This window comes from Geotrypetes seraphini, chromosome 1 (genome assembly GCF_902459505.1).
Source record: "Geotrypetes seraphini chromosome 1, aGeoSer1.1, whole genome shotgun sequence".
Lineage (NCBI taxonomy): Eukaryota > Metazoa > Chordata > Amphibia > Gymnophiona > Dermophiidae > Geotrypetes > Geotrypetes seraphini.
In genome coordinates, this window is record NC_047084.1 from 340,670,970 (window position 1) to 341,824,402 (window position 1,153,433).

Below are 1,153,433 nucleotides of genomic sequence, written 5' to 3' on the forward strand. Positions count from 1 at the left end.
TTTCCCACCCCTCTCCAGCTTAGGTAAGGGATCGGGACTTTGGAGAACCGCATTGTCTGCTGCCCACCCCTTCCCGACATCTTCCTATTTACCAGTGCACCTCCAGTCGCGTACTGAGGATCTCAAAAACTAAAATGTCCAGACAACAAAAATAGAAAAATAATTGTATTTTCTATTTATTGATTGGGTATGTCAGTTTTTGTAATATGTCAACCAGACCTGGTTTTAGACCCAGCTGGGGCTCACTTACAGGCCTTCAACGGTGGTAAATCGCCAGTTTTGGGATGGGTCTCTCTTGGTGTCTCTAGAGTTCATTATTTTAATTAAAATAATTAGCTAAAAAGGAAAAACTGGGGGCAGGGGAGAGAGCCATCTTAAGGTTAAAATTTAAAGTCCAGCTGAGCCAGGAGCCTTCTCATCAAGTCAATCAGAGATGCTGAACTGTCTGTCACCCTCTACTACAGTAGACAGAAATAGTTTGGGCTCAGTCCGAACGGTTCCCTCGGTAGCATAGAATTTACGACGATTGAAGCTACAGTACATCTACGTTGTCAGGCACAACCTATTGGTACCTATCTGATCTGGTGAGAATGAAAAGGAAATAAGCGTTTATTAAAGGAGATAAATATTTTATTTCTTTGAAACGGGATGAACTTGTTTAAAAACCACAGAGGGCTTCTCCCTCCTCGCACTTTTTCGGTATTTTCAAACTCTGGCTCCTTTTTTTTTTTCCCTCGTGCATCATCCCGCGTCTTTTTCTTAAAGCCGGGGTGGGAGGGGGTGTGTGTGTGTGCAACAAAGAACATATCCTGCTCAGTGAAAGGGAGGAGGATGGACAGTGAATCACATGATCTGTTACCGCGGGAGAAAGCAAGAACGCGCCAGAATTAAATTCGCTGTAGCCGGTGCTAAACACAGCGCGATTATCCAGCATACCGAGATAGTTTCCAACGTCTGTAGCAATGGCAGCCCCGCCGAAGAGAAGTTTCTCGAAACTACTACAGCAGGACCGAGACTCCGATTCCTCCCCGTCTCCCAAGAGAGCTGCCCGCATCAAGAAGATTTCCGTCGAAGGGAACATCGGTAAGAGGGAGGGTGCACTACAAGCTTGCATCTTTCTTTGCTTAAATCTTTAATTACATATATAACTGTCATGGTACACCGTGGTGTCGCCGAGCAAGTAGCACCGGGTTTTCTTTCGGCAAGAAAACGGGACTCTCTGGCTGCTGCTTTGTATTTCGCATTCCTGCGCTTAGTTCTCTTTCTTGTTCTTGTAAGCCCAGGCTGGAATTTATTACTACTGGTTACTTCTGTTTGGAGCTACTGTATTTAGATCTGACATATAATAACGCGCGAAAGGGGGCGGGGTTGTTGCTTCCGGAATTTCCCAGCAGACTCCACCGCCGGATGTGAGGTTAAGATTGGGCGCTTGAAATGCGGTGTGACGCGCCCGGTCAATTTGAAAGCTCTGGAATTTTTTTTTCTTCTGTCTCGCTCCCAATATATATATACTATATATCTTTTGGGAGCGAGACAATTATTTATCTTATTTTTATTGTCTATTTTCTGTAAACCGCTTAGAATCCTAACGGAGTTTAGCGGTATATAAGAAATAAATTACATTACATTAATCGGGGGACAGCCTATACCAGTAAAGGAAACAGTATAGACCAGAAAAGGGAACAGTAAGAAAAGAACGCACTCCCCCAAGGGAACAATATTTATTTATTTATTTTTTTTTTTTTTTGGGGGGGGTGTTCTCTTTTCTTATTGTTCCCTTGGGGGGGGGGGGGTGCGTTCTTTTCTTACTGTTCCCTTTACCGGTATAGGCTGTCCCCCGATTAATGTAATGTAATTTATTTCTTATATACCGCTAAACTCCGTTAGGATTCTAAGCGGTTTACAGAAAATAGACAATAAAAATAAGATAAATAAATAAAGAATAGGTACTTTGAAATTCCCTTACTGTCCCGAAGGCTCACAATCTAACTAAAGTACCAAAGAACAAACAAATTAGCAACATAATAGAGAGGAAAATAAAGATAGAGGAAAAAATGAGATATGAAGCATCCTAACAAGAATACATTGAACTCTCAGTACCATACTGTTAAACAAAACGTACATGCCAAAATAATAATGTAATGGAAAGAAACTAATTAAATAGAAAATAATTTAAGAATTAAATCAAATATAGAAATGTAAAAAGAAAAATAAACATTAGAAATGAGGAAAAAAGAAAAGGTAGAGGAAGGCATATGAATAGAATGGAAAGGGAAACAGTTAAACAATAGAATTCTAAAAAATTTTTAAATGAAAACTAAACAAATAGACAAAAAGAACGAGTTACGTTTTTAAAAAGTTGTTCTTAAGTCGGATTTGTATGAAACTCAGAACATGTAGATTTTAAGATTTTTGCTGCTTATCTCTGCTTCCTAGGTGATGAATTGACAACGTTAACAGATAATATAACCAAGGTTATAAAATAAAATTTAAATACCTGATCTGAGTTTTCTGGTCCGGGGTGTGTTAGACCCGAGGTTCAGGTGCCGGGAAAAGGTAGTGACCCGCAGCGGGTCATGTTTATTCTGGGCCGCAGCTTTGCTCCTTGTCTGCCTGAAGATAAAAGTTTTGGTGTCTGAAAGCTGAAGGTTTCTGAGATTTTGAATTGCCCATTAACACTTTCAGTACAAAGTTATGCCCTTCAGCTTGACCTCTCCAAGAGTGTTCACCAAATGCCTTGTAGTAGTAGTAGCAGCAGCTTTAAGGGATCACGGACTTCAAGTTTTTCCCAATCTTGACGACTGGCTCATAAAAGACGCCTCTCCTCACAGGGTGCTCTCAGCAACACGGTCCACAATACTGTCTCTTCAACAATTAGGGTTCAAAGTCAGCTTTCCAAAATCTCAACTTCAACCCGCAAACTCTACAGTTCATTGGAGCCCTGCTTGATACTATTCAACTCAGGGTGTTCCTACCTCAACCAAGACAGGACACCCAATTTTTTTTTTTTTTTTTTTAAGGTATGTTTATTAGCAGTGAAAAAATACACCACCCAACAAGGCGCAACAACAAACAACAATAAGGCAAAAGTTGTCCGTTACAAGCAAAAATACAGTAGCAGAGGCGAAGCCTCCCAGAGGATCCCCCCACACAGATACAATATGTAATAAGTAAAAAGAGACATCGAGAGCAACGGAAACAAGAGCGGTGAAGGACAACAGAAATAGATAGATCCGCCCATCAGGGACAGTGATCTCCCACCTTTTTGTATAATATACAAATAACCCATGAAAACCACAAAGGACTCGCAACACCACTCACACGCTACACCATCCACACCACTCAAGCCAAACACACATTCCCCCAAGCACCTCCCTCCCCCCATCCCCAGGGCACCATAGTATGATAGAGAGAAGAATTAGAATTAATGGAGCATATCAGGGGCTTTGCAGAAAAAACACAGAAGAAAACTAAACAGGCGCCAGTCCCCCGTCCTGTTCAGATTAGATTAGATTGTGATGGCACCAAGTCCCTCAGTCTCTCCCACAGGCCAACGTAATGCTGCTTAAGCACACTCGGAGACCTAGCATAAGACCGAATTTCAAACTGAGCCACTTCCCGGATTCTACTCCTCCAGTGGGGTATCGGAGGCGATTCCACCGACATCCAATAAGTCAAAATCAATTTCTTCACTACGAGTATAACATTATAGAAGAATCTGCATTGGGGGGTAGTGAAACCTTGATCCTGGAGGGAGGTCTGCAGACCCAGAAGAAGAAACCCATAGTCCCATTCAACAGTACGCTGTGCAGCGCGCTCCAGTAGGGGGAGAGCCTCCTGCCAGATACTCAGTTGGGGGCATTCCAGAAAAGAGTGGAGATACGTGCCTACTCGGTTCTTGCATTTAACACAGAAATCACCATCCCAAAGCCCCAGGCGCGCCCCTCGCTGAGCAGTGAAATAGGCACGGTGGAGAATCTTATACTGGAGTTCTTGGAAGTCAGCAGACTTAGTGTATGAGTATAAAGTGCTAAAACAGGCCAAAAATTGAGGTTCAGAAATATCCTGTCCCAAATCCCGTTCCCAGGAAGAGCGCACAGGGGTAAGCACCGATAGAGAGAGACGATTTAAGGACTCGATACCAGTGAGCAAGGGAGTTAGCTATGGGCGGGGTAGCCGAGAAGAGGGTATCCAGTTGACACTTAACACAAACCCCATCACCTCCTCTACGTTCAACATCCCAATAGTGACGTACTTGAAAGTAAGAAAATAAATAACACGAGGGAAGGCCCCACGCGTCCCGTGTTTGCTGGAAGGAGGGGAATACGGCAGGGGATAAATCAAGTAAGTCCTCCATCGTCACACAGCCCCGAACCGCCCATTGCTGAAATACTGATGTACCCCAACCCGGCTGAAACCTGGAGTTGCCTTCCAGATGCACAAAAGGAGACACCTCCGTCGACAGCTGCTGTCTGCGCCGCCACCAGCGCCATGCCAGTCTGAACGGGCGTAAAAAACGAAAGCAAACTAGATATCGCCTCCCGGGATCGTCCTGACAATGTAATGTATTCATAAAGTGAAAAGGGGAACTCCAGCCCGCTAGCCAACCCCGGGGAGAATAGCGATAACACCCTGTGTAACCCTCATGGATCCAGCGAATGAGAGACGCTACATTATAAAGCCAAATATCCGGGACATTAAGTCCCCCCAGGCATTTGTCCAATGTAAGTTTGGACATCACTATCCGAGGGGCTCGGGACCTCCAAATGAAACGAGAGATAGTAGATTTAAAAGCAAGTTCGACCTGCCTGCTAAGCCAAAGAGGCATAGTCTGCAAGGGATACAGGAGTTTCAGAACCAAAACCATCTTCACCAAAGCTACCTGTCCCAAGACACCCAACGGTAGCTCCTGCCAGGCCTGGCACAGCTTTCCAATAGCCTCAAGTCGAATATTGGCATTGTAAAGAGTAGGCAGATCAGTACTAAGGTATATTCCCAAATAGCGCATCGGTTTATTCGTGGATGCAATAGGCAACACCGCATGCCAAGGCTCCGCTGGACCCCCGGACAGCAATAAGAGTTCCAACTTGCTACAGTTAACTTGTAAACCAGACAAGGCACCAAAGGCTCGAATCACCACCAAGGCTCTGGGCAGGTGCAGGGGAACCTGGTCCATATAAAGTAGGATGTCGTCAGCAAATAAGCTGATTTTGCATTCCTGCCTCCTCACCACAATGCCCTGAATAGTTTCATCCTGCCGGATTTTAGCTGCTAGGGGTTCGATAGCCAAAAGAAAAAGAAGGGGGGAGAGAGGGCAGCCCTGTCTCGTACCTCTCTGCAGACCAAAATCTTCAGTTAGACCCCCGTTAATCAGTAAGCGCGCCCTGGGGTTATGATATAAAGCCGTCACCCAGGCCAGAAACTCACCCTGAAAACCACCCCTACGCAGGACCCAAAAAAGGTAATCCCAGGAGATGCTGTCGAACGCCTTTTCCATATCCAGTCCTGCCACCGCCTCTTGGCCACCCCATCCCACCCTGTCATGAATCGCGCCCAGGACCTTCAGCAAGTTCATAGAGGCGTAGCGGCCCGGTACAAACCCAACCTGGTCTGGGTGAATAAGGTCAGGAAGAAAGCGATTCAAACGCCGCGCCAGAGTCACGGCCAGAATTTTAATGTCCTGATCTAGAAGGGAAATTGGACGAAACGACCCCACCAGATCCGGGTCCTTACCCGGCTTAGGGAGCAGAACTATGTGGGCCATATTATCCGGAAAGGAGCCTCCCGTCTCCGCCACCGCGTTATACATTGCACTCAGGGGCTGCGCCACCAGGTCCTCGAGAATCCGATAATATTCAGGTCCGAACCCATCCGGGCCGGGCGCTTTCGCCAGTTTGAGAGACCGAATGGAGATGCGGAGTTCAGCCTCGGATATAGGTAGGCTCAGTGATGCAGCCTGATCCTCCTCCAGATGTGGTAGAGATAGGCCCCGGAAAAATTCCGCAAAAAATTCCGCTCATCCAACGGGCGTTTACCATACAGGGTCTCATAGTACCTGACAAACTGTTCTGCAATTTGGCTCTCCCCCTCATGCCGAGTTCCCGTAGTGTCGCGGATTGCAGTGATGAGTTGGCGTTTTTTATACGGTCGCACTAGGTTTGCCAGAAGTTTCCCCGTCTTGCCCCCCCACCTATGCATATTATACCGTTGAAACGCAAGTGTCTGTTCCGCCCGCTGATGGAGTAAAGTCTCAATGCGTTCTCGTATTTTCTTATAGTCCAGTCTATCAGAGTCCGACAGAGAGGAGATATGGGCCCTGCGGAATTGGTGTAGCTGACGCGTAAGCGATAAAAACTCTGCTCCCCGAGCCTGGTGTTTGGCAGCCATATATGCAATCATGTGCCCCCTCAGGACTGCCTTGGAGGCGTACCAAAAAGATACCGGCCCTATATCAGGAGTATCGTTAGTGGTCTGATAATCTACCCAATGCGCCCGCAGGTAGGTCCGAAATTCCTGATCATGGTACAAGTACAGCGCCATTTTCCAGGAAGAAGCCTTGCTGCCAGCTGCAAGAGTCAAAGTGAGATCCACGGTGGCATGATCAGAAACCGTGGATTCCACAATTTCCGACCTAGTGGCCCTGGAAAACAGCCTTTGATCAAGTAAGATGTAATCCAGTCGGGCGTACACTTTGTGGACATGGGAGTAAAAGGTAAAGTCCAAATCATACAGGGGAAGTGCCCGCCAGACGTCCACCAGGCCCAAGTGCTGTGCCAGGAATCCCACCCCCTTGTTGTCATGATCCCTCAAGCTGCCCCTAGGAGGTTTGCAATCCACCCCCGGGTCTGCAGTGATATTCATATCTCCCCCCAAGATCACCTGGTAATCTAGGTGAACCGATACCATAGAGAGGACCGTGGAGAAAAATTTATGACAGTAGGAGTTCGGGGCATATAAGTTACAGAACAGCAGCTTTAGACCCCAGACCTCCCCCAGGACAATAACATATCTCCCCTCCCGGTCCGTTAATTGTTTATGCAGGACAAAGGGCAACCGCTTATGGAGCAGAATTGCCACCCCCCGCTGTCGGCCCCCAGAAGTGGAGGAGTAAACATCCCCAACCCAATTTCTCCGCAATTTGGAGTGTTCAATCTGAGTTAGGTGGGTCTCCTGCAGAAAGGCCACATCCGCTTTAAAATTACGCAAGCTAGTGAGTATGCGAGATCTTTTAACTGGGGACCTGATGCCATCAACATTAAAGGTAACAACCCTTAAATCAGCCATAGCAAAGAGAGGAAAACATTATACTTCGCAAAAACCCAGAGGGAAACATCCCTCCAGAGCGTAAAGATTCATCCATTCTCCACCAGCCATACAGGAATTGAACATGTGCAGGAATAACAGATAGGCGCAAACGAAGCCTCCCAGCTAAGCTTCGCCGCCTTCGCTATCCAGGTGCCCCATAACCCAGCAAACAGTACCCCCACACAACCCCCCCCACGCACATCCCCGACTCGGACACACCCCCCCACTCACACCCCACCCCATATCCTCCCAACAACCCACCTCCCCCCTCCCCATCCCCCCATGCTGAGCCCTCCCTGCCAGCATACATACCCATATGTACCCCCCAGCCTGCCTGGAGACCTCCCCCCACCCTCATGAAACTCCCCTTCTGCATTCCAAAAGACCACACAGCCCAAAAGTAAAGTAGAAATCGTAAACATAAGGCATAAGTCATAAGATGTCTCCAACAAGTCCAGGACAAACTCTACATAGAGTCCACACTGTGCCCAAAGGATTTCTGAGCTGGCCAAGATGTCCACCGCTGAATTGGTCCCAAAGATCCCTCAAAATGGAATGTGGCAGGAGATAGATAGGGATCCTTGCAAGCGCATAGAGACAAAAGCCCTGATCAGCTCTGCTCAGTCCACCCGAACAAATCCTCCGAAGCAGGCTCAGAAGCTGGCTCTAAACTGGAAGAAATGTTCCCTCCACAGTAGCTGGGATCCCGCATCCACAAGGTGTGTGTTGAAATGTTCAGGCATGTGTCAGCTCTGCGGTCCGAGCTCATAGGGACCCCAGCTCAACTCGGTGTAAAAGGCAAGAAATAAATGACAAATAAGCTCGGTTCAGTTACATCAGGCAGATAATTTTCATCAGGCAGGTAGTTTTGCCAGGAACGCCTTAGCTTCATCTCCAGTGTTAAAAGTAAGGGTCTTACCATCATGCCAGACCCGAAGCTTCGCCGGGTAAACCAGCGCGAACTTGATTCCTCTGTTGTGGAGATCCGTGCAGGAAGGCGCCATGGTCTTGCGTTGGGCCGCCACCCGCACGGAGTAATCATTAAACAGAAGGACCCACGAGCCCTTATAATCCAAGGCCCCCGCCCTGCGGTAGGCCCGAAGAAGCATTTCCTTTTCCCTCCAGTTGATATAAAGGGCTATTGCAGTCCTCGCTCTCCCCCCCTCTGCAGGCCGGGCTCCGATGCGGTGCGCTCGTTCACAGGCAAAGCCCTCGGCGCCGCCGGCCAGATCCAATTGTGCAGGCAGCCACGTGCTAAAGACAGTATAGAGATCCTGATCGCTTACCGTCTCCGGGAGCCCGACCAGCCATAGGTTGTTTTGGCGGTTTCTGTTCTCCTGCTCCTCCAGGGCGGCCAGTAACTCCCGGGAAGATTTCTGCAATTCTTCCACCTGGGTAGTCAGGCCCGCGCACGTGTCCTCTTGATCAGACACCTGCTGCTCAACATCCGTCAAGCGTTGGCTGTGGGAATCAAATTTCTCATTCATCTCATCCACAGCCGACTGGATCTTATTAAGTCTATCTGCCAGCGCCGCCGAGACCGATCGCGTGATGTCGGTAATCCAGTCTCCGGAGGGTATGGTAAAAGTGGCTGGTTCCGCCGCCATTTTGGAGGGGGTGAGAGAGGGCTTATCCCGGGTACTTTTCGCCGATTTAACGGGCATACCCTGCTCCGATGTGAGCGCTCTAGAGGACTACTGGAGAGCAGAGAATATATCCCAATCCGGTGACCTCGCAGCTCCGGTAAGGATGCAGAAAAGCCGATTTTAATGCTGATTATGTGTCGGTGGGGCAGGAGCTCTCCGTTCACGTGTCTGCTTAGACAGGCTGCATCACGTGACCCCCCAGGACACCTAATTTAATTGTGCAGTCAAGTATACCATCTTCTGTGCATCTCAGCAAGACAATTGATGAGACTATTAGGCCGTATGGTGTCTACGGTCCACATTACTCCCTTCCCGAGATTTAATCTCGGAACTGCTCAGTGGTCTCTGACATCTCAATGGTCTCAAGCTTTCGATCCGTTCTCGCAGAGCATTACAATCACATCATCGCTTCGTTAGTTCTCTTCAGTGGTGGATGAATTCCTCAAATCTTTCCAAAGAGTTGCTGTTTCAAACACTTCCACATCAGACTCGTCCATGTATACTTGAAGAACTCACTTTGATGTTCTCCGGATGCAAGGTCACTGGTCAGCACAAGAACAGAAGCTCCATATAAACCTCGTGGAGCTCAGAGTGATTTGCAATTCTCTGAAGACTTTTCAACACAATATATCCAATCACGTCCTAGTCCACACGGACAATCAAGTCACAATGTATTACATAAACGAGCAAGGAGGGATGGGTTTTCAGGTTCTCTGCCAACAAACCAAGAAGATCTGGACCTGGGCAATTGCTCAAAACATATACCTCAAAGCTGTCTATGTTCAAGGAGCACAAAATACATTTGCTGACAAACTCAGCAGATATCTTTGACTGCACGAGTGGTCGATCTACTCCAAAGTCTTGCATCAGATATTTTCTTTTTGGGGGACTTCTCAGATAGATCTATTTGCATCCCCCAGCAATCACAAACCGCCTCAATTCTGTTCCAGGATATACTCTTATTGCCTGGAGACAGATACCTTCCTCTTGGTTTAGATGGGCAAGTTCCTTTATGTTTTCCCTCCGATTCTTCTCATTCTCAAAACACTGGTCAAGCTCAAGCAAGAATCGGCAGCAATGATCCTAATAGCCCCTTGGTGGCTCAGACAACCGTGGTACTCCCTTCTACTTCAACTTGAGGTCAAAGATCCAATAACCCTACAGATAAGAACATAAGCTGTGCCTCTGCTGGGTCAGACCTGAGGTCCATTATGCCCAGCAATCCGCTCATGCGGCGGCCTATCAGGTCCAGGATCTGTATACTAGCCCTCTATCTATACCCTTCTATCCCCTTTTCCTTCAGAAAATTGTCCAATCCCTTCTTGAACTCCAATACCGTACCCTGTCCTATCACTCCCTCTGGAAGAGCATTCCAGGTGTCCACCACCCGTTGGGTGAAGAAGAACTTCCTAGCATTGGTTCTGAATCTGTCTCCTTTTAATTTTTCGGAATGCCCTCTCGTTCTTATAGTTGTTGAAAGTTTGAAAAATCTGTCCCTCTCCACTTTCTCTATGCCCTTCGTGATCTTATAAGTCTCTATCAAATCCCCTCTAAGTCTACGCTTCTCCAGTGAAAAAAGCCCCAGTCTCTCTAATCTTTCAGCATATGAAAGGTTTTCCATACCTTTTATCAAATCGTTGCTCTTTTCTGAACCCTTTTGAGTATTGCCATAACCTTCTTTAGGTACGGCGACCAATATTGGACGCAGTACTCCAGATGCGGGTGCACCATCACCCGATATAACGGCAGGATAACTTCTTTCGTTCTGCTTGTAATACCCTTCTTGATTATTCCTAGCATTCTATTTGCTTTCTTAGCAGCCGCTGCGCATTGTGCCGATGGCTTCATTGTCATGTCCACTATTACCCCCAAGACCCTTTCTTGGGAACTATCACTCAATAACAGCCCTCCCATTGTGTAGCTGTACCTCGGGTTTCTGTTTCCTACATGTAAGACTTTGCATTTCTCTACATTGAACTTCATCTGCCATCTCGTCGCCCACTCCCCTAGTTTGTTTAGGTCCCTTTGTAAATCTTCGCAGTCCTCTTTAGTCCTAGCCCCATTGAATAGCTTGGTGTCATCTGCAAATTTTATTACTTCGCTCTTCGTCCCCGTTTCTAGATCATTTATAAATACATTGAATAACAGTGGTCCAAGTACCGACCCCTGCGGAACACCACTCGTGACCTTCCTCCAGTCCGAGTAATGGCCCTTCACTCCTACCCTCTGCTTTCTGCCCGCCAACCAATTCCTGATCCATCTGTGTACGTCTCCTTCCACCCCATGGAAGTTTCCGAAGTAGGCGTTCATGGGGTACCTTATCAAAGGCTTTTTGGAAATCTAAGTATACAATGTCTATGAGGTCCCCTTTGTCCATCCGTTTGTTAATTCCTTCGAAGAAGTGCAATAAGTTCGTCAGGCACGATCTTCCTTTGCAGAAGCCATGTTGGCTTGTTTTCATAAATTTATGTCTCTCTAGATGCTCCTCGATGCTATCTTTTATCAGCGCTTCCGCCATTTTCCCCGGAACCGAGGTCAGACTTACCAGTCTGTAGTTCCCCGGGCCACCTCTCGATCCCTTTTTAAAGATGGGCGTAACATTGGCTATTTTCCAATCCTCCGGGATCACGCCTGTTTTCAGGGATAGATTATAAACCTGCTGTAGTAGTTCCGCTATTTCCTCCTTTAGTTCTTTCAATACTCTAGGGTGGATTCCGTCCGGGCCCAGCGATTTGTCAGATTTTAATTTTTCTGTCTGCCTGTGTACGTCTTCAAGGCTTACTTCCATGGATGTTAATTTCTCTGCTTGGTCTCCTTTGAAGATTTGTTCAGATTCCGGTATGTTGGATGTGTCTTCTTTTGTAAATACTGACAAAAAGAACATGTTTAGTCTTTCCGCCACTTCTTTCTCCTCCTTCACCACTCCCTTCCTATCTTCTAACTCAGAGTCAAGGGTCTCTTTTACATCCCAATCTGCAGTCCTTGTACCTGACAGCTTGGTATCTCTCAGTCTAACTTCAACAGAAGCTGATCTCTCTGATTTGGTCAAGCTCATATTAGAAGCATCCAGAAAACTTTCTACACAGCAGTGTTACCGACAAAAATGGACACGGTTTTCAGCATGGTGTGATCTTCATCATCAAGATGCTTCATCCTCCTCCATACCTTCAGTGTTGGAATACCTTTTACACTTATCCAACTCGGGTCTTAAAGCCACTTCAGTCAGAGTTCACCTTAGTGCTATCAGTGCTATTCATGTTCAAATCAACAATAAATCACTTGCAGTTCATCCTCTTGTTTCCAGATTTATGAAAGGTCTTTTTAACATCAAACCTCCTCTTTAACAGCCTCCAGTGGTTTGGGATCTTAATGTGGTTTTCTCCAGATTAGTGAAACCTCCATTTAAAACAATGTCTTCTGCTCATCTTAAATATCTTGCTTGAAAAGTGATATTTTTAATCTCCATCACTTCTGCACGTCGAATGAGTGAGCTTCAAGCATTAGTAGTGGACCCACCTTTTACAGTGTTCCACCATGATAGTTGTTCTCCGCACCCATCCGAAATTCTTGCCAAAAGTGGTTACAGAATTTCATTTAAATCAATTGATTGTGCTTCCAGTTTTCTTTCCAAAGCCTCATTCTCACCCTGGAGAAGCAGCTCTTCATACCTTGGACTGCAAACAAGCATTAGCTTATTACTTACAAAGGACTCGGTCTCGCAGGATATCTCCTCAACTGTTCATCTCTTTTGATTCCAACAGATTTGGCCGCCCAGTAACCAAGAGAACTATTTCCATATGGTTGCGGCCTGTATTTCCTTCTGTTATGCTCAGGCTGGGCTGCAGCTTAGGGGGCGTGTAACAGCACATAAAGTCCGAACTATGGCAGCTTTAGTTGTATTCTTGCATTCCACTCCCATTGATGAAATCTGCAAAGCAGCTACTTAGTTCCAGCTCACATGTTCATGTCTCACTACTGTCTGGAATCATATTCCAGATGAGACGGGTGCTTCGGCCAAGCAGTTGTACTAAATGTATTTTCTTAAAAGGTCAACTCTCCCTCCATTCCTCTGTAGCAGTGTCTCTTAAACTTTCTCGAGCCGGGGCACACTAAAGGTAGGCCCCACGGCTCGAGGCACCCAGAAGTGCGCAGACATCGCTATGATGACTTCACACGCATGCGTGACATTATCACATTGACATCCATGCATGCGCATAGGCCCTGAAATGCCAGTAGAGCGTACCAACAGGGAAGTCTAACAAATATCAACTGAGTACCCCCAACCATAGACCTCCCAAGCTCCACCCTAGACCAACCCAAGCTCTTCCCCAGATTCCATTCCCTTCACCAATTGTAATGCAATTTTTTCCATTCATTTTTCATATACACAGCAGATATAAATTCTCAAAACTGATACATTTCAATCACTATATTGAAAATAAAATCATTTTCCCTACCTTTTGTTGTCTGGTGACTTTATTTTTCTTTGCTTTTAACTATGTTTCCAGGGCCTTCTTATCCACTGACTGATTTTATCTCCGTCTTTACTTTCTGCCTTGCATCCATCTTTGTGAACTGACTTTGCTGTTACAATAGTAACCTATCTATGGTGTGATCAAGATTTTTTCAGGTTACTCAGAGGCATGAAACTCTACAAGGAAGGGATATACCCTCCCAAGAATGGAACAGAGTTCACTTTCCAATCACTGTAACTGTTTCAATAAAGATCACACTTCAAGCTAGGATACAGATAAATAAAGAATGTATCACAATTTTTCAATGCTTCAATATGTCATGGCTTTCTTTTCTTCATGAATAGTATTAAGTTAACATCACTGAAACTGGGTAAGTTATAAAATAATAACTTAACTTTATGAAGGGTTTGGGGACCCCAAACCTTTAGTCATCTCTCCTTCCTCCCAGTGTAACATTTCTCTTTCCCTTCCTCCTTTCTGCCCCTATAGTCCATCTCCCTTCCTCCTTTCTGGCCCCCCTTCCAGTCCAACATTTTTTTCTCTCTTCCTCCTGCATGCTTCTCCTCTGGTCCTTCATCCCTCCTCCAACCAACATCTCTCACTCCATTAGTCCAACTTTTCACTCTGCCCTCTCTCCCTTCCCCAGAGTGTAACATTTCCCCTTTTTGTCCTTCCCATCCATCTCACCCTCTCCATGAGTCCAACACTTTCTGCCTCCTGCACGCTTTCTCTCTCTGTCCTTGCCTCTTCCCTCAAGTGGCATCCCTCCTTCCCACCCCCAATGCAACATGCTCTCTCCCTGTGCACCATCTCACCCTCTCCTCCAGTGTGTAGCACCTTTCCTTTCCCTACCTTTCTGCCAGGTCCAGCAGCACTTTTTCTCCTTTCCTTTTACCTACTCCCTGTCCAGCAGTACCCTTTCTCCCTTCCTCCTCAGCAATACCCCTCCTTTCTCCCCCACCCCTTGACTAGCAAGGCAGCTCAGTGTGATTTTAACTTAGCCACCCAGCTGCTAGCATTAGTTTACACGTGGTTTCATCAGGCAGCCTCAGGGCCTTCGCTAGGCCGGCCCGCCTCACATCATTGAAGTGAGCTGGCCTAGCAAAGGCCCCGAAGCTGCCCAATGAAACCGCGTGTAAACTAATCTAGCGGCAGCTGTGTGGCAAGTTAAAATCACACTGAGCTGCCGTTGCTGGTTCGGGTGTGAGGAGAGAAGGAACGCAGGAGTCCCGGTAGCGTAGTAGAAGGCAGGAAGATCCCATTTTCCCAGCCCTTGTGAGACGGTCTCAACCTCCTTCCTGCCCAGTACACACAGTAGCCCCCATCTCTTCCATTTATACATTGGCAGATCCTGTCCCTAGCCACTACACCATTTCTGGGAGAAACCTCAGCCAGGTCACCTCGTTTCCTCCTGCCTCCTCCCTCCTGCAGCTGGGAGATTTTCCACACTCTCTTCTCCTAACGTTCTCCTCCTTTCTCCTCAGTCCTTCTTCACTCAAGATTCTCCTTTTGTCCATCCCTCCCCCTCTCTGATCACTGCCTCGTCCCTTCTTGGCTTAGTCTCCCTGCCTGCTCCCTTGGACTCATTTTTTGGGCACAAAGCTCAGGTGAGACCGATCTGTCCTTTTCTACCCCTTTCTTACACAGCCCCTCCTGTACGATTTATGACCCCTCCCTCCCTGTGAGCATTCTTGATGCTCCGATTCTTCTCGCTGCTTGCTGCTTCTTAAAACTGCAAACCTCCTTTGGCGATCACACATTCTGTTCTGCTATTCTGTTCTGCCTTCCATTATCCTGCGCTGGAGCCTCTCTTCCTGCCCAGTGTGTCGCAGCACACTTGAAATCTGCGGAGGCACTGCTCTGTGGTAAGCTAGAGAGTCCCATATGTGAGAATATGCTGCCTGCATGTCCTAGGATAAAGCACAGTTACTTACCATAATAGGTGTTATCTGGAGGCAGCAGGCAGATATTTTGACAACCCTCCCACCTCCTCTGATTGGTTTTTTAGCTTGCTAATGGAACTGAGGTACTGCGAGCCTTGGAGGGCAGGAAGGAAGTTGTGTATGCGCTGTGCAGGCAGTCGTGAAGTTTCTTAAAACTTAAAGTGACAGTTCACTTTTCATACTATCCGTACCAGGCTCCGTGGATTATGTTGCCCATATGTGAAAATATCTGCATGCTGTCTCCGGATAACACCTGTTATGGTAAATAACTGTGCTTTCTCTAAGAGTAAAATTTGTATTGGCTCAGATTGCTGTGCAATGGGATTCTTTGGATTTTTCCTGCTTATGACTTGAGCACCTTGTGCATCTAAGTGAATCCATGAATTCATACTGTTTTTTATGAATATTGCTAATCTTTAAAATAACTTTCAAGAATGTTTCTCTTTTTGATTACAGCTGCTGGGAAATCAACGTTTGTAAACATTCTCAGACAGGCCAAAGAGGAATGGGAAGTGGTTCCTGAGCCTATTGCAAGATGGTGTAATATCCAGACGCAGCAAGATGAGTTTGAAGTAAGTGATGGCTTTTTCCCTCCCAGGAATTCAATTGCATTTCCGTCAAGCCAGACAATAGGAGCTAATTTTTTCTGCTCATGTTTATCTTTCTTTAAAATCAGTCTTCCAGTGCAATAGGGGTGACATTCTAGAGACAAGAGGGTAGTATCCTAATGGCCATGTGCCATATGCAGAAGGAATCCAATCCGGATTTTCTCTGTGTGACTCAGCTCTACTTCAATGTGCTCTCTAGCTCCACCTACAGTTTTTTCTTCTGCACCTGTGCCAGCAGAAGTGTGTTTGTTCTGTTCTCTCCCTTTGATTATTTTATTCAGTGTTTTTGTCCCTTTTTTCAGGATTTCTTGTGCTCAGAGCATTTATTCAGAAATGTGGTGGTGATGGGGGACTTCAACCATCCTGGGATAGACTGGAGTATTGGGCACTCAAACTGCGCAAGAGAGACAAAATTCATAGAAGTCACGAGGGACTGTTTCATGGAACAGCTGGTCAAGGAACCAACAAGGGGCGATGCCACTCTTGACCTAATCTTCAACGGACTAGGGAGGACAGCAAAGGAGGTGGCGGTATTACCCCCACTAGGTAACAGCGATCACAACATGATCCAGTGCAGGCTTGAAATTGGATCATCAAAGGGGAAAAGAACCACAACGACGGCACTCAACTTCAAAAAAGGAAATTATGATGCCATGAGAAAAATGGTGGGAAAGAAGCTCAAAAGCAACATAGGGAAGACGGAATCCGTAGAAAAGGCCTGGACCTTATTCAAGGAGACTGTGCACGAAGCACAAAGCATATGCATCCCCAAGTTCAGAAAAGGGTGCAAAAAAAATAGAACAAAAAACCCAGTGTGGATAACAAGTGCAGTAAAGAAGGCGATAAGCGACAAGAAAGCATCGTTCAGAAAATGGAAAAAAGACCAAACAGAGGAGAACCAAAAAGGGCACAAAGAACACCAGAAAGAGTGTCACCGAGTGGTTAGAAAAGCAAAAAGAGAATACGAAGAGAGACTGGCAAAGGAAGCAACAAACTTCAAGTCGTTCTTCAGATACGTCAAGGGGAAGCAACCGGCGAGAGAAGAAGTGGGACCATTGGACGATGGAGACAGAAAGGGAGTTGTAAAAGAAGAGAAAGAGATAGCTGACAGGTTAAATGAGTTCTTCACGTCAGTCTTCACGATGGAGAATATAACCACCATTCCGGAACCCGAGGAGATCGTAATAGGAGACCAAGACGATAAGCTGGTCGATTTAGAGGTAAGCCAAGAGGATGTACTCAAGCAGATCGACAGACTAAAGAGCGACAAATCGCCGGGTCCAGATGGCATTCACCCAAGGGTACTCAAGGAACTAAAAGACGTAATAGCGGAGCCACTTCGACAGATATGCAACCTATCCTTAAAAACCGGAGAGATCCCGGAGGATTGGAAAATAGCAAATGTCACGCCCATCTTCAAGAAGGTGAGCCTGACCTCAGTCCCGGGAAAGATGATGGAGGCACTGATTAAAGACAGCATCTATGAGCACATCGAAAAAAATGGGCAGCTAAAACCGAGTCAACATGGCTTCTGTAAGGGTAGGTCATGCCTCACAAACTTATTGTACTTCTTTGAGGGAGTGAACAGCCAGGTGGATAAAGGGGAATCTATAGACATCATTTACCTTGACTTCCAAAAAGCCTTCGACAAGGTGCCACACGAGAGACTGCTTAAAAAGATATGGAACCACGGGGTACAAGGGGAGGTCCACCGATGGATCAAAAACTGGCTGGCAAACAGGAAGCAGAGGGTTGGCGTAAAGGGCCACTACTCAGACTGGAAAGGGGTCACGAGCGGAGTTCCGCAGGGGTCGGTGCTGGGACCACTCTTGTTCAATATCTACATAAATGACCTAGAGGCGGGAACTAAGTGTGAAGTCATTAAATTTGCAGATGACACCAAACTATACAGCAGGGCTCAAACCAAGGAAGACTGCGAGGATCTCCAAAAGGATCTAACGCGGCTGGAAAAGTGGGCCGAAAAGTGGCAGATGAGCTTCAACGTGGGGAAATGCAAGGTCATGCACGTGGGGAAAAAGAACCCGATGTTCACATACAAAATGGGGGGAACACCACTAGGGGTTAGTAACCTGGAGAGAGACCTGGGAGTGATGGTAGACGCAACACTGAAGGCATCGGCGCAATGCGCCACAGCCTCTAGGAAAGCAAACAGAATGCTGGGTATCATTAAGAAGGGTATTACGACCAGGACGAAGGAAGTCATCATGCCGCTGTATCGTGCAATGGTACGGCCGCATCTGGAGTACTGTGTCCAGTACTGGTCGCCGTACCTCAAGAAAGACATGGCGGTACTTGAGGGAGTACAAAGAAGAGCAACCAAACTGATAAAGGGAATGGAAAATCTCCCATATTCTGACAGATTGAAGCAGTTGGGACTTTTCTCCCTGGAAAAGCGAAGACTTAGAGGAGACATGATAGAAACCTTCAAGATCCTGAAGGGCATAGAAAAAGTAGACAGGGACAGATTTTTTAAATTAAGGGGCACCACAAGTACAAGGGGGCACTTGGAGAAATTGAAAGGGGACAGGTTTAGAACAAACGCTAGGAAGTTCTTTTTCACTCAGAGGGTAGTGGACACATGGAACGCGCTTCCAGAGGCTGTTGTAGACAAGAAAACATTAAATGGTTTCAAAGAAGGTTTGGATAGATTCCTAGAAGAAAAAGGGATTGGGGGGTATAGATAGGTATAGACCATTGCTCAGACAATGGGCCTGATGGGCCGCCGCGGGAGCGGACCGCTGAGCAGGATGGACCTATGGTCTGCCTCAGCGGAGGCAACTTCTTATGTTCTTATGTTCTTATGTACCTGTATGGAGAACACACAGACTTTGGTCTGAAGCTGAGAGGCCAATCCCAGTGGGTACCTGACAGCCAGTCTGCATATGCTTCTGAGGAGTTCGGGCCATCCTTGTTTCTCCTATTGCTGGATGACATTCAACGCAGGCTGTTGGGCATACCTAGGAGACTCGGCAGTGTCCGTTGGTCCGCAAGGGTTGCGGTGCAGTTAGGCATGGAGTCTGACTGGCAGCCCGAAGATCAGTATCATAGAGGCTTTCCTAGCATGAGGCAGTGGTTCTCTGATTCCAGCTACTGTAAGAGAGCAGCGCATTTCCAGCATTTCAGTACAGGTTACAGTGAGTAAAGGCTGTCACAGCCAAGAGGTGAATTAGGGGGGGGCGGGTGTCTGAATTTTGCAGTTTTGAAGGTTTCTGCATGTTCCCCCACCTGAAAAATCCTAAAATCGCTGTTCTTACTGTTTGCTATATGAAAAATATTGCGATTTTGGCGTGAATTTCTTAGCGGCAAACATCTTGGATTTTTAGTGATCTTTTTTTTTTTTTTTTTCAGGAGCTCCCTGCTTCTCCAAAACTGCAATTTTTGCCTCCAAACTTGTTGGGATGGAATCCTTGGGCTCTCCTACTGTGGTTTCTTGCCAGGATTGCACAAATTGAGTGCTTTTGGAGCATTTTTGCGCCACGTGTTGTGTGGCACAGCCGGGAGTGGCAACAGCGCAAGGCTTAGCCTCTCCCATGATGCAGCATTTGACTAAATGCTCGGCTAGCTTGGCATGGTACCTTATTTTGTTCTCGGGGCTTGGCACGGCTGATGGTTCTGTGTGCAACCGTATTCTTCCGTCATCTCAGGGCAATTCTGCTCCCCAGGAGCCGGAGGCCTTCACGGACTTTATGGCATATCTGCAGAATGCATCTCGCTGTAGGCGTTCTTCCCTGCGCAATCCCACTCTGCCTCTGCTATGTTTCTAAGCGGTGCTGCTTCTAGGGCAATGTTTTCCTTTCAATTTGCCACCGTTTCAATGCTACCTGATCCTGTTCTGGGTGATCCTTAAGATGATGACCAGCTTGCTGGCCCTTTATGCTCCAGCACAGTGTTTCAGGGTGCAGGAGTTCAGGGGCTATGTTCTAGCTCCTTGGAGTCCTTTGGAGCGGCTTTGCTGAATCTTATGTCTGTGTCTCTACAGGAGTTGAATTTGATCTCTTAGCCGGTTCTGTCCACTTGTTCCTCCTGGCTTTGTTAAGTGCGCTCCCAGTCTTCAGTTTTTCCTTGGTACCCTGCTATGACCTTCTTAATCTCAGAGCAGTATGTCTCTCTGGAAGGAGCTCTTATGATAGCATGTACAATGTCTCACTTTTATCTGCTAGCGCAGGAGTGCCAGTGGCTTCTGGGTCAGCCTAGGGTGGATTCTGCTGGCGCAGGAGTGCCAGTTGCTTCTGGATCAGCCTAGGGTGGATTTTTGAGTTTCATAGGCGACTTCCAGCACCTCTTTTCCCAGTGCAGATGGTGTGGTACTTCAGATATGCAGGCAAGCTGAGTTTTTATTTAACCAAAACAATAACATTATAACATGTGTCTTGTATTTGCTTAAATATCCATGTTAACTGATGTGGTTAAACAAAATATCTTAAAAAAAAAAAAACTTAGCCTCTTGCACTGTGACATGTTACCTTATGCGCAGCTATGCCTCTTCTTACAGAAACGGGCCTTTTGGGACCTGATCTTGGGGGGATCCTGGTTGGAGGTGGCTCTCCGGAAGGGCACTGGGCGGGGAGGGATATCCCATTTATACTGGGCTTTGTTGTTGCGGGCAGCTCCTGCTGATCCCTATAGAGAACATTGGGAACGGGAGGTGAGAAGGGTACTGGTTCCCTCAGAGTGGGGTAGGCTCTATAGGTGTTTATTTTCAGTTCCTCTTTATGCTTCCTTAACTGGGTTTTAAATGTATTATCACTGGTATATGACCCCCCACAATGGATTTCTCTTTTTTGTTCTCAACACCAAAATGTATGATGGCGAGATTGCGGTCAGTCAGGATCTTTTCAGCATATTTGGTGGACCTGCTCCAAGGTTAAGGCATATTAGAATATGGTGGACCAGTTAATTGTCCATATCACTGGGAAACATTATCCTATCTTAATGGAATGCTGTTTGCTTAATGCTCCGGTACTGGGGTATTCCCCACAGGAGCATCAGCTGGCACTCTTTGTAGTCACGGTTGCACGGCTGGCCTTGGCTCAGTGCTGGCGCACTGCTAGGCTTCCGGATAGGCTGGATTATGTGCACCTGATATGTAAATTGACGGCAATGCATTGGATGCATATGGGACCCTATCAGAAAGTTTGGACGAGTATGTAGCTTGGCGGGCATCTTTCCACCACTCTGAGTAGTTCTGTAATAGGCGGGATATGGGTGGGTTTGGGCTGGGGGTTGGGAGGCGGAGGGTGTAATAGGTTTTGGGTAGGTTAGGGTGGAGGGGGGATTTTTACATTTTCTCTTTTATTTATCTACAGAAAATAAATAGCTACTTGATGCTGTTCCATGGGAGTGGGGTTTGGTTTTATTCAATTGCTGACTGTGTGTTAACGGAGAGATGGGATGGGGGAGGGAGGCTGGGGAATTAGGTACTTATGGATTATATGGGGTGTACAGTTTCTATTGTTGTATGTTGATGCACTTATGAATGATATATTTGGCTTGCTGTAGAGCAGTGTTCTTCAACCGCTGGTCCGCGGACCGGTGTCGGTCCGCAGAAAATTCCTGCCGGGTGTATAGCAGTGGGCGCCCCGACTGCAGTGGTGTTGGCAGGGCCGGATTAAAGGGCAAAAAGAAAGACAGAAGCCGTGGGACTTTTCCTCTTGCCTGCATCGCTATAGGCTCTGCCAATCTTGATCCCATCCCCGTCTGAAGTGACTTCCTGTTTTTGAGGGGCAGGATTGAGACCGGCAGAACTTATATCGAATAGCAGTGTAGGCAAGAGGAAAGGTCCTGCGGCTTCTGTCTTCGTTCTTGCCGTCTGATTTAGCGGGACCACAATTGAAGGTAGGGTAGGTTTTGTCTTTGTTATTGCTGCCCAGTTTAGCAGGACCAGGGTCGAAGGCAGGGCTGATAGCAATAAAGTGCTGGAAGAGTGGATCGGGGCCAGCAGCCAAGGTAGGAAATAAGAGATGCTGGATTATGAGGAGGGAAAAATGTGATATACGTGTTGTGGGAAGGGGATGGTAGACCCAGGGGGGGATTGGTGTGACAGAAGGGAGATGTTGGATCCCCTTGGGGGAGGATAGTTATTGGAACTAGGTGGGAGTTGGAAGAATAGGGACACAGAGACAGATGCTGGACCTTGCAGGGGGCAGAGAGTCATGGAAAATGCTGAACACGAGGGTGGAGTATGAAGACAGAAGTAAGATGTTGGATATGGGTAGAAGGAGTAGGGAAACAGAGGGGATATGTTGGACATGGTGAAGGGGGAAAAGGGAAACAAGGAGAAGATGCTGAATAAGGAATGGAGGGAGTAGGGTGATGGAAGGTAGCTGCTGGATTAAGATGGGGAAAAGAGGAGAGAAATGGGATGGCGAAGATGGTGGGTTGGCTGGCTGGTTCAGCAACGGGAAGAAAAAAGAACACAGGAAGATGCTGGACATGGAGGTTGTAGGGTGAAGAAAAAAAGCAGACTTGACTGAGTAGGAAGACAGGTGAGAGATGCTGGACACGGGGTAGATGCAGTAAGAAGAAAAAGGAGGTTCTGGATATTGGAATAATAGATAGAAGACAGGAAGGGACAGAAGTGGCAGATAGACTGAAGACCTTGGAAAGAAAATTAAGAAAAGACAGAAGAAAGCAGAAATTGGGATAAACATGAACAAAATGGGCAGACAATAAAGGTAGAAAAAATAATTTTATTTCTATTTTGTCATTAGAATATATCAGATTTGAACTATATATCCTGCTAGAGACATAACTGGGGATTGCAAAGTCCAGGAAGTGCTTCTTTAGCTTCCAGCTGGCTTAGGGCTCTCTCTGACCAGGGGGCACTCCCTTAACACTATTCCTGTCATGTGTGACTGCAGTATTCTGTTAGCATGATATTTCTGTGTAGCATTCTGTAATAATTTGACTTGTTCAGTTTTCTTGATAGTAGAGGGGATATATGTGAAGGGGAGGGTAGACAGGGGTTTTGTTGGTCTTTGCTCTGTATATTTGTATTTATAAAATGACAATTGTACATAATATTATTTCTTTTTATCTATAATAATAAAACCCTAAGCGCGCATGCGCACTCCTACTTGCGTGTTCCGTGATCAGTAGGTCCCTGGCAGGTGGGAGTGCGTATGCGCGCTTAGAGTTCTGTTTTCATGTAAGACAGTTCATCGTCGTTGACCCTCCCACCCGACCTTCCCACCGTGAGACAACCACAAACCTCCCGGCTCCAGCAGCGTCCGCAGCACTCTAAACTCGTTGCTTCGCGGCCTTCTACTGCCCTGATTTAAAAAAAAAAAAAGACCCTATTTATTTTTTTGAAAATCTTAATAAAAATTTCTTGGAAAATAAAATCAACAACAACTTAGACTATCAGCCAGGTCCACACATAGAAAAACTTAAAATTCTGTCTTCTATAGCTTACTCATCTTCATCTTATGTGTTGCAGTGTTTGCATTTTGTGTGCATACGTGCCTTACCCATAGCTAGAGGAACTTCATTAAAATATTCCCAAACTGGGTCTCTTTTATGGCCTGCTGCTATTATAGCTTTTTTCCTCCAAGAAGAGAATAATATGATAAACCTCAGGCTATGCATACAAAGATCCCAAGACTTGTGTAATATTCTACTCCAAAGGATACACTTTCATTTTTACTGATTGCCTCTCCGTCCTCACACTTAGCTCCGTTTCCAGATTAAACTTAGTACTTAAGAGATAAGGGATTGATTCTTTTTACATCAATTTGCAAAGGAACAATGGGGCTAAGGTCATTTTCTCAACTTCATATTTTATAAAATTTTTGCTGGGAAGAAGCAAGTTATCTCTGCATATACAAATTCACAGTTTTGAGAAATGCAACACCAAGCATCTGTGATAATTTCTTCTAGATAGAAAAATTATCCATCATATTATGAATGGATTATTGGAATTTATTTACCAAAAATGTAAACATAAATATACAGCCTCATACTATAACTTTTAGACTGTAATGTATCTTAAATAGAAGACTGTCTTTAGATAGATTTTTCCTCAAAAAAGCATTTTATATGGAAAATTCAAATTTTTTTTTAATTTTTCTAATCATTGATTTTTATCTACCCTACTTCTGATCTCAAGGTTGTAATTTATTATTCTGTTACATCAACTCCAGATTCTTTATGATAGGTCTTCAATCCAAACCCATGAACCGGATCCTGTAGAAGTGACAATCACAGCTTCCAGCACTTCCTACATTGCCAGGAATATAGAGCACCCTTCAGTTTTTTCCTTTTGCAAGCGAACCATGCAGAGGTGTTTCTGATCTGCTCTACTTTTATTTTCTTATTTTTCCTCTTTTTCAACATTCTACTTTTTAGGTGGCTTTGGTACCCTGAGACACCTTATTTAGGGGATCTCTGCCTGGGAAAGGAAGCAAGTCCCATGGAACCAGACTGTAGCTTCACAGGGCAAACCTTCAGGTGGACCTGTTGGGCCAGCCTGCTGTGTGCCGCTTCTGGGCTTAGGGTCAGTTCCCGTGGGAACAAGCTTGCCTTCTGACACCTTCAGAGGCTTAAGCGCAGGCTAAGAACCCTCAGGTTATCAGGGTGCCAGCTGTCTACTGAATGTTACATGTACAGTGCTGCATACGTCTTTCAGTGCTATAGAAATGATAAATAGTAGTAGCAGTATTTCCTGCCCCCATCACGCTGTGAGGTTTTGTGGGGGTGGAGGTCTTAGGTGAGGTTTGTCCAACTGGCAGCCTGAAGATTAGGAAGATTGGACTGGTTGGAGATGTTTCTAAGGTAGAAAATCCTTTCCCTTCACTTCTGCAACAGAGAGTGAGAAAAAAGCTGGCAGGCACTGCACAGAACTGTGAGTACATCCCCATTATTTCCTATGGGAAAATTGGGGTGGGGGGGGTCTGAAAAAGTCATTTTGGAGGGTTGCTGTGAGTAGAGTTTGTCTTCATGGGCCATTTTTAGCGTGATTTTTCTGGTGGCAACTATCAGCTTATTGATGGAAAGGTTAGTCTGTAAACTTAAAAATTTTATTTTCCACAAATTTTTGATTATGTAAAGCAGGGGTGCCCAAAAGGTCGATCGTGATCGACCAGTCGGTCCCAAAGGCAGCGTGAGTCGATGCCTTTGCATTCTCTCTGTTCCCCAACGCCACAACAGGCCAGCAGCGACTACAGAAGTGACAGACAAGCCAGCCACCCCCCCCCCCCCGATGTCAGAATTGATGTCAGGGGGAAGGCTGCTGGCCTGTTGCAGTGTCAGGAAACAGAGAGAACGTCGGCGGTGGTTTGGGGTCCTGTTCCCAGATGTCGGCGGTAGCTTGGGGGCCTGTTTCCAGACATCGGCGGTGGCTTGGGGGCCTGTTTCCAGACGACAGCCCGGGTGATGACTTGGGGAGAAAAAAAGGGGAGACGGAAAGACAGGGAGGCAGAATGGGGAGACAGAAAGAATGAAAGGGGAGGTATGGAGACAGAAAGAATGAAAGGGGGGGCATGGAGACAAAAGAAAAGAAAGGTGGGCATGGAGACAGAAAGAAAGAAAGTAAGAAAGGGGGGCAGGGAGACAGAAAGGAAGAAAGGGGAGAGGGCAGGGAGAGGGGGGAGGGAATGGAGTGTGTAGGGTGGCAGGGGGCAGGCAGGGGGAGAGAAAGAAAAAGTTGGACTCATGGAAGGACAGAGATGTTGGTTGGGGAATGGAATGAAGTCTGGAGGAGATGAAGCATGCAGGAGGCAGAATGGAGGGAAGAAATATTGCATGCACAGTCAGAAGAAGAAAGTGCAACCAGAGACTCATGAAATCACCAGACCACAAAGGTAGGAAAAATTATTTTATTTTCAATTTAGTGATCAAAATGTGTCCATTTTGAGAATTTATATCTGCTGTCTATATTTTGCACTATGGCCCCCTTATACTAAACCGCAGTAGTGGATTTTAGCGCAGGGAGCCTATGAGTGTCGAGAGCAGCGAGGGGCATTCAGCGCAGCTCCCTGCGCTAAAAACTGCTATCACGGTTTACTAAAAAGGGAGGTGGTATATTTGTCTATTTTTGTATAGTTGTCACTGAGGTGACATTGCATATTTTAAAGTCATCTGCCTTGACTTAACATGTTCTTTCCATCTGTATTTACAAATGAAGACACAACCAACATACCGGAACCTGAGCAAATCTTCAATGTAGATTAAGCAGAAAAATTAACATCCATGGAAGTGAGCCTTGAAGACGTACGCAGGCAGATAGAAAAATTAAAAACTGACAAATCGCCGGGTCCGGATGGAATCCATCCAAGGGTTCTGAAGGAACTAAAGGAGGAATAGTGGAACTACTGCAGCAAATTTACAATCTATCCCTGAAAACAGGCGTGATCCTGGAGGATTGAAAGATAGCCATTGTTATGCCCATCTTTAAAAAGGGATCAAGAGGTGACCCTGGAAACTACAGACCGGTGAGTCTGACCTCTGTTCCAGGGAAAATGGCGGAAGCACTGATAAAAGAAAACATTGATGAACATCTTGAAAGAAACGAACTTCTGATAACCAGCAAGGGGAGATCGTGCCTAACGAACTTATTGCACTTCTTCGAAGGAATTAACAAACGGATGGACAGAGGAGACCCCATAGACATCATATATCTAGATTTCCAAAAAGCCTTTGACAGGGTACCCCATGAACGCCTACTTCGGAAACTGAAGAACCATGGGGTGGAAGGAGATGTACATAGATGGACCAGAAACTGGTTGGTGGGCAGGAAACAGAGGGTAGGAGTAAAGGGCCACTACTCAGACTGGAGGAGGGTCATGAGCAGTGTTCCCGCTAAGCTGCGCTGGCGTGCGCTGGCGCACAAAATATTACATCGCAGCGCACAAGTTTCACGTCACAGCGCACACTCGAGCGGAGGTGAGAGGAAGCGGCGGCGGTCTGCCCTGATCGCCTAAGATGCAGCAGCGGCGGCTCCTTTCATGATCCCCGTAAATTACGGGGATGCCGCCGCTGCTGCATCTTAGGCGATCAGGGCAGACCGCCGCCGCTTCCTCTCACCTCCGCTCGAGTGTGCGCTGTGACGTGAAACTTGTGCGCTGCGATGTAATATTTTGTGCGCCAGCGCACGCCAGCGCAGCTTAGCGGGAACACTGTAGTGGTGTCCCACAGGGCTCGGTGCTCAGGCCACTGCTATTTAATATATTCACAAATGATCTATAAACAGGGAAGAAGTGTGAGATAATAAAATTTGCGGACGACACCAAACTATTTAGTGGAGCTCGGACTAAAGAGGACTGCGAAGAATTGCAAAGGTCCTTGAACAAACTAGGGGAATGGGCGACGAGATGGTAGATGAAGTTCAACGTTGAGAAATGTAAAGTATTACTTGTGGGAAGCAGAAACCCGAGGTACAACTATACAATGGGAGGGATGTTATTGAATGAGAGTACCCAAGAAAGGGACTTGGGGGTAATGGTGGACATGACAATGAAGCCGACGGCACAGTGCGCAGCAGCCGCTAAGAGAGCAAATAGAATGCTAGGTATAATCAAGAAGGGTATTACTACCAGAACGAAAGAAGTTATCCTGCCGTTGTATCGGGCGATGGTGCATCCGCATCTGGAGTACTGCGTCCAATATTGGTCGCCGTACCTTAAGAAGGATATGACGTTACTCGAGAGGGTTCAGAGGAGATCGACACGTCTGATAAAAGGTATGGAAAACCTTTCATACGCTGAGAGATTGGAGAAACTGGGACTCTTTTCCCTGGAGAAGAGGAGACTTAGAGGGGATATGATAGAGATTTACAAGATCATGAAGGGCATAGAGAGAGTAGAGAGGGACAGATTCTTCAAACTTTTGAAAAATAAAAGAACAAGAGGGCATTCGTAAAAGTTGAAAGGGGACAGATGCTAGGAAGTTCTTCTTTACCCAACGTGTGGTGGACACATGGAATGCGCTTCCAGAGGACGTAATAGGGCAGAGTACGATACTGGGGTTCAAGAAAGGATTGGACAATTTCCTGCTGGAAAAGGGGATAGAGGGATATAGATAGAGGATTACTGCACAGGTCCTGGACCTGTTGGGCCACCACGTGAGCGGACTGCTGGGCACGATGGACCTCGGGTCTGACCCAGCGGAGGCATTGCTTATGTTCTTATGACCTCTTTGTAAAAAATACCAAATATAAACAATAATTAACATTTTCTGTATGAACAGTGTGCTTTGTGTTTTTAAAATTTTATTGTTGATAGATCATTTTGACTTGGTCATTTTAAAAGTAGCTCGCAAGCCAAAAAATGTGGGCACCCCTGATGTAAAGTATTTTCTTTTCTAAGCTAATTGTGACATCCCAGAACTGTACTGGTATATTTTATTGTATACCACTTTGGACCATTTTGGGCATTAAGGCCTTCTTTTACTAAGCCGCAGTAGAGGTTTCTACCATGGCCTGGAATGCTAAATGCTCCTAAGCTGCTCCACCGTAGGAGCATTGGAGCAGTGTCGAAGCTTTTAGCAATCTGGGCTGTGGTAGAAAAAACTCAATTTGTTGCATACTCTACAGCAAGCCAAATATATCATTCATAAGTGCATCAACATACAACTATAGAAACTGTACACCCCATATAATCCATAAGTACCTAATTACCCAGCCCTCCCTTCCCCCATCCCATCTTGTTTCTCCATTAGCACACAGTCAGCAGTTGAATAAAACCAAACCCCACCCCACCCCCACGGAACAGCATCAAGAAGCTATTTATTTTCTGTAGATAAAGACAAGAGAAAATGCAAAAATCCCCCCCACCCTAACCCACCCAAAACCTATTACACCCTCCGCCTCCCAACCTCTAGCCCAAACCCACCCAGATCCCGACTATTACAGAACTACCCAGAGTGGTGGAAAGATGTCAGCCAAGCTACATAGCTCGTCCAAACTTTCTGATAGGGTTCCATATGCATCTGACGCATTGCCATCAATTTACACATCAGGTGCACATAATCCAACCTATCCAGGAGACAGCGCCTATCCGGAAGCCTAGCAGTGCTTAGCCTAGCTGTGGCTTAGTAAAAGTGATCTATAAAAGTCTAGATTAGATATTGGAGTTTGAAATGATGTTACACTTATTGTAAGTTTTTTAAAATGAATAAAGAATTGAAAAAAAGATTACTGCATGTTAATTTTTGCATCTGTTGCAAAATAAGTGCAAAACTTTACCACACTTGAATAAACACACTCCTTAATATTTTGGTCAGACTATTATAAGGGTTCTCTTCCTTATTTATTCTTTTCCCAGTTTCCACTTTCTTTTAAAGACAAAACTTCTGGGTCCATTATTCAAAAATGCAAATGGAAATTACAGCAGCACCTGTTATCCAGGAAGTGCTGCTGACTGGGATGTTCAGTGCTACTATCCAAATATAGGAAAACCAAACAAAACTTTTTACCAACCAAGAGACCCAACACGGTTTTTTATTACTGCATTTTATCTTTGGTACAATAAATTCTTGCCTGCATCGTGTACATTGTCTGCAGTTTTTGTTTGGTTTTCCTGTTTTGGTGGTTTTTCTGCAGATTCGGTTGGATTTCTTTTTTCGTTACTATCCAAATATAGCCTCTGAATAACCCTTCAGACTGCCTCTTCATTATGCAAATAAAAGGTAATTATATAAATGGGTGCTGACATTTAAGCACCATGATGCTATACGGTGAGAGCCTATTCTATAATGGCATCTGAGCACCCAGATTCTGAGAGTACTGATGTCTTTTAATATACAGTATGTGCACACAATTAAACCAGCTGTAGACCTGTTGTAATTAAGGGCAGATAAATGTGGCATGAACTTGAGGAACATTTACAGTATTCTGTGTGTAAGGGGAGAGACTCACTATGCCCCTTTTGTGTGAATGCTTCTCCTGCAGTTATGAGCTGTGGCACTTACAAGCACCCTTATAGAATAGCACATAGGTGCTATGATGACACATTCACGGTTAAAGGGTACACCTACTATGAAAATGCTGGCATTCTGCATATTTACGTGTGCTAGAGGTGCATAAATTAGGGACCACCCTGGTGCTATCCTCTGATCCTGTAACTCTGTGTCCTCGGCTTATCCAGGAAATGGTAATAGTCTGATATTCAGATAATTTAGGACAGGTACCCTTATTCAGTTCTGGCCCCTATCTGGATAGTGGCACTAAATTTCTTTTGACTGCATTAGCTGGGGTGGGTGTATTTGATCTTTTTTTTAAAGATTACTATGAGGACTTGGTAATGACCTGCGACTTCTGTGCCCATGGAGGCAAGTACCGTAGTTTGATTTGCTTACAATCCATCTCTAGTGCTCTCTTTCTTTTATTCCCTAGGGTAGATATATATAGTTGTAATCATAAGTTTACATTCCCCTGGCAGAATTTGTCTTATGAACATAAGAATTGCCGCTGTTGGGTCTGACCAGTGGTCCATCGTGCCCAGCAGTCCGCTCACACGGCGGCCCTTAGGTCAAAGACCAGTGCTCTAACTGAGACCATCCATACCTGCATACGTTCCAGTTCAGCAGGAACTTGTCTAACTTTGTCTTGAATCCCTGGAGGGTGTTTTCCCCTATAACAGCCTCCGGAAGAGCGTTCCAGATTTCTACCACTCTCTGGGTGAAGAAGAACTTCCTTACGTTTGTACGGAATCTATCCCCTTTTAACTTTAGAGAGTGCCCTCTCGTTCTCCCTATCTTGGAGAGGGTGAACAACCTGTCTTTATCTACTAAGTCTATTCCCTTCATTATCTTGAATGTTTTAATCATTTCCCCTCTGTTTCCTCTTTTCAAGGGAGAAGAGGCCTACTTTCTCTAACCTCTCGCAGTACAGCAACTTCTCCAGCCCCTTAACCATTTTAGTCACTCTTCTCTGGACCCTTTTGAGTAGCACTGTGTCCTTCTTCATGTACGGCGACCAGTGCTGGACGCAGTATTCCAGGTGGGGGGGCGTATCATAGCCCGGTACAGCAGCATGATAACCTTCTCCGATCTGTTCGTGATCCCCTTCTTAATCATTCCTAGCATTGTGTTCGCCCTTTTCGCCACCATGGCGCATTGTGCGGACGGCTTCATCGACTTGTCAACCAGTACTTCCAAGTGTCTTTCCTGGGGGGTCTCTCCAAGTACCGCACCAGACATCCTGTAATCGTGTATAAGATTTTTGTTACTGACATGCATCTGTCCAGAAAAACCTAAAGTAGGAAAAAAATGTGCAAATTGAAGTTTTCCCCATGAATCTGATTGTGCTTGATCAGAAAATAATTTAAAAAAATTTTTTGGGAAACCCATCCTGGGGTCCCTCAAAGCCACTGATTACATACTGTGTTTTCTTAAAATTTGCTATTTTTGCTTAATGGAACAAATCTCTTGGTACTATAGCTATAACTTTTATGTTTTCACACTCAGCAATGATACATTGATAAAAATACATTTTATGCCCTATATGTCATGTCTGTCTATCTAAGTTAGAAGCTCTTCCGAGCAGGGACTGTCTATTAAATGTCAAAATGTACAGCGCTGCATACGCCTTTCAGCACTATATAAGTGATAAATAGTATGCAAAAAATCTAGCAGTATTTTATTAAATGAATCTCCAATGTCTAAATTTTATTGTGGTGAATTACAGAAATTTAACATAATTTCCTTAATAAACACATACTACCAATGGCATTCCAAACACTCAGCATTCAATGTCTTGCTTGAAATAGTCAAGATAAAGCCTGTAGTACTGTTTAACTCATTGCAACAAGGAATCATACTGCATTCAGTGCACCAAATGCAGCGTGAGGTCTTGTAATTAGTGAGGTTCTAAGGAATCCAACCCTTCTTTTTATAATAAGCATTTTGGACACACTAGTGTTATTTCTGTACTGATTTATTGATCTTTTTCAATAAAACAGACTTGACATAAAATGTATTTTAATCAACAGGAGCTGACAACCTCCCAGAAGAGTGGTGGAAATTTGCTTCAGATGCTGTATGAGAAGCCAGACCGCTGGTCCTTCACATTCCAGGCCTACGCTTGCATGAGCAGGATCCGAGCTCAGTTGGGTGCCTTGGATGGGAAGCTGAAGGAGGCAGAAAAGCCAGTAGTTTTTTACGAGCGATCTGTTTACAGTGACAGGTGGGTGTTACAGGTGGGGAAAAGGATTCAGTGAGTAATATCAGTTTCTCTGTGTAATAGAGCCTGAGCTAGAATGTGTGTGACCAGAAATGATTGCAGGGACCAGACCAGGACTTTGGTATGTTTTATCAGAAAATACAGGTTTTTGTGTGGTTGAGATCTTAGGAGCAATGGAGATTTGAGGCCTTTGTGCCTTGTGTGCTTGTTTTTTCATTTCTCACTTTGTTCTGTGCAGATTTCTTTTGGGAACATGCAGTTAGAATCCAGAGGCAGAATAGCGCCTCCTGAAAGGCTGTCTGCTGCCCAGCCTGAAGGCCACGAGTTCAAGGTTGTCTTGTGCATGTTAGCTGGGCAGCAGGTTAGAATTGGCTTGATTCATTTAATGAACAGCAAAAACAAGAAGACTCAAATTTCCACAAGAAGAGAAGAACAGATCCAAACAAACAAGATTGTGGAAACTCAATGTTCTCATACCTTTGGTTGAAATTTATTCAAAGTTTTCTTTATTAAAAACAATGACAACAGTAAACACTCTATCCACATGTATCATAATAGGACCCAACATGGGCTGTGTTTCGGCTAAACACGCCTTCCTCAGGGATCCAAGCTATAATGATACAGTCTTTGACAAATGTGGAGAAAAGTCATTGCCTCAGCACTGCAATTTTGCAGTCAGCATTTTGAATTCTACATTTGGATTCTCAAGGCTTTTCTCCACATTTGTCAAAGACTGTATTATTACATCTTGGATCCCTGAGGAAGGCGAGTTTAGCTGAAACACGGCCTGCCTGCTTGTCACAGTAAAGAATTGCTCAGTTTAGCATGATATTGATCAAGTGATCCCCAGCACCCAATAGCTACCTCTTATAACTCTCCTGTTTTTCTTGACAAAGCTTTCTCCAAGTATAACATCTCTTGGTTTCTATGGTGGTGTTTGACAAGTATTAAGGCTACCACAGTGGTGGGTATATTCTGAGATATTGCTTCTTTTTTACCATCCCTGGACCAAACTGAAAACTGAGTCTTCTTCACAACTCTTCTTGCTTTAATCGTATCAAACTACTTCTAATTGCTGGACATTGATTACCTTTTTCTGCTAGAATTAAGTTTAAATTCCTCACCCTTGTCTACAAGGAATTACTTTTGCCTGCTCCTGATTACTCATATAGACTTTTGGTAACTTGTTTTCTGGCTCAATCCCTTCAATCCTTCCAACTGGATTTACTGCACCCTCCTTCACATATACTTCTGCCTTTGAGGCCTTAGCCTTGGGTATTAAGGCAGTGGCAGCAGCTTCCTTTGTGGTGCACACCTGCCATAAAATGCTAAGCCAGGCTTCGACTTTGGAAGTGAGCACATACCCCCAGATGGTACTGTTGAGGGTGGATTATGTCGCAAACACCACGTATAACATGTTTAGAGTGTAGCCCACTGTAGCCCAGGACAGGGCTCAATAGCACTCCCAGTGGTTACCACAAAATAGCACACTGACGTGTGACCCAAAATGGAGTCACCCTGCAGGACTGGACTTTAAACAGAAACAAAAAATCACAGCTACAACAATTGTAGTTCATAAGAGAATAATTCCATTTTATTCACTCCTTCATGAAGGTAATTAGTTCTTCAATATAGCTGCCCAAAATTGTCAGAATGCTCTCAAACGGCAGCAAAACAAAAATACCAAAATAAGCAAGCAAATAAAACAGCACAAAATAAAGTTCTTGGCTTGCTCTCAGCATTAACTTAGTCTCAGCTGTGTCTGAGAGTTCAGCTCCCCTCAGAGCTAGTACTGACTGCTCCCAAGCAGGCAGTTTCAAAAACACAAATACAGTTCATGGCACTTATTCAGTAGCATTAGTGTCCAAAGTTCATTAAAGCCTCTGGCCAGTTCAGCTCACTGCCAGGATAGGAGAGTGTCAGGTTTTGCAAAATAAGGCCTCTAGACAGGCTTTCAAAATTCCCTCCCAGGGTGTTAGCAAAACCTCTCCCAAACAATACACACTCCCAGCTTACCAAAACACAAATAGTCCCAAACAGTCCAGAGCAAAAATCACAACTCACTATTTGCTGGTAGAGACCCAGTCTACCTGCATGGCTTCAGAAAAATCAGGAGCGAACTCTGCCAGACTTTCCTCACACTCCATGGACTGTTCTTCTGGAAATAGCAGCTCCTCAGCTTGTCCAGTCTCTAGTAGCTCCATTGGAATGGGTTTGTTGCTCCTGCTTGGCCCAGGGGACTCCCTAGGGAGAAAAGGTTTAAACCTTCTCCCTAGCTGACCTCTCTGTCTGTTCTCAACTGCAGGTTTAAATACTTTGGGGCAACGCCCTACTCTAGTTGAATCAGCAGAGTAGCTGGGACCTCTTGGGCTCCCCCGGTGGTGGCTCGGGGATGAATCACCCAACTCTTCATCACATAAATCAGGCTCCCTCTGGTGGTCACAGGACAAACTATTAGTCTCAGGATTTACATGCACCTTCCTGATTCCACCTCGGGTTTTCATTTTTACTTTTTTTCCTGAACTAACAGGGACCCTGGCAGGCATCGTGTCTGCCTGGTCACAAGAGTCATGAGCAAAGTGTCTGCTTACTCTGTTTCCACCTGCAGGATGCTTTGGATCAGACAATGGGCTGGAGATTTGGCTTCTAAAGCCACACTGAGCAAACTTCCTTTTAATAGGCAGATGCTTTTTGGCAAAGAGATGGACTATCTGATGACCAGTGTATTGGCCAGGTATCTTAAGTATTTCCCGGATAGCAAGCCACGAACACCTAGAGGGTCAAGTTGTGGTTCCTTTCAAGGCTACAGATGGCTTTGCAGTCTTTGGTGAATTTCTCTTCACAGAGTTTAGGCAGAGGTTTGGTGCCTCTGGTCGAAACCCTGCAGCAAGTACCCGTTCAACAACCAATTCCAAAAAGTCCCAGTGATGCCAAATTCCTTTCTGATCTTCCCCATATAGATGGGAGACCTGCAGAGTATCGGGAGGCCTGGGAACAGATTTGCACAGGTCAGTGGGTGCTGGACATCATTTGAGAAGGTTACAAGTTCAAATTTTTTCAGCTGCCTCGAGATTTTTTTATAGACTTCCTGGCAGGGAGGTCAGAGAAAACAGCCAGAGTACGAGCTACGGTGCAGCAGCTGTTGCAGATTCAGGTGGTAGAAGAAATACCAGTTGTCAAATCAGGCTTGGGCAGATACTCTATATTATATACTTCACTGTGCCAAAGAAAGATTCAGCCGACTGGAGGCCAATTCTGGATCTCAAGTCAGTCAATGCAGCTTTCAAAGTTCCCAAGTTCCATATGGAGACAGTGCGATCAATTATTGCCTCCATTGTTCTAGGGGAATATTTAACCTCTCTGAATCTGACAGGAGCTTACCTGCATTTCCCCATTTTTCCAGATCACAGAAAGTTTCTCAGATTCTATGTACAGAGAGATTTTCAACTCTCAGCATTCCCATTCGGTTTACCAACAGCACCACACATGTTTACCAAGGTAATGGTAGTGGCAGCACATATTTGCGCAGAGCTAGGATTCAGGTTCATCCATACTTGGATGACTGGCTCATCGGAGCTACATCCCAGGCAGAAGGTCATAAGGCAATGATGCAAGTAGTCCACCTCTTGCAGGAACTGGGCTGGATAATCAATTTCTGAAAGAGTCATCTGGATCCCTCGCAATCCCTGGAGTACTTGGGGATTGTATTCAACATGTCAGAGGGCCATGTCTTTCTTCCAGAGGCTCACAAACAAAAGTTGGGCTTCAGATTTTAGATATTCCGGTAATGCCAGCCCTCACGTCATGGCATTATCTGGTGACGACAATAGAGGTGGTACTGTGAGTAAAAGCTCTCCTCCAACTTCTCCAGAACGCATTATTGTTCCCCTGGTCACCACAGAAAGACTCTTTTTTTCAGATGCCTTTAGAGTAGACAGTGGAAGCCCATCAAAGTTTGCAATGGTGGCTAAGGCAGGAGAAACTGTCCAAAGGATTGCCTCTATGCATAGCAATGTGGTGATCCTGACTAGAGATGCCAACCTATATGGCTGGGAAGGCTACTGTGAAGGTCATCCGGCCCAGGACCAATGGGAGCCTTTACAGAGTACGTGGTCCATCAACAGACTGGAGCTGAGAGCCACTGATTGCCATTATGGGCCTTCCAAGAGATTCTGGAAGGAAAAGTAGTCTGAGTCTTCTCAGACAATACCACAGCAGTGGCTTATATCAATAAGCAAGGAGGCTCTAAGAGTGCACTTTTAAAACTGGAGGCTTATCTGTTATTTTGATGGGCAGAGAACCATCTGCTAGCCATCTTGGCAGAGCATGAGAGGAAGCATACATTGTTCAGGCTAACTTTCTCGGTCAGCAGTCACTGGATCTGGGAGAGTGATCTCTGTTCCAGGTAGCGTTTGACAAGATTGTTCAGCTCTGGGGGCGTCTGATGTTCGATATGATGGCATCAGCCCACAATCACAAGACTGCATGATACTTCAGTCGAAGATGTGAGTAGGGAAGTGCCGTTATCCCAGGATAAAATGAATTGCAACTTTAAGTTTGGAAAGTTTGCGATTACCCCGCACTGAGTATGCGCGAGTGCCTTCCTGCCCGAAGGAGGTACGCAGTCCCCTCAGATTTTTAGTTTCTGCGAAGCTAGAAAGACGCGTTTTTCAACACCTGTTGAATTTTTTTCTCTCACTTGCCTTCCTGCTCTCGCAGATTGTGACTTTTTTTTGTCACAGTTCTTTCTTTTTTCACTTTTTTATCCATATAAATTTTTTTTTTTTTTAAACCCAACCTTTTTCTCTTTTTCCATTTGCCGTTGCGGGCTTTGGGCCAGCGGGGCCTTATGGACTCTTCTCACCATTGAGTTCGACTTCTCTGCAGCGGTCTTCCCATCCATGTCTCGCCCACCGGCGGGTTTCAAAAAGTGCGGTTGCTGTGCTCGGGCTATCTCTGTCACTGACCCTCACCACTGGTGCTTGCAGTGTCTTGGACCCAAGTACCATCCTGACTCCTGCTCTCGCTGCTGTTCCCTTCAGAAGCGCACTCTTAAGAATTGTTTACTTCAACAAAAACAGCTCTTCAGTGCTGCAATGGAAGTGGATCTCATTGTATCTCCAGCACCGTCGGCGCCGACCAAGATCTCACCGACCAAGATGACACCGAGGGTGGATCCACCAACTTTGACTCTTCACCATGTCTCTAGGTAAGCTGGCTAAGAAGCCTTCCACTACCCCTTCCTGGACGCAGGTCCAAGCTGCATTGAGTCAAGTCCTGCCGACCTCGTGTAAGTCCCGCAAACGCACAGCTCCGATATCGGTGAGTACCTCCTCTTTGGCCTCATCATCCCTGGATCGTGTTGACCAGCCATCCATACCGGCCAAAAAGAAGCAAACAGTACCGGCAGTCTCCCTTAAGCAGAAGATTGCTAACCTGCTTCGGGAGGAGTTAGGAGAGCACTTTACCCTCTTGTCACCAGCTCACCTGTTGGCAAGCATGGCACCAACTCTCCAGGAACCAGTCTGGTCTGAGTTGCTCAAGGCACTGACCACTGCTACTCCACCGGTACGGACATCCTCGATGCAGGACTTGAGCATTCCACTTCGGCACCGATCCTCCTCGGCTACATCTCGAGAGGCTACTCCGGCACGGTCAGGCAAAGTCTCCCATAAATCTAAACATTTGGAGACCTCGACACTGAGCCGTCGACACCAATCCCATCATTCTCTTTTCAGAGATTCAGATTTTTGGGGGATACTGAGCCTGAAATGCCATCTACTACCGAGGAGGACTCTTCTGCTGCTGGGTCACCTCGACATTCACCTACCAGAGCCTCTTCTACTTCAGAAAAAATGGTGGACACCTGGAATGCGCTCCCAGTGGAGGTGATAGGGCAGAGTACAATATTGGGCTTCAAAAAGGGATTGGATGACTTCCTGAAGGAGAAGAGGATTGAAGGGTACAGATAGAGGGTAACTATACAGGTACTAATGAATAGGGAATAAAGAATTTAGGTTAGGGTTTACAGGTCACGAACCTGGGGGCTGCCGCGGGAGCGGACTGCTGGGCACGTTGGACCCCTGGTCTGACCCGCAGAGGCAATGCTTATTTTCTTATGTTACATCAATCGCTGGGAGCTCATTACATCGGATCTTTGGGTCCTCATCATCATTCGTCAAGGGTATATTCTTCATTTTCACACTGTTCCATCGGACCATCCTCCAAAAAGTCTGCTATAAATCTGTTGCAGTCCTCTCTTCTACTCCAGGAGGTTCAATCCCTCCTTCTCCTCAATGCCATTGAGGAAGTTCCTCCCTCTCAACACGACCAAGGATTTTACTCCCGATACTTCTTGGTTCCCAAAAAGACAGGAGGCCTGCGATCCATCCTGGATCTCCGAGCTCTCAACAAATATGTTGTCAAAGAGAAGTTTCGAATGCTCTCTCTCACCCTCCTTATCCCCTATTGGCTCAGAACGAATAGCTATGCTCTCTGGACCTCAAGGAAGCCTACACGCCTATACCAATTCATCCGGCTTCCAGAAAATACCTTCACTTTCAAATCAGTCATTGTCACTACCAGTTCTTCCGTTTGGCCCGGCATCCTCTCCCAGAGTCTTCACAAAGTGCTTAGTTGTAGTGGCAGCAGCCCTCCGATCCCACGGTCTTCAGATGTTCCCTTATCTGGACGACTGGTTGTTCAAGGCTGCTTCATCTCAGGAAGTGACCCTGGTGACAACTCACACTATTTCTTTCCTTCAAATCTTGGGCTTCAAAATCAATTTCCCAAAGTCCAACCGCCAACCAACTCAACGTCTTCAGTTCATCGGGGCTATTCTGGATACTACTCTCATTAGGGCGTTTCTTCCTCCAGATCGCCTAGCTGCCTTGCTTCATCTCTGTCAACAGATGTTTCAGCTACAAACACTCTCTGCGAGATGCATGATGGTTCTCCTAGGCCACATGGCCTCCACGGTTCATGTCATCCCACTAGCCAGATTGCATCTTCGCACTCCTCAGTGGGCCCTAGCTTCTCAGTGGTGTCAGGCGACAGATCCGCTCTCACAGCATATCTCTGTAACCTCATCTCTTCTGCAGTTGCTCCACTGGTGGATGACCTCCTCCAATCTAACCTGAGGTCTTCTTTTCCATCTTCCTTCGCATCACCTGGTACTCACAAGAGATGCTTCTACCTATGCCTGGAGAGCACACATGAGCGGCCTTCAGATGCAGGGTTATTGGACTTCCAAAGAATGCAAATTTCACATCAATTTGCTGAGCTCAGAGCGATGTATTATGCACTAAAAGCTTTTCAACATCTCCTGACCAACCAAGTTCTCCTTTGCACGGACAATCAAGTAATGATGTACTACATCAACAAGCAAGGAGGCACGGGCTCTCTTCCCCTTTGTCAACAGGCTCAAAAAATTTGGTTTTGGGCGACCACTCGCATCCTTTTTCTGAGAGCAGTCTACATACAGGGCAAACAGAATTCCTTGGCAGACAACCTCAGCAGGATTCTCTAGCCTCACAAATGGACACTCAGTTCGACAACTCTTCAGTCCATCTTTGCAAAATGGGGCACTCCTCAGGTGGACTTATTTGCAGCTCCCCACAGCCATAAGTTGCCCCGCTTCTGCTCTAGGCTTTACTTTCCTCACATTCTGGAGGCAGATGCGTTTCTTCTGGATTGGACACAACTGTTCCTCTATGCGTTCACTCCCACTCCTCTCATCCTGAAAACTCTTTTCAAACTCAAGCAGGAGTCAACCACCATGATACTCATAGCTCCTCGGTGGCCCAGACAACATTGGTACTCCTACTTCAACTCAGTACCCGGGAACCCATACCTCTTCCAATTTTTGCTACTCTACTTACACAGAATCAAGGAACTCTTCTTCATCCCAACCTGCAATCGTTACACCTGACAGCTTGGTATCTCTCGGCTGACATCATTGCATCTCTGTCAGCCTTCTGCTTTATTATTGATGCTTCCAGGAAATCGGCCACTCAACAGTGTTATCAACAAAAGTGGACTCGGTTTTCTTCCTGGTGTCTCATGGTCCAACTTCCTTGTCTTTAGAATTGGTGCTGGATTATCTTCTCCATCTCTCTGATTCTGGTCTTAAATCTACATCTATCAGAGTCCATCTCAGCACTATTACAGCTTTTCACATACCAATAGAGGGAAAGCCTCTCACTTCTCATCCATTGGTCTCCAGATTCATGAAAGGACTTTTCAATATTAAACCACCTCTCAAGCCTCCGCCTGTCGTCTGGGACCTTAATATGGTTCTTTCAGATTGATGAAGATACCATTTGAACCACTGGCAACAGCTCATCTCAAATTTCTCATCTGGAAAGTTGTTTTTCTCATCTCGCTCACTTCTGCCAGGAGGGTCAGTGAGCTACAGGCATTTGTCGCAGATCCCCCTTTCATAGTTTTTCACCATGATAAAGTGGTTCTACCGAAAGTAGTTATGGACTTTCATCTCAATCAGTCCATTGTTCTACCAGTTTTTTTCCATAAGTCTCAGTCACATCCAGGAGAAATGGTGCTGCACACTTTGGACTGTAAACGTGCTTTGGCCTACTACATCGATTGGACAAAGTCTCATAGAACATCTCCCCAACTTTTCATCTCATTTGATCCTAATAAGTTGGGTCATCCTGTAACCAAAAAGACAATTTCCAATTGGTTGGCTGCTTGTATCTCATTCTGCTATATTCAGACTGGTCTGCCTCTGGATAGTCGTGTCACTGCTCATAAAGTCCGCGCTATGGCAGCTTCTGTTGCTTTCCTCAGGTTTACTCTTATTGAAGAAATCTGCAAAGCTGCCACCTGGTCCTCAGTTCATACCTTCACTTCACATTACTGTCTGGAAATTTTTTCCAGACGGGATGGGCACTTTGGCCAGTCAGTTTTGCAAAATTTGTTTTCTTAAAGGCCAACTCTCCCCATCCCTTTTTATTTAGCTTGGAGGTCACCCATGTGTGAGAATATGCTGCCTGCTTGTCCTGGGATAAAGCACAATTATTTACCATAACAGGTGTTATCCAACCCTCCCACCTCCCCTGGTTGGCTTCTTAGCTAGCTTATCTTAACTGAGGGGACCGTGCGCCTCCGTCGGGCGGGAAGGCACTTGCGCATGTGCGGTATGGGCTAATTGTGAACTTTCTGAACTTAAAGTTGCAATTCACTTCTCAAGTGTCCATACCGGGGCTCCGTAGGTGACATCACCCATGTGTGAGAATATTTGTCTGCTGTCCATGGATAACACCTATTACGGTAAGTAACTGTGCTGTATGGATGCTCTAGTTCAGCCTTGGCCCACCAGGGATCTATTATATGTGTTCCTGCCTTGGCCAATGATAGACCGAGTCATTCATAGAATAGTGATACATCGAGGGCTGTTGATCCGTGTAGCTCACAGATTGGCTGTATGTTGGTATGCAGATCTAGTTTGGCTGCAAAGAGACCAGAGTCTGAGACTCCCTCTTCCTCTGACACTGCTCTTGCGGGATCCAGTTGCCTTGGAGAATCTGGAACGCTTTGGGCTTATGAAATGGCACAAGTCTTTGTTGCAAAAAGGGTACTCGGAGGGTATCAAAGCCACCCTCCTTTGCTCAAAAAAAACAGCGACAGTCATGGCTTATGTGAAAGCCTGGAAATTATTTCAACATTGGTGTTTTGGGACACTAGATAGAGCCGGTTAGGGCTCCAATAGTCACAATCCTATCATTCCTTCAGGAAGGACTAAAGCACATGTTTCGAACACAAACCCGCAGGCTGAACCTAGCCCGCTTGACTGTTTTATGTGGCCCGCAATGACTGTGCATCTGATATTACACTGTAGTGAAACCCTCTCCAGAAACCTCCTTGAGTCCCAACTCCTCCACCTACCAACTCCCTGCCGCCAAAATTTAAAATCTTCAGGCAACCAACGGCACAACGAAGCCAGCCTCCCACATCGGCCAGCCCGGAAGTGTTCTTTCTGCAGTGTCCTGCCTACACGGTACGAGGAAATGCTGCAAAAAGAACATTTCCAAGGCTGGCTTCATTGTGCCATTGGCTGCCTGAAGATTTTAAATTTCAGCGGTGTGGAGGTTGTAGGTGGGGGAGTCAGGAACTGGGGACAGGTCGTACCGTAGAATCCAGCTGAGATGGGGAGGGCAGGGGTTGGGAAGGAGGGAAGGACATGCTGCATGGGCTGCGTGGAATTGGGAAAGCAAGAAGAACAGATGCTGCACAGGCTGGGAGGGAGTTGGGAAGGACAGAGGCTGCACGGGCTAGGGGTTAGGAAGGGAGGGAAAGAGATGCTGCCGGTGAGTGAGGGAAGAGAAAAAAAAAATTCTTGGACATAGGTGTGTGAAGTGGGAGGGAAAGAGAGATAGTGTTTATGGGGAAGAGGGAGAATTGTTGGACATGATAGTGGCGGAGAGGAAGGATGGAGAAATGTTACACAGGGAGGGAGAGATGTCAGATTCTGGAGAAGGAAGGAAGAGAGAGATGTCCGACCACTGGAATTGGAAGGAGAGAGAGAGATGGCAGACCGCAGGAAGGAGAGATGCCAGACCGCAGGAAGGAGAGATGCCAGACCGCAGAAAGGAGAGGAGAGAAGTAGAGAGATGTTAGACCTCGGGAAGAGGGAGGGAAGGAGAGAGATATGCCAGACCATGGGAGAGGAGAGAGATTCCAGGCTATGAGAAGGAGAGGAGAAAGATGCCAGACCATATGAGGGGGGAAGAGGGAAGACAGAGTTGTCTGACCATGGGAGAGGGATGAGATAGTGTACAGGGATGGGAAGGGAAGGGGAGACAGGGAGGAGATGGTGCACAGCAATGGGTGCGTCAAGGAAGAGATGATAAGAAATGCTTCTTATAGATAGATGGGAATAGGGGAGAAGAATGAGGGAGGAGATGGTACACATGGATAGATGGGAAGGAAGACATGGAAAAGTAGATAGATTTTGAGAAAAAAGCAGAAAAATGGAAAAAAGTTGAATGTTAAAAGTTAATGTTAAAGATGGATGTAGTGCAGAAAGTGAAGGAGAAAAAAACAGCAAATGGATAAGGTACACAGTTAAGAGCACAAACAGAAGGAAGTGCAGCCAGAGACTGGGAAAAGATGGTTTGAAAAACATATTTACCAGACAACAAAGGTAAGGGAAATGATTTTATTTTCAATTTAGTGAGTGAATTGTCAGTTTAAAAAAAAAAAAACCACCACATATTTGCTGGCTTGATGTTTTATTTTATAATTATTGCTGATTGATTTGAAAGTGTTGTTCCATTACAGATATGTTTTTGCATCTAATTTGTATGAGGCTGATTGCATGAATGAAACAGAATGGACCATTTATCAAGACTGGCACGAATGGATGAATAAGCAGTTCTGTGAAAAGCTTGAACTTGACGGCATCATTTACCTACGAGCAACTCCTGAGGTGGGAATGAACCCCCCTGCCCTCTCCATACAGCTAGACTCCAAGCCTATTTCTAGTGCAAGAGGCACATCAGTTTTGAACCATGGGGTAGTCGCCTTCAAACTGCAGAAGGCATCCATCTCCATCTTCGGCTCCATCTCCTTTCCCAGTAGGGAAAACATTCAACAACATTGTGTGTCGTTGGCGGCATTTGACTTTTGATCTGATGATGAATGCAGAGAACAAGAAAAGTGTTGCAGTGTTTCAGCTGAAAATATGAGTCTGGAAGTACCAGCATGGATGCGCTGGTACAGAGATGGCTGGAGACTACTTTATATGTTTCCCCCTTGGCCCATCATAGGCTGAGTCCTTAGAACAGGGGTAGGGAACTCCAGTCCTCGAGAGCCGTATTCCAGTCAGGTTTTCAGGATTTCCCCAATGAATATGCATGAGATCTGTTTGCATGCACTGCTTTCAATGCATATTCATTGGGGAAATCCTGAAAACCCGACTGGAATACAGCTCTCGAGGACCGGAGTTCCCTACCCCTGCCTTAGAAGAATAGTAGCTCACATGGGTCCCATCATCATGGTCACTCCAGACTGGCCACAGCAGCCAATGTGGTATGCACATTCAGTCTGACTGAAGAAGAACAGAAGCCTCCAGCTACTGCTGCATCCAACTCTTCTCTCTTAGGGCCCAATTATCCTGGAGGATCCAGAATACTTTGGGCTTACGGCATGGCTCATGAGCGTGTGTCTCTAAGAGTGCAGGGGCTATTCTGAGGTGGTCATTGTGACTTTACTCAGATCCAAGAAGCAAGCAACGATTGAATACTATGCAAAGACTTGTCAGATGTTTTGTGGTTGGTGTGACAATAGGAAGGAAAAATTTTTCCATGTACTAGTAACAGCAGTCCTGGATTTTCTTCCAGTCAGTCTAGAAAAGAGCGTAGCGGTCTCTTCGCTCAAGGTGCTGCTTGTGGGTCTGTCGCATTTTTGAGCATGGATGGATAAGATTCCTTTAGCTTCACACCCGGGTGTTTCCAGGTTTCTGAAAGGGACATTACGTCTTAGTCCGCCAGTGAGACAGCCTGCCCATCTTAGAACCTAACATGGTTCTCAAGGCCCCCTCTGTCCAGCTCTGCATGAGCCCTTACAAGAGGTGTCACTTATGGATCTTACAGTATTCTTAGTAGCTATTGCCTCAACAAGCAGAGTCTCAGAACTGCAGGTTCTCTCCTGCAGGGAACTGTTTCTCTGATTTATGGAGGTTGGAGTATCGCTCCGTATGGCGCCTCCCTTCTTGCCAAAAGTAGTTTTGGCATTTCAAGTTAACCAAGAAGTTTGCCCACATTTATTCCTGCAGGTTCCAAGAAAGAGGACAATTAGGAGAATCCTTCTTGGGTATCTCAAAGTGATGAATGAGATTTCTCTTTCCAGTTTTTTGCTTGTATTGACAAATTCTAGTTGTAAAGGAAGACCGGCTTCCATTTCCAGATGGATTCATTTGGCCATTTCTTCAGCATACATCGTGTGTGGGAAACAATCCCCAATCTTTATGTATGTAGGCGCACACCACTAGAGGTATGGTAGCTTAGAAAGAAAGATTAGGTTCTTACCTCAATAATCTTCTTTCTTGTAAAGAGGCACATCAGTCTTGAAGCTCACCCTATCAGTATTCACTGTTTCAAAAGTATATGAAGTGAGTGTGCACTCAACTACCTCAGACAGATAGGTTTCACCAGATGTTTGCATTTACCTATCAAGCAGGGTTGCAAAGTGAAGAGATGTCTGCCTTAGTTGAGACGATGACTGGAATTCTTTCACATTTCATGGCAGTTAGTTCAGGTTGCAGTCGGGTAGGTGGTTTGCTCATTCCACTTTATTTTTTTAATTTAAGTTTACAGTTATAAAATTTTACTAATGTTTTCTTGTAGAACAGAACATAATTAGTTGTCGGGGAGTTTCCCCATATCCCTGCTTTCTGTGTATTTGTTGGTAGGATGGTATTCAATTGCTTTGGTACACACTGAGTAGCTACAGCACAGCCTACTGGGAAAAGAGATGGAACCAAAGAAAATGATCAATGCCATTTGCAATCAAACTCACAGTTTGAGGGTGACTACCCAATGTTCAAGACTGATGTGCCTCTTTACAGGAAAGAAGATTGAGGTAAGAATCTAATCTTTCTTTAGAACATTCACATTGCCACTCATCCAGCTTGCCTAAAAATAGTCACTCCTGTACTTTCTTTATTTTATTTATAACTGTTTATTGATTTTGTAGAAATAACTTATACAAAGTGCAACAGTTTATATAACAAATATCCTCAAAAAGCACGAATATATGAAACAATACTCCCTTCCAACCTTTCCTCCCTCCCATTCGTCCTGAATGTGTATGAAGAGAATTTTAAATATTCTCATAGAAGCTGACGCCGTACATTGCACTCTATGCTTCCAAAGTCTGGACCATTGAGTTGTAGTAATGTTGTATTGTATTTCTAGACTCCAAATATCATGTAGGCCTATTTTTGTTTTTTTAGGTAAGTTATCACGTATTCATTTATACCATGTAGAGGCCTGATGACCCTGAAAGTCCACTTGAAAACATAAAAATGGCAAGCTATGTTGCCCTATTAGTGTACACTATTGAGGAATTCCTTTTTGGATAGCTTGTTTTAATTGCAACCATTGGAAGCATTGTGTTTTTGGTAAGTCAAATGATTGCTTCAACTGGAATAAAGATACTAGTTTATCTTGAGGATATACATCTTTAAGAGTTCTAATTCCAACTTTTAACTACTCTCCACAAAATTTTTGATTTTCCCACCATAAATTTTAGGAGTTCAGCCATAAGGACTGACATTTTGTTTTCTTGGCAATAGAGCATCCAAGAATCTTAGGGCTCCTTTTATCAAGCTGCGGTAGACAGTTAAGGTGCGGAATACCACGCGTTCAACTGCCTGCCGCTCTAGTCGCTAATGCCTCCATTGACGAGGTGTTCGTTTTTTGGTGTGCCGCAGGGGTTAGCGCGTGATGAAATCTTGACGCGCTAACCCCCTAGCGCACCTTGATAAAAGGAGCCCTTAGTCTTCCAAGTAGAGTGAAAAATCTTGTTACCTTTATAGATTCTTGGAAGTCCAACACTTATCAAATGCTCTAAATGACGTGGGGCCATAAGTTGACTTTCAAGAATAAGCCAGTCTGGCAGATTTTAAATGTGTTTTGGAAGGATCCAATACATACCCTGACACAAGATGTTAGCCTGATGGTACCTATGAAAGTTTGGAAAATTTATTCCTCCCATAGATTGTGACTTTTGTAGAGATGATAAGACAATTCTGGGAGTCTTAAAAAGCCCAATAGAATGCTGTTTATTTTTTTGTAGAAATTGGTATCATACTCATCTTACATGAGCAATCATCATCTTAATGGTTTGAACTCTCCCCCACCAAGAAAGATGTAACGGGTTCCATTGCTCACATATTTCTTTAACCGTTGTAAATTAACATTTTTCATTAGTCAACATAGTTTCCTCCAATGTCTGTTGAATTATTATTCCTAAATATTTTATTCTGTCTTCCTTCCAGAGAAATGGAAATAGATCAGTTATACTCTTAACACAATGAACATTTAATGGAACAACTTCAGATTTGCTCCAGTTAATCTTATACCCAGAAAATTTCCCAAAGTTTTCAATCAACTGGAGCAAAGATGGAATAGTTAGTTTAGGATTAGTTAAATGCAATAAAATATCATCTGCATACGCTGAAACTTTATACATATGACCTGCATATGGAATCCCCTGTATCTCCTCTGCTTGCTGAACTGACAGTAATGAAGGTTCTAGAGCAATGTCAAAAAGCAGAGAAGATAAGGGGCATCCTTGGTGAACCCCCCTTTCTAAAGGAAACCATTCAGTAAATGCATTATTAATGTAAAACCTAGCAGAGGAACTGTAGATAGTTTTAATCATTTGGACAAATCCAAGCCCAATTCCAAACCAACCTATAGTTTGATACATGAATGGCCATTCTACTCGATCAAAGGCCTTCTCAGCATCCAATGATACCGAGAAAGCCGGAACCTCTAGAGATTTTGCCAATGTAAGCCTATGGAGTGCATTTGATGCATACCAATAATATGTGGGAGGGCTTTTGCTAACCTCAAAGCCATAAGTTTAGCTAGTATTTTCCCATTCACATTAATTAAGGAGATTGGCCTGTAATTTGTTACCATCATAGGATCTTTATTTGGTTTTGGGAGCACAATTGTGAGAGCCTCTGCCATGGTATCAGATATCTGTCCTTTTGTTAATTGTGCTTGATACAACTGAAAAAGATGAGATAGTAATACATTTTGAAAAGTTTTTTAAAAACTCCACAGTATATCCATCACTACCTGGAGCGGTTCCTACTCTAAGAGACTTTAATGCTACCTGGAGTGGCTCCTACTCTAAGAGACTTTAATGCTGCTTGGAGCTCAGGAAAAGATATAGGTGCATTAATATGATCCGGAACTTTGGGTCCAATAATAGATTGTAGAAATTCCCCACTTCTAACCGTATCTCCTGAACCTAGATCCGAGGAGTACAATCTTTTATAATATGCAAAGAATTGGGACAAAATATCAGGTTGATTCGTATAGACATTACCCCCTTCATCTTTAATAGCAGTGATGTTTCCTCTACGCTTCTTGGCTTTAAAATAATTTGCAAGCACTCTCCCTGCCTTATTAGAGTTTCCATAATATACTGCTTGTTGAAGAAAAAGGTCTTTCCTGGCTAATTGAATACTAATAGCATTATATTTGTACTTAGCAATCATCAGAGCATTTAAAGTTACTTGATTCCATTGAGAAACTAGTTTCATTTCAAGAGCTAAAGTAATGCCTTCTAATTTAGAAAATTCAAGGCGTAATAATTTCTGCATATGAGTTGAGTAAGCTATAATCTGACTCCGTAAAGTTGCTTTAAAGGCGTCCCATAAGGTCTCTAAAGATATCTGATCTGAGGTATTGATTTGAAAAAACTCAGATATTTTTATTTGCATTTCCTCATTAAAATTTGAGTCAGCAAGCAGTATATTATTAAATCTCCAGATAGGAAATTGAGAATGTTGTTTAGCAAATTGATAATTAATCCAGATACCTGCATGATCTGTAATAATAATAGGGTCTATGCTTGCCTTTAAAACCTGATGGATTATATGATTTGATACTAAAAAATAATCTATTCATGAGAATGATTTATGCACTTGGGAGTGGAATGTAAACTCGTGAGCACTAGGATTAAGAATCCTCCAGATATCTCTTAATCTGCAAATATTCATAAAATGATCTAGCCCCATAGATTTCATATTTCTACTTGGTTGTTTATCTATGTACGGATCCACTACAGAATTGAAGTCTCCAGCTATAATTAAGTTAGGCAGAGTATGTGAAAGAATAACTTGTTGCAATTTTTTTAAGAAATCTATCTGGTTAGAATTTGATGTATAAAGATTGAAAAGCTTAAGGGTATTATCACCAGAAGCCATAGTGACAAAGAGCCATCTACTCATTGGGTCAGCATGAAAGTTATTAAAATTTGCTGATATCGTTTTATTAACCAGAATTGCCACACCCGCCTTCTTCCCTAAAGCTGGAGCAAAGAAACAATGTGTTATTCAGCCTCCTTCCAGCTTAGCTGATTCTCCTGCAGACAAAAACTTCAAGCCCTTCTTTAGATACGTGAAAGGGAAAAAACCTGCAAGAGAGACAGTGGGACCCCTGGATGACCAGGGAAGAAAAGGGTACATCAAGGAAGATAAACAAATCGCAGACAAACTAAATTCCTTCTTTGCGTCCGTCTTTACGAAGGAGGACACCTCAACAATACCTGAAGCGGAGAAACTGTTTACAGGAGAAATAGAGGACAGCCTCACCACAGTTGAAGTGAACTTAGATCAGATATACTACCAGATCGACAAACTTAAAAGTGACAAATCCCCTGGACCGGATGAAATTCACCCGAGAGTCTTGAAGGAATTGAAGGTTGAAATCGGAGAGTTATTGCAAAAACTTGCAAACCTGTCAATCAGAACTGGTCAGATACCAGACGACTGGAAGAAAGCGAACGTCACGCCAATTTTCAAAAAAGGATCGAGAGGAGAACCGGGCAATTATAGACCTGTGAGTCTTACGTCTATCCCAGGCAAGATGATTGAATCACTGATCAAGGATAGCATAGTTCAGCACTTGGACACACACGACTTGATGAAACCCAGTCAACATGGATTCAGGAAAGGGAAATCGTGTTTGACGAATTTACTCCAATTCTTTGAGACCGTGAACGAGCAAATTGATAGTGGAAAGCCGGTGGACATAATATACTTGGACTTCCAGAAAGCGTTCGACAAAGTTCCACACGAAAGACTTCTCAGGAAATTACAAAGCCATGGCATAGAGGGAGATATACAAAGATGGATAGGCAAATGGCTGGATAACAGGAAGCAGAGAGTGGGCATAAATGGGAAGTTCTCCGACTGGGAGATAGTGACTAGTGGTGTACCCCAGGGCTCAGTACTTGGACCGATCCTTTTTAATATTTATATCAATGACTTGGAAAACGGAACATCCAGTGAGATCATCAAGTTTGCAGATGACACAAAACTCTGCCGGGCAATCAGATCGCAGGAGGATAGTGAGGAACTCCAGAGCGATTTGTGTCGGTTAGAAAAATGGGCGGAGAAATGGCAGATGAAGTTCAACGTGGAGAAATGCAAGGTAATGCATTTAGGCAGTAAGAATAAGGAATACGAGTACAGAATGTCAGGTGCAAGTCTGGGAAAAAGTGTACAAGAAAGGGATCTGGGTGTACTGATAGATAGGACCCTGAAGCCGTCAGCACAATGCGCGGCAGCGGCAAAGAAGGCAAATAGAATGTTGGGTATGATAAAGAAAGGAATCTCGAGTAGATCGGAGAAAGTTATAATGCCGCTTTATAGGGCAATGGTCAGACCCCACTTGGAATACTGTGTCCAACATTGGTCTCCCTATCTAAAGAAGGATATAAAACTGCTGGAGAGGGTGCAGAGACGAGCAACCAAACTAGTGAAGGGTATGGAGAAACTGGTATATGAGGATCGACTTAAAACACTGGGATTGTTCTCCCTTGAGAAAAGGAGACTGCGTGGGGATATGATCGAAACCTTCAAAATACTGAAAGGAATCGACAAAATAGAGCAGAGAAGATTATTTACATTGTCCAATTTGACACGGACAAGAGGACATGAAATGAAGCTAAGGGGGGACAAGTTCAGAACTAATGTCAGAAAGTTCTGCTTCACACAGAGAGTGGTTGGCATCTGGAATACTCTCCCAGGGGAGATTATTGCAGAATCGACAGTCCTAGGCTTCAAAAGCAAACTAGATGCATATCTCCTTGAGAGAGGCATATAAAGTATGGTTGGCTATAAAATAAACCAGGTGTATACCTGGCAGGGCCTCCGCGTGTGCGGATCGCCGGACTTGATGGACCGAAGGTCTGATCCGGAGATGGCGCTTCTTATGTTCTTATGTTATGTTCTTATGTTCTTGTAAAAATATATATCAGCCTGTTGCTTTTTCAAAAAGGTAAGTATCTTTTTCCTTTTTATGGGATGATTGAGTCCATTAACATTTAGTGAAAAAATTTTAAAGCCATTTAGTTCAACTCAAAAAGCACTGGAGTAGAATGTTCCACCCCCTATTAAACCTAGTAGATTTAGAAATGACCTTTTCATACACATCCAGGACCCCAAACCCTCAAAAACCCCAGATCTGCCCTTACCCATCCTTCTGAAACAACACATGGCAAACTTGGTTGCACGCAGGCAGAACTGTAATCACCTATCCCCCCTTGCACAAATAATTTTCCCTCTCAAATACATATGTAACCGAAATTACCATTCTTATTTATATTTAGATTCAAACTAAACATGAAATTTAGTTACAGACATCAAATAAGTCATTTCAATAATATGAAAACTATTTCTTCAAGTAATAATGAATTATAATACAACAAAAAATTAAAATTAACTAAAATAAAATAATGATGTTACCTTAATTCTAACAAATTGAATATAGCTAAAGACATCAATTTGCTTCGATTTTCACTTTCGTAATCCATTTACCCAAAGAAAAAGAACATATAACATACACACATACAACCAAAGAAGGACAAGTAAATAATATATTGATAACTCCTTAAATCTAACATATTGAATATAGCTAAAGACATCAATATGCCAGACTATCCATTTTATGTTGAAATATATTTATTAAAGATCAAAGTGCATACAGAGAAGGCAAGGAAAGTATAACAATTTTCTTCATAATATGTACATTATACATCCCTTCCCCCCCTTATCCCCTCTAACAAAAACCCCAGTCCATGAACCTAAAGAGCAACAAATAAACAAAAATGTCGGCCAGGACCCGTTTCAAGAGTTGAAAATTGCTGGCGTTCCAAGGAGGCATGAATTATCATCAAAGATCTCCATTGACTATAAGTCAGTGGCTCAGGGGACAATCAGTTAGATAGAATGACCTTCTTCCTCAGGAGCATCACTCTAGCCACAAAGGCAGTCAAAACTTTAGATTTAGGAGCTGCTATACAATAAAAACCAAACAGTGCTTTAGGAGTTGGAGTCCACCACCTGCCTCATATTGTTGTAGTGTATTGACCCAAACGATTCCAAACTGAGTAATACGGGGCAGGACCAAAACATGTGGCCCAGTGTAGCATGATCCTGAGCACATTTAGGGCAGGTATGAGAAGGTGTGATACCCATTCGATATGCTCTCAGAGGGGAAATATAGAGACGGAGAGTAAACTTAAGTTATAGTTCCCCATGCAGGATGTTGGAGGACAATTTTTGCATGGTTTTTAAAACTTGTTGCAGACTATCCATTTTATACTACATTTACCCAAAGAAAATTAAAAATACTAAAAAATTGTATGCTGTGTATAGTGATGTTGTCTATTTCTAATAGATTGAATATAGCTAAAGACATCAATCTACTTAAATTTTTGCTAAAACATATAACATACAATCATGCAACCAAAGAAGGACAAGTAAATAATATACTGATCTCGCCTTAATTCTAATAGATTGAATATAGCTAAAGACATCAATATGCCCGAGTATCCATTTCTATATTAAACTTGCCAAAGAAAAATACATAACAGATATTTCAATCAAATCTATATGAGCTACAATTGAGTTGAGGCTGCTTTCTTCTATTTCCAAGCTGAGCACATCATTCATGTCACAAGTTGGAAAACCAAGTTTGAGGATAATGTCGTTCTCTAGAACTACAGGGAAAGTTTTTCAAAAACTCCTCAAAGTATCTCTTCACTACTTGACAAATAGAAATAGCTCCCAATTCCAATATTCTTGAAGATAATTCCATTAAAGAATTTTCTGCCTATGGGATGAAAATGAATGATTGTCATTCGTTTAGCATCTGAATCTTCTGGGCAGTATTTTAAAATTCCCTGCCCGATGATGTATTTTTCTTGCCAGATGATGTAATTCTATTATAATAATAATAATTTTATTTCTTATATACCGCTATACCATAAGTTCGAAGCGGTTTACAAAGAAGGTTGTGCAGTGTTTACAGCAGGAGACATATGTTTACAACAAGATACATATGTTTGGAACAGGAAATAAGCTAGGAATTGGAACCAGGGATTTGAGATACATAAGCTATGTGGAAAAGTGTGCATAATAAGTCGGAATTACAATGAATAATATACAGGGAATTACAATGTGGAAGAGATAATGGGGGAAGTTTACAGTGAGGAGAGGATATTGCAAAGAGAGCAGGAACAGGAGATGATTACAATGCGATACAGGTTAATACAAATTGAACAGGATATTACAAAGTGAACAGGAACAGGAGAAGTTTACAATACGATACAGGTTAATACAAAGTGAGCAGGTACCGGGGAGGTTTACCATAGGATAAAGTAAATTACAGAGTGGACCGGTACAGGATGTTTACAGTAAGATACAGGATATTACAATTTGAACAGGATACAAGAGTTAAACGCTGAATTACGGGAGGAAATAAACAATGTGAGTAAGAGAGGAACCCAGCCATAAGTGTTGGAGGGGGAAGGAAGGGTGGGGTGGGCATTTGGAGGGGATATAGCTGGATGAGGGGGAGAAACTTAGGTGGTGTGGCCTCGAGTATTGGTTTTGCTAGCCATGTGTTCAGTTTGGCTGCTTGGAATGAAAGCATTCTGTCTAGGTACTTCATGTAGTGACATGATTTCAGGGATGGGTAAGTGAAGAGGTTAGTTCTGCGGGAGATCTTTTGTGGGCAGTTGGTGAGGATTTGGGAAGCTAGGTAAGTTGGAAGCATTCCGAAGATGGCTTTGAAACTGATGCAGGCGAACTTGAAAAGTATTCTGGATTCTACTGGCAGCCAGTGAAGAATTTGGAGATATGGGGAGATATGTTCCCATTTTTTTAGCCCGAAGATGAGGCGGACTGCTGTGTTCTGGATTAGTCTTAGCTTGTGGAGTGACTTTTTGTAAGCTCCCAAAAATATGATGTTGCAGTAGTCCAGAGTACTCAGGATGGAGGCTTGTACTAGTAGACGAAAGGATGACTCGTCAAAGAATTTTTTGATAGTGTGAAGTTTCCAAAGAGTAGAGATGCATTTTTTGAACATTAGATCAGTGTGTTTTTCTAGTGTTAGATGTCTGTCAAGAATTTTAATAGATTGGGCAATTTCGTAATTTTTGCCGTTCACTTGGATCATGTTGTCTTTAATCTGCTCGTTGGGAGAGGCTAGGAAGAATTTGGTTTTTTCTGTGTTCAGTTTGAGTTTGAAGGCCTTCATCCAAAGTTCTATTTGGTTTAGGATATTGGCTAGGTGAATGATGAAATTTGGCGAGATATCGGATAGTGGGAGAACGACGGTGATGTCGTCAGCGTAAATGTGGAAGGTGAGATTTAAGCTCTGTAGTAGGTGACCCAGTGAGATGAGGTAGATGTTGAAGAGGGTCGGTGATAGCGGGGAGCCTTGGGGAAGTCCGCAGTTGTTGTTCCAGCTGAAGGAGAACATACTCTGACCTATGTGAGAGAATACCATCTTTCCCTTCTGTTTTCTCCCATTTTCATCATAATAATCAAGAAATAATGCTGTGAGCAGATTCTGCCAAATCTTTCCCTTGTCAGTATTCATGGCCATTTCTATTAAATATTAGCGACATCTCATTTTGTCCTACCCTGGTTTCATTAGATATAAGATGCTTGGTTAATATATATCCAAATTATAATTGCAAATTTACTTCAGAACAATTCCTATAATTTATTAGATTATTTGAATTTATCTTTCCCAACTTGTCTACTTCAAAATTGTATTGCCAGAATTGAAAGAAAGCCCCAACTCCGAGATCTAAGTAAAACAAAATTTCAGTTCATCTCATTTTGTTGCTGCTGATTAATAAATTCTTGAAGAACTTCCAGGAATTCATAATGAGTTGTTTTATTGTTTAAAGTAGGCCGCATGACCGTCGGATATAGTAGGCCGTATTTTGCTCCCATCTGTTGAAGTTGAGGCCGAAGCAAGAGGAACTGTTTCCTCAGAGATGCAGTTTGCTTGGCAAAATCTGGAAGTAAGAGGATCTTTGTTTCTTGCCATTTAAAATTTTTAATTTGTTTGGCAGCTGGCAGAATTTCCATAGCTTGATTGAGTCAAAGAAGCCTGAAAATTAATGGTCTAGGCCAGGGGTAGGCAATTACAGTCCTCGAGAGCCGGAGCCAGGTCAGGTTTTCAGGATCTCCACCATGAATATGTATGAGATGGATTTGCATACACTGCCTCATTGAGATGTAAATCTATCTCAGGCATATTTATTGTGGATATCCTGAAAACCTGACCTGGCTCCGGCTCTCGAGGACCGGAATTGCCTATCCCTGGTCTAGGCCCTCTTTGGTTGTTAGAATGTGCTCACCGCATACCATCTCGTTTACCTATTTCCAATGGAAAAGTGAACTTGATTGAGAGGAGGTTAGATAAAAGTTCTTCCAAAAAGCCCATCGGATTTAAACCTTCGACGCCCTCTGGCAATCCCAGAAGGCGAATGTTATTTCTTCTGCTCCAGTTGTTTGCGTCTTCTAGCTCTTTAGTCAGACGTATAACAGATTTATGATCTGCATGGCACTGATTCAAGATGTCTTCAACTCCTGACGTGCGCTGCTCTAACCGCTCTGTTCTTGCATTTGAAACTTCTTGTTGAGATAAGTTTTTAAAACTTCCAACTGAACCGTGGTAAGTTTATCTGTATTATCTTGAATTAGGATTTTGGTCACCCGTAGTTCTACCATTATCTGATCCAGTATTTCCGTTGGATCCTTCAGGGTGAGGCACTTTTGAGGGCTTGGTTGGATCTGGCTTAGGCTGTTTTGCTCCCTCTGTGGCATTGAAAGCTGTATCAAGCCTTGTTTGCCTGGTAGATGTCATCCTTAATTTTCCTTCTCAAATTGACTGAAGAAATCATTTCCAAGTTTTGCTGATAATCTAAAAGTGCAAGGAGGTGAAGAGCCAACAATCACACGTCTTTCCTGCTATGCATCCAGGCTCCGCCCCCTCCCCCCCCCCACTCCTGTACTTTCTTTGAGCAGATTTTTTTCCATTATGTATAGATATAGAAGCACTATCTTTTGCTTTCTTATTGCTATCTGTCTCGGTTCAGTGACTGAATCTTGGAGAGAAGAGGCATATGTTAAGAGGGTAGGAGAAGGGAGAGGTAATGAGTAGAAGGGTCAGCACAGTAACTCCTGGTTTTATTCAACTCCATAGTTGGGGACAAAAGACTAGCAAAATCCTCAACACTGAATCTTCACAGATGTTGCTTAAAAATTGGAACCAAAAGGTTTTTATTGAGTGTGTGTGTATATAATTTTAAATCCTGTGTGTAAATATTTTGATGCTATGAAAGTTTTATATGCTTGACTAAAGCAAACACAGATTACCCCAGCGTAGACAATACTGACTAAGGACTATCCTCCTCCATTTGTCTGCTAAAACAAAATTAATACTAAGTATTGTTTTAATTATTCAGAAATGCTTGAATAGGATCCATCTACGAGGACGAGAGGAGGAACAAGAAATCCCAGTGGAATATCTAGAGAAGCTCCATTACAAGCATGAAAGCTGGCTTTACCACAGGACAATGCGGTAAGGTTTGTTCAAACTTCCCCCACATGGGTGCTCCGTATAAGAGGCTGGGGGAGGCTAAACTTCCCCAACCACTAACTTCTCCTGGCCACTGCCTTCTTGAGTCCATGATGTTCTGGAGAACTCAAAAGTTTCCCTTTTCCTTGCCCTGTTTTGCCTTACCTCGCCTTGCCTCTTGCTCACTTGTCCCCTTGGTAAGGGTCTGTTTGTGTTCTACATTGTGAAAGAGGCTAATTATTTTGATAGTACTCAATGTCTGTGTAGAATTGATCTGTACTAATCCAGTTTGTTTAATAGGTATATCAAAGTTTGCATGTCCGTTGATGTATTTATAGTTCTACCTTTTCCTAGATTCCTGGAAATAAGTGCTGTTATGATATGCTGTATTTGCTTTATAGGTATTGTGTGACTTTAAGGTAGTGTCCCGCAAACTTTCTTGAGCCGCAGCACACTAAACATGGTGGCTGCGGCTTGAGGCATCTGGAAGTGCCAGGGGGGGACACCAGCAGGGAAGAGGGCCAGAGAGAAGGATTGGTGCTGGCGCCAGATGATTGCCTACAGGCCTGTAGGCAGTCAGCCGGCACCTCTCCTCCTCCCCAGTGTGCTATGGTACACCTGAAATCTCAGCACACAGTTTGCAATGCACTGCTTTAAGGTTTTGTATTGCTTCACACACAATAGGCATAATACTAAATTTTGAATTTAGATTTAGCTCATGCTATTCTCCATTCTTGTACAATCCCATTCTATTCCAGTACTAGTGGGTTATTTTCCCATACTTGCTAAAGCTTGTAGGAAGCCTCATTACACAGAGTCTTGAGCCCCTCCCCTCTTACTCACAACTGCCCCCCAGGAATCCAGTTTCTTTCCTACAAGCCAGACTGTAGGAGCTTGTTTTTTCTACTCGTATTTATTTTCTTTAAATTCAGTCTTTTTGTTCACAAATTCCACCCTTATGCTGCATAGGTTCCCCACGGGGGACAGCTCTGGCTGCGGGAGATCAGAGTTTGGGGAAAGTGTTCCCAAGGTGTTGGCTGCCTTGCAGTGAACCCTCTGGTCAGCCTGCACTTTTAGATTGGGGCCCTTGGGAGCTGGCTTACCCCCAGGTTCTCCCACTAGTGGGTTAGAGCACAGACTTCGTGGCACCAAGGAGGTGTGTCTGGGATCAGGGCTGACTGCGCTCCTCCACCAGGACGTGTGCACGGTGTGTTCCAGTGCAGAGGTGCCGAAATTTAGGAGAGCTATATATTGAGATCTGGAAGAGTGCTAAAACAAATAGCGGTAAATCTGATGTGCGTGATCAACAAATTAATATTGATGAAAAAGAAGAAATACAATAGACAACTTGGGTTCGGGCAAGTAATGTGTTAATTTGTTCCTGCCCACGGGCACAGAAAAATGTCAAAAGCAGGCACCAAGGAGTTAGCAGTTGCCAATTCGGCGAAACGCATATGCAATTTAGTAGCCAAATCTCACAAGTCCAACAAGAAAGGTCCGCAGGAGGTGACTTCTGCCCTGGATGATAGGTTTTCTCCTGAATTTTTTAACATGATGTATCACGCTTATTTGGCTAAGAAATCAATGCCAGCCGCCTCTCCACAAGCATCCTTGCTGGCTGTGGGGACCCCTCCTTCGCAGGGCATCCCCAGGTGGGATTCGTCCTAGGCAGAACAGCGGTTAAAAATATTCAGATGATTTTGGCCTTGCTTGAGTGGGTACGCCATCACCAGCTAGCTTCTCTATTAATAAGTTTTGATGGCGAAAAGGCTTTCGATAGAGTTCATTGGGAATTCCTCTTTTGTGTGCTAGATCAGGGGTGGGCAAACTTTTTGATTCGTGGGCCACAATGGGCTCTTAAATTTGACAGAGGGGCCTGACCCATCCCGTCCCCGTGAGCTCGGTCCCCATCCCTTTCCCATCCCCGCAAACCATCTGATCCCATCCACACAAGGCTCATATTGTTTTATACTGAACTTATTTTATTAAATTATAAAAAGAAGCAATATTCTGTACAATTGTCATTTTATAATTCAAAGTTCTGGCTGCTGAACTAGAGAAAGAGATATTCAGCCAGCAGGGCTTTGTTTATAAATGTTTATCAACACAACTATTATACTACTTTATCCTAAAGCAAGAAAAAATAATGTCTGGTTTCTGGTTTCCTCATCTTCTCCTCACTGAATTCTTTTCATCCACTGTCTGCGCTCTCTCTGCCAGTTCCCTCCAGCAGCGTCTTCTTCCCTCCCTCTATTCCCCATTTCCCTTCAGCAGTGTCTTCTCCCTAGTCCCCTTTCTCTCTTCCCCATTTCCCATTAGCGTCTTCTCCCCACTCTCTCTTCCCCATTTCCCTTCAGCGTCTTCTCGCCTCTTTCTCTTCCCCATTTCCCTTCAGCAGCGTCTTCGCGCCTCTTTCTCTTCCCCATTTCCCTTCAGCAGCGTCTTCGCGCCTCTTTCTCTTCCCCATTTCCCATCAGCAGCGTCTTCGCGCCTCTTTCTCTTCCCCATTTCCCTTCAGCAGCGTCTTCTCGCCTCTTTCTCTTCCCCATTTCCCTTCAGCAGTGTCTTCTCCCCCAGTCCCCACTCTCTCTTCCCCATTTCTCTTCGGCATTTGTTCCTCTCCTCCAACCCTCCCTCCAGCACCATTCACACTTCCTGCCCCTGATTGCGGGACCCGGATGCATTAGTCAAACTGCCAGCTGAGGCAGCCAAGCCTCCATCCGCCCTCCGGTCAAAGACGTCGCCAGACCCATTGTAGTTTTTTGTGCGGGTGAAAAGGATCTTCCTGCAGCAGCTCCCAGCACCCGCACGGCTTGGTCTGCCCCTGCACAACCCTCGCTCCATGTCCCTATTGGTCACGGTCTGGCATTGGGCACTGGGCTTCAGTGGCTCAGGCAGCTGCATTCAGGCTCCCCCCAGTGGCTCCAGGCTGTTCAGATCCTCCTCAGAGCAGCTGATGTTCTCCAAGGTCTCTGCTTCCAACTCGGGCCCCTCTAACACCAGCAGCTCCAGGGCCTCCAACTGTTGCTCTAGGCTGGGTCTGGGGTGTAGCGCACAGTGGTGCCAGGCACAAAGCCCAGCCTCTGCCTCCTCTCCCCCTTCCACGCGCAACGCAGAAAACCATTAGCTGTGCCCGAGAGCCACGAGCCCGGACCAGGAAAGGGAAATGCTGAGCAGCAGGAGCTCCCCATCCCCCTAACAGGTGGCTCAGAGCCCGGTACGTGACAGCTTCAGAATTCCGGAGCTCTGCGGGTTGCATCGGCTTCATGGAAGGGAGGAAGGAAAGTGCACATCATCATGGCGGGCCGGTATAAAACACAAAACGGGCTGGATATGGCCCGCGGGCTGTAGTTTGCCCATGTCGGTGCTAGATCATTACAGGTTTGATGGCTTTTACCAAGATGCTATCAGTACTTTGTATTGGGAACCTCGGACGAGAGTGGGGGTCAATGGGATGCAATCTGATTTTTAATTTTTTAAATTTTTTTTCCAATTTGTAGGGGTACCTGGCAGGGTTGTCCCCTATTTCCGCTATTTTTTGTGCTCACCCTAGATCCCCTAATAAAAGAGATTCTTTCTAAACCTGAAATAGTAAGAGTTACTTTGGGTGCCCATGCTTTTAAAATCGCGGCATTTGCCGATGACCTCTTGGTTCATGTTACTCAACCTCAATTGTCCCTGACTCCCTACCAACTTTACTAGAGAGCTTCCATGAATATCGGGACTTTTCTAGGTTTAAGTTAAATATGGACAAATCAGAAACACTGGCAACTGGCCAGCTTACATGATAGGTGGGCGGGAGATTTTCCTTTGCGCTGGATGGAGGACATTTTAAATATCTCAATATTAACCTTCCAGCAGATCTGTGCCACTTATATCGGTTAAATATACCATCCCTGCTTCAGGCTACTAAACAGAGATTGTCAGCATAGCAGTCCCTACTTTTGTCCTTGGTAGGTCGAATTGCCCTATTTCGTAGGATTCTATTTCTGAAATGCTATATACCTTTCAATTACTTCCCCTCTGGTAGTGCTGCCCAATTTCCAATTCGAATCATTGATTCAAATCAATTTGTTGTTTTTTTTAAAAACATGAACGCACCGATTCGTTGGCCCCCTTGCTGTAGAGACCCATAGGGCCTTTCCCTCTGTCGCCAGTCCTTCCATCTAATGTAACTTCCGGTTTTGCGAAACCAGAACTTACATGAGAAGAAAGGATTTTGGCAAAGGGAGCGCCAAGCGGACCTCTGTGCGTGGATCGGCAGCAGCAAGTTGATTAGTTAGCTGGCTCTCTCCTTCCCCTCTGTCTTTCCGCTCTGTTCCCGCGTCAGCTCCCGTCCGTCCTGCTGCTCTAGTCCCGTGCCGTTGGTGGAAGTGGTCGTGCTTTCGCGAGAGGAGTGCAAGTGCCAAGAAGATCAGCGGGAGGGAAACGCGGGCCACTCGGGGTAAGTGACAGTGGGCTCAGGTCTCATGAGAGGAGCACTTGTGCCAAAAAGAGCAGCGGGAGGGAAGCGTGGGCCGCTCGGGGTAAGTGACAGCAGGCTCATGCTCGATTAAGTTCTCCTCCAATCCTCCAATGGTGATGCGGGCTCTCCTGTCCCTCGCGCCGCCTCGTGTGGGAAGGGGCCAGGGCTGGGACAGGGTGGATTCAGATCCCGGCTCCCTGTGTTGAGTGTCTGAAGCTCAGGTGGAGCCACGCTCAGAGACGATGAGGGCTCCAGGGAGCTGATCCTCGCTTCTTCATTCATTAGCAGGGAGCGGGACGCCCTCATCCATACTTTGCATTGGGGAGTTGGTGGACTGGAGAGGGAGAGATGGGGAGAAGTTGGATGGGAGAGATGAACTTGGTGGAGGGATGGTGGATCTGGGGATGATGGGGTCCATTGCTGCAGCTGCGGGGATAGAGATGAAAAAGGAAAGATGCCAGACCTCCGGGGGAGGGAAGGGAAACGGAAGGAAAGGACAGAGATGGAAGATGGATGGTTAGCATATTGCGTTGTAAGAAAGGGGGTCCTGAGAGTCTATCCCCCTTCCTATTCTTCTGGTTTTTGTTGCTGCATATATTATTTTTTTTATACTTTAATAGTCCGACATGTTTTCATTCTAGGATTGTCACTTTCTAGAATGGAGGGCGGAGCTTATATTTTGGATTTTGTATAAACTGGATGACATGAGCTATATTGTTATCTTTGTTTTTGCTTGTCTTTGTCATCAATAAAAATTGTTTTAAAATAAAACACCCAAAAGGGAAAAGGCAAGGGATGTGATATACCACTTTTCTGTGGTTATAGTCAAAGCGGTTTGCATATTATATAGAGCATTATTCTTCAACCACCAGTCCGCAGGGCTGGCACATGCATCGGGCCCGAGATAGTTTTCTTCAACCACTGGTCCGCGGTGCGATCGATGTGGCATTTTCTTCAGGTTGGCTTCCTCTTCCTGACTGCCGCAATGTACAAAGCTGCGGGCAGTGGCTCCAATGCGCGTCCGGCTCTTATGCACGTCCTGCGCCTGAACCGGAAGCCGCCTCTCTGACGTCGCAACATCAGAGGGAAGGTTTCCAGATGAGGCATGGGATGTGCGAGGAGCCACTGCCCGCGGCTTTGTGCACTGCATCAGTGAGGAAGAGGGAGCCAGTCCGAAGATAACACCGGGGCGGCATAAAACGGCCAGGCGGGAGCAGGGCAGAAGGTAAGGACAGCATGGATGGAGGGAGACAACAAAGGTAGGGGGAATGATTTTATTTTTGAATTTAGTGATTGAATTGTGTTAATTTTGAGAATTTACATCTGCTGTCTGTATTTTGCACTGTTTAGGAAGAAATGCATTTGTTTCTTTTTCTCTGGGGTTGTACAGCATACAGAGGGTTTGTTTGTATATATTAGTACTTTTAGTTTGGTCCTGTATTTGCATAGGGGTTATCTGTGTTCTGGTAGGAATGAATGTTGAGAAGCATACAGTGTGCTTTGTGTAGTTTAATTTTGTGGTTAACCATTATGTATTGTTAATAAGATTATGTTGTGTGTATATATGAAAAATGAATGGAAAAAATAGTGTTACAATTAGTACTATTATGGGGATGGGTGGGGTCTCGGTCTGCGGAGCAGTGCCGGTCCACAAAATAATTATTTTATTTCCGCCAGTTCGTGTAAAAAGGTTGAAGAACATTGATATAGAGGTACTTTTTGTACCTGGGGTAATGGAGGGAGAAATTTTGATATGCTTATGTAAGTAATTCACTGTTTGTGCAGTTCCTTCTTGCTGTAAACTGCCTTGAACTAATGGTTTGGGGGTATATAAGAATAAATTATTATTATTATTAAGTGACTTGACCAGAGTCACAAGGGATTGCAGTGGGAATTGAACCTGGTTTCCAGGCTCTTGTAATAACCATTAGGTTATTCCTCACATTAATCCCTTCAAAATGCTCTGTTTAGCTAGCTTTACTTACACAGTTGTACTTCATTCAATATTTTAAAAAATCCCTGAAAGCAGTACTTGGATACAGCAAAATTAATTGCACAGCTGGTTGGTTCTTCCAGTCCTGCAAGAAGCTGCCACATGTGCCTCCTGCTGAGGGGAATTAGTACATATATGCACTCGGCTTGGTTCATGGTTCACAGATAGTCTGGCTTTAGAGCAAACATATGCAACATTTCATCTCTTGAGCATTAATTGTGAATATCCTGGAAACCTGGCTTGTGGGTTTATGTGAAACAGAATTGTTACTGTACAGACTTTTTTTTTCTTATGTAAATTCTAAAACACTTTATAGCTATTTCAGAAGCATTTATTTGTGTGTTAGGTCAGTACTTAATTTTTGGGGGGTATTGACAGAAATGTTTGGGATATTTTAAAAATTACAATCACTTACCTGCAAATCAAAACTCAAGTGTTCATTCTGTATGTTTAGTCAAAAATTTTAACAAATTATTATTCTAGAGCCTATTATATTGATTAATTTAAACTGTATGGTGATAAAGTATGTTTCCCTGACTCTCAACAGGATGGATTTTGATTACCTACAAGAACTGCCTATCTTAACTTTGGATGTCAATGAAGAGTTTAAAAATGATAAAGCAAAACATGAGATCCTGATTGAAAAGGTAGTTACCAGAAAAGGTAGTTACCAGACCAGTGCTTGTGGTGAAGTGTTATTCCCAATGTGTGTGGAGGGAAGAGGGGTTTAGATGTCTTTGTTTTCCGTGTCTGCTTGCAGGTGGAAGGGAGTCTTGGTCGAATACAAATAATGGGCATTGAGCTTTAACATAACAAATGATAAAAGAAGCAACATGAAATCTGAGAGCAAGTATCTATTTCAGTAGGATTTAGCACAGTAGAACTCCGGATTATTCGTATTCAAATTTAAATCGCTAGTCAATTGAAATATAAATAATACTAATCAGTTTATATACCGTAAGTCCGTAAAGTTCTATGTAGTTTACAATAGTTAAAAAACCCAATAAAAGAAATTGAATAAAACTAAAAAAAGTTAAAAGCCAATTAGAGACACTAAAATTATCAAAAAAGTGCATAATAAAATTTTAACAAATTAGCTGCCTAAATACTTCGAAAACAGATATGTTTTTAGATGTCTCCTAAATTCCCCATAAGTGTCAGTAAGCAAAAGCAATTGTTCTAAATCCTTACCCCCATAACGCTGCTTGATATGAAAAAAGATTTTGATGATTTTTTTAAGTTTACATCCTCTAACAGGTGGAAAAACAAAATTCAGATGTGAGTTTCTCTTACGTCTGTTGGTTGCAAAAGAGAAAAGCTCAATTATAAATTTGGGAGCTAAACCAAACAAAGCCTTAAAACAGAACCAACCAAACTTAAACTTCACCCGCGCCTCCTTTGGCAACCAATGCAGTACTCGATAGGAGGGTGTTACGTGATCATATTTCTTCAATCTAAAAATCAGCCTGACCGCTGCATTTTGTACTATTCGCAGTCGTTGCATATTGCATATAGGCAATATTGCAGTAATCAAGCTGGCTTGTATAAGAGACTGTACCAAAACTCTAACTGCCTCTTTTACAAAGCCGCACAGCAACAGCCCCGAAGCCCTTTAAATCTCTACGGGCTTCGGGACCGTTAGCGCAGGAGAACCGCTAGCGCGGCTTTGTAAAAGAGGCCCTAAATGATGAAACATCAAAATATGCCCTAACGGACCGAAGCTTCCAAAGAGTAGAGAAACCCTTTCTGACCAAAGAGTCCACCTGGTTCTTCATAGTCGAGCCCTGGTCCAGTATTATTTCCAAAACCTTAATGGTAGATTGAATAGGATAGCTGAATTTATTTATACGCAATGATGTTTTAGTATTGCGTATAAATAAATTCAGCTATCCTATTCAATCTACCATTAAGGTTTTGGGAATAATACTGGACCAGGGCTCGACTATGAAGAACCAGGTGGACTCTTTGGGGCACTATTCAAGGCTGAATTGAATACATATATTCAGTACAGCCAGAGTGTATCTCTAATTTGTTTGAAAGGTAAACAGGAAGTCTCAAATGGAATGATTTGTACACTAAACACAGTGTCTTGAAAGTGATGCGAGCAGTCACTGTCAGCCAATTTTATTTCAATTCTGTGAGAATTAAGAACAAGACTAGAAAAATCCCAGGCGCCAAGGTGCCTAAAATTTGGTATCTAGCACCATCCTGGACATAAGTCTAAGTATAGATGCTAGCAACCAGGAATGGAACATTCCCAGGTGCCTAAAACTGTGTCTAGTACTAATCCAGAGCAACTATTTGTCTGGGGTTTCAAGCCTCAGCTGGAAGAGCAGATAACTGCCACTGCAGTTGGACCTAGACCTGTGAGGAGCTTCTGCTATTGTCACAGCTGCACTTGGTCCCTGGAAGAATAAGTGTTGCTGGCAGCACCAGAGCTTATTTGTTTCCAAAACTAAAAATTAAATAGATTATAAAAGGAGGGTTAAAAAGGAAAAACTTTTTTTTTTGCCAAGTTTTAAATATTTTTTTTACACGTCACCAACATGGCCAGATCAGGGCTACATTCAGTTGCCAGACTCTGTAAAAGGGAATTGAGGATAGAGGAAGGGAGAACTTGAAGAGGAGGGTGAGTACATGGAAGAAGGGGCATAGAGAAGGTAGACAGGGACAGATTCTTCAGACTGTAGGGAACCACAAGTACAAGGGGTCACTCGGAGAAACTGAGAGGGGACAGGTTTAGAACAAATGCTAGGAAGTTCTTTTTTACCCAGAGGGTGGTTGACACATGGAATGCGCTTCCGGAGGTTGTGATAGGCCAGAGCACATTACAGGGGTTCAAGGAAGGTTTAGATAGGTTCCTAAAGGATAAGGGGATTGAGGGGTACAGATAGAAGTAGAGGTAGGTTAGAGAAATGGTCAGGAACCACTTCACAGGTCATAGACCTGATGGGCCGCCGCAGGAGTGGACCGCTGGGCGCGATGGACCTCTGGTCTGACCCAGTGGAGGCAACTGCTTATGTTCTTATAGGCAAAAAAAAAAAAAAAAGAATAATCTAAACAAAAATTTCAAGCCAAATAAGCAAAGAATAAGGGCTCCTTTTACAAAGGTATGCTAGCATTTTTAGCTGAAAAATTACCGCCTGCTTAAAAGGAGGCGGTATCGGCTAGCGCGCGCTAAGTGTGCACTAAAACCGCTAGCGCACCTTTGTAAAAGGAGCCCTAAGAGAAATTTCCTTGTTCTTTAAATTTTTAGTTAACACCTTTTAGTTTTCTATATATTTTTCTAACCTTTTACTTTATTTATTATAGAAGTATTTGTTGCATGGAAAAAATTGAAAACGCTTAAAAAAAGAAAGAAATAGAGGTCACCAGGGAGAGCAATATAGGTAACATTCTTAACGCTTAGCCACTTAAATCTCTTGAGGAGAAAAAAAAGGGAAATAATAGGAAGAGAGGGAAAAATAAAAAATCCCCCTCTCCCCCATTACTCTACCACCCTCAGTTCTCATAACAATCCAAAGCTTTATCAATATGGCAAAAATATCTATGAGATAACATCAACTCTGAGGCTTTGAGCGCCAACCCAAATACACGTCCCAAGTTTTATGAAAGGATATTAAACGTCCATATTTTAAAATGGTCAGTTTAGACATTCAACAAATATAATCTAGTTTGGCAAATACAGTATCCATAGATGACAATGTGGATTGTTTCTAGCATCTAGCAACTAATTTTTGCTGCTACAAATAAATGAGTAGCAAGCTTATATCTAATATCTTGGAAGTTACTAACTATAAAATCCTTTTTTTTTAATCACTGGTTTTGTTTATTTTTATATTTTATGTTATTAGTGCTCAGAAAAGGCTGCGCTCTCAGCAGCAAGTGCTCGTTTTTCACACCAACCTAACAAACACTCCTCAATCATCACACTAATACGTTTTAAAACAATTCATTCAAAAGATAATGTTAAAACTATTAGTTCCTTCTGTTTGTACTTATCTTCTGTTTTTCTGTTCCAAGCTGAAGCAATTCTCTTATCTTCTGCAATGATCCTCAGGGTAAAACACAGTTTTTCCAATACATTCCTAACTCGGCACCCTATCAAGTGATTTCCCGTTTCCCAACTGGAATCCTGGTTTCGCCATGCTGGCTTCCTCAGGAGATAACTCTAAAAATAAATGATATATACAGTATTCCACAATCTTAAATCTCTTATTCATTCTAACATTTCTATGACTTACTTCTTTTGTCCTCCTTTACAGTAACCTATTGAAGACATCGTACCCTACATTTCTTATAATGATGTTTCTAATTGAAACTTGCATCCTATTGGGCAACTCTCTTTCATCAATCAATGAGAAAATGCTTTTCTTCCTCCCTATTCTAAAGTAGTCCATTCTACTTCTTTATTTAAACCAAATGGCGAAACTGTATTCCATTTGAATATAAAACGTTGTTCACACTTCAGTAGTCTGGCAGAAATATCTCCTCTCAAGGTTTGAAGTTGTACCAGTGCTACAAAATGTAAATCACTTAGGCCAGTGGTTCTTAACCTGGGTTCGACCGAACCCCAGGGATTCGGTGAGTCAGTCTCGCGGGTTCAGTGGAGGTCAAAACACACCTCCGACTCATATAGCGCTTCGGTCACGTTCAGTCATCTATCAGTTATTCAGTGATTTTGATCAAGACTGATCGTGTACTCGGTTTCTTGATCTATCAATCTGTAACTAACGCCTTATATACATCAATCAATTCCTGATCAAAATTTGTGATTTAACTGATAGATGATTGAACGTGACCAAAGCGCTTATGATTCGTGATGATACGCCCCGCTTGTCCATAATTGGCTGCAGGTGATCACGCAACATCGCTTGGCCTATCTGTGCTGCAGGGGATTTGATGCGCGCAGTAGTCGAATTGTAACTGTTGTGATGGTGCGTCGTGTGATACCTATCTTAATATTTTAATCCCTTACTATGTCGAGCAAAATACGAAAGTGGTCGGAACGTGATGGGAGTCAGCGTCCTAATTGCATTATTATTCGAAATATAGGAGAACTTTTTTGTTTTCAAAATTGATATTATTTTTTCCCTCACTGTATACCTATGTTTTGAATTTGTAAAAATCATATTTTATTTTTCCAATAAAGAAGGGTTCGGTGAACACGCATATGAAACTGGTGGGGTTCAGTACCTCCAACAAGGTTAAGAACCACTGACTTAGGCAATGTTGAGCTTGTATCCAATGCTCCATTAAAGGAGCCTCCTGCTTCATGAGTTGGATGTTACTAAGATGTTCTCCAACTCTCACTTTCAAACTTCTTTTTGTACTCCCTACACTGCTGACGTTTAAAGTGCCCTGCTTCTTCCTGCTGAGTCACAGGTTCCTTCAATAATGAATGTGTCAAATAATCACCTAAGTTTTTTCCCCCTTTTATAGGCAAATCTAGGCTGCTGCTGAAACACCTTATGATAACTTAACAAATGCCAATGCTTCACAACAGCACTCCTTATAAGCGGTGCCTGGGGAGAAAAAGGGAGCACACAAGCTAATCCTGAACTTCGTCGCTTTGTTTGCGGTAACAGCAACCATTCCCTCTGTGAATTAAAGCCTGGATGCACTAAAGATAATCGCTAATACTAGCTGGATCGCGGTTGGCCAATTCTCTGGCCGATTGTGGATGAGTGATTGCACTACCAAGTTAGCATGCAAATGATTTAAGCAGACGCTCGCTCTAATATTATCCGATTGACCGCTGTGAGAGTGATTTAAACGCATGCGTAGAATATTTCTGTTGGTTCATGCTGCAATGTTTGCATGCGCCTGTTGTACACCAATCATAGACATGGTTTATTTGCACATGTCATACGCGCACATCAAAAGGCGTCGGTCACAAAGCATTGTCATTCTAAAATGCAATATAAGGAATGCCAATAGAAATTTCTCTTCTTTTGGGAGCTGTTGGAAGTAGTTGTTCGAAGCTGTTGGACAGAGCGGATCTAAGGACCTATTGAAAGGAGTTTGAAGGTGGTATTGGAAGGAGCTATTGAAAACTGTTGGATGGCGCTATTATAAAAGCGAGCAGTGAGGCGACATTTATACTTTTCTGCCTTGTTTTCTGTTTACTGCTTTTTTCCACTGCATATCTAAATTTGTTTTTGTAGTATAACTTCGATACAGATTCTATTACTTTCAGGGCTGAAGAGTCAGCAAGGTTTAGTGAGCGACTGGTCTTCACCAATTGCTCTTATTTTGGATCAGTAAACCCGATCGCTATTTCTTCTGCTGGCAGAAGTCATTTCGTGCATCGATCGCTCATCTAGTTTGCATGGCATTTCAATACTAATCCTCTCATTTGCAAGCTCGGATCGGAGAATGAGTGATCGCTCGGAGAAACACACGGTCAGCAGTTTTGTGCATCAGGTCGGGAAATCTGTTCGATTGCAAAACTGGTCAAACCAGTTTAGTGCATCCCCTAGTAAATGCTCTTTTGTATGCTGATCTTATCACATGTTTGGGGTATCCCCTGTCTTGAAATCCTGACTCCTTTGATGTGCCTGATTTCTAAATTCTTGTTTTGTAGAACAGAGCCTTCTCAACCGCAAGAATTGTCCTGTTGGTATAAAGAATATGGGTGACAGCTATTAAAGTGTAGCAGCATATCACGATCTGTTTTCTTTCTAAAGATGGTAGTTGTAAAATTTCCCATCTCATACTGAATCTGTACATCCAAAAATTGTCACATGGGGATTCCAATTAGCCATAAATTGAATATGCTGATCACATGCATTAATGTATCCAATGAAATTCTCCAATTCTGACTGGGCCCAACCATATGAAAAATATATTGTCAACAAATCTAAACCATTGATATACCTTTTCAAAATGTAAAGATGTGTGTGTGTACATATATACTTTTCTTCAAATTGGGACATAAACAGGCTATAGACGGTGCAACAGTAGTTCCCATAGCTGTTCCCCATATTTGCAAATAAAACTTGTGCTCTTAAATTTATTACCTTATAAACTCCTCCTCCACTGCTAATTCTATACTGTGTTCCTTTCATCTAGTTGCCTCATATGCCTGGAATAAACTACCTGAGTTCATATGTCACACCGTTCCCTTACTTTATTTAAAAGCAGACTGAAAACCCACCGTTTTCATATAGCCTTCAATCCATAAACTTACTCCCCCCTAGCCAGCAGATTAACCATTCCTCTAACTGTATCTCCCACCCTGACATCCTGTTTGTCTTGTCTGTTTATATTGTAAGCTCTTTTGAGCAGGGACTGTTTTCTTTCGTGACTCTGGACAACACTTTATACATCTGGTAGCACGCTATAAATAATAGTAGTAGTAGTAATCAGTCCACATTTGCTGGGAATTTAACTACCTTATGGTATTAAAAAATATTGTGGTTTTTTTTTAGTAACTCAGTAAATGACGGCAGTAATATTTCAAACACTGATTTGTATTTTTAAGAGATCTTTCAAAATGGGTGATTAGTGACAGACTGACTTTTCATCAGAAGTCTCTGGGTTTAGCATTCATTGGCTGGCCTGGAGAGTATTTTGTATTATGACTGAGCCTTGTGATTTTATTTATTTATTTTTCTTTCTTTGGCTTTGTTTTACTGATTTTTTTATTTTTAAATTCTAGGAGTATGTATGTGTGTCATTTTTTAAACTACTTAATTTAAATTGGGTTTTAAAAATCAGTTGGGGTGGGGGGAAGAGGTTATTTACTGAAATTACATGTACATGTGTTAATGCACACTGAATGCTGCTACAGAACAGGGAGTTTTTACCTGGTTATACCAGAATCTGCTTGGATACCTCGTCAGGTTAATCTATGCCAGCTGTTTGGGCACCTAGTTATGTAATATCACTTGGATTTTGTAAGCAAAAGAATTATTCTATTTTCATTCTTCTGTATTTCCTTTCCCTCCTAACAGGAGATTCACAGTAGTTTTACATCCTAGTAACAATAAAATATACAAAAATACAACACAATTTATACAGTAGTGAATATAAATTTTCCCAAAACAGACCTATTCTCCTCCCCTTACAAGAGCTATACACCTTACACTGGTCTAATGGTGCAAGTTATTTGTTGATTAATACTGGGAGTATTTTATCCTGAAGTCTGGAAAATAATTTTGATATTGTCCCAAAATATTAGATAAATGCTGGTATTTTTTTCCCACTCAGAGAATAGTTAAGCTCTGGAACGCGTTGTCAGAGGATGTGGTAAGAGCGGATAGCGTAGCTGGTTTTAAGAAAGGTTTGGACAAGTTCCTGGAGGAAAAGTCCATAGTCTTTTATTACGAAAGACATGGGGGAAGCCACAGCTTGCCCTGTATTGGTAGCATGGAATATTGCTACCTTGGGTTTTGGCCAGGTACAAGTGACCTGGATTGGCCACCGTGAGAATGGGCTACTGGGCTTGATGGATCATTTCAGCAAATTGTAGCTCTATCCTTCCCCCCTTCTAACTTAAGTTCATGTAATCCTTTTTCTTCTTCTCTACCCACTATTTTAAGTTCTTGTAAACCGTGTCGAGCTCCATTCTCATGGAGATGATGCGGTATATAAACTTAAGGTTTAGATTAGATTAGATTAGATTAGATTGGTCTGACCCAGTAAGGCTATTCTTATGTTCTTAAGTGTAGTAGTTCACTTGTATTGAAAGGGTATTCTAGTGGTGCTGACACTCTCTGGGAAGGAAGGAAAGAAGACTAGTTCTTATGCTTACTGAGACCCACGTCACAGGCTCCATGGCATGTTCAAAAGATGCTATGGTCCAATAGCAAACCATGTAGTGCCAAGATAGGATATGATGTACCCTTTTTTAGTGTCTCACTTTTCCTTGCTGGCTGCTTTCTTTTTTAAATATGTTATGAATCTACATAGAGATTTTAAATTGTAATCACTTGCTTGTTTTGCAGGTGGAAGAATTTTTGAGCACTTTATGAGGATGGCTTGGAGCAACTTTGGTGTTTGCTGCTTTTGCGATCTTCAGCAAGGGGAGAAAGTTGTTTACTCAATGGGGGAAGAGTATTTTTTTGTATTTAGAGATTCAAATATTTGCTTTTAAACCAGAGTGATAATGTGGGAGGCCATGGTTTGTATGTTTGCTACAGTGCTGAAAAAAACTAGAATCGTACAGTACAGCAAATGTGGCTTCAGAAGATGAGCCTGTCTCTGCCATTTGTACAGCTTTTAATGCAGATCTTGGTTTTTAAGACTCTTTGTGTGCCACTAATTTTAGTGTTATGCAACCTTAAAAATCCAACCTGGGCATTGGCTTGATGAAATCTGAGCCAATGCAAATGGTCAAATAACTGAAAATATCTAGCAAATAGCATTTTTCTCATACTACTACAAGAGATCTACTTCATCTTGAGACATAGAGCTCTAGCCTTTGGAAACTTGCTTTTACACACTTCATATTTATCAGAACTGAAATCTTGCAGTTTTGTTTGCCAGTAGAGAAGTTTCCTCTGCAGCTGAATATGTCATCACTTTTCCTATATTAACAGCAAGGATTGTCTAGGGTGTACTGTAGTGATGCCTCACTCTACCATGAACCCCCTAACAAGACTTTTCTGTTGGGAGGGGAGGAGGTTATATGTAAAGTGTATATATATATATATATAAATATATATCTCCAAGATTCACCTCACTGTATTTGAAGGAGATTGCACTTATTGGTAATTAAATCTAATGCTTTCTGTACACAATGTCAAGTGATATCTAGTTAATGGCTCGTACATCTGCATTATAATCTCCATTTTTGTTCTGGTTATATCAGACCTCTGGTCTCCTAAGATGCTGTGGGAAGGGCTCCAATGATCTAGAACAGGAATGAGCATGGCTTATGTACATTTTGCAAGACACCCACTTTCACCTCCACCTTCTCAAACATGAAATTGCTGATCTGCTGTTAGTGATCTGTAACCTGTCACTAAAATTGTCTGTAGTACCTGAAGATTGGAGGGTGGCCAATGTTATACCAATTTTTTTGAAAGTGTTTCAGGAAATTACAGACCGGTAAGCCTTTCAGTGCAGGGGAAAATAGTGGAAACAATTATAAAAAATAAAATTGTGGAACATGCAGACAAACATGATTTAATGGGAGAGTCAGCAGGTTCAACCAAAGGAGATCTTGCCTCACCAATTTGCTTGACTTCTTTGAAGGTGTGAATAAACATGTGGCTAAAGGTGAACCAGTTGATATAATGTATCTAGATTTTCAGAAAACTTTTGACAAGTTCCTTATGCCAGGCTCCTGTGAAAATTAAAGGGCCATTGGATAGGAGGCAATGTTCAATTGTGGATTAGGAATTAGTTGTCAGACAGAAAATAGAGAGTAGGGTTAAATGGCCATTTTTCTCAATGGAGGAGGGTAAATAGTAGATTGCTACAGGGATCTGTACTAGGACCGATGCTATTTAACTTATTTATAAATAATATGGTGATTAAATTTACAGATGATACTAAACTGTTCAAATTTGCTAAAATCAGGCAGGAAATTGTAAGACTGGGTGTCCAAATGGCAGATGAAATTTAATATGGACAAATGCAAAGTGATGCACTTTGGGAAGAATAACCCAAATCATTTACTCCACACGTCTGGAAAGGAACAGTTGCTAGGGTCCACCTTGTGGGTCAGCACCCAAGAAAAAGATCTGGTGTCATTGTAGACAATACGCTGGAATCTTCCACCCAATGTGCGGCAGCGGGCAAAAAAGCAAACAAGATGCTAGGAATTAGGAAAAGGATGGTATACAAGACTTAAGAATGTTATAACGCCTCTGTATCATCCCATGGTGTGACCTCACCTTGAGTCATTCAGTTCTGGTCGCCTTACCTCAAAAAAGATATAGCTGAAATAAAAAAGGTTTAAAGAAGAGTGACCAAGATGATAAAAGGGGATGGAACTCCTCTCATTTGAGGAAAGACTAAAGAGTTCTTCAGCTTGGAAAAGAGACAGCTGAGGGGAGATATGACTGAAGTCTTACAAAATCCTGAGTGGTATAGAATGGGTAAAAGTGGATCAATTTTTTATTCCATCAAAAATTACAAAGACTAGGGGACACGCAATGAAATTACAGGGAATTGCTTTTAAAACCAATAGGAGGAAATATTTTTTTCACTCAGCGAATAGTTAAGCTCTGGAAGATATGGTAAGAGTGGTTAACATAGCTGGTTTTAAAAAAAAAGTTTGGGCCAGTTCCTGGAGGAAAAGTCCATAGTCAATAGCAGACATGGGGGGGAAACCACTGCTTATCCTGGATCATTAGCATGGAATGTTGCTACTATATGGGTTTTTGTCATGTACTTGTGACCTGGATTGGCTACCGTGAAGATGGATTACTGTACTAGATGGACCATTGGTCTGACTCAGTAAGGCTATTCTTATGCTTCCCTCTTCCTGTGTTGATTGAGGATGTAGATGAATGACAGTGCCTTAGGTTATATGCTCCTTTGCTACCCAGAGCTATCATTTTTAACTGTATGAGTCTACAGGTGTCCTGCATTCTTCAGAATGGGAGAGAGGCCCTAGATAGCTGAGGAAGAGGTTACATCCTGAAAAGTAGCTGCTCACCACTAATTTTTAGCTGGCCAAGTTGGGTTGGGGGTAGAAGGCTAATAGATCAATAGGGGAGAGTTATGTGAAAAGGGGCCTGGGAAAACCAGAGGTATATTACAGGCAGTCCCCAGGTTAAGAACGGGTTCTGTTTTTTAAACTGTCCTTAAGTTGAATTTATATGTAACTCGGATCCTAGTATTTTCCCCTCCTCCTTATGTTTCATCTTGCATCCCTTTCCATCTATCCCACCATTCCCTCTCCACCACCACATTCAACATTTTCCCTCTCTTCTCCATGCATCTCTACCTCACTCTTCTCCCACTACTTTGTCCAATAATTCTCTCTCCCTCCCTGTGCCCAATAATTCTCCTTTCTTCATTTTCCCATGTACACCATCTCTTTCCCTCTCACTCAGACACCCAATTCTCCCTTTCTATTCCTTCCTCCACCTCAGCATCTCTTTCCCTCACTCCATTCTTCAATCCTATGTCCCAGTATATACCCACTCCCTCCTTCGTCAAAGATTGTGCGCCCTCCCTCCCGCGTCCCAAATCACCCCTCTCTCTCCCTTCATTCTGTGTCTCAGGTTCGCGCCCCCCTCCTGTGGATGTTTACCTTCCGATCAGCTTCCTCTTCTTTCCATCCACAGTCATTTCTCTTGACAAAAGCCGCAGGCAGCGGCTCTTACTGCTGACCCAGAAGCCTTCCCTCTGATGTCAGAGCCTCCCACATCAGAGGGAAGGCTTCCGAATCAGCCATAGCAGCTGCATCTAGGAGCTGCTGCCCAAGGCTTTTGTAAAGAGAAACAATTTTGGCTGGAAGGAGGAGGGAGCTGGCCAGAAGAAAGTAAACACCCGTGGGAGGGGTGTGTGAACCTGGGACACAGAATGGAGGGAGGGAGAAAGAAAGGTGTGTTTGGACATGGAGAGAGAGGGAGAGGGGCGCATTGGGACACCAAAGATTTAATAAAGATCCCTCTTCGTAAGTGCAAGTCCGACATAAGTTGGATGTTCGTAAAACGGGGACTGCCTGTATATAAAATGATGACAAGTGTATGTAGGTTGGCACTTGGGATGTGGAAGGGAGCGATATATGGCTAGAAATTAATAAAAGAGCCCTCCATCTAAGTTGTCCTTCCTTTTTTTTTTTTTTGTTTCATTCTCTCTCCATCCCTGATTACATTTTATCTTGAGGCATGGTCACAGGTTTAACAACAACCTGCTTTTACTTTTCTGTGGATTGTTAATTGTTGTTACTGGGCGTATAGTTTTGGGTGGGGCAGTGGTGTGATTGTGATATTTGTATTCTCCGAGGACAAGCAGGCACTATATTTTCACATGAATGGTTTATGAAAGCACATAGGTACCTCTGTTGCCTTTCTAAAATAGGCACCATCATGGCCTTCCAGTGTACTGTTGATGATGACCTGTAATGTAATTACCCCTTTTTGTTGGAACCAAGACTATTCAAGCTAATTCTCAGTAACAGTTGTGAAGAGTGGGCTTGAGTTTTATATTATGGATCTGTATTCTTCATTTTTCTTCTCTGTGTGTGTGTGTGTGTTAAATCATAATGTGGAAATAAATTATTTTAATACTTTTAAAAATGACGATGTTAATCTCTGGGCAGGATTATTGCTATTTACAACTAAAGATGTCTTAGACTTGGATTTTTTTTTTCTTCAGAAGCATCTACTATAATAAAACCCTAAGCACGCATGCGCACTTCAAACTTCATGATCCCTGCGTCCGTGATCCGTAGTTCCGTGCCAGTAGAACGAGACTGTTGTGGTTTTCTGGCTCCTGTGCATGCGGAGTTTGAAATGGCAACCACGGACGCAAGGAGGCGGCGAACACGCCGGTGACTCCCCCCTCCAGTCCTCACTCACTCTAAGAGGACCACGCAATGGAAGCAGCCGTGGTTTGGGAGCAGGTATTAATGGACAGGGGGAGAAGGGAAGAGGTGCTGCTGGACAGGGGGGAGGTAAAACAAAGGGAGAAGGGCTACTGCTGGACAGGGGGAGCAGGCAAGGGGTGGTGGTGGACAGCTGAGGAAAGAGAGACAGAAAGAAAGACAGACAGTGGCCAATTAGAGAGAGAGAGAAAGAAAGACAGATTGAAAGCGGCCAAGGAAAGAGAAAGAAAGACACACACACATCTATTCTAGCACCCGTTAATGTAACGGGCTTAAAGACTAGTTGTTAATAACTTGATTCTCTTTTATATCTGGTGTGGTTACATTGCTATTAAAGGAACAGAGTGTGCTTTTTTGAAAATATTTGCCCTTCTGGTATGGAAGGATGCCCTTTTTTTTTTTTTGCTGTATAAATGTTTAAACTGGTAAACCCTTTAGAATCACTGAGATCTGGAATAACCTCACCTCCCCACTCCGAACCTCAAGCTCCCTCCAACTCTTCCGCAAACACCTAAAAACCTGGCTAAAACTGTAACACTTCCCCCCTCTTAGGCCTCTCACCTTCCCCCTTTACACCTAACTCTTTAATCTCTCCACTGTAGTTCCTCTCTCATCCTTCTTCCTGTAAACCGTGCCGAGCTCCGCATTCGTGGAGATGGTGCGGTATATAAAACCAAGGTTTAGTTTAGTTTTAGTTTAGTTTAAACCCAGTTTTGCTCATTGATCTGTAAAAAGGGCATGTCATGAATAATATAATTTGAATGTCTATGTATTTTTAGCTAATACAACAGTATTTTATAACTCTTGTGTGTGTTCTTTGTTTCTTACCATTATAGAAAGAAAATGAAGTAGTTGATACAAACCTGTTTTACATATAAGGACCCTGTTCTCCAAAAACAATTTTGCAGAATTCTGAGGTCAAGCGGGATAGTAGTTGTTACGCATAGATGTCTGATGGAGCCCGGGCTGGAGTGGTGTAAACATTACTTAAGAAAGTGGTCTTCACTAATTTTTAAGCCTGGGACGTTTTGGGTCCAAAATGATCACACCTGCAGAACATGGATAAGCCCTATGCAAATATATACTAAAAGTACTAATATACACAAATGAAACCCTAAGATGCCAGACTCTGCTAGTACAATACCAGAGAAATAGAAACAAACGCATTTCTTCCTGAACAGTGCAAAATTTAGACAGATGTAAATTTTCAAAACTAACATATTTCAATCACTAAATTGAAAAATCATTTTTCCTATATTTGTTGTCTGGTGATTTTATTTTATTAATCATTTTTTCCCAGTATCTGGTTGCACTTCCTTCTGTCTTGCTCTTAACTTGTTTCCAGGGCCTTCTTATCCATTTGTTGTTTTTCTCTCCTTTTGCTTTCTGCCATATATATATATATATATATATATATATATATATATATATATATATACTAGTCTTTAAGCCCGTTACATTAACGGGTGCTAGAATATATGTATGTCTGTCTTTCTTTCTTTCTGTCTCACTCCCTGCCCTTGTGTCTTTCTTCTTTTCTTTCTGTCTCCCTCCCTCCTATTATTTGTCTTTCTTTCTATTTATCTCTCTTTCTGCCCCCTATGCAGCATTTATGTCAAGCCCGTTACATTAACGGGTGCTAGAATAGATGTGTCTGTCTGTGTTTCTTTATCTCTCCTTGGCCGCTGTCTGTATCTTTCTGTCACCCCCTTCCCCCCCCCCCCCGAGCAAAGCTGTCTGCCCCCAGCACCCACCTCCCCCCCAAATGTCTCTCCATGGCCCTCTTCTGTCTTCCCCCCAGAGCAAAGCTGTCTGTCCCCTTTCCCTATCTCTCCATGGCCCCTTCTGTCTCCCCCAGCACACCCCTCCCCCCAAAGTAGCCCCATTTCCCTCTCCCGCTGACTCTCTCTCTGGCCCCCTTTCTCTGTCTGTCTTTCTGTCCCTCTGCCTGCCCCTTTCATTTTCCCCATTTCCCTGTGCAGCAGCATTTCCATCCCACTTCCCTATGCAGCAGCAATAGCATTTCCCTTCTATCCCCCCCTTTCCTGTGTAGAAGCAGTAGCAGGATTTTCCGCCACTCCCCCTTTCCCTTTTCTTACCTTCTCTTCCCTGCTCCGTTCGGCCCCTCCCCCTTCTTTTACTGGCGTTGTCGATCCGGCCTGCTCCTGACCCTCCCACCGCCGACAAACCTCGGGACTCCAGCCGCGTAGGCAGCACTTTAAACACGCTGCTTAGCGGCCTTCAACTGGCGATTTCCTCTGCCGCGTCTGTCTCCGATGATGTCATCAGAGACCCGGCAGAGAAGGGCGTAAAGCAGCGTGTTTATAGTGCTGCCTACGTTCGAGAGAGGAGCCAGGGGTGAGGAAGGCCGCCGCAGTTGTGTACCTGTTTTTTTTTATTTGAAAGCCGCCGCCGCAGACTCGGATAGAGTCTTTGGGCCCCCCCTTCCCTTCCCTTGTAAGTCGGCGATTCAAGCAGCCTGTGCAGCAGTCTTCACACGCTGCTTCGGGTCCTTCTACTGCACTTATTTGCTCTGCCGTGTCTCTGATGACATCATCAGAGACGCGGCAGAGCAAATCAGGGCAGTAGAAGGGCCTGAAGCAGCGTGTGAAGACTGCTGCACAGGCTTCTTGAATCGCCGGGTAGGTATTCGGGTCTGCGGCAAGGGAAGGGGGGTGAGCAGCAAAGAACTCCTCTGGTCTGTTGCGGAGGGCGGCCCGGCTCGATTTATTGATTCGTTGGGGGGGGGGGGGGAATTCGCTGTGTTGGGGGGAAGGGTAGGCAGACGCGGGGACCGTCCAGTTCGAGAGAGGAGCCGGGGGTGAGGAAGGCCGCCACAGCTATGGAAATTTTTTTTTTATTTGAAAGCTGCCGCCGGGGCCGCGCATGCGCAATCGTGTTTCCGCGACGGGATCAGGGAACACGATTTTTTTAGTGCGCATGCGCGTCCTACCATTTTATTATATTAGATATATATATAGATAAATAGATATAGATATATATATATATATATCAGTGTTACCAGCAGAAGTGGACACGGTTTTCAACACGGTGTAATCATCATCAGGATGCTTTATCTTCTTCTATATCTTCAGTATTGGATTACCTTCTCCACTTATCCAACTCCGGTCTTAAAACTACTTCAGTCAGAGTTTATGTTAGTGCTATCAGTGCTTTTCATAGGCCAGCAAACGATAAATCCCAGATGGGATGGTCACTTCGGCCAAGCAGTATTACAAAATTTATTCTCTTAATGACCAACACTCCATCCCATTGTAGTAAGGTAGGGAGTCCCACATGTGAGATATGCTTCCTGCTTGTCCTGGGATAAAGCACAGTTACTTACCATAACAGGTGTTATCCAGGGATAGCAGGCAGACTTGGGGGTGATCATTAGCGAAGACATGAAGTCTGCCAATCAAATGGAGAAAGCTTCATCCAGGGCCAGACAAATCATAGGCTGTATCCGTAGAAGTTTCATCAGCCGTAAGCCCGAGGTGATAATGCCGCTGTACAGATCCATGGTAAGACCCCATCTAGAATACTGTGTACAATTCTGGAGGCCACATTACCAAAAGGATGTGCTGAGAGTTGAGTCGGTTCAGCATATGGCCACCAGGATGGTCGCAGGACTCGACCTTCCGTATGAGGAACGGCTGGTCAAGTTACAGCTATACTCACTTGAGGAACACAGAGAGAGAGAGGAGACATGATTGAGACGTTCAAATATGTCACGGGCCATATCAAAGCAGAAGAAGATCTCTTTTTTCTTAAAGGACCCATGGTAACCAGAGGGCATCCGTTGAAAATCAGGGGAGGGAAATTCCATGGCGACACCAGAAAATATTTCTTCACCGAAAGGGTGGTTGATCGCTGGAATAATCTTCCACAACAGGTAATTGAGGCCAGCAGCGTGCCAGACTTTAAGAAAAGATGGGATTGGCATGTGGAATCACTTCATGGGCGTAGTTAGAGGATGGGTCATTGGTGTGGGCAGACTAGATGGGCTGTGGCCCTTTTCTGCCATCATTTTCTATGTTTCTATAGATATTCTTACAACCCACCTCCTCCCCTGGTTGGCTTCTTAGCTTGCTTATGCAACTGAAGAACCATGAGCCTATGTTGGATGGGAAGGCACTCGCACATGCACAGTGCAGGCAGTCACGAAGTTTCTAAAAACTTAAAGTGGCAATACACTTTTAATACTGTCCGTACTGGGGCTCTCTGGATGATGTCACCCACATGTGAGAATATCTGTCTGCTGTCGCTGGATAACACCCGTTAAGGTAAGTAACTGCTTTATCTGCCATCATTTACTATGTTACTATTTTTGAGAATTAGTGAAAAGTATAGTTGGATGAAACCTTGAATTTAAAACAAAACATAAAACTGAAGTAAGTAAGGGTGTAAGGAAAACAGAGTGTAGTCAAAAATACTGTATGAGCAGGCCTTGCGTTGCAAAGGTGAGGCATTGTACAATCTCATTTGAGATGGTGAACAAAACATTTACAAAATTACAGTAACATACATAAAGGAAAAAAATACTTTATTTTATTGGACTAACTTAATGTAGTTCTCCGCACCCATCCTAAATTCCTACCGAATTCCTATTCCTAGCTTTCAAAGGTAATCCCTTCTTCCTCAGATCAGAAATAAGCAAATGGCAAAATCAGTATATATAAGGGAAGCATGAAAACATTTCATTGATAATTGGAGACAAAGAGGTGACAAAACAATTTGAATTTCTTTGTAGAGGAAAAGAAAGCCAAGGTCTTTGTTAAGTAGGAGACAAAGAGGTAACAAATACTAAACACAGCATAACTCTATTCATCAGTACATCTCTGACTACGTCGTCACCCAGTATATTAATCCTGCAATAATTACATAGCAATTCTCAAATTAAAGGCTTTCTGCTACAGAAATGCCTTTAAAAGTTTTCATTTTGGAGATAATTTTCAGTGCATTACAACTTTTCAAGAAGTTTGTTCCATAAGAGCACCCTCTACATGAAACATTCTAGACCTGTTGTCTTCCAATCGAATATACTTAAGAGGGAATACCCAGCAAAAACCACTATCCAGATTTTAAGGAGCATTGAGGACAAAAAAATCTGAAGACAATGCCTCCAAGGTTCATTTGTTTTAATGTCTTAGAAATTAGGGTCAGAATCTTAACACTGATCCTCCATTTGACAGGCAACCAGTGTAGTCTCATCAGCACTGGGGTAATATGGTCAAACCTTGTTTTATTAGTAATCATTCTAGCCATTGCATTTTGTGCTGTCTGTAATGGTTGTAACATGTAATTTGGTAAACCCAACAATGAGTTACAATAATCAAAAACTGAAACAAATATAAAAATTACTGTTCTAAAATATTTCTCTGAAAGAAGCCCCTTTTAACCTCCTTGGCATCCTCAATTAAAAAAAATAAAATCCTTATCAATGTCTTTACATGGGCTTTAAAAGACGAGGATGAGTCTAATAGAACTCCCAAATACTTAAGTTTCCGTCTGACAAATTCTGTTTAACCCAACAAGAGCATAATGAGTTGTTATGTTCAACTTAAGCCTATTTACAACCATCCAACTATTATGTTATTGTTATAACATGATTGTGATGTAAAACTCTGCTAAGCCTGGAATACAACCTCTTTATAAATAAAACCATTCTAATAACATCTAAAAGTTAAGTGTGACAACTGGTATTAGGTATAAACTACAGTCTGCCACTAGAGGTCAGTGTATACATATCTTTATTCTGAAGATTTACGTGATGCATGAAGTTCAACTGTAATCTCAACAGAACTTGTACTACCTGCACCCAAATCACTACAAAATTACAACCAGTAAGTTCTGTGCATCCAGAATGCTTTTTCTTACTGGATAACAAATTTAAAAACCAGAAAAATTTAGTATCGTAGGAACATCCTAACACTGCTACAGGACAAGGAGACCTGTACCGGCAAGAAGTTCTGGGGAAAAAAAGGAGATTTGGCATGATCATGGATGCACCAAAAATAAGCTCAAGAGAAGGGGTATAGCATAACCTAGCTGATGGAGATTGACTGGTATTGTGTATCCTGCCCCCCTCCTTGGGGAGTTGTGCAGAGAAGACATGTGCCCTAAACCCACGTATGCATGAATTTTGGGGACTTTCCATATGGTCACATGGTGTAAATTGTATGGATAAAAGTCTCTTTTGAGAGGAAAGGGGGCCTGGCTACTGCCTTTTGGGGCTTCTCCTGATTTGGTACCTTTCCTCTACTTGGGCACTTTTCCACAGAGAATTGGTTTGGGGTAATATATATATATATATACTAGTTTTTAAGCCCGTTACATTAACGGGTGCTAGAGATTCCTCTTCCTGTATAAAGTTGTTTTTTGGGGTTTTTTTTCATTTTAGACTTCCTCCCCCTCCCTTTCCTCTTCCCGTCCCATCTTTCGCTTTTTCAACCCCCTTGCATTTCCCTTTGCATGGTCTCCCTCGTGCTGTGATCTTGCTTCATCCGCTCCTTCTCCTGCGCGGGCCACCAGAGCAGAGAGGACGGAGCGGAGGGGGCTGCCGGCCGGGGACGGTGGAGAGGAGCTAGGCAGCTGGAGGAATAGCAGCAGCTGCTGCCAATCGAAGCCTCCGTCTCGCCTTCGCCTACCTGGATTTTTTTTTTTCTTATAGTTTTCTTCACCGATCCTTTTGTTTCTTGCATTGCATTGGGAAGGTGGAGAGCGGCCTGCAAGGTTCGCTACAGTGGCTGGCGAACCTCAGGAGGCCGCTTTGAAGAGGACCAGCAGCGGGAGGGGGGAGTCGCTGGCACACGCGCCTCCAGCTAGCGCAGGCGCCGTGAGGACTGGCACAGAAGCATACCTCACGCCACCAGGACTCACAGACTTTTGACAGCGCATGCGCGCTCTAGGGTTTTATTATTATCTAATACAATAAAATGCTAGGCCGCGCATGCGCACTCCCATCTGCGTGCGTCCGTTTTCCGTGAGATGTAGGGCACCTTAGGTAGGAGTGCGCATGTGCACTTACGTCACTAGCCGCCGATGCCTCCACAAGCCGGGACCGCAGCCAGCCGCCGATCTCTGTTTCTCCAGCGGGCGAGCGAGTGGGCAGGCGTGCGGGGGGGGGGGGGTGTCTTGGAGGAGAGGGATCACCACCGCTCAGCGCCCCCACCAAGGAGCCCAGCAACTTTCCGCCCCGGCTCTTAAACTGACCCGAGTCCTTTGCCGCCCCCCCATTCCCGTGGGCCCGACTACACATGGCGATTCAAGCAGCATGTGCAGCAGTCTTCACACACTGCTTCAGGGCCTTCTACTGCCCTGATTTGCTCTGCCGCATCTCTGATGATGTCATCAGGGATGTGCCAGAGTAAATCAGGGCAGTAGAAGGACCCGAAGCAGCGTGTGAAGACTGCTGCACACGCTGCTTGAATCGCCATGTGTAGTCGGGCCCACGGGAAGGGAAAGGGAGGGTAGAGGAAATGCTAATGCTGCTGTACAGGGAACTGGTGTGGGGGGTGGGAAATGGAGGGGGAGGGAATGCTGCTTTGGACAGACAGAGGGAGGAAGGAAGACAGAAAGAAAAGAAGCAAGACACAGGGGCAGGTGCACAGGGAACTGGTGTGGGGGGAGGGAAATGGAGGGGGAGGGAATGCTACTTCGGACAGACAGAGGGAGGAAGGGAGATAGAAAGAAAAGAAGAAAGACACAGGGGCAGGGAGATACACAGAAAGACAAAGGGGACCAGGGACAGAGACAGAAAGAAAGAAAGACAGCGGGAGTCGCGTCAGGAGGGGTGTGGGATGCGGCAGAGGGAACTTTTCCAATGTGTGCAACTGGGCGGCTGTCGGGAACCTCTGATCAGGGGCAGAGCAAGGTAAGTGTATCATAGGGATAAGAAGGAGGGGGGAGAAAAAGGAAGGGTCGCCTACTGCTGGACAGGGGGAGAAGGAAAGAGGTGCTGTTGGACAGGGGAGCTGAAGAAAAAGGAACAGAGGCCTAATGTTGGACAGGGGGAGAAGGAAGGTGCTGCTGGACAGGGGGGAGGTAAAACAAAGGGAGAAGGGCTGCTGCTGCATAAGGAGAGCAGTGAAGGGGTGGTGGTGGACACAGGGGAGGTAAAAGGAAGGGAGAATGGACAGGGGGAGCAGGCAAGGGGTGGTGATGGACAGCCAAGGAAAAAGAAAGACTGAAAGAAAGAAAGCGGCTAAGGAGAGAGAGAGAAAGAAATAAAGACACACACACATATATTCTAGCACCCGTTAATGTAATGGGCTATAAGACTAGTATATATATATATATATATATATTTATATTTTTTTCTTTGATCTAATTTAAAGATTATAGTTATAGAGGAAGTAGTTTATTTGTAGTTGAGTAGAACATAGGGTAAGAGCTAGCCACCTTAGAAGGGGTTTAACTGTGATCAAAAGCTGAAATTCATTTGTTTGCCTCCAGTAGTACATTAACTTGCTGCACTAGATAAATTTTTCCTTTTAATTATTAAATTAATTCTTCCAATAAACCAATTTGATTATTTAAGTTCATTTCTGGTTTCCATTGTCATTTGGGGAACATTGCTTGTGAAGGGAGATAAGAGGTTCTGGGTCCCAATTTCCTACAGTAGTTTCATTGTATACAGGCCTTTGGGTAAAAATATAGCAAAAGAGAGAGTTCACATTTTGGGGAGTATAAATTACAAAAGGCAGTTTTTTTACCCCAACTAACTAATTACTTGAGGAGGATAATTTTTATAAGAAGATGCATGTCCAAGAGAAAAAGGGTACATATTTTATAAAGATACCAAGATGCCTATATGTTTTTGTAAGATCTCACATGAGCTCCAAGAATGTGCAAATGTGACATACACATTTGCACCTTCTCTGAAATTGGCATAAATTTGTGCTCAGCTTTGCCTCTGCTATGCTCCAACAATGCCCTTGAGATGCGTTTAAGTACATGTGAACTTTGATAGTGCATGTAGCCTTTTCACATAAAACCTGTTTTATGCTTTCAAAATACTTACACAAGCATGAGTACATAATGGGGTAAATATTAAGTATTTTATTAGGATTTATTTGTTGCATTTTTTTGGGGGAAAAATTGCCCAAGGCTCTGAACAGCAAAGAATAAGTTGAACATAGGCAATCAACAAAGCAGCAAAAAATATTCAAATATGACATACACTATGGCGTAGTATGCTACTTAGATTGTCAACACAATATGCAATAAAACGTCTTAATACGTACATAGCATGAGGTATAAGCAAAGGTGAAACACAGATAAGAAAGAGTACCAGGAATTAGAAATAAAGGGGGAGGGGGGGAGTGTACTTGAAAGACACTTGCTCATGAAGTTAGAAGGGTGCATGAATATAATCTCAGCTAGAGTAGGAGTAGATGAGTCAGTTCTGCTCATATGTGCAGTCAGTGTTAGTCCTAGGTGCAAACATAGAATACCCTTTTTGAGATTTAATTAATATGCTTGTTTGTTTATTAAAATCTTTATATACCGCATAAACAGCCAAAAAAGGGTCAAAGCGGTTTACAATATAATTCAATCAAAACTATGACAAGAACGCCATTTAAATAGAAAAGGAAAAGAAGAAAAAAGTAACATTCCTAATACATATTATATAACAATATAAATTAATTAAATTAAAAATTAATAAAATGAAAATATAAGAACATATAAATTCAGATTGAAGTCCTGAATTCACAACCCTTCAGTGGATTGTATATACCACTAAAATCTTTTTATATGCTGTTGTATTACACAAAGCAACAAACTATGAGTAATTTTCTCTGTTTTCTTTCACCTTTTAAAAGTCCTCCAGCCATATTCTTTTATAAGTACAGTATAGTTGAGGTATAAGAGTTAACATGATGTAGAATGGTACAAAAACGGATTTTGTCAGTGAAATTTGGGTCTACATAGCTTTGTCTTGGGCTTTCAAAGGCCTCTCCTAGGTATCCGGAGCCTTACCTTGGGGCACATGTTTACATTACATGATCTCTGAATCCCTCTGCTCCAGCCAGAGACCTTCGCCCCCCCCCCCTTTATTTATTTAAAAAATTTATATTCCACACTATCTTTACTATTCTAGGTTGATCACGTAAAATAGAGACCAAAAACTGTCACACATAAAACTGAATCAAAACTGTTACTATTGCTTATTGCTTCATCGATACTTATTCAGTTTGCTGAGAAAGCCTGCTGGAATAGAATTTGGTCTTTGGAATAGAATTTTCAATTTGGTCTTAAATTCTTTCATATTTCTCAGTGCTTGTAACTTAGTACACTTGTATACCGCAATGTCCTCGCAGTTCTGTGCGGTTCACAAAAGTAAAAGAAGACTGCGCATACACAGAGATATTACAGTTCAGCTATTTAAAAGTTTTTCTTAAAAAGATAAGTTTTTAACAATTTCCTAAAATTTATATAAGAATAGGAACTGGAGATTAACTTACTAAAGCTCTGATCCCAAAGAGCAGCCTGATAAGCCATAATTCTGTTAAAAAAATCTCTTATATAAACAACCCTTTACTAAAGGAAATGCAAACAATCTAAATTCTCAAGCAAAGCATTTTCTGTTTACAAAAGTAAAACGATCAAGAATATAAGTAGGGACCTATAATGTCTTATAGCAAATACACCCAAATTTAAATAATCTTGCTTTGATTTGCAACCAATGTTAACTTCTGATAATAACCTGTGATGTGTTCAAATCACTTCAGATTAAATAATAATAATAAGAAACTTTATTTTTATATACTGCCCAACCATGAGTTCTGGGCGGTTAACATAAAAGAAGACTGAACAATTTCAGTGGTACATAAGGGAGAGGGAGGGAGATTCTCAGGCCACTTAAGAGTGGTTAAGTGGCGAGAGGGAAGGGTGGATGATGCGGGGATGGGGCGGTGAAGGGGACAGTGGTCCGGTGAAGGGACAGTGACGGGGACAGATTTTTTTCCTTGTGTCATTCTCTAATGCAAGGAGAAGGGCCCAAGTCCTGATTGGATCAGATGCCTAAGGCTCCTCTCTGTGCATCACATGGTGCACCGGGGAGGGGAATACCTTGGACCTGGAGGGACAGTACTTCCCTCTAGCTCCCAACATCTACCAAAGGTACATGGAGGGGGATTCAATGGAGCATCCGGTGACAGGAAGGAGTGGGCATCTCTCCTGCCTTTTTTTCAGTAGGAAGGGTGGAGGGGGAGGGATGGTTCGGGGAGAGGAGGGGATGGTTGTGGGAGGGGGGATTCCTGGTTCCGTGACCATCGGGGGTCATTGGAGAGGGCTGTGAGGGACTTTTTTTTCTTTCATTTTTTTTATGGGACAGATATTTTTCTTGTGTCACACATGCATGCCATTGAAAAAAAAGAAAAAAAAACACAGTTACCAGGAATCAGCCCAAATCAAAAGCTTGTATAGAACAAATGGGAAACAGGATGATTAAACAATGTTTTAGTAAAAGTAAAATCTGGATGCTTTCTTATGAACCCAAAAACATTAAGGGTCAATACAAAATATTATTCTTAGTTTATTACTATCAATTTTATAACAACCGTCAAAACTTCCCTTTAAATACTTTATTTATACTCAAGAATGAACATATCATATAATACTCAGTAACCTCTTATGATCTATATATCATTTCAGGTCCACATCCTGTATTATATTTTTTTCTTAATCATTTATGTCCATTCCTGCTTCCTATCCCTTAATCTGTCTTAAAAGATTTTTACTTTTATGTGTGTGATAATACCTTAATTTTATTCCTTTCCCCCTTCTGCCATTTCTGTGACACAAGGCAACATTTGTCTTTAGTGGATCCTGCCACAATCAGCACTGGTTTATATTTTAAACTCCCGACGCCCTCTTCAACCTGGGCGTTTCAATCCACACTAGATCTTCTGAGGATTTCAAAAACGCGCTGCCTGTTTTCGTGATAAATAGCATTCTTCTGTTATTTTCATTTAGAAGCATTTGTTAACTTCAAAGCGGCCGTAACAATTGGTCTGCAGTCCGTTCTAAAGTGCTCAGAATGGTTTACATTAATTTATTCAGGTTCTCAAGCATTTTCCCCTGTCTGTCCCAGTGGTCTCACAATCTAATGTACCTGAGGCAATGGGGGGTGGGGGGGATTGGGTGGCTTGCCCAGGGTCACAAAGAGCAGTGTGGGGCTTGAACCCACATCCTCAGGGTGCTGAGGTTGTAGCTTTAACCGGTGTCACGCTCTTTCCTTTTTTTTTTTACCAACACTTACCTCCTGTGTTCTGGAAACTGTATCTCATGGTGGGAGGAAACCTCACTCAGATGGAAGTTTGGCATGGCATAACTAACCCCAGCCCAAAGGCAGTTCTCTGTCATTGGCTAGACTCTAGCAATCATCATACCACAAAGGAGGAGTAATAGTCTTTGGTTAACTCAGCCTTTGAACCACCACCACAGTTGTGCAGTACTACCTAGGAGCATTTAAGAAGCCGTTTGGCAAAAGAGCCTCTGAATTTCAAGGAGGAATTCTTCCTGGAAGAGAAGAGGATAAAGTGGATGACTCTCGGAGCTGAGACGAGGACCAGGTTCTACAGGAGTGCAGTGCCTGCAATCACATCTGAATATAGACTCCACATCCACAAAGAGTGCAGAACCTGTTTATTAGCAGGGAAGATTCCCAGAGGAAGTAAAGTGACTGACGGTGTACTATTTATACAGCCCCCTGCTGATTAACACTAGATTATTTGCTTTTACTATTTAAATTCTTTATGTAAATTGTTGATTCAGAATACATCTTAGGACCAGGGAAGGATTAATCAATAGGCCAAGTAGGCACGTGCCTAGGGCCCGAAATGGTCAGGGGGGCTCGATGAAGGAGGGCATCAACATTGTTTTTTCCAAACGGCGATGGGCCCCTACAGCATCGATCGGCAACGCACCCCCCCCCCCCCCATCGATGGAAAGTAAGACAAGCAGGCAAGAAAGGCAACATGAACTGTAATTGTGCAAGCGGTGCTGCTTGCCCAAAGCTTCCCTCTGACGCAGCTTTCTGTTTCCGCCTGGGCGCATGGTGGGGTGGGACAGGGCAGGGGGCCCAGTGTACTTGTGTGCCTAGGGGCCCTTGACGAATTAATCCTGCCCTGCTTAGGACCCAGATTTCCTAAGAAAAGATGGCGTTGCCCTTCCTGAAAAATCTACCTCCTGGTCTCCTGTGAGGGCTGCTAGACTGTGAGGTGCTGCAGGCCAAAACAGGGCAGTGCTTCTAAACCCTCTTTTGGATGCATACCTAGCTAGTTGGATTTTCAGGATTACCAAATGAATATGCAGGAGGTAATTTGGAAACTCACAATCTGCAAATGTATTTTATGGTTGAGAAACACTATAGTAGGTCACTCAGTATGTGCACCAATGCTTGCAGTGACAGAAATCTGAACCCAAGCCTTTGAAACTATGGGGTCCTTTTATCAAGCTGCGGTAGGGGGTTTAACACGCATAATACCGCGCATTAAACCGCCTGCCGTGCTAGCCGCTAACGCCTGCATTGAGCAGGCATTCATTTTTTAGCCGGCCGCGGGGGTTAATGCGTGATGAAATGTCCGACGCCCTAGTCCCGCTAGCGTGGCTTGATAAAAGGACCCCTATGTAACTGATTAGTGTTCATATGAGGTGGTGCGTTGTTTTTTTTTCCCCCCCCAAATGGTAGGTGGATGGGTGAAGAGCTACAATAGAGCCATGGTTGGCTTTTAGGGTGGTTGGGGATCCAAAGGATGCAGTAACTTGTTGGGATGTGGCAGGGGAGAATCAAAGCCATGGCAATTGTCCACTGGAGCACTTGAGAGTTTTGACATTTGTTTGTGGTTCATTTCTGGGTAGTAGGATGACCAAGCACAGGAGGGGAGAGGCAGAATAATGTTGGGTGATCAAAATTTGTTAATTTGGTTGACACTGTTATGTTATGTTGTATAATAAATCCTCAGCCCTTGTTAAACATTTTATATCTCGGCATGTTATTGTGTTGGTTACAGCATTGGGAGGGAAAGTCCTATCTATTCACTTAAATCAAATTATAAATTGTTTTAAATGGTCCCTTATGGTATATTGTTATTCCACATACGGTAGCTCAATGCAATCTAATTGTCTCACACTAGAGCACACTTAGCTTTACTGGATCAAAGTAGTCCGCTAATCTGACAGAGCTGTGTTTTAACAATTGTGTACTTCATGGAATGTGCAATTGAGTTTGTAATTGTTATTGCTTTATCAAACTATTTTTCTCTAACAATGAAGTGAGTGTCACATTGCTTCCACGCACCGACTTCTTTAGACTGATTGCTTCCCCTCACAAGCGATGATCATCTCTAGAAAAGTACAGCGCCGTTCTGCCCATCTCGCAGTTTCACTTCTCCTTGGATACAGTTCTATCTGCAGAAGACCCTCCGAGTTGCCAGCCAGCTTCTCATTGTGGGCTCCTCTATTTAAGGATGCTTTCAGAAAGCTCTCCTTTTCTCTTGGTTACTTCATTTGGTGCCAGAATTCCGGTGCCAAAAGTCTTTACTTTCACGAAGCCTTTCAAAAAGTCTAAATGTTGCCCCTCAGCCCAGTGCTTTCAGTACTTCTCATTCACTTCCTGCTGGGATTGGAATAATAAATGGTGCATTTCCGATAAGAGCTCTTGCTTGGGGAGCCTTTTTTATGTGATTGTATGTACTTGGATGCTGTCCTTACCTTTCCCAATTTCAGTTCTCAGTTTGCTATCCAATTAGCTTGGTGAAGAAACACCTATAACACAGGAATACAGTTCATTTTTCAAACTAACAATCCCAGTTGGTTCAATTGCATTTATCTTTCTGATGACAGATACAATTAAAACAGTGAAAACAAGAGTTTGTTTGTTTCTTTTCATCTTTTTCCCAACCCTCCACCCCACTGCAAGGCATTTATTCTAGACCAGAAAGTGCAGCTCCAATAGCAGCAGAAAATGTTCCTTCCTCCCCTAAGAACACTATTTCCATCATGGGCCTAAGTCTGATCAGTTCCAATGGACTGGGGATTAGAATCATACTCCTGCTGCAATGCAGTTTTTGACACCGTCAACTCCAGACTCGGTCCCTTCTACCTTGTTGTGCCGTCAGCTTGGAACAAGCTGAGCGGGCTCAGTTAAAAGCCCTCCTCTTCAAGAGTGCTTTCGACTTCTAACTCCTCTCACCTTGGGTTCTGCATCCCCAACCTTATAATGTCATGTCTGTCCAAGTTAGATTGTAAGCTCTTCCGAGCAGGGACTGTCTATAAATATGGTTTTACAGTATGGGTCTTGAGTATTCAGCTTTAGCGCGGAAAGGGTATTCAGAGGTGGTTATTATTACTCTCCATAGAGCTGATAAGCTGGCAACGGTCATGGCCTATGCTAAAACTTGGTGTGCTAAAGGCAATGTGGAGTCCTGGCATTTCTGCAAGCTGGACTCAAGAAGGTTGGATCCCTCAAGGTACAGATAGCCAGCCTTTTGTGCTTTAAAGCATGAGTGGAAAAGGTGTTCCTGGCTTCTCATATAGAGATAGCCAGATTCTTGAATGGGGTGCTCAGGTTACATCCTTCGGAAAGACAACCTTTTTCGTATGGAACCTGAAGATTCACCAGGAGTAGAATCCAATAAGAAACACAGCCAGAGGTGATTGCATAAAGAATATATTATAGAAATAGGCTTACAGAAAAGCAGTATTTATAAGCATTACAATTAAGTAGAGAGCAAAGCAGTTTCCCTGCCTTACAGAGTTCAGAGGCAAAGAGACAGAGAGTCTGAAGTTCTAAGGAGAGCCAGAGAGAGAGAGAGAGTGAGAAAGCGGGATGGGGTGATGGTCTAAGTTTCGGGTTCCATAGATAAAGAGAAGGATAGACAGAGAGACAGACAGAGAAAGAGATAGCTCAAGAGAAACAAGAGAGGACCAGAGTGCCAAGAGCGGGGGGTGATGCTGCGAGGGGGCTTTTATAGTTTGGAAACTTATTCTAAAAACCAGAATCTATTGAGCTTTAACAGAACTTAAACATGCTAGACAGGAGAAGAATAGGCTGAAGCCATATGTGATTTCCAGTATGTCTCTGACAATAGTTTCTGATTAACTTTAGTTATCTGTGCACCTGGACCCATTGTCCTAAGCACCCTTTTAATCAGACATTAACACCTTTTAGCTAATCAGGGCTACTTAAAACAGTCTCCCTGCCCTCAGGGTCTATCTGCATTCACATGCCAGAGTCAGATTGATATAATTTCCCATAGGCCTTCGCTGACATTAGTTATGCCAACTGAAAATGCTGAATGCTAGCAATAGCTATGCTGACAGTGGCTTCAGGTTTTCACGTCAATCAAGAGGTCAGACTGCTCGTGTTCCAGTCCACAGGTTTGAAGAAACAGGACAGAGTGTTGAAGTTTCTGGATGTGAAGAGAGTTCTCCGCTGTTATCTAGAAGTAACTAATGACTTTCAACTCTCCGATCATCTTGTTGTCCTAACTAGTACAGACAGGTTGGGCAAGCCAGTATCTAAGGCATCTATTTCCAGATGGCTCTGCATGGTGATTTCATCAGCGTACATTGGCTGTGGTATACAGCCGCCAATATCTTTGTTAGCACATTCCACAAAAAGTGTACTTCTTCAGGGGCGGAGGCCTGGGTGTTCACACTTGAGATTTGCAGAGCAGCTACATAGTCCATGTACTTTTTACTTTTACAAAGTTTTATAGAGTGGACATGGCAGCGCAACAGGATGCTGCTTTTGGGTCCTCAGTGTTAGGGGCAGGCTCATCTGTCCTGCCCTAGATTCAAGAGACTGATTTGATACTCCCATGTGCATCAGAAGGGAAGATTAGGTTCTCAATGTGATAATTTTCTTTCTAGTAACATGGCATACAAGTCCTGATATCCCGCCCTGTCAGTGTAATTATTTGCCTGCGTAATGTCTAGAACAAGTATTTCTGTCCAGAACTTGAGATCTTTACATGCTAGTCAGGTATTATGAGTACAATGTCATATTATTGTTACAAATACAATTGAAACATGATGGCAGATAAAGGCCCAAGGGCCCAGCCAGTCTGCCCCTCCCCACCATCTCCCTAAGAGATCCCACATGCCTGTTCTACGCCATCTTGAATTCAGACACAGTCTTTGTCTCCACCACTTCCACCGGGAGACCATGCCACGCATCTACCACCCGCTCTGTAAAGAAGCATTTTCCTACATTACTCCAGAGCCTATCACCTCTTAACTTCATCCTATGCCCTGTTCTTCTGGAATTTTCCTTAATTTGAAAAACTCATCTCCTGAGCATTAACAGCAAGGAGATATTTAAACTCTATCATATCCCCTCGCTCTGGTCTTGCCTCTAGAGCAGGGATCTCAAAGTCCCTCCTTGAGGGCCGCAATCCAGTCGGGTTTTCAGGATTTCCCCAATGAATATGCATGAGATCTATGTGCATGCACTGCTTTCAATGCATATTCATTGGGGAAATTCTGAAAACCCGACTGGATTGCGGCCCTCAAGGAGGGACTTTGAGACCCCTGATCTAGAGTATACATATTAAGTTCTCTAAGTCTGTCCCCATACAATTTATAACAAAGGCCACTAACCAACTCTGGACCAATTCCATTCTATTTATATCTTTTTGAAGGTATGGTCTCCAAAATTGCACAGTATTCCAAATGGGGCCTCACCAAAGACTTATACAGTGGTATTATCACCTCCTTTTCCTACTGTTTAATTTACAATCCACTTATCTGTATGGCTGTGAGTGAAAATGTAAAACGTGCTGCACCTTTAACGTCTAATAATGCAATTAACGTGCTAAATGCTTAATGTGTGTTAAAAATTTTAATGCAAGTTAATGCATCTCTCTCCCTCTGAGCATTTTTAAGATGGTACAACATACCGGCACCACTGAGGGTGAGCACAAGGGGAACAGTTGCACATTTGTCTCTCACCTTCCAGCAGTCAGATAAAGAAGTCTCAACCTGACCGAGGAGGTGTGTCACCCTAAGCGGTGTAGCAGCTGTCAACAGCCACCCACGACCCTTGGATGGATCAGCACCTCATATTGATTCCCTTCATCCTCTCCCTAGCTGGTCCTCCAACACCCCCGGTACCCCCTCCCCGCGATACAAGCAATCAAATCAGGGCAGGGCTTTGGGCAGGTGAGAGGCATGATTCTCTTCCTCCTCCCCCAGGTGGTCCTCCAACCTCCCATCATCTCCCCCCCCCGGGATCCAGTGACTCTCTAGCACCTCCCGCCTCCTTTGATGTAACTTCCTGTTCCTGTGTAGGTAGGATGCACCAAAGAGAAAGCCCTTTGTATAGCTGATTGTTCCTTGCTTCAAGCTGCAACACCAAGAAGGCACCGGGAGGCCAAAGAACTTCCCAGGGGGGGAGACAGAAGGGAATCAAGACATACCAGTTTGTGAGACAAGGGGAAGAATGATGCTGCATTAGTGGGGGAGGGGAGCAGATGCCTGACCAGGCGATGGGGCTTGGAGTGGAGTGGTGAAAAGAGATATGGGACAGATGCTACAAAGGGGGGGGGGGGCTTTGGGCAGGTGAGAGGCAAAATTCCTTCACCACTACAGCATTAAAGACAAAAAAGAGGGCCAGGTAGAAGAGGGAGAGAATGCAGACAACACAGGGGTCAGGGGTGAAGGTTAAGAATTGCCAGAAGAAAGAATGAGAGATGTGTATGGGAGGATTTTTGAGAGAGATGCTGGAAACAGAGGATGGAAAAACAAAGAAGCAAGATGATGACCATGGATGGAAGAGAGGGGAGAAATAGTGACCATGGGGTGTTGGGAGCAGGAGGGGAGGGAAGAGAAAAGGGAAGAAATGGTGGACCATGGATAGAGTGAAGGGAAGAGATGGTACCATGGAAGGGAGGGAAAATGGGAGGAGATGGTTCAAGAGAAGAGAGGAAAGAGAGATAAGAGAGACTGGAGGAGATGCTCATGGAGAGAAGAGGAGAAGGTAAGAGAAGATAGATGGGAGGAGATGGTGCCCATGGAAAAGAAGGGAAGGGAGGAAATGGTGCCCATTGAAGGGAGGGGAAGGAAAGGTAATGGAATAGATGAAAACTAGATTTGTGATGAAGAAAAATGGATGAAAGTTGAATGTGAAAGACTGAAATAGAGCAGGAAGTGGAGGAGAAAAAAATAAATAGTGATTAGTCAGGAGGTCCTAGAACCAGATTTGATAGCACAGAACTGTGCTACTGCACAAGGAAACAGCACCAGAATCAGGTAATGAGAAGATTAGAAAGATAAAATCAGCCAACAAAAGGTATGATAAATGATTTTATTTTTAGTTTAGTTGAAGTATGTCAACTTCTACTGGAATATAGACCTAAGCTCAAATCCCTGGGTGCCAAGTTCGGGATGCTTTATCCTGCGAAGATGAGAGTCACATACAATAACTGTACAAAAGACTTCATCAGACCACTGGATCTTGCTGATTATTTAGAGAAGATCTCACCGTCTCAGATTGACAATACCTGATGAACTACGTGTATGTACTCACTGAACCTGTGAGCGTGGATGGTATAAGCACCGGATCTTATTGCACGGTGATGTTCTGAGTGTTGGCTTACAAAATTTCTTTCCTAGAGCTGATGGATAATTGGCTTTCGTTCTACTTACGCTGTGAGTCCTTGGACTGCACCATCTGTGGGTTCACTGACCCGTGTTCCACTTACAGCGATGTTTTTGGTTATGTTGTTGTTCTTTGTTTATGTTTCTATGCAATGTCAGTCATGCTTTATCAGTAGGTTTTCCTGCTTAGTGATAAAATCATTGTTTCCTCTAAATGCCATAACTGATCATACTTTAGCTCTTAACTGCTCATTAATATGCCATTGACATGTGCTACTTTTAATGTTAAAGGGCTTAACAACAAGATCAAACAAAAAAAGATTTTGAATTACATTACCGACCTTCATGCAGATATAATATTCCTGCAAGAGACTCATCTAAATGCACACGATTCAGACAAATTTGGGGCTCCCTGGGCGCTACCTCTCCATCTATTGATAAGAAAAATGGGGTTCTTATCCTTATAAGGAGACGCACAGACCTTACCATACTCTCTCAGACACATGACACCTCAGGTAGATGGGCTGTGGTGGTTCTTGACATAGAGGGGTTTCAAATAATGGTCATGAATGTATATGGTCCAAATATGGATGATTTGAATTTCTATGCCACTGTAGCAGAACAATTGTACAAACACAGAGACATTCCGTGCATCTTAGGTGGGGACTTTAACTTAGTTTGTAACCCTGATAAGGATAGACAATCTTCATGTATGTTTAAAAAATCTAAAATGTGGTCCCAATTTCAGGAAATGATAGAACAATTTCAACTTACAGACCCCTGGAGACTGCTGCACATAGATGATCGTGAGTACACTTTTTTTTCAAGTCCACACAATTCATACTCCCGCATTGACTATTTCTTGGTCACTCCTGATCTTGTACAACATGTTAATTCCTCGAATATCAAGGCTATAGCCTTATCTGACCATGCACCAGTGCTACTGAACTTGAAGTCTGTTGGTAAACCCCTTGTAAGAAATCAATGGAGGTTCAATAATACTTTACTCCAAGACCCTGAATTCAAACCATATATTGAACGGGCCATTCAGGACTACTTTGATACTAATAAACCTGAGCACACCAACTATAGAATCCTGTGGGACGCTTTTAAAGCGTACATAAGAGGTGTAATAATCTCATATGCTGCCTATAGAAGAAAAAAGACCTTGGAAAATTCGGAATTGCTAGAAAGAGAAATAAAAAATCTGGAACAAAGTCACAGCTCCAACACTGCTGATGTCTCTGTACTGAGACAATTACAAGCCACAAAATATAAATATAATCTAGCGCAAAGTACCAAGGCGACTGAACAACTTTTTTCACAAACTGCAAATTATTATATGGAAGCCAATAGTTGCGGACGCAGTCTAGCTAATTACTTAAAAAGCAGAAAGGATAAAACTAATATCTCCGCTATTAAAGGAGAAAATGGAATAGTGATGACAGATCCACAGAGCATTATGGGACAGTTTCAGAAATTTTATAATCACCTTTATTCTTCTGATCTAGATCCATCTGTAGAGGTTGAGGATTTTTTGAAACATCTAAATAGACCTATATTAACGGAAGAAGACAACATTATTCTCAACAAACCACTCGATTGTGCTGAAATAGCCGAGGCATTGACAACCATGGCAAAAGCGAAAGCCCCGGGACCAGATGGATTAACCTCAGAATTTTACCACACTTTTAAAGAACTCTTACTTCCTCACTTAATCTCATTTTACAATTATCTTCTTAACTCAGGAGAAATTGAAGGCTCTTTCACGGAAGCCACAATAATAGTTCTACCTAAGCCCGACAAAGACACCATGTTCATTCAAAACTATAGACCTTTGTCGCTTATCAATATTGATGCGAAAATTTATGCCAAGACTTTAGCGACTCGACTTCAATTAGTTCTCCCTCACATTATTTCATCGGACCAAAATGGGTTTATGTCCGGGCGCCTCGCTGCAGATAATTCTGGTTTATTTACACACATAATAGATTATGCTACTCACAATGAATCGCCTTTGGTGGCCATGGCACTGGACGCAGAAAAGGCGTTCGATCGTATTGAATGGCCTTTTCTCTTTTCAGTTCTTAGATGGTTTGGTTTCCAATCAGATTTTATATCACTGGTCAAAGTTCTCTATTCTAACCCATCAACAAGGGTCCTCATCAATGGTTTTTACTCTGAGGTGTTTCATCCCACCAGAGGAACAAGACAGGGGTGCCCGCTATCACCTTTGCTCTTTAATATTGCGTTGGAACCCTTGTTGATAGCGATACGATCACATCCTCAAATTCAGGGCGTTAAATGTGGGGGTTCTGAAATTAAATTGTCTGCATACGCAGATGATATCCTTTTATATGTATCACCTGAATCCCTCAAGCAAATTTTGGATGTCCTGTCTTCCTACTCTGCTGTTTCTGGCTACAAGTTGAACCTGACCAAGACGGAAGTACTCGCGTTAAATTGTCCGGAGATTAAGGAAGTGATTACTGATCTGGGTCTTAAATGGACTGTCTCCAAAATGAAATACCTAGGATTGTTCTTTGGTCCAACCATAGAACAAACTATTGAATTTAATACTCAATATATTCTAGATTCTATTCAATCCCTCACCTCCAAATGGACTCCGATGCGCCTCACTTGGTGGGGACGCTTGAGTACTATCAAAATGATGATAGTGCCTGTGGTGAACTACATCCTCAGCATGCTACCAGTATATCTACCAAAAAAAGCTTATGCTAAAATGGAATCTCAGTTATCTAAATTCCTCTGGAACAACTCTACCCCTAGAATTGGGCTGAAGAAGCTGAAAGGTGAAAATACAGAAGGAGGAGTTAAATTTCCTAGCTTCTTCGAATACCACACTGCATTTATCCTAAGAAGTAATGCCTCCTGGTTTTCTGACCTTCAGACTCCCCACTTCCGTACATGGTCTAATTTGGAAAATACTGCTTTAGACATAACTGATACACGCTCAGCTATTTTTGCTCGTGAACGGAGAGCAGATAAGCGCAGAGAACCCACTAACTCTGCTAAACTAGCTTTCAAGGAGGCTGACGGAACCGCGACTGTTAGATGGAAAGATTCTTCACACATATGCCTGTGGAATAACACCAATATAACTATCCAAGGGAAACCTGTGAATTGGTCCTTATGGCAAATTTCAGGTATATGGCGTCTAGGCCAACTTTACTGTGATAATAAATGGATTCCTTTTGATAAACTACAAGAACAGTTCCGTCTTCCCAGAGCTCAATACTTTCGATGGCTCCAGATATGCCACTCTATAAAAGCTGCTATAGATGTGTCAAAAATACAGGATACTCAACCAACGATGGCGGCCTTGAATTATATAGTAGAGGCCAGGACGAGGGGCAAAGCTGCTTTTTGGTACCGGTACCTTATTGATTCTAAGTTTCAAAGCTCCTCGACTTTAAGAGAAATTTGGTCAATGGATACGGGTAAGACAATTGGAAGAAAGGAATGGCAACAGATTTGCCACGAATCCACGTATTCTCTTCATTCTGCCAGCATTTCCCAATCGGCATTCTTTCTTCTACACAGGGCCTTTTGGACGCCATACAAACTCAGCAAATTGCCGAAATCAACTACGAACTTGTGCTGGTCTTGCCAATCCGAAATTGGTACACTTAGTCATATGATATATGATTGCCCACCTATTAAATCGTATTGGCTTAAAATTTGGGACACAATAAGTATGGTTACCAAGATTGATGAAGAACTCACTCTAGCACTCATAATTTATGGCAAATTCGGACTCAATGGAACCATAGATGGGGGGACTGGGAAATTGCTGAGATGTCTATTACTTATCACTGTAAAATCTATTTTGACCAACTGGAAATCTTGTAGTAATCTCTCATATCACTTTTGGTGGGCTCAGGTGTGTCAGATAGCGAAATTTGAAAAAGCTCACGCTGAAAAGCATAATTGTGTTGATAAGTATAACAAAATATGGGGTGCCTTGAATGATTTCTGTGAACTTTCGTGAGTCAGTACTCCCCCTCAGGGCATGGTGAGGTAATATACTATAACGACTGAACTTACTGTATGACTGACTATTCTTTGCTGTTGAAGTTTGTAAACATTCATCTGTATAACTAGGTTTATTGCACATACAGATTCTATGATGTATTACACTCCTTTGCAATTCTGTATACATATGTGCATTGACACACAGTACATGTATTTGTTATTCACTGTTATTATAAAACTAATAAAAAAATATTAAACTTGAAGTATGTCAATTTTGAGAATTTACATCTGCTATCTCTATATTACGCTATACAGGGGACGCTTTATGCAATTAATTGTACGATTCAAAATTATAATCGTTATTCAAAATTTTAATTGATGTACAGCCCTAGTAAAAAGCATTAAAGATAATAAAATATTTACAAAATATATGTAGAACACAAAGCATAGGCATCAATCTCCCCCTTGCGAACCCAGCTTTGGCCTCCCCTTCACACTAGCCTCCCAGATTGCCCCCCCCTCTGATTCTTTCTCCCCCCTCCCGACCAGGCCAACATTTCCAACATGACCAGCATCACTCATATTCTCCCCGCCTTTCTCCTCCTCTATTTGCTTAGCACAAGAGGCTGGATTACAAATGTTCTAGCATTTGAACCTATTTCAACCTACACCACTTGGAATAGAATCACCGGTCCTGACAAATTTCTCCGCCCTCTTCGACTTTTACACGATTGCACAGAAGCAGGTCCTTTCCCAATTCCTGTGATCAACACCACTCGCCACCCTCCTAGATCAACTCCTAAAAGAAAGCAATCTCTAAAATATTTGCAACATACGATACCCTCCTGCCCCCCACAACAATCCATTCTTCCTTGTGCCTACTTGAACATCCGCTCAGCTAGAAATAAGGCCCAGCTCATCAAAGACTGGCTGGAAGAAACTTGCTTAGACATTGTCCTCCTAACCGAAACATGGCTCATTTCCGACCAGGACCCCATCATAGGGGACATTCTCCCTCCACACTACAAAATTATCACTCTCTCAAGAAACTCAAAAAGAGGAGGTGGCCTCGCTATCATTCTCCATAATCACCTTCACTTCCATGTCCTAGACTCTAAATCAACCAAGGACTTGGAAATCCTCACCTGCAAAATTTCCAGAATAGACTGTATAGATAACCTAATCATCACGCTATTCTATATACCCCCTAATAAATGGAATCAAGCAAAAGATGATTTCTACGAGCACCTTCTTACGAACTCATCAGCAGGCACCTACAATCTCTTAGCAGGAGACATCAACCCACACCTAGAACAGAAAGAGAACTCAAATGTCGCAGACCTTCTCTCCTTCCTCACGTCACTAGGCTTCTCCAATCCCCCTCAAACCACAACCCATAACAAAGGTCACCACCTCGACCTCATCACCTTTCTCTCCAATACTAACACCACTCCCAATATAAGTCTCTCAGACCAAACCTGGTCAAATACCCCCTGGTCTGACCACCTCCTGTGCAATTTCGAACTAGCCTGGCACAAAAAACAACCTGACAAAAAGCCTAACCCCATCCATACAAAGCAATTCATCTGGACAAGAGAACATCTAAATCCAGCAGACTTCTGGTCACACTACACTCTCATCTCCGACTCCGACGTAGACCCCAACTTCCACCTAAATTGGGAAAAATTTAGCGACCAGGTTCTTAACACCACTGTCCCTCTTAAACTTCGCCCGAAAACTCTTCGCCCCTCAAACAGCTGGTTTGACGCGGACCTCCTGACCATAAAGCGAGAAGTCCGGAAACTTGAAAGAATCTGGTGTAGATCAGGGACAGATTTAGAAAGACTTACCTGGCGACTGAAAGTCAAAGAATACAAAAAACAGATCTTCGATAAGCGCAGTAAACACTACTCCCAACTAATAAACTCCCCTTCTCTAAACAGCAAAGCACTTTTTAGACTAGTTAACTCCCTATTCGACATAGACTCTCACAAACGCCCTACCTCCAACCTCCCTCCCTCCGCAATCACTCTAGCTGACCACTTCGCGAACAAAATCCATACTCTAAAACTGTCTCTTGCAGCTCACAGCCCCGAACCCCCACTCAACCTACACGCAGCAGATACAGAAGGTTCAATAGCCAACATGTCCTGGACCTCCTTTGAAAATCCTGACTGGAATCTATTCCTCAAACTTTATTCTAAATACGCCAACTCCAACTGCCTATTAGACACTTGTCCTTCCACCATCATGAAATGCGCCCCCCCATCATTCAAAGCAGAACTCTTCAATTGGGTATCTCTATGCCTGTCCACTGGACACTTCCCGTCCGAACTTGGCCACATCCTCATTTCCCCTATCCCTAAACAACCCAAGGATCCAATCTCTTCCATCACCAACTACAGACCCATCGCCAACATACCACTCTTCCAAAAACTCATGGAAGGTCTTGTCAACAACAACCTTACGAATTACCTTGACAAGTTCAATATTCTTCATGACTCCCAGTCCGGTTTCCACCCAAATCATAGCACTGAAACCGTCCTAGCTGCCCTGACAAATTACCTCCTCCACCTGTTCTCACTGGGCAAAAGCGCCCTGATACTTCAATTCGATCTGAGCAGTGCCTTCGACCTGGTCGACCACGACATTATGCTCAACTGCCTTGACTCCATCGGCATCTCCGGACAGGTAATAGATTGGTTCAAAGGCTTCCTAACCAACCGTACCTCACAGACATGAATCCACCAAACCCAGACCCGGGAGCCAAAGTCGACCTTAGTTGGAAACAGTTCGCAGTAACCGATTGGCAAACCTTCAATACTTACTACAACAAGTATACTCACTCCTACTGCCATCTGGACACATGCCCACCAAAAATCATGAGAACGGCCCCTCCCCATTTTAAAGCAAAAATGATGACATGGGTTAATTACCTATTATCCAAAGGTAACTTCCCATCGGAGCAGGGTCAAATAATGATCACCCCAATTTTAAAAAATGAGAAAGAACCACCAAACTCCCCTTCTAATTATAGGCCGATTGCCAGTATCCCCCTATTTACCAAAATAGCGGAAGGGCTGGTAAAAGCGGAACTTTCCGCATACCTTAAAAAATTCAACATTCTAAGTGACAACCAATCAGGATTTCGGGCGGACCACAGCACTGAAACCATCATAGCCTCCCTTCTCGACCACCTCCTCACACTCTTCAGTCAAGGCTCAAGTGCCCTGATCATACAACTCGATCTGAGCAGTGCTTTCGACCTGGTCGACCACACCATTCTCCTGGAATGCCTAGCGCACATAGGCATCTCAGACCAGGTCCTCAATTGGTTTCAGGGGTTCCTACAAAATAGATCATACAAGGTACTCAAGAATAACTCTTTCTCATACTGCTGGGACAACACCTGCGGGGTCCCACAGGGCTCCCCCTTATCCCCCATCCTATTCAACATTTACCTTGCCTCACTAGGTAAACTCCTACACAACCTAAATCTCAAATTCTTCATTTATGCAGACGATATCACAATAACCATTCCATTAACCAACTTTTCACAAGAACTACTCGACCACATCTCAAACACTCTCAACCAGATAGAACTCTGGATGCTTTCATTCAGACTGAAATTAAACCCAGACAAAACAAAATTTTTTCTAGCCTCCCCCAAAGATAAAATTAAGGAAACCACAATTCAACTAAAAGGAAAGACCTTCCCCCTTGATCCGACCATAAAAATTCTGGGAGTCACGCTGGACAAAAACTTATCTCTAGATAACCATACCGACCTCATAATTAGGAAAAGCTTCTCGGTACTTTGGAAACTTCGCACCATAAAAAAACACTTCTATGACAATGCATTCCGCCTACTTGTACAGTCCTCCATCCTCAGCATCCTCGACTACTGCAATATCATCTACCTTAACGCCACTAAGAAAACTACCAGGAGACTAAAAACAGTCCAAAATACCGCGGTGCGCCTCATCTTTGGCCTAAAGAAATGGGAACATGTCACCCCTTTCTATCACCAACTACACTGGCTACCATTTGAATCTAGAATCCTCTTTAAATTTGCATGCTTCTGCTACAAATCGGTTAACGGCTCCTCCCCAAGTTACATAAACACACACTTCAACCTCTACTGCAGCAACAGGACATCACGGAGAACTCAACTGTTCGCCTTCCCCTCGCCTAAACACTGCCCTCTCAAAAGATTCCTGGATAGAACTTTTGCCTTCCAAGCAGCCAAGTCGAATCCATGGCTAGCACAGATGATACTCGAGGCCCCCACTTACCTATCATTCAGAAAACTACTAAAAACGTACCTTTTCAGCAAACACGACCCTTAATAACCCATTCACCTCACAGGACACTTACCCCACCGCTGCCCCCTTCCTCCTTCACCAGTCCCCCCCTCCCTCCCCCACCCTCTACCTCCCCTACCTAGCTCGGTCAAACCTGCAATTTCTGTAATATTGATGTAAACCTGCCCTCTGTGCAGACAGTTAAGAATCGCTGTAACTTCATGGCTGACTGCGGCAAATCACTGTAATTTATCGTAATTCGGCCTGCAATTTTCTGTCAAAAATTCTTCTAATTATGCTGTAAATCTGCTTCTAATTTTGTAAACCTACTTCTAATTTTGTTGTAAATCTGCTATTCAATGCTGTAAATCTGATTCTAATTTTGTAAACCTACCTCTAATTTTGTTGTAAATCTGCTATTCAATGCAGATCATTTGCTAATTGATGTAAACCGCCTAGAACTCACTGGGTATGGCGGTATATAAGAATAAAGAATAATAATAATAATAATAATACCAGGTCCACAGTAATGGAGCCTTCTCCCACCACTGGCGTAACCCTTGTGGAGTCCCACAAAGCTCTCCCCTATCCCCCTCCCTATTCAATATTTACTTGACCCCTCTGGCACGAAGCCTAGCAAACTCAAACCTAAAATTGTTCATATATGCAGATGACATCACCATCATTGTTCCCACCACCTCACTCACTCTAGAAACGGAAAAACTCATCTCATCTATCCTCACCAAGTTAGAACTGTGGACCTCAAAACTCAAATTAAAATTGAACTCTGAAAAAACCAAAATCTTCCTAGGGAGTCTCAACCATAAATTAACAAACACTTCCCTCAGATTGAATGGGCTAGATTACCCTATCCTACCCACCATAAAAATCCTTGGAATCATCCTGGACCGCACCCTGACCTTCGATGACCATACCAGTGCCCAGGTGAAAAAATGTTTCTGTACCCTCTGGAAACTGCGCACCATCAAACGTTACTTCAACCACCAAGCCTTCCGCCTACTCGTTCAATCTCTGGTATTAAGCATATTAGACTACTGCAACATTATTTACCTGGGCTCCTATAAAAATACCATCAAACGTCTTAGAACAGTCCAAAATGCGGCCGTCCGCCTCATCTATGATCTCAAAAAATACGACCATGTTAGCCCCTACTACACCAAACTCCATTGGCTCCCAGTAGAGGCAAGGATCATCTTTAAGTTCGCCTGCCTCTGTTTCAAAACTCTAACAGGATCTTCCCCAATCTACTTGTCTGAGCACCTTGAAATAGCAGGCCCCTCTCGCACACGAAACGACCACTTATTCACCTTTCCCTCCCTAAAAGGCTGCCTCTACAAGAGATTCATTGATAGAACCCTAGCATTCCAAGCGGGCAAATGGAACAATTGCCTTACCACCCTCATCTCCAACTCCCCGCCCTACCACCTGTTTAGGAAGTCACTAAAAATCTACCTCTTTGACAAATTCCGCTAACGCTGCCTTCCCTCCTTCCCTGCACCCTCCTGACCTCGATATGCCTCCATTCCCACTGACTTTGCCCCCCTCCCAAGCCACTATGGCCTCTCTTACTCAATCTCTGTCTTATCTAATTGCTCTGCCTTTTCATAGCCTCATATTTAACATCTCTGTAAATGTATCACCGCTATAACATGTAACATCGCTGTATACGTACAGTCTCTTCTTTAGTATATGCCTTTTTATTACTGCCATTTATGTAACATCTCTGTAAATGTAACAACACTGTAATATGTATCTTCGCTGTAAATGTACAGTCTCTTCTATTGTTAACCGCATTGAACTTCCATGGTATTGCGGTATACAAGAATAAAGTTATTATTATTATTATTATTCTACCAAATATCAAAATAACAGCAAATACAAATACAGCTGAGGTTCATGATGATATCAAAATCCAGAAAATAATTCTACAAAAAACAAAACCCCAAAATAACCCACCACCCACTTTTCATCATGTATGAACTAAGTAAGAAAAACCAGGCTTTACTTGTGGTTTCCAACACAATGCTAATTCTGCATTAATCTCACTTCCTTAGGAAATAGCTGGCCCAAACATAAAAAAGCTTTCCCTTTAGTCTCTACTAGTTTAGGACTGAATTCTATATATTGCACCTAGAAAATTGGTACTGAACCCTCCCCCCTCACCTAAGCACTATCCTATACATGGTGCCTAAAGTTAGATGCAGATGTCCCTTATTCTATAACTGTGTGTAGCTTTGAAGAATGCCCCCATTCTGCCCATAATGTTCCCATTTCTGTGCTCCCTTTTTAGTTCTGCTTGTAAATTTTAGTAGCATAAATTTAAATTAAAACCAATTAATGCTAATATTTTCTTATTAAGAAGCCACTTACAATATCAGTGCTAATTGGCTTGCTATTCAATTAAGCTGCACGTACAAATTTGCATGCACAGCTCAAAGTATGCCTGAAAGGGCAGGAATGGAGAATTGTACTGGATATGCTTTTGGGAACTGTACACTGCTAAGACCTTATCTTGGAATAGTGATTTATCAAATGCTATCAAATAAATAAATATGGGAAATACCAAAGCCTGGTCTGTCTGGCAGGCTGTAATGAGAGTTACCTAGCAGCTGGGTCTGTCAGGCTGGTTGCAAGCACAGAATTCCTCATGGAATTTGTTACTAGAGAATTTGGTGAAAGCAGTTATCTTAGCAGGGTTTAAAAAAGGTTTGAATAATTTCTTAAAATAAAAGTCCATAAACTGTTATTAAGGTGGACTTGGGAAAAGTCACTGCTTATTTCTAGGATAAGCAGCATAAAATCTGTTTTACACTTTGGGATCTTGCTAGGTATTTGTGACCTGAGTTGGCCACTGTTGGAAAGAAAATACTGGGCTTGATAGATCTTCGGTCTGTCCCAGTATGGCAACTATTATGTTCTTATGTCAACTGGCCCAGTGTATTCTACTGTCCTTAAAGACCCTGGGTTCCTAGCAGACCATTTGTTTGTCAGCAACCATTCTAATAGTTTAGCTTGCCTTTTTAGTTTAGTGGGGCACAGGATAGTTAGGTCACATTGCTGGGGGGAGGGGGAGCAGTTTAATATTAATACCAGGAGCATTTTTTTGGGGGGGAGTGGTGCTTCCTGCCATGTCTCCTGCTTTAAAATATAGCTAAACTAGTATTGGTAGCCATTTAAGTTACTTATTACAATAATTCAGTCACTGTAGTTCACAGGAAGTAGTGGGGTACAAAATAGTAAAGGAATTTAAAAAAAGGTGTGGGATGAATATAGAGGTTCCCTATATAGCTTGAAGCTGGAATAAAAGTATAGAGCATTTCCAGCAAAATATAAATTTATTTATTCAATTTTCTATACCATTCTCCCAGGGGAGCTCAGAACAGTTTACATAGATTTATTCGGGTATTCAAAGCATTTTTCCCTGTCTGTCCCAGTGGGCTTACAATCTAATGTACCTTAGGCAATGGGGGGGGGGGGGATTAAGTGACTTGCCCAGGGTCACAAGGAGCAGCATGGGTTTGAATCCACAACCTCAAGGTGCTGAGGCTGTAGCTTTAACCACTGTGCCACACTCACACCTGAGAAAAGAGATCTAGAGAGAGGTGGACTGCACCAGGGGCAAAGGAGGGAGGAGGGAAGTAACCCACATGGAGGTACAACCCTGGCTGCCTTTCTGGCCAGACTAAATGGGCCATGCTGGTTTTCATTTGCCATCATTTACTATGTTACTGTGAGGAGTGAATGGTGGGTGTGAACTAAGAGGTGGGTTTTGTGTGTTCATCTGCTCAGGAGGGTGGAGTATGAACAAGAAGGACTTTAAAATTGGCTTGAAAAAGGAGGGATATCCTGCAGATGATTAAGCTATTGGACTGGAAAATGGGATGTATTAGCTGTGAGGATAGGAATAACAGGACAGACTGGATGGACCAGTTGTTTTTCTTCTTAAGTAATCTACTATATTACTATACAATAAAAAAATTAGGCAAACATCCAAATAATGTCTTAGGATCACTCCCTCTCATGCACCAACTCTTACAACTGCCCTTATTTGGCAGATTGACCTCTAACAGTAGTAACATGAATTGCCACTAGGGGTCATAGCTATCATACTGAATCAATGCTAATTGTTTAGTACAATTTAGTAAACAGGCCCCAAGCTTTTATACCTAAAGAATGATGCTTAGAGTATTTGCACACACAAATTCCGAGCACAGTCTCTGTATATTCTATCTATATCACTATATAGAGGGATACTGGTAAAATTAAACAGGAAGTATGTTGAATGGAGAATGCTAACTCTGGGATCAATGTTCCCTCTAAGCCAGGGAAGCAGATGTGCAAGTCATGATGTGTTCTGAGCAGCAGTTGATTTGGTTGGACTGGTGCGTGGTGGAGGGGTGCAAAGACAAGCAATTTTTGAAAATTGTGCAAAATTATATTTTAAAAATTGAGAAGTTAAATATTTCTATTGAACTGGAAATAAACTTGAAAGCTATAAAAGATATGTATACTCATATAAATATTAAAACAATATTAAAAAGTAATTTAAATAGAAATACAGTGATGTGAAAAAGTTTTTACCCCCTTCATTCTGACTTCCCCTATTATTGCAATATGTCACACTGTACTACAACCATGAAATAATTTACCTAGCAATGTTTGTGGTAGGTTGACAAAGGCCCATCATGCTTCAGCTTCACTAGACTTTAGTTTGCTGATTACCAAATATGGTTAGAGCAGCCAGCTGAGAACTAGGGAAGCCAGGGCACAAATCCCACTGAAATTGCTTGAGATCTTGGACCAGTCACTTAACCCCTCTATTGCCTCAGATACAAAACTTAAAAATTATAAGTTCTCCAGGGTCATGAAAATATCTACTGTACTTGAATGTAACTTGCCTTGAGCCATTATTAAGAAAGATATGATTTAAATCCAAAATCCAATACCAGGAATAGTGTGAACTTAAGTAATACAAAATGCTACAAATGCCAATCAGGACCTACAGATTAATTCCAACATACCATAATAGCAGTAACTTCCACAAGTTACACAAGCACCTACCTAGGAAAAGACAGTACCAAAAATACTGCAGTGACCACTAGAACATAAATAAACTTGCTTGTTACAGGTTTCCGGGTCTCGCTGTATCTTGTCAGGTAGAAACCGACATTGAAGCCATCATGCTGTGGCTTTCCTCAGGGTATGCTATGAGGACTGCAGTTTGTCTTTATATAGTAGGTCCTCGAACCTGATTGAGTGGGATTTGAGGTGAATGAAGCAGGAAAGCCTGTTGGTCACCAATTGGAATTTTGGTGGGAAAATCAGTTGGTTTCTTATCCTCATAGAATGGGAAAGTCTGTGGTGAGTTTAAAGATGTTCTTCCCATGAAGCTGGGTTATATGTTCTCTCAGGGTTTCTGCAGCTGACTTCATGCTTGTTGCAGGTTTCTGAGTCTTGTGTCTTATGTCTTGTCAGGTAGAAACTGACATTTCTGCTATCATGCTGTGGCTTTCCTCAGGGTATGCTGTGAGGTCTGCAGTTTGTAATGTAATGTAATGTAATTTATTTCTTATATACCGCTACATCCGTTAGGTTCTAAGCGGTTTACAGAAAATATACATTAAGATTAGAAATAAGAAATAAGAAGTTTGTCTTTTAAAGGTCTGCAGTTTGTCTTTTAGAGAAGCAGCAGCCAGGATGGCAGTGGAAGGTAGCTGGAGAAGTGCTACTCCTGGTACACCCTAGAGGAAAGGAGAGCCAAGGGAGATTTGATTCAGATGTTCAAATGCTTGAAAGGTATTAACGTAGAACAAAATATTTTCCAGAGAAAGGAAAATGGTAAAACCAGAGGACATAATTTGAGGTTGAAGGGTGGTAGACCCAAGAGTAATGTTTGGAAATTCTTCCTTATGGAGAGGGTGGTGGATGTCTGGAACTCACTCCCGAGGGAAGTGGTGGAGAGGAAAATGGTGACAGAGTTCAGAAAAGTGTGGGATGAACTCAGAGGATCTCGAAGCAGAAAATAATGGCATATATTGAAGAACTAAGGCCAGTACTGGGCAGACTTGTATGGTCAGTGTCTGTATATGGCTGTTTGGTTGAGGATGGGCTTGGGGGGGATTTAGACAGCTGGGATGGTTTAGATGGGCTGGAATGAGCTTTCATGGAGAACTCAGTAGATGGAACCTAAGTACAGTACCGGGCTGAGCTTTGGGTTATAGCCCAGAAATAGCTAAGAAGGAAAATTTAAACTAAATCAGGTTGGGCACACTGGATGGACCATCCGGGTCTTTATCTGCCATCATCTACTATGTTACTATGGTGCATGGCAGTCCTACATTGCTGCTCAAGGTCTTCAAAAGAGGTGCGTGGCTGAGGGAACACTGTCTAGGATTTATAATGATAAAACCTTTTGAGAGTGGTTTATGATGATCCTGGATCAGTCACTAGGTCTACACACTTGGTAATAAGAGAAACCCTAGAGGAGCTGCGAGCTGGAAAAGAACTGAATCAAATATATTTATCTAGAATTTATTTATATCCTCTTTCCCAAAGTCTACAAAACAATTTACAACATTTAAATAATGCAATTTAATATAAATTACAATGCTATCAATACACCATAGGTGACGGAACAGGGGAGGCCACAGGGGCCATGGCCTCCCCCAAAATTGGAGTCAGTTATGGCTCTACTCCTCCACCCACCTTGTCCCAGCCACTGTAATTTTAAATCTTCCAGCAGCTGCCATACAGCGTCGCTGCAGAATGAAGACCTTTGGGGCAGGCCTGCTTGTTGACACTGTGCAGTGGCTGCTGGAAGATTTAAAATTATAGTGGCTGGGGAAGGTAGGTGAGGGACTCAGGAGCTGGATCCTGCTGGGGCTAGGTCGGAACCTTTGCCCCCCTGCTACCCCCTCCCCACACACACACACACAAAGGAAAAAGCATTACGCTGCCTGTGCGATACACAGTCCTAAAAAAATAAAACAGAAAAATAATCTCACAAAGTCAGGCATTATGCAATTTACTGAGAACAGGCGAGCCATTGCATCTGCAGGTCTTAAGGCAATAAATTCCAAAGTTCTGGCCTATTGCACAGAAAGGCTGTTTGATATCCACCCTCCTATAGCATTAAAACTCATAGATTTGAAAGCAACTGCAGCACAAAATGAAAGTAAAAGAGAAAGGTAGTTTAGCAATTTCTTCCTGTATGTGCATAGTGGCATTAACAGCAATTCACTGTATTGTTGATTTTAGCTAGTATTAAAATAGGGTAGGATCTACTCTTTGGTTGCTTTCTCCTATGGACTGGATAAAGTTAATATGCTACGGTCTTACTTTAAGAAAAAAATGATTTGTTTTATGGAAAAAAATCTTCCTGATGTGGCTAAAAGTATGCAAATGAGGAGAAAATGTGTTCTAAGTTAAAAGAATAGGTGGTTGAAGTAGGTGGAAGTTTCTTTCTGAAATTTACAGCAGGGATCTCAAAGTCCCTCCTTGAGGGCCGCAATCCAGTCGGGTTTTCAGGATTTCCCCAATGAATATGCATTGAAAGCAATGCATGCACATAGATCTCATGCATATTCATTGGGGAAATCCTGAAAACCCGACTGGATTGTGGCCCTCAAGGAGGAACTTTAAGACCCCTGATTTACAGGTACAAATTATATTGCAATGACAAAGTAGATCAAATTGGAGGGGTGGGTGTGTGTGCTATGTGTTAAAAAGGGAATTGAATCAAACAAAGTAAATACTCAGCAACACAGATAGCAGTGTGGAATCCATGTGGATAGAAATTTCATGTGGGAAGGGAAGGAATATATGGGTGGGGTTATACTACCGTCCCCCTAGGACAGAATGAGCAGATAGATGAAGAAATGTTTAAACAGACCAGGAAAGCTGACAAATTGGGCAATAGTATAATAATGGGTAATTTCAACTACCCAAAAACAATTTTCAAAAGGGCAAGAGCAGGAATAATATCAATCAACAAATCACAGCCTGTACTCTCTTCTGAAGGGATTAAAATCCCTGCCCAATGCAGATAAACAGTGGGAAAAAAAATCTCAGTGTCTACAATGCAATGCTCAATTCAAGCAAAAGTCTGAAGTTGTCAAGCATACACCTTAATCATAGGCCAAAAAAATCTCCACACAGCTTTAAACATCCTGTCCACAAGACAAAAAATTTGAACCCTTCTTCAAGAAAATTGATCATACAAACATTCTCTCAACTCTACCAGTGTGGAACAATATCACCCCAAAACATATTGAAGTGGAGCAGAATAACATTAAAGGATCCCTGCATGCTATAGAAAAATGGTGGTTATAGGAAAGGGTTGTGTGAGTGGGGCGCCTGTGTGGGTTTACTTGATAGAGTAGGATTGGTTGATTTAGCGATTTCAACTACCCCAACATTAACTGGATAAAGGCTGTATCAGGGAGTGCTAGGGAGGTAAAATTCCTAGATGTCATAAATGACTGCTTCTGGGAGCCGAAAAGAGGGGGAGCTATTTTAGATTTTGTCCTTAGTGTAATGCAGGACATAGTATGGTAGGTAACTGTGTTGGGCCTGCTAGGAAACAGTGATCATAACATGATGAAATTTGAGCTGATAACTGGAACGACGTCGCTAAAGAAATCTACTTTAGCAGCATTTAATTTTCACAAGGGTAGCTACTATAAAATGAGGAAAGTGGTTAACAAAAAGATAAAAGAGTCTGTGGCAGAGGTCAGAAGTGTAAACCAGGCATGGAGAGTGTTCAAAAATACCATCATGGAAGTGCAGACCAGATGCATTCCACGTATTAAAGGTGGAAAGAAGAGAAAATGAGAGCCAGCATGGTTTAAAGGCGAAGTGAAAGAGGCTATTACAGCCAAGAAAAATCCTTTAAAGCAGGGGTGTCCAACCTTTTGGCTTCCCTGGGCCGCATTGGCCAAAAAAAAATTTTCTGGGGCCACACAAACACTAACAATAGCCAAAGATCCCAAAAAATGGTTGAGCAGGTCTCAAATTTGCAATCACTAATATAGAAGATGTATGTATCTAATAATAAACCTTCATTAAAGGGACACTGTGGAGAGGAATCCTAAAAAGCAGTAATACTTACCCTGACTGAATGATCCTCCATGTGCACCACTGACAGTGGGAGCAGCCACAGGCTTCCACATCCCCACTCTGATGAGCAGGGATGCGTGCTCCCGGTTCTCCCATTCACTTCTATTACAGCTACGGTGATCCTGTTCAGAGTTGAACCTCATCAGAGTGGGGATGCTGAATCAGCTGTCAGGAGCGCATGTGGAGGATCGTTTAATCAGGGTAAATATTACTGCTTTTTTGGGCTTCCCACTTGGAGCTTAGGCTCCCTCAAAATGAACATCTCCCCTGTTGTAGCTAGTAGGGATTCCCATGCCTCATCAACTGACAGCCACCTCCTCCCCCTCCAACTTCCCAAGTTCTGCAGCTGGCAGCAATATTGCAGAGCTGCTGCCTTCCCTCCTCCCTGCCCCCCCCTTTGGCTTTCATGCATGCATGAAAGCAGGGGCAGCTTGAGAATATTGCCATTGGCTGCAAAGCTTGAAGATTTTGAGTTGCCAGACAGGAGGAAGATGTCTTCAGTTGGCAGGGCTTGGGGATCCCCACTAGCTCAAGTATTTATATATTGCACTCAGGTAGGGAGAAACTTTGGTGCCTATCCACTAATTTTAGGCTCCTCCCTCCCCCAAATCAACTGAATACAAAAATAATTGTAATGTAATGTAATTTATTTCTTATATACCGCTAAACTCCGTTAGGATTCTAAGCGGTTTACAGAAAAATAGACAATAGGGTGCATTAAAATTATAAGTAAAATAGGTACTTAGAAATTCCCTTACTGTCCCGAAGGCTCACAATCGTGATGCACATATTCCAAAGCTAACATATTCCAGTTAATAAATTCAAAATAAAACCATTTTTTCTACCTTGTTGACTGAATGTTTTGTTTTTCCATCATCTTGGTCCCAGTTTCTCTTTCTGTTTTTTTCTCTATCTTCAACTAATTCTCTTTCCAGTGTCTGCTGTCCATTTTTTTCTCCTCTTCTCTCATTCCATTTCCTTCTTATGCCTGTCTCCAACGTATTGATTTTTCCCTTTCAGCTTTCTTAACTTTTTCTTTTCTGCCTCTGTCTACTCAAATCTTGCCTTCTTTCTCACCCTTCTTCTTTTTAAATGTTCAGCTATTTCTCAATTCTCCATCTTCTCTGTCTCTAGCTCTCCCATTTTCCATCTCACTCCTTTCCCAGCCTCCTATTCCCTTCTATCTACTCCCCATTACATTTCTACCACTGTACTCACTGCTCTCTCACTCATCTTGTCATCTCCATTTTGACCTCATCCACATGGCTCACCACTTTCAGAATCCCCCTCCCTCTCTCCACTGGTCAGGCTATAATGTTGTCCCTTTCTTTCCATCCCCTAGCATCATCTTATCCCAGCTCTCTTCCCTCCTGCCCTCCCATGGTTCCATATCTCCTCCTCTATCTCCATGGTCCAACAATTTGCTCCCTCTCTTTTCTGTTTTTCTTCTTCCCTCCCCCCTTGATGCTGAACAATGAAATGGAGGAAAAAAAAGAGAGATGCTGCATCTCTCTGCCTTCCATCCACAAGCCTAACATTTCTCCCTCCCTCCCATCCCCAGATCCAACTTCTCTCCCATTTTCTTCCCAATTGTCCCCCATCCCATCTCTCCCCCTGCCTGCCTGCCTCCCTTCTCCAGGTCCACCATTTCTTTCTTTCTTTCTCTTACCAACAGTTCTCCCTTCAAGTATCTCTTTCTCTCTTCCTCCGCACTACCCCAGGTCTAACTTCTCTCCCTTCAGACCATTGCCTACCATCTCTCTCTGTCCTCTGTTTCTGGTCCCATAAGCTCTCCCCCCATGCCCAATATGGCACTTCTTTTAATACCCTCCAACCCTCCCCCCCCATCTATGAAGTTTCAAGTTTTTATTGGTATTTGATGAATCGCTTATTCAATTTGCTAAGCGATGTACAATTTTCTAAAAAAAACATAGTTATAACATCCAATAAAATTACAAGAGACTTACAGGTTAAACCAACATAAGTCAGGGAGGAGAGAAGGGAAAAGCTACAATTCTTTCTTAGAGAGAATAAACACAAAGGGGAAAAACAAAAGGGAGGGCAAAGAGTTAAAGGCTTTAATCATCTTATCCTCACTCTCTTCTTTCTAGACAGCATCTGTCCTCTCTCTGTCTTTCATGCAGCATCAGCCCCTTCCATCCACTGTCTGCCCTCTGTCTCTGCCCCTTCCATTTCTCTGTCTGCTCTCTCTCCGTTCCATATGATATCTACCCTCTTTCTATGCTCCTTCCATAAACTGTCTATCCTGTGCCCCTTCTCTCCTTTGTATATGATTCAGTTTAGCTTTACCCCCCTCTCCATTTTTCTGTCTCCACCCCTACCCTATGCTCTGACATCTCTTTCTTCTCCTTTCCTTTCCTCCCCCATGCCCTGGTACCCCCTCTGTGGCACCTCTTCTCCCTCTGGTCTGGCATTTGTCTCCTTAGTTTCCCTTCCCTCCCCCCCATGCCCTGGCATCTCTCCTCTCCTTCCAACTCCCCCTTCCCCTCCATTATCTGGCATCCCCTCTCATTCCTTTCTCTCCTTCCTTCCTGTCCCCTGGCCTGGCATCTGTCTCCTTCCCTCCCCTCCCCTCCCCTGGCATCTCTCCCTCCCATGGACTTGACATCTCTCATTCCTCTCCCTTTTCCTTCTCCATCCTTCCCTCTCCCCAATTGAGTGCAGCAGCAGCAGCATTTCTCTTCCCTCCTTCCCTTCCCTGTGCAGAAGCACCATTTCTCCCCCCCTCACACACCCATCAGCAGCGCAACATTCACCCCCAAATTACCCCTCAGGGCCAAGTGAAGCATTTGCTGAATACTGCTGATCCCTTATCCGTTCTCCAGCAGGGTCAAGCAGAGCACTGGGTTGTTGGCCTTGTCCATTGAGCAGCTTGTATGTTCCACGTGGCCATGCGCAGCAAGGGTCAGCACTTATGCATGCCGGGGAAGGGCTCGATGGGTGCATATGCCACCTGCAGCTGCCCCAGCCCAGCTCACCCCCGGCAGGGTCATCAGCTCCTCCTCATTGGCTGTGTTGATGTTTGGTCACTATGGGCTCCCCAGGATCAGGCTGAAGTTACAGGCAGCACAGAACTTGCGGCTCTTGGAGCAAAAGCTCTGCCTGCAGCGTTTGCTCAAAGCCGCGGGCAGCGTCTTCCATGTGCCTCTGTGGCTGATCTGGAAGCGTTCCCTCTAATGTCGCAACGTCAGAGGGAACACTTCCGGGTCAGCCGCAAGAGGCACATAGGATCCGCTGCTCGCGGCTTTAAACAAACGTGACAGCAAGACGGAGGAGGGAGCCGGCAGAGGAAAACACCGCATCGTGAGCGGGGCCGCACAAAATTCTTCATGGGGCCGCGGGTTGGACACCCCTGCTTTAAAGAATGGAAAAAAGATCCCAATGAAGAAAATAAGAAGAGACATAAGTACTAGCAAGTTAGATGCAAGGCATTGATAAAGAAAGCTAAACAAAAAATATGAAGAACAACTTACCAAAGAGGCAAAAACTCATAGTAACAATTTTATTATGTACATCAAAAGCAGAAAACCTGTGAGGGAATCCATGGCACCTTTGGATGATCAAGGAGTAAAAGGTGCGCTCAGAGAGGATAAAGCCATAGCGGTTGTCCAAAGTTGGAGGAACAGAAACAGCCATTTTTGAATGGCAAACTGCTGGACATCCAAATATATATATATATTAAAATCGTCTATGTGGACATCTTGGCCACTGGGACGTCTAGGCTGAATGTCTAACTTTATATTTTTGATCAGAAAAACATCCATGTTGAAAATGTCCAAATGCCAGTAATGGACTGGCCACATGGACACCCCAAGAGTAAAGAGACACCTTAGAGAGCGCTACTATGAACTTCACATAAAGGGTGCCAGATGTATATCTGACCATAACCCCTTTATAATTTATGGTGAGCCCCTCAACTCCCTGCCCAAAACACCTACTATACCTACCAGTGTACCACCCCAATAGAACTTATGGCTGCAGGTGGCAACTATATGGCAGTATAGTAGGATTTGGGTGAGCTCACACTTTCTACCATAAATTCAGTGCTTAGAGTGGCTTATGGGCCTGGGTCCTCCTCTCTATGGTTCACTAGCCCACCCACCAAGCTACTTAAGATATCTGTGTGCAGCTCTACTAGGCTTCCCCATACCAGATGCTGCTGTTTTAGAGACAGGTATGTACCTTTTTGTTCTTATTTTTGTGTGGTGGAAGGGGGGGGGGGTCAGTGAGCACTGGGGGTGTCTTACCTTGATGCATGCAGTGGTCATCTGGTTAGTTTGGACATCTTTGTGGCACTTAGATGCTTCTAAAACAGGTCTAATTCCGAATGTCTAAGTTCCGTCCAAGAAGTCTTGCAAAACGTTCAATTATCGCTGCAAGATGTCTAATTCTAACCTGGCCTTAGGCACACCCAATGCCCGCCCATAACATGCTTCCACCATGCCCATCTTGAGCTCTGGATGCACAGATGCTGGGACACCTCCCGTGATGTCCAGAAAGGCAGTTTCGATTATCAGCACTTGGATGTCCTGGGGATTAGGGACGTCCAAGTGCTGATTTAGGATACTTTTTGGACTTTTATATTTTTTGATTATGAGCCCCATAGTAAAATCTTTTGTGGGTATATTAAAAGCAAGAAGCCAGGGCAAGAATAAGTTGGATCGCTAGGTGACCGAGAGGTAAAAGGAGCGCTCAGGGAAGACAACGCCGCGGTGGAGAGATTAATGCCTGTCACCCCCTCCCGAACCCCTGAATGATTGCCGGAAAGAAAGATGCCCAATCTCTCTTGCCAGACCCCTCCCCTGAGCCCCCAAATGATCGCCAGCAAGAGAGATGCTCAATCCCTCCTGCTGGACACCCCTCCTCCTGAAAGTTTGCCTGCAGGAGGGATGTCCAGTTCCTCCTGCCGGACACCCCCCATCCCCACAAAGGTAGCCCACTCAGATCCCACAAGCCCACCCCCACCCCCAACTGAACCCCACAAGCCCACCTGGACCCCCTAACCTTTTTTAGATGACTGGCCGGACCCCTCCTCAAACCCCCGAATGATCGACAGCAGGAAGGGCAAGAGACAGGGTGAGGAGAGCAATTCAGGAGGAAGGGGGCTGAGGTGGGTCATAGGACTAGCCTGGGTGAAAGGGGGGCTGGGACAGGGATCTGGGGCGGGAGGCTGGAATGGGCAGGGTAGAAGGGGGGCTGGGGCAGTGTATAGGACAATGCACGGGCAAGGGGAGACAAGGCAAAGGAGGGTGGGCCAGGCATGGGAAAGGAGAGAGCTGGGGTGGTCTGGAGTGTTTGGGTAGGGGTATATTTGAACAAGGGGGGCTGTGGTAGGGACTAGAACCAGCCTGAGAAGAAGGGTGTGAGAAAGGGGATGCTAGGAAGGAGAGGGCTGTGGGGGAGGGGGGAGCAGGTCCAGGCTGGGGGAAAGAGGGAGGGGGTGGGACTGAGTGCATTGAAACAAATAAGTGGAATGGGGCAGGAGCAGTTGCCGCTGCCTTCTCGTCCTCTGGACTCACATTTGAAGAGAAATAACAGGGGTCTAGTCATGGAAAAGAGTAGAAAAACAGGATTGCCCCCTCATGCCCATCTGTGCATGTCACTAGAACTGTACCTGGGATGTTTTCCAGATTGGCCTTCACACTGGCCGCTCAGTCACTGTGGTGCAAACGGAGCTGTCTTGCCTTCTTATTTATTTATTCCTTCAATTATTTAGCCCGTACTCCCAAAGGAGCCCAGAACAGGCTACAAAGCACAGCCACAATATAATCGAGACAGGACAGAGATGACAATAAAACATATACACTAAGCAGCATCTAGTGACTCTGAATGGCATTTGTGGGTGCATGTCCTTAAGGCGTTGGGTTTCTGAAGAGGAAGATTTTCACGGCCTTCCTGAAGCTCCAAAGACTGTCTAGTGTTCTAATAGATGGGGGGATGGTGTGCCATAGTCTGGGAATGAAATGTGAGTAGAATCCCACACACACACACAAAAAACCATTATCAGAAATTGACATCTATGGACTGTTTGCTATAGAATGAATTTTAAAAAGAAGAGATGCAGACAGGAGTACTGCAAAGAAAATTCCTCTAAAACCACCCAATATCTACTAGATCCAACTGTACACCACCCTAATAGTCCCTAATAGCCTGCAGGTGTCACTTATTTGTAGTTACAGTGGGATTTGAGTGGATTTTAGAAGGCTCATTACAGTAGCGTAGTAAGGGGGGTGGTCCACCTCAGGCTCTGTCTTGGTCGGGGCACTGACACCCATCCTCCTCTATGTACCCTCTCGCTCCTTCCCTGCCCCCCCTCCCTACTGCATGCCCCCTCCCTCATATCTCTTTAACATTTGCGCCAGCATCGGCTCTTCCTCTGACATCACTTCCTGGACCCATGCCTAGGAAGTTACATCAGAAGAAGAGCTGGCGCCAGCAGCAGATTGGAATTGCTGTTTGCACCGTGAATGTTAAAGAGGTACGGGAGAAGGGTAGGACTGCACGTGTGCGGCATGAGAGGGTGGGGAAGGAGTGTACGGGGGTGGGGGCGGGGGAGGGACACCCCTCCGGGTGCCTCTCACCCTAACTACACCATTGCTTATATATTCCACCATAAGTAGTAGTTAGAGTGGGATATGGGTCTGAGTCCCTATATCTATGGCTGATTACACCACCCGCTAGACCAGGGGTGGGCATCTCCAGTCCTCAAGGGCTGGAATCCAGTCAGGTTTTCAGGATTTCCCCAATGAATATGCATGAGATCTATTTGCATGCACTACTTTCAATGCCTATTCATTGGGAAAATCCAGAAAACCCGACTGGATTCCGGCCCTCAAGAACCAGAGTCGCCCACCCCTGCGCTAGACTATCCAAAGAACCCACTTGCTGTTCTATTGAGACTGGCCATAACACCTGAAGTTCACCTGCAGGTTTCTTTCACATTTTTAGGGGGTGGGAGGGGGTCATATTTATATCTCTCCAGTGGTCATCTGGTCAATTTGGGCACCATTTTGGCACTTATTTGTTATTACAGGTCTAGCCCCAGATATCCAAAGTATGCCCTAGACTTATTCTTAAATGTTTGATTTATGGCAGATAAATGTCCAAGTTAAGCCCACACTACACCTCTAACACACCCTATTGAGATTTAGATGAACTACTGATAAAGAGCATAGATATCCATCTAGAACAGTGGTCTCAGACCCGCGGCCCAGGGGCCACATGCTGCCCGCCAGGTACTATTTTGAGGCCCTCAGTATGTTTATCATAATCCCAAAAGTAAAATAAATCAGTTTCTTGATCATATGTTTCTTTAACTATAAATTACAATATTATTATTAAGAATTAGCCAAAAGGAAAGATTTATAAATTATAAAGAGTTTTACCTCATGCAAAATTGTCATTTCTTTAATAAGACATTAACTATTTTTTCTGAGGCCCTTCAAATACCCACAAATCCAAAATATGGCCCTGCAAAGGGTTTGAGTTTGAGACCACTGGTCTAGAACAGTGGTTCCCAACCCTGTCCTGAAGGACCACCAGCCAGTCAGGTTTTCAGGCTAGCCCTAATGAATATGCATGAGAGAGATTTGCATCTAATGTTGGTTTCAGGCATGTAATCTGCCCCTTGCATATTCATTAGAGCTATCCTGATAACCTGACTGACTGGTGGTCCTTCAGGACAGGGTTGGGAACCACTGGTCTAGAACAGGGGTAGGCAATTCCGGTTCTCGAGAGCTGGAGCCAGGTCAGGTTTTCAGGATATCCACAATGAATATGTATGAGATAGATTTGCATGCACTGCCTCCTTGAGATGCAAATCTATCTCATGCATATTTATTGAGGATATCCTGAAAACCTGACCTGGCTCCGGCTCTCGAGGACCGGAATTGCCTACCCCTGGTTTAGAATATAGGTTTTGAAAATAGTGAATTGGAAGGGTTGAGCAAGAAAAATGTCCATCTGCCCCCTTATACCACTTTTTGGACATTTTTCTTTTTGAAAATGAGTCCCATAACCATCTAAGAAACAAGGTCATTGTGACAGAAGCTATGAATCTCTGCCCCTTCCTCGGGTTAGTTCAGCTCCTCAGACAGAAGGTTTCCTGGAGGAACCTCCAGCACTCCCCCTCCTGGTCAGCTGGAAGAAAGACAAGGACAGCTCAGAAAGGGAAACAGCTTCAGGAGAAGGGGAGGGGAGGAAAGTATCAAACCAGGAAGTAGAGGGGGAGAGTTTAAAAGGAAGAGCCAGGATCAGAGCCAGGGGTCCCAGAGTGAAGGAAGGGCATGGAGGACCAGGCCAGAACTGTAACTTATTCCTAACCGAGGTAGGAATCTGCTGAACTGAAGTTTTTTGCTTATATAGGAATAAGTAAAAAGGCTGCATTTTAAAACTCTGTCTTAGAGGTGGGGTTGCATGAATTGTGCTTCTGGCTAGATGCGAAGGACTGTCACCCAGAACTCTGGACTGACCAAACTAAATTGAGAGGAGGGTGTATTTTGGAAAAGCAACGGGTTTCTGTAAGGGGAGATATGAGAGGGAAACAGACCCCTAATTTTGTGTAAATAAAAGCTTATTCTCCTATCTTCCCAGACTGCTTGTTAGCGTTTGTGTGACTCTTGTTTGGGTAACTGGGCTACGGCTATTAGTCATAAGAAATAAGTTTATTCTGCCGCTCAAAGAGAGTGGTAATGTGCTCCAGATCGCCAACTGCTGTTTAGTAAAGTGGAATAACTGAGTAATGTTAAGTTATATAAATATCTTGGGTCTGAGGGAAGTTGGATTCTGAGGCCCACCATAAGTGGAAATGTCCCTCCAAAGAAGGTCTACAGAACTTCAGGAAGGCAATAAAAACCCACCTCTTCCCCTGATCCTCTATGAGAGTGTGCCGATCCAATTCTCCAAACCTTCTAAGTGCCCCAACCCCCACTGTCTCGAGTTTCAAACGCTATGCGCTTCGTCCTATGTCTGACCATACGATGCTCCTCCACACTGTTGTCATACTATTCGCCATTTTATTATTTATTATTATTATTATTTTATTATTATTATTTTTTATTATTTTATTTATTTATTATTAGGATTTTTTATATACTGCCTATCAAGGTTATCTAAGCGGTTTTTACAATCAGGTACTCAAGCATTTTCCCTCTCTGTCCCGGTGGGCTCACAATCTATCTAACGTACCTAAGGCTATGGAGGATTAAGTGACTTGCCCAGGATCACAAGGAGCAGCGCGGGGTTTGAACCCACAACCCCAGGGTGCTGAGGCTGTAGATCTAACCACTGCGCCACACACGCCATCTTTGTCCTGGTACACTATAATACACCATATTTGCCATACTGTTTTCCATACTATGTGTGCCATTCTACAATCTCTCATACTATGTCTGCCACACGATGTTTGCTATTCCATGTCTTCTATGCTTTACCATTTCTGCCAAGTCATGTCATGCTATGTTAGTCATGCTTCGTAATACCATGTTTGCCATGTTATGTTCTGCAATACTATGCTCACCATGCTATGTCTCACCACACTATATTTGTCATGTTATGTTTTGCCATACTTTGAGGAGCTTTTTCAATACGACGTATAAGTTTGAGGTTGGATGTTTTGGGAGGACATCCACAAACCCAGAAGAAAAAAAATGTCCATTTTCAAAGCTGCCAGACATTTATCTGTTATTTTTGAAAATGACCTAGATATATGTTTTGGTCCTTAGGATGTCTATCTATTTTGGCCATGTTCAAAAATAAAAACAACCCCATCAAAAACGAACAAAAGCAAGTTTTGTAGATGTACCTCGTTTGATCGTGGCAGAGGAATCCCCATTAGCTTCGGTTGGCAGGTTTCGGAGATTCCTGCCAATTCAGCTTATGGGGATTCCCCCTGCCAGGATCAGCTGAGCCACGGAGCTCTACACCCCTCCTCCAACATCCCCCAACTTTTCTGCCCCCCCCACATCGCCTGCCACCACCCGACAACATGGATCACCCTCCCCACGTCACCTGACACCACCTGACATCATGGAGCACCCCCCCCCCCACATCTTTCAATGCAAAATCGGCATAAGGGAAGCCCACTCCCTCCTGCCTATAGGGCCGTGTGCTGAAAATGACAGGCTTTCCCCCTCCCAATGCATCTTGGGATGCAGTGGGAGGGGCCTAAAGCCATGACTGGTTCAAAATGGAACATGCATTGGGAGGGGGGAGGCCCGTCATTCTGAAGAGGTGGCCCTATCAGTAGGAAGGAGTGGGCATCCCTCCTGACAACTTTTCATCTAAAGGTACAGGTGTGTCAGTGATATCGGGGGAGAAGGGTGTCAATGATGGTGGGGGCTGTCAGTGATGGTGGTGGGTGTTAGTGATGTTGGGGGAGTGTCAGGTGATAGCAGGCTGTGTCAGTGATTTTGGATCATGTCGGGGGATGTTGGGGGAGGGATGAAGGATATTGGCTCTCTGTGAAGGGGGGCTGGTGGGATCGGTGAGTATGAGGGACAGAGAGGAATCGCAGTTCTCCCTGCTGATTCAGCTGATCCTGGCAGAGGAATCCCTGCTTAGCTGAGCCAGCAGGACTCCACAAAACTGGCTCAACTGATCGAGATTCCCCTGCTGCGATCAGCTGATGGCTAACTGTTCCGACAGGCTGAACAGTACTGTATTTTAAAAAGATCTTTGGATGGTGGGAAGAGTTCATTGACCACTGGGGAATAATGGGGGACATACCTTAATCCCTCCAGTGATCATCTTGTCAGTTTGTGCACCTTTTTGTCTCTTATGCATGTCTGAAACAGGTCTAACTCCATATGTCTAAGACTCTTTCCTTAAAGGTTTGATTATCCCTGCCGAATGTCCAAGTGCTAATCCCACCCTAATCCTGCCCAAAACATGCCTCTAACACCCCCTCTTAAAAATTTAGACGCACTGGAGACAAAACAACCAGAAACACATCCAGAAAGTCAGTGTTGAAAATGCCCACTTGAATGTTTTGTCTACAGGGTTATGCCAATTTATGCTGTCTTTTGGATGTCTATCTTTTTTGAAATTAATCTTGTATGTCTCATTAATCCATGCTTATGTATATGCTCTGTAATTTTGTTATAATAGTCTCTACTATTTTGCCTTGAGATATTTTAAGTCTGTTTCCATATGCTTTATTTTCCAAAATTTCTATTCCACCTTATCTTTTGGATTCTAGGTGGATTACACAAAAATGTACATAATAGAAATCACATAAAATACCAAACAAATATAGGCCCCCTTTTATCAAGCAGCAGTAGGGCTTTTTATTGCTGTCCGCTACGGTAAAGGCTCTGACACTCATAGAATTCTTATGACTGTCAGAGCTTGTACTGCAGTGTCTGGCGATAAAAAAAACCCTAATGTAGCTTGATAAAAGGGGGCTATAGAAAACTCATACAAATCGGGAGCAAAATTAAAACATGATAAATACAAAGCAAAAATCACTTACATTTAAAACATTATTATTTTGAACTCCATGTGATAAAGACTGTGTAAAATATAAAAATAGCAGCTGTCAATTTCAAAAACCGACTTTGCACTTGGGGCCTGTTTTAGAAAGCCGCGCTGGCAGCTGCCGCCGTGTGGCAACAGCCCCGAAGCCCATAGAGATTTAAAGGGCTTTGGGGCTGTTGCCATGTGGCGGCTGCTAGCACGGTTTTGTAAAACAGGCCCTTGATCACATTAAATGCCATCTGTCGTATTGATGCCCAGTTTCTCAAGATCCGTTTGCAATTAACAATTTTGAATAACTTTGTGTCATCAGGAAATTTAGGCCCCCTTTTACAAAGCCATGCTAGAGGCAGCCATGTGGCAATGGCACCAAAGCCTGTTAATTCCAAATGGGCTTCAGTGCGTTTACTGCCAGCTACCATGATAATTGTCAGTGGCGTATCTAGCCTATGTGACACCTGGGGCCCATCATTTTTTTTACCCCCCCCATCTGTATGAAAACATGATTTTTAGTAACAATCCACATGTCACGCTAGAGTGTACCTAGGAAAAGGCAGCATCTTACATACTGCAGTGAGCAGTACAACATCAATGCACCCATTGTAAAACTAAACAAGCCAGACTAGTACAGATCAATCCTGCACAGTCAATCCTAACAGAAAACTGTGTCTTTCGAACACAGAAAACACCTTTGCCTAGTATGGAATATGTAATCACAAACTAACCCTTCCCCCTTTTAAAAAACTGTAGTGTGGTTTTTAGCCACAGTGGTAACAGCTCAGATTCTCATAGAATTCTGAGCATCAGAGCTGTTACCATCACAGCCGGTGCTAAAAAACGCTCTACAAAGATTAAATTGAACCACCAAGAAGCTGGACTCTGCATACAATGCAACACCACAGAAAAAGCTATGCATCTCCTCTAAAGCAAAAAATTAAATATATAGAATTTTTTTTTTCTACCTTGTCTTCTCTGGTTTCTGCTTTCCTCATCTTGTCACTCTCTTCCTTTCATCTACTGTCTACCCTTTCATCCACTGTCTACCCTCTCTCTGCCCCTTCTACATGGCATCTTCTCTCCTATTCGCCTCCAGAAACTTTATGCTTCCCCTTTCACCCCCATTGGTCTGGAATCCATCTTCTTCCCTTCCCTCTTCTAATGGTCTGGCATCTCTCTCCTCTTCTTCCCTTCCCTCTCCCACACCCCCATGGTCTGGCATTTCACTCTCTCCTCTCTCTTCCCCCCCCACTTCCATTAGCATCTGTCCCCTTTCTTTCCCTGCAACCCAATTCCATCCAGTATCCTTTCCCCGCACACCAATTCTGTCAGCATCTTCCCCCTTTCTTTTCCTCCAACCCAATTCCATCCAGTATCCTTCCCCCTTATGTCTCTCTCCCCTTGCCCTGCACACCAATTCCATCAGTATCTGCCCTCTTTCTCTCCTTCCACCACCCTTCCATACCACCCCGACTCCCTTTCTCTCCTTCCACTACCCTGCCATACACCCTGACCCCCTTTCTTTCCCTCCATCACGCTTCTATGCTCCTCCCTCCCTCCAAACCAGCAAGGTCCCGCAATGACTGCTTCTGCTGCCTCTTTTCCGGAAGAGGTAAGTGACATCAGAGGGAGTGGATTGGCAAACGAAGGGAGTTGTGGCAAGGTCCCGCGATGACTGCAGCTGCCGGTCCACCCCCTCCGACGTCACTTACCTCTTCCAGAGAAGAGGTGGCAGACCGCAGTCATCACGGGACCTTCCTGCACTTCAGTGCGGCTGCCGACTCTGCTTCAGAATAAGTACGGCAGCCGCGCTGAGATGCAGGTGCTGTTTAGAGCAGCGCAGGAGGTTCCAGACCCGGCCGGCTGTGCACCCCCATAGGGCTGGCACCCGGGGTGGTCTGCACCCGTCATGCCCTTGGTACACCACTGATAATTGTCTTTGTAAAAGAGGGCCTAAATAAAACAAATGTCTCTTTTTATTTTTTTTTGCCTCCTTTGTTGTCTGGCCATTTTATATTTCTGATTGTGTTGGTCCCAGTCTCTGGTTTCTGTCTTCTCTTAACTTTTTTTTCAGGATCTCCTGTTTATTTCTAATTTTTGCTCTGTAGTCACTCACTTTTCATACCATCTTACTATTCTGTTATTAGTCTTCCTCTTTTTACTGACAGCTTTCCATGATCCTCAACCTCCTAATCCCCTTAATTTTATTTTCCAGTCCAGCATCTCCCCTCTGACTCAGGATTCATGTTAGCCAGGTTCTGGAGTTGTGGTTTGTAGCCCTCTAGCCAGGGACTCGCTAAGTGATAAAAATAGAGGAAAATCCCTGGGTAGCTGTGAATGAAGGCTTCTGGTGCTGTGGCTCAATGGAGGCCAATTCCCAATTCATAACTTTGAAATTATAGGGTCATAATTGCAAAAAAAAAAAAAATGAGAAAGAGAACCAATCCAATTATCTGTGGACTATAAGGGCCAAATTCTATAAATGGCATCACAATTGTAGGCGGCGGTGGTAGGCATCTAACCAGCCAATTGGGACGCATGTTTAACCTCCCCCCTCCCACTCTGAGGTAGATCACCTACACTAGGAGTTTTTGTGAGCCTAGGGAGATGTGTAGGGCCACTTAGTTCTCCCAAGGCTAGGCATGGGTATGGTTGCACTCAGAAGTGGCCTTAGGCGAGCTTAGGTGCCTGATATGTAGGCCAATAAAATGCTGGCCTACATTTCAAATAGACGCGACTGCTGAGTTGATCGCAGCAAGGGAATCTCCCTGCCATGATCAGTTTAGCAGCCTCAGCAGGGAACCTATCCCCCCCTGCAAAGTTAGCCAGCAGGAGGGATGCCCACTCCCTCCTGCTGGAACCCCTGAAGCCCCCCTCCCCCCAAATGTCCATGGCAGGAGGATGGGGCATGTCTTCAGAGGGGGTTCTGGCGGGAGTGAGTGGGTAACCCTCCTGCCGGTGATCTTCGGGGAGGGAGGGTGCGGGCAGGAGGGAGTGGGAATCCCTTTTGCTGGGGACAGGGGACATTTTGGGGGGGGCATGCCGGCAGGAGGGACTGGGCATCCCAACTGCTGGCCGACTTTGTGGCTGGGTGTTTCTTGCCGTGACCGCTCAGTGGATGGCGACAGGGAGATTCCTTGGCCGCGATCAGCTCAGTGGCAACACAATTCTCTAACTGGTGCCTGTGATATGGATGCCGGTTAGAGAATTGGGGTGGTCAGGTGGGGTTAGATGTCTGTTCATCAGGACAGATATGATTCTATATAGGACGCCTGTGTGCGATTCTCAAAAGCCACTTAGATGGCTGCTGAGTCCGGGCAGCCTATACAGAATCAGGCCCTATAAGTTTAAAAGAACAGACAGGTGACAGGTGAAAAACATTGTAATGAGGCTCATTTTCAAAGCATTGGAGGTGCATTTTCAGTAATGTGTCTAAGTCCAACTTTGGATGTTTCCCACAAGACGTTCAAAAGTCGGGGACATGGAAACGTTAATTTTTGAAACCACTATATGTCCACTTTTTTTTTTTTTTTTTATTATTATTATTATTGACATATTTGGACATCTTGGCCATCAGGTCATCCTATCTAACTTTTTTTTTTTGCTATTTTCGACCACTAAAACATTCAAGTTCAAAACATCCAAATCCAGACTATTTGGACATGGGAGGGGCCAGCATTGTAATGGACTGGCCACACAGACATGTCAACAGAGCAGTGGGGCACCTTAGAGAGCACTGCTGTGAACTTCACATAAAGGGTGCCAGATGTACATCTTACCATAACCCCCATATAATTTATGGTGAGCCCTCCAAAACTCACCCCAAACCTAGTATCCCCACCTGTCTACCACCCCAATATCTCCTATGGCTGCAGGTGGCACCTATGTGGCAGTATAGGTGGGCTCACACTTTCCACCATAAATATAGTGGTTAGAGTGGTTTATGGGCCTGGGTCCTCCTCTCTATGGTTCACTAGTCCACCCACCAGGCTACTTAAGACACCTGTGTGTTGCTGTGCTAGGCTTTCCCATGCCAGGTACTGCTCTTCTAGAGACAGGCATGTACTGTTTCATTCAGATCTTTGTGGGGTGAGAGGGGGGTCAGTGACCACTGTGTGAGTGGGTGTCATTACTTAAACTCTCCAGTGGTCATCTGTTCAATTTGGGTTCCTTTTTTGGCACTTAGATGCTTTTTAAAACAAGTCTAGTTCAGGACATCTAAGTTCCGTCCTGGACATCTTGGGAATGTTCGCTTATCACCACAAGACGTCTGCAACATGCCCCCTTGAACTCTGGATGCACAGCAGTTAAGAAACCTAGCAAGATGTCCAGGTCAGCTGTAAAAATCGACACTTGGATTTTTTGGTGAGAAAAACGGCTAAATGCTAATTTATGCCATTCGGGGGGGGGGGGGGGGGGTATCAGCGTTTTGAAAATGCCTTAGTCTAACCTATCATAAAAACCCATGGCACTTTGTGTGTCTGAGTGAAAATGAGCTGCTTCTAAAATTGTATACAGTGGGAATGCTAAATTCTTAGTTTCAGGTCTGGCTAGTAAGCGGAACTCAAGGCTGCGGGTCGGGGAGTTGTTGCTCTGGGGTGCGCTCTCTCCGGTCCCCTGCCACGCGCGGACCGGGACACAAGAGCAGCACGTGGCAGGCGCGAGCACCTCCCCCCCCCTCCTCCTCCTTGACTCGCCGACAGCGGCCGTAGCCCTGAGGGCTCGCACGGCAGCGGCTGCCTGTGCTCAGCGCGCGGGTTTGTGACCTCAGGGGCAGGTGTCACTGGGCAGCGGGAGCGCCGCCGCCGCCGCCGCTCTCTCCCTCCCTTCTCTTCTCCTTCCCCTCCCCATCCCCCCTCCCCACTCACGCTCAGTTACCCAGCAAGACCAGGGCTGCCGTAGGGACCCCTCCTCACCCCGCTCCTCTTATTTTATTTTTTACTTTGGGGTTGTTTTCTCCCCCCCTGTTTCTTTCTGTTATTGCCGTTGTGGACACTCCTGGCTGCTGTTTTGTTGTCCCTTTTTTTTTTCCCGTTTATCTTCATTTTCACGAGGGAAGAGGCTCGGGGACAGCGGCGAACTCTTAAGCCGGAGGGGCCGCGAAGAGGAACCACCACTACGACCGCCGCCTCCCCCTGACCGGGCCAAGGAGGGGGGAGGAGACAGGAGGAGGGCCGGGGCCGCCCTTTAAATGTGATAGCGGCGCACGCTTCTGCCACCGCGCTCTCTCTCGCTCTCTTGTCTCCTTTTTTATTTTATGTTGCTGCTTTTTTTGTTTTGTATTTTTTTTTGTTCGCACCCGCGCTGGGTGTAGAATCGGAACCGAGGGCCTGGACTAGAAACGAAAAAAAGAGACATCGAGCGAGCGCTCTCTCAGCCCCTGCTCCCCGCACCTCCCACTTTTCTCTGCCCAAGTTTGAGCTGCGAGCGACACGCTGGAGTCCCGGGAGGGAACCACAGCCCTGGAAAGGTAAGAAGAGCTCAGGGGAAACCCCCCCCCTCACCCCACCCAGAGAGCGCGCGCGCACACACACAGAGGTTTCGAACGTATCCATTCACCCATACCAAAGGCAGGACCTGCCGCCTCTTCCCCCTTAACCATGCACCTCTCGCTCCCCCTAACTACACAGTAAGTGGCGTGAGCGCGTTTGTGCATCTAGACGGGGGATTTCTTTTACTGGGCTGACGGACGAATTAGCCCAACAGCTTCGGAAGTCCAGTTGTTTCTTTGGGGGGGTAGGGAAGTTTTTGGGTGGGATTTCATGAAGTGCGGCGTGGGGGGGGGGGGGGGGGAAGCGTCTCTCGGCTAGTGAGGCAGGGTGGCACCGCCAATAAGAAAGCGGCAGCTTGTTGCATGGTTTGGAGGGCATGTGATGAACCGCCGGCCTCTTTGCCCCCAGATCACGGGTCCGGCTGGTGGTGCTAAGTGCCGGGGCACAGAGACGATGCCCGCCTCTGGGAATCTGCCACCGCCCCTTTTCTGACACACATTGCCTTTCTAAGGTGGCACGTTGCTGTTACAATACCAACACAGTTTGATTCCCCCCCCCCACCCTTCTGTCCTGCAAACAAAATGTGTTTCCTCCAGTGCTTAGTTTATGGCCGTCCTTATTATACCCACGTACAGACTTACTACTTGGGAGCTGTCATTCGTTTGTTGCTCTTCTTTTGCAAATACAGTCGCGGTAGTTGGGGGTCTGATATTGATTGTAAGGCGCTCGTGCACCTTCCTTTCTCGAGCCTGTTCCTTGTAGTCAGGAGGACCCTAAAGTTTCTGAAGATATTTCTGTGATGGAGGTGGGAGTAATAGGGGACACTTTTCAGGGCTTTCTGTTCGATTCCCTCACCCTTGTAACTTCTGATTACTTGGTCAGAGACCTACCGGATAGATTGACATAGGGCAAGTAGGCTAAGGTTAAAAGAGACCAATGGGCTTGGCCAATCCAGTCTGCCCATTAGATCTTCCCAGGATCCTTCATATAAGATTATATCTAATCCAATTATATAATTCGTTCCACAGAAGCATGATTCCTCCATTGCAGCCACTCTTAAGAATACATACATTAAAGTTTTTTGGGTTTATAGATATCAACCACCATTGTAATTTATGGGAACTTACAGGAGGAGTTCATTCATAGGGGTTACTTTGTCACTGTATATACAGTATATATTTTTGGTTGAAGCTGTAAAGAGAGTCAGTAGTTACATGTAGTTTGTTAGCCGATCTCAGCCATTCTCCCTTTATTGGTTGGTCCTGTACTTTTTTACTTGTGGTTTTATTGTCAAATCACATCCTCATGATCTGGTAGAAAACTCCTGGCAAGACAGTATCCTGCCACTTGTTTTTAAGCAGAAAGCCATAAATGCATACAAACATGGCAGGAGTCATCTTTAATATCAGTCTCTGAATTGCAGCAAGGAAGGTTCTATGTATATGTTTTAATGAAAATATTTAACAGGGACAGATTTTAATCTTTTTATTTCTGTGTTTTTTCTTTCTTTACCCCAGTTTAATACCATACCCCCTCACCCCTTCAGGTTATTTGGCTAGTCAGTGGCCCAAGGAAGCTTTTCCTTGTCCTTTGGATAAGCTGGGGTATTTAATATTTACTTCTTGTCAAGGAAGGGCACCTCCTGGTTTTTTTAGAAGAGCATCTGCTCTTAGTCTGCATTTTTTAATTAATTTTTTCTATTTAGTCACCTCATTAATGAACTCATGTCAAGAAAATAAACTAAAATTAATGAGAAACAACACAGAGTTCAGAAGTCCACATTATGGAAAGATGAAAAATAAGAAAAAAAAGAAGCTATAATAGGAAGATCTCTCCCATCACCTCTTCTGTTAACCTAACGGAAGCTTTTCCAATTATAATGGAAGGGCATCAAAAACATACAGGGGTACGCTTAAAAAACCCAACAAACTAAGGGCCTCTTTTATCAAGCCATGGTAGTTGAGTAGCAGTATCAATACAAGTTAAATACTCCGATGCTTATTCAATTCCTATAAGTGTTGAAGCATTTACCTCATCAGCCTGCACTGAAACGCTCTACCGCTGCTTGATAAAAGTGGGCTTAAAGAAGCTCCTGTTGGAAGTACCTGAGCCCTTGGCAACAAATTGCCTCCTTTAACTTGCAAGACATCAGGAATACTTGTACCTATTGACCACAGAATAAATCTTCTTTAGATTTGAAATAAGCTTTTATTTCTCTTTCTCTGAGACAAAGGGCTCAAGAGGGAGTAATGTCTTGAGATTCTTCAAGAAAAGCTGTAAGGTTGGGACTCCCTTGACCACTAACCTGAGCTGCATCTCTGTCCATAATCTATTGCCCAGAGACTTCTGCATTTTATAGATGTTTCTGGAAGGGGCTAAGTTGGTTGTATTGTGGGTTTGTGGTTGCGTTGTGGCTTTGTGCTTGGTCCAGGCTGGGTTTTCCAGCACCTCACAGGACTAGTCACCTTTTGAGGCAGGTACTTGATTTACTGCTATAAAATGGAGGACTGGGTGTGTAGTTATTAAAAAAAAAAAATGTACAGGGTTTTATTATGTGCATTGTGGAATGTCTATTTTTACACTTGCTCGTTGTGTAAACCACATGTGTGAAAGCTAATTGAAACCCGAGCTATTTTATTTGGAGTTTTATCTCTTCTGTTTTGGTTTCTGTGTCTACATACTTTCATTCTCTCCTCGAGCAATTACATTGTCCTTTCACCAGAATTGTAATTTCAGAACTTTACAAGCTCATTATCAAATGTTTGCTCAGGATCACTGAAAATTTTCAGAATGTTTAATACATGATTACATTGTATCATATCGCAATTTTTTTTGTTTTTTGTTTATATGCCTTCTTTCTCCAAAAATTAATTGGAATTGCTCAGAACCTTGCAAAACAAGAACCAAAATACAACAGCGTGCTTTTAATATAATTGAGAAAGCGGTTTATCAAATGAATAACATTTTGAATTTAACTCGCACCTTTTTCAGTAGTAGCTCAAAGTGAGCGAAGTTCAGGTACAGGTAATTTCCCTGTCCCTGGAGGGCTTACAATCTAAATTTGTGCCAGGGCAGCGGAGGATTAAGTGGCTTGCCCAAAATCACAAGGAGCAGCATTGGGTTTGAACTGGGTGTTCTATTCACTAAACTCCTCCACTCTTTGCTGGACGGTGTAGGTGATTGTGTGATCCATACCGTAAAGTTATCAATTTTTGGAGACATCCATTCTATGATGTTCCTCATCCCATGATGATACATATTTTCAAGCCATTATAGTACTTGATTTTCTGCTGGAGGTCAAGTCCACACACTAGGTTACTCCTTTAGGGTACACTGTCCACTTCTTCAGTAAGTTACAGACATGCTTATTTTCTGTTACGAATCATGGATGGCCGCATGAATGCAAGGCTTCATTGTAGAAATCCAGTGACTAGTAGCTAACTGTAAAACAATTAATTGGGCCACTGGTTTAATAGCTAACCAAATGCCCTCCCAAGTTTTCAAGGAAGTATTGCTGAAGTAGTAGTAAAAGCTCATGAACCCTGCAGCTTTTACAGTCCTGTGAAATAAAGGTCACCGTATGTTGGAGGGGATGTTTTATCATCCTCTTAACTGAGGGGGGTGGGTAAATCTTCTTGGCCTGGGTTCTGCTCTGGGAATAGAGGACTAACTAAAATAGTTGGGTGGCAGTGTCTAATACAAGGCCTAAGTACCATTTCTAGCCCAGTGAGTCTCTTTGTGCGGCTCATGGAAGACATCTTAATGGTGTTAAGAGCAGTGGTTCCCAACCCTGTCCTGGAGGACCACCAGGCCAATCGGATTTTCAAGCTAGCCCTAATAAATATGCATGAGAGAGATTTGCATATAATGGAAGTGACCATGCAAATCTGCTCCATGAATATTCATCAGGGCTAGCTTGAAAACCCAATTGGCCTGGTGGTCCACCAGGACAGGGTTGGGAACCACTGGTTTAGAGAATGACACGGGGACAAATTTCTCCCCGTCTCCATGGGATATCAATATCCCCGTCCCGTCCCTGCAAATTCTGTCCCTATCCCATTCCTGCAAGCTCTGCCTTAATTTCACCAGCCTAGAGAATGATACCGGGATAAATTTTTCCCCATCTCTGTGGGAACTCATTTTCCCTTCCTGGCGAGTTCTTTTCCTGTCCCTGCCCCATTCCTGCAAACTGTCCTCATTTGCACAGCCTCAAACACTTTAAAATCATGTGTTCAAGGCTTGTGCAGTTAAGGCAGAGAGCTTACAGGAATGAGACAGGGACAGCGACAAACCTCGCGGGGATTTGGCAATTGAATTCCTGCGGGAACAGGGACAAATTTGGCCCCATGTCATTCTCTATACAAGCCTCAAACACTTATGATTTTAAAGTATTCAAGGCTTGTGCAGATGAGGGCAGAGCTTGCAAGAATAGGACAGGTACAGGAACAGAGCTTCTGGGAATGGGACAGGGATAGAGAGATACCACGGGACATAGAAAAATTGTCCCTGTGTCATTCTCTAGGTGCACTACTGAGGACACACATAGCACAGTAACATTACTACTATAGCACTATGGACCTGGAAATGTAACGGCAACAAAAGTGAGGGTGGGTATGAGGGCCTCCTCTGTGCTAGATGTATGCAGCGTTGTACATTAAAACATTCAAGAGACAGTCCTTTCTCAATAGACAAACAGGTCAAGTAGAAGGTCAGGGAGTTTCTCGGGCATGGGTGCTTTACAAGCGAGTGGGGGTTAGGAGTTATAAGCAACCTTGAAAAAGTGGGCTTTTAGCCTGGATTTGAACACTGCAAGGGACAGAGCTCTCACCTTCCACACGGGAATCTCTTTGAGGCTGTGGTACTTTGCAGCTGGTTTGTTGGGGGAAGCAGAGGCGAGAAGGGTAGCAGAAGACTGCTCATGCGGTGCAGGGAGTGCTGCAAGAAATTGGGAGAGACATCTCATTTCTGCACCAAACTTTTCTATATCAGAGTTTGTGAAGTGAAATAAACTAAACCTTAAGCTTATATACCGCATCTTCTCTATAAGAATAGAGCTTGACACAGTTTACAGAAAATTAAAGAAAAAATACAATAGGGATAGCGGTAATATAAAAGGAAATGAAGATCACAATTTTGAAAAAAAGAAAGTTTTCAGATGTTTGCGGAATAATTGGAGAGAGCCCAGATCATGCAACTGGACAGGGAAATTATTCCCGAGCTCAGTAATTCTGAAAAGAGACTTCCCTAGTTTTTCAATATAGATTACGCCTTTCAGCATAGGAAAGGATAATTTAAGTTTTTGAGTAGGTCTGGTAATCTCAGATCTTGTAGAATTCCAAAATAGAGGAAGTAAGGAAATCCATACAAAATCTTAAATGTAAAAGCAAGCACATTTGAAATAGACTCTAGAAATAATTGGAAGCCAGTGAAGTTTTAGCAAAAGCGGAGAAAAGCGAGATCCTGCTTTCATCAACATTTTTCTGTTCTTGTACAATCAATTATTCTTTCGAGGTTGGATTATTGTAATGCGGTCTTCTTAAGCCTGACTAAGCAAAGACTTCAGTTGATCCAGAATACTGTGGCTAGGCCGATCTTTGCAAAAAGTAAATTTGATGTTTCTCCGCTTTTGCTAAAACTTCACTGGCTTCCAATTATTTATAGAGTCTATTTCAAATGTGCTTGCTTTTACATTTAAGATTTTGTATGGATTTCGGCCTAGCCGCAGTATTCTGGATCAACTGAAGTCTTTGCTTAGTCATGCTTAAGAAGACCGCATTACAATAATCCAACCTCGAAAGAATAATTGATTGTACAAGAATAGAAAAATGTTGATGAAAGCAGGATCTCACTTTCCTCAACATATGGAGACTAAAAAAAAAATTTTTCACCAGAGCATTAAGATGGTCATTGAAAGAAAGTGAGTCTAAAGTGACACTCAGGACTTCACTTGAGAATTCAATCGGTGGTGGATTGACAGAGACTAATTTTATTTTATTTAAAAAATTTCTTGCCTGCTTAAACCCAAGCGGTTTACAAAATACAATCATAAATGTGACATGGCAACTACACACATTACAGTGTCCTTCATCCTCTATGCAGTCAAATATCAAAATGAGTCTGACCCTCTGCGGTGAAGGATATTCAGCAGGGAGCTCTGCTAAGCATGGGTCACTTCCTAAGGCTCATAGGGCAGGACTTACCATTGCAGGCTGAAGGTTGGGCTAACAGAGTTTGGGTTTGACTCAGTTTGTGGTTTGCTCCCCTCTGAGCAAACGTAGCACATTTATGACTTGCTTTAGAGAGCCGTTCACCCACCAGCAGGCTGGTACAGATTGAGCTAATGGATGCTGCTGCTTCAATATATAAGCAAATGACAAGGTTATTGTGGTAAGACAGTGGTTGCTTTTAAAGCAAAAGGATGAGGAATAATGTGGTTGAGGCATACTTCATACTCATTTATGCGTATAAATGCAGACAAAAAATGGCACAAAGCCTGCAAAACTGCAAGCCATAAAGTGTGCCAGCACCTATCACAGGACCTTACAGTAATCCATACACCTCTGTTAATGAGGTACATACAGTATTATCCAGTAGTGAAAGAATACACTTTTACAAGTACAAAGTAACACCTTGTGGAAAAGTAAGATGATGGTTCAATGGATATATATTTTTCCAAACTGTTGCATCAGTGACCTGAACCTGGAATGCAAAAAAATGCAGAGGGATTTTGCAAGACACTGCTTTTCTCACATACTATCTGCTTTAGCTCTCCTCTACCTGCAAATCTGTTTTCTAACCTCCCCTTCCACCCTATCCTTATACTTATAACTGTTTATAGTTTTGTAAACATACACAGCATTATAAAGCCACCTGTATTGAGACAAGTGCATCCATTCTCATTGTACACTCCCCTGTTGAGGAGAGCAGAATTCTCAAAAGCTAGTCATAAGTGGATTAAATTGGAGCAATAATGAGGCATCACCTGCATCTTGCTTGATGTTTCACAGGCTCCTTTATTGACCGAGATCCAAGGATAGGGTCTGAGGTATGAGCAGAGCGTGGGCGCTTTTTTGGATTTATGGCTGAGAACCAGGGTTCAGTTCCTTTTTTTACCAACAACACACTCCCCTAGATTCTGTAAAGGTTGCCAAAATTTGGACACAGATCTGAGATCTGTACGTAAACTAATTAGTTAACAAGCCATTAACAATCAGTTATTGATGTTAATAGGCACTCATTTGGACTTAAGAATAGCTGGTAGGCAGATCTGCACATTACACTGCTTGCCAAAAGTGTTTCACATGTAACTCATAAGAGGAGGGGCATGGGCAGGTTAGAGGTACTGTATTCCAAAAATTTGTTTAAGTGTTATAGAATGCTGGGGTTATATACCTAACTTGTGTGCTAGGATTTACACCAGGTTTAAGCAGGTGTAAGCCCTCATGCTCAAAATTGTCCGGAGTGCCCTTTATAGGCATGGATTTTTTTTTTCTGGTTCCTAATTTTGAGCCCTCTTATTGTGTGTTTGGGCAAGTTGCGTTATCTCCCATTGTCTCAGATGCACACTTAAGAGGCAATGCAGAAAGCCATGAACCTACTAAGTACATGGTAACCAAGGAATGTGCCTGCGTATTATTGGGCATAGAATGCAGAGAGGGCTTCTGTGTGCAAGTTAACTTGTGCAGTCTGCCCTCTCACTTGCCAAAGAAGAATACTATGTCCATTTATCTTGCTCTAATCCTCGCCATCTCTTTGGCACACAACTCTCTATTCATAGTGCCCCCACCTCCAATTCCACCTTAACTTTCTCCCCAGATGATTGCATGGTTCACAAGATTCACCTTAAATTCTCAAACAGTTCAGCTCCCCCCACTCCCTTTCAGCTGTCCACTCTACTAACCTCCCTTCAACCTCTGCCACCTTTTCTTCCTGCTCCTCTGATACGATTTTCCACCCATTTGGCAATATCTATCCCACTGTCATCCCTTCTATCTGTCACATCCTCAACCCATCACTCCACTGCAACTGTTCCTGATGTTTTCATGCCATGCCGTAGTTACACCACTCCTTAAAAATCCCTCACTAGATCCCCCGTACCCCTCCAACTATTGCCCCATCTCCCTCCTCCCCTTTTCCAAGCTACTAGAATGTGCTGTTTACTGCTGTTGCCTGGACTTCCTTTTTATTCTCAAGCTATTCTTGACCCACTTCAATTGTAATTTTGCCCACTCTATTCTACAGAAACTGGCCTTGCTAGTCTTTAATGACCTGTTCCTGGCCAGATCCAATGTCCTCTACTCTATCCTCATCCTTCTCAATCTTCTGCTGCCTTCAATACTGTTGATCACCACATACTCCTTGATACACTGTCCTTGTTGGGATTTCAGGATTCTGTTCTCCTGGTTTTCATGCGGTCTCTCCCATCACACTTTCATTGTATATAATGGGGGATCCTCCTCCACTGCTATCCCACTGTCAATCAGTGTACCTCAGGGCTCTGTCTTGGGACCTTCCTTTTCTTCATATATACTAGGGATCTCAAAGTCCCTCCTTGAGGGCCGCAATCCATTCGGGTTTTCAGGATTTCCCCAATGAATATGCATTGAAAGCAGTGCATGCACATAGATCTCATGCAAATTCATTGGGGAAATCCTGAAAACCTGACTGAATTGCAGCCCTCAATGAGGGACTTTGAGACCCCTGATATATACCCACTCCCTTGGTGAATTGATCTCCTATGGTTTTCAGTATCATCTCTATGCTGATGATTCCCAGATCTACTCTCCATACCAGATTCCCAGATCTACTCTCCATACTAGATATCTCTACAGGAATCCAAGCCTGCCTGTCCAACATTCCTACTTGGATGTTTCACCGCCATCTAAAGATGAATAAGGCTAAGACTGAACTCATTATCTTTTCGCTTAAATCCACTACCCCTTCCCCCCATTGTGGACAATACTCTTCTCCCTGTCTCATCAACTCGCAACCTCGGAGCATCTTTGATTCCTCTCTCTCCTTCGCTCAGATAAAACAAACTGCTAAAGCCTGTCACTTCTTCATCTATAATACCAAAATCTGAACTACCCTTTCCGAGCACTCTACTAAAACCCTTATCCACACTCTCATCACCTCTCACTTAGACTACTGCAACTTGCTTCTCTCAGGTCTTCTGTTCGATCATCTCTCTCAACCTTCAATCTATGCAATATTCTGCTGCACGACTTATGTTCCGTGAGAGCCGCCACGTTCACATTACCCTTCTCAAGTCACTTCACTGGCTCCCCATCCATTTCTGAATGCAATTCATACTCCTCTTACTGATCTACAAGTGAATCGCTCTTCAGCCCCCTCAATATCTGTCCACACTTATCTCTCTCCCTGTGCTTCTTCTGTGAACTCAGTTCATCAGGCAAGTCCCTTTAATCCATACTCCTCTCCTCTACTGCCACCTCCAGGCTCAGTCCCTTCTATCTTGCTGCGCCATATGCATGGAACAAGCAGCTTGAGTCATTACATTAAGTACCATCTCTAGTAGCATCTCTAACCGACTACCTCCTCCAACTATTCTCACAGGGAAACAATGCCCTAATACTCCAGTTTGACCTCAGTAGTGCCTTCGACCTGGTAGACCATGACATTCTACTCAACTACCTCGATTCCATAGGCATTTCGGGACAGGTACTAACCTGGCTCACAGGCTTCTTAAAAAACCGCACCTACCAAGTACACAACGAGGGAACCTACTCCCACACCTGGTCAACCCCTGTGGTGTCCCACAAGGCTCCCCCCTATCACCTTCTCTATTCAATATCTACATGACTCCACTGGGACACATATTATCCGACCAAAAGTTGAAATCCTACATCTACGCAGATGACATCACAATTGTCATCCCCATCTACTCATTCTCGCAAGAAACAGAGCAACTCATCTCATCAGTACTTACTATGGTCGAACACTGGACCACTCAGTCCAAACTGAAGCTAAATCTAGAATAGACCAAACTCTTCCTAGCAAGTCCCAACCACAAATTAACGAACACCACCTTACAACTCAACGGCCTAACTTATCCTATTAACCCCACCATCAAAATCCTTGGCGTCATCCTAGACCGCTGCCTGACCTTCGAAGACCACACCAACGCCCAGGTCAAAAAATGCTTTTATACCCTCTGGAAACTCCGTACCATCAAACATTACTTCGACTTCCCCTCCTTCAGATTGCTGGTCCAATCCCTAATCCTAAGCACACTGGATTACTGTAATATAATTTATATAGGCTCCTACAAGAAAACCATCCAGCGACTTAGACTTATCCAAAACACCGCGGTCCGCCTAATCTTTGGCCTCAAAAAGTCAGACTACATCACCCCTTATTATAGAAAACTGCACTGGCTGCCAATAGAAGCGAGAGTCATCTTCAAATTCGCCTGTCTCGGCTTCAAAACCTTAACTGGCTTATCCCCGATTTACCTGTCTCACCACTTCGTGTTCCCTGGAACCACTCGCACACGTAATGCCAACCTGTTTACCTACCCTTCCCCAAAGGAATGCACCTACAAAAGATTCTTCAATAGAACTCTCTTATACCAAGCTGGCAGATGGACAAACTGCCTGACCACCCTTATCTCATCTGCCCCATCTTACTCATCCTTCAGGAAATCTCTCAAATCTTTCCTCTATAACAAATTTCTAGAACCTCCCCCATCACCAAATAATTAAGACTACCATCCAATAACTGATAATAGTTGTCTTCCTGACATTCTCCACCCTGCACTGGCTTTGTACACTGCTTTGTTCTTTATAAAGCCTCTCGCACTGCCTCTCCACTATATACATATCTCTGCTGTATATGTACTGTATATGTACTGTATATGTACTGTATATGTAAATCTACACTGTTTCTTTGCTGTATAAATACCTTTACTGAATATGTACAGTTCGCATTGTATCTTCGCTGTAAATGTACAGTCTCTTACACTGTAAACCGCTCTGAACTGTTTGTGGTACTGCGGTATATAAAAATAGTTATTATTATTATTATTCAAATCCAAACTAAAAGCCCACTTTTTTGATGCTGCCTTCAACACTTAACTCCCATTCACCATAAAATTACCTATGTTCATCTTATCATTCTCGCTCCAAAAAATGCCCCAACCCCCCCCCCTATATGTCCTGTGTGCTCATTTAGACTGCAAACTCTTCTTAGCAGGGACTGTCTAATGCGTGTTGATTGTACAACACTGTGTATGCTTTTCAGCACTATAGAAATGATAAAATAGTAATAGTAGTAGACGACATGACCACATCTTCATCTTCCATTTGTGAGTCGCTACAAGGTGACAAGATTAAAATTGGAAGGGGAAAGAAGGAGGGGAAGAGGACATGGATGGATAAGAGGAGGGACTTAGACGTAGGGGATGCTATACAGAAACTAAGATATTTAGTTAGTTGTCAAAAAGGTGAGTCTTAGGTTTTTTCTGAATCTAGTGTAGTTTGTCTCTTTCCTGATAGCATCTGGTAGGTCATTCCAGATTTTTACACCCAGATAGGTTAGCATAGAGTGCAAAATTCGTTAGTAGTGGAGGTATTTTGTGGATGGTAGGTTTAGTGGAGAGGATGCGGTATATAAACTTAAGGTTTAGTTTAGTTTAGTTTAGTTGGCTCTGTTAAAGATTCTTTTTGATGTCGTCCAAACATTAGAGAATAATTGGATGCGAGGGGCTGCTGAGCTTCCGTATAGGATCTGGTGTAGGATACATGACGATTTGAAGATTATTCGGGATGATATTGGGAGCCAATGTAGTTGCCTGATGAAAGTTGTGATTGAGTCAAATTTCTTTAATTTGTAGATTAGTCTAACGGCTGTGTTCTGGATGAGTTGTAATTTGTGGATAAGAGCGATGTTGATGCAAAGGTAGGCGGAGTTGCAATAGTCCAGTTGGGGTAGGACCATTATCTGAATGATCAGAGCAAAGTAGTGTGGGTGGAAGTATGGTCTTGTGAGTAGTAGTTGACGCATAGTGTAGATGGTCTTTTTCCGAAGGTTAGATATTTGTGGTTCCATTGTGAGAGTGTCGTCTAAGATGCAGCCTTGTACTTTGGTGAATTTTTCCATTATGAGAGTGATACCTGATGAAAGAGTGAGGTTAGGTATGACGCTCTGTTGTGCGGTGTGGAAACCAATGGCTTTGGTTTTAGTGGCGTTCAACTTGTTGGTTGCCCAGGTTTGAATTTTATCTATTTGAGATTTTTTCGGCAATATTGGGATGGTTGTTGGTTATGGGGATGAGGAGGAGGATGTTGTCGGCATACTATAGTATAGTTTCATTTTCCATTTTGATGTGGCCCAGTGAGCTCATGAATAGATTGAATAGGATTGGGGATAACGGGGAGCCTTGTGGGACGCCATAGAAAGCCTTCCAGGGGTTGGAGTATGATTCTTGCTTTTTGACCATGTATTTGCGATTTTGTAGGAAGTCTGCGAACCATTTCAATACAGTTCCTGTTGTTCCGATTTCTGAGAGTTTGATTAGTAGCAATTTGTGGTCCACTGAGTCGAAGGCTGCGAAGATATCAAATTGGAGTAAAATGGCCTGATGACCCGAGCTTAGCAATTGTTTGATTTTAGTAATTAAAGTGTTGAGGAGAAGCTTGGTGCTGTGCTGTTTTTGGAAGCCATATTGGGATGTATGAAGGCAGGAGTGTTGCTCTATGTATGAGGCTAGCTGCTTGCTGACGTGGGACTCAGATTTTAGTGAGGATCGGAATGCCAGCAATCGGTCTGTAGTTAGATGCTATGGAGAGGTCTGCTTGTGCTGTTTTCGGTATAGGGGTTAAGGCTATTTTACCCATTTCTTTGGGTAGGTGCTCTTGGTTCAAGGAACTGTTTAGCAGGTTAGTGAGCCAGTTAATGATATGATGCGGAGCTGCTGAAAGAAGGTAAGGAGGACAGTTGTCAAGGGGACTGCTTTGAAAGGCTAGTTTTGATATTAGTCTATTGGTATCGGGGAAGGAAAGGTTAGTGAATGAAGACCAGATCTGGTCTGCAATTATGGGTTCAGTGTATTCCATATAATTGTGCTGGGACGAGTTTGATGAGGCTGTCTTGGCAACTTCCGATTGGACCAATTTGACTTTGTTAAGGAAGAAATCTGCAAATTCTTGGGCTGAGATTTTGTTGGAGAAGGATGCAGATTCTTGGTTTGCGGGGCTGTCAGTTGTCGTATTAGGTGGAACAGTTTTTTTGCTGTCAGTTGTGTTACCTCATATTTTACTGGTGTAGTATTACAGTTTGTGGTAATGAGTTCCACTTAAGTATTCTGTGCACTGCCGAGAGTATACTGGTCACTGATGCACACACAATACGAGAATTTTTTTTTTGGCAGGTCTTGGGCTTGTGGGTAGGATTTCATGTTATGTCAGTTTGAGATTTAACTGCCAGTTTTGTCTCGTTTTGCAAGCAGAATGAAGCTCCTACAAACTTCAAAAACAGATAGGAAGTAAAAAACACATCTAGCTACGTGTCTGAACAAAACTGAAATTTAAAGCACATATCAGTGCTTGCTCTTCTGTGCCTAAATATGAGCCTCACATAAATTTCTGTGCAAGCAGTTTTTGTGGGACTCGTATTTAGGTGCAGAAGAACAAATAGTGCCTTTTCTTTTGCAGTCCCTCCATCATGGAATTCATTGCCTTTTAGCTTTAAGTTTTGAACAATCAATTTAAGCTTTAAAATCTCTACTAAAAACCTGACTTTTTGAACAGGCTTTTAAACGCTTGATTTTGGCCTTTGGGCTTAACGTCTGCTGATCTTTCAGTCCCTATGAAGATGTTGTCTGTGTGTTTGATGTAAATAATATCCCTTTCCTATTTTATTTTGAGCTCCTTTTCTTTTTGATACTGTTTAGTTTAACTGCTTTGCTCTGCCAGATAGTTGAAGCAGTATAGTAAGTCAGGTATGAATGAATAAATAAGTACCGATGTATGCTAACTCTTTCTTTTTTTTTTTTTTTTTTTGATATATGCCCAAGAAGCAGTGCATACTGCAAAACCCATTCACAAATGTGTCCAGCATGCTCTTCTCCATTAGCCACAAGTTTTTCATTCATAAAATTTGCATATCATTAGCTTTTTCTGCATGTCACAGCCTTAAGCTCTTAGTAGAAGCCACATGCTCACACAGGTGGCTTGCAAGCCTTTCTGCATTGGCCCCCTTATATTGTAAGCACCTTGTTGCAGGGACACGTTTCTTTGAATATCTGTCACCATTGCTCAGTTCTGTTTATGTCCAGTAGTGTCATTAAAACATACTATTAACATCTATCGCGGATATGCTGATGCAATTGCTTGCCAAAGAAAATCTTTTTTAAAAAAACCCCTAAACAAAACAGCAAAATCCCATGACAAAGGAGTGCTGCATTCCATCATTTGTAAAGAATTAAGTTGCAAGTATAACTTATTGATATGACATTTGAGTGTTTCATCCTTTCTGGAGTGTTTCAAAGTGACATGTCTAAATTTGAAAAAGAGTGTGGAAGTTTATTTTAGTGGAATTTTTTTGCATTTGTGATGTAAACACCTGTATGTGGCCTAGTAGTGATACTGAATTGCTTGACCTATTCACCCAGAACAACTTGGTGACAGGGGTTTAAGAAAGGTTTGGATAATTTCCTAAAAGAGAATTCCATAGCCATTTTTGAGATGGCTTGGGGAGATCCACTGCACATTCCCAGGATAAGCAGCATAGAATCTGTTTTGCTACTTGGGATCTAACTGGGTACTTAAGACTTGGTTTGACCACTGTTGGAAACAGGATGCTGGGCTTGATGGACCTTCAGTCTGTCCCAGTATCAGTGGCGTACCAAGAGGGGGGGGAGGTCTGCCCCATGTACACGCCCCAAAGGGGTACACAACTGGTCACCCTCCAGTGTTCTCCCTAGGGCAGTGGTCTACAAACTGCGGCTTGCGGCTCATCTACAGCAGGGTGCCCAATTTGCTTCCCTTCACTTCTCACTGCCCTCCCCCAAGCCACCGCCGCCATCGGGGAACAGGCCAGTGCCATGTTCTGAGATCGCCCTGCTTCTCTTCTCCGTGGGGCCGACCAACTCTCAATACCCCACGTCAATTCTGACGTTGGAGAGGACGTTCTGGGCCAGCCGATCACTGCCTGGTTGGCCCGGAACGTCCTCTTCGATGTTAGAATTGACGGGTGGTGAGACTTGGTCAGCCCCGTGGGGAAGAAAAGCTGGGAGAACTTGGCACCGGCCTGTACCCGATGGCAGCAGTGGCAGCATGTTTCCCAATGGCGGTGGCATGGGGGAGGGCAGGGAGCCAGAAAGAAAGAAAGGGGGCAGGGTGAAACAAAAAAAAAAGAAAGAAATGGGGCACGGAGAGAGAGAGAAAGACAGACATACAGAAATAAAGGTGGCATGGAGAGAGAAAGAAAGAAAGAAGGGGACAGGGTGAAACAAAGAAAGAAAGAAAGAAATGGGGCACAGAGAGAGAGAGAGAGACATACAGAAAGAAAGGGGGCATGGAGAGAGAAAGAAAGAAGGGGGCAGGGTGAAATAAAGAAAAAGTTGGGGGAGGGAATGAGGTCTGGAGGAGAGGAAGCATACAGGAGGCTGAAAGAAGGGAAGAAATGTTGGATGTACAGTCAGAAGAAGGAAGTGCAACCAGAGACTGATGAAATTTCCAAACAAAAGTAGGAAAAATGATTTTATTTTCAATTTAGTGATCAAAATGTGTCCGTTTTGAGAATTTATATATGCTGTCTATTTTGCACTATGGCCCCCTTTTTATTAAACCGCAATAGTTGTTTTTAGCGCAGGGAGCCTATGAGCGTCGAGAGCAGCGTGGGGCATTCAGCGCAGCTCCATGCGCTAAAAAATGCTATTGCGGTTTAGTAAAAATGAAGGTGTTATATTTGTCTATTTTTGTACAGTTGTTACTGAGGTGACATTGCATAAAGTCATCTGCCTTGACCTCTTTGAAAACCCGTGGAATATAAATGATTAACATTTTCTCTGCATACAGTGTGCTTTATGTTTTTAAAAATTTTATTGTTGGTAGATCATTTTGACTTGGCCACGAAGGTAAGAGGGAGGGAGGGGAGCTGCTGAAAGAGATCTATTAATCCTTGCAGGCTTGACTGTGCAGGGAATTATGTTTGTAAAATCATGTTTTGTTATGTGACTGGCATTATTTATACTTTAATTTCTATGAATGAATAGAATGAAAATGATATAAAATTACTTGCTTGTTTTTATATGCGTGCCCTGAAGGAAAGTGGAGAGAGAGTGGGCTGAGAATGCTGAAGGGAAATGGGGAAGAGAGAGTGGGGAGAAGACGCTGATTTATAAATTGACAATTGTACAGAATATTGTTTCTTTTTATACTTTAATATAATAAGTTCAATATAAAACAATTCAAGGCTTGTGTAGATGGAATCAGGTGGTTTGCGGGGATGGGGACTGAGCTGACAGGGAGGAGATGGAGACAAATTTTTTCCCCCTGTCATTCTCTAGACTCTGCCACGAATTAATTTCGACTACGTGTGGATGAGCGGGATGTCAGTCGGGTTGACGTAGCTGTCATAGCGCAAGCGGGAACGGGGTATGGCTCTCAAAAAAAAATCTTAATATTTGTACTGCTGATTTTGGCTCTTTTGACTAATGAGTTTGCCTACCACTGCCCTAGGGCCTTTTAGCTGGGCGCTGCACCCGGCTAATTTAGATGATCACCCGGCTGCCATCTATCGCAAATCCTACCGCTGCTCAACATTTAAAAAAACAAAACAAAACAACCCCATCTCTCGCCGGCTTGGAGATTTTCCACCTTAGCCCGTAGTGAACTCATGCTTCGGGGCTTTAAGGTGTGCGTGCCAGCTTCCCTTCTCTTCCCTCCGAAACCGGAAGTTACGTTCCGAGGGAGGGGGGAGGAGAAGAGAAGGCATGCACACGTTTGAGCCCTGGAGCATGAGTTCGCTAGGACTAAGGTCAGCGACGGAGGGAAGCTAAGGGAGACAGATCAGCGATGGAGGGAAGTTAAAACTTGTCTTGCTGCTCTTCCTTGCTACGGGCCTTCCTGGCTGCCAGGTCCTGCCTGCTTTCTGTTTCCGCGAAGGCAGGACCCAGCAACAAGGAAGGCCCGAAGCAAGGAAGAGCAGCAAGAGGTCAGTGATGGAGGGAAGCTTGCGACTCCACCGATGGGAGAGATGGGAAGAGAAATGCTGCTGCTGCTACGCCCAAGGAGGGGGGAAGAGAGATGCTGTTGCTGCACCCAATTGGGGAGGGGGCAAGAGAGAAGTGCTGCTGCTGCACCCAAGGAGGGAGGGGGAAGAGATATGCTGCTGCATCCAAAGGGGGAGGGGAGAGGGAAGAGAAATGTTCTGCTGCTGCATCCAATTTTTTGGGGGGGAGGGGGAAGAGAAATGCTGCAGCACCCAATTGGGGGGAGAGAGAGGGGATAAGGAACACCAGGGAAGGGAGAGGAAAGAGATGCCAAGACCATGGGAGGAAAGGAAAGGAGCTACCAGACCATGGGGGGGTGGAGAGATGTCAGGGGGGATGGGGAGGAGGCAGATGCCAGACCAGGTGGAAGGAAGGAGAAGAGATGCTAGATAATGGAGTGGGAGAGGGAACATAAGAAGCGCCATCTCTGGATCAGACCTTCGGTCCATCAAGTCCGGGGATCCGCACACGCGGAGGCCCTGCCAGGTGTACTCCTGGCGTAATTTTTAGTCACCCATATCCTTCTATGCCTCTCGTAAGGAGATGTGCATCTAGTTTGCTTTTGAATCCTAGGACAGTCGATTCCGCAATAACCTCCTCTGGGAGAGCATTCCAGGTGTCAACCACTCTCTTCGTGAAGCAGAACTTCCTGATATTTGTCCTGAATTTGTCCCCCCTTAGCTTCATTCCGTGTCCTCTTGTCCGTGTCAAATTGGACAATGTAAATACTTTTTTCTGCTCTATTTTGTCGATTCTTTTCAGAATTTTGAAGATCTCAATCATTTGTCTTGAAGCTAAGGGGGGACAAGTCCAGGACAAATGTCAGGAAGTTCTGTTTTACGCAGCGAGTGGTAGACGCCTGGAATGCTCTCCCAAAGGAGGTTATCAAGGAATCCACTGTGCTGGGATTCAAAGGCAAATTAGATGCACATCTCCTTATGAGAGGCATAGAGGGATATGGGTGACTAAAACTACATCAGGTGTATACCTGACTGGGCCTCCGCGTGTGCGGATCGCCGGACTTGATGGACCATGGGTCTGATCCGGAGATGGCAGTTCTTATGTTCTTATGTTCTTATATCCCCTCACAGTCTCCTTTTCTCAAGGGAGAACAATCCCAGTCTCTAAGTCGATCCTCGTATTCCAGTTTCTCCATACCATTTACTAGTTTCGTTGCTCGTCTCTGCACCCTCTCCAACAGTTTATGTCCTCCTTTAGGTTGGGAGACCAAGGTTGGACGCAGTACTCCAAGTGGGGTCTGACCATTGCTCTATAAAGTGGCATTATGACCCTCTCCGATCTACTCGTGATTCCATTCTTTATCATGCCCAACATCCTATTTGCTTTCTTTGCTGCTGCCGCCACATATTGCGCTGACATTTCAGGATCTTATCTATCAGTACACCCAGGTCCTTTTCTTGTTCACTCTTACCCAGAGTTGCACCTGACATTCTGTACTCGTATTCCTTATTTTTTCTGCCTAAATGCATTACTTTGCATTTCTCCACATTAAACTTCATCTGCCATTTCTCCACCCATTTCTCTAAATGACACAAGTCGCTCTAGAGTTCCTCGCTATCCTTCTGCGATCTGATCGCCCGGCATAGCTTTGTGTCGTCTGCAAACTTAATGATCTCACTGGATGTTCCTTCTTCTAGGTCATTGATATAAATATTAAATAAGATCGGCCCAAGTACTGAGCCCTGGGGTACACCGTTAGTCACGTTCTCCCAATTGAAGAACTTCCCATTTATGCCCATTCTCTGTTTTCTGTTCTCCAGCCATTTGCCTATCCATCTTTGTATATCCCCCTCTATTCCATGACTTTGTAGTTTCCTGAGAAGTCTTATGTGTGGAACTTTGTCGAAAGCTTTCTGGAAGTCTAAGTATATTATGTCCACCGGTTCTCCACTATCAATTTGTTCGTTCACGGTCTCAAAAAAATTGAAGGAGAGGAGAGAGATGCCAGGGCATGGGGGGAAGGAAGGGAAGGAGATAGAGATGCCAGACCATGGGGTGGAGTGGGAAGGAAGTAAGGAAAGGAGAAGAGAGATGCCAGAGCAAAGGGGAGGGGGTGAAGCCAAAATTAATCATGTACAAAGGAGAGAAAGGGCACAGGATATACAGTTTATTGAAGGGACATAGAAAGAGGGAAGATGCCATATGGGGCAGAGAGAGGGTGGACAGTGGATGCAAGGGGCAGAGAGAGGGTGGACAGTGGATGCAAGGGGCAGAGAGAGGGTGGACAGTGGATGCAAGGGGCAGAGAGAGGGTGGACAGTGGATGCAAGGGGCAGAGAGAGAGGGCACAAGCTGGGTGGAAGGGGCAAAGAGAGGGCAGATGTTGCATGGAAGGGAGAGAGGACAAACACTGTATAGAAAGAAGAGAGGAAAGAGAAGATGATTAAAGCAGAAACGACAAAAGGTAGAAATATTTTTTTATTGTTGCTTTACTTAGAATCAAGTAGTATTGTAACTGTATTGATAAAAGTTTATAAATAGGAAATGGAAATAAGGCAGTTTTTTGGGCTAAACCCTTTTCCTCAGGTCCCAGGACAGGATACCATAACAGTACTGTTCTGAAGAAAGATTTGGCCTCTGAAAGCTAATTAAAAAATGAATTAGTCCAATAAAAATGGTATTTTCTTATTTCTCATTATTTGTTTTATTTTATTTGTTAATTTATAAAGTGGTGATTGTTATGTATCAGTTTTTTCAAATTTACATCTACTGTCTTTATATTTTGCACAGTATTAGGGGACATGTGTCACTGTTTTTGTGATGTTGTGGTGTTGTATTGTATGAAGAATTTGGTTTCTTGGCGGTTCAGTTTAACTTTTGTCTAAATATTTCTATTTTTAGTTTGTGATTATTCCATATTGGGCGAGGGTGTATCTGTCTGTGTGTATGAAAAGGACATGGTTTTCTGTTGGCATTGACTGTACAGGATCAAATGACTGACTGTGTAGGATCTGGCTTGTTTAGTTTTACAATGTATGTGTTGGTGTTCTAGTGCTCACTGCAGTGTTTAAGATGCTGCCTTTTCCTAGGTACACTCTTGTTGTGCGATATGTGATTGTTACTAAAAATCATATTTTTCATATAGATGGGGGGTGTCAAAAAATGATGGGCCCCGGGTGTCACATATGTTAGGTACGCCACTGCCCAGTATGGTAATTCTTATGTTCATATCTCAATGAATTGCTGTAGCTTAATGACACATTCCTCTCTGCTACACTATACAGTCCCTCAAATTATATATAGGTCACCCAAATTTGGGCAGATTCCAGATCTGTGTACAAACTAATTAGTTAATGAGCTGTTTAACATGCAATAATTGGTGTTAATTGGCACTAATTTGTGGTTATGAATGGATCAGCCCTGTTATGAATGGATCAGCCCTGTTCTATAACATGTGCGCCTGAATTTTATGGTGCACATCTCGGAAGGTGGCATGGCCATGAGGGACATTCGTGGGTCAGAAGCATTTCCAAAATAAGACACCATGTTTTAGAATAAGGTCATTTGTGTGCCCAAGTGCCATTAGTTGTGCGCCAGTGTTTGCACAAGATTTTCACTAGGTATAACTGCCACACCAAGAGATGGGCATGAGATCCATTCTAAGCTAGTATTCTTCAAAGGGTGCTCTGTGCAAAATGCCTATTACAGCCTGGACCTCAGCAAAACCTGTAACCAAAATCTACAATCCATCTATCTGGCTGCCTCTACTTGGTACACAGGGATTCAGTCCTTTTTATGACAGCCTGGCCCAGACCAAAATGACACAACTAGTCACCAGCAAACCCCAGAGCCCCCTGGTTTACCGACAAACTTTGATCCCTAAAGAGAATTCTAAGGAAAGCAGAAAGGAAATGAATCAAACACCCAAACGAGGAGTCCAAGGCACATTGGAAAAATCTATCAGCCACTTACAAAACTGCCATTCTAGAGGCAAAGAAAAGCCCACTACTCACAACTCCTACAGAAAGCTCCCAGCTGATCAAGGATACCTATTCGCTCTGACGAAACATCTCTTCTCTGCCACCCATGGAAACAGCCACAATAACCCCACCAACCTTGACAGCAAGGCTCTCTCCAACTTTTTCCAAACAAAGATTGATAACATCTGCAGAAAATTCAATTCCACTCCCAGCAGAAACCTTCTCCAGACTCCCCCCCCCATTGCTTGCCCAAGATCTCGTCATGTGGATCCCTATCCCAACTACACCCAGTCACACATGATGAACTTCTAGAAACACTAAAAGAGCTTTGGCTCTCTGACACCGTCCTCAACCTATGCCTATCCAGCCTCCTTCTGTCCACTTAAGATGCCTTTTGCAGAGTCAAACACCTCTCTGTTAACTGGGAAGGTACCTCTCAATTGGAAATCTGGCATTATCAAGTCAACCCTCAAACCTACTCTTGACCCAAGCAACTATGGATCTGTCTCCAACCTACCTTTTGTCTCAAAGCTATTGGAGAAGATTGTGCTCCACTGACTGCAACCATTCATAGAACAAGGAGCCCTATTCCCTTTTCAGTCTGGCTTCCAAGCAAGTCATAGTACTGAGTCGGTTCTCCTGGACATCATTGATGACAGCTGGTCAATACTCGATAAAAGAAACAATGCCTTATTGGTCGTGCTTGACCTTAGTGCTGCCTTGATACTATTGATTATTAGCTCCTACTAGACACACTAGCTGACCTTGGAATCAAAGACTCAGCTCTGCAGTGGTTCACCTCTTTCCTTGTCAGAGAACACAAATTGTGCTACTAGGCACGGACAAGTCAAATCCCAAACTCATTAAATATGGACTTCCCCAGGATGCCATGCTGTTCCCACTCCTCTTCAACCTGTACATCAGACCAGCCATTGACCTTGCTCATGAATACAACATCAAGATTCACTCCTATGGTGGTGACATACAGCTACTGCTTCCGCTAAGTGAGGGTCGGTCCGCCCTACTCGCCAACCTCCAACACTGTCTCTGATATGAAGAACTGGATGACAGGCAACAAACTCCAGCTGAATGCCTCTAACACTGAGCTCTGGATCAGAAAGAAGAACACTAGTTTCACTTGTCCAACATTATCCTGGAATTCCACCTCCCTAACAGCAAAGAACCAGGTACGCAGCCTTGGAGTGATACTGGATGGCCACCTGTCTCTCTCTCCATCCATGTCTCACAGGTGGTCTCCACCTCTTTCTACTATTTATGTCAATTGCAAAGGATTAAACCAGACTTAGCCCAGCTCCTCTATGTCTATGTGATCTCTAGGATGGACTACTGCAACTCCCTATTCAATGGAATCGCCATAAGGAACCTAAAATGCCTCTAGCGAGTTCAGAACTCAGCAATTTGCTTCCTATACAACCTGAACCCCATCACATCAGCACTCCATGTAGCCCACAGTATGTGCCTTGCACTAGAGATGGCATTTTCAGATCTAGAAAACCTTTATTTTTTAAAATCTTTATTCATTTAAAAAAAACTTCCAATAAGTGTAACATAAGAAACAATCATTTTATACTTGAACATCACTTAATATACCATCAAACTCTAATTCGCATCAAATATCCCCCCTCCCTAGAAAATCTTAAAATATCAGCGCTGCTTCTAGCTAAAACCTGGATTGTTTGTGACATAGCTGTAAAAATCTTTGGAAAAAGTGTTCCGAGGCAGGGCATATGTACACTAGAGGGAAATAACTATTCCTAATTTCTCTTCCAGCATATCTTGTTTAATGAATAGTTTGTGGAATATTGCATATATCATAATAGGAAGGGATAAGTTTAGCCTAGGCTGTTGTAGTGAAAGTGTAAGAGGGGAAGGGGAACCTTTTACTGAAAGTAGACAAACAAGTTCTCAAATGAGGAACATAATACGCCATTCAAAGGAAATGCTTGAATCTATGCACAAAGGCAGCTACTGTTTTCAGCTTCCTTCCAAATACACTTCACATTTCTTTTATTAATTGGGATTTATTAAACACCTTAATGAAGAGATTCCCCCAGATTTGAATTTTGATTTAAAACACAGGACATAACCCTATCCTGATGGTCCTCCACAGCCAATCAGCATAAGTATAATGAATTTTATATGAGATGATGTAGTATATGCAAAGGTTTTTCCTCATGCATATTCATTGTAGAAATTCTGAAAACTAGACTAGTTGCAGCCCTAGGGATACTAGACTGACTTATGTAGGGGGTCCTACCTATGCTGTGGTAAGTATTAATGTGTGCTTACTGCAGGTTAAAAAGGCACTACTGCAAGGCATGCTCAACTGTTCTGCGGTAGTTTGGGAATCAGCAAGTGCTTTCCATGTGTTAAAAATAGATTTTATTTTTTAGCCCGGGGATGCGTTTTAAGCAGCAGAGAGTAGGTGTGCCCAATGCTAATCACTTAGTGCAACTGAACTGCCATGCGCTAACTGATTTAGGATATGGTTGGCACATGAGTCTTTACTGCCTAGAAAATAAATGGAAGAAAGGGCTCATGCACTATTAGCCATGCACTAATTTGGAAATTAGCTTGTGGCCATTAATTCTGAAAATGGAAAATTGTGGCTATTTTACAGCTGTGCTAAAAGTGGCCTCTGTGTGTGGGAAACCCAGGCCACTTTTAGTGCAACTTAGTAAAAGGACCTCTTAGTTTGGTTTTGTATGCAACTTCTTCTTAGTGCTGAGTGGTGTATGCCCATCAACAAAAATACAATTGCGTGCATAAAATAATTTAATGACCAGTATTTAAAATAAAAAATAAATTTACTGTGGTTTTTTGTTGGCATAGCTGCTGGAGGTTTATAGATGAACGTACGTTAGTGAAGTATCTGATTTTTGTGGCATTTTTAGTCTTCCCTGTGTCCCTTCCCCCAGTATCTGTTTCAACTGCCTTTTTTTTTTTAATTGTCTTTATTAGCAATTGCAAAGGGAACAACAACCAGAGTCAAAACAAGCATAAAACATAACAGGCAGAGAAAACAATACTGGAAAATGAATTTGTTACCTCTGCTTTACCCTTGAGCATGGTTATTCTGTTCTTTGAAGAAAAAAATAATTCATACAATGGTTGCTGATCATTTGTAATTTGTTTAATTTAACTAAAAATACCCTAGTGTTTTTTCTTGTGTGTGTTTTCATTAAATGCAATATACAAGATCACATACCACAGAAAAGAGAAAGGTGAATACTTCACGGGGAACATCAGTGATCTTACGAGCAGGATGTTTAAAGGAAAGTTTAAAACAGTCTAGAATCTTGAAAATTTGAAGATTTACCGGTATTCTGACAACAGACTTCTGCAGTGCAGAACATTTCCATGAACGTATTCAGTCCCAAATGAATCTCGGAATCCTGCTAGTTCACATAATCTGCCGTCATGTTGCTGTGGCTCGGTCCAGTGAGAGTCAAGCTTGGTTTCAGCATTTCCCTGATATCCTGGCAAGGGGCTCCAAACCTTGTTACCTTGTGAGCTTTTAAACTCAGTTACTGCTCTGGGTATCTTGCATGGTCATTTTGAGAAAACTTTAGAACTACTGTATATTGCGTTTGCAGTTCTGTTGCTGTCCTGTATAACAATTGCTTATATTGTACACTGGGGCATAACTTTTATAGTATTCTATAAGTTACATGAATGCGTGTGGGACCAATCTGCGCCCTGCCTTTGTGCACTTCTCCTTTCAGTTACGCACCACAGAATTTAGGCCCTAACTTTATAGAATAATAGCCAATTAGTGTCAATTAACACCATTTAATATCAGATATTGCCCTTTAGCAGCAAATAAGGATTAAGGGCTAGATTCACTAATGACACGGTTCGGATCCGATCCGTGTCCGGGGGGCTGATTCACAAATCACCCTCATGCAGATGAGGGCAATCGGAATCACGCCCCCAAGAGACACAATCGGATCGCTGAGGCACACAACACATATACAGCAGCTGCACCCATTAAAAGAACCAAAATTCCTTTGCAGCTGAGCTGGCAGCCCTTGCTTTTCCTGCTGGCAGCTTTGGGATTTCCCCATCGCTGAGCAGGCAGGGAGAGCAAGGAATACTAGCTCAGCTGCAAAGGACCCAAGTCACCCCATACCACCCCCTTGAGTCTTCCAAGAGTGACTCCCCCCCTCCTCCACTGTCCACCCTCTCTCTGCCCCTTGCAGGTGGAGTCCGTCCTTCCTCTATAGCTTGCTCTTCCCCCAGACTGTCGTCCAGTTGCACAAAGTGGAATCCTTCTACCTCACACCAAAGCCGCATCCACGCGTTGACTGCTTGCAGCTCCATCTACCTCTTCTCATCAGCCCTGTGTACCGGTAGCTTTCTGCATATGCCCAAGAGTAAGATAACAGCCCATCTTTGTTCTAATGCGGGGGTCGGCAACCTGCGGCTCCAGAGCCGCATGCGGCTCTTTTCCACCTTTGCTGCGGCTCCGGTAGTGTGTCACGCAGGCATGCAGCTTAAGTCCAGCGTCGCGGCGGGAAATAGCCATGCTGAGCAGTGAGCTCAGCACATACACAGATGAAAGCCTTGCTTGCTGATTGGTCCGGCGGCCCCGCCCCGCCGGACCAATCAGCAAGCAAGGCTTTCATCTGTGTAGTGCTGAGCTCACTGCTCAGCATGGCTATTTCCCGCCGCGACGCGACGCTGGACTTGTAAGGTGCCTGAAAAAGAAGTCATCCTGGCCGGGGTCGGTGTCATGCTCCGGAGATCTACAGCCTTCCTATCTCCCTCTCCCTTCTACCTGCTTCCGGCCACATCCCCTGCTCCGCGGCTCTCTTCGGCAACTCAGCAGCAGCTTCTGACGTCGGGGCCTACCCTCTGCGAGTCCCGCTTGTTTCAACTTCCTTTTTCCACAAAGGCGGGACTCGTAGAGGGAAGGCCTCGATGTCGGCAGCTTGTCTTGATCACTGCTGCTGACGAGTTGCTGAAGAGAGCCGCGGAGCAGGGGGGTGTTGCCAGGTGCAGGTAGAAGGGAGAGGGCCAGATGCAGGACTCGTGGGTGAGGGAGGAGAAGAGAGAGGGGAGGGAAACAAAAGGAAATATTTCATACTGGGCTGGGCCGGAGTGGAGGGAGGGTGGAAAGATTCTGGCTACAGGGTGCATTAACAATGGAAAAGGGGGGAAAGCTGAAAATGGAGATAGTGACACAAAGAAGAGAAAGGGTAAGCAGGACCTACTGAATAAGGATAGAGATACAGAGGGGACATGAAGAGGAGGTGAAATAGAGACATAGAAGTAATACTGAAAAAGTGTGTGTGTGGGGGGGAGATAAAGACATTGAAAGGGCAAATGGTGAACATGGGGTAAAGACAAGGACAGAGACAAATGAAGATTCTGAAAAAGTGGTGAGATAGGGATATAGGTGAGATGGACACAAAGAAGGGTGATGCTGGAAAATAGGTGGAATGGTAATTCTGACAGACACAGAAGGGAAATGCTGGATCAAGGAGAGATGGGGCTCAGGCTGGATGGAATGAGGAGAAATGCCTTGTTGTCCCGGAACTTCCTCTCCTACGTCAGAATTGACGTCAGGGAGCGGAATGCTGGTCAGCGCAACACTTTTGCAGGGAAAGCTTGGGACGGCGGTGGCTTGGGGGCTGTTCCCCGATTGCGGTGGCAGCAAACCGAGTGGCTTGGGGGACGGCACGGAGACAGAAAGAAGGGGGAACAGGGAGACAGAAAGAAAAAGTTGGGGGGAGAGAATGAGGTCTGGAGGAGAGGAAACATACAGGAGGCTGAAAGAAAGGAAGAAAGATTGGATGCACAGTCAGAAGAAGAAAGTGCAACCAGAGACTCATGAAATCACCAAATAGCAAAGGTAGGAAAAATGATTTTATTTTCAATTTAGTGATCCTGTATATAGCATTAAGATAAGAAACAATATATGCAGTGTTAGATTTGTTTTATAATGGTTTTGCGGCTCCAAGTTTTTTTTTCTTTTCGAAAACGGGTCCAAGTGGCTCTTTATGTCTTAAAGGTTGCAGACCCCTGTTCTAATGCAAAGTCTAAATAGGCGGAGTTTTGAAGTGTCCCTGGTGCTTCCTCCTCCTTGCTAAATCTGGCTCCCTTTATCTTCACTTTTACTTTCTTTGTACACTTGAAGTTGATCAAACTCTTCCTGAGCCTCATGGAGCTGTAGTTCTTGGTTTTGTTTTTTTCCCCATGTCTTTTTTTTGTAATTTTTTTTGTTGAATTCCCATGCTTTCCACAGTGGCCTCTTTGTGCTATGATGGCTAATAAATATCCTATCACAGTATGACTGAAGTTAAAAATGATCAGACGCTTTTAGAACTGACAAGAAAGGGTTCAAAGATCTAATGAGCTGTAAAGATCTACTGCCTGTCACCTTCTGAGCACCTATCAACTAACTTCTCCATCAGTTTTATCAGCTGAACACTTTTTCTTAGATAACATTGCCAGGAAATAGAAGTGAATCATTTGCTAATTCTGATCTGATGAGGGAGAGTGTAAGCTCTCAGATGTTAGTGAAAAAAAATCTGTTTAGTCCAATAAAAGGTACCAACTTGTATTTTTTTGTTTTTTTTGTTTTCCTTTGTAAATCTTTAATAATAATAATAATAATAATAACTTTATTCTTATATACCGCCAACAATCTTGCGACTTCTAGGCGGTTTACAATGAAGATAAATTGCACAGACATCGAATTACATTTGTGTGCCTTGAAGTGGACACTTTGGAGATCAAAATAAAATGATAGGATCCATCACAGGACTTTAAGATGCAAAGGTCATCTTATAAGTATAAAATGAGCAGTTTAGTGTGCCTTTGTTGCCCTACATCTGACCATGCTGGTGCTGTGGATGAACAGTGAGATGGAAGAGCCACGGAGTTGCAATATGCATGGGGTCAAGCTGTATCATCTTCCTCTCTTTCTCATTATTGAAATTGTAAACTCCTTTTTCTCTTTCCTTCTGATACTTTTTTAGAATTTTTAAATTGAATTGCAAACCATTTACACTGTATTTTAGTGTAAATAGTTTTAAGAACATAAGAATCGCCATACTAGGTCAGACCAATGATCCATCTAGCTCAGTATCCTGTTTCCACAGTAGCATATTCAGGTCACAAGTACCTGGCAGAAACCCAAATAGTAGAACATTCCATGCTACCGATCCCAGGGCAAGCAGTGGCTTCCCACATGTCTGTCTCAAAAGCAGACTATGGACTTTTCCTTCCAAACCTTTTTTGAATCCACATTAACCGTTGTTACTACATCCTCTGGCACTGTGTTCCAGAGCTTAACTATTCTCTCGGTGAACAAATATTTCCTCCTATTGGTTTTAAAAGTAGTTCCCTGTAACTTCATCAAGTTTTCCCTAGTCTTTGTAATTTTTGATGGGAGTAAAAAAATCGATGCACTTGTACCCATTGTATACCACTCAGTTTTCTGCATAACTCTGCCAAATATTAACCGATTTCAATAAAATTTTAGTTATATTATTCTGAATAAAATTGTAATAAGCCTGCCTCACCTAACTGACACTCCTTCACTACCTGTATCTAGAGAAAGGTTATGGTTCTCATAGCCTGGTGCAAGAGTTTCCAAAAAAAAAAAAAAAAAAAAGGTGGAAGAGGGCAATATGTTTTGAAGAAATTGAAAGAAATAGGTTCAAATGATTGCCAGTCAGGACACAGCAGTGCTTGATCAGATCACACTGAACACTGTGGTGTGATCTGATCAAGCACTGCTGTGTCCTGACTGGCAATCATTTGAACCTATTTCTCTCAATTTCTTCAAAACATATTGCCCTCTTCCACCTTTTTTTTTTTTTTTGGAAACTCTTGCACCAGGCTATGAGAACCATAACCTTTCTCTAGATACAAATTTTTAATAAGGACCAGATCCTCCTGACAGAAAATCATGGTAACTGTTCATATTTAAAACAAAATAGTGTCTGTGCATATCATGGCAATTGCTAGGTAGTGACAATATCATTTAGGTGAGGTGGCTGGTATGAGTGTAGGCTTATTGTAAATTTTATTCAGTATGATATATCCTAAAATTTTATTAAAATTGCTGAGGGTTTGACAGAGTTATACATAAGAACATAAGAAGTGCCATCTCCGGATCAGACCTACGGTCCATCAAGTCCGGCGATCCGCACATGCGGAGGCCCTCCCAGGTGTACACCTGGCATAATTTGTAGTCACCCATATCCTTCTATGCGCCTCATAAGGAGATGTGCATCTAGTTTGCTTTTAAATCCTAGGATGGTCGATTCCGCAACAACCTCATCGGGGAGAGCATTCCGGGTGTCCACCACTCTCTGCGTGAAGCAGAACTTCCTGATATGCCTCCTGAACTTGTCCCCCCTCAGCTTCATTCCTTGTCCTCTTGTTCGTGTCAAATTGGACAATGTAAATAGTTTTTTTCTGCTCTATTTTGTCGATTCCTTTCAGTATTTTGAAGGTCTCGATTAAGCCTAACATAAGTGGCTTAATTGAGTTTAAGTGGCATGATAATTGATCGCACCATTAAAACCCAATTAAATCCTCATAAAAATAAATAGCCACCGTGAGCTTTGTAGAGTTGTTTTTTGTTTTGTTTTGTTTTTTAGAAACAGTGTAGAAGAGCAATATCATATATAGGCAAAACTTGAAAACTTGTCCCGTTCTTCCTCTGATCTCCTCCAAGTCGCAAAATTCTATTATTGATCTGCCTTCGTCTTCAAATTCTATCCTTCCTCTGCTTTTTCTCTCCCCTCCCCCCTCAGTCTCTGTCCGCATTCTTCTTTCTCTTCCCTGCCTGTCTTCGTAGATCTCTCTCCCTCAGCTTAATAACCCAGCACCTCAATTCTAGATTTTTTTGGGACCTGTTTCTCTTTAAAGTTTAGGCACAGTAATTTAAACAGCAACTGCTGTTCTGCTGCAAGACAGGAACAGCTACAGTTTGAGCCATGCTGCACTACATCTATGGATCCCTGCACAGGTCTAACATCTTGTTTGAACTGAGTAGTCTGCATAATTCCAGAACCCCATGGTACAAACAGGTGATAATTTTGGTCACAGCCTGGGCCTACCTCTTCAAATGATCGCCAGCAACGAGCAGCATCTCTAACCTGCTGTTCACACTGGCCTTGGCCCTCCGTGATGTCAGGAGGAGAGCTGAAGCTGGTGTGAATGGCAACCATTTGATGAGGTATGCTGGGGAACAAATACAGGGAAAGGGGTGGTAGGTGGGAGAGGGTGCATAGCGTGATGCCAGGCACCACTGCTCTGGTTACCTCCTTCCCTCGCTACTGCTGATTACAGCCACAGGAAAAAGGAGACATCTAATTTAGAGCCACAGCCAAAGCACATTAAGGTTGGGGTGGCAAGCCACTTTTTTTGTGTGTGTGTGTGTGTGTGGGGGGGGGGGGGGGCTGGGTTTTTTTACCATTCCTGAAGGCCTCTTTTACAAAGCCGCAGTAGCAAGTCCCAGCATGGCAAATGCAATGCAGCTCATAAGAATTGAAAGGGCAGTGTCAAATTTGCCACGCAGGAGTCACTGTTGCGGCTTTGTAAAAGAGGCCCTTAGTAAGGGCTGTTCTTCCATTTGGCTGCTTGAATCTATTCACCTTATGTTTTCATTTAGTGTCACTTGAGTTTTTCCCAAATTATTATTATTATTTATTGGTTTGTTATCCCGCCTTTACCACCCAAGGATCTAGGCGGCCTACAATACTAAAACAATAAAAATAAAATGAAAGGATTGCCAATAATAAATAGAAAAGAGGACAAAATAGTTACCCATCCATTCATCCTCACATATACATCTATTCTTCCCATCATTAAAAATATTGCTGTTGTTTTCAAAGAAAACACAGTGATCGATCGTCAAACTTATTTACAAAGCCAGTGTAAAAAGATACTATAAAGTCTTAAAATGTACAAAAGATTGTTCATCTCTTATACATCCTGGCAGACTGTACTAACATAAAGGAGTCAGAAAATAAAAAAAACATAATTTTTAGTCATTTTATAATATGCCTGTTTAGTGTTAGGAAGAATCAATCGATCGAAGAGAGTGTGACGATGTATATAAAACAGTATGGGCTGACAAATAAAGCGGTAGACCTGTAAAAAGCACATGAAATGTAAGAATAGGCACTTTAAATCTAATTCTTTTTAGGATTGGCAACCAATGCAATCACATAAATAAAGGTGTGTTATGATCAAATTTAGATGCTCTACATCAGTGTTTTTTAACTTCTTTAAGTCAAGTACCCCCTAAGCTTAACAAATAACAACCGAGTACCCCCGCCCAAGCTCCGCCTCTGCCCCCAACCTCATAATAATAGTACTAATTGTAACAATTTCTTCCATCCATGTTTCATATACACACAATATAATCTTATTAATACATAATGGTATCCACAAAATTAAAAAAACACAAAGTACACTGTCCGCAGAGAAAATGTTAATTATCATTTATATTTGTGGGGGGTGTTCTTTGTTTTTTTCTTAAAGAGGTCAAGGCAACTGACTTTAAAATATGCAATCAGTAACAACTATAGAAAAATAGACAAAAATATAGACAGCAAATATAAATTCACAAAACTGACATGTATTTTGATCACTAAATTGAAAATAAAATTATTTTCCTACCTTTGTTGTCTGGTGATTTCATGAGTCTCTGGTTGCATTTCCTTCTCATTATGCATCCAATATTTCTTTCTTTCTGCCTCCTGCACGCTTCCTCTCCTCTGGACCCCATTATCACATCTCTCTCTCTTTCTGTCCCTCCATGAGTCCAACTTTTCTTCCTCTCTCCTCCCCTATTGGCTTTCTCTTTTTCTCTTTCTCTCTCTCTTTTTCTATTTTTTCTCTCTCTTTCTCTTGCCACATCCAACATTTCTGCGTCTCTCATCCCCCGAATCATGTGCAACATTTTTCACCACTGCCCACCAGCCTCATGTTCATTTCTCCTTCTATCACCCCTCTCCAGCACAATGCCACAGCTCTCCCTTCCACTTGCAGTCCATTTCAATCTGCCCTCTCCACCACCATATCCAACATTTCTCCCTCTCATCCTTCTATTCCACATGCATGTCTAACTCGCTCCTCTCTCTTTGCCCAATTTTCCTTTCTTCCTTTCCCCATGTGCCCCATCTCTTACTCGCACACTCATGCCCATCAATTCTCCCTTTCTATTCCCTCCCTTCTGTGTCCAGTGTTCATGCCCCTTCCCTTCCTTCTGTGTTGAGTTCATGCCCCCTCCCCTTCCCTGCCTTCCAGCTTTGTCCCAAAATTAAGTGTCATGCCGAGGAACCCTGCCTGAATCAGGCATCACAGGGCACTTCGACTTAGTAGTTTACTAGGCACCACTTGGTGTTCTGCGTGCAACCTTAATTGGTATTTTTTTTAATTTGTTTTTTAATTCTTTATTATATTGATATCATAATATATAATATTATTGTTTATAATTAGGATAAGAAGGGGATAAAAGAATTGTTTAATGTAATAATGGTGATAACAATGTATTTTCATACAGTTTTTCTGATTCTTCAATTGTATACATTATCAAAGTTTGAAATGTCAATAAAGATTTACAAAAAAAAAATAGTGTGGTCAATTACCACATCATTTAAACCATTAAAAACAAGTTAGGTATAGAATTAAGTAAGTTGTTGCTAGGCATCCGTGATTTTGGTGCACTTAGTGGTTCTTAACCTAGGTACTGTTTATAGAATCAGACTCAAACTGGTAATTTCTATAAACGGCACCTAGTGATAGGCGTCTATATTGGAGGCATCTATATTGGAGGTGTCTATCGTTGCTGGCATCAAGGAGCACTTCCAATGTTTAATTAGACACTTATTTTCCTGTTCATCCACTACAAAGTGTAGATTCTCTTCTACACCATGTCTGAAAGACAATCCAATTATCTTCCTAGATGTAGAAACACAGGCAACTAAGGGCTAGATTCACTAACCTTCCAATCCGTGCCGACCGATTCACCAACCATCTTCATGCAAATGGGGGTGATTGGAGGCATGCCTCCAACCGACTGCATGGATCGAATTGAGTTGAGAAGAGCCCTGACAGGAGAAGCAGCCTCCTGTCACTGCTGTCAGGGCTTCTGCTGGCTTTTTTTTTTTTTAATAGGCCGCAAAATATCGGGCCTATAAAAAAAATAAAAGCCTCTCCCTACCTGACAAAGCGCCTCTGGGCTGAACACCCCCCCATTGCACGCCCGGCCTGGCACACACCCGACCGGCCCGGCCCACCCCTGGCCTGGTCCGACACCACCATACCTAAATGTTGGGAGCAGGAGGGGTGCTCAGTTCTTCCTGCCACCGGCACAACCCACCCCTGACTGGCACGGCCCACCCCCAGCCCGACCTGACACCCCGTACCTAAAAGTTGGGAGCAGCCCTAAGGAAGTCCCTGATTGGCTCAGGCGCCTCAGGCCTCTCCCAAGGGGAGAGGAGCCCGAGGTGCCTGAGCCATTGTATTCACCCTGTTCTTATACAGTCACTTATTTCCCCTTACAGTTTGTTTTTGTTTTAATCTTAAACTCGAATACATACCATGGCACTTTTTCTTGGCACATTTTTTTCCTCTTATGTTTCTTGTCGATGTTTCAAGCCTCTCTCTATAGCATGATTACTTGGCTCACTCGTTTTATCCTGCAGTCGAGTATAGATACTAATATGCATGCTCCAGATTGGCATCACAGTCACTTATTATCTTTTCATCTTTCTCTTTATCATTATTCATTATTACCTCTTCCCTTTAGGACCCCTGAGGAAGGCATGTTCGCTGAAACATGGACCGTGTAGGGTCCAGTTGGATTTTTACCACTGTATTTTTTATCATTGTACTTTTTTCATTGAATTTTCATGTTTTTATATGTCGGTGTATAATAAATTATCTCCAGAACATCTGTATCCACAGTTTTTTGTTTTTGTTTTCATCGGTGGATTTTATAAACATCACATAAATGAACAACAGGATTGTTCCATTTAATAATATTAAACTTTTTTTGTCAGAATCCAACTCCCTTCCAAAATTGTCCTCATAGGATATCAGGAGATTGAAGGATTTATCAAAGAAATTTAAAAACCATGTAGGATTTCACTAGAATGAACTCACACAGTCTGTCTGTTAAATGGGACAGGAAACTACTTACTATACTTGAATATAACTCACCTTGTTCTACAACTGGAAAAAAAGACAAGTTAAATAGAATTGTTTCCTTTTGGGTATCCAAACAAGAGCAAGGTAAAATACAGATCATAAGACTTTTAGATATACAATGTCAGAAATATGCAGTATAATTATAGTTTTATAAATGTTCAGTAGCATTGGTTTTTATTGGGGTTTTTTTTTTTTGCCCCCTTTTTGTTTTTAGGTTCAAACAAGTTTTATTGATGCAAACACAGCAAATACAACACCAGCGCACCCCAAAGGTGCACAGTACAAATAATAATGCATCTCATATAATAATAGAACAAGCATATACAATAAGAGTAACATCAACCCTTCCTTCTCTACATAGGGCAAGTGAGATTAATGAGGGTGGAAAGGTACTCCAAAGCCCTGTACTCTTATGAACCCCAAAAATGTCACACCACCCCTTCCCCCCACCTGAACCACTTATCCTATAAGAACATAAGCAGTGCCTCTGCCGGGTCAGACCAGAGGTCCATCCCGCCCAGCAGTCCGCCCCCGCGGCGGCCCAACAGGTCATGACCTGCCTTAATCACCAGAAGGGGCCCCCTTGCCCCCTAGGTTTCTCATCGAAGTCGTATCTTCCCATCAATGTCCTAACCCTCCGGCCTTGCACCTGCACGACCTGGTGAGCTGTCTATACTTATGCAACACCCCAGCACCTCCCTCAGTACCCCACGATCCCCTTTTCCCTCAGGAATCTGTCCAATCCCTGTTTGAATCCCTGTACTGTACTCTGCCGGATCACTTCCTCCGGGAGCGCATTCCATTTGTCCACGACCCTTTGGGTGAAGAAAAACTTCCTTGCATTTGATTTGAACCTATCTCCCTTCAGTTTCTCTGAGTGCCCCCTCGTACCTGTCGTCCCTTTTAGTCTGAAGAACCTGTCCCTGTCCACCCTCTCTATGCCCCTAAGTATTTTGAAGGTCTCTATCATATCCCCCCTGAGCCTCCTCTTTTCCAGAGAGAAGAGCCCCAGTTTATCCAGCCTCTCGGCATATGGGCAGTTTTCCAGCCCTCTTACCAGTTTCGTTGCCCTCCTTTGGACTCTCTCAAGAACTGCCATGTCCTTCTTGAGGTGCGGCGACCAATATTGAACGCAATATTCCAGATGTGGGCGCACCATCGCTCGATACAGCGGCATGATGACTTCCCGCGTCCTGGTTGATATGCCCCTCTTGATGATGCCCAGCATCCTGTTGGCTTTTTTTGAGGCTGCTGCACACTGTGCGGATGGTTTCATGGATGGATCCACTAGCATACCCAAGTCTCTCTCAAGTCCGGTGTCTTCCAGCAATCTCCCCCCCATTTTATACTCGAACGGGTTCTTTTTCCCTATGTGCATGACCTTGCATTTAGCTACGTTAAAGCGCATTTGCCATTTGTTTGCCTATCTTTGACTAATTGCCAGAACCTTCAATACACCCCATTTCCCCTCCTCAAACCCCCCCTCTCCTTCGCCCCCCCCATTGATACTCTCAACCCCGCCCCACCAGTACTCACCATTACTCTCCCAACCCAACTAACTAACAAATTAGGACACATAAGAACATAAGAAATGCCTCTGCTGGGTCAGACCCGAGGTCCATCGTGCCCAGCAGTCCGCTCACGTGGTGGCCCAACAGGTCCAGGACCTGTGCAGTAATCTTCTATCTATACCCCTCTATCCCCATTTCCAGTAGGAATTTGTCCAATCCTTTCTTGAACCCCAGTACCGTACTCTGCCCTATTACGTCCTCCTATTACCCATCTTAAAACCGCACTGCGACCCTTAGGATGTAAGACTTGCAGATAAGGCTCCCATATATTCAAAAACAACATCTTTCGTTTCCTAGACCCTCCAGCATCTTGCGCCTCCCAAATGACCAACTGATGCAATTGGTTCCACCAATGCCAATATGCTGGAGGATCCGGAACCGTCCAGCACTGAAGAATACATTTCCTGGCCAGTAGACTCATCTTCTTACACAAAGCTCAATGCCCCCTAGGTAAATGGCCAAAAGCCTCTGCCAAATCCAAGACAAAGTGGTCCGGGGTACTGCGTAAAACTCTCCCAATTAACCCTGATAAATAAGAGATTATACGCCTCCAAAAGCGCTGAATAATGGGGCAGAAACAAAAGGCATGTCCCAAAGTATGACCCCCCGTCCCACATTTATGACATAGTGGTGTAAGAAGACCTCCACTATAAAACATCTGTATACGAGTGTAATAAGCACATAAGGCTACCCTATAATACGTTTCTCGCAACCAAGCACATGGGGTCACCCCAGGCATCACCCTCAAAGTACGGGCTTCATCCCAATGTCCCAGATTAATCTGCAATTCCTTTTCCCATTTACCCTTGATGCTCTGGTAGTCCCTGGCAGGTTGTAAATCTTGCAAACTAGCATAAATGCTAGAGACCGTAAGAGACGTCCCCTACTCTCAAGCAAACAACTCCCGCTGCCTGGCCCCCATGTGCAAACTCAGTTGTGCTCTGTCAAGAGATCTCACATAGTGTTTTACTTGATGACATGCAAACTGCGCTCCCCAGGTCTCCCCCACCTTAGCTAGTAAATCTGCACATGTCAACAGCTCCCCATCATCCCCCCCAAATATGTTCTAAACTTGTAACTCCTTTCGCTCTCCAGATATTCTCTTGATTCCTTTCCTGGAGGAAAGGCCGGGTTTCCCCGCAAGGGCAAGAGATCAGTGACCGTTGGATCTCCTCCTAAGGCATGCACATGCCAACACCAAGCCGCTTGCAATGCGCTAAATAATACACTGGATCTGATAGAAGGGGGCAGTGCCCTCCGAGAACTATGTAGTAATGCAAATACATCATAGGGAGCAAAAAAACTCACGTTCCATCAGAAGAGGGGTATAATTGCTAGTCATATTCACCCAATTTCCCAAATGACGAAGCAGACACGCATAATTATAAATCCGCACATCCGGTAATCCTAATCCTCCCCTATGCCAATTCCCCAACAACTGAGACGCCTTCAATTTATGTTTCTTAGCTGCCCAACAAAAACGAGTTACCCCTTTATAAAGAATGCGTAAATCTTTCTTTAGCAAGCACAACGGCAGAATCTGCAAAACATACAGTTATTTGGGAAAGATGAACATCTTAACCAAACAAATGCGCCCCATCAGAGAAAGGGGCAATGCCTTCCATGTCTCCAGCTGAAGCTTATCCACATTAAGACGATACAAACGGGGAACCTGCATAGTCAAAGTCCCCAAATACACAAACTGCCCAGGAGCCCATGTCAACGGAAATGCATTCCCCCATAGGGCCTGATCCGCTGCAGAGGATGCTAATTTATCCACATTTAAGCGAAATCCTGCATATTCACCATATTTTATCAAGTCCAGTAAGGCAGTCAAAGAAGGCAAAGGATCTGTAAGATGTACTAAAATATCATCCGCAAAGGCCGATAACTTAAGAGGTAGCTCCGATGGCATTGCATAAATATCCTGAATTAGGGGGTCCAGTGTAAGCACAAACAACAACAGCGATAAGGTGCAACCCCGTCTCATCCCCCTAGAAATCGTGAACCTGTCCGTTTCAAAATCTTTCAACACTATTCTAGCTTGTGGAAAAGCATACAATGTTCGCACCGCTGATACAAAAAAACCCATCAAAACCATAGGCCGTTAAAGTATCATAAAGAAAATCCCACCTCACCCTGTCAAACACCTTTTCGGCATCAAAACTAACCAGCACAGATGAGAAATTGCTCACCGCCCGCTGTTCCAAAGACAGCAACAATTTTCTTACATTTTAGCTATAGTTCGTCCTTTCACAAATCCCACCTGAGCTTCGTGTATAAGGGAGGGAAGCACAGCAGCCATCCGCTTTGCCATGATTTTTGCTAACAATTTAATCTCCGTATTCAATAAGGAAATAGGTCGATAGGAACCTGCTTGTTCAGGGTCTTTATCCAGTTTAGGCAACAGCAAGATGCGTGCCGTGTTCATACCCTCCGGTAAAGCCTCTGCGCCAACCATGACGGTAAACATCTGAGCAAGTGGCTGAATGATCTCCTCACCTAAAAGAGCTCATAAAATTCAATGCACATGCCATCCTCGCCCGGCGCCTTCAACAAAGGACTATTCCCTATTGCCCAATACACTTCCTCTGGCATTATTGGTGCATTCAATCGCTCCCTGTCTGTCTCAGAGATACGAGGCAACGCTATCCCATCCAAATAGGGCCCCGCCATTACACCCGCCTCTGACGGAGAGGCATAAAGATTCTTAATATAGCAAAAAAATATATCTCCGATCTCCGGGTCAGTTGTAACTCTCTTCCCTTGCTCATTCCTCAGAGCTTGAACCCTACATGGACCCGTCCTGGTAGAAGCCAGTCGGGCTAGTAGTTCCCCCCCCCCTTATTCCCGTATCTATAAAGCTGGTACTTATAATAAGCGAGAGATTTACTCGCCCGCTGATGTAGTAGGGAATTAAGGGCCACTTGATATTCCAACAACTCTTGTTTGTGCATGAGATCACCAGTCTGGCCATACCGCCTCCGGGCCTTAGCAACATCCTTCTCTAAACGCAGAATTTCCTATCTCTAGCTTTCTTAACATGACTACTATAACTAAGGGTATCCCCCCCTCAACACCACCTTTGCCGCTTCCCAAAATAAGATGGGATCCCCTTCTGCGTGAGCATTATGTTGTTTGTATTCATTCCATGTTTTCAACAACTGTTCCCTATAGTTCGAATCGCTATACAATGCAAGCGGAAATATCCAGCGCCACTTCCCCAGAGGCACCTCCTTCTTGCCATATCACTTGAACCCAGGCATGATCAGAAATTGTATAAGGACCTATCTCAGCCCGCTTCAGCTTTTGAATAATAGATTTGCTTACTAAGAGCAGTTCCTGGAATATTGTTCCTCCAGACAGTAAAAAAATAATCGGAACCAGGGAAGGTAATGGACAGGTACTTGATGTAGTAGAATAATCCTTGGTGACCTACACATCTGAGGCTTCTGGAGGACTTTTAACTGTGCTAGGTTTTATATGATCTCAGTTCAATCCTTGTTGGCAAGTGAATATGTCGTAGCAAAAAGCAGGAAACTGTGTAACTGTTGTAATTAAAATTGAGCTGCTTAAATTTTTTTTGGCTGAGATATATACATAGAAGACAGGAGCAGGAGCAGAACCAGTTTTGTCTTTTACACTCGGGGCTATTGCAGAAACTGATTTTTTTTTTTTTCAAAAGCAGCTCAAGGCTTATGTATTTCAGAGAGCACTTGAACATGGGTGACGGGGGCCTATGCAGAGTGGCAGGCATGGCTTTGGTCACCTTGTTGGGCAGACTGGATGGACCATGAGGGTCTTTTTCTGCTGTCATTACTGTGTTACTTACCTAGCTTCTCACCTAATATTAGGTATGGCAGAATGGATGCTTGGTTGCTCTGTGAATAACGTTGAAGGGCTAATATGTTTGCTAGATGGCTCTTTGGTGACTCTTGCTGGACAAGAATTTTAATAGGCAGCTTTTTTTTTTTTTTTTTTTGCATTTCATGTAATTGAATAAGTTTATTCAATTTAAGTTGTGCGTAGGCAGCGAGATGGCAAGATTTGTCTTTGTATAATTTGTGTGCTGTTTCTGTATTTTTTTTTTCCTTTAAATTTGTAGAAGACCTTTTAATAAAGTCCAACATTAACAGAGCAAAACAGAACTGGTACAATTATAAAGACTAATTAAAACTCCTCAAACAAATACAAAGATTCCATAGCTCTAGCAACAGGCCAAGCACAGGATAGAACTAAAACAGTAACAAAGTCAAATGTACTTATTGTATATCTCAATTTTTCCCCTATCCCCAACAATAAGTACAACTCCCTTTTTGTCCTTAGGTAAGCTCCAGATCCGTAAAGCAGGAACAAGTATAGCCTTATTTAACAGGTGAGCACAGAAGAATCAAGGGCCCTGATTTTTTTGTTCATTTTTACATAGTTTTCCCCTGTTCTGCTAATAGTTTCTCCTTATCTGAAATATATCGCAGCTTGGTTATGTAGCTCCTCGAACTACCAGGCACCTGCCAGAACCAGTGCAATACCTATAGAGAGTGTTTGAATAATTGTCAGACCAGGAACCTGCCTAATAAATAAAAAGGTTCCAGGACTCATGGCAAATGTGCACTAAGTAAAAGGGCTCCTTAGAGATCCCTCCCAAAGGAAGAATATACTACCTTAAGAAAGTTGAACAAAAATACAGAGATACATTTTCAGACAGCACAATCACTATCTTATCGTTTTATTAAAATTTGCTAGATCTGCCTTTATCACAACAACGAATCAAGATGAAGTAGTTAGAAGCAAGGAAGACTGTGAAGACCTGCAAAGGGACCTAACGAGACTGGAAGAATGGGCAAAAAAGTGGCAAATGAGTTTTAACATAGAGAAATGCAAGGTCATGCATGTAGGAAAAAAGAACCCGATGTTCAGCTACAAAATGGGGGGATCATTGCTAGGGGTGAGCAACTTTGAAAGATACCTGGGGGTGATGGTGGACTCAACATTGAAAACATCGGCACAGTGTGCGACAGCCTCAAAGAAAGCGAACAGAATGTTGGGTATCATTAAAAAGGGTATCGCATCCAGGACGAAGGAAGTCATCATGCCACTGTATCGTGCAATGGTGCGCCCACATCTGGAATACTGTTTCCAGTACTGGTCGCCGCACCTCAAGAAGGACATGGCAGTACTTGAGGGGGTCCAGAGAAGAGCGACTAAACTGATAAAAGGTATGGAAAACTTTTCATACGCTGACAGGTTGAAAATGCTAGGGTTGTTCTCCCTGGAAAAGCGGAGACTTAGAGAAGACATGATAGAAACCTTCAAAATCCTGAAGGACATAGAGAGGGTAGACAGGGACAGATTCTTCAGACTGTGGTGAACCACAAGTACTAGGGGTCATTCGGAGAAACTGAAAGGGGATAGGTTTAGAACAAATTCTAGGAAGTTCTTTTTTACCCAGAGGGTGGTTGACACATGGAACGCGCTTCTGGAGGATGTGATAGGCCAGAGCACATTACAGGGTTTCAAGGAAGGTTTGGATAGGTTCCTGAAGGATAAGGGGATTGAGGGGTACAGATAGAAGTAGAGGTAGGTTATATAAATGGTCAGGAACCACTTTACAGGTCACAGACCTGATGGGCCGCCGCGGGAGCGGACCGCTGGGCGCGATGGACCTCTGCTCTGACCCAGTGGAGGCAACTTCTTATGTTCTTATGAAGTACAATAAAAACTTTTAGAGAAAGGAACACCATTGATACTAGTTTTATCTTTATTTTCCTGAAAATTGACTGCTATTTCCATCTGTACATTCTTGATCCTCGTAAGACACTCCCAGCTCAACTTCCCATTCGCCCTTGGTAGGAAAGAGCTTTTAAGGCTCCTGCTTCCAAGGTGCTTATATCTGATCAAAATTAAAGCCTTGGTCCTCAGAAAATCCTTGCGCAAGTCCTCCAGGAATGAGCTATTGCTTACTAACTTTCCCTTAATTTGCCAAGAATCCAGGAGATGCACAAGCTGCTTATACAGATAATGATGGTGTTCATTAATGCATCAAACCTCAGCAGCCTCCCATCCTCAAACCGTTGACTCCATTACTCTAAACCTAATGCCACTCCTTTCCGAAATACACTGGGACCAACCCCAGGCAGAAAGAGAAGATTCAGTCGATATATGCTGATAGCTATCTGGAAAGCTGAAAATCTGCTTCCAATGCTATAGTGCCCTAGACTCAAAGTACAGACAGTAGCAAGACTCAGTTTCTGCTAACTTCCAGAAACCTGGAGGTAAATACATAAAGAAGGAAAATCTAATTGGGCCCATAAGCTGTTTCTGTATTTTTTAATATGACTGTATGTTGTTTTTTTTGTTAAGTACCTTGAATAGTACATTTTATGGCCAAATAAATACATATAAATAGATGAGATCTGTTTATCTATAAATTGGGTTTTCAGCTGGCCTGTCTAAATAGGACTACTGCATATGAGATCCTAATCTTAAAATAAGTTTATTTATTATTTGCATGATTCTATTTACAAGGACAATCTTATTTGGAATGCTTCCTGATCCCTTTCCTACCCCATGTATGCCCAGCTATAAATCTTGAAACAAAATTATTTATGTGGTTATCTCCAAAGCTAACAGATACATTCTTTTAAAAATTGACTTCATAACTTATAAATACACACACAAGAACATGATTTTAATAGCGCGTGAATTTATGTTGATAATGTATATTATCTGCCTGAGTTATATCTCCCTGGCAGGTGGCAAACATAATGCACTTATCCATATAGTTTCAAAAATTTATCAGATATATGTGGGCTTTTTTAATGTGGCCAGATATTTATCTGGATAATAAAGGGCCAGATTAGGTGAAGGATAGGGTGGAAAGAGCTCTGGAAATGAAACATTAACAGCAATATTCAGCCCCTAAATTAATAATTCTGGGGGTTCAGCATCGCTACTTACATGGATAGCAGCACTGAATAATACTTATCAAGCTAGAAGATAGTGCTTAATTCTACCTAACCTTTCTGTTCACCTCATAAGGTTTTCCTGTTCGGGAGACAGAGCAATCAGATTTTGTGTGTGTGTGTGTGGAATTATTTTTATTTGAATTACCATATTATCTTGTGTATAATGCGCACCCCGACTTTTAAAAAATAACGTGATACAAAAAACTGTATACCTATGTATAATGCGCTGGCATAATTGTCGATGTCCCTGTAATGTACAGCATAAGCTATATACCGGTATGTTAAATCTTTGGCAAATGCTACGATTATTGGATAGGGAATTTTAATTTGGAACACATTGAACTACCTGTAAGTATTACTGTAGATATTTTCTGGTCAAGTCATATACTGTATATAATAAAAGAAGTACAGTAGCAGTAAAAGAGGAAATACAACAACAATTTGCTGGATGGCGATAATGATGGAGACGATGACGATGATGCTGATAACAATGATCTGTTTTTTGATGATCACATTGCGACATCGGATAATGATGTAGACATTGATGCACTCTTTCAGTCGGACAATGAATAAATTACAAACGTTAATTCAACACCTATGAATAATACGCACCCAGAGTTTGACATTTCTTTGGATGGAAATAAGTGTGCATTATATGTCATATAATATGGTATGAGCATGCTAGGGTGGTAGATGCATGGAACAAGTCTCCCAGAAGAGGTGATGGAGACGGAGACTGTGTCTGAATTCAAAAGGACCTGGGATAGGCACGTGGGATCTCTCAGAAAGAGATAATGGTTACTGTGGATGGGTCGACTAGATGGGCCATTTGGTCTTTATCTACCATCATGTTACTATGTAAGTTCTTTCTTATTTGATGATGGCAATCCTTTCTTTCATGCTTTTTTTAATTGTGGTTCACTTTGATCCACTGTTGTAATTAAAGATGGATCTAGCAAATTTTAATAAACGATAAGATATTGGTTGTGCTGGCTGAAAATGTATCTGTATTTTTATGCACTTCTTTCCTAGGGTAGTATATTCTTCCTCTGGAAGGGGAGGGATCTCTAAGGGGCCCTTTTACTAAAGTACAGCAGAAGGTGACCTTAGTGTACCTTTGCATGGGGTTTTTCTTATGTGCTACGGACATTTTTGCTGCAGCGGTAAAATGGTCAGTTTTTCCTTTTTTTTGTATTAATGGCCGTAGACTACTGTTGCCATTAGCACACAGCAATTAATAAAATTTACCACATAAGCTCTTAGCCCTTACCGTCAACCATTTTGTAAGTGTTAAGACTAAAATCTCACACAGTAATCATGCACTAACCAGGTAGCATATGATAATGTAGCTCACTAACTAATTAGCGCAGGATTTCCCCCTGATACTCCTCCTTCCCCCCCAACAAAATAGAAAATTTTTAAGCGTGTGGATTAGCGCATGCTAAAATGCCACATACTGCAAAACACCTGAGCGTGTCCCGCAGTATGCCATTTTAAACTGTTAAATGCATGTTAACACACTAACGTAGCTTACTGAAAGGGATCCTAAGAGCTTCCCACTCTTCTACTCCTCCCCTTGCCCCAATCTTAGTGTTATGATGGGAGACGCTGAAGCCACCAGTGCCTTCAGGACCAGAAGATATTTATTCGTGTCTATTATTTATGGAAACAATGGTTACACTGTCTTTCCTAAAATAAAAAAATTATTTGTGGTGGTTTACAAAAATGGAATTAAAAGTGGGAAAAATAAGATATCGAGGAAAAGAAACAAATATGGGGCCCTTTTGCTAAACATCAGTAAAATGTGGCTTTATGCAGGCATTTCTTGCATGCTAAAGCTATTTTTTACTGTTGGGATAACATGGACGATTTTTCTATTTTCCTTTATCAATGGCCATGCACTAATTTTTCTATTAGCACATGAACCCTACAGCCTTATGTAGGTGGTAAGGGCTCATGTGCTAAGCACATGCTAATTAGTTAGCATGTAGCAAAGTTAGATGCACTAACCAATTATTGCAGATTATGCCCCTTCTTTGCCTCTTTTTTTATTGTGGGGGTGGCATGTGCATTAACCTAAAATTTAAAATGGGACAAAGAATGCCCCATGGTAAAAGCCATTTTTATCCCAGGACAAGCAGGCAGCATATTCTCACAATGGGATGACATCATTCACGGAGTGCTGGTATGGACAATGCAAAAGTGTACTGTCACTTTTTAAACTTCTTCAAAGCTCTCGAGACTGCCCATTTCACACATTGCGGGACCATTAGTTCTCAGTTTTCCATGGAGCTGAGAAGCTGTACTTTTGGAGCATCAAATTTTTCCCTTTTTTGTGCCTTCCTATCTTTATTTTCTTTCCTACTTTTATCTTGTTCTTTATTTTCTTTTAATTTTTTTCCCATTTTCGTTTTTTGGGCCTTCTGGCCCCATGGAGCCTATTTTTAGTCTGCAAATGTTAACCGTTTTTCGGTATACAATATACTCGATGTCCCTGGGACCATTGAGTCCTTTGACTGTGCGTCAGTGGTGTTTCCCTCGATGTCCAAGCTTCTAGCGGGATTAAGCGGTGCACTCGGTGCAACAGGACCATCTCGGGTACTGATCTGCACAATTGGTGCATCCAGAGTGAAATCCTGTAAGCACTGCTGCCAACTACAAAAAAAGATCCTTGAAGGCTAGATGACTCGGCACAAAAATCTTTTCCGGATGCTCTCTCCAGGAACCCTATTCCTACTTTTTTGAACAAGTTTGACTGGCACACATTAGTGCTTACCTCAGCTTTGTCAAAGGGCCCCCAGGATAGTGGGAGTTGAATAGCACAATACAATAATAATCCAAAGACAAATATTGCCCTCAATAGATCAGCAGGATACAATAGGAAAACAGGACAATAGATGATGATGAACATTCATTACAAAAGGAAAAACCATCTGGTCTAGGCACAAAATCAAGTATGTGATGAATGAAAGGTCTTTAAAACTTTTTCTTCTGAAGCTTCCTGCACAAATGAGAGTAAGGGGCTGAACAACAAAAAGCAGACTTGTGTGAGACATCAAGACTGAGGGCTCCTTTTATCAAGGTGTGCTATGGGGGTTAGCGCGTCGGACATTTCATCACGCGCTAACTCCCGTGGCACACCAAAAAACTAACACCTCGTCAATGGAGGTGTTTAATGACTAGCGCGGCAGGCGGTTGAATGCGCGGTATTCTACGAGTTAACCGCCTACCGCAGCTTGATAAAAGGAGCCCTGAGTTTTAGTAGGGGTGAAATATGAGAATTTATTAGCAAATTAGAGCAAACGAGTCAGGATATAAGGGATGAGTAATGAGTAGCTAATTTTTAATGCCTGTCTATAGCTAGCAGGAATTACTTTTTTTGTTAACTGTTTCCCTTCTGGGCTTGTGTCTTACCTCTCTAGTATGCTCAAATCTTGTAAGCCTCATTGGATAGGCTACTCAAACCCAAGTTTCCTGTGCCATAGCATGAGTGTAATTACTTGAGCCACCAATCTAGTTCCCTAAACGTCTTTCTTTTTCCCAAAAAGTAAAAAGTATGTTTGAGTTCTCAGATAGTCTACATTTCCTGGTGGTAAGTTTTTATAACCAGCCACTAGGGGGAATGGGATCTGGGATATTGAATTAAGGCAGTCTTGGGAAGATCAATTTTCGTTTTTTTTCCCCCCCAGCTTGAAGCTATATGTAAGGTAACAGGGGTCCCTCGGGGATTGGCACTTTCTGCCGTATTGTTCAACTTGTATTTCGGGCTGCTATGTATGTTACTAAGTACGTTGTTGAATTTGTCGTATTGCGTTTATGTGGATGACATTCAATTTTTCTTTATGGTGTCTGATTCACTGGATCAGTCAATTATGTTTCTTTTTTTTAAGTCAAAGAAATTTTATTAACATTTTAAGTGTACAACAAAACACAAAAACAAAAAGGCAAAGCAATAATATTAAGTTAACCCCATAAAACAAAACCCAATAATCAATTGTGTTTCTGAATGAAACCATGGTTAAGATAAAAGGATGAATGTTGAAAAGACTACTGTGATGCTTTTGTCGAAGGACATCAGACAGGACTTAGTGACGTCAGTTAAGTTGCTACACTCTGATGTTGAGGTTGCTTCAGAGATAACAATATCTGGCAGTTATGAGCTCTCCTTTAGACAGCATGTATCCATAGTCATTAAGGGTGCTGCGTAAATTTGTATCCCTATCTTTCTTGGAGCAATTATAAGCAGATTCTCCAGATGGTCATGCTGTCCAGTCTTGATTATTGTAGCATCGTTTTGTTGGATGTGCCCGCATGCTCTACAGGTAGTACAAAATTCTGTCATCAGGTTATTGTTTAGACTAACAAGAGGCGAACTTGTATCTGGCTACTATATTAAACTGTATTGGCTTAAGATGGATTTTACTGAGGTTGGTCTAAGTCTGCATGAGTTGGCCCCCAAATATCTTATTGAGTGTATTTCGCATTATACTGCACTTCCTCAGTTGCATTCCTCAGGACATAGGGACTTATTGTCCTAACTAGAAAGAAGATTCGATTTCAGACGATGAGGGCAGTAGCATTCTCCTGCATTGGTCCTGAGACACAGAACAAGCTACCACAGTATATACACCAACAAGAGGGTAAGATGAATTTCAAAACATTGTTAGAACATAACCTCTTTTGTGAAATTAAGTATGGCTGACGGGGGAGGGGGTGGGGTGGGGAGTGAAGGAGTGGAGATAGAAATTATCTGTGATCAATACTGTTTGCAGCCCCAGTTCTATGTTTTGTGTTAGATTGTTCTTGCTTTAGATCGTTTTATGTATGTATGTTCATTTTGTGCTTTGCTTTGTATAAGGTAATAACAAATAAAGACAATACATACAATATTGATGATACCTGATTTTATACAGATGCAAAGGGGTCCTGCCTTCAGAACAAAAAGGGAGGGGGGGGTCGCCATTAAAGCTTCAGCTGAGGATCTTGGATCTCACTTTAGAATATAGTAGAGATGAAAAATAAAACAAAAGGGTGGGGGTAAAAAACAAACCATCAAAATATGAAAACTAAACAAAAAAATGGACAATACAGACAAAAAATAAAATGCAAAAGAGAAAACATCCCTATCCTCAGAATTATCTCCATTGATCACTACCCTCTTGCCTTCACTACCCTCTTGCCACACAACCAGTTCCTGACCCAGTCCGTCAATTTGGGGCCCATACTGAGGGCACTCAGTTTATTAGACGCCATACCAAATCTAGCCCACTCCCTCTATCCAATTCTCTGGTCACCTAGTCAAAAGAAATTGACTGTCCTTTACCTTTATACCAAAGGAGGTTTTACAGCCTAACATTGGCATGGGCTTTCTGTTTTTTCTCTCCACCTTGGATGAGAATCCAGTTTTGTGTATGTTATCAGAGGTAATAGTTGATTTGGAATAATTTATCTCAGTAAATTTAATCTTTGGTGTTCAGCCTTGGCCAGGGGGGTTTCAGTTAATTATATATTTTTTCTATTTTGACAGTAAACCTAGTGCTTCCCAGGCATTGTATTCAACTTGTATCCTTGAAAGCTATAATATATCCGGGGTGTATAACTCAGGTTGGGGCTGGGAAGGTTGGCAGGAAATGCTGTTGTTAAGATTAGCGTGGAATTAATTGATTGCTGCCTAATCACAAGGTCACTTTGATCTTTGTAGCTCAAAAGCTTAGCTCCTGCTTTCTCTGTGACTTTAGACAAGTCACTTTATCTCCCGGTGGCTCAGTTTAAACTAAACTAAACTAAACTAAATCTTAGGTTTGTATACCGCGCCATCTCCGCAAGCGCAGAGCTCGGCACGGTTTACAGAAGTTAAGAGGAAAGGAACTACAATGAAGGGATAAAGGAGAGGGACTAAGAAGATAGAGAGGGACCGGTTGCTAGAGAACGGGAGGTAATTAGATTTTTGAGAAGAGCCAAGTTTTCAAGTGTTTGCGGAAGGATTGGAAGGAGCTTGAATTTCTGAGCGGGGGTGTGAGGTTCCAGAGTTCTGTGGTTCTAAAGCAATAATAGATAATAATAATAGATAATAATAGATAGCAATAATGCCAATAATAGATAGCAATAATGCCAACCATCTTGCTCTTTCTACTGTAGGCCCTTGTAGAGGCATGAACTAGGGTAGCTAGATTTTCCACCTTTAAAGAGACCTTAAGAAAAAGAGCTACTGTATATAAAATGTTCAAATGTAACGAAAGACGTGAATGTTTCAGATATATTAGAAAATGTACAGGGTTTCTTTTGAAGCAAAGACACTGGGGGGGGCTTATTTTAACCCTTTAATTGGCAGGTGGTGAAACGGCTGCTTTACATAACTTGATGTTGAACGAGCGCAACAGTGTCAAGTAACAGGCATTTGGAGATGCAGATCTCCCATAAGAGCCTTAGAAAACCCATGTTGCTTCTGAGTAACAATACCAAATAAAGGGTTAAAAAGAGAAAGACATCGAGACAGGGGCATTAAGGGACAGATGGATGTTTTTCTTGCCAAACCTTTCCAAGTCACTATTTTCAAAACCTGTTTTCTTCATCCACTCTTATCTTCATCCACAGATTACAAAACCTTCAAGAAAGAAATTAAAACCATACTCTTCAAAAAACACGTTAAACCTATCCAGCACAACAATCCTAACCCAACATCCAACACTCTATAAACCCTTAGTACTCTCTAATTTTTCTAGTTACCAAACATTATCTAAAACCCATAATTCTCCCTTAAAATTTTATCTTATCGTTTAATCTATTATTTCAAAGTTGAAATGTAATTCTTGTTTTAGTTTGGATGTAATCCGCCTTGAACCGCAAGGTAATGGCGGAATAGAAATCACTAATGTAATGTAATGTTTTCTAGATGGATATCTATGCTGTTCGTCTGAATCTCAATGGGGTGTGTTAGAGGTATGGTGTGGGTGAGACTAGGGCAGGTTTATGAACTGAATATTTTTGTGCTTAATTGAACATTTTAAAAATACATCCAGGACACCAGATTAGACTTCTGGGGCTAGACCTGTTTCAACAATGAATAAGGGATAAAAAGGTGCCCAAACTGACCATATGATCACCCCACACTTCTCCAGTGATGACTGACCCCCGTCCTCCTTCAAAGATGTGAATGAAACGGTACAGCAGCTTCAGATGCTATGGCCAGTCTTAGTAGAGCAAGCAGTTTCCTGGAGTAGCCTGGTGGGCAGTGTAGTGGACCATAGAGATGGGGACTCGGGCCCATATTCCACTCTAACTGTTGCTCTTATAGTGGAACATGTGAGCTTTCTAAACCCCATCCTAATCCTATTGAACCCACATATAGGTGTCACCTCCAGACATAAGGTCTCTTGGGGTAGTGTACAGTTAGGCACAGTGAGCTTTTAGTGGGTTTTAGAGGCCTCACCATACCCTATAAGGGGGCTATGGTGAGATGTATACCTGGGCCTTTTTATGTGAAGTTCACCTTGGTGCCCCCTAGAGTGCCTCACTGCTCTGTTGGGATATCGGTGTGGCCAATCTATTAAAAATATTGGCCCCTCCTACATCCTAATGGCTTGTTCTGTGAGGGTTGTTGTTTTTTTTCCTTTTGGACTTCTTTTTGAACCATTTTCAGGGGGGGAAAAATCTATTTTTGAAAAAATAAGACATCCAATTTTGAAAATGGGCATGTTTGGCACTGGATTTTTGTGCGTGTTCTATAAAATATCTAAACTTGGATTTAATTGTCATTGAAAATGCCTCTCCACATACATGCAAACTCTTCTAAATGTTGAAGGTAAACCAATTTTCATTGTGAACTAAATTTTGGAAAAAAAAGAGAGACATTAAAACCCAGGATGTAGTGTTGTTTTTTTGTTTTTTTTTTAAAGATATTTCCTACAGGCTAAATTTTACAGTTTCATTTATATGTGTAGAAAAAATAGCACGTGAATTTTGCAAGTGGATGCAAAGATGTGCTGTTTAGTTTATTAGTCTTTATGTGCCGTTCTATCAGTTTAATTTTAGCTTGAAAAATGTTAGGACCGTAGCCTAACTTCCCTGGAATGGTATTTCATTTTGTGATTCACCTGGTAGCGTGAATCCTTCCTGACTCACTTTGAATGTGCTCTCTCCACTCCCCCCACCCCCTATGTAAATATGATGGGATTGCATGTGGTCTAAGCTGGGGCTCAGGTTATTGGATCTGGAGGTGCCTTGCTAAGCTTCTCGGAATTTGGAAAAATAAGAGGCCTACCATAGGCTAGAAACCTCTTATCCAAGATTTGAGAGACCCTCCACTAAATGTGCAAGATTCATCAGTCTTGACAACACTTGTGTTCCTGTTTCCAGTAGTGGGGGTTGGGACCATGCAAGAGAGCCATCAGTGTGGATGCGGCTGTAGCTATAGCTAGAGAGACACAAAGAGTATTGGAGGACATTGTGTATGCTGGTGGAAGAAGTGAACAGGTTCAGGGGTCTGCAAATGAATCCCTTAGGTGTCTTCTACTGTTGTGCTGAGTTTGCCTCTGAAATAGTATTGGGTCTTACATTGCATTTCACTCTTTTTTTTTTACGAGACCAGGAGGAGTAATTGCACTGGATATTCTTTGGGACACTATTCCTGGGCTGATTAAAATTTTTATTCCATACATAGATACTTTGGCTCAGAAAGTTCCTTTGGTTCAAGCTAAGGTAAGACATTAGAATGTAGAACTGCAACAACAAGAATAGGCCATTTTGGGACTCATTCTCAAAAAAGAAAAATGCCCAAAAAGTGACATAGAGGGACAGATAGATGTTTTTCTCAACAAAGCTTTCCAATTTCCTATTTTTAAAACCCATTTTCTAGATGTATTTCTATGCTGTTCTTCCTCAGTTTGTCTAAATCTCAAGGAGGCATGTTAAAGGCGAGGTGTAGGTGGGAGGGTTTATGACTTGGATGTTTTTCTATTATTCATACAGCACTCAATTTCTTATTGTACTATTTTTTTGTGAGGGTCACCACTATAAATCTCACCAGGATGTGTACCAAAATTTAGTACACATCACAAACTCCTCAGCTCCTCGGACTCCTGGACTGAAAAGATTTTCACTGCCCTAGACTTTATGTACTATCTCCTCACTTTAGCTGTAAACTTTATTTCTTACTTTATTATTTTTATAACACCCCTTTGGGCATATTTAATTTATAAATGTACTTAAGCTTTTAATGTGGTCTTTTCAGGAACATAGGAGCCAACATGTTTAACCCAAGAAAGGGTTTTTCCAAAGTTTATCATCTCTTGTTAGAAACTTTAACCTTTCATATCGGACCACTGATTGAATTATATGTCTTATTTTCTTGGCAACACGGTAGTAGAGCAGCAAGCAGGTCTCTAGAGTAGCTTGGTGGTCAGTGTAGTGGACTGCAGAGAATGAGACCCAGGCTTATATCCTACTCTTAATTACTCACTTGTGGTAGAACATGTGAGCACACCAAAAGCCTACTGGACCATCATATAGATGCCACCTGCAGGCATAACGGCTTCTGTTATGGTGTACAGTTGGATCTAGTAGGTTTTGGGTGGGTTTTAGAGGGCTTACCATACAATATAAGGGGGTTATGGTGAGATGTGTACCTGGGACCTTTTATGTGAAGTTCACTGCAGTGCCCCCTGAAGTTCCCCATTACTCTGTTGGGATGTTTTTGTGGCCAGACTACTACAAATGTCGGCCCCCTCCTACATCCCAATAGCTTGTTTTGTGCATTTTCTTTTGGGGGTCTTTTTTATTTTTTTTTCTAAAGTGGTACAAAAAGATAGTTTGGACAATTTCCTGGAGGAAAAGTCCATAGTCCGTTATTGAGAAAGACATGGGGGAAGGCATTGCTTGCCCGGGATCGGTAGCATGGAATGTTGCTGCTCTTTGGGTTTTGGCCAGGTACTAGTGACCTGGATTGGTCTCCGTGAGGACAGGCAACTGGGCTTGATGGACCATTGGTCTGACCCAGTAAGGCTATTCTTATGTTCTTATGACCGATATCTGAAAAATGGCCATTTTTAAAAAAACAAGATAAGGCGTTTTGCAGTTTTGAAAATGGACATGTTTTATTTATTTTTCTAGCCCGTTGCCCCCAAAGAGCACAGAACGGGTTACAGGTTTAACATACATAATTTTTGTACAGGTTTACGATACAAGTTTTTATCCTAACTTCATACATGCTAGGGGCTAATGATAATATACAGGTTACTGGGTTTACAGTACAAATTATACCTAATTCGACACACTGGATTTTTGTGCCTCTTTTGCAAAACATCTAAACTTGGATTTGGACGTCTTATTGAAAATGGACCTCCACAGGTTTCTTTTTAACTCATCTGTATCAAAGACTGATTTGTCATCTGGTGTTACAAGGTTCAGTATTTTCACCAAATAGTATTTAATATCTTAAGATCCTGTTTACTAAGCATTTTCCCCCATAAACACAAAATGGAAGAAAACTTTTAGTAAATGGGTCCTCTAGGTTTTTCGATACAATCATTGGGACACCTTTTTGCTGATGATATCCAGTTATTTATTCCCAGTTGATCCAACGTTACTAAAATGAATGATTGTTTAGCTGCAGTGACTACATGGCTATGTAAAAAGTGACTAAAGCTTAATTTGGAACAATTTAAGGCAATGTGGGTTGCTGGTGAATTTATGATTCCAACTCTTAACATCTGTAATTTCAGGACACTCATTAACATTATTAGGTTGCCTGAGAGTTTAGGTCTTATTTGACTCCCAACTCATTTTAAATGCCCATTAGTGAAGACGAGTCTTTTGGTGCTGCAAAATATTAAAGCAATTAAGCCATTTTTCCAACATAAGGCTATGTTGACTCTTGTGTTTGCGTTTGTGATTTACTATATAGATTATTGTAATTTGTTGTTTAATAGTGCTATTAGAACTACTTTGTGCCATTTGCAACTTTAATTCAGAACACAGCAATTAAGTTAATTTCTGTTTCTAGTAGATACAATTGTTACACCACTGCTAAAAGAATACCATTGGTTAAAAGTTAATCATATTATATTTAAGGGGTTAAATTTTGACCCACAGTGTATTTTATACTGGACTTCCTTGTTACCTGTCAATTTATTAATCTTGTTTACACCATAGAGGACACTGTGATTACGAACTGAAAATTGTTTAGTACTTTCCAGCTCTTAACTGATCCAGGTTAAATACTAGGTAAGAATATGCTTTTTTTCTGTTTGGCCCTGCACATGGAAAAAGTTTATACCAATATCTCGGGGATGAATTAAATTTTAGGAAATTCAAGCTTAAGCTGAAAACTTTTTTTTTTTGCCTTACTATTTGAATAGCATATACTTTATAATATGACAGACCTGGATTGGATTGATAGATTACTAGGATGGACTAATGGACCAAAACTAGGCTGCTGTTTCTTTTTATTGTTTTGATCATTTTAAAAAATTATACAGTCAAACCTTAGTTTGCAAGTAACGTGATTTGACTCGCAAAATGAGCGTTGCCTCGGTAAATGAGTCTTCCAAACCCCATCGCAAGTGCTACCAGAACAGAGAAGAATTAAAAGATGTGGTCAACTCGTAACCAAGGAAACCCCGAAAGATAGTTTATTCGCAAAAGAAAAGTTGCACGCGTGGTTTCCCATCACCCTTCCTTTGAAGCCCGCCTTTAAATTCTCACGCCTTTCTTTTTGGCAGCCTCCAATTGGTGGAGAGCGAGAGCCGGCGTCTGTCCCCGCATGTTGGTTCTGCGGGTGCAAACACAATCGAGGCATACCGGACAGTGGTGCAGGTTGAAAGTGGCACTCAAAGTTAAGCAGGAGAAATGAGGAGAAATCAGCTCAGGGATCCGTGGAGGGGGGGGGGGCGCTGGACCGACCTACCTTCGAGCTGGGAAGAAGACTAACTGGGGCCGACTTGTCATTCCCCAACTGCTGGTGGTAGATGGATCCTGCGCTGAAGGAGAGGGAACGCAGGCCTGAGATGGGGCGCATGAGAATGGCTAATAAAATAAGTAAGCACACGAGGTGATCTGCGCCGCTCCCATGGGCTGGGGGGAGGGGGGGAGGTGAAGTTGGGCGTACCCAGGACAAGCCATTAAAGCAAGAGTAAGGCACAAAGGGGGTTACTTTGCGCTTTTGGGTTGTGGAATGAATTGTCCGAGTTTCCTTTATCTCCTATGGGGAAAGTTGCTTTGGATTGCGAGCATGCTTCTGGAACAAATTATGCTCGTAAACCAAGGTATCACTGTATTTTATTTCATGTAATTTTATTTTCCATTTTGTTTATTAGACTAAACTGTTTTCATTTATTTTGAAAGGCAGTAAAGCAAATGCTTTGATTAACATAAACATAGATTTAGGGGTGGGGAAGTTGCAGGGGATACATTTTTGAAGAGGGGCATTATGCAGGATGATATGGCAGTTGCAGGGGGTAGTTTTTATCAACCGAACAGTTTGTGGTGTGGTGTTGTAGTTGGGAGGGCATTATGGAGAAGGAAGGGCAGGGGTAGTGGGAATGTTGAAGAGTATGGAATTCCTCTTTATAAACTGCCTTGCCGTGTTGTCTGCTTCACTTCAAGTCTAAAAATTTATGTGCTACAGAAGCTGAACCTCCCTTTCCCATAGAAATGCATTGGGGAAATATGTGTGTATGTGTGTATGGCCCATTTTTTTAAAACAGATTTTCTCCCTGAAGCTAAATTTAATCTCAGTCTGTTAAATTTTCAGAGTTATTTTGATAGACAGACCTATCTGACTGACATTCTCATCCCCTTTTGTTGGTTTGGAAAGAATAAAAATAGTTTCTGAGTTTGTTAAATGGTTTTTAGTTTGAGTGGTGGGCAGTAGTGCTGCCCGATTCAGATTTACTTCAGTGAATTGATTCATTTGCTGGAAAAATCAGACTCACTGATTCAGTGAGAACTGACATTACCTCCAGGCCTTCTAAAGCAGCAGCAGCAATGGCAGTGTCCAGCGGGCAGAGGCAGCGCTCTGAACAGACTGCTCCTGGCCTGCCCTGCCAGGGCCTTCCCTCTGCCGCGTTACTGATGACATCACTGATTAGACGCCAGAGGGAAGCCCTGGTGGGCAAGCCATGAGCAGCCTGTTCACCATATCAGCAGCAGTGGGAGATCAATTGCTTTTACACCTAAGCAGCAATGGGACCAACCCACCAACCTCTGCAGTCCATTGGAGAGATCAATCTACCTGCTTTTAAATATCAGCAACAGTAGGAAATCAACTGCTTTTTACACCTCAGCAGCAGCGGAACTATCCGCAACTACCAAGAGCACACAGACCCGATCCAACCAAGAGTGTGAGCTCCACCTCCCCCTGCAGTACACTAGGAAGATCAACTGTTTTTTACACCTAAGCAGCAACAGGACCAGCCACCACTACCGAGAGCCCTTTGCCCTGATCCAGCCAGACAAGTAAGCTCTTCCCCTGCATTCCGTTGGAAAAATCAATATGCTTGCTTTTAAATATCATCAGAAGTAGGAGATCAACTGCTTTTACACCTAAGCAGCACCAAGACCAGCCGCCACTATCGAGAGCCTTTGTCCCAATCCAGCCAGACATGTGTGCTCTTCACCATACAATTTGTTGGAGAGATCAATCTGCCTGCTTTTAAATATCAGCAGCATTGGGAAAACAACTGCTTTTACACCTAAGCAGCAGCGGGTACATCAGCAACCACCAAGAGCCCACAGACCCGATCCTGCCAGGAGCGTGAACTCCTCCCCCTGCAGTCCATTGGAGAGATCAATCTGCCTGCTTTTAAATATCAGCAGCAGTGGAGATCAAATGCTTTTACATCTAAGCAGCAATGAGACCAGCCACAACCACCCGACCTACCAAGAGTGTGAACTCTTCCCCCCCTGCAATCCGCTAAGAAGATCGACTGTCGGCTCCGGGCGGCTTTCCCGCAGAGGAGAGAATCCTGCATTCACCGTGGACCTCATCTGGGGCAGCCTCCTTGGAGCGGCTGGGGCACGGGCAGTGTGTCTGGGAGGGAATGCATGGATGGGAGAACATCGCAGGGGAGGAGACATAGGCATCCTGGGACTGTCGGCCAGAAGAAGCCCTTTCTGGATACGTCAATCGCTCCTCCTAAACTTACTTGCTCCACTTCATCACTGACGCTGACCCATTCTGCTTCTATTCCTTTCTCTCCTCTCTTCTACCTTCCAAAGTATTTAGACCAATGCTGTCTTTTTAAAATATTTATTTTATTTTATTTTTCCTCTTAACTCTACTTTTCACTTCACTATTACCCTCCAGGTACTTTAGTTAGATTGTGAGCCTTCGGGACAGTAAGGGAATTTTCCAAGTACCTTTCTTATTTCTAATCTTAATGTATATTTTCTGTAAACCGCTTAGAACCTAACGGATGTAGCGGTATATAAGAAATAAATTACATTACACTGTGCACCGAAAGTTGAGGTCTCGTAGTGGGGGATAAGAGAGATGGAAAGCTGCTGCACATGGGGGAGAGAGGAGAAAGGAAGAATTGTTGGAGGAGAACATGAAGGGAAAAGATACAGCAAAGAGGTAGAAGGGTGTGAGGAAGAAATTTTGCATATGGTGGAGGGGAGGGAGGCATGTTGGACATACGGTAGAGGGCAGGGAGAGAGGGTGCATGGGGAGAGAGAAAGAAATGTTGCACATGATAATGGAGGGGAGGAAGGGAGAGATGCAGCAGTACCCCTTCTCCCTTCCCTGTTCAGCAATACCTCTCCTGTCACTGCTAGCGGCAGCTCACTGTGTGCTTTTAACTTCAGCACATAGCTTCTACTAGCAGTAGTTTAGCCCAGTTTCATCAGGCAGCCTCGGGGCCTTTGCTAGGCCAGCCCGCTTCGATGATGTTAAAAGCACACAGTGAGCTGCCGCTAGCAGTGACAGGAGAGGTATTGCTGGACATGGGGGAGGTAAAAGGAAGGGAGAAGAGGTGCTGCTGGACCTGGCAGAAAGGGAGGGAAAGGAAAGGTGCTACACATTGGAGGGGAGGGTGAGATGGTGCATGGGGAGAGAGCATGTTGGGTTGGGGGGTGGGTAGGAGAGATGCCACTTAAGGAAAGAGGCAAGGACAGAGAAAGAGAGCGTGCAGGAAGGAGAAAGTGTTGGAATCGTGGAGAGGGCGAGATGGATGGAGAGGAGAAATGTTACACTCTGGGGATGGGGGAGAGAGAGAGGTAAGAGAGAAAGAGATATGTTGGTTGGGGAAAGGAAGGAGGACCAGAGGAGAAGCATCAGGACGAAGAGAGAAAAAATGTTGGACTAGTGGAAAGGAGGGAGAAATGTTGGACTGAGAGGGGGACCAGGAAGGGAAGGGAGATGGACTGCAGGGGGGCAGAAAGGAAGAAGTGAAAGAGAAATGTTACACTGGAGGGGGGGGGGGGAGAGAAAAGATGACTAAAGGAAGGGAGAGATATCAGACCAGGGAAGGAGGGGAGTCTGGTAGTGCTATAGAAATAATTATAGTAGTGCTGTGGTAAAGAGAAATGCCAGATTATGGGAAGGAGAGGAAAGAGATGCCAGACTGGGAAGGGGGGAAAGGAAGGAGAGAGATATCTTCGGACCACTTGGGGGGGGGAAGGAGGGAAGGAGAGAGATGTCAGACCATGGAAATAGGGAGGGAAGGAGAGAGAGAGAGTATATTTTGAGAAGAAAGCAGAAAATGGAAATATTGAATGTTAAGTTAATGCCAAAGATGGATGCAAGGCAGAAAGTGAAGATGGAGAGAAAAACAGTTGATGGGTAAGAAGGCCCTTGAAACATACTGTAGTTAAAAGCACAAAAATATAAAGTCACCAGACAACAAAGGTAGGGAAAATGATTTTATATATAGTGATTGAAATATGTCAGTTTTGAGAATTTATATCTGCTGTGTATATTGTGTGTATATGAAAAATGATTGGAAAAAAAATTACATTACAATTAATAAAGGGGGTGGGATCTGAGGAAGAGCTTAGGTGGGTCTAGGGTGGAGTTTGGGAGGTCTGTGGTTGGGGGTACTCAGTTGATATTTGTTAGACTTCCCTGCTGGCATGCCCTACAGGCATTTCAGGGCCTGTCTGGAGGGCCTCTGTGTATGCGTGGATGTCAGCTTGATGATGTCATGCATGTGCGTGATGTCATCACGGCCACATCTGCACATTTCTGGGTGCCTCGAGCCGTGGCCACTACCTTTAGTGTGCCCCAGCTTGAAAAAGTTTGAGAGACTCTGCTTTACCCCATATATGCCATACCATAAACTGTTCCAGACAAACTATCGGACATTTGGTAGGCAAAGCGTGGGTGTACTCAGATGTGGCGCGCCAAGTTTACACTTAAATTTCTGCCAGAAATTGATTTTATTTTCATTTTTATTTAAAGTATTACAGTATTTCTTTTTTTTTTTTTTTTTCTAGTTGCTTGAGAGTTCTGGTTACCAGAGAGTCTACTGTGCAATTAAAAAAAGGGTTCCATCCTCATGTCACTCAATACCCATTTAATTAAAATGAATTACTGTTGAATTAGTATCATGCTAGATACTGCGCTACTTAGTACAAACACCAAGACTCAAGAGACGGCTTATTAATAATACCCTGCTTTGTGCACTCTCTCACCAGCATCAACTTGTTGAAAGGTAAAAGGAAAGAAAAACAACTTTCCAAGTGTATTACATATTTAGTTATCAGGAGCTGTTATCTTGCATCTTTATTGCAGGCTGGGAAAGGTCATGAGTGAGCCTGCATCAGCATTTTCCATTTCAACCCCCTTTTCTCAAGTGTTGTAAACTCTGCAACTATAAGTAAGCTTGAAGATTAGCCTAGTTTCTCAAGGAAGTCCTCAGCTCTTGGAACAAGAGATTCTCCATGAAGAAGATTCTGGGCAACTAAAACACACTCACACACAAATATACACACACTCATAATAGAATCACTAGAGCAATGAAAAAGAGAAGAGGTATGCCTCTTGACAAGTATTCTCATGCTTCAGACATAAATAGAAAGTAGGCATCCACAGACTCAGTGCATGTCTTAATTTACATAGCAAAATATTTTCAATTATTTAGTATAATAGAGAATCTGGATGAATTTGAAGAGCTAGAAAGAAAATAAATGGAGGCGTTTTCATGCTTTTAAACTGGCCAAACAAAAAGTGGATAAAGCCAGAGGACTAGATGGAATGCATCCTTGGATCCTAAGGAGCTCATAGGTTCTGGAACAAGGGGATCTGCTGAAGGGTCTGCTCAATAAATATCTGGAAACTAGAATTAGAGAATGACATGGTGGTTGTTACCCGCGGCTAGCCGCGGGTAACCCGCCGAAAAGGGGGAGAGAAAAGAAGTGGTTGCTGTGGGTATGGGGAGAAGGCCATTCACTGCCCCATGGAGCTGTGAATGGCCTTGTCTCTGCAGTGAAGGGAGGGAACGCGCGCAGTCACCGATCGCGCTCTCTCCCTCAATACTGATAGCCGCCGCCTGATCGCCCAAGCATCTCCCTCCATACTGATCGCCGTCGCCTGAGCCCGATCGCCGCTGCCCAACAATCTCCCTCCCTCCATCCTCATTGCCGCCGCCGCCTGAGCATCTCCCTCCCTGCCTTACCTTTGCAGCAGGTAATTTCTCTAAATGTGCTTCTTACCAGCAGCCGGAGCATTGAAATCACAGGTGGCTGCTGTAAAGGCCATCCCTGACGAAACTGGAAGTTGTATCAGAAACGACCTTTCCTGAAGCCACATGCGATTTCAACGCTCCACTTGCTGGTAGGAAACATATTTAGAAATTGCCTGCCGCAAAGGTAAGGGGCAAGGAGGGAGAAAGAGAAGAAAGGTGGGGTGGAGAAAAACAGACGCTGAAGGGACCCGTGGAAGGTGGGGTGGAGGAAGTGGGGAGAAGACGCTGGGAAATGGGGAAGAGAGTAGGGAGAAGACGCTGGGAAATGGGGAAGAGAGAGAGTGGGGAGAAGACGCTGGGAATTGGGGAAGAGAGTAGGGAGAAGAAGCTGGGAAATGGGGAAGAGAGAGAGTGGGGAGAAGACGCTGGGAAATGGGAAAGAGAGAGTAGGGAGAAGACACTGAAGGGAAATGGGGATGACAGAGTAGGTCGAAGAAGCTGAAGGGAATGGGGAAGAGAGAGTGGGGAGAAGACGCTGCAAGGGAAGAAGACAGATGCCAGGCTATGGGGGAGCGTAGGGAAGAAGATGGGTGCCAGACCAATTGGGGAAGGGGTGAAGGGAGAGGCACAGTAACAGAGCAAATGGAAGACACAGAGAGAAGACAGACAGTGGATGGAAGGAATTGAATGAGAAGATGAGGAAAGCAGAAACCAGACAACAAAGGTAGAAAAAAAATTATATTTATTTTTCTTTTCTTTAGGATAAAGTAGTATATTAGTTTTGTTGATAAAAATTTATAAACAAAGCCCTGCCAGCTGAACATCTTTCTCCAGTTTAGCAGCCAGAACTTTGATTTATAAGGAAGGAATAAGCTAAATATTGCAGTACTGAGGCTTGTATGAATGCTGCGGGGATGGGGACAGGGCGGTGAAGGGGACGGTGGTCCAGTGACGGGGCAGTGAGGGGGACAGATTTTTCCCCATGTCATTCTCTAACTAGAATGGTTCCAAGAGACTAGAGATGAGCCTATGTAATCCCTTGTCATAGCTATAGTAACAGAGAGGAGTTGAAAACCACAGGCCCATCAATCTGATCCTCTACAGCCAAGCCAAGTACCCCTAAGCCTAACAAATACGAACCGAGTACCCCCACCCAAACTCCACCTCAGACCCACCCAAACCCCACCCCTGACTCCACCCCCATAATAATAGTACTAATTGTAATGCAATTTCTTCCATCCGTTTTTCATATACACACAATATAATCTTATTAATACATAATGGTAACCACAAAGTTATAAAAACACAAAGTACATTGTATGCAGAGAAAATGTTAATTATCATTTATATTTCAAGTTTATTTAGGTCTTGATATACCACTTTTATAAGCAAAGCGGTTTCCAATTTATACAAAGTATAAAAAAGCGTAAAAATATATATATAAAATAGTGGGGAACAAATTCAGTTACCGTACAGACATAACATGATACATGAGGGCAAATGGGGAGGATAGTTGGGAGTTTTTCAAACAGGTCAAGGCAGATTACTTTAAAATATGCAATGTCACCTCAGTAACAACTATAGAAAAATAGACAAATATAGTGCAAAATATAGACAGCAGATATAAATTCTCAAAACTGAGAAATTTTGAAAACTAAATTGAAAATAAAATCAATTTTCCTACCTTTGTTGTCTGGTGATTTCATGAGTCTCAGGTTGCACTTCCTTCTGACTGTGCATCCAATATTTATTTATTTATTTCTGCCTCCTGCATGCTTCGTCTCCTCAAGACTTCATTCCATTCCCCAATCAACATCTCTCTCTGTCCCTCCATTAGTCCAACTTTTCTTCCTCTCTCATCCCCTAGATCATGTGCAGCATTTTTCACCACTGCCTACCAGCCCCATGCCCATTTCTCCTTCTATCACCTCTCTCCAACACCATGCCACATCTCTCCCTCCATCACTATGCCCAACATTCCTCCTCCTTGCATCCCCTTGAATCTATCCCTCTGTTCCCTCTCCACCACCATATTCAACATTTCTCCCTCTCATCCCTCTATTCCTCACTCCTCTCTCTCTGCCCAATTTTCCTCTTCCTTTCCAAATGTGCACCATCTCTTTCCCTCACACTCGGGCCCAACAATTGTCCCTTTCTATTCCTTCCCTCCTATGTCCCAAGTTAGTGCCCCCTTTTTCCCTCATGTCCCATGTTCATGCCCTCTCCCTTCTGTGTCCCGAGTTTGTACCTTCTCCCCATCACTGCCTTCCATCCTTTGTCCCACCCTCTTCCTCCCTCCCCTGAAGGCAACTCGCGCCAAAGCCTGCCTGCCCTCCGCTGAAGCCACTGCCGATTCCTCCCTGCCAACTGACATGCTACATCCATCTCCCCCCCCCCCCGGTCCATCCGCTGCCAACCGACACACTCCAATCATCCCCCGCTGCTGCCACAACTCCTGGCAAGGAAAGGCTAGGCGTGTGCAGCAATTGCACACCACCAACCCACAAGCCTCCCCCCGACATCAATTCTGATGTCGGAGAGAAGGTTCCAGGCCAGCCAATGGCTGCTTGGTTGGCCCATAACCTTCTCTCTGATGTCAGAATTGATTTTGGGGGAAGGCTTGTGGGCCAGTGGCATGCAATCGCTGCATGTGCCTGGCCCTTCCTTGCCCGGAGTTGCAGTGAGGATGATTGGATGGAGAATGTTGGGTGGCAGCAGTGGGTGCGGTGGCGGACCAGGGGGGTGGATGTAGCATATCGGGTGGCAGGGAGGAATTGGCTGAGGCTTCAGCAGGGGTAGGCAGGGATAAATCCCGGGCAGCGGCCAGCCCATGTACCTCACAAATGGGAATGAATGTGTGATAGGCCAGGATAGATTCTCAGAAGACTGAGGAGCTACAGTAGCTTAAATTAAAAATAGATAAAGTGATGGGGTCTGACACGAGATATATCCGAGGGTACTCAAGGAACTCGTTCTGGCAGCTCTGTTGTCTCATCTTTTCAATACTTCCTTAAGAGTTTGGAGTGGTCCCGGAGGACTGGAGAAGGGTGGATGTGGCCCCTCTTCACAAGAGCAGAAGGAAGAGGTTGTAAATTACAGGTCAGTTGTCTGACCTTGGTAATGAGTAAACTAATGGAAATGCTTCTTAAGTGGAAGATAGTGAGATTTCTCCCCCACCTACCACCTCCCCGCCGCTATAATTTAAAATCTTTGAACAGCTGGTGGCACAACAAAGCAAGCCTCCCTTAGTTGGCCTGCCCTGGAAGTGTTCTTTCTGCAGCACTTCCTCTTCCCGCTTAGGCAGGATACTGCAGAAAGACCACTTCTGGGGCGGGCCAACAGTGGGAGGCTCGCTTTGTTGTGCCACCGGCTGCCCGAAGATTTTAAATTACATTGGCTGGAAGGAGAGGAGAGAGATACCAGACTGCGGGAGGGAGAGGAGAGAATGAGAGAGATGTTAGACCATAGGAGGGGGGAAGGGGGAAGACGTCTGACCATAGGAGAGGGATGAGATGGTGTGCAGCAATGGGTGTGGTAGGGAAGAGATAAGAATAAAAGCTTCTTATGGATAGATGGGAATAGGGGAGAAAGGGGAAGGAGTTGATACACATGGATAGATGGGAAGGATAGGGAAGACATGGAAAAGTAGATAGATTTTGAGAAGAAAGCAGAAAAATGGAAGAAAGATGAATGTTAAAAGTTGATTCTAAAGATTGATGTGCAGAAAATGAAGGAGAAAAACCCATAAAATGGATATGCAGTTAAGAGCACAGACAGAAGGAAGTGCAGCCAGAGACTGGGAAAGATGGTTATAAAAATAAAATCACCAGACAATAAATGTAGGGGAAATGATTTTATTTTCAATTCTGTGATTTGAAATGTCAGTTTTGAGAATTTACATCTGCTGTCTTTATTTTGCACTGTTCTGGAAGAAACACATTTATTTCTATTTCTCTGGGGGTTGTACTGCATGCAGTCTTGCAGCTTAGAGTTTCATTTGTATATATTAGTACTTTTAGTTTGTGGTCCTGTATTTGCATAGGGGTCATTTGTGTTCTGCATGTATGCCCAAGGCCAGGTGTTCTGATAAGAATGAATGTTGAGAAGCATACAGTGTGCTATGTGTAGTTTAATTTTGTGGTTAACCATTATGTGTTGTTAATAAGATTATATTGTGTGTATATATACGAAAAATGAATGGGAAAAAATGGTATTACAATTATTATTATTACTAGTGTTTTAGCTCGTTACATTAACGGGTGCTAGGTGCCCTTTCCTATGTCCTTAGTGCCACTTCCTATGTCCTTAGTGCCCCCAGTGCCTCCTTCCCATGTCCTTGGTACCCCTTCCTACGTCCTTAGTGCCCCCAGTGTCTCTTTCCCATGTACTTAGTGCCCCCATTGCCTCGGTCCTGTGTACTTAGTGCCTCCTTCCCATGTCCTTAGTGCCCCCAGTGCCTCTGTTCTGTGTCCTTAGTGCCCCCAGTGCCTCCTTCCTATGTCGTCTCGCAGTGGGAGGCTTGGATGGGAGGGAACAGGGGTTCAGGTGCAGTGAGGAGGGGTGGGAGTGTGTGCCGACGAAGAACTTACTTATTGAGGGGGGAGCCGCGCTGGGCAATGTGTAAGGGAGCTGGCAAGACTGCAGGGATCTTTGTATGCACGCATGCGCACTTCTTCCAGCCACGGACCTACTGATCACGGATCAGGGATCACACAGGTAAGAGTGCGCAAGCGTGCTTAGCGTTTTATTGTAGTAGATAAGTCGAGATCTGGGGTGGGCCCAATTTGGATTTATATGCACATGTTATTCTTTAACTCTGGGTGCCTAAATGCCATAGTGTGCAACACAAAAGTGGGTTATAAGCATGAGGGAGGTCGGAGATATTCCAGAAATTTGCGCGCAGTGTTATAAAATACTACCATTTATACCCTCAATTAGTGTAAATGCCAGAACTAAAATTTGGGAGTACCTGTTGAGAAACACAGTACTAGCCCCTGAACATACCTCTGATCTCAAGGCTCAAAATATTCCAGATGGAGATACCCTTGATGAAGACTCTTCCACCAGGTTCCTCAGGCCCAGGCACACAAAGTCCAGTATACTTTCTAGCACAGATACCCTGATATCAAAATCCTTCTTCCTGCTCTGCACCTGCTCACTAGACACAGTTTCCGACATGGCAATGCTTCTGGTTTCTGAAGTCTACTTGTTTGGCCTACAATGGTGGCATCATTTGGGGATATTAGGTGAAAGCTGGGGGATATCACACTTTATATATTATATATTAGGGAAGAAAAATCACTTAATAGGTTTAAAGGACTTTTAAAAAACTGGCTCTACAAAGACGCTTTTGAATCCTAAAATTTGGGTTTTCGGATTCTTTGTTCTCAATTTTCATCAGAGATCTACTAATCTTATAAAAGAAAATTAAATGGGTAACAATTTCCCACCCATTTGTTCTAACCCTACATGTTTTTCCTTTTCTTTAATACATTGTAGTTCATCCTGCCTGCCCTTTGGTCATCGTGCATTGTCAGACTTTAATTTTATTGATACCCTGATTTTATACAATCACCTTGAAATATGATATTGCGATTGAATCAGATTTTTAAATAAACTTGAAACTTTCAGATCATTTTTTTCATATCCTTTCTGGACCTTGTCCTTCTCTCAGCCACATGTTTGGTAATAATGATGATGGACCCCATAGTGGGGCAACAGGCCTGGTCACATCCTTCATCCTTCCTACTATTGCTGTTTCCTTCTTCCCATTCCCATCATTAGGCCTTTTACTCTCCTGGGCTTCACTAACGAGACGAGAGGATTATCAGGGCCCTGCCAAAGCTATCTGGAGGAAGAGCAAGCCCCACCCCAGTACTCTCACTGTTGATCTTGATGGCTGATGGATGTCTGCTCTTTGTGCTGGATCTACTCCTTGTGGCATGCTGTCTTTCATGATGCCTCACTTCAGCCTATGGCAGTCAGCACTTTATTTAATACATCAGATGCATGGTGTCAGTTCACAGCACTTGTACCACACGCGGCATGATACTCTTCCTTGATTGAGTTGTGGTCAGATCCATTTGTGTGCCAGCATATCTCGTATATCACCATTTGCAATTTTTAAGACTCCTGAGGCAGGCCTGATGGCCGAAACATGTACATGTCGAGTCATTGAGTTGGTGAAAGTGTCATTTTGATGTTTGAACAATAAAGATCTTCATATTACCAGACGTATTGGAGGACTGTTTTTGTGCACATCAGTCTTATCTGGACAATTCCACTCTGGTTTCTGCATATTTGTGTCTGTGGTGGTGTTTTGTTCCCCTGTTTCTTTCTTTATTTATCTAAAACATTTCTAGCCCACCTATAAGGGACATAAATGCTGTACTAAATGAGTGAATAAATTGCATTTATTTTACTTTTTATTTTTAAGAAACTAATGGCAGATTACATTTTAACATCAGCCATTCTGCACCATGGTGTTCAGACCTGCTTTTCTTTCCTGGGAGACTTATTAGAGAAGAACTATTCCAGTATTTCCAGTTCAGAGAAAGTAAATTGGAAGTCTAAAGTCAAATCTGCTTATGATTCTCCCTCATGAGCCAATTTCAGAATGGTCTTTATATAAACAGTACTGGTGGTGGTGTTGTGACTTTTGATAGTGGATTTGTTTATAATATTTGAAGGACATATCTGTATACAATTGGTTTAAGAAGCAAGATCATAACCTGAGCTAGATTAAGTTTTCAGGATGTGGGATGTTAATAAACATTAAAAAAGGACAATAAGGCAATATATTTTTATTGGCTTAATATATTTTTCGCTAGCTTTCAGAGGACCAAACCTCCCTTCTCAGGTAAAATATTTTGAAACTAACAATAAAGATCAATACTGTCCTGACCTAAGGAAAGAGGTTTTGGCCACTGAAAGCTAGTAAAAAATGTATTAAATTAATCCCATAAAAGGTTTTGCTTTATTTTCCTTTTTATGTAACATAGTAACATAGTAGATGACGGAAGTCTGCCCAACCTGATTCAATTTAAATTTTTTTAATTTTTTCTTCTTAGCTATTTCTGGGCAAGAATCCAAAGCTCTACCCGGTACTGTGCTGAAATCTCTGTCAAAACCTTCTCCAGCCCATCTACACCCTCCCAGCCATTGAAGCCCTCTCCAGCCCACCCTCCCCCCAAATGGCCATATACAGACACAGACCGTGCAAGTCTGCCCAGTACTGGCCTTAGTTCTTCAATATTTACTATTATTTTCTGGTTCTAGATCCTCTGTGTTCATCCCTTGCTTCTTTGAACTCCGTCACCGTTTTCCTGTCTACCACCTCTCTCGGGAGCGCATTCCAGGCATCCATCACCCTCTCCGTAAAGTAGAATTTCCTAACCTTGCTCCTACCACCCCTCAACCTCAAATTATGTCCTCTGGTTTTACCATTTTCCTTTCTCTGTAAAAGATTTTGTTCTACATTAATACCCTTCAAGTATTTGAACGTCTGAATCATATCTCCCCTGTCCCTCCTTTCCTCTAGGGCAGGGGTCTTGAAGTCACTCCTTGAGGGCCGCAATCCATTCGGGTTTTCAGGATTTCCCCAATGAATATGCATGAGATCTATGCACATGCACCGCTTTCAATGCATATTCATTGGGGAAATCCTGAAAACCCGACTGGATTGCAGCCCTCAAGGAGGGACTTTGAGATCCCTGCTCTAGGGTATACATATTCAGGACTTCCAGTCTCTCCTCATACGTCTTCTGGCGCAAGCCTCCTATCATTTTCGTCACCCTCTGGAGGGCGCCAGATACGGTCTCCAAAACTGAACACAATACTCTTAAGTGGGGCCTCACCAATGACCTGTACAGAGGCATCAACACCTTCTTCCTTCTACTGACTATGCCTCTCTTTATACAGCCCAGCATCCTTCTGGCAGCAGCCACTGCCTTGTCACACTGTTTTTCGCCTTTAGATCTTTGGACACTATCACCCCAAGGTCCCTCTCCCCGTCCGTGCATATCAGCTTCTCACCTCCCAGCATATACGGTTCCTTCCGATTATTAATCCCCAAATGCATTACTCTGCATTTCTTTGCATTGAATATTAGTTGCCAGGCATTAGACCATTCCTCTAACTTTTGCAGATCCTTTTTCATATTTTCCACTCCCTCTTCGGTGTCTACTCTGTTACAAATCTTGGTATCATCTGCAAAAAGGCACACTTTTCCTTCTAACCCTTCAGCAATGTCACTCACAAACATATTGAACAGGATCGGCCCCAGCACCGAACCCTGAGAGACTCCACTATTCACCTTTCCTTCCTCTGAGCGACTTCCATTAACCACCACCCTCTGGCGTCTGTCCAACAGCCAGTTTCTAACCCAGTTCACCACTTTGGGTCCTAACTTCAGCCCTTCAAGTTTGTTCAAGAGCCTCCTATGAGGAACTGTATCTAAGGCTTTGCTGAAATCTAAGTAAATTACATCTAGCATATGTCCTCGATCCAGCTCTCCGGTCACCCAATCAAAAAATTCAATCAAGTTCGTTTGGCACGATTTACCTTTTGTAAAGCCATGTTGCCTCGGATCCTATAACCCATTAGATTCAAGGAAGTACACTATCCTTTCTTTCAGCAACACTTCCATTATTTTTCCAACAACCAAAGTGAGGCTCATCAGACTATAGTTTCCTGCTTCATCCCAGTAACCACTTTTGTGAATAGGGACCACATCCGCACGCCTCCAATCCCCAGGAACCACTCCCGTCTCCAGAGATTTGTTGAATAAGTCTTTAATAGGACCCGCAAGAATCTCTCTGAGCTCCCTCAGTATCCTGGGATGGATCCCATCTGGTCCCATCGCTTTGTCCACCTTCAGTTTTTCAAGTTGTTCATAAACACTATAATTTTTTATAATTTTTATTTGAAATACTGCAGACTAACACAGATACCTTATTACTTTACTTTTTACCAGATCTGGAAGACAAGTCATTTACTTTTTGATAAACAAATTGTGTGCATTAAATTAAGGACCGTGTAGGTTTTTTTTGTGTGAGGAAAGAGCTGCTTGATTGTGCAACAGGAAAGGTGAGATTACATTTTAGTCTCCCAACTGGAGGTGATATCCCTGCTGTGGAAGGAATAGGAAGCTCTCCAGAGACAAGGTTGGCACCTTATGCCACTAAATGAACCCTGCCTGGAGAGAGGGTGAGCACAGAGAAGAAAGCAGGTTACAGAGAAGCAGCAATGTTGCCCCCACCACCCATAGCTCAACTGACTGCATTCACAGTGCAGCACTTTTCGTACCCCTTTTATTGTGTACGCTTCATGTTAATTTGATGTAATATTTATGTTTAACCTATAAGCCACTGCTTGAAATCCACTTAATGGTTTCCCAAGATAACTTGGCAAGCAGGTAGATCAAACATATGAGGGTTCCCCCCCCCCTTTATTTAGGGTTGTCAGTAATTAATCTCTGAACAAGAGCAAATAGAGGACAGGTATTAAGAATTTGCATTCAGTTCTTGCCATCATGTACATTTTTTAATGTGCATTTCTCTGATCACTTTTATGGAGGGAAAGGAACTGGTGTGCAAATTCTTCTGCGTAATAATATGCTTTATACATTGTGTACAGTGAAGTCCAGAATAGCCTATACACAAAAGAATAAAATTATGGTATTCTAACAGCATGACTGCATTTTATGTCCCTTTTGTGTAATACAGTTGAGTTTGAATGTTATAATTTTCAGTGACTTTGATAAATCAGAGGTCTTATTACACAGCTTTCTTGTTCTGCATGTAGTCTGCCAAACAGGAAGCAGAAAGTATGAGGCAATACTCCAGGGAGGGTGCCAGGAATTCAGCAGAATCACTGTGGAATTCCCAGTGTGGATGATTGGAGATGTGGGCATACATAATGTGTACAGGTGTTTTGCAATTGTAAGACAAGAATAATTTCCCCCTGTGACTATGGAATCTCATGAAAATCAAAGTCAAATCTGTAGTCTCTCTTTTCTTTTTAAGAAAATCTTCAGAATCTGAATATTTTCCTGGTTTTGTTTGCTTAAGAGCTTGCCTCCTGAATTTGGCAGAACTGAGTAATTTCACCATAAAAACAGTACTGAGCTGGGTCCATCTCATTCTTTAGGGCCCTAAGTGACTCTTTAGCTGCATTTCCATTTCTAGTCGGCTCAGGTTAAGGAGGAGCAAAATGTACAATTAGCCTTTTTTTTTTTTTTTTTTTAATTGTTTAGTACAGGTATGTCCAAGTGAAGTGGTTTATATTCCATGATGATGACCCTGCTCTCGTAGTGCCCACAGGCACTGTTACCTCTAAGCTGAGTGGGAGTTGTGCTGCCTGATTCAGGAAAATAAATTTTGATTCATCCTATTGAATTGATTTTTCGATTCGATTTTCCTGCCCAATTGGGTGTTTTTTCATACATCCTTGTGGGTTATTTTATAGCCTCTTCACCCCCTTTGCCCTCTCCTATCCACACTGGTGTTGTAGTGTAAACAAAATAAATAAAAAATACTTTTTCCTCTCTCTTTTAGGGTCTAGTTCAAGTTTGCTGTCTAACACCAGCTCTGGCAGGATACACTTATCAAATCTGACACATTGTAATCACAAAACAGAAAATAAAATTATTTTTCTACCTTTTGTTGTCTGGTCATTTATTCAAATCATGTTGGTCCCAGGCTCTGGTTGTCTTCTAATAACTTGCTTGCCAGGGTTTCCTGCCCATTTGTCGTTTCCTTCTTTCTCCGTGCTAACCATCCATCTTCCATCTCTGTCCTCCTCTTCTGTTTCTCTTCCCTCCCCCGGAGGTCTGGCATTTTTCCTTTTTTTTTGTCTCCATCCCCAAAGCTGCAGTGATGGACCCTACCATCCCCAGAACCACCATTTCTCCTTTTCTTAACCACCTTTCACCCAGCATCTCTCCCTCCTTCCCCACCACCCCAGGGTTCACCATCTCTCCTATACTCTTCCCAACTACCCTCCTATCCAGTATCTCTATCCCCCCACACCATCCCTTATGCCCAACTTTCTGTTCCTTCCCTCCCTAAATCCCATTATCCACCATCTCTCTCCTTCTCTTCTGTTTTTAGATCCATTATTTCTTCCTCCCCATTCCGGCATATGCATGTCTCTTTGAACCCCCACTTTCCTCCCTTCTTCCTTGCACTACACCAGGGCCCCCCCCCGAAGGCATGTTCCCCCCGGCATCACCCTGGGTGTCACATATCCTAGATATATCGTTGCTTGTAACAAAGACGTAAAAGGAGACCAGATGAGTATATTCCTCCAGATCTGAAGACTCACCAAGATTGATCGCACATATACAGGAATATCTCACTACACCACAGGTTCTCTTTTCGCTTTGATTATGATTCAAATATGGAACAAAAACAGCATGTTCGTGCTTCTGTGACCAGGCTTCCTGCTTAATGCTAATTGGGGCAGACTAGCAGCAGTGGATCTTCCCTGCAGTGCGGCCAATGGTTGAAGGGAGAAGGGAGGTAGGGCTAGCAAGCTCCTCCCCTTCATTACAGGGGCTCCGAAAAGTTGAAGATATCCGTGAAGCTGAAGATAGACGAGAGAAGAAAACAGCGTATACACTTAAAACACACGCTGGTGGCTGGTCGGGACTGCGCTCCTTTCCCACAACCCCATTCTCTAACTCCTTTAACCCACCTCCCTTAGCTGAAAAATGCTAGCTCCTCCGACAGGTACAGGCTCGGGCTTGTTGCGGGCAGGGTGGAAATAGGAAGAAACCAGGTCTGTGCTGTCACTAGCGTGCATAGGAAGGGAAGGCTCGTGGCCAGGGAACTCTTCTTTCTGGAACTCTTAAGCGTTTGTGCTCATTTGGCTGGTGTAATTGAGTAAAGGGAGACAAGGGGGAAAGCCGGAGGACGCTGCAGCAGCACTTCCTGACTGACCTCGCCCTCTAAAGCAGGAGCGTCAGTTGCCGGCCAGCAAGAGGCAGTGCTGCTGCCCCTGCTTTAGGGGACGAGGGGGGAAGGTCGGTCACTAAATTGGCCAGGCCGATTTAAAAAACAAAAAAACCCCCCAAAACAAACCAACAAATTGATTTGAATCACTTCACCTGAAGTGAATCGATTCGATTCGAATCGTGAATCAGGCAGCACTAAGTGGGAGTTGAATCACCTGCAATCCTGCCAGTGGGGGGTGCTGTTTCACTATCACATTTTTTGTTGTTATTTATTTTTATTGATTTTACCAATATAATTACAAACATCCACTTGTTCTGGAAATACAGAGAATAAAGAATTAACAAATAGTAGAAATCTGCAATCCAAAAGTAATAAATGTAATTTCTTTCTTAGATCACAAATAGAAGTTGAGGGGGAACCCAAAAGATAAGGAGATCAATTAAAGTTATATATTGAATTAAGGCATATGCTTAACGGTTTATAACATCTGCAATTAAATTAATTGTCCCTGATTTAATGGAGCAGTTTCTTAGTATCTACAAAGGCTTTAAGCTGATCAGGGGCAAAGAAGGTATATTTAGTCCCAGCATATTTTACACAGCATTTACTTGGGTAACTCAACAAAAAAGAAGCCCCTAGTGCCTTAACCTCTTGTCTCATGTTTAGGAATAATTTCCTTCGGTCCTGAGTAGATTTAGTCACATCTGGATAGAGCCAAATTCTCTGTCCAAGAAACAAAGCTTGGGAAAAATGAAAAAACATACGCATCACAGAATTTAGGTTCTGTTCAAAAACAAACGAGACAAGAAGGGTAGGACGAGATTGAATTGCTAAAGATTTTTCCAGTAAATCAGAAAGGTTAGTAATATCCAAAGATTGCAATTTATCGGCTTCAGGTTGATTCAAATTTATTTTTCTTTCAGGAAAATAATAGATACGGTTAATGGGCTGCATTGTTTCAAGTGGAAATGTTAATACTTTCAGACAAATATTTTTTAAACATGTCGCCCAGTGTTACTCCTGTAGCCTTAGGAAAATTTAACAATCTAAGATTCAACCTTCTGTTAAAGTTTTCAATTTGTTCATTTTTCTATGAATAAAAAGTTTATCTTTTGTCAAGTTCCCAGTTAAATTCTGAAGAGATGATATTTCTTTGTCCACCTGGTCAAGCCTATTTGTTGTATCATTCCTTATGGATTCCATGGATTTAGTCAAATAATCAATTTTACTCACAACCGTTGAAAATTCCACTGTCGATTTCGTAACTGCCACTTCCAGCCTTTGTTGAACACTCCAAACTCCCTCCAAAGTAACCACCGCGGGGGAGCTCGAACCCATCGCTTCCTGGATAGTTCCAACATCGGCAGTCTGCAGGTCAGCTCCCTCTCTGCACGTCAACCCCAACCCTCCTTGGGATGGAGACGCAGCAGCGTCGCTGAATTCTGACGTTGGCCGCAGTGGAGGCAGGGAGAACGGAGGAGAGAGAGATGTTTCCAGCCCAGAAACTCCGGAGGCTCCTTCCTCCGAAGTAAAAACGGGCAACTCGACTCCTTGAGCAGATGGTGAGCTTGCCATGAAGCGGTCCTTCCGTAACTGTCCCAGCTGAGAGGGATTCGGCCGAACAGAGCCTTTCCTTTTAGTATGTGGCATTATAACTTGTTGATATAGAACGCCGAAACCAGCAGTTCTTTGAGGAAAAATAGTCAGGCAGGACGGAACGCTAACCTGGCTGCTAGCCCGTCGTCATCTTGGTTCCCTCACTATCGCATTTTTAATAGTGAGGGACAGGCAAATTCTTCAGGACTCCATGGAACTAGCAAACACAGCACCCCCTAGGGATATCAATGCAGTTGGAGGACACCTGCTCAGCTTAGAGGGAACAGTGCCAGGGGCACAAGCAAAAAGGCCATGGCTATATCAATGTTTTATCTAATACAGCATCACAGCAAGAGAAAGCTTTAGGACATGGCTAAAAATTGGTTTGTTTGTCTCTTTAAACCAAAAGGTTGTTCCACTACCTCTGCGTAGGGGCCCTTCTGACTGGCACTTAAAAAGGCACAAGCTTCCTGTGAGCGAATGAATGAATGAATGAACTTCCATTGACAGTCTCATGCCAGATTAAGAATTCTTGCTGCTAAGTACTGTGATACGTTAAATGTTTATGATCACGTTGTGTACAGCAAAGGCATTTGAATATCTGTTGCATTTTTGGGATTTTTTTTTTTTACTTTTGTAATTTCATCCAGATTATAAATCTGTTTCTCTAGAGCAAAACGAATAACAGATCTGTAAATATTTGTTGCATAATCACACTTTTAAAAAATGTTTCACAGCATTTAAAACTTAACCCTAAAGATAACAGCAATAATCTTTTCCACTTTCTGATATAATCCGGTCCAAATTGTGCTGTAGAGTATGGAAACAGTGATTTGTTTGGTAATTGAAATTCATGATTTTGTATTTTCGTTGGATCTCTAACTAAACCCAGAGTAGACCCAGCACTTCCCTACACTAAAAAAAAAAAGTATTGATTTGAATGTAATCTCTTCTCTCATGTTTTACCATCATGAGGGTAAGTTTGTAATTGGATGCCTAACTAAAACATCTTCTAAGCCTATTTTTCCTGTCTCAAGTACCGGAACTGTATATAGCGGGAAGAATTACGTGTGTGTTAGTCATTGACTCGTCCAACTTAATATACCGTATTTTTCACTCCATAAAATGCACCTGACCACAAAACGCACCCTAGATTTAGAGGAGGAAAACAAGAAAAAAAAACATTCTGAACCAAATTGTGTACTAATATATACTAGGCTCTGCACCCAGCCCCCCCCTGACTCCCTGCCAGGCTCTGCACCCTGTCCGCCCTCCCTTCTAGGCTCTGCACCCAACCTCGCACTATTTGCTAGGCTCTGCACCCTGTCCCCCCAGTACCTTCCCTTCTAGGCTCTGCACCCAACCTCACACTATTTGCTAGGCTCTGCACCCTGTCCCCCCAGTACCTTTTTAAAACACCCCCCAGTAACAAAAAATTCTAGAACCCCAAAGAGTATCAAGATTCCAGGCAGAATCTCGAAAGAATAGCAAGATTCTGGAACCCCAAAGAGTAGCAACATTCTGTGCTACTGATCCAGGGCAAGCAGTGGCTTCCCCTGTGTCTTTCTCAATAACAGTCTATGGACTCTGTCAACCTGTTCCAGGCATACAGCAAAAAAAAAAAAGGGACAGAGTCTGGAATTGGCAGTGGAGAGAAGGCTCAGTACAGGTGTAGTACTCGATGTAGATCTTTCATTTCATGACCATATTAGCGAAATAGTGAAATCATGCTTTTACAGATTACGGCTCCTACGTTCAATTTCTACTTTTTTAGACGCTAAATCACTCAATATTTTAGTTCATTCTCTTATTATCTCTAAATTGGACTATTGTAATTCTCTCCTAATCAACATAACCCAAAAAGAAAATAGACGTCTCCAAATCATCCAAAACACATCAGTCAAATTAATTCACAATGCAAAAAAATTCGACCACGTTACCCCTTTACTTATTAAATCACATTGGCTCCCCATAACTCATCGAATTACCTTTAAAATTTTATTTTTGGTTTACAAAACATTGAGCTTCAACGAACCCCAATATATTGCAAAAATGATTGTCCCATACAAATCTTCTCGTTCTTTAAGATCCTCTTCATTACAATTGCTCTCAATCCCTTCGCTAAGAATCATAGGCACAAGACGTAATGATATGTTCTCTGTGAAAGCCCCTACATTGTGGAACTCCCTTCCAAATTTTATTAAAAACGAAACAGACCTCGTCGCTTTTAAGAAAATTTTAAAAATATATTTATTTCAAGATGCATTTGATTCATGACATTTTAGGTTCCCACATTCTTCTTATCTCATCTTAACCCATTACTACCCAATGTGCTTTCCTTTTGATGTCAAATTCTAATATATAACAAAATTGTAACTTTCCCCTTCCTTCCCACCCCTTCCTGTTTGTCCAATTTTGTTTGTCTTTTAATTGACTTTCGTAAACTAAATGTATTACCACATTCTGATGGTTTTTAAACTGTACATCGCTTAGATATTGTTATAAGCGATTCATCAAATGAAGATTAAACTTGAAACTTGCATTATTATAGTGTCCAAATCTGATCTCTCTGGTGGACCCACCAACCCATCTGTCCGTCATGTGGTCTCTGGTGGATCGCCTGCCGTACCTTTTAAAATGAAGCTTATAGCCTGGTGGTCCAGCGGTGTGTCGGCTGTCAGGAGCAAGCTTTCCGTGCTCCTGCCTGGGCCGCGCTGTTTTCTGAATGGCTGCCATTAGTTCTCGCAGGACTCGCTCAGAAACTTGGGTTTGGTCTGTAAGAACTGAGGAACTTTTCTTATGCTTAGCAGCTCATTCCTACCAGGGCCCTTTTTGTGCAGGTTGCCTCATGGAGAGTGTTGATAGGGTATTTCAGAACAGCCCTCTGCTTGAAAGTTCCACTTGTGAGACTTGTTTGTTCTGCTTTTTCATGAAAATTGCCATTTTGAATAGTAAGAGAATCATTCACATATACCATCCCACATCCCTTTGGAGGTCAACATTTTTTTTGTGAACTCTGATGAGGGACTAAATGTGAGTGAAATTATCTAATGGCATAAGTTGGAGATATTTGCCAGTTTTTATGGTAACATAGTTAACATAGCGTTCAATAATTTATCTACCTCAGTAGGCAAGGAAAGAGTTTTCAAATAATTTTTGTTTTATTTTTTCAGTATAGTCTCCTGATAGCTCCATATACTTCATTCACTTTTTCTGCAATTACTTTAACCTCTTTGAAAATAATTATTCTGTTTGACTATCAAATCAGGACGTCACAGCTTCCTTAATGTCTTCATCACTTGAAAACCATTGTCCACGAGAGATTTCTTCAAAACTCGCAACAGAAAATAATCCAAAGGAGCCAGGTCAGGACTGTAGGGTGGATGCCTCAGCTGCTGAAACCCACATTCTTGGATGGCAGCCTCTGATTGTTGTGATGTGCACCAATGGGTTGTTGTGAAGAAGCAGCACGCTTGCTGTGAGTTTTCCTCATCTTTTCTCCTTGATTGACTTCTGCAAAGCGATCATTGTGTTAGCATAACCCTCTCCGGCTATACTTGTCTTCTATGGCTTAAACTCCAGAAGCAAAAGTCCTTCATCATCCCTGAAGACAGTTGCCGTGACTTTGCCTGCAGATTTTTCTGTCTTGAACATTTTTGGGGTGGGGGTTGACTTGTGCTTCCACTGCATTGACTTCATTTTGGACTCAGAATCTCTGATAGACCCAAGTTTTATCTCCAGGCACTAAACGATGAAAAAAATTCACTTGGTCTTCACGGAGCATCTCCAAGTTCTCTTGACAGCATTGGAGCCTCATGGCCTTCTGACATGGCATTAGCATTCTTGGAATCCATTTTGCACTAACCTTGGACATGCCTAACTTTTCATTAATCATTTTCCAAATTGTACCTACCAAGATGCCCATTTATTCAGCTTTTTGGGAAACTTTAATTCATCTGTCTGACAAAATTAAATTCTCAATTTCCTTGCACATTTCTGTGGAAGTTGCTTCCATAGGCTGTCCAGTGTGAGGGTCATCTTCAATGGACCCTCCACCCCACTTAAACTGCTTGCTTCAAAATTTTACTTTGTAGGATGAGGTGGCAGACTCTCCATAAACTGCAGTTATGCGTTCATGGGTCTCCTTTGGTTTTTCCCCTTCTTTTGTGAGAACATTTATCACTGAATGGTGCTCCAAATATAGCGGTTTCTTACTTGATTCGCATGAAGATTCCCCTGACATCCTGTCTCTTGGAATGTTAGACTTGTACTGAGTCACAACTGTTCATATATATACACACAGTGGTACCTCGGTTTACGAGTGCACGGGTTTGCGAGTGTTTTGCAAGACAAGCAAAATATTCGCAAAATCGGCGCCTTGGAAACCGAGCGTGGCTCAATTTACGAGCACCCTCCCCTCCGTGATCCGGCACCCCCTGCCGTGATTGGGCACCCCCCCCCGCCGCTTCTTACCGTCATCTGGGCACCGGCACCGGCATATCCTGTGCGTTGGTGCCGGTGCCCGAAGATCGGCCTCCTCTTCTGCTGGGCCTTGAGCATCTGCGCATGCTCAAAGCCTGCGAGTTCACATTCTCTCCGAGATAGAACGTGAACTCGCAGGCCTTGAGCATGCGCAGATGCTCAAGGCCCAGCAGAAGAGGAGGCCGATCTTTGGGCACCGGCACCAACGCACAGGACATGCCTGTGCCGGTGCCCAGATGACGGTAAAAAGCGGCGGGGGGGTGCCCAATCGCAGCGGGGGTGTGTGTGCTGAATCGCTTCGGGGAGGGGGGGTGCCGGATCGCGGGGGGGAGGGTGCTGGATCGCAGGGGGGGGGCTTTGGGGTGAGCAATGCCGGTTCTCGTGGGGGGGAAACGTATCAAAATGAGTTTCCATTATTTCCTATGGGGAAACTCGCTTTGCTAAACGAGCATTTTGGATTACGAGCATGCTCCTGGAACGGATTATGCTTGTAATCCAAGGTACCACTGTGTATAATTTTTTCAAGGGAGATAGGAGGGAAGGAGTGACTTAATATGCCACTGTCCATAAAGAACAGCAATTTACAACTAAGCAACTTTGTTTTCATTCCTGACCTTCTTCTTTTTTTTGCAAGAAATCTAGGAGTTTATTTATTGTGTATTAAAATATTGCTGCTACATCTGCTGTTTCTCTTTGAAAAGCCAGTTCTAACTGTGTCTCAGCTGAATGGCTTTTGGTGTCTCCACTGACTTTGAAAAGCCAGTTCTGACTGTGTCTCAGCTGAATGGCTTTTGGTGTCTCCACTGACATTAAAAATCCCTAGGCCTGCCAGATGGTCCAGCACTGCTGTGCAGGAGGCTCATGGGTGAGTTCTGCTTCTCAGGCTGGCAGGAGCTGGGAGCTCTCTGTCCCTTATCTCTGCGCTGTTGCCTCAATTAATTTTATTTCTATGTGATGACTTTGGCAATATCTCTCTGTAAAGTTTAAGCATGCCACATTTTGATACATTAACACCTATGCTGAGGGGAATATGTGGCAGAAAAGTATGATGAGAGGGACTTAGTTGTCAGGGAAAGCAATTTGGTAGAGATGCACTTTCTTACTCACATAAGAGCTATTTTACTAAAGTGCTGTAAGGTTTTGAAGTTTCTGTATATTAATTGTCAAAACTAAATGCACAGTAACTGCAGAACCTCTGCCTTTAAACTGCTGGGACTGATCCCAATTTCTTCCATAGAGTTAATGCATAGGAAATGTCTGTTCAGGTGGAAATAAACTATGCTGCATTTTCTACTTTGTGAACAGCTAATGCACAGTAACATATATCACATTGTCTAATAATAAAATTTAACTGAGCACCACAGCTCTTGATAGAGTACAGGGAGAGGTTATTTCCATTGAATTTAGCACCCCCAATAATTTGTAAAAGTTGGCTCCTATTTGTATGATAGTGATAAGTATTTAGATACAATGTTTATCCCAGGACAAGCAGGCAGAATATTCTCACATGTGGGTGACGTCATCCACGGAGCCCGGATGCGGACAGCCTCGCAAGCAGACTTGCTTGTAAAACATTAAGAAAGTTTGTGACTGCCACACCGCGCATGCCCAAGTGCATTCCCGCCTGAGGTTGGGCACATGCCGCCTCAGCGTCTCCTCAGTTCTCCACGGAGCTGACAAGCCACTCGTTTCGACGCTCTGCGCTACACTTAGTTCTACTCTTGCCTTCTCTCACCGCGGCTCTTGCATTTTTTTTTGCTGTGTTTATTTGCGTGTTTCTTTAAAAAAAAAAAAAGTATATACAGTATTTAGTTTCTTTATTTCAGTGGGGCCTATGGCAGCTTCAACCTGCGGGCTTCGATTTTTGCCGCACCCGGGTTTCATTCCACTTCCAGCTGATCTCAGGGTTATGAAGTATAGCCTGACCTCGGCTGGAGTCGGGCGCCCACTGTGCTACCAATGTTGTCGAGTCCTGAAACGGGGTCAAAATCTTCGACCTCGATCAAATCTTCCTTGATCGTGGAGTCTTCGCCTTTGGAGAGCTCAGCTAATTCTTCCACTGGGAAGCCATTATCCTTGGTGTCTTCATCAGCTATGATAGATCAGCCAACCCTTATGGACATGCCACCTCTAGAACCGGTGGGTCTGGGGATCTCCAGGATATGTGTGTCAAAATCGAGGCAAGATTCTCCCTCGAAGTCGTCTTCCTCGGAGTCTATAGCTACGCCAATTGTACAAGCTTCAGTGGTCTCGGTGCCGACTTTACAGAGTATGTTGGAAGTTATTCTGCATCAGGAGCTTGGTAATATGCTTGCCAAATTCACTCCTGTCTCGACCCTGCTTCCTGCAGGCCAGCCTGAGCATTCAGTAGTAATACAAGGAGTCGAGTCCTTGAAAGTGCCTCGAGAAATACCACCACACTCTATCCAAGGAGTCGAGTCCTTGTGAGTGTCTCCAGAAAATCCAACACACGCTATACAAATAGTCGAGTCCTTTCGAGTGCCTCGAGAAAAACCAGCACACTCTATACAAGGAGTCGAGTCCTTGCGAGTGCCTCGACAAAAACCAACGCACTCTATATACAAGGAGTCGAGTCCTTGTGAGTGTCTTGACTTTGATCTCTACCTTTCAGCCCTACCTCTATGCATAAGGGGAGGGGCCGAACGGAGCAGGGAAGAGAAGGTAAGAGAAGGGAAAGGGGGAGTGGGGGAAAATGCTGCTACTGCTTCTACACAGGAAAGGGGGGGGGGATAGGAGGGAAATGCTGTTGCTGCTGCATAGGGAAGTGGGATGGAAATGCTGCTGCACAGGGAAATGGGGAAAAATGACAGACAGACAGCGGGAGGAAGGAAGACAGAAAGAAAGAAAGACACAGGGGCAGGGAGAGGGACAGAAAGACAGACAGAGAAAGGGGGCCAGAGAGAGAGTCAGCGGGAGAGGGAAAGGGGGCTGCTTTGGGGGGAGGGGTGTGCTTGGGGCAAACCGCTTTGCTCTGGGGGGGAAGACAGAAGGGGCCATTGAGAGACAGGGAGAGGGATAGGGGGCTGCTTTGGAGGGAGGGGTGTGCTGGGGGAGACAGAAGGGGCCATGGAGAAATAGGGAAAGGGGGCTGCTTTGGGGGGAGGTGTGCTGGGGACAGACAGCTTTGCTCTGGGGGGGGAAGACAGAAGAGGGCCATGGAGAGACATTTGGGGGGGAGGTGGGTGCTGGGGGCAGACAGCTTTGCTTGGGGGGGAGGGGGAGACAGAAGGATACAGACAGCGGCCAAGGAGAGAGAGATAAACACAGACAGACAGATACATCTATTCTAGCACCCGTTAATGTAATGGGCTTAAAGACTAGTTTCTATATATTCTTTGTTTGATTATCTTCACTTGGATATTTTGCAGAGAAAAACATCCAAGTACCAATTTTTGGACTTTTTTGTGTTTTGAAAATGCCCCTAATAGTAACATAGTAGATAACGGCAGATAGTGTGACCTATATGGTCCATCCAGCCTGCCCAACAATATAAACTTCTAGTATATGATATGATTACATATGCATATTTGATCTTGAGCTGTAGAAGTCTTCCCACTGGCTGCTTAAGCATGGCTAAGTTGTTTTGATTCTATTCTTTTTCCATATAGGAATTCTGAAAATCCATTCCACTTTGTTCCTATTCTTTTTCCATATAGGAATTCTGAAAATCCATTCCACTTTGTTCCATTTCTCATATTATATACTGTTTACTACCTGCCATTTCAAGTAACTTTTCTCTACATTTTAGATAACAAATACAGATACTGTACTACCTTCCTAATAATGTGGAAGGTAAATTTATATATTTTATAAGGGGCACCCACATAAAATTTTAAAAGTGCCTATTTTTATAAAGGTAACATATACATATTTGTGCCTTCCAAAACATCACACCCCTCTATATCTGTTCTTCTTTCTACAACCCAATATCTTTCAATCTGTTCATCCAGGTTCAGCAATTATTTGGGGTGTTTTGCCCAGCTTACTAAATGACGCACAGAGTGTCTCATGGTATTTTAATTCAGCTACAATAATAAGCCATGCCCCAAGAGCTTAGATCTGCATGTGTACATGAGGCAATGAGAGATAATTACTTGCTCAAAATCACAAAGAATGTTGGTGAGTGAAGTGGGATTATTAGAGCGCTTCTTTGCCTTGTGGTAGAATGCTCATTGACCTCTGGTTCACACTTTCCATGTGCTTTTTATTAATCTCTACACGTAGAATCACTATTTCTCTTTCCAATAAGGGAAGAGATTAGTTCAGTTCAGCTGTAATCTCAGGGAAGTTGAAGTATATTATGATGTCACTGAACTCCTCTGTCCTTGGTTCGTGCCTTTGGTTAAAGAAGGAGGTTGGGAATCATGAAATGTTCCCACATTTTGTTACTGATTTACTTTACACATCATAATGGGCAAAGTTGTTTTTTTTTCCTTTCCTAATTTACATAGGTAATTTCCTGAAGTCTTTAATACCTGGTGTATTTCCATTCATACATTATTCCTTGTTCTCAGTAAGAATATGAGTTTACAAATGCAGTAGTTTGAGAGCATTTTTCTTCTTGTCTGTGACAGATATGTCTAATAGCGCTATAGAAATGATTAGTAGTAGAATGCCTCGGTTATATAAACTAAGGGATTTGGTATAGAATGTGGTTGCACTCCTCCTGTCTTTTGTCTGACCACTTCACAGGTCCATTATCTCACAAATGAGGAACCTCGAGATCCCTGAATATATTCATCATGCCATTTTTAATAGTAATGATAATAACAATCATGACCCAACTAAACCAATAGCTCAGGATGGTTTGCAGAGTTAGCATCAATTACAGTAAAATAAAAATAGCAACAAAACAGCAATCGGTATGATAAATCATTCTATAAATACTATGAGGGCAAATCAAAAATTAAAGACAATTACTGTGACTTAATGTATGCAGGTAACATCTGAAGAATATCATTGCTGTCCATGTAACTTGTTGAATGTACAGCGCTGCATATGCCTTTCAGCTCTATAGAAATGATAAATAATAGTAGTAGTGTTCTGCCTGTGGAAAGCTCCAGATCATTCTGTAGATATATAGGTAAATTTGTGGGGTTATTTTGTGTGATTTTTTTATTGCATTTTAGCTTATTCAGCCAAAATATATCCTTTTGAGAGTGGTGGCAAATGTAAATAAAAGTACTTATGTGGCAGCATCTGACACTGACTGCATGAGTGCTTTTGAATATCAACCTCTTAAGCTTTTAAATGAATGTTGTTTGTTGAACCATATCTTCATTTACAACTTTTATTGGGAGGTTTTAAATTGTAAAAATATTTTATGGGGATGGAAGTTTTTATTTCCAGGAAATACCCTCTGACAGACACTTTTGCATAAGCTTATGAGAGTGGTTTATATAACACCCATGTTTTAATAGGTAGATTATGTATGATAAACTAATTGATGATTGTGTTTGACAAGCTAATTAAATACAGCAGTTTATTATAATTATCATTATGCTTTAACAAGTGGGGAAAGCATGCAGAGCACGGTTCATTGAATTCTTTCCAACCCCACTATGTGTTTGTGTATATGTGTTTGCATTTGAATGGAGTGGTACCAAAACATTTTTATTGGTTTGGAAAGAATATTAAAATGACTAAGTTAAATAATACATTGAACCATTAAATCTTTTCAACAGATTTAAAATGATTAAATTTACTGTTTATAAAAACAAGACTGTGGATATGAATGTTCTGGAAGAAGATTTATTATTCGCTCTTCACAATAAAAAATACAAATAATAGCCTGAATTTGTAATACACATATGATTGTCCTGCTGGACCCTGCACGGTCTGTGTTTCGGCGAGACCGCCTTCCTCAGGGGTCCAGATGATGTAGGGTACACAGATAAAAGTATGAGCTAAAAACGATGTACGTGTCTTTGAGCAGAAAAATGAAAATGGCTTGAAACAGGCAGAGTGGCGCATAAAATCACAGTGATTTTATGTGCCATTCTGCTTGTTTCAAGCATGGGGGCCTGGTCGCTCTTCACTTTATGGTGCGATCAGGACCGTCTTTTTTGTTTATACAGTAGCAGAGCCTCCATGTTGCACAGGCTGTTGCACAGGTTTCTGAGACTGCTGTCTTCTCAGGGTGCCTGTTGGCAAGACTGGTTCCACACCTATTTGTGACCCTGGCCAAGTCACTTAATCCTCCAAGGCTACCGCTTTGCAAAAAAAAAAAAAAAAAGGCAGTATACAAGTCCATATTTCCAAATTAATCCCTATCTACATTATTAGGGTGGCAAAGCCTATGTGGCAGTTGAAATCATCCATAAAGTGCTCATTTGAGATTGAGGCCTTGTCTTATAGGCATCACGATGCAGATCTTATACCATGGGATGAGGTAGGCAGCTTCTAGTTTGCATCTAGGGCGCCTTCCCTTTAAGGGCAGTTGGTTTTTAAGTAGATTTGCAGGAGTTCATAGAGGATTTTAGGGATTCGGGATAATGGAGGTTACTGGTGTTTCGCTTTACATCCTATGCCGCCACTTTTCAGTTTCGATAGATGCCATTTGACTTAGCCATGGCTCCACAAGCATTTTCGAAGGTGATGGTAGTACTGGTGGAGTTTTGTCGCACAGATTCAGGTACATTTTTTTTCTTAAATAAACGGTTGATTCAGAGTCTTCCAGATAGAACAGTTTGACAGTGGCACAAACAGGTCATTTCTCTTAACCCACTTCATTCATTGGACTATCTGGGGAGTGTTGTTTGACATATGGGTGAGCAATGTGTTTCTTCCCAGAGACTGGAGCGACAAGTTTCTGTCTCAGATCCCCTTCTTCAGTCACCAAGACCGAGAGTATGGGATTATGTACCAGTTCTAGTATCCATACTGGCGACTCTAAAGGATGGTCTTGGGCTTGCTTTCATTGGAGACCGCTGCAGTAGTCACTTCTGTTCTGGTGCTTTAAGGCATTTCAAGGCTACAATCATAGTCTCCAATAGACTGCTCAAGCATCGCTCAGCATAAGTGGGTAGCTCAACGAGTTCTATCTGTTCAAAGGTGTATCACGGTCATCACTGGACGGGCTCATACTCACCAAGCATGCCAGTCTGTTGGGTTATGGGGTTTCGTGCCTTCAATCTCAGCACAAGAAGTCTGGTCTCTGGAGGACGTTCATTTTTCATTCAATCTTCTGGGGTTGTAGATGATCAGGCTTGCGCTTTAGATGTTTCAGGCCATGATTCCGGACTGGCCGATGAGGGTCTTTACTGACAGTGTCACAACGGTGGCATTTCTCAACAGTCAGGGAAGTACACAAAGTCCTCGGTTATTGAGAGAGGCAAGGGTCTTGCTTTGGTGAGCGGTAGCTCATCTTCTATCGGCAGCTCACATTTACGGACAAGAGAAATGTTTGGACTGAATTATTCAGCAAAACTCTTCTACATCCTGACAATTGAGAACTGTCAGTTCAGCTGTTATAGCTCATTGTGTAGAGCTGAGATTTCCTAGGCTGTGGCCTCCTGGCCTAATCTCGACATACAAACTTCTTCAGTTCTTCGTCAGTCGCAGAGAGCAGGAGTCAGAGGGAGCAGATGCGTTGGCTATTTTCTAGCCTTTGGGTTGTCTTCTTTAAATGCTTCCCCTTGGCCATTAATTGGGTGTGTGCTACATCTCATCGCTCGCTTTCATGGCTAAATGTTCCTAGTACCTCTTTTTTTACTGCACCGTCTAGGGTATACGGATCTGCAGGGTTTGTTGGTGGGCGAGCCATTGTAGTTTCCAGTACCTCTGGATTTGCTCGCCCAGGGGTCGATCATCATGGAACTTTGTCCCACTTTGGTCTTATGACCTAAATTAACCCCCCCCCCCCAAAAAAAACCCAAAAACCCAATCATAGCTACGGTGTAAGGGTCATTTTTCTTTGATTATGCCCTTCCAGGTGTATAATTCCCTTCACTGCAAGTACCAGCCATTGATTGTTACAGGGACCAGGTGTCTCAGTCTTTGTTTGCTTATAAATTGGGTGTAGTTCGATTCCTCCAAGGAGTACAGCATTTTCGTCAACCTGTTTTGTGAATTCTGTCAAGACTAGAGTCTTAGCTTAGTTCTTGGGAGTTTACAGAAGGCCTCATTTGAACCTTTATCTAATGAGACGCTGAAGGATGTGACATTGAAAACGTTGTTTCTTGTACCCATAGCTTCATCACGGCGGATTTTCTGACTTCCAGGTCTTCTACTGCAGAGATTCTTTTTTCGATATTACGGATTCTGGGGGGTCACTGCAGACAGTACCATCGTTTCTTCCTAAAGTGGTATCAGTCTTTCATGTCATCCAGTCTCTCTTCCTTCCTGCTTTCTGGGAGGAGGACTGAAGGGCGTACTTCTCTTCATGGTGTTTCCGGGATGTGCGTAGAATTCTTCTACACTATCTACAGGTTACTAATAACTTTCAACATTCACATCACCTCTTTGTCTTATTCGCGGGACGCAACAAAGGTATGGCAGCGTCCAAAGCTTCCATCGCTCGATGGGTCAATGAGACCATTGCTTTTGCTTACTTGATGGTAGGGAAGCGGTTGCCGGAAGAAGTTCATGCTCATTCAACCAGAGCGATAGTTACTTCCTGGGCTGAGTCCAGAGGTTTTTCCTTATGGGTGATTTGTCATGAGGCTACTTCATCTTCTAAGAATACATTTTCTAAGCATTACCGATTGCATGTGGCACTGCATGTGGAAACTGCCTTTGGTGCTTTGGTCATTACGGAGGCGACGTTCGATTCCCACCCAGATTGAGGATTGCTTTGCTACATCCCACTGGTCTCTGGATTCATCTGCTGTTGTTGCTAAGGAAGGAAAAATTATGTTCTTACCTGTTAATTTTCTTTCCTTTAGACACAGCAGATGAATCCAGAGCCCCACCCTTTTTGGATATTGTCTGTTGGTTTATCTTTTGCAAGTTTCTGAAATTTTGTTATACTTGCTAATTGTATTCTGTTTTCTTACCTTTGAACGTGATTATGGGAAAGAAGTTTATGGGAAAGAAGTTTTTTACATGCTAAGCATATTACTGGTTTTGGATGCTTGGGCAAGGAGCAATACTGAAGACACAGAAGGGTGCCAGTCAATAAGACCACCTATTAATCAGTTTCTCTATCTCCACCTGCTGGTAGATGTGTGCTATCCACTGGTCTCTGGATTCATCTGCTGTGTCTAAAGGAAAGAAAATTAACAGGTAAGAACATAATTTTTCCTTATAAAAATGTTAAAAAGAACAGGCCAAAAACAGAACCTTGAGGCACACCACTGGTAACATCCCTTTCCTCAGAGCAATCTCCATTGATCACTACCCTCTGTCGTCTTCCACTCAACCAGTTCTTGATCCAGCCCATCACTTTGGAACCCATCCCGAGGGCACTCAGTTTATTTATTAGAGGTCTGTGTGGAACACTGTCAAAGGCTTTGCTAAAATCTAAATACACAAACATCTAATGCACATCCTCTATCCAATTCTCTGGTCACCCAGTAAAAGAAATTGATAGATTTGTCCGACAAGACCTACCTCTAGTGAATCTATGTTGCCTCCGGTCCTGTAATCCACAGGATTCCAGAAACTTAACCATTCTCTGTTTTAAGTGTTTCCATTAATTTGCTTACCACAGAAGTAATTTCCATTAATTTGCTTACCGGCCTGTAATTCCCTATTTCTTCCTTACTTCCACTTTTGTGAAGAGGGACCACATCTGCCCTTTGCCAGTCCTCCAGTACCACTCCTGACTCTAGAGACTCGTTGAAAAGGTTAGTCAGCGGAGCTACTAAAACTTCCTTAAGTTCCTTCAGCACCCTCAGATGTACAGTACTCCCCCGAAATTCGCAGGGGTTCTGTTCCACTATGCAATTACTAGCATGCTAATTTTATAGACTAGCAAATAGCGCGTAAAGGCCAATTTGAACAACCATCACCCGTGTAAGTGCGCCTATTCTATACATTAGTGCATGCTTCTGGCATTTAAATTTAGTCACCCTTTATAGAACCACCTTTTTATATGTTTGTACTCCGACAGTTACAATTCCGAGAATATCTTTCTTTATGACATCAAGTGAAGCCAAAGTTTTGTTTGCTTTGGTGTGCCTGTGTAATAACAAATTGCCCTGCACTTGTTCCTATGCATCAGTTCTCTAACGCTAGTCACAAAATGAATTAAATTTAGTAAAAGAGTTTTGCCTCCGAATTGTTTGACTTCTGTTTCATGTATTTGCTGAAGTCTTTACAAGATGTAAACCCACATATTCATGTTAGATGGTACAATGAATAAAAGGTATTGTGCACTGAAAGCATGACAAAAGAGAGAGGTGGTTCTAGTTGTAATCTGAAGGAAGATTAAAAGACAGAAATATTCTGATTGTAAGCAGGGCGATATACTGTATAATACCAGAGGAATGGTGTAAATAAAGAGAAGGATGAGAAGCACAAAGCAACTTGTCTAAAATGAGTGGGTAGTGAATGAGAATGATGAGAAATGAGGAGGAGTAAAATCTTTATATGTGAAAGTAGGCTGAATAATTATATACCAAGGAGCCAGAAAGATAGTGTGGAATATAAATCTTGTAAATAAATAAACAGAAATAAAGAGGTGGCATGGAAATAGGGTAAAGGGGAAGGGACTTGATAGACTGCTTTGTCAGTGTGGTTTACACAATCAAAGTGGTTTACTTGGGGTAATGAAATGTTAAGTGACTTGCCCAGAGTCACAAGGAACTGCAGTGGGAATTGAACCCACAACCTCAGGGTGCTGAGGCAGCTGCTCTATCCATTCCTACTACTAAGCCATTCCTCCACAATAGTGAAGAAAATGATGGAGAATGCAAGTAAAAGGGTTCTGTAGTGACCACTTCCAAGAGGTGAATGAGCATTCACTTTCCATGTGTATTCAATCCAATGCTTCTCTTCCAAATAGCTGCCCACCATGGTACAGTTGATGCTGTAGTTACAGTATACATACTGTAGAAAACTCACATTCACCCTCCTGGCCCCGCTGATTACGATCGGAGCAAGAGGGAGCCCAAACACTCTTGCCCTGTGAGCCGGGACCCTCCCCGACAACATCAGGGCAAGAGGAAACCCAAGCCCTCTTGCCTGAGCCGCGCCCCCCCTCCCCCCCCCCGCCGATGACGATCGGGCCAGGAGGGACACCAAGCCCTTCTGGCCAGGCAACCCCCCCTACCAAACCCGGCCCATGTGCCTAAGGCCCCACCCATAGGAGGGGCCTAAGGCTACTGGGCTGATTCCGGTTGGCCCAGGCACCTCAGGCCCCACCTGTGGGCGGGGTTTGAGATGCCTGGGCCAATCAGGCCCTAAGGCCAGCCATTTGAGGGATGGCTGGCCTGCCAGATGGACAGGCTTGGGACCTGTCTGTCCGGCCAACGTTTCTCAGGTACAGGGGGTGTTGGGGGTCGGGTCGATGGAGGGGGTATCACGGGTCGGTGGGTTGGGGGAGGTTTTCGGCGGGCCGATCAAGGGGGGCTTGAGTCGGAGCTGGAGGGCCTGGGATCCCTCCTGCCTGGATCTTAGTGGGGGTGGGGGTTAGGGGGGGGTCACCTGGCCAGGAGGGCTTGGGGTCCCTCCTGGCCGGATCATTATCGGCAGGGGGGGGGCACGGCTCGGACAAAAGAGCTTGGGCTCCCTCTTGCCCCGATGTTGTGGAGAAGGATCGTTGCTGGCCAGGCAAGAGGGCTTGGGCTCCCTCTTGCCCCGATGTTGTCAGGGAGGGTCGTGGCTGGCGGGGCAAGAGGACTTGGGCTCCCTCTTGCCCCTATGGTTGTCGGGGTGGGGGAAGTGGGGGTGGGATGGATTCTGTAACCGGTGTTGTTTTTGACAGACACCGGTTACAGAATCCAGTTTTTAGGCGAAGGACTGGCTCTTCCTTCGCCTAAAAGCTCTTGTGGGCGTTTGGGAGTTAGGCTTTTTTTTAGGTTGATTATATGTTGTTAGTGTAGACGTAGTGGTGGTCTGGGCATTTAAACAACTGAACGTAGAGGCAGGCCATTATTAAAAAAACCTCCTTTTGGACTTTTTTTTTTTGATAATGGATATTTTCCCTGCTTCTACTTTCAAAGTTTAAGGCCTTAGGCCAAAAGGGGACTTAGACATTGTTTTTTATTATCCCCCTCTATATTCTTTTTTGCAGTTCTGGATTGTTACATAAATACAGTAGCATAGAAGAGTGCATGTAAAGAGGTTTCCAGCACACTGACGGAGTGCTGAAGTGGAGCCACTCAGCTGCTGCACCTAGGGCTTGTGCTGCAATCCTTTCAGGCGTGTACCCTCTTATCTGTTATGCCCTACTTAATTTAGATAGTAGCATAATGATGTATTAGGCATGCTCTGTTCCATCTGTTCTTAAAACTTGAGTGAAAATTAGCATCATATGTCTATCAAGCATACGATACTAGATTATAGGATATTCCAGTATATTTGAATATCAGCTCACTATGGTCTAAGTAAAGCATATATGCTTAACACCATCTAAAATGCTGGTATAAAATATATAAAATATTCAAAAAGGGACTGGATGACTTCCTGGAAGCGAAGGGGATAACAGGGTACAGATAGAGGTTTACCTTACAGGACATTGAGTGAATAGGGTATGGACAATTTAGGTTAGGTAGGGAACACTTTCAGGTCATGGACCTGGAGGGCCGCCGCGGGAGCGGACTGCCGGGCACGATGGACCCCTGGTCTGACCCGTCAGAGGCAATGCTTATGTTCTTAATCTGTTTGTGAAATGATTCCTATATTTCTTATGTATTGCTTAGAATATATATTATGAATTTTTAATATTTTGTGTTAATTTATATAATTGTGTTTATATATGTTGCAAGCCACTTGCAGGTCTAAAAGGGCAGGGTATAAGACTAGATTAGATAGGTGTCTGCTTTGCTGACATGCAGGCTGGCATAATGTGGCCAGTATGTTCTTTTTGTTTCTTGCTATAGTTGAATAAATCTGATCAGTTTTGTTGATCGAGTAGAGAATTTAATCCAAGCCCATGCGCAAGATGTGATGTGCTTGGATTTCAGAATAATGTGATAACTAAACTACTTTAGCAAATGTTTTGATACTGTACTGTATTGGAAGCTCATAAATAAATTGAGCAACCTAAGGTGAGCCACAAGAATACCAGACTGAATTAGAGACTGGTTGAGTGAGAGATATTAGAAAGAGGTGTTAGGATAATGTTTTAGTACTTCGAGTGTTCTTGATAAACTAGCAGGAGCTTTGAGATTTAGCTACTTAGGCTAAAGAAACACAGGCTTGTTTCTGTGCTCTTGTTTGCTTCAAAGCCTTTTGGTTCTATCATGAAAAAGCCATTTTCTTTCTGTATCAGACTTTGCCCAGCAACAACACCTGTACCATTTACCTTTCCTCACATATGAGATCCCATCAAGGAGTAATTCTGCAGTCTCTTATCTATACAGAGACCATCGTACCAGGGCCCGAGGAAGCAAACCACCAGTCCAAGGAAGGATGGGCTCCCATCCACGAAAGAACACACCCCCATAGATGCTGGGAAACAGCAAGCTTATTTACAGAAAAATAAAGACTTCCTAGAAACATTTCAGATAATTTCAAGAGAAAATTAAAAACTCATATTAGGATCAATAGGTCTTATTGTCTTTATGTAAATAAACTGTAGACAAGTTTTTATGACATCTAGCTCTAGAATAAAGGAGGAAGAAACATCACAGGCTAAATTATACTTTATCTGCAGCAACTGAAAAAAAACAACCTAAATTGGTAAAGTAAGTACTTATCTTTTGGGGATCAGGTTTAGACAGGAATTTCTAGATTGTGCAGACTTACTAATGGGTAACTTGTGCTAATACATCAGAATTGTAATATATTTAGTAATCTACTGATGACCTTTAATGTCTCATTATATTCCACACATATTTCACACTAACATGCTTTACAAAAGTAGCATAACGCATGGAGTACAAGGATCTCTCCTGGAGCTAATTTTTCTCAGCATCTTTGTCACTGATATACAAGAGGGGGCTAACAGAGTCTTTTTGGAGATGGCCCTAATTCTGCAGCTGAGTATATACTCGAAAATAAGTTGATCTGAGTATAAGTTGAGACCCCCCTTTCCCCCCCCAAAGGAGGAAAAATGGTTGACTTGAATATAAGTCGGGTGGCTTAATATTCAAGTGTCCTGCCCTGTCAGGCTCTGTACCCAGCCTCCTCCCTGCCAGGTTCTGCACCCAGCCCCCTTCCCTCCATCCCTCCCGTGTCAGGCACTGCACCCAGCACCCTTCCTTCCTCCCTTCCCCTGTCAGGCTCTGCACCCAGCACTCTTCCTTTCTCCCCTTCCCTGTCGGGCTCTGCGCCCAGCACCCTTCCATCCTCCCCTCCCCTGTCAGACTCTGCACTCTCCCTCCCAGACTCTGCCCTCTGTCCCTCCCCTCCCTGCCCTGTCTTCATACCTCTGCCAATCTGGTGGAGGTGCAGTGGGTCCTCTACTGATCACTGGTGGAGGTGCAGTGGGCAGCAGCGAGAATTCACAGGAGCCATTAAGGAAGCCGCTCAGCGCCGAGAAGCAGCGCCAAATCGCGCTGCTGCTCGTGCAGCTCAGATGGTGAAATTGGATGGTGCAGCTGGTTAGCAGCGGGGCAGGAGTTTGGAAAGCTTGCTTCTGCCCGCTGCACTTCCACCAGAGATTGGCAGAGGACCCGCTGCACCTCCACCAGATTGGCACAGGTATGAAGATAGGGCAGGGAGGAGGAGGGGGGCAGAGCCTGATGGCGGCAACCTTAAAAAATTCTGGGAGGGGGCATTGACCCGAATATAAACCAGGAACCCAATTTTTGGCCCCAAAATCTCGGTTTATATTCGAGTATATACGGTACTTGAAGGAAAAGATAAAATGTGATCAAGAAAGCTTGAGGAAAGGCTGAGAGTTTGGCAGCTAAGCTCCAGTGCAAAAAAAGAGTAAGATACCATATTTTGAGTGTAGTGATACAAGAGAGCAGTATATGATGAGTGTCAAGAGAGTAAAAGAGTATGACATAGCAGTGGCTAGAGTCAGAGGAATAGTCCAAGTTTTCCAAGTTTTATTAAAAATTTGATAAAAACACATATAATTTCTAAGTGATTTACATTTTAAAAAATGGTACATAAAAGATAACATATAGACAATACTGATACCAATATTAACTTACAAGAGACACTAAGAAAAAGGGAAAGAACTACAATTTTTAAAAGAAAAGGAACATTCAAGGTAAGTAGACTAAGGAAGGGGATTTAGCATTATAAGGCTAGTTTCTTGTTGTTGAAGAGTCTATATATCACTGTAAATGGATAATATAAAACTAAGAGTTCACCCATTTCAGACTTAATTCTGAAAGGCATCATTAAATAGAAAACTTTTAAATGTATCTAATTGGTTTTCTTCTCATTAAAAAGATGGAAGACGATTCCAAATTTGTCGTGCTGTTATAGAAAAAATCTCTGCTCTTCTTGTATTTATGATTTTCAGAGATCTACTATTGTTAAAAGGGATTGTTAAAAGGTTTTGTTCTGCAGATCTAAGTGTTCTTAATGAGGCGTAAGGCAACAATAGTCTGTCAATAATGCCGGATTTTGAACGTCAGGAGTGCTAATTTGAAAGTTATCCTATGGGGAATTGGCAGCCAGTGACATTTTTCAAGAGGGGTGTAACGTGATCAAACTTTCTATTGCTGTGTTTTGAATAATTTGTAAACGTCCTATTTCTTTTGGGGGCAAGTTACTGTATGGGAATTGCAGTAGTCCAGTTTTGAGATGACCAAAGTATCTATATTAAGGGATTCTGGATCAAGTACTTTTGTTAGAGATCTAATCATTTTTAATTTACAGAAACAGTTTTTGACAGTTGAACTGATCTGATTATGTAAGGAGAGGTATAGCCAGTAGAAAAAAAAGGAGGTGATAATTCTGTTGTGTAGATCATAAAACATATGCCTACTTTGATTTATTTATTAGAATGTGAAAAATGTACAAGGAAGCGTAAGACTTTCACAAGACACTGTAGATATTTAAATTCTTATGTTATGTAATAAAAGCTTGTGTTGCAAGTACACCATTCTGGTAGCCCTCTTCTGGATCCCCTGTTTCCTTTCTATATTGTTTTGGTGTTGAGCCCTCCACTACTTCAAATGAGATCTTGCCAATATAATATGTATAGAGGAATTATCACCTCCTCTTTGGTTTCTTTATAGGCTTGATTGCATAAAATCTTCACATACTGTGACTCGATACTTAATGGACTCTTCTTTGCAACAGTAACGGTTGTGAGCGATTTGTTTTGCCCAGTGGGGTGGTAAGTTTTGCCAATTTTTCCTGGTAGGATAGCTTATGTTCTTTCAAACTGACTGGGGATCTTCTGTAGACAATGGTTTTCAAGTCTTTCAACATAATTTCTGTTGGATTCAGGTAAGGGCTTTGACAGAGGCACTTGGGCGCATTCACTGCAAATTTGCTGAGCCATTCCACTGTGGTTTGGACAATTTTTCTGGTGAAAGATGAATCTTCTCTATTACAGAGATTTGGATTTGCTTGTACTTTGCTTCATCCATCTTTCCAACTTCATCTTTACAAGATTTCCTGTTCCTACTTCTGCAAAACATCTCCACAACACAATGTTTCCAGCACCATGCATTACTGTAGGGCTGGCCCAGGGATCAGAGTGATATTTATTTTAAAATTTTATTTTCTGCCTACAACCTAAGCGAATTACAATAAAACAAACACAAAATATTTCACATAATCTTCATGCCCTTGGTGAATTTGTATACTACCCCACCTTCCAAAGGGTATATCAAGGCCTTCCATCTCTTCCCCTCCATAGTCCAGTAACTCCTCTTCCCTATTACACCATAGTCTAGCATTTCTTGTTCTTATGCCATTCCTGATGGTCAACATTTCTTTTCCTCCCTTCCCCTTTTCCTATGATGGCCAGAATCTTATCCCCCCTTACCCACCCCACACTGTGTCCAGTATTTCCTTCCTCTTCCTACTGCCATTGCCACCACCATCTTCCTCTGCCCAAAATTAGTCAGTGTTGCCTCTATGCTGCAGTCCTACAGTACCCCATCTTCTCTGGCTCAGACATCCTATCAGAGGGGACAGGATATGGGGAGGCCTTGAACCCAGGCACATGTTGAAAGGTCTGCCACTGTGCTCATAGCAGCTATGTTCAAATAATTTTTATTGGAACCGAGATAACAAAGGCAATACAAATTCTTAGAATTTTCAAAAGAGAATACAATTCTACCCCCACCAAAGAAAAGCCGTCCCCCACCACTCAAGCCCTACCCCCTACCCTCCCATCCCAAAAGTCGTTCTCTCCACCGCAAAACAATGAACTAACAATGTGGATGTAGACAAACACAAACGGCATAAAATATCAAGAATTTAAAGGACGACTTCGTGCCAAAGGAGTCATAGTATTCCAAAAAGGTTCCCAAGCCTGTTGAAATCGCCCTCGGATAGGAGATCTCCACAATGTCTCTGCGTTCCCACATCAGAAAAGTAATCACTCGAGTCCTCCAAACGGAAAGATCAGACACCTCCACATTCAACCACTTCAGAAGAATGCACTTCAGAGCTATCACTATTGTCCATTTAATAAAGGTGGAAGTTCCCCGCTGTCGGGGATGGTAGCTGGGAAGAACATCAAAACGTAGTAAGGGAGAACGACTTATTTTTATCTTCCAGATAGTTTCAATAAATGAGAAGACGTGGTCCCAAAAGGCTGCAACCAAGGGACAAGCCCAAAATATGTGGCCCAAATTTGTCTCTGGGCAAGAACATCGAGAGCACTGAGCAGAGGCCCGAAAGTGAGCCAAATGTGCTCTCTTAAGAGAAATATATAGATGTAACACTAATTTACAATGCTGCTCCCAAAAAGTCATATTTCCATAAAACACTGAACCTCTTAAGAGCCCTGGCCCAAGCATCCTGTAGTTTATGATGGTCAAGCAAAGGGGATTCATCCTTCAGGTAAGGTGAAATTTAAGCTGCTGAGATCCAATAGTGTAGGCCTCAGACAACAATTTGTGGCGACGTGCAGCTAAGTTTCCCGATGGCAGACATTGTATATAACTCATAGCAGCTATAAAATACTGCTTCCTCTTAATTCTGCAGGCCTATGCAGATCCGTAATCTTCTTAGAGAAAAGGCCAGCCAGCCTTGAGGATGGTGTTAGCAGAATGATGTGATGTGCTGTGCTTGTTTTATACCACACATTGCTCAGTACTGAGACTAGGAGAATCCACTGTGGTCTTATTAGACCACAAAACCTTCTTTCACATTGTGCAGTGTCCCTTAGACTTTTCTTGGGAAACGCTGTTTGATGACACACATGACTTTTCTTCTACGGTAGCTTCCTTTTGCCCCATTCTTCTCTTATTGTAGGTCTTGTTAAAGTAATTTTTGGTACCAGAGTTAATATGGTTTAGCTGTGACCAAGGGTGTAAAGACTTACTTTTAATTACTTTTTGAATATTATTTAATTGTTCTTTCAGGTCAAAAGTATAGAGTCTGTAATGTACATCAATAAAGCAAATTCCTTCTTTAATTTATTTTGAATAGTATTTTTAGATAGCAGCATGTGAGAAATATACATGAGTGAGAAAACTTTGATAGGGCACTGTATAACTTAGAGGAGATGATAGGCAAAACGGACATCAAAATGGCAGACGACTAATGTGAGCAAGTACAAAGTGTGATGCATGTTGGAAAGGAACCTGAACTATAGCTATGTATTGCAGGGTTCTACGTTAGGAGTCGCTGCCCAGGAAAATGATCTAGGTGTCATTCTTGAGGATATGTTGAAACCCTCGGCTCAATGTGTTGTGGTGGTGGTTTCTAAGAGGGCAAATAGAATGTTAGGAATAATCAGGAAAGTAATCAAAAACAAAGATGAAAATGTTATAATGTCCTTGTATTGCTCTATGGTACGGCCACACCTCGAATACTGTGTGCAATTCTGGTTGCCATATCTTAAAAAAGATATAGCAGAATTAGAAAAGATACAGAGAAGGGTGATAAAAATGCTAAAAGGGATGGGACAACTTTCCTATGAGGAAAGGCTAAAGAAGCTAGGACTCTTCAGCTTGGAGAAGAGACAGCTCAGGAGTGATATGATAGAGGTCTATAAAATACTGAGTGGAGTGGAAAGGGAGGCGTGAATCATTTGTTTACTCTTTCCAAAAATACTAGGACTAGGGGTCATGCGATAAAGCTAGTAAATAGTAGATTTAAAACAGACTGGAGAAAATATTTCTTCACACAATGTGTAATTAAACTCAGAAATTTGTTGCTCCAGAATATGGTGAAATCAATTGGCTTAGCAGGGTTTAAAAAAACTTTGGATAATTTCCTAAAAGAGAAGTTAATAGGCCATTATTGAGATGGCGTGGGGAAATCCATTGCTTATTCCTAGGATATCCTTTAAACAATCTCTATTCTCTTTATTATCTTTAATCAACTCAATATCACTTGTAGTCCAATCACACAAGACAACATATATAGTGCCAGAGGGATATCAGATTACCCTCCGAGCAACATAGCTCTAAAGGGTTACTTCCTCATCTTTCCCGTGGGCACATTTGTTTCTATTCTTATATGTTTCTTCTTCTTCACTTTTATATATTAATCTTTCATTTTATAAATATTTTTTCAATAAATAAGTTATTTTATAAATTATTCACTTAGCTTATCTTTCAGCCATTGCTGGAAATCCCCTCAGCCAACGTGTTTCGCTCTCTTTTTCAAGGCAGTGGGGAGGCTCAGTTTCCCAGCTGATGTCTTTCTCCCTGGAAAATGGGCCATACTGGGCTTGATGGACCTTTGGTCAGTCCCAGTATGGCAATTCTTATGTTCTTAAGTAAGATGGGGGTAATGATAGAAAAATTCAGAAACCTCAAAAATATAAATAATATTCAAGAAACAAGTCTTTATCAATAGAAATAAAGATCTAGAAAATTATACCATTGTATGAAGATCCAAAGGAATAGAATTAGGAGTAATATTGGAAAACATTCCTTTACAGAAGGGTACGTGTGTGTGCAAGGGATGGCATTTCAGGAGAAAGTGGTAGGATCAAAATTGATGAACAGAATTCAAGAATTGAAGAAATGGGTACATAGGACCCCATATTAGAGAAGTGACAAGAATTGACAACCTTATCATTACAACACCTATAAAAGATATTGTTTTCAGAATAGCCACAGTAAATGTGCATGAGAAATTTTATATACTATATGTGGTTTCCAATATATGCAAATATATCTCATGCTTATTCAATACTGAAAGTCAGTGCATTTAGGTGTGCTCAGGTCAGGGTTGACAAGGTCTGTGTAATGCATTAGGAAATAAACTGAGCAGACTAGTGAACCTGGCTGTCCTTATTTGCCATCTTATTCTTAGTTTCTGTGTCCGTACCTGTACTATTAGTAGTCAGTATTGTTGGGGGGTGGGGGGAGGGTTGTTCAGTCAGATAATCTTTCTGGTAATAAGTGTAAGCTGATTTTGGAAAGTGTTTTTTCTTTGACTCTGAATTTTGTTTCACTTCAGAAGGTAGACTGTAGTCCTTTTTTTCACCATCTCATTTACTGCTCAAAGAAAATAGAAATGTGATGCTTAAAAGGCATTCAATGTAAATCTAAACTCCGTTAGACAATGGAACAGCCATTGCCAAATTATGACAGCACCAGGAAGAACATAGCTTGACCTTATGTATTCCATCCCTGTATGAAATCAGATTTTAACCACACACAAGAATAGTGAGCTGAAAATCAAGGAACAACATATCCACAGCTAGCCAAGGATATTGATCTTTTTTTAAATGTGTGATTCATGAGGGCTTACCACCAGAGTTATATTGCTGCTTTGCATATACTGTACAGTAGTTGCATTTGGTTAACAGTAAAGGTGATCGTATGCCCCCTCATCAGTAAGGGACTATTGAGTCGTTCTTTTTTTTTTTTTGTAAATCTTTATTAAATTTCCAAACTACCATAGTGCAAACAAACAATTTCAATATACATATGTTTACACAAAATGTGCATTAAACATATAGACATTAATGTATAACTATTTCCCCCCACCCCCACCAAATAATCAGAAAAAGTACATACCTACAGGAAACTCTCCATATATTCCCCAAATGAAATTCCAATGCAAAACCCTCCCCCCTCCCACTCACCCTGGATGTGTATGCTTATGGGTTAATAAAATAAAATCAGTTATCATTCCTTACAGAACTTAGTCAGTGGTTCCCAAACATCCATAAATTTCTTATACCGTCCCTGTGCACATTGGTTCTTATTGTAACATCTATTCCAGTGTTGTATGCTGTCTGGTACTTCCTGTTTTAATCTTCCTTTACAAACATCAGGATGTAACAGCCTGGACTCGGAGGTTTGTAAGTCACTTAAAAACAAAACAGGAATGGTGGTTCATCTTTGTGTTTGTGGTGTTAAGTTATTGTTCTAGACCAGGGATAGGCAATTCCAGTCCTCGAGAGCCACAGGCAGGTCAGGTTTTCAGGATATCCACAATAAATATGCATGAGATTTGCCTCTCCAGGAGGGAGTGCATGCAAATCCATTTCATACATATTCATTGTGGATATTTTGAAAATCTCACCTGCCTGTGGCTCTCGAGGACCGGAATTGCCTACCCCTGTTCTAGACAAATATCACCTTTTGTTTGAGGTGTGCTTGGAATTCCAGGGAGGACGCTTTGGGGTTATTTTTACTTTGCCATTCAAGCTGTTCAAAGATATGTAGCACTTGTGCCACACGGTATTCCCCAGAATTTAGTAAATCCATATGATTTGTGTGTCTGATAGTGTCACATTGAGATGTTGTAAGTGTGCTGTAGAGGGAGCATGTGTATTATTGATTTGCAGCATATGTTAAGTTTCTGAAGGGAAACATTTAATACTAAATTTATTTAATTTTCTATTCCATTCTCCTAGGGGAGCTCAGAACAGTTTACATGAATTTATTCAGGTACTCAGGCATTTTCCCTGTCTGTTCCGGTGGGCTCACTATCTAATGTATCTGGGGCAATGGGGGGATTGTGACTTGCCCAGAATCACAAGGAGCAGCGTGAGTTTGAACCCACAACTTCAGGGTGCTGAGGCTGTAGCTTTTACTACTGCACTACACTCTCCTCTCTGGAGAAGAAACCACATGTTTTAAAATCCTGGAGCTTTATTCTGAGTAGGATGTTTGAACTTGGAGCAAGGTGTATCGATTATTTTGTTTAATTGAGATCTATGACCATAAGCTCTAAGTTAAACTATAGCTGATCTGGAATGGAAGTAAGATGAAATTCTTGATCGATGAATTGGAACTGTGATGTTGAAACACATGTTACTCAGAACAGAGAGATAAGAACTATGGAGCTGATATTCAAAGCAATTTCCGGGTTTATGGAGCCAATGAAAGCAGAGCTGGTTAAGTGTGATATTTAGCACTTAATTGGCTGTGGTGAACCACATAAACATAGAACTGACTTCTATGCAGTCCTCTTTATGCGGTTACTTAGCCAGCTAATCACTTGTTTAGGGCTAACTGGTTATATTCAGTGGCACTTAACCGGATGGTGCTGCTGAAAATGTCTGGTTTGGGGACATTTTGGGGGCAGGGTTGGCACTTGGCTGGTTAAATACCAGTATTCAACACATAACTGACTGTGGTAACCACATAAATAGGATTACATAAAAAGTCTGTGCTATCTTTATGTGGTTCACTTTAGCCAGTTAAGTGCTAAAAATATTTCACTTTTAACTGGCTGTTTTCACTTGTTCCGTAAACCTGGAAATTCAACGCTGAATTTCTGAGGACAATGCTGGCAGCGGTCAGCAAAAACTGATCCCTGCTGGCTGAATATTGGGGGCCCTATGTTTATTGAAAATGTGCCCTTGGAATCTACAGTAACTTGTAAATATTGTTGATATTTATTTATTTATTCGTTTTCTATCCTGTTCTTCCCAGAATGGATTCTTGTGCTAGGCAAGGACCGAAGAAACAGTCTGTGCTCCCCTCAGTCTTTTGTGTGTCACTGGTGATAGAGAATGACACGGTGACAAAATTCATCACCGTTCCCGTCCCCACGGATAACTGCGGGAAACCATCTTCATGTCATTCTTTAAGGAGAGAGGGAAGAATCAGAGTATAATTGGGCACAACCACTGACCCACAACCTTTGCTTTGAAGAATGCTGGTGTAGAAGGATCGAGGTTGAAATAGACACTAGAAAATGACATGGGATTATTTCCCGCGGTTATCCACGGGGACGGGAACGGTGATGAATGTTGTCACCGTGTCATTCTCTAACTGGTGACTTCTCTTCAGAAGCCCAACCTCTCTTGCTGGGCAAGGCACAGTAGAAACACCGCTCCTCAGTGAGGTTACAGTATACCTCATGCGAAGTTTTTCTGTAGGGGAATAGGTATTCAACTGATCACACATAATTGGAAGAACCATGACAGGATTAATTACACTTTTTGGTGGGTAAATGTGTGTACCACATATAAGTATGAGAAAATGATGGCGGAACGTTTGGGGACTAGTAAGTCCTTTAATGATGTATGGAGTCCATTGACTACTTTTGTTGCTTTACAGTAAGGACCATGTTTCTTCCCTTTTCATTAGATTTCTTTACACATCCAGGGAGGGAAATGTACGTTGAGAAGTTAAAATATTTAATTATAATATTGAAATCACATCATATGTATTATTGTGTTAATAATTAAGATGAGGATGGGAGTAAATTATTGTTTAATGTAATAATTGTATAGTTATTAGTGCGTTTTATGCAGTATTTTATGATTTACCAATTGTATTGCACTATCAAAGTTTGAAAATCAATAAAGATTTAAACAAACAAACAAAAAGTTTCTCTGTAGGTAGGAACGAGAGGCTGGCACTATATATAAAAGTTTTTGTGGTGTCTTTATTAAGAATTTTGAGAGTTGGAGTTAAGTTTGATATTTGAAGATAGTCAAAAAAGTAAATGCAGAGTTGGAGCCAATACAGTCCACAAAAACAAGAAAAATGACCCCATGTCAAATACACCAAAACAAGTGGGAAAAGGGACTGTACACGTCAACCTTAGAAACAATATAGTTTATTACTTTTTTTATTTTTTATTTAATTAATTAATTAAATTTTCTATACCATTCTCCCAAGGGAGCTCAGAACGGTTTACATTAATTTATTCAGGTACTCAAGCATTTTTCTCATATGGTTATATGGGTCCAGCAGCAAAGGAAAAGGACTCTATATTTACACATGAGATGTTTTAATGTATAACGGTATTTACTAAACCATATTGTTTCTAAGGCTGATGTGTACAGTCCCTGCCCCACTTGTTTTCTTGTTTTAATGCAGAGTTGGAGCCATTGCTCCCGATGATGATAGCAAGTGAGTCGCAGGCTGTGCACCTGTTTGAAAAGGGTTGCTACTGAGGGATGTGTAATGAGTGAATGAAGCACATTTTGATTGAATTTTTTGAAAGTATGAAGAGTGTTGGGATTTTTGGTTTGAATGACAACTTATCAAAGCATGTTTTGAAAATTGCTTTTAATCAACCCTATGGCACGCAGTACAGTGGGGGAATATTTCTGTATCTTTGTGCCACATTTTCTTGGTCATTGATTGTATACGTCATACAGTTTGTTAACTGCATGGGTAAAAGACTGGCTCAGTGGTAGACTTCAGAGGGTGGTGGTGAATGGCACTCTCTCCGAAACGTCGGAAGTGATCAGTGGTGTGCCCCAGGGTTCGGTCTTGGGTCCGATCCTGTTTAATATCTTCGTGAGGGACCTGGCTCAAGGGCTTCGAGGGAAAATTATTCGCCGATGATGCCAAACTATGCAACATTTGTCTGCTGGTGTTGGAAAATGTGCTGATGTGATGGGAGGTCAACGATGCGGAGATCGATGTTCAGATTGCCAGGTTGAGAGCAGCGCATTGTGAAGAGCTCGGAGGGTGTTCGTCGATGGAAGAGGAGGTGTCTTGCGGGGGCGTCCTGCATACTACCAAGGGCGCAGTCTTTCTGTGTTACCACAGAGACCAACGATGAAGAGCAACTAGTGCCAGCGGCTGATGTAGCCAGAGACGAGGGTAACGGATGCCCACAGCCAATGCAGCATACAGCCGGTACAGCCCTGTTGTACTGTTGCGCCCTGAGACAGCCTGCCTTCTCTCCTTTGCCTGCTATCTTCGGCCGTTGGGCCCCTCCTGCCTCTGTGAACTTTTACTTTTGTCTCGGACCGTTTGCCTTTGGCTGCTTCGGGACTTGTCACTGTCGATGGAACTGACTTTTGCTTCAGTGATCTGCTACCTTCAGCACCCCTTGTAGAGATTTGCCATCGTGCTTGCAGAGGTTGTCCTATTGTAGTGGCCGAACTGCCTTATTGATTGATTTCAATTTACTCCCCATTTTCTTTTCTTTTCCTTTTCTTACATTTGTTTTTGTTATTTATTTTATTTATATTTATTCATATTTTACATATATTTAATTATAGTTGTATTTAAGGCCTGCACTAAAATGTGATTGATTTGACTGGTTAATGAGAAGATTTTATTTATATTTCATTTCTTTTTAATTTTCTTACTTTCTGATTTTCTTCCTGCTCTCTCTTTCTTCTCTTTCTTTTAATTTGATCTTAATATTGTCTACTCTTTTTTTTTTTTTTTTCTCTTATTTGCACATAGTTTTCATCATTACTTTCCAGGCACCTTAGCATAGATTTTGATCCCTATCTGGGACAGATAGGGAGATTCTGTGTGCCGTACAACTACATGGTTAATTTCAATGTTAATAATTTCTCCTTGTTGTATTCTTTGTACACCGCCTTGAACTGAAAGGCATATGTGTGGTATATAAATAAAGAATTATGTTATGTTTTGTTATTGAAGAGTCCAGCAGCCAATGGGCTAGTTCCATCGTCCTGTCCTCGTACCAAAACCAGATGGCACCACCTGGTTTTGTGTAGATTTTTGGGTTGTAAACAATATCTCACAATTAATGACTACCTGATGCCCTGAATGGAGCAACTTGGAGGAGCACAGTTCCTATCTATACTTGATCTCGCCAAAGGTTACTGGTAGAACCCTTTTGGATGAATCATCAAAAGAGAAGACTGCCTTTGTAACACATCAGGGATTATATCAGTTCATGGTACCCCCATTCAAATTGCATGAAGCCTCAGCCATGTTTCAACAGATTATGAATACCATACTGTGGCTCCATTATGCTTATGCCAAGGCCTACCTTGATGATTTCATCTGTAAAACTCTTTGACAAGCAGGCCTTACCACCAGCCCCCCCCCCAAAAAAAAAAAAAAAAGTTCTCTAGGACAAAAGGAAGTGCAGTACCTGGGGTTTTGAGTCTGAAGTGGCTGGATTAAATCTGTATCATCCAAAGTGGAGGCCGTCCAAACCATACCCACTCCAGTCACAAAGAAACATTTTCTAGGGATGATTGGATATTACCAAAAGTTTATACACAATTTCATTTAGAAAGCTGCTTGCTTAACAGATTTGCTGTGGAATTTCCACCGAAATAAATTAAGTTGGGATGAGACCACCGAACAAACCTTTAACCAGCTTAAACAGCCCTTGGCCAAGAACCAGTCCTGAGGAACGTCAACTTCCAGCAGAATTTCATCTTAAAATCGATGCATCGGGAACAGGCCTGGGTGCAGTACTCAGTCAAGGCACAGGAGACAACAAGCACACCATTCTGTATTTAAGCTGCAATATTTCTCAGACTGAGCAATGTTATTCTACGGTTGATATTATCTTTTGGGGAGAGAATAGCAGTGACTCCATCAAATGAAGAACTCAGACTCTCACCTCATGCAGTAGTACCTAATGCTGCAGACTTAACCATTTCAAATTGGAACATTGCGCTGGAAGAGCACACCACAATGCAGACTACTTGTCCTGGGAGGTAGCTTCAGAAACTCAACAAGTCCCGCTTGAGTTGAGGGGGAAGGTTTGTGATTGGGTATACATTCCATCATAAAGGACCAATAGATCTGCAGTCCTCAAGGAAAGACTATGAGCAGGACCCAACAGGCAAAGACAAGAGAATCTTAATTTGCATGTCATTTACATAAGAGGTAATAAAAACAAGGGAAAGATGTGACTGTAGAAGAACTTATATGGACTCAAGACTTAACTCAGTGAAGAAAGTAAAGGCTCCTTGAATGTATCCTGGCCAGGAGAGGGTCCACTAGAATAATCTCTCCCTAAACCACTTAGGAAGCGACTCACATGACCTCTGGACTAAGGTAGAACAGAAGGGCTGTTCTTGGCAACAAGGACTCCTGTGGGCAGTGGCATAGGAGGGGGGAAGGGGTGGCTTGCTCTGCACACATTTTTACGAAGGTCACCGGCGCCTTCCCTCCTCTCTGCTTCCCATGTACCTCTTTAAATATTCATCAGCATGAGCAGCATCTTTTACTTGCTGCTTGCACCAGCCTTGGATCTCTTCTGACATCACTTCCTGGTCGTGGGACAAGGATGTGATGTCAGAAGGGAGCTGAGGCCGGTGAGAGCAGCAGGTGGAAGTTGCTGCTTTGCTTGCAAACATTTCAAGAGGTATGCGGGGGGCACTCAAACAATGAGGAAGAATGAGGGGGAGGTGGCGTATGGTGTGGCAGTGCTGGGTGCCACCATCCCGGGCACCAACCTTCCTCTCTAAGCCACTGCCTATGGGAAACCTTTGGGGGGATGTTTGCTGGCACCCACCTAACCCCCAGTAAGCCCAAACCTTACCACTGTGGCCAGAGCGTGGCCAAGGGCACAAACCGTACCATTGTGGCCAGAACTTGGTCCAAGGCAAAAACCTTACCATTGTGGCCAGAGGTGACTGGAGACCAGAAGTGACCACAGAGTGACAAAGAAACAAGACAGCAGATAAAGGCCAAATGGCCCATCCAATCTGCCCATCTGCAGCATCCACTATCCCCTTCTCTCCTTAAGGGATACTATGTGACTGGAGACTGGAAGTGACCCCTGAGGTACCCAAAGCAATGGGAAGAATCGCCCAAAACAGCCTTGATCAATCGACCGTCCACACCAATAAACAGTCCTATGTAGGCGGACCCAAGTTCATGTACTTGACCAGAACTCTTCTCCCCAGACAATATACTGCTACTCTATAGTGCCTTTTTGTTGCAGATCTACAAATTTCCTTGGGTTCCCCTGACTCCCAGCAGTTTTGATTCCAAGTGTACCATGATCTTGTTTGACCTGACCTAGCTTTTCTGATACTACTGATATATGGCTCTGTCTTGGGAGCATCCTACACTTTCCCTACACTTTGGTATCCGCCCTGTTCTAAATTTTCCCAGAGCTTTTACTCTTGTAAATTTTCTTTAATCATCTATACCTGCACCCATGACACTCCCCTAAGCTGAATGTGCCCTGATGTACTGAAACTGCAACACTAAATAGTCTGTTGTTTTCTTACTTTCATTTTCTCCATGAATAGTTGCACAGACTTCTCCAGTCCAATACTCCCTTTAGCTCTGTATGTCTATCCTCTTTACGTCTGTCACTTCTCTTTGTGAGAGCATTCTTCATGACAATGATACACATTTGCATAGATTGCGATTATTGTATGTAGGTGTGTTTGTTTTTTCTGAAAAGTGGAGCTGCTTCTCTGTCTTTAGGAATGGAGGCGGCCATTTGTCAGCTTATGAACTTTGAAGAATATATCCTTTCCTTTTCAACAAACAAAAGCTGTGCAGAGAAGGTGCATTTAAGGTCACTCGTTGAGTTGGGTCCAAATCGGGGAACCCTTTAAGCTGTCTTGAATAATCCACATAGGTGTCAGAAGGTGTGGGGGAGGGAGAATGCACAGGGGCCATGGCCTCCCCCAAAATATTGGCAGTAGGACCTCTTGTGGGGCTCACAGGTCTCTGCCAGGTTCCGAAGTCCCCCCTTTGCCTCAAAAACTGCAAGGAGGGTGCTGGTGTTGCACTGATTTCTCCAGCACTGCCGGGGTCCTGTTCTGCATTGTTCTTTTGCTGTGGTCTACCCTCACTGTGAAGCATCTTCTTGTTTCCGGTTGGGCAAAGGAACTGTGTAAAGGGCATGGGCAGCGCAAGAGAATTGCACTCGCACCGGCGATCTCCTTGTAGTTTTTGAGGTGAGGGGGCTTTGGAACCGGGTGGGGAGGTTATTTGGTGGAATCGAGGGGGGGGGGACATGGGAGGAAGAAGGGAGAGATGCTGAATGGGGGTTGGAGGAGGACACGGATGGAGGAGAGGGGAAGGAGATGGTGGCACATGGATGGAAGGGAAGGCAAGAGAGGAGGGAAAGGCACATGGTTGGAGGGAAGAGAGAGAGGAGATGGTGCAAATGGATGCATGGGTGGTGAAGAGATGGAAAGGTAGATATGAAATGGAGGCAAAAAAAAGAAGAAAACTGAATATGAAAATCAGGCTAAAGATGGATGTAGTGCAAAAGGTGAAGAAGGAAAAGAAAGAAACAGCAAAAGGATAAGGAGACCTTGGAAACAGAATTAGAACATAAGAATTTGCCTCCGCTTGGTCAGACCAAGGGTCCATCAAGCCCAGTAGTCCGCTCCCGCGGCGGCCCAACAGGTCCATGACCTGTAGAGTGATCTTTTGTCTAACCCGTTGATTCCTACTCCCTTATATCCTGAAAAACCCCTTTTTCCCTTTTATCTATGCCTTTTTGTACTCCTGGAAACAAGATAATTAGAAAAAAATGCCAGATAACATAGGTAGGAGAAATGTTTTTATTATAAATTTAGTGATTGAAATATGCCAATTTGGTTTTGTATTTTGAACTGTTCAGGAAGAAATGTATTTCTTTGTTTTTTGTACTGTGTGCAGTCTGGCATATTAGGTTTTTGTTTGTGGGTTTGTACTTGAAAAGGTTTTTTTTTTCTGTTTTCTGTATGTGTGACCGAGGCCAGGTGTTCTGGTGGGGATGGAAGTTCAGAAACTTTGGTTGGTGTCAAGGCTCCAAATAGGAAGATATTTGTTGGCTCTCCTTCAGTTTCTTTGGACTCAACAGCCCCAGCTTAAAAATTAGTGAAGACCACTGTCTTACCTAAGCCTACTGTATTTTTGCAGTGATTTGTGTTGAGAGTGGGCATTGAAGAACTCAAATACTTTGCAGTTTGTGCAATGTATGTTGTTTATTAAAATGAAATAGTTACAAAAAAAGGAAGTACTGAAGGATACTGTGCTAGATGAACCTTGGGCCTGACCTAGTATTGCTATTCTTATGCTCTTTGCAGGGATTTGGATTAATTCTCGATGTAGTTCTTTGGCATTGAAGGAGAGTTTTCTGTAGCAGTTACGAAGGTGACATTGCATCTGCCTTGACCTCTCTGAAAAAAGCAGAATATAAATGATAGTTAAAATTTTCTCTGCATACAGTGTGCTTTGTGTCATTTAATTATGTGGTTACCATATGTATTAATAAGATTATATTGTGTATATATGAAGAATGAATGGAAGAAATGGTGGTGTTTTGGGAAGTGCTTGAGCGGGGATTGAGTGGTGTCTAGGAGTTTTTGGGCCTCCCCACAAACAAAAAAGTGTTGCACTGCCTATGATAATCCAAATCATAGTTACCTGATGCTAGGGTCAACTTTTAGGGGTCAGCACCTAAGAAAAAAATCTAGGTGTCATCGTAGACAATACGCCAAAACCTTCTGTTCAATGTGCAGTAGCGGGCAAAAAAGCAAACAGGATACTAGGAATTAAAAAGGGGTAGTAAATAAGACTAATAATATTATAATATTAAAACCAGAGGACATAATTTGAGGTTGAGGGGTGGTAGATTCAAAGGTAATGTTAGGAAATTCTACTTTACGGAGAGGGTGGTGGATGCCTGGAATGTGCTCCTGAGAGAGGTGGTGAAGAGTAAAACTGTGACTGAGTTCAAAGAAGCGTGGGATGAACACAGAGGATCCAGAATCATAATATTAAAAATTGAACTAAGGTCAGTACTGGACAGACTTGCACGGTCTGTGTCTGTATATGGCCATTTGGTGGAGGATGGGCTGGGGAGGGCTTCAATGGCTGGGAGGGTGTAGATGGGCTGGAGTAGGTTTTAACAGAGATTTCGGCAGTAGGAACCCAAGCACAGTATCGGGTAGAGATTTGGATTCTTGCCCAGAAATAGCTAAGAAGAAAAAATTAAAAAAATTTAAATTGAATCAGGTTGGGCAGACTGGATGGACCATTCGGATCTTTATCTGCCGTCATCCTTTATGTTACTATGTTTATAATGCCCCTTTATCGCTCCTGGTGCAACCTCATCTTGAGTACTGTTTTCAATTGTGGTCGCTGTGTCTCAAAAAAGATACAGCAGAATTTAAAAAAAAAAAAAAAAAAAAAAAGTTCAAAGAAGAGTGACCAAAATCATAAACAGGATAGAACTTCTCTTATATGAGGAAAAGACTAAAGAGATTAGGGCTACTACTACTACTACTACTACTATTTATTATTTCTATACCGCTGAAAGGTATACACAGCACTGTACATTTTAACATACAACAGATAGTCCCTGCTCAGAAGAGCTTACAATCTAATTTAGACAGGACATTTCAGGGTTGGGGAGATTATGGTAGAGGAAATGATACAGTGGGTCTAAGTATCTGACAGCAGTGAGTGGGAGTTAAGAGTTGAAAACAGTTTCAAAAAGTGGGCTTTTAGCTTGGATTTGAATATTGCTAGGGATGGAGCATGACATATTGATTCAGGCAGCCTGTTCCAAGCATATGGTGCCGCAAGAAAAAAGGAATGGAGTCTGGAGTTGGCAGTGGAAGAGAAGGGTACAGGTAAGAGGAGCTTGCCCGATGAACAGAGATCACAGGGAGGAGCTTAGGGGGCGATAAGTGAAGAGAGATATTGGGGGGCTTCAGAGTGAATGCACTTGTAAGTCAGCAAGAAGAGTTTATACTGTATTCGGAAATGGATGGGGAGCCAATGAAGTGACTTGAGGAGAGGGGTAATGTGAGAATAGCAGCTCTCACGGAATATGAGTCATGCAGCACAATTTTGAACGGATTGAAGAGGTGAGAGATGGGTGTGCGGGAGGCCTGAGAGAAGTATGTTGCAGTAGTCTAAGCGCAAGGTGATGAGAGCGTGGACAAGGGTTTTGGTAGTATGTACAGAGAGAAGAGGACGGATTTTGGTAATATTAAAGAGGAGGAAGCGACAGGATTTGGTGGTTTGTTGGATCTGAGCAGAGAAGGAGAGAGAGGAGTCAAATATCACCCCAAGGTTGCAAGCTGACGAGACAGGGAGGAGGATTCACAGAAATAGAGAATGGTGAAAGGGGGGAGGTGAGTTTAGGTGGAAAGATAAGGAGTTCAGTTTTAGCCATATTCAGTTTGAGATGGCGGTGAGATATCCAAGTGACAATGTCGGACAGACAGACTGAAATTCGGGCCTGAACTCCTGTAGAGATATCTGGTGTGGAGAAGTAGATCTGGGAGGGTTCTTCAGCTTGAAAAAAAAGGCTGACAGGAGATATGATTGAAGTCTACAAAATCCTGAATGGTGTAGAATGAGTTAAAATTATTTTTTTCAATTTTTTACTTCATTAAAATTGCAAAGACTAGGGAACACTCAATGAACCTTATATGAAAATATTTTTAAAACCAATAAGAGGAAAAATTTTCACTCAAAGAATAGTTAAGTTCTGGAACTCATTACCAGAGGATGTGGTAGCAGTAGTTATGTAGATGGGTTAAAAAAAAGTTTGGGACAAGTTCCTGGAGGAAAATCAATAGTTTGCTATTGAGACAGACATAGGCGAAGCCACTGCTTGCACTGGGATCAGTAGCATGGAGTGTTTGTACTATTTGGGTTTCTAGCAGGTACTTGTGATCTGGATTGGCCACTGTGGAAACTGGATATTGGGCTAGATGGATCATTGGTCTGACCCAATATGACTATTCTTAAGCTTATATAGATGTAAAAGTTGCAATATGATATTACTTTATTGCTGACTTGGGCCTTAAGGCTTATCTCCCATTTTTCCATAAGAAAAATATCTAGAGTATACAGTTGAACTTTTTCAAATATATGCCACCTGTTTGATACCAGGTTTTCTAAACAGAAAAAAAACATTTCAAACAGGCAAATGAGGAATAAAACCAAGAGAAGGAGAAAGAGCACAGAAACAGTCAAGGGAATAGTCAAAGGCAGCCTTAGCAACACAACGCAGATGTCAACTCTAATAAGGACCTCTTGTCCTACACAGACTGGGATTTTGTTCACACTTATTATACCGCAGCCCTTCTTGATCTCCAGTAAGATGCTTAAGGGTCATCTCAGAAATCACTTGTGCTTACAGAAGCATAACGAGCAGGACAGGACAACCTCTGCTGCCTGGAGCATTGAAGCTGGTTCATCACAGTTACTAACTTGCCTCATGGTGGTTGCACTAGAGACGAAAGTGAAAAGATATTCTGAATACCTTCATTGAGGTATATTTGAGCTCTTTCTCCAGGCTTTGTCGCTGCTGCCTCCTTCACTGTGAATGAAACTTCAAGCAGGGGTCCATGCACAATCATATAGCCCATGTGAATTTGAGTTCTTTCTGAAGATTTGTTTCTTTTCATGCATTTCTATGTGCTTGTTTTAACTTTCTAGTCTTTTGACATTTGTATTGTATGTTGAATCGTCATATAGAGACACAATATCCTATTGAAATATGTCTAGTTGATACTTAACTGCAGCCTCATAAAATCATGAAATCAAATATCTAGTACTTTATCCTTTAATAGTGTAAGAACTCTTTGAGAAACCCAAAAATGTTCACATCCTGCCAAGCACGGTCTCCTCTTGTGCCAGCATGAATCAAAAAAGTCAACTCCTCTCGGTACTTTCTATGTTGGAGGAGTCTGAATCCTTGGAGAGGTACAAAAAATTGCTCCTCTTGTATTATTCATAAATTACAGTGTATAAAACAGTACACAATATGGAAGTATAATGCAGACTATTAAATCCTCTGGGCAGTCTGTGCATAGTGAAGTTTATTTGTGTAAATGTTTGCACTCTTGAGAGATAATTATAACTTTGGTTGGGCCAGCATGTATGAAGAGGATGGAAGTGATTAAATGAAAGGTTTGTAAATTGATATGAGATTTGCACAGTGGGTTCACTCAACATGTAATTAAGCTCTAGAATTCATTGTCGGAGAATGTGGTAAAAGCAGTTAGCTTAGCAAGGTTTAAAAAAGGTTTGGATAATTTCCTAAAAGAAAAATTCATAAGCCATTATTAAGATGGACTTGGGAAAATCCACTGTAAGCATCATAAAGTCTGTTTTTTGGGGAGTGTGTGCCAGTACTTGTGACCTGATTAGGCCACTGTTGGAAGGATACAGGGCTTGAAGAACCTTCTGGTTTGTCCCAGTATGGCAAGGCTTTATTTATTTATTTAGTATTTATACACTGCTTATAGCCTAAGTGGTTTACATTTCAGGTACTCAAGTATTTCTCCCTGTCTGTCCCGGTGGGCTTACAATCTGGCAAACATACCTGGGGCAATAAATAGAGTGTTAAGTGACTTGCCTAGGGTCACAAAGAGCAGTGCTGGGCTTGAACCTTCAATCTTAGGGTGCTGAGGCTGTAGCCCTAACCACTAGGCCACTCTTCCACTTATGTTCTTTTCTTAGATATCTCCTTTTGTAGGTAAAGGCTGTATTTCCTACAGTCATCTAAAAATGTATTATGCTTGTTTTATAGGTTTGTAAAGTGTAGTAGATTTGTACATTACAGGAGCATATATATATTGCAAAATATGAAGTAGGAATAAAAAAAAGCAAAAATGGTGGTAAAAGTTGTTTACACCAGGTGAAAAAAAACCATTTGCAGTTAGCATGAGCTCGCTCTATGACTTTGCATGGTTCCTTGCATGAAGCTTCATTCACAGTGAAGGAGGCGGCAGCAGCAGCAAAGCCTGGAGGAGGAGCTCAAATATGTATTAGTGAAGGTATGCAGGGTTTCTTTTCACGTCCATTTCTAGTGCAACCACCAAGAGGCAAGTTAGTAGTTGTGAAGAACGAGCTTTGTTGCTCCAGGAGGTAGAGGAAGTCCTGTCCTGCGTGTTATGCTTCTGTGGGCACACATGGTTTCTGAGATGGCACTCGGGCATCTTACTGGAGATCAAGAAGGGCTGTGGCATAATGAGTGGAACAAGAGGTCCTTAGTAGTGTTGATGTCTGTATTATTAAGGCTGCCTTTGAATATTTCTTTGACTGTTTCTATGCTCTTTCTCCTTTTATTCCTCATTGGCTTGTTTGAGATTTTTTCTTTATAGAAAGAAATACAGTGATCCTATAAAGAGAGATCTTTTTTTATTTATTTATTTCGATTTCTATCCCGTCCTCCCAGTAGCTCAGAACGGGTTATAAGTCAGCATTCACAATGGAAAACATTTTGGACAGTACAAGACTATACAGCAACTTAAGTACAGGAGAGTGCAGAAAGGCTATGATCTCATCTTTTTAATCCTCTTCTTTGCTGATCAGTACAGCGTCGCTTCTGCTTTACACTTTTTCATTTCCTCCAGGCATATATTTGTTACTTTTATTTAGCTCATGTCTCTCTCTCTGGAGGGAGAAGGTTGCCGCTACAAATTATGTTGGAGGCTTTAGCTGCCACTGTTTCTTGATGTCTGGGCTTTTCAAGGTTATTTTTGCAACAGGATGTCTAGGCAGGAAAAGAACGTGAAAGGCAATTCTATAACCACACCAGTTAGCACCACTTATGTGCCCAAATGTAGTAGGTGCTATTCTGTAAAGTAGTGTATAAGTGCGAGGGGGAGACGAGACATAGAAGTGGGCAGAGCATGGGCATAGTTCCAACTTAAAGAATACTATGTTATATGTACTGCATGGTGCACTGAGGCACCCGAACTTAACCAGCCATAGTGTCATGCCGACTTGCACTAGTGTTCTATAATGGAATCTTGGTGCACTAAGATGCCATTCTAGAATTGCTGCTCAATGCTTAGCTTTGAAGTGTCTAACTTGAAGCATCAAGTTATAGAACACATTGCACCTGTTTTATAAAGAGAACATAAGCACCTATGTGTCTTTGTAAATTTCCCACAATATAGATGTGTTTAAATCTTTATTGATTTTCAAACTTTGATAGTGCAATAGAATTGGTAAATCATAAAATACTGCATAGAACACACTAATAACTATACAATTATTACATTAAACAGTAATTTACTCCCATCCTCATCTTAATTATTAATACAATTAAACATATGATGTGATTTCAATATTGTAATTAAATAATTTAACTTCTCAAAGTCCATTTCCCTCCCTGGATGTGTAAAGAGATCTAATGAAAAGGGAAGAAACATGACCCTTACTGTAATTCAACAAAAGTAGTCAATGGACTCCATATATCATTAAAGGACTTACTAGTCCCCAAACGTTTCGCCATCATTTTTATATGTGGTACACACATTTATCCACAAAAAAGTGTAATTAATCCTGTCATGGTTCTTCCAATTATGTGTGATCAGTTGAATAGCAGCTATTCCCGTCATGATCAGGAAAAGGCGACTTTTATACTTATCTAAAGTAGGCTTAACATGTAGTAACGTACCACAAATTACAGCTTCATAGGTTAAGGGACTAGATGACTCAAGAATAAGATTTATTTGTCCCCAAATTGACTTCCAGAAACTAAGTATCAATGGACAAAAATATAACAGATGATCCAAAGTCCCTATATTAATATGACACTACAGATGTAATGGTGGACATGTATTTGCCAGAAAAAATAGGAGCATCTGCATATAATTTACAAAATATGTACATATGGCTGTACTCTGACTCTGGCCATGTTTATGAACCTATCATGTAAAAGTAGGTACTATTCCCTGAATTCTGTAAAAAGTGCTACAAATTGCATGTACAAATTTGGGCACACAGCCAACTCGTATGTGCAATTTAATTATTTTCCTTTTTCGTTATTTTGGATTCTCACTCATGATTACATCTTGGATCTCCATATTTGGGACTTTAAAATGATTAAGTGAATAAGTTTGTATTTAATTATTTTTTTTTCTTGGTTGATATTAATGATGTCTTAGTCATATTCTGTACAAGAAGTTTATTCTTGATAATTTGTTGAAATAAAAAAAAAAAAAAAAAAAGATAGATTGTGCATGAACTTGTAAAATACAGGCATGTTTACACCAGCTCTAAGGTTGGGGGTAAAGGTTTGTGCTTGAAATGTAGATGCGAGCTAGTCAACTTATGCTAGTATTTTATTTTTAAAAAGTTGGTATCTTTGTTGGCATTTACTTTTCTTTATAAAATAGTGCTTATCCTTGGTGCCTTATTATAAAACTGCCCTCCATGTGTCTGTGTACTACTTTGAGTGTATAGCCAGAGGCGATATTGTGAGAGGCTGCCTGAGAATAAAAATACCATTTTAATCTGTTCGAGATTTGGAATGAGTCTGTTTCTATTTACCAAGGAAGGCAAAAAATTAGGGCCAATGCAAATGTTTTAGGCACCCTAGGTGAACCTTCTGCTTTGTTTTCCTGCCCTCAATTTTATCATGTTCTGAGGCTCTCAACCAAGATTTTTATAATTAAACTCGATCATTATTATGCCAGCCACACCCATCCCAAGACAATCCTATAAAAATGCATAGATGGACATGACACTTTAAAAAGTATTAAACATTGTTTTGTATGTAATTAAGTAAGGCAATTTCTAAAAGCCATTTATTTAAAAATTACCCACCCTCCTGTTGTATGAAAGTATACAGTATATTGAAAGTTCTTTGAATTGTCTGACTCTAAGGGCTCCTTTTACTAAGCTGCGAAAGCGTTTTTAGCGCACGCTAAACCCACACTACGCGGCTAGAACTAACGCCAGCTCAATGCTGGTGTTAAGGTCTAGCGCACGCAGCAATTCAGTGCGCATTGAGCGCATGCTAAAACCACTATCGTAGCTTAGTAAAAGGAGCCCTTAGGATCTATTGTTTTGCTTTAATTGCAACTAATAGGCTGTTTTTTAAAATTAATATTTTAAATATATTACAATTGTAATAACAAGCATATAGGAAAAAATTTGAAGAAAATATGAAACATAAAATATATTAAATGCCTAGCCAAATCTAGGAGAGACTTGCTTAAGACTTAATATAGGAAATTTAAAAGTAAATTCTACAGTAAATTACATGACACAATTTATTTATATCGCTAACAAAATCTAATTTATTTTAAACACAGCCTAAGTTGTCTTAATACCCTTGTTAGAAAGAAAACTATCAAGATGTATGGGTTCCATGACACTACACCATTAAAAAAAAAAAAAAATACCTTCTCAGAAAAATGGCATCCCCCTCTCACCTACACTATTCAACCTACTCATACAATCCTTAGGAGTAGCCCTAGAACAGGCAGGATTTAAGCATTATATCTATGCCGACAGGCAGGATTTAAGCATTATATATATGCTGATGACATTGCAGTTATCCTGCCAGTTACCACACTCCTAACTGACTCCCTATGCAACATTAAAGCCTGCTTCTACACAATTGAAAACTGGATCCTTATCCACCGTCTTAAGCTCAACAAAAATAAAATTCCTCTGGATAGGCTGTCAAAATGACCCCAGCTATTCTTCAACCATCACCTAGGAAGAGAATAACTTCTCTCTGGAACTACACTCCCACATACTAGGAGTAGAAATAGCCAACACCCTAACAATGCATCATCACGTACAGTCCATAATTAAACAATCCTTTTTTATCATGAGAAAACTCAGAACCATAAGAAAATACTTCGATAATGAACCATTCTGGATCCTAGTAGAATTGCTAATCTTACTGAGATTAGACAACTGTAACCTAGCACTAGTTGTCTGCTTACAAAGGGCCGGATTCTGTATAGGACGCCCGGTCTCAGAAGCCGACAGCTGTCCTATACAGCATCGCTCCTACAGTGAACCCTATTCTCTAACAGACGTCCATGTTACAGATGCTGGTTAGATAATCAGGTTCACTGTAACATAGTAACATAGTAACATAGTAGATGACGGCAGATAAAGACCCGAATGGTCCATCCAGTCTGCCCAACCTGATTCAATTTAAATTTTTTTTTTTTCTTCTTAGCTATTTCTGGGCGAGAATCCAAAGCTTTTCCCGGTACTGTGCTTGGGTTCCAACTGCCGAAATCTCTGTTAAGACTTACTCCAGCCCATCTACACCCTCCCAGCCATTGAAGCCCTCCCCTGCCCATCCTCCTCCAAACGGCCATGCACAGACACAGACCGTACAAGTCTGCCCAGTAACTGGCCTAGTTCAATCTTTAATATTATTTTCTGATTCTAAATCTTCTGTGTTCATCCCACGCTTCTTTGAACTCAGTCACAGTTTTACTCTCCACCACCTCTCTCGGGAGCGCATTCCAGGCATCCACCACCCTCTCCGTAAAGTAGAATTTCCTAACATTGCCCCTGAATCTACCACCCCTCAACCTCAAATTATGTCCTCTGGTTTTACCATTTTCCTTTCTCTGGAAAAGATTTTGTTCTACGTTAATACCCTTTAAGTATTTGAACGTCTGAATCATATCGCCCCTGTCTCTCCTTTCCTCTAGGGTATACATATTCAGGGCTTCCAGTCTCTCCTCATACGTCTTCTGGCGCAAGCCGCTGAGCTTATTGTGGCAAGGGATCTCCTTGCTGCGATAAATTTAGCGGCCGCATCTGCAGCCACCAGTCCCCCCTCCCCAAATGAACGCGGTAGGAGGGATGCCCAATCCATCTGCCCAAAACACCCCCCACCTGCACCTGAATATCACTGGCAGGAAGGTGCCCAATCCCTCCTGCCCAAAGCACCCCCGCCCCCCTTTGAATATCCCCGGTAGTAGGGTGCCCCATTTTGAAACTGTTACAACATTGAATTAATAGAGGAAGTTACATGGGAGTTGTGCTATATTTTTTGGAATTTATACATTTGATCAAGAGTTGTTAGAATTCTTGAAATATTATGTGATCTAATGTGAGATCCCAACTGGATGTTCTAGGTGGTTTACATCACAAGAAGTCCATTAATTAAGCATAGGGAATTCCATTAGAGAATGACATGGGGAAAAAAATCTGTCCCCGTCACTGCCCCATCCCCAGACCACCTTCCCCTTCACCACCCCGTCCCCGCCATCCCCTTCACCGCCCCATCTCCACCCCTTTGTGCCCTTCACCGCCCTGTCTCCACCCCGCCATCCCCTTCACCGCCCCGTCCCCGCAGCATCCATACAAGCCTCAGTATTGCAATATTTAGCTTATTCCTTCCTTATAAATCAAAGTTCTGGCTGCTGAACAAGAGAAAGAGATGTTCAACTGGCAGGGCTTTGTTTATAAATTTTTATCAACACAACTAATATACTACTTTATCCTAAAGCAAAAAAATAAAAATAAATAGAAATTTTTTTTCTACCTTTGTTGTCTGGTTTCTGCTTTCCTCATCTTCTCATTCAATTCCTTCCATCCACTGTCTCTCTTCTTTCTGCGCCTTCCATTTGCTCTGTTATTGTGCCTCTCCCTTCCCCTCACAATTGGTATGGCACCCATTTTCACTCCGCTCCCCCATAGTCTGGCATCTCTGTCTTCTTCCCTGCCAGCATCTTCTCCCCACTCTCTCTTCCCCATTTCCCTTCAGCGTCTTCTCCCCACTCTGTCTTTCCCCACTCTGTCTTCCCCATGTCCCTTCAGCTTCTGTTCCTCTTCACCCCATCTTTCCTCCCTTTCTCCCTCCCTGCCCCTTACCTATATGGCGCTTTTACCCCCCCCTTGAAGTAAGAACACCTCTTAGCACCCGCCTCCCCAGGACAACAGGCCCTGGTCTGACAGGCAGGAGTGTTTCTTGCTTGCAGCGCAGTGAGTGCACAACTGTGCCGACAAACCTCCCTGCCCCTTACCTTCGGCCGGCGATTTCTAAATTGCTTTCCTACAGAGCAGCCAGAGCGTTGAAGTTGCATATGGTTGCCAGAAAGGTCGTCTCTGATGCAACTTCCAGTTGTGGCAGAGATGACCTTTATGACAGCCACACGCAGCTTCAACGCTCCAGCTGCTCTGTAGGAAAGCAATTTAGAAATTGCCGGCCGAAGGTAAGGGGCAGGGAGGGAGTAGGGAGATATTTGGACTGGGCTGCGGCGGCAGCAGCGATCAGTAAGGAGGGAGGGAGCGTGATAGGTGACCGTGTGCGTTCCCTCCCTTAACTGCGGGGACAAGGCCATTCACCGCTGGCCTTGTCCCTGTAGCCACAGTGAACACAGTTTTTCCCCCACCGTTTTGGCGGGTTACCTGCGGCTAGCCATGAGTTACAGCCACCATGTCATTTTCTAAATTCCATCTAAAAAAATAACCTAAAATAGAGAACAATGACATAAAAAATGAAAAAAATCTCATAGACCCTTTAGTAAATTATGAAAATATGTCAAAATATAATAAATCAATAAAAATAAAGATTGTTTTAAAATTTATCAAGTAAAAAAGGGGTCCTTTCACTAAGGTGCACTAAAATGGCTAGAGCCTTAGTAAAAAGACTCTTTGTTTTTTCTTTCATTATTAGCTTGTCTATTTTACTGTTTGTTGTAAATTTCCTGTATGCGTTCTCTTTACCACTTTTCAATAAAAATATTTTTTAAAAAGACCCCAAAATTTTAATTTCCTTTGAAATGGCACATAATTTAGTTCCACTCTATTATACAGAGTAGTTCATTTCATATAGAAATTACCTGGAAGGAGAACATAAAATCAAAATTGTCATTTAATACATGATCCTTTAATAGTTGGATTTATTAACAAAAATGTATCATATACCCGAGATAAAAGAAAAATAACTGAGACAAGAGCTAAATCAGCAGACCCAATGAATAAAAGCAAAAATCAGAAATTGAGGGGGGAAGGTTGAGTATTACAATAGTTCAGGGGTTTCCAAACCTGTTCTGGGGGACCCCCTAGCCAATTAGGTTTACAGGATATCCACAATGAATATTCCATTCATTGTCGCCTTGATATGGAAATCTATCTTATGAATATTCATTGTGGATACCCTGAAAACCTGACTAACTGGGGTTCCCCAAAGACAGGTTTGGGAATCACTGCAGTAGTCCCCCCAGCCCCGTATTATGGACTAAGTTATTTGTAAGTTTTATATTTTTAATTCTAAAAGTGCTTTAAGGAATCGAATACTATGTGAGGATTGTACAGTTTGCACTGGTCATAAGTAGCTGTGATAGCTTTCTTGCGAAAGTTAAATGATATAAACATATAAATGAGTAAAGAACTAAAGTGTTATTAAATCGTCCTTTTGTAATCTGAGTAGTGATGTAGCTTGAACTATGGATGATCCTTAGATGTCGGATTTCTCTTAGCCTAACATGTGACACGGGGCTTGTGTCTCAATAGAGACGTACGAGAAGACTGAAGTAAACCAGAGCTCTTTTTGTGGTGTAGAAAATTTGTGTGTTTGTGTGTATGGTTATGTATGTGTATACATGTATAATGTGTTTATGATTTTCCACAGGTTATTTACTATTATGATAATATATTAAAACTCAAAATAACACACACATGGGCTGGGGATTACCTTTACTTGGCTTGTCAGCACTAATAAGGTCAGGATTCCAGTGACGGATGCCGGGCTAGCTTAATCTTCTGGTTGTTCAAGTAGAGTTGCCTGCAGGAAGGGCAGAGAACCGGAGAAAAGAGGAGGAGGAGGACAACGACTTTGGCAGCAGCATACAGACAAACATGCCATGGGGCAGGGCTATTTCCAGCAGCTCCCTCCGGGAGAAGTCTGATCATTCTTTCTTTCTGTTTTACTACTACAGGATGGAGGATGAAGCTGTCCTGGACAGAGGGGCTTCCTTCATAAAGCATGTCTGTGATGAAGAAGAAGTTGAAGGTAAGATTCATGTAATTGAACCCCCCCCTCCAAAAAAAAAAGGAGTATTCTCTTCTGCCCATCTCTTTTCTCCTTTAGTTTTGTGTGCTACATTTCTGAGATTAAGTACTTGTTCAGAATTTGCAAGGAAAATGAAAAATGAACTATTTTTCAGTGTTTTGCACTGGGATGCCTGCAACTGCCTTATTTAAAAAAAAAAATAAAAAATTTAAATTTGAAATTCTTGATGAGAATTAACTTGAAAAGAACAAATTATTAGTGTTGTCATCTTAAGTGTGGTGACAGATATATTCAGATATAAGCAAACTGGTGAATATAAAGAAGGCCACTGAAAATCTAAAGAGGCTATGAGTATCCTTTTTAGTAGGGTATTAACAGAGGTTTTTTTTGTTTGTTTGTTTTCTTTAAGTGAAACAAACTACTTTTAAAGTATTTTGAATTGTGATTTTTAGAAACCAGAATGTGGAAAACCTACAAGGATGTGAACATTTTTAAAGGCACTGTGGCCCAGATTCTGTAAATGATTGGCACACCTAACCAATCTAGGCATCTAACTTAATTTCTTTAATTGGCTTAATTGGTGCTGATAATTGAAAGCGCCATTAAAAAAAGTTAAAAAAATTAACAAAAATTAATTAGCCTCTAGACATCTAACTTGGTAGGCACCTACCACTTTGAGGTAGGCGTCTACGCCAAGGTGCCTACCAACAAGTAGGGATGGATTTGAGGTGGATTTTGGGCATGGTTTGACTTAAGTGCACTCATGTAGGCCAAGAAACCCCTGACCTAAATGGCAGTGTGCCTAAGGATTCAACACCCACCGGTGCGTAAGACTGCTTAGATGCCACTAAGTGCGATTCTATAAACAGTACCTAGTGGATGATTGACAATCTTACTCAATGGTGCTAGGAGTTAGATGCCATTTACAGAATCAGAGAATCAGAGCCTGTATGCATACCATATGTTTTCCATGCTGCATACATGATATTTTTATAGAGAGAGGCTTCAGTGGAGGTCAGGGCTAAGAGAAAGAGACTTCACAGAAGAACAGAAAGAAGAAAAATGGGGAAATTTTGAAATATACTGGTGAGAAAGAGGGGGAACTAGGTTAAATAGGAGGGGTAGGTCTATAGGAAATATGAAATGAAACAATAGAGCCCCCTTATTGCTAAGATAAGAGATGATAAACCCATCAGACCAGTCCAGAACCTATGGGCTATATCTGCTAACCAGCAGATAGGAGACGGAGTCAAACAGATTTGAGCTAAGCCCTACCTAGGGCACTGTGCAAACTCTGAACATCAGTATTGCTCTGCTTCAGCAGATGGTTGATGGACAAACTGTTCGGGTCTTCTGGAGTGTTCTGGAATTTTTTTTTTCTACTCGTTCCCCAGTTAGAGAATTGGATTGCTAGTTGAGTGCAAGAACTTGAAGAACAACATACATAAGAACATAAGAGTTGCCATACTGGGACTGACCAAAGGTCCAGCATCCTTTTTTCCAAAAGTGGCCAACCTAGATCACAAGTACCTGGCAGGATCCAAGGAGCAAAACAGATTTTATGCTGCTTATCCTAGGAATAAGCAGTGGATTTCCCCAAGCCATCTCCATAATGGCCTAGGTACTTCTCTTTTAGGAAATCAGTTATGCAAACCTTTTTTAAACTCTGCTAAGCTAATTTCACCACATTCTCCAGCAATGAATTCCAGACTTTAATTACATATTGTGTGAAGGAAATATTTTCTCCGGTTTGTTTTAAATCTAACATAAAATATTTTTTTATTTATATACCGCAAAAGCCTTACAGTTCAAAGTGGTTTACAGCAGTGTTTCTCAACACAGTCCTGGAGCACCCCCTTGCCAGTCAGGTTTTCAGGATATCAGCAATGAATATACATGAAAGAAATTTGCATATAATGGCAATGTATGCAAATCAAGATTATGCAATATTCATTGTGGAAATCCTGGAAACCTGACTGTCAAAGGAATGGGCACCACTGATCCATTATACAAGTTTGACATGTTTATCTGCAGCTAGACTGGCATATTGTACTACATCACTTTGTGTCTTCATAATATCTCAAGGTCTTGAGCTATGTCACTTATCTAAAATGTGAGTACTTCTGGCTTAACACGAGATGTGATACTACTTTATTATTTTATACACGTCTGACCTGTTAGTTCGTTTGGTTGTAGGATATTTTCTATTTTTGTTATTGCATGTTTCCAGTTATTGGCCGTACATAACAGAGTATGTCATGTATATGAATCTCCATTTGGCCATTGACTCGCTGTATGTTATAAAATGAAAATACCAATAAAGATGATTGAACTAAAAAAAAAAAAAGGGGGTACTCCAGGACTGGGTTGAGAAACACTGGTTTACAGGATTGAAAAACAAGGCAACGGAAATATTGGACATAATAACATCAAATAAGAGGAGAAGCTTCCGCCCACACACGCGACTGCAGGCACAGGCAGGCAGTCTCTGCCGGCTTCAGTAAATTTGTTAGGAAAGCGCCGTAAAGATAAGGGGGAAGGAGGAAGGGAGGGGGCTGCACGCGATTGGTGACCACGCACCTTCCCTCCCTTAACTGCGGGGACAAGGCCATTCACCGCTCCACGGGGCGGTGGATGGCCTTGTCTCCATGCCCGCAGTGAGCACTTTTTTCCCTCCCCTGTTTCGGCGGGTTACCTGCGGCTAGCCATGGTAACTGCCACCATGTCATTCTCTATGCGAATCAAGTCCCGAATGGGGAAGAGGAAGGGAACTACCCGGCCGATTCCTCCGGTAACCAGGACTTCCAAGACCTTGGTGCAAACAACACTGGACGGAGGGTTCTCACCCCCCGACTCTGGCAGGAACGCCGGTTTGGCAAACCTTAGCGACGATTGGGTTTCCCTAAGCCTGATTTAGGGGCTAAGTCCTGTCCAACCAGGAAGAAGCCCTGCAGAGAGAATGGCTGAACAGCTTGTCCAGGAAGGTGAATTGCTGCCTAGCACTGGAGGAGCAGTGGGAGAAGTAATGGAGGAGGAAATCCTCACTGGAGCCCAGGCATCGGCACTCAAAGCAGAGGCAGGAAAAACTATTGAGTAACAACATTCAATTTGCAGAATTGACTAAGCCAGCAGTAGTGAATTTAGAGGAACTGTGGAGGGCTATAGAAATCATGGACTCTAACCTCCAGAAGGCGACGACTAAGGTACAGGTGGATTGTCTCTCTGTCAGCTCTCAGGTTGGGGTCCATGAGAGAAAGTTAAAAGAACAGGGAGATGATTCTGGTTGTATGTTCCCTATGCAATTGCTAATAAAGATATTTAAAAAACAAACAAACGACAAACAAACATGAAGAACAGATTACTCAAATAAAGAAGGTAGAAATGGAGATTATCCCAAAGAAAGATCTTTTATTTTTAAAAAAACTTGAATATATAGAAAATAAACAAAGAAGAAACAACTTAAGACTCTTAAATTTTCCTAAATCTCCAGTATTATCTCCACTCGAGGTGGTGCGCAAATATTTGAAAGAAACTTTAATGATTTCGCAAGACAATTTGCCGCCTATTACCGCGGCTCAATATATATCTATAGGGAAGAAACAGGATAGTTCCACTCCTGTTGAAATGAGAGAAACGGAGAAGGGAAAAATGAATTTAACAGATTTTTGGGAGAATTCCCTGGAAGTAGTCACGGAAAGGATTACTCTCTTGGTAACGTTTGCCTTGGAGCATGACAGAGACTTTGGGGTCCTTTTATCAAGCTGTGCTAATGGGGTTAGCGCGTCGGACATTTCATCACGTGCTAACCCCTGCGGCCGGCTCAACAACTAACGCCTGCTGAATGGAGGCATTAGCTAGGCGCGGCAGGCGGTTTAACGCGCGTTAAACCCCTACCGCAGCTTGATAAAAAGGACCCCTTTGTATTTAATCTTTACTTCAGACACATGAATGATAAGTTCTTTGGTTCTGCAATTTGGATTTTTCCTGATATTGCTCAGGCGACACAGAAGAGGCGAAAAGAATTTCTTCTTTATAAGCCCAGAGCTTTGGCCCTTCATTTTGAAATTTCCAGCAAAATGCTGTGTTTCACTACAAGGAAAACACTTTTTATTTTTTGAACCAAAGCAATTGTTGGAATTTATATCAGCCAAGGAAGGGGGGGGAGGGGAGTGGTGATTGGTCCAATAGCTCTTCCAGCAGATTAAATCCAGGCCATTGGGGGGTTTCCATCTCCTGAGTTGTTCTTGTAATTACCATGTATATTTTCTTTTATTATTATTCTAATACTTGGATCCATATTTTTTAAGTTAGTGGACTAAATAATATATACTATTTCTTTTCCTTACATTGTAAGTGATGTTAGGTTTATTAATTTCTTTGGATTAATGATGTAAATCTGTATTCAAATTTTGAAAAATTGAATAAATTAAAAAAAGGAGTAATGCCCCCTAGTCCTGGTATTTTTGGTAAGGGTGAACAAGTGATTCACATCTACCCTTTCTACTCCACTCATTATTTAGTAGACTTTTATCATATCACCCCTGAGCCAAGCTGAAGAGACTTAGCCATTTTACCCTTTTCTCATAGGAAAGTCATCTCAAACCTTTTATCATTTTCGTTGCCCTTCTCTGTTCCTTTTCTTATTCTGCTATATATTTTTTGAGGTATGGTGACAAGAATTGTACACAGTATTCGAGGTGCGGCTGTACCATAGAGTGATACAAGGGCATTATAATATTTTCTATCTTTGCTTTCCAATCCTTTCCTGATCATTCCAACTCTCTATTTACTTTCTTAGCCACCGTCGCACTTTGAGCTGAGGGTTTCAACGTATCCTCAACAATGACACTTAGATCTTTTTCCTGGGCAGTGACTCCTAACATAGAACAGCACCATGTAGCTAAAGTTTGGATTCCTCTTTCCCACATGCATCATTTTGCACTGGCTCACATTAAACGTCATCTGCCATTTTGATGCCCACCCTTCCAATCTCACGAGGTCCTCTTGCAATTCTTCATAATCCTCTTGTGATTTAACAACTTTGAGTCATTAGCAAATTTATTTCACTATATATTCCCATCTCTAGATCATTGATAAATATGCTAAAAAGCAGTGGTCCCAGCACAGCACCCCTGGGAACCTCACTATTTACCAAGTGAAAATATGAAAAAAGTGAAAGGGCATTAAATGAACACATTAATTAATTTTTAGGCAAGGAGGAAAAAGCCACGGACTCTGATCTGCTGCAGTCAAGTAAAAATAAGAAGTAATAAATAAAGTAAAGTAAGAATTAGTAGACCATTCAATGAGTGGAGGAGGTTTTTATGTCAATGAGATTTTTCCAAATGTTGCATCTGCCCACATTTAAAACATGGATATATCTAGTCTGGGCTTCCAGGATGGTATTTTTGAACAATATCCAAGCCTCATGTTATCATAGTCACCTTTTTAAAAGTTAAGTGCTATTGTATTATATTTCCTGTACAAACTTATTCCAGGGATTATATCAAATCTGATCATGTTGTGATCACTGTTATCAAGTGGCCCCAGCACCATTACTTCCTGCACCAATTCATGTGCTCCACTATGAACTAGATTTAGAATTGCTTCACCTCTTGTTGATTCCTGAAATAGTTGTTCCATAAAACATTCCTTGACTTCATCAAGGAATTTTATCTCCCTAGCATGCCCTGATGTTACATTCAGCCAGTCAATATCGGGGTAGTTGAAATCAGCCATTATTATTGTGTTACGCAGTTTGTTAGCTTCCCTTATTTCTGATAACATTCATCTTGGTCAGGCTTGTCTCCCTAGCTTTTCTTTTCTGCAATTCCTATGGCCTGTTCATCATGGTAGTGGAATAGCTATCTTCTATTCTACTGCATTAAGAGGGAAATTCTATAAATAGTACCTAAACTTAGGTGAAGGTAGTCACACTACTGGCACCAAAGTTAATTGAGAAATGCCATTTCAAATGGCAATTAAAAATGCATTTAAAACATCTACCAGTGCCTAAATTAAAGGAGCCAGAAATCACCTCTGGAGGTGCCTACCAGTGCCTAATGCCACTAAGGGTGTGGCTAACGCTGGAAGTATCGTTAGGCACTCTAAAGCACTTACGTATGTGTGATTCATGGCAAAGATAGGCACCGGAAATGTAGGCCTGGGAAACCCTGGTCTATATTTCCAGTGCCTATGTATCCTGGAGGCACAATTCTCTATACAACACCCTCGCATGATTGATATATGATAAACGGCCGCTTTTTAGAGAATCTGGGCCTAAGTGGTTTTGCCTGCTCTTTTAAGTCGCTCTTTTTTTTATGTTGGTATTTTTTCTGTTGTACTTCTCCCATGTTGACTTTTTGTCTTAAGTCTGTCATCCCCCAACTGTTCTTAAAACTTCTTTGGAAGAACTTTTTGCATTTATAGCTGAACCTGGTATTTATTTCTCCCCTCTTTTGTTATTAGGTGATTTCAGTCTTCATCTAGTGCAGTGCCATCAGATTTTCTTTCTCGGGTGTCGATTTGGTTACACCCAACGTATGCACTTTCATATGCACACTCGGGGAAATAATCTTGATTTAATTTTTGCTCACAGTTCATCTCCACACTCGCCTTCTAATTTTTTCCATGTTTTTCTCCCATAGACCAACCATATCAAGATATTATCCATCTAAAATTTCTTCTTTTGCTTCCTTCCCCACAAGAAGACTTGGTGATAAGGAAGTCACCAATATTAATGCTGGTATTCTCATTTCGACACCCTCCCCCCTCAACTCTACCCCTTTTTGATCAGATGGGATCGTTGCAGTAGGCTGTTATCACAATTCTCAATTCCGCTGCCCCTTTTAAAGATATCCCTGGTAACATTCAATGGTGTTTCTTTCCATGGTACCATTCCGGTCTACGTACCCTTAAACAACAACTACAAAGTGAAGAACAGAAATAGAGGAAACATTCTGATTCTGCTAGTGTAAAATATAAAAGTAAATAACTGAATACAGATTGGCCATTCATGACACCAAAAATAAATATTACAGTCTACAAAATATACCAACAAGAAGCCCTAAAAATGTTTTCAATTATTGAACTTCATATCTTCCTCTCACTCACTTTCCCTTTTCATCCTAGAATTTTTTTTTACCTCGCTGGGAAAGTAAATTGACAGGTCTTGGAAAACCACATAATCCTGCTTTATAATCCTTATTCTTTTGCCCAGACCAGCATTTATTGATGATAATCAGGTCTTAACTAGTCATTGGCACACTTAATATTTTCTCTACACAAGAATTCTTAATATTATTTTTGAATCTTCACTTTTCCACTTCTTCTAATGATCCTTGGCCAGCTCATCTAATTAAGCTTCTTAATTTATCTCTCCTGCCTTTTCTTACTACTTTTCTTACTCATGGGGGCCACTTTTACAAAGCCATTGTAGCCAGTACCAGCGCGGCAAATACAGTGCAACCCTTAGAAATTGAATGGACTGCTTCTGGGGCTTTGTAAAAGGGGCCTTGAGTTCGCAATCTGACACTTTTCTGGATTTATGAACATCTGCCACGGTAACCCCAATATTAAAAACAAAGCAAAACAACACAACCTTTCTTGACCCTACCATTCTACTCAATTAATGCCCTATTTCTAACCAGCCTCTTTTTTTTCCAAATTCCTAGAAAAGGTTATTCTAACTCAGCTTACTTTGTTGCATTCTAGGCAGACAGGTTTTATGAAATCTCACAGCGTTGAAACATTGCTCACAGCTCTTTATATATTGCATGATCAAAAATCCGCTGTTAACAGTGGTTTCACTTGATCTCACATCAGCATTTGACATGATCACTAGCTGCTTCTTCAACATCTTTCCTGTATTGGTTTTCTGGTACGGTTCTTTCTTGGTTCACATTTTATCTTTTTAACTGTTCATGTCAAATTTTCTCAGGCTCACTTTTACAGGGAAATACCTTTGTACCTTGGGAGTTCCTGAAAGCTCCATCTTGACCCTTCTTCTCTTTAACATTTTCATTTCATCACTAATTATTTTAATTTAATCTTGTGGTTGTAGTCTTTACTGTTAAGCTGACGATCTCCAATTACTATTCACTTTAACGTTTCACTCTACTGATTTTAGTGCTTTTAATTACTGCTTAAAAAAGGCCTCTGAATGGCTAGAAACTTACAAACTTTCTCTAAATATTACTAAATCAGAATCCATAATTTTTTCTAACCCATTCTGTGTTCTTTCACCTCCACCCACTTTCCAAGGTCATCCTATTCTATTCAAGGAACAAGTCTGAAAACAACTCCAAGGGCTCCTTTTACGAAGGTGCGTTAGGGTCTTAATGCGCAGAATAGCATGCGCTAAAATGCCATGCGCGCTAGCTGCTACCGCCTCCTCTTGAGCAAGTGGTAGTTTTTCGGCTAGCGTGCGCTAATCCGGTGCGTGTGCTAAAAACACTAGCGCACCTTTGTAAAAGGAGCCCCAAGTATTCTATCACAAGTTATTCTTCAAAACAACATATTGATAAAGTTCTTCAATCTTCTTTCTTTGCTCTCCAATGCATTGTCATGCAAGCCATACCTTCCTGTACACCAGGGGTGTCAAACTCAATCACGTAAGGGGCCGAAATCTAAAACATAGGCTGTTGCGGGCAAAATTTTATATTAAGATACTTAGGGGTCCTTTTATTAAGGTATGCTAACCGATTCAGTGCGCGCTAAATACACACCTTAATAAAAGGACCCCTTAAGTCTTAGTAGAAGTATAGGGTTATAACCTCTCCAGCCGGCTCTGTGATATAACCAAAATAAATAAAAAATACTTTTCCTCTCTCTTTTGGGGTCTAGTTCACGCTTGCTGTCAAACACCAGCTCTGGCAGGATACACATTTCAAATCTGACATATTGTAATCACAAAACAGAAAATAAAATTATTTTTTCTACCTTTTGTTGTTTGGTCATTATTCAAATTATGTTGGTCCCAGGCTCTAGTTGTCTTCTGATAACTCGCTTGCCAGGGTCTCCTGCCCATTTGTCATGTTTTTGTTTGGTTTTTTTTTCTCTTTCTCCGTGCTAACCATCCATCTTCCACCTCTGTCCTCCCTTTCCGTTTCCCTTCTCTCCCACGGAGGTCTGGCATCTTTCCTTTTTTTTAATCTCCATCCCGCAGCTGCAGTGAAGGACCCCACCATCCCCAGATCCATCATCTCTACTTTTCTCAACTACTCTTTCATCCAGCATCTCTCCCTCCTTCCCCACCACCCCAGGGTCCACCATCTCTCCCTTTCTCTTTCCAACTACCCTTGTTTCCTGTATCTCTATCCCCCTCCACACCATCCCTTGTGTCTAACTTCTCTCCCTTTCTGTTCCTTCCCTCCCTCCATCCCATTATCCATGATCTATCTCCCTTTTCTCTGTTTTTAGACCCATTATTTCTTCCCTCCCCCACCCTTAGTCCGGCATGTGCACGTCTCTTTGGACCCCTCCTTCCCTCCCTCTGGGGACTTCTACAGCAGGGCCTGCCGCCGCCCTCCCCCCTGAAGGCCTGCATGTTTCCCTCCTTCTTTACACCAGGGCCCGCCTTCTTTCTAGCATCCTCCGTCTTCCCAGTCACGCCTTCAAAGCAGCCTGCAGAGGATCACCGGTGCTGTAGCGAACCTAGCAGGCTGCCATCAGTCTCCACAGCACATTCCCTCTGCCATGGTCCCGCCCCTCCTCTGACGTATGGTACTGCGGCAGAGGGAACGTGCTGCGGAGGCTACGGCAGCTTGTTAGGATCGCTACAGCCGACCGATGATCCTCTGCAGGCTGCTTTGAAGGTGAGACCAGGATGGAGGGAGGGAAGGAACAGGGCCAAATCTCAGGCCAAATCTAATTACCCTTCGGGCCAAATTGGACTCGCAGGCCTGAGTTTGACACCCCTGCTCTGCACTGTATCTGTTCTCTCATTTTGATTCTTGTCATAACTAACTTTGATTTCTGTAATTTCCTGTTCTTGAATCTTCTGTTAATATCACTTAAGAGTTGAACTTGTTCAATCAACTGAAGTAAAGCTCCTTCACAACTCATACAGATTTGATAATATGACACCTTTTCTTTAAAACTGATCACTGGTTTACCTCTTTTGGCACACATTCAATTCAAATTACTAACCTTAGTAAACAAAGATTTGCAACCTACTCAGTGGTGAAGTAAAGGGTGTGGTGAGGAATACAGACCACTCTGGGTGCCTTCTTGGCGAGGGTGCCAGTATCTCCTTTCTGCCCCCTTCCCCAGCATACCTCTTGAAATGTTTGCCTATAGAAACATAGAGTATGACGGCAGAAAAGGGCCGACGGCCCAACAAGTCTGCCCACTCAAGAACCCTCCCTCCTTCAAGAATCCATCTTTTTAAGCATTCCTCTGGAGCGACCCCACCTGTCTGTCCCATTGTCCCTTGAAGTCGAGCGTGGTACTGGCCTTGACTACCTGACGTGGAAGACCATTTCATCGATCAATTACCCTTTCGGTGAAGAAATACTTCCTGGTGTCCCCATGAAATCTTCCCCCTCTGAGTTTTAGCGGATGCCCTCTTGTTGCCGTGGGACCCGTAAGACAAAAGATTTCTTCCTCCACATCAATACGGCCCCTGATGTATTTGAATGTTTCTATAATGTCCCCTCTTTCCCTGCGCTCTTCGAGAGAATATAAGCTCAGCCTGCTCAAACGTTCTTCATATGGGAGATTTTTTAGTCCTGAGACCATCCTAGTGGCCATTCAATGAATCAACTCCATTCTCTTCACATCCTTTTGATAATGTGGCCTCCAAAATTGAACACAGTACTCCAGGTGAGGTCTCACCATTGATCTGTACAACGGCAGTATAACTTCAGGCTTACGACTGATAAAGCTCCTTCTGATGCAGCCCAGCATTTGTCTAGCTTTTGCTGTTGCTTTCTCCACCTGATTCACAGCTTTCATATCTTCCGGTATGATTACTCCCAAGTCCCTTTCTGCTACAGTTCTGGTTAGGTTTTCACCATTCAGGGTGTATGTTCTGCATGGATTTCTGCTACCAAGGTGCATAACCTTACATTTTTTGGCATTAAAATTCAGTTGCCAAGTACTGGACCATTGTTCTAGTAAAAATAGGTCCTGCTCCATAGTGCCGGGCATGATTGCGCTATCAGGTTCTGCTGCACTGCCCACAAAGTTGCATAATTTAGCGTCATCGGCGAATAATGTAATTTTACCTCGAAGTCCCTGCGGCACTCCACTGGTCACTTCCGACATTTTTGAGGGAATACCGTTTACCATTACCCTTTGAAGTCTACTGCTAAGCCAGTCTTCTACCCATGCAGTCAGTGTTTTTCCTAGGCCCATCGCGTTCATCTTGTTAAATAACCTATGGTGTGGGACACTGAAGTCTAAATACACGATGTCCAGGGATTCTCCTTTACCAAGTTTCTTTGTTACCCAGTCAAAGAAGTTTATCAGATTGGATTAACAAGACCTTCCCTTCGTAAAGCCATGCTGGTAGGGATCCCTTAGTCCTTCGTCATCCAAAATCATGTCCAATCTGTTTTTGATCAACGTTTCCATAAGTTTCCATACTATTGATGTGAAACTCACTGGCCTGTAATTTTTGGCCTCTGACCTGCATCTCTTTTTGTGGAGCGGGATAACGTTGGCAGTTTTCCAGTCCAAGGGAACTTTTCCCTTTGTTAGGGAAAGATTAAAAAGCTCAGCCAACGGTTTTGCCAGAACATCTCTCAATTCCCGAAGTACTCTGGGGTGTAGATCAGGGGTAGGGAACGCCAGTCCTCAAGAGCCGTATTCCAGTCGGGTTTTCAGGATTTCCCCAATGAATATGCATGAGATCTATTTGCTTTCAATGCATATTCATTGGGGAAATCCTGAAAACCCGACTGGAAAAGAGCTCTCGAGGACCGGAGTTCCCTATCCCTGGTGTAGATTATCCGGGCCCATGGCTTTGTTCACCTTTAGCTTTGATAGTTCGTGGTAGACATTGCCCGCGGTAATTGCAAAGTCCTGGAATGGGTCCTCTGAGCACCCTTTTGCTGAGGTCCGGATCCTGGCACTTCGCAGGTGAAGACTGAGCAGAAGTAGTTATTGAGTAGTTTTGCTTTGTCTGCGTCCTAGTCAGTGAAGTTGCCGTCAGGTTTCTTTAGGCGTACAATACCGCTTGAGTTCTTCTTTCTGTCGCTAACGTACTTAAAGTATTTATCCCCCTTTTTAACTTGTCTTGCTAAATTTTCTTCCATCCGGAGTTTGGCTTCCCTGACTGCCGTTTTAACATTTCTAGATTTCACCAGATAGGTTTCTTTAGCTTCCGGCCGTTGCAATTGTGAGGAGCATCTTCCACCTCCTGCTCGTGCTGAGTCAAGGCTGGTGCAAGCAGGAGGTGGAACATTCTGCTAGCGCTGGCAAACATTTCAAGAGGTATGCTGGGGGGAGGGTGAGGGGGGCAGAAAGAGGTGCTGGCACCCTCGCCAAGATGGCAACCAGAGTGGTCCATATTCCTCACCCCACCCCTTACTTCACCACTGATTAAAAAAGGGGATCACAAACAAATTGGAGAAGGTTATTATGCCGCTGTACTGGGCCATGGTGCGCCCTCACCTGGAGTACTGCGTCCAGCACTGGTTGCCATATATGAAGGACACGGTACTACTCGAAAGGGTCCAGAGAAGAGCAACTAAAATGGTTAAGGGGCTGGAGGAGTTGCTGTACAGTGAGAGACTGGAGAAACTGGGCCTCTTCTTCCTTGAAAAGAGGAGACTGAGAGGGGACATGATCGAAACATTCAAAATACTGAAGGGAATAGACTTAGCAGATAAAGACAGATTGTTCACCCTCTCCAAGGTAGGGAGAACGAGAGGGCACTCTCTAAAGTTGAAAGGGGATAGATTCCGTAAACGTAAGGAAGTTCTTCCTCACCCAGAGAGTGGTAGAAAACTGGAACGCTCTGTTACAGGGGAAAACACCCTCCAGGGTTTCAAGACTAAGCTGGACAAGTTCCTGCTGAACTGGAATGTACACAGGTGAGGCTGGACTCATTTAGAGCACTGGTCTTTGACCTGGGGGCCGCCGCATGAGCGGACTTCTGGGCACAATGGACCACTGGTCCGACCCAGCAGTGGCAATTCTTATGTTCTTATGTTTACTAAGGTTAGTAATTTGAGGAGGTGGGGAGGGGAGCTCAAGTGGCAGGGAAGAGTAGGGGGTGCACGGTGCGGTGAACCCAGGTGCCACCGCCCTAGACGTTTCCCTCCCTTGCTTACACTACTGATAATATTTCCAATCTCATCCCAGCATATTATCCATCACGTTCTCTCCGTTCTTCTCAGTAATCATTATGACATCTTCCTTCCCCTTTGATTATATGATTAGACATCATTAGAGAGTCAACTTTCTCCTATACAGCTCCCAAGCTTTGAAACTCAGGAACAAACTTTAATTTCCTGTTTAAAAAAAAAGCTTCTGAAAATCTGGCTCTTTCAGAAGGTATTCTCCACCTGTTTTTATCTTTCTCTTTAATTGTGTGTGCTTCTATTTTTGTCTTTGTTTTTTTAATTGACCACAGTTGTAAGCCACTTTGTTATTGTTTGTAAATAGCGGTACGGCAAGTGTTCCAGTGTCCCACAAACTTTGTCGAGCTGTGGCACACTAAACGTAGTGGCTGTGGCTGGAAGTGTGTGGACTTCACCGTGATATCATGCACATGTGTGACATTATCACATCAATGTCCGCGCATGTGCAAAGGCCCTCCAGATGGGCCCTGAGCTGCCAGTGGGGTGTGCCAGCAGGGGAGAGGGTCGGAGAGAAGGGATAGACCCTGGCACTGGCTGATTGCCTACAAGACGTGCCTCTTGCCACAAGAGGCATGTCCTGTAGGCAGTCAACCGGCACCTCTCCTCTTTCCCAGTGTGTCGTGGCACACCTGAAATCTCAGGAGGCACAGTTTACGATACACTGCTTTATTTGAATTAGATACAAGCAAGCTACACAGGATTTTTACTCTAAGCTGTTGCTGACTATCTACTGAACGTCGAATATCCAGCTAAACTGTTGCAATAACTTACCAGGTATGAGGAATTTATGTGTTTTGGAAAATGTCCCTGCAGATCAGTTCCACCATATCTGCTACTTGGCGAGAGAAGAAAATATGCAGTATGGTGTGCAAATTGAAAGAAACAGTGCTGCTTCTTGTGAGCTGAAAACCAAGCTCATTTCACAGGGATGCTTTTGCTTTTGGAGATAATGATCATTTTCTTGGACTTGGCGATTGTTTGCTTGCTTCATCTTAAACAGTATAAAAAAGGAAACCTATAAAATTTCCTGTAACATTAGTTGTTTTTTTTTTTTTTCTGGTTTGCAAACATAATTTTCAGTTCAAAAAAGTTTGGTATAACAGAGAGAGAGAGAGAGAGAGGTTTACAGAGCCATATTGCATTACAGGCTGGCTCAGAGGATTTAAAAACCTACCTATATATAAAGGATAAGGAAAACATGGCAAATATATTAATGGGAATAATCTAGAACACACTTCACTTGTTAGTCTCAAGAGTTCTCTTTGCAGTAGTAACCTTCTTTTGAGAGAAAAAAAAGGTACAAGGTTACCTCAACAGTGGAGAATAACAGAGCCAGGTGGCACCTGACAGACTGAATAGTCTGCCCCTTACCTCTATCAATATTTTTTCCTCAGACTAACAAAGCTATCCCTTTTGCAATTTTTAAAATGGAGAAGAGAAAAACAGCAAAATTCAGAAATGTACTAGATCTGCAGCCTGATATGACTTTGCAGAAAATCACCAGATAGGGCAGGAATGTCAAATGTCAGTCCTCGAGGGCCGCAATCCAGTCGGGTTTTCAGGATTTCCTCAATGAATATGCATGAGACCTATTAGCATACACTGAAAGCAGCATGAAACCTATTAGCGGGTCAGGTGGAGGAACCGGGCTGAATTACCAGTTGGTGTGACTCGAGAGAGCAGCCTAGAGTTATCTGCCTTTCGTTTCTTCTTCCTGCTGGCAGTGTGGTATTTTATATTTTTCTTCTTGTTGTTATGTTCTTTCTTTTTGCTTGTACTGCATTGTTTCCAGATGCATATGTTTATATCTGCTTCTAATGTATTCCACATGTTTCTCTGGTTGACCTCAATACTAATAAAAATAATTTTTTAAAAAAAAGACCTATTAGACCTCGAGGACTGACATTTGACACCCATGAGTTAATGTTCTCCCCAAGTTATACAAGCCCTCAGGTTCTTGGGTCTTCAGCTTGTTCAAGGATGGTCAGAAATGCCTGCAAATTGTATGTTGACCATGGATGAAATGCAATTAAATCATCATAGTTTACTGTTTCCTGATGAAAAATGGTAATACTGATCACAAAAGCCTGAAACATAGAAACATGACGGCAGATAAAGGCCATTATCTCTTTCTCTCTCAGAGATCCCAAGTTCCTATCCCAGGCCCTCTTGAATTCAGGCACAGTCTCTGTTTCCACCACCTCTTCTGGGAGACTGTTCCATGCATCTACCACCATTTCTGTAAAAAAGTATTTCCTTAGATTACTCCGGAGCTTATCACCTCTTCATTGTATGCCCTCTCATTGCAGAGTTTCCTTTCAGATGAAAGAGACTTGATCCTTTTAAGTGCAAGAATCAATGTATGTGAAGATTACATGTTCCCTTAGCCTCCAGGCTTTTTTTAACAGCATCATCATATCCAAATGCACAAAGGGTGTTGAAATATGAAAGTAAATATTCAGAATTCATTTCTATCATTAAACTTGGAGAAGTGTTCAACAAGAAGAAGGAGTGAAAGAGAATTCCACCACTTCAAAAAAGCGACAGAATTTGCAAAAGAAGAGAAAAAAACCTGGTTTCAGAAAAGGTCAAGGAACAAGAGACATTACTGCCAATGTTAGATAGATATTGGAGAAGAGCAAAGAATACTAAAAGCCCCTATATTTCATCAACTACAGCAAATCTTTTGACTGTGTGGATCTCAATGAACTAAGGAGAATTCTAGCACAAATGGGAATACCCAAACACAGGGCTGCCCAAGTCCGATCCTTGAGATCTACTGGCAGGCCAGGTTTTCTGGATATCTTAAATGAACATGCATATTCATTGTGGATATCCAGAAAACCTGGCCTGCCAGTAGATCTCGAGGACCAGACTTGGGCAGCCCTTCCCAAACACATAACTCAACTGAGAAAGAACCTCTACGAAAATCAAGAAACTGCAGTGAGAACTGAATATGGCAACACTGATTGGTTTCCAATAAAACATGTCATTGGGCAAGGATGCATCTTGTCACCTTACCTGTTCAACCTTTATGGTGAAACCATATTCAGAAAAGCAAATTTGGAAGAAGAGAGCATTGGTGGCCGAAATATAATCAACCTGCACTATGCAGATATAACGCTCACCACCAGCATCAAAGAAGTTATGTTGTATCTACTAAGAAAAGACAAAACCGAAAGCCATAACATGGGATTAGAACTGAACGTAAACAAGACTAAGAATCATGAATATGGAAGAGGATGAAGATTTTGAGCTTGAAAGTGATAGAATAGAAGTTGTAAAGGATTCCAATCCTCTGGACAGCAGGTAAGAAATACTCCACAGAATAGCAGTTGGTCATTCTTCAATGAAGGATCTCGACAATGAAGTAAAAGGCAAAGAAATAACACTCCAAATGGAGATCAGACGTGTCCACACACTCATTTTCTCAGTGATCAATTAAGGATGTGAAAGTTGGACACTACGGAAACAAGACAGAAAGAAGATTGACTGACTCATTTGAGCTTTGGTGCTGGAGAAGGAACCTTAGTGGGCACTCTTGACCCAATGGTCTCAAGCCACCAATCGACTGTCTCAATGTCTACAAGTTACCCAAGCACTTCATCAATCCATTCAGTGGTAGTTATCTCCAGCAAATCTCTCCAGGGGGTCTTCTCTTTCACATCCCACCGCATCAAAAGATGTTAATAGCAGATGCTTCCATGCTTGGTTGAGGAGCCCACCTTGACGGCCTTCATACTCAAAGAACCTGGAATTCTCAAGAGATGACTCGTTACATCAATCTCCTAGAACTTCAGGCAATATGCAATGCTCTATGTGCATTCCAAGATTGCCTTGTAAATAAAGTGGTTCTCATCCACACAGACAACCAAGTAGCCACAACAAGACAACAAGCAACAGGATACCAGGTCTTGCTGTCTATGCTAGGAAGCAATCCATATCTGGTTGTGGGCTATACCACGCAACATTTTCCTGAAAGTTTACCTGGCAGGGAAGCAGAATATCTTGGCAGATAAGCTGAGCAAATTCCTACAACTTTACGAGTGAAAATTTTGATGAAGCCATATTGGCGAAACAGGTCCTGTCGGATCAATTGCTAACATTGTGATAGCAGAGTTTCAAATGGCAGAGCAAAGATATTCAATCTTTCTCTTGCAACAAATTTAATAACCTGTACAAACTCAAGCTAAGTGGTTTTACTTTATTGTAACAGTGTAAATGTTACACGAGAGTTTTATGGTTACTTTGTTTCTAAAAGATGTCTGCCTATCTATCTTTAAACAACAAAGCGATAAAGCTCTTTAAGATTGCAAGATTCTATTTCTGCTATTTGCAAGTTAGATTTTTTTGAAGTCTACTAATTGATTTTTCAGTCAAACGCTTTACATTTTTTTAAATTCATTCAGCAAGAGCTTATAAAGGAACTCACTATAAAATAATTCACTAAAACAGTTTATTATATTTATAAGAAGAAGTTGCCCCTGAGTAGACTCTTGAATTCGTAATTGGTTTGTCTGTTGACCTCTTATGCTCAGGGATTTTTTATGTTTGGGTTTGTGTTGGGGAGGAAGGGGGGCTGGGAGGGATGATTTGGTATAAGTGCACATATGTAAGTATCCTGCTATGTTTTTGCTATGGCTGGGGTTTTTTTCCATGTACATTGAAAATTAATAAACACATTTAAATATAAAAAGAAGTTGCACAGAAACATTTTAAAAATTAAAAATTGAAATACAAGGTTTTTAAGGATCAATGAAAGATACAATCATCCTAATATTACCAACAGACCTATGACTAGTTAGTGGTATGGAAGTCAGATCCTTTTTTAAAAAAGTTTTGTATCATATTCATATTTCAATAAGCTGAGTATTTTTGTGGTATCTACCATCTCCCCCCACCCCCAACAGTTTCTAGAACTCGTTGCAAAACCCATCCTCCCCAGGTGCCTTCAACGGGGCTTTGCGAGATAGCCAAATAGACTTCCTCTGGCATAGTAGGGCCTCCAACTTTTTTTTCTCCTCTGGGGACACTCTGGAATGCACTATATTCTGGAGATGAGAGACCCTCAGTTCCTTTTCGTCCTGAGCCGCATATAAAAGCCCTTAATAAGTTGAAAAATCTCACATATTTCTTGATCCATATGGACTCTCCTGCCCTCCTCCCCATGTAGCAATAATATATAATGAGAGCCTCGGTCCAAGGCCACCAAATGGGCCAGTAGCTTACCCCCCTTCTGCCCAAATCTATACAAATGATATTTATGATATGATTGTGACTTCCTGGCCCGTTGATGCAGCAACTCATTAAGGGTCACCTGTAGTTCCAAATATCTCTCCCGAGCTTCATAGACGGCATGAGCCTGTTGCAATGATTTCTCCAGACGCAATATCTAATCTAATCTAAATCTTGAATTTATATACCATGTCATCTCCCCAAAAGAAGCTTGACTAAGTTCATATAAAAATTGATAATCAAAGAGGAAGTAGCTAGATTAGAGAAAAAAATAACTTATTAATGAAGACCCTCATCCGAAATCTTACAGAGAAGATAACTAATTTTCCTTAGAACAATTTTCCAAGAACTGTTGAAATAATAGTGTTTTCATAGATTATGGAAAATCTGGAAGGAGAGAAGAGCAATATTTCCTGATCTTTTATCCTATAGGCATGACAAGTATAACTAATAATCTCACTGTGCAGGACTGTTTTAGCCGCTTCCCAAAAAAGCAAGGGTGTCCCTGCTGTTTGTTATTATGCATGTAATCCCTTCAGGTAGCCTGAAATTTTACATTCTTGCAATATGCCAGGGGAAAAACTCCATCGCCTTAGGTGGGGCCCTGCATTGGTCCCAGCCAAGATCAACCACACCTCACCAATTTCAGTAATACTGATCGAACCAGACAGTGACCTGGAGACCAACAAATAGTCTATTCGAGACTGAAAATTATGGGCTCGAGAAATGTGTGTATATTTTTTTATCTCCCAGGTGTAACACCCTCCAAACATCCACCAGGTCAACTAGTTGGGCAAGATGTTTTAACCCTTTGGCATTTGATAGCCCCCTTCACTCCCTTCCCTGGAAGGCTCTGCACCCAGCCCCCTTTCCCTCCCTGCCCTACCAGTTTATGCAGCCAGCTCCCCTCCCTGCCAGCTCTGCACCATGTCCCACCTTCCTGCCCTGAACCCTCTTCCCCCTCTGGTGGTCTAGTGGTAGGCTAGGACAGGAGGGATCCCTCCCCCCACGTACCTCTTCTCACATCACTGGTCGTCCAGTGGTGTATGGGCAGGAGCGAACTTTCCATGCTACTTCCCTGCCCTGCGCTGCATCCCTCCTTCTGTGCCCCTCCTTCTCGCCCTCTGATCTTGTGGCCATCAGCCATCAGTGCACCGGCATGCAGGAACCAGCTTCTTGAGCTCCTGCCCAGCCCTGCGCCACTTGCTGACTGGCTGCTGCCAGTTCTCGCGAGTCCCACGAGAATTGGCAGCAGCCATTCAGTGAGCGGTGCAGGACTGGGCAGGAGCTTGAGAAGCTGGTTCCTGCATGCCAGTGCACCGCTGGCCATGATATCAAAGGGCAAGAAGGAGGGGCGCAGAAGGACTGGTGCAAGGCAGGAACGCGGAAAGTTTGCTCCTGCCTATACTCTGCTGGACCACCAGGGATGGTAAAAAACATTGTTAGTATCGGCCAGGATGGGAGACAGGAGGTAACCCTCCTGTGCCGACCTACCAGAGGCCTGCATCAAGTCTGGGAGGGGGGTTGGGTGATGACTCGAATATAAGACGAGACCCCCATTTTTGGGCCTTTTTTTTTTTGGACCAAAAATCTCATCCTATACAGTATTTGAGTATATATGGTGCCACCAGCAGCTCATTCCAACAAATCGATCCCTGCACTGTCAACATAACCTTATGGTTCCCTGACAACCTCTCTCCTTTTCCGCAGGGTGGCTGCTGCCAAATTTTGATATATTGCAACATTGAGTCCATTCCACTGAAAGTTGTTCTGTCATCTTGCCACTTGCAAGATAGATTCTTTCACATAGAAGGAGGTCAGGCAGATCACTATATCTCTCAGTAAACTGCCCTGTGGTCTCCCCAATGACCGATATGCTCATTCAGTACCAACTTCCATGCAAGCAGGTGCATCTCCAGTAGTTAACTGCAACAGCTCCTCACATATGTCCTTCTCCACCTTTCGCACATCTTTAAATCGGTCTTTCTCTGGGACACCCTATAAGCGCAGGTTGTAGCGCCTGGATCAATTTTCCAGGTCCTCCAGTATCTCCCACATTTCCATCTTTGCTGCCTGGAGGGCCTCGAGATTAGATCGGGCATCCACCAGCCCCTTGGCTATCTCACCAACTCTGGCCTCCACTTCTTGTCTCTTTGTGATCTCATGTATGTCTTGTTTAATGTCCATAACCACTTGCTGGATATCAGAGCGTATGGCATGTTTGTCTTCTCTCAGACCAGGCTTCCATGAAGCCTGCAGTGTCTGTAGGACCATCTGCTTTGCCGGGCTAGTGTCCACCACAGTCTGCACCGTACGGTTTTCTATGTCTGGAGATGACGCTATCTTAGATGTACTCGGGGAACTGCCGGGCTTCTTTGCAGCTGCACCTGTTCGGGTCCTGGCAAATTGATACGCGTCCAACTTGCGGCGCGTGGACAGGGGGTGTTCCTGCTGGAGGGAGGTGAAGTGAAGGACAATTTACACCGTTTCAGGTTATTGTTGGAAATTACGCCGCAGCCCTGACAGCTTCACTGCAATGCATCTTGCCACATCAGTGATGTCACTTTCTCCCTTTATTCTCTATTTAAATGGTTATCCTGGAAACTAGGGAGTCTTGCATGTGAGAATATGCTACCTGCTTGTCCTAGGATAAAGCACATTTACCTATAACAGGTATTATCTGTGGACAACAGGCAGATATTCTCACAACCCTCACACTGCCCCTAGTTGGCTTCTTAGCTTTTTTAATGCACTGATGGTCCTGCAAGACAACGTTGGGCGAGATGGTACGGGCAGTCTTGAGACTTGAAATTTTTTTTAAAGTGACACAGTACACTTTTGCACTGTCCATATTGGGCTCCTTGTATGACATTGCCCACATGTGAGAATATCTGCCTGCTGTCCACGGAAAACACCTGTTACAGGTTAAAGTAACTGTGCTTTCTATCTGTTTGACTGCAGGCCCTCTGCTACTTTGCTTCTTCCAAGTTTCCAAGTTTAATAAGTATTTGATTGATCGCTTTATCAATTTCAAAGCGATTAACAAAAGTTTAAAATTACAATATGTAAAATTTACATAAAAACAAACAAACAAGACAAAACAAATTCATTACTGGACAAAATGGAAACAATAGGGTAAGGAAGGGGAGAAGTTACAATATATTTGAGTAAAGTAGAGAACAAGTAAGGGAAAAACACATGTTGGTGGGATAAAGGAAGAATAAAAAAAAAAAAAAAAAAAATTTATTATGAAATAAAAGAAAAAACCGAAAAAATTTAAGTAATAAAGGCGTCATTAAATAAAAACGTTTTAAGATTACTTTTAAATTTATCCAAATTAGATTCTTCACGTAAATAGATAGGGAGATAATTCCAAGTATGGGGAGCTGTAACTGAAAAGATGTATTGTCGACGTGTATTGATTATTTTTAATGAAGGAATTGTTAATAATCGCTGTTTATCTGATCTTAAAGTTCTGTTGGAAGAATAAGGAATTAGTAATTTATAAAGGAATGCAGGAAATTTTGATTGAAGAGATTTAAATGTAAGTAGGCAGAGCTTATAAATTATTCTGTGGGCAACAGGGAGCCAATGGGCCTCCTTGAGGAGAGGAGTGATATGATCAAATTTTTTTGCATTAGTAATAAGTCTGATAGCAGTATTTTGTATTATCTGCAAACGCTTGATCTCCTTTTGAGCAATACCTTGAAACAGCGCATTGCAATAATCTAATTTGGATATAATGAAGGAATGAATAAGAATCTTTAAAGAAGTAGTGTCGAATAATTTAGAGATTGATCGTATTTGTCTGAGTCTGAAAAAAGATGATTTAATAACGCAATTGATGTGGTCATGAAAGGAAAGTTTATTGTCAAGAATAACTCCGAGAATTTTTGTTCTCTTTACACTGTGAATTCTGTCAGTTCTGGTTTGCCACCACATTGGCTGATAAGTTTTTCCAGACATTCACTTTTCATTTTTTTTCCCCTCCTCCCAACTTCAAATCATTGTGACATCATTATTTAGGTGTTGCCAGGTATCTGTATTACTCATAGCAGCTGGTATGTGATACTAAGGAGAGTTCACTTACTATTTCAGTTTTAGTTTTTAGGGGTTTTTTTTAACATTTCCTTTTGAAGGAATGGCCATGTGAGACAAAGATTTTTTTTCTTCTTTTTAAAGTTACTTCAAGGAAATGGTGGGGTAGGGAGGGTCTGAATTTATTTACATTTCTATGAACTTTTTGAGATAAGCTGCAGGACACCCCTCCCCAGAGTAACCAGCAGGAAACAATTGACACCATTTCATAAGCCACTGTATTTCTGAGGCATTTCCTATTTGCTGATATGGGGAAGGTTTCTCATGAGAACAAATGACGGTACATGTTGTGTTTACTTGGTATTATGCCTTCACTGCCTCTCTGCCCTGAACTATACTAATACTAACACTTAAGTGAAATGCTGTATGATGACTAGGTGTGCTTCACTGAAAGCAGTCTGTTTTTGAATATAGATATCTTTTTTTTCTTTTTACATCGCTTTACTGTCCCAATTTATAATATGTATAAAATATTTGATTTATGGCAGTGGTTCTCAGTTTAGCCCTGGGAGGGGGGCACTCCAGTCAGTCAGAGTTTCAAGATATCCACTATGAATATGCATGAAATAGGTTTGCATTTATTGTCTCCACTGCATAAAGATCTATTTCATACATATTCATGGAGGATATCTTGGGTCTAGGAACTACTAATTTAGAATTTTTGACTATGAAGAAACACAAAGGCCCCGATTCTATAAATGGCACCTATAATATAGGCGCTGAGGAACATGGCGCTTAGTGCTTGTCAACCTTCAGCTAGGCGCTATTTATAAATCGTGCCTAGTAGCACCTAAATTGTACTTAGGCACCCGTAGGTATCAGAATTTTAGGTGCCCCCTATTTATGCCAGTTTTCTTGGCCTAAATACTAGTGCCTAAGTCCAATATAGGTGCCTAGATGCAAACCACACCCAAGATCCCCCCTTAACCAAGCTCACTTTCTGGTAGGCACTTTGAATTAGGTGTCTTCCTGAAAGTAATAGACATCTAGTGTGTTAGGCACTACCATCAATTTAAATTTTTTACCAATTATGAGCTCATTATTGCTCATTCTAGTGCAATGTGTTTGGTGGCCCTGAATGCTAGGGTCTTGTATCTGAACTAGTAAGTTGCTTGCAGAAAACTGTCAAGCATGTTTTTCTAAGCCATCTCCTTCCCAGGGAGCTGCTCCTGCCCCCTCAGTTTGTTTTCTGCAAGCAAGTTGCTCAGAAGTGTTTTTGATAGGCTCTGTGTTTTTATTATTTTCAGGTATTTTTGCTCCATGTTCTTTGGAGACTCACTGCCGGATGTTCCCACTTGGTGGGATCTCTGTGACTGGGACAAAATGCAGACTTGAACGACGGATGTCCGCTGTTAGCGAAATCAGCCCCTTGGAAACATCTTGCTAGCCAGCCTGCAAGTATTTTTTTTTATAGCTCAGGGGCCGTCTCCTGCATAGTTGCTTGCATCCTTTATTCAGTCAGAGGCTTGAGCGCAGGCAGTGTGGGCTTCATCCCAGCTCAGCCAACTGCGTGGTCCTCCCCCCCTTTTGCAGTGTGGTTTGCCAGGGGTTGAGGTTTAGACCAGGTTTGTCATTGAATCTGTGAGGCAGATTTCTTCTCCCTTTGATTCCAGCTGAAATCCTTTGCTGAAGCAATCAGGCACGACATGGCACAAGTGTGTAAGGCTAATGAAGCCTATGGGGAAAGTAATGGTTTCCTTAAAGTTGCATTTAGGGGTTTCTGATCCCAGAGCCCAGATCTCCCATCTCCAAAATCCCTTTCCCTGTGATTTTTTTTTTTTTTTTTCCTCCAGGGAAGTCTCCACAGGCCGTTTTTGGTGCGATCTTTCTGGTGGTGGCCATCTTGGATTTTAAATTACTTTTTTTTTTCTTTTGCCTCCATCTGCCTCAAAATCCCACAATTTTGCTCAAAATCAACTGGAATGAACTCCTCATGCCTTTTTACCTTTACATCTTGCCAGGTTTGCGCTGGCTGGCTGACTGAGGAGCCTCAGGCTCAACCTCTGAGTACTCTACGCCTGAGGATCTGCAGGAAGCATGTCCTCAGGGCATGAGACCCCTTCCAGGACCCTCCTAATCTGTATTAACCAAATACAGTTGCATGGGGGTTGCGAAACCCAGGAGGAGTGGCAGGGGGATTCCTGCCGGGATAGGAGAGATCCCCATTTACAGGCTTCACTCCAGATTTTGTGAGCCTGATGTGAAATGCTTATTTGAGCTGCTGAGGGTCCTCAGCATCTATTAGCAGTGCTCCAGTGGTGGCGGCACAGGGGTTCTTCCCACATCAGGTGCCCCAACCAGATGAGGATGTAGACCAGGACCAGGAAGTTTAGTCTGTCATGGACTGGGAGGATAGCAAGTCCATTTCCATGCCACTTTTATCTCAGGATGAAGTCTCCTTGGCAGAGTCTGCTTCCATGCAGGAGGACAGCTACCATGTGGTAGTGGCAACAGTAAATCAGGGGGAAGACCTCACGATACACTGGTTGTTCAGGACTTTTGCGCTTTCAAGCATTATTTCCACCTCGCTACAAGAGTTAAAGCTGGAAGTCCTGCCATCATATTTATTTATTTATTTTATTATTTACATACCACTTACATCCTAAGTGATTTACATTCAGGTTCTTTATCATATTTCCCTATCTGTCCCGGTGGGCTCAAACTCTTTCTAGTGTACCTCAATGCTCAATTATGAGCAGTTCTGTGGTTCCATCCGTGTTTTTTCCCTCACATCTAGACATCATTAAGCTGGTCACTGATGACTGGGAGTCGCCAGAAGGATCTCTTCGAGTGGCTAAAACTATGGCCAAGCTGTATCCAATGATGCTAGATTTCCAGCAGCTGTTTATTCAGCTGAAAGTGGATTCGCTGGTGGCACAGGTTATTAAACAAACCTCCCCCCCTCCTTGTGAAGGAGGGGTAATGTTAAAGGATCCTCAGGACCACAAAGTGGTCTTGCTCTTCAAGCATAGATTTAAAGCTTTGTCCCAAGGGATTAAGGCGGCAGCTGCATCTTCCTTTGTGGCATGTGATTGTCATACTCGCCTATCTCTGTCCTCAGACAGATAGATGGTGAAAATCCCCAAATGCTTTTTTCTGAAGTGAATTATATTGTGGATGCTCTGTTTGATCTTATCAGAGTTATGAGCAAGGTCTCGGCCTATGCTATGTCTACCTGAAGGATGCTCTGGATCAGACGGTGGGCAGGAGATGGTACCTCTAAAGCTATGCTAAGCAGGCTTCCCTTTAAGGGCAAATGTTATTTGGCAAGGGCCTAGATGACCTGATGGCCAGTGTGATGGACTTTCACTCTAAGTTCTTACTGGACAGCAGACCCTGGATGGTCTGGAGTTTGGGACAGGGCAATTTTTGAGGCTCCTGAAGATTTCATATATACTCGGGAGGCCAGTTGACACAAAGACCCTTTCAGGGATCATTTCAGAGATTCAGCAGGGGCAGGAGACAGCAAGCCTTGGGCTCTCACCCCTCACCAGCCGCAAAGAAAACACAATGATGCCAAACCAGAGGCCTGCTCCCCCAAATAGGGGGCAGGCTGTTATCCTTTTGGTCGGACTGGTTTCAACACAGACTGCTGGGTTCTAGATGTCAGTCAGGAGGGGTACAAAATTGAGTTCTGTGCTCTCCTGCCAGACTGCTTTGTAACACCTCCAGCTGACTTGCTGGAGAAAGCCCTCAAAGTTCAGGTCATAGATCCGGTCCCAGCTGCAGACTTGGGCTTGGGCAAATGATCTATATACTTCATCATGCCAAAGAAAGGCTCGGACAACTACATACTGATTCTAGACCTCAAGTATGTCAATATTGCGCTGAAGATATCACAGTTCTGCATGGAGACCATTCAGTTGTCAGTTGCTCATAGCGGCAGTGGCTCCAGGGGAATTTCTTGCCTCTCTTAATCTGACAGAGGCATATCTTCACATTCCCATTTTCACGATCCACAGGAGGTACTTGCAATTTCATGTGCTGGAGCAGCATTTCAGTTCTCCATGCTCCCCTTTGACCTGGCCACGGCACTTCGCACCTTTACCAAGGTGATGGTGGTGGTGGTGGTAGTGTACCTTTGTAAAGCTGGGATTCAGGTGCATTCATATTTGGACAGAGGGTAGTGGTTAATGGAGATCGTGCTGAGGAAATGGATGTTACCAGTGGTGTGCCTCAAAGTTCTGTTCTTCGGCCTGTTCTTTTTAACATTTTTATAAGCGATATTTTGCTGAAGGGCTGTCAGGTAATATTTGCCTCTTTGCAGATGATACCAAAATCTTCAATAGAGTAGACATGTGGTCTCAAACTCGCCGCCCAGGGGCCATATGCAGCCTGCCAGGTACTATTTTGAGGCCCTCAGTATGTTTATCATAATCGCAAAAGTAAAATAAAACAGTTTCTTGATAATATGTCTCTTTAGCTATAAATTACAGTATTACTATAAAGAGTATTGTCTCATGCAAAATTGTCATTTCTTTAATAAACTATTTTTTCTGAGGCCCTCCAAGTACCAACAAATTCAAAATGTGGCCTTGCAAAGGGTTTGAGTTTGAGACCACTGCCCAGGTTGGTGTGGATAACATGAAGAAAGACCTAGAGAAGCTTGAAGAATGGTCTGAAATTTGGCAGCTAAAATTGAATGCTAAGAAATGCAAGGTCATACATTTGGTCTGCAAAAGCCAAAGGAATGGTACAGTTTAGGGGGTGAAGAACTTATGTGCGGGACTTGAGTGTGATTGCATTTGATGATCTTAAAGTGGACAAACAGGTTGAAAAGTTGACGGCAAAAACTAGAAGGATGCTAGGGTGCATAGGAAGAAGGTGATATTGATTCCCCTGTATAAGATTGTAGTGAGACCTCATTTAGAATATTGTGTACAATTTTGGAGACCGCATCTTCAAAAAGATATAAAAAGGATGGAGTCGGTCCAGAGGAAGGCTACTAAATTGGTGCATGGTCTTTGTCATAAGGCGTATGGGGACAGACTTAAAGATCTCAATATGTATACTTTAGAGGAAAAGCAGGAGAGGGGAGCTATGATAGAGACGTTTAAATACCTACATGGCATAAATGTAAATGAGTCGAGTCTCTTTCATTTGAAAGGAAGCTCCTGAATTAGAGGGCATAGGATGAAGTTAAGAGGTGATAGGCTAAGGAATAATCTAAGGAAATACTTTTTTTGAGAAAGGGTAGTAGATGTGTGGAAGTTTCCCAGAAGAAGTGGTGGAGACGAGACTGTCTGGATTCAAGAAGATGTGGGATGTCTTAGAGAAAGGAAGAGATAATGGTTACTGTGGATGGGCAGACTAGATGGGTCATTTGGCCTTTATTTGTCATCATGTTTCTATTGGCTTATCAGAGCTTGGGCTTGATAATCAACTTCAAGAAGAGTCAGCTAGAAATGCCTGGAGTACCTGGCCTGGAGTGCCTGGAGTACCTGGGAGTCTTGTTTGTCATGGCTTTGGGCCAAGTGTTTCTTCCAGAGCCATGCAGAATGAAGCTCCAGAAGCAGATTTTGGAGCTACTCGTCCCCCACAGAGTGGGCCAGGGCGCACAAGAAAGTGCTCCAGGACACTCTTGTCTCTCACTACGTACTCCCCCGAAATTTGCAGGCTTCATATGAATCCTTATAGGAGGCTTCCCTCTTGGTCTGACCCAGTAAGGCTATTCTTATGTTCTTATCTTACAGCCAAGACAATGTTCCTGGTGGCAATTTACATCGGCAAGATGAGTTTCCGAGTTATAAGCCCTTTTCTGCAGGGAGCTATTCCTTAGATTCATGTGTGATCCCATCTTTCTTACCAAAAGTAGTCTTGGCCTTCCACGTCAAGCAGGGAGTCCATTTGCCCACTTTTCATCCTACGGGGTCTAAGAGAAAGGATAAAGCGTTGCATTTGCTGGATGCCAAGTGAATGCTTCTTTGGTACCTCAAAGATGCCAACGAGTTTTGCTTTTCGGATCACCTTTTTGTTTTCACCAGTCAAGCCAATAAAGGGAGGTAGCCTCGAATTCCAGATGGATTAAGATGGCCATTTCCTCCATGCATGTGGGCTATGAATGCCACCAATTGCATTGAAAGCACAATCCCTTAGAGGAGTAGCTGCCTCATGGGTGGAAACTAGGGCTGTCTCGCTTGAGTAGATTTGTAGAGCACAGCTACATAGTCTATCTACCCTACATACCTTCACCAGGTTCTGTAAGGTGGATGTACCATTGGGGAAAATGCTGCTATCGGAGCCTCTGTCTTAAAGACAGGCACAGCGGGTCCACCCTAAACTCTGGGGACTGCTTTGGTATGTCCCTAGCATTCAGGACCATTAGACACATTGCACTAGAAAGAAAGATTTGGTTCTTACCTTGGTAATCTTCTTTATCCCAGGACAAGCAGGCAGCATATTTTCACACATGAGTGGCATCACCGACAGATCTCTGGTACGGACCACTTTAAAAGTGCATTGCCACCTTAAGACTTTAGAACGTTCACGATAGCCTGCACCACGCATGCGCAAGTGCCTTCCTGCATCTCATCAGTTTTTTTCATTTCCATGGAGCTATGAAGGAGCGTTTAACGATCGTTTAATTTTTATTGCCTTCCCGCTCTCGCGGCTTTCTGACTTTGTCAGTTATTTCCTCTTTTTTTCTTTAGTGTTGCTTAGTGTTTCTTTAGTGTTACTTTTTTTTTTTAAAGAAGTAATCTCTCTTTTTAATTTAGCCCGTCTTGACTCGGGGGGGGGGGGGGGGGGCTACTTTTTCACTTCAGCCTCCAACCTTAATTTCCCTCGGCTGTTGTTTCCCCTCCATGTCAAGCGGTTGACTGAGTTTCATCAAGCGAAGCCATGCTCCAGCTTCTTTAGTTCTTTTGAAGCCACTGCACTGTCTTCAATTTAAAAAAAAAGAAGAACCAGAAGAACAGAATCTTCAACAGAGTTTCTCATCCTGTTTTTTGATTTCCCCGCACTGGAGGTGTGGGTCCGAAGTTTCGACGTCGAAGGATCCAGCGATGTTGAATTTTTAAGCATAGACTGATGTCGATATCGACTCTGACACCAATCTCGGCGACACTGCACTTATCGACACCAGCAGTACTGCCTTCCTCCGGTGTCACCTTGTGCTGTTTGAGTAAGTGGACTTCTTCAATTGGGACTCGGGTCACACTAGCATTGAGTCAAGTCATGCTGACGTTGAAATAGTCCTGTAAACGCCCGCTCTCGATCTTGAGTAGTGGCTTGATTAGGCCTCATTCCCATGGGACCGGAGCACGACACCGTGACTACTGGTGATAACGCCAGTGGTACCGGTGTTCATATATATCCCAAACCCGTCACCTGTTCTGGTGAAGTGCCTCATTGATCATTACAGCACCGGACCTTGACTGGCGACAAAGCAAATGGTACCGGTGTTTTTTCCTTGAGCTCCACTTCAAGTTCAACTCATGCTACCTTTGCTGCAGTTCCGTAAGTGGCTGATCCCGATCTGGGGCTCGACATCGACTTCATCCATATAGGACGAGTTAGCGATACCGATGATACTGATGAACAGTCAACGGTACCAGTGTTTCTTCTTCGCACCTGGGACTCAGCTTCACCGGAATGTGATACTGATGGTACCGAAGAAAAAACTGCTGGTACTAGTGCTCTCCCTTAAGCAAAGGATTGATAACTTTCTATGGAGGAGTGTGTGGCACTGTGGTTGGCGCTACAGCCTCAGCACCCTGGGGTTGTGGGTTCAAACCCCGCGCTGCTCCCCGTGACCGTGGGCAAGTCACTCAGTCCTCCATAGCCCCAGGTACGTTAGATAGACTGTGAGCCTGCCGGGACAGATAGGGAAAATGCTTGAGTACCTGATTGTAAAACCGCTTAGATAACCTTGATAGGCGGTATATAAAAACCTAATAGACTTGAAACTTGAATTGTATCCTTGTCAACCCCAACTTTCTCAGTGCTTGTCTAGTCTGCAAAGCAGCGGTACTGGTGCTTACCCTAACTCAAAAAATGCACAACTTGCTTGGGGAAGAATTGGGTGAGAATTTTCTGATGCTGGTGCTGACCCTTTTCTTGCCTGTGTCGACACAGACTCTTTTAGTACCAGTCTGGTCTGAGTCTTCGACACCAGTTGCATCTGCGGTGGAGTCTCCATTGGTGCTGCTACTCCTTGTCAAACACTTGACACTGATGACTCACCGGTACCGGTCTTCCTCCACAGCATGATGCTACTATTTCTTCAGTTTTAGCTTCAGCTGCTCACAGCATCGTCTTCCGCTGCCTGACTCTGCTTCTTCAGTCTTCACCAAAATTTTAGGGAAATATTAACATTTTTTACATTTTCCTTTTTTGAAACAGATTTTCTCTTCGGATTAGAGTCTGTTTTTTCCCCTTTTCAGGGGCTTCTAAGAGACTTGTTTTATACAGAGTGATTCCTATTTCTGTGTTTGATACGCCTTCTTTATGAATCGCTAGTCACAAAATACCTTGAAGAAGTCTTCAGGATCTAGTGTTTGTATACCTGCTAGTGACGGCAACATTCAACTCACATCAGCCTTTTTTGATGTGTTCCTTCAGAGCATATCCTCAACATTAAGACTTTCTTTTCGGTTTTGCTATGAAAGGAGAGTCAACATTCCTACTGTACATCAATTGATTGATACACAGTGTCGTCTTCTGTTGCTTGATTCTGCCTTCTCAGTACTTACATATTTCTACCACCAGAAGCATCCATGACAATAGACTTTTTTTGGCTGGTGGGAACTAACAAGGGTGGAGAGCCTATCAGTTAGTTTCCCCATCACTACAGCTCTTTCCTTGTTTTTGCTGCAATGCAGGATCAACCAGGTGTATTCATTCCTTGCTGCTTTCCACTGTTCCACTAATGTTGGAGGGTGTCTGCTTGGGAAAATCCAGACTATTCCTCAGTTCCCTACGTCCCTTTATACTTCATGACAGAGGTTTGGGAGTGGCTGTAGGAGAGAAGGAGGCCGCTCAATGCTTTTAGGATAACTTTTTCTTCTGGTTTTGATCACAGCATTTTTTTGTTTTGGATCCTTTAGTCTTTTGGCTTTGGGATTTTTTGCTTTTCTGCCTCTTATCTGGCCCTTGGCATCCTTGAGTTCTAGGGGTCTGGAGTTTTTTTTTCTCCTTCCCACTTGATTGGTTTCACACCTTTCGGGTTCTGATGTTGTTTTCGCACCCAGGTGTAGTATTATTACTCTTCACGAGTTTTTGCTCTTTTGGTTTTCAAGGAAGCCTCTTCTTTCTTTCATTCCTTAGGGCTTCCGGTATGTGCTTGCGCTTTTCAGTCACCTAGCACAGTTTGCACTATCAGGTCCTTCTTACGGCCTCTCAGCTTTTTCAATACTCTGTTCTTGTCGTCTTTGGATTTTTTCTTTTCCGGTTTGACTACTATACTTCAATTTTGGCAGTGATTTTACCAAGGGTCTTCGGTATTTGGCCTCTTCTCTACTGAGAGCATTTCTTCTTTTGATCTTGCTCTCCTTTGCCTGTTTCAAAATTCAACATTTTCTGCATGGCACTTGAATGTTTCTCAGGCCACATGACTTCCATCAGTGGACCCTTGCTTTTTAGCTATAATGAATTTTTATATATCATCCTCTATTCAGCAGGTGCTTAAATGCTGTATGACCACCTCTGTACTCTTGGAAGGTATGTTTTTTTGCACTTTCCTCCTCTTCAAGGGGGATGTTGACCATTCATTCCCTCATACCTGGGAACTGCAACTGGATGTCCATCTAAACCAAGGACTTTACTCCTTCACATTTCTTCATATCACCTTACAGTGTTCCTTTTTCTCTTAATGTTTTTTCAATATTTCTTGAGTACTGGCAATCAACTACTCTGATAAGCCATACACATGGAGCTGTGGGGTCTGTCCAGTTATGTCAAAAACTTCACAAAAATTTGGCTTTGGACAATTGCTTGCCTTTTTATCTTGCCGTGTGTCTGTTTTTCCAGGGGAGCAGAATTACCTATCAGGCAAATCCAGCATACTTTTTTGACTTCACCAATGGACTTCTAGCTTTGCAGCTTTCCATACTTTTCAGTTTAATGCGGCTCTTCACGGGTGGACTTCTTGATGACTCGCACCAACTTTAAGCCGCCCCCATTTTGCTTCAGTCTATACTCATTGCTTTGTCTGAATGACAGGCATTTTTATAGATTGGACGATCAGGTTTCTTTTTATGCGTCTCGTCCTCTCTTTTCCTGTTGATGTTTTTGTTCAATCTACACCAGCACTTAGCCACCATGCTTCTCTTAGCTTCTGGATGGCTCAAATAACATTGGTTCTCCCTTCTTCTTTATCTCAGCACAAGGGAGCAAATACCTTTGCCATTTTTGTCGACTCTGCTTTGTTGCTAGCATGGACATTTTCTATGTTTCAGCCTGCAATCATTTCACCTGGCGGCTGGGTTTCTTTCATGATGACCTCTTCTGTATCACATCTCTCTCAGCCTATCCGCCAGATTTCAATATCTCCAGGACACCAGCCTCATTATATTGTTATCATCACCAAATGTGGGTTAGGTTTTTCTTCCTGGTGTCTCCTTCATCATCCACATCCCACTCCCTTGTCAGTTGGAATGGTGCGCACTTTCTCCTTTGTCGACTAGAATATTCCCCAGTACTGTTCTACCTTTTCACATACTACTGGAAGGAAGGCTTTTTATGGCTTGTTTCAGTTTTCCCCCATGCAATCGAGAGACAACCTCTCTTTGCTCCTCTATTGGTCTTCAGATTCATGACAAAGCATTTCAAGGTGAAACTACCCCTCACACTTTCACCTGTAATCTGGGACATTCATGGGATTCTTTCTAGGTTAGTGAAGTCTACTTTTCAGACAATGGTCACAGTTCCTCTTCAGTTTTTTCACCTGGAAAGTAATTTTTTTCCTATCTTGCTCACTTCTGTCATGAGGGTCAGTGAATTGAAAGTGTGGGAGGCAGATTTATCCTTCACGGTTTTCACAATTTTTCTCTCTGATACAGTGCTTCTGCACACGCAGCCACAATTTCTTTCCAAAGGGGTGGAGAAGTTTCATCTCCTTCTCTCCTTTCTGGTCTTTATGTGTGCTGGACTTTTTACATCACCAAGACCAACACTTATACGACTTTTCCCCAAACTCTTTGTCTCATTTGATTCTAACAAGTTGGGGACTTTGTGTTTCTGTGGAACTGGTTCCTCACTGTTTGGTTCTCTATATTTCGTTCTGTTTTTGCTCAACCTGGTCTGCACCTGGTGAATCAGGTCACATAGAAACATAGAAACAGAGAATATGATGGCAGAAGAGGGCCGGCTGCCCAACAAGTCTGCCCACTCAAGAACCCTCCCTCCCTGGAGTACCCATCTTTTATGCATAACTCTGTAGCACCCCCACCTGTTTGTCCCATCGACTTTTGAAGTCGAGCACGCTACTAGCCTCGACCACCTGGCGTGGAAGTTTATTCCATCGATCAATCACCCGTTCGGTGAAGAAGTATTTCCTGGTGTCACCATGAAATCTTCCCCCCTTAAGTTTTAGCGGATGCCCTCTTGTTGCCGTGGGACCCGTAAGAAAAAATATTTCTTCCTCCACTTCAGTGCGACCCGTGATGTATTTGAATATTTCTATCATGTCCCCCCTTTCTCTGCGCTCCTTGAGAGAATATAAGCGCAGTCTGGTTAGATGTTCTTCATAAGGGATGTCTTTAAGTCCTGAGACCATCCTAGTGGCCATTCTCTGGACTGACTCCATTCTCTTCACATCCTGTTGATAATGTGGCCTCCAAAACTGGACACAGTACTCCAGGTGAGGTCTCACCCTGGATCTGTATAACGGCAGTATGACTTCAGGCTTTCGGCTGATAAAGCTCCTTCTGATGCAACCCAGCATCTGTCTTGCCTTTGCTGAAGCTTTCTCCACCTGATTAGCAGCTTTCATATCTTCCCGGATGAGAACTCCCAAGTCCCTTTCTGCAGTGGTTCTTGCTAAGTTTTCACTGTTTAAGATGTATGTTCTGCATGGGTTGCCACTCCCAAGGTGCATTACTTTACATTTTTTGGCATTAAAGTTAAATTGCCAAGTACTGGACCATTGCTCCAACAAAAGCAGGTCCTTCTCCATAGTGCTGGGCCCGGTTACGGCATCAGGTTCTGTTGCTTTGCCCACAGTGTTGCATAGTTTAGCATCATCAGCAAATAATGTAATTTTGCCTCAAAGTCCCTGAGTTAGATCACTAATAAAGATATTAAATAGCATCGGGCCCAAGACCGAACCCTGTGGCACTCCGCTGGTCACTTTTGACATTTTTGAGGGGATACCATTCACCATTACTCTTTGAAGTCTGCCGCTAAGCTAGTCTTGTACCCATGCTGTCAGTGTTTTTCCTAGTCCTAACGAGTTCATCTTGTTCAATAACCTACAGTGTGGAACACTATCAAAAGCGTTGCTAAAGTCTAAATACACGATATCCAGGGACTCATCCTCATCCAGTTTTTTTGTTACCCAGTCAAAGAAGCTTATCACAGCCCATACAGTGAGCGAGGGCAGTTTCTGTCATTTTCCTAGCATTTACTTCTCTTCCGGATTTCTGCACAGCTGCCCTTTGGTCCTCAGTTCACATATTCACCTCTCATTGTCTGGACTTATTTCTACAGATGAGAGGAACACTTCGGCCAGTTGGTATGATATTTATTTTCTTGAATGCCAACTCTCCCACCATCCCATTCTGGTTAGCTTGGAGATCACATATGTGTGAGCATATGCTGCTTGCTTGTCTTGGGATAAAGCATAGTTACTTACCGTAACAGGTGTTATCCAGGGACAGCAGTCAGATATTCTCACAACCCAGCCACCTCCCCTGGTTGGCTTCTTAGCTAGCTTATCCTAACTGAGGAGATGCACGCCCTGTATCGGGCAGGAAGGCACTCGCGCGGACTATCGCAAACTTTCTAAAGTCTTAAGGGACAATACACTTTTAAAGTGGTCCATACTGGGGCCCCGTCGGTGACGTCACCCATGTGTGAGAAAATCTGCCTGCTGTCCCTGGATAACACCTGTTATGGTAAGTAACTGTGCTTTCTTGTAGATTTCTAGTGGTTCTGAAGCCCCGGCATGTGTATGGGCTTTGCCTGCGTTCTCCCGTAGGATCAATCTGGATTTCATGAATTTTTGTGTCTCAGAGGAACTGAGAAAAAGAAAAGAAAGGTGATGCATAGGTAAACCATCATGATCATATAGTCTAGTTTCAGTCTGCTTGTCAGCAGGTCGTGCAAATAGCTATGGGCTCTATACACGATTGGTGCTAGTTGCACAAGTTTGGAAGTTATAATGTTATTTCCTATGTTTGTTACAGAGCAGAACAAAATTATAGTGTCTGGGATTTTTCCCCATTTTCCTCCTTCCTGTTATGTTTTTTATTACAGTGCTACTTGATTGCTTTTGCACAAACCGAGAGGGTAGGAGCAGCTCCCTGGGAAGGAGGTGGAGTTAGAAAACATGATTGACAGTTTTCTGCAAGCAACTTGTTAATTCAGGAGTAGGACCATTAGACACATCTACTTTTTTTTTTTTTAATTCGTTATTGACTTTTAATCAAAAACAGTGTCACACAAATGAAAGAACAATAGGAAATAGATTTATTACGCTAATATCCGTACAGGTAACATAGATATCATTCAATAATTTCAGTTTCTTACATATAATAATAGCAGAATATATATTAATATATAATACAAATGAAGAATAAAGTTACCCAAATGTCGCTATCAATATCAATCCAACCCCCCACCCCCCTGGATGTGTAAAGATATAAATGAACCAAAGGAAAGATATGATAAATATATATTATTATATTTTTACAAATTTAGTCAATGGGCTCCATACTTTATTAAAAACCTCACTAAATCCCTTACACTCTGCGTTAATTCATTCATATCTATAAGTAGTGCACACATTCACCCACCAAAAAGTATAATTTATTCTATCATGGGTTTTCCAATTACTGGTAATCAATTGAATGGCTATTCCTGTTAGGATCATAAATAGACGACTCATATTTATCTAGAGTGGGTTTCACATGTAAAATCGTTCCACAAATTATAGCCTCATATGATAGTGGAACATTTGAATCCAAAACTAGATTTATTTGTCCCCAAATTGACTTCCAAAATATATTTATAAACGGACAAAAATATAGTAGATGATCCAAAGTCCCTATATCAGTGGTCTCAGACTCGCGGCCCGGGGGCCACATGCGGCCTGCCAGGTACTATTTTGAGGCCCTCAGTATGTTTATCATAATCACAAAAGTAAAATAAAATAGTCTCTTGATCATATTTCCTGCTGGAAAAAGGGATAGAGGGGTATAGATAGGGGGCTACTGCACAGGTCCTGGACCTGTTGGGCCGCCGTGTGAGCAAACTGCTGGGCACTATGGACCTCAGGTCTGACCCAGTGGAGGCATTGCTTATGTTCTTATATGTCTTTTTAGCTATAAATTACAATATTATTATTAAGACTTAGCCAAAAGGAAAGATTTAGAAACTATAAAGAGTTTTACCTCATGCAAAATTGTCATTTCTTTAATAAGACATTAACTATTTTTTTCTGCGGCCCTTCAAGTACCTACAAATCCAAAATGTGGCCCTGCAAAGGGTTTGAGTTTGTGACCACTGCCCTATATCAATATGACAATGCCAGCATCTATTAGACTTAGAACTATCTATTTTATTTTAATCAAACTGAGGTCCAGAAAAACCTATGTAACAAAAATAACCGTGTTTGTATTATAGATGCTGACACTGTGCACTTCAATCTCCAAGTCCAAACTCGTGGCCAACGAGACACAGAAATATACTGTTTTATCTCGAAGCTACAGATATCTCTAAGACTATTTTTAGGCTTTTTATTCAAAAATCCAGAAATCAATTTGTACCACTGGGCAGCCTGATGTCCTACTAAATCAGTTTGGTAGCAAAGGATTTGCAGGCTAAAATAAGTTTTTAAATGTTTCCATTCAGGGAACCCACTCTGAATAGCCTGCTTCAACTGCAACCACCTATATTGTTGAGACTTTAAAATGCCAAATGATTGTTGCAGCTGTGAAAAATCAAGCAGTTTTCCATTAGATATAACATCATCTAATGTCCGAATACCCGCCTGCATCCAATTCTTCCAAGCAATCCCAGTGGTTCATAGACAATGGTGCGAAAGACAAAGGCACGCCCAGACAACTGAGTGCAGCACGGAGGTGCGCGCCGCTCAAAATTACTGTTTTTAGGGGCTCCGACGGGGGTTTTTGTTGGAGAACCCCCCACTTTACTTAATAGACATCGCACCGGCGTTATGGGGGGTTTGGAGGGTTGTAACCCTCCACATTTTACTGTAAACTTAACTTTTTCCCTAAAAACAGGGAAAAAGTGAAGTTTTCAGTAAAATGTGGGGGGTTACAACCCCCACGCCCCCCACAACGCCCCCACAACGCGGCGCAATGTCTATTAAGTAAAGTGGGGGGTTCCCCCCCACGCCCCCCGTCGGAGCCCTAAAAACATTAATTTTGAGCGGCGCGCACCTCCGCGCTGCGCTCATTTGTTTGGGCGCGCCTTTGTCCCGGCGCGCTTTTGACCTGACACCGATCCCAGTACCGCCTATTTGAATCTTGGAGTTTAACCACAAGGACTGCAAAGTAGACTTTATTATGGGAACATCTGTTAACTTATTATTCTAAACATGTGCATTGTCTGTATTTGTTTCCTTAGGTTGGAATAGCACCTACTGTGGTAAATTTTGGACCTGGGCCTTTTTAATTTGTGTTATCTAACCATAAGATGAAAACACCATTAACATGTTGCTGTACATGCCTGTGATTATTATTATTATTATTTTTTTTTTTTGACCTGGTATGAAGCCAAGAGTTGGATACAGATACCATGAACCTTCATGTACAACTATTCTGAATTTTTCTTTGTATTTTAGTAGTCCATCTCTCTGTTCCTACTTCCCAGTCTAAACAACAATGGGTCATAGACAACCCCGCGAAAGACAAAGGCGCGTGCCGACAACTGAGCGCAAGACGGAGGCGCGCGCCGAAGAAAATTACAGTTTTTAGGGGTTCCGCCGGGGTGTTTTGTTGGGGAGCCCCTCCAGTTTACTTAATAGAGATCGCGCCGGCGTTGTGGGGGGTTTGGGGGGTTGTAACCCTCCACATTTTACTGTAAACTTAACTTTTTCCCTAAAAACAGGGAAAAAGTGAAGTTTTCAGTAAAATGTGGGGGGTTACAACCCCCCACAACACCCCCACAACGCGGCGCGATCTCTATTAAGTAAAGTTGGGGGATTCCCCCCCACGCCCCCCCCCTCGTCGGACCCGTAAAAACAGTAATTTTCACGGCGTGCGCCTCCGCGCTGCGCTCAATTGTCTGGGCGCGCCTTTGTCCCGGCGCGCTTCTGAACTGACACCATCAACAATGGCCCTGAGGCTGGGAAATGCATACCAGAGCTCTTTGCAAAACACATATGAGTGGGGTCTATCTGGCCACCAGGTGTTAAGGCCTTTAAATACTCCACGGCACCCCCAGCTCTGGGACCTTCAGTATGTGGGAACAGAATGTCTTGGCAGCACTGTCATTAAATTTTGGGGCTGGCTTCTGTGCTGCATTTTAACCAAACGGCTGGGGCTTGTGATAGGTATAGGAAGACATTTATGCGTGTGTCTCCTTAAATAAATATGTTCTTTAAGAGCTGTATATGTTATGTTTGATAGGTCATCATGCCATCTACGTCGGAGTTCATGTACCGAAAAGTTTCAGGAGAAGGAGACGGCATAGGCGAAGGACTGGGCATAGGGATAGAAGAGAAAGGGAAAAAACTTCCGAGAACTGCTCGGATGTGGAGAAATCTGACACAGAGAATGTCGATGATGCCAGCGCCAGTATCCTGAAGCCACTCAGTAAGTGCAGTGACTTGTTTTTATTTAAATCATTAGACTTGATATACCGCCATACTTTCATAAAGTGCTTCAAGATGGTTTACATTAAAAATGTGTGTTAGAAAGGGAATACAATTGTGTAAAAGGAAGAGACAAAGAAAGAAAGAAAGAAAGAAGGAAGGGGTAATAGGACAATTATGAAGCCTTCAAAAGGAAAGATAAAGATTAACTAAAGTTAGATTGAAATAACTGACTTGATTATGGCTCTGTACAGATTTCTGGGGAAGGGAGTTCCATAGATGGGGTCCTAGATAAGAGTGTAGTTTGAATTTAAGCTCAGTTTTAAGGTGTTCCTGAGTCAATACAGCTTTGCAGTTCTACTTGGCATAGTGTTGTACTGTTTTCAAAATAATGGATTTATATTTTTTAAAAATCACTTTAGTTTGGCCCCCATTGATGACTCTGCTCTGCTACCAATTGTAGACTTTGTTATTCTCAACTCTACAACTCAACGGCTATCTTTTTTTAATTTTATTTATATTTTATTAATATTTGTTAAATTAATAACAAAAATCACTCAACGGTTATCTTTTGACAAGACAAAGGGTACAAGATTTAGAATGTTGTCAATTGTGGCACACTGATTCTTTCAAAACAAAACAGGCGACCTGTGGTGCTCAATCCTTTTATTCATTCAAGACCAACAAGCCCAGATTCTCAAAACTTTAACGCCGTCGCTAAACTGTTTTCCGGCAGCCTGTTTAGCCTGTAAGCAGTTTAGCGATGGATTATCAGAAGGGATTATCTCCCTCTTTAGCGAGGTTTCTAGCAGTCTCTGACACTGAAATGCAAATGGGCTCTTGAAGGGGCCTTATACAGCCTTGACCAATCGGAGCCTCAGGTCCTTCCCCGGTGCACCCCAAGATGCACCGGGGAGGGGAATTCCTTACTCGATGCAGACAGCTGGTAGGAGTGGGTCCGTGTCCCTCTCGTTCTTCATCTTTGAGGTAAGGGGGAGAGGAAGGAGTGGCAGGGGAGTGCAGGGGCAGCGGGGATGGGGGGTTTACTGCCTGTTAATTTTCTTTCCTTTAGACGCAGCAGATGAATCCAGAGCCACACCCTTTCTGGATATTGACTGTCGGTTTTTTCTTTTGCAACTTTTGAAGTCTGTTGTTATTGATAGTTGTATTCTGTATTATTACATTTTGAAATTTGTTATGGGAAATAAGTTTTTTACATGCTAAGCATATTGATGGTTACGGATGCTTGGGCAAGGAGCAATACTGAAGCTGCAGGAGGCGTGCCAGCCAATAGGACCATCTGTTAATCAGTTTCTCTTATTTCCACCTGCTGATAGATGTGTACTATCCCATTGGTCTCTGGATTCCTCTGCTGTGTCTAAAGCAGGGGTGTCAAAGTCCCTCCTCGAGAGCCGCAATCCAGTTGGGTTTTCAGGATTTCCCCAATGAATATGCATGAGATCTATTTGCATGCACTGCTTTCATGGTATGCTAATAGATCTCATGCATATTCATTGAGGAAATCCTGAAAACCCGACTGGATTGCGGCCCTCGAGGAGGGACTTTGACACCCCTGATCTAAAGGAAAGAAAATTAACAGATAAGAACATAATTTTTCCATTTTACTTTTTCCATTGTGTAACTTTGCCAGACAACCTCGATCCTTCTCCAGGATTTTCTTCCGTGAACACAGAACAGAAGTATTTGTTTAGCATGTTTGCTTTTTCCTCATCACTCTCCACATATCGATTCCTAGCATCTTTTAGTTTAGCAATTCCATTTTTCATCTTCTTCCTTTCACTGATATATCTGAAAACATTTTTGTCTCCCTTTTTTACATTTTTAGCCATTTGCTCTTCTGCCTGCGCTTTTGCCAGACGTATCTCGCTCTTGGCTTCTTTCAGTTTCACCCGGTAGTCCTTTCTGTACTCTTCTTCTTGGGTTTTTTATATTTTAGGAATGCCAACTCTTTTGCCTTTATTTTCTCTGCCACTAGCTTTATACATAAACACACATTGTTGAAAATTGCCTCCAGAATCTCTAGGTTTAATGTAGCAAACTGTTTTATGTTAATATTACCATATATACTCGAATATAAGCTGAGATTTTGGGGCAAAAAAATGGCTCAAAAATGGGGGTCTCAGCCTATATTTAGGCCATCGCCTACCCACCCCCTCCCAAACCTATTGCAGGCCTCCACAGGGCTTGTTGCAAGACCCAGTGGTCCAGCGGTGGGCTGGGACTTGAGGGATTCCGCGTTTCCCATCCCAGCCGAATCCAAACCTCCCCCACACACCCCTCCGACTCCTCGGCAGCCTTACGGTGGACAAGACAGGAGGAATCCCTTCTGCCTCCTGTGCCTGCCAAAATTGACAACCACACCTCCCCCACATACATATCGGGTCCCTGGTAGCCAGCCGGTGCACAGAGCAGGAGCGATCTTCTAGCCTTTCTGCTCCTTTCTATGCCCCTGAATGATTGGCTCCTGTGAGCTCTCAACTTGCAGCAGCCAATCATTCAGGGGCCTCGAATGGAGCAAGCGGACTAGAAGATTGCTCCTGTTCTGTGCACCTGCTGGCTACCAGGGACCCGAAAGGTATGTGAGGGAGGTGGGAGGGAGGTGTGGTTGTCAATTTCAGCAGGCACAGGAGGCAAAAGGGATTTCTCCTGTCTTGTCCACCGCAAGGCCACTTAGGAGTTGGGGATACGGTGTGTGTGTGTGTGGGGGGGCTGCGGGGTTTTTTTTTTGTTGTTGTTGCATTCGGCTGAGATGAGAGATGGAAGATCCCTCATATCCTGGCCTACTACTGGACCACTGGGTCCTGCAGCAGGCCCAGTGGAGGCCTGCAAGGCATTGGGAGGGAGTGAGATGGTACAGTGGAGGGAGGGAGGGAGGGAGGGGTGCTGGGTGCAGAGCCTGGCAGGGCACTTGAATATTAAGTCCCTGCAGCAGGCCCAGTGGAGGCCTGCAAGGCATTGGGAGGGAGTGAGATGGTACAGTGGAGGGAGGGAGGGAGGGAGGGGTGCTGGGTGCAGAGCCTGGCAGGGCACTTGAATATTAAGTCCCTGCAGCAGGCCCAGTGGAGGCCTGCAAGGCATTGGGAGGGAGTGAGATGGTACAGTGGAGGGAGGGAGGGAGGGAGGGGTGCTGGGTGCAGAGCCTGGCAGGGCACTTGAATATTAAGTCCCTGTCTGATATTGAGTCAGCCATTTTTCCTCCTTTTGGGTGGAAAATAGGGGTCTTGACTTGTATTTGGATCGACTTGTATTCGAGTATATACAGTATACAGTATGGCCTGGATTCTCTAAACAGTGCTGTTTTTTAGGTACCAGTAGACCGCCTAAACTAAGTGAAAAACACCATTTAAACGTCGGTTTTCACTGATTTTCAAGGCAACTATTGGCACTGGAATTGTGACTCCTTAGGTACTTTATGGCACCTAACTCCACTATGTGTGTGGCTAATACTGGAAGTGGCATTGGACGGCATAAAGTGTCTATGGAGGTGCGATTCAAATCACTAGTACCCCCGCAGGAAGGCAAGAAGAAAGACCATGGTCCACCTGAGCAGGGGTACCTGTGACCGGCAGAGGCCAGTAGAAGGGGAACAGGCAGAGACTTTTTAACCAAGTATGACTGATAAAGCATATTCAAAATTCTGGGGGAAAACTATCCTCCGCGGCAGGAGCCATCCTCTGCACCTGGGCAAACCTCGCCCTCCTCATGGGCCATAGCGCATGCGGAACACGGCTGTACATCTTACAGCCATCCACCACAAATGAGGCATGAATCCAAGACATCCTGCCCTGGGGAGGTCATCTATGTGGTTTTCTTTCAAAAATGTAGCTGGCAAGCATAAAAAAATAACTAAAATCAAATCTGGAAAAATCCATGATAGCCACCGAGGGCCTGTTTTGAGTAAAAATAGCCTGGGAAAACCACAGAGAACCCTAAAAACAGAGATTTTAGGGGTGGGGGGCATGCAGGGAAGCTACCTAAAAACCCCTTTTTAAAGACCCCACCACAAAAAAATCTCTGATTCAAGCCGTTAGCTTGTACTCACAGAAGCATGTGCTGACAGGAAACACTGCAGCCTATACTCACTGTGACAAGTGATGTATGAGAGAAACTGCAGACAGAACTGAATAAGCTCAAAGGGAGATCCTTTGCCTCAGTGAACTGGAAATCTGGATTTCAAGTCTTCTGACTGCCCCACTACAGCCTGAGACCTCCGCAACCCTCAGACAAATCGTGTAGATGCTTGGTGGAGGAATGCGGACTGGATCAGATCCCAGTCGTGCCTCCACAGAACCGCTCAGCCTGCACTCTACCCACTAGCGGACAAACCTGGGGTGAGCATGCTCCCAAGGAAACGGTCCCTGAGCCTTGATCTGATGTGCAGACTGTCCAGGGGGCTTACCGACAAGCAGGGGACCCCCTAGAAGAAGACTTTTTTTCCCAAAGGTCTGCGATCTCCCGCAGTCAAGATGTCCCCGCAGGGAACCTCCACAGCACAAGGGCGAAAACCGTAAACGAAAAATACTGAAATACCACGAAATTAATGGCTCCCACGAATTCTTGCGAGAATTTGCGGAAGCCTGTAAGGAAGCCACTGAGCACCAAGCAGCAGCGCCAAATCGCACGTCTGCTTGTGCTTTTCAGCAGCCGAAGAAACTTGCGGCATCCAGTTAGCAGCAGGGCAGGAACTTGAAAAGTTCGCTCCTGCCCGCTGCACCGTCTCCGGGGATCGGCAGTAGAGGTATGAGGCTAGGGCAGGGAGGGGGGGCAGGGGGCAGAGCCTGGGAGGGAGGGTGTGCAGAGTCTGACGGGGAGGGAGGGAAGGAAGGGTGCTGGGTGCAGAGTCTGACAGGGGAAGGAGGGAGGGAGGGAAGGAAGGAAGGGGGCTGGGTGCAATGCCTGACATGGGAGGGATGAAAGAGTGCTGGGTGCGGTGCCTGGCAGAAAGGGAGCTGGGTGTAGAGCCTGATAGGGCAGGGCACTTGAATATTAAGCTGCCCGACTTATATTCGAGTCAATGATTTTTCTTCCTTTTGGGGGGATAAAGAGGGTCTCAACTTGTATTTGGATCGACTTATATTCGAGTATATATGGTATATAATATGTGAAAGGTGGATAACAGAGCAAACTTCTGCTAGAGGTCAGTACCAGCTGCTTTTTTACAACTGCTGCTAACGGAGCTTGTAAACCAGTGTGTCTATGGATTGTTCCTGAAAAGACCTGCACATCATCAACGCAAACCCACAGAGTACTGGCAACTCCCTTAGCAAATTACCTGAAATTTCTTACTTTTGTTGGATTCGACAATTGTTAATTTTAGCAGAAACTAAAATAAAGCTATTGAACTGCTTCTGAAAGCCAGCTGCTGATTGCATATCATAAGTCTTTTAAAGACACCTGAGCCCCACAATATTCTTTACCTTTATTCTGAACATATCGGTTTTCTTGCGTTTCAACTCTGGCTTCTCAATTTACCTCTAAGAGCAATGAATAGGATGTAAATGGAGACTGTGATTGCTCCTTTCCTATTGTGTTTCTCTATTTTCAAAGTGCCCAGTATATAGAACAAATGCCTTCTAATCCACATCCTCAAACAATATTTGAAACAAGCCAGGCAGCTCTGAATCAGCATCTCCTAAATCTGCCGGATGCATGCTTTCCACCCACCACTGATCCTTCTTACACCCAGATTTCATTTATTTATTTTAAAAACTTTTACAGTACAACATCCATAACAAACACTTAGGCCTAGATTCTCTAACCAGCGCTGTTGTCGGCGGCCGCCGATTGCGTGTCAATCACGCAATGGCACCAGAAAGAGAATAGTTGCCAGAAATGTAGATGATAATGGGGATGGAACTAGCAGAACTAGAAATGTTTCAAAAAAGAGTGACCAAAATAAGAAAGGGATGGAACTCCTGTTGTGTGAGGAAAGTCTAAAGAGGTTAGGGCTCTTCAGCTTGGAAAAGACGACTGAGGGGAGATATGATTGAAGCTTATAAACTACTAAATGGTGTAGAATGGGTACAAGTGGATCGATTTTTTTTTTTTCCCCATCAAAAATTACAAAGACTAGGGGACACTTCATAAAGTTACAGGGAGATATATTTAAAATCAATAGGAAGAAATATTTTTTCACTCAGAGAATTGGAACAAATTTCCAGAGGATGTGATAAGAGCAGTTATTGTAGCTGGTTTAAAAAAAAAAAGAAAAAGGTTTGGACAAGTTCCTGGAGGAAAAGTCCATAGCTTGCCCTAGAATCAGTAGCATGGAATATAGTATTCCTCCGATATTTGTGGGGGTTCTGTTCCAGGAACTCCTGTGAATATCGAAAAACCGTGAATATGGTTTTTCGCCTGGGGAGGCAGGAGAGGGCAGCTGGAGCACTGGTGAGTGAAGGAAATCACTCGGGGTATGCTCCGACCAGGACTTCCTGTGCTAAAGTCAGGCTTCACCAATCAGGAGCTGCTTTGACATGCAGCTCCTGATTGGTGAAGCCCGACTTTAGCACAGGAAGTCCCGGTTGGAGAATACCATGAATGACTGGGACTGCGAACTGCAAACCGCGAATGACTGGGGGAACACTGTATTGTTACTATTTGGGATTTTTCAAGGTACTTACTTGTGACCTGGATTGACCACTGTGAAGACAGGCTACTGGACTAGATTGGCCATTGGTCCGACCCAGTAAGGCTATTCTTATGTTATTATATATAATCCTTTCCTAACTATACAGTACTGCCAACGTCTCTCAGCTCATTTCTGGAGATAATCTCTTGAATGGAAAGATACCACTTCACTTTCTATATCTGTTCAGTTTTAGATTTCTGTTCTGTGACAGTTGTGATGGCGTATTTTTTTCATGTTGTGGATGCATCTCAGTTGGGAACTGGTCTGAGGCAATCAAGTAATTTTATAGCTGACATGGAGCAGTCATCAGATTGCAATGCTTTTAATTCATTGCCATTCTGCACCTGATACCAGTTGAAGACCTGGAGGCGAAAGGTCTCTTACTGTTGTGGTATCCAGTGACATTCTTTGCTGGTGAACTTTTTGCACGTTGGCCCACCATAGGATTATCCTGCCCACTGTGTCACTAGATGCTCTCTTCTCCTTTCCTTCCCCTTACCACACAGTTCTATCACAGTTTCTGATTTCACCAAATCTATTATGGATGCACTTTTGTGAGCATGCTTTCAATTGTATGGCTCAGATCACTTGTGCATGAATATATTGTACCTACAGTTTAACACATGTACAATTTGATTTGTACATTTAAATCAAAGGTCTTGCAGAACACAGTATGCACAAAAATTATAAATGTGTGATAAAACACAAAAAAAACCATGAAATTTGCAAATACTTCATTTTAAAAAAAAGATTTTAACTTTTTGGGGGGGCTATACACCTCTAACCTCCACTCCCTTTTTACTAAACTGTGGTAGAGGTTTCTACGATATTTAACCCTTAACTAGCTACGGATTACCGCATAATGATAGGACTGACTTATTTGGTTTTGTTTATGCGGCTAACCTGGCTGGTTAAGTTTTGAATATCAGCATTTAACCAGTTAAGTGCTGACTTCTGCCCTCAGAAAGCTTCCCAAATACCGGTAGCTGATTTTGAATTTGGAGCAACCAGTTAAGTGCCACTGAAAATGTCCACTTAACCCTAAATAGGTGATTTAGCCAACCAGGAGCTGTTTCTGGCCAGTTTAAATCATATTGCATATTGATTGTCCCAACAGAGATCTGGCTCAGACATTCAAAACTTTTCTCATATTCCCTTGTTATAGAGATTAGAGTATTAATTTTTTTTTTTTTCCAATTCTTTATTCATTTTCATATCTCATAACAAGTATACAATAATCATTCAATATTCATACAATTCACTTGTTTACTTCATATAATATTAAATCTTATATTATCCCCCCTCCCCCCTTCCCTTCCACACATATCAACATTTTATTTGAATCTCACACATTATACCCTCCCAATCCCATATCATATTATTCTTCTATATAAAAAAAAAGTGTCTAATCATTCGAATATTCAATCAATTTGCAATAAAATATCTGTAGCCATTTTTAGTGCATTCTAGTGAAAGTGGTGTGATTTTTGCTAGATTACTTTTGCCAAAAATCCAATGTACGAGGGCTGTTCAAAAAGTATCAGACCTTAATCTTTCTTGCCTAAAAAAGTTAGGGAGGCATGGTTTGGTGCATGTATTCAAGCATATATGTGCATGCTTGAATTTTTTCCCGCCTACAGAAGCTGTCGGTCGCCGGCAGACCGCCGATCAGTGAGGAAGTGTAAGTGAGCGCCATCCGGTTTTCATTTTTGACAAAATGACAGAAAAATTTGAACAATGCTACTGCATTAAATTTTGTGTAAAGCTTGGTGATTCTCAAGTGGAAACGATCCGCAAGATTCAACAGACCTTTGGGGACGAAGCAACGGGCACCACACAGATAAAGGAGTGGTTCAATCGCTTCAGAGATGGCCACACATCAGTGGAGAGTGAAGCACGTTCTGAGATCGTCATTGGCCAAGTGAGGACCCTGGTGATGCAGGATCATTGAATCACCAAGGGGTCCTACCAAGAGGTTCTGCATCACCTTCGTAACGCTGTGAGATGCAAACGGCTTGGCCTGTGGGCAGCGGGCAATTGACAGCTCCATCATGATAACGCACCTACCCATTCTTCACATTTGATACGGAGTTTCCTGGCCAAAACATTACACCTGTGATTCCTTAGGCTCCCTATTCTTCTGCCATGGCTCCGTGTGACTTCTGGCTTATCCCCAAGCTGAAAATGCCCCTGAAAGGGACCAGATTTCAGTCAAGAGAATGCAGAATGCGATGGACCAGTTGTGAGTAATCTCAAAAGGCATTCATGCGCTGCTTCCGACAGTGGCAGAACCGTTGGAAGAAGTGTGTGGCAGCCCAAGGGGACTACTTTAAAGGAGATTAGTATAAGATTGTTGTACCTGAATACGAGTATTTTTTATGAATAAAGGTCTGATACTTTTTGAACAGCCCTCGTATAATGCTTATATATATATATGCACGTGTAGCCAGCTTCTTGCAAGAGTGACTCAGGAGGTCCTATAAAAAATAATTTAAAAGAGGTGAGTGGGGCTTAAGTGAGGAAAAAAAATAGGAAAAAGGCTAACCTCTGCATCGATGTAAAAGGTCCTGGTGAACAGAGGGAGGAAAAGCTTGAGGCTTATGGTGGAGGGAAAAAGTGGTGTGTGATCACTAGTGGTATGGTTAATTAAAACACCTCTATTAGTGATCCCTCACAATAAATATGTATGCATAATTCTCAGAAGTTAATGTCAAAAGCAGAATAACAGTTCATAGATTATAGATTTTGGCAACCATGGACAGACAGCACTCCTCTGTTCGCTTTTCCTTGGATGTCGGCCTTCATGGTCCCTAGATAGGAACTGCTTCTTCTCGGTGCTGGTCAGGACTAGTCCTCTTCTTGGAAGAAAATGCCACTTCATTTCTAAATAGTGCTGTACCTAAGATAGTTGCTACCACACGGGATAGTAAAAGCACTACATTCTTCTTGCTCTCTAATTTACGGAGGAGTATTCTTCCTAAACAGAGGTAGAGAAAGGGGAATTACCTACTTTATTTCCTCAAAAGCACAAGTACTAAAATAGTTTGTGAGAAGAATCAATAGCATATCCCTTGACTGGGAGATAAGGGATGTGTCTGGGGAGAAGGTACATTCTGCCTCACAGCTAGATGAGGGATTTAGATTTGTTAGGAGCTGGGCAACTTTTGGAGAAAAGGAGAGCCTATTTTGAAAGGATGGACTCCACCGTAACTAAGATGGAACCAGGCTGCTGGTGCTAACATTTAAAATGGAGGAAAAAACAACTTAAATTGCCCGAACACATGGTTCAGTGTGCAGTATCCTTGAACACCATTTAGGGAATTTCAATTGAGAACGGAGAAGTTTCAACAATGGTGAAAGAATGCCAGAAGTGTTTAAGGGGAGATCAGAATAAAAGATGTAAATTATCCCTGTCAAGTTCTTTTATTTTTTTTTTTTTTAATTCTTTATTGTTTTTCAAACTTTAACAGTGCATTACAAATAATATAACATTAGAAGATTACATAAAATGCACCACAATATACAAATAGAATATCAAAAACAAGCCCCACCCCCTCTCAATTGTGAATACATTAAATCATATTATTTATATAACATTATTCTCAAATAATTAATTCCTCAAAATACCCTTCCCTTCCCTCCCCCCCCACCCTGGATGTGTAAGGAAATCTAAGAAAGAAAAATACATTACTATTATTGTGTATTAACAAATGCAGTCAACGGGCTCCATATTTTATTAAATGCATTACTAAAACCCAAGCATTCCACGTTCATTCTGTCAAGTTCTAAACAGCTTGTTGAGGCAAGGAAAAAAACCCCAATTTGAAATGTCTATGTATAAATGTTAGAAGTTTAAAAATGTTCTTTTGTGGATTAGAAATTGGTTATTAGATAGAAAATAGAGGGTAGGGTTAAATGTCCATTTTTCTTAATGGAGGAGGGAGAATAGTGGAATGATGCAGGGATCTGTACTGGGACCGATGCTATTTAACATATTTATAAATGATCTGGAAATCTGAATCACAAGTGAGGTTAAATTTGCAGATGACCTACAACTTTTCACAGTTGTTAAAACACATGCAGACTGTGAAAAATTGCAGGAAGATCTTAGGAAATTGGAAGACTGGGCATCCAAATGGCAGATGAAATGTAATGTGCACAAATGCAAAGTGATGCACTGTGGGAATTGATCCAAATCATAGTTTCCTGGTGCTAGGGTCCACCTTGGGAGCCAGCACCCAAGCAAAAGATATAGGTGGCACTGTAGAAACTACACTGAAATCTGCTCAGTGTGCGGTGGTGGCCAAAAAGCAAACTGGATGCTAGGAATTATTAGGAAAGAGATGGTAAATAAGATCGAGATTAGTATAATGCCTCTGTATAGTGTTCAATTCTGGTTACTATATGTCAAAGGTATAGCAGAACTAGAAAAGATTCCAAGAAGAGCAACTAAAATAATAAAGGGGCTGAACTCTCCTGATATGAGGAAATGCTAAAGAGGTTAGGTTTGTTTTTTTTTTTTGGGGGGGGGTGGAAGAGGTGGATATGATTGAGGTATACAAAATCCTGAGTGGTGTCGAACAGATAAAAATAAATCAATGTACAAAGATTAGGGGACACTCAATGAAGTTACATGGATATTTATTTTATTTTTAGCATTTATAGTCTAAGTGGTTCACATATTCAGATACTCGAGCAATTTTCCCTAACTGTCCTGGTGGGCTCACACATTATCTAATGTACCTGGGGCAATGAGGGATTAAGTGACTTGCCCAGGATCACAAGGAGCAGTGTGGGATTTGAACCCACATCCTCTGGGTGTTGAGACTGTAGCTCTAATCACTTCACCAGCCACTCCCACTAATAATTTTAAAACAAATAGGAGAAAATATTTTTTTCACTGAATGAATAGTTAAGCTCTGGAACTCATTGCTGCAGGATGTCATAAAACCGCATATCTGTGTTTAAAAAAAAAAAGTTTAGATATGTTCCTGGAGGAAAAGTCCATAGTCTACTATTGAGATAGACATGCAGGAAGCCAGTGCTTGCCCTGGGATTAGTAACATGGAATGTTGCTACTATTTGATTTTTTTGGCACGAGTCTGTTTTAAAATAAAAGGATTGAGCACCATCTGGTCACCTTCGTTGTTGTTTTCATGCCCCTCACCGTTTTGAAGGCAGTTTCTCCTGTTTATTTTCTGGACTATTTGGTTTTCTGCCAGATACTTGTGACCTGGATTGGCCACTGTTGGAAACAGAATAATGGGATGGTTCAGTGGTCTCAAACTCAAACTTTGTAGAGCCACATTTTGGATTTGTAGGTAATTGGAGGGCCTCAGAAAATATAGTTAATGTCTTATTAAAGAAATGACAATTTTGCATGAAGTAAAACTTTATAGTTTATAAATCTTTCCTTTTGGCTAAGTCTTAATAATAATATCGTAATTTATAGCTAAAGAGACATATGATCAAGAAGCTGTTTTATTTTACTTTTGTGATTATGATAAACATACCAAGAGCCTCAAAATAGTATCTGGCGGGCTGTGAGTTTGAAACCACTGGGATAGATGGACCATTGGTCTGTCCCAGTATGGCAATTCCAATGTTCTTAACTCTTTTTGGACTCTACCAGACTCTTGTATTTTTGTAGACTCTTATGGAGGAAAGAAGACATGACCTTTTTACTTCTCTTCTCCCACCTAGTGACTGACGGGCAAGATTGTCTTCTATTACCTGATATTACTAGAGAGGGTAGGTTAGGTTGAGGAACTCCATAATAATTCATCATTGTGAACATAGAGAGCACATATTGGTGATCTCGTTTTATGTATCTAGGCACAACTACAGCTGTATATACATCGCTGTGTGTCTTGTATGTATGTCCGTGCCTATATTGGTATAGTGCAGTGCAGGCTAGTGACTGGTAGCATGTCTTCTCACTCAGCACAGGAGGCAGACCTCTGTCAAGGGAAAGGATGCTCTGGAATGAAGGAAAGCTTTTTTTTTTTCCCCCCTTATAGAAAGGGTGGTAGCTGTATGAAACAGCCTTCCACTGGAGGTGGAAGAGACAAGAACATTATATGAAATCAAGAAAGCATGATGCAAGCACAGAGGATCTCTGAGGTAGATGAAGGGAGTGTATAGAGTTGAGCCAATGATATAGATGTGTAAAGGTTGTGTGATCTTTATCTGTTGCCATGTTCTAGGTTTGTGTTTCCTTGAGTAGGTTACTTAATCTCTCTGGGTTCAGACAATAATGTGCAAAATGTACGGTAGCATTGTATGCATTATAACCACATTAATAACTTTATACAGTGCTATGCCCACCCATGCATGATATACAGTGAGTCCTTTCCATGACTACAGGCTTCCAGAGATATGCCTGTACAGCTTACTGTAAACTGATCTTTGGAAGATCAGCACAGCTTTTATTTCACAGAGAAGGGCTGTGCGTGAGGTATATATAGATTCATTCTGCTCTCTCTCTCACTCTCTACTCTCCACCCCCCCCCCCCAATCTTTCATTGCTGCAACTGTATTTATGCGTAGTATTTACTCTGCCAAGCTTGTGTTTCTTTTCTTAAAATCTGATGTTTTCGTGTTTCCCTGCTTTTACATTGACACTAGTTATCCAGAATCTCTTTTTAGAACTGCAACTTTGAATGAGCAGATGGATGGATGGGCTATATATGCTTCTGTTACATAAGGCAAATCCAAACAGCCAGAACAGTCTGTAACCAGATAAATCACCCTGGTAAAGTTTTCCAGGGCAGAAAATAGTTCTTATGAAATGATCATAAACCATTTTATTAGCCTGAATCATTATCGCCATGTAGTGCTTAGTGAAATCAACTCAAATGCACAGTTTGTTGTGCCCGAGAGTCATGGTGTTTCGCAGGCAAGAGCCCTTTGTCACCCTAATTAAAAACCTTGAACTTTGTGATTATGGCTTTAGGGTTATAATTTATTCATCAGGAATCAAGTTTCCCCCAGCAATTAATAAACAGACACAAATGTGCAGAAACTGCTGAGGGTGCTTTCTCTCCAGCTGACACACGGTAGTGGCATTCGGAGAGTTGCTCCCTTGCTGGGGAGGAGTGGCTCTGAGGTACATAGTTCAGGTAATATGAGCCCTTTCAAACATAACTTTTGGCAAAGCTTTTCACTCTTTGTTTTCTAAAGGAAGGATGTTAAACATTGTTTTCAAATGTGTCTTGTTCTCTGGCTTCATACATTTTACTTCTGCTCTGCCCCTTTTATCAGTACAGCTAGAATGCCTTTCACTTCTCTGTGTAGACATTAATACATGTAATGACGCATAGCTATCCAATGTTTATCCTTTCCCTCCTTCATTTTTCAGATCAGGTGCTTAGTATTTCATATGATGATAGAGGAAACAAGGTATTGGAAAGAGTTAAGAGACAATGTGGTGTTTTCCAGGGAGGATCGTAGCAAAACCACCTTAATAATTATTTCGTATACGAACACTATCATATAGTTCAGTATTTTGGGATCATTGTACATCCGGCTCAACAGGTGCTGCAAGAAATGGCAGTTATCTCCACTGCCTGTGGTCTGCAACATTTGAACACTATACATACTGTATTGATCTGGAAGTCCTCCTCCTGCTCTCTTGAGACTGCAGCTCATTTAACATCAACTCTTGCTAGAGCTACAGGTGGTGGGAACTTTCATTTGCATCTATTTATGGATTTTCTGTATTTTTAATCTCCTTCTTTCTTCCGTAGACCAGACATTTCAGTGATCATTTTGGCCAACGTCCCAGAGATTACATTTCCCTATGGGACCTACGTGTACATTCTGAGCCTGGCCAGTAGGTGCCAGTGTCACACAATAGATATTACTCCTTCTGTGAACCATCCTTCCATCTATTCACTGTGATTGCTTAATTCACAGCATCCTCATCTCTGCCTGGCCAATGAGGGGACGCAAGGCTCAAAAATCAAACATAAGTTTCCTGCATGGCAGCACTGCTCCTGAAAGTTCAATTCATAAACCATCAGCTCATCAAGGGAACTGTTCTGTGTCTTGATGCATGCTATAAGAGGGTATGGACCTGCACCTGTCCCTGTGCTACAGCAGTTCATGGTAGATTTGCTTTGGCAAGAAAGAGAAGCATCTTGTGATGAAGAAGTACACACTGACTGATGCTTAGAAACATGGAAAATGATGGCATGCAAAGACCATCTGGCCTATCCAGTCTGTCTATCCATACCAAGTACTAATCTCCTTAATCTTGAATTCTGACATAATGCTTATCTCCATCATCTCCACAGAGATGTATCCACTTCCTTTTCTGCAAAGAGATATTTTCTTTGATTATTCCTGAGTCTATTCTCTTTTCACCTTCATCCTATGCCTCCTAGTTCCAGAACTTGCTTTCAGTTGAAAGAGGCCTTCTTCCTCTGCATTTCTGCCATGGAGGTATTTAAATGTCTCTATCATATTTTCTCTCTCCTGCCTTTCTATGATTATAATCAAACGCTTTACATATTAGTATAAGCAGGTACATATTTTGTACCTGAGGCAATGCAGGGTTATGTGGCTTGCTAGAGTCACAAGAAGAATCAAACCCAGTTTTCTTGGTTACTCCTCCAAAGTGTACATAGTGAGATCTTTATCTATCCCCATATGCTTTATGGCAGGGGTGCCCACACTTTTTTGGCTTGCGAGCCACTTTTAAAATGACCAAGTCAAAATGATCTACCAACAATAAAATTTAAAAAAAACACAAAGCACACTGTATGCAGAGAAAATGTTAATTTATCATTTATATTCAGGGTTTTTTTTTCAAAGAGGTCAAGGCAGATGACTTTAAAATATGCAATGTCATCTCATTAACAACTGTACAAAAATAGACACATTTTCCCCTCCCATTTTACTATCCAGAACCTTTCTGGATAGAACTTTAAGTTTCAAGCTGCCAGACAGCAAACCTGGCTAGGCAACTTCACCGACAAAACCAGGCAGACCTATGGCGCCTTTCGGAAAGAAATCAAGACCGCTCTATTCAATAGATTTATTTTCCAGCCAGACAACACCCCCCCCATCCCAATACCTTTTCTCTTTACATTGACACCACACTCTTCACAAATATATTCTGTTCTACTCTTGACTATTCAGTGTCTCCCTCACCTCCTGTATTCTGTAATTCGCTGACCATCAAGCCCCTTTGATGTAAAATGCTTAAGATTATACTGTAACCTATTTGTAACCTGTAAACACTGATTACTCAGTGACTTCCTACCTGTTCCCACCTTGTAATTCGCTGATTGTACAGCTCTCTTTCACTGTAAACCGCCTAGAAGTCGCAAGATTATGGCGGTATAGAAAAAATAAAGTTATTATTATTATTATTATTAAACCACGATAATGTTTTTTAGCATAGGGAGCTGCGCTGAATGCCCCGCGCTGCTTTTGACGCTCATAGGCTCTCTGCGCTAAAATCCGCTACTGCAGTTTAGTAAAAGGGGGCATAGTGCAAAATATAGACAGCAGATATAAATTCTTAAAACGGACACATTTTGATCACTAAATTTAAAACAAAATCATTTTTCCTACCTTTGTTGTCTGGTGATTTCATGAGTCTCTGGTTGCACTTTCCTCTTCTGACTGTTCATCCAATATTTCTTCCCTTCTTTCAGCCTCCTGCATGCTTCGTCTCCTCCAGACCTCATTCCTTTCCCCAGCCAACATCTCTGTCCTTCCATGAGTCTACCTTTTTCTTCCTCTCTCCCTGCCCCCTCCCCTTTCTTTCTTTCTTTCTCTCTTTCTCTCTCTCTCTCTCCTTAACCCCCCTTTCTATCTTTCTTTGTCTCCCTGCCCCCCTTTCTTTCTTTCTGTCTGTCCTTTATTTCTCCCCAAGTCACCGCCAGGGCCGTTGTCTGGGAACAGACCCCCAAGCCACCATTGATACAGAGTTCTCCTTGTTTCCTGACGCTGCAACAGGCCAACAGCAACTGCAGAAGCGAAGGGTCCACCAGCCTTCCTGCTGACATCAATTCTGACGTCGGAGAGGATGTTCCGGGCCAGCCAGGCAGCGATTGGCTGGCCTAGAACTTCCTCTCTGATGTCAGAATTGATGTTGGGGGGGGGGGGGGAAAGAGGCTGGTGTGCCCGGCACTTCTGCAGTCACTGCTGGCCTGTTGTGGCGTCAGTGAACAGGAAGAACGCAAAAGCAACGCGAGTCTATCGCGGAGCCCTTGATCTTTTGGCCACCCCTGCTTTATGGCAAATACCACTGACCATTTCAGTGAACACCATCTGGAATAATTTCATTCTGTTCATATCTTTGTGAAAGTGTCGTCTCCAGAACTGTTTAAATAAGGTCTCATTGGAGATTTATGCAGAGGCACTATTACCTCCTTTTTTCTGTGGACCATTCTTCTCCCTATGCACCCATGCATTCTTCTGGTTTTTCAGTTGCTTTTCCTACCTGTTTGGCCAGTAGTTGGCACTGACAGCACAAAGGGAGCACAGTGTAGGCAGGTTGTCACACTGCCACGAGGCTTGCTGTGGAAGACAGAGTGCAGAGGACATCAGCCAGAAGTTTCAGCATGCTAAAGGAGCTGGAGAGAACATCCTATCATCAAGTCTGTGGAAGTGTTGTGGAGAAGGCGGCACTTTCAACTTGACAGCCTACAAAGAGCTGTTCTGCCCTATGACCATAAAAGGGTTCGGTGGTTAATGGTAAAAGGAAGCGGGGAGACCAAAAGCCCATTGGCTAGATACCATCAAGAATGACACAGGAATGAACATCAAGCAATTGAAAGAAGCTGTGGGAAACAGGGAAGCATGGCAAGGACTGGCCTACAGAGAATCCAAGGGTCGGACATGACTAAATGGATTGTAGTAGTAGTAGTAGTAGTAGTAAGAGTAGTTCCTTTGTGACAGGACCTTGGGGGCCACTGGCCAGAAAGGGAGACCTGTGTTTCAATCAAAGGGAAGCAATACGAAAGGCATCATCAGCTGATCTCTGCATGGAACATGCTCTTTATTTATCATGGTGGGTTAAAAGCAGACTGGCTCGTTGACACATCTAAGGTAAAGAGGGAGACCCTCTTGTGTGGGGAAGAATGAAAGTACACTGCCCATGCTGTGCTAGATCGGGCTCTGCAACTATTCAAGGATAGGCAAACTGAGAATCAAAGTTCTGGATGTTTGTTGCACCGTTGGTAGGGATGAGCTCCCAAGGCTTGAGTGTGACATGATTGAAAAATATTCATTTACTAGCCGATAGTCAAAGCGATTTAGCCAGCTGCTGATCGGTTAAATCATTTGGTAGGGGCTAGCCAATAATTTTCAGCAGCACTTAACCAGCTAAGTGTATGTATATATGTACGTATGTATGTTTAATTTATTTGATATACTGCTTTACTTTACAATTATTGCACAGATGAAATGTGTTCCCAACTCAAAACCAGCTATGTTGGACGCATACTGGTGGCGGTGTCAGCTCTTGGTTGCTTAAGTGCTGATACACAGCGAGGTGTAAAAGTATTTAGTTATGCAGACGACTTCACAATCATTATCCCGTTTAATACATCGCCCTCCGAAATCACCCCAACAGCAACTGAAGCACTAAACATGATGGAACAATGGACCACAGACTTCAAACTGAAGCTCAATTCAGAGAAAACTAAATTCTTTATAGCCTCGCCACAGGCACATAACACGACAAAATCACTACACATTAACAATCTTAAATACCCTATTCAACCAACGATGAAGGTCCTGGGAGTAATGCTGGACCAAGGTCTAACCATGAAAGACCATATAGACTCCCTAATCAAAAAAGGGTTTTTCACCCTCTGGAAACTTAGGTCTATTAAGGCTTACTTCCACACTTCAGCCTTCAGAATTCTAGTACAATCCCTTATACTAAGCCACCTGGATTATTGCAACATCACCCATCTGACAATCCCCCAGAAGCAAATGCAAAGACTACAACTCATACAAAACGCAGCAGTCAGGATGATTTTTGGGTTGAAGAAGTACGACCACATAACCCCTTCCTACAGACTCCTACACTGGCTGCCGATGAAGGCACGCACGAAGTTCAAGCTAGGATGTCTCTGTTTCAAGGTATTAAACGGTCTAGCCCCTAAATACATCACAGACCTCTTCTCATTCCCAACCAACAGACATGAAAGAAAAACACACCTGAAATTTGTCTCCCCACCGGCTAGAGGGTGTAAATATAAGAGATACCATCAACAACTGTTATCGTACCAAGCAGCCACATGGGGCAAAGACTTAGAAAAACTAATTGCATATACAACCAATTATGGTGAATTTAGGAAACACCTAAAAACATACCTGTTCTTGAAATACTTAGATAACGAACCAGAACATCAGCCCCCTTTATAATACCACAACATACCCAAATCACTAAATTATAAACCCCAACCCAATCACCAACCATGAACACTATATTCAATTTAAGGAACATTTCTAATCATGTGTAAGCAGCACGGCACACAAACTGCTGTTAATATTTATTAATGTTGGAACTACCAGATGTACAATGTTATACCCTTTAATCCGCTGTATGTACAGTCTCTCTTTATTGTAACTACAGTTTATCTATATTGTAACTACAGTTTCTCTATATTGTAAACCACTCCTCTTTATTGTAAACCGCCTAGAAGTCGCAAGATAGTTGGCGGTATATAAAAATAAAGTTATTATTATTATTATTATATTCAGCTCTTAAGCAGCCAGATTTAGTGCATAAATAGGACTGCATAATAGCCTATCCTTTTTTTATGCTGTAGCCCATGGCCGCTTAAGTGCTGAATATCAACTTAAGTGGCTTGTATATGTTAGCAGGCTCAAAAATCACCAAAGCCAAAGTCTGGACAGGGTTCAGCTTTGAATACGTAGGAATAACTTTGTCTGCGGTGAGCAATACATTCGCTGCCACCAGCTGAATATCAAGCCTTGAATCTTATATCTTATTAGAGAAACAAAACAAAAGAGAAATTTTAAGAAAATGGCAATAACACACAATGATATGAGAAAAGTCAGACTAAACCTACCCAAAATATTGGGAGAACTTTTATTTTTGTGTTCTTTCAGCAGAACAGAATAAACAAAACTGAGAAGGTGAAGAGGCCACTAGAGTAGAAAATGACATGGTGAAAAAATACACCACTGTTCCCTTCCTCGCTGATAACCGCGGGGAACCATCCCATGTCATTTTTTAGTGTCTATCTCAACCTCAGTCCTTCTACACCAGCATTCTTCAATGCAAAGCTTGAGTGTCAGTGGCTGTGCCCATTCATATTCTAATTCTTCCCTCTTTCCTTAAAGAATGGCAGGGACGGGGACGGTGACAAATTTTGTCACCATGTCATTCTCTAGTTCTGAGTTCTAGGAGAGCTCTTCCATCCTGGTAATGTGTGATGTCACCCATTTGTGTGCCTGACTCAGTTCTGCTTGTTGGCACTAAACTTTTGGTTTGCTGTATCCATTGCTTATATATGTGGCACTCCTACTTAAACATTTAAAAGTCTGAATAATGCTACTTTATGTGTGTATCTGTGAAATGGCAGTTCTTGTTGTACATAACCACAAAATGCACAGGGTTTTGCTTTGTAAATATATTTTTTATAAGTTTATGTTCAGTAAGCCTTTTATATACTACTCTTTAAATAAATGATGCCTCTTTTCCTGTCTGGTTGACCTGGCAAAATTGGGCTTTTCATGTTTACACCGAAGCATTAAAAAAATTCTATTTTCTTATTGGGTACACTAGAGGGCAGTAATGATCTAGGGGATTCTGTTGGTGCAAATTAATTTCCATGGTAACCATACTGTAGGTCAAACCTTCCTCAAGACATTTGATACTTATTTGAATGGATGAGCTATAAAAGTAATATACTTGAGATATGATTCAGGGTGCGAGTCCTTGACTTTGCATCATGCTCTTTGATTCCGAACCTCAATCATTGTCGTTTGGAAAATCACTGTCACTGGTTGGTAATATATTGCTTCATTTTATGTAAGTAAACATCACCAAGATCCTATTTACTTATCTACCAGTATTTTGCCTATGGTTTACAAATAGTGTTGTACTAGTTACTTTTAAAAGTAATTAATTGCAGTTAGTAGTTACTTCTTGGCTTAAACTAAGTAGAGTAATTAAATTATTAATTTAGAATTTAAGCACAGGTCCATCAGTCCCATTATCCTGTTTCCAACAGTGACCAACCCAGGTCACAAGTACCTGGTAAGATCCCAGAAGAGTAAAATGGATTTTATGCTGCTTATCCAATAATTGAGTTTTCTTTTTAGGAAATTACCCAAACCTTTTTAAAACCATGCTAGGCTACCTGCTTTTACCACAATTGGGTACATAATCAAAAAACATAGATGTCCAAAAAGCATCCTAAATCGGCACTTGGAAGTCCTAATTGCCAGGACATCCAAGTACCAATAATCAAGACTGTCTTTCTGTACATGTAGGACAGACAGGGAAAAAGGCTTGAGTACCTGAATGTAAACCATTTAGGCTATAAGTAATATATAAATACTAAATAAGTTAGTGAACTACTTTATTGATTACTACAAGAAAGTAATTATAGTAACAAAATACTACTGTAGTAACTCGATATTGCACCATACCGCTGTAAGGAGGATTAGACTAAATTCAGCAAACATCTTATACAGCTATGCTTAAATTTCAGTCATTTGTTCGATGTTTTCTGTATTTTATGATGATTTTGCTCTCCATCAACAATACCTTGGTAGATATAAATATAATACATGAAATAAAATGAAGTTCTATAATGTTTAAGGCACTAGTTTTCTTTTTAACATTTAATTACATACTAAGGGCTACTAGATTCACTAACCTGGCCAATCCGTGGCCGATCTGCGGCAAGCCGACGAATTCATAAAGGGTCAGCATGCAAATGGGGGCGCGACCACATGGATCGCTAGTGAGTGAACCTGAAGCACGCGCAGACCATCTTCTTTGTCTGTAGATGGTCTGTGCATGCTTACAGAGCTGCGAGCTGCTTTTATTTTTATTTTTTACTTTTTCTTTGCGAGCCTGTGGTTTTAACCCGCTTTAAACCCGTGGGTTAAAACCATGGGCTCGCACTGCAGGGGAAGGGCAGGAGAGTCTGGGCAGCGAGTCAGGGCGGCAAGACAAGATTTGGGATGCAGGGCGGCGAGAGGAGAATCGGGGCGACAAGGCAAGAGAAGTCGGCAGAGAGCAGGAAAGGTCATGAGTGACTGGTCCCCACCAGTCGCTTCATTTTTGATCAGCCAGCCCAGTCGGTGTTCCTGAAAAAGTTTAGTGAATCATGTCCTTCCTATTTTGCATGCCATTTGGCCTCATTTCCCCTCATTTGCCTGCGCAGATCAGAATAGGATCGACCTCAAGGTTAGTGAATCGGGTTGGGTCGCAAACCGATTGGTACACAATCGGTAAGCTTAGTAAATCTAGCCCTTAGAATGGTTTGAAATATTATACATTAGCTTCATTTTGGTCAGACCTGTTGATCTATAAATCCGAACCCAATTCATCCAGGGTGGGTGTTAAAACCAAATCTAAATAAGTATGGCCTATTCAATTTGAAGTTATCAGCTCAAGGGGTGCTTACTGATTTAGCACGTGCTAAACGCTAAGGTGCCCAGTATATTTCTTTGGGCATCTTAGCATTTAATACTTGCTAATGTGGCTGGCGTGCACTAAATTGGATAGTGCCCCTTGATGAATCCTACCCTAAGGTTTTCTGGGGAGATAATTCTGCACTTCTGTTCTATTAAAGAGCTTTCTGTTCTAGAGGTGAGTTTCTGGTTGCACCCTTAAGTACTGCTCACCATACTTATTTAATAAATTTCCCAGAAGCCCTGAAGTGGGTTGCAGGTGTAAACATTCCATGCCAGTGTTTACTATTACTGGCATTGCAATGGGGAAAGATAACAAGCCCGGGGACTTATTTTTTCATAGATTCTGTGGTTTATTTTCTTAGTTTTACCTCTCTTTTTTTTTTTGGGGGGGGGGGGGCTTTCTTAACAGTACACAAAAATATCTGATTGAGTTAAGGCTTAAGATCACTATTTTTTGTCAAGCTCTGTGTTTTCTATTCTTGTCTCACTCTAAATGATTATTTGAATGTGGATTAAATGTTTATTCTGTTTCTGTTCCTATGGAGCAAAGTGTTGTAGTTGGATATGTAGAAATAAGGATCAACAAATCTGTGCTACATCTGTAAATAGCTTTTGAGCATGAAGTTTCTTGCATTAGCTTGTTGAGGAAACCGTGCCTATAATCTTAATTTAGATACATGTATACACATGATACCACTGACACATGTGCCTCATACATTCCCCCACAGCTTGTGCCGCCCTACCAAAACATACTGTATCATGTTTGTTCCCACTGAGTCCACTGCACAGACCTACAGGGGAAGCTTTGTTTCATCACACTATAAGTCTAAATTTTAAATTTGTTATAACTTAGGTTTGAGAGTCATAGTACTGTGCTTGAAGGTTTGATGAACTAACCAGTCCAATGTGCCCGTGTAAACCATGCACTGTAAAGTTTTTCTTTATTTTTCTCTGAGGAGGCATGTCTGGAGAGTGGGCTTGACTGCGCAAATAGTGCAGCCACATTACTGCATGCTAATTGAATATTGTGGGTAGTGAATTTTTTTTCTAGCCTAAAAAGTGCTGGTGCTCAAATGATAGGTCATTCTTCAAGAGTGGGGGAATCACCGAGGAACCCTTATAAAGCAACAGGTTAGTGTGATTACATCCTGCCCATGTATCTCTGAGGTCATTTTCCTCTGATACATTATGTTTGGAGTATTACTAATACTTGAATTTCATGATTTCAATAATTTCAGAGTATTTATATTGTTCTGTTTTGACTAGTATCTGATACCAATATTTGGGGTTGTAATCACTGAGGGAGCCACCCCACAGTGCAACCGGCCACAGAATCCATGAAAAGGCAGCACTGAGAGTACAGAACTTAAACTCTTTTATTTTTTTTTTAAATTCTTTATTCATTTTCAAATTTACAATAAGTGTAACAATATATCCAAACAAATTAAAAATAAATATAACACTTAATAATCATCAATGGTACAAATAATATGCTCTTATCTCCCACCCTTCCCACCCTTTCTTATCATATAATCAATACCTTATACAATATGTAACAATAAATTTACCTCCCCTCCCCCCTCACAATCAAACTCTTTTATTAATACTTGGGGACCATGAGTCATTTATATCAAGCAATGGGAAAGGTGCAGGTATTCAGTACCCCTGAGCATCCCCCCCCTAAAATAAAAGCCTTGAACCTGGGATTAGCATATTAGCCCTTACCCACCTACAAAATTAGGTGGCTTTAAGGAGGCTCATGTGCTAATGGCAACATTATCACATGGAAATTCTAAACATCCCTTTTCAATTAGTTTGTGAAGGAATAGCAGCAGTTCAACTATTTTATAAAGACAGTGGAGAAAAACCTCAGTGCGCTCACCAGTGGCATAGCGAGGGTGAGAGGCGCCCAAGGCATGGGTGCCCCTTCCCTGCCGACTTCTCCTCCACCCCCCATCCGTTCCTTCCCCGCCCCCTCTTGCCATGCGCGTGTGCCCCTTCCCTTCTCCCTTCCTACTTTAACGTTCCCAGCACGAGCAGCAACCCCAACCGGCTGCTTGCGCCAGCATTGGCTCTTCTAGAAAGTGGGTCCAGAAAGTGATGTCAAAGGAAGAGCCAATGCTGGCGTGTTGCAAATATTAAAGTGGAACAGGGGAAGAGAAGCGTCGCACACACATGGTAGTGGGCGGGGGAGGGGGGGAGGCGGAGAAGAGGAGGATCCTCACCAAGATTTATTTTTTTTTATTTTTTTTTTATTCAATTTTTCTATACCGTTTCTCCCAGGGGAGTTCAGAACGGTTTACATGAATTTATTCAGGTACTCAAGCATTTTTCCCTGTCTGTCCCGGCGGGCTCACAATCTACCTAATGTACCTGGGGCAATGGGGGGGATTAAGTGACTTGCCCAGGGTCACAAGGAGCAGCGTGGGTTTGAACCCACAACCCCAGGGTACTGAGGCTGTAGCTTTAACCACTGCGCCACACACTCCCCTGTGGCGCCCAGGGTGGACCGTCTACCCCCCCCTTACTATGCCACTGGCGCTCACCTGTAATTAGTGTCTCACCATTTTACAATATCAGAGTGAAAAAAAATCACATCTCTGGTCTCCAGCATTTTTCCAATCTTGTCTACTAGAACTGGGATTTTAAGGAAAAAAAATTAAGAAAATGCAGCTGTGTGTTTTAGAATTCAGGAGTGGCCTAGTGGTTAGAGCAGCTACCTCAGCACCTTGAGGTTGTGAGTTTGATTCTTACTGCAGCTCTTTGTGACTCAGGGCAAGTCACTTAACATTTCATTGCCCCAGGTACAAAATAAGTACCTGTCTAAAATGTGTAAACCCCTTTGATTGTAACCACACAGAAAAAATGGTATATCAAGTCCCATCCCCTCCCCTTTACCATTTAAAGAGTGAAATAAATGTTTAAGCTCCTGGCCTCGTCAAGTGACTGCCTCACTGCTGCCACATCGATCAGTGCATTAGCCTTATTATTTTGCCAGAGGATATGATAACAGTGGTTAGCCTTGCTGGGTTTTAAAAAGGTTTGGACAAGTTCCTGGAGGAAAAGTCCATTGTCTGATATTGAGATAAACATGGGGCTGTTTTCATACGCTGACAGGTTAAAAATGCTGGGGCTGTTCTCCCTGGAGAAAAGGAGACTTAGAGGGGACATGATAGAAACCTTCAAAATCCTAAAGGGCATAGAGAAAGTGAATAGGGACAGATTCTTCAAACTGAGGGGAGCCACAAACACTAGGGGTCACTCGGAGAAATTGAAGGGGGACAGGTTTAAAACAAATGCTAGGAAGTTCTTTTTCCGAAAAGGATTCGGAAAAAGCCCAACTATTAAATGAATACTTTTGCTCAGTCTTCACCCGAGAAGCGCCAGGGCTCGGCCCTCAGCTACAGACAAGGGTTGGCTCAGTTGACCTGTTTAGTAACTTTGAGTTTACGCCCAGCAGTGTCTACGGTGAGCTGTCAAAGCTCAAGGTTAACAAAGCAATGGGGCCGGACAACCTGCACCCCAGGGTGCTTAGGGAGTTGAGTGATGTCTTGGCGGAGCCACTGTCCGTGCTCTTCAACCTCTCCCTTAGTACAGGCAGCGTCCCGTTGGACTGGAGGACGGCTAACGCCATTCCACTCCACAAGAAAGGCTCAAAGATGGAGACAGCAAACTACAGACCAGTGAGTCTAACATTGATAGTGAGCAAACTAATGGAAACTCTAATCAAACACCAATTAGATAAGATCCTGGATGAGGAGAATCTACGGGATCCCCGACAACATGGATTTACTAAGGGGAGATCCTGCCAATCCAACCTGATCAGCTTCTTTGACTGGGTAACGGGGAAGCTGGATATTGGGGAGTCCCTGGACATCGTGTACCTGGACTTTAGCAAAGCATTCGATAGCGTACCACACCGCAGGTTACTGAGCAAGATGAGTTCTATAGGATTAGGTAACACATTGACGAAATGGGTTGGGAGCTGGCTTGGAGGTAGGCTCCAAAGGGTGGTGGTGAACGGCACCCCTTCCGAAATGACGGAGGTGATTAGTGGAGTACCACAGGGCTCAGTCTTGGGCCCAAATCCTATTCAACATCTTTATAAGAGACTTGGCAGAAGGGCTTCGAGGTAAAATAACATTATTCGCCGATGACGCCAAACTGAGTAATGTAGTGGGCAAATGCACAACAGACGAAGATTCAGTGCCCGACAACATGATGCACGACCTACTCCTACTGGAGCGATGGTCTAGGACATGGCAACTCAACTTCAATGCCAAAAAATGCAAAGTTATGCACCTGGGCAGCCAGAATCCATGCAAGTCTTATACCCTTAATGGCGAGATCCTAGCAAAAACGGTAGCAGAACGAGACTTGGGGGTAATCATCAGTGAGGACATGAAGTCTGCCAATCAAGTGGAGCAGGCTTCGTCCAAGGCAAGACAAATCATGGGCTGCATACGAAGGGGTTTCGTCAGTCGTAAGGCGGAAGTCATTATGCCATTGTATAGATCCATGGTGAGGCCCCACCTGGAATACTGTGTGCAATTCTGGAGGCCGCATTATCGCAAGGATGTGCTGAGACTGGAGTCGGTGCAAAGAATGGCCACCCGGATGGTCTCGGGACTCAAGGATCTACCATACGAAAAATGGCTTGACAAATTACAGCTATACTCGCTCGAGGAGCGCAGAGAGAGGGGGGACATGATCGAGACGTTCAAGTATCTTACGGGCCGCATCGAGGCGGAGGAAGATATCTTCTTTTTCAAGGGTCCCACGACAACAAGAGGGCATCCGTTGAAAATCAGGGGCGGGAAACTACGAGGTGACACCAGGAAATTCTTTTTCACTGAAAGAGTGGTTGATCGCTGGAATAGTCTTCCACTACAGGTGATTGAGGCCAGCAGCATGCCTGATTTTAAGGCCAAATGGGATCGGCACATGGGATCTATTCACAGGGCAAAGGTAAGGGAAGGGACATTAAGGTGGGCAGACTAGATGGGCTGTGGGCCCTTATCTGCCGTCTATTTCTATGTTTCTATGTTCTTTTTTATCCAGAGGGTGGTGGACACATGGAACGCGCTTCCGGAGGATGTGATAGGCCAGAAATCTGTACAGAGGTTCAAGGAGGGTTAGGATAGGTTCCTGAAGGAAAAGGGGATAGAGGGGTACAGATAGAACTTGAGGTAGGTTATAGAAGTGGTCAGAAACCACTTCACAGGTCGCGGACCTGATGGGCCGCCGCGGGAGCGGACCGCTGGGCGAGATGGACCTCTGGTCTGACCCAGTGGAGGCAACTTCTTATGTTCTTATGAATCCACTGCTTGCCCTGGGATCGGTAGCGTGGAATGTTGCTAATATTTGAGTTTCTGCCAGATACTCGTGACCTGGATTAGCCACTGTTGGAAACAGGATACTGATCTAGAAGAACCATTGATCTGACCTAGTATGATTATTCCCATGTTATGTTTTCATAGGCAGCAAAGTAGAATGGGCCATTGGGGCCATAGCCCTGGTAATATTTTTTCCAATATAGCATCACCAACTAGAGAAATTGAGAATCAGGCCTTTAATTCGTGTTCGTGGCCCCTCCTGATTCTTCTTATTGTTACACTAAATGAATCTTTTTTTCCCAGCTACCTAAAAAAAAAAACACCTCACTTTCAGAACTGTGAGCCAGACAGTAGATTAAAGCTTAACTGTCTGCAAGCTGAGTCACTGCAAGGCAACATTACTGATGATGGAGTTAGACTTCCTAGTGCCATTATGAGCATTAGCTGGGTGACAGCTTAGAGGGGATAGCCAGGTGGTTCACAGTTCTATTGTATACCACCTATCTTCATGATATTGGAGTTGTCTTTTAAGTAGGCACAAGGCTGGGGAATACCATGGGGCATTCCAGTTAGGGTAGCTAGTCTCCTCAATATCCTCCCTTCTGTCTCTCTCTTTCCAGGCTGCTCTTCACGTCTTTCTCTTCCTCTCAGCTACCAAAATAGTAATGCATCCCTTTCTCACCTAGCCTTCTCCCTACCATTGTTTCCCTTCTGTCTAGCACTTATAGTGCAGTTGGTCTCCATGGGTGCCTATTGTAGCTGGTTTTGGTGGGAGCACATGTCTGGAGGTATTTTTGCCTTGGTGGCCTGTCCAGCCAGTGGTCAGTGATGAATAGCAAGTGGTAAAGCGGTCAATTTTATTTATTGAAGATTTGGTATATTGCTGTACACAGAAGAACTATGGCATCACTATAGATTATAAAAAGAAACGATTGGAGAACAATAATATACTCCTAACATAAGGCAAACTTCTGCATTTCTGGATGCTTGATCTTGCATAGTCAGACCCTGACTTTGGCTACAAGGAGCTGGTGATCAGATCCACAGTCTGATGTCGGAGGAGGGCGGGACCGCGGCAGAGATAAGGCAGCTTGGAAGACCCGATGGCAGCTTGCAAAGATCGCTAAAACTAGCGATCTTATCCAGGCTGCTGAAATGAGGTAAATTGATGCCGGGAGGCCAGGGGGGAAGCTGGACAGAAGCACTAACACTCCCCACTCGCCCTCTAAAGCAGGAGCGGCAGCGGCTGGCCAGCAAGAGGCAGCGCTGCCGATCCTGCTTGAGGGGGGAGTGTCAGTCGCCGAATTGGGAGGCCAAATTTTTTTGTTTGTTTGTTTGTTTTTGTTTCTGAATAGATTCGAACAGATTTACCCAAAATGAATCGGTGAATTGATTTGAATCGTGACTTGGGCAGCACTACTGGAAACCCTTCTACCTCTACTGGGAGAATGTTATTGACTTTGCTATCTAGATCTCAAAGATGTCTACAGTTACTTATCCATCCTACCTGCTCACAGAAAGTATCTTTTTGCTTTTATGTTGGATCTCAACATTTCTTACTCTTCGGACTGACTTTGGCCCCTTGAGTCTTCATGAAATATCTAGTGATAGTGACTGCAGCCCTTCTCACAAAGGGGTTTCACATACTTAACTCTAACCTATGTGCTATATGAAACAGACGGGGATCCATGAGACACTGCAAGGCCTCACCACCACACACACACGCTCCACTCACTCAGAAAAAAGAAAAAGAAGTGGAGAAAAAGCTTCAGTTGAGCTTCATATGACAAAAAACTCCACTTCTTACAAAGCAAGCAAATAGAATGAAAACACTTGCACACGTGTGGTTGATAAACAATGGTGGAAAAAATAGGCACTGTAGCAGCCCTCAGAAAAAGCACACCAAAATCTGGGGGAAATCTGCACTGCAGCAAAAAAGTCGCCAACAATTTCCACATTGCTTAATGAGCAGAATAAAACAGAAAACTTAGCTGCCAACAAAGTCCAGACTGTCTCACAAGCATCCTCAATCAGTGCTTCTTTGCCCAGGCCCCAGCCAGTTGAACCCCATAATTAGCCAGCGTGGTAATAGATAACATATACTGTAAGTATATATTGTAACATATACTGTGAGTTGTTTTTACCCATTAATGATAAATCCTAGAGTACTTTCATTTAACAAATTTTTTTTTTTTGCTTAGGCACCGATGGGAGACGTGTACATAATGCATCATACTTTTTATAATGTGCCAGTTTTCTTATCTTTTTATGCTTCCATCTCAGTTGGAACTCATCTATACTGGGCTACTGTGCTATGAGGCTTCTTTCACCACTGTAGTGCTAAAAACATAGAACATATTGGCAGAAAAAAGACCATATAGCTTATATTGAGCCCCTTTAAGAATAATACCTTTTAAAGACCATCAGTATTTAAAATGTATCTCAGGACCTAGAGGTACTAGTGTGCATTTGCATCAGATGTCATCTTTGTTTTGCATGGCATGAATGTCCCCATTCTGTATTGAGGATTCTGTGAACAAGGATTATTCATTTGCATTCTGAAAGTGAACCCTGATTTCTCATTAGAAGTTCAGAGCCAGTCTCAGAATTAGAAATTGTGCATTTGTGTACTTTGGCCTACTTTTGCCCTCTGATGTCATTCTTGCACCAAGAAACACATCCAGCTTAAAGAAGCTGGTTCCTGTTTCTAGGAGACGGAAAATTAAGGACAATGAAAAAAGTTCCTTTGCAAGTCACATTCTGTATGTTGGCAACAGTGCCTGAAAGTGATCTGTTCTACCCACATTTGAGTCATTCTAATAAACTTTTAGGAAGTTACCTCAACTTAAATTCCACATTGATAAGCCTTGCCCTTCTCTACTCCCCTTCTGTGAATACTCAGATTCTTATCTCTTCTATAGAAGTATGCCATATCCTCCCCTCATCCCGATCTCCTCTTTAGATCCGATTGCCACAGGTCACCGCCCTGTTTTCCTTCCAACCAGAATTCTTGTTTAGAATGACTAATTTTGCCTAATCAAACTGCAAAGTGGTTCGTGAGATTTATTGTTCATGTATGGGGTTGCATTGTTATGCCTGTTTTTCTGTTTTCTCCAGGTTGATGCCAGTTTCTTGTCCTAGAAACTTGTGCAAACCTATACCTACCTTATTTACAGTAAAAAAACAAACAAACAAACCCTGAAAACTCATTGTTTTTGAATGGTTAATTGCCACAAATGAGATCCATGCTGAAAGGAAAAATGCAATTGAATTAGCTTGCTATCTAGACACCTACCTGCTACAATCCTTACATTGCAGATTGCTAACTGAAGGGGCCATGTTGAAATGGATCAAATGATGCTCCTCTTCCAGTTGCCTGTGTTTGCTCTACAGTGTAATCATAGGTCCATAAGATCCTAAGTCTACAACATTGCAATTATTTTTTGTACACTTTTTCAGTGCTTTAATATCTATTTCATATAGCATCTCAGTTCATCAAAGTAAAGTAATGGGGCTGCCATAGATCTGTATTTCAAAATCACTCTGTGTTTTGGAAACATAGCTTTCTGACTTCAGAAGCACTGACGTCTTTATTACTCGTTGTCCTTTGCAAATCAAAGCACAATGTAATCTATTTTTTATTACTGAAAATATTTATCTTTACAAAGAAAAGAAACAAAACACAAGTAGATCAGAATAATGAAGAAACCTGTGAGCTACTATCTGTCCACCCACTCCTAGGTTCAAATTACTCATACTACTTCTAAATTACCTTTCACATTTCTCCAGCTGATCTTAACAAGGACAATCTGCACAACATGAAACACCTAATTTTCAAGCCCTCTCACCAGATCTGGAAACTCACCCTCCCCCCCCCCACCTGAAGAGGTACTGAGAGGATCTGCTCTGCTGAGAAAATAAAAAATACATACATTGGAACATTTTGTTTGGTGGTAATCAAACTTGGGAAAGGTAAACTTGGGTTTTGGTGGGTTATTTTTATAGTTCTCTTTTTAGCTCAGCAAAATCAGTCAGACAGTAGTGTTGCCTTTAGAGTTTGTTAGAGGAGGAGGAAAATGGGCATTCTCCTTCTGAGAGGAGAAAAGCAGAAGACATATCTTTGGGTAAGTGCACATTACTTTGCTCTGAGCTTTGATATGTTTGGGGAAAAAAGCTCATTTGTAGGTTCCCTTCTAATATGTTCCTAGTAGTTTAAAATGGTTAATTAGCTCAATAATAAGATGCAGACAGTAGTTCAACAGCAAGAGGGTTGCTAGCCAGCCTTTTGCATTGAGTGTCACATGTATGATTTTCTCCTGGTTGGTGATAAGTTATATGTGTGTGCTCGCTGCAAAGAGCTCCTAGCTGTCAGAGAACGAGTACGTTCCCTTGAGGCTAGAGTAGCAGACTTGGAGAAGCTGAGGGAGACAGAGAAGTACATAGAGGAGACCTACAGGGATGTTGTAGTGAAGTCCCACCTCCAGTTTGGTAGCCCCTCTGCTGCCTTGGAGGAGAGAGGTCTCCAAGGAGAGCATCACCCTGGTGAAGTAGGAAATAATCCTGTAGTTAGAACCCGCCCACCAGGGGATGCAATATCCTCTCGCACCGAGGATGTGTCTCCAGGGGCTTCTGCCCAGGATGGAAAAGTTAGGACAGCGGTTGTAGTTGGTGATTTGATTATTAGGCATGAAGATAGCAGGGTGGCTGGTGGGTGTGAGGATCGTCTGGTCACTTGCCTGCTTGGTGCGAAGGTGGCAGACTTCACGCGTCACATAGATAGAATTTTATATAGTGCTGGGGAGGAGACGGCTGTCCTGGTACATGTAGGTACCAATGACATAGAAAAATGTGAGATGGAGGTTCTGGAAGCCAAATTTAGGCTCTTAGGTAGAAAGCTGAAATCCAGATCTCCAGGGCTGCATTTTCAAAAATGCTCCCAGTTCCACGCGCAGGACCCAAGAGGCAGGTAGAGCTCCAAAGTCCCAATGTGTGGTTGAGACGATGGTGTAGTGATGAGGGTTTTAGATTTGTTAGGAACTGGGCAACCTTCTGGGAAAGGGGGAGCTTGTTCCGAAAGGACAGATTCCACCTTAACCGAGAAGGAACCAGGCTGCTGGTGCTAACGTTTAAAAAGGAGACAGAGCAGCTTTTAAACTGAGATTTGGAGGAAAGCCGACAGTCACCCAGGAATGGATGGTTCGGTGTGAGGTATCCTTGGAGGATACTATTGAAACAGGATATTTAGGGAGACCCGGTAGAGAGGTTCCAATAATGGTGAAAGAAAGCCAGGAGGGTTTAAGAGGAAGGCAAAGTAAAATCTCAAATTTTCCCTGTTTTCTCAGCAGCCTGTAGTTGCAAGGAAAAAACACAATTTAAAGTGTCTGTATGCAAATGCTAGAAGCCTAAAAAATAAATAGGAGAGTTAGAGTATCTTCCGGAAAGAACTAAAGACCACTTTGTTTAAGAAATTCTTGTCCTAGCCAGACACTCTCCCGCAAACATAACTTCCACACCTTATCCTGAATTTCTTCCTCACATTAGGTATCCACATTCCCTGTCTGCTAAAATTCCCTCTTCATAATTGTATCCTGATATTCGCTGGTGTCCGACTATTTTCAGTTGTAAGATGTAAAATAGTTAATTTCTTATAATTCAACCTATGTATAATTTTCCTTTCAACCACCTTGTATTCATCTACTGTAATTAGCTGATTGTACAGCTCTTCTTCTTTGTGAACCGCCTAGAAGTCGCAAGATTGTGGCGGTATAGAAAAATAAAGTTATTATTATTATTATATAGCACTGAAGGATGAGATAGATATAATAGACCTTAGACCTGGTGGAAGGAGAACAATCAATGGGACACTGTGTTACTTGGGTACAAATTATAGAGTGGATCAAATTGGGGGGGGGGGGGGGGTTGCACTAAAAAGGAATAAGAGAGAATCGAATAAAATAAAATAAACATTCTGCATGACATAGGACAGAGCATATAGCTTGCCCGCCATTTAACAATAGCTCACCCCATATGATGGAATGGCATTAAAACCAAACACAGAATTTAAAACATATTCTTTAAGACATAGCCTTTGTTTGACCAGGAGCCAATACAAAACTGCCAACATTGGAGACATTCTTTAATGGACATTACAATTGAAACAAAAATTTGAGCAGTCTTCAAACTGCATAGATGAGACTTTGGTTATCACCGTAGTATTGCATGGTGGACAATGATATTAACAAAATGGGGAATGTTTTTTTTCGGCTATAGTTTGAAGAGTCTGGATGTTACTGGAGGAACTGACCTTATTTTTTTTGATGCGGGGAACGTGGCATTTTGAATTGATTTTCTACCTTCTTTGGATGAGATTTTAAAAAAAACCCAGCAAGAACATTCCCTGCTGTGTGTTAATATCATTGTCCACCATGATTACATTTTATTTGTTGAAGAACATCTCGTACCTCATAGCCCTAACACCCAAAGAAATCATATCTTCAGGACTCCTGAGGAAGGCTACATCCACCAAAACACGTACTGTGTTGAATCCCATTGTTCATCACTGTACATTGTAACCTGCTATTTCTTTTACCACATATATAGGCAACTGGTCTGACTTCAACCTTTATGTAAGACAAGTATTGGTGTAAACTCTCAAATTAGTGATAGTCCATTGTCTAAAAAGAATATTTACTAGTCATCTCATCTTCTGTATATACCAGTATCTCTGTAGGTAGAGCTGATTTAACTACGTAGTCTAATGTTATGCCTTTTCTTTTTTTAGTTCAATTTGCTTATTAAGTAATAAGGAATAACAGAGAAAAATGAATATCATGTAATTATAACAGTATGCAGAAGCCTGGCACTATATGCATATGTATTATACAAAATAGAAAATATCAGAAATACATGTGTCATATAATTAAAGAGCTTGCAGGAATTTGTCAATGGGTGTCCAGATAGTATGGGATAAAGTCTTGGATGGAAATCGTCTTTTGACCATAGCATGTTGCTCATAATGTTTGAATAAACAGACTGAGTTCCACCAGAAAATAAAGTTTAATAAAGAAGCTGATTTCTAGTTTTGTAGGACTTGTTGTATGCTGACTGACAGCAGAATATCTATCAATTGTGATTCACAGGAGCAGTTGATAAAGCATGGATGGAGAGAGCGCATTATAATTATATCAAAAGATAAATCTGCAGAACAATTTGAAACAGTTCTTATGAAGGTCCATATTTGTGTCCAGAAGGGTGAAATCTGGGGGCATTCAAAATCATGTGGGATAAAGTACCTTGAGCTTTTAGACAATGCCAGCATAAATCATCTGTCTTCAAATGTGCTAATTTCATTCTATGTGGTGTCTATACCGCTCGCCACGTAAGAAATAATAGAGATTGAGCCATACTAGCAGAAAGAAGGGGTCTATTTACTTTTGACCATAATCTAGACCAGTGGTCTCAAACTCAAACCCTTAGTGGGGCCACATTTTGGATTTGTAGGTACTTGGAGGGCCGCAGAAAAAATAGTTAATGTCTTATTAAAGAAATGACAACTTTACATGAGGTAAAACTCTTTATAGTTTATAAATCTTTCTTTTAACAGTTAAAGAAAATATTTATAAACTATAAAGAGTTTTACCTTAAGCAAAATTGTCATTAACTATTTTTTCTGCGGCCCTCACATTTAAAGTTTAATATCTTTCCTTTCTCAAAACTGACACATTTCAATCACTATATTGAAAATAAAATCATTTTCCCTACCTTTGTTGGCTGGTGACTTTATTTTTCTGGGCTTTTAACTGTTTTCAGGGCCTTCTTGTCCTTTGACTGTTTTTCTCTCCGTCTTCACTTTCTGCCTTGCATCCATCTTTGGCATTAACTTAATATTCAATTTTTCTGCTTTCTTTTCAAAATCTACGTTTCCATGTCTTACCTTCCCTTCTATCTCTCTCTTCTTCTGTCCCTATTTCCATGGTCTGACATCTCTTTCTTTCCTTTCTCTCCCTCCCTCCTTCCTTCCTTCCTTTCCCCTGGTCTGGCATCTGTCTCCTTCCATCCCCCAACTTTTTATTTCTTTCACCCTGCCTCCTTCTTTCTTTCTCTCTCTCTCCATGCCCCCTTTCTTTCTTTTTTCTTTCTCCATGCCCACCCTTTCTTTCTGTCTTTCTCTCTCCATGCCCCTTTCTGTCTGTGTCCCGTCTCCCTTCTTTCTTTCTGTCTCCCTGTCCCCCCCTTTATTTCTTTATTTCTCCCTGCCCTCCCCCAAGCCACCACCATTGGGGAACAGGCCGTCACCGCCGCAATCGGGGAACAGGCCAGCGCCGAGGTCTTAGCTCTCCCTGCTTATCTTCCCCAGCGCGGGGCCACCCGACATCAATTCTAATGTCGGAGAGGAAGTTCTGGCCCAGCCAGACAGCGAATGGCTGGCCCGGAACTTCCTTCCCAATGTTAGAATTGACGTCTGATGATGAGAATTGGTCAGCTCCGAGCTGTGGAAGATAAGCAGGGAGAGCTAAAACCTCGGCGCTGGCCTGTTCCCCAATTGTAGTGGCTTGAGGGAGGGCAGTGAGAAGGGAAGGGAAGCAGATTGGAGACCCCTGCTTTAGGCAAGCTGCAGTCGCGGTCTGTATGTGATTGTCCTCTCCACAATCGGAAAACTTGTGAAGTGGAGAGGACAGATCGTGGGCCGCAAAATAGTCCCTGGGGGGGGCCGCATTTTTGAGACCGCTGATCTAGACCATTTGTTATCTCAGAGTTTTATGTTAAACTCTTGTGACCACTTATGATTAATCTCCATATTTACTAAAGGTTGTGCATCCTGAAGTTGACTATAGAAATACGAAATTGCTTTTCCTTTAGTTTCTATCAAAGTGCTCCATTTTCATAAGCACGTTACCTCTGAGAATTGTATGGAAGAGAGTGAGGAAGTTAGTAGTGACCATTGATTCCGCTTAGCGGAGAGTGTTAGATATTGTTCACAGAGTTCTGTGAAAGACAGTAAGTTATTGCGTAGATATAATTGTTTGTTCCAGGATGTCCAGTTTAAGAATCTTTTTTTATGTTTGATGGCTGGGTTATTCCATAGGGCCATAGTGTTATGTGAGAATGATGAGCTATATGATCCAAGATGCGTAGTGCAGAAATTGTCACCGGCAAAAGGGAAAACTGTTTAAGTCTGAGTGGGATAGACACAGTTAGTATAATGTTGATGGGAATTGGGCTACATAATGAAACTTCCAATTCCAACCAAGTTGGGATAGTGGAAGCAGATTGAGATTGGTCGTACATGATCCAGCTTGATCCATATTTGGCCAGTTATGCCTTTTCATATAAACTGAGCAAAGTCAAAATGTAAAATGTGTGTGTGTAACCCCAATATATGGTGATGCTGATGATCTGTTGGCAAAATGAAGGTTTATCCTTTTGTTGCTGTTTATATGGTAATAATAAACCTCTCTTGGCATAGGTGGCCAGTAAATAAGGGACTCTGGGACTTGAATGCTGGTATAAACTAGACTAGAAACAAGAATTTCCTAAAATAAGTTGTTTGGCACTTTAGTTTCAAAAGTAAGTCCAAAGCAAATAAGCAGACAAGAATCTTAGGAACCAAAGAACACAAGAAGGCATTAACCAATACAGAACCCCAGGAACAAGTCAGCTGAACAAAACACAAACAACATAAACTCAGGATACAATGAATTAATGAGGTATGTGCCCAGAAGTACCCAAGCCAGTCCTGAGCTGGTTTCTGCTGGACCAATCGGAATATCGGAATTAGATATACAGGTACATGAAACACAAGACATAGCCAGTCAACAGTAGGCTACTGTAGATGGATCTCTTGGAAGCTGATGAGCTCCTCCTGGGAGACTGATGTCTTCAAATCCTTGGGGCATTGGTTTAGGGACAGTCTGCCTGATGACAACTCTAAGGCCCTATGTTAGGCTATTTTTACAACAAAGAAAGGATTCTTCAGACTATAAACCACTGAGCCAGTTGCTGGGCTTTTATTTTGAAATTATGACTATCAGAATATATTTGTCTCGGTCTTAAAAACTGTCTAATGAGTAATCTCAACGTGACCTTTGTAGGATGGAGATGTTCAGTACTTAAAAATGTATGATATTCACTTAGTTTTCTTTTATAATATGGTCCCAACATTTATTCATCCTTAAAGATGCATCTGTCCAAAGAAGAAATCCTGTAAAAATGGTGCTCATATGCGCATTGAAGGAATTTATTCATTTTATTTAGAAATCCAAGCATTTTTTCTCTTTCGATTTACTTCTTGAATTTCCTGCCATTATCCTTATGAGTCTCATAGCCCATGAATTATTGCAGTTTCTATTTGATGTACATATAATACATACCAAATCAGTTAAGCTAATTTACTGTGTAGGTAGCACTATTAGGTGAATTCCTGTAGGTAATATAACTAGTAATACTGACATGTAGCAATTACAAAGATTAAGGAGACATTTCCTGTGGCTGATAGTAAGTAAGAGCTACTCCTTTGGTTTCAGATATTGCATAAAAAGAGTGCTCTCCAGAGGGCAACAGTTTCATGGACATTTTGTCTTGTTTAGATGTCGAGCAGTTTATTTATTTATTTATTTTTACTGGTACTGTATATTGCCAGTAGTGGTCACAGCTCTTCACATTTAAGTCGATGCTGCTCACTATCTGGATAACAGTGCTGAATAGATGAAGACATTTAAGCACCACTGCTGGCAGGTTGTTTTTTTTTTTAAACCACTGATTGCTGCATTTGAATATTGACCCATTCTTTTTTTGGATGCATACGGAGAGGAGCTTTGTGAACTGGTTTGTTGAATTAGTCATAAATTGCATCAAACACTACCGTATTTTCGCGGATATAACGCGCACCCGTGTAAAACGCGCACACGGGTATAGCGCGCAGAAACCACACTTGTATGTACGGAAACTTTTGTATACAGCGCTCATGGGTATACCGCGCATGCTGCCCGACTCTCCTCTGGCCACCCCGACTCTCCTTTCGCCCTCCCCGACTCTCCTCTGGTTGCCCCGACTCACCGTTCACCCGCCCTGACTTTCGGTGCACTGCCCCGCCTCTCCGTGCGCTGTCCCGACTCTCCGTTCACCTGCCCTGACTTTCCGTGCACTGCCCCGCCTCTCCGTGCGCTGTCCCGACACTACATTACGGGCAGGAGGGATCCCAGGCCCTCCTGCCCTCGACGCAAACTCCCCTCCCCCCCAACGACCGCCCCCCCCAAGAACCTCCGACCGCCCCCCCAGCCGACCCGCGATCCCCCTGGCGACCCCCACGACCCCCCCACCCCCCCTTACCCGTACCTTTGGTAGTTGGCCGGACAGACGGGAGCCAAACCCACCTGTCCGGCAGGCAGCCAATGAAGGAATGAGGCCGGATTGGCCCATCCATCCTAAAGCTTCGCCTACTGGTGGGGCCTAAGGCGCGTGGGCCAATCAGAATAGGCCCTGGAGCCTTAGGTCCCATCTGGGGGCGCGGCCTGAGGCACATGGGCCCAACCCGACCATGTGCCTCAGGCCACGCCCCCAGGTGGGACCTAAGGCTCCAGGGCCTATTCTGATTGGCCCACGCGCCTTAGGCCCCACCAGTAGGCGGAGCTTTAGGATGGATGGGCCAATCCGGCCTCATTCCTTCGTTGGCTGCCTGCCGGACAGGCGGGTTTGGCTCCCGTCTGTCCGGCCAACTACCAAAGGTATGGGGAAGGGGGGTGGGGGGGTCGTGGGGGTCGCTAGGGGGATCGCGGGTCGGCTGGGGGCCGGTCGGAGGTTCTTGGGGGGGCGGTCGTTGGGGGGAGGGGGGTTTGCGTCGAGGGCAGGAGGGCCTAGGATCCCTCCTGCCCGTAATGTAGTGCGAGGTGGGGGTAGGGGGTCGCCGTGGCCAGGAGGGTTTGGGCTCCCTCCTGGCCCGATATTGTCGGGGAGTCGGCGGTCCTTCGGGGTGGGGGTGCGAGCGGTGGGGGTGCGAGCGTCCTTCCGGATGATGAATCGGGCGTCGGGCGGGGTGTGAAATATGTAAAAAAAATTTTGTATACCGCGCTCAGGCATATAACGCGCGAAGGGTATGCGCGGTACGTAAAAACGCGTATAACGAGCGCGTTATATCCGCGAAAATACGGTACTTCCTTGTAAAGGCTGTGGAGGTTGCGGGGCCTTGAGGAAGATCTCTTTCATATGATCTTGAGCAGAGCCCTTCCATGTGAGGTTGAAGAGTGAGGGAGAGAGGAATGAGCTTTCCTCTCCCCAAGATTAAGATCCTCTCTTTACTTATAGTAACTCTTGACCCATTAGAAGTGATGTCAGGGGTGATCACATCAATTTCCTCACTCCTCTCTCCCAAGGACCGACTTCCCCTCAGTCTCTTCTTCTTTTTCTTCACCCCACCACACATCTTAAGAAGTTTCCCCTTCCCCCTCCTCATCTCGAGCAGTGGGAGAGTGAGACCTGTAGCATAGTATTTCCAAATGATTCTATTGCGGTCCGCTTCTTTCCCTTCCATGATTTCCCTGCTAGTCAAATAAGCTGTATGAATGGTAGGCAATGAAATAAACATAAGCAGGATAGAAATAGTGGACCTGCTGGCCTGACTCTCCTGTTAGCTTGGCCATAAAAGGCATGGGAGTGGGGGGTACAAAGGGGGCATTTGCTCCTTATTGGATTTCTTAGCTGTTGGGTCGGTTTTCTGCCACTCAGAAGCAGCTCTGTCCAGTATCACCCTTTTTCACCTGCTAGCTAACCATACCATTGCACTATCACAATCTAGTGCCAGTTATAATAATAGCAGAGAATCATGGGAATTCATTGAACCTCAGTGAGCATGCTGAAAAAAAGTCTCTGCTGTGTCTTGCCCCCACAGGAATAGGAAGTCTGAAACAGAGACTCAGTGAGACCCCATGTTCATTGCTGTTATGGCTGGCACTGCCGTAGGCCACAGCAGGGCCATGCAGCTACAGCAGTGGAAGTGGTATGCTGGCTGGCGAAGGAGAACATAAGAGTCGTCATACTGGAACAGTCCGAAGATCCATCAAGCAAAGTATCCTATTTCTAACCGTGGCCAATCTAGGCCACAAGTATATGGCAAGATCTCAAAAGGGTAAAACTGATTTAACATAAGAACAAAAGAATTGCCACTGCTAGGTCAGACCAGTGGTCCATCGTGCCCAGCAGTCCACACATGTGGCAGCCCTTAGGTCAAAGACCAGTGCCCTAACTGAGACTAGCTTTACCTGCGTACTTTCTGGTTCAGCAGGAACTTGTCTAACTTTATCTTGAATTCCTGGAGGGTGTTTTCCCCCTATAACAGCCTCTGGAAGAGTGTTCCAGTTTTCCACCACTCTCGGTGAAGAAAAACTTTCTTACGTTTGTACGGAATCTATCCCCTTTTAACTTTAGAGAGTGCCCTCTCATTCTCTCTACCTTGGAGAAGGTGAAAACCTGTCTCTATTTACTAAGTCCATTCCCTTCATTATCTTCAATGTTTCGATCATGTCCCCTCTCAGCCTCCTCCTTTCAAGGGAGAAGAGGCCCAACTTCTCTAATCTCTCACTGTATGGCAACTTCTCCAGCCCCTTAACTATTTTAGTCGCTCTTCTCTTGACCCTTTTGAATAGTATGTGTCCTTCTTCATGTACAGCGACCAGTGCTGGACGCAGTATTCCAGGTGGGGGCGTACCATGGCCCGGTACAGCGGCATGATAATCTTCTCTGACCTGCTTGTTGATCCCCTTTTTAATCATTCCTAGCATTTTGTTCACCCATTTCGCAGCGTGGACGACTTCATTGACTTGTCTACCAGTACTCCCAGGTCTCTTTCCTGGGGGGTCTCTCCGAGTACCGCAGTAGACATCCTGTATTCGTGTATAAGATTTTTGTTACGACTTGCATCACCTTACAATTATCCACGTTAAACCTCATTTGCCATGTCACGGCCCATTTCTCAAGCGTGTTTATGTCACGTTGCAAGTCTTCGCAATCCTTCTGCATCTTCACCACTCTGAATAACTTCAGATCATCCGTAAATTTAATCACTTCACTCATCGTACCAATTTCCAGGTCGTTTATAAATATGTTGAAGAGCACGGGTCCAAGCACTAAACCCTGTGGCACTCCACTCATGATGCTTTTCCAGTCTGAGTATTGTCCATTTACCCCCACTCTCTGTTTCTTATACGCCATGAAATACTCATGTTTTAATCCACATGAGTATTTCACCCTTGATTCCATGACTTGTAATTTTTCGAAGTAGTCGTTCATGTGGGACCTTACCGAACGCCTTCTGAAAATCCAGATATATAATGTCAACCGGCTTGCCCTTGTCTATCTGCCTTTTTACTCCCTCGAAGAAGTGCTACAAGTTTGTCAAGCAAGATCTTCCCTTGCTGAAGCCGTGCTGGCTGGTCCTCATCAGAGTGTGTCCATCAAGGTGATCAATGATGCGGTACTTTATCAGCACCTCTACCATCTTTCCCAGTACCGAGGTCAGACTCAACGGTCTGTAGTTTCCAGGATCTCCCCTTGAACCTTTCTTGAAGATCGGCGTGACATTCGCCACTTTCCAGTCTTCTGGAATCCTTCCCGATTTGATCGACAGATTGACTATTAGTTGAAGCAGTTCAGCTATAGCCCCTTTCAGTTCCTTGATTACCCTCGGATGGATGCCATCCGGTCCCGGGGATTTATAGTTTTTAAACCTATCAATCTGTTTGCATACATCTTCTAGGCTGACCGTCAATCCTGTCAGTTTCCTGTCCTTGTTTCCGGCATATAGCCTGTCGGCTTCCAGTATGTTGTGTTCAGTTTGTCAGCGATGGCTTTGTCTTCCTTTAGCACTCCCTTTATTCCATGGTCATCCAACGGCCCCATCACTTCCTTCGTAGGTCGTTTCCCCTTAATATATCGAAAGAATAGGTTGAAGTTTTTCGTCTCCTTGGCTATTTTTTCCTCATAGTCTCCTTTGGCTCTTCTTACCACCTTGTGGCACCTGCTTTGATGTTGTTTGTGCTTTTTCCAGTTTTCATCCGTTTTGGACCTTTTCCATTCCTTAAATGAAGCCTTCTTGTCTCTGATCGCTTCCTTCCGAAGTCCATCTTAATTTGTAAGCACTACATGTGCATACAACAAAGTAATTATTAACTACCTAGTTATTTTTTTTTGGGTGACTAGTAAATTAACTGTTTACATTTAGTGAAGAGTAACTGAAATCAGTAATTAGTTACTTTTTATTCCATGCAATTAGTAACAGTAACTAGTTACTTTTTTTACAGTAACTAGCACCTCACTGGTTTGTATGTAATATTTTTAATCAAGTATAGCTCTCACTCCATATTCGCAGTTTCCCTATTTGCGAATTCGATTATTCGCAATTTTTGTTTCTTCTTCTTTTTTTTTTTTTTTCTTTTTGCAGGCTGCCCAGACCTTACTTGGTGGTTTAGTGGTGATGCGGGGCAAGAGCAATCTTCTTACGCTCCTGCCCCATGCAGAGTCGTCATCAAAATGGCGTTCCCATTGTAGTGTCAACTACGAGAACTCATGGCAACTGTTTTTATAATGGCTTTGCATGGGATAGGAGCGTAGGAAGATCACTCCTGCCCCACGTCGCCGCTAGACCACCAGGTAAGGTCCAGGGATGCAGGAGGGAGGCGGGGGTGGGTCAGAGCCAGCCAAAAAACTATTCATGATTTTTCCCTATTCGCGGGCCGGCTCTTCACCTAACCCCCCCCTCCCCCCGAATACAGAGGGAGAGCTGTAGTCTTATCTTTTTTTCATAGCATACACTGTAAGCCTCCTTTGCTAGAGATTTTAAGTTTCTTTCCATGGCCAGTGATTTTAGAACTGTCATCACACTGTATGCATTACATGGAATTTTTTCCACATGTGGGTGGCTTTTCAGTTTCTTGAATGTGCATCCAAATGTGCATAGGCAGATACTTTATTCCTGTTGAAGAAGACTAAATGGAGCTTGTACAGTACATGTTGGATTTGTTTAGGTCAGTGGTTCTCAAACCTGTCCTGGAGAGCCACCAGCCAGTTGGGTTTTCAGGATACCTCTAATGAATATAGATGTGCACCTGTCACTTCCATTATATGCAATCTGTCTTATGCATACAGATAGTCCCCACGTTAAGAACGAGTTCTGTTTTTTTAACTCTTCTTAAGTTATATTTGTATGTAACTCGGATCCTGTATAGTACACAGTGTATAAAAACATTAAAGAACATTAAAGTCCTCAAAACAAAATACAGTGGTACCTTGGTTTACGAGCATAATTTGTTCCAGAAGCATGCTCGTAAACCAAAATACTCGTATATCAAAGCGTGTTTCCCCATAGGAACTAAAGGAAACTCGCTTGATACTTTCCCACCCACCCCCACCCCTCGAGGCCAGCGACGCTGCTCTAACCCCCCCCCCCCCCGAGAACCAGAATTGCTCCCCCCATGTGATCCGGCACCTTTCCCCCCACAATCCGGCCCCCCCCACCGCTATCTGACATCCCCCAGCACACTGCTTACTCCCATCTGGCACCGGCATCAACGCACAGGACATGCCGGTGCCCAAAGATCTGCGTCTTGTTTGCTGGGCCTTGAGCATCTGCACATGCTCAAGGCCTTCGAGTTCACACTCTCTCCGAGAATCTCGGAGAGAGCGTGAACTCAAAGGCCTTGAGCATGCGCAGATGCTCAAGGCCCAACAAACAAGAAGACTTACATTTAACTTTTGCTCTTTGTCGGTCCCACTGTTCCTTTTCCACTCATCCAACATTTCTCCCTCTCATTTCTCTCTTCCCCATGCATCTGTACGTCACGCCTCTCCTACCACCATGTCCAATATTTCTCTCTTCCTCCCTATGCCCAACAATTCACTTCTTTCTTCATTTCCCTGTGTGCACTGTCTCTTTCCCTCTCACTCACGACACCCATGCCCAACAATTCTCCCTTTCTATTTCCTCCCCCACCCAGTGGCGTACCTAGGGTATGTGGTACCCGAGGCCCATCATTTTTTGACACCCCCCCCACCCACCCTCCATGTTAAAAATATTTTTTGTAATAACCATGAAACGGTATAAATGGTCAGAATAGAAACAGGGAGTGAAAATATTCTTTTATTGAACCTCATAAATGTAACCATTATTCCAAACATAACATAACATAAATTATGTCTGAATTGTCATGACATCAGAAGTACGTATGGAGTAGTTGCAGGTGATGCTTAGGACAGTTCTGATTGTGTTAGTTCGGTTTTATGTGTTTTTTGAATAGAAGGGTTTTTATTTCTTTTTTGAAGGTTTTGTAGTCTGTGGTCGAGGTCAATAGGTTGTAGAGTTGGGGGGTCGAGTGTTAGGAGGTTGTCGAACAGTTTTTTTCTTTTGACATTTTTGGTTGGAGGGTGTGTGAATGGTGTGCGAGTTCTCCTATGTCTGGTTGAGGTGGATTTAATTATTTAGCTGAAGAAATTAGTTACCTCCCCCCCCCCCCCATTCCACACACATTAATTCTCTTCCATTTTTGTTCCCATTATAAAAAACACTGATAAGTTCCCAGAAAAAAAATACATTAAAATAAGAAGTGAAACCAAAGGCCCCTACAGATGAGAACATAACATAAGAATAGCCTAACTGGGTCAGACCAATGGTCCATCATGCCCAGTAGCCCATTCTCATGGTAGCCAATCCAGGTCACTAGTACCTGGTCAAAACCCAAAGAGTAGCAACATTCCATGCTACCGATCCAGGGCAAGCAGACACTTCCCCCATGTCTTAATAACAGACTATGGACTTTTCCTCCAGGAATTTGTCCAAATCTTTCTTAAAACCAGCTAAGCTATCTGCTTTTACCATAACTTCTGGCCACTTCATTTTTAAGCTTAGATCTTTCCTTCCAAACAGAGACCTTGCTAGATGTCAAATACAACACAAGGGAACTTCACACGGACTTAGCTGTGCAGGAAATGTGAATCTTCTCATACACCCACCTATAGTGCAAAAATGTGCAAAGGTCTGTTTTTTTTCTTTTGATCACTAGATAGCCTAATGCCACACAAGCAGCACTGTTACAAAAGGTCAATGCTAAGGTTAACAAAGTTTCCTTCCTTGGACCACAAGGAGATACTGACAAACCACTAGAAGAGATCCCAAAACAACTACCTAGGCACAATACCCAAAGACCCACTCAGTGTGTGAACCAGTTGAGTGGAGTGGACTAACTGGGGGGTGGAAATGGGCCCGGAGTTTGCTCAGGAGAATTTCCCAGACCACCTCTTCCTCTCAACACATTGACACACTGCCGCCACCACCACCACCACTAGGAACACCTCACTGGGTAGGCCAGCAATGCTTATAAACTTTATAAAACACATTATTATATTTTTTTATAAAGCACATATTTTAACTGAACTCTCTGACATCCTCAGCCTTTCCATTCACAAAAATAGAAGGAAGAAAAGTTCCCATTTCCTGCTGTCTCATGTCCCCGGCCTATACAATATTTTTCTTCTGCAGACCCTTCAAAAGTCTGACCAAATCCTCATTTCACTTGAATTATAAAGTACTGAGGATGCCATCTCTCCCCAATCCCAGGTCCTAAAGTCTGAAACGGTAGCGCAAATTGCCCGATTCAGGAAGAAAAATTTCGATTCAGCCTATTTAATTGGTTTTTCGATTCGATTTTCCTGCCCAGTTGGGTGATTTTTTTCAAAAATCCTGGTGGGTTTTATAGCTTTTTCACCCCATTTGGCTTCTCCTAACCACACTGGCGCTGTGGTGTAAATAAAATAAAGAAACAAAAAGGACTTTTCCTCTCTCTGTTAAATCCTAGCTCACGTTTGCAGTCTAACACCAGCTCTGGCAGGAAACACATTTCAAATCTGACATATTGTAATCACAAAACAGAAAATAAAATTAATTTTTCTACCTTTTGTTGTCTGGTTATTTTTCAAATCTTGTTGGTCCCAGGCTCTGGTTGTCTTCTGATAACTTGCTTGCCAGGGTCTCCTTCTTTCTTCATGCTAACCATCCATCTACCATCTCTGTCCTCCCTTTCCATTTCCCTTCCCTCCCCAGGAAGTCTGGTATCTTTCCTTTTTTTCATTTCCCTTCACAGATCCACCTTTTCTTAACTACCCTTTCATCCGGCATCTCTCCCTCCTTCCCCACCACCCCAGGGCCCACCATCTCTCCCTTTCTTTTCCCAATAATCCTCCTATCCAGTATCTCTATCTCTCCTCCAAACCATCCCTTGTGTCCAATTTCTCTCCCTTTTTGTTCCTTCCCTCCCTAAATCCCATGGTCCATCATCTCTCTCCCTCTCCTCTATTTTCAGACCCATTATTTCTTCCCCCCCAAAGTCTGGCATATGCACATCTCTTTGAACACCCCCTTCCCTCTGTGTACTTCTACACCAGGGTCCCCCCAAAGGCCTGTCCCCCCCCTTGAAGGCCTGCACCCCCCTGAAGGCCTACACCCCCTTGAAGGCCTGTCCCCCCCTTGAATGCCTGTCCCACCCCCTTGTAGGCCTGTCCCCCCCCTTAAAGGCCTGCCTGCCTGTCCCCCCCTTGAAGGCCTGCCTGCCTGTCCCCCCCGAAAGCCTGTCTCCCCCCATGAAGGCATGTCCCCCCCTTGAAGGCCTGCACCCCCCGAAGGCTGCACCCCCCCAGAAGGCCTGCACCCCCCCAAAGGCCTGCACCCCCTTGAAGGCCTGTCCCCCCCTTGAAGGCCTGTCCCCCCCTTGAAGGCCTGTCCCACCCCTTAAAGGCCTGCCTGCCTGTCCCCCCCTTGAAGGTCTGCCTGCCTGTCCCCCCGAAAGCCTGTCTCCCCCCATGAAGGCTTGTCCCCCCCCCTTTAAGGCCTGCATCTCCCCCCGAAGGCTTGTCCCTCCCCTTGAAGGCCTGCACCCCCCGAAGGCTGCACCCCCCCAGAAGGCCTGCATCCCCCCGAAGGCTGCATCCCCCCAGAAGGCCTGCACCCTCCTTGAAGGCCTGTCCCACCCCCTGTCCCCCCCTTAAAGGCCTGCCTGCCTGTCCCCCCCTTGAAGGCCTGCCTGCCTGCCTATCCCCCCCAAAAGCCTGTCTCCCCCCATGAAGGCTTGTCCCCCCCCCCCATTTAAGGCCTGCATCTCCCCCTGAAGGCCTGCCTGCCCCCCCCCCCCCGACGTCTGGTTCTTCCTCTCTGGCCTCCCTGCACCATTTAGAGTAGAAGCAGCCTGCAGCAAGATCGCGATGTCAGCGATCTTGAGCTGCTTGTGCAGTCCTCCGCCGCGGGCCCGCCCCCTCCTCTGATGTCAGTGGAGGACAGCATGAAGCAGCGCAAGATCGCTGACATTGCGATCTTGCTGCAGGCTGCTTCGGTACTCTTAATGGTGCGGGGAGGCCAGTGAGGAAGAACCAGACGTCGGGGGGGGGGGGAACGGACGCCGGAGCACCCCCTCAGGGCTCGCACCCGGGGCGGACCTCACCCCCCGCCCCCCCCCTTGGTACGCCACTGCCCCCACCTCAGTATCTCTTTCCCTCACTTCCTCCATTATTCCATCCCATTTCCCAAGTTCATGCTTCCTCCTTTCTTCCTGCCTTCCTTCCTTTGTCTGAAGTTTTTGCTCCCTCCCTTCCTTCTGTGTCCCAATGCAACCCTTCTTCTCCCTCCCTGTACCAACATGCCCCTCGTTGTCTTTCCCTCCATTCTGTGTCCCAAATTCTTGCCTCCCATGAGTGTTTACCTCCTCTGGCTGGCTCCCTCCTCCCATCACAGTTCTCTTTGCAAAGCCGCAGCCACAGTTCCTTCACGCGGCTGACCCGGCAGCCTGACCCTTTCTGCCTCCCGCAGGTGTTTACCTCTCCTGGCTGGATCTCTCCTCCCAGTGGCACTTATCTTTGTGAAGCCGTGGCCGCTGATTCCTGCACATGGTTTGCGGCTGACCTGGAAGCCTTCCCTCTGACGTGAGGGAAGGCTTCGGACCAGCCATGAGCCTCGTGCTGGAACCACTGTGAGGAGGTAACAGCAGATAACATATTACAGATAAAACACAACACACTGCAAGAAGTCCCTCCCATCTACTCCCTCACCCCTAGTAATGGTCTAATTCCCCTTTTAAACAGTATCCACAGCATCTGTTGAATTTGGAAAAGTAGCCTTATTTGCTAAAGAAAACAAACTGATCTTGCAGTTTTCACATTTTATGTTGGTTGATTGTAGAAAGCAGTTTTTCATGCCGCACCATAAATAAATGGTGGAATCCGTCGCCTGATTGCCTTGACCACATCGTCTGGCAATAGATTCCACCATTTATTTATGGTGCTACATGAAAAAACTGCTTTCTACAATCAAGGCAACTAGCATAATGGATTCATAAAGATTTGGGCACATTTCTGGAGGAAAAACATTATTTACTAGGCAGACTTGGAAGAACCGTTGCATAGCTCTTGAAAAGAGCTATGAGGATCAGATCTACATTGTGGGATGTGCTGAGTACTTGTGACCTAGACTGCCACGGTTGGAGACAGGAGTTTGGGCTGTGGACCCTGGTGACTCGGCATTGCGCTTTTAATATTCTGTTTGACCGAGTTTGATCTGTGTAGCTGTTTTCTTTTCTTTTTTTGTATGTTGTCATAATTACATTGCCGCATAACATGCAAAATTCACATGATTTTGATGGCTTGCACTGATCTGACTTGTATCCTTATTACAGACACATTAATGTTCATGACTGACGGCAAGAAGAAAACGAATACGGTAATTAACATATATGCTGGGTATTGCCAGTTGCTTTTATGATTATCGGGATTAGGGGTATTAGAGAAAAATATCCCCTAATCCTTTGTTAAAGTCAAGGCAGGTCGCTACAAAGTGAAGGGTTGTTTGCAGTCCTGAGAAGTACTGGAGAATCGTGTCTTTGGCTGAAACAGCAAAGTAACCTTGGGAGAGCAAATGTGAAGGTGCTGAGCTTTAGCAGCTTTCAGTGGTCACAGCAGTTCTCAAGTTTCCCATGCATTCAGAGTGGGTTGAAGACAAAGCAACCCTTGTAAGATACATTTAGGGGCTTGGCTGTGAAACAGAATCCCATGGATTGCTAGGGTAAGTGGGCTCTGCCCAGCTTTTCTGCAGCGTGAGCTTCTTGTCAGTGTAGGGTAAGGCTGCTAAACTCTGTACACAATAGAGAACGTCTGAGAAACTTGCTGGAAAGTGTACCCGCCTCTGGACTATGCATGGATTTATATATCTCTATTATGTTGCAATAACTGAGCATTCTATTTGCCGCCGTCAGAATAATAAAGGCAATTATGCATCAAAGGTTTCTAAATGAATGTGCTCCAGTTGGCGGTAAAAATGTTAGGCGCCTATCGCATGTCAATCACTCTTAGGGACCTGTTGTTACAGAATCACGCTTAACAGTGCCTAAGTTAAAACTTAGGGGCCTATAATGTAGGCCAGGGTTTTAAAAGCCTATGTTATAGGCGTCTACCCCTTAAACATGCCTACTTTACCGTTAGGCATCATGCGATAGGTGCCTATCTTTTGTAGAATCACTCCTAAGAAGATAGGCATCTATTGGCCAATTTTTATGTTTTTCAATTATGAGCTTTTAAAGCTCATAATTAGCCAATTTACTAATTAAGACAGGCCTAACTTTTAGGCGCCCTTTATAGAATTTGCCCCTTAGAGCCCAAAGGACACTTTAAAAAAATAAAAAATAAAATAAAAAATAGAAAAAGGATTCAAATGAAGTAAATAAGAAGCAACATAAGCACTGGCAAGTTAGATGTAAAGCATTCATAAAGAAGGTTAAAAAGGGAATATGTAGAGAAACTTAACATGCCTTACTTCATTTTAGCACCTGCAATTACCCCTGGTCTGGTCTGGTGTAATTAAGCATGCCTACATTTCAAATTTACTTGTTCTCTTGCAACTTGTCACCTTCGTGCTTTCATCTAGACCAGGGGTTTCAAAGTCCCTCCTTGAGAGCCGCAATCCAGTCGGGTTTTCAGGATTGCCCCAATGAATATGCATGAGATCTGTGTGCATGCACTTTCAGTGCATATTCATTGGGGAAATCCTGAAAACCCGACTGGATTGCGGCCCTCAAGGAGGGACTTTGAGGTCCCTGATCTAGACATAACTCAAGAAACCGTGTTTGCATATGCTGCTCCCAAACGTTGAGAAACACATCTCATGGAAATCAAAACTGAACCCTCTCGTGCTGCTTTTAAAAAAAAAAAAAACTTTTGAAAGCTTGGCTTTTCAATCAAACATACTTTGCTGAGAATGCTTAGCTCCCTTTCTTCTTTCTTCCTTTCTTATTCATTATAGCCCTCTTTGGACCTTTTATTTGTGAATCACTTTGCTGCATTTTTCAGTGCAAACAGTGGTATATCAAGTGATTTTAAATAAATAAATAAATACTGTAAGTAAATGTTAGTTATGCCAGTACCGGGTTACATTTTTACTCTATAATAGCATCTACTGTAGGTGACCAGATGTAATTATAAAATAGTTTTTCACCGTGTGGCATTGGGCCCTCTAAAAGGAGGCACCCACTACTGTTCCTTCTAAGCAGTACTGCAGTCCTCCACCTACAGTCCTGCCAGTGGGTGTTGCTGTTTCAGTATCATATTTTCAGTAATGAGGGACAGGTGAGATTTGCAGGACTCCAGGAAAACCTGCATGTGGTTAGTGACTAAAAACACAATATTGAAACACCACCCCCACTGGCAGGACTGTAGTTGGAGGACTGCTGCATAGCTTAGAAGGAACAGTGGCGCCCACTTTAGGATTGCCACCTGTGTGCATAAGTGTACTTAAAATAATAATAATAACAACTTTATTTTTTTCTATACTGCCAACACCCAAAAAGTTCTAGGCAGTTCATAAAATAAAATATCAGAAGGACAATTGTATAAAAGCATTGCTTCTGTGTGTAAAGCACTATTTTACCTATGCAAATGCCTTTTAAAAATTACCTGAGGATGACTACATGCATAATTCACAGATATGAAGACAATACCATATTTGTAAAATTATAGCTGTCATTTCCATATATACCATACCAGAGAAGGTGATCAGATATTTTGTCTCACAATAGCCCTGTCTCATCAAAAATCTATTTCATTCTCAGTACAATATGTTCATGAAAACATTAAAAATGCTTGCGAACTCAAAGTAGCAAGTTTGTGGCTTGCTTATGTAAACTTCTAACTCTATAATTTATAATAATGTGATACAGAATCATTTTTTGCTTGCACACGATGACTAGGTCTTTGATCCTAAAGCACTTTATAGACAGGATAAACAAATGTTAAGCACTTTAAACTTGGTACCTACCCTCTGTTTACCTGGGGATGAAAACTTGAGTTACTCCTGTTAGAATCTGAGCTTGAGAAATGCATGTTCGTACAGATTTTAAAAGTTACTGTGACATTGAGGAAGGAAGGGGAATATCCCATGTACAGCTGACCTAGCCCCAGATATTCAATACTGGAGCATGCATGGCTCCTGGCATTAAATCTTTCTCTGTATATGTGCTGACCCGGAAGTTAACCAAGCACTGGCTGAAATTCAGACTGGTGTCCGGTTAACTCAGTACATAAAGGACTCCTTTTACTAAACCGTGGAAGTGCTTCTTACCGTGAGCTGGGAAGGTAAATACTCTGATGCTCATAGGAATTGAATGAGCGTTGGGGCATTTACCTCACCAGCGCGCAGTAAGAAGCTCTTCTTTTAGGTTCTTTCTGTCTCCCTATTTTCATGTCCCACCTTGGGGCTCCACCCCGTACTACAAACTATTACCCTCCGCAAAAAAATTGCGAGCGAACTGTTCTGGACCAAATTTCTCAACCGGCTTTCCTCCTGTCCTAAGCCTGCTGACCCAGAATTCAACTGGCATAACTGGGTAAACCTCTCTGAGACTACCTACCGATCCCTTGCCCCACTATCTACTAAAATTGTCTTCTACTCCCTTAAGGCCCCTTGGTATCTTCCGTACCACAGAGAACTGAAGCAGAAATGTCGAGTACTGGAGCGTAAATGGAAAAAATATAAATCCCCTGTGGACAGACAGTCTTGGAGGGACAATATTAAGTTCTATAATGCAGTACTAAAAAAAGTAAGGAAGAACTTTTATGGTGATAAAATCTCCAGATCCAACAACCAGAGTAGTACATTGTTTAACATCTGGCGCTCCTTAACCACTAAAAATGACTCCACCATCCTCCCCTCCTCTCTATCAGCAGACGACCTAGCAAAATTCTTCAACGAAAAGATCACTATCATAAGATGCTCCTTTCCACCAGCAGTCTCTTACAACTCACTGGTGCCTACCGACTCCAAACCTATCCCAGCCGATTCAATTCCTAACCCAGCTCACAGATCCTGGACTACCTTTGAGCACGTATCCGAATCCCAGATCTCTAACTTTGCCTCAAACTGAAATCCTGCAACTGTTCCCTGGACCCTTTCCCCTCTTACCTATACAAGAAAATTCCCACGCAGGCCATCTCATCCCTCACCAGACTTATAAACTTTGCCTTTCTATCGGACCTATTTTCCGCAGAAATGGGACATATTGCCTTGACCCCATTACTGAAAAAAGCCGATCTAGACCCTTCCTCACCATCTAGCTATTGTCCTATAACAAATATTCCTCTCCTCACCAAGATGCTAGAGTCCATCATATCTACCCAACTCTCATCTTATTTAGAGAGATTTTCCATTCTCTTACCTTGCCAACATGGCTTCAGACCCAACTTCAGAACCGAATCCCTACTGGTCTCATTAATTTCAAAGGTTCAACAACTACATTCTCGTAATAAGTTAGCTGTCCTTCTACAATTCAATCTTTCTGCAGCTGTTGATGTTGTCTATCACGATATTCTAATTTACCAGCTTTCTGAGATAGGCATTGACTCCACAGTCTTAGACTGATTTTCGAAATTCTTACGATCCCGCTCTTACACTGTTAACATGAATGGCACCATGTCCTCTCCTTGGAAACCGATATGTGGAGTCCCGCAGGGATCACTTCTATCCCCTATTCTTTCAACATCTACAGGTCTTCCCTAAAACTCTTCTATCTATCCCCCCTTGAAACACTTTACACACATGCTGATGACATCCTTGTCCTCCTTGAGACTGACTCGAACCTTACTAACCTCTCTTGAGAACATAACAGCATGTATATCGAATCTCCAATCCTGAGCCCTCACTGTACAAATGAAACTGAACGAGTCCAAAACAAAACTACTTTGGCTCAGCCCAAAATTAGAGCAGCTACCCACCCTCATTTCACTGTCTTCTGGTGCCACACTGCAGCTTGAGTTCTCAAGCAAAGTTTTGGGCATCATCATTGACTCTGTACTCTCATTTAATGACCACCTTAACTCCTTGATAAAAAAAAATACTTTTTTAGCCTTCACATGCTGAAGAAAGTGAGATCCTGCTTCTACCAGCAACCTTTCGCTGTCCTTGTACAATCTCTCATCCTTTCCAAACTAGACTATTGTAACTCCATCTATTTAAGTCTAACCAAGAAAAGTCTTCAAAGACTTCAGCGGATTCAGAACACTGTGGCTAAGCTAATCTTCGCAAAAAGTAAATTTGATCATGTCTCCCCGCTTCTGTCCAAACTTCACTGGCTTCCAGTAATTTCCAGGGTTCACTTTAAATGCGCCTGCCTAACTTTTAAGATCCTACATGGCATCCTTACTCCCCTTATTCCACTATCTTGGAACTCCTTAAGCCCTGATACCACCAGATCCACCCCAAAATTTAAACTATCCTTCCCCTCGTTAAAAGGCATCATCTATGCGGGAAAATTAGGGACATCTCTCTCCTTCAGAATCACAGAGCTTTGGAATAACCTTACTACCCCTCTTTGGAATCTGGGCTCCTTCCAACTATTCCGAAAACATCTGAAAACTTGGCTATTCTCAAAAATGTAACACTTTCTTCCCTCTATATTCCTTCTCTAACCCTTACTATGGTGTTCCCTCTTTATACTAAGTTCCTTTAAACCTTCTTTACACTAAGCTCCTGTAACCCTTACTATGGAGATCCTTCTTCTTACTAAGCTCCTATAAACCGTGCTGAGCTCTACGATTATGGAGATGATGCGGTATATAAACTTAAGATTTAGTTTAGTTTCTGCGGTTTAGTATTTATTTATTTAAAATATTTATAATCCACTTACAGCCTAAGCAGCTCACAATAAAACATACAGTAAAACCTCGGATTGCAAGCAATTTGGTATGGAAGTGTTTTGCAAGACAAGCAAAATATTTTATTAAATATTAACTTGATAAACAAGCAAGGTCTTGCAATACAAGTACATACAGTACACAAGCATCAAATCATCACAACTGAGCCGGTTCTTCTCTTTCTTAACACTGCAGGAGTGTGGTGACTGTTTAACAAGAAAGATCTTGCAGTATGAGTACATACAGTATATACGCGTCACATCATCACAACTGAGCCAATGGTTCTTCTCTCTCTGATGCTGCGGGAATGCAGTGACTGTTCTAAACGAGCGAGGTCTTGCAATACAAATACATACAGTATTTTGTCTTAAAGTTTTTGGGTTGTGGAATGAATCGTCTGTTTCCATTATTTCTTATGGGGAAATTCGCTTTGATATACGAGTGTTTCGGATTACAAGCATGCTTTCAGAACGAATTATGCTTGCAAACCAAGGTTTTACTGTATATAGTAAAACCCAGTGACAGTTAGGACAGCCTTTTTTCTGTCCTAACCTTTTGCGCTTACTTAATCCTTTTGAATATCAACCGCATGGTTTTTATTTTCTGACCTTTCTTTTTACTTTTTTCCTCTAAATATCTTTCTTTTTAATTAGAATTTTCTATGAATACATTATAAGAACCCTCCCCCACAAGTTAATGTATAAATTTCTCCATCTTATATATCATGTAAATTACATGTCAAAAGAAGAATAAAATAAGGAGAAAGGAAAGGAGGGGAGAGGAGCAAGGTTCCAACACTATTGGAATCGCCTTCAATGGCCCTTTCATTGTAAAAGGATGACCAGATCTTGTAGAATACAGGTGGATTGCTTCATATGAATAGATTACTGTATATACTCAAATATAAGATGAGATTTTTGGGCCCAAAATTGGGGGTCTCATATTTGGGTCATTACCCACCTGCCCCACCCTTTCCGGACTTGTTGCAGGCCTCTGCTGGGCCTGCCTGGTGGGGTGGGCCGACTCTGCCAAATTTTTTTACCTCCCTTCTGCTTCCCCCCCTGCATACCTTTTTGAATCCCTGGTGGTCCAGTGGTGTACTGGGCAGGAGCGAGCTTTCGTGTTCCTGCCCTGTGCTGTGCCTCTTCCTGAATGGCTGCCTCAAGTTCTCGCAGCCCAGTGTACCAGGCATAAGCAAACTTTCACACTTCTGCCTGGCACAGGGCTGCTTGCTGAATGGCTGCCACGAGTTCTCACAAGTCCCACAAGAACTTGGGGCAGACATTCAGTGAGTGTTAGTTAGGAGAGCAAAAGCTCACTCATGCCATGTACATTAGGCTGCGAGAACTTGAGGCAGCCATTCAGGGAGGGGCTCATGAGACAGGAGGGATCCCTCCTATTCTGGCATACCAGGTCATACGACAGGTCCGGTGGAGGCCTATGGGACATTGGGAGAGAGAGGGGACAGGTACAGGGCAGGGAGGGGAACTGGGTGCAGAGCCTGGCAGGAAGGGATGGAGGTAGGGGGACTGGGTGCACTGGCAGGGAGTGAGGGGGGCTGAGTTCAGAGAATGGCAAGGAGAGAAAGTGAGGGGGAGGGCAGGGCACAGATCCTGGCAGGGCACATGAATATTAACCCCCCCCCCCCCCGTCTTCTATTTGAATCAAACTTTTTTCCTCCTTTTTGGGGGAAAAAGGGTACCTCGTCTTATACTTGGATTGACTTATATTCGAATATATATGGTATATATTCATGAAAGGCTATTTGACAATTTTTTTGTATCAATACATTTTTATTGAAAAAATTGTCATTTTTCCATAAATCTCAAGACAACAAAGGAACAAACATTTTATCCAGAATAATCAACAAAATAGAGAATGGCATTTCACCTGCCCCCCTTTACCCCCCCTCACTTCCATCTGTAATTTTTGACAATTATTGACTCCATGTGGTCACCTTAGTATTTTCTGTCATGTCATAACAAATTGCTGTTTAAACAAAACAATGGTAAAGAACCTCTTGTATGTGAAACACAACTCCCAATAATAGGTTCTTAATGCAATTGGTTTTACATGTGTCTCGAGGGAAAGACCTCAGAAACCTGCATCCAACACAGAACAGTCAATTCTTGTGGTGGTATAACTTCGCAGGACAGATTTTCTATCATTGGTCGCAAAACCCTCCACACACCGATCCCAAGTGCTTTCTGCTCTATCTGTCAATATTTATTTTAATAGCACTAGGTGTGTGAAAATATGATGCACTTATCTGATTGCAGGATAAGGCCCGACGGGACCCGTTTCGCCAAGCTTATGGCTTCGTCAGGGATCCAGGGACAAATTGCTGTCACAAGCTCTTACAATAATGAATTTTAATGTTGTTTATATAGACAAATTGTTTTGCATCAGTGGTTAGTGGTCATGGAATGTCTGAGAATATTGCCGCTGTTTACTGACCTGAGGGTTGCAAGATACTGTAATCGGTGGTGGGGATTTTGTGTATGCATGTATGCGAATACATTTTCTATTTATGTTTCAAGTTTCAAGTTTATTTTTGATTTGATAAATCGCTTATTTAAATTTACTAAGCGAGATACAACTTTGGAAAAAATGTAAACATACAGTTAAACATAAAATAATGGGTTAGACCAACAGACTTACAGACTAATGGATACACAAGGTAATAAAAGGGAAGAACTACAATTCAATAATTTTAGAATAGAGAAGAGAACCAGGAAAGGAAAGAAACGTTGGGGAAGGGGAAGTAAAAAGTAAGAAAGAGCTAAGATTAACTTTGAATTTAGTTTAAAGGTCATAAGCATCTTTAAAAAGAAAACTCTTTAAATTATTTTTAAAACGACTTAAATTATTTTCTTCTCTTATATATTGTGGTAAAGTATTCCATAGTTGCGGGGCCATTACAGAGAATATTTCATTTTGTCGAGTTCCAATAACTTTCAGGGAAGGAACTACTATGAGCTTTTGATTAGTAGATCGAAGAAGACGTGGTGTACTGTGAGGGATAAGTAATTTATTAATAAATTGAGGTTTTTTAGATGAGAGGGTTTTCAATACTAAGAGCAGAATTTTGAAAGTTATACGGTGGTTAACTGGGAGCCAATGAGATTTGATTAAAAAAGGAGTGACATGATCGTATTTTTTGCCATTATGAATCAATGTTATGGAATGTTTGTTGATAATGTGATTGCAGTTTACTCTACTGGCTGTTAATACTTCAAACTTTTTATAATCTTGAGCTACTTCAAGCCTTGCAGCGTAGCACACATTTTGTTGATGTGCATAGCATTCTTGCTTTTGCCTCTGTGTTAACGCTGCACTGTGCGTACTGGACATTGAACTATGAACAGCATATCGGGAAGCTCCTCAAATGTGCTGTACCTTACGTGTAAAGGCCAGTGCCCTGTTTGATTGTAGTAAGTTGGTCAGTCTCAGTAAGGTGCACAAATGTAATGGGATCAGTGGCGATAGCAAGCGGGTCAAGAGAAAAAGGTGGGAAAACACGCTTTTAGAGGAAATGCTATCATAGTGGTCTTTTACATAATGAATTCACACCAGTGTTGCCCTTATTCTGTTGGATACTGGTTTCAAAAAGCCAAGAATTATATGATGGCTTTTGCATTTCTTCTCACTGACATCTCTGTCTTTGTAGGAAGGAAATTAAAAATAATTATAAAGCATAAAACTTCAAGCCACTAATGTGTCTGTGGATTAATAAATCTTTTGTATCTGTTTATTTACTGGGATTTATAAACTGCCTTTATGAAGAGACTCGCCCACTGTTACACATGTACCAGGGGGAATGAATATCAAACTTTTTTTCCCTTCTCTGATTCCCTTCTTTGCTTTTTTTTCTCATTTTGTGGCTGATTCTGTCCTGCTTTCCTATCATTTATTTTAATTATTTTTTGGCCTGAGTTCTCTTTAATTTCTTTCTGTCTCACTCCATCTCTACCAAAATGGCCACAAGAAAGTATACCAAGATATAATAAAATACCAATATCAACAACAGTACAAAATACAACAAAATTGGTATAATAGGTGATGATCTCTCCTACATGTCCCTGGGGGGAATGCTGGAAAAAGAAGAAAAACTAAGTTTCTCCTGATTTGAACATTGAAAGTACAATCAAGCTAATAAATCAAATAGATCAAAGGAAACAGTCAGTACGGGCCTAGCACCCTCGATTGAACCAATCGGCCCCGGGCAGTGTTTATGCAGTGACAAGCACTAAGAAATAAATCTAAATAAACTCTGCCTAGTACATCATATTGTTCCTTTGAAATATATATAAAATGAATATAAGTAATTATAAATGGGAATGCTGCCATCCCCAGGTGTTGACATCGGGAGAGAAAATCATGCCAAAGAAAATCTCCCTGAAACCTAACTATGCAACAACACAAAATGTGAAAAAAATATAAATATATTAAAAAAATAAAAAATGTGAAAAATAACTGGAAATATCAATACTTCAAAAGAGAAATACAAAACTAAAAAAAGTCCTCAGTCTGTGTTCCAAATGCTTAGTGTCTGTTAAACGGAAAAATATATAAACAAACCAAAAATGAAAAACAAAGTGAAACAGAGTAGAGTACTTAGCTCAGAAGTTCCCGGACGGAACCAAGTTCAAAGTTCACCAAAATGGTTTAGTGGTATCTCCCATTCATAAGTCCCGCTTCATAAAGTGCTCGTAGAAAAGTTAAAACAGTCGGTTGCTTCATACCGTAGTGCTTCAATCATAATCAAATAGAGCTATTTGGAAATATCCACTCGATATAATGCTCTATAGCCGGAAGAGCTATATACAGGAGTCCATTCAGTCTTTAGCTCTATGGAACTCGCTCATTCCAATCAATCGTTTTCCTCACTTGTTTTCCTCACTCATTCTGCTCACTCATTTTCCTCTTTGGTTCTGCTCACTCGACAGGTCCTGTTTCAATTTCCTCATCAGGAGGGAGCAAAACAGTTAAGAAAGTAGCTGAGAATTTCTTTCAAAAGGTGCCGCGTCCCCAACTGTAATTATAAAGGACGAGATGATCCTCAGCAGCGGCACAATCACGCAGAGCAGCGTGATTGTGCCGCTGCTGAGGATCATCTCGTCCTTTATAATTACAGTTGGGGACGCGGCACCTTTTGAAAGAAATTCTCAGCTACTTTCTTAACTGTTTTGCTCCCTCCTGATGAGGAAATTGAAACAGGACCTGTCGAGTGAGCAGAACCAAAGAGGAAAATGAGTGAGCAGAATGAGTGAGGAAAACAAGTGAGGAAAACGATTGATTGGAATGAGCGAGTTCCATAGAGCTAAAGACTGAATGGACTCCTGTATATAGCTCTTCCGGCTATAGAGCATTATATCGAGTGGATATTTCCAAATAGCTCTATTTGATTATGATTGAAGCACTACGGTATGAAGCAACCGACTGTTTTAACTTTTCTACGAGCACTTTATGAAGCGGGACTTATGAATGGGAGATACCACTAAACCATTTTGGTGAACTTTGAACTTGGTTCCGTCCGGGAACTTCTGAGCTAAGTACTCTATTCTGTTTCACTTTGTTTTTCATTTTTGGTTTGTTTATATATTTTTCCGTTTAACAGACACTAAGCATTTGGAACACAGACTGAGGACTTTTTTTAGTTTTGTATTTCTCTTTTGAAGTATTGATATTTTCCAGTTATTTTTCACATTTTTGATTTTTTTAATATACTTATTTTTTTTCACATTTTGTGTTGTTGCATAGTTAGGTTTCAGGGAGATTTTCTTTGGCATGATTTTCTCTCCCGATGTCAACACCTGGGGACGGCAGCATTCCCATTTATAATTACTTATATTCATTTTATATATATTTCAAAGGAACAATATGATGTACTGGGCAGAGTTTATTTAGATTTATTTCTTAGTGCTTGTCACTGCATAAACACTGCCCGGGGCCGATTGGTTCAATCGAGGGTGCTAGGCCCGTACTGACTGTTTCCTTTGATCTATTTGATTTATTAGCTTGATTGTACTTTCAATGTTCAAATCAGGAGAAACTTAGTTTTTCTTCTTTTTCCAGCATTCCCCCCAGGGACATGTAGGAGAGATCATCACCTATTATACCAATTTTGTTGTATTTTGTCACTCCATCTCTGACATCATTCTTTCCTTCCTCTGAAGGAATTGAAGTCATGCTTCAAAAGGTTGAAGCAATTAGGAGAAATACATGGGGGAAGCCACTGCTTGCCCTGGATCAGTAGCATGGAATGTTGCTACTCCTTGGGTTTTGGCCAGGTATTAGGGACCTGGATTGGCCATCGTGAGAACGGGCTACTGGACATGATGGGCCATTGGTTTGACCCAGTAAGGCTGTTCTTATGATCCAGGAAGACTCCATTTAAGAACATAAGAATTGCTATACTGGGACAGACCAAAGATCCATCAAGCCCAGTATCCTGTTTCCAATGGTGGCCAACCCGGGTCCCAAGCACATAGCGAGATTCCAAGTAGATAAACAGATCTTATGCTGCATATCCTAGGAATAAGCAGTGGATTTCCTCAAGCCATCTCAATAATGGCCTATGGACTTTTCTTTTAGGAAATTATCCAAACCTTTCACACTAAGCTAACTGATATCACCACATTGTCTGGCAATGAATTGTGTGAAGAAATATTTGGTTTGTTTTAAATCTACTACTTAGGGGTCCTTTTACTAAGGCAACCTAGCCATTTTAGCGCTAAATGTTAACACGTGCCAACACGTCCATTATATCCTATGGACGCGTTGGCACGTGTTAGCATTTAGCGTGTGCTAATTTTTAGTGCACGCTAAAACAGCTAGTGCGCCTTAGTAAAAGGACCCCTTAGTAGCTTCATCGCATGCCACCTATTCCTAGTATTTTGGGATCTCTATTTTCTGAAGGATTCTCTTATAGCTCTAATATCTTCCTTCACCTCACTTGTTAACCACGCCGGCTGCCGTATGGTCTTCCTTTTTCATTTTTTAATACATGGAACATATTTTGTCTGGGCTTCCAGGAGGCTATTTTTAAATAACATCCATGCCTGATTTCTTCATGACTTGCTGCCATTCTTAGGCTTAGCCAACACACAGATCATAAGATCTGTGCCTAAGCCAAGAGAAACTCGTGCATGTTGGACTAATTGCAAATATCCCAATTAGCTTCAAATCATTATTAAAATGACCCAAGGCTGCCATTTCATTCCCTACAATTTAGTAATAATTAACAAAGCTTTTTAATGCATTACAGAAAGGCCATTTAGCCCTAAAGCATTTAAGAAGCAGCCAGTAAACTGCATAACCCAGTTGTAAAACATCAAATTAAATGATAAACATGAGGTAATTACATAGACTAATAATTACTAAAGTTTCATTAAAGACTTTAGATTTGAAAGACTTGCTTAACGCTCAAATTATGAGTACCCCATTAACGGGTTTAACCTGCGTAGCTCTGGCTATTATGAGTCTGAACAAGCTAATGCAGCTAGAATCTGCACGAGCTGAAAAATAAGATGTACTTGTGTAATTTGTACCAAAATAACCTATGATCCTTATTTACTGCAGTGTGCTAAGAGCTTGAAGGGTTCAGACTGGGTAAAGTACAGTAGGCCTCCTCTTTATTTTCCTTGCATTTTTTTTTTCCTCCAGATATTTCTAGGGGAGTAGTCTCTTACCATGGTGCCTTTATCTTGCTGGTTTTTGTCTGAAAAAGGTGTTCTGGCTGATTTTTTTTTTTTTTTTTCTTGTGATGGACTATAGTTGTTAGGACTCGAGCACGAGTCGATGGCACCTAACAACAACAGTGTGTAATGGTTGTTTTACCACTAGGATACCATGTAGTTTCATATCAATGGGAGCAAAGTGAGCTAGTCCTTGTATGACCCAGTTGTGGACAAGGACATTAATTAAGTCTTGCTTTCCTTACAGAATTCAATTGGAATATCTCTTGAAGTGGTGGAGCTAAATGGTAACCTGCCTCTGTAGGGATTTTGCCTTTTCTTTCTAATGATCTAAAAGTAGTACTTTTGTGCTACTGTATGGCTGTGCTACACATAGCACTGGAGACCCCAAAATTATAAGAACATAAGAACATAAGCAGTGCCTCTGTCGGGTCAGACCATCCTGCCCAGCAGTCCGCTCCCGCGGTGGCCCAAAAACAGGTCAAGACCTGTCTGAATTCCCATTTAAGTCCTGCCTTCCTATCGAAGTCCTAGCCCTCCGGTCTACACATGCACGACCAGGTTGGTTTACTCATTTCCTGGTTAACTTCCTACACCCGTGTTACATCCCAGCTCCTCCCTCAGTATCCCACGATCCCTCTATCCTTCAGGAATCCATCCAATCCCTGCTTGAATCCCTGTACCGTACTCTGTCTGATCACTTCCTCCGGTAGCGCATTCCAAGTGTCCACGACCCTTTGGGTGAAAAAAAACTTCCTTGCATTTGTTTTGAACCTGTCTCCCTTCAGTTTCTCAGAATGCCCCCTCGTATTTGCTGTCCCCTTCAGTCTGAAGAATCTGTCCCTATCCACCCTCTCTATGCCCCTCATGATTTTGAAGTTCTCTATCATATCCCCCCTGAGTCTCCTTTTCTCCAGAGAGAAGAGCCCCAGCCTATCCAGCCTCTCGGCATATGAGCAGTGTTCCAACCCTTTTACCATTTTCGTTGCTCTCCTTTGGACTCTCTCAAGTACCGCCATGTCCTTCTTGAGGTGCGGCGACCAATACTGAACGCAGTATTCCAGATGTGGACGTACCATCGCTCGATACAATGGCATGATGACTTCCCGTGTTCTGGTTGCTATGCCCTTCTTTATGATGCCCAGCATCCTGTTGGCTTTTTTCGAGGCTGCTGCGCACTGTGCAGATGGCTTCAGTGATGCATCCACCAGCACACCCAAGTCTCTCTCGAGTCTGCTGTCTCCCAACAATACCCCCCCTAATTTGTAGCTGAACAACGGATTCTTTTTCCCTATATGCATGACCTTGCATTTGTCCACGTTGAAGCGCATTTGCCATTTGTTCGCCCAGTCTTCCAGCTTGTCCAGGTCCCTTTGTAGATCCTCACACTCCTCCCTGGTCCTAACTCTGCCGCACAGTTTGGTATCGTCTGCGAATTTTATAACCTCACACTTTGCCCCCTTTTCCAGGTCATTGATGAATATGTTAAAGAGTAAAGGCCCCAGCACCGATCCCTGTGGCACACCGCTCGTGACTCCCCGCCAGTCAGAATATTGACCCTTTACTCCAACCCTCTGCAGTCTACCCGACAGCCAGTGCTTGATCCATCTGTGCACATCTCCTCCCACCCCGTGGTTCCACAGTTTCTTGAGTAGCCTTTCATGTGGCACCTTGTCGAAAGCCTTTTGAAAGTCGAGGTAAATGATGTCTATGGGCTCCCCATTGTCCATCCGACTGCTTATTCCTTCAAAGAAGTACAGAAGGTTTGTTAGGCATGACCTTCCCTTACAGAATCCATGCTGGCTTGTTCTCAGTAGGCCATTCCTCTCGATGTGCTCGCTAATGCCTTCCTTGATCATAGTTTCCACCATCTTCCCTATTATTGAAGTCAGGCTCACCGGCCTGTAGTTCCCAGGGTCACCCCTCAATCATATCTGCCCTCAGCTGGTCTAGTAACTTTACTTGTTCCACCTTTGTGGTTCTGATGTGCTACATTCTTGGAGAGTAGTAATAGAAGGCTATGAGGAAACAGCATAGGTGGTGGCGGAGGTGCTTTCAACTTCCTAGACTTGCTTCCCACAGAGATGCCAAGTCACCCAATTCCAGGCTAGTGATTTTGAGACAATCCTGGATTTCTGATCACTGCATCCTGGTGCATTATGAGACCTACCAAAAAATCTCCAGCCTGGAACTGGGTAAATTGACATCTCTGTGACCCTTAGTTGGCTGTGTGGCCCCCGGAGGCTAACTCAAAGATGCTACTGGTCTTTAAAACAGCTGAGAGGTTTTCTGGTTAAAAAAACCAACTGCTCTTCTTCTGCAGCATAACCAAGCATGATGGTCGTGACTTTGTACAGTATGTGTTGGTTCAGCTTATGTTCCAACATGAAGTGGCAATTTGTGGATACGCCTTTGGAATCTTAAAACACCAGAGGGGAATAAAACATTCAAAGATTTACTGTGGGAGGTGCTGAGAATAGGCCTCTTTGGAGTCAGGCTAATGTATTGGAAGTCTGGCTCTTGGATAGAAAGAAAAGAAAACAAAAGACAACCATTAAAACCTAATACTGGGCTAAATAATGTTTTGTACTGGTTCAAAATGTGACTCAATAAATGGGAGAGAGAGAGTGAAGTGCTGTGGCTTGTAGAGGCAAAGAAGTGAGCTACAGTACAGTTTTAGATACTAATTGCTGTTGCATAGGGAACCAGTGAAGAAGCAATGCTGGAATGCCACCATTCTGTTGGGAGCAAGTTGAATCATTAGCTGTCCTATTTAGAACCAGATGGAGGTAGAGTGCTCAGGTGTTGTTGAGCAATTTAAGCTCAAGAGGTTTGGTTACTAATTTATTAAATAAAATAAAAAGGAGGATTTTGATAAGAGGTTCCAGGCTAATATTGTATTGTATTTGATATACCGCTTATGTAGAATTATCTTCTCCTAAGCTGCAAAGGTGACTTTATATTCTGCTTTGATAATGAAAACAATAAGTGTGTAAAAAAAACTGAGGATCCTTCAAAAAGTTTTCACACTTTCATACTTTCTTAGAAAATGGTTGAAGCGGGAGATGTGGTAACAGGACATGTTAATAGGACGCTGGGAAAAATGTATCACAAAGCAGGGTGATTATGTGGAAAAGTGATGTAATTTGCTTCTGAGATATTTAATAAATAATGTATAAAACAAATGAAAGTGCAGAAACTTTTTGAAGGCCCTCATGTGCATCCTTTGTCTTTTATCTTTACGTATAATAAAAATTGCTATTCTGCTTATGTAAGGTGCCACTGACTTGTGTTCGAGTCCTAGTGACATGATGATATCATCAAGTTTTCATGGCAGAATACAAGAGTACTGTAGATTGTTGGGCCTTTCTTCTATGCAGCATAAATTTGATGTCGTGTCATATGTGATCCTCCGCTCCAATACTGCCCATCTGCTGCTGCCCAGATGGTTGGTATATCATTAGTCTGACATCTCCACTGAAACCTGTCCATCGTGGGAGGCCTTCCTGGTAGTGGAACTGCTAATGGCATAGCTTTCAGCTTTACAGATGCACGCAGGCCCTGGTGGCATGACAAGCCCATGTACCATGACTGGTTCTGCTTATACCCCCTCTTTTATTAATCTGCGCTGGAGGTTTTTGGCATGAGGTAAGTGCTCTGATACTCAAAGGAATTCTATGAACTTTAGAGCATGTACTGCATCAGCCCATGCTAAAAGCCTCTGGTGCAGCTTGATAAAAGCTGGCCATAATGATTCAATAGTTATTTCAAAGCAATTTACAGTAAACATCCATAATTTCAATAACATGACATACACACAGTTTCACATGAAATACTGATTAAAACTTAATAACATTTCTCCCCCCCCCAAAAAAAAAAAATCTCCCAAAGGACTAGCAGCATAGCAGCAGCAGAAGTAGGGCCAGATGCACTAAAGTGAGCGATCGTCGCTAAGCCTATTTAACAGCTTTAGTGACGATTGTATTTGCTGACTTGATATAAATAATGGCTCATCGTTTGGTTTGGAGTAGCCTGCCTGCAAACAGGACAGACTGAACTTCCGTTCTGCACTAACGTCTCTAAAAAGAGAATGACTGTAGATGGTGGATGATGAAATGCATGTTTGCTCGTAGACTATCACCTTTAAAAGTGCTGCCGCCGCCACTTTTGAGGACCAACAAGCTAATTATGGCAACCTGCAGAGCGAACCTAGCAGGCTGCCGGCAGTCTCCTCTGCCATGGTCTCGCCCCTGATGTCAGAGGAGAAGTGGGATCATGGCAGAGGGAGCGTGCTTTAGAGGCCAATGGCAGCATGCTAGGTTCCCTCTGCAGGCTGCCGTAAGTAGCTTAGTTTCTGGAGACTGACATGTAACAAACTCAATTTGAGTCAATGTCAGTCTCCAGAGCCGTGATACAACTGAACATCACGACCAGTAAAAGTATTTAGCTAATGAAGAACTGTAGATTCACACATGTCCACATTTGTTACTCTCTGATTTTCATCTACATCGGGTCTCCTGAAGCAGGATTCGAAATGGGGCCACATTGGGACCCCCAAAGACAATAAAAAGAGCTAAGTAACTCAGTGGTGGCAGTTTTAACTTTTACCAAATGAAGACATTTCTTGCATAAAACAGAAAGACTTGGAAACTTTGTTTTTACAAACATCTTTGGAGTTTTTGAGTGTACCCATAAACTTGTTAAGTTTGCAGTGACTGGAAGGTGAACTCTTCTCCAAGGGAGGTTTAGCAGCCTTCCCTTCAGAGTTTCATATTTCTGAGCAGTTTTTCAAGCCTAATTGGGTCACTTCTCAATCACTCCTTTTCTTCTAATGAAGCCATTAAGTAGCTTAGTGGCGGATCGCAGAAGATGACCTCTCTTGCTGGGTGCATGAAGCAGCAGAGGTAAGGCCCCGCCCGTTGTAAGGGCCCCGGTGGGATGCTGGATCTGGACACCCGGGGGGGGGGGGGGGGGAGAGAGAGAGAGACAGAAAAGGACCTTGAGGAGGGGCAGGCGGGGAGAGAGAGACAGAAAAGGATCTTGAGGAGGGGCAGGAAAATAGACTTGAAGACAGGGAAAGACGGGGCTGATGCTGGACTAGAGGAGGTAGAGAGGGGAAACACCCTGAACCGAAGAGATAGAGATACCAGGCCCTGGGGAGGAAGAGATAGGAAGACCTAGATCAAAGGTGGGAGGACTCATAATGTTAGAAGGAAGATAGAGAGAGGGAGAAACCTGAAACAAAGGGGAGGCAGAAGAGAGAGGGGCAGATGTTAGACCTGGGGGTGTATGGAGGGAAGAGAGAGAGATACTGCAGAGAGGTAGAAAGAATCTGGACCAGGGAGGGAGGAAGTAAGGAGAAAGAGAGAAGCAGAGAAAGACCTGGAAGAAAGGAGAACAAATGCTGGGGGAGGGGGGGTTGTAAGCAGAAGAAAGACAGGGCCAAAGGGGAAAGACAGGAGGCAGATGCTAGACTATGGGAGGTGCAGGCAGAGTGTGAGAGACCCTGAGGAAGAACAGAGACATGGAAAATCATAACAGAGGAGGGAGAGAGAGGGAGACCTGGAACAAAGGTGGTGGCAGGTACAAAGGAGAACTGACACTGGATCTGGGGAGGGTAAGCAGAAGGAAAAGAGATAGAGACATGGACCCAAAGGGGATGGGGCTGGATTATGAAAGAAATGTTGGATGCAAGTCAGAAGGAAGTCCAAACAGAAACTAATTAAATTACCAGACAACAAAGGTAGGAAAAATGGTTTTATTTTCAATTTAGTGATCGAAATGTGTCAGTTTTGAGAATTTATATCTGCTGTGTGTATTGTGTGTATATGAAAAATGAAAGGAATAAATTGCATTACACTTAATAAAGGGGGTAGGATCTGGGGCACAGTTTGGATGGGTTTAAGGCGGAGTTTGGGAGGTCTGTGGTTGGGGGTACTTATTGTATTTTTCGCTCCATAACATGCACCTGACCATAAGATGCACCCTAAATTTAGAGGAGGAAAACAAGAAAAAACCCCATTCTGAACCAAATTTTCCCTGCTAGGCTCTGTCCCCAACCCCACACTCCTTTCCAAGCTCTGAACCCTGTCCTCCCTCCCTGCCAGGCTCTGTACCCTGTACCCTGTCCCTCCTCTAGTGGTAGGCCGGGACAGGGCAGGCAGGGAAAGGGCAGGCAACGTCTACGCACTTCCAGGTGCCTCGAGCTATGACCATTACCTGCGGCCCTCGCTATATTTTCTGACTTCGTTTCGGCCCCGGATCAGTTTTGAGTTGTGCAGGCCTAGGCTAGTGACTTAAGCCAAAAGGGGACTTAGACCTTTTTTTTATTATGCCCCTCCACAGCTTTATTTTGTTTATAAAGTTGAGGAATGATAGAAACTATGTGAGCAGGTTGTGGTCTAGACTCAAGTGATCTAGGAGTTAAGAGATTTTTCTTTTATGAAGAATAAACTTCATGAAGAAATAATTTATTAATGGTTGTTGCATTGGAGGAAGGGAGGGTTTCACATGTTGTGCACTTTACAAATGCAAGTCTATTGTTAAGATAGTTGGTTTTTTTTTTAAAATGTTTTGTTGAACAAAAACTTTGCTTTTTAGTTTCAGTTCTGGAATCTGTTGTGGCAATGTAACCAAGAAATATGTAAAACCTCATGATCTGGGGAATAAAGCAGAGACTCTCTGTAAAGTATTGCTTTCATCCAGGTTCTTACAGTCTTCTGTTGCCTGAAACCAGCTTCTATTGCCCTTTGTTAATCATAGAAAGGGATGGTAAAATAGTAACATAGTAAATGACGGCAGATAAAGACCTGAACGGTCCATCCAGTCTGCTCATAAAGTGAGTTACTGTATTTCACCTTGTGCACCACAACATATGTTATGATACAAAAGCTTTCAAGACCACAGAGATATGCTTCATCCAAGAGAAAGGTATGATAGGATTTGAAATCTCATGTGTTGTAACCTATCTTTTGTTATGCCTATAAAACTATGTTATTCCTATGAAAACTCCAGTACTACTGGAGAAAACAATTTTTTAAAAATTAGATAAAATTCTATTTGCAGCTAAAACAAAGTTGATTTCTATATTAGACAGATACATTTAAAGCATGAGCAACTGAAAAGTGGGAAGGAGATAATTTAAAAATGGGATGAGGTAGCTTCTCACTGGTTTCCCATTAAACCACTTCTCTCCCCTTCAATCTGTCCAAAATGCTGCTGCATGACTTATATTCTGCCAGAATCACTGTGCTTGCAACACCCCCCTCCTCAAATCATTTCATTGGCTCCCTATCCATCTCCACATACAGTTCAAACTCCTCTTATATTCAAGTCCAGACTAGAGAATGACAAGGGGACAAATTTTTCCCCATCCCTGCAGGAACTCAATTAACCAATCCCGTCCCCGCATGTTTTGTCGATGTCCCTGTCCCTGCCCCATTCCTGTAAACTCAACCTTAACCGCACAAACCTCGAACACTTATGCAGATGAGGACAGAGCTTGCAGGAATGGGGCAGCGACAGGAAAAGAACTTGCCGGGAAGGGAAAATGAGTTCCCTCGGGGATGGAGGAAAATTTGTTCCCGTGCCATTCTCTAGTCCAGACTGCCCACTTTTTCAAGGTTGCTTTTTACTCATGACCCTCTTGTCCTAAAGCACCACTATAGCCTCCCTTGTGATCCTGGGCAAGTCACTTGGCACTCAATTGCCCCAAGTGCAAACAGATTGTGAGTCCACTAGGGACAAAGGTAGTACCTGCATATAATGTGTACAGCACTGTGTATGCTTAATAGCACTATAGAAATGATTAATAGTAGCAGTTGTAATATAAAGCACACATCTTTTATGCCAGCAAAATGTAAAACATATAAGGAAAATTCAGTATGACAAAATGGAAGCATGGCCTAAAATATAAAAACAATTGGTAGTATAGAACTAGGAGACACTTGAGTTGTTGTCAGGTCTGGTTTGCGAGTAACGTGGTTTGTGAGTGTTTTGCAAGACGAGCAAAACATTTTTGCAAATCGTGACTCGCAAAACGAGCATTGACTCGATTTGCGAGTCCCCCTGCCCGCGAACCGGCATCGTCCCCCGCCTGCAAATTCCTCCCCCCCACGAACTTGAATTTCCCTCCCTTGCGAACCGGCATATCCTGCTCGTCCAATTGAAGGCTTACCCCCAATCTGGCACCGGCACGCAGCACCAACCCATAGGAGGTGCCGGTGCCCGAAGATCCTGCCTCTTCCCGGACTGGGCTTTGAGAATCTGCGCATGCTCAAAGCCTTCTGGCTCCCGCCTCTCTCCTTTGATGTGGTCCCGCCCCTCCTCTGATGTCAGAGGCAGAATCGTGGCAGTGGGAAGACAGCTCCTGAGGCCTATGGCAACCTGCAAGGATCGCTAAAGTATCAGCAATCCTCTATGCAGGTTGCTCAGCTGCTGGAATTAGGTAAATGGATGTGCGGGAGGTTAGGGGGAACATGCAGGCCTTCCGAGGGGGGATGCCTTCAGGGGGGGGGCTTCAGGCCTTCAGGGGGGACAGACCTTCAGGAGTGGGGATAGGCAGGCCTTCAGGGGTAGGGTGCAGGCCTTCAGGGGGGACAGGAGAGGGCAAAGGGGGTGAAACGGCTATAAAATAAACTCACCAGGATGTTTAAAAAAAACAACCACTTGGACAGGAAAATCGAATCAAAAAATTGATGTAATAGGCTGAAACGAATCAAAATTTTTTTTTCCTGAATCAGGCAGCACTATTGGTGGCCTCCTCTGTACTTTTCTTTTCCTCCGGTCCACCTACCTTTGAAGGAACTTCCTGTTTCTGCTTAGGCAGACCACAGCAAAGGAATGGTGTAGAGGAGTCTGCCGGCAGCGCAAGAGAATCACTTCCATGGCAGTGACCTCTTTGTAATTTTCTTGGTGAAGGGGGCTTCAGAACCAGGTGGGGAGAACATTTGGTGGAATGAGCCAGGGGGAGGAGGGAGGAAGAAAGGAGAGATGCTGATTGGGAGGAGCAGAGAGAAGAGGAACGGGGGCACATGGATGGAGGGAAGGGAAAGAGATGGGACACATGGCTAGAAGGAAGGGGAAGAGATGGGGCACATGGATGGCAGGAAATGGAATAGGAGGAGAGAGAAGGTGCACACGCATGGATGGAAGGAAACGGAAGAGGGAAGAGATGGTGGCACATCGACGGAGGGAAGGGGAAGAGTTGGAAAGATAGATTTGAGATGGAAGCGGAAAAATGGAAGAAAACTGAATATGAAAATCAGTGCCAAAGGTGGATGTAGTGCAAGAGTTGAAGAAGGAGAGGAAAGAAACAGCAAATGCATATGGAGGCCTGGGAAACAGAGTTAAGAGCACAGATGGAACAAGATGATCAGAAAAATAAAATTGCCAGATAATAAAGATAGGAAAATATTTTTATTTTTCAATTTAGTGATTGAAATATGTTAGTTTTGAAAATTTACATCTGTTGTTTTTATATTTTGGACTCTTCAGGAAGAAATACATTTCTTTCTATTTCTCTTGTGGTGTACTGTGTGTAGAGTCTGGCATATTAGGGTTTTGTTTGTGTACAATAGTACTTTTAATTTGTGGTTTTATATTTGAAAATGTTTTTTTCTGCTTTCTGCATGTGTGACTGTGGTCAGATGTTCTGGTGGGGATAGAAGTCCAGAAACTTTGGTTGGTGGTGTGGCCCCAAGTAGGAAAATATTTGTCAGCTCTCCTTCAGTTTTTTTTGGACTTAAAACAACCCCAACTAAAAAAATTAGTGATTACTTATGGCATGATCCTTGACAATCGACACTCGCAAAACCCAAATTTCTAACCTTGGTTTATATTTGAGTCAACCTTTATGCCTCCTTTTTTGGGGGGAAAAGGTTACCTCGGTTTATATTTGAGTATATACGGTACATGGAAAGGACTTGTTATAAAATTGTCTGAATTTTGTAGCAAGAATTTTATTACAGAGCATAAGAGTCACGATTTTAGGCATGTTTTTAAAGGCAATGTATGCATGTACAGTATGGGCTCAGTTCTGTAAATGGCATCTAAAAGAATTGGTACTGAAAAAATAGCACTGAGAGGAAGATTCTCAAAACTTTAACGTTGTCGCTAAACCGGTTCCTGCTGATTTAGTGTTCATATATTTTAGCAGCAAATTATTAAAACGGCTTAATCTGGTCTTTTCCAAGCTTCCTAGCAGTCTCTGACTTGCCATGCAAATGTATTACAACAAGCACTCTAGGCGATTCTCTTATCGCCGGTTGATTCCCTAAACTTGCTGTCCTACATTTGGGAGCAAAATTTTCCAGTAGGTCTGAGCTGTCATAGCTTTACTTTTTGGTTGTTACCCGAGCGCTTATTGGTTCAGGCATTGCTAGGAAAGTAAGGCATGATGGCTCACACCTGCCAGAAAATTTTGACTCTGTCAAGCAACCCCACCCCATTCCTCGGCAGAGAGAAGAGGAACGGCCCACTCTTTCCTGCCACTACCGTCATACCCCTGACGCCCCACATGTCTCCGCCCCCCCCAACCCCTTACCTTGTTGATGAAGGCCAGCCAGAGGGATGCCTCCTACATCTGGCCAGCCTCTTCCAAATGGTAGGCCTTTTCCTTCCTGGTGCATCCTGGGATGTGGCAGGGAGGGGCCTAAGGCACTGATTGGCCCAGGTTGCTTAAGGGACCCTCCTGTGGAAGAAGGGGTATGGAACCCTGAACTACAGCATGAGCTGCACAAAAGGTCTCCGTGGGCCTTACAATGAAGACCACTGCCATAGAGGATCAGGATACTCATTCTGTTGTCTGGTGCAAATAAAAAAATACTTATAACTGAATATATACCATTATAAGTGTGTAAAGGTGCTCAGAATCCTAAGACTGTTTCAACCGTGGGTTAAAACCAAAGTTTTCAATCATTGCATCAGTCAAATCACATTCATTATTTCAAACACACATTCATTATTTCAAACAAAATGTAGAGTCTACTTATCTGGTATCTGTGGACTCTGGTGTCTCCTTCACAATCCTCCAGCCATTTCACTTTGAACCAGTTTTAGTCCAAATCCATTCCTGGTCTCCAGCTTGTGAAAAAAATCTCTATGTTGATCTCAAGACACAGGATTGATTAAAACAACAAAGGTTAAGGAATGTGACTGCACTGGTGAAATGATTGAAACCTTTGGTTTTCATCCATGTTTGAAACAGTTTTAGGGTTCTGAGCACCTTTTACATACTGAAAAATATTAATACTATTATATTTGACCTAGATCTCCTTTAATTTATTGATTTATCATAAGGAGATGATATAAATTAATAACTTCCATTCTGAGCTCATTGGGGAGAATGGGGTAGAAAATAAAATAAATTAATATTAATGTATTTTTGATGTAATCTGATATAGGCTATATGAGGCCTATGTCACCTAGGGCATGAACTCTGGAAAATCACTGATGGCTTTAGTGTGACATTTTCTTGTTCATGTGGTCAGTGATTGCATCATTAAGTTCCGCAGTTCTGATGAACCATCTGCTCGACTGCTGCCGGTATTACAGTAACGTACATCTGTATTCAGCACCAACGATCTGAAAGCTGTCCACTTAAAACAAGGAATTAGCAATATTGTTCTCCACCCCAGCCACATGAGCTGCTCGCACTGTAATGCTGTTTTTTAAGCAGAGAAAAACTCATTCACTCAGTACCATGTTTCCCCGAAAATAAGACACTGTCTTATATTAATTTTGGGCCCCAAAAAGGCACTATGTCTTATTTTCGGGTAGGTCTTAATTTTTTTTATGTACAACGATCATCTCTCCCTTCCTCTCCTCCACCCCAATTTTTCCTAATTCCTTTCTCTTCCCCACATGTGCAGCATCTTTCCTCCCCTCTCACCCATCCCCTTGTGAAATGCGGCTGCCGGCGACTAGGGCTTATTTTCGGGGTAGGTCTTATTTTCGAAGAAACATGATAGAAGCAGCAGCCTGGCATTTCTGGTTGAGAGCCTGTTAATGGTTTCCACCACCACAAGATTGTTAGAACTAAACAGTATCCTACTGCTCTTGAGCTTAGGGCCCCAAATACGCAGAGCCACAATAAAGGGAAAAAGCTCGGGGAATATTATGTCTTTAGTAATACCTGCTTTGTGCCAGTCTGGCCAAGCTTCACCTTAATAGGAACCCCTGAAGTAAACACCAAAAGATTATGAGCTCAGTCTCTCTGTTGAAGATAATAAGATCTAGCCAAAAAAGTAAAACCATTGAATAAGGTTAGGAATTTTTTTCACACTGCCAGGTCCTCTTTGAAGGTCCTGATGAAATGGTGACTTCCTAACTACTCCAACAATTGCAAGAGCCATCCGACAGGTAAAAATTCTATCCATCGGGATAACTCTGTAAATGAAATTGAGTAGGTCTACGTTTGACTAAAATTGTTTTAATGTTGTTTTTCATGGACAGCTGGAAGCATTCAGCTTTAACTTCAATTGAAGCAGCTTGCCCTGGGAGACTCTACTTTCGATACCTAGGAGCATGAGAGAAGGAACTAGACCCTCAGTATTGTTTTGTGATGGCAGAATTTCAAAATGAGCTACTATATTCTGGAATGCTTTCAGCAGATGGGAGCACACAGTTTTGCCCAATGAATAGGAAGTCATCAATATTGCATATGATACTGCTCTTCTTAGTTATCTGCGCCTCAACCCAAATGTAGACGAACTAAATTTCCCAAAATATGTGCAAGATATAGCACAGCCTATTGGAACACTTTTGTCAAGAATAATATGAACGCTTAAACTTGAAAAACAATACATGAAAGGGAATGTAGGTGAATTGGCAATATATAGAACACCCTTAAAGGAACTGAACCAGAGTACTTGAAATACTGGCTCTCCTTCTACATACCTCCAAAGGTTGCTAAGGTCCTCCCAAGGAGTATCCCTGACTACACCTTCTCTGAAGGAAATGATGCAGTGTTGCACCTGCCAACAAGCCGCCTCTGAAGTAGCCTCTACATTCTGGAACATACTCCCAGAAAGGCTTTGCAAAATGCAAGATTGTGTTTACTCCAGGAAGCAGGTGAAACCCTGGCTCTCCCAAGCCTTTAATGGAGGAAGCAAATAACTAGCTAGTCACTAACACCAGCTGCATATATTGCAGCAGGATTTGCTTATTCAGTCCTGCTCTAGCTGAGATAACTTCGTGCACCTTTTCTGACTTCATATGCAGTTTTCCTTAACCTCCCCATCTCTATCTCACCTTTCATTTCCTCTCCTGCCAGCCCTCCTCCTCCTCCTTTTTGGCTTTCTATTGCTTCCTTAAGTTAGTCACCCTTACGTTCAAACTGCTGTTACTCTGTCTTATCAGTCTGCATGTTACACCTCTGCTTGCATCCCTTGCCATCTATTAAGGAGAAGTGGTTAGAGCTGCTGCTCATCACCCTGAGGTTGTAGGTTCAATTCTAACACCTTGTGATCCTGGGCAAGTCACCTAACCCTCTGTTGCTCCAGGTTCTATAGTTAGATTGTGAGCCTGCCAGGACAGATAGATAGGGAAGCTAAATGAATACCTGCTTACTATTTAATGTATTGCAAACTGCTTTGATATCCATAGAGGAAAGGTGGTATATCAAATAAAGGTAACCATAACCACATTGTGTTGCCATTATAAGTAGCATACTCACAGAAGAGGACCATTTGTTTGAAAAGCTACACTGCATCTCCTTTAATAAAGTTATGACTTTTATACCTTGTACATCGGTTCTGCAGTATTTTCTTTTTGTTTTGTCGTCTGACTTCTTTACTGCAGATTGGTTGGCTTTTTGTTGTGCAAGTAGCATACTATGCCATAATGTGTATTGTTATAATTTCTTCTGCTGTAAATATCTATTGCCTGTGTCTGGCTGATTCTTTCTGTACATCGTCTTGGTTGGTGAATTTCTTCAAAAAAGTGACAAATCCTAATAAACAAATCAGGTGGCTCCTGTAGTATTTTAGCCAGCACTGGGCTCTCAGTATTTTCTTATGTTCAGCCATGTTAGCTTATCAGATTTTTTAGAACAATTTTGCTTTACTAGTGCAGCATTTTCATCAGCTGTGTTTAAGATCAAAATCTCCTTTCTGCTTAAAATAATTTGTTAGTTTAAGGATTAATGTATTCTGAGATGTTCTCATTAGTTGGTGATCAGTCTGTGTGTTCCAATATGAAAAACATTCATCTTATTTGTAGAACCAGAGTTTCCATGGTTCTGACTTCTGCTGGTCGTGACAGCAAGCAGACTGCATAGACTGGATAGATCTACATTTTAAAGTAATTCACGAGGATTGAGTTACTTGGAAGAACCGAAGAGGCAGTAGGAGAAGTCACGTACTGTACTTATTCCTTGTAGTGCTTTTAGGGCATGCTGTTAGATAACAAAAGTAGAATTAAAATAATTCTCCTTTACTAATGAAAATACATAACCTATTAATCTACAGCAGGGTTTCTCAACCTGCGGTACAAGTACCCTAGGGGGTACGCGGGCTGACCACCCGCCCGCCTGCTGCTGCTCGTCACCTGCTGCCACTACTCGCCGCCACCGCCAGCTTGCCACCCGCCTGCTCCATTTAATTCCCCTCCTGCTGCCGCAACTACAAAAGGGGAACTAGAAAAAACAAGGAAGGCAACCAAGTCACATCAAGGTCTGTGAGGGGGAAGCTCAAAGTGCCTAACTTGGCTCACAACTTGCAAACCAAATATAGTGTAATATGTCAAAGAACATGTCACATTATATGATGTTATAGGGTGCTCTCAGTGTGAACCCTCAGTGATAGGAGCACAGCTCCGACACTTCACTTCTGGGCCAAGGCCATAAGCCTCCACCCGCACACCATCATCGAGCGCCCTGTGTGTGCAGAAATCAAACCAATCAACAATCAAAGTGAGTAAATGAAACTCAACACAAGCAACCTGAGCGACCCCCACACAAACCCTGCCAGCCAAACCCCCTCAAAAAACTCACGCAAAATTACAAACAAAGTCAAAAACCATACCAAAAAGTGAAAAACATGTCCAAAAGAAACAATACTTATCCAAAACTGTCACACAAACAGAAAAACCGCGCCAGGAGGAGAGGTTCAACCGCGCTGGTTTCGGGAGGAGCCCGCCCTCCAGCCTTCCTCTCTGCTTGTGTTCTGTTGGAGGCCAGGTTCCTGAAGAAGGGCTCCTCCCGAAACCAGCGCGGTTGAACCTCTCCTCCTGGCGCGGTTTTTCTGTTTGTGTGACAGTTTTGGATAAGTATTGTTTCTTTTGGACATGTTTTTCACTTTTTGGTATGGTTTTTGACTTTGTTTGTAATTTTGCGTGAGTTTTTTGAGGGGGTTTGGCTGGCAGGGTTTGTGTGGGGGTCGCTCAGGTTGCTTGTGTTGAGTTTCATTTACTCACTTTGATTGTTGATTGGTTTGATTTCTGCACACACAGGGCGCTCGATGATGGTGTGCGGGTGGAGGCTTATGGCCTTGGCCCAGAAGTGAAGTGTCGGAGCTGTGCTCCTATCACTGAGGGTTCACACTGAGAGCACCCTATAACATCATATAATGTGACATGTTCTTTGACATATTACACTATATTTGGTTTGCAAGTTGTGAGCCAAGTTAGGCACTTTGAGCTTCCCCCTCACAGACCTTGATGTGACTTGGTTGCCTTCCTTGTTTTTTCTAGTTTAGGATTTGTTTGGCAAATTAGGAGTGTGTTGTTGTTGGCAACTACAAAAGGGCCAGTCAGGTGCAGTGATTGCACATCGCCGGCTCATATGCCTCCCCCCCCCCCGATGTAGGTATAGTATTCTATAACAGAATCTTGGCATCAAGATGCAATTATAGATTGGATACTCAATGCATCTAACTTGAGGCCCCAATTTACATAATTATCCCCATAAAGACTTGGAATCTCTCTTATCCCCTCCTCCCAGATAATTTTTTCCTGAATAGTTATTTGCATAATTTTATTTGCAAATTTAATCCTTTTCCATCTACTGTATCAAGACAGACAGGTAATTGCAGCAGGGCCTAACAGGAAGTGTTAAATGTCAAATGAGACATCTACTTCATAAGGAAGGGAAAACCCTCATAATCGCCAGTGGAAACAAGTGATGAAGACAAACCTAATGAAAGACACTGAAGGTTAAAGTACAAGAAGTACCAACTATTGAAATCAGTGGGGCGGTGAAAGCTGAGTGTTTGTGCAGTTTTGGAATCTGTTGCTCAGCTCTTCTATGGTCACGCCTGCTGGTTTCTCAACATACTGTTCTTACTCCTCTGCTAAAAAAAGCTGATTTAGATCCTACTATCCTGTCAAATTATCGGCCAGTTGCAAATATTCTGCTGTTAACTAAAATGATGGAATTTATAATTTCCAGTTAACTCTCCATTTACTTAGAGATTCTTTGTTCTTTTGCTGTACCAGCATGAATTTAGGCCAAATTTCAGTACTGAAACTCTTCTGATTTCTCTTTTTTCAAAGGTTCAGCAATTACACTTCCCCCTCTGTATTCGCGGGGGTTAGGGACAGAGCTGGCCCGCGAATATTGAATATTCACGAATAACTTTTGGGCCGGCTCTGACCCACTCCCGCCTCCCTCCAGCCTTCCTCCCAGCATCCCAGACCTTACCTGGTGGTCTAGTGGGCTTTCGGAGTCTGTGAGTTCCCATAGTCTCTCGAGACTACGACGGGAACTCCCCGCAGCCATTTGCTATGAGTGATCTGCACGGGGCAGGAGCGTAGGAAGATCGCTCCTATTCTGAAAGCCTGCTAGACCACCAGGTAAGGTCTGGAATGCCGGAGGGAAGTGGGGTAGGTCCGGAATGCAGCTTTATAAAAAAAAATCAAATCAAATCACAAATAACCGAATCCACGGATACTGAAACCGCAGATTCGGAGGGTTCACTGTTCATCTGAATAATAAATTTGTCTGCGGCCTTCGATGTTGTCCATCACAACATCTTGATTCTTCTGCTTTCAGAGATAGGTCTAGATCAGTGGTCTCAAACTCATGGCCCAGGGGCCACATGCGGCCCGCCAGGTACTATTTTGAGGCCCTCTGTATGTTTATCATAATCACAAAAGTAAAATAAAACAGTTTCTTGATCATATGTCTCTTTAGCTATAAATTACAATATTATTATTAAGACTTAGCCAAAAGGAAAGATTTATAAACTATAAAGAGTTTTACCTCATGCAATTTGTCATTTCTTTAATAAGACATTAACTATTTTTTTTTGCAGCCCTCCAAGTATCTCCAGTATAAAATGTGGCCCTGCAAGGGGTTTGAGTTTGAGACCACTGATCTAGATCATGCAGTTTAAAGCTGGTTCTCTAATTTCTTACAATTACGTTCTTATACTGTTAACATGGATGGCACAATGTCATCTCCTTGGAAGCCGTTGTGTGAGGTACCACAGGGATCGCCTTTGTCCTTCATCCTCTTCAATATCTATATGACCACTTTGAAACATCTTGAAACATCAATTTTTGAATCTCTTTACACTTATGCAGACAATATTTTCTTCCTCCTCGAGGTGGACCTGAGTCTTTCAAATCTTTCTGCAAACATAATCCAGTGTATTATGAAATTACAATCTTGGGCATCTTCTGTTCAAATGAAATTAAATGAAGCCAAAACTAGACTCTTATGGCAAGTGTGATTGAAGAAAGTTCTAGAATCAGAGTGATGAAGTACAGTGTTTGTTTATTTTTAAAATTTATGAATTGCTTAAATCTAAGCGATGTACAAAAACATTTATATCCACAATTTTAAGCACAAACATTGTAAAGCGCAGTAAACAAATACCGTAAGTCAGTCTCCCCCACAAAATTTCCTTAATACAGAATTATTCAAATCTAAAACAAATAATAACCACAGAGTTAGAGAAAGGCATCTACAAACAATTGTGTTTTTAAATTGTGTCAGTATAAAGGAGCTTTGGAGGTTGATTAATCAGTCTATAGAATAATTCTTAGTAGTATAAGGATTACCACATGTTCCAGGTATAGAAAAAGGTGAGATTATGGCAAATTCAATGTGCATGTTAAATTATATCTGAGTAATTCTCCAAGATGAAGAAAGATTGGAGGAACAAGAGGGAAGAGATTTGGAGGGGAGTTTGCTTGGGTAAACTCCAAAGAGAAGATCAGGATTATTCAGTCAATGAGTGTGACTAATTGTACTTTGGATGTTTGCTCAATAGCTTATTTTAAGTTGGCAATGGAGCCTGTAGCTCATTTTTCGAGTGATTTAGTATCTACTTCTTGGTGAAGGGTTTAGTAGGAAACCTCTTTTTGATTTATATAATATTTATTAAGGAAACTGAAGCCTTTCCTTTCTCATGAGGATCTTCATTAGGTGAATCAGGCAATTCTTTTCCAGATAATGCAGTGTCCCGCAAACTTTTCGGCCGGCGACACACTAAACCCGGTGCCCTGGCTGGAAGGCACCCAGAAGAGCGGGGGTTATATGTAAGATTCTGTTTCATTTGGGAAATGCTTAAGGAAGCAGGTCAGCTTTTGTGAACTTTGCATATCTTGTTTAGGTAGATAAAAATGCAATCTATGAGTAGTAGTTAGAATTTGTTGGACTGTCTTCATCAGAGTAATGATTGGTTGGTGAGGTCTAACTCTTGCATGTTTTCAGTGGTTGGCTCCATTTTTGGACAAGTTACCTTTTGAACTTGGGCACATTTTGGATTTTCTGTCTGTTAGAAGGCATTTGAAAGCATACTGCTTTACGCAGGCGTTTGCTTTGTAGAGACTGATTCATTAGGAACCTTGATGCATGATGTTTGTTTCTTTTTTAGGATTTTTCTGGGTTTGGTTTCTAAGATGGGGGGAATAGATTTGTGGATGGTAATTTTTTTTATTCCTGTTTGTCTTAGATATGTAAGGACGAGCAGGAAATACATTTCATATTAGTGATAATAATAATGTTACATGTCTAATAATAATAATAATAAAGGGCTCGATATAAAAAAAACAATTAGGCTCTTAAATTTATGCTAACTTAGGGGCCTTTGTACCTATGTACCTCATCTATAGTTCTGTAATGGAAGATTTTAATATGCGGCACATCAATATCTAACACTGTATTAAGAAGGGGTATTCTTGTTATCACATTTACCATGCATTATTGTTGCTGTTAAAGCAGGGACCAATGCACTTTTAATGCAGAAGCACTTAACACCTCCTATTTAAGTAGTGGTAAGTAGTCCTGTGTTAATACTGTGTTAGGCATTACAGGGAAATTCTAAAACCAGCACCTAAATTTAGGCGCCGGTAGGCATCCTACCGAAGCCTAAGTTAATTGAAGAACACTGTTAGAAGCGGCAAAAAAATGGTGAGATTGAAGTGCCTACCAGTGCCTAAATAAAAGGCATCAGAATCGTGCCTACATAGGTGATTTAGGCTGCTGAATGCCAAAGTTGACGTGACCAATACTGGAAAAGGCTTTAGACAGTCTAAAGCGCCTATGTAGTTGCAATTCATGCAAAGATAGGCACCAGAAACATAGGCCCAGAAATCCCTGGCCTACATTTCTGGTGATTCTTTGCCAGGGGATCCTGACAATAGTCCATGGCTTGCCATCAGCTGATCGCAGTGGAAGAATTCCTGATCAGCTGAGCCAGCAGGACTCCTTTAAACCATGGCTTTGGGGAGTCCTGCCAGCTCAGCTGATTGGGGACTCACCTGCTTTGATTAGCTGAACTGGCAGGGAGATCCCTGATTCATCTCTCTTTCCCTTCCACCTCCCCACCGATCCCCCCAGTATCTCTCCAAAGAAAAGCCTCTCCCGCTGAGACCAAACACCTTTCCATACCCTCCCTGTAGGGCTGTGCCTGTAATGCCATTTTCAGGCCTTGGGCCTTGTATGGCTTAAAAAAAAATCATGTTCACTTCTGCCATCATTTTGGAATTTCACAAGCTGCTTGTCTGTTAGCCAAGGGGGCCCCATTGCCTGAGGAATGTGAAATAAAAAGGATTCAGCATGGGCCGGTGGTAGTCATTGCTTGGCAATCTCATCTCCAGGACAATTTATGATGACTTCGGACCTTGGGCAGATAATGCAGGACTCTTCGGTATGTGAGGAAACTGCCTGGTAACAAGGACCTTATTGGTCAAAGATATATTTTTGATGGGGGTCAGAAGACAAGAAGAAGAAAGGATGTGACCACGCTCAGGCAGTTGGTCGTGAGGTGTGGAAAAGATAACTTCAAGTGTGTACAGGAGAGAAGTCTGATTGGTGTGAAGAGACTAAGACAGCTGGGGGAAGCATCTATGTTAGACTGATATCCTGTGCTGCTGTGAAACCAGGTTGTGGGGAACAGTCCCTTTGTGGCTTCCTGCACTAATGTGAGATTGTACCCTGCTTGAGAGTGATTGCACCTCTGGTCGCCGGTTACAGAATCGGGGTTTAGTGTAGGCCGATTCTGAATAGGACACCTCTCCCGGGCGTCCTATACAGAATCAGGGCCTCGCCTTCAATATAGGCGGCCTGCCTGGGGAGCATTTTTAAAAAAAAAGTGCATCCCGATTGGCTGATTAGACAGCTGTAGGACGCCTACAGCTGCCTAAAATCGGGACGCACTTTGGAGAATCAGGCCCTTATTGCCTACAAAATATTGTAGATGTTGGTAATGGCTATGCTCAAATGGCTTTCATATACCAAGTAAGTATGTCCAAAGAAAAATACAGTGGTACCTCAGAATCCGAACGCCCCAGAACTCGAACGTTTTGGAATCCAAACTTTTTTTTTAGTAAATTTTGTCTCGGAATCCGAACGCTGCTTTGGAAACTGAACCCGCGTTGCTCAGCCCAAATCTTCCCCTCTAACACAGCTTCCCGTTTCCGCCTGGGAGGAAAGCTTTTGGCTGAGCAATGGTTGCAGTTCCTGTATGCTCAGATCTTGCTGCCTCTGCCACGTGGGATCGATCTTGTTGCTTCTTCCAGGGGGACCTGATCTTGCAGCCTCTTCCAGGGGGACCCGATCTTGCTATTTCAGCCACAGGGGACTTGATCTTGCAGCCTCAGCCAGGGGGACACAATCTTGCTATTTCAGCCATGGGGGACTCGATCTTGCAGCCTCAGCCAGGGGGACCCGATCTTGCTGCCTCTGCCAAGAGGACCCGATCTTGCAGCCTCTGCCAGGGGGACCCGATCTTGCAGCCTCTGCCAGGGGGACCCGATCTTGCAGCCTCTGCCAGGGGGACCTGATCTTGCTGTCTCTGCCAAGGGGACTTTGTCTTGCTGTTTGTGCCACTGAGCCAATCTTGCTGCCTCTGCCATGGGGACCTGGTCTTGCTGTTTCTGCCACGTGGGTCTGATCTTGCTCCTGCACAGCCCTCAGGCCATCTATATTAGCCATGTGTCCAGCGGAAAATAAAAGCAAGAGGAAAGCTGTTAGAGCTACAATTGAAGTTAAGAAAGAGCTTATTGCTAAGCATGAAAGTTGTACACGTGTGGTTGATCTTGCTGCTATGTTTGGGATGCCTAAATTGACTGTGTGTACAATTTTGAAAAATAAAGAAGCTATCAAAGCAGCTAATGTGACCAAAGGGGTTACTACACTGACTTCTAGGAGATCAAAAAGCATGGAATAGATGGAAAAACTGATCTCTATTTGGATTAATGAAAGACAGCTTGCTGGTGATGTGATTTCAGAGACAATCATTTGTGAGAAAGCCAAAGTTCTTCATGAAGATCTAGTGAAAGGCCTGCCTGATACTACTGATGAAAAGGAGGAGTTTAAAGCCAATAGAGGGTGGTTCGAGAACTTTAAGAAAAGGACTGGGATCCATAGCGTTGTTATGCATAGGGAGGTATCCAGTTCTAATGTTGAAGCAGGTGAAGAGTTTGTAAAGGAATTTAAGGAGTTTGTGATCAGTGAAGGCTATGTTTCGAACCAAGTGTTCAATTGTGATAAAACTGGCCTCTTTTGGAAAAAGATGCCCAGGCGAACATACATCTCAAAGGAAGAATGACATCATTAAGAGCAAACTTAATGTTATGTGGAGATCGAATGTGAAAGCATGGGTTACCAGGCAGTTCTTCACTGAGTGGATACACGAGGTGTTTGCTCCTCGTGTAAAGGCTTATCTGCAGGAGAAAAACCTCCCTATCAAGGCTGTCTTTGTCCTCGACAATACTCCTGCACACCTACCAGGGCTATAGGATAATTTGATGGGCGAATATAGCTTAATCAAGATCAAATTTTTGCCCCCCTTCCTCTTATACAGCCAGTGGATCAGCAGGTGATCTCAAACTTCAAAAAATTGTACACCAAGGCTATGTTCCAGAGATGTTTTGAAGTTACAAATGATATGGAACTGACTCTGCGAGAGTTCTGGAAGGATCACTACAATATCCTCCATTACCTAAGAATCATTGAGAAAGCATGGAGGGAAGTGTCTTTGAGAACATTGGTCTCTGCCTGGAAAACCTCTGGCTAGAATGTGTTGCTGAAAGGAACATTGAAGATTTTGGAAAACCACCTGTTGTTCCTGACATCTTATCTCTGGGCAAGGCCATGGGTTTGTTAGTCAGCGAAGAGGATGTCAACGAGTTAGTGGATGGATCACAAGACAGAGCTGACAATGGAAGAGCTTCAGCACCTCAACCAGCAGCAGCAGAAAGAAGTAGCCCAAGAAATTTCTTCAGGGGAGGAAGAGGGAGACGCAGGTACCATACCCACAGCTGAAATCTAAGATCTGCTCAGCATGTGGTCAAAAAAACAGGCAGTCGTAGAGAAGTGGCACCCTGATAAAGCCCTTGTTAACAGGTGTGTTAACTTATTCAATGATAATATCATTGAACATTTTAGAAAAGTTCAAAAAGGTCGTCATCATCAAACCACTTTGGAACGTTGGTTCGCAAAAGACACCACCAGAATACAGACACCAGAACCATCTGAATCACCTGATGCCAAAACAGAAGGTGATCCCAAGCCCTCTACAAGTGGTACCTTGGCAAAGAGCATAAAAAGGAGCAGAATGAAGACACCAGAACCATCTGAACCACCTGATACCAATACAGAAGGTGATCCCAAGCGCTCTACAAGTGGTACTTTGTCAAAGAGCCTAAAAAGGAGCATAATACTGACACCAGAACCACCTGATCCATCTGATGCCAACACAGAAGGTGATCCCAAGCCCTCTACAAGTGGTACTCGTCAAAGAGCCTAAAAAGGAGCAGAATGAAGACACCTGCCTGGTAACACATGCTTTCACATTCTATCTCCACCTGAACCACCAGAGGCTAATCTGGAAAGTGACTTGCCTTCCTAACAATAATCTACCTCATGTTCCAGGTTCCAAATCATGATTGGCAATCATTGGTTACTTTAAATTACTGTACTGAACATTACTCTACTGTATTACAGTATCATTGGTTAAGAGTGTTATGAATAAAAAATTACAAAAAAAGCTGGACTTATTTCACAGAGGCTTCGGTGTTGCCGGTCTTGTCCACTGCTTCTTATTGTTTTAAATGCTACAGCGCTGAAACTAGAAGATGGCCAACTTTTCACGATAAGATAATCATTTCTTCAGGGTTCTGGAATTGTGAGAACAGTAGGTGTCCTGTGTTCAGTTCTCTAGTTACAGCACTGTAGTGCCTAAAAAATAATAAGCAGCGGATAAGACCAGCAACACAGAAGCCTTTGAAAAATAAGTCCAGCTTGCTTGCTTTTCTTTTTCACAGACTGGTTTCTTTACATTACTGTACTGTACTGTATTATCATTAGTTAATATCTGAGAGTGTTATGAATAAAACATTACAAAACAAAACTAGTGGGTTTACTGTTATATTTATTTGAAAATGCAGTTTCTATTGTTTTCAATGGGAAAAATTGTCTTGGAACTCGAACTGAGTTCAGGAACGGATTAATGCCATTTCTATTGTTTTCAATGCGAACAATTGTTTTGGAACTCGATTGTTTCAGAACTCAAACTGAGTTTGGGAACGGATTACGTTCGGATTCCGAGGTACCAGAACGGATTAATGCCGTTTCTATTGTTTTCAATGGGAAAAATTGTCTTGGAACTCGAACGTTTCGGAACTCGAACTGAGTTCCGGAACGAAGTAAGTTCGGATTCCAAGATACCACTGTACATAGATTTTCTATGGACCATCGAAGGTGATATTCTCAGAAAGGTTTTACTGAGAATATGAGTTTTATAGTATTTAATCCACTCTTCACAAGTGAACACTTTCAATAATTCAATACTTGATTTTTTTTTTTTTAATAAACTTTTTATTTTCTAAAGCAGCAGTTTATAACAGCAAGTGGCAACCCTGCTTCTGGCCCGCTCCTTCCCCACTGTGTGGGAGTTGGTGAGCGGGCTTTCATGCTGTTGAACCAAAACTGGTTTCTTATGTCGATCAATGAGCAGCTAGACGGTGGGTGGAGGGACGAGTTGACGTTAGCCCTTCAAAGTGCCTGGAAAGAGCCAGCACCCGACCTTTAACCTTAGGTACTGCCTCTCTGGACTTGAATTTTATATATGGAATTTCTGAGTAAGGAAATTTTAGCACTTATCTGAGTTTGCAGCGGGGGAGCTAGAGCTGCCGAAATGAATTCATGTTTCACCTGAAAAGGCTGTTTCAAGGCATTTCCCCCTTTTATGTCAGTCTCTCACACATACTCAAATGACAACATTAGCATGTGACCACTAATTCAGAAAATGGAAGATGGCCGTTCTGGTGCGGTAGAAATGGCCTTGGTATGCAGGAGAGACCCACGTAAGGGCACACTAAAGCCAGTTTATACTGCAGCTTTGTGAAAAGACTCTTAACTGTCACTATTGAACAATAGCAAAGTCCCCCCCCACTACATTGTTCCTGAATGCTGTATATCTATAGCATCCCTAGCTCTACCATGCTTGTAGGATAGACATGAGCTAGGAATTGAAACCAAGCAAAAGTGTGCTTTAATGCACTTTTGACATTTATTTGTTTGAAGAAGATCTGCAACCTTTTTTTTTTTTTTTAAATAAGAGTAAAGCCCACTTGCTTTCTTGTGTTGGAAACTTCATTATCTCTTTCATACATGCTCAGTACAGTTCAGGGGAATTCTAATATATGGTGTCAAATATTAGGTGGTACTTTGCTGAAGTTTTGGGGGTACAAAAGTGTTCTAACAGATGTTAGGGTGCATAGGGAGAGGTATGGCCAGTAGGAAAAAGCAGGTGTTGATGCTGCTGTGTAAGATTCTGGTGCAACCTCATTTAGAATATTGTGTACAATTTTGGAGATCATACTTTCAAAGAGATATAAATAGGATGGAGTCAATTCACAGGAGGGCTACTAAAATGGTCTATGATGTTGATCATAGGGCATATGGGGGGGGGGGGGGATCTCAATCTGTATGCTTTGGAGGAAAGGTGGGAGAGGGGAAATATGATAGAGATGTTTAAATACCTATGTTGCATAAATGCACATGAGTCGAGTCTTTCATTTGAAAGGAAGCTCTAAAATTAGAGGGTTCAGGATGAAGTTAAGAGGTGATAGGCTCAGGAGTAATTTAAGAAAATACTTTTTTTTTTTTCCCCCCCAGAAAGGGTGGTGGATGCATGGAATAGTCTCTCAGTAGAGGTTGTGGAGACAGACTGTGTCTGAATTCAAGAAAGTGTAGGACCAGGCATGTGAGATCTCTTAGGGAGAGTGGGAGATAGTGGATGCTGTGGGTGGGCAGATTGGATGGGCAATTTGGCTTTTATCTGCCGTCATGTTTCTATGCATGTTGTTGAAATTTATTTAGTTATTCATTCATTCATTCAATTTTCTATACCATTCTCCCAAGTGAGCTCAGAATGGTTTACATGAATTTATTCAGATATTGAAGCATTTTCCCTGTCTGTCCCGGTGGGCTCACAATCTATCTAATGTACCTGGAGCAAATGGGGGGATTAGATGACTTGCCCAGGGTCACAAGGAGCAGCGTGCGTTTGAACCTACAACCTTAGGGTGCTGAGGCTGTAGCTTTAACCATTGCACCACACTCTCCCCTAATGGGGCAGAAACGACAGATCCCCGTGAAAACACACTTACGTGCCCATTTATAGAATAACACCTAAGACATTTTCTATGTGGATATGTAAAGGTAATATAGCAGGGGCATTCCCTTGAAATCCATGCCACGTTATAGAATAGTGTGGATCCATGTCCAACTTGTGTGGTGGGATTTACATCTCTTGTCTGTTGGTGTAACTCCTTGTGCTACAAGCTAATCTGTAAAGAGTGCCAATCCCAGAACGCCTGTGACAATTTGTTGTGGCACTGAATTTTGAGCACCGTTTACTGAATCCAGCCCCACCTGTATAACGGTTATATTTATGGATATTAGGATAAATACTTCTTTTGGAAGTATGGTTCTTTTACTTAAATCTGCAGTATTTAACCAAGGTTTGTTATTTAGGTGTACTGATGCTTGACTAAATATATGCAGGCACAGTCTTCATGTAAAGAATAGACAAACATTTGTTAAACATTTCCTTAATTGTAATGAGTTTACAAGGTTATAGGTAGTTTGTAAGCTAAAGAGGGAAAAAAAAGTTTGAAGGGGAGGGGAAAGCTGGTGAGGGATGCTTCTCCGCACATTATGTGCCCCAACCAGTGTAGTTCAAACTGGTTTTTGGCTATTTAAAAATTTAAGTTTTCAGTCCTTAGCTGATCAGAGTGCTGGACACATAGAAGGGACTTACTTTGGCTGCAACTTCTCAGCTCTCTCTCTCTCTCTGTCTCTCATAGTTATTACAGTTTTTAGAGTTACGATATGACTATTTTACAATTAATTTAGGCATAGACTAACTTCTTGTGAACTTCACTCCTTGGCCAGAAATTGCAAAAAAAAAAAAGAAAAGAGAGAAATTACACAAAGAGGGAGAGAGAGAGAGAGTAAAAAATCAATGTCTAGTGAAAAAGAAACCCTGGAGAAAAAAGTCAACGGCTATGGGGAGAAAGAGAAGGTGATGAGCCGGACGTCCCTAGTGATAAATCAGGCCGTTAACCGCAGTATTTTCACATCCACAGTATCTCCAGCAGCAGAACGGATTCGCTTCATCTTGGGCGAGGAGGATGACAGCCCTGCACCACCGCAGCTCTTCACTGAGCTGGACGAGCTCCTTGCTGTGGAAGGACAAGAGATGGAATGGAAGGAGACAGCAAGGTGAGGTTACGTAGTATTTTCTTGTTTTTGTAGGATTATCTGGTTCACTATAGCATATTTTTTTCAAGCACCAGCCCCAATGAAGTTGACCAAAATTAAAGGTCAGTATTGATAAGATGATGAAAGCATGTCTTTGAACACTTGTTTAAACTCTTTGTATAATTTCTTATTTTTGATAGTTGAGCCCTTATGTCAGGGGTAGGGAACTCCGGTCCTCGAGAGCCGTATTCCAGTCGGGTTTTCAGGATTTCCTCAATGAATATGCATGAGATCTATTTGCATGCAATGCTTTCAATGCATATTCATTGAGGAAATCCTGAAAACCCGACTGGAATACGGCTCTCGAGGACCGGAGTTCCCTACCCCTGCCTTATGTTCTCCATTTTTTTCTGATTCTTATTATTGATATTGTTCAGATCTTAAAATAATCAGATTCTATGAGCTGATATTTATTTAGATTTATTAACCACCTTTTTATGAAGAAATTCACCCAAGGCAGTTTACATTGTATAGCAGTCAAGTACTCTAAACATTGATTGATTGATATTGAAATATAGATATGGATGACCATTGCATTTAACAGCAAAAGGAAATTTATTTTTAAGAGTAATTCATGAACAGAAATTGTGTATGCATGATATAGGGGTGAAATGTCTTCATACCATGACAAGGATGACATACAAAACTACTTGGAGGGAAGAATTGACATATAAATTGGTTGCAGTGTAATATACTATGGGGTCCTTTTATTAAGGCGAGCTAACCGATTTAGTGCACACTAATGATTAGCACATGTGTGCTAAATTGGTTAGTGCACCTTAAAAAAGGACTCATAGTACATTATATTGCAACCAAGTAATTTTGTATGCTATCCTTTTCATGGTGTGTCATGTGTGAAAACTTTGCACCTTTGTGATTTCCGTCAAGATCTTGTTGGAAAGGTCACCTTGACAGTACAGTTCTACTGAACTCTAAAAATTTTTTGCAATCTGAGCCATAAGGAGATAATTTATTTCACCTCACGGAATGATAAAGTAATGCATATTATTGCACTTTATTGAAGTTTAGTTTTCTCTATAGAGTCATTGCAAATGTTATTTGCAAATAATATTGTGCCCACACACAGTCGTCATGTAAGAGGAACAATTTTTTTTTCATTTGAATTTAGGGAGTCTTAACTAAACCTAGGGATGCTTTTATCATAATTATTATATGACATTGTATGAAGGGTGGCTTATCAAGTTTATTAAACTATTGATAGGGAGAAGATGATGTCTTCCTTTATAAGTTATTGATTTTTGTGTATGAATATAAACTACTATGAAGTGTGAGTTGTTGTAAATGGAAAGATACTTGTAATACATTGAAAACCTGAGTGTTGAAACACCTATGGTTTTTCCTGTTAAACTTTTATTTTTAAATTTGAAAAAAAAAAATAGAATAGTTTGAGCCAGAAAGTGCTTAGTACATCACATCCTAGTACCCATGATATATTATTAATCAGACATGAGGATGATTTCTGTGTTTAAAGCAAAAAGACATTTTAATTGACATAATAACTACCCAGTGTAGGTCTAGGTCCTCTGTTTTTGTTGAGCAAAAGATTTACCGTGAGGATTTCAGAAGACATAATGATTGACTGTTTAAGCCCTTTTTGCTAGAAATCTGTAATGAAAAAAATAATGTTTTGAGAACAACTACTTTAGTAAAATTTAAAGTTTCCATGAAAATAAAAATAAATTTAAGGGTACTTGTTCTTCTATCCTTATGTTCGATGCCCTTGTTTTTAAAAGGTAATTAGCTCTGATTCTCTTGACTTGTTAATTGTGCAAGGTAGCCAAATAATCTTTGAAGAAATTGTCAGCACCTCATTTTTGAATATCCCATGGAAACTCAAGTGCCAGCATAGTTAAAGAAATGGGTTCATAGACAACCCCGCGAAAGACAAAGGCGCACGCCGAAGAAAATTACAGTTTTTAGGGGCTCCGATGGGGTTTTTTGTTGGGGAGCCCCCCCCAGTTTACTTAATAGAGATCGCACCGGCATTGTGGGGGTTGTAACCCTCCACATTTTACTGTAAACTTAACTTTTTCCCTAAAAACAGGGAAAAAGTGAAGTTTTCAGTAAAATGTGGGGGGTTACAACCCCCCAAACCCCCACAACGCGGCACGATCTCTATTAAGTAAAGTGGGGGGGTTCCCCCCCCACACCCACCCCGTCAGAGCCCTAAAAACAGTAATTTTCTACGGTGCGCGCCTCCGCGCTGCGCTCAATTGTCTGCGCGCGCCTTTGTCCGGCGCGCTTTTGACCTGACACCAAAGAAATGTATTTGCTGCTTTAAGGCTGATTTTAAAAATTAAGGGATCCTTTTACGAAGGTGCTCTAGCGTTTTTAGTGCACGCACAAGATTAGCACATGCGCGTGCTAACCAAAAAACTACCACCTGCTTAAAAGGAGGCGGTAGCGGCTAGCACGCGGGGCATTTTAGCGCGCGCTAAGTGAGCGCTAAAACCGCTAGCGCATCTTTGTAAAAGGAGCCCTAAGTCATTTTTGACAGAAAATCATCTTAAACAGATAGTTGAGGCAGCAACTCTTCTATTTTGATTAGTGCAATTCAATCTATTTGCTGCAACCTAAAAAGTTGATTCTAAGATTGCAATACAATACAATTCAATACAGAGACTTTTATTCGGCTTGTCTTTGGCTTAGTGTAGATTACACATTTAAAAAAAAAGGAAATAAAACTTTCCTGATTTTAACACTTGTAAAAATAATCAAAGATATCCAGAATTGGGTCTAATATATTACTAAACAATATATTACCAGTAAAATATTACTTTTACAAGTAACACATTTTTCATAGCAACTTACCTAAACTAGTAATTGTAACATAGTCCTGTTTCCGAATGAAACTAGTGACTGCTTTATATTACTTTTGGAAAGTAACTTATCCAACACTGTTTACTTGTTACTTTTAAAAGTGATATGTTGCCAATAATATTACTTTTCTTACCTTTTCCTTCAGTTTTTTTTCCATTCCTTTGACAACTGGCATTCTTTCCTCTCAGATTTAGATATATTATCTATTGTTCACCACTTTATCTCCTGAGCAAAGATGGTATATTAAATTATATTAGATGATAAACCATAAGATATTACTTAGTAATATTGTATTACTTGCCAACACTGAAATTATTATTTTAAGCAGGAGTCTTAATATACAATATCTCCTAAAAAGATATGATTTCAGTAATTTCCTAAATCTAAACTAGTATGATTCTGTTTTCAGTGCCAAAGACAAAGAATTTCAACTTTTAATTGCTTGATAGGTGAAGGAAGCAGGTAACCCCACCCCTCCACTTGAAACATTTTATTTTTAGATGGAAAAAAGCAAATAATTATTCTGAGATCTTAAGACTCTTGAGTAAAGATAGTTTAGGAAGAGATCTTGGAGGTCAGTTCATGGATCAATCTAAACATAGGCAAAGTTTGACTTCTAGTGTAGTGTGTCTAGTAGTCCTGAATGCTAGGGTTATACATCTGAACCTGTAAGTTGTTTGCAGAATGATATCACTCATCTTTCAACTCTGCCTCCTTCCCAGTAGGCTTGCTCCTGTTCCCTCAGTTTTTCTTCTGAAAGCAGTTTGCTCAGATTTATTTATGCTCTACTCTGTGGTTTTATTATTTTCAGGTTTCTTCTGTCATTTTAAGTTGGAGGCTTGGTATCTAGAGGTTTCCTCATGTTAGGACCTCTCCTGAGAAAAGACGCAGACTCGTGTGGTGGAAGTCTGCTAGCAGGATCAGCCCTCGGGGACACCTGTCCAGCCAGCCTGCTGTGATATTTTTGGAGCTCAGGGGCTGTCCACTGAGTAGCTTCTCGCCTGGGGATCCCCCACCAGCCACAGCAAGGCTGTACCTTCCTGCCTTCTAGCCACATTTCTTCGCAGGGCACCGGGCCCTGCACACTGCACATGGCTGACGTGAAGCCTTCCTTCCGACGTCAGCTCTGATGTCAGGGGAAGACTTCTGAGTCAGCTATGGGTGGCGTGCTGGGAGCGCTGCATAGCGGAGCTAGATGGAGGGCACAAAAATAAGACGAGCCTCTCAGCTCGAGCTGCCTCCAACCCCGCAGGATCCCTGAGACCATGAGAGGGGTCCCCATGGGGATCCCCGTGACCCGTGGGGGCATTCCCATGGGATCCCCTGTGATCTGAAGGGGGAACCCACAGGATCACCGTTGTCCCCGTTCCGCTTTCTAGTTCAGATGCATAACCTTAGTGTTCAGAACTACTTGACACATCTACAAGAAAGAAGATTATCGAGGTAAGAACCTAATCTTTCTTTGGCAGTATGCCCAGATAGGAAGTCAGTGAAGCTTGATTAAAAGAGTGGTAATTCTTTTTGATAGTTTGAACTAAAAAGCATTCTAGACACAGAATTATGTAAGAGTGGAAGACAATTAAAATTTTTTCAATGCAGCCAATATATAATAAGTTACATTAGTCAATAGAAGAAAGAACCATAGCTTAAACCAAAAGAACTAGATTGAGTTGAAAACAGTGTTCAACTCATCTTACATTCTTTGATTTGGGGAATCTTTATATAAACTAAAGTATTTAGTTGAACTTTCATTGACAAGTTAGAATCTAAAATGACTCTTAAAGTTCATAGAAATGGCTCTAATTTTAATTTTTCCCTACGTGCAGTATCAGATAAGGGAGTTGGAATTGAAGGAGGACCAAAGTACTATTACTGTTTATCATGTCTATAGTGCTGAAAGATATACTCAGTGCTGTACATTTAACATAGAGAATGACACGGGGACAAATTTTTCCCGACCCTGCAGGATCTCAATTTCCTCGTTCCATTCCCGCAAGTTTTGTCGCTGTCACTGTCCCTGCCCCATTCCTGTAAGTTCTGCCTTAACCACAAAAGCCTCAAGCACTTATGATTTTAAAATATTTGAGGCTTATGCAGATGAGGGCAGAGCTTGAAGGAATGGGGCAGGAACAGGAAGAGAATTTGCAAAGATGTTTGGCCCAGGCACCTAAGGCCCCACCTGTGAGTGGGGCTTGAAGCGCATGGGCCAATCAGACCCTAAGGCCCGGCATTCTGAGGATGGCGGGCCTGCTGGACGGATGGGCTTGGGACCCGTCTGTCCGTCCAACTTTTTTAAGGTACAAGGGGGGAGGATGTTGGGGTTGGGGGGTGGTGTCACGGGTCGGCGGGGGGGTCACGGGGTCGGCAGGTGCGGAGGGTTCTGCCCATATCTTAATGGGGTGGGGGGGGTGGGAGTTTTGCCAGGGCAGCAGGGCTTGAGCTCCCTCCTGCTCGGATTGAGTCTGGGGGGGGGGGGGGCTGGGGAAGGAGGGCTTGGGTTCCCTCCTGCCCAGATCGAGTTGGGGGGAGGGGGTCACTGGGGCAGGAGGGCTTGGGCTCCCTCCTGCCCGATCCAATCGGTAGGGGGGTGGATCACGGCAGGAGAGATTAACTATCTCTTCTGCCGCCATTGTTGTTTGGGGAGGAGTTCTTGTATTGGGCGTATGGGACTTAGGCTTTTTTTGGTTGATTATGGGCTCCTTTTACAAAGGTGTGCTAGCGTTTTTAGCGCATGCACTGGATTAGTGCACCCGAAAAACTACTGCCTGCTCAAGAGGAGGTGGTAGCAGCTAGCGTGTGCGGCATTTTAGCGTGCGCTAAAACTGCTAGCGCACCTTTGTAAAAGGAGGCCTATATGTGTTAGTGTAGACCAAGGGTGTCCAATCTTTTGGCTTCCCTGGGCCGCATTGGCCGAAAAAAAATGTTTCTGGGGCTGCGCAAATGCTGCAGCAAGACAGAGGAGGGAGCCGGCAAGATGGTAAACACCTGGGGAGCAGCAGAGGAAAACACTGCATCGCCCTCGACCGGGGCTGCACAAAATACTTCTTGGGGCAGCAGGTTGGACACCCCTGGTGTAGACGTTGTGGTGGTCTGGGCGTTTAAACAGCTGAACGTAGAGGCAGGCCATTATCAAAAAAACCTCCTTTTGGATTTTTATTTTTTTTTTGAGAATGGACATTTTCCCTGCTTCTACTTTCAGCATTTAGGGCCTAGGCCAAAAGGGGACTTAGAGACGTTTTTTTATTTTATTATGCCCCCTCCACATCTTCAGTTCCATCTTCAGCATGTCAGACTTTTCTTTTTATTTTGTGCCTTCCTGTACTTATTTTTCTCATGGTTGGTGTTTTTATCATGTTCCTGTATTTTACCTGACTTTGCTTCATTTTTTTCAATTTTTCATTTCTTGGCCTTTGGGCCACTCCAGGCCCATATTTGTGGCATCCTAGGGAAATTTTTTTTTCTCAAGATGGTGTCCAATTAGGATGTGCGCTGTAGTGCCTCAATTTTTGTTTTACAGTTTTTAATTTTAATTTTGATTTTGCATTTAGGCAGATTTTTTTTTTTTTTTTTCAATCCGTTTTTATTTTTTCTTAAGTTTCACTTTATGTTTTTTCATTTTACTTTTAATTTATGCTGAATGGTACAAAAATTAACACCTTTTGAATTATTGAGTTTGACTGTTATATAACCTCAGTCTAATGGTCCATTAGCATAGAGGCCTGAATTGCTGATCTCTGCCAAGGCCCTTCTTACCTGCCTTTGTTGTGGGGGGTGACAGCCATAGGGAAATTGCATCTCTCCAATTTGGAGACAGGCATTATGGCTGTGTGTGTAACAACTGGTGTGTTCACCGTGTTTGGGCCCTCTCTTTCTGCTGATTGCTTCAGGCTCTGCTTGCATTGGGATCTGTAACACCTTCTGGTCATCATTCCTTTTGGTTTTGATGACGAGGCCTGGGGGTCAGATCATAGCTAGAAAGATTGGTGCTGCAGTGGCACTTTCTCGATGGTCTTTGTTTGCATCCAGCTGTCATTCTGCTGCCTCTCCTGGAGTCCAAAGAGAAAATGAACCATCCAAGGCTGAATCACCATGACCTCTTACTGTTCTCATTGATGACCAGCTACCCTGGACTGTGCAATGAAGACAATGAGCATTTTGGAGCAGGCCATTGGAGCTGCAACATTTTGATTCCAGTCTTGGGGACTTGAAACGGAAGCTAATTGTGATTTTGGGTGGTGAGAAAGTTTAGGATTTATTTTATTTTATTTTTCATTTTCATTTGTTGAGTTACTGCAGATGGGCAGACTGGATGGGCCATTTGGCCTTTATCTGCCATCATGTTTTTAGTTTTAGGATTTTTTGGGGGGCAGGGGGCTCTTTGATACAAAAATTTTGAAGTTTTCGTAGTATTGTTTAGATTGTAAGCTCTTTCGAGCAGGGCCTAGTTTCTTACTCTTTGTGACTCTGTACAGCACTGATAGCGCTATAGAAATAATTAATAGTAGTATTGATCTTATTGTATTTTTCTTCTCCGTTTTCCTTCTTTTATATATCTCTGGTATGCAAGTAAATATTTTTTCATAGATACTATAGTGAGCCCGTCTGGGACAGAGAGGGAAGTTCAAAGTACCTAATTAGATATTTGCTTAAATAAATTTAATTGTTTTGTAAACCACTTTGAATCCTTTGGGAGATTTAGCCGTATATAAGACACCACATTAAATTAAATATTACTGTGTATGTTTAACTGTATCCTGCACAGAACTGGCAGATATAGTAGGCTATAAGTTTTAAAATAAATAAACTCAGAGACATTCTTGTAGGACGTCTTGCAGATTTGTTCAATAAATCCTTGGAGATGGGAGAGATTCCTTGGGATTGGAGAAGAGTGAATATGGTTCCTCTACACAAAAATGGGAACAGAGAAGAAATCAGAAACTACAGGGCGATGAACCTTTCTTCCGTTGTTTGAAAGATAATAGAAGCTTTGCTGAAGGAAAGAATAGTGAACTAGTTGGAATTGAATGGGTCACAAGATACGAGACAACACAGCTTCACCAAGGGGAAATTGTGCCAAACAAATCTGATTGACTTCATTGACTGGGTGACCAGAGAATTGGATAGAGGAGATGTGCTTGATGTAGTTTATTGGACTTCTGCAAAGCCTTTGACTTTGTCCCTCATAGGATGCTCATCAATAAACTTAGCAGGCTTAAGATAGAACCCAAAGTGGTGATCTGGATTAGAAATTGATTGACTGACAGATGTCAGAGAGTAGTGGTGAATGGAATTTGTTGTGAGGAAAGAAAGGTGAGTAGTGGAGTGCCCCAGGGATCGGTACATGAGTGATATTTCTGATGGTTTAAAAGGAAAAGTGTGTCTTTTTGCATATGACACCAAGGTTAGAAACATAGTGAACACATTGGAGGGAATGGAAACCATAAGAAGAGATCTGTGAATGTCTTGACATTTGGCAGTTAAAATTTAACATGAAGTGCAGAGTGATGCATTTGGGGAGTAAAATTAGGGTAGGGTATTGAGAAGCTGTTAAGCACAGACTGGGAGAGGGATCTTGACATGATAGTGTCCGAGGATCTCAAGGCTACGAAACAATGTGACAGAGGCCATAAACAGATGCTGGACTGCTGGAATTGCCAGCAGAAAAAGAGAGGTGTTAATGCCCCTGTACAAGACAGTGGTGTTGAGGCCCCACCTGGAATTTTATGTTCAGTTTTGGAGGCTGTATCTTGTAAGGATGTAAGAAGACTTGAAGCTGTCAAGTGAAAGGTGGCGAAAATGATATCTGGATTGGGCCGAGAGATGTGTGAGAAGAAGCTTGAATACCTGAATATGTGTGTGCCCTAGAGGAAAGAAGGGATAGAGAAGAAGGATATTAATCTACAAACAAATCTCTTCAAGAGGTGGAAAAATGGTAACACTAGAGGTCATAAAATGAGATTGCAGGAATGTCAGGAAATAGTTTTCATGGAGAGGGTGGTGGATGCCTAGAATGTCCTCCCTGATGGAGTTAAAAAATGCATGGGATAGACACAAAGGATCCCTAAATAAAAAGAGGGTATAGCAATGACACAGAACTGGAGCTATAAATGCACACTCCTGCTCCTCGTAATGAAGGAGTGGTGCTTAATGTTAGCAACAAGAAGAGAGCACCCAGCGGTTCATGGGAAAAGAGGAAAAACTAAAACAAAAAGAGAGTTCTGTGAAATCGATGTTCTTAATATGAGAGCCCGCTGGAGTGAGACTGCTTCCTAATCACCCGTGCAAGCTAAGTTTCAGAGTTTTTTTAAAATACTTGAAACGTTTATAGACACCTTTGGTTTGAAAAAATTACTTTGTTATCACAGTTAATTTCATCTCACAAGTTTCACAAATGAGCTCTTGTGATAAGGCGATGATAGAGCATTGAAACACTTATAGGGGCTTGTCCCCAGTTTGTGATTTCACCACCTTTTTCAAGGTTCTGAGCACCTCTATGGTTAAAAGACTCTTTTCATATAAGAAGTTCTTCTTGTTTTGTTTAGTTGCTTAATATGAAAGTTTCATTGGTCCAGGAAGTAAAAACCCACAAAAGGTCTTAAAACAATGTGGCTACTATACAAGTGATGCAAATAATGCAGTCAGTATGCGATGCAGACCCAACACGGTCCATGTTTTGGTTTAAAAAGCCTTCCTCGAGAGTCCTATGAAAATCTCTATATGTGTCAAAAACTTAAATATCTGTTTATATAAATTTTTGGCTGAAAAAATTTATGCATAACTCTGAAGTGATGAACCTAGATTAAAGTGAAAGTGCATTGATAAAATGTGAGGATATGAAAAATGAAAAAATGTATAAAGTTAATGCTAAAAGTGCATAAAAGGAAAAAAGATTGAATGAATGACAACAGGTTATACATGAAACAGAAGAAACTAAGTGAAAAGACAAGTATGATTACAAAAGTGATCATACCTCTATCCAAGGCAATGAAGGACAATACATACCAAATTGTAAACATATGAAATAGATTCCAAATGTAAAACTTTGAAACCAATAGAATCGGCTGCACTGTTGGGACTTCTTAAATGGCAGCCCCAATGGTGAAGCTGATGCTGGTCGGACATCTTCGGTCTGGGGCCAATATATGGCAAGATGGATTGGGATAGGCTAGGGTTAGCTTGGACAGCTACTCCAGCAGTGGGGCACTGTAGCTGATGCCAGGCAGACTTCTGCAGCCTATGTCCATTCATATAGTCCAGGGATCTCAAAGTCCCTCCTTGAGGGCCGCAATCCAGTCGGGTTTTCAGGATTTACCCATTGAATATGCATTGAAAGCAGTGCATGCACATAGATCTCATGCATATTCATTGGGGAAATCCTGAAAACCTGACTGGATTGCGACCCTCAAGGAGGGGACTTTGAGACCCCTGATATAGTCTGAGTATAGGTCTTGCCTATCTCAGGGAAGTGGGGAAAAAACATCTTAAAGTGGAGCATGAAAAATGAATAATTACTGGATTATTGGTTTAACATTGCCTCCAAAATGATTGTGGCTGTTGGACCGACTGGATGGACCTACACAGATCTTTATTTGCTGTAATCTACTATGTTGCTATGTAAGCGCCAGGGGCTGCAGACTATGAGAAAATGGTTCATAGACAAAATTGCGCGAGACAACGGCGCTCCGACAACTGAGCGCAAGGTTGACGGCGTGCCAAAGAAAAGCACTATTTTAAAGGGTTCCGATGGGGGGTGTTGGTGGGGAACCCCCCTATTTTACTTAACAGACATCGCACTGGCGTTGTGGGGTGTTTGGGGCGTTATTGCCTGTTTTTTAGGGAAAAAGTTCAGTTTTAAGTATAATGTGGGGGGTTACAACCCCACAAATCCCCCACAACGCCAGCGCAATGTCTGTTAAGTAAAGTGGGGGGATTCCCCCCCATACCCCCCGTCGGAGCTCTTTAAAATAGTGCTTTTCTTCGGCGCACCGTCAACCTTGCGCTCAGTTGTCTGCGCGCCGTTGTCTCACGCGATTTAGTCCCATCACCTGAGAAAATAATAACTCAAGCAGGCATTAGATCAGCAATCTTCAGTAGTCTCATTAACTTCTCCATTGGGTTCTCAGCAATCGCATGCTGGGAATCTGATTATGGAAAATATCAAACATCCCTTGGATACAATATTTGTTTATTTGAAAATTTAGATACCACATACTGGGTAAACTGCCTAGAAATCGTTTGGTTATGGCGGTATAGAAGAATAAAGTTATGTCATGTTATATGCGGTTTACAGATTACATACAAATCAATTTAAGCTCCATATACAAGCAATAGTAAAACAGATAACAGGAGTAACACAGGAAGGCATTAAGTCAGATGCATTTTCAACCTATCATCCTCCCAGCAAAATATCATAATAATCTAGGAAAAAATTAACAAACGCAAAGAACCAGAGGAAGGCATTAGCACAGGAAGGCATTCACGAATAGTTGCGTTTTCAACATTTTCTTGAAATTAATCCTCCCAGCACAAAGTCGCAGAATACCAGGCAGTGCATTCCAGAGCTTTGCGCCTGCCACAGACATCATTGTTGCCCTAATCCTAACATGAGAGATTGACATTTTACCCTCTAAACTCAATTTCATACTATTCTCAAACATTTTCTGGGATGGTATATTTTAAAAAAACCAACCAACCAACAACCCTGTAATACCATCAGAGAAACATGATATAAAATCAGTTGTATGTTTGAGAGAATCTTAAAATGTACTTTTGAGTTCCCAGACCCCCTCATTCTCAGATGTCTCCCAGGCTTTAGTAGTAGTCCAGGCATCTACAACACCTCACAATCCTTTTTCTGCTGTCATGATAAAGAAATGTAGTCTGTTGTTTCTTCCATTTGTTATGTTGATTCAATTTAGTTTGCAACAGGGCTGTGTTTCCTTTGCTTGGAAAAGAGCAGTCAGGCCAGTGGATGGGGAGGAATATTAATTAGTTCAAATTATGGGCCTGTAGTGCAACTTTGTTTATTTCAAAGATTGCAGAGAGATTGTTGGTAGATTACCTCAATTCATTTATTGAATAGAATACTATTCTGCATTGTAATTCAATAAGATTTTGTCCCTCTCATAATAATGAAACTATGCTTTTAGGGCTAGTGACTGATATTTGAGCAGCACTGTGTTACAGGTAAGGTTGCATTGCTTTTTATCATTGGACATTTTGGCAGCCTTCAATTTAGTGGATCATCGTTTGCTCCTTAATAGATTGCATTGTTTGGAGATTACAGGTAATGTGTTGGATTGGTTTACATCATAACTGAGTGATAGGGCCTATCGAGTCCTCTGTAATATAGAATAATCTAATGAATTTATGTTTGTGAGTGGATTACCTCAGGGCTCTTTGTTGTTATCCATGCTATTTAATATTCATGGCGCCATTAGTGAGTTTGATCCAATCACTGGGATTTATTCCGTATATCTAGGTGGACAACATTCAGATATTGGCCATCTTTTATAGTAATGACAATGAGGCATAGTCCTATTTAAATTCGTATTTCGTGGAATACAGTACAATGGAATGCAACGTAACATGTTCAAAATGAATGCAGTTCTTTTGTATTTTATTTATTTACTAGTCTTTAAGCCCGTTACTTTAACGGCTGCTAGAATATATGTCTGTCTGTCTTTCTTTCTATCTGTCTCTCTCCCTGCCCCCTATGTAGCATTCCCTCCCCCTCCATTTCTCTGTGCAGCAGCATTTCTCCCCCACCCCACTTTCCTGTACAGCAGCAGCATTCCCTCCCCCTCCATTTCCCTGTGCAGCAGCATTTCCCTCCCCCATCCCACTTCCCTGTGCAGCAGCAACAGCATTTCTCTCCCCCCCACTTCCCTGTGCAGCAGCCGCAGCAGTATTTCCTCCCCCTCCATTTCCCTATGCAGCAGCATTTCCCTCCCCCCACTTCCCTGTGCTGCAGCCGCAGCAGCATTCCCTCCCCCTACATTTCCCTGTGCAGCAGCATTACCCACCCCCCACCCCACTTCCCTGTGCAGCAACAGCAGAAGTATTTCCCTTCCCCTCCAGGTCCCTGTGCAGCAGCAGCATTTCTCCGCCCTCTCTTCCCTTCATGCGGTCTGGCACAGAAAAATAACAAAAACCAACAACAACCGCCAAGGGAATTAAAAAAAAAAAAATAAAAAAATACGCCGTACCTTTTAAAATCTCTCCTGTCCTCGCTAGACAGCTCTCATACTCAGATTAGGAGTACGGATGTGAGGAGCAAGCGGCGGGCCGAAGTGGGAGCACATAAGCTTGCTCCTGACCTGAGCGAGAGCTGTCTAGCGAGGGAGGGATACCGCTGGACTACCAGGCTGTTAAAAAAAAGGGTACCAACGATGGCGGCACTGCTGGGGAGGAAGGGTTTGAAAAGGTACAGTGGCGGCAGTGCTGGGGATGGGTTTGAAAAGCCGCTTGCTCCTGACCTGAGTGAGAGCCATCAACTTCGGTCGTTTAAATTTGTCACGGTGGCTCCTATCTCGATCCCCGCCTTCGTAAACTTTGGCAGTGGAGTATGCTGCCTGCATCGACTTCGGCCGTGGAGTATGGGGTCCGCGACAGAGGGAACTTTGTAAGCGCGCATGCGCACTGTTGCCAGCCACAGACCTACGGATCAGGGAACATGCTGGTAAGTGCGCATGCGTGCTTAGGGTTTTATTATTATAGATTTATTGTCAATACTTATATACCACATTAGACCAACGTGACTCAACATTCTATTAACCTGATGTCTTTAACTCTGTGTGGTATGCAGTTTCAAATTAGCACCAAAATCCAAGTCTTGGGAGTCCAGTTGGATTCTAGGTTGACCTTCCAGGGCCATATTACCACAGTGGTTTAGAAGTGTTTTTATAAATTGCACCAGATTCATTCAATTCAGCATTTTTGGGATAGAGGAACCCTTAGAATCATTTTACACTCATTGGTGCTTACTCGTGTGGAATAGATTATTGTAACTTACTGTTTCGGGGCATTTGCCAAAAGAGAACTCAAATGCCTAGAGTTGGTTCAGAATGTTGCTGTAAAATTAACATTGGGATGGAAGAAATAACAATCGATCGGGTTACTCCTCTTTTACAGGCGGAACACTGGTTGCCTATTCGTTTTTGCATTTTATACAAAATGCTCCTGTTAGTGTATACAATTTTTGGAGGAGGGACTCCAGAATTTTTGTCACAGTATTTAATATTGTACATGCCTATTCGATTGTTTTGCTTTACTCAGCAGAATTTATTACAAGCACCATCAATTCATTAAGTTTCCTTGGAAACGTTTAAGAGCACCATGTCTAATGCAGTGGGCACTGAACTTTGGGATCAGCTTCCTGGGGCTCTGTGTTCTGAGTCCTCTTTACCCTCCTTTAAGCGATTTCTTAAAGCACATTTCTTTTGGGAAGCATTTTATGTCGATCCATGAATGATTTATCTTTTGTTTTTCTGGACTTATGTTATTTTAGGCTTGTAAGAGTAGGACTGTCAGTCAGGACTAAAGAGAATACACTAGGCACATATTTTTATTTCTTTTCTGTCCTATCGAGCAAATGGAGTTCCTTACATTCTTTAGAATTGTTTATCGATGGGAGGGAAGGGGATAAGTTTAATTTGATAAGATTAATTGTAGAATTTCAAGTGATATATCTATGTTAAAATGTTAATATCAATGTTGATGTACTTGATGTAAGTTATAAAATAAATAAAGAATTATAAAAAAAAAAAAAAAGAATTGTTTATCGATTTTTACCTCACCTTGATATAATTTTTTTCTTTGGGCATTTAATCGAATGTAGTAAACCGTTTTTGTTTTTTTTTTAAAAATCTTTATTAAGTTTTCAAGACTAATACAAAGTGCAGGAAATTATATGAACATTAATAATCAAAATAAGCACTTATATTCAATCAATAACAATGCAGAAAAAATAACTCCCCTCCCTTCCAATACATTCAATCAAGGAATAAACAAAAGAGAGATCCCCACCTCCCACTCTCCCACCCTGTCCTGGATGTGCATGGAAATAAACAAAAATTAAAGTCAAAAGACAACTATAATGAAGTAATAAAAGATATCAACGGGCCCCAATCCAGTTTAAATAAATTGCTATGCCCCAACCTATCAGCATCCATTTTCTAAACTTATAGCTTTAGCATAAACTCGCTCACCAAAAAGGAAAATTAAGGCGATCGTAATTTTTCCAATTACCTTTTGCATGGCTATCCCTGTCATAATTAGGAAAAGTCGGCATTTATAGCGGTCCATGGGGGGTTTAATATGCAATAATGTTCCACATATGACTACCTCATATGTCAGTGGAATTGTTGATTCTAGTATAATATTAATCTGTCCCCATATTAACTTCCAAAAGTTGAGTATCGGTGGACAATAGAACAGATGATCCAATGTCCCAATGTCTAGATGACAGTGCCAGCATCTATTAGATTTAGAACTGTCTAACTTTTGCAAACGAACTGGGGTCCAAAAAACAAGAAAAACTAGGCTTGACTCATAGATGCTGATGCTGTATATCTCATCCTCCAAGTCCAAATTTGTGGCCATTGAGACGCAGAAATATACTGCTTTATCTCAATGCTCCAAATGTCTCTAAGACTAGTTTTTGGTTTTTTATTCAAGAGTTCAGATATTAATTTATACCACCGGGTGGCCTGATGCCCTAATAAATCTATCTGGATGCATAGGACCTGCAAGCTGTAACGCTTTTTTAGATTCCGCCAATCAGGAAACCCGCTCTGAATGGCCTGCTTCAGCTGCAACAAATGTAGTAAACCTTAACCTATGGCATTTTAAGTAACCCGCCCTTGCTGAGAAAGAGACCATGTCCTGATTTTACAAAGATTTCTAAAGACTGTATAGGATAGTGAAATCTATACATAACACAGGACTCCTTTTACTAAGGTGCGCTAGCGTTTTTAGCGCACGCAGGATATTACCACACACTACGCGGCTAGAACTAATGCCAGCTCAATGCTGGCGTTAAGGTCTAGCGCAGGGGTATCGGGTTTTCAGGATTTCCCCAATGAATATGCATGAGATCTATTTGCATGCACTGCTTTCAATGCATATTCATTGGGGAAATCCTGAAAACCCGACAGGACTGCGGCCCTCGAGGACCGACATTGGACACCCCTGGTCTAGCGTGTGCGGCAATTCAGCGTGTTAATAATGCCCTAACACAGCTTAATAAAAGGAGTCCACAGTTCATGCTATTTATCATAACATTTTGATTGTATAAATAGCATTTCTTCTTTTGTGGCTTTTTTTATAGAATTAAAGGCAAGGACTTTTTTTTTCTATTGTAGCTGCCAAATTTACATTAACTGAATACAGAGAAATGTATTTAAGCTATCTCAAAGTGAGGTGATTATTTTGGTGCCTTAATATTGTGCAAGGCAGCAAGAGAAACAAAGGGCTCCTTTTACGATGCCGCGGTAGCGGTTTAACGTGCGTAATAGCGTGCGCTAAACCGCCGGACGCGCTAGCCGCTACCGCCTCCTCTTGAGCAGGCGGTAGTTTTTCGGCCGGCGCGGGGCTTAGTGCGTGATGAAAAATCACGCGCGTTAAAACCCGCTAGCGCGGCTTCGTAAAAGGAGCCCAAAGTAACTCTTGTTTGAAATGTTGTTCACAAATGATGTATTACAGAGGTGACAACATGGCTATGAGAAAGGATATCCCAAAAATATGTCAAAGGATAAACAGAGGTGATGTAACTTTCTAAGTAGTAATGATGTTTTTGAGATATGTAAGGAAAAAAGATCATTGTACCGAATGATCATATTGCTTGCTAATTATTAACTGTGCCCTCATTAAATCAGGCAAATGAATTAATTTTAACATTTTACAAAGAATAATTGGACAGGAGCAGAGTGTTATGAGATCTGATTATAGCTCTTTCATAATTATAATCCTTCTACCCTGAAAGGCATCTGGTTTAAATTTAATAATAATTAGCTAACACAGTACTGATTAAAGCATATAAGAACAGTGCAGATGTCATGGTGGAGAAACATTTGCTGACATGATGAAATTGTAGGGAAAAATAAGCTTAAATCTGTTGTTTCACAATATAGGATAGTTGCAGTTCAAAAGTAATAGCTGCCAGTGAGGGTAAATTCAGGTCGTGAATGACAATAGAAAGACAGAGAAGTGCCAGGAAAATGCTGAGTGCTGCTTTACCTACTAAATAAGCACCAAGGGGAGAAGACTGTGGGCCTTTTGTCTTATTTCAATTTCTTTCTAAAGTGAGGCTATTTGGAATATTCAACTCCTAACTCCTCTCACATTGGGTTCTACATCCCCAACACTATATGTCAAGTTAGATTGTAAGCTCTTCCGAGCAGGGACAGTCTATTAAATGTCAAAATGTACAGTGCTGCGTACGCCTTTCAGCGCTATATAATTGATATTGTAGTATTAGTAGATGATAGTGAACATCGGGTGCCAAATTTAGGGAGGAAGATATTAAGATGCATTACAGCTGTAAGTTGCATACCCCCTCCCCCTTTAAGTTGACTTAAAGGCCCTAATGTTGCTTGACATTTTATCATGGTGATATTTAAGTCACCATGGGCTACATAAAAATGATATAAAGGAGTGGAGTAGTAGCCTATTAGTACAGCGTCTTTGCATTGCAATAGACTGAGTGCAATGAATTGAGATCCTGGGGAACAGAGTTCAAATAACTTAGGCCTAGATTCACTAAACCTTCCTGAGGTGTCGGAGTCAATCAGGGCCTTAGTCCCCTCCCCGGTGTATCACATGATGCACTGGGGCGGGGCCTAAAGCTCAGTTGCGTTGGAGGAAGCTGAGGAGCAGGAGGGACTGAACACCCCTCCTGCTCCCAACTTTTTGCAGGTACGGGGAGGGTGGCTTCCGCGTCTGGTGGCATAATTTAGAAGCAGTGGTGGTGGTGGGGGGGGGAAGTCAGCAGTCGGGAAACGGACCCGCGTTTGTTTTGGGGAGGAGGGAAGGGAAGAAGGAGTCGGGGAGTCGGCAGGAGGGAGTCTGTATCCCTCCTGCCATTTTTGTTAGCACGGTGTGGGGAGCGCCAATGGCAGGAGGGAGTCGGTATCTCTCCTGCCATTTTATGGGGTTTGGGGAGGGAGGAAGGGAGCCCTGACAGCAGTGACAGCTTCTCCTGTCACTACTGTCAGGGCTCTGCCCCTACTCAATCACTTACTGAGCGATTGAGTTGGGGAGTTTGCATGCAAATGATTTGCACCTCCGTGCATTAAAACATAATAGTGAATCAATTGCTGTTGGAAAATTGGCCGAAAAATCGGCCAACAGCGATTGAGTCGTTATTGTTAGTGAACCTAGGCCTTAATCCTTTAATGCCTCAGGTACAAAAACTTAGATTGTGAGTCCACTAGGGAAAGAGAGAGTACCTGCATATAATGTGTGCAGCACCGCCTATGTCTAGTAGCACTATAGAAATGATAGGTGGTAGTAGCAGAGATGAAAAAATGCAAATATTTGTAGCTTATTACTATATAAAATGCAAATATTTGCAGCTTATTACTATATAAAAACCCTAATGCAACTTACAGGGCAGGATTAATCCTTTGATGGGCCCTAGGCACACAAGTACACTGGGCCTCCGACCCCACTCATGGCCTGACCCCACCCTACCCCATCCCACCCATAGTCCCATTCCCCAAACAATTAAAGGCTTTTCTTGAAAATAAGATACAGACCCAAGTTAGGGGTCCACGGGAAGAAATAGGAGATTAGCCTAAAGAGGAAGGAAGTCTAATTAAATTTTTAGTCCTATCTGAGATGTCGTCAATTGTTTAGAGTATTTCTTAATTTCGTTGTGCCTCTTTTTCCTTAAAATTTTCTCCCCTGCTACTTGAGGACTTACAGGGGATTTAGCTATATGACTATTTTTGATACATGTTCTTATTCCAAAATGCATTCCATACCTGATAACTTACTCTTCCCTCAGGGAGAGAAATATTCTCTTACCAATTATGCTTACCCTTTTCCCCACCCTTTTTCAACTATAATTTTATTGTAACTATGCTTTCCTTTACCCTTTTTTCCTCTTGGTTTCATGTCAGTCCTGTTTGTTCTTGTATTCCCCTCAATTTTATTAGAGTACTTTTTTAACCTTTTACTGTATTTACTTTATTGTAAACTGTCTAGATCAGTATGTCTCAAACTCTCTCGAGCTAGGGCACACTAAAGGTAGTGGTCACGGCTCAAGGCACCTGGAACTGCGTGGACGTTGCCGTGATGACATCACACGCATGTGTGACATCATCACATCGACGCATGCGCAGAGGCCCTCCAGACGGGCCCTGACACACCAGTAGGGGGTGCCATCAGGAAAGAGGGCCGGAGAAAAGGAGAGGCGCCGGCGCCAGCTGATTGCCTACAGCAGTGTTTCTCAAATACTTCAAGCTAAGTACCCCCTAAGTCTAACAAATATCAATTGAGTACCCCAACCACAGACCTCCCAAGCTCCATCCTAGGCCTACCCAAGCTCTTCCCCAGATCCCACCCCCCTTTACTAATTGTAATGCAATTTTTTTCCATTCATTTTTCATATGCACACAATATACACAGCAGATACAAATTCTCAAAACTGACATATTTCAATCACTATATTGAAAATAAAATCATTTACCCTACCTTTGTTATCTGGTAACTTTATTTTTTATGTTTCCAGGGCCTTCTTGTCCATTGACTGTTTTTCTCTCCTTCTTCACTTTCTGCCTTGCATCCATTTTTGGCATTAACTTAACTTTCAATTTCTCTGCTCTCTTCTCAAAATTTACTTTTCCATTTCTTACCTTACCTTCCTATCTCTCTCTCCTTCCCTCCCCGTTTCCATGGTCTAACATCTCTCTCTTCTTCCCCCCCCCCAGTAGTCCAGAATCTCTCTCCTTTCCTCCCAGTTGTCCAACATCTCCCTCCTTTCTTTCCCCCCTTTCCAGTCTGGCATCTCTCTCCTCTCCTTCCCATAATCTGGCATCTCTGTCTATTACTACTACTATTATTATTTCTATAGCGCTACCAGACTCCCCTCCTTCCCTTCCATTCCCTGATCTGGTATCTCTCCCTTCCTTTAGTCATCTCTCCTTCCCCCGGTGTAACATTTCTCTCTCCCTTCCTCCTTTCTGCCCCCTGCAGTCCATCTCCCTTCCATTCCTCCTTTCTGGCCCCCTCCCAGTCCAACATTTCTCCCTCTTTCCACCAGTCCAACATTTTTTTCTCTCTTCCACCCGCATGCTGCTTCTCCTACAGTCCTCTTTCCCTCTCCCAACTAACTTCTCTCCATAAGTCCATCTTTTACTCTATGCCCTCTTCCCCTTCCCTTGAGTGTGACATTTCTCCCTCCCTCCTTTCTATCCTCCCCATCAATCTCGCTCTCTCCATGAGTCCAACACTGTCTGCCTCCTGCACGCTTTCTCTCTCTCTCCTTGCCTCTTCCCTCGAGTGACATCCCTCCTTCCCAACCCCCCCAACCTAACGTGCTCTCTTCCCATGCACCATTTCTCCCTCTCCTCCACCCCATGTCCATTTCACCCTCTTTCATCACTCTCATTCTTCCTGCAACAGTTTTATTTCCTTCCCTCCCCAACCCCACTCACAACTAATATGATCTCTCCCTATGCACCATCTCACCCTCCCCTCCAGTGTGCAGCACCTTTCCTTTCCCTCCCCTTCCTCCAGGTCCAGCAGCACCTCTTCTCCCCTCCCTTTCCCTCTCCCCTGTCCAGTAGCACCTCTCCCTCTCCCCATGTCCAGCAGTACCTTTCTTCCCTTCCCTTTCCCACCTCCCCTGTCCAGCAGTACCCTTTCTCCCTACTCTTTCCCTCCTCCCCTGTCCAGCAGTACCTCTCCTCTCTCAGGCGGCAGCGCACTGTGCATTTAACTTTACCACACAGCTAGCATTAGTTTAGACTCGGTCCCATCAGGCAGCCTCGGGGCCTTTGCTAGGGCGGCCCGCCTCTGATGAAAGAGGAAGTTGCATCATTGAAGCAGACCAGCGTAGCAAAGGCCCCAAGGCTGTCTGAGGGAACCACATCTAAACTAATGCTAGCAGCAGCTGTGTGGCGAAGTTAAATGCACACTGAGCTGCCGCTGCTGGTCTGGGGGTGGGGAGAGAAGACGAGGAAGCCAGGTGTCCGGGAGATATGTAATGGCAGCAGGAAGTTGCTAGACATGTAGCGCTGGCACCATACCACATGTTGAGAACCTCTGGCCTTATAGGACATGCCTCTGGCAGCCCGAGGCACACCCTGTAGGCAAGTCAGCTGGCCGGCGCCTCTTTTCCTCCTCAGTGTGCCGCGGCACACTTGGAATCTCAGGAGGCACACTAGTGTGCCGCTGCACACAGTTCACAGTACACTGGTCTAGATATTTGTGATAGATGGTATATCAAGAAACTCTTAAACTTGGCATTGGGTGGAAGTTTTTAGCATATTGTCCACGATGACACTTGGATATTTTTGAGTACTGACCTCCAAGGTGGACCCTAGCATCCGGTAACTATGATTTGGATTATTCTTTCCAATGTGCATCACTTTCATTTGTCTACATAAATTTCATCTGTCATTTGGATGCCCAGTCTTCCAATTTCCTAAGGTGTTCCTGCAAATTTTCACAGTCCACATGTGTTAACAACTTTGAACAGTTTAATATCATCTGCAAATTTAATCACCTTGCTTGTCGTTCCAATTTCCAGATCATTTATAAATAAGTTAATAGCACTGGTCCTAGTACAGATCCCTTCGGCACACCACTATTTACCCTCCTCCATTGAGAAAAATGGTACTTTAAACCCTACCTTTTGTTTCCTATCCGAAAACCAATTCTTAATCCACAATTGAACATTGCCTCCTATCCCGTGGCTCCTTAATTTTCTCAGGAAACTTCTCTGTAACATTTTCCTTTTAAAATAAGTTTGCAGTCTCCTAGTTTCCAAGCTGTAGTGTTAATGATCAACATAACATATACTGTATGTCTTCTTTACTGGAATGTGTTTTTATAAGTGGCACACCACAGTTGTGGTTACAGTGTTTTGCTAATGACCTGGGTGGAGGAGCACTGAGCACATTGTAGAGTCTTTCACTTAACAAAGGTTGTGGATATAAAACATTAAGAAAGCATAAGAAAAAATATTTTTTAAAAATAGTAAAAATAATAAGAAGCATTACAGCATTATATTTTTGATGCATATAGTGCAGGGATCTCAAAGTCCCTCCTTGAGGGCCGCAATCCAGTCAGGTTTTCAGGATTTCCCCAATGAATATGCATTGAAAGCAGTGCATGCACATAGATCTCATGCATAGTCATTGGGGAAATCCTGAAAACCCAACTGGATTGCGGCCCTCGAGGAGGGACTTTGAGACCCCTGATATAGTGTGAATGCTTTATAGGGTCCGGTTGGATTTTTATCACAGTATTTTTTATCATTGTACTTTTCTAATTGAATTTTTATGGTTTTATATGTCAAGTGTTTAATAAATTATCTCCAGAACATCTGTACCCACAGTTTTTGTTTTTGTTTTCATCAGTGCTGTATAGTACAAATAAAGATCCCAAGCAAAATAAGGTTATTCTCAGTATTCACCATTTTTCTAGGTGGATAAAGTTTGAAGAGAAGGTGGAACAGGGTGGAGAACGGTGGAGTAAACCTCATGTTGCCACGCTGTCCTTGCACAGCTTATTTGAACTCAGGACATGTATAGAGAAAGGAACGATACTACTGGACTTGGAGGCCACTACTCTCCCACAAGTTGTTGGTGAGTAAAATTTTTCAGATTTACATTAACCCATAAGAAATGTTTAAACTACCTCCCTCAAATATTTAGTTTAATTTAATTGGTAATTTAGGCACCCTTTTACTAAGCGCTGTTAATGAGTGCCACGTGGCAACCTCAATGAAGCCCATAGGGATTTAAAGTTTTGTGTGGTTACCACACCGGCCCATGCTAATCAGGCCTTAGTTAAAAGGAGGCCTTAATGTACCGTCTTGCATCTGTTTAAGGAAAAACAAAGTGGCTCAGAACCATAAATTGTGTTGCAAAGATATAGGATTTTGTACTGAGGCTGTTGTCCTCCTTTAGTTGCTAACTTTGCAGAAGGGTGTCATTTATATCTTTCAGCTCCTTCCCTTCACCAGTAGAGAATAGCTTTCTCTTCAGTTTTTCCTTCTGCAAGTGAGCTGAGGTTCTGCTCTGCGCTGCTTCATTTTATCATTTTTGGATATTTTTGTCCATTGGTTCTTTTCTGCGTGGCTTTGGAACCTGGATGTCACCTTCTTGGGTCTTCTCCATTGGGGAAAGGAAGTGGACCTGCGAGGGTGGCTGCTGCTCGCAGGCCAATCATTTGTAGTACCTGTTGAGCCAACCTTCTTTGTGATCTGTTGAAAGCTTGGGGTCCCTTCCCCTGGGAGCTTGCTTGCCTGCTCATTTATCTTGACTGCAGGCTTTGGGGCCCCTGTGTAACAAATATTTGGGTATCAGGGAGCTGGCTGTGTAGAAACAATTCCTTTAAGAGAAGGAAAAGACAATTTGAGTTTTTCGTGGTCCTAACAAGGCCCAATCTTCGAAAGTTCCAAGAAAGAGGTACAAGTGAGGAACATATGCCAATGCCAAATAAAATCTTGAAATTTAAACAAGAACATTTGAAGAGTATCCTGACAACAGATAGGCCCCTATAACAATATCTTTTTAGAAGCTATTTACAGAATTTCCCCCTAAGTGCTATTCTATCAATGGCTCTCTAGATTGGGTGCTCCTTTATAGAATTTAACTTAGATGTGATTCTTATTTAAATCATCCAAAGTATTCACTTTCAAATTCACTTTGAATGATTTAAATAAGAATCACATCTAAGTTAAATTTAAATGAAAGATTCAGTGACAATTCGACACATAAAACTTTGGGGCAGTGAGAGTATTTGAACCCAGAGTGGTGTCGCTGAGGATCTGGGTGGTGATAGCAGTGTAAGAACGGTGTATTTTTTAGTGACATAGCATTTAATAATGCAGTCACGCACAATCATCTGTATATGAAATACCCGAAGTAAAGAAAAAACAGCCATAATTAAGCAGGGGGTTAAACTACAACATAAAAATATAAGCCTCCATAGGCACTTTAGGCCACCTCCCTGCCATCAGGGCAATTGACAATCTGCTACCCTTCTGGAAAGCAGTGAAGACACTACTATTCACGAACCAGTACGTTCTTGGTCTCAAACTTTAACCAATCAAGACACGGTGCATCTGTAACATGGAGCACCTGAGACTTTTCAACCATTACTTGTTCTCTCATCTACAGCAGCCATGCTGGTACCTTAGATTCTGTTTAGCATGTATGTTCTTAGATTCACCATAGCTTATGTGTTCTTAGTTTCTCCTTAGCATATGTGTTATTGATACCTGCCTTAAATTCTCTGTAAAAATACAACTAATAAATAATTGGTATTATGAATGATGTTGTCTTCAGTGAATGTCCCTGGGGATGATACCACAAATATATATGTGAACCTTGAAAGACTGTAAAAGAAAAAATGAAAAAATGAAAAAATGATAATCAATCAGACGAATCAAAAGAAACAATCAGTACGGGCCGTATGCTCTCGTTTAAACCAATGGCCCCGGGCAATGCTTATGCAGTGACATGCACTTAGAAATGAATCTAGATAAACCGTGCCCAGTACATCATTTTATTCTTTTGAAACGTGTCAAAGAATGAGTGAAAACACTATCTTCCCCAAGCATGGACTTCTGAAGAAAAGATCATTAAAAAGAATATCTCCCTGAAACCTCATGTACAAAAACACCAAATTGTGAATAATTATATGAAAAAATTATAATGCAAAAAAAATAATAGTAACGCCAAATCAAAAAACTTTCTAAAACAAATAAGTGAAAATATACAATATCCTCAATCTGTGTATCAAAAATTCAATGTGTCAGTCAATGAAAAATCTGAAAAACGTGATGCAAAGTGGAAACCAGTAAAAATCAATAAAAGTACTTAGCTCAGTCCTTTCAGAACGGGATGAGGTTCAAAGTTCAAAGTTCGATAATGGTTCTGTGATGCCTCTACTTGATCAATCCCGCTCACTTACGAAATGCTTATTAAAGAATAAACTTATAGGTACTGTAGCCGTGGTACTTGAATGTGGATCCAAAGAGCTGATCAGAAATGTCTCTCCAATTTCTAGCGCTGGTATATTCCAAAGAGCTGGTCAGAAATGTCTCTCCAATTTCTAGCGCTGGTATATTCACTCATTCAACTCACTCATATATCTCATGTGTCTCGCTCATTGGTCTCATTCATTCTGTTCATTGGTCTCATCCATTCTGCTGCTGCTCGCAGAATGGATGAGACCAATGAACAGAATGAATGAGACCAATGAGCGAGACACATGAGATATATGAGTGAGTTGAATGAGTGAATATACCAGCGCTAGAAATTGGAGAGACATTTCTGACCAGCTCTTTGGAATATACCAGCGCTAGAAATTGGAGAGACATTTCTGATCAGCTCTTTGGATCCACATTCAAGTACCACGGCTACAGTACCTATAAGTTTATTCTTTAATAAGCATTTCGTAAGTGAGCGGGATTGATCAAGTAGAGGCATCACAGAACCATTATCGAACTTTGAACTTTGAACCTCATCCCGTTCTGAAAGGACTGAGCTAAGTACTTTTATTGATTTTTACTGGTTTCCACTTTGCATCACGTTTTTCAGATTTTTCATTGACTGACACATTGAATTTTTGATACACAGATTGAGGATATTGTATATTTTCACTTATTTGTTTTAGAAAGTTTTTTGATTTGGCGTTACTATTATTTTTTTTGCATTATAATTTTTTCATATAATTATTCACAATTTGGTGTTTTTGTACATGAGGTTTCAGGGAGATATTCTTTTTAATGATCTTTTCTTCAGAAGTCCATGCTTGGGGAAGATAGTGTTTTCACTCATTCTTTGACACGTTTCAAAAGAATAAAATGATGTACTGGGCACGGTTTATCTAGATTCATTTCTAAGTGCATGTCACTGCATAAGCATTGCCCGGGGCCATTGGTTTAAACGAGAGCATATGGCCCGTACTGATTGTTTCTTTTGATTCGTCTGATTGATTATCATTTTTTCATTTTTTCTTTTACAGTCTTTCAAGGTTCACATATACATTTGTGGTATCATCCCCAGGGACATTCACTGAAGACAACATCATTCATAATACCAATTATTTATTAGTTGTATTTTTACACAATTTGGTATTCATTTATATTTTGGTATAGCTTTTGAGGCCTTTTTTGTTAAATTCTCTGTAACATATGTGTTGTGGATCCTGATGACTTCTGTGTATGTATCTTTGTAACCCATTCAGGGCTCCTGGGGAGGATGGGCTATAAAACTAACCAAGTACCTAAATAATGTCACTGTGAACATGGCTAACGCTGTATGTGGCATTAGGTGACCTTAGGTGGTCTAAAGTGCCTATGTAGACATGATTCACAACAAAGATAGGCACCAGAAATGAAGGCCTGGGAAACCCTGGCCTATATTTCTGTCGCCTATCTTTCCCGGAGGTGTGATTGACACGTGATTGGTGTCCACTGATATCAGCATCAAATAGAGAATCCGGGCCATACAATAAATTAAAATCATAAGGAACAATGTAAACGAAGATCTGTAGCTACACAAGAAAAGCTGATTCATGCAATTAAAAATACAGTAGGAACAAGGGTAAAGGGGATGGGACTTGATAAACCACTTTTTCTGTGTGATTACATTACATTACATTACATTACATTAGGGATTTCTATTCCGCCTGTGCCTTGCGGTTCTAGGCGGATTACAATATAGAAAATATCTGGGACATTCCAGTAGAATTACATTTCAGGATAGGAGTAAGTTACAGGAACAATCAAAATGCTTTACAAATTTTAGATAGGAATGTATCTATAAAAGAGTTGTGACCAGTAAAAAAAAACCAACAGATGACGAGAAGAAAAATGCTTATGCAGAATTTAACAATGACAAATTTCATCACAAAAACACACAAATGCATTTCTTGTTCCTATTGTATTTTTAATTGCATGAATCGGCTTTTCTTGTGTAGATATGATTTTTATGATTTTAATTTATTGTATGTTTATATTGTAGTTTTACCCTCTTGCATGACCATTCTGGTAAAATGTTACGTCAAGTTCTGTATTTTAATAAACCACTCTTCTTTTCATTTCTTGATTTGCCTGGTTTGTATTCATCTTACTTTATCTGGGTTATTATCCAGGTATAGGTCTAAATATTGCTGGTATTCAAGTAAGTGCCAGCAGGTCTCCAATTCTTGTAAATATTTTATTATAAAATGTGGCAGCCAGCGTTAAAAAGATAAAAACACTCAAAACAACTGATTTCTGCAATCTGAATGTTTCTTGGTTAATTATTAAACAAAATAGCTATTGTGAAAATGTAAAAAACATGTAAAGGACTAAGTTCAATAAATGGCATCCAAAGTTAGGTGCTGGAATGATCCTTGCTAAGATAGTATTCTGAAAAGGGTGCTTTTCATGGAGCTTCCTTTTTTTTTTTTTTTACAAAATACTAGGGAAACTAATAAATTACAACTTGGTGAAAGTGGGTGAATAAATGTCAAAAATGCTCCACTTGTCAAGCTGAGAGTCTATTCTAATGGAAAAAAAAGCCTCAGATCTTTTCTGGTAGAGCTCAAAGCACAAACCACCTTCACCCACATCATTGGCTTGAAAAACTTCTGCTTAGAATGACTAGTTGCCTCTGTGATTGTTTTTCCTGTGGGACTGAGATTTTAAACAGCAATACTGCTAACTGTGCTGAAAAATTAAAGTGGCGTCTTATCTGTAGCCAACGTTTCACGGAACATGGCCGTTTCTTCAGGGCTCCTAGACTTCCAATGTCTCTGCACAGTTCTGTGAAGGTAATCGTATAAAGTGTGTGTCACTCTGAGGCTTTTTCTTCCGTTAGAATAGACTCAGCTTGACAAGTGAAGTATTTTTACATTTTTAACAAAATACTAGGGCGCATTTTCCACCTAACTTTGAGCAAAGGCTGGTGTAAATGCTGGCATCCAACTGATACACCCAGACAGGAGATTCGACCTCCTCAAGGTAGAACAAAGGAAAACAAAAGAGGAGACCTGTGGTGCTCAATCTTTTTATTTACTCAAGACCCGACACGTATGTGTTTCGGCCATAAGGCCTGCCTCAGGGGTCTTTTCCTCAGTGTGGAGCACTATTTTGCAAATGTTCTCTTATAATGTAAAACCAAAATCTAAATAATGGATGAGTAATTCAATGGGATGACTTTAGAAAGCCAATCAACTGTGCATAAGAACAGTTCCTGTAGTGCTCCACACTGAGGAAAAGACTCCTGAGGCAGGCCCAGATTGAGCACCACAGGTATCCTCTTTTGTTTTCCTTTGGCACCCAACTGATGACAGGCACACAGATGCAGGCAATCTTTTTACATTGTGCTTCCCTTGCCCCTCCCATGGCTTTGCCCTCTTTGGAGTTGTGTGTTATGAAATTTAGGTGCTTGTGCTATAGAATAGGGTATAGAGCAAATGCATGCATAACTCCTAATTACTGCCAATTAAATACTGGTTAACTCCAATTTTGTTAGTTTCTAATTGACTAATTAGTTTACATGTGGATCAGGAACCTGGGACCTGTGTCCAAATTTGGATCACCTATAAAGAATCCAAGGGAATGCATCCCAAATTTTATTTTGATCTATGTGCAATGGTTCAGTGAAGGAGAAGCAGTAGTTGTTGGAAGTGAGTCAACCAAGGGACACCATCAAAGCTTAGATTGCTCATATGATCAATAGGAGGTTGAAGAAAAATCCTTGAAAGATACCTACAGTTATATTTCAAATAATCCATAAAAGATTGATTTAAATTGAGTAGATCTGCTGATGAAGAACACAGAGCTACCATTCACCAAAGGTCATGCATTACTGAGCTTTGAGACCAGTTGGGAAACACTGCCAAGTGCAAGAGTGCTTAACATTTTAGCACATGTAGGGCTCATCTTTATATCCAGTGCAATAGATCATCATCTTTCATCAGTCAGTATATTTAACTTGCTTAATTTAAGAATACTCCCTACTAACATTACATTTTAATTGACGTGTCTGTCACATTTTGTAGATATTCATAATATTTCCCCAATCATTTTGAATGACCCTGGCTTAGTTTTCTGTGTAGTGGCATGTAGGCAAAATATTGAGACAGAAACGACATTGTGTTCATCAGTGACATAAATTCTGTCCAGACAGCCCACTGTACAGGGAAAAAATGGGGCCCACATGCAGCCACCTTCTAAGGTAGATGCCCAGTGCTAGGGCACTTTTATCAAATTGTTTGTAGACCCTTCATTTGAACTCATTCTACTGATAGTGTGGGATCATTGAATAGCCCTGTTGAAAGAATGATTATCTGTGGTAGGAGGGAGTAAATCTATGTAAGATGATCATGTATTACAAAGATCTGCTTGGATGGTAGCAAAAAATGCCACCTACATAACAAGAAGTTTTATAGTTCTTCCCTTGTCCATTGGTGACATCAAATGTTGAAGTGGTAGATGGATAGAAACAGAAAAGAAATGTGCATCATCATAGTTCTTTTTAAAAATAAATCAATCAAATCTTTGACTTTGCTAATTTAGGGCCCCTTTTACAAAACCGCGGAAGCTATGCTGACGCAGCAAATGCACCGAAGCCCATTCAGTTCCTATGGGCTTTGGTGCATCTACCATGGCTTTGTAAAAGGGGACCTAAGAAAGTAAACAAATCGTAGTTAGATTGAGGCAGAATGTGCTGACATCCAGCACCCTGACAAGAGAGCACATGTACTGTAGCTATACAGTATTTAAAATAAAACGTGAAGTGATTTAAAATTACAAGCGGCTATCTGTTTCATTTAGCTTATTTTGAGATAATAATCAGAGTAGTTTATTGACTTGACAGTGGGTCCTCACCTTGTATGTGTAAGGACAATTAGTTTGACACCCTGGAGAGACATTAACATTTTCACAGCTATAAAGAGCTCTGTGTTTGAATGCAGTGAAATCTCATAAGAATGATTTGGCTGACTTTGATACTAAACTACCCCACCTCCCCTCAGTTCTAGTCCTCTGTGCTCTGTGCTTTGGGATGTTTATAGTCCTGTGCAGAAGATAGAGGGGTGTTCTTTATGGAATTGATGTTGTTAGAGAGTAAACAAAAATAATCAAGCTTAGAACGATTAAGAGTTTAGATGATTTCACATGTGAGAGAAAATCAATTTAGCTAAAAGAAGCTTATTTATCTGAGGAAGGGGGGGGAAGATAATTTGAGCACAGTACATTAAATCCTGATTGAAGGCTTCTCCCTGTCATCTTTCCATAGTAACATAGTGACGGCAGATAAAAACCTGTATGCCCAACAGCCACATTCATTATCAATACAAGGTTGAACCAACAATTTAGTAATTATTCATTTTACTTGCTAAGTTCCTTTATAAAATGTCTTCCCCCTCCCCCTGAAATTGGTAAGATCTGTACTCAGACGATATGAATGTGGTATTAAATATGCATACTTTTCTCCTGATCTGTCTTGCCTCACATGGACATGAACTGTAGAAGTTGTCCAGCATCAGTTATACAGTCTCACCGCTGGAATTGCTATCAAAGCTAACTCCAACCTGTCCCAATTGGTCCTGCTGCACATTGGGCACAGACCATATAAGTCTGTTCACCATCAGCTTTGCTTCCCCACTGCTGGGGCATCAATATAAGCGCCACTCCTGCACTTCATAAACAAAGTGATAGTTTTTGATTTGTTGAGTTTTGTATTGATACTATCTTCATTATATTTAAGGATCCTTTGTATTTATCCCACACATTTTTGAACTCCATCACTGTTTTTGCCTCCACCACCTCTTCAGGGAGGGCATTCTAGGCATCCACAATCCTCTCCATGAAAAAATATTTCTTGACATTACTCCTAATTCTACCACTCCACAATGTCATTTTCTAGTGCAATGTGTCTAGTAGTCCTGAACGCTAGGGTTATGTATCTGAACCCACAAGTTGCTTGCAGAATGCTGTCAATTATCTTTGAACTCTGCCTCCTTCCCTGGAAGTTGCTCCTGTCCCCTCGTTTTTTTCTGCAAGCAGTTTGCTCAGAGGTGTTTCTGCTCTGCTTTGCAGTTTTATTATTTCCAGGTATTTTTCTTAGTGTTCAGTTGGAGGTTTAGTGGTCAGAAGTTCCCATTCGTTGGGACCTCTGCTTGTGATGAGACACTGATTCACACTGTGGAAGTCTGCTGCTAGCAGAATCGGCCCTCAGGGACACTTAGCTAGGCGGTCTGTTGTTATATTTTTTGGTGTTCAGGGGTCATCCTCTGCATAGCTGTTCGCATCCCTGATTTATCAGGAGCTTGAGCGCAGGCTGTTTGGCTCCATCCTGACTTAGTAAGACTTAATAGTGGGCCAGCTGCATAGTACTTTCCCCCTTTGCGGTGTGAGGTTTTCGTTTGAACTGCTGAGGGTCCTCAGCATCCTCATTAAGTGCGATAGAGGCAGGAGCACAGGGCATCTCCCATCAGTATGTGCCCCAACCTGACGAGAACACAGAAAATCCAATTTCATGCCATTATTCTCCCAGGATGCAGTTTTTCAGCCAGAGTCTGGTTCTCTGCATAAGAATAGTGGTCAAGAAGTGGTAGTGGCCCTGGACTAGGGTGAAAACCCCACGGAGCTCTGGCTGTTCAAAGCCTTTGTGCTTTCAGGCATTATATCTACCTCACTACAAGAATTGAAGCTGGAAGTTCCTCCAACCCCTTTATCACAGTGCTCAATTATGAGCAGCTCAGTTACTCTGACCACATTCTTTGCCTCGCATCCAGATATCACAAAACTAGTCACAGACCACTGGGAGTAGCCAGAGAGGTCCCTTTGAGTGGCTAAGACTATGTCAAAGCTTTACCCTCTGGATTTACAGCAGCTATTTGATCAGTCGAAGGTGAATTCACTGGTGGCGCAGGTCACCAAAAGAATCGTATTGCCTAGTGAAGGAGGTATGATGATAAAGGATGCTAAGGACCAAAAAGTGGATGTGGTCCACAAGAGGCAATTTGAAGCTTTGGCCATAGGGATTAAGGCAGCAGCCACAGCTTCCTTTGTAATATATGCTTGCCACAACCAACTTTCTCAAGTGTCGGATTTGGAGGAAGACAGACTCCCAAATTCTCCTATCTAGGGTGAATTATATAGCTTATGCTTTGTATGACATCATCAGAGTCATGAACAAGGTGTCAGCCAATGCTGTCTCTGCCCAGCAGATTCTCTGAATCAGGCAGTGGGCAGGAGATTTCAGCCTCTAAAGCCACAATGAGCAGGCTTCCCTTTCAGGGGCAGATGCTATTTGGCAAGGGTCTTAATGACCAGATGGCCACTGTTATGGACTGTCGCCTTAAGGCCTTGCCAGACAGCAGACCCTGGATGGCTCAGGGTCCGGGATGTGGGAATTTTCAAGGCTCTCGTAGATTCCATCCTTATGTGGGAGGCCAAGTGACATAGAGGTCCTTTCAGGGGTCATGGTAGAGGTTTAGTGGGGGCAGGAGAGAGGAAGATTCTGGCTCTTGCCCCTCTCCAGCCTCCAAGAATGCACAGTGATGCAAGGACAGAGGCCAAGTCCCCCCAGATTGGAGGCAGGCTAGGCTGTCAGCTTATTAGTCAGTCTGTGTTCAGATTGGCGCAGATCATTGGGTCCTAGAAGTTGTTCAAGAAGGCTATAAAATCGAGTTATCGCGACTACACTCATTTATCTCGGGCCCATGGCTCATGGTCTAGACTTGATTACTAATATTGCTAATATTACTAATATTGCTAATATTAAGGGTTCTAAAACTATATCAAACAGTAAAGGAGACAAGGGACATCCTTGTCTAACTCCTCTCTGTAGATTAAATTTTTCTGAAAATGTATTATTTATATATAATCTAGCAGAGGGGGAGCTATATAATGTTTGTATCATTTGTATGAATCCAGGACTTATACCAAACCATTCCATAGCCTGATACATAAATGTCCATTCTATTCTATCTAAAGAAACAGCAAAAGTAGGCTCATTCATTTTCTTTGTTAAGTATAACATATGGAATGCTAATCTGGTATTATGAGATGAATGTCTTTGAGCAACGAATCCTGTTTGAGGCATACCTATAATATGGGGAAGAGCATTAGCCAATCTTAATGCAAGTATTTTTGCTAATATTTTTCCATCTTCATTTATTAAAGATATTGGCCTATAGTTTGAAACCAATGTGGAATCTTTATTTGGCTTTGGTAAAACAATAATTAAAGATTCTGCTATAGTGCCATTTATACATCCTTTATTAAGTTGATATTGAAAAAGATTTAATAAATAGGGTAATAATAAATTTTGAAATGTTTTATAAAATTCCACTGTATATCCATCACCACCTGGAGCGGATCCAACTCTAAGGGATTTCAAAGCTGTTTCTAATTCTTTTAATGATATTGGCTCTTCCAAACTTCGTTTTATATGTTCAGGAACTTTTGGACCCTCTAACATTTTCAGAAATTCTAAACCATCTTTTTCTTTATTTAAATAAGTCTCGGAAGTATAAAGAGATTTATAAAATTTTAGAAATTGTTTTAAGATAGGTTCAATTTGTGTTAATGTGTCACCTTTTTCATCTTTTATAGCAATTATTTTTGATTTCTTTTTTTTCGCTTTGAGATAATTTGCCAATATTCTTCCCGACTTATTTGAGTTTCCATAATACAATGCCTGCTGGGAGAATAAATATTTTCTTATTATCTTTGATGAGAATTCATTGTATTTTACTTTAAGTTTTAATAATTCTTGTTGTATAGAATATTCCCATTTTTCTATTAATTTTGATTCTAAAATTTTTATTTCTGTTTCCAAATTAGAAAATTGTTTTCTATTTTGTTTATTAAGATAAGCCGAGTAAGAAATAATTTGTCCTCTTATTGATACCTTAAAAGCATCCCATAATATTTCCCTAGAGATTTCATCTTTATCATTTATTTGAAAATAATCTTTCATTTTTGTTTGAAAATTCTCACAGAATATTGGGTCAGCAAGCAATGTATTATCAAATTTCCATATTGGTCTATTTGTATTTTGATCTGTGATTTTAATTTCAATCCACACTCCACCATGATCAGATAATATGATTGGATCAATGGCAGCTTGTGTTACTTGATGTGCTAGGTGTTTTGATATAAATATATAATCTATTCTTGAAAAAGAATTATGAACATGAGAACAGAAAGAAAATTCCCGTCCATTAAAATGAAGTATTCGCCAAATATCTGTCAAATTACAAATTTGTACCAAATTATCTAGTCCCATCGATTTCATATATCTACTTGGGTTTTTGTCTAATAAAGGATCCATAACAGCATTAAAATCCCCAGCTACTATTAGATTTGAAGTAGCCAGTGGTAAGATCAGTTGTTGAAGAGTCTTAAAAAATTCATTTTGTTTTGAATTAGGGGCATATATATTAAACAACGTCATGGTTGTATTTCCCATGCATATTTCCACTTTTACCCATCTGCCATGAACATCTGATTCTTTTAATTTAAATAAAGCTGAGCATTTTTTATTCACTAGAATAGCAACACCTGCTTTTTTCCCTATGGCTGGTGAATAAAAACAATGCTTTATCCAACCACCTGTCAACTTATTAGATTCAATGTTTGAAAGGTGGGTCTCTTGTATGCAACATATATCTGCATTTTGCCTTTTTAAGAACAGTAATGTTTTTTTCCTTTTTATAACATGATTTAGACCATTAACATTCAAAGATATTATTTTAAGAGACATTTATAATTATAGTTTTTATAATATATTTTCTATATAATGATATATATTGTTTTTTATTAATATATTTTCCCAATATATTTAATAAATTATAATTTCCTTTTATTATTTCTATATATCCTATATATCTTTCTTTCCCATTCCCTCCCTTATCCCTATTTCCCTCCCTCCCCTCCCCCCTCTTATTAAATACGATTACTTGGGTACGCAAGATGAGGTTAGGTTAAAATAACTCCCCCAAGCTAAATTAAAATATTCTTTATTTACTACTAATAATTTATCTTATAATTTACTAATAATTGTTTGTTTTTTGGTTTTTTTTTTTTTTGGGGGGGTTGTGATTTCTTAGGCAACATTTATATATATATTCAGTCCTAGATGCTTGTGTTTGCAAGAATGATGTCATTTTTAAGCATCCTAATATTTTGTCCCTCTGTATCTTTCCAATTGTCAATAATATATGGGTCCTCTTGTGTAAAAAGGGGGGTATGAAAATAAAAAATGATGATCATAATAGTATATTGGTTTTTTAATCCAGATATGTATTGTCATAAACACTAGTTAATATTAATACTGTAGTTTGTGTTATAGTTGCCTTGCTGTAGTAAGTGCATAGTAGTAGGTTATATCTTAAGAAAATAGGATGAAGGCAGGTCTGCTTGAAAGCTGAATAAGAGGGAGACCTCGCATGAAATTATTGCTTATACTCTTCTATAACAAATAGGACCAGAGAACTTTGGATAATGTTTGCTGATTGAAAAGCAAAGCCTCTAAAAACAAAGGGACCAAATTACCCCAGTTAAACACTGCCATGGTAATATCCCTTCTAGTTCTACGTATTTGCTTTGCTTTATTTTTTTCAATTAACCTTGATGATAAGGTCAAAATCAGTTCAGCTTGTAAATCATGTGCATGCAGTAAGACATTATCCAGATAAGCATTTTTTTCTTAATTAATCTGCATGATAGCAATTTTGGAGTTGATTTAAAAAGGAGGTTTTTTTGTGGCCAATGCTAGAAGTTTGTAGGGGAGCTAGTGTTCATAGCTCTTTCCTTCATAGCCACAGAGAGGTTTGCTCTTCGTAGCTTCTGAGGCTTTTTTTTTCCTCCTTTAAATACCTTCTGTGTTGGGTAGAAGTTAATAAGGCAATCTTACTCGGCGTATAGAACTGGAAGCTTTTTTGTATTCGTGCCTATGATGTTGCATTATTTTTAACTCGGGGATTGCAGCAACAATTGTAGTTATTAAAAAATTTTTTTAACCAGACACATTAACATTGACTATTAATGGTTTATCATTTAATTTTTGCAGGCAGAGCATATAGCTATTTTTATATTGAAAAGCTTCTGTATAGAGGGGCTTTAAAATACAGCTTCCAAGAACCTTCTGCAGATTTTATTCCGGAAACACTTTTGAATTGTTCTACAAAGAAGCATTTAATTAATCCCAATTCAGTGCTAATTGCAGCGTAGGCTATAACTAAGCTAATTTTACTTTGCTTATATTGGTGTCTTAGTTCAGTTCCCAGTTTTGACAACTTTCATGTTGGCTGTCCTGAACAGTGGTACAGTAAAGGGGGGAGGGGGAAACCATACCAGGCGCCGTCTTGGTGGGAGTGCTGGCACCTCTCCACCCTCCCATGCCACTCTCATGCCCTCTTTTCCCTGCCCCTCCCCCATACCTCTTTAAAATCTTTGCCAGCACAAGCATCTACTCTAGCTTGCTGTTCACGCTGGCCTGGCTCCCTCTGAAATCACTTCCGGGTCTCAGGGCCAGGAAGTGACATCAGAGGGAAAGCCAGCATGAGCAGCAGACTGGAGAAGCTGCATGTGCTGACGAAGATTTTAAGAGGTAAGGGGGTGGGAAAGGAGGGGCATGAGTGTGGCACGGAAGGAGCAAGGGGTGAAGAGGAGGACACGGGGGAGGGGGGGACGACACCTTACCGGGGGCCTCCTATCCTCGCTATGCCACTAGTCCTGAATAAGTTTCAGCAAATCAGTCTTGAGAGCCATGCAGAAACTTTTCTTTCAAATGATTTTCACACACGCATTGGGATGTTACTGCAGGATTCTTTCTTGTCATGCAGTAAGTCTTTTTAAGCTGTTGTAAGCGTGTGTTAGTGCTTACTGCAGCTTAGTAAAAAGGCTCCTTAGTTCATACAGTGTCTTAGCCTTTAGGTTTCAGTACTAGAATTGTGAAGTGTCCCGTTTAACTGCATGACAAGAAGGCATCCTGCAGCAACATCCCAATGTGAGCGTGTAAACCATGTGCTAGAAAAGGTTTTGAATTTTTCTGATAGTGGGGCGTGCCTTGAGTGTAGATCAGCACAGCCACATGACCACATGTTAACTGATTAGCACACGAGCCCTTACCGCCTTCAAAATTGGTGGTCACACCCTATTGGCAACATTGGCACATGACCACTGATTGGACAAATGGAAAATCAGCCATTTTCTGGCTGCAGTAAAAATGGCCTTAGCACACAGGCAAGACTTGTAAGTGGCACACTAAGGCCACTTTTTACTGCAGTTTTGTTAAAGTACCTCTAAATGAAAACCTTCAGGAATGGTTCTCAAGATTGATTTGCTGAAACTTATTCAGGACTAGTGGCGTAGTGAGGGTGTACTCTGTGTATGTTTTGATACCTTTTACGAGGCCAAAAATAATTGGAGCTATCAAAAATGAATACATATTTGAGAGATATATTGTTCATCTGTATATTAATTTTATGCCTGTTGAGTATACTTTTCCTTTTTTTCATGTTTGTTTTATGATTGGTTTGCATATTTTCTTTTAGTTTATCAATTGTTTAATGTTTTCATATTTCTTATGGGCAGTCTACAAGCTTGTTAAATAAAATAAGTGAATGATTAAATGGATATTAGCGGGACATTTCACAATTCTAGTATTGAAACCTGGAGCCTAAGATGCTTTTCTGCACTAAGGAATCCTTTTAATAAGCTGTGGTAAGCACTCGCTTACTTTATTTAGCAGATTACACTAAAAATCAGTAATAAAATTAATTTTTAAACAGATTTTTCTAAGTTGACCTTGGAGTTTTCCTCAGTAGAATCTAAACTTTAGCAAAAAAATACTGTATAATCCTCATTCAAATTTTTTGGTTTAATTTTGTATAACAGAGTTGGTTGTTGATAACCAAATTGAGATGGGGCTGCTGAAGGCTGATATGAAGGACAAAGTGACGTACACGTTGCTCAGAAAGCACCGGCACCAGACCAAGAAGTCCAACCTGCGTTCCCTAGCGGACATAGGGAAGACTGTCTCCAGTGCAAGTAGGATGTTCAGCAACCCAGAAAACGGTAATGCAGAGGCCTGCTGCTTGTGACTTTCCCTTTGATTTTGCTACATTCTGTGTTTGTTACTGATTTCACTGCCCTTATGATGTATCTAATTTGGTGTACTATGGTCCCTAGAACTGGATCCCAAGAAAAGTTGTACAGCTGCATTTTGAATTAATTTTTACCTCCTTGTATTTCTTAGGGGTGAACCCACATGCTAATGAATTACTATTATCTAACAGTTGCTAAATCTGCTTTAGTAAGAAAGAGTGAGAGAGCAAATAACATAGAATTGGCACTTCTGTCTATTGGAGAGATTAATGCATCCATTCTTTGAGTTGGATCATTAATGCACTCAGATGGTATACTTTTGTGTTTGATAGTAATGGCACCTAAATACATACATTCTGAATTGAAGACTTTTAGGTAGTTATTTTAGAAGTCCTATATGCATATTGGATATGCAGAAATTGGTGTATGTGTGTATATATACAGTAAATATATATATATATATATATATATATATATATATATACACTTACATTTTTTTCTTTTTTGCATGTACCTCTAAATCCTAATTTTAGAAATCTGGGATATACTGTACATGTAAATGTGAATTAACACATATATAGCAAAAGAATGTGGTTTGGCATGTCGGCTGATCCTATTTTAAAATACTGGAATCTGACATGTCCTACTCAATTCAGATTTGTATGACTTTTCTAAAGTTTACCTCTTAGCAAACAAAACTTGTGTTTTGGAAGAGTTTAATTTTAGCTCATTTTATTGTGTCTGTTCCAGTAGTTTTTCTAAGCAATAATTTAACCTCTTAACTGCCTCTAGATCAGGGGTCTCAAAGTCCCTCCTTGAGGGCCGCAATCCAGTCGGGTTTTCAGGATTTCCCCAATGAATATGCATTGAAAGCAGTGCATGCACATAGATCTCATGCATAGTCATTGGGGAAATCCTGAAAACCCGACTGGATTGCGGCCCTCAAGGAGGGACTTTGAGACCCCTGGTCTAGATGGTTAGAGTTCAGTGGAATACAACATTGCACATCAGCAATGTAGAAATAATGTCTAAGAGCATGATTGTGTAGTAGCTACCTCAATGGTTGCAAATAAATATTAAATATTGTTGGAGATAAAATAGGGCACATTAAACTTTAATGTCTCTGATTCAAATGTAAGTCAAACTATTGTAATGCAATTCTATCAATACCAGCTGCAGATGAACATCGTAAGAGCATCTTATGATGTCTAAAGCAGCTCTTAAATCAAGTATTCAAGGTCATAACTTTTCAATCAGTACCAATAATTGGTTTCTGTTAACCAAAACCAATTTGAAAAATGTCTAAAAGTATTATTCTTTACTAAAATAAATCCTCCAAAACAAAACAAAAGTAACCTGATTGCAAGAGTACTGAATGTACAATCGTTTAAAAAAGAAAAAAGAAAAAGAAAAACAACCCCTTTCTAAAAACAAATCAAAACCTAGAGGTATTTGAAATCAGTCTTAAAATTTTTTACATCTTTACATTCATGTACCTTTAAAAAAAAGTCAGCTTCCTAAGAGGTCTTGAATTGGCAAGGATCCTTATCTAGGAGAACCATTAATTGATGGAAATAGTAATAATAAAGTTGTGTTAAAAATATATTTTAGCAGGCATGATGAATAGGAATTGAAAACAACTAGCTAGCATGTGGTGACATTTGATTCAATTTTGAATACAACCATATCTGTAGAATTAATTTTACTGAAAGATAAACTATCCAACATATTGTCTTGCAGCTTAAAAAAGTATGACTGTAGTCTCTAATGTGTGGCCCCAGAAATCCTCCATTGTGGTGGTTAAACAGGTGGCTGAAATGCTTTGTAACATGTAGTGTATTTTTTGCTCCATAACACGCACCCTAAATTAAAAGGGGGAAAACAAGAAAAAAAACATTCTGAACCAAATTCTCCCTGCCAGGCTCTGCACCCAACCCCACACTCATTGCCAGGCTCTGCACCCTGTCTCCCCTCCCTGCCAGGCTCTGCACCCTGTCCCCCTCTGGTGGTCTAGTGGTAGGCTGGGACAGGGCACAGGGCGGGCAGGGAGAGGGCACAGATGTCAAGGCAGATGACTTTTTAAAATATGCAATGTCACCTCAGTAACAACTATAGAAAAATGGACAACTATAGGGCAAAATATAGACAGCAGATATAAATTCTCCAAACTGACGCATTTTGATTACTAAATTGCAAATAAAACCTTTTTTCTACCTTTGCTGTCTGGTGAATTATTTCTTTCCTTCTTTCTTTCTTTCCTTCCTTCCATCCTCAGGCCCAACAATTATCCCTTCTTACCTCCCTCCTATGTTCCCCTCACTGCCTTTGTCATCTTCCCCCCCACATCTCAGGCCCAACAATTGTGCCTTCCTCCCTCCTATGTTCCTCTCACTGCCTTTGTCATCTTCCCCCCCACATCTCAGGCCCAACAATTGTGCCTTCCTCCCTCCTATGTTCCTCTCACTGCCTTTGTCATCTTCCCCCCCACATCTCAGGCCCAACAATTGTGCCTTCCTCCCTCCTATGTTCCTCTCACTGCCTTTGTCATCTTCCCCCCCACATCTCAGGCCCAACAATTGTGCCTTCCTCCCTCCTATGTTCCTCTCACTGCCTTTGTCATCTTCCCCCCCCACATCTCAGGCCCAACAATTGTGCCTTCCTCCCTCCTATGTTCCTCTCACTGCCTTTGTCATCTTCCCCCCCACATCTCAGGCCCAACAATTGTGCCTTCCTCCCTCCTATGTTCCTCTCACTGCCTTTGTCATCTTCCCCCCCACATCTCAGGCCCAACAATTGTGCCTTCCTCCCTCCTATGTTCCTCTCACTGCCTTTGTCATCTTCCCCCCCACATCTCAGGCCCAACAATTGTGCCTTCCTCCCTCCTATGTTCCTCTCACTGCCTTTGTCATCTTCCCCCCCCACATCTCAGGCCCAACAATTGTGCCTTCCTCCCTCCTATGTTCCTCTCACTGCCTTTGTCATCTTCCCCCCCACATCTCAGGCCCAACAATTGTGCCTTCCTCCCTCCTATGTTCCTCTCACTGCCTTTGTCATCTTCCCCCCCACATCTCAGGCCCAACAATTGTGCCTTCCTCCCTCCTATGTTCTCCTCACTGCCTTTGTCATCTTTCCCCCCCACCTCAGGTGCAATAATTGTCCCTTCCTCCCTCCTATGTTCCCCTTACTGCCTTCCAGCCTGTCCTCTTCCAAACCCCCCCCCCCCCTGTGCCTGCTTTTAATCCTGGTGTTTCCCTCGGCAGTGAGCCCCCTTCCCCCCCCGGCAGTAAGCTTTCCCCTCCTGTACCTGTTTTTAATCCCAGCACTTCCTTCACCAGACAGCTGCATCAGGGAGAGGCATAGCGGCGAACAAGGCAGGCGCGCTTGCCTGGTCACATGCGCCTGCCTGAATGGCTGCAGTCAGCTCTCGCTCTGCCTCTCCCTGTCGCAGCTGTCCAGCGAAGGAAATGCCAGGATTAAAAACAGATACAGGAGGGGGAAGCTCACTGCCGGGGGGAGGGGGGGCTCACTGCCACAGCCATCCAGTGAGGGAAGCACCAACATTAAAAGCAGGCACGGGGAGGGCGGCTCACTGTCGCAGCCATCTAACGAGGGAAGCGCCGCGATTAAACACAGGTGGGGATGTGGTATTCGTTCCATAAGATGCACCCTTATTTCCATCCACATTTTTTAGGAAAAAAGTGCATCTATTGGAGCAAAAAAATACAGTAAATGTGTTAATTTCAATCTTTCCCACTTGATATAGTAACTGCAAACAAACTCTTAACTGGGTTACTCAGGTGTATCATGTATGGAATTTTCTACTGTAGATAATCCAAAATAAAGTGAGTTTTTTAAATATATCCTTGAAGTGTTGTAGAGTCGATAATTATTATTATAATTCTTGATATACCGCAAAATAGCTACTGTGTAATGTCTATTCGGTTTACAACCAGGTCAATTCATCAGGTATTCTAAGTGTTTTCCCTGTCTATCCTAGTGGGCTCACAACTAGAGAATGACACAGTGGTGTTACCTGCCAAAACGGGGAGAGAAAAAATAGTGGTCGCTGCGGGGACGGGGACAAGGCCATTCACCGCCTTGTGGAGTGGTCTACGCAGTGAAGTAAGCACGGATCGCAATCTCCCTCCCTCCATTTCACCTTATGTGCCAAATTTAAATTTTCTTCTTCCAGCGGCAGGCTTTCAATAAGTAGCGCACGGCTGCTTGAGTTATTGAATCTACTCCTCAGATGCAACTTCTTGTTTCTGGTTGCGTCAGAGGAGAAGATTCAGCAATTCAAGCAGCCGCATGCGCGACTTGTTGAAAGTGTGGCGCTGGGAGAAGAAAAATTCAATTCGGCACATAAGGTGAGGTGGAGGGAAGGATATGGCAGGAGAGAGTGAAAGGGAAAGAGATGTTGGGCCAAGGGGATGAAGAGGAGGGAGGCAAATATTAAGCCCACAGCAGGAAAGAAAGGGGAGGACAGGCAGGTGAGCTAGATGCTGGAAGCAGGGGGAGGAGGAGAAGGGAAGAAAGAGGGAAAGAAGCTAGATGGGGTTGGAGAGAAGAGACTCATTGGTGTGGAAGAGGAAGAGAGGGGAAATTTTGACACAGGAAGGTAACAGAAACAGAAGGGAAATTATGTGCATGAGGGCATAGGGATAGAGACATAAAGGGGACATACATGGGGATGGAATATGGACATGGGAGGGGGGGGGCAATGCCAGATACAGAAATGGGGAAAATAGGAACACAGAAGTAAGATGGTTTGTGCAGATGGGATCAGATGTTTTGTGGGGATGGAATGGGGACTGAGCTCACGGGGATGGGGCGAGAACAGAGACCGAGCTTGTGACAGGGACGAGCTGACGGGACAAATATTTCTCCCGTATCATTCTCTTCTCACAACCTAGCTCTGGTAGTATTAATGTTCAATTCCCAATGTGAACAAGCAGGTCAAGGCGATTTACAAAATTAGTAGTATGCGCAGCTTGAAATCTTTTGGTGGCCTTCAGAGCTTTCTCATATTCACACCGTGACAACTGGTGTAAGGCATCCAGCTCTGAGCTGGTCTGAATGGCTTTTTTTTTAGAAAGAAAAAAAAAAAACCCTCCGTGCAAAATTTTCACACACTTCCTTAAATTACAAAGGCATTTCAAAAAAATAACAGCAAATTGAATATTGTGAGATACAAATTATATGTCATTTTTCTACATAATCATCCTCCTTTTCAACACACTTCTCACACCATTGCACCATCTTCTCTATTCTACTGGGGAAAAAAAGCATTTTTGGCTGTGCCTTCAGCCAGGAATGCACCGCTTCTTTCAGGGGAGGGGCAGTGTGCGTTGTAGAGAGAGAAGGTTATTTCTCCTGACGCAGCACCTATGTGAAACAAGGTCATGCATTGACTTGTAGAGATTTGAGATTTATAGATTATTATGGACTGCTGAACTTCATTGTCTGGAGCATAGTGAGATCATATACTAACTGGATTACAACCATCGCTTGATTATTAAAGGAGTGATTGAAGCCTACTGCCGTGAAACAGCATTGCAAATGAATCCTAAGAGCGGGTGGTTCCAGATAAGTGACTTTAACCATACAGCTGATAACCTTTATTATTTGATTTTGCTGCCTTTCTCCAGTATTTGTATCCTAAACAATATTGAATTAGCCCGGTTTATAACCAGAAAGTTTTTCTTCCTTTAGCTGAGGGGAGATTTTTTTTATTTCTGGTTTACCACTGGAGCAGGCCTATGATTTGAAACAGTACCCCTTGCTATATGCATCTGGGGATGCTTGCCTGTGTGGCTATTTTTTTGAGGCCTTTTGGATAAATCACTAATTTGTTTGGTGCTGGACTTAGGCAACGAAAAAGGTGTAACGCTGATTATACCGTATAGATTATCTACGCCTTTTCTCCCAAATTTAGTAATAAGAATTTATAAGATAAGCACCAGAACTAGTTCCAGTAGTAAACAAATCCTCATGCATATCCCTACGTGCTTCAAAGGAGATAATATGTGTGTGCATGCAATATTTAAAACACACATAGAATACACAAATATGTTACTAGAGGATGTGGTAAGAGCAGTTAATGTAGCTGGTATTAAAAAAAGGTTTGGATAAGTTTCTGGTGGAAAAGTCCATAGTCTGCTGTTGAGACAGACATGGGACGGTATCATGGAATGCTGCTACCGTTGGGGGTTTTGCCAGGTATTTGTGACTTGGGATTGGCCTCTGCTAAGATGGGATACTGGACTAAATGGACCATTGGTCTGACCCAGTAAGGTTATTCTTATGTTTTAACTCTGCCCCTGAGATGCACAAACTACTTCATCAGGAACCCTACATGTAAGTATGTGTGGTCCTGTTGGCAATTTTATGCATGTAAAACAGGAGGCAGTGTCCTATTGTGGATTAGCATTTGGATAAAAGGTAGAAAACAAAGAGTAAGATTGAATAGTCAATATTCTCAATGGTCATGCATAAATAGTGGGAATGGGAGTAGCAAGTGGGATGATTCAATCTGCTGACACAAAGTTCAAAACAAGAGGATTGTGAAAAATTGCAAGATGACCTTACAAAGCTGGGAAAAGAGATGGCTGTGGGGTGGGGGGGGGGATATGTTTGATATCTCTTTGGTAGAGGGGGGGGGGGAGGATGTGGTTCATTGGTAGAGCTAATGCTCCATACCCAGAGGTTGTGAGATCAAATCCCGATGCTGCTCCCTGTGACCCTGGGCAAGTCACTTAATCTTCCAGTGCCCACCACTTTGAATGCCAGCTTTGAAATGCCAAAGCCACAAAAAGGCAGCATACAAGTCCCCATTCCCTATATAACATAAAGGGCAGGGAAGTATGCAGCAATTTATTGTGATGTAGTTAATATTTAACATAAGATTCATGAGAATTATATAGTATAATATGTTTTAATTAATAAATGTGATTAAATATATACTGGGGGATGTGAATTTGTTTTAGATTAATATTAAATGCAAATTTGGATTATATATGTTAGCTTCAACAGTATGTTAAATAACAATGATATATAAAATCTAAAGTATGCAAATGTATATAAATCACCTAATAGTTATGCAAATTGAATAAAGCAGCTGGCATTATACAAAGAACTATGATATATCATCAGTTTCGAGCTGGCATTTTGTTTTCCTACCAGAGAGCATTGAGCTGCAAATGTTAAGTCTGATGTCCACAGAGACATCTTAATGGGGCCAATGCATATGTAACTAGCATGTATAGACTACCTCTCCCCTTTCAGAAGAGACCCCCTTCAATCACATAAGCGCCTTCTAGGACACACTGTTTGGACCTACTGCATGGGGAGGGAAAGAGTGCCCCCTGGTGTCCAGTGGCTGATGAGAAGCGATCCCTAGTCACTTCTACTTCATCAGGTTCAAGGTTGAGAAGGGTGCTGGTTCTGTGATACCACTGCTTTTGGAAGCTTGACCCCCTAGTGGTAGTAAGAACATAAGAATTGCCGCTGCTGGGTCAGACCAGTGGTCACACGGCGGCCCCCAGGTCAAAAACCAGTGATCTAAATGAGTCCAGCCTCACCTGCATACGTTCAGTTTAGCAGGAACTTGTCCAACTTTGTCTTGAATCCCTGGAGGGTGTTTTCCCCTATGACAGATTCCGGAAGAGCGTTCCAGTTTTCTACCACTCTCTGAGTGAAGAAGAACTTCCATATGTTTGTATGGAATCTGTCCTCTTTCAACTTTAGAGAGTGCCCTCTCATTCTCCCTAGCTTGGAGAGGGTGAACAATCTGTCTTTATCTGCTAAGTCTTCAGTATTTTGAATGTTTCGATCCTGTCTCTTCTGTCTCCTTTTTTCAAGGGAGAAGAGGTCCAGTTTCTCCAATCTCTCACTGTACATCAACTGCTCCAGCCCCTTAACCATTTTAGTCGCTCTTCTCTGGACCCTTTCAAGTAGTACCGTGTCCTTCTTCATGTATGGCGACCAGTGCTGGCTGCAGTACTCCAGGTGAGGGCACATCATGGCCCGGTACAGCGGCATGATAACCTCCGATCTGTTCGTGATTCCCTTCTTAATCATTCCTAGCATTCTGTTCGCCCTTTTCGCCGCTGCCGCGCATTGCACGGACAGCTTCATCAACTTGTCGATCAGAACTCCCAAGTCTCTTTTCTGGGAGGTCTCTCCAAGTACCGCCATGGACATCCTGTATTCGTGCATGAGATTTTTGTTACCGACATGCATCACTTTACACTTATCCACGTTGAACCTCATTTGCAATGTCCATGCCCATTTCTTGAGCTTGATTATGTCACGTTGCAGATCTTCACAATCCCCCTGTGTCTTCACTACTCTGAATAACTTCATATCATCTGCAAATTTAATAACCTCACTTGTACCAATGTCCAGATCGTTTATAAAGATGTTGAAGAGCATGTGTCCAAGCACCGAGCCCTGCAGCACCCTACTGGTGACGCTCTTCCAGTCCGAGTACTGTCCATTTACCCCACTCTCTGTTTCCTATGCTCCAGCCAGTTTTTAATCCACGTGAGTATTTCACCCTTGATTCCATGGCTCGCAATTTTTCGAAGTGGTCGTTCATGTGAAACCTTGTCGAAAGCCTTCTGAAAATCCAGATATACAACGTCGACCGGGTTGCCCTTGTCTGTCTACCTGTTTACTCCCTTGAAGAAGTGTAGCAAGCTCGTCAAACAAGATCTGCCTTTGCTGAAAACGTGCTGGCTGGTTCTCATCAGACCGTGTCCGTCAAAGTGATCAATGATATGGTCCTTTATCAGTGCCTCTACCATCTTTCCGGTGCTGAGGTCAGACTCACCAGTCTGTAGTTTATTGGATCGCCCCTCGAACCTTTTATGAAGATCGACGTAACATTCGCCACCTTCCAGTCTTCCGGAATCTTTCCCGATTTGATCAACAGATTGGCTATTAGTTGAAGTCGTTCAGCTATAGTCCTTTTCAGTTCCTTGATGACCCTCGGATGGATGCCATCCAGTCCCGGGGATTTATCGCTCTTAAGCCTATTGATCTGCCTGCATACCTCTTCTGGACTGACCGTGAACCCTGTCAGTTTTCCATCTTCATTTCCAGCATATAGCCTGATGGATTCCGGTATGCTGTGTATATCCTCTTCGGTAAATACAGACGCAAAAAATATGTTCAGTTTGTCGGCGATTGCGTTGCCCTCCTTTAGCACTTCCTTTATTCCATGGTTATCCAACGGTCCCACCGCTTCCTTCGCGGGTCGCTTCACCTTAATATATCGAAAGAACAGCTTGAAATTTTTCACTTCCTTGGCTATTTTTTCCTCTTAGTCTCTTTTGGCCCCTTTACCGCCTTATGGCACCTGTGTTGATGTTGTTTGTGCTTATTCCAGTTTTTGACCATTCTAAACCTTTTCCATTCCTTAAACAAAGTTTTCTTGTCTCTGATCGCTTCCTTCACCTCTACAGTGAGCCACGCCGGTTCCTTGTTCTTTTTCCTCTTGGATCCCTTGTTGATACACAGTATATATAGATTTTGCACCTCGGTGACTGTGTCCTTAAAAAGGGACCAAGCTTGCTACTACTAGGGGAGAACTTGAACCCAATGAGATAGGAGTGACCAGGCATTCCTTCTGCCCCAGCTGCTAGATAACAGGGAGCCCTCCTGTTAGGTCTCAGGGGGTAACCTGTGGGGGATGGAGAGTCAGGGGAGATGCTTTCAAGGAGGATGAAGGTCTGTTCTAGAATTTAGAGGGGTTGAGGTTATGTTCTGAGGGTATAGAGTGTTTTCTATGGGATGTGGGGTGGGGGGAACTGTGAAGTGAGCAGAGGTTCTTTGCTGGGGTGAGAGGATCTGAACATACTCCAGTTACACTGTCATCATTAAGATGTCCCTGAGGAGAAAAATAACACAGTTGGCAAAGTTGATTATAAGTTGTGTTACTCATTTATTGCATGTCTTAATGATCTGCAGTGCTAAGTTACAACAGGTCAGTGATGCTTACTATAAATTTTACTACAATAAAATGTGATAGTTTTCCACAGTTTAGTAACTATAGCACTACCTGTTAGCAGATTTCAACACACAATGGCACCACTACCACTGGATAAATCTGTTTTTGAAGCTCCAAAGTGTCCCAACCATTTAAAAATAATTATAACATGGTTTATTCTGTAAGTCATGAAAAGAGTCTGTGGCAATCTATTAGTTATTCCATTTTTTCTTGGGGACCATAAGAATACCTGTTTTTTTTTCTCCACTGTTTGAGAACTCAAAAAGTAATTGGTTTTTTTCACAAGATAGAACTTATCAAAATTGCTCCAAGGCAGAGGTGGCTTCTTCTTGTTCTGTTCGAGTCCTGCCCTCATTTCACATATCTGCAAAATGCATCCATATTCTAATAATCCATTCAATAAGAAGAACTGAACTCACGTTGGTAATGGACTATGATGTATTGCACTTTGTTAGCAAATTCAGTTTGCTTAGATCCCCTTGCTAGCATTTTATAAAATACAATAAGCAAATAAAGTAATAACATGTCAGTACTAATAGTGTGAATGCCCTAGTGCAGGTGTTGGCAACCTACAGCTTATGAGCCACATGCAGCTCTTATTGCTTATGGCTGTGGCTTTCCAGGCCCCGATCCTTTAATCTCCCTTCCAACCCCACGATCCCTCCCAACCCAGGCCTACTGAGGTACCTGGTGGTCCTGTGGGGGTCTTTGAAGCAGGAGTGCGGCCCTCCTACTGCCTCCTCACTGCTGCCTTCTAACATGGTTGCCACGATCTCTCGCAGCTGCTTGTGACATTTCCTGTAGTACCACGAGCTGCCATGAGAGGTCGTGGCAGCCATTTTAGAAGGCAGTCGCAAGGAGGCAGGAGTGAGAGGGCCATGCTCCTGCCACAAAGACCCTTGCTGAACTGCCAGGTACCTTGGTAGGCTTGAGGGGTCATGGGGTTGGGAGGGAGATTAAAGGGTTGGGGCTTGGAGAGGGGAGAAAACCTTGGCTTTGGGGTGGGGAGAGAGGCAGGGGCGGAGGGATGAGAGGTGGAGAGACCTGCAAGGCGTTGGATGAGTGAGAAGATACATCTTATGGCTCTTTGTAAATCTTGGGTCAAATATTTTGCATAAATGGTCTCTTTGCTGAAAAATGGTTGCCAACCCCTGACCTAGAGTAACTATCTAAAGCCCTTGTGGCTTTTTGTAGATGCCACAGGATGTAAACCAGGAGTTGTCAAAATGTCAAGGGCTTTTATGAGCACAATTAAAAAATAATTTAACTGTAATGCTTTTTATCTGCCTTGCTTATTCAATTTCTTCAGCTTGTTTTCTTCTTTTTCCCCCTTCTTTCTAACACTGCTTTTCTCCCGTTGCTGCTGCTGCTGCTACCTTTGTAACCTACTCTGCCTCCTGCTTCTGACATTAAAGCACGCAATCCGCTTGAGAGTTCTGTACCCTGCCTAGCAACCCGCACGTCGGACAATGATCTCCGACTGCAGCGCAGCCCCAGCGTGGGATGGCTCAGTAAGTTCATGATTGGGGCAGATTGTGTAGATGGGTTTGATGGGAAGGGGGGATGAGATGAGAGAGAAAAGAGGGCAGGTGTGGAGGACTGTTGGAGCAGGTGAGTCGGTGTTTCCACAGAAGGCCCAGAAAGAGAAAAATAAAAAATATTGTACCAACTACACTAAGAATTTATGGAGCAATTCTAAACCCTGGAATATATATATATATATATATATATGAATATATATATATATATATATATATATATATACAATGGCACTTATGGTCTGTCTAAGCTATTACAGAATACTAGCATAAGGGCTCATTGGAGTACTGAAACTTTGGTGCACCCACTTACAGTTACTCAATAACTAACATAAATGGGTGACAGAATACTTCAATAAACAGATGGATACAACCAGACATGCTCAAATGTCACTTTTGTTACAACCAATTTATTTTTTTTTCAGAGGAAAAAGATTGCCAGTCAAACAATTAATAACCTGAAGGCTATTTTGTTGCTGAACATACAGACAGATTTCACTCATGGATGAAAAACCCTCCTTTTTTTTTTTTTTTTTTTTTAAATCATCTTAAAAACGTATCATTTTATAAACTTCTAATTTGAACTTTTAGCAGGCAATACCATCACTTATCCTGGCAGCTTCATCAGGGGACACAAAAAAATCGTGCTGTAACCTGAAAAGATAAGAACTGAAGATTTACTCCAAACTTTTTCATAACTAGCTCCAATCTTGAAACTAAAGTTCTGGCAAAATTCTTGCTTGATTTTTTTTTTTTAAACACTTATTTGCTTCCCTGCTGTACACAAGAGGCAACAAAAATGGCGTCTTAAAAAAAATAAGATTGTGTAATTTTTCAGGAAATCACAAGTCAGCCTGCTCCTTACTCATTTGCTGTAGGTAAATTTTAAAGGAACGCTGTTCAGTCTTTGTGGCTATTCAAACCTTGATGTTCTAAAGCTATTAATCGAAAAATCCAGCTCTGCTCCCACTGCAAAAATCTTATGCCTATATTGCCTCCACATTCATCTGATCCAACCTGTTCAGTGGTAAGAAACACCTCTCTGATAGTGAAACACCACCAGAGAATGGATATTGGAAAATCTTACACACAAGGAGGTTAGAACCTCTCTCTCTTGAGTTCAAGTAACTTATTATAAACTCTATAGCAGGGGTGTCCAACCTTTTGGCTTTTCTGGGCCGCAATGGCCGAAATAAATGTTTCTGGGGCTGCACAAACTTTCAAACGCTGCAGCAAGACACAGGAGGGAGCCGGCAAGATGGTAAACACCAGGGGGCAGCAGAGGAAAACACCTCATCGCCCTCGACTGGGGCCACACAAAATACTTCATGGGGCTGCATGCGGCCCTTGTGCCGCAGGTTGGACACCCCTGCTCTATAGAAAAGGAATAGAGAATGACACGGGGAAAAAATCTGTCCCCGTCACCGCCCCGTCACCGGCCCACCATCCTCTGCACCGCCCCGTCACCGCCGTTCCCTTCACCGCCCCGTTACCGTCACCGCCATCCCTTTCACCGCCCCGTCACCGCCACTGCCATCCCATTCACCGCCCCGTCACCGTCCCCGCTGCATCCATATAAGCCTTAGTACTGTAATATTTAGCTTATTCCTTTCTTATAAATCAAAGTTCCTGCTGCTGAACTAGAGAAAGAAATGTTCAGCTGGCAGGGCTTTGTTTATAAATTTTTATCAACACAACTAATATACTATTTTATCCTAAAGCAAAAAATAAATAAATAAATTATAATTTTTTTTTTCTACCTTTGTTGTCTGGTTTCTGCTTTCCACATCTTCTCATTGAATTCCTTCCATCCACTGTGTGTCTTCTCTCTGCGTCTTCCATTTGCTGTTACTGTGCCTCTCCCTTAACCCTCCCCCCCAATTGGTCTAGCACCCATCTTCTTCCCTCCGCTCCCGCATAGTCTGGCATCTGTCTTCTTCCCACTCTGTCTTCCACATTTCCCTTGGGGGTCTGTTTCTCTCCACCCTCCTTCAATGTCTGTTCTATTCCTTTCCACCACCACCCTTCCCTCCCTCCTTTACCATCTGTTCCTTTCTACTATCCTTCAGCTCCTCTCGCGTGGCCTATCCACCTTCCTTCCTCTTATTTTCATGGCACGTTACAATGTAATTTGTGCAAGCCACTGGAGCCTGCAAGCTCGGTCCCTGTCCCATCCCCGCAAACCATCTCGCTTCTGTGCTCCTATTTTCTCCATTTCTAATATCTCCCCTATGTATCTGTCATTGCCCCCCCTGTGTCCATATACCATCCCCATGGCATGTCCCCTTTATGTCTCTGTCCCTATGCCCCATGCACATAATTTCCCCTCTTTCTGTTACCTTCCTGTGTCCAGATTTCCCCTATCTTCCTCTTCCAGACCATTCTTCAAGCTTCTCTAGGTCCTTCCTCATGTTGATCACACCATCAGTGGTGTCTGCTGTATTGCAAATTTTAATTTCATCCACAAAGAGGAATATCTTACCTGACAGCCCTTCAACAATATCAAAAAAGAAACAGGCCCAAGAACTAACCCTTGAGGCAGTGGTATACCAAGACCATGGGGAAAGAAGGGAGGGAGGGGTAGGAAGGAAAGACAGGAGATGCCAGACCATGGAGGGGGGGGGAAGAGATGGCAGGGCATGGGGGAAGAGAAGGAAGCAGGGAGGCAGAGATGCCAGACCAGGGAGAAAGGACGGTGGGCGGGAAAGGAAAGGAAGAAGATATACTAGATCATGGAGGGTGAGGGAGAGATAGAAGGGAAAGAGCATGGCATGGGGGGAGGGAACTTATGTGCACAACAGAAGAACGAGACTTAGGTGTGAATGTATGTGATGATCTTAAAGAGGCCAAACAGGTTGAAAAGGTTTAGGCCAGGGGTGTCCAACCTTTTGGCTTCCCTGGGCCGCATTGGCCGAAAAAATGTTTCTGGGACCGCACAAATGCGCAAGACAGAGGAGGGAGCCGGCAAGATGGTAAACACCCGGGGGCAGCAGAGGAAAACACTGCATCGCCCTCGACCGGGGCTGCACAAAATACTTCACAGGGCCGCAGGTTGGACACCCCTGGTTTAGGCAAAAGCTAGAAGGATGCTAGGTTGCATAGGGAGAGGTAAGGCCAGAAAGAAAAAAGAGGTATTGATGTCCCTGGTGAGACCTCATTTGGAATATTGTGTGAAATTCTGGAGACCGCACCTTCAAAAATATATAAATAGGATGCAGTCAGTCCAGAGGAAGGCTTCTAAAATGGTGCATGTCTTCATCATAAGGTATATGGGGACAGACTTAAAGATCTCAATCTGTATACTTTGGAGGAAAGGTGAGAGGGGAGATATGATAGAGATGTTTAAATACTTTCGTGGCATAAATGCGCATGAGTCGAGTCTCTTTCATTTGAAAAGAAGCTCTGAAATGAGATGGCATAGGATGAAGTTAAGAGGTGATAGGCGCAGGAGTAATCTAAGGAAATACTTTTTTACAGAAAGGGTGGTAGATGCGTGGAACATTCTCCTAGAAGAGGTGGTGGGGACAAAGACTGTGCCTGAATTCAAGAAAGTGTATGATAGGCACATGGGGATCACTGGGCGTTACTCGAGTGAGAGAAGGAAATGAGTTGTCCTGATGAAGATATGAAACGTATTGGTGGGGCTTAGTGTAACAGCGACATTGAACAAACAAGCTAAGTGTTTGATATTTAGGTGAATGAAAATTAATGAAAATCAATGAAATTATAAGAAAATGAATTTGAAAATGATAAGAGGTGTAATTGAAATTTATGATGAAGAAGTGATGAATTGAATTCTTTGAAGATTATCGAATATGAATGAATATGAACTGGTACTCTTAAAGTATTTATTAAATAGGAAAAATAGAAGTAGTATAAAGTATTAAAAATATTTATAAAAGATAAAAGAAAAAAATTTTATTAAAAAAAACATAGATTAAATTAGCTTCACACAATTAGGTGAGACAGTAGGAAACAGAGGGTAGGAGTGAAGGGCCACTACTCGGAATGGAGGAGGGTCACGAGTGGTGTCCCGCAGGGCTCGGTGCTGGGGCCGCTGCTATTTAATATCTTCATAAATGATCTAGAAACAGGGACGAAATGTGAGATAATAAAATTTGCGGACGACACCAAACTATTTAATGGAGCTCGGACTAAAGAGGACTGCGAAGAATTGCAAAGGGAATGGGCACCGAGATGGCAGATGAAGTTCAACGTTGAGAAATGTAAAGTATTACATGTGGGAATCAGAAACTTGAGGTACAACTATACAATGGGAGGGATATTATTGAACGAAAGTACCCAAGAAAGGGACTTGGGGGTAATGGTGGACATGACAATGAAGCTGACGGCACAGTGTGCAGCGGCCGCTAAGAAAGCGAATAGAATGCTAGGTATAATCAAGAAGGGTATCACAACCAGAACAAAATAAATTATCCTGCCGTTGTATCGGGCGATGGTGCGCCCGCATCTGGAGTACTGCGTCCAATATTGGTCACCGTACCTTAAGAAGGATATGGCGTTACTCGAGAGGGTTCAGAGGAGAGCTACACATCTGATAAAAGGTATGGAAAACTTTTCATACCCTGAGAGATTGGAGAAACTGGGTCTCTTTTCCCTGGAGAAGAGGAGACTTAGAGGGGATATGATAGAGACTTACAATATTATGAAGGGCATAGAGAGAGTGGAGAGGGACAGATTCTTCAAACTTTCGCAAAATAAAAGAGCAAGAGGGCACTCAGAAAAGTTGAAAGGGGACAGATTCAAAATGAATGCTAGGAAGTTCTTCTTTACCCAACGTGTGGTGGACACCTGGAATGCGCTTCCAGAGGATGTAATAGGGCAGAGTACGGTACTGGGGTTTAAGAAAGGATTGGACAATTTCCTGCTAGAAAAGGGGATAGAGGGGTATAGATAGAAGATTACTGCACAGGTCTTGGACCTGTTGGGCTGTCGTGTGAGCGGACTGCTGGGCACGATGGACCTCAGGTCTGACCCAGTGGAGGCATTGCTTATGTTCTTATGCTTATATTCTTACTGTGATGAGTACTGCCACACTGTATTGTATCGCATTTTATTATACAGGTGGCGTTCTGAGATTCCCCACGTGTGTTAAAATAGACTACATAGAAGCATGATATAGTGAAATATAGTTATCAATGTACACGTTTTTTTCTTTTTTAAGTTAGTTCGAGTGCCTGCGTGGACTGTGGTCTTCTAAGATACAGCATGAACAACTACAGACTGTTCTTAATGTGGCCATGCGTCATTCCTGAATCTGCTTTTGGAGAACTGTAGGAGTCTATGCCACTGGAAATGCTGTGCAGTGAAATTAAATGAAATCGCGACTGCGTTCTTAAGTATGAGTCATACTTAAGTCAGGCGTCTGTTATTTGGGGACTGCCTGTATTAGTTTGGGCGACATGTAGACCTAATCCCGTCAACTATTACTCTGACAATTGAAACCAGCTTCAACATTGAGAAATTGCTCATTAAGTTTTTTGAAGATCCAAAAATTCTTTCCCAACAAAAACTAAGAAGGGTAATACCCTAGTTCTTCCAACAGCATTACAGAATACTAATGCGGTCAACAATATTGTCACTACTAGACTATTGCAATGCCCTGCTCTTTGGGTATCTCCGGGAAATTAATGAAAAATCTCCAGCTGATGCAAAACACTGCAGCAGAACTCGTATACTACAAATCAAGACTTGACCATGTTACTACTTATAGAACTACACTGGTTACCAATAGAAAACAGAATAGAATTCAAACTATGGTGCATCGGATATAAAACGCCATACAGTGATGTTCCTAATAGCTTCCCCAGATTTCCTGAACTATTAGGTAGATCTGTGGACCAGCAACCTGACTCGGTCATTCTCAACTCTGAAAGATATAAAAATACAAGATATCTCGCAGCAAATCAATCAGCTACCAAATAGCGAAAAGTACAGAACTCACTTCTGATTGAAATTTGCACAACCACAGTATACACACTGTTTCACAAAAATCAAAAAACATGGCTTTTTAAGAAACCCCTACCAGGGGCTCAAAGAGACTCGGGCTAATAAAACAAAGACCATGTTAATGGTCAGCTGCTGTTTATGATGTATTACCTCAGACTGTATGTATAATTTGATAACTTTATGTAGCATGTATAATTCTTTGTAACTTATTTAACCCTATACAAAATTCTATGTAACAATATGTAACCCTCCTATAACTCTAATATTGAGGATTCAATGGTATATAAGATTGCATATAACATAACATGTATGTTAATCAAATGTAGATTAGACAATGGGTGATGTCATCCACAGAACCCAGTATGGGGACTGCCAAGTGCACTGTCACTTTAAAAATTTAGGTGCGGAATGGTCTAGTGGTAGAACTGCTGCCTCAGCACCCTGAGGTTGTGGGATCAAGCCCAGCTCTGCTCCTTGTGACCCTGGGCAAGTCACTTAATCCTCTGTTGCCTCAGGTTCAAAAATAAGTATCTCTATATATGTAAACCACTATGAATATATAACCACAAAAATGCAGTATACAAGTTCCATCCCTTTTCCCTATATTGTACGTGTGCTGGTGCTTTTCCACTTAACATTGGCTCATAGGACCATTAGTTCTTCATTTTTCTGTGTAGATGAGAAGTTGTGTCTTCAGTTTTATCTTCATAGGAGCATAGTAAATGATGGCAGATAAAAGACCTGAACGGTCCATCTGGTCTGTCCATTAGTTATTCTCATTAAAAATACATGATTAAATTAACTTGTCTCTTCATTGATATTACCTGGTATTGTCCTAGGTTCCAAATGCTGAATTTGACATCTAAGCTCACTCCAGTCTATCCAACGATCTCATTGTTTGCAGGATATCTACTGTAAAGTCTGGCCAGCAATGTCCTCATGTTCCAAGTTAGTGGAGTTCCAGTTGATGCCCTCCCCAGCCCATCCTATACCGAATCACCATATATGGGACATAAACCATACAAGTCTGTCCAATACCGGCCTTAGTTCTTTAATTTATACAATTTGTTTTCTAATTAGAGGTGTTTTCATATACAGTACTTATTTTTCAATGCTTTTTTTTTTTTAATTAAATCATCGTTTTATTCCTATTCCAATATTTTGGCTCTCTTTATCCTGTTCCAAGTTTGGTTCATTTTTGTCAACTTGGTTTTTTGGCCTTCAAGCCACTCTGAGTCCTTTTTTTCTCCCAGGAGCATCGTCCATTTTCGGCATCCTAGTTACTTAAGTTTCCCAGGCTGTTGAACCCTTTGACTTAACATCAGCTGTTTCCCGATGTAATCAGACTATTTCAGGCTCTGATCAATATAATTGGTATGTCGTGTGTCATGAACCATCAGGATATTCATGTGATCTCTGCTCCATCATGCACAAGATGTCACTGAAAACCTGAAAACTTCAGTTTGAAAAACTTTGGTACTGCATGGGCATTGACATGGCAGGGGACTTGGAACCTGGCATTCAAACTCCTATGACACAGGTATTGACATCGTGCTGAGTGCATCCACATTGCATCCAGAGTGTCAGGCATTGAGCTTTTTACAGTTGAAAGACTCTACATCATTTTCATGTATGCCTCAAGCATTGAGAGATGTAGCAAATAAGAAAGCTAAGAAGCTTCAGAAGCGGCAGATAGGGGATAACATTCTCCAGACCCTACATCTGTTGTGGGGTGCTCAACATTCTAAGGCTCCCGTTGCGCTGTTGTCAATTGATGCCGAAAAGGCCTTTGACAAGGTGCATTGGGGATTTGGGTGGGCAATTATGGAAAGGATGGGGTTGGATGTTATATTTGGGGATTGGATTCATAGTTTTTATTATTCCCCGCGGGCGTGTATCAGACTTAATGGACACTACACAGATTTTTTTTCTATTGGGCAAGGTATGAAGCAGGGGTGCCCCCTTTCCCCATTTCTCTTTGCTATATATATTGAACCCTTTGCCAGCTGGATTTGGGAATGGGGGGATATTAGAGGTATACACATGGGGGGCAAGGACCATAAAATGGCTCTGTTTGCAGATGATATTCTGTTATGTGCGGGATCCAGTTCTTACCTTCCCAGTTCTGTTAGAGCTGTTCCGCTCTCTTGGTCGATTGGCTGGATTTACTATTAATATGGACAAATCGGAATTTTGGGGGGGTCACCTTGATGGAGAGTGAGGAGCAGTGGCTGCTTGCCTCTTTTCCTTTTAAGAGGGCTGTGGGTTCTTTCAGATATATCTCACCTTTATGATCTTAATTATGCGAGCATTATTACTTCGGTAAGGGCTGATTTGCAGAAATGGTATGGGCTATGACTTTCCTGGTGGGGGCACATAGCAGTGATTAAAATGAATGTGCTGCCGTGTTTGTTGTTTATGTTCCAAATTCTACCATTGGAGGTGCCCTACCGGGTGCTTCAATCTTTGCATAAAGAATTTTGCAATTTATTTTGCAGAGTAGACATCCTCGTTTGTCTCAATGGGAATGTTCTGATATTTGATTGTTTTGGTTACATGTCACTACCACTTTGACAACTTGGATACAAGATCCGGTTCAATATTTACCCTAGAGCTGTCTCCTGGGGTTGCACAACTCCTTGGCGGACCATGTAGGTTCGCATGGGTCTGGTGGCTACTAAATGTCTCATTGCTCGGAAGTGGCAAAGCAGCTTAGTGCCGACAGGAGAGGATTGGAATCTTCACTTGTGCAAGTTGGCGCAAATGGAACGCCTTGCTGCTAAACATTATAGTTATTATGAACATCAGGAGTGGACTTGGAAGAAAATATTTGCTTTCCTTTGATCCTTGCTTTTTGGGATAAGGTGTTGTTTTGGGAGGAGGGTTGAGCTGTTTGGGGGGCACATTGAAGAACATATGGTGTGCCCCCTTTTATGGAATCGGGGTGGGGGTGGGAAGGGGAAGTTGTTATTAATGAGCTATTGGAGTGGAGTGGGTGGGAAGGGGGAGTTGTTATTAATGAGCTATTGATGTAGGGGGAGTGTTTTTTGTTATGGGGATTCAGGTGTGGGGTGGTGTTCCTTTTTTCAGTGGCGTACCTAGCATATGTTATACCCGGAGCCCCCTCATATTTTGACCCCTCCCCCCATCTATATGAAAAACATGATTTTTAGTAGCAATCCACACGTCACACAAGAGTGTACCTAGGAAAAGGCAGCATCTTACAAACTGCAGTGAACAGTACAACATCAATACACCCATTGTAAAACTAAATAAGCCAGACTAGTACAGATCAATCATGCAGTCAATCCTAACAGAAAACCATGTCTTTCAAACACACAGAGCATAGAAAACCTTCACCTAGTATGGAATATGTAATCACAAACTAACCCCTTCTTCTTTTACAAAACTGTAGTGTGGTTTTTAGCCATGGTGGTAACAGCTCAGACTCTCATAGAATTCTGAGCATCAGAACTGTTACCACCACAACCGGCGCTAAAAAAAATGCTCTACAGTTTTGTAAAAGGGGGGATAAAATAGAAATATGTAGACAAAAGTTAAATTGAACCACAAAGAACCTGGACTCTGCCTATAATGCAACACCACAGAAACAGTGATGCATCTCCCCTAAAGCAAAAAAATAAATAAATAGAATTTTTCTACCTTGTCTTCTCTGGTTTCTGCTTTCCTCATCTTCTTGTCACTCTCTTCCTTTCATCCACTGTCTACTCTCTCTCTGCCCCTTCTATAGGGCATCTTCTCTCCTATTCCCCTTCCAGAAATTTTATGCCTCCCCATTCCATCTCTCCCTTCATCCCCATTGGTCTGGTATCCATCTTCTTCCCTTCCGTCCTCCAATGGTCTGGCATCTCTCTCCTCTCCTCTTCTTCCCTTCCCTCTCCCACACCCTCATGGTCTGGCATTTCACCTCTCCCTTCCCCCTACTTCCATCATCATCTGCCCCCTTCTTTCCCTTCAATCCAGTTCCATCCAGTATCCTTTCTTCGCACACCAAATCCATCAGCATCTGCCCCCTTTCTTTCCCTCCAACCCAATTCCATCCAGTATCCTTCCCCCTTATGTCTCTCTCCCCTTTCCCTACACACCAATTCCATCAGCATCTGCCTCCTTTCTTTCCCTCCAACCCAATTCCATCCAGAATCCTTCCCCTTATGTCTCTCTCTCCTTTCCCTGCACACCAATTCCATCAGCATCTGCCCCTTTCTCTCCCTCCACCACCCTCCAAACCAGCAAGGTCCCACGATGACTGCTTCTGCTGCCTCTGCCTCCAGAAGACGTAAGTGATGTCGGAGGAGGTGGGCCAGCAGACGTAGGGAGTTGCAGCAAGTTCCCGCGATGACTACGGCTGCCAGTCCTCCCCCTCAGACGTCACTTACGTCTTCCGGAGGCAGAGGCAGCAGAAGCAGTCATTGCGGGACCTTCCTACACTTCAGCGCGGCTGCTGACTCTGCTTCAGAATAAGTACGGCAGCTGCGCTGAGGTGCAGGTCCCATAGAAGAGCAGCGCGGGAGGTTCTGGATCTAGCCAGCTGTGCACCCCCCTAGAGTTGGCACCTGGGGTGGTCTGCATCCCCCCCCTTTGGTACACCACTGCTTTTGTTAGCAAGGATTATGCTGTATTAGGCAGTGAATGGGTGGGAACTGGAGCATCACTATTTGTACATTGAGATGTTTTGTGAATTTTGTTCATATTTTATGAGAATTTAATAAAAATTTAAAATATATAAAAAAAGAAAGCTAAGAAGCACATTTTTCCCCTTCTAGACATGGTACTGTATCCTCCCAAATGTTGATTTTCATGATTTATAGGAAGTATCGACACACCGAAGACTGCTCTTCTTCCTTCCTGCTGATGTTTTCTCTTAGGCATGCCTCGACATCGAGGTCTCCCATGTCCTGACATTCGGTACAGCAGACTGCTTCTATGCCGATGTCTCTTCTGGTACCAACACAATCTCTCCAGGATATCTGGGCTATGTGCCTGCAAATATTTTCAGGGCTACTTCTGATGCAGGCTTCCATACTGCTTCAGCCAAGCCTGAGGATACATCAAAGCATTAATCGAGGGCGAGATCTTACACCACTACTCGACATCGAGCATCAGGGTCAGCACAGACCCACTCGATGCATGCATCATTATTGGCAGAGGAGTTATCTCCTGGATTAAACCAACCTACATCTCAATACACTGTGGTGCCACAATCAGTGCACACACTCTGATTCATCTACCAGGGAGTACTTTGAGGAGTCTGACCCAGATATTTCCAACCATTCAGATAAAGATTTACAAGAATACTCAGCAGAAGAATACTATAGTATATCTTCTGATCCTGTTCCTCCATCTCAACGAAACAAGTCTCCGCCAGAAAGTATATCTTTTACTGGCTTTGTCAGTTAGATGGGTCAGGCTTTGCCCGTCAAAATAGAAACAGAGGAGGAACCTTGCTCTGAGCTTTTTGACCTCCTTGACTATCAAGCACCACCAAACAAATGCATTAAAGAACCTTTGCATAAGGTCATGAAGAATACTGTATTTAAGAACTGGGGAAAAAAAACTTTCTCAAGACCAGGTAGCTGCTAAAACGATAGACACATGTATAGGGTACTAAAGTGTCCAGGATTTGAGCCAACACAACTTTAACACCATTCATTAGTTGTGGAATCTGCCCTCAAGCGTTCATGCAGCTCATGCTCTTATGCTTTTGCTCCTCCAGGCAGAAAAATCAGTATATTAGACTCTTTTGACAAATGCATTTTCTAGAATCTGTGCTCATCAATAGAATTATGGACTACCAATTCTATATGTCCATGTTTTACATCCTTAAACAGCTCAACCTAAAACAGTTTCAACAGTTACACTGGTCAACAAAAAAAAGGTTTTTTTTTTGCTACTAAGAACTTAGGGGTCCTTTTATCAAGCCGCGCTAGCGGGGTTAGTGCGTCGGACATTTCATCACGCACTAACCCCCGTGGCAGGCTAAACAACTAACGCCTGCTCAATGCAGGCGGTTTAACACTCATTAAACCCCTACCGCAGCTTGATAAAAGGACCCCTTAGTTCTTTGCTACTTAGTTTTTTGCTACTAAGAACTTAGTTCAAAATGTTTTTAATTTATTTATTTATGCGGTTTTAACATTTGACAATAATGCAAATCAAAAAGAAAAATACAGTGTAAATTGAAATAATATCTAGAATGGAGTGTTCTTACATCTCAAATTTTAAAGTCATAAACTATACATTACAAAGTAAAATTAGTCCACAATATATGGGGATGTACCTGAAAGAAATAGACTGAATAAAGTATCCAACCAAAAGGAAAATTAAGATGAAGCTAGAAACATAGAAACATAGAAGATGACGGCAGAAAAGGGCCACAGCCCATCAAGTCTGCCCACCCCAACAACCCTACCCCCTTGAATTTACCCCCCTAGAGATCCCACATGTGTATCCCATTTCCTTTTAAAATCCTTCACGCTGCTGGCCTGAATCACCTGAGGTGGAAGTTCATTCCAACGATCGACCACCCTTTCGGTGAAGAAGAACTTCCTGGTGTTGCCATGAAATTTCCCACCCCTGATTTTCAGCGGATGGCCTCTTGTGGCAGAGGGGCCTTTAAAAAAGAAGATATCATCTTCCACCTCAATACGGCCGGTGATATATTTAAACGTCTCTATCATGTCTCCTCTCTCTCTACGTTCTTCAAGTGAATATAGCTGCAATTTATTCAGCCTTTCTTCATACGGGAGGTCTTTGAGTCCCGAGATCATTTTGGTGGCCATTCTTTGAACTGACTCAACTCTCAGCACATCCTTTTGGTAATGTGGCCTCCAGAATTGTACACAATACTCCAGATGAGGCCTCACCATGGATCTGTACAATGGCATTATAACTTCGGGCTTCCGGCTGATAAAACTTCTTCGGATGCAACCCATCATTTGTCTTGCCTTTGATGAAGCCTTCTCCACTTGATTGGCAGTCTTCATGTCTTCGCTAATGATCACCCCCAAATCACGTTCCGCCTTGGTCCTAACTAAGGTTTCACCATTTAGTGTGTAAGTTTTGCATGGATTCCTGCTGCCGAGGTGCATGACCTTACATTTTCTAGCATTGAAGTTTAGCTGCCAAGTCGAGGACCAATGTTCCAATAGAAGTAGGTCCTGCGTCATACTGTCTGGTAAAGTGTTCTCGCTTACTATGTTGCATAGTTTGGCGTCATCGGCGAATAATGTGATTTCACCCTGAAGCCCCTGAGTCAGATCTCCCACAAATATGTTGAAGAGGATCGGGCCCAAGACCGAGCCCTGAGGCATTCCACTGATCACCTCCGACGTTTTTGAAGGGGCACCATTTACCACCACTCTCTGAAGTCTACTGTTTAGCCAATCACCGACCCATGTAGTTAACGTCTCTCCCAGTCCCATTGATTTCATCTTGTTCAATAGTCTGCGGTGTGGAACGCTATCAAAAGCTTTACTAAAGTCCAAGTAAACGACGTCCAGGGACTCACCCACATCCAGTTTCCTTGTTATCCAGTCAAAGAAACTAATCAGATTGGATTGGCAGGACCTGCCTCTGGTAAATCCATGTTGGCGGGGATCCCGTAGATTCTTCTCGTCTAGGATTGTATCTAATTTATGCTTAATTAGTGTTTCCATGAGTTTACTCACTATGGATGTGAGACTCACCGGTCTGTAATTCTCAGCCTCTGTCCTGCAGCCCTTTTTGTGGAGTGGGATTACATTGGCTGTTTTCCAGTCCAAGGGGACTTTTCCCGCCTTCAAGGAAAGATTGAAGAGCACAGACAATGGCTCTGCCAGGACATCACACAGCTCTCTAAGCACCCTGGGGTGTAGATTGTCCGGTCCCATGGCTTTGTTCACTTTGAGTCTTGATAGCTCGCAGTAGACGCTGCTGGGTGTAAACTCGAAATTCCAGAACGGGTCATCTGAGTTATGCCTTGCTTGCAACTGTGGACCGGACCCTGGCGCCTCGCAGGTAAAGACTGAGCAGAAGTTTTCGTTTAGTAGTTCGGCTTTATCGGAATCTGATTCTGCATAAGTCCCGTCTGCTTTCCTAAGGCGTACTATCCCATTTGTGTTTCTTTTCCTATCACTGATGTACCTGAAGAAGGATTTATCCCTTTTCTTAATGTCCTTTGCTAGATTCTCTTCTATCTGAAGCTTGGCCTCTCTGACTGCCGTTTTGACAGCTTTGGACTTGGCCAGATAGTCTTCTTTTACTGCTCCTCTTCCTGAATGTTTGTAGGAAACAAATGTTTTTTTCTTTTTCTTAACGAGGTCCGAGATTTCTGTAGTGAACCACTGGGGTCTGTTATTCCTCCGTCGTTTGCTTGTTGTTTTTATATAGCGATTTATTGCTTCATGTAGGGTAGATTTCAGGTTTGCCCATATAGCCTCTACATTATTGGTTTCGGCATGGTCTTGCAGTGCCCGATGGACGAAGTCTCCCATGCGTTTGAAGTCAGTGCCACGAAAATTTAGGACCTTTGTTGTTGTGGTCGATCTGGAGAAACCCTTCCTAAGGTTGAACCAAACCATGTTATGGTCGCTGGAGGCCAGTGTATCACCTACCGAAACTTCTGATACGCTGTCTCCGTTGGTGAGTACCAGGTCTAGTAACGCCTGGTTCCTAGTGGGCTCCAATACCAATTGTTTGAGCTGTGCACCCTTTATGGAGGTTAACAACCTTCTACTGCCGCTAGTTTGTGCGGTAAGTGCATTCCAATCTGTATCGGGCATATTAAAATCCCCTAACAGTACTGTGTCCAGTGTTCCCTCTAAGCGGGCGGGTGTTGTGAGCAAACTTTTTTCACCGTGAGCCAAAAATATCGGGCGCCAGCAAGTTATGAGCCAACTCGCCCGATTCTCCTCTCGCCGCCCTGCCATCTGCCGTACGCCTCTTCCGATTGTGCGCTGTGACGAGAAACGTGTGCGCTGCGATGTAATATTTTGTGCGCCAGCGCAGCTTAGCGGGAACACTGGTTCAAATGGTTTTATTTATTTCCCCAAATTTATTTTTGTTATATGCATTGAAAATATTTGATATTGCGTTTAAATCAAAATCTCAATAAACTTGAAACGAGTGCCCGTGAGATTGTGGGAGGGTTAAATACTCAAAACTTAGAAGTTTTTGCTACGCCAGCTTTCTGGTATCTTTACATACAGTGGCGTACCTAGCATATGTAACATCCGGGGCCCATCATTTTTTGGCACCCCCCCCCATCTGTAAGAAAAACATGATTTTTAGTAACAAACCACACGTCACACATGAGTACCTAGGAAAAGGCAGCATCTTACATATTGCAGTGAGCAGTACATCAATACACCCATTGTAAAACTAAACAAGCCAGACCAGCACAGATCAATCCTACACCGTCAATCCTAACAGAAAACACACAGAACACAGAAAACACCTTCGCCTAGTAAGGAATATGTAATCACAAACTAACCCCTCCCTCTTTTACAAAACTGTAGTGTGGATTTTAGCTACGGAGGTAACAGCTCTGATGCTCATAAAATTCTGAGCATCAGAGCTGCTACCACCAAGGCTGGTGCTAAAAACGCTTCACAGTTTTGTAAAAGGGGGGATAAAATAAAAATACATAGACAAAGGTTAAATTGAACCAGCAAGAAGCTGGACTCTGCATACAATGCTTCACAGAAACAGTGACACATGTCTCCTAAAGCAATAAATAAATAGAAATTTTTTTCTACCTTTGTCTTCTGTGGTTTCTCCTTTCCTCATCTTCTTGTAACTCTCTTCCTTCCATCCACTGTCTGCCGTCTCTCTTCCCCTATATGGCATCTTCTCTCCTTCTATGCCCCTTCCAGAAACTGTATGCCTCCCCCTTCCATCTCTCCTTTCACCCCATTGGTCTGGCATCTCTCTCCTCGCCTTCCCTCTCCCACACCTCTCCTCATAGTCTGGTATCTCCCCTTCCCTGATTCTCTGGCATCTCTCTCCTTTCCTTTTCTTCCATCTTTCGCTCCCCCTCCATGCTCTCACATCTCCCCCTTCCTTTTCCCTTAGACTGGCATACCTTCCTCCTACGCTCCAAGCCCTGGCATCTCCTTTAATTCCCTCCCTCATCTTCCTTCTCCCTCCAGCTGGGTACCGCAACACTCTTCCCTGCAGCTCTGCACTTCCCCACAATTGCCATGCTTCGGTTCCTCTTCTTCCTTCCTTCCTCCCCCCCCCCTCCCCCACGGGACCCTGCGGCACCATCAACTCTTACTCCCTCTAATGTCGGCCCTGCAGCTCCAGACTTCCTCGCACCTTCTCCCCTCCCCCTTTGGATCGCTATTATTTTAAATGTTATAGCCGCGGAGCTGTATCCATCAGTGGAGATGTCTAACCTCGGCCTGCCCCGGAACTCTTACTGCAGCAGCCGCCCGTCTAGGCAGGAACAGGAAGTCACTGTTGCAGTAAGAGTTCCGGGGCAGGCCGAGGTTAGACATCTCCACTGATGGATACAGCTCCGCGGCTATAACATTTAAAATAATAGCGATCCAAAGGGGGAGGGGAGAAGGTGCGAGGAAGTCTGGAGCTGCAGGGCCGACATTAGAGGGAGTAAGAGTTGATGGTGCCGCAGGGTCCCGCGGGGGGGGAGGAAGGAAGGAAGAAGAGGAACCGAAGCATGGCAATTGTGGGGAAGTGCAATCCCCCCAATGCGTCCCCTTACCTTACCTCCCCTTACCTTTGCGACGCGTGTGTGCGCTGTGAAGAGAAACTTGTGCGCTGCGATGTAATATTTTGTGCGCGAGCGCAGGCCAGCGCAGCTTAGCGGGAACACTGACTCTGTGTCCCCACGCAAGGTGATGTTTTCAATGTCTTCGATTATCCTTGTCTACCTGTTGTCTCGGAGGTCTGTAAATCACACCAAGATACAGGCATTTTTCATTTCCTCTAGCCAGGTTCACCCAGAGGGATTCCCCGGTATACTTGACATCTGTGATTATGGTAGTTTTGATGTCTTCTCTAGTGTATAGAGCTACCCCTCCTCCTAACTTGCCCTCCCTGTCTCGACGGAGTAAGTTGTAACCCGGTATAACCATATCCCACCCGTGTGAGTCCGTGAACCAAGTTTCGGATATCGCCACCACGTCTAGGTCGGCGTTCATTATTTCCGTCTCTAAATCTAGAATTTTATTGCCCAAACTGTGTGCATTGACGTACATAGCTCTCCATACCTTATGTTTGCTAAGTCCCTGTACAGAGTTTCCCGCCTGAGTTAGTGTGACCCCTGATGTATTGTTTACAGTGTGTGCACTTACCTCAGACTCAGAGTGGCGACTCACCTCCTCAGGATAGTTACTTACTGCTCCAGAGAATGAACGGATACCCTCCCCCAACTTACCTAGTTTAAAGCCCTTCGAAGTAGGCGGGCTAGTCGACGTCCGAAGACGTTCTTACCTCTTCTGGTCAGGTGGAGTCCGTCTGGTCCCTGAAGTCCCTGCAGTGCATCTCCATGGTCCAGAAATCCAAAGTTCATCTCCCTGCACCATCCATGTAGCCACTCGTTAGTCCTCTGGATACGCTCCTCCCGGGCTCTACCCTTACCTCTTACCGGGAGGATTGATGAGAAGACCACCTGCGCTCCCAACTGCCTCAGCTTCTCACCCAGGGCTCCAAAGTCTTTGGGTATGGTCTCCGGGGTGTTCCTGGCAGTGTCATTCGTCCCAACGTGGATGAGAAGCATGGGGAAGTGGTCCTGTGGTTTGAGAAGTCTATCTAGACAGGTGGTGACATCTCGGATTCTGGCCCCAGGCAGACAGCAAACCTCCCTTGATTGTATATCCGGTCTGCAAATTGGTCCCTCGGTGCCCCTTAACATGGAATCCCCAATGACCACCACCCTGCGTTTCTTTGAGGGGAGCTGTTCAGTCGTCCCTGGGACTGGGATCATGTGTTGGACGTCTTCCTGTTCCTCAACTGCAATCCCTTCCTGTAAGATCTGGAATCTGTTTCTCAGGGCGATTTGTGGGGTCGATGTAAAACTGCCCTGTTTGAGAGAAAAGGAAGAAGATGAAGAAGAAACTGAGAAAGGGGGGGGTCTCCTGTGCTTGCCTGTGGAGGAGGTTACCAGCTGCCAGGAGTCGGCGTCCCCAGCCATTTCCTGTACCCCAGTCGTTGGTCTCAAGGCTGAGGGTCTGGGTGTCACGAGGATGGATTTGTCCAGTGCCTGCTCGGAGATTTGGGACAGCTCCTGGACTACGCCGTCGATGAAGGCCTCATCCTCTCTGATGCTCCTCAATCGCCTCACCTCCTCCCTTAGGCTCAACAGTTCCTGTAATATGTCTCCTTCCAGCTGTCCCATCTCCTCTGTCTGTGTAGAGACAGAGGTGTATTGCTGGGGGGGGATGGCCTCAGTCTGCACACACGCCTCTGTCCACCGTCCCGGGTCATCCTCCGTCTGTACATAGGCCATAGCCATCCCCTGGATCCCTCCGGTGACTGGAACGCTGGTCTTGACTGCAGTCCTGGTGCCTCTCGTTCTCCCTGCCATTTCAAATTGTTATTTAGGTATGCCTGCCTGTTAGTTAGTTGAGAAAGCCTGCCTGTTAGTTAGTTTGTGAATTTGAGAGAAAAGTTTGCCTGTTTAAGAGCTTGAAAGAAAGGAAAAAGGCTGCCTGAGAGTTTGAAAGAGAAATCTGCTTGCTAGTTTGTTGGTTTGTTTCTATTGGTTGTCTGTGGTTTTGCTTACTGTTTGTTGTCCCCTGAGAGTTGTGATTTTGCTGGTGCTACTGTGCGTGCGGTTGAGTGTTTGTCTGGGGAGTGTGGTGTTCCCTGAAGCTTGTCTAGGTAACTGACTGATGTATTGCGATTTGGAACCCGCTGTGGGCAGCTTAGCTCCCTGGCTCCTTCTTAAGGCTCCTTCGCAAAGGCGCCCTCGCTAAGGCGAGCGCCTTTGCCGCTCGCCTTCGCCGCGCGCCGAACGGCTGCGCGCCGCGGTTCTCCTCCTTTTAAGGGGGAGTCCGGGCGCTCTGACTCGCTGGGGGGTGGGTGGAGCTTCTGACTCGCTGGGGGTGGGCGGAGCCTCCTCTCGCCGCTACCCCGCTCTGCCTGCCTTCGCCTGCTCTGTCCCTCGCGACCACGCTCTTACCAGCGTTTCTCCTCTCCCTCTCCTGCTGGTGCCTGCTTGAGCTGCTGCCTCCCCGACTCGGCCCGAGCAAGTTCCCTTGCGCCGCGGTTCTCCTCCTTTTGAGGGGGAGTCCGGGCGCTCTGACTCGCTGGGGGGTGGGTGGAGCTTCTGACTCGCTGGGGGTGGGCGGAGCCTCCTCTCGCCGCTACCCCGCTCTGCCTGCCTTCGCCTGCTCTGTCCCTCGCGACCACGCTCTTACCAGCGTTTCTCCTCTCCCTCTCCTGCTGGTGCCTGCTTGAGCTGCTGCCTCCCCGACAATTTTCACTGAGCAGATTACTTGAAATAAATTCTCACAAAGTGGTTAAACTTTGTCCTTTAGTGGAAATAAATTTAGACAACTGATGAGGCTCATAGAAAACATATCTATTCTCCTTATAAACCATTACACACTTACAGGGATACCGCAAAATGAAAGTAGCTCCTAACTGCACTACCTGAGATCTTAATAGGAGAAATTGTTTTCTTCTCTTCTGTGTGGGTCTAGATACATCCGGATAGATTCTTACTTTATAAGTCATAAAAAAAAAATCTCTATGCTTAAAAAACAATTTAAGCAACCATTTCCTATCAGAGTCAATAACAAACTGAACCAAGAGAGTAGCAGATACCTGGGCTTCAGTATCAGACATCTTCAGGAAATTAGTTAGGTCCAAACTATCTGCAGATAAATTCTGCTCATTGGGACTCTTTTTTTTATTCTCCTAGGCAAATAGTAAATTTTTGAAAGAGGTGGATATGAAGCCTCTGGTACTTTCAAAATCTCATTCAGGCATCTTTTAAACTTGAGCTGTAACTGAGAAAACTTTCAGAAAGTTTATGATCCTGAGATTACACCTTCTGATAGCATTTTCCAGCATTTCTTGTTTAAAGTGTAAACTCCCGCTGTCTTAACCCAAGTTAAGAATTGTGCTTCCAATACTTTCAATCTGGTCTCAGAGTCTACAGATTTATTTTCCAAAGTTGATGTTCTATTCTTTATTTCTAAATTCTCTGAGAGCACCATTGTGCAGCGAGAGGAAAGTTGCTGTATCTGACTGCCCAGAGAGTTGTAAATTAGAAATAGCTTCCCAAATAGTCTCCATATTAAAGACCTAGGGGAGCAATCTCTATTCTGGAACTCTCAGTAGAAATTAAGGTACCTGGAGCTACATTCATCAAAGAAACCGGCATAGCTCCACTTTGTGAGATTGTTTCAATTCCTCCACCGAATGTTCTGACAAATCCTGTCCCAAATTAAAAATGGACTTTCTGCTATGTTGTGTCAACAGGAGAGCATACTGGGCTGGTTCAGCCCTCAACGTAACCTCCGTAGCTACAGGATTAATTGGTGGACTCCGCTCTTCCGGAGATAGAGTGGTGCCTTCAAAGGAGTACTTGCACATCTCAGCCTGTGTGTTTCCTCCAGCCGAAGATCCCTCTGGTTGTTGTGTTCGGGAACTACACTCCACAAAGGTGTCCATTGGTCCAGTCAAAGAGGTTGATTCATCCGGGAATACCTGGATTTCTTATTTCCTTTTTACCATAGGTAAAAATGGAAAGGAAATTTCAGCGGCGTCTTAGTGAGAGTTTCAAGAAGTCATCTTAGGTAAGCTCCCCCCCCCCAAACACAAACCTCTTCTTAGTTAATTTAATGACGATGATTTCAGATCTGTAATTGAAATTCAGCTAGCATGTCAGGGTTCTGAGTTACATGTTACTGATTTTTTTAGACTTCAAACCCCGCCCCCCCCCCCCCGGCAAATACTTACTTTACTTTTGAACTTTTGAAGCTATCATTTTACATATTTATGAAATTATTTCACTGACCTTTGATGATTTTTTGACATTGATTTTTGTGGGGTTTTTCAAATACTTCTTTCCCTCCTGTTTATTCCACGATTGGATGCATGTCTTTACTTAATATTTATTTAATATTATTAATTAAATGTTCTAAATAATGATGTATTAATTAAATGTTCTAAATATTGATGTACTGGGCAGGATTTATTTAGACCTTCGAGTTTGGTGCTAGTCACCTATGAATTCATGCCTGGGGCTTTTTGGTCATTCACAGGGATAATTGAGCCCATACTGAAACCCCTTTATTTAATCTTGGAAATTTTAGTGCAACTGTCATCCTTGGACTGGGTTTAGAGGGAGAGCTTTACCAATTTTTCAGTAGAACTGATTTTTGTTTTAGACAGTTTGCCATATCGGCACAATATTGTGAGTACGAACTATGACTTACCAAACTTGTGTTAATGAGTTTACTCTGAACACAAACACGAAGACAATAAGGAGACATGTTACAGCATATATTTACGCCTCTCTTAACTCACACAAAAGTGATGTCAGCATGTTCAGAAAAGTTTGAGACACTTGCTTTTACGCTTGTACTGTACATTTGTGTCTTTTCAAGAACCAACAATAGTCTCCCATCATACTGGGATTAAACTTTCCCTGATATCTGCTTTCTATCACCTTGATATCTTGATGGAATCTTTCTCCACGCTCATCGATGACATCACCAAGATTGGGTGGGAAGAAGTTAAGGTGAGAATGTAAGATGTGCATTTTAAGAAGTGCATGTTAAGTGAAATTCTGGCACCCATTAGCTCAGCATAATTCTCTGATTTGTGATTACCAAGAAAATTCTGAACAACCAGCACAAATGCTTCCCATGCTGCTGATTCAACTGGGTTCAGCTTCTGTTTGAACGCATCATCAATGATCAGTTCACAGATTTTGGGTCCAACAAAAACACCTTCTTTGATTTTGGCTTCACTTTTCTCAAAATCAAACATACTTCTTAGATGCTGAAACGCATCAGTGTTTCTGTCCATCGCCTTCACAAAATTTTTCAGCAGACTGTGTTAATCCGGAATAGCAGACCGTGCAGCACATATGAGGTGCCCACACTTTGTCATGGTCGCCAACTTTACAACCAAAATAATGCTTATATGCACTTTGAAGTCTGTTGGAAAGATTCTTTTGCTGATCTTGTGTAGTAAATTGTCCGCCTACATGACATAAATTACCGGGATTGTTAACACAACCTCGTCTGTTCATAATAATTATAATATCTTAGACAAAAACAAACAAAATATAAAAATTCACAGTTAGAAAAAGCAGCACGATCACTTTTTATCATAAACTTTCAAATTACTGGTTTACACTATGTTTCAAGTTTCAAGTTTCAAGTTTATTGGTTTTTGATATACCGATCATAAAACAAATATCTGACCGGTTAACAATTTAAAAACAATTTGTTTAAAATAGGAGAATAAGAATTAGTTATTGATGTGTTGGGAAAGTTAGTGAAAACATATTAGACATATACAGACGGACGTGACTGTGAGGGAAAAAAGGGAAGGTAGGGAAAAGTTACATAATATAAGAGGAAATGAGATAGAGGGGGAGGATAGGACATAAAGGGAAAGGGTGCTTGGTAAAAGAGTTATGCGCTGGGATCGATGAGCTCTCCTAAAATGCAATATTTTGTTACAGAAACAGTAAAATACCAACATTTCATGGTAGTTTTGTTGACAAAAATGATAGAAACACAAACCGAAGCATAACTTAAAAACAGGATGTGATAGATAAAAACTGTTTTCAGATATAGTTGGCATGTGGCCCTTGTTAAAGTACAGGTGACAAAACTCTAGTAGCAAAATGCTTGTTGACCAGTGTTATCTAAGAACATGTTCACACAAAAAAGTATAAGGTTAGAGGAGATATGATAGAGATATTTAACATAAGAACATAAGAATTGCCGCTGCTGGGACAGACCGGTGGTCCATCGTGCCTAGCAGTCCGCTCATGAGGCGGCCCTTTGGTCAAAGACCAGCACCCTAACTGAGACTAGCTCTACCAGCGCACGTTCTTGTTCAGCAGAAACTTGTCTAACTTTGTCTTGAATAGCCTGTTTTCCCATATGACAGACTCTGGAAGAGCGTTCCAGTTTTCCACCACATTTTGAGTGAAGAAGAACTTCCTTACATTTGTACGGAATCTATCCCCTTTCAACTTTAGAGAGTGCCCTCTCGTTCTCCCTACCTTGGAGAGGGTGAACAACCTGTCCTTATCTACTAAGTCTATCCCCTTCAGCACCTTGAATGTTTCAATCATGTCCCCTCTCAATCTCCTCTATTTGAGGGAGAAGAGGCCCAGTTTCTCTAATCTTTCGCTGTACGGCAGCTCCTCCAACCCCTTAACCATCTTAGTCGCTCTTCTCTGGACCTTTTCGAGTACCGTGTCCTTCTTCATGTACGGCAACCAGTGCTGTACGCAGTACTCCAGGTGAGGGCATACCATGGTCTGGTAAAGCGGCATGATAACCTTCTCCGATCTTTTCGTGATCCATTTCTTTATCATTCCTAGCATTCTGTTTGCCGTTTTCTCCGCCGCCACCCATTGCATGGACGGCTTCATCGACTTGTCAATCAGAACTCCCTATGTAATGTAAATGTGCATGAGTCGAGTCTTTTTCATTTGAAAGGAAACTCTGCAATAAGAGGGCATAGGATAAAGTTAAGAGGTGAAAGGCTCCAGAGTAATCTAAGGAAATACTTTTATACAGAAAGGGTGGTAGATGCATGGAACAGTCTCCCAGTAGAGGTGGTGGAGACAGAGACTGTGTCTGAATTTAGAAGGGCCTGGGATAGGCACGTGGGATCTCTCAGAGAGAGAAAGAGATAATGGTTACTGAGGATGGGCAGGCTACATGGGCCATTTGGCCTTTATCTGCCATCATAAGAACATAAGATTTGCTGCTGCTGGATCAGACCGGTGGTCCATCGTGCCCAGCAGTCTGCTCATGCGGCAGCCCTTAGGTCAAAGACCAGTGCCCTATTTGAGTCTAGCCTTACCTGCGTACGTTCTGGTTTTCTTGAATCCCTGGAGGGTGCTTTCCCCTTTAACAGCCACTGGAAGAGCGTTCCAGATTTCTACCACTCTCTGGGTGAAGAAGAACTTCCTTACGTTTGTACGGAATCTATCCCCTCTCATTCTCTCCACCTTGGAGAGGGTGAACAATCTCTCTTTCTCTACTAAGTCAATACTTTTCAATATCTTGAATGTTTCGATCATGTCCCCCTCAGTCTCCTCTTTTCAAGGGAGAATAGGCCCAGTTTCTCCAGCCTCTCGTATGGCAACTCCTCCAGTCCCTTAACCATTTTTGTCACTCTTCTCTGGACCCTTTCGAATAATACTGTGCCTTTCTTCATATATGGCGACCAGTGTTGGATGCAGTATTCCATGTGGGGTTCACCATGGCCCGGTATAACAACATGACAACCCTCTCAGATCTGTTTGTAATCCCCTTCTTAATCATTCCTAGTATTCTGTTTGCCCTTTTCGCCACCTCCGCACATTGCGTGGACGGCTTCATTGACTTGTCTACCAGTATTTCCAAGTTTCTTTCCTGGGGGCTCTCTCCGAGTACAGAACTGGACATCCTGTATTTGTGCATATAATTTTTGTTACAGACATGCATCACCTTGCACTTCTCCATGTTGAACCTCATTTGCCATTTTGCGGCCCATTCCTCAAGTGTGTTTGTCTCATTGTAGGTTTTCGCAATCCTTCGGTGTTCTCACTTTCCTGAATAACTTGTATCGTCCACAAATTTAATCACCTTGCTCATCGTACCAATTTCCAAGTCATTTATAAATATGTTGAAGAGCACGAACCCGAGCACCGAACCCTGCGACACTCCACTCGTGACGCTTTTTCAGTCCAAGTATTGTCCATTTACCCCCCACTCTCTGTTTCCTATCCATCAGCCAGTTTTTAATCCACTTATTTCACCCTTGATTCCTTGGTTTGCAATTTTTCAAAGTAGTCATTCATGCGGGACCTTGTCGAATGCCTTCTGAAAATCCAGATATAAAATGTTGCACCCTTGTCTATCTGCCTGTTTACTCCCTCGAAGTAAGTTTGTCAAGCAAGATCTTCCTTTGCTGAAGTCTTGCTGGATGGTCCTCATCAGATTGTCAAGGTGATCAATGATGCAGTCCTTTATCAGCGCCTTTACCATCTTTCCCGGTGTCGAAGTCAGATTCACTGGTCTGTAGTTTCCCGGATCTCCCCTTGAACCTTTCTTAAAGATTGGGTGTAACATTCGCCACTTTCCAGTCTTCCGGAATCTTTCCTGATTTGAACAGATTGGCTATCAGTTGAAGCAGTTCAGCTATAGCCCCTTTCAGTTCCTTGATTACCCTCGGGTGGATGCCGTCCAGTCCCGGGATTTATAATTTTAAGCCTATCAATCTGCCTGCATACCTCTTCTAGACTGACCATCGACCCTGTCAGTTTCCCGTCTTCATTTCCTGCATATATCCCGTCGGCTTCTGGTATATTGGATATTTACCTCTTAGGGAAATACAGACACAAAAAATGTGTTCAGTTTGTCGGTGATGGCTTTGTCCTCCTTTAGTACTCCCTTTATTCCATGATCATCTGATGGCCTCACTGCTTCCTGCGCGGGTTGTTTTCCCGGATAATTGAAGTCACCCATGATAACTCAGTTGCCCCCTCTTGCATTCGTGTTTAATCTCGTCCGTCATTTCTCCATCAGTCTCTTTGGACTGCCTTGGAGGTCAGTAGTAGCTACCGATCTTCGTATCCATTCCATTTGTTCCCGGTATTTTGGCCCAGAGAGACTCTACCATATTGTTAGTTTCCAGCATGTTCTCTCTGGTAGACTCAATTCCCTCTTTTATGTGTTGGGCAATACTCCCACCTTTTTGTCCTACTGTGTCTGCGGTATAGCTTGTATCCTGATAGCACAGTGTCCCAGACGTTGTCCTCGTTCCACCATGTTTCTGTGATGCAGATGATGTCTAGGTTATCTTTTCGTGTGATAGCTTCCAATTCCCCCATTTTATTCCTTAGGCTCCTTGCATTTGTGTACATACACTTAAGTTTGCAATCTGTTACTTTCTTGCATTTCCTTCCCCCTTCTGTATCCCTTGTTTCTGTCCCTTTTGATCCATTGGGATTTCTATCTTGCCTATGATCATGTTTCTATGTAGACAAACTGTGTAGAAAAACATTCAAATATAGGTTTTGAAAAGAGTGATTTGGACATTTTAGCAAAAAAAACCAAACAAACAACAACCCCAACCAAATGCCACTTTATTCCATTTTTTTGATGTTTTTCTCTTTTAAAAATAAGCTCCATTGTGGAATTAGAAAAGGTTCAAAAAATAACAACCAAAATGATATATGGGATGAAACCTCCCTCATATGAGGAAAGGCTAAAGAGGTTAGGGCTTTTCAGCTTGGAAGAGACAGCTGAGAGGGAACTATGATTGTAGTGTATACAAATCTTAGTGGTGTAGAATGGGTAGAAGTGAACTGATTTTTTACTCTTTCAAAACATACAAAGACTACGGGATACTCAATAAAGTTACATGGAAATACTTTTAAAACAAGTAGGAGGAAATATTTTTTTACTCATTCAGTGGCATAACTAGGGTAGTTGGCACCCGGCATTGCTGCGCTGTGTGCCTCCTGCTCTTCCCCACCACGCTGTGCACCCCCATTGCTCTTTCCCGCCGTGCTGTGTGTCCCTCTGCTCTTTCCCGCTTGAGCACCTGCCAGCACCCCTGCATACCTCTTGAAATGTTCGCCGACATAAGCATCTTCCATCAGGTGCTTGCGCCGGCCATGGATTCCTTCTGATGTCATGTCCTGGTCCCGTGACTAGGAAGTGACGTCGGTAGAGGCTGGTATGAGTGGCGGGTGGAAGATGCTGCTGGAGACAGCAAATATTTAAGGAGGTAGGCTTGGGGAGGAGGAGAGGTGCCGCTACAAGCGCCTCCAAGAAGACGGTGCCCGAGGCTGTCTGCCCCCCCCCACTCCTGCACTACACCACTGCACTTGTTGAATAGCTATGGAATTTGTTGCCAGAGGATGTGGTAACAGCAGTTAGAATATTTGGGTTTTAAAAAAAGGTTTGGACAAGTTTCTGGAAGTAAAGTCCATAGTCTGCTAAACATGGGAGAAACCACTGTTTGCCCTGGGATTGGTAGTGACATCACTCCTGGTCAAGAAGTGACATCAGAGGGAAAGCCTAGGCCAGCGCGGGTAGCAGTTTGAAGATGCTGCTCACGCTAAAGAGGTATGGGGGAGAAGGAACAGCACTTGTGCTTTGGGGGCGGGAAGGAGTGGGGGGATGGAGAAGAGGGTTAGAATAGAATAAGATTATTTATAGAGGTACTGCTTTCCTGTCTAAGGGTGCTGATAAGATACTGATCCCAGGCCTATCCCTCAGCCAGTAACATTATCTTTATCTTTTTTTTTTTAATAAAAGAATTATAGGAAGTCATATCCACCTCTCTGTACAGGTTACATTCCTTCAAGATTGAACACTGGTTTCACAACCAGGGCAATTGGCAATTTGTTAACATACCAATCGCATATAGGCAGTTCTAGGGGATGCCACAATATCATGCCACTATGCTAATAGCCTGTGTTTTTTTTTATTATAATGGCCTCAACATAGTCACATTTATTATTATAACAAACCAACAATCCAGCCACACTGCTAATTAACAACACTTTACTGCATAATTTCAACCTTAAGTCTTCCCCTTCCTCTTCCCCATAGAGATATGCAACACCCACACCCATAGCATTTGATATAATTCTGATATAAAATATGCATACTTGGTCTTGGCCTTTCTTTGCCATTTTCAGAACAGACCATGGAAGTCTGCCCAGTGCTTGCCTTATTTACTAAATACTGTGGAGTTGCTGTTGCAGCCCATCCTGATTTTCTTTGCCATTTCCCAATATATGACACTTTTCCCTTTGACCCACTCCTCCTGCCCATCATAAAACATCAGCCATGAGAACATATAAGTTTTGTTTTGATTTCATCCTCTTTAATATATGGATCCTCTGTGTTTATCTAACACATTATTGAATTCCATCACTTTATCTCATCCACTTCCCAAAGGAAGCTATTATAGACTTCCACCACCTTCTCTGTGAAGAGGTATTTCCTGATATTACTCCTAAGTCTATCACTATGCCATCTCAGTTCATGTCCTCTAGTTCTACCACTTTCTCATCTTTGACCTTTTAAGTATTTGAACATGTATATCATCTCCCCTATCTTTCCTTTCCTCTGAGGTATAAAGATTCAGGTCTTTAAGTCTTTTCTCATATGCTTTTTGATGCAAACCCCATACCATTTTTGTTTTCCTTCTCATAACCACTTCAAATCTTTTTATGTTTTTAGCAAGATACAGCCTCCAAAATTGTGTATATTATTCCAGGTGGGGCCTCACTAATGACTTTTACAGGGGCATTAACACTTTACTAGCCTTCTGGCTGTGGCCACAGCCCACCACACACTATAACCCCCAAGGACCCTCCTTTTGCCTCTGTTCGCCAATTGACTGCCAGAGGTGGAGCAATGTGCAGAGCTGGGTGGAGATAAGGGCAGGTCAGGTGGAGTGTTGGGTGGGGCAGGGTAGCTGGGGGCTGACCCTAAATTTCCCATTGGGTTGGTTGGCTCTCTTGGCAGCTCTGTGAGGAGGGTTGGAGTGTTTTGCCACAAACTGTTTGAAAGTCTTTTGAACATACACTACTCCATTATTGTGTAATGTTTTGCTAGTGGGGATTGCTTCTGTCCCTTGGTTAGAGAGTTTTTTTGACCCCATATTCATAAACACACACATGAACCACTATTATTTAATTCTTCCTTCATTCCATTTATTATGATCCATAAAAACAAAGATAATTTGAGTCCTTGGTTATATTGTGCTTCATGTTTTGTTTGAAATGTTGAGATGGAGCTCTAGAATATGTTTTAGCTTTTGAGTGGTTGCCTCTGCATTTTTTCCTTCCCTAATTTTAGTCAGTGGTTGGATTTGCTGCTATAGATCCTTGCTCACTTGATTGGGTTTATGAGATTACTGAAAACCTGTTCTTTTCCTTACAGGTAGTCCTGCGATGACCCATAGAAATCTGACTTCCTCCAGCCTGAATGATATATCTGATAAACCTGATAAAGACCAGGTAAGATTTGTTTTGGTGTTGTGAAGACATGTAGACCTTGAACATTTTTAAATGATTATTGAAAAAAAAAATTGGAAGAAGGAAGACGTATAGGTGATGCATTGTTAAAATAGAGCTTTCCATTTGCAAGTTCTATAATTGACAAATTGCAAGAAACATTTTTCACCATCTCTGTGAGCTTGGTGAAGGTTTCACTGGAATGTCCACTCAAAGTTCTACTCATATTTAGTGCGGGTTGATCATGAATACATTCAGGGTCTGTTTAAAGGCAGGGATCTCAAAGTCCTTCCTTGAGGGCCGCAATCCAGTCGGGTTTTCAGGATTTCCCCAATGAATATGCATTGAAAGCAGTGCATGCACACAGATCTCATGCATATTCATTGGGGAAATCCTGAAAACCCGACTGGATTGCGGCCCTCAAGGAGGGACTTTGAGATCCCTGGTTTAAGGTATGAGGCATTGGTTCAGGATGCCCAAAAGCTTGCCTCTCCTACTTATCCTTCACAGCAGTAAGAGCATGTTCTTAGCTTTTCTCCCTGCGTTGCTCCCAACACCACCACAGATTTTTAGATAGAAGAACAGGTGTTTCATGTTCTCATGACACACAGAAAGTATTTGTTGTATTTAAACCTGCGGTGGTGTGGTGGCAGCACAAGGAGAAGAGCAGAACTGCAAGAACAACGTGGCACATGCTCTTCTTTTGCCACTGTTTACTATAGAGAGTAAGGAGCTGATCTGGACCCCTATACAAAGGGTCCACTTTAAAAGAAATAAGCAGAATACAAATTCTTCAAAACACTGCAATAAAAATAATTACGAAAAAGAAAAAATTTGATCATGTAACACCACTATAAAGGAAAAACACTGGTTACCAGTAAACCACAGAATCATCTACAAAATAACTTTACTCACACATAAAATACTTATAAATAAAGCTCCCACATTTTTAGAAAGATATCTAATACCATACTCCCCCATAAAATTTTTAAGATCTGAAGATAAAGCTCTACTAGTAGTTCCTTCCTTAAAATTTATATATTCTAGGAGAGATATGATCTTTTCTGCCACAGCCCCTCAAATCTGGAATTCACTCCCACTTAATATAAGAGAAGAAAAATCACTGAGCAAGTTTAAAATTCTCCTAAAGAGCTGGCTATTCAAGGACGCTTTCCAATAGATTTGTTCTAACCTATAATAGTTCTAGGAAGACGATCTAATAGAATTAAGCGGGTACCTGTTCCCCAACCTTCTGTGTCTTTGGACCTTCCCCTTGTTTTATTTTCACTTTTATTTTTTTAGAACTGTATTTGTCAATTGCTGTCAACTGCCTCCCTCCTTACATGTATTACTGTATTAGTAGTGAATGTTATGTTTGTTGGTTTTTATTATTTTACTTAATTTTGAATTTATGTAAATCGCATTGGATTTGGATTATGCGAATTAATCAAAGAAATTAAATAAACTTGAAACTTGAGATCCAAGGTGGTGGTGCCCCTCAACCCCCATCCACTCCTCCCTCCCTGCCATGCGCACACATCCTTTCACGTCCCCGTACCTTTTTTAACATTCCTGGTGCAAGCAGCAACCCCAGCATGCTGTTCATGCCAGCATCGGCTCTTCCCCTAATGTCACTTCCTAAGCACGGGTCCAGGAAGTGTCGGAGAAAGAGCTGATACTGGTGCGAGCAGCAGATTGGAGTTGCTGCTCGTGCCGGGAATGTTAAAAGAGGTACAGGGAAGGGGGTGGGGTGCATGTGCGTGGTAGTGAGGCGGAGAGGAGGACGATTGGCCGCATCACCACCAAGACAGCACCTGGGCCGAACCACCCTCCCCCCCGTTACTACACCATTGCCTGAGATGGGGGCACCACAACCCTTTGAACCAGTCCTGATTGCACTGGAGAGGCTGTGAATAAGCTTAGGTATCAATGAAAATTCATTTTCAGTTGAATGGTTCTATTTCTCATACTGTTTATGCTTGTATAATTTGAAAGTGTATAAATCAAAATTTAAAAAAAGAAAAAAAAAATCATTTTCAGGAATCTGAACCTTCATAGAAGTGTTACATTAATGAAATTCCACCTTTCTTTTATACGTTTATCTGGGGAGGAAATCGCTCCTCTTGGGCTGTGTTTCAAAAGAAGAAACTCTGTATCAGGATATAACAAGATCATCATATCTGATTGTGTGTAATGATCCTGCTGCGCCTCTAATGCAGAGAGTTTCTTTTCTCTAAACACAGATAACTGAGTGATTTGTTCAGTACTTGTCAAGTATATTTGAGTTTCAAGTTTCAAGTTTTATTAATTTTGATATACCAACCATCAAGTTAATATCTGGCCGGTTAACAATATATTTAAAAGAAAGAGAAACTAAAAAAAAAGGTATTGTGTATATACAAATAACATTACCAGACGAACCAGACAGTGAGGATAGAAGGGAAGGGAGGGTGAAGTTACATATTTGAGAAGAAAAATGGAAATAGTGGGGTTAGGATAAAACATAATGGAGAGGGACGCTTTAACGAAAGCGGTTATTATTGATAAATAGTATAAAAAAAAAAAAAAAAGAAGAAAAGAAAAAAAAAAAAAAAAAGGAATGATGGCTCTAAGTGTTAGCGAAAGCATCACGAAATAAAAAAGTTTTTAAATCTGTCTTAAATTTGTCGGGTCGTGATTCGTCGCGGAGTTGCTGTGGCAGGGAATTCCAGAGCGTAGGGGCAGTTACAATTTATCAAAGTCCTGGTTAGTGTAACTGTTAGTCCTTTTATATTTATTTTAAGTGATTTTGGATCTATCAGAGTCATCTTTATTTTGGTTGTTACCTGGATCTTTTTTTTGTTTCTCTCGCACCCCTAATTATGTAGTAGATACTTTTTCTCTTTACAGATCCCTAGAATATGAAGCAACCTTCTTTGGGGGTGGGTAGAGGAAAGTTGCAGTCAGGCATGATGCACCATAGGTTGAACTATCAGAGCACACTATTTATTTATTCATTCAATTTTCTATACCATTCACCCAGGGGAGCTCAGAACGGTTTACATGCATTTATTCAGGTACTCAAGCAGTTTTCCCTCTCTGTCCCAGCGGGCTCACAATCTATCGAACGTACCTGGGGCAATGGGGAATTAAGTGACTTGCCCAGGGTCACAAGGAGCAGTGTGGGTTTGAACCCACAACCTCAGGGTGCTGAGGCTGTAGCTTTAACCATTACGCCACACTGTAATACTTGAAGCCAGCCACCGCTTTACTCATTAAAAACAATGAAAGCATGATGATAGTGTTCAGATAGGGATTTTTTTTTTTTTTTGCTGAAAACTAAATGCATGAAGTATGAAGTGCAACAAACAATGGCTTGCTCTGTGTAAACACTTAAGGCAGCAAGGGTTATGGGGGGAAACATTGGTGGGAATTAAAGAGAGAGTCGCTTTTGATTGGTGGGAATTGAAGAGGAAGCCTGACTTTTTTATGGCTTAGAGAAGTCCTGCAATTATAAAAGAATAGCAGACATCCAATTTTTTAAACAAGTATATCTAAAATTAAAACAAACAAAAAATGAAGAGTGAGAAGCAAGCACATATTCTGTTCTCTTCCCATGATTTCAGGTAGCAGCAGGGATAAGCAGTTACAGTCCTTGCCACTTTTATTATTATTATTATTTTTAAACAGAATACAGTACTAAGTAGCACTATTGTTTTTCTAGCAAACAGAGTACCATTCATGCCTAAAATGCCATGTTTCCGCTTCTTATAATGGAATATTGCTGGTATTCAAATCAACCAAACTATAAAAAAAAGAAATGGGCAGTGTGAATATAGGTTTTGAGTGCTTGGCAAATATATGGCTTGAGAAATGTGCAAGCTATCATTTTGCCAGTAATGTCAGTTTAAAGAAATTTGTAGCCTTAATCAGTAACAAAGATGCAGGGTCTTGAGGCAATATCTGCAACTAACTAACCTGCTTACAGGACAAGTTCATCCCAGTGCAAAGGTCACTAATTATAAAATGCTTTCAAAATAACATCAAGGAGAGGCAGTAATGCTTGCCTCATGTGCAGACTGATCAAGCAAGACCACAACAAGAAGAAATTCAACATGTCTGTGGTTATATTCAAAGGTTAACAGAGTATTATATATTGGTACTTATGTGATGGCTGGGCTGGGGAGTGTCACTACAGGGGAATTTCATAAATGTGCTAAAAATTAGCCATCAGAAAACTGGGTGCTAAGCTAGTATTCTGTAACAGCAGAGTTTCATGCCAGATGTGATAAAGAAAGCTAGTTTAAGTCCACGGTTAGATGCCCAACTTAATTGCCACCACTTACGCTGTACTTATGGCTGATGTAAATGCTTGCACCTAAAATTAGCAGTTGGGCATGCAAATGCATCTGTTCTATAAAGTGCACACAGGACATGCCCATATCCCCCCCCCCACACACACACACATTTTTACACTCCCTTTGTAATTGTGTGCTATAGAACTTAGGCCAGTGTTCTTTATTGCAAGGCCTGGGAGCCAATGGCGGCTCCCAGAGACCTCTTTGACTGCCCTCATTGTCTTTCTGGTGGGGGGATTCTGCTGCTCTGCCTCTCTACCCAAGCTCAGGAGAGAAAGGGAAAAGTAGATGGGGGGGAGGGGGGGAGGAGTACATGCTTGAAGGACATGGAATTTCTTCATAGACAAAAGAGAATACTTTTGGAAATGCTCACAATCGTTGAGGGTTCACCCCAATGAAGCTTGAAGGAGAGCTAATGGTAATGGATGTCATTGACACTAGTCAGCAGTATTGGGAAGATATTTGGCAGCTCTCCTTTAGATTAGAGTTGTAAGTTTTATGCATGGAAGGGAAAGGGTTTGAGACTTCTATACTTCCTTATTGTGGTTATACAACTGCACTCCAAGCAGTTTATATACAAGTACTTCAAGCATTTTCCTTGTCTGTCCTGGTGGGCTCACAATCTATCTAATGTACCTGGGGCAGTGGAGGATTAAGGATTTGCCCAGGGTTATAGGGTTTGAACCCATAACCTCAGAGAGCTGAGGCTCTAGCTCTAACCACTGTGCCATATTCTCCTCACAACTGTTAATTAGTGCTTGTTAACACCAGTTATTGGTACTTGTCTACAGCTAAGTGCCAATTTAGCGCTAATTATGCGTGCATCTTACCCTGTTCTTATACATTATATTACATTACGTTTTAAAGAGACTTTATATTCCGCAAATGCCAGTAGTTCATTGTAGATTACAGAAACCAAGAGCTAGGCTCATTTCACCCAGGAATTGCATTAAATTATCCTCGTTAATTTAAAACATTTCCCTGGTTAAAAGATTTTTTTAAACAAAAAAGTGTTAAACTGTTTCTTAAAATCTAAATAGCTTCTGTCAGTGGATTCCAAATTAATATTGTCTGATAGTAGAAAGAGGATGAAAAAGTTATTTTAAATTTGATGTTTCTAATAGAAGGGACTTGTGATAATGATAAATATTCCATAAATCAAGCATTGTAATGATAAATTTATGAGCTTCAGCATATAAGATGGAGCTTCTTCATATAGCATTTCAAATACCAGAGTACATATTTTAAATCAAATCCTGGCTTCTACTGGGAGCCAGTGGAGTTTATAATGCACAGAAGTTACTGAATGAACCTTTCATGCATGTCTTTTATAAAATTCCTTGTGTTCTTTTTTTATTTTAGTTGTTTTCTGCAGCAGAACTGAGTACACAGTTGCACACTTAACTCTAGGTTGCCATTTATAGCTTGTGGGGAGGGGGGTTATATAAAATAGTTTCACTCAGTAAATTGAGGTGACTGAGCACTATTCACCCAGATTTGGAACTACCGTATATACTCTAATATAGGACGAGATTTTTGAGTCAAAAAAATGGCCCAAAAATGGGGATTTTGTCCTATATTCGGGTCATCATCCGACCCTCTCCCAGACTTGATGCAGGCCTCTGGTAGGCTGGGACAGGAGGGATTCCTCCCGTCCGATACAATTTTTTTACCCCTCCCCCGTATACCTTTTCTCACATCCCTGCTGGTCCAGCGGTGTATGGGCAGGAGTGAACTTTCCGCGACCCTGCCCTGTGCTCCTCCTTCCGATCTCGTGACTAGCGGTACACAGGCAAGCAGGAGCGAGCTTCTTGAGCTCCTGCCCGGTCCTGCACCATTCGCTGAATGGCTTCCGCCAGTTCTTGCAGGAGCGCGGAAAGTTAGCTCTTGCTAAACACCACTAGACCACCAGGGATGTGAGAAAAGGTACGCGGGGATGGTAAAAAATTGTTAGTATCAGCCGGGACGGGGAGGGATCCCTCCTGTCCCGGTGTACCACTAGACTACCAGAGGGGGAAGAGGGTACAGGGCAGGAAAGTGGGATATGGTTCAGCCTAGCAGGGAGGGGGGACAGGGTGTAGAGCCTGGCAAGTAGTGAGGGGGGCTGGATTCAGAGCCTGGCAGGGAGGGGGGCTGACCATAGCCTGTTAGGGCAGGTAGGGAAGGGGGCTGGCTGCAGAGCCTGATAGGGCATGGAACTTGAATATTAAGCCCTCGTCTTATATTCAAGTCAACCATTTTTCATCCTTTTTGGGGGGGAAATGGGGGTCTCAACTTATATTCAGATTGACTTATATTTGAGTATATACAGTAGGTAAAATCTGTGGTCCAAAGTTACTTAGTGATATTGGCAGAGTTCACATTTCATGTTTAAGAAACATTACTCACAAGCTTTATATGTCTTGTTAAAGATCTGCAACCCCCCCCCCCAAACCTGTACATTGCTTTTTTAGACTATTCTCTGCTCTGAGTAAAGTAATATATTTTCAGCTTTGCAAAAATCCTGGAACAGAACAAAGTGAAAGTGATATTCACTTGAACTTAATTACAGTACTTCATTTACACAGTTAGGCCCCATCAAGAGCAATGGGGGGGAAGGAAAATGAAAAGATGTAGAAATGCTTTTCTAAATTCTGGTGATTCTGTATTAATCATAGCTCCCATGTTGCTGCTTATAGTGAAGATTGAAGTAAGGTTTGCTTTTGAACTCATTCAAATTTTTGCTAATTTGATTTTCTTTTCCTCATTTGTGCAACCATGTCATCTTTCATGATGGCTTCTACTAGTTAGGTTAGGGTTGCCAGATTTTCCAATCGGAAAATCCGGAACCCCATAGACCCGCTTCCAGGCTCACCCAGTTCTACTTATCTCTTCTCTGTAACGCTCTAATCCCACCCCAGCCTCCTCCCTCCAGCTGCCTGCTCTTGTCAGGCAGGGTGAAAATGCGTGCATGCGCGGATTTCCTCCTTGCCGGATGCGATTTGAAGAGGTTTTTCGAAACCCAGACAAAGTGCCGGGTTTTGAAAAGCCATCCGGACCCCACAGGCATGTCTTGAAAAGGAGGACATGTATGGGGAAATCCAGAAGTCTGCTAACCCTAAGTTAGGCACCATCGGAGTCCTAGCGACTTGATGAATTCCAAATCTAAAAAGAGAATTGGTTTGTGCTAGTCTGGTAAGGTCCCCCAGTGTCATCCTCATTGTTTTTTTTCAGCATGTCCAACCATCTGATTGCAGGTCGTCCTCTTCGCCTGGTTCCTTCGATCTTCTCAAACATACTGTAACGTCCTTCTCCAATGATCTTTCTGTTCTGACAGTGTGACCAAAATAGGACAGTCGTAACTTCATCATTTGGGCTTTGATTGACATAGCCAGTTTAATTTCTTCCAAAATTGATTTGTTGGGCCACGTCATGCATTTGATTTGTTCTTCCAAAATTGATTTGTTGGGCCACGTCATGCATAAAATCCTTCTCCAACACCAAAGCTCAAATGAGTCGATCTTCCTTCTGTCTTGTTTCTGTTTCGCATCCGTAATTGACCACTGAGAAAATGAGTGTGCGGATAAGTCTGATATTTGTTTGGAGTGTTATTTCCTTGCCTTTGAAATAGTTTGTCAATAGCCTTCTTTGAAGAGCGACCCAGTGCTATTCTGTGGAGTATTTCTTCCCTACTAGTTGCTCCTTTGTTTACAAAGGAGCCCAGGAGATTGAAATCCTTTACAACTTCTATTCTATTGCCTTCAAGCTCAAAATCTTCATCATTTTCCGTGTTCATGATCTTGTTTTTTTATGTTCAGTTTTTTTTTTTTTTTTTTAATCTTTATTCATTTCAAATCTTAAATTAAGTACAATATTGACATTTATCAATTGAGCTTTCAAATACACTTGAAATCCTATAATTGATCATCATAATATAAAATATTACCCCCTCCCTTATTATTTATGAAAATGATTTGTTTCAATTATAATAAAAAATACCCACCCCCCCTTGATGTCTTAAAATTTTTATACAGATTTTTATGTTCAGTTTTAATCAAATGTTATGACTTTAGGCTTTGATTTTTCTAAGGTTATATATACTAAGTAGGCTATAATTGGCAGTTTCTGATTTATCTCTTTGAATATAGGGATTACCTGTGCCCTTTACCATTTCCAAGGAAACTGCTTTGTCCTCGGTGCTTTTATTAGATAATTTGTACATTAATTATGGAAACAGTTCATTTTCCATAGTATCATATGATGATTTTCTTCCAGCCCTGTCTGTTGTTTTTCATCCATGAAGTGCAAAAACCATTTAGGATTTTTTTGTTTTATTCTTATCTGCATTATTTTTGTTTCTTCCTCCATCCACAAAGGGGATAAGTAAGATCCCTATTATTTTAGACCTATTATTTGGTACCTAGATTGGACCACCTGGTAGGTGCCTATTTTATAAATTACCATAGAGTAATTTAATAAGAAGTCTGTCTTAGAGACATTTGGAGTATTGAGATTAAGCAGCAAATTTCTGCATCTCAATGGCCACGAATTTGGTCTTGGAGAATGAGATGTACAGTATCAGCATCTATGAGGCAAACTTGGTTCTTTTTGTTGCATAGAGCATTAGATAGCTCTAAGTCATTGTAATCTGGAAGCGGGGACACTTGATCACTTAATTTACCATTGTCCCTGTATAAGATTATGTTGGAATTCAATTTGGACTCAAATAAATTGTCTATTAGAAAACCATGTTGCATTATCCTATGATACTATTCTGTTTTGCATGTCTATGAGGAAAAAAAGGTCAAATATCGGCACATAATAACAAACTATTATTAATCTTGACTGGGGTTGCTATTCAGCATATCACCAGTAACTGGAAAAATTATACTAATCTTAATTATACATTTTGGTGGAATTCGGTATGCCATATTTTTAAGATGGAAAGAGCAATTGCAATACAGAAAGGGAACTATAATAATTTTATAAAGATCTGGGGGCCATTGGAACGATATTGTAAGGAGTAAACATCATTTTCCTTGAATGAATATATGTACACATAGGGGGAGAGGGGGGGGGAGTTTTTCTGGAAATTTCACTAAATTATATGTTTATATTATATTTATGATATAATTGATTATAATATTTGAAAGAAGGTGGGTGGGACGGGATATAATTTTTATGTTTTTAGAATTATATGTGAATTACAAGTGTTATTGTTGTTACTAATGATATATTCCTGTACGCTTGCTGTAAGTTTTCAGAATGAATAAAGAATTAAAAAAAAAAAAAAAGAAGTCTGCCACATGTGTAAAACAGAGCTTAAACATACTTCTGATAACCAGTAGTGTAGTCCTGTGGTAAAAGCCATTGCACAGCAAAAATCTGATAAGTGCTGATAAGTGCATGGCTTGGGTGGGATCATGACCAGCAATGACAGTTATCGCAAGGTAGATAACCGCCCCATAACTATCTCAACAGCCAATAGATGGCTGTATCCTTAGGCCCCCTGGGTCCACCTTCCTGGTTGTCGAGCAGCACTGATCTCTAGTTGCTCCTTCCCATGCTTAGGGTTACCAGATTTTCCATCTGGAAAATGCGGACCCCTAAACCCGACCCCAGGTCCACCAAGTTCCACCCAGCCCCGCCCCACCACACCCGGGTCCCGCCCCATCATGCCCATGGCCCCACCCCAAAGCCCCCAGCCCCGCCCCCCTGCTGCCTGCTCTCGTCGGGCAGGACATACGTGTGTGTGATGTCATCATAGCATATGCGCGCATGTGCAGATGGCCCTCCTGCCCAAAGAAAAGCTTTTCAAAACCCGAACAAAGTGCTGGGTTTTGAAAAGCCATCCGGACCCCCGGATATGTTCTCAAAAGGAGACATGTCCAAGGAAATCCGGATGTCTGGTAACCCTACCCATGCTGAATCCACTCTCGATACGGTGGTTGTGACTTTAAGCAGCAGCCTTGCAGTACTGCTCTGTTTGGAGGAGGGTCATTCCATACCAAGTGGTCTATTTTTATCATAGATTATTCTTGCACTAGATACTACACTGTCAAATTTGCAGCAATTTAGTATGAATAGCTGAATCAGAACATTCCTTCAAATTTTGCACCATTGACACAAGGGCTGAAATTTGTCAATTTTCAGGGTTAGACTTAAAAGGTTAGGGCTCTTCAGCTTGGAAAAGAGACGGCTGAGGGGAGATATGATTGAAGTCTACAAAATCTCGAGTGGAGTAGAACGGGTACAAGTGGATCAATTTTGCACGCCATCAAAAATTACAAAGACTAGGAGACACTCAATGAAGTTACAGGGAAATACTTTTAAAACCAATAGAAGGAACTTTTTTTTTCTCTCAGAATAGTTAAGCTCTGGAACGCATTGCCAGAGGTTGTGGTAAGAGCTGATAGTGTAGCTGGTTTTAAGAAAGGTTTGGACAAGTTACTGGAGGAAAAGCCCATAGTCTGTTATTGAGAAAGACACGGGAAGCCACTGCTTGCCCTGGATCAGTAGCATGGAATGTTGCTATTCCTTGGGTTTTGGCCAGGTACTATGGACCTGGGTTGGCTTCCGTGAGAACGGGCTACTGGGCTTGATGGATCATTGGTCTGACCCAGTAAGGTTATTCTTATGTTTTTATGAATCTTTTTCTATCTAGTACTATCTGAAAGAGGAAATATTATTCTTCTATGCACTATTTCAATGTAACATAGTAACATAGTAGATGACGGCAGATAAAGACCCGAATGGTCCATCCAGTCTGCCCAACCTGATTCAATTTAAATTTTTAAATTTTTTCTTCTTAGCTATTTCTGGGCAAGAATCCAAAGCTTTACCCTGTCCTGTGCTTGGGTTCCAACTGCCAAAATCTCTGTTAAGACTTACTCCAGCCCATCTACACCCTCCCAGCCATTGAAGCCCTCCCCAGCCCATCCTCCACCAAACGGCCATATACAGACACAGACCGTGCAAGTCTGCCCAAACTGTGTGCCATGGTACAGTGGCGTGCACCAAAGAGATTCTGGATGTGCCACGAGAGTTTCCAGAATTTTACTTATTTTTTAAAATTCCCTTCATAAGTATACACTAGAACAGATGACATGTATGTTGCCTGTGCAAGAGTCTGTCAGTGTTATGAGTGTCTATGTGCCTAAGGATACAACCACCCAGAGAAGCAGCTTCATTATTTTTACTTTTCATGCAGCAGTTATCTTAACTTGAGCAACAAAGTAATCAAGGCTTTGTTACCATTTAGATCTTCTTATCTTTACGAACTTGGATTTTTGACTTTGACAGAAATTAAATTGCAAAAAAGAGAACAACTGCCGATGGTGGATGATGAAATGTATGTTTACTTGATGACATTCGAGCCGCGTTTTGAGTTAATTTACACTCGTAAACAAGCACATCCATCGCATTGATTGGCAATTCTATTCTATCTACTTTAGTTTTGCTGTTGTTACAATTACCCAAACAGACCTTAAAGAACTTTAAATAAATAACCCTTAAATTTAATTTTTTGTTGGTTTTGCAATTTTATAATTTCAATTATAATGTGCCACGAAAACATTTGCTCCGTTTAGTGTGACAGAGCTAAAATAAAGTTTGAGAGACACTGCTCTAGACAAAAAAAAAAAATTAAAAAGATAAAAACTAAGCTGGTCAATATTCAGCTCAACATCTGTCAGAATTAGGCCCCGATATTCAGTGTTGATTCATTGCTGGTTACTGGCAAGCCAGTGTGTGCTGGCCATTTGATCTTATGCAGGTCCTAGCTGATATTCAGCTGGGACCCACACAAGGCACTTGTGTGGACCCTGACTGAATATCAGCCAGGACCTGTATAAAGGAAACGGGTTTTCCCACCCTTTTGTTTACAATATCCCTCAATCCTCTTGACCCCTCAAAGGATCAAAATTCCCTTTCAACCCGCCCCCCCCCCCCAAAAAAAAAATCAGTAGTTCTTCTCCTTCCCATCCTTCCCGATTCTGATACCTCCCATCCCTTTCCTACTGAAGGGAGCTAAATATCAGGTGGGAGGGAACCTTTTGATCTTTGGAGGGAGGAAAGACTTTGGGCTAGATTCACTAAGTAAACCGATCGTGTACCAATTGATTTGCAACCCCTTTACGACCCAATTTTACTTTGCCCGATTCACTGACCTCTCTGCCGATCCGATTCCGATCCGCGCATACAAATGAGGGGAACAGCATGCAAAGTAGGCAGGGACATGATTCACCAAAGAAATGTTGCAAACCGACTGGGCTGGCTGATCAACACAAGAAGCAACTACTGGGACCAGTCATAAACGTTCTTTAGCACTCTCCAGCTCCATTGCCGCCCTGCTGTCTGCACGCCTTGCTCTCTGCTGCCCCGATCTTACTGCCTGTACTGTGTTTCAGGGGCTGCAGAAGCCCTGGGGCCGAATTGGGGGAGAGCAGTGCCTGTTGGCCGCATTGCTTTTATTTTAGGGATTGTTTCATTCTAGTTTAGGTTCCCAGAAGGACAGGTACAAACACGAAGCTGCCTTCACAAAAGAAAAGGTTAAGGGCACCCCTACTTCCTTATAGCAAGAAAAAAAAAAAAAAAAGCAAACAGAGAGCAGGAGAAAAGAGGCAGCACAGACTTCCATTTTCCTCTCTGCTCTGCTCGCGGGAACCCCCCCATCGCACGCTCAGGCAGCTCTGGTAAGCAAAGTAGATGGTCTGCGCTTGCATGGGGATTGCACACTAGCAATCTGTGCGGTCGGAGGGGGCGTTCCTCCGATCGTCCTCATTTGAATTTTGGGGTATTGTGAATTGGTCAAGCCTGCTGGGATCAAGCATGGAAACGAGGTAAGTGAATCTAGCCCCCTATCAGTAGAAATGTGTTTGAGGTCCCAAAAGCTGCTTTGATCTGCTTGATTTCATCACACAAAAAAAACTATTTATTACAATGGCCTTGTTTCTATGGAATTCTCTGCCTTTTCACATTCAATGTGAAACTAATTAGGTGTGATTTCATAAACTGGTGAAATGTTTTCAAGGTATCTTTATACAGGTTTTTTTTTTGTATTTTTCACACCTGTAGTTGAAAGACTGCTAATCAGTAAACTGTTTAGAGCTACAGGTAGTGATAGTGTACAAAATTTCATATGTGTATTATGCCACCTGATAGTCAGTGCTTGCACATGTATAGCTAATGGTGCATAATTAAGATTGCTTTTTCTGCAGTCCTATATGCTTGCTTAGCAATGCAGGCACTGTCATTGAATATTACTGGCATCCACATAATTTCCAGCTCCTTCCTGCCTCTGCTTCTCTATTGCCCTTCTGCAGCCCAGTTCCAAAATGGCTGGTTAATGCTGGGTCTTCTTAAATATTGACCACAAGTTCAAAAATGGGAGGAATGGGAAAATATTTTGGTAACCATAGAAACATCTATACAGATTTATTAAATTAAAATGGATAGTCTTTACCACAACAGTGTATTAAAAGCTTATACTTGATCCTCAGTTTATACTGAGTGGCTCTGAATGTCAGATACCTACCACTTAGGGTATTTTGAAACTGTTTTTCATGTCTGTGACCTTTTCAAGAATGTGTTGAAAGATTACTGCTGTCAGGGACAGGTCTGAATTATCAGGCATGTGATGACAAAAAGCTTTTTTTATATGTCACACTACAGTTTTTGGTGGTATTTTCTTCATGCAAACTATCTGCATTTTAATAAATCTTATTTCTAAATGAATCCAGTCTATGCCTTAGGTATTAGTTTAGGAACAGTGAAAGCCTCTTGCCTGTCTTCTCTTTTACGAAAAGGTTTTGGCTTTCTAAATGCAACTTCAGATGGCTAATATTCATATGGTCATGTTTACTAAACATTTTTCCCATAGACAAGTTATAGGGTAAGGTCTGTTGCGCGTGTAATTTAATTCAGTAATTGGTGTTAATAGTCAATCATTGGCTATAAATTGGCCTTAATTAGCAGTTACATATGCAACTGCTTTAAGTCTCTATCTGTAGGATGTGTGCTCAAATTCCTGTGTACAACTTCAAGGGGGCATAGGTCTGGGAGGGGCATGGTTGTGTTAGGTCTGTAGAGCAATAACAGTGTGGAGGACACATATAGAACAACAAGGCACAGCTAAATTCTCAGGGAATCTACTTTATTAAAAGACCCGACATGACCCATGTTTTGGTGATTGCCTTCATCAGGGTCAATATGTAACCTCTACACTTATTGCTCTATGACCCTTTGTATTTGCTGCTTTCCCTCTGAGGCCCCAATGCACAAAAGGATTCTCTGTGGCTGCTAATAATCCTCATAACAGCCACTGAGAATCCTATGCTAATGCATTACAAATAGCTCATAAGTATTAATATGAGCAAGTGTCATGCACAGCAAGGAGCACCTGTATTTAGCGTGCAAACTTTAATGACAGAACTTGAGCTCTCGTAACCTTACTTTCCTATCAGTGCCTGAGTGCTGATTGGCTCAGGCATAAGACAGGAAATTAAGGCTAGAACTCAATCCCTGCCAATTCCCTCCCCTCTCCTGCTGCTTCTGCTTCTGCTGTGCCCTCCAATTAAAAAAAAAAAAAAAAGAACCCAGCTGATTGGGGCTTCCTCTGCCGGCTCTAGTGCCAGCAGGGGAAGCCCCAGTCAGTTAAGCCACTTCGGCCCTCACGCCGAGCCCAAAACTGAAAGACTGGTGGTAGAGTGGGCCCAGAAGACCTCCCAATCCCTCCACCTGGCCTTACAGGCTGGGACTCCCCTGACAAACCTGCCTCAGGGTCCGCCTCATATATAGTATTCAGGTCCCTCCCAGTGAATCCCCGGTGCAGGGCTGCTATTTTGAAGAGGCAGGCCATGAGGCTGGAGGGAGTGGCCATTCCTTCTGCTGCTGTTCAGTAAAAAGTATGGGTGGGGGGAGTGCAGGAAGGTACAAGAGGTGTCTGGGGATGTTCCAGCCTGTTTGGCCAGGTTGGGGGGTTCTGAGCCCACAAGACCACCAGGCTTTCTGTTTTCGGGGCTCTGGAAGGGCGGGAGCAGCGTAGATGGCCTTTATGCAAAGCTCTACAGGCCTCCCTAAGATGATGTAACCTCCCCCTCCCCCCCATGGTTGATGTTTATGGGTTCCTTCTAGTTCTGTACCCTCTGCTCTTCATGTGGGTCACCACGGAGATGAGGTGACACTGCACCACCACTTTGAATCCTTCCCAAACCACCACCTGGGAGGCCTCACTACCTACATTCAACTGAATATAATTATCAATAACTGAATCTTACATAGGCCGTCGTTTAGCCTCAAATAAATATTATCTGTGCTCTGGAAGACCCTATCCAAATATACCCATACAGGTAAGTGGTCAGTCCAGGTCTGAGGTTCAATTCCAGCTCGACCCACCCTGTATAGCAATTCTTTCTCCACCAAACTGTAATCTATGCGAGAATAGGAGCAGTGTACGGATGAACAATAAGTGTAATCCTGGTCCTTAGGGTGTAGCCAATGCCACCCATCCTCCAGATTAAGATTGTGGAGGCGGCGGCACAGTGCAGCCCTATCCTCCTACTATAGGTCACCTGACTGCCAGAATTGTCCAAGGATGGAAAAAGTGTCATATTCAGGTCTCTGCCATCAGAAAGCCCTCTTTGTATTGTAATATCTAAGATGTCATCTCGTGAAAGAAATTCCCCTGCCTCTCATTTGGTGCATAAAGATTAACAAAAGTATAGGTGCGACCCTGGAGAGCTCCCACTACCAAAATATAGCAGCTCTGAGGGTCATGAACCACTGTTTTGACCTCTAGAGGCAGGGTCCTAATGAGCAGAATGCCCACCCCTCTCTTTTTGGAAGCCCCAGTAGATGCCCAATAAATTGAGAGGAATCTAGAGTCCCAAAAGTACCGTTCATGGTCTCTAGAGAGATAGGATTCCTGCAGGAAGCATACCTCCAATTGAAAACGCACTAGCTCTCTAAACAAGGCTATACATTAGTGTGAGGAATTTAGTCCCCTAACATTATAGGAAACAACCTTGAAACCCACCATCTATTAAAGTGAAAAAAGAGCTCTGCCCATGAAAACAGTGATGGGTGTTCCCCGCTCCCCTCCTTTCCCAACCCACCTGTCCATCCTCCCACTCAACCCCTCCAGTGGGATCAACCAGACCTCCCACCGTACAATCAGGAAGTAAACATCTTCAGTAGCCAAAGATGCAGTAACACACATATGTACGGATATCCACCCTACTAGAAGGATTTACCACTCAGGATCATCCCATTCCCTCAGAAACAACACATTCAATTGCCCCATTACCCCTCAAACGCACAAGGCTACCCTGAAGGGTGGCGAACATCAACAAACAGGAACTTGGTGCCCTCCCCCCGAAAGACACATTCTTCAGTGCCCCCATAGTGCTCCCCCAAATCCTGTTGAGAGAAAGCCCACACCAAAGCTCCATCCAACCCCCCCCACACACACACACACACAGGCACTTATCAACAACAGTTTAGATATATACCCCCATATAAGGAGCCATAACCTCACCAAATCCCTCACTCCCCACAGTTTATAGTTTAGGCCTGTGGGGCAGTGAAATGTGATCTCATCCAACTGTTGGGACAAATTGTAAGAGAAAGCCTAAACAGAGTGTAGATGGTCCAATGCCAGTATCCACACTCAGTAGACCAGGATGTAGGGCCCGCAGCTGAGGCCGCCAAAGTATTGTCCTAGGTTCCAAATGCTGAAGTTGCTGTCCAAGCTCACTCCAGCCTATCCAACCATCCTGTTTGCAGGATATCTACCATAAAGTCTGGCCAGTGATATCCTCTTGTTCCAAGTAATTGAAAAGTCACATGACCTCAGATGATGACCGAAATAAATTATTACTCAAACATAATAAAGAGCGCATTAACCCCTAGATTCCATAAAGGTCACTGAAATTTGCATGTGATCCTGAGACATGCTTGCAACTCAATTAGGCAATGAACTAACACCAATTATTGGCACTAACTTGCAATTATTTGGAATAGTGCATGCTTCTGCCTTCAAGGCATTCTATAAAGTTGCATGCTAAAATGGTCTTGCATGCAACCCTAAAGGGGGCATGGCCGTGGGAGGGGGCATGGATGGGTAAGGGGCTTTCCCATAATTTAGTTGCATGCACCCAGCTTGGGCACTAGGATTTATACCAGGTTTCAGCTGGCATAAATACTCATGCCCAAAGTTAGGCATAAAAATCTTCGCTAAGCACTGCTCTATTAAGAGTTCTCAGCCATTTTTATTTATTTATATTATTTAGTTTTCTATTCTGGTCTCCCAAGGGAGCTCAGAACGGTTTACATGAATTTATTCAGGTACTCAAGCATTTTTTCCTGTCCGTCCCGGTGGGCTCGCAATCTATGTATCTAATGTACCTGGGGCAATGGGGGGATTAAGTGACTTCCCCAGAGTCACAAGGAGCAGTATGGGTTTGAAGCTGAGGCTTCAGCTTTAACCACTGCGCCACATTCTCCCTCGCACCACACTCCATGAGCACCCTTTATAGAATAGTGCTGAGTATGAATTTTTCTCGGTGCCTAATTTTTGGTATCATTTACATAATCCAGTACTAATTATATTACTTATAATATTTATGAGTATATTAATCCTTCTGCTATCATTGGCTCTAAGTCCAGCCAGTAGGTATCGCCTCTAAGCAGTGATCATGATACAATCTCTATCCCTTCCACTAGAGCAGGGTTGTCCAACATTGGACCTCAATCCAGTCGGATTTTCAGGATTTCCCCACTGAATTTGCATGAGATCTATTTGCATGCACTGCTTCCATTGTATGCAAATATATCTCATACATATTAATTTGGGAAATCCCGAAAACCTGACCTGGCAAGGGTTGAGCTTGGACCCTTGCACTAGAGCAGGGATCTCAAAGTCCCTCCTTGAGGGCTGCAATCCAGTCGGGTTTTCAGGATTTCCCCAATGAATATGCATGAGATCTATGTGCATGCACTGCTTTCAATGCATATTCGTTGGGGAAATCCTGAAAACCCGACTGGATTGCGGCCCTCAAGGAAGGACTTTGAGACCCCTGCACTAGAGGGTTTTAAATCAGTGGTCTCAAACTCAAACGCTTTGCAGAGCCACAATTTGGATTTGTAGGTACTTGGAGGGCCACAGAAAAAATAGTTAATGTTTTATTAAAGAAATCACAACTTTGCATGAGGTAAAACTAGTTATAGTTTATAAATCTTTCCTTAATTACTTTTGATAATTTCAGCTATACACAGCTGAAAGCAATTCAACATGTAGAAAGTGAAGTTTAGATAGTTTTTCACTTTCTGCATGTTGCACTTCTTTCAGCTGTGTATAGCTGAAATTATCAGAAGCAATTAAGGAAAGATTTATAAACTATAAAGAGTTTTACCTCATGCAAAATTGTGATAAGGTATCAATTGTAAGAGACAAGATTTTGGTGTAGTTCTCTAGGCTTTTTTTTATAGAGGGGAGAATCAATATCCGATTTGTGCCTGGAGAACTTGTGCCTTAAAGTGTCCGGTGGTCATATCTGCAACCGCCTTCAGCTCTCACCTCCTCCAGCACCGGATACAACCGCCATCTTACATCAAGCAGTCACTGCCAGGAGCAGTGCCGAATTTCGCGAGAGTTCACGAGATTATGTACACACGCATAAGCTTCACTGCCTCCAATGGTTACCTTACATTCTGGAACATTGCCCGCCTCACTGCTGTAACCTCATGCAAGCGCTTTCCTGCGTCTGTACGCGATTGTCATTTCCACTCCACCTCACAATAGCGTACAGACGCAGGAAAGCGCTTGCGTGAGATTACAGCAGTAAGGTGGGCAACGTTCCAGAACAATGGTAACTTACCGAAGGCCTCAAAATAGTACCTGGTAGGCCGCATGCAGCCCGTGGGCTGCGAGTTTTGAGACCACTGGTTTTAAATGCTACCTAAGCAACAACACCAGCCAATCTACAAAGCTAATGACCTAAATTAGGGATAAAATGGGTATTCTTCAGCATAGCTACTAGTCACCAGGCCAGTCTGCCTTTTAAAGATATTCCTTTTGCTTGTCTTTTTTGCGATACACTTTTGCTTTTTGTTACTTGCTTTGTCTCCTTTCGGTTCACTACCCCAACCATTCCTTTGTGTATTCAGTTGCTTTCCAGAATGTTCTTGGCAATTAAAACAACTCATGGCATTTTGCAGATTTGAGAATGTTGCTTAAAAAGGTGAGATGAAAATTGGAGCTCATCTTATTTAATGACGTTTTCTTAGTGGTAGATATTCTTTTTGGGTAAGAGTTTATTTACATGGTGTCTGAAATTGTGAACATTTGATAAAATACAATTATGGTATTTCCTAAAGCTGAGACGTCCTCATTTCTGTATGGAAGGAAGGCTTTTGAATGAAAGTGACCAGCAATACATTTTAATCAGGGATGCACAAAATCCCTTTTTGTTGAACTGTTTATGGTACTTGCCCAAGCCAATGTTTCCATATCAACAGTGAAGTGTGCCAAAGCCATTTCTTAAGAAGAGATGTTCTCCTCTGTGGAGGGGTAATTGATGTTCTTTCTGAGAGAAATTAAGCATGGCATCCTGCTGCCCGAAATGTTTTCAATTTAGCGGTAGAGTGAGGGAGAGGTGGGAAGGAAGGCGCCAAGTGGTTTTCCTTGAACAAAGTAAGTCAGTGGCAAAGCATTAAACTGACCTAGTTTGAATTTAGAAAAATAAAGTGAAGATATAATCATTTAAAAACTTAAAAAAATGAATGGTCTAGGATCATTATAATAAGTTAGGGACAGGGCTGTTAATTTTCCTTTCCTCACATAAGTTTGAGACATTTGTTTTTCTTTAGATAGTCTAAAATTAATTTTATGTTAAAAAAATTCTGCTTATGTTGCTTGTGGTATTATTTTATTCAATGGAATTCATTGCATGTCACAAATAAGTTAAACAAAATAGGTGTTTTCTGTCTAAGGATGGTATTGTGTCACTAAGATTTACGTGGAACAATAAGATCTCTGTTGCATCTCATATTTCTATGACTGTCAAGAAATAGCATTTATGGTTCTTGGGAACATTCAATCTCTGAAGAGTTTTTCGGATTTCTGGGCTTTGAAGACCTTATTTTCATGCCTTTTGTCATACACTGGTTGGATTTCTATAATTCCCTGCTTAAAAGGTTTCATTGTACCACATAAAAAGATTAAAGCTCACAAAGAATATAGTTGTTTTGTTTTATGATGCACAAAGATATGATCATGTGACTTCTTTGCTCTGGGATCAGCCCTGATTGTCAATCCCGAGTTAGATTTAGATCCTGGCATATACCCTCCAATTCTGTAACCTTAGCACCTAAGTATAAGTGCCATTAGCATGCTATGATAAGATTATATCAATAATATAGCACGTATCATTCATATGCAAAGATGCTAGGCGTGTGCTCAGCAGCATTGCATAATGTGAATGCACAGGTTGTAACATAAATGCAAGGGGATGTGCACAGGGGAAGAAGTGCGGGCAGGGCATGAGCATGTCAAACATTGACATGGCAGGTTATAGAATATTCCCATTTATGCACTGAAGTGCCACATTTAGACACACACAGTTATACCTGCTGTTGACATGACATAAGTGGGCAGACCCAAATGTAGATGCATAATTGCCGACTGTTGCTAGTATTCTGTAATAGAATCTGGGTGCCCAGATGATATTCTACAATTTTCATTCTGATTTCTCTGCTTTCACTGGATTGGCACACTAGAAATACTTTTGAGTCATTGTGAAGAGTAAGGTTTCAGTCTATGTGGGAACCCTTTTGGAATTTGTTATCACATGTGGCGTACAGTAGAATTCTTAATATATGACCCAGGATATGGTTTATTATCTTCGGAAGGTTTGTTGGGGTTTGGGGTGGGTGGGTTTATAAATGTCAAGTTGGATATTTTCCTTTCATTCTGTTCCTAAATCATTGTCCAATACAGTCCAAAATATAAGACCTAAGACTAGCCATACTGGGTCAGACCAGTGGGCCATCTAGTCCAGTTTTCTGTTTCTACGGTGGCCAATTCAGGCCACAAGTACCTGGCAAAAACCCAAATAGTAGCAACATTCCACGCTACCAATCCCAGGGCAAGCACTGACTTCTACCATGTCTATCTCAATAGAATACTATTGACTTTTCCTTCAAACCTTTTTTAAACCCATCTACATTAACCGCTGTTGCTACATCCTCTGGTAACACGCTCCAGAGCTTAACTATTCTCTGAGTGAAAAATATTTCCTCCTACTGGTTTTAAAAGTATTTCCCTGCAACTTCATTGAGTGTCCCCTAGTCTTTTAATTTTTGATGGAGTAAAACATTGATTCACTCGTACCCATTCTATACCATCAGGATTTTGTAGACTTCAGTCATATCTTCCCTCAGCCATCTTTTTTCCAAACTGAAGAGCCTTAACTTCTTTAGTCTTTCCCCATACGAGGAGATTTCCATCATCTTTTATCATCTTGGCCATTCTTTGAATCTTTTCTAATTCTGCTATATATTTTTTTTTTTGAGATACGGTGACCAAAATTGAATGCAATACTGAAGGTGAGGTTACACAATGGAGCGCAACAAAGGGATTATAATATTCTTAATCTTGTTTATCATCCCTTTTCTAATAATTCCTAGCATCTTGTAAATCAAATAAAGAAAACCTAGTCCCACTACAGTCATGAAAATATATGTATAAAAGTTTTTTGTTAAGTGGGTAGAAAAGTCTTCAGAGACATATGTCTATTGAATGCTAAAATAATCTAGCTAAACTAGACCAAATAATATCATTAGTCAGAAAAATCTCACAAAAATTCCTGATTATATTAAATTCTGTATTTTTAAAACTACAAAGATATAAATACATTTTGGTAAAATTGAAGGAAGCAGGCGAAGAAGGCGACCTGCAATCAGATGTACACATATATTTATTTATTTTTAATATATTTAATTTTAATATATATATGTAGCCACTGATACTTTGTAGGTAAAGTATGTAGCTATTGCATTCTGCTCTGATGCACAGTATGTTGCATTTCTACTTATCTGATGACACCAATAATGTAATGAGAAAGGTGGTGATGTATATGTGGTAGATAAGTAGAAAGCATATTAAGATGCAAACAATGATGAAATTCATTCAGTCTAATACTGATCTGTCTAGTAAGATAATTGCATTAATTCCCTCTTTCAGCTGAAGAACAAATTTATGAAGAAATTGCCCCGAGATGCAGAAGCCTCTAATGTCCTCGTTGGGGAGGTAGACTTCTTGGAAAACCCTTTTATTGGTTTTGTTCGACTGCAGCAAGCTGTTATGTTAGGTTCTTTGACAGAAGTTCCTGTACCTACACGGTAAGAAAATTGTCTTGACTGGACGTTTGCTTAACTTCATTGATTGGATGGATCAGCTTATAAAATGAGCAGTGAGGTTAATGTAGCCTGTGCCATGATCAGGTTGTGAGACCTAAACTGAAATAAGCAGGAGTTTATATGCAGCAGGTTAAGAAATGTTTCCATAATTAGGACCATGTCCTAAAGTGAACTCTAGACTTACCAAACAGATTTGGTAATTTGGGATGTGTACTCATAAAAGGTCTGCCTAGCTTGGTGGTACTTAAACCAGAGTCCCTGCTCTCTCCCCTCAATGTAATTGTTGAGCACTGGAGACAGTTCATTCAAATATATCTTGTGCCTATTCATTTAGGGTACCCTGAAAATCCAGTTGGCTGGGAAAGAGGGAGCGAGTATTGGTTTGAGCACTGCTAGTCTAGATGAACCCCTCAAGGGATGCATTCTCTCTAATAGGAATTTGATTGCATACATTCTTTATTTCTGAGCACTAACTTTGCATTTTATTTCCAAGTCTTAGGGGACCTTTTGCTAAAGTGTAGTAAAAATTTGAGCTGCTGTCTGTTGATGGCAACAATTAATATCTGGAACCTGCAAAGTATATTCATGATTGACAGTTGATTTGTTTTGCAAAACTGTACTAAGTTATCACCAGCTTCATTTCTTTCTCCTATGCCATGCTTTCCAACTACTGCATCTTCAGATGTACTTCCTACTTTTGCAATGAAGTTCCCCATAATAATCAGTAGATCTTGTTTCGGCATTTGATCTATTACATTTTGAAGTTGTTCATAGAACAATTCTTCATCCTCATCTTCTGCGTTTGTCATTGGAGCATATACTTGGACCAAGGTGACATTGATTGGCTTTTCTTGCAGACGGATTGACATAACTCTTATCATTGATAACGTATTATAGTAACGTCTTTGAAAGCTTATTATTGAGGATAAATGCCACACCATTTTTCCTGTGTGTTTTGTGACCAGAGTAGCAGATCCAATGCTCGTTTGATTGAAAATGGCCCTGTCCTGTCCATTTGAGCTCACTGATCCCTATCAAATCGATTTTATTTTTTTCTATTTGATCTTTAACAATTTCCAGTTTTCCTTGATTCATGCTTCGTACGTTCTATGTTCCTAGGTTGAGAATATCTTTACAGCTTCAGATCTCCTTTTTCTGACCAGCAACATTAGCATCAGGATGTCCTGGCGGCTTTGATCCGTCAGCTTCATAAACACTGGGCATACTCTGGGAGATGGTCATATCTTCCCTAGTAGTATGTTGAGTGCCTTCTGACCTAGGGGACATCTTCCAGCAATTATTTATGTCTCATCATCACGTTTTCTTGGCAGAATACAGAAGAAGTATACCAGGCCACCTGCGCAGTATAAAATCAAGGATGTCGCTGTTGTTGCATCAAACACGATACTCCGCCTCCAACACTGCCCATGTGCTGCTGCCCAGATGGGTGATACATCGTTAGTCTGATATTTCCACTGAAACTTGTCCACTTTGGGAGGCCCTGCTGGTAGTGAAACTACTGACTTCATAGCTTTTAGCAACATTTACTGATGATTCCCTCACTTAAAATTATTAATACAATGCGGCAATTCATTTTTTCTGTCACAGCCCCTCAAACATGGAACTCACTCCCTATTTATTTAAGGGAAGAACGCAACTTGGATAGATTTAAGAGCAAATTAAAAAGCTTTCTTTTAAGGATGCATTCGATAATTAATAAGCCAGTCTAGTGGCCTTATTTTAACTGCACTTTATAGCTTTTCTGAAGTATATTTGATCTTTCCTTTCCTTTTGTTTTTTCCTTGAATGTCTTACTTACTATCAAACAATTTGTATTTCCTTTCCCTACCTCTCCTTGTGTTTTAATGGGTTTGTAATGTTAGTTTATAATTAGTCTTGCAAGACTTAGTTTTTGTCATTTGTTGTATTGTTCCCTAAATTTTGTAATTTTACTGATATGTACATCGCTTAGAATTCTGATTAAACACAAGGACTTTAGTTTGTCTCACAAGTTTTTTTTTTAAGGCTTTAGGCACTTAATTAATAACGTTAAAATCCACCGCTCCACTGTTGGTTCTAGAGAACACTTTTAAAACAAGAGAAAGCTTTCACATTACTTGATTTCCTGTAAGTTAATTCTTTCTTTTATCTGTTTTAGCTAGTTTTATCTATGTTGCCTTTTTAACTATTTTAATGGTTTTACTGACCATCCTCTGCTGCTAACTTATATGTTATTTTATCAATTACCTGATTTTATTTGTTGTGATCCGATTAATGTATTATTTTATTGTGTTTGGTTTCTTCAGTCCTTCCCCTCCATTTTGAATCGCCGCCGCAAAGCGGCAGCCCGCTGGACACACCTCCTCATCAGCTGGTACATGCCGATATCTACTTCCCCTCTTGCGGCGCACGCCAAAGGAGCGCGAATAAGGAGCAGGTCCTGCTCCTTAATGCGCTCCTTTGTGGGCAACTTTGTGAGTTACTTAAAACCTTCATTTCCCATTATTTATTACCTTTCTTCTTTAACATAAACTCACTATCCGTCTTTGGAAAGATTCAATTTAAATCTTACATTTATTTAGTAATTGTTAGTTTATTTATCAATAACCTTCCAATGGAATCTAATTCAGCTCAGATCCCTGTTTTATGGGGCCATAGACCTTTCCCTGCAGTCCCCACATCCAGTTTTAACCCCACAAACCTGATCAAATTATCCCCTGATAACTCTCTTCAGTCGTCCAGTTTTTTCCCACCAAAGACCACTGCCCTATTACTACCTAATCTTTTAAAAATAGGCTAGATCAATGTTAGATCTCTACGAACCAAACACCATATTATTAAAGACCTTATAACTAATCAATCAATAGACCTTCTCTGCATTGTAGAAACCTGGCTCTCAGATGACGATGAAGCCTATCTTTCTTATGCTAGCCCTCCAGGCTACAAATTTTGTTTTAACCATCGCTCTGGAAAGAAGGAAGGTGGTCTCGCCATTATTTACAAATCAAATTTATCTCTAGTAGTTGAAATTACCCATGCAGTAAGTTCCATTGAATATATTCAATTAAAAATTAATACAAACCCAAATATTAAATTACTTTTATTATATAATCCACCCCCAATTACCGTATTTTCTTGCATATAACGCGCGCGTTATACGTGGTTTTTACGTACCGCGCATACCCTCGCACGTTATACGCGTGAGCACGTTGTACAAAATGTTTTTTACATAGTTCCCCCCCCGACGTCCGATTCACCCCCCGCAGGACCGCTCGCACCCCCACCCCGAAGGACCGCTCGCATGCACCCCCACCCCGAAGGACCGCTCGCATGCACTCCCACCCGCACCCGCACCCCCACAGCCTCCCGACCCCCCCCATCATGTAGAAGCTCCTTTCCAGTGTCCTGCTGCTTCCTCTTGGCGGTCCCGACACCCGACACGATCGGGGCAAGAGGGAGCTCAAGCCCTCTTGCTCCAGCCAACCGCGGCACACCCGACACGATCGGGGTAAGAGGGAGCTCAAGCCCTCTTGCCCCCCCGACTCCCCGACACGATCGGGGCAAAAGGGAGCCCAAGCCCTCTTGTCCCGCCGACTCCCCAACTCACCGACAATATCGGGCCAGGAGGGAGCCCAAGTCCTCCTGGCCCTGGCGCCCCCCCCCCCCGCTAGTTGTTCGGGCCAGGAGGGAGCACAAACCCTCCTGGCCACGGCGACCCCCTACCCCCACCCCGCACTACATTACGGGCAGGAGGGATCCCAGGCCCTCCTGCCCTCGACACAAACCCCCCTCCCCCAACGACCGCCCCCCCAAGAACCTCCGACCGCCCCCCCCAGCCGACCCGCGACCCGCCTGGCCGACCCCCACGACACCCCCACCCCCCTTCCCCGTACCTTTGTGTAGTTGGCCGGACAGACGGGAGTCAAACTCGCCTGTCCGGCAGGCAGCCAACGACGGAATGAGGCCGGATTGGCCCATCCGTCCCAAAGCTCCGCCTACTAGTGGGGCCTAAGGCGCCTGAGCCAATCAGAATAGGCCCGGGAGCCTTAGGTCCCACCTGGGGGCGGGGCCTGAGGCACATGGGCCCAACCCGACCATGTGCCCAAGGCCCCACCCCCAGGAGGGACCTAAGGCTCCCGGGCCTATTCTGATTGGCCCAGGCGCCTTAAGCCCCACCAGTAGGCGGAGCTTTGGGACGGATGGGCCAATCCGGTCTCATTCCGTCGTTGGCTGCCTGCCGGACAGGCGGGTTTGGCTCCCGTCTGTCCGGCCAACTACACAAAGATACGGGGAAGGGGGTGGGGGTGTCGTGGGGGTCGGCCAGGGGGGTCGCGGGTCGGCTGGGGGGCGGTCGGAGGTTCTTGGGGGGGGCGGTCATTGGGAGGGGGGTTTGCGTCGAGGGCAGGAGGGCCTGGGATCCCTCCTGCCCGTAATGTATTGCGGGGTGGGGGTAGGGGGTCGCGTGGCCAGGAGGGTTTGGGCTCCCTCCTGGCCCGAACAACTAGCGGGGGGGGGGTCGCCAGGGCCAGGAGGACTTGGGCTCCCTCCTGGCCCGATATTGTCGGGGAGTTGGGGAGTCGGGGGGGCAAGAGGGCTTGAGCTCCCTCTTGCCCCAATCGTGTCGGGGGTGCCGCGGTTGGCTGGGGCAAGAGGGCTTGAGCTCCCTCTTGCCCCGATCGTGTCGGGTGTGCCGCGGTTGGCTGGGGCAAGAGGGCTTGAGCTCCCTCTTGCCCCGATCGTGTCGGGGGTGCCGCGGTTGGCTGGGGCAAGAGGGCTTGAGCTCCCTCTTACCCCGATCGTGTCGGGGGTGCCGTGGTTGGCTGGGGTAAGAGGGCTTGAGCTCCCTCTTGCCCCGATCGTGTCGGGGAGTCGGGACCGCCAAGAGGAAGCAGCAGGACACCGGAAGGAGCTTCTACATGATGGGGGGGGTCGGGAGCCTGTGGGGGTGCGAGTGGTCCTTCATGGTGGGGGTGCGGGTGGGAGTGCGTGCGAGCGGTCCTTCGGGGTGCGGGTGCGTGCGAGCGGTCCTTCGCAGTGGGGGTGCGAGCGGTCCTGCGGGGGGGGGAATCAGACGTCGGGGGGGCATCAGGCTTTCAGGGTGGGGACAGGACTTCAAGGGGGAGAGGAGAGTCGGGGTGGGCGAAAGGAGAGTCGGGGTGGCCAGAGGAGAGTCAGGGCAGGCGAAAGGAGAGTCGGGCGGCGACGGGAGAGTCGGGCAGCATGCGCGGTATACGGGTGTGCGCGATATATAAAAATTTCTGTACATAGATTTGTGTTTTTCGCGCGCTATACCCGTGTGCGCGTTGTACACGGGTGCGCGTTATCTACGTGAAAATACGGTAACCAGTCTACATTTAAGAACATAAGCATTGCCTCTGCTGGGTCAGACCAGGGGTCCATCGTGCCCGGCAGTCCGCTCCCGCGGTGGCCCCCCAGGTCCATGCCCTGGAAGTGTTCCCTACCTAACCTAAAATATCCATACCCTATTCGCTCAATGTCCTGTAAGGTAACTCTATCTGTACCCTGTAATCCCCTTCGCTTCCAGGAAGTCATCCAGTCCCTTTTTGAACCCCAGAATTGTACTCTGTCTTATCACCTCTCCGGGAAGCGCGTTCCAGGTGTCCACCACCCTCTGAGTGAAGAAGAACTTCCTTGCATTCGTTATGAATCTGTCTCCTCTCAGTTTTTCTGAATCAGTTTTAATCAGCTATTAGCAATCATTTCAGATTTTTTTACGACTTCACCATTTCCACTCCTTTTGGGAGATTTCAATCTTCATTTCGATGATATATCTAATCCATATACTTCCGATTTTCTAATTCATGCTAACGATTTCAACTTTGCACCATTAAAAACCGGCATAACACATATAAAAGGTCATACCCTAGACATGATTTTTGCCCCTTGTGAATTACTTTCAAAGTTCTCAGAACCTGATATACTCAAAGTTCCCTGGTCTGACCATAGTCTTATTCAAACAATCTTTGAACTACACCCCCTCCATGATTCCCCTAGGTTACCCAAAGTTATCAAGGTAAGAGATTTCCAAAATATTGATGATTCTCTTATTACAGTACCATTGATCAATTTAGATAAATTTAACTCTGTAACAATAAACGAACAATTAGCTATCTGGAACAATACTTGTCAATTCTTCTAGATAAAATAGCTCCAATAATAACCCAAACAATTTCCCCTAAAAAGCAAAAAAATCCTTGGTACAATTCTTCTCTCGCTTTATTAAAACAACAGTTGCATTCAGCTGAACGCAAATGGCGCTCCAAATCCTCACAAAATAATTTGGACAACTATAAACAACACTCTCAATATTACCGTCAAATGATTAATAAAACAAAGAAACAATACTACACTAAAAAAATCTCCAAAACCAAGAATTCCTCATCTCTTTTCAAAATCCTAAAGCAATTAACGATTTTCAAACACAAACCAGATATTTCAACAGAAGATACTCCCTCTGTCAACTGTCTAGCAAGCTTCTTTCAAACTAAAATTACATCAATAAGATCAAGTATAATTAACAAAGTTTCTACTTGTCCAGACAAGTATAGTTTTGACATATCCTCAGCCAGTGCCATCTCGGATACCAAAGACGAAGATCAAAAAAGGCATATGTCATTAAAAGCCACATGTTCTAAGTTTATTCTTCCATCTTTAAAAGAATTAGAACATTTATTTCAATCTATAAAACTTAAAGGTTCCAAAACTGAATCCTTTCCACCTTTTCTTCTTAAACGTTATTTTTCAATATTTGGACCAGTTATTCTCCAAATTATACACAAAAGTTTGTCTACTGCATCTCTCCCAGCTGAATGGAAACACTCTGTTCTCCTTCCGATTATTAAGGATTCAAAAATCAGTCTCAACGATAGTTCAAATTATCGTCCAATAGCCAATCTTCCTTTTTTAGCAAAACTAACAGAAAAAGTAGTATTTCAGCAATTGTCAGATTTCATTTACAAAACTCGGGTTTTGCATCCTAACCAATCAGGATTTTGTAAAAATCATTCAACAGAGCATTCCCTGTTAGGTCTCGTTACATCTATTCACTATTACTTGGACCAACATAAATCTGTCATACTCATCTCCCTAGATCTAGCAGCAGCATTTGATACAATTGACCATCATTTACTACTTCAGCGACTCTCCTCCATCGGTATAAATGATCAAGTTCTTGAATGGTTTCGATCGTATTTCACAGATAGATTCTCAACAGTGCACTTCAAAAATTATTTTTCAGAACCTTATCAAACCAACTACGGAGTCCCGCAAGGTTATATATTGTCTCCTTTACTGTTTAACATCTACTTGGCTCCTCTTTTAACCCTTTGTCAATCCATCGGGTTCACAGTATATGCTTATGCAGATGATTTCCAACTTCTGCACACAATTGATCCCATCAGTTCACACGACATTTCCAACATTAACCAAAAGCTAGCCAAAATCCATGACTGGCTAAATGTCAATAAGCTATCCCTAAGCATCAACAAAACCACTACTGTGCTCTTCTCAGGAAAAGAAGGGATACAACTTATTACCCCAGTCTTAATCGATAACAAACCACTCAAACAAACTAACAACACAAAAATTTTGGGTGTGCTAACAGATAATAAACTCACGTTTCGTCCGCATATCAGTGCATTGGTCAAAAATTGCTTCTATAAGTTGAGGGTGATACGATCACTAGTCCCCCTCCTTGATAAATTCTCCCTTAATACACTAGTTCATTCCCTAGTAATATCTAAATTAGATTATTGCAATTCTTTATTAAAAGGGGTATATTTAAAAGACATAAGGCGTCTTCAACTTATACAAAACACATTAATAAAGATAATTTCAGGCTCAAAAAAATTTGACCATGTCACACTATTACTGCAAAAAGCTCACTGGTTGCCAATAACATATAGGATTACATATAAAATAGCTCTTCTAGTCTTCAAGACTATACAGACCAACACTCCGGCATTTATAGATAGGCTTTTGATTCCACAGAGCTCATCGAGAGTTCTTAGATCTACTTCACAGTTTACCCTTAATGTTCCTTCCTTGAAAATTATCGGAACACGCCGTGCTTCTATTTTTTCTGTAACTGCTCCAATGACTTGGAATTCTCTTCCTTTATATATAAGACTCGAACAAGATTTGCAGAAATTTAAGAGTAGCTTAAAGTGCCTTCTTTTTAAAGAAGGCTTTAACTGAAAATACAATGTCCATTCAAGAGGTAATACCTTACGATTTCAGCCATCTCCAAATCAAGATTTCTAATAGCTTTCTTATTCGACCCCACTTCCGCCAGCAATCCTTTTCTTCCTACCCTCCTTATGTACTTCCCTTTTATGTACTTTTTCTTTAAAATTGTATTTCCTCCCCTCTTTCCTATTGTTTCCCGTGGTTTTAAAAGGCAATTACCCATGTAGGTCTGGTTAATGTATTATGCATATGTGATTTCTCTAAAATCATATTTTTACCTTTTGTACAACGCTTTGTAATTTGGAAAAGCGTTCAATCAAATAATATGAATAAACTTGAAACTTGAATCAATAAAATTATTATTAAACCTGAAACCTGAAACCTTTCAGCTACAGTACTCAGATGTGCACAAGCCCCAGAGGTGCATCAAGTCAATGTACCATTTACAAACCAACTGAAAATAATACAACGAAGACTCCAATCATATGTTGAGCAAGAACTATTCGAAGTTCAGGCTGGTTTCAGAAAAGGTCGAGGAAAAGGAGACATCGTCAGAAAAGCAAATTTGGAAGAAGAGAGTGTCAATTTCAGAGTTGGTGGCTGAAATATAAGCAACCTGCGCTATGCAGATGATACAACGCTTATCACCAACAGTAAAGTTTCAGTTATTAAGTTTCAAGTTTATTAAGTTTGTTGTATACGCAATGCGTATACTTCAATGCGTATGACAATTTAAAATTGGCAGACAAAAATAAAACAATTTTAGACAAATAAACGTACAATGTATACATACAAATAATTATCGATACAATAGGATACAAAAGGAAAGAAGACATGCTGTATCTACTGAGAAAAGTCAAAGCTGAAAGTCAACATGAGATTAGAACTGAACATAAACAAGATGAAGAATATGAACACGGAAAATGAAGAAGATTTTGAGCTTGAAGGTGATAGAATAGAAGTTGTAAAGGATTTCAATCTCCTGGGCTCTTTTGTAAACAAAGAAGCAACTAGCAGGGAGGAAATACTCCACAGAATAGCACTTGGTTGTTCTTTAATGAAGCTCTCAATAAAATATTCAAAGGCATGGAGGTAAAATTCCAATCAAAGCTCAGACTTGTTCACGCACTCATTTTCTCAGTGGTCAGTTACAAATATGAAAGCTGGACACTACGGAAACAAGACAGAAAGAAGATTGACTCATTTGAGCTGTGGTGCTGGAGAAGGATTTTAGGTGTGTCATGGACCACCAGAAGAACTAACAAATCAATTCTGGCTATGCCACTCGAAGTCCAAATGATGAAGTTACGACTGTCTTATTTTGGTCATACCATCAGAAGAGAGAGATCACTGGAGGAGGACATCATGTTTGGGATGATTGAAGAAACTAGGCGAAGAGGTTTATCTGCAGTCAGATGGCTGGACACGTTGAAAACAACTATGGGGATGATACTGGAGGACCTTACTGGACTAGCACAAAACCAATTTCTTTTTAGATCTGCAATTCAACAAATCAATGGCACCTAACAACAACAAACACCTGCAAAGCCTCTGCAATAATTGTTGTGGGTATGCTCAGCATATCTCAATATTATTAATACACAGACAATATACTTACCATGCATTAATAGCATTGTAGATAACATAGATGCACTTAGGGGGGAATTCATCAAAGGGCGCTAAGAATATTAGTGTGTGCAAATGCGTTAGTGCAAGCTAACTGCTAAAGATACTCATAGGAATATGAGAGGGCATCTTTAGAGGTTAGCACACATTAATGCATTTGCGCATGCTAACACACTTAGGGCCAGATTGTTCAACTGGTGCCAGCGCCTTCAAAACCAGTCCTGGTTGCAGAATTGCAGCCATGTCAAACATAGGCGCCAGAAATACAGTATAGGCTAGGATTTTGAAGGCCTACATTTCCAGCGCCCACTGCATTCCACTGAAACTGCCTTTGCTAAAGTCTTAATGACCTTTTCTGGCAAGATTCAAAGGCCTCTACTCTATCCTTATCTTCTCAATCTTTCTGCCGCTTTTGACACTGTTGATCACCACCTACTGTTTGATAAGCTGTCTTCATTGGGATTCCAGGGCTCTGTTCTCTCCCATCGCACTCTCTCCAGACCTGAGTTTTGCCAGAACGGCATTTTCAGAAGGGGTAATATGTGCTATCTGTGCAAAAAATAAAACTCCACTCATTCTCATTACACCATCCACCACATACACATACAGTACTATTAAATAATGACTCATCCTTAAATCAAATGCCTATTCATTGCTAATATAATATAACTTCTATCTTGCTCACTCTCAAGCTACCCCCTAAGAGCTGTTACAAACATACCAAGAACAAGATGATACAGCATGAATGTTACTGCTCCAGTGTGATCTCTCATATATACAAGCCAAACGCTGGCCATCCATTTTACTCACAGACGTTATGATGCTAATGAGCATTGACTTTAGATGAAAATAAGGGAACATTCCATCACGTGACCAGGACAACTAACATAAACCAACTTCACTGACCAATGAATAACAGATCTACTAAGGCAATTATACCGTGCCCCAACAAACAAAACAGTATGTCAGACATTCATACATGCCACTTAACTTAAAATTCTCCCAAAAAAATACATGGCTAAATCAAATTTAACATTCTCCTCTCACATGATCAGAGCCATTCCCCTAAATTTAAATGGTCAAACACTCCATGGCAATCTAGGGGTATACCTAGATCCACTGAATGTCAGGAGTTCTGGGTGCTGGGACTCAAATAAGTTTTGTGAATGAACTGTGATTTTTTTTTTTCCCTACATGATTTTTTCTATACATTTTTTTACATTTTGAGCACTGAAGCACTTTTGAAAATATTTGATTGTGGGAAAGGGTTTTTTGAGTCATCATATTGGCCCTTCACTCCCCTCTTAAAACCTTTTGCTGAGCGTTTATTCAAAGATATTCTTAGACACTATTTATTATTATGGAGACCGAATGATGTACGGGGCTGGTCACCCATAAGTTCCTTGCTTGGGGCTGTAAAAGTTATAAATTTGACTAACTTGTGCCAGTACTGAGGTGTCTCATTACTAATTCATACAGGCTAGAGCCAGTATTGGTTCTTCGAGGAGCTTGAAAAGGGTTTTGCCAATCGTTTTCTGTGTTGTTACTTTTCTACTTTTGGCAGTTTTTATATTTTTTCAATTGCCTATATATGATCAGGCAGAACCACTGCAGACATCCCAGCAAGGGAAGCTGTAACAAATTGTTATATATACCTCCTGCTTACACCAAGTTGGTATGGTCCAGAATCCAGGAGCATACTTGGCTAGTGAGTGTTCTGAAAGGATCCTTGCATTTGAGATTTTACATTTGTGAACCTCCCTACTCAAAATGATTGTGATCAAATGCTATAAGTATTGGAAGTGATAAAATAAATCACATAGTTGAATTGTGGTAACATGCATACACGTGTAAACTAGGGATTAGCAAGCTCCATAAATAGTACAAAGTAATAACGGCACCTCAGCTGTTGAGATGAATACCTGCATATGTAGCACCTATTTTATAAAGGCAACATATTTGCCATGATGCCTTTAGATTGACTGAAAAAAGGCGGTATCATAAGAAAACAGCAAAATATAAAAGCATCAAACAGTAGTGTATAATCCGCTAGAACAAGGCAAAACAATACAAAGTCACATGTCAGTTATACCCAAACACATACCCCAGAGATCCCAGAAATCTCCATCCTCCCCCCCCCCAAGCTTGGAGGAGGGGTTTGCAAGACTGTCTAGGCAGCGCACAGGAGTCCAGAAGAGACCCCCTGAGCAGGGAAAGCCCAAAACAGGACCAGACTAGCCATTCCTGCGAGAAAAGGAAAAAGAAGAAACATGCTCCCCCCAGGGTCCAGACTCCATCATCTGAAATCCTTGCTGAATTTTTTAACAATAAAATTCTTGATTTGAGAGCAACAATACCTCCGACCACAGATGATCTTGATATTGAATTTCAATTTGGAATCTAGGAGAAGGTGTCCAGAGTGGATATGTCTTGGGACCTCTTTCAGTTCCCAAACTGGTACCAATTTCTAAAGTTGTTCAACAAATATACTAAATCAAATTGCTTGCTAGACGAATGCCCCTCAAAACTCATGAGAGAAGCAACACTTGATTTAAAAAAGGATTTATTTAACTGGCTAACTATGACGTGATGATATGAGCGAGTGAGGACGTCTCCTCGTTCGCTCCGGGGCAGCCCTGTACACTCGTGCCTGACTTACCACTCGCCCGAACTTAAACGCTGCCTGTACAGTACCCGACGCGTATCGCCGTTGCATGGACCGGTATCTCGCCAGGTCGCCCGACTCTATGCCGCCGAAAATAGCAAAAAAAGACAAGGAACGTGCCAGACTCGTGGACCCTAAAATGGCGGCGAGCCCCGCGACGGCGGTCTCTGGCCTGACTGAATCGGCCCTGAGAGACATTAAATCTGCTCTAGAACAGGTCTTGGGGCCCCAAATGGAGACGCTTGCTGCCCAGATCACCAATATTGAAACTCTGCTTGCCACAGCTGCAGCCCGCACGACGGAGCTTGAAAGGAGGGTGTCAGACCTCGAAGACTCCACTACCACACGGGACTCTGATATTGGCACGCTGCAGGCGCAGGTGAGAGCTCAGGCAGACAAACTCGATGACCTGGAAAACAGGTCTCGTCGCTCTAACCTGCGTCTGATGGGCATCCCCGAGACGTTGCCGGACCGCTCACTGCCGGAACAATTGGAGAGCTGGTTTAAGGCGGAATTTGACCTGCGCCCTTCGATGGGTCCCTTGCACATTGAGCGGGCCCATCGTATAGGCCTTAGACCTGGCCTGGAGGCGCGCCCGCGTGTGGTGATCCTAAAACTTCTGAATTACCAGCACAAGATTGAATTGCTGCGACAATATAGACTGATGAAAGACACTCTGAAATTTGATGGTAATCCGGTCCGCATTAGCCAGGATTTTTCTGTGGCCCTGCAGGAACGGCGGAGACCATATTATCCTCTGTGCTCCCGCCTAGTGGATTTGAAGCAGCGTTTCCAATTTACTTACCCGGCTCATCTGAAGATTCAATGTAATGGCATTTGGAAATCATTCCAGACCCCGGAGGCCGCAGACGACTACATCAAACAGCTAGCGGTCCCGACCGAGTGACATGCATGATGGATATAGCTGCGAGTTGTGGCTGACATGGTTACTTGGGCTACATTACACTTGAAGACTGCACGCTTCAAGATGGTTATCTTTGGGGCTAACAATTTTTTTTTTTTGTCGGGGCTGTCCCGGGGAGGTCATTTTCTGTGACTCTAGATCTCCTAAATGGGAGGTTTTGGGTGTGTTCACAGGGTTGTGGGGGTTGGGAATTGTTTTGGGGCAGCAGCGGTGTGGTATACTTTTACTTACAGTTCTATTTTTTCTGTTTACACGGTGCACATACTGATCAATAGAGGGACTGATTGGGGGTGGAGTGATGGTCCTCGGGGTGAGGCTGGGCGCCCTGGGACGTATAGTTATAGTGGGAATAGATGTCTTTCCAGGCACCCTCTCCTATATTATGGGTGATCGGAAATTACGCATACTTTCTTGGAATATGTCGGGGATATCTTCACCTGTTAAACGTACTAAAATATTGAATCAACTGAAACATCACTCTGCAGATATAGCTTGCTTACAGGAGACCAGGCTGACTGATAGTGAACACTTGAAACTTCGGAGGGGCTGGGTTGGAGAGATATTCTTTGCCTCCTCCCCGGGGAAAAAAGCTGGGGTGGCCATATTATTTCGTAAGGGCTTTTTAGGGGTCATACGGGTCCTACGACGCGACCCCTTGGGCAGGTATTTACTAGTGAAAGTGGAGGGGCCTAGTGGGGCATTTCGATTATTGGTGGGCTATGGTCCGAATAACTATCAGCATGCATTTTTCCAGAATTTGGTGAATATTTGTGTGCAGGATCAGGATGGCCCTTTAATATTGGTGGGAGATATGAATCAAGTACATAATTCGGCTATGGATCGCTCAGGGTTGGCCGGTGGGAAGGGGGGGAGCCAGGCCAGGGGCATTCCATACCTGTGTCGAACTCTGGGGTTGGTGGATCCCTGGAGATTGCTCCACCCGACCGAACGGGATTATACACATCAATCCAGAGCACATGGCTCCTTTTCCAGAATTGACTACATACTACTTTCAGAGGCGTTGTTTCCTAAAGTCACTGAGGCCACAATAGGTCCCCTAGAAATATCTGATCATAATATGATTTGGCTTGATGTGACATTGGGGGGTCCTACAGGTCCTGGGCCAGGTTGGCGTTTTCCCTCTTACCTACATACTGATACACACTTCACCTCATATTTGCTGGAAAAGTGGGAGACCTACTGCACACATAATGCCCAACATATCCGCCAGCCAACTTTGTTTTGGGATGCGGCTAAGGCGGTATTACGTGGAGATATTATTGCATATGTTGCGACTAGAACCCGTCGAATAGCATGTCGCATAGTACACCTAGAAAGACAGTTAACAGTGCTGAAACAAGCCTTATTGCGGGACCCCTCTGACGCCAATCATGAAGAATATAGGGCGGTGCTCACGACCTTAAATGCGTTAATCCATGAACGTACCAAAAAACTCCTGTTTTACCGTAAATTTCGCTTTTACAAACATGGTAATAAAGCTGGGAAGTTATTGGCTTCCATAACTAAGAGTTGGAAGGGATCTCGTTATGTCCCCACAATACGGGATGGATCTGGTAAATTTTTAACTGCTCCAGGTGATATCTCGGAGGGTTTCCAGAAATATTTTGAACAATTCTATGCGTCCCCTGGCCCCTACGCAGGTCCTGATGTATATGACTATCTTGCAGATGCGGGGTTACCTCGCCTGACAGCTGCTCAGATATCTAAGTTAGATCGTCCGCTTCATGCCCTTGAAGTGACCCAGGCCATAAACAATTTAAAATCTTGTACTGCACCAGGTCCGGATGGATTTTCCCCTGAATTTTACAAAATTTTGTCCCCGGTTATAAGCACCTCTCTTTTAAATTATTATGTTTCTATTCAGGATAGTGGGGCTTTCCCTAGACACTGTAATGTAGCTCTGATTACATTAATCCCAAAGCCCTCTAAACCTCCGGACAGTATGGATTCCTATCGCCCTATCTCACTATTGAATGTGGATGTCAAAATACTGGCTCGAATATTGGCGGACCGCCTAGCCCATATTTTGCCCTCCATTATTGTACCTGAACAAGTGGGTTTTGTTAGAGGCCGACAATCTACGGTTAATGTTCGCCGTATACTTTTAGCTTATTCTCGTGCGCAACTGGAACACCGCCCAGGTTTGTTAGCTGGCCTTGATGCAGCTAAGGCCTTTGATAAGGTTCATTGGCATTATCTGTTCCAGGTCCTTCACTATGTAGGGCTCCCTCCTGGATTTATGTCCTGCCTCCAAGCTCTATATACTAGTCCGACGGCCTCGGTGTTGGTCAACGGGATACGTTCCTCACCGTTTGAGATAGGTAGGGGGACCCGACAGGGATGTCCATTATCTCCCCTATTATTTCTATTATACTTAGACCCATTGTTGCGTACCATTCTCAGAGATGATGTCCTCACAGGTCTTTCAGAAGGTGAGTCCCAATTGCGAGTGCTGGCCTTCGCGGATGACCTCTTACTTGCACTGGGGGACCCGCATACTTCCTTACCACGAGCGTTGGAGATATTAGATGAATTTCACCTCTATTCGGGCCTGGAATTAAATAGGCAGAAATCTATAGCTCTCCCTACACAATTGGAGGTACAACAGACTTGGCCGGGTGCATTTCCTTTGCAGTGGGCCTCCTCTTCCCTGACATACTTAGGTGTGATTATTCCCAGGAATCTAAATAACCTATACATTGCTAATGTCTTGCCCTTACTTCGTAAATCCTCTAACACCTTGCAGGGTTGGCGGCAACTCCCCCTTTCACTGTCCGGCCGTATAGCCCTTTATAACATGATGGTGCTACCTCAATGGACATATATACTACAAATGTTACCAGTCATGCTGTCTACAAAACACTTAGCGCTCCATAGATCTCATTTATCACAATTCTTGTGGCAGGGTAAACGAGCGAGGATAGCCTTGACCAAACTAACGTTGCCGCTCACTAAAGGGGGGTTAGGATTATTATGTGTAGCTAGACTAAATCTGGCTTGTCAGCTACGTCACATACACGATTGGTTTTGTAATACTACTGATTTCTCATTGCCTGTGATTGAATGTTTCTTTTTTCAGCCCTTCCATTTTAGCTATCTCCTCCATACATCTAGGTTGCCAGCTGTGCCCCAGTTGCTATCTCACCCACTTCTCCCTGCAATGCGTAAAGCCTGGAAATTGTTCTGTAAGACACTTGGGATTACTTCGCACATTACACCTTATTTGCCCATAGTGGGTAATGGGGACTTTCTACCTGGTCTGGACTCTCCAGTGATTCGACGTTGGTCACGTGCCGGCCTAACTTATGTGTTTCAGGCCATTCAGCCTACTGGTTCTCCATTATCCTTTGGCGACCTACAAGAGAAATATCGCCTCTTATCCACGGATTGGTTGGCCTACCGGCAGCTTCAACATTACTTGCACGCTTTGTCTCCAGCGGGGCTCTGTGAGGAGGTTCAGGACAACTTTCAAGAAGCACTTTCTCTTACAGCACAAGAGTCTGTGCCACTTTGTTTCTATCATAAGTGGTTACAGGGGCGTGCTGGTGAATTGGACTTTTCTTCTTTGGCACGGAAATGGACGATGGATCTTCAACTACCGATATCGGCTGATGTACTCCGAAAGGGCTTGCGCGCTGGTAAGACTGCTACCATCTCTGCTGTTGAGAGAGATCGGAATTATAAGTTCCTCCTCCGAGCCTTCTATACACCGAAAAGGACACATACCATGGGACTTAGTGTGGGACATAGTTGTGGTAAATGCGCCTGTCCTCTGGCCTCGTTTGGACACATGTTCTGGTCCTGCCCCATGATATCTTCTTTTTGGGTACAGGTGGTGACTTGGGTGGCACGGCTCTGGAATTGCTCTTGGAGACTACACCCCAGTTTTCTCTTTACTCTACAGATTAGATTTCATCCGCCCATACCAGGCTGTGCAGCCTTTGTCCGAAAATCGGTGCTCCTGGGACGGAAATGTATATTATTACAATGGCTCTCGCCTCAACCCCCTACTATCTCACAATGGAGAGCCTTAATGCTACAACAAATGCTGTTGGAACGCCGTGAGATACTGGATTTGTCGTCCAAACCTGGACGTCTCTATATTCAATGCTGGCACCTATTTAGTTTGACTTTTACTGCTTATGTTCAATCCCAACTTTGGACTGTTTGAATTCCTTAGTTCTATTTGTTTTTGATTACACCGCTGCTGCCTGGGTGGGGGGGGGGGGGGGGGGGGGGTGGGAGGGTGGGGGGATTGGTTGGGTGGGTGGGGATTGGATTTCTGGTATGTTTTGAAAAACATTTGCTGTGCCTGTTGTTCTGCAAATTCTGTTTAATAAAAATGATTCAAACATAACTGGCTAACTATTGTTCTAACCAGAGGGATATTTAGTGAAGAAATGGGACACATTTTGATTACACCTATCCCAAAAGATCAAAAGGTATCAATTGCTTTAAAATTTATAGACCTATAGCAAGCATCCCTTTATTTACTAAACTCTTGGAGGGACTGGTTAATTTAGAACTGGTGAACTACCTGGAAAAATTTAACATTCTTAATAAAACACCAGTCAGGATTTAAAAAAGGCTTTAGTACCGAGACAGTTTTAGCTTCAATCTTAAGTCATTTTTATGGGGTTTTTTTAGCACAGGCACCAGCGCTTTAATTTTGCAACTGGATCTTAGCAGTGCTTTTGATTTGGTTGATCATGAAATAATGCTACACTGTTTGGATGCAATGGGGCTCTTGGGAAGAGCCTGGAACTGGTTTCAGGGTTTCTTGGCAAAGAGATCTTATCGAGTGGTATGTGATGGAAAATACTCTCATTCTTTGAGCAATCCATCTGGGGTACCTCAGGGCTCCCTGTTGTCGCCCACGCGTTTTAACATTTATGTCTCATCTTTAGGACACCTATTGCAGAAGTTGAATTTAAACTTTTATATATATGCAGATGATATTTCCATTTTAATTCCCCTGAATAACATAACAAACAAAATTTTAGAACACATTTCTCATATCATGACTGAAATAGAGCAATGGACAACCAATTTTAAATTTAAATTGAATACAGAAAAGACAAAATTGTTTTTAGCTAGTCCAAATGACAAAATAACTAGGACATCACTTCACCTTAATGGGCATGATTACCCAATTTTAAAATCTTTAAAAATATTAGGAGTCACTTTAGACTCCCACCTAACTTTGGTAGAACATACGAATTTAGTGGTGAAAAAGTGCTTTTTCGCGCTATGGAAATTAAAGACCATCAAAAAATATTTTGACCCTTTATCTTTTAGATTGCTGGTGCAAGCATTGGTACTGTCTATATTGGACTACTGTAATATTGTTTACTTGGGCACACCAAAGAAAGGTGTAAGAAAATTGAGAATACGGCTGTTCGCCTGATATTTGGGCTGAAGAAAAGCGAATATATCAGCCCCTATTATCGATTATTACACTGGTTGCCAGTGGAAGCACGAGCAATGTTCAAATTTGCATGTCTTTGTTTTAAGTTGGTTTGGGGATTGGCCCCTACCTACCTGTTGTTTCATTTCGTGCTATATAATCCCGTGAGGGTACCCAGGAATTATAAGTTATTTGCATACCTGAAGATTTTAGGCTGTAAAGTTAGGTCTTTTTTAGACAGGATGCTTGCATTTCAAGCAAGTAAACAACAGTCCTGGTTTGGTAACTATATTAGCGGAGCCATGTTATCTTATGGCACCTTCCGAAAAGAAATTAAGACAGTATTATTTGATAAATTTATCTCTTAATTTGATGTTTTTATTCCTAATATAATAATTTTACCGCTTTTACTTAAATTTTTATTGTCTTTTTAGTTAATATGTTGTATTTTCATCTTAATATTGTACTTTGCTGATTGTCCAGTTTTTCTCTCTTGTGTAAACCGCCTGGAATTCTTTTGATTATGGCGGTATACAAAAATAAAGTTATGTTATGTTATGATGACATTAGGGCACACACATTATTAAGTCAGCATTGTTTGATAAATTTATTTCTTAAATTGTGGATTTTGTTGTCATGATAATCTGATATTGAGTATATTTAAGAAAATTGTTGTATTTCAACTATTTGTAATTCACTGATTGTACAGTCTTCTTCCTTGTAAACCACCAAGAAGTTAATTGATTATGGTGGTATAGAAGAATAAAGTTATGTTATGTACACCAGATCTGGGCCCCCCTTCCAAAAGACAATCCCAGCATCCCCCTCCCCCCATCCCTCCCCCCCACAGAGCATAGAGATATGAAGATCCAGAACAAACCAAGGTACATTCAACAATTAAACCAGGGTGTTGAGTATAAGGCTGCGCCCCCTAGGAGATAAGGAGTGCAAATAAGGGGCCCAGAGAAGCAAAAAATAATGACGGTGGTTAAGGGAGCCCCTCCCACCTCCTGCGCTTCCCAAAGAACCAATGCATAGAGGTGGGCTCGCCACTGCCAAAAAGAAGGGGGGCTCAGAGAGGTCCAGTGCTACATAATGCAGAGGCGAGCCAGGAGACACACCTTACGACACAGCCAGTGAACCCCCCGGGCAAAGTCCCAAAAGCGCCTGGAACATCTAGCACCACTTGGTCAACGGTGTCCACGACAGATCTGCCCAAAAGGGAACTCAAATATTGTACCACCTCAGTCCAAAAGGCCCAAAGGCACTAGCATTCTCATAGGGCATGTGAAAAGGAATTTGGGGCTCTTCCACACTTGAGACACAGGGGCGAGGCAGTGCCTCCAATTTTATGAAGCTCAATCTGGGTAAAGTACCCTCTATACAGAACCCGAGCATAGCATTCCCGCAACACAGCACCTCGGATTAAGCGCGGCAGACCCACAAGATTCCTACGGATATGCCAGTGAGCCAAATCCAGATGACGTTCCGCTTCCCAACCCTCCCTAACCCTCTGACAGTCCCGAGGAGCCTCGAATAGAAGCAAGGCCTTATACAAGGCAGACACCAAGGTCTGAGAAAGCTCAACCTTGGCAAAAAAAAAAGTCCCGAATACGAAGAAAACGCTTTTGCCAAAACCTCCTGTGCAAAGTCTGCGTTAGGGGTGGGATTGGCAGACAATGAACATGGGCATAGGCTCTAAACATCACACTGCCTTTACTTTTGCCTTTTCTGGTAGAAAAAAAAATGCCACATGGCATTATGCCACTTTGCCTAACCTGCAACATACCTCCAGGGTCTTCCTGTCATGAATCCCTGGTCAAGAACCACAGCTGTAGTGTAAAACTATAACTACTTGCACCAAGGCTTTAGTGAAATAGAGGGTTGATCAAGAAGAGAAAGCACACAATGAACATTTGTGTACAGAGCAGGAATAAGTTCAACAAGTACTTGTCACATCCATGCCAGCTGAGCTGATTCATTGAGCCCTTAATCTTTTGATGTAGGGCAATACAGTACTATTTAATTTGCTGGCTCTGATCCAGTAACAACTTACCTGTAGATTTAAACATAGACAAAAATCCCAGTCTTCACTACAAATAAGAAATACATAGTGACCTTTTCATGTTTATTTTTCATTCTTTTTTTTTTGTAATAATTTTTATTGGAAAGACAGCCAACACCAGAACAAAGAGATTGCTTGTTTTCTTGTTTTGTTGTTCTTCGGTCAATTTTTCATTCTAAGCTAATGAAAAGATATAATGTATTAGGGAAACTGTGTTTATTAATCAACATTTTTTTTCCTTCTGAGATCTTGTGATCTGCTGTAACATTGTGGATCTGATTTCAAAGAGGCAGCTAGTATGGATGAGAGAAGAATACTGACCAAGTAGGAAACTTAATTGTATTTCACCAAAATAATACCTACGGAGGTGTGTGCTAACACTGTTAACATACATTGGCCCTTATTTCAAAAGCCCTATTTGTGATTTAGTTCGATCTTAACAAAAAAAGTTCACCTATGATAAACATTTAAAACCCATCTTAGGAAGCCGGGATTTAAATGTCTACATGTGCATATGGCAAGGAGAGCATGAGGTTTACAGGATCAGGTTGGGGTGAAAACAGACGTATTTCCCATTTCAGAAGGAGAATGAGCATCTAATTTGTTGCTATTGTCTGATTGCTATGTGGTTACTGCACTGAATAGCAGCTGTACCTGGATGCAGACTACCTAAGTGTCCAGTGCCAGTATCCAGGCGAATAGCTAGTTACAGAAAAAAAAACATAGCAGCCAGTGTTTAAAAAAAAGAACTGCTGAGCACCTTAGGCTAAAAAAATATTACTCTGAGAGCAATGGTCCCTCAAATATTTGTTAGAATGTATGTGTAATAATCTATTTCTGTGCAAGATTTTTGGCTATGGTGCCTTTGACTTGGTGGATCACACCAAGTTACTGGCCTGCCTAGATGCCCTAGGGTTGCAAGGTAATGTTCTCTCGTGGTTCAAAGGTTTCCTTGGATCGAGATTCTATCAGGTTAAGTCTTACAATCAGCTTTCCGTAGCTTGGAAAAACCCTTGTGGGGTCCCTCAGGGTTCCCCACTCTCCCCCACATTATTTAATGTGTATCTATCTTCTCTGGGGTTTCATTTGAACAAAATGGGCTCTCTAGACTGTTTAGTTATGCCGATGACATTACGATCATCATTCCTTGTAATACAGCTATATCTCATATTACCCAAATAATTGAGTCTATACTGAAACTAATGGAATCATGGATGCAAGAATTTAAATTCAAATTAAATCATGATAAGAATTTTACATGAACCATCAATTACTATAGACTCAACACTCTATAAGATCAATCCAACGCTTAAAATATTGGGAGTTGTTATAGATCAACACTTGACCATGAAAAAGCAAGTAGATGCTGTGGTGCCAAAAGGGTTATTACACATTGTGGAAGCTGCGTACCATAAAATCATATTTTGAGTTTTCGGCCTTTAAACTTTTAGCTCAGTCGCTACTTCTAAGTCTTCTTGACTATTGTAACAGTGTTATTTGACATGTACCAAGACAGAGATGGCTAGGCTTAGACTGATTCAAAATTAATTTATGGTCTAAAGAAATATGATCATGTGACTCCTTTCTACCGTGAGTTGCATTGGCTTCCAGTGGAGGCGCGTGTTTTGTTTAAGCTGGGTTGTCTTTGTTATAAAGTTGAGTATGGTATTGCTCCAAACTAGATTTCTCGTAGCATTCCAGAAACATAGGAGAGAATCACATGCATTGTTTAATTTTCCGTCTGCTCAAGGTTGTAAGAGCACTTTAGAACTCAATTGAAAACTCATCTTTTTTCAAAATATTTAGCGAACTAATTTAAATCATCCTTATGTTATGTTATTTTAAATCTTTTGTTCACCGCATTGATCTTACGGTTATGCGGTTTATAAGTACGATGTTATGTTATGTTATTATTCATGGTGGTTAAATGTGTTGACATTATTCAAGATGTAAAACAGTATGACACAAATCTAAAGAATGACACGGGACAAATTTTCCCTCGTCCTCGCGGGAACTAATTTTCCTGTCCCGGCGAGTTCTTTTCCTGTTCCTGCTCCATTCCTGCAAGCTCTGTCCTCATCTGCACAAACCTCAAACACTTTAAAATCATAAGTGTTTGAGGATTGTGCAGTTGAGGCAGAGTTTACAGGAATGGGGAAGGGACAGGGACAGTGACAAAACTCATGGGGAAATTAAGTTCCTGTGGGGATGGGGAAAAATTTGTCCCCGTGTCATTCTCTACGCAAATCTACTTTTAAATATTTTCATTGTCCTGCTGTATTCAAATCTAAACTTCCATTTGTGTGTCACTCATACCTATTCAGGCTCCAGGCAACTTACAGAGAGGGGTTAACGGGGGCTAATCGGGGAGCCTTGTTTGAGAGGGAGCAGGGAAAAAACTCAGTTGGCGGGTAGTGGTTATCTGTTGCGTACAGAATAAGGTGTGGTTAGGTTCATTTCTGAGAGAGACTTGTTAGTTAGTATTCTTCTTAAAATGATATAATTCACACACAGTAGGTGCCTACCGGAAAATTAATTTTTTTAAATTTTATTTTAATTGGTTTTTAACAGCACTAATCTAGGCACCTAACATCAGGTGGTACTTATAGAATCAGGGCCTTTGTTTTGATCCTAAAACCTTGATGGAAATAAAAAACCATTTTGTTAATAATAAAACTGAAGAGGCCAGAAGGGCCCCCCTTGAAATTAGAAAGACACAGGAGTCTGCTGAGTTTACCAGTGGCAGGAGAAAAGCGATCCATTCAGTCGGTTGGGCATGTTAACGATTGTCCACCCAAGGTAGAGAGAACGAGAGGGCACTCTCTAAAGTTAAAAGAGGATTAATTCCGTACAAATGTAAGGAAGTTCTTCTTTACCCAGAGAGTGGTGGAAAACTGGAACGCTCTTCTGGAGGCTGTTATAGGGGAAAACACCCTCCAGGGATTCAAGACAAAGTTAGACAAGTTCCTGCTGAACAAGAACGTGCGCTGGTAGGGCTAGTCTCAGTTAGGGTGCTGGTCTTTGACCAGAGGGCCGCCATGTAAGCGGACTGCTGAGCACGATGGACCACTGGTCTGACTCAGCAGCGGCAATTCTTATGTTAAAAGAAGACCTGAAAAATTTCAACATGGAGCTATATTAAGAAAAGATTATAATTTGCTGTTTTCCCATCTAAACGCTTTGTCCAAAGGTTACAATAGCAGCTTGTAAAATCTCAGTTAAGCTACATTTTCCAACACTGATTGAAAACCGTGAAACATAAATCCTCTGCTTTTACATTCCAGGCTCATGTTTTGAGTGTTAACAAGGTCACAGAAATAAGAAAGACCAAAGTGAAAACTGAGGATTATTGTGTTGTAAATGGGCCTTAGATCTTACCGCTTTTTACTTGATTGAGGAACCTGAATGGTCTCTTCAGTCTCACGACTTGGAAGCCCCAGTGATAAAATATTAAAGAACCAGCAAATGTATTCCCCTCTTAAAATTAACACGGGACATAAAAACCACACACAAAGTAAGAATAATGTACAAAAATAAATGTTTGCTGCTCCCTTTATTTTTGTAAATTCTATTCTTTAAGGTTAAAAAAAAAAGAAAAGATCACCATTAGTTCTGCGTATTGGTTTTCTTCTTTTTTTTTTAATATTCTTTATTTATTTTTAAAACTTCAATTGTGCACAAAAGATGATGCATTTACATAAATTAATATCATTACCGCACAATATACTTAATAGAATAAAGACAAAACTTATTTTTTCCCACCCATTTTCAATTTACAAACATCTCATAAAATACTTGTAATCAACCCTTCTATATTTCGTAACAAATGCCAAAACATATCCCCTTCCCCCTTCCTGGATGTGCATGTTTTCCTCAAATTATACAAATAAATCAATCTTTACAATATTTAGTTAATGGGTTCTTTTACAAAGGTGCGCTATGGTTTTTGGCGTGTGCTAAATATTAGCGTGCACTAACTACTTGCTAAATGCATGTTATCCTATGGACGCGTTAGCATTTAGCGCACGCTAAAACACTTAGCGTGCCTTTGTAAAAGGACCCCAAAGAGTTTTACCTCATGCAAAATTGTCATTTCTTTAAGAAGACATTAACTATTTTTTCAGAGGCCCTCCAAGTACCTACAAATCCAAAATGTGGCCCTGCAAAGGGTTTGAGTTTGAGACCACTGACTTAAATCAGCAGAAGGCAGTATGAATAATATGGAGGAGGCTGAACTCGATGAACTAATGCCATCTTTCTGTGTTGCTATTTAAGGGTTTACACATCACTAAATGCTGTAGCTACTATAAACAAATTAGTGCAGAACAGTGGTTAGCGGCTTCTCTTTCAGGTGCCAAGATGCATTAAAAAGTATATCAAGTGGAACTTGCCCAGTGACCCAGTAAATAAGAACTAATTATGTTTCTGTTTTGCTTTAACACACATTTTCCGATTGCACAAAAGTTAATTTGGAGTTTTAAAATATTGCTGTAGGAGCAGACCTTGGCAATAACAGCAGAGAGAGGGTGAGACACTAGCATCAAATGAGGAAAGAGTCTGCTCTGCCCAATATCAGCTACAGCTAGAGAATGACACGGTAACAAAATTCATCACCGTTCCTGTCCCCGCGGATAACCGTGGGAAACCATCTTCATGTCATTCTTTAAGGAGAGAGGGAAGAAACAGAGTATGAATGGCCTCAACCACTGACCCACAAGCTTTGCTTTGAAGAATGCTGGTGTAGAAGGACCGAGGTTGAAATAGACACTAGAAAATGACATGGGATTATTTCCCGCGGTTATCCGTGGGGACGGGAACGGTGATGAATTTTGTTACCGTGTCATTCTCTACAGCTTGGAAACTGACATTGTGAAAGGATGTATAATTAAGATTGGCTTGGAGGAGTGGCAAATTAGGTAAAATACAGGAAATGACATGTCATGGCATCTTGGGCTTTACTTTGAGTTTCCCAGGCGGTAAAAGTGTATTCATTTGTTAGTTGCTCCTATCCTTGGCTGTTGCCCTACTAAGAGTTTCAAGTTTCAAGTTTATTTATTATTTGATTAATCACCTATTCCAAATTCTAAGCGATGTACAAATTGGTAAAATACATTATCTAAAATATACATAAAATAGACCTACATAATTAACAAGGGGATAAGTCACAAAAAAACCCAAAATCTAATTAAGTTAAGACATGAATACAATAGGAAAGGTAGGATAGAAATACAATCTTTAGAAAGGAAAGAGTCAACAATTAAAGGTTAAACACAACAGGAATGGTAGGACAAATAAATAAGTAAACAAAAGAGCAATTAGCAAAAGAGCAAATTAACATTTCAATTAAGTATTGAACGCATCTTTAAAAAGAAAGCTCTTAAGTTGGCTCTTAAATTTTTCCAAATTCTTCTCCTCTCTTAAGTATAGCGGGAGTGAATTCCAAGTCTGAGGCGCCGTAACAGTAAAAATAAATTGCCTACGAGTATTGATAATTTTAAGAGAGGGGACGACCAACAAGAGTTGGACATTTGATCTCAGAAGTTTGGGAGAATTAGAAGTGAGCAAAAAAAGAAAAAAAAGTAAAGGAAGGATGGACGGAAGACAGAAATTAAGAAGTATTAGGAGTGGAGGCGTAGCCTAATGGTTAGTGCAGTGTCTTGAGAACTGGTTCAACTGGGTTTGATTCCCACTGAATCTCCTTGTGACTCTGGGCAAGTCATTTAACTTTCGATTGTCCCAGGTACAAAATAAGGGGAATGGGGAGGATTCATCATGGCCCTTTAAGAGCCACCAGTTCCATTGTTGCCCTTCCATCGCGGCCGATTCAGAACCGCCAGTTCAGCCCAGTCTTTTCATTGCAGGGCATTTCATTGCTGGCTTTTTACCATCGCCCCACTTTAATGTTCAGCGCAGCAGCTTTTTTTTCTACTTTGATGTTGGCTGTTGCACAGAAAATTTCACCAATACTTTAATTTTGCAAAGATTTGCCATGCATTTGCTATGTTTCAACGCCGAGATTTGCTACTTATGCAGCTTATGGAAAACTTAATAGTTTGGCAACTTACATAATACTTTAACAGTTCAGCGCGTTGCACAGAAAACACTTTAGCAAAGATTTGCTACTTTTGCAAACATGGTGGCTGTTTTTCTACTTTTATGTCAGCTATTGCACAGAAAATGTCACCGCCGTCCCATTTTCATTTTGCTTTTCAGCATGGCGGCTTTATTCTACTTTTATGTCGACAGAAAACACGTTAATTTTGCAAAGATCTGCTATAAATTTGATATGTTTCAACGCTGAGATTTGCTACATTTACAGAATACAGTTCGGCAACTAACAGAATACTTTTACAGTTCAGTGCGTTGCACAGAAAATACTCTAACAAAGATTTGCTATTTTTGCAACTTACAAAATACTTTAGCAGTTTGGCAACTTGCAGAATACTTAATACTTTTACAGTTCAGCGTGGCGGTTCAATTCCTATCCTTCAGAGACTGCCTTCTTTCAACAAAAAAAGAACAAAAACAATACACAAACAAGCAGTTTAAAGCAGTTAAATGTATTGAAAGCAGAGCTGAAAGTTAAACTGTATGGCCCCCACCCTCTGTGACATCAAGATACCGTGAATGCCATAAAGAAATTTAAAAAGTAAATGGAGCAACGCGCCTATATCATGCCCAAGATTATAGGAACACAAAATTAAAGTGCTGAATTGTAAAAGCTGCAATAGTAGCAAATCTCGGCATTAAAACATAGCAAATCTTTGCAAAATTAAAGTGTTGGTGAAATTTTCTGTGCAACAGCCAACTGACATAAGAGTAGAAAAAAGCCGCCACGCTGAAAAGCAAAATTAAAGTATGACTGGTGAAAAACTGGCGATAAAATGTCCCATGATAAAAAGACCGCGCTGAACTGGCGGCTCTGAATCAGCCATGATGGAAGGGCAGCGATGAACTTGCGGCTCTTAAAGGGCCTTGATGAATTGTTCTAGACCCCCAAATAAGTGCCTGAATGTAATATCTATGAGGGAACGCTGCAAAGTTCTTAGCCCAACCAATAAGAGAATGATGTGGAACCATGAAATTTACGTTATTCCACACTTTTCTTGACACTTTTCATTTCATATCATTGAAACAAAAAGTGTCAAGAAAAGTGTGTAATAATTTGTAAGTTTCATGGCTCAACATCATTCTTTTCTTGGCTGAGAACTTTTCAACGGCCCCTCGTAAACCACTTTGATTATAACCACAGAAAGGTAGTACAGGCCCCCTCCATATTTGCGGGTTTAGGACTTGCAACTTGGGTTATTCACAAATTTCTAAACCCTGAATCCTTCCCCCCACCCCCGCCTTTCAGCCTTCTCCACACCTTACTTTTAAATCCTGGTGGTCTAGCGGTGAAGCAAGGCAGGAGCAATCTTCCTACACTCCTGCTCCATGCAGAGCTGTGACCAAAAATGTCTGCCGTGAGTCCCCGCTGCGGTCTCACGAGACCATTTTTGTTTATGGCTCTGCATGGGGCATGAGAGTAGGAAGATTGCTCCTGCCCCGCTTCACTGTTAGACCACCGGGCTTTAAAAGTAAGGTGTGGAGAAGTCCGGGAGATGGGAGGGAGGCAGGGGTGGGTCAGAGTCTGCCCTAAAGTTATTCATGATTCTTTCTTATTCCCGGTCTGGTTTTGCCTCTAATCTGTGTGAATTTGGAGGGAGAAGTGTATCTCTTTTCTCTTTGATGGATATCTTTCAGAAGGTTTGAAAATTGCCTAAATAGTAGCTGAATATCTCTTTCTAATAAATACATATTGTTGGAAAATCAGATATTTGGATTCTGTTTCCTCTTATAAAGGGATGAATTGATAATAATAATAATAATAATAATTTTATTTCTTATATACCGCTGTACCATGAAGTTCTAAGCGGTTTACAGTAGAAACAGAAGAAATGCAATAAGTAAGATTAATTAAGATGAAGAGAGAGTACTTAGAGTTCCCTGACTGTCCCAAAGGCTCACATTCTTGCTAAAGTACTTGAGAAAAATAAATTAGTTAGGTTATAAACATAGAGTAGAAGAAGGTAGGAAAACAGTTCTGTAAGTAAATGCAATTCCAGTCATCCTAAATCTGTATAGTCTTGTATTAAAGTGTAGATCTTTAATTCACTGATGGATTTTAAAAGTATGAAAACTATTTTTTTGTTATTGTTATCAGATTCTTGTTTATTCTGTTGGGTCCTAAGGGCAAAGCCAAGTCCTACCATGAGATAGGCCGATCCATCGCCACCCTGATGTCTGATGAGGTAGGCTGCACAAGTTTCTCATTGTTGTTCAGAAATGCACAAAATCATTTTGTACTGCTGTGAAAAATTTATTATAGTTTTTGGATGCCTGATGTTCTTAGATAAAATATTTTGCTATTTTATTGTAATGATTAGAATTGTGTAGAGGTTTTTTTTTTTTTTTCTTTCTTTCTTTTTAGATACGTTTTATTGGCAATATACTGTAGAAACATATACATTTTTTATATGATCCTTGAGGCCCTTGTTCCACACACAACACCACAACATTTGCCAAATTTCCCATCCAACATTAACCCTCCTTTTTACTAAGCAGTGGTAGAGGTCTCTATCGTGGTCTTTGTGCTAAATGCTCTGAAGCTGCTCCAATGCTCATAGAATTCGTATGAGCATTGGAGTAGCATCAGAGCATTTTGTACACTGGGCCATGGTAGAAACCTTTACTGTGGTTTAGTAAAAGGTGGTGGTGGTGGTAGGGGAGGCTGTTTAAATAAATTTAAAAAAAGAAACACGGGACAAATATCAAACAATCAAAATGTGTAAGTATCAGATTCAGGGTGTCCAGTGATCCAGGTTTAATTATGTAGTATCAAATAGCTAAAATTATGTATACATATAAATGGTAAGTAGTTATGAAGTACTTGTATGAAACCTAATATGCTCATATATATGTAATTCTAACAGAAAAATATGAGTAAAATCTAATCCAAAAAGAGAAAACTTATGCACTACTTCTGTGTGCATCTCAGTTGTGGCAAGCAGCAAATCAATCAAGCACATTTCTTGTAACATAGCTTTCCTGTTGGAGGAAATCTGTTTTAAAATAGTTTCTTTTGCTTGTCATTTAAAAACAAATGAACAGAACAAACCTAAAAAAGCTACCTTAGCAAAAAAAACAAAACAAAACCCAAACAAGCAAAAAAACCCCCCAAAACTACCCCAATTATGAAAGCTCTCACAATTCACTCAACATGTAAAGTGTAGAGGTTTCAATAAATTGTAAGAACATAAGAATAGCCATACTGGGTCAGGCCAATGGTCCATTGAGCCCAGTATCCTGTTCCCACAGTGGCCAATCCAGATCACAAGTAGTTGGCAGAAACCCATATGGTTGCAACATTCCAGGGCAAGCAGAGGCCTCCCCCATGTCTGTCTCAATAGCAGACTAGGCGGAGCTTACAAACATCACAACCGTTATGAAAAATGATCCCACATTAACATCTCTGATCATGAGTGTGCTTATGTGCCCCTATCATCATTATAGTGTCCCAAAGTTTTATTTACCAAAGTTGTGGGAGTTGGCCCCTGCCAATATAATATGCTGTGCCTGGTTTTGAAGCACTACATGAGGAGAGACCTAAAATCCTTCATGAGCTATTATTGCCTTATATTCCAGAAAAAATGTTGCCAGATTGAGTACAACTTTGAAACAATAGGCAGTGGTCATTTGTGGTTTGGTTCTTTTGAATTAATCACTTTTAGAATTACGAGAGAGAAGAAATGATCTCTCTTGCTGGAAAAGATAAAAACACTGCTATTTAGGTTGATGAACTAAAGAAGTGGAACAACATTACAGATGGGTAGAGTAGGTAAATTTTATCCATGGGATGGAGAAATTTTAACTAGAGATTTGTAACCATTTTTGCACTGAAGTGTGCACAAAATAAATAAACACTGAGGCCCGGATTCTGCAAAAGTGCATCCCAATTGTAGGCAGCTGTAGGCTCCCAACCCCCCGATTGCTGGCAGGAGGGGGCACCCTCCTGCCGGAAGAAGACCCCCCACTACAATCGCTAGCAGGAGGGTGCCCAATCCCTCGTGCTGGAGGATGTCCCCCCACTAATCCCCCCACTAACCTTTCAACATTGGCCAGCTGGGTCTTCCTACTGTCTGTCCAGCAGGTCCACACTGTTGAAATGAGGCGGGCCCATGCCTTTCCGGCCCATCCCTGATAAGCCTAAGGCCCGTCTGTCCAGCCAACGTTGAAAGATTAGTAGGGGATATTAGCGGATGGGCGGCCTTCAAGCAGGAGGGGTTGGGTACCCTATACAGAACCCTATACCCTCCTGGGCATCCTATACAGAATCCGGGCCTAAAAGCAAGCTGCATCTCACAGTTGTTATCACATATGAAATAGCTTTGTCAAATACAGTATATTCACATTGCTCCTCACTCCTTGCCAAACTTCACTGGCTCCCAAGAATCTCCAGAATCCATTTCAAATGTTCCTGCCTGGCTTTCAAGATCATTCACGGAATCCTGCCTCCTCTTATCCCACTGTCTTTCAACTCCTCCAGTCCCGACTCCTCCAGAACTGCCCAAAGGCTTAAACTAGCCTTCCCCTCTCCATGCGGCATCCACTATTCAGGCAAACTGGGAAAATCCCTTCTCTTCAAAATCACAGGTCTTTGGAACGACCTCACCACCCCGCTGCGGAACCTGAGCTCCCTTCAGTTATTCCGCAAACAACTGAAAACCTGGCTTTTCAGCAAATTGTAGCTCTATCCTTCTCCCCTTTCTCTCCCCCCCTTCTACACATAAGTTCATGTAATCCTTTTTCTTCTTCTCTACTCACTATTTTAAGTTCTTGTAAACCGTGTCGAGCTCCATTCTCATGGAGATGATGCGGTATATAAACTTAAGGTTTAGATTAGATTAGATTAGATTATTAATTGCCCTTTTGCTTTTGCACTGCAAAATTTGACACATCTAAATACCCTGCAGCATCAGTACCATTAAGGGCACATTGCCTTAAAAATTAGCCATAGCACAACGAGCTATACTTTGGGGGTCGTTTACTAACAGTATATGCTAATACCATTGAGCTTTATCTATCGCAGAGCTTATTTTATGCAGTGTCTGTAGTAGGTAATGTTTGCTTTTAGTACATGCTAAAAAATGACCACCTTTGTGATGCAGCAGTTGCAAGTTTGATAGCAGGTATCTGTAGAAGTAAGATAAAGGCGAGCGTGTGGCACAGTGGTTATAGCTACAGCCCTTAGCACCCTAAGGTTGTGGGTTCAAATCCCTCGCTGCTCCCTATGACCCTGGGCAAGTCACATAATCCCCCCATTGCCCCAGGTATACTAGATAGAGTTTGAGCCCACCGGGATAGATAGGAAAATTTGATAAAGTACCTGAATGTAAAAGCACTTTGGATATAAGTGGTATATAAATAAATATAATAAAATAAATATTTAATGACAAGCACTGAACTGTGGTCTTTAATCAATTACAAGTCTATTTAAAACTGAACTGCATGTTGCAAAAGGAATTGTGTTATACTGGAGAATATAGAATTGCTATTGTAAGGGTCATTGGCCTCTGTGTAATGAAATCAATTACTTTAACCTAAGAAACTGACCTTTCCTTTATTGACCAACATTGTCATTACAATAACAAATATATCAACATCATTAGGAAAGGTCTTGAGATGTATGCATGTATAGAACTGCGAAACCATAGCACTTCTGTCCCCCTAGCCCTCTCCCCTACTCCCCAAATCTATGTAGGCCATCCCGAGAGAGAGCACAGTTTCCCGTTACAGCCTTGAAAACCATTGCAACATCATTATTCCACTGAGTCTGGGTGGTGCCTCCATGCTGTCCAGTTGTAGTATGTTTCTCATATTTTGTGAAATGTAATTATTGTATTTCATCTAAGTACTGTTAGTTTGGATATTAGATTAATATGAATAATAAATATAAATGAATAAATAAAGATATATAAAAAAAAAGATTAACATGCTCCAATGTCACTATTATAGTACTGAGATCTGGAGGATGCTTTTGTTTCCATGCTGCAGCCACCGCTATAAATGAAGCAGTAAAAATATGGGTGGCCAGCTTTTGCTCTTCATTTGTAAAGCCTGGATCTGGAAAATTGAATAGACAACATTCCATCAAGGTGGGGCAGTGCATCTAAACAGTCCAACTAGTTAGTTCCTCCCCAAAAGTTTGAGCTTCGAACGTGACCACCAAATATGTTGCCTCTAGCCACACTGCCTGCAGTGCAGCCCTTCTCCTGTTCCATAGATGTGCTGAAGTGGGAGAGTAAACACCATCTGTAATGCATCTTATATCCATTCTCTATAAAATTGCTTCCAAGTGACAATTTAAAGAGGTGCATGTATGTTTTCTCCCAATTCTTAGGTTCAAATGATTTGCCTAACTCTTTTTCCCAAGTTACTCCAATTTTTTGAGTACAGAAAAGGGGAGTACTAAGATCGTGGAGAAGTTTCCAGAACCTTTTTTCTAGCAGGCTGAGCGAACAACCAGGAACTTGGATACCTGAGAAATTGTGAGGGTGTTTAGAGATACTGAAACCATCTTTCACCCCCATTTTTCCATCAAGACCGTCATGTGAACAAAGTAGGGGCTACCTGAATATTGGCATACCTGAGATGCCTGTATGTATATGCTTGTTGGACAATGAAAGAGGTCCCAGTGTTTTGACATCATAGCCACATAATAGCACACTTCTAGATCTATCCACATGCACTTGGGCATAAGTGGAGACTCTTCTGTCCTTAGCAAATTGATATACCTACCTTGTGCCATTCCATTGAGAAGTCGTTTGAACTTCTACAAAACCCCTTAAATGTGATCGTGCACTCCCCTTTCTCCCCTATGACTGAGAAAGGATAGTTAAACTGTGAAATTTAGCAAACAGGTTTTCAGTTAGTGGTATGGAGGTAATCAGGTAGAATTAAATATGGAGACTGCCTTTACCTGTCTCTAGCAAGAAAATAAATAAATAATCTTTTTAATAGGGATCAGTGTTAAAGAGTTTTGATGTTTAGCAATGAACTTTTGTATAGCTCACCTATAAATGCAGTAAATAATGTGTGAAGATGTTGCTGAACAAAATGGTCTTTTGTGTTCTTTAGGTTTTCCATGACATTGCCTATAAAGCAAAAGACAGGCAGGACCTGATTGCTGGAATTGATGAGTTCCTGGATGAGGTGATTGTTCTTCCACCGGGCGAGTGGGATCCTACCATCAGAATAGAGCCTCCTAAATCCCTGCCTTCTTCAGATAAAAGGTAATTGCTGGTTCAGACTGAAGATCCATGAAGCCCAGTATCCTGTTTCCAACAGTGGCCAACCCAGGTCCCAAGTACCTAGCTAGATCCCAAGTAGTAAAACAGATTTTATGCTGCTTATCTTCCCTTTTCCCATAAATTTTTTTATTGAAATTTTGTATAATACCATACAATAAAACAGGAGAAACAAATTGCTTATAACACTATTAACACAAAACTTAGGATATTAAGAGACAAAATCATTGAAATAAACTCTCTCCTCATCCACCCATCCCATTTGTAGAGAGTGAAAACCTAACATCTATCCATACATCCATACCCACATACATCTCCATTCTCTCACTACAATTCAATTGTTATCTGCAAACTCTTGTACAGTCACCCATAATAATCTAAATTTAGCCCCTTTACCTCTTTTTTCCATTATGACCACCTCATATTTCCCAATTAAACACACTGAATTCCACCAAAATTGGAAAGATAACAAGGATGCATTTTTCCAAGTTTTCAAAATGGTTTGGATTGCTACAGCTGTAAGTATAGCTACGGTACTAGTTTTTTATGAATATTAGTGATATCAACTGAAGTAGAGAGATTAAAGATCACTCCAGCGTATGTTGAATTTGGAGAGTAAGATGTTAGTCTCTCATGTTAAGATTGGGGCAAAAATGCTGTCTGTAGCAGGTGCCAAGCTTTGGAATGCCTGGTATTCTGCATTTTTATGATGGGAGACTGAATTTTAAGAAAATGTTGAAAACACAATTATTTGTTAATGCCTTCATGTGCTAATGCTATTTGCTGCTGAAGCCTTACCGTCCTATAAATGTTTTTTTATGGGATTTTGACTTTCATCTAGTTTGATGAATTAAAAAAAAGATTTTAATAATGATACTGTCAGTTAATGTTTTATTGTGTTTGTTTTGTCAAAACATGTTTCAGTATTTTTAATATGTATGCATGTAATTTTGTAAACCGCATAGTTTTTATGCGGTATATAAATTTTTAAATAAATAAATTTATATGTAATAATGTTTGAACATGACTCCACGCCTGTTGCCAGAAGTCATGAGTCATAGGTCAATAAAGTAACATATGATCTAACATTCCTTTTTCATGTCCACAAGACCAACATAAAGATTGTTCATGGAAGCGGACTGACAAATATCGGATGCGTTTAAGGAACATAAATTGCCATTGATCATCAGATATAGACACCATTAGTTCCCGTGACCATATATCACATAAACCATCAGTGTTTCTTTTTCGCTGTTCCAAATGTACCAGCATTTTATACCAGTTTGATGCTTCATGACCTAACCCCTATATTTTTTTACATATTGAAATAATACTTGGTTCTGGCGAACTTCATGGGATTTTTATGATGGCATGCCTAAGCTGCAACCATTTGAAGCTATGCAAAAATCTAACTTGATGACTAGCATGTAATTCTGAAAATGGCTTCAAACATCCTGACTGCACTATGTCTGATAAGGTGTATATACCCAGTTCCATCCATTCTTTCCATATGATAAGCTCCCCATCGATACAAATATTCCCATTGCCCCTTAGAGGACAGAGAATTGATTTTCCAAAAGGAGTATCCAACTGGGAATCAATTTCAGCAAGTGCCCTCTGGGTAGACTTTATAATAGGGTTTCATTTCAAAAATTGTGGGAGCACAACACTAATTAGAACTTGCGTACCTTTTTTAACTTCTCCGGCTTGAGCAGCATGCCCATGTCGGTATCGGCTTGCCCTTTGATGTCACATCCTAGGCAAAGGACCCAGGAGTGACGTCAGAGAGAGCGCCATTGCTGAAGCGGGCAGCAACCTCAAGCCGAGGAAGTAAAAAAGGTACGGGGGACAGCAAGGGGTGTGCACGTGGCAAGGAGAGAAGTAGTGGGGGGGGGGGCAGAGAGGAGGAGGGGTGCTGCGCCCTTAGGAAGACCGTGCCCAGGGCGGACTGCATCCCCCTTACTAAGCTACTGTGCCTTTGTAATGTTTGCCTTTAGAAGCAAATCTAACTCTACAAATGACTAGGCTCATTAAAGGAGAACATGTAATTTTCCCAACCCTGTCCTGGAGGACCACCAGGCCAGTCGGGTTTTCAGGATAGCCCTAATGAATATGCATGAAGCAGGTTTGCATGCCTGGCACCTCCATTATTTGCAGATCTCTCTCATGCATATTCATTAAGTCTAGCCTGAAAACCCGACTGGCCTGGTGGTCCTCTAGGACAGGGTTGGGAACCACTGCATTAGATAGAATGGGAGCCCACTGGGACAGATAGGGCAATATGATACAGTACCTGAATGTAAACCACTTAGGATATAAATGGTATATACACTTCTCTCTCCGTATTCGCTGTGATAGGGGATTAACAGACCCGCGAATACAGAAAAACCACAAATAACTTTTTCATATGTTATTCGCTGTTTTCTATTAAAAACCATCGGGAATATGGTGAAACTGCAAATAGGAAGTTTTTCTTCACCCAACGGGTGGTGGACACCTGGAGTGCGCTTCCAGAGGGCGTGATAGGACAGAATACGGAATTAGGGTTCAAAAAGGGGATTGGACAATTTTCTGAACGAAAAGGGGATAGAGGGGTATAGATAGAGGACTACTACACGCCACGTGAGTTGACTGCTGGGCACGATGGACCTCTGGTCTGACCCAGCAGAGGCACTTCTTATGTTCTTAACATGGTGGGAGACCTGGCCTGTTCCTGAAGGAGAGGCAAAACCAGGTGAAGAAAGTGCTGGGAATCAGCTATTTTTCTCTGTAAATGCTTGGAATTAATGATTTCTCTATGCAAGCTGACATAATTGGGGGGAGGAGCCAGCAAGCTAAAAGCAGCAAATAATTGAAACCGCGAATACGGAGGGAGAAGTGTAAATGCTTACATAAATAATTTAAAAGTCTGTATTATTTAAGATGTTTATGGAATTTATATATGTAAATTGGGGAGGATTTCTTCTATTTAACTTTATTGCAATCTGCACTAATGTCTTTTGACATTGTAGCGGAATATAAATTTTTATATTGTGTTGTCTTGTTATAAAAAACTGCACTGGCTGCCAATGGAGGCAAGGATCATCTTCAAATTTACTTGCCTCTGCTTCAAAATCTTAACGGGCTCGTCTCCAATCTACCTGTCAGATCACTTCGAACGTTCAGGCCCCACCCGCACACGTAATGCCCACCTGTTTGCCTTCCCGTCCCTAAAGGGCTGTGTCTACAAGAGATTCCTTGATAGATCTCTGGCATTCCAAGCAGGCAAATGGAATAAATGTCTAACCACTCTCATTTCTAACTCACCCTCCTACCAAACTTTCAGGAAATCAATCAAAACCTTTGATAAATTTCTCTGACTCCCTCCCTGCCTTATAACCCTGCTTTGTATCTCCTATATGCCTCCGGATATCCTGACTACTCCCGACTTGCTAAGTTAAGCTGATTGTCTTGTTTGTAACATCGCTGTCTATGTACAGTCTCTTATTCTGTTAACCGCTCCGAACTGTTATGGTATTGCGGTATACAAAAATAAAGTTATTATTATTTTTATTATTGTAGATCTTTTCTTATTTCCCATAAAGAAGCTACTGGCTCAAATATAAGGAAATATGTGTTTTGCTCTGCTTATACAAACTATTATTGGAAGGAGGCTTCTAATAACTTATTTTCATTCTTAGTACACACTGTATAAGGTAGCAAATGCTCCTTCATGATGTTTCATAAATAAGTCATTCACTAACCTATTAAATTCCTTGCTGTATTAAATTATGTAGCCTTAACTGTGAAATTACCATATCAATTACAGTATTTTAATACTGCAATTATTTATTTAAAAAAATCGCCATTAGCATAATATGCATGCTGATTTCTAGTATGTGTCCGTAAAATTTTCTTTTGAATCCATTGCAAGGAAGAAATGAACCATTCTGTTTCAGTGTTAATTAGTTGTCCATTCAAACCTCTGTTGCTTCCAGTCTTCTGGAGCAATACCTTTTATGGGTCAGATGGCGAGATTCCATGGTAATCCTCTTCAGTGGGATATAAAACATTGCCAATCCCCCGCAAGTGCTGGCATATACTATAATCATACTTACACTAACAGTATATTTGGTGTTTTATTCTCTAGACAACAGGGAGGGGAATTTCAAAGCCATTTGCTTGGGTAAGACATAGCTTTACATGTGGGAATGGACTTTATAAAATTGCCCTTATATTTGGGTCAAAGTATATATAAAGGGGCAAGTCTATATCATAGGTGCTAGCATTTACACTCCCAAATGTTTGGAATGGAATTTATAACCCTTGGCCTCCTATGGTACCCTATGGCTGGTTTTGTGCACAGGAGGCAGGCTAGAAGAGCACAATCAGGTAAAAAGAGGGTAAGTAGGACAAATAGAAATTCCCCCTTTATTAGTATATTCAGGGTTCTGATCCCCAGAACTATATGTATAGAGGTAACCAGCTGCTTAGAGAAATTCTTTGCCAGCTCCCACAAACCGGAGAGAGACAGATTGCTTCTCCCTACTCCAAACTGCTCACTTCCCCTTCTCAGTCCAACTGCAGTTCTGTTTCTCTCTACACTGTTCTCAGGTTAAGCCCCCCCCCCCCCCCAGAATCTTTCAAAACAACCATTCTGTTACATCCACTCAGGAGTCCGTACATATGGTCATCAATCTGTTCCCATGAACTGGACTTGCAGAAGTGTAAATACTTAACATTTTTTTTATCACCAGCCATATGGAGGCAGAGCCCCCTTTCAGTTTCCTTTCTGCAGGCGAACTGTGCTGTGGTGTTCTGCTTTGCTCTGCTTAGTTTTGTTTTCTTTTCACCCTAAGTTCATTTTTTCTGAGGCTTTGGTGCCTTGAAACCCCCATATGTGGGTATCCTCTGCCTGGACACAGCTAGACAACACCTCAGCACAGGCAAAAAAATGCTGATTATTCAACTAGATCTCACCGCAGCATTTGACCTGGTAGACAACGACATACTGCTACAAATACTAGATACAATAGGAATCACAAGCAAAGTACACACATGGTTTCAAGGATTCCTACAATCCAGGACCTACAGAGTAAAGACAAACAAAGAAAAATCTGAACCATGATCCAACCCCTGTGGCGTACCCCAAGGATCGCCATGATCCCCAACACTCTTCAATCTCTACATTGCAGTCCTCGGCACCTGCCTAGACAAAATAGGCTTAACCTCCTATAGCTATGCAGACGACATTACCATTCTCCTTCCTTTTGATCAGCCAACGCCCACCATGACAGACACACTAGAACTCTAGAAACAGTGGCAACATGGATGAAAGACCATAAATTAAAACTGAACCCAGACAAAACAAAATTCATACTTCTCAAAAAAATAAAACCCCAACCATAACAAACCTATTAATAAACTCAATCACATACCTCATTCAACCCACTCTAATTCCCACTCATTATGGGAATGACGATAGACAGATGCTGCACCATGCAACCACAAATCAACAAAACAATACAGAAATCATTTGCGGTCATGAGAAACCTAAGGCAAGTTTGAAAATTCTTCGACAGAAAACAATTCCAGCTCATAGTCTAGTCCCTAGTCCTAGGTCTCTTTGACTACTGCAACAACCTATATCTCCCCTGCCCTGCAACAATGATAAAATAACTACAAACAGTACAAAACACAGCCCTGAGACTAAACTATTCACTAAGAAAACATGACCATATCACCGAGGCATACCTCGACTCACACAGGCTCCCAATTCAAGCAAGAATACTATTTCTTTTTTTCTTTTTTTTGTAATTCTTTATTCATTTTCAAAATTACAATAACTGTTATATATATTCAAGAATACTATTTCAATTCTACTGTCTATTATTTAAATCCATAAATCGTGACAGTCTAGCCTACTTGAACAACCGCCTAATCCAAATTACCACAACCAGACACAGGAGAACCCAGACACCATTCACATACCCTCCAATCAGGAACATCAAACGGAAAAAATTGTACGATGGCCTTCTAGCCAAACAGGCAGCAAAACTAAACCACCAACTCTCCAATCTACTAATCGTGACCCCAGACTACAAAACTTTCAGAAAAGAAATAAAAACCCTGCTATTCAAGAAATCCATGAAGACTAACTAACACCGTATGAAACATTTCAATTCTCTGAAGCAACCCGCTCTACTCTGTAACATCTCTGGACATGTCCAGAAATCCTCTTCTGTAATCCGCCTTGAACCGCAAGGTAATGGTGGAATAAAAATCACTAATGTAATGTAATGTTCTGCTAAGTTGGACTGCAACTCTGCAGGGCAAGCCTTCGGGGTGGACTTGGGGAACCAGCCTGCTGTGTGTCTTCAGGGTTAGGGGTCCGTTCCCTTGGGAATCATCTCACCTTCTGAGTTTCTCAGTGGCTTGAGTGCAGACTGGGGGCAACCTGTGTAAGAACCCTCGGGGTATCAGGGTGCCAGCTGTGTAGTTTGCCATCCCCGTTGTGCTGCGGGGTGGGTCCGAAAATTCCACCTTTTTTTAATTAAGGAGACCGGAACTGAACCCAATACTCAAGGTGAAGTGAGCAATTCAGAGGCATTAATCTTGTTTACCATCCCTTTTCTAATAATTTCTAGCATCTTGTTTGCTATCTTGGCCGCCGCAGCGTATTGTCCATGATTTATATTCCGCAGATCCTACAATTCTATGCAGATTACAAATTATGCAGGTACTCAAGCATTTTTCCTTATCGGTCCCGGCGGGCTCACACTCTTATCTAATGTAACCTGGGGCACTGGGGGATTAAGTGACTTGCCCAGGGTCACAAAGAGCAGTGTGGGATTTGAACCCACAACCCCAGGGTGCTGGGGATGTAGCTCTAACCACTGCACCACACACTGACCCACAAGGTGGACCCTAGCATCCGGTAACTATGATTTGTATTATTCTTCCCAATGTGTGTCACTCTGCATTTGTCCACATTAATTTTCATCTGCCATTTGGATGCCCAGTCTTCCAATTTCCTAAGGTCTTCCTGCAGTTTTTCACAATCTGCATGCATTTTAACAACTTTGAACAGTTTAGTATCATCTGCAAATGTAATTACCTTACTTGTAGTTCCAATTTTGCAGATCATTTATAAATAAGTTATATAGCACCAGTCCCAATACAGATCCCTGCTGCACACCACTATTTACCCTCTATTGAGAAAAATGGCCATTTAACCCTACTCTTAATCCTCAATTCAACATTGCCTCCTATCCCACGGATGGATAAAAATCATGAACTTGTATCTGCATAATTTCTTAATGGCTCTATCTGTCAAGGAGCTGATGTAACTTGTTTATTTTAGAAAAGCAATATTTTTATTCTTTTGAAACTGGTGGAAGCTGGAAAAGGGTTGAGCATGTCTTTCTTTCAGTTTCTTTGGTGGTAAGATTTAACAAATGGGATTAAACTTGGCATGTTGTTAAATCTAGTAAATCGCAGATCAAATTAGCGTAGATGGGTTTAAGAAAAGGTCTGGACAAATTCATGGAGAAAAAACCCCATAAACTATTATTAAGGTAGATTTGGAGATTATTAAGGTAGATTTGCTAGGGGTAAGTAGCAAGGAAACTTGCTCGTTTTTGGAATCTTGTCAGGTACTTGTGACCTGAATTGGCCAATTTTGGAAATAGGATACTGGTCTAAATGGACTTATGGTCTGACCCAATATGGCAGTTGTTAAGTTCTTGGCAGTAGATGTTTATTTAACATGCATAGCTCATTTATATGTTTAAGATCTCAGAATTAGAGCACCCAATGAGATGAATAAAAATTATGTTTTCTGTGTTTCCAGTTTATTAGGCCACTGCCTTGAGCAAATCTCTTCATAAAATTGGGCAATAAATCCTAATAAATTCAATACATGAAACCCAAGCTCTTTCCTTTCTTTTTGCAATATCATTAGTTACATTAGAGAGAAGGGAAAAAGACATGGTTTGATGGTATAGCATAGCTGTACTGACCTTTTTATAGGGCCCAAAGTTAACGTGGGATCTTTCTGTCACAAACACTTTCTCCCCATCCCTCTCTTCTCCCCTAGCCTGACTCCAGTGTACTCTTTGCCCCCCCCTCCCACCCACTAGCTGGACTTGGCTTTCTTTCCTCCCACCCCAGCCAGATTCTAGTACCCTGTCTCCAGTGTGTCTCCAAAATCTTTCTAACATCTTGAGGTTGGTAGTTTTTCTCATCCACATCCAGACCACTTCCTTTTATCCCCGCCAGCCTACCCTAAAGCACTTCCCTTTTCTCCCCCTGCTATCTCTGAGAAGTTCTTCCTCCTACCCTTATAGGCTGATTAAGCCACAACAGACAGCTTCCTTCAGCTCAGAGGGGCAACTGTCTTCTGGCCACAAAGGCAGTGCCTTCTTTCTGACTGTGTGGGTTGTAAGTGGAGGGCCTGAGCTGAGAGTGAATGGGCTGTCTTTGATGTACCTTAAGTTTTTGCACTATCACTATATGGTAACTATTGGTATGTGTAAAGTGATTTCATAAGTGCTTTGTACCAAAAATATATAGTTCAGGAATAGTGAATACTTCTAATAATTATGTTCAAACAATAATTTTGGGGTGTAGCTATCAACATAGACTATCCTTAAGATGTATTATTGTACCACTAAGTCATGCTATTTTAGCACAGGCTCCATTTAATGCAGTGAGATCGAGTTACTAATAACTAGGGTTAACAGTAAAATAATACATTTTAATGTTGGCCCTTGTTGATGAATTTCCTCTTTTGTGTTCTGTAATATCTATATTATGTGTGTCTCTGTCTCTTGCTGCTTCTGTTCACAGAAAGAACATGTACTCTGGCGGGGAGAGTGTACAGATGAATGGGGACACACCTCATGACCCTGGTCATGGAGGTGGAGGACATGGGGACTCTGAGGAGCTTCAACAAACTGGCCGGTCAGTGGGAAACTTTCTTACTTTTGGATTTTAGCTCTTTGCATAATACAGATCTTAGCTTACAGATATTCAAACCACAAATAATCTGATGGCATAATGGCTTTTCATATTCCTGCCTTAGAATGTGTCTATATGAAAACAATTATACTTATTTCTTTCATTTTCTAGTCTCTTTGATGCATAACTGTATTGTTGGTTCCAAGGTGCCGGCCAAAATTGGAAGAACTTCTATGCAGTGGCATACCTAGCATATGTGACACCCGAGGCCCATCATTTTTTGACACTCCCTCCCCATCTGTATGAAAACATGATTTTTAGTAACAATTAACACATCACACAAGAGGAAAAAGCAGCACATACTGTAGTGAGCAGTAGAACAAAATACAATTATTGTAAAACTAAACAAGCCAGACTAGTACAGATTGAGCCTGCACAATCATTGATAACAGAGAACCATGTCTTTCGTACACACAGAACACAGAAAACACCTTTGCTCAGTATGGAATATGTAATCACAAGCTAACCCCCCCTTTTTTTTTTTTTTTTTACAAAACTGTAGCATGGTTTTTAGCACCGGCCATGGCAATAACAGCTTTGACGCTCATAGAATTCCTATGAGCATCGGAGCTGTTACCTCCATGGCCGGCATTAAAAACTGCACTACAGTTTTGGAAAAAAAAAAAAAAAGGTGGGGGGGGGGTTTAAAATAGAAATATGTAGACAAAAGTTAAACTGAACCACCAAGAAGCTGGACTCTGCATACAATGCAACACCACAGAAACAGTGACACCACATGTCCCCTAATATTGTGCATAATATAAAGATAGCAGATGTAAATTTGAAAAAAATGGAGAAATAGAAACATGATGCCAGATAAAGGCCAAATGGCCCATCTAGTCTGCCTATCTGCAGTAACCATTATCTCTTCCTCTCTCTAAGAGTTCATCACTTTACAAATTAAGAAATAATCCCTCCCATAATGAAGTTGCGTAAGGGTTTTTTTATTGCAGGCCATGGCAGTAAAAGCTCTTACGCTCAAAGAATTCCTATGAGCATCAGAGTTAATATCATCACGACTGGTGATAAAAAAAAAACTTAATGCAGCTTCATAAAAGGGGGCCAAGGGGGGGGGGAATAAAACAAAAATGGAAAATAAGATAATACGATTTTATTGGACTAATACATTTTTCAATTAGCTTTCAGAGGCCAGAACCTCTTTTCTCAGGTCAGTAAAATACCCTACTGTTTCAGTATCCTGTCCTGACCTGAGGAAGGGGTTTTGGTTTCTGAATTAGTCAAAAATGTATTACAATTAGTCCAATAAAAGGATCACCTTACTTCCATTTTCTATTTATAAATATTTATTAGCACTGCTACAATACTACTTTATCCTAAAGCAAAAAAATAAATACACTGTCTTCTCTGGTTTCTGCTTTTCTCATCTTTTTGTCACTATCTTCTTTCCATCCACTGTCTACCCTCTCCCTGCCCCTTCTATATGGCATCTTCTCTCCTTGAAACTGTGTGCCTCCCCCTTCCATCTCTCCCTTCACCCCCATTGGTTTGGCATCCATCTTCTTCCCTTCCCTCTTCCAATGATCTGGCATTTCTCTCATCTCCTTCTTCCACACCCCCATAATCTGGCATTTCACTCTCTCCTCTCCTGTCCCTCCCCTTTTCTTCCCTCATCTTCCTTCTGAATGTATTTTCTGCATCTGTCCAGATTAAGTTCTTACTACCCTGTCATCAATTTCCCTTTTCACTGTCTACCTACAGCTTTCCCTCACCCCCTTCAGTATTTCACTACCTTAATCCTCTCCCCCCATCATGTGCCTCTTTTTTTTAATCTCCTCCTTCCATTATGTGCCCTTTTTCTCTACCCCTTCCATCCAGTATCTTCTCCTCTCTCTGTCTACTTCCATCCAGTGTCTCCCCCTCTCTCCACTTCCATTCAGTGTCTGCTTCCCTTTTTCTCCCCTCCCCACTTCCTTCCTGCATCTGCTCCCCTCTTTCTCTTTCTCCACTTCCATCCAGCATCTGCTCCCTTACCTCTCCCATCTGCACTTCCATCCAGCATAGGCTCCCCCTCTACCCTCCCCAATAACATCAGTGTCTGCCCTCTCTCTCCATCCACTTCTCTTCCATCAGCATCTGCCCCTTGTCTCTCCCCTTCCCCCCACTTCCATCAGCATCTACCCCCTTTCTTTCCCTCCAATCCAATTCCATCCAGTATCTTTCCCCCTTATGTCTCTCTCCCATTTCCCTGCACACCATTCCATAAGTATCTGCCCCCTTTCTGTCCCTCCACCACCCTTCCATACCAGTATCCCTCTCCCTCTACTACCCTTCCAAACAAGTATCCTGCTCCTTTCTCTCTTCCTCCATCCCAATGCCATGCAGCAAGGTCACACGATGACTGATACTGCCGTCTCTGCTCTGGAACAAGTAAGTGACATCTGAGGGGGTGGACCATGGTGTATGGGGAGGTGCAGCAAGGTCCCGCGATGACTACGGCTGGCGGTCCACCCCCTCCAACGTCGCTTACTTGTTCCAGAGCAGAGCTGGCAGCCGCCGTCATTGCGGGACCTTGCTTCACATCCCCACGGCTGCCGACTCTGCTCTGGAACAAGTAAGTGACGTTGGAGAGGGTGGACCAGTAGCCATGGAGAGGTACAGGAAGGTCCCACACTTCTATGCTTTGTACAAAGAATTATTTGACTGCCAAAATCATGGGATCTGTGTATACTTTGGAAACTAAGCCATTCTAGATTACATTCTTCTTCTATATTTATGTACTATACTTACATTATTGTAAACCGAGTCGAGCACTTTTTTGACTGAAGACCCGGTATATAAAATTAAGTTTTAGTTTAGTTTAGTCATGTAAAATAATAGAAAGCATGTTATAAGATGATACCTTTTGGTAGCACGTGCATTATGATATGTCAGCATTCCTCCTATAATATAGTAAAACTATTGTCCCTCATTCCACCTTCAAAAAAGGTGATAAAATAATACTGTATGCACGGTGGAGCAGTATGGTGATTGCCATTGCAAACTGCTTTGTTGCAGGTCTGTGTTTTAAACCTTTGTGTGACATTTGGTTTGTTTTCTCTCCATTATGGACTGTGGATGCTTAGCTAGGTGAATAATATCACTAGGGGGTATTGATAAATAGCTGCTGTGTTAGTGTGCACTAATGCCCGGAATCTCTAACTGGCACTGATTTTTATAGGCGCTGGTAGGCGCTCAAGTTTAGTAACAAAAAAACAAAACAAAACCTGTTTATATGATGTTTTTAGCTGAGCTTCAAGGTGCCTAAAAAATTGGCACTGGAATTTCACCTTCATAGGTGCTTTAGGCTGCCTAACACCACTGTGGATGTGGCTAATGTCAAACGTGGCATTAGACGGCCTAAAGCGCCTATGGAGGCCCGATTCACATCAAAGGTAGGCACTGGAAATGTAGGCCTGGAAAACCTTGGCCTACCTTTGCCAGAGTTGCGATTCTGTACCCGGCACCATCGTGTGACTTGACACATGAAACGGCTGCCGACAATGGTGCCAGTTACAGAATCCAGGCCTAAATGCTATAAATTGTAAAATACATCTAAAGGCATATTTTTTCAATTGGCCTTTCCAAATTGAAGAAATGAGTATGCGAATGCAATCTGCATTTATGTAGTTATTGATTTTTTTTTGTTAAGAAAATTTTCAGTTTGTATTAATTTGTTAATTTTTAATAATGATATTTCGATTGTCATAGAATGTTATGAATTTTAGGAAAAAACCAAAACAACCCCAAAACCTCTTTCTTTTTTTTTATTATTTAATATTTATTGAATTTTTCAATATAATCAAGCATAAAACTTGTACAGAAAGGAAATTCAGCATGAAATTAATACAATTGAAAAAATATATAAAAGAATATCAAATATAAGCATAAATTTCTACTCAAGTCCTCAATCAGATCCAAGAGGGGTAATAGGCGAATCAAAGTAATTATATTTAAACCAAGCAATAACTAGTTGAATGAGATTAAAGCACCCTTTCTTAAACTAAGCACTTTCTTTCTCCAGAGATGCAGTTGAGAGAAAGGTTGTCAGTTGAGATGGCTCAAAGAAAACATATTTATGAGAATGATAATTAATAACACATTTACATGGATGTCGCAAGTAAAAGGTCGCCCCCAGAGATATAACACCAGGTTTCCTTAACAAAAATTCTCGTCTCCTTCTCTGTGTATCCCTAGCCAAATCTGGGAACATCTGAATTTTACAACCTAAAAATTCTTTGTGTTTATTTTTAAAGAAGAGTCTCAGCAACCAGTTTTTATCTGGTGCGAGAGCTACTGTCAAAAGTAAAGTGGCTGGGGTCACCAATTCTCTATCAGACATTTCCAAAATATTAGATATGTTCATTAAATCAGGTCCCATTTTCTGTTGTTGTTGGTCTTGAGTTTTATTTGGAAGGTAATAGACCTGCATAAATGGTGGTAACGACTCTTCAGAAAGTTCCAATACTTCCGTCATATAACGTTTCAACATTTCCCTTGGGGCTATCATAGAAACCCTAGGGAAATTTATCAGTCTGAGATTATTATTACGAGAGAAATTTTCCATTGCCTCCATCTTCCTTCTTAGGTTAGTATTGTCTTTAATTAATGTCTCAGTAATTTGTTGGGAGACTTTTAATTCTTGACAGACATTCTGTACTGAAGTTTTTGAGTCCTCAAGTCCAGTCTTTAAATTTTTAATCTCAATTTCATGGTTATTAAGTTTCTTTTCTAATTGTTGTAGTTGTGGGTTTATAGATCTTGCCAAATTGGCCACAAGATCCCACAGAGAATCTAATGTAACCTCTCGGGGCTTCTCAATTTGAAAAGGTTGTAATTTTAATTTGGTTAGCTCACCCTCTGGCAGCGTGTCTCCTACGGCAGTCTGTCGAATTCTCTCATCCCCCACCGCTTCCTCCTCAGTCTCCTCGCTCAGACTCCTCTGCACCGGCAGGGAGTCCTGCCACACAGTTCCCCCGTTGTTCTCCTTAGCCTCCGGGAGGAGGTGAACTCCGACCTCAGGAAGTACCTCCTCTCGCGGGGAACTGGTTGACTGAGGGCGTGGGGGAGGTGCCCTTACTTCGGGGCTCAACGATGTCTCCGGCCCCATGGAGAGCGACACAGATGCGCCTCCACCATGCGTCTCCTGCGGGGAACTCCCCGAAGCTGTCGGCGTGCCCTGCATTCTCCTCATCAGCTCCTCGATGTTTCCGAAGACGGCCGTTCTGGAGCGCTGCGAGGTTCCAGCAGCACTGCGTCCCCTCCTCTTCGGCATTATAAACCAGGTAAATAGTTGCAGTAGACAAAGATATTTTAAGGAGCTTCAGGGAGAGTGAAGCTCAAACAACTCCTCGTGCGGCCCAAATCTCTTTCTTTTAATTCTTTCCTTTTCAATTCTTGAATGGAGTTCTTTTCTTAATTGATGTGAAATATATATTGCAAACCGCTCAGATCCTTTGTTGGCTGGTATGCGGTATATAAAGTTTTTAATAAACATAAACATTCCCATTTAGCATGTAGCACGGGCTAAATTGGTTAGCACCCCTTGATGAATTTTATACTCTGCCCTCCAACTGGCCTTACCAAATGCCTGTATGTGCAGCATCTAAGATTGGGTAATCTCTAAGGCATTTTATTAGTCATTAGTAGACTAGGTTGGCCATGCAGTATTTATCTACCATCATGTTTTTTAATTTTTTCTAAGCTTTTTTGCATTTTTCTTACCTTTTACATGTATTTTCAATTATTTTTTTTTCATAATCGTCAAGGTATAGTTTTCCCTGTACTTTCACACTTCTGTACATGGTATTCATTTTTAGACTGCTAGTGCTTGAAGTAGATATTAGGTGACACCCTCTAGGTCAGTGGTTCCCAACCCTGTCCTGGAGGACCACCAGCCAGTCAGGTTTTCAGGGTAGCCCTAATGAATATGCATGGAGGAGATTTGCATACCTTTCACCTCCATTATATGCAAATCTCTCTCATGTATATTCATTAGGGTTATCCCAAAAACCCGACTGGCTGGTGGTCCTCCAGGACAGGGTTGGGAAACACTGCTCTAGGTCAGATTCACAGGTTTCAAGCCAAGGTGTACATAGACTGGTGTAGTGTCTTTCTGTAGTGTCTCTTTATATTGGCACGTTCAGTTGATTTTTGCTAATGTTTTCTTGAATTGTTCTCTTCTTGTTCCATCATCTTTTCTCAGATTTTGCGGTGGACTAATTAAAGATATAAAGCGGAAAGCTCCATTTTTTGCAAGTGACTTTTATGATGCTTTAAATATCCAGTCTCTTTCCGCCATTCTCTTTATCTACCTAGCAACAGTAACCAATGCTATCACATTTGGGGGACTTCTGGGGGATGCTACGGACAACATGCAGGTTAGTGCAACACTTAATGTAAAAGTGATAACAGTTACTTGAATGCCCTTATAACATTATTTAGTAAACATCATGGTTGAAAAGTTCTGCTCATGAGAGTTTATTAGGGGGATTGGCACTTGTATGCCGCCTTTTGATAGTTTTATATAACCACATTCAAAGCGGTTTTACATACAGGTACTTCAAGCATTTTCCCCTATCTGTCCCGGTGGACTCACAATCTATCTAATGTACCTGAGGCAGTGGAGGATTAAGTGACTTGCCCAAGGTCACAGGGAGCAGCGTGGTGTTTGAATCCACAACCTCAGGGTTCTGAGGCTTTAGCTCCAACCACGAGCCTTGCCAGGAAAATGTTAAGCTCAAAAACAAGCTGTTGGACATTTGGAAATATTTACAAGGTGAGAAAGAGAACAGAAAGCAGACTGGTGAACTGGAGATCAGGTATAATGTCATTGTTGGGGTTTTTTTTAGGGAGGGGGCAGAAGGGGGGGAGCAGAGATCAGATATAGCATAAGGCCAGTGCTTAGAAGCTATTTGAGTGTGGGCCAGTATTCAGTGCAGGCATCCACACAGCTAAGAAGGAAGAAGGAATAGTTAGGACTGCCTTATGTGTGGTCCCATTTGTTTAGCTATGCGGGCACCAGTGCCGTACAGCTGGCAGGCACCCTCATAATTCCCCAATCCTGTCCTCAGAATGCCCTGCTCCAGCTTGGATTAGAGTTGGTTGGCTAATGCTAATGTTCAATGGCATTGCACTATTAAGGGCAGCAACTTTTTGATTGGCCCACTAAGTGTAATTTAAGCAGGAAGAAGCTTCTCCTGCCTGCTTAAATCACTTTGAATATTGGGCCCTATGGCCTTGATTCTCTTTTGGACACCGACATCGGCGGCCTCCTAAGAAGCGGCCGCTGATCGTGTGTCAATCATGCGTTGGCATCCAAAAGAGAATTGCATCCAAAATGTAGTCCAGCATTTTGCAGGCCTACATTTAAGGCATCTGTCTCATGTCTACGTAGACGCGTAGTGACGCTTAAACCCGCCAAAGTCTACTTCTGGGCAAAGCCACGCCCATGCCCTGCCTTGGGCATGCTTAAGTATTGCTATGTGTCTACGTATACATGCTTCGTAGGCCTACAAAGTGGGCATCCTGCCTAGGAGAGTTTTTCTAAAAAAAAGTATGTACCAATTGGCTGCCATCAAAAATTACAAAGACTAGGGGACACTCAATGAAATTGCAGGGAAATACTTTTAAAACCAATAGGAGGAAATATTTTTCACTCAGAAAATAGTTAAATTGTGGATCGCATTGCCAGAGGTTGTGGTAAAGGCGGATATCATAGCAGGTTGCTGGTGCAAATGTTTAAAAAGGAATAGAGCAGCTTTTAAATTGAGATGGAGGGAGGGGGGGGGGAAGCTGACAGTCACCCAGGAACTGATGTGGGGTATCCTTGAAGGATACTGTTGAATCAGAACATTTAGGGAGTCCCAACAGAGAGGTTCAAAAATGGTGAAAGAAAGCCAAGAGTGCTTAAGAGGGAAGCAGAGTAAAGATGTCAAGTTATCCCTGTCATCTTCTCAGCAGCCTGTAGATACAAAGAAAAAACACAATTTGAAGTGTCTGTATACAAATGCTAGAAGTCTAAAAAATAAAGTAAGAGAGTTAAGAGTATATAGCACTGAATGATGAAGTCCATATTAAGAATAGCATTATTGGGTCAGACCAATGGTCCATCAATCCCAGTAGCCCGTTCTCACGGTGGCCAATCCAGGTCACTATACTTGGCCAAAACTCAAATAGTAGCAACATTCCATGCTACCGATCTAGAGCAAACAGAGGCTTCCCCCATGTCTTAATAACAGACTATGGACTTTTCCTCCAGGAATTTGTCCAAACCTTTCTTAAAACCTGCTATGATATCCGCCTTTACCACAACCTCTGGCAATGCGATCCACAATTTAACTATTTTCTGAGTGAAAAATATTTCCTCCTATTGGTTTTAAAAGTATTTCCCTGCAATTTCATTGAGTGTCCCCTAGTCTTTGTAATTTTTGATGGAGTGAAAAATCGATTCACTTGTACCCGTCTGTTCCATTCAGGATTTTGTAGGCTTCAATCATATCTCCCCTCAGCCTTCTCTTTTCCAGGCTGAAGAGCCTAACCTTTCCAGTCTTTCCTCATATAAGAGGAGTTCCATCCCTTTATCAGCTTGGTCGCTCTTCTTTGAACCTTTTCTAGTGCTGCTACATCTTTCTTGAGATAATGAGACAAGAATTGAACACAATACTCCAGGTGAGGGCACACCATGGAACGATACATAGGATGCATAAGACAATGAAAGGAGAAGAAGCTTGGTTGCATGAAGAAAGGATAATACAGAATAGCAGAATTACAGTGTAGCAATGCACATAAGGAAATTGTTTACGGGATGGGTAGAGCATAAGTTTCCTGGTAGGGAATGATTTTGGGATCGTGTGGACAGGGTGCGAGGTAGGGGAAGTCTGGCTGATGGTAAAATTCTGTTAAATATTCTTGAGTCTGGCAAATGATAAACAGTTTCAAGTATCAAGTTCCTCTGTTGAAGAACGTGGGGCAAACTGCTTAAGGTTGGGAGGAGGGGTTAGGCAAAGATGTGAGTTTTTATGGCTTTCCTGAAATTTAAGAGACCCTCTAGGGATCTGATATGTGGGGGTAGATTGTTCCATAGGTTTGGTAGGAAGTGGGAGTAGAATTGTTTCCGGGCTGTTTGAAGCTGGAGGACGTTCCCAGGGGGAATTTGTAGGCGTATTTCACCCTGGGAACGTAGTGCTGATCTAGGAATGTAGTGTATGTGTGTGTGTGTGGGGGGGGGGGGTAGTTTTTGTGAGAGGTACCTGGATATCATGTTGTGAAGGGATTTGTATGCTAATATTAGGCCTTTGAAGATATCCAGTACAGATCTGTGAATAATTAGAGTGACCAGGGGGTCTGTACTGGCACCATTGTCATTTATTACAAAATGATCTTCAAAAAAGGAACAGTGAGTGTGGTGATTAGATTAACAGAGGAAATAAAATTATTCAGCTTATTATAAAATGAGTGGATTTTGAGGACAATTATGCAAGAGGACAATGCACACCCTTGTGATCTGCACCCAAAGTGGACCATCCCACCACCCTGACTTTGGTATGCCACTATGGGGAGTCACTATAATTGTGGTTAAAAGCAGGGTTTATAAACATCAGTGATTTACTATAAATGTCTATAGCACAAATCAAACATCAGGATGCCATTAAATGAAAGAGGATATACAGACACTTACTACTGGAAAATCTACCTTGTAAGTTATGACAAATTTATTTAACTGAGTAGGATTTTTCAAATAGACCATAATAATGTGATTTTCATGATGGAAATGTTTATTATTATTTTGGGGGCTATTTATATCATAAAAATCTGAATTTTACATGCATGATTGATATTAATTTTCTGTACTTTTGAATTGCACAAATGGGGGAATATCCTTAAAAACAAAAGGAATAGTGACGATTGTTCTACTGCTGCTGCAGCTGCTACTACTATTTCTAGAATGCTACCAGACATATGCAGTGCTATAGAGAGTCACAAAGGGGACAGTCTCTGCTCGAGTGAGCTTACAAGCTAAACAATCAAGACTAACAGGATGCCAGTGTAGGCGTTACAGTTCATTGAACTTCTTTGTGACCTCATAATCCCTTTTCCTGTATAAATTTGTATTTGATGCTGATGACTTTGGTGTATTGTGAATATTAGTGACAGTGCATCTGAATTTGTTTTATTTGTGGCTTTACATTCTCTATTTACTACTATCTTTATGTTTTAGGACAATTCTTGAAATATTGCTTGAAAAATCACATTAAAAATTGCTATCCTCTGGTTTTTGTTTTTTTTTTTTGTTTGTTTTTTTAGGGTGTTCTGGAGAGTTTTCTGGGTACAGCTGTCTCTGGAGCTGTCTTTTGCCTTTTTGCTGGCCAGCCACTTACCATTCTGAGCAGCACAGGCCCTGTCCTAGTCTTTGAGAGACTTTTATTTAATTTCAGCAGGTGAGTTGCTGGAGCGTGTGCTAATTGCGTATAACAATAAACCAATGAGAGAGAGCACCAAAGACTGAAAAAGGAAAATAGTCTCTGTCAGAATCTCATTCCACTTTAGTTAATTAATTAGAGCTTTTGATATGTGTGGACATACTTTGATAGTTTTGCCAAACAATCAGGTTTATTCTTTATTTCATCAAGAAGATAGGAGCGTTTTTTGGTCAATCTGTTGAATTTGTTTTTTTACTAATCAATTCCTAGTAATGACATATTTCTTTTAATATTGTACGTTATATATGTATTTTATTGTACACCGCTTTGCATTTCTGATTAAGCAGTATAAGAAATTTTTAATAAACCTTAAACCTTAGCGCGAACAAGGAGCATGACGTTCTCCTTAGTGCGCTCCTTCGTACGTCTCCAAAGTTTTCTTTTCTATTTCTTTCCTTTGGCTTTACTGTTCAGTCTTTTAATCCTGGATAACTCATCAAACCTTTCTGTCAATTGTGACTTACAATCAACTCTGTCTCGTATTCCTGTTTTATCCCAGGACAAGCAGACAGCATATTCTCACTGATGGGCAACATCACCGACGGAGCCCTGGTATGGATACTTGAAAAGTAAATCGCAACTTTAAGTTTAGAAAGTATGCGATTAGCCCGCACCGCGCATGCGCAAGTGCTTTCCCGCCTGACGTAGGTGTGCGGTCCCTCAGTTTTCTAGTTTCCGCGGAGCTAGTCAGATGCGTTTTCAACACTGAGTTGAATTTTTTTCTATTGCTTGCCTTCCCGCTCTCGCGGATTGTGGCTTTTTTGTCATAGTTCTTTCATTTTTTTCTTTGTCTTTTATTTTCTGTTTAAAAAAAAAAAAAAAGACTTTCTTTTTACTTTGCCATTGCGGTCTTTGACCTAGCGGGGCCTTATGGACTCTTTTCGCCATAGAGTTCAATTTGTCCGGGACGCAGGTCGAAGCTGCAGTGAGTCAAGTTCTGCCAACCTTGCTTAAGTCCTGTAAATGCACGGCTCCGATAATGGTGAGTGCCTCCTCTTCGGCCTCATCATCCCCGGACCATGTTGATCAGCCATCTGTACCAGCCAAAAAGAAGCAACAATACGGCACTTTCCCTTAAGCAGAAAATTGACAATCTGCTTCAGGAAGAATTAGGAGAGCATTTTAACATCTTGGTGCTGGTTCACTTTTCACCAAGCATGGCACCGACCCTCCAGGAGCCGGTCCAGTCTGAGTTGCTCATGGTGCCGACCACTTGTCTTAATGCTCCTCCACCGGTGCGGACATTCTTGACCCAGAACTCGAGCATTCTACTTCGGCACCAATCGTCCTCAGCCACATTTCGAGAGGCTACTTCAGCATGGTCAGGAAAAGTCTCCAGTTAATCCAAACATTTGGAGAGTTCGACACCGACCTCATCCTTTCAGAGATTCAGATTTATTGGGGGGATATTGAACCTGAAATGCCATCTACTACCAATGTGGATTCTTCTGTTTCTGGGTCATCTAGACGTTCACATACCAGAGCTTCTTCTTCAGAGAAACTTTCTTTTTCCAGAATTTTGCGACAGAGGGCATATGATCTGAATGTTTCGTTGGAGGCTGATTCCAAATACAGCCATTCTGAAGCAAACTTTCTATAAAAACCTGGAGACTCCTCTCTCTGTGCCAGTGGCTCCTAAACATTTTAAATCTCTTTATAAGGTGGTACCTTTGGCCAGTTTTGATAAACCTTAATTGCCCCATGAGTCTCTCGTGGTTGAATCTACTTTGAAAAAATTCCCAGTGTGTACTTGCCTGTTCCTCCTGGAAGAGAGGGTAGGACAATGGACAAGTTTGGTAGACGTCTGTACCAAAACTTAGTGTTGTCAAACAGGGCATCCAATTATACTTTTTTCTTTTCTTGTTATATGAAGTATCTTCATAAGCAAATTTCATCGCTTCAGCAATATATGCTGTCATGTAAAGCCAAGAAATTTCAATCTCTGGTCTCTACCTCTCTCCAACTTCGAAAGTACATGGTGAGATCTATTTATGATACTTTCGAACTCTCATCTAGAGCAGCAGCTATGTTGGTGACGATGAGACGTTTGGCATGGTTGCATGTTTCAGACCTTGACGTTAACCACCAAGACTATCTGGCTAATGCTCCATGCCTGGGCGATGAGCTCTTTGGAGCCTCCACTGACACTGCCACCCAAAATCTGTCCGCTCATGAGACCAGATGAGATGTGTTGGTTAAGCCCAAAAAGAAGCCTCCACCTGCTCGGCCTTTTAAGCCTTTTTCCTCTTACCAATGCAGATAGGCTGCCAAACCTACTCCTCAGGTATCTACCCAGCCTCCTTGACAACGACAACAGCCACGTCAACAACCTAAACAGCTGACTGCTACTCAGAAATCTGCACAGCCTTTTTGACTTGTTCCTTCAGAGCGTAGCCAGAGTTTCCTTGCTACTTTCTCTGCCTCAGCCCATAGGGGGGACATCTTCAGATTTACATCAGTCGCTGGGAACTCATTACATCAGATCTTTGGGTCCTCAGCATCATTCGTCAAGGATATATCCTTCATTTTCTCACCCTTCCTTCGGACCATCCTCCAAAAGAGTCTGCTTTAAATCTGACGCAGTCCTCTACTTCTCCAAGAAGTTCAATCTCTCCTCCTCCTCAATGCCATTGAGGAAGTTCCTCCTTCTCAACACAACCAAGGCTTTTACTCCTGATATTTCTTGGTCCCCATAAAGACAGGAGGCCTGAGACCCATCCTGGATCTCCGAGCTCTCAAAAATATCTTGTCAAATAGAAGTTTTGAATGCTCTCTCTCACCCTTCTTTATCCCCTATTGGCTCAGAACGAATGGCTATGGTCTCTGGACCTCAGTGAAGTGTACACGCATATACCAATTCATCCAGCTTCCAGAAGATACTTCCGCTTTCAAATCAGTCATAGTCACTACCAGAACAAAGTTCTTCTCTTTGGCCTGGCATCTTCTCCCAAAGTCTTCACGAAGTGCTTAATTGTAGTGGCAGCAGCCCTCCGATCCAAGGGTCTTCAGGTGTTTCCTTATTTGGACGACTGGTTGATCAAGGCTTCATCGTCTCAGGAGGTGACCCTGGCGATCACTCACACAATTTTTGTCCTTCAAACCTTGGGCTTTGAAATCAATTTTCCAAAGTCCATCCTCCAACCAACTCAACGTCTTCAGTTCATCGGAGCTATTCTGGATACTACTCTCAGGGCATTTCTGCCTCCAGATCGCCTACATGCCTTGCTTCATTTCTGTCAACAGATGTTTCAGCTACAAACAATCTTTGCGAGACGCATGATGGTTCTCCTGGGCTACATGGCCTCCACAGTTATGTCACCCCACTAGCCAGATTGCATCTTCGCACTCCTCAGTGGGCTCTAGCTTCTCAGTGGTGTCATGCGACAGATCCGCTTTCACAGCATATCTCTGTGACCTCATCTCTTCTGCAGTCGCTCTACTGGTGGATGACCTCTTTCAATCTATCCAAAGGTCTTCTTTTCCATCTTCCTCCGCATCACCAGGTACTCATGACGGATGCTTCTCCTTATGCCCGGGGATTGCATATGAGCGGCCTTCAAACGCAGGGTTATTGGACTTCCAAAGAACGCAAATATCACATCAATTTGCTAGAGCTCAGAATGATGTATTATGCACTAAAAGCTTTCCAACATCTCCTGACCAACCAAGTCCTCCTCCTTCGCACGGACAGTCAAGTAGCAATGTACTACATTAACAAGCAAGGAGGCATGGGCTCTTTTCCCCTTTGTCAAGAGGCCCAAACGATTTGGATTTGGGTGACCACCCGCAATCTTTTTCTGCGAGCAGTCTACATACAGGGCGAACAGAATTCCTTAGCAGACAACATCAGCAGAATTCTCCAGCCTCATAAATAAACACTCAGCTCGATAATTTTTCAGTCCATCTTTGCACATTGGGGCATTCCTCAGGTGGACTTATTTGCAGCTCCCCACAACCACAAACTGCCCCGCTTCTGCTCCAGGCTTTACTCTCCTCACCACCTGGAAGCAGATGCTTTTCTTCTGGATTGGACAAAATTGTTCCTCTATGCGTTCCCTCCCACTCCTCTCATCTTGAAAACTCTTTTCAAACTCAAGGAGGAGTCAGCCACCATGATCCTCATAGCTCCTCGGTGGCCCAGACAACATTGGTTCTCCCTTCTACTTCAGCTCAGCACCAGGGAACCCATACTTCTTCCAATATTTCCTACTCTGCTTACACAGAATCAAGGATCTCTTCTTCATTCCATCCTGCAATCGTTACACCTGACATCTTGGTATCTCTCAGGCTGACATCATTGCATCTTTCTCAGCCTGTTCGCACTATTATTGCTTCCAGGAAACCAGCCACTCAATAGTATTATCAAGAAAAGTGGACTCGGTTTTCTTCTTGGTGTCTCCATCATCATCATCATCATGATCCAGCTTCCTTGTCATTGGAATTGGTGCTGGATTATCTCCTTCATCTCTCTGATTCTGATCTTAAATGTACATCTATCAGAGCCCATCTCAGCGCTATTTCAGCTTTTCACATGACAGTCGAGGAAAAAACCTCTCACTTCATCCATTGGTCTCCAGATTCATGAAAGGGTTTTTCAATGTTAAGCCACCTCTTAAACCTCCACCTGTCGACTGGGACCTTAATGTAGTTCTTTCCACATTGATGAAATCTCCATTTGAACTAATGGCAACAGCTCATCTCAAATTTCTCACCTGGAAAGTCGTTTTTATCAACTCCCTCCCTTCTGCCAGAAGGATCAGTGAGCTAAAAGCGTAGGTCGCAGATCCATCTTTCACAGTTTTTCACCATGATAAAGTGGCTCTACGCACGCATCCTAAGTTTCTACCGAAAGTAGTTATGGACTTTCATCTCAATCAGTCCATTGTTCTTCCAGTTTTTTTCCCTAAGCCTCATTCTCACCCAGGATAAATGGTGCTATACACTTTGGACGGTAAATGTGCTTTGGCCTACTACATCGATTGGACAAAGCCTCATAGGACATCTCCCCAAATTTTCATCTCATTTGAGCCTAACAAGTTAGGTCATCCTGTCACCAAACGGACAATATCCAACTGGTTGGCTGCCTGTATCTCATTCTGCTTTACTCAGACCGGACTGCCTCTGGAGAGTCGTGTCACTGCTCACAAAGTCTGTGCTATGGCAGCTTCTGTAGCTTTCCTCAGATCTACTCCTATTGAGGAAATCTGCAAAGCTGCCACCTGGTCCTCAGTTCATACCTACACTTCGCATTACTGTCTGGAAATTTTGTCCAGACGGGATGGTCACTTCGGCCAGTCAATTTTGCAAAATTTGTTTTCTTAAAGGCCAACTCTCCCTCTATCCCTTCCTAGTTAGCTTGGAGGTCACTCATCGGTGAGAATATGCTGCCTGCTTGTCCTCGGATAAAGCATAGTTACTTACCATAACAGGTGTTATCCAGAGACAGCAGGCAGATATTCTCACATCCCACCCACCTCCCCGGGTTGGCTTCATAGCTGGCTTATCTTAACTGAGGGACTGCGCGCCTATGTCGGGCAGGAAGGCACTTGCACATGCGCGGTGCGGGCTAAATGCAAACTTTCTAAACTTAAAGTTGCGATTCACTTTTCAAGTGTCCATACCGGGGGCTCCGTCGGTGACGTCACTCATCAGTGAGAATATCTGCCTGCTGTCCCTGGATAACACCTGTTACGGTAAGTAACTGTGCTTTATGGGGCCGTAGATCAACTACAAATACAATAAGGTATTCTCATCCTCCACATACAAGATTCTTAATATTAATTCCAACAAAACCTGAAAATAAACTCAAACTTCCTCTGACCCTATTCGTACTAAGACTCAATTGGTCCACTGATAGCTGGAAAAAGAACGCCCTGATATTCTTGCTTTCGTAGGGACTTGGCTTTCTCCTGGTGATGAGGCTTATTTTTACAGCAATCTTGTCCTTCTGGTTACACTTTTTTTTGTTGTCGTCATAAATTTTGCAAGGGTGGCGGTTTGGCAATCTTGCTTTCCCCTAAAGTCACTGCATTGTCTCAGGTATCTAATCTAATTTAATCTTCTATTTGTGCGTCACGCGTACCTATGCAGGCTCAAGGCCACTTACAGAGAGAAGAAGGTAGGAAAAAGAGCAGAGCGGGGGAAGGGGAGGAATAAGGGAAAGTGACTAACTAGCAGGAAGGGTATAAAGAGAGATTCGTTTAAAGTTCAGGTATCAAAGAGAAGGGTTTTCAGTTTCTTCCAGAATAAGGTGTAGCTAGACTCTGCCTTAGAACATCTCACTTTAAAAATAACTTCTCCTTCTCTAACAACACTACTTCTTATTTACAATCCACCACCAGTTACTCGTTCATCATTGATGACTTTACAGGAACTCATTAGCTTCCACCTCAGGTCAGCTTCACCATTGCTCATCCTGGGTGATCTAAACATACACTATGATAATCAATTTGATCCTTTAACAAAGGAGTTTTGTACTTTTCTTTAGGATTCCTCACTTTTATTTCATCAGTAATGTAGGCAGAATCTAGCACCTTGGAATTTCTAGTTGTTTTTTTTTTCTCTCTTTATTTATATTTTTAATAATTTACAAGAAAATAAACTTCTTGTCAGAGAAATACAGCATAAACACATGTTATACATTCAAAAGAAAACAGTAGCATATCTGATTATCCTTCCTTAGACCACAGCCTAGGGGGAATTGGCTCAGAATTATAAGAAGCTTGTTAAATTAGAAGAAAAAAATATATAAAGAAAGGCTATAACGCAATTTAACTTGCCATTCTATTTACACTGGGTCAAAACTTCAAGTCATCTTTTTCAACTCCAGAAAGGACTTTAGCTGGTCAGGAAGAAAAAAAAAGTATTTAACTTGTTTCCTGCCTTAAAGATAAGAACTGTTTCCATCTTTCCTGTGTGGTTTTGAAACATCCATATATGCCCATATGTTGTTGTTTTTTTACCATAAAATAAAGATTATGAAGATCTAAAATACTGTTTCATAAATGAGTCCAGGTCCTGTTGGAAAACGAAGGAAATCAATAATGTAGCTGTCTCCGCCACCTCAGAGATAGATTCTTCCAAGAAAGCAGATATATTTTCCATATCAATTTGCAAAGCCTGTTTATTTTCACCCTCTCCTTCTTTAGACGCCTGGGGATTTTTTAATAGATGGTGGAATATAATAAATTTTGTTCAATGGAGGTATATGTTTAGGGGAATATTTCAAAATTTTCACCACATATTTTCTGAACATTTCATATGAGGAAATCCCAGGAGTTTTTGGGAACTTTAAAATTCTTACATTTAACCGGCGATTGAAGTTCTCTATACAGTGGTACCTCGGTTTACAAGTGCACTGGTTTGCGAGTGTTTTGCAAGACGAGCAAAACATTTGCAAAACTCGATTTGCGAGCCCCCTCCCCCCCCCCCGCTAACCGGCACCTTCCCCTCCGCGATCTGGCACCCCCCCCGCCGCCATTGGACACCTCCCCGCCGCCATCGGGCATCCCCCCGCCGCAACCTGAGGTCCCCCAACCCACCCGAACCCTCTTCTTACTTCAGTGTAGCCTCCACACTGGCACCAGCATCAGTATGTCCTGCCAGTGCCCGAAGATCTGCTTCCTGTGCTGGGCCTTGAGTTTCCATTATTTCCTATGGGGAAACTCGCTTTGATAAACGAGCATTTTGGATTACGAGCATGCTCCTGGAACAGATTATGCTCGTAATCCAAGGTACCACTGTATTTTCTATTTTTCGATGTAACACTGTCTTTTATCGCAACAGTTCTATAGGCTTGTAAATACTGGACTTCATTTTGTATTTTAGTTAAGGAATTTTTTGTGTCAGCATTCGTCTGTTCAAAAACCTTTGTGAAGTTATCCAGCTTCTTCTCCAAAATCTTTATCTCTTCTGAAGTCTTCCTGGTCGTTACGTCGACCCTCTGGAGCATTTTGAAGATGACTCCTAAAGTGTCCTCTCTGTCAGGAAACAAGTTCCCAGAGCTGGCCAACACTGGCAGGGGCTCCTCTGTCATGGATCCATCCTCCACGGAAGCATCGGAGGTATCTCCAGCCACCGTGCTCTTATCCTCCAGGGCAGCTGCCTCAGCTGGACAGAGAGGCGAGACATCCGGTGCGGGCGAGAGCAAGATCTCATGCCCCTACAGGATTGAGCGCCTCTGACTCTCCCCTACTGTGGGGCTTTACTCGCCCGATCTCAAGGCAAGTGTTGCTAGGCATTGCTCAATCGTAGGTTGATTTAAGGGAGCCGAGGGAGTTGAGGAAGAAGGCATCCTCACGCTACCCTTTCTTTTGGTATGCGGCATATTTACAACTTGTAGAAAAACTCCTTCAAACGAGAGCAGATCTCAACGCACCCAGCTTTGCGCCACCATCTTAGCCACTCTAGTTCAGTTTTTGTCTGCACATTTCTGTTTTCAGATAAGTGGTCATTTACCCCCCCTCCCCCCCTGTTTCACTATTGGTCACACAAATTTGTGCATGGATTCTAGATCGTGCATAAACAAGTTATTAAACTAGGTGCTAAAAATCAATTATTGGCATTAACAAGCACTTAATTGATAGTAATTAGGAGTTATATACTAGAGAATGACACGGGGAAAAAATTTGTCCCCATCACCGCCCCGTCCCCGGCCGACTATCCTCTGCACCGCCCCGTCACCGCCATTCCCTTCACCGCCCTTCACCGTCACCGCCATCGCCATCCCTTTCACCGCCCCATCACCGCCACTGCCATCCCATTCACCGCCCCGTCACCGTCACCGCAGCATGCATAAAAGTCTCAAACAGGTATGATTTTATATACTTATCTTTATTAACGTATAAAGGAAACATTCTTTACAACTTTACAACTTAGTTAACTATACAAAAACAAAACACAACCTGTACTTTTAATTGTCCTTATTTTTTAACCCGTGGATGAACAACAAATCATCTACAATCTTTGGATTCAGTCTAGTTCTCCTTTCTTCCACAATAGAGAATGCCCTCTCTGAAGATGTGCTGGTAGCTGGAATGCACACCCCTGACCCCCATCCCCATCATAATAGTAAATAGTACTAATTGTAATGCAATTTCTTCCATTCATTTTTCATGTACACTATTGTATATAATAATTCATTATGGTAACCACAAAATTAAAAGAAACACAAAGCACACTGTATGCAGAGAAAATATTAATTAATATTTGTTTCATTTTTCAAAGAGGTCAAGACAGATGATTTTATGCAATGTCACCCCGGGAACAACTATACAAAAATAGACAAATATACCCCCTCCCCTTTTACTAAATCGCAATAGCGGTTTTTAGCACAGGGAGATGCGCTGAATGCCCTGCACTGCTTTCGATGCTCATAGGCTCCCTGTGCTAAAAACCGCTATTGCGATTTAGTAAAAGGGGGCCGTCGTGCAAAATATAGACAGCAGATATAAATTCTCAAAACAGACACATTTTGATCACTAAACTGAAAATAAAATCATTTCTCCCACAAGTGGACATGCTTAGTTACGTCAGCTCTATGGCTGCTTTAACTGTAAGGTGCCTGAATCTAAGGCTATATGCTACCATTCTGTAATGGAACCTGGGAGCCCATTCACTGCTATAGAATAGGCGTTCCCTGTACAGTCTCAGGGCGCCTACGAGGAAGAACCCACTTGGAGAATTGCCCCTTATTTTTTTTAAGGATTATAAAAACAGAAGCAATAATGTGAAAAACAAAATCCAGCCTTAAAACAGGCTGAATTAATTTGTGAATCATTATTTAAAGGATACTCAGAAAAAATATTGTTTTCCCTTAACTTAAATGAAATAAACATATTCCTATCCATCATTTGACTATAGCTAAGGGCAAAAGAACCTCATAGAGCTGCAGTGAAATAGAAAAGTGATTTTGTTTTACTGTAATCTCTGCATTAAGTAGATTTGCACACCCCAAGCTCCTTAAATCTTGATGCACTTCTAGATTTGATTAATAAATGGAGCATTCTTCTGCCTGCCAGTTAAAGGAAGAAAAAAAAAAAGCCTATAAAGTTCAAATCACAGCTTGACTAAACTCGAACTTTTTTGATTTCATTCTTCCTGGCTGACCACAATAAGCACCAAGGTTGGGGAAGGGGTAAAACGCGGACCTCACGGACCTGACGGACTTCGCGGATCTAAACCTGTACCGCCTTAAAAATCTGAGGTCCGTGTCCGTGGCGAGAGCAAGCAGAATCAGGTCCGACGTCCGTGCGTTTTTTTTTTTCTCAAATGGTATACCACTACACTTGCTGCTTTTACTTGCTTCGGGCCTTCCTCGTTGCCGGGATCTGCCTACTTTCTGTTTCCGCGAAGGCAGGACCTGGCAGCGAGGAAGGCCCGAAGCAAGTAAAAGCAGCAAGTTGTAAGCTTCCCTCCGGGGCTGTATTGTGTGCATGCTGGCTTCCCTTCTCTTCCCTCCGAAACCAGAAGTAGCGTCCCGGGGGGGGGGGGAGGGAAAGAGAAGGGAAGCCGGCACCGGCACGCACACGATAGAGCCCCGGCCCGGAGGGAAGCTTACAACTTGCTGCTTTTACTTGCTTCGGGCCTTCCTCGCTGCCAGGTCCTGCCTTCGCGGAAACAGAAAGTAGGCAGGTCCCGGCAACGAGGAAGGCCCGAAGCAAGTAAAAGCATGCTGGCAAAAAAAAAAAAATAGGCAGGCGTCAAACAAAATTTTCGGCGCGAGTCAGCCCGGGAAGGAGCAGGATTAGCTGGGCGGTCATCTAAATCAGCCGGGGAGAACACTTACTTGTACCTGACGAAGTTTTCAGGCTTTCAGCTCCTCCCAGTGAAATGAGTGAAAAGTGAATCCAATTCAGCAAAAAGAACTGACCAATGAAGAGCCTGTATATTAGGGGGCGGAGTCAATGCGGCAACGTGCAAGTCGGGTAGAGAGAGTTGGAGGAGACAGACCACATGGCGGAGACAAACATGGCCGCCGGAAAAAATCTGACACCCGGTCCCGAACCAAAGACACACGGTGAAGACGAGGTAAATAGCGGTACATAGAAGTGGGTACATTTGCCTGCGGGGACAAATCTTTTCACCGTTTTTGCGGGCGGTGAAAACTTTTGTCCCCGTGTCTGCGGCGATTTGGCTATGGAGTCTCCATAACCCGCAGCCAAACCGCAGCCACGCCGCGGCTCCCTGCGGGGATCGCTCCCCGTGTCATTCTCTATTATATACCACTCTGCCTTATTCTATAACATGTGCCCCCACTAGCGAAGCAAGGGTGGGAGGCGCCTAGGGCAGTAACACCCGCCCCCCCCTCTTTGCACTCTTCTCCGCCTCCCCCGTCCCTGCCATGCACACCCCTTCACTTCTTCTGTACCTGTTTAGCTTCCTCGGTGCTCTGCCTCTTACTATGCCACTGTGTGCACCTAAATTTCAAAGAGGAACTCCAAAGGGGGTGTGGCCATAGGAAGAGCAGGGGCAGGCCAAGGTCGTTCCCAGAATTTAGATGCAATGTTATAGAATACCTGGACTTGTGTACCTAATTACCATCATTTGGGTGCCAGCATTTACAGCAGCGTTTGGCAAGCGTAACTGCTAATGCCCAAAGTTAGGTGCAGAATCCGCACTAAGCTAGTATTTTATATGTAGCCTGGGCAAATAGTATGAACCAGTGAAGAACTTAGGGGTGCATCTATTCCCAGAGCTGCAAGCTTGGCATTTAAAATGGCCAGTGCTGTGTACTGCTGTATGAAGCCTTATGCAGTTTAGAGCTGCCTGTGACCTATGGAGTTTGGAAAAAGCTCATGTACTTTGGTCTCTATGGGAAACACATATTACATTCAGACAGGCAGGCACCTGTGCAAACTGCCAGGGACTCAGAACAAGGGTTCCAGCAACTCCAGAAGCCTGAGAAAGCTCATTGAGAAGACCAGACAGATCTTGGAACTTCCTGGAGGGTGGTCTCTGTTTGTGACCTCACTCTAGAGCAGTGGTTCCCAACCCTGTCCTGGAGGACCACCAGCCCAATCGGGTTTTCAGGCTAGCCCTAATGAATATGCATGGAGCAGATTTGCATGCCTGTCACTTCCATTATATGCAAATCTCTCTCATGCATATTCATTAGGGCTAGCCTGAAAACCCAATTGGGCTGGTGGTCCTCCAGGACAGGGTTGGGAACCACTGCTCTAGAGGATTTGGGCAAGAAATTTGTCCCTTGGTCAGAACCCAAGAGAGATTTGCATATAATTGAAGTGATAGGAATGCAAATCTCTCTCATGCATATTCATTAGGAATATCTTGAATACCCGACTGGCTGGGGATCCCCCAGGACAGGGCTGGGAACCACTGCTATATATATTGTAGTTCACCTCTTTTCTCACACTTAACACACTTTTGATTTTCTTTTGTTTTATAGCTGTTTTAATATTTTATGTAAGCTGCTTAGATATCTTTTTGATAGGCAGAATATCAAATTTTAATAAAACTTGGAAACTTGGCAAGCAGGTCCCTGGAGTAGCCTAGTGGTCAGTGCAGTGGACTATAGAGAAAGGGACCCAGATCCATAGTATGCTTGTGGTGAAGCCCTCCAAAACCCACTAAAAACTTATTGTACCCAACTGTGTTCCAATAGCCCTTATGCCTACAGGTGTCACCTCTGTAGGTACAGTGGGATTTTGGAGGGCTCCCCATACAACAAAAGGGAATAATGGTGAGATTTGTACATGGGATCTTTTATGTGCAGTGCTCCCTAGGGTGCCTCACTGCTCATGTTAGGATGTCTGTGTGACCAGTCTTCTACAAATGCTGGACACCCCCCAAATATGTATCTTAATGGCTTGTTTTAGTACGTTTTTCCCTTGGATTTTTTTTAATGGTCCTGAAAGATAGATGCATCAAACTCAAAAACATCTAGCAAGTGACCATTTTCAAAACAAAAGGTTGGACTTTTTCTGGCTTGAAAATGGGACATTTTTCCCCAAATGTCCCAAAACTCAGATTTAGACAGCATATTGAAAATGCACCTGATTATAAATTTTTTTTAATTGGCAAGAAAATGTCCCCAAAGTTAAAGATCCTAGCTCAAATTGGAGGTCTCCCTGAGCCCTGTCATCCAGGGGATCTCAGTGCCCTGCAGACATGAGATGTCTCTTCCACCCAGCTTTGATGTGGGGCTAAAGAAATTAAGTCCCCCTCCTTTCCAACCTCATGTGTTGTGACTTCTCCTTGCGGGACTCTGACTTACTACAAGGGGTATTTTTTTTTTTTTTTTTTGGGGGGGAGAGTAATCCTCACTCACTTCTGCTTGTAGCCTGCCTGCTTCAATTGGTGCTGCTGATTCCTGCGATACTATGGTAGCATTACCTCTAGGGGGTCAGATTTTTAATAAGGGCATGCCTTAAAGATGCGTCTTTTGTGATTTATATTTCTTTACTTTTACTCTAAACTGTGTTGAACAAGATTTTCCAAGGGAATAAATGCCAACATGCTTGAGAATAGCTCATATCTCCGACTGCTCCTCCTTTATTGTAGACACTAGCTTGGCTAGAATCTGAACTTTTATCAATTATTTCATTGATCTTAGAGACAATGGATTTGATTATTTGGAGTTCCGCCTGTGGATTGGCCTGTGGTCTGCTTTCCTGTGTCTCGTTCTGGTTGCCACAGATGCCAGCTTCCTGGTCAAGTACTTCACCCGCTTCACTGAAGAAGGTTTCTCCTCCCTGATTAGCTTCATCTTCATTTATGACGCTTTCAAAAAGATGATTAAGTTAGCGGATTATTACCCCATCAATTCTCATTTCAAAGTGGACTACATCACACAATACAGCTGTGCTTGCTCCCCACCTAACCCAGGTAAGGGTTAACTTTTTTTTGTTTTCTATAATCCAAATGGTTTTTAATCAAAGGGGGTCAATATTCAGCATGATTTAACTGGCCAGAAATGGCTCCTGGCCAGTTAAATTGCCTGTTTGGGGCTAACCGCTAATTTTCAGTGGCACTTAAATGGTTAGTGTATTCCTTGGGTGGAGTTGGCACTTGGCTTGCTAAGTGCTGATATGCAGCACTTAACTGACCAGTTTAACCATAGCTTAATATCACACTTAACTGGTTATGTGTTAGCTGGCTCTGGAAACCTGGAAATTTATTGCCTGTATCTGGACATGGCTTGGCATTGAATTTCCAAGTTTAATGCCAGCAGTGGTCAGAAAAATGCTGATTACTGCTAACTGAATATCAGGCACAAAGTTCTTTTTCTTCTTCCCTATCTTTTTTTTGCTGTTTCTTGAATGGCCTGCACAGCGATTATTCTGTGTACAAAAGAAAGATTGAAAGCACCTGGAATTCAATTAAATGGGGTGAGTGGAGTTTGCACAATCTGCCTCAGGTGCTTTTTGGTAGACCTGCTGTACTAGAAGGAAACAACGGTTGAGAAATTTTGGAAAGTGAGAAGGCAAATGGAATCCGACTTACTTTCAATCCTTGTCCATTCTGTATTATCCCTTTGCACTTTCCACACAGAGTGGTTCAAATAAGAGTAAGTGCACACAGTGTATCCTTTCCTCATTCCTGCTGCAGACAAGTGTTTCTTTCTTTTAAACTTACCTTATTGCTTAAATGAGGAAATAGTGGAAAAAATGAAATAGATAGAACTGATAGCAGCAGTGTTTGCATTGTACTAGTATGAAGAAATAAGCAGTCCCTTGTAATCTCAGAACATTAACCCCACTGTTGACTTGGCTTCTGAAATGATTTTAATGCCTGTACTACCTTTAAAAAGGCCATTAAGAAGTTCGTTATAGCAGATAGATTTTTTTAAAACATAGCTATTGTGTTTCCCCGAAAATAAGACCTACCCCGAAATTAAGCCCAAACATGATTTGAGAGACATTTAAATACCTTTGTGGCGTAAATGTGCATGAGTCAAGTCTCTTTCATTTGAAAGGAAGCTCTGGAATGAGAGGGCATAGGATGAAATTAAGAGGTGATAAGCCCAGTAGCAATCTGAAGAAACATTTTTTTACAGAAAGGGTGGTAGATGCATGGAACAGTCTCCCAGAAGAGGTGGTAGAGACAGAGACTGTGTCTGAATTCAAGAAGGCGTTGGAGAGGCACATGTGATATCTTAGAGAGAGGAAAAGATAATGGTTACTGTGAATGGGCAGACTAGATGGGTCACTTGGCCTTTATCTGCCATCATGTTTCTATGTAATAGACTTTTTATGTCTGGTGTATAGACATTCTTCCTTCAATAATTGTATCTAAATATAACACTTATCAAATATATGTACTATGGGGGTATTTATCCTCCATTTCCTTTCATCATGCCCTTTTCATGATATGGTGGTGCTTCAACCATATTCATATTGAAGGAGAGTGGAACTGATTCAGCAGTCCGTTCTTAAGTCTTAAATTCTTGAGACATTTCAGAGTTAACAAAACCTCTGTGTTCTTTTTCAGTGAATGGCTCTTTTTATAACGAGACAACAGAAGCACCACTAAATTGGCTGACAAATACCACTGCTGAAATGGTATGTTTTCTAAGAGTTTATTTCTTTGTTTCCAACAATGTATAATCTATATCAATAGAATACAGGGTGGGAATTTAAACCATAACAAAATAATAAAAAGAAAAAAAAAAAGGTTTTAAAAGTTTTAAATCTGAATGGAGCTTACCTTTAAGGAAAGAAGTTCTATGTTTCTTTGATGAAGTGATCTGATATATGTGTACCCCATAATCATTGTTTCAAATGGACAATGGCTTTTTAAATGAAGTATAAAGAGCATATTCAATTCACAAAGCCACTACTTTCCTCCAGATCAAAATAATCTGTTGGTTAACAACAGAGATTACAAGCTGTTTTGTAGAGCATCTTCCCACACGAGGGAAATAAGATCAAAATTCTGCAATTGGACTGAGGCTGAAAATGAACCTATGAACTGGGTATCTTGGGAGATTACTTCTGGGCATGTGTCAAAGTAAATGTATACTGGGATAAAATAGAGCAGTTTCTGGGAAAATGTATTGAGCAAAGATTGGTGGAGGGAATCCTCACTGATATTGCTTTTTTTCTTGGACTGAAGGCTAAAGGACTCAAACTATTTTAAGAAAGGTCTATCTTAGTGGGGATGGGGATTTGGCTAAACTGGATAAATTCACTCCTGTCTTATTGACAATGGTAGCATAGTAGGTATGACTAACAAATGAAAAGAAGGAAACCTGGTTCACAAAAGTGTGTTTTATTGAGATAGAAACAAATCAATCTGAGACCATCAGGCTCACAAGTTCCTGACATGGGCACTGTTTTGGCACTACTGTAGGCATTAGGAGTCCATAAACTCTTGAGATGATGCAGTAAATGGAATACATAAGACACTGTGATATTCTAAATCAAAAGGTTTGATGATGTCTTTTAAAAAAAATTCAAGCAAAACTGTTGTGATTCAAATCTGAAAGAGATTATTGAATTGCTGGTGCGAACGGTTTGGCTGCAGGTTTGGATTATGGAAGCTAATAAATAAAAATGTAAAATGTTTTGCAGAAATGGGCAATATATGAAAAAACTTGCAAAATACCCCCAAATGTGGAAAAAGTCCAAAATTTTAAAAAAATTCTCTGTGCCTTTTTCACACGTCTTCACTTTTTTATTCATTCTAACTGAACAGAAATACCTGTTGAAAAGAATTATACAAAAGGAATCAAGAATGTCTGTCTATGACAATCCAATGGAAAATCCTGTGAAAACATACGTCGAGTTGAAAATTGGACCAGGTGTTTCAACAAAATAAGCAATACCCCCCATCCCCAAAAAAAGATGGCCCAGGAAGGAATGTGGGAATAACAGGTACAAAGTATATCAGCGATCCTCCATAGGTTACAATTAGTTTTTAAAGTGAGACCAGGAGACCAGGGGGATACTAGATGATGGTGGAGAGAAGGGGAGAAGCATACCTTCGGTTTGCTCCCTGGTGAAATAGCCATTAGACACACACAGAAGAAGGAAGGGGCATATGCCGGCCTGAGGGGGGAATTAATCAGAGTAGTGAAGATGCAGGAGGATTGCGAAGACCTGCAACAGGACATAAACACGCTCGAGAAATGGGCCACGACATGGCAAATGAAGTTTAACGTGGATAAGGGTAAGGTGATGAATGTTGGTAACAAAAATCTTGTACATGAATACAGGATGTCTGGTACTCAAGAGAGACCCCCCAGGAAAGAGACTTAGGAGTACTGGTCGACAAGTCAATGAAGCCATCCACGCAATGTGCGGCGGCGGCAAAAAGGGCAAACAGAATGCTTGGAATGATTAAGAAGGGGATCACGAACAGATCGAAGAAGATTATTATGCTGCTGTACCGGGCCATGGTGTGACCCCATCTGGAATACTATGTCCAGCACTGGTCGCCGTACTTGAAGAAGGACACGGTACTACTTGAAAGGGTCCAGAGAAGAGCGACTAAATGGTTAAGGGGCTGGAGGAGTTGTCGTACAGTGAGAGATTAGAGAAACTGGGCCTCTTCTCCCTTGAAAAGAGGTGATTGAGAGGGGACATGATTGAGACGTTCAAGATAATGAAGCCAGGGGGCAGTTGCCCTAATTGCACTCCTTGGCCTAATACCATACCTGGCATGTGTGATCTTTATATTTTGCACAGTTTGGAAGGAAATGAATCTGTTGTACTATATAAAAGATGTGGCTTTTTGGGATTTTGGTTTAATTTATGTTTAACATTTTTGATCAGTTATTATGTATTTGGCATTTGTGTTCTGTGTATGTGACCGAGGTATTCTGTTAGGATGAATTTTCTATGTAGCATTCAATTTTCCTGATAGTGGAGTGGATATTGTGAGGGAAGATGGGTTTTATTGATCCTTTTTCTGTATTTATGATTTATAAAATGACAGTTGTACAGCACATTGTTCCTTTTTATACTTCAATAAAATTATTTCAATATAAAATAGCTAGTCAAGACTTGTGTGGATGGGATCAGACAGACTCTGCAGGGACGGAGCAGGGGAAGGGAAAGAATCCACGGGGATGAAGACAGAGTCTGCGGGGACAGGGCAGGGATGGGGACAGATTTTTCCCTTCGTCACTCTCTATTTTCAGCATCAACCTTCTGCTTCACTTACCTCAAGTGATGTCACCTCGAGGACTGCCACATTAATCCACTTAATTCCAGAAAGTACATATATGTCAGCACCAAAATAAATGTATTTTTGTAATGTCTGACATGACATAAAAGTATTTTATGTTTTCAATCAGAAAAGCAATTAATAATAATTTTTTTTTTTTTTTTTGTATACCGCCATACCCAGGGAGTTCTAGGCGGTTCACAACAAATAGATGAATTACATACAGTGCGATTGAACAAGGAGGAACATAGCAAGGCAATCGAAAGGTCAAAACTTGTTTACATTGACAATTTGGGTGGGGTTAAGGGCTAATACAGAGCATATAAAGTAAGTACTGTAAGAGAATACAACTGGATTTAAGAGAAGGGGGAACAGAGCATATTAGATGAGAGGGGGGGCAACAAGGAGAAGGTGGGAAGCGTTGAGGAGGGGGAGGGGAGGGTTAAGGATTTGCTCAGTTGCAAAGAAGGGATTTTGATCTGTTTTTCTATTTTTCTAGTGTGGCGAGGGGGAACGATTAATGCGGAAGAGGGGGGCATTAAGGATTTGGTCCATTGAAAAGTAGAGTTTTGAGCTTTTTTCTAAAGTGGAGGTATGAAGAGGCGTCAAGTATAATTTGGGCGAGCCATGAATTTAGTTTGGCCGCTTGAAAAGAGAAGGTTTGTTCGAGGAATCTTTTAAGATGACACGATTTCAGGCCACAAGACAGCCTTTTGAAGGATTATAATGTGAAATGCCTTTTTAAGTTGACTTTTCCCTTTCAGGAGTTATCTATTTATCATGTTTTTTTGTGTACCACCGATACAGAATTCAGTGTTTAATATTAGTCCAGGATCTGTCATTAGGAATATTCCTGCTTCGCTAGGAACTGCCACAGTGCTGAGTCGGTTCATAAAATTTAGTAGACATTGAGTTTTACAACCCACAATTTTGTTTTTTGTTCCTTAGGTGCATAATACCACCATCAATTGGTCTGCACTGTCTAAGAAGGAATGCTTGAAATATGGAGGTTGCCTTGTTGGCAACAACTGCAAATACATTCCCGACATCATGCTCATGTCCTTTATCCTTTTCTTTGGCACCTACACTTGCTCTATGGCACTGAAGAAATTCAAAGCCAGCCGCTATTTTCCAACCACGGTGAGTATAATATCTTGAATAAAATTGTTCTTTTCCAAGCAATTTTTCTCGTCTCCTTGATATTAAGTTTTTATTAGTCTTGATATACCGCAATTCATGTTGCATCAATGCGGTTTGTAATTAATGTCTATGAAGGAGTGGAATGGATCAAGGGAAAGTTTAGGGAGTAAAGATATAAGGAAGAGGAACTAAAACAATTTGAAAGGACAGAGAAGAAATATATGAAGAGGCTGCGTATTTGTATAGAACGGTATCCTTGATGCAGGCCTAATGTGACGGGAGCGTTAAATTAAAGGTGTCTTTGAAGAGAAATATTTTCAATGATGATTTAAAATGGTCAATAGATGTTTGAGTCTTAATTCGCTGGGGGAGGCCTATTACTCAAAATATACTGTTCCTAGTGTAATCATTTGTGATCTACTGAGAGGAAGGGATTTCTAGTAGGTTCTGCTGAAGTGAATTGCAGGTACAGGTGGACACATAAGGGATAAGAAGAATATCTAGGTATGGGGCAAGCAAAGTATGTCTGAATGTAGTCTATATATCTTTAACCCTGAATTATTTTGTTGGAAAATGAAATAGCTACTTTAATGAGGTTGATATTGCCCAACTGTAAGTATACTTAACCAGATAACTTTATCCAGGTAATTCAGCCCAAGAAATATTTTGCTTTAATGATAACCATTTTATTTCAATCTTGTCCATTTGATATAGTAACTGCAAACATAGGTGTCTGAACGGGGAGGAGGGAGGGGGGAACAGGGGCCATGGCCTCCCCGAAAATTTGCCTGTCCTGTAGGTCAGGGGGTACATGGGCTGACCGCCACCCACAGCCGCTGCTGCTCCCTGCCCACCGCTGCTCGCCACCTTAACTGCAGGAAGGGATGGGCCAGACGCGGGCAGCAAATGCATACCGCCGGCCCACAAGCCTCTCCCCCCCTCCCCGACATCAATTCTGATGTCGGAGAGAAGGTCCGGGTGAAGGCTTATGGGCCGGCGCTGCTGCACGCACCTGGCTATTCCCTTCTTGGATTTTCTGCAGCAGCGGATGGCGTAGGGGAGGAGGTAGGCACCCTCCCCCCCCCCCGCGATCCGGCACCCCCCCGCCGCCATCGGGCACCCCCCACCACCACCATCGGGCACCCCCCCCGCCGCGACCTGAGGTCCCCCCAACCCACCTGAACCCTCTTCTTACTTTGATGTAGCCTCCGCACCTGCACCAGCATGTCCTGTGCTGTGCTGTGCCGGTGCCCGAAAATTTGCCTCCGGTGCTGGGCCTTGAGCATGTGCACGTTGACCGTGAACTCTCAGGCCTTGAGCATGCGCACATGCTCAAGGCCCAGCACCGGAGGCAGATTTTCGGGCACCGGCACAGCACAGCACAGGACATGCTGGTGCTGGTGCAGGTGCGGAGGCTACATCAAAGTAAGAAGAGGGTTCAGGTGGGTTGGGGGGACCTCAGGAGGGGAGGAGGTAGGGACAGAGGGAGGGAAGCAGTCTTACTTCGGCGGCGTCCAAGGGGAAGGAAGAATCAGCGGCGGGTAGGCCATGCTTCAGCGTGGGAGGGTGGTAGGCAGGCAGGCTGGCTTCGGGGGAGGGAGTGAGACAAAGGCTGGAAGGGTAATTAAGAGTCACAAAATGCTGTGCACCCAAAAAAAAAGCCATTCAAAAAATTGAAAACATATGTATCAATAATCATCTATTGAGGTTATCACACAAAAAAAATTCAAATCCATTTTATTTACATATTTACAATGGCTTAATGCCATCTTCCTGTGAAGACAGGGGACGGATTCTACAGACGGCACCCTTATGGACCGGTACCTCCAATCACAGTGCTGGTTGTGTGTCAATCATGTAATGGTGCCATTTGTAGAATCGTAGCCACAGTCAAACATAGGCATTGGAAATGTAGGCCAGAGTTTTGAAGGCCTACATGTCCGGCGCCTATGTTTGATGTGAATCGCATCTATGAAGATGCCTAAGAGTACCTAAGGTCATTTCTGGTTTTAACCAAGCCTTCATTTACCTTAGGCACCTCTGCAGATGTGATCACAGCGTCATTTTGGGAGGCTCCGGTGGACGCCTATGTTTTTTTTGACAATTACTTTTTTTTTTTAACTTTATTTATGTTAACTTGAAACAGGATACAAACGGGACAACAGGCCCCATTGTTTTTAAACGACATGGTAAAATACTGGGCCGATTAAAAACAAACAAATTAAGTTAGATGGTGGTAAGGTGCCTAATGCTGCCTAACTTAAGGTGCACTATAGAGAATTTGGGCCTAGGTACCATTTTTAAAGAGGAATGCAAACAATGTACTGATGTCAAAAATATAGGCAAATGAGAAGCCAAGAAAAAATGAAAATAATGATCAAAGCCTTAATGTTATTCTCTGGCCATCAAGGTGTTAACATGGATTCAGCGCTGATGGCTGCAAGTTGCAGTTAAGTGGTCACTTTTAATTCATAATAGTTATCTTGAAGTATATTGAGGCACGTGGTTATACAGTGTTATCCCAGGACAAGCAGGCAGCACATTCTTAACGCATGGGTGACGTCACCGACGGAGCCCCGGTACGGACACTTTTAACTAGAAAGTTCTAGTTGGCCGCACCGCACATGCGTGAGTGCCTTCCCGCCCAACGGAGGAGAGCGTGGTCCCCAGTTTCTTCGTTTCCGCGGAGCGAAGAAGACGCATGTGTTTCAACGGCTGTTGAAAAATCTAATTCTTGCCTTCCCGCTTGCGAAATTTTTTGCTTTTTTGTTCTTTTTCCCTTCGGGTTTCTTTTCCGTTCAAAAAAAAAAAAAAACTTTGCTTTTTTCTGTATTTTTCAGGTCGGCCCCAGCGGGGCCTGTTGCCACCATACAGGCCTCCGGTTTTGATTTTGCGGAGGCCGTGTTTCCCTTCATGCCCCCTCAGCCAGGCTTTAAGAAGTGCCAGCGGTGTGCACGCCCAATCTCTCTCACTGACCCGCACAATTGGTGCCTACAGTGCCTGGGTCCAGAGCATCGGGTTGACACCTGCACCCGCTGTGCTACTCTTAAAAAACGTACATTAAAAAATAGACAGATCCAACAGAATATCCTTTTCGGTACCGGATCTGCCATGGAATCGGCCGCGCCGTCGACGGCACCGCAAAAGTCAGCACCGACTACTTCGACGACGCCTGATCCTTCCTTGGGGTCGCTAGCACCAGGTAAGCCGGCTAAGAAGCCTCCCACGTCCTTTGAGTGCCCTCCTGCCACAGCGGCGACGCCGACCCTCCCGACATCACGCCGACCCCGCAAACGCTCCGCCCCGATTTCAGTGAGTGCCTCGTCATCGGCCTCCTCATCGCCGGGGCATGGAGCGGCACCTATGGTACCGAAAAAGAAAAAAGCGGTACCAGTGCCTCCTCTTGACGACCGCATTGCGGCCATACTCCAAAACCAATTACAGGAGCAACTGCAGCAGCAACTCCAACACCTGTTGCCAGCAATGTTGGCCCCACTCCTTCCGGTACCGGCCCGGCCCGAGCCTCGCACCATACCACCGGTGTTGACCCCATCGGTACCGTTGAACACGTCCATGCCGGTGCTCGCGGCTGAGCCACTCAATCCTTCCGTGCAACCACACTCGGATGCCGACCCTCCTCGACATCAGGAACGACACCGGTCCCCCCGAGACCGGGACCGGCACCGGTCTTCCTCCCCTGGTACCGTCTCGATGCGCTCTGGCAAATCTCTTTCTAAGACTCGCCACACTGAGCCATCCACACCACCGTCCCGTCCTACACACACCGACGTCAGGGACCCGGACTTATGGGAAGAATCCCCACCCGGTACCGATGATGAGGCCTCATCAACAGACGAGGAACCCTCGATGGTCGATACCGGTTCCAAACCTGAACAGTCCTCATTCACCAAATTTCTACGGGAAATGTCGGCTGCTCTCTCTATCCCACTGGAATCCGACTCGAAGAAGTCCCAGGCTTTTCTCGACGCCTTAGACTTCGAACAACCACCCAAAGAATTTTTGAAGTTACCCGTCCACGACATCTTAAGGGAAACTTTTTACAAAAATTGGGAAAACCCTCTCACGGTACCGGGAGCCCCTCGAAATGTTATGTTTTATGCTTCTAACAAATACTGTTGAGAAGAAGTTTGAGTTATGTTTGAATACCATTATAAAGCATATTGCTGAATCAGAGTGCAAGAACTCTGACAAGATAACCTGTATGGGATTTTTGCTTGTATATTTTGATTTTCCCTTTTGTTCAGCTGAATTTATTTTGCCAATATTTGCCTTTTATGTTTCACCTTTTTGGGACCACCAAGGTCAGAATAAAGCTTTGATTCTTTATTTAAGAATGCTGTCTGAGGAGTGATAACTTGAAGCCTATATTGAGCCTTGCCTCCCAAGCCTAGGCAGGCACCTAGGGCTAACTAGAAGACCTGAAGATACCCTTGTTATAGGGGACACGCCAGAATTCCAGTGTTTGTCACAAATTAGCTCTGCTCTGAGGAGTGTTTGTGACAGATTGAGGTGGGTAAGTAGGGGTTTTTTCAAGTTGGTGGGAGGAGAGGGAGGGAGAAGAATGGAGGAATTAGGTGAGGGAGAGGGTGGAAGGGTGGAAGGGGATGCTTTTTTTTTTTGTACAGGGTCATTCCTATCCCGGGGTTTGACAAACCTCAACTACCCCATGAATCTCTTCTAGTGGAGTCCACCTTAAAGAAAACCCAGGGCTCCAGTGTTTATGCCTCCACCCCTCCTGGCAGAGAGGGCAAAACGATGGATAAATTTAGCAAACGCCTTTATCAAAATTCAATGCTTGCCAACAGGGCTAATAATTACACCTTCCACTTCTCCTTCTACTTGAAGCATCTGGTGCAACAACTCTCCTCCTTACAAAAATACATTCCTGAACATAAGGTTCCTGTTTTTCAACAACAAATTTCCAGTCTACTCCAACTCCGGAAATTCATGGTGCGCTTCATCTATGACTCATTTGAGTTGACCTCTCGAGCATCTGCCATGGCTGTTGCCATGAGGCGCCTGGCCTGGCTGAGAGTTTCTGACCTCGACATTAATCACCAAGACCGCCTGGCTAACGAACCTTGTCTTGGTGATGAACTCTTCGGGGAGTCCCTGGACTCAACCATCCAGAAACTCTCGGCTCACGAGACCAGGTGGGATACTCTGATAAAACCTAAGAAGAAGACTCCACCTGCTCGCCCCTACAGACAGCAGTCTTCCTACCAACGCAGGTTCTTGGCCAGATCTCTCAACCCGCCTCCACAGCAGCCTCGCCGACCTCGTCAACAGCATCAAACTCAGGCTCGCTCACAGTCCCACCAACCTGCCAAGCCTCTCCCTCCGTCAAAACCTTCTCAGCCCTTTTGATTCTTTTCTCCAGGGCATAGCCAGTCTCCCACCATCATTGCCTTTTCCTCAGCCGATCGGAGGACGCCTTCAACTCTTCCTCAGCCGTTGGGAGGTCATCACATCAGACCAATGGGTCCTCAACATCATTTGCCACGGCTACTCTCTCAACTTCCAGACTCTTCCACCAGAAAATCCTCCCATAGAGTCTGTTTCTCACTCCTCCCAATCCCTTCTCCTCCTGAGGGAGGTCCAATCCCTCCTTCTTCTCAATGCCATCGAAGAGGTACCCCCAGACCAAAGGGGTCAGGGATTCTACTCCCGCTACTTCCTGGTTCCCAAGAAGACAGGAGACCTCCGTCCCATCCTCGATCTCCGGGACCTCAACAAGTGTCTGGTCAAGGAAAAGTTCAGAATGCTCTCCCTTGCCACGCTTTACCCTCTTCTCTCTCAACACGACTGGCTATGTTCCCTAGACCTCAAAGAGGCCTACACTCACATTCCAATCAATCTGACTTCACGTCGCTACCTCCGATTTCAGGTACAGCACCGTCACTATCAGTACAAAGTGCTACCCTTTGGCCTCGCATCATCGCCCAGGGTGTTCACCAAGTGCCTCATTGTGGTGGCGGCCTTTCTCAGGTCTCACAACCTCCAGGTGTTCCCCTACTTGGACGATTGGTTAGTAAAAGCACCTACGTCTCCTCTTGTGCTACAAGCCACTCAGCACAACATCTCCTTCCTCCACCTCCTGGGGTTCGAGATCAACTACCCCAAGTCGCATCTGCTTCCCACACAGCGACTTCAGTTCATTGGAGCTGTCCTCGACACCACTCTGATGAGGGCGTTTCTCCCCTCAGACCGCCAACGGACCCTGCTCCACCTCTGCCGTCAGGTGCTCCTTCGTCGCTCCATTCCAGCTCGGCAAATGATGGTCCTCCTGGGCCACATGGCCTCGACGGTCCATGTGCTTCCTCTGGCGCGACTCCACCTCAGGACACCTCAATGGACTCTGGCCAACCAATGGTCACAACCCTCGGATCCTCTTTCTCATCCCATCTCTGGGACATCTTCAGCAATCTCTTCAATGGTGGTTGAACTCCTCCAATCTTTCCAGGGGTCTACTCTTTCATCTACCCCCTCACTCCATGATCATAACCACGGATGCCTCCCCCTATGCATGGGGAGCTCACCTGGGAGATCTTCGCACCCAGGGACTCTGGACCCCTCAGGAGCGTCAACATCACATCAATTTCCTTGAACTCAGGGCCATGTTCTATGCTCTCAAGGCCTTCCAGCACCTTCTCTACCCTCAGGTTCTTCTCCTGTGCACAGACAACCAAGTCGCCATGTACTACATAAACAAGCAAGGCGGCACCGGATCTCCCCTCCTCTGTCAGGAGGCCATCCGCATCTGGACCTGGGCCACGGCCCACAGTCTCTTCCTCAAGGCTGTCTATATCCAGGGCGAACAGAACTCCCTGGCCGACAATCTCAGCCGCATTCTTCAACCTCACGAGTGGACTCTGGATCCTCCCACGCTCCACTCCATCTTTGCTCGGTGGGGCACTCCTCAGGTGGACCTCTTTGCAGCTCCTCACAACCATCAGCTGCCCCTTTTCTGTTCCAGACTCTTCTCTCCTCAATAATCTGGCCCCGGATGCATTCCTGCTCAACTGGATGGATCGGTTCCTCTATGCCTTTCCTCCACTATCTCTGATGTTGCGGACGTTATTCAAACTCCGCAGGGACAGAGCCACCATGATTCTCATCGCACCTCGGTGGCCTCGCCAACACTGGTTCTCCCTCCTGCTCCAGCTAAGCTCCAGAGAACCCATTCCTCTTCCTGTGTTTCCTACTCTACTTACACAGCAGCATCAGTCTCTACTGCATCCCAATCTGTCCTCGCTCCACCTGACAGCTTGGTTTCTCTCGGGCTGACCTCTCCAGAGAATCTGTCTCAGCCTGTCCGTCGCAGCCTGTCCGTCGCCAGGAAACCGGCCACCCTCCAATGTTACCATCAGAAGTGGACCCGGTTCTCCTCTTGGTGTCTACTACATCACCACGATCCCACCTCATTGGCGGTGGAAACTGTACTGGACTATTTGCTCTCTCTGTCCGATGCTGGCCTCAAGTCTACTCAATCAGAGTCCACCTCAGTGCCATCACTGCGTTTCATGAGCCTATCCTCGGAAAACCTCTTACGGCTCATCCCCTGGTTTCCCGGTTCATGAGAGGCCTCTTCAATGTCAAACCACCTCTGAAGCCTCCTCCAGTCGTCTGGGACCTGAATGTGGTTTTATCAGCCCTCATGAAACCTCCGTTTGAGCCTCTTGCCACAACTTCACTCAAATTTCTTACATGGAAGGTGCTTTTCCTCATTGCCATCACCTCTGCCAGGAGGGTTAGTGAGCTGCATGCACTGGTTGCCGACCCACCTTTCACTGTTTTTCACCATGACAAGGTGGTTCTGCGTACCCATCCTAAATTCCTTCCCAAGGTGGTCTCGGACTTCCACCTCAACCAATCCATTGTGTTGCCTGTCTTTTTCCCTAAGCCCCATTCTCATCCTGGGGAACAGGCGTTGCACACGCTGGACTGTAAGCGTGCCCTTGCATACTACCTTGACCGTACCAGGGCTCACCGCTTGTCCCCTCAGCTCTTTTTGTCCTTCGACCCTAACCGTCTAGGTCGTCCTGTCTCTAAACGGACGCTTTCCAACTGGCTTGCTGCCTGCATTGCGTTCTGTTATGCTCGGGCCGGTCTCTCACTGGAAGGTGCTGTCACGGCTCACAGGGTCAGAGCTATGGCTGCTTCTGTGGCTTTCCTCCGTTCCACGCCCATCGAGGAAATCTGCAAGGCTGCCACTTGGTCCTCAGTTCACACGTTCACTACTCACTACTGTCTGGATACCTTCTCCAGACGGGATGGACACTTCGGCCAATCTGTGTTACATAATTTGTTTTCCTAATGGCCAACCATCCCTCCTCCCTCTCTGTTAGCTTAGAGGTCACCCATGCGTTAAGAATATGCTGCCTGCTTGTCCTGGGATAAAGCACAGTTACTTACCGTAACAGGTGTTATCCAGGGACAGCAGGCAGATATTCTTACATCCCACCCTCCTCCCCGGGTTGGCTTCATAGCTGGCTTATCTTAACTGGGGACCACGTTCTCCTCCGTCGGGCGGGAAGGCACTCGCGCATGCGCGGTGCGGCCAACTAGAACTTTCTAGTTAAAAGTGTCTGTACCGGGGCTCCGTCGGTGACGTCACCCATGCGTTAAGAATATCTGCCTGCTGTCCCTGGATAACACCTTTTACGGTAAGTAACTGTGCTATATTGTTGATAGGTTATAAAAAATGATTTAACAATGTTTTAAGAAAATTTGTACAAGTCCAGTGGGAGTTTTTGACAGATAAGAACCTTGTATTATAGGGCATGAGACTGAAATGGCTGGCGCTAATAAGAGACCCTATGCCTTGTTGTACATTTGTTTTGATGTATTTTCTCCCCTGGACTGTTTGTTGTTGTTGATGAAATAAAAATTTAGAAAAAAATGTAAAAAGGTTTTTGAAAAAAAATTTGTTGGAACCATTTTCTAGCTTGGGTGATTTTCAGTTACTACAGTATAATCTTGTTATAATGGACTCGCTTATAATGGAACCTTGTCTATAGCGGACGAGGTCCGCTGGTCCCGGCTTTACGCCTTTATAAACATGCAGAAAATCATCACATATAGCGGACTCGCATATAACAGACTTTCGGATATAACAGGCAACCAATTTGGTCCCCAGAGCCACTTTTAGCTGTAGTTTTGTTTGGCTATAACGGACATGCAGGCTCTGCCTACAAGGCGCGTGGCGTGCTGGTGATATAGTATCAAAATGCAGCCCAGAAGAAAATGACAGAGTATTTTTCTTTCCAGTACAGTACGACATAATGCTTTAGAACATCTTTTAGGTGCGCTAGCATTTTTAGCGCATGCACTGGATTAGCGTGCATTATAGCGCGCGCTACCTGGAAAACTACCGCCTGCTCAAAAGGAGGCGGTAGCAGCTAGTGCACATGGCATTTTAACGCGTGCTATTCCGTTCGTTAAGGCCCTAACGCACCTTTGTAAAAGGAGCCCTTAGTGTTCTGGTTTTGCAATCATTTCGTGCCATACCAATGTTTTGCTGAGTTTTGTTCTTGATGTTGCTGACATGCTTGTGGCAGTGACTGTTGTTAATTGATTGTACGTTGTTTCAAGTTGACCTAAATAAAGTTTTTAAAAAATGCAACTCTGGATATAACGGACTGTTTTTCCAGGTCCCTTGAAGTCCGTTATAACGAGATTATACTGTATTGCTTTGGTTAATTTGTATTCCAGACATTGATTTCCCAAGACAAAATATAGCTGGTAAGCAAGGATGAGATTTGAAATGGGGGTTTGGTTAGCTCCAGAAGTCAGCAGACAGAATCTTCAGAAATCAAGCCTTCTATATCTTGGGCTTTTAAGTTCTCATCCAAGGCACTCCCTGCCAGCATATGGTCCTTTATGGAAGATTTACTATTTAGTTAACATAACTGCTACTTTGTCCTGTTAGGGTTTAAATAGAGGTCTACCTCAGTATTATATTACAGCTCCTCTCCGCAGCAGCATGCTGATTAATGAAACACCGTTATTCTGAAAGAAGTCTTATGGATACATCCAGCAAGAAAACAATGCCATCATAGTAGTGAGACAAGGATTTAAGAAAGGAGTATACAAAAATAAATTTTTAGCATGGAGAGTGTACTCATGAGATTGGTGAGGGGTTTCAGTGGTACCACTATTTGACACCGTTCCTGTTCTGGTAGAAATGTAGCTGTGCTATTTGGCAATCATAACAAGTAGTGTATGGTACCAACCCAGTTTGCTGGCTATCACAGTCGGCCACAGCACTTGTTTGGACTGTAAGGGGTTCAAGCCTTTGTCTGTATAGTTGTGATACAGAACTTGGTTTTTCAACCTCCTGTAAGAATAGAGCCCCATGCAGGATGAACTGTAGCTTGAATTTGCTCATTGGCTGGGACTGGGCTACTTGGCCGATGTCATTATTGCGCAAACTGTAGTTCTTATACAGAGCCCACCGGTCAGTAGGGAATATCAGCCACGGGCATTCTTCATCATGCACATGCGATAATGGTTGGGGCTGCCCTGAATATTACTTTGCGAGTTTCCCTGTCGCATGGGGCCTGCCAACTGGCTGCTACTTTTTTAAATCTACTTTTTTCCCCATCCCTAAGAACAATAGCACTGCAACTGGGTAAGGTGGTTAAGGAAATCTTTCAATAAAATTAAATGTGTAAACTAAACCAACTGGCTAAACAAGAAACCTACAGGCAAGAACGGTTCTCAAATTGCATTAATGACATACATTTGTTCCTTGGGCTCAAAGGATCAAGGAAACAGTTTCTGTTGATGTCTTTTGAATCAAATGGCTTAATCCTTCCACATCTCCCTATAACCAGTTTTTATAGAGGCAGAAGACAGATAAGCAAAGAAGCACTGCTGCCAGCATAATGCAAGTTATGCCAATAACAGAATAACCATAAAGGTTTTTGAGTAAACATCCTACTCCTTATTCTGGGCTCATTAAGGTGTTTCTCTCAGTAAACCCATTCGTAATTTAGATGTTTAAATCCTGGCACAAACATCTAGCTATAGAAAACCATCTATAACCCAATTTTGGAAAGCCAGCATTCAAATGCTTAAATTGCCTATATGTCCATGTGACAAGGGGGTGTGGTTCACACTGAAATATGCATTCACCATGCCATAAAAGGAGTGCATATCCAATGCACCTAAAATCAACATAAGGAGTTAGACCTGCTTCCAGAAACATCTGAGGTCTTTTAGGTGGAGCCAGGTACAGTATAGTGCTTTCCATATGCACTGAGAGAGTGGGACTGGCAAATTGGGTAATGGTAGCTGGTCTCTGTATAAGAACATCCAAAGAAAGAGTAGAGCAGTCAGGTCTTCAAATCCAAGGTTATTTATTAGTATCCAAGTAAATAAAAGTATCAAGACTCATGTTTCGGCCAGAGAGTCTGCCTCAGGAGTCCTAGAGTCTTCTTGACTTAAATGAGTCAAATATCATACGATGTAAAAACACTAAAAAGGTCATGTACAGGTACTTTAATATCTGTGCCAGTAGCATGCAATAGATATCCATATCTGCAGCAACAGAATGCCAGGACATTTCAGTGGGCTTCTAAAAAAGCAGAAGTTTCAAGTTTATTTAAAATTTATTATACCGCCCACTCGAGCAAACTAGGCGGTGTACAAAAATGCCATAAGAATATATCAATTCAAATGTAATTTAATCAAAAACAAACCAAGGGAAGAGGGGATTGGAACTACAATTAATAGAAAGAAAAGAAAACACTTAAGGGGAAGAACAAAAGGTTGGGGAACTGAAAGTAGAAATATTTCTTAAATCTAAGTCATCCTTAAAAGGACAATTTAGGTTACAAAGGCATCGCAGAAAATGAATGTCTTTAGCTTCACCTTAAAATTGATAAGTGTTGTTTTTTCCCGCAAGTAGTTAGGGATACTGTTCCAGAGAAAAGGAGCATTAACGGAAAAAATTGTGGTCCTCATAAGAACATAAGAATGCCTCCACTGGGTCAGACCTGAGGTCCATCGTGCCCAGCGGTCCGCTCATGCGGCGGCCCAACAGGTCCAGGACCTGTGCAGTAATCCTCTATCTATACCCCTCTATTCCCTTTTTCAGCAGGAAATTGTCCAATCCTTTCTTGAACCCCAGTACCGTACTCTGCCCTATTACGCCCTCTGGAAGCTCATTCCAGGTGTCCACCACACATTGGGTAAAGAAGAATTTCCTAGCATTCGTTTTGAATCTGTCCCCTTTCAACTTTTCTGAATGCCCTCTTGTTCTTTTATTTTTTGAAAGTTTGAAGAATCTGTCCCTCTCTACTCTCTCTATGCCCTTCATGATCTTGTAAGTCTTTATCATATCCCCTCTAAGTCTCCTCTTCTCCAGGGAAAAGAGACCCAGTTTCTCCAATCTCTCAGCGTATGAAAGGTTTTCTATCCCCTTTATCAGGCCATGTCCTTCTTAAGGTACAGCGACCAATACTGGACGCAGTACTCCAGATGCGGACGCACCATTGCCCGATACAACGGGAGGATAACTTCTTTCGTTCTGGTAGTAATATTCTTCTTGATTATACCTAGCATTCTATTCGCTCTCTTACCCCCAAGTCCCTTTCTTGGGTACTCTCATTCAATAACCTCCCTCCCATCGTATAGCTGTACCTTGGGTTTCTGCTTCCCACATGTAGTACTTTACATTTCTCAACATTGAACTTCATCTGCCATCTCATCGCCCATTCTCCTAGTTTGTTCAAGTCCCTTTGCAATTCTTCGCAGTCCTCTTTAGTCCGAGCTTCACTAAATAGTTTGGTGTCATCCACAAATTTTATTATCTCACACTTCGTCCCTGTTTCTATATCATTTATGAATATATTAAATAGCAGCGGCCCGAGCACCGAGCCCTGTGGGACACCGCTCGTGACCCTCCTCCAGTCCGAGTAGTGGCCCTTTACTCCTACCCTCTGTTTCCTGCCCGCCAACCAGTTTCTGATCCATCTATGTACGTCTCCTTCCACCCCATGGTTCTTCAGTTTCCGAAGTAGGCGTTCATGGGGTACCTTGTCAAAGGCTTTTTGGAAATCTAGATATATGATGTCTATGGGGTCTCCTCTGTCCATCCGTTTGTTGATTCCTTCGAAGAAGTGCAATAAGTTTGTTAGGCACAATCTCCCCTTGCAAAAACCATGTTGGCTGGTTATCAGAAGTTCGTTTCTTTTAAGATGTTCATCGATGTTTTCTTTTATCAGTGCTTCCGCCATTTTCCCCGGAACAGAGGTCAGACTCACCGGTCTGTACTGATATGTTTCAATGAGGGGACAGTAAGGAGATTATGAACAGTAGATTATAGGGTCCTCATTTGATTATAGGGGATAAGCAAATTATTAATAAATTCTGGTTGTGCTACAAATTAACTATAATATACTGAAGTGATTTTTGTCAAATTTTGCAGTATGATGAGCATTGTGACTTCAACTGTTCCCTGCCAAATTACTGAACAAAACAATCAGTTTGGTAAAACTAGAACGGTGAAATTAACAGTTTTAACACAGAAATCTCTTGTGAACCATGCAGTAGCTGTGGCAGTGCTAGTGCACTTCCGTATGTGAATGTTGTTATTTATTTATTTTAATATCTCCCACCTAATACCTAGGTAAATTACAAATACATAAAATCCATTTACATTATAAAAATATTGACAATACAAAACAACATATTCCATTAGCAGCAGCCTGCAATATCATTTTTAAAAATCCTTGCATTTCTTAATCATAAAAAACTTGAAAAAAAATGTGTTTTAAACAGTTTATAAAACTGGTCACTACCTTTACCTAATCTCAAAGTTCTGGCTAGTTGTCATGTTTTCTATTTGTATTTCAGGCAAGAAAGCTTATCAGTGACTTTGCCATTATCTTGTCCATTCTGATTTTCTGTGCTTTGGATGCCCTAGTTGGGGTGGACACACCGAAGCTAATTGTGCCAAGTGAATTCAAGGTATGTAAAGATGCCAGAATACACAGCAACAGAATACACTGCATAGCTGTAAATGTGAGGCGCATTTGACCTTGCATGTAGTACTGGAACATTTTAGAAAGGAGAATGCCACTGGAGTGAACAAGATGTACGCATTTATTTTTTTATAAAAAGAAGAGTAAATATGAAAAAAGGTCAGGCAAGCAGTTGAGGTAATGAATCACTTGATCTGTGGAGAAGATGGGAGTTTGGGCTTTTAAAAGTTCAGAGTACCTTGCGTTAGAGAATGACACGGTGGTTGTTACCCGCAGCTAGCTGCGAGTAACCCGCCGAAACAGAGAAGAAAAAATAAATGGTCTTGTCTCCGCAGTGAGGCAATCACGGATCGTGCGGTCCATCAGCCCCACCCGCCCGATTGCAGCGTTCCGCCATTTCCCTCCCTCCACCTCACCTTATATGCAGAGTTTGCCAGCTTTCTTTTTCACCCAGCCGCACGCTTTCAAAAAGCTGTGCACGCGCAGCTGCTGGAGTTGATCAATGTTCTCCTCTCCTGCAACTTCCTGTTTCCGGTTGCGTCAGAGGAGAAGATTGAACAACAGAGCATCCGCGCATGTGCTGCTCTTTGAAAGTGTGTGGCTGGCCGAAAAAGAAAGCCGGAAAACTCGGCATCTAAGGTGAGGTGGAGGGAGATGATGGAACACTGCATTCAGACAGGAGGGTGCTGCTGTTCCCGGCTCACATTAGGAAGGAGGGAGTGAAAGGGAAAGAGATTCTGGGCCAAGGGGATGAGGAGGGAGAGAAAGAAACCCACAGCAGGAAAGAAAGGGGAGGACAGGCAGGTGAGCCAGATGCTGGAAGCAGGGGGGGGGATGAAAGAGGGAAAAATGCTAGATGGGGTTGAAGAGAAGAGAAGAGACACATTGGTGTGGAAGAGGAAGAGAGGGGAAATCTGGACACAGGAATGTAACAGAAACAGGGGAAATTATGTGCATGGGGGCATAGGGACAGAGATATAAAGGGGACATACATGCCATGGGGAAGGTATATGGACACAGGGGCGGGGGCAATGCCAGATACATAGGGGAGATATTAGAAATGGGGAAAATAGGAACAAAGAAGCGAGATTGTTTGGGGATTGCAGGCTCCAGCAGCTTGCACAAATTACATTGTAACGTGCCACGAAAGTAAGAGGGAGGGAGAGAAGATAGATAGGCCGCGCGAGAGGAGCTGAAGGGTGGTAGAAAGGAACAGATGGTGAAGAAGGGAGGGAAGTATGGTGGTAGAAAGGAATAGAACAGACATTGAAGGAGGGTGGAGAGGAACAGACCCTGAAGGGAACTGTGGAAGACAGAGTGGGGAGAAGACGCTGGAAGTGAAGAAGACAGATGCCAGACTATGGGAGAGCAGAGGGAAGAAGATGGGTGCCAGACCAATTGGGGGGGGGGGAGGGGTGAAGGCAGAGGCACATTAACCGAGCAAATGGAAGATGCAGAAAGAAGACACACAGTGGATGGAAGGAATTGAATGAGAAGATGAGGAAAGCAGAAATCAGACAACAAAGGTAGAAAAAAAAATTCTATTTATTTTCTTTTTTTTTTTTTTTTGCTTTAGGATAAAGTAGTATATTAGTTGTGTTGATAAAAATTTATAAACAAAGCCCTGCCAGCTGAACATCTTTCTCTAGTTCAGCAGCCAGAACTTTGATTTATAAGGAAGGCATAAGCTAAATATTACAGTACTGAGGCTTATATGGATGCTGCGGGGACGGTGACGGGGCGGTGAATGGGATGACGGTGACAGGGCGGTGAAGGGGATGGCGGTGACGGTGACGGGGCGGTGAAGGGGATGGTGGGACGGGGACGGGGCAGTGACGGGGACAGATTTTTTCCCCGTGTCATTCTCTACCTTGCGTCTGTTATTTCTGTTCAGTTCTTACTGACAGTTTAGACCTTAGGACTCAAAATTTTAATGCCTGCTATATACATGAAATAAACATTCCTTATCTTTTGAGGTCAAATTCCATGCTACTGAGAGAGTATCACAAAAGTCAGAAAGAAGACGACCTTTAGCCCCAAAAGAAGCAGAAGAAGTACCGGACTTATCTAAAGCAGGGTCCATCACCAAATTAAAGTCCCACAAGATAAGAAGCGGGTCCCCAGAGTAACGAGAGCAAAGTTGAATTAACCGTTGCAAAAAAGCAGGTTCAGACAAGTTAGGGCCATAGACCATAAGTGGTCACCCAGCGTCAAACGCAAGAGTAGGTATCTACCATCAAGAGCTTTATCAAGGACCTGCACCCCAAGAGGCGAAGACTTGTGGACCAACACAGCAATTCCACCATGTTGGCCCTCAGAGGAAGCAAAATATACCTCCCCCACCCAAGAACGACCCATCTTAAGATGTTCCGCGTCCGTCAACCGGGTTTCCTGCAAGCAGGCAATGTCCGAGCAATATCTCTGCAGAGCAGCTAATATTTTTCACCTCTTTATCGGCGACATAATGCCCCCAACATTCCAAGAGGTAATCCTAAAGGGAGTACTCAGACTGGAAAATCAGGAAAGAGGCAGAATAGAGAAGAAAAAATAAGAATGATGAGACTACCCCAGGAGCCCAGCCATCCCCCAGAGCAGTATTGCCCAACAGAAGGCAGAGCCTGAAAAATAAACCAAAGATAGTGTAAGAGCCCAAGAAACTGAATACACATACTGAAGGAGGACCTCACACCCCCCCTGCCCACCCGTCCAATCCATCAACCCAACCCCCACCTGCAAAATACTAAACCTACCCTCCCAAATACTACACAACAAAAACCCGCTCCGCACCACCTAGGTGAGACGGAACTAGGGAGTCACTACGAGTTCTGGTGGGGGCCCCCAGTCCCCCCCCCAGAACTCAAAGAAAAAGGAGAGGAGAAAAAACAGGCGGCTAGATCAAGAATAGACACCACGCCTAGAACAAAGCGGGGCCCCCTCCCAACCCAGGGAGGACCAAGGGGAGCCCCTCAAGGGAATTATGTTCAGTACTAACAGGCAAATAAAATCCCTATAGAGGACTATAAGGAACCAGTCCAGACAGGCTGAAGACGACCTACAGAATCCACCCAAAGGAAGCCAAGATATAGTCGGAGAGGGGAACCTAAAACCTCAGAAGGGAAGGCTCCCCAGGTCTCAATTAAGAGTGAGACCAAAATCGAGCAAACCACAAGCACACACACCCTCTCAAACATACCAGCAGTAGCTTAAAAGAGAAAAAGAAGAGCGAGCGAAATAGACCCAAAAGACCCAGACATTCAAGACACATTCATACACCCCAACCCCCCCATCATGCAAAACAACAGACCCCAAAAAGACACCCCTCAAAATATCCAGCCAAGCATGCAGTCAGATATAGCCACCTCCCAAGACCCCCTACCCCCCCCGGACAGCAATAATATACCCATCACACCCCCAAGCAGCTTCAGCAAACCCACAAAGAAATGAGGGGAGTATATGGGCACCAGATAAAGCCACAGTCACCCCCAAGCGGCCTGGTACAGTTGCAGTCCCCGAAACAAACCCTTAATGCACACACACGCTCCCCCCAAAAAAATAAAACCACCTCAGGCCTCATTCAAATCCCAAATGTACAGAAAACACCAAGCTCAACACCATCATCATAAGCCCACTAAACAGAAAGAGCATCAATGTCCAAATAATACTAGAAAAAGTGCACCACCAATAGTAACAGTCCACAAGCGACCCATCAAAAGGATCCCAGGAAACCCAAAATCAGCCCCACCGCTCCTATGGGCTCATGGCGCCGAAGATGGTCCAGACTCAGCGGGGAAGGCATCTATATACGCCTGGGCAGCCTCAACAGTATCATAGCTCTTCCACCCGGCGCTCGTCCAGATCTTCAGGAGCGCCGGGTAGAGCAGCATAAAACGCTGCTTATGATCAAATATCATCGAGCACACCCTAGAAAATTGCCGATGACGTTCCTGTAGAGCAGGCGAATAATCTTGGAAAAGTTTAATTGGGGCTCCCTCAAAGCAAAGAGTGTTCCGCTTTAACTTGTAATGTGTCATCAATTCTGCCTTATGTGCAGAATTATGCACTTTAAGAATTGTCACTCTAGCACGGGTATGATCTTCAGCTCTCCTGCCAAGTTGATGCGCTCGGTCAAGGCACAAGGGCCCCATGCCCCCCGGCAATGGAAGTTCCCGCTGTAGCCAGGACTCAAGGGTGGATAAAAGATGAGCATCAGAAATCGTTTCAGGTAAGCCCATCAGCCTAGAATGGTTTTCAAGGTCTTCCAATTTCTCTGCCTGGCGTTGGAGCTGCTCTTTGAGGGAGAGAATGTCCGTGGCTGATGCTGTGTGCGCGTCCTCAACATTCGCCACCTGCGTCTCCAGTTCACCTGTGCGCCGCGTAGTTTCGGTGAGTAGCGTCTCCAGGGAAGTTAGCTGGCCCGAAAGATGTTCAAATCGGGAATCGAGAGCCCTCACCATCGATGCCGATAGTGCCTCGATATGCGGGACCTGGGTCTGCCGCTGCCATCTTGGAAAGCTTTCGAAGCCTTGGCGCCTTTATCTTTGTCTTTCCTGGTCGATTTTCCGCTCATGCCCGGGCTGTAATGATGGACAAACCTGTCCAAACACTGTTCCAGGCGCAAACCTTAAGTTGCAGGCTCTGATGGAGGCGAAACAGGGTGGGAAAAGACCCGGGGCCCTAGAGCTCGAACGAGACACGTCTCGTACCGCTCAGCACAATCACGTGACCTCTTATAGATATGTTTTTAAAATAATGGCCATAGTTTTCCTATCTTTGGGTTGCAGCTATTACAAGGATAGTATCAGGATGAAACCTGGGTGAGCAGTCTCATACTATCCGTAAAATGAAAGGGGGGGGGGGAGACTGGAATGAGTGTAATGCTGTGAAAGATATTCAGCCGAAACACAATGAATAATGGCAGTAGTGCTGATCTCTTTACGTGTGTGCTCAGTGCTGCTGTGCATATGTATTAATTGTGGCCACAGATGCTGAAAATTGGGCCCATTATTTCTATATTGCTACTAGGCACTCACTAAACCAAAAGGAATATTTTCTCTTAAATACAAACCAAATGTGCAGACATTTCACTTACCTTTTCATTCCCACCATGGAAAATATTTATGATAAAGACGCATGCCATTTTAGATGTAATGTGGTCTGATGTGTTGTAATACATAGGTGCTTCAGCACATGTAAAAAAAATGCAGAAAATAGAAATTAAAGTCCCAGATCATTGTTCAGTATACGCAACCAAGTGTGTGTGTGTGCGTACGTGCACATGTATTCATTATTCAGTGCATAAAATCCAGATCATACAAAGTAAAATCAGACAAAGAAAAATCCAACCCATTGTCCAATCCCTGTGGAGTCCCTCTTTCCCCTACACTCTTCAACCTATATACAGCCTCTCTCGGCATGTACCTGAACAAACAAGGTCTAACCTCTTAAAGCTACGCTGATGACATCACCATCCTCATACCCTTTGACCAACCAAAGCTAGCAATGACAGACACACTACACCGAACACTAGCTACAGTTACGACGTGGATGGAAAATCACAAACTGAAACTCAACCCAGACAAAACTAAATTCATCCTCCTAGAAAATAACAAAGTCCCTACCACTACCAACTTAGTAATCAACTCTATCAATTACCCTCTACAAACCTCCCTAAAACTACTTGGAATGACTATTGCCAGGGGATGCACCATGCAAACACAAATAAACAAAACGATACAGAAATCGTTCGCAGTCATGAGGAACCTTAGACAGGTCCGAAAATTCTTCGAAAGACCACAATTTTTGCTTCTAGTACAATCACTAATCCTTAGTATACTCGACTACTGCAACATCCTCTACCTCCCCTGCCCAGCAATAATGATTAAACAACTACAAACAATTCAAAATACAGCTTTGAGACTCGTCTATTCTTTGAAGAAATATGATCACATCACGGAGGCATACATCGACTCACACTGGCTTCCAATCCAAGAAAGAATACAATTCAAATTTTACTGTATACTATTTAAAACTATTAACGGGAAAAGCCCAACCTACCTAAACAACCGCTTTATCCAAACTACCTCTACCAGGCATAGAAAAACATACACCCCTTTCACTCACCCCACAATCAAGGAAGTAAAACAAAAGAAACTTTACGACGGCCTACTAGCCACTCAAGCAGCAAGACTAGATAACCAAGTCTCCATTCTACTGACATCAACTCCTGACTACAAGAGGTTCAGAAAGGATATAAAAGCTATACTCTTCAAGAAATTCCTGAGTAAAGCCTAATACCATGAACACCTCCCCTAAGCCTGATCCTACCTTTCCCTCTCTCAGAAGCAACCTCTGATCTAACTTTGTAACCCTTCCCTCCACAACTCTTATTGTAATCCGCTTTGAACTGAAAGGTAAAGGCGGAATAGAAATCTGTAATGTAATGTAATATGCAACCGTGTGTGTGTACTGTATATTAATATGTGTATGTATATATAGATATAGATAGATAGCTATATCACCGTCTCATTTTAATATCTGTTCAAACTAGTAAGACTGAGAACCTGTCTTCTAGTTGCAATGTATGACATTATGAGGCTCTTTTTCAAAGCATTTAGATCCACAGAGTATCATAGGTTACTAACCTGTGGTACTTTGTGTGTCTAAGTATTTTGTAAATGACCCCCCCCCCCCTTTGTGTGATAAAAATGGTAATACTGATATTTAAGTCAAACATGTTTTTAGGTATTATATGGACAGTTTTTCTTTCTTCATATAGCCAACAAGTCCAAACCGTGGTTGGTTTGTGCCCCCGTTTGGTGGGAACCCTTGGTGGGTATACCTTGCAGCAGCCATCCCTGCCCTCCTGGTCACCATTTTGATCTTCATGGACCAGCAGATCACTGCTGTCATTGTCAACAGGAAGGAACATAAACTTAAGGTCTGTTTTGCTGTCTACGTCCTTTTTAGTAATGGAAAATGTTGCCATAATCACAAGTAATAATGTCTGCTTATATGTAAAGTATCAAACTTCTATTCCAATTCCATGTCATGTGTCCCAGTTTTTCTTTTCTACAGTTTTATCAGATATATGTATAGCTGCAGAGTTAATTAAAGTCAAGTCACTGTCAACATTAAGTTTTCTCAATACCACTACAGTATATCCTATGTTCACATAGCCTTTATTCCTGAGGAATAAAACCTCATTCAGATTTTATTCTGCTATTCCTCTTCCTCCCAAGAAAAGAAATATATGAACTTAGACATCATAAACACCACCCTGAAGAGAGAGAGAGGCGAGGTATATGAGGGAAAGTAATTACCATTAATTCCACAAACCAGAGAATACTCTAAAGAGGTGATTCTATGATAGGGCAATCTCATTTAGACACCCTGATAACACGCGATAGACTGTTTTCTAATGCCATCTAGGCGCCTAGATTCCATTACAGAATATTACCATAACACGGCATCAATGCCCCTAACATATATGGGTCCTGATTTACACCAGCCACAGATCTGGTGTAACTCCAGGCACATAACTTACAGTATTCTATAAGTTAGACAAGTAAGTGGGAGCCTCACCTATGTTCTGTCCATGCATTTATGCCCTGTCCACCAAATTCTATAAATGGTGCCCAGATTTGCGTACCCAAGATGCATGCAAAAATTGCTGTATATACTCAAATATAAACCTATATTTTGGGGATATCATAACTTACTTTTTGTTAAATTATTTCTGACTTTTGATATCTTTTTGTTTACTTTTAAGGGCAGATTTAATATCTGGGCAAATATCAATTTACATAGAAACATAGAAATAGACGGCAGATAAGGGCCACGGCCCATCTAGTCTGCCCACCCCAATGACCCTCCCCTACCTTTCTCTGTGAATAGATCCCACGTGTCTATCCCATTTGGCCTTAAAATTAGGCACGCTGCTGGCCTCAATAACTTGAAATGGAAGACTATTCCAGCGATCAACCACCCTTTCAGTGAAAAAGAATTTCCTGGTGTCCCCGTGCAGTTTCCCGCCCCTGATTTTCCACGGATGCCCCCTTGTTGCCACGGGACCCTTGAAAAAGAAGATATCTTCTTCCACCTCGATGCGGCCCGTGAGATACTTGAATGTCTCGATCATGTCACCCCTCTCTCTGCGTTCCTCGAGTGAGTACAGCTGCAACTTATCCAGCCGTTCCTCGTACGGGAGATCCTTGAGTCCCGAGACCATCTGGGTGGCCATTCTCTGGACTGACTCCAGTCTCAGCACATCCTTACGGTAATGCGGCCTCCAGAATTGCACACAGTATTCCAGGTGGGGCCTCACCATGGATCTATACAATGGCATAATGACTTCCTTGCTTGCATCACATTTATAGCTTAAGTAAAAGTCAAAACTTTTCAAAATTTTCAGGTCTAGGCTACAAAATATTTTCATCCCTTTTTCACCAAAATTTCTTACTGCACAGTTGTTGTAAGGGACATCTATGTTAAATGTTACGCCCAGGAGCCCTTGCTGCTCATTATGGGGCCTTTTACTAAGCTGCAGTGAACACTAACTTGTGATTACTACAGGTTAAAATCCACAGTGCACCCTGCAGTAGTTTTGTGTTTGACACATGCTACCCATTTGCTAAAAAACAGAAAATATTTTTTAGTATTGGGGGTATTTGGAGGCAGAGAGTAGGCGTGTCCAGCACTAAGTGGTAAGGGCTTCCGTACTAATGGCCACATGCTAATTGGGAAATTAATGTTCATTAATGGGGAAAATAAGAAATACAGATATTTTACTGGCACAAAGGGAATGGGACTTGATATACTGGGGTTTTTTTTTCTGTATGGTTACAATCAAAACGGTTTACATATTTTAGACAAGTACTTATTTTTGTACCTGTGGCAAAAGTGTTAAGTAACTTGCCCAGAGTCACAAGGAACCTGCAGTGGGAATTGATCTCAGAACCTAAGGGTGCTGAGGCCGCTTCTCTAACCACTAGGCCTCAGAGTACAGGAAATCCTTGCACTACTGATACTGTAGGCCACTTTTTAGCGCAGCTTAGTAAAAGGGCTCCTAACTGCTATGGGGCATAGGTAAGAGGTGTTATTTTACCAATAACTTGTGCTATTTTAGCACAGGTTCCATTTTATGCAACAACTCCTAGTTACTAATAACTGGGGTTAATATTAAAATAGTACATCTTAACTGTAGACAACATTGATAACCATGCTCCTAAATCGATTCAGCTCCCCAGCTCCTTATCCTCAAGCGGCAGGATCTAGGGAATGTCCCACTAAAACTGCAATTTTTGCTCTATATTTTTAGGAGTGGTGGGGGGAGCCACCTAGGGAATTCTGCCAGTCATGCTGCTCCAGTTATGGGTATGCTTACATGATTAGCTTTCTCCATGGACATGCGGGGTACAATCAGGCACCCATAACTGACACCAGTTCAGATCTGTTCTTCCAGAGACTAGAAATCTCACTTGATACGTATGAGGAACTGCAAGTTTCATTTGTATTTGATATGCTGCCCATCAGTGAAGCCATCTTAGTGGTTCACAATTAATTCAAGTTTCCAAATGTATTCAACATTTGATATACCGTCTATTAACTAATATCTAGACAGCTTACAATGCTAAAAAAATTAAAATAAGATTAAAAAAAAAAATATATATATATAGATAGATATAAAACATGACAAAAAGAAGCAAGTGGATCAAGGGGGAGGTAAGAGTAAAATACAACGAAATAAAATAAAAAAAAGGGTGGTAAGTGGGGAGGGAAAAAAACATAGAAGGGGGGATAGCGCTTCTTTAAAGCGGTTGGTATTCATTCTAGTGAATGGAATAAGCAGGTTGGAGGAATTGCCCATTCTTAGGTTAGAAATGCATCTCTAAATAAAAAAGTTTTTAGTTTGGTCTTTAATTTGTCAAATGATTCTTCCAGTTGGATATCCAGTGGGAGAGCATTCCATAGGATGGGGGTCCTGACTGAGAATATTGTACACTTAAGTATTTTCACCTATCTGTCCTGGCGGACTCACAATCTAACATGTCACCTGGGGTAATGGAGGGTTAAGTGACTCACCCAGGATCACAAGGAGCAGCACTGGGCTTGAACTCACAACCTCAGGGTATTAAGGCAGCAGCTCTAACCACTATGCCACTCCTCCACTTCTCTAGTGCTGGAATTGCTTCTGCCCCCTCAGTCTGTTATACAGCTGAAAACTGCTTCAGCTGTAAAGAGGAGGTGTGGGGGCCTGTGTGGCTGATTTATCCTGCTGCTACTATTACTACTACTATTATTCTTTCTATAGCACTACCAGACGTACACAGTGCTGTACAGAATCACAAAGAAGACAGTCCCTGCTCAAAAGAGCTTACAGTCTAAACAGCCAAGACAGACAAACAGGATGTCATGGATACAGTCAGTTAAGGGGAATGGCTATTCAGCTGGCTGGGTTGGAGGGCAGAGGAGTAGGGTTATGGATTGAAGGCTATATCAAAAAGGTGGGTTTCATTCTGCTTTTAAACAAGGGAAGGGGCTTGATGGACAAACTCAGGTAATTTAGTCCAGACATAGGGGACTAAAGTAGATGAAAGGAACTCCTGCTATAGATTGGCCACCGTGAGAACGGGCTACTGGGCTTGATGGACCATTGGTAAGGCTATTCTTATGTTCTTATGTAAGCACCTTTAATTTCCTGATTCTACCGTTAGCCCACACCTATGACATTAGTATCACAGATGGACAAAGAGAGAGGCAAACAAAGCAATGCAGTATATAAGCTGTTTATTACATACAGTGTGACAATAAAAGAACACAGTTTGTTAGGAAGTATTACTAGAATTCATAGAGAATAAAATCAAATGATTATTTTTTTGTGCAATCATTTATATAATTTTATAATGTTAATGAGAAGAATCTGCATTAATTAAAAAAAAGTTAATCTTAAGAGCATTCTGCCCAATAAGCAGCTTGCAGTGGTAAGCAGCATTTCAGCAGCTCACAACTGCAGGTTGAACTGACCCCAGATATTCAATTCTGGGACATGAATGGCTCCTGGCATTTAATATCCAGGTCACAGCAATCACTCAGAAGTTAACCGTGCACTGGCCAGTATTCAGACTGGCACCTGGTTAACTTCGATGCATAAAGTTGAGACAGCATTTTTGCTAGCTTTATGCACTTAGCTGGTTAGCGGACTGAAAATCTCTGCTAACTGGCCAAGTTACTGCAATGTCTGTGTCCCACCTCCAGTCTGCCCCTAACCTAGCTGGTTAGAGGATAGCTGGTTAGCGAGGATATACAGTGGTGCTAACTGATGACATGTTGCTGAATGCCCCTGGGCAAGCCATTTAAATGGCCAGAAGCATACACAGGATACATTAACAAAATGAAGTCTCACTTCTCACATATTAAAAACGATCAGTTTAAAAAGTTACTCTTGTGTCATAAAACTGCTTTGTATAGCTATTTGGCAGAGAAACAAGACTTTACTGGATTCCATGATATGACTGACCTTGGTTTCTTTCTTTCCTGGCTCTTGCTATAGAAAGGTGCTGGTTATCACCTGGATTTGTTTTGGGTGGCCATTCTGATGATTGTTTGTTCCTTCATGGCTCTGCCCTGGTATGTAGCTGCTACTGTAATCTCCATTGCACACATTGACAGCTTGAAGATGGAAACTGAGACATCAGCACCTGGAGAGCAACCCAAGTTTTTGGGCGTAAGGTAAAGTATCCCGAAGAAAGCCGAATTTGCCTGTCAGCATTATAGAGGGTCATCATTTCTCTTGCATTCTCTCCCACTTGATTTCTTTTCATGGATTATGTTCCCCAGTGCTGTTCCCCTCCAGCTGCACCAGCTATCCCACTAGGAAGAGATGGTGGAGAGGAAAACGGTGATGGAATTCAAAAAGCATGAGATAAACACAAAGGATCTCTAATTAGAAAACAAATGGTATAAGTTAAAGAACTAAGACTGGTATTGGACAGACTTGTACAGTTTGTGTCCCATATATGGTGATTCAGTGTAGGAAGGGCTGGGGAAGACATCAATTGGAACTCCACTAGCTTGGAACATGAGGACATTACTGGCCAGATGTACGGTAGATATCCTGCAAACAACGGGATGGTTGGATAGGCTGGAGTGAGCTTAGATGGCAACTTCAGCAGTTGTAACCTAGGACAACACCAGATGGACTTTAGTCTATGGCCCAGAAATATCAAAGAAGAGACAAGTTAATTTAATCATATATTTTAATGAGAATAACTATTGGACTGATTGGATGGACCTTTCAGGTCTTTATCTGCCGTCATTTACTATGTTATTATGAATGAGTATGTTTGTGGTGACGTGGCCTGGGCTCTCTGCTTCCAGTGTTGCAGGTTCCATGCCCCTGTCTTCCTGCTATTTAACCGTGGTTGTTGGTGTTTAGCCAAAGCAGTGACTACCACAGTTAAAATGAAGAAGGGGCACGTTAGCACAGGAATGGAGAGGCAGGGATACATTGGGACACAGAAGGAAGGGAAGGTGTACAAACTTCAGACAAAGAAGGGAACATGAACTTGGGACAAAGAATGGAGGGAGAGAGGGGAGCATGAACTTGGGACATAGGATGGAAGAATGGAGGGAGTGAAGGAAAGAGATGCTGAGGTGGGGGAATAGAAAGGGAGAATTGGGCATGGGTGTCTGAGTGAGAGGAAAAGAGAGATGGTGCACATGGGGAAATGATGAAAGAATTGTTGGGCACAGGGAGGGAGAGAGAAATATTGCTTTAACAAATGTTTTGCCAAAGCCAAACAGAGATCCCATGTTGGTTCAAACTACAGGCATATATCTTTAATTAATGTGGATGGTAAAATTCTGGCTAAAGTATTGGCTCTGAGATTAGCTAAGGCTCTCGCTTATATGATTGGAATGCATCAAACAGGGTTTGTTGCTCAAAGACATTCTGCAAATAACACCAGATTGGCATTTCATATGCTAAATTTAGCAAAAACAATAGACGATCCGGCCTTCTCTGATTCTTTGGATGCAAAGAAGGCCTTTGATCGAGTAGAATGGGCTTTTATGTACCAAACAATGGATTGGTTTGGAATAGGATCCGGATTTATTCAAATGATTAAAACCTTGCACAGTTCCCCTTCTGCCAGATTTTATATTAATAATACATTCTCAGAGTGCTTTTGTCTGAAAAGGGGAGTTAGACAAGGATGTCCCTTATCTCCTTTGCTTTTTGATATTAAGAACATAAGCAGTGCCTCTGGATCAAACCAGGGGTCCATCCTGCCCAGCAGTCTGCTCACGCGGTGGCCCATCAGGTCCAGGACCTGTATAATGATCTCTATCTCTATCCTTCTATCCCTTTCTTCTTCAGGAATTCATCCAATCCCTTCTTGAACCCTGATACCGTACCCTGTCCTCTCACACCCTCTGGAAGCACATTCCAGGCATCCACCACCCTTTGGGTGAAGAAGAACTTCCTAGCATTGGTTCTGAATCTGTCCCCTCTTAATTTATTCGAATGCCCTCTCGTTCTTGTAGTTTCTGAAAGTTTGAAGAATCTGTCCCTCTCCACTTTCTCTATGCCCTTCATGATCTTGTAAGTCTCTATCATGTCCCCTCTGAGTCTCCACTTTTCCAGGGAAAAGAGCCCCAGTTTCTCTAATCTTTCAGCATATGAAAGGTTTTCCATACCTTTTATCAATCGCGTTGCTCTTTTCTGAACCCTCTCGAGTATCCCAATATAAACAACTGGAATCTGAGCACCATTTCATGCTAAAAGACGTTTGAAGTAGACTTTGTTCCTTTATATGTTACTATTCTTATTCCCTCTCGAGTATCGCCATATCCTTCTTAAGGTACGGTAACCAATATTGGACGCAGTACTCCAGATGCGGGTGCACCATCGTCCGATACAACGGCAGGATGACCTCTTTCGTTCTGGTTGTAATACCTTTCTTGATAATACCTAGCATTCTATTCGCCTTCTTAGAGGCTGCTGCGCACTGTGCCGACGGCTTCATTGTCTTGTCCACTATTACCCCCAAGTCCTTTTCTTGAGTACTTTCATCCATTACCAGGCCTCCCATCGTACTTCGGGTTTCTTTTCCCTACATGCAAGACTTTACATTTCTCTACATTAAACTTCATCTGCCATCTCGTCGCCCACTCTTCTAGTTTGTTCAGGTCCCTTTGTAAATCCTCAAAGTCCCCTTTAGTTCCAACTCTACTAAATAGTTTGGTGTCATCTGCAAATTTTATTACTTCGCACTTCGTCCCTGTTTCTAGATAGTTTATAAATATATTGAACAGCAGCGGTCTGAGTACTGACCCCTGTGGAACACCGCGGTACAAATTAATATCTGAATATTTGGCGAAAAAACCTAAAACAAGCTTAAAAGACATTTGGAGTATAGAAACAAAGCAGCATATTTCTGCTACGCAATGGCTGTGGATTTGGACTTGGAGAATGAGATGTACAGCGTCAGCATCTATGAGCCAAACTTGGTTTTTTTTGTTATATAGAATTTTTTGGACCCCAGTTCATTTAGAAAAGTTACATAATTCAAAGTCTAATAGATGCTGGCACTGTCACCTTGAAATAGGGACATTGGATTATTTGTTATTTTATTGCCCCTTGATACTCGATTTTTGGAAATCAATATGGGGGAAATTAATATGGTACTCGGGGTCTCTATACCATTGTCCTATGACAATGTCCTATTTGGGTAATTGTTGAAATCTAAGAGTCCAATAGACACACATAAAAGTAGACTTCTGATTATGACCAGGGTGGCCATGCAATTGATAACCAGAAACTGGAAGAACTGGGATAGATTATGTTTTTCTTTTTGGTGGGAAACACTGTTTGTATTACAGGTCTGAAAGAATGAATGCAGAACAATTGGGAAATAATAAAAAGTTTAAAGAAATATGGGGTCCATTAGAGGCATTTGTTAAACAAAAGACTGATTAATTGATTAACCTTTAATTCCTAGATGATTTCTATACACATCCAGAGAGGGAGGGGGGGAAGTAAGGTACTTTATTTAGGGCTCCTATTACTAAGGTGCGCTAGTGTTTTTAGCGCACGCACAAAATTACTAGCTGAAAAATTACCGCCTGTTTAAAAGGAAGCGGTAGCGGCTAGCACGTGTGGCATTTTAGCGTGCCTTTGTAAAAGGAGCCCTTAGTATTTGTTCGAATATAAATGCTGTTATATGTTTAATCTGAATGCATATTTATTTGCACTTAGTATAAGTTCAGAAAATTAATAAAGATTAAAAAAATAAATAGTATCAGCATGTGGCTACTGGGAAAACAAAATTCATGCAGGAGGTGCTAAGGACTTTTGTGGTAAACCAACGTTATTCAGGTAGCACACACCAAAGTCAGTGTACGGGCTGAATAGCACTTCTACAGCCATTCTTCACTCCTGACACACCTCCAAAATAAAATAAATACTGCGCAGTTGGGGTTAGATTCTATAAATAGTGTCGAAAGTTTGAATCCAATAAAATTTGGCACTCAAAGCTATTATGTAAATAGCACTCCAGGATGAGCACTCTTTATAAACTAGCATTGAGTGCTGAAATCAACACTCAATTTTGGGCACGAGGCCTTACTGCCAGCTGAAACCCAGTGTGGTCGTAGATCCTTTTTATTCTGCAACTCTGCGCACATCTTCCGTGACACTCCCATGTCCACACCCCCTTTTGAACTGCATGTATTTGATTTAGGTATACAGAATGGTATTATTCTGATACAGAATAGTGCATGGCCACATTGGCACCCAATTAAGGCTTGTAAGCTCCAAAAATGAAATCATTGGAACTTATTAACTTATTATTTTGGGTGCCGATCTGGGATCCATGCCCAGTTTCAGGGCTTGGCATGCACAAATGGCAAAATTAACACAAAATTGTTTAACGCATTCTGCATTGGCCATTTTTTCCATGTTTAGCTTGCATTAGTGCTTAACATGATTTAGTAAAAGGGCTACTAAGTTTGAAACTGAGGCAGTGAAGGGTTAAGTGACTTAGCCAAGGAGGATCACAATGAGTAGCAGCAAGCTTTGAACCAGGCTTCCCTAGCGCTGTAACCACTAAACTACCCCTTCACTCAAACAGAAGCATTCTTCCAGCTGTCAACCACATAAACGACCGCCTGCAGGTGGTTGCTCCGTATCCCTTATGAAGGACAGCCAGTATGTTCTTTCATTAGCCGCAACATGTTGCTTAAATTGCATTTATTACTGTCAGTCTGTGTAGATTGCCCTGGCTACCACTTTCCCCTAGTGTGACACAGCCTTACTGCTGCTCCAAGCAAGTAGGCTTTGTTGTCTCCTCCTCTTGGCCATCAGCTTTCCCAGATAGAACTGCAAATACGTATGCACTGTTACCTAGTGCAAGACTCTATGGCACTAGGTAAGAGAACATATATGCACTTCTTTACACCACTTCCTTCAGTGTTCTGGCCTTACAAATGCCTGAGTAAGGATGCCCGAGTTCTTGCCACATGTATTTTCCTTCTTAACCCTGCACCTGTTTATTTTCTAAAGAGCTATCAAAGCTACTGGGAGAGATGTTGTGATGTGAGTAGCTTTCTCATAGGTCTCTAAGAGATCATTTGTTCTCTGGCTGGTCATATTCTATTTGTAGAAGCACCAGATACAGGAGCTGACTGATTTTTTTTTTTTTTTATTAGGGTTGCATTTTGATTAAAAATTTTAATCACAATCACAACGAATTAAAAAATTGTAATCACAATTAATCATACAAGTAAAGGTGTATTTATTTATTTCTCACTGCAGGTCCTTGTGACTCTGGGCAAGCCACTTAACCCTCCATTGTCCCAAGTACAAAAAAGTACCCATATGTAATTTGTAAACTGGTTTGACTGTAGCAACAGAAAGGCGATATATCAAACCCCCATCCCCTTTCCCTTCCATAAAGAACTGATAATCTCCCTACCTCTCACCATCAGATCACCACCTTGGCCATAGATTCTACTGATGGCCACTCTAGTTCTGCTCGCAGGATACTCCTGTCTCTATACCATAGTCCCCCCCCCCCCCCCCGGTGTACCTTAAAGATAGTGTTCTGTTGGTCCGTGGCAGTGTTGTACATATCCTGCCTGTGTCCTGCTCCAGAGTTTTTCACTCTGACCCATCCTAACTTCTCTGGCATCACTTCCTGTTTCTGCATTGGTGGGACCAGTCAGAGGTAAAGCTTCAAACCAGGCTGCAGTCAGCAAATGTCTAATGCTGCTGCTACCATGGAGCAGGAGAACACCATCTTTAAGGTAGACTGGCTTGGGGAGCTGGTATGTTGAATTGCAGGTGGAAGGAGAGATGCTGGATTATGCCAAGGATGGTTTGTGAATGGAAGAGAGCAGAAGAGATGTCTGCAGGAGACAGGCGATGCAACGTGATTAATTTTTAAAATTGTGCTTTTATAATGCATTAATTGCAGAGTTAACTGTGATAAACTTGCAGCCCATTTTTTTCACATCAGAAAGTGTTAAAAGTAGATCAAGGAAGGATTTTAACTGTGTGATTTGCTTTCAGGGAGCAGAGAGTCACCGGGGTCATTGTGTTCATTCTGACTGGTGTGTCAGTCTTTATGGCTCCTATCTTAAAGGTAACTATATTTTCTACTTCACGGGTGAACAGATTCATGTCACTTAGGATATAATTTCTCAGAGGCAATGCCTCCAAATGGATTAGATTTGCATGTTCTATGAAGATAGTGAACCTCACACTTAAGACAGGATATGCAGAGCAGGATCTCAAATTTACTGCTAATGCTCACTACAGTGGTTGCATTGTGTAAGAGAGAGCTTCCAGGCTTTATTAAAAGCAATTTCCAAGCACATCTTGATAGGTTGCCTATACATATCATTTCCCATGGGAAACAGCCTCTGTGCTTTGCAGTGGTTGATGAGGACATGGCATTCAGTGACCTAGAAAGATATATGTTTACATACAACAGTATGTTATTATCTGCCAAAATGCAAGAATTTGTATTGAATTATTTAAAATATACTTATTGGCAAGAAAATCATACCACACAGCAATTATACAAGTATAAGCTTTTGTTGCTGTAAAGAAGAAATAGAATGCAATGACATAATCCAAGTGTCTTGCCAACAAATATATTTATTTCCTTGCAGCTTGCATTTTCTTGAACCATGAAAATTTTCTGAATGTGTACGTCTACATTGTATTCAATCTCATTCTCTCTCTATCCATGTACATCATATGGTTAAAAACATGTGCATGGTGTTAAATAATGTCACAGAGTTTGTGTTTGCGATACGTACAAATACATAAGAATGGTTCTGAAAACTGAAATGCATGTAAGTCATTTCTACCCATGCTTCTAAAGCACTCGCTGGAATGTCTCGGTTCTCTGCAGCTTGTCGCCCATCATGCCTCTGGTTAGGACAGCAGAGGGTGCTAGTGGGGACCAAGCTCGGACCCTGGTGTGTTCCCCTGGAAAAGAGGTAACCCTTTAGGCAAGAGATTTGGCCTGGCGCTTGCCTAGGGCCTTCAGGTATACTGGCTGCTCCAGTAAAAACCACCAATACACCAAATAGTGAAAAAATTATAACTTTTATTCAGCCCTTTCACTGGGCTCAGGTCAGAATGGCCAGGCTGGTAACTGGCAAACACAAAAAGAGAATCAACAGTTTGCATAAAAATAAAACACTTTCCAGATTTGAATACTGTATTCTGTTAGGATAATTCCTTTGGACTTGCAATTCATTATAGCCTTTAGAGCATTATTTAAGGACAAGCAGAGAGATGACAAACAATAAGCTTCACCACTGGAGTTTGGCTGCTTTTAACCGCTTGTGCTGCAGGTGGAAGCTGAAGCTTAATCAGGCACTGCAAAGGCTTCATCCAGGTAAGTACTTCAAAACAAGCGGCCCCTTTTCCTTCTTTGTGAAGAGGTGAATAAGGTCTGTCTTATATAAGTGAGAAAAAGGTGTCCACGTTAACATTCAGGCATTAACCAAAATAAATGCCAGTCTTCATGGTCTGACTTTATCACACTCAAACCTTCTCCCCAGACTAACATTGCAGATAGCTTACACCTGGCTGCAATGATTGCCAAACTTAGCAGTAAGGGGAAAAAAAAAACCCTCTGAAAATCAAAACCTTACAGCCAGTAAAAATGTAGTAAAGGCAAAAGACATAACAGGCAGAGAAACCCTAATACTTTTGCCTTATAACTTAGTCCTTCCTTAGTGGAAAGAGAGAAAAAAAACACTCCCCACAAACAGCTTCTAGGTTCTTCCTACAGAGGTTTCTGCTTCCCAGACCAGCTCCAACAAAATAAAACAGGAAAATACCCAATATATTTGCAGAGGTTTAAACACGCTTTTGCTTTGCATTAGAGAATGACACGGTGGTTGTTACCCACGGCTAGCCACGGGTAACCCACCAAAACGGTGACCAAAAAAAAAAGGTCACTGCGAGATTGGGGACAAGGCCATTCACCGCCCCATGGAGCAGTGATTGATTAGCACGTGTGGTGAATGAGCGTTCAATCCGGCAGCTCCCTCTCTCCCGCCGGCCATGCATCTCCCTCCTTCCTTTTTCCTAACCTTTTCTTGTTAAAACTGGCGATTTCTATAAGGCTATGAGCTGTATTACTGCCAGAGCCTTGAAGTTGCATCGCGTTGCCTGCTGGAAAAATCTCCTCTGACGCAACTTCCTGTTTCCGGTTGCATCGGAGGAGACTTTTCTAGCAGGCAACCCGATGAGACTTCAAGGCTTCGGCTGTAATATAGCACATAGCCTTACAATGGAAGCAGTGCATGCAAATAGATATTATGCAAATTCATTTTGGGAAATTCTGAAAACCTGACTGGATTGTGGCCAAGGACTTCAAATCTATAAATGGCGCCAGTGCTAAGCTCTATTCTTATAAATGATGCTTTAAATTAGGCACTGTATATAGAATAGCACTTAGTGCCAGGATCGGCAGCTAACTTTAGCCATAAGGATTTACAACAACTGAACTCTGGTGTAAATCCTTGCATCTAAATTAGGCACAGTCCCTCCTTATTCTATAACTGTGTGCTTAAATTGCAGGAATGTCCCTGATCTGCCCATGCCCTTCCATGGCTGCACTCCCTTTCTGGAGCTGCATGTAAAATTTACACGTTGATCCCATGCCCAAATATACCTGCATAAATTTAAATTAACTCTAGTTAGCACCAATAGATTGTTAGGGGCCCGGTTATCAGTGTTAGCTGGCTTGTTGTTCAGTTAAATTGCATGTGCAAATTGGACAGTGTCCAAATTTGTACATACAATTCTGAGCACCATATATAGAATTTTGGGCGTAAATCTGAGTTTGAGGCTTGCAGGTATATTCTATAAAATAGAAAACATACTTGTATAACCTAGCACAGTGTTTCTCAATTCGGTTCTGGACTACTCCCTTGCCAGTCAGGTTTTCAAGATATCCACAATGAATAGAGAGAACAGCAATGGCGACCTCTGTGTTCTACAATACCTTTATTAATTCACATCAAAGACTCGACACGTACGTGTTTCGGCCTATCCAGCCTGTATCAGGATTCAGCTGAAGTCTAGATCTTATTGGACAGGTCACAATTATCTTGAAGTCTGGATACACTTGATATGAAATGAATAAAAACAAAAACAACCCACCCAATTTTGCCCTGTCTCATAACTGTCCATCTACCCCTTTCCAAATCTAAACGATACCTCACTGTTCTTACAGCACCTCTTGTTGTACACCATCTTGAACTGAAAAGGTATGACAGGATATAAATAAAGCTATTATTATTGTTTTTGTTTTTATTCATTTTATATCAAGTGTATCAAACTTCAAGTTAATTGTGACCTGTCCAATAAGATCTAGGCTTCAGTTGACTCCTGATGCAGGCCGGATATACAGAAGCACGTACGTGTTGAGTCTTTGATGTGAATTAATAAAAATATTGTAAAACACAGAGGTCACCTTTCTCTCTGGTGTGAGAAGGTTTTTTTCTCTTGTGTTTGTCACTTATCCACAATGAATATGCATGCAAGAAATTTGCATATAATAGAGGCAGTGTATGCAAATCAAGTTTAAGCATATTATCACAAGCCCAACTCCCGTTCTAGCCTTGTGCCAATTAGGAGCCCCAGAAATCGCTCGGTGAAACTGGTTAGAGCTGATCAGTATGTCCCTGCAGGGCAGGAACAGGACCATAAAGCTCAGGCTGAGTTCAGGCAGGACTTAGTGCATAGCCCTGAGAAAACCGGTTATGTTTCTGAAAGAGTCACTGCTGAAGAAGTGAATTTTCTGTGTTTGCTAGAAGATGGAAGTTTGCTAGTAATGTATTCTGATTGTTTGAAAGGGTGTTTTTTTTTTTTTTAGTCAGGATAGCCACCGCAAGCTGAGGGTTTGCTGCAGTAAGGCAGCACTAGCAATGTCCCTCTTAGATTTGAAAAACCCCTGAAGGTTGGGGCAGGATCTGCCCAACATCTTAGTGGTAGGATTTGTGGGTTAATTTTGTTCTTTGCCTTGACAAGGAACCGATTTGGCAAATCCTCCAACCTTCTGCTCCCGAACTCTGGGGAGAAGTGAAGATCTGCAACATTGCAAAAGTGGTGTTTTTTTGTGTGTGTTTGTATTAAAGACTACTGGAAACTGAATTGAGTTTTGTTCTATTGCTGCCACAAGGAATTAGGACTTACATGGGACATAAGTTGAACACTTGGAGAATTTATCAGACCAGGCTGATGAGTGCAACATTATTTTGCTTCCAGTTATTGTTTGCTGTTATTTTTGGGCTTTTGCTTTTCTTGTTTTCTGTTTGGCCCTGACTGGATGAAGAATAAATTTAAGTTCATTCTTTTTGATACTTACCTGAGTGGTGCCATTTTGTTCATTAGCCACAAGGGAAGCTCTCCACTACAGGGACTTCCTCCCATTTGAGGAAGCATGCTGGGGCTGTTTTGTGGTTGTGTGCCGATCCTTCCTTACCTTAGGGGACGGCCGCACTACAATATTCATTGTGGATATCCTGAAAACCTGATTGTCAAAGGGGTACTCCAGGACTGAGTTGAGAAACACTGACCTAGCAGACAAACATGAGCAGGTGTTTATACCTGCCATTCTCAATAGCACACATAAGCCTCAATTTTAGAAGGGGTACGTATGTCTATTTTATATATGTCTTATTTTTCACTTTCTAAAATTACTGTTTATTATATATGTCAGCCAGGTCCATTTTTGTGGTCATGTTCAAAAATCACTTCCAATACCTCAAGCATGATCGGTTTTCTTTTATGAAGTTTTTCATCCATAATTTTTCTAATTGCAAATTTATGAACCATTTTTATAAAAATAATAAAACTATTCAGGGTGTTAGAAATACTTATGCCCTTCTATTGTTGGGCTTAATCTGAGTAATCCGTTCCAATGTAGGATCACAACATGAATATGGTAGAATGCTAATGTAAGTCCTCGGGGGGGGGGGGGGGGAAGGGGAGAAATTCTGTAAATGGCATCTAAAAATATAGGCGCCTATAATATAGGTGCCTATATCTTGTCAATCACACTTAGGTGCCTATTACAGAATTGCGCCTAATTTAAAACTCAGGCACCTGTAATGTAGGCCAGGGTTTTAAAGGTCTACATTATAAGTGCCTAAGTCCTTTTGCACCCCTAAACACACCTACTTTGGAGTTAGGTACCACTAGGTGCCTTGCAATAGGAGCCTACCTTTTATAGAATTGCGCCTAAGAAGAAAGGTGCCTTATACCCAATTAATTTTTTTTTTCTGTTATGAGCTTGTTAAATCTCATAATGGAAGCCAGTTTTCTAAGTATGTTAGGAGCCCATCTTTAGTACCTCTTATAGAATTTCCCCCTCAGAGTTCAGCCATGCTTCATTCTGGTAACTCTAGGGTTACCAGATTTTCTGACTGGAAAATCTGGACCCCTAGACCCGTCTCCAGGCCTGCCCAGTCCCACCCATCCCCTCGTTCTCTCTACCTCAGAGAGGGTAAACAATCAACAATCTCTCTTTCTCTACTAAGTCTATTCTTTTCAATATCTTGAATGTTTCGATCAAGTCCCCTCTGTCTCCTCTTTTCAAGGGAGAAGAAGCCCAGTTTCTCTAGCCTCTCATTGTGCGGCAACTCCTCCAGTCCCTTAACCATTTTTGTCGCTCTTCTCTGGACCCTTTCGAGTAGTACTATGCCCTTTTTCATGTACGATGACCAGTGTTGGACGCAGTATTCCAGGTGGGGGCGCACCATGGCCCGTTACAGTGGCATGATAACCTTCTCCGATCTGTTTGTGATCCCCTTCTTAATCATTCCTAGCATTCTGTTCGCCCTTTTTGCCACCGCAGCACATTGCTCGGAAGGCTTCATTGACTTGTCGACCAATACTCCTAAGTCTCTTTCCTGGGGGTCTCTCAGAGTACTGCTCCGGACATCCTGTATTCGTGTATAAGATTTTTGTTACCAACATGCATCACCTTACACTTATCCACATTAAACCTCATTTGCCATGTCGCGGCCCATTCCACGAATGTGTTTGTTTCATTGTAGGTCTTCACAAACCTTCGGTGTCCTCACTACTCTGAACAACTTTGTATTGTCCACAAATTTAATCACCTCACTCGTCATACCAATTTCCAAGTCGTTTATAAATATGTTGAAGAACACGGGCCCGAACACCAAATTCTGTGGCACTCTACTCGTGACGCTTTTCCAGTCTGAGTATTGTCCATTTACCCCCATTCTCTGTTTCCTATCTGCCAACCAGTTTTAATTCACGTGAGCATATCACCCATGGCTTGCAATTTTTCAAAGTAGACGTTCCTGCGGGATCTTGTTGAACACCTTCTGAAAATCCAGATATACAATGTTGACCGGGTCACCCTTGTCTATTTGCCTGTTTACTTCCTCAAAGAAGTGCAGTAAGTTGGTCAAGCAAGATCTTCCTTTGCTGAAGCCATGCTGGCTGGTCCTCATCAGATTGTGTCCGTCAAGGTGATCAATGATAAGGTCCTTTATCAGTGCCTCTACCATCTTTCCCGGTACCGAAGTCAGACTCACTGGTCTGTAGTTTCCCGGATCTCCCCTCAAACCTTTCTTGAAGATCGGCGTAACATTTGCCACTTTCCAGTCTTCCAGAATCCTTCCTGATTTGATCGACAGATTGGCTTTTAGTTAAAGCAGTTCATCTATAACCTTTTTCAGTTCCTTGATTACCCTCGGGTGGATACCTTCAGTGTATTCCAATTACATTTTTCATTGTCTCAAACTTAAATGTGTTTAATTCCAATTCTTTGTGTTTTGCAAAATGTGGGAGAAAGATCCAGAATTTCAACATCCAGTCCAGATGTTTTATTTATCTGGGCTTTGACCCACCACAACCAGATTGATAGATATGCATTGTGGACATATGTCTCCATGAGCTAAAAAGACTGCCTGAACCATTTCTGAAATCATGAAGCTGAGAAGACACCTGAAAACAAGAGGAAAGTTTATGATTAAGCAGAAATGAGTGTTACTCTTCTCATTTTAGCAGGTTTCTCCTTGGCGTACGTTGCGTTCATCTCTCTCTTCGATGACTTCAAAAGCCCAGTCACAAAGGAGCACCATTGAGGATCCTCAAATTGGGATGCTTCTAATGTAGATGAAATTTTAGGAAAAAGATTGTTTTTCTTGAACCTTCTTAGTTGGAGGGGTTAATTAAAGCTCAGAAAGATTAACTCAACCATGAGATAATTCATACTATTGCTGAGTCATAATGTTGCTGAGGATTTTCAGATTATTGAACATTAGATGATTGAATTTAAACTAAAACTTAATTCAGAGAAGACTAAATTCTTCTTTGCCTCTCCACATGAAAAGGGTACAGAGACTTCCCTGACTTTAGATAATATAACTTACCCTGTCCAAACAATAATTAAAATTCTGGGAGTGATCTTGGACCAGAATTTAACTATGAAAAATCAGGTCAATGCTCTGGTACGGAAAAGTTTCTACACATTGTGGAAATTGCGGACCATTAGAGCATATTTTGAAGTTTCAGCTTTTAAATTGCCATTACAATCTTTAGTTCTAATTCAGCTGGACTATTGCAACATTGTTCATCTTGCTGGTACTCAAAAAAATCTTAGCAGATAGCATATTATCCAAAATGCAACTGTCCGGCTCATTTTTGTTTTGAAACATTTTGAACATGTTACTCCTTTTTTTGAGAATTGCATTGGCTAACCGTTGAGGCTTGTGTGAAATTGAAGTTTGGATGCATTTGTTTTAAGGTCTTATTGGGTCAAATACCCAATTATCTTATTGAATCATTCATTTTTGCTAACTCTGCATTCCCGAAGTACACATGCTTTATTTATATTCCCATCATATAAGGGTTGCCAATATACCAGCAACGTCTCCTTTCTTATCAAGCAGCTTCCTGGGATAAGGATCTCAAATCTATGATATTGACCTCTAGTTCTTAGCAACATTTTAGGAAACAGTTGAAAACTTATCTGTTCACTAGATTTTTAGGCAATTGATGCATTTTATTCAATTGTATGTCCACTCTATTTTTGTAAACCACATAGAACTTAACGGTATTGCTGTATAGAAGTTAATTTTTATGTTATGGTTAATGGAGACTTGAAATAGTTTTTAATGGGTAAATATAAAGTTGGTACTGTATATAGGGTTTATTGGAATTTAAGGCTTGAGATTGTAATCATAGTGTTGTTTTAATTTTGGTTTCCTTTGATTTATTATTTTGCTATTTGCATACAAATTCAAGTCTCCTAATTGTCCGGTATTCAGAGTCAGAAAGCTATCAAATCTTGCAGAGTTCTTCATCCCTCAAACATGTCCCCATAACAAACAAACCCTGTAGAACATCTTTGGGACTTGGAGGAACCCAGCAATTAGACATAAATGCCAAACTCCCTCTGTATTGTTTAACACACCCATTCCAGGATCTACTGGCAAAGCATGCTCTCACTGTACCCTGGACTTGACCTTCCTCCCAATAGCAAAGACCCTGCATAAGTTACAACAGAGCCTGGCATAATGAATCATAGAGTTCAATGGCCTTGTTAAAACTCACTTTTAAAAGGCTTTCAGTCCTCCTCCTATATGAGGTTCAAATATTTCCAATGCTGATCACAGAACATAACCCTCTAATCTTCAGGTACTACAGATGATTTTAGCAAGAGGTTACAGATTTAATTATGTATTTTAAATGAGAATAACTAAAGGGCAGACTGGATGGACCATTCAGGTCTTTATCTGCCATCATTTACTATATATTACTATATAACGATCCTTGTTTTATCTGAACTTTAAATCTCTAGTCCTGACAGCATGGAAATTAAGCATCATTATAATTTCTAATTTAAGCCTCCTACTTCCTATTCAAACATTGTTTTGCTGCAAGCAAACCACTAGCCAGCTGTACCTGTTGGAAGAGGTTCTTCATCTGGTGATTTACAAATGCAGTATCCAATTGATGCCATACTGCACTGCCTGAGTTTCCTTTATTGGCTTGGACTGCAACCGTCCTCTATAACATCCTCTATGAGAGTTCACCTCAGAGCTCTTTCAGCTTATTGTGCACTTGTTGATAAGACTCCTAACTTCACAGTGTCCTACCATTTCTTGATATATGAGGGGCCTTCTGCATTTCAGACCACTACTGCAGAAATCATCTGTACTGTGAAATCTCAGTGTCATTTTGAGACAGTGAAATCTCCTTCATTCTAGTGCATCCATGCTAGGCAGTTACCAGATGCTAGGGTCCACCTTAGGAGTGAGCACCCAAGAAAAAGATCCAGGTGTCATCATAGACAATACACGGAACCCTTCCGCCCAATGTGCGGCGGTGGCCAAAAAAGCAAACAAGATGTTAGGAATTATTAGAAAAGGGATGGTAAATAAGACTAAGAATGGTTATGCCTAGTTTCAAGTTTATTAGGTGTCTTGATTAATCGCTTAATCAAACTTCTAAGCGATGTACACATTAAAATTTACATTTGTTAGGGGACAATACAATACATACAAATACTTGAACAAGATTAAATTACACTCAGTTTAACATATTCTTAACATTAGGTAAGGAGGGATGAAATACAATTCATTAAAGTAAAGAAGAAACATTAAGGGAAAATACAAGAGGGTAATAAATAAAAAATATATAATAAAGTAAAGTGGGGTAATAGGATAATAAAATTAGATTGCAAAGGCATCTTTAAAAAGGAAAGTTTTTAAGTTACTTTTAAATTTCCCAAATTCCTTCCTCTCCCTTAAAGAAATAGGGAGGGCATTCCAAGTCTGCGGTGCAGTACATGAAAAAATAAATTGTCATCTCGTGTTAATAATTTTCAGCGAGGGAATAGACAGTAAGTTTTGTTCGTTAGATCTTAAAATTCTCTTTGCAGAATATGGAATTAATAACTTAAATAAAAATGCGGGGGTCATATTATATAGGGTTTTAAAGATGATTATACACAGTTTGTAAGTTATTCTGTGAATAACTGGAAGCCAGTGAGCATTTTTGAGAAGTGGTGTTACATGGTCAAATTTTTTGGATTTGGTTATTAGTTTAATTGATGCATTTTGTATAATTTGAAGACGTTTTATTTCATGTAAAGCAATTCCTTTAAACAGAGAATTGCAGTAGTCGATTTTAGACATCACCAAAGAGTGAATCAGTATATTAAGTGATTTGGAACATAGAAATTTAGAGATAGAGTGAATTTTACGTAACCTATAAAAGGTAGTTTTCACAATGTTACTAATGTGGTCATGAAAATTAAGTTTATTATCGAAGATTACCCCTAAAATTTTAATATTTTTGACCGATTATAGGGGAACATTTTGAATAGAGATAGGAGTAACAAGAGGGAAACTATCCTTCCAAGGAAAGAGCATGACATTAGTTTTTTTGATATTGAGTGCCAATCTGTTTTTATCAAGCCAATGATGAATTAGGTCAAGTTTTTCATTAATAGCCGAAATTTCAATTATGTTATTATTATTTAGAGGATGCAGTAGCTGTATGTCGTCAGCATAGGCAAAAACATGAAAGCCTACAGATTGGCATAATGTCATTAGTGGTGCAAGAAAAATATTGAAAAGTAGGGGTGAAAGAATAGATCCTTGGGGAACCCCATGTGTAATCTGTGAAGGTTTGGAGGAAGATTCATTGAAAAGAACTGTGGATGTGCGATCACTGAAATAAGATGTAAACCAAGCAAGAACTTCATCTATAACCCCAATAGATTGGAGTCTGTTAAGAAGAAGTTGATGATCAATCGTATCAAATGCTGCTGAGAGATCAATAGAAGTTAACAGCACCGATTGATGATGATCTAAGAAATATTGAATAGAAGTTGTCATGCCAATCAGGGAGTGTTCCGTGCTATGGTGCTGTCTAAAACCAGTTTGATTCGGATGTAACACGTTAGTTTTTTCTACAAACTCTGAAATTTGGTTGAAAACAATTTTTTCTGTTAATTTTGCTAAGAAGGGGATGTTAGATATTGGTCTATAATTGGATAGATCATCGTGACCAATATTTTTATCTTTAATAATGGGGCGGATATATAACTTTTTCCAATCCAAGGGCACAGTGTGTTGGTTTAAACTTTCGGTAACTAATATATGAATCAAAGGTCCAAAGATGTCAAAATATTGTTTAAGAATTAGAGGTGGTATTTGATCAGCTTTAGAACCTTTGATATTCAGAGTTTTTAGAGTAACTTCAATCTCATTTAAGCTAGGAATTTTGAATTTTGAACATTTAGAAGATAGTGAATCTGGATTAACCTGTTCAAGATCTTTTGAAAATAGTAAATTATTTTTTCAAAAGATCTTGAACAAGTTAATCCAGATTCACTATCTTCTAAATGTTCAAAATTCAAAATTCCTAGCTTAAATGAGATTGAAGTTACTCTAAAAACTCTGAATATCAAAGGTTCTAAAGCTGATCAAATACCACCTCTAATTCTTAAACAATATTTTGACATCTTTGGACCTTTGATTCATATATTAGTTACCGAAAGTTTAAACCAACACACTGTGCCCTTGGATTGGCACTCCATGGTGCAACCTCACCTTGAGTAATAAGTTCAGTTCTGGTCACTGTATCTTAAAAAAGATATAGCAGAGTTAGAAAAGGTTCAAAGAAGAGCGGCCAAGATGATAAAGGGGATGGAACTCCTCTCGTATAAGGAAAAACTAAAGAGGTTAGGGCTCTTCAGCTTGGAAAAGAGATGGCTGTTTTCACTCAGAGAAATAGTTAAGCTCTGGAACACCTTGCAGAGGATGTAATAACAGCGGTTAACATAGCTGGTTTTTAAAAAGGTTTTGAGACAGACATCGGTAGCATGAAATGTTGCTACTATTTGTTTTTTTGCCAGGTGGTCAATCCAGATGACCTGGATTGACCACTGTGGAAATAGAATTGGGCTAGATGGACCATTGGTCTGACCCAGCATGGTTATTCTAATGTTCTTACATTCTGTATGAAAAAACAAAATGCCACCTGGAAGGCCCTTTTTGCAGTAGCAGTTACCTCTGCTGGAAGAATAAATGAACTTCAAGCCTTAGTTATATCTTTGAGTCCTAAACCTCATAAAAATCTTCTTAAGAAGTCCCTCCATATTCGCACTGTAAAACAATTCTTGTTTACTACCTCATTACTGAGTTCTTCAGACAGTTTACTCAACTGTTCATCTTTTTTTCTTTTTTTTTTAGCCCAATGTAGTATATTCCATTAACCATGCAAACTTTGATGAATTGGCTAGTTGCTGCATTCAGTTCTTATTGTAGCAAACTGGTGCTCCTTCAACCAGTAAGGTGAAACTTCATCAAACCAGAGCAACTCGGTGTTCTAAATCTGCTTCACTGAACACTATAACGGTACTACTGCAAAGGGGTGCCTATTTTTAGGTATCTTATTGGAACCTGTTCTATAAGATAAGTTGGCACCCAATTTTCTTTGTAGCATACTAGAGTAATAAGTCAAATATATGCCTATATTTTAGGTGCAAAAAAATTACTCCAGCCATAGAACTGGTGTAAATAATCTACACTGGGAAATAAGTGTGTAAATTATAATATTCTATAATTTATACATGTAATTGAGCATTCCACCCATGCTCTCAACAAACAGACAACCACTCCACAAGGACCAGAATAGCAAAATATATAGCAACATATATAAAACACAACATACATAAAACACAACATATATAAAACACAGATATCTTAACCCAACCCTTCCCCCTCCTCCTAGATAAGTTCTCCCCCAAAACCTCCACTTAAATAATCTCTTCCTCCCCAAAACACCAACCAAGTATTCAGATCCCTGAAATGTAACGTAATCTTATTTGTTTGTACTCTAACTGTAATCTATTTGTTATATCACACAGTAACGTACAGTCAATTTAATATCCAATTTGCAAGTTCTTCCGGAATTAATCCAGGTACCTCTCCTCCCTTATAACCAAAAAACAAACAAACCCCAAACTGTTGTAACTTCACTGGAAATGTCCAGTTAGCTCTTTTGTAATCCGCCTTGAACTGCAAGGTATAGGCGGAATAGAAGTCCCTAATGTAATGTAATAATGTAATGTAATATAATGTAAAACAGTCTGGGGGAAAACACAAGCAATCTGAAAAAGTAATTCAAAAAAAGTCCAGATACTTTATTTGAGCAGCAGAAGCAGAGGGGTTAAAAAACTGTGCCCAACTTTGTCAAGTTTCTCCTGAAAGGGGCCTGAAGCACTATAAAACAAGACTAAAAGAAATATTGCTGATGAACCCGTCTGTAACATTAGCAACTTTTTTCTGTCTCTGTGACCTAGCTGTTCCTGAACAATGGGTACATTATAACTAAATGAGCAGCTTTGAGCTTGGGAGGCACCCATATGTATGCCTGACTCAGTTCTATTTGTTGACTGAAAAAGCATTTTATCACCTGTGACAGGTATTTTCCATAGACAGTGGGCACACAGTCCCTCCCTTTTACCTGAACGTGAGTTTCCTTCTTGAGCTAAGAATCTAACTGATGTACTGAGGAGGCTGCTGTGTGTGGGAAGGGCCATGCATGCGCAGAACTTTGCATGTAATTCTGAGTTCTGGGAGAGCTGTTCCAGTGCTATGTGATGCCACCCACCTGTTGTCCTTGATCCAGCCTTGTTGTCTACGGTTACAAGTGAGCAGCAATGCTTTTGTGCAAATTAGATTCTAACACAGAAGTGCAAGGCAAGGTCTAGCTTTACCCTGGCAGAAGTTCTCCGATAGTGTTCATTGCGCATTCTGTGAGGACAATTTAAAAGTAAAAGGCATGTTGGCAAGAAAAGTTGTAGTTTATGCGTGGAAATAGGTGCTTACAAAATTGCATGTATAATATGCATGTCTTATTATGCTAGCTAGCTCATGCAGATCTTTACATGTGCAAAGTGATGCATGTGGGAAAGAGGATCCTAAGCTATAGCTACATGATGCAAGGTTCCACGTTAGAAGTCACAGGATAGTAGATGGCATGGTTAGGCAGACTAGATAAGCCATATGGACTTTATCTATCTTAATATTTTTGTGTTTCAAATTCTGACTGCCCTAGAATGCCCCCCAAATAGCTGGTTTTCAGCTGCACTAAACAGTTAAATACCACTGAAAATTAGTGGCTAGCCCCGAATAGGCGATTTAACTGTCAATGAGTTATTTCTAGCTGGTTAAATTGCTTTGAATATCAAATCCAATATGAGCATCTGAGTTTTGGTTATAACCAGAAAAATCTGATAACACCTCCTTGGTAGGGAAATTTGGGTTTCTGAATATACCTGAAAACCCCAGAAAATTATCCCTGACCCTGGGGCAGAGATCTGATAACATCATCCAGCAGATGACACTATGTATAAATGAGATCTTTGGATGGAGGAGTGGCCAAGATAGCGGCATCGATCCAGCGTTGGTAGGATCACTCGGTTTCTTTGCACTGCTGTTTATTTTTGCTTTGTTAATTATGCATCACAAATGAAAAGGGGTGTTGAAGGTTGTTCCCGCCGCAACTTCTCTGCCACCCTTAACACAACAGAGCCCTACCTAAAATTGGTGGATATATCCCCGCTAACAAGGACGGAGAAGGCCCTTCCTCGTTGGGGCATGAAACCTCATTATCGTCCCCAATGTCAGCTGTTCCTTCTTGCCGGCATCAGCTTCTTTCAGTGGAGTGGAGGAACTAGCTGCTGAAGATGCAACTAGTAATTCATTCAAGGAGGGATCCAAGATTGAAGGTTCTTTGCCAATGGAGATTCAAACTGGGGTGGAGATTGCACCCAAAGAAATTTGGATTATGCTTCAAAGACTTGATACCACGACAGTGAAGACATCTGGAGAGGTATCTGCTCTTGGAGGGAAAATGGATGATCTAGCTAAATCCTTTGAACAGAGTAATCTGGAATTTAAAACTTCAATTACTCAAATTCAGACAGAGGTTCAGTACCTTCAGGATTATAGATAGAAGATGGGCCACCGTGTGAGAGGACTGCTGGGCATGATGGACCTCTGGTCTGACCCAGCAGAGGCACTGCTTATGTTCTTATGTTCTTTACATTTACAATTACAGACAATGCTGCTTTACAGAGGAAAATTGAAAATATTGAGAACTGTAATGAAAGGCTGAATTAGCAAATTTTAAATTTTCCAAAAGCCCCTGGAGTCTCGCCATTAGAGATGTTTAAAAAGTACCTAGGGGAAGTTTTGAAATATTCTTCGGATCTTATTCCTCCAGTGAACAAGATTTATTATCTGCCTTCTGTATTAAGAGAGACCCAAGGAGATATGGACAGAGATAATCTTCAAACAGCTCAATATGATTTAAATAATATTTCAGCTATTTTAGAGGAATCATTGATGGACACCTTTGTTAGGACTACTTTATTGGTTTCCTTTTTTTTTGAGCAGGATTTGAATGTCCTCATGAGACTATCTTTGTCATTCCACGGAATCATTTTTGGGGGAAAACGTGTGGATATATCCCGACGTGACTAAAGTTACTCAAGAGAGGAGGAAACTTTTTCTTGCAATGTGGCAAGAAATGAGATCAATTGGCACGCCTTTTTTTACTTGCATACCTATGTAAATGTTTAATTAAATTTGCAAGGCTGAAATATATCTTCTTTGTCCCAGAGCAATTAAGAGCCTTTCTAGATTTGAAAAAATTGCTTAAGTGTTAGCTGACTGGTTATGTGTAGAGGTAGGGATTATAATGCTAATGGCCTCTTGATTATAATACTATTGGTTTCCTTATTTAATAATTTCTGGCATTTCTCCCCTAGTCAAATTTGTAATGTAAGAAAGAGTATAAATTTCCCAATCTTTATTTCTTTAATTTAAATTTGTACGGTTTTGCTGTAATAAGATTTTATCTTGTAATCTTGTGTAAAATAGATGAATAAAAATAAATTGTTTTTTTTATTCATCTTTTTTGCATGTGTTAATTTTGTGCTGTTTTATTAAAGTTTTATGGCATATCTAGTAGTACAAACATTTTATGATGAAATGGATTTCATTGTAAAATGCTAACCTTCCAGCCTTAGTTTTGTAGTCCCTACCCTGGTGCAGTCTTCCTCTTGCTCTACAGAATGAATGCATTTGAAAAACCAAGACTTGGCAAACATCTCTTGATGATGTGAAGAGGTGAGGTGAGAGCTCTCTGAGAATATAAGATTAACTGTTGCAAAGGTTGCAGATAGCACATCTGGTTTCTGATTATCAGAGGAAGGGCACATATTTTAGGACCTAGCAGTTGTTTGTTTTTTCTGTCCTCAAGAGTATGTCCCTTGAGGTGAAACACAGCACTTACAAGCCAAGAAGTTCTTTGTCAGATGTTTATGTCCTTAGGGAAATTAGGTTTCTGTTCAGTAGTGTTTTTTGTGCCTGTTTCACAGCCATTTGTCTCATTATTTTCTTCCTTGCAGCTGCTATGCCTTTAAAGCTCTTGTGTGTGTGTGTGTGTGTATGTGTGTGTGTGAAGCTTTCAAAGTCTGGGTAAAGATCCAATAAAGCAGTTTAGATTTTATATTCAGGTACTTCCTCTGTCCCTCAAAATCTAAGTTTTGTACTTGGGGTAATGGGAGGTTAAGTTGTTTGCCTAGGGTCACAATAAGCTGCAATGAAAATTGAATCTGGTTCCCCAGATTCTCACCCCATTGCAATAACCATTAGGCTACTCCCCTCTAAAAGATGGGGAGATCTAATATTTCTACATGTCCATTTTTATTATATCATGAAAAATATCTCAGTTGTGAGATCAGTTTTTAAACTGCCTGCTTTGGTACAAACTACGTAGGTACCTACATAGTTGGGGAAGGTTTTGCTCACTGGTAGAGCTGCTGCCTTTGCACCCAGAGGTTGTGAGATCAAATCCTAGTGCTGCTCCTTGTGACCCTTGGCAAGTGACTTAATCCTCCAGTGCCTACCGCTTTGAATGTCAGCTTTGAAATGCCAAAGGCATAAAAAGGCGGTATACAAGTCCCCATTCCCTTTCCCTTTGCACTTTCTTTTTTGGTGGGAAGAGGGGGGGGGGGGCATAAAGTGGGAAACTCACTTAATCCTCCAGTGCCTGCCGCTTTGAATGTCATCTTTGAAATGCCAAAGCCAAAAAAAGACGGTATACAAGTCCCCCCAGTCCCTTTCCCTTTGCATTTTCTCTTTTGGCAGGAAGAGAGATAGAGGAGGAAGATGCTGGATGGAAGGGGACAGAAAGAGGGGGAAAGATGCTGGATGGAAGGAGGCAGAAAGAGAGGAAAGATGCTGGGGCACAAAGAGGGGGCGGATACTGAATGGAAGGGGGCATGGGGGCAGATAGATGGAAGGGTTGAGAGAGAGGTCAGATACTGGATAGAAGGGAAGAAAGGGTACAGATGCTGGATGGAAGTGGAAGGGAAGGGAGAAAGGAACAGATGGTAGATGGAAGCAGGAGAATTAATCAGATACTAGATGGAGGGGGGAGAGGGGGAAGACCCTGAATGGAAGGAGGAGAGAGAGAGGGGGGCAAATGCTGAATTGGGGAGAGGGAGAAAGAAGATGAGTAAATTAGAGACTGGGAAATAAGTGAAATAGGAAAGTCAGAGGGAGGGAAAGGAATGGCAAGCTGTAAGTAGAAACAGTAAAAAAAAAAAAAAAAAGTGAAGGTTGTATAGTAGGAAACACTTAAATCTGAACATAGGCAGAAAAATAGACTGAAAAAAGCTGAAAGATAAAGGAGAAGAAAGGAGAGAAAAATGACAAATGGGCAGGAAATCTTGACAAGAGAGTTAAGGAGAAGCCAAGGAAAGCAGAAACCAGATACAGACCAACACAATTAGAAAAAGTAAATGGCCAGACCACAAAGGTAGAAACAATTAATTTTATTTTTAGTAGAGAATTAAGTAGTGTGGTAGCTGTGTTATTTAACATATATAAATACAGCATAAAAAAATGGAAATAGAACAAGATACCATAACATCAGTATATTGTCCTGACCTAAGCCTCTGAAAGCTAATTGAAAAATCCATTTAGTCCAATGAAATAGCATCGTCTATTTTCCACTTTTTTGTTTTATTTATATTTAACATGGAATATGTCAATTTTTGCCATTTATGAGTCTGCTGTCTTTATATTTTGCAAAGTACAAGGGAACATGCATCACTTTTTCTCTGTTGTTGCTCTGTGGCTTCTTAGGGTTTCACTTAATATTTGTCTACATATTTATATAGTTTTTCTATATTAGGTGAGGGTCTGTCTCTGTTCTGTGTATATGAAAAAGACATGTATTTTTGTTAGCATTGACTGTACAGGATGGATCTCTATGCCAATCTAACTTCTTTAGTTTTCCAAATAGGGTTTGTTGATATTTATTTATTAATCTATACTGTTCTCCCATGGGAACTCAGAATGGTTTACATGAATTTACTCAGGTACTCAAGCATTTTTCCCTGTCTGTCCCAGCAGGCTCACAATCTATCTAATGTACCTGGGCCAATGGGAAAGGGGATTTAGTAACTTGGCTAGGGTCACAAGGAGCAGCGTGGGTTTGAACCCACAACCACTGCACCACACTCTCCCCCCCTTTATTCTAGTACCCATTGCAGTGTTTGATGCTGTTTTTCCCTAAGTAGGTCTTTGTTATGTGACTAGTGAAGTTGCTGCTATTATGGTATGGTAGAATTGATCTTTAGGTCCTGAGTGACATTTGTTGTGTTTTGTATTACTTCAGAATAAACCTGTACTGGATTTTGAATTTGGATTTAGATCACACCTTTCTCAGTAATAGCTCAAGGCATGTTACATTCAGGTACAGTAGGTATTTTCCTATCCCTTGATGGCTTACAATTTAAGTTTTGTACCTGATTCAGTGGAAGGTTAAGTGACTTGTTCAAGACTTCAAGGAGCAGCAGTGCCCCAGAGGAGGGAAGTATGGCACGAAACACGTCATGAAGGGCTGGGAGGTGGAAAGAAGTGGTAGAGGTTGGGTTAGGGAGGGAGAGAAGTGCTGGAGACTGAGGAAGGGAGGAGAGAAATGCTGAGCACCATATTGGGGGGGGGGGTTAGTTTCAAAGGTATGGGATGATGCTGAATGCCAAGGTGGGTGGGTGGAAGGGGGGCAATTATGGAATTGTAGGTAAGGGAAAGAGAGATGCTGGAGCTCGAGGCAGAGCATGGGTGGGTTTGGGGACGGAGCTTGGCCCCCACAAACAAAAAGATATACTGCTGCCCCTATATTTACATTTTTATACCTTTGGAGAAGGTATAAATTTGTGTGTGAGCAGTTGCATGCTTAATGGAGCTGGTTCTGAGATCCTCTCTTGCTAAAGCACATAAGTACACACACATGGCAAGCCCCAATAAAATGGTTGCTCTAAATTTAATATTTTCTATAAATTTTCCTCCTTGTAATTCACTGATAGCATGACAGTCTCTCCTTCAGGAAGCAGGTGAAAGCTTGGCTCTACTCCCAGCTCTTTAACAGAAGAAGCTTCTAACTTGATAGTCACACACACACACAAGACTAAAACCAGCTACACATAGGACTGAATTCTATACATTGCATCTAAAAAACTGGCATCGAAAAAAATCACCTAAACACTGTTCTATAAATGGCGCCTAAAGTTAGGCATGGTTTTTAGCATAGTACTTATATACCTGAGAGCCATATCTAAGTTTGGTTGCAATTACTTGCACCAACAATAAAATGGTGCAAAACCATGCACCTGAAGTTAGGTACGGATGCTCCTTATTCTATAATTACAAGCGTAACTTTGAGGAATGCTCTCAATCTGCCCATGACCCTCCCATTTCCCTTCCCCCTTTTTGACACCATGTATAAATTTTAGGTGCAGATCGCGTTCCTAAATTTAAAGACACACACATTTAAATTATAACCCAATTAACGCTAATAATTGCTAATTAAGAAGCAATTGGCTCATTCAATTAAATTATTCACAGGCCCAAATTTGTGCATGGAACGCAAAGCACCATTTATAGAATTGGGGGGGATTGTGTGGCAGGATTTCCTTATCCACTCCTACCGTAGCTGAGATCTACTTCATGCTCCCTTCTGACTTCATGTGCAACTTTCTTTAAATTATTCCCCATACTTTCTAATCCTGTCTATGTGATTCAGCTCTGCTTGTGCTGTCTGTTAAGGTGTTTTATTGCATACTGTGTTGACAATGTAAGTAGCAAACTATGCTATACTAATTACTGTTGGAATATTTTGACTGCTGTAGTTGTCCATTGTCTATAATTGACTTATTGCTGTACACTGCCTTGAGTGAATTTCTTCAAAAAGGCAGCAAATAAACCCTGTAAATAAATAACAATAATTCTGATGTTCATTTAGGAAGGATATCACCAGGGAATAGCCCAAAAATATAAATTCTGAAAATTTGTGTTTGCTGTTGCATTCTTTCCATACCAGCTGTAGAAAATAAGATTGTAACACAAGCAAAATAAAATCAGATAAGAAATTCAAAGAGAGATTATAAGGTTCACTTCTCCATCTTCTATCATAGAAACATAGAAACATAGAAGATGACGGCAGAAAAGGGCTACAGCCCATCAAGTCTGCCCACTCTGCTTACTCACCCCCTGTCTATGCCCTAATGACCCAATTTCCTTATCTTGACCCTCGTAGGGATCCCACATGGGTATCCCATTTATTCTTAAAGTCTGGCACGCTGTCTGCCTCATATGGGGCCAGATTCTAAATATGACACAGAAAATGTGGTGTTGAGTGCTGTTTTATAAGGAGTGCTTTGGGAGCGACACTCTTGAAAGAATAGCCCAGAGCACTGAGTTTCGTACCTGTCTGTGGTTGCACCAGCTGAAAACTGGTATAAATCCTGGTGTGCAAATTGGGTGTGAATCTTTGTTTTTCTGTAACACTGCATGCATGTGAACGCCCATGTCCCTCCAATGGCCAAGCCCCCTTTTGAGCTGTGTGCGATTCAATTTAGGCACTCACTGTTTCAGAATAACACATAGACAGATCGGCACCCAAATGAAAATTGGTGCCAATTAAGTACTTGTTAGCACCAGTAATTAACTCGTGTGGAGCTGGGATCCACACCCAATTTTGAGTGACCTTTATGGAATAGAAACATAGAAACATGATGGTAGATAAAGGCCAAATGGCCCATCTAGTCTGCCCATCCACAGTAACCATTATCTCTATCTCTCTCCGAGCGATCCCAGGTGCCTATCTCAGGCCCTTTTGAATTCAGACACAGTCTCTGTCTCCACCACCTCATCTGGGAGACTGTTCCATCCATCTACCACCCTTTCTTTCATCTACCTTTTAACTTCATCCAATGCCCTCTTATTGCATTGCAGTTTCCTTTCAAACGAAAAAGGCTCGACTCATGCGCATTTACATTACGTAGGTATTTAAATGTCTCTCAATAAATAAATCGTAGTGACAGTAAAACAAAATTTATGAAAATGTCATTCACCAGCAGTGGACTCAATTTCTCAGATCTTACATTCAATCAAAAAGCTGGAAAAAAAAAGCCTCAATTATTATATCACGTAGCAATCATTGATTTTTAAACTAGTGTTGTTTTTGTCATTGGCAAAAAACTCACATTCCAAAAAATGTAGGGATCTAGAGAGATTTAAAGCCCATTACTGTGCACAGTAGAAAGTAATATTTTTTTAATTTTATATATATAATTAGTTCATCAAAAAAGCCTATAGTTTTAATGACATTTAAACAACAACAGATGAAGGGTAGAAAAAGAAAAACTTAGCTCTGGCGCCAGAACTTTGCTGTAACAAAACCAGCTTCGCCGATAACAAGAAACCTTCTTTTCAATGGCGTTTAGATTTGCAGCATAATCAACGGCGACAAGCTAGCAGTTCCTACTACAAGATCTTGTTTCCCCAATCGTCCGATAGTTTCTTCAGGGATTCAAAACCAATACCAACTTCCATCTGGGCGGCATTTGCTAAAGTTTTAGCATGCACAATGGCACAGGACAGCACATCACAGAAATAGAGAGAAATGGACTGATTTCCGGGGGACGGCATTTCCAGGATGATGTCATCAACCTGGCAAAAACTCTATTTAAACATCTCTATCATATCTCCCCTCCCACCTTTCCTTCAAATTGAGATCTTTAAATCTATCCCCATATGCCTTTTAGTAGCCTTCCTCTGGACCTCTAGCCATCCTTTTTTATGTCTTTTTGAAGGTGCGGCTTCCAGAATATTCTAAATGAGGTCTCACCGAAATCTTATACGGGGACATCAATACCTCCTTTTTCCTACTGGCCATACCTCTTCCTATGCAACCTAGCACCCTTCTAGCTTTTGCCGTCACCTTTTCAACCTGTTTGGCCACCTTAAGATTATCACGTACAATCACACCCAAGTCCCATTCTTCCGTTGTGCACATAAATTCTTCACCTCCTAAACTGTACCGTTCCCTTGGGTTTTTGCAGCCCAAATGCATGACCTTGCATTTCTTAGCATTAAATTTTAACTGCCAAATTTCAAACCATTCTTCCAAGCTTTGCCAGATCTTTCTTCATGTTATTCACACCATGTGGCGTGCTTACTCTATTGCAGATTTTGGTATCATCCGCAAAGAGGCAAATCTTACTAACAACCCTTCAGCAATATTGTTTATAATCTGGGAGATGGTGTCTGAAAGATAGCTGTTCAAGATTTTACCAAATATTTCTTGGTGTAACATGTCTGTCCCCCTGTGGCCACTTATAGTTATTACATATGTGTGAGTTTATTGCCACAACTGGAACTATTTTTATTCCATAAGAAGTTTTCATGCTTTAAGTCATATGCTTAAAATCATTTATTTTGTTTTTCTTTTACATAAATATTCTGTTAACAAGACATTTATCAGTTTTGAGATAAATCAAGACGAAATATCTCCTAGGTTTTTTTTCCCCCTCGTTTGCAGTGTTTTGTAGTATAGCTTTGGTTCAGTTGCTTTGGTCATCTTTTGAACTCAACTGTCATTGTTCTGTTCTGAGTTTTCCTGTGCAATTAATGTCTTACTAAAGTCAAATAATACAGGAAAGAGTACTAGTATATCATCAATAATAGTCTCAAAACATACTCTTCTGCTGTAGAAAGAGCCCTTATCAAATCACATATAAAGTGGAGAAAAAGAGACCTCAGTAGCAACATTTCAAACAGTGTGTCCTTATTCAATTCATAAGTCTCTGAAAAAACTCCACTCAATAGTAACAATAATATTAACCATCAGGTTCCTTATCAAACAGTAAGAAAATCATTCATAATAGACTCCTTGAAGAAATGATATTTGGACAAAAATTAGAGCCAGAACATATCACTCTTGCAAGTTTTAGCAGCTACAGCATGGAAGTACATTTTTTGCAGAGTTTTGTAAATGATTCAAAAAAACATCATTAACTATACACTGCAAAAGTCACTTATCTGTGTGAGAACACTGGCGAGAATACTTTCCCGCTCCTCCTCTTCTTTAAATTGCAAACAACTTGTAACAAATCTTCATGTCCATGCCGCCCTTGACAGCAATTTTTTCATAAACACAGTCCAAAAAAACTCAAAGCGTCATCGGGGAACAAAAACATGGAGTCAAAAAAGTTCCGGCATGCGCCAGTGGCGAGATTAGCACGTGATCATTAATTAGGGAAATGGGAAAGTCAGCCATTTTCTGACCATCGCATAAATGATCTTAGTGCTACTTTTATCATGGCTTTAGTAAAAGAATCCCTAAGCTATAAAATTTCACTTTGAAATTCCAAGTGATTGTTGAGAAAACAGCAACAAACTCCAGGGGCTTACGTTTATTCATCTCACCTTTATATATGTGTACAGTGTGTGTGTATATATATATATATTAGTTTTTTAGCCCGTTACATTAACGGGTGCTAGAATAGATGTGTAGACTTAGGCATTTCTTTCTTTCTGTCTCTCTCCCTGCCCCCTTTCTTTCTTTCTTTCTGTCTGTCTTTCTTTCTGTCTTTTTCCCTGGCCCCTGTCTGTCTTTCTTTCTGTTGCTCTCTCTTCCCCCTGTCTGTCTTTCTTTCTGTCTCTCTTCCCCCTGTCTGTCTTTCTTTCTTTCTGTTGCTGCACTGACCGTGTGGAGTGTCCTAAGGAGTAGCACTACGTGAAAAGGGAAGAAAAAATATTTTGCAAGAACTTCATAATACCAAAAATAGGAGAGGCACAGAAACTATTGTCTTGAAACAGTCTCACACACTTATCAGGTGTTCTTTTCAGACCTGGCATATGAGGTTTCTATCATTGCACTGAGTTTTGTATAAGGCAACAGTTCAAAAATGAAATATAATAACAATGTTAGGCAAACATTGGGCAACAGCCAGTTATTATATTTCGCTGTTGCCTAATTTTCAGCCTTATACAAAACTCAGGGCAATGATAGAAACCTGTTTCGGAGCACTGCTTGTTAATTCATGATGTGTGTGAGACTGTTTCAAGACAATATTTTCTCTGCGTGTCCTAAGGAGTGACAGCTTTCCAGGTGCTGGGTCCATGAGTGTGGATCTGGAAAAGTTAAGACATTTTTGGGCCTGAAAATCTGAATTGTGTCTTAAGTGAGCTATTGATAAATGTCAGTTTAGCAGATTCCACCAGGTTGTGAAAAGAAGGCCAGAATAGTCTTTACTTACGTAGTACTTATCTGTATTGATGGGTCCAAACTAATGTTTTGCTACTTGTCTTCGGGGCCGATGGTCAAAAGTACCGCCAGCATTAACATGCTATTAGCACCAGGTTTGTGCACATTAATTAGATGCTGGCCAGCAACCAAAATTTGCAGTTTGGATTCAGCTGAAACTCCCTCCCCCCCCCCCCAATCACTGTTGCTACCACCATCATCCACCACCGGCAGGTCCTCCTGGTCTTCTCTTGACAGGATTTAGAAGAGGAAGCAGATCACTATAGATTAAATATGCAAGCTACTGTATTTCCTAGAACAGCGCCAAACCTTTAAGTCTTCCTTTTTCTTTTCTGGAAGTCAACCAAATTTCAGTTTTGGTTTTGGCACCAAAATCAGCTTAAAATCAGATTTCATGTTTCATCCTTCGGCCAAAAATGCAAGTGCATTTTTGGCTGAAACTGAAACTTCTTCCCCCCTCCCTTTTTGCCACCAGATCAAGTCTTCTTGGGCCCAAATCCACCCCACCCCAACAGAAAGACGGTCTCCAATAGGCTGAGTCAACCATTTACCCCACTGGAAGAAAATGTATGCCACCATGCTGGCCCTTCCTCTCATTTGAAGGGCATCCCCCATAAACAACCTTTAACTGCCCTGGTGATCTAGTACCTCTTACAGGAAGGAGCTGTCATATTTGCTCCTGCCCCCGCCAATTCCTTAATAACTATGACTATTGAGAGCTCTCACTGATGAGGCCTAGTCTTTTGGGAGAGGAAGGGAAGGTGCAGTGCCAGCAGCCTGGGACAGCCAAAGCGCCCGTCCACCTACCAGTCTTGCGCTCCCAGCCAGGGCTTCTGAGCGCCGTCGCCCCAGCCAATCGTCGGCCGCCTTGGTCTGGGCCACTCCACGGCGCTAGGCGGCCGCAGCCCATGCCGCTGTCATGCCAACCCGCCGCCGAGCTGTCTTTCCGCCTCTGCCGGCGGGGACCACCAGGGCCTGGGTGCGGCGGGGAAGGGGAGACTTGCTTGGCCAGGGCCGGCCGAATCCCAGGCCTGCTCTCCTTCCCCTAAGTGCCGGCCCATCACGCCACACTCGTGCCGCCACATCCCGACAGATCAGGGAACACGCGGCGCGAGTGCGCATACGCGCTTAGCATTTTATTATTATAGATATATATATGTGTGTGTACAGTGTGTGTATGTGTATATATATATATATAGTACACATACAGTGCATAAACATGCACTGCAGTGTATAAACATAATAACTTGATGGCAGATAAAGGCCAAATAGCCCATCTAGTTTGCCCATCCACAGTAACCATTATCTCGTTCTCTCTATCTGAGAGATCCCATGTGCAGATTACCCGGCATTGCCTGGATATTTATTTATCTCAAAATGTCCCACCCCCCACATGTCCCACGGGAATGTCCCTCTCTATGGGGCTGAATTTGGACTTAAATGGCATCGGGAGTGTCTGTAATCATCTCTGTGAGCCTGAAAACTATGGTTTAGACCAGAGGTGTCCAACTTTTTGGCTTCCCTGGGCCGAATTGGGTGAAAATTTTTTTCTGGGACCGCACAAATACTAACACTAGCTGATGAGCAAAAAAAGGGTTGAGCAGGTCCCAAATTTCCAATCACTAATATAGAAGATATACGTATCTAATAATAAAATTTCATTAAAGGAACCCTGTGGAGAGGAACCCAAAAAAGCAGTAATACTTACCCTGACTGAGTGATCCTCCACGTATACCACTGACAGTGGGAGTAGCCAGTGGCGTACCAAGGGGGGGGGGGAAGAACAGTCTGCTCCGGGTGCATGCTTCAAGGGGGTGCACAGCCAGCCAGATCTGAAACATCCCACGCTGCTCAAAATGGCACCTCAGTGCGGCTGCCGTACTTATTCCAGAGCAGAGTTGGCAGTCGCGCTGAAGTGCAGGAAGGTCCCGCGTTGACTACTTCTGCTGCCTTTGCTCCGGAAGAGGTAAATGACGTCGGGGTGGGGGTGAACCGACAGCTGCATTCATCGCAAGACCTTGCCGCAAATCCTTGCATCTGCCGGCCCAGCCTCCCTCTGACATCACTTACCTCTTCCGGAGCAGAGGCAGCAGAAGTAGTCATCGCGGGACCTTGCTGATTTGGATGGAGAGAGAAAGGAGCATAGCAGGGTGGTGGAAGGAGAAAAAGGGGGTCAGGGTGGTAAGGAAGGGTGTGGAGGGTGAGAAAGCAGGTCAGGGTGGTAAGGAAGGGTGTGGAAGGTGAGAAAGAAGGTCAGGATGGTATGGAAGCATGGTGGAGGGAGAGAAATTGGGAAGATGCTGATAGAATTGCAGGGAAAGGGGAAAGAAACATAAGGGGGAAGGATACTGTATGGAATTGGGTTGGAGGGAGAGAAAGGGGGCAGATACTGATGGAAGTGGGGGGAAGGGAGAGGAGAGAGTAAAATGCCAGACCATGGAGGTGTGGGAGAGGAGAGAGATGCCAGCCCATTGGAGGAGGGAAGGGAAGAAAATGGATGCCAGACCAATGGGGGTAAAGGGAGAGATGGAAGGGGGAGGTGTAAAGTTTCTGGAAGGGGAAGATGCCATATAGAAGATGCCATATAGAAGATGCCATATAGAAGAGGCAGAGAGAGGGTAGACAGTGGATGAAAGGAAGAGAGTGACAAGAAGATGAGGAAAGCAGAAACCAGAGAAGACAAGGTAGAAAAAAATTATATTTATTTATTTATTTTTGCTTTAGGGGAGATGCATTGTTATTTCTGTGGTGTTGCATTGTATGAGGAGTCCAGCTTCTTGATGCTTCAGTTTAACCTTTGTCTACGTATTTTTATTCTATCTCCCCATTTACAAAACTGTAGAGCGTTTTTTAGTGTTGGCATCTGAGCTGTTACCACCATGGCTAAAAACCACACTACAGTTTTGTAAAATGGGGAGGGGTTAGTTTGTGATTACAGATTCCATACTAGGCGAAGGTGTTTTCTGTGTTCAGTGTGTTCGAAAAGACATGGTTTTCTGTTAGGATTGACTGTGCAGGATTGATCTGTACTAGTCTGGCTTGTTTAGTTTTACAGTGGATGTATTGATGTACTGCTTACTGCAATATGTAAGATGCTGCCTTTTCCTAGGTACCCTCTTGTGTGACGTGTGGATTGTTACTAAAAATCATGTTTTTCATACAGATGGGGGGGGGGGGTGAAAAAATGATGGGCCCCGGGTATCACATATGCTAGGTATCCAATAAAGACCCAGATATTATGAAAACTCAAAGTGTACTAAGATAAACACTTTCAATATAAAGTGTGGTAATGTCCAATAATGTAAAACAAGCACAGTATAAGCCAACTCGTTCAAAAATGAAGGAAAAAGCCTCAGAAAGAGCCCACCCACATCACCAAAACGGCTCAAAGAGGCGGTCGAGCAGTCACCTCACCGGCAAAAAACCTTCATTACATGTTAATGCCTTATGCTGTGCTGTGCTTTTCCAATATAAATATAAATATAAGGATAGAGGAAATCTGTCCACTTATCTTCGCTGATCCGTACACCAACGATGGCCAGCGTTTCACAATTTAATGCTGCCTCAGGGTGTATCTTGACCGATCAGGCTTCTTTTCAAAACGGACGCCAAAAACATCTCAGACTCAGAGGCAGCATGAAATTAAGTTCATATGAAAAAGAAAAGTTTATATAATAATAATAATAATTTATTTTGTATACCATCATACCCAGGGAGTTCAAGGCGGTTCACAACAGATAGATGAATTACATACAGTGCAATTAAAAAAAAAAATAAATGAAGAAGAAGAACATAACAAGGCAATCGTAGGATCAAATTCGTTTACATTAACAATTTAGGTGAGGGAAGGGCTAAATATGGAGTACATACAGTGTGTGCTGTAATAGAATACAATTGAGTTTAAGAGAAGGGGGGAACAAAGCATATTAGATGGAAAGGGGGGGAGCAACAATCTTAGAAGGGGGGCGGGCAGAAAAGTAAAGAAAGAGGTGAGGAGCGTTGAGGAGGGGGGAAAGGGGAGCATTAAGGGTTTGGTCTATTGCAAAGAAGGGTTTTGATCTGTTTTCTAATGTGGAGAAGGGGAAATGTTAAGGCAGAAGAGGGGAGCGTTAAGGATTTGGTCCGTTGAAAAGTAGAGTTTTGAGCTTTTTTCTAAAGTGGAGGTATGAAGAGGTGTCAAGTATAATTTGGGCGAGCCATGAATTTAGTTTGGCCACTTGAAAAGAGAAGGTACAACAAAAAGCAACATATATCAGCCCAGTGTCTAAATCACTACATTGGTTTTCTGCATCATAATGAATTAGTTTTGAAGTCTTATGGCTGATGTAGAAATGTATTTATCAACAAGTTCCTAGGAGTAGCCTAGTGGTAGAGCACTACCCTCTGCACCCAGAGGTTGTGGGATTGAATCCCAGGGCTGTTCTTTGTGACCCCGGGTAAGTAACTTAATTCTCCATTTCCCCATATACAAAATAAGTACCTTATATATGTAAATTGCTTTGAGTGTAGCTACAAGTCTCAATCCCTTTCCCTTTGTATTTATCTGTTTTTTTAAATCATTATATACTTGGTTGACATTTACCTACAACGGGTCTTAATGGAGCGTAAGACCCTTTCTTGAAGATGCCTTCACTTTGCAATATGCTGTCCCTGTTTTTAAATGCTGTGACTGATGTTAAATCATTTTGAAAGCAATGTAAGGTATGGCTGTTTAAACGTTATGACTGAAATGGTTGGTAATGTTTATGCATGTTTTATTTGTTTTGAACCACTTCACAGTCTTCCTGGAAAAGGCAGCAAATAACCTTGTTAAATATATAAATCAATATTTTTTTTAGGTAAATAAAACAATATTCTCCTCAGGCTGTGGGAGTCTACAAATCAGCATTTTAGGGATTTCCATTGTACTTTGGAATAATACTGAGATCTGTTCTGTAGCAGTTGGGGGTAGCTGAGTGCTTTCTACCGTTATTAGTGGAGGAAAGAACAATGATGGTGGGATTGAGAAATGCAACAATTTTTGGTAGCTCGTGAACAGAAGTGAGATTTCTTTTCTTTTTCTTTCTTTTTTCATTTATTGATGAGGAATTAGGGTAGGAATGTCAAAATGTCCTAATTTTAGTTGGGAATGATTTGGGTTCTATGGAACTCAACCCATTTCTTTGTTTTTCCTTAATATTTAACTGATAAATAAGCAATATGTTTCCCCTTCTAGTGGGCTTGTAAAGGATTGTTTTTTTGTATTATTTGTTGTATTGGAAATTTGTATGGAAACCTTTTTTTCTTTGATATCTTTATGATATTGTAAATGTATTAAATCCAAATAAAAAAAAAAAGAGAGAGAAATGTCTATTTTATGTATCAATATTTGTTTCTAATGCTTGTTTTCTGTTTGTTTTCCTTGTCTGCATTCAGTTTATTCCCATGCCTGTGCTCTATGGTGTGTTCCTCTACATGGGAGTCGCCTCTCTTAATGGAGTGCAGGTAAGTTCCCATGACAGCTCAGCTCACTTAAGTGCTTACAGCAATCCTTCCCAGAGAACCTTGGCATGATGACTGTAATCATTAACCGACAGTAAATATTTCTTCTTCTCGCTGCCTGCCCCTGCCTTTCGTTCATGTGAACAGTCTCCAAAAGAAGTCCATCAAGGTTGCCAGGTGTTTACAAAGATATGACATGAATGTCGCTTTTTGTGGGAGGTTGAAAGACATTTTTCAGGAAAACAACAAACACCATTCCTTCTAAGCCAGTGGTCTCAAACTCATGGCCCGGGGGCCATATGCGGCCTGCCAGGTACTATTTTGAGGCCCTCGGTATGTTTATTATAATCACAAAAGTAAAATAAAGCAGTTTATTGATCATATGTCTCTTTAGCTACAAATGACAATATTATTATTAAGACTTAGCCAAAAGGAAAGATTTATAAACTATAAAGAGCTTTTACCTCATGCAAAATTGTATTTTCTTTAATAAGACATTAACTATTTTTTCTGAGGCCCTCCAAATACCTTCAAATCCAAAATGTGGCCCTGCAAAGGGTTTGAGTTTAAGACCACTGTTCTAAGCGATGCCTTTTATCTTGAAAACAAACAGCACAATCTTATAATGTGTGTGGAAGCTGGATTAAACACATTTCTGTTCACTCACTGACAGTAGCAATAGTGAGAGCAGTGTTCACTTTGCCACCACAGACTCATTTAACATTCCAGGACCTCTGACTGAGACATCTATGAACCCATGAGCCAAATCAGCTTAGTGTGATTTATATTGTACAATATAATTCCCTTTGTATATGAACGAACATTTATTGTTAAAACACTAAACAAAGCCTTGTCCATTATAAATAATTGCAGGGAGGTTGAAAAGGCTTCCTTTTTTTTCTGCGTGTTGCTCTTTGGAGCCTTTCCAGCATTGGTGGTATTTCAGTATCAATTTGACTATTCTGTGACTGTTTTTCTTTTGTTCGGTTTAGAATTGTGTTATCCCAGTGGTCTCAAACTCATGGCCTGGAGACCACATGTGGGCCGCCAGCTACTATTTTGAGGCCCTTGGTATGTTTATCAAAATCACAAAAGTAAAATAAAACAGTTTCTTGATCATATATCTCTTTAGCTATAAATGACAATATTATTATTAAGTTTTAGCCAAAAGGAAAGATTTATAAACTATAAAGAGTTTTACCTCATGCAAAATTGTCATTTCTTTAATAAGACATTAACTATTTTTTCTGAGGCCCTCCAAGTACCTACAAATCCAAAATGTGGCCCTGCAAAGGGTTTGAGTTTGCAACCACTGTGCTATCCACTTTAGATAAAAATCTCAAATTGGGAAACACAAACGTATTACAAAATACAAATTATACAGATGGGGATAATTTCATAAAAACCTGTTCCAGGTGTAAATCCTCTTCTGTATGCAATAAAAACGACTTTTATAAAACTCTGTAGGCCGCATACATATATTAGAACTGCAATGGGGGATAGACCAAAAGGTCTATCAAGTCCAGCATCCTGTTTCCAACAGTAGCCAAACCAAGTCACAAGTACTTGGCAGAATTCCTAAAGTAAATAGTTTTCATGCTGTTTGTCCCAGGGATAAGCTGTGGCTTTCCCCAAGTCTGCCTTGTTAATAATGTTTATGGTTTCCTCCAGGAACCTGTCCAAACCTTTTTTTTAAACCTAGCTATGCTAACTGCCTTTACCATTTTCTCCAGCGATGACTTTAGGAGTGTGATTATGTGCCAACATAGTACATTAGAGTACAGTACAGTATGATTATGTTCTTCATAGTACATTACAGTATTCATTTCAAGGGAGCAGGACCGGGTATTGCAGTCCTTGGATGTGCGTTGGATCCTGTTGCAGTATTTAGAAGTCACGAATGAGTTTTGTGTCTCTGACCATCTGTTTGTACTGGTGGGTCCTGCCCACAAGGGAAGGTGGACTTCCACGGCCACCATTTCTAGGTGGATCCATATGGCTATTTTCTTGGCTTACATAGCGGCTGGTAAGAAGCCCCCCCCCCCATCGGTGTGGGCTCATTCTACCAGAGGCATCCATATGTGTTTAATACTTTGTCTTGAGGGTCCCTAGTTCCAGGGCCCCCTTCCGTCATTGCAGGCTGTGTCTCCTTATAACGCTGTTATTTTATTGTTCAGGTTCCTCATGTTTTAATGACCTGTTTAAATTGTTCAGAAATTGTTCTGTTTCATGTTATGAGCAGATTAGACTTATTGGTTGAGGAGTATCCCTGTGCCCCTCTTTTGCCTTTGTCCTCTACAGATGTTTCTGGCTGCTTTGTCACAAACTGGATTCCTGGAGGGCGGTCATGTGGTAAGAGGGGAGGGGCTCAAGACTCTGTATAATGAGCTCCCTACAAGCTATCTGGCGACCATAGAAAAATAACCCACTACTGCAGGAATAGAGTGTGTGTTTAGAAGAAAGAAGATTAGCAAAGTTAAGAACCTAATCTTTCACTCTCACATTCTGTTTGCTTTCTTGCAAACTGAGCAGAGGATTTCAACATACTAACCATGATGTCGTCTAGATTATTTTCCTGGGTGGTTCTTTCTAATGTGGAGTCTAGATAAAATAGTGCAGTTGCTGTACTAGTCCATTTTAAAGGTAATGCATAGAAATAAATCAACAACAAAAGATAAAATGATACTGTTTTTTATTGGACTAACAATGATTAACTTTAAAGGCAATTCTACCTTCTTCAGATCAGAAATGAGCAAGAAAATGACAATATTCTTCTGACCTGAAGAAGGCATTTTTCCTCATTCTATAAATGGCCCCTAAAGATAGGCGAATACAAAACAAAGGGAACAAATCCCCCACGTAAAATCCAACAAAGAAAGAACAAGTGGAGAGTGGGATAGAACATGTCAAACTTGAGACAAACAATCTTTTATTTCTATAAACTCAAAATAAAGAAACACATGAATAAAAAGTCCTATAAACTTGATGTCCTTATATTTTGGGTTTGGCGGCCTGCCTCAGGGGTATGACTAATGGTCTAGGAGCAAGGTAGCTAGGCTTAAGTCTCAACTCCAGACTAGCAGGTCCAAGTCATATCTTTTTCAAGACCAAGACAGCTTGGCACCCTGCACATCCCCAGAACATGTGTTGTCAACTGGGACAAACAAAAGGTCCATCAAGCCTAGTATTCTATTTCCAAAAGACCAATGGATTTAGTGTGCCACCAGCCGGAAAGTTTGCGAGACACTGATATAGAGAATGCCTCCATATGCCGCATACAAACTTACAGTATAGCAATTAGGGCAAATGCATATGTAAGTAGTGCATGCTTCTGCATTTATGCTTGAAAAGAGTATATAAATGCAAGGGTACCTTTTATAGAATATTCCCATTAGTTACTGGTGTTAAATAAAGTGTGTCATGCAGTCACTGCTGCTGCTACTGTGAGAGTATTCTATAAGGAGGTACCTAGTTTTAGATAGCAGACAAGTTCCTTAATGGTCCCTTATAGAATACCAACTCAAGGAAGAGTGTTTTCCATGCTTGCCATGGGTGGAGTTTAAATAGAGCAAGGGTGGAGTACAAAGATATGTGTGTAAATGATAGGATTATTTCATTGTATGAGCATTCATGCCTAAATCCAGGCTTGGGCATTTATAACAGTTTTAGGATTGGTACATGTGATCACACCTTAATATACCGTATTTTCACGCAAATAACACGCACCCGTATAAAACGCGCACACGTGTATAGCGCGCAGAAATCACGATGATAAGCACAAAAACTTTGGTATAACGCGCTCACGATTATACCGCGCATGCTGCCCGACTCTCCGTTCACCCCCCTGACTTCCGTGCACTGCCCCGCCTCTCCGTGCGCTGTCCCGACTCTCCGTTCACCCCCCCTGACTTCCGTGCACTGCCCCGCCTCTCCGTGCGCTGTCCCGACTCTCCGTTCACCCCCCCTGACTTCCATGCACTGCCCTGACTTTCCGTGCGCTGTCCCGACTCTCCGTTCACCCCCCCTGACTTCCGTGCACTGCCCTGACTTTCCGTGCGCTGTCCCGACTCTCCGTTCACCCCCCTGACTTCCGTGCACTGCCCCGCCTCTCCGTGCGCTGTCCCGACTCTCCGTTCACCCCCCCCCCGACGTCCGATTCATCCCCCCCCCGGCAGGACCATTCGCACCCCCACCCCGAAGGACCGCCGACTCCCCGACAATATCGGGCCAGGAGGGAGCCCAAACCCTCCTGGCCACGGCGACCCCCTACCCCCACCCCGCACTACATTACGGGCAGGAGGGATCCCAGGCCCTCCTGCCCTCGACGCAAACCCCCCTCCCCCCCAACGACCGCCCCCCCCAAGAACCTCCGACCGCTCCCCCAGCCGACCCGCGACCCCCCTGGCGACCCCCACGACCCCCCCACCCCCCTTCCCCGTACCTTTGGTAGTTGGGCCAGAAGGGAGCCCAAACCCTCCTGGCCACGGCGACCCCCTAACCCCACCCCGCACTACATTACGGGCAGGAGGGATCCCAGGCCCTCCTGCCCTCGACGCAAACCCCCCTCCCCCCCAACGACCGCCCCCCCCAAGAACCTCCGACCGCTCCCCCAGCCGACCCGCGACCCCCCTGGCGACCCCCACGACCCCCCCACCCCCCTTCCCCGTACCTTTGGTAGTTGGCCGGACAGACGGGAGCCAAACCCGCCTGTCCGGCAGGCAGCCAACGAAGGAATGAGGCCGGATTGGCCCATCCGTCCTAAAGCTCCGCCTACTGGTGGGGCCTAAGGCGCGTGGGCCAATCAGAATAGGCCCTGGAGCCTTAGGTCCCACCTGGGGGCGCGGCCTGAGGCACATGGGCCCAACCCGACCATGTGCCTCAGGCCGCGCCCCCAGGTGGGACCTAAGGCTCCAGGGCCTATTCTGATTGGCCCACGCGCCTTAGGCCCCACCAGTAGGCGGAGCTTTAGGACGGATGGGCCAATCCGGCCTCATTCCTTCGTTGGCTGCCTGCCGGACAGGCGGGTTTGGCTCCCGTCTGTCCGGCCAACTTCCAAAGGTACGGGGAAGGGGGGTGGGGGGGTCGTGGGGGTCGGCCAGGGGGGTCGCGGGTCGGCTGGGGGGGCGGTCGGAGGTTCTTGGGGGGGGACGGTCGTTGGGGGGGAGGGGGGTTTGCGTCGAGGGCAGGAGGGCCTGGGATCCCTCCTGCCCGTAATGTAGTGCGGGGTGGGGTTAGGGGGTCGCCGTGGCCAGGAGGGTTTGGGCTCCCTTCTGGCCCGATATTGTCGGGAAGTCGGCGGTCCTTCGGGGTGGGGGTGCGAGTGGTCCTGCCGGGGGGGGGGATGTATCGGACGTCGGGGAGTCGGCCGGGCAAGAGGGCTTGGGCTCCCTCTTGCTCCGATCGTGGATGCGGGTGCGGGTGGGAGCGCGTGCGAGTGGTCGTTCGGGGTGGGGGTGCGAGTGGTCCTGCTGGGGGGGTGAATCGGGCGTCGGGCGGGGTGGGAACTATGTTTGAAAACTTTCGTATACCGCGCTCACGCATATAACGCGCGAGGGGTATGCGCGGTAGGTAAAAACGCGTATAACGCGCGCGTTATATGCGTGAAAATACGGTACTCTCATTTTCAGTCACTTCCATTTCTTTACTGTAAAGAAAAGTCAACAACTTATTTTAACTTGTTTAATATTAAGTTCTTTTAGTTTGTATGTTTACCCTAACTTTGTAACTTATAGATGTACATCGCTTAAAACCTGGAATAGGCAATTTATCAAATCTTATAATAAACTTGGAAACTTGGAAACTAGAATAACCTTAAAATAAGCACTATTTATAGTGAGTGAGTGACCTGATATAAATACTGGTATAAAGGCACATGCCAAAGTTCCAGTGATATGCACATGACTTTCAGTATTCTGGTAAGTTGTACACGAAATTGTACACCCCACCCAGACACCACCCATGTGTGCATACACCTCCAAACGACATGCTATCAAAGAAATGGATGTAGTTACCAAATAGCATTTAGGCAGTAAATTGATATATGTGTGCACCTACAAGCATGTATGTATACTACTACCTCAAACATTTACTTATATAACTAGCTCCTACTTTATAGAATTAACCCCTAAGAGCCAGAATCTATAAATGGCGCTCAGATAGGGGCACTGGAAAAGATCAGTGCTAAACATGGTTCCTTTATACAATCATGCTTACTTCTACTGCCATTTATTGCACGTTTTAAGATATGTGTGCGTTTCGGCAGTGAAATCAAATTTGGTATAATATAAATCCCAGGGTAAATGTTTAGTGTAGTCCCTGCTCTTTAATAAGCCTATACTAAACATAAATTATCTGAATAGTTGCTGAAAATTGCCATTGTTCAGATAATTTTTCTGTTATGCTCATGATTTGCCCTCTCTTTATTTTTCTGAATTTTTGGCCTCATGCAATCCATCTAGAAGCTGAAAATTCACAGCAAAGCAAGTTATACACTCACCAGCCGCTGGAGAATATTTAACTTGCTTTGAATATCAGCTCATTAGATTTTTAAACATGAAGCCATTTGATTCTCTGAGGGTATTTTTCATATTGGCTCTGTTTCACCTAATGTCCCAGAAATCAAAGACAACCAGTGACTTTAAAAAGTGTGTGTAGTGCAATAGAATGGTATTGTCTCAAATAATCATCTGTCTGTAAAACCTCACAGATTTCACAAAATTTTTCTCACATCACAATAGTACTTAAATTAAGTTCAGAACACTATGCTCAACAATAAAAACAAAACATACTTAAATTCAAATCTAATTTGACATCTCCCCCCCACAAAAAAAGTGGCAAATCCACCTGTCAAGCAACACAACCCTAAGACTAATCTATTCACTGAAAAAATACGTCCACATCACAGAGGCATACCACAACTCACACTGGCTCCCAATACAAGCCAGAGTACAATTCAAATTCCACTGCCTACTATTTAAAACTTTAAACGGAGACAGCCCAACCTACTGGAACAATCAACTAATTCAATCCACCTCAACCAGACACAGGAGAACCCACACACTATTCACACACCCGCTAACCAAAAATGTCGAACAAAGAAAAATGTATGACAGCCTACTGGCCACCAGAGCAGCGAAACTGGACAGACAAATCACCAATCTGCTGATCTCGACCACAGACTACAAAACCTTCAACAAAGAAACAAAAACCCTACTCTTCAAAAAATACATAAAACCATTATAATACCACCAGACATGTCCCAAGCTTCACCTGAAATACTATCTACTCCTTAGCAAATTAGAAAATGTTCAGACTATTCTTTAACCTATTCCTATCGTGTGTTCCGGATGACGGGACATTCCAAAAATGTCATTGCCATCTTATGTCCCATGGCATGGGACATACAGTACACCTTCTACTTATCATTTGTCCCATCTATTTATTACCAAGTAGTTCAGAATCTGAGTTGGATAATGATTCGGACTTTGATGCAGAAAATGTAGCAGGCAGTAGCGATAATTACGATTGGAACCAGCGTAACGTAACATTTATTACGATAGGAAAAGGTTAAAGTTCTTAATATCATAACAATTCTTATGTAATCCGCCTTGAACCGCAAGGTAATGGCGGAATAGAAATCACTAATGTAATGGAGCATACACCTGGTGGAATAACACATAAACTTATACAGTAGGCTGCTACAGTAGTTTAGTGGATGTCATAAGCTACGTAATAGCACATGAGCCACTTATCTTTCAAAAATCAGATTTAGTCAAGACATCTCTAGTTGCATCCTTCTGTCCAGAAAAGCTTAGTGACCTTCATTTCCTTATGAAAAACAGAAAGCTTTCAGTGCAACCAAGTGCATCAGCATCTGAAGCATCAATCCCCAAGGACCAAGTTTCCAAGTTTATTTAATCTTTGATATACAGTTTATCAAAAGCATACCTAAATTGTTTACAATTATCAAAATATTGTTACCATAAAACAAAAACTTAAAAGTAAAAAGTGGAGGGGATGATAGAACAAATAGACTTACTGGAACAAAAAGGAAAAATAAAAAAGGAAAGAGCTTAAATACAATGAGAAAATAAAATCTTAAAAGGGAGGGAATAAATGGAGGAGCTTTTAGCACATTAGGGTGGGGGTCACTTCAAAAGAAGGATTTCTGTTCGGTACTGCTGACTAGAGAATGACACGGGGAAAAAATCTGTCTCCGTCACTGCACCGTCCCTGGCCCACCATCCTCTGCACCGCCCCGTCACCGCTGTTCTCTTCACTGCCCCGTCACCATCACCGCCATCCCTTTCACCGCCCCTGCCATCCCAGTCACTGCCCCGTCACCGTCCCCGTAGCATCCATATAAGCCTCAGTACTGCGAAACACCATGAAAACAGAAGAGAGTCCTGCCACTACTACTACTGCACTGAGAATCTGTTTCAGTGCCTCTGCCCTGTAATAAAAACAGAACATAAAATAAATCAATTGACTTATCCTCCCTTGCAATGACGTGTCCCCCATGTTCACCTATAGCTCGAATCAGGTCAATTGTGCACACTAAAAATGCAGTAGGATCTGGAACGTGAGCAAAGGCAGGCAGTGATACAAAAACAGTAGACACCCGACCGATTGCAGCGTTCCGCCATCTCCCTTCCTCCACCTCACCTTAGATGTAGAGTATGCCAGCTTTCTTTTTCGCCCAGCCGCATGCGCGGCTGCTCATTTGTTCAATATTCTCCTCTGACGCAACTGGAAACAGGAAGTTGCAAGAGAGGAGAAGATTGAACTACTCCGTGCGCGTGCGGATGGGCGAAAAAGAAAGCCGGCATACTCTATATCAGTGTTTTTCAACCTTTTTACACCCGTGGACCAGCAGAAATAAAAGAATTATTTTGTAGACCGGCAAACTACTAGGACTAAAATTTTAAAACCCTGTTTCCGCCCCATCTCCGCAAGCTCAGTCACCTCAGTAACTATAGAAAAATAGACAAATATTGTGCAAACTATAGACAGCAGATATAAATTCTCAAAACTGACACATTTTGATCACTAAATTGAAAATAAAATCATTTTTCCTACCTTTGCTGTCTGGTGATTGATTTCATGAGTCTCTGGTTGCGTTTCCTTCTGTCTGTGTATCCTTTCTTTCTTTCTGCACTCAGGCCCAAGAATTGTCCCTTTCTATTCCCTCCCTCTTTCCTTCCTATGTTCTTAGTGCCCCCGGTGCCTCCTTCCCATGTCCTTAGTGCCCCCGGTGCCTCCTTCCCATGTCTTTAGTGCCCCCAGTGCCTCCTTCCCATGTCCTTAGTGCCCCTTCCTGTCTTTAGTGCCCTCAGTGCCTCCTTCCCATGTCTTTAGTGCCCCAGTGCCTCCTTCCCATGTCCTTAGTGCCCCTTCCTGTCTTTAGTGCCCCCAGTGCCTCCTTCCCATGTCTTTAGTGCCCCAGTGCCTCCTTCCCATGTCCTTAGTGCCCCTTCCTGTCTTTAGTGCCCCCAGTGCCTCCTTCCCATGTCTTTAGTGCCCCAGTACCTCCTTCCCATGTCCTTAGTGCCCCTTTCTGTCTTTAGTGCCCAAGTACCTTCTTCCCATGTCCTTAGTGCCCCTTTCTGTCTTTAGTGCCCCTAGTGCCTCCTTCCCATGTCTTTAGTGCCCCTAGTGCCTCCTTCCTATGTCCCTCTCACTGCCTCCCCTCTGGCCTCGGTCTGGGTTTACAAATAATTTTTTTTGAGGAATGGTGTCTATTGTAATAAAACCCTATGGGGCTTGGGTCACTATAGGGTTTCTGGGTTTCCGCTCATTGAGCAAAAGTTTAAATAAATCAGTATCTAAGCTGGCTATCAACTACTGCCTGACTTGATTGCATTACACCAAAGTTGGCCATCTTCAGCATGCTTTTTTTTGTGTATATATACATATACATACACTCTCTAAAGAAAATGTTCTAGCTCACAATGACTAGGCATTTGACAATGCATCCGGTCGCTGTCCATCAAGTTCAAGTTTATTAAATTTTGATTTTACGCAATAGCAAATATTTCAATGCGTATTACATAATTGTAATGTACAATAGAAACCAGGGATGACAAATACAAATACAAATAAGACAAAATACAGACTAATCATTATGTTCTATTAATACAAATTGAAACATGTAGGTAAAAGGTGGAAATACAATTTAAATAATTTATAATATTAATAAAAAAGAGAAAAAAAAAAAAAAGGGAACAATTAAGGTTTGTACATAAGGGTAGGGGAGGTGTAATATTAGGAATAATTAATCGGTTTAATATTAGAAAAATTTTAATATAAAGAGTGTAAGAAGATCCAGATTAATATTAATGATAATTTGATAGAAAAGAAAAAAAGAGAATTAAGATTAAAAACACCTATAGTTTCTATATTGATGTTCTGCTCATTTAATTCCTTAAAGAACAAGTATTGTGTTTATTACGATTACTATCTATGTATTGAATGCATCTTTATAAAGAATGCTTTTCAGACCTCGTTTGAATTTGATTAGTGATGTTTCGTTCCATAAGTAAATAGGTAAATTGTTCCACAGTTGGGGTGCTTGTACAGAAAATATAGTTGTTCTTCTTGTCCCAATTATTTTTAAAGAAGGAATAGTTAGTAGGTTTTGTTGCGTTGATCTCAGCGTCCTTAATGAAGAGTAAGGGATTAGTAATCTGTCCAGAAATAATGGCTCGTGTGTTTGTTGGATTTTAAATGTTAATAATGCGATTTTAAACGTAATTCTGTGTATAATAGGTAGCCAGTGTGCATCTTGTAAGAGAGGTGTAACATGATCATATTTTTTTGAGTTTGTTATAATTTTTATAGCTGTATTTTGTATTATTTGTAGTCTTCTTATTTCTTTATGAGTTATGCCGCAGTATAAAGAATTACAATAATCTAACCTAGAAATGATTAGGGAGTGGATGAGAATATTAAGTGCTTCTGGTTTAAGAACTTTTGTTATTGATCTGATAAGTCGCAATTTGTTGAAACAGTTTTTGACAACTGTACTAATTTGATTATGATAGCTTAATTCTTGGTCCAAGGTTACTCCCAATATTTTTGTTTTATTTACTTGTTGAAGGGGAATATCGTTTAATATTATCTGAGATGAAAATTGTTCTTTGAGATCTTTTTTCCAGGGGAAAAACATCACTGAAGATTTTGTTGGATTCAGCACTAACATATTATCTTTAAGCCATTGGCTTATTTGTGTTAACTTGTTATTTATGGATATTATCTCATTTGAGTCTAATGGGTTTAAAGGGTGAAGCAATTGTATATCATCTGCATATGCAAATGTAGAAAATCCAATAGATTGACTAAGCGTCAGTAGAGGAGCCAAAAAAATATTAAATAAAAGCGGTGAAAGAATTGAACCTTGTGGAATTCCAAATGAATTGGTGAAATTATTAGATGTTGAATTATTAAACACTACTTTTGCTGAGCGATCTTGAAAATATGATTTAAGCCAGTCTAGCACCTGTCCTGAAATGCCAATTGAAGAAAGTCTGTTAATTAGTAAATGATGATCTATAGTGTCAAATGCTGCGGATAAATCAAGTGAAATCAGAATTATTGATTTATGGTGATCTAAATGGTATTGTATGTTGGTTGTAAGTCCTATCATTGAGTGTTCGGTTGAGTGATTTGCTCTGAATCCAGTTTGATTTGGGTGTAGTATATGTGTTTTTTCAATAAAATTAGTTAACTGATTAAAAACGACTTTTTCTATTAATTTAGTGAGGAATGGCAAATTGGCTATTGGGCGATAATTTGATATTTCCGAGGTTGATTCTTTGGGATTTTTTATTTTTGGTCGTATAATAGCTTCTTTCCATTCTTTAGGAATGTACCCTATAGTTAAGCTTGATTCTATCATGCATCGGATAAAAGAGCCAAAGAAAGAAAAATGTCGTTTCAATATAAAAGGGGAAATAGTATGAATATCTGTTCCTTTTGTGTTAATTTTTCCTAGAAGAGATTTAAGATCCTCAATGGAGAGTATAATGAAATTTGTGCATTTGGAAGTAGGTATTGTTTGTATTTGTGCTTCTTCTTGGTTAAAATTTGTATTTATTTTAATGTTGCTTCTTATTTTATATATTTTATTTATAAAATAATCAGCAAGATTTTGTGCGCTAGGTTTAGTTTGTATGGATGGATCTTCTATAATTTTGGGTACTGTAAGCTGTTTTAGGATATTATAGAGAGCAGATGAATTTTTTGCATTCGTTATTTTATTTGAATAATGTGTAGTTTTTGCTTCATTTATTTTGTTTTTATAATACTGCATTTGTTGTTTATTTGATTTGATGTTGTCTAGATTTAGTATGTCTCCATTTCCTTTCTTCAGATCTGAGTTGTTTTTTAATTAATAATAGTTCATCTGTAAACCAAGGATTTACAGATCTATTTTATGCCACATTCCAATGGCTACACTAAATAAACTAGCTTCTCTGCACTTAAGTAGTAGAATGACTGAACTTTCTCACAATCTTCGCACAGCTCTCACGAACGTAGTGGGAGAGGCTGACGCCCGGAGGCATCCGCAGGGGCAGCCAATGAGGCCACCCGAAGCGAGGCCGAATCTCAAGCGAGCAACCCCCAGCCGCACAAAAATAACCCGCTCTGAGGCTTAAAGGTGGAAGTTCTCAAGTTTCCGACGTCCCAAAACTATCCGGTGCAAGCCCTGCCCCCCCTCCCCTCCCTGCCGGCTCCTACTCCCAGGGAGGCTCGGCGCCGGAAGTCTTCTTTCCGACTCAATTCTGAAGTCGGAGAGGACATTTTGGGCCAGCCAGCAGTGATTGGCTGGCCCAGAACGTCCTCGCCGACGTAAGAATTGACGTCGGAAAGACTTCCTGTCAGCTTTAGCGATGAACTGAGAGCAGGGGAAAAAGAGAGGCTTTTTTTTTTTTTTCCATGCGGACAGGCAGAAATTCAACCGGTGCTCTTCATCAAAGGTGAGGTGAAGGGAGGGAGAGAGATGGCCGGGTGGGGACCGCGCGATCCTTGGTTGCCTCACCGCGGAGACAAGTCCATTCACCGCTCCACGGGGCGGTGAATGGCCTTGTCCCCGTCCCCGCAGAGGCCACTATTTTTTCTTCCCCGTTTTGGCGGGTTACCCGCGGCTAAACGCGGCTAGCCGCGGGTAACTGCCACCGTGTCATTCTCTACTGCTGAATGCATAGAAGCCGTTAGGGCTGTAAGTGAATGAAATCAAAGTGAGTAGGCGTCTTTAAAAAGGAATGTTTTTAGTTTACATTTTGAATTTTTCAAGAGATGTTTAAAATCTGACAGAAGGGCGTTCCATAACGTGGGGGCAGTGACTGAGAAAATAGTTTTGTGGGTAGAATCGAGAAATAGTTCACGAATAGAGGGGACAGAAAATAGCTTTTGAGAAGTGGAACGCAGATTCCGGGAAGGGGCATATGGAATGAGAAATTTGTCAATAAATGCGGGTGAATTGGACTGCTTGGTTTTAAATGTTAACAAGTGTTTTGTAAGTGATGCGATGATGAATGGGTAACCAGTGAGCTTTGAGCAAGAGGGAGGTCACATGGTCAAATTTTTTAGCTTTGTAGATGAGTTTGACTGCGGTGTTTTGTAATAGTAGAAGCCAGCAAATTTCCTTTTGTGTAATACCTTGGTACAAGGTATTGCAATAGTCAATGTTGAAGATAACAAAGGAGTGAATCAGGGTGTTGATGGAGGAGGGATCTAGTAAGGAAAGGACCTTGGAACAGCACCACATTCTTGGATTGCATCATCTCTGAAGGGATATAACTATCTTTGGAATTGAGCTTCAGTAGAGGCCATCAGGACTTACTGACTTTGAATTCTCACTGAAGAATGTGAAGGATTCAATTGATTCAGCATTAAGGGATTCCACTGCCAAGTGCCAGGAGATAGAGGGCAATAGAGTGATTGTAAATGGTGATTAAAATGTATTTGTTATTGCTATCTCCACATTAAAGATAAGTGGTGGGAGTTTTTGTTTACTATTGCAGTAGAGTATAGGGTGGAGCATTGCTGTAAAAGTAATGTATATCTTTAGTTGCATGAAAGATATGCACGTTTTCTGAAGGTCCCCCATTCCCACATATATTTTTGTGATTATCAGTGTTTTGAATTTCTTAAGGATTATTGTTTTCCAGAAACATTAGCATTTGCACTGTACTGTTGGTATACAAGCTTCAAGAGAAGGCATAGAGTTATCAGCATTGGTCCTTATCAGTGTATGATGCCAGGGACAGGAAGATCTTGCAGCTATAATTCTATCACCCAGACATCCCTACAGAGAAGACCACTTGTCATTGACAACATCCTGATGAGTGCAACATTTCTGAGGGTTTAGAATGCAGTTACTAAAGCACCTCAAAAGGATTTCTTCTTTTCTCCCGCACCTCACTTGTTTTTGGCATTAACAGTCCTCGAGGAGAAGTCAGACAAGGATCCTGAAAATACTGAACTGCCATCTGTCTCAATTTCCTGCATTGACCTTGATGCAGTCATAGGCTTGGCTGATCCTGGAGACTAGAATAGATGCCAAGACATCAAAGAGTCTTGCCACCAGTACTGACTGTTCTGATGTCAATATCCAATGCATTGTGAAACTCCACTAAGGCACCTACCTAAATTAAAGTCTAGGTCCAAACAGACAAAGGGAATCTTCACAGAGGGGTAGCTTTGTAGATGAGTTTGACTGCGGTGTTTTGTAATAGTAGAAGCCAGCAAATTTCCTTTTGTGTACCTATGTGACATAAATGTGCATGAGATGAGTCTCATTTGAAAGGAAGCTCCAGAATGAGAGGACATCGGATGAAGTTAAGAGGTGATAGGCTCAGGAATAATCTAAGGAAATATATTTTTACAGAAAGTATGGTAGGTACATGGAATAGTCTCCCAGTAGAGGTGGTGGAGACTAAAATTGTCTGAATTCAAGAAAGCATGGGACAGGCATGTGGGATCTTCTAGGGAGAGTAGGAGATAGTGGATGCTGCAGATGGGCAGACTGGAGGAGCCATTTGACCTTTATCTGCCATCATGTTTCCATGGTTTTTTTTTTTTACATAGTTAAGCAATCCTAGAGTTCAAATTATAGATCAGAAGGCTTCTCTGATCCAGGAGAAGTCTGATGATCTGTGCTTGAACTTCTGTCTTCCAAAGGAAAGGAGAAATTCTTCACTGATGGCTATCCTTTTCTTCAATTTGTCAAGAAAATAGCTAAGACAGTTCCATTTAAGTTAAAGAAGGAAGTTAAATCTAGGCAGAAGCCTTCCAATTTTTCAACCTCTCTTCTCCCAACCAAAACATGACATAAATGTTATCTTTTACAGGAGGTTGAAAGTCATTTTTCAGGAAAACAATAAAATTCAGCTGTTCTAAGTGATACTTTCTGTTTGGAAAAGAAATGCTCTACCCATATAAAGTATTCTTGGAAGCTGGATGAGGCACATCTGTATTTGCTCATTGACAATATTGATGCTGAGAACAGTCTGGCACCACAGACTCTCTGCTTAATGTGCAGCATCTATAAATTAATGAGCTGACTGGAGTTCATGTTATTCATATTATACAGTGTTGTTCCTATTCTGAAAGAACATGGAACATTTCCTATTAAAACACCCAGTACTGCCTTTGTTTGTTGAAGAATACATTGGAGGACCTTTTCTCACATGGGAACCCCATCTTTTATGTTTGCAGAGAAGCTGAAAGGGTTCACATTTTTTGCATGTGTCCATTCACATCATCCTTAAAGATGAGAATGTGAAAGATCCACCTCTCTGTGAATAAGAAGGTACTTTGCATACAGAGTCCAGTAGGTTACCAGATTCAAGAAATAGCAGTCACCACACTAGTTGGTGGTCAAATCCACTCTCAAGAAGGCCACCTGGACAAGAACTCACTCAGGGCCTATAGAAAGTACACTCATTCTCTGGACTTTTTAAGACAGCTCCACTCACATCCCTCCCATATAAGAGTCTTTTTACTAAAGCCATGTCTTTCCCACATGCTAGGGCCATATATGCCACAGCCGGAAAATGGCTGATTGTTCCATTTTCCCAATTAATGGTCACCATGCTAATTTCACCATTGGCGCTCGGCCATTAAAAAATGTTACCATGTGAGTCCCTACTGACACCTATTATATAGGTGGTAAGGGCCCACTCGCTAACCCCATGCTAATCAATTAGCTTGCAGCAATGCCTCACATGCTAACTGATTAGCATTATCATTCCAACTGTCCACGCCTAAACATGCCCGCCAGGGAGAAAATTACAAAAAAAATTTTAGCATGTGGTGTAAACCTGTTTAGTGTATGGTAAGCACACACTAGTCCTTACCAAGGTTTAGTAAAAGGACCCCATAGTTTCTTGCCAGCTCTTCATGAGCCAACAGATGTGAAACATTCGAGACTAAGTAGAAGGTCTGCTAAAGTTTGTTCCTCAACAGCAACATGGTGAACTTAGGTCACTAATAGGCAAAGAAAAAGCATGAAGAAAACAAATGCGTATTTTGCTAGTTGGTGCACGATGGATTTTTATACTTGCTTAGTTGGGTTGTATTCTTCGGCTAAATATCTCTGATAAAAGTGCTATTGGGGCTGAGTCACACTCAAGTGAAGGCTTGCTCAGGAAGCATACATTTGAATTCTTTGAACATGTTTGGTAGCAATAGAGGTAACGCCCCAGAGAATCTCTGTGTGTGTGTATGGGGAGGGGGTAATTTTTGCTAACAATAGGGCTTGTTACTTCTACATCAGTTAGAACAGTGGTCTCAAACACGCGGCCCGGGGGCCACATGCGGCCCGCCAGGTACTATTTTGAGGCCCTTGGTATATGTATCATAATCACAAAAGTAAAATAAAACAGTTTTTTGATCATATGCCTCTTTAACTATAAATTACAATATTACGTATTATTAAGACTTAGCCAAAAGAAAAGATTTATAAACTATAAAGAGTTTTACCTCATGCAAAATTGTCATTTCTTTAATAAGACAGTAACTATTTTTTCTGAGACCCTCCAAGTACCTACAAATCCAAAATGTGGCCCTACAAAGGGTTTGAGTTTGAGACCACTGAGTTAGAAAGAATATACTTATTTTGAGTTAATTATGACTGAATGTTCCAATATCTTGTCTATCACTGAATTATGTTTAATTGAATCAAACATTGTGCTGGTTAAACAATGCTACCGTCCCAGTTATACTTGGGAGGAAACCTATCATCCTACAAGGGAGGAGGTGGGGTTTTGATAATTTATCATCCATGTTTGTCATTTACTAAAACATAAACTAAACTTTTCATGACACTGCCAATTCTGTTACTATCAAATTTTGTAATTCCCATTTCTGTTAACATCTACTCAGGAGTCCATACCTATGGGATCAAATCCATTCCTGCAAACTGGACTTGCAGAAGTATGAATACTGTACTTACAATTTTGAGCATCTCCTGCAAACAAACTGTGCAGAGGTGTTTCTGATCTGCTCTGCTTAGTTTCCTTTTCTTTTCAACCTTTTTTGTTTTTTCTGTGGCTTTGGTGCCTTGGGACCCCCAAAGGATGCAGGTTCCACTGAGCTGGACTGCAGCTCTGCAGAGTAAGCCTTCAGGTGGATCTGGGGAGCCAGCCTACTCTGAAACTTCATGGTTCGGGGTCCGTTCCACTGGGAGCCAACTCGCCTTTTCAGTTTCTCAGTGGTTTGAGCACAGGCTAAGGATGCCTTGTGTAAGAACCCTTGGCTATCAGCGCACCAGCTGCGTAATTTACACAACCCCATTGCACTTTGAGGTCCCATGGATGTGGAGGTTTTGGGGTCGGTCTGGCTGGCAGCCCGAAGAGTTCTTGGTTTTGAGTTGGATTTGGAAGCATCTGAGGCAGAAAGTCCTTTCCTTCTTTCCAGCTGCACAGAAAAGCTGACAGGCAAGCACCTCCACAGAACTGTGGGTACAGCACCCTTATTTCCTATGGAAAAATCATGGTGGGTCTGAAAATCTCAACTTTGAGGGTTTCTGGGGTTAGGGTTTAGGTCTTCCACCGCCAAAACCCCTTTTTCTTTGTTTTTGAATTTTCAAATAAGTCTCCAGAGGCTGTTTATGGCGCAGTTTTACTGGCAGTGGCCATCTTGGATTTCAGTCGATCTTTTTTTCAAAAGCCTCTATCTGCCTCAGAACCCCTCAATTTTGATCACAATTGACAGAGATGGACTCTTCAGGGTGTGAGGGCGCCGTTAGTTGTAAATTTGTGCCAGAAGTCCACCAGAGGAGGGTCTGTGTACCATGTGCTGCAGTGCGCACAGAGGAGGGGCAGATGCTTCATCCATGTCCTCCAGGGCTGGTAAATGATGTGGGTCTCAGAAATAGGTAGAAAGTCCCATCTGGAGCCCCTATTATGTGATGACGTGAAGCAGAAGCACATGGAGTCCACAGAACCCACGAGAGCCCAGCTGGAGGTTCTACAGGTTTCATTTGCTTCCCCTACACAAGGCTTCTCCCCAGAATTTATAAATCTTATGTGGAGAACCTTTCTAACGAGACCAGGACAAGTAGTGCAGCCATTGGCCCAAAGCATGTTCTCTCCTTTGGTATTTGCTTCTCAGTTATGCAAAGCGGGCCCTGGCTCCAGTGACCTTTCGTAGCCAGACAGGCCAGATTGGAGGTCGGACTCCATGCTACTTTTGTCTCGGGGCTCGGATACAGTCGTGGATGACTCTGGTTCCCTGTTTGGGTCCGACAGTGAGGAGGCCTCCCTGTCTCTTGACCAAGGGGGCAACCCTTGGATCCACTGCCTCTTCAAGTCAGTCTATGTTCACCACTTTGTTGCTGATGCTGTTAAAGAATTGAAGCTGGGAGCTACATCCTCCACTTCCCAGTGCACGGTCATGAGTGGTTCTAATGCCCAGACCTTTTTCCCTACGCATTCAGACATTACTGCCCTGGTTATGGAGCAGTGGGAGATCCCAGATGGGTCCTTGAGGGTTGCCAAGGCCATGTCTAGACTTTCTCCCATGGCACTGGAGTTCCAGCAGCTATCTGACCAGCCAAAGGTGGACTTGGCAGTGGCTCAGGTCACTAAACGTACAGGTCTCCCGAGCTAGGGTGGTGTTATGCTGACAAATTCTCAGGACCACAAGGTGGACATGATTCTGAAAAAGCAGTTTGAAGCTCTTGCTCTAGGGATCAAGGCTGCTGCTTTGTTTATGGCATGTAACTTGCAGAATACTATAACTTATGGGCATATCTATAGCTCCACGGCTCTATGGCAGGCATAAGTGCTTGTCCTTAAGTTATAGGTGTGTATATTCACAGTTACACTAGAACTGGATGAAGGAAAAGGGGCACCTGGATGACCTATCTATTTAAAATTATATATTGGGTATGCCACTAAATATTGAGCTCAGTAGTGACTGTGATCTCATAGTGATGCCTGATAAGCATGCATGATTCATCCCTGGTAGCAGAACTTCCCAAAGTTATTCCCACCTCACCTCCCCGCCACATCCCAGTCAGATCCACTGAGTTCAAATCCAGGTGGGAGTGATAAGATGTCATGGCAATTGTGTGATGGTAGTGAAGGAGATGCCCTAATTGTAATTAAAGTTTGGTGATGAAAATGGAAAAGAGCCATAAAGAAAAAAAAAAAAGTAAAAACTAGAAATATGTAACAAGTTGAACTAGTGAACAATGTTCTTGAAAGCTATGATTATCTCTCATCGTACAAGATAATTATATCAGTGAGAAGGTCACTTTGAAACAAAACTGAAAATATTTTGAAACACATTATGGGGGAAATTCTATAAAGGACACCAATTTCTGCAGCCGCCTAAGAAGCAGCTGAGAATTGCACACTGATGTCCTATACAAAATTGCATCTGCCCTAAGGGATAGACACCTAACCACTCTGATTCTCTAACCGGTGCCCATGTCACAGGCACCAGTTAGAGAATCGTGTTGCCGCTGAGCTGATCATGGCAAGTGAATTGCCCTACCATGATCAACTAAGCAGCAGTGGCACCCCTTCCCAACACTGCAGTAGGAGGGATGCCCAGTTCCTCTTGCCGCCCCCTGAACCCCCACCCGACACTGTCCATGACAGGAGAGATGCCCAATTCCTCCTGCCAGAACCCTCGGAACACTGTCCCCCAACCGCAATAGGGTGGATGGATGCCCACTCCCTCCTGCCAACAGGGCCCCCCCAAACCCATGACACCCCCATCTAAGACCCCCCAAACTCAAACCCCCCACCCCAGCATCCCAACTCCTCCCCAACCACCCCTCTACGTTTTTGTAGTATGGCGGGCCTTTCTCTTCCCAGTGCATCCTGGGATGCACCGAGGAGGGGCCTAAGGCTCTGATTGGCCCAGTCACCTAAGGCCCCTCCCATAGGGGGTCCTTGGGCACCTGAGCTAATTGGAGTCTTAGACTTCCTACCAGGTGCATTCTGGGATGCACTAGGAGTGGCCTAAGACTCCGATTGGCAAGATACCAAAGGCTGGGGTGGGGTTTGAGATTGGAGAGGGGGGTCATGGGTTCAGGAGGACCTCCCTCCTGCCTATCGTGGCTGGGGGAGGGTTGTTTCGGGGGGTTTTGACAAGGAGGAATTGGGTATCCCTCCTGCTGGGGATAGTGTTGGGTGGGGGTTCGGGGTGGTGGCAAGATGAATTGGGCATTCCTCCTGTCGGCTGACTTGCGGTGGGGTTCGGGGGTTCACTGCCATGGCCGTTCAGCTGATCATAGCAGGGAGATTTCCTTGCCAAGATCAGCTCACAGGCTGTGTCTATTTGAAATGTAGGGCAGAATTTTATTGGCCTACATTTCAGACATCTGTTGTGGCTCTAGGGAGATGACTAGGGCCACTTAAACTCGCCCAAGTCCACTTCCGGGTGAAACCATGAACAGCCTTGGGCGAGCTTAGGCATTCCTATTTATCTCCCTAGATCTGTGAAAACACCCACAGTGTAGGCCGCCTGCCTCGGGTAGATTTTTTTCTAAAAACATGCATCCAGATTGGCTAGTTAAACAGCAGTAGGATGCCTACCATTGCCTAAAATCCGGATGCATTTTATAGAATTTGCTCCTTTATGTCCATTCCTGAAGGAAAACATTTAATTTCTGTGTTTAATACCCTCTCTTCTCCAAATGTTTAGTTCATGGATCGTTTGAAGCTTCTTCTGATGCCTGCAAAACACCAGCCTGATTTTATTTACCTGCGTCATGTCCCACTGCGCCGGGTGCATCTGTTCACGTTCCTTCAGGTGGTGTGCCTGGCCCTGCTCTGGATCCTCAAATCAACTGTTGCTGCTATAATATTTCCTGTCATGGTAAGTTCTGCATGTCTCTCCCCATGGCATTTCTCAAATGCTCTTCATTTCCCCTTATTTATCTCTTGTCTCTCCCAGCACTGAAAATAACAAATCCAATCCTGTGCAAGGTCCTTCTTTCCTCAGCAGATTATTTGTATAGTCTATGCATTGCTATTATCTTAAAAGACCCTTTCAAGTCAACTTCTCCATGTTTCTTTGCCTTCTCACTCTTAAGTCTTCTTGAAATATATATTAGAATTTTTTTAAAAAATTTACTGTCCCAGAGGACAATTTTTTTTGACCAGTTGTTGCTCCCTGGTTGAATTTCTTTTACCCTGAAATTGCTATGCAAATTAAGACTGGATTCTAAAAGTGGTACCTGAAAAATCAGCACTGACAAAAAATAGCAATCGGCACTATTCTGTAAATGGTGCTCAAAATTTGGCCGAGCAGCAAAAGAAAACTCAGCAATTCCACAGTGCATGGAGAAACCAAAACAAAAGAAACTGTGGAAAAAGATGTTCTTGATGCAGGCTTTTATTCAATCTGCATTGAAAATATAGAAACAATCCACATATGCTTAAGTTGAAAGGGGGACCCAACACTGTCCATGTTTTGACGAACACATCTTCCTCAGGGGGCTGTTTTATCAGAGCGCATACTTTGTAGTACATTCTATGCCCTTGGGTTTATGCTGATTTCTCAACATCTGCATTTCATCATCAGTCGCCTCATCAGTAGGGTAAAACTAACCTGTCTCACAATGGTCAAATCCCACTCACTTTTTTTAGGTACATCAGAAGCAGAAAAACTTGTGAGGGAATCCATGGAACCATTTGGATAATCAAGGAGAAAAATGGGTGCTCAAGGAGGATAAGGCCATAGTGGAGAGACTGAATAAATTCTTTGCTTCAGTCTTTACAGAAGATGTAAGAGATCTACCTGAACTGGAAATGGTTTTCAAGATGCGGAGGAACTGAAAGAAATCTTGGTGAATCTGGAAGATGTACTAAGCCAAACTGGCAAGTTAAAATGTGACAAATCACCTGGACTGGATGGTATACATCCCAGGGTACTAAAAGACCTCAAACATGAAATTGCTGACCTGATCATAGTGATCTGTAACCTGTTGCTAAAATCGTATATAGTACCTGAAGATTGTAGGGTGGCCTATGTTACACCGATTTTTTAAAATGTTTCCAGGGGAAATCTGGGAAATTACAGGCCAGTAAGTCTGACTTCAGTGCTTGGCCAAATTGTGGAAATAATTATAAAAAATAAAATTGTGGAAGAACTAGACAAACATGATTTAATGAGACAGTCAGCATGGGTTCCTTCGAAGGAGATCTTGTCTCACCAATTTGCTTGACTTCTTTGAAGGTGTGAATAAACATGTGGATAAGGGTGAGTCGGTTGATAGAGTGTATCTTGATTTTCAGAAAGCTTTTGACAGAGTTCTTCATGAGAGGCTCCTGAGAAAATTAAAGTCATGGGATAGGTGGCAAAGTTCAGTTGTGGATTAGAAATTGGTTATCGGATAGAAAACAGAGGGTATGGTTAAATGGTCATTTTTCTCAATGGAGGAGAGTAAACAGTGGAGTGCCACAGGAATCTGTACTGGGACCGGTGCTATTTTACTTATTTATAAATGATCTGGAAATTGGAATGACGAGTGAGGTGATTAAATTTGCAGATTACACTAAACTGTTCAAAGTTGTTAAAATGCATACAGATTGTGAAAAATTGCAGGCAGACCTTAGGAAATTGGAAGACTGGGTGTCCAAGTGGCAGATGAAATTTAATGTGGATAAATGAAGTGATGCATATTGGGAAGAATAGCCCAAATCACAGTTATCGAATGCAAGGGACCACCTTGGGGGTTAGTGCCAAGAAAAGGATCTGGGTGTCATCATAGACAATGTGATGAAACCTTCCGTCCAGTGTGCAGTGGTGGCCAAAAAAGCAAATGAGGTGCTAGAAATTATTTACAAAGGGATGGTTAACAAGACTAAGAATGTTATAATGCCTCTGTATCACTCCATGGTGTGACCTCACCTGGAGTGTTGCATTCAATTCTGGTCTCCTTATCTCAAGAAAGATATAGCAACGCAGGCGGCGAAGCTAGACCCCTCGATCTCTATTCTGTTGACAACCACATGTGACCTTAAATCTTTTTGAAAAGAAATCAAAACTCTGTTATTCAAAGAAACTATCTTGTCCGCTTATCCCCCTCCTCCCTAACATTCCCCTCCCTGCTTACCCCACCATATAACCAACCCTAATCTCCTCCCTCCCTACAAGTTTCCTCAAATGTTCCCCCTTCCCTAAATTTACCCTCTTAGCCTCCACTTCCTTAAATTCACCCTCTTAGCCTCCACTATGTATTTAAACCTATCTCTTATTCTAGCATCTCTATGTATCTTTCCTTAAAATTTGTAACTTCCTGGAAATGTCCAGCCTTCTTCATTTGTAATCCGCTTAGAACTGCAAGGTACAGGCGGAATAGAAGTCTCTAATGTAATGTAATGTAATATAGTGACAGTAGAAAAGGTTCAAAGAAGAGCGACCAAGATGATAAAGGGTTTGGAACGCCTTTCATATGAGGAGAGACTTATAAAGGTTAGAGTTCTTCAGCTTGGAAAAGAGACGGCTGAGGGGAGATATGATTCAGGTCTACAAAATCCTGAGAGGAGTAGAACGGGTACAAGTGGATCGATTTTTCACTTTGTCAAAAATTACAAGGACTAGGGGACAGTCGAAGAAGTTACAGGGAAATACTTATAAAACCAACAGGAGGAAATCGTTTTTCACTCAGAGAATAGTTAAGCTCTGGAACACATTGCCAGAGGTTGTGGTAATCGCAGATAGTGTAGCTGGTTTTAAGAAGGGTTTGGACAATTTCCTGGAGTAAAAGTCCATAGTCTGTTATTGAGAAAGACATGGGGCAAACCACTGCTTGCCCTGGATCGATAGCATGGAATGTTGATTCTCTGGGTTTTGGCCAGGTACTAGTGACCTGGATTGGCCACCATGAGAACAGGCTACTGGGCTTGATGGACCTTTGGTCTGACCCGGTAAGGCTATTCTTTTGTTCACATTTGTTTTTTGAGCCATTAGGATATATGTGGATTGTTTCTATATTTTCAAAAGACTGTGGATATAGATGTTCTGAAAGATGATTTATTATTTGCTCTTCACAATAAAACCATTAAAATACAAATAAAATAGTCCTACACGGTCCATGTTTCAGCAAACATGCCTTCCTCAGGGGTCCAGATGATGTCTTTGAGCAGATAAGTACACTGTTTTTAGTTTATTCTATCTGTGTACCCTACATCATCTGGACCCCTGAGGATGGCGTGTTTGCTGAAACATGGACCATGTAGGGTCTATTTTATTTGAATTTTTATGGACTATTTTATTTGTATTTTAATGGTTTTATTGTGAAGAGCGAATAATAAATCATCTTTCAGAACATCTATATCCACAGTCTTGTTTTTATCATTGGATTGTTTTCACTGTAGAATATTGGGTCTTCTTTTGGTTCTTATTGTGTTCTATATTTTCAATACAGACTGAATAAAAGCCTGCATCAAGAACATCTTTTTCCACAGTTTCTTTTGCTTTGGTTGCTCGAAATTTGACGTCATTTTTAAAACAGCTCTTAGGATCAGAAACAGCACCTAATTTTCAGCACATTCATTTACACCAACTGAATCACATCTACATCTACATTATTCTATAACTATTCTGCTCTGTTTCTTATAACCTGCAAATTTCAACAAGAATTCTATGCGGTGTACAAAAGCAATTAACCCTCATACCAGAGAGTTATAAATATTAAAATAAAAAAGTATAATATGATAATTATGATGATAGTAATAATAATACAGTTAATTGTCCTCATCAAAAAGATATGTTTTCAACATTTTACAAAAAAAGTAATACAAGCCAATCTGTATTAATTGATAAGGCAAGCTATTCCAGATTTTGGGACTTTGATATGCTAAGCATATTTATTTATTTATTTATTCAATTATTTAGCCCATCCTCCAAAGGAGCCCAGAACGGGTTACAAAGTACATCCACAATATAATCGAGACAGGACAGAGATGACATAATTTACAATATACTGTAGACATGACAGTAAAACATATACACTTAAGCAGCATCTGGTGAGAGTAGGTGGCGTAGGAGCGTTGACTCTGATGGCATTTCTGGGAGCATGTCCTTAAGGCGCTGGGTTTGTGAAGAGGAAGGTTTTCATAGCTATACATGTAAAATGGAACTTATAACATTTTGAACTTCTAGCAAGCACAAATAAACTAGGGATATTTAATACTGAAGCTAAGACAGATGAATTTAAGATGAAAAATAGCCTTTTATAGATCATACATGCCATCTTAAATTGTACTCACCACTTCACTAGCAACCAGTGAAAGTCTCTTAACAAAAGGAGCAGATCTCTTAAAACTTCTAGAGAGAAAAATCAGCCTGGCAGCTGGATTTTGCCACAATTGCAATCTCCTTTACATGCAGTCTCTTATAATGAACTTTGAGGTTGCTTTTGTCATTGAACCTTATCACACTCAGAACATTTATATGGTTTCTCTTCAGTGTAGATTCTTTGAACTCTGAGATTATTTTTGTGAGCAAAATCTTTTATAACATTCAGAACGTCTACATAGTTTCTCTCCAGTGTGACTTGTTTGGTAGACTCTAAGGTCATTTTCCTTGAAGTCTTTTATCACATTCAAAACATGCGTAAATTCAAGTAATGCCCCTGATTCATCCATGACCCTCATTTCCTCACCTCCTTTTTTGACTTGCACATAAAATTTAATTAAAGCCAAGTATCATCTTAAGATCCGAATAATTGGTGCTAATTGGTATGCTACTCTTCTTATTTCAGTCTCCTTTGAACGTCACTGAAGTGAGCAAGAAACAAAATAAATATGATCTGTTTTAATCTTTTTCTCTCTCTAGATCTTGGCACTAGTAGCTGTGAGAAAGGCCATGGATTGCCTCTTTTCCCAGCATGACCTCAGTTTCTTAGATGATGTCATTCCAGAGAAAGACAAGAAGAAAAAAGAGGATGAAAAAAGGAAGAAAAAGAAGAAGGGCAGTATTGATAGTGACAACGAAGATGTAAGAGCCAGTTTGGTGTTATTAACATAGCAATATTATTTAAAATAAATTACTGAAAAATACCTTGGTGTAATATTAGCAGGACGGCAACTGAATAAACATACACAGATAAGATATGTTTATAACTTTATGCATTTATTCAGCCAAAATTTCCATGCAAGTCAGACTGCTGAATATGTGTTCTAACTGTATAGGGTAAGTTATCAACATAAAGTTAAGAGGGTTATATCTGTATTCATAATTTTACAAAAATTATATTATCCACATTAGTGATTAAATATCACCCTACTCAGACAACTTTGGTTCTTACCCCAGATTATCACTAATACCACCCAATTCCTAAATCTTAAAGATCTGGATATATCTAGTTATTTTCATTTTTAAAATTTTATTATTGAAATTTAACATATAACGAGTGATTAAATAAAATACAATGAGATTTTACAGAACAAATGATTATAAATGTAAAACATAGATGCAGAGAAGACTAAAAGCATCTACATAAACAATTTTAAATATGCATATGTAACCATACGATTAGTTAAAGACCAAAGATTAGATAAGATTCGATTAAAACCAGTAGTTATTGACCAATAGCTTCCATTCCTTTTTTTTTTTCTTTTACCAAACTCAGAGTCTTTGATCTTAATTCAGATTCTTTTTTAGCAAGATAATTTTGATAGCTTGCATCACTCTCAGTACATCAATCTCTTTCAAAGCTTACCGTACATAGTATTGAGACATTATTAATAGTATTAATCACTGAGGCAAAGTGAGCTCTGAGTTATTGCTCGTAGACTGTGCATTTTAAAATTTCACATCTTAAGGTGCTTTGATACAACATGGATTCACTAGAGACATGTCTTGTCAGACAAATCTGACCAATTTCTTTGACTGGGTGGCCAGAGGGAGTGCACTAGATGTGATATATTTCGATTTTATCAAAGTCTGTGACAGTGTTTCACATAGGCATCTAACAAATAAACTGAGTGCCCTTGGTATGGACCCCAAAGTGACAAACTGGGTCAGGAATTGGTTGAGTGGAACGCAACAGAGGGTAGTGGTCAGCGGACATCATTCTGAGAAAAAAATTGTTATCAATGGTGTTCCTCAAGGTTTGATTCTTGGGCCTGTTTTTTAACATTTTTGTAAGCAATATTTGCCTCTTTGCAGATGATACCAAAATTTGCGATAGAGTAGATAATACCTGGTGGTGTGAATAACACGAGGAAGGACCTAGTGGAGCTTGAAGAATGGTCTGAAATTTGACAACTAAGATTTAATGCTAAGAAATGCAAGGTCATGCTTTTGGGTTACAAAAATCTGAGGGAACGGTACAGTTTAGGGGGTGAAGAACTTTTGTGCACACGAGAGGAGTAGGATATGGGTGTGATAGTATATGATGATCTTAAAGTGGTCAAATGGGTTGAAAGGGTTACGTTGAAAGCTATAAGGATACTAGGGTGCATAGGGAGAGATATTGCCAGTAGGAAAAAGGAGGTATTGACGTCGCTATATAAGAATCTGTTGAGACTTCATTTAGAATATTGTGACAATTCTGGAGGCCGCACCTTCAAAAAGATATAAACAGGATGGATTCGGTCCAGAGGAAGGCTACTAAAACGGTGCGTTGTCTTCATCATAAGGCGTATGGGAACACACTTAAAGATCTCAATATGTATTGTTTAGAAGAGAGGTGGGAAAGGGAAGATATGATAGAGGCGTTTTAAGTACCTACGTGGCATAAATGCGCATGAGATGAGTCTCATTTAAAAGGAATCTCCAGAATGAAAGGGCATATGATGAAGTTAAAAGGTGATAGGCTCAGGAGTAATCTAAAAAAAATACTTTTTTACATAAGAGGTGGCAGATGCATGGAATAGCCTCCCAGTAGAGGTGATAGAGACAAAGAATGTGTCTGAATTCAAGAAAGCATGAGACAGGCACGTGGGATCTCTTAGGGGAGGAAATAGTTAATGCTGTGACTGGGCAGAGTGGATAGGCCATTTGGCCTTTATCTGCCTTCATTTTTCTCTGTTTCTCCCTCATTCTATAGCAGTTTGCCCAAGCCTAAGTGCCTATTGTGGCTTAAATTTATAGAATACTTGCATTTATGTGTGCAAATGTTCACTTATACACATAAATGGCAGTAGGGCACTCAACCACTATTCTCTATGCGCTGAAATGACTTGTCACTTAATTTTAGGGGGGTTAATGGAGGAAGGACATAAGTAGGGTAGAGGCAAAGTATGGACATGTAGGTGCAGAACTTATAGAATATTGTAAATTGTACTCACAAACAACCATAGATTTGGTGTAGGTGTTAGCTTCTAAATGTAGGTGCATTGATACTAACTTTCGTTAGCATTCTGTAATGGCAATTATGTTCATAAGTGTCGTTATACATTAGAAACACTAGTCACTTAATTTCATCGCCTAAATGGTGGCAAAATTAGAATTGGCATTCATGTGTAAATTTGCATACATTTATGTATACCATGTTAAAAAATAGACTATTTGCACATGGAGTGGTAAGGGGTAGAGAAAGAGAGAATAGTTAGGGCAGGCCCTACAGTATTGACATGAGTTCCTCATCTTACAAGGGGAAACCATATCAATGACAAAAAAAATGTGATGTTGGCATTTACACCCACCCAAAATCATGAATGAGTGCTTTCTTGAAGGAACAACTAAAATGTCAGGGACCAGCTTCAATAAAGCAGCTCACTAGCAAAACAAAATCAGCTGGCTTACAACAATTAAAATAATAATAGAAAAATATTACCGGTTAGGGGGGCAGTCAATCACAATTATAAACATAGCCTAAAAAAACTCAATGAGCACCGAACAAACACAAGGTTGCTACAGCGGTGCTCTTATGGAGTCCAGCAGTATTAGCCAAATTAGACCGGAAAAACTAAGCATGTATTTTAGCGGCAGATTGTCAAAACGGCTTATCATGGTCTTTCCTGAACTTCCTAGCAGTCTACAATTCTGCCATCCAAATGGGCTCATCAATATTTAAATGAGCACTTCATCGTCACCGAGTGCATCTTCGACTTTTGGCAAGCAAATATCAGTGACTAGTCTGGGGTGTTGGTACAATGCGAGCACTGTGAAAAGTGCATCTCTGGCATGTGATTTGACTATACCTAATGAAAAAAAAATTACAAGATTCACATAAATTATAGTGGTCCCTTTCCACAAAAGTGGAAGTAAGGAAGAAGTAGTGAATTACAGGCCGGTAAGTCTTGACTTATGTTTTAAGCAAATTAATGGAAACACTTTTAAAACAGAATGGTTAAGTTTCTGGAATCCTATGGATTACAGGACCGGAGGCAACATGGATTCACTAGAGGTAGGTCTTGTCAGGCAAATCTATCAATTTCTTTCACCAGAGAATTGGATAGAGGATGTGCGCTAGATTTGGTATATTTAGATTTTAGCAAAGCCTTTGACAGTGTTCCACACAGACCTCTAATAAATAAACTGAGTGCTCTCAGGATGGGTCCAAAAGTGACGGGCTGGGTCAAGAACTGGTTGAGTGGAAAGCGACAGAGGATAGTGATCAATGGAGATGGCTCTGAGGAAAAAGATGTTACCAGTGGTGTGCCTCAAGTTTCTGTTCTTGGGCCTGTTCTTTATAACATTTTTATAAATGAGATTGCTGAAGGATTGTTAGGTAAGATTTGCCTCTTTGCGGATGATACCAAAATCTGCAGTAGAGTAGACACGCCGAATGGTGTGAATAACATGAAGAAAGACCTGGCAAAGCTTGAAGAATGGTCTGCAATTTGCCAGCTCAAATTTAATGCTAAGAAATGTAAGGTCATGCATTTGGGCTGCAAAAACCCAAGGGAACAGTATAATTGAGGGGGTGAAGTTTCAAGTTCAAGTTTATTATAAATTTGATTAATCGCTTATTCAAAATTCTAAGCGATGTACAAATCAATAAAATTACAAATTTCTGGGGGAAACAAAACAAACGAATAGAACTAACCTGACAAAACATATTGAACCAAAGGAAAGGATGGGAAAAGAAATACAAGTTGTTGATATGTGCACAACAGAAGAGCGGGACTTGATGTGATTGTATATGATAATCCTAAGGTGGCCAAACAGGTTGAAAAGGTGACGGTGAAAGCTAGAAGGATGCTAGGTTGCATAGGGAGAGGTATGGCCAGTAGGAAAAAGGAGGTATTGAGGCCCCTGTATAAGACTTTGGTGAGACGTCATTTAGAATATTGTGACAATTCTGGAGGCCGCACCTTCAAAAAGATATAAAAAGGATGGAATCGGTCCAGAGGAAGGCTACTAAAATGGTATGTGGGCTTCATCATAAGACGTATGGGGTCAGACTTAAAGATCTCAATCTGTATACTTTGGACGAAAGGCGGGAGAGGGGAGATATGATTGAGACATTTAAATACCTATGTAATTTAAATGCACATGAGTCGAGTCTCTTTCAATTGAAAGGAAACTCTGCAATGAGAGGGAATATGATGAAGTTAAGAGGTGATAGGCTCCAGAGTAATCTAAGGAAATACTTTTTTACAGAAAGGGTGGTAGATGCATGGAACAGTCTCCCAAAAGAGATGGTAGAGACAGAGATTGCGTCTGAATTCAAAAGGGCCTGGGATAGGCATTTGGGATTTCTTGGAGAAAGAGATAATGGCTACTGCGGATGGGCAGACCAGATGGACCATTTGGCCTTTATCTGCCATCATGTTTCTATGTTCCTATATGCCCCATAAATTATAGTAGTTGGTTGGGATTTTGGGGTGTGGGGTAGGGAGAGCAAAAGCACACTTCTTGAGCATGTGTATTATAGGCGTGTCTTATATGTTTCTGTCTGTGGTTCATGATAAAATTATAAGGCAAAAATCAATATTCCACTTGTATGAAGAGGCTTCAGTTCAAACTAACCATCACACTTCTGTTGAGTTAGTTAAACAAATTAGAAACATACTATTCATGCAGGAAAAGGCCTCGGAAATAAGGAGTACTACGCTTTATGGTCTCGTCAGCAATCACTGCCAGCGTAGATGTAATCATTATACATACTCCGTACTGCAATCACTGGCCAAAAACCTGCTTCTTATATTATATTTTTTTGTATTTTTTCAGTCTCTGTTTTATCCTATTTTCATTTTCTATTATAATTATTTAAACCTAGAATCCAGGATGTTTCCCAAAGAATATTTCAAATAGAGACCACTTCATTGTTTGAAAAAGACTGGCAAAAATTTACTTATCTTTTGCTGGTTAAAGTTTTACTCATGTGATTCATTTATTCTGTGCCGTCTCAAACCATCGGGACCAGGACCGGAGCTTTATACCACTCACGGGGCTAAACATACTGGATTCTAGGTTTAAATAGTTATAATAGAAAATGAAAATAGGATAAAACAGAGACTAAAAAAATACAAAAAAATATAATATAAGATGCAGGTTTTTGGCCAGTGATTGCAGTACGGAGTATGTATAATGATTACATCTACGCCGGCAGTGATTGCCGACGAGACCATAAAGCGTAGTACTCCTTATTTCTGAGGCCTTTTCCTGCATGAATAGTATGTTTCTAATTTGTTTAACTAACTCAACAGAAGTGTGATGGTTAGTTTGAACTGAGGCCTCTTCATACGAGTGGAGTATTGATTTTTGCCTTATATTTATTATCTATACCACTCGGTTTCAGTTCTTTGAAGTTTCATGATAAAATTACACTTCCTCCTCCCCATTCGCGTTTTCGGCAATCGCGATTTCACATATTCGTGATTTTTGGGAGAGGGGGAAAAAGAACAAAAAAAACCCATCGTTAAGTCTTCCCTTCGGCATCCCGGCCTTACCTGGTGGTCTAGCGGGCTTTCGGGGCACGATCAATCTTCCTACGCTCCTGCCCCATGCAGATCGCCTTTAGGAAATAGCTGTAGGGAGTTCCCATCGTAGTCTCGAGAGACTACGGGAACTCACAGCAGCCATTTCCTAATGGTGATCTGCACGGGGCAGGAGCGTAGGAAGATCGCTCCTGCCCCGAAAGCCCGCTAGACCACCAGGTGAAGGTGGGAGGGAGGCGGGGGTGGGTCAGAGTCGGATATTCACGATTTTTCGCCATTCGCGGTCCGGCTCTGCCCTTATCCCCCGCGAATCCAGAGGGAGAAGTGTAGACATTAAAAACAAATTACAAGGTTTAAATGAATTGCAGTAGTTGAAAGCTGACGTTTGCATCTCCCCTCCCTTCCCTTTCATCCAATTGCGCTGGTACACCTCTTATGCTCCAATAAGGCACGCACATATGTATGCTCATGGCGTTGCTTTTACTGGCACATGCACATTTACACTTCTTTCGTGGTGTATTGTGTGCACATGTCAATCGCTATCACCAGCGACTCATCTCAAGTAAATTTGGCGAATCTTTGCTACTCTCCACCAATTTCATTTGCATGCACGTTTTTTTGAAAATGACTTGACTTTTTGAAATCGCTACAATAACAGCTGCGACAGCTGCCCATCGGTTTTAACCACAAAGTTTTGAGAACCTTCCCCTGAGTATGGAGTAGTAGGGCTGCTTTTCCTGCAGCCATCCATTACCACAACTGCATCTTTAGGGTAGTCCCTGGTAACCATGGCAATTTTCAGGGCCCAGCCATTTCCACAACAGGGGCAGAGATAGGCAGCCCTTACTGAGGCCACTAAATTGAGGTGGTCAGAGCCCTGAGGTTTTGCAAGTTTCAAGCAAATGTTCTTTGTTTACTAACATTTTCTCATGATAGTTTTCTAGTTTTCAGTCTTCTGGCTGTGCTGTTATATTTGATATTCTCATCCTCCTTTTCTTTCTAATTTGAGGACTGCATACGTTGTCAGTACTGAAATTTATGACCAAAAGTTGAAAGTATGTATGTACTGAAGTAAGGAAGTGTAAATATAAAACCAATGAAATGTCCAGCCAGGCACAGCTTTGCAAAGAATGCACCTTCAAACTTTGTGTATACTCCCTTCTTGACAGCAACAGGATTTTATAAAAAGGCAACCAAAGGAATTGAGGCGATAAGGAATAAAAAAGACCCTCAAATCATCATACACTTATGAGATGTTCATTTAATCAATTTTTTTTAAAAAAAATACATGCACAATGGTTTTTGAGGAGCTTAGCTGCAATTTTGAAGAGCCCAATGTCAGTTCATTCCTCTTTTAAAGACATAATTTGAAGAAATTAAAAATATACCCTGTGAGCTAAATATTTTAGAAGGAACCAGGGTTTGAAAAGCCTGTATTGATTTCAGCGTTGAAATTATGTGGTCTGTGTTTGAACATGATCCAGTTATTCAGAAGTAAGGACAATTTCACTGAGTTGGAGAGGGATGGGGAGGTGTTGGATAAGAAGAGAAACGAGAAAAGCCACATGTCAGTATCTGAAATGAGACATAATGCTCCATAGACTGAGTTTGGCGCCGATAATGTGCTAAGTCCTTCTACACATTTCTTCCACAGTCTGACTGCCCCTACTCAGAAAATATCCCAACTATTAAAATTCCAATGGACATCATGGAACAGCAACCATTCCTAAGTGATAGCAAACCTTCCGACAGTGAGTAGAATTAACCTCTCGCATGCCTGCTTGAACCTGGCTTCAGCATAAACAACAAACACGAAATCCATCAATCTCTCATCTCCCATATCTGTTTCTCTGAACGTTTTAATTTTTCATTTTACAGCAAGGTCCTGATTCACCAGGCTTTCCCCCTATCCCACCTTTGTAGATACAATGGGAGAAAAGCCTCAGTGAGTTGGGTCCTGGAGTCTGATTATCTAAAGGCAGCATTTCTTTTTATGAACTCTCTCTTTCCTTTCATTAATGACCTTTCTTTCCTCTGTTAACTCTGTTTGGCATCACTGTGGATCTAGCCCTTCCAGCTCATATTTCACTCCTGGCTTTTTCTGCTCTGGATAACTCTCCCTCTTCTGATCTATTAGCATTGAAGATTGCAGCTCACAGAAACGCCACCACTATCCGTGATTCTTTGCTCTCATCCCGTTCCAAGCAAACATCGAATGGACAGACATCACGTGACTTGTTTACCACCAGTCACCTTTAAATAATTGTCCATCCTTGAAGGCAGCGGTGGTTCCAGTCCTTCGGTATTAGCATATTTGCCCTCCTGCTGTCAGCTTAATTTTTATAATTTGATTTCCTTTTGATTGTGGTATCATAATTAGCTGTCTAATACCCACATTATTCCCCCTTCCCTTGCATCAGATAATGCATGTTAAAACCTTTTATTTTCTTGTTTGCATTTTGTATGATAATCCGCTTAGCAAAATGGAATCTTCCAACTGTTTGATGGGACTTGGTAATGCTACCCAGTATATTTTTAATGATATAATTGTAACATTCTTGTCTTAGCAGTTCTATGCCTGATGCCTGCAGGCTGTTTACATTGCATGTTCAAATACATACTTACATGACATGAGAAAGAAGTGGTTGGATAATGACTCTTTTCATGCAACTGAAGATTTTTTTTTTTTTTCATTTATGCTAGTCTTCTGTGGGAGAGAAAAGCACCAGTGTGGTATCTGATCGATTTGTATGTGTTGTTGTTGCTGTTTTATTTCCCCCTGTAGGAGAAAAGTCACCAGCATTCCTTGAACGATATACATCTTGCTGAAAGAATTTCTTTCCTTCAGTCACTTGCTATGCCAAGGTAAGAGGATAACTTTGTTTAGGTCATGATGGTAGCTAAGTGGATGAAAGCAAGTATTTTATAAAATGCTTGGTAAGCCATAGATAACACGAATGCCACAATTCATACATTTTCTGGTTCAAGGTACCAGGTCAAAATAGCCCTGACAAATCAATTTGAGTACAAAATAGTCCTGATAAAAAAAAAAAAAAACCTTCTAACAAACAAGCCCCTGACAAAAGGGTCTGCCCACAATTTGGCTCCTGACAAATGAGCCCCCGACAAAATGGCTCACCCCTGACTGTTTTACCCATGCTGCTGTGAACTGCTTGCTCAGGGCCGTCTTAGGCAGGGGCAATAGGGGCATTCCTCCCGGGTCCAGACAACATCTCTCTCCTTGTTCCTACCTTGAAGCCAGTGCCGCTCCCTCCCTCCAGACTGGAGAAGGGCAGAGACAGAAATCGGGTTGGGGTGGAACAGAGAAGGAGAAATATTGGACCCACAGATGGAGAGAGGGAGCTCTACACTCTGGAGGAACGCAGGGAGAGAGGGGACATGATTGAGACGTTTAAATACATCACAGGTTGTGTCGAGGTGGAAGATGACATCTTCCTACTCAAGGGACCCTCGGCCACGAGAGGGCATCCGCTCAAACTCAGAGGAGGGAAATTTAAGGGTGACACCAGGAAGTATTTCTTCACGGAAAGAGTGGTGGGTCACTGGAACAAACTTCCAGAGCAGGTGGCCAAGGCCACCAGCATGCTTGACTTTAAGAATAAATGGGACATCTACGTGGGATCCCTACAGAGGCCTAGTAAGGCACTCAGACTTGATGGGGTGGGTCAGTAGAGTGGGCAGACTTGGTGGGCTATAGCCCTTTTCTGCCGTCATCTTTCTATGTTTCTATGACCATGGGAAGGAGCAGGGGATAGAGAGGGAGAAATGCTGAACTTGGATGTAGGAAGGGGGTGGGTTGGGGTGTGACAGGGCACAAGGCTATTTTGTCGGGGCTATTTTACCTGGGCAATAATTTTGGGATGCCCTGGTTCAAAATATGTTATTAGATCATGGCTGTTTTACATATTGCATAAGATTTATCCGTCAAAACTGTTATATGGAAATCTTGAATAATCCCATCCCCTCTATCAGATGCAGATAAACAACTATTTGACTTCCTAATTTATATAGCCTTAAAATTAATAATCAGCCATTGGAAAAAAAAAAAAAACAATTCTAAGTTGAATATGATTATCTGGTGAAACTGGATAATATTTATAAAATGTAAATGCATATTGGAATATAACTATCCAATATACAGTATAGTCCTTTCTTTCATCATTAAATTAAAAAAATATTGCATGTCCTTGACTGTTTAATAACTCTTTACTTTTTATATATATGTTAAGATATGGGGCTCATTTTCAAAAAAAGAAAAAATTCCCCAAAACTGGCACAAAGTGGCAGATGCAGTTCATCTAAATAATGAGACATTATAAAAACGTACATGGTAAAATAGGATCTTGTTGGCTAGTCCTGTTTCAATAATGTCTAAGTGCCAAAAAGGTGCCCAAACTTATCAGATGAACACTAGAGGGATACAAGCATGATCTCCCCCTCCCCCCACTTAATACCCCAGTAGTCAATGACCCCCTTCCACCTCCCTAAGAAGTGAAAGTGACAATACGTACCAGACTCTATGAAAGCTACATATATAATGGCCAATCCTCTTAGAGCAGCAAGTAAGTCCCTGGCCTGGAGGAGCCTAGTGGAGAGTACAGTGGACTGTAGAGAAGGTGCCCCAGACTGTTGTAGCCATGTTGGGAAAGCTACAACATAATGAGTTTTCTATAAAAGTAAAAAATGATAATAACAATGTGAAGAGCCTCAACCCTGAAGAAGGATTTTGAAACATGGTCAGGAGAGGCATTTGGGAATATATTATGAAATGAAGATAAGTGCATTAAGAAAAAAATATATAAGGATATTAATAAATATTGATAAAGTAAAAAAATGTTAACAAAATATAGACCTATGAAAAGCTGGGCATCAGGAGTGAATTAAAAAATTGAAAATCCATGGCAGCCATCTGAGGATCCATTTTACAACTTTTAAAGGTTGTGATTGGCATTAATGGTATTACTAGTGTGTTATGTTTGTTTATTTTTAATAATTTATAGTCTGTATATCCTACAATTCTATGCGGATTACAAATTTTTCAGGTACTCAAGCATTTTCCCACTCTATCTAATGTACCTTGGCAATGGGGATTAAGTGACTTGCCCAGGATCACAAGGATTCAAACCCACAACCTCAGGGTGCCAAGGCTGTAGCACCACTGCACCACACACTCCCATGTAAAGTTGGGAGTAGGAATCTGGGCTAAGCTCTGTTCTATAAAGGTTGCTTAATGCTAAGCCTGACTTAGGGTGCTTATTTACTGAATCTGGCCCTGTACATGTATGCCTTCAAAAATAGCTTCAAAAGAAATGCCCCATTAAATGAAAAAAAAAATCTTTACATTACATTTTTCCTTGTCTTTGTTTAGCCCACCAAGAACTCCAGTACGAGCTGTGCCTCAGATTACAATAGAACTTGAGCCTGAAGATGATGCTTATTTCTGGAGGAGCAAGGGAACAGAAACTACTTTGTAACCCCTGTTAATCTTGTATTGACCTGGGTTGTGCTTGTTTGGGGGTTTATGTCACTAGCCAAATATTAAATGTTCTCTGCTTCTTCCATACACAGGTGAAACTGTGACAATACAGTACGTGTACTGGCCAAAAGCCAGTCTTTCCCTCCCCTGCTCCTCAGTTGCTTCTTTTCTCTTTCCCACTTTTCTGCCAGCTCAGAATGTGATGTACATCTCTCCTGATTTGTTTTCTCTACATGTCTCTAAAAAGGCTACAGGGCTGCTCTGAAAGAAGACCCTTTCAGCATAAGAAGCGTAGAACCCCTTAGTGAATGTGAAATGGGGGTAGCTGCCAGTTTTTTTGATGTGGCAAACCCTAGGAGGTTTCCACAGCATAGCCCTGTCCTGTACAACTGGAAATTGATGCTGCGTGAATTTGCCCTTAGAGACTCTGCTGTAATATTATGAAAGGAGCGCTAATGGTACAGAGCCCAGTCACAGGCTTCTAGCTGGTGTTTTAATGTCCGTTTGCTATTCAACCGTTTGCTTTTCTCGTTTCTTCTTCTTTCTTTTGCTTCTTCCCTTGGATTTAGGCCTAGACAACATAGGCAACTGCCCTGGGCACCTTATTTAGAAGGCGCCAAAAGCCAGGCCAAAGAGGAGTCTGCTGTTGCTTGCTTCAGAGGGTGCCTCTGTGGCAGTGTGCACTTCCTCTGCTCCTCTTCTGGCTCTCCAGTCTATAGAATCGCTGACACCTCTGCTCTTGCCTATGGTTGCCAAAACCTTCAATCCAGCCCTGTTTTTCAATTGTTGAGTGCACTGAAAAGTGTTTTCTTTTCTACATTTATCTTATTAAATTATGGGGGCCTAACCTGCAACTTATTTTTATCAATTTAAAAAAAAAACAACAACTTTTTTTTTAATTACTGTAAAGAAAATGAATTTTTTTTTCCTGTAGCAGGAAACTTATAGTTTTAAGTAGTTCTACCTCTTATTGTAGATGCCGGGCTTTTATTTTTCTGTACAAATGTGTTGTACATAATGTGATTAAAAAGATTTACACTGACTCCGAGGTAAGGCACAGGAGTTGATCAGACTAGATCAAATCGATACCTTATTTTTTTTACACATACTGACCTTTTTAAGATTTGAGGAAAAAATGTAATTGTTATATGAAGGCAATGTGGGTAATTTAATATGTTTTTTTTGTCTGTGTGGTTTAGAAAGAGGGTAGTAAATGTAATGGCAATAACTGCCTTACCAACCGATGGACAGTGTTGGTGAGTGGGTGCTGGTTGTTTCCATATGTTGATTTATGTATGCAGTATTGCTAGAAAAACTATTTCAGTCATGGGCAATTTTGTGTATGGGTATCTCTACAGTTGCACCTGTGCTATATATATGGAAGTGATGGTTAAGTGCTAGCAGGTAAAAGGAAACATTCTGAATTATGCAATGAAGGTTTGGACTGGTAGGAAAGATATAAAAGTATGAACCAATGTCCCCACTGCAAGATGTGTGCATGCAGTGCAATTTAAGTCTCTGAGGTTGAGGGCACTTAGCCATCCAGCTCATGAACCGAATATTGCTTCCAGAAAATGAAAGTCACCCAAATTTTAACTTTTGGGTGGTGGGCTTCTTTTTCTACACCTCTGCACGGGTTCCTCCCATCAGCTGCTTGGTTAGTGTAGGAATGCAATTTTCATTCTCACAGTTTCACTTCCTCTTTGGTTCACATTATTGGCTCGCGCCCAATTTGCACACGCAATTTAATTGATCAGTGAGCCAAGTAGCACCGAGAATTGGGCATTAATTGTCATTAATTGAAATTTGTGCATGCATCTTTAGGCACTGGGATCCGCACATAAACTTGGATCTGAAAAGGGGCACAGCCGTGGGAGGGACATGGGCATTCCTGGAATTTGCACGCAGTTTTACAGAATAAGAGAGGTCCCCATGTAATTTAGGCTCAAGAATTGGCACCAAGTGCTGTTATATAAACGTTGCTCAACTCTGAGCACCATTTATAGAATAGCGCTTAGGGCAAAATTTTATCAGCACTGATTTTACAGTACCATATATAGAATTTTGGTCTATAGGACTCTTGCTTTGTCTCCCATTTCCTCTGTGTGATTCTGAAAAGAAGTTGATATTTTTCTTCGTAATTGTTTAGAATTATGACAAGTGGTTATATTACTCTATACTTTTTAATTCCATGCCCTTCCAGTTAAATGTGGCATGCTAACTGAGGCTTTTCTAAATAGATTTTTTTTCTCCAGTACAAATCAGTCCTTTAAACTTGAACTGGGATGCCTCATAAAGAAGTGAGCTAAATTGTGCTATCACATGGGCATATTTCCAAAAATTGCAGTTTATATGATGTCACAACTTTAACCTACTGAGAATTGTTTAAAAATAGTTTAAGGCGACATATCCTATATAATAAAACCCTAGAGCACGCATGCACTTTTGAAACTTCGTGATCCCTGCCACTGTGATTTCTGATCCGTGGCCGCGTTTTATTTTAGAACGCGGCGGCAGGGATCACTCTAGCCACTCCCCTCTTCCCGCCCTCACTCACCAACCGCTGGAGGAAGCGCAGGCAAGCTCTCTCCCTGCCCACGTCCTCGCCGCCCTGATTGGTGCTGGAGGCGGCTGCCGGGAGGAGGGCTTCGTGGAGCGCCGCCACACGCCAACACCTTCACAGTCTCCTGAGCTGCGTCCTCGCCACCCCGATTGCCGGCGCTCAGTCTTCACGCTTCCGCGACGCAGGCGGGGATCGAAATAGTAAGGGAGCCGAGTCAGCGGGGGTTGGGCTGGGAGGGGAGAGAAGCGGTCTGCCTCGGGTTTTTCAAGGCCTGGCTTCTTCGGGCAGCAGCAGCGTTTACAATTCGCTGCTGCTGCCGGCTTCAGGCCTTCCTCTGGCGGGTCCTGCCTACTTTCTGTTTTCAGGAAGACGACCCGACAGAGAGGAAGACCTGAAACCGGCATCAGCAATGAATTGTGAATGCTGCTGCTGCCCAATGAAGTTCAAGGAGGAAAGGGAGTAGAGGGGGAGGAATGGCTTGGAGGGAAGAAGAGATGGCAGGGCATGGAGGGAAGGAGGAATGTATGCCAGACCAAGGGAAAAGGAAGGGGGAAAGGAATGAGGAGATGTCATATGGAACAGAGAGAGAGAGGGCGGACACTGGATGGAAAGAGAAGAGAGGGCAGTGAATGGAAGGGGCAAGACAGAGGGTAAACAGTAGATAGAAGGGGTAGAGAGAGGGAGACAGACACTGAATGGAAGTGTGGGGGAGAGGAGGGACAGCCGCTGAATGGAGGTCTGAGGGACAGGGGGAGCAGACGTTGGAAGGAAGTGGGGAGGAGAAAGAAAAAAGGGCACATGCAGGATTGAGGGAAGAGGATAGAGTTAGAAATAAAGATAGACAGACAGGGGGCCAGGGAGAGACAGACAGAAAGAATGACAGACAGACAGCATCCAAGGAGAGAGAGACAAATTTAAAACCAGACAGACATGTACTCTAGCACCCATTAATGTAACGTGCTTAAACACTAGTGGTATATAAAAGTGCTTGTCTGCCTTTACATTTCTAATGCAGTATCTTAGAAAATAAGTTTTAATTACATTGTTGGAACTCTGTCTCTCCTTGAATGATGTCCTAAAAAAATGATGTCGGATACTTTAACAGAAAAACATGTTTCATGCATAACCATTTTAAATCTTGGAAGGAATGTTAAAATGTCCACTGTGGTGGCAATCACAGCTCTCATGTCATTCTCAAATTTCAACCCAGAACTGACTGTTAAATCATGAGTATTTAGATAATCCGACAGCTTAAACAAAACCTTTAAAGTTCCACTGTTTAATGTTTCAGGAAGCACTTCCTGCTTACTGACTCCCACTATTACAGATATGGATCTATGTTGCTGTCTTTAGAAAGTTTGGAACAGTTAAAATATGAATTAAAAAAAATTTAGGGACCCTCTTACTAAACTGCAGCAAATTTTAAGCTTAGCACATGATAACACAGGACTTTCCTGTGTGCTAAGCCTAGATTTAGGGGGAAGTTCATCAAGAGATGCTAATGATTAACATACACCAGTGGTTCCCAAACCTGTCCTGGGGGACCCCCAGCCAGTCAGGTTTTCAAGATATCCCTAATGAATATGCATGAGAGAGATTTGCATACCTGTCACTTCCATTATATGCAAATCTCTCTCATGCATATTCATTAGGGATATCTTGAAAACCTGACTGGCTGGGGGTCCCCCAGGACAGGTTTGGGAACCACTGGCGTACACTAAGGGCTCCTTTTATGAAGCCACGGTTGCGGTTTAACGCGCGCTAAATCGCCGGACGCACTAGCTGCTACCACCCCATCTTGAGCAGGCAGTAGTTTTTTGGCTAGCGCGGGGGTAGCGTGTGATTAAAAGTCATTAGTGCGTGCTAAATCAGATGAATTCTCCCCTTATTGCAGCAATGCCCCCTCCCAAAAATATTTTTAAAATTTTATAGCATTTGATTAGCACATGCTGTCAGGCAAATTATCACAATGTGCTGTAACATGTTTTGTGCTAAGCCTTTTTTCCTGCATTAAGTGCATGGTAGTGCTTAATGCGGTTTCGTAAAAGAGCCCCTTAGCGAGCTGCTATAGTAAGGGAAACATGTGAAATATATTCCTAGTGCAAGTGGTTAATTTAATTTCATATAGTTTTGAGGCATTAGCCAGAGCCTAACTCTCACTCCCGCTTTCCAGTATAGTCTGCCGCTTCTTGCCTTACAGAATATATCGGGGAAAAGAATAAATTGAACTGGATCAAACATTGCGATAGACTGATAGTGCGGATGGTCTGTGAACCACTGTAAGGCAGTACATTTCTCCTTTTGGTAATGTGATTTGCACCTCGTGCGGTATGAACGGGAAAGAAGTTGAATACACATAGGCCTGGATACTGTAAACAGCGGCATTATCAGCGGCCACCGATCGCATGTCAGTCACGCAATGGCACCGTTTATAGAATCACAGCTACGTGAAAAGGTAGGCACCTATGGAGGCGCCTTTATGATGCGTAACGCCAATTCTGGCATTAACCATGCCTACAGTAGCATTAGGCATTGTAAGGTCTTTCCGTAGGTGGGATAATGATGGCCTTTTTTTTTTTTTTACTGATTTAATTGGTTTTTAATTGGCTAGCCAATTAGTGCGCCAATTAAACCAATTAAGTTAGGAGGCAGAAGGGTGCCTACTGCTATCTAACTTCAGGCGCTGTTTACAGAATATGGGCTATAATACAATTGCCTTCCTTGTACAACAAGTTCTGCTACAGTATTATTTAATACAATAGTTCTAAACCAGTGGTTGCCAAACCTGTCCAGGGGGAAGAAACTCTTGAGGTTTTCAGAATATCCACGGTGAATATTCATGAGTTACATTTGCATAGCAATACCTCGAATGGAAATTTTAATGCCTGAATATTCATTATGGACCTGAATATTCATTGCGGATATTCTGTTAAGCTGAGTGGCTGGGGTTCCCCCAGGACAGATTTATGAAACAGCTGGTTTAAACCATGGTGTGCACGCAGTGTGGACTTCCTTTCCTACCTCCCCAAACCACTTGACTATGGCTGCAAGAGAACCTCTAGTGTTACTATGCTTTAGGTGCAAGTACTGGGAATTCTGTCAAAATGCTCAGTGAGATATTAGGAGGAATCATGTCAGTCACTCTGTTATAAATATATCACAAATAGCCTTCTATGGTACTGTATTTTTTTTTTTTTTAACAGGCATCTCTACATATCAACGAGAGGTTTGATTGAAATACAAATACTTTTGGATCCCTTAACCAATATAATAAAATAAAATTGTATTGGGGGAGAGGGTTGGGTGTTTTAAAAATTACTTTCAATCTGTGATAAAATAAGAATAAGCACAGTGGATTGAGAATGAAATATCTCCATAAATGTCAGTACCTGATGTGTAATACCAGTATACAGTATTTTATGTGCTAAATACGAGTAGAAATAATCTGATACGTCGTGAGAACTAGTGCATAGTTGATGCGGGAAATAAATAGAAGGAAAGTGAATATAAATTGCTTGCATTAGGAAACAAAATCATTCTAATTTCTATATGCACATGCACTGTAATAGCTGTACACAAAATATGCCTTGTCACTTCCCATTACTGTATCTGTTGATCAATCTCCATGTGGCAAATGTCTTCCATTTTATTTCTGAACAATGCTAAATGTACTTGAAATCTTTGGACTGCTGAATTGAACCTTTTGTAAACAAGAAGTGTGAAAACTCATTGAACTCTTGCCTAGAACTCAGCATTGCTAAGGCATAAAGAAAAGTATTGGGATGTAATCAGACGGTCCTATAGTGCCACTGAAATCATCTGTAGACGCTGAGCTGCTCCACAAACGCTGTATAGTTACATTGTATCTAGTTTGGATTTCTTTTGCACATTCGGTTCAGCAGAGCAGGATTTTGGTTCTGCCTTGGCATGTCTTTTTATTTTTGCACATCTGTTTCTGCACTCCGTAAGGTGGTGTTCTTCTGAAATACAGATAAAGCATGACCAGCCAGAAGAATTTCCTACAGAAATCCTGATCACAGGACTAAAGGTATCCAGCAAAACCTGAGTTTTTGGAGCCAGAGACAGACACAGCTGTGTGAAAAAGTCTGGTTATCCATGATCAGATTTTTTTCATTGAAGTGAACAAAAGCTGGCAGAACCTCTACATGGTTCAAGGTTAAACATGACAGGATCAATATTCAAAGCAATTTAAATGGCCAGGACCACCAGGCCAGTCGGGTTTTCAGGATAGCCCTAATGAATATGCATGAAGCAGATTTACATACCTGGCACCTCCATTATATGCAAATCTCTCTCATGCATATTCATTAGGGCTATCCTGAAAACCCGACTGGCCTGATGGTCCTCCAGGACAGGGTTGGGAACCACTGATTTAAATCATTTGTGCATGGCTATCAAGGGAATACAGCAATACTTAACCCAGGGTCTTTCAAACATATGCGTGACATCATCATCTGTGCATGTACACAGGCCCTCTAGATGGGCCCTAAGATGCCAGTAGGGGGTGCCAGCAGGGAAGAGGGCCAGAAAGAAGGAGAGGCACTGGCGCCAGCTGATTGCCTACAGCAGTGTTTCTCAACTACTTCAAGCTAAGTACCCCCTAAGTCTAACAAATATCAACTGAGTACCCCAACCACAGACCTCCCTAGTTCTGCCCCAGATCCCATCCCCTTTACTAATTGTAATACAATTTTTTCCATTCATTTTTCATATACACACAATATACACAGCAGACATAAATTCTCAAAGCCGATACAGTTCAATCACCATATTGCAAATAAAATCATTTAACCTAACGGCAATCCTCTGCAGACTGCTGTAATTAGCTTTAAAGGTGAGACTGGGAGGCCAGGGGGGAAGCCGGAGGACACTAGAGAGAAGGGGGAAAAATGCAGGCCTTTGGCGAATTGGGCAGTGCTGGTGCTGTACCACGTAGGGAAGTCAGGTGGCAGGCGCCTCTCTTCCTCATCAGTGTGCCTTGGCACACAGTTTGAAATACACTGACTTAACCGGACAGAGCTGCTCCTTGTCTCCTCTAACCACCTATGCCAAAACTGGCCAGTATGTGGGTGGGCTGGGAGCAGATTTGGGCAAAGAAGAAACTTAGCCAGTTAGTAGCCATTTTCAGTTTGTTAACCGGCTAAGTAATCACGTAAAGTTAGGATAGCAAAACGGCTGTCCTAACCTTGTGTCAAGTTAACCCGGCACTGGTCTGAATATTGGCTGGTGCCCACTTAATTTTTGAGTTAGCAGATGTACTCGGATATTCTACTACTTCTACTACTTTCATTTCTATAGCGCTGCTAGAGGTACACAGTGAACTGCACATGCCCCAGTATCTGAGGTTAGTTCAGCTAGCGACTGGAAGTGACTTGCCAGCTATTTACTGCTGCAGGTTAAATATCAGATCCAACATTTTTATTCAAAATTTTAATGTTAACTATGATTTAGTTTCCATCTTTTCAGATTCAAAATTTTTTAAAAAGCTGTGAATATGGTGGATATAAAGCTTGTTAAAGAAAAGAGTAACCGCTTTCAAGCAAATGTATAAAAACAACAGAATGTAAAGTTGAAAAAATTAACATGGAATAATGCTATGTCCAATGTTGTGTTTTATTTTTTGTCTTTTAAAGCGTTGTAGGTCATAAAACTGTAACAGATGACAACTTAGACAAACTGGTCAAACTTCAATAGTTATGGTACTCCATCATATGCTTTTCATTTATATGTGTACATAAGAATAGCCGTACTGTCTTAGACCAATGATCCATCAAGCCCAGTAGCTCATTCTCCCCACTCTCTCTTCCCCATTTCCCTTCAGTGTCTTCTCCCCACTCTCTCTTCCCCATTTCCCTGCAGCATCTTCTCCCCCTCTGTCTTCCTCATGTCCTTTCAGTGTCCTTCTCCCCCTCTGTCTTCCCCATGTCCTTTCACCGTCGTTCTCCCCCCGTCTTCCCCATGTGCTTTCAGCGTCCTTTCCCCCCCTCTGTTTTACCTTGTTTTCCTCTCCACCCCACCTTTCCTCCCTTTCTCCCTCCCTGCCCCTTACCTTCGTGGTGCTTTCTCCCTTCCCCCCCCGGACAACAAGCCCGGTCCAACAAACCTCCCTGCCCTGTGGCCGGCGATGTCTAAACTGCCTTCTTACAGCAGCCGGAGCGTTGTAGTTGCATATGGCTGCCGTAAAGGTCGCCTCTGATGCAACTTCCGGTTGCATCAGAGATGACTTTTATGGCAGCCACACACAGCTTCAGTGCTCTAGCTCAGGGGTGCCCACACTTTTTGGGCTTGCGTGCTACTTTTAAAATGACCAAGTCAAAATGATCTACCAACAATAAAATTTAAAAAAAACCTACAAAGCACACTGTACGCTGAGAAAATATTAGTTATTCCTATTCTGGGTTTTTTTCAAAGAGGTCAAGGCAGATGACTCTATGCACTGTCACCTCAGAAACAACCATACAGAAATAGACAAATATACCCCCCTCCCTTTTTACTAAACCACAAATAGCAGTTTTTAGCGCAGGGAGCTGCGCTGAATGCCCAGGGCTGCTCTCGACGCTCATAGGCTCCCTGCGCTAAAAACTGCTATTGCAGTTTAGTAAAAGGGGGCCATAGTGCAAAATATAGACAGCAGATATAAATTCAGACACATTTTGATCACTAAATTGAAAATAAAATCATTTTCCTACCTTGTCTGGTGATTTCATGAGTCTCTGGTTGCACTTTCTTCTTCTGACTGTGCATCCAATCTTTCTTTCCCTTCTTTCAGCCTGTATGCTTCCTCTCCTCCAGACCTCATTTCCTCCCCCAACTTTTTCTTCCTCTCTCCCTGCCCTTTCTTTCTCCCTGCCTCCCTTTCTTTTTCTCTGTTTCCCTTCTGTCTCCCTGCCTGCCCCCATTCTTTCTTTCTCCCTGCCCTCCCCAAAGCCATTGCCGCCGCCATCGGGGAACAGCCCCCCAAGTCACTGCCATCAGATAACAGGCCCCAAAGCTGCCGCTGTCCCAAGCTCTCCTTCCCTGCTTCGGGCCGACCAGCATTCCTCTCCCCGATGTCAATTCTGCCGTCGGAGAGGAAGTTCTGCCCAGCCAGGCAGCGATTGGCTGGCCCGAACTTCCTCTCCGACGGCAGAATTGACATCGAGGAGGGGAAGGCTGATCGGCCCGGTACAATTTTCTGGACCTGACCGGCTGTGCACCCCCCCCCCCCCTAAGGCTGCACCCGGGGCGGACCTCCCCCCCCCTTGGTACGCCGCTGCCCAAGGAGCAGCAACATTCCATGCTACCGATACAGGGCAAGCAGAGGCTTCCCCCATGTCTTTCTCAATAGCAGAACATGGACTTTTCCTCCAGGAACTTGTCCAAACCTTTCTTAAAACCAGCTACGCTGTGCACTCTTACCACAACCTCTTGCAATGTTCCAGAGCTTCACTATTTTCAGAGTGAAAAAAATATTTCCTCCTATTGGTTTTAAAAATATTTCCCTGTAACTTCAAGTGTCCCCTAGTCTTTGTAATTTTTGGCGGAGTGAAAAATCAGTCCACTTGTACCCATTCTACTCCACTCAGGATTTTGTAGACTTAAATCATATCTCCCCTCAGCCGTCTCTTTTCCAAGCTGAAGAGCCCTAACCTTTTTAATCTTTCTTCATATGAGAGGAGTTCTATTCCCTTTATAATCTTGGTTGCTCTTCTTTGAACCTTTTCTAGTGCTGTTGGACTTCTCCTTCCGTATTCACGGTTTTAGCACTCACGATTTTGATTATTCACGGTTTTTAGCTTGCTGGCTCCTCCACCCAAATTATGTCATCCATGAGTGCCTGTTTCACTTTGAAATGGGCCGGTTCTTACAATAGTATAAAAAAAAAAAAAAAAGAGAAAACCATACCAGGAGCCAAACAATAATAATAATAATGGCTTTATTTATCCCATCATACCTTTTCAGTTCAAGACGGTGTACATCAAGGAGTGCTTTCAGAACAGCAAGGTAACATCAATTAGATTTGAGGAGGGGTAGATAGACAATTATGTAAAATCTCAGCCGACCACAGCATAAATTGAATAAAATCATCCTTGGGGAGAAAAGGAATTCATGCTATGGTGTTCCCAACAGCACCGGAGAACTATTGAGTGTCTGGTGTGTGCTGCAGCGAACCAGCTCCTTAACAGTGCGTAAAGAACCCCACTGGAGCTGTCCTATCAATCCCCTTAACATGGCTGCGGCAAACGCCGCCTAAAGTCAGCCTCACATTAACGCTGGTGAGCTGCCGCTATGAAATGAGAGCTCCCTCAACTGAGCAGTAGCCTGACGCCAAACTAGCAGTTTTAACAACCACCAAACAAATCCCTGATGTCAAAAATAAGTAATACTCACAACCTTGTTGTGAGTGCCGGCAGATGCCGGAAAATGTTAATCACGGTTTTTCCATATTCGCAGTTCTGTTCATCCCCAATCACCGTGAATACAGAGGGAGAAGTGTATATCTTGAGATAAAGAGACCAGAATTGAACACAATACTCCAGATGAGGTCGCACCATGGAGTGATACAGGGGCATTATGACATTCTTAGTCTTGTTAATTATCCCTTTTTTAATAATTCCTAGCATCCTGTTTGCTTTGTTGGCTGCTGCCATACATTGGGCGGAAGGTTTCATCGTGTTGACACCCAGATCCTTTTCTTGGGCGCTAATCCCCAAGGTGGACTCTAGCATCAGGTAACTGTGGTTTGGCTTATTTTTTTCAACGTGCAACACTTTGCATTTGTCCACATTAAATTTCATCTGCCACTTGGATGCCCAGTCTTCCAATATCCTAAGGTCTGCTTGCAATTTTTCACAATCCGCATAAGTTTTAACAATTTTGAACAGTTTAGTATCATCTGCAAATTTAATCACCTCACTCATCGTTCCAATTTCCAGATCATTTATAAATAAGTTAAATAACACCGGTCCCAGTACAGATCCATGAGGCACTCCACTATTTACTCTCCTCCATTGAGAAAAATTACCATTTAACCCTACTCTCTGTTTTCTATCCAATTACAAATTCCTAATCCACAACTGAACTTTGCCACCTATCCCACGACTCTTTAATTTTCTCAGGAGCCTCTCATGAGGAACTTTATCAAAAGCTTTCTGAAAATCTAGATACATTACATCAACCAGCTCACCTTTATCCACATGTTTATTCACGCATTCAAAGAATTCAAGCAAATTGGTGAGGCAAGATCTCCTTTGAAGGAACCCATACTGACTCTGTCTCATTAAATCATGTTTGTTTACATGTTCCTCGATTTTATTTTTTAGAATTGTTTCCACCATATTGCCTGGCACTAAAGTGAGGCTTACCGGTCTGTAATTAACCACCCTCCAATCTTCAGGTATTACAGACGATTTTAGCAACAGGTTACAGATTTAATCATGTATTTTAATGAGAATAACTAAAGGGCAGACTGGATGGACCGTTCAGGTCTTTATCTCCTGTAATTTACTATATTACTATGTTAGCAACAGGTTACAGATTTAATCATGTATTTTAATGAGAATAACTAAAAGGCAGACTGGATGGACCGTTCAGGTCTTTATCTCCTGTAATTTACTATATTACTATGTTAGCAACAGGTTACAGATTTAATCATGTATTTTAATGAGAATAACTAAAAGGCAGACTGGATGGACCGTTCAGGTCTTTATCTCCTGTAATTTACTATATTACTATGTTACCAACAGCAAGTCAGCAATTTCATGTTTGAGTTCTTTTAATACCCTGGAATGTTTACCATCCAGTCCAGGCGATTTATCACTTTTTAACTTGTCGATTTGGCTTAGTAAATCTTCCAGATTCACCGAGATTTCTTTCAGTTCCTCTGCATCATCACCCTTGAAAACCATTTCCGGTTCAGGTAGATCTCTTACATTTTCTTCTGTAATGACCGAAGGAAAGAATTCAATCAGTCTCTCCACTATGGCCTTATCCTCCCTGAGTGCCTCTTTTACTCCTTGATCATCCAACGGTCCCACGGATTCCCTCACAGGTTTTCTGCTTCTGATGTACCTAAAAAAATTGTTATGTGTTTTTGCCTCTTTTGCAAGTTTCTCTTTATATTATTTCTTAGCTTTAATTATCAATGCTTTGCAACTAACTTGCCCAAGTGCTTGTGTCTCTTCTTATTTTCTTCATTCGGATCCTTTCTCCATTCTTTAAAGGATATGTTAAATGGAACCTATATTTATTGAACATAGACTTATTTATTTTAAAATCTTGTATTCCACATATACCTATGTGGAGTACAACATTCATAATAATAATAATAATAATAAAAAGTATGTGTATTACAGACATCAAAATCCTCATCACAATCTTAAAGCATTACCAATATTCACAGTCTTGCATTAGTCAACAATAATCACAAGCTGAGAGAGAGAATTTTCTTCAGCTGACTGTTTAAATGCTGTACAAATCATACCTTTTGGCCCTGATTTTATAAACGGCGCCTAGCCGAGTTCTTCATAGAACTCAAAATTAATTAAATTGCTTGATTGTCATGATAATTGAAAATGCCATTAAAAGCTAATTCTTAAAAAAATTAATTTGAGTTCCATGTGGAACTTGGTGAGGCACCTAGTAGCGCCTACCTACACCTATCTGAAAAGTAGGTGGGGTTAGTGATGGAGAATGGGTGTAGAATGACATTGGTAGGCGTCTGTGTTAGGTGCCAGTAAATTAGGCCAGGAAAACCCTGACCTAATGTACCTGTGCCTAACATTATAATGCCTAAGTGGTTAGGTGTGATTCTATAAAAGACGTTTATTAGTTGATTGACAGCCGTGCCAAATGGTGTCTAGCTGCTAGGCGCCATTTTTAGAATCAGAACTGTGTAGAGCAGTGTCTCTCAAACTTTTTAGCTCTGGCACACTAAACAGAGCAAATGTTTTTCACAGCACCTGAAATTCTAAAATTGCAAAGCCAACAAAAAATTAATCTATGTATGGGTAATTGTAACAAAGGTGAAACTAACGTAGATAAAATAGACTTGCTAATCAATCCAATGGATGTGCTTGTTTTTGAGTGCAAATTAACTCAAAATGTGTCTCAATAGTCGACAAGCAAACATGCATTTCATCATCCACCATATACAGTTTGGTTTTTTTCAATTTAATTTGTGTCAGATCTGAAAATCCAAGTTCACAAAGATAAGCAGCAAACGGTAAGAAATTCTTGATTGCTTAAGTTAGGATAACAACTACATAAAAAATAAAACTAAAATTACTTGCCGTTATGATGTCAAAGATCAGTCACATCAAAGAATGCTTGTCAGGGTGGTTGTATCCTTAAACACACAGACGCTCATAACATTGACAGACTCTTGCGTACACAATGTACAGTATATGTCATCTATTCTAGTGTATACTTTTGAAGGGAAATGTAAAAAAATAATGTAAAATTTTGCAATCTCTTCAGGATACATTACTGTGTTGTGGCACACAGTTTGAAAGACACTGGTGTAGAGGTTTTGTCAGCTTCTGTTCACATAGAGATTCAGCGATGCATAGAGTTTGATAGGCCTAAAATTTTGAACACAGCTGTAACTGTCCCAGGCTGCAGTGCTCAGAGAGCATATAGCTGCCTCTTCGTTTAGGGGTCCTTCTACTAACGTGCATTAAGCACTTAACATGCAGTTAATGTGTGGAAGCAGACTACTGTGCAACTGCATTAAGTGGTTTTGATTTGATTTAGGTCTCTCTTTACTAAGCGGCATTAACAAGTGCCGTGCAGCTACTGCACCGAAGCCCGTAGGGGTTTAAAGGTCTTTGGTGTGGTTACCGTGCCGGCCCACTCTAATAGCCGCAGGTTTTAGAGTGGTTTACAATAAAAGCAAAATCTAATACAGTACACAAACTATACAACTGAATTTAAATCAAACTCTCAAATGATTCATTGAAGACTGCTAAGGGGATTCAATTAAGAATCGCCAACGGTATTTTGAAACATCCAAGTTTTCAAGGCTTTTCAAGTAGCCACTTAGGGCTCCTTTTATGAAAGTGAGGTAGGTGGTTAACACGAGGAATACCGCACGTTCAACTGCCTGCCGCGCTAGTCACTAACGTCTCCATTGATGAGGCGTTAGTTTTTTGGCATGCCGCGGGGGTTAGCGTGTGATGAAATGTCTGACACGCTAACCCCTCCGTAGCGCGCCTTGATAAAAGGAGCCCTTAGACTACTGACCACATTAGAAAGAGAGCTCCATAAGGATGGACCCACATAACTAAAGGCTCAACTCCTTGTTGATGACAGTTTACCTGTTTAAGAGATGGCCTATTAACTGTGTGCTACTTAATTTTTTTGAATTTGTCGGGGGGAGGGGGGGGGAATGGCAGAGGTTGGGTGTGAAAGTTATTTGGCAGTTAGCATGCTGTAATTACTAAATACAATCTGCCTAATACAGAGTTAACACGTGACCACTTACCGCCTCTAAGGCAGTGGGAAGTGGAACCCGATTCTATATACGACACCTGACCAGGGCGGTGCTAAGTGCAATTCTTTGAAAAGTTGTGCACAATTTATAGAATCACGCTTAACAACACCTAAGTGCCACCATGCGTCATAACTTTAAGGCGTACCCATTTATGCCAGGTTTTTCTTGGCCTAAACCCCTTTGCCTAAGTGCACATTGGCACATAAGTCAAAAAACTTGTGCATAACTTTTTAAAAAATGCCCACTATCTGTCTCTAACTATGCTCACTTTGAGATATGTGCCCTGGGCATGACACACAACACTTTATGCTATATGCGCCTACCAAGTTGTGCGGGCAACTTTCTAACTCCAATTAACATCAACTATGGGTTGATTTCCAGTTGTCAGCACCGATTAGGCCTATTAAGTTGTGCACATACATTGGCTACATACACATACAACTTTAGGCACCATATACTGTATGTTAATCCAAATGTTAATGCAGACCCTGCAATAAAAATTAGTGTGGACACCCGTACTTGATGCTGAATTAATTTTGGCCTTGCTGCACACTTAAGATCCTGCATTATAGTGCATTAAGCTGAAAACCTTAGTAGAAGGGCCCATTAATAGCCATTTCTGTGACAACCTAATTCCACTTGTGTTGGAATTAATATGTATTTTAATTTAGTTGTTGGTTTGTTTGTTTTTTAACTCTCTAAATAGTCTATGTATTGCTTTGGAGGGACAAATGGATTTTTTAAAAATTTGAAATAAAGTAGATCATGTAACAACAACAACAAAAAAAAGAATAATTAGAAAACATTTTAATGAAATTTTGTTTTTCCAGTAACACAAAGACTAAATTTCTTATGACTTCTTGGTATTTTACAATTTTATGAAGCTTTCTATTGTGACTTTTATGGAATCAAGAGATGAAGAAGATAAGATTTTAGCATTATATTTTTCAAAATTAAATATATATTGAAAATAAAGTAACTTTATGCATTTGTGTGTGCTTGTGTTTGTGTTATAACTATCCGAGTCATGCTAATGACAGGATAATTCTGGTAAAAAAGAAGAAAAAAAGAAGGTTCTAGAGTCCTACAGTATTCACTTCAGAAACCTGCTTAAGGCAACTCTTGAGTTATTTTGGTATGTACAGTACACATTGGCCCAGATTCCATAAATGGTGCCTGAAGTTTAGACACCTAGATTGGTGTGCCTAGCTTACTCTCCACCCCTTTTATGAAGCCGCATAAGGCTTTTTTATGACCAGCCATGGTGGTATTAACGCCGATGCTCAGAAATTCTAAGTACGTCGAAGCTAATGCTGCGGCTGGCGATTAAAAAACAAGCAAAAAACTAACATGGCTTCATAAAAAGGGTTAATTTTTTAAATTAGCTTAATTGGTAATAATGATCATAAATGGCAAAAATGAATTGAGTAGTAGGTGCCTAACTCAGTAGGTGTCTACTGCTTTTGTGTAGGCACCTACCAGAGTGGCATAAATAGGGGCACCTAAGATTCTGATGCCTTCCAGTACCTAAGCCCAATGGGCCACTAGAAATGATTCTATAAATGGTGCCTAACTGAAGATTGACAGCTGCTATGGCACTTAGGCCCTGTTTATAGATTGAGGCCATAGTGTCAGAACCCAGCAGTGACCAACGTATGGTACACAGATCAAACAAAAGGAAAATGCCTCCTAATTTTGTTTTCATCTATATATAAAAAGTTCAGAGACATTTCATATAGTTGAACCCACTAGATAAGGGATTGGGATTGGGATTTTCCCTCTTTATAGTTTTACAACTACACTCAAAGTGGTTAACGGTACATACAGGTACTTCAAACATTTTCCCTATCTGTCCCAGTGGGCTCACTATCTAAAGTACCGGGGGCAGTGGAGGACTAAGAGACTTACCCAGGGTCACAAGCAGCAGCGCCAGGGTTTGAACCCACAACTTCAGGGTGCCGAGGCTCTAATCACTACACTACACTCTTGCTCAGATAACAGTGCATAACCTCAGCAGATTTGCACCTCTTCACGCCACTTGAATTACATGTACCGTTGAGTTTTTTAAAAATGGGGGTTTTTTTTACACTTTTTGAAAAGATTTATGAAAAATTACTACTGCATTATACAGTATCACAGTATCAAATCCTGAACAGAAGACAATGGTGGCGTAGTGCAAAGGATTAGTGATACAGTGAATCATGGAGAACAGCCCTAGTGTTTGAGCTTCAGTGTTTTTCGGCAGCAGTGGGTGTTTTGCTCACTTGCCAATGGAGTTATTCACGGACAGGCCTTATCTGGGCTTCAGCTTTGAATATCCGGTTGTTTTTGAGCTGACTAAGATGTGGAGGGGCATTTTCAATATGACATCTAAATCCGATTTTGGACATTTTCAGAAAATCATCAATTAGAGAAAATTACCATTTTCAAACCAGAAAAAGTCTATCTTTACTTTGAAAACGGCCATTTCCCAGATGTGTTTGTCCTCAATGTGCCTATCATTTTGCATCAATAATAATAATAAAAAAGTCCAAATGAAAAATGTACAAAAACAACCATTGGGAGGTAGGAGAGGACAGCATTCTTAGACTGACCACACAGCTAGCCCAGCAGAGCGGTGGGACATCCTAGGGGGGGGGCACTGCAATGAACTTCCTATAAAATGTCCCATGTACATTGTATGGTGAGCCCTCCAAAACTCACAACGTACTGTATCCAACTGTATACCTTCTCAATAGGCCTTGTACCTGCAGATGTCACCTATATGTTGGTATAGTAGGTTTGGGGTTTTAAAGGGCTCACATTCCACCACAAGTGTAGTAGAGTGGGATATGAACTAGAGGTCTGCACAAGAACGGGGATCGAGGGAAACCCATGGGTCCCGTGGGGTTCCTGTGGGAATCCCCCCCTAACCCAAGGGGACCCCCCTCTGGCTCACGGGACTCCCACAGGGACCCCCTCTAGCCAATGGGACTCCCACGGGGATGGAAGGCTTTGGAAGCAGGGTTCTTCCATATAATATAATGGACACGTCAGCCTTAGTTAATTACCTGAACAAAAAACAAAAAAAGGGTTCCACCAAAGAGATTCCACAAGGAAAACAGCAGCGCAAACACAAAAGAAACTATGGAATTGATGATCCTGTCAGAAGTAATTGCTGCTTTTTATGGGGACGGGCGGGGATGGAGGTAATTCCTTGTGGGGATAGGTGGGGACGGAGAGGATCCTGACAGGGACGGGTGTGGATGGGTGGGATTTCTGTCCCCGTACAACTCTCTAATATGGACCTGGGTCCTCTTCCCTGTAGTCCGCTGCACCAACTAACTGCTACTGCTTGCTGCTCTAATAGGGCTGGCCATAATATCTGAAGCTCTCATATAGGCTGGTATGTACTGTTTCATTCACATCTTTGGGAGGTAGGAAGGGGTCAGTAACCACTGGGAGAGTAATTTTTTTTTTGGGGGGGGCAGTGGTCATCTGGCAAATTTGAACATCTTTTTGTCACTTATTTGTTAATGAAACAGGTCTAGCCTCAAATGTCCTGAGTTTTGCCATGGGCATCTGCAGTGTTCCATTATTGCAGAAAAATGTCCAAATCATAAGTCCACTCTAATCCTTCCCAAAACATGCCCCTTTGAAATTTAGATGCTCTTAAGACTGACAGCATAGAACATCTTCTATAAAATTTGTTTTGAAAATGGCAATTTGGACATTTTAGCAAATAAAATATCCAAATGCCACTTTATACCATTTTTGGGGTGTTATTCTCTTTTGAAAATGAGACGTCACTATTCAGCACTTAAGTGGCCATAACTTAGTGCAGTCCTATTTATGTGCTAAACTTGCCTGCTTAATGGCTGAATTTTGACTTAAGCGTTTGAGCGTGCAGATCAGAATGGACCATCTCTCATATTTCCCCATATGTGTGTTCTACATGATCCCATCAAGGACTGCAGTGGAACCATTGGGTTTATTTTAGTGGGATAATTTCCTAAATGAAAAGTCCATAAGGCTTTATTAGGATGGACGTGAGAAAATCCACTGCTTATTTCTAAGGTAAGCAATATTAAGAACTCCTTTTACAAAGCTGCACTAGTGGTTTAACGTGAGTAATAGCATGCACTAAACCACTGGCCGCACTAGCCGCTACCGCTTCCTCTTGATCAGGCAGTAGTTTTTCGGCTAGCACGGGGGTTAGTGCGTGATGAAAAGTCACGCGCGTTAAACCCGCTAGCGCGGCTTTGTAAAAGGAGCCCTAAATCTATTTTATTCTTTGGGATCTTGCCAAGAACTTGTTCATTGCTAGAAACAGGATACTAGTCTTCATCAACCTTCAATCTGTCTTAGTATGGCTCTTCTTATTTTCCACACAAGAAAATTCAAAGTTATAAAAGCATAAATGATGTTTTTACATTGTTGTGGTTTTTTAAATAATTATTTATTTTGAAACTTAAAACAGTGCATTCATGAATACATTACAGAATAGTTGAAAAATATCACTTACAACTTTCAATAAAATATATGAATAATGATTTTTTAAAATTATTTGTGTATTTAAAGTGCGTTCGGTGTAGTGTTTATGTTTAAATTCATTGTATGGCACTGTTAACATTTGAAAATTAATAAATATTTCTATTTTATATATATATATATATGAATGAATAATATTTTCACCCCCCCCCCACACCCATCTTATTTCAATATAATCAAGAAAACAATCCCAATATAATATCTCACTCAGTCCCTCCCACCCCCTCCCTGGATGTGTAAATTCTAATCAGGAATAAAGGGAAACATCATTCAAGTAGTATCAATAAAGTTAGTCAATGGACCCCATACCCGTTTAAACCATTTATTACCTCCTTGTATAAATATCATTTTTTCGTATCTATAAACTAAATATCATGAGTGCCACAAAAAAGTAAAATTCAAACGATCAAAATGTGTTAATCAGTGTTCTAGTTGAGAGTACTGCAAGCTGATCATAATGCTGGAGAGTTTGGACTTTACTGTGGAAGATCTTGAAAACTGATGTTTTCAATGAAACTCAAGTTGGACACTGAACAGCATGAAGTTTACAGTATTATTGGACTATCGGATAAATGCTGTGATTTAAGGAAATTTTGGTTTTAAAGCCTGAGTAAATTAAAACATGACAACTTGAGTAACTGATTTTGCTCTGCCTGTGTGTACCTTTGCATGTACATGCCATGTAAGTTAAGTATGCCATTTAGAATAATGCTTAGGCACCCTGCTGACACTTTCATGGGTAGGTGTACACTTATGCACATAAGAGCATAAGAGGGTAAGACAGAACAAAACACAAAATCAAACGTTTAACAATCGGCTCCTAGTCAAGGAATTCCAAAAGGGCTCCCGAGTAACTTGCAAACACCTTCCTCTAGGAGTGTCCAGATCCAAGACCCCCTAGCGTTCTAGTTGCAGATGTATAAGCAGAGCTCTCCATTGAGCTACCAAAGGAGAAGTAGAGACATCCAGTGAAGCAATATTGATTTAACACTCAAGAGGAGAGTGACCTTCAAAAAATCACGTAGTCCCTTAGGCACTGGTGCCACTACTGGATAACAGGAAAATAATACCTGCGGGGTTAATAAGCATCTTGCCCTCCATATGACATGAATATGATGCAAAATCCTCTTCCAAAATAACTTGAGTTGTTGTACAGGAATAAAACATGTGACTAAGAGTGGCATATTGATTGCACTTTGGACACATAGAATCTTGTTGAAGGGCCATTCATTGTGCTCAACACAGGGAGATATAAAGGCACATGGCCAGCTTATAACTGATTTCTAAAAGGGAAATTGGTAAGCGCAGATAAAACATCATTTGGATATCATGTTTAAGTATGGGCGATGAGAGCTCCACCCCCAAATCTCCCATCCAATGGGTACTCAGCCAGGTGTAATCATAAACAGGCTGCAACTCCTGTTAGCCCCAATGGTGGTAAAGCAAGGGAATATCAGCATGAGTGTCTAGACCAGTGATTCCCAACCCTGTCCTGGAGGAACACCAGGCCAATCGGGTTTTCAGGCTAGCCCTAATGAATATGCATGAGAGAGATTTGCATATGATGGAAGTGATAGGCATGCAAATTTGCTTCATGCATATTCATTAGGGCTAGCCTGAAAACCCAATTGGCCTGGTGTTCCTCCAGGACAGGGTTGGGAACCACTGGTCTAGACCAGGGGTGTCCAATGTCGGTCCTCGAGGGCCGCAGTCCAGTCGGATTTTCAGGATTTCCCCAATGAATATACATGAGGTCTATTTGCATGCACTGCTTTCATTGTATGCTAATAGATCTCATGCATATTCATTGGGGAAATCCTGAAAACCCGACTGGATTGCGGCCCTCGAGGACCAACATTGGACACCCCTGGTCTAGACAGAGGGCTTCTTTAAATAGTTCAAAACAAATATTTTGCAATTTTAAATGCTTGTAGTCAGATTATGTTTGTTTGTGTTTTGTAAACCATTTAGGTTTAATTGGGTTACAAATTTGTTAAATAAATAAATATTTTATAAACTATTCCTAAATTTAGGCATGGTTTATAGAACCATGCCTGGGAGCTGTGCCTAACTTTAGGAGCAAAACCTCATGCCTAATTGTTAGGCACGGAAGCCAATTGTTCTATAATTACACATGTAACTTTGAGGAATGCCCCAAATACTAGTGCTGCTTGATTCACAATTTGAATCGATTCACTGATTTATTTCGGGTGAATCGAATCGATTTACCCCGAAAAAAAATCAGCCTCCTAATTTGTTGACTGACCCTCCCCATTCGCCCTCTAATGCAGGAGCGGTAGCGCTGCCTTTTGCTGGCCTGCCGCTCCTGCTTTAGAGGGTGAGTAGGGAGGGTCAGTCAGGAAGTGGCTTACCCGCTCGCTTCCCGCTGCTGTGCTGTCCGTCTTCCCCACTGATGTCAGAGAAGGGGTGGGACCACGGCAGAGAGAAGACGCTCCGAAGCCATACAGCAGCTTGTAGGCTGCTGAAGTTAGGAAGATTGATTCCAGGAGGCCAGGGGGAACACGCAGGCCTTCCGGAGGGGGTGTAGACCTTTGGGGGGGAGGTGCAGCCTTCCAGTGGAGAGGGGGTACAGGCCTTCAGAGGAGATAAGCAGGCAGGCCTTCGGGGGAGACGCAGGCCTTTGGGGGAGATAGGCAGGCAGGCCTTCAGGGGGGATGCAACGATGCAGGCCTTTAAAGGAGGGACAGGCCTTCAGGGGGGACAGGCAGGTCTTTGGGGGGGGATGTAGGCCTTCAAGGGGGGGACAGGCCTTCAGGGGATGGTGCAGGCCTTCAAGGGGGGGAGAGACCAGGGGAGGGGGGCCCTGGTGTAGAAGTATACGGAGGGAGGGAAGGGAGGGTTCAAAGAGACGTGCATATGCCGGACATTGGGGGGAAGAAATAATAGGTCTGAAAATAGAGGAGAGGAAGAGAGATGATGGACAATGGGATTTAGGGAGGGAAGGAATAGAAAGGGAGAGAAGTTGGACACTTGGGATGGTGTGGAGGGGAGAAGAAAGATGCTGGATGAAAGGGTAGTTAAGAAAAGGTGGATCTGTGGATGGAGACAAAAAAAGGAAAGATGCCAGACCTCCGGGGGAGGGAAGGGAAATGGAAGGGGAGGACAGAAATGGCAGATGGATGGTTAGAATAGAAAAAGAAGGAGACCCTGGCAAGCAAGTTATCAGAAGACAACCAGAGCCTGGGACTAACAAGATTTGAATAATGACCAGACAACAAAAGGTAGAAAAACTAATTCTATTTTCCATTTTGTGATTACAATATGTCAGATTTGAAACGTGTATCCTGCCAGAGCTGGTGTTAGACCGCAAACGTGAGCTAGGATTTGAGAGAGAGAGGAAAAGTCTTTTTGTTTGTTTATTTTGTTTACACCACAGCGCCAGTGTGGTTAGGAGAAGACAAAGGGGGTGAAGAGGCTATAAAAGGGGTGAATAGGCTATAAAATAAACTCACCAGGATGTTTGAAAAAAAACCACCCAATTGGGCAGGAAAATCGAATCGAATCGAAAAACCAATTCAGTAGGCTGAATCGAATCGAATCGAAATTGTTTTTTCCTAAATTGGGCAGCACTACCAAATACACCCATGACTCTCCCATTTCCTCACCCCTTTTTTGGCACCATGCACAAATTGTAGACATGGATATTGTACCTAAATTTACATGCGCAAATTAAAATTAAAACCAATTACATTACATTAGAGATTTCTATTCCGCCATTACCTTGTTAATAACTGTTTGTTAAGCCAATCACCAATGCTAATTGGCTTGTTAGTCAATGAATTTGTACACACAAACTGTGTGTATGCCCAAAGTTGTACACACAACAAAAAGCATTATTTATAGAATTCAGGGGTATATTTGGATTCATATTTTTTCTGATAAGAGCAGGAAGACAGGAGAATATTTAGAAAACCTTTTCTTAAGCTCAGGGTGGCATTGTAAGTTTTCCTAAAGAGAATCGACCAATGAAAAAAGGGGATAATAACAGAGAGCCTACGTCAATAAGGATGTCTCCTCTGAGATATCCAAATCCCTATATCTCAGTTTGCCTAAAGATATTCATATCTGGCACATTACATGTGTATAAAGCTTTATTAATTAAGAGTTGCTGGGTGGTAGAATATCCCTGATCAAAGTGAAAATGAGATTTGCTGTTTTCATCTTCACATGGAGAGGACTTGATAGAGGGCAAAAGAGAAAGAGGAAAGCAGAAAACAGCCCGGAGCCAGGATATGCACATGCAAACTTAGGGCCAGATTAATTAAACAAACTGATCGTGTACCGATCAGTTGGTGATCCCTTTGTGACCCGATTTCCCTCCAGCAGTTTTCACTAACCTGTTTTGTGATTCGATTCCGATCCGCGGATGCAAATGAGGGGAACTGCATGCAAAGTAGGCAGGGACGCGATTCACTAAACAAATTTGCCGATTCGACTGTGCTGGCCGATCAACCCAAAAAGCGACTGCTGAGGACCGGTTGCTGAAGCCCTTTCCGACTGCCTTCTGCCACCCTGCTCTCAGCCCTGTCAGCCCTGATCTCCTGCTTCCCAGATCTGCCTGCCTGCCCTGACTCCCACCCTTCCCCGCAGTGCACCCTAACTCGGGCTTTTAAGTGGGTTAAAACTATGGGCTTCTAATGTTAAAAAAAGAAAAAAAAGAAAAAATCTAAGCTGGGCTCGGAGGTCTAAGCTGGGCTCCCTGGCCTACAGTAAAAAAGTTAATTTAAAAAAAAAAAAAGTTGAGGCAGACACATGCCCCTCCATGTGGCCCCTCCCCATGCCAATGCCCCCTCCCCCGCGCCACCCCACCATGCTGATGGCCCACAAAAGGCAGGAGGGATGCCAACTCTCTCCTGCCATATGAAACCTCTCCTGGCTTGGCCCGGCCAACCTCCCTCCCTGTACTTTAACCTAGGCAGGCCTGCTGACACCCGCTCCCCCAGTATCTTTCAAAATTGTTGGGAGCAGGAGGGGTTCTCAGCCCCTCCTGCTCCAGGCCTCCTCTGAGGCTGGCAGGATGAACGGGCAAGGCCCACCCCTCCCCGTACCTTAATATTGTGGGGAGCAGGAGGGGTGCTCAGTCCCTCCTGCTCCACACCTCCTCCGCCAATGGGTGTGGCCTTAGGCCACGCCCCAATGCATCATCTGATGCGCAGGGAGGTGCCTAAGGCACTGATTCACTGAGGCACCCCGGGCTCCTCCCAAGAGAGGAGCCCGAGGCACCTCAGCCAGGAGGGCTTGGGGTCCCTCCTAGCCCAATCATCATCAGTGGGGAAGGCGTGGCTCGGGCAAGAGGCCTTGGATTCCCCCTTGCCCGATGTTGTCAGGGAGGGTTGCGGCTGGCGGGGCAAGAGGGCTTGGGCTACCTCTTGCCCCGATGTTGGGGGGGGAGGGTGGATTCTGTAACCGGTGTTGTTTTTGACAGACACCGGTTACAGAATACAGCTTTTAGCTGAAGGATTGGCTCCTCCTTCGCCTAAAAGCTCTTGTTTTGGCCGTTTGGGAGTTAGGCTTTTTTTTAGGTTGATTATATGTTGTTAGTGTAGACGTAGTGGTGGTCTGGGCGTTTAAATAGCTGAACGTAGAGGCAGGCCATTATCAAAAATACCTCCTTTTGGACGTTCCTTTCTCATCTTCGACATAATATAATGTAATGTAATTTATTTCTTATATACCGCTATATCCTTTAGGTTCTAAGCGGTTTGAAGAAAATATACATTAAGATTATAAATGAGAAGTAAGAAGGTACTTAAAAAATTCCCTTACTGTCCCGAAGGCTCACAATCTAACTAAAGTACCTGGAAATTAATAAAGAAGAGAAAATAAAGATGGTTGAAAAAAGAAAAATTCTATGTGAACTTATAGGATGGAAATTAAACTGACAGTGAAGAACTGTATGAAAAATACATATGGAATGCAGTTAGAGAGGGTAGGTTACAATCTATTTATGGTATTTGTTTAATTGGAAGGTGTTAAGGTGGGTAATTTGGGGGAAGGTTATCTGAAGGTAGGTGAATCTTCTGGCGGAAAAAGAGGAGGGGTTAAAATATTTGGATGAATTTTTTGAAAAGCAGGGTTTTGATTTCTTTTCTGAATGTTTTGAGGTTGTCTGATATTGTCATAAGATTGGAGATGGAATGGTTGATTTTTGCTGCTTGTGTTGCCAGAAGGTTGTCAAACATTTTCTTGCGTTGTGTGCCTTTGAGTGGGGGGAAGGCGAAAGGGATTCGAGGTTCTTCTGTGTCTTGAGATTTGGTTTAAGCGGTTATTTAGATAGGAGGGGGAAGAGCCGTGTAATGCTTTGAATATCAGGCAGTAGAATTTGAATTGGATTCGTGCTTGTATGGGTAGCCAGTGAGAGTCTAAGAAGGCAGTTGTTATGTGATCATATTTTTTGAGTGAGTAGATCAATCTGAGGGCGGTGTTTTGTATGGTCTGGAGTTGTTTTATCATAGTGGCTGGACAAGGAAGATATAGGGAGTTGCAATAATCCAGCAGACCTAAGACTAGGGATTGGACAATTAGTCTAAATTGTGCTTGGTAAAAGAATTTTCTGATTTTGCGGAGATTTCTCATGGTTAAAAAAGCTTTCTGGGTTGTTTTGTTGATCTGGGGCTGCATTGTGCAACATCTGTCTATCGTAACTCCTAGGAGTTTTAATTCGGGTTGTATTGGGTATTTGGTATTTTTGATTTTCAGTTCAGTGATGGTAGGAGTTTGGGCTTTTTCGAGCAAAAGGAATTTTGTTTTTTCAGAATTTAGTTTTAGTTTGTGATCCATCATCCATTTTTCTACTGTGTCTAAGGTTGTTTCTAGCTTTGTTGTGGTGGTGGTCTCTGATGGGTCGAATGGGAGGATTATGATGATGTCATCAGCATAGCTGAAAGATGTGACATCTAGGGTATCTAAAGTGGCTCCTAGGGAGGAGATAAAGAGGTTGAAGAGAGTAGGTGAGAGAGGTGATCCTTGTGGAACTCCGCAGGGATTTGTCCATGGTTCTGATTTGATATCATTGTATTTTACCCTGTAGGTTCTAGATTTGAGGAACCCCTGAAACCATTTGTAGACCTTGCCTGAAATTCCTATGGTGTCGAGAATTTGTAGTAATAAGGTGTGGTCAACTAGGTCAAATGCTGCGGAGAGGTCTAATTGTATTAATATCATTTTTTTTCCTTTACTGATGTGTTGTCGGGCTGTATCTAGTAATGTGATAAGTAGTGTTTCTGTACTATGGTTAGTTCGGAATCCTGATTGTGAGGGGTGGAGTAGGTTATGTTTTTCCAGATATTCGGTGAGGTATTGTGCCACTAGGCCTTCTATTATTTTAACGTACAATGGTATTGAAGCGATAGGTCTGTAGTTGGAGGGGCTATCTATTGGGCCTTTGTGATCCTTTATGATTGGAGTGATTAAGATCTCTCCTAGGTCCTGTGGGAATTGGCCTTCTGTCAATGTGGTTTGAATCCATAGCATGAAGTTGGTTTTGAATGTGGTGGAGGCGTTTGATAATATGTAGGTGGGGCAATTATTTAGGTCACTGAAAGCATGGCTGTATTTATTGTAGAGTCGGTTCATATCCGACCAGACTAGAATTGGGAAATCGGACCAACTTCTGTCTGCTACGATGGCTTCGCTAGTTGATGGGTTTGTTGTTATCTTTTCTATATGGGTGTGTGTGTTGATGAATGTAGATCTGATATTGGTGATCTTGTTTTTGAAATAGTCTGCTAGGTGGATGGCTGTTGGTGGGTGGATACCTTGGGTGGAGAGGTAAGGTTTGGTATCTGTGAGGTTCTTTACTAGATTAAATAGCTTTTTTGTGTCTGGGGTTTTTTTGCCTATCATATTGGAGTAGTAGGCTTTTCGTTTTTCCTTGAGTTTGGTTTTGTATTGATTAATTTGGTATCTCCATGCAGTTTTAGTGTGTTCTAAACTCTTGTTTTTTTTCCAGACTCTTTCTAGTTGTCTGCAGAGCTTTTTAGATTGGAGAAGTTCGGCGTCGAACCATTTATCAGAAGGTCTGCATATTTTGAATTTTAGTTTTTCTGGGGCTAGCTCATTTAGAATGATTTCGCTTATGGATCTCCATTGGGATATAAATTCGTTGGGAGCTATGTTGGTGGTGGCGTGGTCTGCTTTATCCCAGAATATGGAGGGTTCGATTTTTTGGCGTGTTTTGAAGGAGGTTTTTATTGGAGGTTGTTTGTTAATGCTTTGAGGCCAGTTGATGTCAAAGGTGTATTTATAGTGATCTGACCAAAGGGAGGGGTGCCATGCCCCATTAGAGATATTGATTTTGGGTTTGTGAAGATGTTGGGTCATATAAGCAGCAAGATCTAATTGGTGTCCTTTTTCGTGTGTGGATTGGGGATTGAGGATCTGGTAGTTTAGTGCATTGAGGTATGAGAGTAAATTTATTACTTGTTTTGAGGTGTGATCTTCTAGATGGAGGTTTATGTCTCCTAGGAGAAGGTTATGAGGTGATGTTAGGGAGTTCTGGTAAATAAATATAAGTGCTGCTCATGAGAGGAGCCGCCGTGGCGGCTTTGAAAACGGCTCCCTGAGTTCTTTGCTGGAATTTTTTTTTTAAGTTTAAAGCTGCCGCCGTGGCTCCTCTCACGATCCCAGCCTGTGTCGGAGAAGGCTTCCGACGCAGGCGGGATCGTGAAAGGAGCCGCGTCGGCATCTTTAAACTTAAAATAAAAATCCAGCAAAGAAGTAAGGGAACCATTTTATCTGCATGCTGCTACGAAGGAACAGGTGAGGGGGAGGGAAATGCTGATGCACAGGGAGCAGGCAGGCATGGCAGGCAGGCAGGGGGAGAGGGAAAGGGGCTGCTTTGGGGGTAGGAGTGTGCTGGGGGCACACAGCAATCATGGGCAGGGGATCACAGAGCAGGCAGGCATGGCTCAACAAGGGGAGAGGGAAAGGGGGCTACTTTGGGGTGAGGGGTTTGCTGGGCCAGACAGCAATCATAGGGGGGGAAACAAAATCCTGGGAATACAACTTGACAGAAATTGCACAATGCAGACTCATATCCACAAAATCATCCAAAGAGCATTCTTCACTATGCGTAATCTGAGAAAAATAAGAAAATACTTCAACAAAGATCAATACAAGTTATTGGTACAATCCCTGGTACTAAGTATGTTAGATTATTGCAACAGCCTCTACTTGTCTTGCCCAAACTATATGTTAAGACAACTGCAGTCGGTTCAGAACACGGCCCTCAGACTCATCTACTCCCTTGGCAAATATGACCACATCACCAACGCATACCTAGACTCACACTGGCTACCAATAAAAGCAAGATCCCAGTTCAAATTCTACTGTCTACTATACAAAGTAACACACGGAACAGCACCCATATACCTAAATAACAGACTACACCGTAACCTATCTCATAGATTAAGGAGAACTCGGAGCCTATTCATTCACCCCCCTCTCAACGGAACAAGACGAAAAAAAATATACGACAGCCTTTTAGCGACACAAGCAGCAAAGATTGATCCCACCATCAACAACCTACTGATAAATTCAACAGACATCAAAATATTCCGAAAAGAAATCAAAACTCATCTCTTCAAAAAACACTTTCCATCATCATAACCCCTCAACAACAATAGAAAATACTCCCATGACCACCACCATCACCACCATAGCAATACATCAGAACCCTGACTCTTATTATTTCTATTCATCACAACAACCTACCAGAATCCTGACATTACTATATCTACTCATCACAACTACTTATCATAATCTACTATTAGCTTTCAAGTTCTTCCGAAAAACCCAGATTAACAATTGTATCTTGACACATTCTTGAATTTATGTACTGCACCGCTACTGGAAATGTCCAGTCTTATAAATTGTAATCCGCTTAGAACCGCAAGGCACAAGCGGAATATAAATCACTAATGTAATGTAATGTAATGTAAACAGAAGGGGGCCACGGAGCAGGCAGGCATGGCACAAAAGGGGGCAGGGGCATTGGAAAATGGGGCTGCTTTGGGGGGAAGGGTGTGCTAGGGGCACACACCAATCATGGCGGGGAAGAGAAGGGGGTCACAGAGAGATAGGCAGGCATGGCGCAATGGAGAAATACAGGCAGGCAGGGGGCAAGGGAGAGATACAGACAGAAAGAATGACAGACAGCATCCAAGCACAGAGAGAGAAAGGAAAAAAAAACAGTGGTCTACTCTAGCACCCGTTGGACAGGGGGAGAAGGAAAGAGATGCTGATGGACAGGGGGAGGTGAAGAAAAAGGAACGGAGGACTAATGTTGGACAGGGGGAGAAGGAAAGAGGTGCTGCTGGACAGGGGGGAGGTAAAACAAAGGGAGAAGGGCTGCTGCTGCATAAGGAGAGCAGTGAAGGGGTGGTGGTGGACACAGGGGAGGTAAAAGGAAGGGAAAATGGACAGGGGGAGCAGGCAAGGGGTGGTGATGGACAGCCAAGGAAAAAGAAAGGCAGAAAAAAAAAAGCGGCTAAGGAGAGAGAGAGAAAGAAATAAAGACAGACACACACACATATGTTCTAGCACCCATTAATGTAACGGGCTTAAAGACTAGTGTATCTATACAGGAAAAAAAAAGAAAAATCCTTTGCACAATAGATGCTCTCACATTTTTTTAAATGACCTAATCTGGTAGTCTTACATTTTATTGTACTCATATTTCATTGCAACAGTTAAGGAATAATAATAATAATAACTTTATTTTTATATACCATCATATCACAAAACCTTGTATTGATCCAATTTAATGGGTGCCAGTGGCAATATTGATATTTTTTTTCTTCTAGCTGATGTGTTAATGTTGAACTATAATGTTTGGAAATGTTATTTACATTATTAAAGTATTATCATATGACTGGTTTGTTTCAAATGTAATTATTTAAGCATTTGGCCCAGTGGGATATTTACCATGTGCAGGCTCCACTCCCTGTTCTTTGGAAACCTGCACCAAAGATATCCCATTCTGCAGAGACATGAAAAACTATGACCCATAATTACTTCTGCCTATTCTGAAAAATTTCCAGGGAAGGAGCATGTGGAGGTGTGGAGGGGGGGGGGGGGGGCACCACTCACCCTTGCTACACCACTGGGGATTCTGCAGGGGTGTGTGTTGGGACCACTGCTTTTTAACATATTTAAGAGATGGAAATAGCTAGTGAGATAATTAAATTTGCTCATGACACAAAGTTTTTAAATTGCAAGAGGACATTGGGAGACTGGGCATCAAAATGGCAGATGACGGTTAATGTGAGCAAGTGCAAAGTGATGCATGTGGGAAAGAGGGACCCGAACTATAGCTATGTGATGCTGGGTTCTGTGTTAGGAGTCACTGGCCAGGAAAAGGATCTAGGTGTCAGTATTGAGGGTACATTGAACCCTCAGCTCAATGTGCGGCGGCTGCTAAGAAAGCAAATAGAATGTTAGGAATGATCAGGAAAGGAATGGAAAACAAAGATGAAAATGTTATAATGCCGTATCGTTGGATGATATGGCTACACCTCGAATACTGTGTGCAATTCTGGTCGCCATATCTCAAAAAAGTTATAGCAGAACTAGAAAAGAAACAGAGAAGGGCAACAAAAATGATAAAAGGGATGGAATGACTTCCCTGTGTGGAAAGGATAAAGTGGCTAGGGTGCTTCAGCTTGAGGAAGAGGCGGCTCAGGGGTGATATGATAGAGGTCTATATAATACTGAGCGGAGTGGAAAGGGTGGATGTAAATCGCTTGCTCACTCTTTCCAAAAATACTAGGGGACATGCGATGAAGCTACTAAGTAGTCGATTTAAAACAAACTGGGAAAAATATTTATTCACACAATGTGTAGTTCAACTCTGGAATTCGTTGCCGGAGCATGTGGTGAAATCAGTTAACTTAGCAGGGTTTATAAAAAGCTTAAATAATTTCCTAAAAGAGAATTCCAATAGCTGTTATTGAGATGGCTTGGGGAAAGCCACTGCTTATTCCTAGGAGAAGCAGCATAAAATCTGTTTTACTACTTGGGATCTAGTAGGTACTTGGGACCTGGGTTGCCACTGTTGGAAACAGGACACTGGGCTTAATGGACCTTCGGTCTGTCCTAGTATGGCAATTCTTATGTTCTCATATACCGGTACAAGTGTTCTGGATTTCTTAATTCATTCATCACTGTTGGCAACACTTCCAGGCTCTTCAGTTTAACGGACCCCTGAGACATGTGGTTTTCACCAAAATATGGCCTGTGTCAGGTCCCAGAATAAATTTCTTCTGAATATCAGTGTATGACCAGCTCAGCATGGTTTAATGCAGTGATTCCCAACCCTGTCCTGGAGGAACACCAGGCCAATCAGGTTTTCAGGCTAGCCCTAATGAATATGCATGAGAGAGATTTGCATATGATGGAAGTGATAGGCATGCAAATTTGCTTCATGCATATTCATTAGGGCTAGCCTGAAAACCCAATTGGCCTGGTGTTCCTCCAGGACAGGGTTGGGAACCACTGGTTTAATGGACAGTGTTTTTGTTATTTATTAAATTGTAAGTCACTTCATTGTTTTTAAAGTTAAATTTAATTTCATTCTTTGGATATTTAATTTATCTTTACATATAGCTCAAAGCAGGGTACAATCAGGGCAGCACAAGGGAATTATGATGCCCTAAACCAAACTGCCTCTGTTTTGCTTCTGTCCCTGGTGCCCCACAAGTGTCTAGTATCTCTTGCTCGTTCACTCAGTCCAGTGTCTCTCCCCCTCTCTGCTCACCCCCTGGTCTGGTCTCTCTCTCTCCCTCCCTCTCCCACTGCGGTCCTGAGTGCACTTTGCCTTGGTTCTTGGCAACAGCAGCATGAACAACATGTGGCTTTTGGCCTGCCCCTGTGTCTTCCCTCTTCTGCCTCCCGCCTCCTCTGATGTAATTTCCTGTGGGCGAGATGCAGCAGAAGAAAGATACAGAGGTGGACTGAAAGCCACTTATGTTTCATGCATGCTTCTGTCGGCAACCAAGGTAAAGTGTACAGAATCATGGTGGAAGAGGGTGGGAGACATGCCAGACTTTTTGGGAGGGGGAAGAGAAGGCTTAACCTTTAGAGCAGGTGAAGCACTGCCTGGGGATTATGTAACCTTTTATCACGGGCACCTGGATCCGGTGTCTCATCTGGACCAGTGGTTAAGCCGGACCTAGGTCAATAAAATACACTCATAAAATAATTGGAGGTGTTCATAAAATGAAAGTCAGTACAGCAAACACCAAAGAAACTAGGCCAAAATAAACTATAATAAGGTTGTAATTCAAAATAATGGGGACTGTGTTTCTTTTGGAGGACAGACCCAGGAAACAAGAATCATTATAGCAATATTGTCATTGCTTGGAAGGACTGACATAGAGGTGCCTAATGAACAGTGGGATTGATATTCAGCCAGTGTGATTTTGTTAGCTGCTGGCAGGGTTATTCTTGGATTTTCACTGCCGGGCTATCTTTTATATGGTTAAAACGCAATCGTATTCAACGACAGTGCATGAAAATAGGACTGACTTTTTTTGCAGTCCAATATGGCCTCTTTGCATAGGCAGGTAAGTGCTGAATATCAGCTCTTAACCTCATAAGTGCTGACCCTGCCCATGGACCGCCCACAAAATAGCTCGCTATCAGTTTAGCAGTCTGTGGCGATATTCCCGGCACTATCCAGTGAAGTGCCTCTGAATATCAGCGGGTAGCCCCACATAGGTGTTGTAATTGGCTGGTGAAACCCGTTGAATATCAACCCCGTTGTGTATAGCTTTGTGTAGGCCATATGGCCTTGCAGCTTGTGTCAATGTTTATACAGGACATGACCAACATTGGAGTTGCTCGGAGAAAGACTGCAAAATACAGGAAAACATGAATGGAATGCACTGAATTCAAAGTACGTTTTATTTTGCTTTCAAGAGCCATGATGAAAGCATCAATCTATAATCTATCCGGTAACAGCACACAGTACACTGTGAAGTGCTAATTAATTCACAGGAGAGACTAGTAATCACATAGGATGAAAACTGACGTGGAGCTTGGTAAGCTGCCCTGGTGATTGTTTTTTAATAGTGCTTCCTCAGGGCATCTGACATCCTTTAAACAGCACACAATGATTGTATAGCTTGTTTACCACAATGTTTTTCACAAGTATGCAGTTCCATAAATTATGGGAGCATCTTTAACTTGTCTTTGGTGCAGTGATCCCCGGACGTGGTGCTTGAGATCTTCAAGTGAAGTTGGTTTTTGAGGGGTGACCTAGTGGTTAGATCAGCTGCCTCAGCCCCCTCAGCTTCTGAGTTTGATCCCCACTGCAGCTCTTTGTGACTCTGGGCAAGTCACTTAACCCTTCATTGCCCCAGGTACAAAATAAGTACCTGTCTACAATATGTAAACTGTTTTGATTATGTAAACCACACAGAAAAAGTGGTATATCAAGTGTCATCCCCTTTACAAATGTACCTAATGTATGCAACTACTGTATAACTCATATTTATTGAAAACTCAGAAAAACATTCCCTGTTGTGTGTCTTGAGAACATTTGGGCCATTATTCAAAGCGATTCCAGCACACAGGAGAGAAACCTGACCACTTAAATCACTTAGGCCAGCCAACCACTGATATTCAGCGTCAATTAACTGTGCAGTGGCACAGAATATAGACTGACTGGGTAACCAAAAAGTGGGCAGGTCATGGGCAAGATAGGAGAGGCATTGGGGACGGGCTGGCAGTTTAAGCTGGTACCAAAAATATTCTGTGCTAGCACAGCTAAGCAGGTGAATTTAGGACAACTCAACTCCGGATGCTGATACATTTTTTTGTGGACGTAAAACATAGCTGCTGCTAGTTAAGATCTAGAGAATGACACGGGGACAAATTTTTCCCCGTATTCGCGGGAACTCATTTTCCTGTCCCCGCCCCATTCCTGCAAGCTCTGTCCTTATCTGTCCAAGCCTCAAACACTTGAAAATCATAAGTGTCAGGCTTGTGTGGTTAAGGCAGAGCCTACAGGAATGGAGCAGGAACAGGGACAGCGACAAAACTCGCAGGGACGGGATGGGAAAATTGATTTCCTGCGGGAACGGGGAAAAATTTGTTCCCGTGTCATTCTCTATTAAGATCCATGTACCTCCCTTAGTAACACTCTCCCATAATAACAAACATTTTTGATGCTCAGCCTGTCACCGACTGCTACTTTTGTTCTTCCTGTAAGATATAGTGCCAACGACTATCTAGGTTTTAACTTTTTACAGTTTTATTGCTGAATGTTTTATTGATATGATGTTTGTCTATTGTTTGTTCATATCCATGCGTCTAAAGGGCGATCAGTATATTATGTGTGTAACCAATATGTTAACCGCATAGTTTTATGTGGTATATAAATTTTTAAATAAATAAATAAAATTATCCCCTCCTACCCTAGCTGCTGCTTGCACCGGCCTCAGCTTTCGTTCTGACTGCACTTCCTGATCACGGGACCAGGAAGTGACATCAGAGGGAGAGCTGAGGCCAGAGTGAGCAGCAGCTAGGAACTTCTCACCACCAGTGAAGATTTTTAAGAGGTACACGGGGAAAGAGGAGCGGGGGGGGGGGGGGGGGGGGGGGGGGAGGACGGGGAAGAGCGCCAGGGCCCATGGCGCAGAGATGCTGGGCGTCACAACCCTGGGTTCCTCCTTCCTTTGCTATGCTACTGAGCCCACCCATTGAACCCGGAGGAAAAAGGAAAAGAGAACAATGCCACAATTGCTGAAGTGTTAGCTGAAATGGAGAACCAACCCATTGGTGCTTCTAAGGAACATAAAGGAGAAAGCGGGAGGAGAAACTAGCGAATTGGATTGGATTGAATAAACTACTTTATATCAGAGAGGAAACTAAGATGGCGACATAGACAGACGTGTGGTGCGGGGCTCTGGATAGAAAAAGTTTTCCGCTTGCTTATAACTGTCTTTGTTTCAGCTACACGATGGGGAAAAGAAAGGGGAAAATGAGGACTTACCCTTTGGAGTCTTCTCCTTTCCCCTTGTCCTCCATCGAGAAATTCGTGGTCCGTACCACCCGACCCTCCAGTATTGGTGCTAGCAGTGAGGCGGCTTTGCCAGGGCTGAGTACGACTCTCAGCCCAGAGGAAAGACTTCCGCCCACACACCCAGGCATGGAGAAGCATCCAGAGTCATCGATGGAGCTGGTCAGCAGTGAGGCTGATGAGACATTGAACGGAGGGGACGACTGGGGCCAGGAAAGAGGAGCTGAAGGTGGAGCAACCATGGCAGGAAGCTCTCTAGAGTTTGTCTCCAGTGATTTTGTTACTCCTGGAGCAACAGGAGGGCAAAGATCTGTGGATTCTTCTGAGGAAGAATGACGGAAACAGCAGGGAACTGGTGAGCCCACTTTCTCCCCCATATTAAGACCTGCCCATGTAACCCTAGATTCTATTTGGGACGCGGTTGCCCGATTGGAGAAACTGTTTCTTGGAAATAATCAGTGGTGGATGTTTCCCTACAAGAATGTAAGTCACGTCTAGTCACTCAGGAGGCGAAGAACATTGAGCTGGAGAGGTACAACAAAAGCTAAAAGTTTTGAAAGCTAATTCCTTAGTGTCTGGAAGGGGATATGAGGGGCTAAAGAACAAAGTGGAGAAGTTAGAAAATTATGCATGGAGGTTAAACCTCCGTTTTGTTAATTTTCCACAGTCTAAGAGGATTGCCCCTATTGAGGTGCTCAGGACATACCTGTTGGAAACTCTAGGGGTTCCTAAGGATGCTTTCCCACCCCTTTCCAGAACATATTTCTTGCCAACGAAGAAGCAACAACCTTCAAGACAAGAGGAACTATCTATGGATAGTTTGAATTTAACACAATTCCTGGAAACATCAATGGAAGAAAAGTGCGAAAGATCTACCCTCTTAGTGTATTGTCTTTGAGTCTGATAAGGACTGGGTGTTACGACAATACTTTAGAAACCAGAATAAGCTGTTTATGGGTAGGAAGGTATGGGTGTTTCCTGATGTGTGCGTAGACACACAAGAAAAAAGAAAACAATTTTTGCTACTTCGCCCCCAGGTTTTATCTATAGGTGCGTCTTTTCATTTGCATTTTCCATGTAAATATTTAATTATTTTTGAAATGAATAGATACCTGTTCTATGACCCGAAACAGCTAAAAGTTTTTTTGGAAAACAAATGTGTAGTAATTTTGCCAAGGGAGGATGTGAGGGCTAGACACTTATGGCTTCTTTTACAAAGCCGTGCTAACAGCCCCGAAGTCCATAGAGATTTAGTGTAAATCATGTTTTATTGATGCACATTCAGCAAATACACAAAACAAAACAAGAGTTCAACAAGTTCGAGAGCACCAAAAGTACAACGAAGCAAATTTTTCAAATAAACCCTCGTCCTCACCCTTACCCACTCCCAAGTGCAAACACACCACCCATCCCAGAATCCCTGCTAACCCCTATCCAGTACCCCAAAGATAACAAAGAAAGCAGAGAGACTGCTCAGCAAGCTGTGTTCGTATGCCGCTCAGCAAGTACCAAATAGGACAACCCCCCCAGCTCCCCCCACACACACACAGAATCGATCCCCATCCTGTAGATTACAAACTGTGGCCATGTTTGAAGAAAGACTGCATATACTCGATTGTTCCCCTCGAAGAAAAACCTTGTTTGAAACATGCATGTCAGGAGAGGTGGCATTGATGAACGTTTGAGAACTAAGCTCGAAGATAAGTAGCTAAGTAATAAGATTAAATTAGAAAAAAAAAATATTAAGTAAGGAAGTGAAGTGAACTAATATGAAATACAATGAAGAAATAGTTATGGAGTTATGAAATTAAGAATAAGTATGAAACTAAATGAATTTTAGAGTTTTGAGTAAATAAACAATAAAGTGGACTGATGAAGACAAGAGATTGCTGGGCATTACTCATGATCCAGTTGATATCCGAAGGTCCATACAAATGGAAAAAATGAAGAATTAATATATATATATATATATACATAAACACCTATAATGAAGTGTATGTTAATATTAGACCAATAATCTTTTTACAGTGTATATGGTGCCGCAATATGTAAATAGGCACCATATAGCTTTTTTAGATTAGAGATTTAAAAGAGTACAGAGAATAGTTAGTGATTCAGAGAGAAGTGACTAAGGACTACACTAAAAATTGGTTAAGATTTATCAAGTTTTTTGAGAATGGACATTTTCCCTGCTTCTATTTGCAGCGTTTAGGGCCTAGGCCAAAAGGAGACTTAGATGTTTGTTTTTTTATTATGCCCCTCCTCAAGTTGATACTTTTAATCCAGAACCCCATTCTAGCCTGAGCTGAGCTATTACATACCCGTGAAGTAATGAGAGTTTGGATTAAAATTGCCAAAGGCTGCCCAGTGAATACTGGTTCCAACCTGAACCCACTAACAAATGCAAATATATTTTATCTTTACCAAAACTTGATCTATTCTAGGTGGCCAGGATGGCCTCAGAGCGGTATAAAATAAAAAGTCAAATGATACAGAGTAGTGAAATCACAATAGCTGAGGACTATTAAGAATAAAATTGAAAATAATGTACATCTTAATACATTAGTAAAATGCAATGCTATTTCCAAAGGCAGCAAAACCCCCAAACATTATCAGCCAAAGCGATATGAAAAGAGGTGGGTTTTAATTGCCTTTTAAAATTCTGCAATAGTGGTGATGGATCTAATATGGAGTGGGGTAGATTTTATCTAAAAGTAACCAGCCTAAGACTTATCTAAGTGAAGCCGTGTTATCAATCAATGTATTTATTAAAACTATAGGACTTGGAGCCGCAGGGTTTAAAGAGGGAATGGAACTAGTATGATATCATCATTAAAGACTGCCTACCTCCAGGATTCAAGATTCTCTCACTAGCTAGAACATGGGGAAGAGGAGGAGGACTAGCCATAATCTACCAAGACCAGCTAAACTGTACCACTCTCAACACAACCTCCTCACCAAATGCAGAAATTCTAACCATCTCCCTAACCTCAAAATCATTACCCGCCTCGCTTACTATCACGCTTTTTTACATCCCTCCAAAAAAATGGTCCCTAACCAAAGAGGACTTTGCGGAATCCCTACTAACTAACTCTTTAACAAGTCCTTACAATCTACTATGCGGGGACATTAACATCCATCTTGAGCAAACGGACCAACCAGAAATTGCAGACTTTTGATCTCTGCTCACCCAACTAGGCTTTGCCAAACAACCCCCTATCAAAACCCACCAAAAAGGTCACCAACTAGACCTAGTAACTTTCTCTTCCAAGGAACAGGTCACCCCCACTTTTTACTGGAAACAGGACAGTCTGGTCGGATCACCATCTATGCACCTTCTCAATAGGATGCCAACCTAAACCCCCCAAGAACAATCAAAACACACACTACCAGAGGAAAGATTGACCCAGTGGAATTCTGGTCCCGCTTCGAAACAAACACCAAGCAAACCGAAGAAACGGAGAACCTCATGACCTCCTGGATTGAGTACAGTACTAACACACTAAACGAAATTGCTCCCATCAAGACTCGCAGAACAAGAACTACAAATCACGAAGGCTGGTTTGACTCAGAACTGCTGCTAGTAAAGAAAGATCTAAGAAAAGCAGAAAGAGCATGGCAGAAATCAGGAACCCAAGAACACAGACTAACCTGGAGACATAAACTAAAAAATTACAAAAACCTCACTAACGAAAAAAGAAAAAACTTTTACTCTCACATTAAGACCAACAGTAGTAACCTATTTAAATTGGTTAATGACCTATACAACATCGATACCTTCACAAATATCTATGAAGAATCCACTCCCACTGCCAACTCCCTTGCAGACTTCTTCAACAACAAGATCCAAAGATTAAGATGACTTTACCTACCAGGACCAATTCCCTCGAACAGTTCCCCATCCTCCCAGACTCCAATACACCTAACTCGGACCCGAGTATAATTAAACCAGACCCAGGATCCAGAACAAACCTTAGCTGGAAACAATTCTCAACAATTGACTGGAAAACCTTTAATACCTACTACAATAAATACAACCACTCCTTCTGCAAATTGGACACATGCCCACCAAACATCATGAAACACCACTTCAAAGCAAACATCATGAAACACCACTTCAAAGCAAACATGATGACATGGGTTAACTCCCTATTATCCACAGGAACCTTCCCACCAGAGCAAGGTCACATCATGATTACCCCCATTTTAAAAAACACAAAAGAATCACCAAACTCCCCATCCAACTACAGACCGATTGCAAGCATCCCCCTATTCACCAAAATAGCAGAAGGGGTAGTAAAGGTAGAACTCTCCACATACCTAGAAAAATTCAACATCCTAAGCGACTATCAATCTGGCTTTCGCACGGACCACAGCACCGAAACCATCTTAGCCACCCTTCTTGACCATCTCCACACGCTCTTTAGTCAGGGCTCTAGTGCATTGATTATACAACTAGACCTAAGCAGTGCCTTCGACCTGGTCGACCACACCATTCTCCTTGAATGTCTGTCACACATTGGTTTCTCTGATCAGGTTCTCAACTGGTTTCAGGGGTTCCTAAAAAATAGATCCTACAAAGTACACCAGAACAACGCTTTCTCATACAGCTGGGAAAACGCTTTCTCATACAGCTGGGTGTCCCGCAGGGCTCCCCTCTATCCCTCACCCTGTTCAATATCTACCTAGCCTCCCTAGGTAACCTCCTACACACCCTCAAGCTCAAATTTTTCATCTATGCAGATGATATCACATTAGTCATCCCTTTTACCAGTTTCTCACCTGAAACACTCGATTACATTACAAACATCCTCAACCAGATTGAACTCTGGATGCTAGCATTCAGACTGAAACTAAATTCCGACAAAACAAAATTTTTTCTTGCCTCCCCCAATGACAAAATCAAGGACACCACAATCCAACTGAAAGGAAGGCCTTTCCCCCTTGAAAACACCGTAAAAATCCTGGGTGTTACGCTGGACAGACATTTATCCTTAGAAACTCACACCGACCTCAGCGTCAGGAAATGCTTCGTGGTACTCTGGAAACTCCGCACCATAAAAAAATTCTTCAATGACTCCTCGTTCCGCCTAGTGCAATCTGCCATTCTCAGCATTCTAGACTACTGTAATATTATTTACCTGAACTCCACGAAGAAAACCACCAGGAGACTAAAAGTGATCCAAAACACCGCCGTTCGCCTCAGCTATGGCCTAAAGAAATGGGAACATATCACCCCTTTCTACCACCAACTTCACTGGCTGCCTTTCGAATCCAGAGTGCTCTTCAAATTTGCATGCTTCTGCTACAAATCGGTAAATGGCCTCTCGCCAAGATACTTCAATCCCCTCTTTAACCTTTACTGCACCAAGAAGAAATCCCGCAGAATTCAACTGTTTGCCTACCCCTCGCTAAAGCTCTGTCATCTTAAAAGATTCCTAGACAAAACCTTCGCCTTCCAAGCAGCCAAGATGAACCCATGGATCGCCCAAATGATTCTCGAGGCTCCCTCTTACCTCGACTTCAGAAAAACACTCAAAACTTATCTATTCAACAAACAAACCCCGTAACGCCCCCTTTCCGGAATTACCAGGCCACTCGTTCCACCCTTTCCCCCCCTTATTGATCGCTGTCTCCTGCTCCCCTACCCGCTTCCTTCTTCATCAGCCAAGTTCGGCTAAAGTTGTTGTAAACCCAATAAACTGTGGTAATTTGGCCCGTTCGGCCATTCCCCCCCCCTCCACTGACCGCTTTCCTCCTTCTCTCCTTCCCATTTCCGCTTCCCCAGCCATGTTCGGCTGAAGATGTTGTAAATCCAACACATTGTTTGTAAATCGGCATGTCAATGCGGATCCTAATGTAATTGTTGTGAACCGCCTAGAACTCGATGGGCGCCATTTTTTGATGAGTGTGAGTCTAAACTGAATGCACTGTCAGAAAGTCCCCCGAAGAAGCCAATAGGAGGGCGAAACGGGTCCCGTCTGCTGAGGTCTTTCCCTCTTGATTAAGTACAAGTCAATTGCATGTGGAACCTGTATTTATTATTTTGATTTTGAAGAGGTTCTGTTCCATTATTTTTGGAGTAGGTATATAAGAATAAAATTATTATTATTATTATTATATACAGACTTCCCTTGCAGGTGACAGAAATTGAAGACATATACAAAATTACTAAGAAAGGGGATATGCTATTCTTAGATATCGTCAATCTCTGCATGTTGACTGGGTTATCCCAGTTGTGGAATTATCTAAAAATAAGGAACTGTGTTGGATATCTCTGATACAGACAGAACACTGGGCCCAAAGGACCTTGGTCTGACTCCGCGTGGGTTCTCTTATGCTCTTATTACTCTGGAGGGAGAACTGTTTCAGCAACTGATAACAGCACCTGCACTGGAAGGGGCAATACTGAACCATATGCTTATTTATTCATTCAACTTTTCTATACCATTCTCCCAAGGGAGCTCAGAGCAGCTTGCATGAATTTATTAAGGTACTCAAAGGGCTACCAGATGTACGGATTTACCCAGACACGTACTCTTTATAGAGGGCACATCCGGGCATCCGGATGGCTTTTCAAAACCCGGCACTTTGTCTGGGTTTTGAAAACCAAATCGCATCGCAAGGGGCATCCACGTATGTGCGGATGCCCTCCCCCGACTGAGATGAGCAGGCTGGGTGGGCCTGGGGGCTGGTCTAGGAGTCCGGATTTGACATATGTACAATATGGTAACCCTAGGTACTTATCTGAGTGTATGCTAAAGTGTAGTTACTTTACCATATTTGAATTTCATTCAAATTTCTGTTTGTACCTTTATTCTGAGAAGTCTTTCTTTTTTTGTGTTACAACCCTAGGTACTTAACATCTTCCCCTGTCTGTCCTGATGGACCCACAATCTAACATACCTGGGGCAATGGAGGGATTAGGTGACTTGCTCAGGGTCACAAGGAGCATTGCGGGCTTCGACCCACAACCTGAGGGTGCTGAGGCTGCACCACAAGCTCCTCTTCCATAGGAAAAGTGTTTCTGATGTTATGAGTAGTCATCTGAGATCCAGTGATCGCTCGATGGTGTGGTTTAGTATTAGGGAGCAGCAAGGAACCAATTGTTAACAAAATGAATTCAACAAAGGAAATTCAAAGTGTGAGCAACCAATTTTAGTCACTCAGAACAGTGAGGGGGATGTGAGGGCACTTTCAAGTGCTGAGGTCAGGAGTCTGACTTTCAGAGCTATCTGGTTAATCGGCTTTGAAAATTCACAACATAATGTCAATCAAATGTCAGGCTAAATGGTCCCTTGTTCTTTAAAATGTCAAAACAAATCCGGCATCCTTATAGGGAACGAATGCCAGAGCAAAGGCAAGGTGTTTATTAACGATGCTTTGAGCACCGCGCTATACCTGCCTCTCCCCTGACATGATCTCTAGTGCAACCAGATTATTAGGACGTCCAGCAAAGCAGTTAAAGGTCCAGCTTACGATCTGAAACTGGTCAATCCTGAACGAAGGCACTGCTAGAGAATAGTGGCATTAAACTACCTGCTTTAATGTTCTATTATTACTTTCTGCCTCTGGGTCCCATTTTCCACCTTTCCCCTGCTTATTCACAAAGGCCTCTGGGATTTTCATAGAAACATAGGGCCTGGTATTCAACTAGTGGGGGGTAAATAGCTTGTAAGCTACTCACAGCTGCAGGCTGAAATAACCCCAGATATTCAATGGCAGAGCATGTCCAGCCTCTGGCATTTAACACCCAAGTTAGCAGAGCTGTCAAGGGAGCTGACCTCTTAAGTGGGAGTTTTAGGGCCCGCCACATTCTGCCCTTAACTCCTCCCAGTCCCACTTATAACTCTGCTAACTCCACCCACAAATTAGAACTAATACAAATGCAATTATAAATTAGAATTCATATAAGCGTCGGAGCTAATACTGCTGTGGCCGGCGATTTATAAAAAGCCTAATGTGGGGGATCATTTTTTAAATTGGCTTAATCAGCATTGATAATTCAAAACGCCATATAAAAACATCTAAAAAACATTTAAAACATGAATTAGCTGGTAGGTGCCTAACCACTATGATGCACGGATCTACACCAAGATGCCTACTGGCAAGTAAGCTTGGTCAGGGGTGGATTTTGTGCACAGTATCCCTTAGGCCATGAAAACCTTGGCCTAAATGTCAGTGCGCCTAAGGTTTTAATACCTACCAGCTTCTAAGAATGCTTAGATGCAATTCTATACATGGCGTCTAAAGGATGATTGCCAATTGTGCAATCAAGAAAATAGATCCAGCTACAGTATAATCTCGATATAACGGACTCGCTTATAACGGAACCTCGCCTATAGCGGACAAGGTCCGCTGGTCCCGGCTTTGCGCCTTTAGAAACATGCAGAAAATCATCACATATAGCAGACTCACATATAACGGACAACCAATTTGGTCCCCAGAGCCGCTTTTAGCTGTAGTTTTCTTCGGCTATAACAGACATGCAGGCTCCGCCTACAAGGCGCGTGGCGTGCCGGTGATATAGTATCAAAATGCAGGCCAGAAGAAAATGACAAGAGTATTTTTCTTTCCAGTACAGTACGACATAATGCTTTAGAACATCTTTTAGTGTTCTGGTTTTGCAATCATTTTGTGCCATACCAATGTTTTGCTGAGTTTTGTTCTTGATGTTGCTGATATGGTTGTGCAGTGACTGTTGTTCATTGATTGAACGTTGTTTCAAGCTGACCTAAATAAAGTTTTTAAAAAATGCAACTCTAGATATAACGGAATCTGGATATAACGAACCATTTTTCCAGGTCCCTTGAAGTCCATTATAATGAGATTATACTGTATTCAGTGCTGGATCATTTCTGGGCACTGGCACTAAATAACTGGGTCCTTGCCAGTGGCCAGAAGTTATATGGGCATGGCTAATATTCTACTTGATTGATCACTTATGTAGACACAACCTCTGAATGTTGCCAGTTCTTGCATAATTCCTAGTTCTTCCTAGACTCCGCCCCCCCCCCCCCCCCCCCCCACACACACACACACTCTGGTTCTGCCCAAGGAGTAGAACAAAGGGTTGTTCAACCACCCTGCCTGGATGAGTGCAATTGAATATTCCCCTACCGACCTGCTCAGCATGATTTAATTGGGCAGGTTTTGAATTGGGGTGTCAGGAAGGTCCATTGTGGGTCAGACTTTTATGGGGGGATAACATTAAAAAGAGGGCACAAAGGGAGGGAAAGAAAAAAAAAAAAAGCATTATAACTAACAAATCAGCATATTTCATATAAATGATAATATGAGTTATTTCAAAAACATGTAAAGATATATATGATAAAAAGAGCAATGAAAAATATAAAATAATAAAATTGAAAACAAAACAATAAATAAAAGCAATATTATAAAAACAAAGTAATGAAACACCAATGGGCTCCTTTTACAAAGCTACCGTAGAAAGTGGTCTTAATGCAGCCTTATGCGGGTCTTTCTGAAGCACTAAAGCCAATTCTACTGTGGCTGGAAGATGGCCAATTTTCCACTTTCCAAATTAATGACCTTGTGGTCATTAACAAAAATTATTGCATGAACCTTAACCACCACCTATTTTGTAGGCAGTAAAGGCTCTCACACTAACCCTGCGCTAATCAGTATAGTGTGTGGCAATGCTGATGTGCAAAATGATTAGAGCAGAAGTGCTCACTCTCTGTCCCAGACATGCCACCTCAGCCAAAAATTTAAAAATATGTTTTAGTGCATGGGTAGTGCATCCCACCCCCCGCCCCGCCACGCACACATATACTTTTAAGCTGCAATCAGTATGTATTGCAGCTTACCACAGCTTAATAATAGGACCCCTATGATTTTTTTTTTTTAGTAAGACTCCTAGTGGTAGTCTCATGATACTACTGCCAGGTGTCAGGCTGCTAAATAGGGGAATGCTAAATTGCTCCTAAAATTTCTTTCTCTGCTATATAAGAGAAATGAATGGTTCTCATGTATAAAGAGGCTTGAAAGGACAAATCTAAATTTTTGGCTACTTCATTGGTGAAACATGCTAATTCAGATCTTGTCGGGGTTTCCTTTAGATTGCCACTCAAACATTCTACCTGTTAAGACCCAAGCATGAACAAAAGCTGACCTTTGGAGGTGGCCTAGAAAAGTTATAACTTTTCCCACTGCATACCTTTCCTTCACACATAATCTACAACATCATCCTAACCTTGTCGGAGAAAAATTAAGTATCCCTGGCTCTTTCAGCTGTTAATTATTATGACAAATTAGCGCCAACCTTGATCTATCCTTTCACACACTGGCTTCCCATGCTCCGCTCTTCCACCAGGCTCCAAAAACATTTCTTCCAGTAATATTAATGACTTTAAATGTACTATTTGGTCAACTCCTTTTTAGCAACTCTGTTTGAGCAATGAATTGCTTTATTCTTTAAGAGCTGAACAACTGCTACACATTCACTTGATATAAAAATGGCCTCATTTATCCCAGCAGCCTTGTACATTCCTTGTCCAGCAGAAATCCTTGACGACAAAAACCCCAAACAAAAAAGAAAGATATTCTGACTGTTCTACTGAATTTTACCCAGAATGCCGCTTATAATTGGTCAATTTTATTGTGTATATACAGTTAAGAAACATTGCAGCATTCAGGTTGACGAACAGAGTATCAGAGAAAGAGCAAACAAAACATTTTAAGATTATTACAAATTGCATGGAAATAATTTGCTTTATCCTTTTCAGATAAAACCTTATCCTGGAGACTTGTTGGATAATAGGTTTGAAATATCTTGTACTTGGTAGCACTCATTTTGAACAGTCCTTATCGAACCAGTCAAGAAATCAATCGCCCTTTAAACTTAACCTTTGGAACTGAGAGATTACTTTTTATTAACCTTTTTTGTTTATTTGTTGAAGTGGTAATAATGAGGTCGCTTGGGGGGGAATTCATCATGGTGAGGTAACGCTTCACCCTTTACTAACCTGGCCATTTTCACTGCAGTCAGAAAATGGCAAATTTTCCCAATTAATAGCCATGCGATAAAGTTGTCATTAGAGGGTGGCTGTTAACAAAAATTAACATATGAGCCCTTACTGCCATCCATTTTGTAGGCAGTAAGAGGCAAATTCTATAAATGGAATCCCGATTGTAGGCGACGGTAGGCGTCCTACTGCTGTCTAACCAGTCAATCAGGATGCACGTTTAAAAAAAAACACCCCGACGCAGGCTGCCTACATTGTAGACACTTTCGTGAGCCTAGGGAGGTACGTAGGACTGCTTAAGCTCGACCAAGGCTAGGTATGGGCGTGGTTTCACCCAGAAGTGGACAGGGCCAAGATAGGCATCTGAAATGTAGGCCAGCAAAATGACTTCACTCATTGGACAGACTTGATGGGCTGTAGCCCTTTTCTGCCGTCATCTTTCTATGTTTCTATGTTTCTATGGATAGGGTCGGGCCAATAAGAGACGGGGGGAGGTAACATTTTCAGTATGAAGGGAGGGATATTTAAACCCCGAGGTTTGACGCCGCGGCCATCTTTCTCTCATAAACGTTGCAGAGTCGGATGACACGAGCGTCCTCGGTGAGTCGAATAACATGTTGAGAGTTGGGACAAGATTTAATGTATGAAGTAGGGAGGGGGGCTGATGTGAATATTCTTTAACAGTCCCCTTTTCCTATTGTTCTAGGGAGACCCTTGATACAGCACTGTTGGGTGCGAAACATGTCATGTCGGGTCAGACTCCCAGACGTTGGCTGATGGAATAAGCTAAGTACACAGGCTACTTTTAATAATTAAAAATAATTTATTATGTGTTACACAAATCATGGAGATATAATATACTAATAATAACTTGTGGTGAAAAATATACACGGGCAGCCAATGATGAGGTGCCACGTAATTCTTCACGCAATCAAGAATTAATATAGCGGTGGAGTGGTGGGGCTGAGGCTTCCTTTATATAAAGACAACGCGATGTTCTATATGCCTAAGTCCAACTGATGTGATTGGTCTACATTTCAAATAGACATGAACTGATCACGGCAAGGGAATCTCCCTGCCGCGATCAGTTTAGCGGCTGCAGCAGGGAACCCATCCCACCATGAAGTTGGCCGGCAGGAGGGATGCCCAGTCCCTCCTGCCAGAACCCCAGAAACCCTCCCCTGAATATCTGCAGCAGGAGGAGTACCCTATTCCTCCTGCCGCCATCCTCTGACGATCACGGCAGGAGGGCATCACCAAGTTCCCAGTCATCTGTTGCTCTGTTCCAACCCCATCTTCTAGTTGCATCTATTTTCTGATGTGTCCCCCTTCTCAACTTCTTGGTCATCTTCTTCTCTTTTCTACTTCTTTCCCGTAATCCCTACTCCCATCTAATTTCTGCTCTGTTTCACCTTCAACCATCCACACCCCCAGCCCCACCCATCTTCAACTCCATTCCCCTTCCTCCACTTATACTCCCTAGCCCCATCTACCTTCTGTTCCATTAAGAACATAAGAATAGCCTTACTGGGTCAGACCAATAGTGCATCTAGGCCAGTAGCCCGTCCTCATGGTGGCCAATCCAGGTCACTAGTACCTGGCAAAAACCCAAATAATAGCAACATTCCATGCTACCAATTCAAGGCAAGCAGTAGCTTCCCCCATTTCTTTCTCAATAATAGACTATGGACTTTTCCTCCAGGAAATTGTACAAACCCTTCTTAAAACCAGCTACGTTAACCGCTCTTACCACAACCCCTGGCAACGCGTTCTAGAGCTTAACTATTCTCTGAGTGGAAAAAAATTTCCTCCCATTGGTTTTAAAAGTATTTCCCTGTAACTTCATTGAGTGTCCTCTAGTCTTTGTCATTTTTGACAGAGTAAAAAATCGATTCACTTTTATCCGTTCTATTCCAATCCAATCCTTGATCTTATATAACCGATTCTTCCCAGCAGGATTTTGTAAACTTCAATCATATCTCCCCTCAGCCTTCCCTGTCCTGCCCTTCCCTACCCCACCCCAACCTCATTTACCTTTTCTTCTGTTCCCCCTCCTCCACACCCCTAATCACATCCATCTTGTTGTCATTCCTCTTAGTCCTATCTGTCTTCTGCTTTCTAGTTTGTCCTATTTGACTTCTATCCACCAGGACATCTGTCCTGCCAAGCACTTCCCATTCAGGGCATCAATAATGCCTATTCCTCCTATGTTCACTTACTGCCCTCTGTGCCCCCATCTGTTTTTCTGTCTCCATGTTCTTCCTTCCATACAGCTTCTCTCCCTTCTTTCCCTTTTCTCCTACATCCTCAACCCAGGGCCAGTATCTTTTCTTCCCCCATCTCAGCATCTTTCTCTGTCTCTCTCCCCCCCCCCTTCCTTTTCCTCCCCCATGGTGGCAACTATCTCCCACCTCCAGATGTGGGTGTGGTATCTCTCTCTTCTTCTACCTCCCTCCCTGTGGATCCAGTTTCACTCTCCCTCATCTGCCCCCACTGCTCCCACATCTGCACTCCAGCTACTAGCAGTGTCAGCAATGTGAGCATGCTGCCTTCAGCTTGCCCTGGAAGCCTTCTCTCTGCAGCATCCCACCTATGTGGGAACAAGAAGTACAGAGAAAACCTAAAGAGAAAGGTGACAAAAATGATAAAGGGGAGGGGATAACTTCCCTATGAAGAAAGGCTAAATAAGCTAGGGCTCTTCAGCATGGAGAAGAGATGGCTGAAGGGGAGGCATGATAGAGGTATATAAAATACTGTGTAGAATGGACGTGGGTAGAAGTGAATCACTTGTTTATTCTTTCCAAAAATTCAAGGACTAGGGAGCATGCAGTGAAGCTACATAGTAAGAAATTTAAAAAAAAAATTAATTACTCAGTCTTTAATTAAACTGTAGAATTCATTGCCAGAGAATGTATTAAAATCAGTTAGCTTTGCAGGGTTAAAAAAAAAAAGGGTTTGTATAATTTCCTAAAAGAAAAGTCCATAAACCATCATTAAGATGGACTTGACAAAATCCATTATGGTTTTTTTTTTTTAGGATAAGCAGCATACAATCTATTTTCTCTTTTGGGATCTTGCTTGATACATGTTACCTAGACTGGGCACTGTTGGAAATCGGATACTGGGCTTGACAGATCTTCAGTCTGTCCCAGTATGGCAACTCTTATGCTCTTTCTCCTGCATATTCATTAGGGATATCCTGAAAACCTAATTGATTGATGGTCCCCCCCAGGACAGGTTTTAGAACACTTCTGCTGCTAATGTTGGGGGGAAGAAAGGTTTCTGAAATGAACCTGCTGATAGATTGAAATTAACTTTTCCTATTTCAGTGCCATATACTACGGACTGTGAGTTTCATTTAGTTATTCACTAAACTCTGTCACTGTGGGAGCTTTTATCTCCTATTTTCTGGCCTGGATGGCTGAGCACTGGGATCTAGAGCTGATTTCATCCCTCTGTATTCGTCACTATAGCTTTTCTACCTGCGGCATAAGTGCTCTCTCCCCTACAATCATCTTAAGTGTCCTCACTGCGCCTCCAGTGAGCTGGTGCCTGACCCAAGGGGAAGTATTCATAATATTAACACAGTGGAATGCTCCAGGCACTTTGACATTTCTAGTATCTAAATCCTGGCAAACATGAATCCTGAGGTTTTAATTCTAAAAAACAACCAAACATGTTCCTAGAATATAAGAAAAGAGATCTATGAAAAATGAGTAATGCTTATTTAACAGCGGCTAAAGTTGAAAGATAATATTTTCTGGTACTGCACTTCTGTTTTTGCTTTTTAATCCTGCCTATGGCATGAGCCAGGGGTTAAAGGTGGAACCACAAATATGCCCTAAAAGAATAAATGAATTTGCTCTTTGCAACGATTTGAAGGTCACGGTAGAGAAACGGCTGTAACGTGACTGTGGCTCTGTGCAGGAATTTTCTATCAGGGATTAACAGGATGTCATGAACTTTCAATGAGTCTATATATCAAGCAATTAAGCTTTCTTCATTATTCTAGAGGGCCCTGTTAGCAGAGAAATCAAGGTCAAACAGCTGATGTTTAAGAGAAGTAAAATGGCAGCCAACATACCTGCTGTCTAAACAAATTGTGTTGAACCTACGTATTAAACAATTTTATCCTTCTTCCGTTCCTTTACAAAGCTCCAGGAAGAAAAACAAAGGTGGATTTAGTTAATAATGAGAGCATCTCGTCATAACATTTCTTTCATTTTGAATCAATAGCAAAGCAAATCTGTTGCAACTGAAACTCTGAGTCACTATTCACAAAGGTCACCTGAAGCCTTCTGGTAGGCAATTGATAGATGTGATCAAGTAAAACTTGCTTTTCTATAGCTTTAGCCTATCTCCAGATTATCAGGTCCAGTTGCCATGAGGTCGAACGTCGGGTGACCCCCCCATCTGCTCACAATGGCCGGAAGACTTGCAGAGGCAATGTCCACTTTCCTGGATCCAGTGCCTTTGCCTGCTGAAGTAAACCACTTGAACATTGTCCACTCCATCCATGGTGCGCCACCGAGATTGCCTGCAGATGAGTTTCTGCCAACAGAACAATGCTTTTGTCTTCTGACGTAGCAGAGCACTCTTGGTGTCTCCCTGTCTGTTGACATAAGCTACCTCTGTGACATTGGAGAAGACTGACTGCCTGGCTTGCCCTTCAGCAAAGACCATCTGAATTGCTCAGAGTTCCAGTCTATTGATAGATCACTTCCCTCTTTGTGGAGAGGGGGGGGGGGTCCATTGGCTTTGGACTGGGTGATCATTGCAATGAGCCCACCAATCCAACAAGCCGGCAACCATTGTTAGGGTAACCCAGGAATCAATCCAAAGGGGAATCCCCTTTGCCAAAGGCAGTGGATGAAGCCACCAGCTTATGCTGCGCTGGGCTGCCATTGTCCAGGGAAGTGGAACTTGCAGGGAAGTGTTTGACAGAAAGTGAAAGTGCCTGTCTGTCTGTCTGCTTTCATGTGTTTGTGCAGACAGGGACACACACGCAGGCAGTGAGGGCAGGAACCACCACTTGAAGATGTGCCAGTGATGGAGAAACTGAGAGGCTGGGATGAGAATTTTCCCCCTCTAAGTTCATGGGATCAAAAACTTTTTTTGTTTGTTTGTTTGTGCGCGAAGAGCTAAATTAACGTGAGCAAAAATTTTCTATTCCATCGCAGCTGGTCTGTTTCAGCTTTGGGAAAGCAGCAGCAGCAGTAGAAAGTGTAAGAGTGATGAGGGAGAAAGTGTTGGTCCCGACCTCACCGGCTGTGTGGTAGGGCTGAATGGCTGTGCGGCCTCCTGCTAAAAGGGGTGTGGCCAAGCAGTCGCGCATCTTAGAGGGAACGTTGCCTTAGATCACTCCAAATTATCTCAGTTACTGCAGCAGTTTTTCACTCGATGAATAGTCAAGCTCTGGAACTTTGTTGCCAGAGGATGTGGGAACAACGGTTAGCATATCTGGGTTTAAAAAAAGTTTGGACAAGTGCTGCTTCTTGTGACCTTGGGCAATTCACTTAATCCTCCATTGCCACAGGTACAAAATAAGTACCTCTATATATGTAAACCTCTTTGAATGTATAACCACAAAAAAGCCCTTTGCCTTTCTAGAGGAAAAATCCATTATTTACTATTGAGATAGACATGAAGGAAGCCATAGTTTGTCCTGGGATCAGTAGCATGGAATATTGCTACTATTTGGACATCTGCCAGGTACTTGTGACCTGGGTTGGCCACTGTGGAAACAGGCTAGATAGACCATTGGTCTGACCCAATATGGCTATTCTTAAAAGCAATATTGGGCTTTGCCGTTATTACCAGGAGATCATCAGCAAACAGAGCATGCTTAATTTCCACCTTGCCAACTTAGATCTCTGTTATCACTACAGCCTGATGTATGACCTAGCCCAGTGTGGGGGGTTTGGGGAGTTGTAACCCCCCTCATGGGACCATATCACCTCTTTCTACCACAAACTCCACTGGCTCCCTATAGAATCCAGAATCATGTTCAAATTCGCCTGTTTTTGCTAGAAAACAATATTTGGTTTATCCCCAAGCTACATCACCCCCCACTTCACCCTTAACCACAACTATAAAAACTCCCATAATATTCAACTCTTCGCCTTCCCCTCCCTAAAACTATGCCACTCAAAAAAATTCCTCGACAAAACCTACGCCTTCCAAGCCGCCAAACTAAACCCTTGGCTAGCCCAAATGGTCCTCAAGGCCTACAACTACCTCGACTTTAGAAAACTACTCAAAACTCACCTATTTCGAGAACAAGACCCTTAATGCCCCTTTTCTATCCTCCTCCTCCCCCCCTTCTGATCTACCCCCCTTCCCCGTCTCCCTCCTCTCCCCCCTACTTCTCTCCTTGCTGTTCGCAACTCTACGATCAATTTGATATGTAACCACTTGTAATCTCTGTCTAACTAATATGAACCGCCTAGAACTCTTCGGGGTATGGCGGTATACAAAAATAAAGTTATTATTATTATTATTATACTGGAAACTTAACTTTTTCCATGTTTTTTAGGGAAAAAGTTAAGTTTTCAGTATAATGTGGGGGATTATACCCCCACACCCTTCCAACATGGCAGCGTGAGGCAGCGCGATCCCTATTAAGTAGAGTGGGGGGGAGTTCCCCCTCCCACCCCCGTCAGAGCCCTTTAAAATATGGGTTTTCTTCAGCGCGATCAAGCCCTGTGCTCAGTTGTCGGCGCGCCTTTGTCCTCGCGCGCTTTTGACCCGTCACCGTATTTCATACTGTGTCTGCGGCACACTAGTGCGCCCCCACGAGATGTCAGATGTGCCGCGAGATGCCGGGGAGGAGGAGAGGTGCCAGTGCCTCTTCTTTTTCAGCACCCCACCCACTGGCGCCTCGGGGCCTCGTTTGGAGGGCCTCCGCGCGTGCCTGGATGTCGACATGATGACATCACGCACGCATGTGCTGTGATTGTGGCGACGTCTGCACAATTCTGAGCGCCCTTGAGCCGCAGCTGCCGGTTTAGTGTGCGGCGGATTGTAAAGTTTGAGAGACACTGACCTCGCCAAGAGTTTTATACATACTGCAAATACCCCTAGAGATAGTGGGTGACCCTGCCAGCTGCCCCACTTCCCTTTTAAATCAGACTCTTCTGAGAGCTCTCCTTTACCATTAGCCATGCCTTGGGTCCCTGATAGAAAATCATAGCTCATTTAAGAACTTCTTCCTGGAAAACAAATGCTTCAACACATATTGTACCATAAGTTTTTCCCAGGACCCTCAATCAAATGCCTTTTTTTCTATTTCAAAATTTACAATGAGGGCATCCTCTTCCTCTCCTCTGAATTGCCTTTATATCTGCCAAGATCCAGCGTACTTTCTGCATCATTTTTCGGTTCATAGACAAGTCGGCGAAAGACAAAGGCGCGCGCCGACAACTGAGCGCAAGACGGAGGCGCGCGCCGAAGAAAATTACAGTGTTTAGGGGCTCCGACGGGGGTTTTTGTTGGGGAGCCCCCCCAGTTTACTTAATAGAGATCGCGCTGGCGTTGTGGAGTGTTTGGGGGGTTGTAACCCTCCACATTTTACTGTAAACTTAACTTTTTCCCTAAAAACAGGGAAAAAGTGAAGTTTTCAGTAAAATGTGGGAGGTTACAACCCCCCACACCCCCCACAACGCCCCCACAACGCGGCGCGATCTCTATTAAGTAAAGTGGGGGGGGGTTCCCCCCCCACACCCCTCCCGCCGGAGCCGTAAAAACAGTAATTTTGTGTGGCGTGCGCCTCAACGCTGCGTTCAATTGTCTGCGTGCGCCTTTGTCCTGGCGCGCTTTTGACCTGACACCCATTTTTCTACCTGATACAAATCCAACTCGGTCTTTATGCAGCTAAAGAGGGCAACGCCTCATTAACCACGCCCCCCCACACCTTTTACAAAAACGCAAAAACAGTTTTGAGTGCAGACCGGTATGCTAAATGTTCTAAAAATAATAAATAACTTTATTTTTTCTGTACCGCCATAATCTTGCGACTTCTAGGCGGTTCACAGTGAAGAGGGCTGTACAATCAGCGAATTACAGGGTGAAAATTAAGTAAGAAGTCACTGATCAGTCAGTGATTACAGGGTACAAATGGTTACAGAAATAATCTTAAGAAGTTACATCGAAACGGCTGGAAAGTCAGCGATTTACAGAATACAGAAGGTGAGGAAGACATCGAGTTGCCTGTGAAAAAACAGAAAAACGTTAGAGATGGTGCGTAGTATCGGCATGACGAGTGAGGTCTTAAAAAAGGGGGAGTTGACTGGCTAGGAAATAAATCTATTGAACAGAGCGCTTCTGCTCCTGACACTCAGAAGAGTTACTATGAGCATTGAGAGCGGCGCAGAGCTTTCAGCGTGACTAAAAATTGCTTTAGCGGTTTTGTAAAAGGGGGGGAGGAGCCTATTTGCCAAGGTTTTGGCATAAATCTTAATATCAGCGTTGAAGAGAGAAGCCTATAGACCAGTGGTTCTTAACCTTGTTGGAGGTACTGAACCCCACCAGTTTCATATGCGTGTTCACCGAACCCTTCTTTATTGGAAAAATAAAATATGATTTTTACAAATTCAAAACATAGGTATACAGTGAGGGAAAAAATAATATCAATTTTGAAAACAAAAAAGTTCTCCTATATTTCGAATAATAATAACATAATAATGAAATTTACTGCAAATCAGTGTGACTTCTGCTGTTGCCTCTCAGAGGGATTAAAATATTAAGATAGGTATCACACGACGTACCATCACAACAGTTACAATTCGACTACTGTGCGCATCAAATCACCTGCAGCACAAATAGGCCAAGCGATGTTGCATGATCACCTGCAGCCAATTATGAACAAGCGGGGTGTATCATCATGAATCATAAGCGCTTCGGTCACGTTCAATTATCTATCAGTTAAATCACAAATTTTGATCAGGAATTGATTGATGTATATAAGGCGTTAGTTACAGATTGATAGATCAAGAAACCGAGTACACGATCAGTCTTGATCAAAATCACTGAATATCTGATAGATGATTGAACGTGACCGAAGCGCTATATGAGTCGGAGGTGTGTTTTGACCTCCGCCGAACCTGCGAGACTGACTCGCCAAACCCCTGGGGTTCGGTCGAACCCAGGTTAAGAACCACTGCTACAGAAGGTTCTTTTCCATCTCTGAGAGTGCTGCTATTACTTCTTGATTAACCATTGAGCTACACCAGCCAGCCTCAAATTGCTTCCTTAAAGGAGCTGCTCTGTCGATCTCCAGCAACTTAGAAAATTCAGCACACAGACCATTCAACCCTGGAACCTTTTAAGTTCTTCTACTGTCATTATTTCAGCACACTCAATTAGCTGTTGAAGAGTCACTTTCTGATTCTCTGTTGACTTTATCATTTGTCTATATATTCCTGTATTTTACCAATGCACCTGAATACTTAAAACGACTGGGGGAACTTTTTTTTTTTAAATTTGACCTATGCCAGCCACTAAATTCATTTTGCAACAAGGCAGAAATCATGCCCCTCCTTTCATTTTTACCACTCTCACTAAATGTTTGTCTGTCTTATTCCCATATCAAAACAATCGGTATTTAAATTGCATCAGCAAATTCATTGCCCTACGATGCAATAAAGAACGCGGCTCCATTTGCATTTGGAAATTTTCTCCCTCATTGGAACTGGTTAAGTGGAAGACAACAGAGGGTAGTGGTTAATGGAGATCGCTCTGAGGAAAGGGATGTTAGCAGTCGTGTACCTCAAGGTTCTGTTCTTGGGCCTGTTCTTTTTAACATTTTTTATAAGCGATATTGCTGAAGGGCTGTCAGGTAAGATTTGCCTTTTTGCGGATGATACAAAAATCTGCAATCGAATAGATACCCTGGATGGTGTGAATAACATGAAGACCTGGCGAAGCTTGAAGAATGGTCTGAAATCTGGCAGCTAAAATGTAATGCTAAGAAAGTCATGCATTTGGGCTGTAAAAACCTGAAGGAACAGTACAGTTTAAGGGGTGAAGAACTTATGTGCATGACAGAAGAGCGGGACATGGGTGTGATTGTATGTGATGATCTTAAGGTGGCCAAACAGGTTGAAAAGGTGACGGCAAAAGCTTGAAGGGTGCTAGGTTGCATAGGGAGAGGTATGGCCAGTAGGAAAAAGGAGGTACAGTGTTCCCCCGCGAATTAGCGAATCGCGGATTCACTAATTCACGGTATTCTTTGACTGCCTCTTCCTATACTAAATTCAGGCTACACCAATCAGAAGCTGCGTGTCAAAGCAGTTCCTGATTGGTGTAGCTTAACTTTAGTAATAGGAAGAGGCGGTCGGAGCATACCGTAAGTGATTTTGCACCCGCCTGCACCCCAGCCGCCCTCTCCTGCCTTTTAACCGTATGCGTGGTTTTTTAAAAAAATTTGTGGGGGTTCCTAGAATGGAACCCCTGTGAATTTCAGGGGAGTACTGTATTGATTCCCCTATATAAGACTTTGTTGAGACCTCATTTAAAATATTATGTACAATTCTGGAGACTGCACCTTCAAAAAGATATTAAAAAAGATGGAGTCGGTCCAGGGGAATGCTACTAAAATGGTGCGTGGTCTTTGTCATCCGCAATATAATTCACCCCAAAGAGGAGCATTTGGAGATCTTCTCCAGCTATTGGGTCTGAGTCTTCTCATTCTTTTCTCTCTCTCTACCTTTTCAGCTAGCTGCACGCCAGGCACCACTCCCAATCACCGAGGAGCAAGGACAAAGAAATGGAGGCTACAGGAACCCAGGGGAGCTACCCAGTATACTGCATCGAATGTCATATGTATGACTACCTCCCCTCCGGGAGGCAGGCGTACATATGCAGTGGATGTCAGGAACTGGATAGCCTGAAGAAGGAGGTCGGGAGACTGCAGGTTCGAGTACAAGAACTGGAGGGACTGTGCACCATGGAGGAACAGTGCTAGACAACCGAGGACACCGCCAGAGAGGACCACATCACGGAACAAGTTAGAGAGCTCGAGAAATTCATCGAGGAGGCCTGCAGGATGGTGGAGGCACAGGACCACCAGCACTTCAGGGAAGAACCAACAGTCAGACGACCTAATCTACCAGACACCACGGGAGTAAGACCTTGTGGAGAATCTGGTCAGGCAGACGAGGAGGACACCCAACAGAACCCGGAGGAAGGACTAGAGGACTGCGCCACTGACACAGACCTGAGACCAAAGAGACAGCTGAGGAAGGGGAGATCTGCTATCATAGTGGGAGACTCAATCCTGAGAGGAGTGGACAGTCACATATCTGGAGGGAGAGAGGACCGACTAGTGACATGTCTCCCGGGGGCAAGAACGAAGGACGTCATCGACAGAATTGAGAGGATCCTGGAAGGGGCCGAGACGGAGGAGACAGCTGTAGTAATCCATGTTGGAACCAACGACGTCAGCAGGAGGGACTACAACAGGACTGCACTAACTGATCAGTTCAGGATCTTGGGGAGGAAACTGAAACTGAGGGCAAGGAGGATAGCCTTCTCAGAGATCCTGCCAGTACCAAGAGCGGACACAAGGAGGCAGAGTAAACTACAAGCAATAAACGGTTGGCTCAGGAGATGGTGCGAAGAGGAGGGTTTCCTTTTTGTTCGGAACTGGACAACTTTCTTGGGAAAAAATAAGCTCTACAGGAGAGACGGACTGCACCTGAGTACGATTGGTACGAGGATGCTGGCACGCAACGTCCAGAGCGCCATAGACTTGGCTTTAAACTGAGAAAGAGGGGAAAGCTGACAGTCGATCTGACACATTGGACAAAAGTATCAAACAAGGATACTGAGCAAGGACATTGTAAAAGAGGGCTTGGGACTGAGTGGGAATTTTTGGAAAAAGGACCTAAGGATGCAATACAGGGGCCCAGGGCCAAGGACATTGAGCAAGGACATTGTAAAAAAGGGATCGGGACTGAGTGGGAAATTTTGGGACAAGGACCTAAGGACACAATGCAGATGCCCAGGGCCAAGGACATTGAACAAAGACACTGTAAAGGAGGACTCAGAACTGAGTAGGGATTTTTGGAGGAAGGACCAAAGGACAAATTGCAGGGGTCTAGGGCACAAATGAAATTGGCAAACAGGACTAACAGAGAACAACGGAATCCAAAAAGACAACCTAAAATGGGGAAGCAGGCTGAGGACGAAACAGACACACCACAGGAGGAGGATGACCGAGACGAGGCTTGGGGACTGGCAACTCACAAGGGGGGTCGCCAGGAGCGCCAAACCACAAGGAAAACCGGCAAGAGAGGCAAACAACTGGGACTTACATTGCCTATACACAAATGCTAGGAGCCTAAGGGCTAAAATGGGAGAGTTAGAAGTCTTAGCCAACAAAAAGGGCCTTGACATAATCGGAGTCACAGAAACGTGGTGGGCTGATGACAATAAATGGGATGTGGCTTTACCAGGGTTCAAACTCTACAGGAGAGATAGGCCACACAAAAAAGGTGGAGGAATAGCGCTATATATAAAGGATTCCATACTTTCAACCAGGATGGAAACAAGGGCTGATGACTTGGAATCACTATGGGTTAAGCTATCCGGAGGAACTGGAGCAGACATAAAATTGGGTCTGTACTATCGCCCACTGGGACAAACGGAAGAAATCAACCAGGATCTGGAGGCCGAACCGGGGCAGGTATGCAAAAGCGGAAGTGTGGTGGTGATGGGGGACTTCAATTACCCGGGAATAGACTGGAGTATAGGGCACTCAAACTGCATGAGAGAGACCAAATTCCTGGAGGTCACGAGGGACTGTTTCATGGAACAACTGGTCACGGAACCAACACGGGGAGATGCCACTCTTGACCTAATCTTCACCGGACATGGGGGACCTGCTAAAGAGGTGGTGGTACTAGCCCCACTAGGAAACAGCGATCACAACACGATCCAGTACAGGCTAGAAATTGGATCATCAAAGGTGAAAAGAACTACAACGACAGCACTGAACTTCAAAAAAGGGAATTATGATGCCATGAGGAAAATGGTGGGTAAGAAACTCAACGACACCGCAAGGAAGATGGAGTCCATAGAAAAAGCCTGGACCTTACTCAAGGGCACGGTGCACGAAGCACAAAACCTGTGCGTCCCCAAGTTCAGGAAAGGGTGCAAAAAGAATAGAACAAAAAACCCAGTGTGGATAACAAATGCAGTGAAAAAGGCGATAAGTGACAAGAAGGCATCATTCAAAAAATGGAAAAAGGACAAATCAGAGGACAACCAAAAGGAGCACAAAAAACACCAAAAGGAGTGTCACCGAATGGTTAGGAAAGCAAAAAGAGAATATGAAGAGAGACTGGCGGGGGAAGCAACAAACTTCAAATCATTCTTCAGGTACGTCAAGGGGAAGCAACCAGCAAGGGAGGAAGTGGGACCCTTGGATGATGGAGACAGAAAGGGAGTGGTAAAAGAGGAAAAGGAGATAGCTGACAGGCTAAATGAGTTCTTCACTTCAGTCTTCACGAGGGAGGACACAACCAACATTCCGGAACCCGAGGAGATCGTAAAAGGAGATCAGGATGAAAATTTGGTCCAACTAGAGGTTAGCAAAGGGGATGTCCACAGGCAGATAGACAGGCTAAAGAGCGACAAATCGCCAGGTCCGGACGGCATTCACCCAAGGGTACTCAAGGAACTAAGGAACGAAATAGCTGAGCCACTTAGACAAATATGCAACCTATCCTTAAAAACTGGAGAGATTCCGGAAGACTGGAAAATAGCAAATGTCACGCCCATCTTCAAGAAAGGCTCAAGGGGAGACCCAGGAAACTACAGGCCGGTGAGCTTGACCTCGGTCCCGGGAAAGATGATGGAAACGCTGATTAAAGACTGCATCTGGGAACACATTGAAAACACTGGGCAGCTAAAGCCGAGCCAGCATGGCTTCTGCAAGGGCAGGTCATGCCTCACTAACTTATTATATTTCTTTGAGGGGGTAAACAGCCAGGTGGATAAAGGGGAATCTATAGACATCATTTACCTTGACTTCCAAAAAGCCTTCGACAAGGTATCACATGAAAGACTGCTAAGGAAGCTATGGAACCACAGGGTGCAAGGGGAGGTCCACCGATGGATCAAAAACTGGCTGGCGGACAGGAAACAGAGGGTTGGAATAAAGGGCCATTACTCAGACTGGCAATGGGTCACGAGCGGAGTTCCGCAGGGGTCGGTGCTGGGACCGCTCCTGTTCAATATATTTATTAACGACCTGGAGGCAGGAACAAAATGTGAGGTTATTAAATTTGCGGATGACACCAAATTATACAGCAGGGTTGAAAGCAAGGAGGACTGCAAAAATCTCCAAAAGGATCTGACAGGGCTGGAAGAGTGGGCCAAAAAGTGGCAAATGAGCTTCAACATAGGGAAATGCAAGGTCATGCATATAGGGAAAAAGAACCTGATGTTCACTTACAAAATGGGGGGATCACCGCTAGGGGTGAGTAACCTTGAAAGAGACCTGGGAGTGATGGTAGACACATCATTGAAGGCGTCGGCGCAGTGTGCCACAGCCTCAAGGAAGGCAAACAGAATGTTGGGCATCATTAAGAAGGGTATCACGACCAGGACGAAGGAAGTCATCCTGCCACTGTATCGTGCAATGGTGCGCCCGCACCTGGAGTACTGTGTCCAGTATTGGTCGCCGTACCTCAAGAAGGACATGGCGGTACTTGAGAGAGTCCAGGGAAGAGCAACTAAACTAATAAAGGGTATGGAAGACCTCTCATATACTGACAGACTGAAGAAGCTGGGGCTTTTCTCCCTGGAAAAGCGGAGACTTAGAGGAGACATGATAGAAACCTTCAAGATCATGAAGGGACAGGGACAGATTTTTCAAATTACGGGGAACCACAAGTACAAGGGGGTACTCAGAGAAATTGAAAGGGGACAGGTTTAGAACAAACGCCAGGAAGTTCTTTTTCACTCAGAGGGTGGTGGTTACATGGAACGCGCTACCGGAGGATGTGATAAGCAGAAGCACGCTACAGAGCTTCAAACAGGGTCTGGACAGGTACCTGGAGGACAAAGGGATTGAGGGGTACAGATAGGAGTAGAGGTAGGTAATAGTTAGAGGATTAGAGGCAGTTACAAAATTAGTCAGGGACACTGTTCAGGCAATAAGGCCTGATGGGCCGCCGCGGGAGCGGACCGCTGGGCAGGATGCCCGGAAAACTGCTTACGGTGAAATGCATTAAAGCGTTTTGCAGTAATTTGCCCTTTTCTGTGTGCTAACTGTACTAATATTTATTTTTTAATAAATACTTTTGTATGGGGCGTGTCACGAGCGGGGACTGGACATGGAAGCATTAACGCTCTCTCAGAAAAGGGCCCTAAAAGATGATAAAATGCAATTTACTTTTTGTCCTCTGCAGTTTTACCCACTGCTTCAGCCATAATGCAGGTCATGAAGTCCTCATATTGGCTACACTATGGCCTCCGTTTCCGAAACTGCGATAGCAGTTTCTAGCGCGGGGAGCCACACTGAATGGCCCGCGCTGCTCCCGACGCTCGTTGAGTTCCTATGAGCGTCGGGAGCAGCGGAAAAGAGGGGGGTATGTGTCAAACAGCTGAGTCGGAGAAAATACTTTTTGCCCCAGCACAGACGGACGAAAGTGTTCCTACTGGTGGTCTAGAATCCTACTGTGTGTTAAGTTTTGAAAAGATGGAACAATTTTAGAACTGGATTACTATTATCAAGCACCTTATTTAAAAATCAGTGTTATACAGAGGGTAGATATTCCACTAATCTGAGTCCGCTGGGACATTGACTCCTCAATCAAAGGCCTTTGTTTTAATAAGCCCTGGCCAAATCACACAGCCGTGATTCATAGAACAATGATTAACCAGATCATGCCTGGACTGGCATTCAGCCACTCTCTGGAACTGTTAGGTTTCTTTTACAACTCATGATGTGTTTACACCGCAAACTGTTGAAATGCCCCATTGATTTCGCATGTTCCCTCATAAATACACAGGTGGGCCAGAACCATTATTATACAGACCTTTCAGGGTAATAGAATCAGCAACTTGAAACTCTCCGATCCTACATTTTTGAGTGAAGGTTGCTGCCGCAGACAGAAGACTGACTGATTGTTTTGATATGATTTGTGGAAGTGGAGTTTTTTGAGCCCACAAAGCCCAACTGAGGCTTTTTCTCCACTTTCTTTTCTTTTTTTCATGTCTTTTTGCTTTCCTTGATATGTGAAGGTGCTGCGGAGAGATTCCTCTAAATATTGTATAAATTATTGTAGGCCTGTAGTTGTTTGCAGGGGGGTTTCTTTATATCTGTTTATTTAGAGCACAGGTGTCAAACTAAAGGCCTGTGGGCCAAATCTGGCCCGCCTGGTCGTTTTATGCGGCCCACGGTCCGATGCCCCCAGTTTTACCTTGTGGCTGGCTCTCTCCTCCTCATAGCCATAATGTGCATGGAGCCGCGTGCAGCAGCTCCTCGCGCGTCCCATACCTCATCCAGAAGCATTCCCTCTGACGTTGTGACGTCGGAGAGAAGGCTTCCAGTTCAGGTGCATGACGCATGAGGAGCTGCTACATGCAGCTCCGTGCACACTACGGCTGTGAGGAGGAGGGAGCAGGCCACAAGATGATACTGGGGGGCGCATAAAACGGTCAGGTTGGAGCCGGCAGGATGGTTAGACACCCACCGGAGAGAGGCACAGCATGGAGGGAGGGAGACAGCAAAGGTAAGGGGAATGGTTTTATTTTCAAGTTAGTGCTTGAATTGTGTCAATTTTGAGCATTTTAATCTTTTGCACTGCTCAGGAAGAAATACATTTGTTTATTTTTCTCTGGGGTTGTACTGCATGCAGAATCTTGAACCTTGGAGTGTTTTATAAAAAAATATTAGTACTTTTAGTTTTTGGTCCTGTATTTGCATAGGGGTTATCTGTGTTCTGGTAGGAATGAATGTTGAGAAGAATACAGTATGTTTTGTGTAGTTTAATTTTAAGATTATATTGTGTGTATATGAAAAATGAATGGAAAAAATGGTGTTATAATTAGTATTATTATGGGGCGGAGATTGGGTGGGGTCTGGCCCACGACTTAGCCTGTGTTTTGGATTTTGGCCCCTTAATGTGATTGAGTTTGATACCCCTGCTTTAGAGTATACGTTTTGCTAATTTAGTGATTGAAAATACTCTTTCCAAGTTTTCTGGTGTTGTATATTAACCCCATAAAAGTTTATAATGGATGATTAGTGTATAACTTTCATCGGGCACTTTTTCAAACAGAACAAGTTTATTTAACAAGGTTTTTAAGCGATATACCCTTTTATGTTGTTTTTTTGTTGTTGTTCTTGTTGACAGAAGAACAAATGCAGGATGGTCTATAACAGGGATGTCCAACCTGCGGCCCGAGGGCCACATGCGACCCGGTGAAGTATTTTGTGCGGCCCCAGTCGAGGGCAATCCAGTGTTTTCCTCTGCTGCCCCTGGGTGTTTGCCAGCTCCCTCCTCTGTCTTGCTGCAATGTTTGCGCGTTTATGCGGCCCCAGAAACATTTTTTTCAGCCAATGTGGCCCAGGGAAGCCAAAAGGTTGGACACCCCTGGTCTATAATGTATGTTAGCACAGTTTATAATCAATGCACTATTATATCCTGTTCTAAACTCTCATAGGAGAGACAGATAATTCCATTGAAAAGATAACACAGACAAAAAGCACTTTTATTTTTTAAAATACTATTTATTAAATATCTCAAAAGCAAATTACATCACTACCTGCAAGGTGAGCTGGTTTGAACAAGTGACTAGTCACATAACATTCCACGACATGACTTCTTACCACTTGTGCCGGCCCAACCATTTCCTGCAAAAATATGAAAGTGTGGAAACTTTTTGAAGAACCCTTGGATTATATATTCAATAGAAAGGTTCAACAATATGTATATTCTTCATTTGGTAACTGGTAGCATCTCCTTAAATAGAAATGACTTCATCTAAATATTTTCTCTAACTATTGATCAGTCATGCTCAATGCCCTTGAGGAATTTTGTCCCATGCTTTCAAAATGGAAGTGTTTAATCTCTTTCTGAGAGCTTCTTTGGATGAGCTGCTTGCTTCTGGTTGTATGATCTAAAGAAATATCAGAGTACCTATAAAAAAAGAGTAGTCAAGAACTTTACGTAGAAAAAAAATAGTTGATGCTCAGCTCTCTCAACAGGGTTACGACAAGAACATTTCTAAATATTTGGGGATCTATTCCTCCACTGTGAAATCCACAGTCTACCAAGTGAAAAAGTTGAAGACTACAGTTTCATACATTACTTCAAAGTGGTCATCCTGTCAAGATCATCCCAAGAACAAATTGGAAAATTTATCACCAGAGTCACAAAGAACCCACACTAACATCCAAACATCTCCAAACTACTGTGACTGATAGGAACTATCATGGATGAAGTGAATGCAAATGATATTCATGAAGAAACCATTACTTTCTGAAAATTACATTTTTGCTCTCTTCAGGTTCACCAAAGAGCTCCTGGATGAATCATAAACTTCTAGAATAAGATTATTTTGGACACACAAGCCAAAATTTGAACTTTTTGGTTTACCAAAGTGAAAAAAAACCAAACACCTCATCCTGTCAAGCATGATGCTATATTGGTTAGGGCTGCTGTGTTCTGCTGGGCCCTGGACAGCTTGTCATCATTCATAGAACTATGATAAATTTGCTTTATATCAGAACATTCTAGAGAAGAGTGTCAGGCCATTGCCTATGAGCTGAAGTGCCAAAAATGGGCCATGCAACAAGACAACAGCCATAAATATTGAAGTAAATATACTCCAGAATGATTGAAGAAAAAAGATTTCATGTTTTGGATTGATCATGCTGCGGTTCCTCATTAAATCCAACCTAAACCCTAGAGTTACCTGTAAAGGACTGCTGGTAATTTATTCAAATAAATAAATACATAAACTTATTTGTTTACTTAAACTCATAAATAAAACAAAGATTATTAAAACCAATTCTTTGAATTTATTTGCACATATGTAGATTATTGCTAGATCTGTACTGAATAGCATATTTTACTGCTTGGATGAATATGAATAATGAAAAATAACACTTATAATGAGCATTGAGCTTTAGCATAACAAATAATAGAAGGCAAAATCAGAGATCAAGTATTTATTTCAGTAGGATTTAGCACAATAAAGCCCTGGATTAATTGAATTTAAATCACTATTCAGCTGAATGTGAACAATATACTCATGGCCAAATCGAATCAAATACGAATATTCACTACAGCCCTATTGCTTTGTGTTTTAGTACAAGAAAAGGACGTGGGTGTACTGATAGATAGGACCCTGAAACCGTCGGCGCAATGTGCGGTGGCGGCAAAGAAAGCAAATAGGATGTTGGGCATGATAAAGAATGAAATCACGAGTAGATCGGAGAGGGTCAAATGCTGCTTTATAGAGCAATGGTCAGACCCCACTTGGAATACTGAGTCCAACATTGGTCTCCCAACCTAAAGAAGGATATAAAACTGCTGGAGAGGGTGCAGAGACGAGCAACGAAACTAGTAAATGGTATGGAGAAACTGGAATACGAGGATCGACTTAAGAGACTGGGATTGTTCTCCCTTGAGAAAAGGATACTGTGAGGGAATATGATCGAGACTTTCAAAATACTGAAATTAATCGACAAAATAGAGCAGAAAAAAGTATTTACATTGTCCAATTTGACACGGACAAGAGGACACGGAATGAAGCTAAGGGGGGACAAGTTCAGGACAAATATCAGGAAGTTCTGATTCACGCAGAGTGGTTGACACCTGGAATGCTCTCCCAGAGGAGGTTATTGTGGAATCGACCATCCTAGGATTCAAAAGCAAACTAGATGCACATCTCCTTACGAGAGGCATAGAAGGACTAAAAATTACATAAGCCACACAAAATGATATTCAAAGTTTCAAATACCAGAAAGTAGGTGCTAATATCCTAAAGCGTGTATTAAGAAAGTGTATACTAGAGCTTTATACAATCAGAGAGAGCTCCTTCTTGAATATAAGGAGCCGGAACCCGAACCAGAAAAATTAGTTTGTGTGCTACATATTACACTTTATTTTTTAGATAATCCCCTGATGCAGCCGTAGGGCGAAACAGGGCCTGTCGGGATATCGTTGAAAGCAAGAGGTCGACTCTGGAAAAGGAGACCGACTTCTTTAAGCGAGATAGTTTTATTACCTCGCTCCTTTTTAAACTGCATTCTGCGGTGATTTTACATTACCAGAAGAAATAATTAAGATAAGTGCTTTCTCTTTTCTATATTTTGATTATCCTCGATAATATTTTGAAAAACAAAAGAGTGATAATAAGTGAAAAGGAAGTTTGATCAGGCAGTGGAAATAGCTGAGACCAGGGATGTATTTCTCTATGACAATATATCTATTGCCATAGATAAGTTTCACAGGTAATTCCTGAGAAACACTGAGGTCTCTTCTGCTGTCCTGTATTGAAGAGTATTAGCACCTACTTTCTGGTATTTGAAACTTTGAATATCATTTTGTGTGGCTTATGATCTTTTGAAGATATTCAGCTTGTACTGAGATAGTAGTTTTGACTAAAAATTACGCCAGGTGTACACCTGGCAGGGCCTCCGCGTGTGCGGATCGCCGGACTTGATGGACCGAAGGTCTGATCCGGAGATGGCGTTTCTTATGTTCTTATTTATTATCTATTTATCATTTCAGTCTCGCATATGTATATACTTTAGTTTTATTTTTAATGATTTTTAAAAATATGTTTTAGTGTTTGTATAGATACCAATACCCCAGATGTAACTTGATGGTGAGACACATGTTGAGTATGATGTGAAGTGTGGATTTTATTAAAACATATTTTTTAAAAGCACGGAGCTTTTTCTTGGCCAATTGTGCACACTTTCCCCCCTTACACAATTTATAAATGCAAAAAGTACCTGAGGCTTCTTAAATTTATATTTTGCAAAGTCAAGAATCAAATCAATAAATCATTGGACGACTCAGTGATTCCCATACCTGATCCTGATATCCACAATGAATATTTACGAGAGATATTTGCATGCACTGCTTACACTCATTCATTTTACATTTACTCATTCATTAATTTTAAGCATAGTATAAACCTGATTGGCTGGGGTGCTTTGCAGGGCCAGGTATGGGAATCATGGGATTACCCATAACAAGCTGAGATCATGATTCTCGGCTGGTCTCACCACCATTCCTCCTACCTTTGATATTGAAGACTAGTCAACGCCTGTTTGCAGCTCAAGTGAAAAGTCTCGCTGATAAGCTACTGTTGAATCTGTAACTTTTTCACTAACCTTGCTCCACTCCAATTCACATCCCTTGCTTGTATGGATGTTTAGCCATTTTGACAACAAATGACTACATTTATTTGTAGAACTGCTGATGATTTCAGACAACAAAACAACATTTTTATGGTCGTCACCGGGAAGCACATGAATATATAACTGCCTAAACGTGTCAAATAAATAAGGCTCAGAAAGAAGTTCTTTGCTGCCACCCTGTGGATTTATAGAGGAAAACATGCATGTTATCAATTTATTTCTCTGATCAGAAAGACAAGAACAGTGAAGAGGTTGGGTTTGGGTGGGATTTCTCACTATCCTTCATGTTTTTGTGTTGTGAATCTTGAAATCATTGTAGTTTTCACTTCTGCAAAATCCAATAAAGGTTGTGAACTAAAAAAAAAAAAAGCAGAACAGTAAGCATTTGCCAATTATGAAGGGCTGGAGGAGAAAACTTTTCTGAGCACAATTTTTACACAAAATCATATTTATTAAACTCTTGGCAGTAATGTATAACTAAAAAATTCAACGATGGAGAATATTCTGAAAAAGCACGTTGGTAAGGTGGAAGGACTATACTGTGTGAATGGTGGAGGGATCACTTTTGGTGGCAGACCTAGGTCTAGCAAGATGAACAAATACATTTTGTTGGTTAGATCAATTTTAGGCTTTGGGAACAAGGCCAGATGGACTAAAGAGTAGAGAATGACATGGGAACAAATTTTATCCGTCCTCACGGGATCTCTCTATTCCAATCCAGTCCCTGTGAGTTCTGTCTCTGTCCCTGCCCCATCCCTGCAAGCTCTGTCCTCATCTGCACAAGCCTTGAATACTTTAAAATCATAAGTGTTTGAAGCTTGTGCAGTTAAGACAGAGTTTGTAGGAATGGGACAGGGGCGGGGATGGGATTGGGATAGAGAGATCCTATGTCATTCTCTATTATCTCCTATTATATTCTGTAGTTCTGCAGTTTTATGTTTCTGTGGAGGAGCAGGCATTCTGGGCATGATTCTATAAATGGTGCCTAACCTGTAGACACCAGTCAGCGCAGTTGTCAATCAGCCATGTGGCACCTTTATAAAGTCATGCCTAGGGGCACCTAAACAGAGTTAGGTGTCGCTAGGGGTCCTAGAGATAGCCATCAGTATATTAGGCCAGGTTGATGCCTAAATCAACTACGCCTATTCTCCACCCCTAACCATGCCTGCATTTCAGGTAGGCATCGTTAGATGCCTAATCTCAGGGCACCTCGACTTAGCTGTCACTATGCACCATGCGGTATTCCGTGTACAACAACAATTAACAATTAAAATAATAGTCTTTTAATGGGTTTTTAATGGCATTAGCTATTACCACGTCTTTTATCAGCTCTTCAGATTGCATAGCCTTTGAGAGCTGATATCAGTTCATAATTTGAACCAAAACAACTTGGAACATCCCTGAATATTCTTACTATGACTACTATTTATTATTTCTATAGCGCTGAAAAGCGTACGCAGCGCTGGACATCTTAACATACAATAGACAGTCCCTGCTCAGAAGAGCTTACAATCTAATTTAGACAGGACATTTCAGGGTTGGGGAGATTATGGTAGAGGAAATGATACAGTGGGTCGAAGTATCTGACAGCAGTGAGTGGGAGTTAAGAGTCGAAAACAGTATCAAGAAAGTGGGCTTTTAGCTTGGATTTGAATATTGCCAGGGATGGAGCACTATGTATTGATTCAGGCAGCCTGTTCCAGACATACGGCACTGCAAGAAAGAAGGGACGGAGTCTGGAGTTGGTCGTGGAAGAGGGGGGTTGCCCGATGAACGGAGATCACGGGGAAGAGCATAGGGGGAGATAAGTGAAGAGAGATATTGGGGGGGGGGCATCAGAGTGAATGCAATTGTATGTCAGCAAGAGGAGTTTAAACTGTATTCGGAAATGGATGGGGAAGCCAATGAAGTGACTTGAGGAGAGGGGTAATGTGAGAGTAGCGGCGCTCACGGAATATGAGTCGTGCAGCAGAATTTTGAACGGATTGAAGAGGTGAGAGATGGGTGCGCGGGAGGCCTGAGAGAAGTACGTTGCAGTAGCCTAAGCGAGAGGTAGTGAGAGCGTGGACAAGGGCTTTGGTAGTGTGTTCAGAGTCTTAAGCTTTAGACTCCTGATGCGGGCCTTCAGCCGAAACACGACTCATCCACTCTGCCCAGTCAAAGCATTCACTATCTCCTCTCCCTAAGAGATCCCACATGCCTGTCCTATGCTTTCTTGAATTCAGACACAGTCTTTGTCTCCACCACCTCTACCAGGAGACTATTCCACGCATCTACTACCCTTTCTGTAAAGAAGTATTTCCTTAGATTACCCCTATCCTACTTTTTGGGTGCTAAGCCTAGAAGCCCTGCTTCCCCATCTCTTGTTAAACCCTTGCTTACTCAGAGGTGAGATAGTTGTCTTCCGCACTAACCATTACTGCCCTATCACCCAGCTAAGAGACACATGAATAAGGAAGATCAGCTGTTTAACTTCAGCAGCTAAGCTCTACAGCAGGGGTGTCCAACCTGTGGCCCGAAGGCCGCATGCGGCCCCGTGAAGTATTTTGTGCGGCCCCGGTCAAGGGCGATGCAGTGTTTTCCTCTGCTGCCCCCGGGTGTTTACTGTCTTTCCGGCTCCCTCCTCTGTCTCGCTGCAGCGTTTGCGTTTTTGCGGCCCCAGAAAATTTTTTTACGGCCAATGTGGCCTAGGGAAGCCAAAAGGTTGGACACCCCTGCTCTACAGCTTCTCCAGGGAGCACCTCTGTTCTCTCTATTAGCTTTCCATATGGAGCTTTTCCCTTCCTCCAAATCAGGCAGGGAGCCCCTTGGTTTTCTCCCAGAGCTTTTTTTTTTAAAAAAATTCTTTATTCATTTTAAATCATGTAACAAGTGTACAGTAGTATATCATTATATATGTTTATAAACACTTGAAAATCTTACTAATAACATCAAAGACATTTGAAATTACACCCATTCCCGCCCACCCTACCTCCAATAATTCACTTAATCAAATCAAAAAGAATTTACTTAACTAATCAATTAGTAAAAATTCCAAAACAAGCAACCCACCCCCCCTAATTGTACACATATTATCTAAAAAAAATGATGTCTACTCATTACTATAATTTTCCAACAGCCCCCAGATCTTCAAAAATTTATTATAAGAACCTTTCTGCAAAGCAATTGCTCTTTCCATCTTATAGATATGGCATAATGAATTTCACCAGAATGTATAATTAAGATTGGTGTAATTCTTCCAATTGTTGGTAATATGCTGAATGGCGACCCCTGTCATGATCAATAAAAGTTTGTTGTTATTTGAAGATATTTGATTTTTTTTTCTCATAATCATTCCAAACAAAACCGTATCATACGATAAAGCAACATGGTTTTCCAATAGAGAATTTACTTGAGACCAAATTGAATTCCAGAACATCATAATACAAGGACAATAAAAAAGTAAATGATCAAGTCTCCCAACTTCCAGATTACAGTGCCAGCATCTACTAGATTTAGAGCTATCTAACTTTTGTAAACGAACAGGGGTCCAAAAAGCTCCTCCCAGAGCTTTTTTCTCCCTTCCTCTTTAGCTCTGTGCAACGATTTTAACTTCCTTACTCTGGCAGGCTGCACTGCTGCTGAATACTCCCTGTTATGCCAGATGTTGATTGACACACCTGTCTAAGGCATAACTCTGTTCCCCTGAGCTGAAAGTCTCAGTGCCTTATGAGCCAGACTTCATGAACCATTCTTGCCTTCTCCTAGACTCTAAGGCAGTGCCTCTCAAACTTTCTCGAGCCGGGGCACACTAAAGGTAATGGCCATAGCTTGAGGCACCCAGAAGTGTGCAGACGTTGCTTGATGACATCATGCATGTGTGTGACATCATCACGTCGATGTCCGTGCATGTGCACGGGCCCTCTAGATGGGCCCTGAGACGCCTGTAGGGGGTGCCAACAGGGAAGAAGGCCGGAGAGAAGGAGAGGCACTGGCGCCAGCTAATCGCGAACAGCAGTGTTTCTCAACTACTTCAAACTAAGTACCCCCTAAGTCTAACAAATAGCAACGGAATACCCCAACCACAAACCTCCCTAGGCCCACCCAAGCTCTACCCCAGATTCCCATCCCCTTTACTAATTGTAATGCAATTTTTTCCATTCATTTTTCATATACACACAATATACACAGCAGATATAAATTCTCAAAACTGACACATTTCAATCATTATATTGAAAATAAAGTTATTTTACCTACCGGCGATCCTCTGCAGGCTGCTGTAATTAGCTTTAAAGGTGAGACCGGGAAGCCAGGGGGGAAGCTGGAGGATGCAAGAGAGAAGGGGGAAACATGCAGGCTTTCGGCGAATCGGGCAGCGCTGGCGCTGTACTGCGTAGGGAAGTCAGCTTGCAGGTGCCTCTCTTCCTGCTCAGCGTGCCGCGGCACACTTGGAATCTCAGGAGGCACACAGTTTGATATACACTGCTCTAAGGTGAGTGATATTTCACTATGCTTTATCCCTCTCTGCAGTATAACTTATAAAAATCATGGAGGTTGATATCTGAGATGCTCAGCTAATAATCCCTCTTTCATTTTCTTAAGTTCCCTTTGTCACTTTCTTCTGTTGGCTAGCACTCAGGCCCGGATTCTGTAGATGGTGCCTAAGCTGACCAGTGCCTAGAAAAACAGAGCTGGCTGCATGCCAATCATACTTAAGTGTCATTAACAGAATCCTGGGTACCGTCGCCCATGAAAAAAGGCAGGTGTCGGTAATGTAGGCCAAGGTTTGAAAAACTTACATTTCCAGTACCTCTGTTTTCTGGTGAATCATGCCTAGCAGCGCTTAACATAGAAACATAGAAACATAGAAATTAACGGCAGAAAAGGGCTATAGCCCATCGAGTCTGCCCATACCAATGACCCACTCCCTGATTCTTACTCTCCTAGAGATCCCACATGAATATCCCATTTTCTCTTGAAATCTAACACGCTGCTGGCCTCAATCACCCTCTGAGGCAGCTCGTTCCAATGATCTACCACCCTTTCAGTGAAGAAGTACTTTCTAGCATCACCCTGAAATTTCCCTCCCCTGATTTTCAGCGAGTGTCCTCTGGTTACTGAGGGCCCTGTAAGACTGAAGATATCATCTTTCACCTCTATACGCCCAGTAATATACTTAAAGGTCTCAATCATGTCCCCTCTCTCTCTTTGCTCCTCCAGTGAGTACATCCGCAGTCTTTTTAACCTTTCTTCATACGTGAGTTCCCTGAGCCCCAAAACCATCCTGGTAGCCATTCGCTGAAGCCTAAGGTCATCTCTGCCCCTAATACGCCTACTTTGACCATAGGTTTCAAGTTTGATATACCGCTTACAAATTCAAAGCAGTGTACAAAAAACATGGCCATTAGGTACTGTTACCTACCCTGGTAGGCACCTACTTTTTAAATATATTTTTGGTGACAGATCAAAAGCATGCAAGACAATTGCGCGCGGACAAAATCGCACAGACAAATCAGCGCTAAGACAATGGCGCTCACAGACAATTGCACTAAAGACAATTGCGCGCCACGATATCTCTGCGCAAGACAATTGAGCGCAGCGACAACTCAGCGCAAGACATTGCTGGCGCTGAGTTGTCTTGCGCCGAGTTGTCTTGCGCTGAATTGTCTTGCGCTGAGTTGTCCCGCTCGTGCACATTTCGGAAAATAATTTGCGCTCAATTGTCTTGTGCTCAAATGTCTCGCGCTAAGTTGTCTCGCGTTGAGTTGTCTGCGCGATTTTGTCCACGCGCGATTGTCTTGCGCGCGATTGTCTATGAACTATGTTTTTAACTAGCTTTAAATGGTGCATTCAATTTCTGCGCCAATTAAAGCCGATTAAAGCAATTAAGTTAGGCACTGGAAGGTGTGATCTAGACACCTGCTGGCGCCTAGCTCTGAAGATTTTCTAAACAATTAGAACTACATGCTTATAAATGCAATGGTAGTAAGACCGAGACTGGCTCAGTCTGTCCTGTTTGACGGAGAACAGTATAGTCACCCTATTGATAATGTAAGGCAAAATGGCACTGGAAACCGGTGGAGCATCAACAAAATGGAGTTCACAAAAGCTTTATTGAATTCCAGGAAGGCTTGACCTGGGCCTATGTTTCGGCTACACAACCTTCATCAGCAGTCCACAAAATACCATAGCCATTTCCATTCAGTCATTTTATTTTGGTGGTTCTGCATTGCAAATATGAAACAAAATCACACGAGTTTTGCAGGTTACGAAATACTGCAAGTTAATTTCATCTGTTTTACGTGGTCAAATTTCATCTGTTTTACGTAGTCTAATCTTTAATTCTTCATCCATAAATGTTGATTATCTTCTTATTGATGTGTGTTTGTTTCATGATCCATGCATCTGCAAGAGAGAGACTTTTTTTTACCACATGATTATAATTAACATATGAAACAATTCTCACCACTAAGGACAAAGACCAGACCTACAAATTATAGGATCAATATTCAAATGGTCCTATAGGTTCCTGGTAACTAGTAAACATATACTGGCCAATATTCAAAATGATATAACCAGTCAGAAATGGCCGCCGACTGGCTAAATCACTGGTTCTCAGCTATCGGTTATTTTCATTGGCACTTAACGGGTTAACTTTGCTGAAAATGACTGTTAGCACCAAATTCAAAAAGCTTGTCCACAAAATATAACTTAAATTGTAACTTTTGTAGGAACCTAAAAGGAACAAAAATGGATATTCACACTGAACACAGCAGCTCCGTTAATTTTAAATCAAGAAATCGAGTGGTTGCCTTTGTTATGAGGGGTGATTGGATGACTCAGATTAGTTGATTGTGCCGGGAAAGTAAAAAAAAAACAAACAAAGGAGCGGAGAGGAGAACATGCCATGGCCATTTTGCAACAGAGCAGTTTTCGGGATGGCAGTGGGTGAGACACTGGGGTAAGCTTAGCTTATAAAATAGGTTATAAACATGCCAGGATATTTTTGTCCTGCAAAATAAGAGGGTTTATGGTGCCATATCACAGTGTTAATAGTGAATTTTTAATTTTAGGGGGCAACCTTGAAAAAGCTGAAGGGCGAAACATGTTGGAAAAGACATGTCTCCACTCGATGCTGTGAAATGGAAATGAGATAAGTGCTTTAAACTTTTTAAATATTTGAACAGTACGAATAAACAGGATTAAGGCCCATATTCACTAAAGATAGCGATTCAATCGCTGTTGGATGATTCCTAGTTGATTTTAAAACAGCAATTGATTCACTATTTTTTTTGCATGCAAATGATTTGCATGCAAACTCCCAACTCAATTGCTCAATTGCAGAGCCCTGACAGTGGTGACAGGAGAAGCAGCTTTTTTTTTTAAATGGCACAGATATTTTGCGCAAAATATCTGTCCAATAAAATTTAAAAAAAGCTTCCCGATAGCACCCCTTCCCCCCAACCCACCCAAAATGGCAGGAGGGATACCCACTCCCTCCTGCCACCAGCTGCTCCACCCAATGTTGTCCGTGTGAATATGGCAGGAGGGATGCCAACTTCCTCCTGCCATCAGAACCCCTCCCCCCCAAACTTACCCGACACTGCCTCCCACCGCCATTGGCCCAGACGGCCCACCTTCCTTCCTCCCCGTACCTTTAAAAGTTGGGAGCAGGAGGGGTGCTCAGACCCTCCTGTTCCGTAGACCTCAAGTCTTCGGGTGCAGGAGGAACTGCAAAGTCCTCCTGTACCTTCTCCTCCGCCTGGCTTGCGACGCAATGCTGGCCTTAAGCCCCACCCTGGTGCATCATGTGATGCATGGGGAGGGGCCTAAGGCCCTGATTGGCTCAGGCACCCAGGGCTCCTCCCTTGTTAGGGGCCTGAGGCGCCTGAGCCAAGCAGGGACTTCCTTAGGGCTGAGCCTAATTTTTGTAATTTTATAATCTTTGTAATTTTTGATGGCGTATAAAATTGATTCACTTGTACCCATTCTATACCACTCAGGTTTTTGTAGACTTCAGTCATATCTCCCTTCAGTCATCTCTTTCCCCAGCTGAAGAGACCTAACCTCTTTAGCCTTTCCTCATACGAGAGGAGTTCCATACCCTTTATCATCTTGCTTGATCTTCTTTGAACCTAGTTTAATTCTACTATATCTTTTTTGAGACACTCAAGGTGAGGTCACACTGTGGAGCGATACAGAGGCATTATAAAATTCTTAGTCTTATTTACCATTATTTTTCTAATGATTTCTAGCACCTTGTTTGCTTTAATGGCCACCATTGCACATTAGGCGGAAGGTTTCAGCGTATTGTCTAAAATGACACATGGATCTATTTCTTGGGCGCTGACTCTCAAGGTGGATCCTAACATCTGGTAACTATGATTTGGGTTATTCTTCCCAATGTACTTCACTTTGCATTTGTCCACATTAAATTTGCAAATGACACTAAACTGTTAAAAGTTGTTAAAATGCATGCAGACTGTGAAAAATTGCAAGAAGACCTCATGGAAGATTAAATTTAATCACCTCACTTGTTGTTCCAATTTCCAGATCATGTACATATATGTTAAATAGCACTGGTGCCAGTACAGATCCCTTTGGCACTCCACTATTTACCCTCCTCTATTGAAAATAATGGCCATTTAACCCTATCCTCTATTTTCTATCTGATAACCAATTCCTAATTCACAACTGAACATTGCCTCCGATCCCACGACTCTTTAATTTTCTCAGGAGCTTCTCATGAGGAACTTTCTCAAAAGCTTTCTGAAAATCTAGATACGCTACATCAATCAGTTCACCTTTATTTACATGTTTATTCACACCTTCCAAGTAGTCAAGTAAATTGGTAAATGCAAAGGGGCTGCAGCCACATAAATGTTAGATGCGCCATTACCAGATGCCAGTGTTCTAGAATGGCATCTAGGTGCTCGGATGCCATTATAGAATAGGTTCCCACCGAGTTGCACTGAGATGCATGAAAGGGATGCACATTTATAGAATTGTTTCCTATAGGTGTGGCTAAGTAGTGGCCTGCTATAAATAGTCCTAGAGTAGGTTGCTGAGCTGTAAGTATAGCTGCATATCATCCTACTTACCCAATATTCAGTGCTATTTTACCAAGAACGGCTCCTGGCCAGTTAAATAGCACTTAGCCGGCAAAGTTCTAATTTTCAACAAGAGATGGCCACTGAATATTTGCACTTAGTTGCAAACCTGGTTACTGGAAATGTCATGCAACATAGCTGGTTAGGTCTATCTTTGGCTGCTATAACTTAGTTGGTCGGCTGATGAATATCGGCTTAACCGGCTATGTCAAAGCGACCCAAAAAAAACCTCCCAGAAATTCAATGCCAGTCACCATATATAGCCCAGCATTGAATTTCTGGGTTTGCCATCGACCATGGGAGATAGCAGAGCTGTCTCCCACAGTCTGAATACTGGGTCCTACATGTACAGCAGCTGGTAGTCACCATATTCTAGGTTTTGTGATATAGTGGGAGTGCAGGGGGGCAGAAAGCAGGAATGAGAGGACATTGCATTTGCAAATGCAAGGTCCGTAAACAACATAGACATTATATTAAATGATCTGCTCACAGGCAATAACTGGGACACCTTCCTAATTACCAAAATCTGGCTTAAAGACATGAATGGAGCTACCTTAGGTATGCTTTGCCCACCAGGGTACCAAGCGCTTGCTTGCTCATGCACCAACACTAGAGGATGAGGTGTGGCCGCCATTATTAAGTCCAGCCTCAATCCAAGACTGATAGATGCCATCACACTAGACCTGGGCCTTTTTATGTGAAGTTCACTGCAGAGGCCACTAAAGTGCCCCACTGCTCTTCCGTTTGGCCACTCTACTAAAAATGCTGGCTCCTCCTACATCCCAATGCCTTGTTTTGTATGGTTGTCTTTTGAATATGTTCTCAAAAATGGTTCAAAAAGAATAGATGCACTGAGGACAGGCACATCTAAGAAGTGGTCATTTTCTAAACAAAAAGAAACGCAATTTCTATTTCAAAATAGAAACCACTGGTTTTTGTGCATGTTCCGTAAAATGTCCAAACGCGGATTTGACGTCATATCGAAAATGCCCCTCTGTATCAAGTGGGCAAGATTGAAATGAACACTTTTACAGGACTTAAAGAGCTTTTCAGCCAACTGTTTGAGGGCCACACAGTGGAGGACTTCGGGGGGCTGCATGCGACCCTTGGGCTAAAAAAGGGGCATCTATTTGGAGCCTATTTTAAAAAGTAAAGATGGCACCTACTTTTTATTTGCATGTAATATTGGTGGAATCATTTGCACCAGCTGAAAAGCTATTGTAAATATACCCAGATTTCTAGCACGTAAATTAGAGTACTCTATGTATGTGCATTGCTGTGTGCCCCACCTTCAAACCATCACATTCTGTCGCCATCTTATAGAATAATACTTCACTAGAATATTGGTATTTAAGGTGAATATGCACATATGTCCACTTATATGCAAGCACTGGTCATTTATGCATATTCTTGGCATCTAAACGCTGATGTCCATAAAATTACCCTCATGGTAATTTTTACCCATTTTTTTGTTTTTGTTTTACATATTGAAATTACTGGACCTACCTAGTGCAAAAGGCAGGTCTCTTGGCCACACCTATGTCCAATTGCTCTTGAAATCTGAAAATAAGAAAAATGTGTTCATGATCATATATTTAACTTCCTTTACAAAAATAGAGACTGATGAACCTAGATGTAAATACTACTTCTACTAATCATTTTATAGCGATGCTAGACATATGCAGCACTGTACACATATGCAGATACGTTCACTGTCCCTGGTGAGAGCACAATCTGCTTATCTTATTAAGTCGGGAGACCATAAGACACTGGCTTAATGCAGTGAATCACAAACTGTGTGCCGTGACGAAATTCCAGGTGTGCCACGAGAGATGTCCTGTATGCGAGTCAACCGGCGGCAGTGCCTTTCCTCTTCTCTACTCCCTGGCAGTTTGTCCGGGTTTTGGAAGTCTCCAAGCTCAGGGCCCGTTTCTTTAGGGCCATCGCGCAAGCGCAGACATTGATGTCATGTGTGCGTGTGCATAAGATGTCAACACATTGACGCCCACGTGTGCGTGGAGGCCCTGGAGACACGGGCCCGAGTTTAGTGTGCCGGGCCAAGAAAAATGTATTAATATGCTTTAAGGAGATCAGAGAGAATGTTATTTAACTCAAACGCCGCTATTGCCACTGAGGACTATTTTCTAAGAGCTAGATTGACTAAAGTGCACTACTATATTAATTCACATATATATATATATATATATATATATATATATATATATATATACATATATATATATATATATATATATGCACATTAATACAAGTTAGTGTGCACTAACACAGTAATACACTTTAGTCAATCTGACTCTCAGCAATGGATGTTGTCATTGTAACGTGCATTGATATACTGTGTTTCCCCGAAAATAAGACCGTGTCTTATATTAATTTTGGGTCCAAAAAACGCATTAGGGCTTATTTTCATGGGATGTCTTATTTTTTTTCATGTACAACAATCATCTCTTCCTTCCTCTCCTCCACCCCACTTCTTCCTCTTTCCTTTCTCTCCCCTCCCAATTGCAGTATCTTTCCTCTCCTCTCACCCATCCCCTTGTGCAGCATCTTTCTATCCCTCCCTCCCAACCCCCTGTGCAGCAGAACCCACCAACCCTGCCACCGTGAGACTGACATACCTCCGCTCCGAGGCCTCCAAAAACAGCAGCGGCGGCAGCGTTCTGAATGGGCTGCTTCACGGCCTTCCCCGCCTGGGCCTTCCCTCTGCCACATCACTGATGATGTCAAATGGGCGCTGCTCCCGACGCTCATAGAGTTCCTATGAGCGTCGGGAGCAGTGCGGGCCATTTAGCACGGCTCTCTGTGCTAAAAACTGATAGCACAGTTTAATAGAAGAGGGGGTAAGTCGTACTGTACGGATAATCGAAAGTTTTTTGAGGCTGCCTGGATGGAACTTATACGTTGTGACTTAGGCAAGTGCCCAGAAGGTATCCAAAGTGCCCAGATAACCACTGCAGACACAGAGTATAGACCTCCCACACTCCCCCCCCCCCAAACTGCCATAAAAATTGGAATAAAAATGTACTTAGCTGCCTCCAGAACATCAGCACCTGGCATTGGAAACTGCACAGAGGTGGCTTAATTGGTCTGGGGAATGGTCTAGTGAACCATAGAGAGGAGGACCCAGGCCCATAAGCCACTCTAACCAGTGCATTCATTTTTTTTTTTTTTTAATTTTATATTTTTCTTTTCTTTTTAAATTTTAATTTTGTATCTCTCTTAAAGAACCTCCCCCACCCAACATGTTTTATTCCCACTTCCCCTTACTCCCTTTTCTCTCTACAATGTAACTCTACCCTCCCATTCCCTTTTTTCCTCACTGTCAAGTTTGTCATGTTAATGTCTTTAATGTTCACTATATGCACTTCTAAATATTTGCTCTCAATTTCTCTTTCTTTACTTTTTTAAAAAAAATTTATTGTAAACCGGCCAGATATTTGTTTGATGGTCGGTATATTAAAATCTAATAAAATCTAATAATGATGGAAAATGTGAGTCCACCAAAATCCTACTGTACTGCCATATAGGTGGGACCTGCAGCCATAAGGGCTATTGGGGTTGTAGACAGGTAGGTATAGTAGGTAGGCATAGTAGGTAGGTATAGTAGGTTTTGGGGGCTCACCATGACTTGTAAGGGAGTTGAGGTGAGATGTTTATGTGGCACCCTTTTTGTGAAATTCACAACAGTGCCCTCTAAGGTGTCTCACTACTTTGCTGCCATGTCTGGGTGGCCAGTCCATCATTTTGCTTGTCCTTCCCACATCGAAAAGATCATGTACTAGTTGTCTGGACAATCAAACACCTGGATGTAGAAGTAGACGATTTTTGCAAAAAAAAAAAAAAAAAAAAATTTGGGACGTATTTTTCAAGAATGAACTTTGGACGCTGCTGACTTGGCAATTAGCGCTCTAGGCCCAAAACGGACTTAGACATTTGTTTTATTATGCCCCTCCATGTCATTGCATTAGTTCAGTTTTGCCTTATAATTGTCAAATGAATTCTTTCAATAAAACTAATTTGATTATTTAAGTTCATTTCCGGTTTCCATTGTCATGTTTGCGAACATTGCTTGTGAAGGAAAGTTAGGGGTTCTGAGTCCCTGTTTCCTGACAATAACTTTGAAATGAAACAGACCACTGGTTAAAAGCATAGCAAGAAAGATAAAGTTGGGGTATAAATTACAAAGACAGTTTTTTTTTTTACCCTAACAATTCCAATTTCCAGATCATTTATAAATATGTTAAATATCTCTGGTCCCAGGACAGATCCCTGAGGCACTCCACAGTTTACCCTCCTTCATTAAGAAAAATGGCCATTTAGCCCTACCCTCTGTTTTCTGTCTGTTATCCAATCCCTAATCCACAACATTGTCTCCTATCCCATGACTCTAATTTTTTCAGTAGCCTTTCATGAGGAACTTTGCCAAAAGCTCTCTGAAAATCTAGATACACTATATCAACCGATGAAATTTTATCCACAGTGTATTCACACTTTCAAAGCAATCAAACATCTTGGTGATACAAGACCTCCCTCGGCTGAACCAATGCTGACTCTGTCCCATTAAATCATGTTTGTCTACGTGTTCCACAAGTTTATTTTTTAATAATTGTTTCCAATGGAGCATCTTATGCACCCCTGTCTACTCTCAGATCATATATTCCTGTGGCCCTAACACCTATACCCTCGTTTTCTTTCCAGTGAAGAAAAAGGTTAGTTCAGTATAGAAGGAAAACACTGGAATTTTCATGTCTCCTTGGTTTATTTAAAGGCAAATTGTTCATATTCAGAATGCTACAATGACCCTTTCCAATATTATATGATTTTTTGACTTGCAAATACCAACAAAGCAATGTTAAATAGTAACAGTGCTAAAAAATTCATTTTTTTTTTTACAGTATACAACAAAAATGATACTACTTTGTCATTCTGATCACCCATCCATCTCTCCTATTTTTTCCTCCCCACCTTTCAATTATACATTCTGTCATCTTTGCTCATTTCTGACCTGATAAAGAAGGTTCTGCTTTCATCTTATTTTTCTTTTTTGAATTACAGTCAAACCTCGGTTTGCGAGTAACCCGGTTTGCGAGTGTTTTGCAAGACGAGCAAAACATTCTCGCAAAACGTCTCTTGCAAACCGAGTGTTGACTCGATTTGCGAGCACCCCCCGATAACCGGCATCGCTCCCCCCCGCTCGCAAAGGGCCCCCTCCCGCTCGAATCGGCACCCCCCCCCCCGCGAGAACAGGAACCCCCCGCAAGACCAACTTTAACTCACCCCCCCCCTTTGGCACCGGCACGCAGCCCACAAGTGCCGGTGCCACTTGAAGATCTTCTTCCCAGTCTCTGCCGGCTTTGAGCATGCATCTGCGCATGCTCAAGCCCTTCTAATTCTCCCTCTCGCCGAGAATCTCGGCGAGAGGGAGAATTAGAAGGGCTTGAGCATGCGCAGATGCATGCTGAAAGCCGGCAGAGACTGAGAAGAAGAAGATGTTCAAGTGGCACCGGCACCGGCACTTGTGGGCTGCGTGCCAGTGCCAAAGGGGGGGTGAGTTAAAGTTGGTCGGGCGGGGGGTGCCTGTTCTCACGGGGGGTGCCGGATCACGCGGGGGGGGGGGGGGGAGCAGCGCCCTGGCCTTGGGGTGGGAACGTATCAAAGCGAGTTTCCATTATTTCCTATGGGGAAACTCGCTTTGATAAACGAGCATTTTGGATTACGAGCATGCTCCTGGAACGGATTATGCTCATAATCCATATTTATCTCACAGAGCTTTTAAGTTAGTTAAGATACAGTATCTTTTGCTTTATGTACAATTTATAGAGCACGTAACTCATGGCATCTCACAGACTTTTTTCTTTTTTTAACAGTTCCATGGCATTCCTTCATGTTTCTCGGGTACCATAAAGAGCTCACTGTCAAATCAGCTTTCATTCTAAGCGTTGCAGGGAATGCGATTAACTTAACCCGACAAATGAGACAGCAATGCAGGGCTCAACAATCAAACAGAGTTAAGAGTGTTACCTGCTCACTGCAATACACCGGAGGCGCATTCAGAATACAGCATATGCTTGCCAAGTCTGCTTGCTGTTGCACTAACTCTGATATTTTAGCTGATGTGACTTTGGGCATCCGCTTATGAAGTTTGTGCCTTAACCTGCAGGGTGTTCAGAAAAAGATAGCGTTATCAGATATGACTTCTCGAGCAGCATGGCCCTGATTCTATAAAGTCCACCTACAGTTGGGTGCCGATATCATAAGAACATAAGAACATAAGCAGTGCCTCCGCTGGGTCAGACCATAGGTCCATCCTGCCCGGCAGTCCGCTCCCGCTGCGGCCCAAACAGGTCACGACCTGTCTGAATCACCAGAAGGGGCTCCCTTGCCACCTTGGTTTCTCATTGAAGTCCTATCTTCCCATCGAAGTCCTAACCCTCCGGTCTTGCACATGCACGACCTGGTTGGGTTTCTATACTTATTACCTGGTTAGCTTTCTATACTTGTGTTACATCCCAGCTCCTCCCTCAGTATCCCACGATCCCTTTATCCCTCAGGAATCCGTCCAATCCCTGTTTGAATCCCTGTACCGTACTCTGCCTGATCACTTCCTCCGGTAGCGCATTCCAAGTGTCCATGACCCTTTGGGTGAAAAAAAACTTCCTTTCATTTGTTTTGAACCTATCTCCCTTCAGTTTCTCCGAATGCCCCCTCGTACCTGTTGTCCCCTTCAGTCTGAAGAATCTGTCCCTATCCACCCTCTCTATGCCCCTCATGATCTTGAAGGTCTCTATCATATCTCCCCTGAGCCTCCTTTTTTCCAGAGAGAAGAGCCCCAGCCTATCCAACCTCTCTGCGTATGGGCAGTGTTTCAGCCCTTTTACCAGTTTCGTTGCTCTCCTTTGGACTCTCTCAAGTACCGCCATGTCTATCTTAATTGTTTAATAGGCTTAATTTGCATATAACACCTCACAAATGGCTTTAATTGGTCTTAATTGAAAGGCACCTAACTCGAAAAACTCGATTGTATATAAAGTAGGCACCTAGACCAAAGCGCCTATAATAAAAGTGAAATGGCTTAGGGGCGGATCATAGGCTTGTTTTTGAGTTAGACACGTCTTTGTGAATTAGGCCCCTAGCTATGGGCAAAGAAAACCCTAGCAAAAAAGATGGTGCACCTACGTGTTAGAATGCTTAGCTTCGCCTAAGCACACCTAGGTGGCACTAAGGGGTCCTTTTATCAAGGCGCGGTAGGGGTTTAACGTGCGGAATACCGCACATTAAACCGCCTGCCATGCTAGTCGCTAACGCGTCCATTGACCAAGCATTAGTTTTCTTGCTTGCCGCGGGGGTTAGCGTGTGATGAAATGTCCATGCTAATCCCGCTAGCGCAGTTTGATAAATGGAGCCCTAAGTGCAATTCTATCATGGGCGCGTACATCTATATATATAAAATCGGAGGTATGTATGTGTGTATGTATGTATGTGTGTGTGTGTGTATGTGCCGCGATCACGCAAAAACGGCTTGACCGATTTGAACGAAACTTGGTATGCAGATCCCTCACTACCTGGGGTGATATGTTCTGGGGGTCTCGCGGCCCACCTGCACACGTGGGCGGAGCTACAAACAGAAAATCAGATTTCACCTATTCATGTCAATGGAAAAAATGTAAAAAGCTGCCATTCTCTCAGTAATTCAAAAACGGCTTTGACCGATTTGAACGCAACTTGGTATGCAGATCCCTCACTACCTGGGGTGATATGTTCTGGGGGTCTCGCGGCCCACCTGCACACGTGGGCGGAGCTACAAACAGAAAATCAGATTTCACCTATTCATGTCAATGGAAAAAATGTAAAAAGCTGCCATTCTCACAGTAATTCAAAAACGGCTTGAACGATTTGAACGAAACTTGGTATGCAGATCCCTCACTATCTGGGGTGATATGTTCTGGGGGTCTCGCTGCCCACCTGCACACGTGGGCGGAGCTACAAACAGAAAATCAGATTTCACCCATTCATGTCAATGGAAAGGATGTAAAAAGCTGCCATTCTCACCGTAATTCCAACTATAAAACACTTTCTATGACACTATAACCACTAGGGACATCATTTCTATTCTACCACGGACACCATACATATAGAGTTTGTATGTTCTAACTGTGTTTGTAACTGTTTCCTTCATGCACCCCAGTTCATAATGTTATTACATTACATGAGTACTCACATATGCTGAACTAGGAACACAGGTTCCATTCTGAACCGGGAAACAACTGCATGGAGTTTCTTTTCAACCTGAGTTTCCACATATTCAGTTGTTTTAATCAATACTGGAACTTTTGGATGCCACTTATTCCAACAGATCTTCCTTTTCAGTTTAAGAGATTGCAAATTCCAGTGAGACTTGCATTCTCTATCACAATCAACAAATCACAGGGACAGACTATTACATACTGTGGAGTGCATTTAAGATCCCCCTGTTTTTCCCATGGTCAACTCTATGTTGCTTGCTCAAGGGTGGGTTCACCCAAGAATTTATATGTTCTTGCTCCTGGAGGTGAAACTAAAAATGTTGTTTATAATCAAGTTTTGTGTTAGTTGTATTGTATTCATTTTGTCAAATATTTCTCATTATAATTTGAATATTGTACTTTTTATAAAGCTGTTAAAAAATAATTTCATTCACCACTATAAAGTATCTTTATTTGATTCCATTTACAGTGTTATTGCTATAATTAAATACCCGTGCAACGCCGGGGCATCAGCTAGTTTTATAATAAAAAGAACCCCATTAGTAGAGACCCAAATACATCTCTTTATTCTGTGTGGGACCCTCACTGAGGTTAGCAGACGAGTAATGACATTTTTAGCAAGTGAAAATCTAGTACTTCATTGAGTTATTAGAGATCTCTGCTATCCTCAGAGCAGAGTCTGACCTCTTCTAATATTTGCCCATGTAAATGGTTTGAACATCTTCCCAAATATCTACACTTCCCCCTCCGAATCCACGGTTTCAGCATCCGCGGATTCGGTTATTTGCGATTTTAAAACAAAAAAAAAAACATTTTAATTTTTCAGGCTATTTTAAGCCCTGTAAGCCTCCCCTTAAGCCTTACCTGGTGGTCTAGTGGGTTTTCGGGGCAGGAGCGATCTCCCCACACTCCTGCCCCGTGCAGATCGCTCACAGGAAATGGCTGCCTTGAGCTTCCGTCGTAGTCTTGAGAGTCTACAGGAGCTCAATGCAGCCATTTCCTGTGAGCGATCTGCACAGGGCAGGAGCGTGGGAAGATTGCTACTGCTCCGAAAACCTGCTAGACTACCAGGTAAGGCTTAAGGGGGGGGGAGGAGGGTTTACAGGGCTTAAAATAGCCGGGCAGAAGCGGGGATTAGGGGCAGAACCGGCCTGAATATTATTTGTATTTTTTAAATATTTGCAGGCCTGCTCTGCCCCTAACGCCCGTGCAGTGGCGTACCAAGGGGGGAGGGGGCGGTCTGCCCCAGGTGCAGCCTTAGGGGGGGTGCACAGCCGGCCCGGTCCCTATCACGCTCCCTCCTTCCTTACTTAAGGTGACCAGCGAGTGAACCCTTCCGACCCTCCCAGCGAGAGCAGCAAACCTCCCTCCAGTAGCGTCGGCAGCCACAGCGCTAAACAGGCTGCTTCATGGCTTTCTCCTGCAGGTGAAGCGTCACTGATGATGTCATCAGTGACGCTTCACCGGCAGGAGAAAGCCGCGAAGCAGCCTGTTCAGTGCTGTGGTTGCCGACGCTACTGGAGGGAGGTTTGCTGCTCTCACTGGGAGAGTCGGAAGGGTTCACTTGTGGGGGAGAGATAGGAGGGTCAGCGGGGGTTCGGCTGTGAAGGGGGAGAAGCGGTCTGCCTCAGTGCTACAAGGCCTGGCGCCATTACCTTCTTCGGGCAGCAGCAGTGTTTACAATTTGCTGCTGTTGCTGGCTTCAGGCCTTGCTCTCTGCCGGGTCCTGCCTACTTCCTGTTTTCGTGAAGACAGGACCCGACAGAGAGGAAGGCCTGAAGCCGGCCACAGAAGTGAATTGTGAATGATGCTGCTGCCCGATGAAGTTCAGGACACCAGGCCTTGGGTGACAGAAGAAGGAAAGGGAGCAGAGGGGGAGAGAATTGAGAAGAGTGTTGCTGTACCCAACTGGAGGGAATGAAAGGAGATGCCAGGGCTTGGAGGGAAGAAGAGAAGCCAGGGCATGGAGGGAAGGAGGAAGGTTTGCCAGACCAAGGGAAAAGGAAGGGGGAAAGGAAGGAGGAGATGTCAGAGCATGGAGGGGGAGGAAGAGATGGAAGAAAAGGAAAGGAGAGAGATGGCGGGAATCAGGGAAGGGATGATGCCAGACCGTGAGGTGGGAAGGAAAGAAAGGCGAGGAGAGAGATGCCAGAGCATAGGGGAGGGGGTGGTGACAGAGATAGAAAAACGGAGAGGTGACAGAGTTGAAATCAATCATGTACAAAGGAGAGAAGGGGCACGGTATAGATAGTTTATGGAAGGAGCATAGAAAGAGGGAAGATGCCATATGGAAGAGAGAGAGAGAGAGAGAGAGGGTGGACACTGGATGGAAAGAGCACAGAGGGCAGTGAATGGAAGGGGCGAGATAGAGGGTGAACAGTAGATGGAAGGGGTAGAGAGAGGGAAACAGACACTGAATGGAAGCGTGGTGGAGAGGAGGGACAGCTGCTGAATGGAAGTGTGAGGGAAAGGGGGAGCAGATGCTGGAAGGAAGTGGGGAGGAGAAAGAAAAAAAGGGCACATGCAGGATTGAGGGAAGAGGATAGAGTTAGTTACTGGAAGAGGTGAGGGAAAGAAGTGGCAAGCTATAGGTAGACAGTGAAAGAGGGAAATTGAGGACTGAATAGTAAAAAATAATTTAGACAGAGGCAAAAAATAAATTGAGAAGGAAGACCAGGGAAGAACAGGAGGAAGGGAGCGGGGAGAGAGAGATGCCAGAGCAGAGGGGAAGGAGAGGAGACAAATACCAGACCAATGGGAGTGAAAGGAGAGATGGAAGGGGGAGGCATACAGTTTCTGGAAGGGGCATAAAAGGAGAGAAGATGCCATATAGGGGCAGAGAGATGTCAGACAGTGAATGGAAGGAAGAGAGTAACAATAAGATGAGGAAATCAGAAATCAAAGAAGACAAAGGTAGAACAAAAATTTTCTATTTATTTATTGCTTTAGGAGATATATGTCACTGTTTCTGTGGTGTTGCATTGTATGCAGAGTTCAGCTTCTTGCTGGTTCAATTTAACCTTTGTCTATGTATTTCTATTTTATCCCTCCTTTTACAAAACTGTGGAGCGTTTTTTAGTGCCAGCCGTGGTGGTAGCAGCTCTGAGCATCAGAGCTGTTACCACCGTGGCTAAAATCCACACTAAGTTTTGTAAAAGGGGGAGGGGTTAGTTTGTGACGAAATATTCCATGCTAGGCGAAGGTGTTTCTGTGTTCTGTGTGTTTGAAAGACATGGTTTTCTGTTAGGATTAACTGCAGGATTGATCTGTACTAGTCTGGCTTGTTTAGTTTTACAATGGGTGTATTGCTGTTGTACTGCTCACTGCAGTATGTAAGATGCTGCCTTTTCCTAGGTACTCATGTGTGACGTTTGGCTTGTTACTAAAAATCATGTTTTTCGTACAGATGGGGGGGAGGGGGGGCGGGTGCCAAAAAATGATGGGCCCCGGGTGTCACATATGCTAGGTACGCCACTGCCCCCGTGGATATTGAGGGAGAAGTGTATTCCTTCTACACTGATTATTTTTGTCCTGTGTTCATGGAATGACACATCGTTATTCAGTCACGGCATTCTTTTCATTTTGTTCTCTGTACTTTGTATTCAAGTGTTATGGATTTCAAGAAAGAATACTGTGAAATAAGTATCAATCAGTAGTCAAAAATATAAAACTACATTTTGTATCACAAAATTTAAAATAAAGGGAGGAGAAGAAAATGATGTTGCACAGAATGCGTAACTGGCTGAATACCAATGCTTCATTTGTAATTAAAAGAAAATCTGAGCTGATATGCTCACAGCCCAGTTCTTACCTCCTCTTGAACTCCGTGAATACATATTTGCTGTAATCATGACATAATTCATTTGCCTCGGTGAGGAACTCTGAAATCTCTGCTCTTAGCTGTGGTTTCTACAGTGTGGAATGAGAGATGTTTCACTTCTGATTTAGTGTTCAGCTATGAGGTCTATATATAAAGATTAAGCTACGAGGTCTGTATATAAAGATTATCATCAATGAAAGAAACAATTCTCAGCTATTGTGGGGCTGTTTTTCCGCTCTTCTGCCAAATTAAAAAAAAACAAAACAAAACCCCCAAACCACAAACACACAAAACTTACATTTTATTTCATGGGTTAGTAACTGCCACCATGACAGGCCTCACCAAATCTCTTGCTGCCATGTTATGCCAGGCTTTCAGTAAACCATTACCTCAATGGGTTACTGTAATACTGCGGTATTTTCAAGAAACAATTTTTCTGGATCATTTGGATCAGGTACCAAAAGTGTTGAGGTACTTTGATGGTTCAGCAGCATCACAACAAGTTATCATGTGGGAGATTCATGCTTGATTTCATAGACTCACTACATTCCGCGGGGTTTGCGGGTTCACAAACCCCCTGGTATGTTCACCAATAGGGACCCTTTTCTCCATAAATGGGCTGCTATCCTCAACAAGTGCTCTCTGGATCTGATGGTGTTGCTGATTGACACCATCCAGGAAGTATCTCAAGAGGTTCAGACACAAAGTGCTGAGATACAGGCCAAATTAACCACTGATCCCAATACATCTCCACTGTTTGCTCAATGTTTGCCTGATTTACAGGCGGTTCATGAACAGTATCGTGGTAAGATTAAACAAGGGAAAATTAACAAATTTCATAGGGATGCAGAGGACTATGCATCCGGGTATGTGTATGCCTGGATGCAACCCCAAGGGTCTTCCTCTGCTGCACAGCAGGTCAACACCTATCCCACTTATCCAACGGAGGACAGTTCCTCCAACAGTGACTCCAGTGGACGTAGTTCTTATATGGGGTCAGCGCGTTTTTTAGGTCGGGGATCCAGAAGAGGCCCAAGAAGACGGTCCCGGGGCCGCAGGGGCTACCCGGACCGCAATGCAGCGCAAAACATTCCAGTGACTCGCTCGCAGGCAGCGAGGGGTCCCTAGTGGTTAACATATCAGGGGTTCCCCTTTCTGAAGCACAAACTCAATTATTAGAGAAGGGGCTTTCGTTCGTTCCAACTACTGCCCTAGATTTGTTCACTGCACATCGGGATATGGCACGGTTTGTCCGGGGCCTCCAGATCAAGCTTTTTTTCTCTACTCAGGAGGGTTCCCGGGATGATTCCCTTTTTAGGGTGAAATCCCATTGGATCCCCCCGGGGCCCATTGATGCTCATATAAAAGTATTTCGGGACTTGGTTTTACGTGACATTGACCAGCTCCCGAATGCACGTTCTACCCATCATTATGTTAACATCACTAGGGCCCAACGGCTTGCTCTGGAGGCTCTCAAGAGCGCCCCTGACTTAGATATTAAACCCGCTGATAAGGGCGGGGCGGTGGTCGTTCAGTCCACTGCCCAATATGATGCCCAGGTGGCCACTCACATTTCCAACGTTGACTGGTATACTAAACTGGAGAGAGATCCCTCCCCCGGTTTGCGTATGGAAATAGCGAGTTTGGTTCAGGAGGCGCTCTTGGATAATATTATCACTCAATCCGAAGCCAGATATCTTTCTCAACCTCCCAGTCGCAGCCCCCGTTTTTACACGGTACCCAAAATTCATAAAACCCTTTCCAACCCTCCGGGCAGGCCTATAGTCTCCCTTTGTGGGACCATTCTTGAGCCCTTGTCCAAAATGGTCGATCATTTTTTGAAACCCAGGGTTGCTCAGGCACGTTCCTTTGTACTGGACACCACCAACTTTTTGAATAAAATCGAGTCCATCCAGGTACAACACACTGACCTCTTGGTCACCATGGATTTGGAAGCCCTATATTCCAACATCCCCCAGATTGAGGCCTTGAAGATTGTGGAACAACAGTTATCTGAAGGGCCTTTCCATCATCGTATAACCAAGGTTTTCTTGATGCAATTGGCCACCTTGGTTTTACAACGGAATTTCTTCGAAGTACGAGGGGAATTCTATCTGCAGACTCACGGGGTAGCCATGGGGACGGCCATGGCCCCCAGTGTGGCCAACCTCTATGTCACGAATTTCGAAGAACAGTTGTTATATCCATCTATGTGGATGTTGGATATTGGTATATGGCTCCGGTACATTGATGATGTGTTCCTGGTGTGGACTGGTACCAAGGCCAGATTTGATGAATTCCTTACCTGGCTTAATACCTTGGACAGACACTTGAAGTTCACTGCCACGGTGAACGCTGCCAGGGTCACTTATTTGGATACCATGGTCAGCAAGTACGGTGGACATTTGGTCACAACGGTCTTTCGGAAAGTCACCGATCGTACCTCATATTTACACTTCACCAGCTGTCATCCCGCCAGGCTGCGTCAATCATTGCCTGTAGGGCAATTTCTCAGGATCCGCCGTATCTGTTCCTCATTAGGGGAGTTCAGAATTCAGGCCAAGCTGTTATGGCAGCGTTTTAAGGCACGCGGTTATCCAGATTGGACCATAAGGAGAGCCTATCGCAGAGCACGTTACGCCAACCCTGAGCTCTTGCGGGCTCCCACCATTAGACCGCCCATGGAAAAGCAGGTGTGTGTTATTTCATTTTCTGACCAAGCCCACCAGGTAGCTGGCATTGTGAGAAAGCATTGGCATGTTTTGGACCATCATGCGATCTTCAATCAGGCTCCTTGCATTGCTTTCTCTCGTCCAAAAAACTTGAAGGAATTGTTATCCACCAGAGGCCGAGCTGTCACCGGGGGGAGGCATGGTCCTTGCGGCCATTGTGATATGTGTGCATCTTCTCTATCTATTTCTCAATGGCAACATCCTCGGACGCAGCGTACTTACCATCTGAGATCCCAAACGTCCTGTGATTCTGCTTGGGTGGTATATATTATCATCTGTCCTTGTGCGCTCTACTATGTGGGGCGCACAAGTAGAAAGATCAGGATAAGACTTCAAGAACACAGGAGTCGGATCAAAACGGTATCTTTAGCTGCCCCTCTGGTGCCTCATTGTTTGGAAGCCGGTCACCAGTTCATTGATCTGACATGGTTTGTGCTGGAGCAAATTCCCTGGGATTTCAGGGGGGATAAACAATTTCAGTTAAACCTTAGGGAACAATATTGGATTTTCCAACTTCAATCTGTTGCTCCCCTTGGCCTTAATGAAAGTGTGGAATGGAATACCATCATTTAGGGTTCCCTTCCATCCTTTCCGGGTCCCGTGTTTGCGTGTAGAATTTCTGTGCTGGGTGGTTTTCAGCATGTTGGTTTTGAGTACTGCACGGGTTTTACTGTCTTCCTTTTATTGCTTTCCTCTTGCAGCTTTGGGGCTTGTTTCTTTTACCCGCCCCGGTATGTGTGATTTAGGACGTGTTGTGTGATTGGTTGGGTTATGCATGACGTGTCCCTGGTCCGCTTTTTAAGCGTGAGTGCTCTCCCGCTCGGTCACCCCTCCCTCCAGCCGTCCCGCCTCGTTTTTCGGCATTTTGCATTTTTTTCATTTTTTTGTCTTTTGGTTTGCGGTCGGGGGCTTGGTTCCTGAAGAAGGGCTCCTCCCCGAAACCAGCTTGGTTGAACTTCGGCTCCTGGCGTTTTCATTGTGGCAGTTTGGTTTGGATAAGTATATTTTGATTGAATTTAAGTATGGTTTGATTGTGTTTTGCTGTTATCTTGGCGGGTTTCGGCTGGCAGGGTTTGCGTGGGGGTCGCTCAGGTTGTAGTCTCACCGTTGAGTTAAATTGCTCACGGGTTGGTTGATTTCACTATTCATTTAGGGCCTTATTATAGGTGTCTTTTATTATCATATACACATAGGGAGCTCAATGATGGTGTGGTGGTGGAGGCTTCCCGCCTCAGCCCGGAAGTGAAGCATCGGAGCTTCTGCTCCCATTGCTGATGGTTCACACTGAGAGCCCCCTTTACCTCTTGAGTGGAGTTGTTTCAGGCTAGTTGTAGCTTATTCTGAGCGTCCCCCATTCAAACCCTGTTGTGACTGGTTGTGCTTCTTCGTTGTTTCTATATTAGGATTTTTTGGCACATTATTGAGTGTAGTGTTGTTTGATTTCATAGACTGGCAGAGGCTGAGAACAGTGTTGGCAGCACATACGGAACTCCTAAGAAGGACTCTCAGCTTTTGCTAAAGAGTGACACCTACTGGCCATCTTAAGAGCCCATTTACACTGTAATGCAGAGGGAATTGTAGTGCGGGAATTCCAGATGAAGGACTTTCACTGCCACAGAGGGCTAAACAAAGCAAGGAAAAAGAAATAGCACCAAGATTCATGGAACCATCTTCCTTATTTGGCAAGTTCCAAATGAATCTCAAAGGAACAGAAGGAAGTAGCCAGGCAGAAAAAAGGATTAATTTTGAGTATGGAAGTGTCAGAAATATTAAATTATTACTTCCATATTTTTATACATAAAGGCCCAATTCTCTAAATGTCACTGGTTTTATAGGCACCGGTAGGTACCCATGTTCAATGAAAAGGTTATCATGCAGCTGTACCGGGCCATAGTAAGCCCTCACCTGGAATACTGCGTTCAGCACTGGTCGTTGTACATGACGAAGAACATGGTACCAGTGGCGTACCTAGGGTATGTGGCACCCGGGGCCCATCATTTTTTGACACCCCCCCCCCCATCTATATGAAAAATATGATTTTTAGTACCAATCTACATATCGCACCACAAGAGTGTACCTAGGAAAAGGCTGCATCTTAAACATTGCAGTGAGCACTAGAACACCAACACATACATTGTAAAACTAAACAAGCCAGATCCCGCACAGTCAATTGGTCCTGTAGTCAATGCCAACTGAAAACTATGTCTTTTTCAGAACACACAGAACAGAGATACACCCTCGCCCAAAATGGAATAATCACAAACTAAAAATAGAAATATGTAGACAAAAGTTAAACTGATCCGCCAAGAAACCAGACCCTGGATACAATGCAACACCACAAAAAACAGTAACACATGTCCTCTAATACAGTGCAAAATATAAAGACAGTAGATGTAAATTTGAAAAACCTGATACATAACAATCACCACTTTATAAATTAACAAATAAAAATAAAACAAATAATGAGAAATAAAAAAATACCATTTTATTGGACTAATCCCCGTAAGCTCAGTCCCCATCCCCGCAAACCACCTGATTCCATCCACACAAGCCTTGAATTGTTTATATTAAAGTATAAAAAGAAACAATATTCTGTACAATTGTCAATTTATAAATCAGCGTCTTCTCCCCACTCTCTTCCCCATTTCCCTTCAGCATCCTCAGCCCACTCTCTCTCCACTTTCCTTCAGCGCACGCACATAAAAACAAGCAAGTAATTTTATATCATTTTCATTCTATTCATTCATAGAAATTAAAGTCTAGATAATGCCAGTCACATAACAAAACATGATTTTACAAAAATAATTCCCTGCAGTCAAGCCTGCAAGGATTACTAGATGTCTTTCAGCAGTTCCCCTCCCTCCCTCACCTTACCTTTGTGGCCAAGTCAAAATGATCTACCAACAATAAAATTTTAAAAACACAAAGCACGCTGTACGCAGAGAAAATGTTAATTATCATTTATATTCCGCGGGTTTTCAAAGAGGTCAAGGCAGATGACTTTATGCAATGTCACCTCAGTAACAACTATACAAAAATAGACAAATATTCCCCCTCCCTTTTTACTAAACTGCGATAGCGGTTTTTAGCGTAGGGAGCTGCGCTGAATGCCCCACGCTGCTCTTGACGCTCATAGGCTCCCTGCGCTAAAAAACTCTATTGCGGTTTAGTAAAAGGGGGCCATAGTGCAAAATATAGACAGCAGATATAAATTTTCAAAACGGACACATTTTGATCACTAAGTTGAAAATAAAATCATTTTTCCTACTTTTTTGTCTGGTGATTTCATGAGTCTCTGGTCCTTCTTCTGGTCCTTCTTCTTTCTCTCTCCCCCTGGCTCCCCTCTTTATTTCTGCCTTTCTTTCTCTCTCCTCCTGGCCCCCCTCTTTATTTCTGCCTTTCTTTCTCTCCCCTTGGTCCCCCTCTTTCTTTCTGCCTTTCTTTCTCTCTCCCCCTGGCCCTCCTCTTTCTTTCTGCCTTTCTTTCTCTCCCCCTTGACCCCCTCTTTATTTCTGCCTTTCTTTCTCTCCCCTTGGTCCCCCTCTTTCTTTCTGCCTTTCTTTCTCTCTCCCCTGCCCCCCCCCTCTTTCTTTTTTCCTTTCTTTCTCTCTCCCCCTAGCCCGCACAAAGCCATCGTGCCGATTTCTCCACTTCCACGATTCTTTCCCTACCCTCACCCCCAAGCCAGCAGCCGGTTTCTTCCTGCTCCTTCCCCGATGTCCTGAACTTCATCGGGCAGCAGCAGCATTCACAATTCACTGCTGTTGCCCGCTTCAGGCCTTCCTCTCTGTCGGGTCCTGTCTTCATGAAAACTGGAAGTAGGCAGGACCAGGCAGAGAACAAGGCCTGAAGCCGGCAACAGCAGCGAATTGTAAACGTTGCTGCTGCCCGAAGAAGGTAATGGAGCACCGAGGCAGTCCGCTTCTCCCCCCTCCCAGCCGAACCCCTGCTGACCCTCCTATCTCCCCCCCCCCGTGAACCTTTCCGACCTTCCCAGCGAGAGCAGCAAACCTCCTTCGCGGCTTTCTCCTCCCTCTGCCGCGTTACTGATGACGTCATCAGTGATGCGGCAGAGGGAGGATAAAGCCGACGCTACTGGAGGGAGGTTTGCTGCTTTCGCTGGGAGGGTCGGAAAGGTTCACTTGGGGGAGGAGAGATAGGATGGTCAGCGGGGTTTCGGCTGGGAGGGGGGAGAAGCGGTCTGCCTTGGTGCTCCAAGGCCTGGCGCCATTACCTTTTTCGATAATGGCGCCGATGCTGCTTTCGCTGGGAGGGTAGGAGCGCGATAGGGACCGGGCCAGCTGTGCACCCCCCCCCCCTAAGGCGGCACCCGGGATGGACCTCCCCCTCGCCCCCCTTGGTACGCTACTGCCCTGGGGAAACAGCCTGCAACAAGATCGCGCGATGCCAGAGATCTTTGCCTGCTTCGGCTGTTTCCTCCGCCGCAGTCCCGCCCCTCCTCTGACATCAGAGGAGGGGCAGGACCGTGGCGGAGGAAACAGTCGAAGCAGGCAAAGATCTCTGGCATCGCGATCTTGCTGCAGGCTGTTTCCAGACGCGACACCCGGCGCAGGGGGGGGGAACTGGACCGGACCGGGAGCACCCCCTCAGGGCTTGGTACCCGGGGCGGACCGCCCCTCCCGCCCCCCCCTTGGTACGCCACTGCATGGTACTACTTGAAAGGGTCCAGAGAAGAGCGACTAAAATGGTTAAGGGGCTGGAGGAGTTGCCGTACAGCGAAAGATTAGAGAAACTGGGCCTCTTCTCCCTTGAAAAGAGGAGACTGAGAGGGGACATGATCGAAACATTCAAGATACTGAAGAGAATAGATTCAGTAGATAAAGACAGGTTGTTCACCCTCTCCAAGGTAGGGAGAACGAGAGGGCACTCTCTAAAGTTAAAAGGGGATAGATTCTGTACAAACGTAAGGAAGTTCTTCTTCACCCAGAGAGTGGTAGAAAACTGGAACGCTCTTCCGGAGGCTGTTATAGGGGAAAACACCCTCCAGGGATTCAAGACAAAGTTAGACAAGTTCCTGCTGAACCAGAACATATGCAGGTAGTCTCAGTTAGGGCACTGGTCTTTTACCTAGGGGCCGCGGCGGGAGCGGACTGCTGGGCACGATGGACCACTGGTCTGACTTCTTATGTTCTTAAAAATGCTGTTTAAACAATGTTTTAAATCAATTTTCAAGGTGCCTGCTGGCACCTAAAAACCAGTACTGGAATTGCGCATTTGTAAGTGCTTTACGGCGCCAAACGCCATTTTAGGCGTGGCTAATACCAGAAGTGGCATTAGGCACCATGCAGTGTTTGTGTTTATTAAGTTTCAAGTTTATTAGGATTTTATCTACCGCCTATCAAGGTTATCTAAGTGGTTTTTTATAATCAGGTACTCAAGCATTTTCCCTATCTGTCCCGGTGGGCTCACAATCTATCTAATGCACCTCTATATACCGCTTGATTGGCCACAAAGGATCAAAGCGGTTAACAACATAATTCAACCAAAGTAATGAAAGGAACTCCATTTAGATAGTAAAGAAAAAGGAAACAAAACTACACAAATCCCCCCAAAACATTTCTAATACATAATACTTAATATAACAATCTAAAATGATAGAATAAAATAAAATTACCTAATAAATAAATGAATGAATGCAGATCAAAGTACTGGATTTAAATCCTATCAACATAAAAAGGCAAATTGAAAATAGTGTGCATTTAAGGGCCTCTTCTATCAAACTGCGCTAGCAGTTTGTAGCACGGTGAGCCGCGCTGAATGGCCCGCACTGCTCCTGACACTCATAGAGTTCCTATGAGCGTCAGGAGCAGTGCGGGCCATTCAGTGCAGCTCTCTGTGCTAAAAACTGCTAGTGCAGTTTGATAGAAGAGGCCCTAAATGTCTATTAAAATTTAGGAAAGATTCTTCCTTTCTCAATTCTACAGGAGGCATGATTTATGTTAAAGGTAGGCACCAGAAGTGTAGGCCTGGAAAACCCTGGCCTATATTTCCGGTGCCTAGCTTTGCCAGAGGTGCGATTCTGTAACTGGCACCACCACGTGACTGACACACAATCGGCAGTCGCTTTAAGGCATCTACGGCAAAGGCACTGGTCAGAAACATAGAAACATAGAAAAAAGCGGCAGAAAAGGGCTATAGCCCACCAAGTCTGCCCATTCCAAGTATGCCCCCCCCTGAATTCACTCTCTTAAAGATATAGAAACATAGAAAAAAGCGGCAGAAAAGGGCTATAGCAGGGATCTCAAAGTCCCTCCTTGAGGGCCACAATCCAGTCGGGTTTTTAGGATTTCCCCAATAAATATGCATTGAAAGAAGTGCATGCACATAGATCTCATGCATATTCATTGGGGAAATCCTGAAAACTCGACTGGATTGCGGCCCTCAAGGAGGGACTTTGAGACACCTGGGTTAGAGAATACAGGCCCTAAGGCCAGATTCTAAAGGAAATGTGCTTAGTTCTATTCAATAAACCATGCCTAATGTTAGGTGTGGTTTATAGAATATGGGTAGCAGCTGGCCTCAAGTCTAAAGTTTTGGTGTAACCATTTATGCCAACAAAAACCTGGTGTAAATGCCCCCATCTAAGTTCTGCAGGGTTCAGGAGTATTCTATAACAGGTCACGTAATTTGTGGGAATGCCCACAGCCTGTACGTGCCCCACTCACGGCCATGCCCCCTTTTCAGATCCACCCCTTATAATTTATGAGTACCACTTTATAGAAGAAGCTTAGCAAGTTGTGCGCATAAATTCTAACTAATGCCAATTAGCGTTGATAATTGCTTGTTGGTGGCCAATTATTGGAGCTGATTTGCTCGTTAATCAATAAAGCAAATTGATCGCATGGCCAAATTGCTGCACATTACTTTAGACACCATATATAGAATTTGGGGGATAGCGTACATACGTAACATATATAACAGGCATACACACATGCCATGTAGAAATTGCATATCTATGAAAAATCCTGGTATATAACACTCACATTTATACCAAGCATGCAATTCAGACAGGCAGACTTGTGCCAGCATTGGAATCTTTATTCTCTCTCTTTCTCTCTAATCCCCCTCCCCCACGAATCCTTCCTGTCGCTCTCTCTCCCCCCTCTTCCATCAGTCCTCTGTACTTCTTGTCTTCACCGGTGGTAGTAACAATTCAAACAGGCATTCTTCTGCCAGATTGGGGGCCTTTCCTCTGGTATGTCCCGCCTCCTCTGATGCATTTTCCTGTTTAGCACAAGTGGAAATACTGCCTGTGTGAATCACTACTACTGGCTACGGCTAAAAGTATGAAGGACAGAGGTGGGGGGAGGGAGAGGAGCAGGACTCATGGGGAGGAGGGAGTCAGAGAGATAAAGGAAAGGCCCTGATGCTGCCATGTAAAGCAGTATATGTGCTCATGCATTTAGTGCACAAGAAGATCGTGTATGCTATATGCAGTTATAGAATTATGATAAGTTTGAAGTGTGGTCTATTTTTTCACAGCATGAACAAGCTCTGCCCACAGCAACGGTTTATGAACAGGGCACATCATTTATTCATTTGGGCAAAAAAATATTATTTACTTATATGGAATACGCCAAAATTAGCAACACATGACAGACACAATAGTGAATAAAATATTTTTTATAGACTGAAATCTCAGAAGTATGAGTATTTTATAAAACATTGGTGAGTTTTACAGTTTGCTTTTTGCTTGTGTGTTTTGCTACACATCTGTTCCTGTGGAAATGGATCATTTTCTACCTCACTAGTTTAGTGATAGAATCTAGTTTCTCATTTAGCAAAATAAAAGCTGTACCAGAAAAGAAACAATAAAAGATTCTATTACCTTATTGTTGAGACAGGTGTGAGAGTCAGCTCCAGCACAGCATTCGGTCGCAATCTGAAGAGTAGCTTCATGGAGCCTATCCACAAACACTTCTGGAAGCTTTGTGTTCCTCCTAACAATCTCGTAAGAATATCTAAAGAATACATGATGAGAAATCAGACACTGCAGTTTCTTTTTCTTTCGTTCAGTCTCTTTGTCTTTCTTTGTTTCTGTCTCATTTTATTTTTATCTATTTTTTCTCTCTGGTTTTCATTCTTTGTATCTTGAGTACTATTGTAAACTGTTTAGTCTTTAGACGGTATATAAATTTTAAAATAAATCCCTGGGGACCAATGGAGGTAATTCAAAAGAAGACCATCAAAATGGTAAATGGTCAAGCCATGATAGAGACTAAGAGAATAAAAGATGTACTTTCTAGAGAGGAGAGAGAGATGCTACAAACATCCAAATATCTAGCAGACTTCAACAGAGTACCAGAAGGTGGCATTTTCCATTAAATATAAAACATTCCAATGGTGTAGTTATAGGTGGGCAAAGGCCACCCCATTATGAACTCAGGCCAATCCAGCAGTGGCACAGCAGCAATGTGTATGGTGGGGACCCCCAAGCCCTGCCAGCTGAAGACTCCTGGCATCTCTCCCTCCAGGAGATTAGGTGGTTACTTCCACGTTTCCAAGTTTATTATATTTTTTTTTTTCAAAAAGTTTATTGAGAAAATACAAAAAGATACAGAACCATGAACAAGGCAACCAACAACCCAGACAATCACATCCCCCTACCCTGCCATAAGTCATACTGGGATTCTTCAGTACGAGACAAAACAGTCCAAAGCAGAACATAACCCCCCCACAACCCCTCCCACCCCAACCCCACATCCCAATTGTGTGCAGAAAACCAACTAAAACCCACCAAATTAGCTGGGTGAGACCACTAGGAGGCTGATGACCATTTGATGTAAGGACCCCAAACCTTCAAAAACCGAGAGAGGCGATTATGCATAAGAGCTGTCAATTTAGACATACGAAAAATAAACGCTGATTTCCACAATAAATGCTGCCTAGTTGGTGGGTGAACAGTCTGCTAGCTGTAAACACATGAAAAGTCAAGGTCTGACAGGAGCGCGCCAACGCCCCATGCGGCATTTGCAATAAAGCACTGCCCATAGATTTACGAACAGGTCTATGAAAAATTTCCGTGAGAATTTCGAACACCATAGTCCAATAGGGGGCCACTTTAGAGCAATCCCACCAAATGTGCAAAAACGTACCTCTTTGCCCACACTGCCTTCAACACAAGTCAGAGGTGTGCGAGTAAATACGGTGCAAGCGAACTGGTGTAAGGTACCACTGGTAGAGCAGCTTATATCCATTTTCCACCAAAGAGCTAGCAATTGAGGGGCGCAGCAAGCGTTTGAAAAGATTGGTCCACCATCGAGGAGCAAAAGTCCCCCCCAAAAAAGTCTCCCATACCTGAATATATTTAATTGGGGGGGGGGGCATTTTGGGAAGTAAGTGCCTTATAAAAGCGAGTAACACATCCCCGACCACAACTGTCACCCATGGTCCATTCCAACAAAGTTTCCGGGATCAACAACTCGCCCAGGGCCCTACGCCGAAGAAAATCGCAGACCTGGTGATATCAAAAGAAATCCAAATCCCCCAAATCATAGGCCACCTGTAAATCTGAGTAGGAAACAATCTGACCCTCCTCAAAAAAATCCCCCAGATCCGCAAGGCCCTGGAGGGCCCAAGTTTTAAATCGCAGATCCAGTCAACCGGGCATAAACCCCTCTGCTACCCAAAGCGGCGCAGATAAAAAATAACACCTACCAGGGAGCAAACGAGCCTGAGTATGGGCCCAGATGTTGAAGGTAAGAGCGAGAAAAGGGTTAGAGCCTCTTAACAAAGCCCGGGCCTCTGGCAGAGACAGCCAAGGAAGCCCAACACAAAGGGCATCATCAATATGCGGGTGTTCGATCTGGACCCAACTTTTAGAGCGGGCTTTATACCAAGTCAGAAATGCCTTCAAGTGGGCTGCAACATAACAGCGCTTCAAACAAGGGACACCCATCCCACCATGGTCCCGGAATTGATACAACACACTCCTTTGAACCCTTACTTTTTCAGATATACTGAAACAATTTCCTAGAGACCCTGTGGAAAAAGACATCCGAGAGTGAAATTGGCAAGGCATGAAAAAGATATAAAAGTTTCAGTAACACCATCATCTTCACACTCTGAATGCACCCAAACCAAAAAAGAGAAGAGGCTTCCCATTTATCAAGATCCGCCCACAGAGATTTAAACAAAGGAGGGAAATTCAAATCATAGAGTGACTGAGGACTAGAAGGAATATTAATCCCAAGATATTTGATACTTTTAGCCACCCATTTAAAAGGGAACAGGCATTTCAACTGAACCCTATCACCTGGAGTTACCAACAAATTAAGAATCTCGGACTTAGCCATATTCATCTTAAAACCAGATACCCGGCCAAAGCATTCAAGTTCCGCCACCATCCCCAGGAGAGAGCTCACCGGGCGTGTAGCAGTAAGCATAATATCATCTGCAAAAAGCAGCAGCTTATTAGAGACCTCACCATGAGTAAAACCCCGAATGTCTTGATGGAGACGAATATAGTTGGCAAAAGGCTCCATTGCCAAGGTGAAAAGAAGGGGCGACAGGGCACAGCCCTGTCTAGTCCCCTGTCCTAATTCAAAAGACTCCGTATATCCACCATTGATCAACAAAGAAGCCAGCGGCCGAGTATATAACAATTGCACCCACGAGAAAAATTGTCCCCCTATACCCATAGACGACAGAGGCCCCTCTGCTTCAATTCCCAGTAACAATGCAGAGGGGCCTCCCTGCTGCGCCGACCAAATTAAGTGCAACAAATGGCGAATATTATCAAAAGACTGTCTCCGTGCTATAAATCCAGCTTGGTCATCACGAACCAAGCGTGGCATATGATGTTGCAACCGGCAAGCTAAGATCTTAGTAAAGAGCTTATAGTCTATACGAAATAGGTCTATACGAGCTACAGCTAGCTGGATCCTTACCAGGCTTCAATATTAGAGTTACCCCAGCCAAACACCACGAATGTGGCAACTCGCCAGCCTCCCCAAGGTCATTAAACATTGCAGTCAGAGGGCCCATCAAAATATGTTTAAACTGCTTATAGAAGTGATTAGAGAACCCATCCAATCCGGGAGTTTTACCATTAGCCAAGGTCGAGATCGCCCAAAGGGTCTCCTTCTCTGTTATCGGAGCCGAAAGCTCCTCGGCCTCTTCCGCCGTCAAACTCTGCACTTGGGCCTGCTCTAAATAGTCATCTATGGAACCCTGAGTGGCACAATGCTCTGGAGTATACAGAGCTTTATAAAAAGCCATGAAAGCCTGCGCGATATCCTCCGAAGAATGACAGAAAGCACCATCACCAGATCGAACCACAGGAATAAAATTCCTCAGCCTCTTCTTTTTTAACTGAAAAGCCAACAACTGACTTGTTCGATTACCATGTTCAAAATGTTTTTGCTGCAAACATTGCAGCTGTTCAGAAATCTCCTCTAATTGCAGCAGCTGCAAATCCTTTCTCGTCTGTTCAAGGCGAGTCAGCAGCGAGGAATTCCCAGAGGCCTGTTTATGGGCTCGCTCCAGATAAAGAAGCTGTTTCCGCAATGCTTCCAATTTTCGACCCTTTTCCTTCCTACGATAAGATCCAATGGAAATAACCTGTCCCCTTATTACCACCTTCTAGGCCTCCTAAAAGGTAATCGGGGAAACCTCCCCAGTCCCATTGAGTTGGATATAATCTCATAACTCTTTTTCAACTCTGAGCGCTGTGATACGGTCAGTCAACAAACCATCCCAAAAATGCCAATATCTTTGAACAAAGGGAGACAAAGTGGGAAGCAAATCAAAACAGACAGGTGAATGATCTGACCAGACTCATGGTTCAATGATGGCCTGAGAAATTTGAGAAAGCAAACACTTGCTCAGCCCCCCCCAAATCAATGCGAGAGTAGGAGTTATGCACCCCCGAAAAATAAGAATAATCTCTGGTGGAAGGATTAAGATGTCTCCAAGGGTCTACCAAATCCCAAGCCTCCCACAAAGCTGACAACCTCTTGAGATCCGCCTTACCATACTGGACCCTGGTGGTCGAATTATCTAGGGACGGCTCCATGGTTACATTAAAATCACCCCCGAGGATCAAATGCCCCTCGACTTCCTCTCAAACGACAAGGTCCAAAACATCAAAAAAAACTTGCTTGCTCCGCATTAGGAGCATAAACAGTATACAGCTATAGAGAACATGTGTAATTTCAACTTTTACCAAAAGATATCGACCATGAGCATCACGGACCACATGTTTAACCAGAGGATTCAGGAGGTCAGCAATCATAATAACCACCCCATGTTTCTTAGCACCTGAGTATCGGAAGCAAAATAGACATGGGAATACTTCTTATGGTACAGCAAAGATTCAGATTGTGGTTTGAAGTGGGATTCCTGAAAGAAGCACACCCCAGCTTGCAAACGCTCAGCCTCCTGAAACAAAAGCTGCCTTTTTTGTGGCATATTGAGACCACAGACATTTAAAGAGAAAAAAGTTAGCCCCCTAGCAGTCATCACCTAGCCTCAAAATACAAACCCACATTCACCCCAGCACAAAAACAGCAAAAAATACCACACACATTCCCCAAAACCCCCAATCCCCCAACCCCCCCAGCAACCCTTTCCCAGCTACTCCCATACCCCAGACACCCCCCACCCCTCACCCAACAACCCATCCCCAAGAAAAAAGCCCACCAACCATAGGGCAAACAGAGGAAGCATGTCACCCATATGCAGCCATCACCACTCCCCCCCCTCCCACTGTACAGAAAAAAAAGGGGAGAGTGCAGAGAAGATAAGTCCCACACAGTCCAGCCCAACAGAGAGTAAATAGGAGCAATTTCCTACTGCATCACAGAACCAAATGCCAAGGTCCACAAAAGAGTCAGCCAGAGGGCCCGGAGTCAGACCCCAAGTGCCGTTGCAAACGCCTGCCATTGTGAGGTACCCGGCACCATCGCTGAGAAGAAGCCACAGAGATCACCTCCAACGTCTCCATCACAGGGTCCGCAGGCTCGCCCATCAAGCTAGCAGCTCGAAGCACTTGAGAGGCCTCCTCCACCTTGACCACAGAATGCTGTTGATTAGCCACTTGGAAGGAAAATCCAAAGGGGTAAAGCCAGCGATATCAGATGTGGTGAGATTGCAGGCACTTAGTGACCTCTCAGAAGTCACGCCGTTTACGCAACGTAAGGGCCAATAATTCCACTTTCGAATTGTCCCACATAATGTGCCCCACTTGCCTGGTGGCCTGCAACACCCGGGATTTCACAGGAAAGCTCAAAAAGCAGGCCACAATATCACAGGGTCGATCTCCCACCCGGGGACCCAAAGCCCAATGAACCCGTTCAAAGTCCAGGGAAGGTACCTCTGTGTCAGGATATGCAGCATGCCAGAACTTCGAACAAATATCCACCAACAACTGTTGAACATTCTGGGCCTGCGTGGTCTGTGGGACTCCACAGGCGCAAATATTATTGCGCCTACTACGGTTCTCTCCATCTTCCAACCGGAGAAGCAGATCTTCCTGACCTTTTTCCAGGCGCTGACACTTAGCCTGGAGCGCATCCAATTCAGCATCATGACCCGCTCCTCAAAATCATGCAATCAGGCTCCCATGTCAGCTACCGATTGTCGAATTTTAGCCACATCAGTCTGTAAGGCTGTTTGGATAGTCAACATTGTGCCCTTGAGATCCTCCATCCAGGATCGCAATTTTGCTCCCGTAGCTGGGCGAGAATCCATCTCCGTTGAGACAGGCCGCTGTCCCTACTCAGACCCGCCAACTCGAGCACGCCCATCCATGCTACCATGGGCTTCAGAGACGTCCCCCAGCTGATATGCAAAAGATTTAAGGTCCGTGCGAGTTTTTTTGCTCGCCATAAGGACACACCACGTTAAGCAGCTCCTGGCTAGGGACCAGATCAACTCTGCACACCTGAGTACCACCAAAGATCACTAATGCAGCACGAGGTTCGTGGGAGCTCCGCGATCAAGCTACCATTACCCTCGGTGATGTCACTTCCTTTCAAGTTTATTATATTATGATATACTCTTCATCATTGGACGTCTGAGCACTTTACAATTTGATAATAATAATGACAGATACAGAAGGAGTTAGACCAGAGTGGAAATGGGTGCAAAAAAGGGCTATGATAGGATAGAGGGATGAGGGGAAGGAAGGGGATTAGTTTGACTGGCATGACAGGCTATCCTCCAGTCGATCCTGCGGAAGGAGAAGAGAAAGAGCTTGATATATAAGTTTGGACTCTGATTAAATGCATCATTGAAAAGGAAAGTTTTTAGTTGGGCTTGGAATTTTTCCAGGGAGAGTTCAATGAGGAGAGATTGTTCCAGAGAGAATAACAAAAAAAATCCAGTGGTGGATGGTGTCGCAAGTTATTTGACGAGTATTCAGAATGACCAGAAGATTTTGCTGGGAAGACCAAAGAACCCAGAATGAAGTGATGACTTTAGCAGTGGAGTAATATGATCAAATTTGTGAACTTTGGTGATCAGTTTGATTGAAGTGCAGTCATTGGAGTTTGTTATTAGTCAAGCCATGATAGAGTGAGTGACCTTAAAATCTTCTAGTTCTTCACTAGCAGCGAGCAGCAACACATCCGTCCTGCTCATGTCAGCCTGAGTTTTCTCTCTGACAACTTCTTATTCATGGGACCAGGAATTTGCATCAGATGGAAGCCTTGGGGCTGGTGCTCACTGCCGATGAAGACCTAAAGGATTTAAAGATACCTGGGGGAGGGAGAATAGAGTTAAGTGATCCCCTGATTACCTGGGAGAGGGTGAGAGATGTCGGGTGGGGTTATTGTACCCACCTACTTTGGGCTCAGGCCCATCCACAATTGAATGTCTGGCTGGGCTCCTGATTAGGACTTGTCATCAAGAGGAGAGTAGGTGTAATGGTTAGAGCTACAACCTCAGCATCCTGAGGTTCTAGGTTTAAACCCCAGCACTACTTGTGATCCTTGGCAAGTCACTTAATCCTCCACTGACCCAGGTACATTAGACGGACTGTGAGCCCACCGGGACAGAGAGGTAAAATGCTTGAGAACCTGATTTGTAACCCGTTCTGAGCTCCTTTGGGAGGATGGGCTAAAAAACTGAATAAAAGAAATACCTTGTCCATGGCAATGTTCTGCTATTATCCAGGTTAGACTTGAAGTGTGCCGAGCAGAGGTGGAAAAAAATCAAATGATATTGATCTTTTTTTTAGAGAGTTATAAATTACGATTGATGGAGTATGTAGTCTTATGTGAACATAAGAAATATGAATATTGCTGGAGGAATCCAAGATAATTCGAACCAGATACTTACATTATCGGAATGCCTCATACGAAGAGGAAGGGGAGTGTGAGAGCGGGTCAATTACCGCTGCTCACATCGTCTCCTGCCCAACAGACGATTCAGCGGTTTCTACAGCCGCTGAGCCCAGCCGACGCTCGGATATCCCCGCGGTGGGAGAGCTCCGCGTTGGACCTGAGTGAGGGAGCACTCGGGTCTCTGGATTTGATGACATCACTGTCTCCACCGCATCTCTCTGCACCTCCATGTCGAGCAGAGGCGCAGTGTTGAGCTTGGCCCCGAGGGAGAGGAGCTGGAGACCCCGGAGCAGGCAATGGGAGGAGCTACTGCCCTAACTGGAACGCTGGGTGGAAGGGTTGCTGAAGGAGAAGGAGTACCAACAAGCACCCCAGCAGTGACACTAGAGACACTTCTAGAGGCTATCAAGAGACTGGATGTGAAGGTGGAGAAGACTGCCTCAGATATTGAGGTAATGGTTAAGAAAATGGTTAACTTTTCTGATAGTTTGGTAAAAGTCAAGCAAGAGTGCATGGACAAAATACAAACTGAGTCAGCTTCATTGAAAAATTCAATTACCACTATTGTTAAAGAACAAAATTCTACTGCCCGTAAAATAGAAATGATTGAGAACTTTAACAGAAGATTGAACTTGAGAATCCTAAATTGCCCAAGGATTTCGGCAATATCACCCATTGAGATTTTTAAAAAATTTCTGGTAGAATGCTTGAATTTTCCGCAAGATCAGATTCCGCCCCTAAATAAAGTATACTTTTTACCTACTTCAAAAATAAATTCTGATATACCTAAGGGTGAGAACTTGGTCTCTGATAAAGACTTGCAAAATCTTACGGCAATATTAGAGGAATCTTCTATGGAAGTTAAAGAAAGAGGAACTTTAATTGTTAACTTTATCTTTGAACAAGATCTTAATGCAGTTAGGTTATTCTTTAAAAAGTCTGGATCACTTTTTTGTGGTCAACGTTTATGGTTATATCATGATGTAACTAGAATAACCCAGGAAAGACGGAAAATGTTTTTGGGTATGAGAGAAGAGACAAGGAAGCTAGGTGCTACTTTTTTGCTAGCTTATCCATGCAAATGTGTTATTAAGTTTAGGGGTCTGAAATATGTGTACTTTACACCAGATCATCTACATTCCTTTTTAGATCTCAAAGGTTTATCTAGTGGAGGGAACGTAGCTTAAAGGAAATACCGGGTTGTAGCGTTTAAGTCTTTACTTTTTCCTTGTATTATTGTAATATACTCCCTATAATATCTTTGTTTTCTTTTTCCTCCTCCTAATTGAGGTCTAAGGAAGAGTTAAGTTTCATATATATATTTATTTTAAATATTGTAATGTTTAATGATGTTTTCTTTTGGAACATGATTCTGTATTTCTAAACCAAGTAGTTATACTTGTAAAGTATGTTAAATTCAATAAAAAATAAAGTTAAAAAAAAAAAAGAAATATGAATATTATGAACAGAAAGTAAGACAATCCTGAATAGACTAAGGCCCCCTTTTATCATGAGCGAATTCCTACGCGCGTCAGAGTTTTTACCGCCGTGGAAGGTGATAACAAAGCCTTACATGGCATAATAAAAGGGGATCTAAAAGAATTGTTTAGCACAGTAAAATGTTAGTGGAAGGATATGAAAAAATGTCACACAAGTTGAATGCTTAAATTATCAAATTCCACGTAGAAAATCATTCAAAAACTTCAATATTCAAATATTGATACAGGGCTTGAATCATCTGCTCATTATCACAAGGGAGAAAAGACCTCAGTGTCTCTAAGGATATAATAAATTAAATATCCGAAGAACCTTAACCTTACTTCATAAAACTTTTTGCATTTGAAGTAGGAGGCACATCCTTGGGCAGAAAAACTCCAATGTCAGAATTATGGCTTACTTTGTAACAATAATCTTATCAAGATATCACCAATATCTGTATAGCACTTGTTAGCAAAAAAAAAAAATATTACTTATCTTTAGATGAAAAATACCCTTGTCCATCAGTATATAGCAAAGATCACAGGCTAGTGTGCGTTCAAACACTGCAAAAATGCAGGCTAATGTGTTTTCAAGCGTTTACATAGTCTTCATATCCTAAAATATCCTCAATTCAAAGGGTACTTTTCATCCAGAAAGTTGGTTTTGAAAACCAGCACATGGACGTTTTGGGTGGTCAGAACTTCCAAGTGCCGATTTATGCTGATTTATGGACAACCAAGAGTTTTGATTACGCCCTTGATGGCATATTTCATGTAAGACCTATATTGCTGCTGGATCACTGCTGACCATCTTATTTGGGCAACACTGAGAGTAAAATGAATGCAGGATTCACGTTGTACTTACTTCCTGTTCACATCCGGATACTGGTTTTTGTTACAGAGGTGCTCGTTGTCTGGGATCTCAGGTAATGGTAGTGCCAGAGGCTCTGCAGGCGTCATGGAGTGAAGGCAAAACAAGTTTTCGCCAACAGTTTTCTTGCAGCAATTAGCAACTCTTTGACTTTTCGATGATAATTTGTTGCATATATTTTGAGAGTAAGCCGATATCTGTGAAGAATGTACACACACTGTTAAGAGAGCTTAAAGGCACACACTATTTTTTAAAAAAAAATAAAATCTCAGAATAAGCAAAAAGATTATTAAACGAGTTTCAAAAAAGTGCTTACTTAGAACAATTGTATGAAAGTCTTGTTTTTACCAGACAAAATTCACTTATTTCATACTTATAAGGACTTCAGAGGTGACACTCATTGGACCATGTTGGTTGGAGTGAATTTTCACCGTGTCTCTTCACTAGTCCCACTGTTAAGAACATTTACCGGGCTCTTTTGTTTTCTTTACCGCATTCCACTAGAACCATTCTGGAGTCTATTCACCAGAAGTGCCAATGGTATTAAATATGTATTAAAGCAGTGGTCTCAAACTCAAACCCTTTGCAGGGCCACATTTTGGATTTATAGGTACTTGGAGGGTCGCAGAAAAAATAGTTAATGTCTTATTAAAGAAATGACAATTTTGCATGAGGTAAAACTCTTCATAGTTTATAAATCTTTCCTTTTGGCCAAGTCTTAATAATAATATTGTAATTTATAGCTCAAGAGACATATGATCAAGAAACTGTTTTATTTTACTTTTGTGATTATGTTAAACATACCGAGGGCCTCAAAATAGTACCTGGCGGGCCGCATGTGGTCCCTGGGCTGCGAGTTTGAGACCACTGTATTAAAGCATGCTTGTAGGATATAGGCCCTGTTAATCTAAACGAGTCATTTTTTTGTTACTTACAGTCCCCCTCACTCTAATGGTGGCCTAGTGGTAAGAGCTGCTGCTTCTGCCCTAGCCCCGCCCCCAAACCTCTTCTTTGCACTCCTTGAGCTTGGAGCCGCATTTTGTGGGAGAAAAGGCATGTCTTATGCGCACTTGTTAAAAGATGACGTTGCATCTCCCCTCCCACCGCCAAGCAATACACCCCCTGGCAGTGGGAGAGATGCCTACTCTCTCACGCCGCCAAGCCCCTTCCCAACTCCCCCTCAGCAGTGGGAGAGATGACCATTCTCTCCCGCCACCAAGCAACACACCCTATAGGAAGGGCCTTAAACTACCTGGGCCAATCGGATGAACCGGGGAGGAGCCTAAAGCTAAGGCTTTGATTGGCCCAGATGCCTAAGACTCAACCCATAGGAGAAGCCTTAACCTGGGCCAATCAGAGCTTCAGGCTACTCCCGGTTGCATCCCAGGATGCACTGGGGAGGGGAAGGTCCATCATTTTGAAGAGGCAGGCCTATTGGCTGGAGGGAATAGGCATCCCTCCAACCACCCATCTAAATAAGGTAAGGGGGAGAGAGTGGGGGGTCATCGGAGGCACGGGGGGGGGGAAGTTCATGGCAGTCGGAAAGAGTGAGCATCTCTCTCACTGCCGGGGGGGGGGTTGGGGGGTGTTGCTTGGCAGCAGGAGAGAGTGGACATCTCTCGTGCTGCCAAGGGGGTGTTGTGGGGGGGTGTTACTTGGCGGCGGGAAAGAGTGATCATCTGTCCCGCTGCCGAGGGAGTGTTGGGGGAGGGGGGGTTGCTTGGCAGCAGGAAAAAGTGGGCATCTCTCCCACTTCCGTGTGTGTTGTTTAGCAGCAGTAGAGAGTGGGCATGTTGGGTGGAGGGTTGCTTGACGTTGGCGGCTCAATTTGTTTTTGTTGTTGGGGGGGGGGGTTTGCATGTATTCTGCACATGTGCCCATTTCTATCACCAGCAATGGACACATGCAAATTTAGCGAATCTTCGCTACTCTTCGCCAACCTCATTTGCATGAGCATTTTTTGGAGAATGACTCGCTTTTTTTAATCACTACTATAACGACTGCGACAGCAGCCCATTGGTTTTTAACGCAAATTTTTGAGAATATAGGCTTTAGTACCTCCACCTGCTATTGATGTAAATGGACATGCCTACATGTAAGTACATAGATGCCATCTTATGCTAGTACCTATATTCTATAAGAACACTTACTTGCATAAGGGTTCTTACAGAGAGGCTCACAGACTACATAATTTGGATGCCTGAACTGTAGCATCTAGTTATAAATTGCCCCAATCCCCCTCATTTGAAAAATGGTGCCCAATAGTGTCATTTATACCTGTAAACTAATTGGCTTAATTGGTGATAACCATCAATAATTGGCATTAACAAGCACTAATTAAAAGTTACACGTGTAATTGTTCTATGCCCCTATTCTATAAAGTATATGCCTAATTTCTCTAGTGCGCCATTCCATAAGGGGCGTGGCCAAGGGAGAGGCATGGGTGGGTCAGGAGCATGCTCAGCATATAGGCGCAGTTTTATAAATCACTTGCATTTACACACCTACATGAAGTAGTTAAGTGCAAGCATTTACACCTAACTACTGGCATTTACGCCTTTGGCTGTCATAAATTGTCACACCTAAAGTTAGATGCAGAAATGCGGATTTAATCTAGTATTCTATAATGGCAGTTCTGCACAGAACAGCTGTTATATAATTCACACTTAGCACTCTGTATCCTAGCGCCTAACTTTAAGTGCCCTTAATGGAATCCATCCCAATATGTATTAAAGCTTTTTATCACATATTATTGATAAGTAGGTATTTAATCTTTTACATTTTTAGAGGGTGTGTGTCAGGGGCGGAGAATGGGCATGGAAGCGCTATTTAGCTAAAACGCTGACATTAATGGTATGCCAACAGGAGGCGGTAAGCGGCTGATTCTGGTAAGCGGAGCCTGCCACGGACACCGACAGACGCTGCTTCCAGAATTGTGGCTTGATGGGACTCTAGGCGCTGGAAATGTAGGCCAGGATTTCACAGGCCTACATTTTCGATGCCTAGGGTCATGTCAGAATCGCAGCCAGTGGCGCAGAGTGACGCCGGTCCACCACCATCCCTAATCACACCCCCTTCCAGGCTTCGGCGTCACTGTATGCTGCTAGCCACCAGGGAGATAAGCACGGGTCGGGGAGGCTGTTTAGTGGCAGCTTTTTTTTTTTAAATCACCTTTTAATTGGTTTTAAATGATGTGGTCAATTACTGAGTCATATATCACCAATTAAAACAATTAAGTTATGTGGCAGTAGGATGCCTACTGCCACCTAACTTTTGGTGGCCTAATGAGAATTAGCCTCTAAGTGCTTCTGCATTAATTTTTACAATGACTGTGCACTAATGCTAAAAGTACATGGCCAGTTATTCAACAAACAGAAAATGTCTATTTTATGTCTTGGCTAGAAATGGGCTTAGCCTAGGAAAGTCCCGCATTAAGGCACGCTAAGCTTATTTAGTAGCGCAGCTTAGTAACAGGCTGCCTGAATGTGCACTCGTAAATGCACATCCCTACTGCTAAGCTTTGCATACCTCCTTCTGCATGTCTTCGGTGACTGAGGTGCATTTAGTTAGCATCCGAACACTTTGACCAACTAGCGGTAAAATGTCTTCAAATTCAACAGCTGGTACCTTTTGGCCAAACAGAATCAAGCTTCTAAAAAGTCAGGAAATAAAAACTTAAGTCAGATATACTGTATTCAGCACTCCAAAGCATAATTCATAGGTATATTTTCAAATGGATTTAGGCTTGTAAATATGGATCAGTACAGCAAGATATCCTCCATTATTGCCGATAAAAATATTCATGACGTTTCATTGTGTGCTTCCTACTCACACCAGGAAAAGGACAGGTCTGAGGATGGGGAGCTGACACAGTTTCTCAGCTGTTTCTATTGTATTCAAATCTCTCTCATGTATATTTATTATGGATATCCAGATGACTGAAGGTCCCCCAGCACAGGTTTGGAAGCTACTGCTCTAGGGTGACGTCCAAGGGAAGTTCTGGGGAGTTCAGAAATTTCTTGTAGCTACTCAAGTTATTGAGGAGTTATTTTTTGTTTGTTTTTTGTGATTTTTTTTTTTTTTTTTTTGCCTTTAAACTGTCAGTTTCTGTGAAAACTGGACAAATAAATCTAGAGGCTTGTCTCTGGGTACCTCAATTGGCCACTGTGGAAGAAAAGTGCAGGGAGATGCAGGGATTGATGGAATTTTGATATGATCTAGAATGGAACATCATATTTTTATAAACATTTTTCTGCAATTATTTGCCTTTTATACTGTTTTTGCTCATTTTAGTCTTCCGCTAAATTTGCTTTCTGGTTTGGAACACAACGCAGAGTGTAAAGTATTTTTTGCGAAGCGAATGTTGTTCCTGATTCAAAATCCACACTCCAGACACTGCAGCTGGAAAGTTCTTTATAGATTGCAGTTTCTAAAGATGGACTCTAACATTTTTCATAGAATATACTGCAAAAAAGGGTCATGCATTTGTTTATTTATACCTGAACTTGAACTTTTCATTCCCATAATGAGCAAAATGGGAGCAAAATTGGTTTAACATGACAGTAAGCAACTCCGTAGACTTCCTTTGAGTTCTCTGGAAATGAAACAAACAAAAATAAGCCATCATTTTTAAAAAAGCCATTTCTGTTAGTAATTTTTAATCTTGTAATTTTGAACCGAGGGTCATTTGGAATTGAGAGGTGGAGGTTGGAGCTGGTGTTCCTGCAGGCACCAGAGAAGACTGCTACCTGCTGGTTTCATCCGAGTGGGACCTCTTATCATTTTTATTAGAATGTCTCTGCCACAGGCACATGCCTAAAAGGGGTAGGTCTTGTCATTTTGAAGCCCCTTCAGAGCACCTGAGGATTGTGGAGTGTGGGACTCTGCTCTGCTCCAATGGCAGCGATTATATCAAAGGGCCTGTGGATTACCATATTTTGCCTGCAAAGTCATCAGTACCATCTTCTGCTGTGAGTACTACCTCTTCTCCTAAGGTTTTCCTTTCAACTTGGGGAAGAACCCCACCCTCTCAAACTGTGAAGCAGTGAAAGTTGAGTGATGCTCCTGTTCAGGTGAGCAACTTAGCCACTGGGGGGTGTCTTTCTCTTAAAGAGGTTCCTTCTTTCTTTCTCACAGGGGCAGAACGCCGTTTTGTTTGGGGGTATCCAAGCTCCTTCCCAGACCGCGCTCCATAATAATAGTACTAATTGTAAGGCCATTTCTTCCATTCATTTTTTATCTACATGCAATATAATCGTGTTAACAATATACAGTATGATGGTAACCACAACATTAAACTACACAAAGCACACTAAAACATCTGTATTCCTTAACGCCTTGTTCTGAAAGGAGTTTTTTTCTCTCTCTCTTTGCAATATAGCTAATCAACCCCATTCTGTCTCTACTTAAAATGTAATAAAAAGCAATCTCCCAGATTGTCACATAAAAAAGCCTTTCCTTTCTCAGCCTCAAATGGTTGTCCTGATTTACCCCTCCCCCCCTTTTTACAAAACCATGCAAGAGCTCAGAACAGGTTACAGTAAAGTCCTGGTTAATTGAACTTTGGTTATCCAATGCTCCAGATTAACTGACCGGCGGTTCACCAGGCTCCACCCACTCTCTCTTCTTCAACGTACCTCTTTCTCTGCCTACTTACCCCTGAACATCAAGTGCTTCACTCCACCTTCCTGTTTTCAGACCTCCCCCTGGCAATTTGACAAAGGTAGTCTCTCCCACCCTGGAGTCTACCTTTAGAAGCTCTGGCTGTCCCTTTTGCTCTTGCCTGCGTAGGTTTCATTATGAAATGACTGCCAGAGTTTGCAGCAGCCATTTTCAAAACAGAGTCTGTACGGGCATTAGCAAAAGGAACACGCCTGCCTTTAACTAACCTTGCCCCTTGGTTTCAGCCCACTTCACTGACCCTTTGCTCTGCATGGATGCTAGTGTGGCCATTTTCTAAGAACGTTGCTATACAGACATCTACGTCCCGTGTTCAAAAGTTTGTAGAATGGATATTCATGCTGAACATTTCCAGCACGTGGGCGCCCATCTCGTATATTTTCAGATAGGCTGTATCCAGTTTGAAAATACATGTGAGATGGATATCTGCTTGGAATGTTCTGACTTTGATGTCCTTATTCAGTTGTGGGTTTAAGATTACACAAAGAATAAAAGGAATTTACAAGAGCTCAAGGTGAAAATGGAGAAAAAAAATACATGTTTATTTAAATATACACTTTCACCAAAACAATATGATAAATGTCACATAAAAAAGTGAACAGTACTGCTGCAGTTTCAATAAAGGGAGTTTCAAATAAATGGAGGAAAAGCCTCAGACTGGAACCCTTCCACCACCACAATGGTGGTCCAAGGTGGTTGGGCGAACACCTCACTGGCAAAAAAACCTCCATTCTTTCTCCCACAATATACAAACTTAAAGCAGGGCTGTTTTGTGCAAAAAGATAGAGGAAATATCCACTTATCTTCTCAGTTGATCGGTACCTATTTCCTCTATCTTTTTGCACAAAACAGCCCTGCTTTAAGTTTGTATATTGTGGGAGAAAGAATGGAGTTTTTTTGCCAGTGAGGTGTTCGCCCAACCACCTTGGACCACCATTGTGGTGGTGGAAGGGTTCCAGTCTGAGGCTTTTCCTCCATTTATTTGAAACTCCCTTTATTGAAACTGCAGCAGTACTGTTCACTTTTTTATGTGACATTTATCATATTGTTGTGGTGAAAGTGTATATTTAAATATTATTGATTTTTCACACATCCGAGTTGTTTTTGCTTGAAAAAAAATACATGTGACATTTGAAGTTTATAGAATGTTAAAATGAAGGCACCTGTTCAGCAAAGCAGCGGTTGGACTTCTTTGAAGTGCAACAAGTGGTGATCATTTTTAAGTAACTCTCTGTGGAACTCAAGATCTGCAGCAATGGCGCATGGGCATAGTTACTTGAGTACTCGTACAGAAATCTGAAGCAGCGAGAAAAATCACAACCAGGTCAGTCAGTCATTTGTGCATAGTGAACTCTTATCCTACTGCTGCTACTATTTAACACTTCTTTTTTTTTTAATTCTTTATTCATTTTTAAAACTCACAATAAGTGCGATATAAGATAAAAACCATTTTACACTTTAACATCACTTAATATCCCATCAAAGTTTCATTCAGATCAAATATCCCTCCCTCCCACATCCCCAACAACTTTCTTTAAACATAAGAAAACATAAAGTACCCCCCTCTCTCCAACTTGGACGTGTATGTTCAAAAAGAAAAAACAATATTCATACTTTCCAATATTTTGTTAATGGCTCCCAAACATCCTGAAATTTCTTAAAATTCCCCTGCTGTAATGCTATTACCAGCTCCATTTTAAAGATATGACATAAATAATTCCACCAAAAACTGTAATTCAGCCGGTCCCAATTTTTTCAATTTTTCATAATATGCTGCATGGCAACCCCTGTCATAATGAGCAAAAGTTTATTATTATTAAAAGATATTTGGCTCTTAGCCCTCATTGATGTACCAAATAACACAGTATCATAAGATAATGCCATTGGATTTTCCAATAAATTATTTATTTGACCCCAAATTGACTTCCTAAAGGCAAGTATCAATGGACAATAGAATAGCAAATGATCTAATGTCCCAGCTTTGAGATGACAGTGCCAGCATCTATTAGACTTAGAGATATCTAATTTATGTAAACGAACTGGGGTCCATAGCACTGAAGGTTGTACTCAGCGCTGTATATTTTGACATTAAATAGACAGTGATTGTGTCCGGCTGAGCTTGGGAGAATCAGTCTTATCAGTGGCATATCAAGGGAGGGGGGTGATCCGTCCCGGGTGCACGCCCCAAGGGGGTGCACAACTGGTCACCCACCGGGGAATAGGCTGCCGCCGGGGAAAGGCTACCACTGCCGCCATCGGGAACAGGCCGGTGCCGAGTTCTCCCTCCCTGCTTTTCTTCCTCGCGGGGCCAACCAACTCTCGCCACCCGACGTCAATTCTGACTTTAGAGAGGACATTCTGGGCCAGCCAATTGTTACTAAGGTGACATTGCATAAAGTCATCTGCCTTGACCTCTTTGAAAACCCGCGGAATATAAATGATAATTAACATTTTCTCTGCGTACAGTGTGCTTTGTGTTTTTAAAATTTTATTGTTGGTAGATCATTTTGACTTGGCTACAAAGTTAAGGGGGAGGGAGGGAGGGAAGCTGCTGAAAGACATCTAGTAATTCTTGCAGGCTTGACTGTGCATGGAATTCTTTTTGTAAAATCATGTTTTGTTATGTGACTGTCATTATTTAGACTTTAATTTCTATGAATGAATAGAATGAAAATGATATATAATTACTTGCTTGTTTTTATGTGCGTGCACTGAAAGAAAGTGGAGAGAGAGTGGGCTGAGGACGCTTAAGGGAAATGGGGAAGAGAGAGTGGGGAGAAGACGCTAATTTATAAATTGACAATTGTACAGAATATTGTTTCTTTTTATATTTTAATATAATAAGTTCAATATAAAACAATTCAAGGCTTGTGTGGATGGAATCAGGTGGTTTGCGGGAATGGGGACCGAGCTTATGGGGATTAGTCCAATAAAATGGTATTTTCTTATTTCTCATTATTTGTTTTATTTTTATTTGTTAATTTGTAAAGTGGTGATTGTTATGTATCAGTTTTTTTCAAATTTACATCTACTGTCTTTATATTTTGCACAGTATTAGAAGTCGTGTTACTGTTTTTGTGGTGTTGTATGCAGAGTCTGGTTTCTTGTCGGTTCAGTTTAATTTTTGCCTACATATTTCTATTTTTAGTTTGTGATTATTCCATATTGGATGAGGGTGTATCTCTGTTCTGTGTGTATGAAAAGAACATAGTTTTCAGTTGGCATTGACTGCAGGATCAATTGACTGGGCGGGATCTGGCTTGTTTAGTTTTACAATGTACGTGTTGGTGTTCACTACAGTGTTTAAGATGCTGCCTTTTCCTAGGTACACTCTTGTTGTGTGATATGTGGATTGTTACTAAAATCATATTTTTCATATAGATGGGGGGGGGGATGTCAAAAAATGATGGGCCCCGGGTGTCACATATGCTAGGTATGCCACTGAGTCTTATTCTCTCATCTGTATTTTCTTCCTCTTGTGAAAGTTTTTGAAACACAATCTGTGTCGAGGAAGTTGCGTCAAGCTGGTATTATTTGCACACACTTGGAGTATGGATTTTATGAATTTTGGACTTTTTTTAAAAATTCATTTTTGATTATGGACTGTGTATTTTGAGTTTCACTGTGGAATTTATGGGACTTGGGAGCACACCAGGATTTTTTGCCAGCTGGTTAAGGATACCATAGCACCTTCATTATCTCAGTGCCCTCCGCTTGGAATATATTGGAATCACAAGAGCCTTTAAAGACTTAACTGAGATAAGTAACATGTTTCTTACAGTTCTATAAGATCTTTTGTTAAGAGCATATAAACAAAGGAGGTAGGGAGGGCTGTGCTATGATGTAAAGGGCTGAACATCTCTCCTGCCTTCCATTGGCATTCATGGCATGTTCACGTCACTGAGCACAATTAATTAATTTATTTTAGTGATTTAGTTTATTTAAATTCTCTCATATTAGCTATATTATATGTGATTTGAGGATTTAGTTTTTGAAATATTTTCTCTCAGTTGTATTTTCTTTTTGGATTAAATAGACAGTCCCTGCTCGGAAGAGCTTACAATCTAACTTGGACAGACAGACATGACATGGGGATGCGTGTCCAAACCGGATTGCTGATATTGGGGCGGGATCAGAGGCATAGTAAAGGGGGGGGGGCAGTGTAAGGGGTGCAGTCTGCTCCGGGTGTGGACTTCCTAAGAGTGCGGCAGCACCCCTCCTCCTCTCCTTCCCTCCCCCATTCCCCTCACCTGCTTGCAGCCCGCTCCTCTCCATGCTGCACACGCCCCTTGCCTTCCCCCGTACCTTTCTAGCGCTTTCTCCAAAGTCACTTCCGGGACCCGTGCCTAAGAAGTGACGTCAAACATGGGCAGCATGCTGTTCACGTTGGAGAAGTTTAAAAGGTACGGAGAAAGGGAAGGTAGCGAGTGCACATGTGGCGAGTGCACATGTGGGGAAGAGGGCGGGGGAGGTGGGTGGGAGAGTGGGTGGTCCTCGCAAGGACCCTCTGCCATTAACAGATGAAAAATATCTATAGGAAAGTGGAACATGGCATCTAGAGATGGGACACACAAATGCATCAAGGATGCTTTTGACAGATAGGCATCTATGTACACTAGGCACTATTCTATAAGGTAGTGTCTATGTGCCAATGCATCTAACTGCAGGGGGGGTATACAATACTCCCTCAAAATTCGCGGGGGTTCCGATCCAGGAACTCCCACGAATTTCAAAAAACCGCAAGTGCGGTTTTGAGTCTGTAAAAAGGCAGGAGAAGGCAGCTGGGGTGCCGGCGGGTGCAGTAAATCATACCCAGTATGCTCCCGGCGGAGGGGGGAGAGGAGGAGGAATCAGGAGGCTGATTCGCAGACTCATTCCCTGTATTATCTGACCGGAAGAGGCAGTCAGAAAATACCGCGTATAACTGAGTCTGCGATTCGCGAACCGCGAATTTGCGGGGGGGAACAATCTACACATAGGTAGAGCATGGGCAGACCACGTGAATGTCTCCCAAGTATGCACCTAGGGCCTGATTCTATACAGTATATAGTGCATGGCACCTAAAAAATCAGTGACGATCATAATGGCGTTTAGCGTTCATTCGATATAAGGCATGTACCATATATAGCATCACACTTAGCTAACAAGTTTCAAGTTTATTAGGTTTTTATATACCGCCTATCAAGGTTATCTAAGCGTTTTTTTTTTTTACAATCAGGTACCCTAACATTTAGGTGCACCCATTTAGGCCAAGAAAACCAGGCCTAAGAACCTTCTACTAATTTGTGCACAAATTCTACGAGTATAAGAGCATACTTAACTTTTAGGAATGCCCTCGATCCACCAATGCTCCTCCCCTGGGGTTTTTTAAGATTTAGGCACTAGAACTGACACGCAGCAGTTTATAGAACATGCCAAGTTGCACACGTAATTGCATAGTGCCAATTAGTGTCACTTATGAGGTGTCAATTGCCAATTATTGGTGCTGATCGGCTTATTAAACAAGTTGCACGCAGAAATCGGCTGTGCGCACCGATTTTCTTGCGCAACTTACGGCACTATTTATGGAATCTGGACCATAGTTTATAGAATACTGTAAACTATGCGCATCACTTGGTGCACCTGAGCATGCCAACTTATGCCTGCCATTGACATGATATATGAGGGCATACCTAATCATGGGCATACCAATGCTGACTTACACCAGCATTCCATAACGGAATCTTGGTGCCAAGACGCCACTCTAGCTCTGGCGCTAAGAGCACAGCATTTAGGCATTAAGTTTGAGGAGCCAATTTACAGAATTGCTGCTGTAGTTTGTAAAGAACTCCCCAGTAGAAACTAGCAAGAACATTTAAAAAAACAAATGAATGCTACTAATAACCATGTAACGATACGTTAATAGGCAATTTGTTTTAAAAAAAAGTTAATTGCTTGCTCATTGATGAATGACTACAGTAGACATTTAGGTAGGATTTTTTTTTTCAATAGATAGGGAATGGGAGAAACCCTTGTCCAAAGAACGAAGAAGTTAATTGATATTTAATTGCTGAAGTACTTAAATCCCTCTGTGGAGCAAAACATTTGATGACAGCTTCCTGAAATAAAGCTCTGCCTTAATGCAACGTTAAATCGTCTTTAACTATAGTTTGTCTACTTCCCAACACATAGTGCAAGCCATACATTTGGTCTTATTCTCTCCAGTTTTTCCTCTGCTTTCTCAAGAGTAATGTTAGGAAATTTTTCTTTACGGAGAGGGTGGTTGATGCCTGGAATGCACCCCCGAGGGAGGTGGTGGAGGAGAGGAAAACGGTGACAGAGTTAAAAAAAAAAGCATGGGATGAACACAGAGGAGCCCTAATCAGAAAATAATGGTATATATTGAAGAACTGCTGGCCTCAGGGGGTGGGTGGGAATGTATCAAGCTAGTTTACCTTACTTCCTATGGGGAAACTCGCTTTGATATACGAGTAAATTGGTTTACGAGCTTCTGGAACGAATTATGCTCGTAAACCAAGGTTCCACTGTACTATCTGAACCATGGTTCAACCCCTGCGGAGTTCTCTAGGGATCACCCCTATCACCCACACTATTCTATATATACATAGCCTCCCTCAGCTTCTACCTAGACAAACATGGCATAACCTCATACAGCTATGCAGATGACATCACTATTCTCCTCCCCTTCAACCACCTAGAATACACCATGACAAGCGCAATACACAGAACACTCGAAACAGTAGAAACATGGATGACAGAGCACAAATTCAAACTTAATCCCGACAAAACAAACTTCATCCTCTTAGAAAACAATAAAACTCCTACCTTAACAACTCTAGTAATAAACTCGGTTTCATACCCTATTCAACCCTCACTAAAACTTCTGGGAGCACTTATTGACAGAGGCTGTACCATGCAACCACAAATCAACAAAGTAATAAAAGCATCATTTGTGACCATGAGAAATCTAAGACAAATCCGAAAATTCTTCGACAGGAAACAATTCCTACTTTTGGTGCAATCCCTCATCCTTGGACTAATAGACTACTGCAACATACTATAATAATAATTTATTTCTTATATACCGCTATACCGTGAAGTTCGAAGCGGTTTACAATAAAGATACATTTGACAGTACATGGGATAGAAACGGTTTACAATAAAGATACGTTTAGTCAGTACATGGGATGCAAGTGGTTTACATTAAAGATTCATACCTCCCATGTACAGCGACCATGATAAAACAATTACAAACTATACAAAATACAGCCCTAAGACTCATCTACTCATTGAAAAAATACGACCACATCACAGAAGCATACCATGACTCTGACTGGCTCCCAATACATGCCAGAGTACACTTCAAATTCTACTGCCTACTTTTCAAAGCTATTAACGGAGAAAGCTCAACCTACTGGAATAACCGACTAACCCAATCCATCTCAACCAGGTGCAGAAGAACCCACTCACTATTCACACACCCACCAACCAAAAAGGTTAAACGAGGAAAATTATATGACAACCTAATAGCCATCAAAGCAGCGAAACTGGACAGACAAATCACCAGTCTGTTGTCATCGACCACAGATTATAAAACCTTCAAGAAAGATATTAAGACCCTACTCTTCAAAAAAATACATAAAACCTATCTAATATGACCAGTTTCTACCCAATTCCCACCTACCCACTCTATACCCTTTATATACTCTAATACGCCCCCAACTACTCAACTAATGCTAAATGCCTTACCCAACACTTACCACCTTAAGTGGAGGAGTGGAGGAGTGTGTGGCACAGTGGTTGGATCTACAGCCTCAGCACCCTTGGGTTGTGGGTTCAAACCCCGTGCTGCTCCTTGTGACCTTGGGCAAGTCACTTAATCCTCCATAGCCCCAGGTACGTTAGATAGATTGTGAGCCCACCGGGACAGAGAGGGAAAATGCTTGAGTACCTGATTGTAAAAAACCGCTTAGATAACCTTGATAGGCGGTATATAAAATCCTAATAAACTTGAAACTTAAGATCTAGACAACTCTCTGATAATTCTTTATTACCCAATCACTTATCACCTTAAGATCTCGACAACTCTTTGGTAATTTCATATGTAACTCTTACGACATCTCTTATGCTATTCCTGTAAACTTTTATGTAATTTCTGAAAACTTTTATGTAATCCGCCTTGAACCACAAGGTATTGGCGGAATAGAAATCACTAATGTAATGTAATGTACTAGATATTTCAATCCCTGTCTGTTGAATAAGGGACTAGATGGCCTGCCTCTGAAACATGAGAAATGGATACATCCAATAATGACAGCAGGACAACTTGTCCTGGCATTTGCCTGGAAACAATCAGATCTACCAGGGTTGCGACTATTATTGGCTAAAGCTCAATATATACAGCAGATGTCTAAATTAACTGCTCTTCAGAGAAATCAGATACAGAATTATAACACCATCTGTAGTGCATATGAAATTTGGATTAATTCTCAAAATGATAGTCCCATAGATCTTTGATATATAATCTTTTTCCCATATCTTATGAATCTTCTGCACATATCCTTCCACTGGGACTGGGGGGGAGGCTGTGGGGTGGGAGGGTTGAGACATATCAGACCTCATTGACAAATTGTAAAATTTTTATTATTTACTAGTCTTTAAGCCTGTTACATTAACAGGTGCTAGAATAGATGTGTCTGTCTGTCTGTGTTTCTTTATCTCTCTCTCCTTGGTCGCTGTCTGTATCCTTCTGTCTCCCCCTCCCCCCGAGCAAAGCTGTCGGTCCCCAGCACCTACCTCCCCCCCAAATGTCTCTCCATGGCCCTCTTCTGTCTTCGCCCCCAGAGCAAAGCTGTCTGTCCCAGCACACCTCCCCCCAAAGCAGCCCCCTTTCCCTATCTCTCCATGGCCCCTTCTATCTCCCCCCAGCACACCCCTCCCCCCCAAAGCAGCCCCCTTTCCCTCTCCCTGTCTCTCCATGGCCCCTTCTGTCTTCCCCCCCAGAGCAAACCTGTTTGTCCCAGCACACCTCCCCCCAAAGCAGCCCCCTTTCCCTATTTGTCCATGGCCCCTTCTATCTCCCCCCAGCACACCCCTCCCACCAAAGCAGCCCCCTTTCCCTCTCCCGCTGACTCTCTCTCTCTGGCCCCCTTTCTCTGTCTGTCTTTCTGTCCCTCTCCCTGCCCCTGTGTCTTTCCTTTTTTCTGTCTCCCTCCCTCCGCTGTCTGTCTGTCATTTTTCCCCATTTCCCTGTGCAGTAGCATTTCCATCCCACTTCCCTATGCAGTAGCAACAACATTTCCCTCCAGAAGCAGTTTCAGCATTTTCCCCCACACCCCTTTCCCTTCTCTTCCCTTCTCTTCCCTGCTCTGTTCGGCCCCTCCCCCTTCTTGTACTGTTGTTGTCCTGCTTGATCTGGCCTGCTCCAGACCCTCCCACCACCGACAAACCTCGGGGCTCCAGCCGCGTAAGCAGCACTTTAAACACGCTGCTTCGCGGCCTTCTACTGCCGATTTCCTCTGCCGCGTCTGTCTCCGATGATGTCATCAGAGACGCGGCAGAGGCAATCAGCAGAGAAGGGCGCGAAGCAGCATGTTTATAGTGCTGCCTATGCTGCTGGAGCCGGGAGGTTTGTGGAGGGTGAACGGCCGGAGCGGGGCTGCTGTCCACTGGTGCTGCCTACTCCGCTGGAGCCGGGAGGTTTGTAGAGTCGCGCGTCTTCTGCCCCCGCATGCGCCGTGAGGTTAGAATGTTGCCACAGAAGCACACCTCACGGCGCCACACCGCACGAATTTTCGAGAGCGCATGCGCGCTCTAGCGTTTTATTATTATTGATTGTGAAATAAGATATATAATGTATCAACATATTGTTCTGTATACAAGTGTATAAGTCAGATGTTTTTAAATGCATTATTTTTCAGTTAATTTAAAAAAAAAAAAAAGTGCATGTAAATGAGGTTCATGGAGTGTTGTAGAGGGTTGCTAAATTTGCACATGCCGATCACTGGTGAGAGCAATCAGCACATGCACAGAATACACCCACAAATTTTTTTTTAAAAAGACCCCAAATTGAAGATTGGCAAGAGGGATGCCTACTCCCTCCCACCATGCCATAAAGCAACCCACCCGAAACCCCCTTCCCTGGTAGTGGAAAGGATGCCTACTCCCTCCCACCACCGCCGTCAAGCAACCTCCACCAGACACACATGCACCACCCTGGCAGTAGGAGGGATGTCCACTCCCTCCCACCATCTCTGCAAAGCAACCCCCTTTACACACACACCCCCTCCCCCAGCAGCAGTCAGGATGCCCACTCCCTCCCACCACCGCTGTCATACCTACGACAACCCCCCTGCCTCTCCATATCTTGTTCACAATGGCTAGCTAGAGGGATGCCTACTCCCTCTGGCCAGCAGGACTGCCTCTTCAAAATGGCGAGCCTTCCCATCATCCCTAGTGCATCCTGGGATGCACCAGAGAGGGGCCTAAGTCTCTGATTGCCTGGAGGGGCCTTAAGCAACCCAGGCTAATCTTCACATCCACCAGATACCCAGCTATCTACATGCCTAATGATTGAATCACCAAATACAACAGTCCTAACCCTTCCCTCCCCTGATAGAAGCCCCTGGAGACATCCTCAGTGAGAGAGAATATTACATCCCCTGGTGGGCTGGTCCTAGCTACAGGATTACTTCCAATTTCACTAGAATAATGTTCTCCTTTAAGGAGAGTTTCCTCCTCCATGGTAGCACAGGGGCTGCCAGACTGCAGATGAGACTTTTCTTTATGCACCTCTCTGTCTCCCTCAGCCTTTTTAAGTCTGCTCTTTGCATCGAGCACATACATATGATCTCTCATCAAATGGGAGATAACCATACATGTGGACCAGGATGGGGAAGAGTCAAGATGACATAAACTACTTGTGAAAAAGCTCTGAGCGTTTAACAATTTTGACTGCATTTTACCCTTTATTTGCTGTGAAACTTATATCCTTCAATTTTGGATTTTGTTATGCTGCATACAAAGAGGAAAAGAACGGTGAGAGCCGCGAAGTCACTTCTTATCTCCTCGCCGTCTCAGCCAATGCTTCCACAACTTTTGGAACACCAGATGCTCTTCAGCCCTTGAATGGACCCTCGGAGGACAGACCTCACTGTTGAATCGAGCGAGAGGGCACTCTATTCTTTGGGGCTGGACATCTCTCTGTTGCCCCTGATGATATCCACGCCCCTTTGCCCAGCGGAGGCACAGAGTGATGACTCTAGCCCTGGGAGAGAAGAGGAGGAAACCCCAGAGCTAGATTTGGGTGGAGTTTCACCCCCCTGGTATGCAGCAGAGCCGGAAGAATGTGGAGGGAGCTGGGAATTTGATGGCATGACCTGCATTACCTTAGAGACACTCCTTGTGACCATAAAGAAGATGGATGCAATGGTGGGGAAAACGGCTCAGGACATGGAGGTATTAGTTTCTAAAGTAGATGCTTCTCTGGTAACATTGAAAAAGTTAAACAAGATTCAGAATTCAGCTTTACGTAGGATTGAGCAAATTGAGAACTTTAACAGGCGTTTAAACTTAAGAATTTTGAATTGTCTGAAAATTCAGGCTATGTCCCCAGTTGAAGTATAAAAAAAATTTCTAATAGAAAATTTGAAATTTCCTCTGGATAATATTCTACCTATAAATAAGGCTTATTTATTGTTTTCCTAAAAATAAAAATCCTGAGATTGGAGACATACCTTTGAAGGAAAATGATCCTGCTGATGACAATCTGCAAAATCTTACAGCAATTCTTGAGGACACATTATCTGAGGTTAAGCAGAGAGCCACCTTAATAAAGAATTTTGTTTTTGAACAAGACCTTGCTTCAATTATGAGAATATATTTCAAAAAGGATGGATCTCCTTTTTGTGGTCAGTGAGTATGGATTTACCCGGACGTTACTAAATCAACTCTAGAGAGATGTAGAGAATTTCATTCTATGAGAGAAGAAACGAAGAAGCTGGGAACAAATTTTTGCTAGTCTACCCTTGTAAATGCCTGTTAAATATTTGGGTTTGAAATATGCCTTTTTCCTGCCTGAACATCTAAGATCTTTTTGGGACCTCAAGCGGTTAACTAGTGGGGTGGTTAGAAGCTCAGAATAAAGTACCAAGGGATATGCCGTTTAGGCCTTTACTTTAATTTTGATAACGTAAACATTTTCTCTCTTTATTTTCCATGTTTCTCCCCTAAATGCTATTAATGGTGGTCTAAGAAAGAATCTAAACCCATTATTATAAAAAAAAAAATTTGTTATATATTTTGTAGTTTGAAATTGTTTATTAGGAGGTATGTTTCTGTATTTCTAGAACAAGTAGTTATACTTGTAAGTATTGTATAAATGAATAAATAAATTAAAAAAAATCATACATGTGGAATGCAGTGCAAAAGACTGGATAGCACCCATTTCCCTGCTGTACTGCTGTCTGCTTCTTAGTGAGGTTTAATTAATTAAAACTTTAGACTAATATAACAAGCCTTAAGATTATATGATATATTGTGTGATTCATAGTGTTTGCTTCTCAGCAAGCAATGAATCGAATTAAAACTCTGTAATGAAAATTCACCTCTTATCCTAATTAGAATAATTGACTATAATAATTATAATTAGAATAATTAGATTGAATATAATAATTGACTATAATAATTCACCTCTTATCCTAATTAGAATAATTGACTATAAATGAAGAGTTGGGGGTGAATGATTAGGAATGAAGACTGAAATAGGCCTTGCTGTGGCTTCTAGAGGCTATCCTGTTAATGATGTAAGCTAGGACAATTAAGTTTCTATCTCTGGCAGAAATCAAAGCTCAAGTTTAAAACTTTGGGCAAAACTATAGACTCTAGCTAATAAATTAAGTTTTTTAAAAAGAAAATTCAAACTGTCGTTAGTAATAAACCTACCCTTTCTCTTTTATGCCCAGTATTTAAAACACCAAAGCACAGAGCAAAATCTTCATGTACCCTATGAAAAAAAGTTAATAAATCATTGCAAGCAACATTTTCCTTGATCTTTGACTCTGTAATAGGAATCTGATTGAAATGACCCTGTTAGTACTTACTTGGCTACAAATACCACAGGATCTCTCTTGAAAGCAGCACATTGTTCTTCATTAGAAGGCTCCACATAGGTAGGAAACTCCTTTAGAGGCTGCTGCAAGGCTGCCAGACAGAGTTTTCTCTCTAGCCCTGTGTGAAGACAACAAGCCGCAATGCCTGGGTGTTTGGGGTATGGAGAATTTGGATCACAGGACTTTATAGATATAGCAGTTGCCTGGATAAAAGAAAAAGAGACATACTAGTGAGGTATACCTTTCATAGAAATGGATGATGAAATATATTTATCTTATGTAGTCTAGTCTAATCTTTGGTTTATATACCGGGTCATCTCGTAGTAGAGCTCGACTCGGTTCACAAATAGTTAAAATCAGGTAACATATAATGTGAACATGAGATGAAGGTGTTAAAACACTATAAGTTTGTCGATTCAGAAGATAAGTTATTAAGATACTGTGAAAACAATAATGTTTTTAGAACATTATGGAACTGTGGTAGATGACCTATCAATCTAACAGAGTCAGGGAGTTCATTCCAAGTTTCTACCAATTTAAACACTAGAGATTGCCTGAGCTTCCCAACAGATTTAATTCCCTTAATAGAAGGGAACGATAGTTTATATTTCTGTATAATTCTTGAGTGGTAAGCTCTAGAAGTATTCCCCAATGTAAAGGAATAAAAGGGTGAAAAATTCCTTAAAGAAACTTGAAAACAGTACATGCACACTTAAACTGAATCCTGAAATGAACCGGAAGCCAGTGAAGCTTTTTCAACAAGGGAGAGACATGGTCGTACTTTCTCTTCCCAAAAATGAGTTTCGCTGCTGTATTCTGTATCAACTGCAGAATTACAGTAATCCAACTGGGCAAGCATGATAGACTGGACCAGCAATAAGTAGTGTTCTTGGAGGAATAGTGATCTTACTTTCCTCAGCATACGTAGACTAAAAAAACACTTTTTTGCCAGCGAGTTATCTGATCATGGAATGTGAGGGATGAGTCCAGAATGATACCCAGAACTCTGGAAGAGAAATCCATATGTAATGAAATGCCTGTTTTCAATGTGATAACAACAGGAAATTTCTCCAATCTAGGTCCAATCCAAAGCAATTTGGTTTTGGCAGCATTCAGTTTCATTTGAACAGACAGTGCCCATGTCTGAAGTTTGGAAATACAGCAATCTATACCAGAAACTAAATTACTGAGGTCAGGATTAACTTCCAATAGAATAAAAATATCATCTGCATAAGTAAATATAGTTTCTACAGATGTGAGACAAAATTTTTTCAAAGAAGTCATGTAGATGTTAAATAAGATTGGTGACAAAGGGGAACCCTGCGCCACCCCACAACTAGGTTTCCATGAAGATGAAATCTCGCTCTCTAAATAAACCTCGTAAGATCGCATGGATAGAAATTTACTGAACCAATCCAAAACTACTTGGTTTAAACCTATATTTGATAACATCCGAAACAGAATATCATGATAAAGAACATCAAACGCATTGTCACAGGGAAGCCTCTGTGAACTCCAGCATAAACCCAAAGGTGCTAGATGCTGGCCATAACAAACCCACTCCTAGGCCCAGACACCAGCAAGAAAAGGAACATACTCATGCCAATACCTATTTTTCCTTTTCTAGGCAAACACCTAGTGAAATAGCTTCAGCATAGCAAAGTCCTGTCATAGCCAGAAAAAGCTAAATAGGGAATTTCTGATGTTAAAGCCAGTCAATTCCCTAGCCAGAAAGCTGGATCAAACAGGCTTATTACTCCCAAGAAGACTCCACCAATCAGAGTGAGATCCACACCTGAAGCCAGCCTTAATTGTCCCAGTAGGGTGAGTCAGAGGCAGGCAGAGCAAGGCCGGAGCTGGAAGGAACAGAAGCCAAACCTCACTGGGTTTATGACTGGAATACAGCTGAGAAAGACAACATAAGAACATAAGAATTGCCATATTGGGATAGACTGAAGGTCCATGAAGCCAGGTATCCTGTTTCCAACAATGGCCAACCCAGGTCCTAAGTACCTAGCTAGATCCCAAGTAGTAAAACAGATTTCATGCTGCTTATCTTAGGAATAAGCAGTGGATTTCCCCAAGCCATCTCAATAATGGCCCATGGCTTATCTTTTAGGAAATTGTACAAACCTATTTTAAACCCCGCTAAGCTAACTGATTTTACCACATTCTCCAGCAATCTGGGTACCATATAAAGCCTAAAATAGTCTACCCTGAACTAGAATTTCAGGATGATCACATGTTTGTTTTGATCAGAGAGTAATATAGCAGAGAATGAGGTTGAGCCAATGGACTGTAATGGAAGTTATTCAGAATTTGTTCCAATGGAAAGTTGATGCAGATTAAGAAAGGATAAAGTACTAAAACAAAAGGCGCTGCCTAGAAGAAGCGCCTGGAGGTGGCAAAGTTGTGTTTCTAGGACAAAGTTGTGAACTTTTCAAAACTGTTTATTGATTTTATAAGAACAAAAAACTGATACAAAAGTGCAAGAATCTTACATATATAGTAAACACAACCAGGAAAGCAATAAGGTACTATTCCTAAAAGAAGGAAAACAAACCCTCTCCCCCACCCTGGATGTATATCTATTTGAAAGGTTGCAGACACTGCAGTGGAGAACAGGCAGTTAGTGTTGCAGCTGTGTCACTGGCAGCTATAAGTTAAAAGTAGCTCCCAAAGTAAGAAGTCTAGAATGTAAGGCAGGCTATTTACTGAATGAAGAGAAAGGACTTTTCACATTGCAGCAGCAGATTAGGAACTTGCAAGCTGACAGCTATGTTATGAAGATGGGAAGAGGACATGTTTCTTTGAACAAAAGACTGCAAAGTAGTGATGTAGTAAAATGAAGATTTTGTAACACTACAACCTGAATGGGATCTCTTGGGCGGGATGACTATATCTAATCATTTGGGTGGAATGATCCTTCATCATTAGGTTTACTTAAGTGTTCCAGAGCTTAACAATTCTCTGAGTGAAAAAATATTTCCTCCTATTGGTTTTACAAGTACAGTATTTCTCTGTAACTTCATCACGTGTGCACTAGTCTTTGCAATTTTTGACAGAGTAAAAAATTGATTCACTTGTACCCGCTCTGTACCACTCAGGATTTTATAGACTTCACTCATATCTCCCCTCAACCGACTCATTAACTGGTTCAGGTTGCTTAATCTTAAAGTACGGTACATTTTTAGTCAAACTAGTATTTTATTAAGAAAATAGGCGCTTACTTTTCTTTGTAGAATAAGCTTGAAGTGGGTACATTTTTGTTGCCTTAAACTAGACGTGGCTATAAAATTATCCTTCATAAGTGTCAGTGGCACCATTTACATGTGTAAGTGGTGATTTCACAAACTATCTCCCCTCCCCCTTTTATGAAGCCGCGTTATAGTTCTTTTATTGCCGGCTTTGGCAGTAAAAGCTCATAGTTCTATGAACATCAGAGCTTTTACCACCGTGGCCGGCAATTAAAAAAAAAAACCCTAACACAGCTTCATAAAAGGGGGGGGGGGGGTATATGTGTAAATGCCAGTACTTGCAAATATACAGTACAAGAGAGCCCAGTTTTACAAAACTGGATGTTTGATGGGAGCAGAGCTAGCTCAAGGGACTGTAGTGCCCCCCATTCCTCCAATCCGGTTTCTCTATCATAAGAACATAAGAATTGCCGCTGCTGGGTCAGACCAGAGGTCCATCGTGCCCAGCAGTTCGCTCACGCGGCAGCTCTTAGGTCAAAGACCAGTGCCCTAAGTGAGACTAGCCTTACCTGCGTACGTTCTGGTTCAGCAGGAACTTGTCTAACTTTGTCTTGAATCCCTGGAGGGTGTTTTCCCCTATAACAACCTCTGGAAGAGCGTTCCAGATTTCTACCACTCTCTGGGTGAAGAAGAACTTCCTTACCTTATACCCACCTGTGATCCAGTATCACCCCTTCCTCCTGGACCAGGAGAAGAACTGGCTCAGGGCATTGATGATAAAGGGTGCCAAAATCTCAGTTTAGCATTTATCCCTTTGCCCTCATGCTACACTCGCACTCTCCCTTCCTATCCCCATCTTTAAATCTTTGCCAGCGCGAGCAGCTTCTTTGGCTTGCTGCTTACATGGGCTTTCCCTCAGATATCATTTCCTGGCCCCATGACCCTGAAGTGATTTCAAAGGGAGCCAGGTCAACGTGAGCTGCAGGCTAGAATAGTTGCTTGCATTTGCGAAGATTTTAAAGAGGTACGGGATGGGGAAGGGAAGGCACTAGTGTGGCGTGGATGGGTGGAGAGGTGCCAGTGCCTGGGCGGTTCACCCCTCCACTCCCCCTTACTATTCCACTGCCCAAATTTACAGTAAATGCCAAAATTTGGGCATGATCCTTATATGTGCACGCATCTAAATTGACTAAGAAGGTTATAATGCCCCTGTATCGCTCCATGGTGTGACCTCATCTGCAGTATTGCGTTCAGTTCTGGTCTCCTTATCTCAAGAAAGATATAGGGCCTGTTTTACAAAACTGTGATAGTGGCTGCCATGCGGCAACAACCCCGAAGCCCTTTAAATCTCTGTGAGCTTCGGGGCCGTTACCGTGCTGCAGCCACTAGCGCGGCTTTGTAAAACAGGCCAATAGTGGCACTAGAAAAGGTTCAAAGAAGAGCGGCCAAGATGGTAAAAGGGATGGAACTCCTCTCGTATGAGGAAAGACTAAAACGGTTAGGGCTCTTCAGCTTGGAAAAGAGATGGCTGAGGGGAGATATGATTTGAAGTCTACAAAATCCTGAGTGGAGTAGAACGGGTACAAGTGGATCAATTTTTCACTCCGTCAAAAATTACAAAGACTAGGGGACACTCGATGAAGTTACAGGGAAATACTTTTAAAACCAATAGGAGGAAATTTTTTTCACTCAGAGAATAGTTAAGCTCTGGAACACATTGCCAGAGGATGTGGTAAGAGTGGATAGCGTAGATGGTTTTAAGAAAGGTTTGGACAAGTTCCTGGAGGAAAAGTCCATAGCCTGCTATTCAGAAAGACACGGGAGAAGCCACTGCTTGCCCTGTATCGGTAGCATGGAATATTGCTACACCTTGGGTTTTGGCCAGGTACTAGTGACCTGGATTGGCCACCGTGAGAACGGGCTACTGGGCTTGATGGACCATTGGTCTGACCCAGTGAGGCTATTCTTATGTTCTTATGGTTAATGAACCAATTAATGGCAATAATAAGGCCTAAGATTATTCACATTAGTTTGCCCAAACTAGGATTTGTGAATGCATCTGGCTGTGTGCTATTCTATAAGGCATTCCCACAACTTGCATGCGTAATTAATAGTATATTCAATCAGTGTTCCTACTGTGCACTCCAGTAGTTATAACAGGTTTGAGCAGGTTTAAGTCTGGTGCTTTTGGTTGTTGCCTTGTTTTAGTGGATAGGAATGGGGAACCTCTCTACTCTTAAAAAATTCTGAAGGAAAGATGCAGGATGTCAGTTTGTGTTTCTGCTACAACAACCAAGTGTCCTTTTCCATCTACAGTATACAGGAGTGAAGGGTATATTAATTTATTATTTATTACCATCTTATCTACTGGAGCCACCTGCCAACATTTGGAGGCTGGGAAAACTGTAACGTGAATAATAAATAAGCACCAATATATGCTTAACATCTGTCAATATAAACAGCAGTTCATCTAAATTAGTGGTCTCAAACTCAAGGCCCAGGGGCCACATGCGGCTTGCCAGGTACTATTTTGAGGCCCTCGGTATGTTTATCAAAATCACAAAAGTAAAATAAAACAGTTTCTTGATCATATGTCTCTTTAGCCATAAATGACAATATTATTATTAAGACTTAGCCAAAAGAAAAGATTTATAAACTATAAAGAGTTTTACCTCATGCAAAATTGTCATTTCTTTAATAAGACATTAACTATTTTTTTTCTGAGGCCCTCCAAGTACCCACAAATCCAAAATGTGGCCCTGCAAAGGGTTTGAGTTTGAGACCACTGATCTAAAGTGTGTGCTTGAAAGACTCTCACCAACCTGGTGTGTAGGTTTAAACATCTAAGGTAATTAAAGTCACCATTAATTGTATTTTCGTCTGTGTATGAAGAGAGGAGGAAAGAACTGTTAATGGTTAAGACTTGATTAGTGAAGATAAAGGGCTCCTTTTACTAAGGTGCACTAGCGTTTTTAGCGCACGCAGGAAATTACCGTGCGCTACGCTTCTAGAACTAATGCTAGCTCAATGCTGGCGTTAAGGTCCAGCACGCGTGGCAATGTAGCACATGCTATTCTGCGCGTTAAAGCCCTAGCGCACCTTATTAAAAGGAGCCCAAAGTGTACTGCGCTAAATCAATGCTTAAGTACCTGAATAAATTCATGTAAACTGTTCTGAGCTCCCTGGGAGAATGGTATAGAAAATTAAATAAATATAAAAATGTGGAGGGGCATAATCGAAAGGGACGTCTAAGTCCGTTTTCGTCTAAGTCGCAAGTCATCCAAAGTAAAAAACAGCCCAGGACACATTTTCGAAAAATACGTCCACAATTTTTTTTGTTTCGAAAATCGTCCTGACGATCTGATCGCCCAAGTCACTAAATCGTCCATCTTTATACCACATTTTCGTCCAAGTCAAAAACGCCTAGAACAAACCCTGTTGGACGTGGGAGGGGTCTGCAAAGTGATGGACTGAACACCCAGGCATGGCACCTAAATAGTGGGGTACCTTGCAGGGCACTGCTGTGAACTTCACAAAAAGGACGGCATGTCTTCTCCTCACTACAGCTCCCTTCTAGGTCATGGTGAGCCCCCCAAACCACCTCCAGAATCCCCTAGACTCACTTATCTACCACCCTAATAGCCCTTATGGCTGCAGGAGCCACTTATATGCCAGTAAAAAAGAGTTTTGGGGGTGTATAGGGGAGTGCACATGTTTCAGGATCAATGCAGTAATTACAGGGGCTTATGGGCATGGAGCCTCCTCTCTATGGGTCCCTAACCCACCCCTGTGCTGGACGACTAGGCTTTCCTATGCCAGTTGGCCAGGTGATGATGGTCTGGAGGCTGAATTTTAAAGGTGTGATTAATATTTTTATGGGGGTTGGGGGGTGGGGGTCAGTGATCACTGGGATAGTGTGTGTGTGTGTCTGTATTATGTGTTTGCAGTGCTTATCTGGTGATTTTAGATTTTAGACGAGTTTTTGTAACTTAGACCATGTTTTACATGGCCTAAGTCACAACGTCCAAGTTCTGTCGATCGTGAGCTGTATAACTTTTGATTATTCATGCTGTACGACTAAGTCTAAGCCTGCCCTCATCCTACCCAACTCCCGCCCTCGACACTCCTCCTGAAACGCCCCGTTTAGCTTTGGTCGTTCAGCGACACTATGGAGACCTAGGTCGTTTAGAAATACATCCAAAACCCATTTTTATTATCGGCACTTGGACGTATTTGGACAAGGTTCATCCAGTTGCCGACTTAGGCCGGTTTTTGGATGTTTTTCTCTTTTGATTATGAGCCCCAAAGTGTATATATATTTAAAGGACAGTAAAGTGTGACTCAGACAGAAAAGACTACATGTAGAGTGGATTTCTGACTCAAAGTCTGGCGCCACTTGCTCCAGCCCAGTGGCGTAGTAAGGGGTGACAGTCCTTTCTGGGCACTGTATTGGTGGGGGTGCTGGCACCTGTCTTCGTCTCTGCCCCCCCTCTCCTTCCCCAACCCCCACTACCATATGTGTGCAGCTCTTCCCTTCTTAATGTTCACAGCGTGAGCAGCAACCACAGCATGCTGCTCGTGCCAGCTTTTCCTCCGACATCACTTCCTGGGCCCGTGCCTAGGAGTGACATCAGAGGAAGAGCTCACACTGGTGTAAGCGGCAGGTTGGGGGTTGCTGCTCGCGTCACGAATGTTACAGAGGTATGAGGGAAGGGGAGGGGCATGTGAGTGGCGGGAGGGGGCGGGAAAGGAGCGGATGAGGGAAGGGGAAGAGAAGAAGGTGGTGAAGGGCGCCTCTTACCCTCGCTATGCCACTGCTCCAGCCTCCCTAGAGAAAAAGCCTGGTCCCGCCCCTGGTCCCAAACCAGAAAATTTGAGGTGTCCCCTTCTATCCAGCTTCCTGGGCTTACACGAGGCAGCCACCTAGGTGTGCAGACAAGGGTTACAATGGGGTGCGCATAGTGCCAATTCTATAATGGTTTCTGGGCACAGCACATCTGTCATAGAAAACTAATGCAAAGCCACTTTGGCATGCCCAAAATGTAGGTGCACCCACTTATAGCAGGTGAATGGGTGAAGTAAGTTGGTGTGCCTAAGTATACCAGGCAATGTGCATTGCTGATTTTAGTGATTAGAATGCATAGTTGAAGGATCTAGAAATAAGCCTGTCTGATTACAATTTCATTTCTGGAAATTTGAATCTGCATTTTGAATTATTTGGGTTAATATTCAAAGCATGTTATATGTTCACTGGCCCAATGAGTCTGTATATCGATTCATTTTCAGACTACCTATATATAACATTGGGCCATTTAAATTGCTACAGACCTGATATTACCCTTACAGCTTAGAATTCTTAAAATGAATCTACCAGGTAGTTAAAAGAAGCCTCCACAAACAGTTGTGTCGTCAACATCTTTTTAATTGTAAATGGTCGGAACAGGTCCTCAGGATACCAGGAAGGGAATTCCAAAAATTTGACCCCTGCTACGGACAATGCAAGCTTTTGCATTCTTATAATAAAGCTCCTGAGGCAGGCCTTATTGGCCGAAACACGAGTGTGTCAGGCCATCGGACAGATTTCCATTATTGCTGAATAAATTGCACACCAACATTCCTGCATATCTCCACTGTGGTTTGTTTGTTCCAAACCATGACCTCTTGTTTACATGTGCAGCTTGGTCAGTTTGCTATTAATGGCCAAAGCTATGTACACATTTTGCCTAGATTTGTTTTTAATTAAACATGGAAATGGCCATTGTCTCTGCTGACCACAAAGGTGCTTTTCAATAATGCCCTCTGAATTTTAATCTGTGACATCATACACCAGTAACTTACCCCATTGTCATAGCAATCGGGAGCAGCTCCGTCCGCACAACATGTTTCTACCAGGGAGACAATCTCGTTCACAATATTCATGATCTCTTCAAAGGTGGCATTTGAATACTTCCTGCTGTTCAAGATGATCGTTCTAAACAACATTCAGAGGAAAAGCATGATTTTTTAAAGATTTTGCTCCATTAGTAGCTCAAAATGAGTTACATTCAGCTGCACTAGTTCTTTCCATGTCCTTATTTATCCATAATGAAACGAAGTATGTGAGTTATTTTATCCCCATCTAGCTGCCTGTACAAAAGGCAGATGTGCAGGGTACTTGGGTATTTTCACATGTAAACTCTAAGGTCTGTTTACAAAAGTGAGGTAAAATAATGCTTTGTACATTATTTTATAGCGGTAAAATTTATCTTGGCATGCTAGTGAACCCTGAGGTAAATTTATTTTTGCTTCACTGTGGCTGGGAATATCACATGTTCCCAGTTTTAGCACTGCAAAGATAGTGGACCCCATATCATGCATACTGTCTCTCAGAGGACCTGGCTGGTGACTGAACCCCCCCCTCCCCAAGAAAACTCAACCTTGAGCCTTTAAGAAATCAGAGTCTTTCCTAGGGTTACCAGACATACGGATTTCCCCGGACATGTCCAGGTGTCCGGCCAGTTTTTCAAAACCTGGCACTTTGTCTGGGTTTTGAAAAGCTGGTGAGAGTGGAGCCGGGGCGCAGATGCACTCCAGACCCGGCCCAAAGAGATGAGGTTTGTGTGGGGAGGGGTTGGGGTTGGGGGGCTGGGGACAGAGCGAGGCGGACTTGGGGGGCGGGATGGAGCGGGGCCTCGTTTACCAGGTGGAAAAATATTGTTTGCTATTCTGGTTGGAAGCTTTTGCCGGCGAATGAGATTAGTCCATAGCAGTGTCAACAACTGAAGCAAGCAGAAGGATGTCTGAGGCTTTACCTCCATTCTAGTGTGTTTTGCAACGTATTGAGGTTGAGGGTGATTAGGTTCCACAGTTTTGCTTTAGTTGGTACTCTGGATTTTAAGTTGAATCTTGACCTTCACATCCAAGTACAAATGTTATTTTCAGAATTTAAGGTTCTTCTTTTGGTAAATAGGGCTATTTCTTTATGTTCTCCTATCACTCTAATTTGCTGATTCCCAGTCTTTCCAGTCGCTCATCTCTCCTCTAGTGTATTAATTAGCTTTCCTTGGCTTTTCTTACCATATTCTGTCTATATTTCTTTAGAATCCACATCACCTAAGGCCTTTAGCTACTGTGCCCCCTCCTTTTGGAATGCTTCATCTCCTTCGCTAAGAGACAAGACTGAGTGCCCCGTTTCCAATCAGCCTCAAAACTTCCTCATTCAACCAGACATTCAGGGAGCAGCAGTGTTCTCTGTCTAAGTTTGTTTTAGCCAAGGGCACCAGCTATTGATGTTTCCTCTACCTGCTCTGTGTTTCTTAAATTTGTAATTTGTAAACCATGGTGTTGCATAGGAGCCAGCTCTGTGGGTGGTGGGGTGTGTGTGTGTGTGTGAGCACCCCTCATATAGAGCAAACTCCTTGACTGTATCCAGGGAGGGGTAATATCCATTGGGTTTAGCAATCCCGATCATTTTCAAAAGTTGGCTCCTATGTGGTGTTGTATCCCAAGATTGAAAGGCGGAATATCAAACCACCGAGCAAACTAAACTATGCTAAACTTGTTGAAAGGAATTTCTTTAAGTTTTGGTGAGAAAACTGAGAAATCCCTCATAGAAAATTATTAGCTGTGTAAATTTACTCAATAAGAAACAAGGGTTATGCTTCTTAGATTTTCATTTATTTATCAAATCAGGCTAGTTTGCATATTGCTCCTTAAACATGCTTGTAGCAGTATTCAAGAGAATTGGTTGTGAACACTAGGTGGCACCAAAGTGAAACTTTAAGAAAGCAAAGATTGAAATTGCCAAGAGTTATCCTTCAGGTGCCGCCAGCAAACTGTAAAAAAGAAAATGAGACACTGAGTCATTCTAGTTGTTTCTCTCTCTCTCTCTCTCTCTCTCTTTTTTTAATTGTAAGGATCCTTGCTGACCCTCACTAGTTCTGCAAGCACTTGATCCCAGGCCTATATCAACACAGAATAGAGAGGAGGTATTTACCATCATGGTACAGCATCCTCCTTTGTGGGATAGCTGCAAAGGTACTGCCCAGTGGCATAGTAAGGTGGGTTGGAGGGAGGAGGGGACTGCCCTAGGCATTGTCTTTGTGGTGGAGCTGGCATGTCTTCTTTCTACCCCTGTACCTCTTTAACTCCTCGCTGACTCTCCCTCTGAAGTCACTTCCTGGTTGTGGGACACCACTTGTAAAGATGGTGATTTTGTCTCTGTGCATCAACACTTGGGATGTGTTGATGGTGTTGACGCCTGAGACAATGCCAATGTATGCTTGGATGGGGAAGAGCATTTATTTTTCTTAGCCTTTTTAGCTGATTCCCCTTATGGAGGCAGCATTGATGATGTAGAGGTTGATTGGGATGTTGATGCTTGCACTGGTACCAGTGCTGAATATGGCCTATGGTCATTGGCTTCGGAGTCAGCAGCCATCCTCAATGCATCTGAAGTTGCCTCAAAAAGTTTTTCATATTGGAGCTGACGAGCCTTAAGTGACTTCTTCTGCAGATTAGAGCAGCACGGGCAAGAGTCAAGATGGTGTTCAGGACCAAGGCACTGGACACCAGTTATGTGGGTCAGTAACCAACATGGTCCTGTTGTACTGAGTGCACCACTTGAAGCCATTGGAAGGCTTTGACATCAAGGAGAAGACCGCCAACGCAAAATCAAAGGACTCAATTAACTAGGGAGGTTAAGTATATATGGAACTGAAAAAAGCTTGATGTTCCTGGCTCGAAAACAGGTTGAGATGAGCCTGAAAGCCCAAAGATGAAAAATTTGGAAAAATCTGAAAAAATTTACTGAAATGAAGGAAAAAGGAAAAAAGAAATAATGAAGAAACTAAAAGAAAAATGCGATCAGGAAGGCACTAGAACTAGCAAAGTTTGATGCACTGGACAAAAAACACAGCTTTTCAGCTCTGTGGGAAAACTAAGAACTGATGGTCCTGTGAGCTGACATGAGGCGAGAATGCACAGTACGGGCAGACTCGAGACTTTTTAGTCTTTTAAAGTGACAGTACGCTTTTGCACTATCCATACCGGGCTCCGTGGATGATGTCACCCACATGTTAGAATATGCTGCTCGCATGCCCTAGGATAATTTACAGTATTCTGTATCTTATGGGCCTAATTCTATATATGTTGTGGGAAAAAACAGTGCTTAGTACTATTCTATAAACTGCGTCTAAAGTTCAGCGCAGTTTATAGAATATATTTAGCAGCCAGCCTCACAACTAAAATTTAGACGCAACCATTTACACCAATTAAAACCTGATGTGAATGCCCTTGCCTAAATTCCAACAGTGTGTGCAATTTCTAGGAACGTCCACAACCAGTCCATGCCTCTTTTGAGATCCACGCATTAGAATTTGTGCTCATCACTTTATAGAAAATGCTTAGAAAGTTGTGCACATAAATTCTAATTAGTGCTAATTAGTGCTGATAATTGCTTGTTAATGGGCAATTATCTGTGTTGATTGGCTCATTAAACAATTAAGTTACAAGCACAATTTGGCCATGTCTCAACATTTACACAAGCTACTGTAGTCACCATATATAGGATCTGGGAGCAGGTGTGTGAGAATCCCACCAGGCTCCCATGTGTATGCCTCCCCTTTCCTCCCATGCAAATGCACAGTGGCGTAGGAAGGGGGATATGGACCACCCTAGGCACCGTCTTGGCGGGGGCACCATCACCTTTCCTTTCCGCCCTCCCCACCTCTTCATAACTTCATTGGCGCGAGCATCTCCTCTTATCTGCTGCTTGTGCTGGCCTCAGCTCTGCATCTGACATCACTTCCAGATCAAGGGACCAGGAAGTGATGTCAGAGGGAGAGCTGAGGCTGGCATGAGCAGCAGGTAGAAGATGCTGCTCGCTGCCAGCAAATATTTCAAGAGGTATGTGGGGGGAGTGGGAGTGTAGGGGGAAGGAGAACGTGTGGTGCGGCGATGCTGGTCGCTACCGTCCCGGGCACCTCCTTACTTCGCTATGCCCCTGCACATACACTATGTAAGTTAAAGCAGGGGTTTACTGAATAGCACTTAGGTGGAATTTTGCCATTTCCGCACATATGTGTGCACATACATGCATACATGGCATAATTCAAAACATTTATGCATGTGACCAGCAGATAAATATTAGAAGTACCCGTTTTTGTGTGCTAACATTTGCACCTAGGCTCAAGCAGACATAGGTGTCCACATCTTCAGAGCATGCTCAATTTCTATAGGATTTCTGCTAGTATTTTATGAAGACAAATTGGTACCTATGTGTCTTTATAAAATAGGCTTACTTGGAAACAAATTGGAGAAATTGCCTTCACACCAGTGAACAGCAAAGAAAACAACAAAGGTGACCAATTAGTGCTCAGTCTCTTTTATTATGGTAGACTCGACAAGATTGTGTTTCGGTCCACAAGGGCCTGCCTCAGGAGTCTTGTAGCAATCAGAACGTACAAAAGACCACAAAATTTTCAAATCATTCTATAAAATATCACTCCTTGGTGAACCGATGTGTAATGCTGACTGCAGCTCGGAGAACCAATTGTAGGCAGCAGCATACACTGGTAATATTCAGACTTAAACCAGCCATGGTTTGGTAGATAAAAATAAGACAGCTATTTATGCTGTCTTATTTATCTGCTAAACATGGCCGTTAAAATATCTGAATAACGAGTAGTAACTGACTCTGCGCCGGAACATCCCTGGTTTGAGTTTGGCGCTAATTGGCCATTTTCAGCAGTTAAGTGATGCTGAAAATGACTGCTAGCAGCGAACAAGTAAGTTAACCGGTTGGTGGCCATTTCTAGCTGGCTAACTTGCTTTGAATATCAGTATTGGCAGGATAGCCTTTTATAAAATATCAGGGGAATTATGAACACGGTGACCTGGTCATTCTACTTCCTTTGTGAAAGAAGTTTCAAGTTGATTTAAAATTTCTTATACCGCCTAATCAGACTTCTAGGCCGTGTACAATAATAAAAATTTTATATAACATACATCAATAGTAAAGCGAAGTTAAAACTTAACAGTACATGACATCATGGGGCATGTTAGTATACAAAAGACTTAAACCATAGACAGGCAGAAACGGAAGGAAAAAAGTAAGAACTACAATATTCTAAGAAAAGAGAACAAATTAGGGACAAACATTAGATGAGGTAGTACATTTTAAAGAAAACTATGTGAATTTAGCCCTTACAAGGGCAGTTAAGATTCAAAAGCATCTTGGAATATAAATGTTTTTAACTTTGTTTTGAAGTGAAGTAGGGATGTGTGTAAAGTCTACAAAATCCTGACTGGTGTAGAATGGGTAAGAGTGAATCGATTTTTTTACGTCCTCAAAAATTACAAAGACTAGGGGCTCCTTTTACTAAGGTGCGCTAGGGCTTTAACGTGTGGAATAGCGCATGCTACACTGCCGCACGCGATAGACCTTAACGCCAGAAGTGTAGCGTGCGGTAATTTCCGGCGTGCGCTAAAAATGCTAGCGCACCTTAGTAAAAGGAGCCCTAGGGGGGACACGTAATGAAATTACAGCGAAATACTTTTAAAACCAATAGGAGGAAACATTTTTTTCACCCACAGAATAGTTAAGCTCTAGAACTCATTGCCAAAGGATATGGTTACAGTGATTTAACGTACATGGGTTTATAAAGATTTGGACAAGTTCCTGGAGGAAAAATCCATAGTCTGTTATTGAGACAGACAATGGAGGAAGCCACTGCTTGTCCTGGGATTGGTAGCATGGAATGTTGCTACTATTTGGGTTTCTGGAGTGAACACAGTGGAAACAGGATACTGGACTAGATGGACTATTGGTCTGATCCAGTATGGCAATTCTTATGATATATTGTATTGATAACCCAAAGAAAACCAACTGCTCTGCAATTTAAGACATGTGTGTTCTTTGTATTAAGTTCAAAAAGATATGTGCAAAAAAAAAAAAAAAATCAGATGATGTTATTCAATGCACTTACATGGAACTAAATTTATCTTTCCCCAGAAAGTTCCATTCTTGGCATACTTTATCTCTTTGATATGCTCTACCTGCAAAACAAACAGAATATATAATTTTCATAATTTTTTTTAAAAATTTACACTGTGCTCTTGTGTGCAATATATAAGGCAATGTACAATGTTTCTCTCCTTAAAAATTCACAAATCGAGTTTGAGCAAAGCAAGGGGACAGTAAGAGGGTTCAAAAATATCTCACATCTTGCAGTGGATTCTGGCATTAGAATGTCCCACAGAACAGCTAAAATCTCCCACTGAAGACATTGTCGGCATCAGTTTTTGCTTGACTTCTCATTCCTAGAAATATTACCCAAAGCTGCTGATATTCATACTGAACAGGCACAATCCCCCTTCACAATTCTCTCCTTAATTTAAAAAAAATACCAAAACAGTCAAGATAAAAAAACAAAACAAAACACAGCTTCTTATTGCCGGTAAAGTGGGTGGTGACCCTCAGACAGTCTTTCATACCAGTTGTGCCAATTTATGAGGTCATGTGTGCCTAATGCCTTACTAGCACACTAGCCTGAAGGCCTTGTGTCACATCTTAATAGTTCCAGACTACAACCAAGACCACTGAAATCAGACTGTGGTAGCAACGACATAAGGCTCCTTTTACTAAGGCACGCTAAACAATTTAATAACCAATTTAGCACGCGATAAATGCTCAGGTGCCCATTAAATTCTATGATCACCTTAGCATTTAGCGTGCGCTAAATCGGTTAGCGTGCCTTAGTAAAAGGACCCCATAGTAAGGGGAGGCGGACTGCCCCTGGCATTGTCTTTGCAGAGATGCTGGTGCCTCTCCTTCTCTCCATTCCCCCCCCCCCAGGGTACCTCTTTAAAGGTTTGCCGGCGCGAGCAGCATTTTTCACCTGCTGCTAGCGTTGACCTCAGCTCCCTTCTGACGTCACGTCCTGGTCCCATTAGTTCACTTTTTTTAAGGTAATAAATAGAAATACAACAACAGAGGTTGTGGGTTCAAGCCCCGCGCTGCTCCTTATGACCCTGAACAAGTCACTTAATCCTCCATTGCCTCAGGTACATTAGAGAGATTGTGAGCCTGCTGGGACGGATGGGGAATAAAATGCATGAGTGCCTGAATGTAAACTGCCTAGTCAACCTCCATTGAAAAAAATACGATCACGTAACTCACTGGTTGCCCATTAATCAACGCACAACATATAAAATAGCATTATTGGTATTTAAAACATTAGATACTAACGAGCCACAGTTTATAGATCGGCTCTTAATCCCTCATACTTCAAAACGTTCACTTCGGTCCAACACTCAGGGTCTGTTAATGGTTCCCTCATTGAAAATAATAGGAACCAGACGCCATGACATCTTCTCAGTTATGGCTCCTCTTATCTGGAATACCCTCCCCCTATATATCAGAAACATCAAAGACCTCAATTTATTTAAAACTAATTTAAAAACTTATCTCTTCAAATCCTCATTTAACCTTTAGTACAACTCTTTGGAGTACATGTAAACAATCAATACTTTCATACTCATCTTCCCCAACCTACTCGTTTGTTCCTCCCCACATCATCCCCCTTTCTTCCCTTGAGGAAACCACAATTTGTAACTATTATCCCCTAATGTTCTTTCCTTATGTTTCATAGTTCGTCTGTATTGTCAATTTGTCGTAGCACCTTGAAAATTGTTAATGTAAAATAACTTGTTTTATTGTTCTATACTATAATGCTTTTATTATGTAATTCGCTTAGTTTTAATAGGCGAACCATCAAATTTTAATAAACTTGAAACTTGAAACTTGATAGGCAGTATATAAATAATGAAAAAAAGAAAAGAAGATAACCTTTTTATTGGACTAACTTAATACATATTTTGATTAGCTTTCAAAGGTAACCTTTCTTTTTCAGATCAGAAATTCAGAAATGAGCAAATGACCTATATCAGAATATATATGTGACACCTAAAAGCATTCCAATGACAGTCTCATGGGGAAGGTCGAGGTGGGTGAGAAAGAGGGAGACACGGATGAGTGATCAGAGGGTAGCAAAACAGTATAATTTTATGGCTTATAAAGTAATAGGAAACCTAGACCTTTAAGTCCTGACTGGTGGGTGCCAAATTATTTCATCTAATCTTATCAGGATTTCTTAATCACACATCTCCAGAATAGGTTCGAGGCAATATACAAGATAAGAAGTCCATGCAACTTCATGGGGGAAAGTTACATCACATAGGAGAAGAGGGAGAGAGAGGGAGAGAGTTACAAACCCCCCCCCCATTGTGGAGGAGGGTTACATTGTTGCAAGAGAGGAAGCAGTTACAATACATTAAGGAAGAGGGAAAAGTTACATCAAATGGAAGTAGGGGAGGAAGATTTTATGTTCTTGGATGGTTTTGAAATTTCTTTTTAAATGGCGAAGAAAGGAGTCTTTAATGAGACCTGATCCTCAGCAGACTTCCTCCTATCTCTATTTGATTTGGGCTTCCACCAAATAGTCTCCACACCGACACACTCAGCGGGTCACGTCCTAGACCTAATCTTCATCCAAAAAGACTCATTACCAACACAAAAAGACTCATCTACCAACTGACTCAGAAATGATAGAGGAAATCAAACAAGAATGCAAGACTGACAATGTAATAATCTTGGGAGACTTCAATTTCCCAGGGATAGACTGGAACCTGGGAACCTCCAACTGCGGCAAGGAGGCCAAGTTCCTGGAGGCGCTAGGGGATTGCTTCCTGGAACAAATGGTAAGGGAGCCGACAAGAGGCAATGCCACCTTGGACTTGGTCCTAAATGGCCTCATGGGATCGACAAAAGAAGTAGAAGTCACGGTCCCACTGGGGACGAGCGATCACAACATGATCAACTTTAAACTTGACATCGGGAAAGGGAAACATACCACAACCTTAACCACGACCTTAAACTTTAAAAAGGGAAAATACGATTGCATGAGAGCCATGGTAAAACAATGGCTCAAGAAGAAGAAGGACAAAATTAAAATGGTAGATCAGGCATGGTCCCTACTGAAAAACACTATCACGGAAGCACAAAATCTCTACATTCCACAGATTTCCAAAGAAAGAACTAAAGGCAAAGGAGAACCGGCATGGCTTACCAGAGAGGTGAAGGAAGCCATAAAAGATAAGAAGGACTCTTTCAATAAATGGAAATGCACGAAAACGACTGAAGCTTGGAACAAACATAAAGATGATCAGAAGAAATGCCACAAGGTGGTGAGGGATGCCAAAAAGGACTATGAGGAGAAAATAGCGCAAGAGGTCAAAAACTTCAAGCCATTCTTTAGATACGTAAAAGGGAAAAAACCCGCAAAAGAAGCGGTGGAACTGCTGGACGACCAGGGAAAAAAAGGGTACATCAAGGAAGACAAACAAATTGCAGACAGACTAAATTCCTTCTTTGCGTCCGTCTTTACAAAGGAGGACACCGCAACAATACCAGATGCAGTGGAAGTGTTCAAAGGAGTAATAGAGGACAGCCTCACCACAGTAGAAGTGGACTTGGACCAGGTATACTACCAGATCGATAAACTTAAAAGTGACAAATCCCCTGGACTGGAAAGAATTGAAGGTTGAAATTGGAGAGTTGTTGCAAAAACTTGCCAACCTGACAATTAGAACTGGAAAGATATCGGATGACTGGAAGATAGCGAACGTCACGCCAATTTTCAAAAAAGGATCAAGAGGAGAACCGGGCAGCTACAGACCTGTGAGCCTTACATCTGTCCCGGCATTTAGTTACACACGACCTGATGAAAGCAAGTCAACATGGCTTTAGGAAAGGGAAATCATGTTTAACAAATTTACTTCAATTTTTTGAGACCGTGAATGAACAAATTGCTAGTGGAGAACCGGTGGACATAATATACTTAGACTTCCAGAAAGCGTTCGACAAAGCCTGAGAACAGTAAAAAGGGAAATGAAGAGAACAGTGTGTATGAGAGAGAAGTGAGCAGTTGGAGTAGGGAGAAGCAACCTCTCTTTGGTTAATATAGGATGTTGGGGGTGACATTAACCAAATGCGAACAAGAAAAGGATCTGGGGGTAGTGATTGATAGACCCCCTAAAACCTTTGGTTCAATGTGCAGTGGCGGCGAAAAAAGCAAACAGGATGTTGGCCATGATTAAGAAGGGGATCATGAGTAGATCGGAAGAAGTTATAATGCCACTTTATAGAGCAATGGTCAGACCACACTTAGAATACTGTGTCCAACACTGGTCTCCATACCTTAAGAAGGATATAACTCTGCTGGAGAGGGTGCAGAGGTGAGCCATGAAACTAGTCAAAGGTATGGAGAATTTGAGCTACAGAGAATGCCTTGAGAAACTGGGACTGTTCACCCTCGAGAAGAGAAGACTGCGAGGGGATATGATAGAGACTTTTAAAATATTAAAAGGATTTGACAAAATAGACCAGGAATCGGCATTACTAACATTTTCAGATGTGACACGGACAAGAGGTCATAGCCTGAAACTGAGCGGCAGCAGGTTCAGGACTAACGTCAGAAAGTTCTGTTTCGTACAACGAGTGGTGGGCACTTGGAATGCTCTCCCGGAGGAGGAATGCTCTCCCGGAGGAGGTTGTGATGGAGACTACTGTTCTGGGTTTCAAACGCAAGTTGGATGCATACCTTCTTGCTAATCATATTGAGAGATACGGGAAATCCGGGTCTCCATAAAAGAGTACCTAAATGGGCCTCCGCGTGTGCGGATCGCCGGACTAGATGGACCTAGGTCTGATCCGGAGAAGGCATTTCTTATGTTCTTAATAGTTTTGTAGGAGCTGGCAGAGAATTTTTCTAAGCATCTGGCTACCTCTATTGCTCTAGTACACTCTAGTAGAGGGATATCAAAGTTCCTCCTCGAGGGCCGCAATCCAGTAGGATTTTCAGGCTTTCTCCAATGAATATGCATGAGATCTATTTACATGCAGTGCTTTCATTGTTTGCTAATAGATCTCATGCATATTCATTGGGGAAATCCTGAAAACTGGACTGAACTGTGGCCCTTGAGGAGGGACTTTGACACCCCTGCTCTAGTGGATCAGCATCCCAGAACCTTGAATATACTGGTACCATGTCTTATATTAATTTTGGGCCCAAAAACACACTAGGTCTTTTGGGGCAGGTCATCTTTTTCATGTAAAATTATCATCTCTCCCTTCCTATCTTCTACCCCAATTCTTCCTCTTTCCTTTCTCTCCCCCCCCCCCTACTCCATGTGCAACATCTTTCCTCACCTCTCACCCATCCCCTTGTGCCTTACTTCCTTCCCTCCCATCCCTTGTGCAGCAGAATCCTTGCACAGCTTCAATCCCTTCCTTCCTCCCATCCCCCTGTCCAGTATCTTTCTATCCCACCTCTTGCGCAGCCGAACCCCCGCTGATATGTCCATCTCTCCCTTCCATGAGAATGCCGCCAACTGCAAGACCGATATACCTTGCAAACGGCAGCGTTGGCAAAAATCTAAACAGACTGCTTTGTGGCCTTCTCTTCTCCCTCCTGGGCATTCCTCTGCCACATCACTGATGATGTCATCAGCAACGCGGCACACGGAATGCCCAGGAGGGAGAAGAGAATGCCGTGAAGCAGCCTGATTAGATTTTTGCCAACGCTGCCGTTTGCAAGGTATATCGGTCTCATGGTCGGCAACATTCTAATGGGAGGGAGAGATGGAAGTGTCAGCAGGGGTTTGGCTGCACAGCAGGGGATGGGGGGGGGTACAGCTGGGGGGGGGAAGAAGATGTGCTGCTGCCGGTGACTAGGGCTTATTTTTGGGGTAGGGCTTATATTAAGACCTACCCCAAAAATCATGCTAGGGCTTATTTTCGGGGAAACAGAGTAAAGAGAAAATTTCCATTTGTCTTATTGACTCTTTTACCTGATTGTGTCTTCTGACCTGCCTCCTGTGTACATAATCGGCCACAGTATACCACAGGAGGCCAAGGGTTAGAAATGCTTTTATATTTCACATACATATTCTGGTATAGGTCATCATTTGTTCATTTCTGAATTTCTGATCTGAAGAAAAAGGGTTACCTTTGAAAGCTCATTACAAAGTGTGTTAAGTTAGTCCAATGAAAAAGGTATCTTCTTTTCTTTTCTTTTCGTTTTATTTCTATTTATTATTTTTGAAATCAGACACAAACCAGACTTCCCTCTCTTCCAGTTGATGTTGACCTGACACACATCAGCCTGATCTGCACAATAAATTATGCTTCTTTCAGTGTTCAAGGCACATGTGTGAGAAAGACTTGAAGATGTGCCAGGCATTTTATGAGCTGGCAACAAGTGATGGTGCAGCCTGACCAGACTATTACTTGTAAGTTGGAAATTCAGCTTCGCTCTGACAGAAATTAACATCGTGTCTGGTATGCCAGAGGAACATCCAGGTTGTTTTTTTATGACCACCACATTTCCTGACTTAACTAGTTTGATTTGATGTATTGACTTTATATACTGCTGAACACGGCCAAAGTTTTAAAGCGGTTTGCAATAGAAATGCACAGAATAGTAGGAGTAAGACAAAATACAATTCATGACAACAGTTAACAGTATCACTCAGACTTATTAAACGGTAAATGGTGATACTCCAGAAGCATTCAACCCACAGCCTTTTCAAATAAGCAAGTTTCCAATGTCTTTCAAAAGAGCGGATAGCTAGAAATGGAGGAAAAGGAAAGGGAGTGGGGACTTATATGGAATGGGAAAGGAAGGTGTGGCTCACTGGCAGAGCTGCAGCCTGTTCACCCAGAGACTGTGAGGTCAAATCCCAGTGCTGCTCCTTCTGACGCTGGGCAAGTCACTTAATCCTCCAGTGCCCACCGCCTTGAATGTCAGCTTTGAAATGCAGAAGGTAGTACACAAGTCCCCATTCCCTTTTTGTGGCTTTGACATTCAAAGCGGTGGGCACTGGAGGATCTAGTGGATTGACCAGGGTCACAAGGAGCAACACTGAGATTTGATCTCGCAACCTCTGGGCACAGAGGCAGCGGCTCTACCAGTGAGCCTGATGGTTAGTGCAGTGGCCTGAGAACACAGGGAATTGGGTTCAATTCCCATTACAGCAACTTGTGACCCTGGGCAAATCACTTAACCCTCTTTTACCCCGGGTTCAACAAGCTTAGGTTGTGAGCCTCACTAGGGACAGAGAAATATCCAAATTTAATATGTACAAATTGCTTTGGGTATACCACAGAAAGGTGGTATGTCACATCCATGACCCTTTACTGAATTGAAAGTGAGTTCTGTAATAATGGTTCCAACATAACAAATAACAAAATTCCTAGTAGGTGCAGGGCAGGATTAAAGGGTAGGCCAAGTAGGTACTTGCCTCGGGCCCAAAGAGTTCAAGGGGAGCCCCAGAATGCTACCTGCTCTGATGACGACAGTGTACCTGCCTCTGTGTCTGGCTTCAGGCATCCAAGTATTGCCTCCTCCTGCCTTCTTCATTATTCAGCACAGCTGAACTCGCAGTCTTCAAAAGGCCACGGGCAGCGGTTCCTACGCGCTGCCCGCAACTGACCCGGAAACCATTCCTCTGATGCTGGGATTTTGCATTAGAAGGAAGGCTCCTGGGTCAACTGTGGGCAGTGTGTAGGAACTGCTGCCCGTTGCCTTTTGAAGAAGGTGCTACTTGGACTTCTGGAGCTGGGAGGACATAGGCGGGCAGAGGCAGGGAGGGAACAGGGCCATGGAGGGGCCCATCCAGGGGGCCCAGTGTGCTTGGGTGCCTAGGGCCCACTGAAGAATTAATCCTGCCCTGAGTAGGTGTCAATTTAATGGAAGTCAGAGAAGGCAAATTAATCCTACATATCTGAGAAGAACATTGAGACATGCATTTTGGTATTTTGGAACACCCCTGTAAAAAAGCTTTGTAAACAAGACATGGCAATTTGAATAAAATCCAAGCTGCAATCAGAAGCCAATGCAGATTAAGCACTGCTGAGTGCTTTGCAATCTGGATAGCTGACCCATTAATTATGGCATGACACATCCTGCTCAAGTGGCTTCAAGAGCCTATTCCTCCCTCAGTCTCACAGTGGCTAAGACCAGCGCAGCTCGGGTCTCTCACATTTCAGTCATGTACAGGGCTCTGAGCCAGCGCTCTATAGAATCTTATGTCCTGTGCATCACATGGTACCACAGCGTGGTTTTTAGCACTGGCCACAGCAGTAACAGCTCCAGAGCTCATAGAATTCCTATGAGCGTAGGAGCTGTTACCACCACAGCTGGCATTAAAAAACAATAAAGGCACCTCTATAAAACAGGATCCCTATAGAATGTGTGAGGATCCTCACTAAGGGGAGAATTCATCAATTGGCGTTAAGCAATTTAGCCCACACTAACCACATTAGTGTCTGCTAGCGATTAGCCCATGCTAAACACGAAGGGGATCATAATCGAAAGAGAAATACGTCCAAAAACCGGCCTAGGTCAGCACTTGGATGAACATTGTCCAAATACATCCAAGTGCCGATACCAAAAACAGGTTTTGGACGTATTTCTAAACGACCTAAGCCTTCATAGTGCCGCTGAATGACCAAAGCTAAATGGGGCATTTCGGGAGGCGTGTCGAGGGCGGGAGTTGGGCGGGACGTGGGCCGGCTTAGACTTAGTCGTACAGCATGTATAACCGAAAGTTATACAGCCCACGATCGACAGAACTTGGACGTTGTGACTTAGACCATGTAAAACATGGTCTGTCACAAAAAACCCACTTAAAATCACCAGATAAGCACTGTAAACACATAATACAGACCCCCACACACTACCCCAGTGATCACTGCCCCCCCCTCACCCCCATAAAAATATTAATCACACCTTTAAAATTCAGCCTCCAGACCATCATCACCTGGCCACCTGGCATAGGAAAGCCTGGTCGTCCAGCACAGAGGCGGCTTAAGTCATCTTGGGGGTGGGTTAGGGACCCATAGAGAGGAGGCCCCATGCCCATAAGCCCCTGTAATCACTTCATTGATACTCTCCCCTATACACCCCCAAACCCTTTTTTACTGGCATATAAGTGGCTCCTGCAGCCATAAGGGCTATTGGGATGGTAGATAAGTGGTGCCCAATAGGTCGATCGCGATCAACCAGTAGATCGCCAAGGCAAAGTGAGTCGATCGCAGAGCCCATCCCGAACTCCGTGATAGACTCACTTTGTTTTGGTGATCTACCGGGCCGATTAGCCTTCCTCTCCCCGAAGTCAATTCTGCCGTTGAAGAGGAAGTTCTGGCCAGCCAATCACTGCCTGGCTGGGCCGGAACTTCCTCTCCGACGGCAGAATTGATGTCAGGAAGAGGAATGCTGGTCGGCCCGACTCAGCTGAACTCGCAGTCTTCAAAAGGCCACGGGCAGCGGTTCCTACGCGCTGCCCGCAACTGACCCAGAAACCATTCCTCTGATGCTGGGATTTTGCATTAGAAGGAAGGCTCCTGGGTCAACTGTGGGCAGTGTGTAGGAACTGCTGCCTGTTGCCTTTTGAAGAAGGTGCTACTTGGACTTCTGGAGCTGGGAGGACATAGGCGGGCAGAGGCAGGGAGGGAACAGGGCCATGGAGGGGCCCATCCAGGGGGCCCAGTGTGCTTGGGTGCCTAGGGCCCACTGAAGAATTAATCCTTAAACGGAGATCTTGGGGCTGTGGCGGCGGCGGCTTTGGGGCCTATTATTGGATGGCGGCGGTGGCAGTGGCTTTGGGGCCTATTCCCCGATGGCAGCGGCAGTGGCTTGGTGGAGGGCAGGGAGAAAGAGGGTAGGCAGGGAGACAGAAGGAAAGAAGAGAAACAGAAAAAAAGAAAGGGGGCATGAAGAGAGAAAAAAAGAAAGGGAGGCAGGGAGAGAGGAAGAAAAAGTTGAGGGAGGGAATGAGGTCTGGAGGAGAGGAAGCATACAGGCTGAAATAAGAAAAGAAAGATTGGATGCACAGTCAGAAAAAGAAAGTGCAACCAGAGACTCATGAAATCACCAGACAACAAAGGTCCACAATGATTCTAACATGCATGAGTGAGACAGATAAAATGTTGTTAATGAAACTTTATTTTAAAAATAGACTGACCAAGTTCTGTGGTGATTTGGTTAGTATGTTTCCAGATGTCTCAAGAGCCACCCAGTTTAGAAGGAAATAATTTCTGAAATTGAGAACTAGAGTATTGGCACTTGAGGCATCATTTTATTTAAAGTTTCCTTGTAAATGTTTGGTTAAGATACAAGATGCTGAATTTGTCTTTTGGGATCCCATTCAACTGCAACAATTTTTATTAGCTCGGGAACAGAAGTGAGATTTCTTTTCTTCTCTTTTTCTTTCTTTCATTCTTTGATGAGAAATTAGGTTAGGAATGCCCATGTCCTAGTTCAGTAGGGAATGATTTGGGTTCATTGGAATTCAACCCATTTCTTTGTTTTCCTTTAAAACTAAGTTAGTAAATAAGCAATGTTTCCCCATCTTGAGGGCTTGTAAAGGATTGTTTTTTTGTATTGTTTGTTGTATTGAAAATTTGTATGGAAACCTTTTTTTCTTGATATCTTTATGATATTGTAAATGTATCCGCTCAAACTCAGGGGAGGGAAGTTTCGTGGAGACGTCAGGAAGTACTTCTTCACGGAACGAGTGATAGAGCATTGTAACAAGCTTCCAGTACAGGTGATCGAGGCCCGCAGTATCCCAGACTTCAAGAATAAATAGGATACCTATGTGGGATCACTGCGAGAGTCATACCAATGAATAGGGTCGCTAGGATATAGACTTAATAGAGCAGGTCAGTAGAGTTAAGGGGGCCAGTAGACTTAAAAGGGGGTCAATGGTATGGGCAGACTTGATGGGCTGTAGCCCTTATCTGCCGTCATCTTTCTATGTTTCTATGTATCTAATTAAAAAAAAAAAAAGAATTCAAATCCATTCACATTCCTTCTGGCCTAGAGCAAGTCACATAATCCTCCAGTGCCTCAGGTACAAACTTAGGGATCCTTTTATCAAGCAGCAGTAGAGTTTTCACTGCAGGCTGGTGAGGTAAATGCTCGGATGTTCATATGAATTGAATGAGCATTGGAGAACATACCTCACCAGTCTGCGGTAAAATGCTGTACTGCTGTTTGATAAAAGGAGCCCTTAGATTGCGAGTAGAGAGTGGCATGGTAACCATTACCATGGTAACACTGTGGTTACTGTGATAATGGGGAGAATTTTAAAAAAATTAGCTGGTATTACTGCAGTGATGATAGACCATTCCACAGTAGTACTGCAGAAACAGGAACCGATACTGCAATAATGGGGAAACAGACTAGCCCTCCCCAAACCTACCTTATCAACCCTGGTGGTCTAGTGCCCTCTTTGGGGGCAGGAAAGAACCCCTTTTTTCCTGCCTACTGCCGATGGGGTAGCCACTGTCAATGCTTTTCAAAATGGCTGCCAAGACTTCAAAAGGCAAGCTACTGCATGAAGGTGAGGCTACTGCATGAAGTCTTGGCAGCCATTTTGAAAAAAGCATTGACAACAGTTACACTAGCAAGAGTGGGCAGGAATGAGTGGGATTCTTTCCTGCCCCAGATGGGCCACTAGTCCACCAGGGAAGTAAGGGGATGATCTCTGCCATTTGATCATTGAAGCCAGGACTCCAAGGACTTGCTACACTGTGCTAGTTAACCATGGCTTTGCACCAAAGTGGTAAGTGTTAAATAATGCACCAGAAATTATAAGATCAGCACTGATGCTAATGCATAATTTGTCTTCTTTTTTATTTTTATTTTTTAAAATTTGCTATGGTTCCTTCAAATAATTTTATGCATACAACACATGCATAGAGTTGGAGGTGGAGTTAAGTGCAGACTGGGGGGCAGCATAGGTTATATGTAGAGCATGAAATTAAGCTATTTTAAATATAACTTAAGCCAACTAAATAAAAGGTCTACTTTAGATGCATGAATAGTGACAAAGTTACTGCTTAAATGAATTATCCTCCTCTTTTACTAAGCCATAGTAGAGGTTTCTATTGCGGCCTGAAACTCTAAATGCTCCGACACTGCTCCAACACTCATAGAATTCCTATGAGTGTCGGAGCAGTACCAGAGCATTTAGCACTCTGGACCACAATAGAAACCTTTACCGCAGCTTAGGAAAGGGGGGAGGGGAGGAGGTAAGTTAGTCTAATAAAAAAGGTATCACTTTATTCTTTTTTTTTTTCTTTAAAAGTTTAATTATAATTTACATGCATAACACTTGATACAGAAATGTGGCTTGAAACATCTTTGGGGAAATATTAGCTTTATTTTCTCCCAAAAGAGGAAATAAAACAACAAATAATAAACCGCCTTAGACCACTATATTATTCAGGAAGGGGTCATCGTTACATGGAAGAGAATTATCACTTTATTCTTTTTGTTTGTTTCCATGCTTTAAAATAGACTAGTGGGCAATCATACTACTTTATCCAAATATACTGACCCCCCTCGTTTACTCAGGTGCGCTTTGCTTTTTAGTGTGTGATAAATATTAGCGTGCGCTAATCATGCGCTAAACGCTAACGCATGCATGTTGTCCTATGGACACGTTAGAAGTTAGCGCACACATTGACTTAGTGTGCACTAAACACGTGCTAAAACGCTTAGCGCACCTTAGTAGAAGAGGGCCTGAGTGTAGCAATTTAATCCCCCTCCCCCCCCCCCTTTTATCAAGCTGCGTTAAAGTTTTTTAGCATGGGCCAGCAAGGTAGGCGCTCCAACGCTCATAGGAATTCTGTGAGCGTCGGAGCATTTACCTCGCCGGCTCGCACTAAAAACCTTTAGCACAGCTTGATAAAAGGGGCCCTAAATGTTTACGTTTATATTACAATTCTTTATATCCCACTTAGCTTACAAGATCAATAAAATTAGAAAGGAAGTCCATTAAAGTACACATCCAATCATTCAAGTAAAATTCAACACTTACATAAATGAATGGAACCACTGAATATGAACATAAAGATAAGAGCTAGTAATACAGAAAGAAATAATTTACAAAATAATAATAGTAACAGTAAAATGCCAGGTTTTGATGAAGGTAGTTATTGTTCCTGCTCAGATTATAGTTTAGGCCTGGAGGCAGGATACAATATATTTTGGTACATCGTCAAAAGCGCAGAGGACAATGGCTCGTCGATAATTTGAGCGAGGGTCTGTCTGTGTGAAAGAGGCCAGTTATTCTGGTAGTATTGAATGTCTATGTAGAATTGATATGTATTAATCCAGTTTTTTTTAGTAGGTATATTAATCTTCTTATGTCCACAGATATGTTTACAGCACTAACTTTTCCTTGGTAGGCCCCTGTTGTGTGACTCTTGGAAGTAAGTGCTATGATAGTATGGTAGATTTGCTTTATAGGTCTTGTATGACTTTAAGGTTTTGTATGACTTCATAATCTCCCTCTTTTACTAAGGCGCTCTAACTGTTTTAGTGCGCGATAAACGTTAACATGTCCATAGAATATAATGGATGCATTAGCGTTTAGCGTGCACCAAAACGGCTGGTGCGCCTTAGTAAAAGGACCCCAATATGACTAATAGTAGATTTTGGATTTAGCTCACGTCAATGTGAATTATGATCAGGTATACTAAACTTTTTCCTGGAGGGTTTACAACTGAAGTTTGTACCTGAGACAATTGAGGGTTAAGTGTCTTGTCCAAGATCTCAAGGAGCAGCAGCTGTATTTGAACCCTGGTTTCTCTGGTTCTCGGCCCACTGATCGTTATAACCATTGCGTACAAATAATACAGATAATGCGTAATCCAAATGTTTGGTAACTCAACAATTAACTAAGAGGTAGCAAATCTGGAACTTTGTGGCTGTTTGGCAACCTACTAAAAACATTGACAGGCCAATCATTTTACGGCTGCTGGTAACCACAGGATCTCCGTTACACTTCTATTGAACATCACTATTCACGTGGCCAACTGGAAGATGCTGGATCTGCATAAGTGCTCCATAAGGAGTATCATTAGTGAGGAGATTCTCCAGCATTTCTCTTCTTTTTGTTTTAAAGATAATCCTGTGCCCTTTTCAGGTGCAAAAGGGCAAATTATTTGATTCAACAACCTGCTGAGGTACACATTTCTTTGCATCCCCAAATAGCACAGTTGCTTTCCTTTTCGGATGAGCATGGGGAAATGCAGGGAAGAAAATCAAAATGTATCATTCATTATTCCTCTAAAAAAAAATATGTTTTCTTTGAGTCCTTTCAAATGTCTGCTTTCTTATCGCTTTTGTGACTGGAGAAAGGAAAATAGATAAGAACTAGCCTAATTAGAAGGTTATGAGGTTTTCCTGAAAGCTCAGTTAGCCAGTATATGCTTTCCTTTAGGCTATAAATCTCGCTTTGTAATCTTGGATTCTACAAATTGAGGGCTTGAGCTGAATTTAAGCATAAAACAATATTTTGACTGGAACATTATTTCTTATTTGCTTTCTGTATTTCAAATTTGCTTTCTGTACAAGTTTATACTTGATTATGTAATTGAAAAATTATAAATAAATATATATTAAAAAAACCCTATGGGGACGGTGATAGGATGGGGCTACGAAGTGCGCTTCCCTGCGGGGATGGGGTGGGAATGGGAAAAGGAAAATTTGGCTGCGGGGAAGGAATGGAAATGACTCTTTGTCCCTGTGTCACTCTCTAATGTCCTGTGGGGACACAGAAATAGCTGCTATATCTGAATATAACTCGTCTTTTAACTACTAGGGGAAAGGCATGAGCTAAATACTAACAGCTCTCATTTTAGAAGGGCTATTCATATCTGAGACATGCATAAACCAGTACTTTAAAGTTTATCTGGCATAAATGTTTAAACTACCATTTTACAAATCTGAGATATGTACATCAAAAACCCAAGTGCACGCAGATGGTAAGCTGGCCTGCTGGGTAATAAATTTCAACTATTTTGAGTTTCAGGGCCAGTTTTTCAACCAAATTCAAGGGGTGGCCATGGGGGCCACCTTGGAACCTTCGGTAGCCACTTTATATATGGCCAATTTTGAGGACCAATATGTATACACAGCGAGCCAATTTGAAAATATTTCTTTATGGACTAGATTCTTAGACGATGTTTTTTTCTTATGGAGAGGCACAGTAAGTGGACTAAAGGAGTTTGTGGACTATTTAAATTCTAGGGATCCTCAAATTAAGTTTACATATTCATACCATCAGCAAAAAAATCAAATTTCTGGACCTTTCAGTGATTCGCACTCAAGAGGGTTTTTCAACCACTATTTACAGGAAACCAATGTCCCGGAACACCCTTTTGCATTTTTCCAGCCATCACCCAGTTAATTTAAAATTGAACTTACCCATTAGTCAATACTTTAAAAGAAGAAGAAATTGTTCAGAACTACAGGATTTTAAACATCCGGCTAAGGTATTGGAGGATAGATTCCTGGAAAGAGGGTACCCGAGGGGGGCGTTAAAAAAAGCCTACTTGAGATCTCGGTATGCTAACAGGGATTTATTGATTGAAGAAAGGGGAAGTAAGGAGGAAGTATGTGTTTTACCTTTCTCAGGGGCTACAAAATTGCTCATACAAATTATGAGGAAGTACTTGCACATATTGGGGCTTCACACTAATCTAAAAGAGTTTCCCATGGATAGCTTTTCAGAGAGGCAGAACTATTGGGCAGGTATTAAATTTTAAGAAGTTTCATGATTATGTTGCAAACAGACAGGGGAGACATCAAGCTTGCGGAAAATGCCAGTGGTGTAGTAACACCATAGAGGGGGCAAGGTGGGAGGTGCCAGGAAAACATGTAATAATAGAGTCCAGGTCCATCACGGATTGTAATAGCAGGGGTGTGATTTATGTAATCGTATGCCCCTGCGATCTAGCATATATAGGGAGGACTAATAGACCTGTGAAGGTTCGCTTAAACGAACATAAGTCACGCATAAAGAATAGAAAGAGAGAGGCTCCGATGGTTCAACATATGATAGAGTTGAACCATACTATATCAGATCTAAGATGGAGAGTGATTGATGATGTTTGCGAGGGGAGGGTGGGTGGCAACATCGAGGCAGCTTTAAATGTAATCCACTGGCTCAATACGGTGGAACCTATGGGCTTAAACATGGAAATAGAGTGGTCAACATTGTATTGATTAGTCCAGGTTTGGTTGTAGCAGTGTTCCCCTTTAAATTTAGACCCTGGTTGCGATTGGATACGTAGTAGAGCACGAAGGGGGGTTGGTCTCATGATACAAGCTCTTTAAATAGCGATAATAGGGACGCCACCGCCATCTTGCAGATTAACTTTAGAGCGGGGTGGATGTTAAGCAGTTACGGTGAGTAAGTGGGATAAAACGTAAATGAAAGCTGATTTCACAGTAGGATATTGATAGTATTGTACTGATATGAGATATATATTTGCTTATAGCATGGATCCCTGACGAAGCGGAAGCGAAACATGTCGGGTCCTACCGCTGCATTGTTGAAAAGATAAGTACATATTTAATAATATTTAATAATTAAAAATTGAAAAGATTAACAATTTGTTACAAAAGATACTAAAATCTGGACCAGTGAGGAGATATATACTCAACACTCCCCGTTTAAAATTTTACTAATAACGGATGGAGGTGAGTGGTTCTGAGGTCCATTAGTAATGATTACTTATATCTGAAATGAAAGATGAATAAATAGTATACACTGAGGAGGATTCTTGGGACGGAGGTTGAAGAGAGACCGCAGATGGTAAGGGGCATGATGTGTGAGTTTTCAGTGGGACTAGGGTGTACCTAGAATATACATTTTTATTTCCTATTTCAGAAAGGGAATAAACGCCTCTGTCCTAACAGAATGATATCAGGATTTGCATCTGCCATCAAGCGGGTTTAGGTTTTGCCAAACTGCTGTGATTGAGGGATAATCTCTCAATGTTTTTTGCCCTCTCCCCTCCCCTGCCCCTGCCAATCCAAACCTGCAAGGAATACAGAAAATACACATTTATACTTCTAAACTGGTTAAGATAAACCTGTACTGTGCTGACACATTTGTGCTTATGTGCCGATTTTCAACCTATTGAGATTTTTGCTTGATTTTTTTTTCTCCTCAGATTTATTATAATGTTCTGTCATTGTCTTAGTTCCAGTTGTTACAAAATACAGTTGCTAGAGTTGTTTTGACTAAATCTGAAAGTTATCTAAAATTTAAGGTCATTGCATAGGATACCTGCCACTGTGTTTGGTTTTCCAAATTTGAAATGAACCGTGTCCATTGTACTTAATGTGAATGCAATCTAGGCCTGAACGAAGGCTTCATGCAAACAAATCAGGTTTGTCATTAATTGTTCAGTAACACTTATCGGCTTCTCATAAGAAATTTTTCACTTTTGTAGCACTCAATCCATGGAATTCATTTTCCTTTGATCTTAGACATGAAACTTTGAGGTTTCATAAATTGTTAAAAAAAACCAAAACAAAACTTGGTTATTTAAGAAATATACTGTGATTTATAAATTTTGTATTTCGATTTAGATCTTTGTTTCAGATATTATTGGGGGCAATTTGATTTGTCTTCTAAGTATTTTATTTTTAAACTGTAAACCATCTTGAGCTTTTGGTGTTTGACATTATATACAACCATGTATCAAGGTTTAAAATCCATTATAGCATTAACTTGAAAAAAAAAGAGAACTCAACATCTCTTGAAGTTGATACTATGAGGGGGTGCTGAAAAGTTTTCATCCCAAACAAGAAGAGAATGACATGGATATGGTTCAATAAATAATCTGAAACAATGTCAAAAAACATAGAATTTTGTTTCTGCAAATTGGCATTTAAAGAAATAAGATACTCGTTTCAGCTACAATGGCAAAGCTCAGAATTTAGGAAGTTGGTTGAGCTGAGAACTTTTCAGCACTGCCTCGTAATATTAATTTTGGGAGTTTAACATGACAAATTACTCTGGTAGAACTTATTTTGAGGAACTGGAAAAACTGCGATCGGTTAAATTATACTTTTTGGTGGGAATCACTATGGGCTCCTTTTACAAAGGTGCGCTAGAGGTTTTAGCGCGCATTTAGCGTGCACTAAAATGCTGCGTGCGCTAGCTGCTACTGCCTCCTTTTAAGCAGGTGGTAATTTTTCAGCCAGCGTGCGCCGTAGCACGCGCTAATCTTGTGCGTGTGCTAAAAACGCTAGTGCACCATTGTAAAAGCAGCACTATGTCTCACTTTCAAAATGGAACGTATGATGGCCATACAACAGGGACATTATAAGAAGTTTATGGATATTTGGAAGCCATTGACAAAATTCTGTAAGGAGTGATTCAGATGCATATATTTATATTGCACTGTTCATATTGGAAAATAAAATTTATTTTGAAAAAAAAAAAGGGAGTGATTATTGACTTTACCCTTTGATAATATACGTCCAGGGTGGGTGGGAAGATATTTTTAATTTTGAGTGCAATTTTTGGATATGTAGATGGCGGGGGGGGGGGGTGACGGGGGAGGTATGATATATGTATTTGTCATAGAATATAATTTTGATTGAATTTAAGTGCTGTTATAGTGTAAAATGACTATATAATAAGTTGCACTTATTTTTGGCTTTAAAATGAATAAAGATTTTAAAAAAAGAACTTTTTGTGTCTCTCACTGATTAAATTTTAATAGGGCAAATTATCCAGTTAAAATGTAACTGGTTAAGTAAAGGACGAGTGAGGGTATGAGGCTAGAAGTTACCCAAACACAGATTCTTAATGCCATCTGGTTAACCTTAACTGTAAATGTCTGGCGGAAAATTATCCAGCTAACTTTAACTGAGTATTTTCAAATAGCCAGACTTAGGGGAGGGTGTGGGGGGGGGGGGGGGGGGAATTCATTTTATATTGTTACTGATGGATTATAAGTGCTGATTCTGATTATTAATGTATGTATACTTTTATGCACTTCGTATTAGCCTTCAAAATTTAATAAAGTTAAAAAAAAAAACCTGACTTAGGGGCTCATTTTCAAAGCACTTAGACACACAAAAATACCACAGGTTTCTATGGTACTCTGAGTGACTAAGGGCTCCTTTTTCGAAGCCACGTTAGCGGTTTAACGTGTGTAATAGCGTGTGCTAATTTGCCGGCCGCGCTAGCCGCTACCGCCTCCTCTTGAGCAGGCGGTAGTTTTTCGGCTAGTGCGGGGGTTAGCGCGTGATTAAAAAGGTGCGTGCACTAAAGCCGCTAACGCAGCTTCGTAAAAGGAGCCCTAAGGGCTTGGAAAATGAGCCCCTTAATCAAATATCTGTTGATAACCAGATAGCTATCAAATGAATCTCATCCTCTCAGAATCCTGAATTCTTTCACAGAACTCATCAATGCACATTATCTGGAATGAAACATTCTAAAGATGCTATTTGCATGGGCAGAAATCACCGGCAGCGAAAACAAGGGCCCTGCAGCAGCACACCCCACATCTCGGCGGGATCTGGCAGGCGACGCGACCCACTCCGAGCGCGACTGCACGCCGGCGCAGAGCGAACCGCCTCACCCCAGGGACTCCACTCGGCGATGCCCTGGGGGAGACACCCCGAGACAGGCTGTAAAGGTCTCCCGCCACCCCCCCCCCCTCCGCTGCCGACGGGCGGGGAAACGGTCCTGGCCGCGTGCGCAGCGGCCCAACGTCCCAGCCCACACTTGGCTCACGCATACTGGAGCCGGAGGCGCCCCAAGGATGCCCTGCCGACTTCTGGCTCCGCGGGAAAGATGAGAAGAAAACACACGCCTCTGCAGCGGGTGAGCGGGAGGGAAGTTGCGTCGATCTCCCTGGACCGCAGTCGGGAAAAGGGGCGACCTCCCTTCCGCTTCCCCTTCTTCTCCTAACCCTCCCCCCCCTCACTGATTGGCGTTTCCTAGCCTCCTCCCTTCCCCCTCCCCCCCTCCTATCCATTCGCTCCGGCTTTGGCCGATTTGGCCTCGCTCCTCCCTATATGGGATCGGAGCTTGTTCTATCTTGAGCACTAGCCACCATCACATGAGTTTTCAATCTGGTTAAGGACCGCCTGAATAGAAGGTTTATTTACATAATACATTTATCACCATGCAAAGTGTTATTGATTCTCTGTGGCTAATTAAACAGGGAGAGAGGATTTATTGTTCCTCTTTGTCATTGTCAACGGGCAAGGTAAAGAAGCAGTTACGTGGGATAAGAAAATGGTGCTTATCAATTTTGAAAATAAGAATAAACTTCACAAAATACTTTCAAATGAATAGAGCTGGAATTACAGTTACTAAATAAAGATTTCCCCCCAAGTAAAACAAGACTGTAGCTCCAGAACACCTACTGTTGTGTTGGATCGCATCCCCTCTAATATCTCTGCAGCGCTCCAAATCCAGAAGGCAAGGGAAGGTCAGAAACAGACCATAAGAAGATATTCATAGTCCTTCAACTGCAAACCGAATTGGTTGTTTTAAAATGCTCCGCTTTCCCGGATTTTCAGCCACTGTTAGCTGGTTAAATTTGTGGTTGAATACCTGCTTAAATCTAACCGCATAAAAATTACTACTACTTCTTTTAATTATTTCTATAGCGTTACCAGACACACGCAGTGCTGCACAGTCACAAAGAAGAAGAAAACAGTCCCTGTTTGAAAGAGCTTACAATCTAAACAGCCAAGACAGACAAACAGGATGTCATGGAATGGTTAATCAGCGGGCTGGGTTGGAGGGCAGAGGAGTAGGGTTAAGGACTGAAAGATATATAAAAAAAGTGGGTTTTCAGTCTGCTTTTAAACAAGGGAAGGGGCTTAACAGACAAATTGTGTAGTTAACTTAAGAAATCTTTAGAAATTTTCGAGAACATTGCACAAATTAGTTCTGAAGCAATGAAACATGAATTCTTAACAAAAAAAGAATTCAAGTTCCTTACTCCCCAACACTTTAAGGTCCCCATTTTTTATTTATTACCAAAAGTCCACAAAAATATTCAACAACCTCCGGGACGCCCGATTGTATCGGCCCGTGATTCTTTGTTAGAGAGAACAAGTAAATATATTGATAAGAAACTAATCTGTTTTCTGAAAAACATTAAGTCGTATATTCAAGACACCACTCAGTTCCTTAAAATGCTGAATGATTTGGAACCTGAAATCCCTAATGATTGCATATTTGTCACATTTGACGTATGCTCTTTATATACGAGCATACCACAAGAGCATACCACAAAAGCATACCACAAGAGCTTTATATACGAGCATACCACTTCTAGTCTTAGAAAGGTTATGGAATTCTCAGCTGAATGTAGATAATATCTCTACTCAATTCTTAAAAGAGTTATGTGCTATAGCTTTGAGAAATAATTACTTCATTTTCAATGGTGAGTTCTTTAAACAACTTTCAGGCATTGCTATGAGTGCGTCATTTGCACCTACCATAGCTAATTTATACATGGCTTGGTTTGAGGAATCATTTATTTACAATTATCAACATATATTGAAATGGTGGCGTTTTATAGACGACATATTTGTCATATGGACAGGCACTTTACAACAACTTCAAGAATTTTCTGTGATAATAAATCAGTGCCATGAATCTATTAAGTTCACCATGTCATACAGTACAAGTAAAATCAGTTTTCTAGATGTACTAATACAATGGAATGGCAATAATCTTGTAACCTCTATCTATCGCAAAGATACAGATAGAAACACCTTACTGAGATTTGATAGTATGCATCCGGCACATTTGAAGACCAGCATTCCTTTCGCTCAATTTTTAAGATATAGGCGAATATGCAATACAAAAGAGAAATTTCTCCAAGAAGCTAAAGTTTTGGAACAAAGATTGGTAGCAAGAAATTATCCATATACCATAGTTAAAAAAGCGAAAAAACGTGCTCTTCATAATCCTAGAGAGATGTTATTAGATTATAAGAAATCTCAAGAAGAAATGGATTTGATTCCATGTATAATCAAACAAACTCGAACATCTCCTCAAATTATCAAAAAATATAAAAGACATCTTCCACTATTGAAAACTCTCCCGTGCTTTGAGCATAAAAAATTCATTTTTTCTCAATCTAGAAATAGAAATTTGAGTGATTTGTTATGCCATACATCCAAAGAAAAATTTGATAACTATGGAACGGAAATTATCTCAGGACATAGCCTTTGTGGACACTGTTCAAATTGTAATGTAATGGCTGTGATTTTGAGTTTTATTAATCCATATGATGGGAAGAATTATGTTTTACGACATACGTCTACATGTCAATCTGTTAACGTTGTTTATGTCATTCAATGCCCATGTGAGCTGTTATATGTGGGTCAGACATCTCGTAGTTTGACCATAAGTTTAACAGAGCACAAAAGTTGTTTAAAAACACAGAAACTCACGGCTCCCATAGTCACCCATTGTACACAGCTTGAACACAAATTTGAACACCTGAAGTGCTGGGTTATTGAAAAACTTGTTCCTTCTTTGCGAAGAGGTGATACGAGGAATTTGCTATGGCAAAAAGAACAACAGTGGATAAACCGGTTACATACCATTGAACCTTATGGTTTGAACACAATACATGAATGGCAGCCTTTTTTGTGAAAATGAAGTTCTTTTGGAATGTATGCTCATTCTAGCCTATTGACCTATTATTTTGGACATTCTGGTGTTTAGCCTATCCGACATTACGTTGCCGTGATGACGTTATAACGCCCGGCTCCTTCATCTTTTTGAGCGAGCCGGGCGCGTCTCGCAGTCCTTCGTCCATTTTGTGAGGAGCCAGCTGAAATTTTGTCTTGTTAAGAAGCGTGGAGTATTCCGAATTATATGAATCCCCTGAAGTAGCCGTTTTCGGGCGAAACAGAATGCCTTTTCTGTCGGGACTATGAAGTTTCACATTGCCAGATGAGTGATATTTGATTTTTCGGTTTTTCAAAAGTCACGCAGCTTCACGAAGTTTACATGCTTATAGCTGAGCTGATTGCCACATTGTAGGTGTTTGGGAATGAATTCTCCTTTGTGTTTTGGACAGATCTAATAAGTGATATTTTGAATTATATTAAAAATATTGAAGAAAATGATAAAAGACTGAAAAAATTTTGAAAAAAATCTAATACTTTGATGTATGAAAGTTATCTATAATTGTACGGAGTTTTTTTATAAACCCGTGATGATGAGAGCGGCTTAGGGTACTTGTGTAGTCCCGGCTGCTCTCAATTGAGGTTTATTTTTCTCCATTATATTTTATGATTTTGTCTACAGTCTTTTTCTGTCCGATTTGGTATGAATGAATCCCTTCTACCTAACAGCATTTACATACGTGTTGAATCGACATTTTTTGTGGTTAACTTAAGTCAGCCATAGTGGTATCAATTAGGAAGGTAAATTTAGTTCCTTTGTGTAATTCTATAAGAAAGGTATCTACATTTCCATACAAGTTATGCACATAAATGGTTAGAATAGTGCCATGTACCTATAGGCCGGTATGCCACTTAAATGCTATTCTATAACTATGCATATATCTCTAATAGCGCATAGTTTGCAGGTGAAGGTACACATGGATGGAGTACGCCTGAAACATTGGCAGGATACACAGTTAAACGCATAACTTATAGAATACTAAGAATTACATGTACATCTCTGGAACATAGGCAGAGGCTGGCATTTACTCCAGCTCTATAGCTGGTAAAAGTGGTTGTGCCTAAGCATAAATGCACATGTACACCCAGTTATGCTAATAATCTAGGAGAGTAGGCACTGCTTTCCTCCATAGCATATGCAAAGCAGGCATCCTCTGGGCACCTAAATAAAGGAAAACTGTGATAGAATTACCCTCTAAAAGGGCAATTTTGAAAACTAAAGGCTCAGTATTCAAAATGAGCTCCTGGCTGTTTAAATCACCTGCCTGGGGCTTACATATAGCAGTGCTATAGAATTAAGTAGTACTTACTATACTTAACCAGATATTGCCACTGAAAATGCACGGTTAGGGGCTGATTCTATAAAGAACGTCTAATTTAATTGGCAAAATACCCTTAATAGCCTCAATAATTGGGGGAAAAATTTAATTGGGCGATAGGCACCTATCCGATTCTATAAAAGATAGGCGCCTATCGCGTAGCACTTAGTTGGCGCCTAATGCATAAGTAGGATTTTCTGTGGGTGGAGCATAATTTAGGTGCCTCCTCCACTGCACAAAGCTCGTTCTCCAATAGCCACTTCAACCGTATTAGGGAAGCCTGTTCAGAATAATATAAATATTTATATGTTGCTCAGTATACAAGCAGGAGGGCTGAGAAACCAACCCGGGTCCTGATGCCATTAATCCCCCTGTCTTTTTAAAAAGGCCATGTGATGATGTCGTAAATCTGGAAAATTCATGCCTTCCTGGTGCTTAGGTAATTTCAAGGATTTTTGTGCAATATGTAGGGCTGTATGGTATACAGTATATCCGAGGGTACTGAAGGAACTTAAGGAAGTTCTGGCGGCTCTGCTGGCTGAACTTTTCAATGTTTCTCTAGTCGGGAGTGGCACTGGGGGACTCACTTTACGGCTCAAGGAAAAGGAGAACGGATTGAGACATCTGGGTTTTACTTCCATTGAAAACAACAGAAGTAAAACCTGGCTGTCTCAAACTCATCTCCTTTTTCTGGAACCACATGGTAACCCTACGAAGGGCGGATGTGGTCCTTCTCCACAAAAATAGAAGTAAGGAAGAAGTGGGGAAACTGCGGATCCGTAAGTCTGACCATGCTGCCTACCTTTTGAAGGCCGATCTTCGCCGGCAGCGAGCAGCGTGACTGACACACGCCGCTCACCCTGGCCCCACAGCTTTCCGTCGGATACACTCTGCCTCTGCGGAAGCAGGAAATTGCATCTGAAGGAAGTTGTGGGATTGGCGCAAGCAGCGTGTGCCAGCTATGCTGCTCACTGCCGATGAAGATTGACCCTTTAAAGGTACAAGGAGAGCTATTGGCAGTTTTTAGGGGATCCGTACCAGTTACCTCATAGATGTGCTGCCACTGCATTGAATATCTAGGTTTGGTAAAACCTGCAGTAGCTGATGTTTATTCATTTATTTAATCATTCAATTTTCTATACTGTTCTGGTTTTACATGAATTTATTCAGGTATTCAAGCAGTTTTCCCTCTCTGTCCCGGCGGGCTCACAATCTATCTAACATCCCTGGGGCAATGGGGGGATTAGATGACTTGCCCAGGGTCACAAGGAGCAGCGTGGGCTTGAAGCCACATTCTCAGGGTGCTGAGGCTGTAGCTTTAACCACTGCGCCACACTCGCCACCACTACAGAAACTGCCACAGGCTTAATATCACCCTCTATATTTCCCAAGCACCTACTTGTATGTATGTGTGCTCTGGGACAAGTTTATAATTACCTATCGGAGCACACAAGACACCGTTCTATGCTCTCCAATTGCTTATAATATTATCTGCATAGTGCCATGCTGTGCATTTATTTACATGCCATAAGGGGAAGCAAGCTCAGGGAAGGCCTGGGGCAGGGGAGCTGTACTTATCCTTTTTAAATGGGCTTTTTCAATAGCAGAGAAACAGCGCGACGATGGAAGAACGCATCGATGCTTTAGCATACAGATGTTTTGCATTGCTGAATCAATGAAAATGTAACTTTATTGATTTTCCCAGCAGCTGTTCATTGTTATGTTTCTAACGAGCACTCTGCAAATTCCCTCTCCAGTAACCATATCTTTGTCGTATGCACTATTCCCCAGGCACATGCTTTCAAATTCTTCTGCTAACAGCTCCAATTTATTCTTTAGCAAATCTGTATTTAAACAGTCCTGCGTTCTCTCTCCACAGACTGACTCTGCTGATACCTGCAAACCCTAGCCCCGCAATTCTCGTAGCGCCCATAATCCATAGCCACGTTTCACACTGCCCACCCAAAGGTGTAGATCAAGTTTCCTCTCACTTAACTGCCCACCCATCTGCGTGTGTCAGGTCTATCCAAGGAGATGCACAGCATCCACCCATAAGCGCACACCGAACATCCTGTTGTTTGCAACACCCACCTAGGCGTGGGCTGAGTCCACTGGCGCCCCTCCCCCATAACTTGGGGTAAATTTAGTCCAGGTCCCAGCACATCCTATCATAATCAAAATCAAACCCCAGCAATTGAAGTCCATATAGTTTGTGGTTTGAGCTTTGATACTTCTTCAGCAAAGTGGTCCGTTGAATACCAATTGAAGAAACTATAGGAGATATAGTGCACTTGTTATTCAACAGATCACTTCCCTGAAGAAGTATCAAAACACTGGCCATGTCAGCAGTGGGCCCGTGCTCTTGTTTACAGATAAGCGCACCTTTTTGAATTTGAATTTATATGAAAAATAGAATTGTACATTATGAAGACTGTATTTGAGAATGGGAAAAGGTTTACAATGAATTACAATTCTGGACCAATGGCGAGCTTTTGACTGATAGGATATGCTGAATGCTATTTGAATGACCAGCAGGATATATTATTTGCTACCTGAAAGATGGGCCTCTGAAGGTCCTTAAATTTATTTTTCTGATAAAGGATAATAATTGAGTAACCCACAGTGTGTTGATTTAAACACATTTGAGAGTGTTTCATGCTTGGAGTTTGCTGAAAGGCTTTGTGGGCTTTGTGTGTCCTCCCCCACCCCCCTGGTATACTATTTATCCCATTCGAAGTGGAGTAAAAATGAATCGGAGCATCCTCAAGAAGTTTTAGCAAGCTCATAATTGGAAAAGAAAATTTAAATTGCCTACCCGATTCTATAAAAGGTAGGCATCTATTGTGGAACGTGGGTTAATCTCCACATCATGGACAAATGTTTGGCAATCATTCTGACTGATGTGTATGGTGAATGGCTCAATCATTATAATTTTATAAGATAGAACAGTCAACATATACTGTATTGATCGAAGCATTAAGACTCCTGAGGCAGGCCTTCGGGCTGAAACACGAACGTGTCGAGCCTTCATAGAATAAAGATATTGAGTACCATCTGGTCGCCTTTTCTTTGAGTGCCTAGCAGTACCTAACACCTAAATGGGTGTGTTTGAGGGTGGAGACAGAGATAGGCACCTCCAGGTGCAATTCTGAAAAGAACTTAGGGCTCCTTTTACTAAGCTGCGGTACTCAGAGAGACCCCCCAGGAAAGAGACTTGAGTGTCCTTGTAGACAAGTCAATGAAGCCGTCCGCGCAATGCGCTAGACGCTAATGCCTCCATAGAGCTGGCGTTGGTTTTTCCACATAGCGCGGGGGTTAGTGCGCTAATCTTCAGCGCGCGCCAAAAACGTTACCGCAGCTTAGTAAAAGGAGCCCTTACATGCCTGGTCTTGTGGTGCCCATAGGCACGGAGCATACTAATATATAAAACCCAAGGCAAAGCTCTGCCCTATCCCTTTAGTTCTGGTCCTCCTTTGTTATACTTTCGCCTCTCAACTCACTCTGTGTGATGACACATTAAATATATTTATCTATTTCGTTCGTTTTCTATCCCGTTCACTCCAAACAGCTCAGAATGGGTTACAGGTTAACTTACATAATATACAGTTGACAGGTTATAATTAGCCATAGTTACAGTGCAAGGTTTTTCAATACAAGTTTTTATCTTAACTCTTTAATAGACAGATGGTGAAACGGCTGCTTTACGTAACTTGATGTTGAACGAGAGCAACAGTGCCACGGTAACAAGCATCTGAAGACGCTTGCAGATCTCCTATAAGAGCCATAGAAACACATGTTGCTTCCGAGCAACAATGCCAAATAAAGGCCTAACTCGACACATACTGAGGATCTAGTACCAAGATACATTTCTTTTGTGGCCCATCGGTTGTGGGCCGGGGAGTTAGGTGAAGAGGTATGTTTATATTAGGTATGTTTATATTATGTTTATATTATGTTTATAGGTTTATATTATGTTTATATTATGTTTATATTAGGTATGTTTATATTATGATGGCAGATAAAGGCCAAATGGCCCATCCAGTTTGCCCATCCGCTTTCCTAAAGTTGAGGAGTCCTTCAAGGGATCCGACCTGTGTGGGGGCAGTTGATTCCAGTGGCTTGGTATGAAGTGGGAGTAGGAACGTTGTTTGGCGGTTTGCAATTATAACTGCAACAGAAGACAAGAGGAAGCAGACCAGCAAACAATGGCAAAACACAATTTATTATTTGCTGGTCTTTTTCCTTTTGTCTTCTGCTGCAAGTGTTTGTAAATCACTGCTTCTTGATAGTCTGCACATTATTATTGCAAGCATGTTGTCTAAGATCTTGCTAAATTTACATAGTTTGGTTATCCTAGAAACCAGATATAGTTGACTGCCTTAAAGGACTGTAGTGAATATGCTTTAAAAATGGTAGACTGAATACTCAGTAGCGTACTGCTCATCTGTGATAAGTTCTCCTTTTCGGAGCATGAACTAGAAAGGCTAATAATTAATTCTATAATTGACATTACCCACAAAAGTATGATAGATGATTGTTATTACACTCTAGTTGTTGTTAGGTGCCATCGACTCATGTTTGAGTCCTAGTGACTTGATGAATTGCGGATCTAAACAGCACACTCGAGTACAGGTATTTTAATTACTCTTGCCAGCTTTGCAGTCAATAAATTAGCCCCGGTGTGCTTAGATTACGTGCTCGATGTTATCTTGAAAACTACTTGAAATTAATATTGACCAGCAGGATAAAGGGATTGTGGAAGGACAAGTAGAAAGCAGTTAACTCTTTATTTTTCTTTCATTTAACTCACACCTTTCTAATAGCAGTTCAAAGTGAGCAATGATTTTAAAATACTCAAAATATGCAGTTTGTGCTCATTTGAGAACATGGTTGAGAAGGCCATTTCATAAGAGCACACATTTTTTTAAAACCTAGTTCTTATTTGCTGTAATGGGAATGAAGGGCCCTATTTACAAAACCAATGTATCCCCCTAATTACATAATATTGCATGCACATTTTTGTGCTTAGGGCTATTTTCTGTATATGATGACTAAAATATCAGTACCAAAGAGGACAGCACTTAACGCGATGCCATAAAATGCCTCCAAAGTTAGGCACAGTTTACAGAATTATGCTTAGCACCTGTACAAGACTAAATACCTGTGTCTAAACTGTGCAGAGATCGGGCGCATTCTATAACTTTTAGGAATGTCCATGACCCCCCCTATGCTCCTCTCCTGGCCACCAATCCTCAGATTCCTGCAATAGAATTTACATGCACTATTTTAGAGAATATGCTTAGAAAGTTGTGCACGCAAAGTAAGGAGTGGAAATGTCTTATAAAGACGGGTGGATCCAATCTATTACATAAATGTCCTTTTATTCATCCAATAACTCAATGACTCAACATGTAAATGTTTCGGCCGAAATGGCCTGCTTCAGGAGTCTTGAGAGCCTTCAGAGTAAAAACAATTGATATTGTGGCAGGGAACCCGGGCAGGGTGATAGAAAGCCTGTGCCAAGCACCCGGCAAGTTCCTATGCCCTCCAAAGAGCCTAGATTTAAACCAGAAACATTGCAGTACAGAAAACTGCACTTCCCAAGAGCCTCTAGTTTGCTCCCTGTGCCAGGAAGAAAGAGCAGGGAGGAACTCTTGTTAGAGAGGGATGGTGTCTTTTTCCTGTGTCTATTCTTAAACCTAGAGCAGTGCAGTTGGAGAAAATTAAACAGACTTGTGCTGCACCTTTTAATCCTGCCCCTTTAAGAAGAGACAGAAAATTACCTTGGCTTCAAGCCAGGAAGCCTCTGCTGTGCTCACTGTTAGTAATTAGGGGAAGGGGCCTGACATGTGTGAGCCCTTATCCTCCAGCAAAGCTGGGCCAGAGGGAGAGAGCTGGAAGAGAGGAACAGCTGAGAGAGAGCCAGTAGCAAGGATGGAGATTTTCCTGCTGAGGAATTGCCTATGCTAGAAGCCATGCATGGGAGCACAGCGTGTAAAGCAGGTTTGAGTTCAAAGTTATTGAGGAAGTTTGCTGCTCTGCTTGCTGACCATGTGTAATTCTCTCTGGGGCTGAAACCTGAGCCCAGGGCACCTGAGTAATGCTGGCTGAAATGGACTCAGCTGAATGAACGGTATAAGGAAAACCAGAAGCTGCCTGCATTCTGTGGGACAGTAAGAGAAGCTGGGGTTTTGAATGTTTTCTTCTCAAATATGTGAGTTGGGGTTTTTGAGGTAGAAGACCAGCAGTATTGAGAGAGTTATTTTTGCCTTTTTATGTTTCTTTCTATGTTTTCTGCTTGGAACTTGTGTTGAAAGGTCACTTGGACACACAAAGTCAGAGGCATGAAGAAAGTACAAGAGGTTTATTACAGCATGCTGGACTCTAGTGCAGTGAACAGCCTGCTTACTAGAGTGTTAGAATCAGGAAATGCACGGACTTTTATGCCCTTTTCACTAAACATATGCAAACTAATACATGCTAAAACTACAACTTCTCATTTGTTACTTCTATAACTTTTCTACAATTATTATTGGTCCTAAGCCAGCACTTATGATAGGTTCAGGGCTACAACTTATAGTCCTATAGGAAACTAGCTCATTTCTCTGTTTATCTAAATCTTACAGTTCTAAATGTTACATGTACAGGAAGGTAGGGTATATCATGGCTCAAACTCTTATCTATTTAGCTTACAATGTGGTAAGGTAAGGACATACATTTAAGGCAGATGAGGTCAGTAGATTGTACACTGTTTTCAGCTATGTAGGCCAGAGCAATATTTTAAACAACAGTTAACCATTTCATGACCCTATAGTGTGACCCAGGGAAGTGGTTACAAAACCTGAACTGGACTTTCCAAAGTAAAAGGACTGTGAGAATTATGCTGGTTTTTCTTTCTTCAGGGCTGCTTATTTTGCTGGTCTGTTCATAAAAGACGGTAGCCATAAGACCTCCAGGAGTGGAGGAAAAGTTTTCTTTATTCAGCATTACGCTTCTTGCTGGGAAACAGCCTGACCCACAGGTCTGGAGCAGGATTGTTTCCTCAGCACTGCACAGGGGAAAAACTCTGGTTTTGAATGTGAGGGTTTTTTTTTCTTTTTTTCTGATTTTGTAAAGTTTATAAGAAATGCCAAAGCTTGAATGCCTGGTCCTGTTTATGAATTTTGTTTAGCCTGGAGGCATAAGAACATAAGCAATGCCTCTGCTGGGTCAGACCTGAGGTCCATCGTGCCCAGCAGTCCGCTCACGCGGCGGCCCAACAGGTCCAGGACCTGTGCAGTAATCCTCTATCTCAGTGATTCCCAACCCTGTCCTGGAGGAACACCAGGCCAATTGGGTTTTCAGGCTAGCCCTAATGAATATGCATGAAGCAAATTTGCATGCCTATCACTTCCATCATATGCAAATCTCTCTCATGCATATTCATTAGGGCTAGCCTGAAAACCCGATTGGCCTGGTGTTCCTCCAGGACAAGTTGGGAACCACTGCTCTATCTATACCCCTCTATCCCCTTTTCCAGCAGGAAATTGTCCAATCCTTTCTTGAACCCCAGTACTGTACTCTGCACTATTACGCTCTCTGGAAGCGCATTTCAGGTGTCCACCACACGTTGGGTAAAGAAGAACTTCCTAGCATTCATTTTGAATTTGTCCCCTTTCAACTTTTTTGAATGCCTTCTTGTTCTTTTATTATTCGAAAGTTTGAAGAATCTGTCCCTCTCTACTCTCTCTATGCCCTTCTTGATCTTGTAAGTCTCTATCATATCCCCTCTAAGTCTCCTCTTCTCCAGGGAAAAGAGACCCAGTTTCTCCAATCTCTCAGTGTATGAAAGGTTTTCCATCCCCTTTATCAGACGTGTCGCTCTCCTCTGAACCCTCTCGAGTAACACCATGTCCTTCTTAAGGTACGGCGACCAATATTGGACGCAGTACTCCAGATGCGGACGCACCATCGCCCGATACAATGGCAGGATAACTTCTTTCATTCTGGTTGTAATACCCTTCTTGATTATGCCTAGCATTCTGTTTGCCTTCTTAGCGGCCGCTGCGCACTGTGCCATCGGCTTCATTGTCATGTCCACCATTACCCCAAGTCCCTTTCTTGGGTACTCTCATTCAATAACATCCCTCCCATTGTATAGTTGTACCTCGGGTTTCTGTTTCCCACATGTAATACTTTACATTTCTCAACGTTGAACTCCAACTGTTTTGTTATATTTGTTCAATTATGCCATCTGACATGACTGTGAATTGAATTATTATTTCCAATTAAAGGAAACATTGGCTTTGCTTTTGAAACTCTGTGTGGTTTGGTTCCTTTTGGCATGAAGTAAAAAGCTTAGTGGGGGTACACCAGTGGGCCTGGGAGCCACTGGCAGGATCCGGGTCACAAACAAACTCTATTCCTTGTGGCACGGGGCCCCGAGTAGGTCACACCGGCCTAGCCCAAGTGTCCCTGCCACAATATATCCACTAATATGCAGACTTGCAAATTAGAAAATGCCCAGGATACCTTTTGGCTCCTGTAACTTCTTTGAGAAGATTCAATACCATATTAGCGACTTGGAAGTCTGCATATTAGTGGATATATCAATTGAGAGTCTTCATGAAATCCACAATGAATATGCATAAGCTTGATTTGTATACACTGCCTCCATTATATGCACATTTCTTTCATTCATATTCATTGTAGATATCCTGAAAACCTGACTGGCAAAGGGATAGACCAGGACCGAGCTGAGAGACACTGTCCTAGAGGAAAGTGGCAAATAACCAGAACTGTTTTTGGTAGGACCTGAGATTAACACAGGTGATCACTAGACAGCTCAGATATTGCCAGTTCTTCACTCATTGGATTCTGCTGCTGCCACTGAGTGGGTAGGCCTGATTCCAAAGTTGAAGGGGCCACAGCTATGCCCCTGCTAAGGGAAACTAGAGAGAAATGGAGCTGGTGACCACAAACATGCACTAGTGTCAGAAGAGCTTTGAAAATGCTTGACATCAACCAGTGGCAAAGCAGTTTTAAAAATGCTAAATTATATTACAATGTACTCTGATCTCCATGGGATTTCAACCAAATTGAACTGGCATATTGCCTTGTAGAAATTAAAATAATAATAATAACAACAACTTTATTCTTCTATACCACCACAGTCGAGAAGACTTCTAGGCGGTTCACATCGAACAAGGCTGGACAATCAGTGAATTACAGAATGCAAGAAGAGGGGGTACAACTTATTACATGAGAAATAGATAAGAGGACAACATATTACACCGAGGTTGAACAGAGGGAACATATAACTTAATAAGTGGTGAGGTTTCAGTTTAGGAGATGAATTTGTCAAATAGTGCGATTATAATTGCTTTCTGGAATGTGTCGTAGGTCAGCCTGGTTCCGTTAATGTAATTTCCCAGCCAGGACTGCTGTTTGCTTGCTTGGTACATGAAGGACCTATCCAAGAAGGATTTGTATTTGCAGCCTGTGATCTTTGGGTTTGTAAATATGTTACAGTTTCTGGTTGGTCGTGAGGGGTTGTGTATTGTGAAATGTGATAGTAGGTAAGAAGGCACTATTCCCAGGCCTGCTTGAAACAAATACAGGCAAATTTGAATAGTATTTGTGCCTCCACTGGCAACCAGTGCAGTCTTCTGTAGTAAGGGCTAATGTGGTCGTTTTTCCTCAATCCGAAGATCAAGCGAACTGCAGTGTTTTGCACTATTCTTAATCTTTGTACTTTTTTCTTTGGGATACCTAGATAAATGATGTTGCAGTAGTCCAGAATTGATAGGATCAGAGACTGCACCAGTAATCTAAAGGATGTAGTGTCAAAGTATTTTTTGATGGTCCTTAGTTTCCACAGAGTACAAAAGCATTTTTTCACCACTAAGTTTGTGTGTTCAGCCATGGTTAGGTGTGTGTCCAGTGTGTTTCCCAGTATTTTTATGGTTTTGGAGATTGGGTATTCATGGCCGTTTAATTGTAATGATGTTCTGGTAATTTTGTCCTTGGGGCTTGCCAAGAAGACTTTTGTCTTTTCTGTGTTTAGTTTCATTTTGAAGTCGATTGTCCATTTTTCGATATTCTGTCATTATGTGAGAAAGGTGATCTATAGTTTCTTTTGTTATGTCATTTAAGGGGATTAAGATAGATATATCATCTGCATATATATAATAGTTTAAGTTTAACTTTTGTAATAGATGGCCTAGGGGTGAGATGTATATGTTGAATAGTGTGGGTGATAGTGGGGAGCCTTGGGGATTAAAAACATTGAAGGCATCAAGAGCATATGGAATGTATAAGTATAGGGTTGCTGAACCTTTTACTATCTCTGGTAAAAAAAAAAAAATGAATGAAGGTACATGACCAGTTCAAAAATTACGACTGAAAGGAGGATGAGGAGGACAGACACATGCACTGTAAATCCTATAAGGCTGGTTTGTACATAGGAAATTACCTCTCTCCCCACCTTTTATGAAGCCTTGTTAGTGTTTTTTATTGCCAGCCATGGTGGTAAAAGCTCTGATGCTCAAAGAATTTCAGTAAGCATCAGAACTTTTACTGTCATGGCCGGTGATAAAAAGTGCTAATGTGGCTTCATAAAAAAAGGGGGAGGGGGGAGGGGAGTTGAATACCAGTATAAGGTAGAACCACAAAAACTCTGACAGGTCTTGAAGATTTGATGAAAAAGAAAAGGAAGAAGAGTCTAATTTCACAGGAAGAATGCTGGTCTTGTGAAAAAAGGAGATGTGGCTGGCTATATTAAACAGAAGAGAAAGCTTTGCCTATACGTGACATTGCAGAAGGTATATATATATATATATATATATATATATGTATGTGTGTGTGTATGTATGTATGTGTGTGTGTATGTGTGTGTATGTGTGTGTGTGTGTATGTGTGTGTGTATGTGTGTGTGTATGTGTGTGTATGTGTGTGTGTGTGTGTGTGTGTGTGTGTATGTGTGTGTATGTGTGTGTGTGTGTGTGTATGTGTGTGTGTGTGTGTGGTAAAAGGGAGAAAAATACCTCTGAAAAGTGCCTCAGTAAGTAAACATATTCATGGATCATGACAGCTGCTACTGTAAATCATTTTGCATAATGCTCAGGGATCTCATGACAGCTACTAAATCATTTTGCAGAGATATCATAATGCTCAGGGATCTCACAATCTGCTCTCTGTGTCTCTGCCCTAAAGAATAGAAACATGACGGCAGATAAAGGCCATCTAGTCTGCCCATCCACAGTAACCATTATCTCTTTCTCTCTCTGAGAGATCCCCCGTGTCTATCCCAGGGCTACTTCTTTACATGACATAGCATGAGACAAATCTGTGGTGACAATGTGGCCATTTTGGTCGCTTAGTGAATAAAGAATTTTGTCCTGTGCACTCCTTGCTCCGAGTGTCATTTTGGAAGACACATATGAGGCTAAGAACTGGATTTGTGAAGACTCTTTTCCCATTCTGTATATATGGGAAACAAGCTGACTGAGGCCTGGATGTACTAAACTCACCGTGAATCTAATGCTCATTGCTAAATCAAGTTGAACTGCTTTAGTGTCGACCTAATTTACCGACTGATGCCACAATGGCTCACTGTAGGCTTTTCTGTGCGTTCGTTGCAGTCTCTGACTCTGCAATGCAAATGACTTCATTAGTATTAAAATGAGGACATTAATATTAAAATGAGCACTCCGATTGATGCCCTATCATTGCTTAGGCATGCACTAAATCATTTTGGGCCTGGAAGCACAGAAACTCGCATAAATATGTGGGTTGGGCCAAGGGCAATAGAGAAGGTATGGTCATTCTAAGGGCCCAACATTCAATCCACATGTGGTTGGCAGTTTTTAGGCCGCTGACAACCATGGGTTCAATTAAACCCAGATATTTCAATGGCAGGTCACGTTTGGGCACCAGCATTGGTTATTAGGGTCAGCGTGTGTACCCAGAAGTTACCCAGGCACCAACTGATATTCAAAATAGTGCCTGGGTAGCTTTCTAGATAAAGTTTGAGCAATATTTTTGTTCTCCTAACTTTATGTGCTTTCTTACCCAATTAGTGGACTGAATATCACTGCTAATTCTCTGCACCTAAGGCTTGTGCACAAATCGAGCATATTTTAAAACAGTGTATATAACTTTTAGGAATGCCCATGATCTGCCCTTGCCCGCAGTGTGTTTAACCAGGCAGGAGCCTCTTCTACCTAGTAATTTTTGAATATTTATCTCTAGCTATTTTTATGGCCATGAAGAAGGATTGAGCTGATCAAAACCATGCAATGTAGTGTTTGAAAATCTGATATTTGGGGAAACTTGATATCCAGCCTCTATTCACCAAATGCAGGCTTCAAAGCTCTGGTGCTACACTGTATCACAAATTGCTAACAAGAGCCATCTGAAAATGTGACTCTGTCTGAGCTAATAATCACTAATGAATTGTGTTCAAAAGATGCAATACCGTGGGGAATCTTTCTTTCTTTTGATTTTTTTTCAAAGTATGTTTATTGAGAATGGCAATTACACTCGGAAGAGGCTGGTTCATACTTGTTGTTGCTGCTCCTCTTACTTTTTGTGATATTTTGACAATGTGTAGGAATCTTTCTATACTGGGATGCACTATACCAGTGGTTTCCAACTCTGTCCTGGAGGACCACCAGCCAGTTGGGTTTTCAGGATAGCTCTAATGAATATGCATGATAGAGATTTGCATATAATGGAGGTGACAGGCATGCAATTCTGCTCCATGCATACTAATTAGGACTACCCAGAAAACCTGAGTGGCTGGTGGTCCTCCATGACAGAGTTGAGAACCATTGCACTTTACTATTCTGGATCCAGTTCTAATCTTGTAATCAAATTTATCTAAACTCTTTGTAGAGTGCAAGAGAGACAGCTCATCAGATTGTAAATCACATTTACGACAACAACATAATGGCAGGCATAGGAAAAACTGCATAGATCTTTTCATTTTTCAGCATTTGATAGATTAAATTTCCTGCAGCCCACTAATTCTTTGACATTTCATAACTTTAGTTTACCCAGTATTAACTTTTATGCTATCTGCTTCACACACAATTTCCAAAACTTGTCAGATTTGTGATAAGCGATGTGCATTGTATCTTTCACACTTCTGACTTCTTGAGAAAAAAAAAAATCACTTTTGAGCTGTAAATTGACTGTTTCTCTGCCATCACAGCCTGCTCTGTCTTGGTTTGCGTTTCTTCTTTGAATGAACTTTACAAAAATGGCATATAGATTCACTGTTATTTGAGCAGCTAAAGCCCTTCAACTGAATTATTTCATCCATCTATGACATTTTCATTGTGCCCCCACAGACGGCATTGTGCTCCTATGTATCCAGCTGAAAACTCATCTGGAAAGCAGAAAAAGGGCAGATAAAGGGCAGTTCAGGACTATCCAAATAGTGCTAATATTTAGTCGCTTTAGGGGAAATTCTAAAACCTAATTTAATTGAAGAATACCAATAAAAATGTCAAAAAACCCAGTGGTGCCTACATAAAAGGCACCAGAATTGCACCGGTGAGTGCTTTAGGCTGCCGAACACCAAAGTAGGCGTGGCCCTTGCCAGAAGTGGCGTGACGTAGAATAAAATGCATAGCCGCGAGTCACACAAAGGTAGGCGCTGGAAATGTAGGGCCAGAAAACTCTGGCCTATATTTCCGGCGCCTACCATTCTGATGGGTGCCATTCTGAAACCGGTGCTGGTGTATGATTGACACGCGATCAGCGGTCGCTTTTAAGGCGGCCACCGATAGCGCAGGTTGCAGATCCCGGGGCTTGGGCTTGATTTTAAATATAGCACCTAAAAAACCAGTACTTACTAACAGCGCTTAGTGCCATTCTACTACTACGACTACTACTATTAATTATTTCTATAGCGCTACCAAACGTATGCAGCACTGTACAAAGAAGAAAACAGTCCCTGCTCAAAAGAGCTTACAATCTGAACAGCCAAGACAGATAAACAGGATGTCATGGATACAGTTAAGGGGAACGATTAATTAGCTGGCTGGGTTGGAGGGCAGAGGAATAAGGTTCCGGATCGAAGGCTATATATATATATATTAAAAAAAAAGGGGGGGTATCAGTCTGTTTTTAAACAAGGGAAGGAAGGGGCTTGACAGACAAACTTGGGTAATTTATTCCAGGCATAGGGGGCAAAGGAACAAAGTCTGGAATTCTATAAAAGGCATATGCTTATAGAATAATAATCATAGGCATATACTCGTGGAATCATCCTTAGCGATGCATATGGCATAAAATTTAGATGCATCCATTTAGACCAAGGAAAACAAGGCCTAAATACCTGCATTCAAGGTGTGCATAGATCGCATGTATTCTATAACAGTGTGCATAAGTTTTAGAAACACCCATGAACCACTCATCCTTCACCCCTGGCCACACCCCCTTTTGAGATTCTTGCATTAGAACTGATGAACACCACTTTTTAAAATGTGCCTACTAAGTTGGACATGCAACTTCTAATTTTGATGTGTTAATGGACTAATTGTGAGGTGCTAATTGTCAATTATAGGTGCAGATTGGTCTTGTTAAACAATTAAGTTATATGTATAAACCAATTTGTGTGCACAACATATGGCGCTATATATAGAATTTGGGGGTCTGGATAAGTTACATGTTTAGGTCTGCTGAATCACAGGCAATAAAGGGCAATTCTATAACAAGTCATTTACATTTACATGCCAACTGTGCGTCAAATGTATAAAATACTGTATTGATATTTAGGCACCTAAGTCACTGTTCTTCAAGCGCCATCCGTGGACCAGTGGCGGACTGCAGAAAATTTCTGCTGGTCCACACAGGGCCGGCGAGATCGACGCGGTTAAATTTCCTGCCCCGGTGGTGTTGGTGGAAATCTGCTGTTCCACCCAGCCTCGGGTGATCAAGACAGGCTGCCGACGTCGGGGCATTCCCTCTGTGAGTCTCGCCTATGTGGAAACAGGAAGTTGAAACAAAATAGGCGGGACTCAGAGAGGGAAGGCCCCTATATTGGCAGTCTGTCTTGATCGCTGTCCCTGCTGAGTCGCCGAAGAGGGCCGCGGGGAAGGTGCAGGTGGAAGGGAGAGAGCTGCAGATACAAGGGAGATGATCAGCGTACGCGGGGCCAGCATGTGGATTGAGGCCATCAGCAGCGTCTGGGCTGAGAGTGAAGCGGGTTGAGCCCATGCTGCTGTGGGATCGTGCCATGTTCGCTGGCTGCCACCGGGTTGTTGACAGCGGCCACAAGTGAGTGAGTGGTGAGGCGCTGGCCCTGAGCTTTCCTGTATGCGGGCCGCTCACTCTTGGAGACTTGAGGGCAGGGCAGCGGGTAGGGGCCTCGGGCTCATCTTGGACGGCAGGGCCTGCGGTGCAACGCTGTTTGTGCCGGCTTGGAGGGGGCGCATATGTGCAGGATGCGCAGGAGCAAGATCATGGGGAGCCTTCGACAGTGGCTGTCTCCCCTCCCAGCAGCTCTCGGGGAGCCTTCGACAGTGGCTGTCTCCCCTCCCAGCAGCTCTCGTACTTGCCAGGGCAGTGATTCACTTTGGCAACTTCCCCTTTCTTTAGAGGCGGCAACGGACCCAAGGCTGCCTAAGTAAATCACTGCTGCAGGCAAGTACTGAGAGCTGCTGGAAGGGTAGGAATCCATTGTTGGAGGCTGGGAAACTGCTGGATAAAGGGAGAGCTGCTACTGGACCTGGAGAGAGGTAAAAGGAGAGATGCTACTGGGAGGGGAGGAGGGAAAGGGGTGGGAAGAGAGTTAATGCTGGATAGGGGGGAGGAGGGAAGGGAGAAGGAAACAAGGAAGGAAACATCTGACAGGGAGATTACAGGAGGGGAAGGGGGTCAGGGTGGAATGGAGAGATCAGATGAGGGAAAGGGGAGAGACAGAGGAATGAGAAAGTAGAGAGAGATTGATGCTGGAAAGGGGGTCAGCAGAGAAATGAGAGAGGGATAAAGATGCTAGATCTGGTATAGGAGAGATAAAAATGAAGAATGAAGTGAAGCTGGAATGAATGATGTAAAAAGGAGAGAGGAGGCACAGGTTGGATGGAAAGGGGAGAGGGACATAGAAAGAAGTCAGATACATATGGAAGGGGGGAAAGGGCAGACAGTGGATGGAACGGGCAGATGCTGGATTGAAGAGACAGGGCAGACGCTGGAAGGAAAAGAGTGAAAAGAAGATGAAAGCAGAAACCAGAGACAACAAAAGGTATAAAAAAATTTTTATTTCTATTTTGTCATTAGAATATATCAGATTTGAAATATATATCCTGCTAGAGACATAACTGGGGACTGCAAAGCCCAGGCAGTGATTCTTTAGCTTCCAGCTGGCTTTGGGCTCTCTGACCGGGGGGGGGGGGGGAACTCTCCTAACACTATTACTACTATTACTGTCGTGTGACTTCAGTATACTGTTAGCATGATATTTCTGTGTAGTATTCTGTAATAACTTGGCTTATTAAGTTTTCTTGATAGTAGAGGGGACATATGTGAAGGGGAGGGGAGACAGGGGTTTTGTTGGTCCTTGCTCTGTATATTTTTATTTATAAAAGACAATTGTACAGAATATTGTTTCTTTTTAAACTTTAATAAAATACATTCAATATAAAATCATAACTAAGGCTTGTGCGGATGGGATCAAATGGTTTGCAGGGACTGAGCTTGTGGAGATGGGGCAGAAATGTTTTTTTTAAATTTCAGTCTTAGTAGTTTGCCGGTCCACAAAATAATTCTTTTATTTCTGCCAGTCAACGGGTGTAAAAAGGTTGAAGAACACTGACCTAAGTAGCATAAGTGACTCTTTTAAAGTTATCAAAGTATCAGTATAAGGCATAGATAACAGTCATAGGAAACCTCAGTTTTAGAATTTAACTTTACCTATTAAAATACATCTCTCTCAATACAAACAAAAAAGCAAGGTGGAGTCATACTATGAATATCTAATTATAATTATTTACTAGAGAAAGTAACCTTTGGAGGGAACCTTTTACAACAGTTTTCTTTTTAGGAAGCAAGATAAGCAGTGTTCAGTTATCTGTCAATCAACCATGGTGAACTGATTGAAGATTTTAAAAAAAAGTTCAAAATGGCCCTACTGGCACACTGATTGCCAATACTGAAATATATAAATAAATAAGGAAGCACAAGCACATAAGTAAGCCAGGGCTGAGCTATTCTCATTCCAGAAGAGGTGCTGTGAGAGGTCTTCCAGAAAAGGAAAGAATCTCATTGGTAAATATTAGCTGGGAAATTTGTTTTAAACTTGGGGAAAGATAGGCTTGCAGTTAAATAGGTAGCCTCGTTGAATTGAAATTACCGTACTCTGCTCTTGGCAACTTTAAGGACTTTTAGCATTTAAAGTCTCTGTTACAGTTCCATAGTCTAACATTTAAAATGACTATTTTAAAGTTACTCTAGTGTCAGTATAAGGCACAACTAATAGTCACAGGAAACCTCAGTTTAGACTTTATTTCCCTCCTACTCATCTACCCCCGGCCTGATTTATAGGTCCTTAAACCAATTGGGACACTAGAAATTTAATTAGAGCATCTCTATCAGCCAGTAATTAGCTCTTAGAAATACAATTACTTAAGTCCATGGAAGGGAACTTACTAATAACATAACAAAGTATTACTAGTAAAAATATAAGGAATAGGTTAAAGTATGATTAATTGTATTAAGGAAGAGGGATGTCTAAGTATGTATATGTTTGGATAGATTATTTTATTGATATGGGAAGGGATGGGAGGTGGGGGGGGGGGAATAAAAACATGTATAATAATATTGTGTAAGATTGTCAAGTGAGTTATGTGAATTAATTGTAATAATATTGTACACTTGTTGAGAGAAATAAAAAGGAATAAAGATTTAAAAAAAAAAAAAAAAGAAACTTAATATTAGCCTAGCCTTGCATATAACTAGTAATCTTAGAGGACTTTTGTTTTCCTACTCCATTAGCAACTTAAATAACAACTCACCAATAATAAGATGTAGGCAGCAGTCCAGCAACAAGTCTTTTGCACTGTCATATGTTTATTTCACAGTTGGTGAGAAGTCATATGTGTATACTTGGTGCTAAAAGCTCCAAGCACTCAGAAAATGGGTCCTATCTCTGGAGGCTATAGCAGCAAATTTGGAGGAACAGAGGCAAAGAGGTTTACAGAGGAGGCCTAAAGGGACACAGTAGATAAGTCCCACCACCAGCCTGGCAACTTCTTTGCTGCATGGAGGAGAAAGGTCAACTGAAGGGACAGTATTACCATGGAGAGGCAATAAGTAATCCTGTAGCCACGACATGCCCTCTAGGAGATGCAATATCATCTTGCACCAAGGATGTGTCTCCAGGGGCTTCTACCCAGGAGAGAAGGGATTAGGATGACTATTTTAGTTGGAGATTAAGTCATTTGTTATGTGGATAGCTATGTGGCCGATGGGTGTGAGGATCGCTTGGTCACAGATCTCACATATCACCTAGATAAGATTTTAGACAGTGCTGGGGAGGAGCCTGGTATCTTGGTCATTGTGAGTGCCAAGGACATAGGAAAATATGGGATGGAGGTTCTGGCTCTTAAGTAGAAAAATATGGGATGGAGGTTCTGGCTCTTAAGTAGAAAAATGAAATCCAGGACTTCCAGGGTACCATTTTCAGAAATGTTCTCCTTTCCATACAAAAGACCCAAGAGACAGGAAAAGCTCAGGAGTCTAAGACAGTGGTTCAGGGAGAATGGTTTTAGATTTGTTAGGCATTGGGCAACATTCTGGAGAAGAGGAAGCCTGTTCTACATAGATGGGCTCCACCTTAACCAGAGTGGAACCAGGTTGCTGGCATTAACATTTAAAAAGGAGATAGAATACCTTTTAAACTAGAAACTAGGGTGGGGCTGACAACCGTTCAAAAGTACATGGTTTGGAACAAGGTATTTTAAAAATATATCACTGAAACAGGGATGATAGGGGATCTTGATAGCGTGGTTGCAATAGAGATCATAGTAGACCAGGTATCTTTAAATACATAGCAGACAGATTTTAAAGATTGTAAATTATCACTGTCAGCTGCTGAGCAAGTTGTAAATATGAATAACAAGTACTGCTAAGAAATAAGATGGGAGAGCTAGAATAGATTCAACTAAATGAAAAGATAGATATAATAGGCGTTTTTTGAGTCCTGGTGGAAGGAAGATAATGAATGGGATACTGTTATACCAGGGTACAAATTATATTGCAGTGATAGGGTGGATAGAATTGGTGAAGGATAGCATTATTCATTAACGAGGGCCTTGAATCAAATTAACTAAAAATTCTACAGGAACCCTATGAATAGAAATGCCATGTGTAAAAGGGAAAAGTATAGTGATAGGAATGTACAACCATCCACCTGGCCATAATGAACAGACAGATGCAGAAATGTCAGCAGAAATTAGGGAGGCTAACGAACTGGGCAACAGAATAACAATGGGTGATTTCAACTACTTCCACAAACACGGTAGAGGAATTTGGATATCAACCATTCATGAGCATAACTAACCATATATCCTATAACCAGAGCCAACACATGCACACCTTCCAAAAAGTGAAGAAAAAAAAAACTTCAGTATGAAAGAGCTCATAAACCATCAGACCAATAAGTGGTACAAAAATGGAGAAGCTCACATTTTTTTCATAGGCACAAAAAAACTTCATGTTATCACAATCCCAGTCTCAAATCCCAGTCATCAGTGTGCATGCACTTAATGTGTGTAGGTTCTTAAATGTTGTTAGGTGCCATCAAGTAGTATTTGAATCTTAGCAACTTGATGGATATCAGAAAGTTTTCATGGCAGAATACAGAAGTAGATTGCCAGGCCTTTCTCCAGCACAGTATAAATTTGTTGTTGCCGTTGTCACCTCAAATATGCGATCCTCTGCCTCCAACACTGCCCATCTGCTGCTGCCCAGAGGGTGGCACATCATTAGTCTGACATCTCTGCAGAAACCTGCCTGCTTTGGGTGGCTCTGCTGGTAGTGAAACTACAGAAGGCATAGCTTTCAGCTTCTCAGAGGTGTATAAGCCCAAGTGGCACGACAACCCATGTATCACGACTAGAGAAACGCTTAAATAAACAATGCAAAAAAATATCTTTTGATGCAGAACCAAGTCTACAAATACTGGAACAGTTCAATGTATAATGTTCAAGATAATCCACATTCCAAACACCGAACATGACAAAGTCCAGCCAATTATCTGAAAAAAAAAAAACCCTCATGATGTCCAGATTATAGCGCAAACTCTCGATGGGTTTCCCGATTCCCAGTCTGATACCGATGTTTCAGGGGAAAATCAAGCTTCAAATCCACCAGCTCATGTATCCAACCATTCTACAGTGGTGCAAACGCCAACCATTAAAAACTCTCAGCAGATTGAAGCTGCACAGCGTGATGATGATATCCACTTCTCTTCCAATCACATAGCACACCTGCATGTAGATATCATCCAATTAACACTCCATTAAAAAAATCTTCACATTCATTACAAAAATGCCTTCCACCCAACCGCAACATTCAAACCTAGGTGCGCTACTGTCTTCAATTTAAAAATCCACTTATGCACATAGTGATGCAACCAGCGTCTAACGTTGCCATGATGAGTGGATACCTATAGCTGTTCCAACACAATACATCTGAAAGAATCAAAATAATGATGGAATTGGATACAATGGGACATTACTGAAGGAGTTACACTGGCTTCCGATTGAGAGCAGGGTGAAATTCAAAATCCTATTGCTGACGCACAAAACTGTTCACCTCTTGGAACCCCAATACCTAGCGGCCAGACTAAATAACCATACACCCCGGCGTGCTCTGTGCTCAAGCTAAGAGTCCTTACTACAAATACCTTCTTTCAAAAACATCAAATACAAAAGCACCAGGGCAAGAATGATATGTTGGAATGCCCTACCGAAGGAATTAAAGTTAGAAAAGAACTCTGGAAAATTCATGAAAGGGATAAAGACTATCCTTTTCTCAAATTACTTCAACTGAAACTATGAAGTTGACAGAGAAAGGAAACTAGAACTTTCAGGGATACATGTAAATAGATTATATTTAACCTCCTTAAGGAGGTATGTAAAAAAAAAAAAGTGTATAGTGTATTTAGCTGCAATAGTAAACCTAGTATTACACGTGTACAACTGATTTGGTATAAACATGTGCATATAAGTAGGATGATGGATTATGGCATAACCATGCCGATATTAATAACTCTGAAACACCACCACAGAGCTCCATGTAGTTCAGTATAGAGCCCATGTATTACTCGTATAACATTTCACAACTCCTTATGGTAACATCTCTACAGAAGTTCATGTATTGTAGCGCCTTTGCAGAGACTCATGTAGACCACTCTGAATTGACTCCCCAGTCATTAGTAGCGGTATAGAAGCCCTCAATAATCATAATCATAATTTTCTGAGTTCTCACACAATGTCTGTGTTCAATCAACCTGTGTTCAATTCTGGAAGTCTGACCCACATAGTACAAATTGCAAGGACATCGCAACAAAACACATTTTGAGATAAACAGTTGGTATGAGATTTCACATGAAAACACACATTAGATTTTTGATCCAAAATGACATCAGATGACATACAGTACATGAGCCACAGCAACTATGTCCACCCAAAAAATATGAGCCTTTCCATTTTTGCACCAATTGGTCTGATGGTTTATGTGCTCTTTCATACTGAGGCTTTTTTCTCCACTGTTTGGAAGGTGTGCATGTGTTGGCTCTGTTTCTTGGATATATGGTTGGTTGTGTTCATAAATGATTTCAATGACTCACATATTTTGTCACATTTATGAAAGTGGAGAAAAAAGCAGCAGTAATAAAGAGAACTGCTCTCAGAAACTTAGGGGCAGTCCCAAACTCAGGAAAAAACTCTACTATCCATGTAAATCATTCAAACTTTCAAATATCCTTCCATAATTGAAAAAAAATATAAAGATGATCTTCAGTGATGCGAATAAAGGCTAGCTTCAATTCAAAATCAAGTTCACAATCCAATCAACAAAACAAAGTTCTCTTCATAACAGAGCAAGAGTCTTCCCTAAAGCCAACAGTCATAGTTCAAATTTGGAAACCAATTCCCCCCCCCAAATGCAAATAATAATCAACTTGCCACCAAAGTTGTCACAAAAGACTGCTGATTTCTTTCCCCAAACTTTGGAACCAGAATCCAACAGGAATCCCATTTCACGATGCAATAATTGCTGCTTCAGGGGAAAGATTGGACCAGAGACACACTTTACTGGTTCTCGAAAATCGGTGTGTCTGGGGCCACTTGATAACAGTGATCATAACATGAACAGATTTGATATACTATCTGGAGCAAATGCACATATGAAATCTTTGACTTTCAAAAAGAAGACTATGATAAAATGAAGAGAATGGCAAAAGAAAACAAACAAACAAACAAACAAACCTTAGAGGGTCAGCTGCAAAGGGCAAAATTTACATCAGGCATTGATGCTGTCCAAAAATACCAAAGCTCATGGGAGGCAGTGGTCCTCAGATCCCAGAGAAAGCTTCCAGGAGAGTGCAGCAGGGATAAGCCTAGCCAGTCTGGAAGTCCAGCAGCTGCCTGCCCAAAAGTGCCAGAAGAGGGGTGAGATCTGGGGAGTGGATGAGAGGAGGCCAGCAAGGAGAGGAGGGACTTAGGCACACAACCATGACCACACACTGACTTAGCTAAGAAGCTGGGAGGAGCTTACAGCTACTACCTTGGAAAACAAAAACTGAAAGACTGAAAAAGGTTATAGATTACAGGCTCTGAAAATCCAGGTTGTAAATTACAACATTATTAGTTTAAGTGCACAAGCACTGGTTTAGGAGAGTAAATATTAATACTGTTGAAAATTCTTTACAGACACTGAACTAATATGTTAAAAGTTTAAATTTCTAAGTATAAGAGCAAGCCTACTAACCAGACTTGTTCACAGCCATCTTTTTGGATTTTTCATGGGGGAGAAGAAGGTAATATCATCAGAATTATATAAAGGATGAGAAAGAACATATACTTCTTTGAAAATATATACTTCTTTGAACATATACTTCTTCTCAAAAACAATTTCAAAAATCTTAATCTAACTTATTCAGAGGTGTTATTCTACTGTGAAAAGCTCCTATACACCTTAATCGCTTTCAGTTGTTATCAAAGGGGGCAGAGCCTCAGATCCCCGTGTGTTGTAAAATCTTAACAATCACACTAGAAAGGGAATTGACCTCACTGGCTTCTGCTCCCCCTCCTGCCCTTCTCTTTAACTGTTGTTAAACCAAAATCTGCTCAAAGTTCTTAGAAAAAACAAGGACTTAGCTTCAAATCCCGGGCAGGGTGTGTTGAAAGTTTCGCAGTGAGAATCGTTATCTGAATAATTTAGATTAAGATTTTTGAAATTGTTTTTGAGAAGGGTATTTTTCAAAGGAGAAGAAGGTAATCCCACCTTCTAAACTTCTTTACTTCAGGTAGAGGCACCGAGTGCCAAATAAGTAGGGACTGATGGAAACTGTTTTCGGGGGGCCTCCAGCCATATTGGGTCCCACACCCAGAGCTGCTCTGATGCTTGAATGTGCTAATCTAATGTTTCTGCTCTACAATAGAAGTTACATATCTGAAAATAAGACTGTCGTATAACCATTCATCCTGGATAATACTTTTCGATATATTAGTAAGTTATTAGTAATTTTAATTATAAAAACAAATTTAATATATATGGAAATGAGAATTTGTTTACCCAGTTTTTTAAATTAGCAGAATGCATTCAACCATACAGTCATGCGTTATTTACGGTAGATCAATTTGAGAGGTTTAAAATGTGCCAACAGCTTTTAGTAACATTGCTATAATGAATATTACAATGACACTATGAGTGGGTGCTGAAAAGTTCTCAGCCTAACCCACTTCCTAAATTCTGAGCGCCATTTTGCCACTGTGCAGAAAAGATTGTTATTGTGCTTTACAAAGTGCCAATTTGCAGAATTGTAATGCTATGTTTTGACATTTTTTTCAGAACATTGATCATGGTTCAATGCCAACGAAAAGTGTGGAATTTTCAAATGTGGAACTCTGAACGGTCATGAAGTTCCTATTCCTGTAGAAGAAAACTCCAAACACTGAATGACAAATACCCATCATACACCACAGTGAAGAAGTGGTGTGCAAACTTTCAGCATGGAGATTTTGAGATCAAAGAAGCAACAAGGTCTGTGAGGCCTCAAACAGTGTTAACTCCTGAAATTGTTGACTAGGTCAAGGACTTGATTGTGGCAGATAGGTGAATATTGGCTAAAACAATTGCTGAGACACTACAGATATCCAGGGAACATGTTGGGTATTTAATCCACGAGCAGCTGGTTATGCAGAAACTGTCAGCCAAATGGGTGCCCAAGTGTGTGAATGCTGACGAGAAATGACACCAAGAGGACACTTCCAAGTTGAGTTTGCAGCATTTTCAGCAAGATGGTGCCAACATTTTGAAACGACTAGTTATTGTTGATGAAACATGGTTACACCACTATGATCCTGAGACAAAACAACAGTCCATGGCAATGGTGGCACTCAGGTTATCCGAGGTCATGGAAATTCAAGACCCAGAAGTCAGCAGGAAAGACTGAACTCTGAGGACTTTCTTAGAGATTGGACTCCACAGGTGACTCTTTAGGGGAGTGAGGACACGGATGGTGCATCGCGTCTCAATATACAGGGTATTTCATGCTAGTAACTCATATACCGCTATCAAGGTTTAGTAAAAGGGGAGGGGGGCATATTTGTCTATTTTTGTATAGTTGTTACTGAGATGACATTGCATATTTTAAATCAGGTACTATGCACGAACTTTAACTTCAATTAAAGAATGGTATATTCCTTATCATATGCAACCAAGTAGGTGTTATATTAGCAACTACTTGTCAAATCTGAGGACATAGTGGTCGCAGCTACTGGCGGTAAATTAGTTAGGGGTTAAGCCTTGAAAAAGCTAACAAGCGAAACATGTCGGCGTTTGTAATCCCTAGCCAGAGACCACAATATTTTAGCTAAGTATAATTGAATATGTTTTATATCTACAAAAAAAGTTAAACATTTAGTAAGCATAAGCACCAGTAAAGTTTAAAATAAAAAATTATAAGGATTTGGATCCGATGACGATTAGACACGTCAAGCTTAGAGCAATGAGACATTTTGAGCTCTAAGTGGTGCCACTGAGGATTCGGTTGAGATGAAATCATATGAGGGTGTTGATAAGTAGTTGCTAATATAACACCTACTTGGTTGCATTGCATATTTTAAAGTCATCTGCCTTGACCTCTTTGAATAAACCCCCCTGAATATAAATGATAATTAACATTTTCTCTGCGTACAGTGTGCTTTTTAAAATTTTATTGTTGGTAGATCATTTTGACTTGGTCATTTTTAAAGTCGCTCGCAAGCCAAAAAAAGTGTGGGCTCCCCTGATGTAGTGTATCTAGATTTCCAGAAAGCTTTTGATAAAGTTCCTCATGAGAGGCTCCTGAGAAAATTAAAGAGTCATAGTCAGGGGAGATCAGAGAAAGAAATCTCACACAAATGTGGTTGAACTAGTCAAAGCTTTGAGAAGCGTTTCTGCATCCTCTAAAATAGTGGGACATCAGAAAGGCTTCCCCAATACAGGTGACTGGTCATTTTATTGACATTTTAATGATACAGAAAGAATTTTAGAATTTTATAGGTAAATCTTTGCTGGGAAAAATGTTTAGAACTGCTGGCAGTCAGTATAGAAGGTTTCGCCAGAAAAGTGAATTTTAAATTTCAACCTAAAATGTATAGTGTCCCATTGTATAAACTATTGGGCCACACCACCACATCAAAGCCAAGATTTTAGGGGTCAAGTCCAGTAACTTAGATGATAAAGATCTGCCCAGTACCATGCAGAGGGTCTTCCAGGTCAAATCCAAGTTTGGGACTTCACTTGTGCAACTTGGCTAGGGCTGGAAATGCTGAGATGGCATGGAAAGTTGTGATCTTTGAATGGAAATGACATCTATATGGTTGGGTTTGCTTGTAAGGTTCGACAGGGACCCAGGACTGTCACTGCACTGACCCAACAATGTACGTTTGCAAGGCATGTGTGTTTTTTTAATGCATTTAACCTGTGTCCTTCTGTGAGTAAAATGGGTTAAGTGGGAAAAATCTTTTGTACAAGGCTTTTACCAAAATACTTCAGAGTAGTTGTCTTGTAAGAACAGAAACTGTAAAGGTTGAGAAGGTTGGACAGTGTCAGTCCTTTTACATTCTACCTACGCCATGCATTATGTAGTGTGGGTCTACTCTGGCCTTGGACAACAACTGCTGGAGAACAGCAAAGAGCAGATGCAATTGGAGCAAAACAGTAGGTCCTAACAACCACACAACTCAAAGAACCATCAGTGCAAACTTCTATCTGCATGTATGATGGGTAATTTTTAAATAGACTATTTACACTCATAAGCAACTTGCAAGTTTATTTGTAAATCTTGTTGGGAAGGGGGCTCCAACCCCCAGATTCTGTATATAGAGGCCAAATTTAGGAGAAAATTCTGTGAGCAGTTTTTATTTTGGCTTGTAACATAATAGCTTAATTGGTGCTAAGGATCAATCAATTGACTTTAATAAGTGTTAATTGGAGCTAGTTAGTACTTATGCTCAGAAATGCCTTAAATTCTGTTCTGTAACCTCTGAGTCTAATTTCCATTGCACTCAACTCCAAAGTGGGAGCGTCCATTGGAGGGGTAGGTATGGTTGGATTAGGGGCATGCTTAGAAACTAGGGGTTACAGAATGCAGTAAAATCTTGGATTGCAAGTAACTTGGTTTGCAAGTGTTTTGCAAGACAAGCAAAACATTTTATTAAATTTTAACTTGATATACAAGCAATGTCTTGCAATACAAGTACATACAGTATACAGGTACACACATCACAACTGAGCCGATGGTTCTTCTCTTTCTGATGCTGCAAGAGTGTAGTGACTGTTCTAAACGAACAAGGTCTTGCAATACGAGTACATACAGTATACAGGTACACACATCACAACTGAGCCGATGGTTCTTCTCTCTCTAATGCTGCAGGTGTGTAGTGACTGTTCTAAACGAGCAAAGTCTTGCAATACGAGTACGTATAGTATTTTGTATTAAATTTTTGGGTTGTGGAACAAATTGTCTGAGTTTCCTTTATTTCTTATGAGGAAATTTGCTTTGATATACAAATGTTTTGGATTACAAGCATGTTTTCAGAACGAATTATGCTCATAAACCAAGGTTTTACTGTACTATCATTACTGTACCTAACTGCTGGGATTTTGGCTGGCTTAAATGCCCACACCTAATGACACCTAACTAAAATCCACCCGCAACCCAAATTGTTTGAATTAACTTAAATGGTGTGGCAGTTGACTACACAATTGAAGTTAATTTGGAATTCATTACCATTACAGTTAAGAGATGAAAATAACAAGCGATTTTAAAAAGAATTTAAAATGCTTTTTATTCAAGTATGCCTTTAACTTATAAATTACTTCTGAGCTCTTCCTCATTCTCTTTCTTCTTCTTTTCCACGCTTCTTTTCCTAATTCTTTCTTTTTTAAGTTTATCTTTTTCATTATTGTATAAATTTATTAGCTCATTATATATCTGTTATGTAAATTCTCCCTTTTTTTTAATTGTTTTTTTTAAAATTGTATAAATTGCTAGTTTTATAATATCTTATATGTTATTTCCTATTTTAGTATTATGTTTAATTATATGTCACTTTTATATATTGTAATTCGCTTAGAAACAATTTTAATTAAGCGATTAATCAAATATAAATAAAACTTGAAACTTGAAAACTTGAAATACATTTAAAAAAATTAAACAATTAAGAATTCTGCGCGGAACTCAGCAGTGCCTAGAAACGCCTAAGTCCAGGCATCTTCTAACGTATTGCAAGACCTTGCCTAACTGTAAAGTAGACGTAGTTAGGGGTGGGAAAAGGCATGGTAGACTTAGTTGTTGCTAAGCATCCAAGTTGGGTGCCAGTAAATTAGGCAGACAAGACAAAAATGATGTCGTTTAACAGTAGTTCATTTAAATCCAAGAGCAGTTCTGCTGTTTTGTTTAATCACTGGATTCAGCTGCAAGTTGTCCAAGATGTGTTAAGTTTTTATATATCGATTCCATAAAATGCTGTCCCATCTATTTGGAACAGCCTGTTTAAGGCTAGTCTTTAGAGAATATATATAAATCACGGTTTAGCAACATAAAAACATATATTGTATATAATTTAACAGTGCTCAGACCTGCAACCAACTAATGTGTCCAACTAAAAGTGAACAAATGTGACTGCCCAGTTGGACCATCACAGCACCTGTTTGTCTAACCGCCCACATAAAAATAAAAGACTTATCTGAATAGTCTTGGCGGATAGGCACAGGTCCAACCAAAGGCAGCTGCTAATATACCTCATGTGAATTAAATAAAACTCCCGAAGCTGAATTCATCGAGCCACCCCTCCCGACTCGAGTTTCGCTGGTTACTGCTTCCTCAGGAGGGGAAACTCTTTTCAACTTCTATACATTGGGAGACTAACAACCGGAGCCATACAGCCCACACTTCACCATCACTTTAGATGGGTGTCTTTAGAGAATGACATGGGGACACAGTTTGTCCCTGTGCCTGCGGGCTCTGTCCCTGTCCACCCACCACAGGTACTTGTCCCTATCTCATGCTCTAAAATGTCAGTCAAAGCATGGAAGTATCAATGATTATTTGAAAAGACCTTTTTGAAACAAGACCAAAAGACATCATTTGTCTTTTTGTTTTTTTGTTGTTGTTGCTATATGTGCAGTTTTTCATGGGGGTTTATTCCATTTTCATAATGTGTTTGTACTGAACTGTTTTCAGCTACTATTCATGCTGAGGTATGTCGGGAAAGTTGAGAAATCATATTCAAATAAACTCTACAGCTCACTACAGTTTGCGGATTTCTTGCTGGTAATTCTGAACACTGCCGTCAAACTGATCCATAATGGTAAAAAATATGACCCTATAACACCCCTTCTGGTTAAATCTCATTGGCTTCCAATTAACCATCGAATCACTTTCAAAACTTTACTTTTAACATGCAAAACCCTTTCTACAAATGAACCACAATTTATTGATAAATTACTCATCCCTTACAGTACTTCACTTTCACTTCGGTCTATTAATCAAAAGCTCATAACAGTCCCCTCTTTGAAAGTTATTGGGATCACGATATATTCTCAATGATGGTGCCAACTTTGGAATGCCACAACATTTAAGAGAGGAAAACAATTTGGCCTGTTTTAAAAGTAATTTAAAAAGCTTCCTTTTTAAAGATGATTTTAACCTTTAAAATACATTTAGTTCTTATATAAAATTCCTTCTCTAATTGCACTCTTTATTTCTCTTCCTTTTCTTTCTTTTTCCCCATCCTATTGTTGTTGTTTTTTTGTTTTTTTTACCTTATATACCTCTCCTCTGAACTTTAAAAACACTTAATTGTAGTTTTATTCCCTCTCACCTTTTGTATTAGTTGGTCTGTATGTCCAATTGTCTATCCCATTATTTTAAATTGTGTGTAAAAAATATATGCTTATATTTTATTAATTTTTGTATCTCGCTTAGTAAAACTAAATAAGCGATTCATCAAAGTCGAATACAACTTGAAAATTGAAATAGTGATTAGTAATCAAGCTGTTAAGCTGGAGGGAAATGCATGGTTTCGCTCATATTTTGAGAATCATTCTGCCACTGACATTTAATAACACAATTTCAAATAAAATTTCTTCAAGCTATGGAATTCCTCAAGGATCTATTCTTTCTCCACTCCTGTTTAATATTTTTCTCACACCTTTAATGACTCTTTGTCAATCTATTGGATTCAATGCGTTTGCTTACGCAGACGATATTCAACTTCTGTATCCAATAGATACCGAGAATCCTTCAGAATCAATATCAATTACCAAGAAACTTGAGCAAATACATCAATGGCTCGCTACTAATAGACTTGCTCTTAACATTTCCAAATCAAATGTAATGCTTTTTCCATGGAAAGAAGCCTAAAATTCAACCACCCCATTACACTTATAGGCGCTATTCTTCAGACAGTCACTACCATCAAAATTCTAGGGGTCATATTCGATCAGAAACTGTCCCATCATGATCACATTAGCAGTATAGTCAAATCAACATTTTTCAGGTTACGGCAAATTCGCTCAATTTCTAAATGGTTAGAACCAAAATCCTTAAACATATTAATCCATTTACTGATCATTTCTGAAATCGATTACTGTAACGCCTTATTCAAGGGTATTACTCAAAAAGAGATCAGGCGTTTACAGCTAATTCAAAACACCTCTATTAAAATTATCATGAACGCAAAAAATTTCGACCTTGTCTCGCCACTTCTTAAAAAATCTCATTGGCTCCCAGTATTGCATAGAATAATTTACAAAATATGTCTGTTATCATTTAAGGCCCAACCCCATAAGTCTCCAGCTTTTATCGACAGGATTCTAATTCCCTAAGCTTCCACTAGAACTCTTCGATCTAATGACCAACATTTGCTAACTGTTCCATCACTTAAAACCATTAATACATGAAGACAATACATTTTTTCCATCGTGGCCCCCCAATTGTAGAATTCCTTGCCAATCTACTTAAGGGAGGAAAGAAACGGTAGATTTAAGAGTTAGTTAAAATATTTTCTTTTTAAAGATGCATTTGACAGCTAGACATCGTAAAAACACCAAAACTAAAGCAAAATCCATCCTCTTAAAAACAAAACAAAACAAAATTTTCCTGATTGTCTCATCTGCCTCCAATTATTGTATTTCTGTCCTGTTTACCCTACTAGTCCTGTCTGTTTTGAAAGTCATGTATTTGTTATATGAACTTTTTGTTCCCCTGTGTACTGTTATAAAATATTTTTAGAATTGTACATCACCCTGAATATATGATAGGGCAATTAAACAAATTTTAAATAAACTTGAAAAACTTGTTCATTTGACTGGGTGATTGATAGGGCTACTGCTAATAGTGGGCATGTGATTAGTAAAGTGACACAGATTTATGTGGGACTTGATGAATAGGAGTATCCTGAGATCTCAGCCTTGAACAATGCATCTTATAAGAGAACAGTCAATTAGCATGTTTTCCTCCATGTTCCCCAGTTAGGAAGGTTTTAGATAAGCAAAACCTACTTATATACCTCCAGAAATTCTGAATGAGGACTTGGATGTGATTCCTGTTACATGAATATGATAGGAGGGTGAGGAAGCTGCTTGAAGTTGATTGGATGATTAGCAGTTTGCAGAGAGCTAGGATCAGGTAGGTTGGTGGAGAGACAGTAGTGCGGTGTGGAGCTTTTAATAAAATGGGATAAAACTCAGCTGTTCAAGGGAAGAAACAAGCATAAGAGGCTGAGATTCACTAACCTGCCCGATTGGGCCTGATCCGGGCAGGTTCGATGAATTCAGGAATGAAAAATATGTAGATGGGGGCGAACAGAGGAACACCCCCATATGCCTGCATGGATCGCTCTATAGCGATCCCCACGCATGCGCAGAGCATCTGTAGATGGTCTGCGCATGCCGGTCTGAGACGCAACCTTTTTTTTTTTTACTTTAAAACTTTTTTTTGTTAATTTTTAGCCCTGCAAGTCTGTGGTTTTAACCTGCTTTAAACCCGCGGGTTAAAACCACAGGTTTGCTGGGCGGGGAAGGGCAGGAGAACGGCGATGCGGCAGGAGAGATTCGGGGAAAGGGCAGCAGAATGATGATGCGGCAGGAGAACTTCAGGGAAGGGCAGGAGAACGGCGATGCGGCAGGAGAGATTCGGGGAAAGGGCAGCAGAATGATGATGCGGCAGGAGAACTTCAGGGAAGGGCAGGAGAATGGCGATGCGGCAGGAGAGATTCGGGGAAAGGGCAACAGAATGACGATGCGGCAGGAGAGCTTCAGGGAAGGGCAGGAGAACGGCGATGTGGCAGGAGAGATTCGGGGAAAGGGCAGCAGAATGACGATGCGGCAGGAGAGCTTCAGGGAAGGGCAGGAGAACGGCGATGCGGCAGGAGAGATTCGGGGAAAGGGCAACAGAATGATGATGCGGCAGGAGAGCTTCAGGGAAGGGCAGGAGAACGGCGATACGGCAGGAGAGATTCGGGGAAAGGGCAGCAGAATGACGATGCGGCAGGAGAGCTTCAGGGAAGGGCAGGAGAACGGCGATGCGGCAGGAGAGATTCGGGGAAAGGGCAGCAGAATGACGATGCGGCTGGAGAGCTTCAGGGAAGGGCAGGAGAACGACGATGCGGCTGGAGAGATTCGGGGAAAGGGCAACAGAATGACGATGCGGCAGGAGAGCTTCAGGGAAGGGCAGGAGAACGGCGATGCGGCAGGAGAGATTCGGGGAAGATCGAGGCAGAGCAGGGCAGCATTCGGGGTGAGCAGGCAGGAGAGATTACAGGGCAGAGAGCAGGGCTTCCAGTCGGAAAGACGTTTTCTTCAGGTGATCGGCCAGCCCAGTTGGATCGGAAATTTGGTGTTGTGAATCGCGTTCCAGCCTACTTTGCATGCGTTTCACCTCATTTGCTTGCACGGATTCGAAGTGAATCGCAGGAGAGGTAAGTGAATCAGGCCGGATGGAAATTTGATAGTAAAGGGGTCGCAAACCGATCGGTACACGGTTGGTTTGCTTTGTGAATCTAGCCCAGAGTGTTTTCACACAGATCTACTGTTTCTGCCCCATTTTGGCACCTCATATCTGCTACAATGCAGGTAGCGCCTGTTAGGAGCCATGTATAGAATTCCTCCATCTATATGTGCTATATACACTGTCAGCAGACATTAATTTAGTCCTGGTTTTATCCCATGCTATTCCTAGGCTTCTTTAAGTACAGATTTCTCCATGAAAAGCAGGACAATGAATCTATGTGCACAGTTCGGTAAAACCAGAACTAAGATCAGCGTCTTCTGTAAAAGTGAAGCCTCTGAGTCACCCTAGCGATACATTCACCACTTCATCTACAAAGGTTATACACTTGACTTCTAATTCAAATTTAACAGGTAATAGCCATCCAGATGATTACGCGTAACTGGAAGAGTTACGACAGACTGAATTACACATTTTGGTGGGAAAATATTTGTTCCACGTATAAATATGAGAGAATGAATGCGGAGTGTTTGGGGTCTAGTATGACATTTAATAAGGTGTGGAGCCCATTGACTGCATATGTTGAATTGCAATGAATGTCAGGTATCTTCCTTTTTATAGATTCCTTACACATCCGGGGTGGGGGGTTGGGGGGGGGGGAAGGTATTTGGGTTTGCTAAAGGTATTTATCTATAATATTGCAATAATATATGCATATACAGTGTAATAGTTATGTGAGGAAGGGAGAGAGAAAAGGATTGGTAATGTATTCATTTTGTGTATTTTAAGTGTGTTATGTATAATGCTCATGTTTAATATATTTGTATTGCACTGTCAAAATTTGAAAATCAATATTAAAAAAAAAAAAAAAAATTTACAGGGTTAACATATCATGAAATCAGCAAAAACATTAACAACCAGCCCTATTTGTTTTTATCTCTGGGCTTAATTCTGAAATGACTTTTCCCATTCTGTACCCATAGAAATAGTTTTTTTTAACCAAGTTCCATAGTTTATCATTTCACTATTCCAGTACTTTCAATAGTGCAAATTTTAATTGAACATGGAAGAAATACCGAAAACCAGATTCACATGAATGATACAGTAAAATGTGCTCAGCATATTTACACCTTACCTCGATGTTCTGCATCACCAATGGCTATTAGAAGGAATAGAATTAATACCCCTTTCATTTTTTTTAAACCTCTGCTTGTCTTGAAGCTCTCTAAATCACTGGCAGCTATGTTGCGTTTAGCTGCCTTAAATCTGTGGTTTGAAGTTAATGACCATACTTATATACACCCTTCTGAAGAATGTTTTATAAATCATTAAGCTAGTTTTCAGCAGCAGAAGAACACATATCCTTGACCTATGCCAGATAAACAAGGTCTAGTGAAAGATAAATAGATGGCAGCTACGTAAATCAGTCTATTTTTGAACAAGGAATTTGCAGCTATTGTTTAGCAGAGGTGTTAATTCAATTGAACAATTTTAATGCCCTATATGTGGGCTAATCTCTAGCGATATGTGGTATTTTCAGCAAGTCCAAAACGCTGCAAACTTTTTTATGCTAACTAGATTTTAGAGACCATGGGCTAGATTCACTAAGCTTACCGATCGCGTACCGATCGTGGTCCGACCACTTTCCGCTCCCGACCTGATTCACTAACCTTCATCCCGATCCGCTCCTTACAAAACCTCTCACTCCATAATTTTCTACAGCTTGCCTCAGAACTTCCGAAAACTGTGTTCTACCAGTTCTTTGGAATTTTTTACGACATTCGCCGCCCACCAATGATGTGCGTGATTAAACCCCACCCAGTAACTACGCAGTAAAGTGCTAAGAGCTAGAACATGCGTAAATTGCTTCAAAACCAAGAAGGATACTGTGCGCATGCGTTTCAATCGCTCTTACAGCGATCCGTGCGCACGCTTGTGGGCGTGCATCCGATCAAATCATTTGCATGTACAAGCTGTAATGAATCGATTGGACTGAAAGACTCGGTCACGGATCGGACCCGGATCGGATCGGTTAGGTGACTTTAGTGAATCTAGCCCCATGTTAACTTTATTTAACACTCTCTTGATTGGTCTTGAATATTAAGGGGGTCTTGCTGCGAGAGGCACATCCTGTAAGCAGTCAGCCAGCGTCTTTCCTCATTCCTGCACATTTCCTTCTCCAGCAACTCCCCCCCTCCTTACCGGTGTAGGAATAGGCTTTGCGCATGCACTGAGGTTGACGTGATGACATCATACATGTACATGATATCATTGCATCAACATCCGCACATTTCTGGATGTCCTCCAGCTTCGGCACTGAGCTTAGTGTCCCACGGCTTCAGAGAGTTTGCAAGACATTGCTCTAGGGCAGGGGTGTCAAAGTCCCTCCTCGAGGGCCACAATCCAGTCGAGTTTTCAGGATTTCCCCAATGAATATGTATGAGATCTATTTGCATGCACTGCTTTCATTGTATGCTAATAGATCTCATGCATATTCATCTTAATCTAGGTACAGTAGGTTTTGGAGGGCTCACCATACAATAGAAGCAAGTTAAAGTGACACCTGCCTGGAACTTTTAATGTGAAATTCATTGCAGTAACCTCTAATCCAGGGGTGTCAAAGTCCCTCCTCGAGGGTCGGAATCCAGTCGGGTTTTCTGGATTTCCCCAATGAATATGCATTGAAAGCAGTGCATGCAAATAGATCTCATGCAGATTCATTGGGGAAATCCTGAAAACCCGACTGGATTCTGGCCCTCGAGGACCGACTTTGACACCTGTGCTCTAATCTCTCAGCTCAAATGTTTCTGTTAACATCTGAAGCAGTTTGGGCTGAGAACTTTTCAGCACCCCCTCGTAATACAGGCTAGAATGTACTGTTTGTTTTTAACATGTTTGGGTGGTGGGAGGGGGTCTGTGACCACTGGGGGAGTAAAGGGGGAGTCATGCCTTAATCCCTCAAATAGTCATCTGATAAATTTGGGCACCTTTTTAACATTTAGACATTTTCAAAACAGGTCTAGCTCCAAATGTCTAAAAAATCCCAGGACATTTTGTTAAATGATCGATTATCCCTGATTAACATCCATCTCCTAAGCTCACTCTAAGCCTGTCCAAAACACACCTCTACCACACTTCTTTAAGATTTGGATGCACTGGAGACAAAACAACCAGAAAGACATCTAGAAAGTCTCGAGAATATCCACTTGGATGTTTTGACTAGTAAGACGTCAAAGCAGTGGTGTCGTAACGGGAGGGGGGGGGGGGAAGGGGAGAGGGGTGTCTTCCTCGGGTGCCATTTTGGTGAGGGCATTGGCACCCCTCTTGCTCTCTGCCCCCTGCTCCTTCCTCGGTCCTCCTGTTGTACGTACACTCCTTCTGTACCTCTTTTAATTTCTCCAGTCTGAGCATTACCGACTCACTGCCCGCGCCAGCTCTCCCTCTGACATCACACCTGGGTCCTGCGCCTAGAAAGTAACATCACAGGGGGACCCACTAGACCACCAGGCTTATGTGGTGGTGGGGCTGTGGGGGGGAGCCTTGCTACCGGTGGGTACCAGAGTGGTCAGGGGGGGATGGCACACTAGATCACCAGGTTTGTGTGGTGGGGGCTGTTGGGGTGGGGGTGTGGGGCTTTTAATAGGCACAACTCTTGAGTGTGTGCTGTGCACATACAACAGCTGCGTCCATTACAAAAAAACAAACAAACAGCCCTTGCTCTCCCTGCTTGCCGGAGACCAGGGGCTGCTTTTTTTTTTTTCTTGACAGGCAGACAGGGAGGAGGAGGATCTGTGCTAGCGATTTTTCTTCTGAGCATAGCTCAGCCTTTTACTGGCGATTTTCCGCACATATAGCATGCGTATAATTTTCATGCTATTGTGCTGAGAATCGCCAGTAAAACAAAAATGGCTCCCACCACAGTATTTTTTTTTTTACTGTGGTGTCAGAGCTTAGAGAATTGGGCCCTATACGGGCTTACCGTTCGAGTAGATAGTTATAAATAAGATCTGAGGGTGCTATGTTATTATCGTTGGACTTGGTAGTGAGGGCACATTATGCTGCTACTAGAGCCACAAGATTCTCTATTGTGGGGCTCAGCTGTGGAATGCCCTTCCTGGGCAGCTTCACTTACGTGCAAATGTGTCCTCTTTCAGAAAGTTATTGAAGCCGGCACAACTTTTTCTCACAGCTATTTTTTTAAGGACAGCTCACTAAGGTTTTCTGATGGCTGAATTGTTTGTATCTGCTTGTATGTTGATAATGTGATTGTTTCTAATTGTGTATGCTTTTCTGGAAACCACCTAGGTTTTAGGTAGTGTATAAATTTTTTAAAATAAATAAATAAGAAGGTTCTAGAACAAGGTACTCTGCAAGGATCACTTCTTTTGCCGATTCTTTTTCATTTATATTTGGCGCCTTTAGCAAAATTATTGGACAAACTAAATTCCTTCTTTGCGTCCGTCTTTACGAAGGAGGACACCTCAACAATACCTGAAGCGGAGAAAGTGTTTGCAGGAGAAATAGAAGACAGCCTCACCACAGTTGAAGTGGACTTAGACCAGATATACTATCAGATCGACAAACTTAAAAGTGACAAATCCCCTGGACCGGATGGAATTCACCCGAGAGTCTTAAAGGAATTGAAGGTTGAAATCGGAGAGTTATTGCAAAAACTTGCAAACCTGACAATCAGAACTGGACAGATACCGGACGACTGGAGGATAGCGAACGTCACGCCAATTTTTAAAAAAGGATCGAGAGGGGAACCGGGCAACTATAGGCCTGTGAGTCTTACGTCTGTCCCCGGCAAGATGGTTGAAACACTGATCAAGGATAGCATAGTCTGGCACTTGGACGCACACGACTTGATGAAACCCAGTCAACATGGATTCAGGAAAGGGAAATCATGTTTGACGAATTTACTCCAATTTTTTGAGATTGTGAACGAGCAAATTGATAGTGGGAAGCCGGTGGACATAATATACTTGGACTTCCAGAAAGCGTTCGACAAAGTTCCACATGAAAGACTTCTCAGGAAACTACAAAGCCATGGCATAGAGGGGGATATACAAAGGTGGATAGGCAAATGGCTGGAAAACCGAAAGCAGAGAGTGGGCATAAATGGGAAGTTCTCCGACTGGGAGAAAGTGACTAGTGGTGTACCACAGGGCTCGGTACTTGGGCCGATCCTTTTTAATATTTATATCAATGACCTGGAGGAAGGAACAACCAGTGAGATCATCAAGTTTGCAGATGATACAAAACTATGCCGGGCAATCAGATCGCAGGAGGATAGAGAGGAACTCCAGAGCGACTTGTGTCGGTTAGAAACATGGGCGGAGAAATGGCAGATGAAGTTCAATGTGGAGAAATGCAAGGTAATGCATTTAGGCAATAAGAATAAGGAATACGAGTATACAATGTCAGGTGCAACTCTGGGGAAGAGTGAACAAGAAAAGGACCTGGGTGTACTGATAGATAGGACCCTGAAGCCGTCGGCACAATGCGCGGCAGCGGCAAAGAAGGCAAATAGAATGTTGGGCATGATAAAGAAAGGAATCTCGAGTAGATCGGAGAAAGTTATAATGCCGCTTTATAGGGCAATGGTCAGACCACACTTGGAATACTGCGTCCAACATTGGTCTCCCTACCTAAAGAAGGATATAAAACTGCTGGAGAGGGTGCAGAGACGAGCAACAAAACTGGTGAAGGGTATGGAGAAACTGGAATACGAGGATAGACTTATAACACTAGGATTGTTCTCCCTAGAGAAAAGGAGACTGCGTGGGGATATGATCGAGACCTTCAAAATACTGAAAGGAATCGACAAAATAGAGCAGAGAAGATTATTTACATTGTCCAATTTGACACGGACTAGAGGACATGAAATGAAGCTAAGGGGGGACAGGTTCAGGACTAATGTCAGGAAGTTCTGCTTCACTCATAGAGTGGTTGACGCCTGGAATGCCCTCCCAGAGGAGATTATTGCGGAATCGACCGTCCTAGGCTTCAAGAGCAAACTAGATGCATATCTCCTTAAGAGAGGCATATAAAGATATGATGGACTATAAATTACGCCAGGGTACACCTGGCAGGGCCTCCGCGTGCGCGGATCGCCAGACTTGATGGACCAAAGGTCTGATCCGGAGATGGCAGTTCTTATGTTCTTATGTTCTTATGTTATGTTTCGTTAATGATATTCAGCTTATTGTTGATTTTTTTTATGAAAAGGATCAAGAAGAGGTTATCTCCGGGTTTAACAAAAAGCTTCCTCAATGTGTCTTTAACACATTGTAATATTTTGTGTGCATTTCCTGAAGTATATGCAAACTCCTTCTGCTTTTGCAAGATTACATTACATTACTGACTTCTAGTCCGCCTGTACCTTGCAGTTCTAAGCGGATTATATCAGAAGATAACTGGACATTTCCAGGAAAAAAGTTACAATTAAGATAACTGGACATTTCCAGGAAAAAAATTACAATTAAGGAGCTGGTTACATTATACAATTGAGGAGCTGGTTTCATAATAAAAGTTTTGAGAAGAGGGTAAAAGATAGGTAGAAAAATTAGGAAAACGTCAGATGAAGCAGGAAGATTACGAGGTAGTAAAGAGTGGAAGCTGGTTACGTTGTTGAGTCTTAGGGGGATAATACAGGTAGAGATGGTGAGAGGGGGGGAGTTGCAAGGGGGGAGGGGTTTTGTTGTCATTATGCACTAAAATTTACACCCCTTCTGCCTTTTACAAAAGCGGGCAACAGGTTTTTAGTGCCGTCTGGTGCACTGAATGCTCTGTGTTGCTCCGACGGTCATAGAGTTCATATGAGCGCTGGAGCAATGCCAGAGCATTCAGTACGCTGGCCATCGCTGAAAACCTTTTCCATGCTTTTGTAAAATAGGAGGGGGGTGTTAATTTGTAGATAGACTATGGGCTCCTTTTACGAAGGTGCGCTAGCGTTTCAGTGCATGCACTGGATTAGCACGCTAATCAAAAAACTACCGCCTGCTCAAGAGGAGGTGGTAGCGGCTAGCGTGCGTGGCATTTTAGCATGCGCTATTCCGCGTGTTAAGGCCCTAATGCGCCTTCGTAAAATGAGCCCTATGTCATAAAATCTTGCTTTTTCATCTTTAGATGTTGCAAAAACTGATACCTGTATTAAATTAAGGCAAGCATCAAATTACTGCATCTCAATGGCCACGTATTTGGGCTTGGAGGATGAGATGTACAGTGTCTGCATCTCTGAGACAAACTTGGTTTTTTCTGTTACATAGAGCATTTTGGACCCCGGTTCGTTTACAGAAGTTAGATAGCTCTAAATCTAATAAATGCTGGCACTGTCATCTCGAAGCTTGGACATTAGATCATTTGTTATTCTATTGTCCATTGATACTTGCTTTTTGGAAATCAATATGGGGGTCAAATAAATAGTTTGTTAGACAATCCGGTGGCATTATCCTATGAAACCGTATTGTTTGGCATGTCAATGAGGGCTAAAAGCCAAATATCCTCTACATTATGACAGGGGTTGCCATACAACAGATTATGAATAATTGGAAAAATTGGAATTGGCTGAATTATAGCTTTTGGTGGAACTCTTTGTGTCACATATTCAAAATGGAAAGGATAATTGCCGTGCAGCAAGGAAATTTTAAAAAATTTCAGGTTATTTGGGAGCCATTAACAAGATACTGTAAAGATTGAAATTACTGCATAGAATAAATATTAATTTTTTCCCTTTTGTTCATACACGTCCAGGGTGGGGTGTGGGGTGGGTGGAAATATTTTATGATTTCTTTTGCTTATGATTAATTGTTGGGTATAAGGGAGGGGGGATATTTGATGAGAGCTATAATTTGATGATATATTAAGTGATGTTAAAGTATAAAATAGTATAGTATTTTGTGTTACACTTATTGTGAGTTTTAAAAATGAATAAAGATTTTTTTTTTAAAGGCAATTTGATAAAATTGTTACAAACTTTCAATATGAGTAGGCTTGCCTATTGCAATTTTCCATTGACAAGACTGAGTAAATCCAGCCTTCAGCATCTACAATTAGTGCAAAATATGGGATGTCCATTTAATAACAGAGTCTAAGAGATCTGATCATATTACTCTAGTGTTGTATCAATTACAATGGCTACACATATTAGTTTTAAGCTGCTGTGTTGGTTTATAAATTGAATCATTTGGGACGTCCAGTCTACCTTTGTGTAAAGCTGATAAAATACATCTCTCGGCAGGAATTTTGCTCATCACAAAAAAGTCTGCAGCTTCTGGGTCTTGATGTTATTAAGCTTTCAACAGAAAAAGAGCATTTTTATGTGACAGATCTTCTCTTTGGAACGCCTTACCTGAGGAACTTCCTAATGTTCCTTTGTATTTTGTTTTCATAATTTTTATAAACTTGGTTGTTTCAAGAACATTTAAATTGATCTGTTTTAGATTTTATTTAATGGAAATTATTAACTGTAATATTGTATTTAAAATTGTAAACCACTTTGACAGTATGAGGCTCATAATAATAATTTTTAAAAAGACCAAAAACTGGCCTCAGTTAGTACTTGGACAATCAAAAAGACAGGTCACCCAAGTACCGATAATCAGAACTGGTTTTAGACCTAGATTTAGTCATCCGGCAGCTATAACCAAAAAAGTTTGACAGGTTGGCAGATGGAACTTATACGTTTGACTTAGATGAAGTCAAAACAGGCCTAAGTTCTGGATGGGCCCGCTGAGCTGATCGCAGCTCACGTGATCAGCTCAGTGGCTCAGGCAACCTGTCTCCCTGCACCCGTAACAATCATAGATGGGGTTAGGGGGTTCCTTGTGGGGATGGAGGAAATCCAGGGGGTGGGCTGGGCAGTCCGGCAGGGGATGGGGGGTGTCCAGCAGGAGGGACTGGGCTTCCCTCCTGCTGGTGAAGAGCACTTGGGGGGGGGGGGGGCGGCAAGAGGGACTGGGCATCCCTCCTGCCGATGAAGAGCAATTCGTTGGAGGAGGTGTCCAGCAGGAGAGATTGGGCAGGTCTCCTGCCACGATCGTTGCGGGGGGGGGGGGGGGAGGGGGAAATGAGACGGTTCCACGATTCTTTAACTGGCGTTGTATATGACAGATGCTGGTTATAGAATTGTGCTTTTAGGCAAAGGCCTTGCCCTTCCTTCGCCTAAAAGGTCTTGGTTTGGGCATTTGGGACTTGGGCAATTTTTTGGTCGGGAATGTGTTGTAAGCATACACGTAGTGGCAGTCTGGGTGATTAAACTGCTGAACTTACAGGTAGGCCATTCTCAAAAAAACAAACAGATTTTGGATGTTTTTTTCGAGAATGGTCATTTCCCTGCTGCCTACTTTGTGCGCCTAGGGCAGTAGGCCAAAAGGGGACTTAGAAGTTGTTTTTGATTATGACCCTCTCCTCCAGTATAAGAAATGAATAAATTCATTCCAATCCAACCCAATCCCTGAAGTAAGCAGCACCAAAGAATGCAAAGTGGATACCTTAGAACAGTGCATCTCAAACTGTGTGCCATGGCACACCAATGTGCCTCCTGAGATTTCTGGTGTACTGCGACATGCTGGCTGCCTGTAGGAAGTCAGCCGGCGCAGCTGGCTCTCCTCCTGGCCGGCATATCTCCTCTTCTCCCCGTACCTCCCAGATCCCTGTAACGGTGGGGTCAGGGCCAGATGGGCCTCCACGCATGCGCGGATGTTGACGTGATGACATCACGCGCCAGGTGCCTTCTGGCCGGGGCACTGGATTTAGTGTGCAGTCGGCCGGAAAAGTTTGCGAGACATTGCCTTAGAAAATAAAAATTCTGCAAGGCTTAACTAACATCTAACTGACATTACCTCAATCTGGACACAATAAAGAACAACTTCCAGAGAGGAAGAAAAAATGTTTTTTAACTTGCTTAATCTGGTTATTGTAAAACCTCTGTTTCCATAAAGACCTGCTTTGAGTCTGGGAATATCAGAGTTACCTATTGGCATTCTGCACACCATGTCTGCTGCCTTAAAAGACTTGGCCCTCCTGATGCCATGGATTACACCTCTGAGAAGAGGCGAAAACCTTCTGGATAGGAGTAACTTCATTGAATACCCCTTCCAACACCAAATTCCACAATTTAGAATGATTCTCCATAGGATACTCAATGAAATTATCTGGGAAGTGGGTATAAAGAGGAGGAAGTTCCTAGGAATCAATATTGTGGAGCTGCCTACTCAAGTAGGCCACTGTAGATGGATGGTTTGAACATGGGTGGTGAAAAATCACCTGAAACCAGTTAGTAAGAATGGGGTGTCATGACAAGAAAGCACAAGGTCCAGGATGTGGCCTTCCAGATAAGGTGGACTCTGGACCTCGCTGATAAAGAGGACTGACATCTAGACAGCATGGAAGAATCTACATGCATATTAAAATCCCTTAAGATAATAGATGAAGAAAGCACACCATCAGCTCACTGAGTGATTGAAGTGCAACTTCTCAGTCTAACAGAGAGAGGTGACAGTGAAAAAGTATAAGATAAAGAGGGTTTGACAAATTCATCTCAACAACCAGCACTTCTTCAAATGGCAGTAGTTACTGAACTGTCTGTAGGGAAAAGGCTTTGCCATATATAATCGCTACTCCAGTAGTTGGAACCTAAGGACAGTACCAGGTAGATTTCTACGTTCTATGGCCCAGAAATAACAAAGAAAAAATACATTTTAATGTAATCATGAAATTGTAATGCACGGGATTACAGGACAGACTGGATGGACCATTCAAGTCTATAAGCTAGATTCACGAACCTGCCCGATTGGGGCCAATCCATGTCTGATCTGAGCAGGTCCGATGGATTCTTCAAACTGCAATATGCAGATGGGGGCAATTGGAGAAACGCCCCCATCTGCCTGCCCGGATCGCTCTATCGCGATCCCAGCGCATGCGCAGACCATCTGTAGATGGTCTGAGCATGCGCTGGACCTCTGGGCCCAGCAGAGATTTTTTTTTTTTTTAACTTTTTGGGAGCCCGTGGTTTTAACCCGCTTAAGCCTGTGGGTTAAAACCATGGGCTTGCACTGCGGGGAAGGGTGGGAGAGTTGGGGCAGGCAGGCGATCTGGGCAGGCAGGAGATAAGGGCAGCAGGAGAGTTGAGCAGCCGGAGAGTTGGGGCTGCAGGAGAAAAGACAGCTCCTTAGCCAGGGGATGCAGGCGATCGGGGAAGGTAGGAGATCTGGGGCAGCAGGAGAGTCAGGGAAATGGGAGAGTTGGGGCTGCAGGAGGCATTCGGGGCAGGTAGGATATCAGGGCTGACAGGGCAGAGAGCAGGGCGGCAGAAAGCAGGGCAGTTGGAAAGGGTTTGAGTGACTGGTCCTCAGCAGTTGCTTGTTTGTGATCGGCCAGCCTAGTTGGTGTTGCAGGGTTTTGGTTAGTGAATTGCGTCCCTGCCTACTTTGCATGCCGTTGCCCTCATTTGCATGCGCGGATCAGAGGATGGTCGGCAGAGAGTTAAGTGAATCGGGCCAGAGGGAAATCAGGTTGCAAAGGGGTCGCAAACTGATCAGTAAATGATCGGTTTGCTTTGTGAATCTAGCCCTTTATCTGCAGCCATTTACTATGTTACTATCTATACCTAGTGTAGAACCCTCTAGTGGTGAAGTGATGTAATTACATTAGTTATCACCATTAAAGTATGAGATATTATAATTACAGTCAGATAGTTCTATAGCTTTCCCTTTCAATTTACATCAATACAGAAGTTAAACATTTAAATATTTGTATTTGTTGCAACATTTAAAAAAACAATAACAATTGCGGGTGAAAGAAAACTAAATAGGTATGTCCAACAATTGTTATCAGATGTTGTTTAAACAAGATAAATATAAATGAATAGCAAAACTAATTTAACATTTACATGTGATCAAATTTATGTTGATTTCACCATAGTTAGTGATAATATTCAAACCTCAAACATATCATGCCTTTCAGCTTAATATCAACTTTGTTCCAGGATTTCCAGAACCACAGAGTGTTTCTCAGTCCCAAAGCTCAATAAAATATAAAAAAAATGTATATACTGTACGTATGCATACAAAAATAAAGAATTTAAAAAATCCTGTTTTCATCAGTATCACCACTTTTTTGCATTGGGTACTGCTGAGTTGTCCTATCATCTGGAACTTGCAGCTCCTCTTAAGATCTGTTTGTTACAATCTTAACTGTATACAAATGAAAGGAGGCAAAACCTTAATCTCCCTGGATAAATGCAGGCTAAAGTTGGTGTCTTAGGCTAAGGCCATGTATTTCTAACAGTCCTTTTTATCAAGCTGCCCTAGAGTTTTTAACATGGACTGGTGCAGTAAATTCTCCAACGCTCATAGAATTCCTATTAAAAACCTCTAGGGCAGCTTGATAAAAGGAGGACAGAGTAAATGTGCTTCCAAGATTTGAACTTCTGGCATTTTATTCTAGGTTACACCTACAGCACCTTTGCTTTAGTGTTTCCTGATTCCAAGAATCCAGGTCCTGGTATTCCTGTTTAAGGACTTTGCTTCCAAACAATGGAACTGAGAAAGAAGAGGGGTTGTTCCTACCCCAACACTACATCAATGATATCTCTGGTAAGTGTGAGGGAATCATCTGCCTCATTGGTGGGGGAGTGATATATTTCCTAATGCTAGTGCAGGGGAAGGGTTGGTAAGGGTTAGGGCAAAGGCAGTGGAACGCTTTTTTGTTTGGGGGTTTCAAAAGCTCTACCCCAGACCCCACACAAGCTCCACCTGACCCCATAATAGTACTAACTGTAATGCCATTTTTTCCATTCATTTTTCATATATACACACAGTATAATCTTATTAACAATACATAATGGTTAAACGCAAAATTAAACTGCACTGTATGCTTCTCAACATTCATTCCTACCAAAACACCTGGCCTTGGTCACACATATAGAACAAATATAATCCCTATGCAAATACAGCACCACAAACTAAAAGTACTAATATACACAAATGAAACCCTAAGATCCAGACTCTACACACAGTACACCATCAGAGAAACAGAAAGAAAATAATTTCTTCTTGAACACTGCAAAATACAGACAGTCGATATAAATTCTCAAAGCTGACACATTTCAGTCACTAAATTGAAAATAAAATTATTTTCCCTACCTTTGTTGTCTGGTGATTTTATTTTTCTAATCTTTTCCCAGACTCTGGTTGCTTTTCTTTCTGTCTGTGCTCTTAACTGTGTTTCCAGGGCCTTCTTATCCATTAGTTATTTTTCTCTCCTTTTTCACATTTGTCGCTACATTCTTTTTTGGCATTAACTTTTAACATTCAGCTTTTTTCCATTTTTCTGCTTTCTTCTCAAAATCTATCTACTTTTCCATGTCTTAGTTTCCCTTCCCATCTATCCATGTGTACCATCTTATCCCTCTTTCTTCTACCCTATTCCCATTTATCCATAAGAAGCATTTTTTTATTACTCTTCCCTTCCAAAACCATTGCTGTGCACCATCTCCTCTCTCTCCCTCTCTCTCTCCCATGGTCTGACATCTCTGTCTTCCCCTTTCCCCCATCTTATAGTCTGGCATCTTTCTCCTCTCCTATGCTTTGGCATCTCTCCTTTCCTACCTCTTTCCCATGGTCCAACATCTTTCTCCTTCCCTTCCCTTCTTCCCGCAATCTGGTATCTATTTCCTCTCATTCCTGTACTCTGACATCTCTCTCCTCCAGTCTGGCATCTCTCTCTATCCCCTCCTTTCCTTCCATTCTCTGGTCTGGCATCTCACTCTCCTTCCCTTTCCAGTGGTCTGACATCTCTCTTTCCCTCCTTCCATCACCCTTCTCCAGAATCTCACATCTCTCCCTTCCTTGATTCATCTATCCTCCCTCCCACTGTAACATTTCTCCCTCCCTTCCACCCCTGCAGTCCAACATCTCCCCTCCCTTCATCCTTTCTGGCCTCCCTCCCAAGCCAACATTTCTCCCTCTTCTCCACCAGTCCAACATTTCTTTCTCTCTGCCTCCTGCATGCTTCCTCTCTTCCGGTCCTCATTTCCTCCCCCAACCAACATCTCTCCCTTTCCCTCTCCCTCCATGAGTTTATATTATCACTCTCTGTCCTCTCCCCCTTCTCCTGAGTGTGACATTTCTCCTTCCCTCCTTTCTGCCCTCCTCATCCAACATTTCTCCCTTTCTCTCCAAGAATCCAACACTTTCTGCCTCCTGCACACTTTCTCTCTCTCCTTGTCCCCTTCCCTTGAGTATGACAATTCTCCCTCCTTCCCACCCACCCCTTCCATTTCTCCCTCTCTGTCTCCTTGCATGCTCTCTTTGCCCTGGCTCGCCCATTGACTTACCTTTATTTGTAGCCCAAAGGACATCATTGGCGGCAGCCAATCCCATATGCTACCCTCCTGCCAACACTGGTGTCTCTTCTCTTCTATGGGACCACCTCTGATGGAACAGAAGTTATGTAAGAAAGGGCGGGCCACAGCAGTGAGAAGATGCCGGTGCTGGCAGCAGGGCAGCATATGCAATTGGCTGCCACCAGCGATGTCCTTTGGGCTGCAAATGATGGTAGAATCACCCTTGCTATGGATGATGATCATACCAACTTTTTTTTGGGGGGGGCATGGATCCCATGGCCTCTCCTCATTCTGATGCCTATGGGTTATGATGAAGTTCTTAGAGGGGTGTAGGTTGTCATTGAGGGTTTGGGCTATGTTCCAGGAAGGAGGGTATTAGGGTGGTTTACTATAAGCTGGGGGTGTTAATGGCCTGAAACAAAAATTTAACTATGGAAGCTAAACAAAATTATTCTTATTTTTTGCCTGCTAGGTGCTGCCTGTATCATCACCATATTCTCCATGGATTGGCTGCAGATACTTCTTGTGTGTATGTGTGTGTGTGTGTGTGTGTGTGTGTGGGTGGGGGAGGGGGGGGTCGCTATGTGCATCTGGAGTTCAGAGAGCCTGGGCTTTTTCATTAATTACTGAGGGATCATGGCTGGTCTATCACTTGGTTCCAGTTTCTGTAGCTATAGCTCAGACTCAGCTTGATTTCTTTGCTGGTTTGTATTTATTCAGTTGCAGAGCTGTTTATCAGGGGGTAATTGCTAGTACTGAGCACTGGCATCTTTTCAGTTGCCTCCTGAAAAATAGCTCTGCAACTGAATAAATGCAAACCATCAAAGAAATCAAGCTGAGTCTGAGCTCTAGCTACAGAAAACGGAACCAACTGATAGACCAGCAAAGGCCACATGAAGCTTCCAAAGGAGTACTAATACTACTAATAATTTTATTCTTATATACCGCCAAAGCCATAATAGTTCGAGGTGGTTTACAACAAGAAGTGCTAGACAATCAGAGAAATAGTCACAATATAAAGTCATTAAATACATGCATACAGAATAGAAGAAGTAAGAACATTAAAGTTCATAGGTTACAAATCGATTAAACAATTTCATTTTTACTGATTTTCTAAATCTAAAGTAGGATGAGGAAAGCATAATAATGTTACCTAGCCAATCGTTCCATTTACCTGCCTGGAAAGCGAGGGTTCTGTCCAGGAATCTTTTATAACGACAGGCCTTTATTGTTGGATAGGTGAACATATGAATTCTACGTGTGGGCCTAATAGAACATTCCAAATTAAATTGAGAAACCAAGTACATAGGGGCCAAACCAAATATAGATTTAAAACAAAGACAGAAAAAATTTGAACAAAACTCTTGCTTCCAGGGGCAGTCAATGTAGTGGGCTGGTTTAGGTATTTCACTTAAGGGCCCAATTCCTAGCAGTTTAGTTTGGGATTATTCCAGGCCAAAAAACTCAGGTGAGAGTCAGCCAGGCGTAAGCATAAACCCCATGAACTGTGTTTCAACATCAATCTTCTGTTTTGTCCAGAACTATGTTTTGCTGCCAATTCTTTCAACCATATACACTTTTTTTTTGTGTTTACTGATGTTCATATTGTGTCTAATGAGCTGGTAGGAAAAATCACAGCTATTTTTAACTCTTTAATACACTATCTGCCATTTGTGGGCTATCTTATATTTCAGCTCAGGGATTCATCCCTTTCTAGACACTATCATTTTGGGGGATGCATGATATTTGGAGAACTATCAGAATGTGGTTAGGAGGGTAGCAATATTAGGGCTGATAGTCAGCGGGTGGCAATAAGTGTTTTTTTTTTTTTTTAGCTGCCACTGGATATTCAAAGCTTTGCTATGTCTGGGCACTGACAGGCTTATGTTGCTGTCTCTCTCTTCAGAGGTTAAGCGCAATGTTCAGCTCTTAACTGCCTAAGTGACGCTGCATAAAAATAGAATTGACTTTTATACTATCCAAATTAATAACTAAACTTAAATGTTGAATATGATCACTTAACCAGATAAGTGCTGACTCCACCCTGGACTACCACAAAATAGCCGGCTTCACTGTACTGGTATTCAGCAAAACATAAGCATTGTACCATATTTTATTTAAAAATTTCTCCTGGTAACAAGAAAAACAAACTGCTCCAATATTACAAGAAGAGCGTCCTGTGCTTGATAGAGAAAGTTGGCTATTATAACGCGGGAGAACTGTCTTCAAGGAAATTGTAAGTATGAATTATCAGCGGGTATCTGCAATATTGAATGAGCAAATTTTCCTCACAGTAATACCATTTTGTCATTTCCATATTAAAGAGTCATTTTTCAAACATGTTTTGTTTATTGGACAGTTCAAATATTAAATGCAATCTTCCCAGCTTTGCACTTAGATAAACCAGTGGCATCTTTTTATTTACCCCCCTGTTTACATCAATTCACTATTTACATATGAAGTCAAGTGAATGCCTCAACTTATTTTTTGCATTTAATCTGCTAATAAAACACAGCTTCTATCGAGGCTTTCCCTAGGGATAGGATGTCATTTGTAATGTCAACAACATATTTCATATTGTTTCATGTCATTAACAAACAAAAGATCAGAAAAAACCATTTAATCTTATGTTTTTCATTTGCCAATACTAGTGCACACCGCTGGTGTACTAAGGGGAGTGCGGGGGAGGGGGGGGAAGTCCAACCTGGGCACAGTCTTTGTAAAATGTGCAGGCACCCATACTCCTCTCTGCCCTTTTTCCCGCTTCTCCTGCAACGCATGTGCGTCCCTTCCCGCATACCTCTTTAATTTTTCCTGCATGAGCAGCATTACGAACTTTGCTGCCCGTGTCGGTGTCGCCTCTCTCTGACAGCACTTCCGGGCCCCGCGCCTAGAAAATGACTTCAGAGGGATAGCTAACACGACACGGGCAGCAAGTTTGTGCTGCTACTCTCGCCTGGAAAATTAAAAAGGGAAAGGGGTGCGTGCGTAGCAGGGGGATCAGAAAGGAGTGGGGGAGGGTTTGGTGGAGAAGAGGCGGGGAGGGGATGCCATTTACCATTGCTACGCCACTATTGCACACTATTTCAAGAAGAATGCACCTGTTTTCCTGATAGCACATGCATGTGTGAACTGGCACACATGGGCGTGCATACGAGCACTTTTAGAATAGAGTGCACACTCTGAAATAGCGTGCCCCATTTGCAAAGAGTTCCTAGCACTGTACCCTCTAAGCTGGGCTGCAGTCTTCCTTCTACAGTCCTGCCAGTGGGTGGTGCTGTTTTAATATCCCATTTTCAATAATGAGGGACAGGCAAGCTCTGCAGGACTCCAGGGAACCTGCATGTCCTGCATGATTAAAGACATAATACTGCCCCTATCCACACACACACATGGCAGAACTGTAAATGGAAGACCGCACAACTTAGAGGGAACAATGGTGTGCACTAGAGAATGGCGCGGTGAGAAAATTCATCACCGTTCCCGTCCCCGTGGATAACCGCAGGAAACCATCTCGATGTCATTATTCAAGGAGAGAGGGAAGAATCAAGAGTATGAATGGGCTCAAACCACAGACCCTTAAGCGTTGCATTGAAGAATGTTGGTGTAGAAGGACTGAGATTGAGATAGACACGTAAGAATGACACAGGATTGTTTCCCGCAGTTATCCGCGGGGACGGGAACGGTGATTAATTATGTCACCGTGCCATTCTCTAGTGTGCACTCTTTGCACAGAGGGTGTACTGTTTTAAAAGAATGGGCACTGTTAATGACACTGCTCCAGAAACAGACATTTTTTTCTGATTCTAGAATGTTGTTCGATTAAGACCTGGGCTTCAGTGTCTCCCTCTTTTGTTTTTTTAAATTTTTAGTTTTATCTTGCTGGTTTTAACTTTGGGCTCCTTTTACGAAGGCGCGTTAGCAGGTTTAATGTGCGTGACTTTTCATCACGCGCTGACCCCTGTGCTAGCCAGAAAACTACCGCCTGCTCAAGAGGAGGCGGTAGTGGTTAGTGCGGCCGGCAGTTTAGCGTGCGCTATTACGCACGTTAAACTGCTAACGCGCCTTCGTAAAAGGAGCTCTTTATTTTGTTTCTTTCTTCGACTTTATTTATAGTTTTATGTTGTTCTGTTCATTTTACTTTTAGTTTTTACCCTGGGCGAGTCAGAAAATCACTAACATCTTTGAATGTGGGAGTTTGACAGTTATAGAACCTAAAGGCCTTGAACTGTTAATCTTTAGCCGAAGCCTTTCCTACCTGTGGCCTCAATGCCAGTGGACAGGATTGGAGTTCTTTTGTGGAATGTCCATATTCGTTCATCTGGTGGGGTCAGAGATTTGCTGAGGTGATGGAGGTCAGTTTGCGGAAATCGATATTCAGCTAGCTGGGGTGAGAGTGGCGCACTGTGAGTGTCGATGGAGGAGACAGCCTGAGAGGGCTCCTACGTGCTGGTGCTCCTGTTAAAAGCCGCGGAGACCAACAACATCAGAGCCGGAGACAGGGGTTACGAAAGCCCCCTATCAATGCAGCATACAGAATCAGCCCTGCCAGCGGCGGCTGACTGAAGAGTCCTCTTTCTCTCCTCGACCTGCTGGCTTCGGCCGTCGGGCCCCTCCTGCCTCTGTGAACTTCTTCGGTTATCCTGCCTTTGGCTGCTCCTGGACCTGGGCAGTGGCACCTTCCCTTGCCGTCCCAATTGCAGAAGTTGTCCTGCTGTGGAGATCAAGCTGCCTTCATGACAGATTTTAAATTACTCCCCGTTATATTCTATCTTTTTTATTATACTTGTTTTTCTTGTTATTGATTGATTGATCTGTCCAGTTTATGAGAAAATCTTTATTGTGAACCGCTTAGAAGTTGTTATGGGATTAGCAGTATACAAAAATAAAGTTCAAATAGGGCAGAACACATGTATCAAGCTTATCTACAGCAGGGTTGAAACCACGGAAGACTGCGAAGATCTGCAAAGGAACCTAACGATACTAGAAGAATGGGCCAAAAAGTGGCAAATGAGCTTTAACGTAGGGAAATGCAAGGTCATGCATGTAGGGAAAAAGAACCCGATGTTCAGCTACAAAATGGGGGGATCACTGCTAGGGGTAAGTAACCTTGAAAGAGACCTGGGAGTGATGGTAGACACAACTCTGAAGGCGTCGGCACAGTGCGCCACAGCCTCAAGAAAAGCAAACAAAATGTTGGGTATCATTAAGAAGGGTATCACGACCAGGACGAAGGAAGTCATCCTGCCACTGTGTCGTGCAATGGTGCGCCCGCATCTGGAATACTGTGTCCAGTACTGGTCGCCGTACCTCAAGAAGGACATGGCGGTACTTGAGGGAGTCCAGAGAAGAGCAACTAAACTGATAAAGGGTATGGAAAACCTCTCATATACTGACAGACTGAAAAAGCTGGGGCTGTTCTCCCTGGAAAAGTGGAGACTTAGAGGAGACATGATAGAAACCTTCAAGATCCTGAAGGGTATAGAAAAGATAGACAGGGACAGATTTTTCAGATTATGGGGAACCACAAGTACAAGGGGGCACTCAGAGAAATTAAAAGGGGACAGGTTTAGAACAAACGCCAGGAAGTTCTTTTTCACCCAGAGGGTGGTGGATACATGAAACGCGCTTCCGCATGCTGTGATAGGCCGGAGCAAGTTACAAGGCTTCAAAGAAGGTTTGGATAGGTTCCTAGAGGATAAAGGAATTGAGGGGTACAGATAGGAGTAGAGGTAGGTCATAGGGATAGTCAGGGACCACTGCTCAGGAAATGGGCCTGATGGGCTGCCGCGGGAGCGGACCGCTAGGCGAGATGGACCTCTGGTCTGCCTCAGCGGAGGCAACTTCTTATGTTCTTATGATCACGTTTCACCTCTCTTGTTCAACGCACACTGGCTACCTGTTGAACATAGAATTAGTTACAAAATCCTACTTTTAATTTTTATAATACGTTCAAATAATCAACCAGAGTTCATTGATAGACTCTTAATTCCTTACAGTCCTTCTAAATTGCTTCGTTTAATGTCACAGAATCTCCTTATTGTACCATCACTAAAATCAATCAACGCGTTGAGATCTAACAATTTCGCTGTCACTGCACCTTCTCTTTGGAATTTGCTGCTTAATCATTTACGCATCACATCCATATTAAATCAAAATTAAAAACATTCTTGTTCCAGGATGCTTTTGGACAATAACTGTCCTTTTAAGGACCAAAACAAAGCTTTATAGCTTTTTACCCTCACCTATTGTTTTTCCCTCTTACTGTGCTCTTTTCTTTAAAGATTGTAGTTCTTGCCCTTTTTCCCATTTGTGTGAAGTAAGTTTGTATGTCTTGTTAAGTGTCTTATTAACCTACCCTCGTCTTGTTTAGTATTTCTAATTTTAATCTGTTTTTATGGAATTTCTTGCATTGTACACCGCCTAGAAATTTGATTAAGCGATATAAAAAATTTTAATAAACTTGAAATTTGATTATTAAAAATTAAGCTTAATGAAAACAAACAAAAACAGAAAACACAATGCTGCAAACGACATGGGAAGCGACAGAGAATGAAAATTTTTGAGCTGCCCATGCCTCATTTCCACCATGTTCCTTGAAAGTGCAGACCAAAGGACTAATGCATTGCAGAATATTGTAATATACCATATAATAACAGGCAGCAGAAGATATTTTTCTATTCTCTGTTTATGAAATTTTACTAGCTAGTGATACATTTTATTGAATAAAGATTTTTATCCCATCATCCCAGTAGCTCAGAACGGTCTACAAGCAAACATTCACAGTGGAGTACATTTGGACAATACAAAGATGATACAGTAGTTTAAATACAAAGGACTATACAGTAAGCCCGTATATGGGCTTTCTGACCCATATCACCTCCTCAGCTCATGTACTAAAACATCTCTACTACACTCTGCATAACCTACAATTTCAGTCTTCTCCAAAATCAAGATCTCACCTAGAACTCTGCCAATAGAACACTGCTTCTCAGACAACCCCTCTATGTTGCTTGTGATCACACAGGACACAGTAGTGGTAGGACCTGTAGCATTACAAAGGAAAATTCAGAAAAGGAAAAATCAAGAAATGGAAGATAAAGGAGAACTGGCTAACTGTAAAGAAACAGTAGTTGTTTCAGAGCTCAGAAAACAGTGGTAAAGACAAATTAGTGAATCTGGGGAGTAAGTGAAAGAGCCGAGGGAATAATGAAAACAAATGCTGTTTTTATTGATATGATAAGCAATGACACAGACACAGAGCAATAGAACTAGTGGAAAAGAAAGAACGAGCAAAATCTGATAAGGATGAAACAAATTAAATAATAATATTAAAAAGGGAAAAGAAAAGAACTAGTAAAAAGAAAGTATTAACAGACTTTCCCCAAGCAATGAGATAAATCAAAGAATCACACAAACTGGACAGTCACTAATGGAGATATATAGGCAAAAGCTGAAAGAGGAAGTGAAAATGATGGGCAGATATCCCTGTCCCAGAAAAAAAAATATCTAGAGGAGCTAATTGCCAGGAAAGCAACTATAATGAGGCAATAAAGGCAAGCTGAGAGACAAAATGAAACCAGGGCACAGTCTGTTCTTTTCCCAGTAGAAAACTTAAGAGGAACGCAATGACGTGGAAACAGTAAATGATAAACAGATGGACAAAGCAGAGATGGGGAATGAGGGTGAGAAGAGAATAAACAGAAAAATCAGCTGGCAAAGAAATTTGGAGTAAAATGAAAATAGAGAGGCTAAAGACAATAATTCCTGTTACTCTGAGTGTCTAATATATATATATATTTTTAATCTTTATTCATTTTTAAAACTCACAATAAGTATAACACAAAATACAATCATTTTATACTTTAACATTACTTATTATAGCATCAAATTATCGCTCTCATCAAATATCCCCCCTCCCTTATACCCAACAATTAATCATAATCAAAAGAAATCACAAAATATTCCCACCCCCCACCCCACCCTGGACGTGTGAGTGTCTAATATTTAATACAAACCTTTTAAAGGAAAGATTTACAAAATAATGCAGAGAACTCTGAGGCCTGAAAGAAATTTAAAAGGGTAATTTGCAATGCTATTTCCCAACAGCATTTTACTTGCAGAAAAGTAATATTGCTCATCTGTAGACAGCTGGATTGATAATGCACACAAATGGGCATCTGATGATGTTGAAACAGATCCACTATTCCAGACCTCAGAACTTAAGACTAAATTCTATATTTGATAAAAAATTGGTGCCTCTAAAAATGAGTGATAAGCACTATTCTATAAACAGCGCTCAACGGTGGGCAAAATATAGAATAGCGCTTATAGAACAGCATGTGGCACCGGGATATGTGCCATATTTTGGGTGTAAATTCTCACCTAAATTGGACATGGTTATCCCTTATTCTTTAACACTGTACACAAATTTTAGAAATGCCCTTGAACCATCCATGCCCCTCCCACGGACATGCCCACTTTTGAGATCCATCCATAAAATGTATATGTGGATCCTGGTGCCTAAAGATGCATGCATAAAATTAGATTGAAGCCAATTAGCACTGAGTTATGAAATAGTACTACATAGTACTGTAGATGGCTTGAAATCTCTCAGAAATAATAAAGGCTATTCGGTACCTCATGGAATGGAATTTGCTGATGACTGAGTAATTACTGACATTTTGAGAAATAAGAGAAATAAACTATTTAAGGGTCAGAAAGGAAATTCTTCCTTGAACAGGTCGGACACTGTTAAACATGTTGCTTTAATTGGGCAGACCTGTGTTGCTCCACTTAGACTCATTTGATACAGTTGCTGAAACAGTTGCATTGGTTGCCGATTGAAATGAGGATGGAGTATAAGGTTTTGACAATTGTGCACCAGGTGACCTACAGGATGGCTCCCTGGTATTTAACTCAAGTGTTGAAACAATATGCTTCTCCTAGAGCTTTGAGATCTTATTCTACAATGCAACTATCAATTGAAGCACTTGGAGAGACACACTATAGGAGGACACAGAGGTCGGCAATTTCAATGCCAGGGCACCTGAGACTCTGTAGGGACAAATGTCATTTAAAAAAACAACTTAAAACCTTAATATTTGTTAACGCTTTTTATTAGCTTTATTGGGAAGGCTATTTTAGTATGTTTTTATGGAAAATGTGTGATGAGACTGTTTTGCTATGTTTTGTATGTATTCTGACAAGATGGCGGCCGGTTAAGTCATCAATTGCACTGTCTCCCTCTCCTTTTTTACTTTTTTGGTTTTCTCTGTTGCTTTGTTTATTTTTATTTTGTTTATTTCATTTAGTAGCTCACTTTATTTAATTTATCTTTATTAATCTTATTTTGATTTATCATATTGGATTGACGCCTCTATTCGTGAAAATGGACTGACAGCTACTGATTTGATCGTTAGTTTCTGGTCTAATAGTTGAAAAGCCTCCTTCCTACCTTATATTTCCTTGCACCTCTGGAGGGTGTTGGGCTGTGCCTGACGGTTGAGCCATGGCAAGTGACACTGGTAGTGGAGAGTCGAGAGAGTATCAGCGCTGAAGTCAGTGAAGGGTGGCTGAGACATCGTGAAGCAGTAGCTGTTGAGACCTGGAGGCGCCATGTCTGAAGTGCTCAGCGTAGGCACTGAAACCGACAGGGATGCAACTCCTTGTATTCTGCTTGCAGGGCGACATCGGCAGGATAGGAGGTCTGCAGAGTTGTTTCATCTTGATGAAATTTTGCCACGCCCGATTCCTCACCAATCATGGGAGTTGTGTGGTGAGAGGCGGTGTCTGCGGGAGCGAGGGCTAGCAGAGTAAGGCGCAGTCCGGACCAGGGAGCAGATGATTGAAGTCGGCATGATCTATGTGGAAGAAGAGCTGTTCAGCGCACTGACCATTGAGGAGACTGAGGGAGGTTTCTTTTGCATCGGAGGAGGTGACCTGTAGTTGTGTGCTGAGGATGATAATGGCGGTTGATCGGATAAAACGGCTGATGGACTAGAGATGCTGAGAATGGTGGTCTGACTGAAAATGAGACCCTGACTCTTATAACATCGTGTTTAAAATATCACTTATTATACTGTTTATTATTTATTTTGTTTTACATCTTTATTTTAAATTTTCATTAGAATTCCATTGTCTAACGGTTTTTTGTTTTTTTCCTTCTATTCATTTCTATTGTTATTCCTTTCTTACATACTTATAAAGTCCATTTATTCTCTTTTAATTAATTAATTAATATATATTTAGTTTTAATTCAAATAATTTGAATTTAATTTACTTTACCCACTTTATGGCCTTCCTCTGCCTAAACGCCCAATTTCCACTACATCTAAAAGTACCCCCACAGCACGTCTACACTTTTTAACCATAATGAAACAAAAAAACGCCTAAGCCACAAATGTCCAACAGAAGGGCTTTTAGGCGAAGGAGGAGCCAGTCCTTCGCCTAAAAGCTGGATTCTGTAACCGGTGTCTGTCAAAAACAACACCGGTTACAGAATCCCTCCCCCCACAACGATCCAGGCAGGAGGGTGCCCAAGCCCTCCTGCCATGTCAAACCACCAACCTCCCCCCCCCCCCGACTCGATTGGGGCAAGAGGGAGCCCAAGCCCTCTTGCCCTGCAGCAGCCGTGACCCTCCCAATATGATCGGGCCAGGAGGGAGCCCAAGCCATCCTGGCCCAGGCGCCCCCCCACCCCCACCCCCCACTACATTACGGGCAGGAGGGATCCCAGGCCTTCCTGCCCTCGACAACCCCCCTCCCCCAATGTCCGCCCCCCCAGAACCCCCGATCGGCCCCCCCCAGCCGACCCGCGACCCCCTGGCCGACCCCATGACCCCCCACCCCCACCCCCCTTCCCCGTACCTTTGTTAGGTTGGCCGGGCAGACGGGTGCCAAAACCGTCCGTCTGTCCGGCAGCCCTCCGAAGAATGGGGCTGGATTGGCCCAGCCTAATCAAAGCCCCGCCTACTGTTGGGGCCTAAGGCACCTGGGCCAATCAGAATAGGCCCGGGAGACTTAGGCCTCTCTTGTGGGTGGGGCCTTAGGCACATGGCCTGGGTTGTCGAGGGCAGGAGGGCCTGGGATCCCTCCTGCTAGTAATGTAGTGGGGGGTAGGGGTAGGGGGGGTTGCCTGGGCCAAGAGGGCTTGGGCTCCCTCCTGGCCCGATCATATCGGGGGGGTGGGGGGGTTGCGGCTGCCGCATGGCAAGAGGGCTTGGGCTCCCTCTTGCCCCGATGTTGTGTGGGGGGGGAGTGATCCATCGTGGCAGGAGAGATGCCTCATCTCCCCTACCGCGATGCCATCACTCCTCTACCGGAACTGCCACGGGTCGCGGCAGTTCAGGTAGAGGAGTGATGGCATCACAGTAGGGGAGATGAGGCATCTCTCCTGCCGCGATGGTTAGGTTGCCAGGCTGCTGAACTGATGGCGCCAGCGGCCATCAGCTCAGCTGCCCCTGTTTTGGCACTTAGACCTGGTTTTATTTCGTCTAAGTGAAAAAGGTCTAAGTGCCGCCTAGGCAACCTTTAACTGTTTTGGTTATAGGTGTTGTTCGCCTAGGTGTAGGTCGGCCCACCTCCCGCCCACTGCCCACCCTTTCCCCTCCTCTAAACACACCTCTTTTCTCTCTGTGCGTTTAGAGGCAGGGGAAAGGCCTAAGTTGGTTTTAGATACGTCTAAAAACCAGCTTTGGTTATGGGTACTTGGACGATCAGGCATTTTGATCGTCCAAGTAGCCACTTAGGACACTTTTTAGATGTTGTTGTTTTTTTTTTTTTTAATTATTACCCCCATAGTCTGTAAGTGGGGAAGTAAATTTTAAATAAATATCATTCTAGCTTTAAGAAGCAATTTTTAATATGCTTATTCTTGTATTAATCTTTTGTTAACAAGTATTCTAGCATGTCTATATTAATATGTATTTCCCCAAAATGTGGACATATTATTATTATTATTATATACTTCATAATGAAGAGTAAAATAAAAATTGCTATTAATAAAAACCTGGAGTTTCAAAATTCTTGCCAGGGAGAAGCACCACTATAACCATTTTTATCCACTCATTGTTTCAGTGACTTGGGCCTGAAACTACAGAGCAAATCACTGACACAGCATAGAGGCCAAAGAGGAAGAGCAGTAGCCGTGAGGGACCATTGACATGCAGCCATCAGGATCATGCATGGGGCTTTGGAAAATGCACAAACAGCTGTTTCCCCAGATACATGTAACAAGGAAGGACATGTGACAAAAGGGACATGTTTTAAGAATGTTTATTAATCCAAACATGACAAGATCATGTTGTGAAAAACAGGTTATCAACAATGGTACATCAAGATGACAATTGTCAGAAAATATACTGTACAACTGTTTCCAAGAACACAAAGAGCTGTGGCTACTGTGACAGCATATGAAATCACATGTGAAAGATAATGCAAGCAGATACCACTTTCAATTAAATAATACAAACATGAACTGCTGGATGCCCAAATTTTTTGATAATCGCCTTCTTAGATGTCTTGGCCAGGCCACCCAGTCACAGGATGTATAACTTTTTATGGCATTTTCGACCACAAAAAAATGTTCAGTGCTAAACATCCAAACACAAGCCATTTAGATGTGGGAGGGCCAGCATTGTAATAGACTGGCCACACAGACATGCCAACAGAGCAGTAGGACATCTTAGGGGGCACTGCTGTGAACTTCACATAAAGAGTGCCAGGTGCTCATCTCACCATAACCCCCTTATAGTGTATGGTGAACCCTCCAAAACTCCCCCAAAATCCATACTCACCTATCTACTACCCCCATTAGCCGTTACTCCTTCAGGTGCCACTTATATGGCAGTATAGTAGGGTTTTGGTGGGCTAACACCTCACACCATAAATGTTGTGGACAGAGTGGGATATAGGCTGGCTCCCCCTCTCTATGGTTCCCTATACCACCCACCAAGTAACGTTACACACCTGTTTACTGCTGTACTCCCAGATGCTGCTGGGAATGAGAGAGAGTCAGTGACCTCTAGGGGAGTATGGAGAGTCATACCTTCATGCATTCAGTGGTCTTCTGCTCAGTTTAGGTACCTTTGTGGCACTTAGATGCTTCTAAAACAGGTCTAGCTCTGTCCAAGATGTCCTGGGAAAGATTTGATTATTGCTGCAAGACATCCAAGTTTAAGCATATCCATAACATGCCTCCCAACACACTCCCTTGAAGTTTGGATGCTCAGTGGCTGGGACGCTTCGCAAGATGTCCAGAAATATGGTTTCAAAAATCGGAACTTGGACGTCCCAGAGATTAGGATGGCCAATTGTCGACTTATGATGGTTTTTGGACATCTTTATTTTTTTTTTAATTATGAGCCCTTATCTGTCTAAGATAGAAGAAGCCAACTGTTTACTTTTTTAACAATTGGGAAATGAAGAAAGAAAGAATTCCTGCCCGATAGTAATTGCACTTGTACGGGCACATAGAATTGTTCTGTTAAAGAGCAGAGGGAAAAAATCCTTGTAATTTAATCAGCCCAAATGAATCAATAGCCTTAATGGGCTGCAAACATAATCACTGCTCTGAACTCCTGCAAAAAGTTCAATTCTGTATGATAAATTGTGTATCTGAAAAAAGGAAGGAAAAATCACCTCCAAAAGTTATAAGATATTAGTATTATGGCACTTATCTTAATTCTCTTGCAATGCTTCATAGTCGAATCTACATTCTATCACTTTGTATCACATCCAAATCCTCAATAAGGTTCCCATTTTGTAAAAGCTGCTTTAGGAGAAAATACTGTACGTACAATACAGCATACAAAAATTCTGTTTACATTTCACATGTAAAGTCTTCCCTTTTATAATATTTACTAGTCTTATAGCCCATTACATTAACGTGTGCTAGAATATATATGTGTGTGTCTGTCTTTATTTTTTTTTCTCTCTCCTTAGTCGCTTTATGTATTTCTGTCTGTCTTTTTTTTTTTTTTTCCTTGGCTGTCCACTACCACCCCTTGCCTGCTCCCCCTGTCCATTCTCCCTTCCTTTTACCTCTCCTGTGTCCTCCACCACTCCATCACTGCTCACCTTATCCAGCAGAAGCTCTTCTCCCTTTGTTTTACCTCCCCCTGTCCATCATCACCTCCTTCCTGCTCCCCCTGTCCAGCAGTAGGCCTGTCTTCATTTTTCTGCCCCCCTCCCTGTTCATCAGCACCTCTTCCCCTGTCCATCAACCCCTTTTCTGCCCCTCCATTTCCATGTGTTGCAGCATTTCCTTCCCACCCCACTTCCCTGTGCAGTATTTTCCTCCTGAACTGCATGCCCTACTTATGTTAAAATGCTTTCCGGGTTTCTGTGTTTGTTTGTTTTTCCCTTGGCTGTCCACTACCACCCCTTGCCTGCTCCCCCTGTCCATTCTCCCTTCCTTTTACCTCTCCTGTGTCCTCCACCACCCCATCACTGCTCACCTTATCCAGCAGAAGCCCTTCTCCCTTTGTTTTACCTCCCCCTGTCCATCATCACCTCCTTCCTGCTCCCCCTGTCCAGCAGTAGGCCTGTCTTTATTTTTCTGCCCCCCCCTCCCTGTTCATCAGCACCTCTTCCCCTGTCCATCAACCCCTTTTCTGTCCTCCATTTCCGTGTGTTGCAGCATTTCCCTCCCACCCCACTTCCCTGTGCAGTATTTTCCTCCTGAACTGCATGCCCTACTTATGTTATTTTTTTTCGGGTTTGGCTGCAGCCACCAGCAGCCGTCGTGGCCGACATCCGTCTCTGGGGGGGGGGGGGGGGAAGAGAGAGAGCGGAGAGGCAGTGGTGCGCGAGGAAGAGAGAGAGCGGAGAGGCGGCGACGGCAAAGTTATTGTTAGGGAGACACTGCGTCTTTCAACAGGGAGCAGGACAGAGCGTAAGCTGCGCATGCGCACTTCCTATGTGTCGCTACAGCTCACGGAAAACCGGCGCACACTTAGGAAGTGCGCATGCGCGGCCTAGCATTTTATTATATTAGATGGTAGCTTTTGCTTCAATTATGGATACACTTTTTTTTTTTTTAAAATAAGCTGCCTAGGTTAATAAAGTGCTTAGTGCAGGTTAAAATGCACTACCGTAGGGCATGCTCAGGCATCCCGCTGTGGTTTTTGCATATATATGCGCTTACCCGCACACCAAAAAAAGTTATTATTTTTTTAGCACTGGGGACAAGGAGTAAGCATGGTATGTCCTAATTGGTTATTGCAGCCACATTTTCACACACCAACCAATTAGCACATGGTTACCGTGTGAGCCCTTACCATCTACAAAATAGTCGATAAGTGCCTATGCACTAATTGCCATGTGCTAATAGGAAAATTAGTGTGTGGCCGTTTTTGCTGAAATGTGAAGACTGACCATTTCCCAGTAATGCTAACAGTGGCCTTAAGCCAGGGATATCAAAGTCCCTCCTTGAGTGCCTCAATCCGGTTGGGTTTTCAGGATTTCCCCAATGAATATGCATGAGATCTATTGGCATACAATGAAAGCAGTGCATGCATATTCATTGGGAAAATCCTGAAAACCCGACTGGATTGTGGCCCTCGAGGAGGGACTTTGACACTTCTGCCTTAGGGGGTGGGAATGACCCATGCTGGGGATAGCACAGGCCAATTTGTTATCATGTACAACTGAGTTTTAAGCAATGGGGTTTTTTTTTCTGACCAGTAATTATGTTTGCAGCCAATACAGCCTTTGGGTCATTTGAGCTCCTCTGATTCTGAGGTCTTTTCTCTTCTGTGCTACAAGCATTCTATATATGCTCTGGAAACTAATTTGTTTGGATAATATTATGAAAAAAACAATACTGTACATTTAAGCAGTGTTTGGGATGTGGGGAAGGACAGAAAGGCATTAAAAAAAATTACCAGAGACTCCACATAGCAGAAATAAGCATTTCTTCTATGTGTAGGTGAGCAAATTTAAACAAAGCTTTTCTTGAAATGATCGTCCATAATTGACATGTAGACTTTCGATAGTTGATTTGCTAAGTGAATAACTATTTTCATCTTTTTTGCAGTACCTAGCAGTACTTTTCATTATTTAAATGGTTCATTACTTTCATTTGGTTGCTTGCACCTAGTAATCCATTGACTGCATGGCTCAATATTAGCTTTTCTTACTTTCTTGTCTACCTGGGACCTTAATTATGCTATTGCATTCTAATGCTATATTCAGAAGACAATTAACCACATGTTAATTTACAGAAACACTTTCAAACCAATATTTTAAAAGGAATACTATTTTATGAATTTTCAGTAATTATAAATTTACCAGCTGACACATGGTATAATCCAAGATATTTAAAAATACTAATAGTGTAATAATGATCACCTAAAGCCACCCTACTTTGCCATCTGTCATTTTTACTGCTTCCCTCACAATACTTATGACTGTGTGGAAACGTTTTCCTTCTGTGTTTGAATTCTTTAACTTGGATTTCAACTTTTAAAGCCTTGGGCAAAAAAGACATCAAGATTCAAGATCTAATATTTTTTCTTGAGCATTGCTACCAAGCCATGGCATAAAGCTAAAATGATCATGTCTTGTTTACCTGTTGTTCAATATATGAACATTATACAGATATACAAACAAACAAATTATTGATTTGCCTAAAAAAGGTGTTTTTTTTTTTTTAGACTAATGATAGCTCGCAGGAGGCTAACCTGGCAAGAAGTGTTCTGAAGTCAGGTAGACGCGAGCCCTTGAAGTTTTTTTTTCCCCCTAGGTTTTAAAAGTTGAAATCTAAGTTAAACGTTTCCACACATAGTCATAAGTATTGTGGAGGAATTAGTGTATGACAAGATTTTTTTTACCGCTTTCCATATTATTGATACCTTCATTTTGAGGGGGGGGGGGGAAAACCATGTTTTTTTATTTCTAAAACTTTTATCAAACCACTCCGAGGAGCTCATACAATTAAGTTAGTACAAGCAAAGGGGGGAAGATAATGTGCACAATAAAATCATACATGCACCTGACAAACTGCATAAGATCCCATTCTCATAATTCAATCTTGGCAGGAACTCCAATCTCACTCTACTCTGAAATTTTAAAAGGCTCACTGTTCTGTTACCCATTTAGTTTGAGATTTTGTAGTTATGTTTGTGAGCATTTGCATAAAATGTAGTAAACCCCTATTTTTGCCTGGTGAGCATATGGCAGGATTAGGGTTAACATATATAGCTCCAGAAAAAGGGGGATGGATTGAGACATCCGGTTTTACCTCCATTGCTTTCAATGGAAGTAAAACCTAGAGGTCTCAATCTACTACTACTACTACTACTACTATGTAACACTTCCATAGTGATGAAGGGCGTACACAGCTCTGTATATTTTGATATCAAATAGACAAGTTTCAAGTTTATTAAAAGTTTGTTGTACAAGCAATATCAAATACTTCATTGTGTATGACAATTTAAAATTGGGAGACAAAATAAAATAGTTTGTACAATGAAACATACAATGTATGTGCACAAGTAATTAGTGATACAAAAGGGAAAAGGGGTGAACTACAATCTTTAAGGAAAGTAAGAATACATTTAAGGAAAAAACATCAGGAGGGTAATGAAGAATGTTTTAAAAATATGGGTAAACCTAAAAAGAGGATAGGGGAGGTTGTGACCTATAAATAAGGTCTGGTTAAAATTAGGTATTTGAGCCTGGGATTAATGATAGATAAATTATAATTTTTGGTGGAACTCCTTATGTCATATTTATAAAATGGAGAGACTTATTGCAATACAACAGGGTTGTTTCAGGAAATTTCAAGATATTTGGGAGCCATTAACAAAGTATTGTAATGATTAGAAAAATCTTGTTTCCCTTAAATTTACAAGTTCAATTATGGGGTTGGTGGGAGGGTTTTTTATTGTTATATGTTGTATAAGTATAAGTATTGATTATATGATAGATAAGGGTGGGGAGGGGGGAGATAAGAGAATATTATATGTATCATTGTTGATTATTAAGTGATATATTTATGGTTATTTGTATGGATATATTATCACACTTATTATAAGTTTAAAAATGAATAAAGATTTAAAAAAAAAAAGATAGATGAATTATCCTATTTATGACTCAAATGCGTCTTTGTACAGGTAGCATTTTAATGTGCTTTTAAATTTTTCTAAAGAGGTTTCTCCACGTAAATAGATTGGTAAATTGTTCCAAAGCTGTAGTGCTATGACTGATAAAATTGTAGCTCTTCTGGTACCTATTATTTTTAGAGAAGGGATAGTCAGCAAGTGCTTGTAAAAGCTTGCAATCTAACTTTGACAGTGAGACATGGCATAGAGGGTTGGGGATGCAGAACCCAAGTAGTCTTAAAGAGGTGAGCTTTTAACTTGGACTTGAACACTGCCAGAGATGGAGTCTGCCTTAGGGATTCAGGCAGTTTGTTCTAGGTATACGGCACATTAAGACAGAAAGAACAGAGTCTGGAGTTGGCAGAGGAACAGGAAGAGAAGGGGACAGATTGGAGGGACTTACCAGTTAAGCAGAGGGAACACAGGGGGAGAGAAGTGAAGAGAGATAATGAGGGGCAGATGAGTGAATGCATTTGTAAGACAGTAAGAAGACTTTGAATTGTATTTGGAAATGGATGGGAAGCTAATGAAGTGACTTTAGGTGAGGGGTAATATGAGCATAGTGGCTTTCATAGAATATGAGTTATGCAGCCGAATTCTGGATGGACTGAATGTGAAGGAGAGAAAAATAGCAAATGGATAAGGTGGCCCTGGAAACATAGTTAAAAGCACAGATAGAAGGACATACAGCTAGAGACTGGGAAAGATGGTTTGAAAACCAAAATCACCAGGCAACAAAGGTAGGGGAAATGATTTTATTTTCAATTTAGTGATTGAATTGTGTCAGTTCTGAGAAATTACATCTGCTGTCTATATATTCTCCCTCTCGCCGAGATTCTCGGTGAGAGGGATAATTAGAAGGCCTTGAGCATGCGCAGATGCATGCTCAAGGCCCGGCAGAGGCAGGAAGATCTTCAAGCGGCACCGGCACGTCCCTTGGGGGGAGGAGCAGAATCAGGATTTGAGAGTAAAAAGAACTCAGGGAGAGAGCATGGGATATGTGGTATTTATAAAATTGTTAAAAAATACTTGTTTGGTAATTTTTTTTAACTAATGGATTGTAATTCACTGTGAATGTCCAGTATCTTTACTCTATAAACCGCACAGAACTGAGAAGTAGCTGCAGTATACAAGCATATTGTTATGTTATGTGGTACAATGAAAACCATTTAAGAAATTTGCAACTACTTACAGTGATTTGGCCATTTCTGTAGACTTGAGGCATCACAGTTATCAAGATGGTATTCCAACAGCATAAGAAGCTCTCTACGAGAGAACTGGAGCAAAACAGTTCCACCTCTCCATGGATGATATTACTGTAGCTGCTCAGGGCTAACAGTGTTAGAAAGACTCACTTCATTTGATTTGACTTGATTTGATTTGATTTCCATGCGTTAAAAAGTATTGCTGCTGGTTTAAAACAATTTATGAAAATTCGAAAAAAAGGCAAATTTTCCGATAATGGATTTTTTTTGCCTATGCCATGTCTTCCATCTCTCACAAAGGCTAGCTCACTCATCAGTCTTCTATGAGGAATAGTATCATTCTAAGGCCTTATTGAAATCCTGATAGGCCTAGTATAATTTAGCAGTAAGCAATTCTGTGGTAATACCTACATCCTTGGAAGCATGAAAATATATGGAACAAAAGCTAGCAATTTTGGAAAGTGGATGGGTAATGAAAACTTCAAATGGCAAAAAGGAGAAAAGACACCAATGGCAATGTTTATTTCTCTGCTCATGAATTTACTCTGAGAATGAAATGCAAATTATTTTTGCGTAATACACTCATCCCTTCAGGAGAAGTTTTGACAAATAGCATACATCTTCATTCAAAGATGTCATCTCTTACTGTGCCTAGGTAATTTGTTTTAGAAAACATCTAGGAGGCATGTTTCCTACAGTTAAGCAAACTACAATTTATCTGAATTTAGGGATTCTTGACGTGACTGCTGCTTAACTACTATGCTAATTCACATAATAGAACTCATAAAACAATTAACATTAATTTTGCCTGAAAGGAACCACACTAAATCTTTTAGAGGGGGAAAATGAATTATTTTCTGTAGAAAGAAAGTTTATTACTCTAACATTATACAAAAGGGAGTTTGATATTGAACAGTGAATGTAAAGTTTGGTAAAATAAGCACAAAAAAGCTAAATTCATTCCCTTTTGGGACTTAGAAGGGGAGAGTGTGGCGCAGTGGTTAAAGCTACAGCTTCGGCACCCTGAGGTTGTGGGTTCAAACCCACACTGTTCCTTGGGACCCTGGACAAGTCACTTAATCCCCCCATTGCCCCAGGTACGTTAGATAGATTGTGAGCCCGCCGGGACAGAGAGGGAAAACTGCTTTGAGTACCTGAATAAATGCATGTAAACCGTTCTGAGCTCCCCTGGGAGAACAGTATAGAAAATTGAATAAATAAATAAATATACAATTAGTTGATTTGGCAGCTAAACATATTTGAACTTACATTTGAAAAAAAAGAAGCAGAGTCCCTGTGCATCTGTGAACTGAATAGATATCTCCCTTACAAAACTAGCATTCTCATAATCAAAAAACACAGACATCCAAAAAGCATGCTAAATCAGCTCCAGGACGTCCAAATGCCGATAATTGAAATTGTCTTTCTGTACGTCTAGGGTGGTGCTCTTACCTCTGTGCATCCAGAGCACGAGATGGGTGAAGTAGAGGTATGCTATGGCGGGGGGAGGGGAGGGGAGGGGAGGGGGGCGGCTCTGGGTGTTCCCAAAGGTGGGTTATACATGGACATCTTGCAGCGATAAGCAAACATTTTGCAAGCCATCCTGGACAGAACTTATACATTTGGAACTAGACCTGTTTTTGAAGGGTCTAAGTGCTACAAAGGTGCTCAAACTGACCAGATGACCACTGCATGCATCAAGGAAAGGCATTCTCACACTCCCTGAGTAGTCACTGACCCCCTTCCACCACATAAAAATGAGAACAAAAAGGTGCATACCTGTCTTTAAAATAGCAGCATCTGGTTTGGGGAAGCCTAGTATAGCAGTATACAGATGTCTTAAGTAGCGTGGTAGGTGAGCTAGTGAACCATAGAGAGGAGGACCTAGGCCCAAAAGCCACTCTAACCACTACATTTATGGTAGAATGCGTGAGCCCACCTAAAGCCTACTATACTGCCATATAGGTGCCACCTGTAGCCATAAGTGTTATTGGGGTGGTATTCAGGAGGGTATAGTAGGTTTTGGGATGGTTTGGGGGGGCTCACCCTAAATTATAAAGGGGTTATGGTGAGATATACAGCTGGCACCCTTTATGTGAAGTTCACAGCAGGCCCTCTAAGGTGTCCCATTGCTCTGTTGAGATGTCTATGTAGCCAGCCCATTTCTATGCCGGCTCCACCCATGTTCAAATGGTCAGGATTAGGATGTTTTCATCATGGATGTTTTTCTGATCAAAAATGGGGTATAAAGTTAAGATGTCCCGGTGGCCAGAATATCTAAGTAGACGATTTTCATAAAACATATTTGGACGTCCAGCAGTTTGCCATTTGAAAATGGCCATTTTTTATCCTCCAACTTTAGACGTTCAGCTGGAAATATCCAAGTTGGACTTAGATGGCTTTTAAAAAACAAATACTCCTCTAGATGTTTTTTTTGTTGTTGTTTTTTTTATATTCTTTATTCTTTTCAAGCCAACATAAAGTGCAACAGATAATGAACAAATATTTCAATAAACAGCACTCAGTACATCAGTGGCATACCAAGGGGGGGCTGTCCGCCCCAAGTGCACGCTTCAAGGGGATGCACAGCTGGCCAGGTCCGGAACCTCCCACGCTGCTCAAAACGGCACTTCAGTGCGGCTGCCGTACTTATTCCAGAGCAGAATCGGCAGCCGTACTGATGTGCACGAAGGTCCCGCGATGACTTCTTCTGCCTCTGCTCCGGAAGAGGTAACTGACGTCGGGAGTAAAGGGGGGGGGGGGGGTCCGGCAGCCACTGTCATCGCAGGACCTTGCCGCAACTCCCTGCGTCTGCCGGCTCAGCCCCCTTCCAACGTCACTTAACTCTGCAGAGGCAGCAGAAGTAGTCATCGCGGGACCTTGCTGATTTGGATGGAGAGAGAAAGGAGCATAGCAGGGTGGTGGAAGGTGAAAAAGGGGGTCAGGGTGGTTAAGGCAGAGAAAGGGGGTCAGGGTGGTAAGGAAGGGTGTGGAGGGTGAGAAAGGAGGTCAGGGTGATAAGGAAGCATGGTGAAGGGTGAGAAAGGGGGTCAGGGTGGTATGGAAGCGTGGTGGAGGGAGAGAAAGGGGGCAGATGCTGATGGAAGTGGGGGAAGGGAGAGGAGAGAGTGAAATGCCAGACCTTGGGGGTGTGGGAGAGGAAAGGAGAGGAGAGAGATGCCAGACCACTGGAGGAGGGAAGAGAAGAAAATGGATGCCAGATCAATGGAGGTGAACGGAGAGATGGAAGGGGAATAGAAGGAGAGAAGATGCCATATAGAAGGGGCAGAGAGAGGGTAGACAGTGGATGAAAGGAAGATAGTGACAAGAAGATGAGGAAAGCAGAAACCAGAAAAGACAAGGTAGAAAAAAATTATATTTATTTATTTTTTTTTTTTTGCTTTAGGGGAGATGCATTGCTGTTTCTGTGGTGTTGCATTGTATGCAGAGTCCAGCTTCTTGGTGCTTCAGTTTAACCTTTGTCTACGTATTTTTATTCTATCTCCCCATTTACAAAACTGTAGAGCGTTTTTTTTTAGTGTTGGCATCTGAGCTGTTAACACCATGGCTAAAATCCACACTACAGTTTTATAAAATGGGGAGGGGTTAGTTTGTGATGACATATTCCATACTAGGCGAAGGCGTTTTCTGTGTTCTGTGTGTTCAAAAAGACATGGTTTTCTGTTAGGATTGACTGTGTAGGAATGATCTGTACTAATCTGGTTTGGGTAGTTTTACAATGGATTTATTGATGTACTGCTCACTGCATATGTAAGATACTGCCTTTTCCTAGGTACACTCTTATGTGACGTGTGGATTGTTAATAAAAATCATGTTTTCAGTCTGGAATGAACATGTGAAAAGGAATCAGACAGTGGACCACGTGAAGAAAAAAAAAACCAAAAAACCACTCTACAAAAAGTTGCAGTTTATGTCTAACCCCAGATGCCAGATCTTAACGGCCATTTGCAGCTGGTGATATTGTGTGTTTGTTTAATTATTAATAGTTGCCTAAGGATTCTCTTTAGACACTTGGATATTAGAAAATATGTTATTTTAATGACTTCATAGTTGTTTTTTTAAAAAACATTTTTGTATTGGAGGTTGTTGGAATATATGGAGTCAAAAAGATGCTAATGTTTTCTGTACAATTCCTAAAATGATCAAGAAACATTGCTCAGTGCCGTGGGCAGCCAGAGTGGAGGAACCTGAGTAGCCGAAGAATTTTCAGATTCAATGGTTACCAATTCAGATATCTTTCAGCAGTGTCAGGTCAAAAGCGCGCCGGGACAAAGGCGTGCCCAGACAATTGAGCGCAGCGCGGAGGCACACGCCGCTCAAAATTACTGCTTTTAGGGCTCCGACGGGGGGTCGTGGGGGGAACCCCCCACTTTACTTAATAGACATCGCGCCGCGTTGTGGGGGGTTTGGGGGGTTGTAACCCCCCACATTTTACTGAAAACTTTACTTTTTTCCTGTTTTTAGGTGCGATGTCTATTAAGTAAAGTGGGGGGGGGGGTTCCCCAACAAAAACCCCCATCAGAGCTCCTAAAAACTGTAATTTTCTTCGGCGCTTGCCTCCGTCTTGCGCTCAGTTGTCGGCACGCGCCTTTGTCTTTCGCGCCGTTGTCTATGAACCTCTTTCAGCAGGTGACCTAAATAAAGCTGTTCAGGACAAGAATCTATGTCATCCTGAAGATAAAACCTTTGAGGCCCAAGTAACACAAAATGAATATCAATATATAAGAACATAAGAATAGCCTTACTGGGTCAGACCAATGGTTCATCTAGCCCAATAGCCGCCCATCCTCACGGTGGCCAATCTAATCTTCTATTTGTGTGTAGCTCATACCTATACAGGCTCAAGGCGACTTAAAGAGTGGAGAGAGGGGAGCAATGTTCCATGCAAACAGATTAATTATATCGCTATTTTCAAAGGAAAGAGGGCACATAAGACAATGAGGAGATCAGAGGTAAGCAAAATGATTTGAAAAACTCACATAGAAGAGTAATAGGAGATTACTTATTTGACATTGTCAAAAGCCTCTTTAATTTCTGTGCTTAGAGAGTGAGGGAAACAGGTATTGAGGGAAAAAGATGTGGGGGGTTCACTGGAGTTAAGACTGTTATATTGTCAAGAACTAGCCATTGTGTAGCATGATGTTATAAATTCTACAGGATTTAAAGTACAAACTTTATTGCCTGACCCAAGATATGGTTAATTTTGGCTGAATTTAGCAATTACAGAATCATAAAATTATTGCTTGAAATAAAGTGTATTTCTGATTTGGCTTCTGAGAGACTGAGCCATCTGCCTCCAGAAGGTTTTAAATGCATCTATTCAGTGGAGAACAATCAACAGTGTGAACTGCCCCAGTCTGCATGGACAATGCATCGTAATCAGAGGATGAGACTCTTTTCAACTTATGTCACTTAAGATTGAAAAGACAATGGGATAGATTCACTAACCCTCCGATCCGTGTGCGATCCGTGTGCGATTGGAGGCAGGCCGACCGATTCGCCAACCATATGCATGCAAATGGAGGCGATCGGAGGCATGCCCCCAACCGACTGCACAGATCGCTAAAGCCCTGGCAGTAGTGACAGGAGAAACAGCCTCCTGTCACTACTGTCAGGGCTTCTGCCGGCTTTTAAATTTTTTTTTTAAATCGGGCAGATATTTTGCATGTTTTAAACATGCAAAATAGCTGCCCGAATAAAAAAAAAAAAATTAAACCCCCCTCCCAACAAGTGACCCGAATTCCCCCCCAAATTTGCCCTGCAGCTGTGTTTAGAAAAATTATGGCAGGATGGTTCCCATTCCCTCCTGACATTGGTCCCACCCAAAAACTAAGGTAATGGCAGGAGGGAGGCCAACTCCCTGATGCCATCCCCCCCTGGACACCCTCTCCCCACCCTCAATCCCCTCACCATCCACCCTCCCCAAATCTTTAACGGAGCAGGAGGGGTGATCAATCCCTCCTACTCCAATGCCTCTCACGACATCAGTATAGTTTGTCGTTCCTGTGCTTCCAGGCGGATTTCCTGGGTCACCAGGCCACTCAGTGGTATACATTAATATCTGGATTTTTGAATAAGAAACCAAAAACTGGTCTTCATGACATTTGGAGCATTGAGATAAAGCATCAGATTACTGCTTCTCAATGGCCATGAATTTGGTCTTGGAGGATGACATGTACGGTGTCTGCATCTATGAGACAATCATGGTTTTTCTTATTACATAGAGCTTTTTGGACCCCAGTTCGTTGATAGTTCCAAGCAGTGTTCCCGCTAAGCTGCGTTGGCCTGCGCTCACGCACAAAATATTACATCGCAGCGCAAAGTTTCTCTTCACAGCGCACACACGCGTCGGTAAGGTAAGGGGACGCATTGGGGGGATTGCACTTCCCCACAATTGCCATGCTTCGGTTCCTCTTCTTCCTTCCTTCCTCCCCCCCCCCCCCGCGGGACCCTGCGGCACCATCAACTCTTACTCCCTCTAATGTCGGCCCTGCAGCTCCAGACTTCCTCGCACCTTCTCCCCTCCCCCTTTGGATCGCTATTATTTTAAATGTTATAGCCGCGGAGCTGTATCCATCAGTGGAGATGTCTAACCTCGGCCTGCCCCGGAACTCTTACTGCAGCAGCCGCCCGTCTAGGCAGGAACAGGAAGTCACTGTTGCAGTAAGAGTTCCGGGGCAGGCCGAGGTTAGACATCTCCACTGATGGATACAGCTCCGCGGCTATAACATTTAAAATAATAGCGATCCAAAGGGGGAGGGGAGAAGGTGCGAGGAAGTCTGGAGCTGCAGGGCCGACATTAGAGGGAGTAAGAGTTGATGGTGCCGCAGGGTCCCGCGGGGGGGGGGGGAGGAAGGAAGGAAGAAGAGGAACCGAAGCATGGCAATTGTGGGGAAGTGCAGAGCTGCAGGGAAGAGTGTTGCGGTACCCAGCTGGAGGGAGAAGGAAGATGAGGGAGGGAATTAAAGGAGATGCCAGGGCTTGGAGCGTAGGAGGAAGGTATGCCAGTCTAAGGGAAAAGGAAGGGGGAGATGTGAGAGCATGGAGGGGGAGCGAAAGATGGAAGAAAAGGAAAGGAGAGAGATGCCAGAGAATCAGGGAAGGGGAGATACCAGACTATGAGGAGAGGTGTGGGAGAGGGAAGGCGAGGAGAGAGATGCCAGACCAATGGGGTGAAAGGAGAGATGGAAGGGGGAGGCATACAGTTTCTGGAAGGGGCATAGAAGGAGAGAAGATGCCATATAGGGGAAGAGAGACGGCAGACAGTGGATGGAAGGAAGAGAGTTACAAGAAGATGAGGAAAGGAGAAACCACAGAAGACAAAGGTAGAAAAAAATTTCTATTTATTTATTGCTTTAGGAGACATGTGTCACTGTTTCTGTGAAGCATTGTATGCAGAGTCCAGCTTCTTGCTGGTTCAATTTAACCTTTGTCTATGTATTTTTATTTTATCCCCCCTTTTACAAAACTGTGAAGCGTTTTTAGCACCAGCCTTGGTGGTAGCAGCTCTGATGCTCAGAATTTTATGAGCATCAGAGCTGTTACCTCCGTAGCTAAAATCCACACTACAGTTTTGTAAAAGAGGGAGGGGTTAGTTTGTGATTACATATTCCTTACTAGGCGAAGGTGTTTTCTGTGTTCTGTGTGTTCGAAAGACATGGTTTTCTGTTAGGATTGACGGTGTAGGATTGATCTGTGCTGGTCTGGCTTGTTTAGTTTTACAATGGGTGTATTGATGTACTGCTCACTGCAATATGTAAGATGCTGCCTTTTCCTAGGTACTCATGTGTGACGTGTGGTTTGTTACTAAAAATCATGTTTTTCTTACAGATGGGGGGGGGGTGCCAAAAAATGATGGGCCCCGGATGTTACATATGCTAGGTACGCCACTGTATGTAAAGATACCAGAAAGCTGGCGTAGCAAAAACTTCTAAGTTTTGAGTATTTAACCCTCCCACAATCTCACGGGCACTCGTTTCAAGTTTATTGAGATTTTGATTTAAACGCAATATCAAATATTTTCAATGCGTATAACAAAAATAAATTTGGGGAAATAAATAAAACCATTTGAACCAGTGTTCCCGCTAAGCTGCGCTGGCGTGCGCTGGCGCACAAAATATTACATCGCAGCGCACACGTTTCTCGTCACAGCGCACGATCGGAAGAGGCGTACGGCAGATGGCAGGGCGGCGAGAGGAGAATCGGGCGAGTTGGCTCATAACTTGCTGGCGCCCGATATTTTTGGCTCACGGTGAAAAAAGTTTGCTCACAACACCCGCCCGCTTAGAGGGAACACTGGTTCCAAGATGTTGGCACTGTCATCTCGAAGCTGGGGCGTTGGATCATTTATTACACTATTGTCCATAGAAACTGAAATTTTGGAAATGTATTTGGGATTAAGTTAATAATCTATTAGAGAATCCAGTGGCGTTATTGTATGATACAATTTTATTTGATACATTTATAAGGACAAAGAGTCAAATATCTATGAGAAATAATAAACTTCTTTTTATAATGACAGGGGTTGCCATACAGCTTATTTTAAGAAATTGGAAAAATTGGGATAGATTAAATTATTCATTTTGGTGGGAGTCCCTATGTTATGTTTTTAAGATGGAAAGGTTTATGGCTATTCAGAAGAATAATTACAAAAAATTCATGGATGTTTGGGAACCATTAACTAAGTACCGTAAAGTCTGATCTTTGTAGATGGGAAAACATACACATCCTGGGAGGGAGATAGGGTTTTTTGGGATTGTTTAGTGGATATGTTTACAGATTTTTATTTATTGATTAACTGATGGAAGGGTGGGGGGAAATAATTTTTTGTTAATAATCTTGGTAAGTTTATTGTACTTCAATTCTAATATTCTATGGAATCATATTAATTATTGTGCACAAATGTAGTTTTAAAAATGAATAAAGATTTATATAAAAAAACAACAACAGACACTATTAAAATTCAATCGGATGACATCATGCAACTAGAAACAGGAAAAACGTTTTGAACTGAAACTCTGCTCTGGAATTGGAGACTATGCCAGACTCCTCAAAGATTGGACAGTTTCTGCCTACCAGACTTCAGTTCCACAGAATTCATAAAAAAAGAAAAAATTCACCATGCTTTCTCTCTCTTCTTGGGGATCTTCATGAGACATGCACCACAACTTGCTGCAACATCTCTTCTTCAGGCTATGAGCTCCCAGCTAATACCATAGGCTCCTTTTACGAAGGCGCGTAAGGGCCTTAACGCGTGGAATAACACACACTATAATGCCGCGCCACTATAATGCCACGCACTATAATGCCGCTGCACTATAATGCCGCTAGCTGCTACCGCCGCTTCTTGAGCAGGCGGTAGTTTTTCGGCTAATCCGGTGCATGCGCTAAAAACACTAGCGCATCTTCGTAAAAGGAGCCCCATGTGTTCCTAAAAAGCGATCAGCTCTCCCATGAGGTTTCCTCTGCAACTAATGGACTTTCCAACCAGCAAAGGCCTGTATCATAGGGACTAACTTTTCACTCCAGCTTAAATCAATCATTCTGCTTCTCTAGCAATATTTGTCTTGTAGCACATTTGCCCTTGTTCAAAGACCCCTGAATTTGTAACTGCCTCTACTATTCTACCTTATAAATAAATCTTATAAATAAATCTGCTCTGTAAAAAAATAAAATTCCAGTTTGTCTACACATGCTCTATGCTTCTGTTCTTTAATATACAGTATATATTATATGGAGTTAAGCTTTGAAACAGGCAGGGTTTTCCCCAAATTAATATCTCTTTATAAAATGTAAAATTTCTCTCTTTGAGAGTGATATATTTTATTGGTGGAGAATTATTCTTATAAGCATATAATAATTGTAGTTTGCATTCATTTATAATTTGAAAATAAGCACATTCCAATGAATAAGGAGGGATTTCTTAAACCTGTTCTTGTGACCTCACAACTAGTTAGATAAATTGTTAGGTTATCTACAATAAATATGCACCACTGGTATCTGAAAAACCCAACGGATTAAAGGATCACCAAGTCAGGTTTGGAAATCTCAGAGTAAAGGAGCAAGGAGCATCCCAGGGATGTTAACATTTTTGTTGACCTCTCAGTGAACAGAAGAGAAGCTTTTTTTAATTTTTTTTTGGGGGGGAGGAGGTAGCGGGGGAGAAGAAATATTGGTTATACATGGGGCTTTCTCTTTACACTGCTGTTCAGATATTTAGATATTCATTGTGTGACAGAGATGGAAAAATGTTTAAACATGGTAGATTATCGAGGGAAAACTGTTCAAATGATGCATACTGCTGCAAAGTACATTGGTAAATTATGCCAGAGTATAGCATAACAGTGCCAGTGTGAATGCATAGACCGAATGAGGCTTCAGCTCAAACTAGCCCCTCATCCATTCAGTTGATTTAAATGTATGTCTCATTTGTCACCTTTTATTATTCATCTGAAAATAAATGTTGGAGATCCTTATATGCACTTTCAGAAGTGTACTTTGTGTGTCTTATGCTCCAGAGAGGGTGGGGCAAGCAGTCTGAGCTCTGCTCAGTTATTGGCAGCTTCTTATCCAGACACCCACCCTCTCCTGCTGTTTATTATGAATATACATTGAAAGCAGTGCATGCAAATAGATGTCATGTATATTCATTGGGGAAATCCTGAAAACCCGACTGGATTCCGGCCCTCGAGGACCGGAGTTGCCCACCCCTGTGCTAGAAGAATAGTTAAGATTATTGCAAGGGAGAGGGGGAAACCAGGCATTTTTGACCAGGTTTTATTTATTCTCTTGGGGCTGGGCAGTTAAACAGTGAATTAGAACAAGAGAATCAAGTTTTCAAAAGCAAAACAGACAAATAGTTAATTCTCAAAATCCCTCGCTCCCATCCTTCATTGCTTCTATGCCTGTGGTCTCTTCTGCTTCAGGGCAGCCCTCCCCAGGTAGAAAGAAAAAGTTTGGTTTACAGTTTATATTTGTATGGGGGGGGGATATCTCCAAATGGGCTATATATGCACATTGTTCATCTTTTGGCAGCATTCTATAAAGGTCGGATGATGACTTGAACTAATGAACTTTTGCTGGATTACTGCAGATATGTGTTTGCATTATTTCAACTGTAGACCTGCAATTTCAATGTGTAATAAAAGCTGCTTTTTTAATGCTTGTGATTGTGCTTATGACAGCAAATGGACTGTCTTTTCTTGTATTACTGTCACATAAGTCTGAGGATTTTTTCTCTATTTTATAATTTAGTGTTGTTGGTAGGTTTGACCAATCAGGGACTTCCTTAGGCTCAGCCTTAAGTAAGTCCCTAATTTGCTCAGGTGCCTCAGGCCCCTCCCATGGGAGGAGCCCGGGGCACCTGAGCCAATCAGGGCCTTGGGCCCCTCCCCGTGTATCACATGATACACAGAGGTGGGGCTTAAGGCTGGCACTGTGTCACGGGCCGGGCGGAGGACAGGAGCAGGAGGACTTTGCGGTTCCTCCTGCTCCCGAAGACTGAAAGCCTACGGAGCAGGAGGAACTGAGCACCCCTCCTGCTCCCAATATTTATAGGTATGGGGGAGGGGCCTGCAGTCGAATCTAGGGCCAGGGCATTTGCCAACGTCGACACGATGGCAGGAGGGGGGTCAGCATCCCTCCTGCCATATTTTGGATCATTGGGTTCGGGGAAAGGCCGATGGCAGGAGGGAGTCGGCATCCCTCCTGCCATAATTTTGCAGCAGCAGCATGTGGCAGTGGGGTGCATTTTTGGGGGGAGTTCAGGGGAGGGGGGTACCTTGTCACGGGGGAGTGCTTGTTAAATTTTTTTTTAAATCTGGCAGTTATTTTGTGTGTTTAATACATGCAAAATATCTGCCCGATTAAAAATAAATAAATAAATTAAAGAAACCGGCAGAAGCACTCACAGCAGGGCTGTCCCTACTCAATCATTCACTGAGCGATTGAGTCGGGGAGTTTGCATGCAAATGATTTGCACCTCCGTGCATGCAAAAAAGGTAGAGAATCAATCACTGTTTCAAAATCAGCCAGTAATCGGCCAACAGCGATTGAATCGCTACCTAAGTCTCCCAAATTTACTACTAATGTTTGCTCTAAGATACCAGTAGTCTACAAGCTTCTATGTGCGTGTGTGTGTGTGTGTGTGTGTGTGTGGGGGGGGGGGGGCTAATACTCTGCCCGTGTATATTTGAGGTCACAGAATATTGCTATAATCCTGCTATCTGATTGTGCTCATGTTAGCTTTGATTTATATCAACTAAATGGTGATACATCAGAGAATTTGATCTATGAATAGACCTTTGCACACTGATTCAGTCTTTATGATGAAATGTTATGATGTCTGGAAAGAATAAATATTTATTTATTTAATTACAGTGACTTATTTACAGTGCGGAATGCCGTCAAAGCTGTCTTGTGGGAACAAATTATCTCTTTATTTACACCTATAAAAAAATGTGGGCCGAAGTTGATAATTTGAAAACCAAGTTTACACAGCTAGAAAAACTTCATGTCACAAAGAAGTCTGAAGAGATTAATTAATTTTAGGCATGAGAACCATGTATTAGAAAGATTCCAAAAGGCTCATTAGCGATGTGATGAAGTCACTAAGTTACATCCTCTTCTAATATGGCTTCTGAGACTTCATAGGCTCAGTTAGCAATATATATATATATATATATATATATGTATATATATATATATATATATATATATATATATATATATATATTTATTTATAAACATTTAGGGCCAGTATTGGCGGTCGCCTAAAATATAGCTGCCGATCACGCACCATACATAGGCCCTGGAAATGTAGGCCTGGGTTTTTGAGGCCTATATTTCCGGCACCTATGTTTGATGTGAATCAGGTCTACGAGAGGTGCCTAAGGTGCCCCCGTAAATGTAATCTAGGTGCTGGTGTAAAAAAAAAAAAAAAGTCTGAAATAACTAAGTTTCATGGCTCCACATCATTCTCTTCTTGGTTGGGCTGAGAACTTTTCAGCGGCCCCTGATAATAATTCCCAATATTTTAAACGTGGATATAGTCTTTTTAAATAATCATTTTAAAGATACCTGATGAAAGTAAAGCAATTAATATCGTATGGAGAACTTCAGAAACTTCAGTTACTGACTGTGTCGTCTGTGTTGAAAATAAATCCAGAGGACAGCAAATGTTCCTCATAGAAAAAAAAAAAAAAGTAGAAATAGAGTGAGAATCCACCAGTATATAGAGGGACTGCAGCTTGGCAGTCTGAGGCTCCTGGGCTGCGGGAATAAAGCTGCGTGCAAGGTGGCTCACAACCAGCTTTACTTACTTACCATGGGAATCGTGAGCTGACAATACTCCTTTGGTAAATGAAAGTCTGATACACTTCCCCTTCCCCATTCGCGGTTTTGGCAATCGTGATTTCACATATTCACGATTTTTGGGGGAGGAGGAAAAAAAGAAAAAAAAACATAGTTTAGCCTTCCCCCTGGCGTCTCGGTCTTACTTGATGGTCTAGCGGGCTTTCGGGGCAGGAGCGATCTTCCTACACTCCTGCTCCGTGTAGATCGGCAATAGGAAATGGCTGTAGGGAGTTCCCGTCGTAGTCTCAAGAGACTACGGGAATTCACGGCAGCCCTTTCCTATTGGCAATCTGTACGGGCAAGGAGCGAAGGAAGATCGCTCCTGCCCTGAAAGCCCGCTAGACCACCAGGTAAGGCCGGGATGCCAGGGGGAAGGCAGGAGGGAGGCGGGGGTGGGTCAGAGCCAGACCAGAAGATATTCGTGGTATTTCACCATTCACGGTCCTATCCCCTGCGAATCCGGAGGGAGAAGTGTATAAGCCTACATTTTACTACACCTTGATAACTCTCCGCCCCCCCCCCCATTTTGCTTGGAAGGAACATAGAATGATCTTGCAACTTCTTATTTGTTACAATTATATTGGCTGCCACTAAGGGCAGGCAATTTCAAATGGCTGATGTTTATCTATAAAGTTTTTCAAGGAATAGCCCCTTTGCAAATCCCTACTATGAAAACTGTTAGACTTCAGCAAACACAAAAGAAGACTGTCACATGGAAGATGACAACAATGGAATTCTTTACCAATGTCTATTAGATCTTTATCGTCACTTAGGGCTCCTTTTACTAAGCTGCGCTAGCGGTTTTAGCGCGTGCGTTAGACGTTAACGCCACCATTGAGCTGGCATTAGTTTTTGGCGCGTAGCACAGGGTTAGCACGTGCTAATCTTTAGCGCGCGCTAAAAACGCTAGCGCAGCTTAGTAAAAGGAGCTCTTAGAGAGTTTGATAATCCTTAAAATCTCAGCTCTTTGTGAAATATCTGACCAGTATACGATTAATTGATTAGATGTCATCTTATGTAAACATTTTTTAAAATTTTGTCATAGTGTGCATGATTAATGTGATATCTGATGTTAATGTAGGCTATTTATATTTGTCGAATCCAGCAATGTAATTATGTTATTTGCCTTGTGATCTGCATTGAGCTGCTACACTGATGAAGTAGAATATAAATGCTAGAATTAATTAATTGAACTTAATTAAAATTGGACCTGCTCTGTGTGTATTGACATTTGGAGGTCTAAGTTGCATATTCAGCACCTGAGTTGTGACTCTGAATGTATTTCTCCTGCCCTTCCTCTGCCCTCAAACTACGCCACTTTTTAAAACATCATTGGACATTGTGCAAATAAAATAGCTAAAAGTTATACATAGAGCTGCTAGAAATTTGTTTATATATATATATATATAAAGATACTTATAGAGTTAGGGCTGCTGCCAAGTTCATAATGATTTTTGAATATTAGCTTTCTGGATTTTTCTTTTTCTGTGCCTGCAGGCCACTAGACAAACTCAGCCAATCCTTTATCACTTTAGCCATTATTATCTACCCTAGGAGGAAATCTTCATGAAAAATTATTTCCTGACACTGCTCTGTGATTTCTCTTTACAGAGCCTCATATCATGATTCTGTTTTCTAGAATTTGTAATATTAAATAGGAAAAGAAGCAGGTTGATGCTAGCATTCCTAATTTTCCCCCCAAACATATGGAGGGAAATATTCAGCCCATAGTGGTAAATGGTTTTTAGGCCACTCATGACTGCAGGCTGCACAAACCCTGGATATTCAGTGCTGGCAGTGGCATAGTATGGGCGGGGGGGGGGGCAGTCTGCCCCATCGTGGCAAGGGTGCAGGCACCGTCCTAATTTTTGCCCTCACTCCTTCCCTGCCCCCTACTGTCACGCATGCTGAGCAAGGGACATCGACGCCTTCTTGAAAGCTCAAGGTTTGAAAAATAATAAAACATGCAAAATGACACCAGCGCAAGGTTTTAAAAATTATAATTAAGATTTATTGAGTTATTGTTGCTATTTTTCCATTATGAGATCAAAAGAATAAAGCATAATTGCTTGCATTAACAGTTGCGCTAATGGGAGATTGTTATAGTTGCCAAATGCTGGCCTTCAAATAACAAGCTCACCTCAGGATCTCATGACCTATTATATACTTTTGGCTCAGTGACATCATCAATTTGACAACCAATAAATAACATGGGTGGTCTTAAAAGTTAAACAAAGAAATTCCTCTACGTTTAAAAGTTTGACAAAGTTTCAGAAAATTACTTTTGATTTCTTATATTCATAACATTTCCAATATTCTTTTATCATTCTTAAAACTTATTTCAGAGAATTTACAATTAACAGGGTGCTGAAAATTGGTTAGCTTGCTTGTCAGCTAAGTTTCATCCACACACAGTGCTAAAAAGTTGTCAGCCTGAAGGAGGGGCTGCCTTCCCCTGAGCTGACAGCTTCACACAGAAACCTTCCTATGTTAGAGCAGGAGTCTCTGACTTAATTACTTCCAGATGTTGCTTTAGGATTTCTTTAGGTTGCAAAGATATATCATATGTTTTTTCAAAATCCATTCTTTTGTTCAATACAAGGTCAAATCACATACTTCAGTCATATTTGCTTGCTTCATACTTGCTTGGCCAAGCCTTCCATACATTCATAATTTTCATTCATAACTATATTTAATTCCTGTTATATCTTAGTTTGGGACACGTTATCTTCCTAACTAGTCTAAAGCACATGTGGTATTAATTAACACCACGATGCTGAGAACAAAGACTTGGAACACAAAATGGATTCCAAAGACTGAGAAGATATAGAAAAAGACAGAGAACCCAAAATGGATTCCATGTATCCTTTATGATTTCCTCCATGATCTAGCCTAATAGCAAAGTACATAAACAGATATTATTATGCTTTCCCTTATATTAATCTGTAGTGTGTTTTTCTGGCTTTAGCTTCATTTATATTTAGATTTTTATTCACCTTTTTTTGTACGTTTCCATTGGGTGTGGCCTTAACTAACACATATGCTTGTATCTAACTAGAAGTACCCAGAATCATACGAAAAACAGGCACTTTTGTAGAAAAACTCCACAAAAATACTGCATTATCATGTTCTGATATCCACTCCATTACCGTCCCATAAATATCACCCCCTACTGGCCACGAGCCATTACTCCTCAATGCGCACCGCTTCCCTTCTCCGGTACCTCCTTACAGTACTCCCCTGAAATTCATGGGGGTTCAGTTCCAGGAACCCCCGCAAATTTTGTATAACCGCAAATACAGTTTTTAGGCAGGGGAGACAGGAGAGGGCAGCTGGAGAGGCAGGAGAGGGTGGCCGGAGCGCCGGCGAGTGAAGGAAATCACTCGCTATATGCTCCGACTGCCTCTTCCTGTACTACAGTCGGGCCTCACCAATCAGGAGCTGCTTTGACACGCAGCTCCTGATTGGTAAGGCCCGACTTTAGTACAGGAAGAGGCGGTGAGAGAAACTTTAACTAGGAGAAACTTTAACTAGGACTTCAGCAGAACGAGATTTAGGAGTAATCATCAGTGCAGATATGAAAACTGCCAATCAAGTGGAGAAACATAGAAACATATAGAAACATAGAAACATAGAAGATGACGGCAGAAAAGGGCTACAGCCCATCAAGTCTGCCCACTCTGCTTACCCACCCCCTGTCTATGCCCTAATGACCCAATTTCCTTATCTTGACCCTCGTAGGGATCCCACATGGGTATCCCATTTATTCTTAAAGTCTGGCATGCTGTCTGCCTCGATCACCTGCACTGGAAGCTTGTTCCAATGATCAACCACTCTCTCTGTGAAGAAATACTTTCTGGTGTCGCTATGAAATTTTCCGCCCCTGAGTTTGAGCGGGTGCCCTCTTGTGGCCGAGGGTCCCTTGAGAAAGAAAATATCATCTTCCACTTCGACACGTCCCGTGAGGTACTTAAATGTTTCGATCATGTCTCCCCTCTTCCTACGTTCCTCAAGAGTGTAGAGCTGCAATTTGTTCAGTCTCTCTTCGTACGAGAGACCCTTGAGCCCCGAGATCATCCTGGTGGCCGTCCGTTGAACCGATTCAATTCTGTGCACATCTTTACTGTAATGTGGCCTCCAGAATTGCACACAGTACTCCAGATGAGGTCTCACCATGGCCCTGTACAACGGCATTATGACTTCAGGCTTTCGGCTGACGAAACTTCTATTGATACAACCCAATATCTGCCTTGCCTTAGATGAAGCCTTCTCCACTTGATTGGCAGTTTTCATGTCTGCACTGATGATTACTCCTAAATCTCGTTCTGCTGAAGTCCTAGTTAAAGTTTCTCCATTCAAGAAGTACGTCCTGCATGGATTTCCGCTTCCGAGGTGCATGACCTTACATTTCTTAGCATTGAAGGCTTCATCTAAGGCAGAACCCCCTTAATCCTGTTCACAAGCTAAGTAAATCTTTCAGAATTTGCCACAGGTGCAGTGACATTTGCAATTTGAAAAGCAGTACCTTGTTTGTACAAAATTTCTTTGAAGTTTTTAGAGATGAGTTTTTCATATATACCTTTGAAGGAAGTGATCAAAGATTTTTCATAAAAGGACTATGACTGGAAGGTAAACTCTTTCTCCAAGGGAGGTCGCACAACCTTCCCTTCAGAGTTTCGAATCTCTGAGCTTTTTTATAAATTTGTTTGATCACCCTTCATAAGTTAGTTACCTATACAGGCCAGTTCTGTCCGGTTCATCAAAGGCAGGGCAGATATTGGGTTGTATCAATAGAAATTTCGTCAGCTGAAAACCTGAAGTCATAATGCCGTTGTACAGGGCCATGGTGAGACCTCATCTGGAGTACTGTGTGTAATTCTGGAGGCCAGAATTGAATCGGTTCAGCGGACGGCCACCAGGATGATCTCGGGGCTCAAGGGTCTCTCGTACGAAGAGAGACTGAACAAATTGCAGCTCTACACTCTCGAGGAACGTAGGGAGAGGGGAGACATGATTGAAACATTTAAGTACCTCACAGGACGTGTCGAAGTGGAAGATAATATTTTCTTTTTCAAGGGACCCTCGGCCACAAGAGGGCACCCGCTCAAACTCAGGGGCGGAAAATTTCATGGCGACACCAGAAAGTATTTCTTCACAGAGAGAGTGGTTGATCATTGGAACAAGCTTCCAGTGCAGGTGATCGAGGCAGACAGCGTGCCAGACTTTAAGAATAAATGGGATACCCATGTGGGATTCCTACGAGGGTCAAGATAAGGAAATTGGGTCATTAGGGCATAGACAGGGGGTGGGTAAGCAGAGTGGGTAGACTTGATGGGCAGTGGCCCTTTTCTGCCGTCATCTTCTATGTTTCTATGATTAATCAATTAAGTTGTGCATGCACATCTGCTACACATGCCAGTGTGTGCACATAACCTTGGGTGTCATATACAGAATTTGGGAGTTAGCCAATTAGCAGACTGAATATCACCCCTAACTGGCTAAATTGCAGCTCCACCATAACTCTGTTCTCAGACTGCTCCTACCCAATTGTGCCGCTGAATATCGGTGGCTGGCTGACTCAATTGGATTTAACCAGGCAAGGAGCTCCTTCTGCCTGGTTAAATACCTTTGAATATCTACCCCACAGAAGTTTTAAATGTGTAAAAATCATTGCTAAAGATCTAATGGGATGTGCACAACTATGGGAGACTGGAACAAGAGTTAATATAATTCTGACTTAGGGCTGTTGTGGAAAATGCAAGATCCATATTTATGTGGATTAAGTGTTTGCAGTCTGGTTTGTGCAAGAATTGGAGAACATCTCGTCTATGGCAACTTTTTATTCCAAGTATATTAAGTTTATTTTTTCCTTCTTGCCATGAATTTTATCTCCCAGGCTTAAGCATTTATGACAGTTATGAGGTTTTTTTTTCCCAGATATTCATTTTCAGAGGGTGAGTTGAGACCAAAATTCTCTGTGAATGATGGAAAGTGCTAAGGTAGAAACTGTGTGTTGTGCAGAAAAGAAGGCATTATATAATTATCAAAGAGACTGTGACAAATTGTTTATTGTCAAGGGATTCTGAGAGTAATATAGTTCTCTCTTGTAATTTGTTACTGCCTGAAGGATATCTGTGATTTCCTGTATAACAAGTAGTATAGTGCTTGGGTGTTGGATGTGCAAAGACTGCAGTAATATACTGCCTGATAAAGTTATAAACTGGAGTAGTCTGTCTAAAGTTCTCAAACTGTGCATATAACCAAATAAGTGCAACACAGGTTAAGTGGGGCAATATGGGTTATTGTTTTTGCAAACCAGGTACAACACCTGAACCTATTAATTCAGAGGTTCTCAACTCTGGTCCTCAGAAGCCAAAAGTTGATCTAGTTTTCAGGGTAACCATGCTTTGCAAATGAGCTTTTCCATTGATCATATGAGGATAATTCTATAACAGTGCACTCTTTTTAGGTGCCAAAAATGTGCCTACATGGAGCCTATTCTGGGTTTTGACCAGGTACTAGTGACCTGGATTGGCCACCATGAGAACGCGCTACTGGGCTTGATGAACCATTGGTCTGACCAAGTAAGGCTATTTTTATGTTCTTATGTTGAGAAGTATGAGGCTCATTTTCAAAAAATGCAGACAAAAAAAAAAAGGCATATTGCCAAAACGTTCAATTGCTGATTTTTGAAACTAAATTTTTAGACATTCTGCAGGGCATTCACTCTCCCGGATGGAAGGTATGTGTTAGAGGCATGTTTTGGGTGGGCTTAGGACTTGGATGTCTTGCGGGGATGATCAAACCTTTTTCAAGACGTCCAGGGCATCATTTGGATGTTTAATGTTAGATCTGTTTTCAAAGGCAAAAACAGGGGAAAAAAACAAAACCACAAACTCAAATATACCAAAGGCTGAGTGGAATTGTCCAGATCAGAAGCATGCTTCTAGAACGAATTATGCTCGCAAACCAAGGTTTAACTGTATTTCAGTAAGGTTTAGTATTGGAAGCTCACCTCTGAGTACTGAATATTTATTAACACAAAAGTAAATAAGTGCTATCTATACCTTGGACACCGAGGGCCGAATTCTGCAAATGGCACCATTGTCAGTGGACACCTACAAAAGGAGCGCACTTTGCAGAATCGTGGCCACATCAAAAGTAGGGCACCAGAATTGAAGGCCAGGGTTTTACAGACCTACATTTAGGGCACCTACCTGTGATGAGAATCACATCTACAGAGATGCCTACCAGTGCCTACGAACACTTTTGGCACAAGCCATGCCTACTTTTGTCATAGGCACTGGTAGGTGTCTCTATAGTTTCAAGTTTATTAAAAAATTTTTTTTATACAGCTCAATCAAACTTCTAAGCACAAATAAGTACTAATGAGGAACCCCAAATACAAACTTACATAAATAGATCTATAGATGGGACTTGTACGACATTCTTTGTAGGCACCTGCAAGCACCTATATTTTTTTAAATTACTTTTTAATTGGTTTTAAACATGGTCAATTACCATGCCGTTTATCACCAATTAAATTAGGCAGCGGTAAGGCACCTACCACCACCTAACTTACAGCACAGTTTTGAGAATCAGGCCCTGAAGGTAAATTTTCTCTCTCACTGTTGAGAAGTATACCAGGAGTTTATAAGTGACCGAGACCCAGGAACTGAATGTGAGCACTGGGCAAGGGTAATGAGTTACTAGAAAATTCTGACCTGCTTGAACCTATAACTCTTTTTAATTGAGATGCTAACTCCATATCTATTACTGCCTATGGTTGGGAGGGCCCTAGTGTAGGATTTCAAAAATTCAATAGACCAAATCGTAGTTTGTAAGTGAAAAGCCACTCCTGTTAGAATATATGGAAGCTAATTCTATTAAGTAGACACCATCAGAAGAGAACGATCATTGGAGAAGGACATCATGTTTGGGAAGATAGAAGAAACCAGATGAAGAGGGCGACCTGCAATCAGATGGCTGGACATGTTGAAATCAACCATGGAGATGATGCTGGAGGACTTTACCAGACTAGCACGAAACTGAATCTGCTATCTTAAATCTATCGATGCTTATCGTTTTGCCTTACCCTGTCCTAAAAGGGCTCATAATTAAACCAACTAAATGCTGATACAATGCCACTGGTCAACTTCTTCATATCAAGAAAAAGATCTGAGATGTTCCAGAGCAAAAAATATATATTTCATACCTAAATATCTCACAACACATTCACAATTACAGTATATAATAATAAAAAAGTTGCACCTAATTTCTTAGTTTCTTCCCTCATTGCTAGGAATTCATTCTGTCTCTCTTATGTATGTTTTGTCACATCTGGATACAACAGTACCCTCTGTCCTTAAAATTGAAGACCAGAATTCCTAAAATAGAGTCATATAATTGAATTTATATGCTGCTCAAACACAAAAGTAACTAGTAAGGTTGCATGCTCCACATTTTCTGAAACAGAAGTGTCTAGAATTGCAAAAAGGTCTTTTAAGTCATTCACATTATCTTGAGGCTATACTTGTGCTTCTAATACTTGATGGTTTCAAAGTAGCAGTCCTTTAGGGGGCTTTTTGGGTTTATAGTATATAGTTTTGTTTTTTTTGATAGAGGGCAAAAAATATACTTTATTAAAAGGAGAAATAGCTTCAAGAGAATTTTCAAATTTTCAACAAGAAACTTTTTTAAACAAATTTACAGGAGTCATTTCTACCACTTCAGGAAAGTTCAGCATTCTTAACTTCTGATTCAAATTCTCTAGTTGCTCAAATTTTCTATGCATCTTGTATAATGGTTGATATAGATTCTTTAAGAGTTTTAATTTCACCTTGAATTTGTGAGAATTTCTCAACACTTTCCTGTAGTACTTTATTAACATTTTGAGATAAGGACTATCTTACTCACAAGAGCCACAATTTCTTTAGCAAATTTCTTTACCATCTCATCTAGCTGTTTAATGGCCACTCAAAGAATTTCAAGAGTTACCGCCATGGGGGCTTCCAAACCCTTGGGTTCACTAGTGTTCTCAATCTTGGCTGCTACAACCACAGGAAAGATTCCATCGCCATGGGCTCAAGACTCAGCACCTTCTGCTGTCAAAGCTTCTGCTTTCTGAGCCCACATTGTAGTTGGACATAGCAGAGTGTTAGTTACCGGGGGAGCCAATGAAGTATCATGTCCTAAGAGGTCAGATGCTCCTTTATCTGGCCTCAAAGCTTCCTGATTTCCTGGCTGAGATTTGTTTGCAAAGCGATTGAGCTTCTGATAGACTGTAGATGATATTCTAGCTCAGTGGTTCCCAAACCTGTCCTGGGGGACCCCCAGCCAGTCAGGTTTTCAAGATATCCCTAATTAATATCATGTTTCACCTCTTTTAATTGATGCTCACTGGTTACCAGTCGAACATCGAATTAACTATAAAATCCTGTTATTAACTTTTACTACTAAATCACTCAATCAACCAGCATTTATTGACCAACTTCTTACTCCTTATCACCCAGCTAGATCTCTTCATTCCACATCGCAGAATCTTTTAATTGTTCCATCTCTCAAATCGATCAACACTTTGAGATCCAATAATTTTGCTATTACTGCTCCTACCCTTTGGAACTCAATGCCTCCCCATTTGCGGATGGAACCCTTTCTTAAACAATTTAAAGCTAAACTCAAAACTTTCTTATTTGAAGATGCTTTCGGTTAAAACTGTCCTTTTTAGGACTAAACAATTGTCAGTCTTTCCCTTCCTACTGATTTTCCCCCTTAAGTGTGCTTTATTTTAAATATTGTAGTTCTTCCCTTTTCCCTATTTTCGGTCTTCAGTGGTTTTTCGTTTGTGTTATTTTTAATGATTTCCCCTTTTTATTATTGCTGTACACCGCCTAGAAATTTGTATAAGCGGTATAACAAACTTTTTAATAAACTTGAAACTTGATTTGCATATCTGTCACTTCCATTATATGCAAATCTCTCTCATGCATATTCATTAGGGATATCTTGAAAACCTGACTGGCTGGGGGTCCCCCAGGACAGGTTTGGGAACCACTGTTCTAGCTGAAGGTGGTAAAGCCTTCACTGTCCCATTCTAGTATGAAGCATAGTTTCAAGATGAAAAAGGCTGATTTCTCCTTCAGTTCTGATCAAGCAGTAAATGAAATGTATGATTTCCATCATGTATTCTTATGTTTTCAGAAAACTATCCTCCACTATAGTTGGCATCTGACAGCATCATCACTGCTTTAGAATGAAAGAGTATTTTTTTAACTGAGGATTGTGATGGCCCATCAATATGGCAAGCGGAGTCAATGTCAATGTAGGGGGGTCTGAATTTTTTACTTGTACATTCATACATTAGGATATAATGAGCAGAGAACATCTTAACCTTATAAGTATGACACTAAAGCACATCAATCAATAATTATCATCATTAATTTAAAACAATAAAATCAATCTTCATACAAAATAACAATATTGTACCATCCCAACTACAATACAACCCACTCTTCAACTTTAAACCCAACTCTAAAGTTAGATCCCAAACTGGATTTCTGATTTACGGTAACTCCATAAAATTTATTTCCCATCCTATTTTATCACTAAAGGACAATTCAGAAACTGAGCTCCCCATCTAGTCCAGATGAGGAAAGAACTAAAGCTTCAGCCTACAGCAGAACATAGCATAATCTGAAATATTTTTAGTCTCAACTGGGACTATATACCACTTACCTTGAAATATGCCAGTGTGATGGGGTATATATTTCATCACGTGAGAGAGTACTTTCTCGAGGTAGGGCTACACCAGAGTCTACCCTTCCCCAGAGTACCCAAGGGCAACAGGTAACCAGGGTTAAACAGGGAATAGCCGGGTCTACTAGTTCCTAATGGGGTGGTTCTAGTCATAATGAAAGACTAGGTGGGTGGTGTTAGGAACCAGCTACCCCTATTGCTTTGGAGTATTGTGTTGCCCAATAGTACAGATTGAATGATTTTGCCATTGGACTTGAATAACTAATTTGCATCCTAATTTGCATAAGAAGTAAATTGCAGAGAAAAGGGGTGATTTATAAAGAAAAGAGACTCCTAAAGCCTCCCATTTGACTTCTGATATAGAGTGGAGCTTTAGCTTGGACCCCCTCAATCCTTAGGGGACATTTTGAGAGGGTCAAAAGGGACCTCACCTTGAACTAAAAGGGGGGGCGGGTGATTAATGGACTCCCAACAGAAAGAAGCATAGTTTGAGTTTTTGGAAACAAGAGCTTTAGGGTAACTCTTGAGGGGAAGAATGTGGGCCTAGTGCCTAATCCTCAGTTAGCCAGCAACCTTCTCTGAGTCTCTGGGCTCCAGTTAACTAGGACACTGGGCCTACATCCTCAGTAGGTGGTGAATGGACAGTTGGCCTATACCCTGGTAGGTGGTGAATGGACACTTGACCTTCAGCCTTGGTGGATGGTGGAAGGACACTCGGCTTACACCTTTGGGTAGGCAGGGCCAGGGGTGTGACAGCCAGTAAATAACTGATTCTATATACTGCTGATGGGATAATTGAGTTCCATTCTTTACTATAGTGCAGGATCCTTGATGAAATATTCTTTGCTACCTGTTCCTGCCTCTTTCATTTTGAGTAGCATAAGGCACCACACACACATAAAAATCAACTTCTCTAAGGTGTGGATCGAGTAGAAATTAACCATCTGCTCCACGACTGTCCCTGATGAATCTTTCTCCTGGCTCTTGGATAGAATAAATCCCCCCCTTAAGATAAATTCCCACAAAAGTTGAACTCCTTTATTTTACCCAGGGTCTGACCACTGTCCCCCAAATCTTTTCAAATCCCTAGTCTCACAGTTCAATGCACATTCTATTAAATCAGTCTCATAGTAAATCAGTACAGCAGTCAAAAAGAAAGGAAAGAACATGAAAAAGACAATCACATCGTGTCTGGTCTGACACCATCCACAAGACTTCATAATCTTGCTCCAACAAAGGAAATCACCATCACCTTCTTCCAGACCATAACAGCATCAGTAAGTTTATCTCCTAGGGTACAGGTGTCAAAGTCGGTCCTCGAGGGCCGGAATCCAGTCGGGTTTTTAGGATTTCTCCAATGAATCTGCATGAGATCTATTTGCATGCACTGCTTTCAATGCATATTCATTGGGGAAATCCTGAAAACCCGACTGGATTACGGCCCTCGAGGAGGGACTTTGACACCCCTGTCCTAGGGCATACCCCAAAACAGACAGCATAAATCAGTTCATCCGAAAGCAAAATTCCAGCAGCAAAAAAAGCTCAGCTTGTTCAAAAACAATTCAGCAAAAATTCAGTTTATCAGAAAAAAATTCCATCAGCAAAACACATCTTATTTTAAAACAGTTTCTTTACCTCACTCACTGGGGTGCAGAATGTCATCTCTCCCTTTTAAAATAAAAATAAAAATCATTGTTTATTGCCTTACATTTTATACTGACAGAACTAGTCTTTTTTTGAGTCCACCCTTCTTGGTTGCCTTAGAATAAGGCTTTCTCTGTAACCTAGATTTCTAGGGAGCATTCTGTGGTTGCCATTCTCTCCCTTAAGCTCTAGCAAATTTGCATGACAGGCATATACTTTGTCACAAGCGGTCACCCTGAACATCTAGCAAAATAAATTGAGAGAGAAGAAGGTGGTGATAATTTCATGGCAATGTTCTATCTAGTATATTAATGAATAACCTGCAAAATGTGACAGAATTGCTAATGGTCTTGATCTTACATTGACTACTACTTTCTCATTCTAAATGATCTCTTTTATAGCACCTGGAGTGAATGTGGGTGTTGAGGTTATACTGACGTGGCTTTGCTCACTGGAGCTGGATAACAAAATCACATGTCTCTAGTCACTAGGGAGGCATGGCAGAGAACAGGTAAGAGACATTTAGAAATTTCTATGTGCAAAGGAATGTGTATCAGAAACTGTTCCAGAAGGCTTTTGGCTCTTAAAACACCCAGAGACTGAGGAATTATAGGAACGACTGGAACTCTAAATGGGAAATAAGATTTAATGTAGACAGGTTCAAAGTGATGCTCATAGGAAAACAATAATCTTAACTACACTTATACAATGCTGGGGTCCATAACAGGAGGTAAACTGAGGAACTTTTGACTTTGAGTCAATGTGGGCAATACATTGAGTTTCTCTGTTTAGTATTCAGCAGTGGTCAAAAGATAAGAAAGCATTTTAGGAATTATGGATGACAAACCACAAATTAAAACTAAACTCGGACAAAACCAAATTCTTAATGCTTGAAACGGACAAAATCCCATCCATAACAGACCTGGAAATCAAAACTACCAAATACCCAATCCAGACCTCCCTCAAAATCCTGGGAGTGCTGATAGATAGATGCTGCACTATGCAGACTCAAATCAACAAAACTACCCAAAAAGCATTCTTCACAATGCGCAACTTACGAAAAATAAGGAAATTCTTCGACAAAGAACACTACAGGATCATTGTTCAATCCCTGGTACTAGGACTTGTGGACTACTGCAATATCCTATATCTACCATGTCCTACAAAAATGATAAAAAAACTACAGACCATTCAGAACACAGCTCTCAGACTAATCTATTCCCTCGGAAAATATGACCACATAACTAACGCCTACCTAGACTCACATTGGCTACCGATTAGAGCCAGAATCCAATTCAAACTATACTGTCTAATCTTCAAAGTACTCAACGGTACAGCACCTGCCTATCTAATCGATCGCCTACACCGCAACCTTCCACCCAGAATAAGAAGAACACTGACACCATTCTCATACCCACCACTCAACGGCACTCATCATAAAAAGCTTTACGATAACCTCATAGCAACACATGCAGCAAAACTCGAACCCTCCATAACCAGATTGTTAACCTCAACATCTGACTTCAAAGCATTCCACAAAGAACTCAAAACGCTACTTTTCAAAAAGCATATTCAAAACACCTAATCTCCTCTTCCACATACACCGACCAGGTTACCCACTCCCTGACACCATATCCTCAACCGACCAAAAAAAAAACGCCTGGAAATAGATTTGATATGTAATGTAATATAACTGCTTTCATCCAATGTTACCAAGTCTATACTCATTCTGTAACTATGTCTTACCCTAAATGTCACGTACCCTCCTGGAAATGTCCAGCTTCTTCTTATGTAATCCGCTTTGAACCGCAAGGTACAAGCGGAATAGAAATCACTAATGTAATGTAATGTAATGTAATTTGGAAAGGAGTAATTCAAAGAATAGCAAATTCCCGATAAACAAGCAAATAAACTCAAAACTGAAAGGTCTTGCTGATAGGGGATTCCATTTTCCAAGGTACTATACTGGAAGTCGATTCTGTTGGCCCCCAACAGTAGAATGCATTCCAGGCTCCTCAGCTCAAAATATACTGAAAGTGATTAGATAAGAGAGCAAAGATTCTAGGAGTGATATTGTAATACATATGAGAACAAATGACCTGGCCAAAGATTGCATGCTGGTGGTACAGAGAGCTTTCCAGAAGTTGGGGAAGGGTCAAGGTACTTGGTAAGGACTGTGGCCTTTTCGGGAAACTGCCTGCCTATGGAAAGGGTGAGGAAAGACTACAAAATGTAGAAAACTTAAACAAGTGTTGAATCCTGGTGCCAAAAAGAAGGTTTTAAGTATATAGGAGGATGGGACAATTCTTGGAAAAACAAAAGACTGTTTTGTTATATGGCCTCCATCTTTCTGACATAAGAAAAATGATTCTTAGGGAGAAATACAGGCTATATATATATATTGTCGCACTCCCGGTACCGGGTTGTCAGAATGGCTACCGGGCGGTGCGCAAAAACACAGTCCCTGGTGTGCCTTCACGGGTTGGAGGCCCTGCTGGTGTTAATATGAGGAGCAAAATAAAGTTCAGAACAGCCTGGTTCTCCTCAAAATAACAAGTCTTTAATGCACAACCTAGCTTCATTCAGCCATGTGCTTAATGCTCAAAAGTTTAAGGCAAAACACAAGAAACAAATATAAACAAAACTTGGTCTTGCCCAAGATTACACTCAGCCTTGCCTCAGGTAAGTATAACAGTCCTTAGTCAGCTTGTTCACACTGGAAAAGGATAACTGCAAAAACAGGAGTGGATCAACTAGCACAGTCCTTATAGCAGTTAATCCTAAAAGTTCATTGCTCTCAATAAAGTACACTGAGGTTGCCTGGCTTCAATCAGGCCTCTCCAACCAGCTTCAGTAAACTGGGGGAGACGGGGAATTGCTGAATCCACAATTAAATGCTGCCAATACTGGCCCCACAATCCCAGCCCAAGGATCTTCTGTGGATTCTCCCCTCAATTCCCACTAACATTCAGTGGCACAGTTCTCCAAACAGAGGAAAGAAAAACAAAACATACTTCCTCTGAAAGATTGCACAGTCCCTCAGTAGTGAGCTTGGTAATGCTCACTCTCCCAGCACAAGTCTCAGCATTCAAAAACAAAACACAGTCAGCAATCCAAAAAGCCAAAATCAAACTTAGCTTAGTTCCATGGGCGCTTCCTCAGGTTCCAGGTAAGTGTCCATCTCTTCCTCAGACTGAGAGCAGACCGGCTGGTTCACCAAGGGGACATCTTCCAAGTCTTCCATCTCGATCTCATTAGTTGGCCAAGAGTCTCCTTCCACTGCTGGATCCAGACTGACTCTTTCAAGCTTGCTCTGCTGGCTTTTACCAGACCTGAGAAAGCCACGCCCTAACCTGAGTGGGGAATGGGCTGGCTTTTGCTGAGCCATCTGTTGCTGCTCAATTAGCCTCAGCAGCTGAGTGCTAGCATGACTAGGAGCCTGCCTGCTAGGGTGCATTTTGCTAGGGGCTGCTTTAGACATAGGGAAGTTACTAAACTCATCCTGCTTCCCCTCCCCCCAGGGTTCCTGCTCTCGGGTACTCTCATAAGGGCTAGAGTCTTGCTGTCTGCTGCTGGAAGGGCTGCCACATTGATCAGCTCTCCTAAAGTTTAGGGGTTTTTGTCTTTTTCCTGGCACAAACCTAACTTCAGTGCCGGGTTTGTGACAATATATATATATATGTGTGTGTGTGTGTGTATTTAAACTAGAAGGTAGCAAAAAAGATAGATGGGAAGTCTAGGCATAAGGAAAAGCAGGTGGTAAGAGAGACAGGTAACTGAAAAGCTACGTGCCCAAATGCTCACAGTCTATGTAACAAAGTTCATGATTTGAAAGGCCTGATGTTACAGGTAAACTTCAATATTGTTTCTATCACAGAGATGTGATTCAATGGCTCCCATGAGTGAAATGCAAACATTGCCCATTCCCAATCTTACTATGAGTTCAGAAAATCAATGAAAACCAATTTGTTTGGTAAATTTATGCGATAATTCTGCATTGTATTTTAATGTATTGTACTGTATCACATTGCATTGTATTCTACTGAATCCTACTGTATTTTGTGTCTTCACTGATATGTCTCAGTTCTCTTGTTGTGTACCACCCGGAACTTCTGGTTGGGCAGTATATAAGAAAATAAATTATTATTATTATTATAGCTGGCTATCTGAAACTATCTTCTTTGGAATACTCTGACAGTAATATTATTATTTAAAACTTGTTTGCATTTGATTTGTTGTGATTATATACGTTGACTGTTTGATCTAATACTTTTTTGCTTTCTTAATTGTTGAAATCTGTTTGGTCTTGGTATATTGACATTTTATATGGGGGGAATGGAAATGATGTTGCCTAGTTATGACTATGTTATATGTGGAAATCGCAGGAAACGTAAGATATTATGTATGTGATATGTACACCGCATAGTTGCATGCGGTATATAGATTTTTTAATAAATAAATTAATAAATACCCTACTTAGGAAAGATTGAGCTGGTTGGAAAGGTGGAGGAGTAACTTTATATGTGAGAAACAACATTTAAAGCAGCAGAGATGTAGGGGTCCTGGGGAGAGGAAGAAGTGATATAGATTGTCTTAGAAAGAGAAGATGGAACATCCATCCACGTGGGCATCTACAGACTTCCGACACATGCGAAGGAGTTAGGCAAAGATTTGGTCATAGATATCCAAAAGTTGGGAATGAAGGGGGAAGGGCTGTTGCTGGGGGTTTAAGTCTTCCAGATGTGGTTGGACGGGTCTGTCTGCAGAATTAGAAAGAAGATAGATTGTAAATGCTTTTCAAAGTGGATGCTGAAACAAATGGTGATGGGAACCACAAGCGGAGACAGTGTGTTCAATGGCAGGGTAGGTGCCTACCTGGTAAATAGTAATTGTCACACTGTATGGTTTGATATATGGACTAAAGTGGAAAGTGGCTGCACAAAATTCAAAATCCTGGATTTTTAACATGCTGACTTTGTTAAAATGGAGGAGTACCTAAAAAAAGAACTGAAGGGTTGGGAGGATATAGGAGCAGTGGAAGATATGTGGTTCAGACTGAAGGGAGCTATAAAATCAGTGGCAGATCTTTATATAAAGAAGGTAATCTAGAACAAGAAAAAAAGGAAACTGATAAGGTTCACCCAAAAAGTTGCTGACAAAATAAAAGCAAAGGATGTCACGTTCATGAAATATAAAGGAACGCAAGATGAGGAATTCAGAAGAGATTACCAGATAAAACTGAAAGAAATGAAGAGAGAAATAAGGCTGGCAAAGGCTCTGGTGGAAGAACAAATAGCTAGAAACATAAAGAAGGGTGAGAAGGAGGAAGGCTAGAAATGACATTATGAGAATGAAAGATGTTATGAACTGCTATGAGGACAGCAATGAGGTAAAAGCAGAGGTGTTTAACAAATACTTCTGTCTCCACCAAGGAAAATCCAGTTGTTAAAGGTGCATCTGAAATTGAAATTGATACTATGCTGCTTATGGAAGAAAGCATTTATGAAAAACTTTAAAAACTGAAAGTGGACAAAGCCATCGGGATGGATAGGATCCATCCCAGAATCTTGAGAGAGCTCAGAGGGGTTTGGTGGGTCCTCTTAAAGATTTTTATAATAAATCCTTGTAGATGGAGGCGGTTCCATGGGGCTGGAGAACAGTGGATGTGGTCCCTCCTCACAAAGGCGGAGACAGAGAAGAGGAGTGAAACTATAAGTCAGTTAGCCGTACTTCAGTGGTTGGAAAGGTAATGGAGGCGCCACTCAAGGAAAAGATAATGAGTTTCCTGGAATACAATGGGCAGTGGTATACCAAGGAGGGGGTGGGGGTGGTGGTCCACCCCGGGTGCAAGCCCTGAGGGGGTGCTCCCGGTCCAGTCCCCCGGCATCCGGTTCTTCCCCCCGACATCCGGGTCTCCCGTCTGGCATCTGGATTCCCCCCCGGCCTCCCCGCATCATTTACCTAGAAAAGCAGCCTGCAGCAAGATCGCAATGCCAGCAATCTTTGCTGCTTCAGCGCTGTTTCCTCCGCCGCGGTCCCGTCCCTCCTCTGACATCAGAGGAGGGGTGGGACCACGGTGGAGGAAACAGTGTCAAAGCAGCAAAGATCGCTGGCATCATGATCTTGCTGCAGGCTGGTTTTCTAGGTAAATGGTGTGGGGAATCCAGGAGGATGAGCGGTCCTTCGAGGTGGGGGGAGTGAGCGGTCCTTTGGGGGGGCAGCAGGCCTTCAGGGTGGGATGGGAAGGCAGGCCTTAAGGGGGGAGACTGGCCTTCAGGGGGGGAGACAGGCCTTCAAGGGGGGGTGGACAGGCCTACAAGGGGGACAGGCAGACAGGCCTTCAAGGGGGACAGGCAGGCAGGCCTTCAGGGTGGAGACAGGCCTTCAAGGGTGGGACATGTCTTCAAAGGGGGGGAACAGGCCTTCAAGGGGGACAGGCAGGCCGGCCTTCAAGGGGGGGACAGACCTTAAAAGGCGACAGGCAGGCAGGCCTTCAAGGGGGGGAGACAGGCCTTCAAGGGGGGGAAGGCCTACGGGGGGTGCAGGCCTTCAAGGGGGGGAAGGCCTTCAGGGGTGGGATGCAGACCTTTAAGGGGGGGACAGGCCTTCTGGGGAGGGGGGCCCTGGTGTAGAAGTACACGGAGGGAAGGGGGGGTTCAAAGAGACATGCATATGCCGGACTTTGGGTAGGAAGAAATAATGGGTCTGAAAATAGAGGAGAGGGAGAGAGATGATGGACCATGGGTTTTAGGGAGGGAAGAAACAGAAAGGGAGAAAAGTTAGACACAAGGGATGGTGTGCAGGGGTGGGGGGACAGAGATACTGGATAGGAGGGTAGTTGGGAAAAGAAAGGGAGAGATGGTGGACCCTGGGGTGGTGGGGAAGGAGGGAGATATGCTGGATGAAAGGGTAGTTAAGAAAAGGTGGATCTATAGAGGGAGACGAAAAAAAGGAAAGATGCCAGACATCCGGGGAAGGGAAGGGAAATGGAAGGGGAGGACAGAGATGGCAGATGGTTGGTTAGCATGCAGAAAGAAGAAAGAAGGAGAACCTGGCAAGCAAGTTATCAGAAGACAACCAGAGCCTTGGACCAAAAAGATTTGAAAAATAACCAGACAACAGAAGGTAGAAAAACTAATTTTATTTTCTGTTTTGTGATTACAATATGTCTGATTTGAAATGTGTATCCTGCCAGAGCTGGTGTTAGACCGCAAACGTGAGCTAGGATTTAAGAGAGAGGAAAAGTCCTTTTTGCTTCTTTATTTTATTTACCCACAGCGCCAGTGTGGTTAGGAGAAGCCAAAGGGGGGTGAAAAAGCTATAAAATAAACCCACCAGGATGTTTGAAAAAAACACCCAATTGGGCAGGAAAATCGAATCGAAAAACCAATTCAATAGGCTGAATCGAATCAAAATTTTTTTTCCTGAATCGGGCAGCACTAGTTTGTGCTACTGTCTTAGACTTTAGGACCTGGGATTGGGGAGAGATGGCATCCTCAGTACTTTATAATACAAGTGAAACGAGGATTTGGTCAGACTTTTGAAGGGGCTGCAGAAGAAAAATATTGTATAGGCCAGGGACATGAGACAGCAGGAAATGGGAACTTTTCTTCCTTCTATTTTTGTGAATGGTAAGGCTGAGGATGTCAGAGAGTTCAGTTAAAATATGTGCTTTATAAGAAAATATAATAATATGTTTTATAAAGTTTATAAGCATTGCTGGCCTACCTGGTGAGGTGTTCCTAGTGGTGGTGGTGGTGGCAGCGTGTCAATGTGTTGAGAGGAAGAGGTGGTCTGGGAAATTCTGCTGAGCAAACTCCTGGCCCATTTCCACCCCCCAGTTAGTCCACTCCACTCAACTGGTTCACACACTGAGTGGGTCTTTGGGTGTTGTTCCTAGGTAGTTGTTTTGGGATCTCTTCCAGTGGTTTGTCAGTATCTCCTTCTGGTCCAAAGAAGGAAACTTTGTTAACCTTAGCATTGATCTTCAGAATATGTTTGTAACAGCGCTGCTTGTGTGGCATTAGGCTATGTAATGATCAAACGAAAAAACCAGACCTTTGCACATTTTTGCACTATATGGTGGGTGTATGAGGAGAGTCACATTTCCTGCACAGCTAAGTCCGTGTGAAGTTACCTTGTGCTGTATTTGACATCTAGCAAGGTCTCTGTTTGGAAGGAAAGATCTAAGCTTAAAAATGAAGTGGCCAGAAGTTATGGTAAAAGTAGATAGCGTAGCTGGTTTTAAGAAAGATTGGACAAATTCCTGGAGGAAAAGTCCATAGTCTGTTATTAAGACATGGGGGAAGTGTCTTCTTGCCCTGGATCGGTATCATGGAATGTTGCTACTCTTTGGGTTTTGACCAGGTACTAGTGACCTGGATTGGCTACCATGAGAATGGGCTACTGGGCATGATGGACCATTGGTCTGACCCAGTTAGGCTATTCTTATGTTATGTTCTCATCTGTAGGAGCCTTTGTTTTCACTTCTTATTTTAATGTACAGTGGTGCCTCACACAACGAACTTAATTCGTTCCAGGAGCAAGTTTGTTATGCGAAAAGTTCGTTATGTGAAACGCGTTTTCCCATAACAATACATGTTAAAAAAATTATTCGTTCTGCAGCATAAAATATGCTAAGATGACATAAAAAAGATAAATTTGTCAAAATGGTGAAAATGCTCTTGCTGAGGCCAAACTCTTTGACGAGGTCACACTGTTTTACCCCACATTCACTCCTTCTAATTATTTCCCGTTTCATTTCAACAGAAATCACCTTCCTGCTTTTTTTAGAAGCCATGATATATAAAAAATATTGAGTTTATCTTAAAAGGACGACTGTATACAGTGAGAGAGGGCAGTTAAGCGCAGTGACTAACGACTGCCTGCAGTGCCTGCGCGGAAGGATGCAATACATCGGCAGCTCGGGCGACTTCGTTGTGTGAAACGAAGTTCGTTGTGTGAAACGAAGTTCGTTGTGTGAAACGAAGTTCGTTGTGTGAAGTTCGTTGTGTGAAACGAAGTTCGTTGTGTGAATCAAGACATGAAGTTCGTTGTGTGCAGCGTTCGTTGTGCGAGGCGTTCGTTATGCGAGGCACCACTGTATTTTTTTCTGAGAACTTATCAGTATTTTTTTTATAATGGGAACAAAAATGGAAGAGAATTAATGTGTGTAGAATGGGGGGTAACTAATTTCTTCAGCTAAATAATTAAATCCACTTCAACCAGACATAGGAGAACTTGCGCACCATTCACACACTCTCCAACCAAAAACGTCAAAAGAAAAAAAACTGTTCGACAACCTCCTAGCCATTCGAGCTGCAACACTTGACCCCCAACTCTACAACCTATTGACCTCGACCACAGACTACAAAACCTTCAAAAAAGAAATAAAAACCCTTCTATTCAAAAAACACATAAAACCGAACTAAAAACACAATCAGAACTGTCCCAAGCATCACCTGCAACTACTCCATATGTACTTCTGATGTCATGACAATTCAGACATAATTTATATTATGTTATGTTTGGAATAATGGTTACATATATGAGGTTCAATAAAATAAAATTTTCACTGCCTGTTTATATTCTGACCATTTATTCCGTTTCATGGTCATTACAAAAAATATTTTTTTACATGGGGGGGGGAGTGTAAAAAAATTATGGGCCCCGGATGCCACATACCCTAGATACGCCACTGCCAATGGGTTACAAGATCTGAGGCAACATAGCTTCACTAAAGGAAAATTGTGCCAAATGAATCTGTTTGATTTCTTTGACTAGGTGACCAAAGAATTGGACAGTGGACATGTGCTGAATGTAGTCTACTTGGATTTCATAAAGGTTTTTTGTACAGTCCCTCATGGCGATTTGTAAATAAACTCAGTGGGCTATAGTTAGGATATAAAGTGGCAAACTGGATTAAGAACTGGTTGATGGATAGATGGATGAGGGTGGTAGTTAATAGAGTTTTATAAGAGAATGGAAATGTAGAGTGCCTCAGGGATCTGTACTAGGGCCGATCCTCTTCCACCAATTTGTGAGCAGCACTGCTGAAGGGTTGGGAGGAAAAGTTTATTCTTTTGTGGATGACACCAAGATTTGCAACAGAGTGGACTCCCTAGTGGGTGTGGATAATATGAGAAGGGATCTACAAAAATTAGAAGAATGGTCTAATGTTTGGCAGCTAAGATTTAATGTGAAAAAAGAAATCTAAGAGAGCAGTGTGCACTGGGGGGGGGGGGGGGGAGGGAAAGACTGACATGCACAGATCAAGAGAGAGAACTTCAGGTAATAGTGTCTGAAGATCTCAAGACGACAAAAAAAAATGACAAGGTGGTAGCTGTTGCTCAAAGAATGCTAGGCTGCATAGAGAGAGGCGTAATAAGCAGAAGGAGGTGTTGATGCTCCTGTACAATTTGTTGGTGACCAGTCACCTTAAAACCCTAGGATCCTGCCCAAAAGGGAAATGACAGGAGGGGTGGAGACAGGAGGGAATGACCCAGGGAGCAAAAAAATGGTCTGGTCAAAGCTAGTTTTAAGGAGGCCAAGAGAGAAGCAGCAATGCCCACTGTAGATGCTCCACTCCAAAGCTGAGAAACTGCAACCACCATGTTAAGGTAGGCCAAGTTCAGCTTGAAGAGTTTGTGTTTGACCTGGCCGACTGCAGGCCCACCTTGTGTATCTGCTAGAGACATTATGCCACTTTGTGTGTCTAAGTGCTTTGAAAATGAGCCTCTGAGCTGGTAACTCTGGATCCAGGGACCAGGCCAGAGACCAGTAAGAACTGCTGCTGAGAGAAAACCATTCATGTATACTGTGGTCCCGCAGGAGCAGACCACCTGCGGACATTATATTACTGAAACTAGTTGTGAGTACTAGCTCTTACCAGATGGCTTTAATAAATATTATTTGTTTTCACTATAACTTGCTGAATGTGTGTGGTTTGTCTTACCTAGCCCCTCAGCCCGCCCTCACTCATGTTACTATAGTGTGCAAAAAATACTACTGGGTTGATATTCAGAAACAGTTATGTGACCAGCTGTGGGACCAATTGTATAAGAGAATTTTATTTTATTTTATTTTTTTTTTAGAAAACAAAACAAAACAAAAATCAGACCATTTAGTACTCACTGCCTAGTAAGACTCAACTTTGCTGTGGGTTTTTCTTTCTTTCTTTTTGTTGCTGATGCATTACAAATCAGCTCCATTAACAAGAGGTCTGCATCCTTTTTCAAATTACTCTTATCAAGCTGCATTTGCATGTTCCCTGCTGTGTCCATTCTATGCAAGCTAATTTGAATTTGCAATATTTCACTCTTCCTAATGTGTTATCCTCCAGGTGGTGACATGGATACGACTTCTGGATGAGACTCCACAAATATAACAAGTGCTATAATTGCTTAAACATAATACAGAAGAAATAGCTGGCCACTGGAGACCTGAAATGATTAGTGTCACATCCAATACTAATGCCAGCAATCAAGCATTTTGGTAAGAATGTAAACCTTTGTATCCCATCTTCTCCAAGGACAAGCAGCCATAATAAGAACATAAGAATAGCCTTAGTGGATCAGAACAATGGTCCATCTTGCATAGTATCCCCTCTTCATGGTAGCCAATCCTGGCCTCAAGTACCTGGCAAAAACCCAAATAGTAGTAACATTCTATGCTATGGATCAAGGGCAAGCAGTGACTTTCCCATCTCACATGTGAGTGATGCCATCCAAAGAACCCGGTACGAACACTGCCAAGTTCATTGTCACTTTAAGTTTTTAGGTGGCACCCATACCTCGTGCGTGCTGGTGCCTTCTTGCCCATCAGTTCGTGGGTCCATCAGTTCTTCATTTCCCCACAGAGCTGAGAAGCTGTGTCTTCAGTTCTCTCTTCAGCGCGTCAAACATTTACCCTTGTTTTGTGCCTTCCTGTACTTATTTTCATTATTTTCCTCATAGTTTGTTGTTTTTGTTGTGTTCCAATATTTTACACAACTTTGGTTCATGTTTGACTTTTAATTTTTTGGCCTTCATGCCACTCCAGGCCCTTTTTATTCCCCCACCCACTTCTATGCTCATACACTCACGCTGAGTGACAATATGATTCATATAAAGACTGCCCATAGAGAAGATTGCTTGTCTGTATAAATTCACTGAAGCAAGGACTTTGGAATTATCTATCGGCTCATGAATGCTGGCAGGGTGAAGTTTAAGAAATTATTGAAAACGCAACTCTTTGTATCAGCATATTTGTAAAGGACTTGCTACCCTGTTCAAGTGATAGATTAACTCGGAGGAGAAAATGTCATGAAGATACAGCTTTTTTGTCTGTTTGTTGTTTTCCTTTTATGCATGTTTTTTTAATGGAAACCGTCTAGTAATGAGATGGTTTATAAATTTTAAAAATAAATAATACATTATTTTCTTCAATTTACTGAAACGTTATTCAGAAATGTATTCAGCAAGAGCTGAAATTAACCCTGGGGAATCCACAGGGGAAAAAAAGTCCAAGACAAACCAAAGAAACACTGTGGAAAGACAATATTCCTGATATGGACTTTATTAGAAAAACAACATAGCAATCCACATAAAAAAACCATAAGGACTTAGTCCGCTGAGAGCGTTGAACCCAACACGGTCCGTGTTTCGACAGAAAGTCTTCCTCAGGGGTCCCAGCTAGTCCTAGGCTAGAATACATGTGGGAAAGCGAAATAATCCAGTGGTATGCAAAAGACACGCTCTGACCGTGTTGGGTCCAGCGCTCTCTAATTGGCATCTCCCATACAGGAAAACATGGTACATCCCTCCTCTTCAGGATCACCGAGCTGTGGAACAGCTTTACGGCCCATCTTCGGAGTTCGACCTCCCTCCAACATTTCAGAAAACATCTGAAAACCTGGCTTTTCTCCAAAATGTAACTACACCCTCCCTCTCCATTATTCTAAGTACCCTCTTCCGTCCTTGTTCACCTTACCTCTCTCTCCTTCCATTGTAGTTCCTCCTCTTTGTTTTTAATCCCTGTAAACCGTGTCGAGCTCCACTTCCGTGGAGATGACGCGGTATATAAACTTAAGGTTTAGTTTAGTTTAGTTTAGTTTAATGTGGATTGCTATGTTGATTTTCTAATAAAGTCCATATCAGGAATGTCATCTTTCCACAGTGTTTCTTTCGTTTGTCAGAAATGTATTCTCCATTTAGAGGCCTAGAGCATCATATAAAAGCCTTTACACTCTAGCACATTTATCGCATTCTGATGCCTAAAAACACAATTCCAAATGCATTATCACTAGAGCTACCAATAAGTTTCCCTACCTAGAACAGCTAACCAAGTAACTTACAGCTATTGAATAGAATTACAATCAATATGATATTTCAAAATAATAAATGTTGTTAGCAACCTTTGCCCTGGAACTACACAGAAATTTAGGGTTGCATAATTAGGTCAGATGTATATATTTATGTATGAACAATTTCTGGATTCTAATGCCCGTATTTTGTCCTGATCTTACTTCGGTGTCCCCAAGACATCATAAGGACGATGGGGCTATCTTACTTGTTACATTTTCCTGTTATATGTCATGTAAGATGTAATAGTGGTGATTTATTTCTTGAACCTGAATATTTGCTGGAATTTTTGGTGACTTGGGAGGGAGGTCCGATTGTGATGGTTGTTCCCCTTGGTTAGAATGTAATCTGGCTGTCAATGTATAGGAATCATTTACCTTGTTAGAGTTTTACTTTCTGTTTCTGTATTTTTATTTCCTGCTTGACTAATGAATGATGTTTATTTCCTCTATTGAGTGGTTTTCCTGCATTTCTATGGGCTCCTTTTACAAAGGCGTGCTAGGGCCTTAACGCGCAGATTAGCGTGTGCTAAATTGCCGCCTGCGCTAGCCGCTACCGCCTCCTTTTGAGCAGGCGGTAGATTTTTGGCTTGCGCACGCTAATCCGGTGCGTGCATTAAAAACGCTAGCACACCTTTGTAAAAGGAGCCCTATGTCTTTTTCTGATTATTTTTCAAGTGCATGCTTGAACAGTATATTGACATTCTAAAATTATCTTTTTTTAAAGTTTATTCATCCGGTTTTCCAGTATTGTTTTCTCTACCTGTTATGTTTTATGTTTGTTTTGACCCTGGCTGTTGTTCCCTTTGCAATTGCTAATAAAGACAATTAAAAAAAAAATAAAAATAAAGACAATTAAAAAAAAATAAAAATAAAGACAATTAAAAAAAAATAAAAATAAAAATAACCCATTGATACAAACATTGAATAAATGGAAGTAAAAATCAAAGGTTATAAAACAAGTCATTCTAGAAAATATCAGTTATTCTGGAATGCATATCACATGGACACAGCGCTTCTTGGGAAACAGCACCCAGGAAAAGCTTTTGAGCACTGACATTAGCCATTCTTTTGCCTTCAAGGAAACGGCAACCATGAAGAAATTCCCCCTACCTCTTGTTATTCCCCTTTTTGTTCTTTCTTCTTGATTTTATTGTAGTTCAACCCTTTCTCCTCTTGTTTCTGTTTGTCCGTCGTTGTCTCTGTCTTTGTAATTTTTAACCTTGTATTACCATTTTATATTATAAATCGCATAGCATTCAAGATAGGCGATTAATCAAATATTTATTAAACTTGAAACTTCTTAACTTTTCTGGTGCACATTCAACACATGGGATTCTTGCGGGTTCCACAGACTTTCTCGGTTTTGTTTCTGTTGCGTATTGCGTTCTGATACTTGCATCGTATGTGGCTCCCCCCCAGGCTTTCCTTGAAAGGCTATCGCTTTCTGGAGGAGTTGTGATGCTGTCAAAGCTCCTAAGCTTAAATGAAGGATAAGCTCACTTTGATTTCTCTTTTTTGCTGGAGCAATGCTGTTATGCTGATTGCAGCCAGATCAAGAATGTTGTGGAAAAATTGGTGTGGCCATCTGTGATTTCCCAGTTTCATGGAATATTTTGAGCCTTGTGATACAAAATGTTTGCCCCTGATTTTGTCTTGTAAAAGGTCACTGTCTCGGGCATCTTCTTTCTGTCAGCTCTAATACAGACATTAAAATGTCTGTATTAGACATTAAAGAAAAAGGAATTGGCTCACAATAAGAATTCTCCCAGAAGGAAAAGATTGAAAGGAAAAAGTTTAATTGAAAATAGATCTATTTTAATGATATTATTGTTAAACAGGCCTCTAGTACAAAAGCCTTTAATACAATGAACATCAGTATGAGCCGTTCGAATGGCACACAGTGTGTATTTAGGGCTCAGGAAGTGACTTTCTGATGACTTGCATCAACCAGACAAAGGTCTAGATAAGGACTGCCTCATACATCATGTTGTCCTTTGTTATAGGTGAAAAAAACCTCAAACATGAATAAATAAATAAATACCTTTCAACCGTTCACTCCTGGGATAAAACGAATAGTCTCCCAAGACGTAGTGAAATAAAGTGTCAATGGCATAAAAAGTGCCTGTGCAAAGTTTAAAAACAGTGTATCAAAAAGTTAATAGGAAAACGCCCTAGTGAAAAAATGTATAAGCAAAATGAAATAGAAAACTAGAAAAAGTTCATCCAAGTGTCCAGTGACAAAATCAATTCCTTCCTCATACAAGTTCATAAATCAAAAATTCACTAAAAAGTTAATGGACTAGATGATGATAACAGTTCAAGGAATGAAAAAGATACCAGCAATTCGTTAAATGAAAGTCAATTCAGTCATTAAGAAAAACCTGTTGGAATTCATAAAGTTCATATATTCTGTGGTAATTCAAAAGATCTTAAATGGCGTCCATTACAACCAAATTGCACACTAGCCCAGAACTTGAAGGAATAAATACTTAGCTTAACAATAAAAAGCGAAATGTTGCCTGTAGAAATCTCCACTCGACAGAGCTCCGTTTCGTCACCTTCGTCAGGAGCGGGAATCAGTAGAAATAGGAGGGCGACAAACCACCAATAGGGCCGTCAGCCGTGAAAGTCAAAAAAAGGAGGCGATGGTTAAACAATAATACCATCAGCCACATATCCCGGAGCAGTTGCAGATAGCACCGCCACATCTGTCGAGTGGAGATTTCTACAGGCAACATTTTGCTTTTTATTGTTAAGCTAAGTATTTATTCCTTCAAGTTCTGGGCTAGTGTGCAATTTGGTTGTAATGGACGCCATTTAAGATCTTTTGAATTACCACAGAATATATGAACTTTATGAATTCCAACAGGTTTTTCTTAATGACTGAATTGACTTTCATTTAACGAATTGCTGGTATCTTTTTCATTCCTTGAACTGTTATCATCATCTAGTCCATTAACTTTTTAGTGAATTTTTGATTTATGAACTTGTATGAGGAAGGAATTGATTTTGTCACTGGACACTTGGATGAACTTTTTCTAGTTTTCTATTTCATTTTGCTTATACATTTTTTCACTAGGGCGTTTTCCTATTAACTTTTTGATACACTGTTTTTAAACTTTGCACAGGCACTTTTTATGCCATTGACACTTTATTTCATTACGTCTTGGGAGACTATTCGTTTTATCCCAGGAGTGAACGGTTGAAAGGTATTTATTTATTTATTCATGTTTGAGGTTTTTTTCACCTATAACAAAGGACAACATGATGTATGAGGCAGTCCTTATCTAGACCTCTGTCTGGTTGATGCAAGTCATCAGAAAGTCACTGCCTGAGCCCTAAATACACACTGCGTGCCATTCGAACGGCTCATACTGATGTCCATTGTATTAAGGGCTTTTGTACTAGAGGCCTGTTTAACAATAATATCATTAAAATAGATCTATTTTCAATTAAACTTTTTCCTTTCAATCTTTTCCTTCTGGGAGAATTCTTATTGTGAGCCAATTCCTTTTTCTTTTTTGTTATTTAGGTTGGACTTTATTGGCCACTGAGTCCTTAGGGATTTTGCGGTTAAGCTATTGTTGGTGTATTAGACATTAGACATTAGTAGCAGAACAATTTTTGACTGCACTCTCATTGTTCATGAAAGAAAGATAATCTCCTTGCTTCATTACCATGGAAGTTTTTGGAACCTCTCTTTGTGACTGATTCACTAGTCCCACTATGCTTGTACTCTTGCCCCTTTATTCTATAAAGTTGCACACCCAATGATTTTGAAGCCGGGAGTTATTGCCCTTGGAGCTTCCTTCTTTTTAAGACACCCATGTAAATGTGTGATATTGCATCAAAAGCAAAAATATGTTTTCTTTGACCCTAAACAACGGACATCCTTTTTGTCAGCTGCACACCTGAAAGCTGGGATAACAACATGAGTGCTCATTGTTTAATTTGGTCTCTTCCTTCAGTTGATTGTATCCCTGTTTTCCTTTCTTTATATTTCTATGTTTCATTTCAGTAGGCTCGCTGTTTTACTTCTTGGATCTATGATTGAGGACTTTAAGGTGGAGTTTAAGACTATTTTGTCTTGATTGTGGTTAATGTTAATAGGGAAACTTTATTTTTTTTAATTAGCTCCGCCTTTCTGTACAAGTGTATACTTGATATGTTCATGAAAAATGACTAATAAATAATAAAAAAAAGTTGCACACCCAAATTTCTGACTAGAATGCAACTTTGGGTGTGTAAGTTAGTCATGATCCTAACCTAACTTTTAAATTACGTGCTATTGGACTTAAAGTTCCAATAATAGCCCTTAAGTGGCATTAACTGGTACTAATTTTTGGAGGGGCAGTTACGTGTAGTTACAGTATGTGATTAATTGCCCTTGCATTTAGATAATATTCTATAAACTTAGGCCTGAATTCTAAAACTGGCACTGTTAGTAAGGCGCTGGTAAGCACTCTACTGGCACCTGAATTAATTGTTTTAATTGGCTATTAACGGTGTGGTAATTGACCGTGCTGTTAAAAACCAATTAAAAGGAAAAAAAAAAAAAAAAGAGTAAGTGCCATGAAGTACCTACAAAACATAGGGCTCCTTTTATCAAGGTGCTCTACGGGGGTTAGCGCGTCGGACATTTCATCACGCGCTAACCCCTGCGGTGCACCAAAAATCTAACGTCTCATCGATGGAGGCGTTAGCGACTAGCGCGGCAGGCGGTTGAACGTGTGGTATTCCGCGCGTTAACCGCCTACCGCAGCTTGATAAAAGGAGCCCATAGTGCTAGAATCACATCCGTACAGATGCCAATGGTAATGAACGCCAAAAATGGCCTGCTTATGGGTGGGGTTGACATGATTCTACTACTACTACTACTATTAATAATTTTTATAGCGCTACCAAATGTACACAGCGCTGTACAGAATCACAAAAGAGACAGCCCCCGTTTGAAAGAACTTGCAATCTAAACAGACAAAACAGTCAAACAGATGCTATGGATACTGTTAGGGGGACTGGTTTCATCAAAGGTAGGTACCAGAAATGTAGGGCTGTAAAACCCTGGCCTACGTTTCCAATACTTACCTTCGACGCAGGGCATGATTTCGAAAACAGAGCCATAATCGGAGTAACACGTGACCAGCACTGTTGTTTTTTTTTTCAGGCACTTGCCCATTATAGCGCCACTTTCAGAATCCAGGCCCTAGCTCCTAAATGCTAAAGCATGCAACTACAATGGGGGTATACCTGTGGGTGGGTCGGGGGTTGTTTAGGTGGCACCCTTTTTGCGAAGTTCACAGCAGTGCCTTCTAAGGTGCCCCGCTGCTCTTTTGCCATATCTGGATGGCCAGTCCATTATAAGATTGGCCCCGTCTACATCCAAATGGCCTTGTTCTGGGCATTTGGGACTTTGACAAATTTTTGGTCAAAAATGTGGTTTAAAGATAGGCGGTCTGAATGATCAACCGCCTGGATGTCCAGATGATTTTCGGGAAAAAAACATATTTTAGTCGTATTTTTCGAGAATGGACATTTTTCCACTGTTGACTTTGGGCGTCTAGCGCCATACGTCTGAATAGGAGTTAGACTTTTATTATGCCCCTCTAAGCCTCTTACAGAAGAGTTAGGGCTTGTATGTGTGTAAGTGAAGCTGTTTGCTGCCACCCCCTTCTCCCCTTGCTAGTGCTAGCTGAGAACCTGATTGCAAAGAAGCATGCAACTGCAGGCACGCAGTTAGAGAATTGCTTTTATACAGTATATGTAGTTTAGCCCTGGTATTCAGCAAGCCTGAACTCAACATTTAGAGGGACATTTTCAAAAGAATACATCATAAGGTCCAAAACAAATGTCTGTCTCACAGCCATAATCAAGTAGGAAAAACGTCTCACTTTCCTGTTTTTTTTTTTTTTTTTTTTCTGTTCAAATTATTTTATTGGTTTTAAAAAGTATACAAATATATGGAACAGTAATAACATAGAAGATCTCATTGTGCAATAATATAGACAAAACAGGATATAGAATGCATATATATAAAAATGGATCACAGTATGTTATACAAAGGCAATTGATGTAATAGCAGAAATAATGCAGAAAGTTATGCCAAAGGTTAAAAATTATGTATTTAAATGACTGTATCACAATAATGAATAAGGGGTGACCAAATGAGAGTATAAATCTGTATTCGGTTGTTTTTTTCTGCCAATACCTTTTCATATTTTCCAATTAGACAAATAGAATTCCACCAAGCATGAAATTCAACTTTAGAGAGGTCTTTCCAATTGTAGAGAATGTTTTGGATGGCTGTAGCCATGAGTAAAGTGAACAATCTGTCAGCGTGAGTGGATAGTTGTTTTTGAAGTCCTTGAGTCATGCATATTACAATGGAAAGTGATAACGGTTCATTAATGTCTAGGATATTAGATATAGTAGACCAAACTTTGGACCAATAATCTGTGAGAAATGTGCATTCATATAGAAGATGTGACAATGAGCCAGGTTGTGATTTGCAGGACCAGCAATTGGGAGAAATAGATGAGTCAATTTTGTTTGATAAAAGAGGAGTCCAAGTGGCTTTGTGTAACATAAAAAATATCGATTGGAGTAGGGAGGCTGATCTAATAGACTTAAAAAATAAGAGCCATACAGTTTGCCAATCTATTGCATCTGAAGGGAGGTTCAGTTCTTGAGACCATTTAGTCTCAGTAGAATTACGAACAGCATTATGTAGTTTCTGAATCAATTTATACCATATTGAAGCTTTACCACCAAGCGATAGTATTGTAGTATTATGTGAGAGAAGACTTGGTACTAACTGCAAGGAGAGAACATTCGGATATGAGCTCAAAATACAGTGACGTAATTGCCACCAAGCAAAGTATTGATTTGGGGGTAGATGAAATTTGTCAGCTAATTCCTGAAAGGACAGCCATTTGTTATGGTTCAACAAATCTTGAATAAATTGAATTCCAGCATTTTGCCAGAGTGGCCATGCTATGGGTTTATCTTGTATTTTGAGTTTGATGTTATTCCAAAGGGGTATGAGACTTGAAGCCGACCAGGAGGTTGGAAGGGAGTTATCTATTGAAGTTAGAACATCCTTTAGTGTCGTCAAAATGATGTCTTTACGTTCACTTTTTGACAGTGTGATACATGCAATACAAAATATCTTGTTCCGGCCATACAAAGCCCATTCCAACTTAGTCCAGGCAGGTATTTGACTTTCGGAGGATGTAGAGGAGTAATATGACCATTGTTGAATGATAAAGGCCTGATGGTAGTTATAAAAACATGGAAAATTGACTCCACCTCTATTTCTATTCATCTTCAATTTTGACAAGGCAATTCGAGGGTGTTTTTTATTCCACAAAAATTGAGAGAGTAACGAGTCGATTTGTTTGTATAATTGTTTAGGGAGGAGAAAAGGAATCATGCTTAATACATAGATTATTTTAGGTGCTATTACCATACGGATAGATTCCAATCTTCCCCACCATGAAAGATTGAGAGGGGACCATTTTTGAGTCAAAGATTTGACAATATCTATTAGGTATTCAGCGTTAAGGTGACTCGTTTCATCAATAGTAGGACCAAATAGTATACCTAGGTATTTCATCTGTGTTTCAGACCACTCAAAACCAAGTTGTAAAGTTTCATATTTGGTATCAGGACAATTAAGGGGCATAATTATAGATTTGTTTTTATTGAGTTTGTATCCAGATTCTAGTGAATATTTGTCAATTAAAGATAATAGTGGGGCAAGAGATGTAGGTGAAATATATAACAATATATCGTCAGCGTACGCTGAGACTTTTATTTCTTGATTTAGGTACCGAAAACCATGGATATGAGAATTGTTTCGGATAGTAATTAGTAGAGGTTCAAGGGCAAGATCAAATAAGAGTGGGGAAAGAGGACAACCTTGTCTCGTGCCTCTACTAGGGCCAAATGCGGATGATAATTTACCATTTATGAAAGTCTTAGTGGAAGGAGATGTATATAATAATTTGACTTTTTGAATGAAAGCTGCAGAAAAACCAAACCATTGCAAAACATTAAAAAGAAAAGACCATTCAACCCTATCGAAGGCCTTCTCAGCATCAAGACCCACAGCTAACAATTGCTGATCTGTAGAAGAATATATGTTGGGTATGGAAGAAATTATAGTTGAGAAAGTATGTGTGTTATTAGAGGAATGTCGACCATTAATGAATCCACATTGATCAGGATCTATGAGTTTGGCAACAACTGATTGGAGTCTACTAGCAAGAAGTTTAGCGTACAGTTTGGCATCTACATTTATTAAAGAAAGGGGTCGGTAATTGGTAATTTGAGATGGATCTTTGCCAGGTTTCGGTAGAACTATTATATTCGCCTCAGTAAATGAGCCAGATGGGTGACCTGCGGTGATTAGGTGACTTAGGAATTTAAGGTATTGTGGTAATATTAGGTCTTGAAATTCTTTGTAGAATTCTACAGTGAGACCATCCGGACCGGGAGCTTTGCCAACAGCCATCATATTAAGTGATCTTGAGATTTCTTCTATAGTTATGGGTGAATCCAGAATTTCAGAGTCAACTGAGTCTAGCTTGGGATGTGGTAGGTTATTCAAAAAGGAAGAAGCAGAACAAGGTTCTGGTAGTTCAGAGGTGTATAAAGTGCGATAATATTTCATGAAAGCTTGAGAGATATCAGCAGAATCAGTTAAGATGGTTGCATCATCCAAGATTATACTAGCTATGTCAGATTTTTCAGATCTGTTTTTCAAATAGGTGGCTAGTAAATGACCACATTTATTATTTTCGGCAAAGTATGATGTGGATTTTTGAAAGACCGTATGTGCGGCAGATGCACTTAATAAAGTGTTGTATTGAAATTTCTGTTTACCCAATTGTATCAAAAGCTTCATATCAGTTGGAGATTGCTGGTGTAAAGTTTCTAGTCGTTTAATTTCTTGTTCCATTTGATTTAAGTTGTTTCTCTGAGTTTTATGTTTATGGGCCACATAAGAAATGATATGTCCTCTAATAGTTGCCTTAAAAGCATCCCACCAAGAAATCCAAGAGGTATGTTCCGGCTGGTTAAGATGGAAGTATTCGCTTATAGATGATCTAATATGTTTAAGGAAGCTGGGGTCTTGTAATAGAGACGAGTTAAATCTCCAAAGTTTTTGTGTAACTGAAGGTAACGTGATGTTGAAAGACATAGTGATGGCAGCATGATCTGAGACGGTTATTGGGTGAATAGTAGATTCTGTTACTTCAGATATTAGAGAGTGACCAATGAGAAAATAATCTATTCGTGAATAGGAAAGATGAGGGTGTGAGAAAAAGGTGTATTCGGTTTGGCTAGGCTGTTTAAGTCTCCAAATGTCGGACAGCTTGAGGTCGGCACACATTTGTTGCAGCGCAAACCACGCTCTTGATTTTTTGTAACGAACCTGTGATTTGCGATCCTTGGAAGGGTCCAAAACCATATTGAAGTCACCACCCAATATAGTTGCACCACCAGGTTGTGCAAGAGCAGATGTCGTGATTTCATGAAAAAATTCCGGAGAATCAGCGTTGGGAGCATAAATGTTGTATATAGTAATATCATTCTCACCACAAGTAATGCGTACCCTTACCCATCTTCCATGGAGGTCAGAGGCGGATGAGAGAACAGCCAATCCCTGTCGTTTCTTTATGAGGATTAGTACACCACCTTTTTTTTCTACTGCAGGAGAGAAATAAGGGGGCAAAGTCCAAGGTAATTGTATTTTTTTAGAAGCACTTTCATCTAAATGAGTTTCCTGAAGCATGATTATGTCTGGGTGAAGCTGTTCAGCATATGACATTATTTTCCGTGTTTTGATTTTATTATTTAGACCTTTGGCATTCAAAGATAGCAACTTAAGTGACATAAGCATATATGGTATTATGGAATGCAATCTGAGTTCGGTGAAAATCTAGAACAGTAGATAGCCCTTGTATATAGTCAGAGTTAAAGTAAAATGACAATATATGATGCATTTTCACATGTAAGTAGCAAACCTTGCAACACAAAACACAATGAGAATGTGATGAAAACATCACAATACTAGGGAAACCTGTGGGAGAGGAAAAAAACAGCTAAGGAGCCGCGAGTAGATAGCAGGGGAAAGCACCTATAACAACGATTTCATAACAGCTTATTCTGCTCTAAGAGAAATACATCTATATTCAACGCAGTAATATAGAAAAAAAAATAGCATCAGAGATAGACCTTGATATCAGCAACATGGGTCAGAAGCAAAAACTGGTGTCAGAGAATGCAAGAATGAACAACTAGCAATAACACACATGAGATAGTACATTCCAATACAGAACAATCAATTAATGAATCAAATGTGTTTAAATGATTGTCATCTATATGAAGATACAGTAGTGTAATTTATGAAAGAATGGAGGCATGCCAGAATCATTATGTGTGCCATGCATTCAAGCTAAGTAAAACAACATGCTAGCAATGTTCAAACAAGGAGAAAGAGCAGGCATCAGTCCGTGCAAAAAAAAAAAACAAAAAACATGAGTTTTAACACAGCGTGCTCAGCAGGCAGAGTCCCAGCGTGCTAGCAAGTAATTAATAAAGACATGTAATCATAGCAATCCTAACAATCAGTGAAAGGGACACATGCAGAGGGATGCACAGCACACATCAAACCTGATGGATCGGAGTTGGTGAATGTTGTTCAATGAAGGCAGCCAGGTCTTCAGGATTTAGGAAGTCTTTCGTGGTGTTATTAAGAGTCACTCTCATTCTGGCTGGATACAGAAGCCCATATCTGGCAGAGAGCTGCTTCAATTGGGGTCGGTAGGAGAGGAGCTGCTTACGTTTGTATGCCGTCGTCTTGCTGAGATCAGGAACAAAAAGTATAGCAGCCCCCTCATGCTTTAGAGGAGCGCGTATTTTTGCTCGCTGCATTATGTCAATGACCTGCTGGTAACGGAGGAGTTTCACTACCACCGGTCTAGGGTAGCGGTCCGAGGAGGTGCGGTGTGAAGGTACTCGGTGAGCCCTTTCTATCTCGAAATCCTGTGTGAAGGTAATATCAAGTATTTTAGGGATCCATGTTGTCAGATACTTGATCAGGTCACGGTCTGGAATTTCCTCAGATAAACCAAGAATTCTGAAATTGCTCCTACGAGAGCGATTGTTGCTGTCTTCCAGTTCACGTTCCAGGGCTGTAATACGGTTAGTTTGCTTTCTCAATTCAGTTATATTATTGGTGTTCACCTCCATTTTGTTTTCCAAGGAGGTAACACGTGTCTGGATCGCTGAAAATTCTGTGGTGAGGTTGCTCAGCTTTTCATTGATTTCTTCAGTGTCTGACTTCGTGTCAGACACCAGGCACTTCAATTCTTTTATTTCTTCCAGCAGTTCACGGTTGCTGACTGCAGGGGAGTCCGGTAACGGCGTTTTCGACGGCGATGGCGGCTCTGGCTTGTGCCGCTTGCTTATCTTCTTGTCCGTCATGCTCGTTAATTTCCCGGGGTACAAGTAGCAACGCGGTTTTGAATTTTGCAGCGCGATGTTGTGCTGAGTCACCGTATCGCTACGGAGATGCAGGGAGAAAGATTTTAAGCGAGCAGAATGGCGATTTTAAAGATTGGTGCAGGAGCTCTTTCCTCAAGCTGCCATTTCCCGCGGGCTCAGCAGCGCCCCCCCCCCTCACTTTCCTGTTTGATTATGGCTGCAAGATGGACATTTTTGCACTGAAAGGGTCAGATTCTATAAATGGTGACTAGGTTCCTACATTGGTGGCACCTAGCCAAATTCTGTGCCCAACTCCAAATTTTAATTAAAATGTCATTAAAAGTCAATTAAAAACAATTAATTTAACACTCATTGAAGTTGTGCATGGAATTCAGCACAGAGTCTACCAATGCCTTCTTTGAGGTGTCTACTGGTACCTAACGATGCCTACCTGAAAAGTGGACATGGTTAGAGGTGGAGAATAGGAATGGTACCGTGTTTCCCCGATAATAAGGCAGGGCCATCAAATAAGACAGCCCCCCCTTTTTAGAAAAAAATGTAAAATAAGGCACCCCCCCCGCAAATAAGCCACCCACCGATACCTGCGCTTACCCGAATCGGGTGGTACGGTGGGTGACTCCGTGTGGTCCCTGGCACCCCCGATACGATTGGGGCAAGAGGGAGCTCAAGCCCTCTTGCCCCCCCGACTCCCCGACACGATCGGGGCAAAAAGGAGCCCAAGCCCTCTTGCCCCGCCGATTCCCCAACTCCCCGACAATATCGGGCCAGGAGGGAGCCCAAGTCCTCCTGGCCACGGCGACCCCCTAACCCCACCCTGCACTACATTACGGGCAGGAGGGATCCCAGGCCCTCCTGCCCTCGACGCAAACCCCCCTCCCCCCAACGACCGCCCCCCCCCCCAAGAACCTCCGACCGCCCCCCCAGGCAACCCGCGACCCCCCTGGCCGACCCCCACGACACCCCCAACCCCCTTCCCCGTACCTTTCTGTAGTTGGCCGGACAGACGGGAGCCAAACCCGCCTGTCCGGCAGGCAGCCAACGATGGAATGAGGCCGGATTGGCCCATCCGTCCCAAAGCTCCGCCTACTGGTGGGGCCTAAGGCGCCTGGGCCAATCAGAATAGGCCCGGGAGCCTTAGGTCCCTCCAGGGAGCGGGGCCTGAGGCACATGGGCCCAACCCGACCATGTGCTTCAGGCCCTGCCCCCAGGAGGGACCTAAGGCTCCCGGGCCTATTCTGATTGGCCCAGGCGCCTTAGGCCCCACCAGTAGGCGGAGCTTTGGGACGGATGGGCCAATCCGGCCTCATTCCGTCGTTGGCTGCCTGCCGGACAGGCGGGTTTGGCTCCCGTCTGTCCGGCCAACTACAGAAAGTTACGGGGAAGGGGGGGTGGGGGTGTCGTGGGGGTCGGCCAGGGGGGTCGGGTCGGCTGGGGGGGCGGTCGGAGGTTCTTGGGGGGGGCGGTCATTGGGGGGAGGGGGGTTTGCGTCGAGGGCAGGAGGGCATGGGATCCCTCCTGCCCGTAATGTAGTGCGGGGTGGGGTTAGGGGGTCGCCGTGGCCAGGAGGATTTAGGCTCCCTCCTGGCCCGAACAACTAGGGGGGGGGGTCGCCAGGGCCAGGAGGACTTGGGCTCCCTCTTCTTCATGGGTAAATAAGACATCCCCCCGAAAATAAGCCCTAGAGCATATTTTGGCCTTCCAAAAAAAATAAGACAGTGTCTTACCATCGGGGAAACAGGGTATGTTCCCCTGCTAGGCACCGGTAAATTAGACCTAAGTCAAAATTCTATGAGGGATCTTCAAAAAGTTTCCACACTTTTATTTTGTTAAACACTATTTATTAAATATCTCTAAAGCAAATTACATCACTTCTCCACAAAATCACCCTGTTTTGTGATATATTTTTCCCAGCGTCCTACTAACTTCTTAATGCCATCAGAAAAGAAAGTTTGGGGTTGAACGTGAAAATAGGAAAATGCAGAAACTTTTGGAAGAATCTTCATATAAACGGTGCCTAGCAGTTGATTGACAAGTGTGCTGAATGACATCTAGGAGTTAGGCACCACTAGGCCCAAAAAGGTCCAAAATGAATAACCATTGTCTCAGCTAAAATGTTCAACTTTTGAATGACAAGAAACTAGGGCCATGAACATCTGTCTGGCATCACAGACATCCTTGCAGATCACGGGAATAGCTTAGTGGTTAGTGCAATGGACTGTAAACCCAGGGACACAAGTTCAGGCCCTACTGTAACTTTTTTATTTATTTATTTACTTTTTTTAAATAAATGTGATCCTCCAGAACGTGAAACATGAAAAAATCCTACTATACCTGAAAGTATACCACTTCAATAGCCTATAGACTTCAAGTTTACAGATGTCTTATATATCTAGATACAATAGTATCTAGAAGGCTCAGAATTATAAAAAAAAAAAAGTCAGTGGGACTTGAACCTATGTCCCCTGGTTCAAAGTGCACTCTATTAATTACTAGTGGTTAGCTCAATTAGAGCAACCTTTTGTAATTTGGACCTGATTAAAAGAAGTCTAGATAAGAACATCTTTCTTTTAGACACGGACATTTCTTCCTATTCGAAAAACCATGTCATACATCCAATTTTTAGGCCCTCCCTAATCCCACCCAACTCCCCCCCCCCCCCTTTGCTATTTGGACAAACTGCAGTGTAAATGTTTATAACCATTGGTCATTTTGAGATGTCCATCTACTTTAAAAATGAGAATCTTCTTATCCAGTTAGCAGCTGAACATCATCACTGGATAATTTTTTAGCTTTCTCTGGCTCTACCTCCCCTCTGCTGCTTAATTATAAGGATAGTATTGGGCCATTCAAATCGATACTTTGTTTAATTACTGTTCATATATACTGCATATGTAACAGTCTCTGAATATTGGCCTTTCTATATATACGTTTGGAGAACTATTTGAAATACAGTAGTACCTCGGAATCCGAATGCCCCAGAACTTGAATGCTTTGGAATCCGAACTTTTTTTGTAGTAAATTTTACCCCAGAATCCGAACACCCTACACATTGTATGTGTGTGTTTCTGCCCCAGAATTTGAATGCTGCTTTGGAATATTTAGTATTTTACCTTGAAATCCAGTGTGGGACCCAGGAACGGATTAATCTAGTTTCTATTATTTTCAATGGGAAAAATTGTTTTGGAACTCGAACGGGGTTCTGGAACGGATTAAGTTTGGATTCCAAGGCATTACTATACTTGAAATAAGACTTGTCCATAGCAATTTCTTGACACAACCAAGACAGTGGTTACAGTTTTAATTTAAGAGACTACTAGCCTCTAAAGAAAAATAAATAAAAAGGTTATTATTCATTGGAGAGCCAATAGCTGGAGGATATTGGACTTTCTGTAAGGAACTGAAGTCATTTTTTAAGGGTCAGTGAGAAAGAAAGAATTATTACCTTACCAGCTCACATAGTGGGAATAGAGATTACGTATCCCCTGAAGGCACGTAGAACAGAAAAGATTGAAAGCTCAAAGAAGTTTATAACATAGATCCATAGAACATTCTGCCAGTAGCAAGTTAAATATAATAAAAGAAAAAAAATCATCAAACTTTAAAATTGGTCTCTGGAAAGATATCACACTGTTCATGGAATAAAGTGTTTATGAACAACTGGAAAAACTGAAAGTGGAGGCTAGATTTATTTATTTAAATATTTCTAACCCACATATCCAGCAAATCTATGCGGTTTACAACAAGTAGTAGTAGGTACTTGGAACTTCCCTATCTGTCCAAAAGGCTCACAATCTAGCTAAAGTACATGAATATACATTTATTTATATACTAAGGGGCTCATAATCGAAAGAGAAAAACGTCCAAAAACGGCCTAAGTCGGCACTTGGACGATCATAAACGAAAGACGTCCAAGTGACGATAATCAAACTGGGTTTTGGACGTATTTCTAAATGACCTAGGCCTTCATAGTGCCGCTGAATGACCATAGCTAAACGGGGTGTTTCAGGAGGAGTGTCGAGGGTGGGATTTCGGCAGGACGGGGGCAGGCTTAGACTTAGTCGTACAGCATGTATAACCGAAAATTTTACAGCAGAGCCTAGACGGAACTTGGACGTTGTGACTTAGACCATTTAAAACATGGTCTAAGTCACAAAAACCCATCTAAAGTCACCAGATAAGCACTGCAAACACATAATTCAGACCCCACACACTACCCCAGTGATCACTGACCCCCCCCAACCCCATAAAAATCGTAATCACACCTGTAAGATTCAGCCTCCAGATCATCATCACCTCGCAGCCTGGCATAGGAAAGCCTAGTCGTCCTGTACAGAGGCGGCTTAAGTCATCTTGGGGGTGGGTTAGGGACCCATGGAGAGGAGGTCCCATGCCCATAAGCCCCTGTAATCACTGCATTGATACTGAAACATGAGCACTCCCCTATACACTCCAAAACCCTTTTGTACTGGTATATAAGTGGCTCCTGCAGCCATAAGGGCCATTAAGGTGGTAGATAAGTGGGTCTAGGGGATTCTGGAGGTGGTTTGGGGGGGCTCACCGTGACCTATAAGGGAGCTGTAGTGAGATGATGACATGGCACCCTTTTTGTGAAGTTCACAGCAATGTCCTGTAAGGTACCCACTATTTAGGTGCCATGTCTGGGTGTTCAGTCCATCAGTTTGCAGACCCCTCCCACGTAGAGAGCTGCACGGGAACGGGGACGAGGGGAATCCCGCGGGTTCCCACTTAGGGTCACGGGGATCCCATGGGGACGCCCCTAGGGTCGCGGGATCCCGTGGGGATGCCCCCTAGGGTCACGGGGATCCCATGGGGACGCCTCCGAGGGTCGCGGGGCTCCTGCGGGGCTGGATGTACTCAGTCGCGCGGCTCTTCTTCTCCCTACCTTCTCTGCTTGCAGCACAGAGCCGAACGGAAGTCTTCCCGACGTCAGCGCTGACGTCGGAGGGGAAGGAGGGCTTAAACAAAGCCCTCCCTCCCTCCGACGTCAGCGCTGACGTCGGGAAGACTTCCGTTCGGCTCTGTGCTGCAGGCAGGGCAGGTAAGGAGAAGGAGAGTAGCCTCGCGGTTCGAGTGGCTATCAAGGGAGGGGGGCGGTCCGCCCCGCCCCGCCCCGGTTGCAGCACAGCCGGCCAGGTCCCCTTATTTTTGTGGCACTTCCCCGACCGACCGATAACAGCCCGGTTCCGACAATCCTCCCTGCCCTGTAGCCGCGAATCTAAATTACCTTCTGTAAGAAGGTAATTTAGATTCGCGGTTAAGGGGGCGAAGAGAAGAAGATGGGTGCCAGACCAATTTGGAAGGGGGAAGAAAGGGAGAGGCACAGTAACAGAGCAAATGGAAGATGCAGAAGGAAGAGAGACAGTGGATGGAAGGAATTGAATGAGAACATGAGGAAAGCAGAAACCAGGCAACAAAGGTAGGAAAAGAATTCTATTTCTTTTTTTTTTTTTTTTTGCTTCAGGATAAAGTAGTATATTAGTTGTGTTGATAAAAATTTATAAACATTAGAGGCTCTGGTAGAAACCCGTTTACAAAGTATGTATTCTTCCCAATTAATATTTTCAAATTAATAAAGTCTTTTTGCTTATTTGTAAATGGGTTTCTACCAGAGCCTTTAATTCAGTAGCATAATTAAATGAAATAACTATTTCTGAAGTTTATAGGGACGGGCGGGGACGGAGGGGATTCCTCGCGGGGACGGGTGGGGACGGAGGGGATTCCTCGCGGGGACGGGTGGGGACGGAGGGATTCCTCACGGGGACGGGTGGGGACGGGTGGGATTCCTCGCGGGGACGGGTGGGACTTTGGCGGGGACGGGTAGGATTTCTGTCCCACGCAACTCTCTACTCCCACGTCCAACAGCTAGCCACTACCGCCTCCTGTTCAGGAAGAAATGCATTTGTTTCTATTTCTTTGGGGGTTGTACTGTACGCAGAGTCTTGCATCTTAGAGTTTTGTTTGTACATATTAGTACTTTTAGTTTGTGGTCCTGTATTTGCATAGGTGTTATCTGTGTTCTACATGTGTGACCAAGGCCAGGTGTTCTGGTAGGAATGAATTTTGAGAAACATACAGTGTGCTTTGCATAGTTTAATTTTGTGGTTAACCTTAATGTATTGTTAATAAGATTATATTGTGTGTGTATATATGAAAAATTAAGTGGAAAAAATGGTGTTACAATTACAGTAGTACTATTATGGGGGCGGGGTCTTGGGCGGAGATTGGGCAGGATCTGGGGCAGAGCTTGCAGGCCTCCCCATACAAATAAACGTTCCGCTGCCTATGGTTAATTCAGTCATTAATTTTAAGTCTTTTGGATTATTGTAATATAGTGTATTTTGAAAGGTCTGTTAAACCATCTGCGCCACATTTGTATAGTTCAGAATACGGTGATTCGTATGATTTTTAACTTACGAGGATCATGTTACTCCCTATTTCCATATGCTTCATTAGCTTCCTTTTGAGGCTAGGGTTGTGTTCAAATTTGGATGCGTTTTTTTTGTATACAAGACTTTACATCCAAGGTTCCAAGTTTTCCAAGTTTTATTTAAAATTTAAAATACTGCTTAAAAAGTTGTCTAAGCGGTGTACAAAGTCATGAACAGATAAAATCAAGGGGGGACATAATTGGACAACAACGCATTTAAATTACATATTGAAACATTAAAAAAAGGGGGAAAAGGGGAGAAATACAATTGGCTACAGGAGAAAGAGACAGTAACGGTCAATACAGTGGGGGGGGGGGGGAGATGCTCGGCCTTCTTTCTAAGGTGTGGTGATGTAAGGGTAAAGAATGCCACAATGTGGGTGCTGCAAATGAGAAATTTTTTTTTCCTAGTAGTATCGTAAAATAGATAGCAAAGGGAAGGAATGATTAGAAGATGTTGGTTACTGGATTGGAGTGTTCTGGTTGGACAGTGTGGGATGAGAAGTCTGTCTATAAATCCAGGAGTGTGTATTAGTTTAGCCTTAAAGGTGAGCAGTAGGATTTTGTATGTGATTCTATGTGTGATTGGTAGCCAGTGGGATTTTATTAGGAGTGGGGTAACGTGGTCAAATTTTTATGCGTTATGGATTAATTTAACTGCTGTGCTTTGGATAATTTGTAACCTTCTTTTTTTTTAATTATTCCTTGATATAGAGAATAGAGAATGACACAGGGAAAAAAATCTGTCCCCGTCACTGCCCCGTCACCGGACCACTGTCCCCTCCACCGCTCCATCCTTGCCGTCCCCTTCACCGCCCCATACCTGAACCTGCCGTCCCCTTCAACACTCCGTCCCCGTCCCCGCCGTTCCCTTCACCGCCCCGTCCCCACAGCATCCACCCTTCCCTCTCACCACCTCACCGTCCTTCAGCAGCCTGAGAATCTCCCTCCCTTCCCCTTACCTTCGCGGCGTAAAGAAACTTAAGGGAGGGAAGGCGCGTGGTCCCTTCCCTCCCTTCCTCCAGCCAGATCTATTTCCCTCCCCATTACCTTCGTGGCACTTTAGAAAAGAAATTGAAGCCGGTGAAGCCTGCCTGTGCTGCCCTGCAGTTGTGTGTGTGTGGGGGTGGAAGCTTCTTCTCTGACGCAACCAGAAGTTGGAGAGGAGAAGCTTCCACCCACACACTGTAGCCGGCACGCTCCAGGCAGAGGGCCTGGGAATACTGGCCACAATCAAACTCTTGTGAGTTGCTGCATGTCTCCCAAGGATAACTTATTTCCACGTTCAGAAAAAGGGACACCATCCAAACAATAGTTCAATGTTGAATAAAGAATTGTATTTAATTGTTCAAAACAAAAAAAAAACACAATAATTTGCTTGTCAGGATTACAAAAACTCTCATACCAGTCAAGCACCAAGTTCAAAACAGTCTCTGGTTGAGAAACCCAAAAAGAGTCCAACTTAAACAAAACTCTCATTTAAAGCATAGTCCCAGATGGAGTTCATAACCAAAAGGAAAGGAAAAACTTTTCCACCAAAATCAAAGTTACAAGACAGTATAAAAGTACTGGCTTCTTCAGCACCTCAAGGCTGGAAAGACAGTGTGCTCCGTGTGGTCTTATTTTGCCCAAACTTAGGCCCGCTATCCCACCACGTAACACGGGGCTAACCCCACTGTCTTAGCACATCAAGCATGCTTCATTTCAAAAAGAAAACCACCATTTAGCTTTCAAGAATGGAAAAACCAAAATTTCAAAATAAAAGTCCTTGCTTAATTTAGCATATTACAAATCCACTCTTTAACTTGAGTTAGATTAATTCAGTCTGCAAAACCAAAAGAGTCCAAAATAAACTTGCAATAAACTCCAGCAATATTCAAATGATACTTGCTTTTGTGATGCAAACTTCCATAGGAGCATAATCAGGAGTCAGCCCAACACTGGCTTCAGGGCTTGTTTCTAACTCCATGGCCAACGGTTCCTCACTCAGGCTGGCAGGTGATTCTCCTCCAGCCTCAGTAAACTCCATGTCCTCTGGAGCTGGACTGCCATCAGGAGCTCTCAGCCCTGAGCCTTGCGACCTTCCCTGCTGCTGTTCCTCTCTGTTCTGTTTCTCTAGGAGCCTAGCCTACAGAGAAAACAGCTTGGAGCCCCGCCCCCAACCCTCAGGTGAAAAGGATTTCTTGTGATTCACCTTGTGATCCGGAGGGGGATGGGAACCCAGCACTGCTGCTTTCTTGCTCCCTCTACAGGCCCTAGAAGGAAATTCAGACTGAGTGGCAGAAAATGGGGAAAAAGGCAGATTATGGACCGTGTCAGGATTTAACCTAGAATCTGAGCTAGGGACACTTCTAGCAGGCATAGTCCGCTTATCACAACACGTGACTGCAGGACAGCACAGGCAGGCTTCACCGGCTTCAGTTTCTTTTCTAAAGCACCGTGAAGGTGAGGGAGGGAGGTGACCGCGCACCTTCCCTCTCTTAACTGCAGGGACAAACCCATTCACCGCTCCACGGGGCAGTGGATGGCCTTGTCCCCGTGCCCGCAGTGAGCACTTTTCCCCCCACCATTTCGATGGGTAACTGCCACCGTGTCATTCTCTAATAGAGAGTTACAGTAATCAATTTGTGAGATCACAAGGGAGTGTAATAGAATATTTAGAGATGATGGTTCTAGTAAACTGGAGACTGATCTAAAAGCATTTTCTTACCGCTGAACTTATCTGTTGATGGAAAGTTAATTTGCAGTGGCGTACCAAGAGGGGGCGGGGGGGCGGTCCGCCCTGGGTGCAGCTGGCAATGTTCCCTTACCTTCCCAGAAGTTGCATCAAAGACGACCTTTACGGCAGCCATTTGCAACTACAATGCTCTGGCTGCTGTAAGAAGGTAATTTAGACTTGCGGCCATAGGGCAGAGAGGTTTGTCGGACTGGGCCTGTTGTCGGTCGGTCGGGCCGGCGGGCAGGGAGCGCCATGAAGGTAAGGGGCAGGGAGGGAGAAAGGAAGAAAAGGTGGAATGGAGAGGGAAAGACGCTTAAGGGAAATGGGTAAAACAGAGAGGGGAGAAGGACGCTGAAAGCACATGGGGAAGACAGAGGGGTGGAGAAGGATGCTGAAAGGACATGGGGAAGACAGAGGGGGGGAGAAGGACACTGAAAGCACATGAGGAAGACAGAGGGAGGAGATGGACTCTGACAGGACATGGGGAAGACGGGGGGGGGAGAAGGATGCTGAAAGGAAATGGGGAAGAGAGAGTGGGGAGAAGACGCTGAAGGGAAATGGGGAAGAGAGAGTGGGGAGAAGACGCTGGCAGGGAAGAAGATAGAGATGCCAGACTATGGGGGGAGCGGAGGGAAGAAGATGGGTGCTAGACCAATTTGGAAGGGGGAGGAGAAAGGGAGAGGCACAGTAACAGAGCAAATGGAAGATGCAGAGAGAAGAGAGACAGTGGATGGAAGGAATTGAATGAGAACATGAGGAAAGCAGAAACCAGGCAACAAAGGTAGAAAAAATATTATATTTCTTTTTTGCTTCAGTTGTGTTGATAAAAATTTATAAACAAAGCCCTGCCAGCTGAACATCTCTTTCTCCAGTTCAGCAGCCAGAACTTTCATTTATAAGGAAGGAATAAGCTAAATATTGCAGTACTGAGGCTTGTATGGATGCTGCGGGGATGGTGATGGGGCGGTGAATGGGATGGTGGTGACGGGGACAGATTTTTTCCCCGTGTCATTCTCTAGTGCTCACGTCCAAAGCTTCCCTCTGACTCAGCTTCCTGTTTCCGCTTTTGACTGAGCACCGCGTTGCCGATCTGAAGTTCTGTTGATGCCAGGGGTAGAAGGAGGCCCATTGCTGATCTTAAGTGTAATCGCGGGGGGGGAGGGGGTGTGTGGGGGGTTTGCAGATCTTGTTGCCAAAATCGGAAAGGTGAGGAAGGGAGAAAGATGGGCCTGTGGTGGATGGAGAGATTGAGAGAAGGGGCAGATGATGGCAGTGGGGAGAAAGGGGAGAAAGAAGAAGGCAGATGATGGAAGTAGGGAGAAGGGGCAGATGATGGAAGTGGGGAGAGAGAAGAGGGCAGATGATGGGGGAAAAGGATTGAGTTAGGGAAATACTAGAGGGGGTGAGGGAAAGAGGTGGCGAGCTGTAGGTAGACAGAAAAAAAGGAAATTGATGAGAGGGTAGTAAGAATGTAATCTAGATGGATGCAGAAAATAAATTGAAAAGGAAAATGAGGGAAGAAAGGGATTGCAGAAGAGAGGTGTGGGAGAGGGAAGGAGAGGAGAGAGATGCCAGACCAATGGGGGTGAAAGGAGAGATGAAAGGGGGAAGCATACAGTTTCTGGAAGGGGCATAAAAGGAGAGAAGATGCCATATAGGGAGGGGCAGAGAGATGGCAGACAGTGGATGGAAGGAAGACAGTAACAAGAAGATGAGGAAAGCAGAAACCAGAGAAGACACAGGTAGAACAAAAATTTTCTATTTATTTATTGCTTTAGGAGACATGTGTCACTGTTTCTGTGGTGTTGCATTTTATGCAGAGTCCAGCTTCTTGCTGGTTCAATTTAACCTTTGTCTATGTATTTCTATTTTATCCCCCCTTTTACAAAACTGTGGAGCGTTTTTTAGCACCAGCCTTGCTGGTAGCAGCTCTGATGCTCAGAATTCTATGAGCGTCAGAGCTGTTACCACCGTGGCTAAAATCCACACTACAGTTTTGTAAAAGGGGGAGGGATTAGTTTGTGATGACACATTCCATACTAGGCGAAGGTGTTTTCTGTGTTCTGTGTGTTCGAAAGACATGGTTTTCTGTTAGGATTGACGGTGTAGGATTGATCTGTACTAGTCTGGCTTGTTTAGTTTTACAATGGGTGTATTGATGTACTGTTCACTGCGATATGTAAGATGCTGCCTTTTGCTAGGTACTCATGTGTGATATGTGGCTTGTTACTAAAAATCATGTTTTTCGTACAGATGGGGGGGTGCCAAAAAATGATGGGCCCCGGATGTCACATATGCTAGGTACGCCACTGTTAATTCGTCATCCATAATAACTCCATGAATCTTGGTGGAGTTAGTGATGTGAAGAGGAGTGGATTTAAGAATGATGGGAGAGACAAGGTTTCTGTTATTAATAATTCTTGAGAAGATCATTCCATTAGATTTGGAGGGGTTTAAGAATAACATGTTTGTGGTGAGCCATTGGGTAATTTGTTCTAGTTTATTATTCATGTTCTGAATATCATGGGGGTCGTTTGGGTCAATTGGGTGTATTAGTTGAATATCATCAGCGTAACTGTATACTGTGAAACCGATCGATTGCACAATTGTGAATAGCAAAGAGGTGAAAATGTTAAAGAGAAGGGGAGACAGAATAGATCCTTGTGGTATGCCATGTTCCAGTTTGAAAAGTTCAGATGAGGTTTGATGAGTATGTATTTTAGAGGACCGTTTCAGAGCGGTGTTGGTTAATCCTATGGATGTTAGTCTGTTAAACAGAAGTTGGTTGTCTACATTGTAGATAATTGTCTTTTTGTAACAACTGGTTGCCCTACCTGGACCCCTACTTTTTTTTTCATCTTCCCGTCCATGTGAGGTAGACTGTGTTTAAAGTTTGTATAATGGCTGTTGTCTGTTCAGGCAGCACATTTGGGACCAGATTAACTTCCTTTTAGGGTTACCTAACGTGACCATTTTTTTTTTTTCATCAAAACGGAACATCTATTAATTGTCAGCCCCAGTTTCCTAAGTCGTTCTTCGTAATCCAAGTTCTCCATACCTTTTATTAGCTTTGTTGCTCGTCTCTGCACCCTCTCCAGCAGTTTTATATCCTTCTTTGGGTTGGGAGACCAATGTTGGACACAGTATTCCGAGTGTGGTCTGACCATTGCCCTATAAAGCAGCATTATAACTTTCTCCGATTTACTCATGAATCCTTTCTTTATCATGCCTAACATTCTATTTGCTTTCTTTGCCGCCGCAGACGGTTTTAGGTAACCCTACTTCTTTTGATATTAAATTCTGGTTCTTTTTGTATGCACTTTAGGCATTTATTAAAAACTTTATTGCATACATTTTAGCTAATGTTTGTATTATTTAATTTTGTAATTCACTGAGATTGTTCCGTTTCTTTTAGTTTTATAAACTACAGGGAACTGCAAGGTGTTGCAGTATACCGTAAATGAGGGGGTTGCTGAAAGTTCTCAGCCCAATCAACTTCTTAAATTGTTTTGCAACTGTAGCTTATTTCATTAAGTGCCAATTTTCAGAAACAAAATTCTATGATCATTGATTGAACTATATCCGTGCCATTCTCTTGGTTGGGCAGAGAACCTTTCAGCACCCCCTTGTAAATATAATTATCTTATGTTATGTTATGTCAGAACCACAGAGCTTCCCTGCACCTAAAAGTCATTTTCAGTGGCATGCTGAAATATATTTGGCAGAGGAAATGAAGGGAAGGTCTTATGATGTGAAAAAAAAAGAAAGATCTGGAGCTATTGCATGTATATAGGTTACGGTTGCAATACAAATTTGTCTCATTTTTGTGAGGGTTTTTTTTTTTTAGATTTTGTTTTTCCAGTCTTGAATGGATTGTCAGAGGTCATTATTTTTAATTTGGGTGAGTCAGATGGAAAACTAGCATCAGTTGTTTATTATAGTTGATTTGCTGCAATAGTAAAAAGTATAATTCTCCTGGTCTCTGCGGGTATTGTTTGATGTTATTTCTTCTTTACGGGACTGTAAAAGCAGGAACATGAGTTACAGTTAACAAGCTGTGAAGACTTTAGTTGTTAACAATTGATTGTTGCCACCAATGTTATTTTACAGTACGGAACAAAACACCAGTACTTTCAGGTGCATTGAAAACTAAGAAAGCTATTGATTGGCCAACTTTAGCCAGTTATCTTTAGGGTACATTTTCATCTGAATCTACACAGTGAGATTTAGAATGCTCAGTCACTAAAAAATTAACATTATCAGAGCAAGTCTGTGACTGGGTTCCTCATTTATGCACCACTTGTGTACATAAATATACAGAATGCAAGCACACATGTATACACTTGCAATGTTTGATTATCAAAATACCAGCATATATCTTCAAATATTCAATAGTGTCCATATATATAAGAACATAAGAATTGCCGATGCTGGGTCAGATCAGTGGTCCATCATGCCCAGCAGTCCGCTCACACGGCGGCCCTCTGGTCAAAGACCAGCGCCCTAACTGATACTAGCCCTACCTGTGTACGTTCTGGTTCAGCAGGAACTTGTCTAACTTTGTCTTGAATCCCTGGAGGGTGTTTCCCCCTATGACAACCTCCGGAAGAGCGTTCCAGTTTTCCACCACTCTGGGTGAAGAAGAACTTCCTTACGTTTGTACGGAATCTATCCTTTTTCAACTTTAGAGAGTGCCCTCTCATTCTCCCTACCTTGGAGAGGGTGAACAACCTTTCCTTATCTACTAAGTCTATCCCCTTCAGCAACTTGAATGTTTCGATCATGTCCCCTCTCAATCTCCTCTGTTTGAGGAAGAAGAGGCCCAGTTTCTCTAATCTTTCACTGTACGGCAGCTCCTCCAACCCCTTAACCATCTTAGTCGCTCTTCTCTGGACCCTTTTGAGTAGTACCATGTCCTTCTTCATGTACGGCGACCAGTGCTGTACGCAGTATTCCAGGTGAGTGCGCACCATGGCCTGGTACAGTGGCATAATAACCTTCTCCAATCTGTTCGTGATCCCCTTCTTTATCATTCCTAGCATTCTGTTCGCCCTTTTCGCCGCTGCCGCACATTGCGTGGACGGCTTCATCGACTTGTCGATCAGAACTCCCAAGTCCCTTTCTTGGGAGCTTTCTCCAAGCACCACCCCGGACATCCTGTATTTGTGCATGAGATTTTTGTTACCCACATGCATCACTTTACACTTATCCACATTGGAACCTCATCTGCCATGTCGATGTCCATTCCTTGAGCCTGATTATGTTACGTTGCAGATCTTCACAATCCCCCACAATCCTCCTGTGTCTTCACTACTCTGAATAACATAAAAATTTTGGGGGAATTATAATGTGAAAAGTGCTCATTGTCCTTTGGCTCCTGCACAGACGGTGCCGCTAAGAGAACAGGTTTGGGACCATCATAACACTCTTCCGTCCTAACACAAACAAGTTATTACAATGGCTACTTATAGAAATGGAAAAGGTAGCACTTATCTTATATTGGATGTACCTGATCTTGCTCCTTCATCATAACCAAATAGTGGCCCGGCAGGAATTTTTTTTTGCTATTGTACTTTAAAGTGACAATGTAACATAACATAAACATGTGAAGGGGCATAATCAAAAAAACGTCTAGGTCCCCTTTTGGCCTAGGCCCTAAACACTGAAAGTAGAAGCAGGGAAAATGTCCATTCTCAAAAAAAAAAAAAAAAAAAGACATCCAAAAGAAAGTTTTTTTTTATAATGGCCTGCCTCAACGTTCAGCTGTTTAAACACCCAGACCACCACTACGTCCACACTAAGAACATATAATCAACCAAAAAAAAAGCCTAAGTCCCAAACGCCCAACACAAGAGCTTTTAGGCGAAGGAAGAGCCTGTCCTTCGCCTAAAAGCTGGATTCTGTAACCGGTGTCTGTCAAAAAGAACACCAGTTACAGAATCCACCCCCCCCCCCCAGCAACGATCGCAGCAGGAGAGATAGCCAATCTCTACTGCCACGATTCACCCCCCCCCCCACCATCGTATCGATTCCCCCATCAGATCTGGCAGGAGGTAGCCCAAGCCCTCCTGCCCGAACAACCCCCCACCCTCCCTGACACGATCGGGGCAGGAGGGAGCCCAAGCCCTCCTGCTCAGGTGACCCCCCTACCCCCCACTCCAACTAAAATACAGGCAGGAGGGATCCCAGGCCCTCCTGCCCTGACGGAGCCCCCCCCCCACTCCATGCACCCCTGATTGGCCCCAGAACACCCCCCATCCCGGCGACCTGCGAGACCCTTCACCGACCCTATGACCCCACTCCCCCTACCTGAAGAATGTTGGGCAGATAGACGGGTCCCATGCCCATCCATCCGGCAGGCCTGCCATCCTCAGAATGGTGAGCCTTAGGGCCTGATTGCCCTAGGCGCCTCAAGCCCTGCCCACAGGTGGAGCCTGAGGTGCCTGGGCCAACCAGAATAGGCCCAGTTGCCTTAGGCCCCTCCTGTGGTTGAGGCCTTAGGCACATGGCCTGGGTTGGGGGTGTTCATGGGGGTGCAGGGGGGCTGAACGTGGGGGGTTGCGTTGGGGCAGGACGGCCTGGGATCCCTCCTGCCCATAGTTTAGTGGGGGTGGGGGGTAGGGGGTTCACCAGGGCAGGAGGGCTTGGGCTCTCTCTTGCCCCGATCATGTTGGGGAGGGTGAAGGGTGTTCGGGTAGGAGGGCTTGGGCTCCCTCCTGTCCCAATCATGTCAGGGAGGTTGGGGGTTGTTCGGGCAGAAGGGCTTGAGTTCCCTTCTGCTCAGATTGTTGCTGGGGGGGATGGGGGGGTGGATCACGACAGGAGATATGGCTCATCTCTCCTGCTGTGATGGTGATCACCCACCCCCAAGAACCGCGACACTTCGGGGTGAGGATCGCAGCAGGGGAGATGCCCTGCCGTGATCCTCAACCCAAAGTGCCGCGGTTCGGGGAGGTGGGCGATCACAATCGCAGCAAGAGAGATAAGCCATCTCTTCTGCTGCGATCATTGCAGTAGTGGGTAGACAGGTTGCTGGGGCCACTGAGCTAATCACGGCAGCCGCACTTATACCTGTTTTGACTTGGTCTAAGTCAAAATGTATAAGTGCTGACTAGGCAACCTGCATAAACCTTTGGTTATACCTGCTGTATGGCTATGTCTAGGTCGGCCCACCTCCTGCCCTCCTCCCGCCCTTTCCCTGCCTCTAAAAATGCCTCTTTTCGCTCTATGCGTTTAGAGGCAGGTTAAAGGCCTAAGCTGGTTTTAGATACTTCTAAAACCAGATTTGGTTATGGGTACTTGGATGATCAGGCTTTTTGATCGTCCAAGTACCCATTTAGGCCACTTTTTAGATTTTTTTTGTTTTGATTATGAGCCCCCAAATCTTTATTTATATACCGCAAATGCCTTTCGGTTCTAGGCGCTTACAAAAAAAGTGGATGCATTAAAGAAGAAAATTGTTAGCATAAAAAATTAATTGAACCATTTGTGTATATGGTATTAAGGCACATAGAATTTCCCTAGCTGCCCCAGATTGGAATTACAATCTAAGCTAAGGTGTCTATGGAGAAATGGTATGGAGAAAACCAATATCAAGAGCACAATAAAAGAAAGAAAAAAAAAATAGAGCTGGAAGAAAGCACAATATAAAATGTACACTTCACCCTCCGTATTTACGGGGTTTAGGGGCAGAGCCGGCCTGTGAATATGGAAAAACCGCAAATAATATTTGGGCCGGTTCTGCCCTTATCCCCTGCTTTCCGCGGCTATTCTTAGCCCTGTAAGCCCCCCCTTAAGCCTTACCTGATGGTCTAGCGGGTTTTCAGGCAGAAGTGATCTTCCCACACTCCTGCCCTGTGCAGATCGCTCACAGGAAATGGCTGCCTTGAGCTCCCGTAGTCTCTCAAGTCATTTCCTGTGAGCGATCTGCACAGGGCAGGAGCGTGGGAAGATCACTCCTGCCTGAAAACCCACTAGACCACCAGGTAAGGCTTAAGGGAGGGGGCTTACAGAGCTAAAAATAGCCCAAAAAATGAATAAAAAATTTCTGGTCAAAAATTGCAAATAACCGAATCCGTAGATACGGAATTCGTGAATACGGAGGGGGAAGTGTAAAATAAAATAAAATGAAGTCTTTGAAGATCATCTCATCAGCCCGATCAATCCAGTTCTGCACAAAGCCGCCGATTTATTGAAGCAGAAGTCAGCTCCGTAACCACAGCAGGACACAACTATGACAGGCGGATAGTCGACCTCTGCCAGAGAAAGAAACCAACACCCAAGTCCACAGGCCGCCGAAGACAGTGGTCCGAGACAGGAGTGCGAATCCACTGAGACAGGAGGGGGCATAACGGCCGAAGACAGCAGGCTGAGGAAAGAAGGTAGGCCACAGAAGATCCCTCGATGTCCCCAACCACAGGGAAACAGTACATAACCATTACCTGACTCCTGAAGGCGGGAACCGAAGGCACAGCCATCAGGCACATCACAACTCCACCAGCAAGCGAAGGAATCATGGCGATGTCAGAGCCCCGTTGCTGCCAATGGAAGAAAGACATGGAGCTCCACAGCCATATAAGTGCCAGCAAAACATTTACCATGCCAGCCCGAGATAAAACCTCTAGTGCAACTTGATAAAAGGTCTAAATCAGTTCCTTATACCTTGCTTAACTGTATAAACAACTTGCCTTGAGTTTAGCCTCCCATTTGTTTATCCCAACGCACTGTACCACCCATCTTGTCCCCATCGACAAAGGGCTGTTTAAAAGTTCTCAGCCCAATCAACAACTTTGGGGCAGTCTCCATCGATGGCTTTACACTCTGTCCAGTGATTTTTCCACTTTTTTCATTCTGTCGGAAAAATATGGAATGAAAAAAGTGGAAAATTGCTGGACTAAGAGGTTCATTTTCAAAAAAGATAGACATCCAAAAGATAGCATAAACAAGCACTTCGACATCTCACTAGACAAAATGTCCAAGTGGGCATTCTCAAAGATAACTTTCTGGGCGTCTAGCAGGACTTATAACTCACTGTGTGTCCAGAGTAGAAATGGGTGTGTTGGGAGGTGGGGAATGGGTGGGATTTGGGTGGGCTTCGACTTGGACGTTCTGCAGCTATAAGCAAACCTTTCCTTGGCTCTCTTGGATAGAACTTTAGATGTTTTCAACTAGACCTGTTTGAGAAGCATCTAAGTGCCAAAAGGATACCCAAACTGACCAGATGACCACTGGAGGGATTAAGTAATGACCCCCACAACCCCCCAGTGGTCATTGACCCCCCCCCCCACCCCAAAAGGTTTTGAATAAAACAGTACATACCTGGCTCTAGAGCAACAACACTTGGAATGAGAAAGCCTAGTATATCATCACACAAGTGTTTTAAGTAGTCAGGTGGACGGGCTAGTGTACCATAGGAGGAGCCAGGCCCATAATCCACTCTAACTACTACATTTATGGTAGACAGTATGAGCCCACCAAAACCTACCACAACCCTACAATACTGCTGTATAGGTGCTACCTACAGCCATAAGGGCTACTGAGGTGGTGGAAAGGTGGGTATAGTAGGTTTTAGAGGTGTTATGCATGACTCACCATACATTAGAAGGGGGTTATAGTGAGATGTACTTCTGGCATTGTTTATGGGAAGTTCACAGTAGTGCTTTCTAGTGTGGCTCAGTGTTGTGTTGGCATGTCTATGTGGTTAGTCCATTAGAAGGCTGGCTCCTCCTACATTCAAATGGGCTTCATTTTCAACTTTGATGGTTTTGTGGTTGAAAAGGGGGTATACAATTAGATGTCCTGGTGGATAAGATGTCCAACTAGACAATTAAAAAAAATAAATTTGGGCATCCAGCATTTTTGAAAATTGACACTTCTGGAAGTCCAATTTTGGACATCTAGCAGGAAACGTCCAAAGTCAAATTTAGACACACTATTGAAAATGCCCATCAAAATGTATAGCCTTCAATAGAGACTGCCCTAACTTTGATGGTTGGGCTGAGATCCTTTCAGTGGCCTCTTGTATGTTCCTAAAGTATGCAAAATGTTTCAAATTTTTGGAACCCCTCTTTGTAATCATTTTATTTTGCTTTAAGAAGGTAGGTATTGTAGTAGCATAGTAAATGATAGCAGATAAAGGCCTGAACAGACCATCCAGTCTGCCCTGCAATTACATGCATTACAATTTCATGATTAAATTAAAGTATTTTTTCTTTGTTATTTCTGAGCCTTAGACCTTACAAGTCCACCCAATACTGTCCTTGGGTTCCAACTAATGGAGTTGCCTTTAAAGCTCACTCCAGTCTATCCAAACCATCTCATTCAGACCATGAAAGTCTGCTCATTCATACTCTAGTTAGAGATCCTATGTGCTCATCCCACGCTTTTTAAAATTCTGTCACTGTTTTTCTCTCCACCACCGACTTCAGGAGGGCATTGCGGACATCTACCACCTTCTCAGTGAAAAATAATTTCCTAAAATTACTCTAAATTTATGTTCTCTAGTGTTACCAATTTCCCTTCTCTGGAAAAAATTTGGCTCTATGTTACCATAATACCTTTCAAATACTTAAATGTCTGTATCAAATCATCCCTGTCCCTTCTCTCCTCCAGAGTATACATTTTGAGGTCTTCTAGTCTCTTCTTGTACTTTGTTTGGCACAAACCCACTACCATTTTCATTGCTTTCCTCTGGACTAAGTCTTCTTATATTCTTGGCCAAATACAGCCTCTAAAACTGAACACAATACTCAAAGAGGGGCCTCACCAACGACCTGTAGAGGGGCATTAACACCTCCTTTCTTCTGCTAGTTACACCTCCCTCTATATAGCCTAGCATCCTTCTGGCTACAGCCACTGCCTTGTCACACTGTTTTATCACCTTCAGATCCTCAGACACTAACATCCCATGGTCCATGTATATCAACCTCTTGCCTCCTAGCATATACATCTTCCTCAGATTTCTAATCCCCAAATGCTTCACTCTGCACTTCTTTGTATTGAATTTCAGTTTCCAGACATTAGACCATTCTTCCAACTTTTGCAGATCTTTTTCCATGTTTTCTACTCCCTCTGCTTTATCCACTCTGTTACAAATCTTGGTATCATCTGCAAAAAGGCAAACCTTTCCTTCTAACCCTTTGGGAATATCACCCACAAACATGTTGAACAGAATTGGCCCTAGCACTGATCCTTCAGGCACTCTACTACTCACCTTTCCTTCCTCCGAGCAAAGCCCATTAACCACCACCCTCTGACGTCTGTCCATCAACAAGTTTCTAATCCAATTGACCACTTTGGATCCTAACTTCAGCCGGTCAAGTTTGTTCAAGAGCCTCCTGTGAGGAACCGTGTCAAAAGCTTTGCTGAAATCTAATTAAATTATATTACTTCTCTGGTTACCCAGTCAAAAAATTCAATCAGATTTGTTTGGCATGATTTACCTTTAGTAAAGCCATGTTGCCTTGAATCTTGTAACCCATTAGATTCTAACAATTTCACTATCCTCTTCTTCAGCAACACTTCCATTATTTTTCCAATAACTGAGCTGTTCTACTAGGACAGGTCCATCTAGCCCAGCGACCTGTTTCCAACAATGGCCAACCCAGGTCACAAGTACCTGGTAAGATCACAAAGAGTAAAATATATTTTATGCTGCTTATGCTAGGAATAAGCAGTGGATTTTCCCCACATCCATCTTAATAAAGGCTTTTGGACTTCTGTTTTAGGAAGTTATTTTTTAAACTCTGCTAATCTAACTGCTTTCACCACATTCTCTGGCAATGAATTCCAGAGTTTATTTACACATTGAGTAAAGAAATATTTTATCTTGTTTGTCTTAAATCAACTACTTAGTAGTTTCATTACATGCCCCCTAGCCCTAGTATTTTTGGAAAGAGAAAACAAGCAACTCACATCTACCTGCTCCACTCCATTCAATATTTTTTAGACCTCTATTATATCTCCCCAGAGCTATTTCTTCTCCAGGCTGAAGAGCCCTAACTACTTTAGCCTTTCCTCCTAGGGAAGTTGTTCAATTCCTTTTATCATTTTCATCACACTTTTCTGTTCCTTTTCTAATTCTGTGATATCTTTTTTTAGGATCAGCGACCATCTATCTTTTCTTAATTTATTTTCTTTAGTAAGCTGATGGCATCCAGGTAGAATGTGAATTGTTGAAATCTTCTGTAATTATCTTGATGGCTGTCTGATCACTTCGGTGGATGTGTTAATGTTCCATTTTTCAGTTATAGGTTTCTCCTCTTCTTTCTTTGTGTCTTTCTGATTCATTGCCTTTTTTTTTAATGAAATACAGAACGAGTTATACAGAGATGTAGGAGCAACACCATTGTACTAAGAATAGATCTCAGCAAGCACTACAGATTCTTCAAGCAAAACAATGCAAACTCAAATGTTTCACAGCCTTATTTACAAGGGGCCGCAGAAAGGTTCTCAGCCTAACCAACAAAGTTGGAGCAGTCTCCATGCTCGTCATGCTATGTCTCACCAAACCATATTATTTTATTGCCATGCTTTGTTAACTATTGTGCCATCTCTGTCAGACAATCCTGCCATGCCATGTTTGCCAACACCTTGTATAAAAACACTTTAATATGTTTGTAAACTTGTAACCTATTCTGAGCTCCCCTGGGAAGGCAGGATATAAAACCAAATAAATAAATCCATTGAAGGCTATACACGATAGTCCAGCAATTTTCCACTTTTTTCCATCCGAAATATTTCTGATGCAACGAAAAAAGTGGAAAACCGCTGGGCTAAGTGTATAGCCTTCAATGGAGACTGCCCCAACTCTGTTGCTTGGGCTGAGAACTTTTCTGTGGCCCCTCATAAAGGAGGTATGACATATTTTTTTTGTTTGTTTCATTTTATTTCATTCTCAAGTTATACAGTTCATTTTGTCCAGCCATTATTATCATTTCCATTAAACTTAATAAGGAAGAATTTATGCCATAAATTGAGGTTGCGAGGTAGTAGACATAGGAGTAATATTAGGAAACTTTTTCAGGGAGATGGTGGTTGATGCCTGGAATGTCCTCTTGAGGGAGGTGGTGGCGAGAAAAAATGTGACAGTATTCAAAAAAGTGTGGGATGAACACAGTGGATCTCTAATTAGAAAATGAATGGCATTAATTGAAGAACAAGGGCCAGTACTAGACAGACTTGCACAGTCTGTGCCCTGTATATGGCAATTCGGTTTAGAATGGGCTGGGGAGGGCTTTGATGGAAACTCTAGTAAGTTAGAACATGAGGAAGGTGCTGGGCAGATGTTTACGGTCTGTATCCCGCAAATGATGTGATGGTTTGGATAGACTGGAGTGAACTTTGAAGGCAGCTCCAGTTGTTGGAACCCAAGGTATCAAGCTTTGACAGTAACTCCAGGAGTTCCGGGTGAACTTCTACGGTTTAGCACCCGGTAATATCAAAGAAGAAAAGACGATTCAATCTGAGTATGAATTTTTATAATGAGTGTAACTGTTGGGCAGACTAGATGGACCATTCAGGTCTTTATCTTCCATCATTTACTCTTTTACAAAGGCGCGCTATGCTTTTTAGCGTGCACTACATATTAGCACGCGCTAAACACGCAGTAAACGCTAATGCGTGCATGTTAACCTATGGACGCTTTAGCGGTTAGCGCACCCGTTGATTTAGCGCGTGCTAAACGCATGCTAAAACGCTTAGCGCTCCTTTGTCAAAGAGGGCCTATGTTCCTATGTTACATTTTTGACTCTGAGGCTTTCTATTTGTGTTTTATGAAATTTGTAGGCAGGTGCCAGGAGGGTAATTCTATAATGGAGCACCTAGGTTTTGTTCCTAGGAAAGTGCCCATTTGAAGCCTAGCCTATAAAGAAATGTAGTATCTAATTTTCTTTATACACTACTAACATAAGGGGCTGAAAATGCATTAACATTTAAGCACAATCACTTGTATCAGCTCTATTGTGTTCTATAATTTACCCATATACCTGTCCATTGCAACCATATACACACCCACCAACAAAATAAGCACCAGTCAATATTCTATAAGGAGTCAATTATGCACTTGAAATGGGCATAAATGACTCAAATTTAGCTACTTAAGCAGTGTAACATAGCAACTAAGTAAACGTAACTAGTTACTCTACTTAAATATTGGCACTTTTACTTGTAAAGAAGTACAGGAAGTATTCATTATTTTTACTGAAGTAATAATTTCTCCATTTTTACTTTTACCTAGTTACATCTGATGCTTGCAGTTAAAAGTAAAAGCAGGTTGATGTATATGAAACAGAATTGTACTGATCTATTTTACTTTACTTATGTTTCGTTATTTTATATGAAAATTCAATAAAAATCTTTTGAACTGAAAAAAAAAAAAAAAGTAAAAGCAGAAGGGAGACATAAATGATGACTCCTTGGTAAACCAAATGAAGCAGCAAAAACTGAAAAAGATCTTGCTAATGTAAATCTCATCATGCAAACTACATCCTCGTAGGCTTCTGTGAATGGAAACATGATTATTACAGTTGTCCAGGTCTCGCTGTGTCTGGGTAGGTAGAGTCAACTCGTGATGGCTGAAATGTCGGTTCTATCTACCCAGATGCGGCGAGACCTGGATAGCTGTAAAATTCAATAGTGGATCATCTCATCTTAAATTTTGCTGTTCAGGGAATACAACCCAGGCCTGTGTTTGTTCAACCAGTTAATGGTATCCAGTACAGTAAGAACAGCAATGAACTGGATCACTTTGAAGTAGAGATGAAGCTGACATATCTCTACTACAACAGATTGTTGGTCATTCCATTAAAAAAAATTACATTGGGGTTACTGTCCACTGGATTGATGCAATCTTTTGAGAGGAAGTTTCTTTGTCTGGCCTTAAGAAGATTGAAGGGTTCTCACACATTCAACGTTCTTGTATTAGTTCTTGAAGATATTCATATGGAATTTTCCATCAGAAAAAAAATATTGGAACAACGATTCTGTAATTGGACAGCATGATGATCAGTGGCATGCGGTGAGGGCTTTCAAGGGATTCAATGATACCATTATCTTATGATGTGGTCCTATTTGGGACAATGTTGAAAGCTAAGAATCCAATAGACAGCTATAAAAGCAGACTTGTTATGATTATGACAGGGGTGGCCATGCAACTGATAACCAGAAATTGGAAGAATTGGGACAGACTATGGGTTCCTTTTACAAAGGTGTGCTAGCGGTTTAAGCACGCACTTAGTGCACGCTAAAATGCTGCATGCGCTAGCCGCTACCGCCTCCTTTTAAGCAGGCGGTACTTTTTTGGCAAGCACGCACTATAGCGCGCGCTAATCTTGTGCGTGTGCTAAAAATGCTAGCGCACCTTTGTAAAAGGAGCCCTAAAATTTTATTTTTGGAAGGGAACACTCTGTTTGTATTATAGATACGAAAGAATGAATGTAGAAAAATCGGGAAATAATAAAAAATTTTTAAAAAATATGGGGCCCATTAGAAACATTTAGCAAACAAAAGACTGATTGATTGATTAACCTTTAATTAATTTCTACACACATCCAGGGAGGGTGGGAGGGAGAGTGGGGGAGTAAATTATTATGTTTCATATATGTTTGATGAAAGTGCTGTTATTTGTAATATCTGATTGTATATCTTGTTGGCGCGTTGTATAAGTTTTGAAAATGAATAAAGATTACATTACATTACATTAGTGATTTCTATTCCGCCTTTACCTTGCGGTTCAAGGTAGATTACATAAGAATTGTTATGATATTAAGAAGTACTTAAGGAATAATTTGAACATTTTCTAATTTGCTAAGGAGTAGATAGTATTGCAGGTGATGTTTTGGGACATGTCTGGTTGTGTTATATTGGTTTTATGTATTTTTTGAAGAGTAGGGTTTTTGCTTCTTTTTTGAAGGATTTGTAGTCTGTGGTCGAAATCAGCAGATTGGTGAGTTGTCTGTCCTGTTTCGCTGCTATGGTGGCCAATAGGTTGTCATACAAAAAAATTAAAATAAAACTAGGCAGCTTCTTATAAAACTACTCCCCTGGTACAGGGCACAGTTGCACCCCGTGGTATTCTGAAAAGAGCACAGTGGGCAAAACCATAGCATAAACACAACAAGGCACCAGAAGAAGGACAAAACAGCTCAGGAACCATGGAAGAGATATCAGGAGAAGATACATAACTGTCCTGATTAATAAATCCCCTGACCTGAATACATTTCACCCCTGACCTGGCTGACTCAGTGAACAATAGGAATGTGCATTTGTTAATGTGCTTTAAAAAATCAGTAAGTGCTGAAGTGCTGAACATTTCAGTTCTGGTTTCCATTTGTAATTAGAATACCGAGACTGGGACTGAGATTGAGACATACAGGCTGGGATAAGTTCAGTTGTGGTGGTATTTTAGAAAAAGGGTTTGCCAATACAGCCTTTCCTAAAATACCTGCAACACTGCACATGTATTTTCCTGCACATGTCACGGGAGCAGCCATTTTACAAATATGTATGTTGAAAAGAACTGCACAAACTTGGAAGGTTTCATGGAGAGGAGTCAGCACTTACAAATGGAGATAGCAATTTTACAATTTCCATGTATCAGTAATACTAATTTCCAATTAGTTGGCTCATCATGGATTTATCATAAGAGTTTAACAGTCATTACCGAGATGTCACAAATTCTAATAAAAGAACAGATTCAGGTCTTACAAGATCTAAAAAAAAAAAGTTTTCAACTGTTGACAAAATATTGCATAATTTGATTCAGATTTAATAATATGTGGAAGTAAATCCCATATTTAAGCTGCTGAGGAAATATGGACATGGCTATCCTTTACATTTTTCACAGATGGATCAGCTAAAATTAATGGATCATTAGAGCGAGATGTGGCATTCCTTACACAAGTATCTGTCCTATTTTACAAACCTACATGACTAACGACCACCAATTGAGTAGTGAGGCTGCAATTTTAACTTGGTTTCAATTTGGAAATCAGCTTAAACTACATGGCATTTAGAAGAATGGGACCTTAATCCTGTGTATAGCCCTGGCCTAAACACTTTTTCGAAACCTATGGGGGAAATTCTATAAACGGTGCCTTAAATTAGGCACCTAAGTTAAGAGGGAAACACTGTTTTTTAAAATGCAACTTAAATGAAAATACAAAACGCCTGCTGGTGCCTAAACAAATGGCGGCAGAATCGTGCCTCCGGAGGTGCCTACTGTTGCCTAAAGGTGCCAAAAATGTAGGCCTTGAAAACCCTGGCCTACATTTCCAGTATCTATCTTTTCTTAATGCAAAATTCTCTAAATGGCACTATCGCGTGATCAACATGCGATTGGTGGCTATTTTTAAGGTGGCCGCCAATGGCGCCGTTTTAGAGAGTCTGGCAGTATGTGTTCCACCGTTAAAATTTTTCCCCTTGCACATGTATTCCCTTTGTAAAATGGGGATACACGTGTAGATTTTAGTCCCTCCCAAAATATACCCCCTTGAAGTCTCTCCACAGTGTGGATTTCCATGTCTAAATAGGGGCTTTCTGAAATTGACTTTCACATAGCACCTGCATTTCCATCTGGAAATTGCAAATAAGGCTTCTAAAAAAAACCTTCCTTTATCTAGCTCTGTCTCTCACTTTTAGTTAGAAGACACAAAGGGCAATATTAACAAAATCAAAATCCTACTACTTGTATCTTTTCCTCCCTCAGTCTACCCATTCCTTATTTCATTATCACCTCTGTGCAATGAAGAGATGTAGAAGCCCTATCTCTTCTGGAGAAAACAGAATTATTTTCTGGTTGTGAGATGTCTTTCAGGAAAACCTAAAAGTCATTCAAATATTTTGCTGAGCATGAGCTTCCAACCTTGCTCCCCCCTCCAGCTCCTAATATGATCTCCCATCTCCCTTTGACTCCTCTTTCCAATCCTTTTTCTGCTTCCACCCATATCCCCACTTCACAACCCAACTTTCTCCTGCCCACTTAACCCACACTTAGGGCTCCTTTTATCAAGGTGCGCTACGGTGGTTAGCGCGTCGTACATTTCATCACGCGCTAACCCCAGCGGCACACCAAAAAACTAACCCCTCGTCAATGGAGGCATTAGCGACTAGCGCGGCAGGCAGTTGAATGCACAGTATTCCGCGCGTTAACCGCCTACCGCAGCTTGATAAAAGGAACCCTTAATATTGATCCTTGTGTTTCTATCTTTCTGTATGCTGGTATTTCATAAAGTCAAGCTATTGCATACTTTTCTATATACTGTAAAACTGTAAAACTGCTCAGAGGCCCTGTGTGTCACTGAAGTTGACTAAACATCTCTTAAAGATGCTTTTTGAACTTCTGAAGACCTAAAGTTAACTAGATCAATGACTTGGTGTTCCTTATCTAGGGAATTGGCCAACTCCCAAATGAGAGTATAAATGATCAGAAAAGCAAAATCAATACACCAAATCAAATAGAAACAGTATCATTTAAATAAACTATAGTAGTGAATTATTAGCAGTGAAGTATTGAACTAAAATGGTGTGCCATGTTTTTAATTAAATATATTGGATTTATTATGGTGTGCATAGATTTTGCATTTAGAAAACTGTAAATGAATGCGCATCTCTTACGTGTGATAGAAAAAATTCGAGCGGCCAAAAATTACATTGGTAGATAAAAAAAATAATTAGTTTTAAGTTTATTAAGGATTTACTATGCCACCCATCAATAGGTATAACTGAGCGGTTTACATACTAATAAAGTGGGGAGTGGTGTGTGCAGACAACAATTATAACAGTAAGGGGGGAAGGAGAGAACCATAATATCCGAAAGGGCATGAAGGAGAGGAGGCTGGACCCCTGGTGCCAAGGCTAAATGTTTTAATTAGCTCTAATTAAAGTGCATATCTTAGGTAAAGAATATTTCATGGTTGAAATGGGAGATCATAAAACAAGACTCAACAGGGACTATGACCCTGATTCTATAAAGTCCACCTAAAGCTGGGTGCCAAAATCAGCACCAATTCTATAAAACATAGGCACCCATTACAGAATCATGCTCAGCGTTGCTTAAGTGTGCTTAAGTATCCTAACATTTAGGCATCCCCAATTTATGCCAGGGTTTTCTATGCCTAAAGTAGGCACTGATATCAGAGCCTAATGGCACCTGATTCATAAAGAGGCGCCTAACTCAAAAATGTGTCCATGATCTGCCTGTGACCATGCCCTCTTTTAGTATAGGTGCTTTGGGCTAAATGCCTACTTTTTATAGAATCAAGATTTTTGAGTTAGACACCTAACTTTCAATTATGTCCAATTAAGGATGACTGAGATGTTGAGTGCCAATATCAGCACTGATTAAGCCAATTGCACAATTAAAGTAGGCGCCAAGATCAGTGCTAAATTTAGGCGGACGTTATAGAATCAGGGCCTATAATTTTATATTATTATTTACAACCAAAAAGAAGTGCACAAGTCAGTAGAACTGGGACCTAAAATTCTTTATTCAATGGAAGACCCAACACAGCCAGTGTTTCGGTCTTCGGCCTGCTTCAGGGGTCTTTATGATTATCTGTTGTTCAGTTTCTTTTTTTAAATGATTGTTTCAAAATCTAATAAAACATATATTCAATTTCAAGCCATGACTTGCCATCCAGGTAGTCACATACTGCAATCACTCATTCAGACAAATCTTACACTCGAGATTCTGAACCTCCAAGGGCGGCGGAACCGATTCACAGCTGCCCTTGAAGGTTCTGCTGCCTATGGAAGTTCAGAGTCTGGAATCATGTGACTACTTGGATGCCAAGTCATGGCTTGAAATTGAATATAGGTTTTATTTGATATTGGGACAATCATTTGAAAAATGCAACCGAACAACCAATAATCATAAAGACCCTTAAAGCAGGCTGAATGCCAAAACACTGGCAGTATCAGGTCTTTCGTTGAATAAGGAACTTTAAGTCCCTGCTCTGCTGGCTTGTGCACTTCTTTTTCGGTGTTATTGACTTTATTGTGTATTCGTGGATCCCTTTCTTTGTATTGGAATTATATTATTATTTACCCCCATATAAAATAATATATTTTTAATGCATTTTTCAAAAAGACTTATTCAATATTTATATATATTTCCATAACCCTTCTAGAATCATAATGTAACATTTGGTTAAATTTTATTTTTTTTTACCTGAGGGGGAGGGAGGGCAGCATGAGGAGCCATCAGTGGGACCCATGGGTGAGAACCATTATCCATGTGGTTCAACTGCCTGTGCTGATATCCTGTTGCTGGAGGCTCATTTGGGTCCAGGGAACTGCAAGAGAAAAGGCCCTAGCTCTGTCTGAGCACGGAGTTGAGTGTGGGAGGCTTCCGCACATGTGTGGTGATGACATCACGGGCTGTGCATGAGGTAAGCTTGGAACTGAGTTGCAAAATTTTTAAATAAATAAATGTGGCCAGGGGCAGGAGAGGCCCAAGAAGGATGGCCATTTTGGGACTGTGGTGTTGATGTGAACAGCAAAATCGTGCCATCACACATATACAAACATGCATATTTTTATAAAAGGAAAGCCCAGGGGATGATGGGAGAACAGGGGGACCCAGTAAAGGCTGTTTTTGACGTGAAAATCCATGCATGAGCAGTGCAGTCAGGAGAATGGTTGTTCATATATATATCTAAGATGGATGTGCTTTTCTTGATATATTATATGTTGTTATATTTGTATTTTGCACTGTTAAAATGCAGAAAAGAAAGAAGGGGATCACAGGATCCAAGATGGCCGCGGTCGTGGTTCACTGAGCAAATGCCCGCAAACCTTACCTTAGGAAACTTTGTTTTCTGGCGGTTTTCCGCTGTAGATTTTGACTATGCCGAAGAGGAGAGGAAAGGGTGCCTTTTCAACCTCGCGGCGCTCTGGAGTAGCCACCTCCAGCAACATTGAGGAGTTGCTGAGGCGGATGCAGGGCGCCATTGGAACGTCAGTGTCGCCCCTGCTTGAGACACTTCCTGGAAACGGACTGGAGGCGTCTCTTCGGGCTCATGAGATCTCGTTGAGCCCCGACGTAAGAATCCCTCCTCCCAACCCTCGAGCCGCCAGTTCCCCAGGGGTGGAGAGGCAGTTGGAAGTCGGCACGAGCTCCCACCCTGAGGCTGCTGGGAACGGCGAGACAAACATCGATTCAGGCTCGCAGAGATTGCAGCAGAGCCTGAATGCACATGAGGACATTACAACGCTGGGGTCAACCCTGACACAGGAGGAACGGAGAGGAGAGGATCCTTTGGCCGGTGAGCCTAAATCTTTACTATCCAACTTGCAGACTTTTAATATTGTAAAGCCCCAAGAAGTTACATTGGAGGCTTTGTGGGATCTGACTGCCAATTTGGTTAGAACAGTGAATACCAATTACTTTCAAATTGAGGGGAAAATAAAAACTCAGGAGAAAGAAGTTCTTCAGATAAAACAAGACCTGGGAGAATCAAAATTAGATATCCAGAGTATTAAAGATCAACTTAAATCCTCCAAGTTGCTTCAGAACACTTTAATTAAGGATAATATTAATTTAAGAAGGAAGATAGAGACATTTGAAAATTTTTCTAGGAATAATAATCTTAGATTGATTAATTTTCCACGAATTTCAACAGTGACTCCAAGAGAAATGTTAAAGCGGTATTTGTTGGAGATATTGGAAGTATGGGAAGATTTATTGCCTCATTTCACCCAGGTCTATTATTTACCTAATAAAAATCAGGATCTTCAAGAAAAAATTCAGGGACCAATTGATGTATCTGCTTTACTTGAACTATCTGATAAAGAAATTGCAACACCTGCTACATTGATTGTGACCTTGGCTATTACGTTGGATAAAAATTGGCTTTTGAGATTATTCTTCAAAAATAAAGAGATTTTAAGATACAGATGTTCCCAGATTTGGCAAGAGATACACAAAGACATAGAAAGAAGTTTCTATTACTAAAACCTGGAGTTTTGGCTCTTGGGGGAACTTTCTATCTTCGCCATCCCTGCAAATGCATAGTACAATATAATTCTCAGAAATATGTTTTCTTTGAGCCAAACCAGCTGACGGCCCTTCTCTCCTTGTCCCGCCTGGAGAAGGGAAAGAAATGAGGGCTTTAAGATATTAGATGCCTGAACATCAGTTAACCACGCACCAATTACCTTCAATCAATATTTCTTTGTTAGTTCCGTTCATTTTACATCATGGATCATATGGTGGACTTGAGAGATTATACAATATTTGGTTCCTATGTAAATTTATGAGATTCTTTTGCTTCTTTTGTTGTAATCACTTTCTGTACAAGATTCATCTTGATTTGTTAATTTGAAATTTATAAATAAATAATAATAAAAAAAATGCAGAAAATCAATAAAGAATTAAACAAAAATAAAAAAAGAATTTGGATTTTTACAAAATTCCGGTTCAAGTAGGGCTGTGACTTGACTATGTGAGTTTAGAGCAAAAATAAAGGGTTTTAAAATGAATATTTTATGAATATTAGAATAATTGAACTCTGTGCTATATGTTTGCATTCAAGAACTAGCCACTGAATTCCAGTGAAAGAACCTGATATGCAGCACAAGTCTCTTCAGGGACCTGTTATGGGAGAGAGAAGACTATTGGGCTGTGATGAAGGTGTTGTGTATGTGTGTGAGTGCTGTGAGAGAAAGTTTGAGAGAAAAAAAATTAGATAAAGCTTTTGAGGAAAGGCTAAAAGAAAATTTGATTACTGGATTTCTTTAGAGACATCAACTTGTTTCCTGAGAATTTTTGATGGTTTATCCGCAGGGTTTGAGAGTAAGTAAAGCTTGAAGAGCCTTGAAAAGGTTTTGTGAAATTAATTTTGACACCTTTGATATTGAAATAGAAGTTTATTAAAAATAGAAGTTTATTAAAATGATAATATTTTTGTGGAAATATTCCAGGTTTTCATGTAGACAAGAAAGCTGCTTAATGTACGAGGGGGTGCTGAAAAGTTTTCAGCCCAACCAAGAAGAGAATGATGTGGATATGGTTCAATCAATGATCTGAAACAATGTCAAAACACAGAATTTCATTTCTGCAAATTGACACTTAATGAAATAACATTCTTTACAGCTACAGTGGCAAAATAACACTCAGAATTTAGAAAATTGTTTGGTTGGGGTGAGAACTTTTCAGCACCCTCTCGTAAGAAAGGGTGTTTTTGTGAATTGACTTGCTTTTCAATCTGTGACTGAGGTATAACTAAACCATTTTCTGAAAAATATCAAGAATTTTTCAACATCAAAAAGAAGTTAAAAGAAAAAAAGAAGTGTTTAATTCATTTTCCAGTCTTTCTAAATTTTAAGGAAATTTAAAAGTGATTCAGTATACAAGTAAAGAGGGTGAGAAATCACAATACCATTTAAAAATTGGTAATAAAATCTTTTCTAAAATAAGAAACATATTTTCAGAGGATATTTGGGGCCTGATTCTGGAAACAGTATGGGCTGTATGGGCACCTGCTCCGTGTCAATCACCGGCAGGTGCTGCTTCCAGAATCGCGTCTGTTTTCTTCTACAGACACCTTAAATGTAGGCCAGTATTTCACAGGCCTACATTTAAGATGTCTGACTCGCACCTATGAGAAGTTCCTAGGCATGCCTATGGATACCTAAGTCCAGTTCTGGCATAAACCTTGCCTATGTCAGCCTTAGGTATCTTTAGGCATGCCTAGACATCTCTGTATGCACACAAACAATGCCTACATTGTAGGCATCCTTCACCCCATTGATTTTTTTAAAAAAACCATTTGTCCCGATTGGTCTGATAGACGGTGGTAGGATGCTTACTAGAGAATGACATGGGGGAAAAAAATGTATCCCCGTCTCCACCCCAAACCCTTGAGCTCATCCCCATCCCATCCTCGCAAGCTCAGTCCCCGTCCCCATCCCATCCCCGTGAGCTCGGTCCCCGTCCTGTCCCCGCAAACCATCTGATCCCATCCACACAAACCATTTCCCTTCTGTGTTCCTATCTCCCCTCTGTATCTGTATCCTCCCTCCTGTGCCCGGCATTGCCCCTCCCCCCTGTGTCCATATACCATCCCCATGTATCTCCCCTTTATGTGTCTCTGTCCCTATGCCCCCATACACATAATTTCCCCTCTGTTTCTGTTACCTTCCTATGTCCAGATTTTCCCTCTCTTCCTCTTCCACACCAATGTGTATCTCTCCTCTCCAACCCCATCTAATTTCTTTCCCTCTTTCTCCCCCCACTTCCAGCATCTGGCTCACCTGCCTGCCCTCCCCTTTCTCAATATTTGTCTCCCTCTTCATCTACTTGACCCAGCATCTCTTTCCCTTTCACTCCCTCCTTCCTGCTGTGAGGGAACGCGTGGTCCAGAAGCCCCCTCCCGCCTGATCGCCATGTCCTGCCATTTCCCTCCCTCACCCTCACCTTATGTGGCAAATTTAATTGTTCTTCTCCAAGCGGCACACACGCTTTCAACATGTCACGCACGGCTGTTTCAGTTGAATCTTCTCTTTGGACGCAACTTCCCGTTTCTGGTTGCGTCAGAGAAGGATTCAACTGAAGCAGCCATGCCTGCGCGCAACATGTTGAAAGCGTGCATGCCGCTGGGAGAACAACAATTAAATTTGCCACATAAGGTGATGGGGTAGGAGAGAAATTACAGGACGTGGCGATCGAGCAGGAGGGGGCTCCTGGACCACGCGATCCGTGACCGCACGTCGTGTTCCCTTCACTGCAGAGACAAGACCATTCACCGCTCCATGGGGTGGTGATTGGCCTTGTCCCCATCCCTGCGGAGACAACTATTTTCTTGCTCCCCGTTTCGGCGGGGTACCCGTGGCTCCCCGTGGCTAGCCGCGGGTATCAGCCACCGTGTCATTCTCTAATGCCTACCGCCGCCTACAATCGGGATGCCATTTTTAGAATCAGGCACTTTATTTAGAATTCTCAGTGAAAGTGAAAAATTGAGTGAGTTCTCTGACTGAGTGGGTTTGTGAATGTAGCAGCCAAGAAGCTGAAAAACCCTGAAAATTCCTTAGAGCAGCTCAGGGAAATTTAAGTTTAATTACAGTAAGGTGATAAGAGATGATTAAATAAAGATTTATCTGTTTTTTTAAAGTTAGATGATAGAGTATTGAATAAATCTTGATTGAAGTTAGGAATATTTTAGAATAAAGAAATTCATGCACACACAGAAACAGGAAGCCAGTTATCTTTCATTTATTTAATGAATAGGTTCACAAGCTGCTGGAGAAGACCAAGGACACCACATTTTCATGTCAAGAAAGGAGAAGAACTGAAATGAAAGGTTCAGGATTGGACTGATAAGTTGTCACATTGCACAGGCATTTTAATGCTGGACTGAGCCCACTGCACTATAGAAATTCCACTTACACAAAGCTCAAGTAAAGTAAAATAAGAAAAAAGAAAAAAAGAAATGAGGAAAAGAATAACAGATAGCTGAGTATTTCCAGTGACAATAACACACAATTTCCTGTAAAACAAAAAGGTAGAGAAAAGAATCTTTTCCTTTCAAGGGTAAACATGTCAGTTAACAGCCTTAAAGAACAGGGGACATATACAAGAATACTTGTATGATATGATTGATGGTCTCCTGATGTGAAGGAGAAATTAGAAGTTTTGAATTGAATCCAAGTTGATAATTCTCTGTTGAGCTATACAAAATTGAAAGAATATAGTAAAAATTCAGCTGAATTTCCATATTGATAAAGATTTTAAGTACTGTTAAAGGGTTTTAGTTTGTTTTGATGTGCACAATTTTAAAACTGATTTTTTTTAAACCTAATTTTCAAATATTTTAACATTTTTAAATTTTTAATTAGAATAATAAAATAATTAAAATTAATCACAGTACAAGGGGGTGCTGAAAAGTTTTCAGCCCAACCAACCAGCTTACTAAATTCTGAGTGTTATTTTGCCACTGTAGCTGAAAAGAGTGTTATCTTATTTTACTAAGTGCCAATTTGCAGAATCAAAATTCTATGAGAGCCATTTATAGAATTTAGGGCTCCTTTTACAAAGGTGCGCTAACATAGAAACATAGAATATGACGGCAGAAAAGGGCCACGGCACAACAAGTCTGCCCACTCTAATGACCCTCCCCCCTAAGTTCTTCCTTGAAGTGATCCCACATGCTTATCCCATTTTTTTCTTAAAATCTAGCATGTTGCTGGCCTCAATTACCTGCAGTGGAAGATCATTCCAATGATCAATCACCCTTTTGGTGAAGAAATACTTCCTAGTGTCGCTATGAAATCTCCCACCCCTGATTTTCAACGGATGCCCTCTTGTTGCCGTAGGTCCTTTAATGAAAAAGATATCTTCTTCTACCTCAATACGGCCCTTGACATATTTGAATGTCTCAATCATGTCTCCCCTCTCTCTGCATTCCTCGAGTGAGTATAGCTGCAATTTACCCAGCCGTTCCTTATACGGGAGATCTTTGAGTCCTGAGACCATCCTGGTGGCCATTCGCTGAACTGACTCAACTCTCAGCACATCGTTTTGATAATGTGGCCTCCAGAATTGCACACAATATTCCAGATGAGGTCTCACCATGGATCTGTACAATGGCATTGTAACTTCGGGCTTCCGGCTGACGAAACTTCTTCAGATACAACCCATTTGTCTAGCCTTGGATGAAGCTTTCTCCACTTGATTGGCAGTCTTCATATCTTCACTAATGATCACTCCTAAGTCCCGTTCTGCTGCAGTTCTTGCTAAGGTCTCACCATTTAGGGTGCAAGTTCTGCATGGATTTCTGCTGCCAAGGTGCATGACCTTGGCATTAAAACTTAGTTGTCAAGTTGTGGGACCAATGTTCCAGTAAGAGTAGGTCCTGCGCCATACTGTCGGGCACTGTGCTTTTGCCTACTATGTTGCATAGTTTAGCGTCATCGGCGAATAATGTAATTTTACCTTGAAGCCCCTGAGCCAGGACTCTTACAAAGATATTAAATAGGATCGGACCCAAGACCGAGCCCTGTGGCACTCCACTGATCACTTCCAACATTTCAGAGAGAGTACCATTTACCACCACCCTCTGAAGTCTACCTCTGAGCCAGTCTTTAACCCAAGCAGTCAATGTTTCTCCTAATCCCAACAAACTCATCTTGCTCAATAACCTGCGGTGTGGGACACTATCAAAAGCCTTACTGAAGTCCAAGTACACGACTTCCAGGGTCTCCCCCATATCCAGCTTTTTCATTACCCAGTCAAAGAAACTGATTAGATTAGATTGGCAGTTCCTTCCCTTTGTAAATCCATGTTCATAGGGATCTTGTAGATTCTCATCGTTCAGGATCATAACTAATTTGTGTTTGATTAGTGTTTCCATAAGTTTACTCACTATCGATGTTCGACTTACCGGTTTGTAATTTGCAACCTCCGTCCTGCAACCCTTTTTGTGGAGCTGATTGACATTAGCTGTTTTCCAATCCAATGGGACTCTTCCTGTACTTAGGGAAAGATTGAAGAACGCCAGGACATCTCTCAACTCCCTAAGCACTCTGGAATGTAGTTTGTCTGGTCTAATGGCTTTGTTCACTTTGAGCCTTGTTAGTTCATAGTAGACGTTGCTGGACGTAAGCTCAAAATTTCGAAATGGGTCTTCCGAGCTTTCCCTTGTCTGCAACTGTGGACCAGATCTCGGCGCCTTGCAGGTAATGACTGAACAGCAGTATTCATGTAGTAGTTCGGATTTATCGGAGTCCGATTCTACATAGTTGTTGTCTGTGTTTCCCATCTGTGTTTCTTTTTCTGTCACTAATATACCCGGATGCTTCTCAGGCGCTTCACCTCTTCCCTTAGGCTCATCAGCTCCTGCAGGATGTCTCTGTCTAGCTGGTCAACCTCTTCTGTCTGTATGGAGACTGAAGTCTTCTGCTGGGGAATAGCTTCGGTCTGCACAGAGACCTCTGACTACCGTCCTGGGTCATCCTCTGTCTGCACGAAGACCGTGGCCATCCTCTGGATCTCTTCGGTGACTGGAACGCCGGTCTTGATTGTAGTCTTGGTGCTTCTAGTTCTCCCTGCCATTCTCGAGTTTTTTTTTTTCCTCCTGCTTGGGTGTCTGCTAAGGTCTGCCTGTTAGTTAGCTAGAAAGTTAGTTAGAAAGGTCTGCCTGTTAGGCCTGTTAAGTCTGCCTGTTAGTTAGAGAGGTCTGCCTGTAGTTAGTTAGAGAGGTCTGCCTTTTAGGTCTGCCTGCCTGTTAGTTAGAAAGGTCAGCCTGATTGGGTCTGCCTGTTAGGCCTGTTAGGTCTGTCTGTTAGTTAGTTAGAAAGTTAGTTAGTTGTATGTGCCTGGTGGTTGTACTCCGCCTTGTGGCGTTTTTGTGTCCTTACCTTGGTGGTTTTCTGGAGTCCTTGTAATAAAGATTCGGCCTTCCTTGAGGCCCTTCTTGAGGCCCTTTGCAAAGGCGCTCTCGCTAAGGCGAGCACCTTTGCCACTTGCCTTCGCTGCACGCTGAACGGCTGCATGCCGTTGGCTCCTCCCCTTTTATGGGGGAGTTCGGCTGGTGACGTCGGGGGTAGGCGGAGTTATCTCTCGCCTCTTCCCCTCTTTGTGAACTGTCTGCCTCCCTCTCCGCTTACTCCGCTTTCTCTGCTCCTCTCTCCACTCCTCTCCCTGCTTTCTCCGCTTCTCTCTCTACTTTCTCCGCTCCTCTCCCTGCTCTCTCTGCTCCTCTCCCTGATTTCTCCCCTTTCTCCGCTCCTCTCTCTGCTTTCTCCGCTCCTCTCCCTGCTAACTCCCTCTCTACTTCCTCCGCTCTCTGCTCTGCTACGTGCTCCGGATTTTTGCTCTGGACTAGGCTCAGCTCCTCCTGTCTCCCTTCGGCAGGCCTCAGAGCTGTCTCTAAAGTTAGTTAAAGTTACAGAATAGTAGCACTTATGTACATAGTATAGGACTAACCCCTTGTTTTACTAAGGTGCGCTAAGCGTTTTAGCAAGTACTAAATATTAGTGCATGCTAACCATGCGCTAAACGTTAATGTGTGCATGTTAGTCTATGGACGCATTAGCATTTAGCATGCATGCAGATTTATTGCATGCTAAAAATGCTTATTGCACCTTAGTAAAACAGGGGGTTAGTCTTATACTATGTACATAAGTGCTACTATTCTGTAACTTTAACTAACTTTAGGCACCAAATTATAAAATGAGGCTCATATTCTCTAAACAGCGCTTTCACTTAAGCGTCCTATCAGAGCCTAAGTTAAGCCAAAAAAGCCATTTAAAACTGAACTTAAAAGAAATTTCAAGGCACCCATCAGCGCCCCAAAAAATGCTGCCGGAATCGTGCCTCCAGAGGCACCTACCAGTGCTTAACCCCATTGTAGGCATGGCTAATGCCGGAAGTGGCGGTAGGCACCTCTGGAGGCATGATTCACATCAAAGGTAGGCGCTGGAAATGTAGGCCTTGAAAACCCTGGCCTACATTTCCAGCGCCTACCTTTGCCAGAGGCACGATTCCCTAAACGCCGCCGTAGTGTGATTGACACACGATCAACTGCTGCTTTTAAGACATCTGCCGATAATAGGGTTACTAGACATCCGGATTTCCCCAGACATGACCTCCTTTTCGAGGACATGTCTGGGGGTCCAGACGGCTTTCCAAAACCCGGCACTTTGTCCGGGTTTTGAAAAGCTCCAGCTGGCAGCGACGTCAGGACGGCATCTGCGCATGTGCGTATACCACGCAGTGATGTCACATGCATGCATGTGACGTTATTGTGTCACACCAGCACAGATGTCTTCCCGCCAAGCAAACAGGTTGAGAGGGGCTGGGGGGCAGAACGGGCGGAACTGGACGGACCTGGGGACAGGGCCATGGGTCTGGATTTTCATTCCAGAAAATCTGGTAACCCTAGCCGATAACAGCACCGTTTAGAGCAGTGGTTCCCAACCCTCTCCTGGAGGACCACCAGGCCAATCGGGTTTTCAGGCTAGCCCTAATGAATATGCATGAGAGAGATTTGCATATAATGGAAGTGAGAGGCATGCAAATCTGCTCCATGCATATTCATTAGGGCTAGCCTGAAAACCCGATTGGCCTGGTGGTCCTCCAGGACAGGGTTGGGAACCACTGGTTTAGAGAATCCAGGCCTGAGTGACTTATATCAATGCTTTTCAACCATCTGTTGGAGGCACACCTAGTCAGCTGCATTTTCAAGATTATTACAATGAATACGCTTGAGATAAACTTCCATATGCAGTTGAGATTGATAACATGCAAATCTGTCTCATATATATTCATTGTGGTGATCCTGTAAACTTGTCTGGCAAGGTTCTCCTTCTGGAAGGGATTCAGAATTCTGACTTATGCCATTGGCTGCAGAATCTTTACACCACTGAATAATAACAAATGAGTACAGTTTCTACATCTTTTCTTTGAAAATACACGATATCCCTCCTGTTAAGAGCATCATTTGTCATGATGAACTCTGATTTAAGTATTTAGTGGTTGAGATTTATTTCTCTCAGTCCAGATGCTGACAGAACAGATTTGCAAATCTTACAAGGTTATTATATTAACTGACTCTTCTTGCTATTAATATCAGATAGAGCATAGATACAATGCCAGCTAAATTTCTACATTTTCATAGTACACGCTCTCATTTCTTATCACAAATTCTATCAATTTAAGATCTAGCATTTTTGGCTTTCTACTTCAGTGGTTCTCGTAATTTCACCATAAAACTGCTACTATTCAAAGAAGTTACATAAATTAACTGTATTAGTAAATCAAAATAAAAAGATATATGTATGTGTGAGAGAGGCACCTAATTTAACATGCTGGGATATTTTCAAATTATGTTGCAGAGCTGGCATGCATTTCCTTAGCACTACATTATTTTCACCATTTCTTCAACTGGCTAATGAATATCTGACCACGGACAGGACCTGGCACTCTGCCTGAATGCATCATTTCGTCTTGTTGCTATTGTACCAGTGAAGAATAAGTCACAAATAAGATACATAGGGCTCATAAGAACATAAGAAGTGCCATCCCCGGAACAGACCCTAGGTCCATCAAGTCCAGCGATCCGTACACGCGGAGGCCCCGCCAGGTGTACCCTGGCATAGTTTTAGTCCCCATATCACTCTGAGCTTCTCATAAGGAGAAGTGCATCTAGATTACCCTTACCCATGTCACTTTATGCCTCTCTTAAGAAGATGTACATCTAACTTATTCTTAAATCCTAGAACGGTGGATTCCGCAATTACCTCTTCGGGAGCGCATTCCAGGTGTCCACCACTCGTTGCGTGAAGCAGAACTTCCTAATATTTGTCCTGAACTTGTCCCCCCTTAGCTTCAGTCCATGTCCTCTTGTCCGTGTCACATTGGACATTGTAAATAATGTTTTTTCCTGCTCTATTTTGTCGATTCCTTTCAGTATTTTGAAAGTCTCGATCATATCCCCTAGCAGTCTCCTCTTCTCAAGGGAGAACAATCCCAGTCTCTTAAGTCATTCCTCATATTCCAAGTTCTCCATGCCCTTTATTAGCTTTGTTGCTCGTCTCTGCACCCTCTCCACATTTTTATATCCTTCTTAAGGTATGGAGACCAAAGTTGGACGCAGTATTCAAAGGTGCGCTAAGCGTTTTAGCGTTAACCACTCGCTAAATGCTAATGTGTGCATGTTAGTCTATGGACACGTTAGCGTTTAGCACGCGCATAGATTTAGCGCGTGTTAAAAATGCTTAGCGCACCTTAGTAAAACAGGGGGATAGTAACATAGCACTTGTAAATGACAGCAGATAAAGACATGAACGGTCCATCCTGTCTGCCCAGCATATGCACACATTATAAATTTATGGTTAAATCAAATTGTCGTTTTCTCTGGGCCATAGTCCGTAAAAGTCCACCTGATACCATCCTTAGGTTCCAACTACTGGAGTTGCCGTCAAAGCTCACTCTAGCTTATCCAAACCGTCTCACTGTTTGTGGGATACAGACCATAAAAGTCTGCCTAGCAACATCCTCATTTTCTAAATTACTGGTTCCCTTTGAAACCCTCCCCAGCTCATCCTAAACCGAATTTGTACTCTCTTACAACACTAACCCCCTGTTTCACTAAGGTGGCCTAAGCATTTTTAGCGCGCGCTAAACGCTAATGCGTCCATAGACTAACATGCACGCATTAGCGTATGGTTAGTGCACGCTAATATTTAGCATGCACCAAAACGCTTAGCGCACCTTGGTAAAAGGAGCCCTAAAGTTTTCGTACCTAAAGCTGTTAGTACAGTGAATGCTGCTCTTAAACTATGTAATGTCATGCATTCTATGAATGCTGCAAATTCTTCTAAGCTATGTCTGCCAAATATGTCTTTCACTTAATTTTGTCCTTTGGGAGGACGGGCTAAATGAATAAAATAAATAAATATACAGGACACAGTTGTTCAATTTATATACCCTACATTTTCTGATTAGAAATCCTGAGTTCATCCCTTGCTTTTTTGAATTCCATCACTGTTTTCCTCTCCACCACCTCCCTCGGAAGAGCATTCCAAGCATCCACCACCCTTTCCGTGACAAATAATTTCTTCCAAGTTTATCCAAGTTTATTAAATGTCTTGATTTATCGCCTATTCACATTTCTAGGCGATGTACAAATTGTTCAAAAATTAATTAATATATCATTTACAATAAAAACAAAACAAAAAAGAAAAATTAAAACTTAAATGGTATTTAACTGACAAGTACTAAAACATAAGGAAAGTTATTTAAATCGATGGTTATATACAGTTATTATGTTTAAAAATTCAAGGGAAATACATTAGGAGGGGAAAGGTAAACAATAAATTCAGAGAATTAAATTGACAAAGCAGAGAAATTTAGTCATTAACAGACTTAATCATTAAATGCATCTGTAAATAAAAAACTTTTAAGATGAGCTTTAAATTTTCCTAAATTTTTTTCTAGTCTTAAGTAAAGTGGGAGGTTATTCCAGGACTGAGGGGCTGTTATAGAGAAGATTGTGGTACGTCTTGTGTTGATGACTTTCAATGAGGGAATAGCTAAGAGATGTTGATCCTGTGATCTGAGAGATCTAGAGGAAGTATACGGTATTAATACTCTATAAATATTCTTAATATTACTTCTATGTCTACCACCCTGCAACCTCAATTTATGCCCGCTAGTATTACCAATTTCCTTCTCTGGAAAGTATTTAGTTCTATATTAATACCTTTCATGTGTCTAAATATCTTTATCATATCACCCCTGCCCCTTCTCTCCTCTAGAGTAAACATGCTCAGGTCTTCCAGTCTCTTCTCAAATGTCTCTTGAAACAAACCCCCTACCATTTTTGTTGCCTTCCTCTGGACCACTTCAAGTCTTCTTATATCCTTATACAAATCGGTCCTCCAAAACTGAACACAATGCTCCAAGTGGGGCCTCACCAATGACTTGTACAGGGGCATCAACACCTCTTTTCTTCTGCTGCTTAAGTCTCTCTGTATACAGCCTAGCATCCTTCTGGCTTCAGCCACTACCTTGTCACACTAAAGCTTAGCAAACACTAGTGGACATTAATACACTGAAGGCAGTATGTCCTATTTATACCTATGGACCATGTGGCACTCAGTGCAATTTAATGCCTGTTAGAATAATCTAAGCTTTAGAAAAAAGGCCAGAGTGCATGTACCACTCTATAAGAATAAAGATATGCAAAAACTCATATGTATTATATATTTGATAAGAGGTTAAATAGATTGCCAACTTGGACAAAATATAAATCTATTAAATGGAAGGAAAGCACAGCATAGCAGTCCATTTATTAGTAATAATAATTTATTTGTAACCTGCTATTCCATGAGAATTCAAAGCGGTTTACATCAAGAAGATCTGCCAGACACAGATTAAATATAAACAGAAATACATCTATCAAATAACTAGGGTTTGTTATAGAAATTTGTCATATTAATAAGTCTTCACAGATCTTCTAAACACTTGATAGGAGATTGAATTAAAAAATAAACCACTTAAAGTTTTACTCCAAACACCAGCCTGGTAAGCCAAAGTTTTGCCCATAAATCTCTTTGAAATATATTCCTTTAGTGTTAGAAATGAGAATAGAGAAATTCCCTGCCTGGGACAAGAATGTGTAGGTAACACAAAATGATTAGTGAGATAGATAGGAATAAGTCCAACGTATCAGCCAGGTACAAAAACTTAGTTTGTGAGCCCATTAGGAACAGAGAAAGGACAATTTCCTGGAGGAAAAGTCCATAGTCTGTTATTGAGAAAGACATGGGGGGAAGCCATGCTTGCCCTGGGTCGGAAGCATGGAATGTTGCTTCTCTTTGGGTTTTGGCCACGTACTAGGGACCTGGATTGGCCACCATTAGAACTGCTACAGGGCTTGATGGACTATTGATCTGACCTAGTAAGGCTATTCTTATATTCTTATGTTCTACCTGCATATAATGTGTACAGCACTGCATATGTCTAGTAGCACTTTTCATTAAGTGTTTTGAAGCTTATTAAGAAATTTTTGTTTTAATGCAGGGGTAAGGAACTCTGGTCCTCGAGAGCCATATTCCAGTCGGGTTTTCAGGATTTCCCCAATGAATATGCATTGAAAGCAGTGCATGCAAATAGATCTCATGCATATTCATTGGGGAAATCCTGAAAACCCGACTGGAATACGGCTCTCGAGGACCGGAGTTCCCTACCCCTGTTTTAATGTATTTGTTATAAATTATGTATGTTTGTTGGAATCCACCTAGGAATGTTGACAAAGCAGAATATAACATTTTTAAATAAATAAATGATGGAGGGTTAGGTGAGTTACCCAGGGTTACAGGGAGCTGCAGTGGGACTTGAACCCAGTTCCCCAGGATCAAAGCCTGCTGCACTAACCATTAGGCTACTCCTCCTTCTGAAGAGATTTACTATAAATTGTGAGAATTTCTACTGGTAGACACAAGTTTCCAAGTGGTTGAGGGATTATCTTCTCTTTCTTAATTCCTCTAAACTTGAGGTTGTCATCTTTCCCAATCCTCACCTATACCTTCCAGTTCCACCATTTATTGATGGCATTCCATTACCAGTCTGCAACTCTGTTAAGATTCTTGGCATTACGTTTGATTCAGATCTTTCTTTTAAATCTCAGATTAATTCCATTATTCCAGACTTTGGGCTCCTTATACTAAGGTGTGCTAGCATTTTTAGCGCACGCACAAAATTACCACAAGCTACGCTTCTAGAATAATGCCAGCTCAATGCTGGCGTTAAGGTCTAGCACGCACGGCAATTTAGCACGCGATATTCTGCGCGTTAAGGCCCTAACGCACCTTAGTAAAAGGAGCCCTTTGTATCATACTCTTCATTGTATCTGTTCTGTTTGTTCAGTCCTCCTATTCTCTCTCATCTGTACTTTATTGATCTAGAGTCTCTAGAGTCGGGAGTGGTACCAGAAGCCTGGAGGAGGGTGGATGTGATCCCTCTCCACAAAAGTGGAAATAAGGAAGCAGTAGGAAATTTCAGGCTGGTAAGTCTGACTTCTGCGGTAAGCAAATTAATGGAAACACTTTTAAAACATGGAATGGTAAAGTTTCTGGAATCGAGAGGCAACTTGGATCCACTAGAGGTAGGTCTTGTCTGACAAATCTGATCAATTTCTTTGACTGGGTAACCAGAGAATTGGATAGAAGGAGTGTGCTAGATGTGGTGTATTTAGATTTTAGTAAAGCCTTTGACAGTGTCCACTCAGACGTCTAATAAATAAACTGAGTGTCCTTGGAATGGGTCCCAAAGTGACGGGTTGGGTCATGAACTGATTAAGTGGAAGGCAACAGAGGGTAATGATCAGAGGAGATCACTCTGAGGAAAGGGATGTTATCATTGGTGTGCTTCAAGGTTCTGTTCTTGGGCCTGTTCTTTATTACATTTTTTAAGCGATATTGCTGAAAGGCTGTTGGGTAAGATTTGCCTCTTTGTGGATGATACCAAAATCTGCAATAGAGTAGACTTCCCAGATGGGGTGAATGACATGAAGAAAGACCTGGCGAAGCTTGAAGCATGGTCTGAAATTTGTCAGCTAAAATTTAATGCTAAGAAATACAAGGTCATGCATTTGAGCTGCAAAAACCCAAGGGAATGGTACAGTTTAGTGGGTAAAAAACTTATGTGCACAACAGAAGAACAGGACTTGGATGTGATTGTATGTGATGATCTTAAGGTAGCCAAACAGGTTGAAAAGGTGACATCGAAAGCTAGAAGGATGCAAGGTTGCATAGGAGAGGTATGGCCTGTAGGAAAATGGAGACTTTGGTGAGATCAAATTCTGGAGGCTGCACCTTCAAAAAGATATAAACAGGATGGAGCCAATCAAGAGGATGGTTGGTGGTCTTCAGCATAAGGTGTACAGAGACAGACTTAAAGTTCCAATATCTATACTTTGGAAGAAAGGCAGAAGAGGGGAGATAAGTCAGAGATGTTTAAACACTTGCATGGCATAAATGCTTATGAGGCAAGTCTCTCATTTGAAAGGAAACTCTGGAATGAGGGGGACATAAAATGAAAGTGAAAGGGGATACAGTCAGAAGTAACCTGAGGAAATACTTCTTTATGGAAAGGGTGGTAAATGCCTGGAACGGCCTCCCGCTGGAGGTGGTTGAGACAAAAACTGTATCTGAATTCAAGAAGGCTTGGAAAAAGTATATTGGATCTATAAGGGAGAGGAAAGGATAGTAGATGGCATGGATGGGTAGACAAGATAGGCCCTATGGTCTTTATCTGGCTTCAGTTTTCTATATTTAATTTTTTTTTCGGGTCCCACAGATGTTGCTTTCAGGTTTATGGTGTATTCCTGATGTTTTAAGTTCTTCTAAAATTGATATTTGAAACTTACTTTTGGGCTACTTTAATTGCATATTCATCAATATCTCTTACTAGTCAAGACTGAAATTTTTTTTAACTGCTACTGTATACATATGTCAGTCTTGTACCTGGAGAAAGTTATTGCTGCATCTACTTATGCCCACCCTTGGTATGCTACTGATCTGCAGTCCCTTTGGTCAGTTTTTATTCTGCATGATGGTGTTAGTTATCAGCCTGCTAAGTCAGTGTTTATAACTGGTTGATTAAGAATTGTCTCCTGTTGAATATGAAGAAAAGTGAAGCCTTACTGTAGCTAAATCTGATTGCACTTTAGTGATAATATATTGACCAACTGCTCATATCTTATTCCCCTTCAAAATCTTCTTTCAGTCCCCTCAATTCGTCAAATATTCTGCGACACAACTCGGAAAACAATCTTCTCAGTTACAGCTCCCACTCTTTAGAACGCCCTGCCCCACTATCTTAGAAAAGAAGACAATTCATCACACTTTAAATCCAATTGTAAGACATTTTTGTATAAAGATGACTTTGTCAAATAATTCCATCAATCAACCTTTATGCCTAGACACATCTCCCCCCACACTGTGTCTCATCCTTTGTTTTTGATAGGAAACTATAGTAACCAGTTTCTTCTCTCCACCTCTTGTAGCATGTCCCTTTATTTAATTTGGTTTTTATCCTTTATGACATACTTAAGATTCAAATTGGCGGGCTTAAGGTCATCTGGAAGCATTGGATGAAGGCAGGTATATACACTTTGGATGATGTAATATCAGATGGGAAGCTGCTTGATTTTTCACAATTGCAACACACATTTGGTCTTGCTAGATCACAAAATTATAGATGGTTGCAGTTGAAGCAGGCCATTCAGGAGGGGTTCCCTAATTGGAAAAATCTTAAAAATCTTATGCTTTCAGGCAGACTTCCTGGGACACCAGGCTGCTCAGTGGTATAAATTAATATCTGGATTTTTGAATAAGAAACCAAAGACTGGTCTTTGTGACATTTGGAGCATTGAGATAAAGCACCAGATTACTGCATTTCAATGGCCACGAATTTGAACCTGGAGGATGAGATGTACGATGTCTGCATCTATGAGACAATCATGTTTTTTCTTGTTACATAGAGCTTTTTGGACCCCTGTAGGTTACAGAAATTAGATAGTTCAAAGTCTAATAGATGCTGGCATTGTCATCTTGAAGCTGGGACATTGGATCATCTGTTCTACTATTGTCCCTTAATACTTAAATTTTGGAGGTCCATATGGGATCAAGTGAACAATATATTGGAAAATCCAGTGGCATTAATGTATGATACCATTTTATTTGGTACGTTGATGAGAGTTAAAAGCCAAATATCTGTTCAAAATAACAAACTTCTTTTTATAATGACAGGGGTTGCCATACAACTCATTTTAAGGAATTGGAAGAACTGGGATAGGTTAAATTATACTTTTTGGTGGGAATCTCTGTGTTACACTTTTAAAATAGAATGTACGATGGCCATACAACAGGGACATTGTAAGAAGTTTATGGATGTCTGGGAGCCATTGACAAAATTTTGTAAGGAGTGATTGTTGATTTTCCCCTTTGATAATGGGTGGGGAGATACTTTTAATTTGAATGCAATTGTTGGATATGTAGAAAGGGGGGGATGATATGTGTATTTTGTCATAAAATATTTTTTGATAGAATTTAAGTGCTGTTAAAGTGTAAAATGACTGTATAATATGTTGCACTTATTTTTTGGCTTTAAAATGAATAAAGATATATTAAAATAATAATAATAATTTATGTGTATGTACACCGCCTAGATTGCTAGGTAGGTGATATTTCAAAATAAAAATAAACTTGAAACTTTGAGATTCATAGGTTTAGTTTTACTGCATATTTGGACTGATTTATGAATGGTTATCATCTATTCCAAGTCTACGGTTAAAATTTTAGGCATGACATTTCCTTTTATAAAATCACTGGAAGTCACTGTGAATTACTACTAACTGGCACACTATCTCAGAGCATGCATGAAATGCTGACACTTCCAGCTTTACTAATACAATATATTTTCTAAGTGTGTCCTCACTGGCACTGATTGACTAATTGCTGCAGCTGTTTCTCCTTCTGCTGCCACTGTTACCCAGTCAGTGACAAGCAGTGGAAAACCTATTAGAAGACAAGTAAAAATGTCATCAATATCAAATAAATCCAGCCCCTTTAAAAAAAGATAGCACTTATTTTGCAGCTCTGCAATCTAGTCACCTGGCTACAGAACTGGAGTTTGCCAAGATAGATACCGTATTTGCCGGCGTATAAGATGACTTTTCAGTACCTTAAAATCCTCCCCAAAGTCGGGGGTCGTCTTATACGCCGGGTACTGTTTACATCACCCGGTGCCGGTCCGCAGAAAATTCCTGCCGGTCCGCACAGGACCGGCGAGATGGACCCGTTAAATTTTCTGCCCCGATGGTGTTTGCAGAAATCTTCTGTTCCTCCCAGCCTCGGGCGATCAAGACAGGCGGTCATTCCCTCTGTGAGTCTCGCCTATGCGGAAACAGGAAGTTGAAACAAAATAGGCGGGACTCAGAGAGGGAAGGTCCCGACGTTTGCAGCCTGTCTTGATCGCTGCCCCTGCTGAGTCGCCGAAGAGGGCCGCGGGGAAAGTGCAGGCAGAGAGAAGATGGTCAGCGTGCGCGGGGAGGTCAGCGTGTCGATTGGGGCCATCAGCAGCGTTTGTGGTGAGTCTGCCCACGTGCAGGATGCGGCGGGTAGGGGCCTCCGACTTTATTGTCTTGGGCGGCTGGGCCTGCGGTGCAAAGCTGTTTTTGCCGGCTTGGGGGGGGGGGGTCGCGAATCGGAAGAAGGGGTAGTCTTATACGGCGAGTATATAACATACTCTATATTTTAACTGTGAAAGTTGGGGGGTCGTCTTATACGCCGGCAAATACGGTAATTAACCCCCCCCACCCCTTTTTACAAAGCCACGTTAGGCTTTTTTTTTTTTTCCGACCGTGCTGATATTAGCTCTGACGCTCATAGGAATTCTGAGTGTTGGAGCTAATACCACCACGGACGGCGAAAGGAAAAACCTAGCGCAGCTTTATAAAAGGGGAGTGGGTAAATATCTTATAAAAGTCTTCCCACCCTTGCACATATTTCACATGTGGCTGTCTTAAAATACAATTGAAAATGTGTTAAATTGGAGTTTGTTTTACTGATCTACACAACACATTCCACAAATGTGAAAGAGCAATTATTAAAATCATAGAAAGATGGGGCAGTTTTTGGTGGAATAGCAAAAACATAAGAACATAAACTTTGCCATCTTGGATCAGACCAGAGGTCCATCATGTCCTATATACTGTATCCAACAGTGGCCTATATAATTCACAAATACGTAGTAGGATCACAAAAGTTAGGTAGGATAAGGATAAGCAGAAGATTTCCCCAAGTCCAACTCAATGATGATTTATGGACTTCTCCTCCAGAAAGTTTTCTTAATCTTTATTATACCCAGCTTTTCAGCTGTCATTCCCCCAAGCTGAACAGCCCTAACCTCTTTAGCCTTTCTTCACAGGTGTATTGTTCCATTCCCTTTATCATTTAGGTGACACCTACGAGGGGCCAATGAAAAGATCTCAGCCCAACCAACAAAGGCCCAGATTCGCTAAGCCTGTTTTCACAGGTTTACCAATGATGGCTGCTAACCGACCCGATTCACAAAATGGCCCACCGTGTGTTTTTTTTCCCCTCAATCGGCCATTTTCTGATCCGGCCATGCAAATTAGTAAAACCCCATTCAAAATAGCCAAGTAATTGATTCACTTACATTTGCTTGGCTAGTATGCATCGGGTTTTACGATCCTAAAACCCGACTTTCTGTAGACTGTGTTACCGACAGGTCTGCCTGGGTTGTTGTTTTTTTCTTTTTTTTTTAATGGCATAGATATTTTGCATGTATTACACAAGTAAAATATTTGCCAATAAAAAAAAAGAATAAAAAAACCTCTCGACAGCAGCCCCTGCCGTCATCTTGGACATCAATTCTCCACAAGTCTTTTGGTTTGATTCAAGTCATTTATGTATATAAGTGGCCTGTTATAGAATACTCAGTGAGAACAACATCAAGGTTTCTGTATACTAAATGAGCTTGATTGAATTTAGCAAAACTACTGGAAATTGTGAATGGACAGCAGGAGTGTGTGGAAGGTCCTTGAAACAGATTTTGACATGGGGCACCTCATCAGACCATGGCCAATTATTTTGTTCTCTACATTTAAGATACCGGTCAGTGCTTTTGGACAAATGAAATAAATGGACTAATGGAATGTTTGGCAGCAAGAGCGTTTTACAATAAATTTTCTTTGGGCACGAGGACCCTTTTTGAGTTGGACATAAAACACTAAAGAAAGAGAACGCACGAGGGCAGTTTGAAAAGTTCAGTAAAAAAAAAAACAAAACCCACAAATATTTTTTAAAATTTGACAAAACCTATTTTTTCAATGGGATGGAAAAAGTGGACACTTATTGGACTAAGGGCTCTTTTTACTAAGCTGCGTTAGGGCATTAATGCACGGAATAGCATGCGCTATAATGCCGTGTATGCTAGACGCTAACACCAGCATTGAGCTAGCATTAGTTCTAGCCGCATAGCGCGGGGTTAGCATGTGCTAATCTGCTGTGTGCGTTAAAAATGCTAGCGTATAATAGTAAAAGGAGCCCTAAGTATACAGGCTATGATGGAGACTATGTTGAGAAATATAACAGTTTTTTGTTTTTTTTTTTTAATTTGTTTAATTTGCTTTTTTATCCGAACTTTTCAAACCACCCATGTAAAATAGGAGACCAATGATGTGGGAATCAGGTTATAATAATAATAATGATAGTAATTTTATTCTTTTATACCGCCATTACCAAAAGTTCTAGGTGGTTTACACCAAAAGAAACTACAGTCAGCGAATTACATTCATACCATAAGAATAAAATCATACAATAAAAGTTAAAAATATAGTTACAATCTTAAAAATACCCAAATAAGTGATAAATTTGTCAAACAGAGAAGACTTGACTAATTTTAGAAAAGAACAATAGGACGTGACTTGATGAATACATTCACCAAGTCAAGATTGCAGTTTACCTACTTGAAACGTTAAGTTCCTGTCAAAAAAGGTCTTATAACGGACACCATTTGGCTTAGGAAAGGCAAATAAGTGAAAACTTCTTGTACTCCTTGATGGTCTATATAAATCAAAGTGAGGAGAAAGATAAACTGGAGACAATCCTGATATCAACTTAAAGCAGATACAAGAAAATTTGAATAGTACTCTTGCTTCTAACGCTAACCAATGCAATAAACGATAATATGGGCTGACGTGGTCATTCTTCTTCAGACCACAAATCAATCGGACCGCAATGTTTTGAATTATTCTCAATCTTGTCGGTTATAGCTAATAGTCATACAAAAAAAGCCATGAGCAGAAGCCTTGGTGGTGTTTTCCAGGAGTGACTCCTAGCACAAATTTTATATATTTTATCACTACTAGGGGTTCACTCTAGTGATGATTCCCAGGTTCAATCCTCTGCCTTAGCACAGTCTGGGATTACTGTAGCCCTAAAGTGGGTGCTCTTTCTACAGGGCACTCTTCCCCCTAGAAACAGGCCTTCCCCCTCTGCAGCTTAAGTCACCATGCCTCCCAAAAGACTCTATTTCATTTAATGCATACTGCAAACTTCCCTCTTTCACTCAGGAGGATAACTGTAGTTTATGAACTCCCTCCTCTTCACTCAAGATGGTATTTACAATACATAAGGTTTTATTTCCATTCCCCCAATACTGAACAGTACTTGATTGATTGATTGGGATTTATTAACCACTTATATGAAGAGATTCACAAGTTCTAGATCCCTTCCCCAGCATTTATTCCTCTGGGTTTTTAGCAATAATAATTAACCCCCCCCCCCCACACACACACACTTTACCAAGGACAAAACCTTTCTCTAGTTTTTCAGTAACACAAGAATAAACCTCCATCAAGGAAAATACGCCTTTCTTTTCCAGAGGACATTTCCCAGGTACAAACACCATACCTCATGAAGACTACCAAACACCACATGCCTCTGACTTCCTTATAACCTCTGCCTAATGGCAGACTTCTATAGGGCAGCTTACACTTTTCATTTTCCTTTGCCATCTCTGTGCCACCTTCCCAGAGATAGCTTTACTTTAAGCTCTCTTTCCACCAGCAGAGTAGCACTAAATTATTTTCTTCCCTGCCCTCTATCAGTTGAACCATATCATTCCAGCTGTCATTATCCCAAGTCTCTGAGCAACTCTCCAGGGATAGCTTTACATCAAGCCCTTCTCCCGTCATGTAAACTGAGCACATCTTAAAAGAACAGCTTTAGTTCCTAGCCATTGTCCAGAGTAACACGTGACATGGGTATATCCAGTGGGGTGCTGGGGGTGGGTGGGGGTGCTAAATGCTTGTGGCCAACCCCATCAGGGCCTTTCCTCTGCTGTGTCACTTCTGACACAGCAGAGGAAAGGCCCTGGCCAGGCCACAAGCAGCCTGTTTACATTTTCTCTGCTGGCCAGCCACTGCTGCTGTTTGAAAGGGCCTGGGTGTAAAAAAATGCACAGGGAGAGGTGATTACTGGGTCAGGAACAAGATAGCAGGGAGATGCCATTGGGGAGGGGGAAGGAAATGGTCAGAGAGTGAGAGAGGGCAGACCTGCAGAAGGAGGAGGGGAGGGATATGGGAAGGGGACAGATGGTGAATTGCAATGGGAGAGACAGAAGGGGACATGGATTGTGGATCCACAGGGTGAAGGGGAAGTAAGGGAAGGGTAGGGTATGGAAATGGATGCTGGACGTCTAAGTGGGGGAGGAAGAAAGTGACCCAGACCTGAAAGGAGGGTGGGAAGGGAGGAAGAGATGAGAGCGAGAGAGGTGGTGGGGTGGATGTTTCTACACTCAGTAAACTTATATAAAATTAGTGCTCTCTACTTCTGTTATTCAATTTCAGTCTTCAGTCAGTCGATCTAAAACCAACTTTGTGAAATGACTTACAGCAGTTTATTCTAATTACTTGGCTTTTGACATTGTAAATGAAACAATGGATATAAGGAAAAATTTTGGAGGTAAGTTTTTAAATCTTGTGACTTGTCTCTAACGTCATTTTTAGATAGCTTTGAAACATATCAGATTTTGTTTAGGTCTCACTGAAACGAACAAAGTGAGTTTCTATCAGTTGTCTGGACTCAAGTGGTTAATTAATTTTGTTATTTTATAATTCAGTAATGAAGAGATAGAAAATAGAAAAAAGCAGTGGTGAAAGCGAGAGTGAATAAGACATGAAAGCAGGTGCTTCTTCTACTGCTCTAAAGCCTGATACACTAAAGATAATTGGTAATACTGACTGGATCGCTGTTGGCCGATTCTGTGGCCGATTTTGGATGAGCAATCGAAACTCTACCAAGTTTGCTTGCAAATGATTTGCACCCTGCTGTTATGTTGGAATGTCAATCAAAGTGTTTAACAAAAAAGTGCAGTGCTTTTCTGATTTTATAATTTGGAAAATTTTGATAATGAGGTAGAACTCTGGTACATGTTTTGGAGAGAGAAGAAAGCAATGAATGGCAATATGGAAGAATTGGTGAAAGAAGCTATTACCTTTTTCCCCACAAACAAAATATGCTGTTCTCATATCTTTGTCCCAACCATGCACTACGAGTACTATTGAGTGTTCATTTAGTACCTTGCTCAGAGTGAAAACTTGGTTGCGCTCAACAATGACAGAGGATCGCTTGAATAGGCTGTATATGTTTATGTTGAGTGTGCATCGGAAATAGAAAAGGAAGTTCTGGAAAAGTTTAGTGGATATAGAAGAAAAATTGTTTTAGTGTAAGTTGAAGACTTAAGTTTAAAATAAAAACATTTTAATAGCCTATTTTGTCATGTCCTCTAACCTTCAACCTTGAACAAAAGTCTGCTTACTTAGCTTACACCCATATATTCAAGCTCGAGTCCAATCCCAGTGTAGTTCTCTCAGTCTAAGATCGTTTGCACCCCCCTGGCTTCGATCCTGGTTACGCCCATGGCATCCGACTCCTAGGACTAGCTTCACCCCATCTCTCCTTTCAACTGGAGTTTGCTTCACATTACCCTTGGACTCCGCTATGTGTAAACAGAGCCTGCTAATAATATACTGCTTGCCTGGGGCACTCAGATAGAGTTACCATATTTGAAGACAGAGAAACCCAGATGCATGGCCCTGCCCCATTCCGTCCCAGCCCCGCCCCATTCCACCTCCAGCCCCACCCCCAAAAGCTGCATCTCTTTAATTCCGGCCGCTTCTCTAGGGCCTCCAGCAGGCGCAGATGCATGTGACAACATCTGCGCATGTTTGTTGAAGGCTCTCCAAATGCAGCTGCAGTTTGGGGCTTTTCAAAACCCAGACAAACTGCCGGGTTTTGGGAAGTCCATCTGGGAACCTGGACAGTCCTCTAAAAAGGAGACATTTATGGGCTTTCCCGGACGTCGGGTAACCCTACACTCAGAGCCACACTCTCCTTCACAAATGGAGGGTAGCTTACAACTACTTAGCTCCCCTGCTGTGAACTGCTCTGCTACTGCAGCCCCTCTGCTGCCTGGCTGCCTTTCCAGTGTTGTCTTCTAGGCAGTTAAGAAATACTTGGCTCACTTGCAGGAAATCATTCCTGCCAATACACTTCACATTATTCACTTTTGCGTTCCCCAAGCTGTGGCCCTGGCCAGCTTCCTAGGCTTTGTTGTCCTGCCTGTTTCTTCTCTCAGGATCTGTGCCTGTTCCAGTTCTCAGGTCTTACAGAATTTGGCTAGCCTACATGCTCAGGTAACGGCAATTTTCTCCTCTTTTCCTTCTTTACTAAGGAATAGGGGAAACTGCAGTGCTCTTCTGGCCCACCAACTGTTTTCTTCCTTGTCTTTTCAGACTGTAACTGGCCCAGCCTGTCACAATTTTCATGCTGTATTTTGATGATTTATTTCATATCTAATATGTTTGTGGCTTCGTTTGTCATATTTGAGCATTCCTCTGAAAATGAATGCACATCCTTAACATTTTAATCAGTCTCAACCATAGGTTCATTTAAAGCAGGGGTAGGAAACTTGGACCTTGAGGGCTGCAACCCAGTCAAGGTTTCAAGATTTCCCCCAATAAATATGCATGAGATCTGTTTGCATGCACTGCCTCTATTGTATGCAAATAGATCTCGTGTATATTTATTGGGGAAAACCTGAAAATCCAACTGGGTTGTGGCAGTGGCATAGCGAAGGTAGGTGACATCCCCCATGCCCTCCTCTCCACCCCTGCTCCTTCTGCGCCTCCCTCCTCCCCCCCACGCCACACTCGCGCCCTCCCTTCCCATCCCCATACCTCTTTGAATTTTCACCAGCACGAGCAGCTTCTCTGGCCTTCTGCTTGCACTGACATTGACTTTCCCCTCTGATGTCACTTCCTGGCCCCATGATCCGAAAGTGATTTCAGAGGGAGCCAGGCCAGCGCGAACAGCAAGCCAAAGTAGTAATTTGTACTAGCGAAGATTTAAAGAACTACAGGACAGGGAAGGGAGGGCAGAAGTGTGGCGTGGGGAGACAAGAGATATGCCGGCACCCCCAACAAGACCATGCCCGGGGCAGTCCGCCCCCCCCCTTTACTACACCACTGAGTTGTGGCCCTTGAGGACCAAGGTTACCCACCCCTGATTTAAAGTAATCTTTGAGCTCACAACAACCCTTCTCCTCTGTTTCATTAACCTATGCTTGATGACTTTGGAGTGATGGTTTGACCAAGTTAGTATCTTGGATGTGTCAAGGGAAAAATTCCTATATGGCAGATTGACCCCCCAATCAGTGCATCACTGAATGAATTGCATAGAGCAGGGTGCAGCCATTTTGAAGATGACAGTGCTTGGAGGCAAAAGTGAGTAGGTATCACTCCTGCCTAATTTAAGGTAATGAGGCTAAGATACTGGGGGAGCCTGGGTAGAAGGTCTGGGATGAGTACCCAATAGACAACAGGGTCTTTTCTTTTTTGGGTCTTTCAAGTCAGGATAGGTGGGGCTGGAAAGGAGGGAGAGTGACACTAGATACCAGAAATGTTTTTATGGGGATTGGGGAAGGTGGGTCCTGCTAGACATCAGAAATATTTTTTGGAGATAATAATAATAATAACAATTTATATATCGCAAAGCCATAAAGTTCTATGCGGTTTACAATAGTTAAAAAAGAATACAATAAGGTAACAGGAACTAATATGTTATAAACCAATAGCTAATACCAGAGGATACCAGGGATCATTTTCCGGGGTCATGACGGGGCGAGAGGCAAATGCAAAATCCCAAAGCATGCTTGTCTGCAGCTTTTTTTTTTATGTCACCCTTCCTATCAGTGCCTGAGCCAATCACTGTTCAGACATTGACTTGAAAGGTGACATTTGGCAATGAGCCACAGATTATTGTTGCAATTTCCAATGTGGCAGTAAATTTCATGCTCATTGATTATATGAGGCGCCGCTGCAAAGTTCTCAGCCCAACCAAGAAGAAAATGATGTGGAGCCATGAAACATAAAAGTCATTCCACACTTTTCTTGACTCTTTTCGTTTCAATGATATGAAATGAAATGAAAAGTGTCAAGACAAGTGTGGAATAACTTATAAGTTTCATGGCTCCACATCATTCTTTTCTTGGTTGGGCTGAGAACGTTTCAGCGTCCTCTCGTAGCATGCAATGGTATTTTTTTTAGTACTAATTTTGCAGTAGAGTGTGGGCTCTCCACAAGCATTCTGCATGGGCCCCAGAATATGTGTGGCTAATTACACATTAAACGGAAGTAGAGTGCTTCAGCTTTGATATTGTCCTTATCTCTCACAACAGCTGATCCTGCTTTGATTTTGAACAGATTAATGGTTTAGCAATATGGATTTAAATCATTTTTGTATAGATTGAATTCAGCAGAAAGAAGAGCCATTGCAAATATTATGTATCTGACAATTCCAAGTGACATGTCTATAAAGTAAACAAATTTAGTGTGCACAAATCATGTCGTATTGCTACCTTGTCAATTTCGTTATCAGTATTTAGGGACATTGAGAACAGAACTGCTTTTAAATTGCAACTAATGAGTAAAGCTTTCTCGAGAAATCATTAGCTTTCTGATATATCCATCCATAAAAAAAAATTCATGAAAATGATATGTGGTTTAAACAGGGCAAGTCTTCAGTTTGGGTTATGAAAATGTATTGATTTTTTTTATGATAAATATAGTCAGAAGGGAGTTGTTCCACAAATACAAAACACATCAGGGTTATTGTTGCAAAATAATTGTGTGTGTGTGTGGGGGGGGGAGGGGGCATTTTTAATATTTTGCATTAAAATAGAGAATAACAGACTGTCATGCCGATATTAATGTACATATATAAGTCACTTCATAAAGGTGGTTTAAAACCGACTGACTGAAGACTGAAATTGAAAAACGGAAGCAGAGAACACTAATGTTATATGTTTCCAGAGTGTAGATAGGCCGACAGTGTAGCATAACACCCCACGGCTGCAATCCTCACTAGCCCCGTTGCACCTACTCTTTCTTCTTATGCTTAATCTAATCTTTAATTTTAAATTTGAATATTTATAAAATGGCAAATTTAAAATTAAAGATTTAGGGCTCCTTTTATGAAGCCGCGTTAGCAGACTTTTATTCACGTGCTAACCCCCGTGCTAGCCTAAAAACTACCGCCTGCTAAAGAGGAGGCGGTAGTGGCTAGCGCGGCCGGTGGTTTAGCATATGGTATTATGCGCTTTAAACCGCTACCGCACCTTCGTAAAAGGAGCCCTTAGATTAAGCATAAGAAGAAAGAGTAGGTGCAACGGGGCTAGTGAGGATTGCAGCTGTGAGGTGTTATGCTACACAATCTGAAGACCCTATCTACACTCTGGAAACATATAACATTAGTGTTCTCTGCTTCCGTTTTTTCCAATTTCAGTCTTCAGTCAGTCGGTTTTAAACCAACTTTATGAAGTGACTTATAGCAGTTTAGTGTAATTACTTGTGGTTTTTGATGTAAGTGAAAAAATGGTTATAAGGACAGAGGATCGCGTGAATGTTGAGTGTGCATCGAAAGCTGATTCAGGAAAGAAGGATAGAAATAGAAAAGGGAAGTTTTGTTTTTGTTTTTTTTTTTATAAATTTTATTATTTTCCAATATGAACAGTGCAATATAAATATATACATCTGAAACATATCAAACCATTACAAAGCACTTTTGAACTAGAGAAATTAAAAGACATCATTACCCCCCAACCCTGTATAACTCAGAAATGTAAACATACATAAAATATATATGCGGTATCCCCCTCCATATAATTCTTCTAGATTATTGAGATCAAATGACCAACATTTATTGATCATTCCCTCTCTTAAAATTATCAATACTCGACAGCAATTTATCTTTACTATTACGGCACCTCAGACTTGGAATTCACTCCCACTTTACTTAAGAGAGGAAAAGAATTTGGAAAAGTTTAAGAGCAAACTTAAGAGTTTTCTTTTTAAAGATGCATTCAATATTTAATTGAATTGCCTACTGCTCGTTTTTGTATTTTTAAACCTTCTATTCAGTTTTGTCTTTCCCTTCCTATTGTGTTTAACCTCTAATTGTTGACTCCTACATTACTTAGATTGTATTTCTTTCCTTGCCTTGCCTATTGTTTCATTGTGTTCTAAAATGAGTTTTTTATTATGTTTTGCAAACTTAGTCCCTTTGTTAGTTATGTATGTTTATTTTATGTATATTTTAACTATGTATTTTGCTGATTTGTACATCGCTTAGAATTTGGAATAGGCGATTAATCAAATTGTAAATAAACTTGAAACTTTAAACATAAATATATAACTACATATCTTAAATACATGCAAGAAAAGCTGCTAAAGGGGCCCCACACTAACTTAAATACCTTACTAATCCCCAAAAATTCTGCATTCATTTTTTCATACTTGTAACTAGAACACAAATTTACCCACCAAAAAGGAAAATTTAAAGTATCAGAACTCTTCCAATTTCTTGTTATCATTTGGATGGCAATTCCTGTCATTATCATGAAAAGCCTGCCTTTATACCAGTCAAATGGGGGTTTAACATACAATAAGGTACCACATATAACCATCTCATATGACAATGGAATTGCAGAATCAAGTATTACATTGATTTGTCCCCATATCGATTTCTAGCAGATGATCTAATGTCCCAATATCTGTATGACATCTATTAGATTTGGAACTATCTATTTTTTTGTAAACGCACAGCGGTCCAAAAGCTTCTATGTAACAGAAAAAAACAGGTTTGTCTCATAGACGCTGACATTGTACATTTCATCTTCCAAGTCCAAATTCGTGGCCATTGAGCTGCAGAAATATGCTGCTTGATCTCAACGATCAGGGCAGGAGGGAGCCCAAGCCCTCCTGGCCCGCAGCACCCCAAACCTTCCAGACAATGATCAGGGGAAGGAGGGAGCCCAAGCCCTCCTGCCCAGCACTCCCCAATCCCCTCTCCCGAGTCCGATGGGGCCAGGAGGGAGCCCAAACCCTCCTGGCCCTGCGCTTTCCAACCCCCCCCCCCCCCCCCCACGATCCGGCCAGGAGGAAGTCCAAGCCCTCCTGGCTACGTGACCCCCCACCCCCTACAAGATCGGGCAGGAGGGAGCCCAACCCCTCCTGCCTAGGTGGACCCCCTACCCCCCACCCCCACTAAAATATGGGCAGGAGGGATCCAGGCCCTCCTACCCTCGAATCGCCCCCCCATGACCGCCCCCCCTGAACCCCCAAACGGCCCCCCCACTGACCCGTGGCCCCCCAGGCTTGACCCCACGACCCCCCCCCACCCCCAATACCACCCCCATACCTTGAAAACATTGGCCGGATGGACGGGTGCCAAGCCCGCCCGTCCGGCAGGCCGGACGGCTCTGGAATGGGGCCGAATTGGCCCAGGCGGCTCAAACCCCACCCACAGGTGGGGCCTGAGGCATCTGTGCCAACCAGAATAGGCCCAGTAGCCTTAGGCTCCTCCTGTGGGTGGGGCCTCAAGCACATGGGCCGGGTTGGGTGTGGAAACATTAACCATGTTAATTTTTACAGGTGCTACACATTAATGGGAGCATTAGTGCACAACCTGGAAAAAAAATGAAAAAGCCCTAAAACAGTGCCATGTTAAAACTGGGCTTAGCAAGCAGGAAAGTTTTGCATTAGAATATGTTAAGTTTAGATTCTAGCGTCCTTTAGTAAATAGGCCTCCATGTATCTTAAATATGTTAGGAATAAACATTGTCCGCCCAATATTCAGTGCTATTTAGCTAGCTAGGAACAGTTCCTAGCTGGCTAAATAGCGCTAAGCAGGCTAACAGCTAATATTCAACTGGAGATAGCCAGCTATCTTCTGCAGAATAAGTTTAGCGTCCAGATAGAACCACCTAAATAGCAGGTTTATCTTTGGCTGCAATGATTTAGCTGGTCAGCTGGTGAATATCAGTTCGGCAGCTTATGTCAAATGAAGATGAAAACAGATCGGAAATTCAATGCTGGCTACTGGATTTGACCCTGTCATTGAATTTCTGGGTTCATTGGCAACTGCAGGAACATTTTCTTTCCCCACACAAATTATTATGCAGAGGCTCCCATCTTAAAAATGTTAATCACTTTCTTGAATATGAGGCTTTTGAAAGACACTTTCATGCATATATGTAAGTGTAGAAAGTTTGTGTTTGATTAACTCAAAATAAATCTGAGTTCTGGAACATAAATAATGAAAAATAGCAAAACAACAGCTGTCACAGAAACAGGCATTGGGTAGACATTTAAGCAAAATAAAAACGATAATCCAAATGGCCTCAAAAAGAATATTTAGAATGTCTGGAGCATAAATCAGCATTGAAGCACCACAAGCATCATGCATGCTACCCATAAATCTGCCTACAGAAATTGAATCGCCAAATTACATATGCATGCATTCCTTATTTGCTTTGGGGAGCTTCTAATTCTAGAGTTGGAGCCAGCTTTTTTTGTACTTAGTGCAGATAGTTGGAATCCCACCACAACCACACAAACACACTTTTTTCCCCCCATCATTTGAACTTGCTTTAATTCTGAGGGTAGGGGGTTATATGGAACAGCAGAACTGGTTCTCCTTTGGACCTTTTGGGGCCAAGTTCTGGATAATCTGTCAGTCTAGATGAGAATAGGGATGCCTTCAGTCCAGAAATAGTGAATTGGGACAGCAATGAGGGGCAGATAGGGGAAAGCAAGGAACGGAGGGAGACAAGCAAGCCATAGTGACATTTCCATACATCATGCCTACCATCACATCACAATTAAATAAGCCTATCTTTTAATTAGCTATAAAACACTACAAGAAAAGGCCACAAGGGCCTTCTATGTTTAAAGAAACTCTCTAGCCAGTAACAGTCATCCAGTAACATTACAATTATAATTAGAGCTTCTATCACTAGGTGTTTCTCAAAAGCAAAAATAGTTGACTATTTTTCAGCTGGCTACAACAAAACTGGTGTGTATCAGTGTTTTCACAGTACAGTTGCTATTGCTGGGTGCATAGGTGCTGTAACAGGGGGTGGGGGTGGGGAACGCAGGGGCTGTGGCCTCCCCAAAAATTGCCACTTACTCACTTACTTTTATCCCTGATGGTCCAGAGGTGCAGCGGGCAGAAGCCTGCTGCTAACCTGGTCTGTTGCAGCTGGTTTCTTCAGCCACTGAGCGCCAATGAGCGGGAACGCGCTTTTGCACTCCTGCTCGGTGCTCAGTGGCTTCTTTGACTGGCTCCCACAAATTCTCACGATTCACGCTCCCACTCCCGCTCATTGCCACTCAGCGGCAGAAGAAACCAGCTGCGACTGGCCAGGTTAGCAGCAGGCTCCTGCTCACTGCACCTCTGGACCACCAGGCCAGAGGAGGTAGAATTACAGAGCAGGGTGCAGAGCGAGTGCATAAGAGAAGGGAGCTGGGAGCAGAGTCAAACAGAGAGGGGGTGGCAGGGTGCAGAGTCTGACGGGGGTGGTGGCTGAAAGCAGAGTCTGACAGGGGTGGTGGTGGCTGGGTGCAGAGTCTGACGGGGGATGAGGAAGGGAGGGGGAGAAAGAGGGAGGGAGGGGGTGAGGGAGGGGGATGAGGGAGGGGAGGAGGTGGGTGCAGAATCTGACAGGGGGTGGCTGGGTGCAGTCTGACAAGGGAGGGGAGAGGGTGGCTGTGGCTGTGGCTGGGTGAAGAGTCTGGGAGAGGAGGGGGCTGGGTGCAGAGTCTGACGGGGAAGGGAGGCAGGGAGGGGGCTAGGTGTAGAGGCTGGCAGGGAGAGGCTGGGTGTAGGGGGTAGGGAGTTGGGAAGGCAGGGAGGGCAGATCTAATCTAAGGCTTGGCTTTATATACCAAGACATCAATCCAGATGCTCGGGGGGTTGGGAAAGACAGATACTGTGCATACTGGGAGAGGGTTGGGAAGGACAAATTACGAGCTGGGGGGGGGGGTGTTAGGAAAGGAGGAAAAGAGAGATGCTACACAAGTGGAGTAGTAGGAAGGGAGAGAAAGAAATGCTGCCAGTGAGGAAGGGAAAAAGAACGGAGAATTGTTGGACATAGGTGTGTGGTGTGAGAGGGAAAGAGAAATTATGTACATGGGGAAAGGAAGAAAGAGGGAGAATTGTTGGACATATCAGTGGTGGAAAAGAGGGAGAGAGGAGAGATGTCAGACCACTGGAATGGGAAGGAGAGAGAGATAGAGATGCCAGACCACAGAATGGAAGGGAAGGAGGGGAGAGAGAGATGCCAGATTACAGAAAGGAGAGGAGAGAGATGTTAGGCCTCGGGAAGAGGGAGGGAAGGAGAGAGAGATGCCAGACCATGAGAGAGGAGATTCCAGGCTATAGGAAGGAGAGGAGAAAGATGCCAGACCATATGAGGGGGGAAGGGGGAAGACAGAGATGTCTGACCATGGGAGAGGGATGAGATGGTGCATAGGGATGGAAGGGAAGGGGAGATAGAGGGAGGAGATGGTACACAGCGATGGGTGTGACAGGGAAGAGATAAGAAGAAATGCTTCTTATGGATAGATGGGAGTAGGGGAGAAGAAAGATGGAGGAGATGGTACAAATGGGTAGATGGGAAGGGAAGGCATGGAAAAGTAGATTTTGAGAAAAAAGCAGAAAAAGGAAAGAAAGTTGAATGTTTAAAGTTAATGCTAAAGATGGATGTATATATACAAAACACAGAATTGGCCTATGTTAATGTGCATCTCGTTTTCAGTTTTTGCCTTAAGTAGTGTGTATTAGTTCCTTGTGTGGGTGCATTATAGTGGTTCACTCACACCCGACATGGTATATTTGTTTTTTATTATAATCACCTGCCGCAAGTCACGAAGCCAAGCTTTTCAGCATGATTTTTATCCAGGAACCTGTTTAAAGACAACATAATCGGGTCCCCTGAAGCAGGGATTGAAACGGGGCCACCCTCAGTCCTGCTTATAAGTTAAATGAACTTTCCATCAGCTGTTAATGTGCAGTGACGTTTGCATGATATTATAGGCAGCAATTTGTTTGGACTTTTTTTGAAGTTTCTTTGAAACTAATTTATTTATACCTTTGGAGTTTGTGATCAAGGATTTTTTTACAAAATAACAATGACTGGAAGGTAAACTCTTTACCCAAGGGAGGTTTCACAGCCTTCCTTTCAGAATTTCACATCTCTGAGTATTTTTATAAATATCTCTTTGATCACCCTCCATAGGCTAGACATTAACATAGGCCAGTTCTGTGTTTTGTATGTATAGTAGCCCTTTCTGACCTTGAGTCTATATACTCATTATCCCTGAATGCACTTTAACAAAGATGGATGTATGGCAGAAAGTGAAGGAGAGAAAAACAGCAAATGGATAAGATGGCCCTGAATACACAGTTAAGAGCACAGACAGATGGTACAAATAGATAGATGGGAAGGGAAGGCATGTAAAAGTAGATTTTGAGAAAAAAGCTGAAAAAGGAAAGAAAGTTGAATGTTTAAAGTTAATGCTAAAGATGGATGTATATAATGGGAAACTGACTGTATAGTAAAGTAATTACCAGTGTGGAGAAAATGGCTCATTAGCTGTACGCTCAGAGAAATGGAACTCTGAAGAGGGGGTGAGAACCTCCTCTTGGGGTAAGAGTTTACCATCCAATCATTGCATATGTTTCATGAAAAAACACTCTCTGAACACTGGTAAAACATGTATTGATAATTAAACTTGCTTGTAAGGCTGGCGTGAGTATTCAAATTTCTTATGCCACAAATCTCACTGGATTGCTAGTTTGGAACACTTATCTTGTAAGTATAGCTCTCGGGGGTCTCAACGCGGCCCCGTTTCGTGTTCTGCTTCAGGAGACCCAGAAACACTTAATTGAACGATGTTCTCATTGAGACTCTGTACAACAGTAACTGCTTTCCATGAGAAAATCTAAAATACAAAAACTTAAATCAGAACCACACAACCCATAGAAAAATATACTTAAATAGTCTACGCTGTGGGAAGAGTTAATATCTTATTGGCAAAAATGAAGCGGAAAACACAAGAAAATTCAAAAAAGTACATACCAACTGCAAAGTTCCAAGCAACAGAGAGCCCTGCCTGCCTCACCCAATTTAAAGCAAAGGGGAGGAAGGGGGAGGGGAACTCTGTATGCAAACGTGGATGAATATAAAAAAGAAACAATATTCTGTACAATTGTCAATTTATAAATCAGTGTCTTCTCCCCATTCTCTCTTCCCCATTTCCCTTCAGCGTCCTCAGCCCACTCTCTCTCCACTTTCCTTCAACACATGCACATAAAAACAAGCAAGTAATTTATATCATTTTCATTCTATTCATTCATAGAAATTAAAGTCTAAATAATGTCAGTCACATAACAAACCATGATTTTACAAAAATAATTCCCTGCACAGTCAAGCCTGCAAGGATTACTAGATGTCTTTCAGCAGCTCCCCTCCCTCCCTCCCCCTTACCTTCGTGGCCAAGTCAAAATGATCTACCAACAATAAAATTTTAAAAACACAAAGCACACTGTACGTAGAGAAATTGTTAATTATCATTTATATTCCGTGGGTTTTCAAAGAGGTCAAGGCAGATGACTTTATGCAATGTCACCTCAGTAACAACTATACAAAAATAGACAAATATACTCCCTCCCTTTTTACTAAACCGCGATAGCAATTTTTCAGCACAGGGAGCTGCGCTGAATGCCCCATGCTGCTCTCGACGCTCATAGGCTCCCTGCGCTAAAAACTGCTATTGCAGTTTAGTAAAAGGGGCCCATAGTGCAAAATATAGACAGCATATATAAATTCTCAAAATGGACACATTTTGATCACTAAATTGAAAATAAAATCATTTTTTCTACCTTTGTTTGGTAATTTCATCAGTCTCTGGTTGCACTTTATTCTTCTGACTGTGCATCCAATATTTCTTCCCTTCTTTCAGCCTCTGTATGCTTCCTCTCCTCCAAACCTCATTCCCTCCCTCATCTTTTTCTTTCTTTCATCCTGCCCCCTTCTTTCTTTCTCTCTCCATGCCCCCTTTCTTTCTCTATGTCTGTCTTTCTCTCTCTCTCCCCTATGCCCCATTTTTTTTCTTTCTTTCACCCTGCCCCCTTTCTTTCTTTCTGGATCCCTGTCTCCCCCCCTTTCTTTCTTTCTCCCTGCCCTCCCCCTGCCACCGCTGCCACAAGCACCATGCTGCCACCACCGTCGGGGAAAGGCTGCCACTGGCCATCAGAAACAGGCCGGCGCCGAAATCGCCCTGCTTTGTTTCCCGCGGGCCGACCAACTCTGGCTGTCCGACGTCAATTCTAATGTTGAAGAGGACGTTCCGGGCCAGCCAGGCAGCAAATGGCTGGCCAGAACGTCCTCTCCGACGTCAGAATTGACGTCGGATGGCTATAGTTGGTCGGCCCGCGGGAAAAGAAGCAGGGCGAATTCGGAGGGAGGGAGAACTGGCGCCGGCTTCTTTCAGATGATTGCAATGGCAGCCTTTCCCAGGTGGCAGGCCAGCTGTGCACCCCCTTGGGCCCGTGCACCTGGGGCGGACCGCCCCCTGCCCCCCTACCTAGGTACGCCACTGCCAAGCCCCCTTTTATCGAGCTGCGTAATGGTTCTTTTTTTTTTTATTCCTTTGAGCATCAGAGCTTTTACTGCAGCAGTCTGTGATTAAAAAAAAACAAACCTTACTCAGTTTGATAAAATGGGGCCCAAGTTTTTACTGCTTTATTAAATAAATCTAGGAAAAAAAGGCTTCTAAGTGAATATAGAGAGAAGTAGATTTTAGAGATGAAGACCTAGGTTTGAGAATGCATAAATTTCCAGGTGAAGACAGTAAGGTGGCAGGAGAGAAAGACAGGAAACCTAAAAAGTTTGGAGAGCGTGTGACGTACTACGCAGGAACATTGGTTAAAAAAAAAAGAGCAGCAATAGGAAGCCAGTGTTCTTTCTCCAAGAGGGGTAAGATATGATTATAATTTGCTTTTTCAATGGCAGTTCCTTATTTGTAAAATGACTTCAATAAAGTTGAACTTTTTTCAGGTATAATACTCGTACTTAGGCATATGGGATCTCTCAGAGAGAAAAAGAAATAATGGTTACTGCGGATGACCATTTGGCCTTTATGTGCCATCATGTTTCTATGTTTCTATAATCAGCCCAAAAAATGAAACCCTTCAGACCCTCGGGCCGCCACTCATAGGTGACCAGCACCAGACATAAATCTAAATGAGAACTGTCTCATACATCATATAGTCCTGTTTTTTTTTTATAACCAATGTAATATAAATATTATTTAAATCACTTGTCAACATTCACACCAAGGAAAAAGGGGCAGTTCTCATTTAGACTTATGACTGGTGCTGGTCACCTATGAGTGGCAGCCCGAGCCCATAATCCCTCATTTATTTTTGAAGGGCTCATACTGATGTCCATTATTTAAAAGATTTTTTCTAGTTCCAATATTCCCCCCAAGGGATTAAGAGTGTTAGCCAATTATCTATTAGATTCTGTTTCTATAACATATATATTTCCATGTTGCTTATGACATCTTTTCTCAATAAAGTTAAAACATGTCTTTTTTCCTGAGGTTAATGGCATTGTCTTGTGTGTGGGTTATTTTTTTGTCTTTTTTTTTGCCATATTCCGATGAAGGTTAATTGTCTTCTAGTAATGTGACTCATGCTTCTCTCTCAGCTGCAGTGTAATTTATTTTACATGATTGTTTTATGTACAACACTTTGGCAATTATTCAGAGAAACAGTTTATAAGCAAACAAACCCTTTGACGAATGACCTCTCTGTTCCTATACTACGGCATGCCAATTGACAAAAGTTAGATTGATGTATGAATTAGGGAGGTACAAGTTTCTGCTTTATTTATATTACTCCATTGTTCTTGGTTTCCTTAATCTTTAGATAATGTCCTGTGTATCTTAATTATTTTTCTAATAGTGATGATTTCAGCAATATGTCAAAACAGGTTTTGTGGTTACAAAACAAACCCCCTCTTTTACTAAGGTGCGCTATGCTTTTTAACGCATGATAAATATTATCGCACGCTAAACGCTAACACGTCATGTTATCCTATGGATGTGTTAGCGGTTAGCATTGATTTAGCATGTGCTAAACATGGGCTAAAATGCTTAGCGCACCTTTGTAAAATGAGCCCAAAGTTTTACATGGTGCTTTCAGTATGTTATGATGTTTACGAACAGTAGTAAAATATGTTTTATTATGTTTTCTAGATTGGCTTATTTTTCAAAAGAAGTAATATTGAACAAAATGTAAGATCACATTTTTATGTAATGTTAAAGTTTTGATAACTATCAAAGTTTAAAAATCAATAAAGATTTTTTTTAAAAAACAGTTATGCCCTTTAACCCTTTCAGGACCAAGGGACATATTTGTCCCATAACTTTAAAATCCTATAAATTTTGATTGGGATAGTCTACAGTTCTAAATTTGATATGTACGGATTCCATATGAAACTGCCTTTATGTAAACAAACTGGTTCCGACATTCATTCATTAGCGTCGTTGCCAGATTGACGAGAAGATTCACTTGCCACACTGTCCATAAGCCAGAAGTTTGATTTAAAAAAAAAAAAATAATGATATTTCACAAAAAAAAATCAATTTTTTGGCATCTGCAAGCCCTTTTTACCATAAAAATGTCGTCAAAACCACAAAAATTGGCCTACGATCCTTATGGTCCTGAAAGGGTTAACTATTTATTATTGGTAAGAAAAATGAAATAAAATTAAAAAAAATATTAAATAGAGAAAATGAATATCTGGAAAAAAAAAAGTTGATGGATCAGTGAAGATTTGATGTACTCCCCTCTTAGTGGCAATGCAGTTTTGATTGCGGTAGAGGCACTTCGCTGCGATCCAAGAGTATAGCCTGAATGATCTAATTAAGTGTAATCTTGGCATAACCTGTAAAGTAAGACAAAACTTATTTCATGGTCATGAGCTCTCGTCCATCTAGGTTTGACATTCAATTTCCAGCTGATGCTTTGTAATGAAAACTCAAGAAACACACCAAGAGATCTATGAAGCACCCAAAAAAGCTTATGATAAAAAAGATGTTGACATCCAGTACTTCAAACGGCATTCTTGTTATTTATTCAGTTTTCTATACTGTTCTCCCAAGGGAGCTCAGAATGGTTTACATGAATTTATTCAGGTACTCAAGCATTTTCCCCTGTCTGTCCTGGCATGCTCACAATCTATCTAATATACCTGGAGTGACAGGGTGGAAGGGGGGGGGGAGGATTAAGTGATTTGCCCAAGATCACAGAGAGTGGCTGTGAGACATGAATAGGGCTTCTCTGGTTCTCAGTTCACTGCTCTAACCATTAGACTACTTTACACTCCTACCAAAATATCTGTTTTCAAACTTTTAGCATGCTTGCGATGCGACAGAAATAATATTTTATTTGCAAAGGTGCTTTTTGTTGGAGGAAACGGGGAAGTAAAGTAGAGGAGGGATCTATTATATGGGACACTTTATCAGGTTTTTTTTCCAAGTTTTCAAGTTTTTATTAAAATTTGATTCTGTCACTTATCACATTTCTAAGCGAGATTACAATTAAAATGTAAAGCGAGAAATATGAAAATCGCTTAAACAATACAAGTATTAAAAAAAACAGGACATAAAACAACTTTAACTCAAGCCCGCACAGGAGCCAAATCAGCAGCAACAATTATACATCAAGGGCCACGAACTGCTGCCAAAGGGTGCAATAGAACTTCCATGATGGCTAGCGAGTGGTTTCTGCACTGCACTTTGACCCTGATGTGATTCTGCTGTCTCATACCTGCTCCTTTGTGTGCTCCATTCCTGCTTGTGCTGATTGTACCATTCTGATCTTGTGTGATATACTGTTTGCTTTGTTGCCTACTGTTGGGCTCTCGTTGTCTAGACGCCTCTTGTCTCAATAAATACGATATTTAAAAAAACAAACAAACAAACAAAAAACAACTTTAACTCAATGACGTAATTAATAGTATATGGACTAAACAAGACTAACAAAAAATGACAGGTAGCTGGGGAGGAAATGCAATTGAAAAAAGAATAGAAAACAATTAAGGAATGAACAAAAGGAGAGTAAACGATGCTTATTGTTTCTTTAGATTGATGTAAGAGAAAATGAAAAAGGTTATTTAGGCTTAGGTAAACTTTGTGGATTTATTACTTTCCTCTCTCCTTTTCTCCTTTCTGCCCCCCTCTTGCCTTCCCTTCCATCTAACTTCTCCCATAAAACAGCAACTCCCTCCCATACTTTCTAGCTGGGTCTAGGGAAGGTAAGTGCCTACATCTAATAAATGTAAACTGCTTTGGTTGAACCACAGAACAGCGATATATCAAATCCATGAGCCATAATTACCGCAACCTCAGCAGCCTTGGCGACAACACAAAGGTATTAGAATGATTGAGGTTGGGTAAGGGTTTTCTTTGCCGTAGACCGGATTCCTCAGATAAGGCCTAAATTTCTATAGGCTTTTCCTTCATTTCTTGGAGAAACAGCCTAGTATGCTTGGCCCATTCTACTTGAAGGACAATTCTGCTGCTGTAATTTCGTTACTGTCTGGAAACTTCTCTCATGCTCTAGCCACAAAATTGTTAAATCGTTCCCATGGCAGTACTTTAGACTTCTGCTCCGTTCTGCCTCTACATTGTTCTTTATTACAGACCAGCTGTGTGAACTGGCTGACGAACATGTGTACAATTATTGTGTTTCCTTCATCGACTGGTGAAAAGGAGAAAATAATCTATTTTTCTCTTGGTCTCTAAAGTTTTCTCAGATTTTTCAAGATATGTAAAATAGAATCTTGCTGTACACCTAACTTTGAAGCCTGTTTTCAAAACGAATTGAAATTGTTATTTAATACGTAATTATACAGCATATGCTAATTTAACCTCTGTTGCATTTAAATGAGGTCATTAGCATATCTGTGTGATTCTTATCTGCTTAGTTCCTTGGTTATTATTAAGAATAAGATGTTAACGATAACATAGACACTTTAGCACTGCATTAGCATGCACTAAGGGGGGGATTCATCAAAGAGCGTGTGCTAACAATTAGTGCATTCTAAACGCTAAAGACACGCATAGGAATATAATGGGCATCTTTAGCATTTAGCTTGCGCTAACACGGTAGCACTTCATCCAGGGGATATTTATAGGACTGAGACTCAATGGTCTTGTGCACTTAATTTTTCATAATTTGTTTGCCATCCATTATTCTCCATGCATGACCTCATATATCTTTAAGTCTATCCCCATACGCCTTATGACAAAGACCGTACGCCATTTAAGTAGCCTTCCTCTGAATTGACTCCATCCTGTTTATATCTTTTTGAAGATGTGGTCTCCAGAATTGTTCACAATATTCTAAATGAAGTCTCACCAGAGTCTTATACAGGGGCATCAATACCTCCTTTTTCCTACTGATCATACCTCTTCCTATGCACCCTAGCATCCTTTTAGTTTTCACCGTCACCACCTTTTCAACCTGTTTGGTCACCTTACGATCAAAAAATATTAAAAATTACTTCAAAAACTTGTGAAACACACTGAAATCCTCAAAATATAGGCTATAGCGTGAGTCCAAACATAAACTATGAATCAACCAAACAGTTGAATTAAGAGATTATTTGGATCTCAAGTTCTCACAGCTATATGCCGGTTGAACAAGTCTTCAACAACCTTATAAGGCACTGTTTAAAGTCTTATTCCTGGAATTGTCACCATATAGCATAAATCCAATATCAAATTCCAAGCTTCCAACCTTTAGGATATTCTTTCTATGTTACTCCTTTAAATCCTTAACTGATGTTGCTACTTCTGTTTTAGCCATAGACCTCAGAAACACCCCTCCTCCGTCCCATAAAGGTTATGATCTCATAACGGGGAGATTCATGTGTAACCTCCTCATCGGTCAAGGCTTAAATTTTTAATGGCTGATGCTCAATAATTTTATATTTATTTTGAACACTTTTTATACTTTAAAATGACTAATGAAGTTTATGTACTTATCTTCAAAAGTGTTGCTGTACTTAGGCTGGTGGACCCGACATGTTTCGCTGCTGCTTCGTCAGGGATCCACTCTTGCTGTTAACCACCATCCTGCATAGACTCTTAGGATACAAGATGGTGGTTAACGGCAAGAGTGGATCCCTGACGAAGCGGCAGCGAAACATGTCGGGTCCACCAGCCTATGTACAGCAACACTTTTGAAGATAAGTACATAAACTTCATTAGTCGTTTTAAAGTATAAAAAGTGTTCAAAATAAATATAAAATTATTGAGCATCAGCCATTAAAAATTTAAGCCTTGACCGATGAGGAGGTTACACATCAATCTTCCCGTTATGAGATCATAACCTTTATGGGACGGAGGAGGGGTGTTTCTGAGGTCTATGGCTAAAACAGAAGTAGCAACATCAGTTAAGGATTTAAAGGAGTAACATAGAAAGAATATTCTAAAGGTTGGAAGCTTGGAATTTGAGGTTGAACAAGTCTTAGCATATAGCTATCAAGTGAGCTATCATCGGTCCTTTAAACTCTTATTATATAATTTAATTTCAATTCCAAGCTTCCAACCTTTAGGATATTCTTTCTATGTTACTCCGTTAAATCCTTAACTGATGTTGCTACTTCTGTTTTAGCCATAGACCTCAGAAACACCCCTCCTCCGTCCCATAAAGGTTATGATCTCATAACGGGGAGATTGATGTGTAACCTCCTCATCGGTCAAGGCTTAAATTTTTAATGGCTGATGCTCAATAATTTTATATTTATTTTGAACACTTTTATACTTTAAAATGACTAATGAAGTTTATGTACTTATCTTCAAAAGTGTTGCTGTACTTAGGCTGGTGGACCCGACATGTTTCGCTGCTGCTTCGTCAGGGATCCACTCTTGCAGTTAACCACCATCCTGCATAGACTCTTAGGATACAAGATGGTGGTTAACGGCAAGAGTGGATCCCTGACGAAGCGGCAGCGAAACATGTCGGGTCCACCAGCCTATGTACAGCAACACTTTTGAAGATAAGTACATAAACTTCATTAGTCGTTTTAAAGTATAAAAAGTGTTCAAAATAAATATAAAATTATTGAGCATCAGCCATTAAAAATTTAAGCCTTGACCGATGAGGAGGTTACACATCAATCTCCCCGTTATGAGATCATAACCTTTATGGGACGGAGGAGGGGTGTTTCTGAGGTCTATGGCTAAAACAGAAGTAGCAACATCAGTTAAGGATTTAAAGGAGTAACATAGAAAGAATATTCTAAAGGTTGGAAGCTTGGAATTTGAGGTTGAACAAGTCTTAGCATATAGCTATCAAGTGAGCTATCATCGGTCCTTTAAACTCTTATTATATAATTTAATTTCATTTATTTCAATCTTATTGTATAGTTTATAGATCTAGTTTGTTATGCTACTGCATTTATTCCAATACTTAGCTTGGGTGTTGATTCTTAACCCGGCCTGTTGAGAACTGGACGACGGAAGATCTCCGTTTCACTCTCATTAAAAATGACAGAGCTTCTTCAGGAACAGAGCAGTATATCAGCACTGTTTAATTCTTAAACACTGCTTAGCAAAAAGGCACTCCCTGTATGGGAAAGCCCAAGATGCTGATCGCGGAGAATCTAAGGGCTTCTTACTTCACTTCCGGGATTACATAGCCGGAAATGGCTTCACATACAATCACACCCAAGTCCCGCTCTTCTGTCGGGCACATAAGTTCTTCACCCCCTAAACTGTACCGTTCCTTCGAGTTCTTGCAGCCCAAATGCATAACCTTGCATTTCTTAGCATTAAGTTTTAGTTATCAAATTTCAGACCATTATTCATACTTTGCTAGGTGTCTACTCTATTGTATATTTTGGTATCACCTACAAAGAGACAAATCTTACCTGGCAGCCCTTCAGAAATATCACTTATAAAAATGTTAAAAAGAACAGGCCCAAGAACAGATCCTTGAGGCACACCACTGGTAACATCCATTTCCTCACAGCAATTTCCATTAACCACTACCCTTTTAGTAGACTAACAATATATTTTTTAAATTAGTTTTCAAAAGCAATTCCTTCTTCTTCAGATCAATGAGCTAATAAAAAAATATATTGTTAGTCCAATAATAAAGGAAGCATCTTTCTTTTCTTTGGTTTCTATTTATTATCTTTAAAAGTGGACCACCACGGCTACTAATATCAAGAATAACCACCTCTGGCAGCACAGGTAGCAGCCAGATACCATGGGAGTGACTCAATATGATGCTGGATGGTTGTTAGAGGTATCTGGAGCATCTGACAGTTTCTGACAGGTGTGTGGTGGTGGATCCAGTCATTGAACATGGTTGATTGAGGTGGTCCCAAATGTGCTCAATTGGGTTAAGGTCTGGGGAATTTGGAGGCCAGGGAAGTAGGTGGAAGTCTTTTTCATGCTCTGTGAATCAATCACGAACAATTCTGGCAGAATGGCATAAGAACAAAAGAATAGCCTTACTGGATCAGACCAATATACCATTTTCATGGAGGCAAATCCAAGTCACAAGTACCTGGCAAAAACCAAAATAGTAGCAGCATTCCATGCCACTGATCCAGGGCAACCTTTATTTACAGTCTTCTTAGACCCTCAGCGTCACCACTCAGAATTCAAACGTATCACTGTTCTGAGCTTTACGTGGCAAATCGTCACTGGCTGTGTATGTACTATTTTATAGTTTATCAAGAGCTTAATTTGTAGTTTTAAATAGTCTTAAATGATTTTAAATGAATTTAAATAATTTTAAATGATTTTAAATAGTTTGTTTAGCTTTATATGCTGTTATTTCTTTTAGTAGATGTCTATATCAAGCAGGGTGTCTCAGCCGACATGTTTCGCGGGAACCGCTTTATCAAGGCTTCACCCCTATTGAGTATACATAGAATAGACAGTGCTTTAGTTCCAACTCTTATTTAAGAAACCTGAAATATATCCAGACTTTACTATATAAAACAGGCATTAAAGGTATATTCTTGCTTACCCTTTTGCTGACAACCTCCTCGAATACTCTATAGAGGAGCCGGCAGCGTATTACCGAATAAATAACCGGGGAAGTCTTAGAAGCCATGCCCACTTCCTGACGTGGACTTCTGAGGTCAAAAGGACTGCCCCTTACAGTAACTCTAAATCATTTACTGGACTCCTCCCCCTGACTGTTCCTAAACGGGGATTAGGTAAACCAAAGACATCCACTCTAGTTCCATATTTAACTCATATGGAATCACTGTATTTAAAATATAAATCCAACGCTGTTCCTTGTAATTTAAACTTTCTTCACAATTTATCCTACCCTCCCTCCCTATGTCTACCTGGTCTATCACTCTCCATTTCAGTTGACTTGCTTCATGGCCAAATGTTATACAATGTTCCATACAATGTTCCACTATAGGGGCTTGCAATGACTTAGTTTTAATGCGTGAGCTAATGTTTTTTTCTAAAAATCTCTTATAACGACACGCTTTTGGTGCCGGGAATGCAAGCCAGTAATTTTTTTGAGTATTCTTGTTGGACTTAAATATTTCTAAATGGGAGATAAGGTAAATAGGAGCCAAACTAAATAGTGTTTTAAAACAAATACAACCAAATTTAAACAACACTCTGGCTTCAAACGGTAGCCAATGGAGTGGTTTATAAAATGGGCTAATATGATCAAACTTTTTTAGCCCCAAAATCAGACGGACTGCTGTGTTTTGTAATCTATTTATAATTTTTGTAGATGATCCTAGATAAATAATATTACAATAGTCCAGAATTGATAATATTGAAGACTGCACCAGTAGTCTAAAGGAGGTTAGATCAAAATATTTTTTGATTATACGGAGTTTCCAAAGGGCCGAAAAACATTTTTTTTTTGTTTAAATCTTTATTGATTTTCAAACTATGATAATGCAATACATAGAACGCACTAATAACTATACAATTATTACATAAAACAATCATTTACTCCCATCCTCATCTTAATTATTAATACAATAATACATGTGATTTCAATATTATAATTAAATATTTTAACTTCTCAATGTACATTTCCCTCCCTGGATGTGTAAAGAAATCTAATGAAAAGGGAAGAAACATGACCCTTACTGTAATGCAACAAAAGAAAAACATTTTTTAATCATTAGATCTGTGTGATTTTCCAGTGTTAGATATCGATCTAATGTTACGCCCAATATTTTTATTGAGATGGCTATAGAAAAATTTTGACCCTGAAGATGAAGAATACATTCTTTGATTTTATCATTAGGAATTGCCAGAAAAAAATTTGTCTTTTCAGGATTAAGTTTGAGTTAAACTGGAGAGTCCATTGTTCTATTTGTGTCAAGATGAATGAGATCTAAATTTTTATTTCTATGTAACAGATGTTAGAGGGATGAGTATAGTGATGTCATCCGCGTAGATATAAAATTTAACTTTGAAACTGTGATAGGTGATCCAATGGGGCAAGGTAGATATTAAACAGTGTTGGTGATAATGGAGAACCCTGTGGGACACCACAAGGGTTACTCCATAAAAAAGAGCATTTGTCAATACTGTATACTTGATAGGATTTATTTTTCAGAAAATCCTGGGACCATTTCCAAGCATTTCCTGAGATACCTAACGAACCCAAACAATTCAACATGATCTCATGGTCAACCAAATCAAATGCGCTGCTAAGATCCAACTGAAGGATCAGCGCACTAGTGCCTACACTAAACAGTCCATGAAGATGATCAAGCAATGAGGCAAGTACTATCTCTGTGCTATAGCTAGAGCGAAATCCTGATTGAACATTGTGGAGAATGGCAAATATTTCCAAATATTTTACTAGTTCAAAATTGACTAACCCTTCTATGTAAATAACAGAATATTGGCAATCGGCCTATAATTAGTAATGCAAGTAATAGATTCTTTAGAATTTTTTTACAATAGGTGTGACTAAGATTTGGTCAATCTCCTTTGGGAACTGTCCCGCTTTCAGCATATAATTAATCCATTTGAAAAGATCAAATTTAAAGGTAAAAGAAGCATTCCTCAATACATTAGGCGAACAGTTATCCCATCTCCAATTAGATTTACCCCCCTCTTCTATTAAACTGCGCTAGCAGTTTTTAGAGCAGAGAGCCGCGCTGAATGGCCCGCACTGCTTCCAACGCTTATAGGAACTTTACGAGCGTTGGGAGCAGCACGGGCCATTCAGCGTGGCTCATCGCACTAAAAACAGCTAGCGTAATTTAATAGAAGAGGAGGGTTAGTGTATTTAGTAAATAATTTGCAGAAAAGTTTCCAATCTGGAAGTTTGAATTGTTCCCAGATCATGTCTACCCTACTACCTTCACAATATTGGACCATGAACATATATGGGTCCATATTGTTCAACAATCCAAAATTAGATCTCAATTTACAGATTTTATTTTTAAAGAATTCAGCAAGGGCATCAGAAGATGGTGGACATTCCGACTTAGGGGACTATTTTTGATTCTAATTCAAATAAATTGTTTACCAATTTAAACTACTCTTTGCTGTTAACGTTTGCCATTCCGATTTTAGAGGTATAATATTTTGTTCATTTCTCCATAATCACAGTTTTATAATCTTTCACTTTTGATCGCCACTTGATCTCATCTTCCATATTACCTGATTTTATCCACATTTTTTCCAATCTGCGTAATTCCCTTTTAAACTCTAATAATTCCCTGTCACGTCAAACATTAAAAATGTCTTTGTTTCTTTGTGTATGTTTTTAAAGGTCTGATTACAAAATTTTTTCCATTCCTTAATAAAATTTTCTTCTGAACTAAATTCAGATTTAGATTCATAGTAACAAGTAACTATAATATATTTCCTTTTTCCTTGCAGTAACCATTAACTTTTTTTTTTGAACTTTTTTCATTTTTAGTGCCAACAAAAAGTGCAATACAATTTATATACAAATAATGATAATCAACCAAGCACTTATAATCAATCAGTATCTATACAAAAGATAAAAATTCCCTCCCCCATCCATCATTACCATCAGGAATAATACCAAAACAAAAGATATACCCCTCTCCCACTCCCACCATCCCCGGATGTGTGGGTGAAAAACAACGGAAAATAAAGATAAAGATAAAGGACAACTATAGCAAATCTACAAAAGACGTCAATGGACCCCAAACTAATTTGAATATCTTATTGTGCCCCAGCATGCGAGCATTCATTTTCTCATATTTATAAGTTAAACATAAGCTCGCCCACCAAAAAGGAAAACTAAAGTGATCCCAATTCTTCCAATTGTGAGTAATCATTTGCATGGCTATCCTAATCATAATAAGGAAAAGCCGGCATTTATAGCGGTCCATGGGGGGCTTAATATGCAATAATGTTCCACATATAACTTCCTCATACTTCAATGGAATTGATGCCTCTAGTATGGTATTAATCTGTCCTCATATTGACTTCCAAAAGTTAAGTATCAAAGGACAATAGAACAGCAGATGATCCAGTGTCCCTACATCAAGATGACAGTGCCAGCATCTATTAGATTTAGAACTATCTAATTTTTGTAAACAAACACAAAGTAACTTGCCCAATACTGGACACAGAAAGAGATGCTGGACAGATAGGAACATAAGAGATAGTGAACATGGGAGGAGGATAGACAGGGGCTCAGAGGAAAGATGCTGGACAAGATGGATAGGGATGCAGAGGAAAAATGGATAATGGATATATACAGTAGAGAGAAGAAATGTGAAAAGGATAGGAGATCCTGGAAAGAGTTAAAAACCCTCCCCCCCCCCCCCCCCCACTGAAAAGCAGGAGACACTGGGATCAAACCAATGCTCAGACAAGAAAAGAAGAAAAAATATATTTTTGTTTCTGAATGTATTAATTGTAATATGTCAGGTTTGGGAAATTGCATTTCAGTTTCCAGTACTGTGATAGGTTTGCTTCTTGGAACTCTGAAAGGGTATCCTCCCAACCTACCTCCACCCCACTCTCCTGCTCCTTACCACTTTGGGAGAGATGGTGTTATATGGGACCCATCTCAGTCTTTCAACCAGGACCCATTCAGTCCTAGCATTGCTACTGGAGATAAAGTACTTTAAATGTGTATCAAAATTCTGTATCTTTCTGCTGCACTAAGGGGAGGGACAGAAATTAGATTTCTGTGACGAAGACTTTGTTTAAGTAAAAGAGATAAATGTGGATAGAAAAAAAAAATTCAAATAAACATTGGGGGACAGTGAGGTGAAGAAACCTCTCAAAAGAAGGGAGAGATTTGTTTTTGGGTCTATAGATCAGAGTAGAAAAGACAAAACTGAGGATTTGGGGAGTCTGCTGCATATGGCAAGGTTGTGGGTTCAAATCCTGCACTGCTCCTTGTGACCCTGGGCAAGTCACTTAATCCCCATTGCCCCAGATACATTAGAGTGGGAGCCCACCGGGACAGTTAGGGAAAAATGTTTGAGTACCTGAATAATTTGCAATTTGCATAGAATTGTAGGATATGCGGAATATAAATTATATTTTTTTACTGAGCTCTTAGAGAGTCGTGCTATCCCAGCAATGTGGGGCGACATGATTGAGGCATTTAAATACATCACGGGACGTGTCGAGGTGGAAGAAGACATCTTCTTTCTCAAAGGACCCTCGGTCACAAGGGGGCATCCGCTCAAATTCAGAGGAGGGAAATTCGATAGTGACGTAAGGAAGTATTTCTTCACAGAAAGGGTTGTAGATCACTGGAACAAGCTTCCAGAGCAGGTGATCAAGGCCACCAGCGTGCTTGACTTTAAGAATAAATGGGATGTCCTAGTGGGATCCCTACGAGGGTCGAGTTAAGGAACTAAGTCATTAGTACTCAGACTTAATGGGGTGGGTCAGTAGAGTGGGCAGACTTGATGGGCTATAGCCCTTTTCTGCCGTCATCTTTCTATGTTCTATGTTTCTATAACATCACCAAGTTTTGCTTGTCAGCAGAAAATCTTTTTTCTCATGCCTCTCAGTGCAATGATTCAAATCTGTGACATTGTATTAAAAACCAACATGAGTGACGTGCCAACAGGCCTGCTGATTTGATCAAATAAATGCACTCATTTTATAGCATGAGTTCCAAGTAGAAAGACTAGGCAAAAATCATTTTTCAAAATAAATCAGTGAAATAAATGTTGGAGAAGCATATCCAGTCTAATGTAAAAATCTGATATAAATTTTAAAGCACAACATGAAGAGATAGTGCTGATAGCAATCATTATTATACTTTGCTTTTTAGCTCATAGTTTGATTCATCTTGTCATGTAACAAAAGGATGGATGATTTGTTGAACATTCTAAAGATTAGGCATGTGACATGAGCATTAAAATCAAAAGGATGTGCTGGGTACTTTTATATTTATGAACCACTTACAGTCTAAGTGGTTTACATTCAGGTATGTGAGTATTTTTCCCTATCTGCCCTTGTGGGCTCACTCTGTCTAGTCAGTGGACCTTGGGTAATGGGAGATTGAGTAACTTGTCCAGGGTCACAAGAAGCAGCTTGTAAGCTCTGCCTTAACCACACAAGCCTCAAACACTTGTGCAGATGAGGACAGAACTTGCAGGAATTGGGCAGGGACAGGAAAATAACTTGTGGGGATAGGACATGAGTTCCTGCGGGGAACGGGGAAAAATTTGTCCCCTTGTCATAGCGACATAGTAAATGATGGCAGATAAAAACCTGAAAGGTCCATCCAGTCTGCCAAAGAGTCACGCTCATTATTAATTCATGATTAAATTATCTTTGACATTTCTGGGACATTAGAGTGTAGAAGTCTGCCTGGTTCTGCCCTTAAGTTCCAACTACTGGAGTTGCTTTTGACGCCCACTCCGGCCTATCCAAATCATCTTGTCTTTTAGAGGACACAGACTGTAAAAGTCTGACCAGCACTGTCCTCACATTCCAAATTACTCGAGTTTCTCTTGAAGTCCTCTTTAGTCCATTCTAAACCAAATTTCCATATATGGGACATAGACCGTGCAAGTCTGCCCACTATCGGCTTTAGTTCAGCACAGCCGGAGTCACCATCTAAGCACCATTCGAAACTTCAAACACGCACGCATGTGTACAAGTTATGGGCATAGTTTGTAGAATACTATACATTTTGCACATCACTTGGTGCCTTTAGACATGCCAAATTATGCTGTCCATTGATATGGCATAAAAGAGCATACCAAAACATGGGCACACCAAAGCCAACTTATACTAGTGTTCTATAATGAAATCTTGGCAACAATACGCCATTATAGAATTGGAACCAAGTTCACTACATTGGGACATCTAAGCTGAACCCCAATTTATAGGATTGCCACTACACTATCCCAGCTACAAGAAAAAAGAAATTCAGTTGTCAGGGTAATGAAGTTCTCGGATATTCAGGTTTGATTCCCCAAAATAGCTTCTGCTCTTCTAGTAGGTGGAACTGGGATACTATGGAATATGGGCATAGCCAGCGGGGTGCAGGAAGGTGCAGTTGCACCACCCTAATCAAGCAAAAATTAATGCAATGCTAAATGCCTGTGGCCAGCTCACCAGGGTCTTTCCTCTGCCATGTCACTTGTGATGCAGCAGAGGAAAGGCCCTGGTGGGGCTGGCCGCAAGTAGCCTGTTTACAGCATTTCCTCTTCTGGCCGCCCGCCCTGCTGCTTTGGGAGGGTCCACAGGTAAGAAGAAATACCAGCTCTACTTGGGGAGGGGGGTCCATTGAAGGCCAGACCCACACAGGCGAGGAAGGGGGTTGTCAGGAGCAGGATGGCAAGGAGATGCCACAGAGAGGGTGGTTGGAGAGTGAGAGAGGGCAGACCCGCAGAAGGAGGAAGGGAAGAGGTCAGATGGTGAACTGCAATGGGGAGTGGAGGGGACATGGACGGGGGACCCACAGATTGAAGGGGATGGGAGGCAATGGATATAAGTGGGTGGAAAAAAGTGACCCAGAGGAGAAAGGAGGGTTGGAAGGGAGGAAGAGATACGAGTGAGAGAAATGATTTAGTGGGGTGAGGGTAGGATTACCAAATTTTCCAGCCAGACCCACCCCCAGACCTGCCCTAGTCTCACCCCAGCCCCACTGCCTGCTCTTGTCGAGCAGGAGGGCATCCACATGTTCACGGATGCGACACGATGATGTCACGTGTGTGCACAGACGCATGACATCATCGCCTGGCATCCGAACATGTGTGGATGCCCGCCTGCCCAACAGTGATTTGTTCCAAGCTTTTCAAAACCCGGACAAAGTGCCGGGTTTTGAAAAGCCGTCCAGAATCCCGGACGTGTCCTCAAAAGGAGAACATGTCCAGGGAAATCCGGATTTCTGGGGACATGAATTCTTCTACACTTTTGAAACTTATATAAAATTAGTGCTCTCTGCTTCTGTTTTTCAATTTCAGTCTTCAGTCAGTCAGTTTAAAACCAACTTTGTGAAGTATTTACAGCAGTTTAGGGTAATTACACTTCCCCCTCCCTATTCGCAGTTCCGATGTTCGCGGGTTAGCTTAGTTGCAATTTTTTTTCCCCAGCCCCCCCCCCTGAGAATTGAAAAAAAACCCGGCCCCGGTACTTGGATTGGGGCGAGGAGGAAGGCGATCGGAGGCGGAGGGGGGCCTCATCACAATAACAGACCGGTTCATCTTCACGGCAATGTAAGAGAAATGAAGAGCACCGAGGAGCCAGACCCTGGAGAAAGCGGTCGAGGCCCGTACAGACCTAAACACACGCACGTAAGCAGGCTCCAGATGCTCTCTGGCCTTTCCTGACACAGGCTGCACGGCCCAGGTCCTATACACTCAGAGAGGAATGATCTCCGCTCTCAGTGTCCTATGACCCCAGTTATCAACCCCCCGGCAAGCGCCTCTTACCTGCATCCTCCCGCCACCGCCTCTTCGCTACCCTGGCCCAACACCAAAGCAAGGAAAGAGGAGACCAAAGCACCCGCACTGGCCCCCCCGCAAACATGCAACACGCACGGAGTGAGGTGATCGGAGGCGGACCAGGTAAGGTCTGGGGGTGGGTCAGAGCCGGTACAAAGTTATTTGTGATTTTTCACACTTTGTGGTCCGGCTCTGCCCCTAACCCCTGCGAATACTGAGGGAGAAGTGCTTGGTTTTGTGTGCTGTAAGTGAAATGATAAATATAAGGAAAATTTTTTGAGGTAAGTTTTTAAATCTTGTGACTATAACATCATTTTTAGATAGCTTCGAAACATATTAGATTTGTATAGGCCTAATTGGAACAAAGTGAGTTTCTATTAGTTAACTGGACTCAAAGTGTTTTAGTGTAAGTTGAAGACTACCCCTCCCCCTCCTTTTACAAAGCCATTCTAGCGGCTGCCGCTGTGGTAACTGCCCCAAAGCCCATAGAGATTTAAAGGGCTTTGGGGCTTTTGCCGTGTGGCAGCTTTGTAAAAAAGGGGCGGGGTGGGTAAGTTTAAAATAAAAACATTTCTCAATACCTCCAACCTTCAATCTTGAACAAAAATCTGTTTACTTAGCTGGGATCCTTGCTTCACCCATGCTGTGGAAGCTGCATTCATAAATCTTTGGAGGTAGAAATAGAAGGTTCTAGCCTTCCTGCAATAGAGACATTTTGGAGGCAATTGTACAAGTGGGTGCCTCCATTTAGGTTCCCCAAATTCAAGAGGTCACACTCACAGCCTATGCTAAAACTGTATCTGGGTGCCCAGATTCCATTATACAGTAAAATACTCTCCCATCTGGAATACTCTCCCAGGGGAGATTATTGCGGAATCGACAGTCCTAGGCTTCAAAAGCAAATTAGATGCATATCTCCTTGAGAGAGGCATATAAAGATATGGTTGGATATAAAATAACAATTTCACAAAAACACCCCTCAACAACCAGGGCTACGCCTCAAATTTATGAAAAAAGGAGAAAAAGACCTCAGTGTCTAACAGGGGCCATAAAAAAGCTTCCCAAATAGACAAGCCAGTCTCAGACAGAATTTGAAACTGGCAGACACATCCTTGGTCAAAAAACTCCTTTAGACTCAATTACTCTTCAGAGCCACACATTTCTTTCAGTACATTCTGTTTCAATGTTTCAAAAATTTCATAAATAGTGTCATAAAAAGTCACTTATCTGAATAAATGGATGTTGAGACGTAGTCGTGGGTTAGAAAGCAGGAACAAAAAATGCTCCGTGGGAAGTCAGCTGAAGGCTAATTAAAGTATCTCCAGTGCAACACTTCCATAATCATCCAACAGGGCTCCCTGTTTCGCTATAATGCTTCGTCAGGGATTTTGAGCGTCCATTCACCCGCTTCCACTCCTGTCCACTTGGATGATTATGGAAGTGTTGCACTGGAGATACTTTAATTAGCCTTCAGCTGACTTCCCACGGAGCATTTTTTGTTCCTGCTTTCTAACCCACGACTACGTCTCAACATCCATTTATTCAGATAAGTGACTTTTTATGACACTATTTATGAAATTTTTGAAACATTGAAACAGAATGTACTAAAAGAAATGTGTGGCTCTGAAGAGTAATTGAGTCTAAAGGAGTTTTTTGACCAAGGATGTGTCTGCCAGTTTCAAATTCTGTCTGAGACTGGCTTGTCTATTTGGGAAGCTTTTTTATGGCCCCTGTTAGACACTGAGGTCTTTTTCTCCTTTTTTCATAAATTTGAGGCGTAGCCCTGGTTGTTGAGGGGTGTTTTTGTGAAATTGTAATTTATTGGACATCCCTTCTTGTGGATTTTGTATTTGGCTATAAAATAAGCCAGGTGTATACCTAGCAGGGCCTCCGCGTGTGCGGATCGCCGGACTTGATGGACCGAAGGTCTGATCCGGAGATGGCGCTTCTTATGTTCTTATGTTCTTACAAGTGGAACCCAGTATCAGTGCATCCCATTTCTAAGCAGCCACAGTTATACCAGACATAGACCTGGTATGACTATGGCAGGGATGCACATACCTGACAGTATTCTGTAAATTACATGTGTAAATAGGAGCCCCTGTCTATATGCCACCCATGCTCCTTCCATGTATATGTCCCCTTGCATTTATGTGCCATCCACTTATGCATTCTTCTACAGAAAAATGCCTAAGCACTCTGCTGGCACTTTTGCAGGTACTAGTATTCTGTAAATGTCTGCACATAGAGGGCATTTAAATGCAGGTGCCTAATTACAGAACTACCATTCATGTTAGCCCTTTTTATACCAAGTTGCATTGGTTACCTTTTGGGGCCAGCGTACTTTTTAAGTTCGGATGCATTTGTTATAAGGTGCTTTTTGGATTATCTCCCTCATATTTGTCCCCCTATCTGAAACTTTCTTATTCAACAAAAGGAACTAGAAATTCTGGAAAGTTCATCTTCCCTACTCCAAAGGCCTGTCGTTTTAAGACCTTTTTAGGCAGGACTTTGGAGTATCAAGCTGGGAAGATGAACTCCTGGCTAAGTCCGACGATTGTTCAATCTAATTCTTACTTCACATTTAGGAAATCATTAAAGACCTATTTATTTGACAAATAAGAATATTAATTTTGATATATTTAAATGAGGTCTTTTGTTTCTATTCTTATTGTCATAATATGTTTTAATTTTTTAATATTGTACTTGAATGTTTTTAACAATTGTATTCTTTTTATTATATCATTTTAGATTGTACGTAGATAGTGTGTTCTATGAAACTGTACCATGTGCTAGAATATCTCAGTATTCTCCTGTTGTGAACCGCCCAGAACTACTGATTGGGCGGTATACAAGAAAATAAATTATTATTATTATTATTTGCCTGATTACAGGATACTTTTAAGTTGGCTTCCATAGGATGCTGTGGTCTGTGCATATCTTTGTTCCAGGGGGCCACTATAAACTTTTCTTGTAATAAGATTTGTTCTTTCATCCTACTTTATGTCCTGGTTTGCCATATAGAGGTATTTACATTGAGCCACAATACTGGGAGTATCCCTGAATCTAGAGCTGGGGTTTATTCAGGTCTATGGTTGAGTTGTATGTGTGTGTGAGAGTTAATTCTCCTCCATTTCAAAAGGAGGCATGGAAATTCACTGTGGAATGAGAGAAAGAAGTTTTCTCTAGTGATCCAAAGAAAGGAAGAGGCAGCTGCATGCAGTATGTTTATGTTTATTTAAGATTTGATATACCGCTCCTGCATTTTACTGACCTAAGTGGTATCACACCTAAAAAGCTTCACACCTTATACATATTTAAAATTCTGCTGCCTAAAAAATACAATTCAAAATGCTTTCAAGTTCAAGGATTTCCCTTCTTTGAGGATGCAGATTGTCTGAACCCACAGAGCCTGAGAGTCTTTTAAAACTCAATTTTCTGTGACACTGACAAGAATAACAGCCTGTTTGTTCTTCTTTGCCCTTTCCTGTTTTTCTTTCTCCCGCCTTCAAGTGCTCAATTTAAAGCCATATATCCACATAAAGACAGCCTGAGAGCTTTTACAAGAAAAATCAGAGAAACAGTACAGCTCCGTTCTCTCTCTGAAACTGGAAATTTGAAGCATCTTCTCTGCTTAAATGGAGAAGGCAAAATGGTGCCATGCTGTGCTTTGTGTCACTTTCCCATCAGGTGCCGATGACATTATCAGTTGATGGCATTATCAGCCATGACATTATCAGCCACCACATTATCAGTCGATGACATTATCAGCCATAGGATTTTGGAGAATGGCGGCAGGAATAGGCATGTTTGGTTGCTTGTCAAAACATTTTAACATGATTGGTGAAGTGCTTTGTGCATCTGCCTTCTTTTCCTCCTGAAGTTTCAATTTTATTTGAAATTTGATAAAAATGTTTGTAAAACATTTCAAAGCGATGTACATATTAAAATTAGGGGGAAACAAGGAAATCATAAAAAATACGAACAAGGACAAACACAGACGAACAGAGACAGGAGAAAAGGGGGGTAGAACCTTCTAGTAATTCCACCATTTAGTATAATAAATACAAGACAAGATATGATCTTTGCAGTTACAATGCCCAGAATATGGAATTCCTTACCATCATTTATTAAGGAAGAAAAATCACTAAGTAAATTTAAAGGACTGTTAAAATGCTGGTTGTACAAGGATGCTTTGAGACCTAATTATTGGAGTCTCTGTTGATCCCATTCGTTGCTTAAAATCACTTGTCCTCTGTCCTAGGCTCTGAGAAATTGAATTAAAAATAAAAAAAGTTCTTAATTTTCTATTATATTTTTATCAATACTTTTAAAATTTCTTACCCTCCTTTTGTATTTTCCTTTTAAGTATCCTTTACTATACTTATTGTAATTCTCCCTACTTCCCTTATGTATTGGTACATCATGTCCGTCTGTGTTGGTTTTAGTTAATAATTAAGACCCTGTTTTAATTGTAAATCGCTTTGAATTAATGATATTGCGATACATCAAAATTTTAATAAAACTTGAAACTACAATGGTTTGAAGAAAACAAGGTACAATGAGGGATAAAATGATAGGTTAGGGCAGGGGTGCCCACACTTTTTGAGCTTGTGAGCTACTTTTAAAATGACAAAATCAAAATGATCTACCAACAATAAAATTTAAAAAAACACAAAGCACACTGTACGCTGAGAAAATTTTAATTATCATTCCTATTCCGGGTTTTTTTCAAAGAGGTCAAGGCAGATGACTATGCACTATCACATTAGTAACAACCATACAAAAATAGACAAATATACCCCCCTCCCTTTTTACTAAATCACAATAGCAGTTTTTAGCACAGGGTGCTGCGCTGAATGCCCAGCGCTGCTCTCGACACTCATAGGCTCCCTGCGCTAAAAAACACTATTGTGGTTTAGTAAAAGGGGACCATAGTGTAAAATATAGACATGCAAATGTAAATTCAGACACATTTTGATCACTAAATTGAAAATAAAATCATTTTTCCTACCTTTCTTGTCTGGTGATTTCATGAGTCTCTGGTTGCACTTTCTTCTACTGACTGTGCATCCAATCTTTCTTCCCTTCTTTCAGCCTGTATGCTTACTCTCCTCCAGACCTCATTCCCTCCTCCCACTTTTTCTTCCTCTCTCCCTGCCCTTTCTTTCTTTCTTCCTGCCTCCCTTTCTTTTTTTCTCTCTTCATGCCCCATTTCTTTTTTTCTGTTTCCCTTCTGTCTCCCTGCCTGCCCCCTTTTTTTCTTTCTCCTTGCCTTCCAGAAGCCACTGCTGCCACCATCGGGGAACAGGCCCCCAAGCCGCTGCCGCTGCCATTGGGTAACAGGCCCCAAAGCCGCCGCGGCCGCCCCAAGCTCTCCCTGCGTCGGGCCGACCAGCTTTCCTCTCCCCAACGTCAATTCTGCCATCGGAAAGGACGTTCCGACCCAGCCAGGCAGTGATTGGCTGGCCCGAACATCCTCTCCGACAGCAGAATTGACGTCGGGGAGAGGAAGGCTGATTGGCTGGTAGATCGCCAAGGCAAAGTGAGTCTATCACAGAGCCCGGGATGGGTTCTGCGATTGACTCACTTTGCCTTGGTGATCTACTGGTCGATTGCGATCGACCTATTGGGCACCCCTGGGTTAGGGCAAGACAAGAGCAACAGGTCATATTTAGAGAAGGAATAATAATGAAGCATTCTAATGATAGGTTAAGCCGAGTCTGATGGTTTTAATTTTCAAATGGCTCCAGTTTCTTTGACTGCCTCTCCCTACTTCCACTGGCACAGTTTGTGGCTAACCCCCTCCCCCCAATAGAAAGTTTGATAATTCAACTCAAGCTGGCTTGGAACACATTTACTACATTTAAAACGACATAAACCAAAAAAGCCTTTATTTGACATGTTTTACCATTTGTCCATAAATGAATGCATGTCTCTGGTAGAATCAGGACTATCAGCTAAGTTTGCATATTCCATTTCAGCGTTGCTTGTTGTTTATTATACCAGTGGGATCATCTATCGGGGTTGCTCTCCTCAGACTAACATTTGGCTCTGTCTCTTCCTTGACATCACGTTTCAGTGTTGAGCATATAGGGCGAAGCCCTATGCTGGAGATGTGCCAATCAGAGTTTGGCGTAATATATTATTTTTACAAGTAGTACATTATTTTTCATAGTAACTTACCTAGACTACTAACTGTATCATATTCCTGTTTCCTAATTAAAGTAGAGACTGTTTTATATTACTTTTGGAAAGTAACTTACTCAACAGTGGATGTATTTGCTTTATGGTGATGTTTTTGTTGATGTGTATTGAATGTATACTGTACTAAAAGTCAAATATCAGCTCAAAATAATAAACTTCTCTTTATAATGACAGGGGTTACCATTCAACTCATTTAGAAGAATTGGAAGAATTGGGATAGTTTAAATTACACTTTCTGGTGGGAATTTCTCTGTTATACTTTTAACATGAAACGTTAGATGGCCGTACAACAAGGACGGTATAAGAAATTTATGGATGTTTGGGAACCATTGACTAAGATCTGTAAGGAATGATAACTGATTTTATTTTATTGACCCTTAAGCATACACATCCAGAATGAGTGGGAGGGGGGAAGGTTTTGCATTGGAATTTCATTCAGGGAATATATGGATGGTTTCCTGTAAGTACATAGGAGGATGGGGAAATACATGGAAGGACAAGAAGCTATATTGCACTGATAGGCTACATATTACTACAGCAGGAAAAAGAAACCTTGCAGAGAAATTTAGACAATATTTTTCTAGGCATTTAAACTAGAAGGTGGGGGTGGTGTATGTACGAAGGACAATTATAGAGACCACCCCCAGCAAAAGAAAAGATATGATAGTAGTAAAGGCTGCAACATAAGCAATATCAGCAACTCATTTCTTAGTATTGCAACGGAAAGTGAAACGACACAAAAATCCATACGAAAAAGGAGATTATCGCTGAAAAATAGCTGGAAAGCGATGACCACAAATGCTCGCAGCCTAAGCAACAAAGTTCATGATCTGCAAGCCCTGATGTTAGAGGCAGATCTAGATATTGTTGCTATCACAGAGACATGGTTCAGTGAATCACATGGATGGGATGCAAACATACCGGGATATAATCTTTTTAGGAAGGACAGAGATGGTCATAAAGGTGGAGGAGTAGCTCTCTATGTAAAGATCAATATCCAAGCGACCGAAATGCAAGGGACCTGGGGAGAGGAAGAAGCGATATGGATTGCTCTGAAAAGAGAAGATGGAACTTCTATCTACGTGGGTGTAGTCTACAGACCTCTGACTCAATCGCAGCAAATTGATAAGGATCTGATTGTGGATATCCAAAAGTTTGGAAGGAAAGAGGAGGTTCTGCTGTTGGGAGATTTCAACCTGCCGGATGCGGACTGGAATGTTCCGTCTGCGGAATCGGAAAGAAGTAGGAAGATTGTGGATGCCTTTCAAGAGGCTCTGCTCAGACAAATGGTGACGGAACCCACAAGGGAAAAAGCGCTATTGGATCTGGTCCTCACAAATGGAGAGAGTTATCTCTAATGTTCGAGTGGGTGCTCACCTGGGAAGTAGCGATCATCAAACGGTTTGGTTTGATATAACAGCTAAAGTGGAGAGCGGCTGCACGATACTTAAAGTCCTAGATTTCAAACGTACGGACTTTAATGCAATGGGAAAGTACCTGAAGAAAGAGCTGTTAGTTTGGGAGGACATAAGAGAAGTGGAAAGACAGTGGTCTAAGCTGAAAGGAGCGATAAAAATGGCTACTGACCTTTATCTGAAGAAAATCAATAAAAACAAGAGAAAAAGGAAGCCGATATTGTTCTCCAACCTAGTGGCTGAGAAAATAAAGGCGAAAGAGATGGCGTTCATGAAATATAAAAAAACCCAAGAAGAGGAGAGCAGAAAGGACTATAGGGTGAAACTGAAAGAAGCCAAGAGAGAGATACGTTTGGCGAAGGCACAGGCAGAAGAACAAATGGCTAAAAATGTAAAAAAGGGAGATTAAATTTTTTTCTGATATATTAGTGAAAGGAGGAAGATAAAAAATGGAATTGCTAGGCTAAAAGATGCTGGGAACAAATATGTGGAGAGTGATTAGGAGAAAGCAAATGTGCTAAACAAATACTTATGTTCTGTGTTCACAGAAGAAAATCCTGGAGAAGGACCGAGACTGTCTGGCAAAGTTACACGAGAAAATGGAGTAGATTCTGCGCCGTTCACGGAGGAGGGTGTTTATGAGCAACTTGAAAAACTGAAGGTGGACAAAGCGATGGGACCAGACGGGATCCATCCCAGGATACTAAGGGAGATCAGAGAGGTTCTGGTGAGTCCTATTAAAGACTTGTTCAACAAATCTCTGGAGACGGGAGTGATTCCTGGGGATTGGAGGAGAGCGGATGTGGTCCTTATTCATAAAAGTGGTCACAGGGATGAAGCAGGAAACTACAGGCCGGTGAGCCTCACTTCAGTTGTTGGAAAAATAATGGAAGTGTTGCTGAAAGAAAGGATAGTGTACTTCCTTGAATCTAATGGGTTACAGGATCCGAGGCAACATGGCTTTACAAAAGGTAAATCGTGCCAAACGAACCTGATTGAATTTTTTGATTGGGTGACCAGAGAGTTGGATCGAGGACATATGCTAGATGTAATTTACTTGGATTTCAGCAAAGCCTTTGATACAGTTCCTCATAGGAGGCTGTTGAACAAACTTGAAGGGCTGAAGTTAGGACCCAAAGTGGTGAACTGGGTCAGAAACTGGCTGTTGGACAGATGCCAGAGGGTGGTGGTTAATGGAAGTCGCTCGAAGGAAGGAAAGGTGACTAGTGGAGTCCCTCAGGGTTCGGTGCTGGGGCCAATCCTGTTCAATATGTTTGTGAGTGACATTGCTGAAGGGTTAGAAGGAAAAGTGAGCCTTTTTGTAGATGATACCAATATTTGTAATAGAGTAGACACCGAAGAGGGAGTGGAAAATATGAAAAAGGATCTGCAAAAGTTAGAGGAATGGTCTAATGCCTGGCAACTAAAATTCAATGCAAAGAAATGCAGAGTAATGCATTTGGGGATTAATAATAGGAAGGAACTGTATATGCTTGGAGGAGAGAAGCTGATATGCACAGACGGGGAGAGGGACCTTGGGGTTATAGTGTCCGAAGATCTAAAGGCGAAAAAACAGTGTGACAAGGCAGTGGCTGCTGCCAGAAGGATGCTGGGCTGTATAAAGAGAGGCATAGTCAGTAGAAGGAAGAAGGTGTTGATGCCCCTGTACAGGTCATTGGTGAGGCCCCACTTGGAGTATTGTGTTCAGTTTTGGAGACAGTATCTGGCGAAAGACGTAAGAAGACTTGAGGCGGTCCAGAGGAGGGCGACGAAAATGATAGGAGGCTTGCGCCAGAAGACGTATGAGGAGAGACTGGAAGCCCTGAATATGTATACCCTAGAGGAAAGGAGAGACAGGGGAGATATGATTCAGACGTTCAAATACTTGAAGGGTATTAACATAGAACAAAATCTTTTCCAGAGAAAGGAAAATGGTAAAACCAGAGGACATAATTTGAGGTTGAGGGGTGGTAGATTCAGGGGCAATGTTAGGAAATTCTACTTTACGGAGAGGGTAGTGGATGCCTGGAATGCGCTCCCGAGAGAGGTGGTGGAGAGTAAAACTGTGACTGAGTTCAAAGAAGTGTGGGATGAACACAGAAGATTTAGAATCCGGAAATAATATTAAATATTGAACTAGGCCAGTTACTGGGCAGACTTGCACGGTCTGTGTCTGTGTATGGCCGTTTGGTGGAAGACGGGCAGGGGAGGGCTTCAATGGCTGGGAGGGTGTAGATGGGCTGGAGTAAGTCTTAACAGAGATTTCGGCAGTTGTAACCCAAGCACAGTACCGGGTAAAGCTTTGGATTCTTGCCCAGAAATAGCTAAGAAGAAAAATTTTTTTTAAAAAAAAATTTAAATTGAATCAGGTTGGGCAGACTGGATGGACCATTCGGGTCTTTATCTGCCATCATCTACTATGTTACTATGTTATGTTAGTATGATTTTTTTTTTGGGGGGGGCGGGAAATAGTTGTGCATTAATGTCTATAAGTTTAATGTGCATTTCGTGTAATATTATGTATATTGAAATTGTTTGTTTGCACAATGGTAGTTTGGAAATTTAATAAAGATTTAAAAATTAAAATAAAAGAATGTATACTGGACTGTTGTATTTTGTATATAAATGTGTAATTCACCCTGGAGAAACAGTGGTTACTCATACTTTTAAAAGTAATATATTACTAGTGATATGTTGCCAGTAATATTACCAGTAATATATTAGTGGTACTATTACCTTTCTTAATTTATTTCCTTTCATTTGACAATTGGCATTCTTTCCTCTCAAATATAGATTTATTGCCTATGGTTCACTGCTTTGTTGTCTCCTCAGAAAATACAGCATATTAAATTATAATAAAAAATAAACCATAAGAGGTTACTTAGTAATATATTACTTTCCCAATTATTGTGCAGATAAAGGAGCACCAATAAAGAACTACCAGCATAGGAGCACTCCTTTGTGCACTTCTTGCGGACTTCAGAGGACTTTGGAAGCCACTATTTTTTGTGAAATTTAGAGCATTAATATGAGTTATCATATTATTCCAGTGCTTACAGGTAGGGCTATACATGCGAGTTTGGGGCTGGGTGAAAATATAGGGAAGTACAATAAGGTGTTTTGACTCAGGTAAACATGTTGAAATCTGATGATTTAATTACTTATCAGAAGTTAAATTTAGGGCTCCTTTTACAAAGGCGTGGTAGCGGTATAACACGTGTAATACCACACGCTAAACTGCCGGCCGCGCTAGCCGCTACTGCCTCCTCTTAAGCAGGCAGTAATTTTTAGGCCAGCGCGGGGGTTAACGTGTGATGAAAAGTCACGCGCGTTAACCCCGCTAGTGCGGCTTAATAAAAAGAGCCCTTGATTTTAGTAAATGCCCATTCTATAAGAAATAAGGTATAATTTTAGTTTTAATTAATTCTCAAGTTCCTGATTTGGGGCCCCTTTTTCAAAGCCTTTTCTTCTCTGATCTCAGCCCTTCTTCTTTCCAGTCTAGGTTTTTAAACTGCTTAAATCATTCTGAGTCTACTCCTCTCTTCACATTCTTTCTCCAAATTTTCTGTCACTCTCTCTCAAAGAGCAGGTAGATTCTTGGAATCAAAGCTTATCCATAGCTTGGACACTAATGCTCCCATTCAAACAGCTTTTCCCCCCCTGTTAAACTGCAAATAACTTTGGCTCCATACTGGCCTTCACCTCTTGAAGTGGTACTTGAGGCACGCAAACAGACTTTGGAGTAAATGGCATCACCCTTCAGCTCTTTGAGCTTATAGAACCCTTCAGCATGAGTACAATTTGAAATTGCATTAAGGAAAAACTAGTTGCCAACTCTGATAAACCCCCCCCCCCCCCAAGATGCCTCTTTACTTTGGCATCACAATTCACCTCCAAACCTTCATTATCTGCTTGTTCCACTCCATCACCGATTCCTTAGCTATCTACTTTAGTAATAAAATAACCACACTGAGACAATCATTCCCTTCTTCTCCCGTTACTTCTCCTACTTCCCCAATCCTAAGTGGGATAGTTTTTCACCTCCATCACTAATTCAATTATCCAAGGCCCTTACAGCAATGTGTCTTACAACTTGCCCTCTGGATCCTTTCTCCTCCCCTTGGTTGAAGCCCTCTGTTCATGGTCTTCTCCCTCTAGTCATCAATTAGATCAAGAATAGTCTTTCAAAAGGTATGGGCCCTCTTGCCTAGAAAAAAAAAACCTGTTGTCTGCCCTCTCAGCCCAAAAAAATTACAGACCAATTTCTAACCTCTGCTTTCTCTCCAAGCTCACAGACCAATTCGTTTTTGATCATCTTACTTTATTTGTGGATCAGGCAATCCAGATTTTGTAAAGGCCACAGCACTGAAAGCATTATCACTGCCCTCTTAAGTGAAGTGCACTCCATTTTTGAGACTGGAAAAGTTGCCCTGTTAATTTTGTTGGGCTGAGATGTTTTATTGTGCACTGAAATGACTGATACTTACGTTGCATCCCGAGCTGATTATACCCTGGTTCTTTAAAAATAAATAAATAAACAATTGATCTGGTACCTTATGGTCCTGTCTGGAGTAGTTCTTGTTTATACAATGTGGTGTGTGGTTTCTACACAAAACAGAAGAGCAGGAGCGTGTAGATGGGAAAACCAGTCCTAGAAGTAGGGTAAACCAGGTATTTTGATAGGGACTGTTAGGTGAAGAAATAACCTACCATGCAAATTCTCTGCAGTGGCAGCACTTGGGGCTCCTTTTACGAAGCCACGTTAGCGGCTTTATCACCCCACATTTTTAGCGCGCGCTAACCCCTGCGCTAGCCGAAAAACTACCGCCTGCTCAAGAGGAGGAGGTAGCGGCTAGCGCGGCTGGCAAATTAGCGTGCGCTATTACGTGCGTTAAACCGCTAACACGGCTTCGTAAAAGGAGCCTTTAAATTCTCTTGGATCTCATACTACATTCTCGGCGGATATAACTTCTCTCTGGCAGCCTTTTAAGAATATTGTGAACAGTATTGGTGAGGGTCCTATAGCTGATTTTTTTTTCTGAGATTTTATACAAGTTTTGCATGTAAATATATATTTTTAAAAAACCGCCTCAAGGTTTATATTATTTGAAAGACCTATGAAACTAGAAATTAAGAATATTTATTATTCTGCTCACTAGGCTTTATTGAAAAAGAGATTCGGGAGTTTCTGCATTCACTTGAATTTCGCTCCCACTGTGTGAATTGAAAATCATGTCCTCCGGGATACATTTAAAATATGCATTGAATATAGATTATTTAGCGTCAAGATCCCTTGAGTCTATAAAGTAAATCTTAAGCCGTCATGTAACAGGTGCACAGTTTACAAGCACGGTTTCTTTGCGGTAATCTACTCTCCGGTAAACCGCACAAAATAGGAAGGTCCAGCTCGTCACTGCAAACTCACCCCATCTGTAGGTCTGAATCTTAATATGCATCTAATCCACATGGAAATGTATGCAAAATCATTGCAAGCATTCCTGACCTCTTAGGCAGGGAAAGGGGCGAGGGAATTCAGAGTTGTGGCTACTAAATTTGCTTTCCTTTTTCTTTGTTTTTTCAATTACCAGTTAATTAGTGGAGACTACATGACAATGCAGCAAATCATTATTGCACAATATCAGAGTCTTTAGAATGATGATCAGTTAACAAAAAGGACCATTTGTGTTGAAAGGATTTCAGGAGTGACTTCCACAAAAGCATCTCTTGTTCTCATGGGGACTCCATGAGCAGTAGAAAACAACGTTCATTCTAACGAAGACATAGCACTTTCCAAGGATCGAGAGGGAAGTGGGGTTGGGGGGAGGGGAGAGAGAGATTGATGGTAGCTCAGCCGCACCTATGATGTCAAAAAATGTTCTCGTCGAAGGGAACAGGCAAAAACACCGTCAACGCTTTTCTCTTTGTTTCCCCTTCTCTCAGCACATTTCAGTCGGGAGGCAGCAATTTTGCTGTTCCTTTGCTGCTTAGCCCCTTGCAACAGCCACAACTCATCACTTGCAAAGTGGAGAGAGCAAGAGACATCCCCATCCAGTCCGTATTGGGGTCTGTTTCGCCTGTGAAGTTCACAATCGCAAGATCACTGGGACATTCTCACTCGTTGCCCCGCGTTTCCCAAGTTCCGGCGCTGGCTGCATTTCTGCTCTTCCACAGTGAAAAGGTAAGTGAAGTACAGCATTTTTCCCCCCACCGCTTGGGAAATTCCTGCCATGATCTAGTAGGTAGCCATAAGAAAGCAAATAAAAGATTCAACTGAATTTAGAACACCTTGCTATCCAAACAAGGCAATGTTTTTTGTCATTACTAATTTCAGTTTGTGGTAAAACTCTATACTTGGCATTAAATGCACATTTTTCTAATTAGTGGGGTTGTACATTTCAAACTTCTAGAGCCATGACCATTCACATTATAGAGCAATTTGGCGCTCTTTAAACTATTATTAAACATTTTCCTTGAATGCCCAGTGCTCACTGTGGGCTTTTTATGTTTTCATAGTCTGTCTTAAGGTTTCTACAAAAATGTTTAAAAAAAAAAACCAAAACCCCAATCTGATATGGAACTTAATTGTAGTACAAAGGGGTATGTCAATAACTTTTCCCTGGATCTGCTTCAGGAAGCATGAAGTGCTTGCCTAATAGCTGAAAAGAGCAAGGATCCCCCTCTGAAATATGTATGGGCCAATTCAATGACACAGCTCATATTTATTATCAGTACCTTATGTATGTGAAAAAATATTCTTTATGTACAGTAAGTTGTTAAACTTCCTCGTGCCAGGTAATTAGGCAGATGTATATATGAGGGGCCGCTGAAAAGTTCTCAGCCCAGCCAACAAAGTCGGGGCAGTCTCCATCGAGGGCTTTACACTTAGTCCAGTGATTTTCCACTTTTTTCATTCCGTCGGAAAACTACCGATCGAAAAAAGTGTAAAATCGCCGGATTGAGTGTAAAGCCCTCGATGGAGACTGCCCCGACTTTGTTGGCTGGGCTGAGAACTTTTCAGCGGTCCCCTTGTACATGCAGCCCTGGATTAACCATTGAGCAAAATACCAAGCCGGTACTTAGAGCATCAAGGGAAGGGGGCACTACAGAGTCCCCCTTTCCCCCAGCTATCATGTCCTTAACTCTTTATATGTGATGTTTTGTTTCATACAATAATGATATTTCTCTGCACTTGAGTTTTAATGTCTTGTCAGTTAAGCAGTGGAAGGGCTGAGGGGCACCACTGTTGGACTGTGCTTAGGGCATCGGTTGACTTTAATCCAGCCCAGTACAAATGCCTCATTAAATTAAAAGTCAGAGATTCCCTGTGAGGGTAAGCTTTTGTTGATGATCAAGGACTTCCAACACTTACTACTTTGTATGTTCTGTGATTCATCTTATAGGCAATGACAGTTATTTTGGAGGGCCCATGTCATGTTCGAACTACATAGGGAGCATATATATTGTTATACTTTTTTGTAAACCGCTATAATGTTGTAGCGAAGAGTGGTCTATAAATACAAATAAACATAAACAAACATCTCTTTCTCATTTTAAGTGCAGCATCCTATTTTTGTCTTGAAGAAAGTAGAGTCATGAAAGGCATAGAGAAGGTAGAGAGGGACAGATTCTTCAGCCTATTGGGAACCACAAGAACAAGGGGGCACTCAGAGAAATTGAAAGGGGACAGGTTTAGAACCAATGCTAGGAAATTTTTCTTCACTCAGAGGGTGGTAGACACCTGGAATGCGCTTCCGGAGGTTGTGATAGGACAGAGTACACTAAGGGGATTCAAAGAAGGATTGGATAAATTCCTAAAGGATACGGGGATTGAGGGATACTGACAGAGGTAGAGATAGGATTATGAAAGGGTATAGATAGAAGGATAAAGGGAACTAAAGGGTTTTAGACAAGGATCACCTTACAGGTCATGGACCTGATGGGCCGCCGCGGGAGCGGACTGCTGGGTGCGATGGACCTCTGGTCTGACCCAGCGGAGGCAACTTCTTATGTTCTTACATGAGGTCAATAATATGTGATAACAATAATAATAATAATTTATTTCTTATATACCGCCAAAGCCGTAGTAGTTTGAGGCGGTTTACAACAAAGAAGGGCTGGACAATCCGCGAATATATGTACAACAAAGATATATTTAGGCCCTTTTTTACTAAGGTGCGCTAACCGATTAGCGCGCACTAAACGCTAACACGTGCATGTCAGTCTATGGACGCGTTAGCATTTAGCGTGCGCTAATCGGTTAGCGCACCTTAGTAAAAGAGGGGGTAAGAAAAATATGCAATATTCATTTAATGAATTTAATGTAAGCAATGCTTGTAACCAACTGGACTGCTTTGCTTACTGATTTGTTGAAAAGAGAATGACATGGAGACCAAATTTGTCCCCATTCTCATTTCCTTTGTCATTCATTAAGGAGAGAGGGAAGAATCAGAGCATGAATGGGCACAACCACTGACCCTCAAGCCTTGCATTGAAGAATGCTGGTGTAGAAGGACTGAGGTTGTGATAGACACTAAAGAATGACAGTCTCTGGTATCCAGAGCAGATATTGTGATGTCATAATGCCTCATTCCACCAATGCCTAAGAGTCAACCTCATCAGTGATGTCACAATGGGTTCATTGTCCTATACTTGGCTCACATAAGAAATAGAGCATGAATGGGCACAGCCACGACCCTCAAGCCTTGCATTGAAGAATGCTGGTGTAGAAGGACTGAGGTTGTGATAGACACTAAAGAATGACAGTTTCTGGTATCCAGAGCAGATATTGTGATGTCATAATGCCTCATTCCACCAATGCCTAAGAGCCAACCTCATCAGTGATGTCACAATGGGTTCATTGTCCTATACTTGGCTCACATAAGAATCAGAGCATGAATGGGCACAGCCACTGAGCCTCAAGCCTTGCATTGAAGAATGCAGGTGTAAAAAGACTGAGGTTGAGACAGACACTAAAGAATGACACTGGATAGTTTCTGCAGTTATCTGTGGGGACGGGGAAATTGCAGTGGGAGGTTTGAAGGCAGCTTTGGTAACATAAGTCAAGGAGTGGGTATTCTTGGAGTTCTATGTTTACTTGGTCATTTTCACCTAGTTGCAGAGATATACAAACCAGGTACTCATTTCACCAATCTGGACTGCTATCACCCCGAAAGGCTTAAAATGTAAACACATTGTTAAAAATGTTGAAGAACATCATCAGTGCAAGGGACTTTTAAAAGCAGGAGCACAACAGCACCCCTTTTACTGCCACAAAAAAAAAAAAGGAAAAATGTTAAAGAAATCCTTGGAGAAATATCAGACCCAGTGGTACGACCAGTGCACTTCCCAATTAGAGAACAGTGCTCAGATGCTAGGACTTTACTCTTATAAATACCCATCAAATCATCTGCAAAAGAATATTGACTGAGAACAATGAAGGCTAATGGGCTCCTAGAGACACTCAAACACTTTCTGTAATAAAATGCTAGTTCACTTCTGTGGAAGAATGGGCATGTGTATGACATTGTTGATTTCCACCCATCACGTTCTTTGCTATGATGGTCTATGAAAGCAAAGAATCCATCATGAACTTCCAACTAGTAGGCAGACCACCACTTGGGCCCCCTTTCACTAAGCTGCGGTAGAGGTTTCTACCACAGCCCAGAGCGCTAAATGCTTTGACGCTGCTCCGACACTCATAGAATGCCTATGAGCGTCAGAGCATTTAGCACTTTGGACCATGGTAGAAACCTCTACCGTGGCTTAGTAAAAGGGAGGGGGTTAGTTTTTGGACTTCAGGATTATTCATGACCTCCATGCACAAAAGCGTTTTTTAGCGCAGGCTGGCGCGGTGAATGCTTTGCACTGCTCCTAAGACTCAGAGTTCCTATGAGCGTTGTGAGCAGCGCAAAGTATTCAGTACATCAGCCTATGTTATAATCGCTTTCGCGGTTTTGTAAAAAGGGAGGGTGGGGGGTGGATAAAATAGCTAAGTATAGCTGTGAAATGAAGTACTGGTCGACAAGTCGATGAAGCCGGCGGCGGCGAAAAGGGCGAACAGAATGCTAGGAATGATTAAGAAGGGGATCACGAACAGATCAGAGAAGGTTATCATGCCACTGTACCGGGCCATGGTGCGCCCTCACCAGGAATATTGCGTCCAGCACTGGTCGCCGTAGATGAAAAAGGACACGGTACTACTCGAAAGGGTCCAGAGAAGAGCGACGAAAATAGTTAAGGGGCTGGAGGAGTTGCAGTACAGTGAGAGAATGGAGAAACTGGGCCTCTTCTCCCTTGAAAAAGAGGAGACTGAGAGGGAACATGATCGAAACATTCAAAATACTGAAGGGAATAGACTTAGCAGATAAAAACAGACTGTTCACCCTTTCCAAGGTAGGGAGAACGAGAGGGCACTCTCTAAAGTTGAAAGGGGATAGATTCCGTACAAATCTAAGGAAATTCTTCTTCACCCAGAGAGTGGTGGAAAACTGGAACGCTCTTCCGGAATCCGTTATAGGGGAAAACACCCTCCAGGGTTTCAAGACAAAGTTAGACAAGTTCCTCCTGAACTGGAACTTACGCAGATGAGGCTGGACTCATTTAGAGCACTGGTCTTTGACCTAGGGGCCGCCGCGTGAGCGGACTGCTGGGCACGATGGACCACTGGTCTGACCCAGCAGTGGCAATTTTTATGTTCTTATATCAAGTATGCCTAAAAGTTTATTAGCATACTGTAAAATTAGAGCTGTAATCCATAGCAAATATATGAACTCGAATGTCTATAAAATATGGAATATTCAATAATTGTTTTACTGACAGCATTCATTTTAAGTAATTGGGCATCTTGATGATGAATGCTGTTTTAGGTTTGTAATGCTGAAAACTATACTGATACTCTTCCCGATCAACGGTTCTCATCATCACATCTCCTGGAGTAAGTCACAGCGATAAGATTCTGGTTACTAAACTGTGTTAGTAAATAGGCTTAGTGCATTTTAATGCGTGACTTCCTGCACACTATGTCCGTTTCTAACACAGCCTTAGTCAAAATGTTTTTCTATATTTTTTCAGTTCATGCACAAATGCTTTCATTAGCATGCGTCACCTGAACCTGAAAAAAAATATTTAAGTGGGAGTACTTACTGCCTCCTATTTAGAAGGTGCTCAGTTCTCCTATGTTAAGTCTGCATTATTCACTTACCTCCAGATTCTGTATGTGCTGCCTTTAAGTTGTACGTGCAAATCAAGTTTCATGTTGATTTATAACTTTCTACCCCACCCCACGACAAGTGCCATCAGGGAGGCTTACAATCTAAAAAACAAAGACACGGACTATACAAGGGCCAACTGACATGATACAAAAGGGAAGGCGGAAAAACTACAGTAGGGGTTGGGACCTATATACTGCTTTTTTGTAGTTTTACAACCATATTCAAAGTGGTTTACATACAGGTACTTCAAGCATTTTCCCTATCTGTCCTGGTGGGCTCACAGTCTGTCTAATTTACCTGGGGCAGTGGAGGATTAAGTGTCTTGCCCAAGGTCACTGAGGCTGTAGCTTTAACCACTGTGCCACTCTAGAAATCAAAACGTAGTAAAAGTGAGCCAAGTACAGGACAATCAAGCCATTGTGACATCACTGATAAGGTTGACTCTTAGGCATTGGTGGAATGAGGCATTATGATGTCACAATAGCTGGTTATCAGAGTCTGAAGCTTTTCACACTATTTACTTATTCAATTTTCTATACTGTTCTCCCAGGGGAGCTCAGAACAGTTTACATGAATTTATTCAGGTACTCAAGCATTTTTCCTCTATCTATTCCAGTGGACTCACAGTCTATTTAATGTACCTGGGGCAGTGGAGGATTAAGTGACTTGCTCAGGGTCACAAGGAGCAGTGCAGGGTTTGAACCCACAACCTCAGAGTGCTGATGAGGCTGTAGCTCTAACCACTACACCACACTCTCCTCCAATAGTCAAAAGAACAGTATGGGGTGGGTGGGGTGTCATTGTCATTGGTGCTCATAGAGCAGCTGAAACTAATCCCCAGTAAGAGAGAGAAAGGGGATTGGGATTTAAGTGTATGCATCTTTAAACAAAAAAGTTTTAAAGGTTGACTTATCTTGGGCTACAGATGTATACTGTCTTAGATGTTACAGTAATGAATTTCAAATTTCAGGCCTTGTACTGACAAAATAGAATAACGGGGATGTTCATGAATTATCTCCCTATAACTTAGAATGTTTAGTCAATTTTGTTGTTTAAATCTAAGAGTGTGTGGTGAAATGTATAGAACAACAAAGAAAAATGGGGAGACCCAATAATCCACAGTGAAAACAATCCACCGATGAAAACAAAAACTGTGGATACAGATGTTCTGGAGATAATTTATTAAACACTGACATATAAAACCATAAAAATTCAATTAAAAAAGTACAATGATAAAAAATACTGTGATAAAAATCCAACCGGACCCTGCACAGACAGTATTTTTTATCATTGTACTTTTTTAATTGAATTTTTATGGTTTTATATGTCAGTGTTTAATAAATTAACTTCAGAACATCTGTATCCACAGTTTTTGTTTTCATTGGTGGAATGTATAGAATCAGGTAACATGATAAATGTGCATGTTCCTTATATGTGATGTGGTGTTGAACAGGGAGCCAGTGTGCATTCTTTAAGTGCAAGGTAACGTGATCATACTTCTTCAACTGATAAATAAGTTTAATTGCTGTGTTTTGTATTAAATGTAGTCTATAAAGGTCATTCACCCTGCAACCACTATATAAGGAACTGCAATAATCTAAACAGCATGACAAGTGTCGCTAAAATTGTCTTTAGTACCTGAAGAATGGAGGGTGGTCAATATTACACTGGGATATTACAGACGGGTAAGCCTGACCTTGGTGCTGGGAAAAATAGTGGAAACAATTATAAAAAATAAAATTGTGGAACATGTAGACAAACATGATTTAATGAGACAGAGTCAGCATGGGTTCAGCCGAGAGAGTTCTTGCCACACCAATTTGCTTGACTTCTTTGAAGGTGTGAATAAACATGAGGATAAATGTGAGCTGGTTGATGGAGTGTATATAGATTTCCAGAAAGCTTTGGACAAAGTTCCTCATGAGAGGCTCCTGAGAAAATTAAAGAGTCATGGGATAGGAGGCAATGTTCAATTGTCGATTAAGAATTGATTATCTGACAGAAAACAAAGGGTAGGGTTAAATGGCCACTTTTCTCAATGGAGGAGGGTAAATAGTGGTGTGCCGCAGGGATCTGTACTGGGACTGGTGCTATTTAACTTATTTATAAATGATCTGAAAATTGGAACTACGAGTGAGGTATTTAAATTTGCAGATGGGAGAACGAGAGGGAACTCTCTAAAATTGAAAGGGGATAGATTCCGTACGAATATAAGGAAGTTCTTCACCGAGAGAGTGGTAGAAAACTGGAACACTCTTCTGGAGTCTGTCATAGGGGAGAACACCCTCCAGGGATTCAAGACAAAGTTAGACAAGTTCCTGCTGAACTGTAAGGTTCGCAGGTAGGGCTAGTCTCAGTAAGGGTGCTGGTCTTTGACCAGAGGGCCGCCGCGTGAGCGAACTGCTGGGCACAATGGACCACTGGTCTGACCCAGCAGCGGCAATTCTTATGTTCTTATGAAATGCATTGGGCATGGTTCTTGGGAGCACCTTGAATAAACCTGATTTGAATCTCCTTATTTTCTGCCGATCTTGTTTCATGTTGGATTCTTTGGTGGACTGCTTGCCTTGTTGTTTCATTACAAGTTAACATACATGGAGTGGAACATACTAGAGGAGTTACAGATTTGGTTGTTTATATATACATATGGGTTACAGTTGGTTGACGTAGAGTGAGGCAGTTGAGAGACGTTGTAAACTTGGTTATTAATGTAGACATATTTCGGATAGTATTACTGCTTTACAATGTATTTGAACACTTTAATATATGTATGGAAAGGGTTCATAGTTAAAGTCCTAGGTAAATAGGTGGGAAGGGAAGGAAGAGGGATTTGTTCAGAGATGTTTGGGGGTTGCATAGAAGAAAAACTGTGCACAGGTATGCTAATCTTTGCTTTTTTTGAATTAAAAAAAGAAAAGAAAAGAAATACAAATAGAAATAGAAATAAAGAAGTAAATAAGAAAAAAGATAAATGGAGGTGGAGCGTGTGTGGGGCCGGGCCAGGGGGGGGCCAGTGTACTTGTATGCCTAGGGGCCCTCGAAGAATTAATCCTGCCCTGGCTACGGAGGTTTTGAACCTCATGCTGCTGCTGTTGTTATATGATATAATGAACTATGATAAGAGGTGAAATAACTGAGTGAAAACCTGAAGCAGTCGCAGCTCCTGAAGACGCTGATCCAGCGAAACACAGCCCTGTGTTGGGCCGACTGAGCAACATGATTGTAGAGTCCAATGGTGACATCAGAAACATGAGACTGTGGTAACAATTTGTAATATAGCATGAGAACATGTGATAATGTTACAGGACAATGGGGTTTTGAAAAGGAACTGAAACAGAAAAGGCTTTGTTCCAGTCCAGGTTTTCTGGCCCAAAGGGGTATTCCCATTGAGCTATTTTATAAAGAAAACAGTTGTGTAGTATGATTTGTTCATAGAGAGTGTGGTTTGGTAATATATTATTTAAATCAGTGTGATATAAAGCACAGTTACTTACCGTAACAGGTGTTATCCAGGGACAGCAGGCATATATTCTCACATGTGGGTGACGTCATCTACGGAGCCCCGATGCGGAAGCATTTTCAAGCAAACTTGATTGAAGATTTAAGTTTGCTCTGCTGCTCCACGCATGCGTGCCTTCCTGCTCCACTAGGGGGTGCATCCCCTCGTGGTCTCCAGTTCACTTAACTAGCCAAGAAGCCAACCTCGGGGAGGTGGGTGGGTTGTGAGAATATATGCCTGCTGTCCCTGGATAACACCTGTTACGGTAAGTAACTGTGCTTTATCCCAGGACAAGCAGGCATGATATTCTCACATGTGGGTGACCTCCAAGCTTACTGAAGAGGGATGGAGGGAAGTTGGCAATTTAAGCAAATAGATTTCGCAACACCGATTGGCCGAACCGGCCATCGCTTCTGGACAGGGAGTCCAGACAGTAGTGGGAGGTGAAGGTATGAACCGAAGACCATGTGGCAGCCTTGCAGATTTCCTCAATAGGTGTTGACCTGAGGAAGGCTACGGAGGCTGCCATCGCTCGGACTTTGTGTCCCGTTACTCGACCATGCAGCGCGAGACCAGCCTGAGCGTAGCAAAAGGAGATGCAATCGGCCAACCAGTTGGACAAGGTGCGTTTGGAAACTGGGTGGCCTAACCGGTTTGGGTCGAAGGACAAAAACAGTTGTGGGACTTTCCGGTGTGGCTGAGTGCGTTGGAGGTAAAAGGCCAACGCTCTTTTGCAGTCAAGAGTGTGGAGCGCCACTTCTCCGGGGTGAGAGTGGGGCTTGGGAAAAAACACAGGTAAGACAATGGACTGATTGAGATGGAAATCAGACACTACTTTAGGTAGGAACTTTGGATGGGTGCGGAGTACCACCTTGTCGTGATGGAATACCGTGAAGGGTGGGTCCGCTACCAGGGCTTGTAGCTCACTAACCCGCCGTGCGGACGTGAGTGCAAGTAGGAAAATTACCTTCCAAGTGAGGAATTTTGGATGGCATTTGTCTAGGGGCTCAAATGGGGGTTTCATTAGTTGAGCCAGAACCACGTTAAGGTCCCAAACCACCGGGGGAGGTTTGAGAGGGGGGTGGACGTTCAGCAGGCCCTTCATGAAGCGAGTGACTAAGGGATGGAGCGAGAGGGCTTTCCCTTCCAGGGGCTGATGAAAGGCCGCAATCGCACTGAGGTGTACTCGAATGGAGTTGGTCTTTAGGCCGGAATGAGATAGTTGAAGTAGATAGTCAAGGACCAGGGGGACGGGGACCGACACCGGGTCCTGGCTGTGGGAGGAGCACCAGGTTGAGAATCTGGTCCACTTTTGGGAGTAGCAGGTTCTCGTCGAGGTTTTTCTGGAGGCCTCCAATATCTCCTTGACTGATTGAGACACGGGGAGAGCAGTCAGGGGGAGAGAAACCAAGCATTCAGATGAAGAGATTGAAGATTGGGATGTAACAGTGAACCCTGACCCTGTGACAGTAGAGAGGGAAACAGAGGCAGAGGCAGTGGATCTCTGACACTGAGTTGAAGTAGAAGGGAAAACCACGGCTGGCGTGGCCAGCGAGGGGCAATCAGGATCAGGGTGGCTTGTACTGTTTTCAGGTGGACAAGCGTCCGCAGTATCAGAGGGAACGGCGGGAACGCGTACAGGAACCTTCCCTCCCAATCGAGGAGGAAGGCGTCGGCCTCGAGCCGGTCCGGGGAGTATATCCGGGAGCAGAAGAGAGGCAGCTTGTGATTGTGAGGGGACGCGAACAGGTCTATTTGAGGCGTCCCCCACCGTTCGAACACTCCTCGTAGGGCCTGAGAGTGTAGTGACCACTCGTGTGGCTGGAGGAGGCGGCTGAGTCTGTCCGCCAGGCAGTTTTGTTCTCCTTGTATGTACACCGCCCGAAGGAAGGTGTTGTTGGAGATTGCCCATTTCCAGAGGCGCAGGGCTTCCCGGCAAAGGGGCCAAGACCCTGTGCCCCCTTGTTTGTTTACGTAGTACATCGCTACTTGATTGTCGGTTCGGATGAGAACCACTCGGTCGCGGAGCAGATGTTGGAAGGCTACTGCTGCGAGGTAGATGGCCCGAAGTTCTAGCACGTTGATGTGGCAGCGGCGGTCTTGTGCTGACCACATTCCTTGGGTGCGCAGGCCGTCTAGATGGGCTCCCCAAGCGTACTCCGACGAGTCCGTGGTGAGTACCTTGCTGTGGGGTGGGGTGAGGAAGAGCAAACCTTTGGAAAGATTTGAAGAGTCGGCCCACCAGCGGAGCGATCGTTGCAATGAAGGAGTCACTGTCACGGAGCGGTCGATCGGGTCCCGGTCTTGACGCCATTGAGACGCCAGGGTCCATTGAGGGATTCTCAGATGGAGGCGGGCGAAGGGTGTGACATGGACGGTGGAGGCCATGTGGCCCAGGAGGATCATCATCTGTCGGGCTGATACTGAGGTCAGCCGAGAGATCCTTCGGCTCAGACTTACTAACGCCTCCAGGCGCGGAGGGGGGAGGAAGGAACGGAGGCGAACCGTGTCCAGCGTGGCCCCGATGAACTGTAGGGATTGTGAGGGGCGTAGTTGAGATTTTGGGAAGTTTATTTCGAACCCCAGACTTTGTAGGTAGGTAATAGTCTGTTGGGTCGCTGAGATAGCCCCTTCTTTGGACGGGGCTTTGATTAGCCAGTCGTCCAGGTAGGGGAATACCTGGAGGCCCTGGGAGCGTAAGGTTGCTGCTACCACCACGAGGCACTTGGTGAAGACCCGAGGTGATGATGCTAGTCCGAAGGGGAGGACTCGGTATTGTAGGTGCCAGTCCCCTACTTGGAAACGCAAAAACTTGCGGTGAGCGGGGTGCACTGGGACATGTGTGTACGCCTCCTTGAGATCGAGGGAGCAGAGCCAGTCGCCCTCGTCGATCAGGGGGTAGAGTGTTGGTAGTGAGAGCATCCGAAACTTTTCCCGTACCAGGAATTTGTTGAGGCGTCTCAAGTCTAGTATTGGGCGTAGGTCTCCCGTTTTTTTCGGTACCAGAAAGTAACGGGAGTAGAAGCCCTTTCCCCGTTGGTCGGGGGGGGACCTTCTCCACTGCTCTCAGGCGAAGCAGGTCTCGAGCTTCGGAGAGGAGTAGAGGTAGCTGAGTCCTGTTGGGAGGGCAATTCCTTGGGGGGTTGTCCGGGGGAATGGCCCGAAAGTTGAGAGAGTACCCTGATGAGATCACGCCAAGGACCCATGCGTCCGTCGTGAGTTGTTCCCAGCGAGGGTAAAAGGCTTTGAGTCGACCTCCGATGGGAAGGCGGCCTGGGACTATGGCGGAGGGGGCCCGCCCCCTTCCGCGTGTCCCGTCAAAAGGACGGGGATGGTTTGGTGGTCGCGGGCGGTTGGGACTTGGGCATGGCCCTGTGATGGGCTTGCGGACGTCTGGGTGGGGGCCGCGAGAAAGCAGGGGTGGACTTTTGTGGGTAGCGGCGCGGAGGGGCCCTGTATGGCCTGGGCGCTGGCGGTTTGGGCTTTTGCCGGACAAGGGAGGCAAATGAGCGTTCATGCTCGGAGAGGCGTTTTGTCGCCGCCTCGATAGTGTCATCGAACAATTCTTTTCCCACGCAGGGGAGGTTAGCTAACCGGTCCTGTAAGTTGGGGTCCATGTCGACCAGGCGCAGCCAAGCTAGTCGGCGCATGGCGATAGCGAAGGCTGCTTCTCTGGAGGAGAGTTCGAAGCCATCGTAGGCCGCGTGGAATAGATGAAGGCGCAGGTTGGAGAGGGACTCTAAAAGCAGGCCGAACGTTTCCTGCCGGGAGGCCGGTAGGTCAGTCTCAAAGGCTCTCAATAGTCCAATGAGGTGTTTGAGGTATGATGTGAAGGTGAAAGTGTAGCTTTGCACCCTAGAGGCCATCATTGCGTTTTGGTATAGTCTCCTGCCGAACTTGTCCAGGGTTCGGCCTTCCCGGCCTGGGGGTACCGCTGCTGAGACCCGGGACGGGTGAGCCTTTTTCAAGGAGGATTCCACTAGCAGCGATTGGTGGGAGAGCTGTGGTTGCTCGAATCCCGGATAAGGTACTGTGCGGTACTTGGCCTCCATTTTGGAGGGTACGGCCGTGACCATGTAGGGGGTCTCCAGGTTCCTGAAGAAGGCCTGTTGGAGTACCGGGTTAGGTGGTAAGCGAAGGGACTCTCTGGGCAGTGATGGCATATCCAGCTCCGCCAGGTACTCCTTAGAGTATCTGGAGTCGGACTGGAGATCTAAGTCCAATGCGTGACCCATGTCTTGGACAAAGCGAGTGAAGGATGGGCGAGATGTCCCCGGAGCCCCGTGCGGGGTCAGGGAACGAGACCTTCGCCGGGTGGAGAAGGATAAGGAGGCTTCCCTCGAGTATCGAGGTTCATGCTCTGATCCATGCTCCGAGGTTGGGGAAGCACTGTGAGAGTGTTCCGGGGTTGTCGATCTTCGGCGTCTCGAGGAGTCCCTCGGAGACGATGCCGGGGTTAGGGGTACCGATCGATGTCGAGTTGGTGACCTCGATCCGGACTCCCTCGGAGAATGCGTCCGGGGGGGAGTTCGGAGGATACGCGGGTTGGAGAGTGATAACTCAGCCACCCTTAGTGGTCCTGTACGAGGTGTGGGAGAACGGCCTCGTAGGGTTGGTGAACCTCGGGCCTTCTTGGAGGTACGGCGGTTCGAGGTTTCTGTCGTTCTAGCCCGACGTTTTGCCCCTCGGCGGTGCGCAGAGGGGGAATGTCTCGGGCGTCTCGGCGAGGAGTCCGAGGAGGATGGGATGCGGCGAGGATTGCGCACCTTTCCTCGAGGTTGTTCGGTGTGAGGCTCAGGTTGGTCTGGCACATTCGAGGTCGAGGCCGATTGAAACTGGGCCATTGCAGCGGACAGCTCCGACGTGATCATCGCTCGGAGTAGGTCCTGGAAGACGGGCACGGACAGCATCGAAGGCATGTCCCCTGCCTCTGTGCGCTCCACTGGGGGCGACCTCGTATCAGAGTATTCCCGTGTGGTGGAGGCACGGCCCGAAGGCTTGGAGGGCTTAGACGGGGCTGTAAGCATGGGGCTTCCGCCATGCGTCGCCGTTGTCCCCGAGGCTGGCTTCTTCGCTGTTACAGAACCTGAAGAGGGAAGAGGGGACTTACCCGGAGCCGAGGCTTTCTGTTGTCCCGAGGGCTTCGGGGTCGAGTCTCGAGGCGATGCCGAGGTTTCCGGGGCCGAGGTCAAGGCCGGGGCCGAGGCCAGGGCCGACCTCGAGGCCGAAGTGGGGGGTTGGTCCGGGGTGAAGAGATCCGCCATGCGGGCTTTTCTTCGGCGGAGGGCCCGGTTTTGGAAAATAGCGCACTGGGGGCAGGAGTCGGTTGGGTGAGTCGCCCCCAGACAAAGGATGCACCGGCGATGCGGGTCTGTGAGAGAAAGAAGCCGCTCGCACCGGGTGCACTTTTTAAAGCCGGTCAAAGGCCGGGACATTAAATCGAAAGTAGCCGCGGCTCGATTAGCCACGCGGCCACGGGGACCCGGAAGCCTCGTTGAAAACGAAGCAGGAATCAAGTAAAAAGGTAAGGAATTCGCGCACAGCGACTTAATCGTGAAAAAACAAGAAAAAAATCGCGGTGCTAGAAGGCAGTTGGGGCAGAGCCTGAAAAACACGTCTTCTAGGCTCGCGGAAAATTTTGAACTGGAGACCACGAGGGGATGCACCCCCTAGTGGAGCAGGAAGGCACGCATGCGTGGAGCAGCAGAGCAAACTTAAATCTTCAATCAAGTTTGCTTGAAAATGCTTCCGCATCGGGGCTCCGTAGATGACGTCACCCACATGTGAGAATATCATGCCTGCTTGTCCTGGGATAAATATATTTATTATGTGGTAATAAAAAATTAAAAATGATAAGAGCAATAGAAGGCTTCTTAAAGTTAGTAGGTATTTATTAGTGAATATGCATGAGGCAGATTTGCATACCTTTTGTTTCCACTATATGCAAATATCTCTCATGCATATTCAATAGGGTTATCCTAAAGACCCGACTGACTGGGGAGGGGCTCCCAGGACAGGTTTGAGAACCACTGCGCTAGCCCATGGCCGGTTAAGTCTGAATATTGACTTAACTGGTTATTTATTTATTTTCTACATTTCTATTCTGCACTATCCAAAGTTCTACCGTATTTCCCCATATATAGGCTGCGGTCTATATATGGGTTTTGCAAGCCGGCCCAGTGGATGAGGCTTGAAAATCTGGGGCGGCCTATGTAAGGTTTTTTAATCATCCCCCTACCCCTCACCCTCGCCTTCCCTCCCTCGCGGGCAGCGGCCTTGTCGAATCACTCCGCCAGCATTGAAGAACAGGAGTCATGTTTGCAGCTGCAGGCAGGCAGGCCACAAATCATCCCCCCCCCCATTCTCCCCTTACCTCCCTCACTGGCAGCGGCTTTGTCGAATCGTGCCACCAGCGTTGAAGAGCAGGAGCCACGCTTGCGGCTGCAGGCCAGCTGTGTACTGCGTTCTGTATCACTTTCCCATTAGTTTTCGCTCCTGCTCTTCAATGCTGGCGGCGCGATTTGACGAGGCCGCCACCAGCAAAGGAGGAAAGTGGAGGAAGGGAGGTAAGGGGGATGATTTTTAAATGTAGTATAGGCCGCCCAGTTACTGGTAGATAAGCCGCGGCTACATAAATGGGGCGGCTTCTCTACCAGTTTTTTAATTAGTCTAGGCCTTTTTGGCGGCCTATACAAGGGGGCGGCCTATATGTGGGGAAATACAGTAGGTCAGTGGTCTCAAACTCAAACCCTTTGCAGGGCCACATTTTGGATTTGTCGGTACTTGGAGGGCCTCAGAAAAAATAGTTAATGTCTTATTAAAGAAATGATAGTTTTGCATGAGGTAAAAACTCTTTATAGTTTATAAATCTTTCCTTTTGGCTAAGTCTTAATAATAATATTGTCATTTATAGCTAAAGCGACATATGATCAAGAAACTGTTTTATTTTATTTTTGTGATTAGAGCCTCAAAATAGTACCTGGCGGGCCGCATGTGGCCCCCGGGCCACGAGTTTGAGACCACTGCAGTAGGTGGATTACAACAGACTTACACAGCATTAAATGAAACAATAGACAATGAACAATTAGTGGTAATTAACAAAAACACTGAACCCTTAGACCCCATAGGCACAAAGAAAAAGAATAGTCTTGAGCTTTTTCTTGAAAGATCCAAAGCTGGACAATGTGCTAGCTGGCTTTGCAAAAAATGGAAATTCAATGCCACGCAGGGCCTTGCATTGAATTTTTGGTTGTAGTACTGGTGGTGGACAAAAAACCGCTGTTCACCGCTGGCTAAATATCAGCCAGTCTGTTCATATTTTCATTTTATTTGGAACTGAGTGAGAAAAACATTGTTTAATGTTGCATCTCACCAGGGTCACAGATGTGTATGTTGCTATTATTTGTCATGCTTGTTTGCATCTGGCTCATTATTTGAATCTATCTTTCAGTTTAACCATATTTTGCGGACTGAAGACTATACTATCTATGATGCAGGCAACCGTGCTTTTTGCTGTGCTATTAATGTTCTTGTTATCTAAGGTTTTTATTACTGTAGGGAAGAATTAACTTACCATTAATACTTAATTGTCTATGCAATGCAGTAAATGACGCTAATGTTAATGGAAGTTTTATGATGTAGACCGCTGCTCATAAAACTCATTATACTGAAGACTTTTACATTGTACTTCAGCAACTTTCACTAAAGAAGGAGAACATAGAAAATGCATACACCACGAAGTAGATGCCGCAAAGCTAAACAGCTAATGCTTTATCTTTTTCAGAGTATACCATGAACGATGAACTTAGCTTCAATTCTTCAAGGCCAGGAACTCCTACATTGGTTCTTAATGGGACATATCAGGACCTGTCTGCTTGGAGCAACGTTTCCTATGTGGATTTCTATCTTCACCAGGCTTCAGTGGCCGCTGTCTTCATAGTCTCCTATCTCCTCATTTTCCTTCTGTGCATGTTTGGCAACGGAGTGGTATGCTTCATTGTTCTGAACAGTAAGCACATGCGTACGGTCACCAATCTCTTCATCTTGAACCTCGCTGTTAGTGATCTTCTGGTTGGAATATTTTGTATGCCCACAACCCTACTGGATAACATTATAGCAGGTACCTGGAATTGAACTGATAACCGCTTTTATTTCTGACTCCATCTCGTGTCTGCTGATGCATTTTTAAAATTCATTATTTTGTTATTATCATCAATTCTGCCTGTCTTGCCCATTCCTACTGAAAGCTCTACCATTAAATATGATGTGCGTTATAAAGGAACAAGTACACAGAATTTCAGTATAATACAATAAAGGATATGTGGAAAGAGACAAAGACATAACACTAACCCCCGGATTCTCTAACCGGCACCCATGTCAATCATGCAACAGTGCCAATTACAGAATCATGTTTGATTCATGCAAGGATAGGTAGCTGAACTGTAGGTCAGAAAACCCTGGCTTACATTTCATCTGCTTATTTTTGCTAGGGTTTCCTGAAACTATCCTGCAGCTTGCCATCAGCTGATTGCAGCAGGGGAATTTCCTCCGATCAGCTGAGCCAGCAGGACTCCCCGAAACTGTGGCTTTGGGGAATCCTGCCAGCTCAGCTGATTGGGGAAAATTCCCCTGCCGCGATCAGCTCAGCCAACTGCGGTAGGCAGAAGACCTCCTCCCAATTGACAGAAGAGATGCCCACTCTGTCCTGCCTGAGGATTCCCCCATGACACCCCCCATACCCAAAATTGGCAGGAGGGATGCCCACTTCCTCCAGCCTGAGGACCCCCCTCGACATCTGAAATCAGCTGGAGGGATGTCTACCCTCCATACCTTGAATGGTGGCAAGAGAGATGCCCTCTCCTTCCTGCCAGCAAGTCCGCCTCTTCAAAATGGTGGGCCTTCCCCATCCCGGTTCAGCCTAGGATGCACTGGAAGGGGCATAAGACTCTGATTGGCTCAGGCACCTAAGGTTCCTATGACCAGAAATTGACATGAGAAGGAAGTCAAGGCTGGTGCAAGCAGCAAGTGAAAGATGCTGCTCGCACTGTAGGACATATAAAGAGGTATACAGGGGGAGGTGAGAAGGAGAGGCACCGGTGTCCCCCACGTAGATGACACCTAGGGCAGTCTACCTCTCCCCATCCCTCCTTACTATGCCATGGCCTTCAGGGAAAAAAATTGTTGTATTTCTAGTTTTTTGAGAAAAGAACCAAATTGATTGAAATGCCACTGGACACAAGAAGGTGAATGAACTTTTAATAAAGGGTGTTATGTTCTTATTGGGTGGTTACTACAGAAACATGTTAATGAATTTTGTTACATTTTGCTCGTATTATTGATCTTTTAAAAATGTTTTTTGGTAGGGGGCATGTCATGGTCAGATTGGGTGTGGAAGCATTAACCAGCTACCACATTATACTTAGGGCCCCTTTTACAAAGCCACGTTAGTGATTCCCACTCAGCAAATGTGATAAAGCCCATAAGAATTAAATGCATTTGCCGTGCGTAGCTTTATAAAAGAAGTCCTTAATGTTCCTATTGCTTTGCTTTTTTCTAAGTGGTGAAATTATCAATAGGAGTTGCTGTTAAGATGAGACCCTATGCTAAAATGGCCTGACATGGTAAAATAACCCATCTTAACAGAAGCCCACATTGATAACCTGTCCCTTATGTTGGGTTACTTTTTATCAAAAGGTGGACTATTTTAGCACAGGGTCTCATTGCATAAAATGGGACTGTGTGTTACAATAATCTGGTTTGTGGTAAAATAAACCTAACTTAATAGTAGCCTACTTTGAGAACGCCCCCCTAAATCTTCAGTACAAGGTCTCTTTTGTTAGACTGACCACTCTAAAAGGTTCTTTATTTCTGCATATAGCTAATGCATCTAATTGTCTGAAGAAGTTATTCTCAGTGCTGAGAAATTTGTGCTCTCTGAGTAATTCTGCCTCTAGGATTTTGACCTCTACAGCTAATGATTTGGCCAAGCGCTTTCACACCAAGTTACTTGGTATGCAACAGTCTCTCCTTTCTCAGTCTAGGTTATCTTCTCCACAAACACATCTCCTTCTTCTTCTCTCTTCTTCTCCTCGATAATCTCTGGTCTTCAATTAACTTGCCTCCTTTACCCAGCTAGTGTTTTAGGATAGGGCTACTATCTGTCAACTCAATCCAATCATCTCCGCAGGGAACAAATTGACACGTTATGGTCTAATACCTCTTGCCATGCTACCTACCAATTCTAGTTTGTCTTATGGGATAATCCCCTCTTATTGGAAACAGAAAATGACAACAGATAAAGACCATATGGTCCATCCAGTCTGCCCATCCACATAATCTACTGTTTCCTTCTCCCCCTAAGAGATCTCACTTGCCTGTCTCATACTTTTATGAATTCAGACACAATCCTTGTTCTACCAACTCCACCATGAGTTTGTTCCATGCATCTACCACCCTTGCCTTAAAGAAGTATTTCAGTAGATTACTTTTGAGTCTATCTCCCTTCAACTTCATCTTATGCCCTATCATTCCAGAGCTTCCTTTCAGTTGCAAGAGATCCTCCTCCTGTGCATTTATGCCATGGAGATATTTAAATGTCTCAGAAATATCCCCTCTCTGTCACTTTTCTTCCAAAGTATACATACTGAGGTCTATAAGTCTGTTTCTATATGCTTTATGATGAAGACCACAGACCATTTTAGTAGCCGCCCACTGGACCAACTCTATCCTGTTTATATTGTACTCTAAATGAAGACTTACCTGAGAGTTATACACTGTTAGCTATTCCTTTCCCTATGCACCCAATCATCCTTCTGGTTTTTGCCATTACCCTTTCTATCTATTTGGCCACTTTCTTCTTTCAAGCCCAGAAGTACTTCTCCAGAAATACTTCTCTTAAATGGTACTGCTCCTTTGGGTTTCTATAGCCCAACCCCCTGATATTCAGGGCAGAGTACATTTACATGATCATCACTGCTAGTTATATTATCCAGTAATATTCAGTGCCAGGCCAGGCCCAGGCACTAGCATTGAATATTTATTCCTGGATAATGTTGGGTGGCCTGGTTACCCTAAACTTACGCGATATTCAGCGAGGGTTGCATAAGAGTTATGCGGCTCTGACTGAATATCAGGCTGGCTACATAATTTGATTTATTTATTTTTTTAAACATAAAACAAAAAGAACCCCTGAGCATCCTTTGCTCTCCCCCTCTGTCCCCCACAAATGTGCTCCCTGCCCTCCCCCCCCCCATGCTGTGATCATCCAACTCCCCAAATGTATAGGAAGGCCCCCCTGCGGCCTCTGGTGGTCCAGTGGGCAATTGGTGGCAGCAGGATGCACAGACCCCTCACTCATTTCCCTTGCAGTGACTCTTTGAGCTGTCCTAAATCTGGCCACTTTGCTTTGCGGATGCTGCCACTGAATTTGCCTGCACCTGCATAACCTGGGGCTCCTCCCCAGTGCCGCCCCTGACCTGCCCACTTTTTATTTGGGTGATCTAAGGGGGTATTCAGTGGCATTCTTCTGTTAAGTGCCAATGAATATCCCCAATTAGGCTGAGGCAAGTGATTTAAGTGGGCAGGAGGGCTTCCTGCCTGCTTACATCACTCTGAATATTGGCATCCAAGTGCATAACCCTGCATTTTTTTCATTACATCTTAGTTGCTATTGTGAATCCTATCTCGAAAAAACTAATACTGATCCACCTGAGACAATTAATTTTTTGTCCTGTTTCTATCTTTTGCTTTCTGTCTAACTCTCCCTTTTACAAAACCGCAGAAGCATTTTTTAAATCTCAGGCTGACGCGCTGAATGCTCTGCACTGCTCACGACGCTCATAGAAGGAGTGCAGAGCATTTAGCACGCTGGCCTGAGATAAAAAATGATTTTGTGGTTTCGTAAAAAGGGGGGTTGGGGTATGTTAGTTGAGAGGGTGATATTTCACAAATTGCTTCACTCTCAGTTGATTCTAATACCTTGCACCCAACACAATCTGGTTTCTGACTAGGACACAGTACCCCCCCCCCAAGCCTATCTTAGCTGCCTTCTTAAGTGACATACATTCTGCTTTTGAGAATGGTGAAATTGCATTAATTGTTTCTCTTGATTTATCTTCTGCTTTTAGCCTTGTGAATCATGGTTTTTTGCTGTTCTACCTGGAGAATATTGGCATTGCTGGTACTGTACTTCTCTGTTTTATGGCTTTTTTACATGGGAGGACTTTTTCAGTCTCAGTTGCTACCTCTGCCTCTTCTTCGTTCCCTCTTCTCTCTCATGTTTCTCAGGAGTCAGTATTGGCACTCTTAAATATTTTTCCAAGTCCTCTCATGTTGTTAGTTCAAGATTATGGCGTTCTGAAAATTCTACGCTGCTGAAGACAAATGTCAATCCAAAATATGTGGAAACCAATGCGATGACCTTGTCATGTGCAGGAGTAAAACTGTGGAATTCCCTTGTAGGGCAAATTCGGAATTGCAGTGATAAGGGGGCATTTAGAAAGTTACTTAAAACACAATTATTTGTAGATGCGTTCCTTTAAGTATTTTATTTTCTTTGTCTGCTGATTTCCCGAAAGAATTGAATCCTTCTGCTCTTATTTATTTTAATTTGTATTTGAAAGTTGTCTTAATTTGTTTTAAATTTTATGTATGTACCAGTTTTATAAACCGTTTTGGTTTAAAAACAGTACAGACATTATTAAAATAAACAGATATAAATAAATATTTTGCTGACAACATATTATTGATATCTTCTGTTGATTGTCTTTCTCCTCTTTGGATGCTGTGACCTTCTGGCTGAGTAATAATCATCTTGTGTTCTATCACTTAGAATCTTTGGCCTCCTTGTTTACTGGTAGTTCTTTCAGTCCTCATACACCTACAGTTTATAGCAGTGGTTCCCAACCCTGTCCTGGAGGAACACCAGGCCAATCGGGTTTTCAGGCTAGCCCTAATGAATATGCATGCCTTTCACTTCCATTCTATGCAAATCTCTCTCATGCATATTCATTAGGGCTAACCTGAAAACCCGATTGGCCTGGTGGTCCTCCAGGACAGGGTTGGGAACCACTGGTTTATAGGACCCATTATTCTGATGGACCGTTTTTAGGCTTACCATATTTGAAGCTAAAAAAATCCGGGACACATGGCCTTGCCCAGTACCACCTCCAACCCTGCCCTGTTCTGCCCCAAACTCTCCCTTGTTCCGCCACCCCCCCAGCCCCTCCCCTTCCCCATAGCCTTGTCTCTTCTTTTACGCCGGTCAGGAGGGCCTCCGCACATATGCGGATACGTGTGACATCATCCGCACATGCTCGGAGACCCTTTAGATGCAGCAGGACTTTCCAAAACCCAGACAAACTGCAGGTTTTGGGAAGTTCATCCAGGCATCGAGACATGTCCAGGGTTTCCCGGACGTCTGGTAACACTAACCATTTTAGATATCTGGGGGTCTACCTGGATCAACATTTTATTTTTGAGATACAAATATCATCTATGGCAAAGAAATACTTCCTTAGTTCAGGGCTCTTAGTCATTATCTGGACTTCCCTTCTCAGAAAGCCTTGCTATATATATTAATGTAATGTAATGTAATGTAATTTATTTCTTATATACCGCTACATCCGTTAGGTTCTAAGCGGTTTACAGAAAATATACATTAAGATTAGAAATAAGAAAGGTACTTGGAAAATTCCCTTACTGTCCCGAAGGCTCACAATCTAACTAAAGTACCTGGAGGGTAATAGAGAAGTGAAAAGTAGAGTTAGAGGAAAAATAAAAATAAAATAAACATTTTAACAAGACAGCATTGATCTAAATACTTTGGAAGGTAGAAGAGAGGAGAGAAAGGAATAGAAGCAGAATGGGTCAGCGTCAGTGATGAAGTGGAGCAAGTAAGTTTAGGAGGAGCGATTGACGTATCACATCATATTAATCACATCACAACTGGACTTCTGCAATATCGTCTATCCTGGGGGCCTTTTGTATCAGTTTAAACAATTGCAGACTGTGCAAAATACTGCTGTTAGACTTCTGTGTCACACTATGAAATGCAACCAAATTAATCCCTTGTTGATTCCGCATCATTGACTTCCTGTCTCTTACCAGATCCAATTTAAGAATTTCACAATGACATAATGATGTTCCATCCTATCTCTCTTCACTGATAACTCTCCATGTCCCTGCTGGTACTCTGCATTCATTGCATGTCAGTTGCTTCATGCTCCCACTAGTATATTGAGTTCATCTGGACTCCACTAGGATATCTGCTTTCTACTTTATTGCCCCTCTTTCCTGTGGGACCTTCATCTTGAGTTTCCTTTTCCCAGGTTTAAATCCACCCTTTAAACTCATTTGCTACTTTAGGCTTTTCTCTCTGCAGCACTCCAGGGCATGAAATCTTTCTCTATTATTGCCGTTCCTTTTCTGTATAATAATAGCATTTTGGTTTTCATTTTCTAGTGGGTTGTTTTTGGGTTTTTTTAATAAACCACTTTGCTGCTTATGAAGAGGAAAGGCTGAACTGCAGCATCAATGAGGGAGTGCTCTTCACTATAACATCCACTCACCTACAGACTGCATGGGCAATTTTGTGGAATTACTTTAGGACTCTCATCTTTTGTCATATCGTGTACATCCAATCATTAAGGGCTATAACATGCATCTTGGGAATTAAACTCTATTTGTATGAGGAGAGGCAAGATGACGCCTCAGCAAGTATGCTATACAAATTTCTCCACTTGCATTATCTTTATTCCTTCCCGGTTCCGGCCTACTTCTTTTTTTTCTGAATATGTCTAGTCCTAAGGGAAAATAGCAAGTTCCCTACTGCGATGGGGATTTTGGAGAGCTCCACAGAGGAATTTGTTTCAAGAACGACCCTAGTAGTAGTGATTTTTATTTTTCTGCAAGATAAAAATGCTTTGCTTCAGTTTTACTTTAGATCCAGGGATTTGTATCTTTCTAGGAGAAAAAAAAATCTCTGTATTTCCAAATGGACACAGAATAGACAGAAGTTTCTTTCTTTATATTCTCAGTTATCCTTGTAAAATCATGTTACTTGAAAATCATTCCTATGTGTTCTGTGAACTATCCCAATTATAATTTTTTTTCTGGATGGTAAAGAGATTTCGTGTTGTGGAGACTAAAGCTGTATCCAGGTTCAGTTTTCTGGTGTCTCTTTCAATTGAACTGATAAGGCTACCTTGCTTTTCATTGTAATTCTTTCTATATTCCAAGCTTCCTCTGAATTCTGATTTCTTGCCTCCCACTTACTGTGGAATATAGTTGGATTGTTGAATAGTTGGCGTGAAGGAGTGGCCTAGTGGTTAGAACAGCTACCTCCGCACCCTGAGCTTGTGAATTCAATTCTTGCTGCAGCTCCCTGTGACTCTAGGCAAGTCACTTAACTCTTCATTGCCCCAGGTACAAAATAAGTACCCGTCTAAAATGTGTAAATTGCTTTGATTGTGTAAACCACAAATAAAAAAGCAGTATATCAAATCCCATCCAACTTTCTTTTATTTTTTATGTTCCATTGTAATGTTTTGAGTTCCATATTTTTGTCAAAGAATTCTGTGATATAAATGGGGGAAAAAATTGCCATAAAAAACCTATTTGTTTGCATTTGATGCCCCTTACAGGGGTGATATAGAATTATTTTGGGGCATTTTACAAGTAGTGTGGCTTTTAGCACATGGAATCAACTAAATAAGGAAACTTAGGACTCCTTTTATCAAGGCGCACTATGGAGGTTTGCGCGTTTGACATTTCATCACGCGCTAACCCCTGCGGCAAGCCAAAAAACTAACGTATCGTCAATGGAGGCGTTAGCGACTAGCGCGGCAGGTGGTTTAACGCATGGTATTCCGCGTGTTAAACCCCTACCACCCCTTGATAAAAGGACCCCTTAGAGAAATGTCCAATAGATATAAATAACAAATGATGAGGACAAAACTATAATAAGTGGATTTCTTACTAGACCTCAAACACTCAAGACACTACTTGTAATTCTATTCATGCCCTTGCTGGGGTGCTGTTTTCATTATTGGTCTTAGCAAAAATCTTTTTGTAAATTTTCAACAGGCTCTACATAAATTATAAAGTGCATATAGTGCTATATAGGATAGGCACTTATCTTTGCGCCTGACAGCTGCCCAACTGTTTCACTTCTAGTTTCGTCAGGGGCTATGCCTCCTTAGTTACAAGTACCAACATTTTTGGTAAAAAAACCTTTTCTTTGAGCTAAACCCACCGCTGTTCATAGCACTGCACTCAGCCTCTATCACCCATCGTGACAGTTACTGCAGGGAGCAGGGTGGAGGAGTAAAATTTTGCCATCATTAATAGCCCACCCTAGACGTCAGAAAACCCATTGTTTCTAATAATAGTCTGTGCAATTAGGGCCTGATTCTCTTTAGGATGCCGATCACATGTCAATCACGCATCGGCATCCTAAAAAGAATTGCATCTACATAACTGAACAGACTCCTTAAATGTAGGATAGCATTTTGCAGGCCTACATTTAAGGCATCTATCTCGCATCTACAGAGACGCATAGGGATGCTTAAGCATGTCCAAGGCCACTTCCGGGTGAAATCATGCCCATGTCCCACCTTGGGTATGCTTAAGCATCCCTATGCGTCAACATAGACACGCTATAGATGCCTACAAAGTAGGCATCCTCCCTTGAACAACTTTTAAAAAAAAAGTGTGTCCCAATTGGCTGCCAGATGGGGGTATGATGTGTTTCAAGAATCAGGGCCTTACTGTATTAGAGAATTTGGTATACAAAATGAACTGTGGACATTTACATCTGCTTAGAGGCATGCATTTGTTATAACTGCTCGTTTAGATCTAGGGTTTGCATGAGCAACAGAGGGAGCAATTGTGCTTACCTCTTCCTTGTTTAACCACCTTCAAAATCCAAAACAGAGATGTGTGGGGGTGGGGGGTGGGGGGGAGTCCACTCAGCTCCTTAATTGGCTGTTCCTGAAATCCAGATTTGTAAAATCTGTCACTTACACGTGTAGATTGAAAACTTAGGTTTAGGCTTTTTCATTGGTGTTCTGCCTATAAATTAGTGTGGCTTTTAGCACACTAATTTATAAATTAAGCAGAGCACAGAGCACCACACATAAAAGTACAATTTAAAACAAATCAATAAAACAAACATCAAGCCAAACAGGTTAAAAAAGTTCAAAGAGCTGTGATTCAAGACAGAATCTTGTTTCATCAAAGGACTGAAAATTGTGAGAATTATATTAGACATTTGAATCTGAGATTCATAACTTTCCTCAGATATTAACATCACAGTAACATAGTAAATGACAGCAGTCCATCCAGTCTACAGTCTATTCACGGTTAAATTGTCTTTTCTGTAATATTTCTGGGCAATAGACCATAGAAGTCTACCTGGTACTGTCTTTAGGTTCCCACTGCTGGAGTTACCATTGAAGCCTACTCCAGCCTATCCTAACCATCCTGTCACCCAAAGGCTTATTCTATAGGTTTTTGAAAGAGATATTGAAATGCTTGAGCATCTGATTGTAAACCATAAGAACATAAGAACATAACATAAGTATTGCCGCTGCTGGGTCAGACCAGTGGTCCATCATGCCCAGCAGTACGCTCACGCGGTGGCCCTCCGGTCAAAGACCAGCGCCCAACTGAGACTAGCCCTACCTGTGTACGTCCGTGTTCAGCAGGAACTTATCTAGCTTTGTCTTGAATCCCTGGTGGGTGTTCTCACTTTGATAGGTGGTATATAAATGCCTAAAACAAATAAATAAAATAAATAAATATGCTGAAGAAAAATTTACCACAGTTGAATAAAACCCATTATCTGCCTACTCCTAAGAACTATGCCATAGCAAAATGTTCTTTGTAAAATGACTGTACTTGTACATGTATATTTCCCAGTACTTTTACAAGGAGTCTTTTAAAATATAATTGGGAAATTGTACGTTTCCATTTCTTACCTAGAGGCTATTTGAAAAATTGAGGTTTTTACCTCATAACATGATTTCAAGCTGGCATCATGGTGTGAGCATGCTCTGTATGCATTCTCTGCTCATCTTTAGATGAAGCCAGCAAAGCAATTCCATACATCTAAAAGTTTAGTATGTCATTTTATTAAACCTGAAATTTTGTGCAGTGACTGACCTACAACCATATAAAGAGGTTTTATTTACTTTTCTGAAAGTGCACTACCTCTGAAACTTGTTATTTTAATGTAGGATATGTTATTTTATTTAAAAAAACAAACCAAAACAACAAAACATTTCCATCATCAGATTTTCCAAGTCTAGAAAAGATGAAGCTCATGAAGCAAAACTATATTGCACAAAGAGATCTGAACCGGTTCTAAAAATATTGCCTCCAATTTTTAAGTCAATTAAATAAGGAAAAATATAGAGATGATCAATAAAGTAATTTGAATGCAACAGAAAACAAACTCATATCAAGTAAATTTAATTACCTCACCTCAAAAACCCAAGGCACTACTTCTTGATTTTTCGTGCCCTTACTAGGGTGATGTGTTCATCATCGGTCTTGGTAAAGGGATGTACATACATAAGCAACATAAGCAATGCCTCTGCTGAGTCAGATCCGAGGTCCATCGTGCCCAGCAGTCCACTCACGCGGCGGCTCAACAGGTCCAGGACCTGTGTAGTAATCCTCTAACTATATCCCTCTATCCCTTTTTCCAATAGGAAATTGTCCAATCCTTTCTTGAACCCCCAGTACCGTGCTCTGCCCTATTACGCCTTCTGGAAGCGCATTCCAGGTGTCCACCACACGCTGGGTAAAGAAAAACTTCCTAGCATTCGTTTTGAATCTATCCCCTTTCAACTTTTCCGAATGCCCTCTTTTTCTTTTATGTTCTGAAGGTTTGAAAAATCTGTCCCTCTCTACTCTCTCTATGCCCTTCATGATCTTGTAGGTCTCTATCATGTCTCCTCTGAGTCTCCGCTTTTCCAGGGAGAAGAGCCTCAGTCTCTCCAATCTTTCAGTGTACGAAAGGTTTTCCATGCCCTTAATCATTTTGTCGCCCTCCTCTGGACCCTCTCAAGTATTGCCATATCCTTCTGACTCTGCCATGCAAATGAGGTCATTAATATTAAAACTAGCCTACCGATCGATGCCCTGACATTGCTTTGCCATACACTGACTTTAGTGATTACCTCAAATGACCTCCAAAAAACAACGGGGCCTTAGGTATATGGGCCAATTGAAGTCTTAGGCTCCTCCCAGTGTATCTCAGGAAGCCGCTTGGGCCAATCAGAGCCTTAGGCCCCTCCCAGTGTATCCTAGGATGCACTGGGAAGGGAAAGGCCCATCATTTTGAAGAGGCAGGTCTGCCAGCAGGAGGAAGTGGGCACCCCTCCTGCCGGTCTCCTGAAAAAGGTATGGGGGGGGCGAAGTGTGTGTGTGCTTGAGCTGGAAGAGTTCTGAGATGACTACCCCCCGCCCTCCAACCCACCAGGGTCTTCCTTTGAGTACTTGTTGGTGGGGTGGTGGGAGGAGGGCCTTTGTGTGTGTGTGTGGGGGGGAAGATGGTGGTCTCAATGGCCTGGATGCTCTAGAGTTGTTGAGACAGGGGGGAGTGGCCATCCCTCTTGTCTCTTATTTTTCAGGGACCGTTGCCATCATTGGGATGGGGTTCGGCAGCTATCGGGGGAGGGGCACAACTTTTTTAAAAAATGGGGACAGATATTGTGCACGGGTAACATATGTACAACATCTGTGCCCACACATTAAAAAAAAAGAATAAAAAAAGCTTCCTGTCCCGAAAAGGGGAGCGGCAAGAGGCTGCTTTGGGGCTTCACCTGTAGTTCAGCTGTATGGGATTCCCCTGCCAGCTTTGCGCATGTGTCAGAGTCAGTTTTCCAAGACTGGTGGGGTGGGATTATGGCAGATATCCGACAAGCTCATTTGCATGGGAAGCCGTTTGAGAATCGATCGCTGTTGGGAAATTGGCCCAAAAAAATCGGCCAACAGTGATCCACATGGTCTTAATGACCATTTTTAGTGCATCCAGCTCTAAATCATTCAGACGGAAAATCACAATGTCCCAATGTGCCAGAGGCAACAAAATAGATTTGTGAATACTTTGGCTGGTGTTGCTAATCTCCAACGTACCTTTCTCCACTCTCTGTATTCCATAATGTCCTACCATTGTGAGTGGCAGAGTTTGAATGCAGTTCTCCTTATCTTTACTTCTCTTCCTGGAACAGATAGGACGATTATGTCACTGATTGAATTCACCTACAGTTGGAAAGTACTAGAGATGTGAGCGTCAGGTCAGTGGCGTACCAAGGGGGGGCGGGAGGGGCGGTCTGTCCCGGGTGCCAGCCCTGAGGGGGTGCTCCCGGCCTTGCCGTTCATTCCCCCCCACCCCCGAAGGACCGCTCGCCCCACTGACCTTCCTACACCACCTGTGAAACAGCCCGCAGCAGGATCGCGACGTCAGCGATCCCTGAGCTGCTAGGGCGCTGCTTCCTGCGCCGCGGTCCCGCCCCTCCTCTGAAGTCAGAGGAGGGGTGGGACCGCGGCGCAAGAAGCAGCGCAGGGATCGCTGATGTCGCGATTCTGCTGTGGCTGCTTCATAGGTGGTGCAGGAAGGTCAGTGGGGCGAGTGGTCCTTCGGGGATGGTGGTGGGGGGATTTAACGGCAAGGTCGGGAGCATAGGTAGTGCTGCTTCATAGGTGGTGCGGGGAGGCCAGGGAGGCGAGCGGTCCTTCGGGGTGGGGCGGGCGGGCAGGCAGGCAGGCTTTCAAGGGGGAGGGGGGTGACAGGCAGGCAGGCAGGCCTTCAAGGGGGGACAGGCCTTCAAGGGAGGGGGACAGGCAGGCCTTCAAGGGGGGAGGCAGGCCTTCAAGGGGGGGTACAGGCCTTCGGGGGAGTGTGCAGACCTTCAAGGGGGAGGGACAGGCCTTCAAGGGGGGGGCAGGCAGGCCTTCAAGGGGGGCAGGCAGGCCTTCAAGGGGGGGAACAGGTCTACAAGGGGGTGGAACAGGTCTACAAGGGGGTGGGACAGGCCTACAAGGGGGTGGGACAGGCCTTCAAGGGGGGGACAGGCCGTCGGGGGGGGTGCAGGCCTTCGAGGGGGTGCAGGCCTTCGGGGGGGTGCAGGACTTCAGGGGGGTGCAGACCTTCAAGGGGGTGCAGGCCTTCAAGGGGGGGGGACAGGCCTTCAAGGGGGGGACAGGCAGGCAGGTCTTCAAGGGGGGGACAGGCCTACAAGGGGGGGGACAGGCCTACAAGGGGGTGGGACAGGCCTTCAAGGGGGGTGCAGGCCTTCAGGGGGTGCAGACCTTCAATGGGGTGCAGGCCTTCAAGGGGAGGGGACAGGCCTTCAAGGGGGGGACAGGCAGGCAGGCCTACAAGGGGGGGACAGGTCTACAAGGGGGAGACAGGCCTACAAGGGGGTGGGACAGGCCTTCAGGGGGGTGCAGGCCTTCGGGGGGGTGCAGACCTTCAAGGGGGGGGGACAGGCCTTCAATGGGGGGAAAGGCAGGCAGGCCTTCAAGGGGGGGGACAGGCCTTCAAGGGGGGACAGGCCTACAAGGGGGTGGGACAGGCCTTCAAGGGGGGTGCAGGCCTTCAAGGGGGGACAGGCAGACCTTTAAGGGGGGACAGACCTTTGGGGGTGACCCTGGTTTAGAAGTACACGGAGGGAAGGGGGTGTTCAAAGAGACGTGCATATGCCAAACTTGGGGGGGGGAGGAAGAAATAATGGGTCTGAAAATAGAGGAGAGGGAGAGAGATGATGGACCATGGGATTTAGGGAGGGAAGGAACAGAAAGGGAGAGAAATTGGACACAAGGGATGGTGTGGAGGAGGGATAGAGATACTGGATAGGAGGGTAATTGGGAAAAGAAAGGGAGAGATGGTGGACTCTTGGGTGGTGGGGAAGGAGGGAGAGATGCCGGATGAAAGGGTAGTTAAGAAAAGGTGGATCTGTGGAGGGAGATGAAAAAAGGAAAGATACCAGACTTCCTGGGGAGGGAAGGGAAATGGAAAGGGAGGACAGAGTTGGCAGATGGATGGTTAGCATGCAGAAAGAAGAAAGAAGGAGACCCTGGCAAGCAAGTTATCAGAAGAAAACCAGAGCTTTGGACCAACAAGATTTGAAATATAACCAGACAACAAAAGGCAGAAAAATTAATTTTATTTTCTGTTTTGTGATTATAATATGTCAGATTTGAAATGTGTATCCCGCCAGAGCTGGTGTTGGACTGCAAACGTGAGCTAGGATTTAACAGAGAGAGGAAAAGTCCTTTTTGTTTCTTTATTTTATTTACACCACAGCGCCAGTGTGGTTAGGAGAAGCCAAAGAGGGTGAAAAAGCTATAAAACCCACCAGGAGTTTTGAAAAAAACACCCAACTGGGCAGGAAAATCGAATTGAAAAACCAATTCAATAGGCTGAATCGAATCGAAATTTTTTTTCTTGAATCTGGCAGCATTAGTTTGTGCTACTGTCTTAGACTTTAGGACCTGGGATTGGGGAGAGATGGCATCCTCAGTACTTTATAATGCAAGTGAAACGAGGATTTGGTCAGACTTTTGAAGGGTCTGCAGAAAAAAAATATTGTATAGGCCGGGGACATGAGACAGCAGGAAATGGGAACTTTTCTTCCTTCTATTTTTGTGAATGGAAAGGCTGAGGATGTCAGAGAGTTCAGTTAAAATATGTGCTTTATAAGAAAATAAATAATGTGTTTTATAAAGTTTATAGCATAGCTGGCCTACCCAGTGAGGTGTTCCTAGTGGTGGTGGTGGCAGCGTGTCAATGTGTTGAGAGGAAGAGGTGGTCTGGAAAATTCTGCTGAGCAAACTCTGGGCCCATTTCCACCCCCCAGTTAGTCCACTCCACTCAACTGGTTCACACACTGAGTGGGTCTTTGGGTGTTGTTTTGGGATCTCTTCCAGTGGTTTATCAGTATCTCCTGGTCCAAGGAAGGAAACTTTGTTATCCTTAGCATTGACCTACAGAATATGTTTGTAACAGTGCTGCTTGTGTGGCATTAGGCTATGTAGTAATCGAAAGAAAAAAACAGACCTTTGCACATTTTTGCACTATATGGTGGGTGTATGAGGAGATTCACATTTCCTGCACAGCTAAGTCCATGTGAAGTTACCTTGTGCTGTATTTGACATCTAGCAAGGTCTCTGTTTGAAAGGAAAGATCTAAACTTAAAAATGAAGTGGCCAGAAGTTATGGTAAAAGCAGATAGTGTAGCTGGTTTTAAGAAAGATTTGGACAAATTCCTAGAGGAAAAGTCCATAATCTGTTATTAAGACATGGGGGAAGTGTCTGCTTGCACTGGATCGGTAGCATGGAATGTTGCTACTCTTTGGGTTTTGACCAGGTATTAGTGTCCTGGATTGGCTACCATGAGAATGGGCTACTGGGCATGATGGACCATTGGTCTGACCCAGTTAGGCTATTCTTATGTTATGTTCTCATCTGTAGGGGCCTTTGTTTTCACTTCTTATTTTAATGTATTTTTTTTCTGGGAACTTATCAGTGTTTTTTATAATGGGAACAAAAATGGAAGAGAATTAATGTGTGTGGGATGAGGGGGTAACTAATTTCTTCAGCTAAATAATTCAATCCACTTCAAACAGACATAGGAGAACTCACACACCATTCACACACCCTCCAACCAAAAACGTCAAAAGAAAAAAACTGTTCGACAACCTCCTAGCCATTCGAGCTGCAACACTCGACCCCCAACTCTACAACCAATTGACATCGACCACAGACTGCAAAACCTTCAAAAAGAAATAAAAACCCTTCTATTCAAAAAACACATAAAACCGAACTAACACAATCAGAACTGTCCCAAGCATCACCTGCAACTACTCCATATGTACTTCTGATGTCATGACAATTCAGACATAATTTATGTTATGTTATGTTTGGAATATAAGAAAATTTTCACTGCCTGTTTCTATTCTGACCATTTATTCTGTTTCATGGTCATTACAAAAAATATTTTTTATATGGGGGGGTGTCAAAAAATGATGGGCCCCGGGTGCCACATACCCTAGGTACGCCACTGCGTCAGGTATATCTGAGCTCAGGAACTGTTTCACTGGTTAGGATTCTTTTAATGATGTCTTGGATCCTCAAGAATCCTGTAGAGATAACAAATGATGTTATCCTTCAGCCTTGAAATATTTTGGAAACACAATATGTGGCCAACAAGCCTTGATGAAATGCACTGCGATAGCCCTGTCTTCTCTTTTGTCTAGATAGAAATGATGGAGAGTGGCAACTTTATAGATTCTGGTTCCTGCAGGCTTTCATCTCACGCCTTATGCTTTGGTTATACCAGTCGAGCAAGTAGACTCCTATTGCAGGACCTATATTATGAAGGCATTGGCTGGAAGACCCTCCGCTAATACAGGATTAGTGGTCGGAGAGGATCGAGTAAAGCTAAAGACATGGTTTCAATATTGAATTCCTACTTTAAAGTTGAAGGGAGGATGTTTTTGCTGCCACTGGTATTCCTACTGATTATAATATACACTTCTATGTTCTTTCAGTTTATCAGCTTCTATCTCTTTCTGGAAAAAAAGCAACAACAGAACAGGCACCTGTCTCGTACCAGTCTGCCTGTCTACTAGTGAGGTCAGAGCAGAAACATTAATCTATTGATTTAAGGTACAGGAACTGGGAATTCAAACAAGCATCCCGTACTGCTAAATTCCCAGGAGTCCTACAATTTAATTTAAGCATCCAGTAATACTAGGGTTACCAGATTTCCTCTATTAAAAAAAGAGGACACCTAGTCCTGCCCCGCTCTGTCCTCACCCTGCCTCCAAACAAACTTCCCTGAGATAAGGACCATGTCTGAAGGGCGTCTGCGCATGCACGGATGTCGATGCAATGATGTCACACGCATGTGTGCATGCATATGACATCTCGTTGACATCAGTGTATGCACAGATGCCTTCCAGATGCGGCCCTGAAGACAGGGACTTCTAAAACCCGGACAAATTGCCAGGTTTTGGAAATCCCTCCTGGAAACTGGACAGTCCTCTAAAAAGAGGACATGTCTGGGTTTTCCCGGACATCTGGTAATCTTAAGTAACACAACTGCATTGTATGGGAGCTGAAAATATCTACAAAAATAAATGGAGACCATAGATATTTAGAAACACTATTTTCTCTTCATACCCTTCCATAATACTGTAATTTGTCTGATAACTTTACTCTCAGTGTATTTTTGAAAGTGAATAAAAATATATGAAATATGTTTTCTATTTTCAACGTAGGATGGCCATTTGGGAATACGATATGCAAGATGAGTGGAATGGTCCAAGGAATATCAGTTTCTGCATCAGTTTTCACATTGGTGGCTATTGCAGTTGACAGGTAAGATAACATCACCATCTGTAACTTATTTGTGATACCAGGACTTCATGAGACACATTTCAAGCTAGTTTTAAAGGCGTGTCTGGAACAGTCAGCATAACTGCAAATTTCAAAAGGAATTGCAAAGTCTGGGGGGTGCTGTTGGACAATTCTTTATCAATGTGTGCTCAGTAAAGTGGCCCAATTCATGATTTGAATCGATTCACTTTGGATGAATTGATTCAAATCGATTTGGGTGTTTGTTTGTTTTTAAACCGGTCTTACTGATTCAGCACAGTTCTTTCTTAGCCGTCACCATCAATCTGCACAGGCCCACTTGGGCTTTCTCTTTGCCTGAGTCCTTCATTCTACTGTAAGTCCCTGTGCAGAATTTCTCTCCCTGCCCCCATAATGCAGTTTGTTTTCTCGTGGGAGATTGGCCTGGCCTGCGCTGCACCTGAGCCAGTAGTTTCTGTCTCCTCTTTTTCAGGGCTTAGCTTTAGCGTCTCCCAGCAGTAATGTGACCATTTATTTTTTTCCTCAAAACGAGACAGGACTTCCCTCCTCGGAACCCATTAAATATAGTGCAAAATATAGACAGCAGATATAAATTCTCAAAACTGACGCATTTTGATCACTAAATTGAAAATAAGATCATTTTTCCTATCTTTGTTGTCTGATGATTTCATGAGTCTTTGGTTGCACTTTTTCTTTCTCTCTCCCTGCCCCCTTTCTTTCCCTCCCCACCCCCTTTCTGTCTTTCTTTCTCTACTAGGTCAAAGGAGGGAAAGGGAACAGATTTGGGAATTTAGCTAATGCCTTAAGCTCAACTGGAGAGAAATTCTAAGCCCTCTGGGGCTAGGAAAATACCTGCAGTCACCGATGTAGTAAGGGGGGGTGGGGGGAGTGGGGCAGGGAGTGGCGGTTCACCCCAGGAGTGGTCCTTGTACAGGGTGCAGGCACCCGTCCTCCTCTCCACCCCCTCCTTCCCAATCACCCCCCCTGCTGCCCGCGTGCACCCTTTCCCTTATACCTCTTTAATTTTTCCTGTGCGAGCAGCATTACGAACTTGCTACCTGCGTCAGTGTTGTCTCTCTCTGACGTCTCTTCCAGGCCCTATGCTTAGGAAGTGACTTCAGAGGGATAGCTGACATGACAAGGGCAGCTGTCAGGGCTTGGGGATCCATTCCAACTCAGGTATCTTTACTTTTAGTTTTGGAGGTTGGAAGGAAGGAAGAGGCAAGAAAGGCAGGAGTGAAGCAAAATTTTGGGCCTGTCCAGTTTGGACTTGGGCCCACCCTAATTCAGTCATCTGGCTATACCACTACCTACTACCATTTCTGCCTTCTCATTTTGTCTTTCTCTAGCTGCACCCGGCCTGACTTGGCTGTTCTCAGCAAGCCATGAATTGAATTAGATGAGATCAGAATTATTGGATTTGATACTTCACCATTAACACAAGTATTAGGCAATGTTCAACAAAACTACATAATTCATAACAATCTGTTATTCTTATTGAATGATTTGATTACAAATTAAAATTACTATGATAACTCAAACTTAACAACAATCTCCCCTTAAACAGTTTATCAGAAGGAGGACGTGCCCGGGGAAATCCGGACATCTGGAAAACTCTACATTTTGTAGACGGTTTTCTATGCTGTTCATCTAACTCTGAAGGGGGCGTGTTTTGGGCAGGATTAAGGTGGACTTATGATTTGGATGTTTTTCTGCAATAATGGAACATTGCAGAAAATGTCCATGGCAAAAATTGGGCATTTGAGGTTTGACCTGTTTCAATAACAAACAAGTATAAAAGACACAGATGCAGTGAAAATCCACTAATAATACTAAATGACTCTTTCACATAGTGCAAGGTAAAATGAGATACCAGGGAAGGTTTTTTATGCCAATGAGCTTATTGCCTGAACACCTATAACCATTATTGTGGGATGGGAGGGTTCGTTTCTGAGGCTTTTTCCTCCTGTGCTTTTGTTTCAGCCTGTGTTGTTGCTTTTCATTTTACCTCGCACTGTCTATTTCAGGGGTGTCCAACCTTTTGGCTTCCCTTTGCCGCATCGGCCGAAAAAAATGTTTCTGAGGCCGCACAAATGCGCAAACGCTGCAGCAAGACAGAGGAGGGAGCCGGCAAGATGGTAAACACCTGGGGGCAGCAGAGGAAAACACTGCATCGGCCTCGACCAGGGCCACACAAAATACTTCACGGGGCCACATGTGGCCCTCGGGCCGCAGGTTGGACACCCCTGGTCTATGTGAAAGAATCATTTAGTATCAATAACGAATAAGTGCCATAAGGGTGAACAACTGGAGGGATTAAGGCATGATCTCCCTTAGTCCCCCAGTGGTCACTGACCCCTTCCCACCCCCACCCCCCTCACCCCCATAGATGTGAAAGAAACAGTACATATTAGCCTGTATGACAGCTTCAGATGTTATGGCCAGTCCTATTAGAGCAGCAAGCTGGTTCCTGGAGTAACCTAGTGGTCGGTGCAGTGGACTATACTTACCCCTCCCCATTCACGATTTTGACACTCGCGGTTTCACATATTCGCAATTTTTTTTTTTTTTTTTGGGGGGGAAACACCATAGTTTCGGATGCTCCTGCCTCCCTCCAGCCTTCCTCCCGGCATCCCGACCTTACCTGGTGGTCTAGCGGACTTTCGGGGCAGGAGTGATCTTCCTACACTCTTGCCCCATGTAAATCGCCAACAGGAAATGGCTGCCATGAGCTCCCGTCGTAGTCTCGAGAGACACTGCGGGAGGAAGAGAGGATAGACTGGTTACCTGCCTGCCTGGTGCAAGAGTGAGGGATGTGGCCAGCAGGATCACCAGGATCATAGACGGAGCAGGAGGAAAGGATACCACCGTAATTATCCACGTTGGAACCAACGATGTTAGCGGACGGAAATACGATAGGGAAGTAATGAAGGACCAGCTCCGATCACTCGGAAGGAAATTGAAGGTCAGAGAAGTGAAGGTGGCATTCTCGAAAATCCTCCCGGTGCCGAGAGCGGATTCAATGCGACAAGATGAACTGAGAAAAGTTAACGCCTGGATGAGGCGATGGTGTGAAAAAGAGGGTTTCGACTTCGTGCGAAACTGGACAACATTCTGGGGAAGAAGCAGGTACTTTAGAAAGGACGGTCTACACCTCACCAAGCAGGGAGCGAGAATCCTAGCTGAGAACATGAAGAAGTTCATTGAGAAGGCTTTAATCAGGGGAGAGCCGACAGTCGACAACCAGTCGATGGCCCGGACACCAGGATATCCTGAAGAGGAAACTTCAAACAACCACACAGATATAGGGGAAGAAAAAGAAGAAACTACAGGGGGCAATGAAAACGAAAAAGATCAAATGGATACAAAAAGGGATGTGAGGACCACTAAATCCAGGAAATTATCACGAACAGATCTTAAATGTATGTGCTCAAATGCCAGAAGCTTAAGAAACAAAATGGGCGAACTGGAAGAACTAGCAAGGAGTAAAAAACTGGATATCATAGGAATAACAGAAACATGGTGGAATGAAGAAAATGAATGGGACACGGCATTGCAAGGATATAAACTATACAGAAGAGATAGGATTGGGCAAAAAGGGGGAGGCATTGCCCTGTACGTCCAGGAGGAAATAGAGTCTGTTAGAGAGGGGGAGATGGAAGCAAATGGTAAACTAGAGTCTCTCTGGATAAAGATTCCTGGACAAAAAGAAGCAGATATACAAATTGGCCTCTATTATCGACCACCGGGACAGACTGAGGAAACAGACAAAGAAATGATGGAGGAAATTAACAGTGGATGTAAATCAGGAAATGTAACAATCATGGGGGACTTCAACTTTCCGGGGATAGACTGGAAACTGGGAACGTCAATCTGCGGCAGGGAGACAAAATTCCTGGAGATGATAGAAGATTGCTTCCTTGAACAGATGGTGGGAGAACCGACAAGAGGAAACACAATCCTGGACTTGGTTATAAATGGTATTACTGGAAGGACAGCAGATGTAGAGGTTACGGCCCCGCTGGGGACAAGTGATCACAATATGATCAATTTTACCATTGGTATCGGAAAGGGGAAACCAATCAAGACTAAAGCCACAACCTTTAACTTCAAAAGAGGGAATTACGACAGCATGAGAACCATGGTTAGAAAACGGCTCAAGAAGGCAAAGCCGAAATCCAAACAGTTGATCAAGCATGGTCTCTACTGAAAAACACCATCATTGAAGCACAGAATCTTTACATACCGAAGATATCCAAAGGAAGGCGAAAAAAGAGCAAAGGTGAACCAGCTTGGTTATCCAAAGAGGTGAAGGTTGCAGTAAGGGAAAAGAGGAACTCGTTTAAACAATGGAAGCGGGAAAAAACGACGGAGGCCTGGAACCGTCACAAAATTGACCAGAAAAAGTGTCATAAAGCGGTAAGAGAAGCCAAAAAAGGCTATGAAGAAAAGATAGCGCAAGAAAATAAAAACTTTAAGCCCTTTTTTAGATATATAAAAGGAAAGAAACCAGCAAGAGAAACAGTGGGCCCTCTCAACGACCAAGGAAGGATAGGGTCAATCAAAGAAGACAAACAGGTTGCCGATAGGTTAAATTCATTCTTTGTCTCTGTTTTCACAGATGAGGACACTACAACAATGCCAGACACTGGGAGGGTATTCACCGGAGACATAGAGGAGAGCCTAACAACAATAAATGTGGAGTTGGACATGATTTACTTTCAGATTGACAAACTAAAAAGTGATAAATCCCCTGGACCGGATGGAATTCACCCGAGAGTATTAAAGGAACTTAAGATAGAAATTGGGGAACTACTACAATCCTTAGCTAACATGTCAATTAGAACCGGGCAAATACCAGACGACTGGAGGATAGCAAATGTCATCCCGATTTTCAAAAAAGAATCAAGAGGTGAACCAGGAAACTACAGACCGGTGAGTCTCACATCGGTTCCTGGGAAGATAATCGAAGCACTAATTAAAGATCGCATTGTACAACACTTGGAAAAGCACAACCTAATGAGAGCTAGTCAACACTTCAGGAAAGGGAGGTCATGTTTGACAAATTTACTTCAATTTTTTGAGAAGGTGAACAAGCAAAGTGGAGATCCAGTGGACATAATTTACTTGGACTTCCAAAAAGCATTTGACAAGGTTCCGCACGCAAGGCTTATGAGTAAACTACTAAGTCATGGAATTGGAGGAGAAGTGCACGGATGGATCAGAAATTGGCTAGAGAATAGAACGCAGAGGGTAACCGTTAATGGGAAATTCTCAGATTGGGAAAAGGTGACCAGCGGCGTGCCCCAGGGCTCGGTTCTTGGGCCCATCTTGTTCAATATTTTTATAAATGACCTGGAAGAGGAAACATCATGCGATATAATCAAGTTTGCAGATGATACAAAACTTTGTCGGGCGGTTGGCTCTCAAAAGGACTGTGAGGATCTTCAGAAGGATCTAAACCAGCTGGAAACATGGGCGATAAAGTGGCAGATGAATTTTAACATAGACAAATGCAAGGTGATGCATCTGGGAAAGAAAAACAAACAACATGATTACAAGATGTCGGGGTGACATTAGCCAAATGCGAACAAGAAAGGGATTTGGGGGTGCTGATAGACAGAACCCTAAAGCCAACGGCTCAATGTGCGGCGGCGGCGAAGAAAGCAAATAGGATGTTAGGCATGATTAAGAAGGGGATCACGAGTAGGTCGGAAGATGTTATAATGCCACTTTACAGAACAATGGTCAGACCACACTTGGAATACTGTGTCCAACACTGGTCTCCATACCTTAAGAGGGATAAAATTCTGTTGGAAAGGGTGCAGAGACGAGCCACGAAACTAGTCAAAGGCATGGAGAATTTAAGCTACAAGGAACGCCTCGGAAAACTGGGACTGTTCACCCTCGAAAGGAGAAGACTACGTGGGGATCTGATAGAGACTTTTAAAATATTAAAAGGATTTGACCAAATTGACCAGGAAGCAGCATTACTGACATTTTCAGATGTGACACGGACAAGAGGTCATAGCCTGAAACTGAGTGGCAGCAGGTTCAGGACAAATGTCAGGAAGTTCTGTTTCACACAACGAGTGGTGGGCGCATGGAATGCTCTCCCGGAGGAGGTGGTGGCAGAGGCTACTGTTCTAGGTTTCAAACGCAAGTTGGATGCACACCTTCTTGCAAATCATATTGAGGGATACGGGAAATCCGGGTCTCCAACTAGGAGCGCCTAAATGGGCCTCCACGTGTGCGGATCGCTGGACTAGATGGACCTTGGTCTGTTCCGGTGAAGGCGTTTCTTATGTTCTTACGGGAACTCATGTCAATCATTTCCTATTGGCAATCTGCAGGGGGCAGGAGCATAGGAAGATCGCTCCTGCCCCGAAACCCTGCTAGACCACTAGGTAAGGCCGGGATACTGGGGAGAAGGCGGGAGGGAGGTGGGGGTGGATCAGAGCCAGACCAGAAGTTATTCGCGGTTTTTCTCCATTCGTGGTCTGGCTCTGCCCCTATCCCCGCGAATACTGAGGGAGAAGTGTATAAAGAAGGGGACTCAGGCACATATCACACTCTAACTAGTACACTTGTGGTGGAACATGTGAGCCTTCAAAAACCTACTGTTCCTACATATAGGTGCACCTGCAGGCATATGGGCTATTCTGGTGTACAGTTGGGTACAGTAGGTTTTTGGCAGAATGAATTCATATGGAGAGGAGCTGCTACTCTTAGAACATGACAATTTTGATACTGGGAGCCTCAACCCTGTTGAAAGGTTTTTGAAACATGGACATGCTGGTAGAGGCGCTCCCCTAATATATGAACAGACAAATAAAGATAAGTACTATTTAATATTAAATTAATATAAAGTGATATTTAATGAAAAATTAAAAAAAGAAACAACAAAAAAATAAGAAAAATCTTACAACTGATTCTATGACGATTGGGTTTATGTGATTATTTCGCAGAAACCTATGCAGGCATTTCCAATAGCCCTCTAGATATTCAAGCATGATCTTGTTTAAGCTGATTATCAGAACAAAATTAACAAGTTAATGTTGTTTAGTTAATTGACCACACACTACTAGATCTAGGGTAATTTTTTTTCCATAAATTTCAAGTGCTGCTAATATGATTTTGGCTTCATATAAATTGTTTCCATTTTGATGTCATTCAGATGATTTACAAACAGAATAATTTTTTATTTTATTTTCAGGTTCCGATGCATCGTCTACCCTTTCAAACAGAAGCTTACCATATCTACTGCAGTTGTCATTATTGTGGTTATCTGGGTTCTAGCTATTGCTATAATGTGTCCGTCAGCAGTCATGTCCCATGTGAAGGAGGACAAACATTTCAGGGTTATTCTAGGATATAGCAACAAAACTAGCCCTATATACTGGTGTCAAGAGGACTGGCCCAATCCAGAAATGCGTAAAATATACACAACAGTGTTATTTGCTAACATCTATCTAGCTCCCCTTTCGCTTATTGTTATAATGTATGCCCGAATTGGAATCACTCTTTTCAAGACCACAGTGCCGGTTGGAGGCAAAAAACAAGGTCAGGATCACCACCACTCTGTGTCTAGAAAGAAACAAAAAGTCATCAAAATGCTTATCATCATAGCTTTGCTCTTCATTCTGTCTTGGCTTCCCTTGTGGAGTCTGATGATGCTTTCTGATTATGCCAACCTGACAGAAACCCAGTCGCAGATCGTCAATATTTATGTCTATCCCATTGCACACTGGTTAGCCTTCTTTAACAGCAGCATCAATCCTATCATATATGGTTTCTTCAACGAGAACTTTTGCAGAGGTTTCCAAGCAGCGTTTAAGTTTCAGCTCTGCTCTGGAGAAATGAAAAGAAGGGGACTGTATTCTCAAAGGAGTCAAGGCAATACTGTCTTGCCAGAAACTTCTCAGAGCCAAGTACTTCGAAACCAAGATCTGCCAAACAAAAGTTGTGTGGAAGACCAGCTTCAGAAAGGAACTAAGATCAACAACAAACTGGATTTAATGATGGAAGACCTTGTAAAAGTCAACAACAATAGAGCTCATAAAGAAGTATTTTGAAAGGGTTTACTAAAGAAACTGAAAAAGACAGTACCATTGTACATATTTTTCAGAGTTTTATTATCTTTTTCAACTATAATGCAAATGAAACCCTTGAAGGAAAAATGTTAAGCATAATATTATCAACTATGTATAATCTGTATAGTGCATTCAACCTTGACCATAAACATGTGGAGGGGCATAATTAAAAAAAAACGTCTAAGTCCCCTTTTGGCCTAAGGCCTTAAACGTTGAAAGTAGAAGCAGGGAAAATGTCCATTATCAAAAAAACATCCAAAAGGAGGTTTTTTTTAAATAATGGCCTGCCTCTATGTTCAGCTGTTTAAATGCCCAGACCACCACTACGTCTACATTAACACCATATAATCAACCTAAAAAAAAGCCTAACTCCCAAATGCCCAAAACAAGAGCTTTTAGGTGAAGGAGGAGCCAGTCCTTTACCTAAAAGCTGGATTCTGCAATGGGTGTCTGTCAAAAACAACACTGGTTACAGAATCCCCTCCCCTATAATGATCCAGGCATGAGGGAGCCCAAGCCTTCCTGCCCCGGCACCCCTGAACCCCCCAATACTATCGGGGCAGGAGGGAGCCCAAGCCCTCCTACCCTCAACCCAAGAGCCCCCCTGAACCTCCGATCGCCCCTCCCACCGTGACCCCCCACCAACCCCACAACCCCCCTCCCCCCACCCCCTCCCCGTACCTTCAAAATCATTGGTCGGACAGATGGGTGCCAAGCCCGTCCGTCCGACAGGCCAGCCATCGTTGAATGGCTGGCCTTAGGGCCTGATTGGCCAAGGCGGCTCAAATCCCGCCCACAGGTGGGGCCTGAGACACCTTTGCCAAATGGAATAGGCCCAGAAGGCTTAGGCCCCTCCTGTGGGGGGGCCTTAGGCATATGGGCTGAGTTGGGCCCATGTGCCTAAGGTCCCGCCCATAGGAGGGGCCTAAGCCTACTGGGCCTATTCTGGTTGGCCCAGGCATCTCAAGCCCCACCTGTGGGCGGGATTTGAGCTGCCTGGGCCAATCAGGCCCTAAGGCCAGCCATTCAACGATGGCTGGCATGTAGGATGGACGGGCTTGGCACCTGTCCGTCCGACCAACAATTTTAAAGGTACGGGGAGGGGGATGGGGGGTTATGGGGTCAGTGGGGGGTCACGGGTCGGTGGGGGGGGCGATAAGAGGTTTGTGGGGGCCCTTGGGTTGAGGGCAGGAGGGCTTGGGCTCCCTCCAGCCTGAACGTGTCGGGGGGTTTGCGGGTCCTGGGGCAGGAGGGCTTGGGCTTCTTCCTGCCCTAATAGTGTCGGGGGGTTCGGGGTTCACCTGGGCAGGAAGGTTCGGGGGTGCCGGGGCAGGAGGGCTTGGGCTCCCTCCTGCCTGATTGTTGTAGGGGGGAGGGCTGATCGCTGCAGGAGAGATGGCTCATATCTCTGCCGCGATGGTGATCGCCCACCCCCTTCCGAACCACGGCACTTTGGGGTGAGGATCGCCGGCAAGGGAGATGCCCTGCCGCGATGCTCACCCCGAAATGCCGCGATTCGGAGGGGGGTGGGTGATCACCATCTCGGCAGGAGAAATGAGCCATCTCTCCTGCAGCAATAGGCAGGTTGCTGGGGCTGCTGAGCTGCAGCGATCAGCTCAGCGGCCCCTTTTTCAGCACTTATACTTGTTTTGACTTGGTCTAAGTCAAAACATATAAGTGCCGATTAGGCAACCTGACTAAAGTTTTGGTTATACCTGCTGTACGCCTAGGTCTAGGTCGGCCCACCTCCCGCCCTTTCCCCTCCTCTAAAAACGCCTCTTTTGGCTCTATGCGTTTAGAGGCAGGGGAAAGGCCTAAGCTGGTTTTAGATACGTCTAAAACCAGCTTTGATTATGGGTACTTGGACAATCAGGCTTTTTGATCGTCCAAATACCCATTTAGGCCACTTTTTAGACTTTTTTTTTTTTTTGATTATGAGCCCCTTAGTATTTTGCTTTGTGATATATCTTAGGAGATGCCTAAGTTATGGGAACTATATGTGTTCCTTCATCTAAAAGGCAAAACATTTGATGTTGGTTGCCAAGTGGTTCTTCCAATAATTGCTTCACCAGTTATGAGACATGACACATGGGCACAGTCAGTTCTATTTATTCTGACATTGTAGGACATTCTATATATGGCATATAAACATATGTGCTATTTCTGCACCAATTTTTCAGTAAGGAAAGGCATTATAATGGAAGCAAGGTGCCAAAAATGGCAGGTCTGCATAGAACTATACTTATGTGCCCAGTTATAGACTAGCACCTACGTGTTTCCAGGTGGATCCAAAAAGGGGACATAACGATAGGAGGGACATGGGTGGGTCAGAGGTATTTCCTTTAAATATAAACAGTGTTGTAGAATTAGAGCAATATATCGCAAATTGTGTGCTGTGGCAAGATTCCAGGTGTGCCATGAGATGCCGGTGAGGAGAAAAGGTGCCAGCTGACTGCTTACAGGATATGCCTCCTCATCAGCACCTCTCCTCTTCTCTGTAGCTCTCCCCCAGCACCCCCCACAAGCATAGTAATTGCAGGCTCAGAGCCCCGTCTGGACGGCCTTCGCGAATGCACAGACGTCAATGTGATTACATCACACATGCATGTGACATCAACGTTCGTGCACTTCCAGATGCCCTCCAGCCACGGCCCCGAGTTTAGCGTGCCGTGGCTTTAAAAAGTTTGCGGAACACTGAATTAGAGGGATCCACACCTAATGGGTGCGCTGGCGTTTGCAACTGGTTACGGTAGGTGTAAATCCTTGCACCCAAATTTGGTCATGGTTTCTGTCACCATGTGTTGTTCTATAGAAGGCATCTATCCTTAGGTGTATTTTATAGAATTCTTCCTCATGTCAATTTTCTTTTGCACCATATTCTGAATCTAGCTCACAGAGTCCAAACGTCACAGTGGTTTAGGGCTATAGAGCTAGTATAAATGCTTGCTCCTAGATTACTAAAAAAAATTCTATAATTTACATGCATAATTATGTGCCTCAACCACACCACTATTACTACTACTACTAATTTCTATAGCGCTACCAGACATACGCAGCGTGGTACAAGAGACAGTCCCTGCTCAAAAGAGCTTACAATCTAATCAGACAAACTGGACAAGGTGGTACATCAATACATAAGCCCCTTGGATACTCTAATTCAAGATTTAAACATAAGAATCTTTTTTTGTATAAACATTATTCTTTTGCTTTTTTTCCCCATATCTCCAATTGCCCGAGATGTAACTCCATTCCAGTCTTGTCTTTCTGCATTACCAGATTTGTTGTTAATAATAATAATAGTTTAATAGTTTATTTTTATATACCGCCATACCCGGGAGTTCTAGGCGGTTCACATCAGTCAATCATTATACATACACAAATAGATATTTAAAATTGAAATCATCTAAAATTTCAGCAAAGTTAAAAGCTTACAATGGGAAGATACAAACAATTTACAATGAGATAAAAATTATAAGTAAGTAATAAGATACATTAGGTTGCCAGTCTATTGAATAATTGAGTTTTTATCTGTTTTCTAAAATCAAGATAAGAGGAAGCTTCTAACGCATTTTGGCAAGCCATGTATTCAGTGTGGTCGCCTGAAAAGAAAAGGTTCTCAATCCATCAAAGACCACTGCATGCTGGGCTGCTGACTTACATCCTAAGGCACTTTGGTACCAGCTCTTAACATTCCAGTTATAACAGTAGACTCATTTTAATAACTGAGAACCACAATCAGTTCTCACCTTACATTCCAACAGTAGATTTCTACTTGGTTTGCCATCTTTGTTCTGTTAGTTGCTTCTCTGACTGGTTGTGCTCTGGTTCAAAAGTTCTTGGGCTGCCACATGATTCTCTGCTGTTCTCAACCTCTTAATGTTAAGTCCAACAATTGGTGTCTCCAGAAAGGGACACAGGAGCCTCTAGGAAGAGATTCTCCCCCTTCCCCAACTCTTACTAATGCTCCAGGGTAACCTCTTCTTCCTTCTCCAAGAGTTCCCAACACATCTTTTTGTCCACCTCACTACTAGACTCCCTTTCTTTCTCTTGTCCCACCATCCTTTTGGTCATTTCCAGGGGAGTTTTCTTGGGTCTGACATGCTCCCTGTTATTCCCCCTTCGAAGAAGAGTTGGCCTCAACGAGGATTCAAGGGGTGGGGGGGGGATTTTCTGTTTATATAAGGCTAATGAGGAGGGCCTTCATAAGAACTAGTGAGGATTCCAAGATCCTCTGAGGACAGGGTAGGTCGAGTTTCCTCTCCTTGACCCGGGACAGGGCTCTCTTCATCACAGCATTTAGGTGCCAATTGATAGAGTAGAGCATAGCTGGAATGTTGGCATGTAGGGATGCCAGATATTCCAATCAGAAAATCTAGTCCCCTCAGGCCCACCCAGTTCCACCCTAATCCCACCTACAGTCCCACCCTAGCCCCACCACCCGCTGCTTGCTCTTGTAGGGCAGGGAGAAAGGTCACGCATGCGCGGACTTCCTCCCTGTCCGATGCGATTTGAGGACAAAGTGCCGGGTTTTGAAAAGCCATCCAGACCCTCGACATGTCCTCAAAAGGAGGACACATCCGGGAAAATCCGGACGTCTGTTAACTCTACATTAATGTATGTGTAGACACACACATGTACCTGCTGGTATTCTAGTCATTCCTGAGCATTCTTGGTGCCTAGAAATAAGTGCCCTGTTATAGGGGTAGAGCTTGGAGGGCACATTGGCAGATTAATGAAATAAATGTGATCATGTGTACACTGTGTTTCAAAAAAAGCTATACTGTACAAAGCTTGTTTTTGATGTAACACCTATGGGTCCGATATCAGGCTGAGGGAGTTAGCTGAGGCTGACTCCTAAAGTGAGTGCTGAGCCCAGATATTCAATGCTGGGTCATTTCTAGTGACCGGTATTGAATATATGGTATGTTTTTGGCCATTAAAAACCTAGTTAGCCATGTTGATATTCAGTTTATAGTGGTCCAAGATAGACCAGCTATTTAAGCGGCCCGATTTGGCCACTTGACTTAGCCAACAAGTGGTCTAAATTTTGCAGATAATCACCTATCCGTTAGCCACTAATCACTAATATTCAGCAGTGGGAAATCTAGCGAGAGACATCCATAATGTGGGCATCACGTGGGCGTGCAATGGGCTTGCCTAGAGACTGGACGTTCTGGTGCGTTAATGGAAACTAAGACAGTTTAGGCTGGGCGCCCGCAATAGTTAGAACCTTCAAGTTCCAAGCAGGCAGACAGCAATCCTGGCTGAATAACTACATAAATAGAACCGATCTGACTTACGGCGCATTCCGAAAATCAATTAAAACCGCTCTGTTTGACAAATTCATCTCCTAATCAGAAGCCTCTCCACTCTCAAGGATATATTCCCTATCTTTCACGATGCAATTTAATATCCTCTTTCTATTTCTTATGTAACCCTCATTCTTGTCTCCTGTAATTCGCTGATTGTCCAGCCTTCTTTGAATGTAAACCGCCTAGAAGTCTCTCGACTATGGCGGCATAGAAGAATAAAGTTATTATTATTATTAAAAGCACATTCCCAGACTATTTTTTTAACCCACTAGCGATTTGGTTGTGTTGGAGAGCTAGAGCTGAACTTTTGTCTGAATAATTGCAGAGTTAGTGACTACTAATTTGCTGTCTGTTTGTGTCCCTATCTCTATCTCAACCTAACCTACCCTGCTTCTCTGACTAAACAATCCATACCTCACAGACCCCTGCTATCCCACTTCCCCAGCCCTCCTGCCTCTCCCCCTTTCCACCTCCCTTTCACTTCCACCTACTCACCTTGCTCTCTGTTGTTGTGCTGTCTCTTTCTATCTGTCCTGGTTGGTCCGACGCTTCTGCAGTGAGATATTGGGGTGGCAGTGGAGGACGTCGGGGAGAGGAAGGCTGATTGGTTTGGTATATCGGGATGGCAACATGAGTCTATCGATTTGCGTTGCCATCCCGAACTACCGGTCGATCGCGATCGACGTATTGGGCACCCCTGCTTTAGAATATGGGGTACCACTTCTCTGTTATCGTTCCATGATCTAAATAATCGCCTAGGCACATATAATAAAACTAACCCCCTCTTCTATTAAACTGCGCTAGCAGTTTTTAGCGCAGAGAGCTGCGCTGAATGGCCCGCGCTGCTCTCGACGCTCATAGAGTTCCTATGAGTGTTGGGGGCAGCACGGTCTATTCAGTGCGGCTCCCCGCGCTATAAACTGCTAGCGCGGTTTAATAGAAGAGGGGGTAAGTTCATTTTCATTTGCTATCAGGCAGTATAATGTCCATGGCTTCAGTCTAGGAGTGGTTTCTTCAGGATTTGGACTGGTATTGCATAAAGACACATCTGTATAGAATAGACTTAAAAGAGGCACCTTCCTACTCTATTATAAATTTTAGCTTCTAAACTGAATGAAATAAATATACTGTAAGTCCCTTGGATTATTATTATAGTTTGAATCACAGAGTGATGGGAGGTCTTTTGTGCCAATGATGGTGATAAGCTATGCACCCAAAATTATTAGTGCAGGTAAAAGGTATCTGAGTCTTTTTCTTCCCATATCATATGAATTAAATTTGGATCTCACTTTAAGGGCTCCTTTTACAAAGGTGTGCTAGCGTTTTTAACGCACGCACCAGATTAACATGCGCTATAGCGTGCGCTAGCTGAAAAACTACCGCTGCTTAAAGGGAGGCGGTAGCGGCTAGCGTGCGCTATTCCGCGCGTTAAGGCCCTAATGCACCTTTGTAAAAGGAGCCCTAAATGCATGCTCACTAATTTTTTATTTACTGTGATGCACAATAGAGACTTTAGTTTTCTTTTTTAGTTCTAATATGTATGAAAGGAACAGAAGAACCAAACAGAATCAAAACGAAACAAAAGAAATTCAGCATTCTAATACAGCTGACGCAAGCTATAGTGACAGGATAAAATTTACATCTCCACAAAATAATCCATCGGTTCATACTTTACCAAATATCACAGCAGTCACAGAACGGCTTTTAGCATCCAAGTGATTTTGAACCAGCTGCCAAATCTGTTGAATTGTACAGTTTGCTCATTTTCTCAGCAACCTTCAGCTCATATTTGCAGATTAAACAGATGGTACACTGTTTAATCTGCGTGCATGTTTCCAATTGACAAGAATCTGTTGTATAGTCAAAGACAAGATATCAAACAAACTATTTCTTATGCATTAGGGCCATCAGTGCAGGAGATTGAAGGATCAATATCAATTAGAAAACTTTATGGTAAGGAGAGATAAGTCTTTAATATCCATCCGTATTTCTTCCCAAAATACCAGAATTATACTGCATGTAAAAAGCATATAGAAACATAGAAACATAGAAGATGACGGCAGAAAAGGGCTACAGCCCATCAAGTCTGCCCACTCTGCTTACCCACCCCCTGTCTATGCCCTAATGACCCAATTTCCTTATCTTGACCCTCGTAGGGATCCCACATGGGTATCCCATTTATTCTTAAAGTCTGGCACGCTGTCTGCCTCGATCACCTGCACTGGAAGCTTGTTCCAATGATCAACCACTCTCTCTGTGAAGAAATACTTTCTGGTATCGCCATGAAATTTTCCACCCCTGAGTTTGAGCGGGTGCCCTCTTGTGGCCGAGGGTCCCTTGAGAAAGAAAATATCATCTTCCACTTCGACACGTCCCGTGAGGTACTTAAATGTTTCGATCATGTCTCCCCTCTCCCTACGTTCCTCGAGAGTGTAGAGCTGCAATTTGTTCAGTCTCTCTTCGTACGAGAGACCCTTGAGCCCCGAGATCATCCTGGTGGCCGTCCGCTGAACCGATTCAATTCTGCGCACATCTTTACTGTAATGTGGCCTCCAGAATTGCACACAGTACTCCAGATGAGGTCTCACCATGGCCCTGTACAACGGCATTATGACTTCAGGCTTTCGGCTGACGAAACTTCTATTGATACAACCCAATATCTGCCTTGCCTTAGATGAAGCCTTCTCCACTTGATTGGCAGTTTTCATGTCTGCACTGATGATTACTCCTAAATCTTGTTCTGCTGAAGTCCTAGTTAAAGTTTTTCCGTTCAAGAAGTACGTCCTGCGTGGATTTCCGCTTCCGAGGTGCATGACCTTACATTTCTTAGCATTGAAGCTTAGCTGCCAGGTTGAGGACCAACTTTCCAATGTAAGCAGGTCCTGCGCCATATAATTCTATAAACTGCATTCACTTACTATATTACATAGTTTGGCGTCATCAGCGAATAGTGTTATTTTACCTTGAAGCCCTTGAGTCAGATCCCCTATGAATATGTTAAAAAGGAGTGGACCCAGGACCGAGCCCTGCGGCACTCCACTGGTCACCTCCAAATCAGACCAGATGCTAAGTTCATCAGACATAGGCAAGCTCTCAAGAAATCAAAACCCTGCTTTTCAAAAAATTCATCCAAATATCTTAACCCTTCTTCACCTACCTCAAGATATTACTTCCCCAAATAACCCACCTAAACACCTTCCAAGCAAACAGACCCTTAAAATAGATGGTAAACTTACCTACTCTAACTATATTCTCTTTGTCTATATCACACAGTTCGGCACTGTCATTTTACTATCCAACCCCTAAATCCCCTTAGGAATCTATCCAGCTATCTCTCCTCTGTCAAAAAAAAAAAAAAAAAAAATTGTATCTTCACTGGAAAATGTCCAGTAAAATCTTTTGTAATCTGCCTTGAACTGCAAGGTATAGGCGGAATAGAAATCCGTAATGTAATGTAATGTAATGAATGGGCATTGATATGACTCTGGGAGCTATGAAGATTAAGGGGTTCTTCTACAAAGGCGCGTTAGCGTTTTTAGCGCACGCACAAAATTAGCACGCGCTAGCTGACAAACTACCACCTGCTCAAGAGGAGGCAGTAGCGGCTAGCGCGCAGGGCATTTTAGCGCACGCTAAAAAGGAGCCCTAAGGATTGCATATGATGGCAGAGTTGGCTTATTAACTTTAGGACCCCTTTACTAAATCTGTATAAAACACATCTTAATGCAGGACTTTCCCATGTGCTATGCCAATTTCTAATACTAGTATTTTTGGAATTTTTCCTTTTATTTTTTTTTTTCAGGTTATGTTCTAATGTTCATATTAACACGTATTACCTGGAAAAAATTAACATGGTAAACACTGGGGGCCTGATTTCTAATTGTGTGCCCCAATTTTAGGCAACCAATTGGGATACATATTTTTAGAAAAAAAATTCTGCAAGGGACGACGCCTGCCAGGAAGGCATATGTAGCGCATCTATGGCGATGAACAGAGACGATTAAGTATGCCCATGGCAGGGCATGGGCATGGCATCACCTAGAAGTAGCTTTGGGCATGCTTAAGCATCCCTCCGCATCTCCATAAATGCGAGACAGACACCTGCAAAATACTGGCCGTCATTTAAGGCATCTGTCAGGATAACTAGCCATGATTCTGTAAAGAATGCTGATGCACGAATGACACGCAATCGGCAGCCACTTCATAGGTGGTTGCCGAGATCGGCAGCCTTTACAGAATCAGGCCAGATTCTATATAGGACACCTACATTAGGCGTTGCTAGGTGCCCTAATCAAGGATTCCTAGTAATGTCTAACTTTGGAATCTGCACGCAATTTTTTTTATTGGCCTAATTGGAGTAGTAATTGACTACAACAGTTTTCAGCCAATCCAGAAAAAAAAAAAAAAAAAATTAAATTTACAAGAGTTTGGGGCCGAACTCTTAGAATGCCTAGTGGTACCTAAGTTGAGGCGCCCTCTGACGCCTACCTGAAAAGTAGGCATGGTTAGGGGCGGAGAATAGGTGCATTACTCTTACTACTACTTATCATTTCTATAACGCTACTAGACATAGACAGTGCACTATGCAGCGCTATACATCAAAACATAGAAGAGACAGTCCCTACTCAAAAGAACTTATAATCTAGTCAAGACAAACAAACTGGACATAAAGGTGCATCTATATACAGTGCTCAGGTGGGGGAATTACAGAGGGAATGAAAATTTGCCTCCTACTATTCTTAAAAATCATTTCAATATCTTCGGTCCATTTCTACTTGACATAATCAATAAAAGCCTCTCTACCAGTTACACACCACCTTCTTGGAAATCTGTTTTTGTATTTCCAAAGCTCAAACAAACATATCCGAAAACCAAATCACTAATTACCGTCCTATTGCTAGTTACCTTTTTTAGTTAAAATCGAAAATCTGGTCTTCAATCAACTGTCCAATTTCCTGAAAAAACAGGTTTCTGAAAAAAATCACTCTACTGAACTCTCTCTCATCGGTCTAACAACCTCAATCCACTAGGGAAAAATGCTTGAGTACCTGATTGTAAAAACCGCTTAGATAACCTTGATAGGCGGTATATAAAATCCTAATAAACTTGAAACTTGAACTACTTTAAAGACCATCGTAAATCCTCCATTCTGATTTCCTTAGACCTTACATCTGCCTTTGACACAATTGATCATTCCCTACTCCTTACATGACTAGAATCTATCAGTATCTCTGGTACAGTTCTGCAATGGTTCTCCTCCTACTTTCAGGACCGAAACTATAAAGTTAGTTTCAATGGCTCTATTTCCTCCACTATTTACCAAACCTTTGGAATCCCCCAAGGCTCAATTCTTTCTCCCCTTCTCTTTAATATATTCTTGACATCATTACTTACTTTGGCCCAATCTATAGGTTTCACTGTATTTACATATGCTGATGATATTCAACTACTCCACCCCCTAAATCCTACATCACCTGATGAAATAACTGAAATTAATCAAAACTCAATAAAATCAGCTTTTGGCTTTGGCATAACAAACTGTCATTGAACATTACATTACATTAGTGTCTTCTATCCCGCAAATACCTTTCAGTTCTAGGCGGTTTACAACAAGAGTTGGTCTGGGCATTTCCAGGGAGAATACAAGGTTAATAGATGTAGTATGCGGTGGGGCTGTGGAGGGTCGATCAGGTTTAGTTAGAATCATTTGGCAAATTTCTTGAATAGAAAAGTTTTAAGTTCTTTCTTGAATGTTTTGTAGTTGGGTATCAAAGTCAGCAGATTAGAGAGGTGGTGGTCTAGTTTTGCTGCTTTGGTGGCTAATAGTCTGTCGTATATTTTTTTGCTTTGTATGCCTTTGATTGGGGGTGGGTGAAATGTGCATGAATTCTCCTTGGTCTGGATGTGTTTTTCCTGATTAGGCGGTTGCTCAGATAGCTTGGTCTGTTTCCATTTAAGGCTTTGAATAGAGTGCAGTAGAATTTGTATTGTATGCATGCTTGTACTGGGAGCCAGTGTGAATTAGAGAGTTGCGCGGGGACAGAAATCCCACCCGTCCCCACCCGTCCCCGCCAAAATCCCACCCGTCCTCACCCGTCCCCGTGAGGAATCCCTCCGTCCCCACCCGTCCCCGTGAGGAATCCCCTCCATCCCCACCCGTCCCCACGAGAAATCCCCTCCGTCCCCACCCATCCCCGTGAGGAATCCCCTCCGTCACCATCCTTCCCTATAAACTTCAGAAATAGTTATTTTATTTAATTATGCTACTGAATTAAAGGCTCTGGTAGAGACCCATTTACAAATAAGCAAAGAGACTTTATTAATTTGGAAATATTAATTGGGAAGAATACATACTTTGTAAATGGGTTTCTACCAGAACCTCTAATGTAAATATAAAATATAAATACTCAGCTGATGAGAACCCACAAACTGTCAGCTGAGGACTTCCTTTGCAGTTGGCCGGGGGTCCCTTTTGCCAAGCTTAGCAGGCATTTCCTTTTCTTTTGAACACAAAACAAAGACATCTGCCATATACATTTCCCAAAGCTAACATATTTTAGTCAATAAATTCCATTTTTTACCTTCGTTGTCTGGAGACTTATTTTTCCATAAAGTTGGTCCCAGTTTCTTTTTTCCGCTTTCCCATCTTCTCTAAATTCTTCTGTTGCTGTCCATTGATTTCCCCTACCATGGTCCAGCATTTATCTCTTTCTCATCTTTCATGCCTGCCCACCAGCCCCATGCCCAACATTTCTCCTTCTATCACCCCTCTCCAACACTATGCCACATCTCTCCCTCCATTCCCTTCACCACTGTCCAATATTCCTCCCTCTTGCATCCCTTTCAATCTGTCCCATTGTTCCCTTGCCACATTTCTCACTCTCATCTTTTTCTTCCCTATCACATTCTGTACCTTCCTCCCTACGACCAAAAATTCTCCTCTTTCTTCCATTTGCCGTGTGTGTGCCGTGAGGGAGGTCTGGTGCCCCAGAGTAAGAGCAGGGGTGCCCACACTTTATGGGCTTGCGAGCTACTTTATAAAGACTAAGTCAAAATGATCTACCAACAATAAAATTTAAAAAAAACACAAAGCACAATGAAAGGCAGAGAAAATGTTAATTATTCATATTCCGGGTTTTTTCAAAGAGGTCACGGCAGATGACTCTATGCAATGTCACCTCGGTAACAAAATACAAAAATAGACAAATACACCCCCTCCCTTTTTACTAAACCACAATAGTAGGTTTTAGCACAGGGAGTTACGCTGAATGCCTCGCGCTGCTCTCAATGCTCATAGGCTTCCTGCGCTAAAAAACGATATTGCGGTTTAGTAAAAGGGAGCCATAGTGCAAAATATAGACAGCAGATATAAATTCTCAAAACAGACACATTTTGATCACTAAATTGAAAATAAAATCATTTTTCCTACCTTTGCTGTTTGGTGATTTCATGAGTCTCTGGTTGCACTTTCTTCTTCTGACTGTGCATCCAATCTTTCTTCCTTTCTTTCAGCCTCCTGTATGTTTCCTCTCCTCCAGACCTCATTCTCTCCCCCAACTTTTTCTTTCTGTCTCCCTGTTCCCCCTTCTTTCTGTCTCCCTGTCTGCCCCCTTTCTTTCTTTCTCCGTGCCCTCCCCCAAGCCACTCGGTTTGCTGCCACCGCCATCGGGGAATAGCCCCCAAGCCACTGCTGTCCCAAGCTTTCCCTGCAGAAGCGACGCGCTGACCAGCATTCCGCTCCCTGATGTCAATTCTGACGTAGGAGAGGAAGTTCCGGGCCAACAAGGCATTTCTCCTCATTCCATCCAGCCTGAGCCCCATCTCTCCTTGATCCAGCATTTCCCTTCTGTGTTTGTCAGAATTACCATTCCACCTATTTTCCAGCATCACCCTTGTTTGTGTCCATCTCACCTATATCCCTATCTCACCACTTTTTCAGAATCTTCATTTGTCTCTGTCCTTGTCTTTACCCCATGTTCACCATTTGCCCTTTCAATGTCTTTATCTCCCCCCCCCCACTTTTTCAGCATTACTTCTATGTCTCTATTTCACCTCCTCTTCATGTCCCCTCTGTATCTCTATCCTTATTCAGTAGGTCCTGCTTACTCTTTCTCTTCTTTGTGTCACTATCTCCATTTTCAGCTTTCCCCCCTTTTCCTTTGTTACTGCACCCGGTAGCCAGAATCTTTCCACCCTCCCTCCACTCCGGCCCAGCCCAGTATGAAATATTTCCTTTTGTTTCCCTCCCCTCTCTCTTTCTCTCTCTCTTCTCCTCCCTCACCCACGAGTCCTGCATCTGGCCCTCTCCCTTCTACCTGCACCTGGCAACACCCCCCTGCTCCGCGGCTCTCTTCAGCAACTCGTCAGCAGCGGTGATCAAGACAAGCTGCCGACATCGAGGCCTTCCCTCTACGAGTCCCGTCTTTGTGGAAAAAGGAAGTTGAAACAAGCGGGACTCGCAGAGGATAGGCCCCAACATCAGAAGCTTGTGTCGATCGCTGCTGCTGAGTTGCCGAAGAGAGCCGCGGAGCAGGGGGTGTGGCCGGAAGCAGGTAGAAGGGAGAGGGAGATAGGAAGGCTGTAGAAGCTCCGGAGCATGACACCGACCCCGGCCAGGATGATTTCTTTTTCAGGTGTGCAGCTTACAAGTCCGGCATCGCGGCAGGAAATAGCCATGCTGAGCAGTGAGCTCAGCACGTACACAGATGAAAGCCTTGCTTGCTGATTGGTCCGGCGGCACGGCGGGGCGGGGTCGCCGGACCAATCAGCAAGCAAGGCTTTCATCTGTGTACGTGCTGAGCTCACTGCTCAGCATGGCTATTTCCTGCCGCGACGCCGGACTTGTAAGCTGCACGCCTGCATCGCCAGAATTTAGGTAGGCTGTTTTCATTCCCGTGGGAGTCCCGTGGGCCAGGGGGCGTCCCCGTGGGAGTCCCGTGGGTCAGGGGGGCATCCCCGTGGGAGTCCCGTGGGCCAGGGGGCATCCCCGTGGGAGTCCCATGGGCCAGGGGGGGAACCCGCGGGATCCCTGCAGGACCCGCGGGATCCCCGCGATCCCCGTTCCCGTGCAGACCTCTAGTGTGAATCTCAGAAAGCAGTGGTGATGTAGTCATTTTTTTTTCAGCGAGCAAATCAGTCTAAGAGCTGTATTTTGGACGTTTGTAATTGTTTTAGTATGTTGGTTGGGCATGACAGGTATAGGATGTTACAGTAATCCAGAAGTCCTAGGATTAGTGCTTGTACCAAGAGTTTGAATTGTTCGTTGTTGAATTATTTTCGGATTTGCCTTAGGTTGTGCATGGTTGCAAATGCCTTCTGGATCGTTTTGCTGATTTGAAGTTGCATGGTGCAGCCTTTGTCTATCATTTGTCCTAGCAGTTTTAGGTTGGGTTGCATGGGGTATGTAATGGAGTTTATTTCTAGGTTTGTTATGGTTGGGGTTTTGTTTTTTTTCTAGAAGTAAGAAATTGGTTTTGTCTTGATTCAGCTTTAATTTGTGGTCTCTCATCCATTTTGACACTGTTTCTAGTGCAGTGTATAGTTTGTTCATTGTGTTGGGGTTGGTCGAAAGGCAGGAGGATGGTAATGTCATCTGCATAGCTGTATGAAGTTATGCCTATTTCATCTAAGCGTGTGCCAAGTGTGGCTATGTAAAGGTTGAAGAGTGTTGGAGATAGTGGGGAGCCTTGGGGGACTCCGCAGGGGTTGTTCCAGGATTCTGACTGTTCCTTGTTTGCTTTAACTATGTATTTTCTTGAGCAGAGGAATCCTTCAAACCAACTGTGAACTTTGCCTGTGATTCCTATTGCCTCCAGTGTTTGTAGTAGGATGTTGTGATCTACTAGGTCAAATGCCGCTGTGAGATCGCTTTGTATGAGTAGCATTTTTTTGCCTTTACTTAGGTGTTGTTTGGCTGTGTCTAGGAGGCACTAGTAGTGTTTCTGTGCTGTAGTTGCCTCTGAAGCCTGATTGTGAGGGGTGGAGCATGTTGTGATTTTCTAAGTATTCGGTGAGAAGTTTTGCTACGAGGCTTTCCATTAGCTTGACGTAAAGCGGTATGGAGGCTATAGGTCTTTAATAAGATGGTTGATCTGTAGCTCACTTTGAGTCTTTCAGGATAGGGGTTATGATGATTTCAGATAGGTCTTTAGAAATTGGCTCTCTGTTAGCATGTAACTGATCCACTGTATGAGGTGGGTGTGGAATTTAGTGCTGGCTGCTTTTAACAGATATGGGGGGCAGTGGTTGAGGTCACAGGCTGCATGATTATATTTGTTGTAGAGTCTTTCTAGGTCGGGCCATTGTATGTTTGGGAAGTCTGACCAGTTTCTGTCTGCTGCGTAGGCCTCTTTTTCTATGGGTGGTAGTGAGATTTCGTCAAGATGGCTTGGTGTCCCGGTGCAAGTGTTTCTAGCTGTTGAGATTTTGTTTCTGAAGAATTCAGCCAGTTGGTTTGCTGTGGGGGACGGGGCAGGTTTGGTGTCTGTTAGTTCTTTTAGTAGTTTGAAAAGTTTTTTGGTGTCTTGGATTTATGTGCCTATTTGACTGGTGTAGTATGATTTTCTTTTTTCTTTTGTTTGTATTGTTTGTTCAGTATTCTCCAGGTTATTTTTGTGTGTTCTTGGTTGTCTTTTCTCCATTCTCTTTCAAGACGTCTGCATTTCTCGCTCTCTCCAGATGAACATCTATGTCTACCCATTTGTATTGATTCTTCCCCAATTCAAATGGACAGTAAAGTCAAACTTCTCGGAATCATTCTAGACAAGGACCTCACCTTTCATCAATAAATTAGTGCAGTTATGCAGAAATGTTTTCATAATCTTAGGCTCATCTGCTCTATCTCTTTTTTTCTTGATCCCCCTCTATCAATATCCTGATTCACTCTCTTGTAATTTCAACCATAGTCTACTGCAATGCTCTTTATCAAGGTATAACCCAGAAATAAATCCGCCATTTACAACTATTGCAAAACACTGCTGTCAAATTAATCTATCATGCAAAAAAATTTGACCATGTCACTCTTCCGCAAAGCTCATTGGCTACCCATCACTTATCGCCTCACTTATAAAATACTCCTCCTCACCTTTAAAACAAAAAAACTCTAACCAGCCAGCGTTCATAGATAAACTTTTGATCCTATACTCATCATCCAGGGCCCTAACAATCAAAACCTATTCTCCATACCGTCAATATGTAAACTGTTTTACGATACCACTCGCAAATCTATTTTTTCAGTCACCGCCCTCTCTCTGTAGAATGCCCTCCCATTAGATCTTCGATTAGAGAACTCTCTTGAAAAATTTAAAGGCAAACTTATAACTTTTCACTTTAAAGATGCCTTTACTCTCTAGTACCAGCTTCCGCTTCTCAAACCTTTAACTCTTGTGAAACTTTGAAACACCAAACGCTTCTTCAGAAGTGATCCCCATCCTAATGTTTTACCACTCCCCATTTACCTTCCTTTTTTACTAATTTTACTTCGATGTAGTTTAAAAAACCTTTCCCTCCCCAACTTCATTTTTGTTCCATGTACGTCAATGTGAATCCGTCTAGTATTTTTAATATTTAATAAAATATTGCTTTTATTTACCTATTTTAATTGTTTTCTTCAATCTTTTTATATTGTACACCGTTTAGTCACTCATTTTGATAGACAGTATATCAAAAATAAAGAAACTTGAACTTGAAACTTTGAGTATGGATTTGAATACTGCCAGAGACGGAGCTTGATGTGCCAAGTTAGGCAACTTGTTCCAGGCACAAGGTGCAGCAAAGTAAAAGGGAAGAAGTCTGGTGTTGGCCTTAGAGGAGAAGGGTACAGACAGTGGCGTAGTGAGAGGGGGAACCGCCTCAGCTGTCGTTTTCGCGGGGGGTGCCAGCACCTCTCCTCCTCTCCACTCCATGTATCTTTTAAAATGTTCATTGACGTGAGTAGCATCTTCCACCCGCTGTTCACTAAGGCATTAGCTCCCTTCTGATGTCAAGTCCTGGTCATGGGATTAGGATGTAATGGCATAAGGTAGCAGACGCCAGCAAACATTTTAAAAGGTACACGGGGGCAGAAGGCGCCCAAGTGGTGGGGAAGTGAGGGGTGCTCAAGCAGCATGGAAGAGTTTGGGGTGCACGGCATGGCAATGCAGGATGCCACTGCCCCGAGTGCCAACCTCCCTTTCTACACCACTGGGTACAGATAAGAGAGATTTACCCGATAAGTGCTGTAATTGAGTTAGTCATTGCTAGGCATCAGGGTTAGGCGCCAGTAAATTAGGTCAAATAAAACCTGGCCTAATATACCGGTGCTTACCTCTAGGATGCCTAGGAATGCCTAAGCATGCATAGGTGCTGCTGAGCGGGATTTGATTGACAACCATGCTGAGCAGTTAGGCGCCATTTATAGAATCTGGTCCTTACTGCCTTTTATTTAGGAGGTACTAAAAGCTGGATTCAGTAAATGAAATGGAAAAAGAAGCATAGGGGAAAATCAGTGCTGAGCGCTATCCTATAATGGGTGTTCCAAGATAAGTACCCTGTATAGGGGGTATTTGCACTCCCAACTCCCAAATGTCTAAGGGACATTTGCACTCCCAATGTCTAGGGGGGATTTGCACTCCCAACTTTAGGCACAAGTATCTATACCAACTAAAATCTGGTGTAAATCCTGTGTGCAGATCCCTGGAATTCTGAAACACTGTGCACATATTTTATAAATACCCCTGACCCGCCCATACTTTTGCTCCCATGCCCCCTTTTGGGTTGTATGAGAGAAGATCTGGGTGTGGATCTTTTTCTTTATTTTGTCTTTCTTTATAGTGTATAATAGAACAGCAAACATATGAGAAGTGAATAAACTAAAAGGAGAATATTACAATGGCACTGTAAGCCAATCCATGTTCAGAGGAAGCAGGACTGTATCTTGAAACAGGAACAACTCTTGTATAATGCAAGAATAAATGCAGCTCATTAGACACCATACAGTCAAATTGGAAAAAACAATATTCAGAGGGTGTCTGTAATGGCACCTGTAGTCTTTGTGTAGGAAACTCCACGTGGCTGAGGGCCCAACAAAGGCACCCGTACTAACAGCAACTCCCGACATGCCTGACAGCAGCCAAATGAAACATTTATACACGATCAATGCTGGTAGGTCGATGTTCTTCCAGGAAATCTGCTAGTTGTTGTGGATCAGTAAAATTTTTGGTCAAGTTGTTATACGTAACCCTCATGGTAGCCGGATACATCATACCAAACTGTGCCTTGATTTCCCTGAGCTTCAGTCGGAAAGCTAGAAGTTGTTTTCTTTGATGAGCTGTATTTTTACTCAGATCAGGTACGATTAATATGTTGTTGGATTCGAGCGGTGCTTTGAGTTTGGCTTTTTGCAGAACTTCTGTTAGCTGTGAATAGCGAAAGAAGCATACAATGATGGGTCTGAGGTATCGGGTGTTGGTGGGCCTGTACGATGGAACACGATGGGCCCTATCTAATTCAAAGTCACGTGAGAATTTTATATCTAATAGCTTGGGGACAAGTTCTTCCATAAATTTAACTGTATCTGACCCTTCTTTACCTTCTGGTATCCCCAGAAATCTCAGATTATTCCTTCGAAATCATAAATTTGAATCCTCCAGCTCCTTTTCAAGAAGTGCCACCCGTTTTATCTGATGCTGCAATGTGGCGACCGAGGCTTGCGTACCAGTGTGTTGTGCTTCCAGCGAGTCTAGTCTGAGTTTCAACTGTGAAAAATCGGCTCTCAAAGCTGTTATGTCCGATCGCATTTCTAGAATTTCATCCTTGGTCTCATTCACAGTTTCGCGCATGGCGCGAATCTCCTCATGGACAGTATGTATGGTGTCGGCTTCTTCTTTGTCCTCAAATTTTTTGTTAGGTGATGGCGGGTCCGGTTTATGCTGCTTGTTGGTCTTAGTAGACGACATGATTAAGTACACTCCAGAGGAGTTTAATTTAGAGATTGTTGACTTAATCACTAGGAAATATCGATTATTAGTCGTTAAAAGCCGGAGCACAGCGATCAAGCTGCCATCACTCACTGCGCCCTCTAGCGTCCCCATCCCGATTTTTACGGTGATATTAATTACCAACATGCCATCGCTGGGTCCTAAATCTTATGGCGGTTTCTACACTACAACTGCATTTCTTCATTATTAATACTGCAATCTATGTTTAATCAGCAGGTCTTCCGACGTGCTCATTGTAGTTCCTACATAAACTGGTAGATAAAGTTTAAACTCAGTGTTATTACACATACGTACCTAAGCTGGGATACATTAATTAAATCGTGCAAGTATGGTACAGGGGTGTCCTAACAGGTCTTTTCTGCTCACTTTTCATGTTTCCCCTGGGATCGTATTCTCTCTCCTATCTAATTATTATCCTACACTGTGTTTATATTTATGATTTATTTTTCTGCATTAGCCTTAGTGCGATTGCCCTCATTCGTCCTCGTATACTTTTCTGCATCTGCTACTGAAATGATCTTTGCTTGTTATTAAGATTTAATTGTTACTGCTAGCATATTTTAATTGATCAAACTCAGTGACTCTAATCCATTAGCACAAGCCATATTATACTATGTTATGAGTATACCATATGAATTGAATTGGTAAAGTAATTATACTCCTCACCACACTTATTAGTTATGATGCTACTAAATTAATTGTTCCACCTTTATAACTCTTTTGCAGACCTGAGGTATTGATCCGTTATAAGCATTGAAATTAATTTTTGGCTTTTACTTCTGTTTTAAATTACTGTATGAATTGGGTACTTGACCATATGCTGAATTATTGAACTGGGGTTTTCAGCTTCAATTTATACTTGATCCTTTATTCGCATGAAGTTAATGGTATTATCGTATATTATCTTCATGAATTAGATGAGTACAGACGTTAAATGAAAGAATGTGTAATTATAAGTTCTCACCTATTCCTTTTTTACTTTAGAGTACTTTAATTTATTTAATACTTAACAATTGCTTGTCATTACATTATGAATTTTATAATCAATTTAATTACTGTATTGGACGCATCAATCCATAGTTGTGTAAGTGTATTCTATCATTTTTCAGGGCTGATTATCAACCTATCAGTAATTCTTACATGTCAATAGGTGACTCATTAAGATGTAATATGGATAACATTCTAGTTCTCCCTATATATAATATACTGTTCTTTCTAATTCTTTATAAATGCATCCCATACTAACTCAGATACTCTTTAATGTGTAGGAGCTCTAGATCCATTCCTCGGTGGTTTTTGAATGGTGTGCCTCAATACTTTCTCATCCAAACATTACCAAGTCATGGGCCTTTTGAGTCGGTGAACAACTAATAGTGTCAACTGTTTGCCTAACTCCTTTGTTTCAGTGGGCTGGACTAACTTCTTGCTTGTTCCTGTTTAAAGGGTTGATAAGTGATGGCATTAGTGCCCTGTTTCTTTTGAACTTACTTGTTAACATAGTTCCTTCACACTAACTAAGTATATATCGCTTGCATTCTGAATGTCAGGTATGATACTTTAGTTGATATATATTACTTATGGATGATACTGCATAATTAACATCCTCTTTTACCACAGTATTCTTCATGTCTTATTAATACCTGAATTAATAGTGTGAATCACTATGGAATGTTCCTAATCATTTATAAATACTTGCTGGAGTAGCTTTCAAGCTGTGCTCATACGCTCCCTACCCATGGGGTTTTTCTGTCCATATTCCCATTTTGGGATGGACTGCTGTGTAGCATACCTGGATGTTATATTTTTATACAATACATTTGTGAATATTTTCTGTGATCTTGTTCACAAGCAGTGCCACGCATATTTCCTCAAGCAGAATCACAGTGTCTACTTCAAATTATAAGACCGTTCCTGTACAGATGTTAAAAATTATATCATTAAATGTCAAGGGATTTCATAATCCTATCAAACGGAAAAAAATTCTGGACTATGTTTCAAAGAAATCTCTTGACATAGTATGCTTCCAGGAAACTCACTTAAGTGCTATTGAATCAACCAAATTGAAAACTAATTGGTCCTTACCTGTCATTGCATCGCCTGCCAAGTCTAAGAAAAATGGGACTGCTGTGTTAATTCGAGCCAGGTCTAATATTAAACTAGTATCTCAATCTACTGATGCAGAGGGGAGATGGATAAAGGTCAATCCGATAATAGGTCGAACTAATATATCCCTGGTCAATATATATGCTCCTAACTTAGATAAGCCTGATTTCTTCAATGACATCATGATGACGCTACTTGAAGATAAATCTCAAGCACACGTAGTAGTAGGAGATTTCAATCAAGTACTCGATCCCATTAGTGACAGAAAGTCAGTGGCATTGCATAAACCTTCTAATTCATGGCGTAGCTTACATAATATGATTACACAGATGAAATTGGTAGATGCATGGAGACTAATGCACAGGGATGATCGACAGTACTCCTTCTACTCTACACCTCACAATTCTTACTCTAGAATAGACTATTTCTTGGTAAGCAATAATCTGGTTAATAACTTATCTCACACAGATATCCATGAAATTGCAGTTTCTGATCATGCTTCTATTGAGATGATATTATCTGATATGACAATGACTACAAAGAGATCGACTTGGAGATTTAACAACTCTTTACTGCTAGACCCTGAATTCACGTCCCACGTTAGAATTGCGATTCAAGAATATTTCACGTTCAACAAACCTGCTGACACTGGATGGCCGTGTCTTTAGGATGCCTTCAAAGCCTATCTAAGAGGTATAGTTATATCATATCAGTCACTTAAAAGGAAAGACTTGGACAAACAACTTAATGAGTATGTTAAAACCATCAAAGAACTGGAATCGTGTCATCAGACAAATCCTTCAGATATGCAAACGCTTCAGAAATTACATCACTCAAGACTTGAATATAACTTTCTCCTTAGCAGGAGAGCGGAAAATGCTATCTTTATTAAGTTAGCAAACTACTACTGTGATAACAATAAAAACAATCATGCTCTTGCAAATTATCTGAAAGTTAAAGAAGAAAGACTCAACATACATACTATCACAGACCACACAGGTCAGACAATTTCGGAGCCAGAGATGATACCAAACTGCTTTCAGAAATTTTATGAGCAATTATATACCTCCAATAGTATGTCAACTTCTTCTGCAGACATATTAAATGACACCACTCGACATCCCACTCTCACAGAGGATGACAACAAACTTTTGTCTGCAGCTATCATGGAGGAAGAGATATCGCAAGCTGTGCAAGGAATGGCAAAGAAGAAATCTTCTGGACCAGATGGACTAACCTTAGAATTTTACTGTACATTTCAAGATGTACTGATACCTCATCTCCTGGCATTATTCAATTACTTTATTGACACTGGTAAAATATCGGGTACTTTCACTGAAGCAAGCATTATTGTATTGCCTAAACCAGGTAAAAATCCATTACTTGTATCCAATTATAGACCATTGTCACTTATAAATGTAGATGCAAAAGTGTATGCAAAGATTCTTGCAATGCAATTACAAAAATTCTTACCAAAATTGATTGGAGCGGAACAAAATGGTTTTATGTTGGGTAGAATGTCCAGCGATAATGCTAGAATGTTTACTGATGTGATCCAACATGCAAACCACACTACTGTACCACTGTTAGCATTGGCATTGGACGCGGAGAAAGCTTTTGATCGAGTGGAATGGGGTTTCCTCTTTGATACGTTACACTGGTTTGGTTTCAGGCAGGACTTCATCAACATGATTAAAGTGCTTTATACTGCTCCCACCACTAATGTTCGCATCAATGGCTCATCTTCCTCTTCTTTTCATCCCACCAGAGGTACCAGACAAGATTGCCCGCTGTCACCATTGCTATTCAATCTGGCTCTCAAACCTTTACTCCATTCTATTTGCAATAATCCCCAAATACAAGGAGTCAAAATTGGAAATATGGAGGTTAGATTTTCAGCTTATGCTGACAATGTCCTCATTTATACTACACCAGACTCATTGAATCCTCTGCTCACAACAATCACAGCGTATTCTGAGGTATTGGGCTATAAACTTAATACAAGCAAAACAGAACTAATGCCACTCAATAATTTTGTACTAAAGGCGGATATAGAAAACCTCCACTTTCAATGGACACCGGACAAACTTAAATATTTGGGCATTAACTTTGGATCTACAATAGACAGTACCATTGACCTATCTATAAAACACATTTACCAACTTATCAACTCATTGATCGTCCGATGGTCACCTCTAAAATTATTGTGGTGGGGCAGGCTTGAATCCATAAAGATGATCATAATGCCCAAAATAAACTATACATTGAGTATGCTCCCCTTTTTTTTTCCTCAAGCAGTTTATAAAAAAATAGACACTACATTAACTCAATATCTCTGGAATAAAGGTACTCCGAGGATTGCCTTGAAGAAATTGAAAGCTTTCAGACAAGATGGAGGTGTTAACTTTCCAGACTTTTTTGACTACCATTGTGCATTCATTCTACGTCAAGGCTCTCGTTGGTTGCTCAGTGATGTAGTATCAAGCTCGAGCAACACTTGGCTTAATTTAGAAGAAGAGAAATATGGCAAATCCTCACTTCTATATCTACCTTTTGTGTCAGCTCATAAACTGACTCAATCTGTTGATCATGTACTTGCTTCATTGACTAAAACCTTTAGAGAAATGGAATCTCTAATGGAAGTACCATGGTCCTCCACTTTATACACTCCATTGTGGCGTAATGAAAACATTAAGGTCCAGAATAATGCTATACTTTGGAAAAATTGGCAGAGCGCGGGCATTTGGAGAGTGAATCAATTGAGATCCCTTTCAGGGTGCTTGCTGAGCAGTATAACTTACCACCCAGTTGTTACTACCAATGGCTTCGACTCAAACACTCCATACATGTATTACTCAAGACTAAGAATCTCTTAGATAACACACCTGACATTATGTCTCTTTGCTCAACTATAAATCATAGCAAAAAAGAAGCATCGCAATGGCACAAACTTATTAGATTGAAGAAGGCTCAGAGACTAACAGATTTAGAACAAAAATGGAACCAAAAATTAAATTTGGATATATCAGAAGATGCTTGGAGGATCATATGGACCAGTCCTTCCAAATTATGTCGCTCTGCGGCCTTTCATCAGACAGCTTTCTTCTTATTACATAATGCTTATTGGATTCCCCAAAGATTAGCCAAATTAAATCCTAGTTCCAATGACAATTGCTGGTCTTGTAATGGAATAGGCGGTACATTACAACACATGCTCCTTGATTGCCCCTTGCTCCATGATTACTGGAATAGAGTATGGTCTGATATACAAACTATATTCAAAATAACACACTCTATTTCATTTACTACTCTCATAGTGGGAGACTATGAACAGATTAATATGGAACCGACGGAGAAGGATCTATTATATCTCCTCATATTAATTGCTATCAAGACAATATTATCGAATTGGAAGAATCTAGCAGCAGCCAACTACAATACATGGTGGAACACGGTTTGCCTCATAGCCAAGATCGCAAACACTACGTAGATTTTATAAATTATGGGCTCCACTTTTAGAACATACCTCCTCTCCATATTGTCTGGCTGAATAATTTGACATTTGTACCTGTATACAAATCATTTAGACACTTAACTGTGTTGATGGGCACTGCTTGATGGTTATCACACATATCTGTATCTACTGCTTTGACATCCAGGTTAGTCTACTGAATTTTCCGTCAAACTCATGGTTAGTATTATGATGCACTGATTGAAGTATGTTTGTGATATTACCATGTTACTTTACACATAAGGTTTCATTTCATCTCTTCATTGTTGTTTAGCTTAGCTTAGTTACTACTTATTATTTTTATTATCACTATTATTATTTATTTATTTACTTATTATTATTTTATAATTTATGCTTGCTATTATTATTATTTTTTGTATCACTGGATGTTGTACTATTAGGAAATAACTCATCTGCATCATAATGGCAATCTTAATCGATCGATATTATGTTATATCTATTATGCGCATCTTGTGTATACTTTTTTGTATGATTTGGAAATTCAATAAACCTTTCATGAACTTAAAAAAACAATGGCACTGTAAGAAAAGCTTTAAAGGCTGACCACTTCTTATTAATTTTGACAGTAGAGTTAGTTTTCTTAGCAGCGTAGTATTCAAATCTATACAATAAAAACAACTTATTCCACTATTTATCATAAGATACTTGTGAGAGATCCTTCCATGAAGAGAATGTGATCTTCAAAGCTGATACATGCAGAGTCCATCAATTCATTTATTTTTCAAAATGATCATTTTATAAGTAAAACTTTCAGCAATATTAAAGATCTTACAAATCATAGACCACACATCTGATCAGAATTTAGAAACAGCTGAACATTCATAGAGAAAATGTCTAATTGTACCAATACTTTGACCACATGTCCAACAATATTGGGATAATGAGGAACTGATAACATAAGACTTTAATGGAGTCCAGAAGGATCTATGATGGAGAAAATATATGGATTGGATTACAGAAGCAGATTTGGAAGATTTATATATGGAGTGCCATATAGCATCCAAATCAGAATCAAGTCTTCTTCAAGTCTTCTTCCCAAGAGTTACAAAGAACTCTCATATTAGCAGAGGGTAGAGATTTTTAAAAAACTTATAAAACTGAAAAGCAGCATGACTGGTTACATTAATTTTAATACAAAAACATTGTAAATCAGAGATGATATGTGAATTATTAGATGACATGGAACTCTTATAAAGAATGGGTCTTAATTGCAGCTAAGAGAAGAATTGGGAATTGTCTAGGTCAAACTCAGTTTGAACCTCAGAGAAAGTCCTCCATTGTTTAATAAAGGGATCTATAAAGGAACTAATATCCCATATATTTTTTAATTGCCATTTAGGTCAAGAAATCGATCTTTTACCAATAAATAATAATGGATTGTTCCAGAGTGAGATGGCAAATGAATTGGATATAGGTATTTCCAATTTGGAGTCAAGGCATTTAAGAGTATCGTGAGTGCATTTTAAAATAGGATAGTGTTGCCCTTTGATAAAAAGGGTCATACCTAAGAGATTGGACAGTGGGACCGGGCGCATGAGAGACTGTTCAACATGGAGCCATCTGGGGTTAGAAAAATAGATATCGGACAAAATCACTCAATAACCTGTCTTAATATGAAAGCTTTATGATATAAAGGCAAGTCGGGAAAATTAATACCACCATGACATTTAGGAGCTTTCAAATTAAGCCAGGGAAATCCTAGGAGACTTGTTATTCCAAAGAAAGTTGAATAAAAGATTTCAGCTAATTTATAAAATCAAGGAGTAAATAAAATGGGAAGCATACTTAATAAGTACATGGTTTTAGGGACAATCATCATTTTCAGCAAATCTAGTCAACCCCACCAAGATAAGGGTGACCAAGGTTGCATAGCATCTTTGGTTTTGGTCAATTCCTTAGACATGTTAATTGTAGAAGTGTTGGAGATATCTCTATCAAAATAAACACCTAAATATTGAATAGATAATGAGATCCATTTTAAAGACAATCCCTTGATATAAAAAGGAGCACAATGATCATTTAAAGGCATGAATTCTGTCTTATCCCAATTAATCTTGTAACCAGAAAAAGTGATTTATACAAGTAGTTTTAATTAAGGCAGATAAAGAATGTTCCAGCTCCCTTAAATATAATAAAATATCATCTGCATAAACTGATAACTTAAATTCACTGTCACCAAAATGAATTACTTGAATGTCAACATTGTGTCTAATCACAACCAATAGAGGTCCCAAAGCTATATTAAAAAGCAGAGGTGTCACTCCTGTCTTGTACCACAATTGAGAATAAATTGCTCAGAAAGGTCACCATTAGCCATAACATTTTGCTGTTGGGGATGTATATAAAATTTGTAAGATGTGAATATATTCCATGGGGAAACCAAAATGAGTTAGCACAGCAAATAAGTATTTCCACTGCACTCGGTCAAAAGCCTTCTCAGCTTCTAAGGAAATGGCTACAATGGAGGAGTCTATGGACTGAGTGGAGTGGATAATATGACAGAAAAGACAAGTATTGTCAAAACCATATCTATGCTTTAAAATACCAACCTGATCCTTGCATATTAAAGGTTATATACCTTCTCCAATCTAAAACATTAACATTTTTGTATAAATTTTATAATCTAGATTCAACAGAGAAATGGGACAATAGTTCTGTACCATTTGAGAGTCTCTTCCTAGTTTAGATATAACCACAGCAATTGCCTCTAAAACTCTACCTAGACAAGTAGGGTGTGAGATTAAATCTTGAAAATAATTCTAGAGTTTAAATGCCAAAAGAGCTGAAAAGGTCTTATAGAACTCTGCAGGTAGTCCGTTGGCACTGGGGGACTTTGCAGTGGGCAAAGCTTTGATAGCCAAAAGGAGTTCTTGAAGCTGAATAGGCTGAGATAAATCTTCGCAACAAGAAAAGACAAGGGGGATGTCTGAATCAACCAAAACAAGTCTTTATTAAAAATAATAAGTTTCTTATGTAAAAAGTCCCAACAAGGATTCCAGTTTCGGCGTTTGGATTTTTAGCACGGATTTTTTTTTCTCCACTCAAGCAGTTAATTTGTATCTGCATTGTTTTCAGCTACGTATCCCCTGAAGAAGGTGTCTTCCAAATGCCAAAACTGGGATCTATGTTGGAACTTATTTACATAAGAAACTTATTATTTTTAATAAAGACTTGTTTGGTTGATTCAGACATCCCCCTTGTCTTTTCTTGTTGTTGTGTCTGTATCCTAAGATGAGGGGCTCTTCTGTTTTGCCTGCTTGAGATAAATCTTCTAAATATTGTGAATCAACTTGTGGTAGATGTTAGTCTTTCAAGAAATCCTGTATAATCCTATCAGGAATAGAGCATTCAGATGTATAAAGAGATTGATAAAATACTCTGAAGGCATGAAGGATCAGAGGAATAGATGTGAATATTGATCCATCAGTGGAATGAATACTTGCAATCCATTGCTTAATACGCTATCCTTTTAGAAAAGAAGCTAATAGCTTCCCGGATTTGTTGGTTTCTGAGTAAAAGACAGCAGCACTTTGCTTGAATAAAATTTCTGAAGAGACATTGGATAAGAGAGTATTATATTGTAACTTTAAATTTTGAAGACGATGATAAGTAGTCATATTAAAATTTGAATATAAAGTAGATTCCATGTCATGAATTTCTTTCTCAAATTTATTAATAAAGGAATTCAGGTTTTTGCACTTATAAGAAGCGTAGCTGATAACTTCACCTCTTAACCAAGCCTAGTAAGACTCCCACATAGAAACATATGAGGAAGTAGAATTTTGATTACATGTAAAATATTCTTTAGAGTGATTTAATATATGAGAGACATAATCCACATCTTGAAAGAGATTTGGGTGTACTGGTGGACACAACAATGAAGTCAACAGCACAATGTGCAGCAGCCGCGAAGAAGGCAAACAGAATGTTGGGTATTATTAAGAAGGGTATTACGACCAGAACGAGAGAAGTCATCCTGCCGTTGTATCGGGCAATGGTGCACCCGCACTTGGAGTACTGTGTTCAGTATTGGTCACCGTACCTTAAGAAGGATATGGCAATACTTGAGAGGGTCCAGAGGAGAGCAACACGAATGATTAAGGGCATGGAAAACCTTTCATACACTGAAAGATTGGAGAGATTGGGGCTCTTCTCCCTGGAAAAGTGGAAACTCAGAGGAGACATGATAGTGACCTACAAGATCATGAAGGGCATAGAGAGAGTAGAGAGGGACAGATTTTTCAAACTTTCAAAATATAAAAGAACAAGAGGGCATTCGGAAAAGTTGGAAGGAGACAGATTCAAAACGAATGCTAGGAAGTTTTTCTTTACCCAGCGTGGGGTGGACACCTGGAATGCGCTTCCAGAGGACATAATAGGACAGAGTACGGTACTGGAGTTCAAGAAAGGATTGGACAATTTCCTGCTGGAAAAAGGGATAGAGGGGTATAGATAGAGGCCTACTGCACAGGTCCTGGACCTTTTGGGCCGCCGCGTGAGCGGACTGCTGGGCACGATGGACCTCGGGTCTGACCCAGTGGAGGCATTGCTTATGTTCTTATGTTCTTAAGAATTCAGTCTCCAAAGATTGAAATTTATTGAATCTGTAGACCATTCTAAAGAACAGGTGATAGCTTCATAGTTCATATATTTTGGAGTTCTGCAACACGGGCATTAGATCTTTAGAGCTAAAAAAGTAATTGAGTCTTGAATAAGTGTGCTAGGTGGCTGAAAAAAGTATAGTCCCTTGAGGTAGGATGCAAAGTCCTCCAAAACTCAGACCACAACTTAGAAAACTCAGAACACAACTTAGAAAAATTCAAAAGTAAACTAAAGAGCTTTATTTTTAAAGACGCCTTTGAAAATTAGCCATTTAGTCTTCCAACCAATTTTACTTTTTCTCTCTAATTTTATTGAAGTAATTTTTTACTTCCCTTTCCTTCTGTATCTCCCTTATATGTCTCTTTAACTTTTAAATAATTTGTAGTTCTTATCCCTTTCTTCCCTTATGTTCCTAGTTTTGTTACGTTTGTCAATAGTCTTGTCAGACCTGATTTTTGTTATTTATTGTATTGTTCCCCACATTTTGTAATTTTATTATTATGTACATCGCTTAGAATTATGATTAAGCGATTAATCAAATCTCCATTAAACTTGAAACTTGAAACCATCTATTAAGTTGCATTAGAGATGTAAACATGGATCTAACCTGTAATTTAGCAGGTCTGCAGTGTGACGATCTGTCTAAAATAGGATCATCCTATTTACTCAGCGGTAAAAATGCCTCAATAGACATCTAGAAAAATGGCTTTAAAAATCGGCACTTGGATATCCCGGCAGTTAGGATGTCCAAGTGCCAACTTATGATGGTTTCTAGACGTTTTAATTTTTTGATTATGAGCCCTACTGTTTTTGTCTCACCACCTGTACCAGAAGACTATTCCACGCATCTACCAACCTTTCTGTAGAAGAGTATTTCCTTAGATTACTCCTGAGCTTCTCACCTCTTAACTTCATCCTATGCCCTCTCATTCCAGAGCTTCCTTTCAATTGAAAGAGACTTGTCTTATGCGCATTGAGAAATGGATTTCTTCATAAAATGTACAGGAGGGAAATTGAAATCATCACTCAGAATTATGTGAGATGTCAATGATGTGTAGGTAAAGCAGTATTCAAATTTTGAAAGAAGTTTGGGTCATCCAAATTAGGTGCATACACATTTATGAGCGTGATAGGAGATCCATTTATTTCTCCTTCCACTATGAACCATCTACCATCTGTGTCACAATAATGAGATATAAATTTAAAAGGGAAATTTTTGTGAATAAGAGTAATTACTCCATTTTTCTTGCCCTTTGCTGGAGAGATAGAACTCTTATAGGATACAGTGAGCCCCATAACACCCCCAAAACCCACTATACTCACCTGTCTACAATCCCAAAAGCCTTTATGGCTGCAGGTGACATCTATATGGCAGTACAGTAGGGTTTGGTGATTTCACATTTTCCATCATAAATGTAGTGGTTAGAGTAGCATATGGGCCTGGGTCCTCTTCTCTATGGTTCACTAGCCCACCCCCAGGCTACTTAAGACACCTGTATGCAGCTTTACTAGGCTTTCCTATAGCAGGTACTGATGTTCCAGAGACAGGTATGCATGTTTTTATTCTGATATTTGTGGCAGTGTGAGGGGGATCACTGATCACTGGGGGAGTGTGGGGGTCTTTATGTTGCTTCTATAGTGGTTATCTGGTCACTTTGGATACCTTTTTTGCACTTATACCCAGTGGCGTACCAAGGGGGGGGTGGGGGGAGATCCGCCCCGGGTGCAGCCTTAGGGGGGTGCACAGCAGGCCAGCCTTCCTCTCCCCGACGTCAATTCTGCGTCGCCCTGTCATCTCGTTCCCTCTCCGCCTCCATCCGCCACACCAACATCTGTGCGCGCTGTCATGAGCTGCACTTTTGCAGCGCGCTGCCCCGCCTCCAATCCTCTGGCACCGCCCCTACCCGCGCGCTGCTCATTCACAGGCTTCGGTTTCATTATGTAGTTTGTTTGGGGCGGTTCTGTCCGTTGATTGGCGGGGGTGGTCTCTGCCTCACTCTCTGTCTGAATGTCTATTGGAGGGTGAAGGGGGTTAGCCCTCCCTCTGACCCAGGGACTGTTTTGCTCGTCTTGCAAAACACTCGCAAACCGTGTTACTCACAAACCGAGGTTTGACTGTACATAAAACCATAAAAGTACACACAGTAGAACGTAACAGTTCAAAATCGTCACAAATAGAGCATAAAAAATGCCATTTACAATATTTTCAACAATTACTCATCTTCCTTATGTAAAGGAAAGCAAGACAGTTTCAGAGAAAAAATTATCATGTCATATATGCATCAACAATTATTGATAGACATCTTTTAAAGAACTGCCTTTTAAGGTTTTATATAGGCATCCTAATAACATCTATAATGTTATCGTGTGTTAGCATTATGATGTCATTAGAATGGCGACTTTATACTGTTTTTTGCATTAAAATTGTATGCAGTAAAATGCTGGCACCGCTATTATATTTTATTTATTTATGTACCACTTATATCCTATGTGGTATTTACATTTGGCTCCTTTATCATATTTTTCTTCTGTTCCAGTTGTCCAGGGTCACAAGGAGCAGTGGAGGATTTGAACTAGAGAATGACATGGGGACTGTTTACCGTGGTAAACCGTGGTCACCGCAGTAAACCTGCAGGAATGCAGATATTTGCAACTGGTTTACTGTAGGAATGGGGACCTTTCACTGCCCCGTGGAAACGGGGACAAGACCTTTTACTGCCTCGTGAGAGCAGTGAAAAGTCTTGCTCCTGTGGTAAAAAATATTGTGCCCGTGTCAGACTCGGCAACTCCTCCCCAGCTTCTCTTGCGCCTATTTTACCTTCAGGAGCCAGCCATGCTATGATGAAGATAGAAGGAACCCAAAAACAAAGCCTGAGACAAATGTGATATGAAGAATAAAATTACCAGACAACAAAAGGTAGAAAAAAAAAATTATTTTATATTTTGTGATTAGAACATTTCAGATTTGAAATATGTATCCTGCTAGAGCTGATATTAGACATAACTGGGGATCGCATAGCCCAGGCTGTGCTTCTTTAGCTTCCAGCTGGCTTAGGGCTCTCTCTCTGATCAGGGGGCAGTTGCCCTAGTTGCTCTCCCTTAACACTATTTCTGCCATGTGTGACTGAAGTATTCTGTTTGCTTGATTTTTCTATGTAGCATTCTGTAGTAATTTGGTTTGTTCAGTTTTCACAATAGTGGAGGGGATATTTGTGAAAGGGAGGGGAGACAGGGGTTTTGTTGATCCTTGCTCTGTATTATTTGTGTTTATAAAATGACAATTATATAGAATATTGTCTCTCAGTATAAAATCATAACTATTTGAGGCTTGTGCAGATGGGATCTGAAAGCTTGCAAGGTGGAGACGGGGCAGGTACGGGGCGGGAACGGTGATAATTTTTTTCCCTGCGTCATTCTCTAATTTGAACCAGCAACATCAGGGTGCTAAGGCAATAGCTCTAACCATTGCACCACACACACTCAGCTAGTAAAATGCATGTCAATTCCAAAGCCAAGCTTATATCCTGTTGATTTACAAGCATCATTTCTCTAGGATAAACATCAAACATATACCTTCAACACTTGTCCTTTTCTATCATTGAGGGGAATCTGAGGTCTTTTTTCCTCCATTTAAATGATTTTTTTCTAGGTCAGCAGAACTAATGACATTTATGTTTTCCCTACTTTCACAGTTGTTTTTCAACCTGGATTGTGGTGGGTGTTTCTGTCCTTTTTTGTCTACAAGCGCAGCTGCATTTTCATTGGTAGGTCCGAAGTGGTGGAACGTGTTACCAGGTACGCTGCATTTGTGTAAGACCAGGACACAGTTTTGCAATTGCTGAAAATACATTTATTTGCCCAGGCATGTTTGTGATGAACAGTTTTATATCTTTTTTGGGGTTGTTTTTATGTATGTTGTATTTGTAACCCTTCTAAGTTTGAGGCAGGAAATAAGTTTTAAAATAAATAAAAAATAAATGTGGTTCCTCAAAACCATGGAAAATGAATAATGGATCCTATAAGGAAAACAGGGTTAGGTTCCTGCATGCATGCTTCTTTCTTTTTAGAGCTGTTGCTTGAAACTCATTCCCTGGATGCTTGATAACCATTTTCAGAAGTGAAAGCAAAAGTGAAAACAAAGAAGGCCCATTTTTATTCTATGATTTATCAACCAAATGTCTTTTAAAGAAATTTCCTGTGATGTCTCCTTCAGAAACACTTCCTTTATATTTATAAAATGGAGAGACTTATTGCAATACAACAGGGTTGTTTCAGGAAATTTCAAGATATTTGGGAGCCATTAACAAAGTATTGTAATGATTAGAAAAATCTTCTTTCCCTTAAATTTACAAGTTCAATTATGGGGTGGGAGGGAGGGTATTTTTATTGTTACATGTTGTATAAGTATTGATTAAATGATAGATAAGGGTGGGGAGGGGGGAGATAAGAGAATATTATATGTATCATTGTTGATTATTAAGTGATTATTAAGTCCCGCTCCTGGCACTCTCACACCAACCTCTCTTCTCTCATACTTATATAATTCCACTGGAGTTCCGTTCCTTCCCTAACCATGTAAACCGTGTCGAGCTCCATCTGCGGAGATGATGCGGTATATAAACCCAAGATTTAGATTAGATTAGATTAGATTAGATATATTTATGGTTATTTGTATGGATATGTTATCACACTTATTATAAGTTTAAAAATGAATAAAGATATATAAAAAAAAAAAGAAACACTTCCTTGATAGGGAAGAACTTGTAGAATTTTCAAAAATGAAATTTTGGAAGCAGACTTGGGTTCCAGAGTATCCAAAGAAGGAGAGTTAGGGCCACTTTTGGGAACTAATTCACCAGAAAACCTAAGACGGAGTGGAGAAGTTTGGTCAAGAGCTCAGTGAAATTCCAGAGATAGATCCAATTCTTGCATCTTTTGGGGAAAGTAAACTGTGAGTAGTTAAATGATGGTCCATAGTAGGGTTACCATATGGCTCCAGAAAAAGTAGGACGGATTGAGACATCCGGGTTTTACTTCCATTGCTTTCAATGGAAGTAAAGCCCAGATGCTTCTATGTGTCCTCCTTACTTCCATTGCTTTCAGCAGAAGTGAAACACGGATGTCTCAATTGTCCTCCTTTTTCTGAAGTCATATAGTAATCCTAGTCCATAGGGTCCGATATAACTGGAGTAAAATCTTTAGTCTTAGCCTTATGTTTCCCCATAACCAAATGAGAAACAGTACCTTAAGAAGAATATCATCTCCTCATTGCTCCTCGTGGCTCATAGCAGCTCACAGTACTTCCTGTAGTATTGTAAGCTGCTACAAGAAATCATGGCAGCCATTTTGGATTGCTGTTGCAAATGCATTTGAATAAGGGGGCCATACTCAAGCCTTTGAAAACCCTGGCTGGACCACCAGGTACACAGGTATATGAGAGGGGAGGGGGGATTCAATGGGGGGGAGACCTGGCACTTCACAAGAGGTGGAATGGGATTATGGAGCCCCGTAGAGAGGTTGGGAGGGGGGGGTTGTAATAAAAATAAAGTTATATGGGTGCTGGCCTGATATTCAGTGCCATCACTTGCATAGTGAAGCGGCCAAATATAGGACAGTTTTTGAGGTGGTGTTCTAAATCTGGCTGCTTTGCATTGTGGGTGCTTGCACTGAATATGCCGACACACACTTAACCTGGGGGTCCTCCCCAGTGCTGTCCCCTGCACCACCCCTGACCTGCCCATTTTTTACTTAGGTGATCTGAGGGGATACTCAGTGGCACTCTCTCTCTAGATAAGTGCTGCCGAATATCCCCACTTAGATAGTGGCACTAGCAAGCAATTTAAGTTTTAGTGTGAAAATTTTATTTATTTATTTATTCCATTTTCTGTAGCTTTCTCCCAGGGGAGCTCAGAACGGTTTACATGAATTTATTCAGACACTCAAACATTTCAACAGACAATTCCAATCTTCTGAATGTACCCCTTTAGGACATTTTGAATTAGTACCTATTTCTTAAATATACTTCAACACTCTATCAAGAGCAAGCAGCCACTGTGTTTATTACAAATGAAATATGCATAGGCTCTTTCCTTCCTTGCTTCTGACAACAGCCCGTGTGTTCAAAAGACAACAGATTAGCTCTGCTCCATTTATTTGTTAGTCTTTTTTTTGCATTAATGGGAAAAGCTAATGTGACCAGCAGGAAGTCCTTGGGCTGCATTTGGCCTTCAAAGAAGCTGTGTTTGATCCAAGAGATCATGTCTCATGCAGTGATGCCTGATGGACTAATAAAGTGAGTAGGTAGTAAGATGGGGCTGGAGGAAAGAGGCATAAAAATTATAGGTAATGAACTCCTCATCATGTAACATTTCTTTATATTATTGTCCCTTCCTTACCCTCTCTTTTTTCTCATCCATTTCTTTTTGTCTTATCTGGCTAGGTATACTTTTTTTATTTTCCTACCAGTATCATGTTTGCTTCTTTTAAATTGGTAGGACCTGACAACCTAGCTTTCTTATTTGGATGATGCCTTATAAATTGACTACACCTCTATAGGTGTAATTAAATTTACCTGATGAAAACGGTCCAAATAAACCATCTCTTCCATGGTGATAATTAATTATGAGGTGGATATTCAAAAGTATTTAATTGTGCAGGAGAGGCTTCTGCCCGGTTAAACTTTGCTAATGAAACAATTTGTCAGAGATTTAGATAAGGAGTCGGCAGCCTTCAAGTACCTTCATGACATTTTCCCTAAGCTGTCAGAGGCAAAGGTCAAAGCTGGTGTCTTAGAAGAACCACAGATGAAGAAGATCCTGAAGTGCAAGGAATTTCCCAAGAAGCTAACTAGGAAGGAGAAAGCAGCTTGGAACAGCTTTGTTGCAGTGGTTTGGAGTTTCCTGGGCAATTACAAGGCCGAAAATTATGTAGAGTTGATTGAGAATCTGGTGAATTACAGTAAAATTGGCTGTAGGATGTCTTTCAAAGTCCATGTCCTTGATTCTCATCTTGAGACATTTAAGGAGAACATGGGAGCAAACAGACGAGCAAGGTGAGTGCTTCCACTAGGATATACTGGACTTCGAACGCCACTACCAAGAACAATATAATGAGAACATGATGGGAAACTACATCTGGGGTCTGATTCATGAAAATGACTTACAATGCTCATATAATTGTAAATCTTGAAAAACTACTCCCTTCTAAATCTTCTGTGTCATCGTTGTATAACTTCAATATAAATACAAGTTAATTGTGATTCATATGTTGTTTTTTAAGACTTTAGAAGAATAAAAAGATGAAAATTTGGCATTTTCACTTTTTAAATAGGAAAATTGCTAAATTTGACTATCCCAGTCACAAAAGCAAAGTTTTATGAAAATAACAGACATTTTCTATACTTTTTAGGCATGAGCAATTAGGAAATTACACTTAGTTATTTTTAGTATTTATATACCACTTATAGCCTAAGAGGTGCATAATCAAAAAATGTGTCTAAGTCCGTTTTGGGCCTAAGTTGCTAGTCGTCCAAAGTCGGACATGTCCAAAGTCCATTCTCGAAAAATACGTCCAAAATATATTTTTTCTCACGAATTATCTACTTGTATGTCCAGCCGTTTGATCGTCCAGACCAGTAAGTTGTCTATCTTTATATTCCATTCTCATCCAAAAATTCATCCAAGTCAAAAATGCCTAGAACAAGACTTTTTGGACTTGGGAGGGGCCAGCCACACATGGCAACAGAGTAGTGGGGCAACTTACAGGGTACTGCTGTGAACTTCACAAAAACAGTGCTACATAAACATCTCACCACAACTCCTTAATATAGGTCAGAGTGAGCCCCCCCAAATCTACTAGACCAGCCCTGCACAACATACGGCCCGCAGGCCACATGCGGCTCGATACGGCTCTCACTGCAGCCCGCACCAGCGTGAACTTCTGTCCACCCACTCACTCACTTCCTGGTAAATCTTCAGGCAGCTGCCGTGTCAATGAGCAAGCCTGCCTCGGAGCACTTCATTCTACCTCCAGGGCAGTACTGCACTGCGCAGTGGCTGCCTGAAGACTTACAACCATGTCGCAAACTTCCTTCTGCCGTCGCATATGCCGGGACTCTTGCCTTCTGCTGCTGATGCGTATCTGCCAGGACTCCTGCTTTCCTCAACTTCTTTCCCCACCCCTGGACCAGCAGCGGCACCTCAGTGTGCTTTTAACTTCACCACACAGCTACCGTTAGCATTAGTTTAGACGCTGTTCCATCAGGCAGCCTCGGGGCCTTTGCTAGGTGGGCCGGCCTAGCAAAGGCTCCGAGGCTGCCTGATGGAACTGTGTCTAAACTAATGCTAGCGGCAGCTGTGTGGCACAGTTAAAAGCGCACAGTAAGCTGCCACTAGGCTAGAGAGAGGAGAGGTATTGCTGGACAGGGGAGGAGGGAAAGGGAAGGGAGGAGAGTTACTGGATGGGGGGATGGGAAGGGAGAAGAGGTGCTGCTGGCCCAGCAGAAGGGGAAGGAAAGGTGCTACAAACTGGAGGGGAGGGTGAGATTGTGCATAGGGAGAGAGCATGTTGGGTTGGGGCATGGGAAGGAGGGATGCTAACAAGGGAAGAGGCAAGTATAGAGAGAGAAAGCATGCAGGAGGCAGAAAGTGGTGGACTCATGGAGAGGTTGAGAAGAATGGAGAGGACAGAAAGGAGGAAAGGAGAAATGTTACACTCGGAGGAAGGGGAGAGAGAGAGAGAGATGTTGGTTAGGGGAGGGAAGGGGACTGAAGGAGAAGCATGCAGGAGGAAGAGAGAAAGAAATGTTGGACTGGTGGAAAGGAGAGAGAAATGTTGGACTGGGAGGGGGCCAGAAAGGAGGAAGGGAAAGGAGATTGACTGCAGGGGGGCGAAAAGGAGGAAGGGAGAGAGAAATGTTACACTTGGGGGGAGGGAATAGATATGACTAAGGGAAGGGAGAGATACCAGACTAGGGAATGAAAGGGAAGGAGGGGAGGCTGGCAGCGCTATAGAAATAATAATAGTAGTGATAGTAGAGAGAGATGCCAGACTGGGAAGGGGGGAAAAGAAGGAGAGTGATGTTGGACTACAGGGGTGGAAGGAAAGAGATGTCAGACTATGGAAATGGGGAGAGAAGGAGAGAGAGATAGGAAGGAAGGTAAGAGATGGAAAAGTAGATTTTGAGAAGAAAGCAGAAAAATGGAGAAATTGAATGTTAAGTTAATGTCAAAGATGGATGCAAGGCAGAAAGTGAAGATGGAGAGAAAAACAATTAATGGACAAGAAGGCCCTGGAAACATAGTTAAAAGCACAGAAAAATAAAATCACCAGAAAACAAAGGTAGGGAAAATGGTTTGTTTATTTATAATCCGCCTTTTTCAAATACAACAGCACACACATAATAGTACTTCACAGACATTTTTTTTTCAGTATAGTGATTGAAATGTGTCAGTTTGAGAATTTATATCTGCTTTGTGTATTGTGTGTACAGTATATGAAAAATGATAGGAAAAAATTGCATTACAATTAGTAAAGGGGGCAGGATCTGGGGCAGAGCTTGAGTGGGTGCTTGGGAGGTCTGTGAATGTCGATGTGATGTCACCCATGTGCGTGATGTCATCACAGCAATGTCTGCGCACTTCCGGATGCCTCGAGCTATGGCCACGACTTCTGGCCCGTGCTACATTTTCTGACTTTGTTGCGGCCCCGGATCATTTCTGAATTGTGTAGGCAAGCTCTATTGCATTCTGAATAGCACTTATGCATGATTTTGGCCTTTTGAATTGTGTGTGCACATTTGCACATATATGCCATTATTCTAATCATATGTGTATGTTAGTTCCCATTTTATACAATTGCCTCCTCATGTGCATTAAACAAAACTTGCCGAATCGCATGACTTCTTTCCCATCCCTTCCCCACATCTGAAAGATCTTTATAGCAGGTCTTTGTCTGTGGAGCACGTTATCGGGACTGATTTAGCAGTCACTCTCTATCTGACTTTAAGAAAAAAAATTGAAAATTTACTTATTTGTTTAGGATTATTTATGAGATAATAATGCAGCAATGTTACAGATGAGATGTTAACGGGGGTAGGGGGTGGAGGTGGGGGGTTTTGGAACCTTGGACTGCAGGAAGCAGCTGTTTGGCCTGCTCCAAAATACATCCTGGTGGCGGAAGGGAGGTGAAGTGCTAATCCTGGTGCACAGCAGCCAAGAGCTGGACTCTGAAGAGAAGTTTGCAGCCACGCAGCTTAGAGGGAACATTGCCGTCCACCCTACCCCAATGCCATCCAGTATCTTGCCCCCTCACTTCCCAGTCCCCACCGCTGCTGTAAACTTAAATGTAGTCATCAAGGGACCTTGCTGCACCTCCCCGCGGCTGCCGGCTCTGCTCTGGAACAAGGAAGTGACGTCAGAGGGGGTGGACTGGCAGCCATGGGGACTGGTGCAGGAAGGTCCTGCGATGACTGAATTTAAAGTTTACTGCCACTGCTGCTGGTTCAGGAAAGCAGCAGTGGGGGAGTTGAGCAGGAGGCTCTAGACCCGGTGGGCTGGCTGTGCATCCCCTCTGGGCGTTCACCTGAGGTGGACCTCCCCCCCTGCCGCCCCCTCCTTGGTACGCCACTGCCGGTACCCTAGAATTGTGATATGCGCAGCTTATTTGCAAAGACTTGTTTTTGATCAAACTGGACTGCTGTAGTTCTCTTTATCTGGGGCTCTTGCAAGCCAGCATCAGGGCTTTAAAATTGGTCCAGAATTCCTCATCCAGGCAGCTTACTGTCACCATGTATTCTTCGCATATTGCACCTATCTTAAGACTTTTCAGTGGCAATCAATCTATTCCATGTTCAAATTTAATGTTTGACTTCTAATCAATAAGGCTAATGATGTCACATACTATTTAAACTCAGAAAAAGCTATAAGCAGAGTCATCCCCTTCACCTGGAGGACATGCAATTATTGTCTATGCCATCCTTGAGAACAGTTCATTTCGTAGAAACCAGGAGCTGCTTTTTGTCTATCACAAGCCCAGCAGTGTAGAATAAATTACCTGTTGAGCTCAGATTAATGACTGACACAACTGGAAGTAATACTATTTTCTCTTGGCTTTTCCACAGCTGTTTGACTTTCATCATCTTAATTAGAAGTACACAGGGTATACTGACTAGCATTTTATAAGTAAGACTTGCTTGATAATTTTCTGGTCAAAATTTAGCCTGCAGTGGCAGCATTTTTCTAAATAATAGCTGCAGTGAGCTGATATAGGCCTGAGTGTTCAGCCTCAGGCCTTACCAACTACTGGAGTCTGGAGAAGAGATGCCTCAGGGGAGATACGATAGAGGCCTATAAAATACTGAGTGGAGTGGAACGTGTAGATGTGAATCGCTTGTTTACTCTTTCCAAAAGATTAGGACTAGGGGGGCATATGATGAAGCTAAGTAGTAGTTTTAAAACAAACCAGAGAAAATATTTCTTCATTCAGCGTGTAATTTTTCTTTTTAGTTCACGTTTTATTGATTTTATGAAATAAGTAAACAAAAGGTATACAAATAGTAACTAGGACATGATACAATCCAGTTGCATAAATCCACGAATAATACACAAGTATAGATTAATAAGCTTGAAACAATAAAACAGATTGTACGATGTCAAACATAGATGTTTTGATATTTTGATTGTGCTCTGCTCAGATACCATGATGATCAGACAATTAAGGGAGTCTTTTCCTAAGGCGCGCTAACTGATTTAGCGCATGCTAAATGCTAACGCGTCCATAGAATACAATGGGCACATTAGCATTTAGCGCACGCTAAATCGGCTAGCACGCCTGAGTAAAAGACCCCCTTAATATCCTAAATAAATATGTTTGTTTATTACACTGAAAACAAACAAACAAACAAAAAAGATCATGTATTCGGAAACTGAATGCTAAGCTTTAGCGCCTAGATGTAATGCATGACGTTTTACACTGAGGCCATAGATCGCTAGATCACCACTTACATCGGCGGGATATAAATCAAATAAATAACTGGCATTACACATGCAAATCCCACAAGAGATGCTGATCTGTTTTTGAACGTCTACTTCTGTACAATGGCTTTTCTCATGGGTGTGGCATGAACAATTTCTGTGGCTCTATATGTACGTAATTTATAATAGGCTTACAATAAAAGAGAGAGTCTGGAGACAGATAAGACAAAGGGGCTCCTTTTTCTAAGCTACACTAAGGGCTCCTTTTACTAAGGTGTGCTAGCGGTTTTAGCGCACGCTACATGCTAACGCCTCCATAGAGCTTGCATTAGTATTTTTCGTGTGGCGCGGAGTTAGCGCGCGCTAATCTTTAGCGTGCGCTAAAAACGCTAGCGCACCTTGGTAAAAGGAGCCCTAAATAGTGGCCTGCGCTGTTATTAGCGCAGGGGTTTCCCGTGCACTGAAGCTACTTTTCGTGTGTCTGTAAAATGGCCGCATTTCCTAGAGTTTCCTATTAATGGTACAAGCTAATTTTTTAAGGTGTGTTATAGATGGGTAATAGCTTTAATCTGTGGGTCGCACTATGCCTAAGAGTCATTTTGGAGCCCTTTTAGTAATCTGCGGTTAGCACTAATGTTTGCTTACCTCTGGTCAATCCACTGCTGCGGAGTGCTGCAGGGTTCGGTCTTAGGCCCGATGCTATTTAATATCTTTATTAGGGATCTAACTCAGGGACTTCGAGGCAAAATTACATTATTTGCTGATGATGCTAAACTATGCAACACTGTGGGCAAAGCAACAGAACCTGATGCCGTAACCGGGCCCAGCACTATGGAGAAGGACTTGCTTTTGTTAGAGCAATGGTCCAGTACTTGGCAATTCAACTTTAATGCCAAAAAATGTAAAGTAATGCACCTCGGGAGCGGCAACCCATGCAGAACATACACCTTAAACGGTGAAAATTTAGCAAGAACCACTGCAGAAAGGGACTTGGGAGTTCTCATCCGGAATGATATGAAAGCTGCCAATCAGATGGAGAAAGCTTCAGCAAAGGCAAGACAGATGCTGGGTTGCATCAGAAGGAGCTTTATCAGCCGAAAGCCTGAGGTCACACTGCCGTTATATAGATCCATGGTGAGACCTCACCTGGAGTACTGTGTCCAGTTTTGGAGGCCACATTATCAAAAGCATGAGAAGAGAATGGAGTCGATCCAGAGAATGGCCACTAGGATGGTCTCAGGACTTAAAGACATCCCTTATGAAGAACGTCTGACCAGACTGCGCTTATATTCTCTCGAGGAGCGCAGAGAAAGGGGGGACATGATAGAAACATTCAAATACATCACGGGTCGCATTGAAGTGGAGGAAGAAATATTTTTTCTTACGGGTCCCACGGCAACAAGAGGGCATCCGCTAAAACTTAAGGGGGGAAGATTTCATGGTGACATCAGGAAATACTTCTTCATCGAATGGGTGATTGATCGATGGAATAAGCTTCCATGCCAGGTGGTTGAGGCTAGTAGCGTGCTCGACTTCAAAAGTCGATGGGACAAACAGGTGGGGGCGCTACAGAGTTCTGCATAAAAGATGGGTACTCCAGGGAGGGAGGGTTCTTGAGTGGGCAGACTTGTTGGGCCGCCGGTCCTCTTCTGCCGTCATACTCTATGTTTCTATGTTTCAGGCTTCCTGCAGTAGGCTTCAGATCTGTGCATGTTTCCTACATGCTAAAAAATACTTTTTTTTTTTAGCGCTGGGGGTGTGTTAGGGGGTGGGGTAGAGACTACGAATGCCAGTGCTAATTGGTTAGCATAGCTACATCACCGTGCACTAACAAATTAGCATGTGCTTAGCATAGCAGCCCTTACTACCTACAAAATAGGTAGCAGTAAGGGCTGAAGTGGTAATGGCTACACACGAACAGTCAGGCAAACAGAAGAAAACCTCACCTTGGGATGTACGCAGACAAAACAGCAAAGGCAAGGGAGGTGTCTTTTCAACCAATGAGTGAGTTGTATTTGAATCAAATAGTCCCAAGAAGGATCCTGGTTTTGGCGTATAGAAGACGCTTTCCTCAGGGGATACTTGACTGTTGGACGCTAGATCCAAAAGCAGTCTAAAAACAAACTTGTGTAGACACTCCACTGCTCTGAATGCCGCTGCTTGTCTACATAAGTTTGTTTTTAGACTGCTTTTGGATCCAGCGTCCAACAGTCAAGTGTCCCCTGAGGAAGGCGCCTTCTATAAGCCGAAACCAGGATCCTTCTTGGGACTATTTGATTCAAATACAGACTCGACACCTCCCTCACCTTTTCTGTTTGTCTACACACAAACAGTGAAATTAGAATTAGATAAGGGAGGTAAATAACGTTTTACATTGTATTGTGTTAAAAACAATATAGAGAACTTAAAAAAAAAACCATTGCAACGTTTCGGACCACCAGCATTGCCTGCTTCGTGCTGCGTTCTGATTTCATCACATAGTATTTTGGATGCAATCTAGCATTTTTTAGCATTTGTGGCTCCACCAGGAAAGACCCCGGAAGAAGGTTGTCAAAAACCGAAACACAGACTTTTTACTGTGTATTATCTGGATGTTTGAAGCACATGCATCGCTCTTATTTGTGAAGACCTAAACTCTAAACAATAAACAATAAAACTCTAAACAATAAACTGGTTTTTGTGATCATTGTTTCCAAAGTTCTTTAATGCTTTTGGGCATATAAAACGTTAACACAAAAAAATGCATTTCTACACCGCAATACCATTAAGTTCTATGCAGTTTATAAAATTTAAAAAAATTAATAAAATAGAATAAAAGTCTGCACATATACAATTGAATGTAATACATTAATTTCCTAAAAAATCCTGTAAACAACTGTCTCCTAAAATGCTGATATGAGCAAGAAGTTGCTATTAGAGAATTCAAATCTTTATTTCTGCTTTACTTCCACTACAGTACGAATCACTTCTATAGCTCTCCTAAATGCAAACAGTAAAGCACCAAAACACATAAGGGACAGTCCTTATGATCTACCCAAGACAAACAAACAGGGCAAATAAGAAATCAAAGGGTTTCATTTATTATGGGAATGCTAAAAGAACATGGTTATTAAACAGGTGAATAAGGGGGTAGGAGTTAAAAGCAGGCACAAAAAGGTGGGCTTGTATCTTGAACTGGAATGGGGCCAGTGACGGAGCCTGATGTACACTTCTCCCTCCATATTCACTGTGATAAGGGATTAACAGAAATGTAAATACAGAAAAATTGCAAATAACTTTTTCATGTGTTATTCGCCGTTTTCTATTAAAAACCATCGTGAAATATGGTGAAACATGGTGGGAGACCTGGCCTGTTCCTGAAGGAGAGGCAAAACACAGTGCAGAAAGTGCCGGGAATCAGCGATGTTCTCTGTAAATGCTTGGAATCAGCGATTTCTCTATGCAAGCTGATGTAATTTGGGGGTGAGGAGCCAGCAAGCTAAAAAACATGAATAATTGGAGCCTTGATTGCTGAAACCGTGAATACGGAGGGGTGCACTGACTTAGGAAGTCTATTCCAGGTGTAAAACACAGCAGGATGGAAGAAACAGTGTGGAATTGGTGGTGGGAGAAAAAGGTAGAGATGAGCGATTTACTTTTAGAGCAAAGTTTTCAGGGAGAGGTGAAGGGAGAGATACGAAAGGAGAAATACCGAGGAGCTGTAGAATAATTACACTTGTCAGTCAGCAGAGGAACAGTGTGAGAAAATAGATAGGGAGCTAATGGAACAACCTGAGAAGTGGTGCAGCAGAATTTTGAACAGATTGAAGGGCAGAGAGATGGTTTAATGGGAGACCTGTGAGGAGCAGGTTGAAGTCTAATATTCCCCATAATATTAGCAAAGGCAATAATACCTGCGTCAAATAACATTCTGCAGTGGGGAAGACCAGTGCCCAGTGGGCAACCAATTGGTTTTCAAGTTCCTTTATTGATACACTCAGGAGTCCAAACACAATCTCTCAAGGGACAAAACAAAATACTGAGCAAACTAAGACTGTTTTAAAACAAGCAGTTATAATAACAAAGCAGTCTGTCAGCATTTCTCCTTCAAATGTAATGGTAGTCCACACTGAGGAGTGACCTAGCAGTAGAGCTGCTGCCTCAGCACCCTGAGGTGGTGCGATCGAATCCCAGTGCTGCTCCTTGTGACCCTGGGCAAGTCATTTAATCCTTCGTTGCCCCAGGTACAAAATAGGTACCTCTATATATATATAAACCACTTTGAATGTGTAACCACAAAAAGGCAGTAGGTATATTCTCATTCCCTTTCTCATTTCTACTTAATGGTTTGCTGGATTCCATCCTCAATGGTGCTATAAATAAGGACACTATGCAAATCAGGATATAGATATCCTAAGGGGGAGTCATTGTGATTCCAGAGAAAGAGGGACAGGGAAGCCAAACAACCCAATTGAAATGCGCAATAATTTGGATTAGAAAAGATATACAAAATGTACAGGAGTAGATTTAAGAAAGAGCGCTGAAATTTAGATGCCAGGATGATGCACACTAAGGGCCTGATTCTATAAAGTGCGCCTAAAATTTAGACACCAACTAGTGTAGTGCTAAGCATGATTCTATAAAATTAGGCGTAGAATCAAGCTTAGAGTTAGGCGTAGAATCAAGCTTAGAGTTAGGCTTAGAATCAAGCTTAGGCTGCCTAAGTGTGCTTAGGCGTCATTAGGCATCCTTACTTTAGGCACACCTTATTTATGCCTGGGTTTTCTCTGCCTAAGTACCTGCGGCCAATTCACAAAGAGGTGCCTAACTCAAAAACATGCCCATGATCCAACCCCCCCAACCCGCCCACCTATAAATAAACACTTTGGACTAGGCGTCTACCTTTTTTATAGAATCATGCTGTTCGAGTAAGGTGCCAAATTTTTAATTAAGTCCAATTAAACCTGATTAGGAGGTGCCAACCATCTGTGCTGATTAAGCCTATTATGTTAGGTACCTACATTGGCTAGGTGTGTCAGTGTAGGCGCCTACCTTTAAGCGGACTATATAGAATTTGCCAGTAAGTGCAAATTCTATAGCAGCAGTTCCATAGGGAGCTGCCTTTCTAAAGTGCTAGCATAAGTCAGCAATTTTGCACCTACCTTTAGGGGTGGCACTTACACCATATCCAAGCCTGGTGTACCGGATCATGCCTAACTCCTAGTAGTCTATAACCTGTGCATCTAAATCCTAGGTGCATCCCCTGACCCACCATGTCCCTGCCATCTAGAAGTCGTGTGTGAAGGAATCGGTGCATGAAACCTCTAGAATTGTGACCGAGCTGTTGTGCATGCATTTGCTAATTGGCACCAATTAGCACCAAGTAACACTAAAGAAGTGTCTCGCAAACTTTCCAGCCGGCGGCACATTAAATCCAGTGCCCTGGCCGGAAGACACCCAGAAGTGTGCAGACATCGATGCGAAGACATCACGTGCATGCACGGAGGCACATCTGACCATGACCTGCTTCAATGGAGGTTATCCGGGAGGTGCAGGGAGAGGAGTAGAGACACCGGCCAGGAGGAGAGTCATCTGGCCAGCTGACTTCCTAAAGGACATGCCTCTCGCCGAGAGAGGTATGTCCTGGGGGCAGTCAGCCGGCATGGATGACTTCTTCCTGGCCAGTGTGTCACGGCACACCTGAAATCTCAGGAGGCACACTGGTATGCCGCAGCACACAATTTGCGATACACTGCACTACAGTAAGCCATTTGGCTATTAACTCCAAATTTGTGCGCTAGGCATAAGTTTGGGCACAAAAGTTTATAGAATCCAGAGGACATTGGCCAAATTTGTATATATCTATATATTGATCCTCACAGTTAGTTCTACAGAGGATAGCATTTAATAATAGTAATCAATGGATATGCACAATGAAAATACTTAAAGAGGAAATATGGTGAGAAAAGATACATTTAATAAAATTTTAGCAAGTTAGTTGCAGGAAATGAAGCACAGAAATACTATTACGGGAATCAGAAAGATGGATGGTGTTAGCGGCTCCCTTGAGCAAAATTAAGAATACTTTCTCCTCATATTCAATTTTTCTCCTCTTTTCTGGCTTCAACAACCTAGCAATTCTCAAGATTTATTTCAAGGATTTTGATTTGCCTACTGTGCAGAAAGAATAGAAAATTAAATTAGATGTATACATTATAATGGCCAAGGTTGTCTGTGTGATTAAAAATTTAAAACCTCGAGACTAGAAAACAGGAAGGTTTCAGCCTCTAGTTAATAAACATACCAAAGATAAGATATTGCTCTTCCTGGCCAGACACTTTTAAAGATTCCTAGAGGCAGTCTCTTCCTGATCTCATGTGCTGGGCTATGGTTCCTCTAATTTCTAATGAAGATGCCTCCTCTCCCTCCTCCATACACGACAGCATATACTCAAATATAAACCCGGGTAACCTTTTTTCCCCAAAAAAGGGACGGAAAAAGGTTGACTCAAATATAAACCGAGATGAGAAATTTGGGTATGTGAGTGTCGTAAGTAATGCCAAAAGTAATCACTAATTTTTCTGTTGGGGCTGTTTCGAGTTCAAAAAAGCTGAAGGAGAGCTGACAAATATCTTCCTACCGGGGGCCACGACACCGACCACAGTTTCTGAACTTCTATCCCCACCAGAACACCTGGCCTCAGTCACACATGTAGAAAACTGAAAACCCCTTTTCAAATACAAACCCACAAATTAAAAGTACTATTGTAAACAAATGAAACCCTAAAATGCCAGACTCTGTACAAAGTACACCACAAAAGAAATAGAAAGAAATGTATTTCTTCCTGAACAGTTCAAATTATAAAAACAGATGTAAATTTTCAAAATTGATTATTTCAATCACTGAATTGAAAATAAAAACTTTTTTACCTTTGTTATCTGGCAACTTTATTTTTCTAATCATCTTGCTCCCTTTGCTCTTAACTCTGTTTCCAAGGCCTCCTTATGCATTTCTTGTTTCTTTCCTCTCCTTCTTCACATCTCGCACTACATCCATCTTTGGCACCCTCTTTTCTCCCACTTCCCTCCATCCATGTGCACCATCTCTTCTCTATCTTTCCCTTCTTTCTATCCAAGTGCACATCTCTTCCCTCCTCTTCCCCTTCCCTCCATCCATCTGCACCATCTCTTCCCTCCATCCATGTGCCACTATTTCCTTCCTCTCCTTCTACCCCTCCCATTCAGTATCTCTCCCGTCTTTCTCCCTCCCAACCCCCTGGTTCCACCAAATGTTCTTCCCAACTGGTTTCAAAGTTCCCCTCACAACGAAAACTACATGTTTGCAGGCACAGGAGTAATTCTCTTGCACTGCTTGAGGCCTCCTCTGCACCATTCCTTTGCTGTGGTCCGCACAAGCAGAAACAGAAAGTTGCTTCGAAAGGAGGTAGACCATGGCAAAAGAATAGTATAGAGGAGGTCACAGCAATACTGGAGAATTGAAGAACAGTGGATTAAGCACTTTTGCCCTTCACTACCCACTCCCCCCTGCCCCAGATCAACATCATATTTACATTTCCGAGACTCAGGAAGCTGATGCTGAGGCTCTGTGCAGGTGAAGGGCCTTTAGTGTCTCCACGTGCTCAAGGCCTGCTGGCTCGTGCCCTCTCCAGGATTCTCAAAGGGAGTCCAGCAAGCTTCGAGCATGTGCAGATGCTCAAGGCTCTTCACCACCACAGAGTGTCGGCATCAGCTTCCTGAGTCCCAGATATGAAAGTGCGATGTCGGTCTGGGACGTGGGGAGTGGATAGTGGAGGATAGGAGTGTCATCATCGGGGTGGGGTGAGGAAGATAGCAATGTCAGTCATCAGTGCTTGTCATTGGAGAGAGGTGGCCCCAAAATCTCAGTTTATATTCAAGTATATACGGTACTTCAGATGCTATCATGGTGTTTTAAATATTCAGCACTGGACTCAATCCAAATACCAATCCAAAAATCCAGACATAGGGCCCTTTTACCAAACTGCATTAATAATTGGTGCTAGTACGTTCTTATTGGGTCATTCCTGCTCGCTAAGGCAATTTTTATCACATGGATAAAATGGACAAGTTTCTCTTTTTTTAAATTAATTGCTATGTGCTAATTTTACCATTAGCTCTTGAGCCCCTATCACTACCTCTTATGCAGATGATAAGGGCTCACATGCTAACCACATGCTGATTGGTTAGTGTACATGAATATAGCTGCGCTAACCAATTAGCACAAAATACAACCGCCCTCTGCTCCCAGACCCACCCCAGCACTAAACAACCACTCAGCCACTTTGAAGACCTAAATTTATCTGGATAGCTGCTCAGGGGCCAATACAGAAAATTTTGCAGTCGAACCATGAAATTAACTTTCTTAATTTACTCCAGCATGCTATATACCAAGAGCATGCAAATTACTACTACTTTAAAATTATGGCAGTAATTGTCAACTTATTGCACAGGGCGAATGGCTCAGGCACTAAGAGGAAGGATGACATTTAGCAAAATATAATTGCAGTTGGTCAGCATCAACTTGATCTTCCTCCCCCCCCCTGCCTGGCTCGTTCCCCTCCTAATACTACTACTTATCATTTCTATAGCACTGAAAGGCATACACAGCGTTTTACAGTTAACATTCAATAGACGGTCCCTGCTCAGAAGAGCTTACAATCTAATTTGGACAAACAGATGGGACATCTCAGGGTTGGGGAGATTCTGGTCGAGGAAATGATACAATGGGCATAAGTATCTGACAGTGAGTGGGATTTAAGAGCTGAAAGCAGTTTCAAAAAAGTGGGCTCTTAGTTTGGATTTGAATACTGCTACAGATAGTGCATGATGTATTGATTCAGGCAGCCTGTTCCAGGCATATGGCGTGGCAAGAAAAAAGGGACAGACCTGGACTTGGCATTGTTAATTTTTTGTTACTCTAATTGTATTACCACATCCTTGTGGTTTTTAAAATGTACATCGCTTAGATACTGTTATAAGCGATTCATCAAATGATTATTAAACTTGAAACTTGAAACTTGAAACTTGGAGGACAAAGATACAGATAAGAGGGACTTACCCGACGAACGGAGTTCACGGCGGGGGGGGGGGGGGGAAGGGGAAGGGGGCGGCAGGGGACAAGGGAGAGATAAGTAAGGAGAGATATAGGGGGCATACACAGTGAATGCACTTGTAAATCAGTAAGAGGAGTTTGAACTGTATTCAGAAAAGAATGGGGAGCCAGATATGAGGAGAGGGGTAATGTGGCTCTCATGGAATACGAGTTGTACAGCAGCATTTTGAATGGATTAAAGGGGTGGGAAACGGATGCGTGGATGCCTGAGAGAAGTACGTTGCAGTAGTCTAAGTGTAAGGTGATGAGATCATGGATAAGGGTTTTGGTAGCGTGTTCAGAGAGGAGAGGTCAGATTTGGGTAATATTTATAATAATAATTAATAATAATAATTTTTTTCTTATATACCGCTATACCGTGAAGTTCGAAGCGGTTTACAATAAAGATACATTTGACAGTACTTATAGAGGAGGAAGCGACAGATTTTAGCAGTTTGTTTGATCTGAGCGGAAAATGAAAGAGAGAAGTCAAAGATCAGCCCAAGGTTGTGAGCTGAACAGTCCCTCCCCTAACTTTAAAATTGCCCTGCTGTCTAGGGCATCCCCCCCCCCCTCCATCCATTACTCTACTGCTCTTTGGAAGGGTCAAACAGTTTACAAAATCTAAAATTGTTATTTGCATATACTGTACAGTACTCAGTGATGTGTTGGTAAATTTTTAACAATGGGTTCTCTGGACATAGCCAGCCCTTCATTTTGGAGGGGGAGAGGGGGAGCAGGCGTAGGGTTATCAGGCGTCTGTGAAATCCCGGACATGCCCTTTTTTTAGAGAACATGTCCAGGTGACCGGAGGGATTTCCAAAAACTCAGCAGTTTGGCTGGATTATGGAAGTCCCCAATGTCGGGGCAGCATGTGGAGGACCTCCGCATATGCGCGGATTTGGCGCAATGATGTCATATACATGCACACATGACATCATCACATTTATATCCACGCATGCTTGGAGGTCATCCACATGCAGTCCCGACGTCATGGAGGTTTGTGTGGGGGCAAGACAGGGGGAAGAACAGGTTTGAAGGTGGAGCAGGGCAAGCAATTGCTCCTGCACTGGCCTGTATAAATTTTATGGCTGGGGAAATGTGACAGGCTGGTGTAAAACAGTTAATTCAACAGCTTACCTTTGCACAAAGTCAGGATAATAAAACCTTTGCTTTAAAAGACTTAGGGGCCTTTTTATTAAATTGTAGTGAGGTTTTGCATTTATCATACCTTTACTGCCCTTATTTGGCACACCTAGGGGTGTCAAATGACACTACATGCAAAACTGGGAGACATACCCTTGGTCCGTCCATGCTCCGCCCACATTATGCCCCCCTTGTAGTTAGGCATTATGGTACTTATGTGCTACTTATAGAACCCTGTTTAGTGCCTGTCATGTTAATGGCGCCCTTGATCAGCTAAAGTGGGGTATACCTTTCGGCACCACTTTATAGAATTGCCCCCATTGGAAATTGTACTATCCATATGCCACTACTGACAAATATGAGGGGGTGCTGGAAAAGTGCTCAGCCCAACCAACCGACTTCCTAAATTCTGAGCGTTATTTTGTCACTGTAGCTGAAAAGTGTGTTATCTTATTTCACTAAGTGCTAACTTGCAGGGACGAAATTCAGTGTTTTGACATTGCTTCAGATCAATAGAACCATATCCACATCATTCTCTTGGTTGAGCTGAGAACTTTTCAGCACCCCCTTGTTAAGTAATATATAGATCCTCGTTAAGGAATATATAGATTCATTTAAGCACAGGTGACAACAGTTAAATTAATATTGTCACTGTGTTAGCTAAAAATCTGACCTATGCAGTATATATGTACATATACTTGCCTACAGGGACAACAGCTAATGCCTCTTCTGTGTCTCTCCACTAAGGATGTTCTTTGATTATAATAATAATAATAATTATTATTATTATTATTAGATTTTAAATAAACAGCCACAGACAGGAAACAAACAATATGGAAATTATTACATCCAACAAACAACAAAAATAAAATATAAACAAGATTATAGCCTACATTTAGAGGGGGCAAGAATCCAAAATCATAGGAAGATAGTAATAAAACCCCAATGATAGCAAGGAAACAGGAGTAGAATTACCGTACTTGCAACTAATTGATTGAATCCTAAACTAACATGATGATTAGAGCTCAGCTTTTACGTCGGAATGAAACACCTTTCCCAAAAATCTTCATTGGAAAGTGTCTTAAAAAATAGAGCAATTATTTCTTATGGAAATCACACATATACACAGAAACCATAACTGCAAGGTGGCTCCTACACTTTACAAGAGGCAGGTCTTCTCAGACAAATCTGATTGATTTTTTTTGACTGGATGACCAAGCAATTGGATATGAGAGGTACACTAGATATGGTGTACTTTGATTTTAGCAGAGCCTTTGGCACATTGCCGCATAGGCAGTTGATAAATAAAATGTGTGTCCTAGGTATGGGAGCAAAACTAATTGCACCCCTCACAGCACAAAGATAGTTGAAGCAGGGACTTCAGAGACCATTTAAACCTACTAGCACTACATGGTGGGAAATAGTAGATGGTCAAATTTCAATCGTTAGTCCCAGAGCTTTTACTTATTAAGTTTTTTATTTTTTCATATATCTTTTTAAACTGTACTTTATAATTACTTCAAATTTGCATGATAGGTAATTTAAATAAATAAATTTAACGTATATCTGTCCCTTTCAATCCGTCAGGATTTCTATCTTGCCTATGGTCCGGTGAGTCTTCCCCACAATCTTCCTGCATGGTATCCTCTGGGTATACCATTTCCCGAACCATCGACTCTTGGTCGATTGTCGGCTTTCCCCTTCTTCCTAGTTTAATAACTTCTCAATTTCTCGCTTGATGTTGCTTGCAAGTAGTCTCATTCCGTCTCCGCTGAGGTGGAGTCCATCCTTCCTGTATAGCTTGCTCTTTCCCTAGAACGTCCAGTTATGCATGAAATGGAATCCTTCTTCCTCGCACCAGTGCCTCATCCACGCGTTGACTTGTTGCAGCTCCATCTGCCTCTTCCCGTCAGCCCTGGGTACCGACACGATCTCCAGGAACACTACCCTCAGCGTTCTGGTCTTCAGCTTCCTTCCTAGCATCCGGAACTGGTCCTTCAGTGTTTCCCTGCTGTAGTTCCTGTTGCTCACATTGTTTGTCCCCACGTGGATCACCACCGCTGTATCTTCCCCTTTCCGCAATGTCAATGATCCTGTCGATGAGGCTCACTATATCTTCTACCTTGGCTCCCGTTAGGCAGTTCACCAGCCAATCCTTTCTTCCTCCCACTATGTGGCTGTCGACTTGTCTGATGATGGAGTCCCCCATGACGATTGATGTCCTCTCTATCTTCTCTTGTCTCTCTAGCCGCAAGTCCGTGTCCCCGGTTTATGTCCATCTCTCCAGCCGTAGGTCTGTGTCCTCTGTGCACTTCCATCTTCCCTCATTCTGGCACTGGCTTGCACCGAACTCGTCTTCCTGTGGGTTCCCTCTGCTGTTTCCAAGTCTCGCTGTTGTGTCACCTTTTCCTTCCTGGTGATTGTCCTCCAGGTGGTCCTCACTCACTGTAGGTGTTTCTTGGCAGTTCCACTGTTGTTGGTGATTTTCCACAGCCTCCCTGTATGCCTCCTCAATGAACTTCTCTAACTCCCTAAATTCTTCCTCAATGGTTTCCTCTGTCATGAAGTTTTCTACCTCTCTGTCCTCCTCCTCCACTGCTCAAAGTGCTTCTAGTTCCAGTATTCTGCTCTCCAGGAGTCTGACTTGCTTCTTCAGGCCCTTCAGTTCCTCGCATCGATAAAGAGTCACAAACCAATCATATTCTCATAAGCAATCTTCTATAGAGTGAATAGTACTGCTGAACATTCAACCTCTGGCCAGTAAATGCTAATTGAGCCTTCAGAAGCGGCACTCTATGGCGCAAAAAGTCACAAAAATTTTTTGGAGTTACCAGCCGCTATGCTTCCTCATCGGCTCAAGCATAAGTTATTTAATACGTCTTCTTAATAAATATTAAATATCAACTTTAAGTGACTAAATATTTTAAAATACTGTATTTATAACTTATCTTCGTGTTTCCGGTAGGGCATATAGCTCAACTTGTACCGAATCTCACAAACTCTTCACCAAGGATTTGGGGCTTCAGAGAGGTAGTTATCAAGCTGCATTATAGTTATAACACAATTTATATGACTCATAATGCATTTCAAGGGATGGACTGAATTATTAATATACACGCCTCTGCAATATTTTGTGGCACTTAGATGGCTGGAAATGGCTCCCTGCCAGCTAAGTACCATCTGGACGGTTATTTGCCCTCTGAATATCTGGCTTATCGGCTAACCTGGTTATCAGTTATGCCATGTGACATAGCTAGGCACTCCTGATTTTCATCAGCTGACCATGCGATGAAGCTACTAAGTAGTAGATTTAAAACAAAATGGAGAAAATATTTCTTCACACAATGTGTAATTAAACTCTGTAATTCATTGCCAGACAATGTAGTGAAATCAGTTAGCTTAGCGGGGTTTAAAAAAGGTTTAGATAATTTCCTAAAAAAGAAGGCCTTAGGCCATTATTGAGATGGCTTGGGGAAATCCACTGCTTATTCCTAGGATAAGCAGCATAGAATCTGTTTTGCTACTTGGGATCTAGCTAGGTACTTGGGACCTGGGTTGGCCACTGTTGGAAACAGGATACTGGTCTTGATGGACCTTCGGTCTACCCAGTATGGCAATTCTTATGTTCTTATGACCTCACATAGACTCCAGGGATAGTTCAAGATAGACTAGGGGGAGGGATTCCTATGAGAAGATGGGGAAGGTATTTTCTATGTGAAAGCTTCAGCTGGAGTAGTGTTTCAAGGTACAGACTTCAATTGAGCAACCCCTGAGTGGGAAGGTTCATTTGGGGGTGCATCCTCAGGAGAGAGGCTCAGATTGGATTGGGTATCAGAGGAAGCTCAAGGTCTCTTTTGCTGGCCCCATTAAGAAGTGCTTTGAAGCATCAAGCTGTGGACTGCTATAGTAACTTAAGGTGTGGTAAAAGCCTGGCTTTTACCACACCTTAATAACTACCCTATCCCCCCCAAAATACAGAGAGGCAGGAGAGCAAAGTCCCTACTATTTCATACCACACAGTCACAAGAGGGCACTCATTGATATGCAAGTAGATAGCCGGAGATGCTCTGACAGAAAGAGAACATTCTTCTGCATAACATGACCCTTCAGGGGGACACACTGTCTATTAATGATCCTTTTAATTTTTTCTTCATTGATCATAACAACCCTTTAACCAATGTTTCATAACACATACCACTTTGAGTGAGGGCTAAGGCACCATTTTCTGAAGGAAGTCTGGGACCTTATAAAACTCCTTTTTTCTACCTCAAGGTACCGTATATACTCTGAGATTTCAGGGCCAACAAAATGGCCCAGAAATGGGGGGCTCTGCTTATATTCAGGTCATCATCCTCCTGCCCCACTATCAGACTTGTTGCAAGCCTCCGCTGGGCTTGCTGTATGGCCTGGTGGGGTGGGCTGAGACAGGAGGAATCCCTCCTGTCTCTTGTCCTGGCCAACTCTGCCAATTTCTTTTACTTCCCACTCACCTCCCCCTGCATATCTTTTTGAATCCTTGATGGTCCAGTGGCGTACCGGACATGAGCGAGTTTTCCGTGCTCCTGCCCCATGCTGAGCCCCTCCCTGAATGACTGCCTTGAGCTCTCACAGCCCAGCGGTGCACCGGGCATGAGTGAGCTTTCCTTGCTCCTGCCCATTGCTGAGCCACTCGCTGAATGGCTGCCCCGAGTTCTCGCAGGACTTATGAGAACTTGCGGCAGCCATTCAGCGAGCAGCTCAGCGCTGGGCAGGAGCGAGGAAAGTTCGCTAATGCCCAGTACACCACTGGGCTGTGAGAATTCGAGGCAGCCATTCAGGGAGAGGTTCAGCACGAGGCAGGAGTGCGGAAAGCTCGCTCCTGCCCGTTACACTTCTGGACCACCAGGGATTCAAAAAGGTACGCATGGGAAGGTAAGAAGGAGGTAAAAAAATTGACAAGAGTCAGCCAGGACAGGAGGGATCCCTCATTTTCCAGCCCAGCAAGTCATACAGCAGGCCCGGTGGAGGCCTGCAGAACATTAGAAGAGAGGGGGATAGGGTCATGACAGGGAGGGGAGGGGGCTGTGTGTATAGCCCGACAGGGAGGGAGGAGAGACAGGATGGAGAGCCTGGCAGGACATGGAGGGAGGAGACTGGGTGCAGAGCCTGACAGGGAGGGAGGGGGACAGGGAGGAAAGCCTGGCAGGGAGGGGGGATGGGTGCAGAGCCTGGCAGGGAAAGGAGTGAGGGAAGGGAGAGGGCAGAACACAGGACATATGAATATTACCCGTCCCTCCCCCGTCTTATATTCGAGTCAACCTTTTTTCCTCATTTTTTGGGAGGAAAAGTATACCTCGTCTTATACTCAGATCGACTTATATTCGAGTATATATGGTAATAATTAGGGCCCTCTTTTACTAAGTTATGATAGAGGTTTCTACCATGGTCCAAGATGCTAAATGCTCCGATGCTGCTCCAATACTCATAGGAATTCTATGAGCATTTAACGCTCTAGGCCGTGGTAGAAATGTCTATCATGGCTTAGTAAAAGGGGGAGGGGGGGCGGATAAGAAAGGAAAGGTCATCTGAATATCATAAAATTATTGAAGTCAAATAAAAAATAAGTGTGAATGGATATTAAAAAAAAAGAAAAAAATGTATTCTGGTGAACACACTGCAATTAGTCATTTCTGAACTTCCATTTTCTTGAGGCAAATTGTAAAATTAATCACAGCAAACCACAGCACGGCTTTTTCCTAGATAGGGCAGACTAGTCCTGCATGATGAATGAAACGGTCTGCTTCTAATTTCAGTCTGGACATCATCTGCTACTTTTATTCCTATATTTCTTGATAGCAATGCCTGTGTTACTGAATTCTCCACCCTAATGAAAGTTCTCAAGATATTAAGATAATACACTTGGATGATGATCTGTCTTTCCCTTTTCATTGCCTTATTCTATTGCCTGTGCCATCCTTTTCCTAGGTCTTAAAATCATTTAAATTAGCTTACTGGCCAAAGGGAAAGGTTTATGACTTTGCCACCTGACATTCAGCTCACAGTGATAAACAGCATCTGAGCCACTCACAGCCACAAGTTAAACTTACCCTAGATATTCAATGCTGGGGAATGTGCAGCTCCCAGCACTGAACATTCGGATCTCAACAATTACCCAGAAGTTAACCAGGCGCTGACCAATATGCAGACCAGTGCCTGGTTAACTTTACTGTATAAAGTTAGGACAGCCATAGCAAATTATGCAACCTAAGAGGGGATATTCAAGTTTCAAGTTTCAAGTTTAATATGTATTTGATTGATCGCTTTATCAATTTCAAAGCGATTAACACATGATTAAAATTACAATATATAAAAATTACAATATATAAAATTATTAAAAAAAAAAAATAAAAACACGACAAGACATAAACTAATTACGAGACAAATTGGAAACATTAGGATAAATAGGGGGAGAAATTACAATATATTTGAGCAGAGTGGGAAACAAATTAAGGAAAACACATGTGGGTGGGTTAAGAGGGGAGAAGATTGAAAAAATATTCTAGCAATAAGAAAGGAATTGATTCCGAAAACTAATAAAAATATATAAGAAGAAACCAAATAAAATTAAATAATAAAAGCGTCATTAAATAAAAAAGTTTTAAGATTACTTTTGAATTTGTCCAAGTTAGATTCTTCACGTAAGTGGATGGGGAGAGAATTCCAGGTTTGGGGCGCTGTAACTGAAAAGATGTATTGTCGACGCGTATTGATTATTTTTAATGAGGGAATTGTTAATAAGCGCTGATTCTCTGATCTTAAAGTTCTGTTAGAAGAATAAGGAATTAATAATTTATAAATGACATTTAACTGAAGAGTGCCGCTGAATATCACATCAGACTACCCAACTAAAAAGTGGGCAAATCAGGGGTGGTGCTGGGTGTGTGTGTGTGGGGGGGGGGGGGGGGCACTGGGGATGAGCCCTAGGTTATGCAGGTGTTGGCATATTCAATGCGCCCAGCTGCTTAGCTAAGTGGCCAGCTTAGATCTGGATGCTTAGATATCAGGGTGCTGGTACTGATATCAGGCCAGCACCTCCATAACTATTTAAAACAAAAAAATTCTTCCAAGTCCCCTAATGCCTCTTGAAATCTCCCTCCCCCCTCAACCACACACATCCAGGTGGGCCCCCCTCTAAATTATAACAGGCAAAAATTATACTGCTATTTAGGCGGTCAGATTTGCTCGCTAAACTAAGGTCTCCTTTTATTAAACTGCGCTAGCAGTTTTTAGTGCCGGGAGCCGCGCTGAATGCCTCGCACTGCTCCCGACACTCGCAGGAACTCTATGAGCATTGGAAGCAGCACGGGGCATTCAGCGCAGCTCCCCGTGCTAAAAACTGCTAGCGCAGTTTAATAAAAGGGGGTGTTAGTCAGCGATGAACATTGACGTCCATCACACGATACATAGTTGGTTAATTTGTAGCCATTAACTAGGAATATTCAGCCGAGATAATTGGTTATCTTGTGCTGAATATTCATGGTTTTAACCGCTATTTAACCAATCAGCACCCATTTCTGGCTGGTTAAATAGCTTTGTTTTTTTAAACATTTATATTATTTTATTTAGTTACAATAGTGTAATACATTTAGATTGAAAATAACAAAATATAACAAAGAATACACTATCTCAAACAATAATATTATAGAATCATAGCTATACCCAACCCCTTGCCATCAATTATTAATATTGACAATATTAAACATCTTTAATATGAAGAATTAATATCTATATTTTCATTACCTTTCCCTACCCCCTCATCCCATCCCAGATGTGTAATGAAAAAACTCAGAAGGGAATATCAAGGGGTAAGCTTACAGAATAGCGCCCATATGCAGTTACATATGCAACTGCAAATTACTGCCAATTAATACCACTTAAGGGTCATTATTGGCTGTTAACACCAATTAAGAACATAAGAACATAAGTGCCATCTCCGGATCAGACCCTAGGTCCATCAAGTCCGGCGATCTGCACACGCGGAGGCCCCGCCAGGTGTACCCTGGCATAGTTTTAGTCACCATATCACTCTAAGCTTCTCGTAAAGAGAAGTGCATCTAGCTTACCCTTAAAATCCTAGAACAGTGGATTCCGCAATTACCTCCTCTGGGAGAGCATTCCAGGTGTCTACCACTCGTTGCGTGAAGCAGAACTTCCTGATATTTGTCCTGAACTTGTCCCCCCTTAGCTTCAGTCCATGTCCTCTTGTCCGTATCACATTGGACATTGTAAATAATGTTTTTTCCTGCTCTATTTTGTCGATTCCTTTCAGTATTTTGAAAGTCTCGATCATATCCCCTCTCAGTCTCCTTTTCTCATTTAAACCTGGCATGGAATGAAGAAAAGAAGAAAGAAAGATGAGAAAGGTAAACAAAGATAATTCAGTGAAAAAATGAAATAATGAATGAAAAAAAAAAACCCAGTGAAATGAGAAATTCACCAGATGCAATCACTCAGAATATTTACTTTTGAAAGACAAAGGATAAAAAAATGAAAATTAGTTAACACGGTTAAAAATGGCACCTAGTTATTCTACTGTTGGGTGGGGCTTGGCAGAGTCTGGGTATAAGAACCCAACCCGGACTCTACCGGTCTCCGCCTGTTCGGGTGGTTTGTTGTTTTCTTTCTGTCTACTGAAAATGCTGTATCTGCTGCTCTGTTTGTTTGGACTTTATCATTTAATAAACTGTTTTGAAAAAAACAAAAAAAAGGCACCTAGTTAATTTTGTAAAAGTCTACACTGAGTCATGGATTGAATTATACACAAGACAGGGGAGAGAAGGGAGGAGGAGAATCAGTGCATTTGTACAAACCAGAGTACAAGAGAAAATGCAGTGAGACTGAGAAAATGCAGTGCTCAGGGCACTTTCCCAGGAAAGAAGCGTCAAAAATACAATTAGAATGATTAATTATATTTATTATGTCATGGCACTGTGAACTCCAGGTGTTCTCACTCTGCATGATTAGGGGAAGGGAGAAGTGAAAACCTTTGGTCCAAATTATGACAGCTCATAAATTTCAAGGTGGCTCACTTATACTGCCAAATATAAAAATTATTCTGAAAATATTTTAGTCTCAATTTTAGTCTCAGTTTAGTTGCATTCCCATTCCTGTGGGCATGGATGATGTAGACCTCACTCAGATATGCAATTCCTACCATGCTTTAATTAGAATTTTTCCCATTTGTCCTATATGCAAGAATCTGGAAGAAACAAATCTGATTAAAAAAAGAAAACAGCTGAGGCAGTCAATATTATTTTTTAGATGTGATAAAGCTAAAAATAAGTACAGAGTCAAATGCAATTGGGCTTTCACATAACACTGTTTTCTTTTAAATACAATCTGGTCGATATTCAGCCTGTGGCAGTTTTGTGTTTTTGAGGGGAATTCCTTAAATGGTACCTAGGTTATAAGGTGTAGTGAGGGCTCATTCAAAAGTAAAGGTTCTAGGCATTAAAAAAGCTAGCTTTGTTCAGATGGGGGTATTGCATCAAGGAATTGTTATCTAGATGGGAACATCTGGAAGAAGTAAGAAAGCAGTGGGAAAAATTGAAAGGATCTATTGTAAGGGCAATTGTGTTGGTACCAGTCTCTGGTTTCCAGCATCTCCCCTTTCACTTCCACCCTTCCATCATCTCTCTTCTCTCTGTCTCTCTCCCCTGTTCTATCTATAATCTGTCTTCCCCACTTCTATACAGCATCTGCCCCCTCTCTTTCTGCCCTTTCATCCATATCTTCCTCTTGTCTGTCTACCATCCAGTGTCAGAAGCCCCTCTTTGTCTCTTTCCCACTTCCACTGCTAATCTGCTGTGCTTCCTCTCTCCTTTCCATCTAGCATCTCCCATTCCCTCTTCCATCATCTCCCACCTTTGTCTCTTTCCCATACCTTCTGCCCTTTGTATCCTCTCTTCCATCCAGTATTTGCCCTACGTCTCCCCATCCCCTTCTATAAAGCATCTACCCCCTCACTCCCTTTCCATCACTATCTCCAAGTGTCTCTCCCTTTTATACAGCATCATCCCCTTTCCATCCAGTGTCTTCCTTTCTTTCACCTCCTCCCTCCTTTCATCACATCTCCCTCCTGTCTCTCCTCTCTGGCACCCAGGCCTCTGTCTCTCTCCATCTATAGAGCTTCTTCCCCCTCTCTCTCCCCTTCCATTCATATGTTCCTTATGTCTGTCTCCCCTTCCATCCAGTGTCAGCCATCTCTCTTGTCTCTCCCTCCTACTTCCATCCAGCATCTCCCCTTTCACTTTCCCCTTCCATCATCTCCCATCTTTGTCTCTTCTTCAGATCATCTGATCTCTTTCTTTCCTCTCTTCCATCCAGGATCTGTCCTTTTTCTCCAACCTCTTCTATAAAGCATCTGCCCCTTACTCCCTTTCCATCAGTATCTCCTAGTGTCTCCCCCCTCCACAGCATCAGCCCCCTCTCTCTCCCCTTGCAGTGTCTTCTTCTCTCTCACCTCCTCTCCCTTTTATCAGATCTCCCTCCTGTCTCTTCCCCATCTGACACTTCCCCTCCTCCCTCCCATGGCCACCCCAGCCACTGCTGCTGCTCCTCTAAATGAGCAGCAACAGTGGCAAAACAGTCTACCTCACTCTCCTTTGGGGGCCGAAATCGCAGCCTCAGTCCACACAGCTGCCAGTCACATCCCTCTATCATCCTGGTTCTGGGTCAGAGCCAGCTGCTGTGAGTAACCCTCAAAAAAGACAAAATAGCATCCACCGTCAGGGCACATTTGACGGGTCACCTTCCATTTAGTGCGGGCATTTGGCATGCGCTCATTTGACAGGTCACCTGCCAAAATAGCATGAGTTAGTGGTAAAATAACACATCTTAATGGTAGCCTACGTTAATAACTATGCTTCTATATGGAAAGTTCCATAAAAATAGGCAACATGCTGTGTATCATAAGCAGCTTGTTTATTGTGATGCCCTTATATTTACTGCAAGATCCCAAAGGTGGAAATTAAAACCAATTTTAACTTTCACACATCTGGAGGATTTTTACTCTCTCAGTGCATAACATACAACTTTCTCTATTGTGGAAAAACAGCAATGGAAAATCTGAGGATTGAGTGAGAAACTCCTAAATTGCATGCAGGAATTGAGTTTAGTCTTTCAAATGGAATATGAAATATGGTAGTTTTAGTGAAACAGATTGCTCTACCAACATGATTAATGGTCTTAGGATGAAGCCTATGAAACGTTCTGTGAATTGTAAAAGATTTTGTTGGCTGGAGAGATGACAGAGTAGAAACACAGTATCAGACAGATATAAATAACATCTTACTCTGCAGTGAGATCTATAAGCTCACAATAGTATCCATTAAAGAACATATGCAATGATATCTCATTCACAAACTGAAAGCAAAAAGAGATATTATCACACCTGTTTCCAGTGGAACAGTGAGGGGGGGCGGGGGTGGACCACCGTGTGCACTGTCTTCATAGGGATGCTACCCCCTCCCATGCACCTCTTGATTGGCAAAACAAATGGCCAATCAGGGACTTCCTTCGGCTCAGCCCTAAGGAAGTCCCTGATTGGCTCAGGCGCCTCAGGCCCCTCCCAAGGGAGGAACTTGAGGCGCCTGAGCCTTAGGACTCTCCCTATGCATCACATGATGTACCAGGGCGGGGCCTAAGGCCCGCATTCACATTGGACAGGGCGGAGGAGAAGGAGCAAGAGGACTTTGCGGTTCCTTCTGCTACCACTGCTGGAGGCCTATGGAGCAGGAGGGACTGAGCACCTCCTGCTCCCAACTTTACAGGTACAGAAATGGGGAGCAAGGAGCAGGGGTTCATGTTTCTTGGGGGGGGGGGGAGGGAAGCACTAATGCGTGGAGGGAGTCAGCATCCCTCCAGCCATTTTTTTGAGCAGGGTTCGGGGGAGCGCTGATGGCAGGAGGGAGTCGGCATCCCTCCTGCCATTTGTGGGTCACAGTGGGGGCTCATTTGTCGGTGGTGACATTTTTTTGATAGGTCTACTTGTCTTTTATTTTTTTATGGGGCAGATATTTTGCGTCACAGTTTCATAGTTTATTTAAATTTTGATTAAACGCTTAGACATACACCAACTAAACAAACATACTTATGACATGGAAACGTTTGGAAGAAAAGGGGAGAACTATAATTTCTTAGATGGAATACATAAAAGGGAAATACAATAGGAAAGGGGGACAAGTTAAATAAGTACGTGTATAAAAAATCAGTTATAGGCATCTTTAAAAAGTAAGCATTTTAGGTTGCTTTTAAATTTCTGCAAGTTTTGTTCAGCTCTGAGGTATAGAGGGAGAGAGTTCCAAATTAAAGTGGCGGTGACTGAGAAAATGAGAGTACGACGAGTATCAATTATCTTTTTTTTTTTTTTTTTTAATTCTTTATTTAATTTTATAGTTTGACATAATGAACAGACAATTCAAAGAAATATTCCAATACCAGTCTCAACCATTGTTACATAATAATCAAAAAGGTAAATTAAAATAGCAAAAATTAAAAAAATAAACAAAACAATAGTACAGTACAATAGGAAAATTTTTCCCTTATAATTCTAAGTATACTGGATTGGAAAAATTAGACCTCAATAAAGGGGGAGAAAGCTATTTCGCTGAATTTTCAATCAAACATTACTAAGAAAATACAGATGGTATTGAGTAGGGGCAAGGAACCTAATTAAACTAAGCGGGTTGTAACTACAACTCTCTCGGGAATGTTAAATTTGCTCTTTTGAAGAAATAAGTTTTATCAACTGCTGAGGTTCAAAATAAACATGTCTATTCCCCTGATAGACCATCACACATTTACAGGGGTATATGAGTACGAACGTAGCTCCCAACTGTATGACCCTCGGTCTCAAAATGAGAAACTGTTTTCTTCTCTTTTGGGTCAATCTTGACACACCAGGATACATTCTCACAATTTTTGTCATAAATGGTATGTCCTTAAACTTAAAAAACATCTTAAGCATCCATTCTCTGTCAGAATCTATAGCAAACTGTACTAGCAGCGTCGCAGTTGCCAGTGGTTCATTATCCGACCTCTCAAGGAAATTTGTTAGGTCTAGACTATCAGCAGACAAATTCTGCTGGCCTGGTTCCTGACCCAAAGTCCTAGTTGGCAAATAATATATTTTAGTGAGGGGTGGATAAGAAGTTTCGGGCACTTTCAAAATCTCTTTCAGGTATTTCTTTAGGGATGGAACGTTAAGGAAATGCTGTAAGGCTGATCTTAAAGTTCTGGGAGGGTCATAAAGGATCAGTAGTCTGTCTATGAATGCCGGGGTATTGGTTTGCATAGTTTTAAAAGTCAAGAAGGCAATTTTATAGGTAATCCTATGTAAAACAGGCAACCAGTGAGCTTTTTGTAACAAAGGGGTGACCTGATCAAATTTTTTAGAACCCGAAATAATTTGGGATTGAGAAAAGCATAGGCAGCAGAACACTTTTTTGTTTAGGGGGGCCCCACAAGCTCCGCCCCAGAACCCGCCCAATCTCCACCCCAGACCCTGCCCCCATAAAAATACTAATTATAATACCATTTTTCCATTCATTTTTCATATATATACACAATATAATCTTATTAACAATACATAATGGTTAACCACAAAATTAAACTACACAAAGCACACTATATGTATGTTTCTCAACATTCATTTCTACCAGAACACAGATAATCCCTATGCAAATATGGGACCACAAACTAAAAGTACTAATATATATAAACGAAACCCTATGATTTAAGACGCTGCATGCAGTACAACCCCAGAGAAATAGAAACAAATGAATTTCTTCCTTAACAGTACAAAATATAGACAGCAGATGTAAATTCCCAAAATTAGTATAATTCAATCACTAAATTGAAAATAAAATAATTTCCCCTACCTTTGTTGTCTGGTGATTTAATTACAGTAGTTTCTGGTTGGACTTCCTTCTGACTATGCATCCAACATTTTTTTTCTTTCTGCCTCCTGCATGCTTCCTCTCCTCTGGACCTCATTCCCTTCCCCCACCAACATCTCTCTCTGTCCCTCCATGAGTTCAACTTTTCTTCCTCTCTCCTCCACCCATATTGGCATCATGTATCCCTCTCTCTCCCTCCTCTGTTATGATCTTGCATCTCTCTGTTCTTCCTCAGGGTCTCTCCCCTTCTGTCTTTTCTGCAGCACCTCCCATAGTCCAACATCTGCCTACTGTCTTTCCCCTTTGGTCCATGCCTCTCTCTCTGGCTTTCTTCTGCTTACAACCCCTACCTCCCCCCCCCCATCCTATTGGCAACATGTTTCTCTCTCTCTCTCTCTCTCTCTCTCTCCCTCCTCTGTTATGATCTTGCATTTCTCTGTTCTTCCTCAGGGTCTCTCCCCTTCTGTCTCTTCTGTCTGCACCTCCCATAGTCCAGCATCTGCTTCCCATCTTTCCCCTTTGGTCCAGGCCTCTCTATCTCTGTCTTTCTTTCTTTCTTCTGCTTACAATCCCCTCCCCCCCCACACACACATCCATCCATCCCCAGCATTTGTTCTCCTTTCTTCCAGGTCTTTCTCTGCTTTTCTCTCTCTCCTTCCTCCCTCCGTGGTCCAGAATCTTTCCACCTCTATGCAGACTCTTCCCTCTATACACCCCCAAGTCTAACATCTGACCCCCTCTCTTCTGCCTCCCCTTTGTTTCAGGTTTCTCCCTCTCTCTATCTTCTTTCTGCTAACATTTTGAGTCCTCCTACCTTTGATCCAGGTCTTTCTGTCTCTCACACTCTCTTTGTCTTCCCCCTCCCCAGGGCCTGGCATTTCTCTCTCCTTGGATCAGGGTGTTTCCCCTCTCTACCCCCTCTTGTCCAGCACCTGCCCTGTTTTTCTCTTCCCTTTTGGTTCAAGTCTGCTTTCTTGCCCCTCCTCAAGGTCCTTTTCTGTCCCCCGCCCCCAGTGTCCAGATCCAGCATCTCACGATGGGTGGGGGTCTTACCTCCGCTTCTTCCCACACCCAGCGAGAGAGGTCATCTTACACGCAGTGACCACAGCTGCCGCTTATCGAGGACCGTTTAAAACTAATTACAGCAGGCTGCAGAGCAAATCTAGCTGGCTGCCGTCAGTCTCCACAGCACGTTCCCTCTACCATGGTCCCTCCCCTCCTTTGATGTCAGGGACGTTATCATGGCAGAGGGAACGTGTTGCGGAGACTGATGACAGCCTGCTAGGTTCGCTCTGCAGGCTGCCGTAATTAGCTTTAAAGATAAGACTAAGGGGGAATCCAGAGGATGCTGAGGGGTAAGCTGAGGAAGATAGCCTCAATCCTAGTCCACAGTCTGTGAGGCTAAGCAACGGGTGGGCAGGAGGGAGGGAGGGAAGGGGGCTGGGGCAGTGCCAATTTTGGAGGAGGCCAGGGTCCCTGTGGTCTTCCCCCTCCCCCCCCCCCGTTCTGACGCCTATGGAGAAAAAGTCAATTGGATCTACACAGGGAGAAAAATCGTTTAAGCCAGGGGTGCCCACACTTTCTTGGCTTGCGAGCTACTTTTAAAATGACCAAGTCAAAATGATCTACCAACAATAAAATTTTTTAAAAAACACAAAGCACACTATGCAGAGAAAATGTTAATTATCATTTATATTCGGGGGGGGAGGGTTCAAAAAGGTCAAGGCAGATGACTTTAAAATGTGCAATGTCACCTCAGTAACAACTATATAAAAATAGACAAATATACCCCTCCCTTTTTACTAAACCGCAATAGCAGTTTTTAGAGCAGGGAGCTATGTTGAATGCCCCACACTGCTCTCGACGTTCATAGGCTCCTTGCGCTAAAATCTGCTTCTACGGTTTAGTAAAAGGGGGCCATAGTGCAAAATATAGACAACAGATATAAATTCTCAAAATGGACACATTTTGATCACTAAATTGAAAATAACTCTCTCTCTCTTTCTTTCTTTCTTTCTTCCCTTTCTTTCTTCCCTTTCTTTCTCCCCAAGTCATCAACGGGGCTGTCGTCTAGGAACAGGCCCCTAAGCCACCGTTGCCACCGTACCGAGTTCTTCCTGTTCCCCGATGCCGCAACAGGCCAGCAGTGACTGCAGAAGCGCCAGGCACACCAGCTTTCTCCCCCCCTCCCCCGACATCAATTCTAACGTCGGAGAGGAAGTTCTGGGCCAGCGATCGACTCGCGCTGCCTTTGCAATCTACTGGTCGATTTTGGCCACCCCTGGTTTAAGCCATTTTCATATTTATATTCTATGGAACATTTTGGTCACCCATACAGCATTCATACAGCATTTGTAAAAGTGATTGCTGGTGCTTGCCTAGTTCAGAGATAGAGAAGGAAAGCCTCAATCTAGTCAAAAACGAAACAATTTAAATACAATATTCTTTAAAAAATCAATATATACTGTAACAATTCCCCAAATCAGTCACTTAGGGGCTCTTTTATAATGCCCCACTAAAAAGTGGCCTGTATTCTGAATAGCACATGGGTTTCCCACAGGCTGAGGCCACGTTTAACATGGCTGTAAGTTCCATTTGGGCAATATGGCCATGCATTAATCTTCTCATTAGCGCATGAGCCCTTAACTATACCTATTTTGTAGGTATTCAGCGCTAACATGCAAACCACATGCCAATCGATTAGAGTGCAGGGATGTAGTTATGCTAACCAATTAGTGCTGGGTATACTTACTCTCCGACCCCCAGTGCTAAAATTTTTTTACAAAATTTAGTGCATGGGAAGCGCATGCAGATGCCAGTACTGCAGATGGCTGAGCATACCTCGCAGAAGTGGATTTTCATCTGCAGTAAGCATGTGTTAGTGCCTACTGCAGCTTTGTAAAAGGACCCCTTAATTTTCAAATCCATTATAGGCTCTCAGCAGATTCTTAACAGTAACAACTCAAAAAGAAACCCCAGCAAGGCTGCAATGATGCTATTGAAAAATTCTATTATAATATTGACTCCATATGGGCAACAAAATAGTTATTCTGAAATTCATTCCAATTCAAAAGCTTGATGTGATAATAATAATAATAAGTATTTCCTGAGAGTTTAGGAAGTTTGCTCAATGGTAAAGCATTCGGTACTATAACAGGTGGTGCTGACTGCATTTTCCCCAGAAGACATGCTCACTTTCAGTTCAAAGAACCCATTTAATTATAAATCCAGTCCCTTAGGAGCTGAATCTTTGATCATTCAGGCATGGAAGCCTGATTTCCTGGCTAGATACTAGTGGAAATGGAAACAGCTTTCCATTCTTTGCCCATTAGGAGGAGCAGTCTATGACATTAGCTTATCTCTCATTCTTCAGAGCTAAGGATATCCACCAGCAGGACTGAATTTTTAATCCCCTCAGATGGATAATACAAGTGCTAATTCCTACAGTACAATGTTTATTCTTTAAAGAAAGCACTGCTCAATACCGCAACATATCCCACTGTGTGTATGTACGAATGACTAAAGTGGAATTACAGAACAGCAGGCCGGTCTTAAGCAGCAGCAGTCATCATTCATTGCACAAGCTCCAGAGTATTTAAGAACATATACCTGACTTGGCCATGTTTCACCAGGAGAAGCGCTTCAAGGGTAATTGGTCACCATTTTGTGTTCAATCTTAAGCTTCATCAACTGGTATATCCAGTCTCTCTTACCCAAGCTTCTGAATAGTGAATCTGAATGAATAATAAGCAACATGGGCAGCTCAAACATATTATATACAACAAACTATATCACCCGGTACTTTGGCTCCCACATTAGTTCTGGGGGACTGCCAGCCAGATGGAAATTTGGGATATTTTCAGTGAATATGCATGAGATAAATCTGCATTTCAAGACAACACAACGAACACGCTACACACTGCACTAGAAACAGTGTTACAATGGATGAGAGACCACAAATTAATGCTGAATCAAGACAAAACCAATATCTTACTTCTAAATAAAAAACAAAACCCCAGTCATAATAAACCTAGAAATAGACTCCATCACATACCCCATGCAACCCAACCTAAAACTGCTGGGAATAATGATTGACAAAGGCTGCACCAAGCAACTTCAAATCAGCAAAACGATCCAGAAGGCATTCGCATCCATTTGCAACCTACGGCAAATCTGAAAATACTTCAACAACTTTTGGTACAAGCGCTAATCCTAGGACTCCTGGACTACTGTAACATCCTATACCTGTCATGCCCAACCAACATGCTAAAACAATTACAAACAGTCCAAAATACAGCTCTTAGGCTGATTTACTCACTGAAAAAATATGACCACATTACCACAGCCTTCCGAGATTCACACTGGCTCCCAGTACAAGCACGCATACAATACAAATTCTACTGCACCCTATTCAAAGCCCTAAATAGAAATGGACCAAGCTATCTGAGCAACTGCCTAAACAGGAAAAACATATCCAGACCAAGGAGAACTCATGCACACTTTACCCACCCCCCAATCAAAGGTATAGAAAGCAAAAAAATATACGACTGACTATTAGCCACCAGTGCAGCGAAACTAGGCCGCCACCTCTCCGATCTGCTGACTATAACACCCAGCTATAAAACATTCAGGAAAGAACTTAAAACCTTTCTATTCAAGAAATTTAGCAAATGATCTAACTAAACCTGATCGACCCTCCACAGATCCCAACGCATACTACATCTATTAACCATGTATTCTCCCTGGAAATGCCCAGGCCAACTCTTGTTGTAAACCGCCTAGAACTAAAAGGTATTGGTGGGATAGAAGACACCAATGTGATGTAATGTAAGAAGGCAGCTCATGAATAATTTTATGCATATTCATCCGGGATCAATTTTTAACAGGATTTATACATTTTCCAGTCATCAGTAAACATTTTTCCATCAATATGCTGACCACTGCAGGCGGAATTAGCCCCAGATAGTACCAGGCAATTTGAAATCAGGCAATTTGACAAATTGAAGAGTAGCAAAATTGCCTGAACCGTATGGTATACTTCCCATATTCCTGATAGAACTGAAAAATGAATTTGCTGAGCTATTTTTAGCAATTTATAATTTATCTTTAAAATTCAGAATGGAACTGGAAGACTGGAGAGTGGCCAACGGAATGCCAATATTTACAAAGCGTTCCAGAGCTGATCTGGGAAATTAGAGAGTAGAATTAAATGGCCAATGTTGTCAATGGAGAAGGGTAGATAGTGGGGTTCCCCAAGGGTCTGTGCTGGGACTGCTGCTTTTTAACATATTTATCAATGATCTAGAAATGGGAATAATTAGTGAGATAATTAAATCTGCTAATGACACAAAGTTGTTAAATCTCAAGAGGATTGTGAAAATTTGCAAGAGGACCTTGTGAGACTGGAAGACTCATAGAAAAAACTGTTGTGTGCTGTCAAGCCACACTTCAGTATGCACGTGTTTATTATGCCCTCTGTTTCTTTCCTTGCAAGTGACTGAGGTTATCTACTATGTACATTGCTCTTGACCCTTATTGTGCATCCAGAGATTACACCAGCAGAACTCACTGCAGAACCAGGATCATCACTGAAAGAACATTTAGGAATGTTAAAATTCAGACTCCATTGCCTGGGCAGGTTAGAGAGTGAAAAGGAGGATGCTTGAACACGCAGAAGACATTCTGGAAGACCCAGAGGAGGGAGAAGGCAGCCAACCTTGGGCTCTAACACTGCCACAGACTCTGCAGCATGCACTGGGTGGTCCCAAAAGATAGGCAAGCAATCCACAAGATCCAAAACAGTAAAGAAATAGAGCAAATAGTGGGTAGGAGTGAGGGTAGGAGGCGCTTGGGGCAGTGGTACCTCCCCTGCACTCTCCTCTCCTTCTGCACCATCCCTCATTCCTTTCACGACACACTCATGCCCTCCCTTCCCACCTCTGTACCTTTTTAAATCTTCATCAGCGTGAGTAGCTTCTTTAGCCTGTTGCTCCTGCCGGCGTTGGCTTTCCCTCTGATGTAACTTCCTGGCCCCATGACCCAGAAGTGATGTCAGAGGGCGCTAGGCTGGTGCGAGCAACAGGCTAGAGTATTTGCTCATGCTGGTGAATATTTAAAGAGGTACCAGGGGAGGGGGGAGAGGCGGGGAAGGGAGGGTGGAGAGGTGCTCACAGCCCCACCAAGATGGTGTCCGGGGTGGTCCTTCCCCCCTTACTACGCCATTGACAGCAGACCAATTTAGTAAAGATTAAAATACATTTATTCACTGCAACAAATAAAAGCATAAAACACTCTTTAAAAGCCTGACTTGGCCATGTTTAGCCCTTTCAAGGACTGGTCAGGGACTGAGTAAAAACCAGCAGGTGCAGAGCACAGCGTTCACCTGTCTGGTAAATACAAACTAGGACACAATCACAGATTCAGCTCTCAGAAAGGCTGCTTGCAGGAAATCAACCACAGCTGTTACAAAGCCTGCTTATTTGTGGGCCTGTAAGGGGTCACTTATATGCCTTCCTTCCAGAAAAAGAATTATATTTAGTTGTTTAAGCGATACTAAAAACACAAGAATATTACAAATAGTTGATTAAAAAGCAGCTCTGCAGCAATAAAATCCATCTGTATAACATAAAAACACTGCTGATTCAAAATGCAGAAAAAAATATCCACAAAATTTAAAAAAACAAGGTTTATGACTTAGCTAAAAACAGTATGGAGCTCATAATAAAAAAACCACCAAAAACGTCCAAAAAACGGTCTAAGTTTGTACTTGGATGATCAAAAAGAAAAGTCATCCAAGTACCAATAATCAAAACTGGTTGTAGACGTATCTAAAATAGAGAGTTACATGGGGACAGAAATCCCACCCATCCCCACCAGGATCCTCTCCGTCCCCACCCATCCCCACCAGGATCCTCTCCGTCCCCACCCATCCCCGCAAGGAATGACCTCCATCCTCGCCCGTCCCCATAAAAAGCAGCAATTACTTCTGACTGGATCATCAATTCCACAGTTTCTTTTGTGTTTGCGCTGCTGTTTACCTTGTGGAACCCTTTTTTTGTTTCCTGTTCAGGTAATTAACTTATAAACCCCCTCTTTTACTACGGCTGACGTGTCCATTATATTATATGGACGAACCCTGCTTCCAAAGCCTTCCATCCCCGTGGAAGTCCCGTTGGCTAGAGGAGGGTCCCCGTGGGAGTTCCGTGGGCTAGAGGGGGGTCCCCATGGGAGTCCCATGGGTTAGGGGGAATTCCCGCGGGAATCCCACGATCCCCATCCCCGTGTATACCTCTAATCTAAAATCAGCTTAGGCCTTTTCACTGCCTCTGTAGGCCCAGAGCAAAAAAGGGGAATTTTTGGAGAAGTGGATAGAGCGGGAAGTGGGCCGACCTAGACTTAGTCGTCTGGCAGCCATAATCAAAAAAGTTTGACAGGTTGCCAAACAGAACTTAAGAACTGCCATCTCCAGATCAGACCATCGGTCCATCAAGTCCAGCGATCTGCACATGCAAAGGCCCAGCCAGGTGTACACCTGGCGTAATTCTAGTCACCCATATCCCTCTATGCCTCTCGTAAGGAGATGTGTATCTAGTTTGCTTTTAAATCCGGGACTAAACTAAGTCAAAACAGTTATAAGTTCCAAATCGGGCAGCTGAGCTGATCGAGGCTGCCGCGATCTGCTCAGCGGTCCAGGCAGCCCGTCCCCCCGCACCCATAACGATTGCAGCAGGAGAGATGCCCAATCTCTCCTGCTGTAATCCCCCGAACCCTCCCTGAATGTTCACTGGAAGAAGGGATGCCCAATCCCTCCTGCCGGACACCCACCGAATCCCCGCACGATCGATCGCACTCTTCACTGGCAGGAGGGATGCCCAGTCCCTACTTCCAGCCACCCCTTCGAACCCCCCCCCCCTTCCCCGAGCGATTAAACTCTTAATCGGCAGGGGATCGGGGGTGGCTGGCAGAAGGGGTTGGGCATCCCTCATGCCGGTGAAGAGTTTAATCACATGGGAGTTTCAGGGGGGGTCCGGCAGGAGGGATTGAGCATCCCTCCTGCCTGGGAAATTCAGGAAGGGTTTGGGGGTTCGTGGCAGGAGAAATTGGGCATCTCTCCTGCCAAGGAACATTTGGGGTATCATGGTGGCTTTGGGCAGGAGGGACTGGGTATCCCTCTTGCCGCGATCATTGCAGGGAAGGGGGTAACAGTTCCAGGATTCTCTAACTGGCGTTGTTTATGAAAGACGCCGTTTAGAGAATCGTGTTTTTAGTGAAGGACTGGCCCCTCCTTTGCCTAAAAGATCTTGTTTTAGGCGTTTAGGACATGGGTGATTTTTTGGTTAGGAATGTGTTTTAAACATTCATGTAGTGGCGGTCTGGGCGATTAATAATCTGCTGAATTTACAGGTAGGCCATTCTAAAAACAAACAAACTTATTTTGGATGCTTTTTCGAGAATGGACATTTCCCTGCTGCCTACTTTGTGTGCCTAAGGACTTAGGCCAAAAGGGGACTTAGACGTTGTTTTTGATTATGCCCCATCTATGCTTTTATAAATTTAAAGTGTATAAAATCATTTAAAAAGGTCTCCTGTTTGTGCTGGTTCCTATCTCAAAATGGCTGCTGGAGCAGTCTCATGAGACTGCCATGGGAAGTCTTAGCAGCCATTTCTACTAGAATCAGACATGCATAAGAGTGAGTGGGAATGCCTCTTTGCCCATAACCCACCACCAAGATAGGTCCAGGAGAGGACTGCTGCTGGGATGGGGCAGGTTTGGTTTCAGTTTCTGCCAACTTTACATTTTTTAATCATGATTAATATTTAACACATTAATTGCAATTAACATGCAGCCTAATATATATTATACTTGTGTATAATAGATATATAGTGTATATTATGCTGAGACCTCTTCGCCAAATCTTTAGAGATTAGGAGAATGCACTAAGAATGCCTCACCCAATTCACTTATCAAGTCTCCCAGACGAAAGAATAAAGAACTCTTAGAAACATGATGGTAGATAAAGGCCAAATGGCCCATCTTTGAAGCATTAGCCAGAAAAGTTGCCTTCAAAATGAATGTCCTTGACTCTAAGCAAAAGCTCAAAAACAAATCTCCTGTA

At 42.4% G+C, this 1,153,433-nt stretch overlaps 4 protein-coding genes across 12 annotated transcripts; 3 read left to right on the top strand and 1 right to left on the bottom strand.

The window, feature by feature from the left end:
* The first annotated feature begins 436 nt into the window (after positions 1-436).
* On the top strand, positions 437-73,139 carry DCK (deoxycytidine kinase). 3 transcript variants are annotated; one of them, XM_033961145.1, is made up of 7 exons: positions 437-584; positions 15,826-15,941; positions 31,925-32,118; positions 43,417-43,564; positions 56,653-56,768; positions 63,771-63,886; positions 72,175-73,139. In XM_033961145.1, the coding sequence occupies exons 3-7, from the start codon at positions 31,967-31,969 to the stop codon at positions 72,321-72,323; spliced, it is 681 nt and encodes a 226-aa protein (XP_033817036.1). In that variant the 5' UTR covers positions 437-584; positions 15,826-15,941; positions 31,925-31,966; the 3' UTR covers positions 72,324-73,139. The 3 variants fall into 3 exon arrangements, with proteins under 3 accessions (XP_033817036.1, XP_033817018.1, XP_033817027.1); XM_033961127.1 differs by lacking the exon at positions 437-584 and adding an exon at positions 778-1,083 and having other exon boundaries at positions 72,175-72,994; XM_033961136.1 differs by lacking the exon at positions 437-584 and adding an exon at positions 780-1,083 and having other exon boundaries at positions 63,771-63,870; positions 72,175-72,994.
* Positions 73,140-122,024: 48,885 nt separating this feature from the next.
* On the top strand, positions 122,025-656,882 carry SLC4A4 (solute carrier family 4 member 4). Of its 7 annotated transcripts, none has more exons than XM_033961203.1 (27): positions 122,025-122,132; positions 252,297-252,370; positions 291,768-291,953; positions 381,526-381,661; positions 404,198-404,358; positions 419,631-419,810; positions 431,268-431,363; positions 460,478-460,554; positions 483,109-483,266; positions 512,408-512,495; positions 517,381-517,535; positions 526,380-526,493; positions 532,753-532,927; positions 536,853-536,986; positions 550,602-550,873; positions 552,479-552,549; positions 556,106-556,297; positions 570,182-570,295; positions 577,085-577,246; positions 581,858-582,036; positions 587,879-587,951; positions 617,939-618,007; positions 639,170-639,343; positions 644,312-644,473; positions 651,965-652,061; positions 653,096-653,175; positions 655,700-656,882. In XM_033961203.1, the coding sequence occupies exons 2-26, from the start codon at positions 252,298-252,300 to the stop codon at positions 653,137-653,139; spliced, it is 3,342 nt and encodes a 1,113-aa protein (XP_033817094.1). In that variant the 5' UTR covers positions 122,025-122,132; position 252,297; the 3' UTR covers positions 653,140-653,175; positions 655,700-656,882. The 7 variants fall into 7 exon arrangements, with proteins under 7 accessions (XP_033817094.1, XP_033817130.1, XP_033817076.1 ...); XM_033961185.1 differs by lacking the exon at positions 122,025-122,132 and adding an exon at positions 129,329-129,640; XM_033961194.1 differs by lacking the exon at positions 122,025-122,132 and adding an exon at positions 129,972-130,745.
* Positions 656,883-729,876: 72,994 nt separating this feature from the next.
* Positions 729,877-857,241, bottom strand: GC (GC vitamin D binding protein). Its single transcript, XM_033961301.1, has 13 exons — positions 857,121-857,241; positions 799,328-799,397; positions 793,200-793,332; positions 784,156-784,367; positions 772,219-772,351; positions 769,876-769,970; positions 768,905-769,028; positions 765,371-765,573; positions 755,569-755,701; positions 744,979-745,076; positions 738,946-739,078; positions 734,413-734,466; positions 729,877-730,201 (listed from the first exon to the last, which is right to left on the bottom strand). Exons 1-12 carry the CDS (start codon positions 857,176-857,178, stop codon positions 734,413-734,415), a joined length of 1,446 nt encoding a protein of 481 aa, XP_033817192.1. The 5' UTR covers positions 857,179-857,241; the 3' UTR covers positions 729,877-730,201.
* A 113,044-nt stretch (positions 857,242-970,285) lies between these two features.
* On the top strand, positions 970,286-1,078,611 carry NPFFR2 (neuropeptide FF receptor 2). The gene is made up of 4 exons (XM_033960331.1): positions 970,286-970,913; positions 1,052,930-1,053,265; positions 1,070,440-1,070,539; positions 1,077,753-1,078,611. The coding sequence occupies exons 1-4, from the start codon at positions 970,286-970,288 to the stop codon at positions 1,078,609-1,078,611; spliced, it is 1,923 nt and encodes a 640-aa protein (XP_033816222.1).
* Positions 1,078,612-1,153,433: the final 74,822 nt, after the last annotated feature.

Bases quoted from the DNA above. Each gene is read 5' to 3' on its own strand.
- DCK (XM_033961127.1), top strand. From the start codon at position 963: ATGGCAGCCCCGCCGAAGAGAAGTTTCTCGAAACTACTACAGCAGGAC. The intron at 1,084-15,825 runs GTAAGAGGGAGG...TTTTGATTACAG, and splicing joins TTCCGTCGAAGGGAACATCG to CTGCTGGGAAATCAACGTTT. The intron at 63,887-72,174 runs GTAGTTACCAGA...CTTGTTTTGCAG, and splicing joins AAAGGTAGTTACCAGAAAAG to GTGGAAGAATTTTTGAGCAC.
- SLC4A4 (XM_033961185.1), top strand. From the start codon at position 129,600: ATGTCCAGGTCAGCTGTAAAAATCGACACTTGGATTTTTTG. The intron at 512,496-517,380 runs GTAGGCTGCACA...TGTGTTCTTTAG, and splicing joins CCACCCTGATGTCTGATGAG to GTTTTCCATGACATTGCCTA. The intron at 517,536-526,379 runs GTAATTGCTGGT...TTCTGTTCACAG, and splicing joins CTGCCTTCTTCAGATAAAAG to AAAGAACATGTACTCTGGCG.
- GC (XM_033961301.1), bottom strand. From the start codon at position 857,178: ATGAAAGGGGTATTAATTCTATTCCTTCTAATAGCCATTGGTGATGCA. The intron at 784,368-793,199 runs GTAAGTTACTGG...TCTTTTATCCAG, and splicing joins CCGATTGCTATGACAATGGG to GCAACTGCTATATCTATAAA. The intron at 765,574-768,904 runs GTATGCAAAGCT...CATTCTTCACAG, and splicing joins CCGAAGACATGCAGAAGGAG to ATATCGGCTTACTCTCAAAA.
- NPFFR2 (XM_033960331.1), top strand. From the start codon at position 970,286: ATGCCGAAGAGGAGAGGAAAGGGTGCCTTTTCAACCTCGCGGCGCTCT. The intron at 970,914-1,052,929 runs GTATTAAAGATC...TATCTTTTTCAG, and splicing joins ATCAAAATTAGATATCCAGA to AGTATACCATGAACGATGAA. The intron at 1,070,540-1,077,752 runs GTAAGATAACAT...TTTTATTTTCAG, and splicing joins GTGGCTATTGCAGTTGACAG to GTTCCGATGCATCGTCTACC.